The 1153433-nt window shown below is 38.9% G+C and overlaps 24 protein-coding genes, 3 long non-coding RNA genes and 1 other non-coding gene across 45 annotated transcripts in view; 15 read left to right on the top strand and 13 right to left on the bottom strand.

Moving 5' to 3' along the window:
* Positions 1 to 2215, top strand: part of otpb (orthopedia homeobox b) — a 5167-nt gene extending 2952 nt beyond the window's left edge. Inside the window, exon 3 of the mRNA XM_063018106.1 lies at positions 1441 to 2215. Coding sequence (XP_062874176.1) covers positions 1441 to 1947 — 507 coding nt within the window. The 3' untranslated portion in view covers positions 1948 to 2215. The remainder of the gene's footprint in view (positions 1 to 1440) is intronic.
* Positions 2216 to 11459: 9244 nt separating this feature from the next.
* On the bottom strand, positions 11460 to 19402 carry ckmt2b (creatine kinase, mitochondrial 2b (sarcomeric)). Its single transcript, XM_063017451.1, has 10 exons — positions 19311 to 19402; positions 17295 to 17465; positions 16549 to 16747; positions 16316 to 16411; positions 15484 to 15705; positions 13509 to 13594; positions 12829 to 12952; positions 12604 to 12738; positions 12171 to 12296; positions 11460 to 11707 (listed from the first exon to the last, which is right to left on the bottom strand). The coding sequence occupies exons 2-10, from the start codon at positions 17438 to 17440 to the stop codon at positions 11591 to 11593; spliced, it is 1251 nt and encodes a 416-aa protein (XP_062873521.1). The 5' UTR covers positions 17441 to 17465; positions 19311 to 19402; the 3' UTR covers positions 11460 to 11590.
* Positions 19403 to 26966: 7564 nt separating this feature from the next.
* Positions 26967 to 39564, top strand: ubac1 (UBA domain containing 1). The gene is made up of 10 exons (XM_063018008.1): positions 26967 to 27360; positions 29103 to 29223; positions 29310 to 29383; positions 29866 to 29973; positions 30473 to 30575; positions 30966 to 31074; positions 31364 to 31625; positions 32116 to 32202; positions 32365 to 32503; positions 39028 to 39564. The coding sequence occupies exons 1-10, from the start codon at positions 27223 to 27225 to the stop codon at positions 39141 to 39143; spliced, it is 1257 nt and encodes a 418-aa protein (XP_062874078.1). The 5' UTR covers positions 26967 to 27222; the 3' UTR covers positions 39144 to 39564.
* LOC134335470 (uncharacterized) lies at positions 39492 to 44300 on the bottom strand. 3 transcript variants are annotated; one of them, XR_010015603.1, is made up of 4 exons: positions 44147 to 44300; positions 40410 to 40519; positions 40232 to 40332; positions 39492 to 40128 (listed from the first exon to the last, which is right to left on the bottom strand). It is a non-coding gene; the product is annotated as an uncharacterized LOC134335470 (long non-coding RNA). The 3 variants fall into 3 exon arrangements; XR_010015604.1 differs by having other exon boundaries at positions 40232 to 40519; XR_010015605.1 differs by lacking the exon at positions 40410 to 40519 and having other exon boundaries at positions 40232 to 40372.
* A 3677-nt stretch (positions 44301 to 47977) lies between these two features.
* Positions 47978 to 97060, top strand: msh3 (mutS homolog 3 (E. coli)). 2 transcript variants are annotated; one of them, XM_063017646.1, is made up of 24 exons: positions 47978 to 48207; positions 49762 to 49894; positions 49996 to 50195; positions 50282 to 50491; positions 51623 to 51739; positions 51865 to 51982; positions 52615 to 52748; positions 53075 to 53241; positions 61662 to 61783; positions 62666 to 62774; positions 64501 to 64585; positions 66307 to 66416; positions 66639 to 66771; positions 68634 to 68821; positions 69167 to 69335; positions 70859 to 70923; positions 72050 to 72166; positions 72320 to 72427; positions 73503 to 73617; positions 77824 to 77981; positions 87381 to 87567; positions 94706 to 94832; positions 95191 to 95356; positions 96744 to 97060. In XM_063017646.1, exons 1-24 carry the CDS (start codon positions 48046 to 48048, stop codon positions 96823 to 96825), a joined length of 3282 nt encoding a protein of 1093 aa, XP_062873716.1. In that variant the 5' UTR covers positions 47978 to 48045; the 3' UTR covers positions 96826 to 97060. The 2 variants fall into 2 exon arrangements, with proteins under 2 accessions (XP_062873716.1, XP_062873715.1); XM_063017645.1 differs by having other exon boundaries at positions 49993 to 50195.
* A 4598-nt stretch (positions 97061 to 101658) lies between these two features.
* Positions 101659 to 161040, top strand: rasgrf2b (Ras protein-specific guanine nucleotide-releasing factor 2b). Its single transcript, XM_063017686.1, is given in 27 exon segments — positions 101659 to 101934; positions 119627 to 119733; positions 122108 to 122255; positions 126559 to 126648; positions 126895 to 127148; positions 129733 to 129812; positions 131009 to 131202; positions 131409 to 131518; positions 131786 to 131904; positions 133920 to 134080; positions 135433 to 135499; positions 136257 to 136393; positions 136631 to 136713; positions 138236 to 138484; positions 140600 to 141021; positions 143848 to 143988; positions 147319 to 147396; positions 147633 to 147739; positions 153642 to 153754; positions 153832 to 153892; positions 157866 to 157969; positions 158145 to 158229; positions 158318 to 158515; positions 159407 to 159486; positions 159578 to 159695; positions 160327 to 160395; positions 160626 to 161040. Coding segments are annotated over 27 exon segments (3744 nt in total). The 3' UTR covers positions 160719 to 161040.
* Positions 161041 to 165178: 4138 nt separating this feature from the next.
* entr1 (endosome associated trafficking regulator 1) lies at positions 165179 to 170050 on the top strand. The gene is made up of 8 exons (XM_063017926.1): positions 165179 to 165394; positions 166734 to 166831; positions 167410 to 167811; positions 167888 to 167961; positions 168090 to 168201; positions 168288 to 168350; positions 168447 to 168586; positions 169039 to 170050. The coding sequence occupies exons 1-8, from the start codon at positions 165349 to 165351 to the stop codon at positions 169121 to 169123; spliced, it is 1020 nt and encodes a 339-aa protein (XP_062873996.1). The 5' UTR covers positions 165179 to 165348; the 3' UTR covers positions 169124 to 170050.
* Positions 170051 to 170871: 821 nt separating this feature from the next.
* snapc4 (small nuclear RNA activating complex, polypeptide 4) lies at positions 170872 to 182406 on the top strand. Of its 3 annotated transcripts, none has more exons than XM_063017924.1 (25): positions 170872 to 170949; positions 171782 to 171915; positions 172024 to 172064; positions 172151 to 172253; positions 172590 to 172624; positions 172715 to 172849; positions 172920 to 173036; positions 173171 to 173249; positions 173334 to 173415; positions 173493 to 173594; positions 174243 to 174315; positions 174463 to 174627; positions 174996 to 175146; positions 175291 to 175397; positions 175831 to 175925; positions 176030 to 176124; positions 177433 to 177521; positions 177614 to 178042; positions 178270 to 178362; positions 178509 to 178722; positions 178823 to 178893; positions 178983 to 179048; positions 180047 to 180071; positions 180164 to 181941; positions 182035 to 182406. In XM_063017924.1, the coding sequence occupies exons 2-25, from the start codon at positions 171792 to 171794 to the stop codon at positions 182125 to 182127; spliced, it is 4362 nt and encodes a 1453-aa protein (XP_062873994.1). In that variant the 5' UTR covers positions 170872 to 170949; positions 171782 to 171791; the 3' UTR covers positions 182128 to 182406. The 3 variants fall into 3 exon arrangements, with proteins under 3 accessions (XP_062873994.1, XP_062873993.1, XP_062873995.1); XM_063017923.1 differs by having other exon boundaries at positions 170875 to 170949; positions 171769 to 171915; XM_063017925.1 differs by lacking the exon at positions 170872 to 170949 and adding an exon at positions 171137 to 171156.
* Positions 182407 to 184142: 1736 nt separating this feature from the next.
* card9 (caspase recruitment domain family, member 9) lies at positions 184143 to 191895 on the top strand. The gene is made up of 11 exons (XM_063017928.1): positions 184143 to 184344; positions 184435 to 184572; positions 185877 to 186202; positions 187436 to 187615; positions 187692 to 187835; positions 187918 to 188043; positions 188635 to 188826; positions 189578 to 189626; positions 190251 to 190351; positions 190446 to 190519; positions 191641 to 191895. The coding sequence occupies exons 1-11, from the start codon at positions 184143 to 184145 to the stop codon at positions 191738 to 191740; spliced, it is 1632 nt and encodes a 543-aa protein (XP_062873998.1). The 3' UTR covers positions 191741 to 191895.
* Positions 191896 to 196106: 4211 nt separating this feature from the next.
* Positions 196107 to 212764, top strand: ccdc180 (coiled-coil domain containing 180). Of its 3 annotated transcripts, XM_063017921.1 has the most exons (38): positions 196107 to 196166; positions 198354 to 198520; positions 198764 to 198849; positions 199230 to 199339; positions 199436 to 199564; positions 199810 to 199920; positions 200006 to 200101; positions 200216 to 200379; positions 200957 to 201076; positions 201174 to 201253; positions 201344 to 201432; positions 201514 to 201633; positions 201786 to 201959; positions 202487 to 202602; positions 202919 to 203045; positions 203144 to 203186; positions 203266 to 203390; positions 203497 to 203684; positions 203776 to 203951; positions 204340 to 204520; positions 204645 to 204791; positions 206336 to 206480; positions 206608 to 206724; positions 206805 to 206903; positions 207198 to 207284; positions 207384 to 207571; positions 207750 to 207820; positions 208373 to 208487; positions 208581 to 208661; positions 208887 to 208956; positions 209055 to 209199; positions 209280 to 209440; positions 209926 to 210063; positions 210142 to 210253; positions 210335 to 210434; positions 210960 to 211101; positions 211194 to 211333; positions 212489 to 212764. In XM_063017921.1, the coding sequence occupies exons 1-37, from the start codon at positions 196107 to 196109 to the stop codon at positions 211326 to 211328; spliced, it is 4515 nt and encodes a 1504-aa protein (XP_062873991.1). In that variant the 3' UTR covers positions 211329 to 211333; positions 212489 to 212764. The 3 variants fall into 3 exon arrangements, 2 of the variants coding, with proteins under 2 accessions (XP_062873991.1, XP_062873992.1); XR_010015588.1 differs by lacking the exons at positions 211194 to 211333; positions 212489 to 212764 and having other exon boundaries at positions 210142 to 210257; positions 210960 to 211047; XM_063017922.1 differs by lacking the exons at positions 196107 to 196166; positions 198354 to 198520; positions 198764 to 198849; ... (2 more) ...; positions 199810 to 199920; positions 200006 to 200101 and having other exon boundaries at positions 200284 to 200379; positions 200985 to 201076.
* Positions 212492 to 221099, bottom strand: pomt1 (protein-O-mannosyltransferase 1). The gene is made up of 19 exons (XM_063017927.1): positions 220981 to 221099; positions 219963 to 220069; positions 219402 to 219452; positions 219020 to 219166; positions 218433 to 218541; positions 218070 to 218129; positions 217574 to 217667; positions 216980 to 217135; positions 216356 to 216486; positions 216153 to 216248; positions 215910 to 216002; positions 215106 to 215202; positions 214754 to 214846; positions 214248 to 214368; positions 213933 to 214030; positions 213331 to 213444; positions 213100 to 213226; positions 212801 to 212978; positions 212492 to 212666 (listed from the first exon to the last, which is right to left on the bottom strand). The coding sequence occupies exons 1-19, from the start codon at positions 221097 to 221099 to the stop codon at positions 212492 to 212494; spliced, it is 2166 nt and encodes a 721-aa protein (XP_062873997.1).
* Positions 221100 to 243685: 22586 nt separating this feature from the next.
* gcnt4a (glucosaminyl (N-acetyl) transferase 4a) lies at positions 243686 to 245265 on the bottom strand. The gene has a single exon (XM_063018028.1). It carries the CDS (start codon positions 245263 to 245265, stop codon positions 243985 to 243987), a length of 1281 nt encoding a protein of 426 aa, XP_062874098.1. The 3' UTR covers positions 243686 to 243984.
* Positions 245266 to 248581: 3316 nt separating this feature from the next.
* Positions 248582 to 256029, bottom strand: LOC134335366 (ankyrin repeat domain-containing protein 31-like). Its single transcript, XM_063017888.1, has 9 exons — positions 255969 to 256029; positions 254180 to 255707; positions 253119 to 253274; positions 252899 to 253041; positions 252035 to 252233; positions 251392 to 251670; positions 249753 to 249844; positions 249594 to 249660; positions 248582 to 249300 (listed from the first exon to the last, which is right to left on the bottom strand). The coding sequence occupies exons 2-9, from the start codon at positions 255609 to 255611 to the stop codon at positions 249170 to 249172; spliced, it is 2499 nt and encodes an 832-aa protein (XP_062873958.1). The 5' UTR covers positions 255612 to 255707; positions 255969 to 256029; the 3' UTR covers positions 248582 to 249169.
* A 169-nt stretch (positions 256030 to 256198) lies between these two features.
* ankrd31 (ankyrin repeat domain 31) lies at positions 256199 to 262933 on the bottom strand. Of its 3 annotated transcripts, XM_063017948.1 has the most exons (14): positions 262688 to 262933; positions 261767 to 261834; positions 261536 to 261600; positions 261150 to 261181; positions 261004 to 261059; positions 260774 to 260816; positions 260540 to 260686; positions 260159 to 260244; positions 259854 to 260018; positions 259115 to 259257; positions 258896 to 259028; positions 258244 to 258308; positions 257616 to 257703; positions 256199 to 256875 (listed from the first exon to the last, which is right to left on the bottom strand). In XM_063017948.1, exons 1-14 carry the CDS (start codon positions 262774 to 262776, stop codon positions 256643 to 256645), a joined length of 1413 nt encoding a protein of 470 aa, XP_062874018.1. In that variant the 5' UTR covers positions 262777 to 262933; the 3' UTR covers positions 256199 to 256642. The 3 variants fall into 3 exon arrangements, with proteins under 3 accessions (XP_062874018.1, XP_062874017.1, XP_062874019.1); XM_063017947.1 differs by having other exon boundaries at positions 260540 to 260816; XM_063017949.1 differs by lacking the exons at positions 261536 to 261600; positions 261767 to 261834; positions 262688 to 262933 and adding an exon at positions 261313 to 261328 and having other exon boundaries at positions 260540 to 260816.
* Positions 262934 to 266245: 3312 nt separating this feature from the next.
* Positions 266246 to 274817, top strand: hmgcra (3-hydroxy-3-methylglutaryl-CoA reductase a). Its single transcript, XM_063017448.1, has 20 exons — positions 266246 to 266346; positions 267586 to 267774; positions 267862 to 267973; positions 268051 to 268138; positions 268232 to 268316; positions 268427 to 268532; positions 268746 to 268852; positions 268945 to 269064; positions 269170 to 269330; positions 269417 to 269661; positions 269760 to 269929; positions 270371 to 270565; positions 270650 to 270808; positions 271226 to 271383; positions 271516 to 271621; positions 271710 to 271880; positions 271965 to 272105; positions 272242 to 272400; positions 272937 to 273091; positions 273201 to 274817. The coding sequence occupies exons 2-20, from the start codon at positions 267610 to 267612 to the stop codon at positions 273253 to 273255; spliced, it is 2658 nt and encodes an 885-aa protein (XP_062873518.1). The 5' UTR covers positions 266246 to 266346; positions 267586 to 267609; the 3' UTR covers positions 273256 to 274817.
* Positions 274818 to 286941: 12124 nt separating this feature from the next.
* On the bottom strand, positions 286942 to 308083 carry cert1a (ceramide transporter 1a). Of its 5 annotated transcripts, none has more exons than XM_063017983.1 (19): positions 308003 to 308083; positions 307566 to 307793; positions 306490 to 306624; positions 304993 to 305109; positions 300381 to 300488; positions 299580 to 299718; positions 298536 to 298619; positions 297710 to 297867; positions 295297 to 295389; positions 295137 to 295223; positions 293625 to 293702; positions 292694 to 292771; positions 291416 to 291511; positions 290609 to 290741; positions 290450 to 290520; positions 290198 to 290326; positions 289296 to 289425; positions 289071 to 289203; positions 286942 to 288415 (listed from the first exon to the last, which is right to left on the bottom strand). In XM_063017983.1, exons 2-18 carry the CDS (start codon positions 307641 to 307643, stop codon positions 289076 to 289078), a joined length of 1842 nt encoding a protein of 613 aa, XP_062874053.1. In that variant the 5' UTR covers positions 307644 to 307793; positions 308003 to 308083; the 3' UTR covers positions 286942 to 288415; positions 289071 to 289075. The 5 variants fall into 5 exon arrangements, with proteins under 5 accessions (XP_062874053.1, XP_062874055.1, XP_062874054.1 ...); XM_063017985.1 differs by having other exon boundaries at positions 298536 to 298616; XM_063017984.1 differs by having other exon boundaries at positions 308007 to 308061.
* Positions 308084 to 308811: 728 nt separating this feature from the next.
* On the bottom strand, positions 308812 to 314540 carry arsk (arylsulfatase family, member K). The gene is made up of 8 exons (XM_063018307.1): positions 314421 to 314540; positions 314177 to 314306; positions 312790 to 312949; positions 312377 to 312659; positions 310968 to 311139; positions 310645 to 310869; positions 309887 to 310102; positions 308812 to 309713 (listed from the first exon to the last, which is right to left on the bottom strand). Exons 1-8 carry the CDS (start codon positions 314538 to 314540, stop codon positions 309433 to 309435), a joined length of 1587 nt encoding a protein of 528 aa, XP_062874377.1. The 3' UTR covers positions 308812 to 309432.
* Positions 314541 to 315419: 879 nt separating this feature from the next.
* Positions 315420 to 329142, bottom strand: nol6 (nucleolar protein 6 (RNA-associated)). Of its 2 annotated transcripts, XM_063018107.1 has the most exons (26): positions 329025 to 329142; positions 328623 to 328829; positions 327628 to 327744; positions 327356 to 327538; positions 327046 to 327214; positions 326825 to 326953; positions 326575 to 326738; positions 325814 to 325934; positions 325654 to 325712; positions 325466 to 325567; positions 324387 to 324502; positions 324106 to 324283; positions 323682 to 323804; positions 323278 to 323426; positions 323118 to 323193; positions 321774 to 321914; positions 321556 to 321673; positions 320656 to 320810; positions 319862 to 320025; positions 319616 to 319768; positions 318167 to 318264; positions 317412 to 317536; positions 317237 to 317326; positions 316693 to 316893; positions 316459 to 316560; positions 315420 to 316351 (listed from the first exon to the last, which is right to left on the bottom strand). In XM_063018107.1, exons 1-26 carry the CDS (start codon positions 329067 to 329069, stop codon positions 316202 to 316204), a joined length of 3435 nt encoding a protein of 1144 aa, XP_062874177.1. In that variant the 5' UTR covers positions 329070 to 329142; the 3' UTR covers positions 315420 to 316201. The 2 variants fall into 2 exon arrangements, with proteins under 2 accessions (XP_062874177.1, XP_062874179.1); XM_063018109.1 differs by lacking the exons at positions 328623 to 328829; positions 329025 to 329142 and adding an exon at positions 327837 to 327880.
* Positions 329143 to 329976: 834 nt separating this feature from the next.
* skic3 (SKI3 subunit of superkiller complex) lies at positions 329977 to 356902 on the top strand. The gene is made up of 41 exons (XM_063017493.1): positions 329977 to 329997; positions 330450 to 330542; positions 330678 to 330821; positions 331212 to 331303; positions 331404 to 331479; positions 331845 to 331988; positions 332321 to 332419; positions 332532 to 332640; positions 332733 to 332873; positions 333033 to 333134; positions 333376 to 333500; positions 333597 to 333683; positions 333813 to 333916; positions 334007 to 334133; positions 334334 to 334513; positions 334610 to 334734; positions 335315 to 335565; positions 335648 to 335750; positions 335861 to 336043; positions 336750 to 336894; positions 336983 to 337061; positions 337482 to 337543; positions 337623 to 337679; positions 337780 to 337848; positions 337935 to 338009; positions 338105 to 338246; positions 338351 to 338444; positions 340395 to 340472; positions 340554 to 340678; positions 340785 to 340908; positions 341013 to 341237; positions 342370 to 342442; positions 342542 to 342595; positions 342684 to 342795; positions 344378 to 344506; positions 345082 to 345206; positions 345475 to 345639; positions 346261 to 346413; positions 349209 to 349339; positions 355136 to 355265; positions 356119 to 356902. Exons 2-41 carry the CDS (start codon positions 330453 to 330455, stop codon positions 356188 to 356190), a joined length of 4701 nt encoding a protein of 1566 aa, XP_062873563.1. The 5' UTR covers positions 329977 to 329997; positions 330450 to 330452; the 3' UTR covers positions 356191 to 356902.
* Positions 356903 to 358435: 1533 nt separating this feature from the next.
* fam81b (family with sequence similarity 81 member B) lies at positions 358436 to 365691 on the bottom strand. Its single transcript, XM_063018306.1, has 7 exons — positions 365506 to 365691; positions 364992 to 365110; positions 364438 to 364567; positions 362941 to 363047; positions 362529 to 362664; positions 361780 to 361975; positions 358436 to 358569 (listed from the first exon to the last, which is right to left on the bottom strand). Exons 1-7 carry the CDS (start codon positions 365689 to 365691, stop codon positions 358436 to 358438), a joined length of 1008 nt encoding a protein of 335 aa, XP_062874376.1.
* A 4662-nt stretch (positions 365692 to 370353) lies between these two features.
* LOC134335229 (multiple C2 and transmembrane domain-containing protein 1-like) lies at positions 370354 to 534425 on the top strand. The gene is made up of 21 exons (XM_063017727.1): positions 370354 to 371064; positions 424052 to 424172; positions 435511 to 435653; positions 439561 to 439640; positions 439804 to 439915; positions 447935 to 448102; positions 449089 to 449219; positions 449835 to 450021; positions 459574 to 459667; positions 466385 to 466487; positions 468177 to 468279; positions 468654 to 468755; positions 469064 to 469138; positions 471252 to 471371; positions 484024 to 484143; positions 499045 to 499101; positions 510335 to 510427; positions 521945 to 522054; positions 523242 to 523351; positions 523775 to 523872; positions 533554 to 534425. The coding sequence occupies exons 1-21, from the start codon at positions 370558 to 370560 to the stop codon at positions 533623 to 533625; spliced, it is 2706 nt and encodes a 901-aa protein (XP_062873797.1). The 5' UTR covers positions 370354 to 370557; the 3' UTR covers positions 533626 to 534425.
* On the top strand, positions 530420 to 530583 carry LOC134335777 (U1 spliceosomal RNA). Its single transcript, XR_010015645.1, has one exon. It is a non-coding gene; the product is annotated as a U1 spliceosomal RNA (small nuclear RNA).
* Positions 534426 to 539703: 5278 nt separating the features above from the next.
* Positions 539704 to 576903, bottom strand: slf1 (SMC5-SMC6 complex localization factor 1). The gene is made up of 19 exons (XM_063017854.1): positions 576826 to 576903; positions 575328 to 575439; positions 574169 to 574247; positions 572085 to 572260; positions 571937 to 571992; positions 570145 to 570295; positions 569591 to 569776; positions 569377 to 569445; positions 568847 to 568993; positions 568581 to 568747; positions 568350 to 568484; positions 566588 to 566732; positions 566312 to 566459; positions 565492 to 565637; positions 565233 to 565327; positions 561164 to 561240; positions 554097 to 554189; positions 552544 to 552726; positions 539704 to 540901 (listed from the first exon to the last, which is right to left on the bottom strand). Exons 2-19 carry the CDS (start codon positions 575436 to 575438, stop codon positions 540405 to 540407), a joined length of 2661 nt encoding a protein of 886 aa, XP_062873924.1. The 5' UTR covers position 575439; positions 576826 to 576903; the 3' UTR covers positions 539704 to 540404.
* A 1144-nt stretch (positions 576904 to 578047) lies between these two features.
* Positions 578048 to 759038, top strand: kiaa0825 (KIAA0825 ortholog). The gene is made up of 20 exons (XM_063017862.1): positions 578048 to 578119; positions 582676 to 582823; positions 595156 to 595324; positions 596629 to 597265; positions 612042 to 612212; positions 615071 to 615150; positions 616526 to 616750; positions 622742 to 623007; positions 627830 to 627980; positions 635076 to 635266; positions 639278 to 639460; positions 639954 to 640073; positions 642703 to 642842; positions 646843 to 647022; positions 671507 to 671725; positions 672142 to 672550; positions 677496 to 677652; positions 680238 to 680396; positions 683755 to 683849; positions 758089 to 759038. The coding sequence occupies exons 2-20, from the start codon at positions 582684 to 582686 to the stop codon at positions 758192 to 758194; spliced, it is 3798 nt and encodes a 1265-aa protein (XP_062873932.1). The 5' UTR covers positions 578048 to 578119; positions 582676 to 582683; the 3' UTR covers positions 758195 to 759038.
* A 1775-nt stretch (positions 759039 to 760813) lies between these two features.
* Positions 760814 to 981358, top strand: arb2a (ARB2 cotranscriptional regulator A). Of its 4 annotated transcripts, none has more exons than XM_063017893.1 (11): positions 760814 to 760835; positions 763583 to 763724; positions 763955 to 764056; positions 769812 to 769912; positions 786612 to 786677; positions 790261 to 790452; positions 857491 to 857706; positions 873546 to 873665; positions 919174 to 919290; positions 927283 to 927367; positions 979583 to 981358. In XM_063017893.1, the coding sequence occupies exons 2-11, from the start codon at positions 763619 to 763621 to the stop codon at positions 979897 to 979899; spliced, it is 1422 nt and encodes a 473-aa protein (XP_062873963.1). In that variant the 5' UTR covers positions 760814 to 760835; positions 763583 to 763618; the 3' UTR covers positions 979900 to 981358. The 4 variants fall into 4 exon arrangements, with proteins under 4 accessions (XP_062873963.1, XP_062873962.1, XP_062873965.1 ...); XM_063017892.1 differs by lacking the exon at positions 760814 to 760835 and adding an exon at positions 761003 to 761092; XM_063017895.1 differs by lacking the exons at positions 760814 to 760835; positions 979583 to 981358 and adding exons at positions 761003 to 761092; positions 947292 to 947447.
* A 3145-nt stretch (positions 981359 to 984503) lies between these two features.
* On the bottom strand, positions 984504 to 991341 carry LOC134335589 (uncharacterized). The gene is made up of 4 exons (XR_010015617.1): positions 991258 to 991341; positions 987452 to 987529; positions 987261 to 987376; positions 984504 to 985807 (listed from the first exon to the last, which is right to left on the bottom strand). It is a non-coding gene; the product is annotated as an uncharacterized LOC134335589 (long non-coding RNA).
* A 14395-nt stretch (positions 991342 to 1005736) lies between these two features.
* Positions 1005737 to 1012149, bottom strand: nr2f1a (nuclear receptor subfamily 2, group F, member 1a). Its single transcript, XM_063017836.1, has 3 exons — positions 1011204 to 1012149; positions 1009480 to 1010007; positions 1005737 to 1006992 (listed from the first exon to the last, which is right to left on the bottom strand). The coding sequence occupies exons 1-3, from the start codon at positions 1011631 to 1011633 to the stop codon at positions 1006718 to 1006720; spliced, it is 1233 nt and encodes a 410-aa protein (XP_062873906.1). The 5' UTR covers positions 1011634 to 1012149; the 3' UTR covers positions 1005737 to 1006717.
* Positions 1012150 to 1014105: 1956 nt separating this feature from the next.
* On the top strand, positions 1014106 to 1033462 carry LOC134335370 (uncharacterized). The gene is made up of 7 exons (XR_010015581.1): positions 1014106 to 1014266; positions 1018446 to 1018478; positions 1020440 to 1020509; positions 1021718 to 1021989; positions 1024348 to 1024430; positions 1030888 to 1031007; positions 1032607 to 1033462. It is a non-coding gene; the product is annotated as an uncharacterized LOC134335370 (long non-coding RNA).
* The last annotated feature ends 119971 nt before the right edge of the window (positions 1033463 to 1153433 follow it).

Raw genomic sequence — 1153433 nt, 5'->3', positions numbered from 1 at the left:
TAGTTCTGTCTATTCACTGTAATAAAATCACTGAAAACGTAGCTAATAGCTAAGGATGGTTAAGTTTCCTTGGGTTATACCAGAAACGATAATAATCAAAACTCGACCTAATAAATATTGTGACCCATTATTTCTTTCGTACAGGTTTTACCTCATAACACATCGGACTAAAATGTGCACATCTGGATTTACACTTCCAATAATAAGTCGGGCTACAGCTGTTCATTCCAATGCGCGGTTTACATCTGTTTATATATAATAAATAATGGGCTCGATATGGCTCATTATAGCATATCTTCTGGTTTTACCAGATAATATAGTACCAAGTTTGTATAAAAAAAGTACTAGCAAAATCTATATTAATAAAATATATATCTATTTTCTATAAATGGAAATAATCATGGTTTGTTTTCTTTGCATTCAGAGGTAAATAAATATGAGGCAGGGTATATAAATATTGTCACTGGTCGTGTGATGGTTTTAAGTCAGGTTGTCTTATGTATTTGGACTGATCGTGGTTTATTCCTCTAAATGTGTGAGGATTTAACGAAAGCTTTATTAATAAGGTCGGGCTTTATTACGTGAATGGTCAATATTAATTAAAAAACAGATATAATTATAGTCCTTAACTAAGTTCTATAAATATTTGGCTCATCATCGTTCACTCTAATCTGCAGATTTTGCCAAAAAAAAATTATACATCAAGCTGCATTCTATAAATATTGTGACTGATACGTGTTCATAGGTTTTACGGTAAACTATTTTATTAATAATTAATAGAAACTCTGATGCCAGTTAAAGTCAATTCAAGAAACTTTGGAATATATTTTATATGAACAAATACTATAGATTATGTACAAGTTATTAAATATTGTAGTTCATCATTGTGCATTCCTGATTATAAAAATCTAAATCCGCCATCTACGTTGAAGCTTACGATGATTTATTTTTCTTTACATGTCTAATAAAAGCTTTAATAAAAATTAGTCGGTATGTGTATTGTATAAAAAAAATTTTATAGTCTGAAGCTCATAACGATTATTTTTCTGTATTTGTTTAAACTGAAATAACCAATCATATGTCGGTGTAAGAACACTGCAGTATGTTTGTGCTGGATTGTACAGGAACGTAAAATTATAAACTAATCATTTTAAATAATTATTGTATAGTGTATACATAAAAAAATCATTTACCGAAGCTTATGATGGCTATTATACTGTACAGGTTTTAACAGAAGATTTAATAATAATGTAATAAATAAAAAACGTGTTTATATAAATAATAATCTTCTATATTTAACGTTCGTGATGGTTTATTTTTATTTATTTATCTGTAATATATTTCAACACAAGTGTTTAATCATTATTATTTGATGTGTATACTTAATAAAAGAAACCCTTATATAAAACCTATTTTATAATGGTTTGCTTTTCTGTACAGGTGTGGTTCCAGAACCGGCGCGCTAAGTGGAAGAAGCGCAAGAAGACCACAAATGTGTTCCGCGCTCCTGGCACACTGCTGCCCACGCATAGTTTGCCGCAGTTTCCAGGCGCTGCTATGGGTGACGGTTTGTGCTCTTTCCACGCTAACGATAGCCGCTGGGCTGCTGCGGGAATGGCCGGTGTATCTCAGCTGCAGTTGCCGCCGTCGCTGGGTCGCCAGCCGTCCATGGCGCAGTCGCTGTCGCAGTGCAGCCTTGGAGGCGTACCGCCGCACAATTCCATGGGTCTCTCTAACGGCCTATCGTCGAACGGCTCGGGGCTGCAGTCGCATCTGTACCAGCCCGCCTTCCCCGGCATGGTGTCCGCCTCTCTGTCGGGCCCGACCAGCGCCAGCGGTTCTCCACAGCTGTGCAGCTCTCCGGACAGTGACGTGTGGAGAGGCAGCAGCATCGCATCACTGCGCCGCAAAGCGCTCGAGCACACCGTGTCCATGAGCTTCACCTAATCTCCACATGCTCTGAATAATATACAAAACAACACAAGTGTTTTCATGGACAGTCAAGAGCCACTCAGGATCCGAGCTCGTAACTGTGAAATTACAAATTGGCAGCCTTAAAAAACAGAACTGAAAACAACAGGCGGACGGTGTTTGACGCACATGCGCAGTAGAAATAGCGTTCACAATTTTAAACGTGTATCTTTATTCATGCGTTGACTTTTTTTTTGTTTATGCCCTTAATAATTAATATTTTAAAATTGGGCTTTGTATTTAGTTAGGCTTATTTATTTATTATAAGTTATTTATTGATTTATTTATTCATTCATTCATGTATCTATTTATTTATATTATATATATATATCATGGTTCTTTTCTCCTAATGTTGGTTATTTCATTTACAGCTGCAATACGTAACTTTTTCGTTGTTGATTAAATAGCAGCACTACATAGTCATTGTGTTCGAAAATAAACACGGTGTTTAGTCTGTGCTATGTTTTCCAATTCGAAAAACTGTCATTAAAAACTATTATTCAGAAGCAGAGCTGGAAGGTCAGATTTCACTGATTCACAATATTCGGAACTCACTAAACACACACTTTTTTAAGTACACATTAAATGTAATCCACAAAACATGCATAGCACTACCAACATTACATTTTGTACCCAAGCTGCTAGAAAGAACATGTTCCTACTACAGAGATTTTAAAATTATAAAATAAAAATCCCTAAAAGTTACCTACTGCAGCGTTAATGGAGAAGTAATATGTATTAGTGTTAATTTTCTCTATGTTCCAAGCAGCCACGTGTACTGCACGCTAGGATCAGTTTAAAGCATGGGTCACGTGGGGATTTGTTTTCCTAATTTTGTACAGACAACGATTAAGATGTATTATGAACAAATTCTCGAAAAAAATCCAATTCAGCTGCATGTATTGGCAAGAAAGAACAAGGAGAGTTTACATAAAGCAGAATGATCTTGCATAGGATACTTGTCTAGATAAAAAAAAGCATTCTTGTTACCTGCTGGTCTGTTTGTGATATGTTTTGACTTTACTGTATGTGCTTATTACCGAAATGTGTTTTTTCTTAAACGTTAATTCTGACAAATGCAACACACCTGGGCAGGTTTATATTAACTTATTGTAAATGGGTGAATAAAATCATTTTCAGTAACGTCAACCTTGAGAATGGTCCATCTTTTACTAGCAGAACTCAAACAAAAACATTTTTCTTTCTTTATCACTGCAATAAAAAAACTGCAACAGTTTCTCCCAATCCTACACATTTTTAATAAATTTAAAAAATATATTATAAAGAGTACACAAATTAGATTGAATCATTTCACAAAATAAAATAATAAAACAAAATAACATATTTCTTAATGGGCAGGTGTATGTAAATAATTTGTAGATAATACATAACAAATAAAACAAAACTACCCACTAACTTCATTTATAATTTTTAAATAAATTAGAATTTTAATTTTTTAGTCATAGTAATCATTTTTATTTCAATTTAATGACTGACATATATGAGCGTTATAGGGTCTTTAGTGTTATAGGGTTATGGGGTCTCCAATGTTATAGGGTTTTAGGGTCTCCAATGTTATAGGGTTTTAGGGTCTCCAATGTTATAGGGTTATGGGGTCTCCAATGTTATAGGGTTTTAGGGTCTCCAATGTTATAGGGTTATGGGGTCTCCAATGTTATAGGGTTTTAGGGTCTCCAATGTTATAGGGTTATGGGGTCTCCAACGTTATAGGGTTTTAGGGTCTCCAATGTTATAGGGTTATGGGGTCTCCAACGTTATAGGGTTTTAGGGTCTCCAATGTTATAGGGTTATGGGGTCTCCAACGTTATATGGTCATAGGGTCTCCAATGTTATAGGGTTATGGGGTCTCCAACGTTATATGGTTATAGGGTCTCCAATGTTATAGGGTTATAGGGTCTCCAACGTTATATGGTTATAGGGTCTCCAATGTTATAGGGTTTTAGGGTCTCCAACGTTATATGGTTATAGGGTCTCCAATGTTATACGGTTTTAGGGTCTCCAATGTTATATGGTTATAGGGTCTCCAATGTTATAGGGTTTTAGGGTCTCCAATGTTATATGTATAGGGTCTCCAGTGTTATAGGGTTTTAGGGTCTCCAATGTTATAGGGTTATAGGGTCTCCAATGCAGATACTTTTGTCGCTTATTAGTTAAGAGACGCTGTAAACATATAGTAAAGTAAATGTCAATTTAAGTAACATTTTTTTTGTTTAGTTGTCTTTAGTTTGAGTTTGTTTGAGGCAAATAAATGATCTGAGTATAAAGTATTTAAACAGTCTGAATACGGCGGATGCACATTTGTCTTTTAGTTCATTTAGAACAACAACTGCCATGTAATAATCTCTATAGCATAATTTATTCGACATGCATTAATTGCGCCTTTACTCCTGTTTACATCAGGCATCCATGGCCAAGAATTTGTAAATACAGATACAGTGATATAGATGGTTATATCATGAGTGTCTGTCCTCGCTGAACCTGTTGATGTTTCTATTCCTGCCCCATTGTGAGCTCAAGGACGTCATTTCTTTTCATAATTGGTGTCAGTGTGAAGTATTGACATGGTCACAAGCTATTTTGATGCTTACCATGATACTTGCCCACGCCTTACAAGCCTGGGAAATGTGTCAGGAAGCAAATATTACCTACTGCATGAAAGGATTTGTACCTTGAAGCTCACCATGATGTGATAAATAAATAACATTAAAAAAAAACAGGAAATGTTATTTATTTCCATCAATATGGAATTGCATATCAGTTTAACAGATGTATCGCAAATTTTGGAAATAAAGTATAATCTGCGTTATCTGAACAAGCAATTTTGCTTACAGCACTTTGGCTGGTTAGTTAAGGTTTTGCGCATGCGTACTGAACTGTACCTTATGCTACGGGTTTCCCACCCTTGCGTGTATAGGGTAAGTTATCTAAAATTAACTACCTAATTAATTACATTTTTATTATTCTTTGTGGACACATGGATTTTCACAGTGCACCGATTTCTTTACACCTTTCAAAACATACCATTAAGTGGACTTGCTGGCACAATCAAAAAGAAACCCAACAACATTCTAGGCCTGCAGTGTTTATGATACTACTTACAAAGTGGTTCTCTCTTTCTCTCTCTCTCTCTTTCTCTCTCTCTCTCTCTCTCTTGTGCATTTTCTCTCTCACTCTCTCTGTCTATTCCATCTTGCTCATTCACACACAAACACACAGAGCTGTCTCAGAGGGTGACGGTAAATTTGAGAGGCCTGAGATCGAGTGATTGACAACCAGCAGAGATGCCTTTTTGTCCACATGGGATAGAGCAGGATTGGAACCAATTAGCGAGTAATCAAAGACATGTTTTGCTCCTGCACCCTTTGTGTGCTTTGAAGCAGTTGCCATTGGGGAGGCTTTAAAGGCCACAAATATCTGCTTTGTCCAAGTGTTGACAAGATAATGGTCAGTTTGTGTGTAAATGCACTTAAAAAAGAGACAGGCAGTCAGAAAAGGCCTGTCACTCATAGACAAGTCAATGTGTATGTCAGAAGTCAAATATAGTAACAATAGTTTGTGAGCACTTGCGCTCACCAGACACTTTATTAGGTTCACTTATCTTCTACGTACATTCATTAGCCACCTTAGATGATGCACTTTGTGGATATACAGTTACAGACTATAGCCCATCTATTGCTCTATACACTATCACATCAGTGGACAAATTCTGGTCAAGTGCTATTGTAGCGCTATTCTTCTCCCAGCATTTACAGTAAAGCACCTCATAGGACCCATGTTGCTGTAAGGCACCCATTCTGTTAGCTGTCTCACATGTTTGTTGTGTATAAGTGTATAACTAAACATATTACTTTTAGACTAAAATACACTGCATGTGTAAGTTAAATGTGTTTTACGTATTGTGAAGTAACACTAAAGAATTTGTCTTATATTTTCAATCTATAATCTAATAAAATACATAACTTCAAGTGACAATGAATGAATACACACATAAATATTTGTATAAAAATGCATTACGGAAAAACAAAGCAGGCGAAACAGCCAGTGCACAGTCTCTCTTTCTTTTCATATGAAGTTAATTGTCTCGGAGAATTAGTGTACGAGATCTCATTGAAACAACAGAATGGGCAGATCGTGTGAAAAGCTCCCATGGTCCCTGAACAAGCTTCGCTTACACATCCATCATCATCAGCCTCAGCATCTGCTCTGAAAGGCCCAGATTCCCTCAACCTCCTGCGCTCGCCTACTCCCAACAGAGGCACTTTTCTTATTTTCCACAGTGTGCCAAATTTATGGTAAACATCGTATGATAATCAGATGATTGCAAGATGTCAGTTGATAGGGGATATTAAGTGATGCATTGCTTTTGAGGAAAAAAGTGAGATTTGGTTATATAAATCAGGCAGATGGTAATTCTTCCTGACTCTGAGACATGATTCAATGTTTCAGCTAATTACCAGGACCCATATGAGTTGAATCAAGTGTGGTAAAGCAAGAAGTAGTGGGGGGCAGATTTGTCAATAAGTCTGAGATAGATTTCTTGGTAGCTAGAGAGCCAGACTGGTAAGTGTCAACATGTAAGCTTTATGCATTAACATTGCCTTAATAAAATGATGGTTATCTGAGTGTTTTAAACTATGCAAATACATTTTAAAACTGTAAAATGCTTCAAATCGATAATCTGATAGCAAAACACTGTTCAATTTTACCTAGTGATGAAAGGCTGTATCCCACATGTAAAGGTGTCTCATGGCATAGTCTACTATATAGAGAATATAAATGCACTAACACAGCATGTTTTTACCTCTGGGCAGTGTGACCAGTCGTACTTGCACAACGTCTTGTTAAATATATAGTATAGATTTCCAAATATTTCCCTGTTTTATGCACAAATGCTGACTGCCCACATTTATGGTAGGTTGATTGACAGGCTAAATGACTGCATAAAAATAATGATCATGTAGATCATTTTAAAAGTTTAAAGTAACCCCTTTAAATACAAATTAAACTGAATTAAAGGTGTACATAAGCAGTGTTTTGTAATGTTGCATTTAAGGTATATAGTCTAATAGACCTACAGGGTAAGAAGAATTACATGCTGGATGGTACTGAGCCGTGGTACAGAACCCATCACAGCCCTTCACCAGCCCTACAGCATTTCAACTCTCACAAACCCAATGTTTCTTCTCAGACATGTTTTTTTGGCCTTTGCTGTATGCTTCCTGCTTGCTTGCCTATACTTTGCCCTTGAGTTCCTCTGTCAGAGCATGGAAAGCACCCCACAGGCCCTGACAGGAGCGGCAGCTCGGCGGTAAATCAGAAATCAGTGCCGTAGAGAGAAGCAAGCCACCATGAAGGTCACAGCCAGGAGCGTGCCATCTCGTGTCTATCCACACAGTGCACACAGCCGTGACCGGCAGGATGGCCCTGTCTGGGACCTGAGCGGCTTGTCGATCATAATCTGCTAATCCCCTGGTGTTTTTGATACCCAATTATCCTGCACAAATGCATTACGTTTAATAGCACCTGCGCTGAAATAGATATAAAACAACAGAAAAAAAACAGAAACCCATGAATGGAAAACTGTATCTGTTAAGAGATTTATTTGAAGATGGAGCTTTGTGCTGCTTTATGATTTCATCCTGCAATAGTCACAGTGTAAATATCAATAATCAGCATCAAATCCATAAAATAATTTCACCCTGTAGGCCTGTGTATTCTGCACTAAAGAAGACTCAACACTGTTGACAGTGTTTATTCATGGCAAGTATGGAGAGGATCAGTTTTTCTTATGTTTGCCTACTGCCACCTGCTGGTTAAAGCAAGCTTGAAGTAGAGCATATCTAGAAATAACTTATTATAAGGGGGGTCATGATTTCTTCTGTCCAGTTTATTATTTATTACTGATGAAAATAAAATAAAAATGAAATTTTAGATACAGGATGGTCGTTCCAGATGACATTTTCTTAGGGAATGTCAAGTATGAATATACAATTATATATAGATACATATATATCACAACTTTAAAGCCTGTGATGCACATTAAAATAATTTGATCCCTTTGTTAACTACTAAAATTGTTTCTAAGCCTACATATTTTTACCTATACTATATAAAGTAAAGCACACCTACTGGTGACCATTACTAAAACAAGACACTTCAAAATTCCCTCCCCACATTGTTGCCATACTTGCAAGTATGCACGCACCAGTCTACTAAAAATATAGCTGGACTCACTTCAAACCTCCAGCCTACGTGTTCATAGTCACTATGAGTGGCACACTGTGTCAATCATTTATTCATGAGGTCACCATCATGCACTGATATGAAATTAGCTCTGTATTAGAGAGGGACCACTGGTCATGCTTTATTATAAAATGTAATTTCTGCTTCACATTAAACTCCTTTCCCTGCCCCCCATGCCTTAGCCGCCCTATGGGCTCTACACTATGTGGTTGTAATGGTATTATGAAGCACACGTCATTAATCCACTTGCAGAAAAAGGAAATCAGCCCAGTAGAAAGTCTTAGCTTTCTGCTGATTAGACAAGACAGGCTGGGTCATGGTGTGTGGACCAGTATAACTGTTCATTAACACACTGGATTAGATACAGCACGCAGTGTAAATGATAGAAAATAGGTTAATAGAGTGAAGATGAATTAAATGACAAGGCTAGAATATATTGCTCCAGTGTATTCAGTGCATTGCACATTTGATCTTGGACCAAATCTTTTAAGACACCAATAATAATTTAACCACTCATCAATCATTTGACTGTAGCAACCTTTATAAACTGTTTCTAATGAATCAGGTTGGTGTTTTACAGGTTATGTCAAACATACCTGATGGACTTTTCAATGAATAAGATTTTTAATATGTGCAGAAAAAAATGAATTCATAGATGAAATAAAACAATGACATTTAAAATAATTTTCACTGCTATATCTTGGACAGGGTCATGGTGGGTCCAGTTCGCCAGAATCACATTGCAATTCTTTATTTGGGAAGGGGGGTGCTTGTACTGAGGTCATGAAACCCTGGGTTGGGGGTCTTCCTTGTCTACCTGGTGCTGAAAACAGGGTGGCGATGCTATAATATTTATTTTAGAAGAAACTCTATATATCTTCGTCCGGGGTCCATGAGGGCTCCTTCAGATTATTTCCAATTAACCAAATACTGAAGCAGTCCACCAGTCCACCTGTTTGGGTCCAGAAGAGCCTGTACTGCCTAGGCAGGAGCTTCATTGACCAAGAAGGTGAGTGGTAGTGTTGGTTGAGCTTTTGACTTGTCCATTTGATTCTGGGTGGTGGCCAGATTTAAGGCTTATATTTATGCCCAGCCAGCACACTATCCACACTTGGAAGGTAAACTGGGGGAATCCAAAGTAATACTGGAGAAGTTAGAGATACATGGTGAGACCTGAGTTGACTAATCGTACTTGAGTTTATTGGGGCTTTTGGTTGTAGAACAGTTAGCTGATGAGTGACATTGTCAGCATTTGCATGTTTTGAGCATTTTGTTGCTGCAGTGTGATTTGTTGTTGTTGTTGGTTGGTTGGTTAGAATGGTTTCCAGGCTGGTTTGTGTCTTTTGGTGGTGTAACTTCATCACCAGCAGCATTTTTGGGTGCAGCATTCTAGAACAACTGAGATTAAAACTAGTTATCAAACTGGTTATCACAGGGTGATTCATTTACAATGTGTACACAGATTGTACTATATAACATTATATAATTAATAACCACCAATAGACAGAAGTAACACTAAAGGTGAACATAAAACATCAGCAAACCAGAAGTGAGTGTGAATCACTAGCTAACAAAATCGGACTCTTAAGCAAGGATATAAACACCTTTACAAGAACTAGAAAAAATTCTTGAAATACACTTAGAAATAGAGCATAACTTGTGGAAGGAATGACACACAAGCAGCGTAATGCTAATAAACGAGACTGGGAAACAATGGGCTATTAATAGAGCTTGAAATAGTCAGGGAATGAGCCATACATGTTAATATTCAGGTGATGCAGCCTGATGGTACTGTGCAGCCAAGGAGACTGTTATAATAATAATAATAATTTATCTACACTGATAACCAAACATAAGTAACAATTGGGCCTGTCACTGTCATGTGTTGAATGCAGCAAATATGGGCATCATAAGGACTTAAATTTGTTTGATAAAGGCCAAATGATTATGACCAAGCAACTGGACTGAATGACAAATTCTGTTTTCTCAAAGATCAACATGTTACAAAAACAATCAATAATTAATTAATAATTGATCTTTGGTAATCATTTTATACTTGCATGTTTGCAGTAAAGCCCAGAAACTCTGTGCCCACCACATCCAAACTCTGCAATAAAAGTGCTAAAATGTACCTTTTCCACATTGGATATGAGGTGCTGGCATACACTTTTGAGAGCACCATGAACAACAAAGAAGACAAACAAATGGATCCTTAACCAAATCAAACTTAACCTCTCACTTAAAGCCAAATAAACAAACTAAAACTCTTTTATTTTTGGACACATTAGGAGAAGAACCAATTCAATGGAAAAAAGAACTATGCCTGAAAGAGTTGAAGGTAAAAGAGGAAGCGGACTTCTAGCAACAAGATGAGTGCATACAATGAGTAAAAACAATGAAGACCCAAATGAAAGACGTTCCTGAGAAACACCCATGGTTGCCAGGAATCAGAATTCAGAGTACATCCTGGGTAAAGTCATCCTAAATAGAATAAATCAACAACAAACCTCAACTGAATTTAACTAAAACTAATAACACTGGTACACGGTGGGTGGAAGTCAGTGTTATTATGTTTATTATGTTTTTTAATCTGATTTTTAAAATATTTAGTTCTATGTAGTTTGTTGAAGCTTCTATGTATTTTTTTGTTTTTTCATTTTTTTATGATTTACCTTTTTGTTCCTGCTTTGTTCTCAGTGTTTCCTGGTACAAGCTCTAATCCCACAGTGTTATACTTCAAGATGACTTCATACTTTTTTTTATTTTTAACTTGTTTATTTTAGTACAATCTTTTAGTTTACTAAAAAAGCAGTTTGTCTTATTAACCGCTGTGGGATTCTTTAAAAAAAAAAAAGCCTTGTCTAGTAAGATTGTAATAGGCTTACATAAGTGCCAGATTACAGAATTAAATCCTGGCTTTGTGGCATCCAGCAGTGAAAGAATTAGCAGACACGTTCACTGTTATATATAATGAAATAAATGTTTTATAAAATAAAATGAAACAGTTTTGCTCTCATTTCAACAGATTTAAAATGTAATATCCTTTAGTGTAGTTTTAGGGATTGATGTGTGTTCAATTTTTTTGGCATCATGTGCTATCATAACAGAACTGCATCAGCACACAAGAAGCTATTTATAACCTACGAACTAGTCTAAAAACCATTTTCCCCATTGAATTACTGTTAGAAAGCCAAAGAAAAAAATCCACCAAACACACACAGGCGTTTTATTAGAAGGCTTTATTGAGGCTAGATTTCCAGTAAGACCTGCAGTAGTAGTGGAGATTGCAGAGGTCACGGCCTGTGGGTCTCTCATCAGCCTAGCTCTCGGCTGGACGTTCTCTGATGGAAGATGCTCATTTCCTGAACTGGAAAATGGGTGCTGGAACTTTGATGTCCTGCCCTTTCTCCAGTTTCTTCTCACATTCAATCAGAAAGTTGACCCCGTCAATCACACACTGAACTAGCTCAACCTTGAATGAAGGAAAGGTTTAGATGAGTTTTAGATGAGTTCTTCTTGACTGTCTACTTTAAAAATACCTTAGTGGTCATACAGCTGGTTTGCCACATACAGATTAACACTAAACTCTACGAGAAATGCTGTGTGAAACAGCTTAAAAATATTATTGAGGGCTAGCAAATGTGACCAAACGCATTGTGAGAGTTTAGGAATTAATCACTGGTTTATGTTTTTTTTTTTACATGGAGCAGATATTATAATTGCTACTGCTCTAAACTTAAACTACAATGCCTGGACAAGCTTCCATAGTACTGCAGATCTGCCATGTGGTTGTAAAAGAGGTTATAACAGGATTTTCTCTGTCTATAAATACCCCCACACTGCCCAATACAACAACCCCTAGTATAAGGATTTACCATCCCTTTTTGAATCAATCCCATTAAGGTATTAAGACGTATGTCATGGGAGCTATTTACCTCAGACTTGCCCAGTCTGTCGAGGTTAGAGATGTCAAAAGTGTCACCCACGGCAGCAGTGTCCACGCCACCTGTGCCACGCTTCTGTAGCCTTAGATTATCCAGGATCTTAGAAAAGCGTGGGTCCTGAGGTAAAAATACATTGTGTGTGAATTTAAAATGAAAAGATTCAAGTATAATAAATAACAAAAAGCAAAATTGATTGTCAATTCTGTTAACAAGTACCATAAAATATACCAGTTTGTTCCTCACTAACAGTAGCTAAGCTTACACTTGTACTTCTGTAATTCTGTTCTGGTTTCCAAATCATTTTCAAATAATTTGGATGCTGAGTTAAAGGTGGACTTAAGCTATTGAGAGTAGTTTGGTTATTTAGAAACAAATATTCCTTTTTTCATATGATTTATTAAAAATTGAACCTAATTGGCAGCACCTTGCTAAGGAGGGGCAGACGGACATGGACTCCAGCTCTCAGTCCAGTGCCCAGGTTGGAGGGACAGGTCAGGACGTAGCCCAGGTGTTTGTTCCACATAAACTCCCATCCTCTCTCCTGAATCAACTGCTCAACCTATAAATAAGCAATCCAAGCCAAAAACATTGCTATAAACGTCGTTCACAAATCTAATCATATAAAATTGCATTCAATGAAATAAAATACCTCTTTCAGTCCTCTGCAGAATCTCTCAAAGACTCTTTTCATATTGCCACCCTTCTCCATGGAGATAACACGGGTGTGGTCCTCCTCATTGATCCAGATTAAGAATGTTTTTTGGTTGTTGTGCCTGTTAAATGACACCTTAATCAGATTTGGAACATATTCTTAGAGGAATTATGCTCTACATGGCCAAAAGTTTTTAGACACCCAATCCAAACCAGCAACAGACAACTCTTTTCTCCTTTTACAGTCAATACATAAAGTTGCTTTCAGATGCAGTTTGAAATTCAGTTGTATGTGTTGTAATTGAGGACTGAAAATTGTTTATCATATTTGGGCTCCAGTTTTAAGTTTTGTAATCAATTCTACTATGTTTGTCTTAAACGACTGCATGGATTTATGCTTGATTTTATGCCCTTCGCTGTAATCCGTATGGCTGAAATAGCAAAACCTACTAATTAGATGGAGTGTCTACATAGTCATGGCCATGTAATCACAAAACTACAGTAGATCTATTTTTATGTCTAAAAGTCATTGATCTATTTGAAATGCTCAAAAGCTAACTCAGTCATACATATAAAAGGACAAAAACAAATACATATTAATCTCCTTGTTAATTTAATACACTAATAGTCATGCGCTTTGTAAGTGACCACTGGTGGTGCAAGCCTCATGCACCATACCAGATTCCCCTGGCATCGGGCCAGTCACGAGCCATTCCTGCACAAGTCAGCAAGGGAGAGACAGGCTTGTCGAACAGGAAGTGATCCTGTGATGAACAGACCAAGCAGTGAAAAGGTGGGGAAGGGGTTGTGCAAAAAAAAAGAAACAGGGTCAACAAAAATAAACCTGCACTATGTGCTCAGTTGTTTAAGGCTAAAGGTGTCTGCATGTAAATCTTCTGCAGGTTTATGTAAAGATTCTAAAGCCAGTAAAGCTAACTAAAATGGACTAGTTGTGCTATTATCTAAGTGGAACTTTAAGCATCAATGGCTGCAGTGACTAATAAAATACAAGCATCCTTTTTTACTTTTAAACTTGCAGGGGTTTGTATTTGCTGCAGCACAATCCCTGCTTAATGCAGTCATCGTTTTCTAGTCAGACAATTAGAAGAACCAACTGGTGGTTCCTGAAACCACTCAAATCCAGAGCACAATATGGATTAGCATGTGGGATGTGATTGGCTTAATTCTGTGCTATTAATTTGGTGTATGTCTGAGTTTTAAAGATAATTTAAATTCAATCAAATACTTTTACAAATCAATAATTTGTTATGCCCATTTTTCAGTCTGAAGTACATGAACAAGTACAAGGGCATAGCAGACCAAAAGTGGCACTTGGTGGAACTTAAAAATGTGGAAACCTAAAATATCTTTTTCATATTTAAGAATTTCTTATATTATGTTCTTCTATCTATGTTTTTAAATATTGGCCTAAAGAGCTAAACATTTAGGGTTGGTTTCACAGACAGGGATTAAGCCTAGTCCTAGACTACACAGCATTTTAAATGGAGATTCTCCACTTAAAGCAAAATGTAGTCTTGGACTAGCCTTAATCCCTGTCTGGGAAACCAACCCATAGTGTTTCTATTTAGAACCTCTGAAAGGTCTAAAGATGCACTTGATGCATCTGGAATGTGGCCACATGTGGTATAAATAAACAGTGTAGTTGTTGACAACTTATAATATAAACTGGGCTTTGGAGTTGTTGCTTAGTGGTTTTCATTTTGGTCATGTCTAAAGCTGTTGATGCTTAAATTTCCTAAAAATTACATCCTATACCTTACCAAATGCCACGAGCATCAGGCCAGTCTCTGGCCATACCAGATGCAGTGAGGAGAGGAGACACTGGCTTATCAAAGAGGAAGTGCTCCTGAAGTGAGCCAGAAGACAAGAGCAGCAGTGTTTTATTAGATACTATGCTAAGAACGTTGGAAGATGGTAACATTTAACATATGTGGATTTGGATCAGAATAGTTTTACTGTTAATGTAATTAAAAGTGGAAGGAATTCTGTGCTCTAAAGGGTGTGGAAAATTGATTGCTAGTAGGAAAGGACTTGGCATTGATTAAAATTGGCTGTATTTTAATCTGCTACCTACCATATACTAAGTAGTATATTGTATTAGTTTTTTAACTTTGCATTATAAATACAGTACATAGAATGATTTTCTGGCTGTGTCACAAATTGCATTATGTGTTTTGTGAAAGCAATGTGCTAAGTGGTGCACTATTTTCAATGAAAAAGACTGTAAACTGTATACCAGTGCTTTGAAAGTCCTTAGAGAGAACAGAATCCAATAATATGACTATTTTTGGAAACATTGACTTAAACTAAATTTGGTTGTGTTGCAGGTGCTTTGAATTAAACTTAGTTGTTAGTTGTTAGATGTTAGGACATCTAACAAAGGCAGGTTTTAGAAAGTCTGTGACCTAGTGCTTGTTTCAGTGCAAATCTTAGCCAATTTTTCGCAAAGATTTTTCCAAGACCTAATTTTAGGTCTTGGCCCCACAAGACTTATAAATGTATGAAATCCATTAGAGCCAAGATCTTATCTTACTGCTACAGGGTAAAGAAAGCATGTAGCCTGGTTAAATGAAAGTCATTTTAAGATTAAGCTGATTTATATAACTCATGTTAATATTTAACAATAACTTACATCGATTAGTTGCTGTTGATCCCTATCAGACATCTCAGTCAGGCTGTAGTACTTGCCAGTCAGATCTCCCTTCAGGCCAGCCAAAGCCTGGACCACCACTCGCTCAACTTCACGCCTTTCAGAGCGCGAGCAGGCTGGGGGCAGGCTTAGTCCACGGATACTGCGGCCCGTACGCACGCGGGATGACAGCACATATTTCTCATCAAACATCCCAGAGGTGATCTGAACCAGAGAGACAGGACTCATCAAGTTATATTACATATAATTGGAATATAATTTCTCATAATTTTAGTATAGCATCAGTCAGTCCTTAAATTTTACATCCACTTACCTGCTGGTGATATTTGGCAACCTACCTTGGCAGGTAACCTCAAAGTCATTATAAAGTGATCTAAACATCTGTATTATGTCTGCTTGTGATATCAGTTTGTGATGTATTGCTTATGATTAATGCAGATCATTCATTTTTACTTCTCAGCCGTTTAGCTAGTCCAAATGTTGTAATAGGTATGAAGTGAGAGACTATTGAGTCCAGAACAGACAGAATAGACAGTACTAAAAAACCTAAAATAATGCAAATAGGATAATGGAGATGAGATAAGCCAAATATTCTCCACTGATAGAATAAATGCAGGTCAGTAGTGTGATTATGACATATTTAACTATTTAAGCTAATATTCTGTCAAAACTGTAGACATGTAGACACTTAAAGAAACATAAAAATTTATTACAATTAAGGTGAAAATGTTTTATCTACTAGAAGTGCCAACAGACTGGTAAATAAAAAAAATATTCTGTCTTCAAGCCGAGAGAAATGTGACGAATTCTCTACCTTTGAACTGTCCAGATCTGTTGGATGCTTCATGGTTTTTGGGTCATAGCCATTGTGTCTGTCCTTGATGACTGGATCAAAGAGGTCAGCAAACACCTGAGGATTGCATATACTCTTAGTAACACTTCTATTAAAATTCCACACCAAAGATGTATCCCTGGGTAAGAAACCAAGCATGGTTTCTATAGAATAACTATACATTTGCTATGTTTGTAGTAAAATAGCTAATTTACCTCATAGCTCTCCTCATCACCAGCCACCATGCCAACGGTCTTGATAAAGGGATGCCCAGGGTTGTCTACACCGGTCTGAATGCACTGGTCCACAGACCAGTTGTTTGGGGTAAGCTCGTCCCTTAGCCGAGCATAGATGGCAGGGGTCAAAGCAGACGCCATGCAGTTGTTGTGCTTGCGCAGATCAGGGTAATCAGCACTGTTTAAGAAAGTCAAAAAGTAAACTAATAAATGTGAAAACAGGAATCCAAGCAGCTATAGTTTTTTAAATAAGGCTAGAAATATTTTATGACTAAATTAGAGAAATACTAAATATAGTATTTTAGATATGTTCTAGATGGACTAGAAAACCATTACAAAAACAGTTTTTATTGACATTTAAATATGTGAATTGGGTATGTGTGGCTCATACAGAATGCACTTCCAGAAAGATCAGCTTTCCTTCCATGTGAAGTTTGGCAGGAACATTGGAGCAGAATGTGACTTTTGGACACTGGTAGTAATATAAAGCACATGGGGCAGAAGCCAAGTGTGTGACTCTTCAGGGGCATATACTGACCTTTTCACACTGTGATGTTTAGGCACATTTACTGACAGGAAATTATATAACAATTGAATACACTGATTCAATAATGTGTTTGGCCATAGCTCAGAAATGTGTGGAATTAACTCTAGAACCTAAGTGGTTACGCTTTAGATTTATCTATGGGTGTATATCTAATTTAAGAATGTTGTTAATCTCTCACCTGGGTGGATAAAGCTTCTTCTTTTCAGCAGCAGAGATGCCAGAGTCACTCAGCAGGTAGCCAGATGCCAGGGTGCCTGCGCCCAGACTGGCCATGACCACCGCGGTGTTACGGCCTGACAACATTCGAGTGAAGGTGCTGGCCATCGTTGCTGCCCAGGTGTCTTGTCAGCTAAAGTAATACTTGGCATATTAATCTTACTTCTTAAAGACAATGCAAAACATCTTTATTTACAGAGCTGAACAAAAGGAGTTCTGATTTCAATTTTAAATGCAACATGCTTGATTTTGTAATATACTGTACTGAGACACTTACTTGACCCTGGAGGAATCTACAGGTCATTATATGTTCACTGTAAAGTGATACCTTATCTAGATCTGAACTGGATAGACAAATTATTTCTGGACTGGCTGCAGTAACAGGTAGAGTGAAATTTCCAAGGTCTTCCATGTTGCCCCACATTGACTGAAAGATTAATGTCATGTAGTAATGTAATGTGAGTGTAATAGATGCACTATACACATTAAACACACACATTGTTAATATATTACTGATGAAGACACTTTAGAATTGATCTACTAAAAAGTCTAGATGAACAGTCTACAATGGTGTTTAACAAATTAAATTGTGCACAGAAAGTATTGTACAATATTTGGATACATAATATGTATGTATTGGATTTTGGAAGGAAAATAATGCAACTGGACTACAAAATGTCATTGACCCAAAGCAGGTTGAACAGTAAAGAGGGCATTGAAGTTTAATGTAAGCCATCATACGTTTGATAAATTATTGTAAAAGCAAATGACTTAAAGAATATAAATAACAGGACAAAAATAATATATTTACAAATAAAAGAATCTGGCTCCCATTCTGTCTGATGCATATTTAATGCTACACTGTTTCACCTCGATAAGAAAGTGAGTGACCCTGACCAAAGACTAGCACCGTCCCTCAGCAACAGGTGTAGATTAAGCATTACTGCCAAGTCCCTGTTGGCATAAGCTCCACTGCCCACATGATCCACATTGACATTCTAAACCGGTCAGAGGGGCTTTACAGACATGAGAGTGAAAGAGAAGCCCTGCAGTGAGCATGACCTGCACTGTTAAAGCTACTTGATGTATGCCATGGAAAATGAGGTCTGAAATAAAAGACAACTGACAGTGTGCAAGTGGCTGAATTATCTTTCCTATATTAATAAATAAATAATAATATTTGAGGTCTGTATTCGAGAATGTATAAGCTGAATTTGCTAATTATTTGCAGATCAATGATGTATCTTAAAATGTATCTTGTTTCCAGTTCCATTATTTGCCTTTGTACAGCTAAATAAATACATGACATGTTTCATATCATTCAAGATTTTTTTAAGCATTAATTTGACACACTTATCCATGCATGCAAAGAAACTATTGAAATGAGCTGGGAGCTGGGAGATTTTCATAATGTTATGGAAAGGTGTGGAGGTGTTTTAGGAACACAGAGAGTGTATTCCTGCAGTATACCCGAGTAAGTACAGTTCATGGGCTGAATTATCTTCAGTTTATGTAGCCCACCTCATAGACACGCATATATAAGCCAATGACTTAATCACAAATGTCATATGACTTACCATGTTAATAAACTGATTGGCTAATGGTACTCTGTGCCTTAAAAATATAACCTCTTTTGATTCTTAATGTCCCTCTTTAAGTACTGAGATAAAGTACAGTTAAAGTCACACCCTTGAACACCCTTCTATTTTATTCTGTCATGTTAACCTTATTATTAAGCCTTACATGGATGGCATGGATGCCAGCAAAAGAATTAAAAATGAATTATGTAAAATCACAATAATGAAAAGGTAATCAAACGCAATGCTGCACTGTATCATGATCCTAAACACTTTTTTCCTATGCATTAATTTTTTCTGTATAAACATTATGCAGTTCTTACATTTGTGCAGTCATACAAAGTAAAACATTACTCTGTGTACTTACTCATTACAGAACCTGACTGATGTCTTGTACTCACCTTTAGAGAAAAGTGAAAACTCCTAAGTGCACACACAGTCCAGCCGGTAGCTCCAGCAGGCAGCTAGTGAGGTTGCACTGGGCCACTCTGCAAATATGAGCTTATCCCAGTAGCCAATCCTATTTCTACTGTCAGTACTTGAGGGCCTACGCACCTCCCTACTGTCACTTTGTCCTTGAGCTTTTTCCTCATAACTCAGTCAAAACCTCCTGATCTATCCTCATATGCAGGACAAGCATAAACCCACATAAAGAATTTCCCACAAGGTACTTTACAACCTTAAAAAGTTTCCATTCTGTTCTATATACATCATGCTGCCACATTCACTATAGTTAGTCCTGTCAAATGTAGCTTTACAATTGTAGTATCACCTTTATTTAAAATACTTTCTGCAAAACCAACTTGGATTAGAACGTTTCAAACACTATGTGAAACCTTGTATTAATTACTGGTTCATCTAACTAAGTACTAATAATGTTTTTTGGAGGCGGGGGAAGAATCGTTGACTATTCTGGCCTCCTAAAGGCCATGACACAGCATCTCACACATGACTATAGTTTTTAAAACGATTATGATTATAAAGCTGTCTTTTAATTCTGTGTACAAAATAGCCAACTGTATGTATTTGTTTGTACACAGTGGTGTAGTTTAGTGTAATACTGTACCATGAACATGTATTTGGGGGTGAAGGGGGGAAATGATGAGGCACACCTGATCTTGTCTCCTTAACTATAGTTTGTTTTTATGTAAAAACTAAGCATTTACAGCTGAGCAAGAACTCAACACAAAGTTAAACCCTTTAGTTTTTTGTTTTTTTTGTTTGTTCTTCCAAGTGTGGGCATATGCATGAGTACATTACCATCAAAGACTCTCAGCTTTCAGTATTTTCATGAAACACGTTTTCTTGGCGTAAATGATGAAAATGTGTCATGCAGTGCTTAAAATAACTATTCTGAGGAATAACACCTAAGGATCAAATTCATGGTTCCTTTGTGTCTCCAAGTTAGCTAACAGCTTCATTTCTTCTACAATGCAGTAATGCATTTTCCCAAACCAAGCAGCAACAGTAGGTAGGCTACAAAATTGCTGTTAAGGTTGTATTACCTAAACCTAGATAAATAACCAGCTTAATACAACCTCCATGGGGTCCTTGTGTATCTGGAGGGACTTGCTCAGCAGGAACAACCTCAAAGTCATTTTACTCAGGCTCCTAGGCAGACCACAATTTTGTCCTGAACCAATTTAACGTAATTTGCTTTCTGAAAGGCAGTATCGACTGTCCCAGAAACACTAGGAGAGACAAGATTAAAAAGTCCACATGAAGAACTGACATGCATCCAGGAACATATGAATAGTAGCCTACTATACTTCATACAGTTGCTAGGAAGGAGTATTATTTTTATATAGGGTGGAGAGAAACAATTAGTTTTACATGTATCTAAAATAACATCTCTTTTTTTTCTTGATCACAGAGCTGCTTAGGACAGCAGTGAAGGGTAACGAGTGAGTATTAATGGGCATATCACATCTCCATCTACACACAGGGCAAAAAAAATAAATCTGAGACATACCAGTGCTGGTGACAGATCAGAACACACAGTCCTACTAACAGCTGATATTCATAATCTGACCAGCACACTGAGGACATGTTCAGGACAACTACTAAGTATTAGTTCATTTTTCAATTTACAATGCTCACTGTATATATTACATAAATACATGTCTTTAAAGAACATATTTGCTTGTTTGTAGATTTTTTGCATAGTGTGTTGGTGTTTAAGTTTAATTTCTGTGGTTAAAAAAATAAAAGTTGTATAATAGAAGCCAGTGGCACAGTGACATAGCAGGTAATGTGTGTTTGATCTTTGCTTCAGTTCACTGTCATCAAAGTGGTTTTGCATGTTCTCCGTGTGTCCATATAAGTTTAAAATAAATGTACATTTCTGCTGACTCACTAAAACTTTTACTTGTTATCCACACAAAACAGAAGACTGTCACAGTAACCTTTTTTTCAAGTCAGATGTAATTAATACAAAACTCTATGATAAAGGTCAGCTAAATTTAACACAGCAATACGGACTACTCTGACCTGACCTTATATACAGTCATTTGTGTTATGCTTGGTTTGTTATTTTTGCAAATATACATTTATTTTCAGATTTGTCTGAACATAATAGGTTAAATAGAGCATAAAATATTAAACTTTTGCACAGGCCACATTTTACGTTTTATTTTTAATGTTAAGCATTAACATTTATGTTAACAATCTAAAGGATGTAAGTATTAGATTACTGACAGAAATCGCCTCTGATGCTTCCAATAATAATATAAATGCAATGGATTTGTGCCCTGTTCCACAAATAATGCAACAAAACCAGCACAGACACCACAGTGGCATTTGTCATGTTACACTTGCACTAAGTTTCCATTAGAGGGCGTCCTAGTCACACTCACTCATCTCTTAACCAGCAGCTTGATTAAAACAGTATCTTTCAATTTAAATGTGAACAGAAACACAGTTAAAACATTACTGATTCTACATCTGGGCTCAAATGGTCTTTTTTATATTTTCTTTTTTATAATTCAGAACAGTTATTGGGTTAAATTTAAGGTACATTGGGCAAAATAGACACAATATGGTGTGCAAGTATCTTCTGTAAATTATTTTTAATTTACATTAATTGTTAATGTTAATTTTTTAGCTTTTTAATTTAAAAAAATATACAGGTCCTTCTCAAAAAATTAGCATATTGTGATAAAGTTCATTATTTTCCATAATGTAATGATAAAAATTAAACTTTCATATATTTTAGATTCATTGCACACCAACTGAAATATTTCAGGTCTTTTATTGTTTTAATACTGATGATTTTGGCATACAGCTCATGAAAACCCTATGTGAAACCTTGTATTAATTACTGGTTCATCTAACTAAGTACTAATAATGTTTTTTGGAGGCGGGGGAAGAATCGTTGACTATTCTGGCCTCCTAAAGGCCATGACACAGCATCTCACACATGACTATAGTTTTTAAAACGATTATGATTATAAAGCTGTCTTTTAATTCTGTGTACAAAATAGCCAACTGTATGTATTTGTTTGTACACAGTGGTGTAGTTTAGTGTAATACTGTACCATGAACATGTATTTGGGGGTGAAGGGGGGAAATGATGAGGCACACCTGATCTTGTCTCCTTAACTATAGTTTGTTTTTATGTAAAAACTAAGCATTTACAGCTGAGCAAGAACTCAACACAAAGTTAAACCCTTTAGTTTTTTGTTTTTTTTGTTTGTTCTTCCAAGTGTGGGCATATGCATGAGTACATTACCATCAAAGACTCTCAGCTTTCAGTATTTTCATGAAACACGTTTTCTTGGCGTAAATGATGAAAATGTGTCATGCAGTGCTTAAAATAACTATTCTGAGGAATAACACCTAAGGATCAAATTCATGGTTCCTTTGTGTCTCCAAGTTAGCTAACAGCTTCATTTCTTCTACAATGCAGTAATGCATTTTCCCAAACCAAGCAGCAACAGTAGGTAGGCTACAAAATTGCTGTTAAGGTTGTATTACCTAAACCTAGATAAATAACCAGCTTAATACAACCTCCATGGGGTCCTTGTGTATCTGGAGGGACTTGCTCAGCAGGAACAACCTCAAAGTCATTTTACTCAGGCTCCTAGGCAGACCACAATTTTGTCCTGAACCAATTTAACGTAATTTGCTTTCTGAAAGGCAGTATCGACTGTCCCAGAAACACTAGGAGAGACAAGATTAAAAAGTCCACATGAAGAACTGACATGCATCCAGGAACATATGAATAGTAGCCTACTATACTTCATACAGTTGCTAGGAAGGAGTATTATTTTTATATAGGGTGGAGAGAAACAATTAGTTTTACATGTATCTAAAATAACATCTCTTTTTTTTCTTGATCACAGAGCTGCTTAGGACAGCAGTGAAGGGTAACGAGTGAGTATTAATGGGCATATCACATCTCCATCTACACACAGGGCAAAAAAAATAAATCTGAGACATACCAGTGCTGGTGACAGATCAGAACACACAGTCCTACTAACAGCTGATATTCATAATCTGACCAGCACACTGAGGACATGTTCAGGACAACTACTAAGTATTAGTTCATTTTTCAATTTACAATGCTCACTGTATATATTACATAAATACATGTCTTTAAAGAACATATTTGCTTGTTTGTAGATTTTTTGCATAGTGTGTTGGTGTTTAAGTTTAATTTCTGTGGTTAAAAAAATAAAAGTTGTATAATAGAAGCCAGTGGCACAGTGACATAGCAGGTAATGTGTGTTTGATCTTTGCTTCAGTTCACTGTCATCAAAGTGGTTTTGCATGTTCTCCGTGTGTCCATATAAGTTTAAAATAAATGTACATTTCTGCTGACTCACTAAAACTTTTACTTGTTATCCACACAAAACAGAAGACTGTCACAGTAACCTTTTTTTCAAGTCAGATGTAATTAATACAAAACTCTATGATAAAGGTCAGCTAAATTTAACACAGCAATACGGACTACTCTGACCTGACCTTATATACAGTCATTTGTGTTATGCTTGGTTTGTTATTTTTGCAAATATACATTTATTTTCAGATTTGTCTGAACATAATAGGTTAAATAGAGCATAAAATATTAAACTTTTGCACAGGCCACATTTTACGTTTTATTTTTAATGTTAAGCATTAACATTTATGTTAACAATCTAAAGGATGTAAGTATTAGATTACTGACAGAAATCGCCTCTGATGCTTCCAATAATAATATAAATGCAATGGATTTGTGCCCTGTTCCACAAATAATGCAACAAAACCAGCACAGACACCACAGTGGCATTTGTCATGTTACACTTGCACTAAGTTTCCATTAGAGGGCGTCCTAGTCACACTCACTCATCTCTTAACCAGCAGCTTGATTAAAACAGTATCTTTCAATTTAAATGTGAACAGAAACACAGTTAAAACATTACTGATTCTACATCTGGGCTCAAATGGTCTTTTTTATATTTTCTTTTTTATAATTCAGAACAGTTATTGGGTTAAATTTAAGGTACATTGGGCAAAATAGACACAATATGGTGTGCAAGTATCTTCTGTAAATTATTTTTAATTTACATTAATTGTTAATGTTAATTTTTTAGCTTTTTAATTTAAAAAAATATACAGGTCCTTCTCAAAAAATTAGCATATTGTGATAAAGTTCATTATTTTCCATAATGTAATGATAAAAATTAAACTTTCATATATTTTAGATTCATTGCACACCAACTGAAATATTTCAGGTCTTTTATTGTTTTAATACTGATGATTTTGGCATACAGCTCATGAAAACCCAAAATTCCTATCTCAAAAAATTAGCATATCATGAAAAGGTTCTCTAAACGAGCTATTAACCTAATCATCTGAATCAACGAATTAACTCTAAACACCTGCAAAAGATTCCTGAGGCTTTTAAAAACTCCCAGCCTGGTTCATTACTCAAAACTGCAATCATGGGTAAGACTGCCGACCTGACTGCTGTCCAGAAGGCCATCATTGACACCCTCAAGCAAGAGGGTAAGACACAGAAAGAAATTTCTGAACGAATAGGCTGTTCCCAGAGTGCTGTATCAAGGCACCTCAGTGGGAAGTCTGTGGGAAGGAAAAAGTGTGGCAGAAAACGCTGCACAACGAGAAGAGGTGACCGGACCCTGAGGAAGATTGTGGAGAAGGGCCGATTCCAGACCTTGGGGGACCTGTGCAAGCAGTGGACTGAGTCTGGAGTAGAAACATCCAGAGCCACCGTGCACAGGCGTGTGCAGGAAATGGGCTACAGGTGCCGCATTCCCCAGGTCAAGCCACTTTTGAACCAGAAACAGCGGCAGAAGCGCCTGACCTGGGCTACAGAGAAGCAGCACTGGACTGTTGCTCAGTGGTCCAAAGTACTGTTTTCGGAAATCAAGGTGCCAGAGTCTGGAGGAAGACTGGGGAGAAGGAAATGCCAAAATGCCTGAAGTCCAGTGTCAAGTACCCACAGTCAGTGATGGTCTGGGGTGCCATGTCAGCTGCTGGTGTTGGTCCACTGTGTTTTATCAATGCAGCTAGCTATCAGGAGATTTTGGAGCACTTCATGCTTCCATCTGCTGAAAAGCTTTATGGAGATGAAGATTTCATTTTTCAGCACGACCTGGCACCTGCTCACAGTGCCAAAACCACTGGTGAATGGTTTACTGACCATGGTATTACTGTGCTCAATTGGCCTGCCAACTCTCCTGACCTGAACCCCATAGAGAATCTGTGGGATATTGTGAAGAGAAAGTTGAGAGACACAAGACCCAACACTCTGGATGAGCTTAAGGCCGCTATCGAAGCATCCTGGGCCTCCATAACACCTCAGCAGTGCCACAGGCTGATTGCCTCCATGCCACGCCGCATTGAAGCAGTCATTTCTGCAAAAGGATTCCCGACCAAGTATTGAGTGCATAACTGAACATAATTATTTGAAGGTTGACTTTTTTTGTATTAAAAACACTTTTCTTTTATTGGTCGGATGAAATATGCTAATTTTTTGAGATAGGAATTTTGGGTTTTCATGAGCTGTATGCCAAAATCATCAGTATTAAAACAATAAAAGACCTGAAATATTTCAGTTGGTGTGCAATGAATCTAAAATATATGAAAGTTTAATTTTTATCATTACATTATGGAAAATAATGAACTTTATCACAATATGCTAATTTTTTGAGAAGGACCTGTATATATTTTTTATTTAATTGTCTTTCTTGACTCACTGACAGGAGTTTTTGTAGCAAGGGAATTGCTTTCCACTTCTCTCCAAAACATGCAGTGGGTAGACTGGCTGTACATTGCCTCGTAGATGTAAGTAAAAAAGTGTATAAGTATATGGTTTAATAAATATTATTATTATTTACTTATTATTATTGTTATAATAATTATAATAATAACAAGTATTATTTTTTTTTTTTCAAATTAACAATGAACAAAAACATCACCGTAAACAATATTGATCAGTGTACAGTAATAATTGCACAACAAAATACAAAACACCACATACTATTATTAAGCAAAATATGGGGTAGCACACAAAAAAAAAAAAAAAGCCAATCAACCTTCATCACAACCCTTCGTAAAATAACAACCAAATTAATCTATAAATCTAATGCTTTTTTTTATTTTGGATAAGTTTTAAAGATTGCAGAAGATAATTAAATTCCACTAAAAACAAGGGTAATGTTGGTCTGTAGCCTAAAAACTTTATTTTATGAATAAACAATTTGGCATATAGAATAAAAAAATTAACAATATATTCTATTCGTTATTATTATTATTATTATTATTATTATTGTTATAACATCCGGCCTGGCGTCACACAGACATGACTGGCTATGTCTGAAGCAAGGCGCACTGTCAAAAGTATTACTGCCTTGCTCCCAGTTTTTTCTCGAGAAACCACCCGCCGCGACCCTGACCAGGATGAAGCTGTTGAAAATGAAATGAACATATATTTTCGCTTTATGCCGATTTGAAACAGGAAGCCGCCGCGCATGCGCAGTCAAGACTGTCAGTTGTTCCGTGTGGAGTTGCTGGCTGTATCATAGACACACACACACACACACACACACAGGTGGAAGGAGAGCGGGTCAGCGCTCACACTGCGCCCTCCACTCACACACATATTAAATTGCATTGAGGGATTTAATTAAAGGACACGCTGCCTGGAGAGATCCGACTGGCCGCGGGATGATCGAATGATAGCTGCATCGCGGCTGGTGTGGTGGTGGTCGGCTGAAGGAGTGTGTAGCTTAGCTAGCTAACAGCAGTTAGCCGGGTTGCTACTTGATTAACAGCTGGTGTGTAGCGTTACTGTAGCAGGTCGCAGCGATGTTTGTACAGGAGGAGAAGATATTCGCAGGGAAAGTGTTAAAGCTCCACATTTGTACCATGGAGGGAACGGAGTGGCTGGAGGAAGTCACCGAGGACACTACTATAGAGAAGCTGAAGGAAAAATGCCTTAAACACGTATGTATTGCAGTCAAGCTTACTGTGCTGGTTGGTTTCAGTTGTAGCTAATGTCAGTAACTGGTCCCAGCAAGGCCCGTCAGGACTGTCAGTGTCAATGCCAAGTATTTTTAGATCCAAGCAGCCAAATACACACAGTGCTATTTATAATTAAGCAAGCTGTCTTGTCTCCTTACTCAGTCTGGGCTTTTTACTGCTTAGTTACAGCTGTGCTCTTATACCTAGAGTTGTGTATTTATTAGATATACTAGATGGCCAAAGTATGTTGACACTCTTCCCAATTCTCAGTGGTTTCAGTCACACCCATTGCTAACAGGTGTGAGGAAAATCAATTATATAAAATACATTCTGTGCGTCCAACTTTGTGGCAACGGTTTGCCAAGGCATTTTTCAGTACCAGCATGAGTGTGCCTCTTTGTTCAAATTGAGGTCCATAAATGAACTACCAATGGTCTGGACAGTGCCTTGACTTCAACCCAATTGAGCAGCTTTGGGATGAATTGCAAGCCAGGCCTGATATGGTACAGAAAAGTCACCAGCTGTTGTCAATCATAATCACTTCAACAAATTTATGATTTATTTATAGAAAAAAAAACCCCAGAAATCAGTAAATTCTGTCTTGTCAAACATTTCTTTTACAAGTGTGTGCAAACCTATGACCTTTACTGGATTGCAGTTTCTGTTTGGTTCAGGTTTGAAGGTGTGGAATTAATCATTGGTGAGGAATTTGTAAATTCAAAGTGCACATAGTGTAACATTACCTGAGCAGTCAAGACTTGTTTAATGTGCCATTAACGGTTGGTGGAAAAATTAACCTGTTTTTTTTTATTGGCATTTCATCATGTTTTTCATGTTATGCAGAAAGTTCTTATAATAAACAAAAATCAGCTGTGGTATGTGTTTCCACTTTTAAATTACCTGAGTATTTTGTCGTATTTCATTTTGCTTTGTTTTACTTTTTTATGTTTACCACTGTTTCATCCTGGTCTGAGTTGTGGTGGGTCTTGTTTCCCTGGAAATGTTCGGTACAAAGCAAGAAACACCTCGGATATGACTCCATTCCATCAAAGGGCTTCGGTCACCCCGGACATAGCCAATAATGTCTGTGTAGGCACCCGGATGGTGCTAGCAGTGCACTGCTGTGGCACCTGAAAGCCTTAATTTGCTGTGTGCTCCTCTAAACATTTTCTCTTAACCCCTTTATATGCCGGAGCAGCTTGTTTGTTTGTCTTATTAATGTTTGCCTATAAAATAAACGTTTTTGATTGGTCAAGAGACCTCGTTGAAATATTGTTAATGAGCTTAAAGGCGATTCACTTTAGTCATTCAGGTTTTAACAGAAAAAGTTTTATTTCTGTTTAAATTATTTGTGTTTTGACTGTTGATTATTAACAAACAGTATGACTGACTAAGAGTTTTCACTCATTTTGGAGGGCACATCATGTTGTTAGCAGCAATGTTATGCAGTTCTATGTGGGATAGAAATGTTTTGTGACACATTTACATTTTCACCATTTAGCAGACTTACACCAAAGCGACTTACACAATGAGCGGTACACGATGAGCAATTGAGGGTTAAGGGCCTTGCTCAGGGACCCAACAGTGGTAACTTGGTGGTGGCGGGGCTTGAACCGGCAACCTTCTGTTTACTAGTCCAGTACCTTAACCACTGAGCTATCACTGGCCCTACAGTCACGAGAATACACACATTTCTAATTTATTGTCTTTTTTTTTACTGACAGTGTGCCCATGGGAGTTTAGAGGATCCTAAAACCCTGACGAACCACAAACTGATTCATGCAGCTACAGAGAGGATCCTCACAGAAACCAAAACAGTTGCTGATGAAAACATCAAAGATAAAGGTGTTCATTTTGTTTATAACACTACTCCTTATGATACATTAGCAGTTGTTGCGTTCGAGTTTTCAAAAATGTTCATTTTATTTTAGACTGTCTGTTATTAATAAAGAAGAGGCCGCCTCCACCACATTCTAAAATGACTGATGTATCTGCTGAGGAAAAGGTAAGTAACCATGAGCATTGGTTCTAGAATAACTTTAAATTTTATGAAAAGTATACATTTACACAGTTCAGCCAAAACATTGGGACCCCCTTTAATGGCTTCATGGCTATGCCTATTTTGTACTAAACATGTTGCTGCATATAAGATCAGCATAAAGACGTAAATGATTTTATGTGCCAAAACACTGAGTTGAGTTATCTCCAAAACAGCATGGGGTGCCCACAGCCAGGCATGGGGAGTTTAAGAAGAAGACAAGCTGTGGAAGAGATGGCATTAGCATGCACTGTAGGAAGATCCACCTAATAATATACAGAAGCTAAGGCACCTGCTGGTAATTTCCTGGTACCAGACACCTGATATCTTGTGCAATCCATGTTTTAACAGCATATTAGGCAGGTGGTCCTAATGTTTTGGCTCATTGTTATATGTTGCAAACGCTGATTACACAGTGAGTGCATTTACTTTTTTCTCTTTGCCTACAGAAAAAACAGGAGAGTAAAGCCCCTGATAAAGAAGCTATCCTTAAAGCCACAGCAAACCTGTCTACTCGCCACTCTGACCGCACTGTAACACAGCACAACATCAGAGACGTAAGCTATTTATCCAGAGTAATACGTGTTAGATATGGACTATAATTCTGTCATCACATGCTCATAATTTAGGAATCCAACTGCTTAAAAAGAGTAATATGCATATCATCACATTACATAATGATCTGTAGATGCTTTGATCATTTGTGGTGGTGGTTGGTAAAGGTGCTTTGAGTGTAAAATTTACTCTCACAGTTGATTAAACCTTTTACAGTACTTAAATCATTATTGTTTGTTGAAGACTTTGATCCATATAGTATTTGTACATGGACCATGTATCTGGAAAATTAACTGGATATCATTATTTCACTACTGCTTATTTTCAAACTGGGCCTTATAGTCAATTAAAAAGACAGTTGTTATTCCATCCATGTGTTTGTCAGAAAACCATTAACCAAAATGTTATAATCATGGCTGGCCTAGTTAATAGTACATGCAAAAGCTTGGAGAAAATTGTACTTATTCCTGTTTGTATACATGTTTTTTTTTTTTTTTTTAGTTCCAGACAGAACTGAGGAAAATTCTAGTGTCACTTATTGAGGTAGCACAAAAACTCCTCGCTTTAAATCCAGATGCTGTGGACCTGTTCAAAAAAGCCAATGGTAAGTACCAAAATCAACATGCACAAAAACAGCTGGTCTGAGCTCCTGATTGGTGCCAACAGAACTGTTTTGTATTTTGTTTGATTGCAGTTTTGAATGTTGATATCTAGGAGTCCAGGAGAGCATAATTATCCCTAGTCTTTTGGAGAGAGGGCTGACATTATTTTCCCTTAATAAGAGCAATTTTATTTAATCACAGTAAGGCCATTTATATATAAAACATGTTCAGTGGTTCAAACGAACATCATTTAAATCAACGTTGTAGTTTAAGAATGTTATACCATTTTATCATCTGCATTTTAATATCATATGAATAATAAAGACTTTTGTACAGCTTTTGTCATAAAGGTTTTTTTCTATCTGTCTCTCTCTGTTTGTGCATTATTTTAGCCATGCTTGATGAGGACGATGAGGAGCGGGTGGACGAGTCTGCATTACAGCAGTTGACTGAGATGGGTTTCCCAGAGAGCCGTGCAGTCAAAGCTCTACGTTTAAATCAGTAAGTATACTGACCAGCAGATTGCTTATAAACCTGTCCCACAAGCAGTGACCCACATAAATTAAATATATACTGTTATACTCTATCTAATTATCATTATTTTATTTAACATACATATCTTAACACAAGGACAGACTCTGTTGTAACGTTGAACAAGGCACTAAATCAGACTGAATAAAATACTGCAGGGATGGTAAACATTAATTTAGAACAATGCTTCTCTTCAGTGTTAGCAGGATCATAACCATTACTGATTCAAATGCACTAATCAGCATCATTCCCCTCACAGCATGTCTGTGACACAGGCTATGGAATGGCTGATCGAACATGTAGATGACCCGACAGTCGATATGCCCCCGCCAGGTCAGGAAGCTCAGGGAGCAACCAGCTCTGCAATAGCCGCATCCGCACCATCAGTTCCGCCACCCTCTGGCGTAGCCTCTCAGCCGAGCGCCGCCTCTCAGTCCAGCTTGGATGATGCTAAGCAAGATGAGCTGACAGAGATCTTCAAGAGGATTCGTAGGAAACGGGAGTTCAGGCCGGACTCACGGGTTAGTAGCAGGTTTAAATACTGGGTATTTGTTGTCATGGTTACCATGTTTACAGTGTCGTGTACACGGATGTAAAAAAAAAAGCTTATTGACAAGAAAAATGAAATAGTAGCTGTGACAAAAGTTTGGACACCAGTCCAGCTGTAAAGTCTCAGCATTTATGAGGCTGTACTTTACTCATTAGCCATTTACTTTTTAGGCAGGTCATGAATTGTCGGTAGAAATTGTTAGAAGATGTCAGATGTTCTTTAAACTTTGTGCTAACACTTAACAACCATTTGCTCTTCTACACAGCTGATTAAGAATCTAAAAATTAGGCTAATTGATGTCAGACTGTTTTAAATATCATTAGGAAATAGATATTAAGGGAACTGGTAAAGTCATGACCAGTATCTAAAAGAACAAAGTCAACTATTCAAGAGGAGTCTGAAATAATTTGTTGGCTATAAAGGTTTATTACTGAACATGCCAGCTCTGTGTTTCTGTACAGGCAGTGATTGCATTGATGGAGATGGGCTTTGATGAGAAGGAAGTGATCGATGCACTCCGGGTCAATAATAATCAACAGGACGCTGCTGTAAGTCACCCTTCGAATAAAGATGTATAAATATAATGTTTGTGTACAACCTTGTAATAATAAAACTTCTGTTGATACTTACAGAGTAGAATAATACTTGAATACTCATATATACAATCTTCTTAAATCGTGTATCTTTTTGTCTAATCTTTTCACTATTAGTGTGAATGGCTTCTGGGTGACAGAAAACCCTCACCTGAGGATTTGGATAAAGGCATCGATACCAACAGTCCCCTCTTCCAGGCTATACTGGAGAATCCTGTGGTACAGCTAGGCCTCACCAACCCAAAAACACTCCTCGGTAGGTCTTTCTCAATATGTAACAGCTTTTAGAAGTCAAACTTGCAGCAATTAGGCAGTAGTTTTTGTGTGGTGTTTGTTTTTGTTCGTGTACAAGGTGGGGAAGGTTTGGAGGTTCACCCTCTTTAGCATTGGTCTGTGTTGTCATTGTATATATATTAATTATTACGTTAATTATTGCGATTCATTTGGAGTATTTAACGCGTTAAAAAAAATTTAACGCAATTAACGCAGCTGGGTGTTTACTTCGGACCATATAACGATAGATTAAAATTGTGTTTTAGACGGGAAGTTTTACTTTAAAAAGTTGGTACATGAATTATTTTCCCTTCTGCTCTTCCCTCGCTCTTCCGCCCTGTGTGTGTGTGTGTGTGTGTGTGTGTGTGTGTATGTGTGTGTGTGTGTGTGTGTGTGTGTGTGTGTGTGTGTGTGTGTGTGTGTGTGTGTGTGTGTCTGTGTGTGTCTGTGTGTGTGTGTGTGTGTGTGTGTGTGTGTGTGCGCGCCTCTTTGCTCTGCGCGTGTATGAATGCGCACGCTCTCTGTAAATGTAGCGTGCGCGCGCGACCTGTTCTCTCTCTCTCTCTCTCTCTCTCTCTCTGTGTGTGTGTGTGTGTGTGTGTGTTTAATCTTTCTTTACATGTATTTATGTGTGTGTCTGTTCCTGCTATCTGTCTACTTATGGGATTCGAAAGTCTTCCACATTCCCCTGTGTAATCATTTTGCTCACTCATCCCTGGATCATATATGTGTATGCAGGCATTTGTACATACAGACAGGAAAGTAGTGAGTGTCTGTCTCTGTAACAATTTACTAACATGTTTAAAACATCCTGTGCTTTCTATGTCTGCTATTTAGTGGTGTTGCCAGCTTTATGCCACTTGTTTATATGTAGCCCTCAAACGATGATCCAGTCTATTTAGTGATGTTCAAGCCTGTATAACGGCCTTGAAAGAAGAGAAGGTCTGTCTTCTTGCTGGGTTCTTCTGATACAGATACTGATAAAGTGGAAGAGTCTATAGAACAATGTCTGAACCACTATAGAGCAGAGCCCAAAATGGAAATGGAGGGGGGTCCACTACAGTGGTGGTCAACAAGAGAAAAAGCAAAAGCAAGGCTGGCACCCATTGCACACAAATATCTGTCAACCCCTCCGGCTACAGGAGAATATATGTTTAAAATTAAAAAGATACAATTAAACAAAAGTATCTGAATATAGATATTATTCCATTGAGTTTATTTAACAATTACATGTACATTAATAAAAGCTTCAGTATTAAGGAAAAATGCGATTAATCGCGATTAATTACAGCAAATTGTGCGATTAATTAGTTAATTTTTTTTTATCGATCAACAGCCCTAATGTATGTATATATATATACAGTGTATCACAAAAGTGAGTACACCCCTCACATTTCTGCAAATATTTCATTATATCTTTTCATGGGACAACACTATAGACGTGAAACTTGGATATAACTTAGAGTAGTCAGTGTACAGCTTGTATAGCAGTATAGATTTACTGTCTTCTGAAAATAACTCAACACACAGCCATTAATGTCTAAATAGCTGGCAACATAAGTGAGTACACCCCACAGTGAACATGTCCAAATTGTGCCCAAAGTGTCAATATTTTGTGTGACCACCATTATTATCCAGCACTGCCTTAACCCTCCTGGGCATGGAATTCACCAGAGCTGCACAGGTTGCTACTGGAATCCTCTTCCACTCCTCCATGATGACATCACGGAGCTGGTGGATGTTAGACACCTTGAACTCCTCCACCTTCCACTTGAGGATGCGCCACAGGTGCTCAATTGGGTTTAGTCCATCACCTTTACCTTCAGCTTCCTCAGCAAGGCAGTTGTCATCTTGGAGGTTGTGTTTGGGGTCGTTATCCTGTTGGAAAACTGCCATGAGGCCCAGTTTTCGAAGGGAGGGGATCATGCTCTGTTTCAGAATGTCACAGTACATGTTGGAATTCATGTTTCCCTCAGTGAACTGCAGCTCCCCAGTGCCAGCAACACTCATGCAGCCCAAGACCATGATGCTACCACCACCATGCTTGACTGTAGGCAAGATACAGTTGTCTTGGTACTTCTCACCAGGGCTCCGCCACACATGCTGGACACCATCTGAGCCAAACAAGTTTATCTTGGTCTCGTCAGACCACAGGGCATTCCAGTAATCCATGTTCTTGGACTGCTTGTTTTCAGCAAACTGTTTGCTGGCTTTCTTGTGCGTCAGCTTCCTTCTGGGATGACGACCATGCAGACCGAGTTGATGCAGTGTGCAGCGTATGGTCTGAGCACTGACAGGCTGACCTCCCACGTCTTCAACCTCTGCAGCAATGCTGGCAGCACTCATGTGTCTATTTTTTAAAGCCAACCTCTGGATATGACGCCGAACACGTGGACTCAACTTCTTTGGTCGACCCTGGCGAAGCCTGTTCCGAGTGGAACCTGTCCTGGAAAACCGCTGTATGACCTTGGCCACCATGCTGTAGCTCAGTTTCAGGGTGTTAGCAATCTTCTTATAGCCCAGGCCATCTTTGTGGAGAGCAACAATTCTATTTCTCACATCCTCAGAGAGTTCTTTGCCATGAGGTGCCATGTTGAATATCCAGTGGCCAGTATGAGAGAATTGTACCCAAAACACCAAATTTAACAGCCCTGCTCCCCATTTACACCTGGGACCTTGACACATGACACCAGGGAGGGACAACGACACATTTGGGCACAATTTGGACACAATTTGGACATGTTCACTGTGGGGTGTACTCACTTATGTTGCCAGCTATTTAGACATTAATGGCTGTGTGTTGAGTTATTTTCAGAAGACAGTAAATCTACACTGCTGTACAAGCTGTACACTGACTACTCTAAGTTATATCCAAGTTTCATGTCTATAGTGTTGTCCCATGAAAAGATATAATGAAATATTTGCAGAAATGTGAGGGGTGTACTCACTTTTGTGATACACTGTATATATATATATATATATATATATATATATATATATACTGTGGACAATTAAACTGAAACACCTGGTTTTAGACCACAATAATTTATAAGTATGGTGTAGGGCCTCCTTTTGCGGCCAATACAGCGTCAATTCGTCTTGGAAATGACATATACAAGTCCTGCACAGTGGTCAGAGGGATTTTAAGACATTCTTCTTGCAGGATAGTGGCCAGGTCACTACGTGATGCTGGTGGAGGAAAACGTTTCCTGACTCGCTTCTCCAAAACACCCCAAAGTGGCTCAATAATATTTAGATCTGGTGACTGTGCAGGCCATGAGAGATGTTCAACTTCACTTTCATGTTCATCAAACCAATCTTTCACCAGTCTTGCTGTGTGTATTGGTGCATTGTCATCCTGATACACGGCACCGCCTTCAGGATACAATGTTTGAACCATTGGATGCACATGGTCCTCCAGAATGGTTCGGTAGTCCTTGGCAGTGACGCGCCCATCTAGCACAAGTATTGGGCCAAGGGAATGCCATGATATGGCAGCCCAAACCATCACTGATCCACCCCCATGCTTCACTCTGGGCATGCAACAGTCTGGGTGGTACGCTTCTTTGGGGCTTCTCCACACCGTAACTCTCCCGGATGTGGGGAAAACAGTAAAGGTGGACTCATCAGAGAACAATACATGTTTCACATTGTCCACAGCCCAAGATTTGCGCTCCTTGCACCATTGAAACCGACGTTTGGCATTGGCACGAGTGACCAGATGCGCCAGCAAGACGTGCACCAACAATTTGTCCTCTTTTGAACTCTGGTATGTCACCCATAATGTTGTGTGCATTGCAATATTTTAAGCAAAACTGTGCTCTTACCCTGCTAATTGAACCTTCACACTCTGCTCTTACTGGTGCAATGTGCAATTAATGAAGATTGGCCACCAGACTGGTCCAATTTAGCCATGAAACCTCCCACACTAAAATGACAGGTGTTTCAGTTTCATTGTCCAACCCCTGTATATACAGTGCCTTGCAAAAGTATTCGGCCCCCTTGAACTTTTCAACCTTTTGCCACATTTCAGGCTTCAAACATAATGATATGAAATGTAAATTTTTTGTGAAGAATCATCAACAAGTGCGACACAATCGTGAAGTGGAACGAAATTTATTGGATATTTTAAACTTTTTTTAGAAATAAAAAACTGAAAAGTGGGGCGTGCAATATTATTCGGCCCCCTTGCGTTAATACTTTGTAGCGCCACCTTTTGCTGCGATTACAGCTGCAAGTCGCTTGGGGTATGTCTCTATCAGTTTTGCACATCGAGAGACAGAAATTTTTGCCCATTCTTCCTTGCAAAACAGCTCGAGCTCAGTGAGGTTGGATGGAGAGCGTTTGTGAACAGCAGTTTTCAGCTCTTTCCACAGATTCTCGATGGGATTCAGGTCTGGACTTTGACTTGGCCATTCTAACACCTGGATACGTTTATTTGTGAACCATTCCATTGTAGATTTTGCTTTATGTTTTGGTTCATTGTCTTGTTGGAAGATAAATCTCCGTCCCAGTCTCAGGTCTTTTGCAGACTGCAACAGGTTTTCTTCCAGAATGGTCCTGTATTTGGCTCCATCCATCTTCCCATCAATTTTAACCATCTTCCCTGTCCCTGCTGAAGAAAAGCAGGCCCAAACCATGATGCTGCCACCACCATGTTTGACAGTGGGGATGGTGTGTTCAGGGTGATGAGCTGTGTTGCTTTTACGCCAAACATAACGTTTTGCATTGTGGCCAAAAAGTTCGATTTTGGTTTCATCTGACCAGAGCACCTTCTTCCACATGTTTGGTGTGTCTCCCAGGTGACTTTTTATGGATATCTTTGAGAAATGGCTTTCTTCTTGCCACTCTTCCATAAAGGCCAGATTTGTGCAGTGTACGACTGATTGTGTCCTATGGACAGAGTCTCCCACCTCAGCTGTAGATCTCTGCAGTTATTTCAGAGTGATCATGGGCCTCTTGGCTGCATCTCTGATCAGTCTTCTCCTTGTTTGAGCTGAAAGTTTAGAGGGACGGCCGGGTCTTGGTAGATTTGCAGTGGTCTGATACTCCTTCCATTTCAATATGATCGCTTGCACAGTGCTTCTTGAGATGTTTAAAGCTTGGGAAATCTTTTTGTATCCAAATCCGGCTTTAAACTTCTCCACAACAGTATCTCGGACCTGCCTGGTGTGTTCCTTGGTCTTCATGATGCTCTCTGCGCTTTAAACAGAACTCTGAGACTATCACAGAGCAGGTGCATTTATACGGAGACTTGATTACACACAGGTGGATTCTATTTATCACCATCAGTCATTTAGGTCAACATTGGATCATTCAGAGATCCTCACTGAACTTCTGGAGTGAGTTTGCTGCACTGAAAGAGTTCGCCCCACTTTTTAGTTTTTTATTTCTAAAAAAAGTTTAAAATATCCAATAAATTTCGTTCCACTTCACGATTGTGTCCCACTTGTTGTTGATTCTTCACAAAAAATTACAATTTCATATCGTTATGTTTGAAGCCTGAAATGTGGCAAAAGGTTGAAAAGTTCAAGGGGGCCGAATACTTTTGCAAGGCACTGTATATATATATATATTCTATTTATGCATTTCAGTGCAATTTTCTCCCAATGTAGTCATATTCAATTAATTGATTGTATTTCGCCTCTTCGGCTGCAGATGCCCACTTCGACCAAAGAGGGTCATAACTAGCACACAACATAACCCCATTCAACAAGTGCGCAGTAGCCGACTGATTCTTTTCACTTGCACAAGTGGGTTTATACAGGGATCTGTATCATGCATGAGGAGTCACACCCCATCTCTGTGCAGGCCCTATTAATCAGCCAGCAGTTGCATAATTGCAGCAGTTATGAGGAATCCCTTTGGCCCTTTCTCTACTTGAAATGTTCCGAACGCCTGGCCAGTCGGTAGCCGAGCTAAGGTTCAAACTTGCAATTCGAAATGTCAGCACTGGTGGGCTAGTGTGTTTTCATGCTGCGCCACTCGAGCGCCCTTGTTCTTTGTTATCTTGATGTAATCAATGCAGGATGCTTATCGCTGGGATAGATTTCTTTATTTGTAGACAGTAAGCATCCTGGTCTTTGCAGGTTTATGCATCTTTATTGTTACTTTTAAGATCATTTAATCAGTGTTTTTGTGACTGTGACTAACACATTTTTTAAAGGACAAGTACAGTTGTTTAGTATTTATTTTGCCAAAGGGTGTTTGCCTATTTTTTATGAATGTCACATTTTATTGTTGCCCTGTGTCCACACTGTGCCTTTAAACTACTTTGTATTTTTTTGGCTCTGCTTTTTAGTTTAATGCTTTTACACCTGACAGGACCTGCTGATATTTTGCAGTGTCACTATAGTAAAAAGCAGCACTGTCTCAGTGAATTAAAGGCATCCTTTTATCTCACAGATTCCACTTCTTGTAAAAAGTGCCTAACAAGACTTTTACTGACCTGTGGTTGTTTGTGTCTGTGATTTAACACTGGTTTGATTTTGCATCTCTGGCCTGCAGCGTTTGAGGACATGCTCGAGAACCCTCTAAACAGCACGCAGTGGATGAATGACCCCGAGACCGGCCCGGTCATGCTTCAAATCTCCAGAATTTTCCAGACACTCAACCGTACGTAGAACACGCTAGAACTCCAGAGCTACTGGAGGTGCTGCAAACAGGACACACTGGGTCACTAATAAGGGAAGTGTTTATGTGTGCGAAAGTGTGTGTGTGTGTGTAACTGTGTATACAAGCTGTTATGTTACAGGGACGATGAATGTAATTATAATAACAAAATGGGAAATTTCATTTTCTGAATATTATACAGAGAAACATATCTATTTATAAATCACAGAACAATTGTACACATGTAAACAGTAACTTAATGAGAAAATGGATAAATGCTAGATTCCTTGTTTATTTTTTACTTTTTAATATGAGCTGTTTTTAATTAAGTACATATTTTATTTTCTATAGTTTCTCCTTGATGTGAAATAACCTCGGGCATACAGAACAAATGTTTACACCACAAAAACATTTTAAAACTTCACTGTTTAAATAAAGGTCTTCATCATTCATCAAAGTTAATGTTTCCAACAAAAGGACACATTACCTTGCAATTTTGTTTTATTTCTTTCATTTATATAAAGATATTTAATTGTTACCAAACAAGGATTACATGTTACAACTTTGCCAGCTGAAATATCACAATTTTGATGCCCCATATCTCACACAAATTTGGAATCAAATGTAATGTATAAACCAGACTTTAAAGCTTGATTTACTGTTCTGTCATACACCGACACTTGAACCAAATTCAATTTGTCACTTGATGGCTGCTTTGTTGGAAGCTTTCTAATACTACAAAAAAAGTGAGGCAGCTCAGTGGGTAGCACCGTCGCCTCACAGCAAGAAGGTCCTGGGTTCGATCCCCAGGTGGAGTCGTCCTTTCTTTGTGGAGTTTGCATGTTCTCCCCGTGTCTGCATGGCTTTTCTCCGGGAGCTCCGGTTTCCTCCCACAGTCCAAAAACATGCAAGTGAGGTGAATTGGAGATACAAAATTGTCCATGAATGCGCTTGACATTAAACTTGCGAACTGATTAGTTACTCGTTACTCAAGATCTGTCATGAAAAAACATAACGATAAAATCCTAATAAATAAATAAATAAAATGCAAAAAAGTAGAATTAAAAAAGTATCAATGGAAGGAAACATACATACTTACAATTAATTTTTTTGTACTTTTGCCCCTGCCTGCTGCCTTTTTGAAGTTGGACATATTTTCCCCGCATCCTCTTTCTCACCCCTGAGTACTCTGGTTTCTTCCTACGTTCCAAAATGGGTTCATTTATTGCCGCTTCTTGGTCTAAGTAAGATATACAATGTTAAGGATGAAGACCTACCTTTAGAAGAAGCTCATTACCTGATCACAATAGTGCAGTTGAGTTCAGATTTAGAGAACAGTATGTAAAACCAGCATGTCTTCCACTGTAAGAGGAGTGAGCTTAATTTCCTGTAGGTATAAATTGCATCATATTTAAGCTTTAATAATATACTTAAATCCCACTATCTACATGTAATGTATTCTTTAAAATATAAAAGTCTGTTTTCCTGTTATTTATTTTCTGTTTATATTAAACCAACGCTTTTATAAATGCATATCATTTTTTTTTTTTTATAAAGCAATAAAACCTACACAACGACAGCTTTATTTTTACCTTTTTTCTAAACCATTAATTAGGAAAAAAACAGGGAAAACTGAATCAATTATGTGAATGTGTCTGTATCGAATAGAGGAAGAACTTTGTACGCTGTATGTCCTTGGCTGTCTTTTCACTGATAACACGTACACAGTTATGTCATTAATAGGAAAATTATATACAACCAACAATGTAATCGTTTCCCTTTTATGACCACTTTGGGACTTTCTGGGCCTGTTTTGCTTTATTTTAAAAGTCTTTCATCCAATTCAAAAATATATTGGGACTCATTTCTCAGAAATGCTGTTATTTATCATGAAACAAATAAATATTGTTGCAAAAAAATATACGACAGACGTGTTCGGACCAGCTTTTTAATAAAACACTGTAAAGTTGATCAGTCAACAAACAAATCAAAACTGTAACTAGAATCATGAGAACTACTATAAAGGGGTCATGAAAAAATTCAGTATATAATATTTAAGTATAGGAATTGCGATCCTACATAAATGTTAGGGCACAGTAAGAATCTGCTGCATCTTGCAGGCGGTCAGGGTTGCCAGAGTGCAAAGGGTAATCGGATAGGCCTATAGTCAAATGGGGCAACGCAATGCAAAGAAGAAATAAAATATAATTAAAAAAAATTAGACAAGATTAGGCTACATACAGAGATGACTTTGAGAGAGATGTGTCTCAAACGTTTGTCAACATATTATACAGTTGCTTGAATTGCCATTTCACCGATTCATACTGGGTTTGTGCATAATACCCCAAAAGTAACAAACCTTGATCTCCTTAAATCCTTAAATGGAGAACATACAATTCTACCGTTTGACCACAAGATGTCGCCAGATATCAACATTGTACTTGATGGGTCCGGGTAAAAAGATAAGATTCCTTTATTGATCCCCATGGGGAAATTCTAGTACACAGCACGAAGTTCATCACAAATAATCTTTTTATTATAATAGTCTTGTTATGTTAGAACTGTTTTAAGAAACGTATTTTCCCAGTTTAGTAAAACATTTTACTTTTATTCTTAATTGTAGCTTTTGGTAAATTTACTGACCCGTGACTCTTAACCCTTCAAAACAAGTTCAGTCCTTTAACTGCTCCACTAGCCAATATAATATAATCCAAGAATACCAACAACAAATTTGTCATAAAATATGTGAACATATGTGAACATTTAACTTGAACTATAGCTTCACCACTTATAGAGTTTTGATCCACCAGAGCAAATTACGTTTTCATCCTTGTGTACACTTGCTTTGAGTCTCGTGATTCTGGATGTGAGGAGGAATATTTTATTTACACTTGTATTTATTGAAATATGAACAACTTTAATACATTGATTCAAATTGCTTTAAATAACTATAAATTATTTGTACATTTTATTTCTTGGCATGTTTCGCGTCTGTACCACATGTATCTGGTATTACGTTTTGCAGGCAGTTGTGTAAGCATATCACAGTTTTTATACAGTGCCCTGTATATTATTGCAAACACTAAAAATGGTATGAGAAATGCATTCAGTATGTTTTTCAAATTTAATGCATCAGATTTGTCCCAGTATGATATGAATTTAGTTTAATTTTGGTAGCTTTGACCTACCTTTATCAGGACTATAAGATTGAATTTCTTATGCCAAAGTAATCCTGCTTTATGTTTGTTTTTTATTGTTTTTTTTGATTGGTTGAAAATGGTTTTGCTGGTTTGCTCAGGGGGTTTAAATATCTACTGTTAGAATAGTCAGAAATATATTTAATGAGTGAAATGATAAAACTGAAACCTTAATGAGTTAACAGTAGTTTGAATTTTGTAATATCTGGACTTGTTTAAATGTTACATTTATGTCCTATTTTTGATCCTCATGCGCTGTGTTTTCTGCACTGGTTCTCGGTCCTATTAAAACTTCACTCTTTAACAAAGTGTATAAGTAATGAATCATAAACTCTTGTCAAATCATGCATTTTTCCCCAAATCCCAGTATGAATGTCGCTTTCGGCCTATAAATATTCTAAGCAATATGTTTGCATTTCCTTATTCTTAGTTTAAAAAAAAAAAACAAGATTGGTGCTGTTGTACCAAATGTATATGCAATACAGCATTTCTTTTTGGATTTTTTAAATCATTACAATAATATATACTCTCGTTTCTGTTTGTTCAATCCCTGTGTTTAATAAAGCCATGCAAAATATATAGTGTGTAAAACAGTGGTGCCTCACGCTTAATGTTTGTTCTGTTTTATGAAACAGCAGCTGATTAGGAAAATGACTGTAATCATGTCACATATACAGCAATGAAATACAAACAGCTTTCTAATGTTGAAAGAGAGGCTTTTTCCATTAATGTGTTTACTTTTCATCTAAAAGTGTGAATCCTTGTTTTTTGTACTATTACAAATAAAACGGTTTGGAATTTTAACTTCTTGTTTTATCTTGTTTGTATATCAGAGATTAATCACTGAGTGGGTGGTGCAAGGTCACAGCAAATACTGTATTGCAGGTGCCACACAGTTCCAGGCATCTAGGGACCTTGATTTACTGTGAGGAGTTTCACATGATTTTCTTAATGGGTTCCTCCTACCATTTAAAACTATGCCAGTAGGTGGATTATAACTAGGTGTAAGTAACCGAGTAAGTAAATGAGGTCCTGCAAATGACTGGCACAATATCCAGAGTGGTGTTCTTGGATCTAACTAATATTGTTTTCATTCGTTTATTTCTGACAGAAAAGTGTAAATTGCTGAATACTTAAAATAATAGTGTAAATTATACGTATGTAAAGTACAAACGCACTTTGCGCACCTTACGCTAAAAACGTAGGTCAGGTTCGTAAATCGGAGCATGCGCAGTGAAGCTCTAATTCCGTATTTTTGTGTTTTGATGAATAAGTACTCCTTGCTTTTGACTTTGTGCTTATAAGTGTTAACAGAGTAGGATCTAAAAGAACCAGGACAAATATATTCGGTCTTTATTTAAAATGCACATATTTATTCACCCGTGAATTAGCCGCTTGGTGGTGATACGCTGTGACGGTAACGTGAGAAAAGCACCAGAAACAAGAAATCTGACCGCTTTGAACATCTGAATTTATCTACAACTCTACTGAGAGCAACTACTTACAAAAATGTATTAATTACAATAACAATATGAAACAGTTATAAATACAGTTTTACAGAATGTACAGAGTGCTTACAAAAACAGAAGTCACTGCAATTAGCTTAGCAGCTAACACTAGCGACTGAGCTAACAAGTACTGTTGTCCTTGGGTATTAACCCACAGCTGTAATGTCTTTCGTATAGTTTGTGTACAAGGCTTTATCTTTCATAATAATAATAGTTGTGATGTATTAGTTAATTGGGTTTTAGTCAGTATCTCAGCTGTGAACTAGTTGGCTAGGCTAGGTATTGACACATTCACACAGCTATTCTAACCTTATTATCAGAGGTGGGCGGATCGATCCAAATATCGATATATCAGTTTTACTTTTTCTCCGCTACATTCAGTAAATTTCTCTCGTTTTATCTGAATCCATGTTTGTACAGTCTCCTCTCCTCTCACATCTTACATGCTCACATCTCTCCTCCTGCTGTGCTGTGTTTTGTTGTGGAACCGTCACGTGACTAAGGGCACCGAGAGACCGAACACATGTTAGCAGAGAGAGAGAGAGAGAGAGAGAGAGAGAGAGAGAGAGAGAGAGAGAGACTACCTACCTCATTACTGTAAATATTATCATTTTTATTGTTATTTTGCACTGTTTTTATTAATATTTTATTCTATTTTATATTTTTTGCACATGTAACTGTTTTGTATATATTTGTTCTTTCTTATTGTTATTTTTATTATTTCTCTCTAACTTGCTTTGGCAATACGAATATCCTATTTTGTCATGCCAATAAAACTTATTTTGAGTTGAATTGAGAGGAGCTGTGTGGGGATAATTTACGGCAGTAAATGGAAAAAAATTAAATAAAAAGAATTTAAAGTTTAAAACATTTGTTCTCCAGTAATACTTTTGTTTACTTTATTGTTTGTAAGTGCAGTGAAAATTTTATTTTGTTATTATATTATTGTATGTGATTGTATGAACTGAAAATGAATTTAGGTTATTTAATAATTTTGTTTATTTTACAAAAAGCCAGAGAAGTGGAACTTCGGTCGATAATAAATGCACATGTTTATCATCCATGTAGGAGTATTTTAGCACCGCACTCTCAACTGCTTCTATCAAAAGAAGAAAACAGCCATATTGTGTTCAGTGTGTGATTTATATACATCATATTTTAAGTAGTAAAAACACGTTCAGCTCGTATAAAACCTCCCGGTTTCTTGTGTTTCCTTCACTGTTCAGTTTAACAGTAAATCGCTGCTTTTCTCCTCTCGTAAATCACTCGATCTGCCTCAGTGCTCAAAACACAACATGGAAACGTGTTGAATTGTATTTTCTTTAGTGTTTGAGCTCCTGTACAGACGCTGTTGAGGTGCAGCCACATTGTTTCATGTTTATTTACTCTTCTTTATATAGTAAATCTTCCCGAGATAATCCGAGCCAGAAACCGGACAAGTTACCTCAGCAAAGATCCACATGATGGCGCAGAAACACCACAAACATCCTGAAAACGCTTCATTTGGTCAAATTTCCGTTTATTATCAAAACTATCACATATAACGAGTACAAATTATTATTTTCATATATGGAACTGCAATAAATAATTTTATTGAAATGTAAATAAGCAATATTATAATACGCATTAAAATGAAGTGTCGGTTTAGTGATTTAATAGATCATTACTAGATGCTGGCAGGGCTTTGTCAGTCACGTGTTTAGCGAGGTGACGTCACCGACGCGCCACTCTATGTATTGTTTTTGTTGGCGGTTCAGTGAAAGTAGCAGCAAAGACTCTTACATTACTTTTCTATTTTTTTCGAAGCAGTGAAAGCTGGAGAAGCAGACGCGAGATGAGAGGAACCCATACCGAGACAAACTCAGCTAGGATGCCAGAAACCATTGTTTGGATAAATGATCATTTGTTAACAGTATTGATAAGCTAAGTTGGTTGTGAGCGGGTGGAACAGCGACCATGTTGCGTTTGTAGCGGTAAATGTTTGTATTGTTCATGCTGCTTATTTTGCACAAAGAGTGTTAAGTTTTTGTCTGTCTGTTTACAAGTACAAATAAAGTACATATATTTGAAATTTTACATAACTGTACTTGATTACTGTTTTGATTTGCACACACTTAAAAACAATGCTTCTTTAATCGTTCATTTGTATACTTAAAGGCTTGTTTGCGTTATGAAATGTAGGCCTAATTATCATCAGAAAAACAAATAATGCAAACTACATTTAATGTTAATCCACGATTTTGTTTTGTGTCCTTGATGCCACTTAAAGCTAGCAGAAGCATAGATAAATCTCTCTGCTGAAACTTGGATCTAATTAATATTTTTTCGTTCTTCTTTTATTTCTGACAGAACATTGTGATCTTTTTAAATACTTTTCTTTGCACATACAGAAATAGGGGCTATTTTATGGAAATTATAGTGTAAATTATACATAGATAAAGTACAAACGCACCTTACGTACTTTGCGCAACTTTATGCAAATTCACGAAACGACCCTCATACGTAGGTCTGTTTCGTGAATCGGAGCATGCGTAGTGAGGCTCCCGTTCGTCGTTTGTGTTTTGGTGAATAAGTGCTCTTTACTTTTGACTTTGTGCTTATAAACGTTAACAGAATATCATCTATTCTTTATTTTAAATTAACAAGGACACGTATATTCGGTCACTATTAAAAAGTACATATTTATTCACCAGTAAACACAACTACAGTACGAGTTAGCCACTTGGTGGTGATAAATAGTTTATCCCGAGGAAAATTACGCCATAATGGTAACGTTGTGAGAAAGCAAAGCATCCAGAAACAAGAAATCTGACAAAAATGTATATATTACAATATTAATATGATGATGAGTTATAGATACAGAGTGCTTATAGAAACAGAAATCACTGCAATTAGCTTAGCAGCTAACACTAGCAACTAAGCTAACAAGTACCGGTGTAGTAGTAGTTAGTGTACTGCACACAGTGCCCAAGTCTTTATTGTGTATCTTTAATAATGATAGTAATATTTATGATGTATTGAGTTAATTGGGTTTTAGCCAGTTTCTCAGCTGTGAACTAGTTGGCTAGGCTTGGTATTGACACATTCACTCGGCTGTTCTAAACTTATTAGTAGGGGTGGGCAGATCGATCCAAGCATCGATACCAACGTTGGTATTGGAATCGTATCGATACTTCAGTTTTACTTTTCTCCTCCGCTATATTCAGCTCGTTTCTCTGGTTTAATAAGAAAGTAGAGATCATGTGTGTACAGTCAGCAGCAGCTCCTCTCACATCACACATGCTCACCTCGCCCCGCCCCTCCTGCTCTGCTGTGTCGTGGTACCGTCACGTGACTGAGCGGCACTGAGAGACCGAACACATGTAGCAGTGAGTGAGAGGATATTTTACTGCAGTAAATTAAAAAAAAAATGAAATAAAAAATTATTTAAGTTTTAAAACATTTGTTCTCCAGTAATAATTTTGTGTACTTTATTGTTTTTGTAAGTCAGAGAAGTGCACTGAAAGGTGGAAATTAAGTTTTATTATATTATTGTATATGATTGTATGAAAAACCTCTAACTGAAGTTATTTAATAATTTTGTGTATTTTGTTTATTTTACAAAAAGCCAGAAAATTGCAAATGACAGGGATAAATTATGTTTTGTTATCATATAACCTCAGTTCATTATAGTAATAAAAGTACTTTTTACTTGCCTAAAAACGTTGCTGTTCTGGGTTTTAACATGCACATGATTAACTAATTAACAGTAGAAAGTAAAAATTACACAATCATTTAGTGGTTAAAGCATATTGAAAATACAGTACATTTACCTCATAAATAATGGCACACTACTCTCCTCTACAAAGTAAATAAACTGCTTTTATAAGTAAAAAGTATCGGTATTGGTATCAGCGATACTAGCCCTGTATTTACTTGGTATCGGATTGATACCAAATTTTGCAGTATCGCACACTACTAACTAACTAACTAAATTCTGTCCAATAAAGGAAAATTTGCGCAGTTTTTGCGCCGTTTTTGCGCAGTATATGTGTTGCTGAATGGACCCCTTAAGTCACGTGGACAAACGTCATTCACGCGCCAACATGGTTGTAGTTCTTATCAGAAGTGAGTTATTTTGAACAGCCGAGTGCAGGATACCAAAACTAACAGTCGAGCTTTTTAATGCAGCGTGGAAACTTCTAAACATTCAGGTTTCACTAAAAATCATGCATTCTAATCTAAAAAGACTAACCGCAAACAAAGCGTGTGTGAAACCAGCAACACAGACCACTATCAGCAGGTTCTTCATCAGTGCAGGTAATAAAGCAGAGGAGGTGGAAGAAGCAGGGATTAACTGTACTGATCAACCAAAGCTAAACAGAGGAAAGGTGAGGAGATTCATACACACCCACACCTCATACTACATGCAAACACTTGCATGAAAAAGTACGAAAAAGTGTGTTTAATAACTGGTTGATATTTTTATTCCCTTATACCACTCACTCAATTTTTAAACTGCTTATCCAAATCAGGGTCGCGAGCGTGCTGGACCCCATCCCAACTCTCAATGGGAGCAAGCCACACAGAAACACCCTGGACAGGTCGCCAGTCCATCGCAGAGCCGACATACACAACACATTTAACCTAAACATACACATACGCACATCCAATGGCATTTTTTTAGTATCTCCAGTTAACCTGACTGAATTTCTTTGGACTGTGGGAGGAAACCGGAGCATCCGAAAAAAAAACCCGCAAACTTCACACAGAAAGGGCTCAGGACCGTCTTGCAGTGAGGCGACAGTGCTATCCACCGACCCACATTCATTATATTAACAGCTTTCTTCAGGTCATACTGTAGCACAGTAGTTGTGTTAAATTTTGGACTGATGTGTTTTTTGGTCTTTACAAAACACCACCTAGTTGTTGGTCTGCTTGTATGTTTGTGTTACTGTCTTGATACTGATGTCTTTGTTCCCTCGTTCATAGCAAACTCTCAATACACAGGCTGCGAAGCTGCCACCGTACTTTGCAGAAAAAAAGTATTTTCGCTTGTTCTGCTTTTGCTTTTTGCCTTCAAGTACAGTAGTTAGCATTATTTTGCAAAAAAAAAAAATGTTTTATAAATATATTTTTGTCAGGGATTTGTTATTTGAACGTAACAAGTTCTGGAGATTTTTCAGGTCTTTTGCTGTCCCAATTGCTTTTACAGTCTTGCAAACTTACGGACTGAGCACTGCATGTTTAAACTCCTGTAATGTAACTAAAGTGTGCATTTAGAAGGAACACCATATATTTGGCTAGCACCAACTTTCTGTGACATGTGAAGCCACCAGTTGCTTTGTTGTATTTTTGAAAAGCAACAGGGATCTACATAGAGGCCTACACAAAATGAAGAACATGTTGCCTACTGAATTACTTCTCTGTGTAGCATTGACCAGATCCTGGACATAACTGGTACAGTGGCATGGAAGTGACTCCCTATTTAACCATATGGCCAGTGACATTACTAAGACTCAAACCTCTCTGTGGTGGTGTACTAGCGTATTAGACTTATGCCTGCTGTACCACCCAAGCTCCCTGCTTTCTGCTTGTAATTAGTTTAGATTTCATTCACACAAGATTCAAAACTTACATCTACACTTGAAGGTAAAAAGTGCACTAAATCTGACACTGAGCAAATAACACTACTTTTCTACAAGCTATCACTATCACAAGCTATAATGCTGTAATATTAAATCTCTTAAACCACATTAGAGAATTTTGGCTTTATTGCTCATCTCATGATGTTTGCACAAATCTTCTGTAAATAAATTATCCTGCTTGGAAAGCGAGCTAATGATTATTTAATGTGTTTATTTGATAATTTAATGATGTTTTTATCATTAATATGAATAAACCAGGGGCTGATTTTTTTTTTTAACTTGTGCATGTTTATGCAGAAGAGGTCATTGGGGGCATTGCCTGGTAAAAGTGAATCTGTAGAGAAACGGCCCAAAGTCCTTAATGATGGGGAAGAGTTTGAGAAGGAGGAGAAGGCTCAGACGAGCTCAAACTGCTACAACAGCACTAAATGTAAGACTTAAAAATCCTTTTTATTGGAACCACTCTGCAATTCGCTCATTTGTATTATTTGTTTTACTATTTTAGTTCAACTTGTTGCTGTTTTCCAGCAGATGAAAGAGCATCTACCTCTAGAAGTAGTCTTTCCTCCTCTACACTGGAGAAGCTGCAAGGATTCAGCTGCAGTGCAGCCAGTGAGAGCAGAACTCCAGATCAGAAGGTTAAGATGGAGTTAGAACTGGTGAGCACAGTGACAGATGCACAAGTCCAGATTAAGGAGGAGATTGAGGAAGAGTCTGCACGAAACAAACATGTAAGTGATGCACTCTTAATTTTTGATGGCATTTATCAGCTATTGGAAAAGTTATGCCTTGTTTTTGTTTTTATTCTTTTCCTCAGCCGTTTAACTTGAGTCAGTTTGCTAAAGCCAACAGCGCTGTTGGTGTTTCTAAGAAGAGTCCCTCAGAAACTGCAGGTCCTAACAGAAGGACCAAGAGTATCTACACTCCTCTGGAACAGCAGTTCATGGAGATCAAGGAGCAATACAAGGACACAATACTTTGTGTGGAGTGTGGCTACAAGTACAGGTTCTTTGGTGAGGACGCAGAGGTGAGTTATAAACCCCCTCCCTCCAGACAATTGGGCTCTACACTATGTTAATCAGATTACGTTATGCTTAAATAAAATAAGTATCTATTTTGGACGTTTCATTGTTCTGTGAGATTAATGGCCAATTTCTTTTATTTTAAATGTCATGGATTTGGCCGTGAGCTGTGTTGATACTGATGGTCCTTTTGAATCTGGATCTTTTTACAGTTTCTGCCTTATAATATGTTGCCTTATAATATGTTGGGAGAGATTTATGTTACTGTCATTAGGGTGTTTTCAGGACCTGGATTCTGTAAAGTTTCTTAGAGAGTTATCTCTTGTACTAGCTATGTCATTTTTCTTTGGGTATTCTTTGTTCCTCCCATTGCCCAAACAATTACCTCTTGATGGGAATGACTAACTCAGCAATACCCTGCAATGCATTTGCACCATGTCCAAGGTGTGTTTCTCTTGCACCCAGTGTTCTCAGGTAGGCATTAAACCTTTAGGGATCTTTATTATGATAACACAGTTACTGAAGGTGAATAAACAAATGTAAACAGTTCTGATTGTCCTAAGTTTGACTGGGCAGAAATACTTTATATCTTTTCCATGTAAGACAGATTAAGAAGCATGACAGGCAAGAGAGATTTCATTTATAAAGGACATGAAATTAGCAAGGTGGATGTGTAAATTAAAGGTGCATCATCACTTATGTTATTGTGGTTCTGTGACACTTAGCTGAAAAACAACATAAGCAATCAGTTCAGTAAATGTATCCTTCCTAGATTATGTATTGTTCATTTCTTTCTGAGGCCTGGTTGGGTGTAAAGTTGGAGGTATTATAAGAAATGAAATTTTTATTTTAATGCAGTTTGTCCCGTTGCTCAGGGGGAAACAATTTTTGTTCAATTTTAGTTTAATTTATAGAAAGTACATTGATTTCAGTAGGACACTGATTTGCTGATGGTATCAGAAGTCTGTTCCAGGTGTATTTATGTTTAATCTCATGCTTTTTATGATGGTGTTGAAAGCAAACAATATGAGGAATAGGGTATACATAGTAAACACAACACTTAATATTTACACTGCTTACTTTGTGATATGTGTGGTAAGGAAACATGATTGATGAAACAGATTTGATGTCCTCAGATTGCAGCAAAAGAGCTAAACATCTATTGCCATATGGATCATAACTTCATGACGGCCAGCATTCCTACTCACCGCCTGTTTGTGCATGTTCGCCGTCTGGTCTCTCAGGGTTACAAGGTCAGTAGTGTGGCTTTATACCCTTCATTCAACCTAAAGCTGTATGCATGTTGTGTTTTTGCAAGTTATTCCATTTATCTGATCTAGAGAGCAGAAATGATTTTATTTTTGATTTTTCATTGTAGGTAGGAGTGGTGAAGCAGACAGAAACAACAGCAATCAAAGCCTCCAGCGCCAACAAGAGCTCCCTCTTTACACGGCAGCTCAGTGCACTTTATACCAAGTCTACACTGATTGGGGAAGGTGTGCTTACAGATTATTTACTTACAGATTTTTATCGTATTTGAAATGCATATGATATGTAACAAATAATGTGTATAAGTTTTCCTTTGCTGTGTATTTAGGTTAATTCTTAAGAACCCAAATACAATTTTGTATCTAAAGTATTCATCTGAGTCATGAATTGCCATGAAAATAGGATCAGGTGAAGCCCACAGACTTTCTAAAATCCATTCCTGTGTTACCTCTACAGTGGTTTACACTTAAACATAAGCTACACAATGTATCCATGTATGAATTTTTTGTGCATTGACAGCACACCCCTTTGTTTAAATACAAATCCTAGTTTTAGTCTGTTTATAAATGTAGCTGCCAACTGTATTTTATTTTTATTTATTCTGCTTGTAGTTAAAGAGTTATTTCTGTTATTTACTTTTACCATTTTATCAGGTAAAAGTAGAGTTTATGGTGCAGTGTGGATTACAGTTTCTGCTTCAATAATAATAATAATAATAATATGCCCTATTTGGGTCTGGATGCAATTTTGTGTGAGGTTTTGACAGTTAGGTCAAAATGGGTCATGAGTGTAAAGTTGTGAATAGATTCAGGTTAAAATTTTAATGAAGATCTGTAAATGTGACTGTCATGTGTTTTAGATGTGAACCCCTTGTTAAAGCTAGGGGACTTGGAGCAAGCTGAAGATATTGTGCAGGACACACCCAACAGCTACCTGATGTGTGTGAGTGAGACCTGGGAAAAGCAGAGTAAAGATCTGACTGTGGGCTTGGTGGTATGTATGGATATATTTTTTTAAGTTTCAGTTTTAAAGCTTTGAGTATTGTGCGTTCTGTGACCTGTTCTTACAGTCTGCTTGTCAAGTTTTTGTCAGTGAAAGTTAAAAGCATTTTTATTGGACTTTTTTTTAACTATTTTTTTACTCGAGTGGAGCAGTGGTGAATCCTTGGCAATGCTACCAACCTGGCTAGGCGTCCAAAAATCCCTTCTCTTTCCTTCCCTTCATCAAGCATTTCCATTATAACCGCTGGTCTTTAATAAATGGCTTTGCTAGGTACAGGCTGGATGATAGTAATTAAGGTCTTGTGTTTCTGGTTGCAGGTGGTCCAGCCCAGTGTAGGGGATGTGATGGTGGACTGTTTTAAAGATAACATATCTCATTCAGAGCTGGAGGCCAGAGTGCTGAGGATCCAACCTGTGGAAATCCTTGTACCCTTCAACCTGTCTGAGACTACAGAGCGCCTCCTGCACACCATTGCTTTGTCAAGGTTGGTTATCCACACACTTTATTAACATTAAAGATGTTATAGTTTACACTAAATCAGTACATTGGCGTGTTTTAAATTAGTAGCTGGTACCTGTCCCTTTACTTTCCATTACCAGTAATGTTTTGATGAAACATTTTTATAATGTATTGTAAGATTAAATATAAAAAAAAATAATGAGATGACTGAAGTATGTGGAGCTCACATACTGACTAACTTGTTGTACATGAATTCAAACCATAATCGATAAAGTTGCTCCACAAACATGCTTCTATAACAGATTCACACAACTTTGTTGTGTGTTTTGTGATTTTGTTAATCTTCAGTATGTTGAATGAGGTTGACATCAGGGCTGTGTGTGGTCTAGTCAAGTTTAACCAATCACGTCTTTATGGACCATTTTTGTTGTTTAGGGGTTTTGTCATTTTGAAACATGAAAGGAACCTAAAGTTTTGCCACAAAGTTAAAGACACAAATCTGTAGAATGTCTTTCTGTATTATGCATGCTTGGAATTTTCCTTTACTGGAACACCAGCCTAACCCGTGATTTTCCTTTCATCAATTCTATGCCAGTGTTTGTCTACATACATTGCATGTCTGTATGCTAGTTGTATTACATACAACATACATATTAAATACAAAAATTAAAATGGGTGTCCACATACTTTTGACTATGTATGTCAATAATCTGACAAAAGTATATTTAAAAAATTTACTTTACCCGGCTTTGTGTCACTAAGTTCAGATGAAAAAAAACAAGCTAGGCTTAAGGTTAGGTTTGCTAAATGTTGTTGTTACCATCGGTCACCACGAGAGGTCAGTAACTGATTTTAAAAAGACTTACAGCGGTTACAGTTTAAAGCGTCTTATTATTTATGATTTAAATGAAGCATTTTGTTATTGAGTGTTCTGTTTGTTATTGTTGTTTTGATATAATGTGACAAATGTGTGCAGTGAGTGGCAAAATAAGTTTATTAATATATTTAAAGCACATATATTTGTGGTATTCAGACACACTAGCTAACTGAGTGTCCCATATACATTCACAATCGTCCAAAATAATCCGTACCCAGGACTTTGAGAGAAATCTGTGCCCAAGACAGAGCTACATCAATACTCAAATTCCTCATACGTTCTAAATCATAATGTCACATTTTGTCATGTCACAATTATTCCACATCTACATCATTTTGCTAATCTTAAAACCTACTGATGGTCTGCATGACTTAAAGTTATGTTACAACATGATTACTCCTGTAACAATCCTTGATTTGGTTCAGAGGTGATGTTATGTAACCTTTCCCCAAAGAATGTGTTCAAAGTGTGTTTTAACCATGGTGAAAACGGGTATCAAAGGGCACTGGGTATAAAAGACCTAGAGACAACATTAGGAGTATAGTCCAGAAGTCCCACACATATGGCACAACAGCAAACCTAGATGTTACTAGAAAAGACTTAAAGGATGACCTGATGGGACAGATGTGTCAATGGCAACCAAAAGTTCATAGCCCGACACATGCCAGTCTTAACTAAGAAGCACAGATAGGGTTGACTGCAAAACAAACAAATTTGAATATGCCTGCAGTCAGTGATGTGGGGGTGTTTTTTTGCTGCAGGAGATGGCAGTCTTGGCTGTGTGATTGGCATAATAAATCTTTAGAAATACCAGTGTTTTAAGGAGGAATATTATACCTACTTTCCAGTAAGACAGTGATCCAAAGTCAACTTTCAAATCAACCAAAGCCATTTGGTGGCACAAGCCATTTTAAACTGGTTCCATGAACACACTGAGAACAGTTTACTCCTGTACTCTGTAACTCTGACTCCAATAGAGCGCCTTTGGGATGTGGTAGAACAGAAGATTTGCAGAGTAAATGTACAGCTAGCAAATCTACAGCAGGTACATGATGCAATCATGTCAACACGGACCAAATGTATCACCTTGGGGAATCCACGCCACAAGGAATTGTCACTATTCTCAGAATAATGTCTGTGGAGAGGGTTCCTACCCGGTATAAGTATGGTGTTTCTTAGAAAATTGGCACTCATTATAGCTAATATATGGTTCACTTAGTTCATATTAAGCCAAGGGTTTACATGCACTTGGAGGGGACATGTATGTCATGGCATTCTTGGGATTTAAATCATTTCTGCCACTACTTGTTTTCAGTGATTTACAAAAAAATTTGTTTTAATTATTCAGTTTTCTGGAATTCTGGGTTAGAATATGCATTTAAAAACTTAAACAATTAAAAAAAATATTGCAAAGAATAACTTAAATATGCCAACTATGACCTAATTTCATGTTAGTAATGAAGGATAGATTTACTAGTTATTGGAAAAGTGGAACTAAAAAATGGATTGTAGCATAGTATTGAAATGGAACATTACATACATAGACGCTCGAATGGCGCAGTGGTCTGTTGCACTAGCCCACCATCGCCCACTCCGGTTTCAAAACGTCATTGGCTATGCGCCGTGTCCAAGCCAGTTGCACCCAGTATTTCCCGGGGAAACTGGACCTGTTGTGACTGCTGACGTAAATACAGCGGTTGATGAAGAAAAATGAAATAAAACCTTACATATACGATATCCAGCAAAGTTCCAGCATTATCCAACTGTTTCAGCAAAACTTTGCTCCTGTGCTCAAAGCAAGTCTCATAAAACATGGTTTGATGATGGTTTTGGTGTGGTTTGACAGTCTGACCTGACATCAACCCTGTTAAACACCTTTGAATTAAAGCATCAGTTGTGAGCCAGGCTTTCCTATATTACATACGTACCTCACCTGAAATCATCTCACAGACACTTTAAAATCTTCTGGAAATCTCTAGTCATCCCAGAAGAGGCGAGGCTATGATTTTGCTATGTCTAACAAACTGGTCAGATGTCTACATATTTTTGGTCAGATAGTGTATACCACTACTTTGATGTAATTATGTGTATTGTAATGGAGCATCTAGCTTACCAGTAGTTGCAGCCAAGGACAGAATAATTCTAAACCTGTACACACACTTGCTTTAGCACCTGGTTGCCCCATTATATGAGATGGTGTGGCGTAGTAGCTAGGGTATTGTTGCTCTGCTACACTGGCAGTGCATAAATCTTTTGCATTATTTAACATTCACTGAGCTATTCAGTACAATCCATTCTAAAGCTTATGTTTATGTACAGGAATTGCATGGCTGTAAGTTTGATTTGTGCCTTTGTTCCAACTAATCCGAAGGGTGTACTATATAACAAAATAGTGTTTTGGCTATATCATCTACAACTAATAGTCACAATTATCAGTGTGCTGTGTAGCCTTGTGTCTGTGTTTTCTATGAACGTCATCCTCCACAAACAGCCAATTTTTTTGACACAAGTTGTTAAACAATGTCAGAATTACTGATTAAACTGGTGTCTCATAGCTTGTTTGTTCTGTTGTGGGGGCTCATTTGTCTGACATAAGTGGAGAAGAGCAAGGTGTCTGCACCTTTTACTTCAACATCAGTCAAATGGCTGCGTAGGCTACATCCGCATCCACTCTTTAAAGGGCACCACAATTACGCAGGCCAGAACCGAGGCTTGTTGTTGAGTATTAGCTGTCTAGTTGTGGTGCGCAGTTGCTTTGAAATGCGTGTGTGCGCCTGACTGCTGTATTCACCCACTGCTCAATTCATCATTTAGTCCTGATGGAGAGGAATGCTTCCTCTGAAAGAGCTGAAAAAAAAATTGTCAGCAGCTGACGCAACGTCTGCACTGTCCAGCTCATCTCCACTGACGTAATGCAGATATGGTTGTGCTGAACAAGAAGCGGGTTTATAGTAATATTTAAAAGCATTTGCCAAGTCCTTCATATCAGCTAAAATCCTGTCATTTGCAGGTTGTCATTTTTTTGTTTTGTTAGAGTACTTGATTGTCTGCAATTCATTTCTCAATCAAAGTTATTCCTGCATAATCAGCCACAAAAAAGTGTCTACAATATCTTCCCATTTATTATTTATTAGGATTTCTAACTTTCTTTTACACACTTTGGTTACTTTCATGACAGGACAGGTAGTTACACAAGATTCATCAGTTCAAGTTTTTAATATCAAACACATTCATGGAAAATTTTGTATCTCCAGTTCACCTCACTTGCATGTCTTTGGACTGTGCAGAAATTGCAAACTCCACACAGAAAGAACCCTGTGCCACCTGGGAATCGAACCCAGGACCTTCTTGCTGTGAGGCAACATTGCTACCCACTAAGCCGCCCAGTTTGCCATTGATAAATACACTAAATGGCCACAACCATCTCTTTCCAAAACTATGAGCATTAATTTCAAGTTGTCTCTACTCTTTTGGGAAGGCTTTCCACAATATTCTGGGTTCCGTTTGTCAAAATTTCAGTCTATTCAGTCAAAAGAGCAATTTTGAGATTTGGCACTGATGTTGGATGGGAAGGGACTCTCAACCAACACAATCACAAACAAGCAGTTCAAAAATTATGTGCTTAAACCATGTATAAACTGTAAAAAAAAAAAAAAAGCATTTAATTTTTTATTCTAGTCAAATTATGACATGTCCCCAAAAGTCCACCAAGATATTTTCTGCTTGTGAAAAACAGGGTTGGACTCCCTTGCTAAATACAGTATACTGTGGTTGGGGTGTGTAGCAACTCATAATGTAATAACTACATGTAATGTAATAACACAAATGGTAATAAAAGCTCACAATCTATTGCTGTAGTTTACATTGTAACCACTCGTTGCAAAGTTCTGCCTTGTTCTCAATTAACAATAAGAAATCCTGCAAAAATATTCATTATGACAAAAGCAGCATGTTCATTTTTGGTTATACTTCAGTCTGGCTGGTGATTTTATGCCAGAAGCGTTCAGCATGATCTGATTTTGCAGACCAGCTTCTGTATGAGAAAATAAGCTTCTCTAATAAGGTTTCGGTTTGATTCCAGACACCTTCATTCTGATGGGAATTTGTCTGTGCTGGTGAGCGATCACTTCACAGCAGGCGTCTATGCTGGGCACCCATGAGTAGCTGAGGTGGCCACCCAAGCAACAGTTGCTTAGTGGTTGCTGTTGTGGGTGTAATGAGACCCTCAGGGGTATGGCTGCTGTGTCAAAATTGTCATTGCCAAGTATTTACCCCAGTGCAGACTTGTTACTATTTTTTGGATCAACATGCTCCACGGGGCTGGACTGTTCCAAGAATCTTCTGTTCTTTTCTAAATACTTCTACCATTGAGGCTTTTTGAGAAATTTGGTAACCAGCAGTCATTAGGTTTTGAGGTAGCTCAGGTAAATAATAAAGAGGCCAGAAAAAACTCATTTCTTTTTTTCCTAAAATTGTTTGCTTTGCTCATTCTTTGCTAAATGAAATGGCCTTTTATGGCTGGTGCCTTACAAACCACACATCCAGGATTACCATGCACTATGCTAAACATTAACTGGAGTGATAAAGCATCATTGATCAACCTCATTAATGCAGACACATTCCGATGGGCACACCATAACCCTCGTTAAACAGACTTTGGATTAAATCAGATTCTTCACATATCTATTTTGATAAGGCAGTGGTAGCTCTGTGGTTCTGTACTGAACTAGTAGTAGGAAGATGTATTAGGAAGAAGGTTCGAGCACATGCTGCCAGGTTGCCACTGTTGGATCCCTGAGCAAGGTCCTTAATTCTCAATTGCTTGGATTGTATTCAGTCACAATTTAAATAAAAAGCATTTGCGAAATGCACACATGTTAATAATATGTGGCAGTGTGTGACTTAAAGTGCAGCCTGTTATTCAGAACTCCGCACTGATCCTGGAAATGCACATTTGATTCCAACCTGTTCCTAAGTGGGATTATTAAGGTTTTTGCAGTAAAAGTTAAAAGAAAAAAAGAGCAGAAAAAAGTGTTAGAATGTGTGTTAAAAAGACAGGCGTCTGTAAGATGAAGCTTTAGTGTGTCGTTATTAGAATGGTTCTATTGATTTCAGGGATGTTTTATGAGAAAGGTATATAGAGCTTGGCAGTTTTGTTGAGTTGATTTGAGAGTAGAATTACAAACTGCTGTAAAACCTGATCAGAAGGAATAGCTGCAATATCTGCAAACTAGCTTTTTAAATGTCGCTCATAAATAAAGTTTCATTGGTGCCTTAGAGCACAAAGCATCAAAGCTGATGTGCATCAGTACCGAGGATGTAACGAGAAATAACGGCCTGAATTGATTTCTTGCTTGCTGTTTTGAAAGCCTAGTTTTTGTCTCCACTCTGCTACGCTCGGGTCATACAACATGTCATTGAATACTTGTTTTCACCAAATAAAGGACAAGCTTACATAGATTTTTGGAATGTTGTGTTTAGTGGTGCATGTTTTTACTCATTTGTTATGTTGTGACATCCTAGTCACTGGAGAGGAGAAGTGAAGGTACGGAACGGGGAGGTTTTATTGCACATACACAGACCGTGTCGGTGTGTGTGAGTGTGCACGTGTGTGCACTTTGGTTGCCACAGCAACTGCAATGCAATGACAAAGAGTAAAGGCCTTGAAATTGTGACATTGTTAAATGAAGGAAAAGCAGGACTGAAGGCAGCGCTAACATGGTTGTGTGTTGGCACTATCAGGCACTGCATAGGTGCTTTAAAACAGTAATTTAGAGGACTTGGTGTGAGGTTTGCAGATTTAAAAAGATGTCTGCTTATTCGCAGATAGTGGGACCTACAGAAAGAGACTGTGATGACCATTACATTTGTGTTGATTTCGACATGTTTTGGATCATTGTCCTGCTAATACATTGTCATGACCTACTTAAATTGTAACTAAAATTTTTAACAGAGGCAGCCAGATGTTATTTAAATGATTTTACATTTACATTTACATTTTCTGCATTTAGCAGACGCCCTTATCGACTTACAGAAGTGCTTCCATAGTAAACATTTCATTTCTCAAGTTTAAGTAAACAACAGTTGAAGAACACAAATCTGCTGAAACCTGTTAGAACCAAAGTGTTTTTTTTGTTGTTTTTTTTTGTTTTTTTGAAATGGAAAAATAAATCTTAGTAAATAAGTACAGGTCAGCTCAAGTGCTTAGTAAAGAGGTGGGTTTTTAATCGTTTCTTAAAGACAGCGAGGGACTCAGATGTTCGGACAGACAGAGGAAGTTCATTCCACCACTTGGGTGCTAGAACAGAGAAGAGTCTTGATGCTTGTCTTCCTTTAGTCCTGGGTGGAGAATCAAGTCGAGCGAGGCTGGTGGCTCGGAGGTTGCGTGGTACAGAGCAGGGTTTGATTAGACCGCGAAGGTAGCTTGGGGCTGGTCCATTTTTGGTTTTGTAGGCGAGCATCAGTGTTTTAAACTGAATGCGTGCAGCTACAGGAAGCCAGTGAAGAGAACGCAGCAGTGCGGTGATTTTAGTACTTTATAGAATACCTTATGCCACATCTTCATCCAAAATGTCCAAAAAACACTGATTCTTTATCAAACATAAGTTACAATGTCTATCCACATTTTTAAATCAAACACTACATGATTTTTTTGAATTTTATTTTTCCACCTAGGGATAAATTTTATCAGAAAAAAATGCTCTTTTAACTGACAACAGACCATAATTACCCACTGGTTTCTTTTAAAAGGTGCTTATGTTTTTGGTTAAATGAAAGAAAAACTTGTTTCTTTTATTTACATTTACATTTTCAGCATTTAGCAGAGGCTCTTATCCAGAGCGACTTACAGAAGTGCTTCCATAGTAAACATTACCTTACCATTACCTTACTCTAATTTAAGTAAACAACAGTCCAAGAACACAAATCTGCTAAAACCTGTTAGAACCAAAGTGCTTTTTTTTCCTTTTTTTTTTTATCACACCTTATGGGAACTAATTGTAGATTTAAAGGAGACAAGGAGGTTTGGAGACAAATTCTGCAAATTCAAGTCTCTCTAGTCATTATGGCTCTCCTTTAAGCAGCTATGATGAAGCCATGTTGCTCAAGATCCAGGACAGCTTGCAGTCATTTTAGAAAAAACCAAATTCAACATTTTCAGCAAGACAAAACATCAGCAGATTGGTTTAAAAGATGACAAATGTGTTTTGGAACAGCCCGGGATTATCCCAGTGGAGCTGATGTAGCATGACCAGAAGAGTGTAGAAAACAAAAACAAAAGAATGCTCTCAAATGGCTGTGCTCTTTTAAATAGCAGCTACACAAACCATTATTGCTACCTAGAGATTCTAATTTTAATAAAAAGGGTTTGCTAACCTTTTCTGTTATTAAGTACAGTTGTTTTAATAGTTAATTGTTATTTGTTTGTCTATTGTTGTGACTTGGGTGGAGATCGGACCACAGTTCATAAATAATCTATGCAAACCTTTATATATATATATATATTAATAACTGGTTACTGATCTCATGACTTTTGTTTCTTCTTGTTCCTTTATGAACCCGTCGAGCAGTGTCCAGGCAGATGATCGCATCCGTATCGAGAAGCGGGACAGCACCCAGTTTGAATACCCCACCGCTATGATGACTGTCAAAAACTTTTTCACCAACATGACATCAGAAAACAGTAAAAACGGTAATCTAATCAGACTGTCTCTGTTATTTTGTCATTGTGTGGGTGTGTGTGCTGAGTATTTAATACCAGACAGTTTTTCTTCAAGTCATCCTTTGTATCTGGCTGTCTGTTGTTGCGAGTTATCTGCTCAGTCTGACATGAAGGGCTCTGTGTGGACTCTGTCCTGTAATTGAAAAGTCCTTCCCTGTGGGAGAGGCAGCAAGTGGATCAATGGCTGCTGTCTAGGCAGGAGGCATGTAGGATAAGCCTGTGTGTGCCTTGCTGCCAAATTCAGGACTGAAGCATTTTGTGTTGGGCTGTTCTCTAACTCAAGACGTGATTTATTACCTTTTCTTGTCACAAATCTTTAAAAGCTTTAAATAAGGAGTAAATAAAACAACATTGAATAATGTAATTCATGGTAGACTCCTTTAAGAGATTATTTTGTTGTTATTATTTTGAGTTACAAAAAGGAAATTATTTGAACTGCTACAAAAAAGGAAAATATTTTTGAATTATTTTTGAATACTAAATTTTCAGACAGTATGAAGAATATAACTGAAAACAGAAATGTATTTTGATATATAATTCTGATTATAATGTTAACTAAGGATGCACATTTTTATAGCTGTGAAAGTGGTGGTTTTGTATATTTGCTTGAAATAACACTTAATCTGTTCAACATTTAGGTCTTCATTGTCATAAAACTGCACTTCATAATTTGTCAAAACATTTCAATGTGGCTAAAATATTTTAGTGCATTTATTCCATTAATTTTAATCAAGTATAAGTTAATTTTACTCACTCTTCATTACAGTATAATTATTGTTTTAAAATATGCATTTTATAGTTGTTTTTAATGTTGTAATACTTCATAATTGTAGTACTTTATTCTCTACACAGATTCCTGTTCTTTCTTTTTAAACCTGGAAAGCCCGGTTATCTGCAGCCTGGGGCCGGTGATCCAGTATCTGACTGAGTTTAAGCTAGAGAAGGTTCTGCTCAGTTCCAGGTACACTTCCACCACTCACTCTGTGCTACTTAAATGCCACATTTCTGTTTGCTCGTAGATCTTACGTCATTAACTTGAGTAAGACAAAGCATTCGGAATAGCACGTGTTTTGGATAGAAAAGCTTTTTGTCCTTGTTTTGATGAGTTAGATGCGTCATTCAGCTTTTCAAAAGTGGATCCTGTTTATTCACATCATTTCTATTCAAAACCACTTTAGTTTTTTTACGTCTCAGGGCTCAGCGTAGTCTCTTAGGAAGTCATTGTCAGTCTGTACTGTTTATCAGCTCTTTTCTTTAGTCGTATTAAAGCTCTTACGCTTAGATTCATAATGTGACTGATTAGTTCCTACTTATTTGAGAATTTCCTCTCTAATATGGTAGTTAATACTCACACTTGCTTTCAAAAAAACGTAGCTGTCAACATGTGTCACTTTCTTTAAGCACTCATGATCAAAATCTCAGCTATTACATTTCATATTTAACATCAGATGTATCGATTTAAGGGTCCCAAATAACAACAAAAGCTCTCAGGACCTGGGTTTGTTTGTGTCCTCGTTCATTTGCTGTTAGGAGTTTTGTTTGTTTCTTTGTGTCTATGTGGGTTCCATTGCGGTGCTCTGATTTACTGATTGACAGTATGAAAAACATTAATAAAAAGAATATGCATACTATATGCATAGAATCTAACCTTTCCAGTAATGTCAGTAAAGTCTCTAGTCTAGACCAATCAGATGCAAAAATATTCCACATTTAATACGCTGAAGAAATGTAAGGAACTAAGGTAAAGAGAGAGACAGGTGAAAAAAACCCTGCCAACTCCCATGCAAGTTTCCAATGCAAATGCAACAATATTGACATTGCAAAGCTGTTTATTTATATTTAGTGAGGTGATATCATGATTAAATTAGATGATATATATATTATATATAATACTGGGAATTACTTCATTGCGTACTGTCAGTTGTTTCGAGACATTTCTCCTCACTAACTAAATGTGGAGTTACATGTTAATTTAATGTCTCCCTTTCTCTGTACAAGTTATTACGCTATTTTAAATTAATTTAACTGATTTTATATTGGGACTGCACACGGCACAGAGCTGAGCAGTGAAATGGAACCACTTTGCAGACGGAAGTTTAAATAGAACTGAGAATACTTGAAAATTCTATAATTTATCATTTCCGTGTTTCATCCAACAGGCTTCTCAAATATCCACTTGTTTTAATGCATAATAAGGAGTAGCCAATCATAGCCATGTCACAGATTGTTATTTATTCAAATATGGTACAGGATTTTGACAGTTTATTTTTGAAGTTCTACTGTGAACCTACAAAAACACATAATACCCTGGTGCTGGTTTTACCTCATTATTATCCTGATTTACTTGTAAGATGGACAGTCTCCAAATATCTAACAACTTTCCACTCTTCTGAAAAACAACCAGCATTCTAAGCTTTTAAATGTTTTTATAGGCACTTGTGATGAAACATGAACCAAACTGGAGCACAGAATGAAAGAGGCTGATTCACAGATTGTGTGGCATGTCAGGGTGGTAGGAGAACTGCCTTAAGGTGTAATCAAGGATTGGTAAAGGATATTTTAGCAGGAAATAACAGGGCTCTGACCTTTGAAACAGCCTTAAGTAGCATGGATAACAAGCGAAAATTAAAGGTCTTGCTCTCTGTGCTTGCTTACTAAACTGCTGGTTGCAATTTGTTTTATTCTAGTTCATTTAAGAGGCTGACGAGTGACGCGGATCACATGACATTCAGTGCCACCACCATAAAGAACCTGGAGATTTTCTGTAACCAGGTATAGCATTATTGTCTTAAGAGATCAATTATTTTATTATTTTAAAATACCATATTTTTCAGTTCATTAATAATTTAGGCAATTTTATTGCTAAATACGAAATATCAGGTGATGTGATTGTCTGAACCTACACTTTTCATAGAATAGAATAGAATGTCTATTTGTCATATATACATATACACATGTACAGTACAATGAAATTCTTTTTTTTTTTTTTTGCATATCCTAGCTTGTTTGGAAGTTGGGGTCGGAGCAGAGAGGGTTAAGGGCCTTGCTTATGGGCCCAACAGTGGCTAAATGCCAGAGCTGGGATTTGAACTCTCAACCTTTTGGTTGTTTGCCCAGAGCGGTTGCTCTGTATAGTTTGTCACCTCCTTGTACCCCATTTATCGAGCTGGACTTCCGTTCTCATTCGCAGCACTACAATGAAACTAACCTGGTAATGTCATTCTGTTGAAGGACCTGCTTGTAATGGGTGCGGTGTGGATTGGTTAATTGTAATGATTGTTATTTGGGTTGTCCTATAGTGCATCCTGCTGCCATCTCTTTAGCGGGTAAATGGTGCACAGGCCAACCACATGATTTTATATATACGCTGTTCAGGCATAACATTAAAACCACCTCCTTGTTTCTACACTCACTGTCCATTAGCTCCACTTACCATATAATGGTGTGTTAGTGTGTGTTGTGCTGGTATGAGTGGATCAGACAGCAGCGCTGCTGAAGGTTTTAAATTACAGTGTCCACTCACTATTCACCCTATTAGACACTCCTACCTAGTTTGTTCACCTTGTAGATGTAAAGTCAGAGACGATCGCTCATCTATTGCTGCTGTTTGAGTTGGTCATCTTCTAGACCTTCATCAGTGGTCACAGGACGCTGCCCATGGGGCGCTGTTGGCTGGATATTTTTGGTTGGTGGACTATTTCCAGTCCAGCAGGGACAGTGAGGTGTTTAAAAACTCCATCAGCGCTGCTGTGTCTTATCCACTCATACCAGCACAACACACACTAACCCACCACCACCATGTCAGTGTCACTGCAGTGCGGAGAATGATCCACCACCTAAATATCTACTCTGTGGTGGTCCTGGGAGAGTCCTGACCACTAAAGAACAGCATGAAAGGGGGATAAAGAAGCATGCAGAGAAACAAATGGACTACAGTCAGTAAATGTAGAAGTACAAAGTGCTTTTATATGGTAAGTGGAGCTGATAAAATGGACAGTGAGTGTAGAAACAAGGAGGTGTTACATACATACATATAGTGTATAATGTGTGTGTCACTTCACGTATTCTGGATTTTCTCATTTATAACCCAGTTTAAAAATGATTTTTTCCAATTTGAAACAAATGTTATATAATAATATACTACTGTGAATGAAGTGTCTATTATATTATTAACCCAAAGTTTTAATTACTCTTTTAAAGATACACATTCATCTTTAATCCTAACATTTCAACATGTACAGAGCACACATACACTTCTGCAGCCTTTCTCACATGATTGTTTCTAATGGGCTTTTTTTGCCTGGATCTTGTTTATATTCAGTTCCCTGAGCAATGTAATGACCACACTCCTCCAAACATGATACAGTGTGGGGTTTTTTTCACCACATCTCTGTATGACTTAATTGGCACCACCATTTGCTCTCGTAATAAGTGTTTCTGTAATTGCAACCCTAGAGCTGCCAGTTTAATGACCTTCTGCTCTTTTCATTTAGACCACAGGCACAGTGAAGGGCAGCTTGCTCTGGGTTCTGGATCACACCCACACTCCATTTGGAAAGAGGCTGCTAAGGAAATTGCTCAGCCAGCCCCTCAAGTCTGCAGCGTATGTCTTCACAAATGTGGATGTTTAGATTTTTTTTTTATTAAATAGACACTAGTGCAAGTGTGGGTGATACTGATGACTAAATACTCAGACCTGAAGAAGATTAAACCAGAATTAATTGTTCTTTTAGTAATGACATTATTTTGGTCTGTGAAACTGGAAATACATTGTGGACAGGGTGCCAGTCCAGTCCTTGTACTAACATGGATCTGTATTTTTTAGTGAGATCTTGTCTCGTCAGGAAGCAGTGGCAGAGATCCTGTCCTCAGAGTCCACAGCGTTGCCCTCCATTCAAGCCCTTCTTACCCGCCTGCCTGACCTAGAGAGAGGCCTCTGCAGCATCTATCATAAGAAGGTACAGCTGAAGAGTGACTATATAGCACTAGAATTCCAAGCCAGTTCTAAGGACAATCTGAAAAGTCCATCTTAAAATGAAAAAAGCATCAAAATTTCTATTTGTTCTGCTGGTTAGGTTATAGATATTCATTCATTTCAGACTCTGTACTTATTTTTACTTCTCACTAATGAAATTTGTGATAAGAACCATAACATACCACTGATATTATACTATAACGCTATAAACGCAATTTAGCAATCAGAATTCTTAACAAATCAATTTTTGACTTTGGTGTAAGAGGTACCATGCACTTGTAATGTTCAGGAAAATTGCATTTTGGCTGTGCTTAATCTTCTCGTCCTTTTTTAAGGATTCAGAAAAATAATCTTTCTCTTTAGCATCAATCCAGCAGTATTCTGTAAAGATGTGAAAGATTCCTCGCCCAGTGTTTGACCTCATTGTTAGGAATCTGTAATTTCTGCCAGTGTGAATGTCTCCTCTGATGTATTCATTTCCAGAATGTGCTGGGTGAGCTGAGGGGTTCGTGCTAAATGGTGTGTTTGCTTTCAATGGCCCCATTAGCATAGTTACAAGAGGGCGTTCTGGATTTTGTGTGCAGAGACATTGTTTGGAGGAGTGTGAATGCTGGGATGTAGTTCATGAGTTCACCCTCATTAACCTGCCTTCATCTGAATATTTTGGCTGTTTAAAACTGCACAGCCAAGGTTTGTGTCAATGACATTTAAAAAAGTGTTTATAGAGTAAGGCAATAATTACATATTTAAATTTTAGAGACCGTACTTTTCTTACTATTATTTCTTATTAATTCACTTAAAGAGGAACTGTCATGGTCTTCTCTGTGGTTGTTTATGGGTGTAAGAGTTGGACAATAAAAAGGCAGAACAGGAAGAATATCAATGGCAAACACTTTTGAGAGCACCTTGGATAGCAAAGTAAACAAACAAATGGTTATAGATAAACCATTTATATGGCATAATGATGACAAATCTTCATCCAAATCCAACATTTGACTTAAAGCCCAGATAACCAAACTCTGTTATATTTGGCACATTATGAAAATAACCAGTTCAACCAGTTAAAGGTAAATGAGAAATAGGATACAATTAATTACTATGTAGACAGTAAGTCTATGGCTATGATAATGATAATGAGTTTAATGATAATATTTCACACCACTGCAATGGACACTTGAAATTAAACATGATGAACTTACGCTTGTGTATGGAAACCCAATCCATGAGGCTCTCAATGTATAGTTCTGGTGCTGAAATTGCTTTCAGATGAAGGTTGAAACTCAGTAGTACTGAACTGAGGACAAATATTTTTAAGATTATATAAAAATGATCAAAGCAGGACAGAGACATGATAGTTCTGCATTGAAACTTACCTTAAGTACATCCCATGATTGTCTACAGAGATGTCTTGTCATTATGCTTGATTAATTCACCTTCTAGCAATGTCCCAATAAAATGAATACTGACCAAAATGTAATATATTCAAGAAGTCTTGTTTTGTCCAACATGTTTTCCCTCATTCACACTTTCGTATTTTAATAATTGCAGTGTAAGAGTATTTCTCGCTTGTCATTATAAATAAAGTGGATAACGAGTACCGAGTAAAATGCCTTCGGGAAATGGGCTACATGTTTATAAACAGCGGCAAAGTTCATCCTTTAATTGGCTCTTGACAAAGCTGCTGGCAATGAAATGGAAAACAATGGTTTGCATATTAATTGTTAACGGGGTTGTGCTTGATTTATATGCAAATGATTTCTGTAAGAAAGAAAAAAACATGTAAAAATAAGTGTAGCGTGTACTCATCATGCTGTGTTTGTTCATTTTATATTTTGTGTGTATTAGTGTTCCACTCAGGAGTTCTACCTCATCAGCAGCACGCTGTCTCGATTAAGCACTGAGTTACAAGCACTTGTACCTGCTGTCCAGTTACAGCTTAGCTCCGCCCTTTTAAAGAACCTCATCCTGGACACGCCCCAGCTCTTGAGCCCCACCCACAATTTTCTCAAAGTGCTCAATGAGAAAGCTGCCAAGTAAGTATCAAAACTTTTGATGTAATTATTGACTAGGAGATCTGGGTTTGAACCAGTCATTCTTTGGTCAATGTTTATTCATTGACAATTGTTAACTCTCTGTTTTCACTTCCTCCTAAAACGTGTAGATGTGTGGTATGCTGCGTTAAATAGTATCTAGGTGTGAGTGAATGGGCAAATTTTGCTCAGTGTTTCCGAGTGAAGCACTACTTACATAGTTTTGCTGGTTTTATGTAGACTGAAAGACATCTTTCTAACATGTTTGGATCATTAATAATAAAACAGGTTAATTTTAGTAAATTCATTCATTTATTTTTGTTATTCTTTTAATTATTCTTTTTTTAGGACAGGCAATAAAACCGAGCTGTTTGTGGATTTGACGGATTTTCCTGTGATCCAGAAAAGGAAAGATGAGATTCAGAGTGTGATTTCAGAGATTTTGGAGCACCGTAAAGAAATACGTCGCATCCTTCGAAACCCTTCACTGGACTACACCACCGTGTCTGGACAAGAGGTGCAAAAAAGGGCTCATTAGCTACAGTACAGTTTTTAAAACCTTACAGTTTTTTAAACCTTATTCTTCACAGCTTATGTATAAGGTTAAAAACAGTGAAAAACATACAGTTGAAATTACTGGCATAGATTTTAGCATTTTGGTGATCTAAACAAATTATTTTCTCTGATTTTTTAAGTAATATTGGTTGTCTTGATAGGATTTTAGCAGCCCTTGCAATTTTTCAGCTCACTTATTAGACTCTTATTAGACTAAATATGAAACATAAAAAATTTACATTTAAAACCTAAAACAGGGGGATGGCACAACAGGAAAATGCACAACACAAAGGTCCTAGGGCCTTGGTTTAGCCCTCACCCTTGTTCACTGTCTGTGGAAAGTTTTGTCTGTTCTCCATTTATTAGTGTGGGTTTCTTTTAGGATATTTACTTTCCTCTCAGTATCCAAAAATGTAAGTAGGTGGATTGACTTATTTAAGTTGAGTAAGTAAGTGAGAAAATGGGATGTGTTGTAATGCCCCGTGATGAAGGTAGGACATGTGTATGACATGGTCAACCCATGTGTCCAGTGTTTCTGAGTTTTAAACCCCCAGTGATAAGAATTGAGCAGCATTAACATGTGGTGGAAATGCTATAGCATTTTTGAACAAGTTGCTCTGTCTGTCAGCCTGCAGAAGGCAAAAGGACAATCTCTGAAAGGGTAGAGTGTGTGTGCAGTACCAGGCCTGCACTTCCATCTGTTCCCTCCACTTACACTCATGCAGAAGCAATGGGTGTTTCTCGTCCCGCAGCGTGGTCGTTTCTCATCGCTGTCTCTCACCAGTCTGAGTCTCACTAGTTTGCCATGATTGCCCTTTTTGATTTTTACACTTCATTTCTTTGATGGGCACAAGTTTGTGTTAATGCTGTTTTATTAAGCAGCTGCAGTGATTCAGTGACACAATTAACATTATCGTGCAGTAATAAGTAGTCTGAACTAACAGTAAAGCTGTGTTCACATTCGTGTTACTACTGCATGCTGAAACTTATTATTAGATAGATAGATACTTTATTGATCCCGAAGGAAATTAAAGTCTCCATAGCATTACACATCAATGACACACTGTAAAAAGTAGTCTTGGACCTGCCTACATCCCTGCTAATATCTGGTCCTGTTGCACTTGCTAACACTTCAGTTGGACTCTGAGATTCTGCTGTATTTGGAATGAACATGTATCAGCATGTGTTTCATTATCATACTAATCCTCCACCACTGTGCTGACTGTTTACTGCTGTGATTCCAGAGCCACGTGCTTGTTCACTATTACAGCTAAGAGGTGCTAAATTGAGGATTAATGGCTCTCAGCATGCATGTGTGTTCCTTTGTAACACACAGACTACAAGGGCAGGAAATAAAAAAAACGTTAGATGTGTTAGATAACGGTTCCATTTGAATTCAGATTCTTATCAGACTGATACAAGCCTTAATATTAATACTACATATCTGTCAATGTTCTTTTTCTTTTTTCCCTGTTCCCTACCCAGTTTCTCATTGAGGTGAAGAACAGCATGTCGTCTATTGTCCCATTAGACTGGGTTAAAATCAACAGGTGGGTGTTGTCCCATTTTTTGCATTTTTGTGTTTTCCCTCTTTTTTTCTACCAATTTAGTCATATTCAATGACCCAAATCAAATTTCTCACCAGACGTAATTGGCTTATATTTATTCTAGCCACCTTTAAGACAAAATCTGTTATACAATTCTTCAGACTGTATTAACATAGATGTGACTGGCCCCACAAGACTCATCCAAAGAATAATGTTACCTTCACTATGCTTTCAAGTTGGAATGAAGTTTGTCCCAAAGCACTTTGGAGCAGGTGGTCTTCTGTGAATTCATTTTGGAGCTAATTGGTTTTCTGTGGTGTCCCTCCTATGTATTTTTGTTCATTATGGTTTAATGAGGAGAATGTGGAATTTTGGTCTCACCTATTTTATAACCTCATTTTGCATTTATTAATGCAAAATTAATATTGCTCTTTCTGACAGAGGTTGTCTCAGTGAGTAGCACTGTCACCTCACAGCAAGAAGGTCCTGGGTTCAACTACCAGGTTAAGTGGTCCGGGTCCTTTCTGTGTTGAGTTTGCATGTTCTCCCTTTGTCCGCATGAATTTCCTCTGGGAGCTCTGGTTTTCTCCCTTAGTCTAAAGACATGCAGTCAGGTTAACTGGAGATACTAAAGCCCAGCTAGGTATGAGTGTGTGTGTGTGTGTGTGTGTCTATATGTGTTTGCCCAGTGATGGACTGGCGACCTGTCCAGGGTGTTTACTGCCTTTCAGCCAGTGACCTGGACCCACCAAAACCCTGACTAGCATAAAGCGGTGGTAAAACAGACAATGGATAATGAATGAATGAATAATGAATTCATTAATTAATTTCTGACATAAATGCTGTTTTAATAGGGACAATGTGTAGAGCTTTGGGCTATGAAACAGAAGATTTTGGGTTTAAATCCTCGTCTAACCCTTAACCCTGTCTGCTTAAGGGGTACGGTGCATTGACTCACCCTGCGCTCTGACCCCAGCTTGTTAGGAAGCTGGGTTATTTTTGTTGAACTGTACATGTGTATGACAAATAAAGAGATTTTTATTTATTGTAATAGCATAGCTAAGTTGTAGAAAAATGCCCATTTTTTACATAAACCCTTTTCATGAAACCTTTTTCTGTTTCACTTTAGCACTAAGGCAGTGGGTCGCTACCACTCTTCGTTTATCGTGGAACGATACCGGCATCTGCTGCTGCTGCGTGAACAACTGGTGATCGACTGCGGCCGGGAGTGGCTCAACTTCCTCCAGTGTGTAAAGCTTTTTTGTCTCTCTGTACAATTGGCTTATTAAATTAAAGTCGTTGTTGCTCCCCTCTTGTATTAACTCTAAGGTCATTTCTGAGTGAGAGTCTGACCTCTTTTTGACCAGTTCTGCTTCACCTCCTGCTCCTCCTGTTGTAGGCTGTTTGGAGAGCATTACTACATCCTGAAGAAAGCAGTGGGTCACCTAGCAACCATTGACTGCCTCTTCTCATTGGCCCAGGTTGCTAAAGAGAACAATTACTGCCGGTGAGAAATGAATTCAGCACCACACATGCACTGAAAAGTCTCATTTTATTAACATTCAGAAGCAGAGTTTCACACCTATTGAAAAGCCTTTTCAGCATTTCTAATATTTATTCAGTCATCCTCAGTAAGTGATTTGTCCTGGTCAGGGTCACAGTGGGTCCAAAGACAATTCTGAAAACACTTGACACAAAGGAGAACGTCTATATGGCAGAACATCACACACCTATTGAATTGAGCAGTTAAAGTTGACCTAAAGGTCACTGGTTCAAGTTGCCACTGTGGCCCCCAAGCAAGGCCCTTAACCTTTAATTGCTTAATTGTGTTGTAGTTGGTCACAGTTGTGAGATGTAACAAAGCAAAACCAGAAAAGATAGAGAAAGGCTCAGGTGATGAATCACTGCTCTGACATTTCCAGTAAAATGGCAATTGTTATCTTAAATTCTTTCTTTCCTCAGTTGCTATAAGTTGGGGGCTAAGGCAAACTCGGAGGCAAAATGGTCAATTTTTGAGCCCTTTTAATGACTTTGACATAGAACACAGTAGTTTAAAGCCTTAAAAGAAGCAGTAAATAATCTTTAAAAAACATTTAAACTTGCCATTTGCCAAAAAGACATAAGCAAACTTTGCTTGAGGTTCCTATCCAGATAAAAAGCTTCTTCTCACTTTAGATCAGTATGGATCATTGTTTTGTGTTTTAGGAGATGATAGAAGTTCCTTACATAAAGCGTAGCTGGTGGATTGTGAGTGGGGAGACCCCAGAGGGTTCTCTGTGGCCGGCAGCAGGCGTACATAGCTCACTCCCTCTGCCTCTCACAGCCTGTGTGGGGGAGTGGATTTGACTTTGAAGGCTGAGTTTTTACGCCAACTACACCCCCATCTGCGCTCGTTGCTGCCGCCCCCTTCCTCCTGTTTCACACAGTGCAAGAGACTCCACACTAAAAGTGTATATATTTAGCCAGCTCTGCCGTACTGTTTCTGCTTGTTCTCTTTTTTGATTTCCTTTTTTGATGGGGCTTTACAACCATGTAAACACAGTTTTTTTTTTTTTTTTTTTTTTTTTTTTAAATGTGTCCAGGCCAGAGATTGTGGAGCAAGACTGTCACATAGTGATCAGAGAAGGCAGACATCCAGTCATAAGCATGCTGATGGGTGAACAGGATCAGTATGTGCCCAATGACACAGAGCTCCAGGTGAGACCCTGTTCTAACGATCTAATGATTGGCCTGTTGTTCAGATAGGGGTGGGATTTTAAGCCAGATAGGGACTCTCTCATAACTAATGCAATTACGACCTCTGTTGGCTGATTGATGGCGCCTGCACAGAGATGGGAAAAGAGTACTGTCAGGGTGTGTCTCCCCGTACACAGTGCTAATCCGCATCCACACAGTGCTGCCCACGTGTCGGAGGGGGCGTGGGTTAGCTTAGTTCTCCTCAATCAGAGCAGGGATCGGCATTGGTGGAGAGGAAGCATGATGCAATCAGGCAATTGGACGCGCTAAAAAGAAGAAAAAGGGGAGAAAATGCATAAACAAAATATACAAATAAAACACATTTAGAGGCAAGAAGGTTCTGGGTTCGATTCCCAGGTGGAGCGGTCCGGGTCCTTTCTGTGTGGAGTTTGCATGTTCTCTCTGTGTCTGCGTAGGTTTTCCCGGGACCTCTGGTTTCCTCCCACAGTCCAAAGACATGCAAGTGAAGTAAATTGGAGATACAAAATTGTCCATGACTGTGTTTCACATTAAAAACTTGAACTTATGAATCTTAAGTAACCAGTAACTACACGTGCTGTCATGAATGTAAACAAAGTGTGTAAAACATGAGAACTTCCTTAAATGAGCATCAAAAAAACAATATGAGGCTCTTCTCTGTTTATCCAACAAGGTGGTAAGTATTAAACATGCAGCAGTAAGGCGCTTGGATTGCGCGGTCGCCTAATGCTGGATTCTGCCAACACAGACAAAATTGGCTGTGTCTGTTGGGTGATTAAATCCCACACCTTGTTCTACCAATTAACAATTAAATTGTCATTTTTGTCAAGTATTTGGTTATATTACAGTTCTACTATTAAATGTTTTTCAAACAAGAAAGTAATGGTCATTTCTCATAAATAATGAGTGAAAAAACAAAACCTACAGAAAAAGATTGCTTTGACCAGCAGTTTAAACAGTAAACTTTCAGAATGATATCGATTTACTGTTTAAACAACAATTGTGGTAGGCCAATATCTATAAATATCATTATTTATAAGATTAATTGATCTCTTTATTGAACTAATCCCCTTTGAAACACTTCTGACTTAGATAGAGCAAAAACAAAGATGTGGGTGGCAGAGCTGATGTCGGAGGTGGTATGTCTTTTTTACAGCAGGTTAATCTTTTTCAGCACAGAGAGCATGTGCCAGTGTTCCAGTGTGCTTCTCTCACTAGTTCTCTCTCAATCATTTTACTCAAAAGGCCATGATAATGACTAAATGTATCTGTAATCTGAAGTAACCTTGGATTTGCTACTTGGAGCAATAGATTATTATCTAAGTTGAGAAAGCATCATTGTAATCATTTTATAAACTTTTATTATAACCTTATTGTGAATATTCCCAATAACACATATTCCTGGTTTAAAAACAATTTAGGTTTATAACCAGTGTATTTTATTGCATGTCATGTTGTGTTGACACTCGTCCTTTGGACCACAATTTAAATCTAATATTTCAGCATGGTAATTATATTCAGTAATTGTATAGCATGGTTTCTGAGTCATATTAATTACTGCACACAAGTGATGGTTTCCAGTTAAAACCGACTCTGAGTATTTCCAATACCAACAACAAAATAAAGCAATCTGACCTATCTAAAGTAAACTACAGTGGGGGAAATAAGTATTTGATCCCCTGCTGATTTTGTAATTTCACCCCCTTACAAAGACTTGAACAGTCTATAATTTTTATGGAAGGTTTATTTTAACAGAGAGAGACAGAATATCAACAAAAAATCTAGAAAAAAAACATTAAATAAAAGTTATAAATTAATTTGTATTTAATGAAGGGAAATAAGTATTTGATCCCCTACCAACCAGCAAGAATTCTGACCCCCACAGACCGGTTATGTGCTCATGAGGCACACAAATTAGTCCTGTCCCTGTATAAAAGACTCCTGTCACAGAATCAGTTTCTTCCGTTCAAATCTCTCGACCACCATGGGCAAGACCAAAGAGCTATCAAAGGACGTCAGGGACAAGATTGTAGACCTGCACAAGGCTGGAATGGGCTACAAGACCATCAGCAAGACGCTTGGTGAGAAAGAGACCACTGTTGGTGCGATAATTCGAAAATGGAAGAAATACAAGATCACAGTCAATCACCCTCACTCTGGAGCTCCATGCAAGATCTCACCTGGTGGGGTAAGAATGATTCTGAGAAAGGTGAGGTCAGTCCAGAATTACACGGGAGGAGCTTGTCAATGATCTCAAGGGAGCTGGGAGCAGAGAAATGCTGGATATGACCCCAAGAACACCATCCCTACCGGGCATTTCTTTGCCTCCAAACACGGCGAGTGGAGTTGATGCCAAAGAGCTCAATTTTGGTCTCATCTGACCATATCACATTCTCCCAAGCTTTCTCTGAATCATTCAGGGCCTGTACATGAGCCTTCTTGAGCAGAGGAACTTTGCGGGCACTGCAGGATCTCAATCCATTACGGCGAAGTGTGTTACTAATGGTTTTCTTGGTGACTGTGCTCCCAGCTCCCTTGAGATCATTGACAAGCTCCTCCCGTGTAATTCTGGACTGACCTCACCTTTCTCAGAATCATTCTTACCCCACCAGGTGAGATCTTGCATGGAGCTCCAGAGTGAGGGTGATTGACTGTGATCTTGTATTTCTTCCATTTTCGAATTATCGCACCAACAGTGGTCTCTTTCTCACCAAGCTTCTTGCTGATGGTCTTCTTGCCCATTCCAGCCTTGTGCAGGTCTACAATCTTGTCCCTGACGTCCTTTGATAGCTCTTTGGTCTTGCCCATGGTGGTCGAGAGATTTGAACGGAAGAAACTGATTCTGTGACAGGAGTCTTTTATACAGGAACAGGACTAATTTGTGTGCCTCATGGGCACATAACCGGTCTGTGGGGGTCAGAATTCTTGCTGGTTGGTAGGGGATCAAATACTTATTTCCCTTAATAAAATACGAATTAATTTATAACTTTTATTTAATGTTTTTTTTCTGGATTTTTTGTTGATATTCTGTCTCTCTCTGTTAAAATAAACCTTCCATAAAAATTATAGACTGTTCAAGTCTTTGTAAGGGGGTAAACTTACAAAATCAGCAGGGGATCAATTACTTATTTCCCCCACTGTATATACAATATACTAAATTCTTCCAATTTGGTAGCAACAGTTTGAGACAGGCTCTTTTCTGTTCTATTATGATTGGGCCCATGTGCACAGAGCAAAATTCATTAAAACTTATTTGGTGTCAGAGGAACTTAGACCTAAATCTGATATACTGACCTAAATAGAGCAGTCCACTGCCGCTCACAATGTAATTTGACTATACTTGCATCAGGTTTTTCAGGGGTACACAAAAAGTATGCGTGTTTCTTCCCCTGCAACAGATTGACACCCTGTTCAGGTTTGGTTCTTGCTTTACACCCAGTGTTTCCGCAACCATGATCAGTATAAAACAGTTACCGAAAGCAATTAACATTCTGCTATGCTCTGTGATTTTGAAAGATGGTCTATTATTAGGACATGGACGGCAGTAGCTTCAGTCACAATGGCTGCTCAACTAAACAGCCGTTAAAGTGGCATCTGCATGTAGATCTATAGGAAAGACTTCAGTTAACTGGGGTGGAAATTGTGTCTGAAAGCATATTTCATCATTCAGTGAGTTTGGAGTTTGTGAATATTTGCAGTATGTGAGAAAAACAGATGAGCAGCGTATCTTCGCATGAATGAGAATGTACATACAGGACATGATCATTGTTTCAGGAAGAACACTCCATCAACTACATAGAGACAGATATTTTTGTGGAGTTACGCTACATAAAACCCGTCATTACAAAGATGAACGCACATTTAAGAGTTCAGTTGTGCAAAAACAACAGGTCTACAATTATGTGGTGGAAAAGGGTTCAGATTAATTATCCATCATCATATTTTGACAGTGTATAATTGAAAAGTTTAAATATTATGTAAATCAAGTGTAATGGCCTTTGCCGTCACCAGACCTCATCTTAATTAAAATCATGTGGGAGGTTTTGGTCTGATACATTAAAGTAAAAATACATTTTGGGAGAAGATTATTGAACTTGTAGTAGCAGTGTGTGTCAGACATGTTACTCAAACAGTTTATGTTAATTTGTTTTGCATTAGCTTTTATGACTCTCTCTTCTCTATTCTCAGGGTGAGGAAAAGCGAACCATGATCATTACTGGACCCAACATGGGTGGAAAGAGCTCCTACATTCGACAGGTTGCTCTCATTACCATCATGGCTCAACTGGGATCCTTTGTACCAGCCAGGGAGGCATCGATTGGCATTGTGGATGGAATGTTTACCAGGTATATCTTTTTCTTTTCTGATTCATTTCTTATTTTGACACCACACCACAAAAATAGTTTTTATTGCTAAGTTGTTAAACCTTTATTAAATCTTTATCACTGTAAGGCATATAAACACGTTTACCTTTTTCAAATTGTACTAACTTATAAGACTGGTAAGATCTTCCAAAAATGAGGTTAGAGATATGGGTTATTAAAAGGCACACAGTCTGAAAAAAATCTGTAATGGGAGCTACTGATCAAGGTTTATTTTAAAGTATCTTATAAAATAAGAATTGAGGAGCTGCATGAAGCTGGAAAATTTCTGTAGACCTCCTACACCTACCTTTAGTTCAGTTCTTACTGTCCCTGAGAAAGTCCTGCAAAGATAGCTTAAAGAGCACAATATTCAGTGCTAGATGAGGTAAAAGCAAAACAAGGGTAATGACCAAACAAACTGGTGTTAATGGCAGGATACCACAAAAGAAAATTAGTGCACAAAAGAAGATTAAGGTCACCGATATATCCTGTCTGTAGATAGGACAGTAAATGTTTTTTTGGCAGAAAGGCACTGCACACTAATACGAAAACCTCACCTTAGTGGACAGAGCATTATCACTTGGAGGTTGCCCTCCAGCCTCAAGGTAGGGAAGCTTGCAATCATTGAGGAAACAATGACTGAAATTGTTTAGAACATTTAGAAGATGCAACAAAAATACATGACAATATTAACTTCAGAATGGTTTTAAAAAGACAGGCATTGGTATTTTGAACCAGAAGTGTCAAAAGTCAGAATCCAAATCTTATCCTAGTTGAGATGTTGTGGCCTGATTTAAAGAGGAGCTGTTAATGCAGTTAAATGCAGTAAATTCCAGTCTTATTAGCAGCATCAAGAAATATTATACTGCTGTTTGAAACTAACAGACATGCTGTCCACTTTATCTTTAATGATTAGGCTGCACCATGCCCTCATATTGTTTTTGTGGATAATATTGTGTGATTTTTCAAGAGTTTGAATTAGCTCTGAGTAAATGAGAAATACATCTACATTTTTTTCTAGTTTTTACTAAGCGTTACAACACGAAGCTCCAAACTGTGTTACATAACCTTATTTTCTATTAAAAGATTTCCAGATCTCTCATGCGCTCTCATCCCTTCTTCAGTTTTTAGTTCTACACCCCCGTTAAACACCTTCCTATCTTCCTATCTCTATCCCCATCTCTATCAAAGAACATTGATTAGTTTGGCCCACATGCTCTTCTTCAGTACAGAATTTCACTTTACTTCCTAAAGGTACCTGCATTCAAAGGTAAGAGCTCAAACTAAATAATAATGCATTGTTCATGAAGCGCATTGAAACACTTACCCTTCCAGCATGTACTTGACATTGCTGTTGAGCTACTGACATTAAAGGTCCATTGTTTCCTTGTTTTCTTATTTTCTGCTCGTAAACTGGCTGGGATGTGGAGGGACAGCCAACAGTTTGAGCTCCAGTGGCCATGACAACAGTTAAAAGACTGAGCAGACTTCCACTTTCAAATGGAATAGTGCAGAAATATAGGAAAGAAAAACATGGCCACTTGTGCAGGTGCTTACACTGACTGACTATATATAAATAGTGCCACATTTCACGACAGTCATTAAATGGCACTCACAAATTGAAAGATAGAATAAATGGAAGCTACAATACAAAACACAGCCTACCTCAATAGTTGAATATAAACCTAGAACGTCCAGCAACGGTGCGAGGCTTCGTCTCAAATATGAAAATACTCGTCTGTGTTTTGACACCCCCCTCCCCCCATCCTCTGCGTCCACAGAATTAGTTGGGAGTTTTCCAAACTCAGTTACCTGAATTGCGTTTTTAGCTGCTTTAGACTTCAACATCTTGGACATTTTGACTAACCGATTGCTAACTGAATTGCCGTAGGATTGCTAGGACCACCTCATATTGCGAATTAACCAGTAAACGTGAGACACTTGAATGCTACGCGAATAAAAAATGTTAAATTGCTAAACACAAACATTAAAGTTTGAATTTCACAGCCAGTTGCATGTTACACAGAAAAAGGCTCATTCTGCGGTCCGTGGCGTGATTTTTCCGGCCGTGAATTAGGTAGGGCCTTATGTATGAAGCATATAGTGACTATATGTAGTGACTTTATGTAGTGTTATGGCTAAAAAGGTCACTTTTCCTGCCTCCCTAAAACAATTACTAATACAGAAAGTGCTACTGATTTAAAATCCAGTTTTATGGAGGCAGAAATATGTTTGTTTTTTGGCTGCACATGGATTTTACACATTGATTGTTCACTAGGGCTGGCCAGTTTGATGTAACCAGCCAAAGACTGCCTGTGGGATGCATTGTGCTGGCTCAGTCCAAAAGTCATCAAACATTCAGAACAAACTTTTGACAATAGGCAATGATGCCAATAATGATAAAAATTAACTATTTACCATAGTTGTTGAAGGTTTTATGCTCACCATGTTCTTCTGCTGTGTTGTTGGGCTGCAAAAGCAGTATACAAACATTTCTATGACCAGAATTATTTAAAAAAACTGTGTTTGCCAGTATAAGTTAAATTGCAGTATTATATATCTTCAAATGAATGTTTGCCTTGGCATGTTTGATATCCTTACTTTGGCACTAGATGTACAAAAGACTCATTTGAAGGTACAGCCCATTGTTCATTCTTTTAAACTCTCCTGTGAATATATACTGGGAATTTTTTTTATTTCTCACAGGTTCTAGAACTTCTATAGTAAGATGGCACCCACAGGCACCCTTTCGCAGCTTTAACAGCTTTTCTTCCTCAGCAATCTGCCCATAAACTCTGTCTTCTCATAGTTCCTAGATCAATCTTCTTTTATAGAATGCTTGTTCTGGCCATGTGCAGTCTCCTGACAGCTTATAAAACTGTCCTGCTTTGGATAGTAAGCTGCCAAAAAAGATTCTTCCCACAGCTTTCAGAACCAACTTTTTTCATACATTTAGTTGCCCCTCATCCCCACAGACACTCTTCTTACAATTTCTAGAACTTTCATCCCTTATGTTGTATTGGCTCTATATACAGGCATTCACCTTACAGCTTTTTATATTTCATCATTTATATGATCTGCTTGCTGTGTCCATGAGCATAACTTTTGTTTAGCTGGAGACATTCTTCCTACATCTGGATTTTTTATATGTAGTGAGCTGCTCTGCCCATAGATTCTCATTTGACATTATATTCTTTAAAATGCAACACCCTGCACATGCAATTAAAATGCATACCAAAATTTAGGGATGACGATGATTGAAGTACTTTTACAGCTGTTCTATAATGCAGAATCTTCTTCTTCTTCCTTGCCCTTTGTCCCATTCGGTTGCGGGGTCGACTCTCGGCGGATCATGATCCGCATCGATTTGGCACAATTTTTACTTCGGATGCCCTTCCTGACACAACCCTCCCTATTTGATCCGGGCTTGGGACCGGCACTACAATGCACTGGTTTGTGCATTTTATCGGCTAGGTGCATATAGGACAATTCCGTGTCTCCAATTAGCCTAGCTGCATGTTTTTGGACTGTGGGAGGAAACCGGAGTACCCGGAGGAAACCCACACAGACACGGGGAGAACATGCAAACTCCGCACAGAAAGGACCTGGACTGCCCCACCTGGGGATCGAACCCAGGACCTTCTTGCTGTGAGGCGACAGTGCTACCCACTTAGCCACCGTGCTGCCCTCTATAATGCAGAATCATTATTGTAATGATTTTAGACTTACAATTGTACCTAGCTCCTTTATTTAGAACTTTTTTTAAATGTAAACTCGGTGTTGCCACCGGTCGGCTGGGCGACATCTGGCAGGCATAATTGGCAGTGCCTGCAGCAGATACTAATTGGCCACTGTATCTGCAGGGTGGGGGCCGGACTGTTTGTGGGTGGGTGGGTGGGTGGGTCTTCATAGACTGTGTAAGGACCGTGATTGGCAGAAGAGACGCCTGTGCAGAATGCAGTGGCGAGAAGAGGAGGGCTGTACACGTGTCGGAAGAGGCGTGTACAGCGACGTGCTCTCCTTGGATGCAATCTGGTATCTCTCAGCAGTGGAAGACAAAAATTGAGCATTAGAATTAAGCATCTTTTGAGTACCTTGAGCATTTGAGCACTTTATATTGTTGACCTTTATGTCCTTTATCTACATTTTTGTGGATACAAAATATCCAGCACTGGATTAATGTCCCTTCTCTGGATACTGATCTAAACTTCTTATTTTATTCTTATCACTGCTGAATTCTTCTCATATTTACATTAACATTACAATATTTAACAAGACACTTTGTCAAAACTTTGCACTCTTACTCTAAGCTTGTAAATTAAATCAGTCTGTCCTTTTATGTTGTTAGTTGTTAGATAAATTGTTTAAGCTCCCTGACAGAAGATAAAGTGGGAAAACTGTCGAGCTCACCACAGAGCTTTTATTTCCTCCAACCTGCTGCTCAGCAACGTTTTTCTGCTGCTGTTCACAGATGAAGCTAATTGCCTCCCCTCCCTGGAGACACAGCTCTTCTAATTAACAGGTGAAAATTGTGCTCAAATGTCAACAAATTAAGTCTTGAAGGTATCAGTGGCCCATGCTGCTCTCTGGACTCGTCCATGCCGAGGAGCACACGATGCTAATTACAGTTGTTCCTTATAACTATAGGATGCAAATCTATGAATTTAAGGGATTAAAGAATTTCAGTTTGCTAAGGCTGGCTAATTTCCTATTATGACTTACAGTTGCAGTTGGAAATATTCAACACCCCCCAAAGGGAAGAAAAATTTATCTTTATCTTTATTAGTTGAATGATACAGAAAATGAATAATAATGTATTTCAGTAGCAGGATATTTTGTTAATACTGCTATGTCATAGTTATTCAACTTTTACAATAGTTATAATATTGCTGGTCTTAAAACCTACTGCCAGTCTGTGTGACCTAAAGTTAGGTTACAACATGATTAATCCTTTGAGACTTAATAACCGCCCTTAATTAGCTTAATCTGTGATGTGTTATATAAACACCCAGAGATTCAGATGTTTCAGATTGTTTACTAAGGAGCTGTCACAAAAACTGAGAGAGGAGATCAATTTATTGCACCAAAGGATAACAGGTATCAAAGAAGACTGAGAAAGCCAAGTATTTAGTAATATCACTAGATCCTCTCTGGATTTTCTTTGAAATTAGATATGGGTAATTATTGGATTATTAGATTTTGTGGGGTGCATGCAAGCTTAAGTACATGATGTCATTACAGCAGAGTGACATTACCAACATTATTAACATTATACATGTTAACAATAAATTCATGTAAATTTTAGTACATAGGCTTAACTTGGCAGTGTCTGCAGCAGACAAAATTGGCCACCGTGTCTGCTGTGTGGGAAAACACCGGACTAAGTGGGTGGGGTCTTTAAATGCTGTGTAATGACCCAGGTTAGCAGACGGAGGTGCCTGTGCAGAGGGGGATGAGCCTCGTGTGCAAATCCACCAAAGCACGGCCAAAAAAGAAGGGGTTAAGGACTGCACACGCATGGGGGCGTGGAGCCGGCAAATATACCCTCCTCGAACAAAATCAGGGATTCTCAGCAGTGGCTACGCTAAATCGAGGAAAAAGGGAGAAAATGCATAAATAAATAGGAAAAAATTTAGTTTATTATTTATACACTGATCAGCCATAATATTAAAATCACCTCGTTGTTTCTACACTCACTGTCCATTTTATCAGCTCCACTTACCATATAGAAGCACTTTGTAGTTCTACAAATACTGACTGTAGTCCATCTGTTTCTCTGCATGCTTTGTTAGCCCCCTTTTATGCTGTTCTTTAATGGTCAGGACTCTCCCAGGACCACTACAGAGCAGGTATTATTTAGATGGTGGATGATTCTCAGCACTGCAGTGACACTGACATGGTGGCGGTGTGTTAGTGTATGTTGTGCTGGTATGAGTGGATAAGACACAGCAGCGCTGCTGGAGTTTTTAAACACCTCACTGTCACTGCTGGACTGAGAATAGTCCAAAAGTAACCAGCCAACAGTGCCCCGTGGGCAGCGTCTTGTGACCACTGATGAAGGTCTAAAAGATGACCAACTCGAACGGCAGCAATAGATGAGCGATCGTCTCTGACTTTACATCTACAAGGTGGACCAACTAGGTAGGCGCGTCTAATAGAGTGGACAGTGAGTGGACACGGTAATTTAAAAACTCCAGCAGCGCTGCTGTGTCTGATCCACTCATACCAGCACAACACACACTAGCGCACCACCACCATGTCAGTGTCACTGCAGTGCTGAGGATGATCCACCACCCAAATAATGCCTACTCTGTGGTGGTCCTGTGGGGGTCCTGACCATTGAAGAACAGGGTGAAAGCAGGCTAAAAAAGGTATGTAAAGAAACAGATGGACTACAGTCAGTAATTGTAGAACTACTGGTAAGTGGAGCTGATAAATTGGACAGTGAGTGTAGAAACAAGGAGGTGGTTTTAATGTTATGGCTGATCAATGTATAATAATTTACCGAAACCATTGTTCATCAAATCTGGGGAGCAGTAACAAGCCAACCTGGATCTGTATTTTAGGTGCTGATTTTTTTTTTTTTTCAAACTGAATCGTGTTCTTGCTTTTTTTATTACATAAATATACATAAAGAATATTTGTACTTATTTATTATATTAGGAACAATAAACTGTTGATTTGTGCTCATTTTATTGCATATAAAAATATATATTTTTATTAAGTACTTCATGTACATGCTGTAGAACTCTCACAATATGCACTTTTCAACTGATTTGGTAGCTAATTTCGAAAAAACTAAATATTTGTTTTGAAACATAATTGTAATGATGATATACACAAATATTCAACATTCTGACACGTCCCTGGTCTGGAAGTTTTTAAGTGGTCGACGTTCACGGATGCACTTCTATTGAATGAACAGCAAGGTTACCAAACACGTTTGCTCTCAATGCTTTCTGGTTGCTATGGAAACAGGAAGTAAAATGGAATATAAAAAATAAATTTTAAAAGCTTTGAAAGGATGACTCTTTTCAAACAAATAAGCTGTCAGCGCACCTCATTGAAAGCTTCCTGGTTTTGTATTACATCTGTTTCTGGACCAGCTGCATTTCCTGGTAAGCATTAGTTTGAGGATTTTTGGAAGGCCGACTCTTGTTGAGTGGTTTTTAAAGTGGAAAATGATGCACCAATGCTAAAATCAAGCAGACCAGTTTCAATGCTATTCTGAAATGTTCAGCACAAATCGATGGTTGCTAGGTATTTTTGGAAATGAAATGTAATAAGAGCATGAACATGCAACATCATTGGCCGAGTGAATGTGTTTGTCCAGTTTCAGTGCATGTCTGCACATTGAAGATGCTTTCATTGTTGGACTGGAGTTTGCATAGACACTTTGACTGGCCTGTGGCTACATACCTCATCACCAGTATCAATATTATCCGCGATTATCAGCCACAGTAGGGCGGCACTGTGGCTTAGTGGGTAGCACTGTCGCCTCACAGCAAGAAGGTCCTGGGTTCGATCCCCAGGTGGGGCGGTCTGGGTCCTTTCTGTGTGGAGTTTGCATGTTCCCCTCGTGTCTGCGTGGGTTTACTCTGGGTGCTCCGGTTTTCTCCCACAGTCCTAAGACATGCAGTCAGGTAAATTGGAGATACTAAATTGTCCATGATTGTGTTCAATATAACCTTGTGTGAACTGATGAACTTTGTGTAATGAGTAACTACCGTTCCTGTCATGAATGTAACCAAAGTGTAAAACATGACGTTAAAATCCTAATAAACAAACAAACAGCCACAGTAGCCTTTCTGTTGGTCTGTACCAGAAACCGTAGACTTTATGTCCTCTGGCATTTGTGCAGTAACCTGTCTGTGGTTCATGATTTGTCCATTCTTGTACTTACAACATCTGCATGACAACCAAGTCATCTGACCATAATGATCCATCCTTTATCAAAGTCATTTAGGTTTTTGTTCCTGATTCTGTCTGCAGTATTTATGTGTACTTAGAATAACTACCATCACTTATTGACATTGACCATGACATTTATAATTCTTAGGCAGAGTAGTGCACATTTTGGGTATGTGTGTGTTGGGTGGCAGCAGTAAAATGTTTAGTGTTTTATTTTATTTTTTTGCTTTGTTTTTTTATAATCAACTTCAGGTAATAATTTGCCTCATATTTTATTAAATAGGATTGCTCCTCTAATGAGCTGTACAGGCAAAGTGGCCTAAACCATGATGCTCCCTCCACAATACAGATTAGTGTTTTTCTCCCTTGCAAATATAAAATGCATTTTTCTCCAATTCTGGTTTTATCTTTCCACAGAATGTTGTCCCATGTTGTCCCCAATAGTGGACACGAACAGGGACTGTTGCCAGTTCTTTGTTTCAGAGATTGTTCTCATATGTCAGAATATATTATGTATATTATTTTTACACATGAGTAGAAGACTGCATTTCTTTTTTTTTTACCAGTACAAATAAGGTAAAATCTAATTTATTAAAATGATATGATCAGGCTGGCTAATTTATAATTATGTTATGGACACCAACCTTCCACTAAATCCCAACTCTTATTACTATAATTGCATTGCTGTATTTCCTTTCATCCTCACTAATGACAAAATTCTACATCTTGCACCTTTATTTCACTTCCAGTGAACAAGTTTAAATCCTTGTTGCTGATTTACTAGCAGTTGAAACAATGTATCTCCAATAAGTGGAATTAAATTGGCTTATATTACTAAATAATTAAGAAATCAAATACTGTGGTGATCAAATTAAGCAATAGATCATTTATATGATTACATGTGGAATAAATTAGGTAGATCTTGCATGCCTCAGTTATTTAGATAATCGAATCAGATTTTGTTACAGCAGTTTCATTAAGGTGCATTTCCAGGATGATTTTTCCCTTTTGTGCAGAAAACAGAATTCATAAAGACCAGGTTTAATGCGTTTGGTGTGGATAAACAGTTGCCTGCATAAAGCCATGTCCTCAGCCCTTAGGGATGAAATGGAACAAGTCAGGCCTTCTCATCAAATGTTAGTGCCTGACCTCACAAATGCTCTTTTAACTGCATGGGTACAAGTTCCCACAAACACACTTCACAGTCTTATTGAAAGCCTGTAGGCTGCCTGAGCTGCAAATTAGTGCCCAGGTCCATATTTGAGAAAAGGATGTTCACCAAGCTTGCCGTCTGGTGTTCACATACTTTTGGTTATATTGTGTATTTAGAACAAAAAGTTGCATCATATGAATTCACTGTATTTTTGTTGTGTTAGCAGTACAGACGGGCTAGAGCCACTGCAATACAAGTGTGCTTTAATAAACATTTTTACTCTTCTAACTTGTTGCACTTACTTTATATCTCCGTAGGATGGGAGCCTCAGACAATATCTCCAGAGGTAGAAGCACATTCATGGAGGAGCTGATGGAGGCCTCAGAGATCCTGTCCCGTGCTACACCGCGGTCTTTGGTAATCCTAGATGAGCTGGGTCGTGGCACCAGCACACACGATGGCATCGCGATCGCCTACGCCACCCTAGAGTTCTTGATCAGAGACGTAAGTCACTGGAGCTTCCCAGCTAGTGAAATGCTTGTGATTATATTAGTTTTGTTTGTGTGCACTCTTCTGGTCAGGAGTGTCAAAATCAATTTCATTTATGGCCACAATCACATTTTGTGTGTCCTCACAGAGAAAACTGAGTTAACACAGTGCTGTGAGTGTATCTATTTTATAGACAACATGAATCACTTTAATGTTGATGCTCCTACAGAATATTGGATTTTTAGGAAGGGTTAGCAGACTATACGTGTTTATGTTCAGGACCACAACAGAAAAGTAGAGACTACAGATTTGAGCCCACACAATGACATCATCAGTGCTCTTGATAGAAACAGAAGTTTCATTATTATTATTCAGAAAACACACAGTCCATCCAGACCATCTGTAAACTTGTGGACTAAAGATAAAACATGAGCAACAGTTGCAAAGACTTGATGGCTGACTTCATGTTTTATAAAGAAGGCATAGGTAGCCCTCACCATCCCAGGTTGGGACCTGGGACTAACTAGCCCTGCTTACTTGTCTAGCAATAGGAAAAAGGGCTGCTCCAAATTGCATAGTGTGTACTACATAGTGTGCCAAAATACTAACACCACTATTTGTAGTGCACTAATTTAACATACTATTAAGTATAGTAGAAATGATAAAATTATAGATCTTACATTTTGTTATGGAACAATGCCAAATAGTAAAAATATAAATAACATATTTGACAGATAAACTGAAATTTAAAAAGATAAACATTGTAAGATAATGTAATAGAATAGAATATACAGTAGAATAGAATGCGTTTATTTGTCATATATACATTTACAGGTGTATAGTAAAGCAATATATTCTCTCTTTGCATATTCCAGCTTGTTTGGAAGTTGGGGTCAGAGCACAGGGCCAGCCATTGTACAGCGCCCCTGGAGCCAAGAGGGTTAAAGCCCTTGCTTAAGGGCCCAAAAGTGACTGCATGGCAGAGCTGGAATTTGAACTCTTAACCTTTAAACTGATAGCCGAAAGATCTACCCACTAGCTACCACTGCCCGTATTTATTTGTCGTTAGCAGTTAGCTAGCAGACCTGTTATTAGGGGAAGTAGTTATTTTAATAAAAGGTCAAAATATTAAGGTGTACCTATGCCAATTTTAAATCATGTTCTTGCCATTAAAATCATAAAAAAATAAATAGTTTATTTTATTAAGACCTGTTCAGGGCTACTTTTGTGCTGAGTAGCTTGTAAACAAACAGCTCATCGTTTGTAGTTTCTTTGTCTGAGGCTTTGATTTTTCCGTATTTACTTTGTCTTGTAGCTGAGTCTCCTGAGTGTTGGCTCCCACTGAATACAGGAGAGACCTCTCTAACAGTCATGCTGCGAAATACACCTGTAACCAGGATACACTAGCTGATGCACACTGGCTGCTGGCTGTTTGAACACCAATCCAATATCAGTTTGTCAGGAGGCTTTATTTGAGAATGATGATTATTGAACAAAGTCAGATTTGGAGCCTGTTGTGTATTGCAATAGTAAATGGTGGGTAAATTTGCAGCCACACTTTGCATTTTATCATAGTGTTATCTTGTAGGACAAGGTGAAAGTAAAAGCATAAAAACAGGACCTGCTTTCACTGTTGATATGGGGGGGTGCTGTGGGTGGTGGATTGGTGTTAGGATTGTCTCCATTGGGTATTGCACATGACTAGATGTGTTTTGAAAGAACCTCTGCTGTATGCACTTTCTTATTTCACACTCATGCTTTTATCCATTCTCTTTGCTGCTTTGCTCCTCTTGGTTTCCCCTGGCTAGTTCAGGTCTACAGTGCTGAGCAGCAGTGATGATCTAACTGGTGTAGCCAATGGTTGTTTTAACAAGGTTGTAGTGTTGCTACTTTTATGAAGTAGATTGTAGGTAGTTTAAATATTTTATCAATTTAATAATGGAATAATAAATTTTATAGGGTACATTGTTTTGGATTTGTTTAACCTATACACATTCTATATTTTTATTAAAGTCACCATTGCTTGTGGAATGAATTTAGACGAATTGCTTCCCCAGTTCCAGACATTAAGAAAAACTTGAACCTAAAGTTTTTGGGGTTATTTCACATCTTCCCCCAATTTTCCTCACAATCTATGCATATCCAATTACACGTTCTCTTTACTGATGTTGACCTCCACTCTGACTGAAGAGAGCCATGACTAACACACGACCCCTCCGGCACATGTGCAGTAGCCGACTGCATCTTTTTACCTGCACGAGGCGAGTTCATATGTGGATCAGCTTTGTATGGAGAGACACACCCTGATCACATCATCCCCCGTCTCAGAGGTTGGAATTGAATCAGTTATGAGGAATCTCTTTCCGCCATCCTTACTTGGAACAACAAGCCAATCGTTATTCATGTAGGCGCCCAGCCTGTCGGTAGCAGAGTTGAGATTCGAACCGACGAGTAGCATGAAACTTAAAATTTAAAAATAAATTTCTCATAATGAAACTTCATCACACAGAATAAAGACATACTTTATATGTAGATTAGTTTAGTTATGCTGGTAGTATCAGTTAGCAAAGACTATAATAAACACTATTATGCTGGTGAGTGTTCTTGGTATAATGATAAATATTTGTGCATAATTTGTACATAAAGGGTTTCTGAATTCAGGTGCTCAACTAGGAATTGCCACTTCTAACAATGTCATGCATTAAACCCCGTACCTCACCACAGTTTTAAAAGCCCTAATCTTTTAGTTACTTTTATCTGTATGGAGCAGTAATATAAACAGAATATAACCAGCATATACTTAAAAGGGGTTAGGGATGTCAATATTTTGTAATAGTAATTGACATTTTGACATTTACAAACAGTAATAGATACAACTGTATGCAAAAGCTTGAGCACTACTAACCATGTAAAACACACATTTAAGATAAGATAAGATGGCTTTTATTTGTCATATATACATATACACATGTACAGTACAATGAAATTCTTTCTTCGCATATCCAGCTTGTTTGGAAACTGGTTTCAGAGCGCAGGGTCAGCCATTGTAAAGCACCCCTGGAGCAGACAGGGTTAAGGGCCTTGATTGAACCGCCAATCTTCCAGTTGATAGCCCAAAGCTCTACCCACTAGACTACCACTGTCCCATTTAAAATAAAAAGAACAACTTTAAAAAAATTCTTTAACTGCTTTTTGTTTAATTAAATTGAAAAATGGCATGTAACTGTTTGAACACTCTACTATCTCAGTACTTAACTCAGTACTCTTTTTGATAGTACTGAGTACTATCAAAAGGAAGACTAAAGGAAGACTTCTAAAGGAAGACAAGCATCAAGGCTGTTCTCTGTTCTAGCACCGAAGTGGTGGAATGAACTTCCTCTGTCTGTCCGAACATCTGAGTCTCTTGCTGTCTTTAAAAAACGATTAAAAACCTTCATCACCTCTTTACTAAACACTTAGGCTGACTTGTACTTATTTACTAACATTTTGTTCCATTCTTTTCCATTTCAAAAAAAAAAAAAAAAAAAAAGGCACTTTGGTTCTAACAGGTTTTAGCAGATTTGTGTTCTTTGACTGTTGTTTTCCTAAACTTGAGAAATGAAATGTTCACTATAGAAGCACTTCTGTAAGTCGCTCTGGATAAGAGCGTCTGCTAAATGCTGAAAATGTAAATGAAAATGTAAATGTAGTTGCAAATGCTTTTGGAGCCAGCAGACAGTGAAGGGAAGTGGAGTCATTTACACTTAACTGGAAACTGGACCACATTTCCAATAGATTCATTCATTCATTCATTCTACCAAACTTTCCTCAATAAGCTGCTTAACTATGAAACATTAAGCATACACTTTCATAGAACATGATTACTGTAGACGAGGAAGATCCAGATAAAGTAGCATAATTCTGTATTTGTTCCTCTTGTTTGACTTTTTGACTCACATTGCTTGTAAAAAAAACTATTGTGCTACGTGAACCACTTTAGATTCAGCACTGGTCTTAATTCATACCTCCACTCAATGTATGTGAAAAGTTTTGCATACAAAACATGCTGACTTTGGATTGGCTACTCAAAATCACTCCTAGGTTTGATTGAGTTCATGTGTGAGTCACCCGAAATGAATTGGCACCCTGGTCAAGCTGTATTCATGTACTGCATGATGAATGAAGGATTAATATCTTTTTTAAAGAATATTTTGTATTGTGGAAGCATTTTAAAATCTAGACTCAGACTATCTCTCTCTCTCTCTCTGTGTGTGTGTGTGTGTGTGTGTGTGTGTGTGTACTGGTTGGCATGGCAACTGGTTCCGCTCTCGACCATTCACCTGTCACCATATATGAGAAAGTTGTGTAAGACTCTTGATGGTGGTACAGTTGACAGTGCCAGTGCTAGCTGTGCACCGACGTGTGCGCTACCTTCTCTGTGCTCTGTCTATAACAGAAAGGCCAGTTGCCATAGCAAAGCTCCGTGCTTGCACATAGAAAACGGAGCTCGCAGGCTCTCAGCTGGCAAGTGGATCTGAAACGAGCAGAGATATGTGTCTGCAAGTGCAGAGAGTGAGGAGGTGGTTTATTTCATTTGCTTTGTTGGAAAAAAGCCACATTGATTCTGTGCTGAACTGGGTAGGGTGCAATCAGCACTGGCACTTCTAAACAGGAAATTGTTGGGCAGGAACTAGAGCCTGACATTCAGTAAGATTTGTACCGTAACCAATATGTCAGTTGGTTTATCGATGTCATTTTTAAAAGTGTTTTTTTTGGCTGGTATTATTGCAGCTACATTGCTAATGCCAAACTCTGAGCGAGCTCGGCTTCTAATATCTGCGTACTGGCAGCTAATTGGAGCAAATGTAGGGTCATAAATTATTATGGTTTTATTTACAAAAGCCACTTGTCAAGTCGCTTGTCATCTTAAGGCTGAAGTACTGCAGCTCCCTTCTGGCAGGTCTTCCTGTGTCCATCATCAGACCTCTAACTAGATCAAAATGCAGCCTCACGCAGGTTTTCTCTACCCAAGCACTACCACATCACCCCACTGCAGTAGTCAACTGAATACACTAATGATGGCCAACAAAGCTAAACTGAACCAACCCATCCACCGTAAAGCACTTATTTACCCTTTAAACTTTAAATCTGGTCCTGATCCATCTCTCAGGACTGTAAGGAGAGCAAAATTTAAACTTGGGATAAAACAGTATAGTTGTTCCTTCATATTCAAGTGTACTACATTTGCAGATTTGTTTATCTGCAGATTTACCATTGATAATTAAATGGGAATTTTTAGGATATTTGCACCATGTGTTTTTAAAAAAAATGAAAAGTCATAAATCCATTTCTGTATTATTTATCTAATTTGACATTTACTATCTTATGTATATATAGAAATTGATTATAAAACCTAATTTCTGTGTAAATTTCAGTGCACAAGTGAACTATGGGCTACGTACTGGCTTTGGGGACACCACCTATTTGTCTTGCGAGTTTTCCCCCACTTACAGCATTACATAAAACAACCCTACAGCAGTTAGCATTACTAGCAAATAAAATAATATAAATAAATGACGGTTGTAAAAGCTAGAAGAATTGCTGTCATACTAAGAAGTCAGGCAGCTGAATTGTAAACAGTTTTTTTAAGTGTTTTTGCTACTGTGCTTTTTAGAACAGTTGGTGAAAGATGACCCAACTATCGAGAGAGCAACATTGTCAGTGTTAAAGGTCATGGGCTTATTGTTACAGCGAACTGCTTTAAATTCTATAAGCAGGGTTACGAAAATGATAAATTCTTAAACTACCCGACCAGGCGAGCCTATAGTGTATTTGCCACATGGTACATCCTTTAATATGGTTTTGCAGACCTGTATTATAATTCCCCAGAAACATACATGTTGATTCCAAACCTCCAGCACTATCCAAAAATTATAATAATAACAATAATACAGTATAATACTCACAATGTCACAAGGATACACATGCTAATATATCCAGTGGTTTTAGTGGCTGGGATGGTTTTGTATAAACATATTCTTGTACACAGTCTGTGCCTGTTGTCTTAAATATTTTTTATTGTTTTATGTTACAAGCTTTTAACATCAAACAGGCACTATAGCTGATACGATTCAGACTTAATGGACTGAGTGCATGCTTTTGTAGCTTTTTGCACCAACATTATGGTTTTTCAGAGAGTTCAGCTTTATGGCTTGAAATAGACAAGCACATTAGCAATATGAAAACATACACTTCACACATGCTATTTCAGAGTCTGCCAGGAAGCTTATTATGCCCATGAATTTAATACATGAGGGAGAAGTGTCAGATTGTGTTTGTAGAGCTAGTGCAGCTAGTATACAACTGCCTTGTTATTTTTATTTAGTACTAACTCTAAACCATAACTTGTAGATACGTTTGAAGCTGCATTGTGTAACTTATGTTAAATATTTATAATAAAAATACTGAAAAGAGGCAGACTGCATTTATGTGTGTGTGTAAGGCTGTAAGTACACACTGCTGTTACGGTACTGACAGCTCCAGAAAGCCTAAAGCGAAGTGTCAATATTTTATCTGATTATTTATTTAAAGACATCCTGGTACTATTAGTTATACATACATGAACTAAAATGGCATGCGTCAACACGTACAGTTTTTGTTATTATGTGGGCCTCTAAAGTATTCAGTTGGCAAACAGGTATATAAAAGTCCAACAAGCTTATAATCAGGTGTCCACATTGCTTTAGCCATATGATCTTTGTGGTCGTTAATGAGTACAAACAATGGAAATAGGGGGAATCAGGGATCCAACAGTGGCAGCTGTTGTGGTAGCAACAGTGGGGATTAAACCAGCAATTTTCAGCAACCTTCTGATCACAAGGAACTGGGTTCAAACCCTACCTCCTTTGACTTTGGTGACTTTGGCATGTTTTCTCTCTGTCTGCCCCAAGTTATAAGTGTGTGGGTAAATGGGTGAGTATGCGGTGCCCAGACTCACTCCATGTATAAAGTGATCAATGAAGAATGGCATGAAATACTTTCTTAGGGTAGCAATTATAGACAAATATACTAATGTTGCATTCTGAAATAAAAAAAAAAGTCTAATAGTCAAATATTTGTAGCATTATTGAGTTAAAGGAGTAAAAATACATTTTTGTTACTGTCTGCATTGTAGATGAAGTGTTTGACCCTGTTTGTGACCCACTACCCTCCACTCTGTGAGCTTGAGAAGCTCTACCCCCAGCATGTTGGCAACTACCACATGGCTTTCCTCCTCAACGAGCCAGAAGCTACATCTGAAGGTACATTTATCACGAGTACGTGTGAAGAAAAAATAGACATGAGATGATGTTATTTTTAGCTGCATGTGAGTTTACAGTTTAATTTTATACCTTCATTATTGTAAATCCTTCAATATATGTAATAAAAAAGTACAGATCACTTTCTGCTGTAATGCTACTTTTATGCTGTTATAGAAACACTGATAAGTTATTTGTATCCTGACATGCATTACAAAGTCACACAAGTCTATTTGTCAGGTGCCCCATTCAAATAGTAAATATCTGCCTGGTATCAACACCGCTAAGGTTGCCAGGTTTTTCCCGTGTAATACTCTTCTTTAAAATCTTCTTTCTTTTGATCAATATCTTTTTAATGCAGAGGAGGTGCAGCCAGAGTCCATCACTTTTCTCTATCAGCTCACAGAAGGAGCAGCAGCTCGGAGCTACGGGCTAAACGTAGCGCGACTGGCTTGTATACCTGAAAGCATCCTCAAAACCGCTGTGCAGAAGTCCAAAGAGCTGGAGGCCATTATCAACCGCCGCAGGTACAGAATGTGGGCGGTAAAGCCTTATGCAAGCTTCTGTACTGCTGTACCACGACTAAACAAAAAAAAATAATAATAACTTAAAGCAAAGCTACATATAATTTTCTTTACTGAAATAATAGTTATCAAGTTAACTTGGTTGCAAGAGTTTTTAGTAGGTTCCTGGTCATTTTATTTAATTAATTATTTATTTTTGTAATCAGTAGATATTAAAAGGTTGACACACCCCTGTTACAATGCCAGCTTTTTTGGGAGGTAAAAAATGAGACCAAGAGGAATAACCTTTAATGTCACCTATAATCTGTACAATTTAATTGAAAAACAAACTGAAATATTTTATGGGGAGGAATAAAAATAATAAAAAAATGATTCAGACAATAAAAAAAGCTCTTAGCTGTCTATGCTTACAGGAAGTAAAATGTACAACTCACAGAATTTGGTCTAGTAATTGCAGTGCATGGGAGTTTAACAGCCAACAAATATAACTCAGTTTTACAGGACCGGGTGCACCACTGCTCTATCATTCTTGGTGATGTTTGATAATTTAGGATATTAATGCCCTTATGGTTTGGTTAACACTACAATAATATAATGTGCATTTGGCATGGCATGAACTAGTCAAAATCAGGATATGCATTACTATGTGTTCTTTGTTTGCTTTTGTAATAATCTCCCACATTTTTACCATCCTACATTTGTTTTTGTCATAGACTGATTGAATTATCTAAATGCAAATATGATCATTACACTAAAGAGCCAAAACAGAACATCAGAGATGAAATGAGTGTTCCCAATGCTGCAGCTCCCAATGCTTTCCCCAGATCATTATCACCCAGTGTATGTGGAGGTGTTTAATGTGTTACATCCCATACTGTTTATTACTAACAATATCTGCATTATCAAAGTTTTCTGTCCATATTATTTTAACTTTTTTATTTTAATATAGTTTTAATTTGAATGTATTTTTTTTCTGGTTATTTTAGGTCTTGGGATGAACCAAGGCTCTGATTGGCAAAAACATAAACATTACCTAAAGCATATGGTATATGTTATACATGCAGCCATTAAATAAAAAAAAGTGTATATATTTATGTAGGTATGCATACACACACACGTTTGAATTCAAGACAAAAGGGATTTGACAGTCATTGCTGTCTCTTTTCTTTGCATTTTTCTACAGTCTCTGGAACCTTTTGTAAAGGTTAAAAGTTCAGTACTTTTAAAGTACTTTTAACCTTTACTTAATTCAAATGTATTGTTTTGGTTTAGTTTATTAAAATGTATTTTCTAATTGTTCTACTGGTTTGTATTTATAGGTATAGTATTTATAATAACTCTTCTTTCAAAACAATACTGACTCCATAATTTTCTTTCTCTCTTACTCCAGGCAAACGGTGAAGCTGCTTTCTGAAGCTTGGAAAATTACTAACAAGGAATCATTGCTTGAGTGGAAAAAGTTCACACTTTAATTGGGGCTAATCCTAATGCTTTTCACAATTATGTATTTGCTGTGACTAATTTTTACAACTGTTAACTGCAACTACCCCTGTCTGAGCATTCACCATCCAGTGCTCTAGCAGGAAATCGATTGTGCTTAATTAAAGGTTCACTTGTGCATAGAGAGTAAAAAACAATGTATAATAGCTATAGTAGTGGTCTATAGAATTGTTAATTATGAAATTAAACATGCTTGGGTTTTTCTAACTCTGACTGGTATTTCCAATTTCTTTCATTGAGGGTGTTGATAAGCTCAAACATATATACATGTAAAAGTCACTTGCAGACAGGTAACATTAAAGGCGAAAAAGGGTGCAGTGTTTGGCCTTCACATGCTGCCAGAACAACTTGCGTGAGCCTTGACGAAGATTCTACAAGTAACTGAAACTGTACTGGAGGTAAATTTAAGAAAATATTTCTTCAGTTGGTGACACTGAATGCCATTTCATGTGATTTACATAATTTAATAATCATTATTCAGTAGCCCATCATGATTTGTGGATATGGAGATCATAAAAGATCTTTTATCAGTATATGTTCTATCATATTGATAGAACATTGGTGGACAGTTTAAGGAATTAGTGGACAGTTTGTTTGCTTTGCTTCTATAGCTTTTTAATGACGTGTTGTTTATTTATTTCATCCTATTAAGAACAAAGTCACAATACATTTCGTTTAAATCTGAAATGGATAAATGCTTTAAAATTATAATAAATAACTAAAACATGGGTGCTCAGGTGCCGGTATCAGTGTAAAAGCCATCATCTGTCATGGTATGAGGATGCATCAGTGCCCACAAAGAGGGTGACTGAGTTATATTGATTCAGAGGCACATATTGGGATTTTAGAACCATTTGCTGCAAGTTGATATATTTTCTCAGGGAATCTAAGGATAATTCAGCAAGACAACGTCAGGTTTTACTCTGCATGCACGACAGCAACGTGGCTTCGTAGATACAGAGTGTGTGTGCTTGACTGACCTGCCTGCAGTCCAGATCTAAGGTTAATTAATAATAATTATTGCATCTAAAACAATAGTAGTTGGTGATTTTTACCTCATTAAAATAATAATAATAAAATTCTGGACCAACCAGTTATAAATAGTTTATTAAGATAAATGTAACCTTATTTTTTATTGTTGCTTTAGTATAAAACAAGTGTTTATGGCATCCTGTTGTCATTGCACAAGGTGAAAGCTGTGAATTATATTGCTCTACACAATTGTGTGAACAGATGGACAGAATGCATGAAGGACATGCCATCCTTGCTACATTTACAGAGGCTTTCTTCTACTGTATTGAGGATACAGATACAAAAACAAGTTTGGAATTCTTTAGAATTATCTGGAATTTGGCGTCCAAAAAAAAGTCATAATGACATATTCAACCTAAACAATTGTTCCTTTATTATTTACAGGCCAGGATGCAAAAGGTTGCTGTACATCAAATCTTAAAAAAAAAAAATAATAAAAAAAAATGCTTTTGTGATTTGCATATCATTATGAGGGAAAAGAAACACTTTACATCTCCAAAATTGCATCCTAACCATAAAGCATGGAGGAGGGTGCATTGTGGTTTTGGTCTGCCTTGATTAGATAAATTATTATATAAATGTTAATTTTAAATTATACTTTTTTTTTTATTCAGAATAACGTGTACAGGGGAACCACTCGAACAGAAAACTGAAATATTAAACAAACTGAAACCTGTACTTTTGTGTAACTTTCTCAAGTGTGCAGCACCGTGGCACAGCTGGTAAATTGTGTTCACAGAGCAAACATAGATTCTAGGGTCCTTTGATCTTCACTGGGCACTGCCTGTGATAAGGTTGGGTTTCCATGGGTTTACAGCAGGTAATCTGGTTTTCTCAGTTCTCAAAAACACGAGGAAAGAACTGGCTGCTTTAGATTTGACCTAGGTATGAGTAAGTAGTGCATGTGAGTATGCGTTGCCCTGACATGAATGTGTGCTCTACCTTGGGTTTATTCATGCCTTGAACCCATATCAGTGAAACGATTCTCAGATTTGATTCTAATGATTTCAGGTATTGCGAACTGAATCGACTCAAGAGACCTAAATTGATTCAGCTTGTATTCACGCGACATAATTGTTTAATAAACTCCTCTAGTAATATTTTACTTTGGGTAAAGCAAAACATATCGTATTTTGTAAATGTATGTCAAAAGTTCAAAATAGTTAGTGACAGCTTTACTGTTTAAGCTACTCTTTACTACTAAGTTGCCATTTGTTTACTGTGAAAATATAAATAATTTAAAGCAATATAAGTTGTATTAAGTTTGACGTCGACGTTCATGGCTAACATATTTTCCTGTTGTTATAATTTATAAGGTGTGCTCGCGTTTTTAATGCCCACCTGAATAAAACACCAAAACAAGGTAAGGTAACAGTATTGTGCACAGTCTCAGAGTTTAGTATCTTTTTTATATATTTATTTTTTAATTAATAAATGGTGCATTAATTATATACAGGTTAATAAAACGCACAAAGCACCACTGTAAATTGTATTTAGTATTTGTTCCATACCACTAATAAAATAATGCTCGTTGTTGCTTGTTCAATTTGAGTAAATGATTTTATTATTATTATTCATTAGGAATTTGACGTCATGTTTTACACAATGTGTTACATTCATGACAGAAAAGGTAGTTACTCAAGATTCATCGGTTTACAAGTTTAATGTCACACAGTCACAGACAATTTTGTATCTCCAATTAACCTTACTGCATGTCATTGGACTGTGGGAGGAAACCAGAGGTCCCAAAGGAAACCCACACAGACACAGGGAGAACATGCAAACTCCACACAGAAAGGACCCAGATCGCCCCACATGGGGATAGATCCCAGGATCTTCTTGCTGTGAGGCGACTGTGCTATCCAGTGCCACTCAAATAATTAGTCAGCGCTAGTTGTAAAGTACATTACGTGTCCAGAAATTTACTAAATACTTACTAAAAGCTACAAGGTTATATCGACACAGTCATAGACAATTTAGCGTCTCCAATTCGCCTCACTTGCATGTCTTTGGACTGTGGGAGGAAACCGGAGCACCCGCAGGAAAACCACACAGACACGGAGAACAGGCAAACTCCACACAGAAAGGACCCGGACCGCCCCACCTGGGGATCGAACCCAAGACCTTCTTGCTGTGAGGCAACAGTGCTACCCACTTAGCCACCGTGCCGGCTGCTTCAGGGACACACAGATGATTGTATGAATGTGTATGTTGTAGGAATCTGCTGGTGTAGATTAAGGTGATTATAAAAATCTGCCTAGTACATAACCATAGATGCTTGTGTATTACTTGTGCTCAAGACTAGATTTTATTGTACGTTGGTGTGCTTGGACTCAGGAGTGATTTAAAGTGGCACATTTACAGCCTTCCTCCACCCAGCAGAGCTAATGTAACGCTTTTATCTAAATTAATGACCAAATGCATTATGTTCCACATTGTTAATGCCACGGCTGAAGTCATCATCAAATAAACTGTTGCTAAATCTTTTAAATTTACTCTTAGGGGTTGCCACAGAAGATCATGTGTCTCCATCTTGCCCTCCCTCACAGCATCCATAAACCTCCTTGGCCTTCCTTGCCTCCTCCTGCCTGACAGGTCCATCCTCAGTGCAATGCCCTTTTTATCATAGCTGTTTAATTATTCATCCTAATCAGGGTCACAGTGTGTATAGCACAACCTGAAAAACACTCAACACAATTTAAAGCATTTATGTTTATAGCATTTAGCAGAAGCTTTTATCCAAGGTGACTTACAATTGCAGCTTATACAATGTAAGCAATTGAAGGTTAACTGTCTTGCTCAAGGGTCCAGTCGTGGTATCTTGGTAGAGGTAGGGGGACCTTCTGATCACTAGTCCAGTGAGCTATCACTGCTCTGTACCAGCTGTTTCAATGTTTCCATTTGTGGGTAAACTTCACACATGATAACAATAGGTAAGGCAGTTGCTTAGGATTCATGTTGCTCTATGGCATCCACTCTATCAAGTTTGCTACTATGCCACTATGTTTTTTATTGAATTAGTGAATCATGTATTCGCAGTAACCTATTAATTTACTTTTAGCAACTGTTTTATCCTGGTCAGGGTTGTGGTTGGTGATAACCCTGGACAGGATACAAGTCCATGGCATCCATGGCAGGGCATCACACACTCACTTATGCATTGGAGCAGCTGGTTTACGTTCTGTATGTTTTGGGAAACAGAAAGAAATTGGATGGTTCTAATGCAGGTTCTAATGCACTGGAGGAGAGTTTGAACCCAAGTCCTCATGACCCTGACGTAAAATGCACCGACGCCAGTTTAATATCGTACCAACCCCTTTATTAATGCTGCTCTGAAACACTGCGCATCGCAGAAGCTGCAGCAGTGACGTAAAGGTGAGAAACGCCCCGCCCTCCGATCTCTCAGCCAATCAGAGGCTCGCCCGACCGCTCAGCCGAAGAGCGCACTGTGCACAGCTAAACATACACTGTCTCTTTAACAAGCTGTTAAATCCGATTAGAGCCGATGTTGCTCCTCTCTGCTGGTTCATGTGCTGGTGTAGGACTATGTTTACGCTGACACTTTGACATGGATCGGAGGGAAAACTCTTATGGATAAAGTTGGATCGGAGTTAAACGGAGCGGCGCGTCTGAGGTTCTGCAAACTTCTCCAGAGCGCGTTTGTTCATTCCCCCTAAAACACAAATACAAGTACAACTGGAAAGTGCGAACCGTTTTTACGGGCATGGTGCTAAAAAGTAGCTGAGATCGGAACCAAACCGACGCGGAGGAAAATGCAGAAGAGCGTTCGCTATAATGAAGGACACGCTTTGTATCTGTCCATGGTGGCGCGCAAAGAGGGCACCAAGCGCGGCTACCTCAGCAAGAAGACCACGGAAAATAGCAAGTGGCATGAAAAGTTTTTCGCCCTACACCAAAATGTGCTCTTCTATTTTGACTCAGAACAGAGTGCCCGACCCTCTGGTATTTATCTTCTCGAAGGATGCACCTGTGAAAGAGTCCCTGCGCCTAAAGTATCAGCTGGAAGCAAAGAGACGCTCGATAAACAGGTGAGTATAACAATCTAGACCTGGATTTTCTCTGGTGGTTAATGTTTCCAGATGTCGCAGCAGTCAGTAACTTTGGGTTAGTTGCCTCGTCTTTACATAAAGTAGGGGAGCAAGAATTGCTTGTCACACAAGGTAGTTGGCACAGTTTTTTGTTTCAGCTACCTTGAGCAAGTTAAAACAGGAATTTTAACATTTGCATCTGTTAAGGTAGTCATAACTTGTTTTTTAACTGTACGTAAATACATTTTGTACCTTTAAATACGTATTTAAAAAATAATTAAAAAGCATAAATGTACACCAAGTACTGTTGGTCCTGCACAGCTCCAGCAATCAGGGTTTGATTCTCGCCCCCAGTTACTGTGTAAGTAACATGTCTCAGGTCCCAATTGTTTTCATGGTACTTTGATTTTCTTCTTACTCAAAAATGTACCAATAGAATAACTGACTATTCTAATCCCCTGCAGTATACTTGCACACTGTCAGGTGCTCTGTACTTATACTCTGTTCACTGTCAGAATTAAAAGGTTACCAAAGATAAATATGTAAATGATAAAAACTTGTTTTTACTAGATAAAATGAATGTATGTATCTTTATGTGTTTATTATTATTATACCTTTAAGAGTATTTGCATGGAACACTATAATGTAAGTTTCATTGCACACAAGTTTGTTTGCAATTAAATTGGCTCCAAGTAGCCTATAAAGATAATGCAATATCACTCATTTGGCTCCTGATGTATGCCTGTATCATATGTGAGCCCTTCTTGACTTACCAGCTTTCAGTAACATCATAATAATGACCTCAGTATAAACAACAGTTTGTGCAAAACAAAAAAAAACAACGAGATTGCTAGAAATAGATTTGTTCACCTCTTGATATTACCAGGACCTTGCATTAAAACTTATGAACTGACATCTGATTTCAATCCAGATGAACAAGCACATTCTAATAACACAAACACCCTGGACAGAGCACTAGTCCATTGCATTTTTTTGACTAAAGTAAATAATCATTTAAGTTTTGATAAAAGTCCTACTAAGTCTGGGTCTGCTTGTCTTCGGTTTAGTCAAAACAAATTCAGAAGACCTTAGAAGAACTGTAGAGATGCAAGACAATCAGTTAACAATCAGGCCAACTGTCTATAAATAAAAGAAAATTTAGGGTTTTGCCTGGGAATTTGTGTCCTACATATATCACATCATAAACAAACAGTGCATTTCCGAAGCAGAAAATGTAAATGTAAAAAGTCAACGTTAAACTTATTGAAGTTTACATTTGTTTTCCTGCAACTGTATGTACCATTTTTGTATATGTTTTTTTTTCTTTGCTGATAGTGTTACATTTGAATAACTCTCATTTAATATTAACGCTTCTCTTGAAGATTACATCATACATTAATCTGTGGTCAGAGAGGGGCATCAGAGGGTTATTGTGCATAAATAACATCAACCTTTGTTTGCGTTTTTTATTATTTTGGGACTGCTCAGCATTAATGAAATGAAAAGCAGCATAATGTCATAATCGTGATAAGTCTGGAGCTGGAGCAGCTCTAGTTTTAGATAGCTTTTTATGTTATCTATGCAATTATATGTGATGTAGGCATTGGCAAGGAAGCCCAATGAATATTTATAGACATTCCAAACTTTAACAGTCATTAGTCTCAATGTGATATCTTTTCATGTAGCCCAAAATCCCTGACATCCCTGGAAGTAATAAAAGTAGATAATTAAGGGGTTTGGGAGAGGTAACTCCTTTTATCGCATCCCTGTGTTGTAATACATGTAAATTATGCATTAACTTGCACACTGTCAAGTGGTCAGAACACTTAAAACTCCAGGTTATAACAGACCCCCACTTTCCTGGGAAGGCATTTTCACAATTTGCTGTATGCCTGTAGGAATTTGTACTCTCTGTCAAAAGAGCAGTTGTGAGGTCAGACACTGACGTTGGACAAGACGGTCTGGCTTACAATTAATGTTTCAGTTCATCCCCAAATTATTTAGTTAAATTAAGGTCATTGTCTTGTGAGTTTCTCCACATCAAATCTGTCAAACCATGTTTTTTAGTCAACACTTATGCACAGTTACACTGGATCCATTAAAAACATACTACTGTACATCACTTTTATAGCCGAGTCTGACCTCTCTCTTCTGCATGAACACAGCTGCTTGTCGACTAGAAGCTTTCTCTTAATCACACACCCACAGACGCCCACACTGCAGCAGCACACACACCGAAATAAATCTAGACAAACCCACAGAGGATTCGAGCTGTTATTCCAGGGTGCTGCACCTTCTGACTAGATTACACAAGGGGAACAGAGTAAAAAACATCATCACAAATAGTTAGAAATAAACATGCAGCGGAGCATAAATGCTCTCAACAGGTGCTTTATTAGCCAAGACACAACATTACAATCATATTGTTTCTGGTATGGTTTCATTTCAGAGTGCTTTTTATTAGCATGTGATTGATCACATTAATTGGAGCAGTTATGATTGTTTAAGTAAAATAGATTGAACCCAGATTTATTTGGGTTCTTCATTTGAGCATTGCTCATTATTATAAGAGCTTAATGATAGCAAATTAGACTTTTTATGTGAAAATAAAATGTACACTTGGGAAACTGCCGAAGTTTGTACGTGAGAGGCGATTAACATCCCTTATTAGAGAAAATAAGCCTATTTGAGGTTGATATGATTGGTGATTTTAGTGTTGCTTGCCAATTCTGAATGGGTTGAGGAAACAAGTGGGTGGAAATATTACAACATTTAACTATTAGGGTCTAATTTATTGACATTGTTATAAACAAAATCACAAAAAGTAACACAGTGTAAAAAAAGTTTTGTGATTAAATGTTGCATGCATTAATTAAGAGGTTTTAATCAATGGATCAACTACAAAGTGGACCAACTACAAAGGAGCTTGCTACATTTTTGGAATCAAACACACATCAACACGTTATAAAAATGCACAATGAATAATAAAATAAAATAGACAGGCTGCTTTTTACAGATTTTGGGGAAATTGATCCTGTATGATTCTCCCTGTAATTTGGTTTATTCTTACTCTGATCTATCCTGTTAGCATGAACTACTGTAAAATGTTCACATTATTGCACATGACCTTTTCCTGCAAACAATCTAAACAAACTGGTATTCTACAAGTGCACAGACAACTTTTAGTCAGCTATTTGCCAGATATTTCATAACATACCATCATAACAGTGATTTATTTTTATTTACCTTTAATTAAAGATTTTTTTGGTTGTCTGTTTACACAAAAACTGTGCTTATCTGTCCACTTTAGTTGCAGATTCTTGGACGTTAAATATACCGGCATAGTTAAATAAAGAAGTTGGATTAAGGAATCGGTTTAATACATGAGAAAAGTAAGATGGGAATTAAAGGGCTCATAGGGAACTATTAAGAGGCTCGCATAACACATCAGGCCAGTAAGGGAGGTAGTAAGAGGGGGATGGTAAAGTATTAGAGGATGTATAATAGCAGCAAAGCTGATCATCTCAATCTGTCTGTACTGTCAGTCCGTAACTGTGTAGTAGGGCAGTTTATAGTGTTTTATTAGATGTTGTTAATGTTGTGGTGGGAGTAATAATAGTGACACCAAACTAAACAATGTAAAAATCTGTCAAAGCTAAACATCTAGATTTCTGGTACATTCTGGTAAGGGTCACAGTGGATCCGGTTCCACCAGAAAACACTGAGCACTAAGGCAGGGTGCCAGTCCATTGCATGCCTTCCAACCCTCCACTTGCAATAGCCAATTATGTCTGTGAGGATGTCCAGTTAGCTGTTAGCACCACTGAGATTAGTGGTGCTAGCTTAACAGACCACTGGGGCACCCGAGCGCCTAGTTTTTTAATTTATACAGGTTGATTTATATTTTATGCAGATGTACAAACAAACGTCATGTTTAAAAAAGCACCACATCTATATGTGCTTGTTAAACATCTTAATCTGTGTCCATAATGAGGAGCTTATCTACCTTTACTACTGTGATTTGCCTCCACTTAGCCACACAGGCTTTGAAACTGAGCCCTTTATGCCAAAGGTGTTGTATGTGGTTGAGGTCAGGGCTTTGTGCAGGTCACGTTCTTTAACACTGAACACTGCCATGTGGCATTTTCATTCTGAAACAGAAAACAGGATTCAAATTGATGTTTTGTTTTACATTTTATATGCTAACAGGTATTGCAATATTTCAGTTATGTCAAAATAGATAGTTGTTTAAACCAAACATCTCACTTATGACAACTGGACTGACTTAGAAGTGTGAAACATGCTTCTATTAATGTCATACTGGATACTGATGGTGTGAGTTATGTAATGTTTTTGCATTTTGATTGAGCTATCTAGAACAAGTGTGCAGTATCCAAATGTTCTCTTTAGCTTAGCATATTTACATTTTCAATTAATAACAGCGTAGTTGTATAGATGTTTGGTCTTTTCATAGGATTTTAGTAATTTCACAGGTTTTAATCATTAATACAGTGTTTTGGCTAATAAATTTATTTATAAAGATTTGTAGTGAGCCATGTGCACAGCACCCACAACACTGAAATAATCCTGCTGGGAGATTAGAAATCCTAATCATGTAGCATTAGAGAACACAACACAGAGATATTCGGGTTTGATTCTGTGTCACATAGTTTACTTATACACCGATCAGCCATAACATTAAAACCACCTTGTGTCTACACTCACTGTCCATTTTATCAGCTCCACTTACCATATAGAAGCACTTTGTAGTTCTACAATTATTGACTGTAGTCCATCTGCTTCTCTGCATGCTTTGTTAGCCCCCTTTCATGCTGTTCTTTAATGGTCAGGACTCTCCCAGGACCACTACAAAGCAGGTATTATTTGGGTGGTGGATCATTCTCAGCACTGCAGTGACAATGACATGGTGGTGGTGTGTTAGTGTGTGTTGTGCTGGTCTGAGTGGATCAGACACAGCAGTGCTGCTGGAGTTTTTAAATACTGTGTCCACTCACTGTCCACTCTATTGGACACTCCTACCTAGTTGTTTCACCTTGTAGTCAGAGACGATCGCTCATCTATTGCTGTTGTTTGAGTTGGTCATCTTTTAGACCTTCATCAGTGGTCACAGGACGCTGCCCACAGGGCACTGTTGGCTGGATATTTTTGGTTGGTGGACTATTCTCAGTCCAGCAGTGACAGTGAGGTGTTTAAAAACTCCATCAACATTGCTGTGTCTTATCCACTCATACCAGCACAACACACACTAACACACCACCACCATGCCAGTGTCACTGCAGTGCTGAGAATGATCCACCACCCAAATAATACCTGCTCTGTAGTGGTCCTGTGGGGGTCCTAACCATTGAAGAACAGCATGAAAGGGGGTAACAAAGCATGCAGAGAAACAGATGGACTACAGTCAGTAATTGTAGAACTCCAAAGTGCTTCTATATGGTAAGTGGAGCTGATGTTTTAATGTTACGACTGATCAGTGTATCTGATAGTTTGTTGGTTTTATGCACCTTTTGGTGGTGGTTGTGGCTAAAGCAGCTGAGCTTAATTTTAGGTGATGTATACATACTTTTATTTAGGTTATGTAATAGATAACTTTACAAAAAAAAACCTTTGTTACATAGGTCAACCTTAATTAGTACAAATCTGTAATGCTGAAATAACAATAATTATGCTTTTTTAGTACTAAATAAAGTTTAATATGAGGTCTGTTTTTCCAAACTGAAAAATGTAGGTAAGGAAATTCCCTGTAAGACTTGGAATCTTTCTGTTTAATGAATTTATGTTAAAACGTATTACTTGCAACCGGCTGATCTTTTTATCTGCACAGTGTTTCATGCTATGGCACATTTTGCTATGATTTTAATGACCATGTTTTTGGCCAAATAGTGCTTAATAGTTTCTTCAGCATGAGGAGATGTGGTGTGTAAAGAAAAAGTGAGATAACAGGCAGAGACAGTGCAGTAGGTTGATGAAGCTGCAGTGATAGTGTGGGGGACTGTTTTGGACTGCTGATGCTTTTGATCTTGCTGTGGTGCAAAACCGTTCTGTCTTTTTACAATTTTATTTTGTAGTTTATATATTTTATGATAAAGCATTATTATTATTAATATTATTTACATCTTTATATATGTACACTGATTAGCCATAACATTAAAACCACCTCCTTGTTTCTACACTCACTGTCCATTTAATCAGCTCCACTTACCATATAGGAGCACTTTAAAGTTCTACAATTACTGACTGTAAAATGTTTATCTACATCCCAATCTGTTGCTGACTCACAATGACCTCCACGATCCGTACCAGTCTGGCTTCAAGGCAGCGCATTCTATGGAAACAGCACTTGTAGCTGTTACTGAGAAGCTTCATGCAGCCAAAGCAGCCAAACTGTCATCGGTCCTCATTCTTCTTGACCTCTCCGCAGCCTTCGACACAGTGAATCACAGCATTCTCTTGTCCACTCTCTCCAACCTTGGAGTAACAGGTTCAGCATGGCAATGGATGGCCTCCTACCTCGAAGGGCGCTCCTACCAAGTGTCATGGAGGGGATCATATCTCCCCCATGCACTCTCTCAACCGGTGTTCCTCAGGGCTCTGTACTTGGCCCACTTCTTTTCTCTATCTACACTCGCTCTCTGGGTAAGGTCATAGCCTCCCATGGCTTCTCCTACCACTCCTATGCAGATGACACTCAGCTCGTTCTGTCATTTTCTCCTTCAGACACACAAGTCTCAGCTCGCATCTCAGCATGTCTGCGAGATATCTCACAGTGGATGTCAGTTGTATGACATAGGTCATAGGACATCAGTGGTCATAGGACTTCATCAGTGGTCATAGGACAGTTTTTATACCTTCCACCTAATTACTTTTTCAGGTGTACAATTATAAATGCACAAATATAAAAGAAAAGCTTTGCTTCTGACCTGAAGTGCAAAGTGTAGGTGTACCTTAAATCCTCTTACTTCTAAAGCCACAAAAGTGGAAACTACTAAAAGTTCTCTCAATATAATTCAGGTTTCTGTTGTATAATCCAACCTAAATATGCTTTAATACTGATCTGTGGCAGTTCCAGGCCATGACCCTCCTGCACTAATTTATAGGACCAACAGTGAATTGCTGCTGGCCTCTTCATGACCTCTCTGAGTGTGAATTATGTCATTTTATGGCACAGCTGGTGCTCAGACTGCCTGCCATTATATCACTGCAGTAGCTCTGATATAGAATGGTGCTACATCATGCTAATGGTAGATAAGCTTAATAACTGGTGTTTATAGCTTAACAAATTGCTCTGGTTAGTAATTGATGTGCGTCTGGGCATACTGGGCTCTCCATGAATATTTGGACCCCTGGAAAACATGAACAAAATGGGCTGTAAAATGTTCTTTATTGCTTTTCTGTTTGATCTTCCAGTAAAATGTAAATATGTTTCTCAAATCTGTGTGTCACAGTTGGTCACAGTGGTAACCCTTAAATAAATACTTTGTACAGCCTCTTTTTGCTAAGATAAGAGCTCATAATCTCCTGTGATGCTCAATAAGACTAACACATGGCAACAGATTTGAGGCCCTTCCTCTGTACAAAATCTCTTTTGATCCTACAGAATTTCACTCAGAGATTCAATCTTGTGGACTCTTGTCAGCTCATGACACATTTACATTTGTGTCAGGGGAGTGGGATAGCTATGACAAAATCTTGATTCTGTGGTCAGTGAAGCCCAGTTTAAGTCTTTAGACTGAGACAGCCAGACTATGATTCCATATATACTTGCTGAAGTTTTAATATCATGTATCTAAAAGGTTGTCCAAGGACTTTTGAAAGAAGAAAGATACCCATAACATTACAGATTTACAACTATGCTTCACAGTGCTGGTGAAGTACTTTTCTGCATTGTTATCTGTGTCTGTGCCAAACCTTACCCTGGTGTTTGGTGCCAGAAAGCTCTGTTTTGGTCTTATCTGTCCATAGAACATGGTTACACTTAAGGTTCCAGTAACATCAGGCAAACTGGAGTCACTTGTGTTTGTTGGATGGATGGACGGATGGATGGATGGATGGATGGATGGATAGATGGATAGATAGATAGATAGATAGATAGATAGATAGATGGATAGATGGATAGATGGATAGATGGATAGATAGATAGATAGATAGATAGATAGATAGATAGATAGATAGATAGATAGATAGATAGATAGATTTATTTATCCCTAGGAAAATTATTAAAATGATTTTTGGTCTTTGACAGTAGAGGCTTTCTTTGATCAACGATCACAAACAACATATTTAGTCACACATGATTGATGACTGAGTAAGAGACTTAGTTTTGTGTGTCTACATTTATATTCAAGCAAATCAGGAAGTCATGGCTGTCCATTTAAGTGTTCCTATCTGCTCAAGTAAATGGAATATGAATGGAAGAACAGTATAATTCTGTTCTAATTTTACTAGGGGTGCCAACGATTGGAGCAACACAAAAAAAAATCAGAAAACAGATTTTTTTATGGTAACATTTAGTTTTTTCTTTCAGTCGTTGCATATTTAGTAAAGTGATGGTTTTATTTAATAGTTTAAATTAAATAAACAAAAACATTTTTCACAGTTCATTTTGTTCATGTTTACCTGTGGTACTAATATTTGTGGAGAGGAATGTACAACCGATACGTTTAATATTTAAGGGTGAATTAAGGTGAATCAATCATGGGGCCAAAACCGTTTCCATCACTGTACCATTTTTATGTCTCTGCTGAGTCTGCTAAACATCATTGCTCTTATTTATTGATTATATTAGGCTGTTTCCAGAGACTGGAATTCCTTTCCTTGCATAAACTTATAGGACTGCAGTGAGCACAGACAGCCACAACTTTTTATTAAGGATGACTTCATGAAGAGCACAGTTTATCTGGTACACTGTACATTTTTAGGTGAAGTTGGTGTAAAGAATTACTGTGAAAATAAAGATCTCCATCATGGGGCTTTAATTTTTTTCCATGTATCATTTGTCTTTACTGCTGTGTTGGGCAAACACCAGCAGTTCATCAGCAAACAAGTAAAACCTTTTCCCCTTTCCCTGCTAAACTTTGTTTTCATAATCAATGTATTTGATTGCTATTTCTTAGCAGTTCTAATGGTTTGATGAGCCACAGTCCTACTTTAACATTGTTACACCCCTGTTTCCTGTAGGACTCACACACCATTGAGCCACATTTCGTTCACTTTACTATCATTACATGTGGGTGGCAGCTTAACTTAGCTATTGGGGAGGGAGGGGGTTGTCCAAAGCATGGGTTCATGGCCTGCGCTCAGTGATTCCATGGAACCAGAGCCATTGTGATCCTGACAAGAAAAAAGCAGTTGATGAAAATGACAAAAAAAAAAAATGTTTATTGTGCTGTAAGATGTTTCTTTATTGGCTACACCCACTATATACAGGGGTTGGACAAAATAACTGAAACACCTGGTTTTAGACCACAATAATGTATTAGTATGGTGTAGGGCCTCCTTTTGCGGCCAATACAGCGTCAATTCGTCTTGGAAATGACATATACAAGTCCTGCACAGTGGTCAGAGGGATTTTAAGCCATTCTTCTTGCAGGATAGTGGCCAGTTCACTACGTGATGCTGGTGGAGGAAAACGTTTCCTGACTCGCTTCTCCAAAACACCCCAAAGTGGCTCAATAATATTTAGACCTGGTGACTGTGCAGGCCATGGGAGATGTTCAACTTCACTTTCATGTTCATCAAACCAATCTTTCACCAGTCTTGCTGTGTGTATTGGTGCATTGTCATCCTGATACACGGCACCGCCTTCAGGATACAATGTTTGAACCATTGGATGCACATGGTCCTCCAGAATGGTTCGGTAGTCCTTGGCAGTGACGCGCCCATCTAGCACAAGTATTGGGCCAAGGGAATGCCATGATATGGCAGCCCAAACCATCACTGATCCACCCCCATGCTTCACTCTGGGCATGCAACAGTCTGGGTGGTACGCTTCTTTGGGGCTTCTCCACACCGTAACTCTCCCGGATGTGGGGAAAACAGTAAAGGTGGACTCATCAGAGAACAATACATGTTTCACATTGTCCACAGCCCAAGATTTGCGCTCCTTGCACCATTGAAACCGACGTTTGGCATCGGCACGAGTGACCAAAGGTTTGGCTATAGCAGCCCGGCCGTGTATATCGACCCTGTGGAGCTCCCGACGGACAGTTCTGGTGGAAACAGGAGAGTCAAGGTGCACATTTAATTCTGCCGTGATTTGGGCAGCCGTGGTTTTATGTTTTTTGGATACAATCCGGGTTAGCACCCGAACATCCCTTTCGGACAGCTTCCTCTTGCGTCCACAGTTAATCCTGTTGGATGTGGTCTGTCCTTCTTGGTGGTATGCTGACATTACCCTGGATACCGTGTCTCTTGATACATCACAAAGACTTGCTGTCTTGGTCACAGATGCGCCAGCAAGACGTGCACCAACAATTTGTCCTCTTTTGAACTCTGGTATGTCACCCATAATGTTGTGTGCATTGCAATATTTTGAGCAAAACTGTGCTCTTACCCTGCTAATTGAACCTTCACACTCTGCTCTTACTGGTGCAATGTGCAATTAATGAAGATTGGCCACCAGACTGGTCCAATTTAGCCATGAAACCTCCCACACTAACATGACAGGTGTTTCAGTTATTTTGTCCAACCCCTGTAGATGCACTTTGTGGTTATACAATTACTTACTGTACACTTACACTTTGTAATCATCCTGTACCCCATCCATCAATGAAAAGCGACCTTTATAAGACCCCTGATAACTAGGTGTCGTTTGGTTAGTGGACCATTCTAAGCACTGCAATGACACTAACATGGTAATAACATGGTATTATTTCTTGTGCTGATATGAGTGTATCTTGTGCACTGTTGTTTAGATTTTTTAACACCTGAAGGTCAGTGCTAAAGAAGAATAGTCTTATAGCCAAAAATATAAGGCCAACTGCATCCTGTGATCAGAACATAATGCATGAAAAAGTAAATATTAGTAGATGTAAATAGAATTTTAAAAAGTTGCATCTGCTGATGTGCCTGATGTTATATCAGGCCTAATAAAAAGGTTTAGAGTATGGAAGTATGCTCCACAACTCCATGAGTTACAAGTCGCAGGTTAAGAACCCCTGATTTTGTCTAATTAAAAATTCGAAAGATAATAATCTTTGCTCCATAACCAAACCAAGATCAGTTTGAGTTAGTTTTGCCCTGCTGTCCTGCACAGTTGAGAACACAGTTGCGTTCAATTATTACATATCCTTAAGAGCCTGAAATTTAATTGCTATTATTTTTTATTTATACAAATGCCCGTCATCAAAGCAAGGAGGAAAGGATCTTAAACCAGTAATAAGGAGGTGAATAATAGAGCAAAGTAAAAGGGTGTTATTAAACAGTCTGCGCTCTCCAGACAATGTTACCATGGAAATGGGAGCCTGAAAATATGTTTAACATTTGTTAAGAAACGTTATGCAAGAATTGCTACCTCTCTCGCCTCTCTCGGCATTCAATTGGTCTCTTGCTTTCATTTTGTGAATTTGGCAAATGCACCATTCAATTACACTCCCGAATATGTGAATGTGCGAGTTGTAGAGGGAAGAAACCGACAGACAGAGATTGAATGCTTTGGGGTTTGGAATATGTAAGAGAGAGTTCATGAAATGTTGATGCATTAGCTTGGGGTGATTGTCATTTTGGAGTGGTTCAGTGGCCTTATATTTATATTCAGACATTGGAAGAGTATAAACTGACTATGTGTGAATGCAAAAATGTTTTCAGGGACATTTAAACTACGCTGTTAACTATTACAAAGTAGGAAAAAGATGTCAGAAGCTACAAATCTCCACTTACAAGCAGTACAAAGCTAATTCAGCCCTTCAGTGTGCATTAGCAAGTTCTGTTTATAGATGTAGAGAGCGTGCTGCAATTCTAGCACAAACAGAAGAAACGTTTTTTTTTAATGTATTTATATTTTTTTAAATCATTAACAACACGAGTTAGTCCTAAATGGAAGTTGTAATGTAGTCTTAGTGCATAGTAAATTTTATACATGTAGATTTGTGTGTAAAGTTTGTAAAAACAAAAATTATTTTCTGTATCATGCCAGAACTCTGCCTATCATCTCATAATAACTACATACAGTATTTACATGCTTTGTTAGTAATTGTAATACACTATTTACTTTATCACATTTACACTTGCAGCATTTGGCAGACGCTTTCATTCAAAGTGACAATTACAACTGAATAAAATTCAAGCAATTGAGGGTTAAGGGTCTTGCTTAGGAGCCCAACAGTGGCACGTGATTACTAATACAGCACCTTAACCGCTGAGCTACCACTGACTTCAAAAACTCTGGCAATCAACTACTGACTAACTGTGCTGAATATCACCTGTAAAAAGATTAATTCATTCATTCATTTTCAGTAACAGCTTTATCCTGGTCACAACAGTGGCGGGACTGGAGCCCATTTCGTTAACCATTTGTGGAAGCTTGGTCATTAAATCTCTTTGGCACGTAAACTAAATGCTGGTGACAATGCCATACACATATCAATTAGCCAAGAAGCTGTGCTGGGGGGAAATTCAGCACATACATGGGTGTGTTGGACGCTAAATGCAAACATGTTACCTCAAATTAAGTAAAGTTTGAAAATGGCCCATTGACAAATTGATGCCTCATGTCAGTTTGTTAACAAGGATGTTGTGTGTAAGTAATGTGAAGAAAGTGAGGGCAGTGAAAGAGCCATGCTGTATTGTTTCTTTGGGCAGAAAGTAACCTAGTCAAATTTAGTTAAATGTTTGTTTAGCATCTGACTGAAACCAAAAGAAATGCAGTCAAATACTTGCTTAGTATCTAACAATGATCTGGCCTAAATGGCAATCCATTAAGTGTAGTTTGAACTAAAAAATGCTTTAAACATATATGTTTAACATATAGATTTTTATGAAGTACTTTTATGTGCACTTTTATACTGTATCCTTCTGTGTGGCTGATATAATTTCACAATTGTAAGATTTTGAAGGCATTCACTCAGTCCTGTGTAGTAGAGGTGAAGATAGTGCATATACTGCCAGACAACACTACCTCTTGTTTTACTGTCAGTTCACAAGAGAAATGGATCTAATTAAGGAAGGCAAAGTGGCGATAAAAAAGAAAGAAAATATCATCATCATCTTTGTCACGTCTTTATTGAGCATATTAAGTAATCACACATAAAATGGGTTGGAAAAGTCTGGGAACACTTGTTTTAATTAGTAAAACCGTTTTAGCAGTAGTTATGTTTCCTGTAGCTCCTAATCAGACTTGCACACTTCTAAGGTGGAATCGTACACCATTCTGGGATTTCCTGTGTGAACTGTCTTTTTGACAGTCATACTACAACATCTAAATGAAGTTATGGCTTAGAGGGTGATTTGGTCATTTAAAAAGATAGCTTGTAGTTGTACCATGCTAGTACAGAGCTTTGCATAAGTAATTTTCACAATCAATAAAAAAGATTTTGCCAAAAATGAGATTCTCTGAATTATTACATTTGCACGTGGCACATTCATATATTTTTTTTTTGCCATTTTAGGTATTTAACCTTTGGTCCCTTGGTTTCTTAAACTGTTAGGACAAAGTAATCTACAGACACTAATGCTTGCTAGTTCATACATTAGAAGCCAGTTCACCACTCCTTTCATTACCAAAATACATCTTTATCTTACTATCTCTGGCACTGTTACAGTTTTTTTCAACATACGTTTTTTTCTACAACAATACCATCTGTAGACACTAGCAGTTAAGCACAGGAGTTCATTATGTTTATAAGAAGTATTCACTTCACCCCTAGGTGAAGTAAATAGCCATTAATTTAAATGTACAAGGCAGCTATTTTTTTCCCCAGATGTCTGGAGTCTGGTGTCTTTTGGGTAAACCTGCTCAGTTCCATCAGACTAAATTTATAATAATTGTTCATGCTATTGTTTACAGTTTGACCACTGATTTCTCAGCTTTCCACATTACAATTACAATATGTTCACATTTCCAGTTCTGATTCTCTTTCCTTTTGTGTACTCATGATGTATCCCTGATCAGATTATATCCTGTTTTATGCATCAGGAACCTGAAACGTGTTGAAAATGTGAACACATTTGATTGTGTAGACACATGTGGCTGTGAAGAACTCTTTATGCAGCCATCACATCTGCCTCTGGCCTTGAAAGCATCCTGTTGCTAAGCAAACCTACTACAGCAATGAAGGAATTGTGTTGTTATAGGGCTCCACAGATTTGGCTCTAAGCAGACGTAGTGCTGCAGTACACCAGATCCAGATGATTATCTGGCCCTTTGTATGCTGAATCAAATATGTTTGGACTAGAGAATGTTTAAAGCTGTATATGGCATTATATATCCATACTAATGACATAATTAATTGTGTACACAGAAAATAATAATCATTTTTAAAACACCCCAGACAGGTCTCCAGTTCATCATAGGGCAAACACACGCACACACACATGGGATGAAACCGGAGCACCCAGAGGAAACCGGAGCAGACACTCCATACAGAAAAGACCCAGATCACTCTACCTGGAAATCAAACCCAGGACCTTCTTGCTGTGAGCTGACAGTGCTACCTCCTGAGCCCTCGTGCCACCCTGACATAGAAAATTTAAATCATTTTAATTATAAAGCTTATGAATCCTGAGATCTAGCACCTCAGGAAGGCATTTGCAAAAGGGGTTTAGAAAAGTTCAAATTGAAGTGCATTGCAAAGAAAAAAAAGAATAGTAAAGAAAAGAACATAAATTTAAAAACAGCAGTGTTGTGAAGCCCTGTTATCATTCTGCCCTATTGTTTTCAGCAGCTGAAAAGGTTGAGTGTAGCGGAGTCCCCCAGGCCTCCAGCAGTGATCCTAAGTAAATCTACTCACGATTATGTAAGATCCCGTATGTAGGTCTGCAGTGCAGAATACTCGACCACTAATCCCCTGAACCTGATGTACATTTCAGAAACACTCACAACTGTAAATAATACCAGTGAATGCTTACATGCTGTACTTTCCCACCATCTATTTCTGAAGATCTTTACTTGTAGTCATGTTTGCTGGATGTTCTCATAATATTATCTGCGCCCTTCCTGCTCATGCTAGCTACATGACATACGGTAATCTACGATCCAGATTTTGTATGACTATAACTATATCTCTGTATGTTACTAAAGACAATTAGCATGCGCTACACTTAATGTAAATGTTTCGTCCTTCTTTGCACATTGTTGTCTGCACAATTATGCCTAGTAAATCACTGAACATACAACATACAAAACACACACAAGCACACTCACAATCTATTAGACTGGTTAATCAGATTGGTCAAGCAGATAATTTACTTCATACACACGTTGCTACGGTAATTACTTGCGAGTAGCTTTTTATTATTGCCATGTTAAAACCACATTGACTCTTGCATACTGACAGTGATCCGTGAAGAAGTCACAGATATGGCTTCCATGAATTTCTGTGTGTAAAGAAAGGCTTGATGTGAGTGTTGCATCAGGTTCTCACTCTTCTTTTTATATGTATAGTTAGATAACATGAATATGTAATCCCACACAGAGCATGTGTAATCTGGCAGGAGTGCTAGTTCTGACCTATTCACCACACTGCAGTGTGTATTTTAGTTCTGAGAAAAAAGGATTGAAGAACATCCAGTGACTTTCTTTCTGAACCACTGTGTGTGATGTTTTCTTTTTTTTCACATTGCATTGTGATTGTGGACTTACAAAAGTGACCAAAAATTGGCATCCTTGCATTTTTATTAAAGTATGGACACATGTCCTACAAGCAAGAAGCGAAAAGGCCAGATTTATTGGACAAAATACGACAGTCCTTCTGGGAGAATGTACATTGGACCGACAAATCAAAAATGAAGCTGAAATATGCAGTTGCTAGATGGCACCTCTCAAACCTGTGAGAGCTGGAACAAATTGGCTAAGAAGAGAACTCAATCTATCAAGAGGCTCAAACTATCAATTTAGTTAAGGGTATAAATATTTCTGTGCATTCCATTTTAATGTTTTATTATTTTTAAATAATGTTCAGTCGTAGAGGTGTCTGTGCAGAGTGCATAGGTGAAAATATACCGAGGTATACCCACCTCGACTGCAATCAGGGATCCCCCAGCAGCGGAAGACAAATTGACTATGCAAAATTGGGAGAAAATGGGAGATAAATAAAATAGAAAAAAACTAAGACAAAAGTTTCTTTTCTGTTCACTGTAAAATAAAAAATTATGGATATCAATTTTAAAAAAGTTGTGGTAGGTGGTAGGGTACCACAAATGTTTGACTTCTACTCTAGTTTTAGGTCTCATTTAATTTTTTATCAGTCTCATAGTCACCTGCCAGTAGTGAGTTCCCACACAGCCGTATCGTGTACGGAAGCTTCAAAGTCTTGTACTTCAACAGCCAGTAAAACAATCTCATTGTGTTTGTACGTACCTGTGGCTTAAAATGTTGTGAATTATATAAAGACAATAAATTCCCTTTACCTGAGGCTGCCTATATAGTACAAAGGGACTTTGTGAGTTTTAAGTCTACACATAAACTGCTTCTCTTCTCCCTCAGGCCAGAATGATAATGGCAGATTCAACTCTCAATCTCTCTCTCTCTCTCTCTCTCTCTCTCTCTCTCTCTCTCTCTCTCTCTCTCTCTCTCTCTACACACACACACACACACACACACACACACACACACACACACACACACACACACACACACACACACACCTGCTGTTAGGCAGTCTATTTATTTGCCTTGCAGATAGCCCCAAGCTGCACGGTTCATGCACACAGCCCCTGTGCTCATCTCATTTTTTCTCTTTTTAATTCATCTCTGCAGACCATCAGTGGAGTTGATGTGATGAATATTTATATAAAGCACACTCTATAGTTATAATTACTGTATAGCACCTGGGCTGTCTTTGTAAACATCAGTGAGTAAAAACATGCAGACACATTTAGGCTCAGGGGATTGATTGAAGGGACAATCCTCAACCTTGAATCTAGAAGCAGTCATGCATGAACGGTAAAAGAAACACATTAGGGAAATTCCAATCTGACATGTAATTTCAAAAATCATATTGACTTAAAAAATCTCACTTGTCATGTGATGTCTCAGTGAATTTGCAGAGCAAGAAAGAAAAATATTTATGTCCACATAATTAATATACAGTAGATTCAAAAAGTATTCAGACCCATTGACTTTTTGCTTTCTAGAGTCCTGGGGCGTGGATCAATACAAGGCTGACTTTTTGCTCAGTGTCAGTGGAGAGAGCACAGGAGTGGGGCTATTTGGCAGCTCCTGGTTATATTTAATGCAATACAAGCAAGACTGATAGCTGCTAACAAGCTAATGAACTAGTTGTTTATTAATATTGTCTTATACACTATTTAAAATGACAAATATTGAAACTTGAAGATTCAGCAAATAAGTTGCTATAGCCACAAATCTGTATACACTTTATGTCTTAAAACTTTATTACTTTTTTTAATGGAGCACTCACTTTCCCAGAATCACCACAAAACCAACCAACACAAAGACAAACTTGCAACTTGTAGAACCCTCATTTCTGATTATCTGTTGTGTGTCTTTCCACAGCACTATTTCCTTATTGTGTTTGGACACGATGGCCAGAAGCCGCTGGAGCTGCGTGCTGAAGAGGAAACAGACTGTGACGAGTGGGTGGAGACCATTCAACAAGCCAGGTATTCTAGTATGAATGTCTCTGTGTGTGTGTGTGTGTGTGCGCGTGTGTGCGTGTGTGCGCGCGTGTTCCAAGGCGCTTAAATAGTTTTTGCTTGTCATTTATGAACTTATATATAAGGTTTTTTTTCCATGTAATACAAGGCTAAATATTTTTGACACTGTCCATTTGCGATGCAGCTCAAGTCTAAGATTAGCTATATTTTGTTAACCTGGTCAGTGTTGTGGTGGATTCGGTTTCCCCGGAATCATTTGGCACAATGCAGTAACACCCCAAACAGGACACTAATCCATTGTAGGGCCTCAACCATCCCCTTCGTCAGATATAACCAATCATGTCTGTATGTAGACGCCCGACCGACTGATACCACCACTGGGGATTCTAACCCTGGATTCCAGTGATAGTGGGCTACTGTAATTTACAGCTGCACCAGCCGATATTTATATACAGTATATATAAATAACATTGCAGAACACTTGCTGATTTTTAAGCTGGTTAAATAAGACCAGACCTGAAATTTATTTTTAATTAATCAATAGTCATCAATAGTACTATCAGTGTATTGATTAGTAATTTTAGCTTTAAAATGTAGCTGATTTTGTCACACTAAAAACTCAATGCTTAGTGACTAACATCGAAAATTCTAGAAAACACATTTTTTATGGTGGGACACAAGGAAAGTTAAAGTTCCATTCATCTAGATGTTTAACAGCACAAGAAATTTCTGTGGATCAGTAACACAAAATGTTACTTGTTGTGAGAAATACAACCATGTGTTAGAAGTAAAATAAGATTACACAATTAAACTAAAGTTGAGCCTGGGGGGAGCATAAGGAATTGGGGATAAACAAATTGCATGTAGTGGGAAAAAGTCCTATAGACTTCTGCTATTATTGCAACTTGACTGGTTCAGGGAGTGAAGAGACTCAGGACTTAGTAAAACATGTGTATTTACCACTCTCACTCTAAAGCTGATTAGCTTCTGAAAACCACACTGAGTTTGACAGCAGTTGTTTATTACTCTCTCAGACTCTTGAGAAAGCATTACAGCAAAAGCAATTGTCTTAGCAGAAGCCTTGTGTCCCCCTCGGGCTGCTAGCAGGTGTCCCCCTCGGGCTGCTAGTGTTATCGTATGGGGAGATGTGCTTCTGTGTTTTTCAATTCGATCAGTCCCAAAGTGAAAGTAGTTTACAGTAGTAATACAGTGACGATGTCCACAAAACACGAACAGCATCTGGGATCTGAGATCCTCAATGCTTAGCAGCTGGCTCTTAGGCTAACTCTTTAAGTAGAAATGGGACTGTGGCATTCACTGATGAAATCTGCTGGCATGAAACAGATTAATGGGTTACTTGTGAGCAGATGTAGCCTTAAGAAGTAGAACTACCCTGTGTCTTGTCCTGGCACAGTGCTTACAGTGCACAGCTTACTTAAAAACAAGCATTAATCTGCAATCCTGACATGCCATGTAGATGTTTGATTTTGGAATTCCAGTTGTGAATTAAATAGATTATGAAACTGAAACCAATGCATTTTAACCCCGTAATGTGATGCATCAGTGTAAATATCAATAACATAGTTACTAATGAACAGACTTGTTGATGATGGGTTTTTAAGATTTTTTTATGTCTGAGGGGAGGGGGGGTGTTTAAAACCCTGCATAGAATTGATGCCTTTCCAGGGTATTCCTGCCATGTGCCCTGTGTTTCCCGCTAGAACCAGAATGTTAGAACATCAAGAGATCTTAAATAAATCTTGGTGCTCAGATCTTCTACTTCAGTGTCATTTGCCGAGTCTGAGAGAAAAAGCCCTGCAAAGCCTTAGGTGCACACGGGAAGATACATATCTCCCACAGACAGTCAGAACAAGCTTCCGTTTTACTGTAGTAAGAATTGAGATTATACCTGTGTAGCTGATGTGTATGTGAGAATGTGAGCCTATGGTTAAGCTTAGTTGAATTTTAATAGTAGAGCACAAAGAGAATTATTTACGAGCATAGCCAAGAAACAAGTTAATCTTTAGGGGTGTTGGGGTTGTTAACATTCGGAGGGGCAGCAAAACCTGTTGAAACAGGTGCTGTGGTTAGCTATTGCTTAAATAAACTCCTCCGAAAGTTACCAAAAGTTTATGGACACCTTGGTGTTTTACCTAACACAGACCCACCGTGACAAAAAACATTACACAAATGGAACTTAGTAAAGACATTTTGTAAAACGTAATCAAGATACAGGTTTTCAACATGCATATTCAAAAGGTAATGCAAATCTAATGTATGTCCATTTTAATCAATTTTATAGTCACTCTTCCTACTGATAAATAACCAAATGTGGTAAATGTAAGCAGTTGTTTGATTTTGCATTCTTATCTCCCCCTAGTTATTCAGACATCATTATTGAGCGAGAGGTGCTCATGCAGAAATACATCCACCTTGTGCAGATCGTGGAGACGGAGAAAGTGGCAGCAAATCAGCTGCGCACCCAGCTGGAGGATCAGGACACGGAGATTGAGAGACTTAAAGCAGAGGTAGACATCAAAAATTCATTTACTAGTCTAAATGTTACATGTGTACATTAATATGACTGTAAGGCAGGTACTAATGTAATGCACAGTTTGCACCATTGCTTTAGCTACTGTGTAGAAGAATACAAGAAACAAGAGATTGCATAGGCACTTCATCCTGGTCAGGGTCACGGCAGGCCCAGTTCCACTGGAAAACACTGGGATCAAGGCAGGAATACCCTGGTCAGAGTGCCAGTACATCACAGGGCTACTCCCCCAAAAACCAATCATGTCTACACCAATCAAGCACCCAACACGATTTTAAGTGAACATTACCCCAAAAACAATGTTATGCTATTCTGTGTACTAATCTATTCATTGCATGCCTAGTTTATGGTTCTACATAAATGATATGAACAATGCATGATTGTTTTTGTTTTTAATGTGTACACTCATACTAAACCTGATATCAAATCTTTAAGACAATCGCTTATGAATTGATTTATTGTTTACACATTGGGTTAGAAGAAATATGTAATCCTTGTCCAGGGCTTCCTTCCTTGTGCATAGTGTTGGGCCTGCTGTGACCAAACCAGGGTAAAATGAGGCTGCATGATCAGAACTACCTGTTGTATATGAGACTATAAAACAAAGTAAGCTTCTAATATAGTGGAGTAGTAAAAGTCATCAATATGCTTTAGTGCCAGTCTATACACAAGTGGTGCAGTTTTGGTTTGTTGGAGCATTTCTCTCAGAGGAATGCTTTTATAGGATTCAAACTGAAAGTAGAATGTGTTAAATCTAATCTTTTAGCAGTTTTGAGAAGCATTTCTTAAGGGCTGCTGAAGGGCTTAAAGATTATTGACAAAATCTATAAATGTCAGCAGTACATTACAGAAAAAGGCCAACCTGTGGCAGTACATCCTACTATATATGTTTAGCACAAGCTCTTTTTTTTTATTTCATTTTTAATCCAATTTTAATGATTAGCTCTTGTTGTTTGTAGATTCAGTTTATTAAATCTTAATGCTACAGCCTGTAGTGATATTCTGAAGAATTGCGAGCTTAGAAATCTGGTACCAGTTTTATAGACCCTTGCCTTTAAGTTCAAACAGAGATGGCTGACAGATCTGGTTTGAAAGAGAGCAACTGCACTGGGGAGCCTTTTATTTATTTATTTGTTTTTTCTCAACTGCTTTATCCTGGCCAGAGATGCAGCAGGTTCCGTTCCACTGAGAAACACTGACCGCAAGGCAGAAGTACCCTGGACGGGTTGCCAGTCCTTTGCATCTATCACATCTCATTGCATCCTCCCCCTCAGGCATAGCCAATTATGCCTGTGTAGATGCATTGCTGCCACATAGCATAGATGAGATAGAAAACCCAGATATCAGATATTCAGCACTACAAGGAATTTGAATAGGCCTGCAGAGTCACACATTTAAACTGAAACTTTTGGCCATTAAAACTTGGCCATATGAATCAGCAGTTTGTCTGGAGCACAAACAAGTCAACCAAAGCTTGCTCAAGGGATCAGTCCGGGAATATCCTGGAGTGGCCTTCTCAGTCTTTAGATTTAAATCTCGTAGAAAATGTTTGGTGGGATTTAAAAGAAGCAGTTGCAGCACAAAAGCATCGAACCTCAATGAGCTGGAAGCTTTTACATAAGACAAATGGTCAATGATTCCACAGGAGAGGTGTCAGAAGCTTCTTAGCACTTATTGCAATTGCTTAATAGAGGGTATTAAATGCAAAAGGGTGTTCCACCAAGTACTTAAGCTGTGGATTGAATAACAGTGCACATGGACATTTGTCAAAAGTACTAGATGTTTTTTATTTACACCTAAAATAGTGTATCAAATAGGGCTGCCACTAACGACTATTTTGCTATCAATTAATCTATAGATATTTTTTCGTTTAGTCGATTAATCTAACCATTAATTTTCCTTCAAAAAATTAAATTCAGAATCTCATTTACGCTTCTTTTATTTTAACAAACTGTATGGCACAATAATATGGCACAAAACTAAATGTAAACAGGGTTTATGTCCATATTATCAAATTCTCAAGTGCTCCATACCAAACCAAGTGCAACATGTGTATGTACACAAAGCAAAGTGCTTAAACTTACAGCAGAAACAAAATAGAGGTAGGCACGTCTCTTTAAGTCCAACGTACAGTAAAGACAGAATGAGCCCAGATTCTAACCTACACATTCACTAAAAATTTACTTAATTCTAAACTTAATTCTAAGTGATGTAAACAAAGTGGTAAGTGTTAGGGCACAATCATATGAAAAACCTTTTGCGCTTTGGTTGCAAAAATCGCAAGCCCAAAGGAATAGGGTATTCTAGGATCTCCGCAATTAAGAAGTTTAAAGAAACAAGACGTGCAACATCGCGCTAGTGCTCCTGTGGTACCATCAAAGCAGTGTACAAGCAACATTTTTGTTTTGTGCCAGTTTTAATGCCGCCAACCAGTGACTGGACCAAATACGACTTAGGTCATGCACGCAGCAAGTAGTGCTGAGGGAAATCATACGAATGGTTATATGAATGGACACGTTGTAGAATTCAAAAAGGATCATTTATAAGCATAGTTTTAAAAAACAATGCATTGACTTAAAATATGGACCAATCGCGGCAGCCCTAGTATCAAATTTACCACCATAATACATTTGAAGTTGAAGAGGGCGGTGAATATTTCCAACTGCAGCTATATAATTTTATTATGCTGAAGTAATGCTATTTATGTTATTTGTTACCCGAGTCAGTCAGTTTTATTACAATTTGAAATCACTCATGTTTGAGATTAAAATATACATATACACAGGCAAAGCACAGACAAATGTTATTATGTAGTGTATTGAATTATTGAATATCAAATGACTTAGCACCTGTCTGCTGAAAGGCTGTAATTACACTCTACAAAAATAATAATGAATTAGCAATTTGGTGGTGGTAATGTCGGGTAAGGGGGGGGGGGGGGGGGTAATTTAATTTGAATTCTCAAACACAAGTGTACCATATTCATTCAAATGTTTTGATAGCTAGTAATGTCACCTACCGTTTGGTAATACAGCCTCAAGGCATTCAATCTTTAATTTGCTTATAAATATAAAAGGCACAGTGAGTGAGGCATTTGCAGCAGGCTGTTGATTGAAGAGTGGAGATTGTCCATGGAGAGGAAGTGAGATGGTTATCTTTTATAAGAGCACCCACACATCCTCTTTGTAACCCACAGTCCTGACAAACTGAATACTTATCAAGGCATATGTTAGCATTTTGTATTCTATTTTTGCATTCCCCTTTTTTCCTCCCAGTCTAGTCATATTCAGTTCCACAACTGTAACGTAACTATCTGCTGCTGCAGACCCCAGCCCTGACCCAGGAGAGCTGCAGACTAGCACACACCGGCTCAGACACACGCAGTCACTGGCTTCTTCTTTTCATCTGTCAGAGATAGTCTCACAGAGAGAAGTGTCATGTATGGAGAGTCACGCACCACTATGAGATTTGAACTCTAGCGCTCAAGATCTCAGCTTTAATGAGCTAGTGCATTAGACCACTGCACCACCCGAGCATATGTGTTTGAAAGTCATGGTATGTGTATATATATGTGTAAATAAAAAGCTGTTATTTGTCAGTATGTCCATGCAGATTCTCTATTGAGTATTACAGGCATTCATTATGCTTTATTATTACAATAAACTACCTCATAACAAAGTGGGTACTGTGCTTTGGGTTCTTCTTGGGTACATAGTTAGGGGTCTTTATCTCAGTGATTGATCTCAGTGATTGATCTTGGTAATTGGCAAATAAGTGCCAGGGCTAAACAAATAAAGCTTTTCCTTATAGAAAACTGGGTAAATCAACATATTATGAACACATTCAAGATGACTAAATATACTCTAGGCCATCCAAGGAGAATAGGTCACTGTTGAGTCTGGTTCCTGTTAAGGTTTCTTCTTTGTAATGTTCAGTCAGTTTTTTTTCTTGACACTGTTGCTCTCAGCGTGGTCTTAAAATCAGTAAAGCTGCTTGTCCATTGTAAAAAAGACTTATAGAAATAAATTTAGATTTAATTAGTTATATTAATGTACTGTATATATAAATCAAAAAAATAAATCTTAATAGTTTCAAATTGATTTGCTACATAACTGTTAAGGTTGTGATGTGTTACAAGTAACGGTTGGCCTGTATTGTTGTTTTTTATTGTATTGTAATAAATGTAGATTATTAAAGTGTTTGTACTAATGCACTATATAATTTACAGTGCTTGAAATATACAGTTTATATGCCCTTTATGACCTGTTTGTTTTTTACAGATCATAGCTTTGAACAAAACCAAGGAAAGAATGCGACCTTACCAAGTCAACCAAGAGGAAGATGATCCAGATATCAAGAAAATTAAAAAGGTACTAAAATGAATAAATAAACTAATTAATTAATTTAAAACAGTAGGTACAACTAGGTACAAATTGTCTTCTATTCTATTGATGCTATAAACACAAAGTGCACACAGTGACTTCTGACTGACACCCCAGAGCGATTACCCTTCCTGCCCTGGCTTAAGCGATTATCTAAATGTCACAATCATCATAAAGTTTTTTCATTGAGTTTTTAATTACTTTAATTGTATGATCATGTGACCTCTCATGTAGGTTCAGAGTTTCATGCGAGGCTGGCTTTGTAGGAGGAAGTGGAAAATCATCGTTCAGGACTACATCTGCTCGCCTCATGCCGAGAGCATGAGGAAGAGAAACCAGATCGTCTTCAACATGGTGGAGGCTGAGACAGAGTACCTCCACCAGCTCTCCATCTTGGTCAACTGCTTCCTTAGGCCACTGCGCATGGCCGCTAGCTCCAAGAAACCTCCCATTAACCATGATGATGTCAGCAGCATCTTTCTTAATAGGTACGTGTATGTGTGTGTGGTAAAGATAAGGGTAGTTTGGTGAAGTTGATGTTTTTGCAAAACATGCCAGCTAATGACATCACAAGACCATTGACAAAACAACTAATGCTAATAGGACAACGAAATAGGAACATTTGATAAAATTAATTTTATTGTTTATTTGCACAATAAGAACAAAAATAATAGAGTTGTTGAGTGTTATAAAATACTGAAAAGAAAAAGTTAGTGAACCTTTGGGATTAACCTGACTTTCTGTATTGATGGCTTCAAAATTTAATCTGATCTTTTTTTTTTATCCAAGTGATAATTAAACACACTCTGCTCAGCAGGAATAGTTGTATTTATTATATCTTTATTAAACACACTGAAGAATTACTTTCAGTGTAGACACCCTAGGTGTGAAATCACTTCTTTAGGAGTCAGGTGTTTTCATTCTTAAGATGTGCAGGTGTTTTCATTCTTAAGATGTGCTGTCTTTATTTTATTTATTTATTTATTTATTTATTTTTTTAATCCACGTCATTTCAAAAACAATGCTGTTCAGTGCTGTTCAAGGGTGCTTGAGTTTGAGTGTAAGTGATGCCACTGGCCTGTTCTGCTGATCTACAGACACAGTTTGCCATTTGTTGACATAAGGAAATCCAGAGGCCGAATCATTCTTTCATGAGGATTTAGTCTTTACCTTTACCACTCCTATTTAAAAATGCTGCCAGATCATACTATAAATTTGATGTTTTGATGATTACCATTGCAGAAATGCAGGCTCAGAACTGAGAGAAACATCATATGGTTAAATTACTTCAACAATAAAGAATTATATATATATATATATATATATATATATATATATATATATATATATATATATATATATATATACAGTGTATCACAAAAGTGAGTACACCCCTCACATTTCTGCAGATATTTAAGTATATCTTTTCATGGGACAACACTGACAAAATGACACTTTGACACAATGAAAAGTAGTCTGTGTGCAGCTTATATAACAGTGTAAATTTATTCTTCCCTCAAAATAACTCAATATACAGCCATTAATGTCTAAACCACCGGCAACAAAAGTGAGTACACCCCTTAGTGAAAGTTCCTGAAGTGTCAATATTTTGTGTGGCCACCATTATTTCCCAGAACTGCCTTAACTTTGCTGGGCATGGAGTTTACCAGAGCTTCACAGGTTGCCACTGGAATGCTTTTCCACTCCTCCATGACGACATCACGGAGCTGGCGGATATTCGAGACTTTGCGCTCCTCCACCTTCCGCTTAAGGATGCCCCAAAGATGTTCTATTGGGTTTAGGTCTGGAGACATGCTTGGCCAGTCCATCACATTTACCCTCAGCCTCTTCAATAAAGCAGTGGTCGTCTTAGAGGTGTGTTTGGGGTCATTATCATGCTGGAACACTGCCCTGCGACCCAGTTTCCGGAGGGAGGGGATCATGCTCTGCTTCAGTATTTCACAGTACATATTGGAGTTCATGTGTCCCTCAATGAAATGTAACTCCCCAACACCTGCTGCACTCATGCAGCCCCAGACCATGGCATTCCCACCACCATGCTTGACTGTAGGCATGACACACTTATCTTTGTACTCCTCACCTGATTGCCACCACACATGCTTGAGACCATCTGAACCAAAAAAATTAATCTTGGTCTCATCAGACCATAGGACATGGTTCCAGTAATCCATGTCCTTTGTTGACATGTCTTCAGCAAACTGTTTGCGGGCTTTCTTGTGTAGAGACTTCAGAAGAGGCTTCCTTCTGGGGTGACAGCCATGCAGACCAATTTGATGTAGTGTGCGGCGTATGGTCTGAGCACTGACAGGCTGACCCCCCAACTTTTCAATCTCTGCAGCAATGCTGACAGCACTTCTGCGCCTGTCTTTCAAAGACAGCAGTTGGATGTGACGCTGAGCACGTGCACTCAGCTTCTTTGGACGACCAACGCGAGGTCTGTTCTGAGTGGACCCTGCTCTTTTAAAACACTGGATGATCTTGGCCACTGTGCTGCAGCTCAGTTTCAGGATGTTGGCAATCTTCTTGTAGCCTTGGCCATCTTCATGTAGCGCAACAATTCATCTTTTAAGATCCTCAGAGAGTTCTTTGCCATGAGGTGCCATGTTGGAACTTTCAGTGACCAGTATGAGAGAGTGTGAGAGCTGTACTACTAAATTGAACACACCTGCTCCCTATGCACACTTGAGACCTAGTAACACTAACAAATCACATGAAATTTTGGAGGGAAAATGACAAGCAGTGCTCAATTTGGACATTTAGGGGTGTAGTCTCTTAGGGGTGTACTCACTTTTGTTGCCGGTGGTTTAGACATTAATGGCTGTATATTGAGTTATTTTGAGGGAAGAATAAATTTACACTGTTATATAAGCTGCACACAGACTACTTTTCATTGTGTCAAAGTGTCATTTTGTCAGTGTTGTCCCATGAAAAGATATACTTAAATATCTGCAGAAATGTGAGGGGTGTACTCACTTTTGTGATACACTGTATATATATATATATATATATATATATATATGGGTCTGACATTATGGTCTTCTTTCTCTTTAGTGAAACTATCATGTTTTTACATGAGATATTCCATCAAGGCTTGAAAGCTAGGATTGCAAATTGGCCCACTCTCGTTTTAGGTAAGTACCCGCTATTCAGCTTCTCTGTTAACAAGCCTCATTACTGCATGCACAATGCTCTTCAGTGAAAAATTAAACACATAAATAAATGCAACCTGTCAACATAGACAACAAGAACAAGCTGACACAGTTGACATGCAGCATCTTAGTCAAACACAGCAAGTGACGTCTGATTCCTGCTATCTCACCGTCTGCAGACACACTCATGAGCAACAATGAAATCCTGACAAAACATTAGCCTGTCATTTAAGCTCCAATGTTCCAGATACGTATAACCTGACAACAAACTTATCAAACATTTCCAAATATTTTTCAATCAGTATAATTTATGTCTGTTGTTGAAAGATACTGAGTTCCTAGCCTGCTAATGCTATAGACATTTGAAAGTAGACATCTAAGAGCATACTTGTATCTATTCTATGGTTGGTAGTAAGGACTGGAAGAAAAAGGTGATAGCTCACATGTTTAGAAGAATACATTTTATGTTCCAAATTGGTGTTATGTGATATGTGGGACTCAGCTGGTGGGTGGAAATTGGCTGCAGTAATAACTGTCAGTAATAAAATTATGCATCCAGTCAAAACCAAAATATCAAAAGACAGTACAAGACAAAACCATACAGAAAAAGACAGGACAGCCTAAAATAAGAAATATAATTAAGATAATTGGCAGTGCCTGCAGCAGACATGTTTCTGCTAGGGCAGGATGACTGGACTATGTGGGTGGGGTCTTCAAAACGCTGTGTAAGGACCCTGATTAGCAGAATGCATGGGTGAAAAAGGGTTCCGCTAAGGGCTGCACGCGGGTCGGAGGGGGATCCCCCGGCAGCAGAAGACAAACTGACTACGCTAAATTGGGGGAAAATTTATAAATAAAATTTAAAAAAATACAATAAGAAAATGAGACAAAACAAGACTAGAAAAAAATAAGACGAATACAAACAAATAAAAACACATATTAGGACAAGAGTGCACAAGACACAACAGCCAAAACAAGACAAGTCAAAACAAAGGAAGACTAAAAAAAAAACCAGACTAATCAAAACTAAACACAACAAAGCAAAAGAGAAATAAAGATTATTATTAAGAGTAAACAAAACAAAGATAAAATACATTTAAACGACAGAATTCTCAACAGAAGTGAGAATTTTTTGGACACTCTCTTACTGTGCTTGGTGTTGTTTTGTCTCCCTTTAGCCGATCTTTTCGACATCCTGCTGCCCATGCTAAACATCTACCAGGAGTTTGTGAGGAATCATCAATACAGCTTGCAGGTTTTAGCTAACTGTAAGCAAAACAGAGACTTCGACAAGCTGCTTAAACAATACGAGTCAAATGCTGCATGTGAAGGGAGGATGCTAGAAACCTTTCTCACATACCCCATGTTTCAGGTGGGACCACCAAAATATTTTAACCTAGTTTAAAAAAAAGACATTTTTAGTTTAATATGTTTGCGTTTTTAATTTTGTTTTTATATTTCATGTAGATTTTCAGAAAGCGATTGTATTGTGCAGTATCTTTGCCATCTGTTTCTATCACAACACTTAAAAGTTGTTTGCTTATTTTTATTGCATTGTTTTTGTTCTGGTTTTAACAGATTCCACGCTATATTATAACGCTTCATGAACTGTTGGCCCATACGCCTCATGAGCACGTAGAGCGGAAAAGTCTGGAGTTTGCCAAGTCCAAGCTTGAAGAGCTGTCCAGGTAATCCAAAATAATGCTGGTTTCTGCCTGAGGGAATTTAAGAAAGGAAATGTCAGGACTTGTATGTAATGGAAAATCGTTCTTTTCTACAAATATTTTGTTAATAAATTTTATATCTAGATGAAAGGAGGAAAGAAGTAAATTCTTTGTTGTGGCTGAAAGACACGTCTAGGCTGGACAGTTTTACTTTACATTTAGAGTTTGATGTATAATATGTTATATACATGTATAAAATGTATAATAATCCTGTTCTGTGCGTATGTTCAGGGTGATGCATGATGAAGTGAGTGACACAGAGAACATTCGTAAGAATTTGGCCATTGAGCGCATGATTGTTGAGGGCTGTGACATACTTCTCGACACCAGCCAGACATTTGTAAGACAAGGTAAACAAGCCAGCATGATGTATTTTAATGTGTTACAGAGCAGCTCATATGTGCTCAAGGAGAACATTGCTTTGTAGTGTTACAGGTCTGTCTTTAAGACTAGAGAGGCAGAAATAGGTCTGAATGTAATTGCTTAGCATGTACAGTGTATCACAAAAGTGAGTACACCCCTCACATTTTTGCACATTTCTGCAAATATTTTATTATATCTTTTCATGGGACAACACTATAGACATGAAACTTGGATATAACTTAGAGTAGTCAGTGTACAACTTGTATAGCAGTGTAGATTTACTGTCTTCTGAAAATAACTCAACACACAGCCATTAATGTCTAAATGGCTGGCAACATAAGTGAGTACACCCCACAGTGAACATGTCCAAATTGTGCCCAAAGTGTCAATATTTTGTGTGACCACCATTATTATCCAGCACTGCCTTAACCCTCCTGGGCATGGAATTCACCAGAGCTGCACAGGTTGCTACTGGAATCCTCTTCCACTCCTCCATGATGACATCACGGAGCTGGTGGATGTTAGACACCTTGAACTCCTCCACCTTCCACTTGAGGATGTGCCACAGGTGCTCAATTGGGTTTAGTCCATCACCTTTACCTTCAGCTTCCTTAGCAAGGCAGTTGTCATCTTGGAGGTTGTGTTTGGGGTCGTTATCCTGTTGGAAAACTGCCATGAGGCCCAGTTTTCGAAGGGAGGGGATCATGCTCTGTTTCAGAATGTCACAGTACATGTTGGAATTCATGTTTCCCTCAATGAACTGCAGCTCCCCAGTGCCTGCAGCACTCATGCAGCCCAAGACCATGATGCTACCACCACCATGCTTGACTGTAGGCAAGATACAGTTGTCTTGGTACTTCTCACCAGGGCGCCGCCACACATGCTGGACACTATCTGAGCCAAACAAGTTTATCTTGGTCTCGTCAGACCACAGGGCATTCCAGTAATCCATGTTCTTGGACTGCTTGTCTTCAGCAAACTGTTTGCGGGCTTTCTTGTGCGTCAGCTTCCTTCTGGGATGACGACCATGCAGACCGAGTTGATGCAGTGTGCGGCGTATGGTCTGAGCACTGACAGGCTGACCTCCCACGTCTTCAACCTCTGCAGCAATGCTGGCAGCACTCATGTGTCTATTTTTTAAAGCCAACCTCTGGATATGACGCCGAACACGTGGACTCAACTTCTTTGGTCGACCCTGGCGAAGCCTGTTCCGAGTGGAACCTGTCCTGGAAAACCGCTGTATGACCTTGGCCACCATGCTGTAGCTCAGTTTCAGGGTGTTAGCAATCTTCTTATAGCCCAGGCCATCTTTGTGGAGAGCAACAATTCTATTTCTCACATCCTCAGAGAGTTCTTTGCCATGAGGTGCCATGTTGAATATCCAAGATTTAATAAAATATTTGCAGAAATGTGAGGGGTGTACTCACTTTTGTGATACACTGTATGTAAAATCTTGCACATAATGAAATGTGTGAAGTAGGCGCATGCGATATGCTTACAGTAGTGAATGTGTTTACATTCATTAATTCATTCATGTTTATGTTTTACCACTGCTTTTTGGTGTGGGTGCGAATTCCCCTGCAATGCAGTAACACACCCTGGCTAGGACAGGACATCAATCCGGTTCAGGGCTTTAGCCACCCCAGCCTCAGACACAGCCAATCATGTCTGTATGTAGTCCGACCAGCCGATAGCACTGCTGTGGATTCGGGCTAGTGTAATTTACCTTGTGTTACATATAAAACAATGTTAAAATGTTTACATTTAAAAAGAAATTTCATGAACATACAAAATTTACACATACTTCAGGTTATTTGATAAGAGAAAAACTCGAGGTCTACATGAGTAATCACTTTCATCAGCATCTTCAAGTAGCATAGTTACTGCCTTAATTGCATTTTTATCCGTTTAAAAGAATGATTCATTTTTAAATAGGACATCACTATAAAGCTCACAGAGAAACTGATTTAGTTTTCTGACTACGGGTCTCTCTCTTTCTCAGGCTCTTTGATTCAGCTACCCTCTGTAGAGAGAGGAAAGCTCAGTAAGGTGCGACTGGGTTCTCTCTCCCTGAAGAAAGAAGGCGACAGACAGTGCTTTCTGTTTACCAAGCACTTCCTTATCTGCACTCGCAGCTCAGGAGGCAAACTGCACCTGCTTAAAGTAAATCTAATACACATATTTACTCATCTCCTGTTTGTGTACAGGAGCACTAGTCTGATAAACTTGAAATCTGACTTCTTGGATTTGTGAGAATATCCTGTTTGTTCTTTTTAAATGTGTTTTGGATTAATAAAAGATAGCTGAACCCAGACGTTGTCAGTAGCCAACAAGCAGATTATGTGTCTGGCCTGTTAGACTGTTTTGATCTGTACTAGTCTGGCAGACAGATGACATGGATATCACAGGGGTTTTTTTGCACAGAACAATCTCAGAAACTGAGAACATCATTTTGATTCAACATGCTGCACTGCTCCGTAATTAGGAGGAAAAATATAAGAAAGGGCAACTTGGGACAGGACATCACTATAGCTGTTATATAAGGGGAACACGTTTCAGTTTTCTCAGTCAACATTTTCTGTTTAGTTGACACTTGGAGTGTAAATTTACAGTTTGTTGTTTGCTTGTAGAATTAAATCTGTTCAGTATTTAAATTTATGTTCATTTTCATGACTGCTTTATCCTGGCCAGGGTTGCAGCAACACGTCCATCGCAAGGGCCTCGACCAGCCCCTCTCAGACATAGCCAATCATGTCTGTATAAAGATTCGAACCCTGGATCACAGCTGTAGTGGGTTAGTGCAAATTACCACTGAACAACTCGAGCTCCCTTATTTAACATAGTGCTTTTTAAACCTTTTTACTGTATGGCCTCCCAGTGTCTAAGAAAATCCTTGTGTGGGTGGCTCTAGGGTCCTAGGGACCTGGTTCAAACCTCACCTCTAGTTCCTGCCTGTGAGGAGTTTGGCATGTTTGTCTTAACAGGTTAGTGAGACCTGTAATGTTCCTGTCTTTTTGTTGGTAATGTGCCTCCCTGGTTGAGAACTATGGTTTTATCAAATCTGTAAAATGAGCATTACTTGGACAAAAAGTTTATAGGTAAAAATAAAAAAAAATAAAAAAAAAGCATGAAAGTGTTTGTACAGCTGATGCACAAATGATAAGACTAAGTTTAAAATGTGACTATTTTTATAACTGTATTATTGTTAGATGTTTTCCAGTTTTGCATTATGAAAAATAGTTTAGAGATCAGTTATGAGCTTTTTCCTCCTAAATGGGACATTTAAGATCTGGTACAGTATCAGTTATTTGAGTAAACAAAACACATTCAAATCAAATCATGTGACCCCTAAAACACATTGAAAAATACAGTATCAAACTCTGCTCATCAGAATCAAATTAAAATTCTAATCTAATCTCAGACTGACAAAATGTAAATAATTATTTTATGTTCCATGTGAGATTACTGCATGCATGCGTACACATTACTGATGTTCATATCTTTAACCCTTGCAGCAAGGGGGTGTCCTGTCCCTAATTGAGTGTACCCTCATTGAAGAACCTGATGCCAATGATGAAGATGGTAAGTCCTCTTCTTATTTTATTACTAAACTGTCAAAGGATGAACCCAAACAAGCTTTTGTAAATGTCACATGGTTTAGTGCTGTCATCATATGCAGATATTAAATTATAGCAGTGTGGAATGCCGTCTAATAAGCTTGTAAGATTTATTAGATCAATCTGGTTAACAATAACTGAAATATCTTTCTGTAACTATGTAGCTTTCCATAGTTCTCTCTCCAGTATTTTTGGGTTACTTTTTGACTGTCAGATTTCTGACACTGGGCTCAAATTATTTTAAATTCTTTTGCAGTCTTCAAATTGTTTAGCAGTTGGGTCCTTTTGGGTCTCCTACTATAGTGTTCCATTTTATTCAGATGGCAATGGGTAGTGCAACACTTATGTACATTATATCTACAGGTCAGCTTGAATTTGTTTGAAGGTTGATTAGAGGTTACGAATTAAATGAGCATCACATTATTGAAATCTAATTATTCTCTACAATACAATTTGAGAAGGTGCCAATAATTTGTCCAGTCGATTGCTGGAGTCCTGTGTGGAATAATATCAGATTTTGACCTCAACTTTTTTGGGTTGTTTCAATGTAAACAAAAGAAATAAACGTGAATAAAATAAAATAAAAAATTTATTGCAACACTATTCTGGGAGAAGCAAACGGGAGACAACATTTTTAGTCATGAGACCCTGACAATTTAAATTTCTAATAGTAAAGATTGTCCTACAGATATGTAGAAGTGATGCTTTATGTTTAATTTTAGCTAAGACATCAGGGCAGGTGTTTGGCCATCTGGACTTTAAGATAGTGGTGGAACCTACAGACGCTCCTGCCTTCACAGTGGTGCTTCTGGCTCCATCGCGCCAAGAGAAAGCTGCCTGGACCAGCGATATTAGCCAGGTTAAAAAAATGGTTTAACTTGCACTTACACAATTAACCAAGACAAACCTAGCAATTACTAAACACTTATCTGATCTATACAAGTCGTTTCCTCATGATTTACTACATGATTTACGAAACATATATGAAATGTAATTATGTGAATCTAATGTACAGCTAATGTAGCTATAAATGGACTTTTGTGCTGTCTGTTGAACAGAAACTCAATTCATAATGTATTTCTTCTGTGTTGTGCAGTGCATAGATAATATCCGCTGTAATGGCCTGATGACCAGTGTGTTTGAAGAGAACTCCAAAGTAACTGTGCCACACATGATCAAGTAAGTCAGAAAAACTGACATCATGGGCTCTATTTTTGTGCTTTGCTCTCTTTTATGGGCCTTAGCCGGTGCTTACATTGGTGGAATTAATAACTGGTGTGACTTTGTTTTAACTTTTGGTTGAAAATGTCAACATCACTTTCCTTCGAGACCCAGTCCTCTATTGTGGTTCCATGAGCTTTTATACTGAAAGAAATAATTCTTGTTTTTTTTTTCAGTTTTACAAAAAATCTTATTAATTAATTAATTCTTGTTTACTAGCCTGTTGGTTGTTATTAAACACAGACAAAAAAATAACACAGGACAAAAAGACCGGTTATACCATCGAATGTAGAACATTGACTAACTGTGAACCATGTTACCTTTTACAATTTTATTGATTGGATAAGAGAGGGTTAGCAGGTTGCCTGTTTTGGAGTGAATGTGTCAAAGTAATTCTGCCATTTTGGATTAAATGAATTGGTACTGGTGGGCCAGTGTTTACCAGAGTTGAATTTTACTTAAATATGTTTGCATTGCAATAGTATTCAGGCAGGTAAATTAGATTATACTTGTCTGTCAACCAATCCATTACATCTATCCACCCAGTTGTAGCCAATTATGTCTGCATGTGGAAGCCCGACAGCAATGCAGAGGAATTGAACACTGATTTCCAGTGAGAGTGGGCTAGGATATTTTACCACTGTTCCACCTGAACACCAGTTATTTCTACCACTGGACATTAAATCTTTTTAAATCTATTTAAAGAAGTCTTTTAAAGGCAGTGAGAAGAGATTATTTGATTAAATTACACCAACGCACTAACACTGGGATCCAGGGTTTGAATCCTGAGCAGATGCTTATTGGCCAGTCAGGCATCTACAAACAGACATGATTGGCTATGTCTGGTTGGGGTGTGGGGTGGGGGTATATGTAGCTGAGGCCAGGGTGTGTTACTGTATTGCACCCATTGATTCCAGGGAAACCAGACCTACACTGACCCTGACAAGGATAATGTAGATGGAAAGCATAAAAAAATGAACCACAGCAGCACTACTACCTACACTTTATTATAATGCATCTGCTATAACCCAGTCCCTATTCAAAATAACACTGCTTTACACCTATTTACCACCTGTGCTGCGAGCTACACCTACATGTTTTAACACTTGTTCTATATATATATATATGAAAATAGAGCCCATACCTGTTGTGTGTTCACTCTTGTACGCTGTTTGAGTGTGTTTATATGTAATGTCTGCTTATAAGCATACTTCCTGCTTTTGCCTTTCTGCTTTTTTTCATGGCACAGTCTAGTGGTGTTATTACTGCTTCTACTTTGAGTGGATCATGTTCACTAAGTGTACTTTGAACATCAGTTAAACTTGGCAAAATGACACATTTTTCATTTACCCGTGACTGCATCCTCTACATTTTCACTTGCCCATCGTTTCGGTTCATCATTTTCTGCACACTCATCACATTTCTGATTTACACGCTGGCTTCGGCTCCTAAGGCTGCTTTGCTGTATGCTTCTCATCAGATCTGATGCACGTCTCCATAAAGACGATGTTGACATTTGCTTCAGCAAGACGCTCAACTCCTGCAAGGTTCCTCAGATCCGTTACGCCAGCGTGGAGCGGCTGCTGGAGAGGCTAACCGACCTGCGCTTCCTCTCCATCGACTTCCTTAACACCTTCCTTCACACATATCGCATCTTTACTTCAGCTGCCATTGTCATGGACAAGCTGGTGGATATTTACAAGAAGCCCTTCACCTCCATCCCTGTCAGGTAAGTCCAGGTTTGAATTGTGAGAGAAACCTTGTTGAGACAAGCATAGAGCGATCATCTCATTAATTAGATTAACCACTGGAGTAGAGAGGAAAATGTTTAATGATACAGTGTGGCTCAGAAGTATATAGAATTATTAAATTCAAATCATTTGCAGATTAAATTACATGACTAAAGGTAGATCATTATTAAGAGATCTGTAATGAAGTCTTTTTGACTTCTGTCACTGCATGTTTGTCTCACTGAATTATATTAATTTACATTTTTGGCATTTAGCAGACACTTTTATCCAAAGCAACGTACAATGCTGTGACTGTATACTGTCTAAGCAATTGAGGTTTTAGGGCCTTGTACAAGGGCCCAACAATGGCAGCATGGCAGTGGTGGAACTCTGATTACTGGTCCAGTACCTTAATTACTTTTACACCATTGTAGTTTAATTCCACATACCAGACTTTTTACACTGCATGTCCTTCCTGATGTAACCCTCCTATTTCTAATGCCCCTTCCCCTCAGCCACCTGACTAGCTGATAACACCAATAAGATTCACACTCTGGAATCCCAGATATTACCAGTTTTACTACACTACAATAAAAAGGCTAGTCAGGGTATAAAAATTATTTTTGACTATGGCTTGTTGCTATCTAAATTTAGTTATTGGTTAGTGTAAGTGAGTGATGCCTTGCAGTAATCTGGCATCATATCTACTGTGTATTTCTGCCTTGCACTCATTGTGGCCATGAAAAAACTGCTTATATATAAGTAAATTAAGATGAAGAACACAAATCTTTTTTTGCACTTTTGGGAAAACACTGCTGTGTTATGGCTTTAAATAATTTTCCAGGCTGACTTTAAGTATCAATGGTATATGTAAAACTAAAATGTTTTATAGTTTTCTAAATATTCCTGTCTGATGTCATTTATCATTTGTACTGTGTTTTGTATAATCCCTCATCGTCCTTCATGCTCTGCTATCACACAGGGTCCAGTATCCTTCATTTGATCGCTTGTCCATCTCATCCATTTATCCTGAATACAACTACAAGATCAGGAAGCTAACTCTGGAACAACCAAAGTAACATTTCATACACATCACCTCTCTCATTCTCTGTTTGTAATTTGGGTATTTTGTTTAGTCTCATTGCCATAGTTTATAAAATCGAGCACTTAGCCTTGCAGTCTTCAAAACTTTTGTGTGGTACTATAATAGGATTCCACTGTTGCAACAAGTAAGTTTGCAAAATTTCTTCCTTCCTATATATTCCACGATCAACTGTGAGTATTATTATTTAAAAAAATTAAAGCGTTTAGGAACAGCAACATGTAATTTCCAGAGCATTTACCTTAGCATTGCTCTACGTTTGCTATATGGCTTTGTGTGGGAAACCAGCACTGACAGGTGATAAAAAAGTGGCCACAAACTGGACAAGCATCAGAGGGGTCGTGTGGTGATCCGGCTCTCTAATGTTACTTGAGTTACGTTGGTTACGTCCGGGGTCTTCTTTCTTCCTTTCAAAAACGTTCAGAAGGTGGATTGGCTGCTATAAATTGCCCCTCGGTGTGAGTGAGCGAGTGAGTGAGTAGGTAAGTGTGAGATTCTCTGAGATGAATTATAGACCTGTCCAAGCTGTATTCATGGAGTGCTTTTGATGCTTTTGGGTGGTGTTGGACACCAGTTATTAAAGATAAATAAGAGAATGATTGTAATGCTCCAGTGGGTAAAAGTAAAACTGCATAAAACAGCTTTAAAAATCAGTATTCTCGTTTTTTCAACAGTGGTTTAAGTTTAAAACTTACCATGGTCATTGATGTTTATTGAAAGACTTTGATAACTGTTTTGGACCTGAATTATAGATGAGTAAAGTGATTTTCTGTTATTTTTTCTCTATTCTCTGCTCTATATAACTTAGCTTTTCATAGTCCTATTGTTTAGCTCTGCACAGACAAGTCTTTGTGCCTGCACACATTGGTACCTCATCCATTATTGTTCCCTCTGTTCACCAGTCAGAGATGAATAAATGCTTCTCCATTATCTAACGTCTGGCAGGAAGCTTATTTGTTGCACCATTCATGCTTCACTTTGTAACATATGGCTTCTGCTCCACCAAATTCAGGTCCCTGGAACTCTTCTTTGCTACCAACCAGAACAACCGCTCCAGCAGCAGTGGCAGCGAGCACTCCATCGACAAATCACCCCGCCTGTGCCGCAAGTTCTCTTCCCCTCCACCTCTGTCCATTCCATCACACACTTCCTCCCCTGTGCGTACTCGCAAGCTTAGCCTCAACTCTCCACTCAGCTCCAAGGTGGCTGCACTGGACCTGTCCAGCCCGGTGTCCTACTCCGCTGCAAGCAGCCCCACCTCGGCTAACCCGGGCACGTCACCTCCTCCCTTAGCCAACCCCAAGTCTCCACAGGAGCTGAGTCGTAACCAGAGCCCATCTTCACCCGAACAGAGTCCCGGTGCCCATGACGAGAACACTGATGCACCACGCATTGACGGCCTCTCAGGCAAACTGCGTCGCAGCATTAGGAGGGGTGAGGTTACTTACCTATTTCATTAAAGCTTCTTCTAAAGAGTGTGGTTTGGTGGTGCAGTTGGATTTAGAATTAATAATTGTACTGATTTGGGTAAAGTAGCTCAAATCATTATTTAACATTTTCCAGGACTCAGCTTTACTGCAGACACCAGGTAAAATATATAATTAATGACAATTATACAAGCAGTAACAGTTTTGATTTAAACTATTTTTTTAAAAAGCCAATAAGAACATTTAAAACCTGAAATGTCAGCAATCCAAATGTTTTTATTTCTCCTGTTTAGCATTTGGTTACACATCTTTTGGCAGCTATTATAGCCAGTTGTCAGATTAGTTGGGCAGGTGTACAGCGTGGTGTACAATTATTTTTCCACTGATGTTTGTTGGGGTTAAGATCAGGACTAGGGCGGCACAGTGGCTCAGTGGGTAGCACTCTCGCCTCACAGTGAGAAAATCCTGGGTTTGGTTTCCAGGTGGAGTGGTCTGGGTCCTTTCTGTGTGGAGTTTGCATGGTCTCCCCATGTCTGCGTAGGTTTCCTCTGGGTGCTTTAGTTTCCTCCCACAGTCCAAAGACATGCAAGTGAGGTGAACTGGCGATAACTACCTGTCCTCTCATGAATGTAACCATTACACACTCTCATGAGTGTGTAAAACATGCCGTTAAAGTTTCTAATAAAATAAATAAATAAAAGGTCCGGACTGGACTCTTTCTAGTTTCAGCTTTCTGGCAGATGGGAAGCATGAATTCAATTCTGTCTATTGCAGTCTCTATTATTTAAACAATGCTGACAATTTTCTAGAGCTTGCTGCTAAACACATTTCACCACTGGACTTGGCGAGTTGTGGAGTATTTGTTGAGTGCCCAAGGCAGTGGCACCAGTCAGCCCAGGTCTCTGCTGTGGTGGGGTAGCCCATTACACTACTGTACCACCCAAGCACCCCTGAATTCTCTTTTGACCTGAGTCTGATTTGTACTGTGGACAGTTACTATTATAGTAGAGGATCATTTAATAGATATGGGCTTTTGTGTAATAGTGATTTAACTTTAAAATGCTTTAGATTTTATATTATTTTAACATACCTTACTGTATGTGAATGTGCAATCTGAGACAACTGACCCCGTATTATACTTGGAAAAAAAACCACAGTAAATTTATACCATAAAGGATACCAACATTTGCTTATAAAATTTTTATTTTTTTTAAAGCGGCTTCTTATTCCTCAAACCCTACATGTTTATCATCATTTTATTGCCCATATGTTTAGTCAGAGTGAAATCCTAAAAACTATTTTTCTTTCTCCCATTTAATAATAGTTATACACGAACGACTTCTTGTAAACCACAGAAGTGGAAAATGTGCAAATGCTCTCACTTTTAAGTGTTTTCCTAATGTAAAACAGAGTTTCTTTAGCTGTTTGTTTAACAAAGCATTCAACATTAGGTTTATTTGTTGCCTGCTGGCAATAAAACCACAGTATGGTTAATCAGCAACTGAAGCTAAAGCAATTTATATTTTATTCAACAAATGAAGATCTACTTTAGTTCTTTGTCAGTAAATGTATCAGATCTAAAGCCAGATGCTTGGTAATGGTTTTCTGAGATTGTTTTACCTAAATAGATGAGACCATTTTAACTACTGACACGCTCAGTTATCAGCTTCCACACAACTAGCTGGGTTATCTGATTTTATTTCTTTCTTCACTTATTACAATAATGAGCTTGCATTTGTTGTTCCTGTTTCTGCTTGGCTGCAAAAAGACAGGGTGGTGCTATTTCTCACTATTAGCACCAACTGCACTGCTTTTGCACATTATTTGAGAATGCAACACATGCCTCGTTAATCGTTTATTCAACTTCCCAGTTCAAGTATTTCAGTGGCAGTTTCTTCTGTGTCCAAGTTCAGGTTTTTTTGTTCAAGTGTAGCAATGATTGCAAAGAAATACATTTTGCACTGTTCAGTTGGGGGTAGATTAAGCAGAGTTTGCTTTGGAATCATAGGATTCCAATGCAAGAGGATTTTCTAAGGTATGTTCTATTTGCATGTCAGATAGTAATTAATAAATGAACAAGTGAATTCTGGAATGACCCAAATGTGGTCTGCTGTTTATTAAATTGTATTTCTCATGTCTGTTGAACACATAGATTTACAGTCCAGACTGGAAAAGCATATAAACGCTTAACAATTTTTTCTGAGATAAAATAATGGAGATGGTGTGTTGTAGTGGTGCCCAGTACAACAAGGACACACAAAGACTAAATTGATCTTTGTAATAATGATCTTTTTATGTAAACTATGTCCCTAAAAACAAAATTCAGAAGATTTTAGTGAATGAATTGTTGATATACAGTAGTATGTGTAAGCTTGAAAATGTCCAATTGTTCTTGCAATTTGTCCACAAATAATGACAGTAGGTAGTGTAGTTACTAAAGTCTGTAGAAAAAAACACCACAGAGGAATTGCTGTTGCCTGGCAAAAAACATGTGACATGTCTATGTGACCACCTATAGTTTCTGGAACAATAATCTGTGAACATTTAAGACAATAGTTGCAATAACAGAGAAAAGTCAGTTCTAATTGTACTGGAAAATTACAAGAGAATGTCAGGCAAGCAATCTGCCAACCAAAGCAAGCTAATGACCTAAAACACCAATGTACAACAAGAATGCTGTTACAAAACCTGACATACATTCTAAAATTGTCCTAAATTCCTTAAATTCCTTAAAGCAGTGATGGCTGCTGTGTGGAGACTGAGAGAAATGCTATGCTTTTAGGAACAGATCATTAACAGTTTTCTAAGTGATGGTGTTTTCTTCTCCTCTCAGCTGTGCTTGAATCAGCCTCACTGGATAAGTTTATCCCTGAATCTCCTCAAGGCAGTGAAGCTGGAGATCTCTCCCCCTGCAGGTCGCCTTCTACCCCACGGCACATGCGCTACAGAGGGTCTGGAGGTAACACAACTAAGTGTGACACAAAAAAAGTAATGACAAAAGCAAAGGAAAATTTTTCTTCAGTTTGGCTGGGTTTAAAACTTGCCTCTGGTCACTACGGTGAGGGGTTTGGTAGGTTTTTCCTGTGTCAATGTTTCGGCTGTTTTGCTGCATGGTGGGCATCTCTGAACTGCCATCTTCAGGTTCCTCCACAGGTGTTTGTTGAGGTTTAAGTCTGGGCTTTAGCTGGGCCACTTAAGGACATTCAGAGACTTGCCCCAAAGTGTCATTGTCTTTTTAAAAGGTGTCACCTAGGTCGGCGTGTGTGTGCACGCTGGGGGAGGTTTTCTTTAAGGGTAATCCTGGCTTTGACTGCTTTCATTTGTCCCCTTTTTTTGCGGATGGGAAGCACCCCATTGCATGATGCTGCCACCACCAAGGTTTAAGGTTGGGCAAAGCCTTTTCCATTTTAATATTATTCAAGCCACTGTCCTTGGAACACCCGATACTTCATTTTTTATATCCTTGCCCTACTACAGTTTGATCTTGGAGATCCACAGACTTTGTGGTTTTTGACCTGACAATGCAGTTAAAATTGTGGGGCCTTATAAACCAAATTTTGTGCCTTTCCAAACTATAGTCAAAGTCAAATTGCAACCGGTGGTTCTTGTTACATCTCAGGGATAATTAAAGCAAACAGGATGCAGATGACCACAATTTGGAGTGCCACAGCAAAGGGTTTAAATACTGTGAATAGTAAATGTCAGTATTTATGATCCACTGTAGATAGGTGCTAGATAAAATGGCACCAATATTCATTCAGTTTTAAATCCACAACACAACAAAAAATTTAATTTCAAGCACAGTCAGTGGGTGTAAATACTCTCTGAATCTACTGTATAAACAAAAGTATGTCCTTGCTTTTACATCACTCTCTGCCACGTTTTTTCCAAGCAGGTTCCAGACCAGTTGCCAGCCTGATTAGCATAAAGCACTTAGAAAAGATGCTTTAAAAAATTAATACATTTATAAAGAATTAAATTACTTTTTATTATTTTCTTTCTTTTAAGAAAGCAGTAATAAAGAAAAAAAGAACTTTTTGATTCAGCTACATCTCAAACATCAAAAAACACAATATAAACAACAATTTCCATTCAGATTGCAAATGAAGATGCACCCTTAATGTTAATTCAGCTGCATTTGTAATGTGTTCATTACAGTGGTTTGCTTCTTATGATAATGAACGTTTGGTTCCCTTTCTGTTCTGTAACTGGTGAGCCTTTCTGGCACAAGCCTAAATGGGATACAAGAGGTGCAGACCTTCATCTATTTATTGAATAATCAACCTATGTGGTTTATCAGGCTTTATAGTGTCACTTTATATAAAAGCATCACTACTAATAGAGAAGTAATTTTAATAAAATGGTTATTAATCAAGTTCCTGTAGAAAGGTGGTACCACTTTTTTTCAGTTAGCTAACTTAAAAAATATTTGAAGTTATGTGCAGTATATAGATAGTATTTAATCATACCCATTATTTCTTCTCAATTTTCATCTAGTCTACTGATTTCTAAAGTAGTGCTACATAGTGAATAGGGTCAGGCAATCAGGTAATGACACCGTTTGTCAGAGGTTATTGGTTAGTAAGGCAGCATGTGACATAAGAGATCTGATAAAACAGTGTACATGTGCTGTATAACCTAAGTATTAGGTTTAAATCCAGACTTTATTAGATTTACATTTACATGACCATTTGACTAATCAGATAACTAATGCAGCCTATTTTGTATTGATTGTGAAAGTGCATAAACACATTTACTCTTATTTAATAATGGCTTAAATGCAGGCAAACTTGATATACACATGCAAACAATGTTGATTTACTTGCTTTAAAGCACTGCTGAAATTGAAACCCTGGATTTTAACCCATCTGAGCCTAGCGGGGGAAAAACACTGAAGGGATGAAAATAATTTTAGATTTTAAGATGGAAGCCATCACATTTGCCAGTTTTGGTTGCCAAATAGGCTGTGTAATACCTGAGGTTTTAAAATGCAGTATTTTTCTTTAAATTCCAATAACAAAAAGCCAGATCTAATTTAAACAATGATGGCAATGATTGGTTTCTGTATGAAGCAGAGAAATATTCTGACTATAATCCCCAAACTGCCATTTTACTGATGAATCACGCACCTAATGGTTAATACCATTATTGGGAATTGATTTCTCATGCTGTACAGTACACATACTGATGATAGTGGCAGCATTTTTTAAGAAGGGGCTTTTTTTCAACCACCTTTGCATAAGTTGGTATTTAACAATGATTTCTAGGAAAATACACTTAACACACCAACTAACAAGTATAATTATTTTAACAACTTCAAACAACTGGATATTACATCTATTTAATATTATGCATTATATGCAAGATTAATATTTAACCATGGGTATTAGATGTTTAACAAGTTATTTTGTCAAGTTTATCTATCTAAACAAAGTTTAGCTTTGTCAGGAACTATGGCGATGTACCATGCAATTTTTCAGTTTCCTTCAGTGCAGGAGAACAGCTTGACTACATAGCTTTACTGATTCTCTTACAGTAGTTGAGTGGGCTTTGGTTAGTGGAAGCAGTTTTCAGGGATTTGCTACAACTTCAAGGGTAACCGCTATGCAAAAGTCGGCCAGGTCAAACATAACAGGCTAGTCATCGAAGTAGCTAATAAATGGCCCTGTGTTACAGTGTCATTCCACTCAATTTATCTTGGAACTGAATCAGCTACACAATGTTTGAATGACACGGAAAGGACATTTTGTATAGAGCAGTTAGAACAAGGTTCAATAATATTTGTCTTATTTTCACTGACACATGTTCCTCTTTGGCATAAAACAGGATGGATTGGCATGGGGAAATGTTCCAACTGTATTGTTTATTCTGTAGTGCAATTTCAACCCTACCATAGTTCTATGTATTGTTACTCTTGTGCTTTTATGATAATGCCACATATGCTGCATGAATTTAAATTCTGACTTTGCAGTGGCCTTGTGCTGGTCTCTTGTGAAAAATGTGTTCCTCTTGAGAGTAAAATTTCCACTGAAAGCCATTTCCATATGGTAACTCACCCATGGGGAAAACCTGTCACCTTAAGAAGGCAATTCCCCCAATATGCCTTTCATTCTGTAACCATTTATGTGTACAGATGGAAACACTAGCAGTCAGGCTATGCCGGAGTCAAGGAGACCTCATGTTTGTTTATGTATTAGCCTGGCACGCTGACCCTTACCTTAATCACATAGCATGTCTTTCTTGCATCTTTAGTGTGTTTTATTTCAGTACTTTTGGTGTTTTCTCCCAACAGTTCCGGCAACAGAGAACTCGCGTTGTTCAGTGTCTCCGGCCTCAGCATTCGCCATTGCAACTGCAGCAGCTGGCCACAGCAGCCCTCCAGGTATGCACACAACAACAATCAACAGCAAGTTAATGCCTTTTATACATTTAATCACACATGCTGTATTACTGTAGGCCTGAACAAGGCCTGTCAGTTTCTGTTCAGCTTAGTGTTTATGTACAGCAGGTTAACATTTGATTCTTAAGGCTTAAATAAAAAAATCTAGATTTTGTAGATTGTCATGATTTGAAGTCCCAACAGTAATCAGGAACTGTCCACTGTCCTTTTATTTCCAGTCTTTAACAACTCCGAGAGGACGTGTGACAAGGAGTTCATCATTCGAAGGGCAGCCACTAACCGGGTTCTTAATGTCTTGCGCCACTGGGTCTCCAAACACTCTCAGGTTTGGTTCGTTAATTAGTACAGCCCTCACTCACCCCTCACCCAAGAGAAGAGTGATAAAGTGCAAGTGCATTTTATTAGCTGTTTAGGGGTATGTTGCAAGTGAATCTAAAATATGATCAACTGAAGATAATGCAGATGATAACACAAAGAAAGTGCTCAAATGGTGTGAATAAGCAAACATTCTGTATATCCCTGTATTTAAAATGGTTTTGTGTTAGTATTGGATATGAATGAACTGGAACATTGATTGTGAGTCAGGCTGTTTTATCTAACAGTGTTGCCTGACCTCACAAATGCTCTTTTGACTAAATGGATACAAATTCTCAGAGATACAATCTTGCGGAAATCTTTTTTTAGAAGAGTAGAGGCTGTTATTGCCACAGGGGCCTCTTTGCTCTTATTAATGTACACATGCAGTTTGCTCTTTCCAAATAACCTTAAGGCTTTTTAAATAATAGTGACTGTTTACCTTAAAAGGGTAGAATCACGCACTCAGGTTGTGCAGCGGTAAAACACGCCAGCACACCAGAGCTTACATCTTGAACTCGTTGGTTCGAATCTCAGCTCTGCTACCCGGCAGACTGGGCGCCTACACAAACAACGATTGGCTTGTTGTTCAAGAGTGCCAGAGGGGATTCCTCATAACTGATGCAATTACGACCTCTTTTGGCTGATTGATGGTGCCTGCACGGGGACGGGGATAATGAGGATCAGGGTGTGTCTCTCTGTATACAAAGCTGGTCCACATATGAATTCGCCACATACAGGTGAAAAGATGCAGTCGCTACTGCATATGTGTCGGAGGGTCGTGTGTTAGTCTTGGCTCTTCCCAGTCAGAGTGGTGGTCAACATCAGTAGTGAGGAAGCATAATGCAATTGGGTAATTGGATATGACTAGATTGGGAAGGAAATTGGGGGAAATGCAAAAAAAAATCATCCTCAATTATAAATTAATTGAAAAAAATTAAAAGAAAACATTGTTTTGCTTATTGGAAAAATGTTCTCAGTATATAAAGTCTAGTATAAAGTGACTTTTTCCTACTGATAAGTAAGTCTTGAAATAAACCCTGCAGGGACCCCTAGTACAGGGCTAGCAATTTCTCATCAGGTATTTTTGTGACACGATTCACCTTTTGTGCAAGCAGTCATTGATAAGCAGTATGTAGCTGTCAGTTAAAGCCGAAGTTAATAAATATTGTGGTATGAGCACACACAACAGTTTGCACGAACAGTAATTAGCAGTAACTCATGACATTGTGAAAGGAAGCTCACAGAACAGGGCTACAGAGTGCAGAAACACTTAAGAAAAAACGCCAAGTTTCAAACTGTCTCTAGGAGCAACAGATAAAATCAGTTTTTATATGTGAGCAGCCATAAAGCATTTAATCACAATAGAATGAACCAGATGGTGGACAGACCATTTTTTTCATCTGCCTGTCCACAGTCCGGCGCAATGCTTGGACAGACACACATTTGTCCTCCTTTGGAAGATAACTGGATGCTTGTAACGATTATAATTAATTTGCCTGTCAAAAGAAATGACTTGTATTCCAAGTATCACAAGTAGTCTCTAAATGTGGTGAGTACATTCATTAATATGAATCTAATTTTCTAGTTCATTTGTTTGCATCACAATTGTATCAATTAGAGTTTTACTTTTGTATGCTTTAGACATTATCCTGACTACCCACTGTCATGCCCTTTTTTTGGGCTCTGATGTCCATCTTTTTGGGGTTATGAAAGTGGCCATGTTATGTAGTACAGTGGTTCATTTATGAAAGAAGAGGCCACTGCTCCAACAATTGCATCACACTGATCTCCATTTACCATTAAAGTGACAAATAAGTCCACAGCCTCAACATCAGTGTTACCTTATGCCTTGCAAATGTACACAATATTAGTGGTGGATATCAGTAATGCTACCATTGCCTAGTGTAAATGAGTACCCTCAGATTAATTCCCACTGAAAGCCTGCAGCTTAGAATAAAAGTGTAGCCTATAAGAGCTCTATGCCATTTGACCTTTACATTTGCACTTTTTTAAACAAAATTTTTTATTATTTTTCAGCAAAATGTTACACTTCAACCTTTAAGATATGCATATTTCCTCATGTTTCTTTTGTGCTAAGGGAAGGTTGTCTCTGCTTCAGACGACCCTTAAGCGACAAATTAGCAAACTAAAGATTAAAATTGGCAGAACTTTTGGAATTTTTTCTAGGAATAATACACAAAAAGCCACAAAAGCAACAGGTCAATGAGATGTCTGTTGGTGAAAATCGTTTGTGACTATATATACATACACCAACAAGGCATAACATTATGACCACTGACAGGTGAAGTGAATAACACTGATTATCTCTTCATCACGGCACCTGTTAGTGGGTGGGATATATTAGCCAGCAAGTGAACATTTTATCCTCAAAGTTGATGTGTTAGAAGCAGGTAAAATGGGCAAGCGTAAGGATTTGAGCGAGTTTGACAAGGGCCAGACAAGAGCATCTCCAAAACTGCAGCTTTTGTGGTGTGTTCCTGGTCTGCAGTGGTCAGTATCTATCAAAACTGGTCCAAGAAAGAAACACTTGATAAAATTTAACATGCAGTATGGATGCATTAAAAGCTCATTTTGGCTGCTCAAATTTTAAAATGTTGACAGTTTAAACATTTATTTTTGACATCTACATGTTCAATTTGACCAGAAGTAAAAAATTCATCAGTCCAGATAAATTGCTGGTGCTAAATCATGCATTTTTATGCTTTGTGTTACAAACCAACAAGCTTAATGTGTATGAAGCTTGAATTCAACGTCTATTCAACCTGATTGCAAGGATCAACAGAACAAGGCGTTCTAACAGCCCAGGATACCAGTCACAACAAGGCCAATTTTTTTTTTCTTTTTACATCAGCTTACTTTTTTTGCTAATGTGATCAAGATTGCATGTTCTTTACAGAGCAAGCCGACAGTTAATCAGGGTGTAAGTGTAGAATTTTCAGATTAAAATGTGCCAATTGGTATCCAGTGCACTTCAGCACTGATTTTTTAAAAGCAATAAGGCTTGACCTTACATTGACAAAGACCCAAATACTTGGACATTTAAACAGTCTGCTCTTTTCCCCCGAGGAGTAGTGATCATGCTTGTCCTTTACTTCCTTGCGTTTGGATATTATCTCCTTACAAGTGTGCGGTCACCCAGTTTCTGAGTGATTAATTAAAAGTGTCGGTCTGCGGCCTTACCCTGGTATATACTGCATTTTTGCTAACTAGTAATACAACACTGGTTCTAGATTTTGTCATGACATATAGTTGAATTGTTAAATTAGACACAAATTTTTTACAATTTCTTTAAGTGTTTTTAATGGTTCTAGTTTCAAATAGGCTCAGTGGTTAATAGAGTCATTAGCGCATTAGCCCTTGCTGCTGGCATGACTTATTTATTATGTGTATTGTTTGTTTTCTCTTGCTGCGTGTATCTTTGAGGCAGTTGTCATCAACTAATTGACCTGTGAGCTCATAAACTTTGCACATTCCCCTGACGGTATTGCTCTGCTCGCCACTCTGTCTCCATCTGTGAGATATTACACTGCTAATGTTCACAGCTTTACTGAGCCAAACGCCTTATGATCCTCTTTTTTAATTAGTGTCACTAACATTAGCAAAAACATACCCAGAGGTTATGGCTGAGACGTCTTAAATAATGCCACGTTATGACTTTGACGTAAGTGACCATTAGGCTTGTGTCTGTTTGGAGGCCTGCAGGAGGCTAATTTTATTGATCTGTACTCTTTGTCAAATGATTCCAAGGCGGCTGTGGCAAACTCATCTAGAGAGTACTGGTTAAACTGACCTTTCCAGTGAAATGGGTGTAGTTGGGAGTGTGGGAAGGGGGAGGGAAAAAAGCAATAAAGACATTTAAAGTGGGCGGTTTGAAAACAAGAAAAGGCCTGGCACAAGTGTTTTGAAAGGGCTGGTCTAGACGTACAAGGTGTTTGTTTTTTGAACACACATCAACTGATGCATGGAAAAGCAGGAAGAAAATGATCTGTTTCATAAGAAGGCATGTTAAATAGGGTTGAAGCGCTATTTTAGAGATTGGAGTCAATATAAAAAATCTTCCACCTGTTAAGTAATAAATGTTCACAAAAGGCTATACGTCTGATTCAAGAGATCAGTATATAAAAACCAAAATTCCCAAGATACCAGCGACTCCCTGGTCCACGATCAACAAAATCAAGTAGATGCATGTAAATAAAGTAAAGTAAATTTGTAATTTTATGTGAGAAAAGTTGCTGAATGCTGGGATGCTCCCTCGTTATTGTCAGATTATCGCTTTGAAATAAGGCACCTTAGTAGGCAGCATTTTAAGGCATCTAAGAATTTGAACAGCCTTCTTCTTGCAAGCGTGCATAGGATAGCGTAAAATGCGTCTATGTAGAGAGATCACTAGATTTTCAGATAGACCCTATATACCCGTGGTCTGCCACATCTATTCTTTTGATTATAGTACACTAGCCTGTCTTAAATATAGAATTGCAAACCAATAGTGTCTGAATCCTGTTAATAAGCAGTGTTCAAACTCACACTAGTACTGTAATTTTCATTTTTCTTGGTATTGATAGGACCCTTGTGTTCATGGGCGTGCAGTGTGCGAAGTGAATTACAAGATGCCAGAATATCGAAGAAAGAAAATGAATGTAATAAAACAGCTGCAAACGCTGTTGCCTGGTGCTGTTTCAATCCCTGCTCTGCCATGCTATAATGAGAATAATTGTAGGACCTGCTGCGTTGGCTCCCTAAGGACTTCGAGCAGCGTGAGAGGCGTTGAGATGCTGCTGTTACACTATTAATTAGTGCTGGAATCCGATTGTTGCCTTTTGCACCTATCTCTGTGCAGCCATCCATATAGAACTGTCCGAGTGAGAGTAATGAAGTGTCATGTAGGAGCCAGCAGGAACGTCTCAGTCAGGTTATTTTGATGTTGTCCTTTGGGTAATTGAAAATAAAGGTTCTGGATTTAGGGTATTGACACATTTGGGCTGGTAAGCGTATGCAAAACTAATCCCTTAAACATCAGTGTGAAAAATTAATTTATTATTAAGCAGTGTGAATGCATGTGTAGCTGCAATATTCTATTAAATTCTATCAGATGCCAAATTATTGTCTGGAGACAAGTGATAGATTTGGCAAATCAGTATTTAATTAGTGTAACAGATAGTCAATCAATCCTATTAAATATACACTATATGGACAAACCTTTGTACTTTTTGAATTTGTTTTTTAGCCATAGCAACTGCTAACAGGTGTAATAAGGTAATTAATAATAGGGTTATAAAACAAAAAAGGTAATAAATAACAGGTGTTTCTTTCAGTAAGACAGCAACAATTTATGGAAGGCTGTGCGCCTGTGAACAAAGCAAGCTCTATAAACACATAAAGAAAAGCTTGGTTTAAAGAAACTCCAGTGGCCTACACAGAGCCCTGACCTCAGCCCCACTGAACAGCTTTGAACTGGAATGTCAGTTGAGGCTTTCTTGACCAACACCTGTACCCAGCCATACAAATTCTTTTTAAACTGAAAGGGCATACATTCTACAAACATTCAAAGTATTGTGAGTCAAAAGAGCCTTTGTCGAAAGAGTGGCTATTGTTCTCGCTGATGTCACTATTTTAATTTTTTTAAATGAGAGGTCCAGCAAGCTCATGGCCAGGTGTCCAAACACTTTGGACCATATAGTGTATAATTCTTGCATAATAATGTATCAACTATCTGTAGCCACAGCTGAGCTGTTTGCCTCTTTTCTATAGATTACTGAGGAATTGATTTGATAATGTTAGACACCCATTGGTGTTTTTCAGTCCATATTAAAAAAGTAAACATATTAATGGTCATTCTCATGGTTCTGCAGGACTTTGAGATGAATAGAGAGTTGAAGATAGCTGTTATAAGTCTTCTGGAGGAGGTGCTGAGAGATCCTGATCTGCTCCCTCAGGAGAGAAAAGCCACTGCAAACATATTGAAGTAGGTGCCATTCGTATTTGAAATGTTTCTGTGCACTTGGAAAGGAGATCCATCAGTCTTACTGTCATTTTTTACAGTGCTCTGTCTCAGGATGACCTGGAAGATGCTCAGCTGAAGATAGAGGACATTCTGCAGATGGTAGGCTTTTGCTTTAATACATAGTTCATCTCCTATTATATAGTGAGGAGAGTGGCATAAATATACGTTTTAAAAAGTATTGACTTCATAACATATGTTTTCACAAAAAAGTCGTTTTGCTTATGACTTTATTAACGTACCATGCAGTCTGTGAATAGCATATTATTTTGTAAGTAACATGTGGGTGGCACGGTGGCTTGGTGGGTAGCACTGTCGCTTCACAGCAAGAAGGTCCTGGGTTTGATTCCCAGGTGGAGCGGTCTGGGTCCTTTCTGTGTGGAGTTTGCATGTTCTCCTCAAGTCTGGGTGGGTTTCCTCTGGGAGCTCTGGTTTCCTCCCACAGTCCAAAGACATGCAAGTGAGGTGAATTGGACATACAAAAATGTCCATGACTGTGTTTGACATTAAACTTGTGAACTAATGAATCATGTGTAACGAGTAACTACCGTTTCTGTCATGAATGTAACCAAAGTGTGTAAAACATGACATTAAAATCCAAATAAATAAATAAATAGTTACAGATCTACACTTGCAAAGGAACATGTCAGGCTTCCTGTATTCCTCCACCCATATCAGAGTCTTTACCAGACTGTAGTCGTCCAGGCACAGCTAGTGATGTTTGTAGAGCACCCAAGTCTGTGGCACCACCAAGGGTGGGCTAGTGCATTAGACTGCTGCACCACCCATATGTTGATATCCCTAGCACTGTCCTCAGTCCATACATTTTCTAATCTGCCTACCATTCATTAAAGTCTGCATACTGTCTGATAAAATTAAATTTAACAAAAGTATTGCAAGTCAAATTGGCTGTGATGTGTTATTGATTTTTAACAGAAATCTTGACACAGAGGAACATAGAAAGTAACAAAGCCTGAGACAGAGAAGCAGTGTCAGACTAGAGGACCAATTTAGAACTTCAAACAGCATGCTTTACAGGGAAACAGAGCTGTAATTACAACTTAAAGCAGTGAGACAGAGAACCTGTTGCTTTAGCTCTCACATGATCTTTTTCAAATCAAATGTCAGCAGACATTAAGAGAAAGGCTTTTTTAAAAGGAGTGTAATACTTCTCCCCTGCTGCTCTTTTATTCTGAAAGCAGATACATCACTGTGTTCCAGCTAAGCTTACTTCAGTAGCAAGCATTTTATTCACTGTTAATAAAATAAATAGTAATGTATCACAGACATGATATCAGACTACCTATACTTCTGTGAATATACTTCTATTCTTCCACATTTATATTTCTATATTTTGTTTTTGGGATGCTCACTTGGTGCAGCGGTCTATTACGCTAGCCCCAGACCCATGTTTGAATCTCAGCTGTGCTATTGGCCAAATGTCTACACAGACATGGTTGGCTATGTATAAGAAGGGCAGTGGCCGAAGCCCTGGGATAGATTGATGTTCTGTCCAGGGTTGCTACTGCCACAACCCTGACCAGGATAAAGCAGTTGATGGAAATGCAATGAAATGAATTTTTGTTTTAGGTGTAATGATTATACTTTTGTTTATTTCTATGTTTTTAATGCTACACCATGCAGAGACGTATAAATAATCTATGCACCTGCACACAATTGGCCCCAAACAGTGTGTTAGCAAACTGGGTGAGATAATTAAAAACCCAGCATGGATTATCAGTGTGTGTAAAAATATATTTGACACTATAGTGTCTGTCTTCAGTACGCTCATACTTGTATTCTTTCCTACGGTGTTAATTAAAATGTTGCTATGCAGAACAGAGATGACTAACTGGCATAGTTAAATTATTCTACCTTTGTATGGTGGATAGGATTGGCCAAAAGTACAATAATGGAATAATGAATGGATTGTATGTAACACTGTAATTATGGTTCTCTTAATTAACATTATTTATGGCATTAGTTAACATTAGTAAAAAGATAATAACTCATTCATACTCAGGTGGTGAAGTAGTCTATTACATTAGCCCAGGTTTGAGTCTCAGTGTTTGTAGTCTCACAACCGGCAGGGTGTCTACACAGACATGATTGGCTATGTCCAAGGGGAGGGGGGAGGGGGGATGGCCGAAGCCTTGCAATGACGTGGTGCCCTGTCCAGGGTGTTCCTAACTTACACCTAGAGTTTTCCGGTTGAACCAGACCTGCCACAACCCTAACCAGGATAAAAAAAGAAATTACATGCTTTACAAAGTAACACCATCACCTCTATATATATACGTGTGTGTGTGTGTGTATAGATATCTGTATTATTAAAAAAATATATATATACAGTGTATCACAAAAGTGAGTACACCCCTCACATTTCTGCAGATATTTAAGTATATCTTTTCATGGGACAACACTGACAAAATGACACTTTGACACAATGAAAAGTAGTCTGTGTGCAGCTTATATAACAGTGTAAATTTATTCTTCCCTTCAAATAACTCAATATACAGCCATTAATGTCTAAACCACCGGCAACAAAAGTGAGTACACCCCTTAGTGAAAGTTCCTGAAGTGTCAATATTTTGTGTGGCCACCATTATTTCCCAGAACTGCCTTAACTCTCCTGGGCATGGAGTTTACCAGAGCTTCACAGGTTGCCACTGGAATGCTTTTCCACTCCTCCATGACGACATCACGGAGCTGGCGGATTTTCGAGACTTTGCGCTCCTCCACCTTCCGCTTGAGGATGCCCCAGAGATGTTCTATTGGGTTTAGGTCTGGAGACATGCTTGGCCAGTCCATCACTTTTACCCTCAGCCTCTTCAATAAAGCAGTGGTCGTCTTAGAGGTGTGTTTGGGGTCATTATCATGCTGGAACACTGCCCTGCGACCCAGTTTCCGGAGGGAGGGGATCATGCTCTGCTTCAGTATTTCACAGTACATATTGGAGTTCATGTGTCCCTCAATGAAATGTAACTCCCCAACACCTGCTGCACTCATGCAGCCCCAGACCATGGCATTCCCACCACCATGCTTGACTGTAGGCATGACACACTTATCTTTGTACTCCTCACCTGATTGCCGCCACACATGCTCGAGACCATCTGAACCAAACAAATTAATCTTGGTCTCATCAGACCATAGGACATGGTTCCAGTAATCCATGTCCTTTGTTGACATGTCTTCAGCAAACTGTTTGCGGGCTTTCTTGTGTAGAGACTTCAGAAGAGGCTTCCTTCTGGGGTGACAGCCATGCAGACCAATTTGATGTAGTGTGCGGCGTATGGTCTGAGCACTGACAGGCTGACCCCCCACCTTTTCAATCTCTGCAGCAATGCTGACAGCACTCCTGCGCCTATCTTTCAAAGACAGCAGTTGGATGTGACGCTGAGCACGTGCACTCAGCTTCTTTGGACGACCAACGCGAGGTCTGTTCTGAGTGGACCCTGCTCTTTTAAAACGCTGGATGATCTTGGCCACTGTGCTGCAGCTCAGTTTCAGGGTGTTGGCAATCTTCTTGTAGCCTTGGCCATCTTCATGTAGCGCAACAATTCGTCTTCTAAGATCCTCAGAGAGTTCTTTGCCATGAGGTGCCATGTTGGAACTTTCAGTGACCAGTATGAGAGAGTGTGAGAGCTGTACTACTAAATTGAACACACCTGCTCCCTATGCACACCTGAGACCTAGTAACACTAACAAATCACATGACATTTTGGAGGGAAAATGACAAGCAGTGCTCAATTTGGACATTTAGGGGTGTAGTCTCTTAGGGGTGTACTCACTTTTGTTGCCGGTGGTTTAGACATTAATGGCTGTATATTGAGTTATTTTGAGGGAAGAATAAATTTACACTGTTATATAAGCTGCACACAGACTACTTTTCATTGTGTCAAAGTGTCATTTTGTCAGTGTTTTCCCATGAAAAGATATACTTAAATATCTGCAGAAATGTGAGGGGTGTACTCACTTTTGTGATACACTGTATATTGACAGAAGATCACATGATTATTCCAGAGCCATTTTCTTTTTAGGACTTTTCTGAAATGTATTTATTTTTATTTTACAGGCTGAATGCCCGAAGGCAGAGTTCTTTGAATCACTGTCAGCCATGGAGCTAGCTGAACAGATCACACTCCTTGACCACATCATTTTTCGGAGTATTCCTTACGAGTGAGTCTCTAAACCAATGTTCAAACGTTAAGGAACACATTTAAATTTATCACTACCAGTATTACACACACGTCAATTGCTTTTCTAAAAGTTTATAGTTATACTATATAGTTATAAATAACTATTAAAAGTGTAATACTTTTAATAACTTCTTTGTGTTTTGTCTCTTGTTTAGGGAATTTCTGGGCCAGGGTTGGATGAAGATGGACAAGAATGAGAGAACTCCCTACATCATGAAGACCAGCCAACATTTTAACGATGTGCGAGTCGTAAAATGATAGTTTCAGTATTGTGTTGTGATGTGCTGTGTTGTGACACTTATTTTTCTCCATCTCTCTCACCGGTCAGATGAGTAACCTGGTAGCCTCACAGATAATGAGCCACACCGACGTGGGCTCCAGGGCCAACTCAATAGAGAAATGGGTGGCTGTGGCTGACATTTGCCGTTGCCTGAACAACTACAACGGTGTACTGGAGATCACCTCTGCCCTGAACCGCAGTGCCATCTACAGGCTAAAGAAAACCTGGGCTAAAATCAGCAAACAGGTAAGAGTGCCAAATTAGCCCATTAACTGTGCACACAGTGCTGCAAATTTAATATCAAAACAGGAATTAAACGTTTTATTCTTCAACACTTACAAAATGCAGCAGGATCCTGGTAGAACTGTTAATTGTTTAGGAATGAATAGGAGACAGTTACAGTAGACTAATAGTATGTTAATGTAGGCTACTCGTGGTCTGCGATGTACTTACTGGATTTATTTCTAGTTTATTTTTAGCTCCCCCTTTTATTAAATGTCAGTATTATTTAAATTAATGGACGCATTCAGGTGGTGCAGCAGTAAATTATGGTAGTCTACTACAGTGATGCTATCAGCCCATTGGGCATCTACATACAGTCATAATTGACTATATCTGAGAGGTAGCTGAGGCCCCACAATGAATTGGCATCCTGTCCGGAGTGTGTTACTGCATTGTGCCCAGTGATTATGTAGACTCGAATCTACCGCAGCCCTGACAAGGATACAAGTAAAACATAAAAATGAAAGACAAAAAATGAAAGAAAAATTACATTTTAATGACGACCAGTGATGGTTGATTATTTCTTGAGATTCTGATTTCCATTTTTTTATTTAGTTATTATCATTGTTTTTATGTAATAATATTGCCATGGCTTTTATATTATGCTCCCAGACCATGGCCCCCATGAGCGACAAAGCTTTGAGCTGCAGCCCTTGTAGCCTGCCTGCTCAATGCTGAAGTATTTTATTATCATAAACACTAAGTACAAAAATACTATCAATACTCAAACACTACAGGACTCACAGAATGCAGTCTGCATTCAATCACAGAGAACAAGCACTTAATCCCCAGGTCTGAGCCTGGCTGTAACATGTTGGATTTATTTGTAATATTTTTTTTTTTTTCTCTGCACAGACGAAAGCACTCATGGACAAGCTACAGAAAACAGTGTCATCAGAGGGACGATTTAAAAACCTTAGAGAAACCTTGAAAAAGTGGGACACTGAGACCACATACAAATATTTTTAAATGTATTTATATTGGATCACTCACTTTTCTTTTGTTTCTTTTTCTGTTTTTCCACAGTTGTAATCCACCATGCGTTCCTTATCTGGGGATGTACCTGACAGACCTGGCATTTATTGAGGAAGGAACCCCAAACTTTACTGAGGAGGGTTTGGTCAACTTCTCAAAGATGAGAATGGTGAATAACTTACCCACTTGCCAAATTTTACTAAATTTGGAAATGTACCCCTACATGTAACCTTCAGATGCTGCTGAACCAATCTTGTATGGCTGAATACTGAAGTTGTTTCAAATCTTTTTTTTTTTTTGCAAACTCTTTAAAAATACATAAAAAAATGTGTTAGGAATGCAGTGCATATAGTAAAGAACTGTGTAAAACATGCTATTAGAAGTACTAAGTACTTTAAATTCACCTTAGGTGGGAGTCAGTGTGTAGGGTATAAGTTCCAGACCCACCTTCACTCTGATTAGTATAATAAATGAAAAATTAAAAAAATAATAAATTAGTTAATGTTCGAATTGTAAAACACCTGTCAGACTAATCATTGGTATTGTACTAATCACAGTATTTGTAAAAATAAAGAATAGCTATGGGAATGAGTACACAAGTTGACTTATTTATATTAATTCATTACTGATTAAACATGATGTTAAGAATCGGTAAAGGACGGGCGTTTGAAAGGATCATATGATGCTTATTGTACAGTGTCTAAATCCAAAATGTATGGTGAGTTGTTGTGGCATGTGTGTATGCTTTGAATTTTTAGTGATTACTCATTATGGAATTGTTGCCATCTGTCTGCCAACAGATATCTCATATCATTCGAGAGATCAGACAGTTCCAGCAGACTCCTTACAGGATCGAACACCAGCCAAAGGTAAGTACCAATCAAGCCACCACATGCACTTTCACTTATCTAATAACTAGAGCCCTACTAAATTCACAGAAAATCTGTTCAATTTTATGGACCTCGTTTTTTAAAATCACAGATTTAACAGAGAGTAAATTAGGTCATTAAAGTATTCTGCTAATGCTGGCTTTGATGTATCCTTGATTTATTTATTCTTTAGTACTAATTATTGTTTGGTCCAACCATACTATTTTCAGGTCACACAGTACCTGCTGGATAAAGCCGTGATCATGGATGAAGATACGCTGTATGACTTGTCTCTGAAGATTGAGCCTAGACTTCCTGCTTGAAGTGCAGACTTGGCAACATCCAGCCTGGTCCCAGATGTGCTTCTCTTTCAAAGGGTTTACTGACACCAGGATGTTTACATGGGTGAAGAGTTACCAGTGTTGAGAACAAGGAATGGATATGCAGTGGAGATTTTTGATTGCTTGAACCCTGCCAGTATGAATTTGTTTGATTTGATGGAGTAAAAATGAATGAGCGATAAGTAAGGGTCAGTGCCACTGTCTTACAAGTTGAGGACCATGGGAGAACAGGAGAGTCTGCGGTGAAGAATAGAGAAGAAATGTAGCATGTACAGCAGCGAAACTCTATGCCAGGGCTTACAAAGCATGTACCAGTGCGGGGATCAGTGGCTCAAGATCTGTTCTCTCATAGCTCAGCTCGTGCTGGGGACTGTATGCATGGATTAAACATGGACTGTGGGTTCTTTCTGTGTTCTGCCTCATCAGAAACGTCTTTCCGGTTTGTAAATGAGCAACTGCTTGACACTTCCATTTGTTTTCTCATGTGCCGTTTCAGTGTGTTTTGCCACAAAAGAGTTGCAGTGAACCAAAACGTTAGATTGTTATTTTATTGAGTTTGTGTGTGAAAATGTACAGTAATTTTTACAGGTTACAAGTGACAGATATTTTATGCAGTAGGTGCTTCTTAAAATTATTCATGCTTTACTTTGATCCCCCAGAATGATATTATAGTAATAAAGCAGAAGAATGTTAGATTTATGTGTAATAAGTACATTTATATGTTTAATACAAATAGGTTATTATATTTAAATATTATACATTAAATTGTTATTAAATGCTTATAATGTGCCTTCCTGTCACAGTTTCTGCATTGAATAGGATTTATTTTTAGCCACTGTAGCAAAAAGATGTCCAACTTTTCTAGATGAAATTGTGATACTAAATTATGATTTAGATTATCTTGATCATAGGCTTATGGATAAAGCTCAAATAATGTCTCTTACTTCTGGATTTCTTCTTTAATTACTCAGAAAATGTGCTTTGATCTTTACTGTAATAATGTTAATAGACAAATTCAGATTATTCATTTGTGGTCCAGACTGGAAAATGCAAACATTTAAACTGGTAGAGCTTCTTTTATCAGCAATAATATTGTGATCTGACTACTACATGATAAACAGTCATTTTAAATTCATTTAATGTATGAAGCAGCTCAATTGGGTTTAGGTTTGGACTCTGACTTGGCTGTTTTAAAAACACAACTTCACCCCTTATTATTTATTTTGTTGTTAATATGTTTGTGTTTTAAATGTTTTGCTTTGTTCTCCAGGTCAGTTTACCCAAACTTTTCCCCACTTTATTCTGCTCTAATCTTGTTGTGCTCTTCTTACAATTTTTTGCAAGACACCCACTGACAGCGAGAGAAGCAACAGTACAAAAGTCTAATGTATAGATTGTTTGTCTTGTTATGGACTGATATGTACTCACGTCTGTAAAATGCTTTTGTAGCATGTTGCAGATTGACTATGAGCTTGTTCAACATCCCATTCCAAGACAAGGATTCCAAGAATTAATATGGACTTGCTCCCCCTTTTAGAAATAACAGCTTCCAGTCTTCAGTCTTTTACAAGATTTTGTAGTGTTATTTGGCAAACTAAGTTGGTCTGTTCCTATGATTAGTGGTTTAAGACTTTCTATATCCCTGTAGAGTCTGTACAGTGATATTAGAATTCAGAAGTTCAGACATTTTATAAGTAATTAATATAGAAATCCAGGAAATTTCAACATTTGTTTCTTGAAACTGTATGTTTGGAGGCTTTGAATGTTTCATTGATTTAAAGCAAATTACCCAACAATTTATTTAGGATATGGCCAGATTGTAGCATCAGTTTAAGCACAGAAATGAGTTCATATTTTGCACTTTTCGTATAATAAATGCCAATAGCTCAAGAATGGCGGATCCTGTTGTTGAAAATGTTTGTTGTACATGTGGACAATGGACCCTGAATGTAATTGCAAAGCACTGTTTTGGGTGGACCGGTTGACTTCATACAATAAAGTACATTAAATGTAACGGGTTTGCATGCAACTGATAATGTTTGCATGCTTAAAAACTACATGAGAAAAAGTGCATTATTTCACAGCTGCTGTATTGTGTCTCTTCTGAAAAAGAATGATAAATGACTATTCAGTGGACTGCACTTTTTTGCTCTTTATTGTAATGAAAGCTGGACATTTCATATGCATATGTTGGCAGAGAACTGTCAATCTGGCCATAATTATAAATCTACCACTGTGCTATATGAAGACAATATTCTTTTTGTCTGATGTAACTTCATCAAATAGTTTGTCCTCAGAATGTACGGGTGTAAATATTAAAGACGAAGGGTTGTCTGACACAGGTTCAGGTTTGTAGTGTATGGGTTGCACTTTCAGCAATGTAGCGTTGCTTAAATTAGTGTGTTATGGTAATATTTATTTCTAGACTTATTTATTTCATTTTTGTATATAGTATGTTACTTAAATGTTTCTTATGGTGATGATTTAATTTTACAAGCACTTCTGTTGTACTGTTCCACTTTGCAAAACTGGGTTAAAGAAATGTAGCATGTCTGATGGATTTTCTGTCCTGTATCCTTTTTCTTTTCATTATTTTTTTTTATTTGTAAACAGATTCAGTGTTCAGTAATATGCATCACATTGCTGTTGTGCGTTGCATGTTGGTGCATGTCGATTCTGGACTCTTTTTGTGAAATTCTTTTTCTATATTGTCAAACTATTTATGTTCTTACAGAGCTTCAGCACTACAGTTCCAATCTTTCATTTTAAATAAAATTTACAACAGTTACCCATGAGTTTATCTGTACTTCATGATAAACAGCTACTGCCACCTTAGCAGTTTAAACAAGGCTTTACAGGTTCTAAAGTAATCTAATACATTCCTTCATGTATTTACTGATTTTCAGTAACTGCTTTATCCTGATTTATCGAGTCTAAATGGATGCATAGCTTTTTTTAATTTAAAAACACTGAGCACAGGTCAAGAATACACCTCTGACCAAACTTTTACATCACAGAGCATCAAACAATTATTCATTCACATCCACTATGATGCTGTTAGGGCAATTTGGAGAAGGCAGTTCTGCTGTTTTGCAAGGCAGAAGGAAACCAAATTACCCGAGGCAACCCATAAAGAAAGAGATTATAGCAAACAGAAAGTTTAGGTAAGGATTAAACCTAGGTCCCTGGACCTATGCTGCAAAAACTAACATAATAAAGTTCCTCCTTTCCACCATAGTCGGGTGGTAGTAATACCAGAATTATTACAATTCTCAATTCACTTGCCAGAAGGCATAAATACCCTGGACAAATTCACATGCATTTACTAATCTATTTGTTCTAAAGAAGTAGCAGTCCCCCATCATGCATGCTTTTTGGATGTTGGAGAAAACCAGAATACCCTGAGACATGGATTAAACCCAGAACCCTGACATTGTTCAGCTGAAACTAAAATAATATTTGACGTGGTTGCTTAATGTGCATGCATGAAAGAGTGTTTTGTCCAGAAGGGCGATGCAAATAATGGGTAAAGTTTTAGTGCAGTGAAGATATACTTGCAGTGTATTTTATTGTAGCAGCGATCAAGCATGCAGACTTTTGTATACAGCTACATTCAGCACGTTTCTCCCGTTTCATCAGAAAGTAAAGACCATGTCTGTATAGACAGTAGCAGCTCCTCTCACATCTCACATGCTCACTTCACTCCTCCCTTCCTGCTCTGCTGTGTTATGTTGTGGTACCGTCACGTTGTTATAATCCTAACAGACATCAGTACATTGGTAGGCATTGGAAGATTGTAAGTTTTTGAATACTTTGCTTTGCAGAAACAGAAATAGGGGCAATTTTATGGAAATAATAGTGTAAACTATACGTATGTAAAGTACGGACACACCTTACGCACTTTGCGCAAATGAATCGAAGCATGCGTAGTGAGGCTCTTATTCAGAATAGCATCGATTTTTTTTTTAAATAAACAAGGGCACATATATTCAGTCACTATTAAAAATTTACAAAGTTAGCTGCTTGGTGGTGATACGCCATGATGGTAACGTTGTGAGAAAGTAAAGCACCTAGAAACAAGAAAGTGGACCGCTTTAAACAACTGAATTTATTTACAACCCTACTGAGAGCAACTACTTATAAAAATGTATGTATTACAATAATACACATAAAGGTCATGAAAATGTAGCAATTTGATGATGCATTTACCTTAATTATTTAAAAAGTATCGGTATTGGTATCGGTATCGGCGATACTGGCCCTGTATTTACTTGGTATCGGATCGATACCAAATTTTGCAGTATCGCACACCACTAGTATACAGGTTAGCTTTGGAGTTTCCTCTCCTCAACACTAGGTGTCGGTAGGCAACCTCGGTGTTCAATACTATCCGATTTTAAACTGAGAGGAAGACAAGAACTGGAAAGGATGAAGTATATGAAGTGAGCTGAAGTTTTACTGTGATATGTTTACATTGTTATAATTATGGATGCCCTGTAATTAACGGGAGCGCTTTACACTTTAATGTTTATTTCGCTGTGATAAGAGTTTATGTCTACCGCTACGTTATACACTAAATACTTCTCATCCTCTTAAATAACTAAACGCAAACATGTCGAAACACAAAACAACCAAGAAAAAGCTCATTATTGAAGATGGTAAGTACTGTCGCTGTTACTTTAGCTATTACAAAGCTATTAAGATGATTTTGCTCTGTCTGAATATCACAGTTTGTCTCGGTACTTGTTTTACTCAGATAAACATCAATAATAAAACAGTCAGCTTGAGTTTAATATAGTACAACTGGCTCGGTTGGCAAGAAGTTCTTTTTTGTGTCTTTAGGGAGCTATTACAACACTCATCTGCTATGATTTTATAAGACATATGAATGGAGATAACATTGCTTGATGGGTTAAAATAATTCTAACAAGCTGTATTTTGCTATAAGATTTGAAAATCCGAAATAATAGGAGAATTCAGTCTTGATGTGGGTGGGATTTGTTGGCACTTGGCAACCTGTGTGTGGTTTGTTATTCATCTTTGGTGACTTTAATTTAGAAGAAAGAAAATCTAGTCGGATCCTCTGGTATTTGTTTGCTTAGTTTGGTATTTAAATTTTGTATTTGTAATTGCAAAGGTAGGCTGGGCTACAGATCTTTAAAAGTAATACCTGAGTTAAAACTGAAAACTAAACAAGTACTTAATGATTAGGTAACAAGATCCTTCCATCTTACTTTTCACAGAACAAACTGTGATGATACATTTAAAATGATAAATAAGTAACTGAATAACGGAATAAAATGTATTAGATCTCAGAATACAGTCTAGTATTATTTTTAATTTGCTAACACGCAGCTATTTTAACCTATCTACACAGAGGAGTGTTGTTTGCCAAATAATAAAATAGCTTAGTGTTTACTTTACTGTGTAAGGCATTATACACCCACATTTCTACAAAAGTATCACAGTAAAAGTTAAACTTACCTTAAATTTAAAACACTTTTGCCATGTTTTCTTTCTGTTTGTAATGTCTCACTCAGCTCTTTAAGATTGCTCTAAAGTTCCCCCTAGTTGTAAGAGAGTAAATGAGTGAGTGAATGAATTGGTTAGTGTGGTAATAAGTGGTGCCCAGTAATAAAAATAACTCAGGATAAAACAGTCAGGCAGATGGAAGAATTAAAGTTCAAAACAGTTAGTTTAAGTCTATTGTGTTTGTCTATTGTATTGTGGTGATGTTGGTTTGCTGGAGTGGTTTAGTGATTTAATTATTTAATCATGAATCTAAGTATTATTTCTGGCAGTAAACAATAACATTAGCTAAGAGATATATTTTTCATTACTGACTCAGGATTATTTTTACTTTTGGTGTGCTTGTAATACATGACAAAGAGTAAAAACTCTAAAGAATAAAGAAGCTTGCTCTTTCCTACAAAGAATGTGCAGTTCAGTGAAATGCATTTTTATCTTAATGTCTATATTATTATACAACTACTTTAGATGAGCCAGAAGAGGGTGAGGAGGAACTGAACCCCTTCTCTTTTAAAGAATTCATCAGGAACAAAAATCAACCAGTCTACCCCACCGATGGAGTTGAGGTAATCCACTACATGCAGTGTTTAAGCAGTATGCTGCATTTTTATCCCAGTTTATATCTACCATTTATATCTGTCGCATGTAAACAATTACTAGAGACAATTGAGAAAAGAACGAAGACTAATTTTAGCATGTTACTTTGTCTTATAGAATACAGTCTAGTTTTATTTATAATTTGTTTACACAGATTAATTATATTAATTATAGTTTAATAATTTATTATTATTTATCCTGATGTTTAATAAGTCAGTCACAGATCCCCTTTCCAATATGGCATCCCTGTCAACGAGTTTATAGTGTTCCATCAAAATATAAAACACATCTTTTAGCTTTATATGATGCCATACATGATTTATTGATTAACATCTAACATGTCTAACATCACTAATCACATACAGTATAACTCTTCGTCAACATGCATTTTTGGAAAATGGCAGAATTAGCAAAACTAAGGTCAGGCCACAGACTTCATAAAGTATATTTTGTGTATATCTGATGCAAAATGCATATTTTCTATATATTAGCATGAGAAAGCTTATTTGTTTTTTGATGCCAGTAATGCCTTCTGTTATTCCTGTAGAAAATGTCAGGTGCTGCCTGTCAACTGGCAGATGAATATGAGTACTCCAGAGGCTTTGATCACAGCCCAAAAAGTCACTTTTTTACAGATCCCTCTTTGCTTGCTCAGTCTTTTTATGATGAACATGAGGGTGAATGGACTGGAAACTACCAGCACTCAGCTGCTGAACAGCCACATGGACTGTCTGGGAATCTAGATGGCAGTGCTTTTTTGGATCACTCCTTAATGTCTAAAGATGAAACTGTGGACGAGTGGGAAGTGGGAAATGACTTCTTACCTGACACTCGCTTTCACAGAAAAAGCACTGGCAGCTATGAGGGAGATGTGGAGACCTCAGTCATCGACGTGACCTTCCAAGCTAAGAAGAACAGCACCGACAATGTGGTTAGAGACCAGCAAAAGGTGATTAGATCCTGATTTGTTTTAAAACCTGTGTTTTAATTGAATTTACATCACTAATTTAATGTGTACTTTTTAGCTAAGAGAAGAAAACTCTCAGCTTAGAAGGTATATTAGAGAGCTGATCAAAAAGTCTGAAGCTGACTCTGCAAAGTAAGAAATATAAGCTAAGTGATGGTGTTCAGCATCAATCATGCAGCATCTTTAATGATGTATTTAATGAGTATTTTTTTGTATAGATATGCAGATCTAATCAGTAAGCATTTCTGTGCTGTGTGTAGGATCAGTCAGCTCACAGATGAGATGCACAATCGAAAGATGCAAGAAGAAAGAGAAGCTAAAGCCTTAGAGACCATGGTGCAATCTGTGGAACAAAATCTCCAGCTAATGACAGTATGTAACCTTTTTCAAATTGATAATGTATCTTTAATTATGTTTTTTAAATGTATTTGTTAATTAATTAATTTATTTATTTTTAGAAAAGAGCAATTAAAGCTGAAAACAATTTGTTGAGATTAAAACAAGAGGTCCAGCAACTTCAGGTTTGATGTTACTGTTTTTTTATTCGGGCTTGTACTGTTGTGATTCTTATGTCATTAACAGTACTTGTTTTTCCACAACTGATACTTTTTCTGCAGGGCCAGGTAGAGAGCTACAAATGTGAAAATGAGAGACTTCGAGCTGGGGAATCTGCTGCATTACACACAATGAGACAAAATGCACAAGTGGCATCGGAGTACCTTCATAAAGTCACTCAAGATGCAGAAAGTTCCATTAAGTATGTGGAAAATTCTATTTTATTAGTGAGCATTATACAGTTTTAAGATAACAGGACGCAGGGTTGTAAAATCAGTAGACCATAATTATTTTTTCAAAATATGATACTAATTTAAATACATTGATATTGCAAGCTGACATTGTGCTGAAGTTGCAGTTTCATGTAGCTCAAACATTGTATTAATTTATTTTTTGCAAGTCTTGATGAATAGTTGCTGTGCAAAAATAGTTATACTAAGAAACTCGAGGTAAACAGACAGCACCTCTTTGTTGTTTAATTACCAGGATAAAGTGGTTGATGAAAACAATTTACATCAAGAAATTAAGAAAAGCCTGAATTTAGGAGTTAACATAAGATGTAGATGTGTGAAAATGAATATTTTATAAACCTCACTGATTAACCATACAGCATATGATTTAATCTGATGGATGTGTGATTTGTTTCTCTTTTAGGCAGCTGCTAACAGGAAGAGAGACTTTGTGCCTTGTATCTGCTCTCCTCAGTTCAATAGACAAGATCACTGAAGTTCCAAAATAATAGCTCATTTTACTTCAGCCTGCCTTTGTTATTTTTGTTTTGCTTTTAATCTTTTTCAGATGCCTACTTATGATGACTATAACATCGTTGTAATCCGTTATTTTTTTTTACATATATTTTTTGTACATATATTTTTAACAAATATATGTTGTGCTTAGTAAACCCATTTTTTACCGAGGGTAAGTAAAGACCTGATGGTACATTAAAGTAAAGCAAGACATTTCTTACTTACCTTTGAGTTTTATAGTAACTGTTGAATAACTGTGTGACAGTTTGCATAGATAGTTTTGACCTGTTACCACAGTGGTATTGAATCTGTTGGAATGCAGTTAAACTGTTTGGAGTTTGGAGCAAATTATAGATAGTAGAATATGAATTTTGGTTATTGCCATCTGAAAAGGAGTGACACAGCTAATGGAGGCATCGGCATCCTGGAGACCTGGATTTATTATTTTGTCTTTTGCATTTTATCCAAAAATAGTGGTGTATCCTTAATAAGGATAAATTGATGAATAATTCAAAACCAACATGCATCAGGAAGCTACAATATATAAAAGCCTGAATTTTTGCAACATATCCCCAAACTAGCCACCTGTTTCCTTTACCAGTGTGAATGTACCCTAATACTCTTTCTACCAAATAGCAGAGACACACTCGAACATTTGGAAACGGCTAACAATTTATTTTTATTTTTAAATAGGTTATTTTAATTTTGTGTGAATATGTAACTCTTGCACAATATGAAATATTTATGTAATGTGCACCACTAATTTGTTAACAAGAAACACACTGGCTCACGCAGGCCAAATGACCTTAACTTTAGATCTTTAGAACTTTAGAAACTGGAAATACTGTTATTGATGCCAAAAATGTGTACACACATTGCACTTCATTTGACCACAGAGTCAAATAAATCTGCACATAGAATTTGGAGTGTTATTTGTATGCTCAAAAAGACTTATTTTAACAATATGATTTATATTTCATTGTTAGAAATTACTATGACATTATTATAGCTTTACTAATCTGCAAGTATTTGTACAAGATTTTATATTAAATTTAAATACATATGTTCTGCTGTCTTAGAATATGCATTTTATTTAATCATTTTATGTTGTATTTGAATAAAATAAGTAAAAAATGTTGTTTTCAGATTGTTGAAATAAATACTTGATTTCATAAAGTGAAGATTATAAACTACTCTAAATTACCCTAGGTGTAAGTAGATTTTGGCCTGCAATAAACTGTGAATTCTGCTTTGCACATAAATTTACAACATGAGAAGCAAATGACCCAGTGTGACTGACCAGGATCAAGTGCTTACTGATGATGATTAATCTCATTGTGTAATATTATTTGGACTTTAAAACCACTCACACAAATAATGCATTGAAAAAAGTGAAACTGTCTTTATGTGTTACTAACCACATAAGTGGTTAGTGTGATTAATTATTTAGCTTTAGCTTTATTTGTATGTTTTGGTTCACAGTTTATTTTATTGCTTTTGTCTGGTTAGTTTTAGAAGCAGTTCTAGTTTTCACGTAGTGATTTTTTCTTTTGTGTTTTTGTTAGTAATTTTTTTCATTCCTACGTAGCCATATATAAATCCAACCTGTGCTTCATTGTTTAATATTGAAAGGCGACCAAACACCTTTTTCGACTTCCATAATTTCTAGCATTTTCTATCACAAACAGATGACAGTTGATAGAAGCTCTTATTTTGAAACAACAATTGTTTCAGATTGTGATGGCCGCGTGTGGTCAGTGTTGTAGCTCGTGTCTATGCGTCTTGTTTACGTAAAGTTACGGTAAACTTTGTAAATAAGGTTAGTTTTTAGGGTAAGGTTAGTGTTTGACCGTGTTTATTTATATTTTAATAAAGCAGTAAGAGTAAACATGTGTTTTAAGCTACCCAACGGTTTATTTTATGGAGTGTTGGATAGGCGGCGAGGTGCACTGTGGGTAATATGCTAACTAGGTGTAGCAGCACGCAGAGAGAACGAGTGGAGTTTTACCGGTGTTTACATTCACCTGTATGTTTTATGTCTATATTTGAGGACTATATATGTGCTATATATATTTTTTTTTTGCATGTGTAATTATTGAATGCTAATTTGTTCTGTCTTTAGTATTGTCATAGTTCAGAATTTCTCACGTCAGCATTTTAACATTACAAATATATTTTAGATGTCAAAACAATAGTACAGTGCATGCAAAATGTGGGCCAAATTCCATATTTTGTTGGTTTTCGAAAGTAAAAGGAATAAACACATCTGTAGCAAACTAACTAAATAGGCAAGCATTAATTAAATGACTTTTAATTAGCTGCACCTTAAAATAAAAATAAATAAATAGTTGTCTAAATTTGTAATTTATCTTTTTATATGATAAATTATATGTAAATACCTTGAGATCTTCGAACAGGGACACCTGTGATCTAACAGCTTGTAATTCATAATGCTCTATACTTATTTTAGTGATTCTGGTATTACATCTGACCATCGGGTCAGATTCTCTCTTACTATAAGGTGACAGGATGTCCAAGTTTTTATGAACTATATGCGATGGCAACTATGTTGTTTCTGATGTGTTAAATCTGTTTCAATAGCTGAACGTGTTGTATTTAGTGTTATTTATATGTGCAGGTATTATTTTCAGAAAGAAAAAAATGCCATCCCCAAAAGACTTGTTGGCACAGAGGAACAAATTGCAAAATGAAATTCTGGCACTGGAGAGCAGTCTTGGAAATAACAGCAATATTACAGACCTGCTTTCTTCAGACAATGACAGCAGTAAGTGAAACAATATCTACACACTTAGATCAGTGTTAAGACTGTCATAGACTGTTTTCTCTTTTAATCACACTTATATTATATTTTATATTTTGTCATCTCTGACAGCTGACGACTCTGATGACAGTGGACATGCAGGAGAAGAAGCTGTATGTTTACATCTAAAATTGCATGTTTTTGGATGAATCTTGCAACAGTTCTTTATTGTTTATCAGTTTATCATTGGTTTCTGCAGGTACATAGAAACTTGGAGGCAGAGCGACAGCAAATACAGAAGGAGATAAAAGAGCTAGAGGAGACGCTTGGTGCAGACGCAGCACTAGTTGATGTCCTGACAGGTAAACATGCAGGCTTTTCAATAAGTGAATCACTTATTTGTTGTGCTTTATGATAAATGAATATGCCCGTATTTAATTACTGCATCTGTATGATCTCTTAAATCTATTAACAACAGTTTTAACAACACTTCTCTTTGAAAAATGTTGACTAAAGCGGACATTATATGGAAATCTAAAGGCATTTCTTAACTTTAAATAAAATATAAATATTATGTAAAGTGAATTTAAAAGTGCATTTGTCACACTCACCCAATTCAATGCAGCAAACAACACTTTTAGTTATTATTTTTTAACACAATACAATGAGTTCAACATATCATGTTTCTGTATATACAGACAGTGAACATGGCGCTAACAGTCAGACTGATTCTGTAAGTATCTGCAGACAAGTTTTCCCATTATTTATTTTATTTATTCATCCAACCAAAGTTTTTGATCAGCTTCATTTTCTATTTTATTAGAGTGATGAGGACGATGAGCTGGTTCTTCCTCAAAATTTGGAAACTTGTCTGCAAATGAATCTGGTCTATCAGGAGGTGCTGAAAGAAAAACTCAATGAGTTGGAGCGCCTACTTAATGAAAACCACCAACAACAGGTTAGTTACATTTGCCTTTTAGTGCATACTGTTAGAAGAGACATAAACAAAAAAAAACTTTTTTTTACAGAAAGATATTGAAGCGCAGCTCTCTGGTCCTGCATCCAGCTCCCCTGGTTTGCCTCAACTCAGACTCTTTCTTGGCAACTTTATGAAACCGTTTTTCAAAGACAAGCTCACTGGTCTGGTAGGATTATAAAGTTATTACAAATATTTACAGGAGTCTGTAATTTACCATATGGGCATAAGCAAATGGTTTATGTTGTGGTTATGTACACCCAATAATATGCTAAATCTTAAGGTGATTGTTTTTGTTTGTAGGGCCCTCCAGCAAATGAAGAAACCAAAGAAAAGATGATTCATGGGACCAGACTTTGTGATGAAATCAAAATTAAAAGATGTATGGTGCAGGTTTTATGACATCTTCTTTAAACTGTAGTCATATGCTTAATGATACAATTATAATTTAGATTTCCTGTTTCAGGGGAGGCATGGCAGAAAACTTTGCTGGTGAAATCGGTGGTTTCAGACACTATGAAACATATGATGCAACCTAAAATGTCCAAGTGAGTTTTAAAGCAGGAAAAATAACAATGGTTTATATTAATAAAGTGCTTTAATGTTGCTTTCTGTTGGTTTACAGGATGGAATACTTGACTGCAAAGTTGTCTAAAGCTAAAGAAGAGGAAAAAGAAGAACTAAAAAAACGTATTGATGTTTTAGAAAAGGACATTGCACAAATAAGGTGCGTACAGTTTGGAACTACCACATTTTGCTTGAGTGGATTACATATTAATGATAAATGTAAATTTGCTGCTGTTGCTTATTTTCTCTTATCTTTACTATGTACTGTATATATCAGGCCAGCAGGGACATATTTTGCCATTTTACCTTTTTTAAAGCCCAGCTTTGCATCATTCACACTTTCAGCCTTTACACAGTATGTTGCAGACATTAAGTACTAAAAGTCTTGGTTCTCATGATATGACATGTTTTAGATCCCACCTGCATTGAATTAGGTGTCATTTACATGACAGTTGAGTTTAAACTGCATCCCCTTCTTACTTAAGGCACTTTCTTTTAAGTGATTGGCAGGTGACTGGATCTCAAATTATTTTTATTTAGTTTTTGGCATGGGAACAAGTAAAATATAAAGGAAAGGAATTGTACAAGGTCCAAACCTTTACTTGTGGTATAGTGCTCAGGGTTTGTTTTAGATTTGTTCATCTTTAACATACCAGTAAATAAACAGGTAAAGGTAATGTGTGAAGGCATTGTGTGAACATGTGTAAAATGTGCTTTAAGAGATGTGTAATTTCACTGAAATGATTTATAATAATAATAATAAGTTAAATAAAATATGTGTAACTCTTTTGGCTTTTTTGTTTTTCAGCTCAATGAAGGAAGAAGAGCTGTATGGGAATCTACATAATGATCATGACTGGGACAAAATATCAAATATTAATGTATGTACTATATATCTCTTGGATACACTTGTTGATTTCTGTATTGACATATGTTTAAATTGATATTTTAATTGCTATTCCTGTGTCGTAATGGGTATGTAGTCATATTTACGATATTAGCATTAAGGTTATTGTATATAATTACAGTTTAAGGGCTGTCGACAACCTGAGGATTTGAAGAGATTCTGGCAGAATTACCTTCATCCTTCTATTAACAAATCAACATGGAAGGAAGGTGAGATCAAGAAGCTTGCCGAGGTTGCAGCACAGTTCAAAGCCCGCCACTGGGACAAGATTGCGGAGGCACTTGGGGTAAGTGTGACTTTTTTCCTTGTGCTCATAAATGTAAAAAAATGATCTGCAAAATTTCAGTATGATCTGAAGAGGTCAGATGACAATGCCCGTCTACAGGGCCGGAGGAGTCTATAATATAATAATAAGGAGTCTATAATATAAATAGTTTTATCATGAAAATGATGTCAATCTTATGCTTTGGCCTTTGCGATCACCAGATTAATGAAACACCCTATGGAAGATTATGGACCTATATGTTATACAGTTCTCTTTATCACCATACAAAATGCCAAAAGAAGAAATAAGAAGAATGGTGTTTTATTCATCTAGTACATATGTATATTATTTGGTAAAACAAAGCAACAATCTTTCTTTCTATTTTTTAGACCAACAGGACAGCTTTCATGTGCTTCCAGATATACCAACGCTACGTCTCTAAAACCTTCAAGAAGAGAGAGTGGACTAAAGAGGAGGACCAGGTCCTCAAGGAACTTGTGGAAAAGATGCGAATTGGCAATTTCATACCCTACACTCAAAGTACTCTCACTGTGATATTTAAGTACTGCAGAAATATTAGATTTATCTGTTGAGCCTTTTGTTTTTACTGGTCCTTAAGTTTACATCATTGCCCCTCTGTCTTTAATGTTTTGTTTAATTGAGGTGTTTTTTATATCCCAACAGTGGCATACTTTATGGAGGGTCGGGATTATGCCCAGCTTATTTACCGTTGGACAGGTGTTCTGGATCCCTCGTTAAAAAAGGGCCCCTGGACAAAAGAGGAGGATGAGGTTTGTAAAACACTTCAGCTTAAATGAACTGACATATCATTAATAACAGTAGCACTAATTATTATTACTAATTACTATTACTAATTATAATTCATTAGCCAGTTTACCATCATGGAAAAGTTTGAGGTATTAGTCTGTCAAAAACTGCCCACAGACCAACTAAGTGTGTGCTGCTTGGTAGACTTATTACATTAGGTGTCCTATATTTTGTGGATAATTGATGGCTGCATTATTTGTAAAACAGAGGAAAAAATTATCCGTGCATTTGTGTTACACTAGGGATTACTGAGGCACCCTCAACTTCACACTAATGATGTTGAAACAATGAGTTTTAGATCATAAAAATCATTTTATTCAATTTGTGAATTAAAGAATCACTTTGCTACAATTTACATTGCTATAATGTTGTTCATTTCACATGTTCTTATTGCAGTTACTGCGGAATGCTGTGAAAAAGTATGGGTGTAAGGAATGGTGGAAAATTAAAAATGAAGTACCTGGCAGGACAGACGGTGCATGCCGGGACAGGTGTGTAAATTCATCTTTTCAAACAAAATGCAATCCATACTAAATCAAAGTGTATTTAGAATTGAGATTTGTATTGAAAAGTTTTTTCTTAAAATGCATCTTAGATACTTGGATTGTCTCCGGGAGGGTGTGAAGAGAGGTCCATGGAGTGATGAAGAAGTGGAACTGTTGAAAAAACTGGTGGCGAAACACGGTGTTGGTGAGTTATGACCACTAAAAAGTAGGGATGCACCGATCCAACTTTTTCAGTTCCGATACCGATACGATACATATACTTTGCATATCGGTCGATACCCGATACCGATCCGATACCATTGTTGAATTAATAAACCGTATACTTTATTATGTGGGAAAGACTTAAGGCATCAGGATTGACTTAAACATTACTAAGTTTGCAAAACAAAATATAATTAACACAGATATAAATGTACTGAACTGCTATTTATTTGTCAATAAAATAATAAACAATTGTGCAGCATTCAAATTCAAAATAAAAAAGGCAAACTTCTTAAAATATTTTAAAATAAATTAAATGTATCAGCTGAAACTGAAGTAGTTACACAAACAGTAATCAATGTTATTTTTTTAAATATGTAGTGTAAACGCTATATGTATATCTGTAGTTCACAGTTAACTGTTTCATCGTTTTGTCTCCTGCTTCTTTTTGTTTGTTCGACTGTAACGTTAGGAACTCAGCGTGCTCTTTAGCATGGTACTGTTGGAGGTGCTTAATTAAATTTGTTGTATTGTATTTTGCAGCGCTACCACCACCCCTTGCAACATTTGTTCTGCAGATATTGCATGTTGCCATCGAACTTGTTGGCATAGCAAGCGTGAAATACCTCCATGCAGCTGACTCTTTGGCTCGTTTCATGTTGTTGTTCCTGTTTGTGTTCTACGCCATACGTCAGCAGCACGTCCTGTATGGGCTTAGCACGCATCGCAAACGAATTAAAGTGAACGTATCGGCCCCATGGATCGGCCTAATTATCCGATACTCGATCTATCTCATTTTGGTAATATCGGGACCGATATCCGATCTTAATATCGGATCGGCGCATCCCTACTAAAAAGTTTGATCCACTGTAGAACTTACTGTCAGTAGACTGATCCTAAACTTAACAATATGCAGGAGTAGAACTCTGAGATTTACAACTGTTTCCGTGGTTGTAAATCCCCTTCCTACTGACTGCATTTGTGCACACATTAGGGTACAAAGCAGTGGCGTTTACACTTATATAGTGCACTATGTAGCCATTATTTTGTCATTTAGGACTGCCAGATGTTTGAATATTTAGTCATACCAGAAACCCATTTTTGTTAGACTTTAACATACTTTTACAGTTTATTTTCATTACAGTTTCATTACAAATTGAGATGTTGGTACAAATGTGCCCTTTATTTTTCAACCACTGACTGATTACTGGTCAGCTCTGTAATACTGTGAATAAAAATATCTGTGTAACATTTTTGGTACACATTTCATTTAACTATGCCCTCCCATCAGGTAAATGGTCTAAAATTGCTGCTGAAATTCCAAACCGGATTGACTGCCAGTGTTTAAACAAGTGGAAATGGATGACACATCAGGCTGCTGTAAGTTATGTTTAGTATTATGCATGTTCAAAAGTCATTTAATGCCTTAAAGAGCAAGTTTTAAAACATCTTATCATATTTTCCACATTTAGAGAAGAGGTAAGAAGAGAGTACTTAAGACAAATTCAAAACGAAGGCCTCCATCAAAAAGAAGAATCAAAACAGAAGAGGACTATCTCACTGGAAGTGACTCCAGCTCTGAAGAAGAAAATGTGGAGTACATGGACAGCAGTGATGAGAATTCTAAAAAAAGTGTCCCTGAAGTGGAGGACTTGCTTCCTAGACAAGAGTACATCCAGCCAGACATAAAGGAATGGATTCCTGTTGTTAGGAGGGCACAAATGCATTTTGACATACATGTGAGGAGTGTGCTGGTCAGGTCGCCCACAGAGGAGGATAAGCAGGGTTGTGGAGAGGGTGCTGACAACTCTACTAGGCTGTACTGGAATACTGTGCTGAATAGAAGAGGGAACTGTGTTAAAATGTTTATAGGTGCAGATCCTCTAGCTTTGCTTGAAAGGGTAAGTGTGTGTGTGTGTGTTTTTGTGCATCTCTGACATTTAAAACAAAGGATTAAAAAACATATTACAAATACATATTCAAATCCTTATATAATTATGTGATAGTTGTAGGGTTTTCTTTTATGTTTCTCATAAAAGCTTTTTAAAATCATGGCTTTATAAATATCTTCAACTTAGTTTGATTTTATTTATTGTAACATTTTAATTTCTTCGTGTTTTATTTGCAGAATTTGAGGAATGAAAATGTTATGATCAAAGTACCTGCAGACGAGGTTAGGCACTTGTTGAATTGGAAGAGACGATTTGTTAATACTAAAGGGGTAAGGTTCCCTCATACATGTTTTTCAAACTGAAGATACATTAAGTTTCATGTTGTTTATTCTTTAATTCTTAAATAATGAAGTAAAATTGAAGTTAACTGTAGTGTTAGAATGGATCAATAACTATTATCCTTTCTTTCCCTTAGAAAAGAGCCAAAACCAGAATATCTTCAGATGAAGGACAAAGCTTTGGCCAAAATGATGAACTAGAGGAAAGAGGAACAACAAGTGGCAAGAAAATCAAACATTTAAAATCCAAAGCTGCCACCAAAATGAACTATAATCTTATGATAGCTGTTTCTCCATGGGTTGGAAATGTGTTAATCCCTCTGCCTTTAGACGAAAGAGTGTTTTGTGAAGGTAAAATTAGCATTTACTCATGAAATGGCTTTCTTCAATTAAAAAACTTTGGAATTGAAATTCTTTTTTGAGCAATAAAGTTGTCTTTATCTTCATCCAGCTGATGTTGTTCAGACTAGAGCAGCAAATAACCCTCCTGAAAAGATGCCTGTGTTTTCACTTCTTCTACAAGTAAGCTAAAAATTCTTTCTTTCTGTCTTTCTAAACTTCTGAAAGCAAATATTTTTAAATAGATGCATTTTAAGACATGTTGTTTGCAGGCTCTTCACATTGATACTGAAGGTTGCAAGAAAGTGATTGTAAATCGCAAAACTGAGGTGCCCTTGGTAAGGAACACTCATGTACATGTAAAACCTGTGCAGCCTCAGTTTGCTAAGAAAACAGTTCAGGCCTTTTATAAGTCACCCTATATTTATACCCCAGTGAAACAGGAAGTCATGGGTGACCATTTAAGTGTTTTAATTGTTCTGGTGAACATAACATATGAATGACATTATGGTTTGCTTTTTCTTATTAAATTTTAGGGGTGCCAACACTTGGCACATGCTTTTTAATAAGTAGCAGTTTGGCACATGTTTTTTAATAAGTAGCAGCCTCTTAAATTCAGACACTTTTGCAGCTCGCAGAGATTTTATTCACTTTCATGGATTTTTAAGATACATTTTACGAAGAAAGAGGTAGGGATGTGCCTTTAGCAATCAGTGTTTTTAGCAGAGATAAATGTCCATTTCTTAAAAATAATAATACAATAATAAAAATAAAATAAAGTGAGTTTGCTGGTTTATCATATGTAGTGTATTTAATACGGAATGCGGTACAGTGATTCAGTGGGTAGCACTGTCGTGGTCAGGGTCCTTTCTGTGTGGGGTTTGCATGTTCTCCCTGTGTCTGTGTGGGTTTCCTCCGGGAGCTCCGGTTTCCTCCCACAGTCCAAAGACATGCAAGTGAGGTGAAGTGGAGATACAAAATTGTCCATGACTGTGTTTGACATTAAGCTTGTGAACTAATGAATCTTGTGTAATAAGTAAGTACCGTTTCTGTCATGAATGTAAGCTTAGTGTAAAACATGACATTAAAATTCTAATAAATAATAAATAAATATCTATTTCAACACTAATATAAACAAAGCAACTATGATTAGCTCTAGGTCCTACATATAGACTCACAGGAAACAGATAAATCTGAGTTGTATTTACAAAAACATTTTAGAATTCATTTACAAAATGTGTACTACTACTATCCATGGTTTGCTTTTCTAATGTAGCCTAAACTAAAATGCTTGTAGTAGTCTTTCACCATACTGACACTTTTTCCCCCTCATCAGATACCCGACCTGAGATTCCAGAGAGGTAATTGTATTTCTAAAAAATGTCAAGCTTTGTTGTTAAAATAACGAAATGTTTTCAAACTATCCATGTTTTTGTGTTTACTGTTTTTTTAGCAAAGCGTTCTTCTTTTAAGACAGTCGCACAGATGCTTGATGAAAAAAACAAGCAGAATGAACATCGTAAACCCCAAGGCCCTAATAATCTTTTACCATTCCCACAATTAATCAAACTGCTTCCTCAACAACAAAGAAACACCCCACAGAACCTGCACCCCACTGGTCCTACCGTACAACAAACAATTGTTATTGCCCAGAAAAATACACAGCCTGGTGTAGGATGTTTGCCTGCTGTTGTACAGCCAGGTTTGCAGTTGCCAATTAACAAAGGGAAATCTGCACAGTCCGTAACGAGTCCAACAACCTTAACGTCTAGTCTGTCTATTACTGAACCTTCTGCAGAGACTTCCGAAGATACAGGAACTCCAAAACGCAAACGCAAACTAACAATGAAGGCACAAGCCTTATTAGAAAATGTGAAAGCCAAAGCTTCTAAAAAACAGTCTGCTAAAAAACAGCAAGGAAGTGAAGAGACCCCTACAGTTGCTCTGTTACCACAAACTACAGCCTGGCTTATCACCCCTAATGGTTTTGTTCCTGTGGCTGGAATTCAGATTAAAACTCCTGTTGCTGGGCAGAACTCTGTTCCCAGCACTGTCTCAAACAACCACAATGTTTCTTTACCACCTTCTTCTACTACTGATCCTGGTGATGCCTCAACGTCTGGTACAAGTGTACCTCAGATTTCTGTTGCCCCACCTAACACAAATGTTACTGGATCTACCATCCAGGAACCCCCTTCTAATGAAGGCATTGTAAATATTATACCTCAGCTGCCAGTTCAGTCACCTATAATGGTAAACCAAAACGGTTCCCTTGCGTTCCTTTGCAATTTTGTGACACTCACAATTCCTTCAGCAGCACCTGGGGTAAATGAAGCCGGTGCCTCATCCTCGTCTTCTGGGCCCAATTTGAACCCCGTGCTATCTTCCATTCCCATTCCCAATGTCTCTTCAGCTTCTGGTGTTACGAGTACACCTTGCATTCCTTCAGCCAGTATTGGTGCATCTGCTTCTGTAGTGGCAAAACCTTCTCTGCAGTGCAGTCCTCAATTAGAATTAAGCCAACCATTTAGAGTAAACCAGGATGGCTCTTTGGTACTTACAAATGCAGCAGGACCACCCCAACCTGCCCCTAATGCAAATTCCTCTGGAAATTCCTGTCTTCAACCCAGCTTAGCGTCTCCCATTAGTATAAACCTTGAAAAACCTAGGTTTCAGGTTGGGCCTAGTTTTCCAATTGGGCCTTCCATCCCACAAGCCAAAACACAGCAACCTCAGTCCATTCCCAGCCAAACTGCTAATGCCTTAACATTTGATGCTAACCTTATATCCTTCGAGCATCGAGCTAGAACGTTGGAGTGGATGAAGGGCAATGGGGGAATTACACTGCCTGAACAAAACAAGAAAATGCCTTATCTTCCCCCGTTTGTTAGCACCATCAACTCATTGGCGTCTTTGCTAAAGGTGAAGGAGTCTTTGTTGACAAAAGCAGAGCAACTCCTTCCTGAAGAAGACAGAGACAACAATGACGAGGAAGCTAAAGTAGCAGCTGTGCGTAAACTTGTGTCTGACAGGTTCAAAACCAACCCGGCATACTTGCTTTTAAAGGCTCGTTTTTTGTCATGCTTTACATTACCTGCCTTTCTCGCTACAATACAACCAAGCAAGGACTCCATCAGTGATGAAGGTTGCGGTGAGGAAGAAGAAGAGCAGGATAAGGGCAAAGTAATGCCAGAAAAACAAAGTGAAAATAAAGATCAGTCACAGACCGTGGTGAGTTTTGTTATGAACATGTCAAAGAACTTTTATAAAGAATAAACTTTTATCCACTTTGTTTAATTTGTTAACTGGTTTTTACTTTTTCAGGATTCCCTGCTTAGTGCAAATGAAAGTGTCACAGCATCACAGTTTCCTGGAATTCAATCAAGAAAGCCAAGTGACAGTGATATTAGTTCATAATGAACCAGCAGCAGCTCAAAAATGTAACATTAGTAGCTTGTTTCCTACCAGTTAAAACATGTTATTTATATAATGTTATGAATGTATAAAATGTGTTACTTGCATTATGGTTTTGTTCAGCAGTGGAAGCTTAGCGGTTAATGTAATGCACTAATGATCAGAAGGTTGCTGGTTTCAGGCTTTAGACATAAGTATCATGTACAGAAAAATAAATGATATTGTTTATTTGAAGTTTACTTATTTTTCAAAAGTTATTTATAATAAAAACGTTTTTAATTACCTTGTCTTTATATTGTCTTATTTTAATAATTAACCATGCATAATTTATACTGGGTGGCTTGGTGGGTAGCACTGTCGTCTCACAGCAAGAAGGTCCTGGGTTCGATTTCCAGGTGGAGCGGTCTGAGTCTTTTCTGAGTGTGGTTTTTTTGTTCTCCCTGTGTCCGCATGGGTTTCCTCTGGAAGCTTCGGTTTCCTCCCACAGTCCAAAGACATGCAGTCAGGTTAACTGGAGATACAAAAACTGCCCTTATGTGTGTGTGTGTGTGTGTATGTCTGCCCTGCGATGGACTGACTCCCTGTTTAGAGTGTTTATGTGTGCCTTGCACCCTTTGAGAGCTGGGATAGGCCCCAGCCCCCCAGACAACCCTGACTACAATAAGCAGCTTAGACAGTAAGTAAAAGTAATTTATACTCTCTACCATGTAATTGATTAAAATAACACATTGAGCAAGTGTGTGTAAGTGTAAATTTTTTTTATTATTTTTTTTTGAGTGGGGTGAGAGGACATTAGTCAAGTTTGACTAATGTCACACATAGTTGAGTAATACCAGACTTTTTACATCACTGCATTGATTACATCATTGCATCCTCTGGTTTATGAATCTGTATTGCTTTGTTACAGACATGGTTCCGTCTTTGTCTGGCGTTTTTCTCAGAAATGGTTTTAAGAAAGTAATTTTTTTTTTTCCAATGCTTTGGGATTGACCCATATGTTCTGATGTTTAAAAATAGGCAAACGTGTCTCTTGCTCCTTACTAAGAGGGTATGAACCATTTCTGTTTGGCATAATTTTTTAATGACTTACAAAATTAATAGTCAATAATGAGTGGTTGAACATGGAGTGAATTTGGTTTTAAAAGGTATAGCTGGTTAAAAATGTTATTTTTAAATTGTGTGAGTTCATTCATTTAATGCCAACAGCATCCCGTGATTAGAAACTGTTCATTGAAAAAAAGACTAGAGGATCTTTGCTATCTCGAACTGTACACCTTAAATATGTTCTCAATAAAGAGGCCACTAAATATTTACAAAATATAAAAAAATTCCAACAGTGCTGTACCTGATGCACTCAAATACAGCATGCACATTACCATGTTTTTACCATTAGTGTCACTGCAGTGCTGAGAATGGTCCACCAACTGAATATCATCTAATCAGTGGTGGTCCCTTTCAATTAATAAATGGGGTACAGAGGGACAACCGAGTAACAGACCCACTAAGAAGCTTGGTTGCTTGGTAAGTGTATGTCCATATTTACCAAACGTTGGCTTCAAATTTATACTTATAGAAATTAGTATTTTATACTGATATTTAAAATATTTGAAATATATAAGAGTCTAATGAGTTTCCTGTTTTGCTGTTATAAAAAAAATAATAATTTGGATCTGTGAGAATGTTTATTGATTTTAACAATCCGGAAAATTAGATATCAGTTATAATGAAACTAAAAAAAATTTATTCATCTAAAAAACTGTGTGTTTATTTCCTTTTTGTATGCCCTGCATTTACATTTATATTTTTTATTTATGTAATCTCTTTCCCAGGTCACGAGTACAAAAGATTGGCAAATAGACGGAAACTAAAAAGCTGAAATAACTACTAGAAAAGGGAAACTCCAACAGACTTTGAATGACCAGCATTTCCCTTTTGTTTCTGATCTACTCTGCTAAAGCCAGACAGTTACCAGTTTCAGCTGGGAAGTCGTGGTGGTAACATCTACAAAATAGGAGGCAATGGCTGATGCACCAAGTGCTATTGAGATTGAGGAGGATGAAGAGTGTTGGATGCGGCTGGAGGACCACAGGATGATTCTTATCAAGACCATTGATCCTTCACGAATAATTCCGTATTTGAGACAGTGCAAGGTGCTTAACAGCGAGGATGAGGAACAGATTTACAATGACCCCAGTCTAGTCATTAGACGCAGAAAAGTAGGTAAGAAACTTATTTTAACTCCACATACTGGGCTTGTAATTTTTCTTATATTTGTACCTAACTGTAGGGACAAACTCTCATCTTGCCTAGGTGTACTACTGGATATATTACAAAGAACAGGTCTCAAGGGTTATGTAGCATTCCTGGAGAGTTTGGAACTGGATTACCCTCAGCTGTATCAAAGAATCACAGGAAAAGAGCCTTCTCGTGTCTTTTCAATACTTGTGGGTAAGTTTGTATGTTTTTTGTTGCAAATTATTATCTGCCCTTTACCTCATCCACCTTTCATAGTGTGTTGAGCTGGTATTAGTGTATCTAATAATATGTTTTTCCACCAAAAGCATACTTGGTAAAATTTACTATAATCTACTATACAACCAAAGTACAGTGGGGATTAAATTCTAGAACTGCCCTCATTAAAACTTTTATGATGCACCATTCTTATGAAAAGCATAACCTTTACAATTTTATCTATTTAAAAACGCTATCTGCCTCTAAGGTCCTTAAGTAGTGTTACATTTTCTTTTTATAACATTCTACTAAGTCACTATTGCTTTGCAAAAGAAGATATGATATATAGTGATTTAAATAGTTTATTCAAGTAAGGTATTGATAATAATTTATAAGCTGTTTAGAGTCAAATTTTTTTTTAAATGCAATTAAGTTATTCAGCAGTTATTTTTATTTGGTCAAGGTATTAATTTAGTGTGTTATAAAGACAAACGTTGTGCTTTAAATAAAGTATGATAATTTATATACAATTTGTGTTACTCACTGTTTAGACCATCAACAATGTGGTTTGCCCAGGATGTTACTGGCTTGATATTTTTGGTTGCCACACTATTCTTAACCCTTTAGTAATATGGAGGTGTGTATGGTCTAGCTGGCTCATACTGTCTGTGATCAAAATGTCATCCAAAAGCAGTTTACAAACGAATATTTTAAGTTCTCCAGTCTGATAAGTTGCTATCAGCGTGCCTGCTGGTGTTTTAAATGTCTTGATTGGTCTAAAATTGCAGCTTACAACTTTCTTAAAACTCTAATAAATATTCAAATGTGTTTAATACAAAATTTTTATATATTTTACTAGCCTTCATCTGCTTATTAGGCATCAATAACAAGATGCCTAAAATCATGTTTCATGCTTGAAATCAGCTCAAGTTGGGACAGCTTATGTCTTATAAATCACTGCAGCCAACAGGTTCCGGCTGCTCCAGACCTCAAGTGATAATTTCAAAATTCATCATATTCACTTGCACAAAGTTCTTGAAACTTCATCAACAGCAGAAAGAAATAACAAAAAAACAGAGCATTTATATGCACCAACATGCAGTCGATAAGTATAGTGGGTGAAGACAGCTATTCAAACATGGTGCTTTAAAGACAGCCAATATTTAGTAAGTGGTGGTCTTATAATAGCTTATCATTAACAACAAAGGGGCTGATAAGTTGTGTATAGCAAACTAAAGGACTTTAGTAAGTACTTTTATATTTACCTATGCTCATGTTTCTTTGTTTATTGTGCAATTCAGATACCGCAGGTGAGTCAGGGCTAACTCAGTTCCTCATGAGCGAGGTGACTCGACTCCAGAAAGCTCTCCAGGATGAGCACATGGCTAGATTGAAGGTGTCAGCTCGTGCTGCTGAGCAATTAAACAGCATTCGCAAGCTGCAGACCCGCGAATGTGAACTTCGGAAACAACAAGAGCGTGTACAGCGCATGCGTGACGAGAGAGACCAGATGTGGAAACAGGCACGGTGCTTGTGGGATGAGAACTACAAATTAATGGGTGATGTGAATCGACTAAGTGAAGAGAAGAACTGCGCCCTCATGTCTAATAGGGACCAACAACTGGAGGTTAGACTGTAACACTTTGCCTGAACTTTAGACCCTCTGGCTCCTGTGTTATTTTGCATCTTCTGTGTTTTTGGGATTCTTTAATAATGTAAACTGCAGTAACTGCAGAATTAAGCAGCAGTCACTAGAAATCTGCAGGTGCCATCTCCTTGCGAAATAGACCTGAACATGGCAGAAATGGAAGACTAGCTTTGTTGGAATAATTTAGCTTTTAGAAATTAATACAGCGCCTTACATTGACTTCACAATATGAAAGAAACCAAGCAAATATGGCATTTGTGGGGGGCTAGCAAGAAGTAAACCACTGCTAACCAAGGAAAAATGAAAAAAAAAATGTAAATCTATTAAAAAGCACTTACTATTTATTAACTGTGCACGGCCTTAAATACATACCTGATATTTAAATTTTTAAAACTTTTTAAGGAAACCTGTACACAAAGACAGTTATATCTTTCTGTGATTTTCAGGCTCTGATCTATATAATCTACATTACATAAACTACATTATATAAATGACGGGCAGCCTCTAATCACCCCTTGGTGTCAGAAATGTGGGTCTCCTACAAAATATTTAACAAAAACATGTTTAAAAAAAACTAGCTCTGGAATCTTAGTTTTAAGTTATGGAAAAGTACTGGAAACATGATTGAAATGTGTACACCGACCAGGCATAACATTACGACCACTGACAGTTGAAGTGAATAACACTGATTATCTCTTCATCATGGCACCTGGGTGGGATATATTAGCCAGCAAGTGAACATTTTATCCTCAAATTTGATGTGTTAGAAGCAGGAACAATGGGCAAGCGTAAGGATTTGAGTGAGTTTGACAAGGGCCAAATTATGATGGATAGACGACTGGGTCAGAGCATCTCCAAAACTGCAGCTCTTGTGGGGTGTTCTCGGTCTGCAGTGGTCAGTATCTATCAAAAGTGGTCCAAGGAAGGAACAGTGGTAAACCTGTGACAGGGTCATGGGCGGCCAAGGCCCTTTGATGCACGTGGGGAGCGAAGGCTGGCCCGTGTGATCCGAGCCAACAGACGAGCTACTGTAGCTCAAATTGCTGAAGAAGTTAATGCTGATTCTGATAGGAAGGTGTCAGAATACACAGGGGACCAACACAATATTAGGACAGTGGTCATAATGTTATGCCTAATCGGTGTATATAACCTGAGCCAACCTGAAATAAAACGGTTGCCATAGATAATAAGTCCTTCTTTGTTATCTGTCAGATTGAGAGACTGAAGCACAGTTTAATGAACGCAGAGAGCGATTCAAAGATTCAGCATAAACGCACAATGACCCTGAAAAATGCCATGGAACAGAGACCTAGCCAGGAAATGATGTGGCAGCTGCAAAAAGAAAATGATCTCCTCCGAGCTCAAGTGCAAGAACTTCAGAACACGTCTCAGGTAAAACCATTTTGAATGAGAAAAATTGTACCTGTGTTCTGCAAACTAATTAATTGGATTAGTGATTTTTAACCAGGTAAAAAATCCCATTGAAAACAATAAGCTGAACATCCTGTCTTTGGAAAATTTTGAGAAGCAAAGCAAAGAGTATCAAGAGCTGGTCAACAAGCTTTATGAACTACGCACAAAGTTACATGATGCTGAGAAGTCCCGAGATAAGGTTTGTGATACTGTTAAGCTTAGTCACTAGTCAGTAGTAAACAGTCAGCATTCTTCTTATAAATGATGTCTTATGTTTGCAGTATCTGGAAAAGAAGGACGAACTGGAGCTTAAGTGTGAGATGTTAAAGAAAGACTCTAAAATGTACTGTAATCGCATGAAGGACATCTTAAAGCAGCTGGAGGAGGTCATCAAAGAAAGAGACAAGGTGACAAAAAAGGGTTTCTTCCCTGGAAGGTTTCTTCTCGTCTTACTGAAGTAGTAGTTAAATATTCCTAAACACAATTTCCGAGGAAATATGCAATCAGTTGGTTAGTAGAAGCATTTAACATGGCACACTTGAACAGAAGATTAAAAGGATGTTTGTTTTTAGCCAAGAATAAAGAATAAGCTAGCTACAGTTACCTCTATTCTACAGTAAACGATCACATGCTAAAAAGATTTTATGTCGACATTCAGCAGATAGATCCAAAGCTATCCAAAGCAATTGTGACTGAATACAATGCAATCAATTGAAAGTTAAGGCCCTGCTCTTGGGCCTAACCATGGCAACTTGACAGCAGTGGGACTTATTTTATAAATAAAACATAATTCAGCACTTCAGAGAAAGTGCTTTTACTGATGTAGTCTACTAATCTGATGCTTCACACCAATATGAACATTAATATTAGGCTTGTTTGTGCGACCATTAAATCTCAGAGATCTCTTAGATCTCAGGCTCCTAATAAACTGTTCTTTTGGTATCTGCTATGCTGCTATTGTGTAATATCTGCTATGCTGCTCTGTTTTTGTGAAAAAGGCTATTTCTACACGAGAAGAGTACCATCAAGAGAACTGTAAAAATCTCCAAGACAAGGACAAGTACCGACAACAGATTCGTGAGATGGGAGAACATTATGATGAGCTCCAGGTCCAACTCTTCCGAACTCAAGGAGAAGTTCTTGCTCTTCAAACGAAACTTCGCAAGCAAAACCTTCATAATACAACAGTAGTAAGTAGCTTATATATGGATTTTTTTTTTTTTTTTTTTTAATAGATTAAATTTGCTCTCTTTAATATTTAAATCAAGGGTGGCATGATGGTAAAACAGGTAGTGTAAGTGCCGCACCGCACTGTAGGAACCTAGGGATAAAGCTTGCCATGTGTCATTGTCTGTGAGGAGTTTGCCATGGTTTTTTTCCACCTTTTCTTAGTGGGTTTCCTTTGGGTACTCCAGTTTCTTTATGACTGGTGTGGTGCTTAGCTTGCAATCGGCATTCCAATTAACCTCAAATGTATGTTTAGTGGGGTTGATGTCAGAGTATTGTGCCACACATTATGTCTTTATGGACCTCGCTATGTGCACAAGGACACACAGTCATTCTGAAACAAACAAACAATAAAATAATCCAGATGATTGCCTCAAAACTGGAGGCACATCATTTACTTAATGTAATTTTTAATAATAATGATTTAGTACACCTGTAAGTAATAGGTGTGGCTGAGACAGGTAACTCAGTAAGTATGTAATCTAGAGTATAAGTACTTATTTTGAATTTTTAAATACAAAGCATGTCCATATCTGTCTCTTTTTGTGCTTTTTCCAATAGTGGTTGCATAACTGTTGGTCAGCTGCTGAGATCTTGGTTTATAGATCTTGTTTAACCTTATTATTTTCACTTTGAATAAATGTGTCTACAGTTACAGTTCCTTGTTCCCTTTTCCTGCTTCAGAATGAGACTAAATGAGTGTTTCATCTCTAGGTCAAAAGCCAGACAAGTGAAGAGGACACCAAGGAGAAATATGAGAAAGGTGCACTATTTAAACATTTCAATACTATATGATAGTATTACAGTAGGCCTATGTATGCATAGAAAAGACTTTTTTTAATTAACAATAACTTTTGACATGTGAATGTGTATGGTCACATTTGGCCTATAGAATAGATAATATTTCTCAGAACACTTTACTCCAGCCTAATGTTTGTCAAACCACCCTTGAATACTTTTAGCAGTATATATAGTGACAATCACAATAGTGTTTCTTCTATTTTGTCAACTGCTGTACGCAATGTATTGCTTTCTATTTACATTGATTTTTTTTATATGCACTGTACTTTGTGTGGCTGCTACAAAATTACTATTTTCATTACATAGAGGAAATATAAATCTAATCTTATTATAAATTTCATGACTACAGTTGGTGACTTCTGTGTTTTTTTTTTCATTTTCAAGGAACAGTGGTCTGTTTTTCTAGGTCAGCAGAAAAGCCCAAATTGGCACTTAATGATAAAAGGATAATTTGTCCAAAATCTTTAATTTTGTTCTTATTATATTAAACTGTTGTTCAGTAATAACAGATCTTGTCTGACTAAACCTACCACTAAACATAGTTGCTGTTTTTACATGTTTTGTTTGCTTGTTTGGTTGTTTTTAGGTGCAAGTGATGATTCACAACCCCCAACCTCTGGGGAGTACAATTTGTGCCTAAGTATAAATGACTCCTGGCCATCTGAAGTGACAGAGGAAAGTTTAAGGGTAATGCATGACTAAAGTTAATACATAATACTTGTATTACAAATTGAGACAAAAGTGAAAGCTTTATTTTTGCATGATTTCTTTTTTTTCACAGGAGATGATATTGACTGAAGAGGAAGTGACTTCTAGCTCTTTGCCCAGGCCCAGATGCAATTTCTATTACAGGAGGTTAGTGTAAACCTCTAAGTGTTTTTCTATTACTGTTGAATTTAACTTAAGAAATTTAACCAGTAAATCACTGACAGTATAAAAATAGTTATTAATATTTATATAATTATTATATATCATTATTAATTAATTATTAATAATGAACGTCTGTTTAAACTGATCTTTATGATAATAACATTGCATGATATATGATGTGGACAAACCTTTTAAGATAAGTTACAATAATAATTATTTCAAGAAGTTTACAAAAAGAAGGTCCACCTTTTAACCCTGGAACAACTTTAATTATTCCTATTTTAAGTTTGAGCACCCAAACTCCCCATACAGCTTCAAGGATATTTAAATCTGGTGATTTGGGAGGCTGTATAAGGATCTTACCTTTATCATTGTGCTTTTTTGACCTTTAATGAATAATGTTTGTGTATGGTTATGTGTATTAATGTAGTTAGTAGTATTTATGTACGACTCATTCTAGAATATGGGAACATCACCAGAAATTAGGATTTGCATCTTGGGGTGCACCTGCCTCTCTACAATTGTCTCATTATTGTGAGTTTTTTTTTTTCCCCAATTTCTTTTTCAATTTTTTGATAATGCAGAAAAATCATTGGAGCAAACAGCTTTCATTAACAGCTGGTCATATAATAGATTCCCCAATGTATATAAAAGTTGATTTTCTCCAAGCATGAAGCTGTTCAGATATAAAGAAACTAAATAATGTGAAAGTGGTGCAAATGGATCATATTACTTTTTCACTGCTTAGCAATGCAGGTTTTATGCTTCTTCTACAAGGCTCTCTTTGTGCCTTACACTTGTTTTAGAATGTTTTAGAACAGAAATGTTTGAAAACTTCTTTCATACTAAATGAATGACTAAATAATCTTTTCTAACATTTCTGACATTTTTGGACAGAGAAATGCAGAACAGCTGGAACTTAATTCATTTTAAAATATTGTGTTTTTACATACCTACATGTAAGACACGTTGTAGAATAGTTTTAATGTATTAAATAAATTGCAGGGAAAACTGACCTCACTTCAAATTTTGAAAAAAAGTGCTTATCATATGCTTAACCCACAGATTTGATACTAATCTATTTTGATGGTTTGTTTTTGTTATAGGAAACGTGCTTTAAGAACAAAGACAACTGTTAAAGAGTGCACCCAGTGTGTTTTGGACAACACCAGTGGGACTGACAATACAGACACAGATGGAATTTGATGTCAAAAGTCAAATCAGTAGAGGAAACATTACGTTTATATCAACCGAGAGAGGCCAAGTACTGATGACTGGAATATTTATTAGTATTTCTTTTTTTTTAAATCTTTTTTTTGTATTTTATCAGTTTTTTTAACAAAAATGCAATTTTTACTCTTTTTAAGTATTCCTACCGGGTTATTAACTATGAATATTATTAAATTTCACAATTTTTAGTATAGTTCATAAATAGCTCTAAAATACTACTGTAGGTTAATGCTGACAGCATCCAGAATGTTCTCCATAAAAAAGTAAAATTAATGGATACTTTAATCAAACTTGAAATCTAAGCCATTAGAAATTTTACACAGGGCAGTCTAATGGACTAGTCCAGTACTGCTTAAATTCGAGTTCGAATCGTATATTTATATTGATTGTCAAAATTTTTAATTGTCAGGATGATTTGCGTTTAAAAAGCCATCTCAGTTTTTACAAAAAGCCAGTTTCACATATAACCACTTCACTGGATCATAGGTTTTACTGCCAGTCTTTCACATAGTGCAATATGCTTCCTTAAAAGGATGGTTGAGCGAAAAGTCTGTACTGTCGTAATATCGGAAAGTCTGGCCTTAGCAGGTTCCCAGCTGTCCTTCCAGCAGGTCTCGAGTTGTCCTTCAAACATGACAAAAAGATGACCATGACTCAGTATATTGAAACTAAAGGCTACAAAACTTCTCTAAAACGTTATTAATTACAAGTGCATAAGGACACATTAAGCTGTTTGTTGTACAGTGGTAAAAAGCTTAACATTACAGCTGTTTTGACAATAAACAGTAATTATAAATAACAATATGTGGGATGTCAGCGATTGACTATTTGAGTTACATGATATGGACAAAAGTATTCTAATTCATGTGTTTCCGCCACAATAATTGGTAACAAGTGTAATAAATCAATAATATAAAGAAAATAACATGCTTCCAACTTAGTAGCAGTAACAGTCTAGAAAAGGCCCTGCGCTGTTCCAGCATGAAATTCACCCCTGTACACCAAGGAAGGTGTATAAAGCCATGGGGAAAAGCTTGGTTTAAAGAAACGCCAGTGGCCTGCACACAACCCTGACCTCATTGTTTACTGTACACGCACTTTATACATGTCATATTTTATTCAGATTTCATTTCTATTTCATCGGCCACTTTATCCTGGTCATGGTTGCAGTGTGTTCTGTTTCACCAGGAAATACTGGGAGCAAGGCAGCAATACCCTGGACAGGGCACTTGGGGAGGGGGCAAATCTACTGGCGAGGAGGAGATCCTGCCACTGTAAAACATTCAACATGATTTTTTTAAGTATGCAAAACTCGCTTAATTAATCTTCTACAGCCAGATACAGGCGTGGATTGAAACACAGCCCTTCAGATTATCGGCTAAAGTGGTGTCCTCTGCCGCATTTGAAACATGATAAAAAAATTTTTTACACAATATTTATTTATTTATTTATTTGGATTTTAACATCATGTTTCACACTTTTGGTTACATTCATGACAGGAACGGTGGTTACTCATTACACAAGGTTCATCAGTTCACAAGGTTATATCAAACACAGTCGTGGACAATTTAGTGTCTCCAATTCACCTCACTTGCAACCCACGCGGACACAGGGAGAACATGCAAACTCCACACAGAAAGGACCTGGACCACCCCACCTGGGGATCGAACCCAGGACCTTCTTGATGTGAGGCGACAGTGCTAGCCACCGTGCCGCCCTTTTACACAATACGTTTTTAAATACTTTCCTTTGCACATACAAAAATAGGGGCAGTTTTATGGATATAATAGAGTAAACCAGTGAACCTCTTTTGCTCCACAGACCGGTTTCATATGAGATATAATTTTTACAGACCGGCAGGGGGCCAGAGGATTTAAAATAGAATTCTGTCCTACTCACAAATTAGCTTTTTACGCTGCAACGAGACGCTGCTTCCACCTAGGGGTGATTGGAAACAATAACACCAATAAAAAAGTAGTGTTTTCATTGCTGAAGAAGCGATTTTGAATTATTTATTCTTTCTGTGCGGTCCGGTAATAAATGACCCGGTGGTTGGGGACCACTGGTGGAAACTATACGTACGTAAAGTAAGTACGCACCTTACGCAAATGAATCGGAGCATGCGTAGTGAGGTTCTTATTCCCTGTGTTTGTGTTTTAATAAGTAAGAGCTCTTTTCTTTTGAATTTGTGCTTATAAATGTACAAAGAATACCATCTATCGTTTATTTTAAATTAACAAGGACACATATTCGGCCACTGTTAAAAATGTGCAATTTATTCACCCAGCAAACACAACTACGTGGTATGAGTTAGGCGCTTGGTGGTAACCTTGTGAGAAAGTAAAGCATCCAGAAACAAGAAATCTGACCGCTTTTAACAACTGAATCTACAACCCTACTGAGAGCAGCAACTTACAGAAATGTGTGTATTACAATATTAATATGATGTGTTATAAATACAGAGTGCTTATAGAAACAGAAATCACTGCAATTAGCTGAGCAGCTAACACTAGCGACTAAGCTAACAAGTACCGGTGTTGACCTTAACTCACAGCTGTAATGTCATTCGTATAGTTAATGTACTGTACACAGTGCACAGGTCTTTATCTTTCATAATAATAATAATAGTTATGGTGTATGAGTTATTTGGGTTTTAGTATCTCAGCTGTGAACTAGTTGGCTAGGCTAGATATCGACACATTCACACAGCTATTCTAACCTTATTAGCAGGGATGGGCGGATCGATCCAAATATCGACAGTATCAATATTTCAGTTTTACTTTTTCTCCGCTACATTCAGCACGTTTCTCCCGTTTCATAAGAAAGTAGAAACCATGTTTGTACAGATGCTCCTCTCACATTTAACATGCTCACATCACTCATCCTGCTGTGTTTTGTTGTGGTACCGTCACGTGACTGAGCGGCGCTGAGAGAGAGAGAGAGAGAGAGAGAGAGAGAGAATACAGGCTGAGAGAGAGGAGCTGTGTGGGGATAATTTACGGCAGTAATTGTACAACAAAAAATGAAATAAAAAAAGAATTTAAAGTTTAACACATTCGTGCTCCAGTAATACTTTTGTTTACTTTATTGTTTGTAAGCCACAAGAAGTGCAGTGAAAATTTAGTTTTGTTATATTACTGTATATGATTGTATGAAAAACCTTTAACTGAAAATGAATTTAGGTTATTTAATAATTTTGTTTATTTTACAAAAAGCCAGAGAAGTGGAACTTCGGTCGATAATAAATGCACATGTTTATCATCCATGTAGGAGTATTTTAGCACCGCACTCTCAACTGCTTCTATCAAAAGAAGAAAACAGCCATATTGTGTTCAGTGTGTGATTTATATACATCATATTTTAAGTAGTAAAAACACGTTCAGCTCGTATAAAACCTCCCGGTTTCTTGTGTTTCCTTCACTGTTCGGTTTAACAGTAAATCGCTGCTTTTCTCCTCTCGTGAATCACTCGATCTGCCTCAGTGCTCAAAACACAACATGGAAACGTGTTGAATTGTATTTTCTTTAGTATTTGAGCTCCTGTACAGACGCTGTTGAGGTGCAGCCACATTGTTTCATGTTTATTTACTCTTCTTTATATAGTAAATCTTCCCGAGCTAATCCGAGCCAGAAACCGGACAAGTTACCTCAGCAAAGATCCACATGATGGCGCAGAAACACCACAAACATTCAGACAGAAAACGATATATTTGGTCAAATTTCTATCACATATAACGAGTACAAATTACTCGTTATATGTGATAGAATATATCCCGTTTCATAAGAAAGTAGAATCCATGTCTGTACAGTCTCCTCTCCTCTCACATCTTACATGCTCACATCTCTCCTCCTGCTGTGTGGAACCGTCACGTGACTGAGACCGAACACCTGTAGCAGTAGGAGAAAGAGTGGCTGAGAGAAAACCTCAGGCTTAGTTCATTACAGTAATAAATGCCTTACGCATAAATCATGACACACTGCTCTCCCCTACATGACTAAACAAACTGCTTTTATAAGTAAAAAAAGAATATCGCACATCACTATATAGAGGAGGAAAGTTGCGCCACCTGCTGGAGCTCACCGTTACACTTAATGCCTCTTTATTATGTTCTGTTACCAGGGCAACATAAAACACCAGCGCAGCTACTGCACTGTTAAATAACTTCACTTTTATGTTAAAACACAGTGCTTTCTTTCAATTAAATTATTGAAGACACTAAGTTGATGTTTTTGGAGTCTGGCCTCAACTCGAGGAACGTATGTAATGCTGCTTTAAAAAGCTGAAATCGGTTTGTAATTAGATATTTGAGTTAGCATTTGCTACAGTTAGCCTTAGCGCAACGATGGCTGAGACTCGAGTGGTTCCGAGTGGAAAAGTCTACAGACATATGTTTGATGCTCAGGTAAAAACTGTCTTTTAACTTGTTTAATGTTTTTATATGTATGTCAAAACAAGCTTTGGCAAATATGTGTGGATTTTAAGTTAATTTCATATCATTAAATAAAGCAGATAAAAACTTTTAAATATATATTTAAAACAACAAATGCTATATAACACGTCTTCTTTTTTGATAATTAAAGACTTATAATCAAGTATAAGACGTGTTGTGTAGCATTTAGTGTGTTCTCACTAGGTAAAATGTTTAAAAGAGTTCCATACAAACATGTAAATCAATGAAATCTGTATTTTGTAGCTGCTTGACGTTTTCATTGCCTTGAAAGAATATTTATTATTTTATTTTTTTTTATTTTTACGTAAATAAATGCCACAATGTGCCATTTGTTGGCTTAATTTTAAAAAGACACACTTCCTTCTTAGCTGTCTGGTGAATGGAAGTAGGATTTTATACAAGATCTCTTTGTTCTTTTTTTTCATTATTGACTTTGAACAATCCTGCCCAAATCACCAGATAAAAATCAGCTCCATAACAAGCTACTACTACTGTTTTACTGAGGACTTTTTTGAGGCTGCTCCGGTTCTGGACTGCTTTGCTTGGGGGGGCAGTAAAACCTAATGAGGGGGCATGTTGATAGTCATGTTTTTGAAGCCAGAAATATATTCAAGGCTTGATTTGTGCATGAATGATGACAGCCAAGCTATTGATACTGGCTTAAAGTGATGTATGAGGTAAAGAAATAAAAATGCATGTTTTCGAACTTAAACTTAAAACCCAATGATTAAAAAATACATGTTGATTATGTAAATGGATAAAAAAAGATTATCTAATTGTATTTCATTTTAATACGCCCCCTTAATTAAATTGCCATTACTAATAGAACAACTCTATTTCTTGAAAGGCTTTAATACAAATTTAAGTCAAAGCTGACAAATGTACCTACACACAGACTGAGAATATTCAAACGTGGAAATAGGAATGAGTGAGAATATTTATATTATTGGGAAATTAAAATATAAAGAAAACAAAAGAATACTAATTCTGTAAAAAAAAAAGTGTTTACCAGTATACCTGCCTCTCGCTCACACTAACAGAACATATACTGCCGAACTGAACTGTTTGGGGCAGTCTGCCGATTTTTATATGACTCAAAGAGCCAATCAGGAATAAGCAAGGAAATATCTTCACACTGTAAAACAAAATGCATTTTTGTGATTGGTTCAGAGATAATTTTAAAAATAGCCGTTGCTTGCATTGTGCTTGGGGGGGCAAAGACACAATTTGGGGGGGCAAAGACACAATTTGGGGGGGCCATGCCCCCCTCAGCCCCCCCCCTAGCGCCGGCCCTGATTAGGAGTCACCTTGGATCATTCTGGTCAACATACCTGATTTGGCACACACTCCGAATGCCCTTACTGATGCAACTTTGCAATCTGGTCTTGGGACCGGCACTGAGAGCAGACTGACAAGTGCACCTCCCATTGGCTAGGCCTCCCAGGTACAGTGTATTACCTGTCTGAATTAGCTTAGAATTAGCTTAGAACAGTTCCACCTAAATTACAACAGGTTACAAGACTTCCAAATGACATCTTGCATAATTTCCTGAGCAACATTGTACAATTTAGTGCTTTTTTTCTTAACTCGTATAAAGCTATTTTGGTTTTAAACATTGGAAATGGTTGTTTTATTGTGCAACTTAGTGACAGTTGGTGTCACAGTGATCATAATAACAAGGGTCTTGCTAGTTTGTTCATGTAAAGGAGTAGCCTAACTTGGCTGTAGTGGCTGTAGCTTATTTTATCACTATTTTATAATGGACTGACAAAGGTATTTTTAGTTTTAGAGATTTTATATTTGAGAAATAAGCTTTATTATATTTAACATGTGCAACATGTGAATATGTGACTTAATGGTGAATTGGTCAGACATTTAGTCATGTTTTTATAGTATGCTCCCATTACAATTTATGATACAATCTAAAGATTATCTATTAAAGGCCAAACATAAACCACATGCTGCAAAATATATTCAATGAGTAAACTACTCCATTAGCAGCTGATTAAGAAGGCAGTGGTAGTTCAGTGGTTAGGTTGCTAAGCAAGGCCTTCAATTGCTCACACTGTATTTAGATATTGTAAGTCGCTTTGGATGAAAGCGTCTGCTAAATGCTAAATGTTTTTGTTTCTTTTGTAGGTTCATTTGTCACTATCTCTTCATGAAACTCGGAGAAGGCGGGCTGCAAATGCAGGCTGTCTCAGTGGAGATGATCCCCTGAGCAGAGACACAGATACAGGAACACAAGAGCATCCTTTAAGAAATCACACTGGAGCTCAGCAATGCTCAGAAGACATCACCATAAGGTATTGTTACAAAGCTGGAAAGCCCAATTTTAAGCAAACATATTGTAACAACAGGATAAATGTTTAAACTCCCTATTCAGTGCCATGTCAATAACACATTTAATATTTTCATGTTCTATTATTAAATACTGTGGAATAGGTAAAGATGAACTTATGCAAACATTCTTTCACTCAGGTGCATATATGTATCACTTAAATGTCATATGTTTCAGTATTTTAAATGTGCAACATGTGGCTCAACAGGAACCAGTTATTTTCAGGCCTAAGGCCTGTACAGAGTGGAGACCAGGATGATTCGGAAGAAATCCGTGGGTTGCCAGACAAAGTTGGTTGGTAGTGTTTGTATTTAATCTTCAAAGCCCAGATTTCTTTCACATCATTTTTTATAGTTTTAAAAGTTCAGACAGTCCTGGCCAAGTTTTGTTCATATTCAAAGTAAAAAAAATAAGTCCACATAGTCTCTAGAAGCACAAACCTTTGCACATTTAATTGCACACTGATTGTGCATGACTGTTTACCAGTGTGTCATGTGCAAAAGTTACAGTACATGTAATATTGGAAGAATAGAAATTGTTCTAAAATTTGCCATAAAAATGTCATATTTGTTTGTTCCATGTTAAGAATATGTTATTTTCATTTAGAATTAGAATTTAATCTGCAGTGTCTAAAATTTGCATTCAGCTGTATCTCTGTGAACTTTTGCCCACAGTTTCAGCAAAGACCGGTTCAGACATTATTGAGAGACTTATGGAGAAAAAACAAAGGGATCACATGGAAGCTCTTGCTCAGCTCCAGAGGGACCTTTCTGTGCTCAGTATGGTATATGATATTCTATTCTGTAGTGAAGATGGATTTGTGAAAATGCTCATATTGTGACTGGTGTGTGGTCATTGTCTGTTTCCTTATTTTTCTTAGGAGTATGAACAGTTATTTATACAGACTGGAGAGGATTTCATTTTCAAACTGTCAGAATATGATGATAAAGTAGAAAGAATGTTGCAGGAGACTGAAAGCTTTGTTGATTTTGAAGCTTTTAGTTATCAGGTGGGGGGCACCAGTATTTTATTATGTGGCATGTATTATTTTTTGCTGTGTGTACTGATGGTGTGTGTAATGTAAAAATACTAGTCTAGCATATTGATCTAGTTCTGTCCATGTGTAGTGTGTGCAGAATTACTTAATCTTTCCCTGTTCTTAGAGCTTTTGTTTATATTTTAAATGATACTCAAGTACTGTTTACTATTTCTGTTTACAAGCTAGTGAGAGTTGTTATCTTTATTGTCACTCAGGATCTTCATGAGTTTTGGGATGTTGTGAGCCACGAATCTGTTACGAGGAGAAAATGTATACAGGAGTTGGATGAGACACTTCTCAAATATGAGACTGAGCGTGCATCACAGGTAGCATATACAAATGCTGTTCTTATAATCATCACATGTATAATCAGTACGTTTAGGAGTTGTTTATTTCTGTGTTTTATTTCAGATTTCAGCACTCTTACGGAAATACACTCTAAAACTTGAAAAAATCAGTTACGTAATGCCCTGTGATGTTCACCGACTTATTGATAATGAAGCCATGGTATGATTTCTCATTGAGCACCTCTGCCATGAAGGCCTGATTTATGAAGTGTTGCAGAAATGGTTATTGGATATTTTTCATACACTGGGGTGTAAAATTCTTTTTTTTTCATAGATGATAAATCAAGCACTCTTGGCAAATAGACGAGCTGTCACCAAACTGCATTTAAACTTGATGGAAAAGCATCTGCAAAAAGATGTTTCTTACCACCTGAGATGGGAGGCAAAACTTCAGGATTGGAAGAAAATCAAACTGCTTTCTGCAGTCAACCAATTCAAGTAAGTCCACTGTAAGACAGTTTTAAGCCATTATGGCTGTGTAGTAAAGGGCATTCTACACATACTATGGCACTTCCATAAAACGCAATATGTAGTACACTGATGCAGTATTTTTAGTATGCCTAAGATCCTATCTAGCCATGTAGCAATAAGCTACCTCTTAATTTTTTTTTTTAAGTGTATTTAACTTTGTATGCATGTTTATGTTTATTAAAAGTGTTTTTTTCTCATTTGCTTTTAAAAGTTTTTGGTTTTTATGTTTTACAACCATTTCGACTTAAAGTTGAGCAGTTTTTTGTTTTGCCTCCACTCATCATATCACTGCATCATTTCATTTAACCAAGTCACAATAGCTGAAAAAATAAAGACAAACTGTTGCTTTCTCAATTGAAAAAAAATTCTGAACACTACAGTTGGGAATATAACATGATATGCATTATATAATAGGGCAGTATGTATGTATTTTTTTTTAACACAGGCATTTTTTTATAGGAGGAAATATACGTTTTTTTTATTATTCAAAATAGTCACGGTAAGGACAAATTAAATATACTGACTTGTCATCTTTCATCTCCAGAAGTTTTATTGGCAGCCCTGAAATTCAGAACCCCAATACCGTACAAGATACTTTGAATTCAATGCAGACCACCCAGCAAATCTACAGTGAACAGCGTCTCAGAGTCCTTGAGCAAATCAGGTTAGGAATTGAAACTTACTGCAGCATGTTTATAATGGTAAGATAAAGTTGTATTATGTGAAGTATTATAGGTTAAAATTGAATTTTCTGTTTATAGAGCTATGACTCCACCAAAATGCACTAAATCAATAGCTGCTGAATGGTACTTCTCTCTGTGTTCCATTGATGAGCAAATAGGTAAGAATGTGCTTTTGCTATTCTATATGCATTGACATAATTTAACTGTCCGTTGTTGACTGTGTGTGCCTATTTTTTTACCATTTTTAGATTCTTTGCACAGTGGCACCATGACAAAACTGCGTAAATCTTTTGAGGATACCGGGCAAGTCTGTCTGTCTGAAATTGAATGCTTCAGGGTAAACCAAATAAGGAATGTAATGTTTTAGTTATATTTGTTTGAATAAAAAGAGTAAAATGTCCCTCTGTGTTACAAACAGAATAAAGTATCTACCTATGGATTCACCTCAGATGAAATACAAGAGATAGTTAATGCTGAGCTGCTACCTCTTATTGACGAGTTCCAGACCCAAGCAGAGGAACAGTTAGCAGCAATGGATGTAAGTTTATAATGTACTGTGTAAGGATTTCCTGAATAAGTTTAGCACACATTAGTGTAACCATATAATACAGCAACCACCTGGTTAGCATTAGACATGCACTGATCGAGTCTTAGTATCTGCTTTGGATCTGATTTTGACTTATTTTACAGAGAGCTATTGAGGATTCAGCCAAGACTGCTGGCATTATGTGCAAGTCTTTATTCAAGTTCCTGCATGGAGCAGCTGAACTCTGGGAGGAGCACAGTGCAAAGCTGCAGAAGACAGACCAGCATCTGCAGGATCTTCTAGATGAGGTCCGAGACACCTACGAACAACAAAACCAAGTAAGATCAAGTACACTCTACAAGTTGGTCTTGAATTTTTTCATGTCATAATAGTTAATATAGGCAACATAGTTAATATAGGCTGTTTGCTAATCTCATGCTAAATTAGAACAACTTTATTTATTACTTTAGAATGTTCTTAAAGATGAATCATTAAGTGTAACTGTTTTTCCAAAAATGTCATAACCCCAAAGCTGTTTCTATTATAAAAAGCCAGAGAACCCAGGCTAATGACATTATGGAATCTGTTTCACACTTTAGACTCTCTTTGCATGTATGCGCCATGACAAGGTAAACATTAAGACAGGAACCTGGTAAATTCAAGCGAAGACTTGGTCTCAGACTAAAATTCAATCTTGGCTTCTGATTTTGGACTAGACATGGAGTTGATGTGGTCTTGACCACAACTCTAGTTGGTTGTAAATTCTATACTGTTTTTTATAGCATTTCTTGTGGACATATAATACTTATAAATGTGTTCATTGCTTTTGCATGAGCCTAAAGTGGCCTGTGTTCTGTCTCTTCAGAAGAAAGAGGCTCAACTGGATTTGCTGATGGACAAACTTAGGCAGGAAAGCACAGAGGACACCCTTAAAACTGCATTGGAGAAGACACTAACCTTTTTGGAGGAGGTTAAGAATGGGTAATCAAGTAGTAGTTTGTCTGTGTTGTACTGCTACAACTTTATCTTATTTAGAATATAAAAATGCCCAGATTGAGGGCACTGACCACCTTATTTTGCATACATAAGATACATCCCATACAAATGCCCATGTTTGGGAATATTGGTTGTTTTGGTCATCAGAGCAGTGAAATTCCTCTCACCCAAAAAGCAAAGCTTTTGGTATGGCTGGCTCTGGAATCACAGGGTTCACACTTGAAAATTCTTAAAGGATAGGGGAATGCTTCACAGTTGTAGCACTCAATAACCTAAATAGTACTAATTCCATATTGTACAGGTATGTTGCATTATATAAAGCGGAGGTTGAAACCGTGGAGAGTTACCCTGCAATGGTCCTTGAAGAATTACGTACATACAGCTCATCGGTCAGTCGATACTTTTTCGTCAAGGAAGTATATACTCAGGTACAGTTCAGTATGTTAGCTGTATGAAGTTTTCCCTACATACAGTATATACATAATACATTGCAGATTTAACTAATACTTTTTGTTATATATTTCAGAACCATGAAGAGCTGCGGATCCTTTATCCTTCTCTTATGTTTGGTAAATTTAGTATTTCCATTTTTCACTTGTTTTTTTGCCATTTTGTTAAGTATACTTGATGTCTAACTGTTTGTGTCAGATGCTAGACATACATCTAACATGAAGAAAAAGAGACTTTCAGTACATCTGGAGAAAAAACCCTGCTCAAATGTTCAGACGGATCATCCTCAAACACACTCCTCCCTGGATTTTGCCCCCAATGATGTAGATATTATATTAATTCACTCTTTGCTTTACCTTCTAGCCTATTATCACTGTGTTATTTTTGCCTTTCTTTTGTAATTACATGCAATATTGTTTTCTTTCCTAGGAGGAACCTGATTGTTCTCGACAGGAGTCCAGACATTTTCAAGCCAATGAAACTTTCATTACCACAAAGGGAAATGTGTACAACTGTCAGGCTTTTCTAATTCAATCTGATCATGAAGTAACATTAAACAATATGAAACTGGAGCAAGCTTTCTATCCAAAAACTCTCATAATCGAATTACAAAAAGTGTAAGAACAAATTTTCAAAGCTAATAAATTATGGCATTTAACATATATTTATTTTATTTCCTAAAGTAAGCTCTCTGTGCCAATGTTGTAGTGTTATAGAGGAGTTCTTTAATCACCTGGAACAAAGATATCACTGGGTTTTAAATGATACAGTGGCCATCATGGAAGCCAAGAGACAGGAGCTAAAGTCTGAACTGGACCTTCGCCTCCATCTTCACAAGCCAAGAACCAGGAGAATCGAGATGGACATCCACAACGTTCGAGCAAGTATGTCCCCATTGTAAAGTTAAATAACAATATTATTACAAGTCAGCTGAAACGGCTAAAAATGTAAATATATATATATAGTCAATATTAAACAATGTGCACATTTTTATTTGTTCATTATTATTTCCTTATATGGTTAAATCAAGCCCTTTGTTGGAAAGTATCTATACAATAAAGTATAAATAAATTGCTTCTATAGGTATTGCCTATTTTTGTCCATGGAAATTGGCTGTATGTTTTATTTTATGGACCTGATAGCAGTGGATATGGCCTAAAAAGCCAAACACACTCATCAGAATATTGTACAATTACCTTGTTACAGTTTGTAGGTGATGGTATTTTTGATGCTACTTAATACTACTGTTTAATGTCTGTATTATGATTCCAGCTGAACTGATCTTACATCGAGATCGAGTGGATAGACACTGCAAAGGTATTCTACAGGCTTTAACTGATTTTCAAAATGACTTTAAAGATCTTCAGGCTTACCAGCACACATTAAAGAAGGAATTTCATACTAAAATCTCCAAAATGGAGGAGACATTGATCACTGCTACCAAGTCTGATAAGTAAGTACTTCTGTGATCCCCCAATTAAATTAACGTAATTTAAAAATTATTTTACTGTGTGTTATATGCTAGCTTTGGTTTTACAGTGCATGACTGATAATGTACTTGTGATTGTGATTAACAGGCTGGTTAAACTTAGTACTTCACTACAGACCAGCTTGGTTGATCACATGGCTGTTATACAGAAATCACAGAGGCAGTTTAGACAAAATCTGGAGATCAAATTTGAGGGTCTTAGAGAAGCCAATGCACAACTTATGAAATCTTTCAAGTAAGTCATTTTTTCCTCTTAAGTTTTGGTTGTTTCTCCAGAAAGTGGTAAATTAAGTCTCACATATGTTTCAAGAAAAAGTGTAACTCAAATCTGCATGTAATTGGTTATAAACAATGTTTCTAGATTTATTTGGTTTGAGTATATTATCTGTTCATTTTTTTATTTCAGAATTTTCATTGTCTTTACTAAATGTTTTGTAGTTTATTAGTTTATCTGCAACACCTTGCATATATACATATACAGGGGTTGGACAAAATAACTGAAACACCTGTCATTTTAGTGTGGGAGGTTTCATGGCTAAATTGGACCAGTCTGGTGGCCAATCTTCATTAATTGCACATTGCACCAGTAAGAGCAGAGTGTGAAGGTTCAATTAGCAGGGTAAGAGCACAGTTTTGCTCAAAATATTGCAATTCACACAACATTATGGGTGACATACCAGAGTTCAAAAGAGGATAAATTGTTGGTGCACGTCTTGCTGGCGCATCTGTGACCAAGACAGCAAGTCTTTGTGATGTATCAAGAGCCACGGTATCCAGGGTAATGTCAGCATACCACCAAGAAGGACAAACCACATCCAACAGGATTAACTGTGGACGCAAGAGGAAGCTGTCTGAAAGGGATGTTCGGGTGCTAACCCGGATTGTATCCAAAAAACATAAAACCACGGCTGCCCAAATCACGGCAGAATTAAATGTGCACCTCAACTCTCCTGTTTCCACCAGAACTGTCCGTCGGGAGCTCCACAGGGTCAATATACACGGCCGGGCTGCTATAGCCAAACCTTTGGTCACTCGTGCCAATGCCAAACGTCGGTTTCAATGGTGCAAGGAGCGCAAATCTTGGGCTGTGGACAATGTGAAACATGTATTGTTCTCTGATGAGTCCACCTTTACTGTTTTCCCCACATCCGGGAGAGTTACGGTGTGGAGAAGCCCCAAAGAAGCGTACCACCCAGACTGTTGCATGCCCAGAGTGAAGCATGGGGGTGGATTAGTGATGGTTTGTGCTGCCATATCATGGCATTCCCTTGGCCCAATACTTGTGCTAGATGGGCGCATCACTGCCGAGGACTACTGAACCATTCTGGAGGACCATGTGCATCCAATGGCGGTGCCGTGTATCAGGATGACAATGCACCAATACACACAGCAAGACTGGTGAAAGATTGGTTTGATGAACATGAAAGTGAAGTTGAACATCTCTCATGGCCTGCACAGTCACCAGATCTAAATATTATTGAGCCACTTTGGGGTGTTTTGGAGAAGCGAGTCAGGAAACGTTTTCCTCCACCAGCATCACGTAGTGACCTGGCCACTATCCTGCAAGAAGAATGGCTTAAAATCCCTCTAACCACTGTGCAGGACTTGTATATGTCATTTCCAAGACGAATTGACGCTGTATTGGCCGCAAAAGGAGGCCCTACACCATACTAATACATTATTGTGGTCTAAAACCAGGTGTTTCAGTTATTTTGTCCAACCCCTGTAACTGTGAACCAATAACAAATCAGAAAAAGTGGTCACTATACCTTTTTTAAGGCTGTTTTCTGAAGGAGGAAATTTTACACCCAAAGAGATAGAGAATTACCAAAAACGTTTAGAGAAAATGGCTAAGCGCATTGATTTGGCTGACGAGGCATTAATGCAGGACATGGAGGTCACAGAGTCCAAGAGCCTGGAACAGGTAACAACACTATATAATGACATAAATTAAATTTGACAGTACTACTGTTGAGTAGTAAAGCACCAGTGTTGAATGAGTAGCTGAGGCAGAACAATTGAAAACATGATATCCCTGTTTATCTGGTCAGGCAAAAGAAATAATCAGCAAGGCTGAAGAGAAGTGTCAGTGTCTGACAGTAGATCTGATCTTCTTGGAGAAAATTCAAAGAGTACTTACAAATACACAAGTCAAAATTAAAGCAGAGGTATTTTCAACAATTTTATTGGTTGTTAGGATTTTTTTACGAAAACATGTAGATCATTCTAACAATGTCTTCACTCGCAGGTCATGAAGAGCAACATGCACAAAAAAACAATCAACAATAGGATGACTGAACTGGAAGAAATGCTTGATGCTTACAGTCAACCTTGTCCAGACAAAAAGGTAAGTCCTTTTTACAGTCATTTCAATTATGTGTAATGTTAATGATGGACATTTTAACAACACTTGCACAGTGAACCATAAACAATGATCTGCCTTCAGTCATCTCTGTACCTACGCTTCATGCAAATATAGAAAAATAAAAAAAAAATGTTACTTTTTATTCAGTCATTCATGTTTTCTTGACCGTGTTAATGACCTGTTTTATCTTATTCTTTTAAAATTATGTCTGATATATTCTAACTACATATGAAATCTAACTGCTAATTGAAAATCTAAAATGTAAATGTTTTGCAGGCAGTTACATCAGACGATGTCTTTAATTTAACAACATACCTAATAGAAGAATTACGAAAGAGATGTCAGTACCTCAACTGCTATTTGGTATGTTGCTGCACCACTATCAGTCACTGGTCTGTACAGAATTCTATACTAATTACAATCTCCTTTAAAATGAGAAATTTTTTTTGTATTGTACTACAGGACCACCATATGGCTGTTCCAGTGCCTGACACTCCATTGCAGGGGGCATTTGCTGTGGCTGCTCGGCCACGGTCCCGTATGCAGGAGAAGATGAAAAACCCTGATGAGGACTCTCTTCTTCAGCCCAGCCGCATGGGAACTGCCTTCGTGGATGATGCTGCTTTGGGAGTGATCAAAGGGCTGCTCAGGTAAATACCAAAACTACAGAACTCAAGTGAATGAGTAAAACATTTACCAAAAGACTTTTTTTTTTTTTTTTTTTTCATTCAGACACTGCAAGTGCTATTAAAAAATTATAAAGGTAATTGAACACCAATTTAAACTTAGTATATCTGCTCTCTCGTTTACTTTCTCTTCAAATTCTAGAATAAGCAAACCTCAAGCCAACCAAATGGTCAGTGGAGATCTAGGGGAGAAAGGCCAAACAGCAGTAACAGGTGCCTGCAATTTTTTTCATCCTAATGTTTAGTAGTAAATAGTATATAGTAGATTAATAGTATGTAGCATTTCATGCACAAAAAGTCTAATACAACTTTTCCATCACAGGGTGGTAAAGCAAGAAACTTTTACAAATGCATTATCCCACATTTGTTCATTATTTTATTGGCAATTAAGTCATACCTACCGAAATTCCCACCTTCAACTGGTCTGTTCAAAATGTTGAACTAGAAGTTGATTTTGCAGTAAATGTGGTAAGGGAAACAAAACCTCTAAACAAACAAGTATCATTACAGCACTGTGTAAATCTGATTTACACAGTAGTTATTGTTAGCTTGTTTATCTAGTCAAGTTCTTGTGACTTGACATGGATGTTAAACATTTGTTTTTATTTAGTATTGGTTTTTTGCCTCTGGTTTTTGGCTGTGCCCTCACTTGCAGATTTCTAGCTGCTGTATGATTTTTGAGACTTAGCTTGTTGCCAATAATTAAACCATTTAGCTTTATTTTACTAGTTATTTGTAGTTATTTTTTCTTTTCTGGGTCATCAGTTCCTGTTGCACCGAGCTCTCCTGCAGGGTCAGGTCAAAAGTCAGCCAGATGTTGGATCCCATCAGGTGTGGAGACCCTGCACAGGAGATCAGCTGAGTCTGTCAGCTCACTCAGGTTAATAATCACATGGGTTATTTAACACAGTAGACAGCACTTGTGATGCTAATAGGCAAACTGTTTATTGCACTATACTACTGTTATTTTCAGTGTGAAGAGATTGTCCAAACCCACACGCTTCGATAAGAGATTTCAAGTGTTTGGCTCTAAACCTGAAGCCCAACAAAAACTGTAAGTGTTAGCAAAGAATGTGATAATGTGCACTCATATTACAATCACTGTTAGATTTCAGTAGTTATCCAGTTATTCAGGTGCTCATGGGAACAACATTTACAATTTTCTTTTTTCTGCATCTACTGATTCTGTATATATAAACACATTTAGAATTTATGTAAGTACTCTTATGAGCACTGCATGTTTTTTTGTGTTTTTTCTAAGTAATTTGTATTCTTTTAGTGTCACTTTCAAAGTTTTCATCACCAGTATTCTGTGGGAAGCTAATGATGGTCTCCTCAGGATGGCTGAGGTACTTAATTAATTAGAATGTTAATAGCAAACAGTAAACGGTTGCTACAAATCCAAAACTAGTCTTTAAATAATCAGATCTATTTACTCCATCATTAGGACTACTACAAAAAGAAGGAGCGTCGCCCAATAAGCCGACCTCAGTACATACAGGATACATTTGAACAGTGTGCTGAGGAGTTAAACAAGAGACTCCTTGTCTACCAGAGTCAGACTGAAGAGTACCACAGTGGTTGTGTGCAAGGTCAGCATTTAACTCTAGCTATCAGATTAACTAGCAATGAGGTCTCATGTTAAAGCCATTGGTTTCTATTCTCTTTCTAGAGTTCCAGCAGCAGTTGAAGACAATTGAAAAGTTTGTTTCTCAGGTGCCTGAAGCACTACTCACAACACTGAAAGACCAGCATTTGGAGGATCTGAATCAGAGTATGAAGCTCATTCACCAACAGTTTGAAATGTCTCAACAACAAAGTGAGCAAAAGAAGGCAAGTGGTTATTGAAATAATTAAATGAGGCCTAATGTAAAATGTATACAAATGTCCTTTTATCCCAACATTGATTAGCCCATATTCAGGACAATATTTCTGGTCGAGTCTTTTTATCACACAAAAATCTTCCACTATGGCTAGTGAGACTAAAAATTTGATTAGATTGGCAGCACACATTCTGTGAAAGAAAATGGCACCTGTGCACTGTGGATGAGTTTCAAATCAGGGGCCTTAGCTCTAATGTGCATATAGATCCGTACCTTTGCTCTAAGTTCAGTTCAAACCCATTGAAAATAAATTTTAATGACCTTACCAGTCAACACCATTAACTGAACAATGATGTCTTTGTCAGTTATTGTTTAGCAAATTAATTATTGTCTTTCTTAGTGTAGGGTACAGAAAATAGGTACAGACCACAAACTTATTGAACTTTGATATATCCATTAATACTAAACTGCAGTATTAATTGTACTCCACCATAGAAAGAACACAGCAGTCAACTGCGTGTACGTCTAAGCCACCCAGCCTGTGAGGAAGAGCTGAACCGTCTAGTTACAGCTGAAGACAACAGGCATGATGAACAGAAAACAGCTATTCAGTTTAACAGACTGGAACTCCAGGTACAATTTACACCGTTAATCCAACAATTTGAACCATTATTTGTGGATTTCTTTAATTCTTTCTGAATTGTTCCAAAGGCCTTTATTATGAAGAATGCAGACGAGTTTGTGACTGTTCTCGCCACATTGACTGAGAACTTGCTTTTTCAATTGGACAACATCCTGATGCCCAGTGAGGTCCAAGGTGGATGTAGGTAACCTGGGATGGGATTATGCTAATGCATATCAACTGGAATGTTTGTTTTCTAACATGAGAACTTTCTGCTTGCAGTGGTAGTTTCAAAACAGGAAAAAATCACACCCCTTATTCACCATAGACTAGCTGGTACTCTGCTGAAGGACAAAGACTTTTTATTTGAGAGAGGGAGCAGGTACAGACTGATTTTTGTTTTGTTAACACTTTTTACCAAATCAAACACTTCAATTTCGTTATTATTTAAAAATCTAGATTTGAGGTGTTTTAATGAACTCAAAAGTGCATGTAAGGGACTCAGGTGGCACAGCAGGAACAGCTGGTTGACGAACCACCTCATTGCTGCTGCAAAACTGCCAACATGAACCACAGAACCATATAGAGAGAGTAGCATGGTCTTCTGTATGCCACTGGCTGGTGTAAAGATGCAGCACATATGTCGAAGATGAAATAATTATGTTGGAATTCGGACAAACGATAAAAAGTGCATGTAAAGTCATATTATACTAGCAGCAAATACCAGTTATTGTATAAAATAGATGCCAGTTGTGCAATTGGCTTGTAAAATTTACATTTGGTCACGAAGGGATATGAATGAGCTAATACATGTAGCACATTAGTCTTTTTTTTGTGTTTAAGCAAATAGCTTTACTATTTGGCCAACATGATTTAAGTTTATGTTTATGGCAAATATATTTTACAGAACTTGGCCAGGAATTCGTTACTATAAAGCCACCGATGACTCGTCTGAAAACCAACAACAGCGAGAGACAGCCAGCATCACTACAGCTAAAACCACTATGGCACATCTTCAGGCTATAGAGGTTCGAAATGCACTGCATCAGGTAAATGAACACAATCAGTATGGCATCTTTAATCTATTTCTAAACTATTGTAATGTTGGTGTTGCTGACTGCTGGGATCTTTTTGACTGTAGAGCTATGAGCAGAAGATCATGAAGGAACTGGAGAAAGTACAAAAATTCAGCCAAGAGCAGGAAGCTGAGCTGCTGCGTTGGCAGACGCATTGGCGAGACCAGTTAAAGACTCTCTCCTCACTCAACTCAGGATAAAAAAGGTGAATAATAGATTTTCTGTTTCAAACAGATTTCTGATAAACTTTTACCCAAGTAATGAGCTACCTACAGTTATAAATTATGTACAATAAATTTTACACAGAAACCTTTTAATAACAAATTAATCAGATAAAAACTAAGAAACCCAAACCTCAAATCTTTTCAAAGAGACTAACGTTTTTATATTCTGTGAGAACTTGCTGGATGTGCTAAATGTCTAGCTTTCTTTGCTTAGAAAGAAATCCATGTACAATAAATATACAAATGAAAAATATTTTACTTTTATTATAAATTTGTTCAGTTTTGAACAGAATTTTATCATAAATTAAAAACAAACTGAATAGAACATTTTGTAAAATTCAGCAGCTAATGTACAAACATTCTATTCTTAGGCGTTACCCAAACACAGGTAAACAGTACAGACAGACTACAGGTAGTAAACACAGCATGTGGGTAACATTATGCCCATACTAAAAGGACTTGAGTATTTTGCCCCATGTACAGTACTAAGATTAATATTATTGTCAGTTTACTAGCAACCAGGAACTATTACAGTTTAAAACATTTTTGGCAAAAAATCGCCTGTCCTCTCAAACTTAATTTGGACTGTTAATTACATAATTCTACTTTTATTGTATGATTAATGATTTGAAACTTAGTACCCTTACTGCTGCTTAATTTACTTTCTTTAAGTCTTTTAACAATGTGCACATGATGGCAGTTTGAAAGCTCACTTATTTACTTACTTATTATCTACTTAATTTATAAGTTGGCTGTTACAATATAAACTGTTCAATCATGTTTAATTGTCTTGCGGGCAGGCTGCTTGATACATCCAATGCTATTCACAATGTAACAGCTGTACTATAGGAATTTATATCAAAACACCTCCCAGCCTCACAAAGCGCACCACTCCACATTTGACATTTTGATAATAGTCACTTGGAAACCTCTAATTTAATTCTTACTTATTGTGAACGAGTCTCTTCGACATTAGTCTCCAAAACCTTGGACATTCTTCTTGCCTGCTTATAAAATCCTATTGACAAAGGTGGGTCTGCTATTTTTAACCTATGTTAAGATTTTTATAATGAAGTCATTGTTTTCTATTGCTATCAGACTCAAGTCTTTTTCCTTCATCTCTGTTCTATAATCAGGACTCATCGCTTTCGTAGAAGAATATCCCAGCTCTCTCTCCAGCGCAGTGTGCGCAGCTGCTCTGAAGTTAGCTCTGGCTGGCCATATGTGAGGGGGCTGAAGGTATGATAGCAAAGATACACTGAGCACAAAGTTGCCAGGATTACTCCACCAAACGCCTTTTGATGAGTGGGAGATCTGAAGAGACAAAAAAAAACACACACACAGCCATGGAAACCCTTGTAGTACAAAGCCATGTTGAATTAAAGTCTACAGTCTACACAGACAAACCAAAATATTGTGGGGTTTTTTTTGTTGTTGTCTAGTGTTACCTCAGTGTGTAAGTGTACAAGTGTTCCACAACCACAGGTATCTGCAGAATCTGAAATATAAGAGCTGGAAGGTAGTGGTACAGGAACAATGTCTTTTCCATCAGAAAGAAGGGCAAGTAATTAACTGCCCATCCTCCAGAACACACCACACCAGCCAACACCAACTGCTCCCAACAGGCTGTAATAAAAAAAAGGGCAAAAACTGCTGTTTATCTACATTTTTTTTTTTCATGGTTTACCACTACTTTATCATGGTCAGGGTCATGGTAACATGACACCAATGCACTTGTAATTTGTACCTTCAGGAATGTCCTCTATTTTTCTTCTTCGCCTGAGTAAATAGGTTAAAAACAGGGCTGCATACACGACAAGAGCCAGGTTTGCAAAAGTCCAGGTAACTATGTTCCCCAACAAATGGATTTGAGCCTTAAAAAAGAAAAAAGTACATTTTATATTACATCATAATGATACAATTCCCCCCTTATATTAATAAGTACATGTTAAGAGAGAACTTTATGAACTCTTTATACGTTGTTTGATGAATGAAGCCAGTATGCGATGTTTGTGTCCATGGTGATCCATTCCAGAGGTAAGGAGCTGTACTTGTGCTCAGATTCTTCATTTCTCAGAGTCAACATCTTCCACTATTACACACAGAGCAACATGTAAGAGACAGCAATCAGTCCTGTTAAAATAATGGACACCATGACACAAAGCAGCCTCATGTTACCATTTCTATTAGTTCCTCATACCAGGCTAATTCAGTGCTCCTTTAAAAAAGAGCTTAAAATGTTTTGCTTTCTTTTAACTGATAATAAGTAAACAGACTGTATTCAGGTTGCTTTTAATTTCTTATGCTAAAGCCTGATGTGTGATGCACAAATTGTAAATGAGTGCTTGTTTAAAACATAAAAGATAACCACAGAACTTTGTGTCTTGCCCCCAAAATCCTGTTCTTTTAATTATCTGCTGCCTCACAGGCTTTGTGTTTTCTTAATACAACCCATGCTAAACTCCTTTTTTTTATTTTCTTGTAGTGGCTCAAAGGCAGCATGTATATACAGGTCTTGTATGGCTCTGGTATAGTTTTAAAATAATTAAGTCAGATATGTTACTAAAATGATATTTGTACCTGCAGCTCCAAAAACTTGGCCATAAATGTAAGATTTCTTCTGAAGTCAGTGTGTGTGGGAGTGTTAAGCTCTAGTTCTCGTTCTCTCTGCTCCTGACCTGTAGAGGACACAGTGAAATTACTGTACAGACACACAGGAGACCTATTTTTGTGTACAGAAATTTCTTTTTCTATAAATGTGTAAAATAAAAACATCAACAATAAAATCTCTGATGTAACAACACTAATGATAGGATTAAAAATAGGGATAAATCTTGCAATTATTCTGTACTCACTAAGACACGGATATGCTCTTAAAGAAAGAGAATCTCATACTCCTGCCATATCGATGCTCTTCAACGTTCCACATTCCACTCTGCTGGTAGCCTTTAAAGATCTTATCTCCCACCACCTCCAGTTGATGGAAACCCCAGTCTGGAAGAGACACTCCACTCATCTGCATGAGAACAAGCAGAACATTATTAAGCTCAAGCGACATGCAAGTATAATTAACATCTGCAGAAAATTGTTACATTTCAAAAAATAAAACTCCTGGCATGTAGTTTTGTTGTTAATGCCAGAGGATTAATGCCAAATAAGATCTGTGCATGTACATATTCACCGTGGTGCCTGTGGAGCCCAACTCATAAAACTCTGATGCTGTTTGTCAGTTCTATTAAAAGACCAAAATTATTCATCAAACCTTCACCAATATGTTTAACTCATTCATATTAAATGTTTTAGCATGTTTGTGGGGTAACTGGTATAAGATCAAACTACTTATTGTAACTAAATATTGCCTTATTTGTATAAATACAGATGTGTGTACACTAACGACGAACCTTTAGTATAGCAGACGTGTTGACATGGATGAGCCGAACCTCTGACAGAATAGTCTTCCACACGTCTCTGTCTGACTCCCGGTTTGTAATGTCCTAAAGAACAAACAGTAAAACTTTTGAATTTTTAAACTTTAGCTTTACAAACTTATAGCGTGTTTATAAATGGAAATGAAGTTGATTTTACACTACATTATTATTATGATTAAAATATTAGTGATTAACAAAACTATAATAATCAGTGAATATGAATGACATTAGTAACACTTAATTTCCAAATCTAGTAATAGTCATGACTTCACAACACCTGGTTGTTAAATGGCATATGTTAAGTGGTTTATTACATGATACTCACCACCCTCCACAGATTCTGGGCTGGCATGGACACATTAAAATCAATGTAACCAGACACTTCCTGAGAGTGAGGGCTCATGGGAGCTGCAACATCATGCCTAAAATGTACAACACACATTTACTCCATTAGAACAGGGGTTTTAAACCTGAAGCCTGGGGTCATTTGTAGCCTGTAAGAAATGTATATGAAACCCACTCTTGTGAAAAGAGTTTTTGTTTCCTCTGAGACTAGCCTGTAGTGGAGTGGAATTCTGCCATTCTTTCCTGCAGTTATTTCCAAATTCTGCATTTGGAGTCACCATAAAGCTAAAACACTTACTTATTCATTTTTATTAATCACTTTATTATGTTTTGGGTCACAGTGGGGTGGCACCTAGAAACACTGGACAGAGGGCAGGAATACACCCTGGTCAGGGCAACACACACTTACACATTTAGTTTCTTACACCCAAGGGCAATAGAAGTCAAAACAGGTGCTATAGGGAGCACATGCAGGTCTGCAAATCCCCCTGGCCAAAACAGGGTGGTACAAGCAGCCAATGAGTTACAGTGAGGTATTAGAAACAACTAGATTAAGAGAAAAATGCCAAAACACAAGCAGGCATTTAAATGGGCATCTAGTTGTGGATTGTGGAATTGCATAACAAATGGTAACCATATTAATGTTACTTTCACAGCAGACACCTGAATCTATATTATCATAAAGCAATAAAAACTAGCTGCTTTAACGTACATTAATGTAACTTTCCTGAATGTAATATCATCTAGTATTTATGACTGTCAGAGACAGTGAGGATTTACTTACGTGTTGAGAAACCGTGATGTCATGCCGTGCAGCAGCTGTATAATATCACCATGTCGGACCGGTTGAGGGGGACTGTTCACCACAAGGCTCTGCCTATAAAATGAAAATAAATTACTGCATTTTTTCTGTATTGCATTACAGAGGACCTCAGTTCTAGACATACATTTAATTTTGGTTTCGCATACTGATATGATAAAATTACTGGACTGTCGGATGCTATGTTACTGACAGGGTTATTAATACCTGCTTGGATGTTTGATAATCCACCAATTGTTAACATCTTTGAAAGGATAGCATGTCACCTGCTGTTGATGGGAACTGCCACGTCCATTTTCATACCTTCGCACACAGAAAGTGGAACACTGGTGCTCATAATCTGCTATTTCCATCTGTTTACATGTTAACTTAGACACAATAATAACTATAGCAAACTGCAGATGTCTGACCTTATAGGATAGTTGGCTTTGTGGGAGTGAAGCCAGCACGGAACGGGTTTGCTGGACACACTACGCAGAGTCACCTGAGAACCATATGCTACATCCAGAGGCTGGCCCTGAGTGATCCTCGCCAGGCCTCCCTGTAAATTACAAAATCAACTATTCTGAGTAAATGAAAGGTTTGAAAATTGTTGATAGTTCAAAAAAGCCAATGATCAAAGTTGAGATTTTTGCTCATTAAATAATAACTTTTATTGGAAGTGCAGTTTAAATCATTCGGCATTAAGAGTTTTTAATATATGAATTCATGCCTATTTTAATTTTGAGGGCAAATTATTTTTGGAAACTTTTTGTCTAATCATTAGAGATGAAAGATTAATCACTGTAAATTGTGTAATACCACGAGTTTGGTGCCAGTGAGCACTCGCAGGCCGACACAATAAGCTGAGGGACAGCCTGTTGTGTGCAGTGCAAAACCTGATTTTGATTCTAAAATATACATTTCAAAATTAGCATTTTGAATTGTATAAAAACATGAAAAATTTGTATAATTTTTATATTGTATTAATAGTAAGGGTTAGAATTTTAGCCACAAATTTGTAAGCAATTTTATTGACTCTGTGTTAACGTTACCTCTAGACTAGCCTGAAAAGCACTGCTCATCATCTGGTCATGTGGTCCACTACGGTGCAATAGAGTCAGGTGTACATAGAAGAATCCCAAATACAGAATGACTGGGAGCACCACAAGTGCCAGGAAACGGGCCACAACCTGCACTAAAACTTTACCCTGCAAAAGAAAAGAGAAAGTATAAATTTGCTGCAGTTAGAAACCTAAAAGTCAATGTGCACAATATGGCCAAAAGTATTTGGACACCTGACCATGAGCATCCCATTTCAAAAAGAAAAACCGAGTGACCTCTTTGTGATCTTTTTAGCTGTAATAACGGCCACTCTTCTGAGAAGGCTTTGCACAAGGCTGCTCAATAATAGACCTTGCTTTGCTCAAAGGGGCAAAGTCATGCTGGTACAGGAAATGACCTTCCCTAAACTGTTGCTGCAGTTGGAAGTTTATAATTTCTTTTATAAAATTGATTTATTACACCTGTTAGCAATTATTGTGGCTTAAACACGTGAATTCAAAAATTAGAAAGGGTGTCTCAATACTTCTGTCCATGTAGTATACATCTGATATTTTGATGATAATCACTATTCACAAATATCTTACATTGCTTAGTGTTTTATCACCAATGACTTTCCAGGTGTGAACTGCTGCCAGACTGAGGAGCAGCAGGTAGGTGAAGAGACCCATGTACTTCACTCTGAAAAAATAAGACGGATTTGTATTTATTTGAACCGCCTAAGATGCCTTTATAAGTGTAACCAAAGAAGTAGATTAAATGTGGCGTATGTCATTTTAGTGCCCTTTGCTGTGAGGCACTGTAGAGCTTTTACTGTATATTTTCTTTAACTGACTTCACCTCTCTAGTGAAATAAATTATTTCAAGTGAGCTGCCTTTAAGTTCTAATACATTAGAAGTAATGTATGTTTCTGTACCAGAAAGACCAAAGAAGAAGCATAAAATTAAGAATTGTAGAAAACCCACTGCATGGAAATATTACAAATCCTACGATTATATTTGTATAGGCATGTACACAAAATGACATGTACACAGATAAACTGCTTGAAGTATAAAGTCATGATGTCTAATAGCTGTACTTACCCCACTGCAAATGCACAACTAGCTCCACAGAGGATGAGCCACAACCATCTGCTTACAGAACTGGAATAACAAACATTCATATCAACACAAATTCAAATACAACCCCAGATACTGGAAAAAGTAAATAAACACAGACAGCTATGATTTTCAAATCCTTTAACCTATATTCAATGAAAAACACTAGAAAGACAACCGTTTAATGTCACTACTAACATTATAAATTTGTTGGCTGCAACAAATTCCTTTGTGTTTGATAACTTTTCATTTTGCAGATGTTCTGTAATTGTTTGGGAAAAGAGGGCACCACACTGTTGTGAATGTTGAGCTTATAGCTTTAGACCATCTATTGTAGCCAGTATGTACCTGTTTGATGCATTGTGGAAGCGCAGGTAAGACACAACAGCAAGCAGTAGAAAAAAGATCAGCACTGACTCCAGCAGCATGAAACGTGACTGCACAATCAACGAGTTCTCTGTTCAAGAGAAAAAAAGATTTATGATACCGAAGATTTCAGATAATAAACACAAAATAAAAAACAATACAAACAATACAATACAAATATTGTACAAACTCCAGTTATTGCAAAGTAGGGATATTTTGTAAAATGTGTTATTTCTCTTAAGCCTTTATTTAAATGATACAGAAAAATGACTTTTAATGATTTGACTGGCAACTTGTTTGTATTCTTTGTGTTTATGGGAAAAACATTCATTGTAAAATACACATTAACCCACTTTCTGAATTGCTTTCACATTAAGTCCCTATACACTGTTAGATTCTTTACACATTTTGACTGTCTAAAGATAAGACAAATATAAAAAATGGCTCTAAAACATATAACCTAGACTGTAAATTGTTAAATACCTAAATGATGAATAATACACAAAAAGGGAAACGGAAAATAGAGCAAAACTACTGAATTAAAAGCTATAAAACACTGCAGCATTTACCCATGATAAGCAGAATGGCAGCTCCAAGCGCAGCGAGATGAGAATATCCGAGATCCACCAAAAGAAGGTAACCGAGGGGCACACAAAGTGACCCAGCTAAAGCAGGTATTATTCTGAGGGCCAGTACAGGAACATTACTGGTGTATTCTAGGATGAAAAAGAAAAGGATGTTTGAGTTAACATGAGGAAACTACTACTTTTATTATGACTTTTCTTACATAAGCATTAGTAGCTTTTAAACATGTAAAAACATATTTCAGAAAACTGCAGTTGCTCATACAGTATAGTGCTCATGTATAGGAAGAAAAAAAACAAAAAACATCTGAAATATTCCTTTTGTCTGCTATAACAATGTAGCACAAATACATTATTTGTTACCTACCTGCTCCGATTCTGTTCCAGACAAAATTGCCATCAAAGCCTCCCAGGTAGGCTGTAAAGAGTACAAGATTAAAATAAGATGTGGCAAAAGTGAACGGTAACATAACAGATAAACAATCATTATAAATGTCTCTAAACCGTAGGACAACAGACTAAACATTTCCACAAGCACACAGACTAGGCTAGACTAGTTAATCTTTGGACACTGTAGTTCATTCTGATCTAACACACCACTGTCTTCTCCTGTCTTGTTCAAGGCACCAAGAAAAAAAGTAAACAAATACAGAGAAAATAGTGTGCTCCTCTTTTGTTAAATGGTAAAGCTATATTTAAGAATTGGTGATTAGCAGATGTTTCCATGAACTTGGACAGTGGATATGAAAAAGGTGATTAGTGGTGTTTATTTCACAAATATAAGAAACATTTACAGCATGCCACAGTGTGTAAATTACGTAATTCAAACTCTTGTGAGTACTGTTTTATCTAAGAAGGTGCACACTGCCCACTCTGTTGCCAAGATTTGCAAAGATTTAACAATGTATAATTTATTTATAGATTTTACCTCCCAATGCCAGAATCATGTGCCCCAACGGTGGTCCACTCTCATCAATAAAAAACACCCTCTTCATGTACAGAGATACAAACTGACCATAGTAAACTTCATCAAACCTGCAAGTCAAAGATATTTTGCATCATTATGGAGTCTGACTCCATGTTAAACTCACATGCACATGTAAATCCGTGTGTAACAAAAATTCCTGTTGTTGGTACTACCACTGTTAAGAGTCAGAGCCTCACCTTCAGGGAAGCCCTTCAGTTTTTATAGGTACTGTTTTGCAATTGGAAACAGACAAATTAAACCTGTGCTCTAACATTGGCATCAAAAAGTTTGACCAAAGATAGTTTTAATTACATGAACAAAAACCTTATTTAAATTACAAAACATAAAAATACACATTAATCTCAACAACACTGGCAATACCGAGAAGCATGGTGATTAAAGCATCATCTTTAATGATCTGGTCTGGGGTGGTTGGTTTTATTTCCAGTGAAACTGATACATTGCAGTAAGTAGAGGGCATCAGGAATATTGAAATGTTTTCATTTTAGTCAGAATCGACCAAATGACACAAAACATGGCAAAGATTAAGCCGTTTGAAAGGTCTTCCCAAAATCCTAAACTCAAACCTACAAAGAATATTGTTACTGTACTGAAAAATCAAGTTATGTGCTAGAACAACAACAAATAGGAAGTGGTTAAATATTGATAATAACTAATCAAGGTGAAAATAGCTAAGAAACTAAAGAATTTAAATAACTGATGTGCTGTAATTAGTAACAAACTTACAGTAGTAACATTTCTTCTTGTGTTGTAATTGTTCAGTCACAGAAAAATAAATGCTGCAAAACTAAAATTGCATGACATCGTCCCCTACAAGTGTGTGTACATTATAAATTATTAAAAGACAATCTACAAAACCCTTAAAAAAAAACCTTACTAATTTCAACTAGCAATATGAATGAGATAAAAATGCACATTTAATAACATAACACTATATAATTGTATAATAAATACTTACACCACAGCTCTGGGGAACTGTATTCCGTACAATCTGGTCAGAAAACTGAAAACTGTTACTGCAACCAGAAGCACGTTGATTTCTAACTGTACTGTTAGTGGTAGTTTGACACCCAACATGCTTTTAACTAACTTTGTTTAATTAATCGTACAATAACGTTCTATATCTGGGCAAACCAGTTACAGTATTTAGATACAGTTACTGAGTAAATGACTTCAAACAAAAAGCATCTCATTTAAAAACAGCTTCCATTCATTTATTATTTACTACTGTAGAGCAGAACAATTAGTAAATGCTGGGTGTCAACGCGTGTTATTTTCGAAAACACGCTTTGTATTTAAACATTGTCCATTTTATAAAATAAATAAAAGCTTGCTAATAAAACATTGTGCGTTCTTAAGGTACTACAATGTTTAGGAAGAAGCTGCACTATGTCGCTAACATCACAACTGTTGGTAATTTCAAAATAAAAGTCGTCCTGAAAGCTGAGAGCAGCACATTTGCTCGTTAGAGTTTAATTCGTATTTAAGAAATGCAAATAAATGTATTATTATATATGCATAATTTATATATGTATTATTTATTTACACGAATTATTAATGTATATGTCTTAACTTAGAATAGAAAAGAAATAGCTTTTAAATCCCGGCACAAACTTTAAACAGTAAAGTTAGAAAGTTAAAATAAGTGCCAAAAATTAAATCCTTCCCCACAAGTACCTATGAATTATATTTACATTTATTAATTTTGTTGTGACAAACCTAATTATTTAACCTAGTTATGTTGCGACTAACCAAAATGTAACCTTGTTTGGCAATATTGTAAATAAGTGGATGTTATGTGATAATAATGCAAACCTATTCACAACTTAAATATAATAAATGTGTTTGCTGGGTTAAAAAGAAATCTATTGTGACATGCAAATGACAAGGTCAGAATTTAATGTAAAAAGCATAAATCCATGTAAAATGTTTAGACTGGTGATGGTGTGATAGTCTGGGGAATAGTGGTGTGATAGTCCCTTTAAGTCAGCATAGATCAAAATTTTAGCTCAAATATTTACATTGAAAAATGACTTTAATTAGTTTGGAGCTAGAGTTGTTTAACATTGGCTGTGTTGAATATTTGGTGTTAATGTTTTTTTAGTAATGGATATAACAACTAGATTTGAATAAATGCTGGTAAATTTTGTATCATACCATTCATACTAGTAACAAAGTCACAATAATAAATAAAATGAATACAAACTTTTATTAAGGACAATAAAAATAGTAATTGTATAAAGAGAAAAATAAACAGAGAATAAAGTATATAAAATGCTCTTATTGTGAAATTAACAATATGTTAAATGCATATGGGTCATATTTTACCTATAGCATAAAATACAGAACCCAGATAACAGATCTATACTGTATTTCAGACATTAATAAACATACAATTATGTTTTACAGTAGGATAATTGCTATTATTATTTAAATCCTTTCGGGGCAAGTCCCGAAATGTCTTTGAGTGGCCCAGATTTAAACATTATCAAACATCACTGAAATCTTTTCAATACATTTTCAATAAAACTCTATAAACATGTTTTTAGTTTTTTGTAAAATTATGGATGATTTAAGTATAGATTAAAGTGAAAAAATAGTAACTATAGGCATTATTCAAAATCAAATCCACAACACAAAAGTTAAGGGGTCTGTATAATTTCTGAATCCACTGTATATTTCCTTTAGATACCATAACCAATAGTATATCAAGTGCTCTTCAAAGATGGATATTTAAGTACATAATGTATGGCCTACTTAGATCTGCGTTTAGATTTCTTTGGTGTTACATCAACAATGACTTTTTTTTTTTTTTTTTTTCAGGTTTACTTTTCTCCTCTTCTGACGCTGTATTTTCTGCTTCACTCTGACTATCCTGAAGTGATGGATTGTTTTTCTGTGATGATCTTTGTTTAAGCAAGACTTGCTTTGTTTTTACACCAGGTCCTGCTTCATTTCTGATTACTATTTGAGATTCTGTAAATGAAAGTTTGATTTCCTCTTCTTTGGATCTCTGGATCATTACTGTTAATCTGTTCATCCAACCTCAGAAAAAATCATCATCTACAAGATCACCAGATTCAGTCTTTTTATCTGTTCTCATCTCATTATGGGTGCACTCATTCAGCTTAGCCTGGCCACCTACATCTTCTCCTGTGGATTCCACAACCACTTTACAAGAAGTTTCTTCTTGATGTTCTATGCTGTATCGTTTGGATTTCTTTTCAGATGTGACTTGAATAAGTCCGGTTCTTTTTCTTTTTTGGAGTGCCCTTCCTTTATCTGCTTTTGCATCTTCCACTTGCTCAAGAATTTTACTTGTGGTTGGCCCTTCATTATCTTTTTCTTCTGGCTGTGTCTCTTTTACAAATGTTTTCTTTGACAACCTTTTCTCCAGAGAACTATACTGTTTTCCAATTTGGTGATCAAGATTTGCACTTCTTTCTTCTTTTTTGTCAAAAGTATCTGGCTCTTTTTCCTCCAAGATTTTCTCTGATTGATCTACCAGGATTTTCTTGTCTGATTTTCCATGTATTGTTTCTACCCTCGCACCTATTGGCAACATATGTTTTCCTTTTACAATCTCCTCCATCTTTTTTGCTTTATCTTTAGAGATGTTTGTCCTTTGCTGTTTGTCAGAGGTTACTGATTGTTCTCTCTCCACTTCTTGCTCATTCTCATTATCTTTTGAAGATGTCTCATTTCCCTTTATTTTACTCTTCTGTTTGACAGGAGTTCTGGTCTTCTCAGTCTTTCTCCCTGCACCTTTTTCACAAGAGGCTTCACTTATCCGTGCCTGAATCTTCATTACATGAGGTTCCAGTACTTGTGTGCTAGGCCGTTGAGATTTTTTTGGTGATGGAGATGTGGCTGTTACTATTCTTGTTCTAAGATGCTTTGTAATTACAGTTACCTCTGTTTCAGCTGGAATTTCTTCTTCTGGGCTTTCCAAAGCAGAACTGGTCACATTTTTAACTAGTGTCCTTTCATTTACAGTGTTCTTCATTGCTGACACCTCTCCCTTTGGTTGTCTATCGTCATCTTCCACTGAATGCTCTGCAATGCAAGTTGCGATCTGTTCATCCTCCTCTTGGACACTGATGTTCTTAGAAGGTAATGTAATTTCAATACCTGTAGTCTGATTATTTTCTCTATTTTCAACTTCTTTTACATGTTCATTATCTTGAGTCTGCTTCAACTCCTGGTTAATTAGTTTGTCCTGTTGGATGACCATATTCAATGCCACTTCATTTGTGGCCTCCACATTTTTTGTATGCATATCACCTTTGGTAGAATTACTGTGTGTTAAAGCTGTTTTGTTTTCATCAACATTTGCTTCACTGTGTGCATCCAGGTGTTTGGTATCTTTGGAAAGATGTGTTTTTTGTACACATATAGATTTTTTTGGAGTTCTTGGACTCCTGTTCGTGACGTCTGGAGTATCTTCTTCAGTTGTGCTTTTCTGGACAGTGCTTCTCTGGGAAAACGTTGAATGCTTTCTGTCTTTTTTCTGTTTTTTATATGAATCTGACTTGTTAGTCACTGTCATGGCAACAAAATCCTGTTTTGGTTCAGTGTCCATCTGTGTGTTGTTTTCACCCAGTTCCACTGTTTCTTGTGTTGTTGTTTCTGTTATGGGCTCTTGTTCTTTCAGCTCTGAAAATGCAATTTCTTCTGTGGCAGTTTCAGACCTGGTTAGCAATTCCAGTGACTGTGTTATTTTTGAAGTCTCATTTGTATCTTTTTGTTTGGAAAGAATCTTGCTGCAATCAAGAAGAACAACAGCAGCTTTTGGCAGCTTTGCAATGGAGGTGGACTCATTTTCTCTGTTATCATCCAGTGCAGTTTTGGTTAATGCTTCATCCCTCTGCTTGCCATCATGCATTTCAGCTTGTACAACTTTATTATAATCATGAGCAACTTTGGAAGATCTTATCGTCTCATTTAGTGTTTCTTGAACAGTGCTGTTCCCCGAAGCCGATTTGAGAGTAACAAAAAGCTCAGTTGTTTTTTTATTGCTGGAAATATCAGTTGTGTCCATAGCCTCAGTCATTTCTACATTTTTATTTTCCTTTGCGGTTGTAATGCTTAATGACTTGATTTTTTCAAATTCAGACTGAATCGATTGTTGAGATTCTTTTTGGCGACTTGTATCTCTGGTATGTTTATGGTATATGTTTTGTTGCTTTTTAGTTGGAGACATTTGTTTGATGGTGGTTTTAGATGCTTTTGTAGAACTTGTCAAGACTCTTTTTGCCAATTCACCCTCTGGAGGTTGATCATGGACTCTTTTTGAACGTCTTGCAAGGGTTTGGTGAGTTGATCTTTGCCTGCCACTAGACTTCCCTGTTGATTCTTTTACAAGTTCCTTCTCTTGCACACCCTCTGTCTTTTCTTTTTCAGTAAGTGTTGATTCTACATCTCTGTCTCCATCCTCAACTTGCACCATTTTTGTGGCTTGGTCCTCCTCGTACCTTTCACCAGGCTCAGCAGCCGGCTGTTCTGCTGCTTCCATGTTTTCTTCAGATGTAACAATCACTGACTCCATCTCCTCTGCCACTGCATCATCTGCTGATACCATTTCTTCCACTGGTTTATTCTCAGGCTCTTTAACATGCTTTACAGCAGAGTGTTTTGCTATTGTTTCCTCAGTTTCTCCTTCAGTATTTTTAACATCTTTAGTAAGGTTCATTTCTACAGCTGATGTTTTCTCACCATTAGGGGTTGATTTTCTAGCATGGGTTCCAGTGTAGATTTCCAGATCTTCTTTTGCTCTAACATTTACTGACTCTGATTCTATCTCATCTGCCACTGCACCCCCCATCTCTGCTGATATTATTTTTGTTGCTTCTGCAGAATGTTGTGCTACTTTCTGTTTAACTTTCTTTTTAACAGATCTCACATTTTTACCCTCAAGAGCATTCAAAAATTTTGTTTCATCACTTTTATTAGTTGCCTTGTCAACTTTTTCTGGGGTCCTTTTGACTTGCTTTGCATTCTGATTATTTGCATCCCCAGTGTTTTTCTCTTGTAAACAATCTTTCACAGCTTCATTATTTTGCTCACCTTCAGGTTCCACTGTTGTTTGTTTAGTTTCTTTTTGTAGCTTTATACTTCTGAGTACTATTTGTGTAGGCTTACCCTCTGGAGTTTGATCCTGTAGTCTTTTTGAATGCCTTACCGGGGTTAGGTAGTTTGATTTTCTTCTGTTACTACGTCTTCGTGTTGAGTGTAAAATCTCTGCTGTGTCCAAGTCTTCGCTTTCAACCAGTTCACTCACTGCATTTGATTTATCATCTGCTTCATCAAGTTCTTTTTTATCTGGTGCAACATCTTGATCTGTGCTGGTAGTTTCAATCGTGTCTGTTTGGTCTTCATCATTCCGTGACTGTATTATTTCTCCAGTGGTCTTTGTAGCTGACTGTGTGGTAGGTTTTACCACAGAGGTCAATTCTTTTTGTTCTTTAAAATCAAGCTGAGTAATCTCTGAAATGTCATCCAGTATGACATCTGCATCCTAAAAAAGATAAATAGTAATTCATTTACAAAAAATTACTATTTATCACAAAATATGCTCAAAAAAGTTCAGCCATAGGATACCAAAGCACTGTTATATCATGACATAGCTGTAAGTAAATAAGTTTACTTTATAAGTTGAGTGGTGATAAGGAAAATATATTCATGTACGTAAGTTCATACATGCCTCTTGAACTGGTACAATTACTTTGTGGGAATGTTCCTCAAGCTCCTGCATTGGCTCATCTTCTAATGACTGAATGCCTGGTTCACTGTCCTCCACTCTGTATCACACATGTAATGATTTGAGAAATTTTAAAAATGTCATAGGACAATTAATTCCAACCTTTTAATTGTATAAATATAAATACTGAAATATGAAACCTTATTATTTTCTCAGTTGCCTCTTCTATGGTGTCTTTCATTTTTTTGTGTTTCAAATTGCTGCATTTGGCACATAATGTTCCCAGTGTTTCATTCTTCTCTGTAATTAATTTGTTAAAGAGTGTAAGTAAAATGTTACTGCATAAAATTCTAGCATATAAAAACTGTGGCACTTTTGAAATGTTTACTCACCTTTTCTTATCCTTTTCTGGACAACTTCCTCCTGAAAGATAAGAATAAATTAAACATCAAGGCTTTTTTTGGTAAATGAAAATTGCATAAATTAATAACTATAAAGAAAATAACTAATTACATACCACGGTCTCAGTGTACTCAGTTTTATCTTTTACTTGTGCAATTTCTTCTTCCACTGGGACATCAGTATCTTCTGTATTGCTCGTGATTTGCTCGTGGTGATTACCTGTAAAGAAAATGTGATTTTAACAAAATAATTACCAATTTAGTATATATTACCTTATATATATACCTTACGTTATATACCTTAACTCAAGCCCATTCTTACCTGTGAGCTCCATGGTCTGTAGCTTTTTCGCAATTTGAGTTCTCTGGAAAGGGCCTCCTGCACCCTTTACTTCCCACAGCAGATCTGTATCTGCCGGATATGTGCTGAAATACGTTTTACAAACTGAAACATGAAAATTAGAATGTGATCTAAACACATTTTTAGACCGTGTTTATCTATTAAAATATCTCAAATTAAAAGAAAAAATTGTGAATCTTTGAAATGACCTTTATTTAATGTCATTTTGATTATCATCTAAGTCAGAATATTTGTCAAATATATGATGTTTAAACTAATAGCATAAACAATTATACTTTTTAAGTCAATAGAAGACACATTTATTTACAGTCCAGTCTGGAAAAAGTGTGCTAAATCTGGACTATAAGCTCTCTCAGTCTCTTAGACCCGATCAATTACTACTCCTCCCACCGTTTCCAATGAAAATTTAAAAGTGCGTATATAAATTTGATTATACTTGCTAGTAAGTGTGTCTCTAGTTGATCACAAAGTGAATTGCTAAAGAAAATAAAAGCCAAGGAGCAAGCCAAACAAAAGACCTGCAGAAACACACCACAGATTTCGCAAATGACCACCTGAATGTCGCACAACACATCTGGGAAAATGTTCATTGTATAAAACCTTTTTTGCAAACGTTTAACACAATGTTATATTTGAAGAGAAAAGGCACTAAACACCAGCACCACAACCTCATTCTTACTATGAAGTATGACTGAGGGGGCATCATTGTTTAGCATTGCTTTACTACCTCAGGGCTTTAACAGTTTAGCATATAATAATTGAGGGAACAACAAATCTAAAAGTTTATTCAGAAAATTAATTTTTTGTTTTTTATAGTGGTGGTCAGTCAACTAAAGCTAAATAGAAGTTAAATTATGCAATAATGCCCCAGCACACAAGTTACTTAACAACAAAATTTTAGTCTGTTTATTTAAAAAATAATAATTTTGAGTAACAAATGACGTTGTTATGGTTATTTCAAAAGGTTCACAAATGTTTGCTATTTAACTGGTTTATCACAATACCATTATACATTGATGTTGACAGTGGATACTTTAACCCCATGTAATTCTTCCTGAAGCTGTCAGTAAAATCTTTCAACATTTGTAGACCATGTCCTTTGCCACGGTGACTCTTCCTGACGAATATGGTCTCCATGACAGGAAGATGATAACAGTGGTTTAAAAGGTTAATACACGAGCTCCCTATTAAAAATAACCAGGAGAGCATTTACAATAAACACATTTTTAACAAAATGTTGTACTAAAAGTTATTTAAAAAGATTATTAATACCCTCAGTTTTGACTGAGTAAAAGCCAATGGCCTCGCCGTCTTTCCAGAGGATTTTGGCAATTTCATCTTCTCCATGGCAGAGAAAGGGAACGTCATCTTTAGCCATCTCCTTTGTTCTGTAGATAATTCTGTTGAGAACATATAAAACAATTCTCTCCCAGAGGGTTCTGACCTAAGGGTTATAAAACAGAATAATGTTAAACTTTACCTCTCTTTGAATTGTTTTACAGTGTATATAGAATTGAAGATCCAGTAAATAAATGACATGTGCATTTCTTACCTCAACTAAACCAGTGCGTGAAAGATCTTCTGTCCTGAGAATATCCTCGGCTGACCACCACTGACCATTAAGGTAGAGTCCAATAGCTAACAGCAGCAAATGAGTTACAATACATTAGTAATATTGAATTCATTTAAAGAAAGTTATTATGTTATATAAGCATTCATGTTACCTTTGTAAGTATCTTCTGGTGAAAACACTGCAAGCACCTTTTGTTTAATATCAACTCCATAAAGAGGGACAAAGCCCATATTACAAATTCCAAAGTTTATCTATAGGACATAATTGAAAATAGCAAAGTAATTTGTCAGTAAGTGAATAACTCAACCTTACCTTACCAGGGACTGGTGACTAATATAATAACTATATTATATTTCAGTAATATAACATCTATGTTATATTTTAATAACAATATCTATGTTATATTTCTAGTTGAGTTGAACTCTTAAGTCAATTAAAACACAAAAGTTAAAAAAATAAAGAAACTGCAGGCAATTCTTACTGTCTTGGATTCAGGTAAGCTAAGGAACTCATGCTTTTTTGGATTTTTGGAGAGCAGTTCAGACATGTAGTCTCTCGCTGACTGCTCCAGGGATTCTGGATCAGCAGTGGTTAATATGTCCACTGGAAAATTCATCCTGGGGAAGAAATATGGTTATTATTATTATACAGAGGCACTTGAAAACTGATGTCATTATATAAAATTGAGTTCAACCTACACAGCTTAAACTTTCAAAATGAAAATAAACTAATTTTACTCATTTAGTTTTTACTTAATAATTTAAAATACTTTCAAATGAAACAACAAATGCTTTGTCATGAGAAATGAAAGTTAATCTTATTTGCATATAACCTTTGATACAGTAATCCAAATTCGATCTAGCTAACCAGACTGCAAGTTTTAAGTGTGAACAAAAAGATCTGAGAACGCAAGATACACAAAACAATAAAATGTAGGCACGGCCAAAATCAGAACACTAGTTGGAACTAGTTTTCATACATAAGAAAACAAGAAAGCATATGAATAAAGCCTGTAAAAAGCGGCACCATATGATTTTCAGCCTTTAGGGCATTCTACTTGCATAACCACATTTTTAAGCCACACCAGTACTGATGCAAACAGAAACAGGTTTTTCACTCTTTAGAAGACAGTACTGCGTCAATGTACAAAATATATTTCTTACTTGAACTTTACTTACACAGTTTATCAGCACTGGTTACATTTTATAAATCTGTTCAAAAACCAAACAAATGTCCATATTTAGTGATTCACTATTTGGCTATTATTCAGCCTGGGTTATTATGTTTTTAATTTTGTTCTTTTAAGTCTTTGTGTTTTTAGGAGTAACTGGTGGCCTTGTTTATAATAAAAATAATCAATACATATGATCAGAATAACTCTGATCCTGCATTTTTGGCCGGCATCAACACTATACTGATTGTGACTATACGTTATTGTGCACCAGAGGCAGGGGTGTTATTAGACCCAATTTACTGAGGCATGTGCCATAGTAAACGGTTGCTGTGCACCAGTTAAATAACAGAGGGAAAAATTCATTAAGAAAGTCAAAAAGATGTCAGTTTAATCCTGGACTGCCGGACAGAACTACAAGACAAAAAACACAAATTTCTTATAAGCACTACATTTCCTATAATGTCTCAGCATTTTTCCAAAGGTTTCACGGGTACAACACTCAGTCAGAGCCAGGTTCTCTCAGTTTTTGCATGGCATAATAATCATACGTAAATATTTAAAAGGTCAGCCATGCAGAACACAAGTTAATTAGAAAGCTATGTCTTTTAACTAGCCACTTAAATCAACAATTGTCATATAAAATAAAAAAATGGGACAGGTTTAATTAAATGTTCCAAAGAACAAATTCAGCCAAACCATGGTCAGACACATGGTGTAGTGTGTATGTATGTGTATATATATAAACATTCTTATTTGCATTGGTAACGGGTTAATTTACATGTATTCACATAAACAAATAAGACTAGAGGTATTATGGTTGTGCCTCCATTCTTTACCATATCTCCACTGATGTATTTGCATGTTTCAGACTAATTAGTGGTTTATGATGTAACATACTCTTAGAGTAGAGCAGAGTAACAATAGAGGACAACATGACAATATCACCAGTTAAAAACATCTTGAGTGAGCTGTGAAAAAGCTTGCATACTTTTTCTAAACTTGCAAAAGTAATATGCAAGTGCTAAAGCTGGGAGGAAATATTGTATGTTTAGGTTTGTGCTTGAGGTGTTAAACGAGAAAGAGTGAATGCACACAGCAATAATGAGGCAGCAATAATGACTTAAGAGGGTGTGTGTTGTCTTGTGTGCCAATGACATAGGAAATTATGAATAGAACATCATCATAAAACGAGTCTTAAAACAACTACAGCTTGAAGAAACTGAGAAATTTGATATTTAAGAAAAATCAAATGTATGCACAAAGCAAAACGTGGCAAAATTGTTTAGTTTAAATGTCTGTCGAGCTATACATTTTTACTAACTTGACTGATTGTTCTGACTGATCCTGGATGTTTGATTGGAGTCTTTGTCTTTGCATGTGTGGATAAAAATATTAATCCCAGTTTTTACAAGAAAAGTGTGAGTTACAAGTGTGATTAGTATCATGTATCATTTGTTGAGTTACATGTGTGATTAGTATCATGTATCATTTGTTGAGTTACATGTGTGATTAGTGTCATGTATCATTTGTTGAGTTACAAGTGTGATTAGTATCATGTATCATTTGTTGAGTTACATGTGTGATTAGTATCATGTATCATTTGTTGAGTTACATGTGTGATTAGTATCATGTATCATTTGTTGAGTTATATGTTATTAGTATCATGTATCATTTGTTGAGTTATATGTTATTAGTAGCATGTATCATTTGTTGAGTTACAAGTGTGATTAGTATCATGTATCATTTGTTGAGTTACATGTGTGATTAGTATCATGTATCATTTGTTGAGTTACATGTGTGATTAGTATCATGTATCATTTGTTGAGTTATATGTTATTAGTATCATGTATCATTTGTTGAGTTATATGTTATTAGTATCATGTATCATTTGTTGAGTTACATGTGTGATTAGTGTCATGTATCATTTGTTGAGTTACATGTGTGATTAGTATCATGTATCATTTGTTGAGTTACATGTGTGATTAGTGTCATGTATCATTTGTTGAGTTACAAGTGTGATTAGTATCATGTATCATTTGAGTTACATGTGTGATTAGTGTCATGTATCATTTGTTGAGTTACAAGTGTGATTAGTATCATGTATCATTTGTTGAGTTACATGTGTGATTAGTATCATGTATCATTTGTTGAGTTACATGTGTGATTAGTATCATGTATCATTTGTTGAGTTATATGTTATTAGTATCATGTATCATTTGTTGAGTTATATGTTATTAGTATCATGTATCATTTGTTGAGTTACATGTGTGATTAGTGTCATGTATCATTTGTTGAGTTACATGTGTGATTAGTGTCATGTATCATTTGTTGAGTTACATGTGTGATTAGTATCATGTATCATTTGTTGAGTTACATGTGTGATTAGTATCATGTATCATTTGATGAGTTATATGTTATTAGCAGCATGTATCATTTGTTGAGTTACATGTGTGATTAGTGTCATGTATCATTTGTTGAGTTACATGTGTGATTAGTGTCATGTATCATTTGTTGAGTTACATGTGTGATTAGTATCATGTATCATTTGTTGAGTTACATGTGGGATTAGTATCATGTATCATTTGATGAGTTATATGTTATTAGCAGCATGTATCATTTGTTGAGTTACATGTGTGATTAGTATCATGTATCATTTGTTGAGTTACATGTGTGATTAGTATCATGTATCATTTGTTGAGTTATATGTGTGATTAGTATCATGCATCATTTGTTGAGTTATATGTGTGATTAGTATCATGTATCATTTGTTGAGTTACATGTGTTATTAGTATCATGTATCATTTGTTGAGTTACATGTGTGATTAGTATCATGTATCATTTGTTGAGTTACATGTGTGATTAGTATCATGTATCATTTGTTGAGTTATATGTGTGATTAGTATCATGTATCATTTGTTGAGTTATATGTTATTAGTAGCATGTATCATTTGTTGAGTTACATGTGTGATTAGTATCATGTATCATTTGTTGAGTTACATGTGTGATTAGTATCATGTATCATTTGTTGAGTTATATGTTATTAGTATCATGTATCATTTGTTGAGTTACATGTGTGATTAGTATCATGTATCATTTGTTGAGTTATATGTTATTAGTATCATGTATCATTTGTTGAGTTACATGTGTGATTAGTATCATGTATCATTTGTTGAGTTATATGTTATTAGTATCATGTATCATTTGTTGAGTTATATGTTATTAGTAGCATGTATCATTTGTTGAGTTACATGTGTGATTAGTATCATGTATCATTTGTTGAGTTACATGTGTTATTAGTATCATGTATCATTTGTTGAGTTACATGTGTTATTAGTATCATGTATCATTTGTTGAGTTATATGTTATTAGTAGCATGTATCATTTGTTGAGTTACATGTGTGATTAGTATCATGTATCATTTGTTGAGTTACATGTGTTATTAGTATCATGTATCATTTGTTGAGTTACATGTGTGATTAGTATCATGTATCATTTGTTGAGTTATATGTTATTAGTATCATGTATCATTTGTTGAGTTATATGTTATTAGTATCATGTATCATTTGTTGAGTTATATGTTATTAGTAGCATGTATCATTTGTTGAGTTACATGTGTGATTAGTATCATGTATCATTTGTTGAGTTATGTTATTAGTATCATGTATCATTTGTTGAGTTACATGTGTGATTAGTATCATGTATCATTTGTTGAGTTATATGTTATTAGTATCATGTATCATTTGTTGAGTTATATGTTATTAGTAGCATGTATCATTTGTTGAGTTACATGTGTGATTAGTATCATGTATCATTTGTTGAGTTACATGTGTTATTAGTATCATGTATCATTTGTTGAGTTACATGTGTTATTAGTATCATGTATCATTTGTTGAGTTATATGTTATTAGTAGCATGTATCATTTGTTGAGTTACATGTGTGATTAGTATCATGTATCATTTGTTGAGTTACATGTGTTATTAGTATCATGTATCATTTGTTGAGTTACATGTGTGATTAGTATCATGTATCATTTGTTGAGTTATATGTTATTAGTATCATGTATCATTTGTTGAGTTATATGTTATTAGTATCATGTATCATTTGTTGAGTTATATGTTATTAGTAGCATGTATCATTTGTTGAGTTACATGTGTGATTAGTATCATGTATCATTTGTTGAGTTATATGTTATTAGTATCATGTATCATTTGTTGAGTTATATGTTATTAGTAGCATGTATCATTTGTTGAGTTACATGTGTGATTAGTATCATGTATCATTTGTTGAGTTACATGTGTGATTAGTATCATGTATCATTTGTTGAGTTACATGTGTGATTAGTATCATGTATCATTTGTTGAGTTATATGTTATTAGTATCATGTATCATTTGTTGAGTTATATGTTATTAGTAGCATGTATCATTTGTTGAGTTACATGTGTGATTAGTATCATGTATCATTTGTTGAGTTACATGTGTGATTAGTAGCATGTATCATTTGTTGAGTTATATGTTATTAGTATCATGTATCATTTGTTGAGTTATATGTTATTAGTAGCATGTATCATTTGTTGAGTTACATGTGTGATTAGTATCATGTATCATTTGTTGAGTTATATGTTATTAGTAGCATGTATCATTTGTTGAGTTATATGTTATTAGTAGCATGTGTTATTTATGTTTACTCTCACACGCCCATGTGGTGTCTACATAACTAACACCCCAGTTTCGCAGAAGAATCAGTGTATAAACACACCACAAAGCTATAAAGTCTGTTTGCACATACTTATGTAACTCGTTGAAAAAGTGATACAACATTCCATACAAAGCATTACAGTGTATTATAAATTAATGACGTTTAGTTTACCAAACAAAAACTCGACGGTGTACCAGTCATTTTAGGTAAAATTATTACTTAAAATCATTTTGTTTGTTTAAATAGCAAAAAACGACATACTAAAAGCATGAACTAATCAAAGCATTCAGGATAACACGTACCTGTTCGATCTGTTTCGAGTTAAGAAAACAATTCTTGTATTGTTTATTTAAACTTGGCAGCGCTCAGTCGTTGCATTACACGGTGAAATATCGCAGGTAAACTAACGTTGGAAGCGACGTGTTTACACGCCCCCCTAACTAAAGCCAGGCGCGCGCACACACTCACGCGCTAACACAAACACGCGCGCACACAGCTGGAGCCGGGGGCGCGCACACAATCGCCTTACATAATCAACATCCATTTATAGATTTATAACTAATAAATCTAAAAAAAAATGTCACGTGTCCTTTCTAGCGCGACAGATGTGAAGTCACATGATCAGTCATATAAACACTGAGCAGTAAGTAAAGAGCATTTATTATCTTTCAGAATGCTATTAAAACACGAAAGTTTATACAGACTGAAAATTGCTCGCTCTCTCTCTCTCTCTGTTTCTGTGTGTGTGTGTGTGTGTGTGTGTGTGTGTGTGTGTGTGTGTGTGTGTGTGTGTGTGATAGACTGGCGACCTGTCCAGGGTGTTTTCTGCCTGTCTTTCGCGCAATGAATTAGACCCACCTCGACCCTGACCAGGATAAAGCGTTGGTAAAACAATGAATGAATACAAACATTAAACAGCCATAAATGTAGAGATGAACGTGATTTTCTATTGGAACTAAGAAGACACAAAGTTGCAACTTAAATAAAAACATTTAGAATGTAAATAAATAATATATAATATCTACTACTTTGTGTAAAAATAAATAAAAGACATTAACAATTTAAGTTTTATAAAGACATCGAAAATGTTCTTGTTGTCCACACGGTGGAGCTATTGTTGTATCTACACTGCTACATAATTCCACATGTGAGACTGACAGCCATACCTCTAACAATCGATTTGCATTTAAGAAGCACTTATTGGTATTACCTAAATGGCCTAGAGTCGAAAGTCTGATTCATGATCATTAAATATTTAATTACATTTTTTTTCTACAAAGTTATACTGTCTTACATTCAACATACAGTAATTGCTAATTAAACTTTTCAACACACCTATTCATAAATACCAGTTCATTGCAGGGCATTATCATGAAAGTTCCTGCATTTCCAAAACTGCCCCAGGACAGGTCATCTGGAAGGTCACCTGTGTTTTGGGGACTTACCCCCTTTTTAGTTGTCTTTGTTATTGAACATTTGTCACACTGAATGATTTTAAATATTAAAAGAAAACATAAAATTACCTAAAGGGAATTGTAAAATACATTAAATATAAAATTCTGTAAAATAAATGGGATACAGGACAAAGATCTTAAACAGTGAGGGAAGTTTGTTCTTCAGCAACACAAAGACCAAATGTACAATGCCAAAGCACTATTTGCTAAGACTGAAATATAGAAAATGTATGTTTTTAAGTGACAAATCCTGATCAAAACCCCATCACACATCTGTGTCATGGCGTCAAAAGTACTGTAAACTACCACAACTCAAAAACATTAAAAGAAACAAATAAAAGAATCGTAAGAAGAATAATGAGACAAAATTGCTTAATCATGGATGTAATGTCTACAGTTGGTAGCTCAACCAAGTTTTAAACAAAAGGGGTAAATACTTATAAACTGTTAATAGTTCACTTTTAACAAGTACAGTTATACGCTTTTGGTTTTAAATGTGAAAATCTGATATTAAACAATGAAGTCCTCAGTCAAATGTATACAAATTCTAGGCTGTGTCATGTAAAAGAGTCGAGTGGAGTCGAAAACTTTTTAAGGCACTGAATCTGCAGCACCAAATTAAAAACAAGAGGGCTTCTATGTAGCAATATCTTTGCTTAAGCCACCAGTTCTCTGTGGGAGGGCAGTAAGCCACACAATCATGTTTGAGCCAGTTCATCTGTCCATATCACTCTCATCGGTTGACCTGCCGGTTACCGCACAGAGTGAGAATGACAAGAAGACATAGAACAGGACAATGTTTTAAATAATTAATTGAAACCTTGCCCATCTGCATTCTTTTATTAATGAGCCCCTTAAACAATATTCCTTAAACACCCCTCCACTTTGACAATGTAAAGGAAGGCTTAATAAAAAAGGAGAATATGATACATGCCATAAACAATTGCAGCCTTGTGCAGCCTGGACTGATACCCAGTATTGTGTTACGAAAAGTGTGACTATATACCGATAAGCCATAACATTAAAATCACCTGCTCCCTTGTGCTGCCTCTGACCTGTGGTATCTGGCACCAAGACGTTAGCAGCAGATCATTTCAAGTCCTGTAAGTTGCACTATGGGGCCTCCATGGATTGTCCAGCACATCCCACACATGCTTGATTGAATTGAGACATACTTATGTTCCTTAAACCATGTCTGAATGTGGTTAGCATGGACACTTTGACCATTGTGAGACTCAACCAGCTCCAATGTTCTGTGTATTCTGACAGCTTTTTATCATAGCCAGCAGTAGCTTTTACAGCAGTATGTGATTCAGGGGTTTTTCTGTGGGATCAGACCTGATGAGCTAGACTCTTCTCCCCACACGCAGTAATGAGCATTGGGTGTTTATCTACCTCATCCACAAATGATCACAGATCACAGAAAAGGTTATGGGAAAATGGATTTGTGATTATTAAGCTAATTTTCTTACTAAAATAGTAAATAAATCTAACCTTTAAATAAGGTAAACCTATTCTCAAACAGCAAACAAACATCAAACAAAAAAAGAAAATCATTAGCACTTGAAGTCTGTGATGAACAAAAAGTAATCAGTGAATGTTACCATTAATACTAATTAATAAGTGCACTTGAGTGTTTAGAGAACTCCATGAGAGTCACCCATGACCTCATGGTTGATATTTTAAATAGGTTGGGGGGAGTAACCATTAAATCAATAATTTAAGCACTTAGGGTGAGATGCTGCTTAAACCTTTGACTAAAAATGTAGTTTCATGTACATTAATCAAATCAAAAGAAGGATGGTTATACAGTAAACAAAATAAAAGAACAACTGATTCCTGATGTTAAATACGGTAGACAATTGGTGGTGTTTTGAGGCCATTTCTCATCTGAAGAAACACTGGGAACCTTGTTGGGATACAGTTAGGAGGCTTCATTTAGTACCAGAAGATTTTACATGAAATGACAGACTCTAAATGGACGAACAGTGTAAGTAAACACAAGCCTGTATTTTGTGGTATATACAGCCCATAAATATTTAGGATAGGACAGAATTCCAATCCATCCATTTCCCCATCCATTCCCTTCCTTTGACAGAGCCGACCAGCGGATAGTCATGGGCTAGTGTAATTTACCGCTGCACCACCCAAACACCTTATTTTAAATTTAATGGCATTAATCATTTACTTTCAAATGTAGTTTTAGGGACTGCCTTCTCTTGGCCAGAGTTGTGTTGGATTCAGAGACTGTTCTGGAAACACTAATTATAGAAAAGGACTCAAGACTTAATTACACCTAGGAGAAAATCAGGTTAGAATGATGGCTCTAGTGGTCAAAAGGTGCACTACCAGGGACCCATCCTCCTTGGATGGCTTGGAGGATATTTATACAACCCTTAATGCAAACTGACAGAGAAAAAGCACAGATACGCAGAAGTACACACTGAAAAATAGGAAGGAAACATCAACAACCACAAACAGTCAATAATGTAAAGGTGCTTCCTTTGATAAGCTATTTCAGTGCTCAAAATAGAAATGAACTTTTGTTCTTTCTTCTCCCAGCTAGAGAAAAGACAAGAATACAAGGGGGAAAAAAGGCTGAGGCCATTGCTACAACCACTAACAAATAAACCTAAAACTATAAACAAATAGCCTCTTTTTTAAAGAAAGCTGGAAATACTGGGCCATTAATACTAATACAATCTATAGAAATATTATTGCAATAAAAATTCAAGTGCATACAAACATGGCATGGAGGAAATCAGAAGGTAGCACTTAATCCTCAACATGGAATGACCATCCTTAACAATGCTACTGAAGCAAAATGGTAGTGAATATTTCAAAGTGTAGTTAAATCACTTTCTAATACTAATGCCAGCAAAAGTGTAAATAACTGTCCACAAACTTTCTCTCATTTATTGTATTATGATGCCGGTCTTGACTACAGTTTTCTACTTTGGTTGAAAAACATACCTGTTGATTAGAAGATACTTTTGCCCATTTGTGCCTTACATTTGAGTTAATGATGGTGCCTATTTTGAACTCATGAAGCTCATTCGGTCAAAATAGAGCAATCTATAAAATCTATAGCAAAAAAAAAAAAAAAAAAAAAATAGAAAAACAAAAACCAATGAAAAAATACTGGTATCTGTTACATTCTATAATTCCTATGCAGAATCTGAAAAAAAAAAAAAAAAAAGGCACCAAATCTAAAAATTTTACTTGGCTTAACTTTTAGTAACAGCAAACAGTATCTAATTATTCACAGCCCTGTTGGTTTTTGTGTTTATATATTGAAAGCACTTGGCTTGGCTGGCCTCTGACTACTCTTTTTATGCCAGCTGAGTGGAGGGTGAGGGTGCTTCTCTCACTAGGACTGAGTCCTAAGCACTGCAGGAATGGCGATATTATATAAAGACTCTTTGTTTCAGAAAAGCTCGTGTGCTCAGACCCAGTCTGTGAACACTGCTGACTGAAGGTTTGTCTCGCTGTAGCCATGGCGCTTGCTCGACTGTCACAGACCCATAGGCCTCCATCATCAGGCACACAAAGACCATGATTATAACCTGATTACTCCTAGAATGACAGCAGCAGAGACCACAGCGCACACAGACCACGCAGCACTAAGGTCACCTTTCTGATTTTTTCTTAGTTGGTGGCTTGTTTTTTAACAACATGCTAGTTTTGTGAAAAGGATTGCTCTAGTGAAATCTGTTAAAATGTTGGAGTTTGATCAAAGCCTTGTTGTTCAGAGGCTGTTGTGCTGACTGAAAGAGCAAGAAAGTCATTTAGTGTAAATTACATTTCACACCACATTCAGAAAGAGGACACAGCTGCATGCAATTGTGGTAACAGTGCAACATTCTAAAATAGGACATGGAAAAATTACACAGGGGTGACGCCTTAGTTGTAGAAACTGAGCCAAATCTGACGGTACACTACTTAAAAACCAAACTCTACATGCAGCTTTGTGCCTTAATCTGTTTGCTTTTATAATTCAATATGAATTAAAACATCTAGTAATGAATTAAATGTAAAAAGTGCATTAAGGTGCAAAATGCTCTATTGATGCATTTTCTCTTTATCTCCCAATCTAGTCATATCCAATTACCCTTATATGTCACTCCTCACCGCTGCAGACCCCTACCCTGACCGAGGAAGTCCGTACATAACACACGCCCCTCTGACACTTGTAGCAGCCATCTGCTTCTTTTCACCTGCCTAACGCAGGTTCACACAGAGAGCAGTATTGCGTATGGAGAGTCACGCACTGATCTTCATTATTGTCCGACTCTGTGCAAAAACCTTGAACCAGCCCGCACAGGCCATAATTGAAGCAGTATTGAGGAAACCCTAAGACATAGCCAATCATGTCTGTTTAGGCACCCAGCCGACTGATAGTACAGCTGACATTCAAACTCGAGAGCTTGAGATCTCAGTGGTGGTGAGGTAGACCTAGACTGCTGAGCTCACCAATGATCTTGTGCTAAAATGAAAGTGAATCACTGAAGTCATGGTTTAAAATGACGTACACTTTGGCTCCAGTATATGAGCTGTACAGTGAAACAGATTTTCCATGTTTAAACCACTGCTGCTCTCAAGTGTAACAGAACACATTAATCATGCACTGATCTTATGTCTTAAGTATTCTGTTGGAATAAGTCTGTTTGGGTTACTTCAGCACTTCCTGAGCCTACTATTCACCAAAAACAATCCTTAGATAAAAAGATGTCCATTTCCTACCATTACCACTATAATATTACAGTAACACAGCCCATACATTGATACATACATACATACATTTAAAAAACACTTTACTAGGTACTTCAATACATTGACTTTTGTTGACTACTTAAAGTTACACTTACCATAAAGATTAGCTTTTTGGGCAACTGTATCTCTTGCTTTTTGTCAAACCCTGTACACTTTGTACTTTTCACCAATCAAAAGGGAGCACCAATAAATATTTATTATACTGCAGGTTAGCAAATATGATCTATGTTCTGGGTTAATCTTTATATCTGTAAAAGAAGAGTGCATTTTACCTCTGTTTAGATCTTTCAGTTTTGAACATATTTACATGGCATGCTTTAGACTAAAAACATTATGTCAACCATATGTGGTGGCACAGTGGCTAAGTGGATAGCACAAGAAGGTATGTTCTTCCTGTGTCTGCGTGGGTTTCCTCCGGGTGCTTCGGTTTCCTCCCACAGTCCAAAGACATGCAAGTGAGGTGAATTAAAGATACAAAATTGTCCATGACTGTGATCAATATAACCTTGTGAATTGATTAATCTTGTGTATCGAGTAACTACCGTGTGTCCGAGTGTAAAACATGACAAACAAAAAATCAACCATATGTTACGAATAAAACCAAATCATAAGCCATTGTTCTTTCTTGTTTAGCTTTTGAATCCGAAGATCCAGTTACCACCAATAGACCCAGAAAAATTCCAGTTAAATAATTTTGTCAATGTTCACTGTGTGTTTCACACGTTAAATAAAAGCAGACTTGTAGGATTAATCTACTGCTGAGCAACACCCAACTCTAGTCCCAGTTTTTACATTTAAGTTACAATTAACGATAACCAAACTGATCCAGATGAATTAAAGTAATGTGAATTTGATACATGAAAATAGATGACTAAATACATGTCTGATAGATGATTACTGAATTACAGTACAGCACTGTATATCAGAATGTTCTTCAAAATAGTTTATATAAAACAATTACAAATTACCAGCCACATTTATCAGGGCACTAGATAAATCTGTACCTAATGGTACCTGTGGGTTGACAATAAAGCAAAAATGTTACACACTGGCTAAACTGTCCATCTTTATTTGTGTACATCCTGATAGGTAAAGTCTCGTAAAACTGCAGGTGTAAATGCAAACAACATTTAAACAGATTTTGGTAGGTCTAAGACCCAATTTACTCCTGATGCCACATTTGACAATCAAAAACTGTCCAAGTCTTTACAAAAGGTAACATGGCTGCTAGTCCATTTGGTGAAAAAACAGGAACAACACAAGGTTCCGCAGCAGGAATGTTTTCATATCACATGCTGTACAGCAGTTGTTTTTGAGTCTGGCTAAAGTGAAAACAGAATTGTTTAAATGCATATAGTTAAGATGCATTATCTACCATGTAACCAAAACAAATCTCAAGCCTTCAGAATTGGTTTGAGCAATCGGATAATTTACTCTAGTTTTTAGATGGGCAAAAGTGTCAATGCGGTAAAAACATTTGCAGTTCATTTTAATTCACATTGCACCCACTTTTACCGATTCATGTGAACTTTTGTAAAACTTCCTTTGTTTCCTCATAATAACAGTGATCATATTACATGTGACTGATTAAGAAAGCTATTGCTTCATGTATTACAGTTTTAAGCTCTTCATTAGACTGTTCATGAGTCTTTCAGTCATGCAGTCTTTCAGTCTAACAGATCACCAATAAAGTTTATAAACTTGGGAACTCAACAATGCACCGTACATTTTCGTCTCTAATGACCTCCCACAGGACCAGATCGGGTATCAGTAGCAGAGTTCAACTGTCACTTTTAATTTATATCAGTCAACTGGTACATCACTGAAATCAATCCTCTTGCTGCCCATGGGTTGATGCACCATATGGCCTAGTTACAAAATATCTCCTGGGACAGACATCTTCAGGCCTGTATTGTAAATTAAACAAAGTAAATGATGAACATTAAGTTACAGTGTTTACATGTTTTGTTTTGTTTTTTTACTGTGTGAACAGCTTCTTAAACACATTTAAATGCAATTCATAATTAATATTTAATTTGTAAAGACCAATATGTTAGTACAGGGATACTCAATTATTTCAGAACTCTCATGTACACAGTAAAAGAGTTTTTGGCTGAACCGAGTGCCTATTCCAATAATTTAAAAACCTGTATCCATAAATTCTGATGACATACAGCACAATCACCGAAAAAGTTAAAATTCCAATGAAAAGAGTATGTGGGGAACAGCATTCTAAAAAGATCATTGTGTGACCATTGTGTGCATTAAGAAGGTCAGGCGTATTGTTTTTTGTGAGTCATAGGCTGGTTCAGTTTACCATTCAGATAGTATGAATTACACGCTTTTATTACACCGCAGTCGGAACTGGGGCATAATAAGATTAAAAAATAATACTTTATTGATTTTATTTTTCCTGAATGTCCCAACTTTTCCAGAAATGGGGTTTGTAAATTATCTTATTGTCATTGGCCAACAATATTTTAACCAGTTTTTACTAATGACAGGATCACTCCTGTAGAATTTTCAGCCATTATTTTTATTTTGTCATTAACAGTAAATACATGTTTATTAATACTAAAGAAGGCACTTTAATTTCACACTGACGTGCTGCCTCACAGTTATCAGAGAAATCCATCTGAAACCTGTTTTGACTTAACACCAAAACCATTTGCAAAAAAAACAAAACCATTTACATTTTGCCAGGCCAATGACAGGCCAAATGTACAACAGTTTATCTCCTGCTTGAAACAAGCACAGAATAAAATACCTTTTCAGCCAATAATATGAGATCATTTACAATATTTAAGGCTTCCTATTAAGAAACTGTGTTTAACACTTTTTGCATTTTTTCTCCTCAAGTTTCTCTTCGAGACATTTAATAAGAACAGGATCAACTTTGGGATCAAACTTGTTTGCAAACCAGTGGCCATACTGAAGCAGCCACCGAAGTTCTGCAGCACCGTAAATGCAAACACTGCGCATGTGTTTTCCAGTACAAGGGGGGTAAAGAGTCCCTTCTAGATAGTTCCACTTAACAAGCCTAGTTTTACTCTTTAAGTCAGTCACATCTGGATCGGCTCGGGGAATCCCTCCCGGCACACCAGGCACTCGTGCCAACGTGGCCCAGAAGTGCTCATCTGGAGAATATGTGTCAGCGGACCATTCTAGGAAGTCTTTCGCCAGCTGGTTTGTTTGAGCGTACTGAACAAATTCACGTGATAGGACAAAGTAGGCACTTCCAGTAAACATCTCAATACCATGCGGTGGAGGTCTTTTAGCATGTGTAGTTTTAACAGGTAATTTCTTGTACTCGTATGGGACTTCCTTGAGTTCATGCTCAAAGTTAAAGCGCTGTTTCTTTAGTTCACTTGGTCGGCTCGACTCCAGCATGTTGGTGCCATTCAACTTTTTCAATTCCATGACCAGCTCATAGTTGGACTTGAGTGGGAAGTCCTGTCCACAGAGATTGATAGCATACTTCCATTTGACCTCTGACCTTGTAAGATCTGACAGGCAATTAAGATCTGCCCTGAGTCTAGTTATGTGCGCATACTCCACTGATTCCAATTTGGAGACAATAAAAATGTTTGGTAAACACTTGGCCAGGTTTTTCACAGCTTCAATGAAGGGTTTGGGGGACTTTTGATCATAATGAATGCAGTATATGTTTTGTGGTGCATAGATGGCTCTGATAATCCTTTCAACCATGGGCATGTTCTTATGCACCACTAAAGAGTAAGCCAGGGGAAAGTTGCGCTCCTCGTCAGTCACCCAGATGCCATTGTAACCTCTTACACTAATGTATCTTGCACAATCTGCAGTAAAGGATACAACACTCTCATCATTCAAATCCACAATGTCTCTCCGCCTTATCTCCAAAGACTTGCCAATTTCCACTGGATCCAGCTGATAAATAGCTGTGCAGTCAATGGTTTCTTTGTTAGGCTGAGCTTTGGATGAGCTTACTGTAATTCCATAGGGCTCAACGTAGAATCGTTTTTTCTCTAAAACCTTTACGCAGACAAGCTTCAGCGTGCACGCAATAAACAATGACACAAATAACAAGTAGAACTTGTGCCTTAGATTACGTAATGGAGAACATCCTCTCATTCTGTGGGAAAATGAAAGAAAAAAAAAGTCAGAAAATACATTTGACACTTTAAATAATAAAAAAGAAAATCATTTTACACTAATTGAATCAGTCAAAAATCTTTGAACACTTGTCATGTTTCATTCAGAAGACTTAACTAAAGTAATAGCACCTTCATGCTCATTAAGTTAATTACTTAAAACATTCACAAAAGTCACCACATCTTGCACAATAATCAAACAAAGACACTTTACAATATCTAATCTGATGTGAAAATATAATTTAATGTATAAAATGCATTTAATCATTTTTCATTCCAAAGAGCAAAAATATCAGGTGTTTACATTTAAAGCATTTAGCAGATACTTTTATCCAAAGCAACTTATCACAGAATACTTTTTGAGCAGTCAAGAGCTTTTTATAACTAGTCCCACCACCACCCTAAAGATGGGACTTACATTTATGGGATTTGGCATATGCTTATATCACACTGACAAATGCAAGCAATTCAAAACTTGTGGGACTTGTTCCAAGGGTCAAAAGTAGCAACTTGGAGGAATATATATATTTCTATTTTTCTATTGCACAAAACTGCACCTTTTTGAAACCACAATGTAAATTGCACATGCTGATGTTTACAATGTTTTCTATGTTTACAGGTATGAATGTGTGTGTTAAGGAGAGAGTGAGCTGTGTGAATAAGATTGTCTGTATTGTATTTTTCGTGCACTGCAAGCATCTGTGTAACCTTGTATGTGTGAGCATACTTGGCCAATAAAGCCTGATTCTGATACACCCTGTATTGCTCACAGAGCATTATACTCACCAATTCACTCACACACAAAGGTAATTAAAGTGTCATGCTTTTGGAAGGTAGGAGCATACTAAAATAACAGTAGAAAACCCACACATAAATGGGAGAGCACACCAAACCCCACACAGCCAGTACCTGAAGACAAGATTGAATCCAGGTCCCTCAACTGGACAGCACTAACATTTCCAGCTGCATCACGTTGCCACCCAAAGTGTCATAAAAATCACTAAACATATTAATGTGAACACAAAAAGCTACTGTGTACATTTAATAAGACTTTTTAAACTATTTAAACTATTGTGGGTGGTGAAGCTGGTGAAGTGGGTGCCGCACAGTGACATGAATCTTCAAGACCTGGATTTGAGAGATTGAGTTTGAGTCTACATAGGGTTTCTTCTGGCTATTCAGGTTTACTTCCACCTCTCAAAATTATGCAAAAGCTGTACTGGACATTGTAAACTGCCACGTAGTGTGAGTAGGTAAGTGAATAAGTAAGTGTGTTGGATTGGCATTCTGTGATGGAGTATTACCAGGCTCATCACAACCCCGGTCAAAACAGAGTAAAAAAAAAATCTAATCCTTAAACACAAGATCTTGTCTAGAAATAACATAAAGCATTTCTTTATCTATCAAACAACCCACCTTGCACTCTATAGGAGTCACTTGATTTCTGTAGCGCCCCATCAATAACTTCTATTTACCATGTGAGTCCATTAAATAGTCTTGTGTGTGTAAATCTGAAGTTGACCTGCAGGCATAAAGTGTAAATTAGTAAATCTAAATCGCATCACTGTTACTTGCATTAAACTCATGGACGCGTTATAAATGTATATTAAATGGTGATAATGATGGTAAAGCTGGAACAGAGACTCACCTGAATAAAGTGGTAGGTACAGCAGCCCCCGCAAACACAACATTCTTGTATATTTCTTTATACTGACTTAGTAACTGCAGAGTTTGAGTTAATGTACGTGGCTACTGGACATAGTATTTCACTTTGTCAATCCGACAATAAACTTTTTCGTTAAACTCTGAATAAATGCGGCCAGTCTAAATAAGGGCTGCCTTTTAGTCTGAGGCTGGAACTTTAAGGGGTGTGACCAACAGAACATGCAGCCAAGAACCGCCCACCACTAGTAAGTACAACCACGGCCAGTTGGCACGGACTGAGCAGTTTGCGCACGCACACACACACAGAGAGAGAGACACTTAAAGTTTGGTGCTAAACTAGATTTAGCTTTAAATTAAGTCTTTAATACTCAAATTATACAGCAAATGAAGAAACAAAATTAATGATAAAAGCAGGGTATTTTGTTAATTCTGCCATGTCATGAAAAAATACTAAAACTTACTGCTAATTTTTATGACCTAAAGCTTGGTTATGACATGATTAAACCATTAATAACCATTCAGTCCTAGAATATCCTGGAGTGGCTTTCTCAGTCTTTAGGTTTAAATCCCATAGAAAACTTTAGGTGAGATTTAAAGAAAGCAGTTGCAGCATAAACGCCATCAAACCTCAATGAGCTGGAAGCTTTTGCATAAGAAGAATGGGCAAAGATTCCACAACAGAGGTGTCGGAAGCTCTTTCTAAAATCGCTTATTAGAGGTCAACAAGGCAAAAGGATGTTCCACCAAGTACTGAGACTGGGAGCTGAATAATAGTGCACATGGGTGTTAGATGTTTTTCATTTAAACTCAACTTATAATCAAAATTGTTTGTAAATAAATAAATAAATGTTAAAAATATGCTGTTGTTATATTTTCATCCAACAGTGCCACTGTACTGCATCTGAGAGGTCACTGGCCCGCAACTGATGTTCCGATTTCTTTGTAGGGTGTTGAGTAGCATTGTGGTCAGGGCTTTATGCAAGCCACTGACGTTCCTTCACACCAAACGTATTAAAACATGTCTTTATTAACCTCGCCTTGTGCACATGGGCACAGTCACACTGGAGAAAGAAAGGGTTGTCGTCAAACTGTTGCCACAAAGTTAAAAACATAAAATACATTTTCTGTGAATAATTTTCATGAACAGCAAGGAATGTGTCTGAAACTTTTTAATTAGGAGGGGTGTCCACATACTTCTGGACATATAGTGTATCTCCAATACGTATGCAGGCACCTTGTCCAGACAGCATCAGGTGACAGTCACTGTTGCAGCAACAAAAGTGAGAAATCCTATATGACCTTCCCTCATTCATGGCTGGTAGTTGGACTGCTGCACCCCAGGGTGACTTAAGGTAGTTAATCCAGTGTCTGCACATTTTGGGGCAGTAAGAGGAAAGCAAAGTACATGGAGGAAACCCATGCTGTCATAGGAAAACCTGCACTCGAAGGCTTAAACCCATGTCTTCAGGACACATCCAATACAATTTTGTGCCACCTTTCTCCCAATTTAGCTATTTCCAATTCCCATCCACTATCTTAAATTTCCCCTGCCTCTTCCAACCTTTAGTCAAAAATGGTGTCAAATGGTGTTTGAGTTCAAGCTAAGACACTTTAAAGAAAACACTAAAATGTATCATTAGATTGTTTTACTGAATTACAATTATTTACACCAGTTAGTTTAAAGGAGATTCCCAAAATGAATGCAAGGTATCAAACACACACAATCAAGAACATGTACAGCATACATAAACATTTAAGCTCATTTCACAAAGGAGGTATTTACTGTTTTAACTCTTCTCCTGTTGCAACTTTAGAAAGGCTACCCTAATGTACTGAGCATTTAAATATAGGACACCGAAATAAAATGTGGTACATTTTAAAGTAATTACATAACTACTGGAGTAACTTAAAAAAAAACAAATTTTTAATTAAGAAATAAAACAAAATTATTTGTAGTTAAGTTTAATTAACAATCAAACAAAATTCTAAACAGGGGCACTTGCAGATTGTAATAGAGTGCAGAAGATGGCTGGCCCAAAACATAAAAACATCAGCTTGTTACTACAACAAATAAGTAGCTAAGTCACCTACATACTAAAAAGACAAATTTCTGCTCACAGCTTTGGTTCTTGACAAATATACAATACATAAAGTAAAGAAAGAACCTTTATGTGATTCTGATGAGCATCTTCCCGGGCCCCATATAATCTAAAAGAGCTTTAAAATGCCCATTCATCCTTCTGCATGAATAAATTCCAGTATCTGTCCATAATGTAACAAGGCAGGAACTCTTCATCACTAATCAGTCGTATAGATTGGATGCTCATAACAGTTTTATTTCTTAATGACCCTGTTGAGATAGAAATCAGTGTTACGACTAATCATTAAGTAAAGTAATACTTCCGACATGTATTTAGATAATATCTTAGTAAGTTATTTTTGTAAATGAGAACATGTGAACAATGATAAGTTCCCAGAACATTTGGGAAATTACTGTAAAATGCAATAAAACAAGAATTCTTGCATTCTGCAAATTTTTTTTGGAATTTGGTTTGTAGTATTATTTTTAAAGCTTTTAACCATTTATACCTATTGATGTATGCACATGATAGTTTTGTTAGGAAAAAAAAAAAAGACCAGTACCTTCATGTATTCTAAAATCCCAGACCGGCATCTCTGTGTGTTCGTGTGTTTGCGTCGTGTTTTGGCACTGACCAGAATCAAGCAAAACATTACTCATATTAATTAGATCATGTCATAAGCATGTGCATTATTGTAACATATAATAAATATGTTACTTACTAAATTGCAGGGTCTACTGTTGCTAACTGGAAAAGAACCAGCACTGATTTCTGCAGTGTTCCTCTTATCCTCTTCTCTGTACGTGAGATTGCCTAAAAACATACATAAACTAAAATAAATTAACATTAACACTTTTTTCCGTTTTTGAAATGTTTCAGTGTTGCATAAGTAAACAAATGTATGGCTCACATACAAATGAATGTAAAAATGGCTCATATACAAATGAATGTAAAAATGGCTCACATACAAATGAATGTAAAAATGGCTCATATACAAATGAATGTAAAAATGGCTCATATACAAATGTAAACAAATATATGACACACTCGCCTATCTAGCATCTTAAATTTCAAATGTGGCTAAAACTTAGAAGAAATAGTCTCAAAACAATGTAAAACTGGCAAAATGCTCCCAGGCCAAGGTGTGCTAGTGGTGGAATTTAACTGATAAATGAGTGTACTGAATTGTAGTTGGACAATTACAAGTGAACAAGTCACTGTAGTTAATGTTGTTTTAACAAGGACACTGTCAGTAAGAGGCAACTGAACCAAACATGGGCTGACCATGTAAGTGCTTTAGCAATGTCTGATCACTGTCAGAAATTTGGCATGTTCTTTCTGTGTCTATGTGGATTTTCTCTAAGGATTTGATTTCTTTCCACTTCCCAAAACATGTCTGCTATTAGATGCCCTGTGATAGTATGGCATTATGTCTACGTGTGTACTCGCATGTACAGAAGGCACAGGACCCAGCATGACCTTGACCAGGATGAAAAGCTAACTGACAGAAAGAAAAAATAAATGAAGTATACACAATGTATACAAGATTTTCAAAAGAAGTTTGAAACTCACTATAAAGCCAGTGTTGGTCAATTAAGTAGAAAAAATAACTAACTTTTGGACCCAAAAAATTAAACATTTTAAAAAAGTTTGCAGAGAGAAAAATCAGCAAAGCAAAAAGATTTTCTTTATTTTTACTTTCCTCCTGGTGTATCAAGCTGGAGTTTTAATATTAATTGCATTATTAATATTAAAATCAGCATGGAGTTCTAATATTAATTATGTTATGAATTTTAATTATGAATCAATTAGTTTTATGATTATGATTTATGATTTCAATACATTTCTTTATAAAGCTTTTTATTATATTAATCTTTGGTATTGTTGACTGGACTATCCGTTTTTTGATGTTGTATTCTTAAAAAAAAAAAAAGAAAAAAAAAAGAAAAAAGAAAAAATCCCCAAAACTGACATTTCTTTTTCAGTTTCACTAGAGAGCTGTGTGGAAAGGGGAAAGATAATAGCACATATTTCCGTAGATAGCCAAACAAATTGGGGGAAATTTTAAAATATTCCTTTGGTAAAAGTGGAAATAGAATAAGGTCTATGGTATCTTAACAAAGCCCTGACATTAACTAAGTTTTACATATGTGTATTTCACAGTGTATAATAAATGTAGTATCACTTTAGATTAAGTTGGTAAACAGGTGATCTGATATGTAAAAAATCTCAAACACCACACGTTTGTACACTGATAATTGTGTAATGGAATGACTGAGCAATCTGCAGACTCACATAGCTTCACTCTCACTGACCAGCAGCGGCAGCAATGCTTACATAATTTACAGAATGAGACATACCTTCATGTAATGAGATGGTGTTAGGACATGAGGGCACAGGGCTTGTATAGCACTGGGGAACACAGGTACTGGGTGGAGACAGTACCGGGGCACACGAGGATGAGGTGGAGACATGATTTGGGCATGCAGGGAAAGAGTCTTTGAGCAAACAGAGACTGGGTGGGGTTGGTGTTGAACCATGTGGGGATGGTTGGGAATAGGAACAGGTCATATCCCCATGGCATTTCCTCTTGTCCTCACTCCTTAAAGAGGCAGACAGTTCTCCATCAGCTTGACTGCCTAAGAAACACATATAAAACATTACCAAACACAAAATGACAAATTTATGTTTATAAAAAATCCTTATAAACACAAAAAAGTGATAATTGAATATAAATCTCTATCCTCCAAAAACAAAACAAAAATTACACAGAAAATCAAATGCACAGATTATCTGTAAATAATTATCTGAGTTAACAAAAAGCAAAGTCAACTAATCTGTACTTTAGGTTAAGTCTTATAAAAATGGTACTGAATGGACTTTTTGCAAACATATGTGTTCAAGCAAAGCAGTAAAAATGTAGCTTTTACACTTTAAGAACTTGATAAGTGGGAATAAACAAAGATAATAAACAACAGCAAGAACACACCAATCTTTTATTACCTTCCATTATCTGTTGACTGTTAAGCATTTCAGAATTTTGTATAAATGATTCACTTGGCTGGTCAACTACTGTAATAGGTCCTTTAAAAGTCAGGAGCAACTCTTTGATTATTTTGTGTTCTGCAAGGTCCAGTGCACTCTGTCCAAGTGCATTCTTATCACCAGGATCTGAGCCATACTGAAGTAGCAGCATCACAACCTGCATGGACATAGGAACAAGATTTTTACTGCTTGTGATGGCAGTTACATTTAGGGCTGGTCAAAATATGAGACTGAGTTATAATTAGGAAATGTGTCTTGATTGGGGTGCAGTCTAAGTCAAAGACAAGATGAAAACTCCAATTACACCCAGCTTCTGCCTCTTTAAAAGAAGGAAATTCGCCGCTCAGGTGGCGCAGTGGTAAAAAGAAACGCGCTGTAACCAGGGCTGGATTCTGAGAGCGTGGTATCGAATCCAGCCTTGCTTTACCGGTTCGAAGCTGAGTGGCTATATGAGCAACGATTGGCCGGTTGCTCATGTGGGGGGTGGGACAAAGAACCGGATGTGGGTCTCTCTCTGTCAGAATGCGATTGCGTTCTCTGCCGGCTGATTGGAGGCGCTTACACAGAGATGGGAGAGGGTGCCCTTAGGGTGTGTCTCTCCGCATGCAACGCTAGGTGGCGCCAAACTCGTCAATGTGTGGGTGGCAAAGATGCATCTGGCTGCTGCTCGTGTTTCGGAGGGGATACGGGTTAGCTTCAATCACCTCCGTCAGGGCAGGGTTCGGCATAGACAGAGAGGAAGCACGATGCTAATTGAACAATTAGATGCGCTAAAAAAAGGGGAGAAAAAGGGGTAAAAATTAAAACTACACAAAAGTTTACCTCATATTCACCAGCAGAAACGGCATCATGAAGAGGAGTAAGTCCCTCCAGCCCCCTGACATTAACATCTGCACCTGCATGTAACAGCTCTGCCACCACATCTACATAACCGTTAGCACAGGCCTCATGCAGCGCTGTCCATCCTGACCATGTGACATGTTTTATTAGTATGATATGCTAAAAGCCTAACATTGCGTTAAATCAATCAGCTTAAACTAACCTGCATTGTCTGAAATATTTATGTCAATTCCAGCTGTGATAAGCCGTTTGACCTGTGCCAGGTCTCCTTTCTTGCAGGCCTTATGCAGGAGAGTCTCTCCACAAAAATTTCTTTTGTGAAGGCCTTTGTCATTAATCTTTAAAGTTGATCTTAGGGCTGTAAGGAAAAGCAGAAATAGGAAAAGCTGAAATAGATAACATTTTAATTCAGGGTTATATATTTCACCCAGCAGAAATGTCAGGTGGCACAACTACACTTTATAAATAGAATATAAAGATAAAAATATAAAAATAATAATAATACATTTATTCATTCATTGCCTTAATAATTGTTCCATTTTGATAAAGGTGACAGTAGAGCAAATTAGAGTACCCAAAAAACCTCTAAAACACACTAATCTTTGCACTACCTGCATTATTTTTCTACTTTTTTAATAAAAAGAGTATTCCAAAATAAAAAGTCTATGACTGTTGTGCTACATGTTTGATGAAATCAGCATAATACTAACAAAAGTTATTGAAATTCTTTTTGAACTTGAAGTATGCTCTTTAATGCTTACATGATTCGAAATGTTCCCAGCATTAAATCATGTCAAACTATTTTTTTTTTTTTAATATAATTAAACTACTATTTGCAATAGTTGACTAATTAAAATACATGTTCTGACTATTGCACCCATTATTTAAAAAAAATGGCATTAACCTTCATAAGATATAAAATGCAGTTTATCTAATTATTGCCTTATTATTTGTGAAAGAACTACTGATTTTGTTACTGCAACACAAAGGTCATTTGAGTATCTCTGTATAATGCAATGTCCTATTTGCCAAGTTTTTAAATCACCTTGAGATAAAAGTCATTTTTGTCGGTCGTGCCATATAACATTTTTATAACTCAGAATGAGTCTGTGCCTCTGCTTGTTGTCTGTGAGGAGTTTGACATGTCTGATACATACTTTACACAGGCGATTTACTATAATTAATTACATAAAAATTAATTAACATAAATACATAAATGCAATAACATGCAGTATAAAAATAATTGTACGGTTATAAAAGTACCTGCTTTTATACCCTCATATTTGGTTTGTTTGTCGTGGTTCCATTTGGGTAGCTTCTTTTTGTGCAGAATGGATTTACTAATACGTGCCTCCTCTTCATATTCCACAGCTGTCTGAAAGACATCTTGTTTTATACTCTCTGTACACTGACTGTTACTGAAGGCAGAAGTAAAACTAGGCTTCTGTGCCAAGTTTTTTATGATGCTGACAGAGCTCTCTGTGTCCACTGAGTTACTTGAGTTCTCTGGGTTTTGCACCTTAGCGGCCTTATACAAGTCAGGCTGCTTGCTGTGATTTTTTCCATCTTGATTGCTGATTACTGGTGTTGGTTCCAGAATGGTTATGTCCTCTCTAACCATGTTAGTCTGTTCTGACATTTCATGTTCTTCAATAAAGGTGCAGTCTGAATCAAAGGAGCTTTTAGCATCTGAGTCTTCATTATGAGCAGTCACTTCCTTGGCACTTGCTAATGCCGATGAAACCTCAGGAACAGTAGAATCTGTAGTGTTTTTTCTACTGCTATTGATTTTGTTTTTTGGCACTTTCATGCTACTTACTTTCTCTTTGCATACAGTTCTGTCTGGCAGGTCAGCTGGGGCAATCTTAGTTGAACTTGACAGTGATCTGTTATTACTTAGAGTCTCATTGCATACAATGGTGTGAATGCTAAAGCTTTCAGGTGTCTCTTTATTTTCTTGTCTTTGCTGGACTAGTTTAATGGGTCTGTCAGTTACGTTGCTTTGACAATTTGTGTTTGCAAATGACTGTTTAGTAGAAACAATATTTCTTTTAGAAAATGTTTGTATTTCTCTGTTTTTGTGTTTCTTGTTTAGGCCATGATCCAGTGTGACGTCATTGTCAAAGCCAGCTGTGTTTTTTTTGCCTTTACACAGACTGGGCTTGGCTGGGACTAAATGACCTGGCATCTGACTACTTGAATGGGCTAGTTGAGTTTTCCTAGCAGTTGTTTTTAACTGCTTTATGTTTAATTCTTCCTGGAGGTTGGGACTACAGGTGAGTCCTTGATCATTGATTATAAGTAGAGACTGAAATCCATTCGGTTCAAAAGACTCCTCACGAAGTAATGAGTGTCCATCTGTCTGCGAGCCACTGATTGCATTTTGAGAGGATGTATGTACAGAAATACTACATTCGTCATGCAAGTAACTTCCAGTAGTAGCATATGTATGATCATAAAAAATCTCAGTTTGACAGTCAGAGGAACTTGACATGGAAATCTTCTGAACATCTGTGTAAATTGAAGAGGTCAGGTCATTTGATCCTGCAATGGCTATAGTGCCACTTTTAGTGTTTGCCGCAGAGATGCTGCTAAGATCAAAGTTGAGCAAGTAATCTAAAAAGTTATTTTCATTGTTTGATATTGTCATTCTTCTTATCTTTTTCCTTGCAACTCTTGAACTGCTCTCATCCATAACAGCTGTTTCATGATTGGTTTCAGAGACTCTCTTTACTGCTTTATCAGAGTCCTCTTGAGTTGGATTAATTTTATTAGCATCTGAAAGTATGGTCTGAAATGCAATAAACAATAAATTAATCATTAGGAAAACATCATTTAAAACATTTAAATTATCCATCATTACAGACTGTCTGCAGGTATGGCAAAGTTATAGGCACATCATTTTATAACCTTTTAATACTACACAAAATGTAGACCACATTCTACACTAACATGCAATCACAATACAAAAATGTTATAATTATGTCATGAATAAGAAAAATTGTCTGTTAATGTAATAGTTTGTAGGACCTTAAATGAGAGCTTTATTTACCTGATTTACTTGAAGTGTTTCGTCTGCGCTGTTGGCATTTTTCCTCTTTGTTTCACCAACTACCCCTAAAGATTATGAATACACTGAAATCACTGTCAAAGTATCACTGTCAAAACTGAGTGGTTCAAGTCAAGGTGGTAAAATCAAGTAATTGCCTACTTAATTCATTAAAAATTTTATTTAGACCCATTTTAGGTGAACTAACAAAAGTAAAAACAAATACACTTTTCTTTATATTTTCTTTATTTTTATAATATTTCTCTTTCAAATGTGTTTGTCCTACTTCACACCTTCTTACTGATATCATATCCCACATCACATGAATTCTACAAACTTAAGAAGTCAGTCAGCAGTTTATTTCTCAAATTGCAGGTTATGAAACTTCACCCAGCAGCTTAACTACCTCACTGATGGGTGGTTTATTTATGTTCAAGTTATGCCGATGCTGCCTTCATCCCTCCCGACCAATGGCTATAACAGTTAAGCAGACAAACTTAGAGTGATCTCCCAAATTATTCACATCATTTCCCAAATGGCTTTATTTTTACACATAGCATATTTTTAGAAATGGCAATTTAGGTAACTTAAAAGTCAGGCATTACTATAACCATTCAATGAACAATTTCTAATTTCTAAGACACCAGTGAAAGGTCTTCGAATTAGTTAGCACCATACTAATTATGTATGGCTCTAGAGAAATCCTGAGTGGCACTTAAAGCCCAATGTCCAGGTGATGGTGATTGTTCCTCTGTGAAATCCACAGTGACATCACTGTCTGAATCACTGGCTGCACCCAACAAGGTGTCTAATCCTGAAGGTTTTAGCTCTCTGACCAATAAGAATCCATGGCCATCACAGCTCTTGGGTGGCATTTTTGCTTGGGGTGTAGTCTGACCTGAGGGCTTCACTGAGAAATGAAAAGAGATGACAGAAATGACAGAAGTCATTTTTTAGATTCTTTTGACCTAATCATTCTTTTCATTCACTGTCATCATTCACATCCCCTTAATGTAAAAATGTCAATGGTCATTAAAATAAATCAGTCCCAGGTATGGGTAGTGAGGTCCAACATTTGCTATATGATATTTACCCAAACATTTTAAATAGTTTGTGTTACATTTTAGTATTCTATACTTCGGTAAATTTGTAAAATTATTTTAACTTTTGTATTAATCCATGTTCTTCAATCTTCAATTTACATTTTCTTTATTAAATGGCAAAATAAATCAAAATCAGGGCAGTTAATTTTTCACACTACTGTAGTTAAATTTTAAGCACTATTCTGTTATATGCAATCTTAAAAACATACAAACTGGAATGTTTGCATATGCTTGTAAATGTATGTCATGGTAGGCCTTGGATTTGAATTGTTTTTTTAAACATATAGACATACTTATAAAACAGTTCTCTGCTGTCATTTAACTTTGTGACATGGCATTCAAAGTCCACGCTAGTGAATGACTAAGGCTGGTAACTTCTGTGCACATATGAAACACAGTTGACACTGTTCATAATCAATCAAGCTTGACATTAACATGGTCTTAAAGGATGCCATGCAAGAAAGAAGCCTTTTGCTGCTGCTTTTTCTTAGTTTATGTCTTGCTAACACCCTGTAATGTTCCCCTGTTGTATTTTGTATTCATATACCTTTTGGAGAGTTGTGTACATGTGCTGCATCTGCTGAGTCTGGACCAACACAAGCCTCAATTTCAGTGGCAAATAATTGTCTTGTACTCTTGGTGTCATAAAGAAAAAAAAACATAGGATGAAAGCAAGTCTATAGGTAGGTTTAAAAGGAAAATTAACATGTTTCTTTGAAAAATAAGGTGTTTAATTATAACAACAATCATACTAATATGGCATAGTATACAGTATATGCGGCAGCCTAGGTAGCTTTTCATCGCTATAAATTTCTGAACATTACCAATCCTCCTGGTCTAAAAATGTGTTATGTACACTGAAATATCACATCCCTGTAGAGATGTCAAACATTTTATTTAAAAACCAACAGTCTCATGGTTTTGGAAAACTATTATTTTGAGCATTTTATTTTAAAACTGATCAATCAAGCAGCTCACTAACATAGGAAGGAATTCTGTTTTACTTTAATTATTGCAACATAAATGTTAAAAAGAAACTAGCTTTCGTTATCTAACTCAAATTGTTAATAGTGTGTTAAAATGATTTACAAATAAATGGTGCAAACAAAATAAATCTCAAATAAAAACTAAATTACACCAAAAATAGTTGATCATCTGACAAGAAAAATACTTACTGTACAAGCCTCGGTTCCTGGCTTTTCACTTTTTACACATGAAGTGGTGCTGGACACACTTGGAACTACAATATCAGCACAAACAAAAACAAAAATTCAGTAAAACATAAAACGCATATTTAGGAAGGACAAAATAAAGTAAAACTAATAAATTAATAGAGAAACATATTGAGTGCATAAGCAGGATATTTTGTTTCTTTTTTGTATTTTGTTTTCTGGCATGGTTTGGGTCCACTTGTTTCCTCTCAAAGTGGGGTCCTTAATGTCATGTTAGGGGGGGGGTTACATTTTTTTCTGAACTAGAATAAATGTTAAAATAAACCACTACAAACACAACATATGACAGTAAGCAGTACAATTATCACATTTTACTATTTGAGTGTGCAGTCATCCGCTGTTTTAGATCAGGCAAAAATGTGCAACAAAAGACATACTGCTTACTTTCATTAATACACTCATAACATAAAAAAATATCCTACTGTTTTGGTTGTAATATTTTGATTTGACCGAGCACTTTAAGTTAAGATGTGATTTAATGCACATCAAATATTTAAAAGTTAAAAAGTACCCTGCACAAGAAACTGTCAACAAGAATATTTTATGTTTGTTGATTATGAAAGTGATGAAAATTTGGTTCTGTAAGAATGTCTACCTAAGGAACTGCTAGCTGTATATTTTCTTAGCAGTGTCTCAGTTGCCTTGTCTTCACTGATGTCTATAGCACTGTCTCCTATCTCAGTCTTCATCAGTGGATTAGCACCATTTTTCAGAAGCAGACGTACAATCTAGAAAGAGGAAACAGAATGGTAAAAAATGACTGGATTAAAAAAAAGACAGTGGAAGCAGTTAAAGAACTTTAGAAAGCATGTACCTCAATGTTTGAAAGTCCCACTGCATCATGTAAAGGTGTGATTCCCCCATGTCCTACTGAGTTCACTAGTGCTCCAGCCTGAATTAGCGTCTCTGCCATGGTGTAATCATTTTTAAGCACAGCCTCATGAAGAGGAGTCCAACCTGAAAAAAGTACAATTATCACAGCCTTTAATATTATACCTTTAAACACAGATATGCACATTTTGACCGGAAAAAAAGAAAAGTGATTCACTGTTAACTGACAAACATATCGACTTTGTCATTAAATTCTTTCCTCCACTGTATGTTAACCTGCACACTTGTTGAATTTAAAAGATAACAATCTAGCTATTTTGTAATATTGTTCAAATAGTGAACCATTTTTCTTCAAATACAACTTTTTATTTCTGAATTAATTTTCAGAAATTGCTTTATTCTTATCATCCAGCACTCACATCTACTTGCATGTTCAAGGAAGTGGAAGAAAACTGCAGTATGCAGTGTAAACATAATACTTTATTATTAGCATTACAACGTTCTGATCAAACTACCTGGAGCGAATGTGTCAAATTTTTAAGACATATTTGTCAGCTAACAGTTAACACCAGCACGTGAGCATCAGTTAACAGACACACGTTTAAATCATATCTCTTTTCTAGCATTCCTGCTTTAAATGTGGCATAATCTAAACCAAGTTCATCAAAGCTGTAATGCTTCTAGACTGTGTGAGAACACGCCGTCCGCTTTACAAGCTCTACCTGCATTATCCACCACATTTACAGAGACACCGACTTTAACCATATCTCTCACAGACTGAACGTCTCCCTTCATTACGGTACGGTGGAGAAGTGTCTCTCCAAACTGGTTTCGTTTCTGGATGTTGGGTAGACTTAACACTTTCTCTGTCTTTTGGTTTACCACTCCTATACCAAACAAATTAATGAAGAGATAATAACAAATAATGTATCTTTATTCATGACAAGACGCTACATTTCATAGAAGCAAAGACTACATTTTTAATGGTGTTACATTAGTACATGGGCTGTGCTGCTGTACGACCCACCTGCTGCTGGTCTCTGCTGACCTCGTGTGGATGGATGTGATACATCCACGGCTTTAACAGTACCACCTCCTTGAGATGATGAATTCCTGGGTTTCCAATGAGTTAAAGATAATTGAAAATACATTCATACATGTAAGCACTATGGAGGCCAGCAGTAGTGTTAAACATCACCAGTGACATGCAATTTTACTGCCAATATTTGAGTATTTCATAGTAGTATGTATGTTTTTATGCAATGATTAGTGATGGGTGTCACTCCCATAAACCAATTGACACATTTTTACATCATGTTGACCATGTAGTGTTTGAATAATTAATCATCCTATTTTATGTCATTTGTAATTTACTGTAATTTAATACTTATAGTAAACACTGACTTACCTGCTTTTAGAGTTGCCGTCTTTGTCCTTTGGAGGTGGCTGTCCTTGAGGTTTTATTTCACTTATCTGACCATAAGTTTTGCTATTAATTCTAGGTGATCGTCTGAGTCCTCCTGCATACTCTTCAGTGCACATATGATGTGACAGGCTAAACAGGGGCAAAGGTTTGGGAGTCAAGTCTGTTGTTGACACCACTTTTGCTTTGTAAACATTATCAGCCTTCATGTGGATTAACTGGCATTGAGGAGTCTTGCCCTCCTTTGCAGGTCCTACTGTATCTGTACATAACAAATGAAATGCCAAACATATTAATGCAATAATAGAAAACAGACAGTAAGTGCCAGCAATCACATTAATAAACTAAAAATAAATACTCAAGAGAGGTGATCTTTTGATCACTAGTCCAGTACTATAACCACTAGTCTATCACTGCCCATATCATGTTTATTATAAATACTGACCTACCTTGTGATTCCTCTGTGTTCAAATTCTTTTCATTCTTGCTAATGGTATTGTTCTGACTAAAAAAAGAAACAAGTCCTGCACTTATTAACACTTAATGTACTATGTACTAGGCTCTTCGGCAAACAGTTAAAAAGAAAAATACAAACCTTTCAGTGTGAATCATTACGCTGTCGATGATCTGTTAATACAAACATTTCAATTATATGAACAATAATATGTGACATCATTTAAGTGGTAAAAATAACCAGTTGGTTACTGTGGGGTAGATATTTTCATTATGCCAAAAAGACCTAGGCCTTGTTTATTTACAAATAAAATATTGTGGGATGTAGTATGCCATGTAAATGGTTAACTACAGCAGGATTCATCCAGAGTAGTGTTATTTAGGCATCTTTGGTGTCTTAGAAACGTCCATGTTGTATGTTCTGTAAAACACATAATGCTTTTGGACACGATTTATTATGGGTATCATGCAACATGTGCCATTTTGTATTAAGTTAAAGTCTTATCTGATTTTTTTACCATGATTTACCTGACTGTTTTCAACCGGTCTTCTTAAACCTCTCTGTGGTAAACGAGCAATCTGCGGAGAAATTCCTGGCAAGAAAAGATTTATTAAACAGCATGGAAACTTGGGGAACAACAACATTTTCATGCAGATAAAGTACCAGCCAAGACTACAGTACAAGTCTACAACCATAGTGTTTCTCAGAAAATAACAAAGTGCACTATTATTCATGTTAATACGTTTTATTTAGCTTACCATTGTCACATAGTGGGTTATTAAGAAGAGAAGGTGATGAAAATGGTTCTGTAGTACCCAGCATCAACCTGTGTAACATAACCCATACAATAATTTGCAAAATGTACTTATAGTTTTACCTTAAAACATTATAATTCTATTAACAAAGCTCTGAGTAGTTGTTAATCCTCATACTATACTAATGTATGCTTGTAGTAACCAGGCTGTGCTTACAATTTATGAAAACTTCAAAGGCATTATTACAGCATGCTATAATACAGTCTGACTTCCACCTTTATGAAGATGATTCTCGGTGTTGAATATGATGCACAGTTGGCATTATGCAAATAAAAATAAAAATAAAAACAGTGATTTGTCTTTTAATAGTATTCAAATGTTAAAAGAACAAAACAAATTAAGGATATATGTTTTACTTTTTATGCCAATTTAGGTACAGGTACAAATTAAGACCAAAAATGCTGTAATTTGTACAACACGTGATGCTCTCATGATTGACAAAAAGGAGTACAAGGCTCAAAGAGCAAGAATGGCTTAAAGTTTATCAATTTGCAAAACAAACAAACAAACAAACAAACATTTGTAATTGGGGTTGTACATATTTAATCATGTAACTATGGTAACGTAATGGTTAATATTAGATTAAATTCACAATGTTCTGTGCACAGATGAACCAGTTGACTCAAACCTGGGGGAAAAAAACGTCTCAACTCCAAGTAAAAACCCTGAATTATTTTATTTTGACATGTAAAAGCTATTTATAAATGAGATTAAACAACTTTTATTGTATACATGTTTGTCTGACACAATTTTAAAAGGTCCTTTACTACTTGTCAACGTTACAAGGGTAAAAAGCATGTACGGAACACCGTGAACCTTCATTAGCTATTTAGCTACAATTACTGAAGCTAGTTTCTCTCCCACCTGTTTATGTAAAACCTTTCATCAACCTCTTCACTCTCCGGGTCAGTTAAAATCACCTCTTCTGGGTCTGTAGATGTACCCGACTCCATCTTTACTAATATTTATCACTCACTTGAGTATTAACACGACTTTTATTCGGTATTTACGGTAATTTAGTTAGTTTATCTTCTCACACCCTGATTAGCTCCCTCACTAATACCCGCCAAAAGCTGAGGAGCGCGCGCGCAGGTGACGGGATACAGAGCGCGTGCAGCTGTAACTGCGCTGAGTGCGCGTGGTGTACATGTACAGTTTAGTGATGGGAATTTCGGCTCCTTTTAGAGAGCCGGTTCTTTTGGCTCGGCTCACTAAAAAGAGCCGGCTCTTTCGGCTCCCAAGTGGCTCCTTAGATTTTTTTGTTGCTTAAATTAATTTATTACCAAATTACATGTAAAATGAATTACTAATGTAAAATAGCATTGTATCAAATGTTTATTATTTAAATTGCTTTATTTATATACTCAACATGGAACAGAGTGCTCCAACAATAAATTATAAAATACAAAAACAGAGACCCATCTCAATTAGAAAAAGATCTGATTGTGTATATTATTTGTACGTTTGCATCTAAAGTGGGACGGCATGGTGGCTAAGTGGTTGGCACTGTCGTCTCACGGCAAGAAGGTCCTGGGTTCGATCCCCAGGTGAAGAGCCCGGGTCCTTTCTGTGTGGAGTTTGCATGTCTTTCCCGTGTCTGCGTGGGTTTCCTCCAGGTGCTCCGGTTTCCTCCCACAGTCCAGACATGCAAGTGAGGTGAATGTTCCTGTCATGAATGTAACCAAAGTGTAAAACGTGACGTTAAAATCCTAATAAACTAAACAAAATAAACAAGCATCTAGAGTGAAACAACACAACATCAACGAAGCATCACTCACACTCAACAAAATATAAATGAAAATGTGCAAAACAAAAAGAAAATCCAGGTGAAAGCATCTAGGTGACAGTATTTGTAAGTATTTAGTGAAGATTGGCATTCAGAAAAACCAAAGAGCTCATCTTTGATGGCTTGATCCTTTTTCTCTTTTCTGTTATGATCTGCCTTGTTAAAAAAGATTCTCTCTGAGGGGACAGATACACAGTCTATGTGCCATCACATGTATAAGATGTGGGTAGACTGAACACTTGGTCTCCCAGTGAACACTTGGTTCAGTGGATCTGCACTTCTCTGTAAAAGGGGCTTCTCGTGTCCAAACTTTACTATGTCTCCTCTCATTTTCCTCACCTTTCCAGCGTGTAATGTCTGGCTGTGTAAAGCGCTGAGTTCTCTCTCTCTCTCTCTCTCTCTCTCTCTCTCTCTCTCTCTCCCTCCTGTTCGTGTGCACGCTGTCTCTGTGTGTGTGTGTGTGTGTGTGTGTGTGTGTGTGTAACCCCTCCCCTCCTGTTCAGTGTAATTACACAAACGCCACCACGTATCTTGACCAATCACGTGCGGTTTTGTCAGGAGCCGGATCCCGTCGTTCACTTTAAAAAGCCGGCTCTTAGAGCCGGATTGTTCGCGACCGACCCATCACTAGTACAGTTGCAATCGTTATTCACTGACAACAATCTTCACAGTCAGTTGCAACCAGTGTTTAAGAAAGCATGCGTTTTTAAAAAGGCTGCGAAGCCCCTGCTTCATATTCAGCACCATAAAGCTCGACTGAAGTTTGTTGGTGATCACATTGCCAAAGACAATAGCATGGGCTTCTTTCTTGCATAAAGACAGTCTATAAGCAGCGTCCATTGTGGAATTTAGTTTTCTACCTTGCACCACGACCCTGATCAATGGGCATAAGCCAGAAACACACTTTGGGCATGCAGGGTACCAGTCTATTGCAAGGCAACGCACACGTTAACTCACGATGTAGATTTATTTATTTATTAGAATTTTAACGTCACGTTTTACACACTTTGGTTACATTCATGACAGAAACGGTAGTCATCAGTTCACCAGTTTAATGTCAAACACAGTCATGGACAATTTTGTATCTCCAATTCACCTCACTTGCATGTCTTGCTGCTGGGACTGGAGAAAACCGGAGCTCCCAGAGGAAACCCACGGGAAAACATGCAAACTCCACACAGAAAGGACCCGGACCGCCCCACCTGGGGATCGTACCCAGGACCTTTTTGCTGTGAGGTGACAGTGCTACCCACCGAGCCACCGTGCCGCCCCCACACAATGTAGAATAAAGCAGTAAGCCACGAGCCCCGTGCTAAAATCATAGCAGTAACGCACGGTCTCGAGTGGCTTATTGCTTTTATAAAACGGCGGTCAACATAAAATACAATAAATACAACAATGTTTAATTCATAAATGTATTTATTGTGTATAAACTTACAATAAAGCATTCTTCCGCGACCCCAGGTAGTTCATTAACAGTGTTGCTAGGCAACATGAGGGCGAACATAACATTAACTTTTCTATTCAGTGGCGTATTAATATGGAATGATGTGAGGTGGTCATAGGTGTGCGTTTATCGGGGATTTTACAACGGCTTCGAACGCGGCTCAGCCAATCAGATTTTAGGACCGGAACTATCCGTTTTATAACATCTGTTTACTGACAAGGGTTTTCCAAAGTACAGTATTCGTAGGCTAGTGTAGTTATATTTATTACAGAAGCATATATGCAGTTTTTGGAATGTGTTACAGGCAGGCAAGAGCACAAGTGGTTCTCAAACACCTGCTTTTGGTCTCAGATATGATTAGCAACCTTTTTTTTTTCAAATTTTGTATTTTTTTTTTTACAAGTTTATGGAATAAATTTAAGGATAAATGAAATAAAGTGGGGAAAAAGTGTAAAGAGATAGGCTACAGTCAGTATTTGTATACCCACAAGGTTCATCTATACAGTATGTTGTGGATTGCTTACCCCTTTAATGGTCTCACCAAGAAAATTATGTTTAAAAAAATATATATATTTTTTTTTTTCTTAGTTTCTTGAGACTATACCAACATTTTTTAATGATTTTTTTAATGAGCCTCTACCAAACAGTTGAGATGATCAGAAAAATGATGCAACTTTTGGATGATTTTTCATCTGCTAGCTTCAAGTTGACATATAGGTTAGAAAGGCTGTTTTCTTAAAACCATCTACCAATATTTTTGTGTTTAACACATGTCAACCCAGGAGTAGATACAGCCCAAACAAGATTATTTAAATATGGCTTATTTTTACCCAAGTATTTAGACCAAATTGTTGAGCAGTCCATTAAAAGGTTATAAATAATTGAATGTACATACCTAAATATAGGTACCTAAAGTGTATGTTCTTTATGTTTGTATAATTATAGTTATGTTGTTTGTGTTTTTGTGATTATATTTGTATTATTATAATAGATGCCTGTGTCATGCAGGTGATGAGGAGATGACGCGGTCTTTGTGAACACACGCTACCACCAGCCGTGGGCGGGGCTTCATATTTATTCATCATAATCCGCTGATTTGATTGGCTTAGTGCTGGGATGACGCAGAGCCGTACCATGGCTCCACACGCTTGACCGTATGATGGCTGTGTGGGATTGGTTTCAGAGCTGCAGTGCGCACTTAAACAGCCGGGCGTGGATTAAACTCCGCCGCAGTTATTCTGATCTTGTCCAGCAGCGGTTACAGCTTCATCTGATCTGTTTCTGGTAGCGGTAAGTACTCACCTGGATTTCTTTATTACATCATTTAATAAATGATGCTATCTGTATAAACCTACCGTTTAAACTAGACTGTTTTAATAGAACTGATTTACTTTTTAAGTGTTAAATCAAACATTAATAGAATAGATTTATTTTATCATTTTAAGAACCGCATTCAGTATGTAAAACACAATGTAGGTTTGTCTAAATGACTCAGTAATTTAGTTCGTGATAGGGTCTTAATATACACATAAAGACCCTATGTATAGTTATTTATTTTACTTATTATTATTATTATTATTATTATACATACCTAGCTATTCTCCTTTTTATGCTTATTATTATTATTATTATTATTATACATACCTAGCTATTTCCTTTCTTATGCTTATTATTATTATTATTATTATTTTTATTATTGTTATTATTACTACTACTACTGCTTTTCTTGTGTATATATTACCATGTACATAGACCCAATACCATATTTGTTATTGTTGTAGTTATAATTATTATATTAACCATATATATTCAGTTTACTGCTGTTCTTTGTTTGTTTACACAGTGCTACAATTTCCACTTCTGCTATGCAAACTGCATTTTGTTGCTTTGTACCTGTACTGATCAATGGCATTAACATTGAAAAATACAATATGTAGCATTAGTAAGTAATTAGAGGAAAAAACACCCTACAACATGACCCCTGAAAGGCAAAAAAAATATCACATCTGTTATCACATCAAAAATAACACTAGGCACTATATAAAAACTCTTATTTCTCACAACCGTAATATTATGTTCACAGCAAAGCTAAGTTACAAGAACAAAGAACCCAAAGAAAAGCCACACACACAGAACAGGCCTGCCATGACAAATTATCAAATGGAATACGCACAAATTCCCACAAAATCACACACTTCAAAATCTTGTGGAACGCATTTCCAGAAAAGTGGGGGCTGTTATAGACTCAAGACGGGGGGCGGGGTGTGGAATGAAATGCAACACAAGCTCAGGATCACGTGTCCTCATACTTTTTGCATATATGTAGTGTCAATGCTGCTGTTAACGCTACAGATGCATCTAAACAGGTTTTACTATGTTACTAGGTAAAAAGCAACAATCCAATATGTGCTATGAAGCACTAGCTAAGATTATGTGAATTCATTGTGATGTGCTTAGTTGCTGGTGTTATTATAACAAGTTTTTGAAGTTTAAAATTTTGTTTCATGTTATCTCCATTTCACGGTACAGCTGCAATACATCTGACAGACCAGAATGCTGACGAGACTTTTCTGTCTTCACGGCCTGTTTGTGGCCTCCCACCCCTGGGAAGTGATCGTGGCCACTGTGACTCTCACCATCTGCATGATGTCCATGAACATGTTCACTGGCAATAACCAAATTTGTGGTTGGAATTTCGACTGCCCCAAGTTTGACGAGGTGTGCTGCATCATAGTACAAACAAAATTGATCATTTTTTGTTGACTGTAGTGTTGATCTATTTTAATAATTTTTACTTGTACACAGCAAGTCCTCAGTAGTGACATCATCATTTTGACCATCACCAGATGTATCGCAGTGGTTTACATTTACTTCCAATTCCAAAATCTCAGACAGATCGGATCAAAATATATCCTTGGTAAGATAAGTTTTATTTTATGTATTTGCAATAATATGGTAGAAACAGAGTAAATCTGATCTTATCTTGTCTTTCAGGTATTGCTGGCCTTTTCACAATCTTTTCAAGTTTTGTCTTCAGTACTGTTGTGATTCATTTCTTGGATAAGGAGCTGACAGGTCTAAAGTATGTGCACAGCTTTGTTGTTTATAGCATTTTGTTAAATCCATAACCTGGTTTTATGCTATATTAGTAAAATATTTTTTTATTTGCCTTTAGTGAAGCATTGCCATTCTTCCTGCTCCTGATTGACCTCTCTAAAGCCTGTTCTCTGGCCAAGTTTGCACTGAGTTCAAACTCACAGGTATATGACATTATATTTATCAGTCTAGTCTTAATTCATGTAATTAACCTTTTTTTTCAAATGTACTGTACATCTAGACACAATTATTCTAATTTTCTTGTTTACTTTAGGGAGAAGTGAGAGAAAATATTGCCAGAGGGATGGCTGTTTTGGGCCCAGCCTTTACTCTGGATGCCCTGGTGGAGTGCCTAGTAATTGGTGTTGGTACCATGTCAGGTACGCCCAATACTGCAAACATTTACAGTGCTGTAAAAAAAAAATTTATACAACCTTTCTACTAGCCTCAGCTTAGAAGTAGTGCCACAAGTTAGTAGATCTAATTAATTAACCCACTTACCAACGTGAATAGAAGTACCTGCACACTAGATATCTTAACAATATGAACAGACACACAGTAAGAAGTTAATATCTATTTCTGGTGAATTACAGGTGTTCGACAACTTGAAATCATGTGCTGTTTTGGATGCATGTCCATCCTGGCCAACTACTTTGTCTTCATGACTTTCTTCCCAGCTTGTGTTTCATTAGTGCTTGAGGTTAGTAAATTCTGCCCTTAGTTTAAATATATGCTTTTTGTGCACAAGCTAAATGACACGAGAGTCAGAACTATCTGAATTATCTAACACAGATATCCAGAGAGAGCAGAGAGGGGCATCCTATCTGGCAGATAAGCCAATTTGCTAGTGTGTTGGAGGAAGAGGAAGATAATAAACCCAATCCTGTTACCCAGAGAGTCAAGATGATCATGGTAATATTTATATATAGAGAAAAGTGATGTGCTAACATAACAGACTTCTGCACGAGTGCAAGCAGAGCTAGTGATATGTTTTAATTGTTCTTCTTTCATTTGCAGTCTCTTGGCCTGGTGATGGTTCATGCTCACAGCCGATGGATTGCAGATCCCACATCTCTAAACACAACCATGGACGTGCCCCAAGTGGTCATGAGAGTAAATGGCAACACACCCAGGAGGATTGAACCTGATATGCCCCTGTGGCAGTTTTACATGTCCAGGTGAGGATTTCCAAGAGAAAATTCTTCACTAGTAAATTAGATATAAGAAATTATAAATGAATAATAGTTTAACGTTCACTTTATAGAATGATCAGCATGGACATTGAGCAGGTCATCACTCTGGGTCTTGCCCTTTTCCTGGCAGTAAAGTACATCTTCTTCGAGCAGGTGGAAACAGAGTCCACACTATCTCTAAAAGTCTCTAATTCCAGTTCCGTGCCTACACAAAAAGGATCTCCTGACCAGTGCTGCAGGAAGGAAGCACCCATCCTCCCTAGCAAAAATGAGAAGCTTGCCTCTCTTCCTCCAGTAATAACTAAAGAAGAAATAGGTACAGGCACAGCCCTCTTCTTGTTAGCATTATTATCACACCAACACCAATTCTGAATAATAATTGACACCATAACCCTGCCATTCTTTTTCTGGTAGATCTAGTCATTAAGCCCTTGCCTATTGTGAGTGAACCAGTTCCAAAAAGCACATTTGTGGTGGGAGAGGAGGAAAACTTTGACAGTGCTGATGTGGAGGAGTCTCAGCCCAGTGTACCGTTAGAGCCCCGACCAGTGGACGCATGCCTGACCATTCTGAAAAACCCACAGGTAAGGATGATGTTACTGAGACATATCTTACAACTGTTTTATACAGTTACCCAGCAAGACTTAACCAGACAATATTTTTTTTGGTAAATTAAGATATGCAAGACTTGCCCTTACATAAGAATAAAATTGTCAAGACAGAGGTCAAAAATACTTGCTACGGTGGTCGGTCAGGCAGCCATCCTACATTTAAAACATTTTTCTATGTTAAAATGCTATTTTACGTTGAGGAGTGCAGTAAGATAATCTAGTTGCTGCTTGTATCCCTGGTTGTGACCCTGTCAAGCTAATGAGCTTGTCCACTTTCCCTATTCACTGACTCTTAAGCAATTAGTTAATGACGTGAGAATGGATGGATCAGAAACCTCCTCTGACTTTGAGAGTCTGATCTTACTTAAGTGCATTGTGCAAGAGCTGAGTGAGAGTGTTTTTATGATTCCACAGATGGGTGCTCGATACCTGAGTGATGCTGAGGTGATCATGTTAGTGAATGCCAAGCACATTCCTGCTTACAAACTGGAGTCCATGATGGAGAAGCCAGAGAGAGGGGTGATGATCCGCAGAAAAATGCTTTGCCCCAAACTCCCTAAAACATCTGCTCTTACCACTCTTCCATACAAAGATTATGACTACTCTCAGGTAAGACAGAAAAGCCTGCTCAAGCTCCGTGTTTGTCACACGTGTTTGAGTGGCTGGTGTCATTACCTCGGTTAATTTTTCTAGGTGATGGGAACTTGCTGCGAGAACGTGATTGGTTACATGCCTGTACCAGTGGGTGTTGCAGGTCCTCTGCTGTTGGACGGAAAACAACTTCAGGTCCCCCTGGCAACAACCGAGGGCTGTCTTGTGGCCAGTACTAACAGAGGCTGCAGAGCCATTGCTGTAAGTTTCTTCAATAAACCGTTGAGTGAGTAAGTGAGTGAATTTGTGAGTGCAACTGCCGATCTGTCCGGGGTTTTGACTTACACCCGATAAATCAGACCCACCGTAACGCTGACCAGACTGAATGAATTAATAATTAAAGCCAGACATTCTGTGTCTAAATTTTGCAATATTATATAACACTAGCACGTAGGTGCATCTCATACAAATGCTGCTGCTACATGTTAACCAAAGAATTAAATCATGATTGATTGGTGAATTTCTGAGTTTGTCTAAGACACTTTAACCCACAGCTCTGCAAAACTCTGCAAATAGTTGCTAACAAATAATGGTAAAATGTCCCTAAAATAAAAGCGCTCTTTTAAAACTATCAATATTGTACAGTACTGACTTATTTGCTGGCCGTTTTTCTGACAGCTGTCCGGCGAAGCTAACAGCAGGCTTTTGGCTGATGGGATGACTCGTGGTCCAGTGGTTCGCCTGCCTTCTGCCTGCCAAGCTGCAGAGGTCAAGGCCTGGCTGGAGAGTCCTGAGGGCTTCAAGTGCATCAAGGAATCATTTGACCACACAAGCAGGTAGGCAAAATTATCTACGTAGAATATCTGATAATAATACATGTTAATAAACTTTGCTGCCATTCAGTAAAAATTTGTATTTTGGGTAAAAACAATACAAGATTTGTATGCTGTTTTTTGTTTATTTACTAGGTTTGCTCGTTTGGAGAAGCTTCTGATTGGCCTTGCGTCACGCAATCTGTATATACGTTTTCAGTCCAGAACTGGAGATGCTATGGGAATGAACATGATTTCAAAGGTAACACATGTAATATACTGGCATACCAAACATTAATGATCAGCTTCTTTGTTTGTGATACTAAGGTTCCTACCTTTTATATACTTAGGGCACAGAGCAGGCTCTGGCTAGGCTTAAAGAGAAATTCCCAGAATTGCAGGTCCTGGCGGTCAGTGGCAACTACTGCACTGACAAAAAACCTGCTGCTATTAACTGGATTGAGGGCAGGGGCAAATCTGTGGTGTGTGAAGCCACCATACCTGCCAGGGTGGTCAAAGAGGTACAAGTCCTAAGATGTGCTATTACAAGGAACAATGCACTGCAATAGTAGGGCAGATATATTAATCTAAAATGTCTTGTTTAGATTTTGAAGACGACTACAGAAGCTCTGGTGGATGTAAACATCAATAAGAACCTTGTGGGTTCTGCCATGGCAGGAAGTATTGGGGGCTACAATGCTCATGCAGCCAACATAGTTGCTGCTATTTACATCGCCTGTGGGCAGGTAAGTAATGCTGCCAAACATATGATTGAATGTATGGCACTACTACGAAAAGCAAATATAACATTCTAAAACAAATATTGATAAAAAAATAATGTGAATATTGATTGTAATTGTAAATGATTGTTTTGTTTGGCAGGACCCCGCTCAGACTGTGGGAAGCTCAAACTGTATTACTTTGATGGAAGCTGCAGGCCCTACAGGAGAGGATCTCTACATCAGCTGTACCATGCCCTCCATCGAGCTGGGCACTGTGGGAGGGGGTACCAACCTGGCACCCCAGCAAGCATGTCTGCAGGTATTATTTAACTGCTAGGTGTATGTTTTACAAGCTTTAGCTTTCTGTAATCTGACAACCCTGCTCTTAAAGCCAAGCACCAGCAGTAATCTTAAGGACAGGAATGTCCATCAGAACCGATTGAAGAGTGGTTTGGGTAAAAGTTTGCTCCTATATTTATATATAGGTGTAAGCAATCTTTGTTGAAGCATAGTCACATTCCTGTAGTGTCCAAATATCAGAAAATAATGGACTTTATTGTTTACTTTTGTGATTTATGGCTCTGCCTCTTTTGTAATTGTCTGATAACAAGATACATTTTCTCAAACTGGCATCCTTACAGAGAAGGCTCCTTCATTGGCACAGTTTGGTATTAGTTGTCATAGTATTCCAGCAGGAGAACTGATTAAGAATTGTGAATCATTTGTACCAGACTTTAAACTACTTGTTGGAGTAAATGATATTTCTTACGTAACAGGAACAAGAATAATGTCTTAAATATTAAAAATACATATTAGATGATTAAACAATGAGTGTTTACATTTGTTTTATTTTAGATGTTAGGTGTACAAGGTGCCAATGAGGTGTGCCCGGGTGAGAATGCACAACAGCTTGCCAGAGTGGTGTGTGCCACTGTGCTGGCAGGTGAGCTGTCGCTTATGTCTGCCCTCGCAGCAGGACACCTTGTCAAAAGCCACATGACACATAATAGGTAAGAAAACTAAATGATTGCATGGTAACATCGATGTGGAACTTCTGAATTTAAAATGGACCTCATTTGACTATGAACTAAAAGCATGTTGTTCATTTTGTATTTGTAGGTCAAAAGTAAATTTACAGGAAACCCCTGGAACCTGCACAAAACAAGCATCTTAAGACTTGATTGGAACATCAAGGAAGAATTGAGAGGCTACATACTTTTGGCACATTTTAAAACTTTTACTTGTGAGTAAAAGTCAAATAGACTGTAAAACCAAAGAGACTGCAAGTGCAAAGAGACTACAAGTGCAAAAGAGAATTTAATAATTTAAAAAGCCCCTTAGTTATCTTAAAGACTGAATATGATCATACATCATCTTAAGCCCCTTTTACACTAAAAACCTGGGAAATTATCAGGGTACCTTTATGGTATTGTCAAAGTTCTGTATCATTTACACTTGCTGCCTTTATGCAGAAATTTGTAACACACAATGAATTTGGTAGAAATTAAGTTTCACACACTTGCTTTTTCTCTAATAAATGCTTTACTCACTAAGTGAATAATGGGTGACAGTCCTTGCAGAACAGTGGCATTCTCAACAGTGGCATTTAAAGTATACTTATATTGTTGATTCTTCAATCTATCTTACAGAGCTTATCTGAAAGGATATTTTTATTTACAGTTTATTCTTAACTGTTTTTTCCATTTAAGTTCTGAGACATTTCGCATGGTCTTAAAGGAAACAGCTTTGGTGCACGTCTCACTCTAAACTGAGTGCTTATAGACAGTTAACTAATAAAATCTCAGATATCAGAAAGATATAAAACAGATTAAAAACTACTCGACCACCAGAATCCCAAATAGTCCACCGCAAAACCACCCTAAACACTTACAGTTATCATTGCCTCTGATACTGTTTACCTTGAAGTAAGACATTTTCTTGCCCTAAAACTGCTATGTGAAACCTGCCAAGAAAAGTTAGCAAGGAACAATATATTAGCAAAGAATATCAAAGCAAAGTACCCATAATACATGAACTAATGAGTGACCTATTTTGTGAGTTGTATTATGATTCATAAGAATAAAGATCAATAATAATAATTATTCTTTTACATTGTTACACATTGGTATAACATGAAGACTGCTGCCATTTTAGTGTGCTGTGAACAAAGGAATTTATTACAAGGGTACTGTAAAAGCACATGTGTAGTGTACTGCTTTGAAAATTTACGGTACATATGCTGTTTCTCAGGCATGTTTTATATGCTTCATATTATATTTTACAATGTAAAGCCATGTTCTCAATAATCTACAGGGTGGGGCAATAGTAAAGCATCTGCCGTGTTTTAGGAATTTGTGAATTTATCTTACTGATCTCCATAATGCCTCAGCTTGTCTGTGACAGAGCTCTGAATGGGAGAGATGGCAACACCAGCAGAGAATGGAGCACCTACTGCTATCACCCTAGACTAAATATTTGCTCTATAATGCTGCAAACCCACTACCAAGCTGTCAATTGATAAAAGCACTTGCTAGTGGTGGGGGGACTATAGTAGCATATAAAACAACTGTGAGAAATGTCTCAAGAAATGTCCTTTGTTCATGCAGTCTCTTTTTAAATGTTTAATTCATTTTGTATGATAAAATACAATTAACAGTATATTTTTTTATAAAAATGGAAATACAATTTTTACGGTACATTTTGAAAACATTTTTTAAATAAATTGAATACACAATTCACCTTTTAATTTTGTTGTGTTGTTTCCAGTGTTACTATAGTATTGTAATTAGTTTTACATTATTGTTAGTATATTTAAAAACAAAAATACATACAAGGTATGAACTTTCTTTACAAGGTGTAACAGGAGTAGTTTTTTTAATCAGCTGATTCTATCGTTACTAAAACTCCTTGCAGACAGCAACCAATGGCAAGAAATAAACCAAGCATCCTCAGCATTCATGCTAATATTAGGCACCCATATCAGCTGCAAACTTCCTTCTTAAACTTTATGTTTAATAAGCATTTAATAAACTGTAAAGTAACTCAAGATTTAAAAAAAAAACAACAACAACATGACTGAATATCAGGAGAGGCTGCAGCATATAAATAACAAGAACCACTCCTGAAAAACCCAAACCATATAAGAGATGTAGAGATGTAGAAATAATTCTGTACAGCAAACAAACAAATTAAGTAATCAATCAAAGCGTTTAGTTCTTACATATACACTGTAGTGAAAATGTGTAAGACAATCTGGCTGGTATATTGCTCCAACCTTCTTAAGATAGTATTTTATAGTTCTGCAGTGAAATTGGTTGTTTAAATTTAGATATATTAACTGTTAAATCCTCTCACTGAATGAATTAAAATACAATAATTTATTTGTAACTTTGGGGAAAATAAATTTTATTTAAGAAACTGAATGAATGATGCCGTCTAAATGTTAATAATCTAATACTACCTAACAGTAAATCTACTTGTTTGCCTAAGGTGTACAGTTGAATGTTTAGCTTTGAATTTATGCTCTCTTTAATGGAATAAGGGTTTAAAGAGCAGCAGGTAATGAAAGAGTTCATTTGTCTGAGGTTAGTGAGCAGTTTTAAAGTTCCCCTGAAGCTACGTCAGCACCCAATCGCCTCACTAGAGTGCAAACCAACCAATCGGTTCATCCTGCACCACATCTTACCAGGATAGAGACACCAGATTGGTCCAGTCAAAGACAGGCTGTAGACTGACCTGTAAAAGGACATTCAGGGGGTGGAGACGAATGAACACACCCACACATACAAAGAGATGTTATCCGAGGCAGCAGTATTAACTCCTACCTAAAACTAATCCCTTCAGTGATACCATAATTAGTTCAAGGAAAGCTAATGAGCATTGGGTCGGCTGAGTTTAGAACATGGCTATTACAGATCATGAGACTAAAAAATAAAAAGGAAATAAATTTCATTTGTTTTTGAAAATTTAAAAAGATGTAACACACTAATACACGGTTTTACCAGAGTGTCAGATAATATTATTAAAATGTTGACTAAACATTCTTAAGATATTGACTAAAAATTAAGTGTTAAATGTAACACACCACTTTTACTTTAAATAAAATTAACAAGAAAATTTAGTTCACATTTAGTTTTCTTTGGCAAGAGAAATAATCCACCATGGAACTTGAAGCTGCATAAAACAAACTGCACTGACCACAGAAACAACTGAGGAATTAAAACTGCAGAATATTTTATGCCCCCTGTTAATCAGTTTTACGTCACTATTTTTTTCTTTTTCATTTCACCAGTATTTAGCATTCTCCAAATGAATATTTTGTTATCAGGCGGCCTTGTCTCGGCTTCCCCACTTCCTCAGAAGCTGCATCATTATCTTTAACCATTGCTTATTATTCTTTCAAAGGTTTCACAAAAAGGACAATACATTAGATACATGATAAACATTGTTAACTGTAAAAAATCCCACAGCAGTCAGATACAGATGAGTTTTCATGGACGTCACATAAACTTTACTTTACTGTATTTATACATTTAACTCTACACATCATATACAGAAAATAGCTTGACAACTACAAAAACTAAAACTTAATTAATGCTGACAAAAGAAACTCCTTTTAATGTGTTACAATATTGTACAAAACACTGAAAATTGTGTTTTGATGATGGTGGCGGAGAGCGCTAACAAGACACTCCAAAAGCTTTCATAGATGTTAAACTGGGTTGAGATCTTTTGATCGTGAATGCCTTAATTAATATATAATTTACATATTTTTCATACCCATCAAACAGTTTTGTGCTTCCTAGTGCCATGTGCAAAGGTGTCAAACAGGATACACACGTTTCAACATATACATCACTGAAATTAACTATGGGTTTGCAGAGACACTTCTATCTAAGGTTTAAATGGACCTGTGCTGGAGTAAAAAAAAAGTCATATAGAGCTCCTAAGTGGACAGTTTGTAGTTACCATTAGTGGTGTGCGATACTGCAAAATTTGGTATCGATGAGATACCAAGTAAACACAAGTAAATAGGGGCCAATATCGCCGATAACAATAGCGATATTTTTTACTTATAAAACAGTTTATTTACTGTCATGTAGGGGAGAGCAGTGTGTCATGATTTATGAGTATTACATTTATTACTATAATAATGAACTAAGTCTGAGGTTTTTGTTCAGAACAAATTATTAAAAAACAAAACATAATTCATCCCTTTCATTGCAAATTTCTGAAAATATCACCACACCTCTCTCCTCTCTCTCAGCCCCATTCTCTCTCACTCTCACTGTTACATGTGTTCGTCTCTCGGTGCCGCTCAGTCACGTGACGGTACCACAACAAAACTGGAATCGCAGGCGAGCTTCTCTGGTCTCCCTTTTTTTCTTTCTTTTTTTTGTGAGAAGTGACGAGAAGTTTAATGATACCACGTCCCAAAAAATGAACGTCAACAAGTAGCGAGAGATCAAAGTGTTTGTGCGCTGATGTGCAGCGTAATATCAAGGAGGAAAAATAAATGAATCTGAGTGGATTTGGCAACACGAACAGTATATGGCTTGTTCTGTAGTAAGTTTTGCAATGCAGCGTGGGTATTATGTTTTGTAGAGGACGATCAAATCAGAAATACTGTAAAACGTGTGTGTGTCGGTGTATTCTGATATAAACTATATTAATTAAGCCCCTGTAACCTGTCCTCTCCTGCATTTCCCCTCACGCTGTATCCTGTGTTCTCATTGGCTGTTCGACATGTCACTCATTCCCAGTTGCCCGTCTGAGATCAGATATCTGGCGCGCTAGAAAACTCAATCCAGTCGCCGAGCCGGTCGGGTCGAGTTGTTGGATAGTTCACACTTAGCGACTGAGAGCTGAGTTTTGATCGCCGAGCAAACGCCGAGTTGCTCCCGACCCGGAAAATCAATCGCCGAGCGAAAATCAGGGTAAAAATCGTGTAGTGTGAACTAGGCATAACTCACACCACGTAGTTGTGCTTGCCAAGTGAATAAATATGTACATTAGTGACCGAATATATTTGTTCTTGTTCATCCTAATGTATAAATAGATGCTAATCTGTTAACATTTAAAAGCACAAAGTCAAAATAAAAGAGCACTTATTCATCAAAACAAACACAAGGAATGAGAGCCTCACTGCGCATGCTCCGGACCTGACCTACGTTTTTAGCGTAAGGTGCGCAGAGTGCGTAAGATGCGTTTGTACTTTACGTACGTATAATTTACACTATTATTTCCATAAAAAATGCCCCTATTTGTGTATGTGCAAAGCAAAGTATTCAATATATAAATTCAAGTAAAATTTCAATATATGTACTTTATTTGTACAAAAAACTAAACACTATGCAAAATAAGCAGCATAAATAATAAAAACATTTACCGCTACAAGCGCAACATGGTCGCTGTTCCACCCGCTCACAACCAACTTAGCTTATCAATACTGTTAACAGATGATCATTTATCCAAATAACGGTTCTTGGCATCCTTAATGAGTTTGTCTCGGTATGGGTTCCTCTCTTTTCGCGGCTGCTGCTACTTTCACTGAACCGCCAACAAAAACAATACATATAGTGGCGCGTCGGTGACGTCACCTCGCTAAACACGTGACTAACGAAGACCTGCCAGCATCTAGTAATGATCTATTAAATCACTAAACCGACTCAGGATGCACATCATTCAGTTCAATGCTTATTATAATATTGCTTATTTATATTTAAATGAAAAAAATTATTACAGTTCCATATATGTAAATAATAATGTGAACTTATTATTTATTACATTTTTGCTAATAAACGGAAATTTGACCGAATGAAGCGTTTTTAGGATGTTTGTGGTGTTTCTGCGCCATCATGTGGATCTTTGCTGAGGTAACTTGTCCAAAGAAAATACAATTCAACACGTTTCCATGTTGTGTTTTGAGCACTGAGGCAGATCGAGTGATTCACGAGAGGAGAAAAGCAGCGATTTACTGTTAAACTGAACAGTGAAGGAAACACAAGAAACCGGGAGGTTTTATACGAGCTGAACGTGTTTTTACTACTTAAAATATGATGTAAATAAATCACACACTGAACACAATATGGCTGTTTTCTTCTTTTGATAAAAACAGTTGAGAGTGCGGTGCTAAAATACTCCTACATGGATGATAAACATGTGCATTTATTATCTTTCCTGGCTTTTGTAAAATAAACAAAATACACAAATTTAGTAAATAACTTCAATTCATTTTCAGTTAGAGGTTTTTCATACAGTAATATAAAGTACATAACATTATTACTGGATAACAAAATGTTTTAAAACTTAAATTCTTTTTTTATTGAATTTTCATTTACTGCCGTATATTATCCCCCTCACAGCTCCTCTCTCTCAGCCTGTATTCTCTCTCTCTCTCTCTCTCTCTCTCAGCCTGTATTCAAGATTCTCAGCCTGTATTCTCTCTCTCTCTCTCAGTTCAGTTCAGTTCAGTGGTGCTTTATTGGCATGAATGTAATTAGATACACTATTGCCAAAGCGGTAAACAATAAACAGTAAATAGAAATGAGAAAATAAGATACATATATATAAAAACAATAATAATAAAAAAATAACTAATAAAACAGATTAAAAATACAACTCTAGAATTAAAGTTATTTACAGGATTATTAGTGATCAATAAAGAAGGTCAAAGAAAAATTTATAAAATAAATAAAAATAAAAACCATGTAATATCAGTAAAAATCAATAATAATTTGTGCTCGGCCTCACTGGTTGTCCCTCAGATTGTGACACGCTGCTACAAATTGTGCAGCATGTGTGATCAGTCCTCTCTTCTCTCCCAGTATGTAGGGCAGTTTGTGTGTGTTACTGCAGTGTAGGAACTCCGGGGAGATGCTGCTGATCTTCCCATAGTATAAACTCCTGATAGAGCTGTACTTGGGGCACTCTGTTAGGAAGTGCAGCTCTGTCTCCACCACTGCCAGCTCACAGTGAGAGCACAGCCTGGCCTGAGTCTGTACATCGTCAAAACCTTCCTCAGTTTTTTCTCTTTAATTCCTGTCAGGTAAGCCGCCAGAGAGTAATCTCGGTTCAGGGCTGAGTAGCACTGGAGTCTGTGTTGTTGTTGAATTGTCTCAGTCCAGTATTTAATGTAATTTTCCTTTTGTTTGGTTATAATTTGGTTGGGTCTAATGTTTTGGGCGAGTGTGTGGTGAGGCTGATTGGTGTGTGTGATGTTAGTGTGTTTTAGGTCACTGAGACTCAGGACCAGCTGGGTTAGGGAACTCCTTTCCATGTTCAGCTCTTGGCATGTCAGCGCTTTATAATGGAGTGAGTGGGGGTCACTGGATTTGATATGTTTCCAGAAGTTTAGAGCTCTTTTCTGAATGCAGAATATTAGTGGGTATTGTCCCAATTCTGCCCTGCAGGCCGTGTTGGGGGTCTTCCTCTGCACACTGAGGAGATTTCTGCAGAACTCTGTGTGCAGAGTTTCAATTGGGTGCTTGTCCCAGTTAGAAAAATCATTTTGGGTTAGGGGCCCCCACACCTTACTACCATACAGTGCAATGGGTTCGATTACAGATTTAAATATTTTGAGCCAAATTGTAATGGGTATTTCAAACTGAATTGATTTCTTAATGGCAAAAAGAGCTCTCCTTGCTTTTTCTTTAAGTTCCTTCACAGCCAAGCCAAAACTTCCAGTGGAGCTTATTGTTATTCCCAAATAAGTGTATGCTTTTGTATGTTCTATTTGTGTGTTATTAATTGTAAAAATATAATTCCCCTGACTTTTACACCTTTTTTGGAAGACCATAATTTTGGTTTTTTGGTGGTTTATTTTCAAAGCCCATGTCTCACAGAAGTTCTCCAACAGTTCTAGACTTAGTTTTAGTCCCTCTCTTGTAGGTGACAGTAAGACGAGGTCATCTGCATAGAGGGGACATTTAATGCTGGTGTCACCTAAAGTGAGACCAGGTATGTTACTGGATTGATCCAGTTTTTCAGCAAATTCATTAATATATACAGTGCCTTGCAAAAGTATTCAGCCCCCTTGAACTTTTCAACCTTTTGCCACATTTCAGGCTTTAAACATAACGATATGAAATTGTAATTTTTTGTGAAGAATCAACTACAAGTGGGACACAATCGTGAAGTAGAACGAAATTTATTGGATATTTCAAACTTTTTTTAGAAATAAAAAACTAAAAAGTGGGGCGTGCAATATTATTCAGCCCCTTTACTTTCAGTGCAGCAAACTCACTCCAGAAGTTCAGTGAGGATCTCTGAATGTTCCAATGTTGACCTAAATGACTGATGGTGATAAATAGAATCCACCTGTGTGTAATCAAGTCTCCGTATAAATGCACCTGCTCTGTGACAGTCTCAGAGTTCTGTTTAAAGCGCAGAGAGCATCATGAAGACCAAGGAACACACCAGGCAGGTCCGAGATACTGTTGTGGAGAAGTTTAAAGCCGGATTTGGATACAAAAAGATTTCCCAAGCTTTAAACATCTCAAGGAGCACTGTGCAAGCGATCATATTGAAATGGAAGGAGTATCAGACCACTACAAATCTACCAAGACCCGGCCGTCCCTCTAAACTTTCAGCTCAAACAAGGAGAAGACTGATCAGAGATGCAGCCAAGAGGCCCATGATCACTCTGAATGAACTGCAGAGATCTACAGCTGAGGTGGGAGACTCTGTCCATAGGACACAATCAGTCGTACACTGCACAAATCTGGCCTTTATGGAAGAGTGGCAAGAAGAAAGCCATTTCTCAAAGATATCTATAAAAAGTCACCTGGGAGACACACCAAACATGTGGAAGAAGGTGCTCTGGTCAGATGAAACCAAAATCGAACTTTTTGGCCACAATGCAAAACGTTATGCTTGGCGTAAAAGCAACACAGCTCATCACCCTGAACACACCATCCCCACTGTCAAACATGGTGGTGGCAGCATCATGGTTTGGGCCTGCTTTTCTTCAGCAGGGACAGGGAAGATGGTTAAAATTGATGGGAAGATGGATGGAGCCAAATACAGGACCATTCTGGAAGAAAACCTGTTGCAGTCTGCAAAAGACCTGAGACTGGGACGGAGATTTATCTTCCAACAAGACAATGATCCAAAACATAAAGCAAAATCTACAATGGAATGGTTCACAAATAAACGTATCCAGGTGTTAGAATGGCCAAGTCAAAGTCCAGACCTGAATCCCATCGAGAATCTGTGGAAAGAGCTGAAAACTGCTGTTCACAAACGCTCTCCATCCAACCTCACTGAGCTCGAGCTGTTTTGCAAGGAAGAATGGGCAAAAATTTCTGTCTCTCGATGTGCAAAACTGATAGAGACATACCCCAAGCGACTTGCAGCTGTAATCGCAGCAAAAGGTGGCGCTACAAAGTATTAACGCAAGGGGGCTGAATAATATTGCACGCCCCACTTTTCAGTTTTTTATTTCTAGAAAAAGTTTAAAATATCCAATAAATTTCGTTCCACTTCACGATTGTGTCCCACTTGTTGTTGATTCTTCACAAAAAATTACAATTTCATATCGTTATGTTTGAAGCCTGAAATGTGGCAAAAGGTTGAAAAGTTCAAGGGGGCTGAATACTTTTGCAAGGCACTGTAAATTAAACAGAGTGGGGCTCAGGCTACAGCCTTGTCTTACTCCTCGTGACTGGTGAAAGAAATCAGTTCTAAGCATTCCGATTTTTACTGCACATTTGCTCTGTGAATACATTGACTTTATGACGTCATACATTTTACCCCCCACACCATTCTCAATAAGTTTATAAAATAATCCATTATGCCAAATTGAATCAAAAGCTTTATGAAAATCCACAAAGCAGGTAAAGATTTTGCTCTTATTTTGGTTTACATATTTATTAATGAGTGTGTGGAGAGTGAAAATGTGGTCTGATGTTCTGTGATTTTGTAAAAAGCCAATCTGAGTTTTGTTTAGAACATGATGATCTGTTAGAAATTGCGTAACTCTGGTGTTCAGGATGCTGCAGAACACCTTTCCCAGGTTACTGCTCACACAGATTCCTCTGTAATTGTTTGGATCAAATTTGTCGCCAGATTTAAAAATAGGAGTTATGAGTCCTTCATTCCAGACTCTTGGGAAGTGACCAACATTTAAAATAAAATTGAATAGTTTTAGAATAGCCAATTTGAATTTATAGCTTGTGTTTTGTAACATTTCATTTAAAATACCATCTGCGCCACAGGCTTTCCTGGATTGCAGTTTTTTTAGTTTGTCCTCTAAATCTTCTTCTGTAATTGGGAAGTCCAGGGGGTTTTGGTAATTCTTAATTATTGTTTCAAATGTTTGTAGTTTTTCAGATATATTTAATTGTTTCACATTCATTGATGGATTACTGTATAATTTTTCAAAATGGGTTTTCCATGAATCTCCATTAATAATTGTTAAATCGTCCTTCTGTGTTCTTTTTAGTGATTTCCAGTGGTTCCAGAATGAATTGGAGTTAATGGATTTCTCCAAGTCATTTATTTGACTTTGTATATATTTGTATTTTTTAATTTTAAGTATGTGTTTATATTCTTTAAGTGCCTCACAGTATTTTGTGCACAGTTCCTGATTATGTGGTTCCCTGTGTTTCTGATTGGATATATTTCTTAGCTCTTTTCTCTTGTTTTTGCAGTCCTGATCAAACCATTTGTTTTCTTGGGTGGTCTTGGGTTTACTTTTACTAATTGTCAACTTTGATATTTGAGTGGCATGGTCAAAAATACTGTTTAAATTTTCCACAGCCATGTCAACTCCTTCTGTATTTTGGGGATAGGTGTCTGACAGAAAAAAGTCGAGAAGTGTCTGAATTTGCTGGCTACTAATTGCGTGAAGATATTTTTCAGCGCTGTCCTGAGCCCACCTGGGGAGTTGTTTAAATGTGTATAGTTTACTGGGTTTTTGCCAATTAGTATTTACAGTTGGTTTGTTCAGGTATACTGTAATTTGGCTGTGGTCAGAGAGGGGAGTTAGTGGCTTGACTGTGAAGGCTCTCAGGAAGGTCAGGTCCAAGTCTGTTATGATGTAGTCTACTGTACTGTTGCCAAGAGCTGAGCTGCATGTAAACTTACCAAAGGAGTCCCCTCGCGTCCGTCCGTTCACAATGGACAGACCCAGGCTTCGACAGAGCTGCAGTAGATTTCTTCCATGTGCATTTATTGAGTTATCACAGTTTTCCCTGGGGGAGTAAGTGGGAAAATGAACATCATCTCCTGTTATGAAATGATCACCCTGTGTGCTGATGAAGTCTGGTTGGTCTCCTGTTCTAGCGTTTAGGTCCCCGAAGATCATTACATGGCCTTGTGTTTGAAAATGACTAGTTTCTTTTTCTAAATTTGGGAAGGTTTCTTCCTTGAAATAAGGGGATTCTGTTGGGGGAATATATACTGCACAAATAAATAAGTCCTGAGGTGTTGAAATGGTCTGTTTGTTGATTTTTATCCACAAATAGTTTTCTCCTTTTTTTACTACTTCAATAAAATGTGATAGTTCTGATTTAAACCATATGAGGATTCCCCCTGAGTTCCTACCCTGAGTCACTCCTTTTAACTTGGTAGAAGGGACCACCAATTCTCTGTAGTGTGGGGGGCAACCAGTGGGCTCTTCTCCTTTACACCATGTCTCTTGTAATATTAAAATGTCAATATCTCTAATCTGATTAACAAATTCATGGTTTTTGCCTTTTAAACTAAACAGAGAAGAGTTTAAACCTTGAATGTTCCAAAGTGAAATGCGAAATGATGCCATTCTGTTTGAACTAAAATGTACGTCATTTAAATCTGGAAATGAGAGAAATCTTGAAATGATTAATCATTATATATATGTTATATACAATTATTAGTTATGCACTTTTCTTTTTTTTTTTCCCCCCCTTCATCATACTTCATTGGCAAAATGATATCTCTCAGCCTGTATTCTCTCTCTCTCAGCTTGTATTCATTCTCTCTCTCTCTCTCTCTCTCTCAGCTACACGTGTTCGGTCTCTCAGTCACGTGACGGTACCACAACAAAACACAGCAGAACAAGATAGATGGGGATATCATGTAAGATGTGAGAGGAGCGGCGTCTGTACAAACATGATCTCTACTTTCTTATAAAACCAGAGAAACGTGCTGAATGTACCGGAGAAAAAGTAAAACTGAAATATTGATACTATCAAAATTTGGATCGATCCGCCCATCCCTGCTATTAAGGTTAGAACAGCCGTATGAATGTGTCAGTCCCTAGCCTAGCCGACTAGTTCACAGCTGAGATACTGACTAAAACCCAAATAACTCATACACCATTATTACTATTATTATTAAAGATATACAAAAAAAAGATTTGTGCTGTGTGTGCAGTAAACCAACTATACGAATGACATTACAGCTATGGGTTAATACCCAAGATCTACAACACCGGTACTTGTTAGCTTAGTCACTAGTGTTAGCTGCTAAGCTAATTGCAGTGATTTGTTTCTATAAGCACTATGTAATTATAACTCTATTGTATTAATATTGTAATACATAAATTTTTGTAAGCAGTTGCTCTCAGTATGGTTGTAGATAAATTCAGTTGTTTAAAGCGGTCATTTCTTGTTTCTGGTGCTTTACTTTTCTCACAACGTTACCATCTGCTGCTAACTCACACCACGTAGTTGTGGTTTCCGGGTGAATAAATATGTACATTTTTAATAGAGACCGAATATATGTGTCCTTGTTAATTTGAAATAAAAAATAGATACAAATCTGTTAACATTTAAAAGCACAAAGTCAAAAGAAAAGAGCACTTATTCATCAAAACACAAACACGCGAAATGAGAGCACCACTGCGCATGCTCCGATTCACGAACCTGACCTACGTTTACGCAAAGTTCGTGAATTTGCGTAAAGTGCGCAAGGTGAGTTTGTACTTTACGTACATATAATTTACACTATCCTTTCTGTAAAATTGCCCCAATTTCTGTATGTGCAAAGTAAAATATTCAAAAACCTACAATCTTTCGTCAGAAATTATCCGTCATTCTCTTTCACTCACTGCTACATGTGTTCGGTCTCTCAGTGCCGCACAGTCACGTGACGGTACCACGACACAGCAGAGCAGGAGGGGCGGGGCGAGGTGAGCATGTAGGATGTGAGAGGAGCTGCTGCTGACTGTACACACGTGATCTCTACTTTCTTATTAAACCAGAGAAACGAGCTGAATATAGCGGAGGAGAAAAGTAAAACTGAAGTATCGATACGATTCCAATACCAACGTTGGTATCGATTCTATCAGTATTTGATTCGATCCACCTACCCATAGTTACCATAAGAATTTACTTTGGAGTCAGTCATGAAAGAGAAGCAGCATTTCACAATGCTAAATTTTTTTTGTTTAGGCTTTAAAAAACGATGACTTTTTACTATTCAGCCCTTGTTAGACTGTGTTTCTACCTGTGGCACTGGACCCATCTGGACCCTAACTAGAATAAAGTGTTTTACACTGCTTCTATTAATAAAATGTTCATAACATTGAAAATCTGGCTTTGGAATAATTTTGAGAAACCTGTTCTTTACCTGCTGCAGGCACAAGCACATACACAGCACTGTTAGCAAGGACAGAATAGGACCCAAACTATTGCTGTTAAATGCCCCTGGAACTAAACAAATTTACAAATAAAAAACAAAATATTAATATAAATACAAACATGTAAAATGTTCCAAGCAAATTGATTATTTCTAAAAAATAATGTTAATATACTGTAAATAACACAGGCCTTCAGGTGGCCCAGTGATCTATTACGCTTGCCCACCATCTACAAGCATCTACACAGACATAATTGGCTATGGGCGAGAGGGGAGGGTTCATTAAAATGAAATTAAATAGCTGTTGAAAAAGTTTATTTTTAGGGTGATATATACAATAAAGAACAAAAAGTAAAAAATAACTACTGTATTTACAAAACTGCATCTGAAAAGCTTAGGGTTACAAGGTACAGGTATAATTAATATAGTCTTTATTACAGGTAGTCATACACACCACATTTAGGAACAATGTAAACTGATAAAGCAATTCTTATGTACTTAGTGCAATTTTTTAACACACTTCAGTGCAGTTAAACAATATTAAACAATATAGTAAGGTTTAGTGAACACAAACTTCTGATATACCAGTCCAAGTCTTATTTCAGTATCAGTGGTGTGGAGTGGTGGCTGATTCCTGATACTTTACAATATCTGAGACTTTCCACAGGATTCTACTGCCAAATTATTCAAAATATCACAGCCAATATAATTCATTAATTTAATAATATAGTTAATTTAATTTATTTATTAATCTTTTGTAACTTCATTTCGATCAGGGTCACATTTGGCGCAAAGGAGGAAAACATTCCATACTATAGTAATAAGAATCAAGTGTTTTCAACCAGATTCAGCTAAAGACAAAAGTTTCATTCCTCTGTAGTGATTATGGTTAGTGTCTTCTTTCTGCCCACATAAATCGGGCTAGACTGACTGCACATGTTATCTATTTGCCAAGGTTAGAAAACTTTTAGTAGGTCAGATGTAATCTAAAAACAGTCTGCTGTGAATTTCTGAAATATGAGTCACAGTTAAGCATGCCATACATTGCCAAAGGCTCAGTAGGCTAGATACTAGACTGATCAAAAGGTTCGAGTCCCAACACTGCCAAATTGGTGCTGTGCTAAATGTGTACACATGATGTAAAGGTCATTTGACTTGTGTTTAAGCAGCTTCTATCTCATGGCTAACCGGTTTCTTCATTGTTTTCAGATTACATATGATTATTGTTTGGAGGTACCCAATACTTTTGGCAATGTGATTTAAAAGTTAAACCAGATCTATACAATATCACAACACTTCTCTGCAGATTTAAACTATTTACCTTAAAAGGTAAACTCAAGGCCATGTAAAACACCTAAGCTATAACTCAGAAGGCTATTCATTAAATAAATTCAAGTTTATAGTGTTTTTGTTTTCAGACATTAGTTCAATTATGTGCAAATAAAAAGAATAAAGATATTTACAAAACCATTAGTAAACACTTTAACTGTTATAAAATCCAAACCAGAGAGTACATGTCCATCAACATAACATGGACACGGACTGCAGTGACTGTAGCCACAGAGTCATTAAGGCAAGTTTATTTATTACCTGTGCGTTAATCTCTCTGTATGACACTATTTATATAACTAATCAGAACATGGTATTACATCTAAAAACTTCTGGTTAATACCGGTTTCTTGAGCACGTCACCTTACTATAGTAATTTAAGAGCTGTGAGGATGGATAAGGCATCTTCTTCATGAGCTGGTGGAAACCAAGATGAAGACAACCTAAAGAAACAAACAATTTTGTTTTATTACAATAAAAATTACAATAAAATCATTACAATAAAACAGTAAAAAATAAAATTTTCACATTTTTGCCTGTACTGCGTAAATAACAGAACAAACTGATTAGAGAAAGACCAACCATACCCATATATTTACAATGAAAACCTGTACCTACAGGGAAACTACAGTGAGGGCCCATTAACAATCACAGATGTAAGAGGTGACCTATTTTATTACTTTCATAGACACAGTTTAAAATAATCAGTACATATAATCCACATTATGCTAAGTTTAATTGATGTATAGTGTTTAAAAAAATACTGCAACAATACATTTTGTAAGCAAGACATGTCCAATCAAAAGCTGCTGTTTTGTAGAAGCACAATAAAGATTTCCCAAACCATTCTACAGATGTGTTTCATCAAATAAACTATAAATATATATATATACCAAAAGCCTCTGAAATAAGAATTTATAACTGTAACCGTGGTCACATTCACAAAAAACTGTAGAAAACAGACGTGGCAACATCTGCTTTTAGACATGCTTAAAACGTTTTGCTAGTACAGTAAAACATCAGTAACCAGTTATAGCTGGTATGGTGCAATACAATGTCAACAGATAAGATTTTTTACAGAAAGAATATTAATATTACCTTTTTCAAAAAAGAATTTCCTTATCGCTGGTCTTATCTTGAACATACGACGTAAAGCGCTTTAAGAATTTAGGATACTCCCGTTTGGCCACTGCACGCAGGACTGACGCTGGCGCCCATCCGCCTGGATTCACTAAGACATCAGTAAAATGTTTGTGAATACAGCAGTAGTAATTAATGAATGATTGATATTTTCATAAGCTTTATAACGAGCAATATCCTCACCATTAGCTACATAAGTTATTTTACAGATGATATTATCTCTGCTGATCTCTTTGTCTCCCTCTGGTGGACTGACTAGTGTCTGACAGATCATGGCAACGTTAATTTTGGCACGGATACACCTGCTTGAGGGCTGAAAGAAAACGTGACAAGAAAGACATGCATTAAACACTGAGAGGGTTTTAGGAGGGAGTGTGAAGCACCTGTCATTTTTTGGAATGTGTTATGGGCATGAAAGAATTAGGAACTGCACTTTGTTAATAAAAATCAATAAAGCTGATAAGGTAAAACATTAAAAATCTGTTCTTTGTGCTTTATTTTAATAAATGGTTTGTTTTAAGTGTGTGTTTAGGTTGGAAAAAATATGTTTTTACAGACCAGTTTTACACACATTCAGGGACAAAACCAGTTATTTTAATCAGCCTTGATAATAAATTGTCTTATTATTAAAATATTTACTTACTAGGATCTCTTTTTGAATGCATTTGCAATGAGAGCAAAACAATAAGGACTCCCCTTGTTCTTTCATAGACACGTAAAGTTGTCTAGTTAGTGAGGTGCCTTAATCAATTTTTAATACCTAAAGACAGTTGCAACAGCTAAATTATTAGTAGATATTACCAGTGATCAAAATTAATTTTAATGAAATAAATAATATGCTTTTAACTTTTTTTGGGAAGGCCCTTTTCTGTCCCCCTAACATCTTTGGAATGAATTGACACAAATATTGCAAGCCAGGCCTCCTCAACCTCACAAGTGCCTGACCTCACAAATCTCTTTTTGAGGAGACAGTCTATAGACATTTATTACATTCAGTATACAATCAACTTCATATTTATCCAAAATTACATTAACACTCCTTCCAAGCTCTTAACTACAACAACAATTAAAAAACGTTTTCTTACTGGATTTCTGTCATGATCTACAGAGAAGTTGCAAACCAGCCATGTATCAGGCTCATTCTCATTGGTGGAGAGGACTTTGCGGATGGCTGACAGATAAACAATGTCCCGTTGTGAAGCAGGCCACACCCTCTACAATGCAATCAAGTGCAAGACATTTTTACAGAATGCACATTATAACAAACACCCAGGTTAAGACACAATGACACAATGCCTGGTATGTAAGACTGAATTGTGGAATTAACTGTACTGTACCTTGTGAGTCTGATAAATAATCAATGCCGTGTCTGACAGTGTCTCCACCACATTGAAGTTTTCAACAGTTGCTATAAAAGATACAGAAAAGATCATTTTTTTTGGTTTATCATAATAATTTTATAAAACAGCAGTGTGTAGTACTTATGCATTACTCACTCTCCCAGTCATTTCGATAGGCTATGTCCCAAAAGTAATGACAGATCTCGTGACCTGTAACCCCTTTAACAGTATGTGTGGCTTTGAGAGGGTCCAGTACAACACCGTTCTCCTCCACCTCTCTCCTGTACACCTAAATAACATACAATTACAAAACAATTGAATTGTTATTCACCACCGTATGAATAAAGACAAAATACAGTCACAGTTGGAACTATTTAACCCCCCTCAGTTTAAATGGTGATTGCTTGATACAAGCAATTTTGAGAGCATAAATCATCATTATTCTGAGTGCAAATGAAAAAACATATATATTTTTTGGTAAATGTGCATGTACACTATTTTTCAACTGCATTCTTTAAATCTCACCAAAGATTTTCTAACAGATTTAAGTCTGGACACTTGAGAAGAATATTCCAGGACTAATTCCTTAACCAAGTGTTGGCTGACTCGGTGTGTGTGGGATCATTGTCTTGCTACAAAGTCCAATTATTACTAATTATTAAGGTTCAATATCACCACAGAAGGCACAGCATTCAGACAGAAAGTAAACAAACAAGCTTTTTGGAAATGCATCCAATCTGTATTCCAAAAATACTGATAGCACAAAAACTATCAGCTCATACAAGAACACCACATAACAAGCCTACAGCCTACTATTCATCTGTTAAAGTTTTATGTGATGAGCAAGATTTACGTCATGAGTCGTCTCTGTATTTTATCTGCAGTGAAAACAGTATTTAAAATGACCACTGAAGCATCATTTATACCCATAATCCACCCACCTCAGTGCAAACACTGACTCACCTTCAGCTCACCATCCTCAGTGACAAGCTGCCAGTTAGCATCTCCTCCTACATCCTGTAAAGAGTGGGTCATGTGGCTGTTGACCATTTCGTCCACCTACACAAAATCAAACAAGCGCACAAGCCAGGTTCAGATTTAGATAACACCACACCATGCGTTAAGGATAACAAAAAGAAGACTGAAAAGTCCTGTCAAAGCCCAAATGAAGCTATGACAGGAGTAGAAACTGAAGGAATGCAGCATTACAAAACACATACACGTCCACCCTGTGTAATCCAGCAGGGTAGGTGTTATGTGAAAAGCACTAGAGGCAAAATGTCAAGTAAACTGATTGGATAAGACCTAGTACTAATACCAGGTTAATGCTCTGTTGCTTCATGTGGATGCTTTTGTGTATTACATTTGTGATTACCACTAGATACAGATGTAACTTTAAACTGTACTCTTTATGGTTTTTCTCTGTGCCCTTAACAGTAAATTACTATGTCAACATCTACTTTAAAAATGAATGAAGCACACCCCTTGGGACACCACTTCTAATTTTTATTTCATGTGTTTTAACCACAACAACTGCTAAAAGGTATAATGAATCAATTATATTAAGAAAATGATATGCTTCCAACTTTAAAGCCCTTTTCTATTCCAGCATGATTGGGCCCATGTGTGCAAAACAAGGTGTATAAAGAAATGAAGACAGCTTGGTTTAAAAAAAACTCCAGTAATCTGCACAGAGCCCTGATCTCAGTCCCACTGAACAGGTTGGAATGAACTAAAACTTCAATTAAAGGTTTTTTGCCCAACATCAGTGCCCAGCCATATAAATGCTCTTCTGACTGAAAAGTCACAAATTCCCACAGACATACTTCAAAATCTTGTGAGAAGCCTTCTCAGAAGACTAATGTTACAGCTGAAAAATCATATATGTAATGAAGAAATGGAACCTGGAACCCTGTTATGTAAAGAAAAAGCTACACATCAATTCTAAGGAGCAACGCTGCAGAGCTCTCTAGGCTAGACTGGCCTGCCTGCAGTCCTGATGATAAAAAAGGGTAAAACCAGAAAATGTATCTAGCAAATATAAACACTTTTTCATTGCCTGCAACACACTGTGAAATATGGTTTAAAATAAATAAATAAATCACAGATTCCTGTTTTTATTGCACTTCACAAAATGTCCCAGCATTACTGGAAATGAGATTTGTATAAAATAAGTGCTGTGTGCTGGTAGGAGGTAATAAAAAAATCATCCCATGGCAGAATACTTAAAGATCACTATACCTGAGCACTGAGTCTGTGCACATCATCAGAGGCGCTGACCAAGTCGAGAGAGGAAAAGGAAGAAGTATGGCTGTGAGGCTGAACCCAGAAAGATAGAAAAAAGAAAATAGATAGAGTGCAAAAACACATTAGACCCATAGAGAAAAGACAGAGATGCCACCACCACAGATTTAATCAGAAAAAGATAAAAGAAAAGAATGTAAAGACAGTGTCTATATGGATATTGATTGGCTTGTCTGCAGGGTGGGATTGCTGGAGGGAAAACCTCTGCTGGCCAATCTATGGCGCCTGCACAATGAGTCGAGGGATAATGGAGATCAGCGCTTGACTCTCCGTATGCAAAACTGATACCCATATGAACTTGAACTGCACGTGTTGGAGAGGACGTGTGTCAGTCACTGCTCTCCTCTGTCAGGGCTGAATCAGCAGAGGTGAGACACAATTGGGCAATTGGATACGACTCATTTTGGTAGAAAATTGGGGGGAAAATCGAAAGAAAATAGATAAGGCCCTACCTAATTCACGGGCGTGAAAATCGCGTCTCAAACCGTGAAATAAGCCCTTTCCCGTGTAATATGCAATTTGCTGTGAAATTCAAACTTCAAGGTTTGTGTTAAGCAATTTAAAGGTCTTAAGGTGTTAAGGTCTTTAAAAATCCGTGAAATCTGTGATTTTTGAAAAACCAGGTCCAGTGGATTTTGTAGGGGCCTAAAAATAGATCAGACAAAGACATTACAATATCTCTATCAGGATTTTTAATTCCTCAGTCCCAAAGAGAAAACACTACATGCTGAATTTAGGTGTGACAAAAGGCTGAGGTGATATGTGGTTATGTAAGCATGGTTACACAGAAAAGAAAGCTAGTGTGCTTTTGTGATCAAAGAACAGAATAGGTGTGTGTGTGGGTGTGTTTAAGGCTTGAGTTAAGTACCTTGGCAGAGAATCTGTGAGCATTAATAGTAGAGTTGAGCGTGATTAGTCTAGGGCTCCGGCACTTCTCAGACTGAGACTGTGAGAAAAGAAACATTCTTGTAAAAGTCAAGTAGAGCAAAACAAGGTCAAACACCAGCAGAACTGTCAAGGATTGGCCCAATATACTTATAAGCACACCTGATTGACATCCCTCTGTCCTAGACTTTCTAAACCACTTGAATACACACTGCACTACTCTAAGATATCTAATTATAGAATCAATACAGTCTCCTTTTTGCTAATATAAACCTTTCTATTCTTCTGAAAAGCTTAACACTAGATTTTGGAGCATGGATTCTCCTTTTTTAAAATGTACTTATGCATTTTCTCGCTTTTTCTCACGATTAAGTATAGTCAGTTAGTCTTCTGCTGCTGGGAATCCCGACTGCATTCGAGGAGGGTATATTCGCCTGCACCACACCCCTTCCGACGCATGCTTCTCTGCTTTTCGCCCATGCTTCCATGGATTTGCACAAGAGGCTCATCCACTTCTGCACAGGCGCCTCGATCTGCTAACCAGGGTCCTTGTACAGCGTTTGAAGACCCCACCAACTTAGTCCGGCCTTTTCCCACCCAGTAGACTGACAATTGTGCGCGCTAGATGGCGCCCAGCCGAATGGTAGCAGAGCCGAGATTCGAGCTGGGGTGTTCAGAATCTCAGCACTGGTGTGCTAGCAGAATATCCGGCTGCTCCACCTGAGTGCCCGGATTCCCTTTTATTCGTCCAAACTGCTGCTCAAGAGTTCATTAGCAATGTGCTATACACCACAACACCAGGCATTGTGCATTATGGTCATACAGCAAAGCAGCAATAAAAAAAAAAAAGTAAGGACAGGACAGATGGTTTTTGCAACAATTAACTAGCACTGCTAACTTGGTTTGCCATATTTACTACTCTGCTATGTGTAAAATCCATTCAAAACCATTTGCTAGCTAACAGGTAAAACATTGCTGTTCCGCTAAGCACAGGTTAAAATAGACCTACACAATGGACAGCTCTAATGCAAGTAGGCCTACTTAATGCACATTACGCTACTGAGTTTAGGCACACCACTGCCAGAGTAATCAGCACTGAAGCTCTGATCTGGTCCCAACCAGGGATTTAAAGTCATTTTTGTAAATTTTTTTATATATGTTATTAAAATCTTTAAAAAAAAATTATATTAATCTTGTTTCGAGGACTTTCTTTCTGATCTAAATTGTGTTAGTGTAATGAGATAAATGTTATTTTTTTGGAGCAAACTAAATGTGTTAAATGACAAAATAATTCAAGAGCCCAAAAGGATTCACTGACATAAGCTACAGAAGTCACAAGCTAACCTAAACCTCTTGAAAGTGTGCCGATTAATCAGATTAATCATATTCATAACAAAAATGACTTAGGATTATAGGAAAACAAAGACAATAAATCATAGCTCTGAGATACTACCTTTACACAAAGACGCTTTAGTTCTGTGCTAAACTGGCTTACCTGCTCCTCGAGCTTGTCCTGCTTATCAAGAGCTGCCTCCACAGCATCAAAAAATTCCTCCTCATTGATGAGACTGTTCGGTCCCTCCTGAAACATGATGTAAGAATATTACGATATGCACAAACAGTCTCGACTGTATTTCAAAATCAGTCTGACTTACTTCATAGTCTGGTCCTCCATAATGGGACTTCTTCTTTAGCTCCGTTAAGGCCGACTTATACGATTCTTCCACCCTTCTTCTCCTCTCCATTTCCTTTAAATACAAAATAAATGTCTTACTTTTACTTTGTGCAACATGACTTTAGACGTTGAGCATTAATCTCTGGCTGGTACAAACTAATTACTTGATCTCAGCACCTAGACAAGAGTTTTGTTCTACATGTTTTAGGCTTCAGGTAAGACAATAAGCCAGAGTAAATAAAGCAGGTTAATTTCCATTGTTGAAAGTTCTGTTTTTCATCCAGGATTGGGTGGGGCATTGGACCCCTTTATATTAAACCCCTGTTTCACAGAGAAATTCCCAAACATCACATAAAATGAAAATTAAAATTCACTAGCTTTCTCTCTCTTTTATTTTTTAACATATTTCTTAAACAAATGTGTTTTAATTGTATTTTGCACTGATTTTGTAGACTTTGCGGTTTGCATTTAGTTTGTTTGTTGCTTTATCACAGGTTGAAGTAGTTTAGCTGAGAGCCGAGTGTTTTTAAGTCCACAGTTTGACCAGCTGAAGGCAGTTAAGTCTTACATTTATTTGTACTCTGACAAACAAACATGACAAACATGAGCAGCATGTTCAAATGACAACACAGTACTAATGAACAAGCAAGAATCTGTCAAAAGCCAGCTCAGACTCCATAAAATACTTCCAATCCACCCAAAACAGTATGAGAACCCCAAGAAATGACCAAATTTTACAATCCAACAGGTCCCACTTTAGAAGTGGAAGTAAAGGTTTGAATGAGGTAGTGCTCTGCCCTACATAATTCATTTAAATGACAGAGATAAACAAGTGAAAGCAACACCATGTTTCAACATATATACTTTAGATCCAGCCCAAAGTTTAATAACAGGTTACCTACTGAATAAAAGTCACTTCGCGTACTCAGAGGAATCCAGTTCTGTTCAGCCTGCCAGACCAGCCAGGGTTTCAGCGTGGATAAACTGCCTGACATCTTAACTTCACAGACCATAACCTACTGGTTAGAGCTTTTCTTCTGGCTGCACGTTTCTCTTCACACTGAGCCGGTACATGTATGGAAGCCCACGCCCCTTTACCTTTCATAAATGGAACGGAATTCAAGTACTTCCTGCCTAGCAATAACTCCTAGCCAGACAGGCAAGAACTGGTTGGGTGAGTCCAAAAGTTTGCAATTAGACATGAGTGATGTGTAGCAGAGGTCTGTGAAGAGGCATGCATGGATAAATTAGCACCAGTTTCCAAGAATGCAGGAGCACATGGGTACTGTCATGGGATTTACTTTCAGCACAGCTTATCTACACGTAGTTATGAGCAAATTGGTCATAACGGTCAACATTTCTGGGCAACTGTGTTCAGGCACATTAAGTAAATACTTCTGAATTAAGGAGGAATAGTCACACATTAAAATACTTGTGTGATCAGTTATTTACTCACTAAATAAATGTTTAACAAAAAATGATGGTTTGTGGTACAACCACCTCAGTTTTATTACCAGCGCTACGATATATTACTATAACATTTCCCAGACTTCCCTGCACTTCTATGTATCCTTCACAAGATGGCAGAACCTTATCATTTAAGAGATGATGGAGCCAACTCTATAGTTCATAAAGCTTTGTATTTTAATCAATGAGAGCCAGACCACCACGTCCCCCTCTGACACATCTCCAATCCCAACCACTTCTCATCACCTGCCAGTGTTGTTTTACCACACAAAGTGCCACACTATGCTCCATGTGACTTTACTTCTACTTGCACAGGCACCCGGGAGATGGCATATCACAGCAGCATGAGACGAGACCCTGTCTGGCCTAACTGTGTTTGTTCTGCTGAGAGTTAAACTCACAAGTTCGAACACTTAGCATTGGTGTGCTAGCACGTTAGACCCCTTCTGTCAGCCAAGTGCCCCAAATATAATTAATTTATAAAAAATTTAGATTTAAATGGTTTTCTTTAAAAGAGAATGTTGTAAATAATTCTTAATGTTTAGATCATTAAATATATTCTAGGGTTAGAATATGAAAATGATCAATCTTATAAAGTATAATAATAACATATAATTAATTACAATAATTGCTTAGTAAAATTATTGTTAGTTGCAGCTCTATCCACTGTACAGTGATACAGAGTTTTTTCAAGCTGTGTCCTGTGCACTAGGCTTAATTTACTAGAACAAAATTTGAATACAAAGAAATCATAAGTCTGAAGATTTTGCATTTCATGCTAAGGTTAAAAATGATCATGTTTCACCCCTTCACTATCAATTGATATGCATAAATGCAGAAAAACATAACCCAAATTAATTAGTACTCTAACTGCAGTGAAATGTAGAGAGCATGTTAGCACATACAGATAGCTGAATACGACGTACTTTCTCCAGTCGCCTCTGCCAGGTCTCCTCTCGTTTTACCATGATGTCAATGCAGTGGGAAAGTGTGGATAGGATGCCTGCTGTGGTGGCTTTAAATGTGATGGCTTCACCTTTGAAGTCAATTCCAATGGGTCCTGTAGAAGAGTCCATAGAAAATACTGAAAGAGAAATAGAAAAAACACAGTGAATGGTATGACACTTCAAGAAGAGTCTTATAATAAACCTCAATCAAGTTTTAACAATTGTTAGGACTTCACTCCTGCTATAATAAAAATGTTCAAGTTCAATCTAGTTTTTATAGCAGATCTTCCACATTATTTCATAAATTAGCATATAAATATTGGCATGTTGCAGTCAATTAAAACACTTTTGGGGTGTGATTTTATTGAAATTAACCACCTCAGGTAGTTCACGGACCACACCACCCATTATTTCTTATTTCCCATGTTTTGTTTCTTACATGGTAGCAATTATAGATAAAATAGAAGTTACCATGCCAGGCTATGTGAAATTATCAACAATAAATTATTGTAACATCCCAGATTGACCACGGAGTCACTGCTCAGCCCTTAAGCAAGGCCCTTAACTCTCTCAGCTCGAGGGGCAGCATACAGTCCCTGACTCCTGCTTCCAGAAGCTGGGATATGGGGAAAAAATTTAATTGTACTGTACATGTGTATATGTATATATGAAAAATACAGAAATTCAATCTGCCCTAGATTATTATTATTATTAAATTATTGTTATATTTTATGTGGTATGCTATCTAGTCAAATATATACCAATATCAAAAAGTGTAAGGGATACATTATGTAATCATACATACACTTCTCTTTGCTGCTGCTGTTGTTAAGAAGGTAGTCTCCATCCGGTCGAGAAGTGAGGAAATCATCCTCGTCCTCCTCAACTACTGATATAAAAGCACAAAAACTTTGTAGTAATAAATGAAAGCTGTACCAGTAAATGACAACTTCCACCGAAACTAACTAACCTTTACACAGTAAAATGCAATTTAATTTAAATATGTAGGTTTAAGCTGAAGTGTCTGATAACAGTTGCTTCTCAATACAAGAAGTTCCTCCACATTTCCTATAAAACCACAATCATACTAAATGAGGGGTTGTTTATTTATTACTGTGCAGGTGACATTTGTTTGGAATTTGATTAAAGGTCTTTGTGGAAAATTAAAACTAGTTAAACAATTAAAGAATTTATATAAATAATGGATTCTGCCTGCAAGGAGGACCAGTATAGCTAATTTTTACATATCACAGGCATGAACTTTAAAAGGTTTGATTTGTTGATGTAACATTTTTTATTCTATGTATGCATTTTTAATTTATTTTCCTCCCAGTCTAGAAAAAAGCTGAATTTTATATTTTATTAATTAAAAAGCTTTGTCAATAAAAAAATAAATAAAATAGAATTTTAACTTCGATTGCATTTTACTCTAATGGGCATCCCCATATTAAAAAAGTAATGGCCCTTTAACTAAATAACTGGTTGCACCACGTGATTACTACTAAACATTATTATAGTAATCACAAACATGGGTTCGAGTCACAACTTTGACTAGGCTGCTCTAACATTTTAACTGCTACCTGTTAAACCTAATATATTGTGTACTGTTGAGTCATGAACACTGGCATCAACTCTGGCTGTATTTATTTATATAAGAGATAAAGTATTAAGATGTGTTAATTAGTGGAGCAGTATGATTGTCTAATAATCTCTGTTTTTACTCATATATAAACTTTTAACTGTTGTGATTAAAGAAATAAATCATTTTGATCAACAGCAGTAATAAAACAATAATTTATTTGTCATGATTACTGGTTAATCACTAAAATCCATCATTTTAACACCTCACCTTTGTCTCTGTGGAACTCGTCTTTATAATCGCCATTTGCACAGTTGTCAAAATACTTTTGTAGTGTTTCCACTTGTCTGCACAGAATGTCCCTGAACGTCTCCATCTCAGCCAGCTTCTCCCGCAGACTGTGGCCTTTCTGCACATTCATCAATGACGTTAATCTTACACAGATTTAAATTGTAATTTAAATTGTAAACATTTTTTTGCCGGATGATATACTCAGCCAATCCTTACATTTTCTGTCATGTTTTTGACAGTAAACGGTATAAACATAGTATAGATATATCTCGCCTTGATCGCCTTAGTCTCTGTTGCTGCAGCAACAAGGTCCCTCTGCCATATCTCTAAAATGCTATGCCAGACTGGTGGCACTGTTATGAACTGGGTTTGTGTCTCAGTTATGCCACCGATGCTTTAAAGATTTGGGCAAGCATAATCTAAAGCAAAATCCTTTTATTTTAATTGAGTGGCCTTGCTTGTTTTTTTGGGGCTGGCAAATAGACATTGGACCTATTATTTCACTGCATACAGAGGGGGGCAAAGGTCTGAGACCAGTAGTAAAAGTTTTTCTATGTTGATTTTTTAACATTTAAAATAATTTGTATTACATTGTTAGTATTTCATTACAACTTACTTATCACTTATTTTTCTTTTTATTGTTATTTTCCTATTTTCAGATTTGTATAGTAGCAAACAGCAGTATAATACATCCCTTAGTTAGCCACATATTTCAAGAAGTCTAGAAGTCTAGCTAGAAATATGACAGAATACTGCAGATAAAAAGAGAAGTAACTTTACCTTAAAGGAAGATGCGGAGGTGGTCGAGAGGCCGCTGGTTGCAGAAGTAAGAGAAAGCAAAGAGCCATGATGTCTCAGACTGCTCTCTGAACCGTAGCCTGACTCAGCCTGCAAACACACATACACACACTATCAGATGATTTGGGGTGACTTAAATCATAAACAGAAACAGAAACCACAGTGAGTATAAAAATATGATCATCAAACTCAACTTAAATCATAACAAATGATGAAATAAAAAAATGTAAATGTAAAGAATCCAAGGTTGAAACTGCTTCCACTGGCTAGCCAGCTTATCACAAATATAGAGAAGATAAAAAAACTTTCACATTTAAGCAAGTTCCTAACATGCTGATACAAACCATACACCTTTTTTAGGTCATCATCTTATGTAGACAGAAGAAGATGTAGACAGCCAAGAAAAAAGACACCCCAAATTATGGCTAGAATGTTTTAAATTGTGCCTTACTGTGAACAACACACACAACAGCTACAAGACACTAAAATAATATGACTGGCAATGTGGACTAACAAATGAACACGTGTCATGTTTAACCTCAAAATCCTAAATTAAAAGCGCTGACCAATTAAAAGGAATGTTGGTGTTATAATCCACTTCTAAAGGACCCGAACCAAACAGGGTCTTCAAAGGCTTTTCAACCATTTCAGTGTATGAAATATGATGGTTTAAAAGCTCATTTTAACATGGAAATCTCACAAAATGGAAATGCAGTTCCAGCAAATGTGCCTTTGTGGAGTTTTAATATACAAGAAAATACAATCAATCACATAGTTGTCTGGAAAGGTTTGTGCACCCCTGCAACAATTAAAAATAGCATTGCATTTGCAAATGTTAATGCATATGTACTTTGGAATAATATGATATAAAATAATATAATATAAAATGAGTAATATAAAAAAGTTATTACTTTAATAATAACATTTGTTAGTCTTGATGGCTTTTTAGGACTGAATTTTGCACTCCTTAGGCAGGTATAAAAAATTGTCAAGAGCCATTGATTACAATGTTAGCACTTTAATAAATGCAATAAATGCATATTTCTTCAAGAAATACAAGCTTAAGCTTTTAAAATGGTTCTCACCCTGACTTAAAACAGCTTTAAAATTCTGTAGGTAAATGTCAAACCATTCCCTGGGCAGCTCAATAACATTTCATTTTCATAACATTTATTAAGTGTTTTGCAAGAAAAAGTAAGTGAACAATTTCTAAAATAACTAAATACTCATAGCTCTCAACAAAGGTTAAAAGGTGGAATATCTGTTAAACTGTTAAAAATGGCACATATTATTTTTGTAGTCTGACACCCTGTGCAGGATGCATTTCAGCTTTGTGCCTACTGTTTTTAGCCGAAGAAAAAAAAATATTGGTAGTTATATTCTTTTTATCAACAAATATCTTATCTGTTAATATTGTATTTGATTACATTACCTGAACAATTTACAATGTGAAAGACTGAAAATATCATGAAATATTACACTGCTAAAGTGGTTAAATAATTGTAATAATTATGATCTAAATGTCAAGCAAAATAATATTAATAATAATAAATTTAAATTTTGCCAATTTCATGCAACTGTTTAATGCTTTAATTTGAACCGTATACACAACACAAGAAACAGAAACATAACAGACTTTAGACTTCACTGTGATGTGTCACAGTTAAAAATAATAGTGGATTGAAATGTAATGAATGTCATCAGCATACATGCAGAAATATAATCAGCCCACCATTCGTCCATTCCAGCAGCCAAAGCAGAACATGGAGCTGCTACAGTCCTGACTGGTCGATCTGAGCATTGCCTGCCAGTCTGCTACTCCGCCCAAACACTTCCAGTATTCCCTAATACTATGAGAAATCCTCACTGGCACGTGGTTGAGAAAAGCAAAACCGAGGTACGAAATGATGCCCGCGCCCCCTTAACTGTTGTAAAATGTGCAGCAGTAAAGCAATCAGCAAAATAAAAGTGGCTGATCTTCTGTAGAGCGTGGGCTTTATGGGTGGGTCAGTGAAGCATGAAAACAGAGTCGGGGAGGGGTGTGTGTTAAGGATAGAGAGCAAGCGAGAGAGAGAAACACAGCAGGCACAGACCTCTGTCTTCAGTCGCTTAGCACTATCCATCTCTGCAGTAGGCCAGTGCAAAGAGATGTGTGTGAAGAGACAAAGAGAGAGAGAGAGAGAAAGAAGAGGAAATGCTTTTGAGGTTTCTATGGTTTAATTAAACCATCACAACTTTTACATGTATTATTCTTCAAAACATTAAAACAATAAATAGGTTAAATTAATTATTGGCAGGTAAACAAGAAAGAGCAAAAGAATAATAATAAAAAAATCAAGAAGGAAAGAGAGCAAAAGTCTAAGAGCAAAATAAGAGGGAGGTAAGAGGGAAAATAAGTAGGATAAAATGGAATTGAATAAGAGAGTAAGAAAAGGGGAGGGAGGGGAAGTGGAGGAGAGAGAGAGCAAAAGAGCAAGTAAGCTTCAGAAGATGCGAGAGATCCAGTCCATCACATAACCAGTACGTGTCGTTTTTTATAGAGCATGCTGTGATGGTATTTAAGTAATATCAATAGTCATTATACTTAAGTGCAATGAAATTTCATGTGATGATTCTCATAAAGCTTTTAATTACGAGCAGCAGTAATAGCAGTATTAGTAGTAATAGAATGATTTGGCATTACAAGCAAAGTGCGCTGCCTGGAAGTATCTCCCCTCACCACTCACACAGAAACAAGTACAAGAACTATGTCAAAAAAATTCAAACTCATAATGAAACCTAGCTTAGCACAATCAAAACAGTTTCTAACCCACACCTTATTTAACGTCATACTTATATAACGTAAAGAAAAGCATTTAAATTCTAAATGTAGTACTATTTTATGCAAATACCACTAAGTAATCTACTGGAAATGTCATACAGAATGTGACGTGATAACAATAGCATGCACAGTTTCTCAGAAATTGATAGGAATTCTGCAAACCAATTCTGGCCTAGTAACTCATCTAAAAAGTATGTTAAGGAAGAGCATGTAAACTGCATGGTAGTATCACTGAAATACAGCATTAGGAGAAAATTATCTGATACATCCTACTGGAGATTCATCTTGTATTTATGAAAGCTACAATGATATGTTTTCTATAAAGATATTAAAATATAAGTCATGTGAAAGCCTCAGAGATACACAGTTGAAATGTGATGATAAGACAGCATCCAGTCTGTTTGGTTTAAAACAGATGGTATATTTGGTTTAATTGGACAGCTAGGCAGGTAAAAAAAACCCAATCTGATTCAGGTTGATTCTTCATCAGGTTCAGTTCAATTACAGTAAAAAAGTAGTTGATTTATTTATTAGGATTTTAACGCCATGTTTCACACATTTTGCTTGCCATGTTTTACACTGGTTACAAATGATTTTATTTTATTTATTTATTTATTTTTTTACCCCTTTTTCTCCCCTTTTAGCGCATCCAATTGTTCAATTAGCATCGTGCTTCCTCTCTGTCTATGCCGAACCCTGCCCTGACGGAGGTGATTGAAGCTAACCCGTATCCCCTCCGAAACACGAGCAGCAGCCAGATGCATCTTTGCCACCCACACATTGACGAGTTTGGCGCCACCTAGCGTTGCATGCGGAGAGACACACCCTAAGGGCACCCCCTCCCATCTCTGTGTAAGCGCCTCCAATCAGCCGGCAGAGAACGCAATCGCATTCTGACAGAGAGAGACCCACATCCGGTTCTTTGTCCCACCCCCCACATGAGCAACCGGCCAATCGTTGCTCATATAGCCACTCAGCTTCGAACCGGTAAAGCAAGGCTGGATTCGATACGACGCTTCTCAGAATCCAGCCCTGGTTGCAGCGCGTTTCTTTTTACCGCTGCGCCACCTGAGCGGGTTACAAATGATTTTTAACGTCAAACACAGTCATGGACAATTTTGTACCTCCAATTCACCTCACTTAGATGTTTTTGTACTGTGGGAAAAAAAACAGAGCTCCTGGAAAAAAACCCATGCAGACACGGGGAGAACATGCATATCCACACAGAAAGGACCCAGATCACTCCACCTGGGAGTCAAACCCAGGGCCTTCTTGCTGTGAGGCTACAGTGCTACCCTCCGAGCCACCGTGCCACCCAAAAAGTGGTTCAAATAATGATGACTGATTAAGTGCATTATCAAAAATATTGTATTATATTCGAATTGTAATACAGAAGTTTGTTTGCTGAGTTGGTCAGGGGGCACAGCACCACATTAATAATGAATAAAAGACTTACTCATAAAATACATTTCCTCAGGTCTAACATAAACCTTAGCAAATGTTCTAGCCTGCTTAAACTCGCATGATTACAGCCGATTTGGAATCAAAATATTTTGTGGCTAAGAAACAGACTTAAAAAAAGGAAGAACAATTTTTTTATATTGGTAATAAAAATTCTATAGCCTGAAAATGCTTATTTGTCCACAAGTACCCATACAGAATCAGGATCTGCTAGCCTAGAACTAGAATATATTCTATAAAACAGCACAGATCAGAAGCTAAATAAGATGATTTAGAATGTAGTAGCAGTGTGTTTGGTCTTGACATTATTACCCTGTGGAGGTCAATGGTATCAATCCACTTTTGCCGGAGTTCAGAACGTTCAGCCCTCAGGTACCAAATGCTGTCATTAATGCTGATGTCAAAGCGACACTCGTCAAACTCATGTGGCTGTGGGCAATGATAAAGAAAAAGATTAGGCTACATTAGGCTACAATACAAAATAAATTACTATTACTCAAATAAACTAAAAATAAAAAGTTAATCTTCGAAAAATAATGCAATAATAAAATTACAATAAAAAATTTATATTTTTTAATTAATTTATTTATTTAAAAACCTGGTGTAGCACAATAAATGCTCATTTATCATCATGTATAAGCAAGCAGCATTAAATACACATAACCAAACTACTGGTCATCTTTTCACTTCATGTCTATGAGCCGCTAAATCCTCGTCAGGGTTGCGGCAGGTCTAGATCCACAGGTTAAGCACACTGGCTGAGCACACCCAAGTGCAAGGCAAGAATGCCATTGACAGGATACCCCCCACCACCCAAAAAAAAACCCTAGCCAATCAGGTCTGTGTAGATGCCTGTCCGGCCAATAGGTGGTGGGCTAGCGTAATAGGCCACTGCACCACCTGAGCTCCTACCAGTGGTCACTGTGAAGTAAATTAGTACTAGCATATATAAATAAAGAATACAATGATTAAAAAACAAAATTTCAGTCCCTTAGAGAGAAATTATGTGCTTTGCTGAAATCTGCCAAATTCAACCACCTAAGTAGTGTCAAAATCTGCACCACTGCTACCAAATGGATTCTCTGTGGGAGAACGCACTTTGACAGGAAACAGGAAAAGTTTATTTTAATAATGTATTAGATCCTGCATCAGTTATAAAACTTTGACAAAGTGTGTCAGGATTATTAAAGGACTATTTAAAAATACCTAACGTGATGCAATAGTTAACAAAACAAAAAGTGCAACTTCTCTATTGGAAGCTGCACCCAACAGCTTCCACATGTCTGTTCCTCATTCCGCATACTTGAGGCAATACAACAAAAGAGCTGTGTATCTGCTCAACCATTCTGAGGATTTACTGAACAGCAGCAAGCTGTGCTTGTTCAAACAAGACTGCAGAGGACACGTACCTACATCCCTCCTACAAGCCTTCTTTACTCTTCCTGTCTCTGTTTTATAAAATTCAAACAAGTAAACAGAGTGGACACATACGGTGGTCAGTAGCAAACCTCCTTATGTGTTTAAAGGTTTTATTTTTTAACAGTTTAAAAAACATTAAGGTATACTCAAGGTAGACAGGTTATTGACGATAAATCAATTAATAAAAAATTATATATAGGGCACTCGGGTGGTATCCAGAATTAGAATCCCCAGCAGTGCTAGCAGTGGCTGGTCGGACGTCTACCAACAGACATAACCGGCTGAGGGGGCAGGATTTACCCATTGTAACAGGCCTATCCCCAAACTACTGCTGTAGTTTATATGGGATTTTTACCAGTGGAAATCATGACTGCAAGAAGTGAACTTTACCATGATGATAGCTTTGCTGAGACACAGCGATCCTCTGCACCCATACTCGCGTTCATACTCTGACTTATAGTAGCTCAGTGTGTTGTTCTTCAGCACAACCCAGCGGTTCTGCCAACCATGGATATAGTTGGTCCACTGCAAGTAAAAAACACATTATTTGTACCACCATACAGCACCCCACATTTCACAGCATATCCTTACAAATCAGGTCAAAATACACTGACTGGCCTGACTGGCTATGGGTAAATGGGCTTTGTTTATAATTTATAATTATAATAAAGCAGGTTTCATATTTTAATCCAGCTTTATTCAAGATCTAGTAGCGAAAGGCAGGTATTCACCCAGGACAGAATGCCAAGCTATTGCAGGGCATCACACTCTCACACATTTAATTACAAATTCATTAACATATAGGGGCAATTAAAATCAGCCAGTTAATATGTTAATAATATTTTAATAAAGGTGAGAGAGCTTGGGTAGCATTCACTCATGGGGAATAAAAATATCATTCACTCATTCGTTTCACCAATGTTATATCCTGTTTTGGGTCTGATACATTGGGCAAAAGGCAGGTAATACCCCAGACAGGTTGACAGTCCATAACAAGACAGACAAACACACATTCAAACTTAGGGCCATTTTAGTAGCTGCAACTGGCCTGACTGCATGTCTTTGTAATTGTGAGAGGAAACCGGAGTGCCAGAGGAAACCCACACAGACACAGGGAGAACACTAAAGCTCCTCAAGGAAAAAAACCCAAGGAATCGAACCCAGGACCTTCTTGTTGTGATTTAGACTTGAAAAAGAAAACACTGAATAAACTTGTTACATTTACATTTTCAGCATTTAGCAGATAATTATTTAGCTTTACCCAAAGCGACTTACATTACAGTTACAATACACAGTTGGAGCAATTAAGGGTTAAGGGCCTTGCTCAGGGGCCCAACAGCAGCAACCTTCTGATTACCAGTACAGTGTCTTAACCACTTGTCTACGGTTTGCCCATCTTCCTGGTGGCTCTGTCCCTGACTGAGTGTGATACTGTAGTAAAAGAAAGTAGTGTGTGAGAACTTTACCTTGCTGAGGGTTCCAGTGAGCTCCTCTGTTTGATCCGACTCAGGATCCACATCTTCATCTGAGCTTTGGTCGGACATGAGTTTAACTGGGACCAGTTCGACCTGTTTGGAGAGTTGTAGTTTCTCTCGTAGAGAAATGAATTTAGCTTCTGAAGACGTTCCTGAATTACTTAAACGCAGCAGATATAACTTGTGATTTGTTGAGTCAACGTCCTTACATGTTGAAACCTGACAACAATAGCAATTTATTTGGGAGGAATTATCAGTATTTCGTGTTTCTGTGTAAACAACAAGTTAAACAAGCAGAAATACTTCATACAATCCTGTCATACTGCGCACCAGTCCAAAACCGTCACCAAAACACTGCCAGTCAGACTAAACTACATACATGTGCTTTAGAAACGTTTTACATTTATCTTAATGAAATAAAGACTTACTGACAGTAATATGTGATGACAGGTTTAATCTTGTAAACTGGATAATTCCATGTGGCGCTGTGTTTGTGTTTATCCTGCTCTGCTCACGGAAAAAGCCTGGATTTACTTCTTCTCCCCCTGCAGGTCATTTAAGGTACTGCAGCGCAGTGTGGCATCTCAAACTCCAAGGGTCGGACCTTGTCCTTTACTGTTTTATTGCAGGGTATATAAAAATAAAATGTGACTATTACAACGAAAATTATCCCAGGTTCTAAAAGCTTTTTTGTTATACTGTATACTGTACTTTACTTTTTTTAAAATACACAAATGTTTTTTTTTAACAGTGTTTCTTGTATTTTGAATGTGTACAGAAAATGGCATATATTCCCTAACCCTGTTTTTAGCTTTCTTTATAACCTGTAACCACTTCAATAAATTTTCTGCATAAAGATTAAATGTACAAGGCGCTCATGCGATCCATCACACGTGCTTACCTCTGCCAATATCAGGGTTCGAATCTTAACGGCAATATTGGCCGCCCGGGCGTCTACACAGACACAATTGGCTATCAAGAGTATTTCCGAAGCCCTGTGATGGATTGGCGCCCTGTCCAGGGCAGTCCTACTCTGTGCTTTGTGCCCGCCGCAACCCTGACCAGGATGTAGCGGTTTATGAAATAAAAATGTACCGTAAACCACTATAAAGTCAACAATACCTTGATGTCAGATGTCACCGTACCTCTGAATATATAACAGGATATCAGAATGTGTGTCAAGGAAAAAAGGTAATTTGGGGAGTCAGAAGCAAATGAGTTGATTCATCAAAGCTGGTAAAATCAGAACTTGTTTTAATGCTGAACAACATGAATCATGAATCAGTGTAGTGTACTCTCTGACCTGCACTTGACTTTGACCTATAATTAAGGGCCATAATCGTGCAATCAGCAGTGGTGTGAAGTAGTAATTGCCCTTGCTGTATTGACTTTATTATTGCAGAAGATTATTGAAAATGATTAAACAAAACATAATCCCCCAAAACCAGTTTTTTCATCCAGTTTTTCTTTTTTTCCCCCTTTTTGTTAAAAGGCACTTTTTGAACAGCATTATAATTACCAGTCAAATATGGCAGTGGCAATTTAACATTATGGATACTTAGATGCATTAGGATCTAGACAAGTCACTTTTATTATCACTTTTATCAGTCTTTTAAATCCAGTCTATAAAATAATTTAAAAAAACAATAAAATAATGTTTTAAACTTTTAAAAAAAAGTTTTAATAACAGTTCCTTATATGAAATATGCAATAACAGAAACAACTAAATTACTGGAAATGTGTATATTCGGCAAGCTATTTCGATATTTACTCCCAATCCCATCCGTAACAGACAAGAAATTTACAATAACATCAGCTGCATTTGCACTGCAAGTCTTTAGTCTTGAACTTGTGAAGTTCAAGGTCTCTTAAAAACTTTAAGCCAGTCCTCGATAGCTTTCTCATTATACTCTGTGTTCTTCTGCCAGTCGTTGTGCCAGCGCAGGTTGGCAATGACTTGTGTGTAATTGTTACCAAGGTTCTGCCTCCACTGCACAAACTGCTGCTTGTTGTATTGGCGGACGGTTTGGGTGACGCTGGGGTAATCCACCACTGAACGCAACAGTTTGTCCAGCCGCTGTGCCACATCAGGGTAATGGGATGCCACATTCTTTAGCTCAGCTTCATCCTTAGATAGATCTGATTGGCATATAAGAGAACAATGATAAAAACAATACAGTTACAATTACAATTTTTGTCAAATCACTTTAAAATATTAAATATTTAATTATTAACAGAATTAAAATATTAGAATCTTAAATGCATGAAATATAAGTTAAGTCCCTTTAACCACAATACACTCAGCAGCTCACCAAAGAGTTGAGATGGAATACTCAAACCATCTGAATATGCAATGTATTTCCACTGGTCCATTCTCAGCATGTAAGTGGAAGCATTAGCATTGCAGCCATGATATTCACTCAGTATCCAACCAGGATGTGAGTTGGACGAATTATTACTAGTCTGTGAGGCCAGAGGGACCAAAGAGGAACCACTTAATCCTTCTGGTTTTGGAACATCTGCAAAATCTGACACACACAAAATTATTATTATTAATAATTATTTTTTTTATTAAATGTTTAAAACAAGATATGATAATATAAGGCAGTGTAGCACTGTGTGCAGTCAGATAACAAATAGAACAGTTTCAAAGGGCATAATGTTTTCATAATGGGCAGTTGTAGCACAGAGATTAAGGAGCTGGACTAGTGATCAGAAGGTTGCCGGTTCAAGCCCCACCACCGCAAAGTTGCTGCTGTTCAGCCCTCTGAACAAGTCCCCTAACCCTTAATTGTTTGCAGTGTATTCAGCACAGTTGTAAGTACTGTAGCTTTGGATACACGTGTCTGCTAACTGGCGTAAATGTAAGTAATAACAGTGTAAAGCACTGTACAACACATGACTCCAAAATATCTAATGAGTGTTCAGATTTGTGACTGCATTTTATACTCACAAAAAAGAAAAGAAAAATGAGGTTAGCTTGTTCTCTAAATAATCCTACCAATAAAACTACTACAAATCTAATTTGTATAATACTGAATAACTATGACTGTTCTATGAATCTCCTCACCAAGTACTGAAGGATACAAGTCTACAAGCGAGACAGGAGAGCTGATCGTATGTCCTGGTTTAATCCCTGGCCCCACCATGAGCAAAGGAACGTGAGAGCTGCCCTCAAACATGGACATCTTATAAAACTGCCTGTGCTCCATGGCCAGATCTCCATGATCAGAGGTGAAAATCAAAACTGTGTTGTTTAATAAGCCTGTGTCTCTGAGAGCACCAATCACTTCACCTGCAACACAGTGATGTTATCAGATTCCTGTAAAACATATTATAATACACAGACAGATTCAATAAGTGTTAATGTGAAATCCAGTAAGCGCTACTTACCAAGCATGCTGTCTGTTTCAGCACACATGGCAAAATAAGAAGCTCGGATGTCTCTGATTTCCTCCTCGGAGAAATTGCCACTGCAGTTTTTGGTAAAAGTGGAATAATAATCCACTGGGTGCATCTCTGAAAACGGCAACCACTTTGGCAGGGAAACTTGCTCTAAAGAAACCTTCAGCAAGGTATTCACAAACATGAGAACAGTAGTACACAAACTTGTGCTGCCCATAGAATAAAGAGCAAATGTACACAGAACTACATAAATGTGTAAGACACAAGCATCTGTGAGCATTCGTTTACCTTTAAAAGTCACCTGATCAATCCATTTTTGGTGACACTGGGCACAAGGCAGGAATACACACATGACAATGTGCAAATCCATTACAGGGTGACATTCACCTACCCCTCACTCACACCTAGGCAATTTATTTACAACAGCCAGTCCACATTTTGTCATCTTTTTGGAACAGGGGGAACAAGAGTGCCAAAGGATGCAAAAAGATTATATGCCAAACCTCTCATATCAAGTGACAAATTTAATGCATCAAACCCCAGTACCAAGAATTCTGAGGCTATAAGTCCCCCACATTACCTGCTGTGCCACCAAGCTGCCCACTCTTTTAAACATAACATCTGAATTGTTGGAATAGGGCAGCAATACTGGACATTAAGCCCTGGCTTACTGTCAGCACTCCATTCATCAAAAAGTATCAAATAGTGTGACTACACTCAGCAAACCATTTCTTGACAACCCTCACTATGTAAACAGGGGCAATGTCATATTAAAATAGAAATACGTCCTCCCCAAACAGTTTCTAGCTCATAACTCTTAGGCCAATCTATTCAAAAAATCACCAGTACTAAACATTTCAGTTAGCATAATGCATTTTCAGAGGTATAAGACTAGACGAGGTATGCCTGTGGCTGCTGGTTAGCCTCAGAAACCATGTTCTTAAAATTTCTGACAAACAGGTTTGTGCTGACGTTGCTCCCAGATGCATCTACTGAGGAACTATGTTGCAATTGTGTAGCAAATGAGAACTAGGGGTTTTTATGTCGCACGTTTTAGCACTTAGTGGCTCAAATTTGTGAGCTTGTCTAGTTCTATGGTTGAGATAGTGTTACTTATACTGTATATGTTTCTACCTCACAATTACTGCAATAACACATGAAATCAAATATTTGACAATCTATGACAATGCCAGGTTAAAAGTGATTGAGCTTTTAGTGTCAATGTTTGTTTATAGACCTGTTAGCAGTGGGTGTGGCTGTTGTTAGCAGTGGGAGCGGCTAAATGAACTAGTCAAGGTCAAAATATACTGTCATTCTACCTTGCAACTTCATAGTGTGCAATCTGATACACTACCTCACATATCTACTTTAGTTAATACATTGCTTATTTTACCTGCCTTTTTGAGCCAGTAGGGTGAAGTGCGAAAGGTGGAGCCTCCAGCAGTGGAACCCAGACTCTCAGTTCGATATGGATGGGGCAGATTCAGTCCTACATACAAGGCAAATGGCTCTGAGAGAGATGTAGCCTTCTTTCTGATCCACTGCACGGCACTGTCTGTGGTGTTCCAGTCTTTGGACATAACCCTAACAGTGGATGCATCACCTATCAGGTCTGTTACAGGACGTCCCTCCTGTCTCAGTAGAAACGGTACCTCTCTCGTCCATGCCTCCACACGATTACTGGGCAGTGATGGATTTATGAAAAGAAATAAAATAATGAGCTACAAAATAGAAAACTTACAGAATGGGAATTTTAAACAATAATACAGATTTTATATTATTATTATTTATATAATATATTTCTAGTCACCTGACTGAGTGGCCTCCTGATGTGTAATCTAGTTTTCCCCTGCTGTGTGTGTGATACCCGGCTTTCTGCAGATGGTCCATCCATGTAGTGACATTGGGATCAAGACATTTGTAATTGTTCCAGGCTTGAGTTAAATGGACAAAACGCCCACTCCACATAGCTGCCAATGTACACAGATAGAAATCAGGTCAGCATAGAGCTGTTCTGTGATTTTGAAAGGAATCTGTAGGATGTGTACTTTAATGCACGACTTCAGGAAAATAAAACTGATTTTTTAATGTAATGTTTTACCCACTTTTGATTACATTTCCCACAGGACAGGTAATCACTGGTTATTACTGGTTAAGATTCATCAGTTCAAGTGTTTAATGTCAAACACAGTCATTGACAATTTTGATTCTCTAGTTCATCTCACTTGCATATCTTTGGACTCACTCACCTCACTCACTGTCTTAACCGCTTATCCAATTAGGGTTGCGGGGGTGGAGGGGCGGGGTTATGGGGCTGGAGCCTATCCCAGCTTTTCAATGGGCACAAGGCACACAGTAACACCCTGGACGAGGCGCCAGTCCATCGCAGGGCAGACACACACACACACACACACACACCAATTCACCTATAGGGCAATTCAGTGTCTCCAATTACCTTGACTGCATGTTTTTGGACTGTGGGAGGAAATCGGAGCTCCCGGAGGAAACCCACGCAGAAAGGACCCGGACCGCTCCACCTGGGGATCAAACCCAGGACCTTCTTGCTGTGAGGCGACAGTGCTACCCACTGAGCCACCGTGCCGCCCATGTCTTTAGACTGTGGGAGGAAACTGGAGCTCCTGGAGGAGACCCACACAAGGAGAACATGCAAACTCCACACAGATGGGTCCACCTGGGAATCAAATCCAGGACCTTCTTGCTGTGAGGCGACAGTGCTACCCTCCAAGCCAAACAAAAAGCTGTATAGACAGTCGCTTTGGGCCCCTAATAATGACAACCTCATAGTTACCAGACTTAAATGCAAAGCACCATGGACTGGATGGTTGCTTGTATACCTTCAAGATACAGTACCAACTACAGTACCAGGGCCAGTGATAGCTCAGTGGTTAAGGTACTGGACTAGTAAACAGAAGGTTGCCGGTTCAAGCCCCGCCACCACCAAGTTGCCACTGTTGGGTCCCTGAGCAAGGCCCTTAACCCTCAATTGCTCATTGTGTAAGTCGCTTTGGATAAAAAGCGTCTGCTAAATGCTGAAAATGTAAATGTACAGTAGACTGTATTAAAAAATGCCAAACCCAAACCATTGCATATTCCGAATTTTAGGCCAGTACCTGTTTTAAAACCAATACTTAAAAAAACAATAATTAGGCTGATGTAAAAAGTACTATAGTCTATACCTGCCCTTGAAGGACAGCATATAGGAGAGTTGGTGTATGAGTTGAAGAAAACAGCACCCATCTGTGTCATGTACTTAATATAAGGGAGCTGGACAACTTTATTTCCAGGGTGAAATGTTAATCTTCCATCCTGCAGAAAATATCAGACAAAAATATCAGTTTATTTTGCAGTCTGTGTGGTGCAGAACAGCATTCTACTGTTTTAGGGTACTACTAACTTACTTTATTATATAAAAGTACTTACAAAAGCATCTGACATAACCAGTACTATGTTTGGTCTTTGGTTTATTGGTTTGTTTAAATAAAAACATAGCGCTTGTAGTGGAAAACCAAGCAAAAACAAAATACGAAAACTATTCATCATTTTGCTAGCGTTAGCGTCAATGTTAGGGCTCAGTCTTAAACCGCTTACTTCCCTACTACATAGCACGCCTAAAGAATACCTACTGTTTGTGCTCTTGTAGGTAGAATACTATTTAGTACTGTAGTATGCGAATTGAGACGCAGCCTATGCGATGTCGGAAGTGGAAAAAAGGTGGTACACAAAATTCTGTAATCGCCGAAATGTGTGACTCTAAATGTTGCTGTTTCACAAAGGTATTAAACGTTATACTTCTACATAAACGCCAAAAGGAGAATGAAGACATCAGTATATTAGCTTGAGTTTTAATCTTAAAGTTAAGATATTAAGGCAAAAATTTAAAAATAAATAAAAAGTAAAACCAGTAAAGCTAGTAAAATACGAATTCCATAAAGTTGGAACAGTAGGAATAATGTAAATAAATTGTAACGTATTACCAGTTAACTTTTTTATATTCTATAATTTATTAATACATTTTGAACACTAATTATTGTAGTTTTAACATACTAGTTTAACAAAAACCCTTCAGCTCCTCAACAGTCATATACTGAGCTTCATGATGCGGCCCAGGTTTTCAGTGGGATTCCAGACTAGCTCTCACACTCTTAGTTTAAAGCCACACTGTTGCAACATGTACAGGGACATCCATAAAAAAAGGCATTGTCTAGATAGCAGCATAATTTGCTCCAAAATGTGTATGTACCCCTTAGCATATACCTATGAATTATTGCTTTATTGTCACAGGATTCCCCTCCTATGTGGTGCACTAAAGTTAGTACAACTGCATCAAGTTGCAGTTTACACATCAGTGGCTCTGGAAATGATACCCTCCATTTATAAATGAAGACATGGAAAAACACTGTACAAAACATCTGAAACTGCTGACGATATCTGACAGTATGTTTATTTCAAGAAACTAACAAGGATTAGGGGCAGCATTTGCCTCCACAGTTTTAATCCTTTGTGGAATACTGTTTGAGGATGTTGGTGCATTCTTCACAAAGAAAATCTATCAGTTCTTCAAAGGATAAAGAAGGGAGATGTTGACCTCCCCACCCTACAAAAAAGTCATTTTACATGAGAATAAAGAGCAACTGATAGACCCAAAGTTTTAATGTGATAAATGCCTAATTCATTATGGATACATCATAATTAAGAGCAGACTTTTTCCCATATGTTTGTCCAAATCTATGAAATATTATTAAAGTTGTTATTATAACATATATCTTGATGTGTTAGCTATAGTTACAAAATGTTTGTAAAAAAAAAAAATATTTTTGTTCTGACTTAATAAAACTCACAGTACATAGATTGTATCGATACTGGGTCATCACACACTGGAACAATGAGGTAGGTGGTGCCTCTTCAGAAAAAAATGGAGCCACTCTGCTCTTTTATGAGCATAAAACCCCCATTAAAACCCCCATAATGTAGCAGCACACAATCAGTACGGGGTACTGTTTACAACATATAAACTCTGAAAATGAACACATATTTGTCATTTGAAATATTTTTATAATTATAACAATCATCTTGTAATAAAAATGCACACATCATTTCCTTTCTCAAAATTGAAGACATGAATGCAAGAAATGTACATTAAATGTAATGTTACTTGCAAAATGAATTAACAAAATCTATGGCACACGGGTCATTTTCAGTTTTCATACAATCCATTTTTCAGTCCTTAGCTCCACTTTTTGGACCAGGCCATCTCCAATAATACGAAAATCCTGCACAATGGCCTCAACGTTGGGGAGAGTCATTGCCCCATTTTCAGTGACCTCCACTCGCCTGGCATTCATCAGAGAAGTCTTAAAAAAAAGATAGACAGAAGACCAGAATAAGAGGTATAATTCTTACATTGTCTTTGAATTGTACATTTCAGTGCTGCAGCAATTTAGAAAGAAGTGTAGCTAACCTTAAATGGTTGTGGCTGAAAAGCTTGGGGCTTCCACAGCACTGCAACTACAGTTCCTCCGTATGGGTCGTAGAAAAATAGAGCCAAATCCCCAAAGGCATCCTGAGAAAACATTACAAAACAGCAGTCACAAATAGAACAGTTCACTGCAACACCAGCTGCAAACAAATACTAACAATGATGGCCTAGAAAATGAAGAGAAAAAAAAAAAAAAGAAAGAAAAAAAAAACTCACCCTAAGCTCAGAAAGATACAGCTTCACTGGATCAAAATCGACGACGGGGAACGCCCCTCCTGCGTCTGGTACATCTCCATCAGAGATGCCGTAGCAGTTGATGGTAGAAGGAGCATCCACTGCTTTGTTAAACAGCGGGACCTGTTTGGGTCTGAGGTGGATCAGAACATCATAGGCCTCCAGTGGGGGTCGAAACACCACCTAAAACACAAAAAACCCAACACTTAACATAAAGAAGGCCCTACCTAATTCATGGCTGTGAAAATTGCCCCACGGGCCGCAAAATGAGCCTTTTCCTGTGTAGGCTGTGTCTGAGGGAGGTACGGCTGGACAGATATTGACTTTGTGTGTATCGAATTCGAAGGGGGTAGCATGGTTCTCCATACATGCTGAGAGACTGTATAAATCCTGTGTAATGATGTGGCCGGCAGCTTCACACTAGTTAAAGCAGGCTTGCAGGCACCCTCCTAGCATAGGTGCCGTGTGGCAGACAGAGATCACAAAGATAAAAGAGAAAAATAAAAGGTTAGTAGCACTAACTGACCCGGATGTCTTGTTTTTGGCTGGGGTTGAGGAGCTGGGCCTCCAGAACACGCAGACTTTCAGCTGCAACCGTCACAATACGCTGAAGCATCTACAGACAAAACACATCGTAAATCTAAACTGGTCAATATCTTAATTATGAGCTCTATCTGCTAAAGAAATAGACATTCACAAACCTGGACTGAAGGACAATCTTTGGTCCAAATAGAGACCTTCTTATCATTGGGTGTGGCGATAAATATTACAGGAAGAGTGTCCCTTGATTCTAAGAAGTGGTTTCTGATTTCAGTGTTGTCAGCAGCTACAGAGTAGAATAGAATGCCTTTATTTTTCATATATGTATATACAGGTGTACAGTACAACTGAATTCTTTCTTCGCATATCCCAGCTTGTTTGGAAGTTGGGGTCAGAGCACAGGGTCAGCCATTGTACGGTGGCCCTGGAGCAGAGAGGGTTAAGGGCCTTGCTCAAGAGCCCGACAGTGGCAGCATGGCAGAGCCAGGATTCGAACTCTCAATCTTTTTATTGATAGCCCAAAGCTCTACCCACTAGGGTACCACTGTCCCAGCATTATAACAAACTCCATAGTGCTTTTTTCTGTGGTCATGTATCTCCCAATTTGGCCATTTACAATTCCCATTGGGAAATTGGTGCCATTTAAACATCCCTCATCTGAGCAACGAGAGCCAGATCACCACACACGTGTCCAATTTCCAACTGCTTCTTATAATCTGCCAGTGTTGGGTTTCCCAAATAAGCATAAACATTCAGACATTCAGTAGTAGGAAATACTACAGCAATAAAAGTGAACCTATTACAATAATACACTTGTATACTACACACATCTATTGCTTTAAAGCTCATTTTTAAGTAAAGCACTTTTGATACGCTAGACAACAAGGGTATGAAACAACTTTTGAATGGAGCTGACCTGTTAATTTGCTGTTAAGGTTAATTACAAGTGGGTTGTTCTTCCAGTCAAAAGAGAAGAGCAGATGGAGGAAACGAAGGAGACCAACCTGAGGAGAGCTGAGGAAAAACAAAACACCCAAACATTCATGCTTTTACCAATCAAAGATAAGGACACATCTGCAGACAGCTGTCATGGGATTATTTAACAGGACAAAATGGATTACTACAACTAATGTCATTTGCTGATTACCATCATGTATGGATGCAAACTTCACACAGCGTATTTTAGGTGTCATTAAAAAGGTGTCATTAAAATCCTACATAATCAGTATGAATGGACATGATGAAGATTGCAAATGACATTTATAAGAGTCTATTTGAGGCTGTTTAGAAAGAAAAGTACTGTCTGTATTATCCTGCATAAACAATTATCAGAGGCTTAAGGTTGACCTTCAGTTGCATGCATGATAAGTGCATGTGTTATCAAGCCGAACATGGCTGAAAAACATTCCCATCTGAACAAATAATTATGTAATATTTCTAACAGGTTTCAGCAGATTCGTGTTCTTTGACTGTTGTTTACTAAAACTTGAGAAATGAAATGTTTACTATGGAAGCACTTCTGTAAGTCGCTCTGGATAAGAGTGTCTGCTAAATGCAGAAAATGTAAATGAAAATGTAAATGTAAAATTTTCTTCATACTTTCATCACATAACCTGGTTATGGATCTAACATTTACCCAGATACTGTACTAGATATCAACCCAGGTAATTGTTGGGTCTGCTTATCTAGCTAACATACCAAAATCATGCCAGTTCCTCCACTACAACATCAAAATCAGTTTTACCATTTATCGTAATGGAAACTGATCAGATTCTTGTCCAATCGCTTGTCCTCTCGAGGCTGGACTACTGCAGCTCCCTACTGGCAGGTGCTCCTACGTCCACTATTTAACTTTCGCAACTAGTTTTCCACCCTCCCAAACATTGCCACATCACCCCACTGCTGTGTTCACTTACTAGGGTCCAGTTGCTGACTGCATTCAGTTCAAAACAATAATGCTTGCCTACTAAGCCAAAAATTTACCAGCTTCAAACTACCTTAGAGAACTCTGTTCTGTACCATGCAACCGTCAAATCAAGTCTAGCTCGTCTTGATCCACCACTTAGAACCTAAGGATGCTATATGTCCCAGCTATATAGCACCCAGATAGTGGAATAAACTCCCTCTGTCCTCAAACTAACAGGCACTTATTAATATTTTTATAATATTTATAAAAAACCTATACTTTGGGTTTCAGCTGATTCGTGTTCCTAGATTTGTTGTGAATTTGTACTATGGTAAGTGTTTACTGTGCAAGTCGCTATGGATGAGAGCATCTGCAAAGTACCAAAAAATGTAAATGTTTTCTCTGCATTTGCATTTACAAACTAGGTGAATTGTGGATTTGAAAGAGTGAAAGTATTACCTGGGAGGAGTGAAGGGAGCAGGCTGTAAAAAGAGCGAAGCCACCAGCAGATCAGCTGCATCTTCTTTTATCTCTTCACTAAAGAGCTGAGCAGCCAACCAGCGTTTAGCTATACGACATACAGCGCCAAAGCACGGGTGCTGCTGCTGAAGACTGGTACACCAATCAGAAACAATCAGTCAGACAACACAGGTAGCACAACTGCAGCTAAACAAACAGGTGTGTGTATGTGTGCGTGTGTTTTACCCATGCAGGGTGCTGGTAAGAAAGGGTTTGTGCTGAGTTTCCATTTCCAGGGCCTGTGCTTCTGCATTGTCTCTCTGTATCAGCATGCCCTCTGTGGTCAAGCTCTCTCTCAGTACCTGTGGCTCTCTGTGGTACGCTACCTGGATGCGGAACGCTAGACCATCCTGAATAAGGACAACAAAAAGGCAGCATGTTTTGAAGAAGTGTCCATACCAAGAATGGCAAATTTATTTATTTGTCTATTAGGATTTTAACATCATGTTTTACACACTTTGGTTACATTCATGACAAAACAGGTAATTACTGGGTACACAAGTTTCATCAGTGCAAGTTTAACATCACACAGTCATGGACAATTTTGTATCTGCAATTCACCTGACTTGCACGTCTTTGGACTGTGGGAGGAAATCGAAGCTCCCGGAGGAAACCAACGCAGACATAGGGAGAACATGCAAACTCCACACAGAAAGGACCCAGACCGCTCTACCTGGGAATCAGATCCAGGACCTTCTTGCTGTGAGGTGACAGTGCTACCCACCGAGCCACCCCCAAGATTGGCAAAATGGATGTAAACAAGCCTGCTAGGACCTGCGCTTTTTCAGTTGTCTTTTTGGGCACGTTTATTTCCACCTTATTTGTAATAGTAAAAGTATTTATATCTTTATGTATAGAGGTCGGCACACTAATACAGCATTACCATTCTCCAATACAACTTACAATCACAGACAATTCTCACAACAATATATTTTAATAACTGAGAAAGCAAGGACAATGAGATAATTAATGTATATTACCTTCCACATATCCAGGTGTGTAGGAGTGGGCCGGCAGGTGTATCCATGCTGGCTTTTAAGCAACTCTCCGAGTCGGATGTGGAAGGCTGCTTTAATATGACGGATTGCCAAAGCGTCATTAGGCCACTTTCCACTTCCCTCCATGTGACAGATGACTAAAAATTGATGGTAAAACAGACAACAAAAGTAAAAAAAAAAAAAAAAAAACATACAACAGCAACTCTTACTGCCTTTTTCTCACAACACACACTTAAAACAATAACAGTGACCAGTGTGAAGTATTTATGGAGATCATTATAGTTATTTATTTATTAAGATTTTGTCATATTTTACACATTTTGGTTACATTCATGACAGAACAGGTAATTACTGGTTACACAAGATTCATGAATTCAAGTTTTAATGTCATGGACAATTTTGTATTTCCGATTCACCTGACTTTTTGTACTTTTTTCTGTCTTTGGACTGTGGGAGGAAACCGAAGCTCCTGGAGAAAACCCACACAGACATGGTAAGAACATGCAAACTCCACACAGAAAGGACCCGGACCGCTCCACCTAGGAATCGAACCCAGGACCTTCTTGCTGTAAGGCAACAGTGCTACCCACCAAGCCACCGTGGAGATCATTATAGTAATAACACAGTGCCACAGAATGCACCAAAACTCTTCTACTAGTGCAGAAAATCTATCGACTGCTTACTACAACACATATTTTTGTAGCGATTGTTGTCTCTTTTTGCTTTATAACTTTTAACCTGCCTCATTATTTTGTGATTTGGCTGTTTCTTTGACGAAAAAGGTGCATGTGAGAGTTACCTAACAGTAGTTCTTATATACCTATTATCTACCTCTCATGCCAACTCAGCTGAGAAGAAAATTAAATAAAAAAACTATGTTACCTTTGATGGGAGTGATGTAGCAAGGACATGGTTTGTCCGCACGCGGAACCAAGGCACGGCTAGTCTTCTCCCTCTCAAAAAATGAATAGATCAGCTTTACTGGGACGGGAGGGAACACCTATAAAAATAGAACATAAGTTAAAACACAGAAGGGGTAGGGACTGTCGCTGACAATTCAGTGTAAGGTAAAAATAGTGCAAAGTGTAGAAGTTGCTAACCTGGGTGTATCTGAGTGCAGGATGAGCTCCCTGCACTGATGTGATGGACAGAGGCAGACCTTCCAGCTGCCAGAGTTTTCGGCTCAGATCATCGTAACACTGCACCACCTTCAGATTCTCCTCCTCCCCTGTACTGCTTACCTAACAAACAGCAATATTCAGAATTGTAATAATTAACATATAGTGAGCTTGTGTGGTGTAATGGTAAGAGCCACACTACTGGGAAAAAGTAGTGCCTGAGCTATGGGTGTTCAAATCTCAGGCTAGGCTCTCAAATACTGAAGGTGCATATTTATACTGTATATTAATACATATAGCCTTTAGCAGACACTTTTATACAAAGAATGTTACAATTGCAACTGAATACAGAGCAAGCATTTGAGAATTAGGAATTGCACAGGTGCCACTTGGGCATGTTGGGGCTTGAACTAGACATCTGATCAATAGTCCATGTTCTGAACACTCAGCATTACATGAACCTAGTCATTAGGGGGACACAGTGCCCAAGCCCTGGATAAATCGGAGGGTTGTGACTTGTGTCAGAAAAAGCATCCAGCGTAAAAACTGTGTCAAATCAAATATGCAGATGAAGGATCTGCTTTGGTGACGCCTAACAAGAGCAGCCAAAATGAATCATTCATAATAACATTAACATCTACAGTTCTTTGCAATACAGTTATTATTTCAACAAACCATGTAATAGTGTCACAACATTGTTCTCATATTGTCATCCTAGCTCTTCATCGTCATTTTTTATTACTGTACTTCACTACTCTTAAGGTACAAATATTGTTTCTTTTACCCATAATTTTATTTATTTTCTCTTGATTATATTTAAAATATTACACTGTTCTCTCTGGTTGCATAAATTAATCTATTAAACCAACCAATCCAGCCACAAATTAATCATCCTATTCATCAACATTATTATCGTGCACCAAATAATTAATCCATCATCTACTGATCACCCAATTCATTAACCCAACCAGTAACTACCCATCTTTCCAGGTACCAATTAAATACCCATGCAATTAAACTCATCCATTTATCGACCAGCTAATTCAGCCATCTACAAAGAACTAAATTCCAGCCTTCAAACACAAAAGCAATACTTCCATTCATCTATTTAGAAACCAAACAAATGCTCATCTATTTATCTATTTAGCAACCAATGTATGTCAAATATATGGATTTCAACCATCTATCCACCAATCAATCCACATAGTCAATATGAATCTATTAAATCTTCATCATTTAACTAATTTACACCAACTCCTTCATCCTGCCTAACCCTTCCAAACAGTAACCGTTAATAACCGCATATGATTCACAATGAAGACATACTTCTTGATTAACTTTAATGATGTCGTCCACCTGTCCACCCACAAACCTCACACATGACTCTGGGATATCTGCATGACTAAAGAGAAAGAGAAAGAATGATTAGCAGGTAGAATTTGCTTTCAAAATCTTTCCTTTTAACATCATGAAAGTTTGGACGTACAGTTCCAGCAGGTGAGTGATGACCTCCCGTAAGATGTGTCTTCTCTGACATGTGGACTCTCCAGACCACAACACCGCTTCAGTGATCCCTCCATCCTGAAAGCGGCGCAGTTCTGAACGAGAGCCCCACAGTTGGCGAAACTCAGCGGCCTGCACAACAGCATGGTTAAGAGTTAGCTTCCGCCAAGTCTTTATTTAAACTAAAGATGCAAAATTTGCCAATTTTATTTAACTTATAGTCAACAGCAGTTGTTGGGAACAAATTTAAATGACATTTGTACATGACAGCATAAATAAACAACCAACTTATTTGTTAGTTAAGGGTTAACTGGTTAATCACTATCCTAATTTAAAATGCAGTGCAGAGGCAGTTACAAACTATACAAAGATTTAAACAAAAATCACCTGTGGGCTGTCGGCTGGTGGTCCTCTTTCTAGTACAGACAGAGCACGTTCATGGTTCAGTAGCAGGCCGAGGGACACGGGTGGCAGGTCTTTGTGTTTCGGGGGCTCACAATACACCGACCACTACAAAATTCAAAACAGTGCAAGTGCAAAACAGTGATTACTTTGAATGTTATTGAGAGGCACCAGGTAACAGTAAACATTGGATCTTTACGATTTTCCCTTCATCTGTTATCGTCAACCTTAGGCATGTTTTAGGGAGGTGAGAGGGAACCTGATTATCCAGAGGAAACCTGCACAGAATATGCTAAACCTCCCAAACAACAAACCAAAGCAAGATTTTGACCCTTTACTAGTGTGAATGAACCTAGAGTGGATATAGACTCTGAGAAATCGTAGGCATAATCTCCTAATTATCTCTTACCTCAGGGTCTGGTAGAAGTGAGTGAGTGAGAAGTTGGATTCTATCGCCGAGCCCTCGTTCCAGGAGCGACAAGATAAATGGAAGTACGGCAACAACGTAGTTTCCACTGTGGTCCATTAGACTGCTGAGCAGACTCAGCTTTTTACAGGCAGCCTGCATTTTCACCAATTCATTCAATCTAGAAAAGATGGACAGACAACCTTTATAATAAATACAATAACATTTAATGAAGCAGCAGTGTTGCTGTTTTTGTCACTTATAGGGCAATTTAAGTTACTCACTGATAGACATGGTCATATGTCCTGATCATAGGTTTTGGGGTCATAAGAAGAGCCTGGAATCCATCTAGAGTGGGGTCGTCCCAGAACTGGAGAGACAGCGTCGCCTCATGCTGGATCTGTTGACAGGTCACAATGCTTTAAATATTTGTTCTTTAGAACAATAAAAAAATTTCATTAAAATAGGATATACTCATTAAAATGTAAAATATAATGTATACCACAACAAACAATTAGCTCACCCTTCATGGGGTAACTAACTGAACTTCACTCTCACCCAAGTGTCCCTCTAAACGACCTCTAATTAAAATCATTAAACAAAGTGCTGGAATCTTCTACAAAACTGAGATACCAGACAAAATAAATATAGTACCAGGTGGTGCACCACAAAAATCAGAGTAAAAATAGATGATTGTTGATAGTTTTGATTTATGATAGTTCTTCAAAAAGTTTCCGCACTTTTTAAAACTCTATTTATTAAGAATTTTAAAAACAAATTACATCACTTTACTACAGTCACCTTTCAATGCATTTTTCTCAGCGTCGTACCAACTTTTTCTATGGCATCAGCAAAATATGTTTTTGGTTGAGCATGTAGGCACTGATGCACCGATGCTTTTAGATCATCATCACATGAAAATCTTCTTCCCCTTAAAGCTTCTTTGAGCATCCAAAAAGGTGGAAATCAGATGACGCTAAATCTGGACTATAAGCTCTTTCTCAGTCTCTCAGACACGACCAATTACTACTACTCCCGCCCCCACCATTTCCAACCAAAATATAAAAGTGCGGAAACTTTTTGAAGATCCCTTATATTTTGTTAGCTGCAGATTTTTGACATCAACATCTGCCTCATTTTATTAAGTGGTATAAGCATTTGTGCAACTAGAAAACAACATGTTTTTAGATGCGTTGGTAGACATTTAAGCACTGTTCTCAAAGAACCATCAGCTTTTCATGCAGGCACATACGTTGCACGTGTGTTTAATTAACTGTGAGAATTTTAATATTTTGATTCAACATTAAGTGCTGAAAGCTTTAAGAAGACTCCCACCTGTTTGAGAATGTTTAGTAATACTGACCTGTCTGTAGGTGAAAGCAGTCATGTCTGCACAGAGGTTAAGATGCCCAGATGGATCCACAAACACCACCTGGAAAGCGCTGTGGAACTCAGGCAGCGATGGCTGAGAATAAGAAAGACACAAAAACTAAGCACTAAGCTTAAAATATAAACAACAAATAAAAACAGCTAAGAATGTACAGTACTCACCGCCTTTGAATCTGGGTTTCTTGCCAATGTAATACCATTCTTAGTGAAGTCTGTGGATGCTATAAAAGAAGAAGAAAAAAAGGTTTCAAAAGTTGAAGTTGTCACAAAATGTTGTCAGGCTTTGAGTACAAGATGTCATTCAATAAAAAATGGCATTTACCTAGAAAATGCAGAGCATTTCTGAGCAGCTGGTATGCATTCATGGTTTTGCCTGCTTTATGTGTGGATAGAAGATACGCCAGCAGCATGGAGGCCAAGAATCCACCAAAACACCCAGTACCCTGAGAAATCACAAAGTAAGATGTGAATCATAGCCAAGGCCCTACCTAATTCATGGCCGAGAAAATTGCATCACAGACAGTGAAATGAGCCGTTTCCCATGTAATATGCAATTTGCTGCGAAATTCAAAATGTAAGGTTTGTGTTTAGCAATTTAACATTTTTGTAGCGCTCAAGTGCCTCATGTTTACTGGTTAATTTGCACTACGAGGCAGTCCTACCGCAATCGGTTAGTCAGAACAGTCTAAAACAGCTAAAAACATTACTCGAGTACCTGAGTTTGGAAAACTCCCAACCAATTCTGCAAAGGGGAAGGAGGGTGTCAAAACACAGGTGAAAAGCCTTGTACCATCGCTGGATGTTCTAGGTTAACATTCAACTATTAAAGTAGGCTGTGCTGTGTATTGTAGCTGCTGTGAAATGTGGCACTTTTCTTTAAAAAGCTGTGGTTTTTGTAAAACAAGATCCATGAAATTAAGCACAATTTTCCCATGAATTTAGTAAGAACCTGGTCATAACATTTAACAACTGGTCCCAAGTTCTGATAACGTACAAACACTTGAGCACCGTGACTCTTGGTTAACAAAAAGCAAAAGGCTTTTCATGTGAATGCAGCCCAAAACAGCAGCATGTTTTGTTTACCTGATCTAGATCCCTCTGTCTAAGCCACACTTTGAGCAGAGCTACGGCATCTCTAAACGCTGGACACTGACTGCTGTGTGCACTGAGGAACTGCAGGTGGGAACGAGGCAGGTGATCCCCCAGTACTGTATTGTTATAATGAGGTGTGGGAGGCTCACTGATTTCTGGGAAAAAAAACACAACATATAGTTAGTAAAATCAACTTGAAGATCTATAAAGTAACACGGGCAAAACACTCACTCAGAGGTACCTTGTTCAGAGTCATGGCCGGTAAACCAAGCCGTTCGGATGTTGTTCTTCTGAGGATGAAAGCGACTTGGTTTGAGGAAATCTGGAGGTGGGAGAGCGTGGATCCGCAATGTGATGCTGCCTTCCTTTCCTGCAAGAAACGGAATCAGAGTCATATATTTGTGCTGGTACTTTTATATTTTTTTAATAAATTTGCTGGCATCTTAAAGATGGAAAACATACCTGCGGGGAAAACAAGTAGGACTGGGCGCAGACGGTTGCCATGAAGGCAGGAAAAATGCAGTGTGCCCACTGATGGTGAGCTGACAATGTGCTGTGCCAGTCCAGCTAGGTATAAAGCACGCTTTCGAGAGTATCTCTGGTTTATGTCATCCATTGGGTGCAGGATACTCTGGGAGAGAAAAGCAAGGAAACTTCATTGAATGCTTAATAAACATTTTGTGTTTAATTACATTATTTACATTTCTTATAGATACTCAATCCATGGCCAAGGTATGTAGTCTTTTCTTAACTGAAAGGATCTGGAACTTACATGAGGAATGGTAACTGCTAGGTCAACCAAAACTCTGGGTTTGATGCAAGTGCCGAGTGGATAGCTACCAATCAGATCCACAGAGGCAGGGGGCTCCATGTGGAACTTCCCCTTAGTATCCTCAGGAACCATGATGAATGGCACATCAATTCCCGACTCAGATAACCAAGATACATCTGATAGCTGGGAAAGAGACCAACCGCATTTAAATAACAACATCAGGGCTGTCCAGAAGAAGCAACATGCTCTAAATTGGCAGAATAGGTACTAACCTCCACTATAGGAGTTTCAGGCACTGAGGAAAGAAGATCAGTGATTTCCTCCACAAAGGTGTCCACAAACTTCTTCTTGCGCTCACTTAGTGCCACCTCCTTTAACAGCTCCTCCATCTATCGTTCGAACCAAAAGAAACACGTTCATTTAGAATATATACTTATATAGAATAGAATATATACTTATATACAGCAGGTATTTTACTCACACAATTAATAGCCATTTTTGCCATTTATTTGTCCTCTTTTGTCCCAATTTAGTCTTTTCCAATTCCCTATTGCAATTCCTCTGCAATGCTGAAAGCCAGATACTTTGATGGGACGCTATATTCTTTGAAATAATGGTTAACCATGACCTGATTATCAATCTTTTTATTTAAAGAAATTGGCAAAATATGCATACGTAGCTTATATTATAAATATATGTTGGCATTTGTAATAAAGACAATTAATTGCTATGGTAAGAATAGCACACACTAATGAAGAACTGAACTGGACTTAGGTGTGACTTTTGTCATAGTGATATACTGTATAGTGGTAGCTAGCAGATATAGTGATGATGGTGGCCATCCATTGCATAATGTCAAATCCATAAGCTTAAATATAACTGCGTACATGTGGATTTGTGTGTATTAATATTTCTTAACAAAAAATTCCAAGCTCTGATCTTAAGGTAAGATTCTGCTGGCCATGTTATATTAATTAATTCTGGTGGATATGGATAGCATCTCCTATTTGATTAGCCTATTTAGTTTATCCTAAATATAGTTAATACTATTTTGCAATGTTTTGCTAGTTATAGACTTTATTTGCTTAAAAATAAGGAATTAGTAGTAAGAAACGTTGATATATTTAGCTGGATTTGTCATCAAGCAAAGCCCAAGATTCTGTCAACACAATTTAGTAATGTCTTTACTATTCTAGAGGGTCACTATAAGCTTGTCAGTTATAACCAGTTAACAAGTAGCTCTATGATAATAAATTATAGAACTGACCTGCATTTTGAGTAAACTGCAGTGGAACAGATTTTCAGCCTCTTTCAGCTGATTAAGCTCCTCCACTGTAGGAGCTTTATACAGATCTCCTTTGGACATTTTAAGTGGACGATTTCTATTGTCAGTGATTACATTTTTTTGAGATGCTCTAATTTCCTTTTCATTTTCATTCTCTTTTTCAAAATCAGAGGGGTTCCAAGCTTCCACCTATGAAACAAAACACATGATAAAATCATAAGCATCACAAACCATTAAGCACCAGGTATAAGCACAGTACTGTTTCTGACACCGATCAAGTTTATCAAGTTAATCAAAAATGTTATAAGAAAAGATGCTTTTTGACTTGGTTAATTACAGTCGGTACACATGCAAATTTATTATTAACAACTTTTTGTATCAAACCTCATTTTCCAGATCTTCATCTGATGGCGAGTTTTTCCTTTTCATTTTAACTTGAAAATTTTCAACAAACTGCAAAAAAAGAACAATTTATTAATTTACACCTTCAGCCACTGCAACGGATCAACACATGCAAATTCTCACATGGAGAACACGGGGCAAGCAAGCCCTACCGAATGTAGGTTGTAAACTCACTGTGATTGGTGAACCGGAGTTCATTGCCTCTTGCAATTCGTTAAAGATACTTAGTCCCGCCTTCCAGTCAAGTTTCTTTGAGGTTGCCAGAACTACACAAATCTCATTTGGCTCATGAAAGAATCCGAACGGCTCGATTCACAAACTGTTGGAGTCGACTCAGATTCAAGTTGTTTGAAATGTTTAGTGCCGACTCACAGTTGTTTGCAAAAACAAATTAGTTTTCATAATTGTAGAGTGTAGATTATAAAAAGGCAAATCATCTTAACTTTATTAGCAATTTATATAATTTTGTAATTGAAACTGATTCCTAAGCTTTGAATTTGGTAAAGGACAGCATGCTCAAACTGCACGCCTAGAATTAGTCTGTCCATGTAATATTCTTTACAGAATTTAAATTTGTTTATTAAAAAAAACAGGTCGCATGTTTATATTAATCTATGAAAGGAACATTAAATTAAAAATTTCCATGTAAGAAACACCGTTTTCATACTGAAGCACTCAAGGGTTTGAATTTATTTGACTCATGACTCGACTCTTATATCTAAACACAGAATCGATTCATTGGATCGACTCTTAGCCATATTATGTTCAGTTTGTACAAAAGATTAGCACTATAGTCTGTACAGTTCTACATGGTTTTATTTTTAATTGATTTAAAAATGTCAAACTGAAAATAAAATAAAACTAAAATTTAAACAACTTATGTACTTTAAAAATAGTACTGTGGTCTGGCGCATGCGCAGTTTATTGTTTCATCTGGAAGGAGCTTTGCACTGTGGTGAGAAAGAAATGAATATAATTGAATCTGCCTTTACTGTGGAATTAGAAATAAACGTTATTTTTTTAACGCTGTATAAAAAGTAGTGCTTTAAACTTTGTTTCGGTTGCTGTTTGACCAGTTGCAGCTGCTCATGGATAAGAAGTTGCTTAGCCATTTAGCTAGCATTAACACAGCATATTATACATAACAGTACTGCACAGTTTGTCTTATTTCATTATAATCACTGTTTGGCTTATTAAATTAATTAAACAGAATAAACTGAGATATTGAGGTCATAGCTAAGCATAACATTTTAATTTACGATTTTGTGTTTGACTCAAGTAGTGTATGTCAATGTCCATACACTTTAATAATCTGGCATATGTGTGCAGTACAGGAATACAGTTAATGTAGTCTCAGTCTTCTAAAACTCAGTTATAAATACTGATTTTTTTATTATTTAATTTTAGGAGATGACAAGTAAAGAAGTTAAATCTGCTTTAAAAAGTGCCAGAGATGCAATTAAAAACAAGGAGTATAAGGAGGCTCTGAAACACTGCAAGGTAAAAGTTTCTTACATTTTGAATCTAAGAACAGTAATATGTGAGCTGATGTGTTGATGATCTCGTTATTCACTGTGTTACTGTTATGAAAGTGTTTACTCTCTAAAATGAACTACTCCTTTATGTGTTTTAAAGGCTGTTTTAAAGCTTGAGAAGAACAACTATAATGCCTGGGTGTTTATTGGAGTTGCAGCGAGTGAGCTGGAGCAGCCCGAGCAGGCACAGACAGCGTATAAGAAAGCAGCAGAACTGGAACCTGAGCAGCTTCTCGCATGGCAGGTTGGTAGCTCATTACTGCAGAGGCTGCTTACACTTACGAATGAATTAATGATTAAATGATTGATTAATGGATTGATTGATTCTTGTATTTGTGAGCCCAACCCGGGATTTAAACCCCTCAACCCCACAAACTCACAAGCAATATGTAATAATGATATAATATCTTTCTTTTGGTGATAATAATGTGTGTACTGGTAAAGATTTAGTATACCATGTTGAAGCTATGCTGTAAACTCATTTCTTTGAAGAGATGGTATGATAATTTTTTTTCGGGGATTTTATTCACATAGAACTCCAAATAAACACAATTTAAGTTTGTGTTTTTTAAGGTGCTTTTATACCAGTTTTAAGGTGACTTTTGCAATAAATCGTTTATGATTTTTTTTTCAGGGGCTGGCAAATCTGTATGAAAAAAGCGACCAAGCATGCTTTAAAGCTGAGTTGCCCAACATCTATCAAAAACTCATAACATTGTATGAAATGTGAGTATCCCTGGCTATGATGAACAGTTTTTATTGTTTGTAGGTTTCGACCAGTTTGATGCCTTGATGTTTGATGTTTTAACTTTTTTTCTGCCTGCAGTTCAGATAAAGTCAAATGTTTCGAAGTGAGCAAGAAGTTGGTGGACATCTATCAAACAGAAAATAACTATTTACAGGTATGGACTGTTCTCGTGTCAATAGCAGTTCTTTATTTATTGTGCATCTAACTTTGCATAAGCTTTCTTAGAATATTAAGAAATATCCGATAGTATGGCCGATAGTACCGCCAATTTAAACCTGGATCTCAGCTGTGGTGGGCTAGCATAATAGACCGCCTAGCAATTTCATGATATCTAAGGTCAGCCAGAAAAAGTACCCCATGTTTTGTCATTGTTAGTTACTAAACAGTTAAAATATGTAATTTTAGATTTTATTAAATATGTAAAGTAATGAAGCCTAATACTGATATTATGTACAGTATTATGTTTTAATTGTCTGTGTTATTGCAATAAGTCTTTTAAAACCAGCTTTCCATGTGCAGGTGGCGAGGGTATGGTTGCGACTCATTCAGGTACGAGAGGCAGAGGAAGGAATCGAAAACGTTGAGCTGCTTGAACTATGGAGGGAAATGACCCGGCTGCTCCTGGACACTGTGGAACAACAGGACAATGAGACACAGCAACATGTAAGTAAATAGTTTAATGCATGAACAGAAGTCAACATAGCTTAGCATAATGAAATTGGCAGACATGTAGATCTGTAAGATAAAATAAAAAACTTTGAGCAATTACATTACATGGGCTAACTAAACACATTAGTACTTACTTCATGCAGGATTGTGTGTGTTCAGATCGTAGTCAGGCTGGTTATCATAGGGGTAGGCCTGTAAAGCTGTTAAAATACTGTAAAATGTATATTGGGTATTTATTTAACTTGATTGTCGAGCAAAAATCTGACCATTTCTGAATAACTTTATGTGGTAGGTGTTTTTATCAAATATCTCTATTCAATTTTTAGCTCCTGTCTGCTTTTGAAAAGGCACTTCAACTTACAGAAACTGTACCCAGTGAGGACCACAAACAACTCATACAAGATTACATAAAATGCTTGTCAAAAGTAAGTGATCAGCACCTTTTCTGTCTTTCGCAGGGGCATGTTTTACAAATATATGCAAGCACATGGGCTGTGTTCGATTTTGATCTGTTTTTCTTGTCTTTGCATCTGCAAGCTTCCTCATGAAGTGATGAAGATGAAGGAGATGTGTGATGCCATGCTGACCCTCTACCCAAAAGACTCTTATCCGCTTGAAGAATTAGGACGCCAATATTTGCTGTCAGGTAAAAGAAATCAATAGGGAAAACTTCTGAAGTTCGATTTGTGCTGAATTATTTTTTTGTCATTGAAGTTGTGTATTGAATTTGTATGGTAGATGATTGCAGTGAGGAAGCCGTCAGGTGCTACACTCGTCTCTTGGAGATGGACCCAGTCAGTTCACTGGCTCATTTTGGTCTCGGTATAAAGGCTTATCAGGAGAAGAAGTATGAGGATGCTGCTAACAGCTTTGGTCTTGGTAAGATGAAGTTAAACTTACAGTCATGAAACATACAGGGTGGGATTTCATTTTAAAAGGGTTTATGTCCAGTTACTTATAGCTGTGTGACATTTTCAATTGATTTGTATTTAATGGCATTAACTTGATTCGTATCCACCCTGGTGCTTTTGTGTGCAGGGCTGAAACGGATGAGATCCAGCATCATTGGCTGGTACTACCTTGCTCAGGTTGAGCTGAAAATGCACAGATATTCAGACAGTGTAACGTCCTCCAGCCAAGGTAAAACACAGCTCACATTTCTCTCATTTGTATGTGTGTATGTGAGAAGGTGCTACATCCTAATGCATGTAAGTACGTACAAACACATAAGCATGGCAAAGTATTACTGTTTAAAACTGCCATGTCAAATAAAAACATTTGCCCACAAGCATCACAAGCCCGAATGCCCAGAACATTTTTTTATTGAAACTCTTTTTTGGGTTTCCTGAACTACATAATTTGGCACTGGTGTGTGTTTTAGGACTGAAGGTGAGTACTGGCAACGCTGAGGACTGGACCCAGAAGCTGCTGAAAGTAAAACTGGAGGCTCTGGTGAGAGCTGGAACATTGCATAGGTCAGATGAAGCTCTGGAGGTGCTTTCTCAGGTAGACTGAAGAAAAACTAGTGACAGTTTGGACCTTAATGTAATAGAGTTTTCTGTTTTCCAGTGCTTGGATCTGCTTAAAATGTTATGTTTTTAGATGCCAGATGCCAAAAACAATCCTGCACTGTTAGCTCTTAAAGGGAGAGCCTACTTACAAAAGGGGCAGCTCGAAGAAGCCTTGCAGGTGCAACTACTATTTTTTACTTTCATGTTTAATAAATTAAAAAAAAAGTTTTTTAATGTATCATTAGTATTTACTGTAATTATACTTTAAATAACAATGCATTGTTGAACGTATCTTTGTTGTGTAAAGGTGGCCTCTGACCTGCTGAACTCTCACGCTGGTTCTGTGGAGGTTTTAACTTTAAAAGGACTGGTACATGCAGCTAACAATGAGCACCAGCAGGCGGAGCAGAGGTGTGTATTATTCCCAAATGTGCACTCATACTTTGTGCCCCCAATGAAGTTATATGTAAGTGTATTTAATTACATATTTATTGTCTGTAGTTTTACAGAAGCTCTGTCTCAGAAACCGGACAGTGGGGAGTTGTACTTCCTGCTTGGGCAGCTTTATTGGAACATGGGAGAGGATACCCGAAAGGACAGGAGCAAAGCTCACACTCACCTGTTAAAGGTGCTTGAGTTCTTCTAATTTTCCTTGTTCCAGTGGGACATTGGTGGCCTTTTTTCACCAAGGAACTATTGTGATATTTCCACTATTTCTGTAATTGCACTGTCATGTATTGTCAACTTTTAAGTCTGTTCTATTTAGCTGCATGTTTTAGCATTTTTGCATAGACTGACTTGATTTTCTCACCACTATGTTTTTTCCAGGCTGCAAAGCTGGATGCTTATATGGGCTCAGTATTCCGTTACCTGGGGCACTTCTACAGGAAGGTATCGAAAGACCAGGGCCGAGCCAGAGGCTGCTATAAGAGAGCTTTTGAGCTGGATAATACTGATGCTGAGGCTGGAGCTGCCACTGTGGATCTCAGCATGGAGCAAGGAGACTTGGTTAGCACTCGGTGTCCCACATACTGTATTTTAAGGATGAGCGAAATAAGTAATGTATGTTTGATAGCTTAATTTTCTGTTTCATCTATTATTTAGGATACTGCGTTAACAGTTCTGCAGTCAGTGACCGAGAAGGCGACTCCTGGTTCAGCCAAATGGGCCTGGATGAGAAGAGGCCTGTACCATCTTAAAGTGGGCCAGCATCAGGAGGCTGTTGCAGAGTATGAGTTGCTACTATAAACAAGGACTAATTTAGCAAAGCTATTTGTTCTGTTTAGAAAATGTTTTAAAATATTAAAGCCGCTCAGGTGGCGCAGCGGTAAAAAGAAACGCGCTGCAACCAGGGCTGGATTCTGAGAAGCGTCGTATCGAATCCAGCCTTGCTTTACCGGTTCGAAGCTGAGTGGCTATATGAGCAACGATTGGCCGGTTGCTCATGTGGGGGGTGGGACAAAGAACCGGATGTGGGTCTCTCTCTGTCAGAATGCGATTGCGTTCTCTGCCGGCTGATTGGAGGCGCTTACACAGAGATGGGAGGGGGTGCCCTTAGGGTGTGTCTCTCCGCATGCAACGCTAGGTGGCGCCAAACTCGTCGATGTGTGGGTGGCAAAGATGCATCTGGCTGCTGCTCGTGTTTCGGAGGGGATACGGGTTAGCTTCAATCACCTCCGTCAGGGCAGGGTTCGGCATAGACAGAGAGGAAGCACGATGCTAATTGAACAATTGGATGCGCTAAAAAGGGGAGAAAAAGGGGTAAAAATAAAATAAAAAAAATATTAAAGACGGTCTTTGTTTTGATAGTCTGCAGGCAGCATTGAGGGCAGATCCTCAGGACTGGGTGTGTTGGGAGTGTTTAGGTGAGGCTTACTTGAATCGCCACAGCTTTACAGCAGCCCTTAAAGCTTTTGCTAAGGCCCACATGCTGCAGCCCAGCTCCATCTACAGCCTTTACCAAATGGCCTCCATTAAACAGATACTGGGCAGGTTCAAAGAGGCAGCAGGGGAGTATCAGCAGATCATAGCATCTGAAGATTATGTGCCAGCACTGAAAGGTGAGTGTGCTTTTCTCATGGATGTATTGGAAATTGTTATTTTTCATGTCAATGAAGTGTTTATAAGATTGCTTTCGGTTAGGCCTTGGGGAATGTCTTTTGGCCTTGGCAAAAACAGCTATGGAAGACTACCTGGATGGCAAAGCGGTAGACCTGATACAGGAAGCCATTCATTATTTATTCAGGTACTTTATTGCTGGGAATATTTTAGGGTGCATATATTCTAAACATTGAGGTGACATTACATGTTCCTGGATTTTGGTGTGTGTGTGTGTTCATGGGTGTGTGTACACAGGGCAGTGCAGAGACGTGCAGATTTGTCCTGCCTGTGGAAGCTTCTGGGTGATGCCTGCACCCGCTGCAGTACTGTTTCTCCAAACCGAGCTATGGTACTGGTACCTGGGTTGCTGTGTGGAGCTGAGCCTTTGGATAAGAACCACAGACTGAATCAGAAACAGTTACTCAGTCTCGGGGAAAGGTGGGTCAGCACACCAAAATGGAAAAGAATTACAATAGAGGTAGTGGTCTGTTAATAATAAGTTTAAGGGTTCAAGACTCTTTACTAACAAACTGCTGCGGCTGGGTCCTTGAGCAAGGCATTTAATCCCGAGCACCTTGGATTGTAATGTGTCTTCAATTGTAAGTTGCTTGGAAAAAAGCTCCTGCATAATGCTCAATCTACTGTACTAAACGGTCCGCCCACATCACGCCCGTATCAAATACAAAATAATTCTGCTAACTTTTAAAGCCCTTCATGGTCTTGCCCCTTAAAACCTTAGTGGCACAGGCCTTGTAGCGATTTTCCCTTTACTACATATTATTGTCCTATATTTATCTGTTAGTTTTGCTGTGTGGATTTTTAATGCATACTCTTATTTGCTCTTTCCTTTAATATTTCCTTTGTAAAGTGTCCTTGGGTATGTGAAAAGCTCTATATAAATTGAATTTATTATTATTAATATTATTATTAAAATGGAAATAGAGTGAATGCATCCGGCTCTTTATAATCAAACCTATTTTCTACATCAAGCAAAGACAATTGTACATTTCTGAAGTTACACATAACATAGTGGTGTAAATACAGTTTGTAAATGCCTAACTGCTAAACCCATCACTGTAGCTGTGTAATAACATTATTTTTCTCGATTATAAAACACTCCTGACATTAATACCCTCTTCACCAGATGCTATGGACGTGTTCTAAAACTGATGCCCGATGCCCCAAGTCTGTGGTGTGATCTGGGCCTAAACTATCATCACCAGGCAAGGCTGTTAATCTCTCAGCTGGCAGACCAGAATGCCCAACCACTGCTAGAGAAAGCCCTTCAGGTATTCCAACATGCTTTTTTGACATGGAATACATGCAGCATGTGAAACAGATGTAAAACTTGCGTTCTTATTACTTGCTTTTTTATAGTGTGTTAAAAAGGCAGTCATGCTGGATAGTGAGAATCACACATACTGGAATGCACTGGGAGTGGTGTCCATGACTAAAGGTGAATAAAACAAGCTGCAGACCGGTACATACAAGTTGTTTTTCCACACACGCTATCCATCATTATCAGATTTAGCAGATTAATCAAATTTACTTGATTATTAGGAAAATCCAATAAGGATGCTTGTAAGCATTCACACAAACACACTTGAGGAAGGGAAGGTCGGATGGGGTCTCTTCCCACTGCCGCTGTAATATGCCATCTCCGGGACTGGTCCGGGTGCTTGCACTGTTTGGCGGTTCAGATGGAGTGTAGCATGGCTCTTCATGCGAATCGACCGGGGCGTTTGGTGATCTGGGTTATAAAAAAAGAAAATCAGATTTTCAGTCTAGTTTTAAATTAGATTCTTACTATTCTCCTAGTTTGCAGCTATTTATCTGATTTGTTAGACACAACTAAAGACGACTGCTAATTTTTCAGGAATTGAAAACTTTGCCCTCGCACAGCACAGTTTCATCAAATCAATCAACGCAGAGTCAAATGTAAGTGTCAGAACAAACAAAATACTCTTTCAGATCTGTGTTCAGCATTTTCTTTAACATCTTTCTGATGTATTTTTAGAATGTTGTGGCATGGACAAACCTGGGTACTCTGTATTTAAATAACAACAACATTGAGGTACAGCTTAAATAATGAATTCTGCTTTTTATACATGTATTATTGCATTAAGAATGACCAACATTCTTTCTAGCACCTAATTTCTTTTCTTTTTAATTAGCTTGCACACGAGGCCTTCAAGATTGCCCAGTCACTGGAGCCTCTGTATGTAAACTGTTGGATCGGACAGGTACAGCTAGCATTTACAAATTGTCTTCTATTTATAGTATCTGTTAGCATTTACTGAACAGTAGAGCTTACTTTTTTGTTCTATAGTCTCTTATTGCAGAGACAGTAGGAAGCTACGACACCATGGACCTCTTCAGACACACCACAGAGCTGAACACTCATGTAACTCTTACATGCCAAATACACAGATTCTAGTAATGTGTTAGCAGTAATGCATGCTTCCTAAATCTAAACAAAGCATTCTTTGTGATCATTAGACTGAAGGAGTGAAAGGCTATGCCTACTGGGTTTCTTCCACTCTGCTGGACAAGAGTAACCGAGACTCGGAGCTGTACCGTTACAACATAGTTCAGATGAACGCTATCTCTGCTGCTCAGGTGGCCTTAACCAAGTACACAGGTATTAAAACACAACACAAAATATTAACTACAAAGCACTATTGCTTATTCTTTATAAATAAAGGAAACAGATTTAAGCTGCTTGTTTTTTATGTTGAATTGCAGAGAGAATTCAGACAGATGCCGAAGCTTTTGTGATGCTTGGGTTCTTTAATGAACACCTGCAGCTGAAGAAGCAGGCCACTGAAGCCTATAAGAGGTAGGAACGTGGTTGTAATGTATGTAGTGTTAATACCAGGGTTAATCTCTGATAAAATACTCTAATTAGGTTCTAAACCGGAACTACTGTTTTTAAAATGATCAAAACATTGAATTTGATTATAGTTTTTTACTCAGCATTTGTATGACCAGACTTTAGTTCAATGTGGGGGGTTTTTCCAGTAAGAGAGGGAGTGCTAGTGAAATATTTTTTAGAACCAAACAACCCCCAGGATCTGGCAGGATCTTATTAAAGGAGTGCATGAATAACACTTTTTCTTCACATATTCAACTTTTTTAGGTCTTGTTTTTGCCCATTTATAGAATTTTACACAATGTATATGGAGGGTACATAAACAGCCACCCATCATGTTTTTTGTTCTGGGTTAGATCTGGGTTAGAAGCAGTGTTATCAGCCATCTGGGTGTCTATACAGACATGTGGGGTGGGGTGAGGGGTGGTATAGCTGAAGCATTGTGATAGATTGGCGCCCTGTCCAGGGTTTTCTTGCCACTTCACACAGTGGAACTTGACCAGGATAAAGTGGTAGATGACGATGAACAAAAATACTTGAGATTTTTTTTATATATATATCCCAGCAAGAAAAAAAAATGTATTCACTTTTTACTGGGCTTTAGTTGGGTCCACTCATTTACACCAGAGATTCTTACATGGAAACATTCTTGTTCTGCGTACTTGACACCCTCATTGCCCCCCATGAGGAGGGCCTCAGGCCAGCATACCCCCACTCTCTGGATCATGAGCGGCAATTACAAAGACCTAATCATATAACTGACACCCACCGTTGACTGAGTGATGAAATAAAGCCATTAAAACTAGAGATGGGACGATCGATCGGCTACGAATCGGTATCGGCCGATTTTTAATCAAAATATGCTATCGGCGATCGGCCGATATTTCCTAAAAGTAGCCGATCCAATCGTGTGATATATAAAGATCACGTTAAGTTAACAGCTCAGTGGATTGATCCAGACTTTGAGCTACGAAGCGCCAACCATCACATCACCATTCATCAACCATCGTACAGAAACCACAATGAAAGCTCTTCATGACCTAAAATAACATCATTAACGTTGTGCATCATACATACGATGTAATTTTGCTGATTGTAATATTTACTTTAAAAAGATAATTCAACCCGGTCACATCTGAGTCGATTCTATCAGCACGTTATATAAACTCGTGGTTCACTTTGGTAAATCGTAAGCGGTTCTTACTTGTGATGTAGATGAGAACAGAAGACGTTACAGAGCCAATCAGAGGCAAAAGTTTATTCATTAGCAAATTCGTTAGTTCAGGATCATCTACTGAACTTTTAGGATCAGAAAACTTTTAGCTCCTTAGACGGAACGAGTCTGACGGTCGGTTACAGATCTGTGGTAATAGCAGTTTAATTAAGCTTTTTAATTAAGCTTTTTAATGTTAGAGAGTCACACAAAATGTTCTGTAGTAGCTGGTGTTTATTTGAAACCACGACATTTAATTAATAACAGTAAACACGGAGAGATAACTGAGAAGAGAAACTTACGCTTCACATAAAATCAATGAATCACTTATAGCGATACTGTGAACAAAGCGTCTCTTCTAAAGGGACAAACGCACACACACACACACACACGCGCGCTGCTCCGGTTTATCTTCACTGTGAGGCTTTTTTAAAGTTTATTTATTTTATTTACTGCAACCCCCCACCCCCTCCCGATCGGAATCGGCTATCGGCCATCGGCCGATGTCCCTGAAAGATCGGAATCGGTGCTAAAAACCCCGATCGGCCCATCTCTAATTAAAACCTAAGGGAAATCAAACCTGGTTTGAAAATGTTTTTCATTTAAAGGCATCTGAAGTCCATAGACACATGCAGGGTTTGCCAGATAAATTATGTAGCAGTTGTTTGTCGCTGTGTTTTCTTACACTCTGTTTTTCCAATCAGAGCTGTGGAGTTGCTCCTGAACAGCCCACACACTGAGGAACTCAACTTTGCTCTGAGAGGCTATGCACGTGCACTCTGGTAGCTCACTAATACTTGTCTTCTTATTATTAGCCATATTGTTGAACTTAATTTTAATTCAGTGAGCATTTTTTCTTGTAGTGATACAGGGCATTGGGAGGAGGCAGTGCAGCATTATTCCTCCACACCACTAGAGGAGCTACATGATCTTACAGGATTGGCACTAGCCTGCTTTAGAGCAGGACAGCTTCAGGAGAGCGTTAATGGTAATTTGTAGTTACTTTTTAGTTGTGCGACCTAAAGGTGTTATGGTGCATAGCATATAGTTTTCAGATTGTGTGTTGTGTGTGACACAAGTGTTTTGTATCACAGCCTATGAGAACGCTCTTAAGGTGGCGTCCACTGAGAAGCAGAAAGCCTATATACTAACAGCCCTGGCTTTACTGCAGCACAGACTGGGCAACATGGACACTGCCAAAACTCTGCTTTTCAAGTGGTGAGCCTATTAACCTCCAACCATGGTAGAATTGTTGCTTCTAATCTCTTGCTGAATCTTAAACTGACCACCGTTTCTGTTTTGTGTGCAATTTACCAATTCAGCTCTTTGCTAAAGGAGCCGGTTCCGGAGAGCTTGTTATGTCTGTGTGCTCTTGGCTTGGTTCATGGAGATGCCACCCTTGCCAGTGCTGCTCTCTTAGAGCTGTTGAAGCTTGAGGGAGTGCTAGGAGAAGCTGTTGATGAGCGCTGCCTGCTTACCTGCACTCTGCTGGCTCTAGAGGGCAACTACAGCGCCGTGCAAAGAGAGGCATCCAGAGCTGTGTTCAGGTATGTTGGTGCCTTGGTGCCTTGGTGCCTATTTTAAAAATATGTTTCTGATGTCTGAAGTACCCCAGAATGCAAAAATGTGAGACACATTGTTTACCACTGTGGGGTGCTTTGGTTGTGCGGCAGTCTAATGTGGGTGGAGGGCTTCTTAAAGAAGGCATGTGCAGCTTGTGGTCTTCCTTAGCCAGCGTGGGTATTGTGACGAGGTCATAAGAGCAGTGAATTGGAGATGACTAGATTGGGTGGTAAAGCTGGTGTCATGTAAAATAAAACATTGTTACCACTGTGATATTTTTGCATTCCCTTTTTCTTCCAGTTTTGTCATATCCAGTGTATCTACAATGCATCTAGGCTCAGCTATTAGAAACACCTCACTAGCTAAGACCATCTGCTTGCTGCTTATAGCTCTGGGATACTGTAGCATTGACCAGTTTAAAAAAGACAGCTAAACTGAGTATCGGAATCGTAAACATTGTAAACATTCTCCTAATTTTGAATGGCGTTGACTGAGATGGCAGGAGGTAATGGTGCCTTTTCTAATTTAAGTATCATGGATGACCCTAAACTGTAACACATTAGAAATGCACAGGCCAAATGTAACCATTTATTAGGCGTTATAAACATGATATACCATTAATAATTCAACCTGTTTAGAGCTTCATGTCTACAAACTTCTGTCCCAAAAAATTGAAAACTTGTTTATTTATGCAAAGTTTGATCATATGTACATTTGTAACAGTAAATATATTTAAACATGACATGGTAATATATTTCCTCTATATTTCCCCTTTAGTATCACTACATTTCACTTGCAACCTGTGTTTTTCATATGCTGTCAAACCTGCGTAAAAACACACACATACAAAAATTTAATCATTATTTAATCAGTCAGTCATGTGGCTGTCATGCTTGTGCATTTCTGTTGATTTATTTATTTAAGTTTAGTTGGCTTATTAGATCATAAGTTTGTAATGTGAATGAGACATGAATCATTGGTCCATCTGTGGGTTGAATAATGGTAAAAAGGTAAAAAAATAGCATGTTCTTTGTTATGGTGCAGCTCTTTGCGGTTTCTGGAGACCTACGATCATGATCTAACTGCATGTCATTTTTTTATTCATCCTTTTGTCAGGAACCCAGGAAATCCATCTCTTTGGGCTCTCCTCTCCAGACTGGTGCCACAGTACTGTCCCAGAAAAGCTGATGTAAGCACGCTAGAGACAAAATTAATGTCTTTAACCTAAGAACTCAGCTCACTGTAACACATCTTATGTGTTTATACAATCTCTTTATGTAAATCTCAGGGAGGAGCAGTGGCAGGCAGTGTGGCATGTCATGCTAGCATGACTCTAGGAAAGGTAATTTTTCCTTGTTATTTTAAACAAATGTGGAAAACATTATGCGTGTTTGTATCCACTCATTTACACCCTTGTGCTTGGTCTTTAGAGGGCGTTGCTGTACAGTGGAGTGAATCAGCTGGCCTCAGGCAGACACTCGGGAGAAGACCATAAGAGAAATGCGCTAAAGACCATCCAGAGAGCTGTGCTGCTCTGTCCAGGTGGGTTTGCAATTAATGTACGCTTATCCCAAGTCTAGCCAGTTCTGGACGATGATTGGGGAAATTGTTTGCTGTTTGCTAAACGGAATATAAAACACCTCTCAGGATTTCCTGTTATCAAGCCTTTAACACTGCCGGCTTGATTAGTCATTCTGAATGTACAGTGCTGTGAAAAAGTATTTGCCTCCTTCCCAATTACTTCTATTTTAGAAGGTGATGTCTCCTTAGAGACTAAATGTGAGCCCTATGTGAGAAAGTGAATGCCCCTTTTAGAGACTAAATCAATTAGTTAACCAAATTATACTGACAGTTGGGTTCAGTTTCACCAGCCACACCCAGTCATGATCACTGCCAGATCTGGTGAATCTAAACATCACACAAATAGAATGTGGTGCTTGAAATGTGAGGCTTATTACCAGAAGAATACGATTCCCCTGCTAAAACATGGAGGTGGGTCAGTGATAATGTAGGAAAGTGTTTCTACTACAATGGGGTGCCCATACTTTTGTGGCTTAAGATCTACGTACTATTTTCAGTTGACAGGTCATTGCGATCTACTTTTTAAAAAGGTTGGCTTCATCATTTTTCAAAAAAGCTTTGAAGCTTCTTTAATTCATTCATTTAATTCATTCTTTTTTGGTTTCTTTGTGCTTGGTTGCACACTCATCTTCACAAACAGTGTAGGTAACACTGGGAAAAATGCAAAAATGGTGCAAACTGGCTACTGATGAATTAAAACTTTCTAGATTATCGGTGCTTTAGGCAGGCTGAGGCGTAGCTATGGTAACAAACAGCAAATTAAAGAAATGGTGGCCAATCGTTTTCATGTCAATCACAACCTACCAGAGTGCACTGTGCGATCGTGATCGAAGTATTGGGCACCCCTTGTACTACAGGAACTGGCAACATTGATTGTGTGACTGGGACCATGGATTCACAGAAATACTAAAGCATTTTAAGATTTATGCCTATGGTGAAATTGAACCTCAGTGATAAGACCAAACCAAAGCTTTTCTAGGGACTGGAGTGGCCTTCTCAGTCTAAGTTGAAATAAAAGCTGTTGCAGCACAAAAGCCAACAAACGCCAATTAACTGGAAGCTTTTGCACAAGCAAAATGGGTGAAGATTCCACATGAGAGGTGTTAGAAGCTTGTTAGCACTTGAAAATGCTTATTAGAGGTTAATAAGGTGACGGATGTTTCACCCAGTACTGAGACTGGGGGTTGAATAATACATATGTGCACATGGTCAAGAGAACTTGATGTTTTTTATTTCAAAATTGTCAGCTTATATTATCAAATTTGTTTGTATGCATGAATTCATATTCTTTCTCTTTGTATTATTAGAGAGATGTTTTTTCTCTTTACATGATTATTTCTACATTTCATTCAATTCTATACACATCACCATAATACATTTTAAAGGTGGATTGAATTGTGATGTGTGTGATCATGAGCCACAAACATCTAGTTGGTTCATGTGTAATTTGTCTCTAATGGCTGGTTTTTAATGGGGTTACTATTTTGTGCTCTAATTCTGTAGCAGATGACTAACATAACTACTCTCTCTTTTCTTTATTCAGATGATCCAGCTGGGTGGGCAGGGCTTATGGCCGCATGTCACACTGAGAACGTAGCTTGTGCTCTGTCAGGCTCCACCTCTCGAAGGGAGGGTCTAGAGAGGGTACTCCTGACCCTCGTGTCAGAAAAAGGTCAGTGAATTGTGCATTTCTTGTGTCTTTCTACCAATATATGTTCATAAAAGCTTACAGGTTTCATTCTACTGCTAAAGTTTGGACACCGATGGTCAAATTCCATGATTTTATGTCAATTGTATCTATGCCAGTTTTTGAGAATGGAACGATGCTAAACTGCCTAAACTGCATGTGTTCTAATTAGTGCACTTTTTTAACTTACAATGAGGCTAAAAAGCTAAGAGTTATTTATTTACAAGCTTAGTAAGAGTCATTGGCAACATATAGTTGTTGTGTCTGCCCATGTTGTGTGTGCACATGTAGTGTGAAACATGACCCTTTCGAAAAGTCTATTGAAATTAAAATTTTTTCACCCCCTCAGCCAGATATACACTAGATTGAATGTGTGTTCTATATAATAGAAATCATGTTAAACACGAAGACTGAGGTTCCATTAAGTCTTTATAAATTATAATCTGTATGTTGTTTTTAGAAGCAGTTTGACTAATTTAGTAATGATATAATGATACTATATGTGTGCACATATTTGTGTGTGTAGGTGTGCTGACCGTATTTTAAATTATGTGTCATAGTAAAAGGCCTGCAAAGAGAAGATGGGCTGTTGGCCCAGGCTCTGGAAGGCTGGGTGCTGCAGCAGGCTGTGACCGGACTTAAACAGAGTACTCGTTATGATGAAGCTGAAGCCCTCTGCTCACAGGTTCTATTTTTTCCCCCCACTTTTTTTGTCTCAGTGGTCAGTCCATCTGCTGTCACCTCTGTCTGGGCATCAGGTGTGGACAGAGAGAGAATGGCTATTATCATCACACATATGCGACTTTCACAGCAGTGATGGCTAATGGTGATGTGAATCTGTTTCGTCTGTTTCTAACTCTTAGGAACCATCAGTCTCACATCACTTGTTTTTCAATGATCCTTTACCTGTTGTCACCTTGTGCTTAATAAGAATCTGCCTGTGTGTGTTATAGTATCTGAGTGCCTGCCCTGAGCATCCTGCAGTGTTCCTGTTGTTACAGCAGGTTCAGTGTGAGCGCCTCCTTCTGCCTGATACTAAAAACGGCATCCCTCCTGCTGTTTTAGACCAGCTTAGTGCTGCTGTTCTCGCCAACCCCACTTCAGTGTCTGGCTGGCATGTGAGTACTGCCTCATGCGCTTTCACAAAACAGTGCTTCCTTTCAGTCAACATTATTATTTTACAAATCTAAGCAACACCTTGGTGAAAATTTTAATCTTAACGACTTTGGCTGATCTGGAATTTTTGCTCACAACAATCCAAATTTTACAAGAAACCGTGCAAAAAAAATTCCCCAAAACATCCAGTAAGTGGCCAGAACCTTTGAATTAATGGGAACGGCCAAAAAGAATGAAAGAAAAAACTCTGATAATGACTCTTAACAACCTTGGTGATCAGAAAAACAGCTCTGCATGTAGATCAGCCAAGAACAGGAATCTAAAGCTACATTAGGCACATAATCAACAAAAGTGTACATTTAAAGATTAAAAGAAGTTGTCTGGTTTGGTTTCTATTTTTGCTGTGGTATGTATGTTATGATCAAAATTTGCTTAAAGGAGATCCTTGCTAAGCCATTATGTAACAGTAATAATAAATAATAATAATCCATTTTATTTATGGCGCCTTTCAAAACACTCAAGGACACCTTACACCTTACAAAAACAGACATCAATAAACCATATATACAGTGTCACATTTGACATAAAACAACAACCACAGGATAACTTTTTTTGTATGTCAGTGGCTGGCTGAGGTCTACCGCTCCCAGGGTCTGCTGGCACAGGCTTCGGTGGCCCTCAGACAGAGCCTGCAGCTGGCCTCTCAGCTGGGTCACTACAGTGGAAAGATCAGCAGCCTGCTACGACTTGCCCTGCTGTCCCTCACGCCTTGCATGGTGAGTACTTAGGCTTACATAGAGAACAGTTCAAATGCATTTAACAGACATATTTAACACACATCCCCCATCTAATTTCCATGTGTCATTAAGTTAAAGCATTAGCACCCTCCAAGTATGATGCTAAAACTCTGACTTTTCCACATGATCTTGTAGAAAATAGGATTTTTTCTGACCAGTCAGAGGGTCTTTTATTACTTTGACGTCCAGTGCCTGCATGTTCATTGTACAGGCTTTTGATAGTTAGCATGGGCTTTGACTAAACTGCAACTATTGATCAAAAGGTCCCTGTTTTAAGTCCCTCATCTGCCAAGTTATAATGGTTTGACCCCTGAACAAGGCCCTTAACCCTCAGATTCTTTTGCAATTGCTTGCTATAAATGTAAATGATTTCTATTCTTATCAGGTGCTGTAAGCACCCCTTGCTGTATCGGAGAAACTTTACCTCAGTTGACTGGCCATATTGTTTTGGCCCTTAGCAAAGTCACTCAGGTCCTTATGCTGCCCACATCTGCTGCATTTAACACATTTGCTACAAGTAACTACCATCAGTCCAACATTTAATATATCTCTGACCTTCATATGCGCATGAACTGTTAAGTTCAGCATTAATAAAATAAATACCTTATTAAATACATACAGCTTGTAGCCTTGTAAGTTCTAGCTAAACATTTGAATTTTACCAGCAGCTTGCTTAATTATCCATGCACATCATCAGCGGATTTACTTACTGGTTAATGATAGATGATCAAATAACACTTTTCACTGTATTAGACCAGTGTTGTGTTTTTGATGGCCTTTAGGTGCAGGGTTAAGTGTGTGGTGATGATGCTCATTACACACATATTCTGTTTGTTTACTGTTTTTCACGTGTTCTGTTTTCTGTTTGGCCGGTAAAGTCTGAACAGGATTTTTGTTTGTTCTGGTATCAGTTATGTGAGTGGTGTGGATCTGACGCAGGGTTGCTTTGGTGTTGTATTACTGTTGCTTGCGTGTTGCATCCGGGATAAACTCCAGTTCAGGCTGAATTCTTTGTGGCACAGCTATAGAAAAGGTTAAACATGGCAATAACGAGAGATGAACAAACATAGACAGGAGCACAGAGCAAACAGTGTATTGTATCCAGTACTTAGTTGCTGAAGTGAGCTGAGAGAGGGAAGCCCTGTTCATATTGCTGACAAAACTCAGGATCACCAGGATCCTCATCTCACTTTTCACTCTGGTGGTTATGAATGGATAGAGAGACGGATGGCGACTGCTGCAGGGTGCTGTCTGTAGAGGTGTTGAAATAAGCTTTCAGTCACGTCGTAGTGGAAATACCCTGAGGGGAAAAATGCTGTATAAAGTGATGTGCTGTGCTATCCAAGCACCTGGGTTTATAATTAATTTTTATAAAAATAAAATCCAAAATGTTACAAATATACAACAATTCAAGATGTTAAGCTTATTCATTTATGCCATCAGCTTAACACAGGAAAGTACAATTCTCACACATTCACTGCCACAAATATGTGGGTAACTTGGGTATTTATAGGCCACCCATGGGCATGTTTTTGTTTGGTGGAAGGGACTTAGTTTCCCATTAAAACCCACACATGCCACAAATTTAACTGTGGATTTTTAAGAACCCAAAAAAATAGTTTTTATGCATCTTGGGCTTCTGATAATATACGAAGAAGGCATAAAGCATAATTATTAAATGGCGATGGATTTAAGGCACTGTGGTCTACATCTAGGCCAAGAATAGGCCATTTAAGATGTGACATGAACTGCTTGTTACAATTTTCAGACTAACCATATATTAAACGTGAAATAATACAACAAACATATAAGCAGAGTCATGTCCCATGGCAACAAAATTACAGGCATATAAACAGACATGATTGGCTGTGTTTGAGGGGGGGGGATGGCTGAGGGCCTTTTTTTGCCTTGCGTCCAGTGTTTCCTGGTGGAGCCGGACCCACTGCGACCTTGACCAGGATGAGGCGATTGATGAAAATGAAATGAGTGAAAGTTGCATACTGCCGACTTAATGCTCATGAATTGTCTAAGCAATGTTTCTAAGCTTACACAAGTAAAAAATTCATAGCAGATTGTAAATAAATGAGAGTGAAGCAACTCCTAACCTAAAGTCACAAGTGATTCTGTATTTTCCCCAACAGCCTACGTTCTGAAAGCTTAATAATGCAAGCCTGGCTTGTCTTCTGTTCAGCCCGACCCACAAATTAAATTAGATATTGTCAGTAGTCTCTTATTCCATGGCAATCTCTTGATTAAAATGTGAGGTCTGCCACTTGCATATTCCACCTGCAGCTATTGAGGAAGAGAATATTTTAATTCCTTTAGTTCAATTGCTTAGATATATAATGCAGTTGGTGGGCTGTGTTAACAATTAGACATGGTAACTTGTCACTTTATACAGTACACTATCATAAAGTATATAGCAAATTTTCAGTTGTTTGGGGGATAACATAACACGATTGCTTATGCAAGTTACTTTCTGGTGCTTGTCTGGGAACCCAAAATTAGTAATAGTTAAATGATAATCTAACAGTAATTCAAAGTGACAGTTATGGCTTTAGTAAATGGCACTGGAAAACTAATTGGGAGATTATGAGTTCAACTGAGCCCTTGAGCAAGGTTCCTAACTCTTAGCTGCTCAGCACAGTTGTAATTCACTTTGTATCTAAGCAGCTGCAGAACAAAAAATGCAAATGTGCATAACTATAGTAGTCTACTGAGACGACAGGTACAGCCTGAGTGGTTAACCCTTAGTTGTTCTGTTGTAAATCTAGGCTGGAGCTGGAGGAGAAGAATGGAGCAGTCTTGTTCGTGAAGCCTGCACTGAGGTGCTGAAGCTGGGTCCATCTCCTGTGGCATCTGTTTTCCAGGCTCTGCTCCAGTTTTCCATCAAAATGGGGGCCAGGTAAGTCATTGACATGAGAGATGCAGTTGGTGCAAATGTTAATTCTCTTTAGATGATTATAAATTCCACTTCAGAAAGTAATAATCTAAACTTTGCATTTAAGTGCTGAACAGATGTTAGCTGGTGTGGTACGTTCATTTAATCCTTTTGTAAAACTGATGTAAGGCTATGAGCAGCTGTAGATGTCGAAAGCCATAATCAGTGATGGCTATATATGAAGTGTATTTAAAAATAACAGATCAGACAAAACAGTATGCAGACAAAACAGTATGCAGACAAAACAGTATGCAGACAAAACAATATACAGACAAAACAATATGCAGACACAACATTATACATACAAAACAATATGCAGACAAAACAGTATGCAGACACAACAATATACAAACAAAACAATAAGGAGACAAAACAATATACAGTGTATCACAAAAGTGAGTACACCCCTCACATTTCTGCAAATATTTCATTATATCTTTTCATGGGACAACACTATAGACATGAAACTTGGATATAACTTAGAGTAGTCAGTGTACAACTTGTATAGCAGTGTAGATTTACTGTCTTCTGAAAATAACTCAACACACAGCCATTAATGTCTAAATAGCTGGCAACATAAGTGAGTACACCCCACAGTGAACATGTCCAAATTGTGCCCAAATGTGTCGTTGTCCCTCCCTGGTGTCATGTGTCAAGGTCCCAGGTGTAAATGGGGAGCAGGGCTGTTAAATTTGGTGTTTTGGGTACAATTCTCTCATACTGGCCACTGGATATTCAACATGGCACCTCATGGCAAAGAACTCTCTGAGGATGTGAGAAATAGAATTGTTGCTCTCCACAAAGATGGCCTGGGCTATAAGAAGATTGCTAACACCCTGAAACTGAGCTACAGCATGGTGGCCAAGGTCATACAGCGGTTTTCCAGGACAGGTTCCACTCGGAACAGGCTTCGCCAGGGTCGACCAAAGAAGTTGAGTCCACGTGTTCGGCGTCATATCCAGAGGTTGGCTTTAAAAAATAGACACATGAGTGCTGCCAGCATTGCTGCAGAGGTTGAAGACGTGGGAGGTCAGCCTGTCAGTGCTCAGACCATAGCCGCACACTGCATCAACTCGGTCTGCATGGTCGTCATCCCAGAAGGAAGCTGACGCACAAGAAAGCCCGCAAACAGTTTGCTGAAGACAAGCAGTCCAAGAACATGGATTACTGGAATGCCCTGTGGTCTGACGAGACCAAGATAAACTTGTTTGGCTCAGATGGTGTCCATCATGTGTGGCGGCGCCCTGGTGAGAAGTACCAAGACAACTGTATCCTGCCTACAGTCAAGCATGGTGGTGGTAGCATCATGGTCTTGGGCTGCATGAGTGTTGCTGGCACTGGGGAGCTGCAGTTCATTGAGGGAAACATGAATTTCAACATGTACTGTGACATTCTGAAACAGAGCATGATCCCCTCCCTTCGAAAACTGGCAGTTTTCCAACAGGATAACGACCCCAAACACAACCTCCAAGATGACAACTGCCTTGCTGAGGAAGCTGAAGGTAAAGGTGATGGACTAAACCCAATTGAGCACCTGTGGCGCATCCTCAAGTGGAAGGTGGAGGAGTTCAAGGTGTCTAACATCCACCAGCTCCGTGATGTCATCATGGAGGAGTGGAAGAGGATTCCAGTAGCAACCTGTGCAGCTCTGGTGAATTCCATGCCCAGGAGGGTTAAGGCAGTGCTGGATAATAATGGTGGTCACACAAAATATTGACACTTTGGGCACAATTTGGACATGTTCACTGTGGGGTGTACTCACTTATGTTGCCAGCCATTTAGACATTAATGGCTGTGTGTTGAGTTATTTTCAGAAGACAGTAAATCTACACTGCTATACAAGTTGTACACTGACTACTCTAAGTTATATCCAAGTTTCATGTCTATAGTGTTGTCCCATGAAAAGATATAATGAAATATTTACAGAAATGTGAGGGGTGTACTTACTTTTGTGATACACTGTACATACAAAATAATATGCAGACTAAATATGCAGACTAAACAATATGCAGACAAAACAATATGCAGACTAAATATGCAGACTAAACAATATGCAGACAAAATAATATGCAGACTAAATATGCAGACTAAACAATATGCAGGCAAAACAATATGCAGACTAAATATGCAGACTAAACAATATACATACAAAATAAAATGCAGACTAAATATGCAGACTAAACAATATACATACAAAATAATATGCAGACTAAATATGCAGACAAAACAATATGCAGACAAAACAATATGCATACAAAACAATATGCAGACTAAATATGCAGACTGAACAATATACATACAAAATAATATGCAGACTAAATATGCAGACAAAACAATATGCAGACAAAACAATATGCATACAAAACAATATGCAGACTAAACAATATACATACAAAATAATATGCAGACAAACAATATGCAGACAAAACAATATGCAGACAAAACAATATGCATACAAAACAATATGCAGACTAAACAATATGCAGACAAAACAATATACATACAAAATAATATGCAGACAAAACAATATACAGAAAAAACAATATGCAGACAAAATAATATGCAGACTAAATATGCAGACAAAACAATATGCAGACAAAACAATATACATACAAAACAATATGCAGACTAAACAATATGCAGACAAAACAATATACATACAAAATAATATGCAGACAAAACAATATACATACAAAACAATATGCAGACTAAACAATATGCAGACAAAACAATATACATACAAAATAATATGCAGACAAAACAATATACAGAAAAAACAATATGCAGGCAAAACAATATGCAGACTAAATATGCAGACTAAACAATATACATACAAAATAATATGCAGACTAAACAATATGCAGACTAAACAATATGCAGACAAAACAATATACATACAAAATAATATGCAGACAAAACAATATGCAGACTAAATATGCAGACTAAACAATATGCAGACAACAATATGCAGACAAATCAATATGCAGACAAAACAATATGCAGACAAAACAATATACATACAAAACAATATGCAGACAAATCAATATGCAGACAAAACAATATGCAGACAAAACAATATACATACAAAACAATATGCAGACTAAATATGCAGACTAAACAATATACATACAAAATAATATGCAGACAAAACAATATACATACAAAACAATATGCAGACAAAATAATATACAGACAAAACAATATGCAGGGAATGTACAAATTTTAATGCCATAGGCAGTCATGAAGTCATAAGCATAATATAAAAATGAAATTACAGTATAATACAGTATATGTAAATTGTAGTCAATTATAGTTATTAACAAGTTTAATGGCATTTGGGGGAAAAACTACAACATTTTAATAAATTATCCAAACAATCTACACTTTAGTACCAATAATGACAATTATATTCAAAATCAAATCCAAAACTCGATAAAGACCGTAATTATTAATTAATTAAAAAGTCTGAATACTGACTGAATTCACTGCATTTTACAGTCATTAGATTTGACATTAGGAGGCACATAGCAAGAGAGGCTCAATCTGCCACTGCAATCTGTGCTCATATTGCATCTGTAAAATCTAACACAGATGTATTGAAAAGCTACTGTGACATGATGAAAACGATCAAGTAATGCCAGAAAAACTCTCTGAACTTATAGATGAAATGCGGGTAGTAACAAAGAGACATATTTTAAATTATTAATTTGTGTTAGAGATACATTTTAAATTATTCAGTGCGGTTATTCAGTGCAGGGCATTTGAAGTTTTATCTTGATGAAAACATGACTGAATGTGGGGTAAGCTACACTATATGGCTTAAAGTATGTAGGCACATGGCAGCCTCCAGTCTTCTGGAAAGTCTTTTTTAATAGTATTTTAGCATGTCCCCTTTTATTCCCATTAGTCATTTTTATACTTCTATGCTTCACAAAATGCTGTATTACATACAGAGTGACCTTGACCAGCCAGCAGAGATTGCATTTGAAGCAGCAATGAGGAACCCAGTCGATTCTGTTTTCCTCAGGCACAGCTTGCTGTTTTGTGCACTTGTCCACAGTGATGCTGAAACAGGATTGCCTTCATGAAACTGTTGCCACAAAGTTGCAAGGATAGAATATATGGGGCTGATTGTATACACCAGTGTGTATGTGTGTGGCTAAAATACCTAAATTAAAGTTGCTGACCAAATACTGTTGGCCATATAGTGTATTACATTTACAAGCTACATTTATGACATATAGCTTACGTTTTCATCCAAAGCTAGTAAAAGTTCTGACCAGATACAATGCAAGCAATTGAACATTAAGGGCTTGAACCAGCAATTTTCTGATTTCTAGTTCAGAGCTTTATCTGCTGTTCATGCCTGTAAAATCAGGGATGCCAGATATAAAACACTTAAGCTCCTCAAAAGGCAGCCTAAAAGACAAGCAATATTAAAACTTTCTTTTTTTATGGCTACATCCGTTAGGAGTCACCACAGCACATTATTAATCCCCATCTTACCCTTTCTGTCACACCAACAACATACATGTCCCCCTCACTGCATCCATAAACCTCCATCTGCCTTGCAGCTCCATCCTTAGCACCCTTCTCTGATAGAACTCTCATCCCTCGTTTGCACATGCCCAAAACATCTCAATCTCACCTTCACCACTTTGTTTCCAACAGATTCTACCTGCGCTGTCTCTCTAATAAACTGGTTTTTAACCTCGTACCTCCCAGTGAGAATCGCAGCATCTTCAGCTCTGTCTCCTTCAGCTTCCTGTCCTGTCATTTAGTCATAGCCACCGCCTCCAAGCCATATGACATTGCAGGCCTCTTTGCTGCCTTGTAAACTTTCTTTTTCATTCTGGCAGAAACCTTCTATCACAAATCACTCCTGTCACTGTACCCCACCCACTCCACCGTACCCGCACTCTCGCCAGTTTACTGTCACTAAAATATTAATATAGAAATCAACAGTAAAGTTGAAGATGGTATCCAAGAGGAATGTATATGAATATGAGCATGACTACAATATATAATAATAGTTCTTAAATATGTAAGAATTATCACAGGTCTATTTACTAACAGGTTTGCTTGTTTAAGTGGATTTTAACGTCATGTTTTACACTTTGGTTACATTCATGACAGGAACGGTAGTTACTCATTACACAAGGTTCATCAGTTTACAAGGTTATATCAAGCACAGTTATGGACAGTTTAGTGTCTCCGATTCACCTCACTTGCACATCTTTGGACTGTGTGAGGAAACCGGAGCACCCGGAGTAAACCCACGCAGACATGGGGAGAACATGCAAACTCCACACAGAAAGGACCCGGACTGCCCCACCTGGGGATTGAACCCAGGACCTTCCTGCTGTGAGGTGACAGTGCTACCCACTAAACTACCGTCCCGCCCTACTAACAGGTTAAAAAGCTCAGGTATCAAAATAGTTGTTAAAGCTATTACGTGTAATTTTTGACTTTGTGGGACCTTGAAGTGCACATCTTTAGAATGTAGATGATCACATTCATTTCTTTGATGCACAAAACCTGTAACACACACATACACCCACACCCTAAAGACAAATAATAATGAATCTGCTGAAGAAGGAACTCACTTTAGAGTAAGCTCTTGTTACCGTTTTGGCAGGTTCACTAGAACAGCAATTTAGCTGGCCAGGGAACAGTGTCATAAATTTTTAGCTACACAAATTGGCTCCCTCTCGTTTCTGTTTCATTTATCATTGTATGACTATTGATTTCATTTTGCAGGGAAACCCGGCGTCTGTTGGAGAAGATTGTTTATGGCCCAGTCTCACGAGAGGCACATACAGTCGTGTCTGTGGCACGTTGGTATCTTCTACGCCACCTACATGCCAAAGATGACCTGGAGCTAATAGATGTAGGGACACAAACATTTTTATGTCATAAATACAAAAAAAATTTTCTGGGAAAAACTTTGCTAATTTAAGTTCTTTTATAAGCTTGTTGTGAGTTTTCTAAAGTTAAAGCTTCTTGTTGGATCTTTGATTGCTCTGATTGGAAGAACTGCCATTCAAATAAATGTGCAGGTTTTCTGCCGTTGGCTTGAGTTTTTAGGACGGTCTAAATATTTGTGACAATGCTTAAGTCTGGACCTTGGAATGGTAATCTGCCTCCTTTATTCTTTTATCCACTTTCTGCAATATTTAGTTCCATTGACAGCAAAGCAGCTTCAGAGCAAAAGTTTCACCCTTTCTTCTTCAAATATACCTTTGGGCATTGTAGCTTAATAATTTAAACTTTATAAATCCTGCCACAAAACTCTTCTTGTGCTACATTTTTTTTATTACTTTGTCCTTGTCATGAGCTTTAAGATGCTGATTTTTGTATCTGGCGCTTCTTTTGCCTCTAAGTCATTGGCTATTTAAAGCTTGCTCAATTGTGGACAGTGCCACCTGTGTTCCAGCTCCTTCATTTAATGGCATTCTTGTTCTCATTTATGGTTCTGACCATTCAGACAAATTTCCTTCCAACATATGGTAATAGTTTTGTTTTTTGTCCAAAGCAAAGAAATCACTGTTCTATGTAAATTGTTCTGTTTGGCAGAACAATGTGTTTGGCTGAAGAGCTGGACTTAATAATTAAGAAGGATGTCCATATGTTTAGCCATATAGTGCATTAAACAGTAAACCTGAATTATAAACATACTTTGGAAAAGTTTATGTGTAAACCGAATGTTTATTCAATTATCTAAACACTGCTTCTCTTTGTAGACTCTGATGGTGGAGACTGAAGCTGCAGGAGACCTCAGGTTGTTAGAGTTCCATAAACGGCTGTATCCCTAAACCCAGCCTCCTCTTTATCTCATCCACTCAGGACCATCAGCCACCTGCCAACCAAAAACCAGTGTAGCCAGTACATTCTCAGTACTGCCACCTTTTCTTTATGTCTTATCCTATTTACAAACATGCTTTCCTGAATGTAGATATAATACTAGGTAATTACATCATCACTTCATAGTCTTAAGGAAATATGTTGCTTTGTCTGGTTGAGTGCCTTTCATAAATGCTCTCCTGACTTTCACTATAATCCCAGGCAGATCATTTTGCCTGGTTTTAGTCTAAAATTCTAAAATGAACTATAAAATGAGTATAACTGACATCAAGCAGTGATGGATATTGGTCGGTCCTAAAGCACTTGGCACAGCTTAGTAGAAAAGACAAAATGCTGCTTGTGGTATTGCATAAAGTCGGTACACTGAGAGTTTTTGTTTAATTAAAGTAGCTTCTGCCAAACCCTCTTTTTTACACAGCCAATATAGGAAAAGTGCACACTCACCAAAACTATACAAAATATGAGTTCTTTCTTTCTTGCACAGCAACAAAATCGGATTTTGATTTTAATGCCAGCCATATGTCTTTTTTTATTTAAGAAAGACTTGGTATTAAAATATGAGTAAAAAATCAGGCTTTCAAAACAAGAAATGACTTTTATTTGAAGAATGTGTTTACCATTTTCCGTCTCTGCTAGCCTGCTGTTATAAAGGTAAATACAATAAATTCTGTTACTTTTCTAAAGTCTCATAGTCTTTTGTGTATCCAGTCTGAAATTCAGAGTAGATGAAAATTTCTTTAGCTGGACCACTGATCTTACAGCTTTCTTTCTGTAGGATCCAGCAAAGTTTTAAAACAAGACCTTGTCAACACTGTTCAGTTAGTTTGAGTCAGTAGCTTTCTGTTGCACTCATGTAAGTGCACTTGAACTGATAATGGCCAACACAGCGCCATTATACATTAAAAAGATTAAAAAGTCTTTATTTATCTAGTGTTTTTTCTAAAATTCACTATATTGCCCAACATATGTTGACACCACTCCTAATTATTGAGTTTGTGTGTTTCAGACAAACCCATTAAACCCACTGCTAACAGGTGTATAAAATATTATAACCAGCCACACTCCAAATTCCTGTGAAAAGTATTTTTAGAAGAACTTAGGCAGTTACAGCCACAAAAAAGGTGTAACTCCATATTAATGCCCATGTCTCATATTAAAATATGATGGGTTATTTAATAAACCCATGGTCATAGGTCCACATGTTTGACCATATAGTGTCTTAGAAAAATTTAAATAAATAAAACACTTAACAATCATAACTCATAAAAGATGTGTTCAATGAGACACAAGGCTCCAAAACTAAAAAAAAAAAAGAAAAAAAAAGACAGATGTACAGAAGTATTTGGCACCTTATAAAATGAATCCCTTATAGCTCCAGGTGGGTTAGTATGCATGACTCCACAATACAAAAGAGATCAGGCAAAAATAAGGTACATTACAAGGTATCAAGGAGGAAGAAAAGTAAACATCAGTGCTTGAACAAATAAGAATCAAAACTGTTTTTGAAGAATAAGGCTAACTAGCTTTTCATGTCTGAAAATCTTGCAGTGTGTCTGAAAAGAGCAGTTCTGCAAAGGACATTGGGTTTAATTTTCTTCAGTGATTGTAAAAGACTGATATTAAAATAAAGAAATTGCTCAACTGCAGTCATTGCTGCCAAAGGTGCAACCAGTTATTAGAATAAGAGGGGAACTGAAGGAGGGGAACTGTAAGATGTGTGTGTTATGGGTATTAGGACATTAACAGATGTAATTTGAAAAGGGGGCAATGACTTTTACATGAACGTAAATTTGTAATCACATTTATATATAAAGTGAATTTAGGTCAATCCATAATGAAGGTAAATATTTGGTATTTTCTTATTTTGGTGTATGAAGTGGGTTAACTGCTGTGATTCTATAGTGTCAAATTAAAAGCCAACATGCCCCAGAAGCAGTACATCAAAAAAATCAAAATGGGTTTAAAGTAGAGCTTTGTGGGACACCAATTTAAACTGTAATACCAATCTGTAATGTACAGGCTTTGTTTATGATTAAAAAAAATATACATATAATTAAAAAACATTTTTACTGAAACATCAAGGACATTAACCTTGTTATGACCTCTTAGGTAATTAAAAATGTTTGTGTGGGTATCTGCTTAAAAACATAAGTTTCTGATCATGCTGTTCTTAGACAGCTGGTTTAGACATCTGGTTTAGACATCTGGAAGTCCTGTCATCATCTGACGAATCTGCCTCAGGTCTTTCTTTAGTTCTTCTTTATCTATTTTTGCCTTCGTCTCTCCAATATGTCTCAGAGAATCAATAGCATCGTGGACCGACTGGAAACCTGTGTCAGAGTTTAAATACATAAAGTGTTAAGGGCTCCTCTGAAACACTTACAGAAGTGCCTTTGCACTACTGAGTGTTGTGTGTCTAAAATCTCATCTATAATGCATCACCCTATGTTAGCCTGTAGTAGAACAGAGTGAGACTGAGTAAGATCCTATCTGACACTTCAGGCTGTATGAAGATTAGGTAGGCTGTTTGCTGCTGTTTTTATTGATTTATAAAAAGGTAGTTTTTATTTCATGATAAAAGCTTACTGAAAAATCCTAAGGCTGTAATAAACACTGGGCGCAAGGCAGGAATACCCTGGACAGAACCCAAACCCCCAAGCAACCGCTACTAGAGCACCCAAATTTTGAAGTGCATCTTCAAAAAGTTCTCAAAAGAGCATTTGTGAAATCAAACACCAGTGTCGACAACAATGTGTGGCTCATAATCGACATTTTACTTTGTTCCAAAAGGCCACTGGATTCCTTAATACCAAACCCTTCAAACTGTGGCTTTATGGAACTTGCTTTCATGCTGGAACTGAAAATGGTTTCAGAAAAGTGTTGCAGAAAAGTTGGAAGCATATAATTTTTTTCCATAAATAATTTTTACACCTAAATGGGTTTGGCTAAAAACACTGTACCCAATAGTAAGGGATGCTTGGTCACATAGTTTATGTTGAAACCTTTTACCTCAAAGTCCACAGTTTTACTGCTGAACCCAAACACTGTTCTGGCTGACTTTGGTGAGGATTAAGAATTAGTTTTCAGACCTTTGCATATCTGTAGACATGTAGATGTACCTGATGGCCTATGGTACTGTTATAGACTGCTACTGAAAAGCTGGAAAACAAGACCTCCTCATTTGATAATAATAATAAAAAAACTAAATCCTACTTACTTACTTGAAACTCAATAGTTATGGACGTCTAAGGGTAGTTGTTAAATTTCTTCAGTGGGTTTACGTATTAGGAGACCAATGTTGTTAGCTTGTTATGTTAATATTTTCATGGGAAAATATTCTAGAGCAATTCAGAAATTAAAATTTTATATTTTATAAAAAAAAAGTTATATTTTATAGAATTTTATTTTCTGGAATTAACTGCACATTCCTTTCTGCCATAGCCGGCCTGGCCACAACTCTTAAAGAGCTTAAGTGGCAATGCTTTATCAGTGGGAGCGATGACGTATTAAGGAGACACCTGTAGCCATCTCTGGGCTTGTGAATAAAAGGGTTCAGCTACTAATAACATACAGTGTATCACAAAAGTGAGTACACCCCTCACATTTCTGCAAATATTTCATTATATCTTTTCATGGGACAACACTATAGACATGAAACTTGGATATAACTTAGAGTAGTCAGTGTACAGCTTGTATAGCAGTGTAGATTTACTGTCTTCTGAAAATAACTCAACACACAGCCATTAATGTCTAAATAGCTGGCAACATAAGTGAGTACACCCCACAGTGAACATGTCCAAATTGTGCCCAAATGTGTCGTTGTCCCTCCCTGGTGTCATGTGTCAAGGTCCCAGGTGTAAATGGGGAGCAGGGCTGTTAAATTTGGTGTTTTGGGTACAATTCTTTCATACTGGCCACTGGATATTCAACATGGCACCTCATGGCAAAGAACTCTCTGAGGATGTGAGAAATAGAATTGTTGCTCTCCACAAAGATGGCCTGGGCTATAAGAAGATTGCTAACACCCTGAAACTGAGCTACAGCATGGTGGCCAAGGTCATACAGCGGTTTTCCAGGACAGGTTCCACTCGGAACAGGCTTCGCCAGGGTCGACCAAAGAAGTTGAGTCCACGTGTTCGGCGTCATATCCAGAGGTTGGCTTTAAAAAATAGACACATGAGTGCTGCCAGCATTGCTGCAGAGGTTGAAGACGTGGGAGGTCAGCCTGTCAGTGCTCAGACCATAGCCGCACACTGCATCAACTCGGTCTGCATGGTCGTCATCCCAGAAGGAAGCTGACGCACAAGAAAGCCCACAAACAGTTTGCTGAAGACAAGCAGTCCAAGAACATGGATTACTGGAATGCCCTGTGGTCTGATGAGACCAAGAGACTTGTTTGGCTCAGATGGTGTCCAGCATGTGTGGCGGCGCCCTGGTGAGAAGTACCAAGACAACTGTATCTTGCCTACAGTCAAGCATGGTGGTGGTAGCATCATGGTCTTGGGCTGCATGAGTGTTGCTGGCACTGGGGAGCTGCAGTTCATTGAGGGAAACATGAATTCCAACATGTACTGTGACATTCTGAAACAGAGCATGATCCCCTCCCTTCGAAAACACAACCCCAAACACAACCTCCAAGATGACAACTGCCTTGCTGAGGAAGCTGAAGGTAAAGGTGATGGACTAAACCCAATTGAGCACCTGTGGCGCATCCTCAAGTGGAAGGTGGAGGAGTTCAAGGTGTCTAACATCCACCAGCTCCGTGATGTCATCATGGAGGAGTGGAAGAGGATTCCAGTAGCAACCTGTGCAGCTCTGGTGAATTCCATGCCCAGAAGGGTTAAGGCAGTGCTGGATAATAATGGTGGTCACACAAAATATTGACACTTTGGGCACAATTTGGACATGTTCACTGTGGGGTGTACTCACTTATGTTGCCAGCTATTTAGACATTAATGGCTGTGTGTTGAGTTATTTTCAGAAGACAGTAAATCTACACTGCTATACAAGTTGTACACTGACTACTCTAAGTTATATCCAAGTTTTATTTCTATAGTGTTGTCCCATGAAAAGATATAATAAAATATTTGCAGAAATGTGAGGGGTGTACTCACTTTTGTGATACACTGTACATAAGCAGCAGCTCAGGAGTGTACTGGGTTAGACATAGTGGTCAGCATATAATGTAGTAGAGTGCCAAAAAATCTTATGATAAGACAATTTGTAAAGTGACAACTTTACATCTTTTTCCAGTAGACAAAAAGATCCAAAAAACATGTTGAGTTTCTTAGTGCCATAGCCATTTTTAGTGTGGTGCATCACATGACATAACATAGGCCACTGACTCAAAAAAAAATTGAATGTAACCATAAACTTTTGACATTAACACCCAACAATTTGACATTGAGCCGTTTATCCATTCTCTGTCTTGTTGTTGGCTTTTGTCTGATGAACCAGTGAGTAGAATTTGACATTGGATTAGCAGACCTGCTGAAAAATATGTAATGACTGAATGTCATGAACTGTTTGAACTATCTCACCTGACTGATAATTCCTTTTTATCTGATCTACTTCTTCCTGGAAGCTTTTCTCCAGTGCATCAATCCTGGTGTTTAGTTTGTACTCTATGCGATTAGCTCGATCTCCAGAACGCTCTTTTATCAGCTGCTTCTCCAAACGGCCAAGCTGGGTGGAGAGTTGTTCTACTTGTGCATTCAATTTCACCTCCACCTCTACCTGAGTACAAGAGTGAAGTTATGATGTAACTAATATAACAAAATAAATATGTTTATATCTCCAATCTGATGGCACTGTCGCTTCACAGCAAGAAGGTCCTGGGTTTGTTTTTTTCAGGTGGAGTGGTTTGGGTCCTTTCTGTGTGGAATATGCATGTTCTCCTCATCTCTGTGTGGGTTTTCTCCCACAGTTCAAAGACATGCAGTCAGGTTAAATGGAAATACTAATGTCTCTAGGTATGTGTGTGTGTATGTGTGTTTGCACTGTAATGGACTAGTGACCTCTCCGGGGTGTTTCTTGCCTTTCCCCCACCGAATCTGACCCACCGCAAACCTTAATAGGATAAAGCGTTGGTAAAACAGATAATGAATGAATATCTCTGAGGCCTTTTAACTATTCAAGCCCTCCTGGCTACATATTCTGCTAATGTAAGAAAAAACTATTTGTATTTGCTATATTATTCTTTTCATGTGCAATTGGGATCTTTAATATTACAAAAGTCCCCAAGAATGAGTTCTAATTTGTCTTTAGAAGTGACCATAGGCAGTTTTACCACTCGGTCCTGCAGCAGTGTGTGCAGCTGTTGGCTCCTCTGCATCTGGGTTTGCACTGTGGTGTTTAACTGCTGTTCTGTCCATCTTCTTATCCTGGCTGCTTCATCCTCCAGTTCCCTCAGCTCATTGGATATCCTGCACAACCATTAACATATATGTTTGCTCACATCTTTAACATGTTAAGACTGTAGGGGCCACAGGTAAAACAAAACCAAAATAATAATATGGTATTTTAGATTTTTTTAGTGTTTGTCATCAATAATACTGAGGTTACCACAGTAATTCTCATAATTCTCTGTCCACCTTGAAGCAATTACAGCAATCACAACAAATGGTGAGCATGCTTCAAGCTTTGATTCTTAGTAATATGAACACCTAGTAGGTAAAATCAAGCCACAAAATTGTCCTCACTTGATTTCAAGCTCCTTGATGTTTCTCTGTAGATCTCCTGTAGTATTATTATGGGAGGAAATCTGCTTGGACTGAGAAGACTCCAGTCTTTCTAGTGACTCTGAAATCTAACAGAAAATACGAAAGTACATAAACTATACAGCCAAATGCATGTAAAATAATGTGTACCTATTTATCCAGATTATTAAGGAATGGTGTTTCAGTCACACCCATTGGTAAAATAAAGTGAAATACATTAAATTAAAGGTTTCCAAGTCTGTGACTGTTATCGCAGCAAGTGGTGAAGGGGGTGGCAACTTCATAAGTTAATGATGATACTGCACTGAAAACAAATCAGGCTGATTAATTATACAACATTTTGTGCAAATTCACATTAATCTGCCTGCATGTAGCAGAGGTCTTCTCTGGAATCTAACTATCTAATCTATCCAGATAGTTGATTTGTTTGGAACTGAAATGTTCAATAAGTTAAATCTCTGATACTTGCTTCTGAGGTCTTTCCCTGATCTAATTCCCTTTTAATTGTAAATCCCCTTTATGGTTGTTGAACAGAGCTCTCCTCAGACTGAATGTACTTAAATCTAGATGATTTACTGTGTGGTCCTTATTTCTGCAGCCTGAAATAAATGAGAACAATGGCCTTCAGCATCAGAAATGACATATGGCATGTGTTAAAACTGAGGCAGTTTATTAAAAAATTATATTTATGCCTTTATATAAGAGGACTAGTGACTCGTGAATACCCAACACCCAAACATCAAATTCACAAAGGCATTATTATGGAGCTTTCCATCATGTTAGAAAGCTTTCCACTAGATTTTGTAACATGAAAACAAGGCTTTGCTTACATTCAGCTACAAACAAATGACTGAGATCAGGTTAACTTGGGTGATAAGATTATCTTAAATGGTTATCATTCCTTAGTTTCACTGAAACTAATTGAAACTAATTTTTACTAATTACCCCAATGTTCTAAATCTTAATTCCTCTTCCACCGAATTGGTACCTATAGTAATGTGAGCAAATATGTGATTCTTTGTAAATCAGACCACTATAGATGCATTTCCATGGCTCTGGAGTCTAGTATTTGTGTGCTATACACCAGCCTTTCTCAACCGGGGTGCCGCGGCACCGGCTTCGTCAGGGGTGCCGTCAAAAATATTCTTAAATATTAATATTACTGATATTATGAAATAAATTTAAAATACAAAAAAGTCAACTTATCATGAAAATGTAGACCATTAGCTGCCTCAAACATCAAAATTAGTCTCACACGACCCTTTCCCCATGCTACAACGTGAACGTGGGGGTCAGCAGCCCCCCCGAATAGCATCCATATATCAAGTGTGGTATTAAATTCATGCTGTTACATTCAATATTTTATAACACACACTTTAACAGTCAATTAAAATCAATTGTGCTCATTTACAGGTTTTCACAAATTTTAATAACACTTTTGATCCTTATAATTTCTTTATCTACTACCAATGTTTTTACCTTGATTTCCAAGTCTTTGAGTCTGAGTTCAGACTTAGAACGCATCTCACTGACTTCCTGCTGAAGCGTTAGGATTTCCTGTCCTTCAGCTCTGACATCAGCAGAAAGCTTAGCTATAGTGGCATCACACCTAATGACACAACATCAGCCTTTCACTGTTATACTCTTATAGGGCCTAAGCAACTGATATACATAAAGTTAATATTTTTACATCTGCATTGAGTTTGAAAGACGATCCTCTCAAGAGCAATTAACAAACTGGAAACAGCCTAGGGTGTGATCTTGCAATATTAAAGACCCGCCCAGGGAAACAAACTCTCAAAATTTTTTGGATAAGTTTTGGACAAAAACTAAAATCCAATCAATCAACCACAGACGAGAACAGTTGTAACAGGCTTTCTGACACATTTGCACCACATTATGAGGTGGAACTGAGCACTGAGCAAAACTTGACAAACTTGACAGGTAGATAGCAATAAAGAGGCAAATTCATGGGGACTTTGTGAATGTGTGTATTGTACATGATGAATAATGTTTACTTTTGCAAATACTACCTGGCCACTCTGCCCCGGAGATCTCCAACCACAGCCACATTTTTATGATCCAGGCTTTGTACTGCAAAAGTGGTTCCTGTTGCTACACTGTCCCTCTGAACAATCTGGCTCTCCAGCACCTAAAAATAACATTTAAAGACTTTAATAAAGATTGATTATACCAATGGATACACAGTCTGCTGCTGCATAAAGAAATTTACACATAGAGAACCAGCCATCTTCATGGTGTCATCAAACACATCATGCTATCCGGTCATTAATTTTTTGTCTACAGTATAAAAGTGCATTCAGTAAGTATTCTGATCTCTTGACTTCTTTATTCAGATTGCAACAGGTGTACTCCAGCTGAATTGTAGACACATCTTTAGTAAGTAAAGCAAACAGAAAGTATGACCACTATATTTGTTACATGCTGTATTTAATTAAATATTAGATACACAATATGTGGAGTGGCATATATTTACTTTGCAAAAAATGTAAATATTACTTTGACAGAAGTTATTGAGCAGTATACCTGAATGTCCTTGCTGAGCTGTTTAACAATGTGAGTGATGGTCTGTATGTGGTTCTCTAGAAGTTTCCTCGCAGATGCTTCCATCAGAACAGATCCCTGTGTGGACTGCAGACCTTTCACCATGTCCTCCTTGATTCTGAAGGCTTTTTCCATCAATGTGGCCAGTGTTAGCTCTGATCTGCTCATCTCTATATATGCTGGCCTGGAAATTCAAAAATATATCATTGTGCCTTATAATAATGGGTTTATAGTCAGAGTTTGAAGTAGTGTTTATTGGTCTGAATGTACATTTTAAAGAAGGACTCTTCTTGATGCATGTGCAACTTTAATTCTGTATGTTAATGGCACACACTGAGGTTTAAGGACCCAAAAGCTAACAAAAGTTATTTAATTTGTACGTATAATACACTACTTGGCCAAAAGTATGTGAATACCTGACTACCATAAGCTGTTGGACATCCCATTCCAAAACAAGGGTCATTAATGTAGACTTGTCCCCCTATTTGCAACCAAAACAGCCTCTACTCTGGCAAGGCTTACCTCACGATTTTGTGAAGTCTGTCTGTTGGAATCTATGCCCATTTAGACTAAAGTGCATTTGTGAGGTCAAGCACTAATATTGGATGAGAAGGCCTGACTCACAATAATATTTCCTTTTATCCCAAAAGTGTAGTGTTTACTGCCTTTTTGTCAAATAAAGGGAGAGAGAGAGAGCTGAAACTGTTATTGAATAAGAAATGTGACATCACTATTATACAATATTTACAATTATTACACACATTAGAACTGACACTTTTATTGAATAACCTGTTGGGTTAATTGTAGAAGGGATTGATCAAAATTACAGACCCTGGCAATCAGCTGGTCTAAATGTCTAAAGGTCAGGGTTCTACGAGTCTAAGAGTTTCCATTAAATTATATTTAATTTGTAAATCCGTCATTGATTATCTGTCTCTCTGTGTGTCTAGCCAATTGTTTCTTTAAATTAGGTGTTTTAATAATGTTAAGATTGAATATGTGAAAGGTCATGGATTTAACAAAAGTAATGACATCACTGCCTTTTTCAGGTTTCATTAATGCTGCCTTTCACAATGTTGATCTTTTTGTGTCATGATGTCTGGACCACATTGTGCTCCAGACAGATGTTTGAAAACATATTTTGCATTAAAAGCTCTGAGTTAAGTTACTCCTTAAAGTCTGTATGCCTGGCATTGTCTTGTCTTATGGGCAGTGGTAGCTCAGTGGTCATGGTACTGGACTAGTAAACAGAGGGTTGCCAGTTCAAGCCCCATCACTACCAAGTTGCCACTGTTGGGCCACTGAGCAAAGCTCTTAGCTATCAATGGTTCTTAGAACATTTCATAATTTATTTTAAATTCAAAAACTAACTGAACAGTATACTACTTTGCATAAATCCTTTCTAGAGACAAATATTCTATGACAACCTAAAGTGCTAAAAGCAAGTCACTCTGTTATACAAATTAATGACAACTTGTAAGACTTGAGACAAACCATGATTACACAAAAAGCCCAGCACTTGCCTGTAAATTGCTTCCTTCTGTCTGGTCCATGAACCTGTCTATTGTTTATATCAATCTCTTAGCTACTGCCACGGGGGTGTGCCCGTGTTCTTGACAACCATTTGTAGTAATTTATGTTCCGCAGACAGGAATGAGACCTTTTATCTGCATTTAGTGGCTCTTACTGGTTTGAGAAAAGTAACCACTGCTAAAAAGCAATGTTCTTAATGGAGCATATGTAAGAGGTTTGAAGGTTCATTTGACCTTTTACTGAAATCAATTTACCTGCCACTGGATCTGATGAACTTCTTTTTCAGTTTACACAAAGAGCATATAGGAACATGGCAATTAAATGTATTAAACACTTGCATCTTGCATCATTAAGGTATTGACAAATAACCTGCAATGAAAGTCTCGTATATAAAAAATGCAACCACTCTAGGAAGGTAACGTGTAGCCCATGGTGGTTTAAAAAAACGGAAATGTGTTATAATGAGTTCCTGTTAATTCTAATAGGCTTTGCTTATTTCATTGTTTCCCAGGAAGCAGGGTTTTGGGTATTGCCATATTCAGTTTACGGACCTTACTTTTCTAAGCAATATAGTAATAATAACTGTCATCATCATCCTTATCATCATTTAATAATTATAATTGTCATTACCATAATAACATTATTATTGTTATTAATATTATTACTATTATTATTGTTGTAGTTATGTTTTTTAGATTTAAAAATATACATTTATGGGCTACCATACTGGCATAAACAGCATGTTTTTGGAACCTAGTGGAACCTCGTCATGCACTATGTACCAAAAACATAGCATGAAACCACTATGGATGTCCAGTTCTGCCACATGCACTACACCCACACTGACTGAGGAGGGTAAGTAGTTTTATTGACCCACATTATGAGGGGAGGTCATGTCAGTTCTAATTTATGAGGCCACAAGAGAGTCTGAACGTGCAGTTCATTTTACATAAACAGTTAGTTATTGCCACTGAAAAGTACATTTGGACCATAAAATCACCTGCTATGATGCCAGGCATCTCAAGATCCTTGCTATTTTTATATAACCTGTAAAGCAGAGCCATGACTTTTTTAAAGGAAAGTGTTATATGTATGTCTGCAGTGAAGACTTTACATAAAATTGTCTTTAAGCTGGTCTGGTTTGTGGTTGGCAACTACAGAAAAAAAACTGTTCAAAAGGTAGCTAATGTCAGATGGCTTATTTTAACATTTCTGTTATTATTACTATATTTACAACAGCTCGTTTGGTCAAACAAGACCTTAAAAAAATACACTAAATGTTGTCACCTAAACATCACATGTACTGCCTGTTTATAAAAACTTTATTTTTAAAATCATATATTGTTTTTGATACTATAGCCTCTAAAAGTGTTCAGCCTGATTTTAAAACCTTACTAAAGTGGTTTACTATCATTGTTAAGACTGACCACCAGTGATGGGTGATTCCATAGTTTAGGAAGTGAAACAATATAGAGAGGTGACAATGATGTGGCAGTTACTTTAAACACAATGTATAGGATGTTGTGTGGTCTGTGTACAGCCTAATACAGTGAATTTTGAATATTTTAACCAAATATTCATGTTGAGTTATTGTCTGCACTCTGTAGAAGAGTCCTCATTTTTTAAGGAGTTGATTTTGATACATTTTGTTAACTTGCACATTTACAGCCTTGATTATTCACTGTTTTAAACAGTCTATATATTCTGCTCCTTTTTTTAATTTGCATTATTATTTTGCTCTTTATCACTGGCTTTTATTTATTTTTTTTATGCGTTGATTAAATATGCATTAGTAAAGTTCAGTATTTACACAGTAGATTAGCCAATCAAGTACATTTGCCGTTAAAATGCCCAAAAGGTTACCACATTTCTGACTAAATTTGAATTCTGTAGCTTTACATTTTTACTTTCAGCTGGCATGGCTACTTAAGACATATTCTTGCACATTTGAGTGATTATGTCTGGATTGCAGTTGGCATTTCAATTTCAAAAAGGTGGTGAATGGTGTTGGGGGCAAGACTGTTCTGGCCAGCCAAATTCTTTTACACCACACTCAGCACACCATTTCTCTGTGAACCTCATTTTTTGCATGGGGTCATTGTCATGCTGATACGGAAAGGCTCTATCCCAAATGGTTGCCACAAAATTTCCTTTACTACAGCCACCAAAAAAACAACACCTGCCCATTACTCCTCCTACACCAAGACTGACAAGTGGACACTATGCATTCAGTCATGTACTGTTTCTTAGCACTTTGTAGAATGCAAACACTGTTCCAAAGTCTGCTGTGTGGTTTACATTGCAAGGCATACCTTAAGCTAGTGTGCAGCTGCTCAGCCATGAAACCTGTTTTTAAAGCTCCCGAAGACATGTGCAGACATTTTTTTCATTTTTTGACGTTTTCTTTCTCTCTGTAAGCATGTGGGTACTCTCTGGGTACTCGGCAGAAGGTAGAAAATAGATTAAACTAGATTGCTGCTCAGTGTGATTAATCAAATGTGAAGAATTAATACCTTGAACAGGGTGTATTTGTTCTTGCACCCAGTGTTCCATGATGACACAGGACCCAGTGTGAACCTGATCAGGATGACACTGAATAATAATTTGCACAAACACACACTTTAGTAGTTCTAGCTGCTCTGACTGTATTACTTGTAGGAAGAAACCCATGCGGACTCATGGAGAACATACAAACCCATGGGAATAGAACCCAGACCCCTCTTGATGTAAGGCCACAGCACTTCCCACCGTGGTGCCTTCTAATGAGTACTTTCATGTGGATTTCTATATAAAGACTGGTATTTGCTTTTTATTTATTAGGTTATTAGACATTGAAACATACTATCAAAAAAAATATATATACAGTAGTTGCACATTTGATGTGTTCTAGTGCTTTTATATTGACAGATTTTGTCCAGAAGGAGGCGTACTTCTGTCCCGTAACGATCTATAAAGTTAGTGGGTGTATCAATGGACACTATGACTCACTCTACTGATTCGATTCTTTTATTTAGGTGAATCGAACAGTGCACGTTTGAATCACTTTGTATTTGTCAGTCGTGCTTGCAAACAGACTCACTGAGAAGAGTCATTATAAAGTAACCGATTCGTTTTAGAATACGCTGTAGTCATAGGGTAATTATAATCTAGTGTGGCCGGTCAGGGATGGTGATGGAGGGTGATGATGATGAGGGGTGATAATCTTGCAGAAGTCGGTGCTCTCCGTTCCTTTTACAAGTCTGAAACATCCTAAAGTGTGTAGGTGTGTTATTTCCTCAGTGATGCCGGTGTAATACAGTGACGTTCTTCGATCATACACATGGACATATATTTAGCATTTAAAATACTACAGGGAGGAACAATGCGTGCACTATAAATATTTATCGCCGTTAAAACCTGCATCAGTTAGTGCTGAGTACCAGTTCTGGATTGGCGCAATCCATTGGGTGACATTGGCGACGGCGCTTGCGCTACAGACTGGCGGGCTGCTGCTCGGGAACTATGGAGGAGAAAGCCAAAGGTGACAGCGGTAAGGAGCAAGAGGCGACCTCCGCCTCCTCCTCATACCAGCGGAGGATGTGGAAACACTTTCAGGACCGGACCAGACCGTTCCTGAGCCCTAAACTTGGTTCGGAAAGACGCAGCGCGGACGGGAAGAAGGAGAGCGGCTTGTGGATGTTCAAGCGTAAAAAGAAACCGGTTTTGGACCGCATCTTCTCCTCGTCTCAGCCTAACCTAAGCAGCTCCATCACGGCCTCTGTAAAGGTGAAAGCGGAGCCGGGTTCCAGTGAAGGACGGCTAAAGTCACAGCTGGCTGCAGTGGAGGGAGTTCCGGTGTTTAAACCTGAGATATCAGTGTCGGCTCATGGAAGTCCCAGGCTCACGGTGGCTCATCTGAGCGCGTCCCAGCAGAAGAGCTCGTCGCTCGGCTCGGCGTGTTTTGAAACGCTGCTGCTGGATACAGCCGCATCAGATCAGGATGACACGCACACAAAACCCAGCGAATCAGTAAGTAACCATTTGTGCTGTTTTATGAACTATATACTATTCTATAAACACTGTATATAGAACAGCATATAGGGCTGATTAGAATTCAGGTCAAATGTTTACATACACTGTTACACATATGTGGGACATGCACACTGTATGAACAAAAGTATTGGGACACCCCTTCCTAATTCACTTGTTTCAGCCACAAAACGTGCTAATAGGTGTAATAAATCAATTATATAAAGGAAATTATATGCTTTCAACTTTGCAGCAACAGTTTAGGGAAGGCCCTTTCCTGTTCCAGCATTACTGTGCCCAGTGCCAAAGCATGAACCTTGGTTTAAAGAAACTCCAGTGGTCTGCACAGAGCCTTGACCTCAGCCCCACTTGACAGCTACGGAATGAACTGGAACATCAATTGAGACTTTCTTGACCATCATCAGAGCCCAGCCATACAAATTCTCCTTTGACTAAATGGACACAAATTTCCACAGACATATTCCAAAGTCTTGTGAGAAGCCCTCTCAAAAGAGTGGCTGTTCCTCTAGCTGGAAATATCACATACAGGTCAGTTTTTATTTGAATATCATGTGTTTTTAAAATGGAATGTCCAACAAGCTCATGTTCAGTTGTCCAAATACTTTTGGCCTTATAGTGTATGTCATGGCAGTTTTGAATAATACATTTCATATGTTTATTGTGACAAAATCGTCTGTCATATGCATGGTCTTCTAATTTGTGCTTCTGGAGATTTTGTTTGGAGTCTGTTTGGAAGAGTGAAGATGAATTTTCGGGACTGTTTTTGTGGAGGGAATAATAATAAAGAAAGATTACCTCACTCTTCTTTTATCTTAAACCGTCCACCATGACTTGAATCTTGAACACGACTGGGTGTTCCAACAGGACAGTGATCCAAAACACACGTCACATTAGAACGGGGTTTTAAAATGGTGCAATCAGAGTAAAATTCTTAAGGTTCCTAGTAAAATCTTAACAAAAATATAGTGACTGTATTGCAGAGTCAAATCCATGCCAGAAAAATAACAAATTAGGTCAAAAATAATTCAGGTCAGTTCAACTTCTGAGTTGAGCCCAAAGCTGTTAAAGGCTATCAGGAGTGTGAATAAACAGCTAAGGTACACATATTCTAATATTTGCTGTGCTCTAGGTATATTTATAAATAAACATTGCATTACAGTTTGCAGTTGCCAAAAACTAATATCAAATTACAAAAGGCATATGGCTGTAGTCTGTACTGCCAAATGTGGTGTGTCTATGCAGGCACAGTTGGCTGTGCCTTAGGGAGGAAGGTCGACTGGGCTTACGGACATAAGTGTGATGAATGATGCAGTGATGCAAAATAATTTTGCTCCTTTCTAAACTTTGTAGCACTATCACCTAGTTCCTTTTGTGTAATATTATGTTTTGTTTATGATCTGCAATCATTTAGTGAGACATGTAATGGCAGAAGCAATTGTATATAGGGTCAGTTACACAAAACACCACTGCTCTTTAAAAGCTCTGTAGGGTACTCCTTATCAACCTTATTTCATCATGCAATATTAATTGTGGTTAAAGCATTTCACCTCTACTGAAGACTGGAGCAGAGGTGGGTTGCCTTTGGGTGGTGCTGATGTTGCACTCACGTTTATACTGACAGTCCAGACAGTCTTGTGATGAGTTGGTTGCTCAAGCTGGTAGTATAAAAACTGACTCTTGCTTATAGAAATAAAACACTTTATCTACTCTATATTCAGTTCTGTTACATAAGCTAGATGAAACACACAAACCACTGACAATAAATGACAATAAATGATTTAATTAGTTAAAAGACATTTTTTTCTGTTAATGTCACTGAGGCTGAAAGCACAACAGTGTCATTTATTTGAACTTAAAAAAGAAAAAACCTCAAAAAACTAACCTAACACTTGCAGAATTACACAGGAAGGTCTTTCTGCATTTTAGTCTTGCAGTAATAGATCAACTTGCACTCTTTCACACTGCTCACTTTGTGGTTTTCACCTCTGTAGTGTTAAACTTACAAAAGAGTTAAATGACAAAACCCTCTTCCTGTTTGTGACATGCTTGGCTCATGAACTTAGCAGATCAGAGGCCCTTCAATGTCTAGTAATGGACTACAATTCTGGTAATTGTAGTCCATTAAAAAATGGTATTATTTTTGTTTGCCATAAATGGTATAAATACGTATTCTTTGCTTCTAAGGATAAAGATAATCTAGGGCAGATGGAATGCATTTATTGGTCATATATACATACTATTAAATAGCTATAATAACTATAACTATTAAGCATGCCAACAGAGTGGGAAAATAATAGTTCAAGTCTGACTTACTGGCATATACTGTAGATACAGTGAACATCAGTTTGCTTCTAATTAGTTTTGCTTATAATTTTAAAGACGTCATAAAAACAAAGTCAAGCAGCAGACATTGGGGATGACCAATCTACAATCTTCACTGACCAGTATGACTGCCAAATCATTTGAATGTCACTTGCTTCCCTCTGCTCTGACAGTGTTCCCCAAATATGTGGATAGTTTTTCCAGCTGGACAGTGCTCCATTCTAAACAGCCGAGTCATTCAAGTTTAGGATAAAAGACAGCCAGATCAATACCCTGTCAGGGCCAGCTTAATCTCCAGACTTGAACTCCTTTGGCACCTCTGGGATGTGAAATTATGGATGGTAATAATCTTCTCAAACAAAGCTGAGGTGCCTGGCAGAGTCATTTAACAACATACAGGGGTTGGACAAAATAACTGAAACACCTGTCATTTTAGTGTGGTAGGTTTCATGGCTAAATTGGACCAGTCTGGTGGCCAATCTTCATTAATTGCACATTGCACCAGTAAGAGCAGAGTGTGAAGGTTCAATTAGCAGGGTAAGAGCACAGTTTTGCTCAAAATATTGCAATGCACACAACATTATGGGTGACATACCAGAGTTCAAAAGAGGACAAATTGTTGGTGCACGTCTTGCTGGCGCATCTGTGACCAAGACAGCAAGTCTTTGTGATGTATCAAAAGCCACGGTATCCAGGGTAATGTCAGCATACCACCAAGAAGGACAAACCACATCCAACAGGATTAACTGTGGACGCAAGAGGAAGCTGTCTGAAAGGGATGTTCGGGTGCTAACCCGAATTGTATCCAAAAAACATAAAACCACGGCTGCCCAAATCACGGCAGAATTAAATGTGCACCTCAACTCTCCTGTTTCCACCAGAACTGTCCGTCGGGAGCTCCACAGGGTCAATTTACACGGCCGGGCTGCTATAGCCAAACGTTTGGTCACTCGTGCCAATGCCAAACGTCAGTTTCAATGGTGCAAGGAGCGCAAATCTTGGGCTGTGGACAATGTGAAACATGTATTGTTCTCTGATGAGTCCACCTTTACTGTTTTCCCCACATCCGGGAGAGTTACGGTGTGGAGAAGCCCCAAAGAAGCGTACCACCCAGACTGTTGCATGCCCAGAGTGAAGCATGGGGGTGGATCAGTGATGGTTTGGGCTGCCATATCATGGCATTCCCTTGGCCCAATACTTGTGCTAGATGGGCGCGTCACTGCCAAGGACTACCGAACCATTCTGGAGGACCATGTGCATCCAATGGTGGTGCCGTGTATCAGGATGACAATGCACCAATACACACAGCAAGACTGGTGAAAGATTGGTTTGATGAACATGAAAGTGAAGTTGAACATCTCCCATGGCCTGCACAGTCACCAGATCTAAATATTATTGAGCCACTTTGGGGTGTTTTGGAGAAGCGAGTCAGGAAACGTTTTCCTCCACCCGCATCACGTAGTGACCTGGCCACTATCCTGCAAGAAGAATGGCTTAAAATCCCTCTGACCACTGTGCAGGACTTGTATATGTTATTTCCAAGACGAATTGACGCTGTATTGGCCGCAAAAGGAGGCCCTACACCATACTAATAAATTATTGTGGTCTAAAACCAGGTGTTTCAGTTATTTTGTCCAACCCCTGTATATGTATAGGCAACATATATGTCTGTATGCTTCATCTGCATTGACCTGTCTTTAAACTGTACCATTTGAGAGAAGGGTGTGGTTGGCCTCACATGAAGTGTGCGCTCATGTGCACACAGACAAAAACAAGGGCAGATTTGTGACTGATGCGATGCTCTTAAACAATGTTTTTAAATTGGTGTTGACAGCATGTGGTCACGAGTGAACAGTGTGCCACCCCTGAGAACAGCTCTGTGTCATCACATTTTTATTACATCGTATTATGAGAGTGTACATCAGTACATCTGGCCAACTACGTGTCCTTACCGGAATCCTTTTTTGCTGACAGTAATAATATTGCAAGCTGCCATTCACCTTTGACCTTCTTTGTTGTAATGTCCTGTTTTTTTTGTGTTACTGCATCCATATACATAAAAAGTAAATTTTCTTGCATCATAAAATGTACGTTTAGTTAGTCTATAAAAGTTAATCCCTTAGTTGCATCCTTTAATAATAATTTACGGATCAGCATTAGTAAAGCAACCAGCATGAGTCTCAAACAAGTGATTGCTACAAGGCAGGAAAACCTAATTTAATGAAACCTAATTAACTTTATGATAACATTCAGCCATCATCTGGCCTAATTTTGTCCCATTTTCAGAGATCTTCTTTGAAGCTGTTCACTCTCCGGTGTGCTGACACACTTGCGGCTCTAGGGATAAGCACAGTTTACATACTCAAAGCTAGAACAGATCTTCATTCACAATTTATCTGGTTTTTGCATCCTATATTTATATATGCACACCTTATGTAAAGCTTTCTCAAACAAATGGAGGCTGTTATAGCTGCAAATGATGCAAATCCATTTAATTGCCCGTGGTTTTGAATGCAAGAACACTTAAAATGAAGCACAAACAGTGTTGAGATATCAGAGCAGATAGCATTAGCATGATGTTTTAGCCCTCATGCTAATGCTATCCAACTAGCACGGCTTCTTAAATTTGATCTTATCCAAATCACTAGAAGCAGAGCAGTTGACAATCAGGCTGTGAAGGTTCTACCTGCTAGCTTAGACAGAAATCTCTGAAATCCCAGTTTAGACTTTGGCTAATGCATGTTGGCTAGCTTTAGCATACAAGCACGTTTACCAAGCTCTCAGTAACTGTTACTCTCATGTTAAAAGTTGCATGAGGAAGAATTTCTTCCTCATGTGACAGTGAAGAGACTTCCCCTAAATGAATAGGAGCTAATGCTTACCACCTATCCACTCTTAATGTCAATTAATGTCAATGCATATTGTATCTGATGCTAATTTGAATCGTAATTCAGATGTTGCTTGTAGCTGGCTTTGAAACTGTTGCTTGCCTTCTATGTTGATATATATGATAGCCCCCTTTTTGTCACTTTTGTTGACAGCAAACAAAAAGAAGTTAATAAATATGTAAATATGTAAATAATATTGTACACTATGAAACAGAACCCTTTATTGACATATGTTGACATACGTTCTTTGATTTGCATAATCCAACTATCCACGTAAACATTTGTCTAGTGGTTTATACTTCCTTTAGTGTTACAAAAATACATGGTGGTTTGAATCTTTAATAGAACGCACTGCATATTGACAATCGGACCTCTTGATAGACAGGGTGGTACATATGATAAAATAGGTGCCACACAGCAGCATGGGACCTGAAGACCTGGATTTGATCACAGCCCCTGGTCACTGTCTGTTAGATGTTTACATATTCTCCTTGTCTCTATTCTGAATTGTTCCCGTGTGTTAGTGAGTGAGTGAATGTGAAACTCTGAATTACAGCCCTAAAACCAGTGTTTTTGGGTGGCATTGGACTTACTGCAACCCTGACCAGGATCAGGTGAACATGAATAATAAAAAATAATTCCTGTTGTAGGAGGACAAATGTTTTATACACACACACACACATATATACTGTATATATATATATATATATATTGTTTATGCATTTTCTCCCCTTTTCCTCTCGACTTTTAGCACGTCCAATTGCCCGATTGCGTTGTGCTTTTTCTCTACTAATGCCGGCCCCGGCTCTGATTGAGGAGAACGAAGCTAACCCACGCCCCCTCCGACACGTGGGCCGCAGCCGTATGCATTTTGTCACCTAAACTAGACGAGATCAGCTGCGGATCAGCTCTGTGAAACGAGATACACTCCCTAATCAGCACTCTTTCCCCGTCTCTGTGCAGGTGCCACCAATCAGCCAGCAGAGGTTGTAGTTGCATCAGTTTTGAGAGAGTCCTTATCCGGCTTAATACCCCACCCCTATATGATCAACAGGCCAATCGTTGTTCATGTGGTTTCTCAGCCCAGCCGGCAGGCAGAGCTGAGACTCGATACGATGTATTCGAGACCCTAGCTCTGGTGTGCTAGCGTGTGTTTTTACCTTATACTTAAACTGGTGAGCTATGTTATGTGTCTGCATGTAAGAATTATAATATTGATAATGTAAGTAAAACAGACTACAGTATGTGAAGTGTCTTTAGTGGTGAAGTTTATGGGTACTTTGGGGTCTTCAAGAAACATATTAAGAACTAAACTATTGGTTTCCGTCAGGAGTAAACTGTTTATATTTTTTGCAGTTTTTGTCTACATAATTCACTTTTATTTCTAAATTAGGAATGATCAGAATTAAACCATCAGCACCAAATGAACAGCACTGGCTAAAAAAAGTCCTGACAGCAAACCACACTCTGAGTTGTTTTTCTAATATTTTCTTCATATCATTTCCTTTCACAGCATGGTAAACCACAGTGGCTTAGTCACCCACCTTCACTACATTCAGAGTACTTTTGCTTTTCCACCAAGTCAAATCACTATCCTTTTTCCCTGCAACATGCTGTTTGCCTTTAGATAATTTTATGATCATCCCTAGCATCCAGGGGCTTGTAAAAGGTAATAGGAAAACACACATAAAACACACTGTAGCTGAAGGTGTGCAGTTCAGAGGCAGCACAGCTTGGTTCCTCTTCACTGGAGCTAAAATATTCACATTATCCAGAACCAATGGATGGCTTGTCTGGGAAAGAAAGTGTTAGATTCTGAAGAGATCTGCTTCCATTAAGGCACACAAGCCTGTTTGGGTTACAGAGTGAATCGTATTAGGATCATGATGCTCCTTGGCATAAATTCATCAAGTCTCTGGAAGTGTACAGTATTGAACAGCAGTATCCCTGAAGACATTTCCTCAGTTGTGGTGGTCATGATGATAAGCATTGCTCCAAATCTTCCATTGGTGTTTAGTTGGGTTGAGTTCTAGTGAGTAGGATAGAAGTGTTAATCAGTCAGAATCAGGGATAAGCCGGTCTATTCCAGTCCCAGTTTTGGGTTTGATACCAGTCTAAAGTACCTCATTGTCAATCAAATTGTTAATCAAATTATATTTTTCAAATTTTCCTGCTGAATCCAAGTTCCAACCCAATGTTTTTAGGCTGGAAGCTTGTGATTATTAAGGCATTATAAATCATACGAATTGGTTTAACACGCATCATTACAAACACTGGAGAAGTGCATGAGAGATTGAATTAATTCCAATTATATCATGTTTAAAGATGAACTATGAGTAATACAGTACTTACAATAATTCATTCCTCTATGAAGTTTAATAGTCATATTGGTATTCATGTGGGCACAACAGAGTAATAGACCTTTTGTGATGTGATGGTAAGCACCTAATGACAGAGGTGCCAGGTGTTGCCCTGCACCTGCAATACTGATGAATGGTGAACCCAGTTGCATGAGGCATAAACAGGGCAAAAACTACTGTGGCAAAAAAGCCACACAAGCAGAGTGAATGCAAACTTCAGACTACAGACTCCAGAGGAAACAAAAGAGTGCTTGTGTGTAACTCTGCCAGTTAGTACAACCCAAACACTCACCACAAGAACCAGACAAGCGAACTCAGGAAATTGATAGCGGCAAAACAAACAGAAAGTGACATCACACGTGGACAGAACTTGAGACAGCACAAGTACAATACACACTACAGCTACAGAATTAAATTGTCACCACCTTTCACTGGCAGAGTTTTTGGAAATAAAAGCTTAAAACCACTAACAAGTGCGCTAACAAAAAAGCCAGATTGTTTAAATAAATATTAAAACTGTATGGCCAAAGGTATAACAGCCTCCACTTTCCTGGAAGGATGTTCCACAAGATTTTGAAGTGTCTTTGAGAATTTGTGCCCCATCCATCCATCCATCCAACCAACCAACCAACCAACAATTTTTATCTGTCTGTCTGTACATTGATCAATTAATCCAACAATCCAGCCGCAATTAAATATTCTTGACAGAAAAATAATATGCTAACGTGTGTATTTGATTGCGGTGTCAACAGCAAAAGTTTAAAACCACTAACAAGTGTGCTAAAAAAAGCCAGATTGTGCGTCAAGAAGTACACCTCAAAAGCATTTTCTCAAGGTGTAAAAAGTAACAATTGATCAGGTGCAGGGAAGTCATTTAAGTGTAGAACAGATAGAATTTAAGTTTAAGGGCCGCTCAGGTGGTTCAGCGGTAAAAACACACGCTAGCACAACAGAGCTGGGATCTTGAATACATCGTATTGAATATCAGCTCTGCCATCCGGCTGAGCTGAGTGGCCACATGAACAACGATTGGCCTGTTGTTCATATAGGGGTGGGGTATTAAGCCGGATAGGGACTCCTCGCGACTGATGCAATTAAGACCTCTGCTGGCTGATTGATGGCACCTGCACAGAGGCGGTAAAAGAGTGCTGTCAGGGTGTGTCTCTCCGTACACAAGGCTGATTCGCATATATGCACTCAGTGTGGGTGACAAAATGCATACGGCTGCAGAATTTAAGTTTACGTCCCATTGCGCATCCTCTAGTTGTCAGTCCTCTATTTGCTAAACATGGCAAGTGGGGTCATTACAACTCAGCTATTTATTATACTGGGATAAACGACAAATTATTGTGCTCACACTTGATTCAATTTTTAATGGGCTTTTCTATGCCAGATGAGTGGCTTGGACAATCAATATGTATATTAGACCTAATTTATTTGTAGACACTGCCAACAATAGACTATCGTCCACTGTGGTTTCCATCTGTAATTTCAGACACTGCAGTGAAGACAAAAACAAAAACAATAAATTTGCATTAGAAAAGAATTTGTATTATTTTTAAATGTAAATTCATGAAAACTACTTGAAGTTTTTTCATACATATGCAAATTATTCAACAAAACTGAAAATCAAGCCAACATTTTACACCCACATATAAAGGTGCAGTTTGTGTATCTGACACTGCATGTGTATAATGGGTTTCCACACGTGTCTTATCTTGTTGCATCTTGTAACTGGAGGTCTTTCAGTGCATGTGGGAATTTGAGTATACAGTAGCTGTTGTTTTGCAAGATATTTATCGTGACACTGTGCTACCTCCAGCTAGGATGTAATTATCATCGTACTGAGCCTGTGCCTGTTCAGTGTAATTACTTTAAAAGTATCTGCATTGATCTGCGTAGGAATATTCTGGCTGAATGTGCTGGCACGTCTCAGCAGATACAGACTGGCCAGTTCACATTCACACCACAGTTAGATATTCATCCTGATGTGATGTAAAAGAGGACAAATCTAATTTCATTTTTATATCTTTTTTAATTTCACCCATATTTCACACAATCTAATCATTACCAATGCCAATAATGTAATTCTATTGCTGCTTGTACCACCAGAGCTGAGACTAACCTCAAAAAAATGCACAAAATCATTAGTCGAACATTTTCACCAGCCATTGGTGGGGTCTCACAGAGAGCGAATACCCCACCACAGACAAGAGAGGTCACAGTTGCACTTTGTGGCTATAACAGTCTCCAAACTCCTAAAAAGGCTTTCCACAAGATTTTAGAATAGAATTCCTTTATTTGTCATATATACATATTGGGTTCAGAGCGCAGGGTCAGCTATTGTACGGTGCCCCTGGAGCCAAGAGGGTTAAGGACCTTTCTCAAGGGCCCAACGGTGGCTGCATGGCAAAACCTGGATTTAAAATCTCAACCTTTCAATTGATAGCCCAAAGCTCTATCCACTAGGCTACCACTGTCCATTTAGACTGTGCCTCTGTGAATTTTTTCAAAAGTAGCAAGTGATGTTAATGCCTAATTGGTTCAGTGACCCAGGTTTAATTGTTGCTTTTGGTCAAGATTTGTGCCACATGTTCTCTGTAAATTTGTGATTCACCTGGGTATTCCAATTCCTTATTTCTCCAAAAAAAATGCCAGTAGTTTGTTTGTCTGCTTCAGGTGCTTTATGTGGGTAAAAGTAAGTAAATGTGTGATGCTCTGTGATATACTGTCACCCTGACAATAATTAATTATAAAGCTGTTAATGAAGATTAATGATTGAACTTTGTAATTAACTACATATTAATCTAGAAAGAAAAACTTATTTTGGAATAATTTTGAATAACTTAGATCCATCCATCCATCCATCCATTCATCCATCCAACCAACCAACCTTAGATTAACATAAATATTAAAACTGTATGGCCAAAAAGTATAAAAGTCTATACTTTTCTGGAAAGACTTTCCACAAGATTTTGGAGTGTTTCTGGGAATTTGTGCCATTCATTCATCCATCCACCCATCCATCCATCCATCCATCCATCCACCCATCCATCCATCCATCCATCCATCCATCCATCCACCCATCCATCCATCCATCCACCCATCCATCCATCCAACCAACCATTTCATTGCATTAATGTAAATTGTCCTATTTTGGTAAAACATCTTTGAGATACACTCTGTATAGTGTGTGGGCTTGTGTGCACGGGTGGCTACGTGCCAAAGCATCTCGGCTTTGATGTATGTTCAGAAATCTATATACTGATATATCTATATTGTATATCAATATACAAACAGAAGTGCATTTGAATATTCTTGACAGAATAATGATACTGCCTGTGTGTGTATTTAATTGTGGTGCCAACAGCAAATGTAGTGTCATTGTGCTTTGGCAGAAATTTGTCTAAGCTTTGAGCAATATCATCTGTTACATAACAGCTAGCTCTAAGGTTTCAGGTTTGAATATTTGTTCTTTTAGAAATGTGAAGACAGCCACTTGAAAATTCCCACCTTTCCTGTCACAGTGGTCTATTGATTATACTTTCAAACACGATTGCTGTTACCATGATCTGCATTTGAACTCAAGATTTCTTGACATAGGGTAAACACTTGGCCACTGTACAGGTTGGAACTTTAAGCTTCATTTCTTAAGGATTTATCATTTTGTAAAATGATATCATTAAATATTTAATCTAATGCATTTGTCAAAAACAAGTATCAGCTGGTTAAAATGTAGGAGTGTATACAATCAGGGATTTATTGGTCGACTAAAAGCTCAGGTTGTCAACAAAAAATCAATGAATAACCCCCTACTCATTCTAAAAGAAAGGCTAATCAATAATGAGGCATCTGTTAGACTTAGTATTGTCTCTTTCATTTTGCTGTATATGCTATTGATATCTTTAGGACACATCCTACAATAATCATGCGGTGAACTACATATTACCTAGGTATTACCGTCTCTGTGAATATAGGCATCACTTTACTTTCACCATATTTCAAGTTGCACTGTGGTATGTAAATGTATGTGGACAGCTGAACATCTCATCCTTAACCTCATTATTATTTCACTGGTTTCCTTTTGGAGCATCATTCTTAAACAAAAATTTTTTGTACAATAAAACAACATTTCAGGTTCTGTGCATGCTTTCCTAACACCTCAGTGTTTGAGCTAAAGGTCTAGGGTTTACATTTCCCTCATCAGCAGCGTCTGCTCCCCTGTTGCTTTACTACGATAACCAGCAATTAATGCTTCTACAGAGCTGAGAATTTGAGCCAGTGAAGCACCACTTCATTATCTGCTTCACACCACCGCTGTAAGACATGCACTGTGGTGTGACTTATCCAATTAAAGCATATATTTAATCCTTTTATTTTAAATAAAACTACCCACTGCAGGTAGTTCGCTGAGAGATGCTTTGACCCCTGGTAGTAAGTCTTATAGTAGTGCATTTTTAACAATAGAGGTAAACTGTCAAGTCTGGCTATTTTTAGTGCTGTAAATGTATATTGCCACAGATTTTATAAAAAAAACAAAAACACAATCGGTAAAACACTAGATAAAACTTGTAGGTTCGAAACTCAGCTCTGCCATCTGGCAGGCTGGGTGACTACACGAACAACAATTGCCTGTTGTTCAAAGGGAGGTGCCGGACAGGACCTCATCACTGATGTAATTATGACCTCTGCTGATTGATTAATGGCACCTGCACAGTGACGAGAAATAATGCGTTAATCAGGGTGTTGCTCTCAGTACACAAAGCAAATTCACAAATGAACAGCTACTGCACACATGTCGGAGGGGGTGTGTTTCGGTCACAGCTCTCCTCAACCAGGGTGGAGATGAACATTAGTAGAGAGGATGCATAATGCAATAGGGTAATTGGTTACGACTAGATTGGGAGGAAAAAGTAATTTTTTAGCAAAAAAAGAAGAAAATCTAGGAGATGATGTCATGGTGTCTGGTTTATATATACTCCAGTCTCACTTTCCCGAGCATGCCTTGAAGTAGCATAAACAGCCTTCTAGCCCATTTTCAAGCCCACCAGTCATTGTCTCAGTTACATATTGCTAACATGAGCATGCCTACATTACACAGTAACGTTTGTGTGCTTTGTAAAGCATTATGAACTTTATAAGCAGAATAAAATGGAAATAATGCTTGGAAGCATCTCAAGAGTGAAATAATAAACCTGCAAATGCATCTTGATGTATCGTGTGTTTCATAAAGGTTCATGGTATTGATGACAGATAAACCTTATATGTGTGTTTCATAAAGGTTCATGGTATTGATGACAGATACTCTTTTAGTGTTATTTGATTAGCTGATGCACATTGGCATTGCTTTTTTACAGACTTGGACAAAATACGTGTTGATAATCTCACAGAAAACACAATTCCAAACTCACTTCTTACCAAGGCCATCGTCATAATACATACTGGACATGTTGAATATGTAAAAATGATAAACATATTTTTCTCACTTTGCGTAATGTTAGTATCCGTCAGTGTTTCCGTCAGTTGTTGATATGGCAGGAAGAAAACCCCCATCATACCACCCCACCACCCTGGTAGAGTGGGTCCCCCCAATGTTCAATTCATATCTGTGGCCTTGCTTATACTGAACTCACTCCTCACTGAACCCAGAACAAGGATTTTACACAAGATAAATTCACACCATTTTGGTTGAAGAACAACAAATGTAATTTACTGTTATGTATTTGTTACATTATTAAGAGTAACTTAATAACTTAGTAGTCATTGCTCTACCATGTTTTGAAGGCTAACCGAGATTGCTAACAGCTGATTGTAGTCAGTACTTTTTTGTAACACTTGTAATAAAACTTATTTTTAACTAATTATTTCTATTATGAGTTGAATTTACTGATCTACAGTAGGTTTGAGCTCTATATGACTTTGTGTGTGAATGTGGTGCCACCTTGTGGTGCCCATGCTGATCTGCAGCTCACAGTGGATCAGTAGAGATAACAGAAACTAGATGGCTGTCACTGTGGGGAGATTTCTGTGTGAACCCTAATTTATTTTTCTTTCATTTCTTTTTCATTTATGCTTTATCCTGGTTAGTGTTGCGGTAGGTCCAGTTCCACAGGGAAGCACTGAGCGCAAGGCAGGAATACCCTGGGCAGAGTGCCAGGATATCAAATGTGTATGTTGTGTTGTATAGACAGACTAGAATATAGTCTGTAAATTAGATGTACATTGTCTGTATATTGAATACTTACGACACTAACGGCATAAACCAGTTTCCCTGTGTGTATCAACATACTTGGCTAATAAATCTAAATCTGCTCAAGGGTTTCGACCTTATGTGCTCTGCATAAAGTACGTATTAAAGCAGGATATTATTAAAAACATGATATTGTTTAAGAACAAGTTCTTATTTACAGTGACAGCCTTGCAAATGCCTGGGAGAACTTGTGGAAAAAAGAAAACGTGGAAAAGGGGACAGAGGGAAAAGAAAGGACAGAGAAAGGAAACACACATGACATAAAACATAAAGTATTATTAATTAAATTGAATTAAATCCTTAAAAGCAGCAACTAAAATAAATGTATCTAGACATAATTATAATTGTTGAAACAGTGGATCATTGTCATCTCAAATAATCATGATTAAAAAACTTGGATTAGTTGGTTTGGTAATAATTGTACTAGCCCCACCTTAAATGACCCTTAACTATATGTAAGTGAGTCAGTGATACCCTGTGATGACATAAGGTCTGTATAGGGTGTCCTTGCATCCCATTTGACAGGAATACACTCTGTTCCCACTATATTACTTAGTATTATGGCTACTAAAGAGGATTCGAGTGATTTAGTACATGACCGCAGTATTACTAGTGTATGTGTTTACTGGGGTCTCACCAAGGCTTTATGATTAAGATTATTTGCTGTACCACTGATCTTTAAAAATAAATGGAGCGTTTTGTGGTGAGTGAATCCATGTGTAATGGTGTGTGTATGTGTGTGAGTGAGTTAATATTTCGATAAATCATAGAGCTGCTCACTGCTGACTGATTTTTCAATTACTTTTATACATCTGGGAAAACTCCCTATTTCACACACACACACACACACACACACACACACACACACACACACACACACACACACAGATGGTGAGTAATCTGAATTATGACCGCATGGCTCAGATTCAATCACTTAGCAGGCATATGTACAGCATATACTGTATATACAGTTGAGGTCAGAAGTGTACATACACTTGTAATTGACATACTCAGTATATCATATCAGTCTTGGGATTTCTTTATTTTTGCATTGTCCTAAATTTAGATATTTCACTCCTCTTTGCACTGCACACCTCCTTCCACACATAAAGGTGATTTCCTATCCAGCCTTTGCTGCAGTGAATGCACTTTGTGTTTGTGAGAACCCAACCAGGCTGATGTCACCAAGAAGACTTGATCTCATAACTGTCAGGGTTGCCTCAGGGTTCGGGTCCTTTCTGTGTGGAGTTTGCATGTTCTCCCCATGTCTGCGTGGGTTTCCTCCAGGAGCTCCGGTTTCCTCCCACAGTCCAAAGACATGCAAGTGAGGTGAACTGGAGATACAAAATTGCCCATGACTGTGTTCGCCTTGAACTTGTGAACTGACGAACCTGTTCTGTCATGAATGTAACAAAGTGTGTAAACATGACGTTAAAAATCCTAATAAATAAATAAAATAACTCATTGGTGGAGGGCTAGCATATTAGACGCATGTGTCACCTGTATTATTCTGTGACTGAATTATTGGAACACATACCCCTTCTCCAAAGAAACTGACAAAACTACAGCACTGCAATGACCCAAACACCTTTATGTGTTTGTGTTTTGTCCTTTTCAGGTCATCAGTTTGAAACTCAGTTCTGCCATCGATTGCACAAATCGATCGACACAAAGCTGATCCGCATATGAACTCGCCTACTGCAGGTGAAAAGATGCAGTCGGCTACTGCACATGTGTTGGGAAGGGGTGTGTTAGGTTTGTTCTCCTCAATTGGAGCGGGGATCGGCATCAGTTGAGAGGACGGGCTAAAGTCAGGAGAAAAAGGGAGGAAATGCATATATATGCATATATATAAAACCAAGTTTGTAGTGGGCTAATAAAAGTATCTAATTAAAAAATGATAAAATAATGAAAAATAATAAAAAAGTAAGTGAGTGAAATATAACCAAAGATTCTGTGTGCTGCAGTATTTTTGACTCAGCTGATTTGATCATATAAAAAAAAAACCACAATATTTTTTATTTATTTATTTATTTTTAGGAAAGGTTTTGGGCTCATTTAAAAGCTGCTGGAACACTGTATATTATTGTCCACAGTCAAGCAAGCTTCACATTGCTAGGGGCAGAAAAAGCCCCTACTCTTTGTCTGAATTTTGCTTCTAATTGCTTCTGATTGAACACAAACAAACAAAAAAAAAAACAGCAGCTTGTCGACCAAATTTTTTGTGGTTATTGAATTACACCTGACCACCCTGACAATTTTCTTCTCAGCTAAATGCAGCACTTGGGGTTTTCTTCATGATCTTGGCAAGATTACTGTTCTATATACTTTGTAATGGGTGACGTCTAACAAACCCTCTTGGTCACCCTATATGGGCACAGAAAAGTCCCCAGCATCAGTCTATTATAATCAGTAATAAGGAATTACTAGCCCATTTTGCAAAGTTAAATAACTTTTTACACTTTTTTCATTGCCAAATTACTTGCTGTACCGAGCAGATACATCCTCATGGTGTAATTTTAGTGTTTGTAATAAATCAGGAATAGAAACCCACCAGTCCCAGACCACTCATCTATGACGCTATGCTGCCACGCTTTTCAGTGGCTACCTTGAGAAAACCAGGGCTCTGACTCAGCCACTGTAGCCCCTTTTTAGCTTCTGGGGGTGTCACTGATGTAGGTATTTTAAAATAAATGTGAGGGTAGAGATATGGTGCATAGATTCATAATAGCAGAGGGAAGAAAAGAGAAGGGAGATTACAGCCTGATGTGTAGGTGGGATGAATGTGTATAGGAAGAGATGCTGAGATGATGTGTAGAAAAGAAGTGGCAGGCTGGTAAACAAATGCACCTATGAAAGAGGAAAATATTCTCAATAAGTCCAGCACCCACGAAATGTTAGCAGTTAGGCAAACGCTCCGTTAGACTTCCGGAACGTCAAGTGTAGGAACATGTTTTGCCTGCTTTATTTACCTACGTTTAGCCAGTACTTGGTATTGCACATGGTGATCTTAATCTTGTATGATGCTCTTTGACCATCTAAACCCTCTCTATGAAGCTTCTGGAGTTTGGGACCTAGGACATTTTATTACACTCTATACATGTTTCATACAGTCTTGTCCTTTAAGCTTGTGTGGCTTATTGCTTCATAATTGAGCTGTTTTTGCTTTTTTTAATTCCCACATAGCGCCTCAACAAACTGATTTTCTTGGCATCCTGTTTTAGTACCAGACTGTGAGTCTGCCAGTGTTTGTCTGTGCAGATTACATGCCTTGAAACTTACATTTATACACCTGTTAACAATTGTTTTTAATTCATTACTCAAAACTGGCATCCAGATTTGTTCAAGTAGTGCATGTTCTCTTTAAATTCTATTACATGCCTTGAAACTTACATTTATACACCTGTTAATAATTGTTTTTAATTCATTACTCAGAACTGGCATCCAGATTTGTTCAAGTAGTGCATGTTCTCTTTAAATTCTATTGATAGGTAATGAAGTGTCAGTCTTATGTATCATCTACAGTTTAAATCGTCTTTGCAGAGATTGAAATGAATTTTGGTCTCGTCTGGTAATTATAATTTGTTTTAGTTTTTTTCATTTTTTGCCAAATTTTCCTCCCAATCTAGTCGTATCCAATTACCCGATTGCATTCAGCTTCCTCTCTACTGATGCTGACCTCCACTCTGACTGAGGAGAACTGTGACTAACACATGCCCCCTCCGACACATGTGCAGTACCCGAATGCATCTTTTCACCTGCATGAGATGAGTTCATATGCGGATCAGCTTTGTGTCCGGAGAGACACACCCTGATCAATGCATTATTCCAGGCGCCATCAATCAGCCAGCAGAGGTCGTAATTGCATCAGTTTTGAGGAATCCCCTCCAGCACCTACCCTTGAACGACAAGTCAATCGTTGTTCGTCTAGGTGCCCAGGCTGCTGGTAGCAGAGCTGAGATTCGAACAAGCTTGAGATTTCAACTCTGGTATGCTAGCGCGTTTTACCTATGCGCCACCTAAGCGCTGTTAATGTGTAATCACAACAAAAACTCTTGCTACATTATATAACGAAATGTAAGTGGAAAATGACCAAATGGACATTCAATCAAAATCATGAGCATTAATATGGAGTTGGCCCTCCTTTTGCAGTCAATGCAGGGCGCTGAAGTTCCTCCAAATCAAACCCGTCAAACAGTTCATAGTTTTGTGCACGGAACCACAGCCATGCTTGAACAGGAAAGCCTTTTACAATGTGCTGTCACAAAGCTGAAAGCATAAGATTGATTTTCTACACTTAGGTGTGGTTAAAACATTTAATAAATAGCAGGGGTGTCCACATACTTTTCATACATTATATGTTTCCTGTAGTGATTAAAATCAAGTTTAATATGGTCAATAAATAAATACAGTTGTTAATAGTTAAGTTAACACAAGTTTAAGTTAAACAGCAAGAACAGATTGATTATATTAAGTTTATGCACATAAACAACTGTAGACATGGAACACAGCAGGAACTTGGCTATCAACCATTCTGATTTAGTTTGCATATTAAATGCAATGTAGCGATCAGATTTTAATCAGATCTAACCAACCAGAAACACATTTGACTACAAGTGTGAATGTATTTGTATTAATGAATTGTACTAAGGCAGACCTATGAGGAGTAGCTATTTAATAAGGTTTTTGGAAGAAGAAGAAAACCTACACGGACATGACTAAGAAGTGGACAGTTCATTAAAGGAACTGAGCAGGGTAAAAAACATGTGCTGCTTTGTGGCACCCACACTATTTAATATACATTTACTCACTTTACTTATTAAATCATCCTACAATACCCATTTCCACAGTCCACTGACTAAACCATTACTGCTGTTTTAAAGCCCTGCTCTCTATGTAGCCTTAATGATCTCACACTCAATGACAAACGTTAAGCAGTGATGTAAAATAAAACTAAGATCATTAATAAAGGGGTCAAGGTATATCTACAGGCATCCTTAATAGCAGGCTCTATGGCAGGGGTGCCCAAAACATTGGTAGATCGCACCTCATTCAAACAGGTCAACGTGAGGTCAACACAATTAGGTATCCAATTACCCGAATGCATTATGCTTCCTCTCTACTAATGCTGATCTCAGTAGCCGACTGCATCTTTTCACCTGCACGAGGCGAGTTTATATGTGGATCAGCTTTGTGTACGGAGAGAGAACTCATCTCTATGCAGGCGCCATTAATCAGCTCGCAGAGGTCGTAATTGCATCAACTATGAGGTCCCGTCTGGCACCCCCCCTTAAACAACAAGACAGTTGTTGTTCGTGTAGGTGCCCAGCCTGAGCTGAGTTTTGAACCGACAAGTTTAAAATGTTAAGTCTCCTGTGCTAGCGTGTTTTACTGCTGCGCCACCTGAGTGCCCACTCTTTTTGATTTTCAATTAATTAATCCACAATACCAACATTGTGGATGATTGAGTGTTTGACTTATGGGTAAAAGTGGCAATTATATCCATTCAAAATCAAATCCACAACACACCAAAGGGTAAAAAGTCAAGTGGTCTGAATACTTACTGTATTCACCTTATCTATGTGTTAACTTAGTGACTAAATACTTTTCCTTTTTCCTTTAAATCATATGATTGTTAATGCTAACTGTATACTTAACAGAGAATATATATATATTTATATATATACAGTATATATATATATATATATATATATATATATATATATATTTATATATATATGTCAGTGGCGATTTCTCTAAGACTGCAAGGGAAGCTCAGCTTCCCCTAAAATGTCAAAAATTAAATGGTCAAATATGTACAGTTGTGTTAACATTTCATTGACTACAAGTGCTTTAGAACACGTTCATCTCGAAGACGAGTTCGTTCAGAATCAGCTACTTATCACAAATCGACTGACTCGAACTTATCATACGTTCCCGTAGCGTCAATGCATTTGCCCGTAGAAGCTGAGCGTCTATTCACTTCAATGGGACTGCATGGAAGGGTTTTTTTCATTGCTTCGAAACTCGCCGGTCATTGGATAAATACCTTGATTTTGTCCCGCCCCCGGACGCTGAGCGTCTCTGGGGGTGAATGGAGCTGTGGGCGGGTCTGGACGCTGAGCTTCTGCAAGATGATTGGAGGATTAGTCGAAAGGCTGAATCCCGTTTTGATTGACAGCTATTTTGATTTCTACACCATCACTTAATCACTGGGAGCTTCAGTCCCATCGCAGATTTTGTGAGTGAAGTCGAAAGACAAACTGCAACCCATTTCAGGCCATTTTCTTGAAAAGGAACGGAGGGCAGGATTTATGTATAAATAAATTGACAAATTTTATGATGTAAGCCGACAATGAGCTTCCCCTCTTTGAAAGACCAGCAGCCGCCACTGATAAATATATATATATATATATATACAGTATATATATATATATATATATATATATATATATATATATATATATATATATATATATATTGTATATATATAAAGAATTGTTATAACCAGTAAATAAGCACAAATCATTTCCATTTAAAGCAGAAGGTATGAGTAAATCGTCTATCTATACTTCAAATAAAAAAAAGCAGTGGCACTATGTCTGGTCACGTATCCTGACTCAGCATGCATCCTCCATCTGTTCTCCCCTCATTGCCCTCGTTCCCACTGATTTTAGACGTGATGATGCTCACATTAAAGTGTGCTGCTGACTCCCAACCACCAGCTCGTGCTAAAAATGGAGGGAAAAAAATGTCAAAATATTTGATTAACTTGAAAATGACTCAGTGAAAGGAAATGATATGTGTTTGCTGACGAGTGCTTATTAGAAGTCTTCTGCTGATGTCTAAAGAAATGTGAATGACTTATGCCATGCAATATGCCATAATTCAAAGTGTTAAGTTTAACTTATCTGAAAAAAGGGAACTGCTGTTTGTTCAACAAAAGTATATTAATAACAAAATCCAATGTTTCAGTCTCATATTTTAAACGTGACAGCAGCAGTATTGGATTTCTCATAGACTCAAAGTAATTCATTGGTTCCACTTCTGAGTTTGAAATATGGGTTTTACCCTGGCTTTCCCTTTTAGCTTTGGAAGGAGATTTAATGTCATGGAAAAGTATTTGACCTGGCTCAGTAATGAGATATAATGCGAAATTATAAAGACATCACCTTGAAGTACATGTTAAACATCACATTCTGAAAACCATGGGTATGAATATAATCATATATAGTTATATAGTTTTTACTAAAAAAATGCCTCCAATCAGATTTTGAAACATGACTACAAATATTTCATATCAGGCCCTCAGGTGGAGCAGCGGTAAAACACGCTAGCCCGCTAGAGCTGACATCTCAAACTCATTGGTTTGAATCTCAGCTCTGCTACCAGCAGACTGGGTGCCTACATGAACAACGATTGGCTTGTTGTTCAAGAGAGGGTGGCGGAGGGGATTCCTCATAACTGATGCAATTACAACCTCTGCTGGCTGATTGATGGAGCCTGCACAGAGATGAGGGATAATGGGATCAGGGTGTGTCTCTCCATACACAAAACTGATCCACATATGAACTCACCTCATGCAGGTGAAAAGATGCAGTCGGCTACTGCACACGTGTCGGAGTCACGGCTCTCCTCAGTCAGAGTGGAGGTCAACATCAGTAGAGAGGAAGCGTAATGCAGTCGGGTAATTGGAAACGACTAGATTGGGAGGAAAAATGGGGGAGAAATGCAAAAGAAATTCATTATCATTTAGCCACCAGAACATAACTTTTCACAAGAGCTCTGTATAGACTAGTTACTAGTCTAGTTACTCAATATAAGACTTCCATTTCTTTACCACTGTCTTTGTGATCGAGGGACTTATTTTACTTGGATATCAAAAGACCTTTCCTGTTGCCACAAAGATGAAATGTTTAATTTTCTGCCTATTTATGCAACTGTGTGGCTAAAATATCCAAAGCCAGGGGCTGTTCACATACATAGTGTAGTTTCAGATTTACTTACATTAAGCAGTTCCTTAAACAAAAAAGGTGTGTCAAAAATGTTAAATCCTGTCATGGACAAATGTGATGAGATGATAAATAAAAACAAAGATTATAGTTGACTGGATTGGATTGAAGAATTTATGGGCACGATCATGGGTTCCTCCAGCATTCTCTTTGGACAAGAACTCGGAACAGATGCTATGGCTATCACTTTATACTGCTTTGGTCACATGACATTGGGTGTTAGACCCATTGGGTGTTACTCCCTATAGGCTTTACAAACATTTACTGCTTAACGACAGGTATGTATCTTTGTAGCCTAGACTCGCAGACTCCGCTCAAGCACAATACAACTAAGAATTCAAGGCACAAACCAGCATTAAGTAATATAAAGCATAAAATCTATTTTCTTCCATAACAATCCCATTTTAAATTATGACTCAAGTATTGGAGTTTCATTAATCAGATCTTCAGGCTGCGGTGTATGAATGAATGATTTTCTCTCTCAAGGCAACAACAATGATTTTTAGACCAGATTCTGTGTGTTTTATAATGTCCTTCTATAAGGAAAGGGTCTGATATTGTGCTGTGATCTGCTCTAATCTATAAATATCATTATATCATGCAATCGTGACTTGGCATACTGAACTAGGTTATACATTTTTTTCATTTCAGTGCTGGCTAGATCAAGCCAAAATTGCAATGTGCAGGTATAAAAGCAATTTTGATTTAATGTCATCTCCACACTCAACCTAATATTTCTTTATTACATATTTGTGGGGTCTCTAAATTATTGCTAGGATCTTGGATTTGGTTCAGAATGTATTTGCGGATTATATAACAGAAAGGAATATACAAGAGACAGGACATATCCCTAAAGAGTAATTGGTGCTCAAAGGCATCGTTACCACAGACAGGGGTCCAAGATGGGACAAACGACGCACTGCTGACAGGTTGTTGGGTGACTCAATGATTCCAGAGAACATCTTGTGCTATGGAGGCTAGTACAAACAACAGTTAGTTCTTTGGTTTTGCAAGCAAATAGATAATACTTAAGAAAGCTGTTGTCACTTAATAATGTTGTCTACCGCTGTATCAAGAAATTCAGCTCTGTTACACAAAGATAAAGCCATAAATCAATTCTATGCTGAAATGCCATAGAGTTCTGGGTCTTAGCTCATTTCAGAGTGAATGAAAGACAGTCAATACTTGTGCTGTAAGATGTTTTAGCTGGTTTTCTGGAAAAATGAACATTTTATATGCCAATGACAAAAAGACGGAAAAGATTATCCACACTGTTATAGTAACCTAAGTTCCCAAATGATGTAAAGATGATGTAACATCCATCGGCTGAGAGTGTTGCAGGCAAAACACTGAAATTAATTTAATTGTAAAAAAATTTACAAGTCGGGCCCCCAGGCGGCGAACTTTTGAACACCTCGGTTTGAGTCTTGGCTCTGCTACTGGTCGGCTAGGCTCCATTTAGCGGACACAATTGGCAGTGCCTGCAGCAGACACAAATTGGCCACCGTGTCTGCAGGGTTGGGGAAACAACCAGACTATGTGGGTGGGGTCTTTAAACACTGTGCAAGGACCCTGGTTAGCAGATAGAGGCATCTGTGCAGAAGCACGGGCGTAAAGAAAGGGTCTGCTAGGACATGAATAAATAGAAAAAATGAACAAATCTTAGAATCATGTTTTTGGGAATCATCACTTTTTTGGGAAATGGAGTTACTTATTATGTATATAATAAAGACACCAAAAAAAACAATATTTTTGCATTGTAAACTGGTTGTTTAATGCACCACACATCCTTAATTGAAAGTGTATATCTGTATAATTTGTATAAATGTTAATATACTGGGGCATAAATGTCCAGTGTTCTTTCTGAAAGGAATTTGGAATGGTGGGTAATCTTCTGCTCAGTTAAAGTCTGGTGAAACAGATGGAGCCTGCCTTAGTTGTGCTGTATGTTTCTCCTCTTAGTTTGCCAACACTAGTGGGTCATATGGCTTAGCAATCCATTCTGAAATCAGATTTATCTATGACGAATGGGGTTTAAAGTAACGTCTATGTTATTATTCTGGGCTTGTGAAACTGCTTATAGGTGGAGAAGCTGCTCTTATAGAAAGAAGTTTAGTTTCAGCTGAGAGCTTTGAGATGGCTCTATTGAATTTTCCTATGAGTAAAAACTGAGAGAAATCAAGCGGGTAAGCTGTCGTGATGAAGTAGTGGCTTGTCACAGACCAGTGTGCAGTTACAGTTATATAATCCACATCATTCACTGCTGAAGAGAAGCAGATTCAGAGTAAAGCTATATTTTAGTTTGGCATATAATTGGCTCTTCAGGACTTGACTAGAGATGTGTGAAGTGCAAAACTAGAGATCTAATAACTGCTATTATTCAACGTTACACTGTTTTAACACATCAAAATATCAAACGGTGGGTTTATGTTAACAGTGCTTCAGGCTTTATTGAGAAGAAAAACGAAAAAACATAGCCAGTGTGGTGTGTCTGAATTCTATCAAAAATGCATGAAGAAAATGTAAAGTAATAGTAAAAATAGGAAAAGTCTTAGTCAATCAGAAGTATGGTTTGCTAGGAGAAACAGGTCAAAGTGAACCCAAGTGCTGTGAAAAACTAATTATTTATTACCTTAGATGTCTTAATACATACAAACTTAGAAGTTGTAATACTTTTTTAAAATGTATTTATTTCATGTTCATCAACTGCTTTATTACCAGGAAACACTGGGCACAAGTCAGGAATACCCAGGACAGGGTGCCAATCCATTGTAATGCTTCAGCCATCATTTTACCAGATACCAGCCAATCATGACTGTGTAGATGCTCAGATGGCTGATAGCACCATTGAAATTTAGACCTGGATCTCAGTGGTTGGGGGCTTGTGGCACCACCCAATTGACTGTTCTATTAAAACCTCTCATATCAGTGCCTCCTCAGTGCCGGTCCCAAGCATGGATAAATTGAAGGATAGCGTGAGGAGAGGCAAAATCAATTCGGGAGAAGTTATAACAGACACATACACACTTGCGCACTACACTTACTGTGCATATCTAATGCAGCTTCCTCCTGGATCATGTTATGCTAATGACTTCTCTTTCAAGGCCAGCACATGTCCACATCACTCCATCACAGACGCTTCGGTTTAAGAAGTGCATGATTTGTCATATAGCCCAAACGTCACCACTAGTTATTATGATGAGCATTAGCATTATATGGTTTCAGTTTTTAATTTGTGTTATCTCTTTTTAAATGACTTTGAAATGCTAAATTGCCTAATATGTGTGGACACCTGACCATAAGCTTGTTGGATATCCCATTCTAAACCGTGGCCATCATTATGGACTTTTATAACAGCCTCCACTCCTCTGTAAATCAATGCAAATTGGAACAAATGTGGAACAAATTGTAAACACAAATATAAAACCATCACATTAAAAGACTCTTGAGTTAAGTGACTAATTTGCAATTATAAACAAAGTAGCAGAGGCGATATTACCAATTACCAAATACTAAAAAGTCTAAATAGTGGGTGACCAAATTATTGGTCCCAGAAAGATACAGTATAATGTCTTAATGGAGGTAGTACCAACAGTTGAGACATCTGTGTTGCCCTCTAGTAATTTTTTTATTTCTCCAGGTAGACAAAATATCTGCATGCAAGTGTATAGCCAGTGAGATCATGTTTATCCCTGGTCGTTTTGTCACTGTTTCTTTTGTTATTGTCTGTATTTGTAACAGACAATGGCACTGTCATAGCTCTTTATGGCCTTCGTGAAGGGTTTTTTTCACTGGCTCTGTTTGCAGAATGATGAATATGGTCTCTTCTTTGTTTTTCTTTCTGCATACTTTAAGAGTTCCATCCTTTTGGCCTCATTCCCATGTTATTATCTTTCACAGGAGGTGACAGCACTTTCTGTGTCAGAGGACATGGCATAAAGGCTGGCAGAAAGTCAAGCCAGGGTACTTATCTACTCTAATGCCTGGAATATTTTCCATATGTGATTATCTGTCACCAGTAAAAAAGAAGTGAGTGTTTGTTGGGGCTGCTGCTGGTGGTTGGCAGTTGTAAGGGGTTAAAGGGACAAGAATATTGTTCTGCATATTGAGGTTTTAAGATTAACCATGGCCAAGCTGCAAGGGACTAAACCTGGTCTTTTGACCAATAAAAAAGTATTATGGTTAAATGAGTCAGCTATCACCACATTTTCTTTATCTGGATTTCTCTATCAGATTTATTTTTTAAACAGCACCCTTAACTAATACTGTTCTATTATAGCATGATGATGATAATGTACTGAAACATATTGCTTAAATAATATGTTAAGTTTTAAGTTTTTAATAAACAGTCACCAGATACATACTGAGATGTAGATCTTTAAAGATCTACTTTAACATCTTTTAAAGAACTAAAAACTTAACTAAAAGAACTAAAGAGCTAAAAGATTTTCTTGTTGAAAAATGCCCCAACATACTAACTAAATACATTTAGGACAAATATTAAATAAACCCAATGGTTTACAGTGTATAACAAGTTTAATGATTCAGTAAGATTTGACTGTCATCTGCATATTTTGAAAGTCAAATATGTTACAAGAGGTCCTGGTAGTGGTACATAAAGTGAGACAGAAATATTGCTTTTTAGTGTATTCAGCAACATAATGTTCACATAAAAGCTGGACTTTCATGTAATATTAAAAAATAAAAAATAAAACTATAGATTTGCCTTTGATAAAAAGCCTTTCTTTTCTTGAACATTTACAAATACAAAGCTGTGGTTGAGCTTGAACCAGGAAATCAAAGACACTGGAAAATCAAAAAGTTAAAAATATGGGGGTTTTTTTATTTTCAGTTTTTTTTTTGTTTAATTTCCTCCAATTCCCAGTTGTCAGATGTAATCCAAGAACCATTTAAAAAATAGGCACATGTACTATGTACTATAGTGTGCTTCAATTTTCTTACTGTCGGACCCAGTTAAGCCAGTCCAGGCAGTCCCAATACTGTCTGTTATTGGATGGCTCTGGTCAGTTGATGCTTTCATCTTATTCTGAATGAGTTTTCTAAATATAGGGCTTTTAGTGATGCAGATGGAACTGAGGGATCTTTGATCCTGCTGGACCTGGGAAGCTCAGTGTAGCTGATATTCAGCATCCATGTACCAAAAAGAAGGAGCGTTGAGTAAGAGAGTTGAAACAGTGATGAACCTGCTCTTTGTCTACACGGCTCAGAAAAGGAACAAAGGAACATGAGTGAACTGGGCGTAATTTCAATTTGTGTGTCAAATTGTGTCGGCAAGCACAGAGAATACAGAAAGAATGTAAGACAGAGAGAAAGAAAATGAAAAGCTCAGGTATTTTAAACAAGGTGAATAAAATCAATTGACATGCTTTTAACTTTGTGGCTGTAGTTTGGGGAAGATGCTTTCCTGTTTCACCATGACTGTTCCCCTTGTACACAAAGATCTAGGTCCATGACTGTGGTGTTGATGAGTTTGGTGTGGAGGAACTAAAGTGGTCTGCTCAGAGCCTTACCCTAACACAACTGACCGAACTTTGGATGAATTTGAACGTTAATTCGGAGCCAGGCGTTCTTGTTTAACTCACTGCCTAATCTAATGCTAAATGGGCACATATTCTCAGAGACACACCCCAAATACTTCATGATTTTAAAATGGAACAACCTTTTTCCTACTTTTTTAGGTTTTATTTGTTTATTCTCTGGGAGCTTGATCTAACTCACAAAAGTACATAGAAATGACATTTAATGTTTTGGCTAAATTACTTAATTATATTTTGTAAATAAAAAAATTTAATTTGAATCTGCAACATGCTTAAAAAACATTGAGACAAAAAAAACAAACAAACAAGAGTCTACAAATAATGCTGGTGAATTGGTAACAGATGGAGAGCTTATGATTGGGTGTCAAAGAAGGATCCACCAAAGATGTGTCTTGGCTTGTCAATTCATTAATGTCAATTGTCAAAAAAATTCAAATCTTTCTTTATCTACTGTACATAATATTGTGGAAAGATTCAGGAAATCCGGAGAAATCTCAGTCAGAATACAGTTAACTTGCTATAGGAAATTTGAGAGTGAGAGAGAGAAAGAGAAAAAGAGAGAGAGAGAGAGAGAGAGAGGGGCGGGATGCCACTGATACAGGACGGCACACCAGAGGCAGTCGGAGCAGCTACAGCAACAGCATCAGGATCAGTGTGGAAGTGTGTGTGTGAGTTTACATGTGTGTGGAGTTGAACTCTGTGGCTGGATGATTGCACTCCCGCTCAGCACTGTGGGACGAAGTCTGCCTGTATGTATCTTTTACTCATTTTTTTTTCTTCATTTTCCGTGACTGGAATTTTAAAAGATGTGTTTAAACAATCTGTGGCAATGGCTTTTCAGTAACATAATATTCTGTTATATTTAATTATGCTCATTTTTGTGTTTTTGTGCTTTTGTGATCATAAGCAGGTGATAGTAGGTTTTTATTTGAGATGTATGTGATGTTTTGTTACTATTAAACTAATGTTTTATGACTAAAACGTGTTTTGGGAACTTAAGAGGAATGCTGAGCCATGCAGGACTGCCATATGGTGAGAAAGGAGAGCATAATTATTGAGAAAGCCATAAATAATGCTGGCAATTTAGAGAGAATTGGTGTCTTTTGGCTTTGGTGGATATCCAGGGCAGCAGCTGAGTGTTTGTAAGTGTTTGTAATAGACACTCATAGCCCTCAGTGAAGCAGGAATGACTGAGACGTGATCAGAATGAAGGTAAATCTTTTAAATGCTTCACTGCAGGATCACACACAGTACAGGAGCAGGCTTGTGTGGATGTGAAAATGTGACTGTGCCGTGGTGCTCCATACATGACTCAGAGCTGCTGGTGCTTTGTTTTCCAGCCACTATGGTTTTATCGACTGTTTATCATCTTTGGATGCAAATATGTAGTAATGGAAAGGAAATGCAAAATGTATGAAAATGCAACAAAATCTCTCTATGCAGGAATCACTGGTGCATGCACAAATAATACCCCTGACATGAGCTCTGTTTCAGGCAGCGGGGAACATGAGGCATGTGCAACACACTGCTGTATGTACATAAATTATACTTGTACACTTATTTTGTACACGTTATGACAAGAACCAGTTTATTAGAAATGAAGAATTGTGCTTGGAGGAGTTGAATATAAAAGAGGAAGAGGACAGGCAGCAACAAGATTAATGGATACAATTAGAAGAATAATGAATGAGTGTTTAAATAGCCTTAGTTGGAATTGACTTAATGCCACGGCCACACAAATCTAATGGAATTTAGTGGAACTCAGACACAATTAAATAGGGACCTGCATGTTAAAAATACATAATTTTAAGCTATTTACAAAATTAAAACTTGTTTTATTCATTCATTTAATAATTTTTACTTTATACCTTTTAGTCAGAGTCATAAGTCTGTTGACACAACAGTCCACTATGCACAAGGCGGGAGTACACCCTGAAGAGGGCGCCAATGCATCTCGGAGCAACACACACTTACTTGGGACTATTTGGAATGCCCTTACTTGTCATGTATACTATACATATACACGTGTACAGTACATTGAAATTCTTTCTTCACATATCCCAGCTTGTTTTGGAAGCTAGTGTCAGAGCGCAGGGGCAGCCATTGTACAGTGCCCCTGGAGCAGAGAGGGTTAAGGGCCTTGCTTAAGGGCCCAACTTGGGATTTGAACTCCCAACTCTTTAATTGATAACCCAAAGCTCTACCCACTAGGCTACCACTGTCCCTTATTTATAACTGCCACTCTATTTACTGGCATGTTTTTGCATAAATACGATGGGATTACAACTGGAATTTGTTGAGGAAACACATTAAGACACTGAGAAAACATGAAACACGAATGCTTGAACCCAGGTGAATGCTGTGCAGCACCCACTGTATTAGCTGTTTCACTGTATAATTCGGAAATATCTTTATATCAAACTTGATAAGCATGACAGTGGTGTGCTTAATGATTGCTTGTGGAGTGTTTTTACATGGATTGTCTTGTGTTAGTCAAGAATTTACAGAAAAATGCATCCAGTTTCAATCCAGCTCCCCAATGCAGAGATTGGGCAAATATTATTTAATGCCATTTCAAGAAGGTCATATTTTTAAATTAAAGAGCCACCGTCTTACTACTGCTGAATGAAAGGATGTGTAATCCTTTTAAAATCTTTTCTTTAATAAAAATATGTTTCTAAATAGCTGATGGAAGGAAAAAATAATATGATAGAAAAAGAATAGCTAGAATAGATAGAAAGCCATATACAAAAACAAAAACTGCAAGCATACAGTTCTACACTATGCAATTAAAAAGGAATATACTGTAGAACTATATACACAAAGCCAAAGAGTTACCCACAATGTAAATAGTCTGTATAATAAAAAAGTCATTGTAAAAATGTTGGCATGTTTCCCAGTATCCAGTTGTCTTCTCTTTTCCAAAATCATGAAGTTATTGCCTCCTAGTGTGCATTGTCCTGAAGTTGGTGATTGGTGACATGGCAGGGAGTAAGCTCTTCACTGCAATCAGTGCCAGACCTATTAAACTTGGGACCAGGATGAATGTATTTAAATACATAAAGACATAATTTAGTAGGGTATTGCGTGTGTCTTTTAAAATTAGAACATACTAGAAAATATTGTTAAAAATAGTTTAAAATACCCAACCAAGATAGAATTGCCTTTGTTGCAGCCTCTGAACAAATCAACAGAGCAATGTTTCACAAGTAAGTGAGCTTTTAAAGGGAGGCAGGAAACCAAACCTCAAACCATAGTTTGAAATGTCTCTTTGGCTGCCAAAGGCCAGCCACAAAGATCCTTCTTTTATTGAAAATCAATGATCCCTCAGAGTCATTCAATTAAGAAAAATCCTGGATGCTTATGCAAAGGCTTTCATGGATTACTACACTAAATACCCTGAAGAACACCAAATTCAAGTCAAAAACACCCAAATCGTATTCTTCCAACTTTCGAAATAGAGTGGAACCTCAATTTAACGGACTCAAAGGGGGAGCACTGGTCCATAAAATGTGCGAAACAGCGAAAATATATGAAATCACAGCACTAAGGTCCACAAAAGTGCTAAACATGCACATATGATAATCAGTAAAATGAACGATGTAAATATGTAATGTAAAACCTGTAAATAAATATTCAAATTGGTGTACTGTACTACTGGGGAGAAATTTTATTTACCTTGTGTGGTGGTGATGTTTTTTTTGCCGTGATCGTATAGTGGGGACTCTAAGGTATCTATTATTCTGAGTCTGAAGCACTGCTGGTGGCTACTGGAGCAGTGCTTGTGCAGCACTAGAACTTGCAAAAATTAAGCATAAAACACAGAGAAAAAAGGTGAGAACAAAGCGAGCCTCCTGAAAAAAAAAAGCCTCTCACTCATGTAAACAGAGAAATGTGCACCAGCTAGTGGACAGTTACTGAACTACTGGTCATGGTATGGTATCGGACAGGACATTTGGTTTTCCAGATTCCACTGTAATATGCAAAAGATGTTATTTTGAATCGCCTCAGGTATAAGTAAGTGATAAAAAATGTGTCTTTCTCTGTGATAGATTGGCACACTGTCCAGGTTATATTCCTGTTTCATGCCTAATGTTTATGGTTGACTGCATATAACCTTAACTCAGATGAAAAACTTATGAATACGTAAAATGAATACGTTTACCTGCTGTTGTAAATGTTAGATGTAGTCATGCATCTTGTTTTTCAAACAGTCCTGTCAGTCCCTAGGACAAACTGTCAGTGTTTTTTTTCTCACCTTGTTGTACTGTAAGTCACTGCAACCTTCCATCTGTAGTTTATCTTTCCCTAATACTTTGTGCTGTTATTTCACTTATTTTAACAAAGTAAGACATATCATATCCACATAATGATTATGCATATTAAATATTTAATTTTTTCTAACATATGCATAACGTTGCCTGCACTTTCACTGAAATTTGTAAATCTATTATAAAGCCAGCTGGGTTTCTAAACCAGTGCTGAATGAATTGCATCCTGAAATCTGTTTATTTACATTTACATTTTCAGCATTTAGCAGACGCTTTTATCCAAAGCGACTTACAATTATGACTGAACATGATTCTGAGCAATTGAGGGTTAAGGGCCTTGCTCAGGGACCCAACAGTGGCAACTTGGTGGTGGCAGGACTTGAACCGGCAACCTTCTGATTACTAGTCCAGTACCTTAACCACTGAGCTACCACTGCCCGTGGCAAAGATGGCAAAGATGTATGGCACTGCATCTGTCCACCAGCAGCTGTTGGAATTTGGTTGCCAGACTCCCTGCCAGTCTAAACCTGTTCTATTACTGGATTAACAACAAAGGTTAAGCGCATAAGAAAGTGGGTTAGAGGTGTACTCCTGGGTTTCTTGGTTATAATGCTAGAAGAATTAGCAGGGTTAATGAGTCGGGTTGACTGATTAAAGGTGGCCGAACAGAGGTTAATAATAGCCGAAGTTGCCAGGGGCATGAAAATTCATTAAGGTGTCGTCTCTCTTGTGGCAGTAGAGTGGTTTTCCTCATCTGTTCTGATTTGTCCTGCAGGCTGTGATATAAAGACCTGTATGTGTTGAAATTAGACCTTACATGTGTGGTGGTATTGTAGATCTTTCTGAAGTTTTAATAACTGTTGTGCTGTTTGCACCCTAAATGCACACTATTTAAAACAAGATGAACAAAGATTGCAAGGCACAGGTGTGTCTGCTTAATTGGCAACCACTATCTGCAACCTTTAGAAATTTGCTGTTTATACTTAAGTATATTTTTACATTAAAATATGTACATTACTGTTCTGTTAAGATATTTATGGTAATAATATGATTTGCTATAACAATTTTGAGTGAATTCCGATTCAATGGTGGTATGAACTGCACTTTGGAAATCAGCAATTAAGTTGTGTAACTGTTTAATTTAACTCTGCATGAGGGTCAAGCCTTATAAGCATGACATAAAGCCTTGTTTTAAGCAAGGTAGAATAATACTATGGCTAAAAAACACTAAACAAACAGAAACAAAGTAACAAACAAAAGACACAAAAACATCCACAGCCCACAACGGAAAAAGTGTATGTGACAGGGATAGCGCAGAACTTAAAACTGGTTGTCACAGCATGACCGGCTGCACTGGCCATCTGAAACAACTTCTCGGAAATAAAGGAAAGATAGGGAACCCTCAGAACCAGCCAGGACCAGCAATGCATGAGTGGCACCCCAACCACACTGCTTGCCAGCATAAAACCAGACTGAAGCAAGCCTGGTGTCGAGGCTTTATAGAAATAGCAGGTTTGCCAACAGAGGAGCTGGCAAGTCTGACAGTGAGAAACCTGATGTATTAAAGAAAGAAAACTTTAATGCTCACAAAGTGTAAAAATGACATAAATCAGGACAATACATTTATATAGTAAGGAACATTTTGTAGCTGGAAAACATCTGGCTATTCATCATGTAAGCTTAAAGCTCTATGATTACAGTACATATCACTTGAAGTAAGGGCAGTGTTGGACCATGACTGAAGTGCATCATGGTTGTATCTTTATAAAGCTTTAAATGCTTATATATTCCTTTATATAAATCTTTTTTTTTTTAAGCAGCTGAATCTGCTAACTTAAGTAGCGGGCTTTTCTAGTTGTGAAATGGTTTAAGTATGTGGTATTAAGGAAGTAAAGCACTATTTGCAATATTAAGCAGATATTTACATGACTCTGTAGTCATATTTCAATAAGGTTTCAAGACCAGGTTTGGAATGAGGTGCAGCTACAGGCTCCAAACAAAAGCACAGTTCCTCTTGATATGTAAAATAAATGGCAGCTTCCCTTTTCTCTTCACTCCAGTGCCTCGGCTTGATTGTATTGTATTTACATGAAGCTGTAATCCATCTACACTTGGTATGTAATCGGGTCCTGTTGGATGCTTTGCTGATGGAAGTAGGTGAATGTAAGAACAGGAGTACTGCTTGCTATTTGAAGATGTGCTGTTTGTATTCAGTATGCACTATATAGGTTTGATTAACAGCACCACTGTAATGCACAAGTGATGTGTGCTGGGCTGTGATAGACGACTGAACAGATCCCATCTGGATTCATATTACTATATTCTTATTTAGCTACTTTGCACTACTGATTATACCGACTAGGGTGAAATGATTAATGAGAAACTTGCTAGCTTTTAGAACCATATTTAGCTTCCTTTGCTATGCCAGGATGAGAAGATGCCATAAAACTGTGTGTGTTAGAAGAAGGGAGGCTTCCACTTCCTTACCAATTCTGTGTGTGTCTCACCCTCTGCTTCCAGTTTCATGAGCAAACATCGATTCTCCTCCTGGTTTATTGGCTTTCACATTCTCCTCCTCGTTTCTCGTTCCCACTTTGTTTCCGTTGGCTGTGTACTCATTAAAGCTTGTAATGAGACCAAAATCAAACTTGGGATGAGATTTATCACCCTAAGGCACATTTCATTTCCACACTTGATGAATGGCTCGATGTTTTAATAAATGCTTTGTAAAATGCTGAAATGATAATAGTCAAAGTTTGGGTTTATTTTGGGAAGGGCATAGCTAATCACATATAAAGCAGTATTTAAATACTCTGTAACCCAGTTTTTTAGTTGTTTGGGTTGTTTTGTGGAGGCTACAGTCTGGAGTAGATTTAATCATCCAAAGGAACGCCTTTGCTATTGTTTCCTTTTCTCACTATGATACGGCATGGGTTTTGATCCAGTTTTGTTTAAGTACCTTGTTTTTTCCATTATAAAAAAAAAGTACTCTCACATCCAAAGCTCTTCTGAACTTTTTTTTCCCAAATCCGAGTGCCATCTGATTTCCACCTTTTTGGATGGTTTAAAGAAGCTTTAAGGGGAAGAAGATTTTTTTTTTAAATGCATTTTTCCCCTTTTTTCTCCTGATTTTTAGTGCGTCCATTTTTTACCCCATTGCGTTTTTACCCTGGTGCTGACCCCAACCCCTGATTGAGGAGAGCGAACTGACACACGCCCCCTTCGACACGTGTGCAGTAGCCTACTGCACTGTTTCACCTGCACGAGGTGAGTTCACATGCGAATCAGCCCTGTGCATGGAGAGCCACACCCTGACCAGCATTATTCCTCTACTCTGTGCAGACGGCATCAACCAGCCAGCAGAGGTCGTAATTGCTCCAGTTATGAGGTCCCTATCCGGCATTTCCTTCCCTGGATGAACAACAGCCAAACGTTGTTCATATAGCTGCCCAGCCGGATGGCAGAGCTGAGATTTGATACGATGTATTCGAAACTCCAGCTCTGGTGTGCTAGTGTATTTTACCGCTGCGCCACCTGAGTGGCCAAAGGGAAGAAGATTTTCATGTAATGATGATGTAAAAGCAGTGGTGCATCAGTGGCTACACGCTCAACCAAAAACAACAAAAAGTTGGTATGAAGCTGGAAAAATGCATAGGAAGGTGACTTTGTAGTAAAGTGATGTCATTCGTTTTTGAAATTCTTAATAAATAAAGTTGAAGTGCGGAAACTTTTTGAAGAACCCTCGAATATTGGCCTTGATTTCTATACCACATCAAATACAGTGTTCTTAAAACAATGTCCTAAAAGAACAAAAACTTGGGACTGTTCGTACATTAATTAGTTAACACTTTATCCTGATGAGGGTCTTAGTCTGAGAGCTCGGACAAGACGTAGAAACACTAGACAGGGCACCAATTTATCCCAGGGTATCACACGTTCACCCATATACCCACTCAGACCTCTGGGCAATATAGAATAGAATAGAGTGCCTTTATTTGTCATATATACATATACACGTGTACAGTACAATTCTTTCTTCGCATATCCCAGCTTGTTTGGAAGCTGGGGTCAGAGCGCAGGGTCAGCCATCGTATGGCGTCCCTGGAGCAGAGAGGGTTAAGGGCCTTGTTCAAGGGCCCAACAGTGGCTGCATGGCAGAGCTGGGATTTGAACTCTCAACCTTTCAGTTGGTAAGCTATATATAATATAATATAATGTAGAGCAGTCAGTTTACCTTATTTATATTTGAGATTGGATTAAAGTGTCCACAGGGAGACCATGTGGAAACAGGGACATCATTACTGTCTATGTAGTTTAGATTTTAAATGTTTGCATAGGTCAGATACTACATAAAACTAGAAAAATGTTAAGGTTTCTTGGCTTTTTACCCCGAAAATAGTTAATATATATAAAGATAAATTAGATTTGTATGACTTAGTAACATCAGGTAGTGCTGCACAGCCTCATTGACTCTGAAGTAAATGTACTTTTGTTTCCAGCATAACTATGCCAGTAGGTCAGTTTGGTCTGTTAAATAAATACCTAATCAGATCTTTTGACTACTTACTGCTTTGTAAAACATTGATTTCGTTTTGTGGTAAAAAATGCTGACTATTTGTGGACTGTGGTGCAGTAGTGGTTCTTTACAGAGATTTAAAAGGGTTTCTGCTCCACTGTCTTCTCCACTAAGAAGAACTGATAAGCAATCCCTCTTGCTGTCATTAAACCATGTGGAATTCAGTACAATGCTAAAATGGTAATTAATCTTGCTGTAGGTTGCGATAAACCGACGTAGCACCATTAAAAGCTTCCTCCAGCCTGAAACATCAGGTTCATATTCTGGTCAGTGTGTGTTTAATGGACAAGAACAAAAACGACCATCACTTGTATTACCCTTGCAGACAAGGGTTTTGTTTTTTTTATGAAGAAGGCATTCAGAATGAAAGACATCAGAGGATTTTATTCACAGTGCTAATAGATTTTGCTGTGAGTTAGGGTCATATGTTTCACCTGTACTTTTGTCCTACTTGATCAGAAAATCCATTTACAGATACACTGTGTTCCAACAGTAAGCTTTTTTGTTCTCTTCCATTTTTTTACAGTCTAGAAGCATGACTCTACTGTCATGTGTCTACTGTTTTAGCCAATAAAACTGAGCACCAAAAATTTAGACCCAAGATGACTTGTTTACTGTGGTGTATTCGGTCCAGGTACCAGAATTGTAATTAATACATTAGCCTGAAAATAATACTTCACTCTTCAATCAGCCAACTGTCTGATGTATCTGAGGCACATGTGCAATTATAACAGAATTTGTACAATTTTACAATCAAATCTAATAAATCCAGCTTATAATTCATAGTAATAATGGGACCTTTTTTTGCCTCTGATAGCTCTGAATTTGCCAAAATTATTTTGTAAAACACTAACTTCTATAACAGCTATAACAGCCTACACTCTTCTCTGATTTGGAGGCATATTATTTCACACAGACACACACACACACACATTTATATATATATAAATACACCTTCTGCTCACTCTCCATCACTAAACACACACAGCTGATGCACAGTTTATAGTAGTGCTGTTGTATTTCTGTTTGGGGACTAGGCAAATATAATAGGCCATTACAAAAAACACACAAATAAATACTTACATGGGTATTATACCGTAGTATAGTTTAAAATTGATAATATTGGCCGCTCAGGTGGCGCAGCGGTAAAGTACGCTAGCGCACCAGAGTTGGGGTTTCGAATACATCGTATCGAATCTCAGCTTTGCCTTTCTGACTGAGCTGGGCGGCAGCATGAACAACGATTGGCTGTTGTTCAGGGTTAGAGGGTAAGAATGTCGGATCATAGGTCCTCATAACTGGTGCGACTGCGGCCCCTGCTGGCTGACTGAAGGCGCCTGCACAGGGCTGAGGAATAATGCTGATGGGGGTGTGGCCCTCCATACACAGTGCCCGTCAAGTATATGAACTCGACTTGTGCAGGTGAAAAACGCAGTCTGTACTGACTGTACGTGCCGGAGGGGGCGTGTGTCAGTTGAGAGGCGTCCTCAGTCAGCGGTGAAGGGTCGAATCAGTATAGAGGACATAATCAGGGTAAATGGACACGACTAGATTAGGAGGGGGGGGGTTGACGAGTTGATATATACCGATTAGCACTGTGCACGGAGAGCCACACCCTGATCAGCATTATTCCTCATCCCTGTGCAGGCGCCATCAATTAGCCAGTAGGGGTCATAATTGCACCAGTTATGAGGACCCACGATCTGGCTTGACCCTAACCCTACGAACAACAGCCAATCGTTGTTCATGCAGCCTCCCAGCCCAGCCGGTGGGCAGAGCTGAGCTTTGATACGATGTATTCGAAAATTTGTTTCAGAGAAAACTTGGAAAAACTTTATTTGTACTTCTGTCAGTTAACTACATTTTTAAGAGAATAAACAAATAATAGATTTTTATTGCATTCAATACCGTTTCTTTAAATAGGATTTAAGTTATGAGGGCAGTGATGGTTCACTGGTTAAGATCCTGAATTAGTAATCAGAAGGTTGTGGGTTCAAGCCTCGCCACTGTCAAGTTGCCACTGTTGGGTCCCTAAGCAAGGCCCTTAGCCCTCAACTGCTCAGATTGTATTTAGTCATAATTGTAAGTTGTTTTTGGTTAAAATTGTCTGCTAAATGCCACAAATGTAATTTCTTCAATCAATTACACTTTTTGTTCCAGATTTTTGGAAAGTGAGAATTATGAACAATAATAAAACTTATCAGTTACTGTACAACACCAAACCACTGCGCATGAGTGTGTGTGTGTGTGTGTGTTTTGCTAAGTTATGCAAGTGTTAAAACCCAATAAGTTCACCTGTAAATAATTAAATAGCCACTCCTGGTGCTGCTCCTGGTGTCAGGATGCTAAAATAAATTAATTTCTGTGATTATTGTCACACATTTTGCTGTTTTGATTTAGTAATATGTCAATTCATATCACAGACAAAAGACTGTCATCCAGCATCACATTACAAATCACCGCTAGCTTCTCATTAAACGGAAATCATGAATACTCTTATTAACAATATGAGAGGAGCAGCACAGTGGCACAGCTGGTGAAGTGGGTGATGCAACATGCAGATGGAAATCAATTGGCTTTTCTAAGCTGTGCTTTGGTTTGAGTAAGTGAATGATTGACTGGCTGTGTTTCCACAAAAGTTGTGAAGTTATCTCAGATTATTTGGTGATTTTAAGCCACAAAAGTCAGCGTTCATGATTAGGACAGACAGATTTAGCTAACAAGGCATCTCAACCTGCATCTTGTGGGCTGTGTAGTGTGAAACTGAACTGTGCTGTTGTTGCACAATAAATACACATACTCTTCAGTACAGTAGTGTGTGATTTGGGACACGATCTGTTTAACTGTTACTGCGGCCACAGAAGGGAGGGATTGGTGGATAAAATTTACACAGAGTTAGGTACTGTTGAGTGCTTAAAGTAGAATAAAAGTGCCGGTACTCCCCTGATTTACATGATGGTGTGTGTATCAGTCAGTATTAGCAAATCATAAGTATTACATTTTGATTTAAAGCTACTTGTCTGGTACCTGTAATGCCCCCTGGGTAATGCAGTTTATATACGGTATTTAGGTATGTCCAATAAGCCAAAATCCTTTACAAGATTCTTTAGGTATCAAATGTTGTTTGATATCTAAATAGTTACCTAAATATTTTAATGGTTGAAATAATGTAAAGGGGTTTAAAATAATGTTCAGCCTTTATATCAGTGAAAAATGTACTTACTAAAAGCGTGTAATAGTGAGTGAAACATTGAAATTTCTGAACTATATAAGTATTTTGTACAATTTTGTTTGAAGAAAATGTACTTAAAATGTGATGATGTACATCATCTACCTATTTAACATGGAAAAAGATACGTACATATACGTATACGTACGTGTGTGGTTTACAGTTATGGACTGCTGCCCTGTCCAGAGTTTATTTCTCTCCTGCATCCCTGAACATAATAAATTGTTTACTGAAGAGAAATGGATGTCTGAATAGTATAAGGGATATTCCAGGAAAGTATTAGATAACATACCCTGTATTACTTTACCCTAATGCTTTAGCATTATCAATTGAGGTTATTGTTATTTTCAATTATGTTGTTGTATAGCATTATGGATGTTTAAGAGTGAAATAGGATACTATAGATCTGCCCTGACTGCATCACTACACAACCAACCACTTACTATTTAACAAAGCTTTGTTATGCAATTTAAAGTTTCATCATGCTCTGCAAATGAAAGGATGAGCCACGTGTCCCAATATTTTTCTTATTTTTTAGAGTACATCATCAATCTTGTTCTGGCATGAAGTATAACCGATGTTGCCTGAAACCAATTTTAGTATGGTTCTATAATGAAAAAAAATGAAGGTGCTGTCACATACACAGAGTTGGGCGGAGTACTTTAAAAATGATTCATACCTATATACACAATCCTAAATGTATTCAGTAATTTAAACTTTTCCTATCTTATGGCAAGCCTTGCTGACCCAGACTGAAATGTTGTCGCAACCTTTCGGCCCATGAGGGGAACTCCCTACATATGTATCCATAGGCCATTGCTGCTGGGCCATACTGATCAATACTCAGTTCTCCTTCTAGCTATTTATAGACTGTTTTTGAGTAATTTATAATTTATTGGGATTTCTGTGGGTGGGCGTAAAGTTTTTATTGGATGGATAAAGGTTAATATATTGGAGCACATGAAAAGAGGAACATATTCAGAATATAATTATAATACACAAAAATTGTATAGTTACCTAACTTTACAGAAAAACCACGAATCTGTTAGTGTGGAGAAAGAGTGTAAGCTTATATATTTAGAGTAGCTAATCCATGTGTTGGTATGTTATTGGAAGAAAACTAGAGTGCCCAATATCCAGACACTGATACAGTGACTGGAGGTACAGTTTAAACCCAGATTCACAGGACCCTGGAGCTGTGTGACAACCACACTACCTGTTTGCCACCATAAAGTATTCTATTTACTGGTGGTGGGTAAAGGTCTTGTATGACAAGTAAAAAAATAAAGATGCAATGGGAGCAGAGAATAATACATGTAACTACTAAACCTGGACATGAGTGAACAGACAGGAGCAAATGGACAGGAGCGAATGGACAGGAGCAAACAGACAGAAGCTAGTGGGGCAAACAGAGCAAACAGAGGTTCAAAATCCAGTCTCCACTGTAGAATCCACAGCTGCCTTCTTATATTCCTTATGCATTAACACTAAACAAGGTGCAGCTGTGTATAATGGGAAGTGGCGTGGCATGTGCACATGAGGTCTGGCAGAGGCTGGATTTGTGACAGTACATTAGTGGCTCCCAGCATTTAAGAGTAATGGCACCTTTGTAAAGAATCCGATGGTTTACATTCATTTATTTATTAATTTAACTTATTTATCCTGTGGGTCTGGCACCATTCTGAAACATTGGGTGCTAGGCAGGAGGAAAACCAGTCATTTGCAGGGCATCACAAACTCTTGATCTCTTGCTTGTTTTTGGGTGGTGGGGTCTTACAATGAGAGAAATTTAGTAAAAAGCGTTTAAAAAGTATTCTAAAACTACTCTGGTGTGTCATTGCTTCAGAGTTAAATCCTTCCTTTGCTGATTTTTCAACACAAATATGTTTAGCATGCCAGCTAAATGAAAGCAGATGTATTGTGAAGATAATCCTCTCATTGCATTCAATATTGTTTCACAGATTGTTGCTTTGTTTGCTTTGCCTAAAGTGGCAGTAAGGCTCTTCTCCATTTAATTTACTAATGGCTTTGCACTGCTGTAGCTGTACCTTCAATACATATGGTTATAGATTCACCACCATAGCACTTAAGCACACTTTACTGGAACGAATCGCATTTCTAGAGATTGCTGTAGATACATTTGTCTCTTTGCAAATTGATATGAAGTTAGCCCCCACTTATTTGGAAAGGCTTTTCAAAACAGTTCAAAACAATGGAGTGTCTATATGGAGTGTCTGTATGAATTATTTATACTAAAAACATGTCTGACCAATCACTGTTCAGCTGGCTGGCCAGGGTATGCACATTTCTGCAAGAGAGGGGTAGTGAACCTTCCCCTCTCATGAACCCATGGAGACTGGACTTTGCACTGAGGCTGACCACAGAGTACAACTCAATAAAAATGGCATTGGCCACTGTGAGATTGCTTATAAACAAAATTGTATTTTCTTTTTAACCCACAAGCTAGCCTTTCTCCCTTTAACACAGACCTGACTTGGTGTTTGTGAATTTAGTCCCTTTGTGGAACTGTCCCCCCAGGCTGTGGTTTTTAATAGCTGAATTACAAGTGAAGCCCCCCCATTCAAACATTTTACTAGTTTTAAAGTGCAAATGGTGTTTTTTTTATTATACATTTTCTTATATTTGTAGCGTGAATTACACCCGCTACAGATTTTCAATTGTAGGATTTTTTAATTTTTATGACTGTTCGCCTTTAAACTAATGGTCAGTGATTTCTGCTTCTCTTGGACCCCTTTAACTTTGTACAGTCCATCAGTGGTTCCACTCATAATCATGGTCATACTCTTGGCCATCAGCAGCTATCTATCTGGAACATTGTCACTGAGGATGTTGGGTTTTCTGGCCATAAACCAGACATTTTTAATATGTCACTGCCTATGCAAGCTACTGGCACCAGAGCCACAAGCTGTTATTTCCACAAGCCCATTATCTCCCTCACTACCACCTTAAGTTGTGCAGTATACAGTGTCTGCTTCACCTAATTCAAGCTCGGAGGAATACTGCAGAGACTGTGGAACAGCCTACCCCCAGACATTAGGTCTGCACATTCCACTGCTGCTTTTAAATCTAAATTAAAAACCTATTTTACACTAATTAGTCTAATTTGTATAACAGTGGACATTGTTTTAAAGTAACTTTACAGATTCCAGAACCAGAAACCACTGATGAGCAAGTCAACCAAGAGGACAATCTTTCTTACAATTACAATTACAAGAAACCCTAAGAGGTTCCAGACTCAACAGGACCCTCTTGGGTGACCTAGATGATATTTTGATTTGATTAAATTGAGTAGAGTCTATCATCTTTCACCTCAGTCTGTGGTAGAATAAATGATGTTGGTGAGTTTTGGATGAAGGACGATATTGGACAAAACATCAACCTTGCAATCAATACAGTAATCCCTCCTCGATCGTGGGGGTTGCGTTCCAGAACCCCCAGCGAAAGGTGTAAATCCGCGAAGTTAAAGCCATGTGTTTATATGGTTATTTTCATAACCCGATTCCATCGGGTTTAGCATTTAGCATCTTGTCATTAAAACCAATGGATTGAGGTAGCACAGCATGCTAACATGTCAATATAACATCTCCCTTCAGGTACCGATTACGGTTACATTTCCTGACAAGCCCGAACTTGCAAATAAAAACACTCGGTACAAGTTCATACAAGTTAAAAATCAGTAATATTTTATTTACGTTTGAAAAGAACTCCATTCGTTTGTCCGCACCGTCAGCCATGTTTATTCTTCTGTAAGAGAAGAGCGCCCGACCCGCAATGAATTCTGGGATTGCCTTGATCACTAAGCGTCGGATGCTCATTCGTTTTTGAGTGAAAATAACATTGAAATGTTGAAGGATTTGGAACAGCCTCCTTATCGGAAGCGCACAGGATGACGTGAAATGCGTCTATGTAGAGAGCTCCCTAGCTTTTCGAACACACCCCTTGTCTGCAGAAATCCGCGAACCAGCGAAAAATCCGTGATTTATATTTAGACATGCTTGCATATAAAATCCGCGATAGAGTGAAGCCGCAAAAGTCGAGGCACGATATAGCGAGGGATTACTGTATTCCAATTCTTCCCAAAGGTTTTTAATAGGGTCATTTTAATTGAGGTCAGGGCTCTGTGCAGGTCACTGTAGATCCTCCATTTCAAAACGCTTTGTACACTAGGGCACAGTCATTTTGGAACTGGAAAGGTCCTTCCCCAAACTGTTTCCACTCAGCTGAAAGCATATTATATATTTATATAATTGATTCTATACGCGGCACAGTGGCTCGGTGGGTAGCGCTGTCACCTCACACAAGACGGTCCTGGGTTCAATCCCCAGGTGGGGCGGTCCAGGTCCTTTCTGTGTGGAGTTTGCATGTTCTCCCCGTGTCTGCGTGGGTTTCCTTCGGGAGCTCCGGTTTCCTCCCACAGTCCAAAAACATGCATTCAGGTTAATTGGAGACACTGAATTGCCCAACGGGTGTGTGTATTTGTGTGTGTTTGTGTATATATACAGTGTATCACAGAAGTGAGTACACCCCTCACATTTCTGCAGATATTTAAGTATATCTTTTCATGGGACAACACTGACAAAATGACACTTTGACACAATGAAAAGTAGTCTGTGTGCAGCTTATATAACAGTGTAAATTTATTCTTCCCTCAAAATAACTCAATATACAGCCATTAATGTCTAAACCACCGGCAACAAAAGTGAGTACACCCCTAAGAGACTACACCCCTAAATGTCCAAATTGAGCACTGCTTGTCATTTTCCCTCCAAAATGTCATGTGATTTGTTAGTGTTACTAGGTCTCAGGTGTGCATAGGGAGCAGGTGTGTTTAATTTAGTAGTACAGCTCTCACACTCTCTCATACTGGTCACTGAAAGTTCCAACATGGCACCTCATGGCAAAGAACTCTCTGAGGATCTTAAAAGACGAATTGTTGCGCTACATGAAGATGGCCAAGGCTTCAAGAAGATTGCCAACACCCTGAAACTGAGCTGCAGCACAGTGGCCAAGATCATCCAGCGTTTTAAAAGAGCAGGGTCCACTCAGAACAGACCTCGCGTTGGTCGTCCAAAGAAGCTGAGTGCACGTGCTCAGCGTCACATCCAACTGCTGTCTTTGAAAGATAGGCGCAGGAGTGCTGTCAGCATTGCTGCAGAGATTGAAAAGGTGGGGGGTCAGCCTGTCAGTGCTCAGACCATACGCCGCACACTACATCAAATTGGTCTGCATGGCTGTCACCCCAGAAGGAAGCCTCTTCTGAAGTCTCTACACAAGAAAGCCCTCAAACAGTTTGCTGAAGACATGTCAACAAAGGACATGGATTACTGGAACCATGTCCTATGGTCTGATGAGACCAAGATTAATTTGTTTGGTTCAGATGGTCTCAAGCATGTGTGGCGGCAATCAGGTGAGGAGTACAAAGATAAGTGTGTCATGCCTACAGTCAAGCATGGTGGTGGGAATGCCATGGTCTGGGGCTGCATGAGTGCAGCAGGTGTTGGGGAGTTACATTTCATTGAGGGACACATGAACTCCAATATGTACTGTGAAATACTGAAGCAGAGCATGATCCCCTCCCTCCGGAAACTGGGTCGCAGGGCAGTGTTCCAGCATGATAATGACCCCAAACACACCTCTAAGACGACCACTGCTTTATTGAAGAGGCTGAGGGTAAAGGTGATGGACTGGCCAAGCATGTCTCCAGACCTAAACCCAATAGAACATCTTTGGGGCATCCTCAAGCGGAAGGTGGAGGAGCGCAAAGTCTCGAATATCCGCCAGCTCCGTGATGTCATCATGGAGGAGTGGAAAAGCATTCCAGTGGCAACCTGTGAAGCTCTGGTAAACTCCATGCCCAGGAGAGTTAAGGCAGTTCTGGGAAATAATGGTGGCCACACAAAATATTGACACTTCAGGAACTTTCACTAAGGGGTGTACTCACTTTTGTTGCCGGTGGTTTAGACATTAATGGCTGTATATTGAGTTATTTTGAGGGAAGAATAAATTTACACTGTTATATAAGCTGCACACAGACTACTTTTCATTGTGTCAAAGTGTCATTTTGTCAGTGTTGTCCCATGAAAAGATATACTTCAATATCTGCAGAAATGTGAGGGGTGTACTCACTTTTGTGATACACTGTATATATGTGTCTGCCCTGCGATGGACTGGCGCCCCATCCAGGGTGTTACTGTGTGCTTTGCGCCCATTGAAATGCTGGGATAGGCTCCAGCACCCCCCGCGACCCTGATTGGATAAGCGGTTAAGAAAGTGAGTGAGTGAGTGATTCTATACGTGTGGATGTTATTAAACAAATGAGAATTTTAAGTAATAGTTATTTCCTGTAGATGCAGCTATGCAGACGTGATAGACAAACACTCACCTTGTTCACAAAGTGAACATTTCGAGCAGCCAATCCACCTTCTACATGTTTTTGAAAGGTGGAAGAAAACTTGATTACCACTTCTAAAAAAAAGCTGTAAATAAAAAGGATGTTTTTCTTTTAGATGGTTACACACTCTTGGTGACTGCTTTGAATACAAAACCTCATGAATAAGAAACCAGTTGTTTTCTATGTAAATGTAGCCTTGATGCTAAATAAGAAACCTTATGCTCAGGTTGTTTCCTATGTAAATTCAGTACCGATGCTATAGCTGCAAGCAATCACCTATTTAACTCCTAGTGGTCATGTGTGATTACTGTGAAAATGTTTTAGACACTGAGATTTGGCTGAAAGGTGCATTGCTGTGTTTGCGTAGAGCTGGGTAAAGATTTAATAGAATTGCACAATGTTGGCTATTTAGACTACATTTGGGAATCAAATCTCTTGGCCAGATGGCAAACTGTCATTTGAATTTAATTACTGAGTGGACTCTCTTGTAAGTCCTCCAAGGAAATTGCATCATGATATAACAGGGTTTGTTCAACTCATCCTACTGATTGCTGTAGGATTTCTGGGATTTTCTCAGCAAATGTTGAGATTCATTTAATAAACATTCTAAATACTGCTTAGTTTGTTGCAAGCATTAAACAGTGTGTTGAAATGACAGCAGAACTAACAATATGCCTTGTGGGAACACCTTAAAAACATCAACACATTTACAGTGGAAGCAATGCAAATATAACCTTCTACCCACCTGCTATATGTGGAAATACACAAATCCAGCCTGGATATACAAATACAAATTTTAATATCAGTTTATATTGTTCTGGTTATGAAAAGCTTTAGAAATTCTGTTGTGGTATGCAAAACAGTACTGAGCAATAACAAGTGCCAGCGATGTCTGAAAGCTGATCAGTGAGTCTGATTGGAAAATCCCAAAGCAGTCAGAATGAAAGTTTTATAACTGAGAATATTTAAATGTTTTAATATTGATACACAAATTATGTTCTTAAATGTATAAATATATATCATACAGCCATAAAGTCATTATAGACAAACATTAGAAGCAGAATTCATTGTGGAATTTTCATAGAATGACAGCATAACATGTTTTTAAAGGTTGCTGTGACTAAACGAGCTGTTTTGAATAAGTCAAATATTATAAAGCTGCTTTAATAAGCTGGAAGGTTTTATTAATAAAAGACCCAGTTTGAACTTTACCTGGAAACGTCATAGAAAAATTAATGCTTTTACATGAATATTTAATAATTCCACCAGACCAAAAAAGTCTGGTGTTAATTATATTTTGAGCAAGTAGCCTAGTAGGTAGAGCTTTGGGCTATCAACTGGAAGGTTGAGAGTTTGAATCCCAGCTCTGCCTTGCTGCCACTGTTGGGCCCTTGAGCAAGGCCCTTAACCCTGTCTGCTCCAGTGGCGCTGTTCAAGGGCTGACCCTGCGCTCTGTGCTCTGACCCCAGCTTCCAAACAAGCCGGGATATGCGAAGAAAGAATTTTGTTGTACTGTACGCGTGTATATGTGTATTCTGTTCTACTCTGTTCTGTTCTATTCTATTCTACAGTATTCTGTCCAAAAAGTATTTGCCCTTCCCTGCTTTCTTCACCTTTTGCATATTTGTTACACTTAGATGTATCAAATATTTAAAGTATCAATTATAAGACAAAGTCGGCCGCTCAGGTGGTGCAGCGGTAAAAACACACGCTAGCACAACAGAGCTGGGATCTCGAATACATCGTATTGAATATCAGCTCTGCCATCTGGCTGGGCTGAGCGGCCACATGAACAACGATTGACCTGTTGTTCATATAGGGGTGGGGTATTAAGCCGGATAGGGACTCCTCGTAACTGAGGCCACTATGACCTCTGCTGGCTGATTGATGGCGCCTGCACAGAGGCAGGGAAAGAGTGCGTTGATCAGGGTGTGTCTCTCTGTACACAAGGCTGATTCGCATATATGCACTCGCCTAGTGTGAGTGACAAAATGCATATGGCTGCTGCCCACGTGTCGGAGGGGGCGTGGGTTAGCTTCGTTCTCCTCAAATCAGAGTGGGGGTCGGCATTAGTGGAGAGAAATGTGAATATGGTAAAACATCACAAGAAGCAGCACACTCTTCTGTAGTCAAAATAAAAATGTAAAAAATATGAACATATTACAAAGAATGTTTTTGAATTATATCAGTCTGGATGGAAGCAAGCTTGGAAGCAATTGGGTTATGCAGAAAGACAGACAACAATCCAAGACACAAAATCAACTTCTAAATGGCTTGAAATGAACTAAACTAGGGTTTTTGAAAGGAGGAATGCAAAAACCATTTAATATGACTTAAATCAATTCTGCAAAGAGAAGTATGTGAGTAAGTGTAAATATATGAGTGTAGGGTTCCCTGTTATTGATAGGCATGCCATATAAGGTTTATTCCTACCTTGCACTGTGTTTCCAGGGATCTGCTCCAATAAATTAACTTTAAATTCAATGTGACATTTTCATATATGGACTGCAAAAAAAACCTAGTTTATTTAAACACGATGGTTCAGCAGGTAGTTTTGGTTCAGCACTAGTTCATTGACCCAGGGTTAATTCCTGTCAGTTACTGTATGTACAGAGTAGGGTTGTTAATAAATACCTGACAAAGAAGTCATTGTGATTAATGCTCTCGGTTAAGAAGCTGTCATTTTAATTCACTTCAAACTGCTGACGCTTGATTCCAAATGAGAGTGCAGGTGTGGAGAAAGTGTACTTCTGCATTTGCATATGGCAGCTATGTGTACAGCAGCATTTGGACAAACAGGAACTTTTTCTATGCATTTATATTGTTTAAATAATGAATAGAGGAAGTATTACACAATAAAATCACTAATGATGAAGCCAGTTGTCAGTATGGAATATGACTGTGTTCATCTGTGTCCAGTATAAAGGTAGAATTCTGCTTATTATTTTATAACTACATTCATGTTGTTGTAAATGAGTGTATGAGTGTGTGATGGACTTAGATTGCATTTGGGTTGTATTCCTATTTTGTGCTCCAGGATAAGATTCATACTTACTCTGAACAAGATAAAGTGGCTATTAAAGATAAATAAAGTGATAAATGGATGTATAGTCTGTGATGTATTACTAATCTCTCCTTACTGTATATACAGAGTTTTTGTGTTGTGTGGATTTCTTTTGGGTGTTCTGCTTTTCCTGCTTCCAAAAACATGCCAGTAGTTTGACTGTCTACTGTTATTGTTTTTTAGGTGCTGTATAACAGCTTAATTCATTTTCCAGGTCAGGAAAATTTAAAATGCCAGGCATGTTTACCAGGTTGCAAAGTGGCAAAGCTAGTAGTGTTGGTACTGCAGAGCAACATGGGTCCAAGAGACCTGTGTTTGACCCTGATTCTTGTAACTTTTCATCTTCTTGCATCTGAGGAGTATGGATCTTTGGCTTTCTCCCACCTTTATCTGATACCAATACTTCTAAGTATTCATGCTTCTGCCATGTAGTGAAATATCATATTTACTGTTTATCATAATCATGTAATGTGTTAGTCTCCAAGGGTTGAAACTCATTATTTATTCATAAGATATTTTTTCCGCTCTATTAACATTAGTCTGATTATTGTGCAAAGCCTCTTTTGTAACTAATAAACATACGCTGGTGCGTTTCCATAAAATGATGAATTTGAGGAGGAAATCAAGAGGTTAAAGTGTGATGGTTGTGTCAAACTTGACAAATCAGATTTGAATAAACAATATTCACTTGAGGTCAAAAGTTCACATACATTTAGGGTCAGCTTCTTTCTGTGACTCAATTCATATATGTATATACACCGATTAGGCATAACATTATGACCACCTTCCTAATATTGTGTTGGTCCCTCTTTTGCTGCCAAAACAGCCCTGACCCGTTGAGGCATGGCCTCCACTAGACCCCTGAAGGTGTGTTGTGGTACCATGGTATCTGGCACCAAGATGTTAGCAGCAGATCCTTTAACTCCTGTAAGTTGTGAGGTGGGGCCTCCATGGATCGGACTTGTTTGTCCAGCATGTCCCACAGATGCTCAATTGGATTGAGATCTGGGGAATATGAAAGCCAAGTCAACACCTCAAACTTGTTGTGCTCCTCCATCAGGGATGCTCTGATGTCATCTAGCCATCATAATTTGGCCCTTGTCAAACACGCTCAAATCCTTACACTTGCCCATTTTTCTGTTTCTAACATCAACTTTGAGGATAAAATGTTCACTTGCTACCTGATATATCCCACCCACTAACAGGTGCCGTGATGAAGAGATAATCAGTGTTATTCACTTCACCTGTCAGTGGTCATAATATTATACCTAGTCGGTGTATGAATATATTTTACAAGTCTGTTGTGGCTTTTCTGAAGGATGTGCCAACATTTCTTTACATTGGAAAGACATTGGAAGCACTTGGTTGCATTTGTTGATGCTAAAAATGGCAAAAATTTTAAATTGTACATTGTTTATGTGGTCATGGTGGGTTTTGTGAAAACCTGTGGATCATGAAGACTTTCATGTTTTTTACGGACCCCAAGCGCTCGAAATTACTGATAATTTCAGTACTGATAATGAGGTGAATGTGTGACAACATAGTGCATCAAAGCCTTGCGTGTATGGAGTGTCCATGCTTACCATCTGAAAGTAAACTGGACATCAAAACAACGAAGAAAGTCCACTGGTCAGGCGAATCCTGTTTTCTTTCAGGATCCTGTGGATGGCGGGGCATGTGCAGCCTGCATAAATTGAAGGAACTACTGGTGATGTTCTGGCACTGGGTATCACAGTACTTCTGGGTATCACATGTCTCTATTTGTCATGTCAAAGCTGTTCTGACAGCATATTATGCAGATAGATCGAACAATTTGACTTATTGATGTGTTTTGACCCGCCCACCAGCTTCTGATTTATGACTATAATAATTAAGCAGCATATTTTTACAAAACCCACCATACCCTATGAATTATAAATAAAGTGGTCACAGAAGATTAATGAATTAATGAATGAATAAGCACGAATTAATGAATAATCCACTATGTTTAAATTTAGCACATCTGTGTCATGGTGGATATACATTACAGCAAGAAGTTTAACTTTCTACTCTGATTCATAGTCCTGAATAAATAGTACTTTAATAGGCTGATCCCTGTCTGTGTGGGTTTCCTTTGGTTCTCTGGTTTCCTTCCACAATCCCACATAAACACAGGGTTTTCTTATATAAAGGTTTGTGTAAGAAGGCTTGTATGTGGAGGCCAAACTTACAGCTCTGTAGGGGGATTGCAAGGGGGATTTAAACTATAATAAAAATATGCCACTGCTTAATATACAGTATGAAAAATCATAACCCTCGAAGATGCTGTATCAGCTCTTTTCTTCTCAATCTAGATGTCTGATGTCCTTGACATGGGGGACATAATTCTGCAGTGGCTTGGTTCAGTGCTTTTGAAATTTCACTTTTGCTAGTCATCTGTCACTTTAACAGATAGACTACAATAAATGGGGGTTAGCTCTTGCCCGTTTGTAGCTGTCGGTGACTGGGGGTAATCTGGAGATCTTTCTCAGTAGGATGTAGAGAAACACTGCTCATTCAGAGCATGGTCCAGTACATTTGACACTAGGGAAGATGTTTGCAATATTTAGGAGGGTTTATTGTTATTTTAGCTATATTCTATTACAAACCAACGTTCTTCTAGGACTATGGTGCAACACAGACCACAAGTGCAAACAATACAATAAACACAGTGCAGACAAAAACAGTGCCATTTATACAAAGGCTTACAATAAATAAGAGGGACTTTTTGGACACAGTCTGGGACCAAAAAACAAGTGTTGTTTGTTTGTTTGTTTATTAGGATTTTAACGTCATGTTTTACACTTTGGTTACATTCATGACACACAGTAGTTACTCATTACACAAGATTCATCAGTTCACAGGTTATATCGAACACAGTCATGGACAATTTAGTATCTCCAATTCACCTCACTTGCATGTCTTTGGACTGTGGGAGGAAACCGGAGACAAGTGTTGTGTTGGTCAGTATGGACTGAGTATGACGAGTATGAACTATGAACTCTACTGAAATCAGGCACATATACTTGAATGAATTGAATGAATGCCTTTATCTGTCATATATACATATTCAGATGTACAGTACAATGAAATTCTTTTTTCGCATTTCCCAGCTCATTTGAAAGCTGGGGTCAGAACGCAGGGTCAGCCACTGTACGCAGCCCCTGGAGCCAAAAGGGTTAAGGGTCTTGTTCAAGGGCCCAACAGTGGCTGCATGGCAGAGCCGGATTGACAGCCCAAAGCTCTACCCACTAGGCTACCACTGTCCACTGTACTTGGCCTATAGTTTATTAAAACCCAACACTGTTTATTGCAGAAGGAGTTTAATTATTAACACAAGCAAGCCAATGTCTGTAACTTAGCGTAATAAATATATAATGTAATAACGTACTATATTTAATATTTTATTCAGTTCACTGGAGGTGTTTTAATGCACACTTTCTATTTGGCATCCATTTCTAGCTTGACAGCAGCTTGTTCAGCTCAATTACATTGTTATTGACAGTTTAATCCCAAACTTTTTAGCTCTTGTCTACTTTAACAAAGTAAAGTTTTTGTCCTATGAAAGGTAATATGTAATAAAAATGCACAGATTGGCTTATGATTTTTTAATGAAGTCATATGTATAGTTTCAACCATTTTTGCTATTTAAATGTTAGCATTTTTAAATAGACAAAGTGGTAAAATGTGACATATTGGAAGAAAAATGACAACAGTAGTGACATCTTTGGACGTTTAAAGTTACATTATGTAAATTACATTTGAAGCCTCTTGAATATATTTAGTAATATCACCTACATTACCCTACAGTTCATTCACCATGGTTTACTCCTGCTAGAAGCCAGGAATGTAATGTCTGATATAACATAGCATTATTACTGTAATTTCATAGGCGACAGAAGTGTTTAAGGACGCTCTGTAGTAAAATTGGATTTTCTGTGCCTTGAGCTTGCACATTAAGGATATAGGCTTTTAGGTCACTCATGCTATATTTTGTCCTCCACAGGGCATCAACACTGTTGGGGTGAGTAATGTGGATCCTCCACCTGTCATCATATGCCCCGGGATGTACCAGCTGGACATCGTTCTGAAAAAAGGCCATAATCTTGCCATCAGGGACAGAGGAGGTAGGACTTTTCATGGATCTCTGTGCTTTTTAAGAAAGAGTCCTTTATAATTTGGACGCCCTAATCTGGAATATTTATGTTTTATTAATCTGATCTCTGATCAATGCTTTTGTAGAGTATAAGTAGGGCCCTACTAAATTCAAAATGTTTAATTTATGCTTAATTTCACTGACCTCATTGTTCAAAAATCACAGATCTCAAGGATTTTTAGAGAAAAGTGCCAAGTTTCACGACATTTGTTAAACCACACTCAAAAATTAAATGATCAGTGAAAGCTACAATACAAAACATAGCCTACCTTAAGAGCTGAATGGAAACCTAGAACATTCAGCAATGTTGCGAGACTCTGTCTCAAATACAAAAATACTTGTCTGTGTTTCCAAACTCACCCGAGTAGTGTTTTTAGCTGCTTTACACTTCAACATCATGGTCATTTTGACTAACCGATTGCTAACTGAATTGCCGTTGGATTGCTAGGACACAGGAAAAGTCTGATTTTATTCATCTGTAAGCAGTGGGTGTGGCTGGAAGACCTAAACTTAGTAATTAGGTAGGATGTAAGATACTTTTCATGGAATTATGTTACAGATGCACCAACTATAGATCAAATATGTAAAACACTGGACTGTCCATACTGGTTTCAAAGCTGCAGGACTAAACTGTATATTATCGTTACCCTTGCAAAGGATTTTGGAGATGATCCAAAATCATCTGGTATTTTCCAAAATCAATACCACTCAAATTAAATCAAATACCCTCAGGCTCTCAGCAGCATCTCCAGAGTCTACATTGTCCTAATTTGTTTGCATCTTGGTAGACAACAGGCAGGTCTGATGGAGCCCTTTTGCATTTCTGGTCCATTATCTGAAAACTTGGCTGAGTATAGCTAGATAGAAGATGCTCGTGTGAAGGAGTACATTTCAGGAAGCATGTCAGTGCCAGGGGGATAGTTTTGACTGGAGTAGTTATGGCCTCATTTGGGGCTGATGGGATGCCTGGCCAGACAGTCTCTCATCTGGGAAAGGATACACACTCTCACATAATGGGAGGAATAATGAGAAGCTCACCTGTATATGCCAGACACAGGCATACAGGGAAAATTTCAGTTGAAATTTGAGGGATTGTTTATGCTACTGATGATCAGCTGATCAAGGCTTATTTTTGCTCCTGTTACCCAAACTCAGTGAGTCGGTGGGTATTGCAGATATAATTCCAGCTTTTCTATGGCAATAACATAATGATCATCTATGAGCAGCAAGAAAATAATAATAATAAAATAGAAAAGAGCAGAAAATAAAACGGAGGTGTTTTATTAAAGCAATAAGCCACGAGAGACCGTGCGTTACCGCTTCGCGTCGTGCCAAAACAACCTTCCCCGTGATAAAATCATAGCAGTAACGCAGTCTCTCGAGTGGCTTATTGCTTTTATAAAACGGCGGTCAACATAAAATATAATAAAATACAACAATGTTCAATTTATAAATGTTTTTATTTACAAAAACACTTACAAAAAGCATTCTTCCGCGACCCCAGGTAGTTCGTTAACAGTGTTGCTAGGCAACATGAGGGCGAACATAACATTCACTTTTTCTTTTCAGTGGCGTATTAATATGGAATGATGTGAGGTGGTCATAGGTGTGCGTTTATCGGGGATTTTACAACGGCTTCGAACGAGGCTCAGCCAATCAGATTTTAGTACCAGAACTATCCGTTTTATAAAGAATGTTATTCAGACTCCATACTGACACCAAACATTTTCAGTTTGCTATTTTAATGTTTAATAGTTCTGCCCTTTTTTATTTAAATAATATAAATGCATTGCAAAAGTTTTTTTTTTGCTCTGATTAGGTTATTATTTCTAAATAGGTTTGTGCACCTAGGCTGCGTCCCAGTTCAACAGTCTGCTCCTCTCTAAGTTCAAATCAACTCTCAGCCAGAGGAAATGAATTTTTCTGAATTTTCCTTTTAACTGACAGCATTGATTGAACAATTACTTCTGTCAGTTATCGGTTAATCAGCTAATAATTAACATCCCTAATTCAGATATTTACATACTATGCAAAAACAGTGATTTAAACAGAAAAACCCTGATAAAATGCACTTTCGTAAACTTTAGTAAATAAAACCAACGTTGTCCTCGTTTCTACAATATCAGTGCAGTACCACATGGGCATTGGTCAAAACAGAAAACAAGAGATAGGTTTGGCACTTGACAGAAATGTAATAATGGGTACTATCTACTATTCTAACAGGTGAGTGAGTTTAAATGGGTAAGTGTGTGATTATTTTTGATAATCTGAACTCTGTTTATGGTGTGTTTTTACCCTAAATAGAAAAAAAAAGTGGACAAATACATTAAAGACACTTTTAAAAGGGCACACCCACCAAGTATTTAATTTTTCTTAATGTCTGCTCATCTAGTACATACAATAAGTTTATGTAATTGGTCAGTCTTGGTTGGCACTAGTTTATTGGTATATTATGGCCTGTACTCGAACTTCAGAGCTAAGGGCCATCACTGGACCCCGAAAAGGCTGCATAAATGTCTGCTCTTGTGGAGTTCTGTATTGTTCTTATTTTAGTGGAAGTTCCAAACTTTCTTTTATGAGGTTAACATCCTGTACCCTGAGGGAATTAAATGAAAAATGTAGTTTAATTATGACTCAGTATGCATTATTTAATGATCTTTTTTATGACCTGTCACAAGTTTTCGGATGGGATCATTATTAATGTTTAAGGATGTGTAGCTTGCTCTGTAGAATTTGCTGTTAATGGTTTGTTCTTTTTATATATTTGACCTACTATACTATAAAAACACTATTAGAAATAGTAGAGATGTTAATGATTAACCTGTTAACTGATAACTTACATTTAAGTCTTGTTCAGGTAATGCCGTTGGTTATAAAAGGCATTTGCATTTATTACCAACAGCTGTTGCTTGATTTGATTAGAGAGTAAAACCACAGAAGTACTCTTGACAAACATGTGCCTGGTATGTATATAAACTCATTTAAAGGAACAGTGCTACAGAGCATTTTAATACATCGATAGTACTTAAAAAATCGCAAACTTTTAAAAGATTACAAACAGAGAAACTGGTTTGCAACAGTATGGGGTCTGGGCTGCATGATAAACTCTATGAGCGTGGATGACTTTAATTACAAAAATGATGTGGATATTGTGCATCATCAAAGTATAAACATAAAACTATGCATATCACTTTATTACAGCTCATCTATGCCATTATAAGTTATATTATACTGGCTGCTTTGCTATTAATTATTAATAGGATGTTTATTTAACCGTTGTAATAACTGTTCGCTACTGGCTACCGCATTTATAGAATCTATGTTCCAAATGCTGAACTAGTTTTGCTCATATTGTTTATGTTCAATGAACTGTTCCACATTACTGCATTGTTTATTATGTTATGCGGTTCAATGAAAGTAAGCATAAGCTTGTTGATTTGAAGTTTTATGATATGTTTTTATTGTAATAGGATGCAATATGGTTGTTGGTTATTGGCTAAACGTTGACTAATAAATTTCCATTCTTGGTTAAAAGAAACTGCCAAAATGCTTCCTCAGTAAATACTAAATTAGATAGATTACTCAATAGAGTAAATCAGTTTCTTAGGTTATTTAAACAAAAACAGCAGACAATTAAATATTGCAAATTTAAAATAGGACAATACTTAATTGAACATCCTTTGGCAACAAATACTGAGATTTGTCTTTATCAGCTTTGAACATCTGGATTCAGATATTTCTGCCCAGTCTTTTAATTATCTCACAACTCTCACAATTATTAAACAACACTTGAACTGACAATTTAAAGAGCTAATTATTATAATTATATCTAATTATTATACCTCTGAGTTTTGTTTGGAAAAACTCCTTTGTCCTGCACAGAGCTCTGACATGATCCTTACTGAAAACGTTTGTGACTTTTAGTCCAACATCATTACCTGACATCACAAATGCTCTTTGGACTGGATGGTCACACATTTTCAAAGACACATTCCAAGATTTTGTAAAGTGTCTTCCTAGAAGAGAGGAGGCTGTTATAGCTGCAAGCATAAAGGACTCCATATTAAAGCACATGGTTTCAAAATGGAAAAGTCTAACAAGCTGTATACATACTTTTAGCCGTATAATCAGCACAATATTAATCATCCCGTAGATTGTGGCTGCCTGCCATGAGGGGTTGATCATATCTCAGGACTGAGTTTCATTACTGAGGAAATCACTGCAGGAAATTCTATTTCTTTCTCTTAATGTAGCCTGGATTTTTCTGGTTTGTATTGATTCCTCTAAAGCTTCTCGAGCGGAACATTATAAGCCCGAAGAAAGAAAAGTACTTGAAGTTTTATAAAAGACCAATTTATTCTGGAAAATTGCAATTATATCTATTACTAAAGGAATTCTCAGTAATTGGTTATGTTTAATTAAAGATCTGATAAACATGCTAACCCATATGAGCGCTGGAGTTTATTTTAACTTGGCTGGGCGCATCTAAGAGGCAAAATTGACCTTGCCTGAGGGAAGTAGGTCAACAGGATTTGAGTGGTCAGTTTGCTGAGAATTACATGCTCATCCACAACACAATCTGCTTCTTATTTGAACTGAAATGAAATGAATCCAAGTGTAGGTGTAATGTAAATTATGGATGTAGTGAATAATGAAAATAGAATTTATCAACTGGTCAAACACTGGGTGCATGGCAGAAATACCTGGATAGGGTGCCAATCCATCAAAGGGTTTCGGTCATCCATGCCTCAGGCATTTACACAGCCAATCATGTCTGTGTAAATGCCCGACCAGCCTGAGCAGAGGGGGCTCACCATATTACATCACTGGCATTGTAGCAGATTTGAGAAACATCTTAAATACAGACACGAGTGGATTTTGTTTGGTAGCATAACAGCATTTATGAAGATAAGAAAGGTTTTGAGCAGTACATGGTTACATTTTCAATATGTACTGGTATTAGCCAATGCTTGTGTTTATGCCTGATTGTCTGATGTTTAGCTTTTACTCCATCACACACTCAAGCTCTTGCACAGCATGGATCTATAATTTACTGAGTGTGCACTTGGAGGTTAAACTGCTGTGCCCATAAAGCCATCCAAATCATTTTTACAGTGTGAAGCACCAGCACATGTAAGGTCATAAGTTTAGCCACTGGAAAGGAAACTATTTGGCAAAATTCTGTAGTGGGTCATGGGATCATCACCATGAGTGGGTGCTCAGGTGGCGGAGCAGTCTAGTATGCCAGCCCACCACCATAATGAGTTCTAGTTCTCAAGATTCTTGGAATCTTGGAATCTGCTGGCTTGGATGGACGATCAACAGACACTAATGGCCTTGTATGAAGAAGGGAAGGTTGGATGGGTCAGATGGGGTTTATCCTTATAGTTGCTGCAAATGTGACCTCTGCTAGCAGCAAATGAACTGTAATATGGAATTGGAAATGATTTGCTTGTGAAAAACAGTGGGAATGCAAAAAGAAAAAAAACTGTTTCTGGCCGCTCTCTGAAACGTTTCTTTGGAATAAAATTTCTACCATTTTTATGTTACTACAAATGTTGCAACTCTCTTTTTCTTTATGAATTAGTAAAATGCTTTTCTGTAGTCAGACTGCTTTTCTTTAAATTAATTATTCAAGAGCTATTAGCTGGACGTTCTGCCATTAACTGCCCTAGTGTGGCACATAAACTGCTCAGCAATTGAGTGGACTCTGTAAGTGTATGGTGAGATGTGCTGGGGGCAATATGGTAATTACTGCAGGAACTCTTGGACAAGTTTATGCACATAATGTTGTTTTATGTTTGGGTGTGAGTGTACATTTATACATACATTGATGGCCAAAAATATGTGGACACACAATCTTGAGCTTGTTGGGCATCCAATTCCAAAACTATGGACATTATATGGAGTTAACCCCTTTTTTGTACCTATATCAATCTTCACTCATCTGAGAAGGCTTTTCAGAACATTGTAATGTAAGCCTGTGGTAATTTTTGTCTTATTAGTCTGGAGGCATTTGTGAGGTCCGGGAGTGGTATGAGGAGAAGGTCTGACCTGCAACCGGCATTCTAATTTATCCAAAAGATTTTACTTGGGTTGAGGTCAGGGCTCTGTCCAGACCACTGGGGTTTCTTGAAACCAAACCTCTGCAACATGTTTATATGGAGCACAGTCATGCTGAAACTGGAAAGGAACAGAATAATTTATTTTAGGTAATTTAGTTTATATACCTGTTAGCGAAGAGTAGGGCTGAAACACCTAAACTCATCAGCTAGGACAGATGTTCAGATGCCAAACCAATGTGGCAATCAGAACATAATTTCAACATTTTTAATCAGATTGGTAAACATCTGATTAAAAATGTAAAGTTAATTCCACTAACTCCGTGTGTAGCACTGTTGCCCCACAGCAAGAAGGGTCTGGGTTCGATCCCCAGGTGGAGCGCTCTGGGTCCTTTCTGTCTGGGTCCTGTTTGCGTGGGTTTCCTCCGGGAGCTCTGGTTTCCTCCCACAGTCCAAAGACATGCAAGTGAGGTGAATTGGAGATACAAAATTGTCCATGACTGTGTTTGACATTAAAAAAGACTTGAACTGATGAATCTTGTGTAATGAGTAAAACATGACGTTAAAATTCTAATAAAGAAATAAATAAATTCCACTAGATTAGATTTTGGCACATAAATGTAGTGTATTTCCTTTCATTTACACCAAACCGTAACTTTAATTTCATGCTGATCAGCCTGCAGCATTGACTTTGCTTTCTGCTTGGTTTATAGACCTATAAAGAATTAGGTGCCGTGTCCCACCACTGATGTGTCTATCAATTTCAGAGGAAGAGAAGAATATTACTGCTGTGATAAGTATCCCATTTAACTGATGGATCTCATAAACCTTCAATATCTGGTGGATTTGTCTGACAACATTTTAAGATTTCCTGGTGACTAGCAGACCATAGCAGATTCTCACACACATCAGGCTAAAGCTGGTGCATTCCAGTTCACTTTATTTGGACCATATAATTCTGTGCTACTCTCCTACCTCAGGCTTTTCTTGCCTACAGGCTTAAATGGAATTATATTTATGACGACTTTACGATTGTAACTGGATGCCTGTGTGCAGTAATAGCTTTTTTGTTGTTCTGTCTCACTCTGTTCTCCTTTTAACAGAATTTTACAAACCCATAAAGCGTTTTGTATCTTTGTATTTATATAGTGGTTTGCATTTTTGTAGATACTTTAGAAACGAATAGGAGTCGTGATGAGGATCCGTGCCATACTGAGCTGTGCCATGTCATACTGAGGTGAAAAGTGTAATTATAAAGAAATGTTTCCCACATAATCTGTATTTATTATAGTACAGTGGCTCTGATGGAATCCATAAATGCTGAGTAAAGGTGTATGGTTGAAGTGAATTTGAAGTGCTTGTGAAGTGCTGTCAAGTGGCTGAGAGGGTGTGTGAATGGATTATACTGAGCAGCTGATTCTGTGGTTGATATAACCAAAGTATTTTCTACATCACTATATATCAGTATATGTTGCTTCAACCCCAGTTCCACAAAATGTGGAAACAGTGGTAAACATGACCACTTGTCCCATGTCCCAATTTTTAAGTGCATTGTAGGCATCAATTTATATATATATATATATATATATATATATATATATATATATATATATATATATATATATATATATATATATAGATATATATATATATATATCTTACAATAAGGTTGACTAGTAAAAACATTGGAAATCATTTCCTTGTACTTATGTTAATTAAATAAATGTTCAAGAGAATTTACTATTAGTGGCAGTGGTAGCTCAGTGGTTAAGGTACTGGACTAGTAACCAGGAGGTTGCCGGTTCAAGCCCCACCACTGCCAAGTTGCCCCTGTTGGGCCCCTGAGCAAGGCCCTTAACCCTCAATTGCTCAAAATTGTGTTGAGACATAATTGTAAGTAGCTTTGGATAAAAGCGTATGCTTTAAATGTAAATATTATTTTAGAATAAGTCCCAACTTTTCTGCAAATGTGATTTGTAAATAGTTTTAAGTAAATTACTGCAGACATTAAATTATATATATTTAGATGTCTTTTTTGTGGGACATTCTTTGATCTTTTTCTGAGGAATTCAGATGGTTTTGTGGCACCTTTTGGCCATCATGGAGTAACCACCCTGTATGGTCAAGCTGCCTGCAGAGATGGTGTGAACGCACCCTTTTGACCGGAGCCCCACAGTTGAATTCACACTGGACTGGCCTCACAGAGCGTGCAGGAGTCACTGAAGCAAGGACATGAGCCAGCAAGCAAAATCCCGGCATTTAAAAGGATCTCTCAATTGCAGTGCATTACTGCCAAGTCACAGAGACCGAGACCACTACAGACAGTCGTTTGCCTGTGCCCTGTGCCCCCTGTTGGCCATTAGTGGCAGGGCAGATGGACAAAATTCTGCCCATTCCACTGCCGATCTCAGATCTCAGGGGGGTGATGAATTGTGCAGAGCAACAGATGGGCTCAGTAAGTAATTGTGTACACACAAAGTGCATCTATATGTTAGATGTAGCTCATAAAGTAATCTATGAATCTATAATAGAGTGCTTGGTGTTGAAGTGTAATTAATATGTGATATATCGCTTAATTAAATATGAACATTGCCCAGTGCAAGCAGTAGCAAGTGCAAATCTGTGACCTTAACCTCAAGGTGAATATCTTAGAAATTAAATGTTAAACAGTTAAAATAATCACACTTTATTATCTTTAGGGTATTACATCTGCAAATAGGGGGCCAACATAGACAATCTAACATGTAGGCTGTATATTGTAACTAGTTACGAATCAGGAATAAGTCAAGAGGGCATTTTAAGGATAATTGTTTTGGTGATGATGTAAAGTATGCTGACCATATTTTGGTTTTCAAAAAAGAGGACACTTGGCAGGATGGCAGCATGGGCCATGGGGTGTGGATTGGCAAAGTAATTTCATGCAGATGCTTTTATGGTCAGATAATCTTATTACTTAAAAACACATTTACATTTACTGCATTTAGCAGATGCTCTTATCCAGAGCGACTTACAGAAGTGCTTCCATAGAAAACATTTCATTACTTTAGTTTAAGTAGATACCAGTTCAAGAACACAAATATGCTAAAACCCTGTTAGAACCAATGTTATTATTTTTTTTTTTTTAAAGAAATGAATAAGAGTGTTAGTAAGTAAGTACAAGTCAGCTTAAGTGTTTAGTAAAGAGGTGATGAAGGTTTTTAATCGTTTTTTAAAGACAGCAAGAGACTCAGATGTTCGGACAGACAGAGAAAGTTCGTTCCACCACTTGCGTGCCAGTACAGAGAAAAGCCTTGATGCTTGTCTTCCTCTAGTCCTGGGTGGAGGATCAAGTCGAGCGAGACTAGTGGCTCGGAGGTTGCGTGGTACAGAGCGGGGTTTGATTAGACCTTGAAAGTAGCTTGGGGCTGGTCCATTTTTGGCTTTGTAGACGAGCATCAGCGTTTTAAACTGAAAGCGTGCAGCTACAGGAAGCCACACAAAGAATAGTGCACGCAGACTACAAAAGATGAATCCTGGACATTTTTGATGATTTAGAAATCCCTGCCGGACGCATTTTAGGGTACAAAAGAGAGAACATGTCTGGGAGAAAGAGGACGTACGGTCACCCATGTAGGCTGGTGTGATGAATTTCAGTGTATGGCTGAGGAAGATAAAGCTTTAACGAGGTTATGGTGAGAGCTGTAAGAAATCTGTGAGCATGAAGTGGGTTAAATAAGAATTCCTTTAAGATTTAGTGGTTTAATTACAGTGCCCACACTGGTAAATAATTTACAACACACACACAGAAACTGTAGTTAAAATTTCTAGTTTAGGCTGTGGCCTAAAGCGTGACCCAAATCTAGACCAGTAAAGGTTAATTACCCATATAAACAATGCTTTGGCACTACCAAATGTCGATGGCATACAATACATCTAGTAAAAGGCAAATTGCTCCGAATTGCTCATCTGCTATCAGCTAAAATGCTAATAAACCGACCGCAGCACACGACATGTTAGGAAAAAACAATGGGACAGAGTTCCATCTACTGGCGATTCTGAAATATGACTCTGTACATAATAAAAAGAATCTAAAGGGCTTATTTCTACTGTATATCCTGATAGAGTTTTGGTGGGTCTGGAAACTATGACCGTTCCCCACACTATTACATCACAGCTAGAATCAGCCTGAACTGCTAACACAAAACAGATTAGTTTCATTGATTGATGCTGGTTAAGCAGCTTCTGCTCACTGTAGTCTCAGATTCTTGTTCTTGGCTGACAGTAGTGAAACCTGATGTGGTCTTGGGTTGATGTAGCCCATCCGTTGTGTGTTCTAAAATGCTTTCTGCATTCTTCATTCTTAACTTGCCTTTTTAATAAACAGGTCATTTCCATCTAAAAACGTAAAGTTTACTAGATGTTACTATTGTATTCATTTTTATTATTATTTTGTGCATCCCCCGCCTTTTCTCCTAATCTGCTTGTGTCCAAGTCCCTGATAGTAACTTTCTCTACCACTGCACCACCCCTCACCTGACCAAGGAGAACCTCAGCCTCAGATAATGTATAACTGTATAATTTTGATAAACTTTATAAAATGATAACCTTTATATTTTCTTTCATTAATCTGGTAAGAAACAGTGCTGGTTTGGCTATGTAGACTGCTAATGTAATAGCCCTGGAGTAGAGTGTACTTTATTGCCCCCACAGGAGGAATTTGTCTCAGACTTAGCTTGTACATAACTGTAGATACAGAACACACACACACACACACACACACACACACACACACACACACACACTATCATTTTAATATAAGAGGCTATTTTTCTATGATACAATATTGACAGAGGAGAGCTTCGTAAATCCATGCCATTACATTTTCAAACCATGTTCATAACTACCCTAATGTAGCGCAGACTTGTCACGTCAGGTTACATTTATTTGTATAGCACTTTTCACAATGAACATGATCCCAAAGCCTATGGCAACAGCCTCTGAAAAACCTTACTAAATTGTATAAGGATAAGTAGAGGATACCTGTAATTGCTGTGCAGGATTTCACATACTTTACCTTTATGTCATTTTTAAAAATGAACAAAACTGATGTTGTAATGTTATAGTAATCCCATATTGGATGTTATTTGTACATTTGTACAATGTGTACAGAATCATGTTCTGTGTTTGGTAGTTATGGCAAAATGATTTGAACGGATGTAGTCTTGGGCTATTGAGTTTAATTCATATTGTGCTTCTTGTGTCTTTCAGGCACCAGTGACCCCTATGTGAAGTTTAAAATCGCAGGGAAGGAGGTGTTCCGAAGCAAGATCATACATAAGAACCTGAACCCAGTGTGGGAGGAGAAAGTCACTCTGTTGTTGGATAATTTAAAAGAACCACTCTATGTCAAGGTGGGTTATGAGTCACTGTGACATTTTATTAACAGAAATGAAGAACGTGAGTCTTTGATATGATGTGTTGGTGGAATCAGATGATTGAAACCTCTTTTTATAGTGTTTGTATACTATGCTGTATTTCTTTGCCTTGGCGTTTTCAATGTGACTTTTTTTTAGACAGGACCTTTCCTGTGGGTGTTTTGGTGAATCATAGAAGTCACATGACAACATACACAGTCCATTTATGCATTAAAAACAAACTGAGTGACTTTGACAAGACGACTGGGTTGACGTGTCTCTGAATCAGGCAGCTGTGGTGAGACAGGACAAGCCACTAATCACTAACAAGTTGTTGGATGGCCAAGATTCATTGATGCCTATGGTCATGAAGTCTGTGGTGTCTGGTACAGATCAACAGAACTTTACTGTGGCCTAAATTTCAGATCATTAATAGTGGTGATTAGCTGAATGTGTTTTGAACCCCTCTAGGTATGGAGTGGTGTAGTTGCAGGCCAGTCAAAGTGCCCAAGCTAACTCATGTCCACTGTCAAAAGCACCTACTTTGGCATTGCAGGCATTTGAATTGAACATCCGAACAATGGAATGGGCAGGATCATGTGGACAGTTGAGCACATGTGCATTGTTTACCTGTGGAAGGGATGGCACCGGGATGCATTGTGGAATGATGCATTTAGCAGACGCTTTTATCCAAAGCGACTTACAGTTGTGACAGTATACAATCTAAGCGATTAAGGGTCATCCTCAAGAGCCCTGTGATGACGACCCCGATGAAGCCATCATCCCCTTCTCCTCTTAACAGAATGCACACACACACACATGCCACTAAAACAAGAATGACTTTTTCCGACAGATGATGCGCACATCTGAAGGGAGCGCTTTGAGCGGGTGTAAGAGCGTATGTTTGATCGGACTAAAACAAACTGATAAGGAGAAGATAAAATGTACGTACACGTCATCGGTGTCCCGCAAAGGGAATGAGGGGAAACCTGTCCTGTAGTGGTGGGCGGATCGATCCAAATATCGATATTATCGATACCAACGTTGGTATTGGTATCTGATGGATACTAGTGTGATGGGATCGATACTTTAGTTTTACTTTTTCTGCGCTACATTCAGCACGTTTCTCCCGTTTCATGAGAAAGTAAAGACCATGTCTGTACAGACAGTAGCAGCTCCTCTCACATCTCACATGCTCACTTCGCTCCTCCCATTACATTTTACATTTTCGGCATTTAGCAGATGCTTTTATCCACAGCGACTTACAGTCTAAGCAATTGAGGGTTAAGGGCCTTGCTCAAGGGCCCAACAGTGGCAACCCGGCAGTGGTGGGGTTTGAACTAGGAACCTTCTGCTCACTAGTCCAGTACCTTAACCGCTAGGCTACAACTGCCTCCCTGCCTCCCTTCCTCCCTTCCTGCTCTGCTGTGCTATGTTGTTAAAATCCTAACAGACATCAGTACATTGGTAGGCATTGGAAGATTGTAAGTTTTTGAATACTTTGCTTTGCAGATACAGAAATAGGGGCGATTTTATGGAAATAATAGTGTAAACTATACGTACATAAAGTACGGACGCATCTTACGCACATTGCGCACCCTACGCAAATGAATCGGAGCATATAGTGAGGCTCTTATTCCGTGTTTTGGTGAATGAGAGCTCTTTTCTTTAGACTTTGTGCTTATAAATGTAAACAGAATAGCATTGATTTTTTATTTTAAATGAACAAGGACACATGTATTCGGTCACTATTAAAAATCTACAAATTTATTCACCCTGCAAACACAACTACGTGGTATGAGTTAGCCGCTTTGTGGTGATACGCTATGATGGTAACGTTGTGAGAAAGTAAAGCACCAGAAACAAGAAATCTGACCGCTTTAAACAACTGAATTATTTACAACCATACTGAGAGCAGCTACTTACAAAAATGTATGTATTACAATAATACACTTAAAGGTCATGAAAATTCATTCAGATTTAGCAATTTGATGATGCATCTACCTTAATTATTAAAAAGTATCGTATCGGATCGATATTGGCGATACTGGCCCTGTATTTACTTGGTATCGGATCAATACCAAATTTTGCAGTATCGCACACCACTACTGTCCTGGGCACAGGTGAAATCCCATCCTATGAGGGGGCAGACGAGCGCACTCTCTCAGAGAAGGAGGGGGGATTTTACCTGCATTCGTGCTGTGCATCGGCCAACGACACAGAGACTTTTCATCACAGCGATCGGACTGAATATTCATGCCGTGTTACTTATAGTGGTATATCGCGATCGCATGCTGACAGTGTTATATGATGTACACATATGCAATAAGCATTGATGTGAATGTATGTACCCAGTCGGGCGTAATGGAGCATTCCATTCCCGTTTTGCCGCGCTCATGCGCTTTTAAGGTAGCGTGCGGCCGGGCCAACAGTGGGGGTTATACCAAGTTCACACTACATGACTTTCCAAGTCGTCAGGTCGCTGTACAGTTCACATTACACAACTGGATCTCTTGTAATCGGGAGTCTTTCAAGTCGGTGTGGCTTTCACACTACACGACTGATCGGAGATTAGTAGATCACACTACACCATCTATCACCAACTGGAATCTCAGGCTTCCAGCCTTCTCTGGTCTCCCAAACTACGTTTTGTCTCCTTTTGAAGAGGAGTTTAATAATACCATGTCCAAAAATGCACGTCAACAAGTAGCGAGCGAAGTTGTTTGTGCGCTGATGTGCAGCGTAAAAACATGTAGGAAAAATAAATGAATCCGAGTGGATTTGGCAACGCGACCAGCAGGGATTGTTTTGTTCTGTAGCGAGTTGGAGGTTAATAAATTTTTTTTTTTAATGCAGTGTTGGTATTATGGTTTGGCGTGGACGATAAGTTCACAAATATTGTAAAGTATTATGTGTAATTATTGTAAATGTATTCTGATAGAAATTATATTATCCCCCTCACCGCACTCATTGCCAGTCGCAACTGACTGATCCAGATATTCAACATGCTAGATATCTTTCCTCAGTCGCTCAGCGAGCCGCTCGGATCGAGTTGTTGAACAGTTCACACATAGCGATTGAGAGCCGAGTTTAGATCGCCGAGAGAACGCCGAGTTGTTCCCGAGCTGCCACATCTAGCGGCGACCAGTCGGCGAGCGAAAATCAGGGCAAAAATCGTGTAGTGTGAACTGGGCATAATGCAGCAATGGTATTATGGTTTGGCGTGGACGATAAGTTCACAAATATTGTAAAGCTTGTGTGTGTGCCGATGTATTTTGATAGAAACTATATTATCCCCTCACCACACTCATTGCCAGTGGTAACCGACTGATCCAGATATTCAACATGCTAGATATCTCTCCTCAGTCGCCGAGCGCTCGGCAAGTGCTTGGCTAGCCGCTCCGATCGAGTTGTTGAACAGTTCACACACAGCGATAGAGAGCCGAGTTTAGATCGCCGAGCAAACGGCGAGTTGCTCCCGAGCTGCCACATCAGGGCAAAAATCGTGTAGTGTGAACTAGGAATAAGTTGAGTGAAGTTGAGTTGTGCATCAGAATACAATCTAAGCAATTAAGGGTCATCCTCAAGGGCCCAATAGTGCAACCTGGCATTGGTGGGGCTTGAACCAGCAACCTTTTGATTACTAGTCCAGTACCTTAACCACTAAGCTACAACTGTATGATCCACCTTGCAAATTGCAGGGCCTGCTGGTAATGTGCTGATACCAGATACCACAGGTCTCTTTCAGATGTCTTGTGGAGTCACATGTCTCAGTGGGGCTGTGTTGATAGCACATTAGGCAGGTTGTCACAATTTATGTTGCCAAGTGTTTACCCCTAAATCTCCATGTGTCTTCAAGTACTTTAATAATTTTAATAACAATCTCTGTATTTTTCCTTTGTAGGTCTTTGATTACGATTTTGGTCTGCAGGATGACTTCATGGGTTCTGCCTACCTTTATCTGGAGTCCCTGGAACATGAAAGGTCCTTGTTTAAAACGCCTGACACTCTGTATCTAAGACTGACACTGCCATCTAGCGTTTATATATGATATTATTCCTACCACTTCAGTTTAAATCCTGCATCATGCAGTGTCCTGTGTACGCAGTGTTTAGTTTGAATGACTGTGTTCTGTCTGCTTGTTTAGGACCCTGGACGTGACCCTTGACTTAAAGGACCCCCACTACCCTGATAATGACCTGGGCTCTCTGGAACTGGCGGTTACTCTCACTCCTAAAGAAGGGGATTTCAGGGAAGCTGTAAGTGCTCTGCTTTACTTTATCATAAGGCTGTGTTTTTGTAAGAATTTAGTGGATTAGCTTTTTTTTGTCATAGCTATTATTCTGGAAGGGTTGCTGTCTTGTTTTATTCACAAAACTCATAATAAGTTTATGCTAGTTGTGGTTGTAGATGTATGAATAATTAACGTTGTTTATATTGAACTAAATAATTAAATGGTGCTGAATTTTTCCTGTCTCCTGTTCAGTCATTTGTGGATGTATTTTATATTCCGTATATGGTGTACTAGTAAGGTCTATTCATTTCCATTTACACCTGATTGTTTAATGCATCTTGAATTTTACTTGTATTGTGAAATACTTTATGCATTTACTCATTTCAAATTAAACACCAAAGATCCGTCTCCAAGATATTGTCATAAATAAAGAATAGCCATAAGACTAGGTCGCTCAATTTACTGACATACATTTAAATCAAATGGTAAATAAGAGAAAAAGAGGACTGCATACAAGACACCAACTGTGATGCTATGCAAGGGCATATTTAATCACTTATATAACTTTAATCTAATGTATGCAAAACATACAGCCTCTAACTAGTGGGGAAAATCAACAAGTGGCAGCAATTCAAAAATAGCTGTAGGGAAAAGAGCCATTTTGAATGAGAATGTACACAAGTGTATTTAACTATTATTTTAAAAAAAGCTATATCCTGAACTGGGTGCACTTACTTAATGTTATTTTGTGTATACATTATACTGGTTACACAGCAGTGGTCTCAGTGATTAAGGTACACGACTAGTAGTCAGGAGACCTCTGGTTCGAGCCCTGCTGGTTCATTTGCCATGTTGTCACTGCTAAATGTAAAAAATTTAAAAAAATAATTTTTAACCAGTTCATATCCATATCCGATTTCCCAACTGCTGCAGACCTTTGTTTTCAACACATGCGTAATGGCCAATTTCTATCTTGTTCATAATGGTTAAAGTGGTCAAAACCAGCAGAGGCTGCAGTTACAGTAGCAGTGAGGAACCTGTTCGACCATCCCTCCCTGATAACACCGCCACTTGTTTTCATGCTTGGCCGCCCGATTGGTCTATAGCACGGCTGAGATCGCACAGTGTTTGTTGGAGTGATGCAGTGTTTTGGAGAAGTAACTGATAATGCATAGTAAAATCATTAGTCTGGAACGATCACTTTTATTCTTTTTATAAGTCAAGCTGAACAAAACTGGATGCACTGTTTACTTGAAGTGCAGTTTAAAAGATTCAGCTTTTTATTTATTTATTTATTGTTTTTAATGTGAATAAATCCAATTTGCCTGAAATCCTGATGCACAAAATCAAGATGCCCAAAACCACCAGGTGTAAAGTCCTTTAATTGAAGAAAATCTTTTTAATTCTGTTATCGTTTTTCTCTGTGTATAAAACCAAAGCTACACACAGACACAATATTCAATAGTCTGGTGTGGTGTGTAAGCTCTTATAAGTTTAAATGTTGGGATGAGATGAGCTCTTCTTTTTGTGATTCTATTCTATGATTTGTATTATTAGATTCTCTTTACAGTTTTCAGCTCTACTTAGTGTGTGTGTGTGTGTGTGTGTGTTTGTGATTAGTCTTTCCAATCAAAGGACATGACAAATTGGTTTGTTGGGCAAGCTGAAGTAATATGGTACCTGAATATGGGTCATATTTCAAATGTAGCCAAGAACTATATTGCCCAGGGATAAAATGCACTTATAATAAGAGCTGGTGTTTGCTTGGCAATGCATCCTCCCTTGAGAAGTGAGAAATGAGTTCAGCGCTGCATGGTCCATCCTAATTGCATTTCGTCCTGTTTTGTTTTTTACCTGTTTTGACTTACCTGGTTTTTACAGGGATGTAGGAATCAAATTTTCTTTGTCTAATTCTTTACCCAAAGGGTGTAAAGGTAATGTAGCAAGCTCATGAGAAATTCCAGCCACTGCTTGATCTATTTTGTTTTCTATTAAACTTGCAAATGCAGAGCAGTGCTGCTATGACTGATTACAATCTGGGCTTTAGGACTGATTAGAGGTGACGTTTTATGACTTTAGGCTCATATTTTAGGCTCTGAATGTTCAGCCCTTCACTTGATCATCTGACTCGAGTCATTTTTAGTGTGTTTAGTTGCTGCCGTTTCTGGCTTTCCTCAGCTGATCCCTCTTTAGGATGATAAATCACCAGACTGTGATAAATTTTTAGCACTGCCTTTAATTTAGAGCTTTGCTAAAGAGCTTATGGCATCTTAATGACGCTTGTATCAAATATGAATGATAGCTATATGGTAAACACATAAGACGTGTCCAAAACATAGAGCGATTACTGTGCTGGATAAGCTGGATAATTTCTGCATGAGCTCAGGTTCAAGGCAGCACATTGATAGCTGCAAATAGTTGTACACAAACAATTTGTTTTCTATGGATTCTCTGGAATCTCTTCACAATAATATGTACAGTAGATGGTAAAATCATTTGCAATCTTGCGTTGAGAGTTCTTTTTTTAACTGATTGACAATTCTCTTAGTTAATAACACCAAGTGATAAGTCATAACCCATCATTGCTTGCAAAGACTGAGCCTTTGGTGGAACCTCCTGTTATACCCAATCATGCATAAAACTGTCAATGTTTTAAAGATATAAGAAAGCTAACAAAATATTAGGCATTAGCAAATTATTTTGTCAATAAACAAGTACTATTGCCATAGAGCCAGAACCACTGAGCTAAGCTACATATACTCTATACATTATATACATTATATAGAGTACATATACTCTATAGTCTTATGCATCATTTAATAAGCTGAAAAGCTTTTCGATCTATTTGTAATACAAGTACAAATCACAATGTGGAAAATATGTGTACACTGCTTCGAAAAATGGAGATGTGGAAGTAACTTTGCAGGTTACATTATATGTTGGTGTCTCCAATATCTGTGGTTTAGGTGTATCATTTCCGAGCTCAGTTCTTCTAGGAGTGGATAGTTACTTGCTGTTTTGGTGTTAATTATTCAAATTTTATGTCAGAATTTATAGATTAAAGGTACTTCAAGAAAAATCATCTTGTTTTAAAATGTAACATTTTTAACCCAATCTATGTACTGCCTCTGTGGACCAAGTGTTATTATCATGGAAGAAAATATCTGTACTTAAATGCACAGAAACCAGTGCTTTAAATAGAAGTAAATATATCTGTGCAGTGTGTTGTGAAATTATTGTAATTCCACATAATCCATATATTCAGTACATGGAACCCGGGTTAAAAATGCTTTACTGTTCCTTTAGTGCAGGTATTCCTCATCCCAGTCTACTCTCACAAGTCTAAACTAAACTCATTCTAGTAGCTCTAACAAACTCATCCCACTGGGGATGGTGACGGTGGCAATGTAACTGCTTTCTCTCATTTACAGACCATGCTTTTGAGAAGGAGCTGTAAAAGATCCATTAAGGTAATAACAGCATGATATAACTTGTACCAACTGCCTTCCTAACCTCTGCAGTGCTCTGAGCACCAGCGCATCTGTCCTTCATTGTTTAATTTCAGTCATTTTGATTTCCATTGCAGTCTTTATTTTCAGCAGGCTGCAATATGCAGGAGACTTACCAGTGTAAAACAGTGGACAATCTATTAACTTCATGTGTAGTTAGTAGAATATATGTGTCAGATGTCAATCCTGGGACACCACTACACTACACTACACTACAAAGTTCTCATTTATACACTTAATTAACAATCTTGTTGGAGAATCCTGTATTTGAAGAAGGATAACATATATCTAAGTTGTGGCTCACTGTACATGATGCCATATAATACATGAAATATGTAGTATATGGCAATAGTTAGCAAAATGTGCTGTTTTTATAGTTTCCACTGTGTATTGCAGCACCTACGAAAATAAAGTTGATCCTTTTATTTTTTTGCCATTTTTTTTTCATAATGCTTTATTAATGCGAAGCAGTTGCTGAGAAGACCTTGCTCTGCATAAATAGTTCATATGTATGCACTCTCGGTAAAGAGCAATTCTGTGATTAATTAAGTAATAGATATTGTACAAGGACTATTTTGATTTAGACAGCTTGAAACACTGGAAAACTTTCATGTATACTTGTATATATGCATATGTTTTGGTTTAGCTTTTTTTAATATATGTCTATTAAAGCTATATGGTAGACAGCAATAGTAGCTTATAGTAGCTGTGTTCATATTTAGTGTTTACTAATTACAAATAATTACCAAAAAAAAAAGCATTTTTCTGTTTACTTTGTACTTAATTTAATTGTCCCCAATGCCTCACTCTGGGTCACCAGTATGAAGCTGCCTCAGTTATCCTTATGGTAGAAAGTTGCATTACATTGATGCAATTGTGTATACTGCAACAAACACCCCTAACCAATGTTGTTGTAAACTAAATACAATGGACTCCGAAAGTATTTCCACTCTTTGCACACTTTATTGTGTTGTGGACATTTTTACCTATCCGTCTACAATTAATCACACATGGTGCAGCAGTAAATTACGCTAGCCCACTTCCACTGAGATGCGGGGTTCAAAACTCACTGGTGCTATGGACATGTTATGAGTCTACACATATATGACTGGTTATATCTGGGATGGTGGATGGAAGGCATACAGTCTTGGCATTGGGAGGTTGTCAGGCAGGTTGCGTCAGGAAGAATCGGGTATGCAGACCAGAATGATCCACTGTGGTGACCCCTAAAAATACGGGAGCAGCTGAAAGAGAGGTCTTCTTGGATACATCTCTACAAGCTTTGCATACCTGGATTTGGGCAGTTTATCCCATTCTGTATCACAGATCCTTAATGTCCTGAATAGATTGTTAAAATGTTAATGCATTTTTCAATCATTCAGTTTGGGATGATCAGTTAAAAAACTTTGTTCTAGTGTTCAATCAACCACTCTTTATTATCCTGGAATATGGAAACATCAACAGTTTGCCACATTTATTGGCCGTTATGAAAATTTTAAGCAATTATTCAACAAAAAGATTTTCATGAGATTACTCACTATACTGATCCTCTCTTCATTTAGCGATTGGCAGCAACGATTGTGAGTTAAAGGCATTCTTTAGCTTTTTCAAACATAAAACCATTCCAACATGGTGTTGACTGAATAGATCTTATTACTTTTTACCGCTGCTCAGAGATTCAGTTTAGTTCATTATTCATTATTGTTATGCATATTTTTGAGTAACCCTTAATATAAATTGCTTTTTGAATGCCACTGCTGTCCTAAATGTGCACATTTAGGTACAAATTTGAGATGCACATTCAATTAAACAATTAAACAAATATAGTATAAAATGCCTCCTAAACCTATCAGTGAGTGTTAATTGCTAGTGTTTGTCTATGTTTGATATACTTAGCCATGACTTTTGAGACTGATACCATTATTTTGTCCAGCACCTGTAAGTGCTTCATGTTAAATAATAAACGACCACTTTTAACACTATTCCAGAACAGATTAAATAGCTTAACTACTAGCGCACACATGCGATGGCATTTCATCACAGATTTGTTTTAGTGAGCTTTGCATTTATTTTTTGTGTTGTATATGGAAAAGGTGGCATTTTCGTCTGGCGTTCGTATGTGTGCATGTTCTACATTTAACTTCTTTTTAATGTGGAAGGTTGTTTTTCTGTTGTATATTTAGGCATTGGGATGTAGCCTAGATATTACTGTGAATGCTAATTGGTGCTGCGCTAGTTATTTCTTAGGTCACCTACCTCCTGCTAGGGTTGGACTCAGCTCATGTTCCACCCAAATTTTGGAACAACATAAAACCATGTGAGGAAAGAGGAAGACACCCTGCAGAAATGCATAATTTATTTAAGACTTTGAAGCTCCTATGTGGGCCACACTGGTGGATCGTGCTGTTAACTTTTTTCACCCCTCTTTCTTTACTTTTGGGTGCCTGTCTGTTTATACAGCGTATCTCTCTGTTAGAAAGCACAAACTGTGTAAATGGTGTGCTCAGTAGATGCAAACCAAGCAGGATTTGTAATAATGATGTAGCTCCAGGATTAAGACCTCTGCTGGAAGCTCAAAATCAGCGTGAGGAAGAGTTATGAGATTCGCTAATATAGTGTTAATGTTAGCACAGCCAGCTCATTTGCTTGCAATTTGCGTTCATTTTTCAAATTAAAAACTGTCAAACTGTTTGCCTTGCGTTTTAGCCTGTCTGCGTCTGACCCAGTTTGGACCACAATGTTTTTAACACATAATTGCCGTTTTATGTGCAGTTATCACTTCAACTTTATGCCCTTTGTTACGTGGCTTTAGCTGTTATTTTCTGGCTACTGGAGTCAGCATGCTTAGCAACAGCATCTTGTTTTTAGTAATTTTCTCCCAGCATCATAGCTGTTTTTGAATAGAGTTAAATGAAATGAACCTAAAACAAGTATGTGTTATTAAGGCTTCTGTTATTAAGGCTTCTAATCTGAGTTCTTCTGTGCATTATGTATGTTGTTGGTCGAAATGGAAAGACATTTGCGATGCCGATGCACCAGTATCAACATTTTTAAATACATTTTTATACAAAGCTCTGAATACTGACTACAGTACTGATCTGATACAGAAGTCCTCATTTAATGGTCAATTGAAGTATAAAAATTGGATTCATGACTGGCTAAATCTCTGGCTTTTGTCAAGTGATTTTATTTTAAGCTTTTATTTAAATAAAAAGAAATATTCTGATTACTTGAAAAAACCCTTGATAGGACAGTCACATTTCAGCTATATAAGGAACATCCCTTCACGATTTAAAACCAACTACAGACAAATTTTAAGTATCATAGCATGATGAGTTCCTCAGAAACTTGCAAGCTTGTTTATGAGCAGTTAGCTAGCCAGTCTGTTAGCATTGTTTCAGTGTTATTAAAATAAAATGGTATTAGTATATTTTATTAAGTTTAGCAACTTGAGACTACAACCCTCAAATCCCATTTTTATACCGCATACAGACAGTTAGCTATGAGCTTGTTAGCTTTGTGCTAACTTTACCAACAGACCAACAGTTAAGATCAGTGTGTTATATTTTGACTTTTTTGGCTAGTATAAAATAAATCACTGAAAAGAACATACAGCAAAATCAAATGCTGAAATCACACTTCTGTGTACCAGTGGACCTAGCTTGTTAGCAGGTAGCTATCTACCATGTGCTTTGGCATTGATAAACAAAATATTAATCCTACTATTTATTACAGTTGCACTGGATGTGGGCCAGGGCCAAATTAATAAATGCTATAGTTTATTTAGTATATCTGAAAGGCACAAATATACATGTTTATTAGCAGTTACACAACTTGGCATGGAGATGTTTCTAAATTATGTATTTTTAAATATTCATTGACTTTAAAATAAAAGTAAAAATAACTAGTCTATTTTGTTGTATTTTGGGAGTTTTGGGCTTTATTATTTTGTGTCATATCATGTTTACACAGATGTTATTTGATGTGTCAGAACATATACTGTATGGCCAAAACTATGTAGACACCCTTTCTATTTTTTTGGGTTTATTGTTTTAGTAAAAACAATAGGGTTCTAGAATCAGATGTCCAACAAACATATGGACAGGTGTCCTCATACCTTCGAGCATATAGTGTTAAGTGGGACACTTGGCTAGATTGAAAAAAGTGGTCCAGCTTCAAAGGCCAATATTGTGCCTCTTACACTAAGTACTGATTTGGTGCATCACTTGAAGTCATTGTGAGCTTCATTTTCATTATTTCCATGCATTTTAGGAAATGGAAACTGGTTTGATGTGCTGCCCGTTGCTGTGTTGGCTGTTCTGTGCATATGTACAGCTGTGTTGTGTCTGTGTTGCTTGTGTCTCTGTGATAAACAAGCGTTCCATTTCTACATTTGCAAAAAGCAAATTTTGAAAAAATTTTGTTGCATTTTTTTTCCAGACAGTTACTGAATCAAGTCATCTTTCTATGTGTACAGAAATGCCTGTAGGTGTAATACTATGTGTGTGTGCGTGTTTGTATGTGTGTGAAATCAGCAGCATCAGAGTCAGAGGTTATCAGAAGTCCACAGGAAAGCACAGCTGTGGAGAGGCATCGTCAGCATTAGATTGATTGAGGGTCAGAACCTGCAGCCCATGGACGCTAATGGCCTGAGTGACCCCTATGTCAAATTCAGGATGGGTCATCAAAAATACAGAAGCAAGGTATGCTACTGGTTTTGTATTTTTGCCCTTTACAGAACCTGGTGATATTTCTGTTGTTTTTTGGGGGATTATTTTTTAAACATGATATTTTTATTTAACCCTTACCTTAGCAAACACATAATGTAAATAAATGTTGGCTATTAAAAATACAACCTCAGGACCAAAAATATAAATTGGATAAAAGCATCTTCTAGATCTGGGTTTATCATACCCTGGGTCACAACCCTTGGGTCGCAAAGAGAAATAATAATAACTACATTTACAAATTTAACTGGCACAAACATGAAATAAACTTGCACACGAACGCCCCCTTGTGGAAGCTTACATTATGTTACATCTTGTAAACCACAGTTGAACCAGATTGCCACCTTTTTTCTTAATTAAGCAAATTTAGTTTTGTGTTTCATATATATATATATATATATTTATATATATATATATATATATATATATATATATATATATATATATATATATATATATATATATATATATATATTTACACTTAAACATTCAGTTGCTCAGATAAAGCAGCCAATCTACCCACTTTCATTTGGACAAAATATACTAGGCTATACCATGTGCTGTACCATATAGGGTGCTATAGGGTATGTATAACCTATGTGTGGAAAAGTTTGAGTCTCTGTGCTCATAAATACAATGAGAGTTCCAAGTGCACTAACATGCAATTCCACTGCTTTACCGGCATATGGTGCCACACCAATCAAGTGCAGAAGTATATAGGGACATGTGGCAGTCTACAGGAATTCAGGATCAGTTAATTTGTTCACAGTAGATGCAGGATTCTGCACTAAAAACCTGATTTTACAAACAATTACAATAATTGTAGTAGCTGAATTTGTAAAAAAAAAAAAAATCAGTATGGGGATTAGCTAGATTTCAGATCCAACCAAATCAGATCCAAAACAATTTCTAGATAACTATTGAAACTTCTTATCATTAAATATGAACCTTTTTTTCTACAGACAATAAATAAAACGTTGAACCCTCAGTGGAGAGAACAGTTTGACTTTCACATGTATGAAGAGCAGGGCGGCTTTGTGGACATCACATTGTGGGATAAAGACGCTGGCAAAAAGGATGACTTTATGGGCAGGTGGGTGACATACCTTCCCTGCTGGTATTTATTGTGTTTATACTTTTACTATTTTTCATTTACATAGACTTTATGGCCAAAAGTATTTGGACACCTGACCATAAGCTTGTTGGACATTTCATTTTAAAAGCAAATGGTATAAAAATAGTGACAATCGTCTTCTGACAAGGCTTCTCACAAAAATGTGTGCCCATTCAGTCAAAAGAGCACTTATATGGCTGCACCTATGCAGTACTGTTCATAATTCATCACTACATGAAGCTCTCACACACACACACACACACACATCCACACACATTCCAGTCACATTGACATTAAATGTGAAAGACAGAAGGGCTAATGGTTAAGGGAGGTAGTAGATAAGGTAGCAGAATTTGTGAGGAGATTGTCTTTTCCTCACAGCTCACCTCATTCACATTTACACTCATAATTGGTTGCTCCCTGTCCCTTAAATTCTCATTTTACTGAGTCCTCTCTAGGACTACTTTTTACTGATATTTACATTATTATAGGCTAGGCTAGGTTTAATTTACACAGAGTGATCTGGGGAGCTCAGGGACTATGTGAGCTAGGAATTAAAAATTTGTATACATTTTGCATGTCTGTGTGTGGCAGGTGTCAGGTCGACCTGTCGCACCTGTCTAAAGAGTGCACACACCGACTGGACCTGCCACTGGAGGAGGGTGAGGGCACGCTGGTACTGCTGGTCACCCTCACCGCCTCAGCTGCCGTCTCCATCTCGGACCTGTCCGTCAACATGCTCGATGACCCGCACGAGAGGAGAGAGATTATGCATCGATATGTAAGTACATACAACATCTTTTGGAAATGATCATGCCAGAACTGTGGTCAGCATGCTTCCCAGTCATCAGTGATGCCAAAGGTTTTGGATCCAACACAAAGAAAGGTCCATAAACAAAACGACATGGTTTGGTGAATCTGATATAGAGGTGGCCTGCTACAGTCCTAACCACTATTCTATTTAACACCCTTAAGTCTTCTGACATAATGGCCACATTTCCAGAGACACACTCCAGACTTCATGTTGATGCTCATGGTTTTAAAATGGGATGTTCAGCACACTCATGGTCAGTTGTCCACAAACTATACATAGGACGTAGTATATACAATTCATTCCTGCCATAATTTAGTATTTTTGTTTTGGCAGTGGGAAACTACTAAGTCTCTGCTAGGAATATTTGCTATTACTTCTTTATATTACTGTAATTCATTTACTGTATGTTAATTTAAAAGCAAACAGTCTAGAGTACTAACCAGGGTCCAGGTGCTTCCACACCAGGATAGATGCTGCACTGCAATAATGTAGTTTCATTTTTTCCTATTTATATATGCATTTTCTTCCCTTTTCTCCCGATGTACCGTAGCCAATAAGTCTTTTGCTATTGGGGATCCTAATTGCATTTGTGGAGGGAATATTTTGATGCCCCCTCCGATGCATGCTCAGTCCCTCAACCTCTTCTTTTTCACCCTAGACACGGTGGATTTGCACATGGGGCTCATTCACTTCTGCACAGGTGCCTCAGTCTGCTAACTAGGGTCCTTGCACAGCGTTTGAAAACCACGCCCGGGATCTTTTCACACCCAGCAGTCTCGGTGGCCAATTTTGTCTGTGGCACTGGCAATTGTGCCCGCTAGATGGCGCCCAACCGACTTGTAGCAGAATATCCCACTGCACCACCTGGGCGTGTAGTTTCATTTTTGTATTACAACAGTTTAGCTGTGGAGTCTTTGTCTGGTCATAGAGATCCGAAAATCCATAGCGGCTGTAAAATGTGTGTGAATGTGTGTGTGTGTGCATGTGTGTAAGAGAGTGTGTGTAAGAGTGAGAAAGAGAGGTGCTACGTGTAGTGGTTGCCAGTTCAAGCCCCATCACTGCCAGGTTGTCACTGTTGGACCCCTGAGCAAGACCCTTTACCCTTAATTGCTCAAGCTGTAAACAACTGGTTACAATGTCAGTCACTTGGGATAGAATTATGTGCCAACAGTAGCCCTTAAGGGCCCTTGAGCAAGTCCCTTAACCTGTTGTCTTCAGGATCGCTGTATACTGGCTGACCCTGCACTTTAGATCTCAACTTTTAAACAAGCTGGGATATGTGACAAAAAATGACATTGTACTAACACCTGTATATGTATATCTGATAGTAAAGGCACTGGGGTGGCCCAGCTATTGGTCTGTTATGCTAGCCCACAACCACTGAGACCAGGGTTCAAATCTCATTGGTGCTGTTGTTCAGGGTGGCCTTGTCCAGGCTTGCACCCAGTGTTTCTCGGAGAAACTTTACCTGCTTCGTCTCTGACCAGGTTAAAGTGGTTGATGAAAATGAAATAAAATAAACAGTAAAGGAATTTATTGTCTGTTTTACCAGCACTTTATTCTATACAGGGCCGCGGTGGGTCTGATTCACTGGGCGAAAGACAGGAATGATGCCGGACAGGTTGCCAGTCCATCACAGGATAAAGGCTTTCATCTTCATCTTTGTGCCAGTATCACTGGAGCTTATTGTGTATGTAATGTTACCCAATTAAGTAAATAAACTAGCAAGTACCACAGAAAACCAGGTCGTGAATACAAATAAAGGATGATTCTTCGAGCAAAATATGTAAGAACAATCCACAATTAATTTGTTCTTTGTATATATTTAGTAACAGTATATATGGAAAAAAAGAGAAAAATTATATTCAACAGATCTAGAACCAGAATTGAACTTTATTAGAATAACATATAATAACATCCTCCCAGTTTTGAGACATTGTTTCGTATATATATCCACTGCTGGAGGCTTGAACTGTGTCCCTGTTGGCGCTAAGTTCTCAGACCTGGCAGCACCTCAATGATGTGACCTCCTTTTCAAAGGCGCTCAACCTCTGGGGGCCAGAGATTGGTTCAGGCCCGGAGAGCGCTGGGCCTCTTTGCTCTCTGAAGAGAGGGATGAGGAGAGCAGAGGAGCGTGCGAGAGCGAGAAGGAGAGGAGCTGATTGGGGTGGAGAGGGGGAGAAGGGCTGATGTGACAGGCTCTTTTGAGGTTAGGTTCGCCGTTGAAAGGCTGAGACTGAAAGGAGCCCACTGTCCTGTGTAAGGGCCTTTGGCCCTCTCTGGCCCCAGGGCCCTGCGGTTCTCCAGCGTGTATAATACTCACAGCCTGGTGCTTTGTTTTTGGCCTGTTAACCCTTCACTCGCTGCTATTCGTAGGTCTGTGCACCTCTTTACATGCCAATAGCAGGGGACAGGGCTGAAATAAAAAAGGGGCACATCATGCTGCTAACCGCCTCTGATGCATCTGCTCTTGGCTATAATGGCACAAACGAAGCTCTTGAATTTTTGAGAGAGAGCAGCTTTAAGACTAAAGCCTTTTCTTTGTCTTCGGACATATTTTGTTAGCTAGGCGTTCTAGCTTCTCTGGTAAAACGCTCATAAGTATCTGGTTTTCCATATTACTCTAAAACTCAGATCTAAAGTTGTCCAGTCATACATGTTTAATCACAATGGAATTATTTCCCAGGCCAAACGGCAGGTGGCTGACCCACATTAGTGGGCATGATGGTTAGCGGTGGCGCTAAACGCCGCAACAGTGCCATCCCGCATCCACAGGGTGGAGCTCTTAGACCAAAATTGGTGTAATATCCAGTACTCTGGTGGTACCCAGCGAGCAGAAATAACAGAGAGACAGGCCAGGGCTGGGATGCTGGGGAGGGGTAGGTGTGCAAAATGAAAAGAAAAGCTATTTCACCTTTCGTTTTTTTCCCCCACTCCCACCCTGGTAAAGGATCGACGTTCACTCCCTGATTCCCATTCTTGCAGTCCTTTTCTCCCCCTCTGTCCTCCTCCCTTCTTCTTTCTCTGCATCTAGGCATTCATTAGCACCCTAGCCGCCAGTCTGATGGGGACAGATATGCCTGGCTGAGATGGGAGGGAGGATGGGGGGAAGGACAGTGGATTTAAAATAGGGACTTTAATTTGTCCCCAGTATTAACATATTCCCTTGAATCTGCTTGTCACTTTTTTCCGAGTAAGAAATTTAATATAGACGTACCTTATCAAGTCGGGCAGATAACATGAGACGCCGGTGCTAATGCTGCACAATGCTGCTTTAATAGATTTGCTTGATCTAGGTGGAGTCTGTCTGTTGGAAAGGTTTGGTTAGAGTCTCTTGTCATACATTTCCCACCTCTTTATCACCCTAAAATCAGACAGATAAACTTGGGTTTAGGAATTGAGGAACTCAGCTCTAGTAACTGTGCTGTTCAGCACTAGCCCGTTGCTAGTTTATTTTTTATTTTTTTATTTAATATTAATCACAGAGGGGGTTGATCAACGACCAGGTAGATGAAAATGCTTTGAAGTCACAGATGCTCCCATCAGAAACTGTAGCTGTATGCACCGAAGAAGGGGTGGGGGGCATGTAGATGGGGGTGAATGCGCTAGCGAGAAACGCAATTAAATCTCTTAATGCAGCTCAGTCGCGACTTCACGTACATCATTGAAGTGGCAAAAGCATATCAGATGACTTTCAGCTGTTTGCATATGGGATGAGTGGGGCTGGGCGGCTGAGTGCCTCATCACAACGTGTTAATGGCCTAGAAGCAGAAATAAAGACGTCTAGAGCTAAAAGGCTTTCCACCTGTCATCCAGCGGTCACGTCATACCTCAGACGCTTTCATTTACAGCTCTGTGTGGAACATCCATAACGCACCTGAGCATTCAGTGATACTTCCACAGCCTGTTAATTGCAATGACTGTTATTTGTGGGGTGGCTAGATATTTTACTTTGAAAAATGTTTTAAATAAATAAATACATACATTCCAAAGTAAATATAATTTAATATATAAATATATTATTCCTTGGAATACATTAAAATTCAGCAATTGATTAGTTATAAATTGTAGTCTGATCTTTAACATTAATGATAATTGACAAACACATTCTGCATAAACTAATATCACCCAACCAATTATATTCTCTATTTTTGTAACACTGTGTGTTAAAGTGTAACACTTTTGCACTTGCTGTGACGCTCAGTTTGCCGCTGATTATTTTAAAGCACCTCCAATGAGACGAACTGTTATGATACTGATACTGATATGATGTAATAAAAGTGACCCAGGACGTACAAACAACACTTAGCGTGAACAAAACTTAATCTGACTTATTGTACTAAAACATCACTTAATTAGTGAACAGAACTTAGGATCAGTAATAATTAAAAGTAGTTTTTTGTTCCTGTCTTGTTCGTTTTGTACATTAAACCATGTTAAGTTTTTTTTTTTTAAACGATAATTGTTTATAAATGTTTTAGGAAAAGCTGATTCTTACCATTTCTCAGAACCCAAGCTATAACACAAGTTTAAAAGTGAAACAGTGATATATGTTTGTTTATTAGGATTTTAACGTCATGTTTTACACTTTTGGTTACATTCATGAAAGGAACGGTAGCTACTCATTACACAAAGTTATATCGAACACAATCATGGACAATTTAGTGTCTCCAATTCACCTCACTTGCATGTCTTTGGACTGTGGGAGGAAACCGGAGCACCCGGAGGAAACACATGCGGACACGGGGACAACATGCAAACTCCACACAGAAAGGACCCGGACCACCCCACCTGGGGAATGAACCCAGGACCTTCTTGCAGTGCTACCCACTGAGCCACCGTGCCGCCCTATATATAGATAAATTGATAGATTGATAGATTGATAGATAGATAGATAGATAGATAGATAGATAGATAGATAGATAGATAGATAGATAGATAGATAGATAGATAGATAGATAGGCATGATTGGCTGGTGCTCCGCAATAAATTGGCTTACTTGGGTGTGTTGCTACATTGCGCCCATTAATGTCATGTATCGACCAGACCCAGAAAAAGTGGTATAACATGAAAATAAAATACAATGAAAATGATTTTAAAAAAGACCTAAACAACTACAATATGTTCAAAAAACATTAGAATGGATACAATAATTTATAGCTGTAAATTAGCTTGCAGCCAACAATACTTAAAACTACTTAGCCACTACCATTATTAAAAATTCTTTTAAATATAAATATTAATAATTCAAAATGATTACATGTATAGAAATTATTAGATTAAAAAAAAATTTTTTTACTTTGATAAATTCTACAATAGAATGTAACAACATTTAATAACATTAAATATACTGTATATTGTATGTATTTAATCTAAAGACAAACCTTTTAGAATTCTTGATAAATTAAGGAAACAGCCTGGCAGCTGATTCAGATGTCATTTTCAAAATGATTTCTTATGTTGTATTTATTTTGCAGATAGTGGAAGTGTCGCTTTGCTCTGCGGATGTTGTTGTAAGCAGACAGAAATGATGCATTTTAATAAGGAGAAGGCGAGGGAGCGCAGACCTCGTGTTTAATGGACGTTAATGGGCGTCAGGGCCAGGGTGACCTCTGCTCAAGTGGTGGCACCCAATTCCATATTGGTCCTGTCTGTCGCTTTAAAATCAGAGCAGCAAATGCACTAGAGTTTGTGTGAGAGAGAGAAAGAGAGAGAGAGAGGAGAGAAAGAGAGCAAGAGAGGAAGTAGAAGGGAGAAGCAAAGAAGAGAAAGTACGAGCGAGAGCAGGGGAGGGGGGAAAGCTGTTAGCATTCCATTTTTATTATGACATTTCACAGTCATCCGATTTAATGTCCCCTGACCGGATTGTCCGGCAGGAGACGGTAGGCTTGAAATGTTATTTAGAGCATTGATAAAAGGTGAGCGTCTGCGAGATGACAGCAAGTCATAAGGCTTGGCGCGGTGACATTCATTTTCTCCACAACAGAGATGGAATAAGACGTCATAGTGACAAGCTGTCAGTCAAGCCACAGCCCCGCCGCCTTCCCCTCCCCCATTTTTGCTTCCTACTTTCTCATTGTGCGTCTACGTTATTGTGTCCCACCCCCTACCATGTCCAGCTTCGATGCCCGCGACCCCGCCTTGATATGACCAAATCCATATCCTCCTCAGGCAACCGTAAGAGTGCGCCCTGCCCTGATTTATCCTTTTTTTTGCACTGCTGATGGAAGGTTTGATAAAATATATTCTGAATCCTTTCATTAAAACATGAATAAACCACATTTCCAGAGTTTTTTAGGCTCCATCCTGGTCTGTGGATGCATAAAACATGCAGGAAAACATCACGAATAACAAGATATCTAAGCACCAGTTGTGTATTAGAGCAGAATTTTCTCTCTTCTTGCCCTCCTGCCCTTTCATCTGCAGTCAAGGTGTTTTTAACAATAATATCACCCGTAGGCCAACAGCACATGTTTATGAAGATTTAAATCTGTAGCAGAGCTCCAACTCAGGAAAAGTTGAATTACAGTATTAGTACTCATCTGTCTGGCTGTGATGAAGTTTTTGCTAGAAAGGAAAATAAATAAATTCAAGCACCTTTAATTTGCTTTTGAAGCTGAGCCAGATGATATGGATCTATTGGCTGTGCCTAATTTTATGTGGTACCCTGGTAATTACAAGGAATTAATCATTTATTTCTATGTATGTACTGCTTTATTAGTATAGAATGCCTTTATTTGTCATATATATGTATACACGTGTACAGTACAACTAAATTCTTTTTTTACATATCCCAGCTTGTTTGGAAGCTGGGGTCAGAGCGCAGGGTCAGCCATTGTACGGCGCCCCCAGAGCTGAAAGGGTTAAGGGGCTTGCTTAAGGGCACAACAGTGGCTGCATGGCCGAGCTGGGATTCGAACTCTCAATAGCCCAAAGCCCTACCCACTGTGCTACCACTGTCCCATATGCAGATTATTGACCCGCTGTATTTGGACGACACCCTGGACAGTTGGCCACTACATTGCAAGAATACTTATTGCTGTACCACTGTAATACAATTTAAAAAGATATATTATTTATAAAGTGATTGGAAAAATATAATTGCATGGAAAAGTAATTGCAGCTCAATTAATGGTGCTCAGATGGCGCCGCAGTCTATTACACTAGTCCAGCATGGCTGAGATTCTGGTTTGAACCTTGTGGTTCTATCCACTGGCCGGGCGTCTACACGTATGTAGATGTAGTGATCCTAACCAGGATCAAGCAGTTCATGAAAATTAGATTTTTGGGATGTAAGAGTACCAACACTAACCGCTGCACCAGTGTAATACAATTTAAAAAATATATTACTCCTAAAGTCGTTGGAAAAATTTTTATTGCGTAGAAACAGTAATTGCAGCTCAATTGTAATTGCAGCAGTCTATTGGACCGAGATCCATGTTCGAACCTGAGTGGTTCTATCCACCGGCCAGGGGTTTGGCGTTTATACAGACATGTGGTGTCAAGCTGCTGATGAAAAAAAAATGCAACTCAATGAAAAGCATCAGTGTTGCTTATACTACATCCTATAACTTTCATTCATTTTAATTTCATTTATCCTGGTCAAATTGTGGTGGGTCCGGCTTCCCCGGTATCACTTCCCACCCTTGTAGCAATAACAGTCTCTACTTTACTGTGTCTTCACAAGACTTGACAAGACTTGAGAAGTGTGTATGTCGGAAAAGGAGCATTTGTGAGGTCAAGCACTAATAGGATGAGAAGATCTGGCTTGCAATCAATGATCCAGTTCATCCCAGAGTTGTTCAGTGAGCTTGTTGTGGGGGGTCTGTGCAGGCCACTGGAATTCTTTAAGATGTTGGCACAAACATGAAGGCATATAATATAATATAATTTATTTTGTACAACTGTTAGACATGGGTAAGGCAGAAACATTTAAAATCAGTAATGAGAAGGATTGTCCACAATGTTTGGCTATATGATGTAAAATAAATATTGATTATTTCTGAATTTATTTGTAAGTCCATACAGACAAAACACACAGTATTTTTATGTGGAATTTCCAAATACTTAAACACCTGAGAGGATACTAGCAGTAACGTAGCTAGTTCCCGATGCATCGTTCGTACATTGCTACATGACAGCCCTTTTTCTGTTGCGATGGCAGACACACAAAGGAGCAGTTATGGAGCATTATGCTGTCCGAATGAATGGCTTTTATCTGGACCAGTGCTATTAGCTCTCTCGTAAATCATAAGTCTTAAAGAGGCGCTGCTCTGAGCAGTTTAACCCATTGGAAAGCCTGTCATTTAAACTGGTGTCTAATGGAGTAAATTAAAGTAGGACAGAAATGATGAATAGATCATTGCTCATATGTAGGTGGACTGTATGGTATATGAACAGCATGCTCGATGGATGTACTGACATTCTAAACATAAGCATATATGAGTTTTTAAATAATAATACAGATTGGAACCCTCTTTGCTTCTAGCTTTGGATTCCACACTGTTGGAATGAATCCTTAAAGTTTTTGGCCCTTGGTGACATAATTGCATTGTGGTATTGCTGCAGATTTGTCAGCTTCACATTCATGCTGCAAATCTTCTGTTACACCCCAATGGTACATTATTGTATTTAGATTCGGCGACTAGGAAGGTAATTAAAGTACACTGAATTCATTGTCATGTTTATGCAACCAGTTGGAGATGAATTGTGCTTTGTGACATGGTCCAACATCATGCTGTAATTAACCATCATAAGAAAGTAATTTGTGGCCATACAATGATGCACATAGTCAGCAACAGCATTTAGGCTTTTATACTTTTCTGGATTGTTATTAGAACCCCAATCTTTCCACTCCATTACACAACCACCACCAACCTGAACTGTTTACACAGTTATGCTTTTCACACCAATTCTGGCCTGTGAACCTGTGCCCACTGTAGCCTAAGATTCCTGTTTGTTGTCTGACAAAAGTGTAACTCAAGGTGGTCTATTGCTATTGTAACACATCTTGCACATTTTTTTTCATTCTGATGCCTGATGTGAACAGTGAACAAAGAAGGTCTTTAATCGTCTTTTGAAGACCGTGAGAGACTCAGATGTTTGAACAGACAGGGGAATTTCATTCCACCACTTGGGTGCTAGTACACAAAAGAGCCTTGATGCTTTTAACCATGTGACAACAGAAACTGCCTGCATCCCAAAACAATGTTTGCATAAATTAGAAGCTGATGAATGACAAATGAATGACGCTGAAGCTGATGAAACATGAATTACATTGTCCACGGTCACGCCAGCTTTACTAAAGTTTGTTGCTGATCACACAGACAGTGCCGGCCACAGTGCTGTCTTTATGAATCTTTCTTTGTGCACAGAAGCACAATCGATGAATTTAATAATTAAAATGGGTGTCCACAAACCTTTGGCCTTTATGTCCCTTGCAAGTACATATAGACTTGGATTTGTATATATCTGTGCACATTTAAGATCTGACCAAATGAAACATTCTGACCTCTGCAGGGTCTTCTGAGAAGCTTTCACAACATGAAAGACGTTGGTGTGGTGCAGGTGAAAGTCATTCGAGCAGAGGGACTGATGGCTGCTGATGTTACAGGTGAGGATATCCATTAGGGCACACACACACACACACACACACACTCACTTTCTTCTGTAGTTTGTTTTTCTGTAGTCACTGATATATGGATTGGCTGTGGAATAGCAAGGGAATAGCAAGAAGTAAGATTTTAATCCAACATGCTAACATAAGTACACCTGCTGTGCAAAACACATATTTGCCAAGCACTTATTAGGTAGCCAAATCTGCTACATGCAGTCATTGATTAAGTTGTACTTATATTGTATAACATGCAGCAGTGTTGTTGGGATTTAACATCTTAATCTCAATGCTGCGAGGAGAATGGTGCTCCAACCAAAAGTATAAAGCTTCTTTATAAAGAGGCCAGTAAGTTTATACAGTAATTTAAAATCCCAACAACACTGCTGTACCTGATACACTCATACAAGAAAAAACACACAAATTTGTCATTACCATGCTAGTGTTATTGCAGTGCTGAGAATGGCCTACCACACAAACAGTTATAGGGGTCCCTTTTTGATTGATACAACAGATGGACTACAGTCACTAATTGTATACCCATATTTATAATATGTATCTGTATATATGTATAATATGTAGCATATAGGTGTACCCAATAAAATGCTCAGTAAGTATGCTATCCCACATTTCTGTCCGTCCTCCATTTATTCATTCTTTTAATTAAGTCTACCGTGGACAGGCCTAGTTTCTGTCAGTACGTATTCATGAGCTGAAAGGAGACGGCAGACGACCCGGCGCGGTACACTGTTTTTTATTCAGAGCACAACAGTCAGACCCATTAACAAAAATGCTTACCGGAGACCATCTTTTTCCTCCTAATACACCACTAGCACAAACAAAACGAACATCTGAATTACAAAAGAAAAGAAAAAAAACATTAGCAAGTCCCTGAGAAAATACATGACCTCATTGCTGGAGACATTTTTTAGTCTGAACAGGTTATATTCAAATGAGTTTATTTTGGTGAGATGTTTTTGTGCTGGATGTCAGGGAGTTTTCTTAGAAAGGAGCCCGATCCAGCAGATAGTGTACAACTGACACCATAATACATGATGTGTTTTGGATTTGGTAACATGGTTAAAAACGTGTAGTAATATTTAAAATCATGTTTATGCTACAGAGTGTGACAGTATTATTTGCTTAATTTTTGTATTTACATATTATGGGTGTCTTATAAAATTTGGTTTCATTTAACCAAAACCTTATTTAATTTAATTTAACACTTTTTCAGTCATTTATTTATTATTAGGATTTTAACGTCATGTTTTACACACTTTGGTTACATTCATGACAGAACAGGTAGTTACTGGTTACACAAAATTCATCAGTTTAATATCAGACACAGTCTTGGACAATTTTGTATCTCCAGTTCACCTCACCTGCATGTCTTTGGACTGTGGGAGGAAACCAGGGCTCCCATAGGAAACCCACGCAGACATGGGGAGAGCAGAACCTGGACTGCTCCCCCTGGGAATCGAATCTGGGACCTTCTTGCCGTGAGGCGACAGTGCTACAGATTGAGCCACTGCGCCACCCTGTTTCTTTTTCAGTAATGACCAAAAAAATTATTGGCATCTACTGAAACTATATTGGTAACCAAAGGTACTCGGTTGGTATTATAGCTGGTAGTCTTTTTGGATCAGTCTCAATTAATTTAGTAGAACGTGACCACATGTGGCACAGCAAACTTATTATACTAGCCCAACACAGCAGAGTCTTACGGCTCAGGTTCAACTGGGAAAGCTGGATTGGAAATAACTACTTGCTATTGCAACAGCAAATTTTGCTGTCTGGTTGAGGAATCAGGTTCTTACACTCTAAATGCGTCACTCAAGGTCATTTTAACCCTCCAGTGTTGCTTTGCCAGTGTAGTTTGGGTCACTAAAAAGGCAAATTTTTATCCGATTTTAATGGCAGATGCCGGCTTCTGGAGAACAGATTGGAGACACTGGAGTGTCTTTCTGTTCTGTTGAATTATTCCAGACCAAATTACCAGTCTGCTTTTATTTATTTTTATTTTTGGCATTTAGCAGAAGCTTTTTATCCAAAGCGACTTACAGTTGTGACAGTATACAATCTAAGCAACTGAGGGTTAAGGGCCTTGCCTAAGGGCCCAACAGTGGCAACCTGGCAATGGTAGGGCTTGAACCGGCAGCCTTCTGATTACTAGTCCAGTACCTTAACCACTAGGCTACAACTGCACCCACGTCTTCTGAAAAGCGTCCCCATAACATTAGAAAAGAAGAAACTGGTTCTGGGGTGCTGTGTGTGAGCGGTGCTGCATGTTTCCCCATATTCACATGGGTTTCCTCTAACCACCTAAAACATCCCGTAGGTGGATTGGCTGTTCTAACCTTTTGCTAAGTGTGAGTATATGTGTGTGATGGCCTGTGATGGATTGGCACCCTGTCTATAAGATATTCTTGCTTCGAGCCTCAAAAAAACACAACAACTATATGGCTATAAATATGTGGACGTATGACTAAAACATGACAGACATATATAACCTTAAATTCACGTATTAATATGCGCGAATAACAGACTCCACTTTTCTGGACGGATTTACACAAGATATTAAAATGTGCTCATTTGTGAGAACAAGTTTAAGCTTAGTTTTATGTAATTGGTTGTTTTAGTATAACGGTTTTTTTTTTTTTCACATTTTGTAGTCTGTTCCTTTTATTTAATGTCAGTTATTTTATGTCAGTTATTTAATATTTAATGTTTAAATGCTACTTAAACTATTGGATTGGGTCATGACTCTTAGTCAATTTAGAGTCTATAGAAATACTACTTAACCCTTTGACATTTAGGTTAGAAAGGCTGTTTTCTTGGGTTTTCTTGAAACCATCTACCAATATTTTTGTGTTTAACATGTCAACCAAGGAGTGGATGTGGCCAAAACAAGATTATTTAAATACATCTTATTTTTATTTTTGTATTTACACTCTAATAATGGTTGAGCAGACCATTAAAGAGTTAAGAAGCATCACAATAAAGCATTACAGTGAATTTAAGTTAGGAGCAATGTAAAAAGTTTGGGCGAGCGTGGATACGCTTGGAACATTTTATAACCCAGGAGTTTAATAGGTTTCTACTTTTCAAAAAGTCACCGCTGAAACATTTTTTCTCAGAATTCACAGGGTTATGGTGCACCTTAATTAAGATGTGCTAAATAGTAGGAACCCGTCGAGCACGCACAGACACGGTTCTCACTGTGACAGCTCACCAATCCCAAGGTCCGACCCGTTACAACGACCTCCCAGCTCAGTCCGCCGTTCCCAAGGGAACAAGAGCCGCCTCGTGAGCTTTGATTTCACACTCTCTTCTCCCAAACCCCTTAAAGAGGCACAGCTCTCTCTCTCTCTCTGGACCCCGCTGTCTCAATCAGCCGTGGCACAGGGTTACGGGCCACAGAACAGTGTCTTTTTTAATAGAGAGCTCAATACAGGCTGACAAAGAAGAGAGCCAGAGACGAGAGAAAAAGAGAAATCTTACGCTACTCTCATGCTCTGTTTTACCTCACTTGCACTCGAGGAAACAACACTCTCTCCTGCTCTCTCACTCTCTCACTCTCTCTCTCTCTCTCTAATTCTATCTCTAACTTTAACTTTATCTCTAACTTTATCTCTTCCTGCTCCTCTGTGCAATTAACTGAGGCGTTTATCTAGATTGTCTCCACTCCGGACCAGTGGGATGAATGGAGACCACCAACCAAGCTTATATCCTTAAAACACTCTCATAAAAGTTCCCAATTTGTCTTATTATTTATAATAAATACATTTCTGTTTCTGAAATTAAACAATATAATCATGATTGTTTGAGAACAGTATACATTGCAAATGTCAGGTGGTGCAACCACACATTAATAAAATAAAATTTATATAGAATTTTATTCTAATTCTTAAATTGTCTCTATATCAAAACTGTGTAAATATTTTATTTAAAAGTGTTTAATTGTTGTAATGTTCTTGGGTCTTGATATCTGACATGGTAAAGTTAACCAGCTAAAACAGACTTAATAATAACAATGGAAACATTTTCCTTTTATTTGACACTGACTTTAAGATTAGAATCCTCACTGTCTTTTGTTTTTAACTGTACCACGTATGGTAATAATTTATGGGCACATTTTTATTCATTTATTTATTTGATTGTCATATTTAAGCTTGCATTTTTTGCATGTCATGTTTTTATAGGTCTCAGACATACAACCAGGCCAAAATATATTCCATTATTTTGCATTTTTCAGTTGTTGGGAGAGTTGCTCACATGATTTTTTTGTAATTAAAAAAGTCCTAAAATAAATTGTAGTGTGAGCCATTGAAACATTTTAACATACAGTAGGTGTTGTAAAACTATGTGACACTTGTCATACATCACTGACCCCAAAATTCCTCTAGTACATGTAATATTAAACCTGCAGACAGAGAAGTGTAAGTACATGTTTTGAAATACTGCCATTAAATCACAAATATGTATTTAAAACTGGAAATATTCCAGATTATAATAAATCAGTGTTTATATATAAAGCAGTAGTGAATGTAGAGGTGTTAAAATGTTATAACTCTTTATTTTCACATATATAACAATAAATTAACAAGAAAAAGCAGTACAAAAGCAAGGGAAAGGAAAAGGAAATTAAACTATTAATATGTTAAAAAAACGTGTTAAAAAAAATCATTCTATTATGGTAATTAATGATAGTTACAATTCCCTCAGAACAATGTATCAAGATGCTGAAATATCGTACTGTTAATATGAAATCATATTAAGTATAAATATGAATGTGTAATATGATAAATATTTTATGTACACTTCTGTAAATTTCATTAAAGGCGCCTTCCAGGGCTGAAAAATGTAATTACTGCTTCGTCCATTTGCGCTCAGCTTGTCCAATCGGAGCGAGAATGAGATTGAACTCATTTTCAGCAGCTCACACAGTGGCCACACCAGGGGAGTCAAAGTTTCATCCAACGAAAAGCGTGAAATGTGCTCAGACAGCCCCCTCACAAACAAGGTCAGAGTTCGTCTTTGGAGGCCGAGTGTTACTGGCGGGACTGATAGGGATACGCGCAGTTTGTCTCTGCATTTTTTTTTTTGCTCATCAATTTGCATTAATTTAAGCATTAACATAAACCGCTGCGCTGTTCCGTGCAGGCAAATGCTGTAGGACGCTGATATGACAAGACTGTTTACACAGACAGAATAACTGTTTGTGTACAAACAATTAATGTCTGGAAGAGTTTCATTTAGAGATGTCTAATTTATTCAGGTTATTGCTTGTGTACCTTCGTAGAACGCTAAATTCATTGAATTGAGGTCGTTTTTTTATGCATGCACTGCGGGTATTTCAAATGCACAAAAAGCATATTTCAATTTTTATATACAGTAGACTTATGATTTAAATAAATACCTATATAATTACCATTTACATTTAAACAGTATGCAATCAAACCAACTAGGCTAATTATCATCTTTATAATGAATATTTAACCTAAAGCACAGTGTAAAATACATATCAGGCATAAACTACATTATTAACAGATGATCTACATTCCAGCGGTGGATGATTGATGAGTTTCTGAAGCTGATGTGTGACAGGCATTGATTACAGTGAAATTTGCATTTATTCTGCACATCAACATAAATGTCCTGCTCGTCACACCGTATCATTAAGCCGAAAAGATCAATAGTAGTCTTTTATTACTGCTGGAAATGTACGCATATTTCTTTATTTTAATTTCATTTTATGAGCTTTAATATTATAACCTAGTTTATATTATTCTAGTTTTGGAATATTGTTGTGTCATGGCTTCTTTTTTCTGGGCTTTTGCTATTTAAAAAGAACTTGTCGTTTTTTTAATTGCATTGTTTTTAATTTGTTTTAAATTTAAACTTAAAGCTGAATTTAAGATTTTGTGTTTTTTCTATATTTAAAATGCAATCATTTTTAAACAAGAATAATTTTTCCACCCAGAATTGACTTCATAATACACAGTATTTAATAAATGTTTATATCGACACCTGTGTGAACTTTTTTTTTAATGAATAAATGAACATTATGATTATAACAATTCAACATCATGGTCAACAATCACAATGGTTTTTGAAGTTATAACATCTGACATGGTTATTGTAATAATAACAAGATTGTATTACTTTAGCTTTTTTTTTGTACTTTAAAGGAAAAAAAATACCATAAAAGTCTATAAATATTATAAAAAGTCCATAAAAAATATAAGTATACAATTCATACGATAAACCCATGTGTTTGGAATTACTGTAATTATTACAATCTTAAATGAAAGTATGATTTATTATTTTTTCAATTTGTAGATTTTTGTGCAGTTATGTTTTCAATCGAAAATTCTTTATAAATATTTGAAAAGTGCATTAGCTTTATATAGTGTAGGTAAACAAATGCTATATGCTTGTTGTGCACTGTGACCGCCACTGTTTGTAGCTCTTATCTACCTGTGTGTATTTCAGTACAACACTAGGTCTTAACACTACATAAGCTAAATAAATAAATCACATTAATTAATTAAAGTGATGATAATCATGTGCTTTAAGAGAGGGTGCATATAATTTAGCCTTTCTGCCATTCTCTCAGTTAGAGAATGTCTCTGCATTTTGCATCGCACCAGTCATGGGATTTTGTACATAAAGTTAACGTGTGTGTGTGTTTGTGTTTGTGTGTGTTTCTCACAGGCAAGAGTGACCCCTTCTGTGTGGTGGAGCTCAGCAATGACCGTTTACAGACCCACACTGTGTACAAGAACCTCAATCCCGAGTGGAATAAAGTCTTCACATTGTAAGTGGCTGAATGTGCACCCGTATTATTCACATCAGATTTAGTGATTGTGCATTTTGTCAGTACTTTAATTTGTTCTGATATTTCTAATTTCTCTTTATTATTGTTAGTTATTAATATAAAACAGCATAAAATGAAGCTACTTTATGAATTCACTGTAATTACGGTTTTGGTTTTGGTTTAAGTACGATTTTGGTAGAAATGACACTTTGTACTCAAACTTAGATGGAAATATGAAATGTATAAAAAAATAATTTATTAAATTGCATTTAATTAATGTATTTTATTTAATTCACTGTACTTGTTTAATGTAAGATTTAGATCTTTTACCATCTACTGTACAAAATATTGTGAAAATATTGAAAAATCTAAACCAAATCTCAGTCTTTATAACCAAGGAAACTGAGATTAAACTGTTAGATGTCCAGGCTTCGAGCTCTCAGATGGCAAAAGGCAAAATTTGGCATGGGGTGCATTAGAGCAGTCAGCATGGGGGACTTGCATATGTGTAAAAGTACCATTGACAGGTAGCTGCATATTAGGATTTTAGAGAAACATGCTGCCATCAAGATGACGTCTTTTCCCATGGTTGTTTTAGCAAGAAAATGTCAGGTCCCCATTTGAATATCCTACAACAGCATGGCTTTGTAGACACGGTGTCTGTAGTCTGTTTTTGTCTTTTATTGAAATTGGCACATTATGAAGAAGAGGCCACGGACTGTTATCTTTTATCTTGAGTTTTGTCGAGCATTCTCATATCAAGCAAGAAAAGGCAAATATTCCACCTGCAAAACTGCAGCAATTTGTATTCTTGGTTTCCAAACCATTAAACAGTGTAATTTATAGGAACAGGGATGTAACACAGTGGTAAACATGGCTCCGTCCCAATTTTTTTGTCTATAATAAAGTTGGTCAGTTAAAACATTGGAAATCTTTGTACTTTTCTCAGTTAAATAAGATTCCAGAGAATAAACAAAATGTGCCAACTTGTCTGAGAATGGAGTTGTAAATAATGTATACATTTACACGAATAATAAATACACTCAAAAATTTTTATAAATGTTACAGTATGCTGATATCACATTATTCAATCCTCCAGCTACAATATAATGGATGCTTATTCAAAACTTAATTGTTGTGTTCAATAAAATGACAATTAAAACCAGAACATGAATCCTGCAAGATTCACATTAATTTAGTTTTTATACCCAAAGCTCTTTGTAGAGTTGTTACATATAAGTACACTTTCCTCCTCATGGACCAAGATTAACCTAAGGATGAAATTACACTTCCTTTGCAAGTTCAATTACAGTTCCATACACTAACTCGGCATACGTAATATCTCCAATTAGTTTGGAATTTAGAGGTTGTACCGTCAATGTTTTTTTCATCATCGTTCGCTCTGCCCGGCTGAAAATTCATTTGTGAATTCCCACAGAAAGCTTCGGTAATCTAGCCTCTCCTTGGAGTGCCCGTCTGTTTAAGAATAACCTCATTTCTTTCACACTTTAGCCTACTTTTCAGAGATAGCGTTTCACACAGAGGATCGCTGCATCTTTTTTTTTAGACCGCACACAATAGAGGCTTTAAATTTTAAATGCTCCTTATGGAAGCAGCAGTGATTTTAACTTGATTTTTATTTATGTTAAGATTACTCAATGACTTATTTTCTATTTTTTTTGTAATCAGCAATGTGAAAGACATCCACTCAGTACTGGAGGTTACAGTCTACGATGAAGATCGGGACAGAAGCGCCGACTTCTTGGGCAAAGTCGCCATTCCGCTGTTAAGTGTGAGTGTTTCAATGTGCTGTGTAAAAGGATTTAAACCTCCTCCCTCCCAATAAAACAGTAAAACATTATTTAAAAAACTGTGCATAAAAAGATTCTGAGTAACATTTTTATGCTAAAGCAAGAAGATTAGAAAGAAAGAAAAGAAAGAAAAAAGAATAAAGAAAGAAAGTAACGTGTGCTCCTGGGCTGATCCCCCAGGATAGTTAATTTGCGGCTGACAGTGGTCGGGGCGTAATGAACAGGTACTTGTCAAAGCCGCCACAGTTGTTTTGGGCTCCCTGTCAGATGCAGCAGCTGGGGGTCAAAGGTGGCGCGGCAAGTGTATTCAGCTGGGTATTGCCAGACAGACGGCTGTCATGTCCTTCTTCCACAGATCCAAAACGGTGAACGGAAAGCTTACGCCTTGAAAAGCAAGCAGCTGACAGGGCCAACAAAAGGGGTCATCTTTCTCGAAATAGACGTGATTTATAATGCTGTAAGTCCCTCTCTGTTTTTTTCCCCTTTCTCTTACACGTCACCCTCCCGCTATCTGTTTTTCTGTTAGTTTGAACACTGGCTGTCTGATTCGTCCTCCTTTCCTCGTTAATTACGAGCCTCGTCTGCTTAGGCTTTTGTTTGTGGCTGTATGTGTGTGGCACGACGTCTGTACCATGGCCGCCATTTTAGGTAGCCAGTGAGTGACGCGCCTGACTGTGTGTCATAGCGTGAAATGGAGGGAGAGCGGCTGTCACTAAAGCAGTATGACTTTAATCTATGTACTTCTAATTCGATGTTTGTATGCAGGTGAAAGCCGGTCTCAGGACACTGATTCCCACTGAGCAGAAATACATCGAAGAGGAGCCCCGAGTTTCTAAACAGGTACCCGAGACCCCAGTATAAACACTATAAGTTGTGGAGAGTCCCCTGACTCAAAGTATAGACAACTGTGCCCCTCTGTCTTTCTCTTTTTCTCTCTCTGATGTCTCTCTTCTCTCTTCTGAAGTGGCTGAATGGAAATGTCATGCTGTCAGTTGTGCGAGTGCTCGAGCAGACTGGCCGTCCTTTAGTTCGGCCCTTGGTGGCACCGCAGCATTGCACTTCATTGTTGGCCTGCTCAGTGTGTCCCTCTCGGACAAAGGGCTGAATTAGAGGGGCTGGCCTAAATCAGAACTGTCACTGACACACACACACACACACACATTTTACAACATAGTCGAATCAGTCTGACTTGCTTAAAAAAGTGCACACTCACCGAGTAAGAAGAATGAAGTGTTTTCACTAGGGATGTAACGATGCACCATGAGACAGTTAAAAATCGGTGCACATGTGCCACGATTCGAACCGGTTATTCATTTAAGATAAATCCATATTCATTTTAAACAGCAGAGGGCACTGGCGCTATTCACCTCACCTGGTTAACCGCACTTTACAAAGTTGCCAGGTAGGGGGATTTTCCAGCCAAATGTATTTATGTGAGGATACTTTCTTTATTTGTATTATTTATTTATTTACATAATGTTGGATTTATTTTAAAATTTCATTTCAGTTTTTTTTTTACACAATAAGCATTATTTGGCATAGTTTGTATCTACCTCAGAGATAAAAGGACATTCATTATTTAGATAAATAAAAGATAAGCACAAATACGGTATTTAATTTTTTTAAATAATAATAATAATAATAATAATAATAATAATAATTAATAATTATTAATAAAAAATATATAAATAATAATTAATAATAAGAAGAAGAAATAATAAAAGGAATCTTTGTCATAATTTGTTTTCAATTTCATTTTGTTTAAAAAAATCGGGGAAAAAATCATATTGTGAACCCAGTATCGTGAATTGTATCACATCGTGGGTAGAGTGTATCGTTACATCCCTAGTTTTTACCTGTAGATCATTAATAAAACTTTAAACATGTTTATCTATTCCACCAATGTTAACAATGTGCAGTGTATTTTTACTTACTAATTAAAAACCCTACACAAAAATTTTTTTACCAACCTGTCACTTGGTATGGTGATATTTCATAGTAATACCGCACATTTCAAAACAACTATCACACTATTATGTCGTTTTTTTTTGTCATTTTCCCTTTCATTGATGTGTACTTGATTGATCCCAAATAGCCAGTAAAACACCCAGTTAAAAGGTAGGTACCGCATCTCAGAGTCTGGCACAGTAATGCAGATATTAGCCATGATCAAAGCTTCGAAGTCATTTCGAGACTCATCTTGTGTTTCATCTTGGTAGCGACACCAAAAAACAACAAACATCATTTGCACTTCGGACTAATTCTAAATTGTTAAAGAGAACAAACAAGGCCGTGTGTTCTTCTTTCATCTTTCTGAAATACATCAAGAATATTAAAAGCCGTCCCAGTTTTTTTCTTGGCTGTATTTTCCGCATGATTGAAATGCCTTTTAGAGTTGGTGCAGTTTTTTTTGGTTTCATTCCTACGTGACAATACCATGGGACAATAGTGCTTTTTTCAGTCTCTGAAAGTTTGCCAAAATCCGCCTGGGACTTCAGAAGCATGGCTGTACTGTTTTAGTTTATTTACCACGTTCGGCTTGCCAGATGCCCTGACGCATGTGCTGAGTGCCAAAATGCACTTAGTTTGGGCTTTGGAATTTGTTTTGTATCTAGTAATGAGTACATTAACTTGTGTTATAATCATTTGTTATGAGAATTTGTTATACTGAAGGCTGTTCATACCATGTACAGCTGGGTGACAGTTTAAAAAGAAATCTCTCTAATACAGTTCCAGACACTTGTAGGATCTATGCTCTAAAAACTATTCTAATAGCTCAAAGTGGCCCAACACCTCACTAAGACACTATATAGTAGGTTTTTTCCCTTAATTAGTCACACCTATGAACTTTTAGGCTTTTATTGAATATGTTTACTTTGGGAACAGCTATGAACAAACGTGCCCTGCTTCACTAAAGCAGTACTTAAAATGTGTCCCTTGTTTTTTGTTTCAGTTGCTACAGCAAAACTTCAACAGAGTGCGGCGCTGCATCATGTTTCTTATTAACACTGGCTGCTACATTAACAGCTGCTTCGAGTGGGAGTCTCCTCAGAGGAGCATCTGTGCCTTCATTGTAAGCTACACACACATTCTCACACACATTCTTACACACTCTGTTAGGCCTATGATGGAAAGTGAAAGGGTCATATACTGTATATATGACATGGACACAGGGAGAACATGCAAACTCCAAACAGAGTTTGGAGTTCTCCGTGTCCATGTCAGTTTCATTTAGATGCTCGGGTTTCCAAACACATGCAGTCAGGCCAGTTGTGAGTGTGTGTTTGCCCTGTGATGGACTGGTCACTTGTCCGGGATGTGTCCTGCCTCTTGCCCAAGACCCAATTTTTTTATAACTAATTATATGTGTATTATTTATATATGTAATATTAAATAGCTTTTTAAATAATGTTTTCAATTACAATTGCAGAGTACAGCCTAAAAATCAAACTTTGTGATCTAAAAATATGACAATATCAGTATGACATCTCTAAAGGATTCTTTTGTAAAAGAAAATTGTATTGTTGTATTATTTTAATATACATATTAAGGCCTGCATGTCTTACCAGTTAAGGTTCAGATCACTATTTACAATACTCAGTGTTAGTTGAAGAGATTTAAAGCTCACAGTCAATGGACTGTAGAACTTTTGCCAGATGCCCGGAAAACTCTAACAACAAAAATTTGTAGTGCCAACTGTGATGTTGGATGGAGGGTGTAAAATGGTCTGAAACAGTTTATGTGGATTGGATTGTAGACAATATTGTGCTGCCAGATTTGTGGAAACAGTTTGGTAATTTTACAAGCAACACAAGTAAGGGCCTGGCATGGTGGCTCGGTGGGTAGCACTGTTGCTACAGTAAATCCTGATAAATAAATAAATCACAAAGTAAAGTCAGGAAAGAGATGGTTCCACCTTTGGGATGAATTGGAATGCCAAACATAGGCCAGGTCTTATTAGTGTCTAAACTTACTAATCTACATTACACTAGTCTCAGAATGTACTTGTATTTAAATGTCCACGGGCTTTAATGTAAGTGAACAACCGAGTATAAGATAACCTGACAAAACCATGGGAATTAATGTTGAGTTGGTCAGCTATAACAGTCTCCACTTTTCTGGAAATGCTTTCCACAAGAATTTGTGTTTTTTGTACGCAGTTGTAGCCTAGTGGTTAAGGTACTAGACTGGTAATGGAAAGGTCTCTGGTTCAAGCCCTACTACTGCCAGGTTGCCACTGTTGGGCCCTTGAGCAAAGCCCTAAACCCTTAACTGCTTAGACTGTATACTGTCCCAGTACTGTAAGTCGCTTTGGATAAAAATGTCTGCTAAATAATGTAAATGTAAAATGTATGTAGACACTGCCAGGTTGCCATTGTTCCAAAACCATGGGCGGTAATGTTGAGTTGGAGCTATAACCCCTTTGCAGCTATAACAGTCTCCACTTTTCTGAAAATGCTTTCCACAAGAATTTGTGTCTTTTGTAGGCAGTTGTAGCCTAGCAGTTAAGGTTCTGGACTAGTAATCTAAAGGTCACTGGTTCAAGCCCCACCACTGCCAGGTTGCCACTGTTGGGCCCTTAAGCAACCCTCAATTGCTTAGACAATATACTGTCACTGTACCATAAGTCACTTTGGATAAATGCATCTGCTAAATGCCAAAAATGTAAATTTGGAGTCTGGCTTTAAAAAACTGTGATCATTTATTCAAGAGCTTCTGTAAAGTAAGGCACCAGTGTTGGACGAGAAGGCCTGGCTCACATCCGATGTTCCAATTCATCTCATATGTCATAATGTCATTTAAGGAATGTGTTTACAGGTGTACAGCTGACATCACCAGGTGTAGTGCGTCGATCATGGCATGTTAATAATGCATTTATAATGCACTGAAATACAGGAGTCATAGGAAACATTATTCCATCTTTCTTGCTTACTGTGTGTCAGAAAGCAGAACGTATAATTGAACAGCTGAGCTGTCACTTAAAGGACACCCTCTCCTAAGCTCACTGTGTGATTGAATGCTAACAGGACAGTTGTGCTAATCCTGCTCTGTGGCACTGCATAATATGCCACAGGATCTGTCTGTTGCGACGTTAACACATCTTTTAAGCACCGCCGCGTTGACCGTTAACATTTGCTGCTTGACACATTTTAATTTCGCTACAGTTTAAAAAGGGCTGTCTGCATCGATCTGGTAACATTTAGATACAGCGTTTCGTCTGCAATTTTTTAGATGTTGGAAGGAAAAAACATGAATGAAAATGCCAGAGAATAAAATGTCAAAAGTTTGCTAGAAACACAAGGTCACACCCGCATCTTTGGTAATGTTTAGTTGGTATTTAGGAAAAATTATAGTGTAGGACTTGAAGCAGATTATTCACAAATCATGTGGAGCAAAAAGTATGTGGACACCTAAAGATTACATCTGTATTAACATCTCAATGTAAAACCGTGGGAATTAATATGGCAAGAATATAAAAACAAGTCAGTAAGCACCAACACCAAGCTACAATGGTGACCTCCACTTCTTCTTTTTTTAAAAATATTTTCTTTATGCCTTTTCTCCCCTTTCTTCTCCCTTTTAGCGTGTCCAATTGCCCCACTGCATCATGCTTCCTCTACACCAATGCCGATCTCTGCTCTGATTGAAGAGAACGAAGCTAACCCACGCCCCCTCCAACACGTGGGCAGTAGCCGGATGCATCTTATCACCTACACTTTAACGAGTGCAGTGCAGCTTAGCTGCGTGTTCGGAGGGACACACCCTGAGAGCACTCTTTTCTCATCTCTGTGCAGGCGCCATCAATCAGCCAGCAGAGGTCGTAATTGCATTAGTCATGAGAGAGAGACCCTATCCGGCTTAGTCCTGCCCATATGAACAACAGGCCAATCGTTGTTCATGTGGCCGCTCAGCCTCAGCCGGCAAGGCAGAGCTGAGGTTTGATACGATGTTTTTGAGATCCCAGCTCTGGTTCCAGCGTGTGTTTTTACCACTGCGCCACCTGACCAACACACGCCCCCTCCGACACATGAGCAGTAGCTGACTGCATTTTTTCACCTGAACGGCGCATTCAATCAGTCAACAGAGGTCATAATTGCAGCAGTTATGAGGAATCCCCTCTGGCACCCTCCCTACGAACGAGCCAATCATTGTTCTTGTAGGCGCCCAGATTCGAACCGACGAGTTTTCTGGTGTGCTAGCGTGTTTTACCACTGCGCCACCTGAGCGCTCACTAAGCTACGATTAATAAAAACTTTGGTCTGGCCAGTACACTGTGGGAGACAATTGTTAATTTAAACTAGAAGTATTGATACATGATCAGCTGATGCTTGGAACGTGTAGATATGCTTAGGGCATGATTGCTAGTAGTCATATTCCAATGTTCCAAGTATACTGGTACCATGGAATATGGAATGTTACTGGAAAGTGGTTTAGGGGAAAAGAGGTGTATCACTTAAGGTTTGTTGCTATTGTTTTGTGGTTTTGGTATCTGTACATCGTGGAAAGTAAAGAACTTGTGCACATTTGCTACATAAACCCTTGTGCCTATTGTCTGACTTTAAGTACCCTTATGTATGGCTGTATACACACACACACACACACACACACATTCACTCTGATGAAGTGCCAGCCATTCACGACCACACTGCCTACAACTATTACAAAGCTGAAGTTTGTGTGTCCACACACTCTTCCCCTATTCTGAACACCTGTAAGCCGAGCACACCACCACCCCTCTGTGCTCCTGTGAAAGTAGGCCATTGTCAGTAGCAGCGGTGTCAGGTTCAGAGAGGCCGCTTCATGCCAGCTCTACCCGCCCTGAACCTCTGTGTGCTCCCCAGAGTGGCCAAACCTCACCAACTCTTCCTCCAAACAAATTTGCTGTAACTTTAGCTGCAATTTGGTCCTGAATTGGGAGCAAGTAGTGCAGGTATTGTGCAGGGGGAATAAGAGTGCCACTCAAATGTGTGTGTGAGTGTGTGTGTGTGTGTGTTCTGGCTAAAGGGGCTTCATTGGAAGGTGGAGGTAAGAAAATGATACCTGGAGCTTTCATGTGGGGTAAAGTAGGGCTCTTATCAGTGGGAGAGCCCAGACAAGAGAGCTGCTGCCACAGGAAACTGGAGCAGCCTTCACCTGCTTTGCATTTAGATAAAATACACCCATCCTGTCCGAGAGAAAACCAGAGAAAGGGAGTAAAGGAGGAACATATGCTCTAGGGTTTGTTTGTGTGTCTGTGTGTGTTTGTGTGTGTGCGTACACTGATTTCCTCTGTGTCACATCTTTACTTAAGTTGTTGCTTGTGGTACCAGTGGCCTTTAGAACTCACCACAGTTCATTTATTTATTCATTTATTTGTTCTACATTTATATTTACATTTATCCAAAGCGACTTACAATTATCATTGAATAGAATTTGAGCAATTGAGGTTTGAGGACCTTGCTCAGGGGGGCAACAGTGGCAACTTGGTGGGGCTTGATGGTGAGGCTTGAACTGGGAACCTTATGATTACTAGTCCAGTACCCTAACCGCTGAGCTACCAATGTTCATTGTTCTCATAAACTGTTTTAAAGACCAGGTACTGGTGTGGTTTTGGTTGGTGTGGTAAAACTAAACGACCAAGAGAAAACCCACACAGAATAAGCCGAACATGCCAAACTCACATCAGACGGTAACTGGAGGTGAGCTCCAAACCAGGTTCCCAGGATCCTAAAGTGTGTGCCACACACACACTACCTACTGCGTCAGCTTGCTGCCCACCAAAAAGAATAATTATAGTTGAACAAACACATTTATTGCAATAAAAGATCTAAACCTTTAACGAAACTAAAACCAGAAGTAATTTTTTGTTAGGCTTTTTTTTTGAAAACCTGATAATCCATGTAATCCCAGTATAAATTTACCATATACAAAAAAGCATTTTGTGATGTTACTGAATGCTGGACTGTCTTTGTGCCCCTATATATGCTCTATGAAGTTTTGGTCAGGTAATTGTGTTGGAAAGTTGCTGCAAAGCTATGAGGTTTAATATTTGGAATGAATAACACTTTTGAAAATGCAAATTAGAGGCATTTTCTTTAGTGGTCAAAACCCACTGCATGTTTATACAGTGTATTCAAAAATGATTCAAGTTTTTACGCAATTTTTGCTGTGGATTTGATTTTGAATGAATATAATTGCCATTTTAACAATTAATTACTTATAATGCTGAAGTGAAAATGTTTTTAGAGAGAGAGAAAGAAAAGAAAGGAAGAAAGAACAAACAAACAACCAAACGAATGAATCATCCTTGAGATGTGACATCTTACTTTGCAATTGAAAATGATTGTTCATAGTTGAAAGGCACATACCTGGGTCTATAAGGGCCCGCAATTGAGTTGCAGGATGGAAGCCACTGTTGAGTAAAATGTACATGACAGCTTTCTTGGAGTTTGCCAAATTGAAAACTTTCTGAATCAACTGTATATAATTAGTTATTTAAGTTGTGGAGCCTTTATCTGCATTTGATATTTAGAAAGAATTCATAAATACGTACAGTATACTACAAAAATGGTCAAAACGTTATAAATGTGTCAGTAGTGGTCAGTCAGTCAGAGATACAGATCCAAATATGTTACTGCTGTGGTACATACGATGGTGCTTGCATGGACTCACTGTGTATTTTAAGTAGGTTGCATTTAGTTTTTTTTTTTTTTTTAATGAATTTACTTTCTAATTTATCAGCATTGTTTTTTGGCAAAAGGTAATTTTTTGTTATAATTAATCTGTCATTAATATTTTTGTATCCCAGTCTTTTGTACCCCACTTGCTTCTCATCTTTTGTGCGGTTTCAAGGTCTTTAGACGCTAATCAAACCAAATAGCCCTTGTCTGTATCAAACTTGTCCATGTTCTTTTTAGCTGATTGCAGAATCAGCAGTGCATAGGTTTGTCTATATGTTGCATACATTATTATTAATGTATTATTATTATTATTAAAACGTCAAGATCAAAATCAGAATCCATAGAATCCTAACCCTGAGTATCCAATCGTACTGAACTATTAATCATATCGTGTATAACTTACAGTTTAATTATTTACTGAGTGCTGATGTTTGCATTATTAATCCTTACACATTACCTAAACTAAATCGAGCTCTTTTAACCACTTGCAGTGTTACTTTAATAAATCCTCTCAAAAGTTGAGTCCATTCTGACAAATCTCCAGTTTTGTTCAACACCAGGAGGTGGCAGTACAGCATCATTCAACAGGAGCCTGTTTCCCCCAAAATCCCAGCCAGAAACCCAGTGCGAGTTACTGACATCCATAATCAGCCTCTTATTTGGCATTTCTCTCCACTGTTGGCACCATTTAAAATAATCAACACCACTATGATGACTCAGTTCCTGCATTCCAAGTAGAAGAGCTGTTGCGGGGTGTGTTGGTAACACACTTTTAATGTGCTAATTCTCAAAAGCATTCTCCAAAGTGGTTGTACACCACTCAGGAACTGCAAGTGCCAAAGGGATATTAAAATCATTTGCCAAAATATAGTACACTTTTTTTTTCTCCAAAAACATTGAGAAGCTTTTGAAACACTTAGCTATTATATACAGTTCTCGCTAAAATCTAAATAGTTTTAATACTTTATCTTGAGGGTTTTTATGACTGATGCTTAAAATCAAATTGGTATTCTAATCAGACTTTTAGAGCCCTTGATATTGGATGTAACCTAGTTAAAAGTGCTAAAATGAATGAAGTACTGCTGCAGTAATTAAATAGGAAACTGCATTAATAGAAAGCAATGACTTAAAAGTACCAATTACACTTTTAAGGAAGCTGAACGTGTACTTTTTAAATATAATAATGCTATAGTTTGCTAATTTAGGAGGCAATTAAATGAATTTGAGAAATAAAATCACCCTTGTCGGTATATCATCAGTATTTAAAATGCAAGTTGTGCTTTTTTCACTTTGTTGCAGTAATGTTGACTTTTTAATATACAGAAGTGCTTTTGCTAAACTTTAAAAATTCCTTAGAAAAAGTCCTGCTTTTACAACAACTACCTGTGTATAAGCTTTTACACTTTTCTTTTTTAAATACATGTGTAGTTTAATTTTATGTTGCGGTTTTCCTTCTTTTAGAGTTAAGTTTTAATGTTGCTGGGTTTTTTTTAAAGAATGCTCTCGGCCCACAGTTCTCAAAGTGGAATCCTGGGACCCCAAGTGTGCTGAATAGCCACAGGGTGCTTAAGTTTATTATTTATTTTTAATCACATGGCAGAGGTGGAGAGTACTATTATCTATTATTAAGTCTATCTATTATAAATTGTATAGGCTTAAAACAAACAACGGCAGACACATAAATGTGTTTCTTATAGTAGGCTCATTTACTACCCTCTTAGTAACTACTAGTATTAATAAAAAATAAGTATAATTAATGTTAATTCAGTCCTAATGCACTTTTAATAAAATAGGTACACTTGTGCTTTATAGGATTCTGATTTTATGTTTTCCAGTATCATTTTAACACAATAACTGATAGGGTTCTGTAAGTGTGTTTTTTTGGTGATGTGCTTACTTTGATTTACTGTCGGTTGCTTTTTTGTAGGTATATTGCAGATTATTATTTATTAGTTGTTGTAGTTCTAAAATACTTGACGTACTGATCATTTGAATTGGATTGAGTGGGTGTACATTAAATCCAGACCCTCACAGTCATTGATTTATTTTATTCCTAGTCTCTTAATATCATAATCAGAAACTTAAAAACTAAAACTGGTCACTTAAAGTAAGTTAAAATTGATTTAAATTAAATAATACCGGTCAGAGTAGAAAGTGTTTAATTTAATGTCATTTGTATATTCTGAAGACATATAATAACTTCATAAAAACTAAGCTTAACTAATGGCAACTGCCAAAAATGTTAATTTTTGACTAATTTAGAATTAAATGATTTAATAATTATTAAATGAGTTATAATTATTGAATTATTTATTTAATAAATAATTTTATAAAACTAATTGGTCATTTGAAAAGCTTAAGTCATATGTATATATATATATATATATATATATATATATATATATATATATATATATATATATATAATATTAAAACAAATATAAATAATTACATTTAAATCTAATTGCAGATTTATTAAATCTAGTGTTAAATCTAATATCACATTTCACTTGTTAATAAAATGACCACAAAAGAACAATGCACAGCATCACTAAATGGACGTGATCATGATCATTATTTTACAAACGCTTTTTACAGAAGTTACCGAATACAATTGTTTTTTTATGGAACAAATTTGCTTTATACCCACTAAGTGTAAGGGGATAACATTTTTTAACCATGGAAGGGGTGTAAAAGTTGTAAGACCCCCTACCATGTGCACGGAAAAAGCATTTTCAGTGCAGTGCATATTGTATTACTGAGATGACACTGGGTGACTGTGCAGGTGGGACAGTTTCGGCAGCCTGTGCACTGACCAGAACAGTGCAGGTTGGGTCCAGTCCCACACAGGGAGTTGACTGACCGAGTGACTGAACTGTTCATGGCTTTTCTTGGAACTACCTGGATGCACTTTCACAAAGCTGCAGTGCCACGTTCACAGATTCAGTTTCCTTACTCTTTCACTCTGACCTTTCCTTTCCCTCTTCTGGTGGATTTTGGGAGGTTTGTGCTTCTTCCCCCAGTGTGAGGGGTCTGTCGAGGCTAAAACGGGCCCCCGGTGTGGGCATGGGCTGTGAGAAACAGAGAAGGGTCAATCTAAGCGGCCAAGGTGTCAACTAACACTGCCTGTCAATCAAGCACAAATATCCATCTCAAACCCACTAATTCCAGAGGGTGCAACCAGCAACAGGTTAAATAATCCCAAGACATGAGAACTCGATAGGCACTGAGAGGAGTGATTTACATTTGTGTTTTAATATTAGTAGGAGGTTGTTTTAACAAAGAACAAAGAAGGAATTTATCCATCAGTTTTTTTGGTATTTGTTGCAATGACAATGATTCATTTTGTGGTTTTATTTACAGTGTTACAATCACTTATTTTATTATTTACATTAATACATAAAAGAACTGATAAGCTTATTTTTTCTTGAAAGTATGTAGTAAAATATTATATTTAAAAATATTAATATTTTACTAGATACTTTCAGGCTTGTTTGGCTTGTATTTTTTCCTGTCTATATAGGTTTCCTACAGTAACTCTGGTTTCCTTCCATCTCTGACCCCTGTGTGTTAGTAAGAGAATGTGTAAGTCACAAAGATAAATCTGTTAGTAGGTATAAAAAACGAATTAGTTTTGTGTTTTATCAATTATTCAAAGATTAAACTTATAAAGTTGGACAAAAAAACATTTAAAGATTTAAACATTATGTAGCATTTCCAAATCAGAGTGTAGGAAAAAGTATTTCATTTGATAAAATGATAAATAGTAGATACATTTTAAAAGTCTTTAAAAGTCTAGGTTATCAATTTCTTTAGTATTTTAACAATAAAAGAACTACATCAAAAAATCTTAAAATCTTAGAATTACATCAGAATTGAAACCAAATGTAAACAATTATTTAAATTAATTTAATCCATAAAGGGGTTTACATTTCGTCTCATGTCTTTTAAAGCGGCTTCTACCTCAGGCTGTTTTTAAAGTGTTTTGTTTGCAGCTTTGGCAGAACGGTTTTGTTGGAGCGCTGTTCTCCTGAATTGAATATCATAGTGTTTTATTTTGCAGCACACTGCAATTTCAAGCACAAAAAGAAGAAAGATGGTGAACATCTTTCCACAGTTCAGGAGTGGGTGTGCCAGAGAAACCAGAGTGATTTTACAGACTGCATAAGCAGTGCTGAGTTTATTCAAGCCTCCAACAGAGGAACAGAAAGATGTTAAGAAAAAGAAAATGTTTGTGTGTGTGTGTGTGTGTGTGTGTTTGCTTGCCTGTAAACATTGTTGAATTATTAAAATGATTCCTCCTGTTTTGAGCACCTCTTTATTAACAGAAGAAAATAAAAAGGCAGTAAACAGGAATGCTTCTCCTTGTTACGACATGCCGTCCCATTACACTCTCATCATCATACCATTAATATTACCATTTATTTCTCTTCTCTTCTCTTCTACTACACAAAGCTTTTCCTTTTACACAATTTTTACATCAAACCAAGTACAATTTTAAACAAGTAGCCAAATAAAAAAACATTCACATTGCATGAATAAACAAGAAATTGAACTACAACTAAACCTTTGATTCTATACAAACTAAACCTACTGCAACCATTTCTCAAACAAGTCAATTATATTATAATAAACAAAATACATTTTAGACTTAATTTTTTAGTTTATCTAATACTAATAAAACTAAAACTGAAATGTAAATATAAAAACCTAAACACAAAAACTATTAAAAACTAATTAAAGACTAAATCTTGACAAAAAATAGAAAATAATAAAAAATACACATAAAACATTTAAAAGCAGTAACTACTAAACTGAAACAACTAAACATACTAAAACTAAAAATTATAAAAATAAAACATGTTAAAATGTAATTTATAGAAAGAACCAAAACACTTAAAAAAAAAAGTAAAAATAAAAAATAGTTAAATCTAATAAAACAAACTGTAATAGCACTAATAAGAACAAGGTAACAAACTAACCTAGATACATAACCAAGAGCTTTAAACAATCTATATCTAAGTTTTATTTTACATGAAATATTTGAATTACATTAAAATAAAATAAAATTAGATTTTTAAATAATGGTATTTAAACATTTGAACTAGTTGTCATTGTTCATAAAAGTTTATTGTATATCTGCTCTACACATATAAAACACAAATCTATATGTTCGTGTGTGTACTAGTGTTTGTACACTTTTCTGCAGGTGTGTGTGTGTGTTGATAATGGTAGTAGAGCCCTAAATGACCACACTGCTGCCCCATCACTGTAACCCTGAACTCCCACCTTGCTCTCTCTCTATTTGTGTGTGTGTGTGTGTGTGTGTGTGTGTGTGTGTGTGTGTGTTGTTAACAGAGGAAGGTCAGGGTCATCAGTAGGAGACCACTTAGCACTACAGTGTTTTCATGGTTGACTATAAAACCAGATTTAATTTGTCACTTGAAAACTGTCCACAACAATCTATTGTTTTGATTTTGTGAGCAATATTACATTAACACCGTGTTAATATGCACTGTGATACACATCCTAACTCTTTAGCTATCACATCCCGCCACCTTCATTATTATCCGGGGTGTGTGAAATTGTCACACCCTGCTGTGTTTCATATTTACTTGTAAATGTGTTTTACAATATAATCAGTGAGTGAACATTTTAATCTTTTTTTGATGAGTGGTTACATTTCTCTCTGTACATGTGATGTTTGATTAATAGCTAATACAAGGGAGGCGAGATGAAGTACCTAGTTGTGACTTGTGTACTTTTATTGTCTGGTTCTTCTAATTGAAAAGAAGAGCATTCTTTCAGATGTCCTTGATGCCATAGCGGTTCATTAGAATTTTTAAGAAATGATTACAGCAGATTTCACAAAGTTCATCATGATTTACAGTATTTACATTAAACAATAATGACTGCTTTATTTATGGAAATAACATTTAAAGGGCGGTGGGGCAGCATGTATGACTGTTGTACTGCTTCAGCTTCTGATTGTTGGTGAATTAACTGGTGAAAACATTTGGTCATTTAAAGCCGTGAGTGGTAACTGGCACAAGGTTCAGTTCAGCAGTGGTCTGTTCAGGGTTTGAATGTGAACATACATTGTGTATAAGTACTGCTACAAGTTACTCTAAGTTTATTAGAGGGTTGTTTTTTTATTATCTGCATTCTTAAATTAAGAATCTGAGTTAGTTTTTTTACTATTAAATGTGACTTTACATTTAAATATCTAAATAAAATATTAAAAAAATATATCTCATATAGATATCTGGGAATATGGGTCCTGGGGAACTGGGTTAAATTTTCTTTCAGAAACATACAGACTGTGCTTTGGTTGCTCTAAATTGCTTCCAGGTTTTGCGCCCTGTCCACTGTGTATTCATATCTTGTGCCCAATGTTTCCAGCCAGTGGCAAACAAATAAATACAAATAATTTAGTTAATAAATATGGAAGTTCCATATAAACTATTCTTATTATTAGTTTCAGTTTTCAAGTGTAATTTTTGTTATACTTTTGTAATACATAATTTTTTTTAATTGTTTTTAATTTTAGGGACTGATTATAATATAGTTTCATAAATTGTAAAATGTAGTTTTTAGTTTACTGGTGGAATAGCTGAAAGTTTTAGAGCCGTGTCACATTTTAAAGAGGAATAAACAAATGCGTCGTACATTGTGTATTATAACTTTAACTTTCTCTTTGCTACCTGCCATTAATCTGTTTTCTAAATTGGATTTAAATAAATGTTTGATTCATTAATACAATAAATTAACTATTTAAATAACAAATTTTATTTAAATGTATTTTGTTTTTAGAATTTTGTATGTCTATTTAAGTTATTTATTTAAAGTTATAGTTGTACAAACATAAGAGAGTTTATTGTATGTTTTTCTACCTCTTCATACTGGTCACGGTCTGGTTCATTGGGCAGGAGGCAAGAAACATGAGATGAAATGAATTTGTTTAATATAGAAAAAAGGATTATTGAGAAATTCAGGTGATGATCTTTCCTCTGATCTTTTTTGTCTTTCGTTTCTGTTTTTCCGTCTCTATCTGTATATGTGCAGCTCTTCGTATTGGTGGTGTGGAACTTCGAGCTGTACATGATCCCGCTGGCCTTGCTGTTGCTCCTGGCTTGGAACTACGTCCTCATTGTTTCAGGAAAGGACAATCGACAGAGAGATGTGGTAAGTGTCCCCTCACTCCCGATTCATCTGTGCCTCACTTCTTTTTTTAATGCACTCATTCTTGCATTTTCAAATTTAAAAGAATGAGTTTATACATAATAAAGTAAATAGGTTTCAGTACATTATTTTAAATGACACAGGAAGATATACATTTAAAATATTTGTCATAGGATTTATCATGAATCTAGAAGAAAATACCAAAAATATGTTGAACATAATTCATCAATTTAATTTACAGATATTTAGCCCTATGTATAATGTGCCCACACACACACAAAATTAAATACATTTTTTTTGTAATAATTTGCATTTAGAAACGTTCTCTAGTTCTCTTCTTTTATAAGTTGTTCTATCAACATTCCTAAGAAAGCATCTGGAATTCAACTTTAAATGAAACAAGCTTTTGAGCTACATTTTCACAAAATCTACATTTTTGAGAGAGGATTTTTTCTTTTTAATTACAAATACAAATCACAAAAGATAAATTGAAGTTTACATCTAGATTTAATTCCTTTGCCTTTGAACGCTGCAGTTCTCCTGATTGATTCCTATAGATGGCGACATTGCTTGCAAAAATTCAGAACCAGACTCCTACTAAAACTGCAAACTGAAAAGTTGATCCATTTAGTAAAACGCAATAAAAACAAAAAAATCTGTGATTTGTTAATATTCTTAAAATATTCTTGTATTAGTCAATCAGTAAAAAAAGTACAGACTGATCAGCTTGATTGTATTTTTTTTTGAAATATGACACAATAGTTGGAATGGGGCAAAATACAAAATTAAATTAAAGTTGTATTTTTTATTACAAAATAAGCTTTAGTGACAAGATAATTAAGCAAATGCTCAGTCTGGAAAGCAATGATGGATCTTTGATCACCAACCAAACTTTGTGAGAGAGGTGTCTTAAAGCCCTCTAAGTCCAAGTTCATCTCACACGAACTAAAAGACAATGGAAACGTGTTCTGTGGTCAAATGAGTCCATGTTTCACCATGTAATGAGAAAAACGGATGCTGAGTTCTCCTTACCAAAGACCAAAAATAGATGCTGGACTATTATCAGCAAAAGGTGCAAAAGCCAACATCTGTAAAGGTGTGGGGTGCGTATGAGACCTTCATATGTTTAAAGGTACCATTAATGCAGAGGTATATACTGGGATTTCTGAAAGACATATGCTGCCATCAAGGCGACATTTCTTTACATGCGCTCACACACACACATGCATGCATACATACTCTCACTACATACAAACATTATATACATACATACTCTCACTACATACAAACATTATATACATACATACTCTCACTACATACATACATTATTACATACATACTCTCACTACATACATACATTATATACATACATACTCTCACTACATACATACATTATTACATACATACTCTCACTACATACATACATTATTACATACATACTCTCACTACATACAGTGTATCACAAAAGTGAGTACACCCCTCACATTTCTGCAGATATTTAAGTATATCTTTTCATGGGACAACACTGACAAAATGACACTTTGACACAATGAAAAGTAGTCTGTGTGCAGCTTATATAACAGTGTAAATTGATTCTTCTCTCAAAAAAACTCAATATACAGCCATTAATGTCTAAACCACCGGCAACAAAAGTGAGTACACCCCTTAGTGAAAGTTCCTGAAGTGTCAATATTTTGTGTGGCCACCATTATTTTCCAGAACTGCCTTAACTCTCCTGGGAATGGAGTTTACCAGAGCTTCACAGGTTGCCACTGGAATGCTTTTCCACTCCTCCATGACGACATCACGGAGCTGGCGGATATTCGAGACTTTGCGCTCCTCCACCTTCCGCTTGAGGATGCCCCAAAGATGTTCTATTGGGTTTAGGTCTGGAGACATGCTTGGCCAGCCCATCACCTTTACCCTCAGCCTCTTCAATAAAGCAGTGGTCGTCTTAGAGGTGTGTTTGGGGTCATTATCATGCTGGAACACTGCCCTGCGACCCAGTTTCCGGAGGGAAGGGATCATGCTCTGCTTCAGTATTTCACAGTACATATTGGAGTTCATGTGTCCCTCAATGAAATGTAACTCCCCAACACCTGCTGCACTCATGCAGCCCCAGACCATGGCATTCCCACCACCATGCTTGACTGTAGGCATGACACACTTATCTTTGTACTCCTCACCTGATTGCCACCACACATGCTTGAGACAATCTGAACCAAACAAATTAATCTTGGTCTCATCAGACCATAGGACATGGTTCCAGTAATCCATGTCCTTTGTTGACATGTCTTCAGCAAACTGTTTGCGGGCTTTCTTGTGTAGAGACTTCAGAAGAGGCTTCCTTCTGGGGTGACAGCCATGCAGACCAATTTGATGTAGTGTGCGGCGTATGGTCTGAGCACTGATAGGCTGACCCCCCACCTTTTCAATCTCTGCAGCAATGCTGACAGCACTCCTGCGCCTATCTTTCAAAGACAGCAGTTGGATGTGACGCTGAGCACGTGCACTCAGCTTCTTTGGACGACCAACGCGAGGTCTGTTCTGAGTGGACCCTGCTCTTTTAAAACGCTGGACGATCTTGGCCACTGTGCTGCAGCTCAGTTTCAGGGTGTTGGCAATCTTCTTGTGGCTTTGGCCATCTTCATGTAGCGCAACAATTCGTCTTTTAAGATCCTCAGAGAGTTCTTTGCCATGAGGTGCCATGTTGCAACTTTCAGTGTCCAGTATGAGAGAGTGTGAGAGCTGTACTACTAAATTGAACACACCTGCTCCCTATGCACACCTGAGACCTAGTAACACTAACGAGTCACATGACATTTTGGAGGGAAAATGACAAGCAGTGCTCAATTTGGACATTTAGGGGTGTAGTCTCTTAGGGGTGTACTCACTTTTGTTGCCGGTGGTTTAGACATTAATGGCTGTATATTGAGTTATTTTGAGGGAAGAATAAATTTACACTGTTATATAAGCTGCACACAGACTACTTTTCATTGTGTAAAAGTGTCATTTTGTCAGTGTTGTCCCATGAAAAGATATACTTAAATATCTGCAGAAATGTGAGGGGTGTACTCACTTTTGTGATACACTGTACATATATACATAAATACATACATACATACACACAGATACACACTAACACATACGTGCATTGATACATACATACATACATGAACACACATATGTATATGAATAAACTTCTATACATACATATATACGTGCACACACACATATACAAACACACATACTTGTATACAATCATACATACAAACACACAAACATACACACACCTGTCGAAATATCACGGTTTAAAGTACTATATGTAATAAACATTTTATTATCTACTGCACACATTTAGTCAATATGCTATTTTTTATTTTTGTTACTTGCGCAACCCAATCAGGTCAGGTGTCAGGGTTTCAGTACCAGGTATCAGATCAGAAGTTACACTACTTGGATCTGTAGATGGAAACCACATGAACATTTCTGAAAGTTAAGGGTCACGCTCATAAACTTTCAATCCTTTAAACCTCTCTCTGTCGTTCTTACGCTTCATTGTTTTGCATTTTGACGACAGTAACCACAACAGACGATACACTCGTAGAGCTGGCAGGAGTGAGAGAGTTCCGCTTACTTACACAATAAACAAATACACACACACACACACACACACACACACACACACACACTGTACACATGTGGTCTGCTTTTCATTAAACTAAAACCCACTGATGAGCTTGGCTACTTTCTCTTCCAGTTATTTAGAAAGGGAAGTTACTTTATTATGAACTCCATGGGAAGGAATTTGAGCATTTCTTCATTGTACAAGAGGTTTGTATGAGTGTGTTAATGTATGTGTGTGTGTTTTGTGTACAATAAGTAAGAATATAGTACATGCTGTAGTAGATAAATTACGTTTTGTCTATAAAATTAAAATGTAAAATTATAATATACTAAAATTATACCATGTTGGCTTGGTCGTGGTGTATTGCTTGTGGATTGGTGAACTGGCTACTTTAAGTTACTCTTGGTGTAGTTGTAAGATTGAATACAAGAGTGTGTGATGCCCCAGATTAGCTTGTTGTCTGTATTCCCACTTTGCACATAGTGTTACAGGGATGAATAAATCACAAATGTATGTGTACACACTAAGCACCCTGTGTCCTCTCTGATGCTCATGCTGGTACCTCAGTCACACATGAGAAGTCACTGTATCCATCTGCCTTGCTTTTTTCAGACATGCCAAATTGTGTCTGTAGAGGGCTCAGCTAAGCCAGTGGCACCACAGAGGCATGACTTCAGGTCTCCGCTGTGGTGAGCTAGCACATTTGACTGCTTTGCCTCTTGAGCGACTGTGTTTTGTTCTTTTTTAAATTTATTTTCATCCACGGATTATTTTAATCCATGGAGACGCCAGGACAGTAACCTAAGAATTAAACAAGGAACCTTGGAGCTATGAGGTACTAATAAATAAAGAGTGAATCCAAGTTAGGGATGCCAGTTCATCACAGGATATCAAACATTCACTCAGTCTTTTACTCCTATTGGCAAGTCTGTATGCTTTCAGCTTTCTGACAACAGTTTGGGAAAGGCTCTTTGTGTTTCAGCATGACTGTGCCACTGTGGACAAAGCAAGGTTTATAAAGGCATGTCAAGTACGAGATTGGTGTGGTGAAACTCAAGTGGCATGTAAAGATTCCTGACCTCAACCCCACTCAAACCAGACCTTTCTGATCCTTTCTGAACACCTTTGTGTCCAAAATTGGTGCCTGAATTCACAAAATCTCTTTTGACTAAAGGGGCACATATTTAAAGACACAATGAACCAAATACAACATTAATTATGTTACAATGTTTGTGTAAAACAGTTTTAACATTATTTTAAAGCTGTAATTTTCAAGATTAGAACAGGGCTCAAATAAAGGAATCATAAGTAAAAAAATATGCAGTTGCATAATCAGTATATGTTATCATATGATCAAGCAGTACCAGATTTAGAAAGTAACCACTTTCAGTTGTCATTTTCCTGAAGAGGGTTGTTACCTAAATGGTTGACATGTTAGCTCGACTCTTAACCTGTAGTCAGCTGACCTCTGACTCCTGTATTATTTTCTGTGATCTGCATGTCACCCTTCCACCAATTACCTGACCTCTCTGTCAGAGCTTGTTATTGTTTAGGCTTTATTTTACCATCTGGGAAGACAGTGCTCTGAACACTGGAGCATACTCTTAAACTAGGGTTTTCAAATGTGAAATGGTCTGATGATGGCGGGTCTATTTAGTTTCTTTCTTTCACAAGCCGTGGTATATGAATGTTCAATATGGGTTCAGAGGGGATGTGAACCAGCTTTAGAGTTTACTCGAACACATCATGACTTCTGAATCAAGCCAGTCGATGATCAAGAATTGCCTGAAAAAAATACTTGCGCAAGTGTGTCAATCATCAGTAAAAATCTTCACCAAGCCTGTAGATTTTTAAGAATTTATGAGGAGAACAAATACGGTAAAGACCATCACTGTCTACATCAAAACACTGGTACTTTTTCACCAAGCAGTGTGGTACAGAATGATGCAGCTAATAATTCACATTCAAAACTTTCCATCAAAAGTGGAAACAAACAGTTATTTTTTATATGTATTTTTATCTAGACAGTCTATTTTTGCACTATTTTTAGCACTACCCATGTTCCACTTGGTAATCTAGGAAGAAGGATTACCAAGTTCAGCACATGAACTTAAAAGTAAGCTTATTATTAAAGTAAGCTTATTATCAACCTATGTATTCACCTCCAAAAACATGCCAGTGGGTGGATTAGTGGCTCTAAATTTCCATAGGTGTAAAAGAGTGAATGAGTATACTGTGTGATTTATATGGTGGATAGACCCACCATTACTCTGTTAATACACCAGTTATAGTGAAGACTCCTACTGGTGAGTAATGGAAATCCACTCACTTTATATCACCAACTTGGCAACCCATAGGAGGTTGACATTTCCTGTCAGTGGCCAGCTTACCCCCTGCAAAGAGACTGTGATCTGAGTGCCTTCACTGACCACCCCTTCACCCTCAGTCTGCAGTTCCATTTGTTTGGAGACCTGGAAGGATTCGGTAGAGCTTTGTGACATCCACTTGGGCTTAGTCAAGCGTTAGACAGCTCAGCTGGAATGGAGAGGAGCAGGACCCAAGGCTGCCCCCGGAAGACCCTTGCTGCTGAATCCACTGGCCCGGAAAACACTTTACCAGATGTTTTGGAAATGTTAATTATAGCAAATACTGTCAAAGCTGGAGAAACATCCTGACATCTCTTTCACCAGCCAGTATGCAATTAAACATCTTCTTAGTGACCTTGTCAGTGCTTTGTGGGTAGGGGTAATGCAGTTTTAGTGCTTGTGTTTAATTTGATTTTTTCTGGCTCTGTATTATGCAAACTGAAACAAAGCATTGTGCAGAAAATCAGGCTAATAGATAAGAAAACTGAAACAAAAAAAACACAAAAGATTTAATTGCACTCAATTTATTAACACCTGAAATTTCCTTTGTTCCACAACTTGATTGTAAGCCATTAAAATGATGTGTCTGCCATTTCTTAATGAAAAAAGTATTTACCCATGTAAAACACCATTATTATGACTTTTTTACTTACCTTACTTTACCTTAAGTATTTTTGAGTAATTAGTAAACAATGTGTTAATAACGTATTAAAGATTAAAATATCCTTACAAACCAAGTACACTACATATTAACAAAGCCCCAGTTTTAGGGGTGTGGTGTCCTGAGTACTAACCAAGAACTGTACAATAATAATAAGGTCTAGTTTTAAGTAAGCACTATTTCTCATTTGTTTTATTATATGTAAATATTAAAACATTTTATTACAACAAGATAATTGGTGCAATTTCTAATAAAAAGTGACTAAATCTTTATTTATTCATTTTATAGATTTTAAAAAATCCCTTCCTTTAATCATCAATCATTTTAACAAAAATTAAATACAACAGAAATGAACTAAACAACACTAGTCAAGTTACATTTTTGCACATATACCCTGGTAGTGATGTGTCGGGACATACCCTGAACAGGACACCAATCCATCACAGGCACATTTCTTTTTTTTCTTTTTTTTTTGCCAACACTTTATCAATTGGAACCAAAACACAACATGTGAACATATACCCTAGGCAGGGCTCCAATATGTTAAAGGATAGATACATAGATGGATGGATGGAGGTATGGGTAGATAGATAGACAACATATAGATATTGATAACAATAACGAGTAGATTCTTATGAACAGCAACTGTGATGCATTGTGTATTCTGACACCTTTCTATCAGAACCAGCATTAACCTCTTCAGCAATCTGAGCTACAGTAGCTCGTCTGTTAGATCGGACCACACAGGCCAGCCTTCGCTCCCCACGTGCATCAATGAGCCTTGGCCGCCCATGACCCTGTCGCCGGTTCACCACTGTTCCTTCCTTGGACCACTTTTGATAGATAATGACCACTGCAGACCAGGAACACCCCACAAGGCTCCAGTTTTGGAGATGATCTGACCCAGTCGTCTAGCCATCACAATTTGGCCCTTGTCAAACTCTCTCAAATCCTTACGCTTGTTCATTTTTCCTGCTTCTAACACATCAAATTTGAGGATAAAATGTTCACTTGCTGGCTAATATATCCCATCCACTAACAGGTGCCGTGATGAAGAGATAAATAACAATATATAACAATGATATAGGTAATCCTAACCATTGGTATGATGTGGGTATGAATGTATATAATACATATAATAGCAGCAATAGCGTAATTACAGATGATATATACAAAACTATATAAATATAAGTATGTGAATGAAGAATATGAATGGTATGTAAAGAATAATATTGATGTAAATATGTGTTTACATCCGATTCAGTGCCCTGACCGCTGCAATGCAACTAGTTGCAATGCCATTTTTAATGTACTATTTTTTATTGATTTTTTCACTATTTTTCAGAATATAAAACAAAGGTAAAAAAAATAAACTACTAAACTATATCTTCAGTAGTGGGGCAACAAGAAAATGTTTAATCAGGAAATCTGAACAGGACAAGCAATTACTAAACATAAAGTAAGCTTACAGTGTATCACAAAAGTGAGTACACCCCTCACATTTCTGCAAATATTTTATTATATCTTTTCATGGGACAACACTATAGACATGAAACTTGGATATAATTTAGAGTAGTCAGTGTACAACTTGGATAGCAGTGTAGATTTACTGTCTTCTGAAAATAACTCAACACACAGCCATTAATGTCTAAATGGCTGGCAACATAAGTGAGTACACCCCACAGTGAACATGTCCAAATTGTGCCCAAAGTGTCAATATTTTGTGTGACCACCATTATTATCCAGCACTGCCTTAACCCTCCTGGGCATGGAATTCACCAGAGCTGCACAGGTTGCTACTGGAATCCTCTTCCACTCCTCCATGATGACATCACGGAGCTGGTGGATGTTAGACACCTTGTGCTCCTCCACCTTCCACTTGAGGATGCGCCACAGGTGCTCAACTGGGTTTAGTCCATCACCTTTACCTTCAGCTTCCTCAGCAAGGCAGTTGTCATCTTGGAGGTTGTGTTTGGGGTCGTTATCCTGTTGGAAAACTGCCATGAGGCCCAGTTTTCGAAGGGAGGGGATCATGTTCTGTTTCAGAATGTCACAGTACATGTTGGAATTCATGTTTCCCTCAACGAACCGCAGCTCCCCAGTGCCAGCAACACTCATGCAGCCCAAGACCATGATGCTACCACCACCATGCTTGACTGTAGGCAAGATACAGTTGTCTTGGTACTTCTCACCAGGGTGCCGCCACACATGCTGGACACCATCTGAGCCAAACAAGTTTATCTTGGTCTCGTCAGACCACAGGGCATTCCAGTAATCCATGTTCTTGGACTGCTTGTCTTCAGCAAACTGTTAGCGGGCTTTCTTGTGTGTCAGCTTCCTTCTGGGATGACGACCATGCAGACCGAGTTGATGCAGTGTGCGGCGTATGGTCTGAGCACTGACAGGCTGACCTCCCACGTCTTCAACCTCTGCAGCAATGCTGGCAGCACTCATGTGTCTATTTTTTAAAGCCAACCTCTGGATATGACGCCGAACACGTGGACTCAACTTCTTTGGTCGACCCTGGCGAAGCCTGTTCCGAGTGGAACCTGTCCTGGAAAACCGCTGTATGACCTTGGCCACCATGCTGTAGCTCAGTTTCAGGGTGTTAGCAATCTTCTTATAGCCCAGGCCATCTTTGTGGAGAGCAACAATTCTATTTCTCACATCCTCAGAGAGTTCTTTGCCATGAGGTGCCATGTTGAATATCCAGTGGCCAGTATGAGAGAATTGTACCCAAAACACCAAATTTAACAGCCCTGCTCCCCATTTACACCTGGTACCTTGACACATGACACCAGGGAGGGACAACGACACATTTGGGCACAATTTGGACATGTTCACTGTGGGGTGTACTCACTTATGTTGCCAGCTATTTAGACATTAATGGCTGTGTGTTGAGTTATTTTCAGAAGACAGTAAATCTACACTGCTATACAAGCTGTACACTGACTACTCTAAGTTATATCCAAGTTTCATGTCTATAGTGTCGTCCCATGAAAAGATATAATGAAATATTTGCAGAAATGTGAGGGGTGTACTCACTTTTGTGATACACTGTATATGACAACCCTCATCTTCTCTTGACTACATATACTAACAAAACATGGTTTCATCTGTACCAAGTATATTTGTTTTTAGTCCTCATTTTCATGATTTATATTACTCTATACTACAGTACAGTGTTGTATAGTAGGATTTTGTGTAGTAACTGTCCAATAGTGACTGTAGTACATACACTGTATTGTTTAAAACACAGTGATGTAGACAGCCAGCTGAAAGACCTGAAGCCTTTCTATCTCCCATGAGGTTTGTTCTCAGGGAGAAACTCGTCATCTGTCCATCATGCCTTCCAACTTCCAGTCTGGCTTCAATTCGAAATGAGATGCCATCATCTCGTGTGGCCAGAAAAAGAGCCAGTGTCTCCAGATAAAAGACATCGTATATGTTTTACCAGGTCTAAAAATAGCTGTTGTTATTTTAAGTAAGTCTATATTTACTTTATGACTTGTAATGAGCTGTGGTTGTTTTACATGGTGCTTGAGGTAAACAGATACTTAAAGTTTTTTATCTCTCTATCGTTTTGTCTGGTTTGAGCTCTGCTTTGTCTGTTTCTTCCATTGTTTGTGTAATTTCAAAAACAAACCTCTTGGATGGAGCTTCATGAATAAAGGATAGGCTGTGTTTTTCCTTGCCGTTTTCTGGTACAGGTGGGCTGCTCTGGGGAAAACAGAGAGCCTGTCAAGCCCACCTCCAGTGTCAATCACGGCACGCTGAAATATAAAGAGGAACTCGACGAGAGCCTGTCTGGCGCTCGTGATCCTAGAGGTGCTTCATGCTAATGTTGCTCTCAGTCTGGCGCTCTGGCTGTGGGCTGGGCCAATTGGGACGGCGCACAAAAAGGCAGTGTGACGGCAGGACCAAAGATGAGGAAGAGGAAGATGAGGAAGAGGAAGGGAGTGGATTTTTAGGCCTTTAATCCACCTCAGCGCCAGCATCTCTTACAACGCTGTGCTTCCACCAGCATTACATTAAATCTGGTACGTCTGGCAGACATATCTGCACTTCTCTGTGCCAGCCCCTGACAGGTGACAAAATCAAAAGGTCACGTCACTTTGAACTGGCAGCGTTTGTTGCCCCGCTGATTTCCCCCGTGCCACAATGGCTCTGAGTCACTCACAGACGAGGTTTGAAGCAAGGCAAGAAGCAACTTTGGCAGCTTCCTACACTTCATCCCTTGAACTTTTGTACCTGAGCTTTCTCAACAACGAATTTCATCTGGATGTTTTTTGTCATGGCTGCTGCCGTCGCTGTTGATGAGGCCGTTTCTTGCTGCTGGGGATTTGTTTACAGAAACTATGTTTTTAAAAGAATATCCTCTGGGTCTTTACAGCGCGTCAGATTAGAGGCAAATATAAGTCGTAAGATGAATAGCTATGCCAAGGTTTCGACTTCTGGGACCACATGACCATGGCAGATTTCTGAACTGCACCCAGCAGTCTTCTGATAAGTGTGTCTGCTCTGTATAGCTTAGCTTTGAAGAAACGTATTGTCTGCACTGCACAAATCAGCACTGAATCTAAACCTGTATTATTTACCCCTTTAACTATGTTAGCAAGTTTTCAAATTCATGTGAATTGTTTATACAGTATATTACATAATATTATTACACACTAATTGGTTTGAATTGCATACACACAAACTTTGAATATGGTTTTCAAGTGTTCTTATAGGCCAGAAGTTCAAAAGATCATCACTGGTCATGTTTATGTTGCATGGATAGCATTTCTGTCTCCTCTATTGATCGAAATGATGCTAGCCAATCTCAAGCATCTGTAAGTTTGCAGGTATGTGTGTGTATGTGTGAAAGAGAAAAAGAGTAAAAGGTGGATAAAGTGCCCTATTCCAAGTGCGTCGATTTGTCCATTGAGCGACTGGCCATTGTCACTACACTAAATCTCCGAATATGTGTCAAATCTTTGTAGAAGTGTTTTCACTACAAGCCACTTATTTTTGCCACCTCCTTGTTTCTACACACATTGTCCATTTTGACAGCTCCACTTACCATATAGAAGCACTTTGTTCTACAATTACTGACTGTAGTCCATCTATTTCTCTGCATGCTTTGTTTGCCCCCTTTCATGCTGTTCTTTAATGGTCAGGACCACCACAGAGCAGGTGTTATTTAGGTGGTGAATCATTCTCAGCACTGCGGTGACACTGACATGGTGGTGGTGTGTTAGTGTGTGTTGTGCTGGTATGAGTGGATAAGACACAGCAGCGCTGATGGACTGAGAATAGTCCACCAACCAAAAACATCCAGCCAACAGCGCCCCATGGGCAGCGTCCTGTGACCATTGATAAAGGGCTAGAAGATGACCAACTCAAACAGCAGCAATAGATGACCGATCGTCTCTGACTTCACATCTACAAGGTGGACCAACTAGGTAGGAGTGTCTAATAGAGTGGACGGTGAGTGGCCACAGTATTTAAAAACTCCAGCAGCGCTGCTGTGTCTGATCCACTCATACCAGCACAACACACACTAACACACCACCACCATGTCATTGTCACTGCAGTGCTGAGAATGATCCACTACCTAAATAATACCTGCTCTGTGGTGGTCCTGTGGAGGTCCTGACCATTGAAGAACAGGGTCAGACTAAAACAGTATGTAGAGAAACAAATGGACTACAGTCAGTGATTTAGAACTACAAAGTGATTTTATATGGTAAGTGGAGCTGATAAAATGGACAGTGAGTGTAGACACAAAGAGGTGGTTTTAATGTTATGGCTGATCAGTGTATGTAAGCACAAGCATGAGTCCTGAAAAACTGAACTATCAGTTTGCTTGTATAGTTTTTGGGAAATTACAGGGATGGTGCCGGTGGAAACAGACGTCAATACATTACATTACAGCTGATTTTAAAACATTACCGTGTGAAAGGGACAACCAGAAGAGCTTAAAGTTAAAGGACAAGCTGAAAAATTGTTTGGCAATCAAAAATTAGCTGATAGTTGTTTGTGTCGTGGTCAAACCTTTTTACTTAAATAATGTCACAGGCTTTTAAGGCCTTATAAAAAAAATTAGATTCCACCAGAATCCACTGTATGTGAGTTTCATGGCAAGTAGGCTAAAGGTTGCACCCCAGTGTATCTTTGTGTTTAGTTTACGGTTAAGGCCAGTTAGTGATGTCCACATTTTTTGGTGTAATAAAAGCATTGATATTTCAAGTTTTGTATAAATATTTCTAACAGTAATTCTCAAGCTTTACCAATAATCTATACAACCAGCCTAATAACTGTATTAGATAATAAAATCTAATCAGAAACAACAGGATTTACTCTTTCTAATGAGAGCTTTTACTCCTCTCAATCTACCACTGTTTGCCTTCCGTCTCTGTAAGGGTCAGGCCAGAGTCAGCCAATGCTGGCATGAGAACAAGCGCTGGCTTTGACCAGCCGTGTTCTGACAGGCTGTGAAGAGGCTGTTTGGGCTGGAGGTGATCCGGCGAGAGTCCTTATCAGCCTTCCAGGCCTGGGCTCTCCCGGGTCCCCTCATCCACGCACCGCATACAAAACAGGACCGTGCCCCGAGCAGCTGGAGACGCTAGAGATGTCTTCCATTTCAAAGAGGAGCAAGAGGAGGGGATGGGGGTAAAAAAAAAAATGAAAGTCTATATCTTCATGTCGGACGGGTTGTCGGGTTTGGGCATCTATTCCCAGCGCACCTGTCACGCTGAAGGTTAGAATTAAAAGCACAGATAGCACAGTTCTTGCTTTGGTGATAGCAGAGGGGAGAAAAAGTGCATTAACCTGGCAAGATGGATGTCACCGTGTATGGCTAGGACTGCTGCCAATGCAGACTCAAAGACCAGACTGCAAAGCATGACTTCTTGTACTTTTTTCACACAGCTGTACTTTCAGTATTGAAATGCCTTTGTCTTATGTTTTTTGCCTGATTTATTGTTGCCTCTTATCTAATGCCTGAGACTAACCTCCTCTTAGCCCTTTCTATTGAAACCACATACTTCTGTTTGGTACATTTGTTCACCCTTACCACAAAACATCATCAGTTCACTCCCAGCAGTCCCTGCATCTCTCCTGAATCCTGCTTTTGTTTTGCTGCTAGCGGCATTTACATAAGAGGCTTATGGCAGCCATACACTCATTCTTTAACAAAGACAAAGAAACCAAAGCTATTGTTTATTTAGTCATTTCTGGATGTCACAAAAAGTTATTTGTGGGAAATGCAAAGCCAAAGAATGATCAGAAAGAATGTTCCTCTCAATAGCTTTCAGGCATTTTTAGACATTGAAGTTGCCTTATGTAAAAAGCATACACATGACCTTGAAACTTTTGATGTCTGATTGACAAGAGGAGCCACAAGAGGAGAAATAACGATCTATGTGTGTTCCCTCCTCCGGCAATGAAAACAGACATGTGATATAGACTCCTTTCTGGCTCCCAGGGGCCGCACATGCTTGATGGGGTGTTTTCAATTGACCGAAATAAACTCTTTATATTTCTGCCAACACACTGCCTGAATTTCATAGCTGAACCTTAGTATTGGCTTCTTTAGCATGGTAAATTAATGCATCAAAATTAGCAGCACATCCAATGAGTTTGTATTTCTGGGCCAAGAATTCAAAGCAGAATTTTTTATTTATAATAGGAAAAGAAATGTGCTCCAGGTTTGCAATTGTGGGGTGATGTCGAGCACTTGGATCACAAATTACAGGGTTTTTATTTTAAATAAGTGTACAAATGGGTTTAATTTGTTTATCAATTCGGATTCCCTATTGCAATTGCGCTGCTGCTTCTCCTCCACCACGCTGACTGAGTTGAGCTGCACACTAGCACACGCTCTCTCTGACGTGCACTATCTGCCGTCTTCCGTTACAATGTAATAGCTCTTCCCTGCATTTTGGTTACGAAACCGTGCATGCACAAAATATTAATTTTGTCAAATTGACCTAATCTCACATCACAGCTACTATAGAATAAAAATACACTGAACAGAAATAAATTTCAGAACAAAATGCTTTATGATTTTCATTTCACGTTCTGTTTAAGGCTACCTTAAGGAGAATAAAGGTAAATATATAGTAAAGGTTGATGATTTAAATACATAATTCATATCAAAATATGTACAATTATTTATTTACTTTAAATATGTAAATATGTTAATTATATTTACATGAAATTAATTCTATTTTTCTATATTTTTGTATTTTAATGCTCACTAGCAAGCATTAGAGGATCTTCTAGAGGATGAGGATGATGACTTTGACAGAGATGACAAGGTAATTATTATAGATGTTTGTTGTCTGGCACAGATCTGCAGTTAGCTTGCAAAAAGATGTTTGTCTTTTCCTTGTTTAAACAGCTAGTAATGTGATCACTGAAAATATTTTTCTAGGAAGGCTTGACACTAGATTTTGGAACATGACTGTAGGGAATTATTTTTACTCAGCACCAAGTTCAGTATTAAGGTTAAACACCAATGTTAAAGGCTTTGGTCTGCACCTCACTTTAACAAACATTACAAAATGTTCTTCTGCCAGTGGCTTACAAAATTTATACGAGTGTTCTTCAAAAAGTTTTCACATTTTTTTAAAACTCTATTTATTAAGAATTTCAAAAACAAATTACATCACTTTTCTACATAGTCGCCTTCCTTTGTGATGCATTTTTCCCAGCATCGTACCATGTTAATCTCAACAGCAAACAATGTTTTTGGTAGAGCGCATAGTCACTGACGCTCCGCTGTCTTCTTCCCCTTAAAGCTTCTTTGAGCGTCCAAAAAGGTGGATATCAGATGCCGCTAAATCCAGACTATAAGCTCTCTCAAATCTCAAATCTCCCGTCCCCCTACATTTTGTTTGATAGAATGAATCAGTTAATTAGATTTCCACTCATGTTGTCACACACTTGTGAAAAATGTTAAATACTAAGTAAAAAAAAAAGCCCAATTATGCTTAGCTGAGCTGGATACATTGGAACCATGGTAAGTATGTAATATAATAAAGAGTATAAAAAGGTTTTACATTTTGTTCTTCCTTTTTTAAAATGAATTTAGGATCATTTTAAGACACAGGCTGCTGTGTTCAAGCCATGCTTAAGTTTCTCACCGTCAGAGATTCTACTGGGTATACGCTGTGCTATTATGTACCTCAGTTGAAAGCTATTAATACATCATAGCATTTCATTTATATACACAATGATTTTATACTCCATTTACCATTATTACAAAAATATCAGCTTGCACAACACAATGCCAGTCCATTTATGAACAGCTTTACGCTATGGGTATTGTAGTCTTTACCTTTTATAATATTTGATATTGGATGATATTTTGAGGATTTACATGTACTAATAATTAATGAGAAAACAGATTAATTCACATTTTCATTTCAGAATTTTGCTTCAAGCTTCAGGAACATTTAAATTGAAACCAGGGGTGAATTCAGTTTACGTTAGCTCCACAGTCCATGTGTATCATGTAGCTTTTCCTGCAGAATGCAGAACGTTTGGAATCACTGTTTAAGTCAGACAAGCAGATTCATTACTGTTTAAGTTAATGTAATGTAAAAACATTCCAGATTGCTCTGAGACAACAGATAAATACTATAAGTTCAAGGTACTAATTATAAGCTGCTGCTTTTTGAATCATGCCATGTGTGATTGGGTGAACCTGGCTTGAAGTTCAAGAAAATTAGGCTTCAACTTGTATCAGCATGTGGTGATTGTTCCCACATTTTCATTTGTTTTATCTGGATGGTGTATATCAAGTTTGTTTTACAATTACAATTACTCTAATATGGAGGTCTGGTTAGTGTTCATTTGCTTTGCCAGATTCATAAGAAAACAGACATTATTCACAGGGTGTGCGTCACTTGTGAGGTTTTAACTCTAACTAAATGTTTGCAGTTTAGGAAGTCTGATTGGGATCATTAATATGTTAAGTGCTTACCAAAAATCCTGTAGAAAAGAAAAGAAAACCTACAGTAGACGTGCACCCTAACTCTGCACACATTTGGCATATTTCTGCCCTCCTGACCGCTGTGTTTTATTTCAGCTGTCTGGAGAATTGAAAATATATATCTTCTTTATTTTTTCTCTTATTTCTTTTTCCCTTTTCTCTTCACCTGTCTTGCTTACGACTCCTTTGACACCGTCCTTTTCTATGGTTAGGTTCACTGTAAATTTAGGGTGAACAAATCATGTAAGTGGAGTTCCTCATCGTTCATTCTTTCTCTCCCTTAGAGAAAGCGACCCTATGCTCTCATTACTTTTTCTGTTTGCTCAAATAGTAAAATATTAAGGTCAGGTCAGGGGAGGCCCTTTTTTACCGGAGGAAAGTTTCGAAGTAAAAAAAGGATGAATAAATGTGCCAAGGCCTCATTTTAATTGAACCTGAAGCACATGTTGCAAGTATATGCAATACGTCCCAGATGTCTCAGCCTGGCCTCGTGCTCGGCTCTTCCCCACCCTGCACCAGGCAGCTATTAGCTGGATAACCTTTGGCCGTGAGGCTAAATGGGGTATTACGTGGCAAAAAAGTGGTGCACCTGCTTCCCATTGGACGTAGGACCCCTCACAGGGAGGACCTAAGCCTCAGACATGTGTTCTCACTTAGCGGATTGTTGGGCGGTCATGAAAGTTGGCTTTTTTCTGAGTCAGCATAGAAATCAGTTGCGCACTCTCAATTAAATTCTAAATTTTGTGCTAATTGACGAGGACAGCTGAGTGAAGGGATATATTCTGCTTCTGCCAGTATACTGTAGTATGGATCAAGCCTATCCAGTGGCTCATATGGCCTGCATGAAAAATTATATTAATAAGAATAACAATGAAGTGCAGAATATTTACATGTTAACAGTAAGTGTTAATTGTTGGGGAAACAGTGCACAGATAAGCAGATCCATCATTAATAAAAGCTGACTCCATTGACTCTGCATATTCACTGTCGCAGACAACTATAACACAATGATACATCATTCTCTACAGTTCTTTACATTTACATTTTTAGCATTTAGCAGATAACTTTATCCAAAGCGACTTACAGTACTGTGACAGTATACATTCTGAGCAATTGAGGGTTAAGGGCCTTGCTCAAGGGTCCAACAGCAGCAATCTGGCAGTGGTAGGACTAGTGACCCTCTGATTATTAGTCAAGTACCTTAACAGCTAGACTACAACTGCTTCATTTAACAAGGACAGAGAGTAAATATCTGAAATGTAATGCACAGTACCAACAAAATCATCTATGCACTCAGACATAGACCCCAATATCATGAATACAAATACCCTTCTGTTAGCTACATCTGTGCACTACATAGGGTAAACCATTATGGTCTTTACAACTTTCATAGTGCAATATGTAGCCAATCTTAGATTATTTAAAAATGCCAGCAGGATTTTTTAGATGTGGAGCTAACTAGTAACTAGTTTGATGATTCTGGTTTACCTCATATTCTCTCACTGATCACACATACTCTGATCAGAAATTATCTATGTTGAGAGCCTGTATATTATGCCAATATGGCATTTGGGAGCTTGTGTGTTGATTTTCTTGAAAGGCAAATTTACTTATATCCATGCTACAATGGATAAGTAGATCCAAACCCCTAAACCACCCCCCTTCCACAGATACCACAGTACACTAAACCATTTTACTGTGGGGTTCAAATATTAAAGCCTGTACCTTTCTCTTAGTGTTTCATACTTGCTCTCACCTACTGGTTGACAATATGACTTATCTGATCATATTTTTTCTTTACCATTTTCAGCATTTAGCAGTCACAGTTATTCAAAGCGACTTACAGTATACAGTCTAAGCGCTTAAGGGGTTAAGGGCCTTGCTCAAGGGCCCAACAGTGGCAACCTGGAAGTCGTGGGGTTTGAACCAACAATCTTCGGATTCCTTTTACTTTACTTTTTCGGCACTTAGCAGACGCCTTTATTCAAAGCAACTTACAGTACAATTACAGTATACAGTCTGAGCAATTGCAGGTTAAGGGCATTGTTTAAGGGCCTAACAGCAGCAACCTGGCAGTGATGGGGCTTGATCCAGTGACCTTCTGATTACTAGTTCAGTACCTTAACCGCTAGGTTACGGCTTGCCCTAGGTACTAGTTTATGTACAAAGTACTAGGTACAAGGTACTAATCCAGTACTTTAACCGCTAGTCAACAACTGCCCATATAATGTTTTTTGCACATCTGTAAGACCTATGTCTGGTTTTCTCACCACTAAACACAGTTATTTTGTCATTTAGTTTTAAAATGAAGGTAAACTATTTTACATGACACAAAGCATGGTGGGATGTTAACTGCTTAACTTTATTATACACTACACCTGTCAGAAAGCAACTGCACTCATGTTTTTATAGTTATTGTTTAGTTTTTCTTTTAATTTGTCACCTGTCTGCACACACATTGATTTAATCAAAGTCCTTTGCGGGTGAAATGAAGGCTTTATATCAAACCTGCAGATTTAGTTTTAATGGTGGTGCTTGACACTAAAAACTTTTCTTATTCACCAGATGTGATTCTGAAGAATCCAGACTGCTGTTTATGTTGCCCACATAATTTATAGCTTTATGAACCCAATAACTCTTTACGCTGTTGCATCTGCCAACACGCCTGCAGAAGTTTCCCTCTCACCATTCCTACAATAGACGTAAAAGTGAAAATTAAGCCATTTTTTCCTGCCAAATGACTGAGCCATGTGTTTGCTGAATACTCCTCCTCCCCACTGTTTGCCAGGCTTATGCCAATGTTTGTGTGTGCACATACCATGTCTCCAGAGAACTCACTGTCTTCACCAAAGACATCATCAAGCGGCATAATAACAGCCGAAACATCTTTAACACCTGCTCCGCCAAACTAAAGTAAACACACAGACGGAATGGCAGGTAATTACCCAGGTGATAATGAGATTGCAGCGCATGGCGGTATTATTGTTAAATCATGCCAAATACATATGTGTGGATTTAAATAGGAGCAGTGGGGATCGGTACTAGGAGACTAGGACTAATAGTCAATATGTCAGTACAGCTGTCTAACAGTTGTCTGCATCTCCAGTTTTCTCAAGGGTCATTAGATTTTAAATATATTGTGCATCGTATAGTGACAATGCTGATGCTTAACGTGAATAAATATAATCATTAACCATATTTTAGAATGTAGAGTAACAAGAGGCTCCAAATTGATGCAAAACTGTTTGTCTGTTAATTGGAAGATGGAGTGTTGGTTTATTGGCAGCAAGAGTCCAGTAAGGATGTACCAAAATTATAATTATGTTTTAAGTTGTAAATGGTCCAGATTCAGTTAGCAAAATGATATAACGGTACAAAAAACACAGTCCAAATTAAATATCGTCCCAATATTAGCTGAAGTAAAAGGTGTACATACACTTTAACAGGACATACACCAGCCATAACATTAAAACCACCTCCTTGTTTCTGCACTCACTGTCCATTTTATCAGCTCCACTTACCATATAGGAGCACTTTGTAGTTCTACAATTACTAACTGTAGTCCATCTGTTTCTCTGCATACTTTTTTAACCTCCTTTCACTCTGTTCTTTAATGGTCAGGACCCCCACAGGACCACCACAGAGCAGGTATTATTTAGGTGGTGGATCATTCTCAGCACTGCAGTGACACTGACATGGTGGTGGTGTGTTAGTGTGTGTTGTGCTGGTATGAGTAGATCAGACACAGCAGCGCTGCTGGAGTTTTGAAATACTGTGTCCACTCACTGTCCACTCTATAAGACACTCTTACCTAGTTGGTCCACCTTGTAGATCTAAAGTCAGAGACGATCGGTCATCTATTGCTGCTGTTTGAGTTGGTCATCTTCTAGACCTTCATCAGTGGTCACAGGATGCTGCCCACAGGGCGCTGTTGGCTGGATAGATTTTTGGTTGGTGGACTATTCTAAGTCCAGCAGTGACAGTGAGGTGTTTAAAAACTCCATCAGCACTGCTGTGTCTTATCCACTAATACCAGCACAACACACACTAACACACCATCACCATGTCAGTGTCACTGCAGTGCTGAGAATGATCCACCACCCAAATAATACCTGCTCTGTGGGGGTCCTGGGAGAGTCCTGACCATTGAAGGACAGCATGAAGGGAGGGTAACAAAGTATGCAGAGAAACAGATGGACTACAGTCAGTAATTGTAGAACTGCAAAGTTCCTCTATATGATAAGTGGAGCTGATAAAATGGACAGTGTGTGTAGAAACAAGGAGGTGGTTTTAATGTTATGGCTGATTGGTGTATATTCAAATTACCATCATAGGACAATATTACCCCTGCACTTATTTTTAGACAGGTATAACCTCTATTACTAATAACAATACTGTACATTTCATACTGTACTGGCCATTCATTACATTTCCACTCCCCCCTTTAGACCATCTGATTTTAAACTGAGCACTATTTGATGGTACTGAGCTAAGCTGTGAGTTACTGTAAAGGCCCAGTGGTGTGTGGATTCATGTCCAGAGTGTCTATCAGTCTAATCAGCTCCAGGGCTTGTGTGAAAGCCCAAAGCTCGATGATAGGCTCTGTATCCTAGGGGAGAGAGCTGAAAGACATGCGGAGAACCAGTGAGAAAGAGTCGAGATTAAGTCTGCACGCATGGCTGAACACTGGAGCAATTCTCCTTTACAAACAGATTCACAGTCAGTAATACACAGCGTAGACGTTCACACAGCCCTGGGAGGAGTTGTTCTAGATAAGATACACATAGCAATCATGTAGAGCTCACAGGCTTACTAAAACTCTCACACACCTCCTTACATCTCTAAAAGCTGTTTGTAAGTGTGTGTGTGTGTGTGTGTTTTCTTGTTCTGTCTGTTGAATGCAGAGGTGCAACTGCACTACATGGCCTTTTTATAGAATAATTAAACATGACCCAAAGAATCTAGTGACAGAAAATTAAAAGCACTTCTAACAACTTCCTAATATTGTGTTGGTCCACCTTTTGCTGCCAAAACAGCCCTGCAACTGCGATGCACTGTCTTCTGACACCTTTCTATCAGAACCAGCATTTACTTCTTCAGCTATTTAAGCTACAGTAGCTCGTCTGTTGGATCGGATCACACAGGCCAGCCTTTGCTCCCCACTTGCATCAATGAGCCTTGGCCGCCCATGACCCTGTCGCCGGTTCACCACTGTTCCTTCCTTGGACCACTTTTGATAGATACTGACCACTGCAGACCGGGGACACCCCACAAGAGCTGCAGTTTTGGAGATGCTCTGATCCAGTCGTCTAGCCATCACAATTTGGCCCTTGTCAAAGTCACTCAAATCCTTACGCTTGCCCATTTTTCCTGACATTGTTTCAAAGCAACTTTACAGAATCCAGGACCAACAGACAAAAAAACCCCTTTTGAGCAAGCCAAGGGAGACAAGTAATTGACACCTTTCTGGTTTTCATATAGTATTCATTTAACAATCACTAAAATCATTAAACAAACACATTACACAAAGCAAATGTTTTTTTTAAAATTAAAAGTAATGTTTTAAAATTTAAATGCAAAACAAATGTAATTGCTTAACCAATTTTGCTACTGTGATTTTAACCTGTAGAACAGAAATCTCTCTCACCCTGGACCTTAAAGTTATTACAGTCACTTTATGCCACAGGATCATTCTAGAAGGCCTGAGAAAACAAAATGTTATTATGGTTGTCTGGAAAACATTACAAAACCCAGTTAGATTTATACTTTTCAAATAATAAAAAACGTGAAACTGTTGTGAATCTACCCAGTAGTGACTGACCTGTTAAATATTTCCAAAGGCTCAGCGACAATGTTTGGAAAAAACAAGTGTTCGCCTAAGCTGAGGTCAGTGTTCATGGCTTCATGATATGATAGAGACTTGGCAAAAATATGATTCTTGGTATGGTAGCCAACAGGAAATCATTTCTATCCAATAGGAACATTTGCAAAAGCACCTGGATGATTCCCAAACATTTTTGGTTTTATGGACCTATGGAACTTTTTGGACTACGAGGAACCAAATATATAGCATTTATTTTCAAATCGATAGAAAGATTCAACTTTATTGTCATTGCTCAGTGCAGGTACAAGACAGCGAAATGTAGTTAGCATCTACCAGAAGTGCAAATAGTAGCAAAGAGAAATAGTGCAAGTAGAAAACAGAGAATATCAGTAAACTTATATATTTATGATTAATATATACTTATAACTATAGCTATTTACATATGTGGTATTATGGTTATGTATGTAGTACTATATACATAATAGTAATAATAGTAATAATAATAAGCATATGAATAAGAATAGGATTAGCTAAGTATTTATTATAATAATAACAGTAATAATAATAATAATAATAAAGATGTGTAAAGTAAATAACTATACAGCTATATCTATAACTTGCTGCTAAATATGCTGCTAAATAACTATATATACAGGTAAATAATTGTGCAGATATATACAGTATGTATGACAGTTGTGTACAGTGCAGGTGCAAATGATAAATAATAAATAATATGTCCAGTGTGTAGTCCGGGGTGTTAGCAGTGTAGTGTGGTGTTCAGTAAGTGTGGTGCCATGTATTATGGCAAAAGTTAAACATGGTTAGAAAATTTTTAAGGAGAGTGTCATCTGTCCATCAGCAGAAGATGAGGCATGAGTAGGTCATGCAGCATGACAAAGGAGCCTTTACATCCAATAATGCTGCAGCTAGATTTTCTCTTTTGCCCTTGGAAAAATATTTTATACTGGACACATGCAGTTCTGTCCAGTGAGGCCAAATTAATACCAAATGAAGAAACCTCTTGGTCCTTGAGGTGTCACAATACATTCACATAGGTTAAAAAAATATACATTTTTACTTTTCTTTGTCTGTATTCAGAACTTTTTTTTTTTTTACTGTATTCTTGTTTGCATTACAAATGACTCTTTAAGACCTTTTTCAGACTTTTTCAGGATCCTTTTAACTATATGTATAGATATTCAGTTTTTATTGGTAGATGTGAATAATTGAGAGGAAATAACACCTTTAGTTTTTTAATAGCATTGTAAAAACTTCCCAGTTTAACCAAAGTGAGTGGCACAGTATTTACAATTCACTGGTTATTGATTGCTTAATAAATCCTAGTTATTTTATATTTCTGTGTTTTCATATATATACATGTCTTTTTATTGTTGCTTCGATGCCGTGGATGAAGATCAGATACTCTGCTCCAACTTCCATTAGAAATGACAGTCAGTAATCAGAATATCATCTAATGGACTGTTGGGAGCAGCTGGGGCTGCATGATAAATACAGCCCGGTTATCGATGCCCCGGCAGGTGCATCCTGGGTAATAGCTGATGCTGTATCTCTGAGTCTGAGAGCCCTGGGGTGTCGTAACAACACACTCCCATTTTCATGACCCCTGGGCCTGCTGACAAGCCTGACACCTATTTCATAGCCACACCAGATAGCTCCTTTTTTTTTGTGAAAGCCCTTTCCTGTCATGTTTTACTGGTTTCTAAATTTTCTTCATCTAAGCCCTAACAGGGCCACATTAGCAAGGGGGAATAAATACTTACCTCCTAGCACAATGAAATGCTACCAATCTGATTCCAATTTATGCACAATTATGTCAGATGGATAAGCTTATCTTCAGATAGCACACAGGGCGGTATGTAAGCTTGGTGGACCTGAGACACGGGATTGATCTGGACGATAACTGCATGCTTGCATGTAATTGGACTAAAGAGTGCAGTGAGGATTATTTTTAATACTTTGAAAAACTGTGACGGAAAACATGTTTCAGGCTGTTGAGCTTGTGATTTGCTATGTGTTTCTTTGGGTATGTGTTTCTTTGGGTATGTGTTTCTTCGAGATTTTCCCTCCAAGGCTTAAAAAATACATAAAGAGGAACAAGTAAAGTTTGTGCTTTTTGGTTTTTTACCTTTCTTCCTTGTGCCTCTGAAAAATGAAAAGCTTCACACTGTAAAAATGCCTTTTACTGTTTTGACTCCCTCCTTTCCTTCCGTCTCCTTTTAAATTTGGGAGACACTATCAGGAAAAGCATTTCAAACATGGGTAAAAAAGATGGAAACAAAAATAATAAGATACATAGAAGCATTGTGTTACTATACAAAACTCACCGAGTTAAGGTTTTTATTCTATTTTTGTTTACAACCCCAAATCAGAAAAAGTTGGGACAGCATGAAAAATGCAAATAATAAAAAACACAGAGTTTGTTACATTTACTTTGACTTTTATTTGATTGCAGACAGGATGAACCTAAGGATATTTCATGTTTTGTCTGGTCAACTTCATTTCATTTATTAATGAACCTTCATTCCTGCATTTCAGGCCTGCAACACATTCCAAAAAAAGTTGGGACAGTAAAGCATTTACCACTTTGTAATGTTGCCATTCCTTTTCACCACACTTAAAAGATGTTTTGGCACTGAGGAGACCAAGTAATTTAGTGTTTCAGGTTTTATTTTGTCCCATTCTTCCTGCAAACACGTCTTAAGATGTACAACAGTACGGGGTTATTAATGTTGCATTTTCATTTTAACATTCTCCACACATTCTCTATTGGGGACAGGTCAGGACTGCAGGCAGGGCAGGCCAGTACCCGTACCCTCTATTTCTGCAGCCATGCCTTTGTAATGTGTGCAGCATGTGGTTTTGCACTGTCTTGTTGAAAAATGCATGAACATCCCTGGAAAATATGACGTCTTGAAGGCAGCATATGTTGCTCTAAGATCTCAATGTACTTTTCTGTATTAATGCTGCCATCACAGAAGTGTAAATTACCTAAAAGACCTGGAATGCTGATTTATCTGACCACAATACACATTTCCACTGTGTGATGGTCCATCCTAGATGCCTCAGAGCCCAGAAAAGTCGATGCCCTTGGCCTTTATGCGCTGAAATTCCTCCTGATTCCTTGATTGTTTAATTATATTATGGTACTGTAGAGGGAGAAATATGCAAATCCCCTCCAATCTTTCTTAGAGGTACGTTGTTTTTAAACATTTCAATAATTTTCTCACACATTTCTTGACAAACTGGAGATCCTCTGATCATCTTTGCTCATCAAAGACTCTTTTTGGATGCTGCTGTTGTACCAAACCATGATTACAATCACCTGTTGACATCACTTGTTTGGAATCACACCATTATTTAGTTTTTTTACCTCCTTACTAGCCCTAAATTGCCCCCATCCCAACTTTTTTTGGAATGTGTTGCAGGCCTGAAATGTCTGTTGCAGGAATGGAGGTATATTAACAAATGAAATGAAGTTGAGCAGAGAAAACATGAAATATCTCAGGTTCAAACTGTCTGCAATCAAATAAAAGTCAAAGCAAATGTAAGGAACACTGCATTTTTATTTTATTTGCTTTTTCCAGACTGTCCCAACTTTTTCTGATTTGTATTTTCGTCAATATTATCAGTATCATTCAGTACCCTTTAATGTTTGTTATTTTCTGTAACCCAACTTTTAAAAAGATCTCAATTTATTCTGGTCCACAAGCTGCCGGGCTCTCACCATAGCCGTCTGCCGGAAAGCCATATCCTTGAGGATATTTTGGCTTCTTGGCACTTTGAGTGGATTCGCGTGATGGTGGTAAGTGTAGTCCGTTTGTCACGTATATGGTTTCTGTGCTTCATTAAGTGTCGTCATTAAGCAGGGTTATGTGTCGCTTCGTTCCACCGTCGTCCACTCCGTCATCTTCCTGTCCTCAGTCGTCAGTCTAATCCCCTTGTCTTTAGACAGCCTGGTGTGGGAGTGTGGGTGATGTGTATTGCTAACATTAGCATAGGTGCCATGGTAGTTATGTTTTGTCAGACATAGTAGTCACAAGTGCTACAAATAGTTTGGTTAGTGTTAACAGTAGAACTGACCTTTCCTCACTTTACTCTGTGTCTTTTTCTGGTTCTTGCTCATGTCTGAGTCTTTTGGGATTCAGAGCGGGATGGTAGTAGCATGCCTTTCAAATAATGTGTATAAATAATTAATCTCAGAGAATTAATGATGATGTGCTAGTAAATGAAGCAAAACTTTGAACATCTTTCTATGATCGTTCCCAAGTTTTGTTGGGATATTTAAAAGAAAACATTGTTGGCACTATTTGACTGGTATTGCTGTTGCTGGGGTTACTATTTGTGCACATACACTGTCCGTTCTAAGTCTTTAATTGTTCTTTTTTAATAACATGTTATTATTCATAAACTGCTAGGAGATTTTTCACATTACCCAGCCAAAGGTATAGGAGCCCAGTATAAGGGAAAAATTGTACCCTGTACCCTAGTGGTTAAGGTAGTGGTCCAGTAATCAGAAGGTGGCCGGTTCAAGCCTCACCATTGTCAGGTTGCCACTGTTGGGCCCCTGAGCAAGGCCCCTAACCCTCAGTTGCTTAGATTGTATACTGTCACAACTGTAAGTTGCTTTGGATAAAAGCACCTGCTAAATGCTGTAAATGTAAATTGTCCTAAGCTAGTACTTGTGGTAAATTAGCTGAATCTTACACCAATTAACACTTTTAAGTAAATTGATTGATTTATAATTACTTTTAAATCATTTATATAATCTACCGCTGAAAAAAACTGGCACAGATTTCTCTGAAGGATATACACGCATTCATAATGGTGACCCATAGCCACTTAGGCACAAACAGACAATTTTTGTTTGTATTAAAATAAAAGAATAAGGAAACGAATTGTTTACTTACACATTTTAAACTAGTTGTGAAACTAACTAGGAACTATCTTTTTTTTGTCTCACCTTCTGATATGTACATCGATTTTGGTAAAAGAAAAGCAGTCTGCCCTGTAAGGAGCAGGATTGTTGCTTAGCTCACAGCAAAAAGAACAGAATCAATGACAAACAGGCAAGAAAGCCAGTTTTAGAAGCCCTTTAACCAGAGTTATAAATTAAGTAAATAAATTAATAGGACAGTGGTAGCCTACTGGGTAGAGCTTTGGGCTATCAACTGAAAGGTTGTGCCATGTAGCCAATGTTGGGCCCCTGAGCAAGGCCCTTAACCCTCTCTGACCCCAACCCTGTGCTCTGACCCCAACTTCCAAAAACAAGCTGGGATATGCGAAGAAAGAATCTTAGTTGTACTGTACACGTGTATATGTATTTATGACAAATAAAGGTGTTTTATTCTATTCTATAGAAGTATGAGAGGATCACTGATGTTTGGTAAACGTTTGTTAGAAATCTAGAACATACTGTTAATTTATCAGGTAGATCTAGGGAACAGATTGCTGGTACAAATTCTTCCTCTTATTAAAAAAAGCAGAGCATTGTCCCCATTACCGTATTGGTCTTGGTTTAGCCTGTTGGTGGCCAGCAGCATGATGCTCCTATATGACGGCATTGTTTTATTTGGAGATGGAGAGGACAGGAGCGAATCCAGGGCAGCGTCGGATGAAACTAATTGCCCACCATCCATCATTTCCTGACACCCTGAGACCTGGTGAGGTTAGGGCAAGGAGAGGAGGCATAGCTGGGTGAGGAGGGGGGTCGCTGCAGGGGCGAGGGGCATTGCGATGGGTCGTGAGAGGACTGGAGGGGTGGATAAGGTTGGGGAGAGGTGTCAGTGGAGGCGGGGAAACAGGGGCAACGTTCAACCCGACCTTGAGGCTGATGGAGTGGCTTGCCCGCTGGGTGTGGACGCCTGGGGAGTAATGGCGAAGGTGAACCTGGCTCTCCGGCGGCCCCATTAGAGCATAATGATGTTGTTTTAGTGGGGGAGTGGTGGAAAGCAGAGGTCGGACCCAAAATAAACTTTGTTCTCGCTCGTCGTCTCTCTTTTTGACATGTGTATACTGTGGTCTCACAGCGATGGACACAGTGTGGAGGAAATGATGCCATGGAGACAATCCAAACTCACATTCAGCCACTTTTACCTTGGCTTTGGTCTGCAAGCTAAGCACAGGGTTTGGGCTGTGGAGACTAAAGGAGAAACTCAGTTGCTAGATTTTTAAAGTATACTAAAGTATGTGGACACCTCCCAATTAGTTTGAGTATTTCAGCCACACTCATTGACTATTTACATTGACTGTTTCCTCTTCATATGTATCAATGGGCCACTATTATCCATAATAAGAAGTTGGACTCCTCTTGGCACACTGTGTGTGGATTACAGTTTATCATTACAGGGTACTTTATAAAACACATTGTAGACAAACTTTACTTACTATAGCTATTTTTCATGCAGTGGCCTACTTACACTTTTTTGGGGTACGTGATGGCCCAGATCACATCAGAGGTATGTACGGTCTGATCTCATCCTTGGATCAAACTTAATTGAGGATGCTGTTTCATCAAAACCACTTCTTGGGACTACTGGATGTTCTAGGCGACTACACCCACACTGAAAATAATGTTTAGACACTTACCATTACCCTTCATTCCATCACTTCCAACTTTTGTGTTACATATGCTGCACTTTTAACCTCTTGAGACCCTGCGGTCACATATGAGGACAATACATTTTGGCTTTGTTATGCCTTATTCCTTGACCTGCTAAACTTAGACCGATTGTCCCCATTAGTGGATATTTTTGTCTCCAATCCAGTGTCTTCAATTCACCTCACTTGCATGTCTTTGGACTGTGGGAGGAAACCAGAGCACCCGGGGGAAACCCACACGACAACATGCAAACTCCACAGAGAAAGGACCCGGACCGCCCCATCTCGGGATCGAACCCAGGACCTTCTTGCTGTGACAGTGTGCGACAGTGCTACCCACTGAGCCACCGTGCCGCCCAACTAATAAGGTTAAAAACAAAAGGAATAGAAAAAATGCATTGAAAAAATCAAAGCTCGGGTCTCAGGAGGTTAATACACCAGTTAGGCATAACATTATGACCACCTTCCTAATATTGTGTTGGTCCAGCTTTTGCTGCCAAAACAGCCCTGCCTCGCCGAGGCATGGAGTCTGACACCTTTCTATCAGAACCAGCATTAACTTCTTCAGCAATTTGAGCTACAGTAGCTCGTCTGTTGGATTAAACCACATGGGCCAGCCTTCGCTCCCCACGTGCATTAATGAGCCTTGGCCGCCCATGATCCTGTCACCGGTTTACCACTGTTTCTTCCTTGGACCACTTTTGATAGATAATGACCACTGCAGACCGGGAACACCCCACAAGAGCTGCAGTTTTGGAGATGCTCTGACCCAGTCATCTAACCATCACAATTTGGCCCTTGTCAAACTCACTCAAATCCTTACGCTTGCTCATTTTTCCTGCTTCTAACACATCAACTTTAAGGATAAAATGTTCACTTGCTGCCTAATATATCCCACCCACTGGTCAGTGAAGAGGTGAGGTCTGTCTTGAACTAAACCAAGATCACTTTTATATTTAATTTAAAATTTGTTTACTCTCATTTTTAGTATCAGTAGGCCCTTTTAAGTCAGGTACCTTGCAATGTTTCTTTTTTTATATATTTTTGGTGAGTGTTACTGTCACTGTCATCTTAGTTTATTGGGAAGGTTTGCAGCTAGATCTATAAAGATCTACTTTGACTGAAGTTTGTATTGTAAAATAGGCTACAAAGCGCACCTATTAAGTGGGTGTACCTGAAAAATTGCCCACTCAATATATATTCCCCCTCTGTACCCCAATAAATATATAGGCAGTGGTTAGAAATGCCAGCATCAATACAAACATCTGATGTGAACTTGTGCTGGCGAGTTGCCAGGATCACACAGCGAAATCTGTTTTTGGTTGCAGGTGACTGTTGTTGCAGCCTAATAGCACCTGCACTCCAGCTAAGATAAAGACCTTAACATCAGAAAATAACCACTTCATTTAAATCTTTGTTTTCTAATTTGATCTGTCTGCATATGGTTTTTATTTGTTTTGATACAAACTTAACCAAATGCAGAAAGATGCCAACTGTACAACCAAAAGCTAAGTTAGCTGCATAATTGGAATAAGCAGCACACATGTCTTCAGATTTATATAGTTGATATAAGATTACGCCTTGTTATAGTCACTCATCTAAAATATACTACCATTTAGAGATGTCAGAAGATGTATATCAGCCCTCCTATCAGATGTTATTTAAGAATTAAATGAAATATAATAATTAAGTATTTTCTTTTTTAATCACTGGCATTGTGCTGGTGTATGTTTACAATAATGCATTTCGTTTCAAAATTACGTTTAGTTTTAGTCCTTGTATTTGGTAACACTTTTGCTGTTTTTTGCTGGTCCAATTAGTCTTAAAGATTGATTGAAGTGAATTACATTTCATCTGAATAAGTAAAGATAAATAAGCCAATGAGTGCTCAACAGATGTAAGAGCTCATTCAAAAGTGTTTGAAATGCATTGTTTACTGAATTAACAATTAAATTCTTACTATTATTTAATATTATTTAATTTCACCGTCGTGAGCCAATCGGTGTCTGTGGGAGTATTAACACTGCTCTTGGTCCATGATTTGGAGATAGTCCCAACTCACGATATGAATATTAAGTGGTGATGTAGCTCATTCGGTTACATACTGCAGCTTTACTTACTGCTAGTCTTTGAGTTGGGTTACAGAATGATTAAACCATTAGGAACGCAATAATGATCCTTAATTTGCATCAGCTTTGATGTGTTACATAAACACCACCCTAAGAAATCCAGCGTGGTACCGTGATAGGATGCCACCTGTGCAACAATTCCAGTCGTGAAATTTCCTCGCTACTAAAAATTCCACAGTCAACTGTCAGTGGTATTATAACAAAGTGGAAGCGATTGGGAGCTACAGCAACTTAGCCAGTAGTAGTAGGCCACTTAAATGACAGAGCGGGGTCAGCAGATGCTGAGGCGCATAGTGCGCAAAGGTCGCATGCTTTTAATCGCTACAGACCTCCAAACTTCATGTGGCCTTCAGATTAGCTCAAGAACAGTGCATAGAGAGCTTCATGGAATGGGTTTCCATGGCCGAGCAGCTGCACCCAAGCCTTACATCACCAGAGATGCCAGGATCACACAGCGAAATCTGTTGTTATATAAACACCACCCTAAGATTCAAGTGTTGAAGGTGTGTTGTAACCATGGTATGAACTAAGTAAACTAATTTACTAAGATTTCCTTTTGTATATTTCCATTTCCATTTGTATTTTTCAGTTCTCTATACAAAAAATACCTTTTAAGTTGAGGGGGATAGAATATTTCTGATGGTCACTGTACATTCTATAATGAACTCCTTAATGTAAATAATTTTGACACAGTATGTAGCCGTTATTGGGATCAAACAAGCAGTCGAGGGAGTTCTCAGTTAGTACAAGTCTGACACACACACATCATATCTAATTATACTGCAATTTTAATTAACCTCCCAAAGTGGTTCTACACAAAGATTTCATTGACAGGCATTCCCCTGTACACCTCTTCCCACTTTACCATTCATAATGAATCACTGAACTACTTTTGGAAAGTTAATACTCTCACCCTATTTAAAAGAAGTTGTTTTTTCTTTTTATGGTTTCCTGATGAGAAGTGGGGCTGTGCCATGCTGTTGGATCTCGTTTTGGCTTTATTTGCCATAGAAGGTGTGGAGTTCCACTCCTGGGTCTCCTCTGAGACAGAACTCTCTGCTTTCAAGCGTCTGGGTCAACGTGCCTTTGGCTTGAAATGAGAGGAGACTTTGGAGAGGCACAAATAACACCTGCATCTGGGGAGCAGCTCAACCCGGGTGAAATGATTCCATTAAAATCTTGATCTCTTATCAGCTTTTTTTGTTTCCCTCACCTTCAATGCTGGGCAGATCAAAGAACCAGGTTTTCTTTTCCTTTGAACAAGCAGTGCACTGCTAGTGGGTGTGGATGAGATCCAGTTGGGGGTCTGTACTTTTACATTGCGGCTTGGGCTGTGGTGTAAATGAAGTTTGGCACCCCTGGGATACCATACACTGTGCGCCTCCATTGCTAACAAACACTCCAAAGTGCCCACCTTAGGCTGTGCCAGTTTCATCAAGACCACCTACCCTCCATGCTGGGATCCTATTGTGAGAAATCTGGGGGCCTCTGTAGCCATGGTGAGGTGTGAATAGCATAATCCTGGACTCTGGCTAAGATGGATGTGCCTATGCTTGTCATTATATGTTGGTAGTGCTGCTAGCCTTAAGGTGATTGATAACAGGTAGTTCTGAATTGATGTGTTTGTCTTTCACACCACTTAATTACAGTGTCATTGTTCCACGTTGTACCTGACAAAGTATTAACAAAGAAGTCATTGGTGAAGAATGATTTAAATTTTTCCTTTAGAGGAAAAATGTGACTACAAAGAAAATGGATTGCCATGATAAACTAAACCTCTTTCACACTTAAATCCTTAGATTTTGACAGGTTACAGTACTTTTACTATTAATGTTATGGATTGTTTTATCAGCTGCTCCTTTCTCCATCTATCAGCACTTTCTTGCAAGTGATTGGCTCATAAAATTTCCCAATTACTTTACATTTATTTTATAACTTTTTTTCCAATTTATATGCTATGTATTAAATGGCCGGCCACAGTACTGAGTTGGCTTTGAGTAGAACTTACCACAACATAAATTTTACCACATATTACTGTACTGAAAAAAAATTAAAAAAACATATTAACTTAAAATCCACTAATAATGCAGGACTAGGGCAGTTATTTGGGCAGTCATCAAGCAAATCATTGGGAAGACCCCATCTGTACTAGCTTAGACACTGATCAGCCATAACATTAAAACCACCTCCTTGTTTCTACACTCACTGTCCATTTTATCAGCTCCACTTACCATATAGAAGCACTTTGAGGTTTTACAATTACTGACTGTAGTCCATCTGTTTCTCTACATACTCTTTAAGCCTGCTTTCACCCTGTTCTTCAATGGTCAGGACCCCCACAGGACCACCACAGAGCAGGTATTATTAGGTGGTGGATCATTCTCAGCACTGCAGTGACAATGACATGGTGGTGGTGTGTTAGTGTGTGTTGTGCTGGTATGAGTGGTATGAGTACCATGTCCACTCACCCTCCACTCTGTTAGACACTCCTACCTAGTTGGTTCACCTTGTAGATGTAAAGTCAGAGACGATCGCTCATCTATTGCTGCTGTTTGAGTTGGTCATCTTCTAGACCTTCAGTTGTCATAGAGCGCTGCCTACGGGGCGCTGTTTGCTGGATGTTTTTGGTTGGTGGACTATTCTCAGTCCAGCAGTGACAGTGAGGTGTTTAAAAACTCCATCGTCATTAATGTGTTTGATCCACTCATACCAGCACAACACACACTAACACACCACCACCATGTCAGTGTCACTGCAGCATGAAAGGGGGCTAACAAAGCATGCAGAGAAATAGATGGACTTCAGTCAGTAATTGTAGAACTACAAAGTGGAGCTGATAAAATGGACAGTGAGTGAAGAAACAAGGAGGTGGTTTTAATGTTATGGCTGATCGTGTATACACATAATAAAATGTTTGGTTTTACAATGCTAGGTAAATACAAACTGTCTGGTCAGAAATAGCTATATGGGTTTGAATAAGCAAAAACCTTTGATTTGATAACTACTTCAGTGAGTAATATTTCTCACCTTGCAACAATTCTTTTAACCTTAAGTGAACAGTGAGTACCTTCCTGTTTGTATTCATTTTATTTCTAAGTCACAAGTAATCTCTACTAAGTAGACAAGCCATCTGTCGAATATATCATTAACAATGTCTTTTTAAACATGTGATTCCAGCAGCAGCTGTATGTAACTGTTCTTCCCAGCATCTCTGTATGTATTTAAATGGTAAGGTAAGGTGGAGGAATAGCTGTGTGCAGTAGTTTCCCACAGTGCAGCTCCATCAAAGGACCTAAGGACCAGCTGGTAGGCACTCTGCAGCAGGTTGCTCATGCAAACACATGTGTGTGAGTTTGTAAGAGAGATCTATGTGAAGAAGCAGTGAAAACAAGCCTCTCTACAGGCTAGTGTTATTACAACCTCCTGCCTCCTTCAGTCCACGTTTGAAGGCAGGAAATCAGAGTGAGCTCACAGTTCAGAGGCCATGTGGCAATGGTTAGGGCTGATGGACCCATGACCTGCACCTCTACACACACTCGCACACACATCCGTCTCTAAAACTCGTCTTGAACGCTGATTCCAATACAATGGTGCATGTGGGCTGCTTTTGTTTCAATTGATAACACAATCCAGATGGCTAAGAAGAAAAGAAAGAAATACTGTATTATTTGCAAAGAAAAATAACCCTGGGACAGTGTCTAGTTATATCTATTTTTCTTGTGCTGGCTTTCTGGGAGGCAGTGTGGCTTTCTAGGCCATATTTGAGGTCATTTTTCAAATGTGGGATCATAAAGGATGAAAGAGAAAGGGCCCAGGATGAGAGATTGTTTGAGTATGTGCATAGCAAAAACATGGATTTGATTCTGTAAAACCCAATCTTAACTTAATAAGGTGATGCACACTATCTGTATCAGGGCCAATACTGGCTTAAAAACATTGTTTTGTATTGGATCAGATTTGTGAATGTTTTAAATCAGATTTTTAAACATATTTTAATATATGCCTGTAAGGATTTTAACTTTAATCAGAATTTAATGCAAATGAGCTACGGAGTTGTAAATACTTAGATAATTCTGAAAGGCCCATTTTAATGATGGAAATTATCTGTGCGCATGCTCTCAAGTTGTAGCACTTTTTGGGCTTGACATTTTTAGTGGGGCCTTTGCTAACAGGACAAGATATATAAATTATTATATAGAAACTGGTCAGGCAGATTTCCTTTCATGGTATTGACAGCATCATAAAGTTTTACTTAAATATGTGGATAATTTATACAGTTGGGTTGTGCAGTGGTAAATAACGCTAGCCCACTACCACTGGGATCCAGTGTTCGAATTCCCAGCAGTGCTATCAGTCGGACGAACATCTGCATTCAAACACGATTGTCTTTGATTGTCTTGGGTATTACTGCATTGCACCCAGTGATTCCTGGAAAACTGAACCCATCATAACCGTGACCAGAAGAAAGCAGTGCTGTATGTATGTTGGGTTTTTATGAGTTACTTACAGAGATACACCTGTGTTTTGGGAAAGTGCCTCATCCTTACTGTATCTTTATTGTATGTTACTTCACTTTGAAGGGCGGCACGGTGGCTTAGTGGGTAGCACTGTCACCTCACAGCAAGAACGTCCTGGGTTCGATCCCCAGGTGGGGCGGTCCGGGTCTTTTCTGTGTGGAGTTTGCATGTTTTCCCTGTGTTCGCGTGGGTTTACTCCAGGAGCTCCGGTTTCCTCCCACAGTCCAAAGACATGCAAGTGAGGTGAATTGGAGATACTAAATTGTCCATGACTGTGTTTGATATAACCATGTGTACTGATGAATCTTGTGTAATGAGTAAACACTGTTCCTGTCATGAATGTAACCAAAGTGTAAAACATGATGTTAAAATCCTAATAAACAAGCAAACTTCACTCTGAAAACTAAATACTAGAAATCAATATCAGGTATTTTGAATATTAATTTTGGATTAAAAGAAAATATATAAATGTACACAGATAATTAGCATAAAATATATGCAAGGTCAGTATGATTGTATTTATTTTCTTTGTATGTAGCCTGAATATATGCTTTTTAGAACTAAAATAAAAATCTTCAGTATAGAAATATTACCCACTTTTGTCTCTGGCCTGGTTTGCACAGCAGTATTTGATCTCGAGGCTTAGGGCCAGCTCTAAGATGGCATTATTTAGTATGACAGTGACATGTCAATTGATCTTCATGAGGAGTATGGCCTCTGTAGTGGTGCCAGGCTAATGCTGGGCAGGACTGCTGAGTGCCTGTCTGCTTGCATGGCACGCACCTGCTTCCTGGCTCAGGAAACACCTCAACAGTCCAAATATTGGTGGGATTTTTGTGTTTTTTGTGTATTTTATTTGAGGGACAAAATTAGACTAAACTGAAGTATAGGGCAAATATGGTTTGATTTTTATGCCAAAGGACCAGGCTGTCTATCGTTGGTAAAATATACTAAACCTTTGTTCTCAATCACTGTTAAAGAAGAACTTAACTATGATGTTTATAACAATAACAAAGCCACAGAAAGTTAGTTATAGCCTGTTTACAGATTAGATTGCAGAAATTATTCGGGCATTTGGTGGCACAGCAATAAAATATAATAGCCAACTACTGCTGAGATCTGGGGATGCAGGGTTCCAATCTCAGCAATGATCTGCATGATCAGGTGTCTGCATGGACATGATTGGCTAATGTCTGGATGGGTGGGGGTAGTGGTGGTGGCTGAAACAGCCTAGCCATTGAGAGGCACACTTGTCAGTGTGCTCTTACTGTCAGTCCCAAGCACGGATAGAAATAGGAGAGTTGTGTCAGGAAGGGCATCCGGTGTAAAAACTGTACCAAGTCTGGACCAGATTTGCTGTGACGACCCATAAATATATATACAGATTCAGATTGGTGGCCCAACAACTCACAGAGACTTTTCCTTTAATTTGTCAGCAGTCTGTAAGTTTAGGAAACCTGAATATGTGAAAGTTGCATTTCATGGACAGTGTAGAACATGTAGCAGTGTAAACAGTCACACTGTAATTCAGACCAATCCACCCCATTAAGAAAAATAATGTGTTACTTTATGAAGATTAGACTTGTATTGCTTGTAATATAAAGTATCCAAGCATGTGTCTCACACACTGGAACAGCGTTTTTTGTGTTTGTCTTCTTGATCACTGCATTCTGTTTTACCTCCTCCTGTCAGCCCAAGTGTTGCATGATCATCCTTCCTTTTTACTAAAAAATGAGATTTTTGTGCCAGCAATAAACTGGGGTGCCAGTGAACAGTTTTTAAAATTCTCCTCAACCATCAAATCCTAAAACGGTTCCACTTTTTATCCTTGAGGTAATTGTGCTGATGAGGAAGATGATGACTGGAGTGATGTCATCATATTTCATTTCTAGCGTAGATTGCCTAAACAAAAGATTAGGGGTGAGCAAGTTTAATACATTCATTCAGTGAAATGTCAGCTGGAGAACTGGAAGTAGGTGGAGAAACAGAAAGAGAGCTCTCCTGGCCTTTAAAGGTTTCTGTACTGTTTTAGTTAAATGCATCTGCTCATCCTCCATTTCTCTCTGTCTTTGGCAGGACTCGGAAAGAAAAGGCTTCATGAACAAGCTGTATGCCATTCAGGACGTCTGCATCAGTGTGCAAAGTGCACTGGATGAAGTAGCTTCCTACGGTGAAAGAATAAAAAAGTGAGGCACTAAAATCTTTTCCTGATGCCGGCAATTTTCATAATTACAAACATCCTTTCCAGTTTGTGAAGGTTACATAATATGCACATGTGATTTAGTCATTGCCTGTTCTTATTTTTAACTCAATAACTCAAGGCAATACGCTTTGTGCTGAAGTTTAATCCGTTTGTTGGTATCAGTAATTAATCCTGTACTTGGTTGTGAATTTTATAACGTACCTCAACATGGTCACACTTATCTATTACTTGAGACTTTAGATTAAGATTAAGATTTTACTTTGACTTTGCTAATGAGACGTGGACTTTGACCTATAGTTGTTTAAAAATCTCCTTGCATTTGAGGATTTGAGGGTACGAGACTTTTTCTGGAGGAAAATGAAAAGACTTAACTAGTACTTCAATTTATGGTAAGGTGGTAAGGTGACTGACTTTTAAGTACAAGTGACTTAAGGCTTGTCTAGAACTTAAGGGAAGTGACTTCCGAATAATTTTCTTTTTAATTTGACAGCAAGTGGCTTAAGATGTCACTTTTTTCTATTTATTTATGCATTTTCTCCCATTTTCTTCCAATTTAGTGTAGTCAATTTGTCTTCCGCTGCTGGGGGATCCCTGAATGCAGTCGAGGTGGGCATATTGCCGCCCATGCCTTCCCCGACCCGCACACAGCCCCCAGCTGAACCCTTTTTCACCCATGCATTCTGCACAGACACCTCTCTGTCTGCTAATCAGGGTCCTTACACAGCGTTTGAAGACTCCACCCACATAGTCCGGTCATCCCACCCTAGCAGAAACGTGCTGCTCGGCACTGCCAATTATGCCCGCTAGATGGCGCCCAGCCGACCGGTGGCAATGCCGAGTTTCAAACCGAGGAGTTCAGAATCTCTGCGCTGGTGTGCTAGCGGAATATCCCGCTGCGCCACCTGGGTGGTAAGAAGTCACTTTAACATAAAAGTAAGATAACATTGACCAATTACAGAGATTAAGAAGAACTTGGTTTTTTTTAGGTGAAACAGGATGGGTGTGTCCAAGTCCAAACTACAGATAGGACTTGGACTTTTGAGTTAGTGACTTAGGATTTGGTTTTGACTTGAAATTAAGTGGCTTGATAACAACCCTGGTATTTTTCACACACTGCAGATATCACAGTGTGGTAACAAAACTGATTTAGTGCTCATGTTTGTTTTTCAGTACCTTCAACTGGACTGTGCCTTTTCTCAGCTGGCTTGCCATAGTGGCACTATGTGTGGCCACACTTATAGTTTACTTCATTCCTCTCAGATACATCATTCTGGCCTGGGGTAAGTAAAGACTTAATCCATATACACTGTGCTATAAATTGCCTTAACTATAAAAATACAGTGAATCGTGTTATGTAAAATAAAAGTATTTCAATACAGTTGCAATAGGGATATGTCAGTCGGCTGCCACCAAAGCAGCGGGGGTGCCACTGAAGTGCCAGACTTGAACCATCAGCCTCATAGCTAATGGTCTCTGTGCTCCTTTGTTCGATGTTTTAAACTTGAGCAGCAGCTCTCGAAGGCCAGAGAGCAGTGCACTCGTGGGCCTAATGGCAGCCGATCTTTACTTAGAAAATGGGATTTCAGAGAGCCTTTTGATCCTGTGTAGCAAGAGCAGCATGGATCCTCTTTGCTCACACTGCTAGAGTGCACTTGTCCCTTCTCGATGAGGTGTAATGTTGCTGTGTCGTGCCAACTTTTCAGGGGTAAATAAATTCACCAAGAAGCTGAGAGACCCGTACACCATCGACAACAACGAGCTACTGGACTTCCTCTCCCGAGTGCCCTCTGATGTGCAAGTGGTAGGTGGACCTCCTATTTTCTCATCCACCACTTTATCAGTACATGTGTCTGTACGTTGATCCATCAGTCTTACACTAGGCTTGAGTGGGATTACACGGTACAGATTTATAAGTGGAACGGAGTGGCCAGTCACTTTTCCCACCACATCTTTTCCACCCATCCCTGCTTTTATCTTGGTCAACTATCAAAATGCAATTTTCTTTCTGAGGTCAGCTTTAAAGCATGTTATTTGACCAGTACTCCCCAAGAACAGTGCTCTTCCCGAGTTTTGGGGAGTTTCAGGAAGCTGCACTGTTTCTCTGATGTTATTATTTACACCAATCAGCCATAACATTAAAACCACCTCCTTGTTTCTGCTCTCACTGTCCATTTGATCAGCTCCACTTACCATATAGAAGCACTTTGTAGTTCTACAATTACTGACTGTAGTCCTCTGTTTCTCTGCATACTTTGTTTGCCCCCTTTCATGCTGTTCTTCAATGGTCAGGACTTTTCCAGGACCACTACGGAGCAGGCATTATTTAGGTGGTGGATCATTCTCAGAACTGCAGTGACACTGACATGGTGGTGGTGTGTTAGTGTGCTGGTATGAGTGGATAAGACACAGCAGCGCTGATGGAGTTTTTAAACACCTCACTGTCACTGCTGGACTGAGAATAGTCCACCAACCAAAAATATCCAGCCAACAGCGCCCTGTGGGCAGCATCCTGTGACCACTAATGAAGGTCTAGAAGATGACCAACTCAAACAGCAGCAATAGATGAGCGATCGTCTCTGACTTTACATCTACAAGGTGGAACAACTAGGTAGGAGTGATCAGTGAGTGGACATAGTATTTAGGAACTCCATCAGCATTGCTGTGTCTTATTCACTCATACCAGCACAACACACACTAACACATCACCACCATGTCAGTGTCACTGCAGTGCTGAGAATGATCCACCACCTAAATAATTCCTGCTCCTGGGAGGTGGTCCTGGGAGACTCCTGACCATTAAAGAACAGGGTGAAAGCAGGTTAAAAAAGTATGCAGAAAAACAGTTGGACTACAGTCAGTAATTGTAGAACTACAAAGTGATTCTATATGGTAAGTGGAGCTGATAAAATGGACAGTGAGTGTAGAAACAAGGAGGTGGTTTTAATGTTATGGCTGATCAGTGTATATGATATACCATTAAGTGACATTTCCCGAATCATTGAATTAATGTATTACCATTGTTTTGCACAATGTGCATCTTATTACCTCAGAACACTCCAACATCTAGGGGTTAAGTGCCAGTTAAACTTAATACTGTACGTGCCATGTTTTTCCAGTTAAACTTTATGCTAATTGATTAAATGTATTTATATAGTGCACTGCGGATTAGGCTTAATGGGCTATGTAATCTGGATGTCTGGTGCATGCAGATCTAATATAAATCAGCGAAATCTGCAACAGACATTATACACAGATTTACTGACTTGTTGCTATGTATTAACTCGCCATGCTTTGTTATTCTAAGCCATTAAAGCAGTAATGCTGTCCCACTCTGCCCCTATATTAACTGTGTGATCTGCGTCACGATGGCTGCTTCACTGTACCTTCTATAAACACCAGTGCCGTGTTAAGAAAGGTGCCAGTGTTTAACTTCAATTAAGGCTTGTGCTAATAAAAGGTTCTGCTTGTTATCCGGTTTCCTCTGTGTTAGCTAAGCCCCATGTTGCTTACTATCGGGGCAAAGTGGGGCTCTGATCCAGGACCAAGCATTTGCCTTTGATGGACCCTGGGTGGCAGGTTGTCTTTGATCTTTATGGGGTCATAATCTCTAGCCTATGCCTGGTTTTTTCTTGGCCTGGCCCAAACTGAGCTTGGTGATCCCATAGGTTCATGCGATCTGAACACCTGCAGCCCAGAAGGTTCCGGCAGGTAGGAAAGCTCTAAGGAGGTGCTGGCTAATGAGGCAGGGTTGGAGCGTACCTCAGAGGACTGAACCTCATGGGTAATCTGTGCAAGGCTGTTGCACCTTGACTTCAGGCTAGTGCATAAAAAACTGTGTTGCACTGTTCCACTCAGGAATGTTCCGCTCTGCATCCATCTTCACCTCACCTCTGTTTTCTGGGTCACCAGTGCCCAAGGGGGACACCACTCTGTGCTGCTATGGGATATCAATGACTTAAATTAAGCGCTCCAGAATCAGGGTGTGTCCTGCGGGCACCCACATGCTCAAATGTTTCACAGGGATGACAAATGAAGCACCATTTTTAAGGTCTCAGCGTGACCCGAACCTTGCTTACTGTCCCATAATGGCAGCCCTAGAGCTAACACATCTTTACAGATCATTTAAACCTGCCTCCAAACAATATTACAATGTTAGAAAGGGCATCATCAGGCAGTCCTTCAGTACCTGGTGTGTTTGTGGGATTTGAAATTACCTCAGCTTTCGTTTATGGGTATTTCACCCCCTGATGACAAAAGCTTAGCTTAAACTGTATAGCTGTTGCCACCCTGGGAAGAAAACACGTTTGAAATGTACAGTTCCCGAAGCTCCAGGGATAGAAATATATTCAGTCATAACGTACACTTGTTCTGTTGCACCGCTGGAGTCCTATACTTGTGCCTGCAGTGCATCTCTACCTACTTAAATATACATTCTAATTTTATGCATTTTCTTTTGATTCAGTACACCTAGAGAGCAGCATTACCTCATACATATACTCCCTCGGTGTATGGTTTTGATTTTACGCCTGAGTAAGCTAGCTCTCTGATCCAAGGGAATCTTTTATGTTCCTTAAATGAGGCCAGATCTCATTGTCGACTTAAGTATGCTCAACCTGGTATTAGAGACATGCCCTATCACAAGAATGTTTTATGATACCATTAGTCAGTGAAAGCAGGGAATGTGAAGCGGGATGCTAACAATTAGCACACAGAGGGTGCCGTTACAGCCGGCGCAAACGGAGAGATTTAAATGTAGCTACACGACCATACATGGCAATTCAACACCAAGTGGATTCATAATCAAGGAGCTACAAAAAGATTATTTAACTTCATGTGTTCATAAGAATCATGTGGTCATAAGATAATATAATCAAAGATGAGTGAACTTTACATGTACATTTATATATTTATTAGGATTTTAACGTCATGTTTTACACACTTTGGTTACATTCATGAAAGGACAGATTTTAATGTTGAACACAGTCATGGACAATTTTGTATCTCCAATTCACCTCACTTGCACGTCTTTGGACTGTGGGATGAAACCAGAGCTCCTGGAAGAAACCCACACAGACACGGGGAGAACATGAAACCTCCACACAGAAAAGACCCGTACCTCTCCGCCTGGGGATCAAATTCAGGACCTTCTTGCTGTGAGGCGACAGTGCTACAAATCGAGCCTCCAACATTACATATACGAGAGTTCCACACTTTTTTAACTCTTCTTATTAAGAATTTCATAAACAAATGACATCACTTTTCCCAGCACCATACCAACTTTTTAATGCCATCAGCAAAAAATGTTATTGGTTGAGCATGTAGCCACTGATGCACCGCTGTTTTAACATCATCTTCTTCAATAAATCTTCTTCCCCTTAAAGCTTCTTTGAGCATCCAAAAATGTGGAAATCAGATGCCACTAAATCCGGACCATAAGCTCTCTCTCAGTCTCTCAGACACGATCGATTACTACTCCTCCCACCCTCACCGTTTCCAACCAAAATATAAAAGTGTGGAAGCTTTTTAAAAACCCTTGTACAAACCAGAAAAGTTGGGACATTTTGTAAAATAAATATAAAGAAGAATCTGTGATTTGTTAATTCTTTTAGAGATGACTTTTAATTTTTGGACTGATCAGTTGATTATATTTTGTAAATGTTAACAAATTTAGAATTTGATGCTCAAAAAAGTTGGGACAGGGCAAAATGAGAGGAAAGTTTATAGAATTTGATAGAAAGTTAAGCAGTTATAAAACATTCCACAATAAGCAGGTGCATTGGTAACAAATTGGGGTATCTTTGCCAGCAAAGCTGAGTAGTGGCTCATCATTTCAGATCAAACTTTGTGAGAGAATTGATAAAAAACCTCTCTCAGTGCAAGTTTGTTATGAGTTATTGATATGTTTAGTCTGCTCCTTCATTTGTTTAGTCTGCTTCATTATTTGTTTGGCAAGTCAAGTCCGTAGACAAAGTAACAAAGTAAAGCCCGCTCTTTTTATTATGAAGTGTGCTAAAACTGCCACTATGTACTAAATATCCTCTAGGACAGGGGTGGGCAATTAAATTTTGCAAGGGGCCACGTGAACTGGAACTGGGACTGTTGTGGCAGGCCAGACCAATAGGCTGAACTTAATTCCACTCAACTTATTTTAACTCACGATGCACTTTCACCACAGCAGCACGCGAACAGTTCACAAACTGCGTAGTTTCAAAAACACTGCCACTCTTGGCCCGAAAGCCAATAATCGTCCCTAGTTTGCAACTCCGACAAATCGCCCCTTTTACCCATGTAAGCTATGAGGAATATATGCGCAGACAGCCTATCTCACACCTTATATACCCACCAAACCAGCTCACGAAATGTGACTTCCTTCATTTTCTCCCTTTTTTTTACCGATTTGGCATAGCCGCTGCTGGGGATCTCGATTGCATTCGAGGAGGGTATAATTGCCTGCTCCACACCTCTTTCGACCCATGCGCAGTCCCTCAATCCCTTTTTATTCTCCCGTGCCTTGGTGGATTCTCACATTAGGTTTATCCACTTCTGCACAGGTGCCTAGGTCTGCTAACCAGGGTCCTTGCACACCGTTTGAAGACGCCACCCACTTTAGTCCGGTCTTTTTCCCACACAGCAGACTCGGTGGTCAATTTTGTCTGCTGCAGGCACTGCCAATTGTGCCCACTAGATGCCACCCAGTCGACCGGTAACGGAGTTATTTCTAATTAACACTGACCTCATGTGGGCATTAAGGTCATTGATTTTATCTTATCGTACTTCATAGCAACACTACTCTCAATACTTTTAAACTAAGCCTGCTTGTTTAGACACACGACTACATATTGTGGACATTTGTGCATTTCTGATTCTGCAGGGTAGAAAACATTGTAGCACTGTGTTAAAGTTCTTTTGAAAAAGTATGTTTAGGGTCTTTTGTTAGCTGTGAAAATCAGAGGTAAAACTCTGAGGCACCGGGGATGTACCTTTAAAGTTTAAACAAGCAATTACCTAAAATACATCTTATCACTACAGAAACTTATTGGAAAAGTTTTCTCTTTGCCTTTTTCCCCGCGCGCGCCTGCTTTTACCTTGACATGCTTTTTTTTCTCTCGGTACACATGTAGGCAGTACTCTGTCATCTGTAATGTCTGCAATTTTTTGGAGAGTGTTTAATAGCCCTAATGCTAGGTTAGGTGTCACAGGAGATGAAGCAAAAAAGTTTCTGTCTGTCTTTTTCTGTATAAACGGCATAGCATAGTATCATTAAAATGTTCCACTTTCATTTACTTATTCATATTCGCCTGCCGCCTGTGCAGCTTTAAATCCCGATCCTTGCTTAGCGGCAGGATGGCGGTGCGCGCTCCGCATCGGAGGGTCTCGTGACGGCAGCTGAGATGGCACTGAACGAAGCGCTCACGTACACCGCGCCCCCTCTGTACTCTCACACTTCAAAGTCTGTATTTGTAGTCATGCTGTCAGCATGGGGGAGCGGAGCAGCTTTAGAGCAGCTCCAGGTCTTTACCCACCCTCTCCCATGGATGTTTGCTTTGTGCCAGCCACTTTCTCCAAATTGCTGTCTTACCACAGTCATTTACCCCTTTCCTTGCTAAAATGTATTTTCTTTATAGCCTGTTCTTGTCCTTTATTTTAATGTTTGCCGGTTGCTTTAGCGAGCAGGTTATATCTGGCGGGACAGCAATCCATCATAAAAACGGTGAATGCATGTTTCTCCAATTAAGATGGCAGAACTGTCACCCGTTAACCGTAATGGAACTTGCAACATGCGAAGCATCTCTGTGACATTCACCCTCTAAATGACTTTTTTTGATGGAATTTTATTGTTGTTTTCTCACCCACCCTCTTCTTTTCTTTTATCAGGTTCACAAACTTTGATCTGTATCTCATCACCTTGACATGCAAAACTTTTTAGCACAGTTCAGAAAGGTTTCCAAAGTCAGCTCTAGCTATGTGAGATTTAGATCCAAAATAACAACCCGATAAGGCTTCTCTGCAGGGAGCTGCTCTTTGAAAAGGACGCATATAGTTATCTTAAACCCTGCCCTATTCCAGTCACCGTCTTGATCCCAAATTTGTTCTAGTTCAAAACTGGGTCAGATGTTTTTGCCCGTTCTGTATCTACCATCTAGTATGTTTGTTCAAATAAATCATTGTAGTTTTTAGCCATATTTTCTTAAACATCTATTAAACATTTTTAATAATTGCAGAAATGAATGATTAATTATTAATAAATTAATTAATTCACTGAAATTATTTTCATATGGCCACATAGGTTTTTCTGGGTACTATATATGTACACACACACAGTATACATACAATTACTTACCAAAAACATACTTATCTGGCAGGGGCGAGACCATAATCAAGAAGGTGGTTAACCCGGGGCGAGACTCAGCCATTGCACTCCGGTTGTGCTGACCACTGCGAATTCCCCAAATGTGGGAATCTCGACTGCATAATTTCTGATAGTGGGGGACTGCGTTTATGCTCTCCTCTGATTTTTTTTTTTTTTACAGGGACAGTGGTAGCCTAGTGGGTAGAGCTTTGGGCTATCAACTGAAATGTTGAGAGTTTGAATCCCAGCTTTGTCATGCACGTATATATGTATATATGACAAATAAAGGCATTCTTTACTATTCTATTTATATTCAAATCTATGTGGAAAGATTTCTATAAAACTATGAGGATTTTTACAGGGATTTTTCTTCCCTGTAATATGAAACTGTAACAGGGCATTAAAATGTAAAGAAATTTCTTTCTTGAACAGAATGTCAGATTATTTTCACCAAACAAAATCAAATCAGCGAAACATTTGATCAGAGCTGTCCAAACCTTTGAGGCCCATGAGGGTCACTGTTGAATTCAGCGGTGGTATAGAGGTAGAGGTACTTTGAGAAAGGCACTCTTTGTTTTAAGTTTGATGGTCTTTAGACTTGCCCATAGTTTATGCAAGTGGCTCCTAACATTAGATCCTACACAACAATTATCATCTTTAAATGATTTTTATGTACATTGTTTTCATTGTATTCTGTTCTTTCTCGTTCAATTTCTTTACTATTTTTAGTGGGTTTAAGTGTTGCTGGGTAATCTTGCCAAAGCAAGGCTGATGGGTGAGGTCCAGCCAGTCCTTAGCCTCCCGCCATATCCAGGTTAAGTAAAATGTTTTGTAGTACCCGGAGCAATCGGGTTCTTTATATCAAGTGACAAATTTTCCATTTTCCTCATCTGTTAGCAGAGCCCCCGTGCCTTATGAAGTAAACTATCGTTCCGGTGTTCGTTGATTAAAGAGGATTTGAGTGGGAAAGGTTACACAACATGTGGATTAAGGCGGCTTCACTGCTGAAACGCTGTTGGCTAAAAGAGCTGATTGAAATGAAATCTCCATTATGGTGAACGTAAGCTGGTGAGGAAATACCAAACATGCCCACTCATCGACCTCTCTGATTCAGGCGCTGTATAGGAAACTCTGTGTGGTTTGTTCCAAATGTGAGGATTTAATGGCCAAGAAATATAGGCAGTGAATGGCATAACTGATTATGGCCTGTACTGCCTATAAATTTGTAATGCCATGCTATAGTCGGAGCATAATGAGTGTCCAATTGAGTTTGTCGGACTGCCTTTTACGTATTTTAGTGGATTGCTCTACAGGATCCGCACTCCAATTTATATGGACCTAAAAACATCATTACCTTGTGGATGATGTTCTGCTAATTTTTGCAACAGCACGGCACACACTGGCCAACTAAATATTCTACTCTAGATAGCACAACAAAAGCAAGTTACTTGACTAAATAATAAGGGAACTGCATATTGTGACAAAATCAACGATGGGTTAATTGATAACAGCATGAATTAGAAAAGAAACCATTGATAGAAGAACTTGGAACTTGAAGGATTTCAAGATTGTAAAGCAACACAGGGCAACTAATAGTTCTAAAGAGTCCAAGTAGGTGGTTGATGCGGCTACATTCCAAAATCCTGGCCATTATTATATAGTTGCCCCCTCTTGCGGCAATACCAGCCCCCACTCTTCTGGTAGGGTTTTTTTTTTACTAGGTTTAATCTCTGGGAATTTGTACCCATTTGTTCCTCTTGTATGGTTAGTATCTAGGGTACACAAGGGGGTAACACTGGATGTGTAGTGCTCAATGGAAATGAACTAAGCAGACAACGCATACCTTTTTCAACTAGTTTAATAAACAAGAGCAAACAGGGGGACTATAGACAGTGCCAAATTAAATAAATACATTTATTTATTAGGATTTTTAACGTCATTTTTTACACACTTTAGGTTAAATTTAATTACCTGTTCATGACAAAAATTGTAGTTACTGGTTACATAAGTTTCATCAGTTCAGGTCTTTAATGTCAAACATAGTCACGGACAATTTAGTGTCTCCAATTCACCTCACTTGCACATCTTTGGACTGTGGGAGGAAACTGGAGCACCCGGAGGAAACCCACACAGACTCGGGGAGAACATGCAAACTCAACACAGAAAGGACCCAGAACACTCCACCTGGGAATCGAACCCAGGACCTTCTTGCTGTGAGGCGACAGTGCTACCCACCGAGCCACCCTGCCACCCCGCCACCCCGCCACCCCAAGAAATATATAAAATCACTTTCCTAACTAGACACACAACTTACCTAACACAAACCCCAAAAATACAGTGGGTGGCACCTGACATTGACCTATTGTGTCTAGACAAAGGTGTACTCCTACAGTGTTATGTATATGCACCCGTGCTTACCTGTCCACACCGTTTTACAAGGTGATTAAGAGAAAGAGGGGAGTGTACAGAGACATCAAAAGTGAAGCAAAAACAGCTTCTATTGCAAATACTAGTTGTCACAAACATTACAGATTGTCACAAACATTAGCAGCAAGCAGATAGACTTAAGCTAGCAGCTCTACAGAAAGAGCAGATATGATTGGTGGAACAGGACAGCAGGCCTCAGAAGCTATTGGTGGTCAGGTTCACAGGTTACAAGCTAATTACATAGAAAGAAAAAGAAAGAAAAAAACCATGCATGCCTCTCTGGCACGTAACACCATTTTAGTATAAAAACAGCTGGTTTTATTCCAAAGATGAACATTAGGATTGAGGTCAAGGATCTACGCAGGCCACTGGAATTTCTTAATGTACCTCGCTTTGTACACATGGCCATAGTAATACTGAAACAGTGAAGAGCCTTTCCCCAAATTATCGCCACAAAATAACAAAGCAATGGGTGTGACTCAATATTTTAAAGTACTTTCCACAAACTTAAAGCCAAAGTGTATGACTGACTTCAAAGACCGCTCCATGAAAGGAACTCCTGCTGTCCACCCAGGTGCTCTCCTATCACCCTGACCTCTTTCTTTGTTTTTTTGAGTCCTTCCTATGATTTTTTTAAGCCTTATTTAATTTCCAGGCATTTTTAATACTGCCCATCTGACTGTGTATGTCTGTGTGTTTTAACAGATGCAGTACAGCGAGCTGAAAGTGGATCCCTGTCACAGCCCAACCAAAAGGAAAAAAAATAACCCGGGGTAGATGCTTCCACCAACGACTCTCATGTGTACTTGCATGCCACAGACCAGCACTGATGTACACTGGCTAGGTGTTCTGTCCATTTTTGATTCATCCTCAGTTTCTCTATCTTTAACCCTCTGTTTTTTTTAACAGAAGGGTTTGTGTAAAAAAAAAAAAAAAAAAAAAAGGAGAGGCGCACTCTTAATTATCACCATGAGGGTCGTACCTGTATACTTTTAATGCAGAGGAGAGTGTGAAAAACTCTTGACCCCTTTTAGAGGCGTACAGCTGGAGCTATTTGTCACAGGATGGCATTAAGCAGATGGCTCTAAAAGCCAAGGTGTCCTTCCAGTGCAGCTACAAAGACAGGCAATGGCTCAGCCGAAAACGCTCAGCCGATAACACAGGACTGGAGAAGCTAATCATACGTCTTGTGATGGAATCTGATGGTTAGGTAGTGAGTTACACTATGTAATTTCTTCAGATTGTGCTGTTGTACCCGTTGCCCTCTACAGCAGCTACTGAAGTTGTTTGGAGTAACTGTTAGTTACTGTTACAAGTCTCAAGTGCTTAAAAGAGTGTAGAGCCTGTGTTATTGTATTTTTTTCTTTTACAATTTAATGGTATGAATGTTGCATGCTTGGCTGATTTTATTATTAAAGAAAAAAAGATTGGCATGTTGACCATACCATACCAGACCATATTTAATTAAACTCTGCTTTGTGCCCCTCCTTGACTTGAGATGCTATCCTGCCAGTAAGGGTACTGGTGTTGGTGACATATGGGACAGTGATTGTCTAATGGGTAGAGCTTTGGGCCATGCAGCCACTGTTGGGCCCTTGAGCACGGCCCTTAACCCTCTTGGCTCCAAGGGCACCGTACATTGACTGACCCTGTGTTCTGGCCCCAGCTTTGTTAAATTGTAAACCTGTATACACTGATCAGCCATAACATTAAAACCACCTCCTGGCTTCTACACTCACTGTCCATTTTATTGGCTTCACTTACCATATAGAAGCACTTTGTAGTTCTACAATTACTGACTGTAGTCCATCTGTTTCTCTAGATACTTTTTTAGCCCCCTTTCACCCTGTTCTTCAATGGTCAGGCCTCTCCCAGGGTGGTGGATGATTCTCAGCACTGCAGTGACACTGACATTGTGGTGGTGTGTTAGTGTGTGTTGTGCTGGTATGAGTGGATAAGACACAGCAATGCTGATGGAGTTTTTAAACACCTCACTGTCACTGCTGGACTGAGAATAGTCCACCCACCAAAAATATATCCAGCCAACAGCGCCCTGTGGGCAGCATCCTGTGACCACTGATGAAGGTCTAGAAGATGACCAACTCAAACAGCAGCAATAGATGAGCGATCGTCTCTGACTTTACATCTGTAAAATAGAGTGTCTAATAGAGTGGACAGTGAGTGGACACGATATTTAAAAACTGATCCATACCAGCACAACACACACCAACACACCACCACCATGTCAGTGTCACTGCAGTGCTGAAAATGATCCACCACCTAAATAATACCTGCTCTGTAGTGGTCCTGTTGAGGTCCTGATCATCGAAGAACAGGGTGAAAGCAGGTTAAAAAAGTATGCAGAGAAACAGATGGATTACAGTCAGTAGCTGTAGAACTACAAAGTGCTTCTATATGGTAAGTGGAGCAAATAAAATGGACAGTGATTGTAGAAACAAGGAGGTGGTTTTAATGTTATGACTGATCAGTGTATGAATAAAGGACAAATAAAGGTGGTGTTTTCTATATTGTAGCTAGGAAGCGTGCTAATCGTGTCAGGAAGCCATCTTTTTGGACTCTGTTTACGGTTTATTAGAGCTACTCCTTTAAAAATGATGACACACGGACAAACTTTGGTGCAAACCACTTTGTGAGAACTTTTCTTGATCGTGTCAATAGTGTGTGACAAGCTGCTTGAGGGACTTGGCAGGGGCGAACAGGGCTTGGATGGCGTGACGTGCCCTTTTTTCTAAACCTCTTCCTGTCATCTCCGAATCTGGCTCGGTCAGGCCAGCTTTTCCTCGCCTTCATCCATCCGTCTGAGACCGGGGTCACGGCTCGGCCTGCAGGGAGCCGCCTGAGCGAGCAAGTGTTGAAAGATCACAGCAAAAGCTACAGAGTCCCCGTTCTGTTCCCTCCACGACGAGAGACAAAAAAAATCTTCCTCGTGGCATTTTTATACGAGCACATCTGTCAAATGGAAAACACATTGATTTGTTTGAGAGCATTTCCTTACAAAGACAACATGCTCCCCGTTGACCGCGATGCTCCTGGTACCGATGTGATCTTCATTTAAAGCAGAACTGCTCGTACAGACACGTTTTTTAAGCCTGAATGTGAGCGTTCTGTTTCTTTCTTTCATTCAGTGGATAAATCGTGTGTGGCTTCTGAATCTCCCGTGCTTTAATCTTTTCAGATATGCCATGTTTGCAAGCAAACCAAAGCGGACTTTGAAAAAAAGAAGTAAAAGATACAGTTTTAATTGAAAAGACACTTTTGTTGACTTTGCACTGATTTGTCTTTGTTATATTTTAGTTTCATTTTAAAGTGTAAATATTTTTGTACATATACATCTATATATATATATAAAATGCTCGTCAATGTTTATGTGAAGATATTTGAGCCTGTTTCATCATCATTATGCTGATGTTGCTTGTTCCATCATCATCATCAAGCTTACGGTGGGTGGATGGAGATAAGAATTAATGCAGGTACACAGAAAGCCAGAACAGTGCTGAAGTACGTCTACTAAATGCAACAGATTAATGACTTTTGGAAAGAAAAAATATTAAATATTTTTATCAGCGCTCGCTTTTGTAGTAGTCATCATTTTTAAAGAAGAAACAATCCTTTTAAATAATAAACGGTGCACTGATTTGTAAAAATAAATGTCTTTTTAATGTAAAGTCAGCAATTTCTACAGATTTTAGCTACTTTAGAACTCAGTCCAAATAAATACAACTTTTAAGTCTTTAAGTTTTCAGAACTAAACAACATGATTAACAGACAGACTGAGTTGTGACAGACTGCAATGTTACTAACCCACAGCTTTATGGTCCTGGGTTGATCCTCACTTGGTTAGTTGGTGGTCCAGGTTTGCTTTTGTCATTTTAGAAGTCTGAAGCAGCCACAGAGACTTGAGGGAAATTATTACATATAAATTATTATAATGTTATAAGCCTTTACATTACATTTTAAAAATGTTAACTTATCCTAAACGGATGATTATAGTTATAGTTAGTGGTATTTGGGTTACTTTAGTAGAAAAGGACTTTTTTATTTTATTTTATTTTAAGTCCTACTAAAAAGTATTGGGAGCATGACGTTTCATTTCAGCTAGTGATGTTGATTTATAAACTCCACAGGGTTTTACAGGCTGTTAAACCTGTCCCTGCAGAACCAGTATGGTAAGCTAGTAGTTAAGCATTTATTTATTTTATTTTATTAGAATTTTAATGACATGTTTTTAGTTCAAGTCTTTAATGTCAAACACATTTATGGACACTTTTGTATTTCCAGTTCACCTGGAGTCACAAAATACGAGTCCGAGTCAAGTCACAAGTCTTTAGGCTAGAGTCCGAGTCACGAGTCAATATGATATACACAAAACATATTGGAAATGTAGCGTAGAAATAAACAAATAATATGTACGTTCAGATAAGAAACAACAACAGATTAGCAACTGTATTTTGCCATTTTACTTAGTGCCTTTACTTTCCTAGTCATTGTGCAAATGAATGTAATTTCCATAACAAGAAGGTAGCAGTTAAAAGCTTAAACTCATACGTTTTGTTTTCATTGCAAAACAAAAGCGCTCGATAAATCACGACACAGCGGCCAAAATCCAAAACACAGCAAAATAAATCTTAACCACTGCTTACCTTAGCTTATGTTCTTTCAGATGCTATTAAATTTATAACCGTGTGTCCCATTAGGAATATAATCCGTTATTTTGTTAATGTGCTTATAATTAAAAACCTCCAAACTTTTCCGTTGTGAAGTAAAACACTAACTCGTTAGAAAGCCGATCAAGCGTTTCATGCAACTGAATAAATGCAAATAACAGCATTTCTTACTAAAAATTTAAATCAGAAGGTCTGATTGGTTCAGAAAGCGGTTCTTTCATCCATTAGCGCCAATTCTGTAGGAGTGTTCCATTCACCCCAGTTCTTCCTGTGAAGTGCACTACGTACTACTACTACTACTACTACTAAATAAATCATTCAGAATTTTGATGGCTAAAATCATAACTTTCATTCTGAAATTCTACTCGTATCAACCTGTGACCAATGCAGGCTAGTTTATTATCAATTAAATAGCCTGCCAGCTAAATATGTTACTGTAAACATAGACTGCATTGTCAATTGCATATTCCACCCTATAGGGTGTGTTATAATTACCACACCGTTGCTATATGGTTTGGCCAAAATTGTAAATAGTTTTTGTTTTATTTGGCAAATATATGTAAATGTAGTTTTACATGACTGGATGTATTTGAAGGAATTGAATGACAGTCTGATGGCACAAATTTGAACATGCTAAAATCCCCCTCACACGTACTTGTGATGATCACCGACGTACATAGTTTATTAGCAGATAGAGAACCTGCTTTTAGGGATGGCAGAATGATTCAAGACATAATGGGGTATTTATGATTTTAGTATGATTTTTGCATATGACGTAATATGTTACGAATCGTTTTCCATTGTCCAGAAAGTCTCTGACCTTACTTCTCAGGTAAGAACTGAGGTCATTTTAATTATTTATTTGAGCACCTTAATGATTATTATGTATTTTTTATTTCTTTTAAATAAAGGTAAGTTACTTTCCCACATTCTTGGTGTTAAGTCTGCCAGAGACACACATAGGTGTGTACACAAGCCCATGCCTAATCGGTCATTCCCGACTCCTTCAGCCATTATTAATCCTCATGTGGCACTGTCGGAGTTGCGGCGTACGTGCGCCTCTCTCCAGATGGGCCTCTGGTTTTCACCAAAGAAACCAGGCTTTGATGCAAACATGTACACATCACCCACTCACCGAGTGATCGAGAGGCTCCTCGTTTCATGTGAAGGGGCCGAAGGGGGCTCTTCTGCACTTGGAGCCACCACGTTCCTCTACCCAAATCATTTATTAGTCTGGCCTTCCTCGCGCTGTCTGATCCCTGCTGTTATTCAATATGACCGCGGAGCATCGCACACAGCGCCTCACTACAAATAACAGCACAGCCAGACGCTAATAATTACCACTACAAGAGTAAAAAGGGCAAGAACACACAGTTCGTTATTAATGAGACCCTCCATCCTCGCTTGGCTGTCTATGCCGTCCATCTATGTGGTTCTCAGGTTTAACTCTAATCCACCCATGAACTGCCCTGCCACACCAATCCTTCGTCACCTCTTAAGCCAGCATGGAGTTGAAAAAGCTGCCAAAAGGAAACAGGGTTTATATGGTTTTGACCCAAAGGGCTGTGAGGGGATGAAGAGAGTAAAAAGGTCTGAACCTTGAGCTTCACCTGGCACACAGATGAGCTTGCTCCATCACTGTATGTGGGTAAGAATTGCTCATGGGGGGTTGGGTCCATACAGTACAAAACAGCATGAAGTTGAAACGCTTTTATCCAAAGCGACTTATACGATGAGCAATTGAGGGTTAAGGGCCTTGCTCAGGGACCCAACAGGCGCAACTTGGTGGTGGCGGGGCTTGAACCGGCAACCTTCTGTTTACTAGTCCAGTACCTTAACCACTGAGCTATCACTGGCCCTATCAAAACAGGGATGAGAATTTTTGTATTTGAGACCATTGCTGGATGTTTTAGGTTTACATTTAACCATTAAGGTGGGCTGTGCTGTGTATTGTAGCTTCCATTTATTGTCATTTTTATGAGTGTAATTTAATGACTGTCGTGAAATGTGGCAGTGTGATTTTTGAAAAACGAGGTCCATGAAATTAAGCACATTTTCCTGTGAAATTAGGATAGCCTTACCTATAATATAAAGAATAAGCAGTGCTTTAACTGATTGGATTTATTATTTTTATATAATGACAGAACAAGGCCACAGAACAAGGCTCTTAACTTATTATATTATAACCATAAGTAACACAATTCTGTCATTCAAAAATAATTTTAAAGGCTAATATTTAAGAAAACATTCAACAGAAAACATTCAATAGAAAAGGAAGCTCAGGACGTAGTGTTAGTCCTCAATAAAAAAAACTGTAACATATTCAATTCTTCATTTTTCATAATGTATGTATAATACAGAACTGTGCAATGTAAGAAATTACCGCTAGGCACCCAGGTGGTGCAGCGGAATGCTACCCTGGTACAAAGGTGCCGACCTTTTGGCAGTGCCTGTAGCAGTCAAAAAATTGTCCATCAGTCAGCTGAGTGGGAAAGACTGGACTAATAAGTGTGTGGAGTCTTCAAACGCTGAAGTATGGGCGAATAAGAAGGGGTCGAGGGACTGTGCACGCATCAGAGGGGGTGTGGGCTGGGTATATACCCTCCTCAGGTGCAATTGGGATCCGCAGCAGCGGACTAATTGGCTACGCTAAACTGGGAGAAAATACATAAATGAAAATGGAAAAAAAGAAATTCCTGCTGATATCTGTTTGGCAAGAACGAACTACATGATGGTTCTATTAGATTTGATAAATAACAGTAAGTAATGATGTGTCGGAAATCACCAACTGCAATAAGCAAGGGTTTCTGTAACCGGTCCAATTAATATTGTCGCTCCCAAGCAAAACTGAATAAGTTGTATACACAATGGTTAGCACCAAGGTTCTCCAGTGAGCAGTGCTGCCCCCTCGGCCTGCAGGTCATTCAGCAGCTGGATGAGTAGACTGGTATGAGTCCCACTGCACCGTGTAAGTGCAGGACTCAGCTGCTCCACGTACTGCTTCATGCTCATCAGAGTCACCAGATCCTGAGCCAGCACCACAGCTCCAGTGTCTGTCCACTGTGAGGTCAGGGTCTCTGGGTTTAACCTGAGTAGTGCTTGTGCTCGATCAGGACTGAGCTCCAGCACTGGATCTGCGCTCTCATACGATGGAATGTGTTGCTCCAGCAGGTAGGTGAGGAGGAGGCAGCTCAGCAGGCATGAGCAGGACTCTATGAAGGGCAGGTCTCTTACCTCAGAGACCTGACCCGCCGCCATGGCCAAGTCACCTTCTTCTGCACAGCGTCTTAGCTCCTCACGCAGCTCCTCACTGACCAGGTCCAGAGGAGTGTGACCTAAACGGTCACGCAAGTGCAACAATGCAGAACCTGCAGAACGAAAAGAACAGTCACTAATAGCATTGACATCCTTGCTGCATCTGTACTGCATCTGTTATTTGATTCGCATATTTATTTAATTGATAACTATCTTTGAATATTTTATATCTACAGTATATTAAGACATTTTGTATGGACACAAAGTTTGGTTCTACACTTTGTGGATTTGTGTACCTGGATTATAGAGCATGCATCAAGAGATGCTGGTATACGTTTCTTCAAGTGTGTCTGCCAGCTCAGAGCTTTTATTGTTTATCAGAGTATTAGGCGGCTTCTAGCTGTCCATCATTTAAGAAAATAGGATTTAAACCTGCAGCAGTGAAGGCACACCTGTTTTGAGACCTAATGCTAAACACTTAATGCTAATATAAAAATACTGTGGCTTAATGTAAAAACACAAGCTATGAATAGCCTACAGAATTCCTCTCATAATTTACTAATCACTTTATTATAACTGATCCAAAAAGCAGAATTAATCTTATTTTAAAAGCACAGGCTTTACATGAAACTATGCAAATTACATTTAGGTAATGTTCACATTTTAAAGGCAAAGTACAGACAGCAAAAAAACACAGCAGAAAACCCTCCACTGCTGACTGAGGAGCTTTGCAACTGTCACACTCCCCCTCTGACACGTGTGCAGTAGCCGACTGCATCTTTTCACCTGCATGAGGCAAGTTCATATGCGGATCGGCCTTGTGCACGGAGAGCGACACCCTGATCAGCATTATTCCTCAACTCTGCGCAGACGCCATCAATCAGCCAGCAGAGGTCGTAATTGCACCAGTTATTAGGAACCCTGGTTCAGTTTGTCCCACCCTGTGAACAGCCAATCGATGTTCATGTAGCCGCCCAGCCCAGCCGGATGGCAGAGCTGAGATTCGATACAATGTATTCGAAATCCCAGCTCTGGTGTGCTAGCGTATTTACCGCTGTGACACCTGAGTGGCTACATATGCGATCTTTTTAAACTACAGACTCAGTTACAAACAGCATACCACTGTACTGTATCTAATATTATGTATCTATTCCTGGAACTCTTCATGTAAAACATACAGATAGAATTTATCTTGAATAAAGAGCACATTATTAAAATAGTTTGGTATTTAAAATGAATGGTACAGGATTATCTGAAAATACAGAAGGTAAAGCAAAGTCTTTATAACTTACAAATTAAAATATATAAGGATAAGGCTATGGGGAAAATCATAAGCATGGGGAGTTAAATATTTATTGATTTAATCTTGTGTGCTGTCGTTCTAGTTTTAAATCATTTGCTGAATTATTTAGCTTACTTGTTCAAGAACATAAATGTATTTCACATTAATGATTTGAAAAGGTTTCTTGTTATATAAGAAGTACAGTAAAACATTTAGAATGAATACTAGTAGTAAGACAGTAAAATGCTGTTTACAATAACCAAAGCCTTGCTATAATGGACAGCGTTCAGTGTGACCTCTCTGCTTTCAGGCAGCATATTTTCTACAGTAAACTGCACTTGATGGCACTTGACTCTTAAACCTCTTTGTGAGCACAGCAGAAGCACTTCAGAAATCCTGCCCACTTTAACACGAAGGCTCGAGAGAACTCCCGCTGTCAAAAGCCAATCTGATTGTTTTGTGCATGCGAGCAAAAGAGCAGGTTTTCACTCACAAATGACTACGCCAGGAGAAAATAGTGACCTGGTAAACACACAGTTCTGCTCCAGTCTGTTCTTTCTACACCTGTCTCTCTCTCCATTGATTTTTCCTGAGCCAGAGATCAACACGCTTTCTGCTGTACAGATGTAGACGATTGTAGGCCAGAAGCAATTTCTACACACTGTCAAAAAATGTCTTCATAAACAATCACGTTCAAAGTGAAATGATAGTGAAAGAGTATCAGCAGTTCAAATTGTGATCAATGTTATTAAAGGAGAAGAGGATAAAAAGTTAAAAAGGGGGGGGGGGGGGGGGGGGGGGGTGCCATGATTCGAATCTGTAATCGGTAACTCGCCTGGTTGACATCACTACACAGAGTTGTAAGGGATTTATTTAATCACTACACAGAGTTATACGGGATTTAATTTATTTATGTGAGGATACTTTCTTCATTTGTATTATTCATTTATTTATATAATGTTGAATTTGTTTTAAAATTTCATTTCAGTTTTTTTTATACAAAAAGGGAAATGTGCAGCATTGTTTTGCATAGTTTGTACCTACCTAAGAAATAAAAGGGCATTCATTATTTAGATAAATAAAAGATCTTTTTTTAATAATAAATAATAATTATTATTATTAATAATAATAATCTTTTTTAAGAAAAGACATTTTGTCATAATTTGTCTTAAATTTCATTGAGTTATTTTCATTTATCTGTTGCTCTTCTCCTAACACTAAGTATGTCCTGGTACCAGTGTGCAGAACTGAACTTTTATTTTTTATAGCCTGTGAGGCGTGCACAGTGGTAATGGTGGTGTCAAATATAACAAACCACAAATATACACAATACTAAATATGTAAGATGTTATCTATTTCTCCTTGTATAAGCACTGCACTGAGTCACTAGTGAAGAGATCTACATCATTATAGATAATTATATATAATTCATGTTTAAAGGTTGGATGGAAGATTTTAAGTTACATCTCTGGTAGAAACTGCTGACAGAAAATGTATTAATGCAGGTACAGTTTTTATTTGTAGTTACCTGGTAGCAGTTTTTTTATTATAATATTTTATCTTTTTAAGTGAAAAAGACTATATAAAAGGACTACTATTAAAGTCATAAGATAATGGGAGGAAATCTTATGACATTACGGTAAATATTACAGCTTATGTATATTACAGTTCTGTCCATCCATCCATTCATCCATCCATTCATCTATCTATCAGGGACATTGTCGCTGGTTCAAAACCCCACCACTGCCAGGTTGCTGCTGTTGGGCCCTTGAACAAGGCCCTTAACCCTCAATTGCTTAGACTGTATACTGTCACAGTACGGTAAGTTGCTTTGAATAAAAGCATCTGCTAAATACCGAAAATGTAAATGTATAATGTGTATGTAAATCTATCTGACTGAGAACGTTTTAAGAATTTGCTGGTTCTGTCTGTCTCTACTTGGCAGATTATGCATTAAAACATCAAAATTATTATCTGATATAGGTGTCCTATTGTTGTTAATTAAGATTAGGCAATATAAAAGCTAACCACTCAGTCAAGGCCCAGATAACCAAACTAAAGCTCTCTTACTTTGGGCACAGAAAGAGAAGAAACAAGACAATTATGCTTGAAAGAGTTGAAGGTAAAAGAAGAAGAGGACAGCCAACAACCAGACAGAAAACTGGATGTTCTGGAGAAACACTATCCATACGGTTGCCGGGAATTGGAATAGATTTGATGGCACATATAATAATAATAATAATAATATTAATAATAATGATTATAGTAATTTATTGAAAATGTTTATACAGCACTGCATGTATAAATATGACTTGCTACAAAACATTGATGGTTAAGGAAGCTTATATCACAGACCAACAAAAAAAAAATCTACAGCTTCATTTTAAATGTCAACCTTGCAGTGTCTTTCTGGTTTCTAAGGCTTAAAAAATGATTTTTATTTTATTTTAAAATGCCATTTCAACAAGCCTAATTTAGTATCAAAATTATCTAGCAAATTTCAGGTTATATTGTAGTAATCATAACACATTTACCCAAAGTGTATTTGATTTGAGAATTATTTGACATGTATTCATTTATGTGACACAGGTACTCAAACATCATACAGTTAGTTCTGGATTATTGTCTGCACTGCACTGTCTGGTGGAAAATCAGCAGTACAGAGCTCATGATCATTTAATCCACGTTACTGCTTTTGCTGCAGAGTTACTAAGAACCTTGCATGCAAATAGACACACAATGCCAGTAAGCAGCCCTTTGGCCTTTAGAGGGCAGGCAAAGACTAGAAATAGAGAACAATCAGCAGGAGGAGGGAAGAAAAATGGAACAAGAACGAGTGTGTGCACTGACTGTACATGACAGAATGAATGAGACAGTCCGACGTCATCTCTCCTCTCCATATCTGGATGGACCTTGCAGATTGTAACAAGCTAAAATGAAGCCTTACTCAGCCTCGAAAAGAAGCTCATGCCAAGAAATCAGACACAGAACGCAAACTAATCTCATCATCAGTGTATGGTATTGTGAACATGATGTTCCAGTGGAAAGAGCTCCGTGGACGAGTGAGCGTAATCATGTTTCACCCAGATTGACCGTGACAAGAGTCCAGACACACACAGATTAACAATGATTACAGTCCATCAGCAGCATTACAAGACAATCAGAGCTTTGTGTAATTTCTTGGCACCTGCCACACACGCATCCAGTGACACACATGGCACAAACCCACCTGTCTGTGTGTGAGTCACATAAACTGGGCTGATAAAGAATGGTGCCACTATAGTGCAGATTAGATACATTCCAACAGTTTATTTAGACCTATATGAGATGATATGAGTGTTAACTTGTTAGGTATGGCCTACAATAAAAGCAACCATGACTGAAAGCTACACAGAAACTGGTGTGAAACATGGTTAAATAAATTAAATATTTAAATAGATTTTCCTTTACTAAGCACAACACTTGTGATGCCACCAAACTGACTCACTCACCAGACTCCTATATATTTCTAGGGATAATCCAGTGTAAAAAAGTTATAGTGACATTTTCCTAATCTCAAAGAAAGCATTTATGTTACATCTACAAGCATTTATGTTACATAAGCAGATGCTTTTATCCAAAGTGACCTACAACTGTGACCGAATACAATGCAAGTAATCGAGAGATAAGGCCTCGCTCAGGAGAGCAACAGAGGCAACTTACATACACATCAGGCAACCTTCTGATCACTTTAAGCTTTTAGCCTAGCAGTTAAGGTACTGGACTACTAGGCAGAAGGTTGCTGGTTCAAACCCCACCTCTGCCAGGTTGCCATTGTTGGGTGCTTAAGCAAGGCCCTTAAACCTCATTTGCTTGGACTGTATACTGTAAGTCGCTTTGGATAAAAGTGTCTGCTAAATGCTAAAATACAAAAAGTACCACTGCCATAGCTGCCACCGCTATTTACTAAGCATATTAATTATTAAGACTTTTCAATTCTTGATTTTACATCAAAATTGCATAACTCTTAAAAGTTGTGACTATTATTATTTCCAGATCTGCTATAGTGACCCCTAAAATATACAGAAGTAGCAAAAAGAGGAGAAAAATAATAATAAAAGCACCCCTGACTGTGTAATTTTAAACAACAACGAATAAAATATATACAATAGTAAATGAAAATGGTTTAATGACCAAGAAACTACAAAAAAACGCAAAAGAATGCATATAAATATCCCTACATCTTTAGACTTTTAATACGTGACTTCATAAATTCTTATATTAGGGCAGTTGCAGCCTAGTGGTTATTTATTTATTTATTAGGATTTTAACATCATGTTTTACACTTTGGTTACATTCATGACAGAAACGGTTACACGAGATTCATTAGTTCACAGTCATGGACAATTTTGTATCTCCAATTAACCTCACTTGCATGTCTTTGGATTGTGGGAGGAAACCGAAGCTCCCGGAGGAAACCCACACAGACACGGGGAGAACATGCAAACTCCACACAGAAAGGAGATCGAACCCAGGACCTTCTTGCTGTGAGGCGACAGTGCTACCCACTGAGCCAACCTAGCCTAGTGGTCAAGGTAATGGACTAGTAGTCGAAAGGTCGCTGGTCCAAGCCCCACCACTGCCAGGTTGTCAATGTTGGGCCCTTGAGCAAGGCCCTTAACCCTAGATTGCTTAGACAATATACTGTCACAAAAAAAAGTTGCTTTGGATAAAAGCATTTGCTAAATGATCTATCTAACTATCTGTCTGTCTGTCTGTCTGTCTATAAATGTGTATTTGCAACTTTATCACCTTTATGTCCTCCTGCCATTCCAGTTAAACACTCACCTGTCTTAGTTTTGTTGTGTACACACGGCAGTCTACATTTATACAATAAGACAAGACACGGCCATATTGGGAAACATGTACACATAGTCCAGTCTAAAACAACTGTCTATCAGTGGTTATCATCACTATATCTTATGAAGCTTAATTAATAAAAGTAATCTGAACAGTGATTTATTCATTTTTGGTAATGCTACTGTCCACTGTATTTTCTGTATAGCAACAGCAGGCACTCTTGGGGTTTCGTTAAAATAGATGCTTCAAGCTTTTAGCTAACAATGTCTTAATGTTTAATCAGACATAGTACTACGCAACAGTCAGCCTGACTTTGAATTTCTCAGAGTACAAGTGCTTTCAAAATAAAAAAAAATAAAAATAAAGCCTGTTACTTTTTATCCTTCACCAAACAAAGGACATACCATGGTAATAATTTACAACAGCTCCAGTGAGAACACTTGTAACGCTCCCTGTAATATATTTTTAAATAAAAGCACTAAGAAAGCATCAAGGAACTCAGCATGGCTGCCTGTAAGTACACTTTGCTTATTTGGACATATTTCGATCCAGTTATCTGGAACCTATTTGGTCCTGCATTCAATATGTGTACTTAAGTAACTACCATCCCAAAATTGAACAGACCCCTAGTGTTGCATGTGTGACTGTTATCTTTGGGGCGTGGTTATGTTTTGGCTTATCAGTGCAAGTCAGTCATTACAGATTTAATTAACTGATTCAATTCAGGGATTTTTTAATCTACATAAAAAAAAGAGAAAAATACATCCTAATTAAAAGTATATGGTACATTTAGTAAAAGAAATAGCTTTGCTTTAAGCAAACATCTTCTGCTACACTGCTTTCCAGAGCCCCCCTACAGTCCTGTAAAAAGCTGGCTCTGAAATGAACTTGTGCCATGCCAGCCTTCGCCTTATTCAAACCCTGCGTTCACAGCCAGTGCATCTCAATTAAGATGCAACGTCCATGACAGCCACAAGAAGCCTCTTTCACTGGCCTCTCCTCCTTCTGGCTAACTTCAGCACCTCAGCAGCTTGGATTCAAACGGGCGATTCAGGAATGTGTACAAAATTGAAACCCAGCCATCGTGAAAACAGGCAGCAGTGCAGTTGTGTTGGACAAATGAGGGTACAGACCCCCTCAGCCAGGGCATGTTTAGTGTGCGGGGGCTGTGGGTTTGAAGGGGAGGCAGGCTGAACGTGTAGTTTTGCCATATCCTCCAGCAGGAATGATTATTTTATGGGCAGGATGCTGCGATTGAGAGGCCAGTGTTTGGGGCGCTGTAACAGTTGACCCAGTTGGCCTAGATGAAGGAAATCGGATAAAGCAAGGTGAAAGCATGCTGCCTGTGTGCATAGCAAAGTAGGACTGAGGGAAAAAACACAGCATGGGGCATTTGATCAAACCCACATGTAGGCTGACAGTACATTCAGGGAGAAAGAGGGCATAAAAATAAGGCCAGTTGTTAGAAAAACAAACGGAGCTATTTTTTATTGGTCTAAAATACACACAAACTGGGTATACACAGGGCAAACACTGGGAGACACCTCATTTTTTTATTCTTATTTAAAGGCTTATACAAATTTAATAAAAACGCCCATAAAAGTCTACTGTTATATTGTATAATACCATCAAAATGTATATAAAAGATCGCGAAAAAAAACTAGACAGTGAAAACGTATGCTGTGGGCAGATCAGTCTACGTTCTAGCTTAGTTTTATTGAGAATGGGGGTGGACATTGGGTGTGTTCAAAAACCTAGTACGCTCTCCACATAGACAACATTTTACGTCATCCTACGCGTGCTCCCGAGAAGGAGGCTGTTCGAAATCCTAGATGCCTTAATATGCTCACTAGTAAGGTATCTTAAAATTTCAATTGTATTTTGACACAAGAACAAGTGAGCATCCGATGCTGCCTTAGCGGTGAAGGCAATCCCAGCATTCAGTGCGGCACAACTTTTCTCACAGAAAAAAAAAATTATGGCGAACGGTGCAGAGAAACAAACAGTTATTTTCAAACGTAAATAAATTACTATTGATTTTTAATTTGTATAAACGTGTACAAGTGTCATTTATTTGTAAATTTGGGCTTATCAGCGAATTTAACCATTTTCGGTATACGGAAGGAGATGTTAGTTGTGCCACCCCATCCCATTGGTTTAAATGGCATGAGGCTAACTATGATAGCTTAGTAAGCGAAAACTGATGGAATCGCTGTCTAAGTAGCATGTTCGAATAACCTCCCTTATAAATTGATGACTTATTAGAATCCTCTCTACTCAGGCAGCTGCCTATGTAGGCAGTAAGACAGCAAGGCAGCTCACTAGGTTTTCGAACACACCTCTGAGTGTTCTCTGTGGTATCACTGACTCACAGGGGTATACTGAAATATTAGAGAGGTATATACTGCCATCAAGGCAACTTCTTTTCCAGTCTATATTTTCTATATAGGTTTTTTTTAGCAAGGCAATGTCAATGTGGCTTCGTAGACAAAGAGTGCACGTGCTTGACTGGCCTGCCTGCAGTCCAGTAATTAAATTGTGTCGTGTATACATAAGAGCAAGTTTATACACAGTGTGTAAGTAAGCCAACAGAGCAAAAGTAAGATCCAATCTCATACTTGGCACTTTTTTTACGAGTAATCTGCCTCAAGTTGTTCGAAAAAATTACATTTAGCATTTAGTGGACGCTTTTATCCAAGGTGACCGACAGTACTATGACAGTATATTGTCTAAGCAGTTGAGGGTTAAGGGCCTTGCTCAAGGGCCCAACAGTGGCAACCTGCAGTGGTGAGGCTTGAACTAGCGACCTTTGGATTACTAGTCCTGTACCTTAACCATTAGGCTACAACTGCCCTCAAAAATCACACAGGTTATTTTTAATCATGACGTAGTACTGCATCAGTTACTATGTTTTTTAAACACAGACCAATCTGCAACATAAAAATACAGTGCACTTTTAAAACAGAACTATCAGAACTCTAAAATACCTCCCTGATACTTTTACCTCTGGGGGAACTAAAGCGTCTGCTTTCCAGACACATCACACATCTAATTTCTCCAAACATCCTCCACTGACCTCTTTTCACTCACTTCTTTCCAGCCAATCTCTGTCGCCTTAGAAAAAAAAACATGTTCTCACCGGGACCAAACAATCCCAGTCTAATTTACTTTTTCAGGCCAGAATATGTACAAGTGTTAATGGGAGAGCGGAATCAAATTAACTATAATTAGTCAAAGCTGAGGAGAGCAGTGAGCAGTGCTGGGGCGCATGGGGAAGCCATCGCTCATTTTATCATTCTCCCCTCGCATTCCATTAGCATCATGTAGCCATTAACTAAAATATACAGGCTTATGCAAAAGTTTGGTTATTGTTTTTTTTAAATAAAATATGTATTAATGCACAATGTGTTTAATTAAACTGTCGTGTGCATTTTATATACTGTTTGTTTTGTTTTCTTTCGGCTGCTACTAGTCTATATACCTGATCTGGCACAGTTTTTACACCGGATGCCCTTCATGATGCAACCCTCCTCATTTTATCCGAGCTTGTGACTGGCACTGAAAGCGCACTGACAAGAGCATCTATCAATCGCTAGACTGTTCAACCACATAATGTCTGTGTAGATGCCCGACCGACCAACAGGACCACTGGTTGCCTTAATGATGGTTATCATTAAACACCATATCTAAAGCTCACCTGCTGTGCTATAATTGGATATAATGTTTAAAAAATATGCTTATTAATCAAGTTATTAGAAATACCTGTACACCCGGCTACTCATGGCAGACTTTATTTTTAACCAGTCATTTTCTAAGGAGTACAATGCATAACACCATACAGACATTCAGTTCAAACATCAGTATGGAAAAACATGATCTGAGTACCTTTTGTCTGTGGCATGTTTGTGATGCCAGACAAACTGGTCTGAGGGTTTCAGAAACACTATTTTAAAATTTTTAATACACAACAGTCTCTAAGAGTTAACACAAAATTATATTTAAAAAAAACAACTAAAAATCATCCAGTGAGTGGCAGTTCTGGGTGAAAAAGTTCAGTTTATAAGAGAGATCAGAATCAATCCTGGGCTACAAGCATAAAATTAGATTTCACATCAGAATTAGGACTGGTCTACCCAATATAATTACACTGTTTAAAATAAAATGGCAAGTGAGTAGTTTGGCCACTCAATGCCCTTTTAATTTTGTAACAATGTGTGTGAGGAAGCTGGGTTAATAAGGGGCAGCAACACCTGAAATATTGCCATTCTGAAATAACAGATCACAATGGTTCTTTATTGTGGCACAAATTGGGGTATGGCTACATCTAAACAGGCTTTTTAACCTGTAGAAACAGCCCTTAGAGGGATGCCTCGGCTTAGTCTTGTTACCCAATGAACCATAATAATATAATGGGTCAATAATATTCACTAGCAGCCATTACTGAAGCATAGCCTATTCACTTCTTACACATTTTGTCTCTTTGAACTCTTCCATCTTCTATATTTCAATAAGCAGTGACACATTTCTCACAGAAAATAGTGCAAATGCACTCACTGAAATACTGTGTCACCAATATCAAATACTATTTTAATATGCCCATGTTTAGGGAATACCTTAAGTATTCAGCTGTATGTAACACCACAGAAAAGGCATGAAAGGTCTTCACTAGGGAATATGTTCAGGTACTTCAGGGTGCTGAAATTCAACAGTGTAGAGGTGTTGGAATTTAAAAGGGTTTCTTGTGTGTGAAAATCTGTGTGTGCATGAACGTGTTTTTACTCTGTCTCAAAACAAGTGCCAAAGGTTTTATGATTTACTCTGCCAAAGTTATGCTAACAGGGTAGTTGAGCAATTCAAATAACAACCACGTTTCCAGTGGAGTTGGCACAATACTACGATTTGGTGGTCAATATAAACCCCAGTATATTTGGACAGTTGTCACATTTAAGAAATTTCAATGAACTTTGCTTTAAGTTGTGAACAAGTGTTTTAAGTATCAAAGTATTTTCAAACAGCTTGTAATTATTGTCTATGACCACAGTCATGACTACTTATCTTGTTGAATGCATCTTGAACTTGCACATAGTTTTTTTCTCTTTAAATCTCAAAATTAAGCAATAAAACCTTAAGGCTCACCCAAAAATGGAATTTAAGAATGATAGTTTTAGAGTTGCATTGGCTTACATCTTAAATACTAAAGGACTGCTGGACATTCCCAAGTCTCAAGACCTTGTCAAGACAGACTTGTGGTGCCAATCCAACTGAGGTTAACAAAGGTCATTTTTGTATATCAACTAGCTATTAACTAGGGCTTCCTAGGTCAGAGTTTTTTTTTTTTACCAACACCACCTACAAAGAGTGAAAGTTAAATAAATAGATTTTGATATCTGATTAGTAAAAACACTAATGATACATTAAAACTTCTTAATTAAAACATTGTTTCACGTTGCCTGCTAGTTGTTCTGCTGCCTAATATGCTTTAGCTACTAATGTTGCAGGTTCTTGCCAGGACAAAAAATGTCAGACATGACACCCCCTACTCAAGTATTTCAATCTGCAAAATTCTTTATTGTACAAGTGTCCTTAAATATCATGACATATGATGACAGTTTCTACTGTAGTGTGTGTACTAACCTGCATGGCGCAGCAGCATCTTAGAAATGGTTGTGTGCTGGTTGAGGAGTGCATCATGCAGTGGGCTCACTCCCTCCACCTGACTGTCCAGCTGCAGGCTGGGGCAGTGCTGCAGCAGCGCCCTCACACACTCAGTGCTGCCATGGTTACATGCCTCATGTAGGGGTGTCCAGCCAACATGGTCTACACACACACACACACACACACACACACACACACACACACACACACACACACACACACACACAGGGGGAAAACATTACTGCTAATCAGAAGAAACATGAGAATACTGACTTTTGCACAAAAAAGTCACCTGGATGATCCTAATGGGAAAATATCTTCTAGAAAGACAAGTCAAATTTAAATTTAAACTAAAACCAAAATTTAAAATTAAGAACATTAAGAACCAACAGGCAAACATGGCAGTGCTAGTGTGGAAGAACTTTGCTGCCTCAAGACCTGGATGACTTGCTATTAGAGATTAGTTTGACCATCAGGAAATGCTTTAGAAGAAGGTACAGTCTGAACAATCCAAAATATAACAGCAAGTTCACATTTAAATGGCTAAAAAATAAACAAAGGTTTTAGAGTGGACTGTTTAAAGTCTTTACTTAAACATTATAGCCATGATGTGACAGGACTTTAAACAGTTTAGTCCAAAAGAAAACTAGCAATGTGTTAAAAACCCTAAAATCCTTATCACAAAAACATTAAAGTATGTATTACTAATATTAAAAAAAAGTCATCAACACTTTTTAAAGGAAACCAACACTGATGGACTTCGCTGATTAAATAAAGTCAAGAATTTTGACACAATTGTGTCAGGACTACAAACATACAGATCTAACACTGTCCTTACAGTCACTGCAATCTTGTGTCACCCAATATGAAATATCACATATTACAGAAAGGAAAGTGACAACCTTTAATATCATTGTGTTAATGCTTTAAAAGAATGTGTTGTTTTAGCTAACATTACATTCACGGCATGAAAAGCAGCAGTGGACTGAATTAAAAGAATAAAAATCAGGTGCAGAAGTAGCAAGGTGAAGCATTCTAAGCCATAGGTCTGGATGCATAGCAATTTTCCTGGGTAGCTTGGTTAGCTACTAATAAAAACTTAGCTGTAGTGGCACAATCATAAAACTTGCAAAATGCTAATATTTAATGGTAGCAAAAAATGTATCATACAAATTATATTTTATTATAATATTGTCCCTTTTTTTTTAATTTTTTTTATTCTCCTTGCAAACATAAGATTTTTCACATTTTCCAATATTTTTTTGTAGCAGATTTACTTTGTATTATACATAAAAACATTGCAAAATCAGTTCAGCTAAAATGTAAAAAATAACCACATTGAGTTCATCAGATTTGGAGTAGAAGACAAGATTCAGGTTCAGTAATCTTGCTAGCACAGGGGTGAGCACTTGACTGGGCTGTGGCCAAAACACCCCTGCGAGCACTTTTATTAAAGTAAGTAGTGTGACGTACAACCCCCCCACCCCACGCACAATGGGAAGGGTCTACAGAGGAAAGACATCCGAACCTACCTTTAGCGTTAGCATCCACACCAGGCAGGCTGAGGATCTGGAGCACAATCACAAACTGGTTCCTCTTGCAGGCTCGATGGAGGAGTGTCTCCCCTACACGCAGAAAAGATGGCAGATGAGAATGGAGAACGACTGTTCTGATTCTATATTAGGGGTGTGTCCTGTCATTTTTCCACAAGACACCCCCAAATGCCAAGATCACAACATGAAAGAGAGAATTTCTAAATGTGGGGGAAAAAAACTTAAGAAGGATCATTTAGATTAAAAGTAGAGCTGATTAAAAAATTTGGACCTTTTAAAATAGTTTTTTAAATGATAAATCTGCTTAGGTGACCTTTAAGGTGCTTTTTTCTTTTAGCATCTCCTTACTTACATAACCACGTCAACTGCACTAAAATGAGTGAGGGGGAAAATAAAAATCGGATTCCATCCTATTCAATATTATTCATCTGTCACAGACGATTATGGTAGACAGATCATCTCAAAGTCTCAAACAGGATTTTTTTAACATGCAGGGTTTAGAAGCACCAGCGAGCATCCGGAAAAGTACAACAACCCGACCACAAAAGCCTCCTGAGGCTTTTTATTTACATTTTCTTTCTGGCTCCCTCTATTGCTTCTTTTTTCTGCTACAATATGAATGAAGAATATATTAGAGGCTTTGCTGCTCCCCTTTTTCATGTATGGCTGAACTTTACAAGGAAGTTAAAGGCCAAGCATGAGTGCCTCTGTGGCTGCCAGCATAATATGCCAGTGCAAAGCTGCTAATAAATGCTTTACTAGCTCTCACCAGGGCGCCCGGCTCTCTGCAGCCTCTGCCAATTCGATAAAACCAGCAAAGGGGAATGGAAGAAAAAAGACGCTACCCTCTTTCTAAGAGATGTGGGGAAAAAGAAAAGAAGATGCCGCAATCCCCGCAGCATTAAGACGCCTTTATGTTTTAAGAAGCGTCTTTTAAGCTGGATCAAACACACAGAATGAGCTTTTAAGGGAAAACGTCAAGATAATGAAAAATGGCTGAATGTGTCTATGGTTAGGGGGTTATCTACGATCTGTTAGGAGCAGAATGAAAAGTGTTAATGTAGGAACAAAGTCAGAAACATGCAGTTGTTCTTTGGCATAAGTAGTTTGTAACAAGAACGGTTGCACCCACTTGACTTTCATAAAAAAATAAAATAAAAAAAAAGTTTATTTATGCATTTTCTCCCATTTTCCTCCCCAATTTAGCATAGTCAATTTGTCTTCTACTGCTGGGGGATCCCTAATTACAGTCAAGGTGAGTATATTGCTGCTCACACCTCCTCTGACCTGCATGCAGCCCTTAGCAGAACCCTTTTTCACCTATGCACTCTGCACAGACGCCTTTCTATCTGGCAATCAGGGTCCTTACACAGCGTTTGAAGACCCCACCCACATAGTCCGGTCAAACTGCCCTAGCATAGTGTCTGCTGCAAGCAGTGCCGATTATGCCCGCTAGATGCCGCCCAGCCGACTGATGGCAACGCGGAGTTTCGAACCGAGGAGTTCAGAATCTCGGTGCTGGTGTGCTAGCGGAATACCACCTGGGTGCCTAACTCACATATAATTCGAAACCTAGCAGGTGTTAAGTGTAAAATGTAATGTTAAATGTAAATGTTAAATGTAAAGTTCAAACATTTACCCACTTAAATACCATTTATACCTCAAAACAGCAATGATCTATTTTTTAGGTGCTAGTTGCGCTACCGGATTTCAGCTACAATGTATTTGGCATCAAGAAGCTACTTTACGTCTGGTTTATTAGCTGGCCATTAACTGATTTTTTACTAATCCCAGCTGGACAATCTATCCCTGCAACCAGCATGAAGTTCCCTACTGTCTAATTACCCCACGGTCACAGGTTTGTGAACACTTGACCCTGAGGTTGTTCATCCCTTTTTAAAAAGTTTTTTGCATGCATTACTAGAGACTCCTGACCAATCTTAACACATGCACTGCCCTGCCAACCCACCTTATGCATTACATACATGCTGGAGAATCACATACTAAAACAAACCCCTTCCAGCATGTGTGAAGTCATTGGGTTATTCCTATAGAAACATGCTATACCTCAAGAATTTATCAATCATTCTACTTTTACCTGTGCCCTACCCAGATAATAGGTGGTAGTGGTAGTACCACATGATGCTGTGGTGGAATATAAAATGATGCACCTTTCAGCCTTTCCTCTTTTAGACATGACCAATGGTGTCTGTAGACCTGACCAAGCTAGCTGGATAGCATGATGCACTGCTAGACTACCCAGGCGACAAGTCTGCTTAGATTAAATATGACATCCCAGACACACACTCCAATGAAACAGCTAATGTTTAAAATGGTTACCAAAGTTTATATCTAGTCTTTGTGAAGTCTTAAGTTTAGTAGGAGAAACAGTCCTAAATATACACTCATACAATTATAACAGACTTTACAGACAGGCATTAGCCCTGTTGGTGTAATCAGCTCCAGCAGTTTTGTCTATATAGAAGTAGCTGAGGTAGGCTATACTTAAACCTTAAATCATGTTCTTAGTGGGACCATGGGAAACCAAAGTCAGGAACTGTAGATATTAGTACCGCAGCCAAGGTTGGCACATAATAGCAACATAGAAGATCCAACAGAACATTACTTTGAGTCTGGATTGTTTGGTTTAACACATTTGGGAAAAAAAAGAAAGAAACAAGACAAATGATCTTTTCATACATCTGACTTTTTAAATCAGTGGTCTCAGTACAAAAGTGCAGCCAAAAGGCAACAAGCTAAAAGTGTGAAAATAATTTCTCAAAAGGCTAGGTAAAAAAAACAACCTAATTAGCAGTCGATTCTAAAGAAATGAAACAAACAGAAGGCAATAAAACTATGACTTAATGAGAAGCTTGGCATCTCGGCTGGTCTCGGCTTGCAACGTTCCTTTTTCTGCTCCTAATAGGCTCTAAAACCCAGTGATTAAACGTTCCTTAACTCCCAGTGTGTACACATCCTCACAAATGCCAGGCCCAATCTTCGGCCAGTTAAATCATTTTAATAGCGCCAATTTGGACACAACGTCTCCATTATAAGGATAATTGCATACTCAGCATTTACAAGCATGGAAGAGATAAATCTGTCCCAGTCTTTTCTATAAATTCACCAACTGGTTGACATTTTACTCTTAAGATGTCAAATAGTGAATGAGGCTGTTTTTCTCTCCCTGGAGGACTGTTTGGTCGCAAAAGGTGTGACGCTGGGCATAATGGCTCAGCTGGAGGTTAGCTAATGCTTTAAAGGAGGCTACGTGTCAGTATTGGACAATTAGTGTGTTCTTACCTTACATAGTCATAGGGAAACAGGCAATACGAAATTCATATAGATATCACAACGTATTAACATTATAACATTTTCCAAAGTATTTTATCATTGCCTTCATAATACAACTGACAAATAATAAATCTACAATAAATCTAAACTACTGTTTCAACAATTCTTCAACAATTCTCTCTTATTTTTTCATTTAACTTGTTGACCTGAAGGTTTTTTTCACAAGGTTCCACTGATTTGTATAAATAGGCATCACAGTGGTGTAGCTGGTAGTGTTGGTGCTGCACAGCAGCAGATTTCAGATTTCCATGGTCTTGGGTTCAATCTTAGTTTCCGGTCAGTGTGAGGATTTTCGTATCTTCTACCTGTTTCTACATGGGTTTCCAGTGGGTACTCAGCCAGTGATAGACTGGCACCATGCTCAAAGTATGTTCCTGCCTTGCATCAATGTTTTTATAGGTAGTGTCAGTGTCATATTTTAATCTTAAGTTCAAAAGCTTATTCTGAAAATTCACCATCCAAAGAGATTGGCATGTTCTCCCTACATCCAAGTGAGTAAGTTTCCTCTCACCTTTCCAGAGGAAACACATGCTGGAGTTGTAATAACTACTTAAAAATGCACTGTTGGGTATGTCACGAATTGCTATTGCTATATACATTTTCCAATATTTCCCACTGAAAGTTACCCTGGACAGAGCACCAATCCATCCTAAATGTATTTACTTTTTTTTTTTTAGGGAATGGGTGATGTTGACAAAAAAGCCTAGCCATTGGGAGGCACACTTGCCAGTGCACTCTCAATGCTGTTCCCAAGCCTATGATAGAAATAGAAGGGTTGTGTCAAAGAAAGAATCACATATGATGGGACAATACAAAGCAACAGGATATTGTCATTTGGGAGATTTCTTGTGATGTCATATCGATCTACTGTATATTAAACTGCCTATAGCCTATATTGGGTCTACGAAAGATTCCGATTCAGTTGTTGATGCATAACCCGCTGAAGCAGACCCAGGTGAGGAAGCTTCCACCAGTAGTTCACCAGAAATAAACCCAATACATCAACCAAAATAAGAAAATCCTAGAATAATAAACCCTCATCATTTTCCAGCTTTGCCATTCATGCTGAAAATGTAAGGATAATATCATAACCCTTGTCGAGGGGGGGTCCCAGAAATTTTTTTGAACATGGGAGCATCTAATAAAAAATGGTTGAGAGCTGCTGATGTAAACAGTGAAATGGCACATGCACACTAAGGGCTGGTGAGGGAAAGTTACAAATCAGCACTCTGAAGCTCTACAGCTCTGTGTGTCTGAAATCTGTAGCTTCACTCTCAGATTAACTGTGACCTGTTAAATTCATTTATATGACCTTTTAACTGACAGCATTGATCAAACAATGGATTTTTGTCAGTTATTGACTAACTGATTAATTATTAGCATTCATAACCAGTGCATGGCCTCAGAAATAATAAACTGACTATATTGGCACAAATCCAGGCTGCTATAATAGCAAAAGCAGGTACATGGTTTTGAAATAAGGAGACCAACAAGCATAATTTTACTCCAGTATTTATCTTAAAATACTGTCAATAATAAAATAGCTATATTATTAAAGCATGTGGTCACTAAAGGAATTAAAAGCAAATACAAGTCAGACATTTAATAGTTACATAAAAATGAATAAACATGTTTTATTTGTGACGACTCTATCCACTTCCCAACAAAATACTCCGAACTTCAGCCAAATACACAACAAAATGACATTAAAAAAAGTAAAATTGACAAGTTTACTGCCATTCTGCCTAGTCTACCCACACACTCTGCGCTTAAGCCAAGGAAATCCGAGTGCATTCAGTGGGCAGACAGCTCGGGATGAAGTTAACAAGGCACCATGGACCTGTACACTGCCAGAATGGCTGCACTGTCAGAAATACAGCACATGGCTCCGAGCCTGCGGATGCATCATCAAAAATTGATGTCCTGCACATCAGTATAGAGAACACGTAGTGCAAAAACAGCACGAGGCAATGAGTAGCAGCACAGAGTCTGCGGGCCTGCCTCTCACTCGTTCTTGCTCTCTCTCTCCATGCCCTCTCCTTGCTCTCTGCTCTGGCACGGGGCTATTTCTGATCAGGTAGAGGAAAGATGAGCGCTGACACCTCAGCAGGTTCACTCAGAGTGCAAACCTCATAATTAACCAAACTTTTAGCCACTCACTTTTACCCTCTGTATACCCCCACTCACCCTGCTCGCAGTGGAATCCTAATTGTAGTGTTTAATATTCCTAAACTGCAGATCTGACAAGTGTTGTGTTTGTGGCTTTGTACTTTTCGCTATTTCTCTACCAAAACACTGCAGGCATGTTGTGCTGAATGTAAATGCCAGTGCCTCCAGTTACAGCGCTAGGCATCATAGGGAGCTTTCGACTCTGCCGGTGTAAGTTGGGATTCTGATACCAATTGTTTCCCCCCTAGAATAAAACTCCTATCAGTAGGAGTATCTATACCATATGTGTCGACAATTTTCTGTATTGCCTTATCTTACTTCATTTTTCCAAAAGTTGCATGAATTCCTAACACAGTTTTTTGTCTGTGTTTTATAGACACTGCTCATAATTACATTACACATACTGCATGCAAATGGCATCCAACAATCCATTAGTCATAACTCCTATACATAAGCGTTTTTTCTTTGCAAATGTTTTGCAGTAATGAGTAGCACAAAGTCCAGTGCTACTGCCAAACAAGAACCAGAGACGAGTGTTTTATATATTTTCTATAGTCATTATCTACAAACTCAAGCCCCGAGAGCTCCACACATCAAAAACCTGGCCACCTCCTATGGGTGAACTGTAGAGAGCAGGTAAAAAATAAAATAAAATACACTTCCTGCACATCCACTGATGGATGATTTAAACTTTACGATGGATGATTTAAACTTTATTTACAATTTTCTATTATTGGTACAGGGAGAAGCATCCTTCTGGCTCCCAGTGCATTGCAGAATCAAATATAAAATGGCATTGATTGTTTTTAAAGTCTGGACTGGACACCCCCCTGTATATGTTTGGATATGCTTTGTATGTATGTGCCCTCAGTCACTTTTGACTGTTCCATCTCTCCGTGTACCAAAAATGGTTAAATTGTCCCTGAAAAGCCCAAATTTGCAAATAAATGACACCTTTACACATTGTACACCTTTATACAAATTAAAAATCAATAAAAATTATTTACATGTGAAACTTATTCCGTCTGTTGCTCTCCATTCATCCAACATATTTGTCATTTTTTGTGAGAAAAGTAGTGCCGCACTGAATGTTGGGATTGTCTTTACTGCTAAGGAAGCATCAGATGCTCCCTCTTTATCTAGCTCTAAAATAAGGCACCTTAGTAGGCAGCATTTTAGGGTATCCAAGAATTCGAACAGCCTCTTATCTGGAGAGAGTGTAGGATGACATAAAATGCATCTATGTAGAAAGATCATTAGGTTTTTGGACTCATGGTCTAAAAAAGGGGGGGGGGGGGGGGGGGGGGGGGTTGGTTTTGCTGTTGCCGCACCAAAACTTGGTGGTCTCCCAATAGTCATTAGGCCCCAAAGGTCTCCCAAGTGATATTAGACATGCCCCCATCTTCAACTGTTTTTAAAACTAAAAACACATTGGTTTTAAATGTGCTACTACTCACTAGGTAGATTTTTAAAGAAAACAGCCACTGATAGGGTTGAAGATCATGAGTAATGTAGTTTCTTACCTGCAGGATTCACTTTGTGAAAACCTTTCGGCAAGTTGTCCTTCATCAAGCCCGAGCCCCCCATGCACATGTTTTGTCTGAACATACAACACACAGACCAAACACTCAATAATTTCTTGAATAATTCATTTCAAGAACATCCTACAAATAAAAAACAATAGGCATGTTGTCCTTATTACATCATCAACAGATGCAATCATTCACTAAGTCTAACATGCTTCACAATGGGGTCTTCTCCTAGTATTAAGTGTTGATATAGAATAGACTATTCCAGACTGACGCACCTAGTGTTGATAACTTGGTCTGTACGTTTTCCATAACGTATTTTTGGTTCATTCCTAACATTGGAGTGAATCTCATGATGTTTATTGTTTGTTTGTGTTCTATTCAAGTTGCCATTTATTTTTAATGTAGTCATTTATAAGGGGTTTGATGTCCGGAATCATTTAATTAAGATCGAATCTTGGCCAATTAACACCCTGTCATCACTGCCACAGAATCTTCTAGAACACAGTATATCTAACTTGATAAAAAAAAAAAACATCCTAAAAATACCCTGTTCAAAAAACCCTCATCAGTCCAAATAGGCCCTGAGGTATCATTAGATCAGCAGCACAGCCAGACAGAAGCATCTTGTCAGGCCAAAGTGGAGCCACAGGCATCAAAGTGTGTTATCCTTTTAGAGGCCCATAAGTACAGTCAACACCAGGACTTTCTGACTGCTCTTATCCAAAAGGACAGGCATCCTGAGGACCCACTCACACTCAGAGCAGGAGTCCTGACCAGTCTATCAGAGAGCTGGATAAATGCGACTCTGAGTGCTCCTTCACGGCAGGCTGGATTGCAGCAGATGGGTACGGAGAGCAGCGGTGTGTTCCTGTCTGAATCACCGCTGAGAAACATGGTGATGGGAGAAACCCTCACACGGAGGAACAGGAGGAAATGAGATTTTTGAGTGGAACAAGGGTGCATACCCAGTGTGCTGTGAAAAAGCACTTCGGCTTTAGAGATACAGGGTGATGTATCTTTCCTGTTTCAACAGCAAAACAAATAGTTTCACTGTCAAAGCTCTGCGTTTGAAAATAATTACTTTTGTCGTGGAAGTTTAAGTAATAAGACTGAAATACGATTTGTCATGTTTACACACGCTACAGTAAATCTGTACTGACCAAAATAAAGCTAGTGCTAATAAGACAGGCAGACATTCAAGTCAAGAGTTTTGATACACTTGGGGATGCTTGGGTAGTGCAGTGATCTAACACATTAGCCAACCATTGTGGAGGGCACAAGCTCTTGAGTTTGAATCTCAGAATAACCTCAACCTGGTCGAGCATCCAACAAACACAGTTATCTCCTCATTGCTGCTGGTTGAAGCACCTGTATGCTGTATGAGTGGTGGATGATTCACAGAGGGCACAGTGTGACTTTCATGTGTAAAACATGACAGTAAAATCTGTAAAAATAAAATAAATAAATAAATAAATAAATAACCAAGTGCCGGATTTCACAGTGGCACAAGACACACACCTCTAGGGTCTGACAAAAAGAACAAGCAGCTCTTGTGAAGTGATACAGCTCTCTGTCAGAATTCATCGCTTGCAGACCAAAAGAAGTGATGAAAAACGTAAATACATCAACTAATTAGATTTGTTTGTGGTGTGAAGAATCACACACGTTCAGGCAGCTTCTGAGGTGTTAGGTGGTATGTGGGTCACATCCAACCATTCTAAATTTAAAAGTACACACTTAGAAATATCAGGACACAGTTAATCCATTTCAATAAATGTTTCAATTGCTTTTTTAGCATAATGGGTGGGTTTTCTTCAAACTGTATGACCATTTCAGTCTCCTGCAGTATGAATGGCTAAAAGTTTGTAATTTGCATTTATTTTGACATTTTCCCTTTTTCCCCCAAATCTAGTCATTTCCAATGCCCCAATTCAAACTTGCCCCACCCCCAAACTGACCGAGGACAGCAACAAACCATCTCATTCCCCTTCCAACACACGGGCCACTTACAGAGAGCTGTATAGTGTATAGAGACAGGCTGTGCTCTGTGCTCAACCCTTGTGCAAGTGCTTGACCAGCTAGCTGAGGTCACATTTACAGCAGAATTGAGAAATCAAGCTGACCTGCCTCCTTCAGGCACTGGTCGATAGCACAGCTGAGTTTTGAACTTGAGAGCACCAGTGGGTGTTCATAAAGTCTTTAATCTAACCTTTTCAATAATAGCAGACCATTAAACAGCCTGTCTTCAGCTGCGAACAGTAAATAAGAGCAACAATCTGCCTTTGTCTTTCAAAATTAGAACAAAAGAGTTGAATTAAATGTGATAAAGGACCTTGCAGTTATTGATGCTTGTAAAAAAGATGCTAGGAATTTGCTTTGGGGTCAGGTGGTGTGCTTTTCCCTTATGAGACAAGCTCGACAACACCTCCAACTGAACGAAAATAAGTGGTAGGACTTTTTAGTCCATTCATTTTAAAGACGCAGTTTGTTTCGTTTATATTTTCTAAGGACAAGCTCACAGTTTGCTCTACTAAGCAATGTCTTATAAACTGTAAATATGAGATTTTGCTTAAACACGAATGTTCAAATATTTAAAAAACACAGCTTTTACAGTGTATAAAAATAGAGAGAGAAAAAAAAACAATTACTGTGAGCAAAGCCACATGAAACCCCCAAAACAATCAATTCATATTTGAATTCACAGTAGCACAAATACAGTTCTTTAATTGGCCATTTGCTGCCATGTGGAATGAATTCGTCTCCAAAGCTCAAGCGTGCGAGACACAGAGAGCGATAACACTGACTGATTAAAGCAAGAGTGGGAGAAACAGGCTCAATTAGAGCACATTTTGCCATCCTCACCTGGAGCTAGACGAAGAGCCGAGCCCCGAGCGAAGGCCTGGACAACACGACAGGAGCCCATCACTTTCCATTAGCTATCTTAACCCTGACTAATACCCCATGATGAGGGACAATGGCTCCATTACTGCCACCTCATACAGTCCACTCTTAGCCTCAGCCTTCACTGAACCTGAGATCTATGTGGGCAGTTCTAATAGGTTTTATCAGTGGTATTATACCATAATAATGGTTCGGAGAGACTGAAAAGGACGGAGGAACAATGAGCTGGGTGTCTTATCCATGAACATAATTAAGGGCGAGATTATTTGAAGAGAGACAGAGAGAGTAGCACACTGCCATTTTAAGGACAGAATCTTGCTTCTGAACATTGTATTTCATTACCAGAGTCAAATGGTACAAGTATAAGTGCTGCTTGTTCTTTTTGTCAGACACTAGCGGTGTGTGTCTTGTGCCACTGTGAAATCCGGGATGTGGCAAGTAAGTTAGTTTCGGGTAGTATACCGGTACAAATAAAACAGCACTTGGTCTTCTTCTATAACATCTCTTAAGAATGGAAAATGCACAGCAGGGTATTTAAAGCATCTTTTTTTACACAATTACTCCAGATTGTCCGGGGTCCTAGATCCTCTCTCCACTTTAAACCCCACAGAAAATCTGGGCCCTCATAAGGCTGTCACAGTTCCACTTGATTAAAAGTTTTTACTTATTGCTCTTACCGTAAATATGGGCATTTTCAGGCGATTAGACATTTTTTATAGCCATTCTCCTTAATCTTAATGTTGTGTTCTTTAGTCTTTGCAATGTTAAAGGACCAATGCTGGAATTCACCTCGTATATATGTATATATATGTATATATATGTGTATATATATATATATACACACACACACACACACACACCAGATAAATCATTCTGTTGATCACCTTAAGAAAGCTACATATAAATTGGAAAAATACCTCACTTTTTTCCCCGGTTCAAATAATTATGGTGCATGTGGTTTTAATAAAACTTTTTTAAAAGAGAGCTTTCTTGGCAAATACTGCACTTAATAGTTTAAGCTTTTTTTTTTTTTTACTTATTTTTACCAGGGGTGCCAATAATTGTAGAGGAGACTGTACACGTCTCTTATTGACGAGGTGTTCTGTTATTGGAAAGTTTTCGAATAAGGTGATCAAGTGTGTACGTGTTTGTTACTTACTCTGCAGCTGACACCTGACTGTCTGCCCTCTGTGAGGCTGCACTCACAGGCTTGCACCCACACAACTGCCCCAGGGCTTTCAGGTAGGAAAAGACCTGCATACATACACACATCATATGTACTATAAATGATCAGTACTTCTTTCTCAGTAATTGTGTAGAAAAAGACAGTACAGAATAATGATTGACTTGTTTAATTCATTGACACCGTCACTGATCATATTTCTCGTGCTAGATAGAAAACTCTAAGGTGTACGCACTATCTTGTGGAGGGAGAGAGGCTCAGAGATGATTATCAGGCCTTTCCTGGAGCAAAAATTTCTGTAGATTGCATCAGCGGTACGCATCCTGAGCCGATGGGATTGCAGGGCAGGAACCAGCTCCCTTACAAGGTCTGGATGGACATCTGTGAGATTAAAAAAAAGCTGCATTTTCATACAATAATACTGAATATTTCATTAGCCTGACACTGTTGTATATAGCAGGTCAACACAATGTGTATAAGTATTTTTAATGGGTCAAAGTTACTTGTTACACAAGATTCATCAGTTTATAAGTCATGGACAATTTCGTATCTCCAATTTACCTCACTTGCACGTCCTTGGACTGTGGGAGGAAACCGGAGTTCCCGGAAAAAACCCACACAAACATGGGAGACCAGGCAAACTCCACACAGAAAGGACCCAGATGCCCCACCTGGGGATCGAACTCAGAACCTTCTTGTAAGGCGACAGTGCTACCCCACTGAGCCACCATGCCGTCTGTGTACATGCCCGGCAGGCCGATAGCACAACTGGCCACTTTTTCCCCTCAGTTCAATTACTCCCTGCGTTCTCTTATCCGATTCTGTACATTAAACTGTTCATGCAAAAAATGCAATCTTTATATAACTTTCCAAATGTTCCATTTAATTTAATTAACCATAGCAGTTGGTTTACACTTATTATTCATTTTCTAAGCTATTGTAATAACTGGCTGTAGACTGGCATTTTAAAAATAACCTGTTAAACAGACCTGTACAGTTAAAAACCACGATAGCACCTTAACTATAATGGAAACAGAAAGTGTAATGTGCGTTACCCTGGCACTGGATGGCAATATACTCCGCCAGGTCCTGAAAACCTTTTTCCACTTGACGGCTGTTGAGCTGAGCATGCTCCTGAGCCCAGAACTCCACCACCACAGCCAGGATCTCCTGCAGCGTGGCCAGTACCTGCAGCCTCCAATTCTAAAAAAAAATACAGGTCACAGATCTACTCACCCAGCTGTTAGAAACCTAACACCAAGCTACAGGATTTTTAAACCATTACCAGTAGCAGGAGTAATGCCAGTGTAGATGTAAAAATGATTTTAAACCTGAGAGGAATGGAGAGCCCAGAGTGTGGTTTGCACTAGAAGTTCAGCCAGCTGCTGCAGGGCTCTGGAGGTGAGCGTTGTCTTTTCCCACATGTTCCAGAACATAGTGTAGATCAGGGACTTCCATGAGCCTCCCGTCCTTCTACTGCACACGGCACAACAACAAGCTTAAATCTTGATAAATCCTTTCGCCTGCCTCAGCAACAGAACTGACACTGGAGTTACTTATTTAAGGTACTAGTGAGCCTTTTTCTCCACAAGGTGTCCATAAACTTTTGGTACTTTGTCTTCTCTTCTGACCTCTGTATTAATTTTAAAGGTTCAGAGGTGCTCATTTTAGCAATAGCTAACCAACACTTGGTTATGAAGCACATACAGGGGTTGGACAAAATAACTGAAACACCTGTCATTTTAGTGTGGGAGGTTTCATGGCTAAATTGGACCAGTCTGGTGGCCAATCTTCATTAATTGCACATTGCACCAGTAAGAGCAGAGTGTGAAGGTTCAATTAGCAGGGTAAGAGCACAGTTTTGCTCAAAATATTGCAATGCACACAACATTATGGGTGACATACCAGAGTTCAAAAGAGGACAAATTGTTGGTGCACGTCTTGCTGGCGCATCTGTGACCAAGACAGCAAGTCTTTGTGATGTATCAAGAGCCACGGTATCCAGGGTAATGTCAGCATACCACCAAGAAGGACAAACCACATCCAACAGGATTAACTGTGGACGCAAGAGGAAGCTGTCTGAAAGGGATGTTCGGGTGCTAACCCGGATTGTATCCAAAAAACGTAAAACCACGGCTGCCCAAATCACGGCAGAATTAAATGTGCACCTCAACTCTCCTGTTTCCACCAGAACTGTCCGTCGGGAGCTCCACAGGGTCAATATACACGGCCGGGCTGCTATAGCCAAACCTTTGGTCACTCGTGCCAATGCCAAACGTCGGTTTCAATGGTGCAAGGACCGCAAATCTTGGGCTGTGGACAATGTGAATCATGTATTGTTCTCTGATGAGTCCACCTTTACTGTTTTCCCCACATCCGGGAGAGTTACGGTGTGGAGAAGCCCCAAAGAAGCGTACCACCCAGACTGTTGCATGCCCAGAGTGAAGCATGGGGGTGGATCAGTGATGGTTTGGGCTGCCATATCATGGCCTTCCCTTGGCCCAATACTTGTGCTAGATGGGCGCGTCACTGCCAAGGACTACCGAACCATTCTGGAGGACCATGTGCATCCAATGGCGGTGCCGTGTATCAGGATGACAATGCACCAATACACACAGCAAGACTGGTGAAAGATTGGTTTGATGAACATGAAAGTGAAGTTGAACATCTCCCATGGCCTGCACAGTCACCAGATCTAAATATTATTGAGCCACTTTGGGGTGTTTTGGAGAAGCGAGTCAGGAAACGTTTTCCTCCACCAGCATCACGTAGTGACCTGGCCACTATCCTGCAGGAAGAATGGCTTAAAATCCCTCTGACCACTGTGCAGGACTTGTATATGTCATTTCCAAGACGAATTGACGCTGTATTGGCCGCAAAAGGAGGCCCTACACCATGCTAATAAATTATTGTGGTCTAAAACCAGGTGTTTCAGTTATTTTGTCCAACCCCTGTAGCTACATGAAGAACTCAGCTAGGGTGCAAGAGCAGTCTAGCTTAGTTTGGTTCTCAAATTAATTTGTTCCATATCATTATTCTAGAAATGTATCCTCACCCAGCAAACTTCAGGAACTTTTTACTCTTGTTTCTTACCTCAAACCAGCAGCGTGCAGCTCCAGCTGAAAGAGCCTTAGCATAAACGCCTGTAGGTTGCCAAGGAAACGGAGCAGTTCTGGAGGGGCAGGGCTAGGCAGTGAGTGACAGGTATCTTTGCTTTCCAAGCAGTACCTGGTAAAAGAGTCCGAAAGAACCATAGAAGTACCTATAAGTTACATTGTACCTAATGCGCTGGTCACAATCATGTGATTTAATGTGATTCTGTACCTTACTGATGTCTGGAAGAATGGCAAGGCTCCAGCTTTACACTGTGGACACTGCAGGATCTGCAGGAAGTACTTGATGCTTGTAGGAGAGCTCCATGTAGGGTTATTGCACAGTATGTTGTTTAGAACGGTGCTGAACATGCTGAAAAAGTACGGCTCAGCTTCACCCTGCAGGAATGTATAGGCAGGTGGGTACTACATGTATGTATGTATGCTGTAATAAATGTACTTTTAAATATTTTGTAGGTGTGGAGTGTTTATACGTACATGAAGGGCATGCTGCATGCAGGCGTTAAGCAGAGGATGTGGAGGAAGCACTCCAGGTTTCAGACAGACCTGAATCTCCTCCAGAGCCTGAGGGAACAGCCCACACTCCACCAAGCTTTGAACGTTAGTGAAATCCACTGCGGTTACCTACAGAAGAAGAAGCAAAGCACTGAAAAGAGGTGGAGAACAGCGATGTGTGCCAGGGTCAACATGGCACCGTCAGTCACACTTTGTTTGACGTCCGGCTCCAAAACTGTGACCTCTCACGAATCCGCAGGGTAAAAGAGCTGAAGGACACCAGTGCTTCTTTAATAGACATGCCAATCACAATGCCACCAATCAAACCCCCTTTGTTTAAATCAGGTGACCTGGATATAATGTATCCTTCACAAAAAGGAAGTCACTAATAATGCTAGCAGTGACACAAAGGAAATTAAATGACCCAAGCTACTTGATGAGCCAAATGTTCATTTTGCCTTGCGGTGAAACCTGCATATGGTGAACATAACGATTTTAGCAGATTTATTCACCTGAACTGGAAAGACGGGTGTATAGTAGCTGAAAATCTCTGGAGCTTTTATTTGATGTTTCTTCCGTAGCTACAACGAGAGGTCATCGTTAGGTCATGTACTAATGGCAGTCACAATGACAATTCCTATTCAAGTTTACCTTTATAAAGTAATTAGATGTAATTATTACTAAATTGCTCAAAAGAACACAAAAGGTCACAAAACTCAACTTCACCTCGTTTTTTTTTATGTAGTCTTGTAGTTTTTCCTCTAGCTCAGAGAGAAGCGAGTTATCAGTCACATCCATGGGTTCATCCTCTATACTAATGATACTGGACTCCAGAGCCTCCAGCTGCATCAAACGTGCTTCTTGTATGGGTTTTTCCCATCTAACAGATGAGTTTAAAGCTGAGAATGCCAGCTATAAGAAAGCAAGGACAAGTTACAGAGATATATACTGTTGTACATGGGTCATTCAATTAGTATTAAATATACAGTGCCTTGTAAAAACCACAAGCTATGTTTTTCATTTAATTCTATCGTCTCTGACTAAAACATAGTAATAACCATACAAATAATGTGCATTGTTTATCACAATAGAATGATGGTTTCTTATGCATTTTTGAGTCCTATGAATCTTTTTACAATATTATGTACGGTAAATGGTAAAAAAAAAACATGCAAACTCCACACAAAAGGACCTGGAACGTTCCACCTGGGAATCAAACCCAGGACCTTCTTGCTGTGAGGAGATATGGAAGTATATATATATGGAGGTATAACATTTACCCCAAAAAGATGTTCAGCGATGTAGCTGATGTTGTAGGAAGGACTGCTGAGATTCTGACCCATCCTGAATTTATCTTTGGTTAACACGTGTGTAACTGCTTGTGTGGCGGACTTGTCAGTGTAGACCACAGCACTCCCTGCGTTCAGTATTCTATAGAAACATTTACAGCAGCGTGTTAACAAACAGCGAAAAACAGTTTTATTGAGTAAACAAATGTCCAGTAGGTACTGTCTGCCTGTTACTGATCGTTAAACAAAACATTATATGAAGGGAACTTAAATCATCAGCCATAACATTAAACCACCTTGTTTCTACACTCACTGTCCATTTTATCAGCTTTACTTACCATACAGAAGCCATTTGTAGTTCTACAATTACTGACTGTAGTGCATCTGTTTCTCTGCATACTTTTTTAGCATCCTTTCACTCTGTTCTTCAATGGTCAGGACTCTCCCAGGACCACCACAGAGCAGGTATTATTTGGGTGGTGGATGATCTCAGCACTGCAGTGACACTGACATGGTGGTAGTGTGTTAGTGTGTGTTGTGCTGGTATAAGCGGATCAGACACAGCAGTGCTGCTGGAGTTTTTAAATACCGTGTCCACTCACTGTCCACTCTATTAGACACTCCTACCTAGTTGGTCCACCTTGTAGGTGTAAAGTCAGAGACGATCGCTCATCTATTGCTGCTGTTTGAGTTGGTCATCTTCATCAGTGGTCACAGGACGCAAAAATATATATTTTTGGTTGGTGGACTATTCTCAGTCCAGCAGTGACAGTGAGGTGTTTAAAAACTCCTGCAGCACTGATGTGTCTTATCTACTCATACCAGCACAACACACACTAACACACCACCACCATGTCAGTGTCACTGCAGTGCTGAGAATGACCCACCACCCAAATAATACCTACTCTGTGGTGGTCCTGACCATTGAAGAACAGCATGAAGGGGGGCTAACAAAGCATGCAGAGAAACAGATGGACTACAGTCAGTAATTGTGGAAGTACAAAGTGCTTCTATATGGTAAGTGGAGCTGATAAAATGGACAGTGAGTGTAGAAACAAGGAGGTGGTTTTAATGTTATGGCTGATCGGTGTACACTCAGAACTCGCTTGTGTTTTGAATCAGTGTCCCAATGCATAACCCAATTCAGCCCTAGCTTCACCTGAAGAACATGTTCTTAAGATTTTTCTCTCAGAGAGTGGAATTGGTATTTCATATTATCAATAACAGCATTGTGCTGAGATCTGAAGCTTGTGAGTCAATAATGGAGAGCAGTGCATGACTCTCCATTCACCATACTGTTCCTTGAATGAAAAAAAGCAGTTGGTTGTACATGCGTCGGGGGGTGGGGGTGTTAGATACAGGTCTATCTCGTCAGGGCAGAAGTATAAAGCAGTGGAGGAGAAATACATTCATTTATTTATTAGGGTTTTAACATCATGTTTTTAACACATTGGTTGCATGGACTGTGGGAGGAAACCAGAGCTCCCAGAGAAAACCCGCACAGACACAGGGAGAACATGCAAACTACACACAGAAAGGACCCAGACATTTTGCTTTATCTGTTTCCAAAACATTTTTGTATTGTTTTTCTTAACTTAATGAATAATTTGTTGCTAAAGCATTCAATACATTTTAGCTTACTGCCCACTCCTGCTTCTGATTAATACTTTACAAAATGTCTTTTGTTTGACTCAAAGTCCTTCTGTGTAAAGTCTTCCATTGCAACCTTACAGTCTGAAAAACCTGTAACAGGGAGCACTGTATGAACTTTCAGTTTCATTACCTTTTAAACATGTCTCTCCTAACGGGATCGTCAGTCTGAAGATACACAACCCAGCCCTATTTAAATAAGAAAGACGTCACATTCAAAACACCTTGTAATAATCGTCAACCTTTGTTCTTGTTTAATTATGCAACACTCCAGTGCTAACCTGAAAAGCTCCAGATGTAATGCCCTGAGCAACCTTTTCTCTCCAATCCCTAAGAGGGTTCATAATCACAGAAGTGTGGAGATTAGCAGTGAGGTTCAACTCGTATGATGCTTCAGGTAGCCATGTGTTCTGTTTTGCACTATCCAGCACATATTGTGGAGACACGATCCACTTCCCTGTAAGAAGTAGTACATGACAGTACATACAGTAAAAAAAACATGTGTAAACACAGCTTAATAATAGAGCTATAGACACCAGATCCTGTTTTTTGCCTCCAAATGGATACTTTGATATTTAGTATTCACCAATTCACAGCTGCACACCTGAATTGCTCTGCTTTAAAAATGTTTAGTGTGTTTTAAATTATATTAATTAAATGTTATATTTTTATATAAAGCTATTAAAATGTATATATATATATATATATATATATATATATATATATATAATGTATTTGGACACTTGACCATAAGCTTGATAGACATCCCATTTCAAAACCAACTAGTATTAAAACAGACCTCTATGTGATCTTTTAAGCTATAACAGCAGCCACTCTTCTGAGAAGGCTTCACACAAGCATGTCTGTGGGAATTTGTACCAATTCAGTAAAAATAGCATTTGTATGGCTGGGCACTGACGTTGGTCGAGAAAGCCTCAATTAATGTTCCAGTTCATTTCAAAGCGGCCAATGCTCTGTGCAAGCCACTGGAGTTTCTTTATGTCTCTATAGACCTTGTTTTGTTTATAGGTGCATAGACAGTCTGAAACAGGGAAGGGCCCTATCCAAACTGTTGCGAAGCATATATTTTCCTTTATATAATTAATTTTTACTTTATCTGTTAGCAATTGTTGTGGCTGAAACACATGAATTCAATCATTCAAAAGGGTGTCCGAACACTTTCATCCATATAGTGTAGATTAGGATTATTATAGCCAGTACTGCTCCATTACATTGGCCAAAATAAAATCAGCCTTAAATTGTTAGGGACATCCCTACATTAAAACCTGGCTTAAAACCATAGTTTAGACCATAAAGCACATTTATAGTTCCCCCTCCATGCCAAAACTGTACCAACATCAACATCAAATATGACACCTTAGCACCCAAATATACACAGTCGAGTCACATTATTATGACCACCAACTAATATCCAGCTCAGTAAGATCCTGGTATGTCTTCTCAGGCATCTGGAGCCATGCTGACTGAAGTGCATCCCACAGCTGCTGGAGGGTGCATGGGGGAGGATCCATAGAGCAAACACGACAACGAAGGTGGTACCACAGATGCTCAACTGAGTTCAAGTCTGTGAAATTATGGGGTCCAGGTAGTACTTGGAAGTCTTGGTCATGCTCTTCCAACCAATGTCGGACATTTTTAGCCATGTGACATGTCACATTGTCTTGCTGGAAGATCCCACCCATGGGGTATGCAAGACAACCAGCATGTATGGGTGTACGTGATCCGCAAGGATGGATTCATACCCAAATCATTGTGAGTGCCTTCCACATGGATGCATGGGCCCAGAGAATGCCACGAAAACATTCCCCCAGACGATTACGCTGCCACAGCCATCAAAAGTAGGAAGTAGACAAAACAATGTGACTGAACTGTGTATTTTCAATCTGTAGAAAATACTTCACCAACCTGACACACAAGTCCCCTTAAAATAGAATACGTTTCTGCATTATTTTATTTAACTTTTCAGGTTTTTACTACTTAGTATGCAGATTTTATAACCTTGATATGGCAGCAAATTTCAAGCTAGACCAAATCCTCAATAGATTCCATCTCTCTAGATCGTTCTTTAAGCAGGATAAAACCTAACGGCTTCTACACTCGGCGTAGCTCACTTATGTAGGCAATAGGAGCTATTCAGGATTTTTTAATCCAGTGGTGTAGATTCAGCAATGAATAGTTTTAAAGCATTAAGGCTTTGGGATTTCATGTTTTATTTCAATCATTTTTATAAATATTCTTCGATTTAAATGCGATGAGGCAGACAGTAAACATGCCTATACTGAGATGTGGAAAACAATGTGATGTTCTTTGTTTGGTCAGACTATGACTTCTATTCATCACTCACCTGCAGCACATGCTGAGAGGAACTTCTCGCTCGGTAGAGGCTTCGCAACAATAAGGTGAGTCATTTTCTCTTTGTATACCTGCAACACAACACTATTTATTGTTATTATCAAAACTCAAAAAACAAGCCCTTTCTATTACATGATGTACAACCCCAAATTAGAAAAAGTTGGGACGGTATGGAAAATGCAAATAAAATAAAAATGCAGTGTTCCTTACATTTACTTTGACTTGTATTTGATTGCAGACAGTTTGAACCCAAGATATTTCATGTTTTTTCTGCTTGACTTAATTTCATTTGTTAATAAATGTCCGTTCATGCATTTCAGGCCTGAAAAAATGGATGCTATGTGCTCCGGACCAAAGATGAAAAAAAACATCCAGACTATTATCAGCAACAAGTCCAAAAGCCAGGGTCTGTCATGGTATGGGGCAGTGTTATCGCGCTTGGCAAAGGTCATTTACATTGAGATCTTGGAGCAACATATGCTGCCTTCAAGACGTCATCTTTTCCGGGGACGTCCATGCATTTTTCAACAAGACAATGCAAAACCACATGCTGCACACATTACAAAGCCATGGCTGCAGAAATAGAGGGTACGGGTACTGGACTGGCCTGCCTGCAGTCCTGACCTGTCCCCAATAGAGAATGTGTGGAGAATTTTGAAAAGAAAAATGCGACAACGATGACCCCGTACTGTTGCACATCTTAAGACGTGTTTGCAGGAAGAATAGGACAAAATAAAGCCTGAAACACTAAATCGCTTGGTCTCCTCGGTGCCAAAACATCTTTTAAGTGTGGTGAAAAGGAATGGCAACATTACAAAGTGGTAAATGCAGGACTGAAATGCAGGAATGAAGGTTCATTAATAAATGAAATGAAGTTGACCAGACAAAACATCAAATATGTCAGGTTAATACTGTCTGCAATTAAGTCAAAGTAAATGTAAGAAACGCTGTGTTTTTTTATTATTATTTGCATTTTTCATACTGTCCCAACTTTTTCTGATTTTAGGTTGTATATATAAAGTAGATTTTAAGCCTTAAATAGTAATTTTTTCTTTTTGTTTTTTTTCTGAAGAAAACTAATCTGTTAATCCCAGGTTGAGAATGAGTAAATCAGATATATGTGCATGTGAGCTAAACATATTTTTACTCACAGATCCTCCTATATACAGGCCCTGAAGCTGCCTAATGGCCCGAAGCAGTTCTCCTTTCTGCTGCTGATCCTTTATTCCAGACATCTGAAACACGTGCTTATTTCCAGCCATTCTGGTATAAAAAAGAAAGGAAGCATAGACTAAGTTCACACTGTTTAAATGTAATGTTTTGGTTGGCTTGTTCACATAATGTATATCAAATATACATACATACATTTATAAACATTTCACTAAATGATGCATGTCCCTTTATGTAATAAAGGCAATAAAAGCATTTTAATTTGTAACATGTAAAAAGACTGTGGTGGATCAGCAGAAATGGGAAATGGGGTATTTAGCAGAAGGGTAAAGGTTCAGGTCCCAGCACTACCAAGATCCCCCACAGTCTCTTGTGTTTTTAGAAAGAGAAATGCTGAATTTTATAATAACAATTTTGATCAGCTGTATAATCACAGTTATAACTAAAGTTAAATTTAAAGTACGAATTAAAACAACTACAAGCTAAATTCTGGAGTATGATTAGATTTCAGCAATTTGCCTCATATAAAGGGCCAGCAGTGGCTCTGGCATTAAGATACCAGGTTTATGAGAAGGTTGATGGATGAAGATGAGGTGACCTTACTAAATGTGATGTACAGAAACTACGTGACCTTACTAGGTGTGATTTAAGGAACCAGTGTGACCCTCGTTGGGGGGTACAAAACACTGTCAATATATTTTCTGATGTGGAGAATACTGTGACCTTACACACTTTTTTGTTCACCTTATTCATTCATTCCTTGTCAGTTTTACCACCACTTTATCCAGGGCATGGTCGCAGTGGGTTTGTTTGTTTGTTTATTAGAATTTTAACGTCATGTTTTACACTTTGGTTACATTCATGACAGGAACTCATTACACAAGATTCATCAGTTCACAAGGTCATATCAAACACAGTCATGGACAATTTAGTATTTCCAATTTACCTCACTTGCATGTCTTTGGACTGTGGGAGGAAACCGGAGCACCCGGAGGAAACCCACGCAGACACAGGGAGAACATGCAAACTCCACACAGAAAGGACCCGGACCGCCCCACCTGGGGATCGAACCCAGGACCTTCTTGCTGTGAGGCGACAGTGCGCAGTGGGTGCAATTCACTTGGTGAAAGGTGGGGAAACACCCTGGACAGGTCACAACTCAATCAGAAGGCAAACACACACACTTACAGATAGGGCAATTTTGCATTTCCAATTCATCTGACTGCATGTCTTTGGACTGTGGGAAGAAAACCTACGCGAACTCCACACAGAAAGGACCCAGATCACTTCACCTGGGAATCGAACCCAGGACCTTCTGGCTGTAAGGCAACAGTGCTACCCTTGTGATGTACGGAACACTGTTACCCTGTAGGGTGGTAAACAAAGTGTGAAAGTGAAACTAGCTTGGTGTCTCAGCAGGTGTTGGGGGTTTTTTTAAGAAATTAAAATGGTGTGTGTGTGTACTATTGTTGTCCTTACCTGATTTACACTGAAATAAAGTAAAATTTAATTTAAAATAAAAAATAAATAAAAAGTGACAATGCACGTGATGTATTGTAATGTAGCTAAATGTAGCTAAAAATCAGTCTTTCGTATCCGCGCCAAAATCATGTCATGTCCAAAAACAATATCACTTTAAGAAGAAAGACCATAAACACATGAGCATAAACATTCTTAAAAACAATCTACTTTTTAAAATATGTTTAAATTAAGAAAATACGCTGAATGTATAGAAACGTCTGAATCGCGCATTTGCGGGATGCTATGTGAATTGTGAAAACACTCGCGGTGCAGACTGTCTTATCTGATGCGAGGTTGGAACTAGTTTTTAATAAATACAAAATAAACATAATATTTACTATAAAACAATTTTTATAACTTCAATTCGATTTTAAAAACGTGTTCAATCACATAAACCTTTTATAAGGGGAGTAAAATCTCCCCAAAGAACAGAAAAATAAGCCAATGAATACAACCCCCCCCCATGTAGTCTGTGTAATGGATCATTCCACGAGGATGACGTTTACAATGGGCTAATGTCAAATTACTTTATCTTTCCTATACAAGTACACTACAAAGGGCATACAATAACAATCGCACAAATCTAGGTTACTAAATATATTCAGAGTTAGTTTTTGAATCGCGGCTATAGTCATGGTTACTGTAGGTTGTTAGAGACGCTTCCAGGCTGGAAAAACGTGACGCGTGTTTGTATTGTTTGTAAATTAAAGCCGCCACACAGGGTGATTTGTTGCGTGCTGCTTCTTTTGCTATTAAATATCATAATATCTTAGATATGTGTGCAAACTGAAGTAGATTCGAGCGTTTGGCTTGCGGTAATGCTAACCTAGCCAAGGAGGCTATTTAATGTTTATTAAAGCCACGATGCTAATTCAGTGTCTTCCACCAGTTTGTCACATGCTGGCTAGCATACCATGAATTAACCAATAATGTAGAGTTACAGGGACGTGCTAGTATTTTCACAATATGATCTAGGTGCCTATTTAAATACAATTTTAGCATTGGTAGTTTCCATTATCTGCAAGGTTTTGATGTTTAAATATAAATAAAGCAGTATAGCATATGGCAATTGTAACCTAAATCAGCATATCATGATGCTGCATAAACATGATGCACTATTTTACTTTTTTATATAATATTTTGTTCAATTTGAATATGAAATAGGATATAAAGCAATACAACAAGGATTATAATCCTCCTGGATTGAATATATTGGATTGAATATAAATTGGAGTACCTCACAACTTATAAGGTAGGCCTGCACCATGCAATACAACTAATCAGTTTTTGAGTTTACAAGTCATTTATTTAAACATTTTGCAAATCAGACAAAGAGGAAAATATTGTGACAGGAAAATTAATATTAATACATAATTAATTGCTGCTTAGATCATTTTTGCCAGTAGTCATATTCCAACAATACTGCTACAATAGAATGTTGCTGGATGTGTACATGGTGTAAGTGATAAGAAGTGCATCAATTGCATTGTATGATGTGCAAAACCCAGTTCTAGCTGATTCAGACCAGTTCCTATGTGTGTGTTAGAAGAAAGAGTGAGTTGTGTGTGATAAGAATGCCTTTATTGTATTTTTCGTTCACTACATCTGTGTAACCAAAAACAAATTCCTTGTTTGTGTGAGCATACTTGGCCAATAAAACCTGATTCTGATACCGATGTTAACTGTGGAATCTTCCACTGTCCTACAAGGTCACAACAACAGTATAAAAAGATCTTTAGTTTATCATTTCTTATAGCATCCACAGAGCTTCTGTGTGAGACTCTGTCTGTGTGATCCTTCTCTGCAGACAAGATTAAAACTTTTCTACTCACAATTCAGAGGTATTTTATTAAGGTTTTTCCACCACATTATACACAGCATAGTGTTAATTGTTTTATGGCAAACATTTTGGCTATTAAAAATACATCAATGTTCAAAATACAAAAAGCAATTGGAACATTTTACAAAATGCAGTTAATCGAGAATCTGTGATTTGTTAATACTCTTGAACTACCTTTATTTAACTTACAAACATACAAATAAATTAGTTTTGTTTTGACCGACCAACTTGCATGCAACATGCTTCTAAAAGAAGGGACAGGGGCAAAATAAGAATGAAAAACGTACATAAGTTACACCATTTCAAAACGTTCCACAATAAGCAGGTGAACTGGTAACAGGTGATTGGGAATAAATGGAGGATCAGTCTTCGAGGCTCAGTCTTCGAAAGGAATCATTCCTTTTTGGCATTTGTAGCCTAGCGGTTAAGGAACTGGACTAGTTATTGAAAGGTTGCTTGTTCAAGACCCACCACTGCCAGGTTGCCACTGTTGGGCCCTTAAGCAAGACCCTTAACCCTCAATTGCTTAGACAATATACTGTCACAGTACTGTAGATACTGTCTGCTAAATACTGAAAATGTTAATCTTTCGCCTTTTTGTGTCAAGAGAGAATGGTCAGTCCAATCCCTCAGATGCATTGCATGAGAAACCAACATGCTACAGTGATAAAAATAGCCACATGGGCTTGTGAGTACTTCGGATAACTGTACTTAACACAGTCCGCCGCTGTATCAAGAAAACAACCTGAAACTCTTACACAGAGACAAAGCCATACATTAGTTCTGTGCTTTTAGGAGAAACGGACATAATGAGGGTGCTTTAATGCCCACATTATATGACTTGCTTATGTGTGAAGGCACCGTTAATGCAGAGATGTAGAGGTGTATATTTGAGATCAGATTTTAGAGAGAGCTGCCATCAAGGTAACTTCTTTTTGTAGGAAGTCCATCATTATTTGAGCTATTGGGAAGACCCCCCCCCCCCAGACATAGCCAAATATGTCTGTTTAGATGCCTGACCTGCTGATAGCACCATAGTGTTCTAAATACTAACTACTGCCTTTAAAAATGTACAAACAACAAATTTTATAATGTTATTTACCTTTGTTATGATGTGACTGACTACAGGTGGTGACTTTTCTGTGACCATATAAATAGGGCTAGCATGGCTAGACTTCTAAGACTGATCCCCAAGCATTATAGCTTGAAAGCTTGACCTGCTCTGTACAGATTTTACAATGTGAATCATAGATCTTCCAAATCAAATATATCTGCAATGTCAGTTGTAGCCATTTCTAAGCAACGTCCGGTCCCAAGATCATCTGTACAAACAATGGTACCAAGTTACCAAGTATATGGAACAGTGGTTTCTTTTTCAAGATTGGAAAACAAACCTGGATGTGATGTTTTTTGGATTGTGTGTGATGCCCAGAGATGTATATGTATATCTAACTCTTAGTGACCCTGTCTAGGATAAAGCAGTTACTACAAAAATTATGCTGGTGGAAATTAAGCACATATTAAAAATATAATTCAGATAACTGACCATTGTGCTGCAAATTTAGATCATTTTCTGTTGTGATCTTAAGGTGAACTGATGTTTTTGTATAATTTATTGTATTTCCCTAAAAACCTCATGACCTTCTTTTTTGTGTGTTCAGGTTTAACCGAACATGTCATTCGGGCTTTTAAAATGCCAGCAGAGTCATTTAGCTGCTTAATATTTCACACCTTCTCCCGGCTAACTGGGGTACAGTATTTGAGGTTGGATATAGTGTTTTTAGTTTCATATTAAGAACTGCGAGAATACATCTGCCCCAAGTCGCTCACATATCCTCACACCGAGCTCCAGCTCAGCGTCTCAGTCTCCTGTGGCGGCTCTCGGAGCGACTCCACACTGTCTGAGCTGGAAATCGCTAACAAGACGGAGGGAGCATCTGCCTAATTAGGCCCTGTGTGGTGACAGGTTGAACTTGACACTTTTCCCACCGCTCTCGTGTGGATCACACACCGGCGATGATGCACAACTCTTCGTAACACACATAAACACACAGTACGTCCCAAAGCAGTCCCTTTTCCCCGCAGACTCATAAGTTTGAGGTTCGACTGAAGTTCGGAATAAAGCTCAGGCTTAAATGCCGAATCTGCCAAGCGAGGGAAATAATATTTGTCCAGCCGGACAGCCTCTCCTTTTGTGTGGGCTAAATTAATGTTGAGATTTCTGTCTGTGTGCTGAGAAAAGAGCGTCGATCCAGAGTTTGACAGGGATTATTAAAATCAGCGCAGATGAAACGGGAAGCAGTGGCAGCAAAGCTAAATTGACACTGACACTCTCCATTATCCTCTGTGATGATGCCCTCGACACTGCCTCTCTCGTGCTCCCTCTCAGCGAACGCCGGGCGTACTCGCGCTCCGCACGAGTGTCGAACACTGAGCGGCGTATAGTGATAGATTGTTTATTTAATGTAAGCTCCGGCAGCATGCTGTCAGTCCGTTCTGCTCTCTTATATATGCATTTATTACTGGGGAGCCCAGCTGGAAATTGAACAGCACTCATTCCAGGCTGAGAGATTGAGGACTGGAACTCCAAGCATCTTTTATCGTAGATGATAACCAGCAACACTCGGACCAGGTGGAGCTGATTTACGCCTCGTGATAAGGATCTTGGCGGAGAGGAAACCAAATCATCATATCTTGCGAGAGACTGTGGACGTTATTCATCACTGGCAAGAATTTCCTTGCAGGGAGCAATAAGTGTGTAGGTGCTGCACAGCATCAGGTTTCTAAGGACATAGGTTCAAACCTGGTCTTTGTTAACTGTTTGTGTTTGTGCACTTAGAAGAAGAAGAATGGCTTTATTTGTCATATATACATATACACGTCTGCAGTGCAATGGAATTTGTTTTCCCTGTATCCCAGCTTGTTTGGTAGCTGGGGTCAGAGCGCAGGGTCAGCCATTGTACGCTGCCCCAGAGCAGACAGGGTTACGGGCCTTACTCAAGGACCCAACAGTGGCTGCATAGCATAGCCTGGATTTGAACCGACAATTTTACGACTGATAGCCCAAGGCTCTACCCACTAAACTACCACATTCCCCAGTTCTTTCTATGTTCGTAAAGAACAAGCCAGTGAATAAATTTGCTCCTCTAAATTGCCGCTTGGTGTGGGGCCTTCACATTTGTGTTTTTAAGTAGGCTTTGGACTCACCGAAACTAGATAGAATGAATATTGATTAATTTCTTCTACGCTTACATGTGGGTTGCATTTACACATTTACATTTTTGGCATTTAGCAGATGCTTTTATCCAAAATGACATATCCAAGTCCAAACAACTGAGAGTTATATGCCTTGCTCAAGGGCCCAACAGTGGCAACCTGGCAGTTGTGGGGTTTGAACCAGCAACCTTGTGCTTTCTAGTCCACTAACTTAACCGCTAGGCTACAACTGCTCGTTTACACAACATGGGTGTCTCCATTAATTGCAATTTACAGTGAACGTCCAATTTTAGATTGACTCCTCAATTTAATAAACATGACTGTAATAGATAAATATTACTGTCTGAAATAGTTTAACCATTTCTGTGTTTACACAAACACAATTGGCAAGTTTAGGCCGGACAGGGTCTCTTCCTGCTGCCGCTGTGATATGTGACAGCATCATTAGGGGTAAATGTGTATTTAGATGCAATGTATGGTTGCATCTAGACGTTGTGTATTTCAGGAACATTGATGATGCCAAGCCATATCCTGCACATGCCCTTCCTAACTTTTGTGAATGTGTTGCATCCATGACATTTTGAATAATTAAGCAAAAAAAACCTCAATGTTGATTAGTTACTGTAGATTTATAAAGATGTTATCTTTATATTACGTTTAATTGAATTATGGTAAAAAAATAATTGGTTTAAAATCTTGCTTTAAAAAGAATGCATGTGTTTAGAATTGAATATTCGTATTCTCTCACCCAGGTTGCAAGATGGAATGGCAGGGTGACTTTTTACATGACCATACCTTTGTGGAGCTTCCAGTACAGGACATGCTTGGTGGACTGGGTGAGGCAGACCTCCAGCTCCTTATCCGGGAAACCGAAGAGAAGCTGCAGCTGAACGCATGCAGGTCAGTTCGTTCATATGACGTTTGGTGTGTTTTTTAGGTTTGATTAAAACGGATCCTAGAATGGGGCCGAGGGGGGGTTTTGGCGGTTGGCAGTCCCGGTCCGTTTCTAGATGAATTCTGGTGCAGTTCTTTTCAGATCTGAACACTGTGTCACAATGTGTTAAAATGCGACACTAAACATGCTGCAAGAGAACAAAGCGCATTGAAAACATTTATTATAATAAAGCTACATGTGACTCCTTTATTCATTTGACCAACTCTTTATGTGTTCCCAGCTGGTAAAAATTCGCAGGTATACAAAACCCAGATAAGTGCATAGAGCCCAGTGTTGTGCATTGTTCAGACTGTAAGCAAAAGCATTGAGGGTTCACTGAACTTAATAAGGAAATAAAGTGTACTGAGACAGATTTAAGGGGAACAAAGTTGGACTAACTATTTTGAGGTGCAACACAGAATCCAAACAGAGGTAATTGGGCGCCGCAGAACACACTTGTCCATCGATTGAGAAAGCCCAAAGCGACAAAATGCATTTAATATACCTTTTTAAAATCTGTGCAATACCTGTTGTACTTTGTGCAGTATGTACATGTGTAATACTGGTTGTACTTTGTGCAATACATTTTATAAAACAGTGCAATATTTGTTTAACTTTTTTAAAGACTATTTCTATTTTTTTAATATATGTGTGAACACTTTTATATCTTTATATTCTTTATGTATATATATATATATATACAGTATATATATATATATATATATATATATATATGTAAATGTATTTATTTATTTATTTATTTATTTTCCCCCTATTTTTGCCCCCCAGTCTAGTCGTGTCCAATTACCCTGAATGCGTCCTCTATACTGATTCGACCCTTCACCGCTGACTGAAGACGCCTCTCAACTGACATACGCCCCTGACGCCCCTGACATAGGCACTGTGCACGGAGGGCCACACCCACATCAGCATTATTCCTCAGCCCTGTGCAGGCACCATCAGTCAGCCAGCAGGGGCCGCAGTTATGAGGACCTATGATCCGTCTTTCTTACCCCTAACCCTGAACAACAGCCAATCGTTGTTCATACTGCTGCCCAGCCTAGTCGGAAAGACAGAGCTGAGGTTTGATACGATGTATTCAAAACCCCAACTCTGGTGAGCTAGTGTACTTTACCGCTGTGCCACCTGAGCGGCATATCTTTATATTCTTAAAAGCTGCTGTAACATTGGAAATTTACCTCTGTGGGATGATAAAAGGTTATCTTATCTTATTTTATAATATCTTATCTTATACAGGCATACAGTACAGTGAACATACAGTGTACTGCATTATAGAAAAGAAAGTCGTACGTTACATGAAGACTGGCTCATGCATGGGCGGCACAGTGGCTTGGTGGGTTGCACTGTGGCCTCACAGCAAGAAGGTCCTGGGTTTGATCCCCAGGTGGGGCGGTCCGGGTCCTTTCTGTGTGGAGTTTACATGTTCTCCCTGTGTCCGTGTGGGTTTCCTCATTGGAGATACTAAATTGTCCAAGACTGTGTTCTATATGACCTTGTGAACTGATGAACCTTGTGTAATGAGTAACTACCGTTCCTGTCATGAATGTAACCAAAGTGTAAAACATGATGCTAAAAATCCTAATAAACAAACAAATGGACTCATGCATCATACATCACTTTTTTGACTTTGGTTTAATTGTAAATTTGTGAGTTTAAACGCTAAGCAAACCAGGACTGAATTGTAACAGTGTATCATTTTCTTAGTTGGACCAAGGGAAGCGAACTGCAAATATAAGCACAGCATTGAAAATGAGAGGCCTGTAGAATTCTGGGACACAGTTTTATGGAGTGACAAATCGAAATTGGAACCGTTTGCCCATGTGGATCAGTGGATTGTCTTGCGCAGGAAGGATCTGGGTTTTTGACTTGCATACACAAGCACACCAAAGCTGACATCTTAAACTTGTGAGTTCGAATCTCAGCTCTGCTACCAGCAGGCCGGGTGCTTACACAAACAACGATTGGCTTGTTCGTAGGGAGGGTGCTGGAGAGATTCCTCAAAACTGATGCAGTTAGGACCTCTGCTGGCTGATTGATGGCGCCTGCACAGAGACGGAAAATTATGGGGATCAGTGCGTGACTCTCCATGCATGAATCTGATCCACATATTAACTCACCTTGTGCCGGTGAAAAGATGCAGTCGGGTACTGCACACGCGTTGGAGGGGGCTTGTGTTAGTCACGGCTCTTCTCAATCAGAGTGGAGGTCAACATCAGTAGAGAGGAAACTAGATTGAGAGGACAATTAGGGAAAATACAGTTTTTTGGCTGCATCTTCAGGTCCTTGCTTGGCATGGCACACTAGTTCACGGTCGATTCGTACCTTTATCCAGAGACATACAAAGTTCCTATCCTTGAGCGAATCTTTTCACACTGAACCTTTCTGTACAGATTTCTTAAACCCAGTATTGATTTGAACCGCAGCATCATTGAGCTCCAGTCTCACCAAATCCTCGCTTTATTTCCGCTTGTCTTTGACTGTTTTACATCTGTTTGCTCAATGTAGAGCCCAAGGGCTAACGCTGAGCGCCACAAATCTAGGACGTGTATCCTCAATGGGCTGTTTGAAAGGACCTCATCTCGCTTTAGACTCCCATCCACGTCTGACGCTAACCTGTTGCGTCTACGTCTGCTCTCATCCGAGAATACTATCAGCTTTGAGACTAAATGATTAATTGAGGCTGAATAAAAAGCATGGCACTTCATCTGAAATCAATAAACTCAAACACATGCTCTGAATGTAGGCCCAGATCTCGGCCTCTCTCTCTTTTTTTAAAGAGCTCTCTTTATTAGACCTAAAATGTGTTTTGAGTGAAGGACATATTGAAGTGAGATCCCAAAATAAAGAGTGTTTTTATTCTGTAGCTTTTCACGTAGTACTGATGATGAATCTCATCTGCAGGGATAACTTTTGGAGGACGCAGCTCTTGTGACAATTTCATTCAGCCTCCACTATCGCCCCTCCTGTCCTTACAATCCAGAAAAGCTATACAATCTATCAGCTCCTTTCTTGATCTTTATGTTGGTTGTAAAACACATCCAGTGACATATCAAAACAAAGCCTGCTCCTCACGAATCATCCCAGTATATCCTTCCTGTTTTTCCAGTCTGCTTTAAATGGCAGAAAAAAATAGAAATTTCAAGAAAAACATTATTGGTGGTCGGTCAGCCTTGGCTTCATCTGAGCCAGTGTGAGCAGAAGTGGTCCATGATCTTCACCATAGTGGACCAAAGCCTTGCACTAACCTTCTATGTAATCCACCAACCCCTGGAAAGGAAGAGGATAAGAGAAAAAGAATTAAAAAAATTAAAGAGCTGAGCCACATAGCAAATTTCTTATATTGCAGAAGATCTAGTTATTTTAATGATACACAGTGTATCACAATATTTAGTGTTGCTAAGGTTGCTGAGATTTGTAAATGCTGCATTACAGTAAATGAAATTACTTCACAATCAGTCAACACTGCTGCACCTGATACATTCATATCAGACCATGTTACCATGTTAGTTTCAGGGCAATGCTATGGGTGGAGAATGGCTCACCACCCAAATGTCATCTGGTCATCATCATCCCCCCCAAAGAAAGTAAGGAGTCTCCAAACTCTTAACTTTTCTGCTGAGCTAAATGTTTGGATTTTGGGTCAGTCAAATGATGCAGCAAATGAAACAAAATGAATATTGTAGTATTTTGAAGTAACAATATTTTGTTAATGCTGCATATTGTAATTATTCAACCCCTACGTAATACTGCTGATCTCAAAACCTACTGCTAGTCTGTACAATTTAAAGTTAGGTTACAACATGATTAAACCATTGGAAACTCAATAACTACCCTTCATTTTCTTCAGCTGTGTTGTGTTATATAAACACCACCCAAAGATTCTAGTGTTCAAGGTATGTTGCAACAAAACTAAGGAGCTGTCACAGAAGCTGAGAGAGGAGATCATTTCATTGCACCAAAAGTACTGGGAGTACCGTACAGATGTTCCAACAGTAAACCTGCCTGGCTGTAGGAGAAAGCCCAAAATTTCATCGATCAGCACTCTTACAGCTAGGATGACCTCATGAAGGCTGGAACAAATGTCAGTGACAACAAATAAAAAAATCACTTGCCAACTAAGAACTTCATGACTGGACTCCACAACCCGTGGCACTCTTGACCAAGAAGCACAGGAAGGGTTAATTGTAATACACCAGTATTCATTTGGGTAGGCCTGTAAATTTCTATGCAGTGACAATTCGAATCTGTTCGCCCATATGGATCAGCGTTTTTTTCTGGCACAAGAAAGGTGATAATCTGGGTTTTTTTCCCCTGCTGCAAGAATTGACAAACTTGACTATGTGACTGGCATCAGAAACTCACAGAAATACCAAGGCATATTAGGAGGAGTCAGTCCTGGAACATCCTGGAGGGGCTTTCTTAGTCGCCTGATTTAAATCCCATAGAAAATCTTTGGTGTAATATAAAGAAAACAGTTGCAACACTAAAGCTACCAAACAAAACGATGTTTTAGCAAGAACTGAGGCCAGGGGTTGAATGATAGAGCATATGGACATTTGTCAGGAGAACTAGCTGCTTTTCAGTTAAACATAAATTAAAATGACGTCAAGTCTGTGACTGTGGGTTGTTACTGTTGGACAGCATATTAAGGGGAATGTTCTTAATATTTTGGCTCATCGGTGTACTGTATTTAGTTTAAACTGGTTATATTTGTGTGTTTTTTATAATTTTGTTCATTTATTAAGATGATTAATTATTAGAGATTATTTAATACAGCGATCCCCAACCTTTTTTGCAGCACGGACCGGTTTCATATAAGATATAATTTCACGGACCGGCAGGGGCAGGAGGATTTAAAATAGAATAACTATAGAATTAGTGTTAATCCGAAGCTTTTTTCAAAGCAACAAGACGCTGCTCCCACCTACCACCTGGTGATTGGAGACAATAACACCTGCTCTTGATCTCTAATTATTTATTATTTCTGTGCGGCCCGGTAATAAATGACCCACGGACCGGTACTGGTCCACGGCCCGGTGGTTGGGTGTGATGATGATGTGAAAGTATTGTGCATCAGTGGCTACACGCTCGACGCTGGGAAAAATGCATCAGAAGGTGACTATGTAGAACAGTGATGTAATTTCTTTAAAATTCTTAATAAATAGAGTTAAAGTGTGGAAACATTTTAAAGAACCCTCATAGTACCATGGAAATACAGATGTTTACAATATGGCCTGGCTTTTAAGCCTACATGAACCTCACTTCCAGGCTGAACCTCCAGCCTATTTATAGGTCACCGTGGCTAGTTTGCTCTCAGCTCCAGGATGTCCGAGATTTGTGGCATAATTGAAAAAAGATTAAGATAGGCCGAAGAACGGCGCTTGCTCACCCAAATTGAAATGCTGTTATCCATTAGGCTTCATCAACTCGGACGCTTAGCGAGGCCACCAGCAGCGAGAGAGGCCATAATGAAGTGTCAGCCAAGCAGGCCGGGTGCCATGTTACAGCCACATGGGAAACCAGTTCCAATAGATCGTATATGTGTGTGTATATATGTGTGTGTATGTGTGTGTGTGTCCATGGACAAATAAGCCATGGGACTTTGGCGCTGTAGGATACAAACTATGCCAGATTTGGTGTCGATGGGATCGGCTTTCAGGCTTCTGCGCAGAAAGAAAGTCTCTTTGATAGCGCTCAGATAGGCTATTTGTTTCCTGACCACATGGCTAGGTGCTCACTGAAGCTGGAGCTTATTTGAAAAGGATCTTTTCTTTCCCCTCATTGCTTCCTGCTCCCCCCGCATCCCTCCCTCCCTCGTTCTGCCTCCTAGAGCGCGACAGGCCCGCGGCCCACCCACACTAAATTAATTTTGACAAGGAACTTAAGATAATGTCAAAGCGCTGAGTAATCAGTGGATTGGGTTTCTGTAAGGCAGGGAGCTGTGAAACATGCCATCATCCCTAATAAAAGACTCCTATTGCTTTCCTCTCTCTCTCAGGGAAGTCATGCTTGCTTTACTTCTGCGCTGAAAAACCATTACAGTTTCGGGCAGCATGATTGACGCGTGGACAGAGGCTTAAGAGAACTTTTCCCTCTCTCATCTCTTTTCCTTTAGATCCGGAATTTCTTTCTGCTCCCTTGTCTTTTGTTGGCGTTCTGTTTCCAGCCCGGCTCCATCAACTATTTTTAATGTGCGTTTGTAAGGGTATTGTCTGGCTTTCTTGTTTCCCTGTTTTCTCAGCCCCTCTACTTGCCGCTTGTCATCTAAAAAGTGCCGGTGTTAATCCTGTAGGCTTGATTGATCTGCAGGTTGTTAGCTTTCCTCTGTAAAAGAGGTCACACAAGGGGGCAAAATGGAATGGCTGGTTGTGGCAATCTCGGCTGATTCAGTCACACAAACCTTTAATCAAACTGGAAATCCAGCTATAGTGCCGGTTGAATAAGACCAAAGAGCAAAAGGGACAGTGAATATAGCAACTGTAAGAATGCTAACGTATTTTAAAAATACACACGGTCTTACGTGCTTCAATCAGACTTTATTTAAAGGCCAACTCTAGCACTACAGTTCTGATTAAGGGTGTCCTGATTTATTTGTTCTCATTTAAGAATGCTCGATCTTTGACTGTTAGCTGATAGTAGATGCCACTAACCAAACAGACTTTCTGCAAGCCAGTTAATCCAAATAAGAAAGGTGTCATTGTCATGCCTTAAGATCATTTTTAACCTCAATATACAAATGATTAAAATAATTTAAAATAATTTAATTTAAAATAAAATGATTAAAATAATTCAAAATAATTCAATTTAAAATAAAATGATTAAAATAATTAAAAATAATTTGTGTATAAATATTTTATTTTAAAATAAAATCATTAAAATAATTTAAAATAATTGTGTATAAATGATTTAATTTAAAGTAAAATTATTAAAATAATGTAAAATAATTTGTGTATAAATGATTTAATTTAAAATAAAATCATTAAAATAATTTAAAATGTGTGTATAAATGATTTAATTTAAAATATAATGATTAATATAATTTAAAATAATTTGTGTATAAATAATTTAATTTAAAATAAAATTATTAAAATAATTTAAAATTGTGTGTACGTAATTTAATTTAAAATAGAATTATTAAAATAATTGTAAGTAATTTGTGTATGAATTATTTAATTTAAAATAAAATGATTAAAATAATTTACAATTATTTGTGTATAAATTATTTATTGAAAATAAAATTATTAAAATTATTTTAAATCATTTTTTTTTTTTTTTTTACAATTAAAATCATGTCTAACAATTTTGAGGCCAGTGTTTGAAACTCAGTTACCCAAGTTGTGTTTATAGCTGCTTTAGACTTCGACATCTTGGACATTTTAACTAACCAGTTGCTAACTGAATTGCCGTAGGATTGCTAGGACGCCTCATAGTGCAAATTAACCAGTAAACATGAGGCACTTGAATTCTGCATGAATGAAAAACGTTAAATTGCTTAACACAAACCTTAAAGTTTAAATTTGACAGCAAATTGCATATTATACTGGAAAAGGCTCATTTTACGGTCCGTGACATGATTTTCACGGCCGTAAATTAGGTAGGGCCTTACTTAGATTGCATGGGCTGCACGGTGGCTAAGTGGGTAGCACTGTCGCCTCACAGCAAGAAGGTCCTGGGTTCGATCCCAGGTGGGGCGGTCCGGGTCCTTTCTGTGTGGAGTTTGCATCTTCTCCCCGTGTCTGCGTGGGTTTACTCCGGGTGCTCCGGTTTCCTCCCACAGTCCAAAAACATGCAAATGAGGTAAACTGGAGATACTAAATTGTCCATGACTGTGTTTGATATGACCTTGTGAACTGATGAAACTTGTGTGAAGATAAACTACCGTTTCCTGTCTTGAATGTAACCAAAAGTGTAAAACATGACGTTAAAATCCTAATAAACAAACAAACTTAGATTGCATGACAGCTTTGAATTTTTAAGGTTAAACACTACAGATTGCTTGTTCTGAGACATGTGAAGTCAGGCAAGATTTAAAAACCATGTTCATGTACAGGACCCTGGTGCTGTGTAGTAATGCATACTGTCTGCTGTAACACTGTGCGGCCCAAGTTCCATCTCTTCATTCTGAAATTGTCCTACCCAAGCAAAAACCTTTTCTAACAGCATTTTTTAAACTCATCTGTATTCATTCATGCTCTCCTCACTTACGACCTCTCCCAAACCCCATCAACCACTCCTAATTGACTGCTCCAGGTACTACTGTAGTGATACCTTGGTGAAGCGTCACCCTCTGAGTGATGTCGGCCCCCTGGGTGCCCGGAACAAAACTGTCTCTGATGGGCCATTGAGTGTCTCCTGGCCCCTTGCCACCTCCGACCGAAAGGGAAAGTTGATTATATTGGCATGTGTGACTCAGACAGACAGCAGTGACAGGTAGTGTGAGTGAGTGAGTGAGTGAGTGAGTGAGTGAGCGAGTGTGTGTGTGTGTGTGTGTGTGTGTGTGTGTGTTTGTGTGTGTGTGTGTGTGTGTGTGTGTGTGTGAGCTGGGAAGCTGGGATAGTTTTATGAAGCTGGATGGTAGCACAGATGGATGCCTATTTCTACCCGGCTGTTAGCGTAAAGTCCTGCGGTACCGATCACAAATCGTGCTTTATGAGAAACAGTAAAGTGACTCTGTGTGTCTGGCTTTATGTTTTGGATAGATGACTCCAATTAAGTGATTAAGTCTACTAGAGTTTAAATAAGACTGCTGTTATATAGTCAACATTTACCTTCACAAGATAATATGAGGTAAATGCAGTTATAAAACTTTAAACTGTATATATTCGAGCTTTCTTTATGTTTATGTATTACATCACATTACATAAAATATGGAGATTAATACGGGCTTTATAGGGAAGGCTTGCACTGTGGCCTCACAGTAAGAAGGTGCTAGGTTCGATTCCCAGGCGGAGTGGTCTGTGTCCTTTCTGTGTGGAGTCTGCATGTTCTCCCCATGTCTGCATTGGTTTTCTCCAAGAGCTCCGGTTTCCTCCCACAGTCCAAAGACATAAAAATGAGGTGAATTGGAACTGATGAATCTTGTGTAATGAGTAACTACTTATCCTGTCATGAATGTAACCAAAGTGTTAAAATAAATAAATAACTAAAGAAGGCTTTTTGGAATAGTCTGAAATAGTCTAGAGTTTGGAACAATGACTAGTGGATAGTTTGCAAAGACTTTTAGAGACAGTGGTGGCCTGATAGATAGAGCTGTGGGTTACCAACTAGAAGGTTGTGGGTCCAAATCCCTTCTCTTCCATGCAGCCAATGGTGGGCCCTTGTGCAAAGCCTTTACCCTTTCGGCTCCAGGGTCGTCGTACAATGGCTGACCCTGCGCTCTGACCCCAGATTCCAAAGAAGCTGGGATGTGTAAATAGAGCATTTAATAGTACTGTACTGTACATCTGTGTATATATATACAACAAATAGGCATCACATCATACAACATATAGTATATGACAAATAAAGGCATCCCATATACATACGACAGATAAACTAGAACAGAATGCCTTTATTTATCATATATACATATACAGTACAAATAAATTCTTTCTTTGCATATCCCAGCTTGTTTGGAAGCTGGGGACAGATCGCAGGGTCAGCCATTGCAGGGCCCTGCTCAAGGACTGGGATTTGAACTGTCAGCCTTTCAATTGATAGCCCACTGCTCTACCCACTAGGCTGTCATAAATAAATAACGGCATCCCATTATTATCACTTTTGTGCACAGCAGCATTGTCTTGCCACAAAACTAGAAGACTATACTTTTTTAAATCTATTTGTATTTATGTCTATTATTTCTTTACAGTAATGCATGTGTATCTTGTAAGACTGGAACTTGACCAGTGTTACAGCTCATTAGTCCAACTGATCTAAAGGTTAAGGAGTAGTAACCTCCATATAGAACAGATGTTCTCAAGCGGCCACCTTTGTACCATTACCTGGCTGTAGTACCTGTACGTGCCTGCTGCCTAATTGACTTGTTGCTTTGTCATTATGGAGGATTAAGTATGTAGGGCATTTGTAGCCTAGTGATTAAGGTACTGGACTAGTAATCAAAAGGTTGCTAGTTCAAGCCCCACCACTGCCAGGTTGTCACTGTTGGGCCCTTGAGTAAGGCCCTTAACCCTCAATTGCTTAGACAGTATACTGTCACTGTACTGTAAGTCGCTTGGGATAAAAGCAGATTTTTGGGACGCTTTCATTTCCAATTTAATTTACATTCATTGTTTTCAGAAAACACTGGTCAGATGGCAGGAATACCCTAAACAGGATGGCAATTTATCGCAGGGCTTCGGCCATCTCCCCTCAGACATTGGCAGCCATGTCTGTGTAGACATTCAGCCAGCCAATAGCCAATAACTTAGCTGAGATTTGAACCCAGAAAACTGCCCTACTTAGGTGCTCAAATGGCAGGTCTGTCCATTCAAAATCTGCAGCAGAAATAAAGTGTGCAAAATGTACTGTATGTGCTACCTGCTAGAGATTAAATCATGCTAATAAATTAGGCTGACAAGAGGATTATAAATGAGGCCCTGTTCATTAAAAACAACATCTGACCCTCATGTAGGTCACAGTCAAGAAAACACAATGAAATAAAGAGCTGTTTGGTTGTGTGTGCATTTTTAGCACAATCTTCAGCCGGTAAAACAGGCGGTTTATGTTAGCTGTTAGCTAGAGTGATTTTACACTGAGCCTCAGGCCAGTCATTAAGGGCCAGAACACTGCTCCAGCACAGTCTGTCCCCACCGTCATATCCCTCCGCCATACATATTTCCTATTTACAGCAAAATGAGCTCCGTTTTCTGGGTTCCTGTTGGCACTTCTGCCTGGGAGAAGAATTAAAGCAGGGAAGAAGCTCAGCGTCGCAACACATGCCTGTCGTTTCGGAGAGTTTACTGTGCCTGTACACCGTTAAAATTAACAACACTTTATGTTTGCTGTGTTTTCTTTTGAAATAAAAATGTGCCACTTTGAAATGGTATTTAATGTCTTGCCATTGTGAGGCATCTGGCCTTGTGTGTGGTTTAGTGTTTACAGCTGAGTGTTTATAGGCCTGGAATCTGGCGCTGCCGGAGGTATTCCTCTCCCACCGACGGGTGATGCATCGTAATTGAGTGCGTGTACACGTCTGTGTGTGTGTTGCGGAGATGAGGAGGAAATGTCATGTCTGATTTATCATGTACAGACGAGACAGCGGTGCTAATGCCTGGTTATGCTGAAGTTCTGCATGTGCTAGGCCAGTGAAAGAGATGTGCCATTTTTATTGCTGGCAAACATTCAAACGTAACGCGTACAGACACGCACAGAGCAGGCTGACTGCAAATATATCAATGTCCATGTTTATTAGGGATGATTTGATTTGGTTTGGCGCTACAGTGCTCTAGTCTGAAGCGCTAGGGGTGGGTCAGATACAATATTCGTCTAGAAAATCGTATGTAGGGCTTAATCAGGGACTAACCAGATTCTGGGTGGCATGGTGGCTCAGTGGTTAGCACTGTCGCCTCACAGCAAGAAGGTCCTGGGTTCGATCCCCAGGTGGGGCGGTCCGAGTCCTTTCTGTGTGGAGTTTGAATGTTCTCCCTGTGTCTGCGTGGGTTTCCACCGGGAGCTCCGGTTTTCTCCCACAGTCCCAAGACATGCAAGTGAGGTGAACTGGAGATATGAAACTGTCCATGACTTTGTTTGACATTAAAACTTAAACTGATGAATCTTTTGTGACCAGTAATTACCATTTCTGTCATGAATGTGACAAAAGTGTGTAAAAAATGACATTCCATCCATGAGCTCAGGATTATACTTGGCTGGTATCAACAGTCCTTCCCAGTGCATGTGAACATACTATCACTTAGGGCATATTCACAGGAGAAGTGTTTGCGCTTCACTCACCACAAGCCTTGGCACAAACTGCTGCCCTGCTCAGCGCTTGGTTTGAACGCTGCAGTAAAACCTCATCAAAGTGCGAATATAAGACAAATCTGCATTTGTGTGGAATAACCATCAAATTTACTCTAAAAGCTCCACATGTATCTGTGTTTAGCTGTATTTTCCTCACTGTTTCACTTTTAAACTTGTGTTATAGCTCGGGATGCTGAGAAGTTATAAAAATCATTTTTTCCAAGAGAGTCTGAAACTCGTGAATCCGATGTTAGTCTTTTTCATTTGTTACCGGCTTATTCAGCACATCGTCTTCCTCAAGCCTGAGCTTTATATTTGTGTTTTGTATGTTTGTATGTAGTATCGAACAGAACTTGCGGGAGCTGCAGGCTAAGATTGGAGAGGCCTGGACTGGTGAGAAGGTGCCCAGTGCCACAGAATGTCTACAGAGATTCAGTCAGCGTAATCTGGCTGTACTGAAACCTGTCTCCACTGGCCATCAGGAACTACTGGACTTCCTCAAATCACTGGTAATGTACAGTTGTACTTCATTTCATTAGTCATTTAATCAGGTACACCTGTTATATACATTCATCAGCCATTTAATTAGGAACACCTGTATATCTTTTCAATCATGTAATGATACAATCAGCCAGTCAGTCTGGCAATCGCTCAATTAAAAAAAATTCTAACACACAAGAGCATTAGGAACGTGGATCAGTAACTTGGATCAAATTAGTTTCTAGTGACTGACCATGTTGGTATAAGTATTGAGTATGCTCAAATCTGCTGATCTCCTGGGGTTTTTATGTAAAGCAGTTTAAAGTGTACATAGATTGGTGTGAAAAACAGAGCATTTATTGAGCGTCAGTTTTTGGTTAAAAGAGAATAGGCGTAAGATTGTGACAGTTGTAGCCTAGCAGTTAAGGTACTGGACTAGTAATCAAAAGGTCACTGGTTGAAGCCCCACTACTGTCAGATTGTCACTGTTGGACCCTTGAGCAAGGCCCTTAACCTTCAATTGCTTAGACTGTATACTGTCACAGTACTGTAGTGTCTGCCAAATGCCGAAAATGTAAATATAATGCAATGTATTAAGCCACATGAGGTTTAATGATGTTGGCCAGCAAGGCATGTCACAGTTTGGACTTTAATTGACCATAAACAGCTCAAGCAGGGTCAATGTGCTCTTTTGTAAGGCTACTACATTGTATGGTTGTATTTTGGCTGGAGTTTGGCTGGAATAGACAAATGCACTAGTTAGAATGTATGTTTGTTGGCACAGCTTGTCACTGAAAGGTTAAGAATAGCCTCTCAAGCAAGCATCATCTTTTGATTGAAAGCTATGGACTGCCAAGATCCCAAGAGTAAAGAATTCATACCAACACTACCTAACCAAAAGAAGGTAACCTATAACTAAATGCCTGTAACTAAATGTATTGGAGCAAAGGGTTAAACAACTCCATATTAATGGCTGTGGCTCTGGATATGAGTTTTAGGTCTTAATTGTTCTCAAACGTTTAGCCATATGTTGTAAGTGTGTCCAGAAAGTCTAGACAATGAACAGCAACACGTTTGTGATTAATGCGTTCTCAAACCAGCACAAAAGATTGCTGGGCTGAGAACCACCACACATAAAGTTCCTGATTAGTGGTGGTAATATGATGAACACTTTTTATTCATGGACAGGTAAAGAGTGGCTGATAAATTAGTCATGGGGCACCCATCTTGCATTTTAAAAACTGGCCAGTGAGTGTAGGTACAAGATGATTATTACTAATAAACAAACTGTTCTTGTGGATTATTAATAAGATTCATGTTGGGTTTATAACAGCAACATCTGCTAAAGACAAAGGAGGCTCATGAAGAGGCAGTTCTTCAGTTACTCTTGAACATCTCCTCTCGGTCTGGTGTTGCCTTTCCCTCCTCCGGCTCTTTAACTGAGCAGAACCAGACCTCCATCACTCCATTCTGCTCTGTACATGACAACCTCGCTCTGGAGGTCCAAGAAGCCTGGGATGATGTCCGGCTCCATCTGAGGCGTCATCTGTTGGGCAAGTTGTCCACAGAGGCTTCTAAAGCCCCCCAAAAGATCCTCATTTTGCAGCAGCTCTGCTTCTTGTATCCTGAATCAGACGTTGTGGAAAAGTACAGAGTTCTACGAAAAAAGGCAGTACTGGAACTGCTGGAGAGAACCCGGTCTTGTACGAATGGAGAGACAGGATTTGAAAGGCTGGCTCTGGTCTTCCAAGCTGCCAGCACTGATGTTTGTGGAATGCTTACTGAGGACGTTCAGGTTTTGAATGGAATAGCAAAGCAGCTATGCATCCTGGACTATTTGAACCAGACGTACCTGAGCACAATGGCACAGGAGCTGGGACTGCTTATGGAGGAGGTGGAGGCGACTCTAAGGGACAGAACCATGCACGGCGGGAGGAGTGGGAGGAGCTCAAGCAAGAAGACAACAGTAGGTGAGTGTCTTTACATCCAAAGCGACTTACAATTATGATGAATTACAGGTTATTGAGGGTCAAGGGCCTTACTCAGGGGCCCAGCAGCGGCAAATTGGCAGTGGTGGGGATGGAACCAGGAAGTTAATTTGTTCATTTATTCGTTAATTGTTTGTTTTACCACTGTATTTTACTGGTCATTGTCGCAGTGGGTCTGATTTATTGAGCAAAGGGCAGGAAACACCTCAGACAGGTTGCCAGTTCATCACAGAGTAGACACCCAATGTCTATATATCTGTCTGTCTGTCTGTTTATCTATCTATCTACTGATCAGCCATAACATTAAAACCACCTCCTTGTTTCTACACTTATGTCCATTTTATCAGCTCCACTTACCATATAGAAGCACTTTGTAGTTCTACAATTACTGACTGTAGTCCATCTGTTTCTCTGCATGCTTTGTTAGCCCCCTTTCATGCTGTTCTTTAATGGTCAGGACCCCCACAGGACTACCACAGAGCAGGTATTATTTAGGTGCTGGATCATTCTCACCACTGCAGTGGATCAGACACAGCAGCGCTGCTGGAGTTTTCCACTCACTGTCCACTCTATTAGACACTCCTACGTAGTTGGTCCACCTCGTAGATGTAAAGTCAGAGACGATCGCTCATCTGTTGCTGCTGTTTGAGTCGGTCATCTTCTAGACCTTCATCAGTGGACACAGGACGCTTCCCACGGGTGGCACAGTTGGCTGGATGTTTTTGGTTGGTGGACTATTCTCAGTCCAGCAGTGACAGTGAGATGTTTAAAAACTCCATCAGCGCTGCTGTGTCTGATCCACTCATGGCTAGCTGGCTAAAGTAAATGTTGCACATTGTGTACACCACCACCATGTCAGTGTCACTGCAGTGCTGAGAATGATCCACCACCCAAATAATACCTACTCTGTGGTGGTCCTGTGGGGTTCCTGACCATCGAAGAACAGCATGAAAGGGGGCTAACAAAGCCTGCAGACTGACAGATGGACTACAGTCAGTAATTGTAGAACTACAAAGTGCTCCTATATGGTAAGTGGAGCTGACATACTTAAATATATCAAATATATATTTTAATATACACAAGTTCATCTACACATCTACTCATTCCATCACTTTTGTGTGTAGTTTAGGTGAAGACGTGTTAAACTGAATAATTGGTCCTCACATTGCTAGAAGCTCATAAGCATCTGATTCACCAGGTCGACCCAACAATCCCTAAATTGAATGACCGCAGGCAGAGCAGGTACTAATGTGGACGCATCGAGCATGTAATACATGCACCGGCTCTGCCTTTATTACTGACTCCAGCCATTCATGACTGTACGCTCAATATATAAACGCTAAATCATGACATGACCCCTTAGGCAATGTTTAATGACTGAACGTGTTAGCGTACTATTAGAGAATCTTAATGAGTGTTGTCGCTGTTCAGTCATTTACACACATGATGACTGGTGATGACATTTTTTTTCCACTAATAGGTAATTTGTTGTACTTTTCTGGATTTTCCACCTTTATCTTGCAATCTAGTCATTTCCAGTTCCCGACTGTGAATCTGCTGCTGCTTGCACAACCCCTGATCGAGGAGAGCCAGATCACCACACGCACCCTCACCTAATCTTCTTATCATCTGTCAATGTTGGGTTCTCACACAGAGCCATATTGTGTATGGAGATCTATGCTAAGCTCCATGTTACCCACTCCGACCTTCCCTCTCTCAAACACAGCTCATTGTGTTTGTTTGGACGCTTGACCAGGTCCAAATTAAAAACACTCTATTACGGTGTGCTATCATGTTAGACTGCTGTGCCACCCAAAACCCTTGTATCTTAGAGAGTTAACCAGAGTGGAATAGCTGGTAAGTAGTAAATAGTAAATGTCCCATGGGAACATTGGTCAGGAGAAGTCGGGTATGTTCTCCCTGTGTCTGCATGGGTTGCCTGTTTATAACATTTAAAAACGTGCAAAACTAGCATGGATTAGTGTATTAGATTGTCTCAGGAGCAAGGGATTCGCACCCCTTCAGGACGTCTGTAGTCGGGTGACCATACATCCTCCTTTTCTTGGACATGTCCTCTTTTTTGGACCTAAAAAATGCATCCGGCTGGGATTTCTGAATCACCGAAAATGTCCGGGATTCAGATGAGTTGCTAGTTCAGCAAAACACAAAACTACAGCCAAAGGAAAGAGTTTGTCAGGTAAAGACCAGGTAACACAGAAGATGTTGTTACTGCTGCAGAGGGAGTTTTTGCATTTGTTGTTATTAATGTTTAGGGCTAAATGCTGATGCTAATGCATTTCTTATCTGTCTTGTTACACCCTAGTCTGTATCATTCAGTGTACCTAGTACAAGGTGCACTGCACCACTGTTCCTGCATCATTTGTGAAGTGGAATAATCTATAAGCATGTCCAACTATCCTTTAATCAACTATTACTAGTTCCTCTAGAGAGCTCTCGAATTCGTCTTATCTTTTTCTCCTTTTGTTATCACTTAGTCTGCTTTTATTCATTTCCACATCTCGCAGGCAGAAGCATAGCAGCGAATGAGGCAGCGGCTCGGCACGGGTCCCGGGAGAGCTCAGCACTTCCTGGCATGCCATGCTGTCAAAGCGCTGAAGCATTTAACAGCTTTGTATGCACTGAGACGGCAGCTTCTTTAAACCCTGGCGTCTGAAGAGGGGAGACGGATGTTGTTCCTTTTCTCTCTCATCAGATGTGGGAGGCAGGGGCTTTTGTACTTATGCCTTGCTGTCCGTCCCTCTCTCTTTATGTCCTCTCGTTCCTACCCTCCTGTCCGCTCCTTCCTGGAGGTAATGGGGTGAGGACCAGTCTGCAGTCAGATGCATAGGTTGACTGAGCTGGAACTATGAGGCAGTTTAAACCCCAGAGCTCTACACCTCGGTGCATCTGCAGGAGATGTGCATGGTGAGCTGCAGGGGCTGAATGTGTGCTGATAAGTAAGTGATCATGCACATGTATACATTCCCCTACAGATAAAATTATAATAATTATTATTATTCATTTTATTAACCACTTAATTCTAGTCTGGATTGCAATGGGTTCAGATGCTATTGGGAGAAACTGAGCGGAGGGCAGGAATCTTCAGTGGCAGCTGTAGCCTAGCAGTTAAGGTGCTGTACTAGTAAACAGAAGGTTACTGCTACTATTGGGCCCCTACTATTGAGCAAGGCCCCTAACCTTGAATTGCTTAGACTGTATACAGTATATCGCTTTGCATAAAAGCATCTGCTAAATGCCTAAAATGTAAATATAAATGAATCCACTGCAACACACACTTACACATTCACTCTCTCATTTACATCTAGGGCCAATGTAACCCTCCAACTGTTCCAACCTCGTGGGAACAGTTTGGGGAAGGCCCTTTTCTTTTCCAGCATGACTGCTACAGTACACAAAACAAAAGGTCTGTATGAAAACCTAGTGAGCTGCCCACTGCCTACCTAGGCAGCTGCCTTAGTCGAGAGGATTCTAATAAGACATCAAACTTATAAGGCAGATTATTTAGACGCACTACTTAGACAGCGATTTGTTTTAGCTTACTAAGCTAACACAGTTGTCCTCAGGCCATTCAAACCAATGGTATGAGGTGGCACAACCCACTAGCATGCCAGCCAATATCTCCTTCTGTGCATCAAAAACGGTTAAATTGTCACTAACAAGCCCAAATTAGCAAATAAATGACACTTGTGCACCTTTATACAAATTAAAAATTAAGAGAACTCAATTGCCTTCATCACTAAGGAAGCATTATATGCTTCTATATGCTTACAGTCACCTCAATAGGCAGCATTTTAAGATATGTAAGAATTTAGACATGCCTTCTTCTCGGGAGCATGAGTAGGATGATGTAAAATGCGTCCATGTAGAGAGATCATTAGGTTCACTAGGACAGGTCCTGGTCCACACAGAGACCTACTTCCAACCCCATCAAACAATTTTGGGATGAACTAGAATAGAGATTGTGAGCCAGATCAGTGTCTGACCTCACGAAAGCACTTCTGGATAAATTGTAGAAAGCCTTCCTGGAAGAGTGGTAGCTGTTATTGCTTAAGGTGGGAACTCCATATTAATGCATATTAGGAATGTAATGTCATGGATAATCCACTAGTACATCAGCGCCGACATTCCGAGCTATTGGGTTAGAATGCCGTTTAGCAGACAAAATTGGCCTCCAATCTGCTGGGTGGGAAAGACCGGACTAAGGGGTGCGGTTTTCATAGACCTTGGTTGGCCAGGGCGCCTTTACAGAAAGTGAAGGAGGGCAGAGATCAGGGCGTGTCTCTGGTGGATTTGCGCATGAGGTCAGCTTCGCGTATGAAGTATGGGTGAATAAGAAGGGATTGGTGGACTGCACACACATTTTAGGGAGTATAGGTCAGGTAAATATACACCCTCCTTGGATGCCAGCAGCGGATTGGCTACACTTAATTGGCAGAAAATGGGGGAATGGGATGTCATAAAAGCTCCTGTTAGTGTAATGTGTAAGTGTCCGAACATATTTGTCCTTATAGTGCATGTAATGACGTACAACTGATTGGCAACCTTTCAGATGATGCGCCTGCTATGTGCTAGGTGGCACTGAAACCACAGTGTCACAAAACAGGATAAAGTGGAAAAAAATGGGCGAATTAGGTGCAGGATGTATTAAAAGGGGCGCTTACAGAGCCACCTGACCTGACATTGCTCATCCATACAGAATAACAGCTAATCTGAGCCACTAGGGATCCTGTTAAAGATATTTTCGCGTCCCGAGCCACCGCTGATAGCGCTTGACTCAACAGCAGCAACAACAGCTTTCAAACACTGCACTCAGACACGGTTGTGTGTACTTCTGTCCTGCCACCCTCCTAAAGGGACGCGATCGGATGAGGTCGAGCCAGCTTTGATATGGAAGCTGCCAGATTTCCCTGCTGCTGCTGTTAACATCTGCGTCCGTATGGATTTGTGCTTTTGACATGCTGAGTGGGCTTTGTTGTCCTGTCACTCAGAGTCAGCAGAGAATACTGCTGCTGATCCGAGTGGATGATAAACTCATCAGTGGGGCTTTTTTTTTCTCCACTCTTATGAGGTGTTGGCTTGAATGTAAACAGAAACAGTCATGAGTATGTATTCGTGTTCACCTGCTTTAATCAGGAATCCTCAGTGGGTTGCACTGTAGCACAGTAAGAAGGTCATGGGTTCATTTCCGGGGTTGAACGGTCCCGGTCCTTTCTGTGTGGAGTTTGCATGTTCTCCCTGTGTCTGCTTGGGTTTCCTCCGGGAACTCCGGTTTCCTCCCATAGTACGCAACAAACTGTGATACACTGTGTATTTTGACACCTTTCTATAAGAACCAGCATTAACTTCTTTTGCAATTTGAGCTACATCTGTTGGATCGGACCACACGGGCCAGCCTTCACTCCCCACATGCATCAATGAGCCTTGGCCGCCCATTACCCTGTCGCCGGTTTACCACTGTTCCTTCGTTGGACGACCACCTCCTTGTTTCTACACTCACTGTCCATTTTATCAGCTCCACTTACCATATAGAAGCACTTTGTAGTTCTACAATTACTGACTGTGCTCAATCAGTTTCTCTGCATGCTTTGTTAGCCCCCTTTCATGCTGTTCTTCAATGGTCAGGACCACTACAGAGCAGGTATTATTTCAGGTGGTGGATCATTCTCAGCACTGCAGTGACACTGACATGTTGGTGGTGTGTTAGTGTGTGTTGTGCTTAGATGAGTGGATCAGACACAGCAGCGCTGCTGGAGTTTTTATATACCGTGTTCACTCACTGTCCACTCAAGTCAGAGACGATCGCTCATCTATTGCTGCTGTTTTAGTCGGTCATCTTCTAGACCTTCATCAGTGGTCACAGGACGCTGCCCATGGGGAGCTGTTGGCTGGATATATTTTTGGTTGGTGGACTATTCTCAGTCCAGAAGTGACAGTGAGGTGTTTAAAAACTCCATCAGTGCTGCTGTGTCTGATCCACTCATACCAGCACAACACACACTAACACACTAACACACCACCATCATGTCAGTGTCACTGCAGTGCTGAGAATGATTCACCACCCAAATAATACCTGCCTTGTGGTGGTCCTGTGGGGGTCCAGACCATTGAAGAACAGCATGAAAGGGGGCTAACAAACATGTGTATATATACATATATTTATTTATTAATATAATACATAGTGTGCTACCCACAATAATAAAATATATAATTTATTTAACGTATCACAATACCACAATCATATTATTGTGTCAAGTAGCTGTGGTGAGATGCTGTGTGTATGTATGACACTGTGTAAATAGATGTGTTTGTGTGTTTGTGTTTGTGTGTGTGTGTGTGTGTGTGGGGGGGGGGGTGTTTTCTGTGTGTGCACACGCTGCTTGTGCGTGTGTACAGGTGTTTCTGTTAAAAGTGAATGAAAGAAGAGAAAGGCGGAGTGCGAGTGCAGGAGATGAAGTGGCAGTAAGTGCAACCCAAAGGGGAAAAGCACTTGAGAGTCAGTTTAATTCAGCAGGCCGGGGATTTGGCAGCCAGCCACACAGCAATTGTTTACCTTTTTGTTCACTGGCTGCATCTGTTCTGTTTTGTAAACGGCACTAAACTATCCAGCCGTAAACACTGGAATCAATAACAACTGTTTGGGGATTTCCCTGCCTCCCCACGATGCTTTCTTTTTTCTATTACACATTCTACTGTTGTGCTGTTTTTTACTGCCTCTCTCTCTCTCTCTCTCTCTCTCTCTCTCTCACTCTCACTCTCTCTCTCTCTTGCTCTCTCTGAGTCTACATGTCAAAACATGTTGCAGATTCTGTTTTGGGTAAAAGCAAACCCTAATTCGAAAAGTACCTTTGAGGGAAGGGACGTGTATTTACAGTTAAAGCAGAATGGAATTATTTATTGAGTCGTATCCTCTGGGGTGGCACAGCATCACTAATAATACAATTTAAATCTATTTAAGTGCTGTTTAAAAAATGTAAAACATCTATTAGCAAAGATTGGCATATAAAAAATACAGTTGTTAAATTTTCATCACTTCTGCAACTGTTCTTTTTCTCTGACAATGATTGAGACATGTTTCTCTTTGTCCTCACTTACCACATAGAAGCACTTTGTAGTTCTACAATTACTGACTGTAGTCCATCTGTTTCTCTACATACTTTTTTTAGCCTGCTTTCAAACTGTTCTTCAATGGTCTGGACCCCCACAGGACCACGACAGAGTAGGTATTATTTGGGTGGTGGATCATTCTTAGCACTGCAGTGACACTGACATGGCTTGAGTTTTTAAATACTGTGTCCACTCACTGTCCACTCTATTAGACACTCCTACCTAGTTAGTCCACCTTGTAGATGTAAAGTCAGAGACGATCGCACATCTATTGCTGCTGTTTGAGTTGGTCATCTTTTAGACCTTCATTAGTGGACACAGGACGCCGCCCACGGGGCACAGTTGGCTGGATGTTTTTGGTTGGTGGACTATTTTCAGTCCAGCAGGGACAGTGAGATGTTTAAAAACTCCATCAGCGCTGCTGTGTCTGATCCACTCATGGCTAGCTGGCTAAAGTAAATGTTGCACAGTTTAGCCACTAACGTTGGATTCATATTTAAAAACGTACATTGTGTACTAATCCATGTATCCAGTGTGATATGATCACTAGAATGCAACAATAATTAGATTTAAATTGTGGGTTGCACAGGTCACATCAGATTTACATTTTTGGCATTTAGCAGACGCTTTTATCCAATGCGACTTACAGTATACAGTCCAAGCAATTGAAGGTTAAGGGCCTTGCTCAAAGGCCCAACAATGGTAACCTGGCAGTGGTGGAGTTTGAACCAACAATCTTCTGCTTACTAGTACAGCACCTTAACCGATAGGCTACAACTGCCTGCACAGCACCAGGGTTCTCGGAACCTGGGTTCAAACCTCGCTTCTGGTCACTATGTGTGAGGGGTTTGATGTGTTATTTTGTCAATGTGGGTTTAATCCACCTTTTCTAAGCTCTAAATGTATTTACAGTCCTGCTAACTACTGTTAGACAGTCAAGTTAACCCACAGACTGAGCAAACAGAATCCCCGTGTGTGTGTGTACTTGACAAGGACAAAGTAGCACCATGGTCAGCAACCTACCTCATCTTTGCATTTGGGCTTTTCTATGGACAAGTATTAGGACACCACTTTAAAATACTGAATTAATGTGTTGTAGCCATAACAACTAAGAACAGGTGTAATAAATCAATTAAAGAAAAGAAATTGGATGTCCCAACTTTGCGGCAACAGTTTTTGGAAGGCTCTGTCCTGTTTTGCATGTCCGTGCCCCTGTGCACAAAGCAAGATCTATAAAGACATGCAGAAATACTTGGTTAAAAGAAACTCCAGTGGCCTGCACAGAGCTCTGACCTTAACTCCACTGAACAGCTTTGGAATGAAATAGAGCATCAATTGACCAACATCAGTGCTATTACTGACTGGGCACAAATTCCCACAGACACACTTCAAGGTCTCGTGAGAAGCCTTCTCAGAAAAATTGCTCTTGTTATAGCCGAAAAGATCACATAGAGGTCACTCTATTTTAATATAATTTATTTTTGAAACAGGATGTCCAACAAGCTCATGGTCAGGTGTCCAAATACTTGTGTCCATATTAGTGCACCCCTTATTGTTACTTATATCTTCTCATACTTGATTTAAAAGTCACACCCTTTGACTGACCTCCAGCACGGTCACGGCATCTCCATCCTTTCCTAAATGTAAATGACACGGCTGGCTGGTTTCAGCACAGTTGGCACCTCCTCTCCATCACTGTGTTGTAATAACCCCCATTACACCTCTACTGCCAGGCCCATTCCTCCTTACACAGGCTAATAGTTAGCTATGAGAGCGCTAGTTTAATAAGCCATTAATGGATGGGCAATAAATAGCCGGGTTATGGTTGTATGGGAACAAGACAGGGCAGCATGACAGAAGGCTATTAAACGTGAAGGTGAGATGCCAGGCCTAAGTGTGAGTTAATGTCGCTGAGGAGGGTGACCGAGGTTCAAGGGTAGAGCTGGTGGAGTTTCAGCCACACATAAGAAAGAATACAGACGGCCAGACACAAGGTTTTAAATTTTAATTTTATGACCATGTGTGTGGCAATGTTCCATATTACTTGTCACGTTAATATTTAAATCATTTTAAAGCCTTTTTTTTTAAGCGTAATGTGTAGGTACAGTTTTAGCATTATGCATTTAGCTAGTTTCTGACTGCCAGTAAATGACACCATCATTTTTCTCCCGACCTTTAGCATATCCAATTACCTAACTGCATTATGCTCCCTCTTTACTGATGTTGACCTCCACCCTGGTTGAAGAGAGCCATGACTAACACACGCCCCCTCCGACACGTGTGCAGTAGCCGATTGCATCTTTTCACCTGCATGAGGCGAGTTCATATGCGGGTCAGCCTTGTGCACGGAGAGCCACACCCTGTCTCTGTGCAGTGCCATCAATCAGCCAGCAGAGGTAGTAATTGCATTAATTATGAGGAATCCTCATCCGGCCCACACTGTATGAACAACAGCCAATCATTGTTTATGTAGGCGTGCGTCCTGCCTGATGGCAGAGCTAAGATTCGAAACGACAATCTGAAATGTCAGATCTGGTGTGCTAGCATGTTTTACACTGGTACATACAGTGGAATCAGAAAGTATTCAGACCCCTAGACCTTTTGCTTACTTTATTGTGTTTTGGATTTCATTCCAAGTGTATATAATTCTTATTTCTTCCCGTAAACCTACACTTAATCACCCATAGTGCTGAAATCAAAATAATTTGTTATATTTCTTCACAAAAGTTTTCAGACCTTCATTCAAAACACTTTCACTGCAAGTACAGCTACAGTTTTTCTTAAATACGTCTCTGCAAGCTCTGACCAGCTGGATTTAGGCAGTTTATCCCTTTCCTAACGGCAAATCCTCTCAACACTATAAGATTAGACGGTGAGCATCTGTAAATTGGCATCTTCAGTTCTCTCCACAAATGTTCAATGGATTTATGTTGGGCTTTAATTGGACCTTTAGGTGAGATTGACAGATTTGTCATGAAGCCACTTCAGTGTTGTTTTGCCTGTATGCTTTAGGTTATTGTCATGTTAAACTGTAAGTCCAGTCTAAGTTTGTGTGAGAACATTTTTTTAAGGATGTTTCAGTGAAGAAAACCACCTCAACATGATGCTGCCACCATCATGTTTCACCATGACTGGTATTATCCAGGTCAGGTGCAGTGCCTGTTTGCCAAACATAGCGCTTGCTGTTCTTTGACCAGATAATACTTTTCCTCATGTTGTCAGTGTCTTTTTCATGCATTTAGAAACCTTTTACTCAACAGTATCTTCCATCTTGTCATTCATTAGCAAGATTAGAGATTAGAGTTGTTTTATTGAGAGTGACTGTTGGGTTCATGGCCCTTCTTGGCAGTATCAATTTGGCCAGACAGCCAAGTCTAGGAAGGTTCAAGTTGTGCTAATGATCTTCTACTTTAAAATTACTGAGGCCATTCGAATACCTGATATAGTGTTTTTTATATTTGTCCTGATCTATGCCATGCAACGATTTGATTGCATTGAGTTTCACAGACAATTTGTTGGATTTCATGGCCGCTTTTTTCCTTTTTTTATGGGTCCCTTTAGACCCTGGTGTGTCCCTATCCAATATTAAAGCAAGAAGCCACGAGAGGCCGTGCATTACTGTGATTTAGCGGAGTGCCTAAAACTTCTTTCCCCGTGCTAAAATCATAGCAGTAACGCACGGTCTCGAGTGGCTTATTGCTTTTATAAAACGGCGGTCAACCTAAAATATAATAAATACAACAATGTTTAATTCATAAATGTATTTATTGTGTATAAACTTACAATAAAGCATTCTTCCGCGACGCAAAATAGTTCGATTAACAGTGTTGCTAGGCAACATGAGGGCGAAAATAACATTAACTTTTTATTTTCAGTGGCGTATTAATATGGAATGATGTGAGGTGGTCCTAGGTGTGCGTTTATCGGGGATTTTACAACGGCTTCGAACGCGGCTCAGCCAATCAGATTTTAGGACCGGAACTATCCGTTTTATAAATTTTGATTTCAACAGGTTCTTATGGATAATTAAAGCAAACAGGATGCACCTGATTTCACTTTGAAGGCCAAGGCCAAGGGTCTAAATACTTTTGTGAATAAGAGATTGGCATCACGGTGGCTCAGTGGGTGGCTCAAGGTCCTGGGTTTGATTCCCATGTGGAGCGGTCAGGGTCGTTTCTGTGTGGAGTTTGCATGTTCTCCCCTTGGCTGTTGGAGATACAAAATTGTCCATGACTGTTTTAAACATTAAAACCTTGAACTGATGAATCTTGTGTAACCAGTGATTACCTGTTCTGTCATGAATATAACCAAAGTGTGTAGTGCCTAGTGGTTAAGGTACTTGACCAGTGATCAGAGGGTTGCTGGTTCAAGCCCCACCAGACCAGGTTGCTGCTGTTGGGCCCTTGAGCAAGGCCCTTAACCCTCAATTGCTAAGACTGTAACTGTAATGTAAGTCGCTTTGGATAAAGGCGTCTGCTAAATGCCAAAAATTTAAATGTAAATGTTAAAATCCTAATAAATAAAATAAATGAGAGATTTCAGCATTCAGTTAGCTAAACAATAAGCAAAAAAGTAATATTATTAAAGGTATGATATACATTTAAATTAAATTATGTTTTATTGGTTTTACTTTTATTTAACAAGGTGTAAACCCAACAAGCTAGAAGTATAAACACACTTGAGTACAAGCACTGCAACAGCTGTATACGCTCTTGTATGTGTAGTGTGTAATGCAATATGTATGTGCTTGTGCATTATAATATGAAATAAGAATCTGCTGTTGTTGTGGAGATTCATTCTGGAGCTCATAATGCTGCTGAATCTCTGAAGCTCCTCCATGCATTCATGCAGCTTTTTTTCTATGCGCTGCTCCATGCGCCTGCTGGTCCCTTTGGAACCCATTAATAAATCACTGGAGACCTGACGAGTCCACGTATGCATACATCCACCAAAAAAAATCCACTTTTTATTCTGTGTTGCAAACTAGACGTGTCTTGGTGTCAACTGTTGCTCCATCAACCCAGGCCAGACAGGCATAGACAGTTTGTTATTTAGAGCCAGAGATGGTTTTCGAGCTAGTTTACCTGATTGAATGGAAGGGAATGAAGAATCAAAAATGCTGTTATATTTTTAGACTTGTTTTAACCGTGGGACCAAATTACACAATATCCAAAAGCAATAATGTCAAAATGATCATTTCTGCTTTCTTTTCTACCCATTTTTTCCATCCCAGCCACTCTGTCATCCTCAAGCTTTTCACAAGTTGTGTTAATTCGTCCTTATCCACTTCAGCTTCTGTTAATGCCTTCCTAATCCGCAACGCTTTTTCTGTTAGAAGAGCTCATTAAACAGCACATAGCAAAACAGAAAAAACAAAGTATGTGTTGGGGGTTTTTTGAATACAGGCCAGCTTTTGTTTGTGGCTCTTTCTTCTGGCATAATGTGGAACATGCTGACTCGCAGAGCAGCAATATTTGACACTGGTGGGGTCATGGGCGGGTGAGCTGAGGAACGTTTGGGTGTTTGTCCCACTCAAGGAATTTTTAAGTGTGAAGGGTTACAGGGATTTGATATAGTTGATTTTATGCTTAAGAAGGTCCTGGGTTCGATCCCCGTGTGGGGCGGTCCGGGTCCTTTCTGTGTGGAGTTTGCATGTTCTCCCCGTGTCTGTGTGGGTTTTCTTCCAGGAGCTCCGGTTTCCTTCCACAGTCCAAAGACATGCAAGTGAGGTGAATTGGAGATACAAAATTGTCCATGACTGTGTTTGATATTAACCTTGTGAACTGATGAATCTTGTGTAATAAGTAACTACCGTTTCTGTAATGAATGTAACCAAAGTGTGTAAAACATGACATTAAAATTCTAATAAATAATAAATAAATAAGATTTTATGCTTTGGGTGTTTACATGTTTACATGTGTAGTTATGTAGCCCTGCAATGAATTGCCGCTCAATCCAGGGTATTTCTGGCGTATATCTTCTACCAAGATAACAAGGTTGATGAAAATAAAATGGAAAATAAGGATTAATTTTCAGTTTAAAAAGAGACTCTGCCGCTCAGGTGGCGCAGCGGTAATAACATGCGCTGCAACCGGAGCTGGATCTCGAGTATGTCGTTTCGAATCCAGCTCTGCCTTACCGGCCGAGGCTGGGCGGCTATGTGAACAACGATTGGCCTGTTGTTCAGATGGGCGGGACTAAGGTCGGAAGTGGGTCTCACTCTGTCAGAATGGTGCAGTTACGACCTCTGCTGGCTGATCAGAGGCGCCTAAACGGAGATGAGGAAGGAGTGCTCTTAGGGTGTGTCTCTCCGCACGCAACGCTAGGTGGCGCAACACTCGTCAATGTGTGGGTGGCAAGATGTATACGGCTTGCTGCTCACGTGTCGGAGGGGATGTGGGTTAGCTTCGATCTCCTCGGTCAGGGCAGGATCGGCAGAGGCAGAGAGGAGGCGTGATGCAAATTGGGCAATTGGATGCGCTAAAGGGGGAGAAAAAGGGGAGAAAATGCATCACTCTGGAATTGAAACTCGGCTCTCGATCGCTATGTGTGAACTGTTCAACAACTCAATCCGAGCGGCTCAAGAAAACAATCTAGCATGTTAAGTATCTGGACCTGTCGTCAAAATCGTGTAGCATGAAAGGCGTTGCGAGTGGCAGCGAGTGCTATGTCGAACTACAGACAATGAGAACGCATGATACAGGGTGAGGGGAAAGCCGGGGAAGGAGTGTAAAAACGTGGGACAGGGGCATAATATAGTTTCTATCAGAATACATCAGCACACACACAAGCTTTACAATATTTGTGATCTTATCGTCCACGCCAAACCATAATACCAAAACTGCATTGCAAAAATATTTATTAACCTCCAACTCACTACAGAACAAAACAATCCCTGCTGGTCGTGTAGCCAAATCCACTCAGATTAATTTATTTTTCCTACTTGCTTTTACGCTGCGCACAAACAACTTTGATCGCTCGCTTCTTGTTGACGTGCATTTTTGGACGTGGTATCATTAAACCCCTCGTCACTTCTCGCGTGTGTGTTTTCGTGACAAAACGTAGTTTGGGAGACCAGACTGACTCGTCTGAGATTCCTCCCAGGTATAGATTGTGTAGTGTGTAATCTCCTATCGCCGATCAGTCATGTAGTGTGAAATTGATTAACCAAGACATATTGAGTGTAAACTGTGTGCTGGATTTATCACAAACTTGGCTGGAACCAGTTACTGGTTTCTGACACTGTGCCAGTTTTATCTGGAAAAAATGAAACAAGAGTGTATTTTCTATATCATTCACCCTAAAGTTGCACTTACTATTTTGCTCAAAGAATAGTTTGGGATTATTAAAGTCTATTTTTTAATTAAAAGTAATTCTAAGCAGCAGTTAGAAGCAGTGGTATGCTAGAGTGTTATTTAGGGCTGTGGTTTCTATGGCTTTTTATTCCCAAAGATTATTTATTTATTAAACAAACTATCACAGTACACTGGATGGTGGAATAACCTTAAATGTTTTTCAGATTCTTCTAAAATATTTTCCGTCATTAAATCCATGTGTTTTGTGTAAGTGTGATGTGAAGATGTTTTCCCACACTGTTGAAGTGCTCACACCACAACCTTGTGTCCACCTGCAGCCCCTCAAGACCTTCCAGAGGGAGTCAGAAACTTCAACTTGACCTTTCACCAGCTGAGATGCCTGACCCAGCTAGCTTCTACGTTGCTGGAGCTGGAGCGACGCGTGGAGCATCTGGCAACCGAACTCGGCCATTTTAACCATCCAGGAGATTTTGCATGTGGTCTCAGAGGTACGGATTTATGGCTCATGTCTTGAAATAGATCATCAGTGTTGTGTAGCATGAGGAACGCCCAGTGTCATGTAAGCTTTAATAGGAGAATCTAGTTCAAATTACAAAGATGCTAAACCTTTTAGTGACCACTAGTCTGGCCACTTCACTGTGGGTCAGTGTTTTCCCTCAAGGGTAAGAGTGGCTTTGAACCGGCTGGCCCGGACGTCTGTGCAAACATGATTGTCTGTGTCTGAGAAAGAAAGTTGGGGTGGGGTTGCAAAGCCCTGTGATAAATTGGTCTCCCATGCATCCTGCATTTTCTGGTTGAACCCCACCAAACTAAAATGGCAAAAAGAAATCATTATATCGTTTATAAAGAGACAGCAGATGTTCTTCACCTGTCTTGGAGAAAACCTGTACCCTCAAGCTTTTAGGGCTAGCTTTTGGATCATAGGAGAGCTAGCAAATGCCAATTGTCTTGGACCAAATTGGGTGCAATAAAAAGTTTCAGGACATAAAAACACAAGATACGGGTGTATTATAAGGACTATTATCAGCCAATCAGAAATGCCTATAAGCAGCTGTTTTAGTCCCACTCCACTGAAGAAAATAATGAGGCAAAAATCCAATGTGACTGGTATTTAAACTGGATATTTTAGGTAAGCCTATAAGAACGGCACTTATACAGGTTTCTGGTTTAATGGGGGCTCATTTAATAGTGGCTGCCAGCTTATGAGGCTGGTGATGCCAATGTGGCAATATTTTATCCATGTCTTTCTCTACTCTCTCTCTCCATCTCTCCATCCCACACCACTTCACTTTGCTATGAAAATTAAGAGCTGATTTTTTTTGTAACTGCAATGAAAGTGACTGGTGCGTGTAGTAATTTCTATAAAGGTTACATTAAAAAACAAGACATGCAGAAAAGACCTCAATTTACAGAGAAGTAAACAGCCTTTAAAGGGCAGTTATCCAAATCATTAATTCGGGCAATCAAATGACTTAATTACCAGAAATTCATCAGATGAGCTTAAAGGTCAAAAAGTGACACCCCGGCTGTTTCCTTTCCCTCCTCGGCCCAGCGAGCCTCTCGTACTCGTTAAGCTAAATTGCTTCGCCCGGGGTCTCACGTTCAAAAGCATCTGATTAGAAAAATGTTCTCTTGATGCATGGACTTTTAATTTGCTGCCTACACATACAGCTTATCCCTCGCTTCACATAGTCATGGATTACCCTTTATCTGGGGGTCACATAAACTCCACCGATTTCTAATTTTAACTTAACACAAATCTTAGGCTTTGTTAATAGTTGTAGATCCTCTCACGAAGCTGTCGTGTGAGGGTTTGCATTCCATTTTTAGTTCAGCAAAGCTGAACAGATCATTTTGGAGTACTTCTCTTCATTTGCTTCTTGCATGCTTGTACAACCTGGATAAAAGTATTTGGACACCTGACCAGAAGCTTGTTGATCTTGTTGTGACAAAATCTTATTTAGAAACCATGGGCATGAATATTTACATTTGCGGTGTTAAGCAGACGCTTTTATCCAAAGCGACTTACACTTATCACTGAATACAATACAAGTAATTGAGGGTTAAGGGCCTTGCTCTGGGGCTCAACAGTGGCAACCTGGTAATGGTGGGGCTTGAACCGGCAACCTCATGATTACTAGTCCCAGTACCTTAACCGCTGAGCTACCACTGCCCAATATTTAAGTTGCCCAAAAAAATATATCAGCCACCACACTTGGATGTTTTTCAATTTCATTGTGTAACTGTGGGAATTTGTGACCATTCATTTAGGAAAGCCAGTCAATCATAATTAGTTGGGGTCACACCTCTGTACAGGTCATTGGTGTTTCTCCATACCAAAATCATCAAACCATGTCAAAATGGACCTGTTTTTAAGAGCATGATGGAACTTATTTAAACAGTTTAGTCTAATAAATGAAAACTAATAAGGTTTTTTATGATTTTTTTTATTTCATAGTAGGTCAAAATGCAGTAATACAAACCCTGTTTCTGGGGTTTGGGACATTTTGTGAAATGCAATGAAAACAAGAATCTGTGATTCGTTAAGTCTTAATTATTTTCAACCTTTATTTAACTGACAAAAGTTTGAAGAATAATGTCTAAAATCTGAGCTGAAAATGCTTACAGGGGATCATTGGATAGAGTTAAAATTACAGGTTGCTTTGAGAATCCCTACCCACCACCATATCCATCATATGTGTGATTTGTTGAACATCTCATTATGTGTAACAGAACTTCTTAGCAGTAATGGGAGGAAATACAGTACTAGTAATTACCTGGGTTATGACTCGTTTCCAAAGGCATAATTGGTGGCCATGATTGAGTTGGGGTTGTCATGGAAAAATGTGCTGAGAATGCAAAATAAGTCAAACAGTACCAACAGACTGGATTGAAGAAGATTTATTAAAACACAGTTGTGGGTTTTTACAGCAGTATATTAGCCGAAGAACAAAGAACAGAACTGTGGGCCTCCCTTTATACGGGCCTAGTCACGTTACAGTTTCAGCACTTCCTATAAAGCTTGGGTCTAAGCCTTGGGAACCAACCATTCTGTGATAACTGTTGTTCCTTATCTTGTTTACAACATCTTGCTTACATTGACCTAAGACAGACATGTTGCTCATCTCTGTACTTTCCACTCCAGCCTCGTCTGTGAGGATTGCACAAGCAGCATTATACTAATATTCAGATTATACTCAGCATAAAATCTAACCTTTCCACTACAGAGTCATGGCTTTTTTTTTAACACTATAGAAAGGTCAACACCTTCCTGCGTGTACTATATTTAACTGTACTGGATAGGTGATTCTAGTTACAATTCCTGTACCTGTGTTTGTGTGTGTAGGGTTGGCTAAGAAGGATGATTCAGAGATGCCCACAGTGAATGGTAGGACCTCTCCAGACCTGCTGCTGCAGAGCACAAAGGTAAACCAATAAATACTGCCCGCTCTATTTTACCTTTTATTAAAATCTAGATCATTGATGTAATTTATGTCACACTAAATGTTCATACACTGTTTAACCCTGATGTTACTCACATTTACTAGTTATTGCATTTCTTTTGGACAAATGTAATTTGAAATTACAGTGGTACCTTGTAGCTCAACATCCCCTAAACTCAAAAAATGTATTTATTTAATTTCAAATAAACGATGAACAGTTGTTCAAACTTGGTTTGAGCGGTGCAGTAATGCGTCATCAAAGTGTGAATATGAGACGAAACTGCATTTGTGTGGAATAACCATCAGATTTACTCTGAAAGCTCCACATGTATCTGTGTTTAGCTGGATTTCCCTCACTGGTTCACTTTTAAACTTGTGTTATAGCTCGAGATTCTGAAAAATTTTAAGAATCAGCTTTTTATTTCAGTGTTTTTATATTATGTGTTATTTTCAGTGTATAAGTGTCAAAAACAACCCCATTATTTTACATAAGCCCAAAATATATGCAGTTCCACAGGACCATGGAATGCATTACCAGGTTTCCCATACATCCTTATGGAAAAAAAATACCTAAAAACTCAACGCTATTCCCAGTATCAACTGATGTTGAGTTTCAAGGTACCACTGTAGTAAAATGTAGTTTTACATGTGTATTACAAGTAACTACAATCAGTCCAACATTTAATATATCCCTGACCTTCACATGATTGTATGTTTGTATGTTTTTACTTTATTTATGTCTATAATGTCTATAATAACCAATTGAAATTTTAATATAGTAATAATAAATAATAATAATAATAATAATAATAATAATAATAAATTAGACGTATTTTGCACTTTTCAAGAACCCAAAAATATACAATACAAGACTCAACAGAACACACAATAAACACAGTAAACACAATAAACCAGGATTTTCTGATTCCATATACACATCTTTGACCAATGGGTCCATTATATACATTTAAAAAAAGTTTGTGAACCCCTTGGAATTATCTAGATTTTACTCATTAAAATGTGGTTTAATCTTCATCCAAGTCATAATAATTTACACACATGGCATAAAATAATAACACAAATTATTATACTTTAGTATTTTAATATATTATATTATTATATATTATGGTATTATAATTATAAATTAGTATATTATTATACTTTTTATGTGCTCATTATTTATTCATAGTACAAGTTGAAATAGAAAAAAACTTGGAAAGAAAATAGACAAACTAGCTAACTAGCAAACCGTTCTAATCTTTTGATGATGGGATTTTTATTATGACATCAAAAGTATAAATTAAGAACATGTGATTTTTTCTGTATTGCTGACATGATGATTCTTTTGGCTGGTGTAGGTGGTGTGTCTGGAGTTTGAATGGAGGGCTGCATTCCGGGCGCTGGTTCCTCAGATGGTTCACTGTGTAAAGGTGGTTTTAGAAGAAGTGTGTAGAAAAAGTCTACAGCAGGAGAAGTGCACACACACATCTGGCTCCACCATCATCCCACTGGTCCAGGCTCCCTTCAGTCCGGGAACTGATGTCACGTGTTCAGAGAGAGACCTGCCCAGGAGGATATCAAAGGCAAGTTTACTCATCTGTCTGCCATGGATGTTATAATGGTCTAAAAGTAGTGAATTAGATCTCTGTATGGAAGATGAATGTAGAAATCAAATCTTCTCTATTAACTATTTTGAATGTTAAAACTCATCCTGAGCTCACACTCTGCCCTCAGATGTAAATTTGTCTAATCTGCATTTGGTTAGACCTGTATTATTATTGTTGATAGGCTGTTTTTTAGGACTCCTCTGCAATACTGCAATTGCGCTGCAGGTTGTGGCCTTGGGGATTCAAGTCTAAGTTCCTTACTTGAGAATGTGAAACAGCCAAAAGTAGCTGATTTAAGAACTTTGAAGATCTATAGTCATGGGTAATAAGTAAACCTCCATTTATAGCTAAATCTATGCAGGCTGTTTCAAATATTTCTGACCAGAGTTTGATTATACATAGTTTGAGGTCTTTCATTGTTCTTCTTTGTTTTGTTTTTTCTTTAAAAATCTTTTTTTTAATAATATGAATGAAACAGTTGACTATACCAACAGCTTTTTACAGAATCAGGCCAGATCAAGTTAAAAAACTGATCTAGCTTATTATAAAATGTAAAAATAAACTGGGTTTTCCATTACGACCATTATATCTACAGTGATACTGTAGGGAATCTTTTAACACTAGGCTCCACAGCTTCATCCATATCCACCTGTTTCCTGTGTTGGCCTGGTAAGTTTCGTCTCATTTTTTTTTCATACGTTCTCCGGTCAGAAAACGGCCCCACTTGCGCTGGTGTGTAGAGATTGATGATTTGTTTCAACCCCAGCTGAGGCCTCTGAACCAGACAGAGTGCAGGTCATTTGGGTCTGGCCTTGTCTGCTGAGAACACATGGGTGTGTTTAAAGCCATAAAAGAAACACATGGGTGTAAATGAACATGTGTGTGTGTGGTTGTAATTTTGTGAGCTGATAAATATTAAAGCGGTGATGATGAAACTAGGTTTTACTTAAATGCTGCTTCATGATGACTTTGATTAAGCAGTCTGTGCTGGTGGAGCCATATCACAAGTGTCCTGTACAACACCCTCCATTTAGATTAGTGCTTTGAAACGAGCCACACTCAATTTAAAGGTTACCATGTGCATATATTTGCAATAACTGTTGTCTGAAGAGAACCCCTTACCCCACCCCATTTCATACTCCACATTTATGACAGTGTTCAGTAAGCAGGTGGTGGCATACTATCATAGGACTGGCTTTATAGAATTGCTAGTATAAATGCATTAATGGAGTATTTTATGCATTCATATATATATATATATATATATATATATATATATATATATATATATATATATATATATATATTGTCTTGATCCACCACCCAGAACTCAAGGAAGACATGCATCAAGGCTCTTTCTGTACTAGCACCCAAGTGGTGGAACAAACTTTCCCTGTCTGTTTTATCATCTTTACTAAGCACTTTGTCTGAGCAATAACATGCACTTACTAGGGCTGGGCGATTTTCACGATTAATTCGGTTAATTCGAGTGACCGTTTTCACCCGATGTTAGAAATGTGACAATCGCGATTGTTTACATACTTTATATTTTAATTAAAATACTAACATGTCACGAGGCAGAAACTGACCAGACGCTCGCGGAATACAAATCAAATAAAGTTTAATATCAAAAAGGCAAAAACAGTGTACAAAATCAGTCCAAAACCAGAGGATAAACTAAAACAGTAAACGGAAGACAACAAGTGTCATACACGGTAACGGTCAAATTCAGTAATAAGAACCGCAAACACGATCGGCAAAACAAGACACAAACAAAAGAGTTTAATTAAGATTCACTGAATCGAACACGGCTGAAATGAATCAAAACTCCGGAGCCGATGAGCGCGATCAGGATTGGCTGACCGGGGACATGTGATAGTCACGTGACAGTCCGTGGGGGCATGGGAATTGTAGTCCATATTGTTAGAAGCAGATCTTAAGACCTCCATCCACCCCCCAGTCACAAGAGGACAAAATTAAAGCTGAGCTGACTGCTTACTTGATGTCCCCCTCCAGTGTAGATACTGATACAGACTCACTTATATGGTGGAAACAGTAAACAGACTCGTGTTCCCTTTAAGAAACCTGTAAAGAACTTATGTGGTTTTGCACTTTTCTTAATGTAAGGAGGTTCTGCTGCACATTATTTAAAGTGAGTTGTTTGTGAGTTATAGGATATAGCTAATTAGGATTTCTATTTTGTTTTAATTATTGTTAATTATTGTTATATTGTTATTGTTATAAAGTTTGAGTTCCTTTAAAGGATAATTATAGGTGGTGCTGTTACTATTTTTGCACTTCTGCAGTCTTTTAAATTAAGTCTGTTTTTCAATTGCATTATACAAAAACAAAAAAAATCGTAATCGTAATCGAGAATCGGTAATAATTTTAAAATAATCAAAATATTCCAAAATAATCCAAAAATCGCCCAGCCCTAGCACTTACTAACCTTATGTAACATCTTATTTAAAAAAAAAATAGAGTAGGGAAATGTTTACTGTGGAAATTACTGGGTAAGAGCGTCTGCTAAATGCCAAAAATGTAAATGTAAAATTGTGACCAAATTATTGACCCTTTTGTGTTGACACCAGCTGTATGCCAGACTTTACCCTCTACATCATGGTAAAAAACACAAATTAGTAAATGTATGTACTGAAGTAAAGCTTTTAAATGTGTTACAGGCTTATACATAAACAATCATGCAGTGGTGGTCCATCTGGGATCCATATATCAAATCTGAATTCGTTAAAGGTTCTCAGAGATAGCAGTAGACTTGAGAAAGCTATAAACTACCTTATTAGTCTTTATCACCTTTATTTTAAGAGCATCAAGCATGTGAATGTGCTTTCACCTATCTTTCCCCTTCTCCTTGGGGTGCCTGTTGATCTGGCTTGTTGTTTTGAGACCTATCTTATCCATTGGGTGTCGGACTTGGCTTGTCCGGCTGCATCTGTCTTTTTTTAAAGAGGCTTTATCAGGTCAGTTGTGATGTTTAGTACAGAATCATGAGGTTGCCTCGTGCTTGCTGATCTGATTGATGGGATTGGAACGTTTCCATGTAAAAATGCTCTGTAATTGCCTGTGTTCAGCAAGTCCTGAGACTCCCAATGGAAAGCAAATGCTGGGGGCTTTATACGGTACACATGCGTGTTTTACTGCTCTTAACCATCTTGGTGCTATAACTCATTTCTATAGGTGTATAAATTCGACGGAGAACTCACTGGCGTGTTGTGATTCAGTGTCATTCATGCTCATGTGCTACTCATTCGAAACACAAGTGTGAATCGAGTGAGTTAGAACCGAGGGTGCTCATGGTGCTTGGGAAGGGTGATGTCTTGATTTTAGAGGCTGCTCTACAACTGGGCTGTTTCAGGTCAGGCTGATTTTTTTGGTTGATAACCCTTAGGGGACTTCATCAAGTAAGACATTTTTGGTGGAAACTGCACATGTTTAAAATCAAAATCACTCAAAACGAATCCTTTCTTCAGGACAAATATGGAATCATGAGATAAATTATTGTTTTCCTTTTGTAAGTGCCAAAGATGGCAAGACCTGGTTCTTTTATTAAACATATCCTCAAGGCTGATGCAGTTACTTTAACCGAGTGTACCTAGGAATCTTGTCCTAAAATATGACTTTAATTTAAGGTGGACACTACAAATGTATTACAAATCATTTACGTCTCACAATCAAGCTGGACTTTATTTACTTTTTAAGACTTGTATCTTTTAGTGTGAATAAGCCAAATGTCTAGTGGTCATTTAATTTTAATTAATGTGTATTTCATTACATGTGTATTTCATTATATATAAAAGGTGAAAAAACATCCAGTGAGCAACAGTTCAACAGCTGTAAAGCCCTTGTTGATGAGGTTAGACATCAGGGGAAATGGCCAGACATCTCAGAATGCACATTACATTGAACCTTACAACAGACTCCAACTTCTGAAGACCAGACTGAGTTCCTGTTTAGTAAGCCGTGACCAGAAATCTGTAGCTACAGTGGGCAGAGGGTCACTCAAACTACACAACAAGGATGACAGACTGTTCAAAATGGTTGCAGATCCAATTTTTTGCTGCAACATTCATTTGTTAATTTATTTGTTAATTTGGGCAGCACAGTGCCGCAGTGGGTAGCACTATTGTCTCACAGCAAGAAGGGACTGGGTTTGATTCCCTTATTCCCTCAGTTTGTATGTTCCCTCATATTCCTCACAAGTGCCCATGTGGGTTTCCTGGGTGCTGACCTTAATGGCATGGCAGATAGGCACGGTTCTGTAAATTGCACTCCCCTGCTGATCTTTATGGCAGGTGGACCTGTTACACAAGGCCTTTCTGTCTAATGTCTATTCCTGACACACACAGAGAATGTCCAAAAATCATGTGGAAACCTTTCTAGAAGAATGGAGTCTAGTGGAGTCCAGCTCCATATTAATGCCCACAATGTTGGAATGAGATGTCCAGCAAGCTCATGGTAGGGTTGGGCGATATTGCCGATTTTCATACCGTCATACCGTCTTCAGGAAATACCGCGGTATACGGTATGGGGGGGGGGGGGGGGGGGGGGGGGGTGTCGCGGATAAACTTTACAGTGTACACACTTGAGTGTAATTACAATATTTCAATGATTTATTATAAAAAGATTTAACAATGTGAACGTCAAACATTGCTTATCTTGTCTGATCTATAATAAATACGCATAAGTATAAATGCATGTGTATCAATTACACTTTAACACAAACATTAACACATAACATTTTGGCATTGTAATCTCTCTCTGCCCACACAAAACAGAATAATAGCCGGCTACACACTTCAGTATATTTAAAAAGTTAACTGCTTAGTTTATAGTTACAGATATTTCTTAAAAGTGTATGAACGTGTACGATTAGTTATGCCTGTAATCCAGAATTAAGTTCTATACCGTAACAAAAAATATGAATGTAAATGTTCATGTTGCGATGACGGTGATGTAAAATAATGTTAAAATAATTCAAAGTCCAAACATTTGAGTGGTTAACGAGAACGCTACTTTACATGTCACACAAGCTCAGTGCAAAACACGAACACGGAAACGGTACAAATCCAATCTCTTCCCTACACACTCGCTCCCTACGCCCTATAGTGCACTTAACATTCTTAAAGGGCCAGAAAATATATTTTATAATTCACATTACCCGACAGGTGAGACATTCTTTTTTCTTAATATAGCGCTTTTATTTAGGAAAAAATAATTCTTACATAGGCAGGAAAATCTATGGCAGACAAGAGTCAGAACAGCGGATTGGGCGTAACGTTATTATTACTGTTTGCTCCTTTTTCTCAACACTTGTGCTCGATTTACACTGAAGATATATTTAGTAAATAAGTACATGTCCGCGCATGCACGCGCTTGTGTTCATTTCCGGTTGAACTGATAAAAAATGTTGATTTTGAAAAATTAAAAGACGAGCTGTTTTACAGTTTCTGCTTGTTAGCTCACAGCTAACGCTAGCCAGTGTGGCTCTTCACTTGTCTCTCTGTGTTATCACCCCACAGCCAATCAGTGAGCTCCAACCGCCTACCCCTCCCACCCCTCCCTCACTGTGGATGCGCGCATGTCCTAAAGTCTCCGTTTTCAAGGTAAACAAACCTGAAGCAGAAATTTGGCGCTTCACATTTAAAAAATACCGTCACCATTTTTGAATATCGTCACCATTTTTGAATACCGCGGTATACGGTAATATCGTCATACCGCCCAACCCTAGCTCATGGCCAAGTGTCTACATACTTATGTTAGTGAAAATGTAGGAGTCCTGTTCCTGTGGTGATCTTTTACTGTTGATAGATGTGGCACTACAAAATGCACTAATATGTTGGATGTAATTTAAAAATTGTAATCTGACAAAGGTATAGTGCACGGTGTACCTAATAAACTGGCAATCTTCTGTGCATTTTAGATGTTTTTAAAAATGGCTTTCCCCCTCAGTTCTGTGCAGATATAATGGAGGAGATGGACGCACTGCTCCCACTGGCTGTAGCATGTAAGGATGAAGCTCTGCGTCCTGTTCGCTTCTGCTTTGTAGAAGTGTGTGGACAGGTCAGCTTAAACCTCTTAACCAGGCTGGAAGAGAGAGCCAGTGAGGTTCCTCATGCTTCACCTCTCAAGAACCTGCCCACTTTACTGGCTTCCAGCTCTTATATCAACCACAGACTGGTTTACTACCAAAGCCAGCTTGGGGACACCGGCCGCACGTAAGTATGCAGGTACAGCTACAGTATATGGCCAAAAGTATGTGGACACCCCTGATAATTATTGACTTCATGTGTTTCAGCTGTACACACTGCTAACAAATATTTTAAAAAAGTTTTATAAAATAAATGACATGCTTTCAACTTTGTAGCAACAGTTTAGGGAAGGGTACCTTCATTCCTTCATGGAGTCCTGACCCCAACCCAATTAACTGCTTTGGGGTGAATTGGAATGTTGATTGCAAGCCAGGTCTTCCCTTCCAACATTTGTACATAACTCCCAAATTCTGTTTGGACTGAATGTGCATGGATTCCCTCAGACACAGTCCAAAAACCTGTGGAAATTCTTTTCAGAAGATGAAAGGCATTTATAGCAATATGTGTAGGGGACTCCATATTAATGGTGTTAGACTTGAAATGAGATATCTAGCAAGCCTATGGTCTGATGTCCACATACTTTTGGGTATCTTGTGTATCTTTTGCTTGCTCTCATTGGTAGATTTTTTTCAGGTACATCTTCTTTAAGTCTAAGTAAACTGTTAGTGATAGTTATTAACTCGAGTTGCTACTTTTAGAACCATAAATTATTATTATTATATGATCAAACATTTATAACCATGTTATTAATCACTGTTATTACTCAGTTATTATTGTTTATTTCAACTTTATAACTTTATACAGTTAGAAATGTCTGTAAGCTTGTTTTTCCAAGTCTAAAATGATCTCATACTTTACAAAACTTAAGTCCTGACTGTTTTCTTTAAGGCTGTGTGTTGCAACCCTGACCTTAATACAAATGCTGTTTTTAAAACTTATAGAATCGTCCATGTTTTTAAACTCCTGACTCAATGTTGACCCTAGAAAGAGTTTAATCGAAGTTCCCAAGTCTTCAGTTGATTTCCCCATAAAATTTTAATATATTAAGTGTCAAAAGTGCAAGGGAAGTTTTCTGTTTACGTTGCTTCCAGGCAAGTCAAGGTAAGTATTGAATTAGTTTTCTGTACAAAACGCCACAAACTCTACAACCTACTAGTTTCTACATTTCTCATTAACAAGCACAATTGTTTTTTTAGCAAGTGCTGTATCTATGAATTGGGAACTGCTGGCATCACATACTGATCGTAATGATATAAATATATAAAAGGTATATTGACTGTCTAATTTGTCTAGCATTACAGAATAGTTGTTGCCTGGTTAAGAATTATACCCTGTTATTAATTAAACATCTTAGTTCTGGGTTTTTAAATTAATTAATTGTAATTGGGGCGGCACGGTGGCTCAGTGGGTAGCACTGTTGCTTCACAGCAGAAAGGTCCTGGGTTCCTGGGGGGCGGTCCGGGTCCTTTCTGTGTAGAGTTTGCATGTTCTCCCCGTGTCTGTGTGGGTTTCTTCCAGGAGCTCCGGTCTCCTCCCAAAGTGCAAAGATATGCAAGTGAGGTGAACTGGAGATACAAAATTGTCCATGACTGTGTTTGACATTAAAGACTTGAACTGATGAATCTTGTGTAATGAGTAACTACCTGTCCTGTCATGAATGTAACCAAAGTTTGTAAAACATGACGTTAAAATGATGTGGTATTCTTCTTCTTCTTCTTCTTCTTATTATTATTATTATTATTATTATAATTGATAGTAGTAGTGGTAGCAATGGAAAACAGAAGTAGGGGACAGTAGTATTATCTTTCAAAATAACTTTTAGATATCAATGTTTTATTATAAGTAAAAGACGTAGTATAATTACTGCTACTACTAATAATAAAAGTAGTCATTATAATAGTGTTAGTAGTCTAAATAATAATAATAATAATTTATTAGTACACTGTAAGCCCGGATAAGTTCAATCTACTTAAAAAATTTCAGGAAACCGGTTGCCCTAAAAAAGTTAAGTAATGTATAATGAAAACTTGAGTTAGCATAACTTAAAACATTAAGTTATTACACCTGAAAGGCAAGTTGATTAAACTTTCTTTTTTTTGTTATACCAACTGCTTTTCCCAATAATTCTACTTATTATCTTGAGCTCAATGGAAAAAACTATTGATTTCTTCTTAGTTTTCATGTTAATTACATTTTAAATATGAATTACAAATGTTTATAGAGAAACAGACACAATTATACAATTATTTTTCTTTATTTCACTTCAGAAGTATTTACTTAAAATACAACATGTCAAGAAAACATCTTAACAACTGTACAAACTGTATATAAAGTTCTGATGAAACACAAACAGCTCTTTACAGTAACCATGAACCTGTAAAACAACACAAAGAAACAAGAAACAGAAGTATTAAAATCAACATTAATAGCATTAATTTAAGGATTAAAATAAAGCAAGCCAGCAAACTCTTTGCTTCGTATGAAGGCTAGCATGCTAACATGCTAGCATGTAGCCTAAATACGGCAAATAAAGCAGCGCTGTTTGATTATTTATTTAGTGTCAACATTAAGATCATTTATTTTAAACAAAATTGTTAAGTAAAGTACAACACTTACCAAAATTAGACGGAAGATGAAAAAGCCCCATCAGACTGGTGTACATGCTACTCAAAAATAGCATAATGAGGAAGAAAATGTTTGTCCATTTAGTTTAACAAAGGTTCCACTTCACAAAAGACATTTCAGGAAGTCAAGTTTACTTGTGCAAAAAGCCTTAAATGAAAAGTAAAAAGTAATTTGCAACAACAGGTTACAAAAGTTAAAACAAATGGCTGCCTGATTCACCAACAGCAAGCTGAAAAAAGGCGGACTTACACGTAAATGGTTTTTCTGTTTTATTACCTTAACTTAACTTTTTAAAGTTAATCTGATAGAAAAGTATTTTTTTTTGTTTAGTAAACTTAAATCTTTTAGCACATTTAAATGTGTACTCAAATTAGTACAATGTACTCTGCATTTTAGAGTAGAGCAAAAAAACTTAAATAATTTATGTATGTTGTACTAAAAATGTTTGATTAAATATAAATTCCGGGCTAACAGTGTAGTAGTATTAGGGATAGTAGTATTATTAAAAGTGTTGGTCATTTTGGACACTTAATTTAAACACTTAAGAGACAGTAAATGCTCTTATTACACTATTGTTATTAGTAGTAGTATTAGACTTAATAGTAGTGTCTTATTTTTATGAATAATTTTTGTAATAAGTATTATTCCAGACAGTTGATGCTCAAGTTATTATTATTAGTAGTAGAAAGTTACACAAATTTACAGAGCTCACTGTTAAGTTCTTTTCTAAGTTGTAACACTCTCGACTACGTTCCAAACTGCCCCTTGAAGGAGTGACTGCAGCTGAACTTTTTGTCCTGTGCTGCATGAATTGGGTTTTTAATTGAGCTTTAACTGATGCTAAGAAAGCACACCTCTGTTGGATTACATAGCAGTGGAAACGTGTTTTTGTCAGTGATCACCTTTTAACATCTTCGACAGTCTTGACAGGATTAGATGGTTAAATGAAGTTATAGAAAACGTTCGCACTGGTAGGAGAATTAATAGCCCTGGGCTGTTTTTGTTCTTTGGACCTCTTGGTCGTAGTGAAGGGAAATATTAATATTACATCATGCAGAATTAAAAAAGGGTTTCTTAACTTTGGGGTAGCAGTTAGGGAAGACTTTTCTGGCTTTGGCTCTGATGAACTGAAACAGCCGAACTGTGAGCCAGTTGTGTTTGGTTTCTCTCATCATGTTGTGGCTAAATAGAAGTGACTCCTGCACCTCATGTAAAGCCTTGGAAGAAAAGTGGAAGCTATTTCAGTAAAAGTGGGACCAATTTAATAATATTGCTATGTTGTTTTATACATGATGATTGGGTATCCTTTTAGTTTTGGTCATTTAATTTATTTCCACAAATAAATCATTGTTTTATAGATTATAATGTTTTTAAAGAATCTGTATTTAACATGGACTGATGATTTTATAGTGAATAAAAACATGTTATTGATTTACTGGATGCTAGAATTTAACCTCTCTGCTCTTATCTGCTGATTATCTCAAAACCAGGGACAGTGTAGCCTAGTGGGTAAAATACTGGACTAGTAATCAGAATGTCAGTGGTTCAAGTCCCACCACTACCAGGTTGCTGCTGTTGGGCCCTTGAGCAAGGCCCTTAACCCTCAATTGCTTAGACTGTATACTGTCACAGTCGCTTTGGATAAAAAGCATCTGCTAAATGCTAAAAATGTAAATGTAAAACCTCACGTCTAAAATGTTTAATTCCTGTTCATCACTCAGTTCTCTTCAATTCTGCATTTCATAAATAAATATCTCTCAGTGAACCATAAAAAATGGAAAATAAAACAGCACATTAAAGAATAAAAAAAAATCAGCTCTGCCTGGAAAAGTCTGACTCGTGCATTTGTACATAAAACATGGGGCATTTGTAAAAGGGAGCTTCTCAATTTATACTTCATATGTTTTTTCCCCAGTCAAAGAGATTGTTAGCCTTATGCCAGAAATACTAAAATGCCGTAATTGGATTGTAAAGAATCGGAACGGGACGTGCGTGCGTTCCTGACAGACCTATTTATCTACAGAGGAAGTGTGTTTGTTGAAAAACAGATGTTAGCTCACACAGAGCCAAAAGGCAGAGAAACAGAAAGAGAGAAATGAAATCCAGAGACAGAATTTGTGAGAGTGATTGTTTCAGACAGCACGTGTGGCCTGAGTTTTGAGAGGGGGGAAAGAAAAGAGGAAAGGAAGTTGAGAGGTGGCAAATGATTGGCAGGTAATAATCGGGGCCATTTGCTGATATTAATCATTTAATGCCTCTTTGACCTGTAAAAGACATGCCTCCTTAAATCTGGCCCATATGGCTTTGATCTGCCCAACTGCAGGCCTCTGACTCTGCTGCCTATCCCGAGGAGTCGAGAAGTGACGGAGGCCATTCGTGAGCACCTGACCGACTACTGCGTTAATGTGTGTGCCACCAGTATACTGCAGGATGCAGAGAGCCACTACTGGGCGGACGACAAGCCGTTTTACGAGGTACAGGTGGCATGCGCATTTCTAAGTCTACACATGCTAGAGTTTATTAGTTCTAATAATGTGGATAAGTTAAATGTATGAAAAACCATCAAAATCAGTGTTGAGACACCACAAGCCAGCGTTAATGAGCCTTACCAGAGACCCCACAAGTCTGTACTCTCTAGTCTATCAAATGTTTGGGTGTGTTTTTGATAATGATAATGATGGTGAAAAGCATGTAAGTCCTAAATGTTCTATAGGTTGGGCCGTAACCACTCCTATAAGATTAGAACAGCTCTATGATCTCGATCAGGTGATCAGTCATACAGTTAAAACTTTGTTGTATTGATTAATCTAAGCTGACAAAGAGTGCTCAGGTGGTGCAACCACGACCAGCAGTACTTTTGACCAGCTGGGCGTCTACCCAGACATGATTGGTTATGTCACGGAGGCACATACACACAACCACAGTTCATTCAGTCACTGAATTCATTTCATTTTTCAGTGTGAAAGATGTAAGCAGTGGTGTATAAAGTACCGGAAGGCCGTACTTGAGTAAAAGTACAAGTATCTTACCAGAAATTTACTTTGATAGAAGTATAAGTCACCTTTTAGAATATTACTTGAGTAAAAGTATCTGATGTTTAATGTACTTAAGTATCAAAAGTAATTTGATATTAAATGTACTTAAGTATAAAAAGTAGAAGTAAAAGTAAATGCTGTTAGTATAAATGGAAGCGCTCATTTGAAATATAAAGATTGTTCTTTTAAGCCTGTAAACCACCTTAACAATTAACCTGTTTTCTTCCTTTCATCTGAACATGATTTGTGCCAATTCATGATCATAATCAACTGTTGACATCACCTGTTTGAAATCATGACATTATTTAGTTGTTTTTTAACTTATTACTAGCCCTAAATGTTCCTGTTCCAACGTTTTTAGAATGTGAGTCGATGTAAATGTAAGAAACACTGCATCTATTTTATTTGCATTTTCTATACTGTCCCATTTTTTTATTTGGGTAGTATATTTCAATAACAAAAAAATAATTTTGGCATAATTAATTTAAAGCAAAACTCAGGAGAGTTTAACAAAACGTGTGGCACTTTTATCCCTTTAATGATCTGTTCAACCATTATTTTAAATAAAAATATTTGAGTAAAATAAGCTGTATTTAAATAATATTTTTTGGGCTGTATCTACTCACTGAATGGCATGTGTTAAACTAAAAAAATATTGGTATTCTTACTTTAAGAAAACACCATTTCTAACTTGAAGCCAACAGCTGAAAAATTAATAATAAGTTGGATAAGTTGAGTTCTTGTTGAGATGATTAAAGGGTTGAAGACGTGCTGCATGTTCCTCAGCACCATGAATCTCTCCTCTGCCGGTCTAATACAGAAGTTATCTGAGGAAATATTTGTCCGTAGGTGAGTTTTTAAAAATAATGGACGTGTCTTCATGAGTTTTGCAGTCAATGAATCCCAAACAAATTTAGTGAAACGTTTTATTTGTGGTTCGAATGTAATCGGTAAAAATGGGAGGTATATATCTGAACAATGTTAATGCTAATAATATTTAAAAAATAATATAAAAAAAATAAAAAAAAGATGCTGCAGCTTTACTTTGTTAATCATTGTTAACTTACATCAGTGTGTTGGACGGGGAGCTTCTGAAATGTCCATATTTGCGTGTCTTTGGGTGAACGACGCACTTTTAGAACACTCAGCTAGCGTTTAGAGAACGTTTGCACATGCGCATTAATGTGTTTAACCACGTCTAACTCACAAGCGCAGATTCACCAAACCAGCGTGCAGTCCATCACACATCTCACATCATTTAACTTTCATTTTGTTGTAACGAGTAACGAATTTACATACAGCGAATGTAACGGAGTAAAAGTACACAATTTCTTTAGAAAATGTAGTGGAGTAAAAGTGAAAGTTGCCGAAATTTTTTATACTCCAGTAAAGTACAAGGACTTCAAAAAACTATTTAAGTACTGTAACGAAGTATTATTACTTCGTTACTATACACCACTGGATGTAAGATGAAGAAAGTATTAGTGACTGAAGCTCCTGCCATTTGTGCCATAAACCCTATTTCAAAATTCACTCAGATCTTATTTACTTAATTGCCAGGCAGTTGTTGCCTAGTGGTTAAAGTACTGTAATCGTAATCAAAAGGTCGCTAGTTTAAGCCCCACCACTGCTAGGTTGCCACTGTTGAACCCTTAAGCAGGGCAGCCCTTGGCCTCAATTGCTTAGACAATGTACTGCTGATAGCATAGCTGAAATTCGTAGTCGTGTGTTAGCATGTATTTTACCACTGCGCCACCTTTTGTTGTCACCAGTTCCTTATTGCTAACTCTGTTATCCTGGACAGAGTTGTGGAGGACCCGGTGGCACAATGAAGATATATACCCTGGATTGGGTTCAGTGATTCACAATGTTTAGACAAAGGCAGACCACAAAACACAACTGCTTTATTTAATCTGTCTGTCTGTCTGTCTGTCTGTCTGTCTGTCAGTCTGTCTGTCCATCTATCTGTCTGTTTGTCTGTCTATCTATCTGTCTCTATCTATCTGTCTGTCTGTCAGCCTGTCAGTCTGTCTGTCCATCTATCTGTCTGTTTGTCTGTCTATCTATCTGTCTCTATCTATCTATCTATCTATCTATCTATCTATCTATCTATCTATCTATCTACCTACCTACCTACCTACCTACCTACCTACCTACCTATCTATCAAGCTATCAAGCCTAAGCTTTATAAGAGCAGATGTTTTAATGACTGTGTCTTTTAGAATTATCTGTTGTTTATAGTGACCATCTACTGTTTCTCCTAAAAGGAAATTAAGACTAAACCATTCAAACAGGACCACTCGATCTCGGTGATCCGAACTTCTGCTTCATTAGGGTGAACAGTGGACAGATTTAACTTTGGCAGGCTGCAGTCCAGACATGCCTGCTGTGTGCAGGTGTGAGACCGACCACCCGTGACCGGGCCTCTGTTGACTTGAAGTCCATTTTTTCTGCTCCCACCAACTCTTTTTCCTTCTGTCCCACCACGTCTCCACTTCCTTCCATAGCAGGGGGTCTGAGTTCCCTGAGAGGGCTTATCCGGCTCTCTCAGGCCCTTATTTTCTAAGATCTCAAATATAGAGTACTAATTTGTTTGTGTGACTGACTAGTGGGGAACATATTGATGATTAGAATTGACATTGTGCAAAAGAGGTGGACAGCTCTAATAAAATAGGATTCCTTTGTGCTATTTGTTTTTTGCTTTTGATGGTCAGTTAGGATGGTAAAAATGGTATAAAAATAGTGTTGAAAGACACTAGACAAAGAAGAAATTGGAAAATTAAATAATTATACATTCTATGGACAAAAGTATTAAGACACTCTTTGTAATTATTGAATTCATGTGTTTCAGCCACAACGATTGCTAACAGGTGTAATAAATTAATTACATAACAGAAATTATACGCTTCTAACAGTTTAGGAAAGGCCCTTTGCTGTTCCATAGTGACCCTGTACACAAAACAAGATCTATAAAGTCTGAACAGAGCCCTGACCTCAACCCTACTGAACAGCTTTGAAATGAACTTTGCTTTTACTTAATGGGCACAAATTCCCACAGACATACTTAAGTCTTATGAGAAGACTTTGCAAAAGAGTGGCTGAAAAGATTTTTTTAAATACTTTTATAAAGATGTCCAACAAGCTCATGGTCAGGTGTATGAATACTTTTGACCAAGTAGTGTAACATTGGTGGATCATTCTCAGCACTTCAGTGACACTGACATGGTGGTGGTGTGTAAGTGTGTGTGGTGCTGGTATGGGTGGCAGACAGAGCAGCACTGCTGGAGTTTTTAAATACCGTGTCCACTCACTGTCCACTCTATTAGACACTCCTACCTAGTTGGTTCACCTTGTAGATGTAAAGTCAGAGACGATTATTCATCTATTGCTAAAGATCTTTGAGATCTTTATCAGTGGTCACAGGATGCTGCCCACAGGGTGCTTTTGGCTGGATATTTTTGGTTGGTGGACTATTTTCAGTCCATTAGTGACAGTGAGGTGTTTAAAAACTCCATCAGCGCTGCTGTGTCTTATCCACTCATACCAGCACAACACACACTAACACACCACCACCATGTCAGTGCTGAGAATGACCCACCACCCAAATAATTCCTCCTCTGTAGTGGTTAAATAACAGCATGAAAGGGGGCTAACAAAGTATGCAGAGAAACAGATGGACTAATTGTAGTAATTGTTGTAATTGTAGAACTACAAAGTGCTATTATATGGTAAGTGGAGCTGATAAAATGGACAGTTAGTGTAGAATCAAGGAGGTGGTTATGGCTGATTGGCTTGGTGCTTGGCTGTGCTTTGGTGGAGTTTGTTACGCTCCTCATTATAAGATGTTGAACATGGCTGTTACTAATCTCTGTTTGGTCACACTCTGAACCGGGAGAGCTGCTTCCTCCCTGTCTGAAAGTAATTACACCTGGAAACAAGATTTTACCCTTACCCTCATGACTCTTCCCATCTTTTTCTGCAGCTTTGCTCTAACCCTTCACACGAGTGGCCTGTGTTTCTGTCATTTCAGCTCTGTGTGTGTGTGTGTGTGTGTGTGTGTGTGTGTGTGTGTGTGTGTGTGTGTGTGTGTGTGTGTGTGTGTGTGTGTGTGTGTGTGTGATGTTCTGAGGATTTCTAAACGTTTTTCCAGATCAGACCATTGAAGTACCCTTGTTCTTATCTGGTCTCTGTGGGAATGAGTGGACCAGGTGGGGTGTGCAGGTGGTCCGACAGCAGGGATCTGAGGGACAGACTTCTGTTCTTTTTTTTTTTTTTTTTTTTTTTTTTTTTTTTTTTTTTTTTTTACCCCTTTTTCTCCCCTTTTAGCGCATCCAATTGTTCAATTAGCATCGTGCTTCCTCTCTGTCTATGCCGAACCCTGCCCTGACGGAGGTGATTGAAGCTAACCCGTATCCCCTCCGAAACACGAGCAGCAGCCAGATGCATCTTTGCCACCCACACATTGACGAGTTTGGCGCCACCTAGCGTTGCATGCGGAGAGACACACCCTAAGGGCACCCCCTCCCATCTCTGTGCAAGCGCCTCCAATCAGCCGGCAGAGAACTCAATCGCATTCTGACAGAGAGAGACCCACATCCGGTTCTTTGTCCCACCCCCCACATGAGCAACCGGCCAATCGTTGCTCATATAGCCACTCAGCTTCGAACCGGTAAAGCAAGGCTGGATTCGATACGACGCTTCTCAGAATCCAGCCCTGGTTGCAGCGCGTTTCTTTTTACCGCTGCGCCACCTGAGCGGCTGACTTCTGTTCTTTTTATATAGTTTTGCATTCTTTCTGTTGAGGATTAATATTAATATTTTAAATGAATCCACTAGTATTTTTCACCTATTTTCACATATTTCTCATTGATAAAATCTGTAGCTGATGTACATTTACTGTGGACAACATTTTAACATTGGCTGTACTGAAAAAGAATAAAAAATTAAAAAAATTTTAAGCTCACTTAGATTGGAAGTCTTCAATTAAAAAAAAATAGGCAAAGTTGCTGTTTAAATAACTTGGCACTGTACAGCTTTACATAAAGAGCTTTTTGTAGGTGACTCTCTCTTTAAAGTTCTTGTTGATGCACTGGAATTTTACAACCCAACTCGACACACGACTTTGATTAGCCCTTCTTCTTCATGTTTGTGTTAGAAAGACAATTAAACTTCATGAGAAATTACGAGCACCGCTTGTGCTGGTCAGAACCAGTTAGGAGGTGGTGCCATGCCTTGCATACACAGGTATTCCAGTTGCCAAAAATTGCTTGCTTTGTTGCAGTGACATTTTGCATGTCTTTGATATGGATATATTCTAACTAGGGATGTAACGATACACTCTACCCACGATGCGATGCGATTCACAATACTGGGTTCACAATATGATTTTTTGAAATTGAAGACAAATTATGACAAAGTTTCCTTTTATTATTTCTCTTTAAAAAAAATAAAATAAAATACTGTATTTGTTCTTATCTTTTTTTTATCTAAATAATGAATGTCTTTTTATTTCTGAGGTAGGTACAAACTATGCAAAACAATGCTGCACATTTCCCTGAAACTGAAATGAAATAAATCCCACATTTAAATAAATAAATGAATAATACAAATAAAAAAGTATCCTCACATAAATATATTTGGCTTGAAAATTCCGAACCTGGCAACCCTGTAGTAACGTCAACCAGGCGAGGTGAATAGCACCAACTCCCTCTGCTGTTTAAAGTGAATATCGATTCATTATACATGTAATGTATGTGCATGAGGCAGAGGTCGACAAAGCAATGAGAGAGAAAGAGGACATACCAGTTTTAACTATTTAAATAATGCATTTATTTTTAAACTGATAGAATTGGCCGCTCAGGTGGCGCAGCGGTAAAAAAACTCATCGGTTCGAAACTCAGCTCTGCCATCCGGCTGGGCTGGGCAGCTACATGTTCATACAGGTTGGGAAAACCCAGATAGGGACCTCATAACTGGTGCAATTACGACCTCTGTTGGCTGATTGATGGTGTCTGCACAGAGTTGCGGGATAATGCGATCAGGGTGTGGCTCTCCGTACACAAAGCTGATCCGCATGTGAACTCGCCTCGTGCAGGTGAAAAGATGCAGTTGGCTACTGCACACGTGTCGGAGGGGGCGTGTAACAGTCTCGCTCTTCTCAATCAGGGCGGGGGTCAGCACCAGTGGAGAGGAAGCATAACGCAATTGGGTAAAAATTAGACACGCTAAAAATAAAAATAGGATTAAAAAAAAAGAATTCTTAATTAACAAATATCTGGCAACCTTTTTTGCAGTGTTTTTCCCCCAACAGCTGCACTTAGACTTGCTTTACACTTGCGGTGAGTAAATAGATTTTCCGCTGTTTTCTTACTATGGTAAAAATGATTTATTTGAGGTAATTCCACGCTACAAATGCTGCAGCCTGATATCAGGTTTAAATGTTTCACTGTTTCTTTAATCTCCTCCAGCTCAGCTTTGATTTTTACGAGTTCTTTATTTTCATCTTGCGTTTTCATCTCTTTTACCTCTGCGCAGGGTGAAAGGTGCTCCTTCTCTATCCAGATGTGGCATTATTTCCTCTCTGGTTTGCGCAGTGACCTGTGGTGCACAGTTTCTCCGCTAATGGCGCAACAGATTCTGGCACAGGTGTTGGCACGGACCCTGGAGCTTCTGCTTCAACGATACTCCAGAGCCCAGCCCTCCTTCAGAAGACTCGCTCAGATCAGGTACCAGACACAAAGACGTTCTTCACCGTCCTGATCTTCAGCTGGCAAATGCATTACGAGATCTTTTGATCATGCTTTACTTTCTGGTTTATTTCTGGAGGCATGTCATGGATTGTGAATAGAGCGTGTATAACAAATGATTTCTACTGTTATATTACAAAAACAGTTTTTCAAAGAACTTAACATCTGTCTGTTTGTTCTGTCTGAGTTATTACCACAGGCATGATTATTTTGTCTGGCTCAGTACTAAAAGAAAAACAAAACAGTTGGGTAACATCTGTCCAGATGGTCAGATGCAATCCAGACATTGAAGAAAACAGATCTGTCATTAACTGGAGGCTTCTGGAACAAGAGAGACACTGTCCACTGTCAAGCAAGCTTTATGTTGCCATGGGCTTAGAGGCTGTCATAATGGTGTCACTGTGATCACCAACAAACTTCAGTCTGGCTTTAGGGAGCCACATTTATAGCAGGACGACACCTGACCAACAGGACACATTTTCTTTGAGGATTTATAAGGATTTATTTGCCGCCTTGAATTGACACCTTATTTATAAATTATCTATAACTATCTATAATTATAAAAGATTTAATATGACCTAGGCTGTATCACTGCACAAATGCTCTTTTGACTGAAAAGGCACAAATTCCTAAAGACACTCCAAAATTGAAAGCATTCGTAGGACACATCCACATGAGAAGCAGCAAAACCGCTTTTGCACTGACTGTGCTGTTGTTTCCTATGGAGTGTGGTGGGGCTCATAGTTCACCTGATTGAACTTTGACCCAGTTTGCTGTTGACCTTCTCAAAGTGCCTCCAATAAGGCAAACTGTTTGCTGACATGGTAAAAGCAACTCAGGCAGTACGAACAACTTAACAGCTTAACGTGATCAAAACTTAACGTGACTTACAGTATTAAAACAACAACAGAGGAATTTAATTAGTGGACAGAACTTATGAGCAGGAATAACTTAGAGAAGTTTAGTGTGCTTTTTTTTACAATAAGCATTTTAGACTCTCAGAAAAGCTGAGAGAATTTCTCAGCACTTTGAGCTGTAACACAAGTTTAAAAGTGAAACAGTGAAGAAAATCCAGCTAAACACAGATACATGTGCAGCTTTTAGAGTGAATTTTTATGGTTATTCCACACAAATGCGGATTCGTCTCATATTCGCACTTTGATGACGTTTTATTGCACTGCTCAAGCCAAGCGCTGAGCAAAGCAGCAGTTTCCGTCGAAACTCGTGTTGAGCATGCGCCCTTGGAAAAGGCTGTCTATAGTATTGCCCATAAATTTAGAATGGGCAGTCCAGCCAGCTCATGGTAAGATGTCCACATATTTTTGCCTATTCAGTGTAACTAAGCTTGAGCAAATCCAGTGTGTAGACTATCACAAAAAAAACACACTTAGCCACATTCTAACTGCGTGCATTCACCCGCACCACTTCGTCTATCTCACCATATCTGCAGTGTCTCACAGAACGCTAAGCTGGACTTCAGGCTTAGCACACCCTCTCGAATGTTTTAGCGATTGCGTGGGGCTCCGCATCGATCGAACAGGCCCTCTTTGTTAGCACGCTAACCCCAACACCTGGCTCCGGGCCCTGTTCGGTCATGCTCCACAGGCCTAGGCCTTACTGAGGAGGCCTCGTCTGCTGTATTAGCACATACTTAACCTGGTAAAAGACGTCGCTTCCATGCTTTCAACCGGCGAGCGATGAGAAAGTGCAGATCGCCTGCAGACCGTCGGGGAGGACCGAGGGGAAGAAAAGATGCGAGGAGAGCGAGGTGAGGACGGATGGAAAGATTGGTTCACGTTTCCCCCGATGCGCTTTGTTACAAGGACATGCGGTTAGAAGCTGCTGAGTGCAGGCTCAGCTCGGAGTCTGACGTGCAGATGGTTCTCGCTCACTATCCTGCTCTCACCATCTGGACGAAGCAGGATGATGATTGGGTGCATTGTAAAGTAGGAATCGTTTGATGGGGTGATGAAATGGAAGGGTTGACAGAGGGAAGAGAGGTGACTGGTCCATTTTAATTTCAGGGTTGACCTAACAGAAGAAACAGATAGAACAGTTAACTATTAACAGTTATTATGCAAATTAAAATTAAATCAGAGATTTTAAAGCTACACAAGCAACCTACATATTTGATGTATACACTGATCAGCCATAACAATAAAAACACCTCCTTGTTTCTACACTCACTGTCCATTTTATCAGCTCCACTTACCATATAGAAGCACTTTGTAGTTCTACAATTACTGACTGTAGTCCATCTGTTTCTCTGCAAGCTTTGTTAGCCTCCTTTCATGCTGTTCTTAAATGGTCAGGACTCTCCCAGGACCACCACAGAGCAGGTATTATTTAGGTGGTGGGTCATTCTCAGCACTGCAGTGACACTCACATGGTGGTGGTGTGTTAGTGTGTGTTGTGCTGGTATGAGTGGATCAGACGCAGCAGCGCTGCAGGAGTTTTTAAACACCTCACTGTCACTGCTGGACTGAGAATAGTCCACCAACCAAAAACATTCAGCCAACAGCACCCCATGGGCGGCGTCCTATGACCACTGATGAAGGTCTCGAAGATGACCAACTCAAACGGCAGCAATAGATGAGCGATCGTCTATGACGTTACATCTACAAGGTGAACCAACTAGGTAGGAGTGTCTTATAGAGTGGACAGTGAGTGGACATGGTATTTAAAAACTCCAGTAACGCTGCTGTGTCTTATCCATTCATACCAGCACAACACACACTAACACACCACCTCCATGTCAGTGTCACTGCAGCGCTGAGAAGGATCCACCACCTAAATAATACCTGCTCTGTGCTGGTCCTGTGGGGGTCCTGACCATTAAAGAACAGAGTGAAAGGAGGTTAAAAAAGTATGCAGAGAAACAGATGGACTACAGACAGTAATTGTAGAACTACAAAGTGCTTCTATATGGTAAGTGGAGCTGATAAAATGGGACAGTAAGTGTAGAAACAAGGAGGTGGTTTTAATGTTAAGGCTGATCAGTGTATATTGATGTATATATATTTGACAAACATCAAATGGAAACACGTTCTGCACATACAAAGCTAACTTTAAGACCAATAAGACAGTAGTGATAAGTGTTATAGGTTTGCAATCATCTGAAAGGAAACAATTATTGCATAATATGTATAAACTATGCAGTCAGTAATTTGTCACTATGCTGTTTTAATTAAATGTGATGTAACATTTTGCTGACAGGCTGTCTGTAATTGTTTTATAATGAATACACAGTTAGTGTTTCTAGAGGAACCAATGACAACGGCAATAATGAAAGAACAAGCATATTGCGACAATAATTTATCACAATAACGTTTTAACACAGTAGGTAGTGTGGGTGCTACACAGCAGCGGGTTACTTAAGACCCACGGGTTCTAACCTCATCTAAGATCACTTTCTGTACGGAGTCTTGGTTTGTTTTGGTTGCTCTTTGTTTGCGTGGATTTACTTTGGGTGCCTCCAGTTCCATTAAAAAAAAAATGCCTCCAGTTGTGAGTGATGTACTGTATATTGGTGATATGTCCTACCCATCATGCCTTTAATTAGAACTAAATGAAGTATTGGGACACCTGACCATGAGCTTGTTGGACATCCCATTTCAAAAACAAACTGAATCACAATAGAGCGACGTCTGTGTGATCTTTTCGGCTATGACAACAAGCATTTTCCTGAAAAGGCTTCTCAGAAGACTTTGAAGTATATATATGGGAATTTGTGTCCATGATGTTGGTCAAGAAAGCCTCAAGTGATGTTCCAGTTCATTCCACAGCTGTTCAGTGGGGTGGAGGTCAGGGCTCTGTGTAGACCACTGGAGTTTCTTTAAACCAAGCTTTCCTTATTGTCTTTATAGATATTGCTTTGTGTACATGCTGGAACAAGAAAGGGCCTTCCCTAAACTGTTGATTTGTCCATATTGTCCATCCATTTGACCAAGTGTGTTATGGAACTTTAACATGGTGTTTGTTCTGAATTAGGTTGGACATCACGGCTATCCTGCAGTGTGTGGAGCAGCTGATGTGGAGTGTGTGTGGCAGTGTGGAGGAACTCATCAGACCGAACCTGACCTCAGGAACCTGGGTATCCATCATCCATAGCCTGTGTAATCAGCTCCTGAATGTCCTGGTCATTCTCACTGCTCCTCTACCAGAGGTCTACAGGTGACAGAGACACACTCCTATATTCAATCATTATATTATTACCAGTGTTTATGGGAATCATGTTGTCTTGCTGGTTGACAGCATAGGTCTGTAAAATCCAAATATACACCTCAGTGGTACATTTACACATATGCAAGTAACCTATGCTGTGGGCACTGATGCACCCACATACCAATGAGTGAAGATTAGATGCTCTGTCCAGAGATCTTTTAATCTCCTTGTGTTTAGTGTTTATCGGTAGCAACATCTTAAATAAAGTAGTTAGTAAAATGAATTAATGAATTAATAAATGATAGATGTTGTATATTGTAACAATTGTGTGTTGTCTGAGTTACTTCAATGCTGAATTACATTTTCAAAACCACTTATCACACTTAGCTAGTTAGAATACAAAGTGCTTTTTAATCAGTGGTTATGATAATATGCATTTACTATCATTTTAAACATTTTTAGATGCAAAGTTCTGATTTGTTATTTTTGCTTTGTTATCTAGAACGTTTCAAAGCAAGTGTGTTGATGAATCTTTGAAGACCCTCACAGAGGCCGGCAATGACCACCCAACCTTCTGGTTAAACATCATCAACCCAACACTCTTTCCACAGGATTTGCTAAGGTACTTCATATCTGAATTTTTAAATTTACATAAAAAAAAAAATCTAAATATAAAGAGAAGAGACTATAAATACTATAAAGACAGAACCATAATGCCTAGCATGGCACAAAGTTGTACTGAACATGGTGTTAAATCGAAATAAAATAAAATACATTTTATATAATATAAATATGTACACTTGTGACCAGTGTTTTTAGTAAAATTTGACCCGCTGTGACCCTGACCAGGATAAAGCTGTTGATGAAAATGAAATGTATCACAATATTTGTTGAATTTGTTTTGTGTTTAGCAAAACCACATTTTTTTTTTAAATTATTTTTGTTGTGTAATTTTAGCACAAAGTAATTATTATTTTTTTATTATAATGCAGCTTTACTTGAATTCTGCTTGTGAAAGCTGTCAGTGCCCTCTTACATAAACAGAAGTGAAAGGTGATCTTTTCACACTGTTTGATGCACACAAGCACAAACACACCCCCCAGCTAATTCAGACCAGATGCCGATGCCACCGTTAGTCATGCTTCTCAAGCTCTTCCAGCTGATCTGCGCTGAGATTTTTACCGCAAGGTGTGAAAAGCTGAACCTGAGCCGCAGGAGCCTGAGAAACCGGGGCGAATGTCAGGTCTGTCTGACATCACCCTCCTCGAACCCTTTCGCCCCTGAACCCATATGATATCGCTCAGCACGGTGATCGCATGAATCACCCGGCAGCTTTGCTTCCACCGGCCTGAAGGGCTGAAATGAGATTATTTTTATTACCTTGTCGAGTTTTGGTGTGCCGCTCCGTGAGTGGAGGCCTTGGTGAAGCTGACGGGGCATGCACCCAAACCTTCCCCTCGATGAACGGCCTGTTTTGATTATATAATAACAGAATAATAAAAGATAGAGAAAGTGCAGATAAATCAAAGCAGAGTGTAATGTGTAAAATAAACTTAAAATGTGTGTGTGAGCCAAAACTAAGAGAAACCTGACCTGGTAGTGTAGCGCTCAGATTTATTAGGACTGTTCCGCTAGATCTGCTGGATTTGCAGCCGTCTTGACGTTGTAAATTACTTCTGCTGGAGTGAAGTGCAATTTTCTTCTCTAGAGCAGCAGGGTGCACCGTACTCATCATGTTTATGTTTCAGTAGCTTATTCTGCTCAGTTTTAGCCCGTTACATGGAGTGATTTAAGATGCTGCTTACATAATTGCCTCGCTAAAAGCGAACACCCATATCGGTACATGAGGCGACAGAAAATACATGGATGTCAGCCGACCGGTTATTTCTACGTTCGATACAGTGGGTGGAGAAAATAATAGAAAGTTACTACAAACACAGTTGCAAATGTGAGTTATGTAAGCTTGGTTGCCTGTAAGGACCCTACTAAATTCACAGGAAAATGTGCTTTAATTATTCAAAAATCACAGATTTCACGGATTCTTAAAGAAAAGTGCCACAATTCACAACAGTCATTAAATTACACTCATACATTCAATGATAGAATAAATAAAAGCTACAATACACAACATAGCCTACCTTAATAGTTGTAATGTAATGTCAACCTAGAACATTCAGCAACGATGTGAGGCTCTGTCTCAAATATGAAAATACTTGTCCGTGTTTTGAAACCCCCCCCCCCCCCCCCTCTGCGTCCACAGAACTGGTTTAGCGTTTTCCAAACTCACCTAGAGTAGAATAGAATAGAACACCTTTATTAGTCATATATATACACATACACATGTACAGTACAATGAAATTCTCTCTTCACATATCCCAGCTTGTTTGGAAGCTGGGGTCAGAGTGCAGGGTCAGCCATTGTACGGCGCCCCTGGAGCAGACAGGATTGAGGGCCTTGCTCAAGGACCCAACCGTGGCTGCATGGCATGGCAGAGCTGGGATTTGAACTGTCAACCTTTCAGCTGATATCCCAAAGCCTTACCCACTAGGCTACCACTGTCCCATCTACCCTAGTAGCTGCTGTGACTTCGACATCTTCGACATTTTAACTAACCGATTGCTAACTGAATTGCCGTAGGATTGCTAGGACCGCCTCATAGTGCGAATTAACCAGTAAACGTGAAGCACTTGAACGTTACACAAATGAAAAATGTTAAACCACTAAACACAGCAAATTGCATATTACATAGGAAAAGACTCATTTCACGGCCCGTGATGCGATTTTCAGTATGCTGTACAGACTGCAAGTCTGGAAGTAAATTAATTTAAATGTCCGATCCCTAATGCTTGAATATACTAGCTCTTGAGTTTTTAAAATCCACTGTCAACTTGTCAATGGATATGGGTTTATTTTTAAATTTTTCCTTTTTTTCTAGTGCACACTGTTGGTATTCTCATCTCGCTGAGTTTCGGATTATATGAAGACTCGCAGTAGCCCGTGGCTTATTTCTTTTTTCATTTTGCATGCAAATGTTGTCATTCTTGCATCTACATTTCCAGCTTTAACGAGCAAACATATTAGATCTGATCAGCAGAATCACAGAGGAACTCACATTTAAAGAGGAGCCCGAGGCAGCCACGGGACGTCTCGCGTTGAGAGGAACTAGATGAAAGAGCTGGTGTGTGTGTGAGCAGGATTTTTCTGTTGTCTGATTACTAAACAGTCTGGTTTCTGCTTCTGTGTTGTTACAGGGACGGGGTGGAGAGTGAGTGCTCGGCGGTGTGGATGCTAAATCTGCTTAGCTCGGGGCCCGGCTGCGGTCCATCTCAGATCCTGGAGGCGGTGCTGCACCGTGACTGCTTACTGCTGCGGACGCTGATCTCTCACTCCTGTAAGGGTTTTTTATTCACCATTGTAAACAAACATACATCATGTATCTGTGTATAAAAGTGCTTTAGATTAACCATCAGTTTTGGCTTTCTTGCACATTTGTGTTCGACTGATTTTACATTTACATTTAGCAGACACCTTAATAAAAAAATTAAAAAATGTATAACTGTGATGAATACAATATAAGCAATTAAGGGGTTAACAGCCTTGGGTAAGGGCAAGTTTGCAGTTCCAGGGCTTAAACCTGTGACCTTTTAATTAGCTGTCCTAAACTACCACTTCCCAGTAAATACTAGTCACACTGACTCACTGTTTTGCTCAGGCAAGACATAAATCTGGCAAATGTGGTCAGTCCCAATGTAGGTTTTTTTTTTTTTTTTTTTACCCCTTTTTCTCCCCTTTTTAGCACATCCAATTGTTCAATTAGCATCGTGCTTCCTCTCTGTCTATGCCGAACCCTGCCCTGACGGAGGTGATTGAAGCTAACCCGTATCCCCTCCGAAACACGAGCAGCAGCCAGATGCATCTTTGCCACCCACACATTGACGAGTTTGGCGCCACCTAGCGTTGCATGCGGAGAGACACACCCTAAGGGCACCCCCTCCCATCTCTGTGTAAGCGCCTCCAATCAGCCGGCAGAGAACGCAATCGCATTCTGACAGAGAGAGACCCACATCCGGTTCTTTGTCCCACCCCCCACATGAGCAACCGGCCAATCGTTGCTCATATAGCCACTCAGCTTCGAACCGGTAAAGCAAGGCTGGATTCGATACGACGCTTCTCAGAATCCAGCCCTGGTTGCAGCGCGTTTCTTTTTACCGCTGCGCCACCTGAGCGGCAGTCCCAATGTAGTTTGATTGTCATTTCATATTTACATTTTCGGCATTTAGCAGACGCTTTTACCCAAAGCGACTTACAGTATACGGTCTGAGCAACTGAGGGTTGCTCAAGGGCCCAACAGTGGTAACCGGGCAGTGGTGGGGTTTAAACCAGCAACCTTCTGCCTACTAGTCCAGTACCTTAACCGCTAGGCTACAACTGTCCTGTCATCAACCTCAAATTTGAATGCCTGTCTTCAATAGCCTCAAAGCATGGCACTAACACTGGAATATCATTATATCTAATGTTGATAATAATAAGTGAACCTAATCATTACAAATACTAAACACTAGACTCCAGTACTACCAACTGGAAGACAGACCTATCATCACCATATTAACACATTGCATGGTGTTTGTTTCTACTGACAAGTGACCCATACTGTACTTAAGTGCCCAGGCTAAATTTGGTTACCCTTCCAGACCAGGGACCAAGCATTCGGTTGCAGGCTGTATGCATGGAGCATGAAACAGACTGTTTATGGGTCAAACAGAATCACCACTGGATTCACAGATGGCATATTTAAAACCCAGCTTTAATACATGTTATTAAAGAAATGCCATGACAAACATAACAGACAGAAAATTAAACCATAACAATTTACAGTTATTGTGGTATATTTGCTCTCAGCGTCTGGTGGAGAATGCAGACATAGTCTTACCTTTAGCAAACTCTGTGCAATTTAGAAATAGACTATATCACATTAGGTGTACGTAGATAGATTTGGCCTATTGTAATAACAAAAACATCTTTAAGAAACTATTATGCTACTCACAAGCTCTCAGCCATTCATAGTGTAGTTATAGTGTGATGAGTGAACAACGTGGATTGAAGATTTCATTCTTTTTAAACGTGCAAACTTATAGAACAGCTATGTATACTGCTATGCAGCTTTTTGTATACATAAGCTAGCAGATGACTGTGATACAGTAGCATTGTTCTAATTACAAGAAAAGACTTGAATGTTGTTTTTCTTTTACCTAAAGAAAGCAGAACCAATTATGCTTTCTCAGACTTCCAGCTATAAATGGCCACAGCAATAAAGATCCCTGTTGTCCTCTTCTATATTATTCTTGACTAAATAAAATATTTTGTTCTGGTGCCTCTATTAAAAGTTTCTGTCGTACATGTGGTGTCCAAAAAGTTCATAGACAGGTGTCTACATACTTTTGGCTATAAAATGTTACTGCTTTACATGCATGCCAGTTTTAATGAAAGTAAGCCTCATGAACTGATCTGACCAGCAACCCAACCATCACTCACATTGTAATTGTTTTGACTAAATGGCCTCTTGGATCAGTGAAAGCCCTAAGTGCTCGATTTGTGAGCACACAGCTTTAACACCCATCATCATCACCCTTATCACCCTCCTCATCATCATTGAATCAATAGCACTCTGTAATAAACACTCGTTTTGGCATGGAAGAGCAAAGTGAATGACCTTTAAAGATTTGCCTCCCCTTTTTTCCTCCACTTGGAAAAGTGTAACCTTTAAAGACTGTTTTGTGCTTGCACATTAATTCACATTATGGAGAGCTCATTAATAACCAGGCTCGGGTGCGAGGCCGCCCGCTTTACTGCTGTGGCACAAGAATCACAGAGCTGTAAATCAACACGCTACAGCTGCATCCAGCTAATTAAGAAGAAACACACCGACTGGTCGTCCACTATGTACGGTTCTGTTTCAGTCTTATTCATCATCATTCATGATTTTAAGGTAGTTGGTGCCGATGAAGACCACCCACGCTGTAGATTTCAATGTTTTTACTAGTTTGCACCAATTAAAGCTCTGAAGAATCTCCTAGGCTTTTGTATTTGGTAGTAAATCACTGTGGGAGCCTTTTTGGAAGATCTACAGCCCACAAGGCTTGTGTTAATGGAATATTTTTAGCAACTAGAAAATGGCAGCAGTGGGTATAAAGCAGTATTAATAAGGTCAGTGTAGTTCAAAAGTGTTCTGTTTACAGCTTTATTGTATTGTTTTACTGAGCCAGCCTGCCAGTCTGGAGGAACAGTTTTGCTGACAGAGTGCCAGACTGTCTGACCAATTAGCAGTGACGGGAGTCCAACTGGCTTTTACCCTAAAACACAGCTGATTGTTTGTGTAGACTGCTGAACCTGCTGTATGGGCAGAGGTGGCTTAGAGACTAAGGGACTGGACTTTGTATTAGAAGGCTAAGAGTTGTATTAGAAGGCATCCAGAGATATGGGAGTCAACACCAATGGTCGCACCATCAACTTTGCTTGTTAGTTTAAAATGGAATTGGGGTGTTGTGGTGCAATGTGGAACCATGATTTAATATATTTGTGTGTGTTGTTTTGCTTTAAGGTAATGCATATGATTAACCTTAAGAAATTAATAATAATCAAATGTTCAAAAGAGATTTGTTCATTGGTATCTGTTGGCAACCTACCTGTTCTGCTGAAAAATAAAAAAAGAGGATTATTGATTGTCCTCATTCCTATTAAGCTGAGCAATATTAGCAAGCTAAATCCTTTAATGTGGCAGGTAATTTAGGTGTGTCGTTTTAAAACAGCTTAACATTAGTCAGTGTGCAAACACTCTCTCGCTTTTCATCAGAGGAGCTCAGTGAACGCTGCATTTCATTTACTTACCTATTCAAATGCCTGTCATCTCCTACAAGAGAGACTGACAGTGGCTGAAGCCCGGCGTACGGTGCCATCTCACCGCTGTCTTCAGCTCTAATGGACTGACAGGATTTGTACAAGGGCATTCTGTCAAATCGCACATCTCTTGTCCACTGTCCTTGCACGTTGGATGTTTATCTATAAAAATCAGATGGCTGCCCTTTTGTTATCTGTGTGCAAATGTTTCTGGTTAAGATGGCCTTCAGAATGTCGTCTAAGAGTTACAGTTTATATAAGATTTTACATTATTAACTTCATGTTGTAGAAATTTGTAGAAAGTTATATAAGGCTGTTTTAACTTAAGACTTTTGATGTGAAGCCTGGACACTAAAGAAAGAAGAAGAAAGACAAATTGGGCAGGTATTACTGCTAGCAGGTATTTGTGGTAATCACCCATACTGCATATACTGTAGACAGAGAGCTTTAAAATGCTGAGTCTCCTTTAATCAGATATTTCTGTTGTGTATTCTCAGATCTGTGTGTGGACAGTGGGGTGGAGGTGTCTCCTGAGGATCAGAACGCTGGTGCTGAGTTTGTAGAAGCTATATTCACTGTCCTATCCTCTCTAAACAACTTCCCCAGGGCTTTAACACTGGTGCTTGAGGACTACCTGGACAAAAAACACCTCTGGGACCACTTTTACAGTTTAGCAGGTAAAATCAAGGCATCAGCTTCTTTTTCTGCCTAGTCATGTAACGTTTAAATGAATTTTTACATTGAATTTTTACATTAGTGGAGCAAATTGTGTTAATTAAAGTCAAGATTTCCTTTTTGTAAGAGTGATTGTATCTGAGGGGTAGATTTCAGTCTTGATAGAGAACTAGTAGAAACAAAGTCATACACACACACAACTAGGACAATTTTGTATCTTCATTTAACCTGACTGCATGCCTTTGGACTGTGGGAGGAACCCCACATAAACACGGAGAGAACATGGAAACTTTGCTTGCAAAATATCACAAATAATAGAATAGAATAGAATCGAATGCCTTTATTTGTCATTTATACATATACAGATGTACAGTACAACAAAATTCTTTTTCCGCATATCCCAGCTTGTTTGGAAGCTGGGGTCTGAGCGCAGGGTCAGCTACTGTAGGGCGCCCCTGGAGCAGAGAGGGTTAAGGGCCTTGCTAAAAAGGCCCAACAGTGGCTGCATGGCAGAGCTGGGATTCGAACTCTCAACCCTTCAGTTGATAGCCCAAAGCTCTACCCATTAGGCTACCACTGTCCCTAATAGTCCTATGTTTCATGTATACTGCAATTCATACATTAACACAAACAAATAAACTAAGTTTTATTTAAGGAATACAAGTGCAGATGTGTATTTAACCACACTCTAGTTTAGGGTTCATGCTCTCATCTGGTTAAACACAGAATTACTGTAGCTTGCCCTTCCTGTCGTGTCCCCTAATTGCCGGTGTATTAAATCTGACCAGCAGGATATTTGGTAACACACTTGGACAGAAGCAGCTTATCATAAATCAAAGTCATAATTAAACCTTCAAATCTGCCCTTGATTGCTTATTTACTGTCATTTTCATTTAAACCCTGCCCCTTTGTCCCCGTTTCTACAAAAGCCGCTACACGTATATTCCCTGTTGTGCTAATGGTTAGCTCCTTGATTTAGCGTACTGACATAGAGACTGCAATTACGGCCTGACACTTTTCTTTCGGAGCTGCCTTTGATTTGGGGATTTAATCCGAACTCCTGCCGAGCCAGAGCACTCGTTTTTTTGTGTTTTTATTACGTTTGAGGGGTAATTATTGTTGCATAAATTAGACAAATGAGATGGGGGTATATGGACAGAGGAGGAGGGAGGGGGTGTTGTGAGTGCACCCTGCCTCTCTGCTCTAACTGAATGTTCCTGCAGGCGTAATTGGCTTAATTGCTGATCGGACCCACTTCAGCAGGACCAATGAAATTCAGCGCTAGAACAAAGCATCTCTGATGAGCTTTGTTTAGGGCTGGGATTCGTCTGTGTGCCATTTAGTAAGTGAAATAATTGGACTTGTCAGAAATGCCAGTGTGGTTATTGCCTCAGAACGTGTTTTTTGGTTAATTTAGCTTGACGTCTCGGTGTATTTTGATATTTCTGTCGGATCAGAATATAACAGCTGAACAGAACTGATGTGCAGGTTTGGAATTAATATTTCACACGTGTTACCAGATAATCCTGCTCAATATAATCATTACTTACTCATTAACATTATAAAAGTAAGTTTAATCAGTTTAGAGAATTATTAAAAAAGCTTTATATGATACACTATATAGCCAAAAGTATGTGGACACCTGACTATGAGCTTGTTGATCTTAATATGAAGTTGTAGGTTTGGCTTTATTGATCTTCCAGTTAATCCAAAATGTGTTTAGTTGGGGTTGAAGTCAAGTTGAGGTCAAGTCTCTTGTCACTGGAGTTGCTCCACACCAAATTTGTCAATAGAACTCACTTTGTTCCCAGGGGTACAGTCAAGCTAAAATGAAAAGGACATTTGCCACAGTGTTGGATGCATGAAATTTCTTTCTTTTCTTCCACCCAAACACTGAACGTTCGTGGGGGAACGTTGGAGGAACGTTCGGGGGGGAACATTGGGGGAACGTTCGGGGGGAACATTGGGGGAACATTCGTGGGGGAACATTGGAGGAACATTCGTGGGGAAACGTTAGGGGAACGTTCGGGGGGAACATTGGGGGAACGTTCGTGGGGGAATGTTGGGGGAACGTTCGTGAAGCAACGTTGAGGGAACGTTCGTCGGGAAACAATGAGGGAACGTTTGTGAACGTTTCCCTCAACAATTCACCCAACCATGCCCAACAATCTACCCAAACGTTCCCTCAACAATTCACCCAAACGTTTTCTCAATAATCCACCCAAACGTTTTCTCAACAATTCACCCAAACGTTTTCTCAACAATTCACCCAAACGTTTTCTCAACAATTCACCCAAACGTTTTCTCAATAATCCACCCAAGCGTTTTCTCAATAATCCACCCAAAGGTTTTCTCAACAATTCACCCAAACGTTCTCTCAACTATTCACCCAAACGTTTTCTCAATAATCCACCCAAACGTTTTCTCAACAGTCCACCCAAACGTTTTCTCAAAAATCCACCCAAACGTTTTCTCAACAATCCACCCAAATGTTTTCTCAACAATCTACCCAAACGTTTTCTCAATAATCCACCCAAACGTTTTCTCAATAATCCACCCAAACGTTTTCTCAACAATTCACCCAAACGTTTTCTCAATAATCCACCCAAACGTTTTCTCAACAGTCCACCCAAACGTTTTCTCAACATCCCACCCAAACAATTTCTCAATAATCCACCCAAACGTTTTCTCAACAATCCACCCAAACGTTTTATAAACAATCCACCCAAACGTTTTCTCAACGATCCACCCAAACATTCTCTCAACTATTCACCCAAACGTTTTCTCAACAATCCACCCAAACGTTTTCTCAACATCCCACCCAAACAATTTCTCAATAATCCACCCAAACGTTTTCTCAACAATCCATTTAAACGTTTTCTCCACAATCCACCCAAACGTTTTTTTCAACAATCCACCCAAACGTTTTCTCAACAATCCACCCAAACGTTTTCTCAACATCCCACCCAAACGTTTTTTCAATAATCCACCCAAACGTTTTCTCAAAAATCCATTCAAACTTTTTCTCAACAATCCACCCAAACGTTTTCTCAACAATCCACCCAAACGTTTTCTCAACAATCCACCCAAACGTTTTCTCAACAGTCTACCCAAACGTTTTCTCAACAATCCACCCGAACGTTTTCTGAACAATCAACCCAAACGTTGTCTCAACAATCCACCCAAACGTTTTCTTAACATTCCACCCAAACGTTTTCTCAATAATCCACCCAAACGTTTTCTTAACATTCCACCCAAACGTTTTCTCAACAAACCACCCAAACGTTTTCTTTACAATCCACCCAATCGTTTTCTAAACAATCCACCCAAACGTTTTCTTAACATTCCACCCAAACGTTGTCTCAACAAACCACCCAAACGTTTTCTTAACATTCCACCCAAACGTTTTCTCAAAAATCCATTCAAACGTTTTCTCAACAATCCACCTAAATGTTTCCTCAACACTTCACCCAACCATGCCCAACAATCTAGCCAAAAATTCCAACAATCCACCCAAACGTTTTCTCAACAGTCCACACAAACGTTTTCTCAATAATCCACCCAAACGTTTTCTCAACAGTCCACACAAACGTTGTCTCAACAATCCACCCAAACGTTTTCTTAACATTCCACCCAAACGTTTTCTCAATAATCCACCCAAACGTTTTCTTAACATTCCACCCAAACGTTTTCTCAACAAACCACCCAAACGTTTTCTTTACAATCCACCCAATCGTTTTCTAAACAATCCACCCAAACGTTTTCTTAACATTCCACCCAAACGTTGTCTCAACAAACCACCCAAACGTTTTCTTAACATTCCACCCAAACGTTTTCTCAAAAATCCATTCAAACGTTTTCTCAACAATCCACCTAAATGTTTCCTCAACACTTCACCCAACCATGCCCAACAATCTAGCCAAAAATTCCAACAATCCACCCAAACGTTTTCTCAACAGTCCACACAAACGTTTTCTCAATAATCCACCCAAACGTTTTCTCAACAGTCCACACAAACGTTTTCTCAACAGTCCACACAAACGTTTTCTCAACAGTCCACACCAACGTTTTTTCAACAATCCACCCAAACGTTTTCTCAACAATGCACTCAAACGTTTTCTCAACAATTCACCCAAATGTTTTCTCAACCATCCACCAAACGTTTTCTTAACAATCCACCCAAACGTTTTCTCAAAAATCCATTCAAACGTTTTCTCAATAATCCACCCAAACGTTTTCTCAATAATCCACCCAAACGTTTTCTTAACATTCCACCCAAACGTTTTCTCAACGATCCACCCAAACGTTCTCTCAACTATTCACCCAAACGTTTTCTCAACAATTCACCCAAACGTTCTCTCAACAATTCACCCAAACGTTTTCTCAATAATCCACCCAAGCGTTTTCTCAATAATCCACCCAAACGTTTTCTCAACAATTCACCCAAACGTTCTCTCAACTATTCACCCAAACGTTTTCTCAACAGTCTACCCAAACGTTTTCTCAACAATTCACCCAAACGTTTTCTCAATAATCCACCCAAACGTTTTCTCAACAGTCCACCCAAACGTTTTCTCAACATCCCACCCAAACGTTTTCTCAATAATCCACCCAAACGTTTTCTCAATAATCCACCCAAACGTTTTCTCAACATTCCACCCAAACGTTTTCTCAAAAATCCACCCAACCATTCCCTCAACATTTTACCCAAACATTCCCTCAACTATTCACCCAAACAATCTCAACAATTCACCCAAACGTTTTCTAAACAATCCACCCAAACGTTTTCTCAACGATCCACCCAAACGTTCTCTCAACTATTCACCCAAACGTTTTCTCAACAATCCACCCAAACGTTTTCTCAACATCCCACCCAAACAATTTCTCAATAATCCACCCAAACGTTTTCTCAACAATCCATTTAAACGTTTTCTCCACAATCCACCCAAACGTTTTCTCAACAATCCACCCAAACGTTCTCTCAACTATTCACCCAAACGTTTTCTCAACAATCCACCCAAACGTTTTCTCAACATCCCACCCAAACGTTTTTTCAATAATCCACCCAAACGTTTTCTCAAAAATTCACCCAAACGTTTTCTCAACAATCCACCCAAACGTTTTCTCAACAGTCTACCCAAACGTTTTCTCAACAATCCACCCGAACGTTTTCTGAACAATCAACCCAAATTTTTTCTCAACAATCCACTCAAATGTTTTCTCAACAGTCCACCCAAACGTTTTCTCAACAGTCCACCCAAACGTTTTCTCAACAATCCACCCAATCGTTTTCTCAACAGTCCAATCAAATGTTTTCTCAACAATCCACCCAATCGTTTTCTCAACAGTCCAACCAAACGTTTTCTCAACAGTCCACCCAAACGTTGAGTGAACGTTTGTGAAGGTACGTTGAGGAAACGTTTGTGGGGGAACGTTGAAGGAATGTTTATGAAGGAACGTTGAGGGAACGTTTGTGGGGGAACGTTGGGGAAACGTTTGTGGGGGAACGTTGAGGGAATGTTTATGAAGGAACGTTGAGGGAACGTTTGTGGGCAAACGTTGAGGGAACGTTTGTGGGCAAACGTTGAGGGAACGTTTGTGGGCAAACGTTGAGGGAACGTTTGTGAAGGAATGTTGGAGGGACGTTCATGGGCAAACGTTCAGAAAACGTTTGTGGGGGAATATTTGGGGAACGTTCGTGGGGAATTGTTGAGGGAACCTTTGTGGGCAAACGTTGAGAAAACGTTCGTGAGGGAACGTTGAGGAAATGTTTGTGGGGGAACGTTGGGGGAACGTTCGTGGGGAAACGTTGAGGGAACCTTTGTGGGCAAACGTTGAGGGAGTGTTTGTGAAAGAATGTTGAGGGAGCGTTCATGTGGGAACGTTTGGGGAACATTGGGGGTGAACGTTAAGGGAACGTGAGGGGGGAACGTTGAGGAAACGTTTGGGTAGATTGTTGGGAATGGTTGGGTGAATTGTTGTGGTAATGGTTGGGTGGATCGTTGAGAAAACGTTTGGGTTTTCAACAATTCACCCAACCATTCCCTTAACAATCCACCCAACCATTCCCTCAACAATTCACCCAAACGTTTTCTAAATAATCCACCCAAACGTTTTCTCAATAATCCACCCAAACGTTTTCGCAACAATTCACCCAAACGTTTTCTCAATAATCCACCCAAACGTTTTCTCAACAGTCCACCCAAACGTTTTCTCAACATCCCACCCAAACAATTTCTCAATAATCCACCCAAACGTTTTCTCAACAGTCCACCCAAACGTTTTCTCAACATCCCACCCAAACAATTTCTCAATAATCCACCCAAACGTTTTCTCAACAATCCACCCAAACAATTTCTCAATAATCCACCCAAACGTTTTCTCAACAATCCACCCAAACGTTTTCTAAACAATCCACCCAAACGTTTTCTCAACGATCCACCCAAACATTCTCTCAACTATTCACCCAAACGTTTTCTCAACAATCCACCCAAACGTTTTCTCAACATCCCACCCAAACCATTTCTCAATAATCCACCCAAACGTTTTCTTAACAATCCATTTAAACGTTTTCTCCACAATCCACCCAAACGTTTTTTCAACAATCCACCCAAACGTTCTCTCAACTATTCACCCAAACGTTTTCTCAACAATCCACCCAAACGTTTTCTCAACATCCCACCCAAACGTTTTTTCAATAATCCACCCAAACGTTTTCTCAAAAATCCATTCAAACTTTTTCTCAACAATCCACCCAAACGTTTTCTCAACAATCCACCCAAACGTTTTCTCAACAATCCACCCAAACGTTTTCTCAACAGTCTACCCAAACGTTTTCTCAACAATCCACCCGAACGTTTTCTGAACAATCAACCCAAACGTTGTCTCAACAATCCACCCAAACGTTTTCTTAACATTCCACCCAAACGTTTTCTCAATAATCCACCCAAACGTTTTCTTAACATTCCACCCAAACGTTTTCTCAACAAACCACCCAAACGTTTTCTTTACAATCCACCCAATCGTTTTCTAAACAATCCACCCAAACGTTTTCTTAACATTCCACCCAAACGTTGTCTCAACAAACCACCCAAACGTTTTCTTAACATTCCACCCAAACGTTTTCTCAACAATCCACCCAAATGTTTCCTCAACACTTTACCCAACCATGCCCAACAATCTAGCCAAAAATTCCAACAATCCACCCAAACGTTTTCTCAACAGTCCACACAAACGTTTTCTCAACAATGCACTCAAACGTTTTCTCAACAATTCACCCAAACGTTTTCTCAACAATGCACTCAAACGTTTTCTCAACAATTTACCCAAATGTTTTCTCAACCATCCACCAAACGTTTTCTCAATAATCCACCCAAACGTTTTCTCAACAATCCACCCAAACGTTTTCTCAACATCCCACCCAAACGTTTTTTCAATAATCCACCCAAACGTTTTCTCAAAAATCCATTCAAACTTTTTCTCAACAATCCACCCAAACGTTTTCTCAACAATCCACCCAAACGTTCCCTCAACAATTCACCCAAACGTTTTCTCAACAATCCACCCAAACGTTTTCTCAATAATCCACCCAAACGTTTTCTCAAAAATCCACCCAAACGTTTTCTCAACAATTCACCCAAACGTTTTCTCAATAATCCACCCAAACGTTTTCTCAACATTCCACCCAAACGTTTTCTCAAAATTCCACCCAACCATTCCCTCAACATTTTACCCAAACATTCCCTCAACTATTCACCCAAACAATCTCAACAATTCACCCAAACGTTTTCTAAACAATCCACCCAAACGTTTTCTCAACGATCCACCCAAACGTTCTCTCAACTATTCACCCAAACGTTTTCTCAACAATCCACCCAAACGTTTTCTCAACATCCCACCCAAACAATTTCTCAATAATCCACCCAAACGTTTTCTCAACAATCCATTTAAACGTTTTCTCCACAATCCACCCAAACGTTTTCTCAACAATCCACCCAAACGTTCTCTCAACTATTCACCCAAACGTTTTCTCAACAATCCACCCAAACGTTTTCTCAACATCCCACCCAAACGTTTTTTCAATAATCCACCCAAACGTTTTCTCAAAAATCCACCCAAACGTTTTCTCAACAATCCACTCAAATGTTTTCTCAACAGTCCACCCAAACGTTTTCTCAACAGTCCACCCAAACGTTTTCTCAACAATCCAATCAAATGTTTTCTCAACAATCCACCCAATCGTTTTCTCAACAGTCCAACCAAACGTTTTCTCAACAGTCCACCCAAACGTTGAGTGAACGTTTGTGAAGGTACGTTGAGGAAACGTTTGTGGGGGAACGTTGAAGGAATGTTTATGAAGGAACGTTGAGGGAACGTTTGTGGGGGAACGTTGGGGAAACGTTTGTGGGGGAACGTTGAGGGAATGTTTATGAAGGAACGTTGAGGGAACGTTTGTGGGCAAACGTTGAGGGAACGTTTGTGGGCGAACGTTGAGGGAACGTTCATGGGCAAACGTTCAGAAAACGTTTGTGGGGGAATATTTGGGGAACGTTCGTGGGGAATTGTTGAGGGAACGTTTGTGGGCAAACGTTGAGAAAACGTTCGTGAGGGAACGTTGAGGAAATGTTTGTGGGGGAACGTTGGGGGAACGTTCGTGGGGAAACGTTGAGGGAACCTTTGTGGGCAAACGTTGAGGGAGTGTTTGTGAAAGAATGTTGAGGGAGCGTTCATGTGGGAACGTTTGGGGAACATTGGGGGTGAACGTTAAGGGAACGTGAGGGGGGAACGTTGAGGAAACGTTTGGGTAGATTGTTGGGAATGGTTGGGTGAATTGTTGTGGTAATGGTTGGGTGGATCGTTGAGAAAACGTTTGGGTTTTCAACAATTCACCCAACCATTCCCTTAACAATCCACCCAACCATTCCCTCAACAATTCACCCAAACGTTTTCGCAACAATCTACCCAAACGTTTTCTAAATAATCCACCCAAACGTTTTCTCAACAATCCACCCAAACGTTTTCTCAACAATCCACCCAAACGTTTTCTCAACAAACCACCCAAACGTTTTCTTAACATTCCACCTAAACGTTTTCTCAACAATCCACCCAAATGTTCCCTCAACAATCCACCCAAACGTTTTCTAAACAATCCACCCAAACGTTTTCTTAACATTCCACCCAAACGTTGTCTCAACAATCCACCCAAACGTTTTCTCAACAAACCACCCAAACGTTTTCTTAACATTCCACCCAAACGTTGTCTCAACAATCCACCCAAACGTTTTCTTAACATTCCACCCAAACGTTTTCTCAATAATCCACACAAACGTTTTCTCAACAAACCACCCAAACGTTTTCTTTACAATCCACCCAATCGTTTTCTAAACAAACCACCCAAACGTTTTCTTTACAATCCACCCAATCGTTTTCTAAACATTCCACCCAAACGTTGTCTCAACAAACCACCCAAACGTTTTCTTAACATTCCACCCAAACGTTTTCTCAAAAATCCATTCAAACGTTTTCTCAACAATCCACCCAAATGTTCCCTCAACAATTCACCCAAACGTTTTCTAAACAATCAACCCAAACGTTTTCTCAACGATCCACCCAAACGTTTTCTAAACATTCCACCCAAACGTTGTCTCAACAAACCACCCAAATGTTTTCTTAACATTCCACCCAAACGTTTTCTCAAAAATCCATTCAAACGTTTTCTCAACAATCCACCCAAATGTTTCCTCAACACTTCACCCAACCATGCCCAACAATCTAGCCAAAAATTCCAACAATCCACCCAAACGTTTTCTCAACAGTCCACACAAACGTTTTCTCAACAGTCCACACAAACGTTTTCTCAATAATCCACCCAACCATTCCCTCAACTATTCACCCAAACAATCTCAACAATTCACCCAAACGTTTTCTCAACGATCCACCCAAACGTTCTCTCAACTATTCACCCAAACGTTTTCTCAATAATCCACCCAAACGTTTTCTCAACAATCCATTTAAACGTTTTCTCCACAATCCACCCAAACGTTTTCTCAACAATCCACCCAAACGTTCTCTCAACTATTCACCCAAACGTTTTCTCAACATCCCACCCAAACGTTTTTTCAATAATCCACCCAAACGTTTTCTCAAAAATCCATTCAAACGTTTTCTCAACAATCCACCCAAACGTTTTCTCAACAATCCACCCAAACGTTTTCTCAACAATCCACCCAAACGTTTTCTCAACAGTCTACCCAAACGTTTTCTCAACAATCCACCCGAACGTTTTCTGAACAATCAACCCAAACGTTTTCTCAACAATCCACCCAAACGTTTTCTCAACAATCCACCCAAATTTTTTCTCAACAATCCACTCAAAGGTTTTCTCAACAGTCCACCCAAACGTTTTCTCAACAGTCCACCCAAACGTTTTCTCAACAATCCAATCAAATGTTTTCTCAACAATCCACCCAATCGTTTTCTCAACAGTCCAACCAAACGTTTTCTCAACAGTCCACCCAAACGTTGAGTGAACGTTTGTGAAGGTACGTTGAGGAAACGTTTGTGGGGGAACGTTGAGGGAATGTTTATGAAGGAACGTTGAGGGAACGTTTGTGGGGGAACGTTGGGGAAACGTTTGTGGGGGAACGTTGAGGGAATGTTTATGAAGGAACGTTGAGGGAACGTTTGTGGACAAACGTTGAGGGAACGTTTGTGGGCAAACGTTGAGGGAATGTTTGTGAAGGAATGTTGGAGGAACGTTCATGGGCAAACGTTCAGAAAACGTTTGTGGGGGAATATTTGGGAAACGTTCGTGGGGAATTGTTGAGGGAACGTTTGTGGGCAAACGTTGAGAAAACGTTCGTGAGGGAACGTTGAGGAAATGTTTGTGGGGGAACGTTGGGGGAACGTTCATGGGCAAACGTTCATGGGCAAACGTTCAGAAAACGTTTGTGGGGGAATATTTGGGGAACGTTCGTGGGGAATTGTTGAGGGAACGTTTGTGGGCAAACGTTGAGAAAACGTTCGTGAGGGAACGTTGAGGAAATGTTTGTGGGGGAACGTTGGGGGAACGTTCGTGGGGAAACGTTGAGGGAACCTTTGTGGGCAAACGTTGAGGGAGTGTTTGTGAAAGAATGTTGAGGGAGCGTTCATGTGGGAACGTTTGGGGAACATTGGGGGTGAACGTTAAGGAAACGTGAAGGGGGAACGTTGAGGGAACGTTTGGGTAGATTGTTGGGAATGGTTGGGTGAATTGTTGTGGTAATGGTTGGGTGGATCGTTGAGAAAACGTTTGGGTTTTCAACAATTCACCCAACCATTCCCTTAACAATCCACCCAACCATTCCCTCAACAATTCACCCAAACGTTTTCTTAACATTCCACCCAAACGTTTTCTAAATAATCCACCCAAACGTTTTCTCAACAATCCACCCAAACGTTTTCTCAACAAACCACCCAAACATTTTCTTAACATTCCACCCAAACGTTTTCTCAACAATCCATCCAAATGTTCCCTCAACATTTCACCCAAACGTTTTCTCAACAATCTACCCAAACGTTTTCTCAACATTCCACCCAAACGTTGTCTCAACATCCCACCCAAACGTTTTTTCAATAATCCACCCAAACGTTTTCTCAAAAATCCATTCAAACGTTTTCTCAACAATCCACCCAAACGTTTTCTCAACAATCCACCCAAACGTTTTCTCAACAATCCACCCAAACGTTTTCTCAACAGTCTACCCAAACGTTTTCTCAACAATCCACCCAAACGTTTTCTCAACAATCCACCCAAACGTTTTCTCAACAGTCTACCCAAACGTTTTCTCAACAATCCACCCGAACGTTTTCTGAACAATCAACCCAAACGTTTTCTCAACAATCCACCCAAACGTTTTCTCAACAATCCACCCAAACGTTTTCTCAACAATCCACCCAAACGTTTTCTCAACAGTCTACCCAAACGTTTTCTCAACAATCCACCCAAACGTTTTCTCAACAATCCACCCAAACGTTTTCTCAACAGTCTACCCAAACGTTTTCTCAACAATCCACCCGAACGTTTTCTGAACAATCCACCCAAACGTTTTCTCAACAATCCACTCAAAGGTTTTCTCAACAGTCCACCCAAACGTTTTCTCAACAGTCCACCCAAACGTTTTCTCAACAATCCAATCAAATGTTTTCTCAACAATCCACCCAATCGTTTTCTCAACAGTCCAACCAAACGTTTTCTCAACAGTCCACCCAAACGTTGAGTGAACGTTTGTGAAGGTACGTTGAGGAAACGTTTGTGGGGGAACGTTGAGGGAATGTTTATGAAGGAACGTTGAGGGAACGTTTGTGGGGGAACGTTGGGGAAACGTTTGTGGGGGAACGTTGAGGGAATGTTTATGAAGGAATGTTGAGGGAACGTTTGTGGACAAACGTTGAGGGAACGTTTGTGGGGGAATATTTGGGAAACGTTCGTGGGGAATTGTTGAGGGAACGTTTGTGGGCAAACGTTGAGAAAACGTTCGTGAGGGAACGTTGAGGAAATGTTTATGGGGGAACGTTGGGGGAACGTTCATGGGCAAACGTTCAGAAAACGTTTGTGGGGGAATATTTGGGGAACGTTCGTGGGGAATTGTTGAGGGAACGTTTGTGGGCAAACGTTGAGAAAACGTTCGTGAGGGAACGTTGAGGAAATGTTTGTGGGGGAACGTTGGGGGAACGTTCGTGGGGAAACGTTGAGGGAACCTTTGTGGGCAAACGTTGAGGGAGTGTTTGTGAAAGAATGTTGAGGGAGCGTTCATGTGGGAACGTTTGGGGAACATTGGGGGTGAACGTTAAGGAAACGTGAAGGGGGAACGTTAAGGGGACGTTTGGGTAGATTGTTGGGAATGGTTGGGTGAATTGTTGTGGTAATGGTTGGGTGGATCGTTGAGAAAACGTTTGGGTTTTCAACAATTCACCCAACCATTCCCTTAACAATCCACCCAACCATTCCCTCAACAATTCACCCAAACGTTTTCTTAACATTCCACCCAAACGTTTTCTAAATAATCCACCCAAACGTTTTCTCAACAATCCACCCAAACGTTTTCTCAACAAACCACCCAAACATTTTCTTAACATTCCACCCAAACGTTTTCTCAACAATCCATCCAAATGTTCCCTCAACAATTCACCCAAACGTTTTCTCAACAATCTACCCAAACGTTTTCTAAACAATCAACCCAAACGTTTTCTCAACGATCCACCCAAACGTTTTCTAAACAATCAACCCAAACGTTTTCTCAACATTCCACCCAAACGTTGTCTCAACAATCCACCCAAACGTTTTCTCAACAAACCACCCAAACGTTTTCTTAACATTCCACCCAAACGTTTTCTCAAAAATCCATTCAAACGTTTTCTCAACAATCCACCCAAATGTTTCCTCAACACTTCACCCAACCATGCCCAACAATCTAGCCAAAAATTCCAACAATCCACCCAAACGTTTTCTCAACAGTCCACACAAACGTTTTCTCAACAGTCCACACCAACGTTTTCTCAACAATCCACCCAAACGTTTTCTCAACAATGCACTCAAACATTTTCTCAACAATTCACCCAAATGTTTTCTCAACCATCCACCAAACGTTTTCTCAATAATCCACCCAAACGTTTTCTTAACATTCCACCCAAACGTTTTCTCAAAAATCCACCCAAACGTTTTCTCAACAATCCACCCAAACGTTTTCTCAATAATCCACCCAAACGTTTTCTCAACAATTCACCCAAACGTTTTCTCAACAATCCACCCAAACGTTTTCTCAACAATCCACCCAAACGTTTTCTCAACAATCCACCCAAACGTTTTCTCAATAATCCACCCAAACGTTTTCTTAACATTCCACCCAAACGTTTTCTCAAAAATCCACCCAACCATTCCCTCAACATTTTACCCAAACATTCCCTCAACTATTCACCCAAACAATCTCAACAATTCACCCAAACGTTTTCTAAACAATCCACCCAAACGTTTTCTCAACGATCCACCCAAACGTTCTCTCAACTATTCACCCAAACGTTTTCTCAACAATCCACCCAAACGTTTTCTTAACAATCCACCCAAACGTTTTCTCAACATCCCACCCAAACAATTTCTCAATAATCCACCCAAACGTTTTCTCAACAATCCATTTAAACGTTTTCTCCACAATCCACCCAAACGTTCTCTCAACTATTCACCCAAACGTTTTCTCAACAATCCACCCAAACGTTTTCTCAACATCCCACCCAAACTTTTTTCAATAATCCACCCAAATGTTTTCTCAAAAATCCATTCAAACGTTTTCTCAACAATCCACCCAAACGTTTTCTCAACAATCCACCCAAACGTTTTCTCAACAATCCACCCAAACGTTTTCTCAACAGTCTACCCAAACGTTTTCTCAACAATCCACCCGAACGTTTTCTGAACAATCAACCCAAACGTTTTCTCAACAATCCAATCAAATGTTTTCTCAACAATCCACCCAAAAGTTTTCTCAACAATCCACCCAAACGTTGAGTGAACGTTTGTGAAGGTACGTTGAGGAAATGTTTATGAAGGAACGTTGAGGGAACGTTTGTGGGGGAACGTTGGGGAAACGTTTGTGGGGGAACGTTGGGGAAACGTTTGTGGGGGAACGTTGAGGGAACGTTTATGAAGGAACGTTGAGGGAACGTTTGTGGGGGAACGTTGAGGGAATGTTTATGAAGGAACGTTGAGGGAACGTTTGTGGGGGAACGTTGGGGAAACGTTTGTGGGGGAACGTTGGGGAAACGTTTGTGGGGGAACGTTGAGGGAACGTTTATGAAGGAACGTTGAGGGAACGTTTGTTGGCAAACGTTGAGGGAACGTTTGTGAAGGATTGTTGGAGGAACGTTCATGGGCAAACGTTGAGAAAACGTTCGGGAGGAAACGTTGAGAAAACGTTCGTGAGGGAACGTTGAGGAAACGTTTGTGGGCAAACGTTGAGAAAACGTTCGGGAGGAAACGTTGAGAAAACGTTCGTGAGGGAACGTTGAGGAAATGTTTGTGGGGGAACGTTGGGGGAACGTTCGTGGGCAAACGTTGAGGGAGTGTTTGTGAAAGAATGTTGAGGGAGCGTTCGTGTGGGAACGTTTGGGGAACATTGGGGGTGAACGTTAAGGGAACGTGAGGGGGGAACGTTGAGGGAACGTTTGGGTAGATTGTTGGGAATGGTTGGGTGAATTGTTGTGGTAATGGTTGGGTGGATCGTTTTCTAAACAATCAACCCAAACGTTTTCTCAACGGTCCACCCAAACGTTTTCTAAACAATCAACCCAAACGTTTTCTCAACGATCCACCCAAACGTTTTCTAAACAATCAACCCAAACGTTTTCTCAACATTCCACCCAAACGTTGTCTCAACAATCCACCCAAACGTTTTCTCAACAAACCACCCAAACGTTTTCTTAACATTCCACCCAAACGTTGTCTCAACAATCCACCCAAATGTTTTCTCAACAATTCACCCAAGTGTTTTCTCAATAATCCACCCAAACGTTTTCTTAACATTCCACCCAAACGTTGTCTCAACAATCCACCCAAACGTTTTCTCAACAATCCACCCAAACGTTTTCTCAATAATCCACCCAAACGTTTTCTCAACAATCCACCCAAACGTTTTCTCAACAATCCACCCAAACGTTTTCTCAACAATCCACCCAAACATTCCCTCAACTATTCACCCAAACAATCTCAACAATTCACCCAAACGTTTTCTAAACAATCCACCCAAACGTTTTCTCAACGATCCACCCAAACGTTCTTTCAACTATTCACCCAAACGTTTTCTCAACAATCCACCCAAACGTTTTCTCAACATCCCACACAAACAATTTCTCAATAATCAACCCAAACGTTTTCTCAACAATCCATTTAAACGTTTTCTCCACAATCCTCCCAAACGTTCTCTCAACTATTCACCCAAACGTTTTCTCAACAATCCACCCAAACGTTTTTTCAACATCCCACCCAAACTTTTTTTCAATAATCCACCCAAATGTTTTCTCAAAAATCCATTCAAACGTTTTCTCAACAATCCACCCAAACGTTTTCTCAACAATCCACCCAAACGTTTTCTCAACAATCCACCCAAACGTTTTCTCAACAATCCACCCAAACGTTTTCTCAACAGTCTACCCAAACGTTTTCTCAACAATCCACCCGAACGTTTTCTGAACAATCAACCCAAACGTTTTCTCAACAATCCAATCAAATGTTTTCTCAACAATCCACCCAAAAGTTTTCTCAACAATCCAATCAAATGTTTTCTCAACAATCCACCCAAAAGTTTTCTCAACAGTCCAACCAAACGTTTTCTCAACAGTCCACCCAAACGTTGAGTGAACGTTTGTGAAGGTACGTTGAGGAAACGTTTGTGGGGGAACGTTGAGGGAATGTTTATGAAGGAACGTTGAGGGAACGTTTGTGGGGGAACGTTGGGGAAACGTTTGTGGGGGAACGTTGAGGGAACGTTTGTTGGCAAACGTTGAGGGAACGTTTGTGAAGGATTGTTGGAGGAACGTTCATGGGCAAACGTTCAGAAAACGTTTGTGGGGGAATATTTGGGGAACGTTCGTGGGGAATTGTTGAGGGAACGTTTGTGGGCAAACGTTGAGAAAACGTTCGTGAGGGAACGTTGAGGAAATGTTTGTGGGGGAACGTTGGGGGAACGTTCGTGGGGAAACGTTGAGGGAACCTTTGTGGGCAAACGTTGAGGGAGTGTTTGTGAAAGAATGTTGAGGGAGCGTTCGTGTGGGAACGTTTGGGGAACATTGGGGGTGAACGTTAAGGGAACGTGAGGGGGGAACGTTGAGGGAACGTTTGGGTAGATTGTTGGGAATGGTTGGGTGAATTGTTGTGGTAATGGTTGGGTGGATCGTTTTCTAAACAATCAACCCAAACGTTTTCTCAACGGTCCACCCAAACGTTTTCTAAACAATCAACCCAAACGTTTTCTCAACGATCCACCCAAACGTTTTCTAAACAATCAACCCAAACGTTTTCTCAACATTCCACCCAAACATTGTCTCAACAATCCACCCAAACGTTTTCTCAACAAACCACCCAAACGTTTTCTTAACATTCCACCCAAACGTTGTCTCAACAATCCACCCAAACGTTTTCTCAACAATCCACCCAAACGTTTTCTCAATAATCCACCCAAACGTTTTCTCAACAATCCACCCAAACGTTTTCTCAACAATCCACCCAAACGTTTTCTCAAAAATCCACCCAACCATTCCCTCAACATTTTACCCAAACATTCCCTCAACTATTCACCCAAACAATCTCAACAATTCACCCAAACGTTTTCTAAACAATCCACCCAAACGTTTTCTCAACGATCCACCCAAACGTTCTCTCAACTATTCACCCAAACGTTTTCTCAACAATCCACCCAAACGTTTTCTCAACATCCCACACAAACAATTTCTCAATAATCAACCCAAACGTTTTCTCAACAATCCATTTAAATGTTTTCTCCACAATCCTCCCAAACGTTCTCTCAACAATCCATTTAAACGTTTTCTCAACAATCCACCCAAACGTTTTTTCAACATCCCACCCAAACTTTTTTTCAATAATCCACCCAAATGTTTTCTCAAAAATCCATTCAAACGTTTTCTCAACAATCCACCCAAACGTTTTCTCAACAATCCACCCAAACGTTTTCTCAACAATCCACCCAAACGTTTTCTCAACAGTCTACCCAAACGTTTTCTCAACAATCCACCCGAACGTTTTCTGAACAATCAACCCAAACGTTTTCTCAACAATCCAATCAAATGTTTTCTCAACAATCCACCCAAAAGTTTTCTCAACAGTCCAATCAAATGTTTTCTCAACAATCCACCCAAAAGTTTTCTCAACAATCCAATCAAATGTTTTCTCAACAATCCACCCAAAAGTTTTCTCAACAGTCCAACCAAACGTTTTCTCAACAGTCCACCCAAACGTTGAGTGAACGTTTGTGAAGGTACGTTGGGGAAACGTTTGTGGGGGAACGTTGAGGGAATGTTTATGAAGGAACGTTGAGGGAACGTTTGTTGGCAAACGTTGAGGGAACGTTTGTGAAGGATTGTTGGAGGAACGTTCATGGGCAAACGTTCAGAAAACGTTTGTGGGGGAATATTTGGGGAACGTTCGTGGGGAATTGTTGAGGGAACGTTTGTGGGCAAACGTTGAGAAAACGTTCGTGAGGGAACGTTGAGGAAATGTTTGTGGGGGAACGTTGGGGGAACGTTCGTGGGGAAACGTTGGGGGAACGTTCGTGGGGAAACGTTGAGGGAACCTTTGTGGGCAAACGTTGAGGGAGTGTTTGTGAAAGAATGTTGAGGGAGCGTTCGTGTGGGAACGTTTGGGGAACATTGGGGGTGAACGTTAAGGGAACGTGAGGGGGGAACGTTGAGGGAACGTTTGGGTAGATTGTTGGGAATGGTTGGGTGAATTGTTGTGGTAATGGTTGGGTGGATCGTTTTCTAAACAATCAACCCAAACGTTTTCTCAACGGTCCACCCAAACGTTTTCTAAACAATCAACCCAAACGTTTTCTCAACGATCCACCCAAACGTTTTCTAAACAATCAACCCAAACGTTTTCTCAACATTCCACCCAAACATTGTCTCAACAATCCACCCAAACGTTTTCTCAACAAACCACCCAAACGTTTTCTTAACATTCCACCCAAACGTTGTCTCAACAATCCACCCAAACGTTTTCTAAACAATTCACCCAAACGTTTTCTCAAAAATCCACCCAAACGTTTTCTCAAAAATTCACCCAAACGTTTCTCAATAATCCACCCAAACGTTTTCTCAAAAATCCACCCAAACGTTTTCTCAACAATCCACCCAAACGTTTTCTCAACAATCTACCCAAACGTTTTCTCAACAATCCACCCAAACGTTTTCTTAACATTCCACCCAAACGTTTTCTCAAAAATCCACCCAAACGTTTTCTCAACGATCCACCCAAACGTTTTCTCAACAATCCACCCAAACGTTTTCTCAACATTCCACCCAAACGTTTTCTCAATAATCCACCCAAAGGTTTTCTTAACATTCCACCCAAACGTTTTCTCAAAAATCCACCCAAACATTCCCTCAACTATTCACCCAAACAATCTCAACAATCCACCCAAACGTTTTCTCAACGATCCACCCAAACGTTCTCTCAACTATTCACCCAAACGTTTTCTCAACAATCCACCCAAACGTTTTCTCAACAATCCACCCAAACGTTTTCTCAATAATCCACCCAAACGTTTTCTCAATAATCCACCCAAACGTTTTCTCAACAATCCACCCAAACATTTTCTTAACATTCCACCCAAACGTTTTCTCAAAAATCCACCCAACCATTCCCTCAACATTTTACCCAAACATTCCCTCAACTATTCACCCAAACAATCTCAACAATTCACCCAAACGTTTTCTCAACATCCCACCCAAACGTTTTCTCAACATCCCACCCAAACAATTTCTCAACAATCTACCCAAACGTTTTCTCAACAATCCACCCAAACGTTTTTTTAACATTCCACCCAAACGTTTTCTCAAAAATCCACCCAACCATTCCCTCAACATTTTACCCAAACATTCCCTCAACTATTCACCCAAACAATCTCAACAATTCACCCAAACGTTTTCTCAACAATCCATTTAAACGTTTTCTCCACAATCCACCCAAACGTTTTCTCAACAATCCACCCAAACGTTTTCTCAACAATCCACCCAAACGTTTTCTCAACATCCCACCCAAACGTTTTTTCAATAATCCACCCAAACGTTTTCTCAACAATCCACCCAAACGTTTTCTCAACATCCCACCCAAACGTTTTTTCAATAATCCACCCAAACGTTTTCTCAAAAATCCATTCAAACGTTTTCTCAACAATCTACCCAAACGTTTTCTAAATAATCCACCCAAACGTTTTCTCAACAATCCACCCAAACGTTTTCTCAACAAACCACCCAAACGTTTTCTTAACATTCCACCCAAACGTTTTCTCAAGAATCCACCCAAATGTTCCCTCAACAATCCACCCAAACGTTTTCTCAACAATCCACCCAAACGTTTTCTCAACAATCCACCCAAACGTTTTCTCAACATCCCACCCAAACGTTTTTTCAATAATCCACCCAAACGTTTTCTCAACATTCCACCCAAACGTTTTCTCAACATCCCACCCAAACGTTTTTTCAATAATCCACCCAAACGTTTTCTCAAAAATCCATTCAAACGTTTTCTCAACAATCTACCCAAACGTTTTCTAAATAATCCACCCAAAGGTTTTCTCAACAATCCACCCAAACGTTTTCTCAACAAACCACCCAAACGTTTTCTAAACAATCAACCCAAACGTTTTCTCAACGATCCACCCAAACGTTTTCTAAACAATCCACCCAAACGTTTTCTAAACAATCCACCCAAACGTTTTCTTAACATTCCACCCAAACGTTGTCTCAACAATCCACCCAAACGTTTTCTCAATAATCCACCCAAATGTTTTCTCAATAATCCACCCAAACGTTTTCTCAATAATCCACCCAAACGTTTTCTCAACAATCCACCCAAACGTTTTCTTAACATTCCACCCAAACGTTGTCTCAACAATCCACCCAAACGTTTTCTCAACAATCCACCCAAACGTTTTCTCAATAATCCACCCAAACGTTTTCTCAACAATCCACCCAAACGTTTTCTCAACAATCCACCCAAACGTTTTCTCAAAAATCCACCCAACCATTCCCTCAACTATTCACCCAAACAATCTCAACAATCCACCCAAACGTTTTCTAAACAATCCACCGAAACGTTTTCTCAACGATCCACCCAAACGTTCTCTCAACTATTCACCCAAACGTTTTCTCCACAATCCACCCAAACGTTTTCTCAACAATCCACCCAAACGTTTTCTCAACAATCCACCCAAACGTTTTCTCAACAGTCTACCCAAACGTTTTCTAAATAATCCACCCAAACGTTTTCTCAACAATCCACCCAAACGTTTTCTCAACAAACCACCCAAACGTTTTCTTAACATTCCACCCAAACGTTTTCTCAACAATCCACCCAAATGTTCCCTCAACAATTCACCCAAACGTTTTCTCAACAATCTACCCAAACGTTTTCTCAACGATCCACCCAAACGTTTTCTAAACAATCAACCCAAACGTTTTCTCAACATTCCACCTAAACGTTGTCTCAACAATCCACCCAAACGTTTTCTCAACAAACCACCCAAACATTTTCTTAACATTCCACCTAAACGTTGTCTCAACAATCCACCAAAACGTTTTCTCAACAAACCACCCAAACGTTTTCTTAACATTCCACCCAAACGTTGTCTCAACAATCCACCCAAACGTTTTCTAAACAATCCACCCAAACGTTTTCTCAACAAACCACCCAAACGTTTTCTTAACATTCCACCCAAACGTTGTCTCAACAATCCACCCAAACGTTTTCTAAACAATCCACCAAAACGTTTTCTCAACAAACCACCCAAACGTTTTCTTAACATTCCACCCAAACGTTGTCTCAACAATCCACCCAAACCTTTTCTTAACATTCCACCCAAACGTTGTCTCAACAATCCACCCAAACGTTTTCTCAACAAACCACCCAAACGTTTTCTTAACATTCCACCCAAACGTTTTATCAATAATCCACACAAACGTTTTCTCAACAAACAACCCAAACGTTTTCTTTACAATCCACCCAATCGTTTTCTTAACATTCCACCCAAACGTTGTCTCAACAAACCACCCAAACGTTTTCTTAACATTCCATTCAAACGTTTTCTTAACAATCCACCCAAACGTTTTCTAAACAATCCACCCAAACATTTTCTTAACATTCCACCCAAATGTTTTCTCAACAATCCACCCAAACGTTTTCTTAACATTCCACCCAAATGTTTTCTCAACAATCCACCCAAACATTTTCTTAACATTCCACCCAAATGTTTTCTCAACAATCCACTTAAACGTTCTCTCAACAATCCACCCAAACGTTTTCTCAACAATCCACCCAAACGTTTCCTCAACACTTCACCCAACCATGCCCAACAATCTAGCCAAAAATTCCAACAAACCACCCAAACGTTTTCTCAACAGTCCACACAAACGTTTTCTCAACAGTCCACCCAAACGTTTTCTCAACAATCCACCCAAACGTTTCCTCAGCACTTCACCCAAACGTTTTCTTAACAATCCACCCAAACGTTTTCTCAACAATCCACCCAAACGTTTTCTCAACAACCCACCCAACCATTCCCCCAACAATCCACCCAACCATTCCCCCAACAACCCACCCAACCATTCCCCCAACAATCCACCCAACCATTCCCCCAACAATCCACCCAACCATTCCCCCAACAACCCACCCAACCATTCCCCCAACAATCCACCCAACCATTCCCCCAACAATCCACCTATCCTTTCCCCCAATTATTCACCCAATTATTCCCTTAACAATTCACCCAAACATTCCCTCAACGATTTATCTAACCAATGACCTAATTAACAATAACCAACCCAGCAATCACATCAATGCTGATCAACCAATAACACTGCTAAAAATAGACAACCAACCAGTCGTCACTCAAAGCCTTTTAAAATAATTACAGCATTATTGCATCACAACCAACCAATCACATCACTTAACAACACCTATTCAACTAATCAGATCAATCTGATTTCACTCAACAATAATCCACTATCACATCCCTAAAAATGTTAAACTAATCACTGTACCCAGCAATATCTCATTTCCAGTAACACTAAATCACCTTACACATCCTATCACATCACATTAACAGCTATTACAAATATAAACAATTTGTTCTTACATCAGGATCGAGTTCTTCAAGCTTATCCTCTAATCTCCTTAGTTCTTCCTCACTGAGTTTCTGCAGAAGCTCATCCTCATCCACGTCCCGATACTTTTCCATCTCCTTACGGAAAGACATGATGAACAAGAGGTGGTGGAGGCAGGAACAGAAAAAAACAAGAGAGAAAGAAAAGAATTCTCCCCCAAAACCCTCAACACCTGGAGAAAAAGAAAAACATGATGTTATTAATATAAAAAAGATCTTACAAAAAGCCTTAGTACACACATAGGAACATGATATTTTCTCCATATTCCTCACTGTTGCAGCAGTAAAGAGGTGAATTCCAATCCAGCACGTTAGACCCAAGCACCTGAACATTATGCTTTTAAGGCTTTTATAAATCATATTTACATTTACATTTTCAGCATTTAGCAGACGCTTTTATCCAAAGCGACTTACACAATGATCTGAACACATCATAAATCATATGATGTGCCATTACAAACCAAGTGAGCTGCACTGGTTTATTCTGAGTGTAGGTGTACAATCCACTAGATGGACCACAGTTGCTTACATCCACCCGCCCAGTGATTGAGAACCCCTGCAGTACTGGACTGATAATGAAAGATTCATTGTTTTAAAAATATTAATATTAAAAATATTAATGTAAATGTTGTGGCGACGGTGATGTAAAATAATTCAAAGTCCAAACATATGAGGGGGGTTTAACGAGAACGCTACTTTTAATACCACACAAGCTCAGTGCAAAACAACAGAAGAACATGAGCACAGCCGGAAACGATAAATTCTGATACCTTCCCTACACACTCGCTCCCGACAATATATTTGTAATTCACATTACACGACAGGAGATACCTTAGAAACAACTTTCTTTTTCTTAGAATAGCTCTTTCTTTTTTTTAAAGTAAAAATAGTTCTTGTGTGAAGCTTCCCCAGCATGAATTTTAATAAAAGTGCCTGTAAAAAATTTGGAACATGTAGCTTTGTCTCAGAAGTGTCTTTTTGTTATTGCCTTATGGTATAAAAAAATATCGAGATATACTGTATATCGTATATCGCCGTTCAGCGAAAAAATATCGAGATATTATTTGTTATCCATATCACCCAGCCCTAATCCAGACCAACAACCTGGTGGCAGTTCATCATGGCTTGTCCCTCCTCAGACCACTGTTGATGGGTGCTGTTTTAGAGATACTTAAATTAAGAAATTGGTTGATATGGGGTCTGTCTAAAAACCCAGTGAGCTCTATTGCTGCCTACTGCCTTCCTAGGCAGCTCCCTAAATAGAGTGGATTCTAATAAGACATTGAACTTATAAAACAGATTATTTAGACCCACTTCTTAGACAGTGATTATGGCGATTAAGTCACCACAGTTGTTTAAGCTTACTCTGACTGAGGAGAGCCGTGACTAATACACACCCCCTTTGACACATGTACAGTAGCCGACTGCATCTATTTTTATTGAGCTATATTATTTTAAAAGTGTGTGGGGTGTGCTACTAAATAAGCTAGAAAATAAAGTAAGCAGCTATGCTTCCCAAATGATCATGGTCATGCACTAACCCGCACTTGTATTTTGACAGACGTGACTGAAGAAGAACCAGCTCTGTTTAAAAGAGTCAGATGCGTTTTGTACAAACCCATCAACAGTCTGATAAGACACTTAGTAAACATGATGCAGGCATGTGAGGATCTTCCCATCCCTCTTCTGAGACTACAGATTCCTGAAAGTGTACAAGCCAAAATCCCTAAAGAGTGGAAGTACACACCTCAGGAAAACAGGACCAGAGACTCGAGCAAAAGTAAGTAGAGTCATTATGGTGTCCACATACTTTTGGTCATATGATGTATAATGTATTACGTTATTAAAATGTCACGAGGAATTGTCATTCATGAGAAATGATCATGATATATTTTCTCTGTTAAATAGTAATAAATATAAGGATGTAACTTAAACTCAGTCAACCCATTACCAATGCTACATTGTTAGCAGTGAGCTAACCTGTTTGCTAACTTGATTCTTTCACATGTGTATGCTAAATGCTGTGACAGCATACCTACAGCAACATTATAAATATATCATAATTATAAATGTATTTGGCAGGTTATTAAATAAATCACTAAAAATATTACACCGATGCTTGTTTTTACCTGTGGCAAATGTGATTTTCTCTACCTGTGTGGTAAAACAAGGCTGATTTTTACCTCTTCCTCACAGACACCATTAGTCTGATCATTCAAGCTCTGTCCTTCATCTTCACCCACCTCCCGTCCTGCGTGCCCTCTGTCCCTCTGCCTGTTCGATTCCTTTTCCACATGGCTGAGAAGCACCTAAGTCAGCACACCAGGCAGCTAAAACCCACCGGTCTGCTTATCTGGACACTGCTGAGCTGCCTGTGCCGTGGCCTGGAAGACGGTGAGAATCTTGAGCTTGTATCAGCACAATCGTTGGAGCGAGGGGTCAAAGAGCGCTTGGAACTGCTGTCTGAGTGCCTGCGGGGGAGTCTGGGCACGGAGAAGGGCATTCTCAAACCCAGTGTAAAGAAGATTTTGCAGGGGCTGGAGGAAAGGGGGCCCAAGTGGAGCTCAACACAGCTGCAGAAAGCTCGTAAACTATGTGCTGAGAGGTGAGCTAACGTTGCTTACTGTTATTTCTATATAGTTTAAAATGTACAGTATATATCCTGTATGGCTTCTACAGGAATGTACATGATATGTATATATCCTATATACAGATAGATATGTATGTGTGTATCTGTATGGTGATAGATAGATAGATAGATAGATAGATAGATAGATAGATAGATAGATAGACAGACAGACAGACAGACAGACAGATTGTCTGTCTGTCTGTCTGTCTGTCTTTCCATCTATCTATCTGTCTGTCTGCTTGTCTGTCTGTCTTTCTATTTGTCTATTTATCAGTCTTTCTGTCTATTTTATGTCTATATGTCTGTCTATCTATCTATCTGTCTATATATCTGTTTGTCTATCTATATGTCTATCTATTTGTCTGTCAGTCTGTCTATATGTCTGTCAGTCTGCCTGCCTGTCAATCTATTTATGTATTGGTCTTTCTATCTATCTGTCTGACTATCTGTCTGTCTTTCTGTCTGTCTGTCTGTCTATCTATTTGTCTTTCTGTCTGTAGATCTGACTGTCTGTATGTCTGAATATCTGTCTGTCTGTCTGACTGTATGTCAGGGTTTAAATGGAGCATCATACCTAACAGAGCAGACGGAAACGTTGTTGCCCCCCATTTGGAGAGCAACGAGCATGGCCAGTTAGTTTCTAGGACTTTAACCAAACACCCCTGGACTAGTCAGAGATGGTCTTACACCCATGTTTCAGTAACCGAGGAATTCCTTGCAATTTTATGTGGTTAGCTGTGGTTCAGTGCGGGTTTAAATGATTTGACTAATTTTAAGATCTCACTGTGGTAGCTTTTAATGTTTGGTTTGGTTTGGTTTGGTAAAGGACCTGCTCTTGCCTTGTGAAGAATGGTCTGATAGACTGCAAGGTCAATGTGTATGCAATATTAAATAAAAAATGCAGTCTTTTTAATTCATATAAATACAATACGTTATTGTACTATGACTTATGAACTTATGAACACACAAATGAAGAGTCATGCTTCCATTACATGTCATATTGTAGTTATTTCCTGGTAATAGACTATTATGCGTGCCCACATATTTATTATCTAATATTAGACTTTAGTTATTATTAAAATATTTAAATAAATCACTTTAACACCCCACAGAAATATCAACCAAGCTGACGTGGATCTCGACTCCACATTCAAAGTTCATCTATTCAATCAATAAGCAGTTTAGGAAAGTTGCATTTTGTCCGATTTGATTTTACGGCTTATTTAAATTTCATAGCGCGTTTATCGTCATTGCTGACTGCGTTCCATCATCATTTCAGAGAACAGACAAGCTTGATCTTTTTTCGAGAAGCGACACGACCGCTCATTCTTCATCCTGTTCCGAATAACCCGCAAGTTTAACCGCGAACAAGCGATGCCAGGCAATTCCTTCTTAATTACCCTTATTCAAAATGATTTAATGTCATGGAAAAAAAGAAGCCTAAAAAACAGGGTAAATAATTACTGTGTTCCAGGAACTGTTTTTTAATAAATGACACGGAAGACAGCAGAAAAAGAGAAAGGGCAAATGGGGGAATGATGGGAAAAATGAAAAGAGTGATTATTTATTACCTGTCTGAGACAGTTACGAGATCCATTACTATTCATTAAAATAACCTTCACTTTCCAGCACTGTTTGTGTTGTAAGCAATCAGCGTACAGTGCAGCGGTGGAGCGCCGGTCGCTAAAAAAATCCCCCCCCCTTTGCCTGTCAACACACACTGACATGCACACACACGGATACACATACCCCGTTGAAGTCTCTTGTCTTTGCAAAGTAATTTGTAGAGGAGAAGATGATTGCTCTCCATCATGGTGACCCTGGCAGGGCTTGACGGTATGCATACATAGATGAAGATGAATGCAGTGGGTCCGGGTGGCGGCGGGGGTGTCCTGCCTCTTTCAGGGCACATTGGCTCTAATGATGTGATTGATAGCTTGTCCCGGATCTGCCGAGCCTCTCATTAATCAAGCAGCTGACTGGATCCAATCATTTGCTTCACCTGCACAATGATGGACAGGGAAGGATGCAGGGACCAGGTGCTGACACAGGGCCTGCTCGGGGCCTTGCAGCTTCTTCTCAATGTCAGCGCGGATACCTGCCGCCTGACAACTGGTACTCACCGTGTCACTGCCGGATCGTGAAAAAGGAAGCAAAAGAGAGAAAAAAACTGTGACAGCAGGTCTGCATGGAGAAAGGTGTCCATTTTTTACTTGATTTGAAGCAAAAGTAGTCATGTGGAGGCTGGAAGGGGGCAAAATGGCAAAAATATGGCCCACTACTCATACTTAAGAGCACTACACTGCATAATGTAGTGTATTATTATGTATATATGTCTATCTCTACCTGTCTGTCTGTCTGTCTGTCTGACTATTTGTCTATCTATCTGTCTGGCTATCTATATTTATCTGTCTGTCCGAATATCTGTCTGTCTGTCTGTCTGTCTGTCTGTCTGACTGACTATCTACAGTATCTATCCGTCTGTCTGTCTATTTTTCTGTCTGTCTATATATATGTTTATTTGTCTGTCTGTCTATCTATATGTCTATCTGTCTATTTATCTGTCAGTCTTTCTATGTCTGTCTTCCTGTCAATCTATTTATGTATCAGTCTATATATCTGTCTGTCTTTTTATCTAGGAAGGATAGAAAGTCTGTCTGTCTATCCATTTATTTATCCGTCCATCTGTCTGTCCATCTGTCTGTCCATCTGTCTGTCTGTCTTTCTGTTACACAATAGCCAGCAATCCAAGTGCATAAGGGCTAGCATATGCTTCCTCTGACACATGTGCACACACATTATGAAGTGTATTATTATGTACAGGGGTTGGACAAAATAACTGAAACACCTGGTTTTAGACCACAATAATTTATTAGTATGGTGTAGGGCCTCCTTTTGCGGCCAATACAGCGTCAATTCGTCTTGGAAATGACATATACAAGTCCTGCACAGTGGTCAGAGGGATTTTAAGCCATTCTCCTTGCAGGATAGTGGCCAGGTCACTACGTGATGCTGGTGGAGGAAAACGTTTCCTGACTCGCTTCTCCAAAACACCCCAAAGTGGCTCAATAATATTTAGATCTGGTGACTGTGCAGGCCATGGGAGATGTTCAACTTCACTTTCATGTTCATCAAACCAATCTTTCACCAGTCTTGCTGTGTGTATTGGTGCATTGTCATCCTGATACACGGCACCGCCATTGGATGCACATGGTCCTCCAGAATGGTTCGGTAGTCCTTGGCAGTGACGCACCCATCTAGCACAAGTATTGGGCCAAGGGAATGCCATGATATGGCAGCCCAAACCATCACTGATCCACCCCCATGCTTCACTCTGGGCATGCAACAGTCTGGGTGGTACGCTTCTTTGGGGCTTCTCCACACCGTAACTCTCCCGGATGTGGGGAAAACAGTAACGGTGGACTCATCAGAGAACCATACATGTTTCACATTGTCCACAGCCCAAGATTTGCGCTCCTTGCACCATTGAAACCGACGTTTGGCATTGGCACGAGTGACCAAAGGTTTGGCTATAGCAGCCCGGCCGTGTATATTGACCCTGTGGAGCTCCCGACGGACAGTTCTGGTGGAAACAGGAGAGTTGAGGTGCACATTAATTCTGCCTTGATTTGGGCAGCCGTGGTTTTATGTTTTTTGGATACAATCCGGGTTAGCACCCGAACATCCCTTTCAGACAGCTTCCTCTTGCGTCCACAGTTAATCCTGTTGGATGTGGTTTGTCCTTCTTGGTGGTATGCTGACATTACCCTGGATACCGTGGCTCTTGATACATCACAAAGACTTGCTGTCTTGGTCACAGATGCGCCAGCAAGACGTGCACCAACAATTTGTCCTCTTTTGAACTCTGGTATGTCACCCATAATGTTGTGTGCATTGCAATATTTTGAGCAAAACTGTGCTCTTACCCTGCTAATTGAACCTTCACACTCTGCTCTTACTGGTGCAATGTGCAATTAATGAAGATTGGCCACCAGACTGGTCCAATTTAGCCATGAAACCTCCCACACTAAAATGACAGGTGTTTCAGTTATTTTGTCCAACCCCTGTATATATAACCCTTAACCCTAACCCTGCAATATACCCTAACCCTATATGCAATAGTCTTATGCTGGTTCTAGATTTGTTGTTTCAGGAATGGTAGGACAGTCTTCCCAAAATAGTTCAAGATTTCCTGGGTTCAATTCCCAGGTGGCGTGGTCCGGGTCCTTTCTGTATGGAGTTTGCATGTTCATCAATGAGCCTTGGCCACCCATGACCCTGTCGGCGGTTTACCACTGTTCCTTCCTTGGACCACTTTTGATACCTTGGACCCACAAGAGCTGCAGTTTTGGAGATGCTCTGACCCAGTTGCCTAGCCATCACAATTTGGCCCTTGTCAAACTCACTAAAATCCTTACACTTGCCCATTTTTCCTGCTTCTAACACACCAACTTTGAGGATAAAATGTTCACTTGCTGCCTGATATATCCCACCCAATAACAGGTGCCGTGATGAAGAGAGAATCAGTGTTATTCACTTCACCTGTCAGTGCTGATAATGTTATGCCTGGTCGGTGTATGATGTGTATAAGAACACACATATGAAGTGTAAACCTGCCCCGCCCTGATCAAAATGAACTACATAATATCACAGTGTTGGTTTTATCTTGGTGCTGTACTTGGTGCTATAATTTTATCTCTTTTGGGCTTGTTTTTAGATAGGACATGATAAAAGATGTGAAAAGTGTTGTGTCTGTTGCAGGAAACATGCCAGCATTTCAGCGTTGGTTACACTGCTAAATTGTCCTCGCAATACCCATCTGATAGCTATTTGTCAGGGCATGTTCCTCATGCTATATAAGCAAAGACTGTTTACATTCTCTCTCTCTCTCTCTCTCTCTCTCTCTCTCTCTCTGCGTCAGTGTGTTCAGACGGATGGAGAAGAACCCGCTGCAGGATGGAGGTGTACCCAGCGAACCGCCCGAGCAGAAAATCATGTCTGCACTGCTGGCGCTGTGCCAGTTAGCAGGTGGCATTCAAAACCTGCAGCAGATCCATCACACCATCCAGCTCAATGAGGTGGGCATGCTCCGTTTTTCACCAAGCAATTAAGCAGCGCTGCGGCCGCGGGCAAAACGAGTTTACTGCGCGCTCACACGGCGTCTGCGGGAAAATATCTAAAGGGATACGCTTGACCTACGACACCGTGGCTTACACACAGAGAATAGAGAGATAAAACTGTAAAAAACTGCTCTGCTCCAAGTATTATTTTAAATAAAAGCAATTTTCAGGAGCCTTAATTACTCCAGCTGAAACATAAAAAAATAATAGGATTTCATTAAAACAAAACAGTAGTGTAAATGACTGTGAGACGTCTTAGATAACTAAAAAATGCCTCGTTAATGAACAGTCCTGTGTGGTTTGCTTGTTTCACTGCAATTTCAGACAAAAATAGAAGGTCTGTTTAATGAAAGCAGGTTTAACATGGACAGTCCCATGCAAAATAATGCAGGTGTGCTGGTCAATCCCTGCTGTTAAAAAAGGCCAGTATATTTGCATAAAGACATGATTTTTATTGCTTCCTAGTGACAAATGTGTGTGTGTCGGGGGGTTGGGCATCAACAGACGATACGTATTTTGAATATGTATTCAAAATACAATACAAGAGTAAAGTACTAGTGTTTAGTCCTGTTCCAGTAAGAAAACGCTATATTCAGAAAAATATTTTTTTCAATGGTTTCAAAATACATTATGTGGACACATGTATGTGGACAGCTCTCCAAGATATTAAGTTGAGGTGTTTCAGCCACACTAGTTGCTAACAAGTTTAAACAATCTTCTTTTATATAAAATAAATAATATTCTTCTTACTTGAGAAAAGTTCTTCATTGTTGAGGTACAACTGTGCCCCCTGTGTACACAGCTTGGTTGAAGGACCTGGATAAACTGGAATGTTATTTGCCAGATAGTCTTTCTCATCCAACGTCATTGCCTGACTTTACAAGTGCTCTTTTGAATGAATGGGCACAGATTCCCACAGACAAACTTACAAAAGTTGGAACTAGTTAAATAATTCCACAAATTTGATTTGGGTATTAATGTCCAATGTCTTTTAGTTGAGCTCTGAGGGCAGGATGTGGCACAGATAATGCAGTCACATGCAAAGATTTTGGCATCATACTAGATACGTGCCCTTTTAGCAAAACTTTTTTTTTTCATCAAATTTTATCCTTTATTTAACATATTTAATGTTTTTATATTTTACATTTACATTTCTTGAGTAATAACCATTTGAGTTTTTAAAAATTAAGTATTAAACATCTACATGTATTTTGTATGTGTATGGTTTTCTTTCTGTAAAACACACCAACACAACAGAGCTGACATCTCGAACTAACAAGTTTGAATCTCAGCTCTGATACCGGCAGGCTGGTCACCTTTTACGGACAATGAACACTGTGCGCAAGGCAGAAGTACCCTGGACAGGACACCAATCCATCACAGGACCTCAACCTACCCCCAGACATAGCCAGTCGTGTCTGTGTAGATGCATGCACCGCTAATATCTGAACCCGAATCTCAGTGGTGGTGGGCTGGCGTAATTTACCACTGCGCCATCTGAGCGCCCGTACTGTATGTATGTTTTATAAATAATTGATCAGTCTGTTGGCGCAGCAGTAAAACACGCTAGGACAACTAACATCTCAGACTCACAAGTTTGAATTGGGGGATAATGGAGATTACTGCTGACTCTCCGTGCATGAGACCGAGCCAGATGTGAGCCCACCCTGTGCAGGTGAAAAGATGCGGTCAGCTACTGCACGAATGTAAAAAGGAGGCGAAATGCAATCAGGTGATTGGATGTGACTGGACTGGGAAGAAAATTGAGGGGAAATGCAGAATAAACAATAATAATAATAATTATGTGAGGGGTGTTCTTTTTGTCGTTTGAGCACCTGTCCTCCAAAATGACCTCTACTTTGACCTCATTGTTACATATGCCACATATCAACAGTGCAAAACTAAAGAAATACATGTCAGAAAATAAACCAGCCCAGGCTTATATACTGGGGGATGAGTGAAAAAAATATTTTTGATTATTTTTATTAATAAACCAGCAAGACAAATGTAATTATGTTCATCAGTGTCTGAGCAGCCAGTAATCTGTGTGACTGGAGCACTAAAAGTAAAATTAAAGTTTAATTTTAAGCTCTTCTTAAGTGGCAGGCTTTGTCGTGTCACATCTATACATATCTCTGTCCTCAAATCCTATTCTGGATAGACTGATTAATTTTTACCATTGTCAGGCCGATCACTTTGGGAATAGAAAGAAAAGAAATGTCCATTACTGCCTAAATTGGATATGTAATAATTGTAGAGACATACTCATTTGTCCATTGGCGTGTTCATTAGGCCTGTAGAGAATCCTGCTTAATTTTACCAGTTTAATGGGCGCTCGTGCAACGTGGTCTAATAATAATAATGAACGTCTAGACTTAAACAGGCTTCCCTGAACGTTGCTATCTTGGTCTTTTCAATCTGCCAGACTCTCAATCTGGCTTTTTTGGGAACTTGAAACATCATTCACTTTCACACACTTCTCTTTTTTCCTCTCTCAGTCTCTGACTCTCCTCTCTGTACCTCTGTTCTTTTGATTTTTGCAGGACTTGCTGAGGTCCAGGCTAACCTCTGCCGTAGACAGGGAGTCCATTCCTGAGGAACAGTCGGCTGCTCTGTTTTCAGCAGCGAGTGCTCAAAGCGGCCCACCCGTCTTCAAACCTCTGTTTTACTTCAATCACATTGGCCAGGCTAAGTTTGATCAGGTCGGTGTTCACTCACAGTGACTTTCTTTGCAATAGATTCATGACAGAATTAAAGCTTACTTTACTTTTACCTTTGTTAAAAATTTCACTATATAAATAACATAAATATGTGATTTAAATGGGATTCTTAAATTCCTCATGCCATAACAGTGAGCTAACTTGTGAGTGGACCCCTGTCCACCACCGAATGCACCAACAATGGGCACGTGAGCATCAGAACTGGACCACGGTGCAATGGAAGAAGGTGGCCTGGTCTGATGAATCACGTTGTCTTTTACGTCACGTGGATGGCCGGGTGCGTGTGTGTCGCTTACCTGGGGAACACATGACACCAGGATGCACTTTGGGAAGAAGGCAAGCCGGTGGAGGCAGTGTAATGCTTTGGCCAATGTTCTACTGGATAACCTTGGGTTATGCCATCCATGTAGATGTTACTTTGACACGTACCACCTACCTAAGCATTGTTGAAGACAGAATTGACAAGACAATTATCCTTTTAGCAGGATAATGCGCCCTGCCACCTCACAACTTACAGGAGGTAAAGGATCTGCTGCTAAGATCTTCGTGGCAGATACCACAGCACACCTTCTGGGGTCTAGTGGAGTCCATGCCTCGACGGGTCAGGGCTGTTTTGGCAGCAAAAAGGGGACCAACACAATATTAGGAAGGTGGTCATAATGTTATGCCTAATCTGTGTATACTAAAGGGTAAAATTACATGATGTCAGTTTAGTTTGGTGTTTTAGACTCATTACTAAGGGCTTTTCTGTAACGAAAATAATATGAAACGTAAGAGTATGGTCTGTACTTATGGCCTATACATTTACTTTCTCAGCGTTTATCACAGGGGCGTAACTACGGGGGGTGCATTGGGGCCCATGGAGGGTGGGGGCCCTCCACGCACTGCCCCCCCCTTCCTTATTGGCTGCACTCACCAGGTCGTTATTATTATATTAGAATATTTTTAAGTAAAATATTTAAAGTGAGTACCTTTAATTCATTCTGATATAGCATTTATATATACAGATACACCATGGATATACAACTGCATATAAATATACGTACAGTAGATCATATATCAATTTGTTGAGGGGGCCCAAAACATTTTTTTACACTTGGGCCCATGAGCTCCTAGTTACGCCACTGGTTAATCAGATGCTCTTATTCAGAGCATCACCTCTTATACAGCTTCCTTCAGTAAACATTTCTGTACTATAGTACAAATAAATGACAGTCAAAGAACATGAATCTTCTGAAAGCTTGTTAGAAGGTTTTTTATAATGATACATCAGTAAGTTAGATGAAGAGTTTAGTTTCTATTTAAATACTTAGTGCAGATGCATGTCTTTTTTACCACATTACTCCTTATGACATTTATTAAAAGCAGTTCATTTATACAGTGAAGTATTTTTGGCTTTGTGGGTTTTTTTCCTTTGTTCGAGTAAGCAACACTTCTCCTTAAGGACTTCAGTGGAGCTGGCAAGGTGAACACCAGAGAGGCTTTAAAGAGCTTTTCTGGGATGAACTCTGACAATTCTCTGTAGGTCACCCAGTACTGCAATTTTTTTTACCATGAAGCAAAGACAAAAATAAAAGTTTATTCATCTAAAAGAAAAAAGTCTGAAAGCACACAAGAGCTGAACTGAGATCTAAGGTTGCTGCCTATTAAAAATAGATAGACAAATAAATAGATAAATAAAGAAATAAAGAGTCATGACTGGAAATATATTTATGAGACATCTGGGTTAGGGTCGCCAACTTTCAGAACTGGAAATAAGGAACACCCTGGGCTGGTGGGTTGGCGGAAGGCATAGGGTGGGGGGTGGTTTGGCGGGTGTTTACCTGAGCGGGGAAGGGGGGGGGGTAAGGGGTTAGGGTTGCACCTATAAAAAATATAACATGTCTTACACCATCCTAGGAACATTATCAAAATGCTTTGTTTAGGCTGTTTAACATTTATTATTTTCATTCTTTATAATAATAAATCAGAACCATATTTCGGGCAAAACAACATAAAGAACATCATGTAACATTTTTTCTCAATAGTGCAAACAACATTTTTACATAATCCATCTTCACACTGACATGCAGCCCCGGTTCTAGACTGTGTTGCTTAGGGGGGCAGTGCCCCAGCGCCCCCATAGCTCTGGCCCTGCTTGTGATAGTTTAGTTTCGCCCTAAGCTGGATTTGAATCTAGGGCGGAAAAATATGCGCGATGCTCTCTGCCCACTGCGCTACTCAAACAGTAGAGTAATAAACAGGATGTTATGCTGATATAACCTGCGCGCACACAGCGTTACTAGGACTAAAAATGAATACTACTTAAAATAATAACCAAACACTTTCTAATTCCCACAGTAACAGCAGTTTCCTTCTGTTTCATACATATCGCCCTGTCTCAGTCTAATCTGCAGCATTTCTCTCCCATTGATAAAAATACGGAAAGCGCGTCCCGTATCAGTGCAATATGGAACACGTCGTTTAGTTTCCAAATAAGGAACGATTCCGTATTTTACGGGATGGTTGGCAACCTCTGGGTGCCACTGAACTTTGGGTTGAAGATGGCAGATTTCTGTACTTTCTTTACTTTCCACATGTTGAGATTTGAAGGTCAGTGAGTGAAAGACGTTTTTTTCTATAAACATGGTGCTTTTGCTTTCTTTTCTTCCCCGTAGAATTTTCCAAGCTCAAAAGCTAATACCGCTAATACTAAACTATTGTTGTTCAGGAGCTGAAGCACTCGTAATCCTTTTCTGCTTATCAGAAGTGCCTGCATTGCTTTGCATAAAGCACCCTATTAAGAGGATGATTAAAAAGCTTTCCCGGCTTCAGGTGGCTTTGCTGTTTATCAAATAAAATAGAGGCGAGAAAAAGAAAACCACCATCCAGTGAGGATCCATCAATCAGCTGGCTGCGGAGGAGGAGGGACCAGCGCATTCCTCTTCCTCCGTCAATAAAAACTCTGCCCGAAGTTAAGAGTGACATTTAGGCAATCAAAGCAATCGGATTTTTATTTGCCAGGCTAACAAAGGGGCCTGCTCACTTCCCAAAAAAAAAAAAAGAAAAGAAAAAAGCCCTGCCGTGAAGAACAGCTTGAAGAATAACGACTCCTCTACCAAAATTGATTTATCTTTCTATAAATGATGGCGACATCCTTCACTGAATGGATTTATAAATTAATTGCTGTCGTATTGGAATAAAAACCTTCTTGTGCAGACATGATAGATAGGTTCTATGGCAGAGGCCTCGCCCAACTCTCCCTCCTTCTTCGTTAGTCCAGCCCAGCTGGAGCAGTCATTTTCTGATGCTATTAACGCTGATTAATAACTAACAATGCGCACTGCTCATTCGTCAACAGGCATCTATGAGTGAAAGGGAGTGGGACTGGGCTCGACTGCTGCCGGCCTATCAGAGACTGAGCCAGGTGACCTTCACAGATCTGCTGGCTAACAGGTAATGTTGCTTGATATCGTCTGTAGAGGGTTGCTGAGTCCAACTTTGTTTCCTGTGTGAATCTTTTTCCCGTTTGTCCATCACAATGTGGAGGAAACATGGACCTCACATGTTCCTTGGCCTGACATATCAGACCCTTTTTTGTTGTTTGTGGTGATAAAGTTTAACTTGTGGCGACGATGGGTGGAGCACCTGTTCAGATGATTTAAAAATGCTGTTTTATTTGCTACAAAGCACACGTATAGCTGCACTAGATGGCCAAAGCATGTGGACACCCCTCCTGATTACTGAGCTCTGATGTTTCTTTGGTGATTTCAGCCACACCAATTGTTTATTGGATGTTTTATTTTTAGTGTATTAAATAAAATATGTAAAAGAGTTTAGCATGACTGTTCAATGTGCACAAAATTAGATTAATAAAGACGTAGATGGTTCGGGTCTGGTGTGGAGAATTTTCAGTGGTCTGCACAAGACCTTGATGTTCAACACTTTTGGGCTGAATTGGAATGTCGATTGTGAGTCAGGCCTTCTCATCCATCAGTAGTACCTAACCCCACAAATGCTCCTTTAACTAAATGTCCAAAAATGGTCACAGACGCCAAATAATAATAATAAAAATAATAACATGAATAAATACAGTATATACACTGATCAACCATAACATTAAAACCACCTCCTTGTTTCTACACTCACTGTCAATACTATCAGCTTCACTTACCATATAGCAGCACTTTGTAGTTCTACAATTACTGACTGTAGTCCATCTGTTTCTCTACATACTTTTTAGCCCCCTTTCATGCTGTTCTTCAATGGTCAGGACCCCCACAGGACCACCAGAGTAGATATTATTTGGATGGTGGATGATTCTCAGCACTGCAGTGACACTGACATGGTGGTGGTGTGTTAGTGTGTGTTGTGCTGGTATGAGACACAGCAGCACTGCTGGAGTTTTTAAATACTGTGTCCACTCACTGTCCACTCTTAGACACTCCTACCTAGTTGTACCTAGTAGATGTAAAGTCAGAGACAATCGCTCATCTATTGCTGCTGTTTGAGTTGGTCATCTTCTAGACCTTCATCAGTGGTCACAGGACGCCGCCCATGGTGCGCTGTTGGCTGGATATTTTTTAGGTTGGTGTACTATTCTCAGTCCAGCAGTGACAGTAAGGTGTTTAAAAACTCAAGCAGTGCTGCTGTGTCTGATCCACTCATACCAGCACAACACACACTAACACACCACCACCATGTCAGTGTCACTGCAGTGCTGAGAATCATCCACCATCCAAATAATATCTACTCTGGTGGTCCTGTGGGGGCCCTGACCATTGAAGAACAGCATGAACGGGGGCTAACAAAGCATGCAGAGAAACAGATGGACTACAGTCACTAATTGTAGCACTACAAAGTCCTTCTATATGGTAAGTGGAGCTGATAAAATGGACAGCGAGTGTAGAAACAAGGAGGTGGTTTTAATGTTATGGCTGATCGGTGTAATATAAAATCGCTTTTGTATGTGACCTGAATTGTATGGGCTCTCTCTGTAACACATAAGTGTGTTTCACAAGTAGCCAACATTAGTGAAGAAGCAATGGTCAACCTTTTCTTGGCTACGTCTAATAAAACCCTAGTTTGAATAACCTTTGCGTAACCCCTTTGCTCCATGTGATCAATGATTGATAGTCAAATTATATAGTGGATCAGATGCCAAGTAAAAAAGCTCAATAAAGCATCCAGCTTACCTTGTACATCTTACAACAGCCTGGAACGACTCCAGTTATTCATGTATCTCCTACAGGGTGTTCATCACTCTCTAGATACATTCTCTCAGTGATGGAGTGTCTCTTCTTATGAATGGCCTTTGAGGTTGCAAGAGATCAAATAAAGGTGAATACGACAAGGTTGAAGCATCATTGCTGGCTTGTAAAATAGCGTGGGCGTTACCAAGGATCAGATCTCATAGAATCCTTTGGGTTTTAATAGCCATTTAGTCCATGTTCAGGTGGCCTGACTCACCTGATTGAGGTTGCTTTTTTTTCTTTTCATACTTGGCTTGTTCTGGTATAAATATTTATGAGAGAGGGTGGCACTCATGGCTCGTCTGTCTCTCAGACACCTACGCTGAGCTGTCAGGGTAAAGCCTATTAGACTGACTATCATAAAGGGCTCCTCGCTCCTAGTCTCACAGCTATTTCAAACCACCCTTGTTTGTACATGTGCCCGAACACTTGAACAATGGCTAAGTGCGTGCGCCCCAAGGACGAGTGTAGTATTCCTAATAAGAAAGTTGTATGCACGCGTTCTCCACCCTGCTCGCCCTTGTGCCGCTTTGTTGCACGTGTTTAGAACAGATACTGTCACTTGGATCTGTCTCGCAGGCATTACCGCAGGATTATTCATGAATGGTCCTGAATAGGTAATACTGAGCTTCAAATGCAGGCTGCCACAGCCCTGTAAGAGACAGAGAGAGAGCGAGGTGCAGCAGGTAAAGGAAATGTACAAGGGAGGAGAAAATAAATGAGAGATAATATTATATAATACAACATATTCTCCTGAAGAAACGTGTCCGAAGCTTTGTAGGATCGTTATATGTTGCTGTATTTACATTTCAGCCCCGTCATGGACCGAATTAGTGAGAGACAAAACGAAACAAATTTTCCATCTGAGAAGTATTTTCTTCTTTCTGTCTCTTAAGGGACGTTCTGAAGGACGTTAAAAGTCTGCTGGCAGGGAAGCAGGACTCTGTGAAGTCCTCTCGTGGGATTGTGGATGTATTACTTGAGTGATGAAAACTGGATGACTGGAGTGAGTGATAACGGGGACAGGTCTGCAGACGGACTGTCACTTTCATTCAGGTCTCTGGTGTAATAGGCCAAGTTTATGAAACATTGCTCCCACATAACAGCTCTGCCTCCGGGGACCTCGGCTATTAATGTTAGCTTTATGCTTGCGTTTTCAATTATGTTTTTTTTTGGTTATTAAATATAATTAATAAATTTGATTATTCCAGTCCAGACTTTACATTCAACCATTTAACTAAACTGTAGATCCTGGAGACGTAGTGGATTTATTTTATTTATTTATTAAGATTTTATCGTCATGTTTTACACACTTTGGTTACATTCATGACAGAACAGGTAGTTACTGGACTGGTTACACAAGATTCATTAGTTCAAATTCACCTCAGTTGCACGTCTTTGGACTGTGGGAGGAACTCAGAGAACCTGGAAAACATGCAAACTCCACACAGAAAGCATCCGGACCGCTCTACATGGGAATCGAACCCAGGACCTTCTTGCTGTGAGGCGATAGTGCTACCCACCAAGCCACCGTGTCGCCCATACAGTCACATACATGGCATGATATTGTTCCTGATACAAGTTTCCCAATGTACAAATTGATTGATGTGTGTCATTTTTCATACTAGTCATAATAAAATCATTTTATAGCACCATTTCATTTGCACCATGAAGCAGAACCACCTCAAATTGATTGTTTTTTTTCTGGAATCTGGCATACAGCTGTATGTAAATCCACCTGTATATTTTTACCTAAATCAGGCCCAAGTTTATAAGCCCTTGATAAGATGGGTTCATTAATTGTGAAACTTTCACTTCAACCCGACCGCGACACAGAACCAGATGGGAGACCGAGAGAGCGCGAGCGAAAGCGAGAGAGCAGATTTACACAGGTGTGGGTGTCCTTCTTTGTCACCTGTCATTTGGCCGTCTCAGCCGGCGGTGTCATAAATCATTCTCAAATGGAACTTTTCAGCAGAGTCGGCCTGATTAATGGAGTCTCCGGCTCCCCAGACTCGCGACTGACACTGAGAAAGAGAGAGAACTGGAGAAAGAGCACATTCTTCCACTCCGACGTGACCCAATCACACTTTAGCTGGAGCTGAGCGGATCAGCTGTAAAATAAGTTTAAAACTGATAGACAGACCACGGCTGCTTTCAATAGTCTGCCGAAGTGTGGAGCTTTCAGTTTAGGGAATGATTTATGTATGGGAATGCTCTAGTCTCTGGAGGGTAGGATGCCAAAACTTTTCCAGGTCAGTTGAGTAGTTGAGGTCATTACCAAGTTGTTACAATAGATATATTCGACTTTGTTTTATTGGACTGTATAAGGTGCAGAAGGTAGCGTGAGTCCAGGTAGTTTGACCTGTTTATTCCTTGTTAGCTTGAGTTTCCTTTGTGTACTCTGGTGAACTGGCTGTTTGAGGGTCTGACCATAGATGTTAGTGGACCCTGTACTGGTTGTTGTTTATGCCCTTGGTGTTTTCAGACAGAGTAAATGGCTCCAGAGTGGTTTTTTGAGTACACCAGTTTACACTTTAAACATAGACAGAAACAATCGTTAATACAATCCTAATTTACATTTTTAGCATTTAGCTGACGCTTTTTATCCAAAGCGACTTAGTTTTGTGTCAGTATATAATCTAAGCAATTATGGGTTGAAAGCCTTGCTCAAGGACCCAACAGTGACAACCTAGCATTGGTGGGGCTTGAACCAGCGACCTTTTAATTACTAGTCCAGTACCTTAACCACTAGGTTACCACCTCCCTAATTATGTGCTTATCAAAGCATTTTAGATCATTGTGCTGTAAGAACGTTCAACCATGACTTGTTAGCAGTAGCAGCCAGATGGATCATTTAAAATCTCCTGATACTTCATGGACTCCATGGCGCCATGTAAGTCTCCAAAGCTCTAAAACAGCCCCAAAACATCACAAATACTTTGTAATAGTGGTAATTTACATTATAAGACTTTATAAACTTGGGTCCTAGACCTGGTTCCCGTCTAGTGAACTGGTGGTGCTTATGTGTGTTGGTGCTCAGAAACTTTTCTTGAAGAATCTTCTAAACGGTGTTGTTTTAAAATTGGCACATGTATCTGTAGACTTGTCATTCCAAAATGCTTCAGTTCATGTTTACAAGAAAAAAAAGTTAAAATGCTTCAAATACACAGATATCCTCTAACAGGCTGATACAATGTATTCGAGATCCCAGCTCTGGTGTTCTAGCATGTGTTTTATCGCTGCTGCACCTGAGCGGCCTTTATACCCCTAGTTAAACAAAAAAATATAAACAATTGCTTAAAAGTTTCCAAAATGCCTAGATGAACTTTAATTACTGTACAATAAAGTTAGAGTTGTTAAATAGAGTTGTTAAAACTTGGATTTTTGATTTAGGTAAGATTTCTGTCATTTACAGTGTGAGATAGGCTGATTGTCCTCAAATAAAGGTTTTTATGATTTTTTTTAAACCTGTTTGTGGTCTGAATTATGGCAGAAATTCTGGAACTGACTGGATGTGGCATGTGAGAGGATTTTATTTATTTCACAATTTTGGTTTCTTCTGAATTGGATCTCAACATGTTTGTCCATTACATCCTAAAACAAGCATGATTTTGTTAGTGCTGTGTGTGTTTGCATATGTGTGTGTTTAGGTATGTGTTTGCATGTGTGTGTGTGTGTGTGTGTGTGCGCACGTGTGTGTGTGTGTGTGAGGGTGGTGAATCAGTTAAGCCTGGGAGAAGGCCGCGGCCCCACCTCACACAGCAGAGGCAGGCTGAAAGGCTCATTAATCAAACTGGGAGTCGCAGATGTGATGGCTTCCACACAAACTGCCAGCAGACTGTGAAAGTCATATCGAAAAGAGTCAACTGTCAAGCAGCACGGCCGCCATCTTCCCTCACACACTTAGCAAAGTCGGGTTTTATACCTTTCTCTATGAATAAACTATCAACTAAAGACGTCCTGCTTTGGTTTATAAAAGACGTTTGGTATTTGAACGGAAAAATGAGGCAACGCTTGATTAATGGGGCGGGTCGATAATTTGTACTCAATAATTTGAATGCAGTTCTGTAATGACTCAGAAGTAGTGAGGGTTTTTAACTTTAGATGGTAAAGCACACACTCTGGAGCAGTAAAATGTTCTATTTGGAGGGATGAAACATCACTATCCGACTGGTAGTTGGACACATTTTGGTTTGGCCAAAATGTATCTTGTCTTTGGCAATTGAAAAACCAGAACATGTAGAATTTTAACTGCAGCGTAAATCACTAAATTATTAACTTTACCACAGTGGACATGTGGTGTACCTGGTTGCTGCACAGTGAATCAACTAAACTGCAAAAGTAGCCACAAAAATAATTAAGTCTCTCCCAGAAGTCCCTGCTAAACATTGCTACCTCTAAATCCAGATCACTCTCACTTTCAATCCTAGCTGTCTGATTTAATAATGCACCATTATCCACCATAATCTACCATCCTAATTTACAGCTGTCTGAATGAACCTGTTCAGCTCTGTGGCAGAGGCGCTAATCTGCCTGGCCAGTGATTGACGAAGCCACCCAGGTTCCCAAGACACGGAGAGGCCACTGACAGGCCACGGGTCCTCCGGTGTGTCACCATAGCGCCAGTCACGAGGCAGTACCATCAGCACCTAGCCATTTGCATCCGGGGCCAGGAGCAGATAATTAGAAGGATTCCTGCCTGTCAGTGTTCATCTGGGTTACAGAGAACATGCTCTGACAGGACCAGGAAGATCCACAGTGGAGCACTGGCTTGTGGGATAAATTGTATGACTGTAGCTGTGGAAGTTGTTGGAGCTTTTAGAGAAGTTTGGATTGTGCTGTGTGGTTATAATTATAATTATAATTAAATTAAGTTTTTCTATTCTATTTTCTTTACTGCTTAGCCCATGTGCAGTGTATTTGGAAGTAAATAGTCTATCTCTCTAAAAATAAAAACGTTTATTCTCTCAGACATGTATAACAAAAACCCCAAAACTATTTTAATTAGACAGGTAGAAGTTGTGTCAGGGTCGTGTCAGTATTTCTGAGCTTCTTATCAAAACGCCTTTCTGGACTGGAAATTTCTTCCCCCCAAGTCACATATGATTCTTTTTTTTTCTTTCTTTCTTTCAAGTGAGCGAATCAGCCAATCGGCTTTGCAGAAAAGTATTAGATTCATTATGGGTCATTATGTAGTTGTAGCTAGGCAGAATTGGTGTCTTGTTTTTAGGTTCACTAGTGTAAATCATGGCAAATACAGATTTCTAACAGATTTCTAACCACCTCCTGGTTTCTACACTCACTGTCATTTTATCAGCTCCACTTACCATATAGGAGCACTTTGTAGTTCTACAATTACGTAAGGAGGTGGTTTTAATTTTATGGTTAATCAGTGTATTTTCGCCATATGGTGTATATGGTTGTGCTCAGCAAAATGATTTTTTTCTACTTTTCCTGCCTTCTTCAGGTGTTGGTATGTTTTTGCACATATGAGTGCTTTTTTATTGGACTAGATGTCTTATTTCGTAGATATACATACATTTTTAATAACATTCTTACTACAACAATTCAAACCATTTAAAACATCTAAATTGTTCATTATCTTTATTGGAATTAAATGAAATAAATAAGTAATATTAATGTATTAGCTAACATTAATATGCTTTTTCAGTCCCAAGGGCTAAGCATTGTTCTAAAATCTAAATCTGATAACAGGATCCACAACTGACTTTCTGTGATGTGACGTCATCTGTCCATCAGTGTTCAGACTCCTTCATTAGAATATGAAACTAGAAAAATGAGTCTAAAATACCTCCCCTGCTTTCTGACCCTCATCATCCACCCAACAGCATGAAATCTCAGTGAGCGTGTGTCACGTCTTTGTAAGGAAACCGAGCAGATTCTCCTGCGACTTTCAGGGTCTGGGTGGCACTGTAGCACTCTGTCCCCTGGGCAGCTGGTCATCTAGCCTCTTGAAACCTGGGCCACCTAGGTCTTAATTGGCATGCGGGTGCTGTGAGGAGATCAGGGCTGGTTTGGAAGGACAGGGGAGGAAGATGAAGGTTGCTCAGTTATGACCGATTAGGGGAAAGTCTGCCGTCACATCTGTTCCTTACTGGTGTTGGTTTAAGTTGTGTGTAGGGCATTAAAACAGATTTAAGTGAACATGCTTGCATTTAGCACCTCAGACCTGATAAAATAGCTTTAGAGCAGTGGTCCCCAACCACCGGGCCACGGTACCGTTTCGGACATTTATTACCGGGCCGCACAGAAAGAATAAATAATTATATATTTTTTGTTTTATTGACAATCACACTCAATGAAAGATGTTTTATTTTGAAAAACCCGAATTCTCTTTTAATGACATCTGTTCCTCTTGACACGATTGTCACGTGATACAAAAAAATTAAGCCCACAAGCTAGCTGCAATGAGCAAAAAACTAATGTCTCAGGGTTTCCACTGATTTTCCACAACTGGTGAGTAGTATTGTTATGCACGTTGTGTTTTTTATTATGCATGTTGTATAATTTTATTTTAAATCCTCCCGCCCCTGCCGGTCCGTAAAATTAGTCAGTCGAGGTTATTATCTTGCTGCTCACGCCTCCTTCGACTCTTAACGGAACCCTTTTCCAGTCATGCACTCTGCACAGGCGCCTCTATCCTCCAATCAGGATCCTTACACTGCGTTTGAAGACCTCGCTCACATATTCTCGTCATCCCTTCCTGCAGGCACTGCCAATTATGCCCGCTAGATGGCACCCAGCCGACCGGTGGCAACGCCGAGTTTCAAACCGAGGAGTTTAGAATCTCGGCGCTGGTGTACTAGCGGAATATCTCACTGTGCCACCTGGGCGGCTGTAATTATATTTTATATGAAACCTGGCCATGGTGCAAAAAAGGTTGGGGACCGCTGATGTAGAGGTTACTTTAGTACACGTATTTTGTCTTTTTTTTTTTTATAGGCTAATGATTCTTCAGTGACAACAGACCTGACCATTGTGTCCTAAATTATTTTCCAGTATGAATTACATGGCTATGGTAAAAAAAAAAATCACAGTTCACACAGGATTCCCTTTGCCCCGTAAAGACACTCAGTGATCCTGATCACGCCTTTAAATCCATGGCCAGCTCATCTTAGAACAAGGATCTCGAATTTATTATAATAATAATAATAACATTTTATTTGAAAAGGGTCATTCATGACACCCAAAGACACTGTGTACGTGGCACAGTTCTGGGTCACATGTTATTGCATTGGTTTAAGTTGTGTGTATGGCAATAAAATTTAGATTAGAATCTTAAAATAAGATTTAAGTGAACATGCTTGCACTTACTATCTCAGCACTGATATAATAGCTTTATAGGGTACTTTAATACACAAATATTGTAATTTTTTGATAGACTAATGATTCTTTAATGAGAGCAGACCTGATTGTTTGTCCTAAATGATTTGTCAGTATGAATTACATGGCTAAGGTGAAAACAATATCACATTGCAACCAGTTCTCTGTCTTCCTGTGGATTCCCTTGACGTTACAGGTTGCATGTTCGCCCAAGTTGGTTTTGACAGAACACAAAGAAAAGGCGAAATTAAAGCAACCCAACCAAAGCTCAGATCTGAATTGAAGTCTCTGGAATTGATTCTTTCTCTTTATTTTCTCTATCGTTACTTTGTCATGACTGTTAAGCGCAGGCTGCTGGATTACATTTGCCCGGTGAAGACACTGAGTGATCCTGATCACGCCTTTAAATCCATGACCAGCTTAGCTCAGAGCACGGATCTCAGATTTACTTATTCTATTACGAGAAGCCCTGCTGAGGACAGTGTGCAGCATCCAGCATTGTGTCTGTCTGACTACACAATTTGTGCAACACACTGTGGCAGCGTTATAAAATGCCGTTCGGGATGAAAGATGTTTCTTGTCAAGCACTTAGTCTTGCCTTTTCATATCTCTCTCAGATCAGCCCATCCATCTCTTACCCCTCTTGAACTTGGGCGCTCTTGCCAGAGCGAGCAGATCTAATCAGATAGGGGCAGAGGAGTGCTGGGCCAGAGGGCACCGCTGCCTCTCCACCGCAGGCACTACACCAAACCCGCACCATATCAGGCGATCACTTACTCATCCGTATCTGTCTCTTTCACTCCTGGCTAGCTTAGAACTTCCCGTCTTCTCCAGAAAAGCTGTAAATCTCACACACTTTTGCTTGATGGTTGCCTGGATGGCCTGGTTTTCTTCTTCCTTTTTTTTCTTGAAAGACCTACCACCTGCTGGCATTGTGCCATCCTTATACCCCCTCCTAGTTTGAGAGAGGTCAGAATGCCTGCTGTTTCTTTTCCTGCTCTGCCAGCAAGTCCGAGACTCTTCAGATAACCAGGCTCAGCAGCAGGCGTCAACCTCTACACCACGCGCTGTGGGAGGTAGGACAGGACAGGGCACGGCCAAAGGCTTTACCTACAGCTTATGTCTCCTTCTGTACGTTATGTGCAGCAAAGCACAGCTTTAATAGTCTTGTGTGCTTCTTCTGGTACAATACCATGTCTATTTTTCTTTGTGGGGTTAAATAAGGAGAGTAAGGGGTTCAAAACAAGAGGACCTTTCCAAGATTTCAGGGTGCAAAAACATAGTGGTCTTGATGTAAATCTGTTGATTTTGTACCAAGCCAATTTGACCATTTTGAGTAGTGGGTAAAGTAATACAAACGAAGGCCAGATACTTACTGGCTGCTTAAGCACCATAATATGTACTAAATAGTACGTCAATATTGTAATGTAAGCTACCAATCTGAGACACGAGGTCAACCACAGCTAATCTCATGCACCTGTATGCAGTACAATGTTTATTAGCATCACCAATATCCCAGCCCCAACTTAGCTTTAAGATGTCAATATTTTATAATAATTAATGCACATGCACATACAGTGTATCACAAAAGTGAGTACACCACTCACATTTCTGCAGATATCTAAGTATATCTTTTCATGGGACAACACTGACAAAATGACACTCTGACACAATGAAAAGTAGTCTGTGTGCAGCTTATATAACAGTGTAAATTTATTCTTCCCTCAAAATAACTCAATATACAGCCATTAATGTCTAAACCACCGGCAACAAAAGTGAGTACACCCCTAAGAGACTACACCCCTAAATGTCCAAATTGAGCACTGCTTGTCATTTTCCCTCCAAAATGTCATGTGACTCGTTAGTGTTACTAGGTCTCAGGTGTGCATAGGGAGCAGGTGTGTTCAATTTAGTAGTACAGCTCTCACACTCTCTCATACTGGTCACTGAAAGTTCCAACATGGCACCTCATGGCAAAGAACTCTCTGAAGATCTTAAAAGACGAATTGTTGCGCTACATGAAGATGGCCAAGGCTACAAGAAGATTGCCAACACCCTGAAACTGAGCTGCAGCACAGTGGCCAAGATCATCCAGCGTTTTAAAAGAGCAGGGTCCACTCAGAACAGACCTCGCGTTGGTCGTCCAAAGAAGCTGAGTGCACGTGCTCAGCGTCACATCCAACTGCTGTCTTTGAAAGATAGGCGCAGGAGTGCTGTCAGCATTGCTGCAGAGATTGAAAAGGTGGGGGGTCAGCCTGTCAGTGCTCAGACCATACGCCGCACACTACATCAAATTGGTCTGCATGGCTGTCACCCCAGAAGGAAGCCTCTTCTGAAGTCTCTACACAAGAAAGCCCGCAAACAGTTTGCTGAAGACATGTCAACAAAGGACATGGATTACTGGAACCATGTCCTATGGTCTGATGAGACCAAGATTAATTTGTTTGGTTCAGATGGTCTCAAGCATGTGTGGCGGCAATCAGGTGAGGAGTACAAAGATAAGTGTGTCATGCCTACAGTCAAGCATGGTGGTGGGAATGCCATGTTCTGGGGCTGCATGAGTGCAGCAGGTGTTGGGGAGTTACATTTCATTGAGGGACACATGAACTCCAATATGTACTGTGAAATACTGAAGCAGAGCATGATCCCCTCCCTCCGGAAACTGGGTCGCAGGGCAGTGTTCCAGCATGATAATGACCCCAAACACACCTCTAAGACGACCACTGCTTTATTGAAGAGGCTGAGGGTAAAGGTGATGGACTGGCCAAGCATGTCTCCAGACCTAAACCCAATAGAACATCTTTGGGGCATCCTCAAGCGGAAGGTGGAGGAGCGCAAAGTCTCGAATATCCGCCAGCTCCGTGATGTCGTCATGGAGGAGTGGAAAAGCATTCCAGTGGCAACCTGTGAAGCTCTGGTAAACTCCATGCCCAGGAGAGTTAAGGCAGTTCTGGGAAATAATGGTGGCCACACAAAATATTGACACTTCAGGAACTTTCACTAAGGGGTGTACTCACTTTTGTTGCCGGTGGTTTAGACATTAATGGCTGTATATTGAGTTATTTTGAGGGAAGAATAAATGTACACTGTTATATAAGCTGCACACAGACTACTTTTCATTGTGTCAAAGTGTCATTTTGTCAGTGTTGTCACATGAAAAGATATACTTAAATATCTGCAGAAATGTGAGTGGTGTACTCACTTTTGTGATACACTGTACACTGATCAGCCATAACATTAAAACCACCTCCTTGTTTCTACACTCACTGTCCATTTTATCAGCTCCACTTGCTCCACTTACCATATAGAAGCACTTTGTAGTTCTACAATTACTGTCTGTAGTCCATCTGTTTCTGTGCATGCTTTTTTAGCCCCCTTTCATGCTGTTCTTCAATGGTCAGGACCCTCCACAGGACCACCACAGAGCAGGTATTATTTAGGTGGTGGATCATTCTCAGCACTGCAGTGACACTGACATGGTGGTGGTGTGTTAGTGTGTGTTGTGCTGGTATGAGTGGATCAGACACAGCAGCCTGCTGGAAGCATGGTTTTGGACATTTGTCATTTAAACAAAGCTTCAAGAGAAATAGGAAACTTTCTCGAAGTCATAATAAAGTAATTTAGCTTGTTGTTATAACTATACTTGGGCGACTAAAGTCATTGTCTTGTTCTGTGGTGACATTCGTGTTTGTTGAGTCAGCATACCAGTCGGCTGTTCCACATCATAATGAAATGTACCAGGGAATTTTGCCATCTGTGGTCCTGTCTGTAAACACAATATACTGTAATTCTCTCTTTCATACACACACCCCACCAGGTTTCAGAAAAGCCTCGGGGGACATCCGCGTCACCACAGAAGAAGAAAGCGACGTGCTTGTTTAAAGCAGACACCCAATAAAACATCCCAGTTTAGTTTCCAGGCGGTGTCAGTTATTTCCCTTAGCTTTTAAATTCTAACCATCAGTGGCATCGGATATCAGTGACAGGAGCGATCAAAGACCACCGTCATGATGAAGCTGTAAAAATGGCTGGCAGCCAAATCGTAGCGCCAAAGGTGACGGAGACTAGATTTATCATGACTGTGATGGAACCTCTTTAGAAAAAGATGGTGGAAGAAGTTTAACGCTGATGTGATAAATCATGAACATGAAGACAGTGTGAGAAAAACTAGAATGAAAACTGTAGGAATGATAGAAATCCTTCAGCAGACTAGTTAGCATTTTCATTAGACTTTATTATTATAGCTAGTAGCTGTAATGCAGCAGCTTATTGCGCAAACATTGCATTCACAAACAAAGACTACAGTTGTTTTTAGCTCAGTAAAATGCTATGGATGCATTTAAATACACAAAGTTAGTGTTTTAATGTATTGTTGTTGCTAATTGTCTTGTAATTGGCAGGTGTCTGCACATATTTATTTACTGGCTTGTACAATTAATGTAAACACAAATTAACACAAATTGCATTTAACAGTCTCTAAGGAGTTGATGCAGGTTATGGATTCAGAAAAAGCCTACTTTTATAGTGTTTTGACTTATTGTGCTGGAAATTGGATGGATGTTAGGCTACAAACTAAAACTAACAAACACAGACTGCAAACAAACCGTAAACATGAATGCCATGAGTCAAGATGGATGGATGGAGGGATAGATGGATGGAGGGATAGATGGATGGATGGAGATAGATGGATGGATAGAGATGGATGGATGGATGGATGGATGGATAGAGATAGATGGATGGATGGATAGAGATAGATTGTTGAATGGATGGATGGATGGATAGATGGATGGATAGAGATAGATGGATGGATAGAGATAGATGGATGGATAGAGATGGATAGATAGATGGATGGAGATAGATGGATGGATGGAGATAGATGGATGGATAGAGATAGATAGATGGATGGATGGAGATAAATGGATGGATGGATGGAGATAAATGGATGGATGGAGATAGATGGATAGATAGATGGATGGATGGAGATAGATGGATGGATGGATGGATGGATAGAGATAGATTGTTGAATGGATGGATGGATGGATGGATGGATATATGGATTGATGGAGATGGATGGATATATGGATTGATGGCGATAGATGGATATATGGATTGATGGCGATAGATGGATGGATGGATGGATGGATAGAGATAGATGGATGGACACAGAAAGCATAGATAAATGGATGGATATATAAATGAATATATAGTCCTCATTTTTAAGGACTGCTAAATTCAGGTGCTAAATACAGAACTTCAACACAAACACAAGTAGCTATTACTATTACTACCGGAGGCACAGAATCCAACATCTTCATTACAGACAGTAACAGTAAACCAACCTTAAACAGATTATATAATAAATATAAAAACACAATTTCAAGCCAGTATACATCTGAGTTTTTACCTTGAAATGTCTCATTTAGCCCACCTGGCTGTCAAGTCAGGTCAAATTTATTTGTATAGCGCTTTTTACAATGGACGTAGTCTCAAAGCAACTGTACAGCGTCCAGGACCAACAAACCAAAAAAACCATGTTGAGCAAACCAAGGGTGACGGTGGCAAGGAAAAACTCCCTTAAAATAACAGGAACAAATCTTGAGAGGAACCAGACTTAGCAGAGACCTCCATCCTCCTTGGATGGCCTGGGAATAACTTGAATAAATTGGATTTACACAAACCATCCATAAACAAAATGAATTAAAACTAAAAGTCATAACTAGTGAAAAAAATTAAATAATAATAAGCAGTTGTGGATCTCTTTCTTTCTTTATTTGCATATCTGTGAAACACAGAGGAGGAAAAAATGACTGTGTCCCAAACCAAATCCTAGATGATGGTATAGGGTGGAACAGCTATAACGAAACAATCCTATGCTTTCTGTGTTTCTGATTTTAAAAAATGTGGAACATCAGAAAAAGAAAAAAAAAACAGGAGTGTGTTCACCATGGTTTTACATTATCTTTTCTTTTTTTTAATGTCCTGTACATTTTTGGAAACTAATGACACTTGTTGTAGTAAAAGTGGACACCTGTTTTAAACAGGAGACAGATCAGGACTACAGGCAGACAAGTCTAGCACCTGCAGTTACTTACAGTGAAGCTTTGCTATTAAAGCACATGCAGAATGTGGTGTGGCATTGTTTTGCTTATCCTAACCCTTGCAAAAAAAAAGTCAGCCGATGTGTATGATATATGCAGCTCACTCTCAACCAAATATTGTTTGTGAGGTGTTAGAATTTAAATTATATCGTCTTTTTGCGGGCGGCACAGTGGCTAGGTGGGTAGCACGGTGGCTCACAGCTAGAAGGTCCTGGGTTCGATCCCCAGGCTGGGCGGTCTGGGTTTTTTCTGTGTGGAGTTTGCATGTTCTCCCCGTGTCTGCTTGCGTTTCCTCCGACAGTCCAAAAACATCAGGCTAATTGGAGACACCGAATTGCCCTATAGGTAAATGGGTGTGTGTATGTGTGTGTATGTGTGTCTATGTGTGTCTGCCCTGCGATGGACTGGTGCCCTGTCCAGGGTGTTACTGTGTGCCTTGCGCCCATTGAAAAGCTGGGATAGGCTCCAGCACCCCCCTGCGACCCTAATTGGCTAAGCGGTTAAAAAAGTGAGTGAGTGATCTTTTGTTCATCTGCATTAATAATTAATAACAATGACTTATTAGTAAATCATTAACTTTTCTTGTATATATTGTTGGGTGTGTGCATTTAAACATTCAATGTAAATGTGTTAATCAGTTGTTTGTACATGTATATCCATCCATGTACACTTAAAATTCAGTTCAGAATTACAGAACATGCCCAGTTGAAGGCAGCATATGCCACCATTCATTGTACCTTGTTGTAAAGCAGAATAAACACATCTTTTGGTCATGATGTGCAGCAAAAGAACGAGGGTGAGTAGCTCTCAGGCTTGATAATGAGGGATAATTAAGCCATCTTCTTTTGTAGATACTTTGGAAAAAAAAAAAAAAAAAAAAAAGGTTTGAGCGAGGCCACTACATTTACTTGCTTCTCTCTTCCCATCGCCGTCCACCCTCCCTTCTGATTTCATAGCTCCGTCTCTCCCTGTCTCTCGCTGAATGTGTGGGAACTGGAAGGCATGCTCCATTTTACCCCCCTCGCAGAAAGAATTGCCTTGCATTTCTAAGGCTGTCGAAGTGTCCCATTGTTATGATGTCACCACCATCTCAAGAAGGATGACCTCTAGACCCCGTGGCTGTTTTGTTCACCCCCCTTTTCACATATTGGACAAGTACGATTACCTTTGTCTACCCACTAGGGGGTATGCAAGCCTTTTGAGAAAGGATTCACCGCACTTGCTGCTTAAGACACAACTTTGTTAGCTGATGTCTGACGCTTTCGTTCTTTCGCTCGCTGTTCTATAGCTAACAATATAGCGAGCGCCGCCAGATGTCGCAAATACATCACTGTATGCTGAGAGCCTGGCTGAAATAAATCAAAGCACGTATGCGGTGGGGGATGTGAACTGACGCTCGGGCTTTCTGATGAGTGTGAATGTGTGTGTGTTTGCATTCGTGTGTGTGAGGCATAAAGGGCGGCAGAGGTCGTCGGATTGTCCCTCAGTTGTTTTATATGGTACGTATAGGATGACGATATGACATGTGAAGGTCGCCCACATGATCCATTCTTAGCACATGAAAAACAAAGCAAGGGATCCACACAACAGAACAAGGCCCCAAAAGGACTGACATGGCAACCCTTGGACTCGCCTGACTAAAAACATAGAGGCTTAAAAATAAGGCACTGTTGTGCACCCTGCACCGCTGCAAATATGACTAAACTGAACCGGCCGCTTTGTTAAGCAGCGCAAGCCAAGCGAGGCGGACGCATCCTCATATCTTTGCCAAGTCTGGGATTCCCCAGAGCAGTGCTATCCCAAAATGCTTGCTCCAGCGGGTGGAAAGTTTACAGCCGTCCCTGCATTTGTAGTCTCACCACACAAAGAAATCCCAGATCTGAGCGAGCACGTTAAAACCAGCGACATAAAAAAGCTGCACCTACAGAAGCCGGCTTCAAAGCACCACATCAAAGACCCTGAATACCTTAATGTGTGTAGCAATGACAACAATAAATGAACCATTACAACATCAGCATAATATAATGTCTCTTATCAGGCTGCTTCTTCATAAGACCCCCCGCTCCTTCCCTAAACCCCCAGGCTTTTATTTTGTTTTGTTTTTGGACAAGTGTGCATTATCAGAATAGAAAGCAGTTGCAGTGTGTAGGAAGACTGCGGTCATGCTTTGATATCCAGATTTGACGTTGTTTTTTCTCTTTTTCTCTCCACATATCTTTTGGATTTAATCAAATAGCAGAGTGTTTGGTCTATGACTATATCTTAGAATGGTTGCCATGTCATGCGATTTCTCAACTCAAGCTCAAGGTCATGAAAACATGGATAGGGAAGCCAAAACCTGTACCTGAGTCAAAATACGAGGGATCTTCAAAAAGCTTCAACACTTTTATATTTTGGTTGTAAACGGTGAGGGCGGGAGGAGTAGTAATTGGTCGTGTCTGAGAGACTGATTGCGCTTTTTCACCAATAGAACCCTAGTTCTTGAACCGGTTCTGTTCAGGTTTCTTCGGACCTTGGTGTTTTGTAGCGAACCAACCCGCGTTTCCACCAGTTTTTGGGAACCAAGCCATCAAGCCACATGCGTATGTACCTGCGAGCATTTGTGCTGTTGTTACAGATGTTTGTTTTTATGCAAAAAGCATCGCTCAACTATTGGTGATAAGAAGACGTAGGCGTGTTTTTGCGCTTCGCTCTCACCGCGACCCTCGGCGCAAATAGCCGATTTGCTCAGCGCTCGGCCTGAGCAATAAAACATCAATAAAGTTCCACGACACGAACATCCATTTGTGTGAAATAACCATCAAATCCACTCTAAAAGCTCCACATGTATCTGTGTTTAGCCGTATTAACTTCACGTATGGTGTCTATGCACCGGGTTATGCATGCAATTAAAATTCTTAATAAATAGAGTTAAAAAAGGGAAGAACCCTAGGCCGCTCAGGTGGCACAGCGGAAAAAACACATGCTGGAACCAGAGCTGGGATCTCGAATACATCGTATTGAATCTCAGCTCTGCCTGCCGGCTAAGGCTGAGCAGCCACATGAACGACGATTGGCCTGTTGTTCAGATGGGCGGGACTAAGCCGGAAGGGGTCTCTCTCTCATGACTGGTGCAACTACGAGCTCTGCTGGCTGATTGATGGCACCTGCACAGAGATGAGAAAAGAGTGCTCTCAGGGTGTGTCTCTCCGTACACAACGCTGAGCTGCACTCGTCAAAGTATAGGTGATAAGATGCATACGGCATGCCGCCCATGTGTTGGAGGGGGCGTGGGTTAGCTTCATTCTCCTCAATCAGAGCAGGGATCAGCATCGGTGGAGAGGAAGCATGACGCAATCGGGAAACTGAAAAAAAGGGAGAGAAAAAACGGAGAAAAAGTGGGGAAAAATGCATAAAGAAAATATAATTTAAAAAAAAAGTGAAGAACCCTCGTATTTACCTTATTTATGCCAAGTTCACACTACACGACTGGATCTCTTGTAATCGCGAGTCTTTCAAGTCGGTGTGGCTTTCACACTACTTGACTGATCGGAGATAGGGGGTTTCACACTACAACATCTATCACCAACTGGAATCACAGGCGAGCTTCTCTGGTCTCCCAAACTACGTTTTGTCACGAAAACACACGGGAGAGGTGACGAGATGTTGGATTATTGGATTACTTTCTGTTTAATAAACATTTAAATGATATTCATCCCTCCACTATTCATTTGTAGTACAGTATTACCCCTCAGATATGCAATTCCATTGGTAATGTAGTGCAATCTATTTGTGCTTAATCATGCTTTTTTATTTTCCGTGTGGATTTTTTTATGCTGCTTTAAGGAAGAAAACACCTTTACAAAGGTTTCTTGGCAGGTCAAGGTAATTAAGTGTTGAATTAACCTTTTGCTTTTGCCTTTGTACATTTAAACTTTGCAAAAGGTTATTCTTCCACGTGCTTCTTAATAGGACCTTGCGGAGTACTCTACTACACCGGTGTAAATAATTTTCCATTGCATTATCAACTGTGTATGTTATTTTTGTATTTGGAAAAAAAAAAATCCCATTAGAGATGTAACCATATTAAGTCCTGTGGGAATATGTGACATTTGATTTGATTGAAATTATGAAATCTATATTATGTACTTCTCCTCTGTGGTCCTTACAATGTTCGGTGCAGTGTACAGGTTTTGCCAGGTTATTATTTTATAATAATGCACTTGCATTATTGAGTGTGCATTATTGATTCGAAAAATAAACCTTTTATACCAGAGGTAGATGTTATTATTTTAATATCGAGGCTCTGCTAATTTGATTTAGTTTATGTGTTTCATTTTTCATGCTCAAAGGTTTTCTTTTTTCAGTGTGTCATGAGCTTTACTTCAGCACGACTAGACATGACTCCAGTTAAAGATAAAGCTTTCCACCCTTATTTATTTATTTATTAGGATTTTAATGTCATGTTTTACACACTTTTGTTAAGTTAATGACAGGAGAGGTAGTTACTGGTTAAGACACAGCAGCACTGATGGAGTTTTTAAACACCTCACTGTCACTGTTGGACTGAGAATAGTCCACCCACCAAAAATATATCCAGCCAACAGCGCCCCGTGGGCAGCGTCCTGTGACCACTGATAAAGGTCTAGAAGATGACCAACTCAAACAGCAGCAATAGATGAGTGATCGTCTCTGACTTTACATCTACAAGGTGGACCACTAGGTAGGAGTGTCTAATAGAGGACAGTGAGTGGACATATTTAAAAACTGATCCACTCATACCAGCACAACACACACTAACACACCACCACCATGTCAGTGTTACTGCAGTGCTGAGAATGATCCACCACCTAAATAATACCTGCTCTGTGGGGGTCCTGACCATTGAAGAACAGGGTGAAAGCAGGTTAAAAAAGTATGTAGAGAAACAGTTGGATTACAGTCAGTAATTGTAGAACTACAAAGTGTTTCTATATGGTGGAGCTGATAAAATGGACAGTGAGTGTAGAAACCATGAGGTGGTTTTAATGTTATGGCTGATCGGTGTAGGTTATTTTATATAATTAAGTTAATTAACCTGAACTTAATAGAGTTGTTAGGGACAGAGCATCCACATACTTTTGTCCATATAGTTTATATATCTACCTACTGTCTTTGTCTGTGTGTGTGTGTGTGTGTGTGTGTTTGTGCGTGTTTACATGGGTGCATGTGTACCCCTCTCCCCGTCCCACCATCACGCCTGGCCTCTACATCCCCCCGCTCTCTGGCAGACACAGCCTCGCCCAGGTGCTGCCAATGAAACTTTAATATGTGATTTAAATATGGAGGAAATTAGGCTTTGAGATGCATGAAGTTGGGCAGCTGTGGAGGGATGCAGTGGTCAGGCCGGCGCTCTGGGAGGCCAGGGGTTGGGCTCAGCTACCCACACTGTGAAGGGAATATGGTAATCCATGGGTGGAAATAATGTGAAGCAATCCTACAGCTAACATTGCACACCTAATAAGATATATAGCATCGAGGAGCTGAGATCTCATGGACATGCTTGGACGCCGGTTCATGATTATTGATGGAGTCTAAATTATTAATCTGTCCGAAGAATCAGCCGCATTGTAATTATTTGTGGTTGTTTGTTTGCGGAATTTAAATCAGTTTACAGTAGGTCAGACACTTCATTATAAAGTTAAAGAAATTGGATTAGACAAGCAGCATGAAGAAGGTGAAACAAATTCCCACACCCTTTTGTTTAAACCTAAAAGTGTTAAAAGACCCTGCAAGGGACGTGAAAGATTTTTCTGCTGATTAAATATCAGGCTATGTGGTACCAGAATAAAGAGCTCATCTCCTCCACATAATAAAATCAATTATCAAGAACATGTAAACCTTCATAAAGTCATTATATGATGCAACAATTAACCCCTTAAATACTCTGCTTATTATTTATTAATTTTTTTATGTATTATTTTATTTATGCCAATTAATTTAGCATAGCCAATTAATCTTCCGTTGCTGGGGACCCCGATCACTCCCTTTGACACGTGTGCAGTCCATCGACCCCTTCTTATTCGCCCATACTTGGGTGGATCCACACATGAGGCCAGTCTCAAGGATGTAGAGTCACACACTGATCTCCGTGTTCCTCCACTTCTGTGCAGGCGCCTTGGGCTACTAACCAGGGTCCTTACACTGCGTTGAAGACCCCATTCTTTTTTAGTTCTATCACGAATGCCAATCGAGCTGCACATTTCTGGGCTGTGAGCACACTTCCCATTAGAGCACATAGAGTCCTCATGCCACCATCATGGAATCTATTTCTGACTGGGGCAGCATGGTGGCTCACAGCAAAAAGGTCCTGGGTTTGATTCCCAGGTGGAGCGGTCCGGGTCCTGTGTTAGACATTAAACTCGAACTGATGAATCTTGTGTAACCTGTTCTGTCATGAATGTAACCAAAGTGTGTAAAGCATGATGTTAAAATCTTAATAAATAAATAAAATAAATACATTTATGACAGTTTGGTCAGAAACATGCCCTCGGTCTGCCTACCACAACCTAAATTCTGGGTTTGAATCTCAGTGGGGATACTAGCTAGCTGGGCTGTCTGAGGGGGGATTTGGGCAAAGTCTTGCAATGGATTAGTGCCCTGTCCAGGATATTCCTCCCTCATGTGTTATTTTTCATGATGGAATTGGACCGCCACAACTTAAACCATTATAAACTAGTTAATGAAAATTAACAATTTTTTATTTGTCTATTTATAGGGCAGTCGTAGCCTAGCGGTGCTGGTTCAAGCCCCACCACTACCAGGTTGCCACTGTTGGACCCTTGAGCAAGGCCCTTAATCCTCAGTTGCTTAGACTGTATACTGTCACAGTACTGTAAGTCGCTTTGGATAAAAGTGTCTGATAAATGCTGTAAATGTGAATGATGTCTAAGGCACAAAATTGTGTCTCAAACTACATAGTGCACTAAATGCCCAACAGAGCAACATTTATAATTCAGTCTAATGAAAGAATCTGGAAGAACATGGACAGATGTAAGGAAATTCTAGCAAGGTTCTAGCAACGTTACCTACCGTTATGCTACCCAAGCTCATTGACTAAACATCCTTTGACACGTCTGAAATATGAAAATCTGATTTATAAAGGTGACGTAATAACACACTTCTGCTGTTAACCCTGCTCTGTCTTATAAAAATATTAGCGAAATTAGCATCCGTTTTCTGCTCTGGCTAATTTCAAATACTTCAAATTCTGAACTACTCAGTGACCAAAATTGCTATGTTTGTCTATTCTAATAAAGACAGCGCTAAAAGAACTAGCTTCCAGATTAGCCAGGTTTAGCCGCGCCTCACTCTCTCACACTTCTACCCTCCTTTATAATCAGCGAACTGATAGCGAGCCTCCTCAGAGAGGGGAATCTCCCTTTCACAACACAAATATGTTTCGAGAGCATCTTTGGTCTGTCTGGTTTGTTTCCATGGCAACTGCCCTATTTGTCTGTGTGATTGGTGGTCGTGCAGCGGACATCAAAGAGCCGCCTGATAAGCTCAATTAATGAAGCGGCGTGCAGCAACGCTGACGGAGCAGGTTAAAGAGGGCAGTTATTCACCAAGGATTCACCCACAAAGCACAGAGCTCCTGCCAAAAAAATAAACAAAACAAAAAAACCCTCCAAACAATCAGAGGAAAGAGTTCATCATTTCAGCTCTGTGGTAATAAGGATGAGTGGATGCGAGTGTGGTTTTGAAGAAGAAGGCTTGAGTGAAAGGCGGAGGCTGGAGTTTAACACACTGTCAGAGATGTTTGCCGGAGTGGCGTAGGCTATTGGGGCCCTCCGTCACCTGATAGATATGAAGCTGTCAGCAGAAGAATAGCGCCATTCACCGAATGCCACTTATTTTCTGCAGCTTTACAAGAGCGCGAGTGAACAAAACAAGTGGTGGCGGCGGCAGCTGAGGGAGACACTTTTTCACACTACACTGTCTTTGACAGACATGCAGCAATTACATTGATGAGCTAAAGCAGACACAAAGCAAAACCAATTCATTGGTTATCCTCACTCATGCTGGTGTGTGTGTGTTATGTTTGCTTGCTTAATACTTGTGTGAGGGATTTCTGCTTTAAGATGATGGATAATATTATTCATTTTCATCCTGGTCAGGGTTGCGGTGAGTCCGGCTTCCCAGGAATCATCTGGTGCAATGCTGTAACACACACTGGACAAGACGCCAATTCATCACAGGGCCTCAGCCAAACCCTCAGATATAGAAATAGATGGCTGATCCGCTGATGGAATCAATGGGGATTTAAACCCTGCATCCCAGTGGTAGTGTAATAAAAATAATAATAATTTCATTAACAATTTAAAATTATTATTGTTATTATTATTAATTATAATAAAATGCTTATTGATAATAATAATAATAATAATAATAATAATAATACAAATTATTATTATTATTATTAATTATAATAAAATACTTAATAATAATAATACTTAAAATTATTGTTATTATTATTATTATTAATTATAATAAAATACTTAATGATATAATAATAATATTTAAATTTATTATTATTAATTATAATAATCTACTTAATGATAATATTCAAAATATTATATTTTTTTATTATTATTATTAATTATAATAATTAATTGTATAATAATAATAATAATAATAGTAATAATAGACATTTATTTATAATATTTAATAAAAAAATTATGTGTAATCTCTATCTGTTTTTAATGAAGACATTTTCCCCTCTCTGACCATCCTCCTCACTGGAAGCTAAATACACTTGCTATAATTCATTTAAACATCTTTTATTATTGTCCTAACATTAAAGAGTTCCAAAGTAATCAGGTAAAAAATTAAATATAAATTAGAACATGCTTCAGTTCTTTACAGAAGTTTTTTACTGTGGGAAAACTGTAATATTGGGAATTAAACACTAACATTCTTAACATTTAAAAACAAAATCAATCTGTCCTGAGAGTGCTAATAGTTCTAAAGCTAGCTGTGTATCTGTTGTGTTTATTAAGATAATAGAGCCTCTGACCTGATGTTGAATCTTTATTAGCATTATTGCTGGAGCTCAGTACATGTACATTGTGCCAGAGAGTTTGCAGGTGAACCAGGTTGGGTATGAGTGCTCAGACAGGTTGGTGTGTAGAGTGCTGGCAGCGCTGACTCTGGCCCGTGCTGGGTGTACGTGGTGTGAGGTAGCAGCAGCTAAATTAAAAGCCTGCTTGTTCAGGAAAGAAGAGCAGCAGGCCTCAAGCTTAGCTTCAGACTGTGCACAGGTGTCTTCTTTTGTATGGAGATTTTTGTGTGTGTGTGTACACTTTAATATGAGTGGTACTTTAAAGTAAGTGTGTGTGGGTCAAACTGTTTAGCCAAAAATAGACTTGCATTTGTAAGTAGGTGACATATTTATACTCTATTGACAAAAACACAGCTTAAAATTGGTCCGTTAGGCTATTTTAGCCCCTCCCATAAAATAGGTACAAAAATATAGCATACAGTGTTATAGTGTCACGTGTTGTCAACTTTCCCTGCTAGAGCAAAACCATCAACTATTTTTACTGCTCTTATAAAGAGGAAACATTTATTTATTTATTTTATTGTTCTATTTATACAATTTCTCCTTTTTGGGGACCATGATCACATCCGAGGAGGGTATTTTTGCATGACATATGCTCTGACGTGTGCGCAATCCAACGACCCATTTTTATTCACCCATACTTTGCTGGATTTACGGTGGATGAGGCCAGTCTCACGCGTGGAGAGTCACGTTCTGATCTCTATGTTCCTCCACTTTTGTACAGGCACCTCAGGCTACTAACCAGGGTCCTTACACAGCATCCAAAACCCCACTCTCTTTTTAATTTGGTCTTTTTCCTACCAGCAGATTAGTGGTCAATTTTGTCTACTGCAGGCGCTGTCAATTGTGCCTGTTTGGGGTGCCCAGTCGACCGGTAGCAGAACTGAGATTCGGTGTGGTGAACTGGTGTGCTAGCGAAATATCCCGCTCCCTAAGTGGATTGCTAGGCCACACAAACTTACACTGTATGCCTGCTGGGCACTAAAGTGTGTGAAATTTTGTCCAATGGCTGCACAGTAATTGTTCACCAGGAGCTTCATAGATGGAGTTTCCATTGCTGGGCATCTCCCAACAAGCCTAAGATCAGCATGCACAAAGACAACCATAAGCACCATTTGAGGTAAAGTAGAAAGCAAACTTTCGGCAAGACTATAAGGTTCCTGTGGCTGAACTGAAGTAAAATCCTGCTTGAATTTGGTGAAAAATGGGCTTTTAAGTGGCAACCAACTCTTTGGTATTAGACGTTCCACATGTGCATATACCTGTAGATACGTTGTTCAGGTGTTCATATACTTTTTGCCCTGTAGTGTAGTTTACCTTGAATCTCTTGAATTCCTTTATGTAGTCTTAAAAGTGGTCATTAGCGCTTTGTAACCTAAGCCCTCTCTCCCACTGATTTTTTTTTTTTTTTAATTCAGCTATCAAAGCAACTGGCTACACCTTGCTGTCCAGCTCATACACACCTCATTGTGAGAGCTTCTCATGCTCTTCTGTACACAGCTGGAATTAGATTAAGCCGTTTATGAATGACGTAGTAAAAGAAAGAGAAAAATGAAAGGTGTGAGAGGGATCTGCTGGGCTTTTTTGTTCCTCGTCTCCTGTTTCAGGCTTTGAGGAATACGTAAACTTTCGTAGCCTTTTAATCCCATGGTGAACTCGCAGTCACCTCCTTAGTCCTCCTTTAAAATTCAACAATTTATGCCGTGCAGACAGAAAGCGTGGGCTTTATTTGAAAGCCGTAACTCAGGTTTGGATGTTCAGGCCCTCATCGTTGTGCTGAGCCGTCTGTTAACTCAGACAGATAGAAATATTGATACTTTTGTGTTGTATGATATAGTTACAGGATTTACTTTATTGATTGGTGTTTAAAGGTTGGATCAGTGATTTTAAACTTAAAGTCTGAACACTTGTTAGTCTTTATATTTAAATATATATCAACAAAATATCTACATGACTCCAGTTTTCGTGGTGCTCAAAAATAATATGTATTTGGATACTAATGCATTTATTTGGATTATTTATTTATTTTAAATCACTGAGCATACATTTAATTTCTGACTATAACATTCTTACATAAAGCCTTGGGCGGCACGTTGGCTAAGTGGGTAGCACTGTCGCCTCACAGCAAGAAGGTCCTGGGTTCGATCCCCAGGTGGGGCGGTCCGAGTCCTTTCTGTGTGGAGTTTGCACGTTCTCCCCGTGTCTGCGTGGGTTTACTTCGGGTGCTCCGGTTTCCTCCCACAGTCCAAAGACATGCAAGTGAGGTGAATTGGAGACACTAAATTGTCCATGACTGTGTTTGACATAACCTTGTGAACTGATGAGTCTTGTGTAATGCACAATGTATACACAATGTTTACATTTACAAACCCAATTCTAAAATAGATAGGACAGTAGACAAAATGCAATCAGACTAATTGAGAGAGCATAAAACTACCACCATATGTAACAGTAGGTGCAGTGTTGTTGGCTTTAAATGCCTCATGTTTTTTTTTCCAAGCATATTTATTTACATTTAAAAATGAAATTCGTCCATCATATTAGTAATTTTGGTGAGAAAAGTAGTGCTGCACTGAATCCTGGGATTTCCTTTGCCAATTAGGAAGCATTGGATGCTCCGTTGCTATTCAGTCAGAATATCACTCAGAAATAAGGCACTTCCATAGGCAGCATTTTAATGTATCTAAGAATTTAAACAGCCTTCTTCTCGGGAGCATGAGTAGGATGACGTAAAATACCGTGTATGTAGAGAGCTCCCTAGGTTATTTTATTGTACTGTACATGTGTATATGTATAGGTGACAAATAAAGACATTCCATCAGCTTTAGATTGTCCTCATCCTTATCTGACCATTTGAATAATAATGTCCCTCTTACATATTGACCTTGGCAAAAAGACCACAGATCACATTGGGACCTGAAATTACATGTACGTAGCTACATGCATGTTTACTGCAGTCTGAATATAAATACTCCCCACTGAACATACGTCAGACATAAAAATGGCCGTATGTTTAAATTTAGCTGTATGCAGTAGCTGGTTATGTTAAACACTTCCCCCATTATCGTTCTGATTTGTTAAAACGCTGTTCATGTATCATGTGCTCATTGTAACGTGTAACGGCATGTCTGCTCCTCCTTAGTGAAAATAGATAATTAATATAGTTTTAATGTATCCGAGTGTCTGTCTGACAGTGGCTGCCGTCTTCACTCGCTCTTCTCTCAGCCACGACGAGAAGTTTAACACCCTGGAACAGGTCCTCGTACCGCTCACAGTCTCCACAGACGCAGCAGAGAGAGATAAAGCAGGGAGCGGGAAGAAAGATAATTACAAATGTAGAGTGACGCAGCGTCGAACGGAACATGTACCGAGCCGCTAGCATTAACAGCAGTGATAGAGATTAGCTTTAGAGCTGGGCTGGGCTGGGCTGGGCTGAAAGGGGAGCTTACTAGACGCCAGTGGACCTGAGCAACTGTATACACGTATGTGTATACACGACCAGGCATAACATTATGACCACTGACAGGGGAAGTGAATAACACTGAATATCTCTTTATCATGGCACCTGTTAGTGGGTGGGATATATTAGGCAGCAAGTGAACATTTTATCCTCAAAGTTGATGTGTTAGAAACAGGAAAAATGAGGATTTAAGTGAGTTTGACAAGGGCCAAAGTGTGATGGCTAGACGACTGGGTCAGAACATCTCCAAAACTGCAGCTTTTGTGGGGTGTTCCCGGTCTGCAGTGGTCAGTATCTATTAAAAGTGGTCCAAGGAGGACACAGTGGTAAACCAACAACAGGGTCATTGGCGGCCAAGGCTCACTGATGCAGGTGGGGAGTAAAGGCTGGCCCGTGTGGTCCGATCCAACAGACGAGCTCCTGTAGCTTAAATTACTAAAGGTGGCAAAAGAAGGCTGCACAGTGGGAAGTGCTGTCGCCTCACAGCAAGAAGGGCCTGGGTTCGATTCCTCGACTGGACGGCCAGGGTCCTTTCTGTGTGGAGTTTGCATGTGCTCCCTGTGTCTGCTTGGGTTTCCTCTGGGTGCTCCGCTTTTCACCCAAAGACATGCAGTCAGGCTAGTTGGAGTGCGTGTGTGTGTGCGTGCGTGCGTGCGTGCCTGCCCTGTGACTGTTGGATAATTCGCTATCACACCAGCACAGAGATTCTGAGCTCCCCGGTTTAAATCTCAGCTCTGCTACCGGTCGGCTGGGCACCCTCTAGCAGGAACAATTGGATAATGCCTGCAGCAGACAAAATTGTCCTTCAGTCTGCTGGGTGGGAAAGACCGGACTAAGGGGTGGGGTTATTAACGCTGTGTATGGACCTTGGTACAGAAAGAGGAGGAGCGCAGAGATCAGGGTGTATCTCCGTACTCGAAGCATGAGAGAACAAGGGATTGGTGGACTGCGCACACATTGGTGGGAATGTAAGTCAGGTGAATATATACATTCTCCTTGGACGCAATCGGGGTCCCCAGCAGCGGATTGGCTACACTAAATTGGGAGAAAAAAAAGGGCAAATGCATTAAAAACATTTCCACAAATAAGTTATATGCGTTTACCTTGCATCAGTTTGAGGAAGGACCCTACGTGTTACAGCATGACTCTGCTGCTGCTGCACAGAGCAAGTGCCCATTAAGGTGGTTATTTCTGATAAATTCACCAGTGTGGTGGAGTTTAATCTGTAGTAGTAGTTTCATTAATGATACCAAATTGTCAAAGTGAGTGAATGTTGGTGTGGTACCCATGTACACTCTAACGGTGTTGCAGATGGGCTCCAGTCCCATCGTGACCCTGATCAAAATGAAACATTTACTGAAGATGGAGAAATTATAGCATTTTTATTATTATTATGCCTTTATGTATGGTTAATGCACTAAACTTAAAGTGCATTTAAAGTGTACTAAACATGTAGCATCCTTGATAGAATGAAGCCACTCCAAATGTTGCTGTTCTTTTAAACAGGAGTTCAGACTGTTTAGTTTTACATGGTTTAAATAGCAATAGGTGTGTGTGTGTGTGTGTGTGTGTGTGTGTGTGTGTGTGTGTGTGTGTGTGTGTGTGTGTGTGTGTGTGTACTCACTCTCCTCAGCCATGCCCTTAGCACTGTGTGGCCTTGTGAATGCTTCAAAGCTTCAAAAGAGACATCACTGTTGCATTCGCTTCTCCCTCTCTCCCTCCCTTCACCCATCCTCTATATCTCTCCCCTCTGCTGTGAACCCATTTGACTCCTCTGCTCTCTCTCTCTCTCTCTCTCTCTCTCTCTCTCTCTCTCTCTCTCTCTCTCTCTCGGGCATGCTGTGATTCATTGGGGAAGCCATGCTTTTAATCAGCCCATTAAAAATGGATGGCAAGCAGAGGGCTGGTGTAAGAGATCTCATTTGGACCTGTGTGTGTCTGTGTGTGTCTGTGTGTGTGTGTGTATTTGTAGGTTGATGCTAATCTACTCTGGCTGCTGGAGGGTCTGTGTTGGGTCACATAGCACTCTCATACTACACAAGTTTCATCCTTCTTCATCTAATACAGAGTTTTCTAACACAACCTGTTAGTGTAGTTTTGTTCTGCACCTCATTTCCATTTCTGATTGAGGGTGCATTGGTACGTCTGTGCTGCTGCGTCTCATCAACCTCACTTTTTTCTCTTTGTGTGCGTTAGCATTTTCTTTTGTATTTGTTAAGTAAACATATAGTTCTTATTAAGCTTTTTTGGTATAATTACAGTCACGACAGCCATAAAAGCATCAACAGTGGAACAACAAAAACAATAAAGCATCATAAATGCAGTTAAAAGCAAAAGCCTGAGTGTACATGGCTGTGCTATTGTTTCCTTCTGAATGAGACACTGCTTACCTTGTTTGTGCTTTACCTTGAGAGTTGTGCACTGTGCAGATTTGCCGCTTTGCTGCTTGGCTTCTACAGCTTGCCGCTGCACCCATAGAATAGAACAGAATGCCTTTATTTGTCATATATACATATACATGTACAGTACAACAAAATTCTTTCTCTGCATATCCCAGCTTATTTGGAAGCTGGGGTCAGAGCGCAGGGTCAGCTATTATACTGTAGCAGACAGGGTTAAGGGCCTTGCTCAAGGGCCCAACAGTGTCAGCATGGCAGAGCTGGGATTGAATTTTTACCCAGTTTGCTGACAATGAGACAGATAGTTTATATGGCACAGACCTGTAAACAGAAACTGATTATTACTGTTTCACAAAGCCCCGAACTGGTTCCATTCCATTTAAATTAGAACCAGGGCACTGTGGAAAATATGGTATAGTGGCTAGTATGCTGTAAACTGGGGAAGTGGGCTTTGCATTTTAGATAACAATCCCACATTTACTAATTCTGAAACTTGTTATTGACATACTTTTGTTACTTATACCTTAAAAGTCAACAAAACTTGGAATTTGTCCAGAAGAATTTGTCCCAATGTTTTTTACTGATCACCTTCATTGTATCTTGTAAGCATAAACAAATGTAGAATTTAATGCAACACTCAAACAATTTGTGACAGAGGCATGTTTACCACTGTTATTTTGGAACTAAGGATACTGATTGTTGCAGTTTTGAGAGTGCCCATTCTATGCTTAGTCTTTGGTTACCATTGTCTGATTTCCCCTTTTTCATGATGAGCCATACATTTTCAATAGCACAAAGTTTTAGAGTTTGAGATAGAGTTTCTCCAGGTGCTCCAGTTTCCTCCCACAGTCCAAAGACATGCAAAGAGGTGAATTGGAGACACTAAATTGTCCATGATTATGTTCGGTATAACCTTGTGAACTGATGAACCTTGTGTAATGAGTAACTACCGTTCCTGTCATGAAAGTAACCAAAGTGTAAAACATGACGTAAAAGCAAGACCCTTAACCCTGTCTGATTCAGGGGCGCCATACAGTGGCTGACCCTGCGTTCTGGCCCCAGCTTCCAAACAAGCTGGGATATGAAAAAAAACAAATCACAGATGAGATTTTTTATTACATTTTACAAAATGTCCCAGCATTTCTGATAATGGGGTTTATAATAATTATTATTATTATTAATAATAATATTTGACTGATATTCACACATCTGATATTTGATTTCATGCTTTAGTGGCATTCAAACACTATGGAGGTGTGATATGCTCGAGTATGCTCGAGTATGGCACTGGTGCTGGCACCAGATTCTTGTGGACTGAACTCTGGCTGGTATGGCATCTGGCCCCTGAGATCTCCCAGTAGCCTGGCACACATGCCACATTGGCAGATGCCATTCCATGTGCATCCTGCTGGCATTTAGAGATCTGTTGCTGGGGTGGGGGGATGAGATCATCGAGAGTGGCCAGATATTTATGTATATATGAGATGTACCAAATCATAAATGTATTTGATCAGTCATGTTATGTTTGTCCTGAATGTGTTTTGACCTTAATAGGTTTGATGTTGGCACCCTTTCTAATGAAGACCAGCCAATTCTGTCAGATAGTAAGGCATACTTTATTACCGTAGAGTAAATCAAGATGTGTTTTACACCCCTTTAGGTAACGCATGGTGATTGTAGACTGGGCTACGTCTGCTTAGCCATGAAAACACAATCCACTTCTAGTGACATTGCTCCCAGCAGCAGTTTGGTACATGGTGGTGAGTTTCCATGCTAAGCTGAGCTGAGGACCAAATATACAAATCCATTTTACTCTTATTGTTTTTGTATGAAGATAACATGGCTGCATGTTGTATAAATGAATGAATCTGTTAGAAATGGTCAAATCAATGGCGTTCTATGTTTAGCATCATTAAACGCTGATATAATTTTTATTCCTGAGTCCGTTCCTGCTGAATCTGAGTGCGGTGTACACGCAGTAAGTAGATGCTGATTTTCTGACTGAGGAGTCGAGATGTGCAGGTGAGGCTGAGGTTAAATTGTCAGGTCTAAAAAAGATGGTATAAAATTGGCAGAGTCCTGCAGGGACGTATCAGTGTGTTTCTAATGAGATGCCACTCATACATTCTATAAGGGATAATAAAGGCTGCTATATATACTGCAAGGTCATGATATATGGACCTGGACTGAAATTCAATTGGTTAAGAACTATATCACTTACTGTTTAGCTGCCTGTGTATGTTTTTGCCTCGAGCTGCCCCTGAGGCAACCCACACACACACATACAGACACACACACACACCGTGAGATGACGGGCTGAGTTTTTTTCAGAGGGGGTGTAGAGTTTATGGAGTACTAGGCTATCACTTAACCTTGGTCAGTTGAGTGATATAGTGAATTGTTGGAATGAGACTAGATAGTAGAAGTGTTTCATTTTAATGCTCATCAATGTTGCACTTTTATTATGTATATTCTTACATGGTGAAGTAAATATAGAGTATTATACAGTAATTTAGGGTACAGTGGATTCAGAAAGTATTCAGACCTTTTGCTGACCCCTTTTTGCACACTATATAACACTATATAACTATATAACACGCTATATAACGGGCATTTTTATTTATCAAGCCTCATTTAATTATTTGTAATGATGAAGTGAAAATTAGTGCCAAGATTCTGAACTCCTCAGTTCGAAACTAGGCGTTGCCACCAGTCAGCTGGGCGCCATGTAGCGGGCATAATTGGCAATGCCTGCAGCAGACACTGATTGGCTACCTTGTCTGCTAGGGTGGGATGACCGGACTATGTGGGTGGGGTCTTCAAACGCTGTGCAAGGTCCCTAATTAGCAGAAAGAGGCACCTGTGCAGAGTGCATGGGTGAAAAATGCACTCCTCAAATGCAATTGCGGAGGACAAATTGACTAAGCTTAAATCAGGAGAAAAATGGGAGAAAATGCATAAATAAATAGAATATTTATATATATACATATGAAAAACTGAAGTTTGCTTTTATTTAATACCTTGTAGAAGCCACTTTGGCTGTTACACCTTTGGCAATTACAGCTCTAGCCTAGCTCAGGGGTTTTTAAACTTTTTGTCAAGCAACCCACATTTTGTCCATGATTTTTACCACGACCCAGGCAACACAAACAATGCATCAAAACAAAACACAAAACTAAATATGCTTAATTAATAAACATGTTGGCAATCTGGTCCCACTGTGGTTTACAAGATGTAATGTAAGGCCTCCACAAGGTAGATTTGGGCAGTTTATCCTATTCATGACAGATCCTCTTATTTATCCAGGCTTAGGATCGGCACTAAGGGTGCACTAATGTGTGCCCTCCCCCCTCCCAACAGCTAGCAACATTTAACGGCCCAGAACTCTTTAACATTCGGGCACAGGAAAAAAATAAAAATAAATAAATAAATACAAATAATATATGATAATAATGTAGTTATTATAATAAAACAATCCAGTGAATAATACATCAATCTGTTTATAGATAATGCAGCATATTTTTTTTTCTATATTCCACCTGGATCTGGAGTCTGACTGTCTGTCACAGATGGGTGAGAAAGAAATATATACAGTAAATAGATAAATAAATAAAAAGGACAAAGTTGCACCTGGAGTGCAGAATTCACCTCCCAGGTAATCCTATAAACTGCCAAGGTGAGAGGAACCACATCTTTTCCCCTCATTATGATCTTTACACCGCTTTAGAGCTCCCGGTGTTTGGTATTATGAGGGAGATAGATTTAGAAAGAAAGAAATAAGGAGAGAGGGATGGAGAGAAAGGCAGAAGTATGTAGTATATACAGCACAACCTAAAGACCTTCTCTGCATAACAAGAATCTCTCTCGCTCTTGCCCTCTCTCTCTCCTTCCCGCCCCTCTCGCTTTTTTTTTATCTTTTATTCATGGCCTAGCAGGTGATGAAAAATGTATGCCCTGAATCTGGCATTGAAATAAATGCAAAATGAAAACAGAGGCAGTTTATACTGACAGTCTGAATATCTCTATCTAGAACAAGGTTGCAGCACCCAAATCAAGAGGGGAAAGTGGAAGAGTGAGAGAGAGAGAGGAAAAAAGAGGAAGATCGAATGATATTCATGGTTTAAATTACACTGCACGACTTCTTCTGTTGCTTTGAGATTGGTGTGTGTTTTCTTGTTATGGTTTATTGTTCATATCCTCGAGACACACACACACACACACTATCCTGTCCTGTTACTTTTGGAGGTGCTTAAAAGGTCATATTTGGAGCTTGTTCTCTTATGGTTCTGATAAGTTATGACTTAAGTGTGTGTGTGGCATGATGGGATGTATTCAGTGGGTGCTTACTCAGCGATTACTCTCTTTAACATTATCAACCGAGGCTTGCTTCTGCTGCCAGTACAATAAAAAAGTTGACACATTTACATTTGTGGCATTTACAATTATGACTGAATATAGTTTGAGCAATTCAGAGTTAAGGGCCCTGCTCAGAGGCCCAAAAGTGGCGACTTGGTGGTGGTGAGGCTTGAACCTGCAGGGAAGGAAGGGAAGGAAGGAAGGTAGGAAGGAAGGAAAAAATGGAAGGGAAGGGGGTAAGGGGAAGGGAAGAAGTGAAGGGAAAGAAGGAAAATGAAGGAAGAGAGGAAGGGAAGAAGGGAAGGGAAAGAAGGAAGGAAAGAAGGGAAGGGAAGAAGGAGGGAAAGAAGGGAAGGGAAGGAAGGAAAGAAGGTGAAGGAAGAAAGGAAGGGAAGAAGGGAAGGGAAAGAAGGGAAATAAAGGAAAAAAGGAAGAAATTCAATCAGAGGATTGTAATCATTATTTACAAAAGCAGTATCCACAAAGGGCTGAATCTTTAAGGACCAAAGATGGGCAAAAATGTAAACTTTCCTTATAGAGAAATTAGAAGGAATTTGCATATTTCTCCTTCTACAGTGCATAATATCATTAAACGATTTAAAGAATCTGAAGGAATTTTAGTGCGTAAAGGGCAAAGGCAGAAGCCTAAGCTGTAGCTAGAAGCGCTGGGTATGTTGTCAAACAATATCAGCAAAACATTAGCTTTCCACATATAACATACTTTAGCTAGTTTGCATTAGCTTTAGCATTAGCATTTGGGTTATCTTGCCTAATATTGTGCTAATTTGTTTAATGCATATTCTGAATATTGGACTTTTCTTTAGTAAACATTGTTAACAGCTGGCTAACATACTAAGAGTAAGTAGGTTAGTGACTGCTAAAGTCCAAAAGCTGTAAACTGTAACTGCAGTAGGTTAGTTTTGTAATTTACAGAGTACAGAATGACTTCTGACAATATCCAAACACAATTATGGCTGTAAAATACACTAGCTTGAGGATGAGTCTTGTGGTACCACCAGCCTGGCTAGGCACTTAACAGACAGAATTGTGCCTCAGGAAAAGGATTTACCTTTAAGGTGCTGCAACAGTACAACCTACATGCTGGTCGAGATGCTGGCACGGGTGGTGAAGGACTTCTGAGTGAATACAGAGGTCCTTCATATACAGTGTATCACAAAAGTGAGTACACCCCTCACATTTCTGCAGATATTTAAGTATATCTTTTCATGGGACAACACTGACAAAATGACACTTTGACACAATGAAAAGTAGTCTGTGTGCAGCTTATATAACAGTGTAAATTTATTCTTCCCTCAAAATAACTCAATATACAGCCATTAATGTCTAAACCACCGGCAACAAAAGTGAGTACACCCCTTAGTGAAAGTTCCTGAAGTGTCCATATTTTGTGTGGCCACCATTATTTCCCAAAACTGCCTTAACTCTCCTGGGCATGGAGTTTACCAGAGCTTCACAGGTTGCCACTGGAATGCTTTTCCACTCCTCCATGACGACATCACTGAGCTGGCAGATATTCGAGACTTTGCGCTCCTCCACCTTCCGCTTGAGGATGCCCCAAAGATGTTCTATTGGGTTTAGGTCTGGAGACATGCTTGGCCAGTCCATCACCTTTACCCTCAGCCTCTTCAATAAAGCAGTGGTCGTCTTAGAGGTGTGTTTGGGGTCATTATCATGCTGGAACACTGCCCTGCGACCCAGTTTCCGGAGGGAGGGGATCATGCTCTGCTTCAGTATTTCACAGTACATATTGGAGTTCATGTGTCCCTCAATGAAATGTAACTCCCCAACACCTGCTGCACCCATGCAGCCCCAGACCATGGCATTCCCACCACCATGCTTGACTGTAGGCATGACACACTTATCTTTGTACTCCTCACCTGATTGCCGCCACACATGCTTGAGACCATCTGAACCAAACAAATTAATCTTGGTCTCATCAGACCATAGGACATGGTTCCAGTAATCCATGTCCTTTGTTGACATGTCTTCAGCAAACTGTTTGCGGGCTTTCTTGTGTAGAGACTTCAGAAGAGGCTTCCTTCTGGGGTGACAGCCATGCAGACCAATTTGATGTAGTGTGCGGCGTATGGTCCGAGCACTGACAGGCTGACCCCCCACCTTTTCAATCTCTGCAGCAATGCTGACAGCACTCCTGCACCTATCTTTCAAAGACAGCAGTTGGATGTGACGCTGAGCACGTGCACTCAGCTTCTTTGGACGACCAACGCGAGGTCTGTTCTGAGTGGACCCTGCTCTTTTAAAACGCTGGATGATCTTGGCCACTGTGCTGCAGCTCAGTTTCAGGGTGTTGGCAATCTTCTTGTAGCCTTGGCCATCTTCATGTAGCGCAACAATTCGTCTTTTAAGATCTTCAGAGAGTTCTTTGCCATGAGGTGCCATGTTGGAACTTTCAGTGACCAGTATGAGAGAGTGTGAGAGCTGTACTACTAAATTGAACACACCTGCTCCCTATGCACACCTGAGACCTAGTAACACTAACAAATCACATGACATTTTGGAGGGAAAATGACAAGCAGTGCTCAATTTGGACATTTAGGGGTGTAGTCTCTTAGGGGTGTACTCACTTTTGTTGCCGGTGGTTTAGACATTAATGGCTGTATATTGAGTTATTTTGAGGGAAGAATAAATTTACACTGTTATATAAGCTGCACACAGACTACTTTTCATTGTGTCAAAGTGTCATTTTGTCAGTGTTGTCCCATGAAAAGATATACTTAAATATCTGCAGAAATGTGAGGGGTGTACTTACTTTTGTGATACACTGTATGTTTAAACTTTCTGTAAGAATTCTCTGAGAAGGATGTGTGATGCTGCCCTTATTGTTGGGCAAATTTGGTAACACAGAGTGTATGTTGTGTGTATGTTTATTTCATGCTTGCTAGCACTGATTTAGCCTGTGCTACTTAGCTGTGCAGATGTGTGCTAGAGATTCCTAAAGATTAGGAAGGTGAGAGGGATGGGAACGATGAGAGAAGTTTGTTCATGACTCAAGGAGAATGGTGTAGTGTGTCACGCCTTGTCATACTGATTGGAGTGGTTAGGAATTTTATGCGTTGACCTTTCAATCGCTACACTGAGGGCGATGTTGTACTTGTTATATACTCGACGTACAGAAGATGAATGTTTTAAAGCTAAGTTAACCTTCAGCTGACAGATGAGTGCAGCATATGTTAAGGTCTAAAACTACTGTTTCACGCTCCGACTACAGACTGTGCTCAGATCTGCCACTTTACCCCCAACACATATACAAAAACTGAATTAAAAAGATATCATGTTTACAGTAGAATCATGGGCTGACATGAACTAAAGATCTTGTCCTAAACTCTATAATTAGGTTTTTTTTTTTTTTTTTTTTTTTTTTAACATCTGCTCACAATATTTCACTTAAATTTGTACTGGACCTGTGACAAAATGTCATGCAGTTTACCAGAATAGAACACTTGGCTAATGTGCATGTTTTACAGAAAAAATAAAACCATTTTTGATGCTTTGCATGCTCACCTATTTTAATATTGTAACCGAAAAGATCGGCATGCCTGTCAGAGGGGGCTACTAGTCTGCGGCTGTCCTTGGTCAGGGCAGGGGTGGTGCAGTAGCAATAACAAATAATTTATTTTAGTGTATTTGGTACACATGTTTTTTTTTTTATTAAGCCAGTATAATTAATTTTTTTAAATTTTTATTTAATTTTACATGTTAGTTTGATGGACAGGATAGTTTTTTTTATTAGTATTTTTTATTTATTGCTAGCACTAATTTTAATTTAAAATTAGTTTTTTGATTAGTATTTTTTTTAATCGCTAGCACTTATTTTACTTGTTAGTTTAATGGACAAATTAGTTTTTTATTATTATTTTTTTAAATCACTAATTTTAATTTAAACAGCACTAGTTTTAGTGTAAAAATAAATTTTTTTTTTTTTTTTTTATTACTCGCCAGCTGTCATTTAATTTTTTTTTTATTTTACAAGTTAGTTTGATGGACAAATTAGTTTTTTTTTTTTTTTTTTTTTAAATAATCTCTAGCACTAATTAAATTTTTTAGTTTAGACAAATTAGTTTTTTATTATTTTTTATTAATTGCTAGCACTAATTTTTTTTTTTTTTTTATTGTTTTACCTGTTAGTTTGATGGACAAATTAGTTTTTTTAATGTTTTTTTTTATTAATTGCTAGCACTGATTTATTTATTTATTTTTATTAATTGCTAGCACTGATTTTTAAATTTTTTTATTTTACCTGTTAGTTTGATGGACAAATTAGTTTTTTATTAGTATTTTTTATTAATCGCTAGCACTAATTTATTTATTTTTTTATTTTACCTGTTAGTCTGATGGACAGATTAGTTTTTATATTAGTATTTTTTTATTAATCATGTCTAATTATGTCAAAACTGTAGCGAAAATTCAACTTTAACTTTAACCATGTATGTTGTGGTTGGAAGGGTGGGGTGTGGGCATCTACATGCATACCAGCTGTGTGTGTGTGTGTGTGCGCGCACGTGTGTGTTACTGGCTTGCTCATGCACAGTTCATTATATCACTGCGGCTCTGCCCGCAGGCGGCCTTTGAATGATGCAGCTGTTTTTTTTTTGGAGGGGCCAGGTCTCTAAGGGCAGAGTAAAAAAGCCTCATCTTCCCTCACTCTCTTCCTCTTTCGTTTCTCCCCTCCCTGTTTGGGGATCTGCCATACCCCGTTACAGCGGTCAAAGCCTCGCACCTTGCCCAAACCCGTGTCACCGAATGAAGATGTCTAATTGGCTGCTGTGTGAGAGGGGTGGAGGGGTGTGTGAGGGGTTCAGTGCATGCATGCACACTCGCCCCCTCGCGCTTCCTCCACAAAATTCAATTATTAATGGACTGATTGCTTGAGTGCAGCATCTCTGGGATTCTGAATCTGCCACACTGAATAAAATAAAACCACTGCTTTACATTTTCATTATGCCCGAGCTTCTGTTTTAAATTGCAAATGCCTCACTGGGACCGTGCCTCGACTGCGCCCGCCCTGTCTTCATTTTTACCCTGCCTTTGGCCCCTAACATGCATGCATACTGGCACACACGCTAACAGGGAGATACACTTAGTCATTTTTATTAGCAGCATCTTTTTTCGATACAACATGCACATCCACACATTTACTCACTGCTTTCTGTGTGGGTCGTAAATATATTTCCATGCCGTGAAATATTTTGAAACACGTGCACAATAGAGAGAGCAATAGAGAAAGATACTTCTGGGCTGCAGAGATTTCAGGGCTGATTTGCAATCAGGTCAGATGCACAGAGGCACACATGTGCCACCATGCCGCTCTCCCTGTCCCTATGTCTCTATATAGCTCTTTCATTATATTCCCGACACCAGCTGTTGAATATGTTTTCTGGCTCCAAATTAACATGATCTACCACCTATTTACATCCACAGAATTGATAGTCTTGATAGATTGAAGTGTACGTTAATTCGGGGTGATACTCTGGGCTGGATTGTGTGTGTTGTGTACAAAAAATTGTCCCTGTATGGCATGGTTATGGCAACACAAACTGCACTTCTCTACCTAAGACATTCTTATATTCTTACATTCTTTCAGGTCTTGCTGGGAGTAGTTGCCAGTTACATATTTATTCCATGGATTTGGGTAATTTGTTCAACTTTAAACTGGCAGCCCATTAAGCTGTGGTGTAACTGATGACTGTGCATCAATGTGCGTATTATGATAGGGGTAGTAATGTATTTATTGGACCCTTTAAATACAATAGAATGTCTTAACAGTGGCTGAAAGGCTGAACTGGGATTTGAACTCTCAACCTTTCGGTTGATAGCCCAAAGCTCTACCCACTAGGCTACCACTGTCCCAAATCATTACTCTGTTGAGCACTGTATTAGGTACATCTATCTGCAAGCTATGTTCATTGACTATTTGATAAGCTACACCTACCATACAGTTAGATTTTCTGGTTATTCAATGACTGAATGTACCCCATCTGTTTTCCTGTACCCCATTCATCAGTTAAAATTAGCCCCCATAAGACTTCCAGTGACCAAATGGTATTTGGGTGGTGGACCATTCTCAGCACTCCAATAACACTAACATGATAATGACATGGTCATCAGTGATGCATCTAAGTCTTTAGGTTTAAATAGTATTTAAAATTATTCTAAAATCCCAACAACACTGTTACACCTGATATTTGTATATAAAACCAGTCAGGGTTACACTGCCAGGGATTTCTTGTAATAAATTCTTATATCAGCTCTCATCAGGGAGGCAACAGAATATTAGTCATGCCATTTTACTTATTATTAGGGGTACAGGGTGAGCATGTACAGCCAGCCACACCAGAACGAGGCACATGGGAGTGCAGATGTTTAAATAGTATATACAATTATTTCCCCAAAACAATCCCAACAACACTGATACACCTGATACACTCATACAACTATGACATGTTATTACTATGCTATTGCCATTGCTGTGCTGAGAATGGTCCATCATCCAAACGTCATCTGGTCAGTGGGGGTCCTATGAGTTCCCCTTTTGATTAATAAACAGGAACGGGTTGAGAAAGTGTACAGTGCAACAGATGGGCTACAGTCAGTAATGTATACCCACAAGATTCATCCATGCAGGAGGAGTAACTTATCAATGATTTATCAGTAATTGTATGTATCAGGTAGGTTTACACAATAAAGGGTATGGGGAGTGAACTTCAATGATTAATAACACACACTTTAAAACATATTAAAGCACTAGGGCCAATTAAATCAAGACACAAAGATTAAAACATATTGTGAATAAAACGTCAAGCGTTCTAGTTTCTAACTGTACGTCTCTAACTCTTTAGGTTTAAATAGTATTTAAAATAATTTTTAAATCCCAACAACACTGCTACACCTAATATTTGGATACAAAAGTAGTCAGGGTTACACTGCCAGAGATTTCCTGTAATAAATCCTTATATCAGCTCTCATTGGGGAGGCAGGAGAATATTAACATGAACAGAACATGTAGGCATGTTTAAATAGTATTTCAAATTATTTCCCCAAAAAAATTCCCAACAACACTGCTACACCTGATGCACTCATACAACTATGACATGTTATTACTATGTTATTGTCATTGCTGTGCTGAGAATGATCCTTCGTCTAAACGTCATCTGGTCAGTGGGGGTCCTATGAGTTTCCCTTTTGATTGATAAACTGGATCAGGGTGAGAAAGTGTACAGTGCAACAGATGGGCTACAGTCCGTAATGTATACCCACAAGATTCATCCATGTAGGAGTAACTTTATGATTTATCAATAATTGTATGTCTCAGGTAGGTTTACAGAATAAAGGGTATAGGGAATGGAGTTCAATCGTTAATAACACACACACTTTAAACATATTAATGCACTAGGGCCAATTAAAGTTATTACACTGCCATCTTTGCACCCAGTGTTTTAGGGTTGTACCTGACCTAACAAGACATTTTAGGATGAAACAGTTACTGAAAGTTAATAGATGAGTGAAAGAAGATAAACACCACGCTTCACAAGCAAACAAGGTGACACAGTAATGTGACAGTATATTGTCTAAGCAATTGAAGGTTTAGGGCCTTGCTCAAGGGTCCAACAGTGACAACCTGGCTAGAACCAGTGACCTTTTCATTACTAGTCTAGTAGCTTAACTGCTAGGCTACAACTGCCCTATGGAAATGGAAATACTAACAACATTAAAAAAAAATAAAGAAAAGAAAATCATAAATACAACATGAAAATTAATAGTCGTGTCCTGCTGAGTGGATCCTGTTCGAACATGATTTATACAACCATACAAATATCTGTACTTCTGTGATGGTGATTGTAATTGTTGGGAGGGGCCAGTGTACATCAGTTTCTCTGGATGCCACACAGCCAGATGTTCCCACACACACACACATCCAGTCCTCACCCCAACTCTATCCCATGTTGCCCTTGGTTTACGCTGCTCATTCAGGCTGCCTCTCCACATGGCGCTCTGAGCCCCTTGCTAATCACCACAGCTAATAGCATCATGCAGCTGCAGCTGCTCCTCCCCGAGCCTGCTCCGTGTTTGGATATAAAAGTAGTCAGGGTTACACTGCCGGGGATTTCCTGTAATAAATCCATACATTAGCTCTCATCAGGGAGGCAACAGAATATTAGTCATGCCATTTTACTTATCATTGGGGGGACAGGGTGAGCATGTAGAGCCAGCCACACCAGACTGAGGGGTCTGCACATGGGAGTGCAGATGTGGATCGGTGATGCTCTAGAAATGGATGATTTGCTCTCCAAGGCCCGTGTGCATTACATGCTTCAGAATGGAGCAGCTCATCTAAGATTGGCTCCCTGTTATCCATGGAGGGCCGGGACTAATCTTAGATCAACATTCATCCCTGTTAAAATGTAGTTGGAATAAAAAGCAAGACTTGCCCAGCCTTCACACTGGCGGTGGTATAAAGCACACCTCTGTTGGACTGCTACCTTCCTGGTGTGATGGATCATGGTATAACACCTCAGTTTAATGTGGAAATCTGGGTTTGGCAGATACCAGGGGAACTTCTAAACTATGCATACATGCCCGAATATGTAGTCTCAAGGTTCTTCATTTCTAGTTGCCAATAAGAGCACCTACAGTTGCCTGGAGCAGCTTTGGCATGATAGAAACTGGACAGTAGGAACCATGCAAAAATTTGACACTCCACCTAAAATATTCAATTGACAGTGTGGCAGCAACATCTAATGGTAAACATTGCCATCACTCAGCCCTGACCTGAACCCTGTTGTATTTGTGATCATATGTTGATTGTGAGCGAAATTTTCTTTCTTGTCTTTTGTCTGTATTGGCACAAATTCTCACAGACACACTTAAAAACTTGTGGAAAAACCTGTGAGCTTGGAGGGCAATGGGACCCGGGACAGACAAAATCAAATATATATATATGACCAGTTAGTCCAAGAGGTGTCAGAAACTACAAAACAGATTTGTAATCAGATTTGTCTGAAGTAGTCCACATATTTTTGTGTACCTGTAAATCAGGGTTTTTAAATTACTGTTTGAGTACATGTAAAATGTAAAAATGAGTGCAAGACAAGCTACATGGCATTGTTAACAAATAGTGCTTGAGAATAACACTGATCCTAGAACAGATTTTACTGTTCATTCCTAAACTCATTCATGCACAGCAGATTGTGATGGTTGATTTCAGACCAGCTGAAATCATTATTAGAAAATTGGTGGCTATTAAAGTAGTTCATCTGCGACCACACTATAAAGTGCGTGAGTGAGGAAGGTCGAGCCCTGGCCATGGCCTGGAGCACTGGCTTTCACCAGATGTTACTTTAATGAGCCTTTACTAACCACGCAGAAGGGCGACATCATCAGTTTAGGCATTTTTTTTTCTCATTTAATTACTTGCCATGTCTAGTAAAGGTTTTAAAAAGGGAACCTGGTGCTGCATGGTGATTATACTAATGGTAAGGAACACACTGCAGTCACACTAGACATTTCCTTCCATTTTATAGGGCATAGTTTAATTCAAGAAGTGTTTTATGGACAGCTCATACATTTATGTTGATGAGCATGTTTTGGAAGTAAGTTATTAACAATATTTTTAAAAAGTCTGAATGAATACATGTTATCACTATTAAGTAAATGTGAGTTCATATAACTTAATATTAATGAATTTTCTCTTGATGTAGCATAGCAGTCTAAAATATGCAATATACAGTAGTTTTATACTGCACTGCCTATCTAGAGTAAGTCTGTTTTTAACTAGTTTTATCACAAATGTTTAAAAAGGACAATGTGGTTTTTCCCTGCAAATAATTTGGTATCCCCCAGTGTATTTCCAGTGCCAGTTATTTTTTTCAATCCACATTGACACAATTCAGAATACACTGGAAAGCTAAGAAGGAAGAGGTAAACACCCAAATCAGTTGAATGTTCACGGCTAACTGTGTTGTTTTTATGTTAAGTGACATTTAATCTAGCTCAGTTACCACTGCTGTCAACACATTGAGTTGGTTAGCCTCAACATGCAATAGTAGTGGCAAGTTTTTGTTACAAGATTTACATTATTTGTTCTGTTAAAAATCTAAAAATTAGGCAGAATCAGCTTAGGCAGAATCGATTTTGAATGTATGCACACCAAAAACACCAAAGTTTTGAGGTCTTCATCCAGTACAATCTTTGAAATGAGCCCCAAACAATCCTTTTTGGTTTCAGCAAAATGTGTTAGAATTAATAACTAAACGCCTTCTTGTTTGCAAATCAAAAGTGTATTTTTAAATCGTTGTTAAATTTGAGTTTATACATTTCTTTTAAACCTATTTAACTAAAGCTGCGTCCGAAATTGCATACTTCCATACTGAACAGTACGCAAATGCAGTATGCGACGAGCAGTTAGTGTGTCCAAAAACGTAGTATACATTAAAAAGTATGCAAAAAGTACCCAGATGACCTACTGCCTGGGCAGCCATTTTTAAATATGCAATGATGCACACTTGAGCTGCAAAGGCGTTTGTAGCAAAGAAGAAAGATGGTGGAAAGTGGAGTAAACATGTTATGATTTAGTACAACCCTGAATAACGTTATAAGAAGCTTTGTGGAAAACGACAAAACTAATTTTGTCCGATTTTAAAATTGTTATAACTGTGGCGATGAGAAGTCATGTATCACGTGATGTTGGTAAGATGGCGGACGTAGTATGTACGTGGTTGCGTGCATACTGCACACTTGTGTACTAGAAGCAGTGTATACTTCCTCGAATCTAGTACGTACTAGACAGCTGTTATTAGCTAGCTTTTGTGTTAGCCACCATATGCATAATGTTTGTTAGCTTAGTTGGTACCTAGGCAGCTAGTAAGTCCTAATAATGTAGTCCAGCAAAAATCAGCATAAAGCACAGAAAAAAACTATTTTTCTCTGACAGACTTGTCATATCATGAAAAGATTCAGTGCCATTTAAATGTTGTCCTCTTTGTATTATCAAACAAAAACATTCAGAAACCTTTTAAGCTATGCACACGTACGGTGGCTCAGTGGGTCGCACCGTCACCTCACAGCAAGAAGGTCCTGAGTTCGATCCCCAGGTGAGGCGGTCCGGGTCCTTTCTGTGTGGAGCTCGCATGTTCTCTCCGTGTCTGTGTGGATTTCCTCTGGGAGCTCCGGTTTCCTCCCACAGCCCAAAGACATGCAAGTGAGGTGAATTGGAGATACTAAATTGTCCATGACTGTGTTTGGTATTGAACTTGTAAACTGATGAATCTTGTGTTAAGAGTAACTACCGTTCCTGTCATGAATGTAACCAAAGTGTGTAAAACATGACGTTAAAATCCTAATAAATAATAATAATACGTTATGCACACAAAATACATCAAAAGTTTTAGAACCTGGCACCTTTCTTATTGAATGCCACATCGAAAACAATAAACCTGAAAGAATGAACTGAACAACTTAATTTATGAATTGAAACTTGAACCTGTCCTGTTCCAATTAATTACTGTCGAAAACAGCGAACAAGCTAACAGCGCATGTGCACTACATAAAATGAGTATTTTATAAAGTATAGGTTTACTTATTAGAATTATTACTTTACAATTATTCTTTACTAGTTTCATGGAAATGCTACCTATAAAGAAGTGTGAAATAATCAGTAAAAGAAAAGTTAAGTTGACTTTAGGTTTGGGAGTTATATTTTCATTCACAGAGCGACAGAGCAGGGATCGACTCACGGGAGCTGATTTCATGTGTATCATGCTACCTCAGTAATACTCCTGAGACATCACATTCAGTGCTCGTTTCTGCAATCATAAGCACACATTTATACATTTATACATATTCTTAAATCCAAATTTCCCTTCTGAACTTTCCTCCACCTCAAAAAGTAGCTTCTAGCTCTGTGCCGCTGGGAGGGTGAACCGTGTCATTGCGGTACTGACAACAAGATGGCGGTGTACACCAAGTCAAACTCCCCCGAGGATTCAGTGATGGAGGAAAACACACAGTCCTCAGAAACTGAGAGGAATGGAGAGGAGTAACAGTGTGAACGGGGTTTTACTGCTGTATAGTGATGTGAACACACATCTGCATGTGGATAAAGGGAACTGTTCGTGTGTGTGTGTGTGTGTGTGTGTGTGTGTGTGTGTGTGTGTGTGTGTGTGTGTGTGTGTGTGTGTGTTGATTGGTCTTTAGGACTCTTTAGCATACTTGCTAATTTAGACATGCTGATACTTTCTCTGTTCCCAAAAAGTACTTTTTACTCTATTTATTTATTTATGTTTTTATTTTAACAATGCTGGGGTCATCGTAACTATGATATAAATACACCACACTTGTTTTAATTATTTAATATACTTCTAATGCACGTGTCTATCAAAAATAGAAGATTTGTAGTTCTGTGAACTTGTAAATTGCAAATTATTTAACTAACTCTATTGACATGGGTGTTTAAATGGTGTTTTCCATTTAACTAGTTTAATACATTTTCAAACAATCTTCTTCTTTATCTTTAAGGAGAAATAAAACCAGGTGAAATTTGCATATAGCTTTTTATTATAGCTTTACATATTTACATTTTAGTGCAGTGACTTAGTAATTAGTTTTTAAGCTTATAAAGAAGTTATCTTTAAATAAGTGATTACAAAGTACAAAATTTAAAAGCTTTATGTTTAATCGGAAGTGTAAATGTGCAGTTAAATATATTACATAGAAAAAAACAAGTTTCCCCTGTTATTTTTCTCTAAGCTAGATTTATTGCAATTATGTTAGCCAGAATGCTAAGTGAATAATTAGAGAGTATAAATATTATAAAAAGTAATTATACTTTAGTATACAAAAGTATGTCTTATTTATTTACAGTATAAATGTTTGTGCTCCTTAGTATAAAAATAATCAAATTAAATAATTAAAAAAATATTTTAATATTTTTTATTTTATTTTAGGGAGCAGTGGCACAGTATTGTTTTAAGGCTGTTCATTTACATAATACTAAATAATTTTGAATGAATCTTAATTAAAAAAAATCTTTATTATAGATCTTTAAATCTTTATTAAAAAATATATTAGAGTTTTATATTTTACAGGTTCATTAACAAGTTACAAGTTGATAAATACAAGTATAATTTTATTTATTTATTTATTTTATTTAAGTATACTTCTATTTATTTAAAGTAAAAGAGTGCACATATTTCTTTAAAAATAGAATCTGCTTTAGTTTTGTTGACTAGTAGGTGTATTTATTTATTTATTTTTTCGTTTTTTCAGGTTTAATTTTTAAGTTTTTACAAAGGTTTTTAATCATTTCATTGTTTTATCTAAAACAAAAAAAAGAAAACTATCAAATTGATTGGCTTGTGACTTTATTTTTGCTTATGTTTACCAAAAAAATGTGAATTTCCAAAAAGTATTTTTAATATACTCTGGTACTCTGGGTTAAATCATTAAAGCAGTAAATGCTGAGTGTGACTGCATGTGCAGGGTTGTGTGTGTGTGTTAATACAAGTCAGGCAGGGCTATTAAAACCCAAATGAGTAGAGGAAGAACAAATCACCTCTTCTAAATAAGAAATTACAACTGCAGCTAGTGATTATTATTCTTCGACTGCTGTTCCTCTATTATTACAGAACTGCAGCATTTAGTCCAGATTATTACAGTTTGCTTTTTATGCTTTTTATGAATGAAGGAACACAGTGTATATGTGCTGTTAGCCTTTGTTTGGTGTGATTTAAAGGTTTTTTACTAGGGTGGGATAGTGATATGGCTGATAGAGTAGGTGCTGCACAACAACACGTGTTCTGGAGATCTGGTCACTGTTTATGGGGAGTTTGGTGTGTTCCTATTATGCCCTCCTGGGTTTCCTGAATGTACTCCAGTTTTTCTCAACTCCCAAAGACATGCAGGATTTGAACTGAGGGGTGTATGTGTATGTGCTCAGTGGAATTAGGTTGTACCACAATAAGCAGCAATCCTAATTCTTTATTAGTTTTGTATTATTTTTTAGATAACTTTTAGGAATTTTAGCCACTTTTTGGGGTATAAACTGCTTATCATTCCATATCATTTTTGTTAGATTGGAGACACTTGACTGATTTTAATTCAGCCACTTGCTTCCGTTTTATGTATCTGAAGATTTCATTGTTGTCCGGTTGGGGTCATAAAGCCTTGAAAAAAAATCTGGTCTAATTTTATTAAACAACTTTTCTTTTAGCTCTTTTGTTTTAGATTTTGGCATGTCTGTGTTTCAGTAGCTGGGCAGATTTGTTGATTAAACGGCTCTTTAACAAGGGTGGTGTGGGTGCTGGATAACTTTATTTTATAAATACATTTAAATAGTTATATACTTTTAAAACATGTGTTTTACCTCATGTTTTGATTAATGATCCTAAAACATTTAAATGTGATTAATATTCAATACGAAACAGGCAGTAACTTTTTACAGCACAGTGCGATATAGTTGTTGCTTAGCTAAAAATGCTAATTAAGTTAGCTAAATAACCGCTGTGTATCAGTTGTAGCTAAGACTACATAGAGACTTTGTTTCTAAAAGCATCTTCTGGACATAGCAAATGACCACAAGCTTTATATTCAGCAGTCTCAGCCTCCCCTGATCACTTTAAATAAATGGTTCAGCTTGTGTGAACTCATGAGAAAAGGCCATAAATGGGGATCAGCGTTAAGTGGTACTGTCATGACTTCACCTCATTCCCTCTCTCCTCCACCTCTCTCCATCCTACAGACCCTTATCAGCTATTAAACGCTATTGCTTTCTCTCTCTTTCTGTCTTTCTTTCTCTGTATTATTTATTAATTGAGTTGATGTTTTTATCCCCGGTCCTCCCCTCCCCTGCTGGTTTGTGTATGTCAAAGAGCCACAAATTAGCCCAATGTACTGCTTAGAGAGCCCTAGCTAATGAGGGGCTGTCAGCGAGGTGAATGCACAAGAATTAGCATGGCGGCTGGTTTGAGTAGTGAGAAGTGCAGGGGGAGGGTATATTTCTCTTTATCTCAGAGACTTCATCACTGTGGTATAGAAAACAGCACAGAGAAATAAATCCTGCTGCATTCGGTACTTGGTGCAGTGATTGATTAAGTGAAAAGATTTGAATAAATATCAGGTGTCGTTGTTGTGTGGTGGGTAGTTTGAAGTGTTTAATATTCTGATAAATAATAACCTGAGAACAAGATCATCCACAAATAATAGAAGTACCATGCAAGAGACACTTATCTTTCTCTAACTGTGCATAATATATTTATATATTTATATCTATATTTATATAACATAGTATATATATATATATATATATACTCACCAATCAGCCATAACATTTACAACCACCTCGTTGTTTCTACACTAACTGTCCATTTTATCAGCTCCACTTACCCTATAGAAGCACTTTGAAGTTTTACAGTACAATTACTGACTGTAGTCTATCTATTGCTCTACATACCTTTTTAGCCTGCTTTCACCCTGTTCTTCAATTGTCAGGACCCCCACAGGACCACTACAGAGTAGGTATTATTTGGGTGGTGGGTCATTCTCAGCACTGACAGTGACAATGACATGATGGTGGTGTGTTTGTGTGTGTTGTGCTGGTATGAAAGTGCTTCTATATGGTAAGTGAAGCAGATAAAATGGACAGTGAGTGTAGAAACAAGGAGGACTAAAATATTGGGACACCTACAGGAGTTTTAATGACACCCCATTCCAAATCTATAGGCAATAATTAAACGCTTCTTAAAATATTTTGGAGTTTGTCTGTAGGAATTTTTGCCCATTCATCCAGAAGAGCATCTGTGAGGTCAGACGCTGGTGTTGGATGAGAGGGCCTGTCTCCATTGTAGTTTATTTGAAAAGTACACAATGTGGTTGAGATCAGGGCTCTGTGTGGGCCAGTCAAATTCTTCCACACTTAATTTTTCTTAATGGAAAAAAGTTACAAACTGGCTTGTTACAATGGTGGCATTCTATTACAGTAACACGCTTAAATTCAGTGAGCTTTTAGGAACAACACATTCTTTTACTAATGTTTGTAAAAGCAGACTGAATGGCGAGGTGCTTGATTTTATACACCTGTGGCAATGGGACAACAACTAAATTCAATGATTAATTGGTGTGTCCCAATATTTCTGTCCATATAGTGTATTGTACTTTGTGATTTTATTCATCTAGACAGAGATGTCTCTTGCTACAGACAGTTTACGAGTTCGATGTTTATTAGCTGCATTATTACCAACATGAGGCTAATGGATGGATTTGAATGCTTACTGCACTCTGTCTCCCTTGATTCATGTCGGTAAACACCGTCTCTAAAATGGCAGGCCACTTTAAGTCACCGGGAGTGTTCAGGGCATTTGTGAAGCTCGGTCCACCTAATTAATCAAGCGGTGGCCAAAATGAGATTATGTGTAACGGGAGACGGTGAGCTGCAGGCCGGGCTAAAGCACGGCGGCCATGTGTGACACGCTGAATACAAGGTTTTAGCCATTGCTCTATCAGTCTGTGCATGAGTGCTCCTCTTTATTATCTTTTCTCATCAGTAAACTCTCATTAATACATGTCTGCGGATGTTTCAGCATGCCAGAACGCATGTGTTTCCACAAAGGGCCCACTCTGCCTTAGCTGCCCACTATCACTGCGCATTGTAATGCTAGAAGTCAAAATAAGGCCGATTCATTCGCCTGTGTGGAGCTAAGTGCATTCTTGGCTCAGCCAGCGCCGGGGTTGTGTACGCCTGCCGTAAGCCAGGGAAGCCATTTGTGACAGGCCACCGTTACCACCCCTGTGTCCTAGTGTGAGGATCTGGCAACCCTACACCTTCATCACTTAGTGCTTTTATTTACAGCTCTCTCTGTCTTTCTCTTTCTCAATAAATTAATTTCATGCGGGATAAATAATTGATCAGTCTGATTAGTTGCCAATGGAAGGATGTGCATGAGAAAAGGTTAAAGAAATACTTTAGGGGGTTCAGCCAAATTTCCATCTACCATGTCTGTACCCTATGAGAAATTACCACTGACAGTGGAAAACTTATAATGGATCAGCAGGCGATCAATAGACCGTGCATTACAAAGATAGTTTATTTGTTGTTTAAGGCCTCTATGAATTCTTTAGTCAAATGTTGTTTGTAAATGAATCATTATATTAACCATACAAAATGGAACTCTTTTTAATTTATTCATCGATTCATCTTTATGAATTTCTGCTGGTCAGAGTTGCAGTGGATACTGTTCTGGGAACAGATCTTATTATAACTTATTCTTAACCACTTGCATCTAGGGGCAATCTAAAGTAGGAGTAGTACTGGGACACCCCTTGTTATTTTTGAATTCATGGGTTTTAGCCACAACAATTGCTAACAGGTTTAAAAAATCAATAATACAAAAGAAATTATATGCTTCCAACTATGCAGCAACAGTTTAGGGAAGGTAATTTCCTGTTCCTTCATGACTGTGCACCTTTGCACAAAGCAAGATCTACAGCAAGACATGAAGAAAATCTCGGTTTAAAGAAACTTCAGTGGCCGTCACAGAGCTCCTGTTTAAAACATGCAAAACATCTCGATAAGCCAGAGACATTTTTAAACACTTCATGGTGACTATTAAAGGAAAAATCACAATCATCAATCACATTAAAAGCCACAATCATCAATCGTTATGTTAAGTTTGTGTAAAAAAAAGAAGCAGACTATAGTTTTAAAAAACACTTCACTAACTTCCAATAATAACTTCACTAATGTCCAATTACCCTGATTGTGTCCTCTATACTGATTCGACCCTTTGCCGCTGACTGAGGACGCCACTCAACTGACTTGCACCCCCTCCGGCACGCAATCAGTACAGCCTTGCATTTTTCACCTGCAGGAGCCAAGTTCATACACCGAGAGACACTGCGCACGGAGGGTCACACTCCCTCAATGTTATTCCTCAGCCCTGTGCAGGCGCCGTCAGTCAACCAGAAGGGGCTGCAGTTGTACCAGTTATGAGGACCTATGCTCCGACTCTACCCTTAAGCCTGTGAACAACAGCCAAACGTTGTTCATACTGCCGCCCAACCCAGTCGGAAAGGTAGAGCTGAGTTTCGATACGATGTATCTAGAAACCCAACTCTGGTGCGCTAGCGTACTTTACCGCTGCGCCACCTGAGCGGCTGTATGATAAGCATTTTAGACTTTCTGAAAAGCTGATTCTCACAATTTCTCAGCACCCTGAGCTGTAACACAAGTTTAAAAGTGAAACAGTGAGGAAAATCCAGCTAAACACAGATACATGTGGAGCTTTCAGAGTGGATTTGACAGTTATTTCACACAAATGCAGATTCGTCTCATATTCACACTTTGATGATGTTTTACCGCACCAAAAGCGCTGAACAAAGCAGCAGTCGCACACACGTCAAGTTTAAGGGAACAAATATCTCTATGAAGGGCATCAAGTTTCAAAGATTTTAAGTTTAGGGGACGTTGAGTTACAAGGCACCACTGTATAGAAAGACTTTTTTTGCAGGCTGTGATATTTTCCAAGGAAGGTGTTACAAAGTACTGACTTAGTAGGGTGTCCAAACTTTTGCACATGCATCAAGTAAAATAAATTGGCTGTATATCACCATTTGTAGTGAAATATTGGTCTGTGTGTGTGTGTGTGTGTGTGTGTGTGTGTGTGTGTGTGTGTGTGTGTGTGGATCTCATTTGACCAGAGGTTCCCAAACTTTTGCATACAGCTGCATGCACGTACCCAGCCACACACACGCACACCCACACACTCCCAAACTCATGAGAATGTGTGTTGTGCTGCCAGAATAACAAATAGACCCAGCAGTTCATGCATGCTAATGTTATGTTGTAAGCAGTTTCCTTGACAAGCGCTAATACTTCTTTCATACTATCATCAAACGCAGCTAATACAGCCACCATTACTCGCTCGTTCATTCCAGCAGACATGATGGATGGTGACCTTAATGCGGGTTAGCCAAGTTTTTCAGAGTTAAACCACCTGTCATAAATCATCGAATTATAACATGCTACCTTAATTGGTTAAGGACTGTTTATTTCCCAAAGAGCCTGAAAAAACGGTTTTGGGCACGTTCTAATTTGCAGAGTGCATTTCCATTACCTACGCCACTTTAATATTGCCCTCCTTTGTCATGCAAAATATGCAACACGCTGGCAATTTATTAATTGGATGAAAAAATGCAAGGCAGGCGCAAATTCGTGTGTTGTGGTGGTGGGTGCTTGTGTGATTCATGAGTGTGTGGATACGCAACATTTTGAGATTGGATTTGAAGTGGAAAGGGGAAGTTGTTGCAGGCTACAGTCATGTAAACACTGGGTAATGCTAGGGCTACGTTTGGTAGCTGGTACGCTGGCTGCGTTTATTTTTTACTGCCTTGCAGTAAAGAAGCTCTGTTATAATTGTATATGGTACAATCACAACTGCTGTATATTTAGAAATATATATTTTATAATATTTAAATGTATTTGTTTGTCATAATGACCACCTTGTGGTAGGTACAAATCTAATCCCATTAACACTCTGGCGTGTTGTCTGGCCAGACAGTATGGACTGGATGGCAGGACATTCTTACTTACTCACTCACACACCATTTAAGAAAATTGTTAAAGAAATAAGAAGCGCTTGGGTGGCGCAGCGATAAAGTACACTAGTCCGTTACTGCTAAGATCTTGAAATCCAGGGTTCAAATCTCAGCTGTGTTCAGCCAGTCAGGCGTCTGCACGGGCAGGATTTGCCAAAAAAAAAACCTAGCCATTGGGGGGTATACACTTGTCAGTGCTTTTAGCACCAATCCCAAGCTAGGCTAGAAATAGAAGGGCTGTGTCAGGAAAGGCATCCGGCATAAAATTGTGCCACTCTGCAACACTCTAGCCAAGGTGTGTCTGGCAAGACAGTATGAACTGGATGGCAGGACATTCTTACTCACTCACCCACCATTTAAGAAAATTGTTAAAGAAATAAGGGGTGCTTGGGTGGCGCAGCTTTAAAGTACACAAGCCCATTATTCAAATAATAATAATAAATAAATAATAACAAATCTCAGCAGTGCTGTCTGCCAATCTGGCGTCTGCACAAACAGGATTGACCAAAACAGCCTAGCCATTGGGATATACACTTGTCAGTGCTTTTAGTGCCAGTCCCAAGTAGCTAAAAATAGGAGGGTTGTGTCAGAAACGGCATCCGGCGTAAAACTGTGCTGTCTATTCCCTAAATATGGGAAAAATAATAGACATGAAATACATCATGTGTAGATGTATGCACATGTATTTTAATTCTTGTTTAAAATTCTACCCCCTTCCAACCTCCACCCTGCTTCAATTTTAAAATATGACGGGCCTAAGACACACCCTCTGATGACAATCATCCTCCTCCTGTCCCTTATTTCCCGGCCTGTCACTCAGCCGTCGGCCTTGACACCCTGGCAGACCAATCAGGAATCATCTCACGGGACGTTTTGTCACGCCTTTAAGCATGCATGACGAAGTGCTGCTTGATTTCCCAGTGGCCAACCAGTGTAGCACTACATTCATGTATGTACACACACACACACACACACACACACACACATCCTCATCAGATCGTCATGCAAACCCTTGGTACATCTACAGACTGACAGCTGCATCCCTCACAAACACTTCTGTCAGATATGCAGCTAGAACACTGTGCCCGTTGTAACAGTACAGCACTACTGGCACTGACATTTAGAATTATACAACAGTTAGTTCCGACCTTACAATCTGATAGGTGGAGAATCGTTCTTACCGTGCTGATATTCGTGATAACAGCACGGCCTTTTGACACCACAACTGTATAACTCCACTGACGCGTTGCCAGTAACAAGCTTCATGCACACAAACGCGCACGCAGGCGACACACACTTTTTTCCCGATCGCATTTTAAATGATCTGATATACGTTATCTGATATACAATCTAGCGCACTGTGTAGGGAACATAAATCAATTGTCTAATATATTGTCGTGCACCATGTAGTGAACATGAATGCGTTATCTGATATACAATCTAGTGCACTGTGTAGGAAACATAACCAATTGTCTAATTCACTATCTAGTGCACTACATAGGGAACATAAATCCGTGATCTGATACACAATCTAGTGCACTATGTAGGGAACATTAATGTGTTTGTAACGCGAACAGTTAGCTTAATAGCCCAGTTAACAGCTCCTAAAAGTTCTGTTATCACCCGTATCCTTTGGTGTGTGCGAGAGTTTTTTTTTATTTCTTTTTTTTCCCTTCGGAGGTTCTTGCCTTCTTCTTCTTGTTCTTCTTACCTCCCTGAAATGAGTTTTTGAAACTTGGGATGTCTGCTTTGTAGTGTTAAACTTTATATTCGGTGTGGAACTACTTTTTGGCGGAAGGTATTGTCAATATTAAAGCATATTTATTATGAAATCCAGGGCTTCTTTGATTTATTTTCTTTCTTTATTTTGTAAAAACTGTTGTATAAAAGCAATAGAACACTTGAGGTCGTGTGTTATCACGAATAACATCACAGCTGTGATGATCTACAGCACTCACCTTTGGCTCGTGCCTGCGACCGAATCACAGCCGTGATGTTATTCGCGATAACACACTCCCTCTCGTGTACTATTGCTTGAATAAACACATTGGAAATTTCATTTCCTTTGTTCTGAATTATTGAATTTTGGATTTGAGGACGTCTACTACTTACTTAGGTCAACTAAACACTTTCCTCTTTACCATTTTATTATAATTCCTCTTTCTCTATGTGTTAGTTTTGCTGTGTTCTTTTATGATGTTATATGTTTTTTTCTCTAATATTTACTTTGTAAACATAGAATAGAATGCCTTTATTGTCATTGCACAGTGTACGACAACAGCTCAATCTCCTTGAGCGTACGTGTATATACAGACAGATATACATACACCAACTAGGCATAACATTATGACCACTGACAGGTACACAGTCCAAAAACATGCAGTCAGGTTAATTGGAGACACTGAATTGCCCTGTAGGTAATTCAGTGACCCTAACTGGATAAGCTGAATAGGGACAGTGGTAGCTCAGTGGTTAAGGTACTGGACTAGTAATCTGAAGGTTGCCGGTTCGAGCCCCACCACTACCAGGTGGCCACTGTTGGGCCCTTGAGCAAGGCCCTTAACCCTCAATTGCTCAAAATAAATTGTGTACAGTCATAATTGTAAGTCGCTTTGGATAAAAGCGTCTGCTAAATGCTGAAAATGTAAATGTAAATGTAAGCGGTGAAGAAAGTGAGTGAGTGAGTTGTATCCAATTACCCAATTGTAATTCGCCTCTACTGATGCAGACCTCCACTCCTGACCAAGGAACGTTGCAACTGTTAGACGCCTCCTCCGGGATGTGTGCAGTACCGGCCCCGTCTTTTCACCTGAACAACGGGGGTTTATATGGTGATCTGTTTTGAGTCACAAACCGATCCCTATTGTCCCCTATTATAATAATACAAGCTACAATTTACAGGGACACACATATTCTATGCAAAAAGTGGTCACTATCTCAATCTTATTCTGTTTGGGACTTGGTCTTGACATAGACTGGACACCATGTCCAGTCTTGATAAAGGTTATCTTGATAAGAGCAAGATATTAAAAACACAAGGAATGTCCATGCTGTCAATCACTGTGTACCCCACCTCTCAACATGTGCACCAGCCCAGCAGAACACGTGAACTTTTCCCAGTTCCACCACATTGCCAGCTAATGGTGTCATTCTTATGTCTGTACTCTCACTCTCATCCTTTCTTTGAGCGATACGGCTGAGTTAGAGCCAGCTTGAAACTCTCAACACATGGGATAGTCTGAAAGTAAGGTATAGAGTAAAAAAGGGAAAGTTGAGGTGATTAATGTGAATGCCCAAATTCTTAACACCCTCATTCCTGTCAAAATCCCCATGCTGGTAAAACATAAACTCAACATGCTTTCCAAAGAGCAGAATAATACATTGTTCGGGGCATGATAACACACCTGCTGGACCCTTTCTACTGAGAATCCAGGCATGGATCTTCAATGCATCAAAAGTGTAGAGCTCAGTTACTATCACAAGCCTAAAATAATCAAGTCTGTTGGATTTTATCTGAATTGCTTATTTGCCATGTTTTATTTACCTACTGGAGCTTAATGATCGTTATATATAAATGGTAAAATATGGCATTAATAAAGGATTAACAATAATTACATGTTAACAATACCATATTACATATGATGAGATGGTTCATAAGATGGTTCGTGGAACCAGTTTAGGAGACTTTTGCTACCTTATTACACCAGAATTAGCCCAATATACAAGGGATAAATTGTGGTCATAAATTATGCAGATGGTCAATAACAGTATTAGACAGGCTATGTCATTCAAACAGTGCTTGATTGCTAGTAAATGTAGCTTATTTGCCTGTTGTGTTTCCTTAGATGTTTTTTGAGAAGCTCACCATTGTTATGAAGAGTAACCATTACCATTCTGTCAGCTTGAACCACCTTGGTCAATCTTCTCTGACCTCACAAAGCACAGAATTTCTGATTGCAACGTTAAAAGCAAAGCCATTAAGAACAACACCTAAAACTGTGCATGGCATTGTCTATTTCATAACAGTTTATTGTGCATTGAAAGGTCAGGGATATAATAAATGCTGGGCTGCTGGTGGTTATTCGAAGTATGCATGTTGCAGCAGATATGGGCAGCATAAAGACCTGAAGTGCTCACAGATATCCATGTACCTACTGACAGTGGTCTGAGGAGGGACAAGCAATAAACCGCCAAGGTCAGCCAAGACTTATTGCTGCCAGAAGATGTATCATTGGTTTGTATCAACAGAAGGGCAAGTGTGTTCAGATACTTTTAATATTGCAGTTGTAGGGGCAGTTGTAGCCTAATGGTTAAGGTACTGAATTAGTAACTGAAAGGTTGCTGGTTCAAGCCAAATCATTGCCAGGTTGCCACTGTCCTTAAGCAAGTTGCTTTGGATAAAAACATAGGCTAAATTTGGTCTTTTGTGCATGGAGCTGTATAGTCTAAGGCAAGTCAAATTGCTCATCTAAGATCAATTAAGTATTTAAGTAACTCATACATTATTAGCAACTTTATTTCATTTATTTACAAACTGTTTCATTTAGTATTAAATTCCTTGCATCACAAGAAGCACAGCTATTAAAACAGCTATTGAGATGAAGACTATGTAAAACTTACATAACGCACCTTCAACCACTATAAACAATACACACCATCTAAAGCACTGATGAGTCCTTGACTGGTTTATGTGAAAGCAAACCTGCCACAACACAAGGGCTGCTTAGAATAAAAAAAATGCACGCAGCCATTTAATCTGGCACTTCAACCAGAGAATGAAAACAGATCTTCATCCAGAATAGCTGACAAAACAGGCATCGGAATATATGCAAGAAAAACGGTGCTTTGTTTTACTTCATAAAGTTACACCGCTAATGTCAGAAACCGCTGAGTTGCAAAAAGATATCAAATTTAAATAAATATTCAAATGCTGAATTTTCAATTTAAGGGATTATTTTGCTTTATGTGAATTATTTGTCCAAAGTGACTTACAATTATGACCAAATACATTTTGAGCAATTGAGGGTTAAGGCCATTGCTCAGGGGCCTAAAAGTGGCAACTTGTACCAGTGACGTTCCAATTACTAATTTAGTACCTTAACCACTGAGCTACCACTGCCCTATACACCGATCAGCCATAACATTAAAACCACCTCCTTGTTTCTACACTCACTGTCCATGTTATCAGCTCCACTTACCATATAGAAGCACTCTAGTCCATCTGTTTCTCTACATGCTTTGTTAGCCCCCTTTCATGCTGTTCTTCAATGGTTAGGACTGTCCAAGGACCTCTACAGAGCAGGTATTATTTGGGTGGTGGATCATTCTCAGCACTGCAGTGACACTGACATGGTGGTGGTGTGTTAGTGTGTGTTGTGCTGGTATGAGTGGATCAGACACAGCAATGCTGATGGAGTTTTTAAACACCTCACTGTCACTGCTGGACTGAAGAATAGTCCACCAACCAAAAATATATCGAGCCAACAGCGCCCCATGGGCAGCATCCTGTAACCATGGATGAAGGTCTAGAAGATGACCAACTCAAACAGCAGCAATAGATGAGCGATCGTCTCTGACTTTACATCTACAGGGTGAACCAACAAGGTAGGAGTGTCTAATAGAGTGGACAGTGAGTGGACACAGTATTTAAAAACTCCAGCAGCGCTGCTGTGTCTGATACCAGCACAACACACACTAACACACCACCACCATGTCAGTGTCACTGCAGTGCTGAGAATGATCCACCACCCAAATAATACCTGCTCTGTGGTGGGTCCTGTGGGGGTCCTGAAAATTGAAGAACAGGGTAAAAGCAGGTTAAAAAAGTATGTAAAGAAACAGATGGACTACAGTCGGTAATTGTAGAAATACAAAGTGCTTCTATATGGTAAGTGGAGCTGATAAAATGGGCAGTGAGTGTAGAAACAAGGAGGTGGTTTTAATGTTATGGCTGATCAGTGTATATCTGGCAAATTAAACTACTCTCTCATAGATACACTGCTTTAAGGCAACAGTACATAAATGTTATTTTAATATTGAATTATTTACATGAATTACATAATAAATTATTTTAACATTCGTGCTTTATCTTCTGTAAGAATATCCGACATGGCATTGCTAATGGATTGAAATGACGTATAAGGGTGCTCAGCAGTTGAAATACATTACAGAAGTCTATCATCAGATACTGCGACAGAAACAATTTATTTTATCATATTTTGCAGTTACACAGTGATGTAGTATTTTGTGATTGTTAGTGTACTTGACTTGTAAGCACCTCTTTCCATTAACTGTTACACATCCAGCGACAATAAAAAGGAAATGTATTTAATCTAATACATGCACAGACTTTGTGTTGGGATTGAAGCCGGTCATGTATCCATCAAAACTAACAAAAAAAAAAAGCCACATAATGATCAAGCTGCAGCCTAAACGATTAGCATTTTCTCATGCCATGAAATTGCTCCTCTACATTCAATAAGCAGGTCTTATTTGCATAAGATGGATGAGTGTTTGACAGAAGAAACCAGACATCATGCAGGTTTTGTTGTCCCAAAAAATCCGGCTAACTAATACGTCAGTGATTAATGAGTCAGTGCAGAATTACATTATTACGGAGTCAGATTACGATCAGATTTCCTGATGCCAAGCAGTTCAATTATGCTATTTACAAGAATAAGAGTGAATATATTGTCTTTGTTTTTGCAGAGATGAACAAGTATATTTGATTAATTTGACAGATGCAGTAACACAAAGCAACTTTCAACTAAACTGAGCGGTTACAAGTTCAGGACCTTTGCTCGAGGGTCAGACCTTGAACATTGCAGTCCAGAGCCTTACAGTGAAGCAGTCATGATTGGCTATATTACAATGTTAAATAAGGATCTTCCACCTGGCAGACGTTAGCCCATCATGTCTGCAGCTGAAGTTTGTCATGTCTGTGGTAGGCCCCTGGCAGGCTGATAGCAAGGCTGAGATTTAAACTCACTTACTCACTCACTCACTTTCTTAACCGCTTATCCAATTAGGGTCGCGGGGGGTGCTGGAGCCTATCCCAGCTTTTCAATGGGCGCAAGGCACACAGTAACACCCTGCACAGGTGCCAGTCCATTGCAGGGCACACACACACACACACATTCACCAATAGGGCAATCCAGTGTCTCCAATTAACCTGACTGCATGTTTTTGGACTGTGGGAGGAAACCAGAGCTCCTGGAGGAAACCCACGCAGACACGGGGAGAACATGCAAACTCCGCACAGAAAGGACCCGGACCGCCCCACCTGGGGATAAAACCCAGGAGCTTCTTGCTGTGAGGTGACAGTGCTACACACAGGGCCACAATGCCACCCGAGATTCAAACTTACAGTTACATTTTCAGCATTTAGCCGACGCTCTTATCCAGAGCCACTTACAGAAGTGCTTCCACAGTAGCCATTCCATACTTTAGTTTAAGTAAACAACAGTCCAATTATACAGATCTGCTATAGAAGGTTAGTAAGTGCATGTTATTGCTTGTACTAAGTGCTAATTAGAGGGGTGGGTCTTTAAACGTCTTTTGAATACAGTGAGAGACTCAGATGTTTAACTTGTGAGCTCAAAATCTTAGCATGGATGGGCTAGTGTGTTTTACTGCTGTGCCACCTGAGCCCCCACCCCAACAAACCTTTAACTTTAAATTTCGATAACATTTATCATACAACTGTTATGAAACAAAGTGTATTCACTACAGTGTATTCTCTACACTGTCGCCTCACAGCAAGACAGTGGAGCGGTCTGATCCTTTCTGTGTGGAGTTTGTATGTTCTCCTCATGTCTGTGTGGGTTTCCTTCGGGAGCTCCGGTTTCCTCCCACAGTCCAAAGATGTGCAAGTGAGGTGAACTGGAGAGACAAAATTGTCCATGACTGACTGTGTTTGACATTATAAACTTGAACTGATGAAGCTTGTGTAACGAGTGACCACGTGTCCTGTTAAGAGTGTGACCAAGGTGTGTGGAACATGACATTAAAATCCTAATAAATAAAGACATGTTGTGTTATCAGATTCCAGAATGTGAAAACACTGGCACACTTAAAATTCATGTAATTCTGTGGATAAGTTTATAGCCAAAATCATTTTTATAGTCTGATTATTTATTATACAGGCTAAAACACTACCTGATTAATAAGGGATAAGAGTGGCATGATGTCACCTCCTGTCTTAAAGAGAAGTGTTAAATGGCACTGTTAATGTAACGTCATTCAAACACCTGCATGAATACTTATCTGTACTGCGGACACACGTATTAACACTTACATGTATGATCGCTTACACCTCTATCGTCCTGTAGCCAAATTTATGATCCTAATAGGCATCTCTAAAGTATCCAGCGACGAGGTGTGAGGATTAACAACCTGGCAGACTTTTATTACCTGTGTGGTGCTGGTAATTAGATAAAACAGATTAGATGGGTGCAGGCTAAGTAAATATAACCATCCAGAGCCGCTAGATTTATAGCACTGGTAAACCCTTTGGGGCTTCTCTTAATGCTCTTATTTGATGGTGATGCATATGCTTAACATGTTTGTTACAGACGCACCAGCGCTTTCATACAGCAATTGGTGTTAGATAGCTGGAACTGGCACATGCTGGATTCTGGAAGCAAGGATTGATTTATTAGCTCCCAGTAGACTTAGTGGTAATGCGTATGGTATGGTTGTGTGGTGATTTTCTTGACTCTTGGCATCTTCAAAAGTCTTTTCAAGCCAGCTGTTGACTTCACCACCCTGTGCTAATTTAACTGATCACAAATGACAGCAATGGTAATTGAACAAACCGTGTTAATTGTACTTCTGTACGTGTATCAGGTGGGCGCTTGGCATTGCCTATGCATTCGGCAATTACACAGGAGCTATAAGGCTAATGTAGCTATCAAGAAATGGAAGTCTGTGTCAGCGAAACTTAATGTGTGAATACATAATATAAAGAGACACCCTTTCTACTTCTAATTACCCATTTTGGCTGCTTCAGCCAATGTTAATAGGTGCGTAATATCGAGCAAACAGTCAAGTCAGGTCAAATTTATTTGTATAGCGCTTCTTACAATAGCAACTAGAATCCAGGACCGACAGACCAAAAACCCCTGTTGAGCAAGCCAAGGGCGACAGTGGCAACAGTAAACCAGCCATGTGGTTTCTACAGACAGACTTTAGTAGTTACCTCAGTACCTCAGTGACTTTTAGCATGGCAGTGTGGCCAGGGTGCCACCTTAACGGGTCAGCAGTAAGTCCTTTCACTGAAAATATCTGTCAAAATATCTCAGCTCAACTATAAGACACCATCACACAAGCTCACAGATGTAAGTCAAGCTCATAAAATTGTCTTTCCTAGGTTACTTTACTTACTACTGAGTTCCAAACAGCCCAACAACCTTTTCCTTATGATATTTATGAATCACCCACACGGAAATATATATGACATACTGTATGTCCCTATATCAATAATGGGTTTTCCACATACGTTAACTGTAAGGTGATATATTATTCTAACATACATGTATCCTCTGCATATATGTAGATATAGGTTTATAACATATATAAAATACCCATAATAAAATGTGTGTATGTGCATATATTAAATATATAGCTAGAGTTTATTCACCAGGTGCACATTAGCCTTAAAAATATGATAATTCATGGCTTTATTGCTAACTGTTCTTAACTGCTACAATGATGGACCATTTTTGCTAAAACCATCCAGTTTTGTCTGACCACACCCATTCGCTTACTGATATGAACATTGTAGCCAATCCAAGCTTTTGTTTCTCCAATTAATCTGACTGCATGTCTTTGGACTGTGGAAGAAAACCCACTGAGACACGGAGAGAACATGCAAACTCCACACAGAAAGGACCTGGACCACTCTACCTGGGAATCGAACCCAGGACCTTCTTGCTGTGAGGTGACAGTTCTACCCACCGAGCCAAAGTGCCTCCCAGCACCTATAGAGCCATCTTTTTTCCACTAGATATGTCATAATTTCATGCCACAGTGAACTGTACTGGTGTGGGTGCACCCCACAGGTTGAAATCCCTTGTTTTTCCACCCTCATCATTTAGGGGATGTTCTGAACACCCTAGGACAGTCCAACCGACAGGACAGAGCGGCTATAACTTATTATGTGTTGATAGCCGGCAACAAATCATGCGAGACCGTGTGAGTGTGTGTGTATGTGTGTGTCTGTGTGTGTAAAACCCTTCACACCTCATTTAGCCCCAATGTAGCCACCTGGGTGGCGGCCCCTCAGCCCGGGCAGCCGCGGCACTTCCCTGGCCTGCTGACAGCACCGAGCTCCAGTATACGGGCTCCGGCAACAGATTAATCAACACGGCCCGCCTGACAAATCGCCCTGCTACCAGCATTGATCAGGCACAGAGCGAAAAAGAGAGAGACTGTGTATGTGTGGAAAAGCCAGAGAGGAAGTGTCTGACAAACATTTCCTTTCCTCTTCCAGGTTCTAGCACTGAATCATACCTTCCCGTCACACATGCCCTGTTACCGAGATATGACAGACTTATTGCGTATCTGTACACATAACCTCACGCTTCATAACGTTCAGTATTAGTGCTGAATAGGTGCAGATGAAAGAAAACAATAGTGTTGTGTCTGGCTAATCCTATGCCTCAGGTGGCGTCCCCGTCTCTCCCATTCAGATTGGAGCAAATTAGATTAGAGCTGAAAGTGGGTGAAATCAAACGCCGTAATACAAAAACACAGGGCCGCGTTTTAAATCGGACCCCACGGCCATTCCTCTGCCTTTTTATTATCAGCCACGATGCAGCAAGTTTGTGGTGTGCATTCGCACGGCGGATCCAGATTAGTATTGCGGTGACATTTCGCGGGGCGCGGTAGTGCCACTGTAATGCTTTCCTTAGGGGGAACAGTAGGCATACGAGAGGCACATGTTAATACTGAGTAGGCTTGATATGATTGCTCAAAATGCAGACTGTACCCATGCATTTTTATTTCTGTACACTTCTGTAGCTTTCACTTCTGTTACCACGTGTTGGGTTTAAATCTATCCTTGTTACTGAGGCTTTTGGCTAAGCTGTACACCAAATTACCAGGTTATCAGGTAGACCTTTGTATAAAAGTTCAAGTTGTAGGTAAAATTGATACAAAATTAAACCATTGGTCTTCAAAATCAGCAGGTACGGTTAAAGACACATGCGCCTTTCAATTGATTCAGTTTATAAGTGATGGCTTTTAAAGCATTACAGGTGAAGACTCAGATAGGTTACACTGCCAAAGAGAAGTCACACAAAGTATTAAAAGCAGGTATGGGTAACTCTTAAAGCAGTGAAATTAACACATCCACTTAAACTGATCTGGAGTTAACAAGACTTAAAGCATTGCTGACCTCTGCCATTGAGCTCATGTGTGAAAGCCCTGGGGTAAAGGCTAGTAATGAGTGAATATATGACCACGGTTTAATATCATTCCTGAGGGGGTCAGAATCCCAGCACTGTAGCTTTATAATTACTAAAACCTCACAGAGGAGGCACAGCTTAAATCAGTCTAATTGGACCAGTAAGAAAATGAGGACACCACTTAGTTGTACTCCACCATTCATTCTTCTTTCTTTATTTCTCTATTTAGCTACGGGTTTCTCTGGACTTCAGGAAATCACAGGTGATTTAAGCTTATTGCATTTAGTACATAACAACAGCCAACTGGGTGTTAATTAGGCTTTATTAAGCTATTTCTTGTTTATACCTGAGGGGTACGTGTGCTTCTGCTAGGAAACATTTTATCCAACACTGGCTATTTAATATCAAGGCAGTTTGCCTCTAAAGTTTGCCATATTTTTTGCCTCAAATACTACTGCTTACCTTCACTTGTCTTGCTTTTTTTAGCTGCTCCTGTTAGTCCTCTCCATCTTATCCTGTCCTGAACATCCTCTTCTGTCACACCAGTTACCTGCATACCTGCCTGGCAGCTCCATCCTCATCACCCTTCCCCTGATAGAACTCTCATCCCTCTTCTGCACATGCCCAAAACATCTCAATCTCACTTTCCCAACTTTGTCTCCAACAGCTCCTACCTGTGCTGACCCTCTAATAAACTGGTTCCCAATCTTGTCCATCCTCATCACTTCTAACGAGAATCACAGCATCTTCATTTCTGTCTCCTCTAGCTCCCTCTCCTGTCATTTAGTCATAGCCACCACCCCAAGTCATATAACACAGCAGGCCTACTGTCTTGTAAACTTTACCTTTTACTCTGGTAGAAATGCTTCCATTACAAATCACTCCTGCCACTCTGTGCCACCCACTTCACCCTACCTGCACTCTATTAGGGCACATTTACATGAGATGTGGCAAAACCACTTTTGCACTTTGTCTGTCACTGTATGTGTTATTTCCTATAAAGTGTGACGCGCCCAGCACACTTTTGCCACGTTGGGCTAGCGATTTTTGTACTTTGAACTTTTACCCAGTTTGCCGACCTTTTTAAAGCGGCTTTAATAAGACGAACTGTTTGATATGACATAGTAAAAGCGACTCCCTATAAACAACGCTTAACGTGAACAATGCTTAATGTGTACTGTACACATATACATATACTTTTAATTGTACTGTACACATGTATATGTAAATATGACAAATAAAGGCATTCTTCATTATTATTAGATATTGTTAATTAGATGTTATTGACCAGTCTAGCACCTATACTCTCACTGTTGAACAGTGTAAAACATGCAGAATCTGGCTTGGCATTGTGTTGCTAAAAAAACAAGATGTGCAAATGTTGCTGCAACAGATTTGCAAGTTGATAACAACAAAGGTGGTCATTCTTCTCTTCTCTGGCCCAGAGAACGCAACATCTATTATTTAAAACAATTGAAAAGTGGACACATCTGACCACATATTCATCCATCCATCCATCCATCCAGATAAGCTAAAATTCTTGTTGAGTTTTGACCTAAACCCCATCATGGGGAACATTAAATGTGAGTGACCAGACTGTAGAGTGGAGGTTTTGTAAATACAGGAGGATGGACTTTATATTACTGTTTATGGTTTTGAAGTGCGTTGTCCCAGTCAGGTGTCCACATACCATACTTTTTGGCCAGTTAGTGTTAGATTACAGCTTGTTATCTAACTTTACAGACACCGTCTGTCTAAGCTTTCAAGGGGAAGAAATCACAGGGTGTTACTGTTGGTTTTTTTTGCAGGTTTGTGATCTATTGTTGTTTCTTGGCTGATTATAATATTGACAACACCTACCACATTGTGTGTGGATATACAGTATGTATTACTTACAAAGTAAGGAAACTGAAACTATTATTTAGGAACATTTTGGTAAAATGGGAATAAATCTTTGTCTCTTTACCTGCCATGTTGTGTTGGTATGGGTTTGTGAACGTGCATGTGTGTGTGTGTGCGTTAGACACAAAGCTTTGTTCGTTCGTTCATAAGGCCGCGGCTCGTGGAGACTGCATGCTGTACGGGCTGTTGTATGCCATTCCATGGGCGCATTGTGCAGAGGCGGTGTGTGTCTGCACGGCATCTTTGTGGTAAAATAAGAGCTGTCATAGTGTTCTCGGGGTGCAGCCGAGCCCTGTCAGAGAAGACGGATTGCCTCTGCGGAGCTGCTTGATCCCTGAGACCTGGAGCTCACTGGAGCCATCAGCAGGTGTCTGCCACTGCTGCTTGTTATGGTGCGTACATATACGAGTGGGAGTAGGAGTAAGAGGAAGGAAAGACGGGCACCCGGGTCCTAGTTCGAATTCCATTATTATTTCATTAATGCTTTCTTAACAAAGCTTTTTTTTTATTGCATTAGCTTCCATGATTGCATAGTGCTATGCCAAGTTTTAGTCACAGTTGTTAGGTTAAGGCCTCATAACTTTGTTAAAGTGCTAGGGTACTGGAGTTTTGATTTCTGGGAATGGTGTCATCTAGGTCAGTGGTTCTGAACCAGGGGGTTGAGGGTCCTGTTGCATTTAATTCAAAGTAAAAAAAGAGTTAAAAGAATCATGCGTGATGGGAAAGGAAAATCAATATGCTATTGGTATTCGGGAGATTTCTAGATCTATTTCAAACTGCCTATAGCCCATGTTAGAACATCAAGAGATCTTAAAGACAGCTTGGTGCTCAGATCTTCTACTCCAGTGTCATTTGCTAAATCTGTGCAAAGAAGCCCTGCAAAACCTTGAGTGCACATGGGAACTCAAGAATTAAGCTTATATAGCTGATGTGTATGTGAGAATGTAAGCCTGTGTCTAAGTTTAGTGGGATTTTAATGGTAGAGCACGAAGAAAATTATTCACAAGCACAGCCCAGAACCAAGTTAATGGTTAGGGGTGTTGGGGTTGTTAACATTCGGTGGTGAAACAGGTGCTGTGATTAGCTATTGATGAAATGAGCACCTCTGTTGCAACACAGAGACCAGAGGAGAGGGACCAAAAGCTTATGGACACCTTAATATTTTACCTAACAGCCCACCACAAAAGTGCAAAGCTCAACAGACGATGACTATGAACGTTTCTGATTTACTTCTAGAGGTAGACCAAGGTGAGGAAGCTCGCACCACCAGTTCACCAGAAATAAACCCACTACATCAACCCAAATCAGAATTCTAGCATAACCCATGTCAAGGGGGTCCCAGAAAGTTTGAGAACCGTTGAAAAAAGCCACAGGTCTGCTTTCACGTGCCCTTTTTTGTGTTCTGTCCATATATTTCAATATACTGTATAGATAGAACACAAAAAATGGCACGTGGTGGCAGACCTTTGGCTGTTTTTGAGCATGAAATGAACCAGCATCCCCTCAGAGCGCCAGCCTGATCCGTCTCTGCCTCTACAAATCTCTGCCCGTGGCACGCATGGAAAGCCTTGACCTTTCCACAAAGTTTCACACTTTAAATATTTAGCTTTGCATTATGATGGATCCTTGCAGCGCTAAGCATGTGCGAATTGTCTGATTAGCGCGACTTGTCAGCCTCCCTTTTTTGTGGCCCGGCACCAAGCGCAGCATTGCTTTTTGTTTGACAGACGCGACTTTAAACAAACACGGGTACCTGACAGGGACTGGGGACTGGCACCGGCTCGCGGGGGGACACGAACCAGAGAGGAAAACAGTTCATTCAGGCTGATAGTTACAGTAATGATCTCAATGGTTAGCCTATCAGCTTTATTGGGGGCTTGATGTGGTCTTAGATGTGATCCCTGGTACACCGGAGCATGGTTTCATTCATGGGAACTGTGTGTCCTGTAAATGCTGCCAACTGGTAGCTCAGATCTGACCATGAAGACAGATGAGCTTTGAGCTTAAAGGGTTTTGAGGAGCACCACCTGGGTGTGAAACCCAACCTTTTATTGTAGAATGCAGTAGCACCTCTGTGTTTATAATACACGTGTTGATATTACATGTAGCCTTCGCTGTGGCTGTTTGACTGTTCTGCTACGCGCTGTATACATTTTGCCATCCACGAGAGCTCATGAGCACGTGCAAACATAGCCACGTTTGCGCGTGAACGCATCTGGATGGTGTCATGTGTGCATATTTTTGGCAGATGGCATAAATTTTGTAAATATATGAGTCCTAATGCATGTCGCCCGCTCTGTATTCGGAGAAAGAGCAGAGTCAGCGGGAATTGTATAAATGCATGAAAAATGAGCGTGGCGATAAGAATAAAAGGGCATGGCGGAGCAGCTTTATTTAGATGGAGAAGCCGGTGAAACGGCTCAGCTGACGCTGTCTGTCAGTTCATTGATAGTCAACACTTTTTTTTCTTTTTGAAGATCAGCTTTTTTATAGTTACTTTACAAAGATGTAGTTCATCTCTTTGTAAGGTCTATCAGTATAGTTAAGACTTTCCACAGGACAGATCGAACCTAAGAGCGTTCAAAACAAGCCAAGGATTAACTCAAAGGATACAAGTCTATCTCAAAGGCACTGAACATACCTCAGAGTTTGGAACATACTGTACCAATGTGGAGGTCCAGCCACTTATCTGAACTAAGTGAATAAACTAACAAGAACGCTTGTTAAAACAGCTATTGGACAGTGGTAGCTCAGCGGTTAAGATACTAGTAAGGTGGCCGGTTCAAGCCCCATTGCCTCCAAGTTTTCATTGTTGGGCCCCTAAACAAGGCTCACTCACTCACTCACTTTCTTAACCTGTTATCCAATTAGTGCTGGAGGGGTGGTGCTGGGGGGGGGGGGGGGGGGGGGGGGGGGGGGTGCTGGCGTCTATCCCAGCTTTTCAATGGGCGCAAGGCACACAGTAACACCCTGGACAAGGTGCCAGTCCATCGCAGGGCAGACACACATACACACACACACGCTCACCTATAGGGCGATTCGATGTCTGGCGATTCAAATAACTGCATGTTTTTGGACTGTGGGAGGAAACCGGAGCTCCCGGAGGAAACCCACACAGACACAGGGAGAACATGCAAACTCCGCACAGAAAGGACCTGGACCACCCCACTTGGGGATCGAACCCAAGACCTTCTTGCTGTGAGACAGTGCGACAGTGCTACCCACTGAGCCACCATGCCGCCCCTGATCAACGCTTTCAATTGCTCACATTGCATTCAATGTTAATTGTAAGTTGCTTCGGATAAAAGCGTCTACTAAATGCTGAAAATGTAAATGTATTGTGACACTAACTGGCACTTAATTGAGTTGCACAAGTGATTGAAAGTGACATACATGGATTGATCATATCTAAGGTGTTACCTCAAAAGGACTTTTATGACAACCAGAAAAGTCTTGTGGTCTAATAAGACTGAGGTAAAACTTTTTGTGTTACATAATATCTAAGCAGTTTGCTTGGTGTAAATCTAACAGGGTACAACACCTAAATAACTCCATCATTACTGTAAAATACAGTGGTGGTAGCATCATGTTATAGTAATGTTTTTAGCAGCAGGTGAAAGAAATCTGGACAAGGTTTGTTAAAAAATTGGGAATGCACAGTACAGAAACAGCTAGTCTGTTCCTCTCTTCTAAAAAAATGAAACTGGGAAGGAGGTTTAGGAATCTTAAACCAGAGCACATTGCCTCAACACTGGAGCAATTTAAAATAAAGGAACTTAGTCATTAAGGGCCCATTCGGAGATTGTATGTTAACCCTTTAACCCCATTGAATGTCTTTGGCAGGATTGCAAAATTGCTGTATAATATTGCATTAAAACTAACTGGTTGCTCAAAATTCGTTGTGATGTATCAAAAAAACTGCCACTGCCTGTAATAGTTGCCAAAAATTTCTCAAACAGGTACTACAGAAAGATAATCTTTAACCATTCGTTTTGCAATTCTAGTTTGAGTTTTTTAATGTACATTTTTTAAAAACAAATACAGTTTACTTTGTATTTCTGTCAAAAAAAATAATAATGATGTAAAAATGAGTCATTCCTACACGAACCCCAGGTAGCATCATCTCACTCTAGAAAATTTGCCATTCATTAGACGCTGGTACAACCTGAGCAGACACAGATAAAATTAATGAGCCATTTAAAAGTGTACCCACATCATATTAAAGCGAAAGTTCTTAACAAAGTGTTTACCATCGTGCCTTCGCCTCCCCCATTTCAAATTTGCACTTAACACCGTCCTGTTGCTGGCCTTCTCATTTATCAAACACGTTTGTGTCTCTGACAAGCTTCACACTGTCGCCTGAATATCAATACCAGGGCGACGGCAGTGGCGGGTAACCTTCAGCTAAATGTCATTCTGCTTAATCCTATTTGAAAATTAAACATTAAAAAAGTGTTAACGGCTCCTCTTCCGCATTCGCACCACCTCCGTGCAGGATTTGGCACGCCGCTGACATTTGTAAATATTGTGTTTTGCTCATGTTCTTCATTATTTGTTATTTGTTTGTTGCTCAGAAGTAATGACTGACTGGAAATAAGTGACTGGCTTTTTTACCCTGTTTTTGAGGTTTGAGCGGGAGTCTGGATGGCCACTGATGCAGCACTCGGATGTCTTGCTATAGGCAAATGTGCACGGAAGAAAGACACAGACACAGAAAGTGAGGATGGCTGTAGCTGTCAGGTTCAGGCCCAGTGGCTTTGCTAAGGGGCCTATGACAGGGAGAAAGAGACACAGCTTCCAAAGCAGACAGGCAGGAGAGGCCCCCATGCATCAAAAACACATATTTACATAAACAAATCCTCCCCATATAGCCTGTAATTACTGGCCTGACAGGACCGACCATGCAAGAAAAAAGAGCTCATCTCAAACAGACAGATACACAATGACCGAGCCAGAGGCTCCATCAAAGTGCATCTACTCTGGCGGCTTCTTTGTATGCATGAACTGCTCCAGATGCCTTCTTCTTAAATCTGTGAAGTCCATACATCCTTCCTACAGCACAGAAACACATAAAGCAACACCAAATCGAATTATACTTCTATGAAATTGAATTGTTTGGTAGATAATAATGATAACAATAATAATAAAAGGTAAACACCTCTCTGGATTAAGAGTCTAAAGCATAGAGTGTTGCATTATAACATGAATCAGTGAAAAACTAAATGTAACTGTGGATGTATTTAATGTAATCTATGGCTGGAATTATATTGAAGAATAGGGGCGTCTACTTTACACAGTATTAATCATACAGTGAGTACTGCCTTCCAGATGTCTCCCAGTCGTTTTGCTGGTACTACTACTTGGGTACATGGATCAGACTGGCTTATGGTGCTTAACATTTAAGCCATTGGTAGGTTAAGGTCCTGGACTAGTAATCTGAAGGTTGCTGGCTCAAGCCCCACCACCACTAAAACCACTTTGGATCACATTAGCTTAGCATTAGAGCCAGAGCTACATTAACGCTTAATGAAGAACATAATGTTTGATCAGCAGGCATAATGTCACCAGTATGGTTAATCTGTCAATCTCTCATGTCTTAATATCTAAGTAGTGAATCAATGTGAGGTGTAAATCTGACAAGGTACATCAATCAAGTAACTCCATCATTACTGTAAAATATGGTGGTGGCAGCATCATGTTGTGGAAATGTTTTTTTTTAGCAGGAGGTGAATGAAATCTGGACAATAGCGCCAAAGCTACATGAACGCATGATGGAGTACAAAATGTTTGATCAGTAGGCATTATGTCACTAGTATTGTTAATCTGTCAGTCTCTCATGGCTCAAACTCTTTTTTAACATAGCACTGTAATGGGAAGCCACCTTTCCGGGTAACTAGTGCGTTAAATGTGTCAGCTTCCTGCTGAATATGAGCCAATCAACTGAAAGTGCTGTATGGTAAAGTGAAAATATTAAAGACAACAGTAAATGCTGATCTGTTAAACAGCGGATTACACAGACTTACAAAACACATGCTAAAACACTGTCTGTTAGTTTCTGTTGTTCACAGAACTAACTGTTGAGTTTTAACCTGTCTGTATTAAGGCTGTTTATTAATAGCTTTATTCGTTGGGTTTAACTCAACATGCAGAACACCAAACGCTGTCTAAAGTGGTCTAAAGCACATAGCATTTGGGACTCTGGAGCAGTAAAAATGCATTTACTTTACCACCTGGCTATGACAGATGAATTAGGTTTAGCAGATGCCAAGAAAAGTATAACTGCCCAAATGCTTATTGTACTTTCAACTGTAGAGCATAATAGAGGAATAATGCTTTAATGTTGGGTTTAATAGCTTAATTGAAAGGCAGATTGGAAAATAGCACAAAATACAACCACATTCTAGCAATCTAAAAGCTTTGTCATTTGAGCAACAGTTTAAGGAAGGTACTTTTTCTGTTTCAGTATTATAATGACATGGCAGATTTTCTCTGAGTCTGTGGTAATTTGAAGCCCTGGCTTTCTGACAGAATACAGCATTCAGCTGTGCTTACATAGAACACAGGTTTAATACAGGTTTCACACCACACAATGATATTATGAATGCTCAGGTGTGCAGCGATCATAAAATGATTATGAGAAAAGATATTGTGCAGAGATATTTAAAGCTGGAATTACCTTCAGTATAGACGGGGAGGGAGATTACAGCTTGCCAGACTAATGCAAACTTACACATGCTTCTGTTTCTCCTCTGTGTTTATGCATTATAGGTGGGAGATGCAGGACAATTCACCACTCGAAGATGAAGAAAAGATTTTTGTGGATCATCTAAAGAAAACATATTTAAGTCAAGCTCCTGAATCTTCCTCAGAATGACCTGAATTTACTACATTGTTTCTTTTGTATCACCTATAGATGTTGTTTCACATAATAGAATTATTATGTAAAATTGATGTCACCCAAAGCATTTTGATATATGATGGGACTGTGTTATATATGTGATATAACTATGTGCTATAATTCTATTTTTTTAAAGAGGCAGAATGACACGAGGCTTGATAAATCTGTTTGATTTTAAATGACAAGATCAGTTAGTGTGACCTTTATGGGAAAAAAGCAGATATATTTAAAAGCCCAAACCTAATGTCTATATTACAGAAATAAATAGTTTAGGTGATTTTAGGTAAGTGCATTTCTAGGGAATTTTACAAACAATTCATTTAATCCAATCCATTTAGTCATTGGTTGGGTTACTGTCGATAAACAATGTGTACAAGGTGTGAATACACACACAGCCAGTCCATTACAAGGCATCCCACACTTACTTATTACCTTACTTACTTAATTACTTGCCAAGGGGCAGGAACTCATTTTACCTGTCAGTGTTTTGTAGTGGTGAGAAAACCAGAGTACCCAAAGGAAATCCACAAAGACATGGGGAGAGCATGGCAAACAGTTTTGGATTGTATTGTCAAAATGTGTTTAGATTTTTTAAAAGCATTTTGACCATGTAATATATTTCTATAGCTTACATTGTTTTTACTATGATTTTTCAGAAATGTAAAATTATTTAATCATGATTAAACTTTTTTGATAGGACAGAATGGAAGCAAATAAAGTGTGCTGGTTTTACTGACAGGCTACAAATCACAAACTTGTGTATTTTTCTCTTTAGAAATGTTTGTACTCAATATATTTTCAATAAAAATCCTTAATCTGGTCTGCAAACCGAGTTATGAAATGCTGTGTATTTTTTATTTTTGTGTATTCATTCTTAGATGGCATCATGTCATTTAGTTTAATGCAGATATTGTTTACATATTATGACTATCTGTCTATCTCTCTGTCTATAGATCATCTATATGTCTATATGTCTGTCTATCTATCTATCTGTCTGTATGTCTGTCTGTCTACACACACATATACATTTATGTTTATTAAAAACACAGTCTAAAGGGTCTAGTAAAATGACTCTATCTTGAAATTAATAGTAATTTTCATTCTAAATCATGAAGATTTGCATAAACTACATGAAGACTGTCATGGACTTTCCTTCACAGTCACCTGACCTAAAACCCACCAAGCATTCACGGGGGAACTATAAGGAGTATATTTATTTATTTATTAGGATTTTAATGTCATGTTTTACACACTGGTTACGTTCATGACATAAAGTAGTTACTCCTTACCAGACATCCCAAGTTGCAAAAACTCATTTCTGGGAGGTACCCTCGGACCACGCCCACCCCCGGACCACACCAAAGAAAAAAAAGCTAAAAAACCTCTCGCACACACCAAAGGATATGGGTGATAACAGAACTTTTAGAAGCTGCTAACTGAGCTACTTAGCTAACTGTTCGCGTCACAAACACATTAATGTGTACTACATAGTGAACTAGATAGTGTGAAAGATAATAGATTTATGTTCCCTACATAGTGCACTAAGTTGTATATCAGATAACGGATTTATGTTCCCTACATAGTGCACTAGATAGTATTTTAGATATGATTTTATGTTCCCTACGTAGTGCACTAGACAGTACATTAAACAATTGATTTATGTTCCCTACACAGTGCGCTAGATTGTATATCAGATACCGGATTTTATACGCGATCGGGAATAAAGTCTGTGTCGCCTGCGTGCACGTTTGTGTGTCGCTCTTGGCCGCTCGTTCTAGATTCCGGGAGATTTTATCTGACTTGCGGGCATCAGGGAGCCGCTATGTATATGCGGGAGACTCCTGGAACTTCCGGGAGACTTGGGATGTCTGCCTTACACAAGATTCATTAGTTCACAAGTTTAATGTTAAACACAGTCATGGACAATTTTGTATCTCCAAATCACCTCACTTGCTCATCTTTGGACTGTGGGAGGAAACCAGAACTCCCAAAGGAAACCCACGCAGACACGGGGAGAACATGCTAACTCCACACAGAGAGGACCCCGACCGTCACACCTGGGGATCAAACCCAGGACCTTATTGCTGTGAGGCGACAGTGCTACCCGTTCAAGCCACGCCACTAGAAGGAATTTTAAAGGATAAAGTCGAGCATTCAGTAACAACAGAAGATGTTCTTTGGAATATTGTAAGCTGGGATAACCTGTATTATTAAATCTTACACTGATTTTGTTATGCTAGTTTGATTGGTTTAAAAAGAGCAAAATGGTGGAGTGTGGGAGCTAACCAACTATTAACATGATCTGAAATTCAGGTAAATTCTTAAACATTTCACTCACTGTTATACTAATAATATGATTTGTAATGAAAACGTTGTATTTAATATGGAATAATGTAAAATAGAGGGGTGTTTGTGCACTAAACTACACTAAACAGCAGAACCTGAAGAGACTCAGTAACCTGCTGGTTTTCCCGCCACTGTAAAAGCGCACGTGACTCAAAAATACCCGGACTGTAGTTTTAAATCTAGTCCTTGGACTGTGAGGTGGTTTCCGCTGTGTGTGTCGTTACTTCCTGTGTGGGATGAGTAGGAGGAGAAGGAGGAGAAGGAGGAAGCAGTGTGAGTGTAGTTTGTTATGGTGGTTATGGTTGTTTGTTATGGTTGTTATGGTTGTTATGGTTGTTATGGTGGGTGAGTGTGTTCGTTGATAAACGGCGTGTTTGTTTGTAAACTCCGCGGTGTTTCTGTATCGCTGTAGCGGCTCTGCTGAGCTCATGTGTGAGGTGTTTTGTGTTTAGCAGGATGTTGTAACAGCACTGAGGGGAATTGGCGCTATAACTGCACTCTGCACTGCAGTGCACTGTACAGTGGGAGGTGATTACAGCTGCTTGCTGTGTTAGAAAGTCTTGTGGGAAAAGTAAACACGGTTTAAATTACAGCACACAAGCTAAAACTCAACCCATGTTCTGTTAGCTTTGTTTTGCTAACGAGCTAACAGACAGTGCAGCTGGAAATATGTTTAATACAGTTCAGTGTTTCTAATATCACCGTAAATAAACAAGTGTGAACTAAAATCATATTTTATTTTTTTAATTTAAGTGTGATGCCTATAAATGCACGGCAGGTGCAGGCGGTTTCTGCAACTGTTTTGTTTACTTTTGTCCAAAAAAACTTACAGGTTTCTTTTTTATCTTCGAGTTTATTATGTTTTTCTCTAACATCATGCTAAGTCAGTGATATAAACACAACCACTGAGTACTAATTTAGTATAGTGGAGTATTATATTATTTAATAGTAAAGTGTGGATGAGTATTCATTTAGTATATAGTAAAGTGCAGTGAAATTACTTTAGTATATAGTAAAGCATAATGGAGTATTAATTTAGTATATGGTAAATTGTTTAGTGGAGTATTAATTTAGTATATAGTAAAGTGTTTAATGGATTATTACTTTAGTATATAGTGAAGTGTTTAATGGATTATTACTTTAGTATATAGTGAAGTGTTTAATGGATTATTACTTTAGTATATAGTGAAGTGTTTAGGCGGCACGGTGGCTTAGTGGGTAGCACTGTCGCCTCACAACAAGAAGGTCCTGGGTTCAATCCCCAGGTGGGGCGGTCCGGGTCCTTTCTGTGCGGAGTTTGCATGTTCTCCCTGTGTCTGCATGGGTTTCCTCCGGGTACTCCGGTTTCCTCCGGGTACTCCGGTTTCCTCCCACAGTCCAAAAACATGCCACCAGGTTAATTGGAAACACTGAATTGTCCTATAGATACCTAGCCGCTAGATGCACTAGTGCATTGTAGTGCCGGTCCCAAGCCCGGATAAATTAGGGAGGGTTGTGTCAGGAAGGGCATCCGGCGTAAACATTGTGCCAAATCAATGAGCGATCATGAGGATGACTCGCTGTGGCGACCCCTGAAAAAAGGGAAAAAGCCGAAAGAAGAAGATATAGTGAAGTGTTTAGTGGAGTATTAATGTAGTATATAGTGAAGTGTTTAGTGGAGTATTAATGTAGTATATAGTGAAGTGTTTAGTGGAGTATTAATGTAGTATATAGTGAAGTGTTTAGTGGAGTATTAATGTAGTATATAGTGAAGTGTTCAGTGGAGTATTAATGTAGTATATAGTGAAGTGTTTAGTGGAGTATTAATGTAGTATATAGTGAAGTGTTTAGTGGAGTATTAATGTAGTATATAGTGAAGTGTTTAGTGGAGTATTAATGTAGTATATAGTGAAGTGTTTAGTGGAGTATTAATGTAGTATATAGTGAAGTGTTTAGTGGAGTATTAATGTAGTATATAGTGAAGTGTTTAGTGGAGTATTAATGTAGTATATAGTGAAGTGTTTAGTGGAGTATTAATGTAGTATATAGTGAAGTGTTTAGTGGAGTATTAATGTAGTATATAGTGAAGTGTTTAGTGGAGTATTAATGTAGTATATAGTGAAGTGTTCAGTGGAGTATTAATGTAGTATATAGTGAAGTGTTCAGTGGAGTATTAATGTAGTATATAGTGAAGTGTTCAGTGGAGTATTAATGTAGTATATAGTGAAGTGTTTAGTGGAGTATTAATGTAGTATATAGTGAAGTGTTTAGTGGAGTATTAATGTAGTATATAGTGAAGTGTTTAGTGGAGTATTAATGTAGTATATAGTGAAGTGTTCAGTGGAGTATTAATGTAGTATATAGTGAAGTGTTCAGTGGAGTATTAATGTAGTATATAGTGAAGTGTTTAGTGGAGTATTAATGTAGTATATAGTGAAGTGTTTAGTGGAGTATTAATTTAGTGTAGTGTGGTATTAATTTAGTGAAAAGTTATTTATTGGTGCCATGACCCTGTAATTACTCTAACTGAATGTGCTGGACTGTAGCTGGTGCCTATATAAATAGGACTAGTCTGCATCCAGAATAAATGCATCCATAATATATTTTTAAATAAAAGATCTATTAAAACATAAGTCAATTATTTACATTATGTACATATTAAATAAAGCCAAAAGAGTCAATAAATTACTAGATTGTGGCCAAAGTGAAAAGATTATGTGCTTCTGCAGCTGTGTTTCGAACATAATCTTAAAAAAAAAAGTATTTTATTTTATACATCTGTTAACAATGAGGCTAAAAAGTTCAATAATTAAAAGAGTTGTCCACACAATTTTGCCCATAATGTGTTCCATTCAGTTATAAAAAAAGGAGTAAAACTTTGTTTAAACTTTTGATCTGAACTGTATAAAGTTTCTTTTCTCATGTATTATTTATACTTCTTGTGTGCCCTGGTAACATCACACTGATTTCCAGGAATGTTCTAGTTTGAGTTGAGAAAATTCACCTTTTTATTTATTTTTTGTCCATGTTTGTTGGCAGACGGCCTCACAGTAAGCTCTTAAACGTGGAGGGTCCATGCTCATCAGATCTGACTTGTTTTTATTTTATTTGGCGTGGATAACGATGGCCCAGGTCCTGGCACATGAGGAAAAGGAAAAGGAGAAGACTGCTGCACTAAAAGGTGAACGCACTAGATGAAGACACACATGCTTCAAAATATAAAGATCTTACATATGAAATATTTTCCAAGGTAGTTACATTTTTAAAAAGTTTCTACAATATGGGTCAGTAGGTCTAGATTTGAGTCATCAATCAGAAGGTCATGGGTTTGAATCCTGACTCTCCATGCAGCCACTGTTGTATATAATGCACACTATGTACAAAACTCATTTTTGATTTTTTTCTGCTCAGATATGTTATCCAAGATAGACCTAGATGAGCTGATGAAGAAAGAGGAACCACCACTCATATTCCCCAAAACACTGGAGGATTTTGGATATGCTTTTAATGAAAGTAAGATACATTTCTTTTGCATACTTGTACTTTGCTAGCATGTTGTTGTGGCTCGGTGGGTAGCACTGTCTGTGACTGTGTTTAACATTAAAACCTTAAACTAGTGAGTCTTATGTAACCAGTGATTACTTTCCTGTCATGAAAGTAACCAGTGTGTGAAACATGAGGTTAAAATCCTAATAAATAATAATATTACCAGCTAAAACCTATGTTGAAACTGACCTGCTGAAAGAAAGTGCATTGTCATATTAATTACATCCCGAAATTACCCTGAATTCAGGGTAAGCTTGTCCACATACTCATGCCTAGGGACAATTTGAATTACCCAAACCACCTTCTGCATGTTTTAGGATGAAACCAAAGTGGGTTCATAGCTGTGCAGCACCAATTCTACCAGCTGTGTATGTTACATTTAACCAGATACAATTATTTCTACAGGGAGGGAATTATGGACACAGTGACATATATTAATACATAATAATGGGTTTTTAAAATAAACACACATTTACAGAACTTGGGGATGTGGTTGAGACTGTAAGTTTTTGGGGAGGTACACTGTCTCTAAGGCTGCATCTGCATTAAGTTACCAAAGTGTGCTTTTTCAGGCCATAAAACACTTTATAAAGGTCCAGTGTATGGACATGTTGAATGCATCACAAAGTTTTTGTATAGCTGGATTTGTTTCCCTGAATGGAGAAATAAAGGTTCAAGTCAAATTTATTTATATAGCGCTTTTTACAATAGACATTGTCCCCAAGCAACTTTACAGAATCCAGGACCAACAGACCAAAAACCCCTATTAAGCAAGCCGAGGGCAACAGTGGCAAGGAAAAACTCCCTTAAAATTACAGGAAGAAACTTTGAGAGGAACCAGACTCAGCAGGGACCTGTCCTCTTTGGGTGGCCTGGAGGATACTTTAAATAAATAGGATTTACACAAATCATACAAACACAGAATTAAATTCAACTGAAAGTTATGACTAGCGAAAAAATTAATTGGAGTTCTTCATTGTTCAGTCTAGTCTGTGATAAAGTTCATTGTAAGTTCTGGACATTTGGACGAGTAAGATTTAATATTCATAAGGTCCTGCAATATAAAAATATGCAACATTTGCCCAATATTTGTAGTAGTAGAAGGAGCCAAAGTGTGTAGATCACTGAATACCTTTCAACCGGTCATAAATACTGCATATCACTTTTATTGATGGATATTTTGGCTTCTTTCAACCGCTTACTGTTGTATTCATGGCACGTTGGGCTGAATCGAACAGTCTGGGAAAGTGCTCTCTTAAAACAGAGTCAAAAGTAAAACTTTCCAGTTGTCTCTGCCCCGCGCATTGAGAGAGAGGGAAAGTCCTCATTGGCCATTGACGGCTGCGTTTTGGCTCTGATCACGCTGTCTGTTTGAGAGTCTCCTGAGTCACTGGCAGCTGAATGGACAAGTTGTGCATGCCATGGGCTGTCGGTGGCTTACTCAGCCTTGCACTCAACTTGACGGCCACATTTGCATAACCTTGCTGCTCTCTCTAAAAAGCCTCCTGTCGCTGCCTTGAATACTTCATTTCACTTGCTGAAAATACACCACTACTTTCCGTTTATTTATTTATTTACACATACATTTTTTTTATATATTTAGCCACTTCCCTCTTCAAATGAAGGCACTGTCCATAGCCAGCAGCCTCGTTAGCCCACAGCGCTAATTTAAGATGTTTTTTTTCTTGTTTTTGTGATTTAATACAACAAAGTAAAAAATATATATACATATCTTAAGTTTTTTGGACTCCGGGTGCATGATGGCTTCATCAGTTAGCCTTCAGCAGGTTCATTACTGAGAATCCAAGGTTATGTACACCTAATTAGGCTAAAAAATGGTGAACAGCATGCTAATTACGCAAGCATAGAAAAAAGGAAGAAAGCATGGAGAAAAAGTTGAGGAGGCATATTCCTCAGAGAGTCCCCTGTGATGTGAGGGCGATGGAGCTGAACCTGCACCGCACACTGGGTTTCATTACAACCCTTTCTTTTTTGAGGCGCTAGTCTTTTCAGCATTGTGCTCTGTACTTATTTTCTCTTGTTTCCGTCCCTCAACAAAAAAAACTAAACAAAACAAACCCAAAAACAGTGAAAGGAGTGAATGCAGTTTTACTGCGCAGTGCTGATGAATGGCCTTTTAGTGCGACACGATGTTAAACAGCTAACAGCAGCGGCAAATACGGTAATACTCATCGAGTTAGCCGTGTTGGATTTATCGCCTGCTAAGTATGCAAAACTAGCCGGCTTTGAAAAAGAGCAGAATAAAAATGCTTATGCAGACGCTTCTCTTTAAAGATGTATTTCTTTTTGTTGCGCTGGGCTAATTGAGAAAGTATGAGGCCCCTGGGCTGTTTGGGTTAAGTGTTTAGGCTTCGAGTCTTTTAGCTTTGTGCATTCGCAATCAGAGAGGTCACTATTAGATTTAACACAGTAGCGTCGTCATCATCAGGATAGATGGGTCTATCTCTCAAGTAAACGCTTTTCAGATTACATGGCACTTACTTTGCTCCGGAGTCGCTCGAGTTTTCAAAAAACTTCCTTGTTTTATTCGCTATTTTTCTTTTTTAATGGTTTTTATATAGAAACGCTTTGTAACTGTGTTCTCTATGAAGCCATCCATTTTTGGAACCGTGACTCTTTGAGCTTGTTAATATTCACAGTTTCTAAAAATAGCTTTGTTTCTTACCAAGTTATATGAATGATTCTTTCTCGCAAGGCAGCCTCTAAGCACATGGTGATTTAAAGCTCACTTGGCTGTGGACGGTAAAGTCGCAGTCACATGAGCGTTCTTGCACTTTGTTGCTTTACTCAACGCTTTGGGGGTGGCATGGTGGCTCAGTGGGTAGCACTGTCGCCTCACAGCAAGATGGTTCTAGGTTCCATTCCCTGGGTCCTTTCTGTGTGGAGTTTGCATGTTCTCCCTGTGTCTGCATGGGTGTCCTCCGGGAGCTCCGGTTTTCTCCCACAGTCCAAAAACATGCAAGTGAGGTGAATTGGAGAAACAAAGTTGTCCATGACTGTGTCTGACATTGAACTTTTACTGATGAGTCTTGTGTACCGAGTATCTATTTGTTCTGTCATGAATGTAACCAAAGACGTGTGTAAAATATGACATTAAAATCCTATTAAATAAACAAATAAATACTCAGCGATTGACTTGTGCGGTGCGCTGAAACATCGTCAGAGCTCGGATATGAGACGAATCTGCATTTGTGTGGAATAACCATCAAATCCACTCAGAAAGCGTCAACATGCATCTATGTTTAGTTGTATTTTCACCTGATTAAACTTAGACCCAGTTTGCAGCTGACCTATTCAAAGCACATCCAATGAGACAAACTGTTTGTGGTCATAATGCATAAAATTACTGGTGGGTCTGAGTGGAGAGTTTGGACCCTGGGGGAGGGGAGGGTTGGAGGTAATCATGCTTTAATAAAATTAAGCATGTCAAATGTCATTGCTTATTGTTCATAGCTGTTGAGCTTGTGTAGTGACATCATCCTGAGTAAAAATGTCACCCCATTTTTTTTTTCTAACCTCTGATTACTTTTATTGCCGAAAGTAGGTGGTAAGTGGTTGTGGCATTGGGAGGGGATACTTTGCGGTGAATTTTAGGAAACCCTTGGATGTGTGTATTTCAGCCATTTAAGGGTTTCTTAAAATGATTTCTCCAAAATCAGATACACTTTAAGAACTGTGATCAGCACTTACAAAGCACTCTTTCTGAACCCCTCCTTCCAGCTGCCATACCTTTGCTCCTTAGCATAGTTGAAGGTCAGTGCAAAACCATTTTTATGGTCTTGGCCTTCTCAAGGCCATGTGTGGTCAGGAGCAGTTGTGGTCTCTACACATAGACAAAGCTCTCAGGTAGGAGGGGGACAGCGGCAGAAAGAGAGTACAAGTGAGAGAGATAGACAGAGGACCGAGAACCGCCCTGTCACACCAGATGTCTAAGGCATAAGTGCCAGACATCCCAGAAGCCAGTGCAAACGGGAACCAGAGGAGCGCTAGTCGTCCTCCAGCCTTGTACCTGCCAAATGGGGGATGCCAGCCAAACACATTTAATTGCATGAAGGCGTGAGCGATGCACATTAAGACGGCCTGAACAGAAGCTTACACCCCAGTTGCTGGTTTTGAGTGGCACGTACACTATCATTTTGTCCTGGTACACCACCAACTAATCCACGTCTTTGCTGCTGGATACTGAAAGTAATTTTTATATCTACTAGAAGTGATTACATATAGAATAGAATGCCTTTATTTGTCACATATACAGGTGTACAGTACAAGAAAATTCTTCGCATATCCCAGCTTGTTTGAAAGCTGGGGTAAGAGCACAGGGTCAGTCATTGCACAGTGCCCCTGGACCAGAAAGGGTTAAGGGCCTTGCTCAAGGGCCCAACAGTGGCTGCATGGCAGAGACTTTCAGTTTCAGTTGATAGCTCAAAACCCTTCCCATCAGGCTACCACTGCCCCTATACTATACCTATAATATGTCCCTATAATGTACCTATATTAGAGCACATTGCTGGTGAATTCTTCATTCTGATTGGTCAGAGAGGGTTATGTCATTTTTTTAATCAATGGAACTAGAGGCACTTAAGACAGCATGGTGTTTCTCTGGTGGCACAGCTGTCTAGCCCATCACTACTAAGATCCAGGTTCGAATCCCAGAAGGTGCTGCCTGGGAGGTGGGGGTGGGAAGGCTGCCAAAGGTCTTTGACGAATTGCTGCCCTGTCCTGGGTGTTTTCCTGCTTTGCACCCAGTGTTTTCAGGGAAACTGGTCCCACTACAACCCTGACCAGGATTGCAATGCACTCTGGTGTGATATTATTTAACATTTTGCAATTCTAGTATTTCATTTCCCTTACCATTTGTAGCTTTATCTGCCAGTCGCGGGGTCTTTCAGATTATGCAGAGGCACACTATGAGCTCCTCAAATATGCTGCCAAGGTACCTAGACCAGACAGCAGTGTTTGCTGATGTACAGTGGCAATAAAGATTAGTCAACCCTCCTTCCTCAGGCACAGCCAACTGTGCCTGCTTGGATGCCTGGCCAGACTGGAGATCTTGAGATCCTCAGAATCCTCAAAAGTAGGTTTGTTCCAACTATTTTCACAATCACAGGATTTTTTGGGGTTTGCCCTACAGTAAGTATGCCACATTATTTTTTTTGGAACATGGTTGACTGTGCCTGCTTGGATGCCTGGCCAGACTGGAGATCTTGAGATATCTTTTACATTCTTCTCGATGTCCCTTTAGGTTTTCTGGTTTGCTCACAACTCCAGAAAACCATGGGGTTGTAAATCACACACCTGATGACTGAAGGCCAGGATTAACTCTAGGCCTTCAGGGCCCAAGTTAATGTGTGCCACCCATGTTTACAGCTGTGCCACAGTGCTGCCACTTTCCTAAGAGTTCCTAAATGGACAGTAAATGCAAAGTTTGGAAAGACCATCCCTAAATCTTAGCAGAACTAAATCATGCAGTACTTTTTGTTCCGTCTAGCGTGCCTCACTGCTGTTCTCAGAAAAAAGCTGCTATATAATTTGATTATGTATGTGCTCTATTTCTTATGAGAATGAGATTTTTGGTACATAGGTTTAAAACAAAAGTCTACAAGGCATCATGTTGCTAAATATTCATCTATCAGGACTTTCAACATGGATGGGGATAAAAAAAATCAATTAGCAGCTTAAACTTGTGCCCTTTCTTTTACAGATGGTCAGCTTCGACACATGGAAACTGGAGAGCTGTTTGTCTTCAATTATAAGCAGGATATGCACAGGTGGAACCAAAAAAGATACGAAGCACTGGGAGAGGTAAGTTTGTGACTTTTTATCTTTTTATTTTTATTTCTTTAATAACTTGTATTTATTTATTTTATTCTTGTGTTGTTCACACAAGAACAGTCTTAACCTACCTTGCAGCCATAAAAATAAAAATGAAAATATAAAATAGCCCAAATTATAAAGACAAGATAATATAAGACAAAAACATAATACCTGTCTCGCCATAAATGACACATGTTAAACATGACATTAAGATCCAAATAAATAAATAAATAAAAACATGTTTCTCAGTTTATGCATGTAACATCCTCATATGTGATGCATCTTCCAATAGTGGAATACAGGAGGAAAAATGCTAGTGTTGTAGTATTATTAGGTAAAGCGGGGAACTTTGCTGACGGTTTTGATGCATCTGTGTTTCCCAGGTTTAATAACTTTGTAATTGGATTCCCTGCAGTAATTGGAATCACTTTCTGGAACAGTGCAGATCTGTACACACACGCTCGTACACAACGGGCCGATTGTAATAAACTCGCGCTCATTTACACTTCTCTACATCTATTTTCTCCGTTTCTATATTTTTTCCTCACTTTCATTCTCTGTTACCTCAATTGCTTGTTTAGTTGCTAACTCATCGACTTGCAGTAGCTTTTACTAAAATAAAAAAAGCTCTACCCGGGTTCAGGGTTCTGCTTTAGCCCAGTATGAAGTGTATGCAGTTGTCCTTTTACCCCTAAGGTAGATCAGTCAGGACATGTCAAGTGTTTCTGGTTTGCTTGTTTAGTTTTGCACTGAAGCACCAAGATTGTCGAGTAGGGAAGCTCATATGTTTGTGTTTAGCATTGTTCAAACCACATTCATCACCTCAGAAGTAGGTTTGTTACAACTATTTTCACAATCACAGGATTTTTTGGGGTTTGCCCTACAGTAAGTATGCCACATTATATTTTTTGGAACATGGTTGACATGAACAGTATCACGGAGACATAAAAATCATTACAGATATAAATCCAGACAATGTGTTGCCTGACGTTTAGCTTGTTTATACATTATATTTCAAAAGCAAATTGTATTTAAATGTAGCTGAAAAGATCACGTAGAGGTCACTTTAAGGATGCATTCACACGAGAAGCGGCAAAACTGCTTTTGCATTGCCACGTTGGGCTCGCGTGTTCTGACCTTTTCAAAGCGCCTTCAATGAGACGAACTGTTTGATATGATGCGTTAAAAGGCGCTGTGAACAACGCTTAATGTGACTTATTGTACAAAAACAACGATGAAGGATTTTCATTAGTGGGGAGAACTTATGAGCAGTAATAATTAAGAGAAGTTGAGTGTTCCTGTGTTCTTTTAGTACTTGAAACTACTAGAAGCTTTTTTAACAATAAGCGTTTCAGACTCTCTCGGAAAAGCAGATTCTCACAATTTCTCAGCACCTTGAGCTATAACACAAGTTTAAAAGTGAAACATGATTGGCCGACATGTCTGACACACTAAGCTCTCTCAGTCATCAGTTGCTAGTGCAGTCACTTTTTTCAGACAGCAAACACCACATTTGTACTGCAACCATTAATATTCAAACATGCCAGTATGGTTGCCCGGCCGGTTGATAGCACAGCTAAGCTGAAACTCTGATCTCAGTGGTGATAGGCTTTCACATTACACCGCTGCGCCAGGAGTGTCCGCTTTATCATTTTAACCTGGAGGTGAAATCCAGATTCTTTTAATTGATCAGCAAATTCATACATTTGATATTAATTGTAATAACGATAGTCCCAATGAATGCAGTGGACACTTTCATTATTTACATTTACATTTTGCATTTAGCAGATGCTTTTATCCAAAGTGACTTACAGTATAGTGCCAGTATACAGTCTGAGCAATTGAGAGTTAAGGGTCTCGCTCAAGGGCCCAACAGCTGCAACCTGGCAGTGGTGGTGATTTTCTGATTACTGATTCAGTACCTTAATCACTAGGCTACAATCTTTCTTCACTTTTGGAACTGGACAGTTCACCTCATGCGCTCGTTTTCAGCATCATGTACAAGTTCAAAAGCCGATCGTTCCCTCCCAGCGCATGCAATATTCATGAGCTAATCAGAAGTGCGTGTTGGCTTAATTAGCTTTGTTCATTTTGCTTTCGTGTTATTTGGCTTTAATTGTTCTGCTTATTCTTTTGAAGTTAAAAGAAGAGAGAATGACTTGTTTAGGATTACCTGTGTGCTTTATTTAAAATCCATGTACTCTGATTAGAGAAACAGTCCTTTTTAAAGTCTGCCTTTCATACACGCATATCTGTGAGCTTCAGAAATAAAATAATATTTTTATAGTTTATATATGAACTTGTGAGCTTTGTGAATGTTATTTTTTTTAAATAACATAGACACCTTTTTTTTTTTTAGTATGTAAAGCTAAATTTGTGTTTTGCGGTTATGAACCTGCTACTCGGGGTGAAACCAGAGGTCGTCTTCATCATACAGAGGCTGCATTAATGTAGTCCAGCTCCAGGAGTCTAACAAATACAGTCATTCATGTATTCATCAAACACGGAGCGCCGCAGCACTTAGGGGTCACTTAGACGTGCACATTCATCGGGTTTTCACACACAAACTGTCGGTCAGGTTCTTACATGACCCATATGGTCACGGAGGAGCGTAGCGAGGCAATCGGCTGGATTGGGAGCGTGTGAATGGTGATGTGAGTGCAGCTCTGCACTCTCTTGCCCTCATCTGTAGGAACAACAGTGCGCCGGGCTCCGAGCTCGACGGCGTGCAGGAGTGGGCGAGGGCTTTTGTAAGGATGCACACAGCAGCAGATGTCCAATTTGCACTTCAGCACCGTCTGAATGAAGAGCCGAGCAGCAAGTTCTCACACACACACACACACACACACACACACAGGCAATGAGACTGAGAAACATGAACTCACACACACACACACACACACCGACAGACAGACACACACACACACACCGACAGACAGACAGACACACACACACCGACAGGCATTGAGACAAACAAACAAACACACATACACACACAGACTGACAGGTATTGAGACAGACATATACACACACACACACACATAAACCAACAGGCATTGAGGCAAACACACACACACACACACACACACACAGTCAGACAGATACGCACAGACACATGTACCCCCACACACAAACACACACCAACAGGCATTGAGACAGAAACACACATACACACATACACCAACAGACAGACAGACACACACACACACACACACACACACACACACACACACACACACACACACACACACACACTATTATTCTGGTTTTATGAGATTTATAGTCCAGAGCACCTTTGATAAGGACTTAAGAGCACTTTTCTTGTATCAGTTACCATCCTCTGTGTGTGTGTGTGTGTGTGTGTAGGGTATAGGATTCAATGAAGCCGGTGTTGAATGCATGGCTGGCTGTGTGCAGTGACAACAGGAATCTTTAATGTAATCTTCACGGCCACCCAGAGGCTCCTCAGCATAAAGCAGGGAAACAAAGTGCCCATGTTGAGCTTACTCATTCAAATCTGTTCCTCTGTTACTTTAAATCAGCACCATCATTAGGGGGCACAAACAGATAGTCCGGCACAAACGTTCTCACATGTACACACACACATACGAGTGAGGCACCATGTGTATCATACAAACTACAAAATACTTTCAGACAAACGCAGGCTTTTACAGCTGCAAAATAGAATTTGATTCCTAATAACAAGTGGACGAGTGTTCACGAATAGTGTATCTTTAAAAATTTTCAGGTTAAACTGATTATTTTATTTTTAAAAAGTATTGATACCACATTAAAATATATGAAACAATTTGATTATTACATATTCATGTATTTTTATGTAAAAAATCACTTATTTATCTTATTTTTTTTGGAAACCTTATTTGGCAGTGTGTGCCTGTGTTGACGTTGCTTGTGTCAAAAGGTCTGACCACACACACACACACACACACGTACACGTATAAACAGAACTGTAACACTGACTGTATTTCAGAGCAGGCGGGAGAGTGTGTGACGGGCGCTGTAGAGGCCTGTTCTCTGTGATAGGTGACACAGTGTGGGCTCGGCTCCAGATGGGAGAGTATTAAGCTGTTAATAAATGGGGATTTTTCACTCCTCTATCTGCATCTGTGCCATGACAGACACACACGCAGTATTCTAATGAAGCCGGCCGCTCCAGATGGCTGCCTTAACGTGGTCCGCTTTCCTCTTTCCCCTCACGCCTTAATGTGTCTTTACACTGCTGAATTACTGTAAAGTACATTTACACAGCGAACGAGAGCTACTGTACATTAATGCAGTATACAGTGTATCACAAAAGTGAGTACACCCCTCACATTTCTGCAGATATTTAAGTATATCTTTTCATGGGACAACACTGACAAAATGACACTTTGACACAATGAAAAGTAGTCTGTGTGCAGCTTATATAACAGTGTAAATTTATTCTTCCCTCAAAATAACTCAATATACAGCCATTAATGTCTAAACCACTGGCAACAAAAGTGAGTACACCCCTTAGTGAAAGTTCCTGAAGTGTCAATATTTTGTGTGGCCACCATTATTTCCCAGAACTGCCTTAACTCTCCTGGGCATGGAGTTTACCAGAGCTTCACAGGTTGCCACTGGAATGCTTTTCCACTCCTCCATGACGACATCACGGAGCTGGCGGATATTCGAGACTCCACCTTCCGCTTGAGGATGCCCCAAAGATGTTCTATTGGGTTTAGGTCTGGAGACATGCTTGGCCAGTCCATCACCTTTACCCTCAGCCTCTTCAATAAAGCAGTGGTCGTCTCAGAGGTGTGTTTGGGGTCATTATCATGCTGGAACACTGCCCTGCGACCCAGTTTCCGGAGGGAGGGGATCATGCTCTGCTTCAGAATTTCACAGTACATATTGGAGTTCATGTGTCCCTTAATGAAATGTAACTCCTCAACACCTGCTGCACTCATGCAACCCCAGACCATGGCATTCCCACCACCATGCTTGACTGTAGGCATGACACACTTATCTTTGTACTCCTCACCTGATTGCCGCCACACATGCTTGAGACCATCTGAACCAAACAAATTAATCTTGGTCTCATCAGACCATAGGACATGGTTCCAGTAATCCATGTCCTTTGTTGACATGTCTTCAGCAAACTGTTTGCGGGCTTTCTTGTGTAGAGACTTCAGAAGAGGCTTCCTTCTGGGGTGACAGCCATGCAGACCAATTTGATGTAGTGTGCGGCGTATGGTCTGAGCACTGACAGGCTGACCCCCCACCTTTTCAATCTGCAGCAATGCTGACAGCACTCCTGCGCCTATCTTTCAAAGACAGCAGTTGGATGTGACGCTGAGCACGTGCACTCAGCTTCTTTGGACGACCAACGCGAGGTCTGTTCTGAGTGGACCCTGCTCTTTTAAAACGCTGGATGATCTTGGCCACTGTGCTGCAGCTCAGTTTCAGGGTGTTGGCAATCTTCTTGTAGCCTTGGCCATCTTCATGTAGCGCAACAATTCATCTTTTAAGATCCTCAGAGAGTTCTTTGCCATGAGGTGCCATGTTGGAACTTTCAGTGACCAGTATGAGAGAGTGTGAGAGCTGTACTACTAAATTGAACACACCTGCTCCCTATGCACACCTGAGACCTAGTAACACTAACGAGTCACATGACATTTTGGAGGGAAAATGACAAGCAGTGCTCAATTTGGACATTTAGGGGTGTAGTCTCTTAGGGGTGTACTCGCTTTTGTTGCCGGTGGTTTAGACATTAATGGCTGTATATTGAGTTATTTTGAGGGAAGAATACATTTACACTGTTATATAAGCTGCACACAGACTACTTTTCATTGTGTCAAAGTGTCATTTTGTCAGTGTTGTCCCATGAAAAGATATACTTAAATATCTGCAGAAATGTGAGGGGTGTACTCACTTTTGTGATACACTGTATCTTAGCAGCTGAACCTGATATTGTTCAGTTTTTATTTGAAATGAATGTGTGCTGTCCTCCCCCCTTTAGGTGCTCTGATATTTATATGCAGCCCATTGATATGTGTTGTGTGCAAATCTGGGGTTTCTATTTCCTGTTCCATGCACGGTGCGTTTAGTGTAATCCAGTAATCGGACAAAACCAGACTTTAGGAACACTTACATTCACCTTTCTGCTCGTCTTTAGCATTAGTTGTCCAATTTTCATTAACGGATAAGTGTTTTGATGGACATAAGTCCTAATGTCTCATCAGAGTTCTGAACTGGTTTTAATTATAGAAATCAAATTTGAACCGAGTCCTGAAGTCACGACCCAACATAATAGTTATTAGCATTAGTTCTAAACATCAGCATTAACCTTGACTTTTACTGGAAACATTTTACAGCCAGGTGGAACAGCAGCTGGTACAGTGGGTGCCACAGTGCTATGCATTCTTATGACCTGGTTTCAGTTCTCCCCTCAAGCTACTAGAGGAAGTTTTTTCATTGTCTGTCTGGAGTCTCTGCAGTTGTTTCAGTTTATCTGCATGGATAGATAGATGGATAGATGGATGGATGGATAGATGGATATATAGATTGATTGATGGATAGATAGATGGATAGATAGATGGATAGATAGATGGATATATAGATAGATGGATGGATAGATAGATGGATATATAGATAGATGGATGGATAGATAGATGGATGGATGGATGGATGGATGGATGGATAGATGGATATATAGATTGATTGATGGATAGATAGATGGATATATAGATGGATGGATGGATGGATGGATGGATGGATAGATGGATGGATGGATGGATAGATGGATGTATGGATAGATGGATGGATAGATGGATATATAGATTGATTGATGGATAGATAGATGGATAGATAGATGGATATATAGATTGATGGATGGATAGATAGATGGATGGATGGATAGATGGATGGATGGATGGATGGATAGATGGATGTATGGATAGATGGATGGATAGATGGATATATAGATTGATTGATGGATAGATAGATGGATAGATAGATGGATAGATAGATGGATAGATAGATGGATATATAGATTGATGGATGGATAGATAGATGGATGGATGGATGGATGGATAGATGGATGGATGGATAGATGGATATATAGATTGATGGATAGATTGATGGATGGATAGATAGATGGATAGATGGATATATAGATTGATTGATGGATTGATTGATACTGCTCAGTGTCTTTCTTATTAAGGAATGGACCTTATTGACCTCAACTGAGGCCTGTAGTTCTGTACAGCTTCGTCTGGGTTTTGTAACCTGCTTAAGGTGGAACAGGCATCTCTTGGATGAGTCATCAATGCGTTTCTACTGAAATTTTGGAAGATCGGCCACTCCTCAAGGTTCACCTCTGTTCCATGTTTTCTTAATTTGTAGGTAATTGCTCTGACTGTTGTTTGCTGTAGTCCCAGAGCCTTAGTTATAACATTGTTTTGCATATGTATTTTAATTTGATTAAATTGTAGCATTATTGATTACTTAACAGAAATACATAGTCTGTAGAAAAACAAATGTTTTTGGCCAGCAGCATCAAACAAAATTTTATCCATCTCCTTCAGAATTTCCTTTAAGGGCTTGATGAAGGGAACACAGTATTACTTGAAATGTTGTTGTATATTCAACTTGAAGTGCTGACAGGACCAATGCTACTCTTAGTGTCCAAAAGAAGTATCTTAATTTATTAATAAAAGCATCATTCAGTACACCCACCTGTCTGCCCCAGCACATTTGCATTAAAACCAATTTTCTGTGGAAGGGCAACTCAAAATTTTGCTTCAAGAACTCTTCCATGCCTGTTTACACTGTTAACAAACACTGATAGCTCTTTTAGTATTAGACAAATAATTATGATTTTGTTAAGCTTTTTATGGCACACTGGATATGCTATCACCACGTCACTTTAAAATCTCAGTGATCTTATGACCAAGCTGTGCATCCAGTCGGTTTCTAGCAGTGAAGCACCAGGCGCATCCAGCAGCGCTGCTCATGCTAGTTTTCTTTTTCATGTTAACAGGAACTTTACTTCGGAAGAAAATGACATTTCCCTTTTTGATTTATTGCGGTGCATCAGCTGTCCGTACCCCACCGAGCAAAGTAGAGGGGGGCAGAGGAGAAAACTATGTGCTTAAAAGCATATTATGACTCTCATACCTTTAGCAGTTACACCTGAGGTGGCCATTAGGCTCCCATTATATTACATTATATTATGACTGTGCACTGCAGTTGTCCTCTTGAGAAGCTTTTGGTTTGGGAACAAACTTCCTGTTGATACTGGCTCGGTCAGAGGTCTGGTGGGATTTTTGCTGAAGGGGATTAGTTTTATCCCACTAGCAAACTTAAAGCAACAATAAAAGAATAACAGATTAGTGAAAATAAGAACCAACCAAACAACATTTATTTAGGCCTCAAATAATTGCTTTTAAATGTTCTAATGCTGGTTTTTTTTAAAACTTTTTTTCCAAGTGACCCATGTTTTGTCCATGATTTTTACAGTGCATCAAAACAAAACACAAAAAGAAATATACTTAATTGATCAAATTTGAGGCAATCTGGTCCCACTGTGGTTTCCAGTATGTAATGTAAAGCCTCCACAAGGGGGCGTTCTTGTACAAGTTCATTTCATGCTTATGTGCCTGTTAAAATTTGTTTATTTAATTATTATTAGTTTTTCTGCGACCCATTTTTTTTGACTTGTTCTCTACCCAAGGGTTGCGCCCAGGTCTAATGTATCTCACATGCACTGGGCAGAATTTCAACCAGGGTTCTGCACAGCCCAGGCAAGTTCTTTCTAAAACAAACCTAACAGTTAGCACTAGACATTTGTTCAGGTGGCCTTTTTTGCATCTGCCAAACTTATCAGTCACACTTCCAGATGTTGATTGGATTAATCTCTCGGTGAACATTTCTGCACTTCTCGAGTCTAACTGTGGTGTGATTTACACCACTCCAGATTTTAGCCATGGGAACCCAATCTAAGAAGCTCATGTGCTGCTCTTGTTTCTGCATTAGTAGTTTGGAACCCCTAGAAGTTTGCCCCCCTAAAGACACATGACTTTCAGGTATTACTCACTACAGCACTCAAAGCTGAGCTTGTTTGGCACACTATCCTGAATTGCTGGAAAGGTGGGATGATTTGTTTCCAAGGTCTTAAGTACAACCTATTCCACTGCCAATTCTTATTTCAGAGTTTTCACCACTGTGCGCTAGATTTTATGCACCGGTTGGCTGCAGTACTGCTAGCCTGAGGCTTTCCTCACCCAAAATGGGTGTTTTGCAACACGGGTGTTGTGCCAAAATTAAGATGAATAAAACATACTTTTATGCTCTATACATGTTATGTAGACTATACATTTAGAATATTTGGAAAGCTGACTGTGAGCTTGTTGGACTTCCCATTCCTCTTTATTGGCACTCTTTTTGCATCCATAACAGCCTTCATGTTTTTGGAAAGTGTGAGAATTTCTGTCCATTCAGTCAAAAGAGCATTTGTAAGGTTAGTCACTGAAGTTGGACAAGCCCGGTTTACAATTGATGTTCCAGTTCATCCCAAATGTGTTCAGCAGTGGTTTAGGTCAGATGCCTTGTACAGTCTCTTAATACTTAATTCATCTATTTCTATTCTATTTCTTTATAGAATTCCTTTATTTGTCAGATATACATATACATATCCTAGCTTGTATGAAAGCTGGGGTCAGAGCGCAGGATCAGTCATTGCACGGCGCCCCTGGAGCCGAGAGGGTTAACGGGCCTCACTCAAGAGCCCAACAGTGGCTGCATGGAAGAGCTGGGATTCGAACTCTCAACCTCTTAGTTAATAGGCCAAAGCTCTACCCACTAGGCACAGTCATGCTGGAACAGGAAAGTTTGAAGCTTGTAAACTGTTTGAAATATTTGATTTTATACACCTAGGTGTCCACATACTTTTGACCATGTGGTGAATCTTAATTGTGTGCTGGGCAGTTCTTTAGCCGCCCATTCTGTTACATTATTGGCCAGTTGTTTTTTCTAATCTTGCTGTAATTTTTTTGTTTTGTTTCTTGGTGTCAGGTTTATTCCCTCTGTCAGGGTCGAACTTCACTCATTACTGATGATCTCTCTCTGACGAGAGTTTGGCGTTATCATTAGTCAGGTTTAATGCGCCACTGCCTGATAAGCACCTGTCATCATTTTTTTTAGCCCCTTAGGAACTCTGTCTCGCTGCGGGTCAAGAGTATCACACTGACACCCGCCTCTTCCATCCGGAGCGCGAACATCTTATCACTAGAGGCCCACAGTCGGCTGAACCGGGGGGCTGGAGAGCAGATGTTGTGGGAGGTCTTGGACCTTTGCTTTTTTTATCCTTTTGCTTGTATGAAAGATCCCATGATGCCTGCTTAGTGGAGATGGAATTTCCTGCGTTTGAGTTTACAAACGGATCATCTTACAGAAATGTCAGATGTGTGTGTTATCACTTTTCCCGGCTGGCGAGAGATGCTCCGGTCAAGGCCTCTGTGGCGTCTCCTGTCTCTCCACGTCTTAGCCACGGTGTAGTGCGTGATTTGGCAGTGGACAGTATGTGTCGGGGATTAGCGCTGACCCCAGCCCTTTAGACGCTCTGTCTCTGTCTCGCTGTCCAGCAGATCCCCGTACTAAGACTCTTCCTTCCTCCCTGTTCCTCCAAAACACAGCCTCACAGGAGCAGTAGATCTTCGCTTTGTGTGTTCCTCATGCAGGATGTGCGAAATAGATCTGCTTTTCTTAGTTTCTTTGTGTGGAAGAGCAGTGGCCTTTAACCTTAACTTTGTTTTTAACTTCAAGACCATATAGTCACACAGCTATGCATACCTTCTGTGCATCTGCCCAAGAGCCGACATTTAAACCTCCAGGCAGAAACTAAAGGCAGATTAAACATTAGACACATCTTGGTATATCAGCTTCACTTTGGATGCTCTCATGGTAGAACACAGTCTTGTTTTTTTGCAGCTGTCCTTCTAAACCATCCATACATACACACTAAGACTGTGATCACCATCCACGTCACGTAACGAAAGAGCATTGAGAAGCACTTAGCATTTTTACCTGCAGGGCTTTCATTATCCAACTAATAAGACAATATTAATTACGCCACTCTGCAGCGCTCTAATTACGCTGACAGACGTGATTTTGTCAAATTCTCTGGAATGTGCTGCACTGCATTTCTAGAAGGCGGTCAGTTCCCGTCGTATCGTTATATGGAAATATAACAACGGGAAATCATCTGTCACTCAGCTCGTGCACCTGTGGGATTCCCTCTTCAAGTACGGACTTTCGTGGACTATTTTCGGCTGATTTTACTGAATTGTAGAGTAAATACTGTCATCGACATCGTCGTGCATTTTCCAAAACGGCTTTATTTACTGGAGTTTGAACAAATTCAGTCTGACGTGCTGGTCAGTATTTTGTAGGTTCTAATTCTGGTATGTCAGTACAGTAATATTACCATTTACAGTATTGAGCAGAAGCTTTTATGCTACATGACTTACAGTTGTGACAGAATTAAGGCCTTGCTAAAGAGCCCAACTGTGGTGACATGAACTAGAGACTTTCCACTTACTGGACCAGCACCTTAATCACTGAGCTATCACTGCATAGTAATTGGCTATTGTAAGAGGGTAGTTGTAGCTCAGTGGTTAAGGTACTGGACTAGTAATCTGAGAGTTGCCGGTTTAAGCCCTACCACCACCAAGTTGCCACTGACCAATGCCTCGAATTTTATTCAGTAATTGTTACATGTTGCTATACTGGTGTCACTTTTTACACATATCGTGTACAACACACAATCATTATGTTCATATCTGAGCACAGACCCCTCTGGTGTACATGGTAGAAGAATGCTGGAAATCTGGACCTGAGTAGGAAACCCAGGAGTTCTGGCATTAAATTACTATTATTATTATTATTATTATTATTATTATTATTATTATCATTAGGATTAGGATTTTAATGTCATGTTTTACACACTTTGGTTTCATTCATAAGACATTCATCAGTTCAAGTCTTTAATGTCAAACAGTCATGGATAATTTTGTATCTCCAATTCACCTGCCTGCATGTCTTTGGACTGTGGGAGGAAACCGGAGCTCCCGCAGGAAACCCACACAAACTGCACACAGAAAGGGCCTGGACCACTCCACCTGGGAATCGAACCCAGAACCTTCTTGCTGTGAGGCGACAGTGCTACCCACCGAGCCACTGTGCCGCCCTGGCATTAAATCAAGTAATAGCTTAGCTTAACGTTAACACACATGGAGCACACACATCATTGTAGAAAAGTTTCTGACCCAGTCCCGAGCAGAACGGTCCCTGTCTGTCCACGGTCCTCCCCGTCATAATCACACAGAGCCACCTGAGACACTGAAGCAATAACTGAGCACAAATGAAATTTCCTGCAAGGCTTATTGATATCGTTAAACACGAGCATATTGCACTTCAGTCATTTCAGTCTTTATCAGAGCGCTTGACATTTAGTGAATTAGGTGCTGTTGAGCAGCCCTTATCTTTACACCGCTTTAGCCGCAGCCGCCGTCGGTGGAACCGGCCGATAGATCTGTCGACTCATTTAAGCCGGCTGACCGCTGATGGCTGCTAATATCTCATTGCATTAGCTCGTTTGGCCCCTTAATGTGCTTTCGGTGTTTGTAATCAAATAAGCAATGGCTTATGTCCTACGGCTTTCGACGGGTCCGTTACAACCAGTGGATTATATATATATATTTTTTTTTTCATAACTGGCTCTTTTTCATCCACCTTGCTGATCCAAGATCATTTTAACTGAAATCTGTCAATGCAAACCTAATTTAGCTCAATTTGTATTGCGCTTTTTACATTGGAAAATCGACACAGAGCATCTTTACAGATTCAGACCTCAAACCTGTAATGAGCAAGCTTCCAGGCAACCGTGGTGGGAAAAACTTTCTAAATATTATTCTTATAAATATCATATAAAGAGATCTTAAGAGAAAAAATTATTAAATACAGAGACCCATGGGCCGGCACGGTGGCTCTGTGGGTAGCACTGTCGTCTCGCAGCAAGAAGGTCCTGGCAATGGACACTAAGGGTGTTACTGTCTGCCTTGCGCCCATTGAATAGCTGGGATAGGCTCCAGCACATGCGACCCTGACTGGATAAGCAATTAAGAAAGTGAGTGAGTGAGTAAAGAGACCCATGCTCTTAGAATTACTCTGTTAGAAAGTCTCCAACTCATTGCTGCTACAAAGTAAGAACCATCTGGTTTTATAATAAATATATTTATTATATTATTTATTTAGGCAATCTAGTTATTTCCAATGTCATGTTCCATACTGGCTGAGGAAAGCCAGAAACTATTTCCCTTTAACATGTGACTAGACTAGAAGTAATTCCCTCCAACATGTGCTGTCACCTGTTACTTCTTTACATCAGCCAGCGATGGATTCTCACAGAGAGCCGAACCACATACGGTGAATCCTGTTGTTCCTTGTGCAGTTGTGCAACTTTTCTTCATTTAATTATAAAATATATAACACAATAAGTCGGAGCTCAGGTGGCACGGTGGTCTAGTATGGTAGCCCAAGGTAGGGGTGGCAGTAGCCCTGGGATGTATTGGCACATTGTCCAGGGTATTCCTGCCTTGTGCCTACTTTGTGTTTACTGGTGGGACAATGGTAACCTAGTGGGTAGGGCTTTGGGCAATCAATCGAAAGGTTGAGAGTTTGAATCCCAGCTCTACCCTTTCTGTCGGGCCCTTGAGCCGATGCTGCGATGAAAAATAAGAAGAAACGATATTTTGAATAGAAATTAAAGGTGTTTAAAGGTGGTTTCTTGTAGTATAATTTAATAGTTTTTTATTTGTTTGCCGTTTGGATGTTAAATGTTTAGCTTTTGATTCAAGACACATTTAATATTTCAGTGTACTATCACTGCTGTTGCTGTCACATTATTCTGAAGATCATTTGTGCATGATTACATTTGAGTAACTCAGCTTACGACACAAGCTTCAAACTTCCAGAAATTTATTTAATTATCTTCTGGTCATAAACATAATCCAAAGACCTCACACAAACAACACATAGTCACGACTCCTAACAGCTGACCATCAAACAGTATTCCAGATCCTCCTGATCCCCCATGGCTCGGGTGGGCCGCAAAGATCTCCAAACATTATTGAATGTACTTGGCAGGATGATAAGTCCCCTCCTCATTCCTTTTCGCCCTAGAAGTCATCCCATCCCATCCTACTGATCTCTTTGCCATTTACAAGCGGCTCCTTCTGCACCTCTTTACAGACCCGTCTCCTAAACTCTTGTTTTTCCAGCTGCTGCAGATTGAGTTTGGGCGAGCAACAAGAAAGACGCCGCCAAAAGTCGTTGATGCTGTTGAAGCATGAAACTTTGGGCTCCAAGTTAAATTTACACCACATACGAAATCCGTACTCGTGTAGCTGCAGGGATAAACATACCTTACATTAACTCGTCGCTTGTAGTCGAGACGTTTCTCGCTTTGGGCTGACAGACCACATGCTCTATTCTCTGCTCCGAACAAGAGCAATCCAGACAGTCCCAATTATCTGCCTCGCTTGGCGGTCTCAAGGCCACATGTAGGCCTGAGTGCTGTTTACATATGCAAAAAATCATGTGCTTTCTTAGATTCAAATTCAATATTGTAGCAGCTATGTGGAATGAAAGCATTGTACAGCTAAACGTGTCAATACACCCTACCAGTACATCTGAAAATATAGGAATAAATATGGACGGTCTAGTATGCTAGCCCACCATTGCTGAGATCCGGGGTTCGAATCTTGGCGGTGCTATCGGCTTGCCAGAATCCACACAGATAATGTATGATTGGCTAAGTCCAAGGTAGGAATGGCAGTTGCCCTGGGATGTATTGGCACCCCGTTCAGGGTATTCCTGCCTTCTGCCTGCCTTGTCATTCCTGGTGGAATCAAATACAAACAGTTGGGACAGTGGTAGCCTAGTGGGTAGAGCTATGGGGCTCTGCTATTCAGCCACTGTTGGGTCTTTGAGCAAGGCCCTTAAACCTGTTTGCTCCAGGGGTGCCGTACAATGACCCCAGCTTCCAAACGAGCTGGAATATGCGAAAAAAAAATTGTTGTACTGTACTGTACTGTACTGTACTGTACTGTACATCTGCATATAAAGTGGTTAATTGAAATAGAATGAATTGAAAAGCGGTTAATTGAAATAGGGTGTCTCAAGGCCAGATGTAAGCATGAGTGCTGTATACACATGCGAAAAATTATAAGCTTTCTTAGATTTAAATTCAATATTATAGCAGTTATATAAAATGAAAGCATTGTACAGCCAAACGTAGTATCACACCCTGAAAATATAGGAATAAATTAGGACTTGATTTTTTTATTAGATTTTTTGCTCTCTTTCAGGCATCAGAGCATTAGTGACATTCTGCACTGATGATTGGGTGAAAATGCCTGCTCACAGGCATTTCAAATGACCTGCCTGGTAATTCTTCCCCACCAAACCATGTTTATGGACCCACCTGTGTACAGAAATATTGACCAAAGATAAAGCATAGAATTCTATTACATTTTATTGTATTTGGTAGCATTTAAAGTTCCCTAGTTTAATCCATCGTCTAACAGTTTTTATTGTGTACCCTGTCAGACTCTGGAAACCCAATCCATGAAGTGTAGACAGTGGAACATAATAACACTAAAATACTTTGTTGACTGCTTTAATTAGTGTTTACTTGACTGATAAATACGTAAAGGCTACATCCCAATAAAATGGCAGTGCAATCCAATCTAGTAAAATGTTTATTAGTATTGCTTACCAGTTGTTTACCACATTCAGGCAACAGCTGTTGGACACCTCCAACACGTGGTACGTGAGCTGCTTCATATATGTAGGACGACTTTCCCTAGTCCAACCCCCCCTTCTAATAAAATATATAACATTATACTGTGTGTGTGTATACAGTATATATATGGAGACAGGATGGAAAATGCAAATAATAAAAAAAACAGAGTTTCTTACATTTACTTTACTTACATAGACTTTTATTTCATTGTGGTTATATCAGCTATTGTTGAGTGGCGGTTCTTGATGCAGTGCCGTCTGAGGGATCGAAGATCATGGGCGTTCAGCCTTAGCTTCCGTCCTTGGCCTTTACACTGAAATTCCTCCCGATTCCTTGAATCATTTAATAATATTATGCACTGTAGGGGGAGAAATATGCACATCCCTTCTGATCTTTCTTTGAGGTACAACATAGTAAACAAGGATTTAACATTCTGCATCATGCTTTACACCACTTACTTATGTTAATTTGACGTTTATCCATGAAAATCTAACCCATGAAGTTTGCTGACCTTGCTTTCATCTGCAGTTTGGAACTTGGCGTTAGTTGTTGCAGAGGGGTTTTAATCACTCTTGCTTTAGCATAGCATTTGTCTGTCCCTTTGAAAGCTGGTTGGGGCAGCTTTAGCAGATATTTGTTTAAGAAAAGAAAACATAGTTTCTCTTAAGAAAATAGAAAATTAATATATATGTGTAAAGTGTATATGTATACGCACAGTAGATAATATATGTGTATAGTGTTCATGTGACTTGAGTGTTATTTCTTATTATTTTAGAGCCATTTTTTAAATTATGCCTGGAATACAAATGAAAATGTATTTATTTATTTATTTTTCAGATCATCACGCAGTATGTTTATGAGCTCCTGGAGAAAGACTGCAAGCTAAAGAAAGTGATTCTCCCGGTAAGTGCTGCTAAAAAAACAGAAGCTGTGTTACTTTTGAATAAAAAACAAAACAAAAAAAAAACCTTGGATGTAAAAGCGCTAGCTAGGTTTTCAGGAAGCAAGATGCTGAATAGGCTTCCATATCTCCTGCTTCCTGTTCTACACTGAGTAATCTTGACTTCAGGCTTGCTTTTTATGTGTGGAACAACCACTTCTTAATCTTTTTGTGTTTAAATATGATTAAGGAGACTTTATTTAGCAGGCTGCGTTAGTCACGGCCTGATGTGTGTGCAAACACAAGAAGGTTACGATTCACAGCTTTATCATTTTATTTTATAAGTAAAGCTCTGTTTTGCACTGCAGAATTCTGTGGATCATTTATATAAAGTAGCGCGTTCATTCATTTCATTTTTATGTATTCGTCACCACTGCTTCTGCTTTACTTGTCGAGAATCACATGGTGCAATGCATTAACACTGCTCCGGACAGGACATCAATCCATCGCGAGTCCCTGGCCTGCCATGATATTCGTTTACGAACCACTGACCACAGGTTGTGGGACAAAACCAGGCCAGAAAACCTGCTTGCGTAAAATCTATGCTGGCTAAGACATCTACATTTTCAGGATTTATCCAAAGTGACTTACAGTACTGAGACAGTATACAGTCGAAGCAATTGAAAGTTAAGGGCCTTGCTCAAGGGCCCAACAGTGGCAACCTGGCAGTGGTGGGGCTTGAACCAGCAACCTTTCGATTACTAGTCCAGTACCTTAACCACTAAGCTATAATTGCTTTGAGATTGGCTGATGGAGGGGTGTTGATGGTGTGCGACCCTCTTCAACACGTGTCCAGACACCAGCGGCTTCTTTTTACTGGCCAGTGGTAAATTCCAAACTGTATTCCACTGCTGGCTGCATTGGCACATTTCACACTAAATTTCTATTGCAAATCCTGTCAGGCTTTGGAAACCCAATCCATGAAGCACCAGATAAACAGTTCTTTTTATTCCTGTAAAGGCAGTTTGACAGTCAAAGTGAGTGTTGCAATCAAAAGCTGATCATTTTCTGTGTTAGGCATTTCTAAATGTCTGCTCTACTGGTTTGTGGCCCAGCTGTTCCTTTCCACATCCAAGATACATTAATAGTTCAATAGGGCAGCTTTAGAAGAACAGGCGTTGCACAGAACAGGCCATGTTAAAGGTCACCCAGCTGTTCAGTACAGCATTTTTGTTGACCGTATTTGTCTGAGTGCCATTTGTGTATAGTAACAGGACTGAGTTTTTAACATAGAATTAATAAATAAATAATATATAGCAGCATGGAGTTTATCTTAAAAACATGAGAACACTGGGCCCAATCTAGTGATTATTAAAAAATATATTTTTAAAATGAACAAACTACAACTAAGACAAAATGTAGGTAACAGCAATATACGTTGAGATTGATCTTCTCCGTCAGAGTAATAATATTATTAAACATACAGGGTAACAAGGTAAAACTTACATTTGGTTTTCCTGTAGCCTTCAGTAGATACAGATCATGTACAGTTCTGTCATCAGAAGAATGAATATGTAAGGGTAACAGGACTGAGTGAAAACCTGGGGACATGACTAAAACATGGATTTTAACCCCATTATTATACATTTTTTATGGACAATAAATATTAAAAACATAGATGGAATGTGGAGTCACCAAACAATCCAAGGAAAGTGTCGTGTTAGAGAGTGGTGACATGAAAAAATACTATTGTTTCAGTGTTATAGGGGATTTTATTAACATTTTAAATTATATATCCTAGATTTGCAATCAGATTGATGTGCATTTTGCTCAATTAAAAAAGGCATTTTAAAGTTGATTTTCATATACATTTATACACATAATGTCCTAGGGACAGAAGTGGCACTGATTCAGCTGAATGGCGCCTATAAATGTATATGTGTGTTTCCATACAAGTTAAAAACTGGCCAAATCCCCCTTTTAAAAGCTGTACTAAAAATTATGTTAGAAAAAATAGAAACAAAATAAGAGTCTACAGGAACCCTAAAAATGGTTTGTACAGATCCACAATCATAAAATATGCAATATAAAATTCAGGAGGATCTATGACAGTGTAATAAAGTCGTCAAGGCCAGACAGCTGCTGTCTGTCTTCAGTAACGTCTGTCTCTATGCAGATCACCATTCATTATGAATGATTGCTGGCTGTGACTCATTCTACTGTTTGTGTATTTGCTGCCCTGCTCCGATCTAATGGAATGAGAATAAATATAGTTGTTGACACACATCAAGAGATTGAAGAGTCTCAGTAACATACAGTTAATAATGGTGGGGGGTTTGCTTAAACCTACAGCATTAAATAATGATTGGGAATGGAAATATGGGGGGAAACAAGGTCTCTGTGCAAATCAAAATATGGTTTTGTCTGACAGTGTGTTGGACTGATTCGGCGGAAGATTAAATTCCACTTTTGTTTTTGCTCAAAATGAAGTCGATCAGCCAGGACATGTTTTCTTGTTCGGTTTGCACTGGAGCGACAAAGCCGATGTATCCGACATGTAATGAAAATCCAAATCAAGCCCCAAATCTCTTCCATAAATAATTGTACAAATGTTTGTTCTTGCTTCAACTGCCATTTTTAATTTAATCACAGTAAAACACTTACTTTAAGGACATGAAAAAGAGTATGGTAATCTTTAGACTGGGTATTTAAAATAAGATTGATTATGCAGTTTTTTTTCTTTTGCATCATTCCAGTTTGAATATACGTACTTCATTTCTTACTAAGATGTTTCTGAGCATAAACTACTTTTTATGTTCTTGCCAATGTTGTGAACTCTGTAGCGCTTTTTCCTTTATTCTATTCAGTAGCCCATATTCCCAATAGTCTCCTAGTGACAAGATTATCCTGTATTACCAATTTAGATTAAATGACGACAGACTGTGGATTCAAGCCAAATACTTTAGTTGACTACTTTAATTAGTGTTTACTTGACTGATAAATACGTACAGGCTACATCCCAATAAAATTTCAATGCAATCCAGTTCAATATTTATTAGAATTGCCTACTTTTTTTTTTTTTTATCACACTCAGACAACGGCTGCAAGACAGCCTTGTTGGCCAAGGATGGGCCACAGGCCAGCAGACACCTCAAACTTGTGCTGCGTGAGCTGCTGCATATACGGAGGATCACACTTTACTCTCAGTACTCTTCCGCTGCTCATACTCGTGCCCTGATTTGACACTCGGAGTTGTCGTTGCAGCAGCATGCAGACTATACCCCATTTGTTTGTTTTTTTCCTTTCTCAGATCAATTGCTCTGTATTGGTAGGCTAACAGTGGATTCCTCATAACTGATGCAAAACCAACCTCTGCTGACTGATTGATGGTGCTGCACAGAGACAGAGGATAGTGGGATTAGGGTGTGACTCTCAGTACACAAAGCTGATTTGCATATCTGAGTTAGTCAACATCAACATGAGGAAGTGTAATGCAAAAAATGCAACAAAAAAAAAACCTTGGTTATGTTAACAAGATGATTATTTGCTGATGAGTTTTTGTATGTGCTGCATCTTTACCCTGCACTAACTGTTTTAACATCTCAGGTGGATGCGACGGATGACGAACCAACAAGCCTTATCTACATGAGCGAGGATGCACTGACGAACACAGACAAGCTGCTGGTGCTGATCCAGGGCAGCGGTGTAGTACGAGCAGGCCAGTGGGCCCGACGTCTCATCATCAATGAGGATTTAAACAGCGGCACACAGATCCCTTTCATCACCAAAGCTATGAAGGTAAAGCTCAGTCAGCTCTATGGCTTAATGTCTGCATTACGCTACATTGATTTACGGGTCAGTTTGGATTTATGGTTTTATCATGAATTGTTTCTGGTTTTGGGGTGTCATCGAGGTTGCTGGCTGGGGTCAGTGTTATGAAAGTCTATGATAATGCAGTCTATGGTTTTTCTTTGATGATTTTAGTTAATTTATATTGTCAGTTTAATTTGGCCAGTCTCATATTGGCACTATTTACCTTGTGAGGTCAGCGATTTTAGGACTGAACACTTATTGGTTCATTTTTGTGAATTATGGCAACCGGTCAGTGCTAATATGCTCAGAGACAAACTCTGGTATCTGAAACACCATGATGTAGTTTTATTTTTTATTCAGCTTGTCAGCATAGGTGTCACTTTGATGCAATTACACTGCCCGTCAATTCACAAATTTGATTAAATGCTAATAATTGTGGATCTAATACTGGGTGCCCAACAAGTATTGGTTTTGGTTTTTGCCAGTGTTGTGCCATCTGTTGGCAGTGTGTTATATCTGACAAAATTGTTTCTAAATAGTTTTAAACCTTGGTCATGTTAACAAGATTTGCTTACTACTGCTGATGAGTTTTTCTGAGTTGTTCAGGTCTGTTTGAATTGAGAAGTGATTGATGGGCACTGTATACAGTGTATCACAAAAGTGAGTACACCCCTCACATTTCTGCAGATATTTCATTATATCTTTTCATGGGACAACACTATAGACATGACACTTGGATATAACTTAGAGTAGTCAGTGTACAACTTGTATAGCAGTGTAGATTTACTGTCTTCTGAAAATAACTCAACACACAGCCATTAATGTCTAAATAGCTGGCAACATAAGTGAGTACACCCCACAGTGAACATGTCCAAATTGTGCCCAAATGTGTCGTTGTCCCTCCCTGGTGTCATGTGTCAAGGTCCCAGGTGTAAATGGGGAGCAGGGCTGTTAAATTTGGTGTTTTGGGTACAATTCTCTCATACTGGCCACTGGATATTCAACATGGCACCTCATGGCAAAGAACTCTCTGAGGATGTGAGAAATAGAATTGTTGCTCTCCACAAAGATGGCCTGGGCTATAAGAAGATTGCTAACACCCTGAAACTGAGCTACAGCATGGTGGCCAAGGTCATACAGCGGTTTTCCAGGACAGGTTCCACTCGGAACAGGCTTCGCCAGGGTGGACCAAAGAAGTTGAGTCCACGTGTTCGGCGTCATATCCAGAGGTTGGCTTTAAAAAATAGACACATGAGTGCTGCCAGCATTGCTGCAGAGGTTGAAGACGTGGGAGGTCAGCCTGTCAGTGCTCAGACCATACGCCGCACACTGCATCAACTCGGTCTGCATGGTCGTCATCCCAGAAGGAAGCTGACGCACAAGAAAGCCCGCAAACAGTTTGCTGAAGACAAGCAGTCCAAGAACATGGATTACTGGAATGCCCTGTGGTCTGACGAGACCAAGATAAACTTGTTTGGCTCAGATGGTGTCCAGCATGTGTGGCGGCGCCCTGGTGAGAAGTACCAAGACAACTGTATCTTGCCTACAGTCAAGCATGGTGGTGGTAGCATCATGGTCTTGGGCTACATGAGTGTTGCTGGCACTGGGGAGCTGCAGTTCATTGAGGGAAACATGAATTCCAACATGTACTGTGACATTCTGAAACAGAGCATGATCCCCTCCCTTCGAAAACTGGGCCTCATGGCAGTTTTCCAACAGGATAACGACCCCAAACACAACCTCCAAGATGACAACTGCCTTGCTGAGGAAGCTGAAGGTAAAGGTGATGGACTAAACCCAATTGAGCACCTGTGGCGCATCCTCAAGTGGAAGGTGGAGGAGTTCAAGGTGTCTAACATCCACCAGCTCCGTGATGTCATGGAGGAGTGGAAGAGGATTCCAGTAGCAACCTGTGCAGCTCTGGTGAATTCCATGCCCAGGAGGGTTAAGGCAGTGCTGGATAATAATGGTGGTCACACAAAATATTGACACTTTGGGCACAATTTGGACATGTTCACTGTGGGGTGTACTCACTTATGTTGCCAGCTATTTAGACATTAATGGCTGTGTGTTGAGTTATTTTCAGAAGACAGTAAATCTACACTGCTATACAAGCTGTACACTGACTACTCTAAGTTATATCCAAGTTTTAGTTCTATAGTGTTGTCCCATGAAAAGATATAATAAAATATTTGCAGAAATGTGAGGGGTGTACTCACTTTTGTGATACACTGTACATAGGTCGTCCATTCAAGTGGTTCTACTGGACCAATCAATTATTTTGTGATCTTCAAACATCATTTAATCAAAGATTTTAGTTCATTTATATTGTCAGTTAAATTTGGCCAGTCTTATATTGGCACACTTCATCTTGTGAAGTCAGCGATTTTAGGACTGAACACTTGTTGGTTAATTTTTGTGCATTATGGCATTCGGTCAGTGCTGATATGTTTTGGTATCTGAAACACCATGACATAGTTTCATTTTTTTATTCAGCTTGTCAGCATGGGTGTCACTTTGATACAATTACGCTGCCCATCAATTGAATAATGGATGCCCAACAAGTATTGGTTTTGGTTTTTGCCAGTGTTATGCCATCTGTTGGTAGTGTTTAATGCCCTCTGACAAAACTGTTTCAAATAGTTTTAAACCTTGGTCATGTACTTAGATTTGCTAAGTACAGTGGTACCTTGAGACTCGATGTCAATTGGTTCTGGGACTGGCGTCGAGTTTAAACGACATCGAGTTTCAAAATATTTTTTCCCATAAGGATATATGGGAAACCTGTTAATGTGTTTCATGGTCCAGTGGAACTGCATAAATTGTAGGCTAATGTATGTAAAATGTAATGTAAAATAATAGGGTTTTTTTTGACACTTGAATTTCATACACTTAAAATAACTCCTCATTCGTCCCATGTTCTCACTTTGATGACGTTTTACTCCACCGCTCAAGCCAAGCGCTGAACAAAGCAGCAGTCGCGCACACGTCAGGTTTAAGTGAAGAAATTTCTCGACGAAGGGTGTTGTTTCAAAGATTTTGGATTTAGCAGACATCGACTTACAAGGTACCACTGTATTTGCTAACGAGGGTTGTGCAGGTCTGTTAGAATTGACAAAGTGATGGATGAACATTGTACACATAGATCATACATTCATATGGTTCTACTGGATCAATCAGTTATTTTGTGATCTTCAGCCATCACGTCCTGTATAAATGTTGCATCAGTAATCTTGTTCTTAACCATCAGTGCTGCCCCAGTGTTTGTTAACCTGCTGTTACAGCTAGTTTGTGATATAGTAAAGCAATAGGATCTGGCAGACTCTCTCTCTTTCTTTCCCCCCTTCCATACAGTGGAGAATTATTTACCCAGCAGAAACAGGCCGGTTGTAGTTATGTGTGTACTGTAAACTGTAATTTAGATTCTCATTTCTTTTCTCTGTCGGAAAGCGTCTCCCCCAGCTGTACGCCAGGCTAGTCGTTTGTCACATCGCCCACTGCTACCTGTATAATTTCATCGGCCCGTGCGTTCAAATTGACTTAGGGGAGATCTCCTTCTCTCTTCCATCTAAAAGTCATAAAGCACACACTCTCACACACATACACACACTCTCACACACATACACACACACACACACATCAGTGTCTGCCGGCACAGTCACTCCACGTAAGTCGAGCACTGCAGGATAAAGATGATGAGCGTGTGTTCGCCGTGCTGTGTGTGTCTGAGAGCGTTCCAGGATTTGTGTGTGTTACCTTAAAGTGGCTTATTGCGTTTGCCATGGAACCGTATTTTTAGGGATGTACAGTGACAGCTGGTTGCCGCTGACCATTCATCACACTAAATAAGCGCCGTGGCTTCTGGGCTCTGACATCATCATAATAGCATTTACAGGAAGAGAGAGTCCACAGGCCAGACAGCAGCATCCACCCTGCAGAGCATCTGTATGTCACCTTCTGCTCTTATGATCTCCAGGGTGCACGTTAGCCCAGATGTTGTCACGCTGTTTTTTTCTCATAGTACACAAATCGCTATTAGCTGCTCGATTGTTTTCTTGGTTTTATTGTTGTTTATTGTATTTGATTCTCTGAGTGTCAAAGAGGGTATATTGCTGATTACGCCTCCTCCGACCCACGTGCAGCCCTTTCGTGGAAACCTTTTTCACCCATGCATTCTGCACAGAGGCCTCTCTATCTGCCAATCAGGGTCCATACACAGTGTTTGAAGACCCCACCCGCATAGTCCGGTCATCCCGCCCTAGCAGAACCGTAGTTCAGAATCTCGGCGCTGGTGTGCTAGCGGAAAATCCTGCCGCGCCACCTGGGTAGCTCTTTTCTATATATCCTGTAAATGAATTCACATGAATTAAAAAAATTAGGAGGGGTGTCCCAACACTTTTGTCCATATAGTGTACTATTTTAAAGCAAATCAAAACTCTCACAAAAAATAAGAGACTCAATTAACAAATATAGAATTATAGCCATGGAAAAGAACCAAAGAAGAACCTGGAAGAGAAGTTAGAAAGTTTTAAGACACAGCGGCGACGCTGACTGGCTTTAATGTCTCTCCAGTCTCAGGTAGACTTTACTCTGCTGGCCCAAAGATCAAGTGGAACCGGTTTAGACCATCTCTGTTTCATCATCTCCTCTTTTCCTCGCTTTTTCTCCCTTGACTTTTTTTTTTCTTTTAAATGCTTCATCGTTTTGCTCATTAGCTCAAACCAAGCAGATCTGTTCTGTTCCTGTGTGTGTGGAGCAGTTTGTGTGTGTGTGGACGGAAGCTCAGACATCGTCAGTGTTGTTAATGAAGATGCGATCACTTCTAAAGGTGACAGAATAAGTTTGTCCTCAGAGTAGAAGTAAAGTAGAACTTGGCAGATATGGAACTGATTTACTACAATAATACAAATAAAATGTCTTAGGAGGTAACTGTCTGTGTTGCAAGTGAGACAGTTACATCGTCTCTGGAAAATTTGCTTAACCTCACGGACCTTGTTTTTAAAAAATCACAGATATCAGGGCGGTCATTAAGTTAAACTTATAAATTAAATAACAGAATAAATGGAAGCTACAATACACAGCATAGCCTACCATAATTGTTGAGTGTAAACCTAGAACATTCAGCGGTGGTGCGAGGCTTTGTCTCAAATATGAAAATAATCTGTGTTTTGACACCCCCATCCTGTGTCCACAGAATAGGTTGGGAGTTTTCCAAACTTGTTTACCCGAGTCGTGTTTTTAGCTGCTTTAGACTTCGACATCTTGGACATTTTGATTAAGTGATTGCTAACTGAATTGCTGTAGGATTGCTAGGATGCCTTATAGTTCAAATTAACCAGTAAATGTGAGGCACCTGAGTGTGACGTGAATGAAAAATGTTAAACTGGTGTTGCCACTGGTCGGCTGGGTGCCATCTGGCGGGCATAATTGGCAGTGCCTGCAGCACTAATTAGCCACTGTATCTGCAGGGTGGGGGCCAGACTATATGTGGGTGGGTGGGTCTTCATATGCTGTAAGGACCCTAACTGGCGGAAGAGACGCCTGTGCAGAAATCATGGGTGAGAAGAGGAGGGCTGTACACGTGTAGGAAGAGGCGTGTACAGTGATGTGCTCTCCTCGGATGCAATCTGGTATCTCTCAGCAGCAGAAGACTATAATTTTTCTAATGCTTTTTTTACCTATTTTCCTCCCAATTTAGCACACTCAAATTTTTAAGTGCTTACATTTACATTACATTTACATTTACATTTTCTGCATTTAGCAGACGCTCTTATCCAGAGCGACTTACAGAAGTGCTTTTATAGTAAACATGTCATTTCTCAAGTATTAGTAAACAACAGTCAAAGAACACAAATGTGCTGAAACCTGTTAGAACCAAAGTTATTTTTTATTTATTTATTTATTTTATTTTTTTGGAAATGGAAGAAAAGTGTTAGTAAAATAAGTATAAGTCAGCTGAAGTGCTTAGTTTACAGACAATAGCTACACTCTCTACACACAGAGTGGTTATTATGGAGTTTTGTGTATATGGGGTCTAATTTCTCCCCAACAAGGCCTCTCCTCCAGTTGTTGATGTCATTTCAGATTGTCATGGAAAAATAATGTGAGATGATAAATGAAAATGAAGATTACAGTTCACTGGATTGGAAGAATCTATTGGCACGATTGTGGGTTCTTAGAACAGTGAAATAGCTGAAGAACAAGGAACAGAGCTGTGGCCCTCCCTTTATACTGCTCTAGTCAGATCACTTTGGGTGTTGGACTTTGGAACCTCCATTCTGTGCTAACTGTTGTTTCTTATCTGCTTACAACAGCTTAATGAAAGAAATGTTGCTTCTTCCTGTACTTTAGACTCTCAGCCACATCTCAAGCACAACATAACTGAGGATTTAATGCACAAGCAGCATAAAACTAAAATTCAGGTGAGATTAGTGAGCATAAAATCTAAATTTTCCATAACAAGATTTTGAAACCATTTTTTTCCTGTTGTGCTTGTTTGATTATGAACACACACTACTGCCACCCTCTGGTTCGGAGTTTTTCCCTATTTTCACTGAAGGAAGACGGTCATCTAAATCTTTAGTGTTTGTACAGCTAAGGCTTTCATTTGTGTGGCCTCTGCAGACAAAACTCTACATTCCACCTTGAACTCATGAATCCGTTTGTTCGCACTGATGTTTTTAGAGTCTACCTACCTGTCGGCTGATCGCTTGTGTGTGAGTGGGTGGGTGGTGCGAGTCCCACCGAGTGAAAGGTAAGTGACAGGTGTGAGTTTATTGTAACACAAGGACACCTGGGCCTCTCACACTGTGAATGTGTGAAAGGTAAGGAGACGAAGCCTACAGTTCAATAACAACTCGTCTCTACTGGATTTGAACTTATGCCACCTGGATTGTTACCTTCAGATAAGCTACATTAATAATCACAACTAAGAGCTTTATTTTCCATAGTCTGTATCGATTTAAGTGAACTTATTCTTGCCACATAGTGCCCCCCTTCACATCGTCACAGAGCAGAATACACCGATCAGCCATAACATTAAAACCACCTCCTTGTTTCTACACTCACTGTCCATTTTATCAGCTCCACTTACCATCTAGAAGCACTTTGTAGTTCTACAATTACTGACTGTAGTCCATCTGTTTCTCTACATACTTTTTAGCCCCCTTTCATGCTGTTCTTCAATGGTCAGGCCCCCCCAGGACCACTACAGAGCAGGTATTATTTGGGTGGTGGATCATTCTCAGCACTGCAGTGACACTGACATGGTGGTGGTGTGTTAGTGTGTGTTGTGCTGGTATGAGTGGATAAGACACAGCAGCGCTGCTGTAGTTTTAAACACCTTACTGTCACTGCTGGACTGAGAATAGTCCACCAACCAAAAATATCTAGCCAACAGCACTCCATAGGCAGCGTCTTGTGACCACTGATGAAGGTCTAGAAGATGACCAACTCAAACAGCAGCAATAGATGAGCGATCGTGTCTGACTTTACATCTATAAGGTGGACCAACCAGGTGGGAGGGTCTAATAGAGTGGACAGTGAGTGGACACGGTATTTAAAAACTCCAGCAGCGCTGCTGTGTCTGATCTACTCATACCAGCACAACACACACTAACACACCACCACCGTGTCAGTGTCACTGCAGTGCTGAGAATGATCCACCACCTAAATAATACCTGCTCTGTAGTGGTCCTGTGAGAGTCCTGACCATTGAGGAACAGGGTGAAAGGGGGCTAACAAAGCATGCAGAGAAACAGAAGGACTACAGTCAGTAATTGTAGAACTATAAAGTGCTTCTATATGGTAAGTGGAGCTGATAACATGGACAGTGAGTGTAGAAACAAGGAGGTGGTTTTAATGTTATGGCTGATCGGTGTATATCCTAACTTTGAGCATCTTGTTTAAGGAAGTTTCATGCTCTGACACACAGCCAGCTAAATTGTAGCTAAGGCTAATGCAGGAAATCGATTGGAATGGATGATGCGTTTCCTCTCTGGATCTTTTTCAGTCTTTTTCTCACTCCTTTTCACTTTGGGATTTCTGTCTCCAAGTGTCTCTAAGGAGTGAAAACGAGCTCCTGACAGCAGCGATAAATTCACCCGACTTTAAAACTGCCTTATCCAACAATCATCTCACTCCCTGCTCTCTATTAGTTACTTTTTATTGGTTACTTTTTCTCTTTTTCACTCTAGCTGGAATTATCCATTTCTTCACTGCCTGGGTGGTCAATATATTGCAGTATTGCTATCATATCATAGTAGTCCTGGATAACCAACTATCATTCCTGGCTCATGTTTCTAACCTGACCTGATTATATATCATCTCAGACTGGACTATTGCAACTCCAGAGACCTACGTTTGATTTTAAACACAGCTGCACACAAAAAGGGTTTCTACCCAACCTAAGGGTTTCTACCACTTTATCCCACTGCTCTGGGTCCCTGACTGGTGTTTTTTAGCTCCCCACTTGCAAGAAATGGTCCTACTGCCACATACCTGAAAGGACTTGTTAATCCCCAATCTGCAACTCTTATAATTTAACACCAAAGCAGGTTCTTCTCTGTATAAGCGCTCAGGGTCGTCTCGTGTCATCCTATATGTTGACTAAAGACTGAACTTTTAAGTATTTAAACAAAAACTAAACTAGCAGCCTTGCACACACAAAAAACTAATTTTCTTTCACTGTATTTTATTTAAATCTGACTTTCCTTTTACAGAGTTTTAGTCAAATAGTGTCCTTAGACTGATGTCTTTTTGTACTAAAGTGAAAAGATATCCGTTAGTCAATACAAAGCACTTAAGTCAATCTGGATAAGAGCATCTGCTTAAAGACACAAAATCTGTTGTGTAGCATGAATAGCTGTACAAGCCAAGGTTGTGGGCCACATTTCCATTCCTTACAGGCTACAGGTGGCATCCATGCATCCATCTATCCACCGATTCATTCGTCCATCCGTCCATCTGTCCATCAGTCCATCTATCCATCCATCCATCCACCCATCTATCCATCCATCCATCAGTCCATTCATCCATCCGTCCATCCGTCCATCCATCTATCCATCAGTCCATCTATCCATCAGTCCATCTATCCATCAGTCCATCTATCCATCCATCAATCCATCCATCAGTCCATCTATCCATCAGTCCATTCATCCATCAGTCCATTCATCCATCCATCAATCCATCCATCAGTCCATCTATCCATCAGTCCATTCATCCATCCATCAGTCCATCTATCCATCAGTCCATCTATCCATCGGTCCATCAGTCCGTCTGTCCGTCCATCCATCCATCCATCCATCCGGTGCATATTACCAAGTTTTAGAACTCTTGTGATACACTGTAAGAAGTAACTCTGATGTGCTCTGATAGGCAGTGGTAGCTCAGTGGTACTGGACTAGTGATCAGTAGGTCACTTGGTCAACCCCACCACCACCAAGTCACCACGATTAGGCCCATGAGCAAATGTCATTAACCCTCAATTACTCACATTAGATAAGAAGTGGCTGCTAAATGCCGAAAATGGAAAGTAACTAAGAGCTGAGTTGTCCTCCTTGTTGCTATAGGGCAAAAATGTTTGCCCTGTCACCAGAAATGGAGTACTTGAGCCTTGATGGTACCATTTTTGTGGCCAGTTGTCTGTAACAGAATGATTGATGTTGGTGTCTGGATGGGAAGTGTGCATTCCTATGTCAGGTATCTGAGAGCTAGTGTTTATAAAAGAAGCCTGTCAATGACATCTTGGTTTACACTATGGCTTTGCATGAGCTGCAGTTTGAGATAAGATGTAGATCATGTCTTGTAGGAAGCACATGCTAGCCTCTGCCCTGATATGATAGCCTCTGTCTCTCCGATTGTTATGGGTCAGTAATGGGAGCCTCAATTTTTTTTGGCTTTGGTGTCACAAGGTTGAGCTCTGCTTACTATCTAGGATCTTCTGTCCCTTTTGGCTGGATTTTATTTCAGTATTATAGAAACGAATCGAAAATGAATGGTTTAAATTTCTTATCCACTAGATTCCCATCCATGGTTTGTTACTGTCTTTTGGAAGTTGTTCTAAAGGTAGTTCTTTATCCAAAGTTCGACCATAATTAAACAGTTTATAAAGATGAAAGGAAAACAAAGTAACATTAACTTTCAGTTTTACGGCACTGACATGGTGGTGGTGTGCTAGTGTGTGTTGTGCTGGTATGAGTGGATAAGACACAGCAATGCAGATGGAGTTTTTAAACACCTCACTGTCACTGCTGGACTGAAAATAGTCCACCAACCAAAAATATATCCAGCCAACAGTGCCCCGTGGGCAGCGTCCTGTGACCACTGATGAAGGTCTAGAAGATGACCGACTCAAACAGCAGCAATAGATGAGTGATCGTCTCTGACTTTACATCTACAAGGTGGACCAACTAGGTATGAGTGTGTAATATAGTGGACAGTGAGTAGACACGGTATTTAAAAACTCCAGCAGCACTGCTGTGCCTGATCCACTCATACCAGCACAACACACACTAACACACCACCACCATGTCGTTGTCACTGCAGTGCTGAGAATGACCCACCACCCAAATAATACCTGCTCTGTGGTGGTCCAGTGGGGGTCCTGACCATTGAAGAACAGGGTGAAAGCAGGCTAAAAAATATGTAGAGAAATAGACGGACTTACAGTCAGTAATTGTATATACTGTATGTATATAATATATATTTCTTTAACCATTCTATAAGTGAACTAAACCTCCACGCCCTGAATCAACCCCTCTCAACACAAACTTATTTCAGACTCCTCACACTTTCTTTTATAGTAATCCAGCCGTCCTGACTGAAAAAAAACATGAAATAATTCTAAACAAATGCATTTCATTACCAATGAATGAAGACGCTTTAGTGAAAAAACAAAAAAAAAAACACGATTTATATCCACATCTCTTCATTTCTGTTCTTGTTCATCAGTTAGCAGACTTGCTGGAAAGGACGAGGGGGTGTGGTGCTTTTTAAAGTGTGTCAAAAGCCTAGGGGTTTGTGTCTGCCCAGAATTTCAATGGAGGGCTGAAAGGGGGCCGGGAAGCGACTGAACTCAAACACTGGAATCTTGTTTAATTTCTGTCATGTTGCTCTTTTTTTCTACCAGATTGATGTCTTTTTCTAAATCGGCTTGTGCTTCTGTTTCTCTCTCTCTCTCTCTCTTTCTCACATGTTCATACTCTCTCAACCTTCTCTGGCTCTGTTTTTTTTCTTCTCCACCACCTCCTCGCTGTTCCTCTAGGGACTTCGGTGGATTTCTCATCCCTATTTATGATGGGTGCTGGTATAGTAGGATCACACACTCTCCAGGCTGGCCTGTAACCCTGCAGATCAAACCGTGCTTCTGTAGGAGTGGTGTAGGACTGGAGAAGAATGATGCTGCACTCGTGTGGGTTTGCTAGAGCTCTTCTTAAGCATCTCCGTGTAGGTTGGCACTGTGGATGGTATAGTAATATTAATAGGGCAGTTGTAGCCTAGCGGTTAAGGTACTGGACTAGTACTCAGAAGGTCGCTGGTTCGAGCCTCACTACTGCCAGGTTACTGCTGTTGGACCCTTGAGCAAGGCCCTTAACCCTCTCAGACTGCTCAGACTGTATAATGTCACAGTACTGTAAGTCGCTTTGTATAAAAGCGTCTGCTAAAAATGTAAATGTAATATTATGCAAAAACTAACAAACCATAGTGTTCCATACCTTCAAGCTTTTTGGCAGCCAAGAAGAAACTTGTTTAATCATTAAATGACTGACTAATTGACTGGCTTAATGATTCCCGTTTCATAAATGTCCATGTGTGGGATCTGCTTTAGACAGCTATACACTAGGGGTCTGTCTGAAAACCTAGTGATCTCTACATAGGCGCATTTCACATCATCCTACTCTAGCTCCCGAGAAGAAGGCTGTTTAAATCCTTAGATACCTTAAAAAGCTCCCTACTAAGGTGCTTTATTTTGAAGCGATATTCTGACTGAATAACGAGGGAGCATTTGATGCTTCCTTATGCCTAGTTCACACTACACGATTTTTGCCCTGATTTTCGCTCGCCGACTGGTCGGCGCTAGATTTGCCGGCTCGAAAATTGGCTCTCGATCGCTGAGTGTGAACTACTCATTAACTCGATCCGAGCGGCTTGCTGAGCGCTTGGCGACTGAAGAAATATCTAGCTTGTCAAATATCTGGATCTGAGTTGCCCGACTGGCAATGTCGAACAGCCATGAGAATACAAGATACGGTGTGAGGGGAAACGCAGGGGCATAATATACAGTAGTTTATATCAGAATACATCAGCACACACACACACACACACAAGTTTAATACAGTATTTCTGACCTTATCGTTCTGTACAAAACATACATTGCAAAAATATTTATTAACCTTCAACTCACTATAGAACAATCCATGCTGTTTCTGAGATTCTTTTTTTCTTCCTTTTTTCCTTTTTCCTAGGGCAGTTGTAGCCTAGTGGTTAAGGTACTGGACTAGTAAGCAGAAGGTTGTCGGTTCAAACCCCACCACTACCAGGTTGCCACTGTTGGGCCCTTGAGCAAGGCCCTTAACCCTCAATTGCTTAAAAACTGTATACTGTAAGTCGCTTTGGATAAAAGCGTCTGCTAAATGCCGAAAATGTAAATGTAAATTTTACGCGCACAAACTTTGATTTTTGGACGTGGTATCATTAAACCCCTCGTCAGTTCTTGCGTTTGTTTTCGTGACAAAACAGAGTTTGGGAGACTAGACAAGACTCGTCTGCGATTCCAGTTGGTGATAGATGGTGTAGTGTGAAACCCCCTATCGCCAATCAGTCGTGTAGTGTAAAATACACACCGACTTGAAAGACTCCCGATTACAAGAGATCCAGTCGTGTAGTGTGAACTTTGCATTAGCGGTGAAGGCAATCCTAGCATTCAGTGTGGCACAACTTTACTCATACAAAAATACAAATATAACGCACCAATATTCCATTTGTCTAACGTTAACCAATCATTTACATTTAATAACTTTAGTATTGTCGTTGTTGTTTGGGGTGGCACAGTGGTTTGGTGGATGGTGGTGTGTATCGTTGGAGCAGTCTGGGTCCCTTTTGTTTGGAGGTTTTATGTTTTCCGTGTCTGTGTGGGTTTCCTCCCACAGTCCAGAGACATTGTAAAGTAAACTGCAGTTACAAAATTGCCCATGACCATGTTTGACATTAAACTTAAACATGAATGTTATTTATTTACTAATTTATTAGGATTTTACCGTCATGTTTACTCTTTGGTTTCATTCATTACAGGACAGGCAGTTACTGGTTACACACGATTTATCAGTTTAAGTAACAGAGTTAAAATATCAGGTTCACTCAGGATTTATAGTGTTGCACTGATAGTTGATGTGATTTGTTTGTCTGTTAGAGGCTTTCTTGGGGCTGAAAAAAGTTACCATACAAACACAGTTACGCCTCAAAGCAGTTTATTGATTTCAGCCTAATTTTGCCCGAGTCTTATCCACAGCTTTGTCAGAGTGGGCGTGAGATAAAATAAAAGCTCACCTAGAGGCTCTTTTTACTTTTCTGTACATACAAATTGTTTCTGCATCCACAAACTGGTAGGTGTAGACTGTCGTATACTGTCTTATATATACACATACTGTTTATATATACATATACAACTTATCTGTACACACATATGATGCTTTCTGGTCCATCAGACTTAACACGTGTGTACGTGTGTGTATGTGTGTGTGATGTGAGTTGATGGGCAGAAATAAAGGATGTTTGTGTTGTGTTTACATGATCTTTATTAATGATTTACAGTGTTGATAATGCTGTAAACCAGAAGTATTAAACAGGCATCCAGCTCTGTGTGCACGCTTGTGTTTAGGAGGTTATTGTGGATGTGATTGTGCATATTATTGTGGATGTGTCTTTCTTAACAAGATGAACTTGTTTAGATTCCTATACCCAGTGCATGTGTATATAAGCATGCCCTCCCTGAGATCTTGCTCTGAGCCTTAACCCATAATTATTATTATTATAATTAAGTTTTTTTAGACCACTCATCCACTCCAGTTGTGCCTCAAAGTTAAGTTTCAGAAGTAACATACTTGTACTGTATGATCAAAAAAAGCTTCAGCAAAACAGAAAAAAATAGAAAAGTGTGCAAGCTACAACTTTGTGCAAGCCCCCCCTTCCCCCGGCTTGTTCTGAGGGCTCCCTATCTTTCCTCTTTTTTTAAAGACAGCAGGAGTAGCCTTTCAGTGTGACAATTAGTATTCACTTCTGCTCTATACCTTTTCTGTCCACTTTCTCATTTACTGGCTGTCTTCAGTTGTTTCTTTGTTTTTGATATTTTGCCCATTTCATTGATTTGCATTTGTTCTTTTGATTGTTATTTTTTGTTAGTAGCCCTTCTGTTACAGAAATGGATAAAGTAAAGACCACAAAACCTCAGCAATTAAACTAGGCATGAAAAACTGTTAAAACGTCGTGTGTTTACTCAATGTGAATAGAGGTTTTTGTTGATTTATTTTTTTTATTTATTTTTTTTTTTTATATTGATACTCTCTCTTGCTTGCACTGGATCATTCTGATTATATGTTGCCGAATTTTACTCATTTCACCCACCAATAAACTCTCTCTAAGAGTGCTCTTTATTGATCAGCAGTATTGATCAGATCTTGCTTATTTCTCAAAAATGTTAAATGCATGCACATCTTTGAGCCTCACACCATAAATTTTACATGAGGTCAGGGTTCACCTGGCTGCTTTCCCACCCACACGCAGCTCAACCCATTTTGCGAGGGCTTGATGGAAAAGAAGAGCCTCACGGTGCTAATGGGGGTTAACTGGATCTCGGCAATAGTACCGTGAGATCCAATTAAAATAAATTAATTAATTAATGAATCAAACCCAGGAAAATACTGCCGTATAGGAAGTACTTTTGCTTTGGAAAATGAAAATTAATGCAATGGAGAAAAGCCCGGTCTTAAGGACTTCTGGCTCAATTTCAGCTGGCCAGAGACCTGCACATACATGAGGCTAGCTGGCGATAATGCAGATGGACTACATGGCTGAGTTTCAAGGGGTTTTGAATGGCCTCTCCATCTCTGTCTCTTTATGAACGTTGGTCCTCTGAGGACAGGCCGAGGCAAAACATGATAGCAGTCGTTCCAACGTTATTAAAGAAGCCCTAGGAGCCAAAGGACCTGTCTGTACACATTCAGACGGGATCAGGTCTTGGTATTTTGAGTTAACAGCGAAGTAGCATGCGAAGTGAACAGGTAGCTATTAATAGGGTGGAAATAGGTGAGAATGTTGTCCTTGGAAAGGTTAAACGGGGTGGTGCTGGCGACCCACTTTCAGGCTGACATGCACTCATCAGAAGCAGCAGCAGCCACGTGAGCAGAGGAGCTTTTGTCAGGAAATTTTCAGACCTATTCCTGCCACCTGTGAATGAGCTTTAGAGACCTAAGTCCCAACAGCTCTTAATGTGTGTGTGTGCGCGCATGTGTGTGCGTGTGTGTACGCACACAGATCTGTCACTTCCTTTCTTGGCTCGGACATGGAGAGGGAGTCTTGGCGTCGCTGGGTGAAGGCGCATGGGAGAAATCAGCATTCGGGCGATGTCACCGAGCCCCGGTGCGCTGGGACAAGCCAGACGCTCCGACAGGCGTACGTGCTTTCCCCTCGGAGCCACACACACACAGACACACACACACATTTGCGCATTGAATGTCCTTGAGGTACACTGACAACCTCACCATAAGCATAAAGAAGCCAAACTCTGTCATTGCCAAGATCAAGTCCCCTTAGTGAAGAAACGGGAGTGCACACCGCCTCTGCAGGGTCTGTGTGTCTATGTGTGGACTTCTAAGCTCAGAGAAATGGCCAAGAGAAGCCCTGGCACTGGCCAACATCTCTAATTGACTCCTGGAACTTGCACTGTGTCGAGTGATGGGGCGCGTTACTGTCAAACAGCAGGGCATAATACTTGGCCCTATTTAAGGCTGTATACTAAGACCAAGGAGTTGCCCAGGTGTGCTGTCTGTTTAACAGCTAACATCAGTTTCACCAGGCATCCATGCCAGTCTTCACTGCTACCAAGATGCTTAAAGAACACTAAGAGATAAAGATGCACTCGCCCCTTACCCTGGACGAAAGTATTGGGACACCTCATTCTAAATTTAGAATGTATGTTTGTCAGGCACAACACTTCCTAACAGGTGTATTACATCAATATAAAGGTAGTTCTTTGTCTCCAACAGTTTAGGGAAGGCCCTTGTTCCAGGACTCCGGTGGCCTGCACAGAGCCCTGAGCTCAGCCACAATGAACAGCTTTGATGAACCGGAACATCAATTGAGACTTTCTTGACCAACATCAGTGCCCAGCCATACTATTGCTCTTTTGACTAAATGGACACAAATTCCATCAGACACCTTTCAAAGTCTTGTGAGACCTAGGAGTTGCCCAGGTGTGCTGTCTGCTTAGCAGTTAACACAGGCCTCGCCAGTCATCCATGCCACTTCCTAACAGGTGGATTACATCAATTATATAAAGGAAATTCTTCGTCCCCAACAGTTTAGGGAAGGCCCTTGTTTCAAGATGACTGTGCCCCTTTTAAAGAGACTCCAGTGGTCTGCACAGAGCCTGACTTCAACCCCACTCAAAAGCTTTGGAATGAACCGGAACATCAATTGAGACTTTCTTGACCAACATCAGTGCCCAGCCATACCACTGCTGTTTTGACTGAATAGACACAAATTCCATCAGACACCTTTCAAAGTCTTGTGAGACCTAGGAGTTTCCCAGGTGTGCTGTCTGCTTAGCAGTTAACACAGGCCTAGCCAGTCATCCATGCCACTTCCTAACAGGTGTATTACATCAATTATATAAAGGAAATCTTTTGTCTCCAAATTTGCAGCAACAGTTTAGGGAAGGCTCTTGTTCCAGGGTGACCGTGCAGGCCACTGGAGTTTCTTTAAAAATGGCACAGAGTCCTAACCTCAGCCCCACTGAACAGCTTTGGAATGAACTGGAACATGAATTAAGACTTTCTTGACCAACATCAGTGCCCAGCCATACTACTGCTCTTTTGACTGAATGGACACAAATTCCATCAGACATACTTCAAAGTCTTGTGAGACCTAGGAGTTGCCCAGGTGTGCTGTCTGCTTAGCAGTTAACACAGGCCTAGCCAGTCATATATGTCACTTCCTAACAGGTGTATTACATCAATATAAAGGTAATTCTTTGTCTCCAACGGTTTAGGGAAGGCCCTTGTTTCAGGGGGACTGTGCCCTTTTTAAAGAAACTCCAGTGGCCTGCACAGAGCCTGACTTCAGCCCCAATGAACAGCTTTGGAAAAACCCAGAACATCAATTGAGACTTTCTTGACCAACATCAGTGCCCAGCCATACTACTGCTGTTTTGACTGAATGGACACAAATTCCATCAGACATACTTCAAAGTCTCGTGAGACAATTCAGGCAATTAGGTGTTAAGGGCCTTGCTCAGGGGCCCAACAGTGGCAACTTGGCAGTGGTGGGGAAGAACCTTCTGAGTTCTAGTCCAGTATCTTAACCACTGAGCTACCACTATGTATCCTAAGCTGCATAGATCTCATTTAGGACAGTCCCAGAACCTTGTGTTCTATATATTTTAGGATTTTAGAACATCTGCACCTTGTCTTGTTGATCTCAGAGCCAACAGTGTTTTTTTTCCTCTTTCTTCCCCTCCATGTAAATTATCTGTACTTTCCTGCTGTATCAGTACTGATGTGGGAACACTCCCGCTCTCAGCAGACTGCTTTAATGTCAGCCCGAATGTCTGCCCGAATGTCAGCACCGGTACTTTCAGAACCTCTGGAGTTGATAAGGCGACCTCTCCGGGAATCCTAGTGCAGTCGTTCAACTTTAAATGCGGGCACATCTATGACAGTGTGTCCCATTGCCACCTCACTTCTCGTGCAGGCACGCACACACACTTATTCACACTCCACCCAGGGAGTGATGTGTGTGTCAGCGACGGCACCCTTGGCTCTCTGGGTTTGCTTTTCCGCAGGATCAACAGGGCTAATTATAGTGATGCACTGACACCTCTTCTCTCCGGCTGTGTTCTAGTGCCATTTCAATCACCTCCCACCACCAGGTGCTTCGCTGCCGCTCCCCCCATAGCTGGTACAGTATGTTGGAAATATGTGGAAGTTTGGGCTCCCATGTAGGCTTATGTGTTGGCACAGGAGGTAGCACTGGGGGAACCGGTGATGAATGTGTCTTTGTGTCTGTGGAACTAAGTTGGTTAAAAGTTAAGTATTGTGGGCATACAGTAGTGTGGGCATCCTAGAACTTAGGAACTGTATATGTGGAATGTTGTGGGTTTGAGTTTTGTGGTTATTTAGCTCAGGTTGTTTTAAATGTTGTGGCAGTAGGAGTTGCAGCACTTAGCAGACGCTTTTACCCAAACCGACTTACAGAAGTGGGACAGTATACAGTCTAAGCAATTCAGGGTTAAGGGCCTTGCTCAAGGGGCCCAACAGTATACAGTCTAAGCAGTTGAGGGTTAGAAGTCTTGCTCAAGGGCCCAACAGTATACAGTCTAAGCAATTGAGGGTTAGAAGTCTTGCTCAAGGGCCCAACAGTATACAGTCTAAGCAATTGAGGGTTAGAAGTCTTGCTCAAGGGCCCAACAGTATACAGTCTAAGCAATTGAGGGTTAGAAGTCTTGCTCAAGGGCCCAACAGTATACAGTCTAAGCAATTGAGGGTTAGAAGTCTTGCTCAAGGGCCCAACAGTATACAGTCTAAGCAATTCAGGGTTAAGGGCCTTGCTCAAGGGGCCCAACAGTATACAGTCTAAGCAGTTGAGGGTTAGAAGTCTTGCTCAAGGGCCCAACAGTATACAGTCTAAGCAATTGAGGGTTAGAAGTCTTGCTCAAGGGCCCAACAGTATACAGTCTAAGCAATTGAGGGTTAGAAGTCTTGCTCAAGGGCCCAACAGTATACAGTCTAAGCGATTGAGGGTTAGAAGTCTTGCTCAAGGGCCCAACAGTATACAGTCTAAGCAATTGAGGGTTAAGGGCCTTGCTCAAAGGCCCAACAGTATACAGTCTAAGCAATTGAGGGTTAGAAGTCTTGCTCAAGGGCCCAACAGTATACAGTCTAAGCAATTGAGGGTTAGAAGTCTTGCTCAAGGGCCCAACAGTATACAGTCTAAGCGATTGAGGGTTAGAAGTCTTGCTCAAGGGCCCAACAGTATACAGTCTAAGCAATTGAGGGTTAAGGGCCTTGCTCAAAGGCCCAACAGTATACAGTCTAAGCAATTGAGGGTAAGAAGTCTTGCTCAAGGGCCCAACAGTATACAGTCTAAACAATTGAGGGTAAGAAGTCTTGCTCAAGGGCCCAACAGTATATAGTCTAAGCAATTGAGGGTTAGAAGTCTTGCTCAAGGGCCCAACAGTATACAGTCTAAGCAATTGAGGGTAAGAAGTCTTGCTCAAGGGCCCAACAGTATACAGTCTAAGCAATTGAGGGTAAGAAGTCTTGCTCAAGGGCCCAACAGTATACAGTCTAAGCAATTGAGGGTAAGAAGTCTTGCTCAAGGGCCCAACAGTATACAGTCTAAGCAATTGAGGGTAAGAAGTCTTGCTCAAGGGCCCAACAGTATACAGTCTAAGCAATTGAGGGTTAAGGGCCTTGCTCAAGGGCCCAACAGTATACAGTCTAAGCAATTGAGGGTTAGAAGTCTTGCTCAAGGGCCCAACAGTATACAGTCTAAGCAATTGAGGGTTAGAAGCCTTGCTCAAGGGCCCAACAGTATACAGTCTAAGCAATTGAGGGTTAGAAGTCTTGCTCAAGGGCCCAACAGTATATAGTCTTAGGGGCCTTTCTCAAGGCAACCTGGTAGTAGTGGGGCTTGAACCGGCAACCTTCAGTTCTAAACAGGCTTCTAATAGTGGGGCTGAAGACATAAATCCCTTCACCAGTCAGATGCAAGGAAGATCCAGACTAAGATTTGCAAAAGACAATAAGGATTGGACTGTAGATGATTGGATAAATAATATAGCCATCTACATACAAAAAAAAAATCTCTCTAGAGGCAAACAAGGTGGTCCATGACTGACTTGTGATGAAAAGAAGAAGGAAAAAAGAACTCATCTGATTTTCTCCTCTACCTGTTTGTTTCACCACAGTGGAGCGTTTCACAGATTCATGTTCTACACGCTGTACAGTCGAATTATCCCTGCAGTGTTGTTACTTGCTGACCTTGCCCTCCATCTGTACCACTGGATCCTATTTTTTTCTTCCTCTAAAAAAAAAAAAAAGTCCTTTGTGCTTGTTTTTCACTTTGATCACAGTGATGATGGTTTTCAGTGCCCCAGTACTCTTTTTGCCTGAATGCCGAAATTTGCATCACCCTTTTAAGTTCTCTTGTTTACAGCTGCCTAGAGAGTGTGACCTTGCAAAGCTTTTATGAGAATGTTGTAGCATCACACTGCACAGCAAACAAAAAGCATTTACTTCATTTTATACTCAGTATTACACTGTTTCAGCTATTCATGTGTTTTACTAGTCACTGTTTATAAAGCGTTTTATTTCATTTGCATTTATTATTTTCTCTTTTGCACCCTGAACCTTCCTATCAATAGTTCAGTATTAAACTACAGTAGGGCTGGGCAGTATGACCAAAAAATTGTATCAGTGTATTTTTTAAGATTCTGACGGTTTCATGGTATATCACGGTATGTCTTATATTTTTGTATGACTGGGATGTTTTATATGTCTGTGGCTGATTTTACTGTAATAAGTACATACAATATAAAACAATTTTTATTTAATCATGTATATAGTGAAGGTTTTGAGTACTATAAGCTTTGCTTGGCCCCACAAAATGACACAATATATGGTGGAATATATTAATAATATACTAGGGCTGTCGAAGTTAACGCGATAATAATGCATTAACGCGATCTCAATTTAACGCGATTAAAAAAAATAGTGCCGTTAACGCAAATTCTATTTGGCTCTGCGAGTCATCCGTAGTTCATGTTGAGACTTGACCGTGCACGGCATCTCTCAAATGTAACCGAGCGGCGTAGTGATGCACTTGCATGCTATTCCATGAACTATGGAAGCCCCAAAGGGTCAAAACACACTCACTTCGTGTAGAAACGTCCATCAAACCATTGTCACGATACAAGCACAGAAAAGTCTGTTACAATAACTACGCCTTATCCCACCTAAAGCACCGCTGATCTACAATGTTTGCTGATGGAGAAATTTTAACCTACAATCTGACATATATACGAAGTCAAGGGTCTCTGCTGGATAGTATTACTGCCTAGTATGTGAGTGAATAAAACTCCCTTACAGTTTTCTCTTGTCCCAGCAGTTTTTAACATCAGTACATTTAGCATAAAATGTGTTCACCATTTTAATTGTAACATTTCACTTAAAAATCCTTGTTTTCTATAACATTTACACAGATTTCTTTTAATGCGATTAACATTTTTAATCGTTTGACAGCCCTAATATATACACATGAAACAGGTGCAATATATACAATGTTTATTATTAATATAATATTTAAGAATTGTACAATTACTTTTAGCTCTCCCTTTAACAAGTAAAACGATGTTTGCAGTCTCCCCGTCACCACTGATGAAGTGCACAGTTATACCGTTATGCTGAGGTATGACTTCACTGATTGTGCAACTTGATCACAGGTCTGTTGTAGAAAAGTGGACGACTTTACATATTTACACTTCCAGCTTGCTTCGGTGTTGTTGGTATAACGTCACTATAGTAATTAAACTGAAGTGTTTTTGCCCCGGTAGGATTGTCGCTTAACCGTTTCCTTTTTTGCAACAACCGTACCCCGACAAACCGTACAGTATATAGTTTTTAATCTGTGTCAGAACCAAAAGAAAAACTTCTGAACTGCCCAAATTTCTTTACTGTTTAAACACTGTGTTAACACTGTTATGCTAACGGTACCTGGTTAGCACTGTCGCCTCACAGCAAGAAGGTCCTGGGTTCGATCCCCAGGTGGGGGGTTCCGGGTCCTTTCTATGTGAGTTTGCATGTTCTCCCCATGTCCGCGTGGGTTTCCTCCAGGTGCTCCGGTTTTCTTCCACAGTCCAAACACATGCAAGTGAGGTGAATTGGAGATGCTAAATTGTCCATGACTGTGTTCGATATAACCTTGTGAACTGATGAATCTTGTGTAATGAGTAACTACCGTTCCTGTCATGGATGTGACCAAAGTGTAAAACATGACATTAAAATCCTAATAAATAAATAAATAAACAGTACCTGGTTTACTAGTGAGCTGTATCTGATCTGCACAGCGCTTTATAGCGCTTTTAGTGGCGAACAGTATTATTTGATCTGCTACTGAAGCCTACAGCTGTGCTACGGTATGGCGGTATTTGAAAAATCCATACAGTATAAGGAATCAAAACTGGTATTTCGAATGTACAGTCATACCACCCAGCTCTACACTACAGTCACATTTTATTTCATTATCATGTTTTACCAGAGCTTTATCAGGTGCCTGGTGGGTTCAGCTTTTACGAAATCACTGGGTGCAATGCAGTAAGGAAGCCAATCATGGACAACTGGCACACTGTAACTTTAAACAATGACTAAGTATTCCGTGTTGAAATATAACTTATTAGCAGCTATTGATTATATTATAAGGGCTGCTTTTCTCTCACAAGAGCAAATTTGCTCAGTGTCAGGTTTTGGCAGCCAACCTAAATTTACTGACAACTAGAGTTGTTCATGCCAGCAGTCTTTTCATCCTAAGACACAAAGTAAGAGACAGTTTTAGAGAGAGATGTCTTTCTCCCTGACCAGAATGAATCAACTGCAGTATCGGTGACCCACTTCCAACCTCTCTTGCTCTTTCCCACCTCCCTTTTCTCCTTCCCTCCCTCCATCCTGCTGCTCCCTGCCGTCTTTGAAGTCCACAGGCTGATCTCTCTCTATAGGAGCAGAGTGTATAGGAACTGGGGAAAAACAGAATGACAGAAAATATCACAGTATAACAGTAATTGCGAATGCAGCACTACCTTACCCATGGTGTGACAAGCACACGGCGTGTAGCAGGTAACTCTCGTCCCCCCAGTGCCACTGGTTTATTTATCGTCTTTTCTATTTGTTACCAACCGAGCAGTGTCACGGGACCTGACCTAGAAAGGTCCAATCGCTCTTAGTCGAGCCCTCGACCTCCTCCTGTGAGCCAAGGGGTGCCAGAGACTCGAGTCGTTTTTACTAGAAAAGGGAGCAGAACTCGGTCGCACAGCCGAGGGGCGACCCACTTCTGGGACGTGGACTGCCAGTCTGGCTCGAGTGATGCCCTGGTGAGGGCAGAAAAGATGGCGCATAGTCCCCATCGAGAATTGACCCTGAGGTGTAAGGCCTGCCACCATGGTTACATTTTGCTATGCCCCGTGGCTTGCCAGGTGTTTTTGAGGAGGGCCAAATCCCTGAAGTTATCCATGGACTTCAGGCTGATTTATACTTTAAAAGGGATTTTTGTTCAGCATATTGATGATCTAATTGACACTTCAGAGCAGTTGGAAACGAAGTCTTTGAAAATGCTAGGTTTTTGGGTCAGATTAATGTTGGAAAGCTTGAAAATGACCTTGATGAACTGTGAAAGTGATATAAAAGTGACACTGATGACAAAATAAATCATAATGGTGAACATTACATATATAGTCACTTCTATTATTGTTGGATTATCAAATCAAAACCATGCACATCAAGGCTGTTGCACCCTTTAGTCTTAAACTAATGTCAAGTTCAGTTGGAGTCCTGTATAAATAAAATCTCAGTCCATAGGGCGACCAGGTGGCGCAGCCGGATATTCCGCTAGCACACCAGAGCTATGATTCGAAACACCCCAGTTCGAATCTCGGCTCTGCTACTGGTTGACTGAGTGGCATCTAGTGTGCCTGCAGCAAACAAAATTGGCCACTGAGTCTTCCGGGTGGGAAAAGGCCTGACTAAGGTGGTGGGGTGTTCAAAAGCTGTGCAAGCACCCTGGTTAGCAGACCAAGGTGGTGTTGAGGGCTGTGCATGCGTTGGAAGGGGCAAGGAGCAGGCAAATATACCCTCCTTGAACACATTTGGGATCCCTGGAAGACTAATTAGCTACGGTAAATTGAAAGAAACAGGGAGAAAATGCGTAAATAAATTTAAAAAAAATGATGGTATTATGACATTCATGACAGGAACGGTAGTTACTCATTACACAAGATTCATCAGTTCACAAGGTTATATCAAACACAGTCATGGACAATTTAGTATCTCCAATTCACCTCACTTGCGCGTCTTTGGACTGTGGGAGGAAACCGGAGCACCAGGAGGAAACCCACACAGACACAGAGAGAACATGCAAACTCCACACAGAAAGGACCTAGACCGCCCCACCTGGGGATCGAACCCAGGACCTTCTTGCTGTGAGGCGACAGTGCTACCCACTTAGCCATCGTGCCGCCCCGCTGTCCATGTAAAACGTCTTTCATGCAGAAATGATATAAAGCATTTCTGCTCGGTTCACTTCAGTGTGTTACGTTTACATTTGTGGCATTTTGTAGATTCTTTCATCCAAAGCTACTTACAATTATAACTAAACACGATTTGAGCAATTGATGCTTAAGGGTCTAGTTTAAGGGCCCAACACTGGCAACTTGGCGGTGGAGGGATTTAAACAGGCAATCTTTTGATTACTGATCCAGTACCTTTCCAGTACCTTTACCATTGAGTACCATTGATGCAAAATTTCTAATACTGGATACTTTTCTATTATCAGTCGCTCTATCTCTTTCATCTTTGTTTTCCATCCATGTCTTCCTCTCCCGCAGATGACTGGTTAAATAGCTCTGAATCATTTTACACTCGCTTTTGCAACAACTCTGTGTTGGCAAAGCATCAGCCTTACAGAGCTGAAACTAAGCTGGAGGCTATCGTGGGAACAATCATGTGCAAAAACAAAAACAACGGGCAGACGAGCCTATAGCTGCGGACCCCACAAGGCCAGTGAGAGATGAGTCCCTAGGCTTTTGCGCTGGGTTGTAAATAGCCTCATTCCGCTGCCCCGGGAGGCGCCGGGCTGACAGAAGCTCCTGCAGCGCTACACCGCATCGCTGTGTGGTTATGAGAGATGGATAAATAAGCACCGAGCCTGGGTCAGCGAGACATGCATTCATCTCCCGTATGATCATCAGCCATGCTCGGAGCTGTGTGGGTATCGTTTCAAATCGGACTCTTTTTTTTGTTTTCTGCTTTACATGCAGAGCTGCGTGGTAGGTGTTGATCTTACAAGTGATACATCTGGATATATCTGGGTTAGATGAAATGCTACGGTGGCTGTAAGCATGCTATTTAAATGGCAGCTTTCAAACTTTTGTAATAGAATAAAATGGCCTTTTGGTCCTGCTTTAGAGCCGGAGATGAACAAGAGAAGCCTGTGTTTCGGGGGCATGCTTAACCTTTTGATGTTGTCGGCCGAAGGGTACTAGTCGTCTCTTCCACCACCCGGGTGCCCAATTTGCCTCATATTTTCAAGTGCTGTATGACTTTGCAAAGCACTTTTTATAAGATATTTTCATGTAACTAAAAGTTGGCAGCAGACATTAGGTGTGTTCGAAAACCTTGTACGCTGCCTTGCTGTCTTACTGTCTACATAGAGAGGATTCTAATAAGTCATCGAGTCATAAGGCAGGTTATTCAAACACAATACTTAGACAGCGATAACATCGGGTTTCGCTTACTAAGCTAACACAGTTAGCATCATGCAATTCAAACCAATGGGATGAGGTGGCACAATGCGCTAGCATGTCAAACAGCATCTCCCTCCGTGTACCAAAAATGGTTAAACTGTCCCTGATGAGCCTGAACTTGCAAATAAAGACGCTTGTACACGTTTATACAAATTAAAGATCAATAATAACTTATTTACATTTGATAATAACTTTTGAATGCTGGGATTGCCTTCACCGCTAAAGCAGCATCGGTTGCTCACTCGTTCTTGAGCCAAAATAACATTGAAATTTTAAGATACCTTAGTAGGCAGCATATTAAGGCATCTAGGATTTCGAACAGCCTCCTTTTCTGGAGCGCGCACAGGATGACGTAAAATGCTGTATATGTAGAGAGCTCACTAGGTTTTCGAACACACCCATAGTTTGACACACTTTGGTTACATTCATGACAGGACAGGTAGTTTCTGGTTACACAAGACTCATCAGTTCAAGTCTTTCATATCACACACACAGTCATGGACATCTCCAGTTCACCTCACTTGCATGTATTTGGACTGTGGGAGGGAACCGGAGCACCCGGAGGAAACCCACGCAGACACAGGGAGAACATGCAAACTCCACACAGAAAGGACCCCTCACAAGTGATACATCTGGATATATCTGGGTTAGATGAAATGCTACGGTGGCTGTAGCATGCCATTTAAATTGCAGCTTTTAAACATTTGTAATAGAATGAAATGGCTCCTTTTGGTCCTGCTTTTGAGCTGGAGATGAACAAGAGAAGCCTGTGTTTCGGGGGCATGCTTAACCTTTGGATGTTGTCGGATGAAGGGTACTAGTCGTCTCTTCAGGTTTTCACGTTCAATTAAAATGCTGCAGTTTTTTTAGCGAGTTTTTTGAAGTTGGCCTCGGGCCTTGAAAGACTCATCAACGGCAGCGGGCTAAATTGCATACAGGTACCTGCAATGTTATTTCAAATGGCTTAATTAGTTTCCGTCTGCCAAGTAGAAAAAGGATTTACACACCGCAGCACTTTATTCACTCGGGAAAAATGATTGAAACCATGTGACACGGACACTCTTTGCCCCTGGTTTTGCTTTCTGGGTCATGCTCCTGAGCTGCTTATTACATTTTAGAATAGATTTCTTCTTTATCACTACATAATATATATAACCTGTTGGTCACATGGTACACATTGGATTAATCATACATTTGTAAAAATAAATAAATAACAATATTTCGCACTATTGACACCTATGAATCAGGTTTTAATGAATGCTGTCATTTTTTAATGGAACCCGGGTTAAATGAATTCCTTGGATAATGAATTCCATTCCGAAAAGCTGTGAATCGCTTCTTTTCTGCTGTAGGAATCTTACATACAATACGATCAAGGTTACCAACGTGATTTTCTGTAGATGCTTACATCAAGGGAGCCGTCAAACCCCATACAACATCACGACCTCAACAAACCTTCCCTGACACTTAATATGAGCTCCATTCATGTTCGTCATTTCAAGGAACCAGCGTAGAAGGAAATGTTGAAGGATGTTGGTGCAGAACCCTTCTGTTGTTCATCTCAGCTAACAAGCCAAACCAAAGTCTTGGAATGTTGTTTTACAAGTCTTGAGTGATTTGTTGTCGGATATTCAAAGTCCTTCAGTTTAAGGAATAAAAATCTTTATAAATTTTTATTAATGTTGAGATCTGCTTTCTTCTAAGGCCACAGATTCAAAATCCTTCAGTTTAAGGAATAAAAATCTTTATAAATTTTTATTAATGTTGAGATCTGCTTTCTTCTAAGGCCACAGATTCAAAATCCTTCAGTTTAAGTAATAAAAATCTTTATAAATTTGTATTAATGTTGATCTGCTTGGATCTACAACTTCATCCTGTTGTTTAACTACTCTCCAATATTTCTAGCAGGACATATGGGGGCATTACCATCCCGGAATACAGAAACATCACAAAAAATAGTGTTTGTGCCACAGGTTGCACTTGAATCTGTACATTTGCCTCCCTCTGATGCATGCGCAGTCCACAACACCTTCTTATTTGCCCATACCTTTGGTGATTTTGCCCGGAGAGCCACGCCCTGATCTCCCGGAGAGCCACGCCCTGTTCTTAAAAATATCTTTATTATTGTTGAGATCTGCTTGGATCTAAGGCCATGGATGGCGTTGAACTTCATCCTGGTGTTTATTTACAACTACCGAATGTCTCTAGCAGGACATATGGGGGGGGGGCATTACTATCCCGGAATATAAGTAGTGTTTGCACCACAGGTTGCACTTGAATCTGTAAATTTGCCTCCCTCTGATGCATGCGCAGTCCACAACACCTTCTTAGCCCATACCTTCGGTGATTTTGCCCGGAGAGCCACGCCCTGTTTAAGTAATAAAAATCTTTAAAATGTTTTTATTGTTGAGATCTGCTTGGATCTAAGGCCATAGATGGATTTAACTTCATCCCGGTGTTTATTAACTACTCTCGAATATCTCTAGCAGTACATATGGGAGCATCACCATCCCAGAATACAGAAACTTTACAAAAAGTAGTGTTTGCGCCACAGGTTGCACTTGAATCTGTACATTTTTCGCTGTTCTATTCATGCATTCTCTCCCAATTTCACTGCTGGAGACTCTGGTCCTGTCCAAGGGGGTTAATTTTGCCTGCCTCATGCTCCCTCCAGTTCATGCGCAGTCCACAAGCCCTTCTTATTCGCCCATATCTTTGGTGAATTTGCATGCAGAGAGCCACACCCTTATCTCCGGGCTCCTTAACTACCTGTACAGGTGTCTTGGGCTACTAAAAAGGGTCTTTGGACAGCACTGAAGACCCCACCCACTTTTCAGTCTGGTCTTTTCCCACCTGGCAGACTTAATAGCCAATTTCCAGTTCACCTCACTTGCACAGGACATTGGGAGGAAACTGGAGCTCCCGGAGGAAACCAACCCAGACACTAAGAACATGCAAACTCCACACAGAAAGGACCCGGACCGCTCCATCTGGGAATCAAACCCAGGACCTTCTTGCTGTGAGGTGACGGTGCTACCCACCTAGCCACAATGCCGCCCCAAGAGAAGTCCATATGGCATGTGACATACTCCAAGATCAAGTGAAAAATTCAGACGTTCTATAAATGAAGCTTTGGCACGGCTGCCCCTGTGGAATGTCAGGGACTTACATTATCCAGGTTTAATTGGTAGATTCTTTGCTTATAGGCATATCACTACTGAACCTCTTTCTTGGCACTGAAGAGGAAATTAGAGGTCGTTTGGAAGGGCAGCTCAGATGTAGCATGTAACGTGTGTATGTGTTTGTATGTATGTATCACACACTCGGCACAGCTGGAGGTAGACTTGAAGCAGACTCTGGAATGATCTGACATGAAATCACAGATTGTCCTTGGGAGATTATTAACTTTAGCCCTTTTTAAGTCCCTCGGGTTAGCACAGCAGGATTTAGCGATGTTCCTGCCTGTGACCTACCTACATCCAGACTTTTTTCTTTTGCTGTCTTTAGAAGCTTTGCACACTTACTGTGTTGTATGTACTCAGAATTTTTAAATATTGTTATAAAATGAATTAATCTTAAGACTTTTTCATTACGGCATTGTAACAATGTAAACATTTGACATTGGGTTAAGTGATTCTCTAAGATCAACACAGTGCCCTTGTATTAAAGGATTTTATTCAAAGTCCAGCCAAGACCCTGTAATGATCTGACACTAACAAGCACTCTGCCAAATGCTACTGCTGAAATTTTGGGTTCAAATCCCCGGCGGTTCTATTAGCCAGTTGGGTGTTTAAATACACACATGATTGGCTATGTCTTTGGGATGGGAGGGAGAAGGGAACGCAAATACAGTGGTGGTAAAACACAGACTAAAGTTAAATAAACATGTGAAGTGGGAGACACAGTGGCACATGTTCAGGCTTGTCAGTGACAGTTTAATCATTTTCGGTAAACGGATGGAGATGTTAGCTGGCATGCTAGCGGGTTGTGCCCCCTCGGAGGCTAACTGTGTTAGCTTAGTAAGCAAAAAACAGTGGTGAGGTAGTCGCGGTAATCTCTGACTAAGTAGTGTGTGAATAATCTGCCTTATAAGTAGATGACTTATTAGAATCCTCACTACTTAGACAGGGGCGGCATGGTGGCTAAGTGGGTAGCACTGTCACCTCACAGCAAGAAGGGTCTGGGTTAGATCCCCAGGTGGGGCGGTCCGGGTCCTTACTGTGTGGAGTTTGCATGTTCTCCGCATGTCTGCGTGAGTTTCCTCCCACAGTCCAAAGACATGCAAGTGAGGTGAATTGGAGATACTAAATTGTCCATGACTGTTTGTGTTCGGTATAACATTGTGACCTGATGAATCTTGTGTAATGAGTAGCTACCGTTCCTGTCATGAATGTAACCAAAGAGTGTAAAACATGACATTAAAATCTAATAAAAAAAACAAACAAACTCTACTTAGACAGCTGCCTAGGTAGGCAGTAGGCAGCAAGGCAGCTCACTAGGTTTTCAAAAACACACAGTATGTAGAGTAGCAAATCCAGCTTCTGTTACCAGAAGGTTGGAGGAAACCGGAATCCCTGGAGAAAACCCACATTGAACCAAAAAGCACATGCCAAACTCTTAATAGTCAGAATATTGTAGCAGGAATCAAACCCAGGTCCTCAGAACCCATATTTTGTGTGGCACCCAATTTAACAGCTGCACCACCCAAGCAGTAAATCCAGTCAGAAATCCTATTATCTATTAATAATGAACTGCTAGAGAATGCTGATTCTCACATTCTCAATCCCAGCATACAAATTCTCACGTTGTCAGCGTCTGAGTAAACACGCTTTTAACAGCTGTATTTTCATGAGGTTAATCTATAAGCAGACAGTTTTGGGTAATGCTAATGTCAACTTCTAAATTTCTTCTCAAACGTGCTTTTAATTTGTAGCTTTTCATTGTATCTCCAACAGAGGAATTAGTGTCAAGCGAATTCTAATTATTAGATTAGAAAACGGAGAATATTTACGTTCGCTCGCTGTCTGACGAGAACAGAACGCGAGTAAAACACGAGCCTGCTAAAGCGAGTCGTGTCAAAACAGAGCTTAACCACCTGCAAACAAACACAGAAATACATTTGTTAGTTCCTTGGAGAAATATACTTGCCAGCTTCTGTTTGGTGGAGGCTGCACAAACAGCTGTGGTCTTCTTACTGGGAAACAAACAGCTCTCCGAAGAGCACGAAGCCAAAAAAAAAAATACATGTACTTGCGCATTGAATTTAGACGACTTCTGTCAGGTGGGTTTAAATCGAACTACAATAACATAACTCAAGAAACGGATGGGGGGGGGGGGGGGGGGGGGGGGGGGGGGGGGTCACATTCATGCTGGGTAAGATTTTACACTTGACTGTGAGGCCAGTTGAATTTTGAGAATGCACTTATTTGACAAGACTGACAAACAGGTAAAGAGATAAGAGAAAAGTGTCATAGATTTCAGAGTGCTGCTGTAAATAAAATAATTTAAAGAATACGAGCTTTTTTTTTTAGCTCGGTAGCTAAAACAAACAGCGTGACTGTGGAAGAAGCCTGAGGACTTATGAGACTGTCAGCTACACACCAGTAAATCACCAAAACACACTACAGGCAGAGGAAAGCATTGGAGAGCAAGAGCCACATCTGGCTATGGCAGGTTATGGGGCAAAAAAATATCACACAGTGGGTCTGTCAAACCTAGTGAGCTGCCTTGCTGCCTACTGTCTACCTGGGCAGCTGCCTAAGCAGAGAGGATTCTAATAAGTCATCTACCTGTAAGGCAGGTTATTCGAACGAGCTACTTAGACAGCGATTCCATCAGTTTTTGCTAACTAAGCTAACACAGTTAGCCTCATGCCATTTAAACCAATGGGATGGGCTGGCACAACGCACTAGCATGTCAACTAACATCTCCCTCCGTGTACCGAAAATGATTAAATTCGCTGACGAGCCCGAACTTGCAAATAAATACACTTGTGCACGTTTATACAAATTAAAGATCAATAATAACTTATTTATGTTTGAAAATAACTCTGTTCATTGCTCTGCATCTCCAAAACTGCAGCTCTTGTGGGGTTCCCCAGCTGCAGTGGTCAGTATCTATCAAAAGTGGTCCAAGGAAGGAACAGTGGTAAACCGGCAACAGGGTCCTGGGCGGCCAAGGCTCATTGATGCACGTGGGGAGCGAAGGCTGGCTTGTGTGGTCCGATCCAACAGACGAGATACTGTAACTCAAATTGCTGAAGAAGTTAATGCTGGTTCTGATAGAAAGGTGTCAGTTTTGGCAGCAAAAGGAGGCCAACACAATATTAGGTGGTCATAATGTTATGCCTCATCAGTGTATTTCATAGCTGGATTCATTTTAGATGCGCTCTTGGTAGAACATCGGTATGTTGGCATATATTATATATCAAGAAGATTTTATTCTACTGAGGTTTTTCTTCAATTCAAGATCATGGCTGTTTATTTCCATACATTTCTGTTTCATCTTTTCCAACCTTTTTACAGTATAGTCTGCTGCATCTTGGGATTTTTTTAGTCTATTTTACGCTGCTGGAAATGTTTAATTGAAGTGATGTCCAGCAGAATTAAATCTAAAAATTCATTGAATTTGGTGGATTGGTTGATTAAATTTGGTGCTGGATATTTTTCCCCCATCAATTTATGGTGGAGCGTATCCCAGCTTTTCAATGGGCGCAAGGCACGCAGTAACACCCTGGACGGGACGCCAGTCCATCTCAGGGCAGACGCACACACACACACACACACACACACACACACACACACACACGCACGCGCACACACACACACACACCCATTCGACTTATAGGGCAATTCAGTGTCTCCAATTAACCTGACTTCATGTTTTTGGACTGTGGAAGGAAACCGGAGGAGAACATGCAAACGGGGAGAACATGCAAACTCCACACAGAAAGGACCTGGACCGCCTCGCCTGGGGATCGAACCCAGGACCTTCTTGCTGTGAGGCGACAGTGCTACCCACTAAGCCACCGTGCCACCCAGTATAATTATCATTATAAATTAAATAATCATTTAATAAAACTGCATTTCGTGTTCAGATTTCAGTCTAGTTTAAAGATCGGACACAATCATGTGATACAAAGATGCAAAACTATAAGAAGTCACAAGGTGGCAGATTTTTAATGGGATGAGAGAAATAAACAAACCATTAAAACCAAATTCTACCCAGTGGGGCTTTAAATGTGATCATAATAACATTTCCTACATTTTGCTCTTCCTTCTGAGCCAATATGATAGTTATTCTGAAATGCTGAAATATGTTTAATATAATACAAGCACACCGATCCGCACTGCCCATTTTGCCACATCTGATGTCCTGACTAAGTTTCAGTAAGTCAGTGAGTTTCTTCTCACGTGTGCTCGCGGCCTCGTCTGCGTGTGCTCCGGTGCCGGCTGTTATTTGTGCACGGTGCTGCGAATGCTGAGAAACGGCTACTGAGCGAGCCTAATGAAGTTGTCAGCTCACAGTAAGCACACAGCTGATGCAGGTTCCTGGAAGTCGACCAATCTGAAGAGGCCAGGCTGGGATGATATGGGGGGACCACCCCTAAACCCACACACAGCACCTGCTTTAGCTCCACGGCTGAAGATCAAAGCAGTGCTCCAGTGAAGCTATTGCAGAGATAGGAGATAATGAATGTGAGGGGGAGAACAGACTATACATGTGTGTGTGTGTGTGTGTGTGTGTTTGTTCTGAATTTATTTCTTATGTTTTTTTTTCTCATTGACATTGTCTTCAGCTGCATCCTCTTTACACCAGCTTGTGGGGGGCCGGCACAGTGGCTTGGTGGGTAACACTGTTGTCTTACAGCAAGAAGGTCCAGGGTTCGATCCCCAGATGGAGCGGTCCAGGTCCTTTCTGCGTGGAGTTTGCATGTTCTCCTTGTGTCGGTGTGGGTTTCCTCTGGGAGCTCCGGTTTCCTCCCACAGTCCAGAGACATGCAAGTGAGGTGAATTGGAGATACAAAATTGTCCATGACTGTGTTTGACATTAAACACTTGAACTGATGAATCTTATGTAACCAGTAATTACCTGTTCTGTCATGAATGTAACCAAAGTGTGTAAAACATGACGTTAAAATCATAATAAATAAAGACATGTACTTTTCCTGATTATAAATCCGCTGTCGCTTGCACAACCCTCGATCTGATCAAGATCATCAGATCACCTCTGACACGTCTCGTCTGTAGCCACTTCTTATCACATGCCAATGTTAGGTTACCACAGCCTTATTGCATATGGAGAGCCACGCTAAGCTCCACTCTTGCAGGTATCCAGTGGCAGCTGGAAAAAAAAAACCCTGACTAGTGGTCGGTGGCTCTGCTAAGATTTGAACAATCATATATATATATTTTTTTTTTTTAATGCATTTTCTCCCCATTTTCCTCTCGATTTAGCACCCTCAATTTTGTCTCCCGCTGCTGAGAGATACCAGATTGCATCCAAGGAGAGCACGTCGCTGTACACGCCTCTTCCGACACGTGTACAGCCGTCCTCTTCTCGCCCCTGCATTCTGCACAGGCGTCTCTTCCACCAATCAGGGTCCTTACACAGCGTATGAAGACCCACCCACCCACACATATTCCGGTCCCCACCCTGCAGATATGGTGGCCAATTAGTATCTGCTGCAGGCACTGCCAATTATGCCGGCCAGATGGCGCCCAGCCGACCGGTGGCAACACCAAGTTTCGAAACTGGTGCTGGTGTGCAAGCGGAATATCCCGCTGCGCCACCTGGGCGCCCGAGCACCTATTTCAATGAGTTCGAATGAATTTAGATTTTAGCTGCATTTTTATGTGTGCTTTACTGCCTAATGTGCAAAATATTATATCCTATTATTTGTTGATTAACGTTTATGCCATTAAACACTGTGTTTTGCACCATTTTGGCACCTCTATCTCTGCCTTACCTTGCTCTCCTGCATAAGCTAACACCTAAGTGTCCCACTGACTCCTCGTTGTACTCAGCTGCTAATAAAAGCCTGGTAAAGAAGAACAAAAAGAAAGCTTCTTTTTTCCATCTTGCCTGGAGGTGTTCTAAAAACACCTACAGCAAGGAAGTGCACCTACAAAGCTTCAAGGTCACATCAGCTGTTCATAAAAGGCATTCATAAGTTAAATATTGCAAACAGAATCGATTAAAACGCCAAACCCATATTTTTGCTAGAATATTTCTGCACAAGTTATTCAAAGAAACTACTTAACATGCTTAGCATTGGTGAGATTGTTTGTTTTCAGACACTGGCTTCATCTGCAGTCTGTCCTAGTTTCCTGAGTTGAAGCATTGTGGTCAGTTCACGATATTAAATGACTATATTTAAGGCCTTACCTAATTCACGGCTGTGAAATCGCATTTTCCTGTGTAATATGCAATTTGCTGTGAAATTGAAACTTAAAGGTTTGTGTTTAACGATTTAACATTTTTCATTCATGTAGCATTCAAGTGCCTCACGTTTACTGGTTCATTTGCGCTAGTTGGCAATTGGTTAGTCAAAATGTCCAAGAAGTCTAAAGCAGCTAAACACACGCCTCAGGTAACTGAGTTTGTTATTCTGTGACCCCAGAGAGGAGTGTGTCATAAATGGATGAGTATTTTCGTATTTGAGACAGAGCCTCGCACTGTTGCTGGATGTTCTAGGTTTTTATTCAATTATTAAAGTAGACTGTGTTGTGTATCGTAGCTTCCATTTATTCTATCAGTCAATTCATGAGTGTAATTTAATGACTGCCGTGAAATGTGATTTTTGAAAAACGAGGTTCGACAATTTAGTAGGGCCCTAACTATAATATTGGAATTGAAATCTACTCAGGCCAACTATTGGGTACATGTAAACTAGACTACAGGTGATTTTTTTTGTATGGATGGTGGACGGGCAGCACGGTGGCTCAGTGGGTAGCACTGTCGCCTTACAGCAAAAAGCTCCTGGGTTTGATTCCCAGGTAAAGTGGTCTGGGTCCTTTTCGAATGGAGTTTGCATGTTCTCCCCGTGTCTGTGTGGGTTTCATCCAGGAGCTCCGGTTTCCTCCCACAGTACAAGAGAGGTGAATTAGAGGTGCAAAATTGTCCATGACTGTGTTTAATATAAAAAATAAAAAAAAACCTAAACTGATGAATCTTGTGTAACCAGTAAATTACCTGTCGTGTCATGAATGTGTAAAACATGACATTAAAATCCTGATAAATAAAGTTATTACATTCACTAATTATTTTGTACATGAAAATACACTCACTGTGTAAGCTTGCTGTATTATCTCTGTATTATTGTATTTAGTGGAGTCAGTGAAACAGGGTCGTGCTCTCGCAGACTCACATATTCAGATTGTAATACTCGGGAGGAGAGGCGAGAGCCGCATCTGTTAATGCCGTGTTTGACAAAGGGCTTGCGGCTGATTAGAACATGTTTGCTCTGGTATCTCTGTACGAACGGCGGCTGAAAGAGCGGCTGCTCAGTACGCCGTCTTCCAGCTTACAACCGACACATCAAAAATCCCCTGCTGTCCTGTTTACCCTGCAATGGCTAAGCATCCAGCTAAAGTTTTACATTCTAGCTTAGTGCTGGTTACTGTTCATGCATGGAAGTTGCAGAGAAAAGAAGTGTTTTCAAGGCCTGAGGCCCTTTCATAGATGAGCCAACTTATGATTGCTGCAGTTTCTTGGCTTTTAATGGGAGCTTTGAGAGGATATGTTTTAATCCCTCAATATAAAGGCATATGTCTCTTAGCTTCTTTATTATAATCTACTCTGTAAGTGCTGTCGATTGATGGCTTAATACCAGTGACAACACTCTAAATACAATTAACAAAGGCAAATTGAAATAATCATCAATGTTAAGCACTGGCTGTTATTGCCAAAGCTAAAACCTTTCATTGCTTTATTCCCCAGCCAGGGAAAGGTACTTCGGCTGATAGAGTTTAGAAGTGAATGTATAAAACATCAGGAAATTTTGATTTCTCTTATATTCTGACGGCAAAATTCATTTGATCAGACATGTGAGGTAGTGGTAGTGTAAGGTAGTAGCACAGCAGTAAAATACTCTAACCCACTACCACTGGATTCCAGGGTTCGAATCCTCAGCAGTGCTGTCGCCCAGTTAAGACATAATTGGGCATTAATGGATAACAGTTTTGTTGTTTTATTTCATTTTTATTAACCATTTTACTTTGGTCCTTGTCACCACAGGTCTGGTTTCACCAGGACACACTGACCACAAGGCAGAAATACCATCAGCAAAAATGTTCTTGGTTGAGCGCATAGCCACTGATGCTTTGCTGCCTTCAAATCTTCTTCCCTTTAAAGCTTCTTTGAGTGTCCAAAAAGGTAAAAATAAGATGGCGCTAAATCCGGACTAAAAGCTCTCTCAGTCTCTCAGACACGACCAATCACTACTCCTCCCGCCCTCATCGTTTCTAACCAAAATATAACAGTGCCGATATATACTGTATATTCGGCTTGCATACAGCATAACAAAAAGAAAGCAAGAATAGTCACCACTGCATTTGCTTAATAATTTTTATACCTTTTAGTGCTATTTATATGATATTTGGAACACAGCTGTCGGAAATGAATTTAAATCCCATTTATAAACTACAGCATCAATTAGACATTGACTACTAAGTTGATTGGTGATTCTATGATACTCTGACTGTGGCTCCAAAACCTCATGCTTTTCAGATTTATATAATCAGGTTATGCTGATAGTCTCCAAAAAGCAAATACCAAAATGAGGTATTCACACAAAGGCCAATAAAATATTATATAAAGATGATAGTAAATGCATAGTTGAGTTATCTAGATTTCTGAGTTATCACACCATCAGTCCTGCTTACTGAGCTTTTCCTTTTGGTGAACTCAGTAACTGACCTACAAACAGAAGCTCTAAAACATGTCAAGACTGTAAAATTGATTAATATCAGATTACATGTTGTAATTGTGAGGCAGTCAGTGTCAGATGTCATGTATTATGCATGTTTAAAACGTAGTCAGTGTGTGTGTGGAGCACGTGTGTTTGTAACAGTTGGCGAGCGTAATGATCACACAAGTATTATTACTTACACACAGATGAGACAAAGGAAGATAAATAGCCGCCATCGGCCTGCGCGGTGATCAAAGGTGCAGCAGTGCTTGCCCTGAAGGTGCGCTCTGCTATCGAAGTCTAGATCTTAATGTCAGGCCTGTTTATGTGAACATGTACGGTGATGAAGATCTGGCAGAGGAGCAAACACCAGCTCCAGGCAATGCACATACGTTTTATAGTTCTTTCTTTTTATATGTGTATCCGTGCTTTATTTTAATTTATTCTTTTTTTTATTATTCTAAGGTCAAATCTAATAAATCAACATCTTTTCATCTTGTGGCTGTATTATAATTCAGGGTGGCACGGTGGCTAAGTGGGTAGCACTGTCGCCTCACAGCAAGAAGGTCCTGGGTTCAATCCCCAGGTGGGGCGGTCCGGGTCCTTTCTGTGTGGAGTTTGCATGTTCTCCCGTGTCCGCGTGGGTTGCATACAGCATAACAAATTGTGCTCCGGTTTCCTCCCACAATCCAAAGACATGCAAGTGAGGTGAATCGGAGACACTAAATTGTCCAAGACTGTGTTCAATATAACGTTGTGTGAACTGATGAATCTTGTGTAATGAGTAACTACCGTTCCTGTCATAAATGTAACCAAAGTGTGTAAAACATGACGTTAAAATCCTAATAAACAAATAAACAAACATATTATAATTCATAATTATTATTTTATTAGCCGCAAACTTAAACAGAGCTGTTATTGGAAAAAATGTCTTGTCCTTAAAACACCGGGAAAAAAATACACTTTCAGTTTCATGTTGTTAAAACAAGCTTAATTTTTATTTTAATTAATTAATTAATTTATTTATTTTTATTTTTAAGGTCAAATCAAAATCCCCACCTTTTTTCTGGCTGTGTTACAATTCAAAATGATTTTTACTTTTTTAGAAGGTGTTTCTTTAAAAATTAAATGAATGCTGTTCTGACATTTGAATCTGTCATCATTTTGCATTTAAGATTGTTGTGGTTGTGTTTGATCTAGCAGATAGGTGGCAGCCTTCTCTTGTAAAGCACAAACTGTCTACCCCCTCCCTCACCCGTCTGCTCTCTCTTTTTTTCCCTTTTCTGCCACTCTCACACTTGCTCACTTCCTTTGCTTGTTCACAGAGAATCGCAGCGCTACAAATTAACCTGTCACTTCATCATTTGACGAGATCTTCATTTTTATTCATTAGGACGCAGGCCCGGCCATGTCGGTGGTCATTTGCCTCCGCACTCACTCTTTCTGCTTTGGCTTTCTTCTCGATCCCCTCCCATTCTCCATCTTTCTCCTCGCTGTGTTTTTTTTTTTTTTTATATCTTCTCTCCACCCTTTTCTCTGGATGGGGTGGTAAAATATGATACCATTAGCCTTTGTTAGGCGTGCTCCCTATGTAGATGCCCCTTGAAGGGCACAGGAAAGGAATAGTCAGAGTAAAAGCGGTAAAGAGCCGCTAAGCTGTTGGAGATGAAAAGATAAATGAATGCATGAGTGAAAGATGGGCTCGTGTGTGTTTGCCCAGATCAAGAGATCTAGGAGAACCAGAAGCTTTTTGGAACATTCACATAGTTCTCTCTGAAAATAAACTAAAATAGGTCTTTTGAATCTTTTGTATTGCTGGGATGTTTCTTTACTCTTTATCTCTTTCTTGCTGCATCACTGCTTTAACCACACAGGTTACACTTGTTCAGAGGAGTAAACCTGAAACATTTCAAACATTTTAAATCCGCTCTACGTGCTTTGATAGGCCCGTGCTTGATCCTTTAATGGTCTCACCAAGAAAATAATGTTGACAAAATGATTTCTTTGCATTCCTTAGTTTCTTGGGACTTTACCAACAACAAACAATTAATATATTTTTTTTCCCATTTTCTCCTAATTCAGCCTAGTCAATTTGTCTTCCGCTGCTGGGGGACCCCCGATGTTTTGCAGTTGAGGAGGGTATATTGCTGCTCACGCCTCCTCCGACCCGCACGCAGCCCTTAATGGAACCCTTTTCCACCTTTGCACTCTGCACAGGCGCCTCTATCCGCCAATCAGGGTCCTTACACAGCGTTTGAAGACCCCAGCCATCCCTCCCTGCGGGCACTGCCTATTATACCCGCTAGATGGTGCCCAGCCAACCGGTGGCAACGCCAGGTTTTGAACCGAGGAGTAATTTTTTTAATGATCCTCTACCAAACAGTTGAGGTGATCACAAAAATGATGCAACTTTAATGGATGATTTTTCAGCTGCTAGCTTCAGGTTGATATGTAAGTTAGAAAGGCTGTTTTCTTAAAACCACAGTGTCATCTACCAATATTTTAGACTTTAACACATGTCAACCAAGAAGTACATACAACCCAAGATACAACAAGATTTTTTAAATACAGTTTATTTTTACCCAAGAATTTAGACTTGGTTGAGCAGACCATTAAAGGGTTAAGGTGTCGTTTTATCAGGCCCTGGTCGGCCACAGACTTAGACTGAGCTGTTATTGGAAAGATGATTTGTTCTTAAAACACCAGAAAGAAAATAAATTTTATTTGATCGGCCCCTTATTGCATCTGGTATGTTTCATGTTGTAAAAACAAGCTTAGTCTTGGTTTACAGTAGCTAAGACTTTTTACTGCTTGAGTAAACTGTACTGCCTGTGGTGTGAAATATCCAGCCCACTGACATTTTTTGGGCTGCTACTGTATTTTTACGAAACACCACAGCCGATTATTCTGGTCCAGAATCCTCCTTATTTTAGCTGCGCATGGGACCGGCACTGAGAGCTCACAGACAAGTGAACCTCCCAGTAACGCCCGTGTAGATGCCTGATTGACCGAAAGCATTACTAAGATTCGAACCCCAGATCTCAGTGGTAGTGGGCTAAGCATGTTTCACCTCTACGCCATCCAAGCGTCCCTACCAGCCCACTGAAAGTATCAGCCTATAAAACACCAACACAATTTAGCCATGAATAAAAACCCCACAGAACTCCTAGTGCTTTCTCAGGGGAAAAAAATAGCTAAATGTTTATATAAAGAATTGAGCCAGTAATAAAGATGCTTTACGTCCAGGTAGAGAGATGAAAAGTGAAATGAGCTTTAAGAAAAAGAAAAATGACTTTTCATTTCTCTTTTCTCCTTCACATCAGTCCAGTCTTTGATGAGCCCGAAGCCAATGATAGTTTCTTTTTTCTTCTCATACCCCCCCTCCCCAAATCCCCACTATTTCTTTTGCTCTCTCAATACTGGCCAAAAATAGTGTGTGAAATATTTAAGTCTCAGTGTGTGGCACAGGCGAATAATAACCAATTCTGCGCACTATTACCAGACACCTGGAGACCACTGGCCTTCCTTTCTCCCCTCTTGTCCTCTGTCAAAAAGGGCTACTCACCGCTAATGTCAGCAAACCCACTGCGGTCTACCCACGTAAGCAGATTATGAGTAATTGTGTGTGTGTGTGTGCGCAGGGGCTGGAGGAAAGGCGAGAGGCGGGAGGGCCCGATGGTTAAAGCTCTGAATGAAATTTAGATCCCCGCTGGCTGTTTTGAGGTGGCCCAGAAAGCTGTGCTGAGAGGTCGGGTCCACCAGAGGGGCCCCCGGCCCACGGAGGAGCATGCATGCTGGGAAAGGTTTTGATCAGAGCTGCGGCAGCTCTGTTCATGATCAGAAATGTAAACGCTCACACGCAGCTGCAAAAGCACAAGAGGATCTGGTTTATATCGGGCTTTGTCTTGGTTTTGTGTTTTTAAGATTTAGTCCGAATGATGGAAAATCCATCACGGAGCATTTAGTTGGTAGTTTAGTTTAGTCCCTGCATTGATATTGGCTTATCTCTTCACTGCTGGGTGTCATGATGATTTTGTACTATTATTATATATTTTTACTTAGGGATTAAATTAATCACATTGGTAATGTGGCATCAGGAATATGTATCATCATATTATAAGCCATTATATGCCACAATATTTAAATCAACTATTTTATCTTGGTCAGGTTTGCAATGGCCTGGGAAGCACTGGGCGGCTGGCAGGAATACTTTAGACAGGGTGCCAATCCATTGCAGGGCTTCGGCCAATCTTGTCTGTGCAGAAACTGGATTGATAGCACCACTGAGATTCAAACCCAGACCCTAGCATAATAGATGTGCCGATATATGTTATAGATTGCAGTTCTGTATTTTATACCCTGTGTAGAATTTACATTTACACCAATCAGGCATAACATTATGACCACCTTCCTAATATTGTGTTGGTCCCCCTTTTGCTGCCCATACACAACAAACTGCAATGCACTGTGTATTCTGACACCTTTCTATCAGAACCAGCATTAACTTCTTTAGCAATTTGAGCTACAGTAGCTCGTCTGTTGGATCGGATCACACGGGCCAGCCTTCATTCCCCACAAGCATCAATGAGCATTGGCCGTCCATGACCCTGTCGCCAGTTTACCACGGTTCCTTCCTTGGACCACTTTTGATAGATACGGACCAATGCAGACTGGGAACACCCCACAAGAGCTGCAGTTTTGGAGATGCTCTGACCCTAGCTATCACAACTTTGAGGATTAAATGTTCTTTTGCTCCCTGATATATCTCATCGACTAACAGGTGCTGTGATGAAGAGATTATCAGTGTTATTCACTTCACCTGTCAGTGGTCATAATGTTATGTCTCGTCAGTGTATATTGTTATATCACTACTATACATTTGCTCTTAATAAATGGCTTTAAATTATTAAATGATTATTATATAAAATTATATATTTTTCTTTTCTGTTTAATTTATGGAAATTCACTAAATCTTACAGTTCCAGAACAAAACATCATTACAAATACATCAAAGACTTTATACTGGAACACAGACTACACATGTTGATGTAAAAACATGGGCGTGTGGATCACAATCATGATCATCTCGATTCATAACAGGCACAATCTTAAATATTTGACTGAACTACATGTGTCTTGGAATATGATCTTGTACTGACTTTACAGGAATGCAGTGTAGGTGTTCAAAAGGTCTTTAAAAGATTCTCATGTGTAGTTAAGTTGAACATGGTGGATTAGTATAGATAAATAAATAAAAATATACTCTTAGCATGAGTCACTTGGCAGGAATATGTATGCTAGTAAGTGCTAGTCCATTTCATCTCTGTTTACGTACATTGAATGGTTTTAATCTCAGCAGTAAAAGCAGCGCCACTGCTTCTTTTGAAATGTAAATCCGATCCTGTGGAACAACTACAGTTGAGCGCAAACATTTGCATCCCGCATGGGTTTTGACTGAAACAAGAAACATTTACATTTATTTTACAGTTCTAGTTTGCAATTTCCTGGCCTTTTAAGTTTTGTTGCAGGGGTTTTCAAACTGAAATGTTTTACTTATTTCCACACTTATAATCTTTTGGAGCTTGTTGTATGTTATGAGGTATGTTTGCATGTAACGCTTTTTTTAAACCTAGTTGTTATCCAGTGTAAGAGTCTCTGGTATGCCAAAAACAGGGGTTTGTGGGGTTTTGTTTAATAATATCTTGGGTGTGGCAACATCATACGCCAATGAGATTCTCTCTTAAAAATGAGCTTTAAATAACGGCGTGTCAGGCAGGTAACACAGAATCGGGTAAATTGTTTTTGCTTACACATGTACAGCTTAAGTAAGGCTTCTGGCAAGCAAAAGTTATATAAACATTCAGTATATAAACCATTATAAGAAAATAATTATTTAATTGATATTAATACTAATAATTAAAAGGTATGCATAATATCAGCAGTGTTTAGGCAATACTGAGATTGCATACGGACTTAAATATTCAGATCAAGTGTCAAAAAGTACATGAACACGCCCAACCTTCCAGGAAAAATACTGCCATCACAGTACAGCTTTTCTTGCTACTCCATCCACCTTAATGGACTGCATTGCCTTTTTTTAAAGACAGGTTAAGTCATTGAATACTGAGATTTGTATGAACAGTCAGTGGTAGGCTAATTGGTAGAGCTTTGGGTCTTTAATCAGATGACTGTGGGTTAAACCTCAGCTCTGATATGCAGCCACTGTTGGGCCCTTGAGCAATACTTTTAATCCGCTCGGTTCCGGGGCATCATACAGTTTCTGGCCCCAGCATTTAAACAAGCTGCAATATGTGGAAAAGCGTGTTTTGTACTTTACGTGTGTATATTTATATATTGCAAATAAAGGCATTTCATCTGCTCTGGATTCTTTTATTATTATTTATTAAAAAAATAATTGTACCCTTCCCTGTGATCTATTACTGTATGATGTTCATCAATCTCACCAATAGATCTAAAAGCATTTAGAAAAAATGACCACAATTTTTTTTAAAGCTTGCCACTAGTCAGGTTTGTGTATACTGCATCTTTCAGCACTGAGTGCACATGATTACACTAAGCCTCCATCTCTTTATATTCTTCACAAAAACCTTCTGGCTGATTGGCTAGACAAGCTGTGTCAGTATCACCCTGCGAACAGGGGAATCACCTTTAAAAAATTACAATTACTCCAGACATGTCACAAATCAAACACCTCAAGTGCATCTGATAGAAGAATGCAAACGTTTATTTATGTGTTTTTGTCCTGGCCTTTTTCAGACTTATGTAATTTGTATATGATAAGTATTTAGTTTGACCAAATTGTGTGTCATGAGATTCTTTGGCAAGTTCCAAGTGAGACTAATTTTCATGTATTTTTTCTATACGTCTGAATTATGTCTCGAGGCCATGTATAGATCTGTGTTTTCAGCACCGTAGTGTGAGATAGTGTACTTGTGTCTGTGTGTGTCTGTGTGTGTGTGTGTGTGTGTGTGTCCACACTTCTTAATAGACGTGGCGAGTTGAATGCAGCCTTACATCTCAGTGTCTCATAATGGCTAGTGTGGAGTCTTTAGCCTGGCTGAATCTCAAGCCTTTGCTTATGGATAATTGCACTCCCAGCCCCTTTTGCCTCCCCTTTTTCGCGGCTGAAAACCAAGCTCATTGCAGCCCATAAAGAAATTCCCCCTCGCTGAAGAAGAGCCAGGGCGAGTGAGTGAGAGCCGGTGGGGGTGAAGAGAAAGAGAGAGATAGATCCCAAGTTGTCCTTGTGCATAAAAGTAGATTCGCACTTCAACACCTTTTCAAATTAATATTTGTGATGGGTCTATTCTGTGGCCGAGGTTTCTGTTCTGTGCCCTTTGTTCCTGCGTTTGATGTAATGGAGGAGAGCACAAAAGGAGAGTGAGGAGAGTGAGGGAAAATGGTAGTTAAGTGGGCTTAAGGGGTGTTTCAGGCTCAGCTGAAAGACGGCCAGCATGAATAGGAGGCGCGAGTGCTTGGGCCCCGGGCCCCGGCTGTAAACACACAGGTCTGGGACAAAGGTGCGCCTCAAATGAGCACTGAAGGGAACCCAGGAGCAGGTCTTTTGTGTTTCCTACTTCTTAAAGACAGCTGACCAATCCAGACTCTCCTGTTTGATGTCGCTTAAATTTTACTTAAAAAATTAGTAAGATTTTTTTTTTTTTTTTTTTTTTTTTTTCAGTTTTGCTTTCTCTACGTTTGATTGGTTTCTGGATTTAACTATTAAACCACCTATTTTACCCCCACCTCTTTTTCTCCAGGCTTAGCCTCATCCCCAGTGCTTGGGCGGTTAAACTCTTTTGTTTGGTTAATTGCGATGAGTATAATATACTAGTCTCTCAGAGGCTGCGAGACAATTAGACAGTTGCCCGTTTTTAATGAGACAGCGCCCAGTCACACACTAGCCCCCTCATTCAGCGCCAGCCACCATGGGCCTTTCTGTCTTTTACTGTTCTTAAGGGAAGGGGTGGTAATGGGAGATCGCCCGCAAGCCGAGCTGGGGTTCCCTCCGAGTAATAGGGGTGCTGAGGAAAAAAGAACCAGGGAGAAAAATGCAGAATAAAAGAGGGGTATTTTGTCCTCAATCAAACTCTCATGGGTGACTTTGGTGTTTGCGAGAGGCGTTGTGAGTCTGGCCGCCGTGGCAGGCTTTAGTGGGCTCTGGGAATGGCCAGGTAATGGGCAACTATTTTCTCTGGCTCAGGGAATGAGATGGACATTTTCCCATTGTCACTTCAGTAAGCAAGAGAGATGACTGATCACACCAAGAGTCTAGCCAAGTCTTGCTCACTTGCTTTCCCGAAAGATGGCAATTTACATAAACAAAATGCATTACATCACAACTTTGTCATTTAATTTATTTGCACAGTTAAGGCATTCCTTTTTAACCATCCTTTCTCTTTCTTCCAGCACTAATCACGCTGTTACAATGAAGACGAGCTCCATTATTGCGTCTGTGGTAGAGAAAAAGGAAATGAGACGGGGACAGGGGTTGGTAGCCGCCTGACACAGGACAATTAATCTTCCCATAAAGCCTTGTCAGCTAGCTAAGACAGACACAAATGGATGGCCGGCATTAACCACTGAGTGTAGGTAGGGATTTTAACAAGCATTTATGAGAGTCCATTTTCCCACTAATGAAGAAGAGAATAAGTGACCCACCAGGATGGGAACGTACACTTAAGGCTCTGTCCTCCTTCATCGACTGTAGACAGGCAGAGTGAGTCAGCGAGGTAAAAGAAGGCATCTCGTTTGCTTGCTAATCTCTTTGTCAGGGAAGAGATCTGAAGCCATCGTAGAGGCTTGGCCGGGCAGGGATGGCAGACTTTGCTCCAAGTTGGTGACCCCTGCCTGGCCTTCCAGTCTACCACTTCTTAGCTTTACAAATTAATTAAAGTGAATCTGAGCACAGGCCAAACGCTTCAGCTTGAGATGTTACCCTGCCCTTCGACGAGCTTGTTTATGTAGAGATGATGAATACATCAGCGACCGAGCCTCTGTGAACTTTTAACGAGCCTTTCCAGACCCGAGAGCGGGAGACAAGAACAGTGTTTGGTCAGAAGCACAGTGGAGAGCTGACCTAAAGTGGCATTGATTATTAGCCCTACAGAGAGAGCGAGGCGGCAAATCTGGCATAAGACGAGCAAAGCGTTGAGGATGAAAGGCCGTCGCTAGTGTAGCCTGCTAATGCAGCACAGCTCTGTGCTGCTGCGTCCATAATGGTTGTTTGACAGGAGTGCTCAGGCCAGGTTGTAATAACAGAGCTGTTACTGAAGACTGATAGATGATAGAGTGCCTCATACATCAAACACACTATAAGCTCTCGTATTTCTTTTCCATAAGGACATCTTGAGCGCACAAACTCACACCATACCAGGGATTAGGGATAGAACCTTATGAAAGCTTCTTGACACTATATCAACCAAAATTGTCATGGTTTCAATAATATTGCAACATTATTGGAATACACTGAGAATATCTAAAAAGCAGTAATCACAGTAAATTTTTCTACACCTGATATAAGTACATAAATATTAAGTATCTGTTGAAACTATTTAATATTTAGAGTATACATATTTTGTACATTATATATATCAGGGCTTATCTATACATGCCCTTGGGTGGTCCGTGAGCCAAGAAGAATGGGTTGCAGAGAAAAGTAATAAGAATAAAAAACTTATTTTGAGATGCACATAGACACAAAATTAACTTGTACATGAACGTCCCGTGTGGAGACTTTGTTACATTTTGTAAACCACAGTGGGACCAGACTGTCACTATTGTTAATTGAGTGTATTTCGTTTTGATGCATTGTTTGTGTTGCCTGGGTTGTGGTAAAAATCATGGACAAAAGGTGGATCGCTTTGGGGAATAAAAAAATATATTTTGTGCACAATACTGTACAGAGTTGTATGTCTAATTTCCTGACCCACTCGTGATGTTTTATTTTTACACACTAATAACTATAAAATATGTGGTTTAGGATACAGCCTTTAACAGTAAGCATTTCTGTAATAATTAAACATTTCTGTTATTGCTGGTTATAATACCATGGTATTTTTTTTTTTATCTGCACTAGATGTGGTATGTTAACCATTTTTATATGAATATCTGTATTTAATAACAAATATGGTATGATTACATAACAATGATGGCAGATTTGTATAATTATGCTGCAAGTTTTTAAATACAGTTTATTTGTAAGGCTTTATTCAAATAGTTTGCATTTATCAAAACCGCAATTCATTGCTTTGTTATGTGTTGGGTTGGACTTGAACTTTTGATGGTGTGTAGAGGAATGTTAGTATGTCAGCCAGTAAAACCATTGCTTTGCATTTATGTTGATTAAGCTGTACAAGAATCAGATCTATTCTGTGTTGGCAAACAATCATTTCTGTCTACATGTATAGCTAATGTATACACTATTATTGTCATTGAGACTTAAGAACATGGTAGGTAACACTCCACACTGTCATTTCTTTAGTTAAATTTAGATGGTATTTGGGTATGCAGTTCACTATAGTGGTTCTAAAACACCATTATAGGTAGTGAAGAGGTTACAAAGGCATTTGGGTTCCAAATTACAGTTTAAAAATCTTTCTTTACATAGAATATTATAATATGTAGATTTTTAATTGAAATTTCTTAAGGGGGGCATATTTTGGGAGTTATTTTTGTCAAACATTGTTTAAAAAAAACACTAGTGGAGCGCTATTGCTGTTGTTCACTTTCTCTGTTGCAGTCTAAAATGAATTAAAAATGTATGTAAAGGGGATTTGGGTACTAAAGCTTTTAAGTTTATATACAGTAGTTATTAACATGAAATGCGTTTTTAAAAATGTGGCGGGTTTGATTTCAAATACCGTATTAAGTAAAATTGAGGTAAATAAATACATTTAAGTGGATATTTACATGGTTTTCTCATCTTCACATATCAGACCTGTTTTACATATGATGACGGTTCTTCTGTATCACATTCTCATGAATATGAGAGCTGCTGTGCAGGGTGTCCTCTCAGTTGAGACTCCTCTGGACATTTTAGCTTGTTCCCAAAAGTAGTAGCAGGTGAGACCAGCTTTTAAATACTTAATGTGTGCATCTCTTTAACAGGTGGTTAAAAAGAGAGATATGTGTGAACACAGGAGACTAAACAAATACTGTTTACTTACTTAATAAAGCACCTCGGCAACACTGATCAAACTAATGAAATATTTGTTTATAAAAAGGTTTAAAACACTTCAAAAGCTTTGTGATGTTTTTCTAGTTTCGTTATGGCTCGTGATGGTGTGTTATGACTGGAACTCACACTTATGCTTTCAGAATATATAAACGTTTGTATTTGAATTACATGATTTCACTGTTCGGATGTTGTTTACATGCTCTGACTACTGACTGGTGTTAAAAATAGAAAAGTTCCTAAAGCTGTTGTTGGAGGTGAGAGATGATCAGCCATTAAATACGTCAAGTCTGCCAATACCAGGCTGCTGTAGACAGTATGTCGGAGTACGACATTCATCATTACCGCTTCGGCCTTCTTGACCCTCGTGTCACGGCATGCTATACCAGCCATTTTTTATTTCTCGTTACACTTAAGGTCCGTCTGACTCTCGCGAGTTGAGACGAAGATGAGGTTGAACAACAAGACGATGTCGCATCCCAGTCCTCCCCCAACTCAAACCCCCCATCCAAACCCTTCCCACCCCACCTTGTATTCCCTTTCTCGGCGGCCAAACATTTTTAATTATATCTTCTCTGAAGTAGTGCGCCTCAGTAACCAAGGAGCTGACATTGATGCATGTGCTGATAAATCCGCAAACACTGGAAACGAGATTAACAAAGATTTTGAGAAAAGGGTGACAGCTAATTTTGCACAGTGGTCCGCGCCTCGTTCAGGAGTGATGTTTTGATAGAGAACCGCCTGAGAATTCACATTTCACGCCGCGCACAGGGATATTAAGGAGTTGCGCCGCATATGCACTTTTTAAAATTGTTTTGCTGTTTCCTCACATTCTTGAATTTGGTTTGCTCGCTTAGTGCAGGGCTCTTATTGGAGCTTCAGATGCTCGAGTAATTTATGCACCGTGCTTGTGTGGGTCTTGTGTTTTTGACAGGCAAACACTTAAAGTTGCTTGTCAACTGGTGTTAAGTATGGTGCAGGTAATTCCACACTCCAGTAAAGTCGTGTGTGTGTGTATGTACAGTGTATCACAAAAGTGAGTACACCCCTCACATTTCTGCAGATATTTAAGTATATCTTTTCATGGGACAACACTGACAAAATGACACTTTGACACAATGAAAAGTAGTCTGTGTGCAGCTTATATAACAGTGTAAATTTATTCTTCCCTCAAAATAACTCAATATACAGCCATTAATGTCTAAACCACCGGCAACAAAAGTGAGTACACCCCTAAGAGACTACACCCCTAAATGTCCAAATTGAGCACTGCTTGTCATTTTCCCTCCAAAATGTCATGTGATTTCTTAGTGTTACTAGGTCTCAGGTGTGCATAGGGAGCAGGTGTGTTCAATTTAGTAGTACAGCTCTCACACTCTCTCATACTGGTCACTAAAAGTTCCAACATGGCACCTCATGGCAAATAACTCTCTGAGGATCTTAAAAGACGAATTGTTGCGCTACATGAAGATGGCCAAGGCTACAAGAAGATTGCCAACACCCTGAAACTGAGCTGCAGCACAGTGGCCAAGATCATCCACCGTTTTAAAAGAGCAGGATCCACTCAGAACAGACCTCGCGTTGGTTGTCCAAAGAAGCTGAGTGCACATGCTCAGCGTCACATCCAACTGCTGTCTTTGAAAGATAGGCGCAGGAGTGCTGTCAGCATTGCTGCAGAGATTGAAAAGGTGGGGGGTCAGCCTGTCAGTGCTCAGACCATACGCCGCACACTACATCAAATTGGTCTGCATGGCTGTCACCCCAGAAGGAAGCCTCTTCTGAAGTCTCTACACAAGAAAGCCCGCAAACAGTTTGCTGAAGACATGTCAACAAAGGACATGGATTACTGGAACCATGTCCTATGGTCTGATGAGACCAAGATTAATTTGTTTGGTTCAGATGGTCTCAAGCATGTGTGGCGGCAATCAGGTGAGGAGTACAAAGATAAGTGTGTCATGCCTACAGTCAAGCATGGTGGTGGGAATGCCATGGTCTGGGGCTGCATGAGTGCAGCAGGTGTTGGGGAGTTACATTTCATTGAGGGACACATGAACTCCAATATGTACTGTGAAATACTGAAGCAGAGCATGATCCCCTCCCTCCGGAAACTGGGTCGCAGGGCAGTGTTCCAGCATGATAATGACCCCAAACACACCTCTAAGACGACCACTGCTTTATTGAAGAGGCTGAGGGTAAAGGTGATGGACTGGCCAAGCATGTCTCCAGACCTAAACCCAATAGAACATCTTTGGGGCATCCTCAAGCGGAAGGTGGAGGAGCGCAAAGTCTCGAATATCCGCCAGCTCCGTGATGTCGTCATGGAGGAGTGGAAAAGCATTCCAGTGGCAACCTGTGAAGCTCTGGTAAACTCCATGCCCAGGAGAGTTAAGGCAGTTCTGGGAAATAATGGTGGCCACACAAAATATTGACACTTCAGGAACTTTCACTAAGGGGTGTACTCACTTTTGTTGCCGGTGGTTTAGACATTAATGGCTGTATATTGACTTATTTTGAGGGAAGAATAAATTTACACTGTTATATAAGCTGCACACAGACTACTTTTCATTGTGTCAAAGTGTCATTTTGTCAGTGTTGTCCCATGAAAAGATATACTTAAATATCTGCAGAAATGTGAGGGGTGTACTCACTTTTGTGATACACTGTATGTGTCTGTATGTGTGTGTATATATAATGTGTGTGTATATATAATGTGTGTGTGTATATATATACACACACACACACGCATACTAAATTGACGAAAATTGAAGCTACAATACACAGCCTACCTTAGTTATGTAAACAAAGAACATCCAACGACGGTGCGAGGCTCCGTCTCAAATACGAAAGTTATCGTCCATGTTTTGACATCACTAACCCCCCAACCCCCCTCCCCCCCTGCATCCACAGAACTGGTTGGGAGTTTTACCTGAGTCATGTTTTTTTTAAGCTGCTTTAAACTTCGACATCTTAGACATTTTGACTAACCGATTGCTGACTGAATTGCCGTAGGATTACTAGGACTGCCTCATAGTCCAAATTAAAAAATGTTTTTACATTGTTACAAGTAATATAATATATATAAGTAATATAACTACTTTCCTGACAGTTTTGGTTGATGTTACTGCTTTATCTGCAGTTTGCTTTGATCACCAGCACTTTTGTAGTTTCAGAATAAATATATTGCCTAATTGCCAAGTGCAGCACAAGCATACACATTAAAAAAAAGTCAGACCTTACTTTACATTAAATACCAAGTTAAAGTAGTAGTATGCCAAACACATACATTTAGTTAGTTTACATGCATTTATCATTACTAATTTATTTTTGTTCTTCTTTAAAGTGTATTGGAGTTTTTTTTTATCATTGTGGCTCTTTTGTCAGTGTTACATTTTGCAATTTTTGGCTTGTTTTAGTCTTGTTGCTTTGTCATAAAATCTGAACCTGATATTAGTATGTAAAAAAGAAATTGTTACAGGACCGTCTTATCGGCTTTATGTTTTTAAACCAGCGTTGCTTTTTATCAGGCAGCAGTGATCTGATGCACGCTGATAGAGTTTGTGTATTGAACGTGACCGACCTCTGCGCTTCTGAGCACGTCGGCCATGTTTAAAGCGCGATATGCAGCCCGGAGTAAAAGGTATCTCTCGGCTTTATCATTTCTCTTAAGAAGGGACAAGACAAGCAGATAACAATCATATCTGCCACCGCTGTTTCCTCACATCTCTGACGAGTGTGTGTGTGTGTGTGTGTGTGTGTGTGTGTGTGTGTGTGTGTGTGTGTGTGTGTATAGGTAGAGGAATGGGAGGGGGCACATTTCAGAGACCACTGCCAGGCCTTCTCTCTCCGAGCAATTTCATGTCTATATGGCAGAAACATCTTGTAGTTCTCTTTTTTTCTCCCTTGTTCTTTTTCATGCCTGCTCTCCTTTTGTCTCTATCTTTTTTTCTTCTTCTTCTCCTCCTCTCTGCTTCCTCCCCTCTATGAATCAGCTCCCCATCTTCATTTGCAGGCAGCTGACAGCTTTTTTCACTTTTCTTTGTCATATTTTCTCTCTCCTCTTTGTCTCTTTTCTCCTCTTCTTGCCCTCCATCCTTCTCCATCTGCTTTCGCTTTTGTTTGGCCAGGCCCTCTCTCATCCCAACTTGATAATGAGGAATGCGGTGTGACCCTGACCTCCATTGGCACACTGACACCTTTTGACCCCAGCATGTGACCTTCAGTCTCTGTTTTGACAGCTTGATTAATTACCCAGTGTTATGATTTATGAGTAAGCAGTATGTAAAAATAATAGACAACAGGTGGTCTTCTGAAAAAAGTTTGAAGGAAAGTCTGAGATTTCTTACTTTTTCTTTCTTTCTTGTCTGTGTAAGTTTTTATGTTTCTGGCTTCCATTCTCCGACATTCCTGAGGGGGAAATATAAAAGGTTACTGATCCAAACTTCATTGATTGAAACCAGCATCATCTGAAGTTTTAAATCCCTAATAGTGATCTTATGTTGTGTCATAAAGAATTGGATTGAAAAGTGGAAAAGTTGGAACAAATATATGGAAAATAATATTGTTTTTAATGGAGTTCTGTGTTCAATTAGAATTCCGTTAGAAGTCAATGCCACAAGTTTTTACACATCTAAGTAATATGACGACTTTCCTGACAGTTTGTCTTGTTCTTAATGTTACTGCTTTATCTGCAGTTTGCTTTATTCACCAGCAGATTTTTGTAGCTACATGTCTAATTGCCAAGTACAAAACAAGCATAATATACTGACCTTACATTCCATTAAATACCAAGTTCTCATAAAATACATTGTTAATTACATTTAGTAGCATACGTACAGTTAAGAGCTCTAAATAAGCTAGATCAAATACCAAACATAATTTTTTTAATTTTAAATGCATTCTTCATTATTTTGTTAGTTTTTGTTCTTCTCAAGAGTGTATTGTTTTTATCATTATGGCTCCAATCCTTTGTTAGTGTTAATTTTTGCAAATTTTGGCTTTGTTTTAGTCCGTTGTAAATATGTAAGTTACTGTCAAATTTATTAATTTGGTTACTATTAGTGTTGCTACAGTTTTTGAGGATAAAAAACAAAGGTAGTTTTAGTTAAATATAATAATAGTTTTAATTACAACTAGTTTCTAGTTAAAAACATTGCAGATCCTCCACATCAAGGATTTACCAATAAATAATAATTTTAACAAATAATTTTACTCCTATAAGCATGTGGTACACTTCATAAACCTAATATCTACACTTACTAGAATAAACTACTTTATATACATTGTGGACAGGCGGCACGGTGGCTAAGTGGGTAGCACTGTCGCCTCACAGCAAGGGTCCTGGGTTCAATCCCCAGGTAGGGCAGTCCGGGTCCTTTCTGTTTGGAGTTTGCATGTTCTCCTGTGTCCGCGTGGGTTTTCTCCGGGTGCTCCGGTTTCCTCCCACAGTCCAAAGACATGCAAGTGAGGTGAATTGGAGATACTAAATTGTCCAGGACTGTGTTTGATATAACCTTGTGAACTGATGAATCTTGTGTAATGAGTAACTACCGTTCCTGTCATGAATGTAACCAAAGTGTAAAACATGACATTAAAATACTAATAAACAAACAAACAAACAATGTACACTGTGGACACCCAACTAGGACCATTCTGCAGTTTTTTTTTTATTTCTTCAGGTGCTTTTCCCAATTTGCTAGGCTGTTACAGTCATTCCTCTTTTAGACATTTGCCAGTTTGTGCGGACGCTGGAATTTTAGCAGTAGTGGGCAAGCATATTTGTACTGCTGTGCCATCTGATCACCCAGCCATACAAAATACAAAAAGGAAAAATAAATAAATACAACATTTCTAGTGATATTTTTTGTAGTATTTTGGTCCTTTCTGCAGTGTGGACTGTATTGTAACTGTACCAGAGGTTAAATTAAATAGAATTTACAAATAACTTCTTACAGTTACTGTTTGTTTGTTTATTAGTATTTTAATGTCATGTTTTACACTTTGGTTACATTCATGACAGGAACGGTAGTTACTCATTACACAAGATTCATCAGTTCACAAGGTTATATTGAACCACAGTCATGGACAATTTAGTGTCTTCAATTCACCTCACTTGCATGGCTTTGGACTGTGGGAAACTGGCGCACCCGGAGGAAACACACGCAGACATGGGGAGAACATGCAAACTCCACACAGAAAGGACCCGGACTGCCCCACCTGGGGATCAAACCCAGGACCTTCTTACAGTCACTGTAAAGTAAAAAGGGTTGAATTGCATGTTTAATAATTAACTTTTTTTTTTTTTTTAGTTTTGTCCTCATGGCCTGTACAGTGTATAAAAGGAAACTCAGAATAAACTTTGGTCTTCCTGCCACAGAACACAAAACACAAAGTAATTTTGGCAATTATTTAAATTTTAATTACAATGATAAAACTGCTAGAGTAGAAAAAAGATCATTAAGCTGTTTGTTTCTGTCACCATGAAGGTGTAACAATTAATAATTGCTTTCTGTAATTATCTTCTAAATTTAAATTTACAAAGTACACGAGCACAGGGCAAAATGAGACATCGTCCAACTGACAGTTTTTTTTAACTTTTTTGTATTTTGTATTTCATATCACAGACTGATTTACGGTCATCACAAAACAATTTTCTCTATTATGAACTCATTGTATTGAAACACGATGATAAAGTAACACCTCGGAGACCACCAGCTCGTCTTTTAGCGCCGCTGCTCTTGGACTGCAATAACAGAGCAGAGGTCAAGGGATTCCACTTTAACCTTTGACTTCAGGGGGTGGCCACAGTGAGTGGTGGTCAGTAAGATTAATATCAAATAGGGCAGTCATTATTCTTATTTAGCCTGCGGTGGATTACAAGAGAATATGAATTTTAGAACCACAAGTTCTTCTTAGATATCTGACCTTTCTAATCAGTGACTAAACGCCCAGGTCAGTCCTAAATCACTTTATATATCCAAGTACTGACCTGTCGATATGACCTTGTCCTTTACATCGTTTCACCTATGGTATGGTAGCCAAAAGTCAAGCTTTGACAGTTGTATTGGAATTGGACTAATATTTTTGGGTTGACACTAACTGAGGAAGCTGTTTCTTGTTTAGTTTAGGTATGATACGATTCTGTCCTGGACTCCTGCATGATCAAGTGTAATTCATTGCTAAAACAATTTGACAATTTGTGATTTATGTCCAGTCATTAATCATTTGCGATGTATGAAGTAAGTAAACAGAGAATCCTTTATAATAAAAATATTATAATAACCAATAAAGGGGGAAATTTGTTATAAACCTTAAAACGTAGAATTATTTTAAATGATTACATTTTTACATTTACATTTTCAACATTTAGCAGACGCTTTTTATCCAAAGCGACTTACAGTTCTGTGATAGTATACTGTCTGAGCAATTGAGGTTTAAGGGCCTTGCTCAAGAGCCCAGCAGTGGCAACTTGGCAAGACTTTCTGATTACTAGTCCAGTACCTTAACCGCTAGGCTATGACTTGCCCTATTACAAGAGATTGCCATGCACCTCTTGTGCTGTGACATACTGCTCAGAATAAATATAGATTTTTTTGGCTATCTGGATATATATATATATATATATATATATATATATATATATATACAGTGTATATATATATATATATATATATATTAGGGCTGTCGAAGTTAACGCGATAATAACGCATTAACGTGACCTCAATTTAACGCGATTAAAAAAATTAGTGCCATTAACGCAAATTCTAGTTCATGTTGACACTTGACTGGTAGAACAAACGTTTTAATGTCGGACTTGCCACCGTTTTTCATTTGCGGTTTGTTAACATAATGTAACCGATCGTGGTAGTGATGCACTTGCATAATAAAGAAATAAATACACGCTATATTCACAAGTTGTCGGGAGCAGAACACTTTATTACACTTAATTAACTTCTTCTTCTGTACCGAATACCGGAAAGCTGAGTCGAGCACGTTAGTTCATGAACTATGGAAGCCCCAAAGGGTCAAAACACACTCACTTCGTGTAGAAACGTCCATCAAACCATCGTCACGATACAACCACAGACAAGTCTGATACAATAACTACGCCTTATCCCACCTAAAGCACCGCTGATCTACAATGTTTGCTGATGGAGAAATTCTAACCTACAATCTGACATTTACTGCCTAGTATGTGAGTGAATAAAACTCCCTTACAGTTTTCTCTTGTCCCAGCAGTTTTTAACATAAGTACATTTAGCATAAAATGTGTTCACCATTTTAATTGTAACATTTCACTTAAAAATCCTTGTTTTCTATAACATTTACACAGATTTTTTTTTATGCGATTAATCGCGATTAACTATATGAAATTCTGAGATTAATCGCGATTAAAAATTGTAATCGTTTGACAGCCCTAATATATATATATACATATATATATATACATATATATACATATACATATATATATATATATATATATATATATATACTATTAAGGTCAGTAAGTACTACTAATAATAATATTTTTAACTATTTGGTAGGGATGTAACGATGCACCACAACACAGTTAAAAACCGATTAAAAAATTCCACGATATTCACTTTAAAAGCAGAGGGCACTGTCGCTATACACCTCGCCTGGTTTACATCACTGGCGCTATACGCCTAGTTGCCAGATTCTGGGTTTTTCAGCCAAATTGGGCTTAATTCAAAATTGTTTTGCATAGTTTGTACCTACCTCAGAAATAAAAGTGCATTCATTATTTAGATAAATAAAAGATAAGCACAAATACAGTTTTTTTTTGTTTGTTTTTTTAAGAGAAATAATAAAAGGAATTTTCAATTTTTCAATTTCAGTTTAAAAAAATCAGGAAAAAAAATCGTATCGTGAACCCAGTATCGTGAATTGCATTGCATCGTGGATAGAGTGTATCAAAACATCTCTAGTATTTGGTTGAAATGCACTAAAAAACATTTATAACATTTAGTATACTCTTTTAACATCTCTTACCCCGTTCTCCTTTTCTGGTACCCTATGGGTCCTTTATTACACCTTTCCTATTTTTATCATACAGTGATTCCTATATAAAACAGGCAAGAATATCAGGGGACAGCTATCATTCTGTGATCCATTTCCTCCATTCCCCTCATTAAAAATGTATGTTCATGCTGAAGGAAAACAGTATAGAAATATAAATCATACCGCTGAAGGCATATGAGCAGGCCCTCCAAATTATTTATTTTGGCTTTTTCCTCCACGTGTTTTCTTTTGCTCTATTGTTTCTATTGTATTACCTGAGCTGGCCGGAGGGATGCTAAAGGTAAATCTGGGGCTAACCTGGGGCTAACAGGCGTAGTAACTGCTTTGTAGTCTTATACCTTAGAACTAAAGGATAAATCACTATTATTAAGAGTAAATCAGCAGGCGTTTAGTGAGAGATTTTCTTTGAGTAAGATTAACTGATATTAACAACAGCGAGATACAGAAAGTTGTGCTGGAGACCTGGATTTGAACCATGTTTAGCCTCTAGGTACTGGAGTAGTTACCGTGTAGACACTTGGCTGGCTGGTCGAAACCATTGCTGAGATTGGAACCCAGATCTCACTGGTGGTGTCTAGCATAATGGACCACAGCCACCTGAGTGCTATGTATATGAGAATAAAGCAATCAAATAACAAAAACTATATATTGTGTGTGTGTGTGTGTGTGTGTGTGTGTGTGTATATATATATTGTTTCTAAACTCTATCAGCTCCACTTACCATATAGAAGCACTTTGTAGTTCTACAATTCTCTGCATATATTTTTTAACCTGCTTATACCCTGTTCTTCTATGGTCAGGACCACCACAGGATCACCACAGAGCAGGTATTATTGGGTGGATCATTCTCAGCACTGCAGTGACACTGACATGGTGGTGGTGTGTTAGTATGTGTTGTGCTGGTATGAGTGAATGCCGTATTTAAATACCGTGTCCACTCACTGTCCACCCTATTAGACACTCCTACCTGTTCCACCTTGTAGCTGTAAAGTCAGAGACGATCGCTCATCTATTGCTGCTGTTTGAGTTGGTCATCTTCTAGACCTTCATCAGTGGTCACAGGACGCTGCCCACGGGGTGCTGTTGGCTGGATATATTTTTGGTTGGTGGACTATTCTCAGTGACAGTGAGGTGTTTAAAAAACTCCAGCAGCACTGCTGTGTCTGATCCACGCATACCAGCACAACACACACTAACACACCACCACCATGTCAGTGTCACTGCAGTGCTGAGTGATCCACCACCTACATAATACCTGCTCTGTGGTGGTCCTGGGAGAGTCCTGACCATTGTAGAACAGCATGAAAGGGGGCTAACAAAGCATGCAGAGAAACAGATGGACTACAGTCAGTAACTGTAGAACTGCAAAGTGCTTCTAGATGGTAAGTGAAGCCGATAAAATGGACAGTGAGTGTAGAAACAAGGAGGTGGTTTTAATGTTATGGCTGATCGGTGTATATAGTGTAGTTTGTGTGGATGATCGATCAGTAGTACTAGTGTTGAATGGTCAGTTGTTGTACACGTGTGTACGGAGTGAGTTTTTGTTTGGGTGTCAGTATTAGTAGTGTAGTGGTAAATGGCATTTCCCATGTGCTCACAGTCACTTCCTCCTGAACGATTGACATGTTGCCCTCCTGTAAAAAGTTGACAAATGATTTCTGTAACATTTACTTACACAATCGATAGCTCTGACAAATTCCACCTGCGCCGTGATTAATGCTACACCAGCCTCTCTCCCCATCCTTCTCCCTCTCGCTGCTCACCCTCCAGGGGCTGCCCGGCACTGTGTGTGTGTGTAGCCTCATGGATGTTTGTGCATTGTGTGTGGCTTTTCAACACTTTTATTAAGCAGTGACGGCACTCTTGTAGTAAATAGTAGAATTTAGTTAAACTGAAGGGTGAAAGCTTTTTGGGGAAACATGTTTGAAAATGTTGTTTAGCTCCTCTGCTTAACCTTAACACACATACATTAGAGCCGATCTGTCACTGTCAGGGAGCAGGAGGTTCCACAGGGTCTCTTACGGTAAGAAATAAACAACGCTAGTCGGTTTCCATAAAAGCAAACATACGTCTGTGTTCTTTATGTCAGACGTTTAAGAAAGAGCAGGAGGGAAGTAAATTCCCAGACTTTGTGTGTTATTTGTATAGAGGGAACGTTTTAGGGTGGAGGGTAAGAGGGGGCGTGAAATCTTAATGTGGCAAAGTAAGGTAAAGTTGTGTGTGGTATCTGTGGAAAGGAAATAATGGTCGCTTACCTACTCCGAGTCTCTGTAGTGCTGCTGACTGACAAGATCAAGTAACACATATAAATGAACATACATAGACAACAGACATAACTTCCCTAAGTCAAACGGAATAAGTAAATAATAGACAGATCACAACCTTTCCTGCCATGAACATGGCCCAACGGGCAGACATGGCGTTTAAAACTAAACACTAAACTAAACAAGATCAAGTAAATTCTTTGACTTTGTATGTTGTTTGTATAGAGGGAACGTTTTAGGGTGGAGGGTAAGAGGGGGCATGAAATCCTAATGTGGCAAAGTAAGGTCAAGTTGTGTGTGGTATCTGTAGAAAGGAAATAATGGTCGCTTACCTACTCCGAGTCTCTGTAGTGCTGCTGATTGACAAGATCACCCGGATCTATAGTGTAACAAGACAGCAGGAGGCTTCAGAACATGACCGACACCAAAATCTACTGGCGTACTTTTTGGTCCATTCTGCCGAATCAGTGCCGTGTCCGTCCCCAGGACATTGTATGTATGAATGTATATGAAAACTTACTTTAAAATGCATTTTTTGTATTTAGCAAAGTGTCCTGTACATTGATCTAATTGCAAATTTAAAATATATAATTTAATACGTTAATAAAAAACTCCCTAAAACACTGAAAAAATAGTATTTTTTATGTCCACACTTTCTAACATGACACTTACAATAAAAACTCATTCCTGAGGTGCCCAGGCGGATATTCACAGCTGGATATTCCGCTAGCACACCAGCACCGAGATTCTGAACTCCTCGGTTTGAAACTCGGCGTTTATTCTATTCACTGTTAACATCATGTATTATATTCCTTCTGCAAATTCCTTTGTGACCCAAGAGCTATACTGCTGTAATGTTAAGATTGAACATCTTTTTATCTTCATCAGCTGCCGGTCAGGGTTTATCCCGGTCAGGGTTGCTGTCGATCCGGTTTCATAGGATAACACAAGGCAGGAATACCCTGGACAGGGTGCCAATCCGTCTTAGGTTCATTTGGTTCAATCTTAAAATTAATAGGTGTGAAAAACATGTAATAAAAAAGACAAAAAGGGGGCAATTGCTTTTTCCCAGCGCTGTATATCATACCACCCAGCATGGATATGCAGGAGCAGCTTTTTATTATCTCTGCATTTGTATTACTGATGGTTATTGTCTCTTACTGTGAAGAGGTTCAGACATTTGCCTAATTTTTGGGTACACAGTGTAAGGAATTAGCAAGTAGCAGAACACAGTCTGTATAAAACCCTTAGCAGATCTTCTATCCACACCTTATCCTCCAATTGAATCACTCTGTTCTCGCTGCCTCCCGTTCCCTGATTGGCTGGTCCTTCCTGCTCTTGGCTTACAATAGGCGGACAGGCAGCGCTAGAGGCGAACGCGCAGACGCAGGAGGCCAGGCTAAGGCTTTGTGCTAATGGAGGGTCAGCGCGTTGTTTGAGACCGCTAGTGATCTACCTTGGCTTTGAACAGCGTGTGAACACACTTTCTACCTCACATGAAGAATGTCAAAACGCACAAATGCATACCAATGTGTGCTACCAGTCCAAGAATGACAATCATACACGCTCATGCACAATTTCACACCGACGTGCATTCCTGACCGCCGTTGAGTACGCTTTGTACCCTGACGAGTGCCGTCCTCTGTGTCTGACCCAAAGCAATACAGGGCTTTCTCTCATCACAGAACCAGAGAGCTATAGAGGAAGGGTCGAAAAAAAAGAGAGACTCCGTCCCTCTCTGTCTCACTTCAAAGCTAAACAAAGAGCCGCAAATAGCTAAACCACTAGGTTGTCTGTCAGTGTGCTGCTGAAGACCCAACATTATTGTACAAACGTCTTCTTTTAGTGGAACTGACTGAAAAATCAGACAGCTCTACTCCGCTACAAGCTAAATTTATTAGTGCTGCCGGGGATTGGGTTGATTTAGAGGACAGATTGTTATTATTTCATGTACACATACAGCACAATGCTGAGGAATTCTACATGCCTGGGTCTGTACTGAATATATATTTTTAATAATAATTAATACATTGGTTGCATCAGTAGTTTTGCCTTTGTTTACACATTAAGATTTTTCAGCACTCAGCACACCGTCAGCATTCTCACATCTTTGCTTTAAATACGACTGATTCACGGTCAGATCTCTTTGTCGTGTTTCTTGCAAATGCTGGGTGGATATTTGTTTGAACATCATGCCGCTGTCAGTCATGAAGGTTTAGTAAAATGAAGGAGCACGGCGGCGGCCATTGTAGCTCTGTGTGAAGGGAATCGGCTGGTTCGAGACAGGCAGACAAAAGAACACTTATGAGGGCATCCAGTGGTGGGTTACCGAGGTCTAAGCCCCACTGTGGGGCCACAGTGACCCAGACTGACCGCTGGCCCAAGGGCCAGGCTCTGCTAACTCTGCCTCACGAGGAGGTGCCACCCAGGGCACGGGGGCATGGGAAGAGCCAGACATACTATACAGCTACTCGTACTGAGCGACGGCGTAAGATTTCGCTGATAGGAGTTTCAAATGTTACGCAGTCGCTTTTATTCACCATCTGAAACGATCACAAGGGAGCTCACTGTTAGCATACAGCTCAACATTCGATATGTCATTTTTAGTATTCATTTACCAAAGTGCTTTATTTATATATTTTTATTAACACAGTTATTTTTATTAGATTATAAAGTTCCAAATTGCAAAACCAACAGTTCAAAATACAATAAACACAATACAATGTTAACATCTTATCTAAATTAATTATATGTTTTTATGTATGAGTATTATTGTATATATAGTATACTTTAAATGCTTATTTAATTGACGTAAGTATCCAACATTATTTATAAATTGAAACACTATTTAAACTGCAGTGTTGTTACATTTAATTTACAAGTTTAAAATATATTCACATTTTTTTAAATGTATAAATATGTAAATAATATACTATTATAAATATGAATATGCTTTATAAATCAAATACATATCTGCTATTTATTTATTTTTTATAATTTTTAAGTTGTTTTTAAAAGAAATGTCCTTATTTTGTGCTGAACTTTCATCAAAATTAAGATATATGAATTTAATAACATATAAAGATATAATAAAGAGAAATTGTCTAATAAATATGTTATATATATTTTATAATATTATTTATAAAATATATAATATTGTGTGTGTGTATATATATATATATATATATATATATATATATATATATACTGTATATATAAATTATATATTATATATATATTATAATAAATAGGGAGATTTTTTTAAATTAAAAAGATACATTTATGTATTTTTAATGCATTAATATTTATTAATACATTTATGTTAATATATATTTACAAATAAATATCGTAAAGTTTCTTATTACAGTTACTTAATAGTAATAGTAATATATTAAAATATTAAAATTAGACACATCTAATCAAACACATCTTTTGTAACAAAGGCTCCAGTGAAAAGAAGTAAAATTAAATAATTGAAACAATAATAGTTCTTAATGTCCAACCAGCAATATGTAATATTATAGAAGTACGAATGATTCCTGATATATCAGTAAAAAGCACATTGTGATCTCAGTATTACTGTCATATTGTATCTTATTGCTCAGTTCTTGCCTCTCTGAGCTCCATGACTGTAATGTGTATTTAAAAAAGCAGCTCATGATCAAGCAGAGATGGTTTTGCCATACCATGAACTATGTGACACCTTTAAACTCCAGTGTACCATTGCATTCATACTCGGGTTAATAAGGCCCGATGTTCTCCGAGTCTCAGTTCAACCATTACAGAGACTTCCAGTGAGGAAGAGAGAGAAGAGAAGCCAGGCTGGTTTGGTACAGACTGTCTGTCTTTCCCAGTCATTTAGCTGGGCTGCCACCAGTGGGCAGTGGCACTAAACACCACTTAGCTGCCTCACCACTGTGTGCAACCACAAACCCATCTCAGCCAAGCCAACACCACTCTTCCTAACCAGAAAGTTGTAAGAGAAAGAAAAACTCTCCACGTCCTCATGTCTGGCCTTGTTGTGATGGGCAATTTAAATATGAGGAACAGGATTTGATTGTGAAAGGGAATTAATGTTGTTACCAAATTAATTTGGCTCTATACGCACTTTTTTTAATGAATCATTTTACAGCATATTTAATTAGCACTCTGCCTTTTATCACTTTGAAATTTGATTGCTTGGTTTGTAATATTTTATTAGTATTTTTGCTTTTTATTAGCTTTATTAGCTGTAATTACTTCTGTTTTATTAGTTGCAGTTGCCGAGCAGACAAAGCAGAAGGGCAGTCGCAGTTGATTTGTATTGATTAGAACATGAAAGTGCTTTGTCTGCACTTCATCATGCGATCTAATTATGATTGTAAGATATCGACAGATGCTTAATTTTTAATTAGCCCCTTGAAAATGACACTTGCTATATTGCTGTCTGCGTCACTGTAGGATTAATTTAAATTTTAAATTGTCCGCTTAACCCTTAGTGTAAGTGAAATATATTTATTTACAGTCATATTCACTCTGGTAATCAGCTGGTTGTATTTTGTTTATTTAGTTGTAATGTTGAGTTACGTCTCTGCATTAAATACCTCATTTTATTTTTTGTGGAATATATTAGTTGTCTTTTTACCATTCTTTAAGCTGTTTTGTCTGGTAGTGCGTGAAAAATGCTTTTAAAAAGAGACTGTTAAGGTTTGTTTTGCTTTAGTGTGTTTATGCTCTTTGTTGAACATTAGGAATAAAATCTCTCACTAATTTAGAGTAAAGTTTTCTAAAAGTGTGCACGGGTTGTAGCAGCTCTTTGTTATAGACTGAATGGTTCTGATTTCTTTATGTAAATATATAAAAATGTAAAATCAGTAAAATTTAAAGTCCATTTTTATTGCTGTAGTGGTTTGTTTTTTGTTTGTATTTTAATTAGTTTTTCATTTAATGTATTTTTATTGTAATTAGTATTTTTGTGACAGTATGTAAAATATGTAAAGGGATGATTAATGGTCTACGAGTAAACAGTATGAATAGATGAATGCAAGAAAAGATTTATGGTGTATTTAAGCGGGCTACGCTTCATTTTTTCAGGAAAGAAAAAACCTATGAAACATTCATATTTATATTTCAGTGGTTCTAGTTGTTCATTTGTTCTCTATTAATATAAGTGTAATTAAATAAAAAAGTTCCCAAAATACATTTATCAATTTTTAAATATGATCTTATAGTTTACTTTTAATTATATATAATAACCATGTTACAAAATTCCCAGTATATCAGTAGGACCATATTGAATATTGAAATGCATGCTGTACAAAGTATTAAGTAGAAAAGAGACGGAAAGTTTTTTTAAATCTAAAAACCAGAGCTCATCAGCAATAAAACAGTGTTTTATAATCTAATTTATCCTGAAATTAGGGTCACATTGTAAAGACCTGGTTTAACTTATTTAAGAAGTTTGATTTTAAAGTTACACTTTTACATGTTTGGCTTTTTTCCTCAACACCAATCTTCTGAAAGTCAAACCTAAATTTTGCTCAGTTTTCCAGACCAAATCAAGCACTTTTATTTAAGAGTTTTAACTAATATGCTCTTAGCATAATGCAAAATTTAATAGTTGTCATAAAATCATTTGTATTAGTAAAACAAAAACTAAACGTTTGTTTGTTTTTGGGGCTTTTTAGTTCATGTTCAGAAAAAGAAAGAGATTAATGCAGTTAAAGCCTCATATCATCCAGTAATATTTGGCATTATTATGATAAAGGATTATATTTAGTTTTCAACCAAGTCTCTGCACAACAGTGGTACCACATTCTAAAATATAACAATTATACTGTGAAATATTGTAAAATTACCTGACATTTTAATAATTTGATATATTCCAATTTTTAGTTGAGTTTTTGCTGAGGTTTGCTAAAAGTAACAGCAATGTTAAAGCACAAAATTACATAAAGCACTGATATAACAAAATTTAACAAAGAACGATAAAAAAGAAATCAAAATACTGACAAAAAAAATAGGATTTTAAAATTCAGTAATAATAACAAAAATTATGGAAATGGTTAGTGTTATAGAAGTGCTCACAACAGAGTTTGTATTTATTTATTTATTTATTAATGTTATTTAGTTTTTAGAAAGGTCTTTCATGTTTCCTATTTACTTGCATGTCACAGTATTCATTTTAGAGTTTTTATCATTATTTATTTATTTTAGATTTTTACACGGTTTGTTAATTTTAATCAATACACTAGCTCTTTTCTTTTCTGTTTTCTACACTTTCAGCTTTGCAGTATGTATTAATATGCACAAACTTAATGTTGTAATGAAAGAATCAGAAAGCAATTTAACTAAAGTAAAAGCATTCTAAGAAACTTAATGTATACTTTTGGGCATATCAGGACTTATACAACGCTATATATAAAGAATCCAAGAGCTCACTGTAAAATATAATGTCGTTCTTGATTATTTTGTACTATTTTCTACAACCACATGCTACTAATGTTCGAGCATTTATAGCTGCAAGTAAAATGTGTTCTTCCTGCCCTCTATCCTCTCTGTTTAATACTTTTTCTCTTTGTTTTGATCCATCTTGCAGTGAACTCCTCTGCCACATGACCCTAAATCTGACCCTGTCTGTTTCTTCTTTCTCCCTCAGATCTGAGACTTGTCTCTATGTCCCCCTGTCTGTCTATCTGGCTTCAGCGCTGGCACGCATCTCGCTCCCCAGACACCTCGCTTTATTTTGCCATAGCACAAACACTCACATGCACAATCGGATACGGCTCAGAAGCATTGTTCCTGCTTGCCCATTAATTTTTCTTTGTTTGTGTGTGTTGTATCTCAGGAGGGCTTTGGCGTGATCGTACTGAACCCCAACGAGAACACGCTGGAGATTGAGGTGGAGAAGGCGGAGGAGGTTCAGGAACCGATTCCAAACTCCTCCGACGAGCCGGCGGAGAAGCGGGAGCGGAAGGAGGAGCGGGTTGAGAAGAAAAAGAAGGACTATGAGAAGTATCGTAACGTGCAGAAGGAAAGAAAGACGGAGCGCGTCCTGATCCGGGTGAGTGAGGAAAGGTACTGAGGCGGGGAGGTCGGGAGTGAGAGAGAGGGGTAAAACGGAGGGTAAGAAAGGCTTTAGTACAGTTGAGTGAGAGGGCCACACTGGTGTGTGTGGTTGGCAGTGGTCCAGGTTGAGAGGCTGTGTGTGTGCTGAAAACCCATCTCTCCACTCTCACGTTTATTCACAACCCCTCCTTCACTCAGTCACACACTCACACTCACTCTCTCTGATGTAGTGCTCCACAACAGTGGCTTCAATCATCATCACAATTGTTTCCCTAAATGTTGTTTAAAACTGGCTAAATAATTGTCATTTATGGGTTTTAAGTCGTTTCAGAGTAATTTAATGTTTTAAATAATATAAAACAATTGTTACTTGCAAATTGTGGACAGTAATCCTTCATTAGATAAACCTTTCAATTAGAGGTTGTGCTGTTATTAATTAATGGTTCTATTATATAATAGTGGAAAACCCAATGTGTTTTTTCCATTACCCCTATATACACCGATCAGCCATAACATTAAAACCACCTCCTTGTTTCTACACTCACTGTCCATTTTATCAGCTCCACTTACCATATAGAAGCACTTTATAGTTCTACAATTACTGACTGTAGTCCATCTGTTTCTCTGCATGCTTTGTTAGCCCCCTTTCACCCTGTTTTTCAATGGTCAGGACCCCCACAGAGCAGGTATTATTTAGGTGGTGGGTCATTCTCAGCACTGCAGTGACACTGACATGGTGGTGGTGTGTTAGTGTGTGTTGTGCTGGTATGAGTGGATCAGACACAGCAACGCTGCTGGAGTTTTTAAATACCGTGTCCACTCACTGTCCACTCTATTAGACACTCCTACCTAATTGGTCCACCTTGTAGATGTAAAGTCAGAGACGATCGCTCATCTATTGCTGCTGTTTAAGTCGGTCATCTTCTAGACCTTCATCAGTGGTCATAGGACGCTGCCCACGGGGCGCTGTTGGCTGGATATTTTTGGTTGGTGGACTGTTCTCAGTCCAGCAGTGACAGTGAGGTGCTTAAAAACTCCAGCAGCGCTGCTGTGTCTGATCCACTCATACCAGCACAACACACAAACACACCACCACAATGTCAGTGTCACTGCAGTGCTGAGAATGATTCACCACCCAAATAATACCTGCTCTGTAGTGGTCCTGGGAAAGTCCTGACCATTGAAGAACAGCATGAAAAGTATGCAGAGAAACAGATGGACTACAGTCAGTAATTGTAGAACTACAAAGTGCTTATATATGGTAAGTGGAGCTGATAAAATGGACAGTGTAAAGAGTTTTAGATTCATAAGACTTTCTCCTTTCTAACTTACACAACTGTAGTGCTGTATGGCTACAAATAGCTGTGGATGCTGCACAGATGGTCCTGAGTGAACAGACTTGTAGTGGAGCTCAGAATTACCTCACACTGTTGTTTTTGTGGAATGTATTTATATAGCTTTGACCTTATTAAGAACATAAACTGTTTAGGAAATTGTGTTAGTAAATGTATTCACTGGGAAATGAAGACACTGCTAATGAATATGAACAAGCTATTTATTCATTGCGTATAGCTGTTGTGTAGCATTAGTAGTAGTTAGTACTGGCAGTACCAGCAAGCTGCTTTATTTATTTATGTACTTATTGCTGTTAGTTCTTGACTACTGCTAGCTTGTTTTTATAATTAATTTTATAATTAATAAACTGCTGATTAGTGCTTTCAGCATTAGCTTGTTTTAAATGCAGAATTATCAAGCTGTTTATCCATTTCTGATAGCTGTTGTTTAGCATTAGCTAGTGACTAAAACAAAACCAATCAGCTTTTCATTATTCTTGGTTGTTGTTGTTGTTGTTAGCATTAGCTAGTGACTAAAACAGGGTGGCTCGGTGTCACGGTGGGTTTAATCCCCAGGCGAGGCGTTCCGGGTCCTTTCTGTGTGGATTTGCATGTTCTCCCCATGTCTGTGTGGGTTTCCTCCATGAGCTCAGTCCAAAAACATGCAGTCAGGTTAATTGGAAACACTGAATTGCCCTATAGGTGTGTGTGTGTGTGTGTGTGTGTGTGTGTGTGTGTGTGTGTGTGTGTGTGTGTGTGTGTGTGTCTGCCCTGCAATGGACTGGCGCCCAGTCCAGGGTGTTACTGTGTGCCCCCCCCCCCCCCCCGCGACCCTAACTGGATAAGCGGTTAAGAAAGTAAGTGAGTGACTAAAAGAATATCAGTCAGCTGTTCATTATTTCTGATAGCTGTTGTTTAGCATTAGCTAGTGACTAAAACAAAACATATCAGCTGTTCCTTATTCTTGGTAGTTGCTTTTTAGCATTAGCTTGTATCACAGGCTGTATAAACAACCTATTTATTTGTTGCTAATAGTTGATGTTTAGCATTAGCTTGTTACTATAATCAGCACCCACAAGATAAGCATTTATTGCTTAAAGTTGTTGTTTAACATTTTCTTTTATTTTCTTTTTTTTTCTTTTTTTGTTGTAGGTGAACAAGCCATTTATTCACTATTAACATTTGTTGTTTAGCATTAGCCAGTTGCTGTGAACAATACCAACTTGATGTTTATTCATTGCTGAAATATCAATTATTGTTTTATTTTATTTATTGTGAATATCAAGCTGTTTATACTTAGTGCTGCAGCGTTAAATTGCTTTATAACTGTTCCTGACTGCAGTTTTGAAGGAATTGTGTTGTATTAAAGGTGTAGTTTGTAATTTTACCTGATTATTCATCCTGTCATCTTAAGTATATCAGAAATATTAAATGTTGTTTTTAAATTCCAGTCGTTGCTGAAGTCACAGCAGATTCCAGCATTTTAAAGGGGATTAACTAACTACCTAACTGACTAACTTTGCTTAAACCTGCCAATATTTTGTATATATTTGATAAAAAAAATTAAATATGTTAACAAAGGTGGGTCAGAGCAGTGTCCCCCTTATCCACTGGCCCTGAGATTCACTGTGATTAAAATCCATTTTTTCCCAGCAGCACCTATCACATCCTTATCTCTTTCTGGGCTACAACTTAATCCTGCACACACACACGTTCAATACACACTTCTCACAAACATACACACACCTCAGGCACTTACCTCAGTACACGGATAAACACTAAAATAATAAACCAGCTCTGAAGTGAATCTCCACAGTGGTCAGACAAAAAGAAAAAAAGAAACTGTTGGCAGACAGCTAACGCTTTGTTTTACTGATGCTTGTGCTACTCTTCTGCATGTGTATATGAGACACATCACACAATACGATACTTTCAACGGCGTGTGAGCTGTCAACACACTTCCAGTAGTACCTTCTCACACACACATACACACACCGTACTGGAAAGTATAATTATCTGCATTATTAACATCATGTCGGCGTAAAGAGCTCTGCAGCGCTGTTTTTCAGGCCCCATAAACAAGCCCGCTTTAATGACGGCCTTCCCGTCGCGCCAACGGAAGTCTGACACCCTTCACTTATTTTAATGAATTCACTATACAACAGGACAGGAGTTTTTTCACTTACACACACGTTAGACAAGGAATTCTGCAAAGTAGCCATCAGCGAGTGCAAATCCTCACACTTCAGCCATTCTCACTTTTTTTATCCATTTAATCACTGCACATCGAGAGTAAGTTCTGCAAGATGAGGGAAAACACACTGTCAATACCATGAAGCTCATGAAGCTCCTGTCTCAGTCCTGCTGATGTCTTTATGTGTGAGGAAGAGAGAGAAGGACGAGAGAAGTTTTGTTCCTAGACGTGAAGGGGAAAACCCATAATAATGTCTTAATAAATATTTCAGCTAGAATAGTTGAAGATTCACATAATGAGCTCTCTCTCTGTCTCTCTCTCTCTGTGTCTCTCTTTTTCTCTGCACCTCGCTTCACCGTGTCCCCGGAACCTTTTGCACTTTGTAATGCTAGCAGGGTGAGATCGTTAGAGCAGCACTACCCAAGGTTTTCCCAATTCTGCTAGGTGGGTATTGGGGGGGGGGTACCTGAGGTACCTGTACAAGGACAGTGACTGTGCTATATACATATGTATATGAGAGCAGAGTGGCATAGATATAATCTTAATAATAGACAGATTTCTAATAGTAAAGCTTGAAATTAAATAAAGTTAAAAGTTTACATTTCGTTTTAAAGGGATACTTTTGAGAATAAGTACTTTTGGGAATACTTTTTTGTAGGAACGTTTTTAAGAACGAGTATAACCGCTTTACCACCATTTCCTGTTAAACATATATTTGTTAATTACATCAAATAATAATGAGATCAAGAAGATAAAGAGTAAAAGGGAAAGTTTACTAGGCAGCAGTAAGGCTTCTATGTTGTCTGGCTTGAAGACGGTGGTACTGACAAGACAGGAGAGAGAGAGCTGGAGGTGGCAGAGATGAAGATGTTTTGGTTTTTGTTGGGCGTGATGAGGATGGACAAGATTAGGAACCAGTGTATTAGAGGGACAGCGCAGGTAGGATGTTTTGGAGACACAGTTAGGAAAGCAAGAGAGATTGTTTGAGCATGTGCAGAGGAGGGATGAGAACTGTAGGTGGCTGATGTGACAGAGGAGGATGTTCAGGACGGGGCAAGATGGAGACAAATGATCCAATGTGACGATTCCTAATGGGAGCAGTCGCAAGAAGAAGAAAAATAATTTAGTTACCTCCCCCCAGATGATCCTGTATTGTGTCATTACCATAAATATATATTCCAAGCCTACATATTTATATCAGCTCCACTTACCATATAGAAGCACTTTGTAGTTCTACAATTACTGACTGTAGTCCATCTGTTTCTCTGCATGCTTTGTTAGCCCCCTTTCATGCTGTTCTTCAATGGTCAGGACTCTCCCAGGACCACCACAGAGCAGGTATTATTTAGGTGGTGGGTCATTCTCAACACTGCAGTGACACTGACATGGTGGTGGTGTGTTAGTGTGTGTTGTGCTGGTATGAGTGGATCAGACACAGCAGCGCTGCTGGAGTTTTTAAATACCGTGTCCACTCACTGTCCACTCTATTAGACACTCCTACCTAGTTGTTCCACCTTGTAGATGTAAAGTCAGAGATGATCGCTCATCTATTGCTGCTGTTTGAGTTGGTCATTTTCTAGACCTTTATCAACTGGATATATTTTTGGTTGGTGGACTATTCTCAGTCCAGCAGTGACAGTGAGGTGCTTAAAAACTCCAGCAGCGCTGCTGTGTCTGATCCACTCATACCAGCACAACACACACTTAACACACCACCACCATGTCAGTGTCACTGCAGTGCTGAGAATGATCCACCATCTCTAAATACTTATTTCACAATCTGAGTGATGCTTTTAAGTCAGTATTTGTTTCTTACTTTTTTGGCAAATTGCCTTTGACACAGGTGGGATGTTACCAAGATTTCTGTGGGATTCTTCAGGTGTTTATGGGGCACCTGCTGATTGGGCTCATACCTCCATGACTTTACAAAAAGGCATGTGTTTGTATTTGCACGTCCGCATGTGTGTTTTTCCCTCTTCTCCACCCATCCTCTCAGCTCCTAGAGTAGTGGGCGGATCTGGCCCACTCTCATTCTTTGGAACTTTTTAATCTTTTCTGCCGGTATTGTACCAAGCTCAGGCTTCTCTCCTCCCCTCCTTGACTTCCTGCTGAGCCGCAGACCACCTGCACGTCAGTCCTGCGAGCACGGGGAGCCTGTTCCTGCCCACAGTTGAGTTGATTAATACGCTTCCTTACCCTCGTTAAGGAGCCCTTAACTGCCTTTAGCACTCTTACTTTTTTGCACCCCCCGGGGTTCATAGTGTCAAAGTCCCCAAGCCTGCATAATCTTCTAGCGCTCTTAAAAGATCACAGCCCAAACGGCCCACGTCTAGTGCTTCTGGAGAGGCCGAGAGGACGAGCGAGACAGCCAGAGCAAGAGGAGGGGACACTTTCTTTTTTTTTTTTTTTTTTTTTTTGGAAGTTCACTTTACTCTGAATTTGAGGCCTAATCCAGTTACCTATTTTCTGTCAGCCAAGCGGAGGAATAGCATGAACAAAACCCACATTCAGGGCTTAAGAAGCTTCCAAAGATTTCATTCAGGCCTAACCGGGACAGGCTTAAGGCCTGAGCCCCTGAGGGAAAAGAGCTGTTTTTCTAAATGTCCAGAATATTTTTTTCCCTTACTTTTTTCTTATTGTTGCTTTTTTGTTCTGTAAGTGAGTGAGACAGCAAGGGGCATTGATCGTCAGCAGCTTGCGTTAAGCTTTTCTCTCTCTCTCTCTTTTTTCCCTTCTGTGAGCTCTCACTCTCGCTCTTCGTGGTTTCGTTTATTCATTTCTTAAGTGCCTGCAGAACTTTAAGTGTCAGGTCCTTGCAGCGATGGCATGAGTTTATTGAATGCTTTGAGTACATGGTTTCGCTCTGTTCCTCTTTTTGTACATCATCTAGACAATGTTTTATTCCTCTTGTATAAGGTCAACAATCTGTATTAGACCACTTATTTGCTTCGTCTTACAGCTCCCTGTCCTGCTCTGTGTCAAGGCCCAAGCTTTTGGAAGGTGAATGGAACAGTTGAAAAAGTGTCAAGGCTGTCGAAGATTTTGTTTAACAATGTCCTGCGACTGTAAACACGTAGCACATCTGTACACCTCATCTAATGCCTAGTTCACACTACACGATTTTTGCCCTGATTTTCGCTCGCCGACTGGTCACCGCTGGATTTGCCGGCTCGGGAGCAACTCGGCGTTCGCCCGGCGATCCATACTCGGCTCTCAATCACTATGTGTGAACTACTCAACAACTTGATGTTGGAGTTTTTAAACACCGTGTCCATTCACTGTCCATTCTATTAGACACTCCTACCTGGTTGGTCCACCTTGTAGATGTAAAGTCAGAGACGATCGCTCATCTATTGCTGCTGTTTGAGTTGGTCATCTTCTAGACCTTCATCAGTGGTCACAGGACGCTGCCCATGGGTCGCTGTTGACTGGGTATATTTTTGGTTGGTGGACTATTCTCAGTCCAGCAGGGACAGTGAGGTTTTTGAAACTCCATCAGCGCTGCTGTGTCTGATCCACTCATACCAGCACAACACACACTAACACACCACCACCATGTCAGTGTCACTGCAGTGCTGAGAATGATCCACCACCCAAATAATACCTACTCTGTAGTGGTCCTGTGGGGGTTCTGACCATTGAAGAACAGCATGAAAGGGGGCTAACAGAGTATGCAGAGCAACAGATGGACTACAGTCAGTAATTGTAGAACTATAAAGTGCTTCTATATGGTAAATGGAGCTGATGAAATGGACAGTGTGTGTAGAAATATGGAGGTGGTTTTAATGTTATGGCTGATCGGTGTATATATTCAGACTCACTGTTGCTTCACATTGATGCCGTCTCTGTTCATATGTCTTAAGGACATTTCTAGAAGCGCAGAGCGTGAGTGAACTTTGGCCTTCAAGACCTTGTTTGTGACCCTCGTTGCAAGGACATGGGTGCTGACTGGATTTGGCTTAATTACACCTATGAACTTTTGACACAGCCAAAGCAGGGGTCAATAGCTGAAGTCCAGGGGCGCTCACCTGTTTATATGCGTGTAGATGTATCATCCTAGGGCTTGTGTGCATGTGTATGTGTAGAAATATTGATCTTGGTTTCTCTGCGCCAGTAAATACCTACAGCTCCCACACCTACTGTGTGGGAGCTTATGTTAGAGAAGCTCGTACGTTCACGCAACTCTGTAGTGTTATTTTTTGCATGTGAACGGCTTGTCGACCGAGCGCTCGTCTTTCAGAAGCTGTGCATTACACCCGCTCAGATGTCTGCTCCCAATCTTCCTGTCAGGTCAACCTTAAACACATCCAATCTGCTGTGTCGACCCAAAGCCGGGCCCTTCACAGCGGGCCTCTTCTCCGAACCTTCACCTCATCTGCGTCAATTAAACCCAAGCTGTAATTTAATCTGACAATCACAGGCTTGGCGCAAGGCAGGCTGAGATTTGACGAAGATGACCTTTCTGGCCGTACGTACCCGGGAGCTGTCTCTTAACGGGGAACCCCTGCGAGTCAGGCACTAGTCCTTTTGTACTTTGTTAATGAGATATTGATTTGAAACAATGCACCAGCAAATTTTTTTTAAGATTAGCTCTGTGGCAGCAAGGTCACGCCTCTGTACAGTGACGGCTTGACTTTTTATGCGCCGAGTGTCTGTCGGGAAGGTTCCAAAGTTTTGCATTGATTAAATATTCCCACTTTTGGTTTTTCACTTTCCTTTCTTTTGCCAGGCACAAACCATTACCAGTGTGCCCTCATCCTGTCATCTCACTGGCTTCCAGTAGTCTCGCTCGTATTTAAAACCCAATGGTTTTCAGGTTGTTTTTAATGTCCTTTTTCTCCCTCCTTTGCCTGAGATACGAGAGTTCTTTCATTGCTTGCTCTCGTCTCTGAACGAGCACCTTGTTTGTGACTGGCCAGCTGTGAAGAACAAATCTACAGGAAGCAAGTGCCAGTAGCTGTTTAGCCAGCCTGAGGCGGCTAGTCTTTCCGCACTATCAGGAAGTCCACGCGCCACCACAAAACTTGGCTCCAGTTTTATCACGCACTACAGAGTAAAGCAGTCTTCCATACAGTTGACTGGTAATATTGAATTTCCCATGAATGTGCGCTGGTAGGCAAGGTGTGGGTAAAGAAAATGGGTGGCCAAATGCTAATATGAAGAGTATAAACTGATAATCTGCATAATAATAGAGCTGCTGATGGACACATTTCTGATAATGACCAGCTTGTTTAATCATTTACCGAAAGCCTCCCTGTTGAGAGTTTGCTCTTCAGAACACTTACTGGGCTCAGACTGGGTGTATTTTATGGACTTTTATTTTAGGGGCCTCTGCGAACACCACTGTGAAGTGTTCAAACTCAAATCTCAGCAGAGCCACTGACCATGTCAGCGTCCACACAAACGCGGTTGGTCGTGTTTGAGGGAGGGAAGTCGAACAGAGTCTCTTCCCGCTGCAATATACAATCTCCGGGACTGGTCCAGGCGCCTGCACGAGTGGGGGAAGTCACAAGGAGCCTAGCATGGCTCTCTGTATGCAGTACAGATCTGTGAGGAAACCCAACACTAGCAGGTGATAAGAAGCGGACGCAGATTGGACGCGTGTTGAAGGGGCCGTGTGGTGATCCGACTCTGCTTGATCAGATCGGGGTCGCGGCAAAGGATTTACAATCAAGTATTGGAAATGACTAGATTGAGGGATAAAAGGGGGAAATCCGGGGGGGACTAAATCCCAGTTTTAAACATTGCTCAAAAAGTGAATTTCAGACGTACAAACTGATATATGTATAGTCTGTATATGGATACATATTAGGATAAACTTGGATAAAAGAACACTAAGAGCTATATATTTTTTTACTTCTTTAACACTTCAACACTAGTTATTTTACTATAAACAGTGTTACTTACATTTTCTGTGTTATTATAAGTAAGCAAAGAATTTTTACACTCTCTTATGGTTGCTCCTGTATTTAGGGTTTGATACAGCAGATTGTTCTGGTCCGTATATCTGATTTGGAACAGTTTTTATTCCGACTGCTCTTACTGAAACAACCAACCATATGTGTGTATATACACCGATCAGCCATAACATTAAAACCACTTCCTTGTTTCTACACTCACTGTCCATTTTATCAGCTCCACTTACCATATAGAAGCACTTTGTAGTTCTACAATTACTGACTGTAGTCTGTCTGTTTCTCTGCATGCTTTGTTAGCCTCCTTTCACCCTGTTCTTCACAAAGCAGGTATTATTTAGGTGGTGGATCTTTCTCAGCACTGCAGTGACACAGACAATGGTGGTGGTGTGTTAGTGTGTGTTGTGCTGGTATGAGTGGATCAGACACAGCAGTGTTGCTGGAGTTTTTAAATACCGTGTCCACTCACTGTCCACTCTATTAGACACTCCTACCTAGTTGTTCCACGTTGTAGATGTAAAGTCAGAGACGATCGCTCATCTATTGCTGCTGTTTGAGTTGGTCATTTTCTAGACCTTCATCAGTGGTCACAGGACGCTGCCCACGGGGCGCTGTTGGCTGGATGTTTTTGGTTGGTGGACATTGCTGTGTCTTATCCACTCATACCAGCACAACACACACTGACCATTGACAAACAGGGTGAAAGCAGGCTAAAAAAGGTATGTAGAGTAACAGATGGACTACAGTCTTCTATATGGTAAGTGGAGCTGATAAAATGGACAGTGAGTGTAGAAACAAGGAGGTGGTTTTAATGTTATGGCTGATCAGTGTTACTGTTGAATGCTGATGACAGAACATTTTAGGGATTATTGCACCTGTTCTACTGTGAAAAATACTCACCCATTACACCGTGGCTTATGTGTAGTCTAGTCTAGTCTAGCATAGGGGTTTTCCTGGCCAGCGTAATACATAAGTAAAAGTAGCTTGTTGAAACTGTTTACTTTACGGTGGCTGCGTGTTTTACTTTGTCGGTAGATAATAAGCACAGACCGGGCATCTTACATTCCTTTTCATGCCCATGGAAAATCTGAACAGACGCCCACATGAATCCCAGTCATCCGTAGACATGATGGTATTTTTTCTACTGTATTCATTCTCACATCAGGGAGCTTTACATATCGTGTTCAAAAAAAGTTTGTGTGTTTGAGGGGTTATTTCTTCATAATAAATACTGGTAAAGTTAGAATTTCGTGTTCTTAGAGTATTTAGATCATAATAATTTTCTGACCAACCTGATGAACTCATTCTGCATACAGGTCAGTGTGTACGCAAGCTAAAAGAACACAGGAGGAAAAAGCCCTAGTTATTAGGCTCTGTGCATTGAAAGTGATGAACGCAGGAGGGTCGGAAGCTCCGCGGATGTGCTATAATGGGCCAACACCTCCATTAAGAGCTCAGCTGAAGCTTAGCTCAAGAGCCGCCGAAGCTTAGCTCAAGAGCCGCTTCAAAGCCGCACGCTTTTTTGTTGTGACGCTTTATTTGGGCGTTTGTACGCCGTGAATGTATTCCACTCACGTGTGGACGCACACCTTCCAACTTCAGATGTTGGTCTGTAGAAAACGCAGCAGGTTAGGGAACAGCGGGGAGTCTGTCAGACTGGCACATGGCTGTGGTAGGAGAGACAGACAGAGCGAGAGCGAGAGAGGAATGGGTGAATCTGTCACCGGGAGGTGGTCTCTAAGGGCGGCCTGTTTTGCCGAGCTAATTAACCCCAGGAAATAATTACACAAAATGCAAATTCGGGAGCGATAAGTGTGGGTCCTATCAGAGCAGGTAGTCAATCATGTGGCAGATAATGTGTGTGTGCGCTTGTGTGCATTTTTGTTTGTGTGTGTGTTCAGATGCAGCCAGGTGTAGGACTGTGAGTGCTTGATAAGGTAGGGGGACGTTACCTGGTCCTGCCAGTGAGTCGCAGAGAAGCCGAGGTCTTATTCATTCATTTATACACACTTGTGCTCATGGAGTAGCACAATGATCGGTCCATTTATAGCAAAGGATCTTCTCTGGAGGACGGACACTGCCGCTGTTGGCTGAATGTGTTTATTGTGGTGAAATTAGCCCTGTTTAGTGGCCATAATAAATAATGGACATGCTTGTACCAGGGGATTTTCTATTAAACCACCTCAATTTAAGCATTTTTTGTTCAATTTCACATTTGCACTGTTAGTTACCTTAAAGGAATCACTTTCTCATTTCAGCCTATTGAACAGTTTATTGCATGAAAACATGACGAGGTATAAAAGGATAAAAAATGGGAGGTACAATTTTTGTAAGCAAAGGAAATCATGCCAAGGCGGTTACTTTATGTCCACTCTGATTTTTTTTTTTTTTTTTTCCCCGTTCTGTTATGATTTCTCAAACCTGGGGTCATTCATTCATTCTAGAGTGTTTTACCACCACTGTATGCAGCTCAGGGTCCGAGTGGCTGGCTTTATCCACAGCTTGGTGTGGAGGAGCTTGTCGACTGCAGTGTGTATGCACTAATGTAATTCACTATACTTCTGTAAAGTTATGAGTTAAGATTATTGTTCATATCAAGCCAAATCTACCACTACCTGCTTATTTGTAAAGTTTATTTTAAAAGCCTAAGTTTACATTAAGGTTGAGGTGTTATCCAATTTGTCCACCATGGACGAATAGATTCCTGCCACAAGCTCTAACCTTCTAAGACCCAAGCTGTTATTCTTATGCATTTTTCATTCTGTTTTTGCCTTATTTTTTGTCTAGTACTTTTGCTACCTTTAGATGGCAAACAAAAGTGTCTACGGATGGGGACATCGGGTCTAAGTTAAGCTGAACAAGGTATGTCCTCATATGTGACCGCAGGGTCTCAGGAGGCTAAACCTGGGTTCATTCCATATCCCAACTGATAGTCAATGCTTGTTGAATCTTGGTTAGCATGTTAGGGTTTGGTGAATCTACTCCTATGGAGAAAGTTCTTTCCTTACTTCTTAAATGCATTAATGATAAAATACTTGATTATAAAAGCCAAAGAGACGAGACCTCACCTTAAGGCTTCATATAGCGTTATGGTTTATGGTGTCTCATTGTGATCATCAGCACTTGATAAGATTTTCTGATTAAGAAAATAAATACTAAGTTAAACACTGGGTTAGAATTGAAACAGGTGTAACTGGATTGGTGGATTGTCTGTCCAGACCTTCAGTTTAATGCGACATTATTTGCAGTGATGCCTCAGTTAGTTTCACTGGACATTTTTCTATGGTTTTATTTCTGGTGACTCTAATAACCAGTCTGTGTTTTTATGTTTCTTTTGAGAGTGTAAAGTGACCTAAAGTGTAAGAAAAGCACTTATCACATAAACGTCTTTGAAGGCCACCAGTGGTGCATATGACAGACCTACTGTCTGTCTGCTTCAAACATCCCAAGTTATAAACCATCCGTGATGGAATCTTCTGTCCCTGGGTTGCATCATTTCACCACCCCTTTCATATTTATTTACTTTCATAAGCAAGCTGTTTGTCAGGAAATAATTTAGCCCTTGTCAACTGCTTCGATTATCATTTGGTTATTAAGCGGTTTTCAGGAATCTAATCTGTAATTAAATGCTGATGCAAGAAGAACCAAATAATGAGCAAAGTGTGAGCTGTGAAGGGGAAAAGTCAAGGAGGCTGCAGGGCCAGCTGTGATTATTAGAGAAGCCTCTGCTAAAGTTGGATACAAACAGCTCTCAAATTAAGTGTGGCTATGCCTAAAGTCAAGTCAAGTTTATTTGTATAGCGCTTTTTACAATAAACATTGTCTCAAAGCAACTTTACAGAATCAAGAACCAACAGACCAAAAACTCTGTTAAGCAAGCCAAGCCAAAACTCTCTTAAAATTACAGGAAGAAACCTTGAGAGGAACCAGAATCAGCAGGGACCTGTCCTGAAGTTTGCCAAGACTTGTCGCTGCTTAACATTGAGGAACAATGTCTCAAACTACATTACAAATGTGTAGTCTTGAAAAGACCTTTTGTAAGCTTGAAAAGAAAATTTTTGAACATTTTTTAATCAAACTGCGTCATGTTAGTTGGGAACAGCAGACACACACCGCAACCTTATTTACTTTATCTATTTTTTACTTTTTCTATTACATTTACATTTTTGGCACTCAGCAGACGCTTTTATCCAGAACGACTTACAGAAGTGCTTCCACAGTAACAATTCCCTCTCTTGTTTAAGTAGACAACAGTCCAGTGATACTGCTGATAATCTGCTAAAACCCTGTTAGAACAATGTTTTTTCTTTTAATACGATGCTATATAAGGTGAGCAATACTCAGACAAAGTGCTTAGTAAAGACTTGAGTCTTTAATAGTTTTTTTAAAACAGCGAGAGACTCAGATGTTTAAACAGACAGAGGAAGTTCGTTCCACCACTTGGGTGCCAGTACAGAAAAGATTCTTGATGATCGTCTTCCTTGAGTTCTGGGTGGAAAAGCAAGACAAGCGAGATTAGAGGCTCGGAGGTTGTGTAGTACAGAGCTCTCTAGGTAGTTGGAGCTGGTCCATTTTTGGCTTTGTAGTCGAGCATCATTGTTTTATACTGAATGTGGGCAGCTACAGGAAGCCAGTGAAGAAAACACAGCAGTGGGGTGAATGTGGCAGTGTTTGGCTTGGTTGAAAACCAGGCGGGCAGCTGCTTTTTTAAATTTTAATAGAGGACATGGAAGCAATAATGCTTTAGCAACTAAACTAATTATGCCCTGCAAAAGATCTTATTCATTCTTCTGTATGAAATGCTCTCAGTACTTGCTAGACATGTGAGACATAATGAGGGGTAGATATTGGGTGTGTTCAAAAACCTAGTGAGCTGCCTTGCTGTCTTACTGCCTACATAGAGAAGATTCTAATAAGTCATTGACTTATAAGGCAGGTTATTTGAACGCGCTACTTAGACAGCGATCCCATCAGTTTTCGCGTACTAAGCTAACACACTCGGCCTCATGCCATTCAAACCAATGGGATGAGGTGGTACAATGCCCTAGCATGTCAACTAACATCTCTCTCCGACAAGCCTGAATTTGCAAATGACACTTGTACACATTTATACAAATTAAAAATCAATAATAATTTAATTACATTTGAAAAAAACCTCCTAATTTCTAAGCACCGTCCGCCATATTTTTTATTGTTCTGTGAGAGTTGTGCCGCACTGAATGCTGGGATTGCCTTCACCGCTAAGGCAGCATTGCATGCTCCCTTGTTATTCTGTCAAAATACCATTCAGATTTAAGGTGCCTTACTAGGCAGCATTTTAAGGCATCTAAGAATTCGAACAGCCTCCTTCTCGGGAGCGCGCATAGGATGACATAAAATGCTGTCTATGTAAAGAGCTCACTAGGTTTTTGAACACGCCCTTCTGGCTATGTCTATGTGTGCTACATACTGTGTAACTGTACTGTTGATGGTGCACAAATAAAATGACTTATTTGTTTGAAGTAACTTCTAATATAATGTTTTATGTGGTTAGCTTACTTTATATTGTGATCAATTAAAGTGAATAGTTCTGTCTCTGAAAGGAGAGATTATAAAGTTGAGATTTATTTACATTTACCTGATGAATTCATAAAGGTTAAAATTTTGGAGTATTGTTTTAAGGATGCTTAATCATAAAGGCAAGATGCTGTAGTATTTTTTATCAATTTATTGCAATTACAAGTAAGAATATCTAAAGAATACAATCAAACCAAACTGTTAATAAACGAAGTTACACAGTTGACAATTAGGGACCTTGCTTGATAGCCCAGCAGTGCCAGACCTTGGGTCTAAACCCACAACCTTCCTGTGGAAAGTCCAAAGTCTTAACCACTGAGCCGTCCCCTCCCCTTAGAATTAAACGTATAACTAATCGAAAGCCTCTCCAAACACGAGAGGTCGATACAAGCGTTGCAACTGCACTAATGTTCCTTCTCTCTTTTTGCACCCATCTGTTTCTTCCTCTCTCACTTTTTCATTTGGGTGCCACATCACCTTAGGCCCATGTTAATTACGAGTGTTCGGTCCGCTCCAGTGTTGTGACCTTCCCCCAGCATTGGCCGTTTATGTGCTCGCTGCTTGTACCGAGGCCACATTGATCGCTTAGCCAGGTACAAATTAAGATTTAAACCTGCCGTCACATGAGCTATCGGTTTTTACATTTGGGGCATTTGCAATATGCAAGGCTCATTGAACCTGTGAGGTAGTGTGTGTGTGTGTGTGTGTGTGTGTGTGTGTGTGTGTGTGTGTGTGTGTGTGTGTGTACACACTCTCCTCTGTGTGGTTATTTGTTAAGCTGTTTGCTCTGATCTCTTACAGCTCTGTGTTTATGTGTCTTTTTTTTTCTTTTCAGGAGAACGGCTCACATGAGGATCACACGCTGTATGTGTGGGACCACTTCATTTCCAGATCACTCGCCGAACACATTTTTGTTGTTGCTCACAGCTATGGAGGGCTCTCTTTCGTCGAGCTGGTGAGTGTTTGTGCTGCTTTTTCATAAAAGACTAAAGAACTTCCACACATGCTCACCATCGGGAGAGTCGGGATTGTGCGAGCGGAGTTATTAAAAATAAATAACGTTTTGTTTTGTTAAGAAAGTAGCTATTCTGTAACCATAAGCAATCCAGAGCATCCTGTTCCTTGGGCGATATGTAAACCAGAAACGGGGGGAGGGCTGAAATACAGAGAAATTACACTACACTGGAGAAATCCAGAACTGTGGGAGGTAAAGTTGAGAGAGACAGAAATGGACAGTTGTAGCTCATTTGAGGTACAGCTCTAGTCATCTGAAGGCCAGGCTGTTGGGCCCTTGAGCAAGTCTCTTAACCCTCAATAGCTTGAATTGTAAGTTGCTTTGCGTGAAATGTCTGCTAAATGCTGAGAATGTAAAATATAAATGTAGGATATGACATGTTGGACCACAAGACACACAAAAGTAAAGGAAGTCCTCTTACATTAAAAATCAATATGGGGCGCTAAGGTTTAAATCTAGGCTCTGCTACCGGTCGGCCTCTAGCAGGCACAATTGGCTAATGGCTGCAGTGGACAAAATTGACCTTCAGTCTGCTGGGTGGGAAGGACCAGACTTAAGGGGTGGGGTTTTTAACGCTGTGTAAGGACCTTGGTTGCCCAGGGCACCTGTACAGAAAGTGGAGAAGCGCAGAGATTGGGGCGTGGCTCTCCGTACATGAAGCCAACCTCACAAGCAAATCCAGCGAAGTATGGGTGAATAATTGGTAGGACTGCGCACAGGTAGAAGGGAGTGTGTGTCAGGTGAATATACACCCTTTCTGGGCACCGTCAGGGTCCCCAGCAGCGGATTGGCTGCGCTAAATTAGGAGAAAAAGCTGAAGTTTTCCTTTACATGAGATTTAGATTTTTTATATAACAGTCTTATAACTTTTGTAACTGCCATTAGATTAATGACATTATGACCACCTCCTTGTTTCTACACTCACTGTCCATTTTATCAGCTCCACTTACCATATAGGAGCACTTTGTAGTTCTACAATTACTGACTGTAGTCCATCTGTTTCTCTACATGCTTTTTTAGCCTGCAGTGACACAGACATGGTGGTGGTGTGTTAGTGTGTGTTGTGCTGGTATGAGTGGATCAGACACAGCAGTGCTGCTGGAGTTTTTAAATACCGTGTCCACTCACTGTCCACTCTATTAGACACTCCTACCTAGTTGGTCCACCTTGTAGATGTAAAGTCAGAGACGATTGCTCATCTATTGCTGCTGTTTGAGTTGGTCATCTTTTAGACCTTCATCAGTTGTCACAGGACGCTGCCCACAGGGCGCTGTTGGCGAAATATTTTTGGTTGGTGGACTATTCTCAGTCCAGCAGTGACAGTGAGGTGTTTAAAAAAAACTCCATCAGCACTGCTGTGTCTTATCCACTCATACCAGCACAACACACACTAACACACCACCACCATGTCAGTGTCACTGCAGTGCTGAGAATGATCCACCACCCAAATAATACCTGCTCTGTGGTGGTCCTAAGAGAGTCCTGACCATTGAAGAACAGGGTGAAAGGGGGCTAACAAAGCATGCAGATAAACAGACGGACTACAGTCAGTAATTGTAGAACTACAAAGTGCTTCTATATGGTAAGTGGAGCTGATAAAATGGACAGTGAGTGTAGAAACAAGGAGGTGGTTTTAATGTTATGGCTGATCAGTGTACGTGTAAATTTACTAGGTTATGCGAAGCACATGACGTATCGTTTGCTAACATGTCTGATATTTAATTTAGCTCGTTTGACTGACTTTGGAAAAACCCTGGCAATTCTACTGTACAAAATGCTGTAAAGGATCATTTATTTTCACTCCAGTCTTTGTAACTAAATCTAACACAAACTCTTTGCTTACCAGAGATGCTTGGTACTCTGCAGCAGTGCGAGTGTATCCGTGACGTATCTGATGTGTCTGTAATGAAGACGTACAGTCTATGATGTGCTGTGAAAAAGTAAAATCTGTGGTAAACAGCACTGCACAGCAGAAAGAGTGAGCGAGGGAAGCGGCGAGGGAGAGGGATTAATCGTTCAGCGTTTGATGTGCTTGATCAGAAACATGTTTATTAACTGCAAAAGGCGAGCAGTAATTAACCCGCAGACAGCTAGCTTTCTGGGGCGCCATTCATGTGTCAAACGGTCCGGTCCGGCTTTCGTTTTCCTCCCCCTCACTGCTCTCTTGCCTTTATACCCTCAGCGCTCCCCTCGGACCACTTTCCCGATCAATTAGCCGCTGAGCTAGTTTTTCCCCCTTGTTTTTAGCGTGTATTGTAGAGAGTACAGTGCTTGAAGAATCTTTCATGCTGGATGTTGTGTCTGTGGAGCAGCAGTTAATAAATGTAAACATTGTTTAAGTGGGGTAGGAATTCTGTCAGGCCTGTCGTAGTTGCAGCATTAAAGGGGGCGTGAGACTCAAGTAACCTCACTCTTCTTTAGGGGTCAAAGGTCTTTAGTGTTGTCCTGAGAGGTTAAGCTTTTCAGATAGAGAGATAGAACTATAGGGTCACACACACACACACACACACACACACACACACACACACAAAACTACACACAGTGTCTTTAGACTAGTACATTATTTTTGGGCAGTACAGCAGTACTTAAGTTTTAAGGTATTTTTTCCCATAAGGATGTATGGGAAACCTGTTAATGAGTTCCATTGTCCTGTGGAACTGCATATATTTTGGGCTTATATAAAATAATGGGGTTGTTTTTGACACTTATACACTGAAAATAACACAAATATAATAAAACTCTGAAATACAATTGAAAAATGTTATTTAAAAAAAATTAAACCTGCACTTTTACTTCTTTATTGTTTCCTTATGCTTCTTAATCTTGGATCTTGGCTTGATCTTTCTAAAAAGGCTGAACACGTAGAATTTAAGGGTACAAATGTCTCTACGAAGTGTGTCAAGTTTAAAAGATTTCGAGTTAAGGGGACTTCGAGTTACAAGGTACCACTGTATTAACTAGTTTAGGTTAAGCAGTACAAAAGCTGGACCCCTGAGCTGTGAATAAATTCTAAACTGACAAGTGTTCGTTAATGTATGGATGGTAAAGTCATCCAACAGTCCACAAATACAATGCAATGTTACAGGACCAAGAGCACCTTATGGTGCGGACACTCATTTCTGACCCTGTTCTAATATTTCAGGATGATAATGGCACCATACGTTTTGTGATACAATAAATCGAAAGGTCTGGTAAACACCAGGATGAAGTGTTTCAGTCTCCATAACTGCAAAGTGGAATATTTGATGATGACCTGTTTTAAAATACCTGTATTCATGTGAACGATTTCTTCTGTCAGAGAGGTCGTTTTGTCATGCAACAAAATAACATATGAACTCATTTAGTCATGGATTGGTGTGGAACAAAGCTGGCAGGAATGCTGGTCATGGTTTATCTTCCATTTTTGAAATGTGTTTTTGCTATTATTATTAACATTATTGAAAAACACTTCGTCTGAAGTGTTTAAAGTACACACCGGAAAGCTGCAGATAAAGTGCTGTTGTTAAAGAAAAAGTCAGTCAAGTACACTATGAGGTATTATTGATTCTGTAATTTGGTCTGTATTTTTATCTCTTCATGAATAAAGGCTGTAGGTGCAGTAGGATGAGCGTTGTATCAAACAGCTCTCGCTTCATTGGCTGCGTATCTATTAGCGCGTTGTCCGCTTTATACATGAAGGATGTGTCAGATTTTAATGAACATAAGCCAGCAAGGAGACTTTAAATTAGCCAGCCAGCTTTCGAGACAGTGCTCATTTTAAAACCACACACACACGCTGACGTGCAGGAATAGCTGTGGAGAAAATCCGAACCCAAACTGTGTGGATCTGTGTGTTACAAAGCATTAAGAGCATGCTGGAGGATCTAACCGTATCACAACCACCCGGCGGCATGAATATTACACGACTAAACAAGTGTATGTATAATGCTCAGAATAACACACTTGTGATCTGAGGGACACGAACCCATGACCAGCCGTTCACTAGCGTACATCAAAAGGAGAAAGGAAGGGAGAGTTTACAACATTTGGGTTCATGGACAGTGCAAGCATGTGGGTTTGGGACAGGGGAGGAAAAGGGGAACCGAGTAATGAGATCAAAAGCAAGTCAGCTGAGCCAGCTGTCATAGCGGTTAGTGCACCTTGCCTCATTGCCCCTGCTAACTTGAAGTTAATGTGAAGTTGGAACTCTTGATACAGTAACATATGATCCACCACGATCAAATAATCAAATTCATTAACGTTGGAACAAATCCCAATTAATGTTGGTTTTGATGTTCGATCTTCACTTTTGCTCAGTACCTGAGGAGAGTTGCATGTTTCCCCAGTGTCTGTGTGGATTTTCTCAGGGTGCTTTGATTTGATCCCTGGGTATATTTATTTAACCTTGGGTTTAACTGACTGACTAAGTAAGCAACAATGTGCCCAGTGTTTCCAGTTGGCACTGGACCCATCAACATTGGTCAAGATGACACAGTTAGTGAAAATTAATGGAAGAAATGGATCATTCTGCTTGTTTAAACCAAAATCATGCTATTATATTTTATGAAATAAAGTATATTATATGCTACATGTCCATATATAAAAGTAAGGAGTGATTGGTGGCTTTCTGGCAAAAAAAAAAAAAAAATACTACTCATTACTTACTTTACTTAATTACCTAATTATTACACTCATTACTACCTCAGCAGCTAATGTAAATGTTTAATGAACCATTCTTGTTTTAATGTTAGTACCCCAGCTGTTTGACCCATCCTCCAAGGTACCACATCTGCATGTACAGCTGCATGCAAAAGTTTGAACACCCTTCCATCAAAAAGACTCTTTAATAAAAGTTTGTAAGCTTGTACTAATACTGAACAACAATGTTTTTCCAAGCAGCTATTCAAGGATCTGATCATGCTAACTGCTACTTACAAAAGAGTGGAAAGCTATTCGAAATTATGAATACACCTTGAGCTCATAGTTTTACTGTCTAAATGTCATTTAGAATTTTAAGTACGGGAAAACTTTGAAAGTCAGGGCATGATATTTACTTTTACATTTTCAGGATTTAGTACTGTGACAGTATATTTTCTAAGCAATTGAGTGTTAAGTGGTGGCAACCTGGCAGTGTTGGGGCTTTAACCAGCAACCGTTCCATTACAAGTCTAGTTCCTTAACCACTAGGCTACAACTGCCCTATATTAAAGGCAAAGCAAAACACCCATGTAATCTCAAAGGACCTGTGGACTGGTTCAACAATGCTGGTGCAACATTCTACTGTGTGGTGTTTGCACAAACTAGATCATTTTGGAAAATGCAGTGGAATAATGAATAACAGTTCTAGTCTTTAGCAAATGTCAAAAAAACTGAAAACAATTTTAATTCCTTTAATTTTGTTCTAAAAAATAACATTTACCAAAAATACCAGACATATACTTTAATAAAATTGCCAGAAGTGCCCATCATTGAAGTACTCCAGATGATTTAATACAAATTTAAAGATGTGTTTCACTGACAGTTTAAAAGCTAAATTAGATGGATTTGAGTGTAATGTGGAAGTTCACATTCGAAACTCGGGCTGGGCTCACAAATACAGAAGGTGCATGGCATTACGTGAACCCAGTCATTAAGAGGGACGCATATCGGTGCACCCTTAGTGTTGGTCGCCAGCCCGGTCGCCAGAATAGGAAGGTTGCATCAGGAAGGGTCTCCAGTGTAAAAACTGTGCCAAATTAAATATACAGATGAATAATCTGCTGAAAGGAATCATTTAGAATGTGCAGTGGATTGCAAACAAAATTCTAATGTGTAAACCTTAGTGTACATGTAGGACCTGATTTGGTCCCCCATTTAGGTGGGGGGTGTTAAATTGCATTTTTGAGGTTTGCTAATCCACAATACATTCCCAAATACCAAGTTAACTATTGCTTGAATGCTGAATCCTCTCAAAATGCTGGTTTCAAGCATGACCAGGCTTCAACACTGGTAGTCATACATTGAATATTTAAATATTTACTGAGAAAATCTGTACGGATTCTAGCATTTGCATCGTAATTGACTTGCAGTATGAACAAACAGGCTGGTAGTTTTGTTCTCAGTGCAGGAAAACATCGGAAATTTGTTTATAGTTTGCAAACATGCAATTAGGTCATCAGAACTAATAATGCAGTAAAACTGAACTCTGTAACCCCTGCCTTTACCCCCCTTCCATCTTCAGCTACATTTCTCTCTCGTTCCTCCTTTCATCTCCCTTTGTACCCATGGGTGACGGGAGCATTAAGGTGGAGAAGAGAGGAGAGCAGGGTGCTTTATATAACATTTTATATAAGCATACATCTGCATCTCGGTGCAGAAGTGTGTGGGTGCCAACAACCCTGTGTGTTCTGTACATTCTCATTTCATGCCCAGGCTATGTATGTATACAGAGGCACTGGTGTGTTTTTATCAGAAACATACCCTCATTGAGCACTTTGTTAGGTACACCTACCTACATTATGTGGACAAAAGTATTGGGACACCCCTTCCAGTTATTAAATACATGTGTTCTATCCACAACAAATGTTAACGTGTAGTAAATTAATTATATAAAGAAAATTGTGTGTTGATCCACATGTGAACTCGTCTCATGCAGGTGAAAAGATGCAGTCGGCTACTGCACAGGTGTAGGAGGGGGCGTGTGTTAGTCACGGCTCTCCTCAACCAAAGTGGAAATTAACATCAGTAGAGAGGAAGCGTAATGCAATTGGGTAATTGGATACCTGATGAGGGGATAAGGGGAGAAAATGCATAAACAAAATGATAAAAAAAATATATATTAAGGGAATGCCTTAACAGCCAAGGTCTGTAAAGACACAAAGAAAAGCTTGATTTAAGAAACTCCAGTGCCCTGCACAGAGTGACTTTGTCACTTTCCTGGACCCTGTTTATGAATAAAAAGGGACACTTATAGGCCCCCCTTTGATTTTGGTTGGTGGAACATTAACACAGAACATGTTTGTTCTAGTATGGGTGTATCAGGTGCAGCAGTGTTGTTGGGATTTGTAAATACATCAGTTTGAATGTGGGAAGTGAATAGTGCTCCAATCAAAAATATAAAGCATACAGCATCCTGTGATCAGAAAGTGTCCACTAAAACTGTGCACCTACATCATTATTAATAAAGAAACCAGTCATTTTAACAGCATTTAAAACTCCCAACAACACTGCTGCACCTGATACACTCGATACCCCAGAACAACATGCAGTACCATGTTGTTACCATGTAAGAGTCATTGCACTGCTCAGAATGGGTCAGCACTCGAACATCCACCGGTCAATGCAGGTTCTATGGGGGTTCCTTTTGATTAATGAATGGTGTACAGAGGTGTAACAGAGTGAACACTGCAACACGTAGGGTACAGTTAGTAATTGTATACCCACATAGGTTATTTGTATACTAGGTGTAGCTAATTAATGAAAGCACAAATGATTAGACCCATGTGGCTGTGCAGAAATCATTTACAATCTGACACTTGCAGCTGATTGTTTATAGACTGTTAGGTCTCTGCTGTGAATATAATAAATAATAAAGTGTTTACCATAATCAGTAATACATTACCACCAGAAGTGCATATTAGAAGACAAGATTTGGCATGTAAACCATCAGAAATGTGGATTTTTTTTTTTTGGAAACTAGTGTTTGGCTCAGTGTTTGTAGAAGAGGTGATGGTGCTGGATAACCATAAATCTGATGTGTTTTGTCTCTCACTTGTTTTATCTTATAAAAACAGGATGTGTCTCAACAGGAGATAAATATGTACACGGTTCTGTTTTCATCACAGACCAAGAAACTCTTTCTTTCTTTATAAGCAGAAATCTACTTGTCTCATTCTTTGTCCTTGTATGAGTGCATGTAGCTCCAACCCAAGTGCGGGTTTTCTCCATACAAGGGTATCCAGTCTGCTACTGAACTTGAGCCTCACAATCTGATTAGATTTAAATTGATCTGCTTGTTTGAGATCCGGCACTGCATTTACTACATTCCTTTAACACACAGCCTTTTCTTATGACTTCCACAGTCACTTATCGCCTTCCTCTGTTTTACTCATTGATTGTGTATAAATGAGCTTTTTTACTTTTGTTTGTAAGCTTGCTGACGTGAACGAGAAATACACGTCTGATTTTTTTCATTTTTGTGGCCTGAAATGGGTATCTGACATCTGCCTATTGTAAAAGATTCCTCCATGTCATAGGTTATTGTTTTCTTTATTTCCATACCATTTATTTATTGTTTATTTATTCAATAATTTTATTGATTTAAGAAGGAGGTTTTTAACCCATTTTAGCCCTTCTGGTCCTCTGCGGGAAAATGATCCACCTGAGAGAGCTTTGAGCTTCTCAGTGGTGGCAGTACTTATTTATGTATTTCTGGCCATCATTTTTGTTAATTTTAGGAGGTGACTAGCTATCAAGAACAGGCAGCGTCTTTACAAAATCTGTTTAATTGACCTTAATTTTCTATCAAGGTGCATCATGCCACAAGTAGTTAGAAATATAGTGATCAACTTTCAACTTTCTGTTATTTTATATATTTATATAGATACACAGGGACGGCACGGTGGCTCAGTGTGTAGCACTGTCGCCTCACAGCAAGAAGGTCCTGTGTTTGATTCCCAGGTGGAGCGCTCCAGGTCCTTTCTTTGTGCAGATTGCATGTTCTCCCCGTGTCTGTGTGGGTTTTCTCCAGGGGCTCCGTTTTCCTCCCATAGTCCAAAGACGTGCAAGTGAGGTGAACTGAAGATACTAAATTGTCCTTGAACTGAAAGAACTGATGAATCTTGTGTAACCAGTAATGACCTGTCCTGACATGAATGTAACCAAAGTGTGTAAAACATGACGTTAAAATCCTTACAAATAAATCAATTGACTTTCATTTTCCACCAGGGTGCATCATGACAGAAATAGTTATAAACATAGCAATCAACCTTCTGTTATTTTGTGTAGTCATATAGATGCACAGATCTACTGTCCTTTAAGGGCTGTACAATAATGTCTAAAATGATAACATTAATTATTTTAAACATATCATTAATTTTTATGTTTAGCTATTGTTTTGCCCTATTTTCCTCTCAGACAAAGCTGTTAAACTTTACACCAAGTAACTATGTCTTTCCCATCATCAAGTGATCACCAAGCCTAGGAGGCAGGGGTTATACATGGCAAGTGTGTGAAATCATGTTAGGTTTACACATGGAATTTGAGTCTTGCCCCATATTAGTAATGTATCTCAATATTTGTGTTTTAAAATGCTAAGAAATGTGGTTGAATTGATTTTATTGTCATAACTATGAAACGAAATATGTGTAGTGCATCCCGAGTCCAAGTGTCATCACTCTCCACAGGTCTACAGGTTTGCCTTGCATCTCTGGACACTTACAGTAGATCTCTAATCCAGTGCAGGTCAACTTGCTTTCTTGTAGGAATGTTCTATGTACATCTTTATACCAGCGATCTATTGAGTAGGTGCGCCAGGGCAGCAACAAAAAATCTTTCATCCTACCACATAATTTTGACTTAATAATTTGGGGTTTGCTGAATGAATTACAAAATATATTTGTATGAAACAAATATGTTAAACATTACATTGATATATTTTCTCAGTGAGCACTTGAACTGTACCAATTAGTTTATTTTCTTTATAGCCATCATTATAGCCCTCGTTTCAGGCCAAACCCACATTAAGTGTAAGAGACGATGGGATATTTTTTGGCTATTGTTCCTCCAAAACCTCAGCAATCCTATTAGGACACATGACATAATGAACTGTTAAGTCCCAAGAGATTTTAAATCATATTTCTGCCTTTGCCAAAAAAACTAAAACTGTATTATGGTTGGGTCTTCCAGCAGGACAATGATTTAAAACATTTGTCCAAATCAAAAGGTTTTGAGCACCACAGATTTAAGCTTTCGTCAGGGCCAGTGTCCCGGTGTCCTGACCTTAGCCTCATTAAAAAGCTGGGAGGTCAGCTAAAGAGGAGAATCTAAAAGGAAGGACCTGGGAGTCTGAGAGATGCTGTATTGAAGAGCATTTTCTTGCAAGTGTAAGAATAATAAAAAAGTAAAGATATTTGATACATGTGTGTGTGTGTGTGTGTGTGTGTGTGTGTGTGTGTGTGTGTGTGTGTGTGTGTGTGTAGGCATGTGTGTCATTTACTGGATGTATTGCCTGATATTTTTTCATTTAGTGCTTTATAACCACACAGTGTGGTGCTGCTGGTGGTCATGGCAATACAAAATAACTGGCCAGTTTAACAGTGTTAAATACACACATATATATATATATATATACGTGTGTGTGTGTATGTATATATATATATATACAGTGTATCACAGAAGTGAGTACACCCCTCACATTTCTGCAGATATTTAAGTATATCTTTTCATGGGACAACACTGACAAAATGACACTTTGACACAATGAAAAGTAGTCTGTGTGCAGCTTATATAACAGTGTAAATGTATTCTTCCCTCAAAATAACTCAATATACAGCCATTAATGTCTAAACCACCGGCAACAAAAGTGAGTACACCCCTAAGAGACTACACCCCTAAATGTCCAAATTGAGCACTGCTTGTCATTTTCCCTCCAAAATGTCATGTGATTTGTTAGTGTTACTAGGTCTCAGGTGTGCATAGGGGGCAGGTGTGTTCAATTTAGTAGTACAGCTCTCACACTCTCTCATACTGGTCACTGAAAGTTCCAACATGGCACCTCATGGCAAAGAACTCTCTAAGCATCTTAAAAGACGAATTGTTGCGCTACATGAAGATGGCCAAGGCTACAAGAAGATTGCCAACACCCTGAAACTGAGCTGCAGCACAGTGGCCAAAATCATCCAGCGTTTTAAAAGAGCAGGGTCCACTCAGAACAGACCTCGCGTTGGTCGTCCAAAGAAGCTGAGTGCACATGCTCAGCGTCACGTCCAACTGCTGTCTTTGAAAGATAGGCGCAGGAGTGCTGTCAGCATTGCTGCAGAGATTGAAAAGGTGCGGGGTCAGCCTGTCAGTGCTCAGACCATACGCCGCACACTACATCAAATTGGTCTGCATGGCTGTCACCCCAGAAGGAAGCCTCTTCTGAAGTCTCTACACAAGAAAGCCCGCAAACAGTTTGCTGAAGACATGTCAACAAAGTACATGGATTACTGGAACCATGTCCTATGGTCTGATGAGACCAAGATTAATTTGTTTGGTTCAGATGGTCTCAAGCATGTGTGGCGGCAATCAGGTGAGGAGTACAAAGATAAGTGTGTCATGCCTACAGTCAAGCATGGTGGTGGGAATGCCATGGTCTGGGGCTGCATGAGTGCAGCAGGTGTTGGGGAGTTACATTTCATTGAGGGACACATGAACTCCAATATGTACTGTGAAATACTGAAGCAGAGCATGATCCCCTCCCTCCGGAAACTGGGTCGCAGGGCAGTGTTCCAGCATGATAATGACCCCAAACACACCTCTAAGACGACCACGGCTTTATTGAAGAGGCTGAGGGTAAAGGTGATGGACTGGCCAAGCATGTCTCCAGACCTAAACCCAATAGAACATCTTTGGGGCATCCTCAAGCGGAAGGTGGAGGAGCGCAAAGTCTCAAATATCCGCCAGCTCCGTGATGTCGTCATGGAGGAGTGGAAAAGCATTCCAGTGGCAACCTGTGAAGCTCTGGTAAACTCCATGCCCAGGAGAGTTAAGGCAGTTCTGGCAAATAATGGTGGCCACCCAAAATATTGACACTTCACAAACTTTCACTAAGGGATGTACTCACTTTTGTTGCCGGTGGTTTAGACATTAATGGCTGTATATGGAGTTATTTTGAGGGAAGAATACATTTACACTGTTATATAAGCTGCACACAGACTACTTTTCATTGTGTCAAAGTGTCATTTTGTCAGTGTTGTCCCATGAAAAGATATACTTAAATATCTGCAGAAATGTGAGGGGTGTACTCACTTTTGTGATACACTGTATATGTATATACAGGGGTTGGACAAAATAACTGAAACACCTGGTTTTAGACCACAATAATTTATTAGTATGGTGTAGGGCCTCCTTTTGCGGCCAATACAGCGTCAATTCGTCTTGGAAATGACATATACAAGTCCTGCACAGTGGTCAGAGGGATTTTAAGCCATTCTTCTTGCAGGATAGTGGCCAGGTCACTACGTGATGCTGGTGGAGGAAAACGTTTCCTGACTCGCTTCTCCAAAACACCCCAAAGTGGCTCAATAATATTTAGATCTGGTGACTGTGCAGGCCATGGGAGATGTTCAACTTCACTTTCATGTTCATCAAACCAATCTTTCACCAGTCTTGCTGTGTGTATTGGTGCATTGTCATCCTGATACACGGCACCGCCATTGGATGCACATGGTCCTCCATAATGGTTCAATAGTCCTTGGCAGTGACGCGCCCATCTAGCACAAGTATTGGGCCAAGGGAATGCCATGATATGGCAGCCCAAACCATCACTGATCCACCCCCATGCTTCACTCTGGGCATGCAACAGTCTGGGTGGTACGCTTCTTTGGGGCTTCTCCACACCGTAACTCTCCCGGATGTGGGGAAAACAGTAAAGGTGGACTCATCAGAGAACAATACATGTTTCACATTGTCCACAGCCCAAGATTTGCGCTCCTTGCACAATTGAAACCGACGTTTGGCATTGGCACGAGTGACCAAAGGTTTGGCTATAGCAGCCCGGCCGTGTATATTGACCCTGTGGAGCTCCCGATGGACAGTTCTGGTGGAAACAGGAGAGTTGAGGTGCACATTTAATTCTGCCGTGATTTGGGCAGCCGTGGTTTTATGTTTTTTGGATACAATCCGGGTTAGCACCCGAACATCCCTTTCAGACAGCTTCCTCTTGCGTCCACAGTTAATCCTGTTGGATGTGGTTTGTCCTTCTTGGTGATATGCTGACATTACCCTGGATACCGTGGCTCTTGATACATCACAAAGACTTGCTGTCTTGGTCACAGATGCGCCAGCAAGACGTGCACCAACAATTTGTCCTCTTTTGAACTCTGGTATGTCACCCATAATGTTGTGTGCATTGCAATATTTTGAGCAAAACTGTGCTCTTACCCTGCTAATTGAACCTTCACACTCTGCTCTTACTGGTGCAATGTGCAATTAATGAAGATTGGCCACCAGACTGGTCCAATTTAGCCATGAAACCTCCCACACTAAAATGACAGGTGTTTCAGTTATTTTGTCCAACCCCTGTATATATAATACAGTTTTTACAGTCTGTAATCTATTTTGTTACAGTTTGGTCACAGTAATAAGAAAAATCATAATTTCATGTAAAAATCACTTGAATTCCATTTGAGTTCCTCAGACAGAAGTTGCATTGCAGCAGATGTGATCTCAGTTCAAAACTCACCGTTGCCATTTTTCGGCTGGGCGCCATCTAGCGGGCATAATTGGCAGTGCCTGCAGGGAGGGATGACCGGAATATGTGGGCAAGGTCTTCAAGTGCTGTGTAAGGATCCTGATTGGCGGATAGAGGCACCTGTGCAGAGTGCGTAGGTATATACAGTATATATATATAGCGCTGCTGTGTCTTATCCACTCATACCAGCACAACACACCACCACCATGTCAGTGTCACTGCAGTGCTGAGAATGATCTACCAACCAAATAATACCTACCTGGTCTTGGGAGAGTCCTGACCATTGAAGAACAGCATGAAAGGCGGCTAACAAAGCATGCAGAGAAACAGATGGACTACAGTCAGTAATTGTAGAACTACAAAGTGCTTTTATATGATAAGTGGAGCTGATAAAATGGACAGTGGGTGTAGAAACAAGGATGTGGTTTTAATGTTATGGCTGATAAGTGTATGTATATAGTGGCAACCTGGTATGAGTGAGGCTTGAACCAGCTTCTTATTACCAGTCCAGAACCTTAACCACTAAGCTTCCACTGCCCTCACCAGTGCTAGGACATAAGAAAGAACAAGCTGTGTTGTTTATTAAGAAAAAGCTCCAATTTAGGACGTTTTACCTGCTGTATGAACGTAGCCTTGCTTTTGCCCTTTCTCTCTCTGTCTCTCTCTCTCTTTCTGATTCAGGTTCGGTGTGTAATTAGCTGTTGCTTGTTAACAGGCTGAGAGAGTTTAGTTCATGAACAGGGCTGAGAGGATGAATGCACCCGGAGACGAGGGTGCAGATAAGAGAAATCTCACCACTCCTCTCTATAAATAAACTATCGGCGAACGGCCGCTCGGAGTGGCCTATCTCCTCGCGGGCGATAAGGCGTGCTCCGAGAAGGTGTGTGTGTGTACGTGCTCGTGTTTGGAGTACACATTAAGTGAGAGGGGATTTTTATTTGACGTGTCGGAGGGTTGTGTGCACGGGCGCTTGTGTGTGACACAGAAGTTTGTTAGGCTGGCTGATTGTCTGTCATGTCCCTGTGCACTTCATATGGCTGCACATCATTTGCATGTGAATGTGTACCAGTATACATCTGCTTTATAAAATATGCATCAGGCCTCTATTGAACACTGACACAGGCTGACATTTCTCAAAAAAAAAATTTAAACATTTCTGTTAAGCGCGTTTGCTTAATCTGCTCGGGAATGATTTGGATTATTTGACTGGCTTTGATTTTATTTTTGATGGTGATATTTACATCACAGCTCAGAAATTTCTGATGGTTTGAATCATCGCATCTGTTTTTAATGTCATTCGAACAGAACGTCATAAGTGCACCAGTAAGGTTAAAGTGTCCAGTTTCAGTCTGTTTTGGGGTAAAATTAATCATCACAGATTCAGCATCATATATTTCTATTTGATTGAGTGATCAATGACTGTCTTACATTTAAGCAGCTGAAAATAATTACCATGTTCAGTATTTTGAATTAAATATTAAATTAATAAGTTTAATTGAGTAAAAAGAACCATCCTAAAAAGTATAAAGAATACACACAGAGATCTGCTCATGCAAAAAAATTATTCAATTTTTCTGTTTCTTGTACTTTTCAGTACAGTGGTACCTTGGTTTTCAGAGTGGTGTTAAGTTTTAAAAGGCATCGAGTTTCAGGTTATTTTTTCCCATTAGGATGTATGGGAAACCTGTTAATGCGTTCCATGTTCTTGTGGAACTGCATAGATTTTAGGGTAATTTAAAATAATATTTACATTTACATTTTCAGCATTTAGCAGACGCTTTTATCCAAAGCGACTTACACAGTGAGCGGAACACAATGAGCAATTGAGGGTTAAGGGCCTTGCTCAGGGACCCAACAGTGGCAACTTGGTGGTGGCGGGGCTTGAACCGGCAACCTTCTGTTTACTAGTCCAGTACCCTAACCACTGAGCTATCACAGGCACCAGAGTTGAGATTCTGAACTCCTTGGTTGAAACTCTGTTGCCACCGGTCGGCTGGGCGGCATCTGGCGGGCATAATTGGCAGTGCCTGCAGCAGATACTAATTGGCCACCGTATCTGCAGGGTGGGGACCGGACTAAGTGTGGGTGGGAGCCTCATACGCTGTGTAAGGACCCTGATTGGCAAGAGGAGGGATGTACACGTGTTGCAAGAGGCGTGTATAATGACGTGCTCTCCTCGGATGCAATTGGTATCCCTCAGCAGCGGAAGACAAATTGAGTGCACTACATCAGGAGGAAAATGGGGAGAAAATGCATTAAAAATAATAATAATAGGGTTGTTTTTTACACTTAACAAGTACAAAATATAATACAAATATAATATAAAAACACTAAAGTACAATTGAAAACAGTAAAAAAAAAAAAAAAAAAAAAATACAATAAAACCTGCTTGATTCAGTTGAGTTCAGTAAGGGCACATTCACATGAGAAGTGGCAAAACCACTTTTGCACCGGCTGTGCCGTTATTTCCTATGGACTGCGGCGGTGCACAAAGCTTCAGTGTTACTTGTCCTTTTTTTAATATATTGTCAAATTAATCTTACAATTTCTCAGCACCCCGAGCTATAACACAAGTTTAAAAGTGAAACAGTGAGGAAAATTATGCTTAACACAGAAACATGTGGAGCTTTCAGAGTGAATTTGACGGTTTTTCCACACTAATCCAGATTTGTCTCATATTCGCACTTTGATGACTTTTCACCTCACCGCTCAAGCCGAGCGCTGAACAAAGCAATGCACACACGTCAAGTTTAAGGGAAACAGCAAGTTTAAGGGTACACATTTCTTGACGAAGTGTTTCGAGTGGGTGGCTCGGTGGGTAGCACTGTAGCACAGCAGGAAGGTCCTGGGTTCAATCCCCAGGTGGGGCGGTCCGGGTCCTTTCTGTGTGGAGTTTGCATTTTCTTCCCGTGTCTATGTGGGTTTCCTCTGGGAGCTCCGGTTTCCTCCCACAGTCCAAACACATGCAAGTGAGGTAAATTGGAGATACAAAATTGTCCAGGACTGTGTTTGATATAACCTTGTCAAACTGATAAATCTTGTGTGTAATGTGTGTAATGAAACTACCGTTTCTGTCATTAATGTAACCAAAGTGTAAAACATGACATTAAAATCCTAATAAACAAACAAAAGATTTTGAGTTTAGGAGACGTTGAGTTACAAGGTACCACTGTATTTTACAAAAACCTCCAATATTATGTATGTTTTATTATTAACATCCCATTAGTAAACTCCATTGCTTACTCTTTGAGTATTGTCTGATTAGTTAGTACTAAGATTTGTTGGGTTTCGTGTGTTAAAAGAAGACGAGAATGCTAACTCAAAATCAGATACTAGAATTCCTTACCTGCAACAAATGTGTACGAACTTACTACACTGGGCAGAGCTAGCCCGTCTGCTGGCTGGAGGAAATGAGAGGCTTTTAAAATTGCATATTTTATCCGTATTCCAGATCCTGGTACTTTTAATGAGGGTAAAGGTGTTCGGATGATTCCGAGCTATGTTTGTTATTTTCTTTGGTATTAAAAAAGGAATAAATAAAAAGAAACCCACTACAAAAGTGTATTACTCTACAAGGGTACTTAAAGCATGTTTATAGTAGTTACATCATCTTTTTCCTCACTGCCTTCAGTCTCTGCTGCGCATAGATTGTTTTTAATTGTTTAAAATGACCTGTTTAAGGGCAGAACTAATAAGCCGCATCAGCAGATACGTGCTTTAGTAGTACTCTGAGAACCGTATGTGTCTGTTACCGCACCAACACAAACTCTATAGCTTATTTTCTGTGTTGTGTAAAACACATTCTCACTTCATTTTTTACAAGAAACCAAAATGTTATGTCTTAATTAAATAAAGAGTAAATAACTGGAAAGCAACCCAACTAACTCACTGAGGTAACTGTTTTGCTTACTCTTCTAAATTTTGCATCATTTATTTCCTCTTGGACGATGTTTTATTTAAGCTGCTGGTGATTTCTTTTTTTGTTTGTTTGTTTGTAAGATTTATTATTCATTCGTTTAAATGTACGGGGAAGAGAAGAACAAAAACAATACAGAAAAAGGAAATCTAACTTACAACAATGACAATTCCAAATACAACTGCTTGGGAAAGTTCTGTTAGGTTGAGGTCCAATTAACAGCGAGTATCAGCTAGAAAATATCTCAGACCTTTGATATCTGAAATTTCAAAGTAACAACTGAGCAGGCAAAGTTTTAAGGTGGTAAATAGTTAGTGCCCTAAATTATTGTTTCAAAAGTGGTTTAAAATAAATAGAAGCTTCTGCCAAACATGGGCAAACTGCTGCAGCTGTAACGACACATTACAGGGTGTAAAAATTTATAAAATCTTTATAGTATGGACAGCTATCACATATGGTATCATGTCCAGTGATTGTTTTGCCTTGTTGTATAACAACTGACAAATATTGCACCTGATGGTGCAAACACTTTTGGCAATCTTTCCATATTATGGACGGATGATGCTCCCCTATATAATGCTAGAGTTTTTTGAAAAAGTTGGGATGAACACTAGGATGCCTTATACACCTTTCAGCCATAACATTAAAACCACCTCGTTTCTACACATTGTCCATTTTATTGGTTTCACTTACCATATAGAAGCACTTTGTAGTTCTACAATTACTGACTGTAGTCCATCTGTTTCTCTGCGTGCTTTCATGCTGTTCTTCAATGGTCAGGACTTTCCCAGGACCACTACAGAGCAGGTATTATTTAGCACTGCAGTGACACTGACATGGTGGTGGTGTGTTAGTGTGTGTTGTGCTGGTATGAGTGGATCAGACACAGCAATGCTGATGGAGTAACACCTCACTGTGACTGCTGGACTGAGAATAGTCCACCAACCGAAAAATATCCAGCCAACAGCGCCCCGTGGGCGGTCTCTGACTTTACATCTACAAGATGGACCAACTAGGTAGGAGTGTCTAATAGAGTGGACAGTGAGTGGACACAACACACACTAACACACCACCACCATGTCAGTGTCACTGCAGTGCTGAGAATGAGCCACCACCCAAATAATACCTGCTCTGTGGTGGTCATGTGGGGGTCCTGACCATTGAAGAACAGGGTGAAAGCAGGCTAAAAAGGTATGTAGAGAAACAGATGGACTACAGTCAGTAATTGTAGAACTACAAACTGCTTCTATATGGTAAGTGGAGCTGATAAAATGGACTGAGTGTAGAAACAAGGTGGTTTTAATGTTATGACTGATTAGTGTATGTTCTTCTCAACTCATTTACCTATCGAATCTATCATACAGTAGGTCTCTACCTTCTCATTCATTAAAAGATACAATCTCCCATCACAAACCATTAATTAGACAGACCTGATGACCCCATGTCAGATGTAATCTATATTAATGAGCAGCAGATACCTATGAATAACTTGTGTGTGCAGCAACTGTGTAGCATGTTCACACAAAGAAATCCAAACAAATGTGTTAAAATAACAAAACCCGGGTCATGAATTTGCCAAACAAATGAAGTCTGGAGCAATGAATGCTTTTTGCACTAACGTGTCCCATCATGCACCACAAAAAAGAACAGGAAGGCTCATAGAAGGTAGGAATTAAGACCTGCGCATGTCGTAATACTTTTGCATCTAAAACTAATTGTTAATCAGGCATACTTGGGAAAATAGAGATGTTAATTTAGCTGGGTTAAAACAAACCAGAATCTTTTGGTCTTATGTATCACTGTCCATGTTATCAGCTCCACTTACCATATAGAAGCACTTTGAGGTTCTACAATTACTGACTGTAGTCCATCTGTTTCTCTACATACCTTTTTAGCCTGCTTTCATGCTATTCTTCACTGGTCAGGACCCCCACAGGATCACCACAGAGCAGGTATTATTTGGGTGGTGGATCATTCTCAGCACTGCAGTGACACTGACATGGTGGTGGTGTGTTAGTGTGTGTTGTGCTGGTATGAGTGGATCAGACAGCAGCGCTGCTGGAGTTTTTAAATACCGTGTCCACTCACTGTCCACTCTATTAGACACTCCTTCTAAACCTTCATCAGTGGTCATAGGACGCTGCCTACGGGGCACTGTTGGCTGGACATTTTTGGGTGGTGGACTATTCTCAGTCCAGCAGTCACAGTGAGGTGTTTAAAAGCTCCATCAGCGCTGCTGTGTCTTATCCACTCATACCAGCACAACACACACTAACACACCACCACCATGTCAGTGTCACTGCAGTGCTGAGAGTGATCCACCACCTACATAATACCTGCTCTGTAGTGGTCCTGTGAGAGTCCTGACCATTGAAGAACAGCATGAAAGGGGGCTAATAAAGCATGTAGAGAAACAGTTGGACAACAGTCAGTAATTGTAGAACTACAAAGTGCTCCTATATGGTAAGTGGAGCTGATAAAATGGACAGTGAGTGTAGAAACAAGGAGGTGGTTTTAATGTTATGGCTGATCGGTGTATATAGTAAACAGGAGGTTGGGGGGCTGAATAAATCCAGTTTTGTAACTATGCAGCATTTATAGAAAGTTCAATTACTTACAAGATACTTGACTAGTGACGCTACTCGCTTATTTGTAAATGTATTTAAATTGTATGTAAGTACATGAAAGAGCTGGAATATTTTTAGCATCAACTAACATTCGCACATTTTGTCAGGACGCCCCCCCATTCCCAATGATGCGTTTTTATGGTAGCATAATTAAACATTATAGCATCTTAATCAACTCCCGATTCCCATGTTTTCCACCACTCTGTTCTTATTCTCCGCTTTATTTTCTTCCCTCACGTTACTTACCTGCACATCCCTCCTCCACTCCTCTCCTCTGCTCGCTCTCTACAGTTTAAGAGTTCACGCCGAGCCTGATGGGATTCATCATTGCATATTTACTGTGCTGCGGTGTGATATAGCTGTGAGCTCTTTCTGTCGGAGCGCCATTGATCTAGCATGCATGTTAGCTCCCGAGGTTACCGGACGCGCTCCCATTTCCATAAGGGCCCCTGGCAAGGTTTCTCTCCAGCATTGATTGGCCCTGTCCTAGGGAGCCTCGCCTCGTCTACCCTCATTGATCACTTTGTTTTTCCCCAAGACAGTGTTACGCCAAGTTCATATCAAACACCACACACACACCCCGCTCAAACCTGAGCACATAAAGGTGGAGAGGGGTGAGGATTAAGGCTGAGGGTAAAAACTTGTATCTTAATAGTGGTTTTTGTACTAATGCATGTCTGCAGATTTACTGCTGTTTGTAAATTATAGGGCTGGTTAGTTTTAAATTATTGATATAGAGATGTAGGAGCAGCATGGAGGTGCAGCAGGTTGTAAAAGTGCCACACAGCTCTAGGATCATGGGAACCTGGGTTTGCTTTTTCCCTGCAAGTCTTTGTAGGTTTCCTCTGGATACTCCAGTTTTTTCACCCAATTAACATCCAAGTGATTTAGCTACTCTGAAAGGCCTTTGGCTGTAAATGGCTTAATGTGATGCTCCACAGGGATTCGTCTACGGCCCCTCTCAAGTAAATGTAGTCCAGTGTTCCAGACTTAGTGAGACATTAAAACCACCTCCTTGTTTCTACACTCACTGTCCATTTCATCAGCTCCATCTATCATATTGGAGCACTTTGTAGTTCTACAATTACTGACTGTAGTAATTGTTTCTCTACATACCTTTTCAGCCTGCTTTCACCCTGTTCTTCAATGGTCAGGACCACCACAGCGCAGGTATTATTTAGGTGGTGGATCATTCTCAGCACTGCAGTAACACTGACATGGTGGTGGTGTGTTAGTGTGTGTTGTGCTGGTATGAGTGGATCAGACACAGCAGCGCTGCTGGAGTGTTAAATTTCGTGTCCACTCACTGTCCACTCTATTAGACACGCCTACCTAGTTGGTCCACCTTGTAGATGTAACGTCAGAGACGATCGCTCATCTATTGCTGCTGTTTGAGTTGGTCATCTTCTAGACCTTCATCAGTGGTCACAGGATGCTGCCCACTGGGCGCTGTTGGCTGGATGTTTTTGGTTGGTGGACTATTCTCAGTCCAGCAGGGACAGTGAGGTGTTTAAAAATTCCAGCAGCATTGCTGTGTCTGATCCACTCATACCAGCACAACACACACTAACACACCACCACCATGTCAGTTTCACTGCAGTGCTGAGAATGATCCACCACCTAAATAATACCTGCTCTGTAGTGGTCCTGTGGGGAACCTGACCATTGAAGAACAGCATGAAAGGGGGCTAACAAAGCATGCAGAGAAACAGATGGACTACAGTCGGTAATTGTAGAACTTAAAAGTGCTTCTATATGGTGAGTGGAGAAACAAGGATGTGGTTTTAATGTTATGGCTGATCGGTGTATGTTTAATTAAAATGTGAAAGTTTATAGGTTTAATCATGTGATGTTGCATCAGTCACATTATTTACAGGCTAATTGTCTAAAATAGTTTAAATATGTTATGTTGTGTTAAAACACTAGACTCCCAGATTGCTTTTAATTGCAATATCAAGATACACTGTTTGAATGAATGAAGTTTTTACATTTTTTTTAACCTCATCACATTTAGTAAGTAAGTAAATTTTATTTATTAGACACTCTTAAAACAACTTACGTTGACCAAAGTGCTGTACATTGAATAAGCATACATAACACAACACTATGTTAAAAAAGTAAGAACCAAATAAAAATACAGAGTAAGAGACAAAATAAAACAGATACAAATAGACTAAACAATTAAAATTAATTTAGTAGTGTACTAAGGTTATTTTTTTGATGCATTTAAAGCTTTTTTAAGAACTGTAGCTTCTACAATGTGATCGGGCTGCTTTCGCCCATTTACATAAATTTACAGCTTTTCCAAATCGGCTACTATTGCTATCACAGCCCTAGTTAAAGAGAAGACGAAAATGCTATCCCCTCCACCCAGAGTGAAGAGAAAACCTGCTTATTTTTTTAAAGCCCTAGGGCAGTCATGGAACCGAACCTAAAAATGGTCGTCTGGTATTAGCTTCAGTCATGCTACATTTAAAAGTAAGCTCTTCCAGGAGTAATTTATTATATAACATAGCTGAGTGAACATGACACATTACTTTCTGTTTTTATTTTCACAGAACCAGTGTTGGATACAGACTCAAGTAACCTTAAATAGCACACTGCATATTGTGTAGCATGAAAACTTTAGTCTACCAGATGTCTTCCATTCAGCCAAACCTCTGTGTGTGTGTGTGTGTGTGTGTGTGTGTGTGTGTGTGTGTGTGTGTGTGTGTGTGTGTGTGTGTGTGTGTGTGTGTGTGTGTGTGTGTGTGTCTGTCTGTCACACAGTTTCATCTACTTTACACATGCATATTGGTACAGTCGTTAAGCACTATAAGTAAAAATAGCCAACCCCCCATCATTCACTGCTGCTCTATTCTGGTCATTATTTACCATACTTATACATTAATATATAAGGCATAACATTATGACCACTGACAGGTGAAGTAAATAACACTGATCATCTCTTCATCACTGCACCTGTTAGTGGGTGGGATATATTAGACAGCAAGTGAACATTTTATCCTCAAATTTGATGTGTTAGAAGCAGGAAAAATGAACAAGCGTAAGGATTTGAGCGAGTTTAACGAGGGCCAAATTGTGATGGCTAGACGACTGGGTTAGAGCATCTCCAAAACTGCAGCTCTTGTGGGGTGTTCCAGGTCTGCAGTGGTCAGTATCTATCAAAAGTGGTCCAAGGAAGGAACAGTGGTAACCTGGTGACAGGGTCATGAGCGGGCAAGGTTCATTAATGCAAGTGGGGAGGGAAGGCTGGCTTGTGTGGTCCGATCCAACAGACGAGCTACTGTAGCTCAAATTGCTGAAGAAGTTAATGCTGGTTCTGATAGAAAGGTGTCAGAATACACAGTGCATCACAGTTGCAGGGCTGTTTTGGCAGCAAAAGGGGGACCAACCAAGTATTATGAAGGTCATAATGTTATGCCTCATCTGTGTATATTTCTAAGTCCAAATTTTGGGATTTTAATGCTTTCTTCAACTGTTCTTTTCTCTGTATTTAACAAATTAAACACACACACCCCAAAAATATATTTTTTAATAAATCACAGTTCTTTTGTAAGTTTATAGTTTTATTTTTATAACAGCCTTCTAATTTCTTATTAGTAATTATAATAAGTTATGATTGGAGACATTTTCGCCCATATATGTAGGCTAGTTTGACTGAGTCTATTAAGACTGAGCCACAAGCATTACAACTCATCTGTCTGAAGGGCTTTCCTGAAGTGGAGTCATTGATTTTCACAAGGCAGGAATATCACTTGAAGCCATTTTTAGCAATTTTAGGTCCCTAAATTATCTGTACAAATAATAGTCTATTGAAACAGTGGTTTATTTGCCAAGGTTGAAGAGAAAACTCAAGCTGTGACCTGAGTTTAAATAAAAATAATTAAAAAAAACAAGTATAAATAGTCTGACAATCTAAGATCTCAGGAATACATTGATTGCTCTTGATTCAGCATGGTTTAAAATCTAACCAGACACTTGTGCAAGACTATTTAAAGCTTTTAATCAAGGTTAAATGGTACATATAGCCCACACCCAGTATGTAAATTATTAGAAAAACCACAATAAATCTATACTATTTTTGTCAAAGAATTACTTTCCAATGAAGTAAAATCTCCACCATTGCAGTAATCTCTTACACACACAAACACACTCATCCTTCTCTCCTGATATCAATGATGTGCTTCAGGAATTCTCAGATCTGGCTGCACTCACAGATTGAGCAGAAATCCAGTGTTTTTGTCTTTGGCTTTGCGAGTTTGTTAGTTCTTTTGTTCTGCTAAATTTGGAGGGTATTAAGCAGTGGAGAGCCGCCCCTGCCCTCCAGCACAAAAGAACCCACAACTGCTAAGTCTTTTCTGGCTCTCTTGCATGGTCTTTCTCTCTTTTTCTGGCTCCTTCACTCTCACTGAGCCTAGGGCATGAGGTCTGCTGCTTCAGTCTGCTACACGAGTAGAGCCTCCATCTTCTTCTGTGTTCATCACTGTCTGCTTTGTTCGCTTCTTTTAGTCTGTGCATTGTTTCCACATCTATCCATTTAATTGTTCCTCTGTCTGTCTGTTCATTCGTCCATCTATTTATTCATTCATTCATCTGTCCATTGGTCCGTCTATCAATTTCTTCATCTATTCATCCATCTATTTATCCAGCCATTGAGCCATCTATCTGTCCATTCATTCACCCATTTATCCAACAATCCATCAATTCATTTATCTGTTTATTTGTTTGTTTATTTGTTCATTTATTCATTTATCCATCTATTGAGCCATCTATCTGTTCATTCATTTATCAGTTTATCCAACAATCCATCAATTCATTGATCTATTTATTCATTTGTTAATTTACTTGTTCTTTTATTCATTTATCTAGCCACAACAGTGATAAAGAATAGCCAATCCACTTACAGGCATGTGTTGAGGTTAAGAAAATAAAGCCAGTCCCGATACCAGATCTGACCTAAATGAAAGTGTTCCAAGTGTTGGGAGGAAACGCTGAGCTTTATGAGTACAAACTGAAGCAGAGTGTATAGTGTGTAATTATGGTTGTAACCGAGGTTTTGTGGTATCCGGGCACAGTTGGCTTGAATCTGACTCATGATCATTTTAGTCTTTTTTTTACTATGTTAAATGATTACATTAACATTATAATAATGTCTAATGACTTTTAAAATGTTTAAAAAATATATATATATTTTAAAAGTAGCTGACTAAAGAGGTTCTGTAGGTGCTGTCAGCTAGATGAAGTTATTACTGTTTACCTTCAGACTAGACAATAAGCACATGTATTTAGTTACAATTATTAATTATTACAATTATTTCAGCAGCTGTTGTTTTTTTGTAAGTGAATTACGAACACATACTGCTTAGTACTGAAAAGCAATGAATGCCATCATACACTGATCAGCCATAACATTAAAACCACCTCCTTGTTTCTACACTCACTGTCCATTTTATCAGCTCCATCTATCATATTGGAGCACTTTGTAGTTCTACAATTACTGACTGTAGTCTATCTGTTTCTCTACATACCTTTTCAGCCTGCTTTCACCCTGTTCTTCAATGGTCAGGACCCCCACAGAGCATGTATTATTTAGGTGGTGGATCAGCACTGCAGTGACACTGACACGGTGGTGGTGTGTTAGTGTGTGTTGTGCTGGTATGAGTGGATAAGGCACAGCAGCGCTGCTGGAGTGTTAAATACCGTGTCCACTCACTGTCCACTTTATTAGACACTCCTAGCTAGTTGGTCCACCTTGTAGATGTAAAATCAGAGACGATCGCTCATCTATTGCTGCTGTTCAGTGGTCACAGGGTGCTGTTGGCTGGATATTTTTGTTTGGTGGACTATTCTCAGTCCAGCAGTGACAGTGAGGTGTTTAAAAACTCCATCAGCACTGCTGTGTCTTATCCACTCATACCAGCACAACACACACTAACACACCACCACCATGTCAGTGTCACTGTAGTGCTGAGAATGATCCACCACCCAAATGATACCTGCTCTGTGGTGGTCCTGGGAGAGTCCTGACCATTGAAGAACAGCATGAAAGGGGGCTAACAAAGCATGCAGAGAAACAGATGGACTACAGTCAGTAATTGTAGAACTACAAAGTGCTTCTATATGGTAAGTGGAGCTGATAAAATAGACAGTGGGTGTAGAAACAAGGAGGTGGTTTTAATGTTATGGCTGATTGGTGTACCATGTGTATGTACTTTCGACTTTGTGCACATTAAAGAGACTGAGCAGAAAAATTCTTACTAGTCCTTTAAGACGTCTTCATGGAAAATATTTTTCTAAAATAATAAGTGAAATCTAGACAATATGTTTTTGCCGTATCATTAAAAATGTATCCTAAAGAAGCGTTTGGAGCCCCAGCAAAGAGGCAAACAATCCACACAATGGATAACAGATATAAAGTTTTACTGCATCATTGAGAGCTGATGGTTCCTGCAGAACCTCACAGCGTGGTGACGTTAGCATTCAAACACAACTTGAAAGTGGATCGGAAACAACATGCTGTATTTCAGAGCAGAAAGACGTATGGAGCTAAAATAAAGAGAGAAGCAGCTGGAAGGAGCTTCTGATGAAAGATGGACGAATCACTCTCATATTTTACAAATGTCACTGAACTCTGCAACCTTGTTGGACATCAGATACCGCCGACTTGCTTTCTCATCTTCACTCGCGTTCAGATGTTTCTTCTTTTCACTTGGCTTTCTTGCTTGTTCTGTTCTCTTCGTTCTCTTGTCTATTTGCCACCCTTCTTTTTTCAGCCACATTTTCCTTTACTGTTTAAGCTTTTAAGAAACTGAAGTCAAGATTCTGTCTCTTTCTGGAATTAGAGGGTCAGTGTTGTGTATTATATCAGTGTTAAGTATTATGTCATCGTATTTTAGAATATATTTTTCCTCAGGCATGGCTCACAATGTAGTGTTTAATTTGATATTGAAATGCCAGCAAAACAGCTGAAACTATAAAAGCTAGCGTTTAAAAAAAATTGGAATGATAACATTTTATTAGATAGTAGATTAGTCTTAGATTGTCATTACTGAAATTATATATTAAACTTTTTTTTTTTTTTTTTCTTTCATGCTTCTACCACTGCTTTATCTTGGTCAGAATCACTTATGGTCAAATTCACCTGGCACATTGAACCCCCGTACAGGACGTCAATCCACCTCATGGCTCAGCCAGACATAGCCAATCATGTCTGTATGCCAGCACCGCTGGGGATTTGATCCTTGGATCCCAACGGTAGTGGGCTAGTGCAGTTTACCTCTGCACCACTCGAGCATCTTTATACTACTTATCACCACCTAACAATTTTTTTCTCTATTTAAAACAGCACACTTGAATATATAGGAGACACAAAATTATCTGGACACATGCTGTTTTAACTTTGTGGCTGGTTGTCTTCTGTTAAAGCTCTACAACATTAAGCTAATTACATTGAATATTTACTTTATTAGGTGATAAGATCAGAGCACTCGAAGCAAAATCATTAGCAGTTAACTTACTTGCTTGCCAGCTGCTGGACTGTTTTCGTTATGCTAATTTTACACACATATAAATAGATAGATTGTGTTTTGTTGTATTCATATATTTTGACATATCTGGTTCCTAATGGTGGGTTTTTTGACAATAATGATGTATAATAAATTAGCCATTTGCTAAATGGCTTGTGTACCATGTGACCATGGCAATTTAAAGTATCTGTACATATTAGCTGGCCTGATATTAGGAGTGTCAGGGGTGTGGGAGAGTTTCCAGTTTTTTGGTTAATGCATTTTTCTAGATCCTAGATTTCCAAAGTGAGTAAAGGTGAATAGGTGCACATTGACAATTTCTGGGGTTTTTTATTATAAAAAAAAACAACAAACACTAATTATTTTATATTTAATGTCATTTTTATCTTCATCAACCGAATGATCCTGGTCAGGGTCAGGTCAGGTGCAGTTCCCTTGAGAAGCACCGGGCACAAGGTAGGAATACCCTGAACAGGGCACTGATTTATTGCAGGTCTTTGGTCATCAACATCTCACAGACATAGCCAATCATGTCTGTGTAGATGTCCATCCGGCCAGTCCAGGTCAAATCTTAGTGGCGGTGGGCTAGCGAAATAGACCGTTGTGCTAGAGATTTTTCTACTCAGTTACTGTTACTAACATAAAGCCAGTGTTATTTAGGTACTTATAAAAATACTGATAATATATTGTCATATTGCCCAGTGCTTCAGACATGGTTAGTTTTTCTGCTAATATATCAGTGATTTATCATATAACACCACACACACTGTCCCCACGCTGCATGTAACACTGGTGTGAACGCATCACGTTAGAACCAAGGGGCCACCTAATACTTCTTAGCTGTATTTTATCACCACTTTCCTCCACGTGAGTCAGCAAGCTTCACTAAGTCATCACATAGTCGACTCCCCTGTCCGCCGTCTTTTTACGAGGCCATTTTTTAAAACTCTTGTGTTTTAGTTATGTACCTGCAGTAAAACATATTTAATTTTTAAACCCAGGAATCCGACACTGAAAAGAGATGAACTGTTTTATGTGCCATTTTAAGGTTTTATGTGCTGTGAATTATGGCACGCCCGGTGAAATCAGTTAGGGGAGAGAGCGGTTTAAAAAAAAAAAAAAAGAGGAGATTCTGGGTGACTGTCTGGTAGCATTGAGTGACTTCAATGTCACGGTGGAGACGGATGTAAGAGCTGTGAGGTGCAGCAAATGCTCACTATGAAAACGTCTACACACCTGTACACCTGCCTCCTGATTCCTTTCCTGGGAGTCTGTATTAATATACAAGGTATGGCCTAAAGTATCTGGACACCTGACCATAAGCTTGTTGGACGTCTTATTGCAAAGTCACATTTGTTTGTATGGGTTTTTTTATAATGAACATTTTCCTAGAGGTCCAGGCTTAAAAACCTTTAATGAAACTGGGAGATTCCAGTTTCTAATTTTGGGGTATTGTCTGAGATGGCTCTTCCCTCTGCTGCGAATGTAATTCTAGAAACTAAAAGAGACTCTGGACCTTTTGAATAAAGGGAAGCTTTGGGTTGCCAGACCATGCAGCATTTTTTACTGACACACAGACAGCCATGGGCGTTAATATGAATTAATGGTTTAATATTTTTCTTGGTAACTATAAAATTGTAGCGCATCCTTCTCTGTCAAATTTTTTTTTATTATTTCATACAATTTCTGTCAGTTTTCTAAAAATAAACAGCATCTTGGATTACAAATTTTGGGCTGTATAGTTCTTTAATAATGCCATTTAGGTTAAGTCATGAGGCATGGCTATTCTAATCAACATAAATTGATTGTTGGCAATTTCATTAAAAAACAATTGTTGTAGGATCGTTAGTTGCTGAGTCTTTAATGTTTTGTCCTTCAAGGCCAGTTCTTGTCAGTGTGTTCTCCTTACTCCTAATATCGGCCTCCGTAGCGTTTGATTCCTCTGGACTGCTTGACATCCACTTTCATGCATGGCCTGTTATTCATCTATCTCTCTTACTCTCTCTCTCACTGCTCTCCATGGAACATTAAAAACATCTTGGTGATGTCAGAATTTGTCTAATACCCCCCCAGCACCCCACGCCGAACCACACAGACTCCCATCCCCCTCCTCGCAACCTCTTACCCTAGTCTCCTCTTCTCCCTCCTCCCTCTCTCGCACCAGCCCGGCTTCTTCAGGCTGTTCATATGTGATGCCACCTCCCCAGTGACTCGACTCTCTCTAACTGTCTTTTTTCCTCTCTGGTACTGTCTGCTGTTAAAGATGGATTCTTGATTTGGACTTATTTCTCATTGATGAAAACACTAGGGGGCACTGCCTATCCTTTGTTCTGCTTATTGCATAGTAGAACTGTGGCTGTGTGTGGACAGAGCCGGATTACTGCTGTTATTTGGCTTATAGGTCTAATTTATGTTCATGATAGTGCTGGATGGTTCATCGTTTTGTTTCCCATATATTTTCTGCCTTATATGACTCATTTAACCTCATTCTGCCCTTATTAAAAGTGCTGTCTGCTCTGTCCTGGTGGATCTTACAAATGCTGATCCGATACTCACCTTTAGAGTTTAACTACACCACTTTATTTCTCTCTCAAGTCAAAGAACAGACTCCTAACTGGACACATTTAAACACCTTTATCTGTGTCTTTAAATCACATGATTGCTGCTTTTTGGAGAGTTGCTCAGTTTAACTTTTGAAGTTACTGAACTTTTTCTGATAGACAACACACTACAGTCCCATTATTGTCCTTTTCTTTTGCAAAAATGTGCAGATTTTTGGATGTGACAGTTCTAAACTATTGTTCAAAAGAATACTTCATGATTTCTGTTCCACATCTTGATGGAGCTCTCAAACCAGAACATCAACCGGCGCTTTGTCTGAAGGTGTCAAACATGCCAAAGAACAAAGAAGATGGCGAAAATCGACACCGCTCTGAAACTCCTCTCTCACCATTATAATAAAAAAAGAAAAATGTATAAAAGAAAAAAAAAACTTCATCAAATGACAAGATAATCACTGCATTTAAACTTACCTTCATTACCCAGAAATCTTTTACACTTTTAAAGAAAATAAATAAAATGTTTTCCTTTCAGACATCTTCAGCTGAAGCGTGTAATGATTATTCTCTGACAAATCGTTGACAGCAATTTAATAGTTAAAAAGATAATTCCACTTTAGGGGCTTTTTGGGAAGGAAGGTCACCGCGGCTGTATTTAGTGGGCCGACTCCTTTTTGGGGAAAATTCCAGTCGTTGTCCCTTTGTGTTTGAGTGACATGAGCATTCTCTGTAATAATATCCTCAGTAATGAAGGATAATAATGGACATTGTGCTAATCAGAAAGTAAAAGATACTAATACACATCATCCTGACAACCATCAATAAACCCATTGCACCACTGCACTACTGTTTTATTTCAGCTCTGCTATTACACTTCCTTTCTTGTCCAGCTGCTTGTATGTTTTTGTGAATAACATTAATTAAGCATTCTGTGGTGAAATGATTGTAGTTTTTAATGTTTTCTTCTCTCATGTCATAATTTATATTCCAGGAAAACAGCTGTTGAACTTGTGTGAGTTTGGAGTGTTCTTTATTTCTTATTGTTTTATTATTTACACATTTCAGTTCTTACTATTTTATTATTATTAAATTTTTTACTACATTAGTAGCAGTAAGAGCAACACGGGCGTTGGTATGTTGTAAACTCACATATTTATATGTAAATAATATGTAACACCTATATCGAAACTCAAAGTATTTGCTGATTACCCGCTTCAACTTTTGGCAGCCAAGTCATGCAAATAGTCAGAGGCACGATGGGTGGCATTAAATACCTCGCTGGAGTTTTCTTCTACTCTTTTTTTGTTGCTCTTTTCTACTCTACGTCTTTAGTTCTTTTTATATGATTGCTGGTTTATTATATTATTTATTAATGTATAATTAGTAATAATGAATGGAAAAGTATGAAATAGAATAACTCTATGTCCATATATTAGGGGTACTTATTTGTTTTTATTGTTTTCTTCTCTTTTGGAAAAAAAACATGCCAATATTAGCCTCCAAATATAAGCTGCTACACAAGTAGACTTTCGGGCAACAAAGTAATGCAAAATATCACAGGCATGTAATATTAATTTATAACAATGTTAACTAACTTAAACACTACAGTGTTGATATTCATTATCAGTATGGATCTTTTTCCTCAACATTTTTCTTTGTAATTTTAAATAAAATACCAATTGAATTAATTTAGATTTTTGCAAGCACTAATATATATATTTATAACATTTATAACGAAAATGTTTACACACTTCAACAAAAGAAAAACCTGTAAAAAAAAAAGTTAGTTGTAATACTAAATTTATTCAGGTATCAAAGGATGAATAGAAGTATAGAAATAACCTTTGAACATCATACTACACATTGCTATAAATAATTAAATTTAACTACGAAAAAGTCCACAGATAACATCTATTAGTCTTTATAGGTTTTTGTTTCCCTCCCCCTTGTATAATGTATATTAAAATTTATTTAAGTGTTTTGACTAGTAAAAATATGTATTACTATTAGTTCTACTACTACTCTTATTATTATTATTATTATTATTATTAATTATTAGTCTTAAAATAACTGTAAAGTAATTGTACTATATATATATATATATATATATATATATATGTGTGTGTGTGTGTGTGTGTGTGTGTGTTTATATGTATTTACAGACATACATACACACAGACATAAAGAGCTAAAATAATATACTTATGATACTTATATTTAACCTATGTCTGATTTTGTTATAATTCTCTTTCTTTTTGTGGGGTACTAAAATTTATTTAAACACTGAAGTTTTGTAAGTTGTGGGGGGCTGGAGGTTGTTGGGGGTTGATTTTATACCTTCACTAAATTTTCTGTTAGTAATTTATTCTGTACAGACTATTATTATATTTGCTGTATTTTTATTTATACAATTATAATATAGAGTGGGAAGATTATATGCTGAATAAGATTTAAATTTGATATATAATGGTGTTTTACTTAGTAACTAAATAGTTTATTTAAAAGTTTGGTTCTCTTAAGACAGTTTTGCAGCACTTCACTGAGGTGAAAAGTGTGTGTGTGTGTGTGTGTGTGTGTGTGTGTGTGTGTGTGTGTGTGTGTGTGTGTGTGTGTGTGTGTGTGCTCGCAGTTCTAATGGGTTTTCCTTTGCTCCTCTCACACTCTCCCCCTCTCCTCTGCGACTCCTGGTTAAAACGTTGCTGGTGGCTATGGGAAGTTAATTTCAGATTGTTATATATTTCCATTAATTTCGGCGGCCCGGTGCCCGGCTGCCTTTGAGAGCAGGGCTATCAGAGGCTCATTTTTGGAGGGCTCAGGAGTTCTTTTCCCCTCGGCTGCAGAGACGGAGCATTAGAGACAGATAGCTGATAGGCGAGAGAGGATTGGTCACGTTCATTAGCTATTGGTTCCGTTTCTTTTTTTCCTTTTTTCTTTTTTATTTTTGACTTGATGTCTTTCTTCATATAAATTTAACTCAAAATTGGAGCAGAGTGTGTCAGAAAGTTTACACCCTGCACCCACAGCCAGTCCAGTCGAGCTCCCGGCCTGACTGACCTACTCATGATGTCTAAAGGAAAACACACGGTCGACTGCGCACACACACTAACACAAACATTCTATCAAAAGCACCTCACACACCCTCACACAGTCAGATCACTGACAGATAATACAGTGTCACACTCGGCCACCCTCCCTACACTCCCAAAATCAAACACAGACACACACCTGACCTGTCTGTGCACTTCAGGCCAAGCAGAACGAGTCACAACATTGTTTAGCTGCAGATTCCACCTCTCCACATTTAAATTTTGGGTTTAATTACCTGATTATCAGTAAAGTCAGCTGTTGTTGTGTGTTGGAATTAATGGTGAGCTTACAAAAGTGTTTATATTGTTATTTAATTCAAAGCTGATTATAATTTTTTTCATTTGCCCATCCACACACTCACACAAAGATCACACATGGCATGAAAAAATGAATGATTATTAAAAAAAAAGAAAATTAAATTTGTTGAATTAGTTGTGTTTAGTAAAAACGCTGAATTAAAAAAAATCACAGTACATTTGATTACAAGACTAAATTTAATTATGTGCTCCTCTCATGAATACTTAGTTGCTCTATTTGTTTGCATTTATTAGCTACCTGTCATTAGTATTTTTTTTTTTTTTTTTTTTTTTTTTTTTTTTTTTTTTTTTTTTTTTTTACAAAACCCCAAAATTTGTTAAATCAGTCGAACTTTTATTAAACTGATAAAAATACAAAGAAACATTTTGATATAGAAAACAATATAATGTGACGCTTGCAACACAATTGAAAAAGTCTTATATATTATTTATATTTTTGGAACTCAATATTTAAGGATTCTTAACAATCCATCTTTAATAGGAACGTACTATAAGTGTTTTTTAGGTATTTTTGCATTCAAAAGTCCAAAAATGTATCTGTACGTCCATCTGACTGTCTCTGCAAATAAAGTAAATCATTCAAAAGGGGAAATTTAGTCAAATAAGGTTCTAAATTATGTTATTTAGCATAATTTTATATTTCTAACTTTTGTATTTTATTGGTAATCTGGTGTAGCTTACTATAGGTGGCTGAACAATGTGTATAAATATAAAATCATTTTTTTTAACTAAGTCTGTTTTAACAAACACTACTACGGTCAGTTTATACATGTAGAAATTGTACAGAATGTAATTATTGAAATTAATTATATATTTGTTTAAATTAGGTATTACAATTTATTTAAAAACAACACTGCAGATAGTATTAATTTATAATGGTTTTTACTACCACTTTACAAAGTTGATTTGTGTGTTACAAAAGTAAATAACAAACCCTCTTTGTTTTTTTTTTTTCTCTTTCTTTTTAAAATTGCTAGCGTCCACAGATTTTACTTAAAAGACTTTGATTTACTATTAAAAAGAAACACTGTAAGGAGATTTTGTTGGCGTCTGCTCATTTTGTCCACCAAAGAGCTCGTACCATTAGTGTTTACAGAGCACAAACCCATCGCTCGTCCCGAATATCCTGCTCTAATAACAGTGTGTACTTAGCAAGGTTATATTTCTGTCAGACGCCCACTCTGCTCGGCTAGTTCGTCTCAATGCTGGGACCTTGCTGTAAACACCTTAGGCGGCCTGACCCCGGCCTGTGGATGTGTGTCAGCCGGCGTATGAGTTACGACAGTCCTGTGTCGCTTTTTATCTGCCTTTTTCTCTCCCCAGTGTCTCCCTGAACTGCGTGAGTCAATGATCCAAAACTGTGTTAAAACAGGGTCAGCCCCACGTGTGCACTTAAAGGGTGTCAGTTTAACCTGCTCTGAAATACTCCCGACTATTATTATAGCTTATAAATCATTAGGAAAGTTTAATTATATGAGAGTTTCATGGAGAAAATGTGCAGGATGACACCTGGGAAGGGAAGTTTAATGGGCCGGCAAGTCCCAGTGCGGACAGGGGAAAATATTGAGGTTAGCTTTCTACTGACTCAGAGTCGGGAGCTCGGATGAAGCAGGGTCTGTTTGTTTGGACACTTATACCAAAGCAGCCTTGGTATGCTAGAACTCAACACTTAAATAATGCAGTAGATTAACACCACCAACTTGTTAGCTTTGGAAGGTGACGAAGATGTGTAGCATTTTTCTTTAGAGAAATCTTTCCTAATTAATGCAGGACTTTAATTAGCAACCAGAATGGAATTGTGCTTCATGAGAGACGAATGCAGTCCTAATTGCAAATTAGCGTTAGGTGTCATTCTTTAATTGCCGAGCACCCTTCATAAACACGGAGCTGTGTTTAGAGATTACTTCTTAGTTTTAAAACATTTTCTTACACCATGTGTGGATGATAATTAATTCTAAGAGTGGAATAGTTTTTAAAATCTGACGTAATGTATTTTTTCCTTACAAGGCTTTGATTAATCACTGTGCTGATTTAGAACCATGATCTTAAACATCCATTAACCTGCTTATTGCCAACTAACTTTCATTTTTGTTTGTTTATTTACCCACTGCTCAATTGGACAAGCATTTTCTTGTCCATAAGAAATCTGTTTAACATTTTAATTTGTCTTCACTTGTCTCTAATTTACATAATTATTTTAGCTTTATATTTTACTTCTAATTAGTTTACATGTGATTGCTTAATAGATTTATGACCTACATTCTGATTAAGTATAGTAATAATGTCTTATTATAAAGCATTTAGACTTGGCCTAGTGGGTGAAGCTGTGGGTCACCAACTAAAATGTTGTGATTTTGAATCCTGTCTCTGCCTTGCAGTCACTGTTGGTTCCTTCAGCAAAGTTTTTAACCCACTCGGCTCCAGGGGTGCAGAACAACGTCTGGCTTATACTATCCATGTATAGTTATATATGACAAACAAAGGCATTCAATCTGCCCTAAATTATCATTATTATTTTCATCGTTATTATTAGTTTTACACAATGAATACCCGCCCCCAGCCCCAGTAATACAACATGAGTTTTTTTTCTAAGCCTCCATTGACAAAAACGACAAATGTACATCCATATTCTAACTAAGCATCATATTTCCTCATCTTGGTTGTTCATTACCTTTTTGTTTTTGTTGTTGTTGGAGCTAATTTTTGCTATAAATGTACATACAATTTTGTTTACAGACACCAACTAAATACAAACTGTTCACATAACATTTAAGCCTGAATCTAAATGTACAAAATGACCTGTTTTACATCTTTAAACGCATCTCTGGGTGCTTCAAATGATTTATACATTGTTTATATATATTTTAAAAGGTTGAATGATGTATCAGAAAACCCCAACAATATTTTCTGCTAATTACTATAGCAGTTCTTTGTACCACCCAGGGTTGACCTGCCTATCTGTATATCTGCAAATGTGGGAAAACCTTAACAGAACCAAAAAACTCTAACCCTAGGCTGCTATCCAGCAAATAGTACGTCAAATTATTACATCACCGATAGTGACTTTACTTTGTTGAAATGTTGTTTAGTAAATGCTGTGTGATTTGGGCCACAACCGAAGTTGTTGAATCAACGTAGAAACAGCTTTGATAAGAAAAGCATTGTGTTATGAACTCCCAATATGGCTAAAAAGCAATAACAGTAAAGTGACCAGAGAACTGACTTATTAGAAGCTAATGTGCTTCCAACTCATTGACAGGAAATACATAACAAAAAAGATGTTTACTTACTGTATAACCTAGTACACTTTAAAAGGTAGTGATGCTACATCCTTAGTTAAAATAACACCCCTAAGCGATTCGTTTCTGAAGGAAATCAAATTACTGATGGAATTTTGTAGGCTTTAAGTTTTCCCATAATTCCCATGACTACAGTGCATGTAAACTTTTTTGCACTTATTTGGTTATTTTGTGTGTGTGAATGCAGTTTATATAAGTAACTGAATAAATAAGAATGCAGTTACACTAACATTACAATTTGGCGTATTTAACTCAATCATATTCATTGCTTGATGAACAGATGATTGAACACAGACTGACGGACCACACACGGTTTGAAGTGTACCCCCTTTTTCCCCCATGGGTGGAGACATTGCAAAAGATGAAGGGTCCAAAGTGACAGGTCCCAGCAGCAGGTCTTTATGCTTTAAAGCAGGGCCTCCTCAGCCATGCGTTCAGGCCAGCTGCCTTTCTGAAACACACACTTACAGTCAAAGAGCTGGCACTTACTGTCCCTTATTCTTTTATAGGCGTGTTGCACATCACACTGTATTCAGGGATTGATGAAGGATTTATTTAAACGTGTATTTGACAAAGGGATTCATAAGCTAGGAAACAACTTGAGTTGGTAGACCTGTGAGTGATTATGAGTGAGCACATAAAAACAGGGCTGCACAGAAACGTTCTCAGAAGTAGGATTGGTGATAGGAAAGTTGCAGGTGTGATAGCGCAAGTTGAAATATTGTGGCAATGAGATGAAATGTCTATATAAATAGTTTTTAAAAGTGTTAATCCCGATAAGTGCTACACTTTTTCATTTAACGACTGTGGAAAATAAAGTCAGTGTGATGCGTCGTCCTGTGGTGCCTTTTTTTTTAAACGCCCCTCACGATTCACATGCGGCTGTGTATTTGCCAACTATCGCAACTACACTTACATACCACTGACCTGGTCGGGTGTCCGTACAAACACAGCTGGCTGTGTTTGAGGGAGGGAAGGTCAGACGGATACGGCATCTCCGGGACCGGTCCGGGCACCTGCGCGAGTGGGGGGAGACACATGGTGCATAGCGTTGCTCTCCGTTTTAATGGCGGGTGATAAAGCGGCTGCAGATTGGACACGTGTCTGAGGTGGCGTGTAAAGATCCGGCTGTTCTTGATCAATCGGGGGTTTTTCAAGTGGCAGCGAGAATTGGAAGTGACTAGATTGGAAGATAAAGGGGATACATTTCAGGAAAAAAACTACAATTTAACTTTACATCAAGTACTGTCAGTAATAAGATAATAAAATATTATTAGTTGGCGGCAGTCTGGTGGAATGTGAAAAATATTAGAAAATTAAGAAAATGAAATAGGCGCCCAGGCGGCACAGCGGGATATTCCTCTAGCACACCAGTGCTGAGATTCTGAACTCCTCGGTTCGAGGCTCGGCGTAGCTGCCAGTCGGCTGGGCACCATCTAGTGGGTATAATAGGCAGTGCCTGCAGGGAGGGATGACCGGAATATGTGGGTGGGGTCTTCGAGCGCTGTGTGGGGACCCTGGTTGGCGGATAGAGGCGCCTGTGCAGAGTGCATGGGTGGAAAAGGGTTCCGTTAAGGGCTGCGTGCGGGTTGGAGGAGGCGTGAGCAGCAATATACCCTCCTCAACTGCAAAAAATCGGGGATCCCCAGCAGCAGAAGACAAATTTACTATGCTAAATTAGGAGAAAATTGGAGAAAAATAAATAAATAAAATAAATAATAAAATAATCGTTCTGCTTAACGTGTAAGTCAGAGCCCACATGATCATATGTGTGTATGTGGGGGGTGTTTGTGTGTGTAAATCCAGTACCTCATGCACCTGATGTCCACCATCCCCCCTGTATAGTCGTCCTCTGCATGCTTCCCTCTTTCCTCCTGTTTTGGTGGGAGGTGGATTGGAGCTTGGCGGACTCTTTCCTGGCACACGGTTCTTTCTCCTCCTGCTTTTGTTTCCAGTAGGTGTTGAACACTTGCCGCTTGTGCTGTGTCAGTAAATATTTACCCGACTTCCCTTTCCTCGCCCACCTTTTCTGACTTTTTTTTTTCATATTGATGCACACGTGGGTGGGGTGGGGGTGTCGTCCTCATGCCTTAGCCCCGGTCCTGCCACTCACAGTGCCTCACCGATACCCTTGTTATGTCCATCCACCCACAAGCGGGCTGATTGTGTGTTGTGCGCACGTGCCGCCCCGCTGAGGTGACAGGAAATAGAGGAGGAAGTTATCACCTCTCTTTCTTGATGTTCATTAATCAGGACCCGGCGGCCGCCGCAGTGCTTCCAAATGCATGTGACCTTAGCCACACAATTACATTATATAAACTCCCGTACACTCCAGCTCCCCGAGGCCTCGTAGCATCCTGCTGCTTAGTGCTTTCCTTCCTGTCCACAAGACAAAGAATGGCCGGGCATCGAGTTGAGGCTTCAAAGCAGGGAAAAGTGCGAGTGTTGTCTCTTCCTGTGGAGGGTGTCTCGTCCCTCAGGGCGGCTGCAGCTGTTTTTTCAGCCCAAACCGAGGGCCAAAGGGCAAATCTGAGGACTGCCTTGTGCCCTCCTGAGCAAGTGAAATGCTACAACACTCAGCTTTTCTCCAGCAAAACCCCGGTTGAGTCCAAACATCAGCTAAGCTTCGAGGGGTCACCATAAGGTTCAGTGAGGCGTGAGTAAAAATGAACCTGTAGCTTTGTTGTATCCAGTTTTTCTTTTGTATGTTAACGTTGTTTGTAAGGATGTTAAATGATAAAAAAAGTCATGAACAATTTGTTAATTTGAACTTAGAGAGGAGTTCAGGCTGCTGATCTGAGACCCACCCACTCTTAGTGTGCATGCGTCAGCTAGGTGTTCAAAAACACTTACAGAAAGTGTGCTGCCCTTCTCGGAGACATTTAAAGCATTTATATTACCTAAGCCTGTCCTGTAATGGACTGGCGACCTACAGGGGTGTTTCCTGCCTGTCGCTCATTAAATCTTCAATGACAACTTCTCTTGCGCCTCCTAGACTCGAGACAAAAAAAACTACAAACTCGAAATTTGTACAAACTACAAGTTTGTTTCTTTGATGTCAGTTAAACAGACATCACTTGGACATTGGTAGCCTAGTGGGTGGAGCTGTGAGTTATACAAACTGTGGGAGCTTGTTTATTATTTTAATTTTAGTTTAAATTATTTTTGTGTATGTATGATTTGTGTAAGTCTAATTCATTTAAATGATCCTTTAGGACAGGTCCCTGCTGTGTCTGGTTCCTCTCAAGGTTTCTTCCTGTAATTTTAAGACAGTTTTTCCTTCGCACTGTCACCCTCGGCTTTCTCAGCAGGGTTTTTTGGTCCGTCTGTCCTGGATTCTGTAAAGTTGCTTTAATACAGTTTGCTATACAATTAAATTTGACTTGCCTTGACCAACTAAAATGCTGTTTGTTCAGATCCCGGTTCTGCCATGCAGACACTTTTGGGCCCTTGAGCAAGGCCCTAAACCCTCTGAACTCCACGGGTGTTATACAATGGCTGCCTCTGTGCTCTGACCCCAGCTTCCAAACAAGCTGGGAAATATGAATCAAGAATTTATATATGACAAGAAAGGCATTTCATTTGCTCTAGATTATCCTCATACTATTTTATTTATGGTATATTTTCAGCTTGGTACTACTGATACTTTAGAAAAACAACTTTTCAGGATTTATATTCACGCTCTGGGCTGGCATGGTGGCTCGGTGAGTAGCACTGTCGCCTCATAGCAAGAAGGTCCCGGGTTCTGTTCCCAGGTGGAGTGTAGGTTTTCTCTGGAAGCTCTGGTTTCCTCCCACAGTCCAAAGACGTGCAAGTGAGGTGAACTGGAGATACAAAATTGTCCATGACTGTGTTTGACATTAAATGCTTGAACTGACTAATCTTGTGTAACCAGGAACAACCTGTCCAGTCATGAGTGTAAAGTGTGTGAAACATGATGTTAAAATCCTAATAAAATAAAAACAATACAATATTCTTCTTTGTACCATGTCAATACTTTTGACATTTCTACCTGGGACAGTAGCTTAAAGTGGGTGGCCTGTCTTAAATTCTATTTCATTGTCCATTACCCTTTTTGCAGTAATAGCATGAGGTAGAATGTGATTTGGTAAAGAAGTGGCACAAGCTTTAAAAGCAGTCACGCCATTCTTACACATTTGCGGGAGAGTATGTGGCAGTTGGTGCTTTCGCTAGCTGTAATTGGACAGTTAATCAATCAAATATTTAGGCTTCATTTTACCACGCGGTGGGACGCCCAAATTATGGCAGCAGTTTGGGTGCATTAGGCTGCACTCGACAGCCATGCGAACAGCGTGGCTTTCTGACTCAGTCAGCATCTGGATTCACATGTGCGCCCGCACCCTGCGTCTCTGCGTTGGGTTTTGTTCTTGATGCTTTTCAGTGGGTTGTGAGATCACGCTAAAAGCTCACGTTATTTATTTATATTCTACTTTATTCTGTCTGTGTCCATTCGAAGATGTCTAGCTTTTTTTTTCTTTCTTTTCCTCCTGCTCCCCAGGGACACTATTGTGGATTCAGTTCTCACCTAATTATCTGGTGACTTGTCCTGCCTTTGACACATAATTATCAAAGCCCTAAATAATTGTCTTATAGCCGTATGTTTAGAAGGAAGTCTTGGGGAGAGCCTTCGCCTTTGTTCTGGCCGAAGCTGAAACGGCTGAAATGGAGTAGTTATCTCTGCACAGGAGAGACGTCTTCATACTTCTTTCCTCTTATTGTTGGACGTTCATTTCTGGCTGTATGCTCGCGTGTTACACGTTGCATGCTGTCCAAAAAGATTTGATAAAGCATTTTTATCAAAGGAAATTATTTCTAAATGGTAAAAGTCAGGCAATTAGCTTTCTACATAATGTGAGGGGGCTTAAAGTGCTAAATGCAGTATTTTACGGTGGAGGTTATGAAGGAGGTCAAGCAGCGAGGGAGAGAGGAGGGATGATGGGTGGAGGGATTGGTGAAGCATGCACACCGACAGGTTTTGTCCTCTCGGCTAGAAGATTGAGCTCATATCAGAAAAGCTTTTGACACTTTCAGAGACATTTCACTTAAAATGGCTTTTCCACTGATGGTTAAAGACTCGGGTATATCCTCTAAAAATTTCTTTTGAGTCGTTGCCTATTTCAATCACACTACAGCTCAGTTATGCATAGAGGGTTAAAATCAGTAAAAATGATATTAGTATGATTATATATTATATGTAATTACGTTAATTTCAGTGTCATTTATCACAGTTAATAATTTTGTGATGTGAACCTTCCATGTTAGTAAATTTGGCCAGAAAGGCTGTGTTACATTTCATTTTAACTTAAAAAACTTAAAAAGCACTGACGTCTGAAGGCGTGGCATTTTACACACAGTTCATCATTAAATACAGAGTACCAACTGTGTGCAGGCATTAGATTTTAAATAATACCATATTTGACTATTAATTATTTCACTAAAACAGTCTTCACAGTCAGAAAAAGTCTGGACTGGACTTGTTTCTTTCTATTGGTCTATGGTCGCCATGTTCTGATGTTAGCTGTCTAGCAAATAACTTTGGCAGGTAGGTAATCAAGGCACACTGCCAACAAACTACCAATGTAAATGTCGATACTTCTAAATTCTTCTAAATACTTCTTAAATATAAATTGCACTTTAGAAGCTTTTTAATGTATTATTGAATCCATATCTAAAAAGTCATGACTAGAACAAAACAGCTAAAAAAAAATTTTATTTTATACCACTGTTTCAGGTTTGGGGTTTACCTGAATGATACTTGTGTAAACTGAAATTTACCACTAGTAAAAGCAAATGATGTTCTTGTTCGCCAGGTCCTCTTCCATTTAGGTTAATCATTTAATTAGCTTTTATTTGTGTTTTATGTAACTGTTGATTAAATTCCATCTTCTGGGGCACTCTGGTGGCGCAAGGTACTAATACACAAGTCCACCACTACAGCTGGGCTGTCGAGTTTAAATCTCAGGCATGATTGGCATGATTGGCTTTTTCTGAGGGGAGTAATAGGTTAAATTCATTGGCGCTGTACATTCACACCTAGCAATGATTGATCTGAGGTGCTTAGCATGTCTCTCCGGATTTAATTTACCTCTCTGTGAGATTACACCGTGGGCAGGTAAGAGATGCAGATGCGGCAAGCACACCTGTCTAAGGGGCAGTGGTATTGGTGGTGTCTCTTACCCTTTCAGGTGGCACGATTCCAATGGAGGAATTGAAGATTGGGTGAGCAAATAGATGGGCAGTGGATGTGCCTACATTCTAGGACAATGCTAACTGCTAACAGAGGTAGACTAGTGGGTAGAGCTTTGAGCTATCAATCGAAAGGTTGAGAGTTGAATCCCAGCTCTGCCATGCTGTCACTGTTGGGCCCTTGAGCAGGGCCCTTAACCCTCTCTAATAAACTAGAATACTACTAGAATAAACTCTCTTGGACCACCAGCCACAGTTATGATTCAAACTTGTCTCCTGATGAAACACAACCTTAGACATTCGTTCTTCTTAATTGTGCCACATTAATCTGATTATATGTCTGATAAATTTCAATACACCCACCACCACCCCAACAATGTTCTTTTGAAGGCTTATGGGAGCAAATTAGGATCCTTGTCCATGTTATTTAAGCTACTTAGCCTTAATTAGTCCATTTCCTCCAGTTTTCACTTCTGTCTTTTCCCCCTCTTTACACACATTCATCTCTACTCCCTGTATTCCTTGGGCCAGATGCTCATGTAGAAGGGCAGGAGCAAGAAAGCAAGTGTTTCAACATCTGTCTCTGTTGGTTTTTCCATGCAACAAGTCCATGCAAATTAGCAATTCTGTACTTTTTTCTGGACCGAAGATGGATGAGCAGCAGCTGCCCAGTCCTTCTCTTCAGTTCCTGAGTACTGCGCACGGCTAACCACTAACACTGACAGCCTGGGAGAGACTGGCATGTTGGAATGGGAATCATAGGCTTCATTCATCTAGCCAGTCTAAGTCATATTATTCATTCTAACGTATTTCTTTTTTTATTTGCTCGTTCTTTGTCATTTTATCCATTCATATGTTTGCTCTTTACCTCCATTCATTTATTTCAGTAGTAGCTTGTTGTTCATTCTTCACGCTTTGACTTCACTCACGATCCTCATCGTGTCACATTGTGTGTGTTTTTGTGTACTTCTGCGGTTACTGAAGGGCATCAATCAAAGGCAGATGATGCCGTATATGCGATACACATGTGCCTGCGTTCCCAATGGAAAACAGATTTTCTCTCTGGTTTCTCCTCCCTTAACTAACATCTGAGGTTTTGTTTACAACACTTCAGGCTGTTTGTCATGACACAAGTACAGTGATGATATAACGTTCCATTTCTGTTCAGATACGTCAGAACGTATATGCCCTCAAGACTCTACTCATGTTGCGCGTGAGGTTTTCAGCACTGCTTAAGATTTCATTTTTTATGGCTCTTGCAGACTGTGCCTACAACTTGGATGTCTAGACCATTTAAAGACTTGGATGCATTAAGGCAGCATTAAATCCCGTCTTCGCCAACACTCGAAGAGTTTTAAAGGGTTGATTTTTGTTGTTCCCTGGGGTGATATTGAGATCGAAGAAGGTATTTGAGCCACGCATAGGTCTGCGAGTGTGTGTTTATGTATGCAAGTGTTACCTGCTTCCTCTACGTTTCTTTAAGAGGATGCTCTTGAGAGTAGCTTATCAGCAGTGTGATATATTAGTTCTTAGTGCCTTAATAGATTCCATTTATCTCTATACAGCCCCTTTAATTTAACTGCGCTCAGGGAACGCACTGTATTCCAATGGCTGCGGACACTTTGATGTAGCACCCAAGCCGACTGCAGTTCCTATAAAATGTATCAAGTGAAGTGATTGTTAGCCTATTGTTGTCAGACCTGTCTTCCTCCATGGCTCTTTTATCTTATGGGCAGTGGTTAACATTTCACACTGACTGTGCTGTGTGCTGGGTTGATACCAATAAAAAGCGCCTTTATTACAGTGATTTAGAAAGTAAATGCCCCCTTTCTGACTGCGCTTTTTTATACCATATTGGACACAATAAAGGATTTCAGATCATTAATCTTAATACGGCATCCAATGATGTGTAGAGAAATTTAAATAAAACAGAAAACATTACTTAAAACATTGTTTTATTTATTTATTTATTAAGATTAGACCCTGGATGTTTCCCTTAAATACCGACAAGCTACATCCAGATGCAGCTGATCACCATCTTACTTACACCAACACACTACCACCATAGTGTTGGTATTGTGAGTCTTGGTGTTGTGTTCTTAGTAAGAACTGCTGTTTTTGTATTTAGATACTAGCTGCCCCAAAAGTTCAATTTTTTTAACATTGTCTAAAGAACATAATGCCAAAAGGTTCATATTTTGGAAAAGCAGTGGTTTCCTCCTTGCCCTCTTCCATAATCCAATTTTTGTGTGGTGTCTTTTTTTATTGTGGAGTTATAGACACTGACCTCATCTAAGTGGAAACTGTAACTCCTAAGCCAATGGAACCAATTTATAATGATTGTTTTATTTTTAACAGCAGGGAAACCTAACAGTTTTTAACAACGTGTTGTACTGACGCTTTAGATTTATTTTAGATTGAAATATATTATTTCTTTAATAAACTTCAGTGACTACAGTAGCATTAACTCTTTGATCTGTCCTTCTGTGTCTCATAGATGATTGCCAGGAAAGACGAAGTGATGCCACGTGTCCGTGCCGTGGCCATGACGGATTCAATTCACAACGTGTGGCACCAATTTGCCAGCAGGTCCATCCGGGAGTGGCTCAAAGAGGTAAAAAAAAAAAAAAAAAACACACCAGTCTTGCTCAATCTCCATTAAAATTTCCACGGTAGCTGTAGAGCATTCCAACGACCCTGTGATAAACAATCATCCAGACTGGTATTGACTGCATACATCAACTCAAACAATGTGGCATTTCATTCAGTGGGGAGATGCACTTCTGGAGCGGTCACAAGAAGCCAATAGTTTGTGTTTCACGCCACGCTCTTGTTTGCCCGTTTGGTCAAATGTCAATAAGAAATCAAAGTCAAAGGCCAGAATATGTGCAGTTAGGGCAGTAGCTTTATTTGGTTGTTGCCCTTTCAATGCTAACCCAAAGTGCAGAGCGAACACCTGGGAACTTTTTATGCACATAAATTGGAGATAGAAAATTATATGTCGAAACACATTCACATTTATACATACTTGTTTTTGCTAGTGATATTTTAGTTTTTTTATTGTTTTTTTTTTTTTTACAAATCCCATTTTCAGAAAAATTAGGGCTTTTGCAAAATGCTGTAAAAACAAGGATCTGTGATTTGTTAATTATCTTGATCATGAACATGAATTTAAATTAAAATGAATAAACAAATCACAGATTCCTGTTGTTATAGCATTTTACACAACAGCCTAGATTTTTGGAGATGGGGTTTGAAGTAATTTTCTTTAAGGAGGAATTAATAAATGCAAACAGTTCAAGTAAAAACAGTCAGTTCTTTATAATAGTCTGTTTTAATGAACGATTATTCAGTCAGACCAGTAAAGAACTAAAATGTTTTGTATTTATTTTTGTTCTTTTATTTCTTATTTCTTTTCATTCAGTTGTTCGGCTCGTTGACTGTTCTTCCTCTAACCATTTCTGGTTTATTCAAGAAATGAATCAAAAACAGTCAGAGATACAGTTTACACAAAATAATACAGCTGTATTGTTAGGTGATATGTATTTGTGATTATCATCCTAAACAACAATTCTTGTGATAATGATCTTCCCATTTCCTTTTTTCTTCCATCATTAACCCTTTAATTAACCCACATTTTGTATTCAGCTAAGCTATGTGGCTCATTAAAAATGAATACATGATTCCAGTATGTGTGCCAATGGTCACCAAAGCCAAGGACTACTGAGATATTTCCTTATTGTAAAAATATTAGGGACCAATAAATGAAAATCACAGGCATGTGTTGATTAAACAGGTTTTTATGTACTGTTATATACACTGTAATATTGTAGTGTATGAATTTGGGGAAGTTATTGGTTATTAAGTTATTTTCAAAATAGACCTGGTTAATGTTTTAATCATAACTTCAAATCATTGCTAATGACAGATTTTCCTAAATAAATGCTTCATGCTTTCTAAAGCACTTCTGTCAAAACATTAACCAAGTATTAGCACTAGAACTGTGCCAGACTATAGCATTCCTCATTAATATGAGAGCTGGGAAACAGAAATATATGTATTAAATCATCTTAAATGTAGATACTGTATTGTATAAGCTAGACACAGTCAGCAAACATGCCCCAAAATTTGCAAATAACAGCCTTCACACAGTGGTTTCCCCCTCTTTATTTGCCGTTATTGTGACACTTTGTGAAGCATTATGTCTTCATACCACTTTACGAGCAAGATATAAGTTTTTACTGGATAATGTTTGGTGAATTTGGTAGGCTTGTTTCTTTCATACTACATCAGAAAAGCTTCACCCTGTCAGTACAGGACTTTTGAGGTTAGCCTGCACCCCTGGCAGGGCGCTGTGTCTGCCTTTGCTGCCCTTATCCTCCTTACTAACCTGCCCAGAGGCTTCCCTTTCTTGTAGGAAGGCAGTAATTCCCTCTCTCTTCATGAGGGATGAAGGGATGAGAGGAAAAAGGTAGGGGATTTTTCAGATCATTGCTCAGCAGCGGGTAGGGTGATTCGGAGACAGTGGGTCAGACAGAGAGCCATGTGACGTCATTCTTCACAAAAAAAAAGAAAACCACACACACGACAGCAAGAGATAAAATCAAACTGATGGAGATGTGCGAGGAGTAAAGAGTCGGACTTGAGTTGAGCTGCTTGTAGAATTGGAATTCCCAGTGTACTAGAGACGTACAGTGAAGATAAATATACAGTAGGAATGTCTCTGTGGATTCACCAGGATAGATATGAACAGGCAGAAGAATAACACGTAATGCATATGAATAAGATTAACACTGTGTTGTGTATTCTGTGTGAACAGTAAATATGTGGATTCTTGCTAGTGATTTAGTACTCAAGTTCTGGGCTTTGTTCCTAAATCTAATCCTGTAAACAACTGTAAGTATTAGAACTATGTTTGGTTTGTGGTTATCCATCTTTAGTTTCTATCTTTGAGTAGTTTAGCATTTTCTCTTCACATCCATATGGGTTTATTTTCACATCCCGAAGGTGTATCAGTTGTTTTGAATTTCCATTGGACGTATGAGTGGCCTTTAGTGGATTGGCCGACTTTTTATGATGTATTTCAGCCCACCACCCATTGTTTCAGAGTGCTACCTCCAAAATACATGAAAAAAATCTATTAATCAGCTTTCAATCTGGCAAACCAGAAATACATCTGATCAAGACGTGATTATATAGTTATACATTAATTACTTAAGTATATTTTCCGAACAAATGCAAGCTTGGTGTTCATAGTGACTTTTTTATGCTTTTTAAACTCACCTAACCACCTATTGTGATTTTATTGTTTGGGAGGTTGAAAGAGGTTCCTGGATGAAGTCCAGATAAATCCTGCCAGAACATGTCAAGCAGACAATAACTAATAGCAAGGATCATTTTCTTTAGTTTTGCACTAACGATGAAAGGAAATACCAAACACACTGTATGACCTAATGTACAGTGTATCACAAAAGTGAGTACACCCCTCACATTTCTGCAGATATTTAAGTATATCTTTTCATGGGACAACACTGACAAAATGACACTTTGACACAATGAAAAGTAGTCTGTGTGCAGCTTATATAACAGTGTAAATTTATTCTTCCCTCAAAATAACTCAATATACAGCCATTAATGTCTAAACCACCGGCAACAAAAGTGAGTACACCCCTTAGTGAAAGTTCCTGAAGTGTCAATATTTTGTGTGGCCACCATTATTTCCCAGAACTGCCTTAACTCTCCTGGGCATGGAGTTTACCAGAGCTTCACAGGTTGCCACTGGAATGCTTTTCCACTCCTCCATGACGACATCTCGGAGCTGGCGGATATTCGAGACTTTGCGCTCCTCCACCTTCCGCTTGAGGATGCCCCAAAGATGTTCTATTGGGTTTAGGTCTGGAGACATGCTTGGCCAGTCCATCACCTTTACCCTCAGCCTCTTCAATAAAGCAGTGGTCGTCTTAGAGGTGTGTTTGGGGTCATTATCATGCTGGAACACTGCCCTGCGACCCAGTTTCCGGAGGGAGGGGATCATGCTCTGCTTCAGTATTTCACAGTACATATTGGAGTTCATGTGTCCCTCAATGAAATGTAACTCCCCAACACCTGCTGCACTCATGCAGCCCCAGACCATGGCATTCCCACCACCATGCTTGACTGTAGGCATGACACACTTATCTTTGTACTCCTCACCTGATTGCCGCCAAACATGCTTGAGACCATCTGAACCAAACAAATTAATCTTGGTCTCATCAGACCATAGGACATGGTTCCAGTAATCCATGTCCTTTGTTGACATGTCTTCAGCAAACTGTTTGCGGGCTTTCTTGTGTAGAGACTTCAGAAGAGGCTTCCTTCTGGGGTGACAGCCATGCAGACCAATTTGATGTAGTGTGCGGCGTATGGTCTGAGCACTGACAGGCTGACCCCCCACCTTTTCAATCTCTGCAGCAATGCTGACAGCACTCCTGCGCCTATCTTTCAAAGACAGCAGTTGGATGTGACGCTGAGCACGTGCACTCAGCTTCTTTGGACGACGAACGCGTCGTCTGTTCTGAGTGGACCCTGCTCTTTTAAAATGCTGGATGATCTTGGCCACTGTGCTGCAGCTCAGTTTCAGGGTGTTGGCAATCTTCTTGTAGCCTTGGCCATCTTCATGTAGCACAACAATTCGTCTTTTAAGATCCTCAGAGAGTTCTTTGCCATGAGGTGCCATGTTGGAACTTTCAGTGACCAGTATGAGAGAGTGTGAGAGCTGTACTACTAAATTGAACACACCTGCTCCCTATGCACACCTGAGATCTAGTAACACTAACAAATCACATGACATTTTGGAGGGAAAATGACAAGCAGTGCTCAATTTGGACATTTAGGGGTGTAGTCTCTTAGGGGTGTACTCACTTTTGTTGCCGGTGGTTTAGACATTAATGGCTGTATATTGAGTTATTTTGAGGGAAGAATAAATGTACACTGTTATATAAGCTGCACACAGACTACTTTTCATTGTGTGAAAGTGTCATTTTGTCAGTGTTGTCCAATGAAAAGATATACTTAAATATCTGCAGAAATGTGAGGGGTGTACTCACTTTTGTGATACACTGTATATGTACAACTTGCTATTAGCTTGTTGGAAATCCACTCTAAGACATGAGAATTAATATGGCCCCTGTTTGTGGTTTTAAGAGCCTCTTATCTTTTGTAAAGGCTTCTCACCAGGATTTTGTGTGTACAGTGTGTCTGTGGACATTTGTGTCCAATTCTTGATGGATTTGACTTCGTACACAGTGCCACAGTCATGCTGGAACAGAAAAAGACCTTTTGCCACAACTTTGCAATTGATTTTATACAGATTGATTTTATATCTTAGCAGTGCATATGTTTAGAACATATGGACTTCGAATTAGGTGTGTCCACAAACTTTTGTCCATATAGTATACTGTATAATGAAATACAATGTAATATAATATAATATAATAATATAATAACATATAATATAACAGTATAATGAATACCTAATCTTAATCTTAAGTTTAAACTAGACTTGTATGTGAAGGCCAGATAATTTAGAATTGAGTACAACACTGCCGGTCAGTCTAACTTAACAAAAACTATAATAATGGTGCCACGAGAATAGAAAAAACAGTAAAATAATAGCTGTAGACCGAAGATCTATTACCATGTGCACAAATAAACCTATGCTGTACCTTTACACCATACCTAAACCCATTAGTTCTGGCTAATTACATCTGTAGTGCATTTGATTAGCAAGGGTAAATTGACCACAGGGCTGTCAGTAGCTCTGGCACCTGGGGGTCTTTATCATAATTACTAATGTTGAATGAACTCTGGTTGGCCATAAAGATAAGTACTGATGGGGTCATGCAAGCCAGGCTAGGCGGTAAGGTGAAGAGGTCAGAAAGAGAAGAAGATCAGCTTTTCTTGGACGTAGTTTTAAGACCAGTAAGCATTGCGACTACTCATTTAACAGAGTAGTTACGTATATAACCCTGTAAGATATTTCTTTTATATAGAAATGAAAATTATCTATTAATATAAGCATGCTTTGCATACTGTATGTAAAGGCATAAGCCATACTGTTGGTCGCATTAGGTTTATATGTCTATATAAATTATATTTATATATGTCTCTTCTCTACCTGACCATTTGTTATTACCCAATTCTACTTGCTCTGGATCTACTGTTGATGATAAGGGAGGCACAGGGAGTATAATAGTGGCTCATATGGTGCACAAAGTTACAATTTCTTAGCAGTCCATTAGAATAGTCTACAGCACCCTGCCTTGTGAGTCATGGCCCACAGGAACCACAAACATCCACTTCTATTTAGCTTTGAATAATGCCGATGGACCGAGCTGAAGACTGCTTATCGCTCTGCTAATTGCTCATTTGGTGCTATTCATTCTTTTTATCTTGGCTCAGTTCAGCAGGAGATGAGATTCTGATGTGATGGAACTTGTGATATATGAGTGTCTGACTGAGTGGTGACTGGGAAACTGGAGACGGGAACAAGTTCTCCACTTTGGTGCTTTTATTAATTTAGTTACATTTTAGCTTTGGGTATCTTTGAGTTAGAGTGTTAGTCTGGTTTAGGTTTAGTCTTAGCTGAACACTTAGCTGAGATTTGTTTTTGGTAGCTTGTTGGTGATGTACTTTGCCAACCTGTCCAATCTGTGGGTCCTACTGATTGTTGACCCAGGGCAGTTCAACTGTGCAGACGTTATACCACATTTTTCAGACGTTTTACTGCATTTGAAAATGCTTATATATTTTCATTTTAATAATTACATATTGTTAAATGACATAGTTGTAAGATCTTAAACGACCCCCTGTGAACCACTGTCATCTTTTCAGGATCTCCCATCTGCAGTTTTACCCGGCGGCCTCAGCCCCCTCTCCTGTCCCGAATCTGGTCCCAGTCTGCTTGACAAATCTATTGAAGGTTCTTTTTTAACTTTGCCACCCTCCCTCTGCCGCTCTCGCTGACTGTGACCCAAGGCTTTGAAATTCTTGCTCTCGCTTTCAACCCAGCTGACATCTTTCTCCAGACGGCATGAACTGAGGATACACAATGAGACACTTCATGTAGCAGTCAAGGAGCTTTGGGCTCCATGTTGCACAACAAGGATGGTGGGAATTCTAAAATTACACAGGAGCATGCTGGTTTCTTTCAGTGGAATATGACTTTTCCCCCCATCGTGTTCGACATGGAGATGATTGACAGGACTAGAGAGGAATAATAAGGAGTTAAACTGGATTGAGAAGGTCACGAAGGGCTTTCTTACTCTGCTCACAACCTTATTTGTGAAGTGTAAATCCTTGCTGTAGTAAAAACATCCTAGAGAAGTTGGAAAGCAGTGTATTCTGGCATTTAATTTGGTTTTGTTTGTCCTTTGTTAGAAAGTTGAAAGGTAACATTTTAACCTGTGTCATGCACCAGTGCATCTCAGGTTAATATTGCACAGGATCGCACTGACCATTTCCTTGTTAATTTATACAACATACTATATTTATTTCAATTATGTTTTAATATTAAATTTATTTTGATCCATACTGGTGTTTTATGCCATCACAATGAGGAGAAACCCCTGGATAAAGACCAAATTGGCCAGTGGTTGCATCATGGACACCAGGAACGATAAGAAACAAAGGATTCCTGGCAGTGGCTCCACTCTGGCCATCCTGCATGGATATGCACACACTATCTCTGATACAGGCTACAATATTGTCCCAGGTGGGTGGGGTAACAATAACCTCTGGGTTGGCAAAGGGTCCCAGGGGTGAATAAGGTGACAGGCTGAGGTGTGATGTGACCTGAGGTTCTGTCATGTGTCTGGAGAGTGAGAGAGGATTGTGTAGTGGGGCGTCCTGGGTGATGGGACTGGTCTTCTGTCATGGGAGGCTAGTTTTGGGAGTAAGGGCTGGAGGGGGGGGTCATTAGATAGTGGTTATGTGTGTGAATCAGAGCCAGGCTGAGGCAGGGTCACAGCACTGTCAGAGAGGAGGGAGACGTAATGGCTCACAGAGCAGTGTCTGCAAAAGTAAACATGCCCAGATAACAGCTCTTCACAAGGCCGCCAGCTGCAACATGCTAATCTCGTTTACATTTCTCTCTTCAATTGAACTGTCTATCTTATCTCCCGAACCTTCTTTTCCATGCATTCCTTAGGAGCGTCTCTTTCTTCAACGCCACGACCCACCTAAACTAACAGGCTTTGCTCATACTGTCCGCAACACCCACATCAAGTAAAAAGAATCATAACTAGATCTGGAACGTGTGCTAATTCCCTCAGTCGCCATCCAAGATGTGAATTTCTGAGCAGCCTATCTAATTAAGCTTGCTGGTACTGCGGACAAGAGGCCCTTAATGAAGAGAGAGAAACAAGCAATGAGAGCGACTCTGTCTAGGTAACGGGGCTGATAACGGTGAGGGTCGTCGAGGTCACTGATGTGATCAGTCACCCCTAGATCAGCAGCAGAGGCGCGTCCGCTTCCAAGCAACAAACACTCTTAACTGTCGCTGAGCCATGTCGCCATGCCTCCTAATTGCTTGTTTCTGTCTCTGTCCCTCTCTCTCTCTCACACACAGCACTGTCGCAACTGGGTGTCAAGCCCTGAGCCCCTGGACACACCGGTGAGCACAGTGCTTCCTGACTGCCTTCGTGTTTCAGCAGGTATGAATTTTTACTTCTCCATCACTTTCCATATGGCTGCCATGACCAAAACAGTTCATCGGCATGAGAGCCAGCATTATTAAATTTCTGTTTGTGTGTAACACTGCATCCATGAAGAAGTGATCAGATAAACTCATATATAAGAAAAGTCATCTAAGGTGGAATAGAGTTTGCTGAAAGGAAGCTGAAGATAGGTCCTGGAAGCTTAAAGTCCAAAAAATAGTTGTAGCATCTCCTCCAAAGCTACACTCATAAAACACCTCCAACGCTACACCCATAAAACTTTCAAGTTGGAAATCCTTAAGGTGCAAGATAGAAAAGGCAGCCACGTTACTTACAGGCCAATAGACTATCCTCCATGCTGTGATTGGTTAAATGTATAATGATTCATATTCAATGGCATGTTATTGCGGACGTACATCAGTTGATCTCAACCAGCCATGTTTCCTCTGAGTACTTGTCTCTAAATGAAGTAAGTGACCCATGAGGCCTACGGTTATATTTTAAAGGTTATGATTTGCCAATTTTTTACTATTGAAGTGGTCAGCAAATTTGAATAGAAAGTCTATGCAACAGTCTTATAGGATTTTGGGAACATTAATTGGAACACATTTTATATATATATATATATAAATCAAATCAATATTTGGTGTGACCACCCTTTGCCCTCAAAACAGCATCAATCTTTCTAGGTACATTTGCATACTGGTTTTGAAGGAACTCAGCAGGAAGGTGGTAGAATTGAAGCCACTAATACAAAGCAGAGATGTAAATAAATGACACTTGACAGCAGCGGCCCTTATCTGTTTTGTTTATCTTCATGCTTTCTGCATGGTCTGTCCTAGAAGTTAAACACAGTTTCACATTTAACTTGTGTTTGGTGCTGATATTATCATGGTGTAATGAGGACTATGAGCTCTCAAAATAAGGGTGGGTTGGGTATAATCTGCCTATGTCATCACTAAAGTATGTTCATTCTTTCTCGTCATTTATGACCATCAATAACGTTGGGAATAATGTGACTCTGTGTTAATATAGTTGATGTTTGCCACTTGCTCTTACCAGCTCAAAAAACTGTCCTTTGACCAAAGTTAAGTTTATTGACCCAAATATTTTAATTCACTCCTGCTCTTACTATGTCTTTAGTCCTTTTAACAATACCCCACAATCTTCTAGACTCACATCAAAATGTAAAATACATCACAGTTTAACAAGAATAACAGTGACATAGAGAACATGCCAGTAGTGTAGAAAGGTAAGGTAAGCATAAACACAGTGAGCAGAACCAGTTCAACACTCAGAATGTAGATTTTAAACACTAGCTTGTAGCAAATTGTTTATTACAAGCACTTACTAAATGTGCTAATTATAATGAATAAAAATGCACTTGATATATCAAAGCAATAGTTAATAAATGTAGTTATTAAATGTCTAGCTTTATACAGGAACAGGATTCAAAACATCCACATCATTTCTAGAAAACAATCAAATTAAATAAGAGGTTGCACACAGATCCACATGTGCAGGGTTTCACATGCATTCAGACTTGATACTGATACCATATTTTAAATGCTGTTTTAATGTTTAATAGTTTGGTTATTTATAATTGAAAAATATAAATGCATTAAAAGCTTTCAATGAGTTTATGCGTCTAGCTGGCACATGAGTACTGAGGGTGAGGGTGTCAGGGTGTGTCTCAAATCAACAGTCTGAGCTCCTCTTTCAGTTCAAATCAACCCTCGGTTATAGAAAATGAATTAAAATGATCTTTTTAATCGTCAGTATTATTTGAATAATGACTTCTATATCGGTTAATCATTAACATCCCTTGCAGGAACCTTGATCAACAGCATATTAAAGATACAATTCATATTTCTGACTTGCTGTAAGTGTAAAACAAAAAAAACCTAATAATTACTTAATAAATTCTGATAAAAACATGTCTGTGAATAGTTTAGCTTAGCATAGCATTAGATCAGCAACATTTTTAACTGCTAGCTCTACCTGAGTAGTCTCTAGTATGTAAAAATACTTTTATTTATATTTTTATAGCACAGGAACTAAAATTGCTCCTGGTTACAGCAGTGGGGATTTGACTTAAGTTCTAAAATTTCTAGAAATGTTCCTGTAGAGCACTCATGCCCATGGGAGTTTTTTTTTTACTGTAATAACACAAGTGATAACTTAGGAAATAAAGTTAAAAAGAAAATATTTTCTGTAAGTCACTGTTATGTGCAGACAAATTTGACATCCCACAGATTCCCTTTTCCTTTAGTTATATTTATGGCATTTAGCGACTTAAAATGTGACTGAATACAGTGCAAGCATTCAGTGGTCAAGAGCCTTACTCAGGGGCAGTGGTGGGGCTTGAATCAGCAAGCTACTGATCACTAGTCCAGTACCTTAACCACTAAGCCATTCTCTCTTAGTTCTGGGTACGTTGTGACCTTAACAGACGCCACGTCCTGTGCTGGTACTTTGAGTTGCCAAAAATATTCAGAATCTGAAGCTTTACAAAACACTGGATTTGTTTCGACAGTTTGGACAGACTGTAGACAGGCAGAATCGCAGTATATGTGGGTAGTGTTGTAGTGGTTCACACCCACTCAGACACATACATATTACTTTGTGGGTGGCGCTGTGTGATGGTGGTGTTTTATATGCCGGTCAGACTTGGATTGATGGGATACAGCAAGGTGGAGACAAGCCTGTCTATTGCACTTAATCATCTGTGAAGCCAGTACCATCATATCATGTGGGTATGCTGTGTGTGTGTGTGTGTGTGTGTGTGTGTTTGTATGCACCCATCTGTGTGCGTCACACTCTTGACATCTCTGTTTCCAACATGATAAAACTTGGACCGTTTCCTCAGCCGCCCGTGTTCCTCTTTTTCTGTCTGTTTTTTTGTCTGTTTCCTCTTCCAACTGCTCGTTTATTCAGAAGAATTCTTTACAAAAAGGTCACTGTGCCTCAGCTCTGGAGATTCTGTGAAAGCCTGGCAGAATTTTATCAGTTTGAAGCACACTGAAGCCAGGCGAAATATGCAGATAAACCAGAGCGAGTGTGCTGAAAAGTGCCACAGCCTGGCAGCAACAGAGGGGCTGAGATTCCTGCCCAGACTGACCCATAGTCGAGCGGAGACAGACGTAGCCTGCACTAACCAGCACGAGACGGCTAAAACGATGCCAGTTTAGGACTGTGTGTCTGGTAACTAGTACATTTCTTTTAAAAAACAGTGGATAGTGAGGGTTCCGCACAGCACCTTGGTTCAGACTTCAGCCTAGTCAGTCTATGTAAGGAGTTCCGTGTTTTCATGCTGCTTTCTTCAGGTATTTCCCATCCCCCAATTTAGTCCTTTGTGTAAGTAAGTTTAAGTTCAAAGTATTTTTCACACAGGTCATACATGGCACAACTAGCAGTGGCATGCTTTTTACAACTGCCTGGTGACATTAGTACCAAATAACGAAGAGGAAAGGAAAACGTAATGTACAAAAAGAAAAGGTGGCTATGTGAGTAGCACTGTCGCCTCGCAGCAAGAAGGTCCTGGGTTCGATTCTCACGTGGGGCGGTCCGGGTCCTTTCTGTTTGGAGTTTGCATGTTCTCCCCGTGTCTGCGTGGGTTTCCTCCAGGTGCTCCGATTTCCTCCCACAGTCCAAACACATGCAAGTGAGGTGAATTGGAGATACTAAATTATCTAAGACTGTGTTGATATAACCTTGTGAACTGATGAATCTTGTGTAATGAGTAACTACCGTTCCTGTCATGAATGTAACCAAAGTGTAAAACATGACGTTAAAATCCTAATAAACAAACAAATCATATCCTCAAGTATGTCCTCAGGGTAAAATTTAATTGATTTTAATGTCATCTAATTGATGCTAAAAATGTAAAAAAATAAGAACACAATATTCTAGATCATCGATTCATATAAAGCCCTGTGTTGGGCCCTTGAGCAAGGCCCTTAACCCTGGTTAGATTGTATAGTGTCACAACTGTAAGTCGCTTTGGATAAAAGCGTCTGCTAAATGCTGAAAATGTAAATGTCAAGAAATAAAACAACCCAGACTTTTCTTTCTAACGGTTTCGGTGTGATCTGGACATGTAGGTTTGCTTTGTGACATCACAAGTCTTTGTAAAGTTAAAGTTCTATTTATTGATTTATTTGGATTTTAACGTCATGTTTTACACATTTTGGTTACATTCATGACAGGAACGGTAGTTACTCATTACACAAAGTTCATCAGTTCACAAGGTTATATCAAACACAGTCATGGACAATTTAGTCACCTCACTTGCACGTCTTTGGACTGTGGGAGGAAACCAGAGCTCCTGGAGGAAACCCACGCAGACATGGGGAGAACATACAAACTCCACACAGAAAGGACCGTGACCACCCCACCTGGGGATCGAACCTAGGACCTTCTTGCTGTGAGGCGACAGTGCTACCCACTTAGCCATCGTGCCACCCAAAGTTAAAGTGCTCAAAATTGGTCAAATCCAAAGTAACAAATGGCTAAAAACCATGATTGTTTTCATATTCTACTCTTATTAGGGGCAAATTTCATGGTGGTCACGTTGCAAGTGTTCTTTAGTTAAATGTGTGTATAAAGGCCAAACACAGCTCTGTTGTCTCAATGTCGTGTTTGAAATGTTTATTTACAGCATTTCAATAAACTTGCTTATTTCTTAGGACTAAAATATATCTTTTACTTACTTTATATATAGAATTACATGGAGTAAAAAATTAATATGATTTGCTGAAACATTTTGGCATAATAAGAAATGGAGAATTTTACAGCTAGTACCTGTTATAAGAAAAAGATTTACTTTATACCTTTCTTTACAGACGTTTAAACTCACTTCTGTTGTCACACATCACACGCACTCCTTGCACATCTACCTCCACTTTCTGCTTATTACTCATTGCTGGACCTGATTATTAATTACAAAAGGAAGAGCGCTTTGAACGTAAACAGTGATTAATTGTTAACTGAAAGTACGTTAATGTTTACCTCAACTGTAATTATCTGTCCTGCACACTACAAGGTTCTGAACACAAGTAATTAACCCTAATTGTATTTACAATAAGTAGAACAAAGAAAAATGGAGAACTTAAACAAGAGCCTTCTTTCATCTAGATTTTTTTTTTGTCAGCAAATTTATTCGGACTTTGTGTTTTTTTATGTTTTTCTCATCTACGCTTTTCATTGTAAAAGTGCAGTTCTTTTTAAATTGACATGTTTCCGACTCTTGAAACAATGTCATTACAATGTAATTTGGTCCCTAAAGTGAAACTAAGTATTATTTAGTTATTTTAGCTTCTTCTTGTATTTTTGAGCTTGACTTGCCATGAATGCCCTAATAAAGACATGTTTGATAAAAACAGCAGCATACAATGGCTCAGGGAGCGCTTGTGTAATCTCACTGGTCCATGTCAGTGACTGCATAGATCTGCATTGGGCCATGTTTTTTTGTACAATAGAAAGTCATTGGTCCATGCAGTGCTGTCTGAATAGAGTTCATTTACCATGTATTTTCCACTTAGTTTATTCACATGCTATTGTCTGCCCGGCTGTAGTGACTCTATTAAAGTCTACTGAGTGACTGGCTGACATACCTTCACTCATTCATCCACACCCAGTGTTTGGGTGCACCTGGAGCACGTTGCCACCCTCTGTCATATTTCCCGAGGAAGTGCAAACTTTATGACCTCATTTATTTTTTCAGGCAGTGGTCACCTCAGACAATCATGAGCGTATCCTTTAGATCAGAGGAAATATCACTCAGTTCCAACTGGATGTGCCACCCGTGTTACTGAGGGAAAGTTCAGCAGGACGCTTTGGGAAGTTTATCTCCATTCAGTTCCATGGTGAGCTTGTAAAGGTGTGACTTGTGACTGGAATTATCCTGGAATAATGGGTTTGGTGTTGACCATGATCAAACACGAGGTCAGGATATCAAAACGCTAATAAATCACACAGGTGTCTTAACATTTTTTACATTAGTAAAATAGCATAGTACAAATAACTTCTGGAAAAAAATAAATTTACATCTTTTTGGGAGGTCATTTCAATGCATTACATTTTGTAAGATGGGTAAAACATTATATTTATTATAAAACACAATGCACCTATTGTAATTTAAGCTAGGACTTTGTTAATGGCTAGTAATTGCATTTAGGCATTAAAACATACTATATATACTATATATATATATAGTATATATACAGTATGTAAATATGTATATATATATATATATATATATATATATATATATATGTATGTATGTATGTATGTATGTACAGTGTATCACAAAAGTGAGTACACCCCTCACATTTCTGCAAATATTTGATTATATCTTTTCATGGGACAACACTATAGACATGAAACTTGGATATAACTTAGAGTAGTCAGTGTACAGCTTGTATAGCAGTGTAGATTTACTGTCTTCTGAAAATAACTCAACACACAGCCATTAATGTCTAAATAGCTGGCAACATAAGTGAGTACACCCCACAGTGAACATGTCCAAATTGTGCCCAAATGTGTCGTTGTCCCTCCCTGGTGTCATGTGTCAAGGTCCCAGGTGTAAATGGGGAGCAGGGCTGTTAAATTTGGTGTTTTGGGTACAATTCTCTCATACTGGCCACTGGATATTCAACATGGCACCTCATGGCAAAGAACTCTCTGAGGATGTGAGAAATAGAATTGTTGCTCTCCACAAAGATGGCCTGGGCTATAAGAAGATTGCTAACACCCTGAAACTGAGCTACAGCATGGTGGCCAAGGTCATACAGCGGTTTTCCAGGACAGGTTCCACTCGGAACAGGCTTCGCCAGGGTCGACCAAAGAAGTTGAGTCCACGTGTTCGGCGTCATATCCAGAGGTTGGCTTTAAAAAATAGACACATGAGTGCTGCCAGCATTGCTGCAGAGGTTGAAGACGTGGGAGGTCAGCCTGTCAGTGCTCAGACCATACGCCGCACACTGCATCAACTCGGTCTGCATGGTCATCATCCCAGAAGGAAGCTGACGCACAAGAAAGCCCGCAAACAGTTTGCTGAAGACAAGCAGTCCAAGAACATGGATTACTGGAATGCCCTGTGGTCTGACGAGACCAAGATAAACTTGTTTGGCTCAGATGGTGTCCAGCATGTGTGGCGGCGCCCTGGTGAGAAGTACCAAGACAACTGTATCTTGCCTACAGTCAAGCATGGTGGTGGTAGCATCATGGTCTTGGGCTGCATGAGTGTTACTGGCACTGGGGAGCTGCAGTTCATTGAGGGAAACATGAATTCCAACATGTACTGTGACATTCTGAAACAGAGCATGATCCCCTCCCTTTGAAAACTGGGCCTCATGGCAGTTTTCCAACAGGATAACGACCCCAAACACAACCTCCAAGATGACAACTGCCTTGCTGAGGAAGCTGAAGGTAAAGGTGATGGACTAAACCCACTTGAGCACCTGTGGCGCATCCTCAAGTGGAAGGTGGAGGAGTTCAAGGTGTCTAACATCCACCAGCTCCGTGATGTCATCATGGAGGAGTGGAAGAGGATTCCAGTAGCAACCTGTGCAGCTCTGGTGAATTCCATGCCCAGGAGGGTTAAGGCAGTGCTGGATAATAATGGTGGTCACACAAAATATTGACACTTTGGGCACAATTTGGACATGTTCACTGTGGGGTGTACTCACTTATGTTGCCAGCCATTTAGACATTAATGGCTGTGTGTTGAGTTATTTTCAGAAGACAGTAAATCTACACTGCTATACAAGTTGTACACTGACTACTCTAACTTATATCCAAGTTTTATTTCTATAGTGTTGTCCCATGAAAAGATATAATAAAATATTTGCAGAAATGTGAGGGGTGTACTCACTTTTGTGATACACTGTATATATATATATACAGTATACAGTGTATCACAGAAGTGAGTACACCCCTCACATTTCTGCAGATATTTAAGTATATCTTTTCATGGGACAACACTGACAAAATGACACTTTGACACAATGAAAAGTAGTCTGTGTGCAGCTTATATAACAGTGTAAATTTTTTCTTCCCTCAAAATAACTCAATATACAGCCATTAATGTCTAAACCACCGGCAACAAAAGTGAGTACACCCCTAAGAGACTACTCCCCTAAATGTCCAAATTGAGCACTGCTTGTCATTTTCCCTCCAAAATGTCATGTGATTTGTTAGTGTTACTAGGTCTCAGGTGTGCATAGGGAGCAGGTGTGTTCAATTTAGTAGTACAGCTCTCACACTCTCTCATACTGGTCACTGAAAGTTCCAACATGGCACCTCATGGCAAAGAACTCTCTGAGGATCTTAAAAGACGAATTGTTGCGCTACATGAAGATGGCCAAGGCTTCAAGAACATTGCCAACACCCTGAAACTGAGCTGCAGCACAGTGGCCAAGATCATCCAGCGTTTTAAAAAAACAGGGTCCACTCAGAACAGACCTCGCGTTGGTCGTCCAAAGAAGCTGAGTGCACGTGCTCAGTGTCACATCCAACTGCTGTCTTTGAAAGATAGGCGCAGGAGTGCTGTCAGCATTGCTGCAGAGATTGAAAAGGTGGGGGGTCAGCCTGTCAGTGCTCAGACCATACGCCGCACACTACATCAAATTGGTCTGCATGGCTGTCACCCCAGAAGGAAGCCTCTTCTGAAGTCTCTACACAAGAAATCCCTCAAACAGTTTGCTGAAGACATGTCAACAAAGGACATGGATTACTGGAACCATGTCCTATGGTCTGATGAGACCAAGATTAATTTGTTTGGTTCAGATGGTCTCAAGCATGTGTGGCGGCAATCAGGTGAGGAGTACAAAGATAAGTGTGTCATGCCTACAGTCAAGCATGGTGGTGGGAATGCCATGGTCTGGGGCTGCATGAGTGCAGCAGGTGTTGGGGAGTTACATTTCATTGAGGGACACATGAACTCCAATATGTACTGTGAAATACTGAAGCAGAGCATGATCCCCTCCCTCCGGAAACTGGGTCGCAGGGCAGTGTTCCAGCATGATAATGACCCCAAACACACCTCTAAGACGACCACTGCTTTATTGAAGAGGCTGAGGGTAAAGGTGATGGACTGGCCAAGCATGTCTCCAGACCTAAACCCAATAGAACATCTTTGGGGCATCCTCAAGCGGAAGGTGGAGGAGCGCAAAGTCTCGAATATCCGCCAGCTCCGTGATGTCATCATGGAGGAGTGGAAAAGCATTCCAGTGGCAACCTGTGAAGCTCTGGTAAACTCCATGCCCAGGAGAGTTAAGGCAGTTCTGGGAAATAATGGTGGCCACACAAAATATTGACACTTCAGGAACTTTCACTAAGGGGTGTACTCACTTTTGTTGCCGGTGGTTTAGACATTAATGGCTGTATATTGAGTTATTTTGAGGGAAGAAAAAATTTACACTGTTATATAAGCTGCACACAGACTACTTTTCATTGTGTCAAAGTGTCATTTTGTCAGTGTTGTCCCATGAAAAGATATACTTAAATATCTGCAGAAATGTGAGGGGTGTACTCACTTTTGTGATACACTGTATATATACTGTGTATATATATATATATACATATATATAGTATGTTTTAATGCCTAAATGCAATTACTAGCCATTAATATATATATATATATATATACTTTATACATATTATACACTTTATTAATCAGATAATTTCTGCAATTTAATAATGAATAATAAAGTACAATAAAAATTGATAAAACTGAAATATAAAGTTTCATGGCTAAGCATTACAGGGCTAAGAAAACAAAATAGAAATTGAAAATAATATGAAAAAGAAATAAAAACTTAATACTAAAGGCATGTTGGCATGGCGATAAAGTGGGTGGCACACAGCACCAGCTTTTGGGACCTACAGTAGGTTTTAACCCTCACCTCCAGCCACCGTCTTGATAAGTTTCCTCTAGATACTCTGGTTTCCACCCGACTCCTAGAAACATGCAGCAGGTTGACTGGTTGCTCTAAAGTACCATTTACTGTCAGGGGAGTTGTAGCTTAGTGGTTAAGGTACTGGACTAGTAATCAAAAGGTTGCCGGTTAAAGCCCCACCACTGCCAGGTTGCCACTGTTGGGCCCTTGAGCAAGGTTCTTAACCCTCAGTTGCTTAGATTGTATACTGTCACAGCACTGCAAGTCGCTTTGGATAAAAGAATCTGCTAAATGCCATAAATGTAAATGGTGTTTCAGTGCTGCTCAGTACCCACCACAACGCTGATCAGGTGAGCGGTTATTAAAGATAAATAATACTGGTCTGGAATAAAGTTCTGCTGTTACATTAGTAGTCAGCTTGGCGTGCCTTGTATACTGAGTATAGTATATACTTATATACTAACTTATTAGCTCAGAGCCAAAGTTCTTCACCTGTGTTGGTGGAGGCTGGAGTAGAAGCTGGAGTTCCTCTACTCGACTCCCCGCTGTGCCGTTACCTTTCTTATTTGCCTGTTTTACTAGCGGGTCCACAAGGGAAGCCCTAGATGTCATAAATATACATATTGACATTGTATCACAGCGCTGCTTTCTTGTGTTATTTTTATTCCCCAATTTCACGGCCTTTTATGCGAATCCCACACGAAGCCCACGAATTTTCGTGCCGCCTGTAATCTTGTTCTGCCTCTTTCTCTGCCATCCTGAGGATCAGAAGGCACGGCCTTCATTTTCTATTCCACTTACAAGCAAAAGGAAACTGACATGGGGCCTAAACATATTTGATCCAGCTGTTGCTCGGGATGAGTGGCAGCCCCTGACCCACTTGGCACTCGGTTTTATGTAACAGAGCCTTCAGTTTTAAAATACTGTGCCGCATAAGGAGTTGTGTGTCATTTTCTTTACATCTTCTACTTGTTCTGCTTTGTTCTTACTTTCTCTCTTGATCTTTTGTGCTCTTTTGCTCTCATTTCTCCCCCAACCCTTCTGACTTTTCACAGACTTCTTTTGGGGTCGAACTCAAGGCGTGGAGATAACACGTCTGTGAGTGCTGAAGCGGCACTGATGTTTGGGTTACATGGGAGTTTCTGTTTTGTATTTGTGTTTTTCTTCTTAGCTTTTTATTTTATTTGTATTTTGGGGGGGCAGACGCTGCCCGCTTTTGAAGTGTTCTGGGTTTTGTTTTCCACACAGCAGGAGAGGAAACAATCTTTTCTGCTATTTGCGGTGTCACAGTCACTGAAGGGTATGACCTCTGTGGCATTTCATTGAAAAAAACACACCGCAACATTCATTGCTACATGTTGTTAATCCAGGTCAGGATGTATTTTTTTCTGCTGGTTTGTTCTCTGAAGAATATTTCTAGAGATGTGTTCTTGAAAAGGGTTGACATAAACCTTCCAGCCTTGTAGTTGGTTATAATTCTCACAGTTGAGCTTCTGGTTCATCCCAAAGCTCTTCAGTGCAGTGAGTTCAGTGCTATATGCAGGCCATTAAAGTTCTTCCACACCAAACCCATCATGTCTTTCGGACCTACACTGATCAGCCATAACATTAAAACCACATCCTTGTTTCTACACTCACTGTCCATTTTATCAGCTCCACTTACCATATAGAAGCACTTAGAAGTTCTACAATGTGGTCCAATGTACATCCCCCCCCCCCCCCCTCCCCCCCATGTGGTTTATTTCCTTTTTTTGTTTTGTGACCTTGGTCAAGACTAGATCACAGACCCCTTGCATTGACAAACACCTCCTTCACCCTTTGTACATCCGTCTCTGTGATCCACTTCAGCTCTCTGCATTGTTTCGTTAGTGCCGGGCATTAATGTATAGTTCAGTTCTTTCTGTTCATAATATACAGAAAGTAAAACGTATAAACTGATCCATAAATGGTGCCTTTATGGCGAGAAATCAATATTCTAGGTTTAGGGCAGTATGTGTCCATTTTATATTACTCTGTGTAGTTATAATGAGTCTGTAGGCCCAGCTCATTTCACCTAATGTTGCAGTAGCCTCAGCTGTGCCATTTGGTTGTATTTTCTTTTTCTTTTTTCGTGCATGTGATCTTATCTTATCGTTCATCCAATTTCCTCGTCTCCATTCATACCAGATTTTTTTTTCACATTGTATTACAATTTTCTAATGGAAACTAGTTGCCAAGCAACATAAAAGGTATAAAAGGTCAGGTGAGTCTTGCATATTTTTGTCCAGATCTCACCTGCTCTGGTTGTGCCTGTGTGCATCATTCAGCAGCAATGGCAAGTTAGTCATTCTTCAAGAGACATTTCTTGCTGACTGATTGATGGATGGACAGACGGATGGACAGGCTGTGACTGAATGACAACCATACACTACTGTGAAATTGTGTTTCATATGCTTCAGTTGTTCCCACATGCTGTGCTAGGATTGGCTTGTAGTTCTTACTCACAGACAGATTTTGTCGAATTCTTTTAACTCACCGTTAATTAATTCAGGGTTGCTGTGCAGACAAGCCCAAAGCACATCAAAATGTATAAAGAAATGTGTTTTATTGAACAAAGTTAGGGTATAATGTTGAACAGTTATATGAACATAAGTACCATCAAGATTTAGGCCATTTTGCAGGTGTCTTTAACGAAAGTATTTCGTTATTACTATTACTGTACCTTATTACACTGGAAGCAATTTTGGATTAAGTGCTTGGTAGTGGTGGGGCTAGAACCAGTGATTTTCTGTGTGTGAGGCTTGTTGAATTTCTTAATTTGGTCTGATCTTTTTCTTACAAACTTACAAAATTCCAAGTGGTGCCCTCCTCTTCACCCTACTAGCTCGAGATGCCCCCACACTTAGCTTTAATACTGTGTAAACCATTTAACCATCTTTGGAACACTTAGTACAGTTCATATGATGGTCAGTGAGTAGTGATCAGGTATTAGTCTCCCATGCTTAGCAAACCCACAGCATGTTAGGAACCTGAATATTTTCCAGACCTATGTCAATGCAGTCAATCCTTTTAGGACAAATGACATGGACCTCTTCGGGCCATATGACACATCCTTTAGCTTGTATGGAACAGTATTATTACTGCAGGGTTTTAATCTTACATATAAATAGTCTGCATTTTGTAAATTATGTAAGATTTCCTAGGATTTTGTCTGATCTCCTTGCCAGAACTTAGTGTAGCTTAAGAAGCTTTTTGTGTAATGCATTCTGGCATTGACATAAAATAAATGGCTCATTGTGCTTCGTCTGAACTTGTAATCAGAATTTGTACCATTTTTTTCATGAGCCATGAAAGAAAGTAGCAACAGCTTAAAACAGTGAGGATTATGGCCCAAGTTTTTCCAAGAGCCATAAACAGACTTGTTACACAAACATTCTGACACAAAAACTGCATAAAATGGGTTTCAAACAATGGCTTTAAAAATAGTTTTTATTCATCAAAATCATTTCTGGTCATTAAATATTTCACTGTCTACAAGAGGAATTAAAAAAGTTCCTTGAACTGCAGCCAAGTAGCTAATCAATTCTGATCTTTCTAGTTGAAAGTCACCTGAAGTTTTGAGTTCCCTAAAAGGCTTTTTTGATAAGATTTTTACCATGGACACATCAGCATAATGCATGTTTTAATAAGGTGGGAGGAAACACAAGTACCTAGAAGATGCACAAATATCAGGAAAACATGATAAAGGTCTAATATGCTAGCTCACGTCTGCTGAGACCTCAAGCTGTAGAATCTTAACAGTGCTACCAACCTCGCTGTGTGTCCAGCAAATGCAATTTGGTCATGTCTAAAGAAGGGAAGGGCGTATGGGATTTATCCTAATGGTCGAGGCACTGGGGCATTGAAGCAGTGGGGTATTCACAGTGTGACAGCGTTTGACCAGTAAAATCTTGGCTTCATACCCTTTAGTCTTGGTTATGTCTTGCTCTTGACCAGGAAAATTCTTGATCTTGTCTTGGCCTTAATTTTTTTGCTCTTGATCATTAAAAGTTCTGACCATGTCTTGGACTTATACACTTTAGTCTTGTTTGTGTCTTGCTCTTGACCAGTGAAAGTGCAGACCTTATACTCATTAGTCTTGGTTGTGTCTTGTTTTTTACCAAGAAAAGTCTTGACCTTGTGTTGGCCTTATACCCCTTGGTCTTGGTCATTTTTTGCTCTTGACCGTTGAAAGTCCTGGCCTTTAGTCTTGGTTGTCCTTCTCTTGATCAGTGAAAGTGCTGACCTTGTCTTTGCCTTATGTCCTTTGGTCTTAGTCATATCTTGTTTTTGACCAATAAAAGTCTTGGTCTTGTCTTGTTCTTATACGCTTTATCTTGGTCTCAGTGGAATAGGATAAAACAGAGCAGCACACTTCGCACAATCTTTAGCGCATCCTCATGCTTTGTTTGAATATGTCGGCCTAACAGCAGCCATCTCTTTATCGAGTCATCCTTCATTGAGTCAGCTGTCTGTTAGCTGCTGTTTATTCAGAAGCTGCCAGCACATCATCTCATGTCCACCTCCCACCTCTCCACACACAGCTTTGAACCTTCACAGTCAGGTGCTGTTAGCATTAGCAAGTCTCCTGCTTTGCAGCTGCTCTGTTAGCACTCTCAGTTTTGCAGGCCGTGGTGTGGGAGGAGGCTAGAATTAGCGTCCCTCTGTCCCTGACTGCCCATCAGCACCAATAAATGGCTCACTTAGAAATGCAACACGGCCGTCATATACACTCCGGCAGGGCCTCGTCTGAGGACAAGGACGCTCGCTGTTATTAGAATTCTCTGTTTTCTCTTTTAGCCCTGCAAGACCTCTTTCTCTATCCGACACAAAACACACAGACACAAAAGAAAAGACCTATGAGCGTTTCATGCAACCAATTTATTACACTAGCGGACTAATGGGGCGCTTTTCTTTGACAGCTCTTGATAAGGGAAGGCGAGAAGTTGCCTTGTCTGCTGCAGGTTGGGAGAACTGTAGGAGTCACGATAATTACTATTAAAGTAGTCGTAATACACATAATAGAAAAATCTGTTCAAGAACACAAATCAATTAATTAGGGCCTGATGTGTCATTCTGTGTGTGATTTGTGATTTTTTTTCTTTTCTGTTCTTTTCACTGATAGAGTTTAGTCATTAAATATAAAAATCTGTTGTGTGTGCAGTTGTAGCAGCCCACCCCCCTTGTTTTTTTTTTCACAATTATGATTTAATGAAATGCACATTTAAAATGATTGTTGGAGAAAACAGAGGAAGGCAGAAAAAAATAAACAAGAATGCTCGGAGAATATATTAGGCAATGTACATAATTGCGAAAGATGATTAGAACGCAAACATCCTTGAAGGTCCTTGACTTTATAATCAGCCTCGAAATTAAAATATTTATTTGTTTTCCTTTTTGCCTGAAAAACTGAATATTATTTATATAATTATGTAAACAAAGTTGAAGGAATGCATTTTTTTCCCGGCATGCTGGAGAGCACGCTTCTGACCTTGGCTCATTTCCCGCACTCTGGGCTGACAGATAAAAACTTTATTGCAAGTCAACGGGACGAGGAGCAAACAGCTTGTGACAATCTGCGTGCTCTGCGTATTAGGAAAATATCGCAATTAGTGGCTGATTTCCTAGAGCTCAAATGCCAGGGAGAAGGGTAATAAGTGAGGTTTGTTTGTGGCCTGGAAAGCCGTAATTATAAACTGCTTTGAGAGCGCCGGATCCGACGTGCCTTACTATAATAAGATAGGCTGCACTGATCCACGATGCTATTACTCCTAATGCTGGAACCTCTCCATTCTCTCACAGCCCGGGTGCCACGATGAGCATGCTGCCGTGCCAGGTGCCTCATCTCCACCATTACCCTTTGGTTTATGTTGATTGTGAAGAGGCTTGATCCTCCACATGTGCATTGCTAATTGCTCTCTGCCTTGTGTGTGTGTGTCGACTGTGCATAGAGATGGGCACTAATTCAGGCTTTGAGAGAAGTTATAAATACATGCACTGCCACTTTCATTTGGCAGGTATGTTTTTCTGTACTTCTTCACTGCGTATCTTAGGTCAGGTGGAGGTCTAGTGTGGTTTGGTCTACATTAACTCAATTACATTTCAAAACATCCAGAGATCTATTAGGCTAGATTTGAACCCAGATCTGAGCTGTGCTACCAGCCGGCCAGGCACCAGGAAAGACTTTATTGGCTAGGTTGGGGGGGGGGGGGGGGGCAAAGTCTTTCAAAGTCAGGGTATGCCTGCCTTGCCTTCAGTGTTTTTTGGTGGAATTAGAAAATCTGAGCCTCCAGTCTTTTGGAAAGTATGTGGGGATTTGTGGCCATTCAGTCACAGTTAAGATTCCAGTTCATCCCAAAGGTGTTTAGTGGGACTGAGATCAGGGCTCCATTTGTAATCCTAAAGTTCCTCCACACCAAACTTCTTAACCCACATCTTTATGAACTTGCTTTGTACATGGGGGAAAGGAAAGGGCCTTTCAGCATTATTAAAAGTGTAATATTTATTTTACATAATTGATTTTATACACCTGCTTGCAATGAGTGTTTCAAAAACACCTAATCACAGCGATTAGAAGCGTGCAGGGTAAGCCATTGTACGGCTCCCCTGGAACAGGGAGGATTAAGGGGTTTGCTCAAGGGCCCAACAGTGGCTGCATGGCAGAGCTGAGATTCAAACTCTCAACCTTTTAGTTGATAGCCCAAAGCCCTACCCACTAGGCTACCACTGTCCCACTGTGTATCTCTGTTAAGCAAAAGAAGACAAACTACTTAAACTGTTATTGAAACAGTGGTTGGATGATTAGTTATTTTACATTTTTAGAAATCTATCCATTTATATAGGACACTGTTTTTTGTACAGCTGGAAATAACTTCCTAGAGATACTGCAGATGCCAGAAAGACATCCCAGTGCCATGTCTCTTTGTAGATCAGGTCTGTTTATGCCCATCATGCTGTTCTATTGTTTTATAGTGAATGGAACATATACAGACTGAATAAATAATGTTTATTTGTGCTGATGTGGACTAGGTCTTAGCCACACCTGATGCATGAGACAGGTCTTGAGAAGGCAGGAATGCACCGCATGTAGTCTCCTAATCACCGTAACCCCATAGCAGTCCACCTTATCACCTCTCCCTCGGAGTGGCACATGGGGAGCGAGTGGAAAACACCGCCTGCCCTGCATGTTGCAGAGAGCATTTAGGAATTTATCTAATCAGCGGGCAGTTGCTGGCTGTCCTCACACACACACACTTGACCTCCCACTTTGCCTAGTTGGATTAGCCACACGACTTGTGTAGTTTAGTGTTATTTCTTATAAATATCAGGTTTGCTTAGGTAACAAGTGCACATTTCTGGAATTCATGACAGCCTTATTTGTTTGACTTTGCTCTAAATAATTTGTATTTCAGACTTCCTTCAGAACCCCTCTACCAGCCCACCAAAAAAGATCAAACGAGTCAATGAAATTTTAAATCCCCAGCTCTTTTTTAATTCTACTTTATTTGGCTTTTTGGTGCTTTGAACATGAAGACCCAATTGATGATGACATGGCTCCCTTATCAGCTCGACCACCCGCTGCCAGTATAAAACAAAGATATGAAGACTTCTTCACTTAAGTCTCCATCAGATCCTTTACCCCTCTGCTGGTGTAGGTGAACCTGGCGCCAGCTGCCATTCCGGCAGTCGCCAGAGCATCAGAGTGAATTGTACCAGACAGCTACCAGCCATTAATTATTGTAGCTAATACTGCTGATGAAAGAGTCAAGTCTAGGTCAGAGCAGAAGATTTCAAGGGACTTATCGGGTTGAGGTTGAAGGGCAAGCGCTCCCCCCTAACGTTAATCTGATGCCATGCCTTGGGAGATTTGTAGAGATCTGCACTGACCTTTTGGCTCGGAGGTGTCGCTGCTGGTCACATGTCAGGCAGGCCTCCTACTGTCCGGATTGTGGCCGATTGGGATTGGCAGTTGTATTAGGTCAAGTTTGTCTCTCTGCTGTAAGCACTGAGGGTTGAGATGGAGTGTTGGAGCTCCGCCTCATCGCTCACTCACCTTCTCTTTATCTGCTGAGGGCTCCCACATTGTGGACATAGATGGAACGGAGCTCAGCTGGGCTTGCCTGTTCCCAAAACAGCTGTATGTGAATTCAGATTGCACCACTGTGCTATTTTTGTCTCACTCTTGCACATGTGGTTGTAGCAGCATGTTGTCCAGTTGTAGTAAGGGGACTTAAAAGAGTAGCACACTTTAATATAAAATCCTCATTGTTATGCATGACCCATGCTGTACCTGAGCTTTTTTTAGCCGAATTGTAATGCCTAATCAATTTATCTATATCAATCTATCTATCGATTATACAGAGGAGACCAAACAAATGTATACACACTTTAATAGATGATCACAACACGTTCTTTTGATTTAACACCCCTGGACCTCTCTACCTCTGGGGGTACCCAAAAGGATGTGGTGTATGGCAGTGCTTTGAGAATTAATTGACTTTTATACAGGTTTTTTTTAAGTGCACTTTGCTATTATAATTGCTGTTATATAACTAACTTCTTAAAGTTAAAGTATATTTCACCTTTTTTGGAGAGTTCGAAACAGGCACAATTAGTGGTAGCAGTGTTAATGCGAGAAAAAACATGGTGGTCCTGGTGGTCTAGTATGATCTGTTATTAAGATATGTTATGGTATGAATTATTATTGGTTTATATTCATTAGAATTTGGATTATTTTATTAAGCAATGACTCAAATCATTCAGAACATCTTACCAAAACTTTGGAAAGTGATCATCAAAGTTAACAGCACTTTACATGGCATCTTGTACTTCACCTGCCCATAATTCATTATTTTCTTACATTGGCTACTTTGTTAGAGGTAATGTAGTAGATAATATCCAACACATAATCCTGATATAAGAGAAAATTGAAAACGCATAGATCAAAACATGACATGATGTTGATGTTGAGTGGTTTTTTCTCTGCTAATATAAGATTATTAATACCAAGGCCTTTTGGAAGTTAGAAAGCAGATTGGTATTGAGTTAATGTGTGACATTTGGGGATGTAGCAGATATAAAGTCCCAGGTTTGTTTTACTTTCTTGCTCTATTCCTATTGATCGTTGATCTGTTCAATCTATACGGCTTTTCCTTTGGTTTTCTGGTGAAACTCTTAAAGGGGTTTTGCTCACTGATGAAAACTTAAGCAAAAGCATAGGGTATAATGTGTATAATAACGTATATAACGTATATAATGTTTTTTTTTTTAATAGTTACATTTACGGTTGCCAGGTTGTGAAATTATCAATTTAGGCTGTACTAGCAAGACACACCATGCTATGTTTTTTTTAGTCCTGGTTAAAATTGGACAACCTTCAATCAGATGCATTTATTTTGAACTGTGATCAGACCTTTAATGCTGAGAAAGTGGCACATCTGGTGGGGTCGATGCTGCACAGATCCTGGGGACCTGGGTTTGATCCTGACTTTTAGTCACTGTCTGTGTGCAGCATTGCATGCTCCTCCTGTGCCCAGGTGAGCTTTTCTACTACGTACTCCATTTACCTTACACTTGCCAGAAACGTGCAAATGGGGCAGTGGCTGCTTCTAATTGCCCTTGGCTGAGAGTGGGCAAGTAAATGTGCGAGTGTGTGTTGCTCTGCAATGGATTTGTGACCTGTCCAGGGTTTTTTCATACCATGCATGCGCCCACCGCCTGGTGAAACATAACGAAGGAGTAATTAATTTTAACGAGCAAGTTTTTAAGCCATCTATTAGATCTCTAGTTTCCTTTCCCAAAGTAAATGATTTGTGTCGTATATGAAAGTGCAGCATCATGAGGGTTTTTTAACCTCTCTGATTTTTATCCTGACTTTTTTTTTTTTTTTTTTTTTTTTTTTTTTTTTTTTTTTTTTTTTACACAAAATGCTGTTACAGTGTTTAGGTCATCAGCTTCTCCTCTGCTGTTACTGTAATCCTATTTTCTGTGTCATCTGGCAGTGTCAGCAGATGGTGGCCCGAGGAGGCAGTTTGACATCCAGCTCACAGCTGTCTGGCCCGTCTGACAGGCCTCTTTTGTTTCTCAGTCATCGCCCCAAAGTAGCGGTTCTCGGGCCCATTGTGTCTCTATTTAACCCCCCTCTCTTCAGATGTGGTTCGGCTAAAATGTGTGTAATGTATGCAGTAACATAACTGCCAAAGTTGTCCAATTGCAAAAAGGCATTTCTGTTTCTCTCGCTTGTGGTCTGTGGGTGGGTGGGTTGGTGGGTGAGGGTGTAAGTGTGGGTGGGGGTGTTTCAGGGTATCTTTCTCTGTCTATTTTGGTGTTGATGAAAACATTAGTGTGAAAGCAGGAGAAAGTTGAAGGGGCTCTATGCAGCCCCCTAAGGAACGCCCGCCTCTGGCTGGCATCCAGGCCCACGGTTGCTTGGCCTCACTTAGTTCCAGCTCAGTGCCTGTGGCAGTCTGAAAAGCCTTAGCTTTATACTGACCCCACGGCCCAGGGCCACTCCTACCTAATTCCCATGATTTTCTTTGATATTCTCTTTTTTCATCGCTCTTCTTTCTTTGGTCATTTTCCCTCCCACCGCCTCATAATATCTTTATAAGGCTTCATTTTGTAGTTGGGGGACAGAAAAGACTGAATGATACAGTACAGGATCTAAGAAATAAAACATTGCCTGTGTGAAGAAAAAGTTGTACTTTTATATTTTCCCACCAAACATTTTATTTATTCTTTTCATACAAAAATGAAATTAAGAGACATTTATAGACATTTATTAAGGTGTCCAGTCATGATAAACACATAATACACTTGATAAAAGAGGTCCTCATAATGATGTGGTGCATGCTTTGTAGTATTGGGTAGATGACTTATACATGGGGGGCAGGCCCTTTGTCTTGGTGTGCTTTAATTAGACAAATAAGGCTTAACACAAAATCCATTTTACATAACTAAACAGTCAAGCAAAGTTAAAGAACTTCATGTTTTATGAGATTCAGACATACACTGATCAGCCATAACATTAAAACCACCTCCTTGTTTCTACACTCACTGTCCATTTTATCAGCTCCACTTACCATATAGAAGCACTTTGTAGTTCTACAATTACTGACTGTAGTCCATCTGTTTCTCTGCATGCTTTGTTAGCCCTCTTTCATGCTGTTCTTCACTGGTCAGGACTCTCCCAGGACCACCACAGAGTAGGTATTATTTGGGTGGTGGATCATTCTCAGCACTGCAGTGACACTGACATGGTGGTGGTGTGTTAGTGTGTGTTGTGCTGGTATGAGTGGATAAAACACAGCAGTGCTGATGGAGTTTTTAAACACCTCACTGTCACTGCTGGACTGAGAATAGTTCACCAACCAAAATATCCAGCCAACAGCGCCCTATGGGCAGCGTCCTGTGACCACTGATGAAGGTCTAGAAGATGACCGACTCAAACAGCAGCAATAGATGAGCAATCGTCTCTGACTTTACATCTACAAAGTGGACCAACTAGGTAGGAGTGTCTAATAGAGTGGACAGTGAGTGGAAACGGTATTTAAAAACTCCAGCAGCGCTGCTGTGTCTGATCCACTCATACCAGCACAATACACACTAACACACCACCACCATGTCAGTGTCACTGCAGTGCTGAGAATGATCCACCACCCAAATAATACCTGCGCTGTGGGGGTCCTGACCATTGAAGTACAGCATGAAAGGGGGCTAACAAAGCATGCGGAGAAAGAGATGGACTACAGTCAGTAATTGTAGATATATAGATATAGATATAGATATAATTGATATAGATATAATTGTTGCCTAGAAAATACACCCAGTAATGGTTTTACCTGATGCTGTACTGTTGCGAGCAAAAAAATTTTTTTAGTGTTGGACTCAGTGAACTTCTCTGTGTGTGTGTGTGTGTGTGTGTGTGTGTGTGTGTGTGTGTGTGTGTGTGTGTGTGTGTGTGTGTGTTTGTGTGTGTGTGTTTAATTGCCGCGGCTCCAGCTCTTGGTCAGCTTGTCTCTCATCTCTATGTGCTGTCCCAGACATGGTATGTGAGGTGTTTGTCTGCACTGCACAGACAATCAATACTCTCCCATTTAAGGAAGTCTAAGGTCAGGTCCCTGCGCTGATAATGTGGATTTTGTTAGATAGTCAAAGGTCAGATAATAATTATGTTTTTAACCACTTCGTGTGCGAAATTGATCAGCTTCCTGTCAGAGACGACCACCACTTATCTGAACCTGCTTCATACTGTACTCTAGCAGCAGAAACCAATTTACTGAGGGTTTTATGGAGGAGCAAAACATGTTTCTGTCTGGGTCCTTTGTGTTTGTTGGGTATTGTGTATGTGATACTAGAACTAGGCACTATTTTTACCAGGGTAATGAGGTAGATCATTTACTCTGGCTTTAAAAAGAAAAGAAAAGAAAAGAAAAACTGGCCACAGTCAGGGCCGTGTATATTATATAGGAAGCATGGTGCAGGTGAGCAAGATTTAAACCTCCATTAAACTGATCACAAGGAGTTTACGTGAGTTCTTTCATGTAAATATGATCTAGCTGTAGAATATCTAACACAGAGCTGAAAAATGTAGCTCATGCAACTATCTTTTACCATAGCCAATCATGTTGTATGTAGACCCCCGACCCGCCAATAACCCTGCTGTGGAATTGAACCCGGAATCCCAGTGGTACACTTGGTCTCCAAATTCCACAGATCTAAATCTGATTGAGCATCTGTGTCATATACTGGTCAAACAAATCCAGTCCATGGAGGCCCCACCTTGCAGTTTACAGGATTGCTGCTAACATGGTGGTGGTAGATATTACAGGACACCTTCAGAGCTGCTTTGGTGGCACAAGGGGGTCCTACAAAATATTAGGATGTGTTTACTAGTCAAGATTTCAGTCTACATTGTTTACAATTCTTATATCAAAATCACATTTACTGTTAATGAATATTTTTGACTATATACCTCACCCCTAAAAACACGATTTATTGATCCACCTGCTACAAATTTTTTATTTACTTTAATTTAATTACATTTACAAGGACAAAATTGGGCTACGAAAAAATACAGTTGGATATTTTGTTTCTTAGATATCAATATATTGAAATTGTGATTTCCAGTACGGTAGGTTGTCTTCTTGAATATGTATTCTTGAATGTCCTGAAATTAAAATGAATTTTAGATTGTAAGAAATGTTTATTCTATTTGTGTTTTAATAGGATAAAGTGCTAATTCACCAGCAAATTCAGATATGTAATTTCATTCTGAATGGTCCAGGTATTTTAGATTCGTTCAAATATCATGATCAATAAACCTAGTCTATGGATTTGACTTTTCTCAGTTTTAAGGTTAATTTTTGACACCTCTATTGATCTGTTTGGGAAATATATGTGTGATACATGAATCATTTAGTAGGAGGGGGGGATAGAATTATAGTGGTCATAGGTTTTCAAAGGGAGATGGAGCTATCAAAATTGCATATTGACGAACGGGCTCGGGTGAGCGAGCCCCAGCAGCTTGAAATAAACTCGCAGTGTGCAGTCATTACGGCCGGCTGCCGTGGCCTCCCTTAACCTTGAGCCAGTCGATAAGCTATTATAACCATGCAAATTGTGGCCAAATCAGAGATCTGACATATCGGAATTATATTCTCCCACAGCCTCCAGCTTATACATCATTACAGAACTGCTGGCAACGATATGCAATATGCTTACTGTTGTTTTTGCCCTGTACCTTCTTACTGAGGTTACAGGAAGGGGGAGAAAAATAAAAATGAATGTCTTGTAGGCAGCCCGGGAACCTTTTTACCCTCTGGGTCAACCTGGGTGCCAAGCTGTTTTGGTGAATGTGGAAAGCTTAGTGGCTGAGATGATGTAATGTGGTGTAAAGGCTATGTAAACACCCCAGTGTCCTTGTCCTTGAGAATATCAGTAGGTATGTGTTAGTGGGTAGAAAGGCTACAGGGTCAGGTTGGGCACAGTGTTACAGCTTTGACAATGAAGCCCTGCTGTGTTTGTGGGTTTTTCCATTTTGACTTTATGTACGTCAGCTGACCTGGTGTCCCTTGAAAAAGCTTATAAGATGCTAAAAAAATCTTCAATGTTGTGTATTGTTATCTTCGATACACTTTTCTAAGTGTTGTTGGTATAGTCGGGTGTTTGGCAAGTTACTTTAACAAGGCATATAGTGTCACTGAAGCTAAGCAGCAGTGTGATAACTCATTTTAAAGATGAGTGAGGAAGGTACAAGCAAACTACCAAAACTACCTTTTAACAAATAAAACTCACTACATAACAACCCCAGATACACAGAATACATCAAATTATTCATGTTCCTTCTGAAGTGCACTACATATTCAGCTATATAAGCAAAGATAGATAAATGGCAATCATTCAAGCAAAGTAATGATGCTACAGAACGCATCATGTGTTTGATATTCTTCCAAAGCAACTTACAGTACTGTGACAGTATACTGTCTAAGCAATTGAGGGTTAAGGGCCTTGCTTAAGGGCCCAACATGGACAACCTGGCAGTGGTGGGCGTTGAACCAGCAACCCTATAATTACTAGCCCAGTACCTTAACCACTAGGCTACAACTGCCTTTACTTAACTGACAAAAGAACAAAAAGAAATTTGCAACGCTTTTACTGACCAATTTGGTAGTATTTTGTTAATAAAAATAAATGCTGAATTTGATGCCTGCAACACACACCCAAAAAGTTGGGATAGAGCCAAATAAGAAGAGAAACATTTATAGAATATTTAAGTTACAAAATTGTGAAACAGTTCATAACAAGCAGTCAGACCTGATTACAGGTGAGGGGATCATGAATGGGTGTAAATGGAGGAACCACCAAAGTCTGGGTCATGGTGTTTTATATACACCTGGTGACACACTTTGTTAGAAAATTATCAATCAGTTTAAGGTTAAAAAAAAAACACACTTAAGTTGGTCAAATAAATATTGGAAATGACTGATTTTTATTTTTACTACATTTTGCAAAATGTCCCAACAGCACTTTAACCACTTGCATGTCACTTAAATCTAAAATCTGATAGCGCTGGTAGCAGTGCTCCTTCCCAACACTGTCAGCTACTGATTAGAAGTCATGATCTATTTTCATACCAGTAGTTCCATTGCTGCCCTCGTTTATTTGATTAAAAACTTGTGTGTATATACATGTTAAAATATCTCTGAACTTGGTTTTTCATAATATGTCTCCACAATTGTGTGGGCAGGTATTTTGTTAATCTTTTGAAAAAGTGTCCATCATGTGACTACAAGTATTGTAATTGGATATTTTTGCATTATTGCACACTCATACCAGGCTCTATAAATAACAGAGACATATTAATGTGGAGGATTTAGTTAAAGGTTATCAAATTAAGTTATTAATTTCCAGACATAGTGAAATACACATGGACGTTTTTAATGCTTGGTCTATTTTTTTCTTTTAGTGATTGAATCATTAAGCTACATTAGAACATGACTGTGAACTGTGAATGCATTTCATTCTGCAGGCTGTCGTGCCTTAGTAAATAATTTGACTGATTGTCCAATCAGCGCCCCTGTTTTGCGTTGACTCAGGGTGCCAGAGGAGCAAGGTTCAGGCAGCCTAGCAGGCTCCGATTCGCCAGCCTCTTGGCATTCTAAAATACACAAATTTGTTCCACCAAGTTCTGGGATGGCTCGCAGATGGGCAGCGATTAATCAGAGAGGTAACTGTGAAGTAGTTTGCAATTAGACGGCAAAGCTCTGAAGCATCCTAATTGAATCAGAAAATTAGAGCGACTGTGTGGTAATTGGCCAGTTCCTATGCAGCAGGTGCCAGCCCACTCGACTGTGGAACAAGGTATTTAAGTCACATTAGCCAGAGTAAAAATATTCCCTGATATGGAACACTTAGATTTTCTGCTCGTTTTCACCAGCGATGTCAGTGGTGGCAGACCCAGCCGCCTCGCGGTGCAATTACGACAAGCACCGCCGCGCAGAAAATCGACTTTCCACAATCCACCTCCTCTTTTGGAAAAAAAACGAGAGCGAGACAAACAGGCCGATGGGAAGTCGCAACTCATTAATGATGGCTATACCAGCATGGTATAGATGCTTTGATTTTTTTGTGCTTACTTCTGTTACACCTGATCTATTTGGATGAAATTTTTAACCATTTATTTTATTGTTTATACTTAATATTATATTTAACTTTTGTATTTTGGTAAAACCGCTTTAATGGGTAGGTGTGCACTGGCTGAGGCCCTTCATTATTTCTGTCTCTAGAAAAATTCCTACTACGTGTACCTGACCACAACATATTTTTTAAAGCTTTTTCCTGCACCTGCCCAGTCTAGATAATGCACATTTATTTGTTTTACGGACAAAAGTATTGAGACACCTCTTTTAATTTTTTAATTTATTTGAATTCCATTTCAACCACAACATTTGCTAACAGGTGTATTAAATTAATCATATCAAGGAAATTATATGCTACCAACATTGCAGCAATAGTTTAGGGAAGACCTTTTCCTGTCCCAGCATTACTGTGCCCCTGTGCACAAAGAAAGGTCTATAAAGACATGAATAAAAGCTTTATTTAAAGAAACTCCAGTGGCCTGCACAGAGTCCTGACCTCAGCCCCATGAATAGCCTTGGAATGAACCGGAACTTCAGTTGAAGTTTTCTTGACCAACATCAGTGCCCAGCCATACAAATTAAATCTAAGTAAATTATTTTTAGTACGAGGGATCTTCTTGGTCATGTCTGAGAGACTGAAAGAGAGCTCATAGTCCACCTAATATCCACCTTTTTGGGCCCTCAAAGAAGCTTTAAGGGGAAGAAGGGTTTCATGTGATGTTGATGTGAAAGCAGCGGAGCATCAGTGGCTCAACCAAAAACATTTTTTGCTGATGGCATTAAAATGGTTCAACGCTGGAAAAATGCATCACAAAGGAAGGTGGCTATGTAGAAAAGTGATGTCATTTGTTTTTGAAATTCTTAATAAATAGAGTTTAAAAAAAGTGCAGGAACTTTTTGAAGAACCCTCGTATTTTGGCAGTTTTAGTTTCTGATTCCCATTGGTTTGTTATGTGTTTCAATGTATGTTTCTGAATAGCTACATTAGTACTGTTTAACTACGTAGATGTCTCTGTGATATCGGGGTGTAAAGTGCATTTTCATGTGAACATAATTCATGTTTTTGCGCATGAGAGTTTATTATAAAAGAGCAAAACAAAGCTTCAGACTCTCACACCTGGTTTTCCCCTGCCAGGCTCGGTTCCTGACAGCGCCAACAGGCATAAAGTGAGAAAAATTAAAAATTGATCACATTGTGATGGGATTTGCACGTACCTTGGACCGGTATGCTATCAGCGGGTCCCCTTTGCGTGCTCCGTGCAAAAGAGCTCTTTTAGGCCTTGGAATTACAGAAATGGCAAGAGATGGAGACAGAGAGGAATACATCTCCGGGTACAGCATGTGGAGCTTTAAACCATGCCCTGTTTGCACAGTAAGCTGCTCTGGGTGCACCCAGTGTCTTTCTCTCTCTCTCTCGTTCACTCTTATCTCTCTCACTTTCTCTATTACATACTCGTTCAATCTCTCTCTCTTTTTCCCCTTGCTCTCTCTGTTCCTCTCTGTTCCTCCCATGCCTCCTCAGTATGCACAGTCTGCTCCATCTCCCCCACTTTGATATCTTCATCTGCCCTGCCAAAGCACCAGGCTCTCTGGCATGTGTACACTCTCCTGAAAGTGGATTACACTCTGCCAGGTTTTTGTACCTCACCTCTTCATATTACTTATTTAACATCAAATTTCTGCAGGTCAGGACCCAGACTTGTTAGGATTGTAAAGCTCTTGTTGCATATTAGGAAAAAATTGAAAAATACAGCAGAATTATTTGCATTTGTCAATTTTCTGTGTTATGGGGAAGAGCATTTGATTATGCATGTCTCGTTGTTGTTTTATGCGTGATTAAATTCAGCAGTTGCTCAGTCGTCATCATCATTGTAAGCTCACATATCCAGCAGAGGAGGAATGTGTTCAGAGTGTAAACAGGTTCATGTAAATGAATGCTGTGTATTGATTTTTCTGGTAATGAGTTCCTGGAGACATGATGAGAATCTGATTCACTGAATAGTTTTATGGTTCAGATTTTCTGGTTTACCTTTGTCTTGTAATGCATATCTTCATTACTGTCGTTTTATGTAATTACAGCATTTCAGTTACAAGAGTTAAGCAGTTTTGCAGGTCATTCCTGTATCTTGTGTCACAAGGCTAGGCAGTGTGATTTAACGTATTGGATAATACTGTTATACATTTTTTTGGTAGTTTTGAAGACTTACTAGGAGACTTTTATAAATTCACTGCCACTTTTTTTATTTTATTATTATTATTCTCTTTGGCTGATTCTGTACTTAGGGGTTGCCCCAGCAGATCTGGTCTGCGTACCAGATTTGGCACAGTTTTTACATAGAATGTCCTTCCTGATGCAACCCTCTCATTTTGATCCGGGCTTGAGACCAGCACTAAGAGCACACTGACAAGTGCACCTCCCAATGGCTATGCTGCAATTTAGCTCAAAGTCATGTCAGCTGGTACATTTGTATGTGTACAGAGAACCACGAAGTGTAGGGGGTCTCATTAGGTCCAGACCAGGCTTTCTTCCTTACTTGAATACAGTGTTTTATTAATTTAGCATTTATAATACATCATCTATCAATGTGATTATAATAAGTTTGTTATATAAGTTTGTCCAAAATCATTCATTCTATAACATTATCAGCTTATTTGTCAAATCAAACTTAATGTAGATGCTGCACTGAATTGTCATTACTCATATAATTTATAATGCAATTTTTGTAATAGAATTGACACATCTCTGTTTGGATTTTGGTGCACCATTTGATGAATGGAATCAACAAAATAGACATCCCTTGGCTGGAACAGTGGTTGTAGTATTGATCCCCCTTGTATGTGGTATTAAAACCTATATTACTGCTGCAGTGTGTCAGTAATTATATCAACAATAAGCAGTAACTGCAGCTTATTCTGAAAAGGGGGTACCATTAGCTGGAATTGCACTTATCCAGTGTAATTAAGGAAGGATACCGGCCAAAATGTCTTGATTGCAATGGCCTAGGTTTGACATTTTTAATTGTTTAAAAAATAAAATAAAAATAGATCTTGTAGCACCAATTAATTGGAATTTGCATTAGAGACAAAGTCATACGAGACAAATATTCTTCATTGTGCACTAATTATCTTTCTTCGCTGTTAGAAAGAGCTGGGTGGTCATGTTGGACACATATTTTAGTACTTCCATCTCTAATTAGGAGGCCCATTAGATGCAAAGCTTGGCTATTTTCTGATATTGTAGCTTTGTTTGTGGCCTAGTCATTATACTATCCTAAAGTTGTGCCTGTGAGATATGTGTCTGGATCGAGTCAGGTTAACAGGAAATATATGGGACGCTTCACTGATGGCTGGTAACGTGCTAGGCATTGCATTGTCTTAACATAGGGAGGTACTTACCACTGGGGTCAAGTACAAGCTTAATTACCACAGTCACTGTGTGGTCAGTTTGGTGTCCGTTGGATGTCATTCATGGCTGTAAGGAAAAGACTTAGGGGTGTGTTTATAACCTGTACTTAGTATTTGCTTGTGTGAGATTGTGTATCTCTCACTGCGCCTGACTGACTGACATTCTGCCACTTCTGGTGCCCCTTCACACTTTGGCTGACCCTGCTAGGGATGGATGTGGCTTTTGGCCACCAGCATGCTAATGCAATCCTCCGTAAACACATTCAGCCAATCCACTTTATGCAGCAAGCGCTAGTAGCATCGCCACATTGCATTCCAGATATTGCAGTCCCCTACCTACTCCATCTACTACCAGCCCATGGGATCTACCACTGAGCTAGTGGACCACATTCCCAGCCCCTCCAACTTGGACTTAGGTCCTGTTGACCTTTCCCCTCATCCACAGGTCCTGGCCAGTGCCAAAGGTGTGTGAGTGACGTGGCACTCTGGCTGACCCTGGCTCTTGGCACAGCCGTTGATTTAATGGGATTAGCTGGGTACTGCAGACTGTTCCTCTCACTGGGACCTTTATTTAGCCCCAACCAACTGGGTTCTGCCAGCGTTTATGAGGTCTCTTGAGCAGACCAGGATGGGCTGTATTTATGACTTGGGGTACAACAGAGGCACTGCTTGGCAGTAGGTGCTCAGGCATAAGCAGGATAACTCACAGCATTTCACAGGTATTTATATTAAGACACTTTACATTGAACTGAAAAGCTCAAACATCAAAAATCATGCAAGTCAGTCCTGGAGTCTAATATAGACATATCAGATGTGTATTAGTTCATATCTGGTCCTCTCCATGTGTCTTGCACTGTGCTTAGGAAAGATTCCAGGTTCCCATGTGTGGCCATGATTGGCTTTGATAATTGCTCAAGCTAGCATGGGGAGAAAATCTGTTATCTGTGCAGCCCAGTGCAAAGCCACCCGAGACTTGGCCTTTCTCAACCTTCCTTCTCCAATTTCCTCAGACACAGTTGTGACCTTTTGTTGTGAGTTCAGCTTAATATTATGTGTGATTGTGTAGAAATTCTACTGAGAATTGTTTTAAAAACAAACATAAGTTGGCTTGGGGATTTTAATAAGGTTTTATTAAGGGAATGGGTTATTTTGAGTCTTACTGTGTATTATGGATTGGTCACACTTGATTTATACTTAATTATAATCTTTGCTGTGATTGAGTCAGTTGAAAATTGGGGATTCTGGTATAGTGAGATTTTGAATGTAAAGTATATAGCAGTGTATATACAGTATATCAATTATCATGATCAGAGTTGCAGGCGTAGGGAAATACAACCTCAGTAAAGCTTCTGTCTGTCATAGGGCATCACACACTCACTCACTTACTACTTCACACTTATACTTAAGGGCAATTTAACTGTTTGGATTTCAGAGGATGTCCCACATACCACACACATGAAATATATACTGAACGTCACACAGAGAGAAACTGAAGGTTGTTGGATCTGTGCAGCACCAATCCTGCCCGCTGTGCCATCATGTTGCCCTACATTTTTCTTTACATATTGCCTGACCGCTGCTGTAGAGCAATCCTCACCCTGTACGTCTGCACATCAACTGTCCAGCTTGAATGGCACAGGTGTGCTTAGGCCAATCTCAGGTCAGCTTTGGCTGGGTTACATCTGACAGCTCGTCTGTGTGTATTTATACACAGGTGCATGTGTTGAACACCTGTGTGCCCATGAACCCGGGAACACACCGGCTCTAGAGTTCCAGTATCAATTCTGAAACCTCTGTGGTGGCAGATTTGTGGGTGTAAGAACATGAAAAAGAGGTGTAGAGAAAACTGTATTTATACATTTATAAATGACAAAGTTCATCATAAGACTGCTCATTTCTACTAAACTATAGCAAAATACAATCAGGCACAGAGAAGAATAAGTGTATTTTGATTCTTTTGCTTGATCCACCCACTCAGTTCTTGCTCCTTTTCCCCCCACTTCTCTCACTTTTACAAACACCATCATTTATAGCCAAGAAGATGTAATTAGCCAGGTCACTAAACCCTGGAAGAAGGTCATGAACATTCGTTCTGAGAAGGCGGTTGGGTCTCACTCTGTGTCTCTCATCAACTCCTACAGTTGACGTTTTTATCAGCCTTCCTGCAGAAGAATTTTGATTCATTATGGAAGCTTTTCAATTGATCTTTTGTCTTTTATTACAGAAATGGTTTTATTTAGTTTACAATACTAGTAAATTTTACATTTTAAAATATATTAATTGGTTCATTATTCATGCACAGCCAGAAAGGTTGTGAGTAATCTTACCTTTTACTGTTTGGTAAATGCATTAGGCACTGGTTTCGGGATTCCAAGGCTAAATACCTTTATAGTATTTGTATATTCTATATAATAATAATATATTATAGATTAAACATCTTTCTCAGTAATTTGTGCTTGTTAGTTTTTTATTTATTTGGTTATATTTCGCTTTTATTTAAGTAAATGCTAAAACAGGGCAGCACAGTGGCTTGGTGGGTAGCACTGTCGCCTCACAGCAAGAAGGTCCAGGTCCTTTCTGTGCGGAGTTTGCATATTACGTGTGGGTTTCCTCCGGGAGCTCCGGTTTCCTCCCACAGTCCAAAAACATGCAGTCAGGTTAAATAGTGACATTGAATTGCCCTATAGGTAAATGGGTGTGTGTATGTGTGTCTGCCCTGCGATGGACTGGCACCCCGTCCAAGGTGTTACTGTGTGCCTTGCGCCCATTGAAAAGCTGGGATAGCACCTCACCCCACCCCCCACCCCCGACCCTAATTGGATAAGTGGTAAGGAAAGTGTGTGAGTACGTAAATGCTAAAACGCTCATTTGCTTTCACATTCAGCTATATTCGCCTCTCTCTTGCTCCTAAAGTAAGTGTAAGTGTAATAATATAATAAGAGTAATGAAAATAAATAATAATAAAAACGTGTTACTAAATAACTAAATAAATACTATAAAATAACATTTAAAAAACTAGCTGTGTTTGCTAAGTGACATGGCAGAATGTTAATGCTTTAATATTTTTGGCACAATGTTGCTTTCCTTTATAGTGAAAATTTGAAACATAAATGGCATAAAATGTAAAAGAAAAAAATAATTGAGAATCTTGGGTGTTATTTGGGTGTTTGTGACCCTTGCAAATATTGGTAATTATAGAACATAATTAATGTAGATTAATGCAACAGTTGCTTGCTGACAGTTTTTCTTGATGAGTGTTTTCCAGTTGTACAGTGATTTTAGTTTCTATTTTAATGACCTTTGCATAAACAAGTTAATTTTTTATATCATTTGTCACCAAGTCAGGAAAAGTACAGGCATGTTTGACAGATCCTTATTGCAATCTAATATAAAGTGATTGTAACTGGAATAATTTTTGATTAATATAACAGTTTAAGCACAATGTTTCATAAACTAGTGTCAACTAGTAATTGAATGGTTTGGGTAATTTACCCTATACAGTGCATAATACTGTAAAACAATTCAGTGTAGTAATACAAAATACTTCATACATTCATTCATAGATTAATAATACGTTTATGATACAGCTGCATTGCCTCTCTTCTCTTGAATGAAATTGTCGTGCTTACTGACTTTCCTAATCTTACTTTAGTAGTAATTTCTGTATGTTCTGTATCTTTTGTTTGTAAGTCACTGTATGTCTTGTTCTAATCATGACTTCACTGTACATTAGTTTGATAAAACAAAGAAGTAGAACCGCTCAACACTTACACCTGTGCTCACACGCTGAGTATAGTGATGCACTTTCCTATAAAAGCCTGATCCTTCCATTATAGCTAAAATGTACCCTCGCCTTTCTCCCACCATAAAGCTCAATCCCGAGCTCCATAAAGAAGACAGAAAAAATCAATACTTACTATTACGTGCTAACATTTATAAATTTTTATTTAGCTTTTACTCTTCACCTACCTGCTATTAGACGACTCCAGCTTTCTCTCACTTATGATAGTTGGGTAAATGTGCTCTCTCTAACTCAAAAAGAAAAGTACAAAAGATCATCTCAAGCTCACCTGTTTTAGTGTTGCACTAAGTACAGCCATAGACACCACCGCATTGCCATTAAATTGTAGCAATAATGGAATGGGACAATAAGTAAAACTACTCAATGCTATTAACTTAAGCACTTTGTGATCCACTTTATTATAATAGGTGTTTGAAATGACTACCACTAATTGTGTCCTGATGTAATTGAGAGCTTATAGAAGGGAACAAAAATGATCAACTACTTTCAAGAGTGAATTCTATAGTGAAACCTATAGTGGTGGCGGGAGCATTTTTACTTGTAACTTTACACTCTGGTTATTAATGGGAGTTTAGAAATAAGGTTATTCTTAATGACTGAAGTCCGTTATAATATATTGCTGTGCTTTGGTAGGACCAAAAACAGATTTTTGCCCAGTTACAGATGTAAATCTTGCCTTGCTTTTTGCATCTTTGGCACAAAAATGCAGTTTTAATGCTAGAGTGGAAATGGGAGCCAAAGCAAGGGATTATGAGAGGTGAGCGAGACCTCCTGTAACCCTCTTTCAGTCATCTGGCTACACTTGTTTCTGCTCAGGGGGGAATGGAAAGCATTCACATCAGATAAAAAATACACAAGACATGGCTGATAGAAGTTAGAGCAAGATCACATATTCCCTCTGAGAGTGGAGAAATATGTACATGCTGAAACAGTTTGTGGAGACTGGAGATTTGGTAAAGACTTCATACTCTTGCTCCTGCAAGAAAGGTCCTGGGTTTAATTCCCAGGTGGAGTGGTCTAGGTCCTTTCTGTGTGGATTTGCATGTTCTCCCCGTGTCTGTGTGGGATTTCTCCAGGAACTCTGGTTTCCTCTCACGTGGAATTGGTGATGGTCTCTCGGTGAATTGGAGATGCAGCATTTCCTCTAATGATGTTTGACCTTGACTTTGAACTGATAAAGCATGTGTGACCTGGCCTACCTGTCCTGTTATGAATGGAACCAAAGTGTAAAACATAAGCATGTTAAAATACTAATAAACAAACATCTGTTAAATATTTAAAAAATATACAAATGAAAAGCAAGGACTAGTCAAATTGCATATTTTCTAACAAGTAAAACTAAGTTAACCCATTCTCTAAACAAAACATTTCATTAGCTCAGTTTATTTGTAGAGGAGGTGTTAGATATACTATAGATATATAATGGCAACTTGCAATTTCACCTGCTGTTTCCAAATGTAAGGCTGCACATCATGGTCTGCTTGTTGTCCAGCACCAGAACAACTGTGGTTTAGCTAGTTGCTAGAAACTAACAGGAATAATGTATAGGGCTTTATTGGAAGAAATTAAAATGAATAAATATGCAAATGTTATGTAATGCATTGTTTTATTTATGTTTATAAAAAATAATGTGTCCAATTATCTAAATATTTTATGCTACACCATGTAGAAACAAATCCAAACCTAGTAATAGGTAAAAACTGAATTTGGGAATTATATTAAGTTACACGAGACCCTAAATCTAGAGGATTTACATGGTTGGAAAGTTACTTAAATCTTTTGGAAATAAAGTTTAAAATACCTTAGCTTGTAAAAACACTTGATCAAATTTATCATCCATAAACCAGTCCAGACTCACAGTACCATTATACCATTTCAGAACATCAAACAGCCCAATTTAGAGTTCTTGAGACTCTCGGGGTCAGGGTCGTAAAAACGTGGAATGAAACAAGGATTCAAACTGCGGCAGCAACCCAATAACCTAAAGCGGATGGCAATAAAACTCAATCCGATTGGCCGTTTTGGGCAAGGATTGATGGCTGTGAGTGCTGTTGGGGAGAGGGAGGGATTAACGAGGCATTTAAGCCTTGAGTAGAGGCTTGGGGGGAGTGTTACTTTGGAAAGTGTGAGAGTTTTGAAGGAAGCCATTTACTGAATTGCCGTGGTTTATGCCACCAATACTACATAAAATTATCCTTCTTAGCAGCCGAGCACAGATACAACAGATCGAACTTGCAGACATAAATTATTAATAGTAAACAGAACAATGTTTATGTTAAAACTAATGAATTATGAACTGATTTTTCCCTCCCACACTGCTATCTCTCTCTTGGTTATTATACTTGGTTACTGTATAACTGTATATTTTTCTTTGGTTGTATGTAACTTGACATTTTTGCTAATGGGTAATGTTGAATTATTGTTTGCTCTGCTAAATGTAAAGATGATCACACTTTTATTAACTCCAGTATAAAAAGCATTTAAAACACTTTTTTGTGCATGTTAAACCATTCAAATCTACATCGTTGTTACAAGTTTACTACAGAATTGAGCCAGCAACCTGACAATATTTTAGTTTATTTTAAAACCTTTTTCTTAAGAATATCACAATTTTTTATTCCTAACAAGATAAGATGTACATATATAATATATTGTTTAGAAAAGGGTAGATTGGTACAGTAACTAGTGGCTGACAATACTCAATCTGTCAAATTCTGTATTTAAGTATTTGGAAACCCCTGTTTACTTATAACAACATTTTGTCCTGGTAAAGCTGCCCCAGACATGTAAAAGTGCTCTTGTTGTGATGTAGAAATGTAGAAAAAACAAGTGTTCAGCTATAAATCAGCACACACAGGCTTGAAGAACAGGAACACTGATTGCAAATGTGGTCACAGTGTAAAAATCAGTTGTTTTTAGTCACAACACTTACTATGGGATTTCAAACTCCCTTTTGTAGCAATGTGAACTGCTCACTGCCTAACATCACCTGTAATGTAAAGCTGTGATGTAAAGCACAACACTATAAAACCTTTGAGCAGTTTAAACAAATCTGATAATCTGACAGGCTGATACAGTCTGGGTTTGACAGATGCTAGGCCATGTAATTACTGTAATATGTGAATTGTGGTAAAAGAGGAATAAGGGTCTGGGCTACAGTCTACCATGACACTAAAAATACTCTTTTTCCAACTTGGTGTCAGTGTTGTAGATGCCTTTCCTCACTTAAATCAATTTCCTGTATCAATTTTTATTTATTTTATTTCCTTAGTGCAGAAACTTTCCTTTACTTATTACCAGAAAAACGTTTACACCCGTTCTGAATGTCTTCACACAATGTTATCTATGACTGATTTCATGGGGTTCAGTAACTATGCCGTCTTTGGCTTGCTGATACATCCCTTGATCAATATGATATGCTGTGAGGTGAAAGTTTGCTTCTCTTTAAGCGCTCCCTCCCTCCTGACAGGTGAAAACATATTGACTATTTATTCTATTTGCTGCACCCTTCACTGACTTCTGCCTCTTCAGTCGATAGAGCAGGATTGAGAGAGTTTTCTGACCCTCACCTCTAACACACACACTATTCTAATAATGTTGTCCTGGGTTTGCTCTGGATTGCTGATATAATTTTGATTAATTGTATCTGGCCACAGGTCATGGTGAGTATATGTGTCCTACGTGGGTGTGAGTATGTGTTTAGGCAGGCACATGTGTCAGATGGCAGCCGACATCGTCAGTAAAAGGTCTGCACAATCACGTCAAGGTGGACTGTGTGTGTGTTCTGTGTTTTGCCTCCATGCCAAGGACAGATTGTGTCTCTTAAGGTCAGTGGGACTTGCTGTGAAGGCCAGAGTACTAAAGTTTACTTTTTACATACATCTCAGTTCATCTTCAGTGATTGAAGAGAGCAGAGAGCTCTGCAGCTGCAACTTTTTTACTCGTATGTGGAGGGATGATGATTATTCTTTCTGTGACTCTCCTGGCATAAAAATGCAAAACACTGGGGGTTGGAGGCAGACTATCAGGTGGTTAACTCTTCCTACGCTTTGTTTATAATTCACATTGAGACTTTTAAATGCCAGGGTTTGTTTTGTTTGCTGTTGGCACTGAACTTGCTCAGCCCATGCTTATTATGTTTAACCAAGGTTCTGTCACTGAACTGACCACCTGTTTAGATAACGTCTAATTAATATAATGAATCATTCACTTTGTATTTTAGTTGATTACATTTGTGTTTTTGTGGCACACATCAGAGTTATTATAGTTAAATAAAGCTTAAACTATTCAAAATTATAATAAAAAGAACAAGCTAGATGTCTTCTCTCAGAAGCTATCTAAAACTAAACAAAAAATCATAACTTTGATTAATTTATTCATTATTTCTTTCATTTATTTAATATATAATAGCACTGACGTATCTCTACAACAAACTTGTGTCCAGATGAACTGATTCAACTTTGTGGATTTGTGTACCTGGATTATTGAGCATGCATCAACAAACACTGACGTAACTTATGTTCTAATTAAGTTTGGAAAATAGTGCCTTTAGGATAAAAGTAAAAGCTAATTCCAAGGATTTTACACAATATAAGTGTACAATATATCAGCCATAACATTAAAACCACCTCCTTGTTTCTACACTCACTGTCCATTTTTTCAGCTCCACTTACCATATAGAAGCACTTTGTAGTTCTACAATTACTGTCTGTAGTCAATCTGTTTCTCTACATATCTTTTTAACCTGCTTTCACCCTGTTCTTCAATGGTCGGGACCCCCACAGGAGTATGAGTATGAGTGGATCAGACACAGCAGTGTTGCTGGAGTTTTTAAATACCGTGTCCACTCACTGTCCACTCTATTAGACACTTCCTACCTAGTTGGTCCACCTTGTAAATGTAAAGTCAGAGACGATCGCTCATCTATTGCTGCTGTTTGAGTTGGTCATCTTCTAGACCTTCATCAGTGGTCACAGGACGCTGCCCACGGGGCGCTGTTGGCTGGATATATATTTTGGTTGGTGAACAATTCTCAGTCCGGCAGAGACAGTGAGGTGTTTAAAAACTCCACTCATACCAGCACAACACACACTAACACACCACCACCATGTTAGTGTCACTGCAGTGCTGAGAATGATCCACCACCCAAATAATACCTGCTCTGTAGTGATCCTGGGGAAGTCCTGACCATTGAAGAACAGTATTTTCTACATTACATTTACATTTTCAGCATTTAGCAGACGCTTTTATCCAAAGCGACTTACACAATGAGCTGAACACAATGAGCAATTGAGGGTTAAGGGCCTTGCTCAGGGACCCAACAGTGGCAACTTGGTGGTGGCGGGGCTTGAACCGGCAACCTTCTGTTTACTAGTCCAGTACCTTAACCACTGAGCAATCACTGCCCTGTGATAGCTCTGTGATGCCCTGTAACAGCATGAAAGGGGGCTAACAACAGATGGACTACAGTCAGTAATTGTATAATTACAAAGTGCTTCTATATGGTAACTGGAGCTGATCAAATGGACAGTGAGTGTAGAAACAAGGAGGTGGTTTTAATGTTATAGCTGATCGGTGTATATTTCTCTTTATTTTCATTAACTGCTTTATCCTGGTCAGAGTTATGGTTGTAAACACTGGATGCAAAGCAGAAATACTCTAGAAAGGACACCCATCCATTCTAGAGTTTTGGCCAGTGTCATCTCATCTCTAAATACTGACATCTACATATTGCCTAATATGTAAAGTAAGTGTTATAAAAGGTCTCCTAATTAGATAATTAATGACGTGGTGCTATTACACCTCTACTACTTGTCGCTGGTGTTTAACTATTTAAGTTTGCTCTGTATGTTGAGCCATAACAAAGGACTTCCTATTTCCTGTTTATTATATATTTGAACTGCATCAGGTGTAGAGTCTAGTACACATCATTCATATTTTACCACACTCACTTTGCTCCCTTTCCTTTCTTTTTTTGTAAAAACAAAGGATTTAATTCCTGTCTTTGCCTGATTATGTATTATGCTCACTAGAGGTTGTATGAGCTAGACGAGCCCTGAGCCAAAGCTAAAACTATGTAAACTACATGGATGCTGAATAATAAATAGTCAATAATAAATATTTATCCCATCACTAGTTTCCATTTATACTTGCTCAGGGTGGTCTTTGCATTTTGTGGAAAGTTTTTGCAGAGTCTTTTTTCATATCTTACTTCTATTGCATTTAGCAGAGACTTTTACTCAAAGCCACTTATAACTGTGACTGAACACAGTTTAAGCAAAGCATTAAGGGCCATACTCAGGGGCCCAAAAGTGGCGGTTTGGCAGTAGGGGAGCTTGAACCAGCAATCTTTTGGTTACTAGTCAAATTATTGCTGAGTTACCACTATAGACAGACCAAGTCATTCAGACAGCTGGGTTTAAAGGTTATTGTAAGTTAATGCAGTATTTCACATCCATAGTGCTGGGCATTAACCAACTGTATTAAACAAGCAAATATCATTTGCCCCAATTCATTGAAATAATCTCTTTTTTATGTTCATGCCTGACTTACCCAGCTCTTTCCTATACTTTGTTAGCTAGGGGAATCCCACACTTTTGTCCCGTGTCCTCCTTTCACTCTCTGTCCTGAAACAAACAGGGGAAATCCAACTTAAACAACCTCCAAAAGCTTGTGGAGACCTCGTGGCTGGCTCCTGGCCAAGCCCTAAACTATGCAAAAAGACTTTTTTCAGAAGTTCCTGTCAGTTAGCATCTTCTTTGTCATTGCTGCCTGACCTTGAGCTGACTGCAGCACTTCCTGTGGCCCTGTAAATGAGTAAACATTGATGGCATATTTGAAGTTCAGCCACTCAGGCAAAAGTAACATCACTCATAGTTTGATGTAGTGTGTGCAGTGCTGTAATAAATACCCAACACTCATATGAAAATAATAATACCTTTTTGTAAAGGACAAGTGTAAAAGTAATCTATAAGGGAGTTACATTAAGTAGACTTTATATACTTGATTATTTTAGGGTCGCGCAAACTGTTGAGTGGGTGCTGCACAGCAGAAAGGGGCTTGGGGACTTGAGTTTAATGCTGGTCCTGGTGTTACATGTCATTTTTTTTTTCCATAGGGTTTTTTCCACAGGGTTTTTTCCACATCCTCACATCATGAAGAAGGGTTTTTTTTTTTTTTTTTCAAATTGCACTAAAAATTCAGTGGTTGGTGACAATAAATAGAAGGTATCTTGAAATCATACATGAAATTTATGGAAGCAGAAGGATTATTATAAACCGATACACCAAAACATTATGACCAAAAATGTAAATGGCATTACCTATTTTCTAACAATCATGTATGCCACGTCCAGGAATATAAACTAAATGTTTGGCTTGAGGTACTTACCAGTAAGTAAACATGTGGTGAGTGCAGTGGATGTGGGCAGCCTTAAATGCCTCCATTTCTTTTAGCCAAGTTGTTATGACCAACAAGTATTAACAAGTGGAGTTGATGTGAAAACTGTCTTGGCTTCTGAGATTGTCATGATCATAACAAAGTCAACGTTAATGTTATCACTGTGCCTATTCCAGTTGTTATTGATGTAATTGGAAAATGCACTGAAACTAGAACCCATGGTTCTGTTTTTTTTGGGCCAGTTTCTGTTGCTAAAGGTGCAGTGGAAATGTACCCAAATAAAAACATATGGTTTGATTAGGCAATATAACTTATATTGGCAAGATTATTGGATGCTTTACGGGGAACTTAATTTGACCTAAATTAAAGGGCTTGTAATACAGGCCCTGTACCCAGACACAAACCATACACACATGCAAAACAAGGCCAAGTTTAAGAAAAAATAGCATGATCAGAATGTTTCTAATACAAGCAGTCCATCTTACGTGTTATATTAACACACCTACAGTACACCTCGTCTTTCCCTCCAAGCACGCACATTTGCACACACTCAGTAAGGGGTTGTCTCCTGCTCGTGTTCAGTGTATGTAAACCCCATTAGCACATTCCCAGATAGCAGCCAAGGCCCTCTTATCTTCACCAACCCATTAATTACACTTTGTTCTTCTAAGTGATCTATTTATGCTCCGCCCTGCCCCTGCTGCCCACTCCACACCTATCTCTCCAACTCCCCCTCAAGATAACAGTGCTAATGTCAGGCAAGCAAGGTCAGACTGGCCCATGTAAAGTGTGGTCCCATCTATTAGAAGCTACCGCCAACGCCAACCTGTCTGCCACCACCATACTTAAAGCCCCTCTGAAGATGACCCCTAAATGGAGATGGCAGCACAGCTAGATGACCTTCCCTCTTTTTGAGACACTTTAAGTGCAGAGTGAACAATACATTCACTACCCGATAACAGTAAAGGTCATTTTCCTGCTGAAGTTGTGAACAGGTTTATTCTTTAAAATATGTACACGTTCTGCACTGGTAAATACATTTGTATGATTCAATACATTTTTATTTACTCTGTCAGATAGTGCAGTGCTTTCAGTGGCAAATGCACTTAATATCCAAATGGCAATTATTGATCATACTTTAGTAATAATTACAATATTCTCTTTCTTAGTTAAAAAGGTTTTTAAAAGGTGGTCTATTTAATTTGTGGGATCACTGGGAGATTTTGAGGTTGGCTACTTTGTTAGTGGCATGTTGGGGTTGTTGGAGGGATGTTTGCTTGATTGGTTGGTTGTATTGCTGATGGCTCAGGTGGTGGCTGGATGGTTGATTTGGATAGTTGGTGAATTGTTTGGTTGGTGGGTTGGTCTGGCTGGTGGACTTAAATAATTGGTTGTTTGGTTAATTGGTTGTTGTAGTTGGTTGTCTGATTGATAGATCATTAATAGACTGTGTGGGTGGTTTGTTAGTGTGTTGTTTGGAATTGATTATTGGGTTGTTTAATAGGCTTTTGATTTAGTTTGTGGGTGTGTTGGTGGGTCGTTCAGGCTCAGTGGTTAAGGTACTGGGTGGTTCAGGGGTTTCGCTCTCAGCTTAGTTTTGTGTTTCTGTTAGACTTGTGCACACATGTCAGCTAAGTCGAGGGCTGATCCCTTTCGCGCCAGTTTACACACTGTCAATATGGATGACACATGTGCCACAACTCAAAGGCTGGAGAGCTTGCTCCTGTTCTTGACTCCTGCTGCACCCAGTGTAAACACGCTCAGCACTGTGCCCTTATTTAAGTATTGACTAACTATTGATTTGTCTTTTGGCTCGCTTAGATTCCTGCCTCCATTCTCTACAAGTTCTCTGGTTTTATAGGGTTTGCAACGGCACAAGGACTTTCAGAGTAGCCAAGCTGTAAAGGAGTCATAGAAAATAGCTTGTGGATTCGGGGCACTTCTTTTGAAGTGCCATGTGTTTCTTCGCTTGTTACATCTCACCTGTCGAGGAGGTCTTAAACAGAAGTGTTTGGTTGTAATTAAGTGCTATAGTTTAGGATTTCGCTCCCAGTGGACGTTATTAAAAGTGTTTCTGAATTAGCCTGCTTGGATTTGGACACTAACCTTATCTGACACACGTTTAAATTTAACTGTGCATTAGAGGTCAGTGAAACTGAATACACATTGTAAAGACTGAGAGCCAGATAGCAAAGAAGGAAGTTGATGAAGATGATGAATGGTCCATGGAGGTTTGCTCTGGTACATCTGATACAGATCTATAGGCTTATCCGAAGAAGCCAGGCAATGTATTACCCTATGCCTACTGAATTGTTTGCCATGATCATCAAATAAATGCTTTATAGCTGTATAAACATAATACATGATAAATGCAATCTGAACAAACTCCAAATAGGACTGATTGGTAACTAAACTCAACATTTAAACTACAAGTGTAGCTAGTAACATGCTACATTTGATTAGTTGCTTTTTTAAGCAACTTTCTAAATACACTGGACTTGTAACAGTAGTTTTTATTTGTGTCTATGTAGTTTTTGTAGTGTTTATTACATTCAGATATTTTTGAGTCGTTGACTAATTCTGATCTGAGTTTCCTTAAATGTGCATGAATGACCAAAATACCATTGTAACACACCCTGTGCAGAGACAAGAAAGTCATATGGTATTCCATGTCTGTTGAAACTTCCTATTTCTCACCTTAATTTACTCTTTCTAACGCTAGTCAAGGAGGCAACAGATTTCACCTTCTGTGTCTTAGGTAATGAACTTATGTAATATCTTCTGCACCACTCTGCTGCCTAAATGAATAAATATTAAAATGCATTACATACCAATCCTTGCAGTTAGCCGAAAATTAGATCTGTGCTAAGGCTAACCATTTACATTATGTATACACCTTTTAAATGATTAATTCCAGGGATTTTGTTAACATTTATTGCTAACTAGTGTATTAAAGATATGTTTTTAAATTGTGCCAACAGTTTGGGTAAGGTCTGGGTTCTTGCCTTTAAAGCAAAACCTATAAAGACAAGGTTGGACAAGTTTGGTGTAAAGGAACTCTACATTACGTTCAATGTTTTTAACTGAATGTCCAATAAGTTTAAAGTAAAGTATATAGTGTATATTAGGAATATCACCTGCTTCCACAACTCATAGTTCTTTCTGCATGATGTAGACATACTTGAGTGTATGTTATATATTACTTTGCCCTTATTCATTTAGACTGAATGTTTTATTTAATTAAATGTTACATTTTACTCATGGATTTGTTTGGATGATTTTGTTTTACTTGAGTATTTATTACATTTTCAAGTAACTGTACTTGACTTAACATTTTTGCTTCAGTACCTACTTCTGAAAGTACCAGCAAAATGGCTTCATAACAATTGCATTTGTCTTGTATATCTTGAATGCTTTTTAACTTAAACAAATCCTGACATTTTGTATGAGTTCAGTTTGTTTTTCGGTTGATCCTCAACATGTTATTTCATGTTCTTGACACGTCCCATTATGCAGGGCTTCCACATTCATACATTCATTCATTTCAGTTAACCTGAATGCTTTAGGTAGCAGTCATTCTATCATTAAGAACTGAAAGTGCCAGACAAATGGCTGGACTTTTAATTGTTGCCAGTTTGCTCCCAGTGGATAGGAAGAGTGTGCATGCATGCATATTTGTTTTGTGTGTTGTTTATGGCCATGTGACAAGCTATGTGTTTTACCTTTACTTACCAAACCAGTCCCTGTGCCTTTTGCATCAACACCAGCATTAATAGAGCTTTTAGAAAGCTAGTTCTAGCTTTAGTCTGCCTCATCTATTTCATAAATATTTTAGCTCGATGATGATTAGCCACGGGAGCTTAGGAGCTGTTTGCTCTCCGGGCCTCCCCGTCACTCTCGTTTGCTTTTCCACTCACTTCTCCCAGAGTTATCTATGAAATATGCAGTCATTCAAACAAGGCTAACTTAATCATTCGAACGTAGGTTTAGGCTGTTTAACTTGCCAACAAATTAGAGCGCAAATTAGCCTTGAAATGTTCTGTAATTTGGCAGCGTTGTCAGCGATGCAGTTTTTTCTCTGCATTTTTATGTGGCTGTGTGGACGAGGGTACTAAAAAAATACTAAATTAACATAAAAATGTACAGTAACAATAATACATAACTATGAATTAGATTGTACTTTTAAAGTCATTTCAGAGCCCAGAAAACTGTGAGACAGCAGAGTTGCAAGTTTATTCTAGAAATGTGTGAAAACACATTTTGCCCAAGATGCAATTGAAAAACCAAAACAGTAAAAGCCCCCTTTTCTAAAAATCTGCAACCTACAGCTCAGCTCAAGTCTTCCTGTGGAGCTGTTTCTAAGGATGTTAAACTCGCTTGCTGGTGGGCAGTGTTGTGCATGTTCTACAGTAGGTTTATTTTAAAATATGTTGTGAAAAAAATATAAATGCAGCAACTTATTAATATGAAATGTATAAAATATAATATGTATAATATGTAATCTTACCAGTAGATATGATTGACTACAGCTGGTAACTTCTCAGTGCTCATATAAGACTGCAGTCCTGGCACAAACTAATGTTCTCTGTTTGTGTGCTGATATTTAAACTGTTGTAAGTTTGCCCAAGTAAAAGTTTAGAACTGGCAGAATAGCTCTTGACTGAAAGCATCATTTGAAGAATCCTAAACTGGCTTTTAATTATTAGTACTTTTTTATGTTTAACTCTTGGAAGGCTTAAAAGCTTTAAGCTATTTGTTTTTGTTCTGACAGCTTTACATATCTTAGGAAGGGACATGCATAATAGTTTTGTAATTGTTTGAAATCGTTGAAATGGTCAGTAAGGTAGATTTGGTAAAGTCTAGGTACTTTTTAGCACCAAAAAAAAATACAGTTGGGCTTGAGGGACAGCTGAAGGACCCTGCCAGATCTTCAGGGACAGACTGCTGGAATATACTCAATCCCTCTTCTGTTTAAAGCTGCACTGACTGTAAGAACTGAATCTGAATGTTTGAAACTCATTCATCTTTTTCATTTATGGTTGGGTAATGAGTTCTGCCTCTCTTAGCTCCAACAATAATAAAAGTAGAGTAATTAAAACAGGCAGAGACGGGAGAATCATCACCATACACGCTTCCTATATAACATGAGCAAGTGCTTTCAGCCAATTGCATTAGAGCAGCGAGACTTTTTAATGAAATTATAGGTGCAAGTGTTTATGGATTTTCCCCTCATTAAATCTGCAAACAAGTGTATATTTTTATACAGTAATTTAATTTTGTTGAATACAAACCAGTAGTAATTAAACAGTAATACTTGTGTGAACGGCTTTTGGCATTGGCCACAAAATGAAAAGCAGCTTATTTCTCGGGGGAGAGGGACTTATGTGGAAGGGGTATATATACAGTTGTGATCAGAAATATTTAACACTTCTCACATTAAAGGTAATGTGTATAGAATTCAATTAAAATAGACAACAAGTCTGAGTAACCAAAGAATATTTATTGATACAATCAAGCAGTTTTGAGAACAATTGACAATTTTTTAAAATATTACATCATAAAGTCAACATTAAACCCAAATTCCTTACATTGTAGTCATGCCCGACTCCCTCCTGCTGGTAAAACATTTTTGTCATGCACTAAAATAAATTGTTAAGCAAGACCTAATAAAATGTCTAGTAAATAGCACAATCTAATTGTCTTATTGTCGTATTGTTCATTATTAGTTGCTTACATAAATACATGGATACAAGATACCATAATTTGCAACAACAGAGTATTTACAGCATACTAACGTTCTTCCTAATGAGAGCAAATACTTTTGAGGATCAAATGAAATGTGCCAGTCATAAATTCATTTCGGGACATGTCTGAATATCATGCAGTCTACAGTCAACTACAGTCAACATTTTTAACGTCTGGTTTGGAATGGTACTTGTTATTATTGTTATTAAATTCAGATTACACTTCATTACAATGCATAATTTTCACCTGATAGTTTTAAATAATACCAGTATTCCACACAGATCCACCTTTTAAGAAGGAATAGGTTGTGAAGTTAGGCATTTGGTGCTTTCATTTAAAGCTTTCAATGACCTTATATTTCTTAATATTATATTCTGAAGACTTCATTCTTCATCTTTATTACAGCAAGTCAAGGTACTTTTAACAAAACTGAAAACTTTATGGTTTGTCCTTGAGGGACAGCCCTGGAACACTGCTGGCCTGTCAGGGACAGACTGCTGGAACAGACTCAGTCCTTGGTTTGTTTGAAACCACTGAATACAAGAACTGGACTATTTTAAATTTGTTTAGAACTTATTCATATTTCTCATTTCTGGCTGTATAATGAGTTTTGTCTGTGTTTTCTCTGATAATAATACAAAATGTAATTACAAGAGACAGAGACCAGGGAATATCATCACATGAACAACTGTCTGCCAGTTTCATTACAGCAGTATGACTTTTTTGTGAGTGTATATACAGTATATACAGTATATATATATATATATATATATATATATATACAGTGTATCACAAAAGTGAGTACACCCCTCACATTTCTGCAGATATTTAAGTATATCTATTCATGGGACAACACTGACAAAACGACACTTTGACACAATGAAAAGTAGTCTGTGTGCAGCTTATATAACAGTGTAAATTTATTCTTCCCTCAAAATAACTCAATATACAGCCATTAATGTCTAAACCACCAGCAACAAAAGTGAGTACACCCCTAAGAGACTACACCCCTAAATGTCCAAATTGAGCACTGCTTGTCATTTTCCCTCCAAAATGTCATGTGATTTGTTAGTGTTACTAGGTCTCAGGTGTGCATAGGGAGCAGGTGTGTTCAGTTTAGTAGTACAGCTCTCACACTCTCTCATACTGGTCACTGAAAGTTCCAACATGGCACCTCATGGCAAAGAACTCTCTGAGGATCTTAAAAGACGAATTGTTGCGCTACATGAAGATGGCCAAGGCTACAAGAAGATTGCCAACACCCTGAAACTGAGCTGCAGCACAGTGGCCAAGATCATCCAGCGTTTTAAAAGAGCAGGGTCCACTCAGAACAGACCTCGCGTTGGTCGTCCAAAGAAGCTGAGTGCACGTGCTCAGCGTCACATCCAACTGCTGTCTTTGAAAGATAGGCGCAGGAGTGCTGTCAGCATTGCTGCAGAGATTGAAAAGGTGGGGGGTCAGCCTGTCAGTGCTCAGACCATACGCCGCACACTACATCAAATTGGTCTGCATGGCTGTCACCCCAGAAGGAAGCCTCTTCTGAAGTCTCTACACAAGAAAGCCCGCAAACAGTTTGCTGAAGACATGTCAACAAAGGACATGGATTACTGGAACCATGTCCTATGGTCTGATGAGACCAAGATTAATTTGTTTGGTTCAGATGGTCTCAAGCATGTGTGGCGGCAATCAGGTGAGGAGTACAAAGATAAGTGTGTCATGCCTACAGTCAAGCATGGTGGTGGGAATGCCATGGTCTGGGGCTGCATGGGTGCAGCAGGTGTTGGGGAGTTACATTTCATTGAGGGACACATGAACTCCAATATGTACTGTGAAATACTGAAGCAGAGCATGATCCCCTCCCTCCGGAAACTGGGTCACAGGGCAGTGTTCCAGCATGATAATGACCCCAAACACACCTCTAAGACGACCACTGCTTTATTGAAGAGGCTGAGGGTAAAGGTGATTGACTGGCCAAGCATGTCTCCAGACCTAAACCCAATAGAACATCTTTGGGGCATCCTCAAGCGGAAGGTGGAGGAGCGCAAAGTCTTGAATATCCGCCAGCTCCGAGATGTCGTCATGGAGGAGTGGAAAAGCATTCCAGTGGCAACCTGTGAAGCTCTGGTAAACTCCATGCCCAGGAGAGTTAAGGCAGTTCTGGGAAATAATGGTGGCCACACAAAATATTGACACTTCAGGAACTTTCACTAAGGGGTGTACTCACTTTTGTTGCCGGTGGTTTAGACATTAATGGCTGTATATTGAGTTATTTTGAGGGAAGAATAAATTTACACTGTTATATAAGCTGCACACAGACTACTTTTCATTGTGTCAAAGTGTCATTTTGTCAGTGTTGTCCCATGAAAAGATATACTTAAATATCTGCAGAAATGTGAGGGGTGTACTCACTTTTGTGATACACTGTATATATATATATATATATATATATATATATATATTAAGTTCTATGCTTTCGTCACATCCATTTTGATTATGAAAAATGTCTCTGCCGTTGGTCATGAGGAGAAAAGCAACTTATCGTTCTTTTCAGGGGTACTAGTTAGGTAGGATGAATATATATTTAATTCGTTGTCTTTTCATTCAGAGCTTTATGTTTGTTATTGCAAGACTTGTGATGTTGGGATCTGTCCAAACTTCAGTCTTCAGGCAGAATGCACTTAGGGCACAATACAGACCTTGCTATGAAACTTGCAGACCAACACAAAACAACAGCAACCAGATTTTTAAAAAGGCTGTTGCATTATTTATTTGTATTTTAAATGTCAGATGTGTGTTTAACCCAAATTATACCTCATAATACAAACACACTGAAAGAGTAATTTATAATTGTAAACATCAGTAATAAAGCATTAAGGACATAATACAATTCCTTTTATCATCATTTTTGTATTATTATTTATTAATATACCATCATTTGTGACAGCAGAGTAATAGTGGTATTGCCCCCTAAAAAGACTTATCAATTAAATAAGGAATAGCATATGACTTACATCATTTCTATCCCCTTCTGACCTGTATGTGTGTGTTTTTACCTCAGTTACACTTGCTAGTTTCTCTAGAGAAGCAGTCGCACCTCAACTGCTTTATTGCTGTGGGGGGTCAGACAACACCTTAAAACACTGGGCACAAAGCAAGAATATGTTCTGGACAGGGTTCAGTCCATTGCAGGCAACACACACTGGCACATTGTGATGCCATGTCTACGACATGTGCCACTCCAAAACATTTAATTGGGGTCTGATGTCATTTTTATCTTGTTTACTCATAATTTACTCATAATTTACTTGTTTACATAATTTCAGTTCCCAGCTGTAAACAAGTGGGAGTTTAAACTGATTATTCCTATTACACAGTTACACAGTCTGTGTGGATAAGGGCTAACAACATGTCAGAAACTGCTCTATTGTAAATGCTATCTATTGTCAACTGCTTTATTGTAGATACTTATTAAGTATGAAACGTGATGATGTGAAGTGTACATTATGTACCATATTTTATGTTTATTATATAGACAGGTTTAGTAAAGAGGTATTTAGTATAAAATATTAGTTTAGTTTTAAAAGAATTTAACATGCAAGTAATGAATTGTAAAAACTGTCAGCATAAAGCATACTTTGCAGCATACTTTATTAAATAAACAGAGCATAACCGTACTGAAATATAAATGGTTTATTTGACATTCTAATTTGTCTGTATTACTAATATTGTGGATAAGCATTATTGATAGTTTTATAATCCTTTCCCTCCAGTAACTTCACAATGATTTTTAATTTGACATTTATACTTATGAGCTTAAAATCTATTATTTATATCCTTCGACTGCCAACAGCTTAAAGAAATCCCCCCTGAAAATAGAAATGCTGGAAAATTACAAAGTGGCTGGCATCTCTTCATGATACAGACACCAGTCTTTCCACAGAAACCTGTTATCCGCGTTCACATCCTGTAAGAGCATTCATTTGGACAGGTTTTTTTAGGGTTTTAGTGCCTGTGTGAGTAAGAGAACCTGCATATACACTATTCATTGCATTTGATACGGCTTGGCAATTCTCAGATGGTGCTGTAATGTAATGAAAGCCTATTACTAAGGTTTGCTCTCAATCCAGCGTCAGATGTGGTGTCAGCAAAAAAGGCGGCTCACCCCAGGGGTCGCCGCAGGTACCCGAATTATTTGCATATCTTCTTGGAGACACACTGGTGCTGACCTCATTGGCAGGATCAGAGTGAGAGTCTTTTACCGCTCATGAGTTCACTACTGGTTCATGGAAAGAAGAAGTAAGTCCTTGTCACTGATAAAGGACAGACAGGGTGAGAGAAAGAGAAGCAAGGGCTGGTAAGAGGGAACAGGAGAACAATTGGAGGTGTTGTGCTTTAAATTGGGTATAAATTATTAATAAGAGCAGAGGAGGTGATGTCTCCTTCTCCAGTGGTGTGTTGTGCCAGGACCTACACAGGTAAAGAGATTGTTTGGGCAGTTATTGACTCACTGATTGCCAGCTTGGTAAACTTGACCTCAGGCACCAATCACTCGCCAAGCTAGAAAAACCGATACACACAATCATGCGCACAAGTCTTACTGCCTATATCTTCATCAATATTGGCCAGACAAAGGTCAGTCTAATAAACATGGAGGTCAGTATTGTGGCCATTTGAGAACTCCTTTGGCACAAGCCTTAGAGCTGTTTTTAATTGCATCCCTGCAGGCAGCTAATGCAGAGAAAAACAATAGCATCTAGACAGAAAAGACACATTAAACCTGTTCTTTCACATAACTCTTGCTGTAAAAACCTCCACTGCAGTATAAGAAATCAGTACCAATGTAGGTATATGGTCAACTAGTCATGTTTACAAAACTGATTATGTATACACTAAGATTACAAACTTAAGACCAATTACAGCACTTCAGGTGCTTGGATGCTGATGTTCTCACAGTGGTGAGGTGCCCTAAGGACATTGAAAGGTAGAATAGAGGCTTGAGGTATACATGACACTCCTCTAGAGCCCAGTGACCTAGACATGGGAATTCTTTAACCTGCCGAGAGAGGCAGAAACTGAGCCTTTTTGTGCATGAACTGATAGCTAGGGCTTAGTCACTGGAGAAAATACTCAATCCTACTTCACTGGTGGTCACTACTTCCATTGTTCATCACTCTGAATACATCTTAAGACATAAAAAACTCAATAAGGGAACATATAGAATATGAACATATAGAATGCTACAGCCTGATCTTGTACACAGTACAATAACTGATAAAACTCCTGAGTCACATGACTCGGTACTATTTCAGATGGTTGTATGCTTTTTTGTCTCTAATCACTAAATCAGCTGTTTTACAACTAAATTAAACTGTAAAAATGGTTAAAAATGGTTTTGCTTTATATCTGTAGGATGGAGTATGATTTAATATATTAAGCAGTTAGCACAATGGAATAATAATAGTAACAAAATCATTATGATAATACTTCCATCAGCTGAGATGCAAGTGATACTATAGATAAACAGTGATTGTGCTAGGCCATTCTACTCCAGTGCATCAGTGATATATAGTGGTGCTAAATAGTTTAGGGATTTAAGCATTTTAACAGGAAGGCAGTGACAATGACCCAGTTCATATCTTCACATCAACATATTATAGGTCAGATTAAGGATGGACACAGTTCTGAAATTATTCGTCTTGGTCATCTTTTGTGGACTCCTTTGTTTGTCACAGCTATATTACAATTGGCAAACATGACATTGGTTACATGACCTTTGCTTATCTTTATTGTATTTTGTTAACAGGCACTGAGAAGCATGAGTTAACTTCATGGAACAGCTTCAACTCTATCTTCAGGTTCCTCACAGAAAGTCTTCAACAGAATATGGAGGTGGATGAAGGCATTGACAAGGACCAGTCCAAAATGGAGAAGCATGAGGAGAAGCATGAGGAGAAGCATGAGGAAAAGCACAAGGAAAAGGATGAGGAAAAGCTTGAGGAGATGCATAAAGAGAAGCATGAGGAAACATATCAGGATAACCATGAGGAGAAGCATGAGGAGAAGCATGAAGAGGTGGTGGCCAAACATCGCCCAAGCTTTTCTGAGCGTGAGGAATTATAGAACATCTGGAAACACTGCACTTCCGATTTCTTTCTTGCTTTTTAAATTTTAAACAGGTCGTTCTTATTGAGGGGGTTTTATCTGATTGCTTGGAGTGCAGAGTCTGTATGTATAGATCAGAATAGCAGTTTGCATTACTTTCAGATAAATGCAACTGTCAAAGCAATATTGCTGTACTTACCCAGCTTTTCCCTGGGTGGTTGTGTAAATTTGAGGGCCAGATTAAGGCTGACAGAAGAGTCTTCACACCACCTCAACATGCTCCTTTAACTGTTTTGACATTGCTCCAAACTGAGCAAATACACATGTTAACCACAAGCGCTTATAGCTCACTTTTAGCCCTAAACACCTCTGCCAACATTATCTTTTTTTATTCAGTTTTACCCACTTTTACCCTAACCTGGGTCAGATATGTATTTGAAGTGCTTGATTACTTTTTATACTTCTGAACAATCTAGCTTTAATTTAGCAGCTGAGAACTGAAGGATTTTGCGAAAATTGGCGATTCCATTTGTGAAAGCATGAGTTCAATTTTGTTCAAGTGACTGTGGGAGTTTGATGCTGTTGATTAGGTTAGTCATACTAGTACCCTATAGATATGAGAACTTTTACATAATTTTAAACTGTCACATTTACATTTTAATAAAGCTTACTTTTAACGGAAACGAGTAGTTTCAAGTTAACAGAATCCTTCAGTGTTTTAGAAATGGGTGTTTTAGTAGTATCTAAAGAATAAAAGGGGTTGCTTTAGATGTTTGCACAATGTGACCTGCCTGGTCAGAGCCTCTGCCTGTTAAGTCTCACATTTTTGCACATCACACTATGTCCTCTGCTCTCAAGAAAACATGTTATGTCACTTTCTTAGTGTAAACAAAAGACATTGTCAACAGGACAATGTGGTATTAGTCAAGACTTAAAGCTGCGTCGCTCAAACACATCAACCTTTCAGCCTGCATTAATTTTTAAGAAATTTCTCTAATCTGGCAAGTCATTAAAAAGTAGCATCTGTGAGTAAAAAAATATTTGAATAATTTACCTATTACTTTAATATGTTTTTGATGTACTAAATATATACAATTAAAAACTTTTTGTGATTGCTTTTACTGAGGATTTCAAATGTACATTTTACTGCAGATTTAAAGATTCTAGGCACTTAAAGATATTACTTGTTGATAGTGAGAGCTTGAAAATTTACTGTTGGCTTAGAGCCAAACAGGAAACAATACTCTTATCTTCCTCTGTTTTAATCATATAACAAAGCCATATGTAAATTGATCAGTGTTTAGAAGTGCAGCCTTTTACCAAAATTTGATATGTAAATATAAATCTATTTTTAAACAATTTCTACAATTTCTACGTTTATATTGTGAAAACTGTTTAATTTGAATGCCTTTTGTTTATCTGTTTATTTTCTGGCTACTTTTACTCATTTAAATAAAAATTATGTTCCCTGGTTTAATGATTGTCATTTTCATTTCCTGAAAGATGGTCACCAAAGAGAATGGATCTTAATTGTCATATTGCTTGTTCTTTGCTGGGATTATTTGCTAATTGTTTTTGCTAAATAAAAAAAACTTTTTAAGGTTACAATGTAATAGTGTTGCTGCTGTCTGTAGAGTTGTTTGTTTGTTTGTTTTCCCAGTTTATCTTAGTTTAAAACTGTAAAAGCACCAAGAGATGATTTTGTCCACCTCTGTTGTTACTGATACCTGCTGTATGAATAACATGAACAACTGAATGAATATTTTTAAGGAAATGTTCACCTCAAGTTTTTTTTAAGATGAAGATTATAAGGTAAGTTTATTTAACGTTACTGATTACAAAAATGTGTTTCTGTAATAGCAATTTAGTAATAAGTTTATTTTTATGTCTGATTTATTTTTAAAAAAATTTCTAAAGAAAGAAATTCATATTAACAAGTCATTACTATTTTAGGACTTTTTTTCTTGTTCTAGCCAAACTTGTAAATGCTGGTAGGTGTTAAACATTCCAACCTAAACTTTTACTGTTTTACTTTCTCTCTCTCTCTCTCTCTCTCTCTCTCTCTCTCTGTGTGTGTGTGTGCGCGTGCGCATGAGGGGGTCTTTATTTTTACGTTACGGACAAATTTTTTTATCCAGAGTGACTTTAAAATGATTCAAACAGCTGAATGATTCAAAATACACTAAAAACACATCTGTAAAAGTATTTATTACCTGGTAGACTAGAGACCAATTTTGGTCATGAACCTAAAAATTTTAAACTATGGATTTAAAAGTGCATAAAAAATAAACGCAGAACTTTAAAATATAAAAGATAACTATCGTTTATTGATTTAAAATAAATTATATTTATATAAGTAATACAAACAGAAGTACAAAGAAGAAAAATCAAAGAGAATGAAAATTACATTATCTTAGATATTTTATATTACAGCATAAATAAATTATTTCACAGTATCTTCTTTATGTTTATATATTTTTACAGATCAAAATAAATGTTTTTACATTAATATGTAAATCATGTAAAAATCATGATATTGCAAAATAAAACAGCATTAAAAGTTTTTTAATCATTAACAAAACGTCCATATATGTGATGACATGTCATGTATTGTTATTGTTGTATACTTTAAGAAATTAGTGGACAATAAAAAGACCACAAATAGCATTTGTGTTATAGTAACAAGTTCAGAAACTCTGCTGTAAATAATGAAAAAATAGTAAAATCCATGTCGTTATTAGAACAGTTTAGTTTGATACGTGAAATAGTACTCGGTGGTGACATTTTGGATCCTAATTATCTGATTAAAATCATTAGGTTTAAAATACATTTTATGTCCCGTTTATAATATTTTTAAACAGTTATGAAAACAGTGTTTATACTTTTTTGCTAAATGCTGAATTTGTTATACAGTGTATCACAAAAGTGAGTACACCCCTCACATTTCTGCAGATATTTAAGTATATCTTTTCATGGGACAACACTGACAAAATGACACTTTGACACAATGAAAAGTAGTCTGTGTGCAGCTTATATAACAGTGTAAATTTATTCTTAGCTCAAAATAACTCAATATACAGCCATTAATGTCTAAACCACCGGCAACAAAAGTGAGTACACCCCTTAGTGAAAGTTCCTGAAGTGTCAATATTTTATGTGGCCACCATTATTTCCCAGAACTGCCTTAACTCTCCTGGGCATGGAGTTTACCAGAGCTTCACAGGTTGCCACTGGAATGCTTTTCCACTCCTCCATGACGACATCACGGAGCTGGCGGATATTCGAGACTTTGCACTCCTCCACCTTCCGCTTGAGGATGCCCCAAAGATGTTCGATTGGGTTTAGGTCTGGAGACATGCTTGGCCAGTCCATCACCTTTACCATCAGCCTCTTCAATAAAGCAGTGGTCGTCTTAGAGGTGTGTTTGGGGTCATTATCATGCTGGAACACTGCCCTGCGACCCAGTTTCCGGAGGGAGGGGATCATGCTCTGCTCAGTATTTCACAGTACATATTGGAGTTCATGTGTCCCTCAATGAAATGTAACTCCCCAACACCTGCTGCACTCATGCAGCCCCAGACCATGGCATTCCCACCACCATGCTTGACTGTAGGCATGACACACTTATCTTTGTACTCCTCACCTGATTGCCGCCACACATGCTTGAGACCATCTGAACCAAACAAATTAATCTTGGTCTCATCAGACCATAGGACATGGTTCCAGTAATCCATGTCCTTTGTTGACATGTCTTCAGAAAACTGTTTGCGGGCTTTCTTGTGTAGAGACTTCAGAAGAGGCTTCCTTCTGGGGTGACAGCCATGCAGACCAATTTGATGTAGTGTGCGGCGTATGGTCTGAGCACTGACAGGCTGACCCCCCACCTTTTCAATCTCTGCAGCAATGCTGACAGCACTCCTGCGCCTATCTTTCAAAGACAGCAGTTGGATGTGACGCTGAGCACGTGCACTCAGCTTCTTTGGACGACCAACGCGAGGTCTGTTCTGAGTGGACCCTGCTCTTTTAAAACGCTGGATGATCTTGGCCACTGTGCTGCAGCTCAGTTTCAGGGTGTTGGCAATCTTCTTGTAGCCTTGGCCATCTTCATGTAGCGCAACAATTCGTCTTTTAAGATCCTCAGAGAGTTCTTTGCCATGAGGTGCCATGTTGGAACTTTCAGTGACCAGTATGAGAGAGTGTGAGAGCTGTACTACTAAATTGAACACACCTGCTCCCTATGCACACCTGAGACCTAGTAACACTAACAAATCACATGACATTTTGGAGGGAAAATGACAAGCAGTGCTCAATTTGGACATTTAGGGGTGTAGTCTCTTAGGGGTGTACTCACTTTTGTTGCCGGTGGTTTAGACATTAATGGCTGTATATTGAGTTATTTTGAGGGAAGAATAAATTTACACTGTTATATAAGCTGCACACAGACTACTTTTCATTGTGTCAAAGTGTCATTTTGTCAGTGTTGTCCCATGAAAAGATATACTTAAATATCTGCAGAAATGTGAGGGGTGTACTCACTTTTGTGATACACTGTATATTTACTTTTGTTATAATAATACGCATTTTAATGTTACCATTAACATTAACCACTTTCTTTAGCATTGCAGTGTGGTTGTGGAACATGTAATTGATTTTCATTTAAATCTCTTATATGAAATGCTTTTTACTTATATTTAAGTGAATATAAATATTGTTTATGGTGTTATCTTAGTGTGAAGAGCATATCAGACTATGTAGAGAACTTGTGTAACGAATTATGAGTTTAAAAGAAAAATCGTGCACACAGACAGGTGGTAAACATGGTATTTTCTCCGTAAAATTTGATTTCAAACAGGTGACTGCTGCAGTTCATATTTTCCTGAACAGTTCCACGTTTAATAGGCTCATTGCTATTGAATAATAAAACGTTTAAATAAATTACATTTACATGTTTGCTTTCTGATAAAAACTGGTAAAACGGTCATCTGAAAACGTGTTGCTTGAAGTGTTTTATTTTAAACTTCTATAAACATTTACACAACTTTGCAAATAACGAAAGTTGCTGTAACAAAGTTGTAACCACTGTTGTGTTTGCTGGAAATGTGGATGAGTGCTGTTAAATTAATAGTTGTTTTTAAGGAGTGGTAGTTTTTAGCTCCTCTACCCTGTTCGGGTGATTTGGGACGCAGCTATATCCCAACCTTATAGACTCAAAACTTAAAAGACTGGAGTGCGCAGCTCTTCTACTTATCGTTAAGGTTTCTCTTTCAGGCGCAGTAGTGGTCGGGTTAAAGTTCAGCTCTACGGGGGAAGAGGGATAAAGATCTGCATAGGTTGAAAAAAGCACGAAGCTCCTCCGGTGGCTCTCTGAGCTCCCAAAAAGCCGCGTCTGACCGGCTAACCGAGCTGCTCATCTCGCCTTTACCGCAACTGCGCAACTCGATCCCGAAAGAAGAGCCGCGGCCCCACAATGAGGCCAATGTTAAGCAAAACAAGTGTCAGTCAAAAGCATTGCGCCTATCAGATCAAACCTGAAATCAGCGAATTTCCTCTGAGCCCATACAGACTGCTTTTTGCTTTTTGCACCTAAATACACACCAAGTTCAGGCTTTAAGTTATTCAAATTATCCAGCGCGAAATAAAGAGCCTCTGTTTAGTTTTATATAGCACCTGCATATGTTAAACGTTTAGTTACAATATATTTATAATAAAGCAGTTCTAACAGTCTCTCCAGCTACCGGCCTTAAAGTGATGATAAACTTTTCTTCTGTCATTAACAATAATCCACCAGTTTAAGCGTTTAAAAAAGTGTTTATAATAATCATCAGTAAGAACATTTTCTCATTTCACTGCTGGTTAAAATTTCTTGTGCTTGTTGTTCCATGTTCGTGTTGATCCAAAGTGGAAATCCTGGGTCTTCAGATTTGTGCTAAAGTTTAAAACAACAAAATAGCCTTGTTTGTTTGTTTTATTGATAGGGATATAAAGTCCAGCTTAAACATACTGCTTCTAACTGATTGTATTTGCCTAAAATAATGTTTAGAACTTTTCTTAAACGTCAAATTAAAAAGGAAGTCTTCGTCAGTTTTGGAATGTAAAATCGATATTTCACCCCCTGCATTCAAAAGAAACTTATTGTTAACACTGGGGTACCTACATTGAGCTAATAATCATTATATAAATCTTTTATAGCAATTATAGAGCATGAAGACGTTTTGTCAAAAGAAGGAGTTTTGTAAAGGAGGAGGTGTTTTTGCTGCATGTTAATTCATTATCTTTTAACATTTATAATTTATTTACTATCAATTTATTCCAATGATGAGTAGATAGAAGCACAAAGTAATTAAACAACATTAACCTAGTTTGAAAAATAGTCTAATAGGTGAATTATTGTTAACACCTTTAAGCTAACGTTAAAATTTCTGGAAATGTGTTTATTATTTCTAACTTATTTAACACTATATCCCGGCTACAGGTTGGATGTTATAAGTTACAAAGAACACCACGTTTAAAATAATAAATAAGATGTAAACTGCTTACTGTAAAAAACGTACAAAACGTTGCTTTATTCTGACGTGCAGAAAGAATTTGGACTGTCACTCCTCGGCTCTGTGTTCTCCTGAGCACTTCAGCAAAACTCTCAGATCTATATTTGCATAATTATATGCTGGCTTCTGAAGGGACTCTAACCCTTACATTTCACGGGTCAACTAACTGCAACAATCAATGTTTTATTGTGTCTGAAATAAAAGAAAATCTAAAACTCACTCTCTCCGGACTTCTCCTTTACTCACTTTTATTCTCTGTATGTGAAGTACTGCGCTAATACAGTTTGTAAGAGATTTCTGAAAAGCTCTGCTTCTCGGGAAACGTAAATCTGTGAAACGTGAATTTATCTCCCATTCGCCCATTGTTCTAAATAGTTTGTTCTACACTTATAAGATAAGCTTTTTGTTTTAACTTCCCCTTTTGCACAAATATAAGCTCTCGTTTAATGAGGAATAACTTTGCAAACTCTGTCCGTGAACTGTTCTGTATTTAATACTCTGTCAGTTTCCCCCCTTATGAACTGATACTACATTTATTAATGATAGATTAGTGTTTAACTGCATCTTACAAAATGTCCCAACTTGTCTGGTAATAGGGTTTGTATCAAACTTCAACTTCTGTTCAACATAATGATCTTGGAGAGGGACTTAATGCACTGTGTGTTGTGACACATTAACCTCATCACCAGCATTAATATATCTGCAAATTAGGCCCCAGTAGCACTTTGGTAAGTACCAGTGACCATAGCGATCATGTCTTTTGGCATCAATAAGAACCTTTCTGTAGTTTATGGCTTGTCCCTCATCTGGACAAGATTGTGACCTCATACTCACCACTTCTTCCTGTGTGCATCCCTTACTCCTTTAGACACTTGCCATGACAGGGTCTTGATCTGATGGTTCTGTATCCAGACATTCATTGACCTGTCTGTGTGACGTGGAGCATTGTCCTGATGGGAAAACCAATATTTAGAGTTGGGAAATATTGGCAGAGAAGAAGGAATCAAGTATTCTTTTAGGATTACCTTGATTCTTGCATCCTTCACAAAGATAAATCTGACTGATTCCAGCCTTGCTAAACCATTCCCAGATGATCACCAACCCTGCACCAAATATTAGACATCCATTTATTGGGTCAAGCTGAAAATTTGACTCATCAGAGAATATAACCCAAGTCCCCTATATGGTACAGTGCTTATTATCATCTGCTGAACTTCTTCTTGCTTCACAATGATTAGGGACTTCACAATGATTGTTTGGATATATGGATCAGTGGTTTGTCTGGTGTAAGAAAGGCGAGGCAAACAGATTTTCCACCAAATACTGAGGCTGGTGGTTGGAAAATAGTGAACATCTGTACACATGTATAAACATGTATAAATGCATATATATATATATATATATAAAGGGAAATACATTTGTTAGGGTGTGTACTGTAAAAACAAGTAAACACAACCTATGCAGCAAACTATCAAAAAGCCATAATTGTACAGATGTTAATGCACATTTAATTCATATTTAATAAACTTAAAATAGAAATTGTGGTTGGTGCATAAGTTTAGACACCCCTCCAATTGTAAAGTATTAGAATTTTATTTACTCTTCCAGCGTCAATTGACTATGTTGTGCAAACATTTAACTTTTCTTTTCTAAGCAGTTAAGAACCTGAATTTAAAGCACATAAAGCAGAGAATTACTATAAAATTACTTTAACGTGCTAGCATCTTACAGTTTCCAATCTCAAAAATTCATTTCTTAATTTTAATTAAGAAATTGAATCATGATGAACATTGAAAGTCAAGGCTAGATCTGAAAAAAAAAAAAAAAAGGAAAAAAAACAGTTGAGACAAAGAGCTGCACTATTGTGGACAAAATGCATCACAGTAAAGGATCTGCCGAAAGGTTTAACTGACATCGAGGTAGTGGTGCACTGGTTTACTATGCAATATCTATAGTATACAAAACAACATAAGCCAAAGGTATTTTGGAAATAAGTGGACAAATAAAGAAAAACAAGCACCAAAGCTGTGGTTGGAGAAAAAATAAGCAGTATTTGAAAATAATAACTGCAGTCATATACCTACAAATAAATTGCAGTTATATTAAATGGATTCCACTAAATTTTATATAATTTTGGACGCAAATATGACACAGTCAAGAAATGAAATCTACAATAGGACAAGAATAGAACAAGCGTCCAAAACATACATCAAAATACAACCCGCCATAAACTTATTAAAGAAATACTTAAAAAGAATTGTGCCTTTACACATGCATAATAATGTCATTTTAATAGTTTTCTGCAGAGGTTGTGGTTACTTCTATTTACTTTGAAAATACACAAAATATGCTAAAACTGTCATTTCTCTGTCATTTAGTTAAAACTGCAGAATCACAACCATGTACAGTATATCTATACACGTGTGAGAGACAGACAGGAGGAAAGTAACTGCAGTGCAGTAAGACGGAGAGATTATGGGCTGTGTATCAGCATCTTCTGATATACAAACTCGTTTTCTGTCGCTTTAAGCTTTTAGACTGCTTTACTCTATCTAGACCAAGCCGCCCTTTCAATTACCTCCTGCCTGGGAGTGCAGCTCGTAAAGAACCCGTAGTTAAAGCCTGGCACTGAATTCAAATACATTTGGGGAGAATTCTGGGCGGGGGGAACGAAAATGAAACTTCTTTCCCGTCTAGGTAATGTGAAGATATGATAGAATATTACAAAGGGAAAAGTGCAGAAGATGGGTAGAAATTGTTGTGTGAGCCCGTTATTAACATTATAGCCTTCGAGGTGTTCTCAGATTAAATATAGACCAGAATAGGACGCAATAGCCTTTAGCATCTATCTCTCTCTCTCTCTCTCTCTCTCTCTCTCTCTCTCTCACACTCTCTCTCTCTCTTTCTGTTTTTTTCATTACCTGCTCGACGAATCTTTCACGAATAAATAAATACCTGTGAGGATGCATCGCACAAACAAACCAGTTTACCAGTTTAGTTTGACGTTGATAAACGGACTCAGATATTCAACGATATGAGTGCTCATAATACAGAAAATTATAGTGTGGGTCAGCGATTAATGTCAGAAATTGGGTTTGTGGCATGAATCGCAGATAGGTGAGGCACACAGATAAAACCACATTGAAAGCAGATAGGGCAAAGCAGTGGATGTGTAATAAATGAAGAGTAAAAAGAGAAACAAAAATAAATAAATAAAAAGTCCAACTCCATTTTTGTCCTACAGTCGAAAATATTTCTGTAATATTTTAAGGTTTATTTTTATATGTAGCAACAAAGCTACCGGTGTAGAAAAAGGTTCAGGAGTTTGGCAAGTTTGAACCCAGGATTTTACACTGTTAAACACTGTTGACGATTACTGTTGTAAATTATTGTGATTATTATTGTTTGGATAAATATTGAGATAATATTATCAAAGTGTGTAAGTGTTATTATGGTAAAGATGCAGCAATATTTAGAAATAAATTGTATATTATTTATAATCCTCCATTATATTACTGGTAAAGTGGGACAGCAGCAAGCTTTTACTTAAGATAATTTCTTTATTTGTTTTAAATTTACATGTCAACTGTAATGTCAATAATTAGTAAGGCTTTTGTAATTTTATTAATTTTTATAGTATACATTTTAACTATTTCAAAAGTAAATATTTTTAATGCAGTCAGAGAACAACAGTGATTCGATTATTCGATTAAACTTAATTTATTGGGGGTGGCATCAAGGCAAAAGGACCTTTTATTAAAGAAAAGAGGTTATATTGCAGAAACTGTTTAGGTAACAATTGTTCAAAAAGACTTTTTATATATATATTCTTTTATATATATATATATATATATAAAAGAAAATTATTTATGACATTTTTATGCCATTTTAACATTAATTGCTGTATATAGGGCACTTTTGTAGACTTTTGTACTGCGTGGTCCATACAGTTGGTACTTTGAAATCTCATCAGGGCCAGCTGGAATTTTCCTGCACAGGTTTTAGATAGACCAAAGGAAAACGGTTTTCCCCACATACTTTCTCTTGGCCTGCTGTAAAAATCTTTTGTGCTTTTGTTTACCATATATACCTTTAAGGTCGCAGACAAGCCGTCGAAGCCCTAAAGGATTCGACGTCGGAGTGTAACCGGAGCATTACAAGCTGTCATTTTACTGTGAGGATGGAATTGCCACACAGGGCGCCAAGCGGGCGACCCGGGCTGAGGACACGATAAAAACCTGATCCTTTCCAAACAACAAGAGGCCCTTTCAAATGAAACCAGATTAGGGCGCTCTAAAACCCTATGCGGACCCTACTTTCTCTATCCATCCATGTGATGCTGCGCTAGAATAACAGATGATTTGATACGCAAAGTCTTGGTGGGTCACTGGAGGCCGACTGTATAACCTACGTGTGTGTTTTTTTGTAGGGGTTTATTGAGGGTGAGGAAGGGAATCAACCTGCTCCTCACTTACACATTATAGATGAGTCTCATCAAGCCTAACTGGCTTCTCTGAGCCTAACCACATTGATGCAACTCCCACCAGAGCAGCAGATGCGTTATTGTCTCACCCTCGCATCCTCATTAAAAAACGGCCCCCCAAAAAGGAGGCTCTAAATTAAGTTGGTGCCATCCAGTGGACCCAAATTAAAGAGGCAGCCAAGGTGCATGTCTGTCGGACTGGCTTTTTTAAAAAGGGTGAAGAGACAGCCCTAAAAATTCGGGATGATGTTTAACATTTATCATTGTTAGAAGCATTTATTTTTTAGACCTCTTTCATGCACTTTGTTGTAATAAGGCACATCTTGTTTAATAGCTGCTTTTTCTTACCAGTCATATCGTTGCCACTGTTGACAGCTCCCATCCTCCATCTCTCCCATCTGAATCAGCAGCAAGATGGACTGACTGACTCCTGGCAAACGTCTTCTTCACACCTGCATGAAGGCGGTGCGACAAATCAGTGATTTTACTAAAGAATCCTGTTTATCATTGCAGAAAGTAGCAGTGTTTTTATTGTGTATAACCAAGTTGAAATAGTATTGATTACTTTCTTTAAGTAAGTCATTTACAACTAGACACATTATTAAGTAGACACATCTACAAATCTTATACTTTTGCATTATTATACAGTCCTAAAATAAAAGGTTCAATGTAAAAACAAACGTTTTTAGAAAAAAACTTTTGGGCAAAAATGAATTATCTTATTTTTTCTCAGGTTGGTGGCACACTGAAGTAACTGCCCAGTTTTTTTTTACTTTTATGTAATGCTGATATATGAATACATTTATTTTATTTGTAAGAATCTAAAGTTTTAAAGAAGTATTAAAAATGAGTGTTTTTGTTACAGTAATTCTAAAAAGTAAAACTACATAATTTGTGATTTTTAAATTCTTTTCTTTTTTTCATTTTTTATTCAAAAAATATTTAGCAATGGATGAATTACATGTATTTTAACTTAAAGGTTTATTTTTATGTTGTTTTTAAAACATTTTTTATCATTATTACTGTTTTATAATTTCTTCCTGTCTGCAGGAACCCTGACAACTTTTAATTTACTTACTATTTATAAGCTTAAAGTAAGACAAAGTAGTTCTGTCTTCCTTGATAACAGCACAAATAAAAATATAATGGGTAAATGTTAGTGTAAGCGGCCTGACTATCTATCTATCTATCTATCTATCTATCTATCTATCTATCTATCTATCTATCTATCTATCTATCTATCTATCTATCTATCTATCTATCTATCTATCTATCTATCATAAATATATAATGTTATATAATGTTATGGCATGTTTACCTGTAATTATATTATTACAATCTACAGTAGAAATGTGACCAGTTTTGTTTAATGTTAATTTGTGTATTGATTGTTTTATCGAAATTTTAATAAAAGAGATATGGATGAATATAGATATTATGTGGTATTGTAGTGCTAAATTTCTTACATTACCTTTTAAAAATGTTGACTTAAGGTAGGGTACTCAGGCGTGTCATTGCACAGCACTATCATCTGCGATCACATCTTACACTCTCTGTTCCGTCTGCGCTCACCGTGACAGGTGTGTGTGTGAGAGAGAGAGAGAGAGAGAGAGAGAGAGAGAGAGAGAGAGAGAGAGAGAGAGAGAGAGAGAGAGAGAGAGAACACCTTGTTAAAGGTTGTAAACTGTTGCCATTTTTCAGATCGTGGCGATGAAACGTGTCCTGTCTCATTTGATAAGAGTATCCGGGCACCTGAGCGCAGGACCATGGACAGCGATGCGCATGACCCTGAACTCTCCCCCGTCTCAATATCACATTACATCCTACTGAGACCCACCAGAGTACCAGCTCATAAAGGCGCAGGGGAGAACAAGGGGGTGAACGATGAGTAAAATGAGTAAACCCAATTATTATATTGCCGTTTGTCTTTCATTGTCTTTTATTATTGTCTTGTTTGGCTATTTAGTTGAGCTTTGCATCACTGCTGTACCCAGCGTTGTTTTGTTTGTTTGTTTGCTTGTTTGTTTTAAGACTGTCAGAAAGGTATAGCTACAGGTGCATTTTGTTACCCAACATACTAAAGTGTTTTAGGTTTAATTATATACTTTAATTAAGGTGGATTTACTTGTGTGAAGCAAAACTTAGCTATGTATCGCATTACTTGTCCACAATAATTCATTTAATCTTGCAAATATCTTTACTCAACAGGTATTCAGCGTCGATCTGCGTTGCAAAAACACCATATTTTTTTCCACATCACTTAAAGAGTCTGCTAATTCTATCCCTAATAAATAAGTAATAAAGTTGCTTTGTGATTTCTGTCAAGCCTAAAAATACTGAAGTTTCTGGACAAAATATTTTATAGATTGTTAGTTTTACATTAAAAGGCAAATATTGATGCCACATTCAAGTCACTACTTGAGTATAACATGAATTCTTGCAACTATATTAATGTTCATTTTCGACTGATTTTACGGTGAGTATCATGAAAGAACATATTTGTCAGTAACAAACTAACAACTTTAACGTTTATTGCAATCATGGGTCTGCAGTTGAGGGTTTCATAAGGCCCAAGGTAACTTATTATTAACTATTTTAGGTTTTTTTTAAACCCAAGTTTTGGACTTAAACAGATATTGTAGAGGAATATGGCTGTATGTACACAATAACATTCAATGTAACATTCAATGCTATATATTTAGGCAACATTTTTTCTATGAGTTTATGCCTACACCTAACTCAATAATTCATAATAATAAATATAATAAGCTGCCTATATAGGCTTTTTGTAACCAGTGGTATCCTTGGGCATTTTTGTATTATTAGCCAAAATCGGTATTAAAAATGAAGAGGTCATTTGGTCCCCACAGAGAGCTAAATACACAAGCAGAGAGAGAAACATGATTTCCGTTTACATTTAATTTGTTATAAGCATGTGCACATAAACAAAGTTGCCTTGGGAGTCATAATAACGCTTGTAATGCTACAGGGCTGCGAAGGAGAAAAGGAGGATTTGATGGTAAGGGGAAACTGTTTGATGGCTTTCTACAGCTCCGAGACAGCTTGTTAATTAAAACCCCAAGAGATGAGTTTGTGTAGCCAGCGTCCATATAAGAACATAGCTAACTAACCTGACAGCAAACAGCTTCACAGGCCTATGTAAAACCCTGTGATTCTTCTTTCAGTCCCAGATATCAATTCATTTTAATTCAAAGGAAGCTTTATTGGCATGATAAATATAGACATTCGTATTGCCAAAGCTTAGTCTCTCTCTCTCTCTCTCTCTCTCTCTCTCTCTCTCTCTCTCTCTTTTCTCTCTCTCTCTCTCTCTCTCTCTCTCTCTCTCTCTCTCTCTCTCTCTCTCTCTCTCTCCTCTCTCTCTCTCTCTCTCTCTCTCTCTCTCTCTCTCTCACACACACACACACACACACACACACACTTCTTCTCTCTAACGCTATTGGACATGTCTTAAGCCCTTGAGTCCTAAATGTCCGGTTCGTACTTCACAAAACCGAAAGTTAAATGAAATCAATTAAATCGAAGGACCCAGTTCAATGAGTCGATATATAATATACAAATTCATCAATATGGGGATCATTAATACCGTAATTTCTATTAACACTTGTGATTAAATAAATAAATAATGTTGTAATAAAGACTAAGCTATGATTGGTCCACTGGGATGTCTGCACATTTATTTTCATTGTATTATTTCATTGTATTTCACATGTATTGCTACTTTTAATGTATTCTATGTTTTGAAAGATGTGAAAAAAGAAAATATTTGTTAATTAGTAATAAAAAAGTATTTAATAATAGTATATTTCAAGAATATGCTAGTGTCATAAAAGTTTTCCTAAATAGAATCTACAATAATGCAAAACATTACGCGTAAATTATAGTAATTTATTATGTATTGTTTAAAGTTTTTACTTATTTCGTTCAATGTATTTATTAATAACGATTATTTTATTTTTCAGTTTTGAAGATAGACAATAGAGAAATTTGATACTGGATTACTTGAATATATTTCACTCAGTTTTTTTAATAACTAATCTATAACAGTATGCATTAGTGCACCTACAGCGATACAATAGTTTGAATATATTTTAAGGTAGCTGTGTTTTAACTAAACCCAAAATGTTTTATTCCAAACATAATTGTAAGTGTGTATTATAATCGAATAAAATTAATAACAATAAAATATCATTAGTGACATTAATTTCAATTGTTATATGCTATAATTTTAACCACGCCATGATTATAGATATGTTGGCCTACATTATAGATTTCCGATATGCTACACCTGGCTTTTCTATTTTTTTATATACTCTTGTTTAAAAAATGGTGAAATGTGATTGGAGTGAAGCTGATGGTTCGCTTTGCTGTCTGCTCTAACATTTAAAAGACATCTTTAAATGTTCTTCACGTCTTAGCACATTCATCAACGTCAAAATGTGGCCGAGCCCCTATTTAGAGAGAGTGTAAGAGCAGCAATATATCTTCACCGTGCTGAAAGCACACAATGCGTTTTTACAACGTGTGAATGTGCATGCTTATTTCCGCATTGCCTTATATATAATGTAATCATATGTGTACTATCAAACAAACAAAGCAGACACTATTGCATTTTGCAGAATGCACTTTAGCACTGGGCCTTAAGATCCAATTCGATTCCTGCAAAAAAAAAAAAGGTGCTGACTATTTGGTATAGCAGCATTTCTTTTGTGATGGCCTGCGTGCATTAACATTAAAAGAAAAAAAAACATTTTATTGTAATTTAATATTTTTTCATAATCTTAATTCCAAAAAAAGATAAGTAAAGATTTGTTTAAAAACAGTTAAAACATGTAAACGCTTGAAAAAACATTACAGGTAAACTATTAAAGTATTAAATATTTAAAATATTATCACTAATTATACTGAATATTAATTTAATGTTAGTTTATAATTATACAAAAAAGTATGTTTCTTATTACAGTGCATTATTTCAATAAACATTTTAATAGAATTCATTAGAACAATTTAAAGAAAATAAACAAAAGGGTTATTGTAATAACATTAAAATCACTACATATTTTTCAGAATATTACTACATGAATATAAATCGCTTTTTGTTAAATCACTATAACAACAAACAGGATTATCACAGTTTCTATGGACATTAAGTATTACTTGAAAGAATAATTGTAAGAGATGGTGCACAAAGGTACGGACTAAATCAGGAGTCTGTGCCTCTGTGAAAGGGTCCCAGTACACACAGAGCGCCATCTAGCAAACACAGTCAGAAACAAACAACCCGAGCAACCACTCCACAAAACCGCATACACACATCCCACACTTTCCCATACAGTACAAACCTAGACCTACTGACTACATATCTACTGATTACTGATAATATTACACTATCGGCATGATGTCTTTTATACTGGTACTGCCTAAAATAATTAATACAACTAAAATAAACGGGAACCGTATCAACTCCGAGTTCACAAATAAGTTACACTTTTCGAAACATAATAAAACAAACAACAAATATAACCATTATAATGACAAAGCAAGAACTGGAATTTCTTTGTCATTTAATTTCAGACTGTACAGCGTCGTAGTTGTGTTATTAATATCATCATCGTTACTAACACTACTATTACTACTACTAACACTTCTTATTAGTAGCAGTAGTGGTGGTGGTGGTGGTGGTGGTGGTGGTAATCGTAGGAGTAGAAGGATGTAGAGTATTGGTATTACTAATATACAGTAGATACTTATTATGGCAAAAATATGCAAAGGATGTATAAAGTCAGACTTCTTATTTCAGCTTAGTCATGAAAAGAATAATCTGCGTACTCTGTTAAAACTTTTAAAGAGTACATTTTAAATTAGTCCATGATTTTTTGTGAAATTATTTACAGTGATTTAATGACATTAAAATGACTTCTTATATTAAATAACAAGTGTTCCCACAATTTGGATGATGCAAAGTAAGCTAAATCTAAGCGTGATACTCGGTCTATAGAAAATTTTTCCGAGTTAGAAGAAACTAAAGTTATAATTGTTTACACTGATCACAGCATGCATATGTGTCAATAACACTTATCAAATTCAATGTATCAAATATTTTCGCCAGTGTGTTGAACACTCAAATACTTCCTATCCGTGCGAGTGGTGTCAAGGTATAATCTACATAGTAATGCTGGTTCATAATTATATAATGAATTGTGCTAAATATATAATGCAAATGTCGTCTATGGAAATTTGTAACTTTTTATTTTTAGGCTTAAATAAATGTAGCATCAATGTTAGTGTTTGGCAATTAAAGCAAAATAGCCCTGTGTGGCTTTTAGTGCTCATGTCCTACACGATTTACACCGAGTGAAAGCTCAACATGCAGATTGGTCACAGCCATTCAACGAACCGTGTGACAGGCCGCATGAAACATTTCCACATTCTCCACGAATCTAGTTTGCCATTTACTTTTTATTGGCTAGACAGGGTGTTTCAGGAATGTTGAAAACTACAATTCTTTTGACTAATTATTTAAAATGTGAAAAAGGAAGAAATTGAGTTGCGCGGTATCCATTCATTTGTTAACTCTTGTAGATTACTATAATTTTGTAAGAACACGCGTGCATTATCATGAGATCTGATTGTACCTGTAAGCCTGTGTGTTTTGGGTTTTATAAACCAAAGTTTAAAGAGTGACATGATTGATCCTGCGATGAGACAGCTGCCTCATTTCACAGCTGTGCTGAGATTATGAGGGTTGATGCCAAACTGAAATGTGTTTTAAGCACTTCTATTTAACACAAGTGATCAATCCACACTGGTCTGAGTAACCAAATTTTGCTATATATATATATATATATATATATATATATATATATAGCAACATTTGGTATATATATATATATATATATATATATATATATATATATATATATATATATATATATATATATATATATATAGATAGATAGATAGATAGATATAGATATAGATATATATATAGATATATATATACATCTATAGATATATATAGATATAGATATATATATAGATATATATATACATCTATAGATATATATAGATATATAGATATATATATATATGCTACACCAAGGGATGTAATCACCCTTCGACTGCTATAGATTAATATTGGTTAGGTCAGGTGACGATTTAGTACTCAAATTAGAGAAAAATAAAAGCAGGAGAAAAAACACGTGTGCTTGTTTCTATTATGGAGAGAACTATTTTGTCGTTCAGATTAAGACTTGTCTTTGAAGAGAGGGGCCAGGTCATTCTGAAAGAAAGACCATTCCCTTAACCCCCTCCCTCAAAGCCAGCCTTCATTCTGTCTTTCTTCCTCTCTTTTCCTCTTTCTCTCTTTCCCTCGCTCTCTTTATGTATCCTCATCTTCTACCGACCCCCATGGTTCGGAGAACACACACATGCATATCCTTCAGAAAGCGGCCTGGTTTTAACGGTTACACACATGGTAGATTTGGGATTCTCTATAAGAGAGAGAGAGAGAGGTTTGGGTTGTATCAGTGGAAAGGCCTTAAAACCATAATCTTATTTAAGAGACGCAATTTTAACTGATGAAACGGCACTAATGCACCGCTCAGGGTAGAATAATGAGATAAAAGTATAAAAAAATAACAATATAAATAATAGTTAATCCAACTCTATTCACTTTTAAAAACAAATGTGCCAGAAAGGACTAATATACCAATTCTTTAGACTAATGCTATAGAACCATCGATGATTTCTTTTTGTGTTTTAACCATGTATTGTTTAAGCTAAATGAACTCTTTTTTCCCCCACAATGGACGTTTAACATTATGTAAACGTCTGTGAAGTAAAAAATTCAAAACTTCTTTGTGGCACAAAAAATACGGTTTAAGTTTTAGGCGCAGAGAAGCACTATAGTTCTTTTATGGCATAGATTTCATTGTTGATTTAGAATATTTATTTTATTTTATTTATATTTATTTTAAGACTGTACTGTGAAAACCACTACATTTTGTTAAAGCTGTTAAGTGTAATCTTTAATAGAATAAAATGTGGTACAGTACTTTTGTTTATTAAGTTGTAGGGGTGTAACTAAAATACAGAGTAAAATATTTCAAATATGTTTTTTGTCTTCTATTAATATGAATATATTATCTCAGACTCTAAGCTGTCTGATTGGATTTGTTATGTTTTTTTTAATCGCAACAGAACTAGCTAGCTCTTAAAACAAAAGTATAATAATTTGCCACTAACAACATTTAAATAAGGCTTTACGATGCGATTTGTGACTGTCCTAATCTCCAAAATCCCAAATGTTACTCACTAAAGCTTTAAGACGCACGTAGATTAATATTTAATAAGATTTATTTAACGTGTAACTTTTGTAAAACATTACTAAATTATGTTTACCAAAGCCCTACATGTAAACATATTATATGAAGTGTAATATAGTATAATGCGTACGATTTTGCCAAACGTGCCCTAGGTAATAAATAATGTTATCCTTAATACTGGATCTTTGTTCAGGAACAGCCTTGTTCATATGTGGCTTCCTCTGTCTGTCGGGTCTGATCTTCTCTTGAGAGTGTTCAGTAAGGGAACGTGTGAGTGTGTATTTATCAAACGCACAAATTGCGACGACTATAGGCAAGACAGGCAGGATAAAGGGTCGAAAGGCGAGGGATCAGAGACCAGCACCAGAGCAAGACACATAATACCTCTGTCAAGAGCTGTTCAATATGGCGGGGATGAAAAATCTCCCTTAACAAAACGCTTAGGTCATTTATTATCAAAGAAAATAGAAGCCGTGCTGAGAAATTAGTCAAATAAAAACGAAATTAGGGCGATATTAACAACAACATAATTCACCAAGCCTGTCAGACAAGCGGTCACATCCCTGCTTATAAATGCTTGATTTGCAGGTGGAACTGCTTAAAACAATCGTACCAAAATGTTATTAAGATCGATGCTACGGAGAACCATTTTTGCTTCCTCAAAAAATTTCTTGGGTGCCATAAACTAAATATTGATTTCCCACCACAAATAATGTAAAAAAAAAAAAAATAATAATAATAATGATAATGTAAATTCCAGATACAGTAATGTAAAACATGTGGATAAGTTATTACTTATTATGTGTTAAATTATTACTTACCATTAAAAAATGTTTAACGTTTGGGGAACCAAAATAGTTCAATTAAAGAATTGGTCTACAACATTTTTCAGGACAAAAATACAATACTTTTTAAAAGCCTATTTTAACAAGTAGACGATAGATAGACGTGGATCATGTTTGTTTAATTGTTTACATATAAAATGTTTAAATAGTTATTAAAATATCAACAATATGCTACACATACAGGCCTATAATGTATAAAGTAAATTGTTCTTAAATCGGGTTATGCTATGATAAGTGTAACACATATATATTTCGCTCGCTACCAGTATATAACCTAAAACATTCGCAAAGTCTATACAGTCCACAGTCTTTCCTTAACCTACTTATAGTTAGCACAGCATGTTCATGTTAACATTTTGGCTCTGGACAGTCTTTAAGATGGCCAAGGAAAACGTTTTGCCTTGCAATTCTGTTAAGTATAGAAAAACGGGTCACTGTTACATTTGTTCGCAGCATGAATTGTAATTGCAAAAAAAGTACTGCTGAGCAAATTGAGAAAGTTGCTGGCTGAGACTGCACAGGCAAAAAAAAAACATCTGGTGTGTATTATAAAAATAGCCAGTAAATATAGCTGAAAATCCGAGGAGTTAGCAGGTTTGTAAAAGCAGGATAAGGTTCTGTCCTTGTATGATAGGTGGATCAGAAAATGTGCTTGTAATGGCATATATTTGGCTGAGAGAATTAGCACAGTAATTACATGAGCTTTGCTTTGCAGGTCTCACGATAATCTGACGTCACCGTGATTGAGGGGAGTTCGCAGTAATAACAGAAAGGAGTTTAGAACAGTAGGTTATTGTTTGTGTGCAACAGGTATGTAGTCATGGCTTACATGCCTTACGATATGACATGTACAATAATTTGAAGGAAGCTGTCCTCACTCTGTTCTCAGTACAAACTGACACAGAACACAAGCACAGTGGAATTACAAGAAGACCAGGTATTTTGCCAGGTAGATGGTACTTCAACTGAGCTGTGCAATTGCTGCAGACGCACATTTACCTGTTCTATAGCTAGAAAAATGTCGTCTTGGATCAGTCACATCACACTGTACAAATTAAAAAGCCATAGTTTAAAATCGAAAAAAATTTGTCGGTTCTGTTTTATTTCGATTGGTGAGAGAAAATTGTCTCTCTTCAACTAAATGCTACGTGTTGATTAATTTGTCGTTAATGACAGCGTAGTCGTATACACACGAACCTCCTCTGTTCTCACAGCACAGACCCCCGCCCTTTTCCCCTCTCTCTTTTTTTCACTCTCTCTCTCTCTCTCTCTGTCTCACACACACACACACACACACACACACACACACACACACACACACACTCTTTTCTGCTTAACACGAGAGCGCGCACACCTACAGGCGTGCACACGATAAAGCCTCCTCTCTCGCTCGCTCCCTCTTTCTTTCAAACACACACACACACACACACACACACACACACACACACACACACGGCGCGCGCTCTCGTTTAAGGGGAACAAATGAAAACAAATTTCTTACTTTTTCTACTAGAGCTCCGCTTCAAGATCCCCGTGTCCTCCCTGTTGAGTGTTTGGTCTTCCTCGTCGGCCACGCTAGTGAGTCAGCGTACGAGGCGTCCTTCTCTAATTAATGTCTTTCTGGAGCCTGTCCTTATATACCCAAATGGTTTGAGTGAAGTGAAGTGCAGATTGAGACATATTGAGCCCCCTTTAAGGGGGGATCATTTCATGTGGGAGGTTGGACGCAAAGTTTGGACTCGTGACTGGCATTCCGGAGAGACGTGCATAATTTAAACTAACAAAGCAAGACAGAGACGGGTCCGAGCTGTGGGAGGAGAACAAACTTGGAAAGAACTCACTTAGTGATAAACAGCTGTCACTGTTGGAAACGATTTTAACTTGTGTATTCCCGAAGAGCTGTTTCTCATATAAACTAAAATATACTTTCCAGTCCAACCACCTTATATTTGTGTGTTATCTATCTATCTATCTATCTATCTATCTATCTATCTATCTATCTATCTATCTATCTATCTATCTATCTATCTATCTATCTATCTATCTGTCTGTCTGTCTATCTGTCTGTCTATCTGTCTGTCTGTCTGTCTGTCTGTCTGTCTGTCTGTCTGTCTAAGAGCACGGTTATTAATGCACGTAACACAACCTATTTACTTTAATTTTGATTAAAATATATTAATATGACTACTGGAGTATTATTTTATGAAAAGTTTTGCTGGCTCGTGTAACTTTCTGTTTTATAGTTTATGTGCCAGTGATAGCTCAGTGGTTAAGGTACTGGACTAGTAAACAGAAGGTTGCCGGTTCAAGCCCCGCCGCCACCAAGTTGCCACTGTTGGGTCCCTGAGCAAGGCCCTTAACCCTCAATTGCTCATTGTGTTCAGCTCACTGTGTAAGTCGCTTTGGATAAAAGCGTCTGCTAAATGCTGAAAATGTAAATGTAAATGTGCGCACTAAAAGTTTAACCTTCAGTGCACCTGATTGTCTCCACAATTTCCACATAAAATATATGGCACAAAATTGCTGCCAAAAAATCAAGCAAACGTTAAGTAACAAATATCTCGATACATTTATTGTGGAATTAATTTATGAATAATTTATAATCTATTATTAAAACACTCATAGAACACTCAAAAGCATTCATAGATGTCCTCGAATAGTCAAACATCTAAGAGTTTCATAACCCAGTTTTGGCGTAATTAAAAGAAAGAACGCCCTGCCTGTGTATCTGCCTATTTAGCTGCCTGTAAGAAAAACAAATAACCATTAAAAATACCAATAATTCCCAGCTATATAAAATTATTAATTAGTTTATTTAAGTTTTGGTGATTAGGGTACCGTGTCAGTATGATAAATAGTCGTTAATATAGGAAAAGCATCCTGATACGTTAAAACATAATCTTGTAAATAAAAATACAGTGGAACTCTGTAAACGCTAAAATAATAACTGATAAGGTAACTTAAACTAGAAAACGCACTGTGTTAAGTTAGATTTCTTTTTTCACTTGTCAGTGTTGGTCCAAGGGTATGAAATGCTAATAAGAGAATCCCCTCACCTCCTCCTCCACCACCACTACCACTACCACCACCTCCTCCTCCTCCTCCTCCTCCTCAGTGTCGTCTCATTCCCTTTCTCTCAGCTGGCAGAAGGAATCGATAGCTGACCCGATGCTTTGGCCACTGCTTTATTTATCTGGCCGGCAATGATATTATCAGCCTTGAACGTTATATACAGCAAACGTCTTCCTAAATCAACACAAAGGGATCGCTTACACAGCGATCTGTGCTTTCTTGTCTGTCTCTCACACCATGCAGACCCGACCACACACACAACACACACGCGCGCGCGCACACACACACACACACACACACACACACACACACACACACACAGGCATTTGAGGCATCGCCTTGTGTTTACAAATGGGAAAATGTTATATCCTGTTGTGTTAGATGTGATCCATCCTTTAAACTGTAGCGTACTACACAGACATGCATCTTTTGGAGCGTAGTGCACATTTTAGACAAACAGACCGATAATGTCGCATATAATTTTCTAAATGCGAGCTGCAAGTATTAAAAGGCAGGTTGAATAGAATAGCTTTTTTGTGAAACATGCAAAGGTTTCACGCTTCACCTTTTAAGATCCTTTGCATAAGTTATCCACCCCTCAGCTAAGGGCAGAAAAAAAACTTATTAAATTATTAACAAACAATAACCAAAAAGAAGACAAACGTTTGCCTCTCAGCCAAACTTAACTAATTTAATGACATTTGTTTATTGTAGTTAGAGTTAGGGTACAATGTTTCTTTAGAGGCAACTTTATTAGAGTAAAAGCGATTATATGAGTGATAAAACTAAAATACAATCATAAAGATATCGCTGCAAATCTAACGAACCTTATCTTTTTTTAATAAGTCAGCTGATGTCCAGTGAGATGTACACATAAAACCATGTCTATCAAATAAAATCCACTCACTAGCAGCTAATAATTTTAGTCCAATAAATCTTAAGACCCTACGATGCGTTTGATATCATGAATGATATCAAAAATAACACATTTAGGGATTTTTTTTTAATCTCATTTAAAACTAAACGTGCTTAATTCCTTTGCTGAATGTAACGGTCATGACTGGAAGAGAGAAATCATGAAAAGCCTATGACAACATAAACTTGGATTTATAAACAGGCCTCTAGTCACATCAGACAACGTGTGGAGACGTATTTCTAAACATTGACTATTTACATGCTTTTTGTTTCCGCACAAAAGCTCAGTGGAATCCCCCTGTGTTTCGAATCTCGTTTTTGATTGCGACTGGCCGAATATTTTCAATTCCAAATCCCTCAACTTGAGAAACATTAAAGACCAAGAGCAGTCAAAGAGCCATTGTCTTTGGTCCTTTGGGGTAATCAATCACGAAATCGTCTGGGCTCTACGTGGTCTATGCACGGTTTTACTTTGCAAAGGTTGTTCACATGGGGCTAAAATACCCCACGTTATCAAGGCTTCGTTTAATAAAATTCTATTTGTCTAATTAGGCTACGACAAGTACAGCCACCATTCAGAGTCGTATCCCCTGTGAGGCAAAGTTATCAATCTCTTATAAATGTAACTGTGTTGGAAAATCAATCAGAGCTACAAGGGTCCAGGGCTTTTTGCAAAACATAAAATGCCATACTTCATGTGCCATATTTTGCTCTTTAATCTTAAACCATCTTGCCAACCAAACCCCAAATAGCTCGGACTAAGTAAGTTTTAAGCCATCGCGGAGAGACATGCATTAAAAACTGGCAACGTCAGCGTTTGCACAGGAAAGTCTGTATTTACAATTAGGGCATCGAAAGGAACACATACAGTATTGATAATTTTGCTTTACTAATTTTAAGAAAGGATGGAACCCAACAAGAGACCAGACTGCTTTTGAAAGTTTTCTAAACCACACTGGGCCTGCAGGGGAAAGCCACGCATTGTTAAAGACCAAAACATAAAAACTAGAGTGCAGATGTGCAGAACCGTATAAAAAAGAGCATAGTGCAAAACAAGTCGGGTTCTTTCCCATAGTCATGCTCAGTGATTTGAGTCTGAACACAAATTTCTCGGTGTCTTTGTACAATACATCACATTTAGTGTTTCTATCGACCGGTTTACATGCGACAGTGTACATTTCCCAGATTGATCACGCATAACTGAAACATTCATAGCCCCGCAGCAAAATACCACTAGTATGTGCTTTAAGTGACTTTATTCATCTTCCATAGCAGAGAGGTATCGTATTTGTATTTATATCAAATTCCTTCCCCGATTTAAGCAACTCTTTCAAATGCAGTCTAAAGCAGACAGATGGAACCAGACTGCAGCGATGTCACAAAAGTTATATTCTGAAAGCTCACCCCTGATGTCTCTAGCTAATACAGAACTAAGAAACCAAGCTGGGTTTTTTTTTTAATCCGAGTGCCAGCATTTGTAAAATTCAAATTATAAAATGGACAAAAGCTTGCTGCTGCAGTTACTCTGGAAAAAGCTTTGCAATAGTACTTTGTGTAATTACGCACACGTGTGTGTTGTATTATGTAAACCTGATATTTAATAATAATAATAACAATAAAAAATAATAATAATGATAATAATATCCAGGATCAGTGCAACACCTAGTTAACGTAAACCACATAAAATTTGCTTAGATCGAGACATGGTTGCCTATTTATTTTTTAATAGTATATTTACCATCACACAATTTCATCAAGCAACCCTTCTGCACAAACATATTGTGGATTGAGCAAAATGGAAGCAACAACCAATAAAAAGAAACAATAGAAATAACAAGACAAAACGAACAAAACGTTTTTTAAATGATATATTAAAAGTGCTTTTGATTTTTCATGTCTTTCCTTTTTGACTGATGATTGACTCAACACACGCACTCACACACACACGAACAAGGCGTCCTCTCCAACTGTCCATGAGGTCAGGTTTGCCGCGGTTGTATGTCCATAGAGCATCAATTGGGGGAAAGTTCAACCATCAGTAATATTGTCATTGCGATTAGACTGTTTCTTATTTGTCTAAAACTTTTTATTTTTAGGTTTTAAATTCTCACTTCAATTTTAATTCTTGGAGAACATAACTTTAAGAACATATATCGCACTCATTATAAGAAGCAAAAATGTTATATCAAAATCATTAGTAGAGAATCACAGAAAAAATACTTGGTTTAGAACCAGAAAAAATACAAAACAGATACACAGACACAGAACATTTCTTATAATTGTCTGGGAACGTTATTTTCCCGCTAAGTCTTAATTCATGTTTACTGCGCATATGATGTTCTTCAGATTAGCTGTATGTATTTGTTTTTGATTTTTTTCTTTTTTACAAAAAAGCAAAATAAAGACTAGTATTTTACAAAATGAAGAGTGTTCTTGGGGGTGGATTTTCATGGGGTTATGTCCAGGTCTTTAACCTTTGTATATTATTCCATCTCGGTCCAACAAAACGAAAGTCTTCCAATGTGATAACAAAGGAGGTCCTGTATTTTATATATATATAGTCTTCTTGAAAGTAGGGTTGTAGAGTCTTGGTCCTTTAGTCTCTCTTTTTGTTTCATTCACTTGCTGGGATCATTGAATGGACATGTAGGGCCAGTTGAAGCTGCTCCCTGATAGCAACATATCCCTGATGAGGGTTTCAATTGGAGTTTTACCTACCAAGCGAACGAAGAACAGCTGCTCAATGACGGATGAGGAGACGGTACGCAGTGATGGAAGTCGCAGCAGCAGTTTACCGAAGCGGCTTGGTTGGTTCGGGTACTGGCTCCTCACATACTCCTCCAAAGCGCACTGAGACTTCTCCTGCAGACTCTCAATGTGGGCCGCATCCGACAGGCCACAAGCGTCTGAGCAAACAGAAACAAAATCACAAAAGACCCGCGTTATCATTTAGCATCGGCACAACGTGTTATTGACAAAGGAAACCCCAACCAAACCCCATGCATCATGAGCGTATCTGTAATATAAATAAACAACACCACTGCGCAAGCCCTCTAGAGAAGCATCGCATTCGTATTATGGACGATACCACACTGCATGATCGTAAATCAGACCAAACAAAGACTGTAAGCCTATCTTTATCGATGCGTCTGCGTTAAATCTTTCTTACAGTTTATTAGTTATCATAGAGGAAGGCAGAAGTGTTTTGTAAAAAAAAAAAGAAAAAAAAAAAGCATAGACTACACTGGCTATGGTAATGACTGAAATTGTGATATAAATACTTTCCAGATCTTATATAATAATTTCACTGCTTCTGTGCTCAGATGTGACTGGGAGAACAGGCAGAGGCAAGGCCACTGGTAGCAAATTTAGCAATTTCACCCACATTTAGAAAGAAGTGACTAAGGTATAAAACAAAAACACACGTCTTTAAGTACTATTAAACAAAATATGTGCCTTACACGATTATGCATTTTAATGATTAAAAAGTAGTAGCTCAGCAGTTAAGGTCCTGGACTAGCAATCGAAGGATTTCCGGTTCAAGCCGCACCACCACCAAGTTGCCACCGTTGGGCTCTTAAACAAGGCCCTTAACCCTAAATTGCTTGTAATGTATTTGGTCACATTTGTAAGTCACGTTGGATAAAAGCGTCTGCTAAATGATGTAAATAAAATGTACATAGTGTGACAAGCTCTATTATGAAACAGAGATTTAAAATGTATTTAATTTTTAGTATAGTATTGTTAAGGCGTTATGTGTTACGTACAATACTTGATCCTAACTACAAGAAAATGAAACGCTTCGATTCCATATTGTGACCTTTTACACCTCTAAACTGGAAAGTTCAAGCCAAAATCTTAGAGTAATAAAATCTTGTGTGCAGTGCCTTAGCCAGACTGTCCAAAAAACTTCTTCAGTGTAGAAATTAACAGCCAAAAGTGTACAAGTGTGTATTTGCTAAGATTTACCTATGGTTCGAAGTTAATAAAGAACAAAAAAGAACTTAAGTGTAGAACAAACTCATGTGTCAGTGCCTTACTTTTTAATGGACCACAAATTACTTAAAATAATAATGCAAAAATGCAAAACAGTATTAAAGCAATACATATTCGTTGAAAATCTTACACCAGTCTCACTACTAAAATCTCAGCAAACTGCGCTACAACCACACAATCCAATTGATCGTATTTATATTCTGCTGGTGTGAATTAACTTCACAATCAGCGGCCAAAATCTAAGACCCCATAAAGAGTAATACACAAAACGGTAACTAATGGCTACTGAGTCCCTGGCTGACGTAATGGGTATAAAACTAGGATGGTTTTCTAAATGTGATGGTATTCTGTATGTGAGATTCACTTGATTGAACAAGCAAAGTAAACAAAAATGAAATAAACATATACTTTCACTGTAAAACTAAATGCGATTGAAAGTTTGTCAGGCTTCATAATACTTATTAAACTGTTAAACATATAGCGAATTAAATAACAAATTTATAAATAAAACAGTGTCTCGGTAAATAACGTAGTATGTTAGCAGCCCAGTATAAAAACAGATAACGTCTTTTTTTTTTACATCATTTACTGTCACTAAAAGATTAAATATTTAATTTTTTGTGCCCACTTTGGATGGTCATAAATACATATTTTAGTATTGCTTCGCTACTTAATTATATCACTGTTTGATTTCTGCATGTAATGCAACAAAAATGACTGCTTCGTTAAAGGCTTTTTTTAAACAAGATAAAATACTACAAATATTAATCACGCGCATAATAAATGCAAGCCAAGACACCACCTTTTAACTGAATAATACAGTTTATTGTCAGTATTTAAGTATAAACTGGAGACGGTGGTTTCTTATATATATATATATATATATATATATATATATATATATATATATATATATATATATATATATATATATAATCGCAGTTTAGAAATAGGGTAAACATTTCGCGAAATACTCACAGTTCAAGCACTCAAGTGTTTATTCGCGTACAATTCTTTAGTTTTCAAATACAAACTAATTTGTGGTGTATTTTCTAAACTGTTAAGTTAAATATTTACAAGTAAAATATTTTACATATTTTAAATAAATGACAAAAATTATGTTTTTGTTTTTAAAATAGTGGTATAGCCTCAATTAACTTTTGAATATTTACATTTTATTAAAAAATACCGCAACATTTTGCAAAATCACCCTTCCATATATTAAAAAACAATGTTTTGCACGACGTTCAGTAATTGTTCTTGCAATGTCAGTGCAATGCACATTCTCTGCACATACAACGCCCAAACGTCTCCAGTCAGCCATTGCCTCAGCGGCCTTGTTTTGTCCTGCACTAATCCTCTCTATATCCTTCAAGTGTGTAGGCTTTATCACTTACCTGACGTGAAGAGCACGATGGCTTTGATGCAGCTGTACTCAGCTGAGTCGACGTGCAGTGCCTTCAGCTTCTCGACCTGCTCCTGGAAGATGCGAATGTGATCCATGAAGGCCACGACGCGGTCGGCGGACATGGGCGACGCGTGCAGGCCGGCGGCGGCAAGCAGTGGCGCCACGTGCAGCGGCATGGAGCACTGCGCCGCATTCAGCACGAACAACTCGCTCCATGTGAGTCTGAGAAGCGACACTTGGTCGGTGATTTGCAGGTCGGGAAAGAAAGGGATGTTCCGCGCCCATTCCACGGCACTGAAGAGCAGGCGAGCCGCCAGCTCGCAGATGTTCTCAATACCCATGATATTATTGGGCTGCATGCACTGACTGCCGTACCGGGACGTGGGGTATGGCTCGGCGCGCAGTAGTAGCGAGATGTATCCGGAGAGGTAACAGTGGCCGTTCAGAGGGTCTCCATTGGTAAGTGCGTACTGGCCCGGGTTCGGCTGTGTTGGAGGCATTCGTCCTCGCTGAACCGCTGACAAAAAGAGAGAGAAAGAGAGGAAATGTGCATCCAGGACTGAGAAACATCATTATCGTGGAAGCTTAGAGGCAGTGGTTTGCCTTATCTGTCTGTACAGATTGACCAATCTTAAATGTTCTTCACTACCAACACACACTCCCGATATGTGTGTAAAATCTACGTAGCATCCTAGCATAAGCTAAAATTATATATAAATGCCTCTGCATTTATCGCGCTAAACAATACTAAAAACAAACAAAAACACCAAACACCTGAACCTTTATTATATTTTAGTATGACTGCTTTAGCTATATCGATGTAAACACTGTAAAAACGTTCATATCCCCATGCTGCACACATAGCCTATGTTTTAACACATTATAGTCTCGAAATATTCAGGCTCATCTAAAATAAATTACAAAAATAAGCAAAATTAATTTTTAGAATGACCATGATGTATGTGATTGTTTAATGACCTTGGTGACTAAAGTTTAGCTATAGATCGAGAACAGAAGCTAAAATGTTTTTAAAAAGAATATGGGGTTATTATGTATATATTTTAAAATTCAACTATAGCCAAATAAAGTAATTCTGACAAAATACATTTGGCTTGTGGGCCACAATAGTGTTAAATTCACTACCATTTGGTAAAACTATTGTTTGGATTTTAGACTAAGACAGGCCTCTACACACACACACACACACACAAACACACACACACAGGGCTACACACACACACACACACACACACACACACACACACACAGAGGGCTACACACACCACAACTTTCCTGTAGAAACATACTGCCCTCTCTATCCACTTAAGTTTATTTTGGTCTATACAAAACATGATTTTGTGGACATACAATGACTGCACTGAGATTATTTTACAATAGTGTAAAATTTTAAGCATTACAGTATTAAAGGGTGGCTTTTTCATCTCATGTAATTGACTGGCTGGCGATAAAAGTGTCTAGCCTATAGGCTTACCTACAAAATAATAAATCAAGTAAACAAAATGTTATTAGTGTGTCTTTCTATCTGTATGTACGGATGTGTAGTTTGACACTCTCTAAAAGCAATCGGATAACAAAAAATAGAACATTTTGCTCTATGGTGTGCAGCATGGGTTTACATCGTAGCTTGGCAGGACTGTGTTAAAGATCTAGGAATTTAGCAGTGGTGTGCTGAATGAAGAATATTATATTCACCTTCCCGCCGCATGCCCACTTTTAAGCACTTCTTAAGCCGGCAGTATTGGCACTGATTGCGATGGTGCTGGTCAATAGGACAGTTCCTGTTGGCACGACACGTATACGTTAAGTTCCTTCGGACACTCCGCTTGAAGAAACTTTTGCATCCCTCGCAGGTGAACTGGCCATAGTGTTTGCCGCTGGATTTATCGCCGCACACCACGCACTCGATGTGCTGCTGGCTCTGGCCTGAATTCTGACTGCTCTTGTCTCCAGCCGTGCCTGGGGTAGACGGCGCTCCCGGCTGACTGGGTGTTTGCGGGGTGTGCGGTGCCGCCGACGACTGCTGCTGCTCCCTCGCCGGCTGTGCTGCGGGGTTCGGGCCGCTCGTCGGTCCTCCGGCCACATCGTCCTGCGGATCGCGCCAGACGCTAACTACCATTGCCATATCTCGGCCCGAAAAGTGCTTTCAAGCGAACCGGTCGCTCGGACGTCGGAGCTTGTAAAAGGAAAGAATCGTGGAGGAAAAACGGCAGCGCGGAAGTCAAGCCGTAGGGAAACTGGAACGAAAACTGGAATAAAACAACAGGAATCTAAAACGAAGGATGCATTCAAAAAAGCCTTGGGAACAGTCGCTGGAAAAAAAGGCACCCGATCAGGATATGCAGTTATCGGGAGGCCAGTTCCAAGGTAGCTCGCAGTCAGCCATTCGGGAGCTCCGTCGCGTAGAGAAAACGAAGCCAGTCGCTGTGGCTCAAAATGTCTCAGTTAAAAAGATGTAAAATCTCGCTAGTGATTCCGAGATCCAAAGTGCAGTGCGAAATAAATTCCAGTCTTTTTTTCCCTTCCCCGCTCCTTTCTCCTTCTTCGCGCTCGGAGAGAAGGAAACACCGAAGAGCGCAATTCTCTATCTATGTTCATGAATAAAGCTCATCTGGTCCAGCAGAAAAACAACGTCGCCCGAGAAGAGCCTTTTGCAGTTTCACCTCTCCAGTCGGAACCGAGCGAGGATAAAGAGAAAGAGAGAGAGAGAGAGAGAGAGCGCGCAGAAAAAACAACTAATAGAATATGCAAGAAGAAGGAGACCCCGCAAAATGAATGCGTTTTAACAGGAGGACCAGCGGAGCGGCGTTTCCGAAACGGAGATCTGCGCGAATGTCTGTATATAGTGAACTTTGACACTACTATTGAAACTGACACGTTTCTATGGAGATCGCTGCGCCTTATATGGTGCTCGTGTCAAGGAGCCAAGAGAGGGGCTGCTGGCAACTGATAATCAAAGGCGACTGACTGGTCAGAACCCTGCATGGAGGGGGGAGAGAGAAAATGGGAGGCTAAGGTTAGCCAAGCCTCTTTCACTCCATTGGTTAGAGTCCTCGCTCCTTGCTACCTACGATACGACTGAGGGGGAAGGAGGGGAGGGGGGGGTGTCTGACAAGCGCGATTTCCATTGCGCTCGCCCCTGCGCCGCTATTTACTTTGAAACCCGATTAGAATGGACCGTCTATTGTCAGTAAAGAGGAAGAAGCCCCAGTTAGAATGGGTAAAAAAGCGAAGAGCGAGCGCAACACAAGTGAAATAGCTAAATAGTCGCACCGGGTTAAAAGGGGGTCGGCCCGAGCCCTTTAAAGTTTGGGACGCTTTGTTCAAAGATGTAGTCTTAATTACGAATATAGCTTATCCTCTTAGAACCCCAGATATTTATTTAATAATATATTTTCAATCATTTGCAGTAACAAAATGACTTGTCACATAATCATACGAACATACAATTTATACAAAAGTACAATAAGTGATAGGATGCTCCAAAGCTGCCTGCAGTCTGGACACTGAAGCAGCAGATGCAGTTCATAACGGGATGCGAAATCATGACTCTGAGTGTGTGCATGTGTAAAACTGGTCGGATCAAGTGCTTTAAAAACCCAACATTCGGACACTAACAATATGAGTCTGTTGTTGTATTATTAGTGGTTCATATTATTGATAAAATAAAAACATGCGTTTCTGCTGTAATAGCCAGCATAAGAGACTTCTCGTGCATGGATACTGGAGTTTGCGCTTTACTGGCTTATAATGTCTGGATCCTGGATCGGGCTGCCATCTAGCGTACAGTAGCTAGACAATTACATGGAAGGGAAAGTGAATAATTTATTGCCAGTGTGGTTTTTCCACTCTAAAACGTTGCCTATCGTATCGTATCAATATTTTTTTGCATCTGGGTTTTAGTATTTTTGAAAATTTAGAGATTTGAAGAAATATGTTCATGCAAGCAACTCACATAAAACTATTTATAATATCAGCTGTCTTGAGCCGATGATTTATTTTTCATTTGCAAGGTGCAACACACATTAATTAAATAGTAAATAGTGGAGAACGTGGAGACTTTCAGCTTTAATGTACAATGTTTAAACAACTATACTGTCTAAGTTTAACATTGACCGGACAGCTTTTTATAAATTACACTAGGGTTTCACAAAACAACACCCATCACCCTTGTTTTTTAAATACAACTTTACTTACTACCAGATTATTAAAACTACTGGTGTATTTGTATCTAGTACGTTTCTGGAATGACAAACGTCAAAATATATTTATATATATTTATAATAATAAATTATTGTTTTTAACAGATTTTAAATAAATTTGCGCATGTGGAGCAGATATTTAGATACATTCTGCTGCACGAAACACTATTTCGGAAATCAGAAATTCACGTTAGAGATTTAGATGAGTTAAACTATCGTAGTAAAAGTGCGTTTCAAGTGTTTTGTTCTTTTCTATATCCTCGTCTCTTCTTTAAACGATGCGCAAACGCACCACGCTGCCCTCTGAAAAAAGGTGAAACGAACGGGATTAAAGCAGACAAAGGGCAAACTTCTGTAAGTGTATCATCAAGATTTTCCTCTACAGACTGGGGAGAGAGCGAGGGAGAGGAGAGAGTGAGAGGGGCAGCGAATGAGAGCGCAAGGCAAAGGCAGGGAAACAGCGCCAGAGGAGACGAGGGAGAAGTGGACAGTTCTGTACAGGGACGCGGTTAAAGATCAAAACACTGGCACCTATGATCTGGTTTCTAATGGAAAGGTAAGTAAAACATTCTGATTATACACGGCATCCTCGTGTTTACGCGCATGGCTTTCAAAATGGTCTATGTTGCCGTTTTGCTTTATGTACAGACAGGCAAGTCGAGCCTCAATTGTGGCTGAAGCTGCGATGTGGTGGTAACAACGTGCGGATCCACTGATCTGTTATGACGTGTTTATTTTACTTGCACTTAATATTCTTGTGTTAGTGAGTTTAATTAAGCATTTGATGAAACTACATTGCGCTTTTGATCTTACAACGAGCAAATCGATAGCGATTAAAGCATAATTACTTTTACAGTAATTACAGACAAAAAACTTGATGCACTGTGCTATTATTATGTAGTTTATCAACATATGTATACTTCAAACTTTATTTTGTACTTGTACTAGTCCATCATCTGATTAATCAGACTATGCAAACTATACGTGAACCGTGTGTCTTACTATGTGTAGGTATGTTTGTTTTTTTAAAATACCAAAGAAAAATGTTATTTGCTTTTTAAATACCTGCGTTAAACCAGATTCGATGACTTATAGACTTAACAATACAAAAATAGTGTCATTAAAATTATGTTTAATAGATACCTAATTACTAGCCAATTGTATTAGTGTCAGTGTAAGTTAGTTTAAATAAAACAAAAAATACACTTTTTAAAAGCAGTTTGTGAAGCAATTAGAGATGTCAGTAAGTCTGTTAAAAAAAGAGAGCTACATGTTGGCCTGTGCTTTCCATCATGTTGGTACCTTTATTGAATCCATTAGGTTAATGAAAATGATGAATTATTAGCCTAATTAAGTCTAATTAATTTGAGGAAAAATCACATCAAACTTCCTTAAGTTTGTAGAGTAACAAAATACCACATTTTATTGTGATCACGATCAACTGAGCACGAAAGTAATTGTGTTTGGCTTAGTACGATAAATCAACTTTAAACAGCAAGAGGTATTAATTAGTACACTTTTTAATACACATTTTGTTTCTTTAAACCATAAGGAAAATAAATACAACCAGCTATAACTTGTATTCTAGTAACTATGTATTTAGCTAAAGTTTTTTTGTACCACAGCTCCAGCAAGTAGAAGATATGAGCATGGCAACTTATTAATAAGTATCTGCTTAAACACTGTATCACATCACTGCCTTCCTACCTCATCATTGCAAATGACAAATATTTAGCCTAGTTGTACTATATGGCACATATTGACTGCATCTATTATAAATTCCATTCCATAAATTCCACGGCCAATAAAATAGTCACACCATTTAGATAATGAATTATAATACATTGCAACTGACTGTATATATTTTTTCTCATAAATATAGTATATAACACTGCAATTGGTTTCAAATATCTAACCTAAATTTCGAATAATTTAGACATTGTGCTGTAAGTAAATGTAGTATTCTACAATTATTTGTCTCTCTGTGCGCTGCTTTTCCCCTTGAACAGCCGTTGGAGGGGTTTTATCGCCTTGAGTAGTTTGGAGCTGAAAGGGAAGAGGAGGGGGCTTTTGTCCGATTTGATCCCCTAACTATTTGAGGGGCTCAGATTGGTGTGAAAGGGACGAGAAGGTCACTCTAAATCGCCTTTTATCCGCTGCCGCTTTCTCTATGGATCAGCAACTTTCAATGGACATCATCTAATCGCTCTTAATGGAAAAGCATACCGAGAGATTGGCAAAATATCTTCAACTACACTTAATACTGCAGTTAACACACTTGTGGTACATTTATTATTCAACATAATGATCTAATTTTGAGTAAAATTTTAGAATTAATATTGTAATATTGTACAATTATTTATTGACTAAATCAGAGGATGTTAAAAGGATTTCTAAAACTAGAAAAAACTTTACTAATTATTATACTTTTGTTTATAATATAAATATTTTACATAAAGCTCAATTAAATATATATTTAATTTAGTTTTCTTTTGTTTGCATCAACAGTTCAAACTCGGGGTTATCTCATACTGTAACTAGGAACGTTTAGAATGTTTATATCTGTATATGTATTTTATACACTACAGGAGTTAAAATAACTTTCACTGGTTATTTGCGTAAATCAAGCGCTGGGTCCAATATGAGTTTTAGTATGGGTTGTACACTGATAGGTGTTGACCTAGCAGTGATTTATTATTTATTGGTAATTTATCTATTTATTATTATTGTTTGTTTTTTATTAGAAATATCCATTTTGGATACTGTCGACCTAACCACATCATTCAACAGCCAAAATCAGCAAATGGGCTGTAAATAAAACCAATTTATTTTTTGTTGTATTTAAAACCAAAACTCGTGTTATAAAGTCTACATAATCAAATATAATTCTCATGCTATTGTGACACTGCTTAATTCCCATACTACAGGGTTTTGGGCGTTCAAATAGGAGGCGTAATGTTTTGTTTTTTTCTTTCCCCCCTTTTTTAATTAACTTGTGGCAGGAGCGTCTAGCGAGAGGGCCTGTCAGTTTTGTGCTGGAGGTAATGGCTTTATTGTGCACAAACCATCATCTATTTAGAGCACATGTGCTAATTGCGTTGGACACTTGAAGACCGAGATCATAAATTCGCTCGGAGTTAAAACAAGCCTGGACCCACAGCAAATTAGGCTATCTTACACCTCTGAGGTTCATTGAAAAAGGAAACAAACCAAGGACACGTGTGTACCAGGGTGTGCTTACAAATATTACTGACAATGTAAAGCTGCAGATAAAACCTATGATACAGGACTGGACACCAAATGTCCGCCAAGGATGATGGAGGCCATTGCGTGAATGCTATTAGAGAGACTTCATAATTAAGAATTCTCATAATAAGTTTTACTTCTTTTTTGTTTATTTGACTTTTTATGGATAATTATGTAAGTATATCATATCGACAAGCAAAAGCAACGTTTTGCTCAGCTTGTACTTAAATATAATGTAATATGGATAAATAAAACCTTTCTAACATTTACAAGAAAATCAAATTTAAAAATTAATAAACAGAGATGACTATAACTTAAAAAAAATCATACTGGGAAAACTCTTGTAAACGTGTCAAGACCAAAACTGTTGGTCAGCAATGTAGTTTTTAGGATTCAGTGCTATCAGTTTAAAAAAGTACAGGGCAAATGCTAATGTTTGCTTTTGACTATTATTATCATCATTATTATTAATATTATTTTTGCCGTGGTTTTTAAAATCCAAGCAGCATCACACCCTACTGGAAAGCTAAAACGGGTGGAAAAAGCAGTTGCGTTTTAAGGGAATTTAGCGGCAGAACAGCGCTTTTAATGGTATGCGTGCACATTTCCATAATGGTGCATGGACTTAAACTAACACTCAGCAGGAGCCTAATTGGAACTTGGTGAGCCTGAGCCATCCCTTATTTTTGAAAGAAAGCGAAGATGAGCAGTTAAAGAAGTAAAGGCAAAGTAGAGAGGAGAGACGGGTTTTATTCTAAACTGCCTAAATCGGAGAAACAGATGTATATTTCAAAGCACAATATTTAATCGTATTTAACTTGTACACACAACAACAACAACAAGGCACATCTATAAATACTTTTAGTAAAGGGCTGAAAGTGAGTCAAGATGCCCGACCGGCCAGATATCAGTGGTAGTGGGCTAGTAATGTCAGGTAATATATCACCTGTATGGATATAATAGGCATGTATACTGCTTGATAATACATGTCTTACAGAAAATTGATATTTGTAACCTAAAGGTTTGGAATCTGCAGTTTACATAATGATGTATTAATTCATTCCAGGCTATTGTACAGGGATGCATGAAAACCTACACTGAAACACATTAACATACACTGTGGGGTTGCACTGTCACACAACAGATTTGCCAGATTCACCACATAACAGAGGCAACTTTACGGATTTAACTGACTGAAAGACACAAATCCCCTGACATTCACTTTCAAAAGGAAACATGAGTAATATGTCAAACACTCTCTAATTCTCACATCAACCACTCATCCCTTCTTTCATTCATTTGCCATTATTTGACATTTGAACTTTTGAAAGATTCTGTAAATTGCTATCTGGATTCATAAGTTGCTTAGGTTCATGCTTAAACTAAAGTTCATGCTTAAATTAAATATAATTTACATATGCACCTGTGTGTTTTGTGAATAGCGGCTGTGACCATTTTGTCCTAATAAGTTGTTCTGGTTTCCTGACAGGCTTGGCTAACAGCGAAACTTGAGCAGCTGCAGGTTTGTCTATTCACACATGCCCACATAATATCATAATAATAGTAGCAATAAAATACTGGTGTTTCAAAATCAACTTTTAAACTTGTTGAAGATATTCCTTCTTCGTATATCCAAGACCATAAACTTAAAAATAAAGTGATATCTTATGTTTGAATACTCTTCAGTTTGCTTTAGTGTAATTTTTTGATAAAGGAGGTGACTGGCTGCTGGAGACCCTTTGTCATTATCTGCATCTTTCAAGCAGATGAGAAATGTGATCATGAAAACCAATGCATTTTTTTGGTCTTACCTTTCATTTTTAGCCTGTTATTTTGTAGTCAGATTTAATAATAACTTTATTAGCTGTAGAATAAAATGCAGATTGTGTTAAACAAGAACTGACCTGCACTAAATTGGATAAGTCCCCCTTTCTTAAATATTTTGGGTGGTTTAAAACAATTCAGCAACTTTTTAGGAACTTCAAATGGCTAGCTAACTTACTTTATATATGCTTGTAACTGACATGATTTGTATGTTTTTAATTTAAGTTTGTGCTTTTTGGATTTTTATAAAACAAATGTTGCTGCATTAGAAATACTGTTATAGATTAACACCAGGTACTTTCTGTAAAGTAGTTTGCCCAGATAATAGCATTGCTGCATGTGCAAAGATGTTAGAAAGACTTAGTTAAAAACCACCTTTCTTGGTTAATCACACAGTTCTGTTAATGCGTTTAACCAGCTCGTAATTTGGTAAATAAGTGTTAAGCAGGTACAAGTCTCTTTAAGAGGAGGATGAAAAACATTCCTTCAAAAGACAAATCATTTAATTTGTGTTTAAACAAATGAACAGTGATAGTAATGGATCAGGCCCTCTCAACTTCTGCTCAGTGTATTCAGTTAAGATACGTCTAAACGTTTAGTCATATTGATCAGTAATAACAGTCGTTGTGTAGACCCCAGTTCTATTATCTATTTGATAAATTTATTCAGAATGAGATGACTTTGCTAATAAGCCTAATTAATTATATTTAATTATTATATTATACAATTCCAAATTTTTTCAGAATGCATAAAAAGCTCTTACATGTATAAGCTCATGCAGACAAAAACAAACACAGGAAGCAGTATGCTTACATGTGTATTTATACTATGTCCTCTCTCATTGTACACCGAGTGTCCTCCTTGCCCTCTCTCTATCAACTCTATCAGTCTGGGAGGGGAAAAGAATGCAGCCATCATTCCTAAACACACACATTCCTCCAGGCTAGATTCACCATATTCCCATCCAAAACATGTTTATAACCACATTAAAACTTCAGTGGTCAGTTCTAATTTTCAAATTGTAAGAAGGCTGAATATTTACTGCTGCGGCACTCCAAAGCTAGCATTTAGTAAGCATAAGGCTTCATGCATGTGAGCTGAATTGTTTATTTAGTTTTACTAAATTAAACAGCCTGAAAATATAACACTCTATTCCACAATAAATCAGAAGTTATCTTCCTAACTTACGAAAACAAATAAAATAAATTAAAACCTACAACTCATTAAATAATATTGAAACATTTTGAGATATACTTTGATAAACTAATTTTAATTTGTTGTCCAATGCTGTGTTTTAAATAATCCAGTAATCCAGCACTGCGAGCACACTGATAGATGCACCTACCAATAGCTAGGCTATAGTATATTAAATATCAGAATATTTTTTGATGTGCAAGTCATTTAGTGTGGACTTTTTTGTATTAGCATCTAATTTTAGCTGTATATTAAATAAAATACATTCATTAATTTAAATAAATGATTAAGCTTTATCAGGGTTATGGACATTCAAAAAAAAACCCCAGTGTGCTGTAAATATTTTATTGTATCACCACCAGACAAAATGATAATTGACTTACTGAGTTCTTATTGTTCTGAATTGATGCTTTTGCCATGTCTGAGTACATTTCAACACTTTGTGTCCTGTTGTTTTTCTTTTAGCAATCTTCAACTCTCCAAGGCCAGCATTAACAAAAGCTATAGTTCTTCATCTATCACAGCCTGGTTTAAGGTAAGTGGCCCCCACTATTAGGATGACAAGGAAAGTAATGATACAGTCTGTCCCACTTTTGCCTTACTTATTAATAGCCTAGACACTTCCCAGATTTGGTGATTTTTATGAGAACACATGCTTGCCACAGGTAAACACCAGTAGATGCATAATGACTGAAGCAGATATATGGGGTTTAATTGTTAAATGTTAATTAATGCTGCAAAACTGTTGCTTGCTGTATTTGACAAAATTCACTAAATAAAATGACCACATGTATCATTGTCTTGTTGCATATTTTTCCAATTTCTGCAGCTTTTCTTTGTCTGTGATTACACGGTTTATTGAGGACATTATTGTGTACAGCTCTCAAAGGACCAAGATGCTACCCACGTGATCTGATCATGTGTGTAGTTATGAATTTCTTATTGGCTGGCAACAATGTGCCTTGTATTTCTGGATATTTTTTCGGAGGGGGGGTGAATATGGGCATAACCTTTTTATGTGAGCTGAGCTTTTAACTATCCCTGGTGATGAGGGGACCTCAGCCTTAATTTTGTGCCTGATGACACCTGCCCTTTTCAGCAGGCTGCAGGAGAAGCCATGGGAATGCCTGCATGCAACAGAGGGTCTGAATATTGGAACAATGTGCGTGAATGTGCTGCCACATGAACAATGCAACACCACATGGTGAGGTGATGGTGGGTGGAAAAGAGATCCCTGTTTTCAATGCCCACCCCCACTGTGATTTCCCTCGCTCTTTCTCTGTCTCCTCTTGAATTTCTCCTCTCCGTAATGTACCTTCCCATTAATCTTGTTGGTGCATGCCATACCTGTTTTTGATACATAGTGGATAAGTAAACTTCCCTGTCCTGTATGCATTAGGGTGAGCCTCAGTAAGACAGAAAACTTTCTAGAGGATTATTTAATCATGATCATGAAGTAGCTGTATAGTTGTTTTCCATCGTTCTGTGTTCAGACACTGGGCTATGTTGTAGCTGTGTGGCAGCTGCCCTTAGTGTGTCTGGCCCTGTGTAGATCTTGCCTTCTGAGTGTGTGTGTGTGTGTATGTTTGTAAGAGAAAGTGAGTTGTGTGGAGCCCTGTCCCTCGGGGCTTTCTCCCTGAGCCTAGACTCTCTGATTCGGTGTGTAAAAGCGCCTCTGAATGATGGATTACAGTGTCACCGCAGCCTGCGAAGGATTAATTTGTTTCATTGATTTCTCTTTAGGCAGAAAGCCAGCATTTGCCGCTTCCCACCTCTTTCCTGGAGACTCCTGGTTGTAATAGACGGTAATGGCCTAAGACAAATCAACCCGTTCCTTGTAAAAATAGCAGCAAATAACCCCTGACTTTACGTCATGAGTGCAACTGAAGAGATTCTCGATTCCGAAGGCCTCTTTCACAGTGGGCATTAACCCTGGATGGAGGCTCGGGCTGTGCCTAAATAAAGCCACGAGTCTGGAATACTTACAGCTTCATCTCATGACTCAGGATGGATTGGTAATGATTGTCTGTCTTGCTTTTCAGGTTAAGCACTGTTTCCCATTGCTGATAGCATGGACAAGGTGTGACTAGCTTTTGTATAGTTTATACTAGTAGAATTCTTTATCATCTAATACCCTACATTTTAGGTTAAATTTTGCATCCCTTCCCAACAAATACCACCTCCAGATAACAAAACAAATAATATTTGGCCAGAAGTTTGTGGACACTTGACCATAAGCTTGTGAAACATCACAAAACTATTACAATTAATATGAAGTTGAACCCCCCATGTAGTTATAACAGCCCCAATGCTGTTTAGTAGGTTTAAGATCAGGGCTTTTTGCAGGCACTGGATTTCCTTCACACCAAATAACTTTATGGACCTTGCTTTGTGCACAGAAGCAAAGTCCTGCTAGATCAGTGAAGGGCCTTTCCAGACCTACTGCCCAAATGTAATTTATTTAATATAATATTTTATACACCTGTTAGCAATGTGTGGATAAAACATTTGAACTTAGTGATTATAAGGCGTGTCCACACACTTACAGATTGTGCATAGTGTTTGAATAAAATCTAATGCTTCTGTTATTGTGAATTTGTTAGATTGTTCAGATAATTAAACAAAACATATTACACAAAAGGAACTTGAATGAAACACATTTTGTAAAACATAATTTACATTTTATTTAGTAAGTCAAGATTAATAGCCCACCACCTCTGAGATCTTGGTTTGAATATCAGGGTTGGTAAGCCCTGCCATTAATTGGTGCCCTGTTTAGGGTATTCCTGCCTTGCGCCCTGCATTTCCTGATAAAACCAGACACGCCATGACCCTAACCAGGATAAGGTGAATGAGAAAAATGAAATTAAATGAAAAAAATAAATGAAAAATGCTTTATCAAGTTTGAAGGAGAACAAAAATTAAGAGGTAAGGTGGGTTCATCAGTAACAATGAGATTAAAGCTGCTGTATGTAATGTTTAAGCATTTTAATACCTGTTCTGTTTAAATTTTATTGCATTAGTGAATGTACCAGCACATCATGTTTTTTTAATTGAACAAATAATTCTTTAGCACCATTTTTTACAAACGTATTGCATACTGCAGCTTTAAGTTAACAACAATAAAGTTTTTGTTTAATTTAAAGTCTCCATGTTTTTTGTGACTATCTTTATATAAATGTAAAAATCATGTATTCTTGCATGGCCTTCTGGTGGTTTGGGGGTTTTAAAAATCTTTAAAAAAAAAATAGCAAAAAAGTTGTCTTAAATTGCAAATGCACCAGCTATTTACATTTATTACCAAGAAAACAAAGTAAAAATCCATCATGCATATTTCCTTCAGGTGTATTACAAGGGTGCTCACTCTGCAATTCGAAGATCAATTATTTAATACCCTACTAAAATGCAAGTTTAATGTTAAACTATAAGCTAAGTGAAGTTACTAAACATGTCATATGGCGTGTAAGACTTGTGACTGGTGGTCTAAGTATAAGTGGGCTGTCAGGAAGGATGTGGTTGCAGTGTGGTAGACCTGGGCAGAGGATCAGAGAGTTTGTCCTGGCCAGGGCTTTCCATGTGCTGCCTCAGGGTCCTGGAACACACACAGACATACACAGACCTGACAGTTGATGCCAAGCACCATTTAAGGACTTCCATTTTTTAGCTAAACAAAAGCATGAATGATTTTAATATTTTTTACTGTTCTTTTCTGACCGAATAAACATGGGAATACTTCCTTGGCAAAATATTAATTTCACAAATTAGTTAATTGAGGGTTTTCTGAAAATAGCAAAACGTCATTTAAGTTAAAATATATATTCAAAATTATGGAATACTTTTTTTTTTTTTTTTTTACAGATTTTTACTTTGTAGTACGGCCTCATCGCTCCTTGTTAAAGAGAATTTAGGAGCAGCACCTTAAAACTTGACAGAAGTTTATTGTGTCAAAAACGTACGTGTTTGTTGGTTCCTGAATTACATATGACAATCCAAACAAATATGCTTGCAAGGTGACAGTTTGAGGTTTTTTTCCATCCTTGGTATAGAGACCAGAGATGTTCAAAAATATCAAAAGTCAAAAATACAAGTCCAGATCACGTCATGAGTCTTTGGAATAAAATCGAAGTCAAGGTCTATAAAGACAAGCAAAGCTTGGTTTAAAGAAACTCCAGTTGCCTGCACAGAGCCCTGTCCAAACATACCACACTGGCATCGAGAACAAATACCAAACCAAAGTTTAATTTGCTACCCATCTACAGGAGGCACTGTGGGCTGATGACTCACTATCCTGCAATCTCTCACTGATATGATTCTGTGTGAGGTTTAAGTAATCTTAAATGTGATACTACTAGCTCCAGCTTCTCTCTCTTCAGGCTCCTGCTGTCAAGTCATGTGTTCCCTCTGGACGAAACAATGGTTTTCAGTGGTTCTTACATCCTTAAGTGGCTTCAAAAAGGTTAGTCATCAGGTAGTTGTCCAGCTCTGGTTGGGCTTATCTTAATCATGGTGCTTGAACTTAAGCCAATTCTCCTACATGAAGAAGTCAGTATTGCTAAGGAAAGGGGCAGGTACATTTTCTTCCTCTTCAGACTGACTGCAATTACATGAGAAAAAAAAATATGGCCATTGGTTACAGGTCTAGAACTCCTGTTCAAAACTGGTTAAGCAATACTGGAAGCAAAAGACAAATGAAAGGAAATAGGAACTGCAATGGGGTCCTGAAGAAACAAGCATGGTGAGACAAAATCATTTCGTCATGGCTTGTTATGTACTATATTGGCACTGTGTAAAGAACAGTTTCTTGGGAGCAGCTAAAGGTTTTGTTGGGTCTGCTGCTGCATCACTGCTGAAGATCTTTGCACAGAGATAAAATACATATTGATTAGAATTGTTATCCAAATGATAAACGAGTAAGTATTGTTTTAAAAAAAATCTCAAGTAGCATGTTGTTTATTATACAGGACTGTTTATTAAAAGCAGTTTAATCAGATGCTGTGAGAATATTATTGCTTTCTAGGCAACTTAGCATTGCGTTTCAGACAAGTGCTAACAAAATTAAATTTGAGTATGTTCAAATGTGCAGTATGTTCAGTATGTGCATGAGCCTGTAGTCTTAAATAAAGATGGACAAAATGAAAAGTAGTACTACAACATTGTCACTACACATCACAAGCACAAAAGTTGCTTAATTAAAAATTAAATCAATATAATGACAAAAATACTGTTTTTCCCCCCAATATTAAAGTTATGAGAAAAAAAACAATAATAAAAAAAGAATAGCAGGGTTGGAAAAGTGATCAGCACCCTGATTTAGTACTTTGTAGAGCCACCATTTGCTTTAATTACAGTCATTAGTCTGTTTGGATATATTCCTAACAGCTTTGTACAACTAGATAGGAAAATATTTTGTTGGGACCGCCAATACAGTGCTTTAAGTCTATCCAGTTTTCTATCAAAATGAGATCATGGCTCTGCCTTCAGTCAGATCACCGACCAGATTCACTTTCCTATCCATAGGAAAAACACCCAGAGCTTATCCACACATTAACAACAAAAAAACTGTTCATTTGAAAGCATCCCTAGGTATGTTTTGAAGATACGATTTAAGCAGTAGTAAGTTTAGCAGTAGTGTACGCTTATGTCGGTCTGGCCATGTCAAAGATCGAGAAGGAGCTATAAAATTATTTCAAGGTCTATCAATAACCCTGACATGCAGACCTGTACTGTATGGAGTTGCAGGTCAACTAGATTGTCTAGACTAATGGGTCTGCTGTGTGGTCTGACCTAGGGGCCAAAAGGTTATTGGACACGCTCATCTCCCATCCAAGCCATCCCCTCATATGTACATTTAATGCCAGCCATGGCAATTATTAAAGTATATGTTAGCCAGGTCTAATAGACTTGGGGCAAAGAGCAAAGTCTTTAAAATATGGGCCAAAGGTTAGCATGGATATAATACTGGCTAAAAAATAAAATAAAATATAAAAAAAGCTTACCACTATAACAATCAGCCAATCAATCATACTAACTTATAACTCTTATTTGCATCAGTCTTATAGGTTAATAATATAATATGCATTCATGCACAATACAGTATCTTTGCTAAATGTTGTCCAGATTGCAGCAGAATTTTAATAGGTATTTAATATAAATGGTCAAGGTCAGGAGAGTCTACATTTAGTGTGGGTGACCACTACCACATGTGAAGGTTAAAATGGAAGTACACAGTGCCAGAGAGTGGATTACAAGATGAGCCCCATTTATGCAGCCTAGCAGTAGTGATTTATGAGGGAAGATAAAAGGAGTGATAGGTGGAAAATGCTGTCTTTTAAAAATAATGCCATCAGCTTCTGTAAATTCACTGCTTACATACTCTATATTAATCACTGTATGTTTTTGTATCATATGTGTGTACACCCCTGTGAGTACACCCCTCACATTTCTGCAAATATTTTATTATATCTTTTCATGGGACAACACTATAGAAATAAAACTTGGATATAACTTAGAGTAGTCAGTGTACAGCTTGTATAGCAGTGTAGATTTACTGTCTTCTGAAAATAACTCAACACACAGCCATTAATGTCTAAATAGCTGGCAACATAAGTGAGTACACCCCACAGTGAACATGTCCAAATTGTGCCCAAAGTGTCAATATTTTGTGTGACCACCATTATTATCCAGCACTGCCTTAACCCTCCTGGGCATGGAATTCACCAGAGCTGCACAGGTTGCTACTGGAATCCTCTTCCACTCCTCCATGATGACATCACAGAGCTGGTGGATGTTAGACACCTTGAACTCCTCCACCATCCACTTGAGGATGCGCCACAGGTGCTCAATTGGGTTTAGTCCATCACCTTTACCTTCAGCTTCCTCAGCAAGGCAGTTGTCATCTTGGAGGTTGTGTTTGGGGTCGTTATCCAGTTTTCGAAGGGAGGGGATCATGCTCTGTTTCAGAATGTCACAGTACATGTTGGAATTCATGTTTCCCTCAATGAACTGCAGCTCCCCAGTGCCAGCAACACTCATGCAGCCCAAGACCATGATGCTACCACCACCATGCTTGACTGTAGGCAAGATACAGTTGTTTTGGTACTTCTCACCAGGGCGCCGCCACACATGCTGGACACCATCTGAGCCAAACAAGTTTATCTTGGTCTCGTCAGACCACAGGGCATTCCAGTAATCCATGTTCTTGGACTGCTTGTCTTCAGCAAACTGTTTGCGGGCTTTCTTGTGCGTCAGCTTCCTTCTGGGATGACGACCATGCAGACCGAGTTGATGCAGTGTGCGGCGTATGGTCTGAGCACTGACAGGCTGACCTCCCACGTCTTCAACCTCTGCAGCAATGCTGGCAGCACTCGTGTCTATTTTTTAAAGCCAACCTCTGGATATGACGCCGAACACGTGGACTCAACTTCTTTGGTCGACCCTGGCAAAGCCTGTTCCGAGTGGAACCTGTCCTGGAAAACCGCTGTATGACCTTGGCCACCATGCTGTAGCTCAGTTTCAGGGTGTTAGCAATCTTCTTATAGCCTAGGCCATCTTTGTGGAGAGCAACAATTCTATTTCTCACATCCTCAGAGAGTTCTTTGCCATGAGGTGCCATGTTGAATATCCAGTGGCCAGTATGAGAGAATTGTACCCAAAACACCAAATTTAAAAGCCCTGCTCTCCATTTACACCTGGGACCTTGACACATGACACCAGGGAGGGACAACGACACATTTGGGCACAATTTGGACATGTTCACTGTGGGGTGTACTCACTTATGTTGCCAGCTATTTAGACATTAATGGCTGTGTGTTGAGTTATTTTCAGAAGACAGTAAATCTACACTGCTATACAAGCTGTACACTGACTACTCTAAGTTATATCCAAGTTTCATGTCTATAGTGTTGTCCAATGAAAAGATATAATGAAATATTTGCAGAAATGTGAGGGGTGTACTCACTTTTGTGATACACTGTATATGTGTGTGTGTGTGTAGACATTCAAATGTTCTGACTTTGAAATAGCAAAGACTGATTCCGTTCTTAGTTTTGTTTTAAAGCATGACCTTATTTTAGGGTCTAATGCAGACACTAATGTTGTTATGACACAAAAATGCTGACTGAGGTTTCCAAAGGTAAGCTAGAGAAGCTTTATTGGTATGTTTGTTTGGGTAAAACATTTAGATAGTGTTAGATGTTTAGATGTGTTTTTAGGTTCTAATTCCTCTTTACTTAATAACATGAACCGTTTTGCAGATCTAGATGATGATGATTTTGGGGGAAATATAGTCACTATGGAAATGTACAGAATTAACATAAGGTCTGTCATGTAGAATATAGTGGCACTGAATGGGCGCAAATTCCCGTATTTTTTGAAAAGCCATAGCAGAAGAGTGGGAGCAACTCTGTATCATATTTACTTCAACTTTCATCACAAATAGAAAGAGGTTAAATTATTGCATCTTTTGTAGCCATAAAACCATCCACTTATTTTTCCCAATAAAGCACAAGTGCTTCGTGATTTTACATTACAATCTGAAGCGATTTTTACTATTATGCCAAATATGACCTTGAAGTTTTAAACCAGGATGCTTTTTCACTAAACAGCAAGGCCAAGAACAATTTGTCAGCTTTTGGACCTTAAATCTAAAAACCATTCTGCAGCAGAATCATTCTGTAATGGTACCCTGGTGGCTTAGACCTTGGCTAAGAAAAAAAGAATGAGAAAACTTGTTTGAACTTTTGGCCAAGAAGGAAACATGGTCTAGTGCAGTACATTTTAACCCAAATCATAAGAGCTATTTTTCTTTCTCATAATAGTACTAGCCCAAATTAAAGTTGGGACAGTATGAAAAATGCTCCAGTTTGCTTCAAACTCGATCTCCAGTTTGTCAACAAATGTATGAAAAAAAATACTCAAATGTTTAAAAACAATGTTCCATAAAGAAAGATTGGAAGAGATTTGCACATGTCTTCCTCCACAGTGCATAATTGAAACAATTCAAGGAATGTGTAAGAATTTTAGTGTGTAAAGGGCCTGTCTGCAGTCTTGACCTGTCCCCAATACAGAATGTGTGGAGAATTTTGGAATAAAAAATGCAACCACAACAACAACGTCCTGTACTGTTGCAACCATTAGGCTGTGTTTGCAGGAAGTATTGGGAGAATTGGTATTGATGGTGCCAAAACGTCTTTGAGAAAACTGGCAACATTACAAAGTGGTGAATGCTTTTCCGTCCCAACTTTTTTAGAATGTGTTAAAGGACTAAAATGCAGGAATGTATGTATATTAACAAATTAAATAAAGTTAACCAGACAAAACATGAATGATCTTGGGTTCATACTGTCTGCAATGAAATAATAGTAAGTGTAAAAATTACTGCATTTCTTTGTTGTATTTTGCTGTTGTTTTGTCTGGGCAAAGAAAAGGTGGGGATAGTAATACACATAAGCTCATATAAACTAGCCTTGTAACAGTCATTTGTTGACAAAAAGCAGTCAACAAATTTACCTTTAATATGGCCACACAGGCTTTTTCTTACTTACTATCTATTCATGGTGGCGTGCTCCCGTCTTATTAATCTCTATTCATACATAACAGGGACATTTGAACCACATCATCCTTCGTGGGGAGAATGTGTATTCAGCCAGCACCAACACCACAAATCATCATCAAGCACGACAGAAACAGCATCAGCACGGTCTTTTATCATATGAAATAGTCAAGAGGGAACCACCTAACATGCCCCCAATACATGTCCTATCAATATTTCTATTTTGTTTGTCTTCAAAATCATATATCAGTGCATCCTCTGTTTTGTCTAGTAAAGATAAATGAATTTTGTCTGTGGCTATGTGATGGAAGGAGATTTTATCTGTAGTTCGGATACATCCTTTTGTATCCAGACACTCACTCACAGCTGGCTAGAGACCGAGATTTACACCGGCTTTATGTTTGCAACAGATCTCTACAGTAAAATATGATTTCATCAATAGGTGTGTAATCGATAGTGCAAGTCATAATTATTATGGCCTCTTGTATCAATAAAGCTGTCATGCTTGGTGCTTTAGCCAGGAGCAAGGTGAAAACAATGCTGAAACATATGAAATAACAGCACAAATAAACAACAATGCATACAAAATCAATATGTTTGCAGTGTTTCTGTCAAGTATTTAAACTGATATACAACAAAAAATAAAAACATGTCTAAAACAGTACAGCATGGTTTTGATAGAACTACAGGCACAGTGTTATAATGCAATCATTTAATGAAGAAATTATCTAAATTATAAAATGACAAAAGAGCAAATGTGTGTGTATGTATGTATGTGTATACAAACACACACAGACACACACATTCATACAATTCACACAGTACACTAGTACAGACAAAGACTCCATGTATATCAATGCTCAGGGCCTGTGTTTTATAGCCCAGACTCCCTTGGGACAAGGTGGTCCCTGCCAATAACACTTAAGATCTGAGCACAGGCAAAGTAAGAGCTTTTATTACCACTCATCATTCATGTAATATCTGGCAGCATTTGTGATTACAGATAGTGATTGACTAACTAAACCCTCGCTGACTGAATTATGACCAGGCTCTATCGTCTACCCGGCCAGAGAACATCAACACTGTAACAATAACTCTTTTCTTCTGTGACACTAAATCACAAAGGCCACCACTGTGATAAAAGTTAAAAAATAAACCCCAGCTCATGTACACCTGTTATAAATTAAATCTACAGCACCACCATGTCAAGAGAGGAACAAAGCAGGAATGGGGTCAACTAAGATTACTAATACACATCATCCACCAGTGTTACATAAGTGACAAAGATCAAAAAGAATACATAATGGATAACTGAAGCTAATGCAGATAAAGGCTAATGCAAACGTACTTTGCTTTACCTTAGCACCTAAAATCAATGACGAGGAAGCAGAGAGAGAGAGAGAGAGAGAGAGAGAGAGAGAGAGAGAGAGAGAGAGAGAGCTTTGAGTCTACAGTTTGTGAAGAGGCTAACAGTGGCAGTAAGGTAAGCAGAAAAAATCAATTATTAATATGGTTAAACAGAAGCTGTCAATGTACACAGTCAAGAAAGCTTTTCATTACAATGGACTAGACATGAAAGACGCATGTGCTTTAACATCGTCACCCTAAAAGAGCTTCCTACTTGTATGGGAACAGTAATATCCAAGTTCCTGTATCATTATGTTTTAATATATACTATTATAAATAAGTTTCTTTTTTTGGTTCTATTTTATAAGTACTGTACAGTTAATAGACATTATGTTGATAGTTTAAAGTGTATTTAAGAACTGAAAGTACATTTAATTTAAAAAAGAAAACTAAAGTGGTTAATATGGTTTACCTTACTGCGTAAATGTTAGAAAAAACTTTACTTTTACAAAGTAACATGTAGCAGTGTTATCTACAATTTAAAGATGTTTGCCCACTGCTGAGACTATACAAAAACCTGACGAAAACTAGATAAAATTTGTACATAAATACAGTTCGACATTATTGGAAAATGCCTAACGGCTTTCTGTCGTACCCTACAAAGGAGCCAGTTAAAAACAACTTTTTAAGGCGCCCAGGTGGTGCAGCGGAATATTTCACTAGCACACCAGCGCCGTGATTCTGAACTCCTCAGTTCAAAACTTGCCGTTGCCACCGGCAGGCTGGGCACCATATAGCGGGCATAATTGGCAGTGCAGGATGACCAGACTATGTGGGTGGGGTCTTCAAACGCTGTGTAAGGTCCCTGATTGGCAGATAGAGAGGCGCCTGTGCAGAGTGCATAGGTGAAATAGGGTTCCACTAAGGGTTGTGCACGGGTTGGAGGAGGCGTGAGCAGCAATATACCCACCTTCGACTGCAGTCAGGGATCCCCCAGCAGCAGAAGACAAATTGACTATGCTAAATTGGGAGAAAATGCATAATAATAATAAAAAAAACTTTTTGAAAACTTATTTAAATGGTAAAAGATAATGTGGAAGTGGTAAGAAGAAGAGAAAATGTCTGTAGTCAAGAACCATTAACCAAGATAAGTACACTTCTCTGCAGAATAATGGATTTGTGTATTTGAGTTAAATTAATTTTTGAGGTGGCTTAGACAGTGCAAATATATACTACAGTTTTGAACTTATCATGCTACATCCTTCTGTCTGTAACACATGCCTCCATTTCTAATAATTAGCCAAACCTAAATAAAAAATGTTATGACATCCAGCCAGCAAATAACTAAATGCTCATACTGATTTTTTGAGAAAAAGAAACGTTTGAAAGGTTCATTTCACTTCATATAATACCCAGGATAGTGGAATACTGAAATGCAAGATATGCATAGAATGCAGGTGTCTCTGGCTGACAGAAATAGTTCTTTAATAGGTAAGTCTTCAAACAGACCACCCCAAACTCGCCCACCCACCCACATACCCACAAAACCACACACACAGAAAATCTCTGCAGGTGTTAGCTGCCTTCACCTCCTTACCTGTCCATTCTCTCCCCAATTCTTTCCAACTGGATAGTGTTTGCATACAGGAAGCGAGACGTTAGTGTTTAGATCTCTAGGCTACAGCCCACGCAGACAGCTGAAGGCCTACTTGGTTCTTTCTCTTTTTCCCCCCAGAGACTTCCTGTAGCGTGATTGATGAGAAGCCATTTCCGTGCTTCTCCTTTGCAGACAGCGCCCAGCTCGCCTCTGCTGCCGCAGCATCTAAAGGGCTCTCTCCGAGGAGAAGGCTTTTCTTCAAGCCATCAAATGGAGCGTCCCAGCCCGGAACAAAGCCAGTCGCTGGTGTGGGTGAGTGGAGAGAGAGGACTTGCCCACCTGTGTGAGACTAAGGCCTGAAGAAAGAACAAGAAGTGCATGTTACATGCATTAGGCATTCTTGCATCCTCAGTAAGGCTTTTTTTAATGTATGAATGCCTGAAAAAATTACCATTCAAAACAAGTTTTTGAGATGCATTGCAAAAAGATGCAATTAAACACACAACCACAACCCACATCCAAATTAAGGACATCTACAAGGCAAAAAACCCAGGCATTTATCCAGCATACTACCAGCATCTACTTCCAATTTTAATCTAAACTCCACCCATGTGGCCCAGTGGGTGTTACAACCTCTATTACAATACATTTCAACACATTTCACAATACTTTAAAACAAAATTAGTAAACAAAAGACTGAGTCATTGTGTCATTATCCAAAGAAACTTGTAGTAAATGTGCTATAAATAAAATTTTACTAAACACTGCCTATGACACTTATAGACATTATTACATCTGAGTTTTAAGGCTTTCCGATCCTAAAATATCTATTCACAATAATTGTGGTAAAATAATTATTTAATAAGCTGTATTAAAGAAGCACAATGCTGATTGGTCGTCAGTTGCTGAGAGTCCTAGAAAAAGCACAGTTGCCACTAATTGTTCAGCGTTGGCATTCCTGTCTCCCCAACTGAATAAAGTAACACTAAACATTGTTGCCCTCCTCTAAACGCATTGATCTGTTCCAAGACAGTACATGAAATAGGGCTGTGCAGTATTGATGTCTCAGAAAAAGCATGTGCTAAGCTTCACTGTTTAATGTTTGTGGCTATCAAACTGCTATACAATAATAGAGAAAGTGAGTAGGTGGCAAATGTAGCGTAGACCAACATTGATAGAAAAACCCGGAGAGCAGGCTAAACATTTAGCATTTAACTACTTATCGATTTAATAAACAAACAAACTAAAGAACAGATTATTTTTGTTCACAAACCCTTTAGTTACTCATCAATAGCGTTTATGGTAACCGGTGGAATGCTGGTGTACACTGCATCAGCTAAGATTCCTCCAAGTAGGGGGAGAAAAAGCCTGTGTGATATTGTACCACAATATTTGACCCCATTTAAAAACTTGATACCAATTAAGTAGGATTTTGTAAATAATTTAACAAGCCCTCTTTGCTCCATACTTGCTTGCACTCTGACTGGAAAGAGACTGACTAATGAGTGCTCTCTCCAGGGAAGCAGCAGCAGATCCACCAACTACGGCCCATTTTATTTCAAATCTGTGGGCTTCTGTTTGCGGGTGACTGTTTTGAGTAAATGGATTTGTGTGACTGGATTATTGGAACTAAGTTGGGTCATGTCAAAATCTTCCGTCTTCTCACCTCGGACAGACAAACACAAACACCACAGAGAGAGAGAAAGAGACAGAGAGAGATAGAGAGAAGGCTGCAAGGATGGAGTGATAAATTGATGTGTGTATGAAGGGAGAAATGGAGGGGATCATTAAACAAAGGAATGCAATTTATTTTCTGAGAGTTTCAAATGTAGAGGTTGAAGTATTTGAACACAGTGTGTGTGTCTTACTCGTTTGCTGTTTTCTCTTAGCCTGAGCTCTATCAGTGGGGGATAGCAGCTGTCTTCTTTGATGCAAGTTCAAGTTTCCGTAAAGCAAGATTTTATATTTCCAGTGCTTCTCTCTCCAATACCAGTAAAATTGTCAGAAATCAATAAGGTCCTACTTCTACAACTGTTGTCTGTTATGTTAGTAAGTAAACAAATAGAGTGTAAGTGACGGATTAACTCTTCGTTCAGAGGGTATTTCCGCCTTGCACCCCTCGTTGCTGGTATAGGCTCTAGACTGCAACCCAGATCTGGATAAAGTAGTAGCATACATAAATTAACATAATAATAATAATAATAATACATTTTATTTATATAGCGCTTTTCAAGATACTCAAAGACGCTTTACATAAGACAAATAATCAAAACAAATACGTACATACACCATACAAATCATAGTACAAAATCAAAATAGTACATCAACATCAAGAATAATTAAGATAAAAACAAAGAGAGCAGCATAAGACAGTTCATTAAAAATTAGCTAAATTATGAGAGAGAACAACAAATATAGAACAATTTCTTAAAATTAGACAGAAACAGGACAGATTTACATGCAATCAGGAAACTGAAAACTTTACAAGTTTTAGGATCTAGGACTTCACATTTCTGTCGTGATCTAAGTATAAAAACTATTAAAAAGAATAGCAAAAATAAAAGCATTTATTTTGTGTTGTTACAAGTTAAATGCCACTCTGAATAGATGAGTTTTGAGAAGTGACTTGAATTTGGACAGGTCAGGACAATCTCGTAGGTGTTTGGGGAGAGCATTCCATAAAGATGGAGCAGCTATGGAAAAGGCCCTGTCACCCCAGGTCCGGTGCTTGGTCCTAGAGGGTATGGACAGTAGGTTAGCCTCAGAAGAGCGAAGGCTACGGGAGGGAATGTGCTGATGGAGCAGGTCGGTGAGGTAGGATGGGGCCTGATTATGGAGAGCTTTGTGAGTGAATAGAAGAATTTTGAATTGAATGCGTTGAGCAACGGGAAGCCAATGAAGTTTTTGTAGAACAGGTGTAATATGATCACGGGAGCGAGTATGAGTAAGGAGGCGAGCAGCTGAATTCTGGATATACTGAAGTTTTTTTAGGATTTTGTTAGATGTACCATAAAGGATGCTATTGCAATAATCAATTCTGGATGTAATAACATAATTAACAAGCCAACCATTTACCAACAACAAAATCATTTGTAGTTATCAACCCCTCTATCATTGTTAAATTGTTGTGGAACCTTCAGGTGATCTTATGTAAATATATGACACACTACATGCTTTTTGGTAAATGGTGATGTTAGAAATTCGGCATATAGGAGTCAGGAGACTGAATCTTCAGCGGTGGAGTTTTATTAACACTTACAGAAGTATGGGCACAGCTTGGTTGATCAACAAATCTGAATAGGCATATTTTTGGGAATGATTAAGGGGATTCCTTGGGAATTTATTAAGATCTAATGAATTATCAGCAAAAGTAGTAGATTTATAACTCTGTGTGCATTAACCACAACCTGATGCCACGCTTCCGCTTTATCTTTCACCAGTATTGTGCCTACTGTATTACTCTCCACAAAGTAACCCAGCAGTCTCAAGATCAATGCCCTAGTAAATGGCATCACTGCACAGTAAGACAAAATGAACACAGGTTAAACTTTCTGTTGTTTAAAAATAACACAACACATAATTTAAATGAATTCATAGAAAAATCAAACCTTTATTTTACCTTAAGTTCTTTTTTGTGAATAAAAGTTAATTTTTTTGTTTTAGTAGTCACTGCACCTAATTTAAACTGGTTCAGTTTGCTGACAAAATTGTATACTAATGATTTCAATTTATTAAAAACATAAACTTGTACACAGAAAATGTTTCCTGTGTTTACTGGCATCCATACCTTTCTGAAGTATTCTTGAGCCCAAGTGGTTATATCATTACAGAAACATCTCTTTTTTAATGCGGTCAGTTGGGTCAATGGTCACAGACAATAAGTTTTGGTTTTAGTCCTTACTTTTTATGCACAGACATACACCAATTAGGCATAATATGATGACCACCTTACTAATATCTTTTGCTGCCAAAACAGCCCTGACCCGTTGAGGCATGGAGTCTGACACCTTTCTATCAGAACCAGCATTAACTTCTTCAGCAATTTGAGCTACAGTAGCTCATCTGTTGGATTGAACCACACAAGCCAGCCTTCGCTCCCCACGTGCATTAATGAGCCTTGGCTGCCCATGACTCTGTTGCCGGTTTACCACTGTTCCTTCTGTGGACCACTTTTGATAGATACAGACCACAGCAGACCGGAAACACCCCACAAGAGCTGCAGTTTTGTAGATGCTCTGACCCCGTCGTCTTGCCATCACAATTTGGCCCTTGTCAAACTCACTCAAATCCTTACGCTTGTTCATTTTTCCTGCTTCTAACATCAACTTTGAGGATAAAATGTTCACTTGCTGTCTAATATATCTCACCCACTTACAGGTGCCGTGATGAAGAGATAATCAGTGTTATTTACTCCACCTGTCAGTGGTCATAATGTTATGCCTAGTCAGTGTATAACATTTTAAAAATCACTGCCTTTTATTTTTATTTGCATTTTACTTATTTATACTGTAATTAACATTTGAAGTAGAAACATAATAATGGTAATTAGGTGTACTACGTGTGGCAATAATCACTATAGTAGTTACTATTCCAAAGTTTCAAAGTACTCATTCTTCTTTTATACATTTCTCTATGCAATGCAATGGCAAACACACAGATAATTGCCCAGGATATTAAGATAATACCATGCCGTACTAATGTCATCACAATCAATGTATCAATTACTTGAACTTCTTTATCTTTATTAAACTTGCGGTGGGACTGGATCATTCTGAAAACACTGAGTGTGTTTACATGCACACTAATAATCTCATTAAAGTCAGGTTCTGGCAGTAAACTGATTATTCAGATTGTCATGTGGACAGCATACTTTGATTTAATCTTAGTTTGATTAAGGCCTTATTCGGATAATGAGTTATCTAATTAAACGACCTGGATTTTCGCCCAGTAATCAATTTATTTAAGACATACATACAGATAATCAACTTTCTGCATTTGCATATGTGCAGCTGAAGAGATGTAAACATTATACAAGGCAAAGAAGTTAACACAGACAGAGAGAGGGTTGAAAGGGGCATGGTAAACATAGTTATTTTAAAAAAGGAAAATGATTTTAAAGCTCTTTTTGTATGAATGCTTAAACTGATTTTTTTTTTTGCATGAGGACTTACTTCAGTTTCTAGATACCATCACCACACATACACTGTCTGCCTAATGGGCCAGCATCTGCATAAAACAGTCTGTCTGTATGACTGTTACTGATGGACTGATGTTTTGTGTTTACCTGTAAAGAGAACAATACTGCAGTTTAAATTTAACAAGCATGATTTGCTTGTTAGTTACTGTTTGGGGTTCAACTTTTTCTGGCAGGAGTGTTTTTTGTTGTTGTTGTTGCTGCTGAAAGTGTAGGAGAAAGAATGCCAGGTCCAAGAATGACAGTTTGCTCTATTAAAGCTCATCTTTGTTTTTGAGTTAAAACATAAACCAATCCAGGAAGAACAATTTGCACAATTGCGCAATTTTTGCAGTAATCCTACAATGGTGTGCAAAAAAACCTACTCACTAAGTGCAGAACAAGACACCACCAAGACAGGGCACCAGGCAATGCTATAATGCTATAAATACTTACTAACATATCCACACTCACCCACACAAAAACAATTTGGAGTAGTAGAGTAGAGTTTTGGGGAAACGGGTAACCAGAGTGTATGAAACACTGAGACACCAATTACCTGATAGCACAGAACAATACATAGAATTAAATACTGCATTTTCATGTGTTAAAAATATGTGTATTGAGAAAACTTACTCTGATACTAGGTTACCATTGTGGCAGTGTTTCTCCTTTTCTTTATTTATAAATACAGTGGGGAATCATTGCTGTGCTAGTTGTGACAGTCTCAATTTGTACTTAGCTAATAAGTGTGTGGTTACAGCAAGCAGAAAATCCCCATAACACAGCTTTCTTTTCTCTCCCCCTTAGAAGACAAGTAGGTTAACTAACCACAGTGTGTGTGTGTGTGTGTGTGTGTGTGTGTGTGTGTGTGTGTATTAAACACCTTTCACACTTCTGCTTTCTCCTGACACAGGTAATAAAAATGAACAGCCCAAGCTGCTCCTAGTCTACTTTGCAGTGAAGTGTGTATGTGTGTGCGTGTTGGGGCGCCGTCACCAATTTGTGTTGTGTTTTGGCCGGCTGGGTGACAGAACGGCTGCTTGATAAACACAGAAGCCGGGCTTCGATTTTCTATCCAGAAGCATTTGAAAACACATGGGTCTTTTAGCAAGAGACCAGTCAACGAGGGAGCAGCTCTCACTGCAGGATTGATGGAGAACTGCCAGAGAGAGAGAGAGAGAGAGAAAGAGAGAGAGAGAGAGAGAGAGAGAGAGGAGGTAAAAGAAACATCAGTAAGTACAAAGAGAGGAAAAAGGTTCAAGACACCACATGTTTTTGTAGAAAATTATTGAGGATGTTTAGATGCACACTATTTATCCAGTCAGATGATCAGATTCAAGCAGTTAACTAGTTACTTAAAGTGCTCTTGTAAATAACTATCTAAAAAGACATGTGGATTTCAGCCCAAAAATGGTTTATTTAGTGCATACATACCTATAATAAAGCTGTATTTCATATGTGTGGTAAATAATGACAGTGTAGGTATTAGTATATTGTGCGTAGTGTGGTAGTGTACTGCAGCTCTTGGGTTAGGGTTAAAGAATAATGATAAAAAATTATTATAAGTTATATTTTAAATTATTTATAAATAAGTAGCTAGTTTTAAGGCAACAGTTTTATTATTTCCAGTCAGTAAGCAAAAATATGCTTAAATAAACCTTATCATTAAATACATGTAAACTTTTTACTACTGCTTAATCCTGGTTGAGGTGGGTCTGATTCATTGATTTAAAGGCAGGAGACACACCAGACAGGTCACCAGTTCATCACAGGGCAGACACATACACACGCACAAACACACAAGGGCAGTTTTTAGTAGTTGACCTGACTGCATGTCTTTGAACTCGTGTGAGGAAACCAAAGCAGCCAGGGGAGACCCATGCAGACACATGGAGAACATGCAAACTTCACACAGAAAAGACTCTGTAAACTTCTACATCAAATTATTGTACATTTTGTATTTAGCATGTTTAAACACACTCAGTTACACAACTGCTGTGCTGGAGTTGGATATTTATATTTATTTATTAGGATTTTAACATCATGTTTAACACACTTTGGTTACTTTTATGACAGAAACGGTAGTTACTCGTTACACAAGATTCATCAGTTCAAGTCTTTAATGTCAAACACAGTCATGGACAATTTTATATCTCCAATTAACCTGACTGCATGTCTTTGGACTGTGGGAGGAAACCGGAGCTCCCGGAGTAAACCCACACAGACACGGGGAGAACATGCAAACTCCACAAAGAAAGGACCCAAACCGCCCCACCTGGGGATCAAACCCAGGACCTTCTTGCTGTGAAGCGACAGTGCGGAAAGTTGAATATCCTACTAAAAAAAAATCTTTTTAAAAACTGAAAAAACTGAAAATCTTACTAAAACTGAAAAGATTCACATTTGAGTTCGTGTAAGACTTCACAGGAGCCACTGGCAGGTCCAGACTTACATTCCTCACAATATAATTTCCTACTTCTGTCACTATGCTCACAAAAATTCTTTATAGTTAGTAAATACAATAACAGAATAATAAGCTGCTTTAATGAATCAAGTGTCTAAAAATATTTTTTTTCTTTTACCCTCTGGCATTTCTTTAATAACATAAGCGAGACTCCTAGTGGATGGGGAAAAAGACAATCTTGTATTGTTAAGCACAAATCAACTAAATTACATTACAAATGGAAACTAGACTATTTTACAGTGCATTTCCATAAACAAACAAATCCTTGTAAAGGTAAACTCATGCAAATTAAATAATGCAAAGTGTTCAGCATGTGCACTGGCGTTTTGACTGTGACTCCCGGTGTTTTCATTTTGGCAAACTTGGGCAAATTGGATCATGTTTAGTTACCAACTAGGAAGTAGTGTAAGGAGCAGCAAGTAGTGTAATTAAGTAAAAAAGGAGGAATCAGATCAAAATAAAGAAAGTAATAAAGAAAGTTCTTATTTTAAACATATATTAATTACATCCAAGCTAGCTTATGTATTTACTATTTAAGAGAGAGTATAATGTACTAATAGTAGTTTACTTGGCCAAAGTAATGTAGACATCCTTTCTTACCAGTGAATTTGGTAAGAAGTTAAAATCATTAAGTGTGCATTAGGCACAAAAAGTAATGGGTGTCATGCCTGCAGGCATAGTGCTGTGTCAAAATAAGTGCAGGGGTGCTGAACTGTCCCTCTTTTTTTAGAGTTAAGGGGATCATGTTGCCAATTGTGCTTTCAAAGCACTCCCTTCCTTCACTGGAAAAAGGACGAGTCTCTACGCTAAGAAGCAGTGATCAAACAGCACTGACTTTGCTACGTATGCTACAGTCAGGACACTTAGGCTAATAGGATTGGGAGCCCCAGGTGAGAAAAGGACTCAGTGTTAGCGATTAGCGCACAGGTAACTGAGTTATGACAGAGAGGCAAGAGAGGGAGGTTAGACTACATGTTAGACTACATGTTTAGTTCAGTATTAACACCATGTCATAGAGGCAAGATGTTATATGAAAGTTATATGAAAAAGTAAGCTTATATGTACTGACAGATAGATATAGATATCTTCACATCCTGGCACCTCTAACTGCTCTATGACGGCAGTAGCCTACGCATGAGCACTTGGCAAACTGTTTTATATCATGGCAGCTTTTTTTCCCGAGGTCAAATCCAGAAAAGGCATAATGAGCTTACCCTGCTGGGTATGTAAGCTGCTCTTTCTCGTCCTTGCTTGCCTCAAAAAGAGAAAATTAGAAATATAGCTCCTATTAAATTTGTTGCACCAGAACCTTGGTGTAAAAGCTCTGCCACAAGGTGAAAGGGAAATAAGGTGAAAAATTACTTCAAAGCACTTGTCAGTACTAAAACAGGCTTTACAATCAGTCTGGATAAAATAAAAACAACCTTCTACATAAGCAATTATACAAAGTTAGCCACACACACACACACACTGAAAGCTGGTGGTGGCATATTTAATGCATGGTAAGGCTCAGCAGCTAGATACACAGTAATTACACTGTGTGCTCTGCACACTGAATGAGTTTCACTTAGTCACCGACAGCCGGCCTCGCGTTAATTGTTTTTAAATTGTTTTGGCGAGTGATGTATAAATAATAGCTTTTGTATGACTCAATGAACAGTGTGTGGGAATTTGCGTTTTTATCGCACCTATGCTCTCTGAGGGTCAGAGCATGCCAGGTCCCACAGGTAACAGCACACACTCTCCTGTCCACCCCCTACCATCACAACACATTCTAACACACAGGAGTCTGGCAAACTTCCATAAGACATGTTGTAGTCTCTAGCTCATAGCTTACTCCACCTGCTGAACACACACACACATTTTCTCAGAGGCTTAGAGTAGGTGACATTAACCTTCCTCTGAATAAAGATCACTTCTTTCAGTGGAGGGGATTTGAAATATTTTTCTCTCTTTGAAAAACACACACACACACACACACACAAACATAAGCCATTGGTAAGTAAATGGATGAACAGAATAAGCTTAGGAATGTCACCACATATAAACACATATCTTTCACAGAGTGTAAAATGTACTTTAGTGTTTTGCTGATTTAACTGCAATTTTAAAAAATGATACAGTCACGATTAGACAATAAAGTATTAATGAAAAGCTCAGTTTACAAGCAAGAATGGGGTTTTACTGGTTATAGTACATAAAGTTACACATTCTGCATGTGATGCACACAAACTGGCTTTGCAGTAAGAGAATGCAGGTGCTAGACTAGCCTGACTGCAGTGAAGGTGTGGCACATTTTTAAAATCACAATATAAGACATTCACAACCCATTTATTTCAGGTGACAAGTAAATAAAATAATAATACAGTATAACAAATTGTTACTCCAACAACTATGAAAACAGTAGTGAAAAGCACTAAACTTTCTAAAAGCACTAAAAGATTAAAGCCTAGCCTTTCTTATATTCATAGCAGAGTATCTGAATTTATTTATCACTGAACTTATCTACTACCACGCACTCACTCAGTGACCCTAATGTTTACAGTCCAGAATTGTAGAGCCAAAAAACCCTAGTCCTCAGGTTTCTATTTGCACTTCCCTGTTTCCTAACACTTAATGCACTAACTCACTTAAGTGGAAGGGGGCTGCAACTGTTTGATGCCACTACACTAGAACAAGAGGGTCACTTCCTTTTCTCTGGTATGTAATTCACACCGGCTCACACACTCACTCAATATCCCCAACAGTGTTGACTTCCTCTGGAATCAGCCGGAGACACACTGAACCTGATTAAATCCATTTACCCGGAACCAATGATTATGGCGTTAAAGTAGCTTTAATTCAGAACAGACATTCTGCAAAATGAACAATAGTACTCTGAAACTACATTCTTTAACCCTTTGATGCACAACCTGGGTCAAAAGTGACCCAACTGAGTTTTTATTTTCTATATCTTTGCAATAAATTAATTTCGTCATTCAAGCTTCCATGAATTTTTCAATTAACTTGTTTTTGATCATCACAAATCCTTATTTCAGTTTTATATTTTTTGCTTTTTTAATAAAAATAATTTTTGTATCACTACCCTTCTAATGCACAACATGGGCCAAAAATGACCCTTATGTATTTACTATGGAATTTGACAGAAACTACTGACATTTGTAAGTGTTTGTAGTCAAAAACATATTTACTGATCTTTTGAAAGACAACCAAAGATTAGGCTCTTGAATCTTGAATATGTCCAATACTATTTGCTTGCTAGCTGTTTACATATTCTAGTATAGATAGCTTTTATTAGCTAAGACAGCAATACATGAATAACTGACAAATGTGCATATGAAAATATTCTTGAATAGATGAATATGGGTCATTTTTGACCCATGTTGTGCATTAGAAGGGGTTTGCTTAGCTTGTGCATCAAAGGGTTAACATGGGATCAGGAAAATTGCTATTTGGGTTCATGGCATTTTTGTCCTGAAAACAATATTTTATAGCACATGGCACATTTTAGTACAATACCATTTCTTGTATAGAATGATATAAATTCTTTTCATTTAATGCATTAAAATAATGTTTGGTATTTTGCATCCCAAAGTCCAAAAATGTCATGTGTATTACCTGAAATCTTTGGACTTTGGGATGCAAAATACCAGCCATATATCCAGATAAAGTTATCTAATATAAAAGAGTAATTTATTTATGTAAAATATAAAATAAAATACACTGGCACTGCTGCATATCAAACCCTTAACCCTGATTGCATAACAATCTTGAAAGGTATTCCAGATACTACAATTTAGAGTTTGTAATTTCAGATTTGTTCATTTTTTTCATGCAGCTCAGTATGTTTAATAAAAAAGTAATTAGTCAACTACTGGGATATTTAACTGCAAAAATGACACAACAATCTCTAATTTTGAGACTTAGTGCAATATGTATGTATGTTAATAAAAGCCAATAGATTACTGGGTAGACATTTACTAATGCAATAGAAGTAAAACATCAACACACAAATACTCGAGTTCACTGTTCAGATGGGGAGCTTGCTTTGTATTTATTCAATTATTTTACTGAAAAACAAAGGTCTGCACCCATCTTGGCTTAGTAATAAATAATGTAACATGAATGTAGTCTTGTCTAGTCAGTATACTCATCTAACTGTTATTTTAAAGCAGATCTGCAGAGACATGTGGAACAATTTAAAGTAATTTTTATAAAAAAGAGTTGGAATGTCACATGTTCTTTTGCTTGCATTTTTAAAAAGTCGAATTTCTTTTGGGAACTTGTTTTCTACCTTCCAAAACTATGGGGAGAAAAACTGGTCGAATTTCTACTTCAGACTACCCTTACATGTGACTTGTGAGTTTCTTACCTTTACGGGTGTGTTCCTGTCCTGCGCCTTTTGATTTGGGGTGCGTTGGTCCCACCTCAACCTTAATCAGGATAAATGACTGAGAATAAATAAATTAAAGCATTTGTGTGTTTCTTCCACCTGACATATATTACATTGTATAAATTATTGCAGCTACAAATAATGTATCATATATTTTAACTGAATTTCTTTTAGATATTATTTGTCATTGTGCATTTTATTATTAGCTTTTAGACATAAAAGGAAACATGAAAAGGAAATTTGCTCTGTTGAATATACGCTAATATATGTCTTAAATAAAGGGCTTTTACAAAGTGCGAGCAGGGCATAGATGAGTCAGTAATCTTCATGTGGTTGATTTTAATTATCTGAAAATAATGGAGTGGCTGTGTGAGTTTATATCGTCCATGTGCATGCGCACACATAAACCTGTGACTGTCTGATCAAATTGAACATTTTTAACGTTTTATAAACACACTCATGGGCCTAGGTGGGTCATTTTCATGTTTTAATAATATGCTACATGAATGAAAACAAGCTGTTTAAAGATCTGTTACATTTTTGTCAAAATAAGACCTTAAGTGATATTATTTTACAGAGAGTACATTGTTTGGTTATCAATATTAAAAATGAAAAGGGCTGCCAATTAAAAAGCCATATATTATCAACTTTCTCTTGTTGCTATAGGACTATGCATTAAAACTAGCAATCAAACATAACCAAGCACATCTGGAGAGCACAAAAAATGAAATGAAATGGGATTTCAGTGCATACAGTGTTAACATACAACCAGGCTTCTATGCCTCAGTGCTTTATTTAACAACAACAAAAAATAAAAAATAAAAAGGCCACGCATTGTGTTTTTCCTGAGGTACAGACATGCTGGAAAAGGTCAAATCAATCTGGTGCTAAGCATGCCACATAAGCAATTTCTAAAAAGGCTTGTTTTAAATAATAACATTTTATAGATCACCTGAAGACATAACTGCAATAAAGTGAAAAGATTTGATGCTGTGCAATGTGGAATGAGTAAATCATGATGTTGATCGAGCTGAGCTGATAAACTGATGGCGTTTTATACAGAACACACAGGATGTTAATATGCACCACACAACACTGTTATATTGGTTTCTATTTCAACCTTAAACACAATGTTGCTTATCCAGACGAAGACTAATGTACATACATAAAATTATATTAGTGTGTTGGAGGTAATATACAAAACAATCCCAATATAAGCAGATGGGTAAATTTATTATTATATGTCATACATATTCAGACACAGTATATTAAATAAAATAACTGGAATGGGGTGTAATTTGCACAACTTTCAATGTAATTTTTAATACGTTTAAGTATTTAGTAGATCTAATAATACCAGTATCAAAGTATGGCGCCCAATTCAGCAGAAAAGACCAAAAAAGGTCTATGTGTCAGATATTTTAAACACTTGTTTGGTGGAATTTATTACCAGCTAATACACTTGCAGTAATGTGTTATAAATACACAGGTTATCTGTTCTTTAGTCTATACAGAAAAATATGAATTCATGTGTTTGGTAATCACACACAGTGATATAAATGTGATATAACTGTGCACAGCTGTAGCCTAGTGGTTAAGGTACTGGACTAGTAATAAGAAGGTCACTGGTTCAAGCCCCACAACTGCCAGGGTGCCACTGTTGGGCCCCTGAGCAAGGCCCTTAACCCTAAGTTGCTTAGACTGTTTGCTGTCACAGAAATGTAAGTCACTTTGGATAAAAGCGTCTGCTAAATGTCGAAAATGTAAATCACACATAAGCTACAGATGTGGTAGGAAAAGCTAAAGTACTTTCCTTTTACATTGTGTAAGGTAATTATGTTCTTCAGTAACTATCTAAAACAGTCTAAAACAAACACTGAAAAAAAATCCAAAAATAATTGTGACTACTCAAAGTGAGTGAGAAAGTGAAAGCGCTAGAGAGAAACGTGGAAACAGAGGGAAGAAATGAAAAGCACCACAATGCACAACTGCCTACGATGCTTCTTGTGTGGCTAACACATGCATGACTGCTGCTGTGATGCGAAGCAATAATTCTCCCTCATCTTCCAATTGATTTCCACACAACACTTCAGCACAGGCTCATATTTTAGCTCGGCTCCAAACTCTACACTGTTTATTGTTGGTATAACATCCTCACGCCGTCTCCTCTCATCACAAAACCCAATGTATTTCTATTGATTGAAATGGCTGTCCAAACGGCTGCCTTGTACAGGTTTGACACTGATTGCACAAGCTTTATCTAACATTTTTTCTCTCTCAGTCTCAATAGGAAATGCCAAACCTGAATTAGTTTAGACAGGTCTGTTCATTACCAAAGTCTCGTGGTGGGAAGATCTATGGGTGAGCACATGTTGAAACATTTTGAACGTGGGCTATATTCTCAAACAACAATGTATGACAAAACATTCTGGCTGGCTGCCTGACTCCTACTTAAAGGATTGTCATTTGAAGGAAATACATTTTGTTAACAATACAAAAGTCAATGTTTCCCCCTTTTCTCTGCAATCAACATGGCATGGCTGACAGCAGCATGCTTGTTCAGGCGACTACCTGCAGAGACGTAGTGAATATGTAGATGATAATTGTGACGCTTTGAAAAATCAATGTGTCACAAGTTGTATGTACGGTGCTTTAAAACGTGTCCTTAAACTTTTGTTATATATAAATAACACAACCTGCTATTCATATACATTAATACTCACTTATTATATTTCATCATTTTTGTTAACAAGACAATTATTTTTAAACCAAAAACAAATCGAAAGAAGACATTTATACAATTTGTACTCCTTAATGGAGAGGTTTTGGTCTGTTGGTCCTGGTTTCTGTAAAGCTGCTTTGAAAAAGCACTATACAAATAAATTTGACTTGACTTGACTGGCTTTACCTAATTCAGGGTCACAGTGGGTACAATTTACCGGGCAAAAGGTAGGAAACACCTTGGACAGGTCACCAGTCCATCACAGGGCAAAGACTCACACACACACATCTAGGGCAATTTCAGCAGTTCTGCATGTGTCTGGACTGTTGGAGGAATCCAGAGCTCCCGGAGAAAACCCACACAGAGGGAGAACATGCAAACTCCCAGGACCGCTCCTCTTTACAAAATTTCTCAAGGTCTGCCAGTGGGACAAATAAATGTTTGGCACTTCAGAAGTATTACCTGTGAATTAAATACATTTTGTTTTTCGTCGCTTCACAGCAAAAAAGGTCCTGGGTTCGATTCCCAGGTGGAGCGGTCCGGGGAGTTTGCATGTTCTCCCTGTATCTGTGTGGGTTTCTTTTGGGAGCTCCGGTTACCTCCCACAGTCCAGAGACATGCAGCAGTACTAAAACTGCCCTAGATGTGTGTGTGAGTCTTTGCCATGTGATGGACGGGCAACCTGTCCAGGGTGTTTCCTACCTTTTGCTTGGTGAATTGTACCCACTATGACCCTGATTAGGATAAAGCAGTGGTGAAACAGACAGTATATGATGCTTGAGTGTTGCTATGACTAGTTTAAGCTTTGTGGTAGAAGGAAGCAACTTCACCCAACATCTCTGGGTACTGTGCACAATTATTTATTCCATCAATTCTGACTAAGTTGTCTGTCACTGCTGCTAATTTTCTTCAGGCCTTTTAGCAAATTATGTGTATCAGGTAGAATGTGAGGGAAAATGCTCAATGGAGAAATAATAATAATCTAATAAAAGTGTTTTTTTATAAAACAAACTATAAGAAAATGCAATTTATGTCACATATTTATACATTATAATGCCTAAAAATAGTTTTCTGTTTATGGTTTGCCTGTTGGCACAGTCACACTTTCTGTATGTCTGTTTCCAACAGCTGTGAGTCAGTGTACGCGCCCTGTCAAAGGTGTTTTACCACACTGTGCCACCTGTACCAGGAATAATCTCTGGTGGGATTCTGGAGATACTTGAGTGTGGTACTTCTAAGCAGCACTTGAATTTCTGACACTGTTGCGGGACCTGATCAACCTGAACCACATCACCAGACCACAGCCAGAGGGTGTTTCATTTATTAACAAACTCTCAAACACTGGTAAAGTTTAGCACTTACGCAAATGCTGATTTCCCTTCAACAATATGATTAGCAAAGCAAAAAAGTAATTAAGGTTAGCTAAACCAATGCAAAACTGACCAGAATATATTGAGTTAGCATATAGAGCAGCACAGTTTGTTCTTTCAAGTATTACACCACCATAAGAAGTTTAAAATCACTTAAAATCAGCTTTTTTTTTTAATCTATGGACCTTTAGCTGCATCTGAAGTATACCTACATTGCTTCATTCCTTTGTTTTGACTTTGTCGCTGGTAAGGAACATGTGGAATTTATTGCTTTAAATCCTATGCCCTTCATTGCTTTTGAATTGCAACTGATATAAACAGCTTCTTAACACCAACAAGAACACAATCACTCTTGAGAAAACTTTCCAGGCTATGTTGCCTGTGATTGTGGTGTTATCTTGAAGGAATGAGGTAGACTCTTTCTTCTGTTGTTTTTTTTTGCACTGTTGACGTTGTTGTGCAGTGCTGCTGACGTGGTGCGAATGATTACTGCAAAGGTCTTAATCAGAAGGTAGTGCTGTCTCAGACCCCGGGGGCCCCACACTACTACATATCCTGTCAGGACACACTGAGAAACAATCAATCATTTCAGGGGCCTGTGACAAGTGGAGGAGGGACTGCTGCTCTGCTTTGGTGAGTAGGGGATGATAAAGAAAAAAAAGAGGAATAGAGAAAGGAGAAGAGAGAGAAAGATTGAGAAAATGGGTGAGAGTCTTTGTACCTAATACAACAGACTGAATGATTAAAATTTAGAGACATTTAGTGCTTCGAATATGGAAGAACTTGTTAAAGTAGCCAAGCTTAATAGATAATGCACTCAAGCAGTGCTACATCATCCCATACTCCAGTACCCTCACCTGCTCTCTTTTTACTGTCTGTTCTTTAATCCTACATCCTAATATCATCTCAAATCTATACTGTGATGCCAATTATACCTAAGTGATCACTGAATTATCTGCTCAAAGAGGCTATTGCCAATAGGGAACACTGTTGCCATAAAGGGGAGTACAGCACTGTAAAATGTTTAGGTAGGTGGTGCGTGTCAAAATAACCACATGAATAGTGTATCCGTGTGCCATTTCCTCCCCAGATAAACTATACACACACATACACACCCATATGGCTATTTGATATAAAAGTAAGTAGGATTAATCAGACCAAGCCACCTTCTTCCATAACTTTATGGTCCTGTTGTGATCATCATGAATGTTGTTGTTAATGCTGACTGGGACCCAGATTTCATTTAATTCCTGTATATGCACTTCAGTAATCTGATAGTTTACTCATCATATGTTTGAGATGCTCTCACCTCACTAGTAAACAGTAAACAGCTTTTATACCCCTGTGGTCAGGTATGATTATTCTTGAAGTTATCAAATTATTCTGGGCAGCTGTATGTGAATGGAACCTTATCAAGTTTTAGCAAGAATAATCTCGTAATTATAGATGTTTCACATGTTTTGATGCCTCGTTAAACACAATATGTTACATTATTTATTACTGTTATATATCAAGACTAACAATGTAGTGCAATCCAACACGTCATTGTGAAATATTTGATCAGATCAGAATACATTTGCTGTTATAAGGAATGATTAGCCTAAATATGTACAGAATATATTACATAGAAAGAAATTCTCTTCTAGTATACATTTTTGATTGCATAATAATTCATATTAAATGCTTATTTTTCATAGCAACATCACCAAGAATTAAACTGCAAATAAATCTATTTGACATAATTATGGGATACAAAAAAAATAATTTTTTAAATGAAAGCTCTTGTAAAAGCTCTGACCATTTTAAGGACAAACCTTTCCTACTCCCTAAAAATATCCTAAAAAATGCAATATAAAAGGCCAAAATGTTGCCATGTTCAAGATTCTTTATCTAAAAAGCCAGCAACCAGAGAAAACATCGACCGCCCTTGGCCCAGGAGTGGCCTTAACCTGCTGAAACCAGTGGGAAAAAATCCAAGTGACCATGGGATGTTTTTTTCTACAGCTGGCAAGCAGAAGAGAAGTTAAAACAGACATACAGAATCTTCTATAAACCTGATTGACGTTATTTAAAAAGATGGTGTTCTTGGCACACTATGAAGGATATTAAGTCCTCAAAGGGAGGTGAGGGCCGAAGAGCCCTTTAATCTTTTATAGTAGGATGAGAAAAAGGCTGTGTGTGTATGAGAGATGCTCTGTGTGTTGTGGAGGGAGTGTTTCTGTGGTGTTCTGTTGTTTTTTTCTGTCTTTCTTGGCAAAATTCAAAGGGGAAAAATGTTTGGTTGACCCCATGGCCCAAACCCCGAGAGCAGAAATTCCCACCATCTCAGGAAAAAAAAGAAAAAGAGGGAGGGAGAATGAAAAAATAAACAGAGTGTACACAGCATCCACATCGGTGGCTTCAGACGCGGAAAAGCAATGCTAGCCAAGAGCAAAGAAACAAAGAAATGCATCTCTGACAAAAGTGGCTTAAGAATCATACATCAAACACTTGTTACCCCTTCTGGATCCTCTGATTGCACATGACTGCAAACAAGTCAGTGATAAAAATCTGAAGAAAGATGAGAGTGATCCTGCTCACTTTGGAGATCATCAATCATCGCCACTAAGGCCTGATATTATTAGTTCAACTTAAGCTGCACTCTTCCATTTTATGGACATCATAAAAAGCCAAAGGGAGCATGCTGTGGGGAAAGGCTCCTCGGGTTTTTCACAGTGTATTTTAACTACAGAGACAGGGGGAGCTCACTGTGACTGGGATACTTACACCACGCCATTAACTAAATTTAAACATTAATATTTCACTTTTATGAACACGCTCTAATCAGCAAAACTGCATATCTTTATTTTCCTTTATGGCATTCTATTCTGTTTAAATCCATTTTATAAAATACATAAAATAAAGGTTTGCATAAATAATGAAAAAGTTTTAATCTTAAAAATGATAATAAAGAACAGCACATAGCGAAAAAATAGAAGTGTAACCTATCGTTGTCTCGAAAATTGCATCAGTTATATTATGTATAATGTAGTGCACTGTAGGTAAATAAGCATCTTCCTAATGCTTGAACAGTGAAAAACATGTTTATTACTTGAAATAAACAAATAAGAGGTTAATAATGTTGTAGAAAGTATGTAGAATAATGTGCAGAGGGCTAATCACAACCTTAAATTAGAGTACGTTCCAAGCATTCCCAGAGCGCTTTCATCACTGCAAATTTCCATATATACAAATATATACAGTACATACATACACTGATCAGCCATAACATTAAAACCACCTCCTTGTTTCTACACTTTCTGTCTATGTTATCAGCTCCACTTACCATATAGAAGCACTTTGTAGTTCTACAATTACTGACTGTAGTCCATTTGTTTCTCTGTATGCTTTAATAGTCAGGACCACTACAGTGTAGGTATTATTTGGATAGTGACACTGACATGGTGGTGGTGTGTTAGTGTGTGTTGTGCTGGTATGAGTGGATAAGACACAGCAATGCTGATGGAGTTTTTAAACACCTCACGGTCACTGCTGGACTGAGAATAGTCCACCAACCAAAAACATCCAGCCAACAGCGCCCCGTGGGCAGCGTCCTGTGACCACTGATGAAGGTCTAGAGGATGACCAAATCAAACAGCAGCAAAAGATGAGTGATTGTCTCTGACTTTAAATCTACAAGGTGGACCAACTAGGTAGGAGTGTTTAATAGAGTGGACAGTGAGTGGACACGTTATTTAAAAACTCCAGCAGCGCTGCTGTGTCTGATCCACTCATACCAGCACAACACACACTAACCCACCACCATTATGTCAGTGTCACTTCAGTGCTGAAAATTATCCACCACCTAAATAATACCTGCTCTGTGGTGGTCCTGTGGGGGTCCTGACAATTGAAGAACAGCATGAAAGGGGGTTAATAAAGCATGCAGAGAAACAGATGGATTACAGTCAGTAATTGTAGAACTACAAGTGCTTCTATATAGTAAGTGGAGCTGATAAAATGGACAGTGAGTGTAGAAACAAGGAGGTGGTTTTAATGTTATGGCTGATTGGTGTATATATATATATATATATATATATATACAGTGTATCACAAAAGTGAGTACACCCTTCACATTTCTGCAGATATTTAAGTATATCTTTTCATGGGACAACACTGACAAAATGACACTTTGACACAATGAAAAGTAGTCTGTGTGCAGCTTATATAACAGTGTAAATTTATTCTTCCCTCAAAATAACTCAATATACAGCCATTAATGTCTAAACCACCGGCAACAAAAGTGAGTACACCCCTAAGAGACTACACCCCTAAATGTCCAAATTGAGCACTGCTTGTCATTTTCCCTCCAAAATGTCATGTGATTTGTTAGTGTTACTAGGTCTCAGGTGTGCATAGGGAGCAGGTGTGTTCAATTTAGTAGTACAGCTCTCACACTCTCTCATACTGGTCACTGAAAGTTCCAACATGGCACCTCATGGCAAAGAACTCTCTGAGGATCTTAAAAGACGAATTGTTGCACTACATGAAGATGGCCAAGGCTACAAGAAGATTGCCAACACCCTGAAACTGAGCTGCAGCACAGTGGCCAAGATCATCCAGCGTTTTAAAAGAGCAGGGTCCACTCAGAACAGACCTCGCGTTGGTCGTCCAAAGAAGCTGAGTGCACGTGCTCAGCGTCACATCCAACTGCTGTCTTTGAAAGATAGGCGCAGGAGTGCTGTCAGCGTTGCTGCAGAGATTGAAAAGGTGGGGGGTCAGCCTGTCAGTGCTCAGACCATACGCCGCACACTACATCAAATTGGTCTGCATGGCTGTCACCCCAGAAGGAAGCCTCTTCTGAAGTCTCTACACAAAAAAGCCCGCAAACAGTTTGCTGAAGACATGTCAACAAAGGACATGGATTACTGGAACCATGTCCTATGGTCTGATGAGACCAAGATTAATTTATTTGGTTCAGATGGTCTCAAGCATGTGTGGCGGCAATCAGGTGAGGAGTACAAAGATAAGTGTGTCATGCCTACAGTCAAGCATGGTGGTGGGAATGCCATGGTCTGGGGCTGCATGAGTGCAGCAGGTGTTGGGGAGTTACATTTCATTGAGGGACACATGAACTCCAATATGTACTGTGAAATACTGAAGCAGAGCATGATCCCCTCCCTCCGGAAACTGGGTCGCAGGGCAGTGTTCCAGCATGATAATGACCCCAAACACACCTCTAAGACGACCACTGCTTTATTGAAGAGGCTGAGGGTAAAGGTGATGGACTGGCCAAGCATGTCTCCAGACCTAAACCCAATAGAACATCTTTGGGGCATCCTCAAGCGGAAGGTGGAGGAGCGCAAAGTCTCGAATATCCGCCAGCTCCGTGATGTCGTCATGGAGGAGTGGAAAAGCATTCCAGTGGCAACCTGTGAAGCTCTGGTAAACTCCATGCCCAGGAGAGTTAAGGCAGTTCTGGGAAATAATGGTGGCCACACAAAATATTGACACTTCAGGAACTTTCACTAAGGGGTGTACTCACTTTTGTTGCCAGTGGTTTAGACATTAATGGCTGTATATTGAGTTATTTTGAGGCAAGAATAAATTTACACTGTTATATAAGCTGCACACAGACTACTTTTCATTGTGTCAAAGTGTCATTTTGTCAGTGTTGTCCCATGAAAAGATATACTTAAATATCTGCAGAAATGTGAGGGGTGTACTCACTTTTGTGATACACTGTATATATATATATATAATGGACATGCACACATAGATGTCTGTACATATCAATTTAAATACATATTTATTCTGTACAAATCAAATAAACAAATCACTAAACAATTTGTTCTATTTTATTTAAATGGAATGAAAATTCCATCAATATATTCCATTCATATATGGTTTTATATATATAAAACTGAGCTGAAAAGTCCCAATACACTTCTACGAACAATTCCACCCAGACCCTGCAGGTCTCTGACCTTTCATTTCATACCAGTGCACGCTTTTGATATCCTATCCCGACTCATGTACACTTAAGCATTACCAAAACATTAATCACCAGCATTTTCTGTTTATTAGTTGGCCGCTGGAGACGGCTAACGTTACCACGCTTCGTTCTGCGGGGAGCTTGTTAAGCCAAACTCCTGCGTCTGAGCTAACAAAAGGGCTCGGCGGGGCTCTGGACAGCCCTGGAATGTCAAAGGGTTCACATTTCACATGCAGATGTGTGACCCTGTTGACCTTTAGCGAGAAGGTGTGCTTTAACAGCAAAAGAGAAGAGGCCTGAGAGGGGGTAAGGAACACAATCAGGGGGCACAAACAGCTCCCACATCAGTAAAGGAGAATCCTGGGAGTTATTAATAATATCATAAACCACAAAGTTATTAATTTGGTCATGAATTAACGTAATAAAGCAGTAGCAATTTGGTTTGTTTACAACAAAAACATTTCTACGTGTTTAACAATAATGCTTAACTTGACAATGAGCATAGATCATGTCCTATAAAACAATGCTTGCTATTTGTGCTGAGTTAGCATGCCCTGCAGTACAAGCGGCAGTTCGTACTGCCTGGCCTGTAATTGATGTGTCTAAGTAATTTGTCAGTCATTCATGGCTCGAATTAATATACAAAGAGAAGCCTCATTCAAAATCACTCGGCGTACTCACCCATCCCAGCAAAACCTCCAATCAGCTGGAATGGGCTGGAGAGCCAGTGCTAGACTGCTGGTTAAATCCCAGTTTATTATACACACTTCATTGCTTCTATCATTTACTGATATTTGTATGGATTTTGTATGGCTAGATTTATATGTTGGATAGCTTGATATTGATAAAATGACTAAAAGGTTTTGTACTACTGACACAATATGTTTTAATAAAACCTTGCTAACTGAATGCTTTCTAAGAAATTTGGGTTCAAATCAGTGGATGAGCTCCACAGAAGAGGCTATTTTAGCTACAACCATTGTTATCAGGTACAGAACAATCAAACCTTCATAGCCAAACATCAGCAGTAAAATTGTCATACTAGTTATTTTTACTTTGTCATAAAATGCCAGCAATATATTTTGTTAAATTACTGCCCTGTCATTGATGTTATTATTTTAAAGTGGAATGTCCAGGAGCTCACCTGCAAAATGCTGGACCAGATAGTCTCACAGAATGGGGGGGATTCGGACACAGTCTCAATGTTTAAGTCTAGACTGAAAACATATTTATTTTCTTAGGCTTTTGATTAGTATAGACAAAGGAGCAGAGCTTGGGGGTTCTTGGTCATAGAAACTTGTGGTGATCAGGGATGTTGGGTTGCTGTCGTTCTGCCTCTCTTGTCCGATCACTCAGGTTTGATGATGGTGGGGAGATGAGCGCTGATGTCCTATGAAAGCCTTCTTGACCTTGTTACCTGCTCGCTCTCCCTTTTAGTTATGCTGTAATAATTAGGGCTGCCGGAGTCTAAAACTCTCTGTAAAACTGTTTTACTCAACTAGCATTGTACATTATTTAACTACATTCTCTGTTGTTTTACCCCGAGGGCATTCTGATGAAAACCTGTTTACCCACCAAGGTTAAGGATTGAAGTCGAGACTGCCGTGACAACGACGCTGCTCCTGCTGGGTGTGACGGGTCCGGCGTAATTGCACCAAGAATGACAAGAACTCACTACAGACTTTATTAGACTAGACCGAATAATAACTCTATTATTATTATTATTATTTATTTATTTATTTATTGCCAGTTATAACTTTTAGTTCATTTAATTCTGTGTTTGTATGATTTGTGTAAATTCTACTTATTTAAAGTATCCTCCAGGCCACCCAAGAAGGATGGGCCCTGCTGAGTCTGGTTCCTCTCAAGGTTTCTTCCTGTAATTTTCAGGGAGTTTTTCCTTGCCACTGTCGCCCTCGGCTTGCTCAACAGGGGTTTTTGTATCCGTTGGTCCTGGATTTTGTAAAGTTGCTTTGAGACAATGTCTATTGTAAAAAGCACTATATAAATAAAGTTGACTTGACTTGACTTAATATAATGTGCAATACTAAGCATTTATTAATGTGACACCAACTCTGGACAGTGTTGCAATGAAAATGCATATTCTAAAGTGACATTCCACAAAGGTGTGTGCTTCCAAACTACACGTTCCTGTTTCAGCATGACAACACTCAAATGCACTCGGTAAGAACTTGACTTGCACAGAGCCCATCCAATCCTTTTGGGACAAGCTGGCACACAGACTACAAGTCGCGCCTTGTAGATTGCTTAACATCAGTGACCAATCTCACCAATGGTCCAGTAGCTGAAAAAAGTGCTGAATGAAGCCTTATCAGATGAGTAGAGAAGGTTACAGGATGGCTGTGTATGTGTGCATGTGTGTATCCATGGAGAAAATGGCACCAGGACGCACTGTAGGACGATTCACCTTTCAATGTACAGAAGTTGAAAGACCTACTGGTGATGTCCTGGTTGCAGATACCATGGGACTCTTTTAGATGTTTTGCTGTTTTGATACCATATCCTATGTGGGTGGTTCTAATGTTGTGGCTCATCAATATATGTGCCATATATACACTGATCAGCCATAACATTAAAACCACCTCCTTGCTTTTACACTTACTGTTCATTTTATCAGCTCCACTTACCATATAGGAGCACTTTGTAGTTCTACAATTACTGACTGTATTCCATCTGTTCCTCTGCATGCTTTGTTAGCCCCCTTTCATGCTGTTTCTCAATGGTCAGGATCCCCACAGGACCACCACAGAGCATGTATTATTTAGGTGGTGGATCAGCACTGCAGTGACACTGACATGGTGGTGGTGTGTCTGTGTGTGTTGTGCTGGTATGAGTGGATCAGACACAGCAGCACTGCTGGAGTTTTTAAATACCGTGTCCACTCACTGTCCACTCTATTAGACACTCCTACCTAGATGGTCCACCTTGTAGATGTAAAGTCAGAGATGATCGCTCATCTATTGCTGCTGTTTGAGTTGGTCATCTTCTAGACCTTCATCAGTGGTCACAGGACGCTGCCCACAGGGCGCTGTTGGCTGGATATTTTTGGTTGGTGGACTATTCTCAGTCCAGCAGTGACAGTGAGGTGTTTAAAAACTCCATCAGCATTGCTGTGTCTGATCCACTCATACCAGCACAACACACACTAACACACCATGTCAGTGTCACTGCAGTGCTGAGAATGATCCCCCACCTAAATAATACCTGCTCTGTAGTGGTCCTGTGGGGGTCCTAACCATTGAAGAACAGCATGAAAGGGGGCTAACAAAGCATGCAGAGGAACAGATGGATTACAGTCAGTAATTGTAGAACTACAAAGTGCTTCTATATGGTAAGTGGAGCTGATAAAATGGACGGTGAGTGTAGAAACAAGGAGGTGGTTTTAATGTTATGGTTGATCAGTGTATATATATCTGTCATAAACTCTCACTTGTCACATTACGACTTCCTTCAGTAGCAGGAACACATTTAAATTGAGTCCTATAGAAACACCCATCCTGGCTGACTTGGTATGGTGCTCCACAGAGGAGCTGGAGATATGATTTCTTTTTTAAGAAATACAAATCTGGTCATTTATCAATGCCCCAGTTCTGCTTAGGGCCTCAGCTCCGTCATAAAACCCAGACGAAGGCCAAAAAGCCAGATGAAAAATACAACAGCCAGTACCACACCAGAGCGAGTTATTATTCCACCATCCTTGGACAGTAAAAAAAAATCAAAAGAGACAGAAACAGCCTACCAGTTGATTTTATACTGACTGCTACAAAAATCAGCGGGAGCACACACTGTTGGCCTTGGCATGGGGCTGTGAGTGAGACAGAGGTACTAACCAAATGTACTGCTATTACAGGGGGACGAATTATTTCTTTAATTATGTATTTTGTTATAATGATTATAGAGGCATGACCAATTCAGTATAGTCACAGTATTAGCAACATACATACAGTGCATGCAATACTTTACTTTCATTCATTTTCAGTAACTGATGTATACATCTGTATAGGGTTTTTTAAGTTTGAGCACAGAAAAGTTTGGGCAAAGACCATCACAAGGCATTACATACTTATTCACACACTCAGAGGCAATACAGCGTTTATAACAGCAATTGTTACAAACATGGTGGGCAAAATCATATCAGAATGCACAGCATGTAACACCTTGAGGGGGTAATAAATGAAGTCTAGTCTACACTAGCATGGATAAATCTGATAAACCATTTTAGTGTTTTTGCCATCTTAGCGGTTTAATTTTCCAGAAGTTTCTCATCCACACTTAAATGTGAAAATAATAGAAGTTATGATGCACCGTTATGTAATTTCAGTGCTGCAGTCCGATGTAGTGGACCTTATGCCAAATAGTAATTCATCCTCTACCTCTGCAGAACTACATTCTGGCTTCTACACACTATAAAGTGCACCATGTAGATTAAAAGTGATTAATTAGGATTTGCCCTGGTCACCCTCATCATCCACGAAGGTTTCTCTATTATCAAAGCACAATTCACACCACAAATTGCAAGTGTTTAAATTGGCGAGGACCAATGTTCACAGTAAAATGTAAAAATAATGTTTTCATATATTTTATACAGTATATCTGTCTAGAGTGGATTTGGATGGATGTGTGAATGGATGGGCAAAATGAACGACAGAAAATATGTGGACCAGGGCTGAATAAATGGTGCAGTAAGGACGTTTTAACAGCTTCAACATAATCAAAGAGGCCAATTTTAACTGGCCAATATTAATGTAGCATTTTTAAACAATAATATTGTAAACTGCATACTATCCTTATTTCAACATAACACCTCACACCCTCACCCCCACTAATCATCACTAATTTTTAGTTTTTAGTTTTTTTTAAAGAAGAAGCATGCAATGGTTCTAGATACGGGACCAACTATGGAATCAGCACTATCACTTTATTAAGGGTAGTGTGGTGGTAAAGACAAACAGAGGTCAGATTCAGTGTGCTCTATCACACGGGTGCAATAAAGAGGGCACTTCCAGTGCAGAGCAGTGAAATTGTTGTGCTTAAGATGTTGTGAGAGAGAAATTTACTGGTGTGTGCCAGTGGCCCTGGTCTCACGAGGGCATCTAGTGTGTATTTAGTGACCTGATATCCCACAAGAGAAGAAGGGAGGGAGGAAAAGAAAGAGAAAGTAAGAGAGATGGAGCCATCTACGTGGTCCTGTAACCATGGCAACAAACAACGAGTATATGTCAAGCCTGCATCACTAAATTACCCATTAAAGCAGACAGAAGAGGGAAGAAAGGACTGGTCAGGCCACCAAAGGCTAATGGAGAGATATGACCACACACACACACACACCAGACACATCAGCTTTAATAATGGTGCAATTTTGTATTATATTGCCATGAATGCTATAGAAATGTATTTATAGAAGTTCTTTTATAAATTATAGAAGAAGAAAAAGAAAAAACTTTATTTGTCATATGGTCATATATTTCATATAGTCATATATTTGTCATACAGTCATAAATTAGCTGCTTATACAGGACAGTGGTAGAGAAATCAACCATCAATCAAAAGGGTTGAGGGTTCAAATACCGGCTCTGCCACACAGCCACTGTTGGGCTCCTAAGCAAAGCCTTCAACCCTTTTGGCTCCGAAGTGCAGTACAATGGCTAGCCCTGCACCCTTACTCTCTTACTCTAGCTTCCAAACAAGGTGGTATATGCAGAAAAAGCATTTTATTGTACTGTACATGTGTATATGTATACATGACAAATGTTAATGTATTTATTTATTAGGATTTTAACGTTATGTTTTACACTCTTTGGTTACATTCATGACAGGACAGGTAGTTACTCGTTACACTAGATTCATCAGTTCACAAGTTTAATGTCAAACACAGTCATGGACAATTTTGTATCTCCAATTCACCTCACCTGCATGTCTTTGGACTGTGGGAGGAAACCAGAGCTCCCGGAGAAAACCCACGCAGACATGGGGAGAACATGCAAACTCCACAAAGAAAGGACCCGGACCGCCCTACCTGGGGATCAAACCCAGGACCTTCTTGCTGTGAGGCGACAGTGCTACCCACCAAGCCACCGTGCCGCCCTTACATGACAAATAAAGGTGTTCTGTTCTACACTGTAAGTTAATAAATGGAACTCTGTACCCTGGCCCATTACTTTGGCAAATGCTGATCCATTTTCAAAACTCTTTAATGAATTAATGCTGTGGCCTTGGTGGGCAACTTTATGCCTGCATAAGGGGAATTTTAAACATTGTTTGTAACTTGCAACTGCAGAAACAGATAATTGATATTGAATTTGGTCATAATTCGACATTTTTTTAGTTCACAGTTAAAGTCGTCACGTCATAAATAATAATTTTACAAAGTATTGTAGCTACATGTTTAAGTTGTGACAATATAATAACCAATTTGTTGCCTATTTAATTCTATAAATATATGAATATGTGGGGCATGCAGGCGAGAGTACACCACACTGGCTGTAATTAGAAGACTGCAGAGCGAGGACCATCCTGTGGGAGGCTCCATGATAGCTGCTGCCACCTCCTCTTTCATTCAGAAGTGTCAGAGCGAGCTGATACATCTTTATTTTAGGCCACGGCCGAGCTCAATTCAGTCTGCCCCAGTGCTACTGCTACAGTCTGTAAACCTTTCCCAGTTCTGACACACAGAGAAGCAGGAGAGATAGCAAATGTCTCCGGACAGCGGCCTGTAATGAATGCAGTTATTAAATTGTTTTAGCTGCAAATAAGGCGGCAATTCTTATGCCATTATAAGGAGATCCATTTATCCCCACTGATCGGCCACGTCTCCTTTCTCCCCCTCTCACTTTGATCTCCCAGCATATTGCCGTTATGTGTCCCATTCAATAGCGAATCTGGGGCAATTTTAATGCTTTTGTACCTCGCCACTGCTCCATTTCTTTTCCTTTCTCTCTCTTTCTCTCTCTCTTCTCTTTGTCTCACTCTCTCTTCATCTGTTTAAAAATAGCTGTTAATTATAAGTGCAGTTTAAATGTCTCTTGTGACCCAGAAAGACAGGTTGAAGCCAGAGAACTTGAGAGAGAGAGATAGAGTGAGAGAGATAGTAAAAGAGTGTACAACAGACATATTGTAAACTACTGTAGTTTTTATAAACATCAGTTTTTCTCTCTTTTTTCTTATTTCAATCCTAATTAATATATTTGGTCCCTTTTGGCTCAGAAATGTAAGGTACCAAAACTCAATCCCGTGTTCTGCGCTCAGAAAAACTGATTCTGGCACTCTTGCAGTGTTTTAGTGGAATTTAAACTGGGAGAGGCAGGAGCAGAATGAGAGAGCTCATTTCCAGTGGGATAACCCCGGTGGTATGAACCTTAAGTGAGTGACTTCTCTGAGTGGCTGCTTAAATAAGAACCAAGCTATGGAAAGAGAACAGAGATGCCAAATGACATGCAGTCCCAAATTTCCTCCTGCATATTATGTTCCTCTGCATACCTCCTCACCTGAGGGCTTAGACTCTCTATTTAACATACACTGTTCCAGCCTCATCTCACCCCCTTCATATAACCTAGTTGGATTGTGGCACTCTTTTATTGCAAATTCTCAGAATTTTTACTTGTTAGTCCTTATTACAACTAATTAAGCAGATCAAGAATTGTCAGTGGGGAATGTCAGCTAATGACAAGGTATTAAATTCTCTCCTAAAATCTTGTGCCAGTTAAATAATAGAACACAAATATAAAAAACAAGGCTAGTTAATGCCTAAAAAGTATCAAAGCAGATTATTTGTTGTATGTGTTATGTAATTGTAAAATCATTTTAATGGGAAGCTGTCGTTTTATTCTTGTTTCTGTGCATATGACTGCACTGCTTTTTCTGTACAAGTAAACAGGTTGTCAGGAAAGTGTTGATAGACCTGATTTCAGCTCAGTTAGGCTGGGCTGAGGCTAATAAATAAGAAGGTGCATCACTTTGCTTTGGTTGCATTGACAGAGCTCGTAAAACAATGTGGAAGTGGCGGCGTGACCTTACTAACGCAGTCCTGACAGTAAATAAAAGGCTCTTCTAAAGTGCTTTTAGAGTTGCATGTACACAACAGTGTTGTAGGAAAAACAGACAAAAAGGACAACCAGTAATTACCTGTACAGTAGCCTGCCAATTTATTAAATACACTTAGTAGCATTTTAATCCTTTATTTGTCTATGTGAACAAGATGAATTACTTAATCACGGACATTTAGTAAAGTTGTATATTGATCATTTGCTGCAAAGTGGACTGTTCTGCTTTTCTGTAAACAGTCCATCCCTGTCATCACATTTTGTACATGCAAGCTACTACTGAAGCCCAACAGAGTCTCTGGCTATGTAGCATGTGCTAGAAAAAGTCAGATATGTGGTGCATTTTAAGATTTTCTTCTATGCATCATGTTCTTTTGTACACATGTTCCATTCTCATTTGCCCCCAGTACTTTTGCCAATTTAAAAACTCAATCAAACAGTATCTGATGCTAGATCTGCCATTATTAACACTACACACCATAGACACAACATCTGATGTATGACTTGTTGAATAATTTGAAAAAGAAACCTATATTATTTTTTAAACTAATGGTCATGTGAGAGATATTTATATAGAAGATAATTATAAAACGTAACCAGACATTCAAGTAACTGTTAGAATATTTGGTTACAAGGAGGAGAGATAAAAATATGCAGATACAGAAATCACTGCAGTCTGCACCATCATAAAGGGGTTTCAGTCCAGGCAGTGTAAATGCTTGTGTTTTGGGTGCATGGCTGTAGATAAGACTGGATTTGTTTGGATTTTTTAAGTTTCAAACCAGCTAACCTTTATCAGAATCCAAACAGCATTTCTAACTAACTGCATTTTAGCTCCAAGTACAAGTAATAAGTAAGCTAATCACCTAAAACACCCAAAAACATTAATTAGCAGTGCAAGGTATTAAAAGAATTTGGGTAATTTTTAGAAACACTGTTTGGTGTGTAAAACTGCAGTATGAGAAGAGTCTGAGGGCACGATGGTCAAGCCCTTTCCTCCCAGATATCAATCTAATTAGATAACGAAGACATGCAAATGAGCTCGTGCATGCAAATAAGCTCACTAATCTTCTTAATGAGTGATGATAGTCATCAACTATCTGAGACAAACATCAAACATGCATATGCACACATGAACACACAGACTCAGAGTACAAGATCAATGGAAACAGGGCACATAAATGCACACACACACACCTACACACCTTTAAAATAATTAAACAAGGTTGTTGGCTATTTTATGCACTACCACTAAATATAATATGTGGATTTGGGCAAGCCTGGGTTTAATTCTTGAATCTGGACTTATCTATGAGTTTCAAATGTTCTTTTTGTGTTGCACTGGACCCCCAGCAACCCTAAACAGTATGAAAAATCAATGATATTCCTAGCTGATTCATTTACTAATCTGCATTTAATAACATTCTTTGTTCTGAGTGCCTAACTGTGACTGGTAACATCTGGTTCTGAATTAAGCAAAAATAAACACATTTATTATTTTTATAGATTTAAAAGAATTCTGAATTATAAACTGCAAACCCATTCAATCTTCACAAAACCATTATTAATTACACTGTGGACAGAGTGAGGATTCGTCCTGCACAAGCCTTGTCCTATGTCAAGGTGTCTGTCCTCTCTTGAACCTAATGCACTTTTACTAACCCCAAAAATTTTATTATTCCAAACAGATTAAGAGCTGGCTATAAAACAGCGGTCCTGAAATAACACAGCTGCCTCTGCACCATCTACCAAATGCCTTGTCTTCTCTTAGAATAACAAACAACTACCGTAGTACTGCTGAAAACTGGACCACCATCATGCCCCCCACCCCCAATTATTCTGTACCTGTATCCACTTGTTAGCAATACCTTGCTCTACTATGTGGTCAAAATGTTTTGTATTAAACAGATCTCATTAAAATTAATAGGTACGTATTAAAACAAGCAAAATAGCAAGATATTAAGACTTTGTGCCAATTAACTTGTAACAAAAGGGAATTTTACTTTCTAACTAATTTGGCCTTATCCTGGTCAGGGTTACAATGGGTCTGGAGCCTATACCCGCAATGAGTTAAACCAGTCCATGAGAGGTCACCACACATAACCACGCTTACTCATTCAAGCTCACTTATACCTAGAAACAAATAAGAGTAGCTAATGCAACAACTAGCACAGACGGTGGAGGTAAATTGGAGTATCCAGAATAAACCCCCAAAATCCTGAGATTCCTTGTTCATTTTATATCTGTATCAACCTGTTACCACCCCTTGCTGTGCTGTACAGGTAAAATGTTCTATAGTAATAGAAATGTGTCCACTTTGGCCTTTAAACTGTGTGAATGCACTTTTAAATTAAAGAATATATTTAGGCTAGATTTAGCTGTTAAGGCCTACATATAGCACATAATTTCCCTTTCTTTTCATTTAGTGGAACAGGACGCTCAGTGCTAAATCATATGCCATTTGGAGCCTGAAGCATTTGAAGCTGACATGCATTACCCAATGTAGTATCCTAAACAAGGACTATTGATGTTAGAGCTTGTCTGACCTTTCCAGGCCACCCCTCCTCTGCAGCACTTGAGACCCCCATATGACATTTAACGCTAAGCTACCTATTACAGCCAACACTTCTCAACACCAGGGGGTCAAGCACCACACAACACTCCCAGCATCCAATATCTACTCATCTTTAAAGAGCATGCTCGCTGATGGCATTTACTATAGGACTATATCTCAGAGCCTTAGGGGGGACCAGACTGCCCTTTCATAGTACAGAATTGGACTGCACTTATCTCTTTGTTTGAATGTATTAAGGGTTATAATGACATCTCATAACACTTGTTTTGTATTTATTACTTATTTAAAGACCTACTCACACCAAACATGATGACCATCAAACTCTGAAACAGGCAAGTTATCTAGCTCTGGCAGCAAACTTGTTTTGAAATGACATTCTTTGTAAAGGCACCATGTTACCGTGTCACTCGTGTTTAATTTGTGTGTGCTTTTTTGTGTGGACTATGCCTTTTTGACATGAACAGGCTTTACTTTAAGTTTTTAGATGTAAAACCCCTATAAATGATCAAAAGAAGTATGTAAAACTCTATGTAGCTTCACCTTCTCAGTAGCCCATATGCTCCTCATTAAACCCTAAGCAGTGTTCCACATATCACCCATCTTGGACACCACTTGTGCATTCACAATAAAGAACAAATTTAATGACAACTTTGTTAAAGAACAACAGTTGTCAACATATTTCCTGGAATGATTTTGTAATGTGTATAAAAACTAAAGACATATACAAAAAAAAAAAAACATGAGCTAAGGATTGAACCTAAGACCCTGGAGCTGTAGGGCACCAACACTACCCACTCCACTACAGTGCTGACTAGAACAGCATGAAGTCAAGTATGAACCAAGTGTTTATACACCATTTTCTAATATGGCTAACCTCAGTTCCACACTCAGCTCCTGCACTGCAGAGCCGGCGGGAGGCTGATGACGTCGCGCCCTTTACAGCCTCTCAAGTGACTATTACGCATGTTTGCCAACAGCATCCGTGGTTGTGCCTCTTTCTAAAAGCTACCCCCTTCTGGGCTGAGGAGAGTGCTTGAATCAGCTGGGCATGTAGGTGCTCTCGCTTGCCCCGAGTGCTTTCTTTATGAACTTAAACCAGTCTTGCCCTCCTCTCTCTGTTTGCCTTGTCTCTTAGAATATAATAGAATGCCTTTATTTGTCATATACAGGTGTACAGTACAACAAAAAAATCAAGGGCCCAACAGTGGCTGAATGGCAGAGCTAAGATTTGAAACCTCTCCGTTTGGCAGCTAAAGCCCTATTCTATTAAAACTATAAGATATTATATGCCTTTCATAATGTAGATTATGGCTTGACTGGTTAATGCACTATTTCTGATTTCTATTATTTCTGGCAACACTGTAATGACATACAGTAAAAAGTGGCAGTGCTAGCTTAGCGGATTAGTAATCAAAAGTTTGTTGGTTTAAGCCTTACTATTGCCAGTTTGCCGAGGTTGAACCCATGAGCAAGGCCTTTACCCTTCATTAGCTTTGTTCAGTCACAACTGTACACTGTTTTAAATTAAAGCAGCACAAAAATGGCTATAAATCTAATTCAACCTCAGTTTATAAATCAAACTAAATCGATGTTGAATCAAATCAGATCCCGTGAACATCACCCTGGTTTTATGGAATTAATATTATCTGAACTGGTTTAAGTACAATTTAACAAGTTCATTTGAAAACCTCTTAACTCTTGGATACGTCCAATCAAACTGACCTAAAAGGAGCTCTACAGACTTGACCATTTGACCATCAGACTGGTGTGGTGGGCAATAAGTAAAGAGCTTTACTGGGACAAAGCCTCAATCCAGGAAATAAAGGAGGAAAAGGCACAAAGCCCTAGTTATTAGATGCCCATGGAGGTGGGTTTAGGCTGGCAGGCACTTGTAGGGCAGGCCTAATAGGCTACCTAAGCTTACTGCTTCCTGTCTTGCCAAAGGCTTAATTAAGATGCTATTTGGTGGCACTAGCACTGAGAGATTTGGGAGAATTGAAGAAGGGATTTTGAGATATACAGTGGCATGGAAGGACTGAAAGGGGGATAAAAGCTGACACGACTGGGACGCTCACACTCAGTCACACAACACCATATCTTATCCCACAATGCTAGAATGTCACAGGCAGCTGTGTTGTGAAGCTCATGAAAATGCCCAGTTGTCACTAGGGGGTGATTTATACAAGAGAGATGTCAGAAGTTTATAGACAGTGTGTGTGACCTCAGATGTATGTGTCCCTCTGTGTGTGTGTAGTGTCCGTATGCAGGTTGTGAACAGGCTAATCCCAGAGGTCCTGGTCCTGGTTTATGTAGTTATCTGGCTTCCAATAGCAAATCCTTCTTTACACAGCACACTTTGTACATTCTTCTCATATGATACCATGTGTCCAGCAGGATAGCACTTTCACTGTCCCTCGTAGAGGTCAGTACACACATCAGGGAGTACAAAAAGGTCAATAAAAACATTCACAAATATTTTTGATCCCTCTGTCTCTTGCTGTACTTTACTGGAATACATAATCTGTATCTACTGTAACTGTGAAGCATAAGTAAACATAACAGAAAGGTATTTTTATGGTATCAAAAACATGCTAAAAACTTTTACCTTAACACCTGATTGTGACTGTTTAACTACAATATTTATAATGCTAAGATGTAAAATTGCCTTTTTTTTATTCATCCTGAACATGTTTACTGATACGTCTGTTTGTTTATTTGGATTTTAATGCCATGTTTACACCCTTCGTTACATCCACGATAGAAAAGGAAGTTACTCATTACACAAGATTCATCAGTTTAAACAATCATGGACAATTTTGTATCTCCAGTTCATCTCACTTGCATGTCTTTGGACTGTGGGAGGAAACCAGAGCACCTGGAGTAAACCCATGCAGACACTGGGAGAACATGCAAACTCTAACCCAGGACCTTTTTGCTGTGAGGCGACAGTGCTACCCACTTAGCCACCGTGCCGCCCTACTGATACGTCAGAATGAGACGATTTACACCAGTTATGCTTAAGTACTGTTTTTAATGTTATTTAAAACTGTAAGAAATGTAAGGTTTTATATTTTCTGCATGGATACATGAGAGAAGCTCAGGGCCAATATTTGGTTAAATGTCTTGTATACAGAACACACAGTTAACATGGTAATGTGTTTGTTCCAGCCAGTTTAAATATTTCTTAATACATCTTATTCTTAGCTTCTTGTGTGTGTGTGTTTGTGTAACAGCTTTTTTTGGTCATGAGCTCCTAATTCCACTACAAACATGTGAAATAGCAGTGGCGCTCTAAAGTGTCTGACGTTGTGCTAGGGCATGTCTCTGGTCTCACAGAACACTTGGGTGTCTCATCTTTTAACACACACATATACACACACACAAAAACGCACACACACTACAGACTACTGGGTTAAAGTATCTCCAAAACAGCAATGGGTAACCGTCAGTAGTGGTGAGTACCCACCAATGGTGGTCCCGGAAAAAACAATAAGCAAACCACTGACAGGTTTTTGTATTTCTTGTTTATAATTATCAAATCTTTCTGATGTTATTCAAATGAGTTTAAGTTTTGTTTCTATGTACAGCACTTTGAGCTAAAATCCTGCATGAAAGATGCTTTAAAAATTACTGTCATAATTATTCCCTTATAAACTTACATAATTGAAAATACAGATGCAAATAAAAAGGTATATATGACAGTATTTTCTTTTCAGCACTGTCAGTGGTACAAATGCTACATCATCATAGCAGCTTAATTGAAAATCAGCTTAATCAGGACCAAATTTTACAACTTAGTCCACCTAGTGATCCCCCAAGGATAATAGCCAATGGCACTGGGCCCAGGTGATGCCAGCCTCCCCATACTGCAGCTGGGAATTTTGCCTACCTGTTGCATTGACCTAAAGCCCCTCACCCCGGTCTGTCTCTAATGAGGGGCTGAGGGTGCAGTGTGTATGCAGACCTCACAGTGGGACTCTGCTTTTTGCTATGGTCCATTTAGAGCCCTGTTCCCTTCATTTAGCTTCCTCTTCATTTATCACCCTGTACCTGACAAACACCAGCTTTTAGCTTCCTGCTACAATGTAAAGAAAAAACACTTGTCTGCATTTGCTGTTTGGCTGGGATTTCTTGCTCTTTTTACTAGCTGCTCTTTTGTGTTGTCATTTCTGTTTCAGCTCTTCTGTCTTTTCTTATCTGTTTGCAATGACAAACACTTCACAAAAATAAATGGCCAGAAAGCGTTGGAAATTTACTAACTTACCTATTATTATGATTAGAACATTTATTAGAGAAAATGTTTTGAGAATCTTATAAATCATTAATAAAGTTACCAGAACTTTATTAGATACATACTATGTATCTTAAGAACTCTACATTTAATGCATCCACACAAAATCATACAAAAAATGTCTAGGAGGTGTCAGCACCAAAACAGATCATAAGAAGCTTCACTGATGGACATTTATTGGCAGAACAGCAGTTTCAAAGTATATCACCATATAATGCCAATTGTTGGTTGGTTGGTTGTAGAGGTAAAACACAACGTCATTTGAATCCTGAGCAGTGAAAAGGCATTCTATAAAGAGATGAATCAGACTTTACCACCTGGCAGACTGGTGGAAAAATCTGGATTTGTTGGACGTCAGGAAACACTTTAGCGGAATACCACAGTGCCAGACGTACAGATTGGTAGGGAGGGGGAAATAATGGTCTAGGGTTATTTTTTACGGTTTGGGACCCATAATTTAAGTGAGTCCCCACAACATGAAATTGCATCCAGTAGTACTTTATGATACTTTCAGCTTTTGCGGAAGAAGTTTGAGGGAAACTTTTGGTGTGAAAGTATTTGGCTGGCCTGTACAGAGCCCTAACCTTAACCTCATTTATCACTGTTAAAGCCATACTCTACTGTCTAGTTGGCAAATGCTATTAATGCTATTCTCACAGTCATGTTCCAGAACCTAGTGGAACATCTTCAGCAATAGGGAATCTGACTCCATATCATTTGCGCAAGGTTTTGGATGTGGTGTTCAAGTGTTCATTAAGTGTACTAAAACATTTGGCCATGTAGTGTATATATAAAAATAAAAATTCTAAAGTTTATTTATTTATTTATTAGGATTTTAATGTCATGTTTTTACACTTTGGTTACATTCATCACAGGAACGGTAGTCACTCATTACACAAGATTCATCAGTTCACAAGTTTAATGTCAAACACAGTCATGGACAATTTTGTATCTTCAATTCACCTCACTTGCACGTCTTTGGACTGTGGGAGGAAACCGGAGCTCCCGGAGGAAACCCACACAGACTCAGGGAGAACATGCAAACTCCACACAGAAAGGAACCGGACCTTTCCACCTGGGAATCGAACAACCCAGGACCTTCTTGATGTGAGGTGACAGTGCTACCCACTGAGCCGCCCAAAATTCTAAAGTAAAGATTCCTGAAAAAAATCCTGAGAATAACGTTTCTACAATTTAATATGGACATTGAAAACACTCAAATTGAGAATTTAGTCCCTTACTGCAGAATAACAGTTGTAATTTCCAAATGGGATGGGAATAAATAATTAATGGATTTTTAATAAAGTTTTTAAATTCTTAGACTAAATTCTCTTGAAGATTACTTTTTTTACACAACCATGTTTTACAGAGTTGATGATCAGGTTGAAGCTCTAAATAAGTTTCAATCAACTTTATTCTGGTAAAAATTCTTATAAAGTTCTCTAAATCTTCCTACAAAAAGGAGAGAATGTGAGTAAAAGGAAAAATGGGAGGAGAAGGAATACTTAATAAAAATGCTGACGCCCCTCCCCGTTTCTCAAAGTGTGAATAAGTTAGCAGCATGGTAAGATGGGAACCAGAGAAGAGGGGGAGGTGACAAGGAGAGGACAGGGGCCATGCAACCCACAACACATTCACTTTCAAATAAACCTGCATGCTCTCTTCTCCTGCGCTGCTATAATGATCAGACTGTGTTTTTCCATTAGTGCTAGACCCAGCACTTAAAAATGCCCTCCAAGCTTGGGTAAAGATTTCCGTGAAGCAAACTAGATACACTCATTCAAACAACTCCAGTGAACTCTTACCTCCTCACTTTGCTCGTCTCTTCCTGTCTCACACAAACACATATATCTACTTACAAAAAATGTTTTAACCTGTCAACTGTGTGCATACAGCTTACAATTGTGGGAATTCTGAGTTATTTAGAGCTGAGGGGTTTAACTGCGGTGCACACAGACATATCCACAATAGCATAGTCTCTGGACTTCTCAGAGAGAAAGTGAATCCATTCTCTCTCTAAACAGCTAAGATGATTATTGGAGGCATGGACACTTTAAAGGACAATCACACAAACATTTACACATTAATACAGATGAGGAATTTAGCATACATATATTCTTAAAAGCCATTAATGGTATCAAATCATACCTTACCATAATGACAACAATCATACAATCATACAACAATCTTCATATCTATTTCCATATTAGTTTAAATTGGCAACTGGACACCACAGCACTGGCATCACTGTTTGGTCCTGATTGGTTACGCTTTACATGCCACACAACCATTGAGAGCACACACACAAAAAATGTTGATGTTATTTATGTAGTCAAATTCAATAGTATAATATTCCTTGATCTACACATTTCAGTCCATAACAAGCTGTACTGTTCAGTGAAATTGCTATCCCTTTCCATAGCACACTAAGTTCTAAATACAAATATAGGTTAAAAATGTGAGAAAACAAAGTTAACAAACAACTGTGTGTACTATGAAGGCACCCCGTGGTCAAAAATGTTCTGTTTAAACCTACACATCCTCTACAGAGAACTGCACATTTCCTACTTTATCTCCAAGTCATTTTCAATTTCCTCTTACAATTCGTCAGCATGTGAACCAGCCACACACTGGCTAAAGAGACCCACAGACCAGCTGCCCCCTCTGACACGTGTGCAGTACCTGCTGTTTTACACAAGCCAGCAGAACAGAGATATGATAGAGAACGGTACTGCATACAGAGTGTCATGCTATGCCCTATATTTCACGGCCTTGCCCAGACACGACCAGACACAGGGGGTCGCATTTTGCAGGGGCACTCGGGTGGTGCAGGGTAAAGTACACAAGCTCACTACTAGACAGAATTACTAAAACAGCCTAAGCACTGGGAAGGTCCAAGTGTGGTATGCGGCCCAGATCCACTAGGGCAACTCCTAATATATATTCAGGTAGCACCAATAAGATTTGAACTTGAGAACTTGAACTATTTTCTAACTGGGTCTTCAAACATCAGATTTGACACATACTACTCAACTCATAGACCAGCTATGTGGGAACACCCAAACTATTTAAGAGTCTTTACTGTATAAATTGTTTGCAGAGAGTCCTCTCCATTACTGTGATAGTGTAAGTATCACCTCAGTACAGAGAGTCTGCCAACACTCATCAACCACTTATTTCACCAAAAGCAGCACTTTGGAAGTTCTTGGAAAGTGTTTTGTTGTTTTTTTCTTTTACCATTTCCCCATTTTTTTATATATATATTTTTTATTTTGGTGAAAAATGACTAGACCACCTGTATGGGTCCTCTTTCTGACAGAGGGCTGCATTGATTTGCATTTATTCAGAGTCAAGAATTAACCAGACTAATCAGTGGAGCTGTTAAAACCCTTAAAAGTGGTCCTGTGTGAAGAAAATAAAGTGGCACCCAGTGGTGGGAGGTGAAGAAAACGAGGCCCCCTGAGGGAAAAGCATTTGGAAAGCAGCTCTCCATTAACTTTCAACACCCTGTCTGATACCCACATTTAAGGTGTACCCTCTCTCTCCTGCACACACATTTTCTCTATTTCTATCCTTCTCTATCACTCTCTGTTCTCACCTGTCTCTTTCCTAGGCTTACTGACCTGAACAGAGTGAAACAGTAAGAAAGGTGATAAACAAACACATAGGCTATAACCCTCTTGTACACAGTGGTGGGTGATTGTGTAAAAGTGAGTAAAACACTGCTTGTACTCCAATCACAGGGATTTTTTTCACATGAAACAGTCAGCGCCCCCAAGAGACTGGGTCAGAGCAGTGACCATAACAGATCTACAGGTTAGTTTCCTCATAATAAACAGATTTACTGCTAACAGAGGGTCGATGGAGAGGGCATTTAGCAACATCATAGTACACCAACATGTTTAAAACGACACAGTGGTGTCATTAAAGCACAACCAGGGTTCTATTATAGCTTGCACTGGTGGATTTATATCAAAGTAATGCATTCAGTCTAACAATATAATCTGGGCTCTTATATACAGTAATACAGTCCTATTACACAGAGAAGGTCACTATAACATGCTTACCAGAAATTACATAGGAAGAAATATGTAAATTGGTGGATTTAATGCATAAAACAGAAACTATATAAAAGAAATCTTGTCAGATTGTAGCCAGCAGCTTAAGATTTAGCCACTGCACGGGCTGATGGGTCAAACAATTGTAACCGTTTCCATAAATCACTTTCAGACATCTGCAGTCCTCACAAGCTTTTCTGAATATACATTACATATATACCTCACAGATTACATTTACCCTCGTCTCAGCTTTCAGCACAATATGTAATCACATATGTATTTCACATATCCATAAGATTCATGCCTCCAGGGTGTGGGGCTCATTTATTCATTCATTTAAACTGTGTGTGGGTGTGGAAAGACGGGACTGACACTGGAATCTAGATGACTTCATTTAGGATGAATACCAAATGTCAGCATTCTGCCGGACTTGCTGTAAATATATCTACTGTTCGGATTATATAAAATGATATGAGCTTCACGTAAAGCTACTGACTCATCATTAAAATTTTAACCCCCTACGCTCCTCACATGATTGTTTTTTTTTTGACTGAAAATACAGGAAAATAATAATAATGATAAAATAATAATAAAAGTAATTCTGTAATAGAAGGTTACAGAAACACCTCTTTTCTATTAAAAGGAAAAAAATATTGTGAAATGTTTAAAAATAATTTTACACTTATAATTCTAAACATTTAATTGTATTTGACAAGCTTTCAGATGTGCATTAATGGTTTTGAAGATAACTGATTAAAACTGAAAAATTTATGAGACAACTACAGTCTGTGGAATCACAGTTGATCCGAGATTCTGGATTAGTAGAATTTAAATATCTAGTATTTAAAATGTTTTATTAAATTCTATTTGTTTTACATGGATGTTACAGTGTAATCCTGAAATTTAGTTTGTGAGATTGGCTACATGATAACACTGACCAAAATTTATAGTAACTTACACACAATTTTATTAAAATAGTTATAAATAAAATAATTTTAAAGCGCAGATATCTGCTGTTATGGTAGAAATTCTAAGCTTAATAACCTTTATATTGACCAATTTCTTATATCTATGATATTGTGTAATGGCTAGCCTGCTAATATCGCTTTGATTTGTGTCCCAAATCACATAGTATATTGCAGCCAAAATGGCTACATTTTTCTTTTCAAATAAAAAAAGTCTGTCCTTAATACTGTAAATGTACTTTGACCAGTTTGTGTGTAAATAAACTCAAACTCAAGCTAACATAGCTATTAGCAGCCAGCTATCTTGCCTGTAATTAATTATGTGATGTTAGGTGGACATGGGTTGCTTCCCAGCTGTATATTTCTAAAGATCTTGAAATAGAGGTGTGTATATATATGTTCTTAAGTAATTTGAGGTACTTTTTAAACATTGTAAAAATATTAAAGTATGCTCTATTAAATGTTCTACATATATTACTTAAAAAGGAGGAACTTGAAATGAATTACGAGTAAGCTGTTCACTTTGCTCCTTCCGTTTTTTGGTTAAAAGGTGGTATAAATGTTCCTGTAAGAAGACAAAGCCCAGCATCAGACCCAAAAGGCACCTGAATTATCCATTATTCCACTAGCAGCATTCACAATCACTTCTTCTGACACCACAGGGAATTTCCAGACTGATGTTTAAACTGATTGGCTACTTTGGGTCTTGGACAGCGCACCTGCCTTGCTAGGGGTTTGTAAATAAGCTTCCTTCCATCTCCTGCCGGATCAGGCTTATTTCAGCTTCCTATCATCACACCAGAAAAGACGAGGAGAAAAAAGCTAGAGGACTCATATCATGGTCGGGCCAAAGGTGACGCGCCCAGAGAGAGCGTGGGGAATGAAATTCTCCCAGCCCCATTTTAGCAGCCATTCAAAGCACATTACTCTTAGAGAAAGGAGACTTATAAAGGATCCTGGCGGCTGAACACATTTCGGTGTGTTTATGGGCAAGAGAGGGGAGAGACGTGCAGGGATCCATAATAGATTCCCAATTTAAGAGCTCTGCCTTTCCTGCTACTTCTCGTTTTGTCTTTCGCTTTTCACTGCCGCTTTACCAGCATCGAATCCCAGGCAGCATTGGGAAGAACCAATTTCCACTTCTATCAGCTCTGGGAATGCAAATGAATGTGCAAAAAGCATTTAGGCAATTGACATTGACCTTCGTCTAATAAGCATTTTGCTCATTCAATATAGTGCGCAGTAGCCTACAGACATACAGTGTAGACCACATGGTTCCCTTTTGTTCTAAAGTAAAACATGAAAAGACAAATTATATAAACTTTGTGTTTTAACACCTAAGTGGGGCATCACATGCCAGTCATCACCTTGAAAAAATGCTGGATATCAAGGTTAAATATGAGTTAATTGTAAATGTGTCACATCTTTGTCATTAGTGCCAGCTTATGTGTAGCCAACATTTTATTGACACAGATATCTTTGAGTACAACTGAGCTAATTAAAGATTTGTACCTATAATTTTACAAGACTCAAGAGATTCAACAAGGCTATGATTAACCTATGCACCTCTCTTATTTTTACATCCAGGCGGTCATAAGACATCAAATATAAGCATTTTTAATTAGGTTACCATTGTTTTTACTTTTACATAAATTCCTGTACAACTTGGTCAATTTACTGTCCTCTGATGATAGGAAATATCTCCTTAGGTAATAATTTGCCTTTTTGAAACACAGACAATTGTGCATAGAACTACAAACTGATGCCAAGACACTGAATCCCCAACAATCTCTAGAATACCATCTTAAACCATCATACATGCCAAATAGATGGATCTATTGCTTTTGATATAAAAGCTAACACATAATTATAATCCATTAAATCCCTCAAATCTACCTTTATCCTTTGGCATCAACTTAATCCCCCAAGGTGTACTCAAACCTGAGTGAATGAATTCTAAACAGACAAAACCATGTCAGATGCTGGATCAGGAGCGACGGTGAGTGATGGTTATGGGTGGTATGGTGCTGATGCCAGACCTGCCACGCTCCAGGGCTCACACATAGGCTCAGCTGAAGCTCAAGCCTGGCAGGTGGGCCTTGGCCTGAGGTTAGGACTAGAATCACAGCTGGGTCCTACCTAAAGCCCCCTCTGGTGTCATGACATGAGAGTAAGAGCGATCGTTCAGTCATGCAGCTCACTGTCAGCATAATGAAGCCAGAAACTGAAGTTCACTGACGTTTCAGGAGCACAGGTGACATTAAGACTAACATACAAGTTCAGGTGAAGTTAATGCACTATTTTATTTCTACCAGATACACAAATAGTAACTCCTAAAATAAACACTGCTACACTTACTCAATTTACTCAAAATGCTAGAAGTCAATTTAAATCAAGGTTTAAATTAATAAAATCGATTACTGAAATTACATCTGTAAAATTTTTAAACTCCACATTCTTACCTCCAAAAAAACTGTAAATAAAGAAATCTGCTAAGTTTACATTTTGTAGTTTTATATTAGAATTAAATTACAGTAAAGTGTATTTTATAAAATTATGCATTTACTGTATTGGGTTACAATAAAAAAGTTGGTTTAAAACTGAAATGGCAAAATCTGACACCTCAGTGCGGGTACATAGACTTCTGGCAAAGAAAAACAAATAAATAAACACTTTAGAATATGGTTGCAACTGCAATTTCAGTTTTTTTCATGTCAGTGGGGGGGGGGGGGGGGGGGCGCTTCTGGTGAAATTACAGATTACACGAAATATCTACTGCAGTTTAATATGTAAAAATGATTATGTAATTAACATAATTAGTGTTTAACAATTACAGTGGTACCTTGAAACTCAACGTCAAGTGGTTCTGGGAGTGGCGTTGAGTTTAAAAGACGTTGAGTTTTAAGGTAGTTTTACGGTTCCCATAAGGATGTATGGGAAACCTGTTAATGCGTTCCATGGTCCCTTGGAACTGCGTATATTTAAGGCTAATGTAAATAATGGGGTTGTTTTTGACACTTATACACTGAAAATAACACAAATATAATATAAAAAACACTGAAATCCAATTTAAAAACAGTTAAAAATCAATCAAAAATACAATAAAACCTGATCCTCAACTTTACTTACTTATTGTTTTCTTTTGCTTAATTAGTGAAGAGAACAAATAAGCAGTAATAATTAAGAGAGGTTTAGTGTTTCTATGTCGTTCTTTTAATACATTATTTTTATTTATGATAAGCATTTTAGACTCTCTCTGAAAAGCTGATTCTTACAATTTCTCAGCACCCCGAGCTATAACACAAGTTTAAAAGTGAAACAGTGAGGAAAATCCAGCTAAACACAGATAAATGTGGAGCTTTCAGAGTAAATTTGACAGTTATTCCACACAAATGCAGATTCGTCTCACGTTCGCATGACGTTTTACCGCACCGCTCAAGCCGAGCGCTGAACAAAGCAGCAGTCACACAAACGTTGAGTTTAAGGGTACAAATTTCTCGACAAAGGACGTTGAGTTTCAAAGATTTTGAGTTTAGGGGACGTTGAGTTACAAGGTACCATTGTATTTTATTGTTCATTAATTAGCAGAAACTTTATTCAATGCAGTTTGTATTAATGCAAAAAAGCATTTATTATGTACGATTTAGTGAATTAAAAACACTAATAAAATGCTAGGATTACTAATAAATGCTGTATTTACAACTCAACAAATAATGAATGAATGTTATGTACAGCCAAATTAGCAAAAAGCTGCCTGTATATTACTAAGCTACACCTGTACATGCAGGAAATCACATCCTTTCTCACAGCTTTTTAAAATTCCTATTGATGGAACCAACATTTTTGCTGATGCTATATAAATCCCAATCTATTTTTTTATTGTACAAGTGACCACATTTGACCAGTTTGGGCCAGAGATGCGTCAGTAATGGTGTCCTTTTTTGGGGCATACCGTCCTGCTTTAATCAGCATCATGTGAAAATGAAATGAAATGTCCTGGCCTTTAATTCAGGAGCACTGAGGGAAATGTCGATTAAAATGTCAAGTGATTGTGGGTAATATGGGACTGCTAATGTCATCTGTACACTAATGCACAAAGCCAGTGGGCATCCCCAACCTTACAGGGCAGGGGAGAAGAGAGATAAGCAGCCCTGCAGATGTGTATACTCATATAAACCCAGACACACCCTTAAATCTAGTTACCATGCACTGTTCAACAAACTTAAACTGACTTTTGTCGTTTATCCAGGGCAGTGAATAGATAATCATATTGTTTTCAGATTATTTTGCTGGCTTTGGAGTAAAAATTGTGGGTTTCAAATTATAGGCTGTCTGTGAAATCAGGTTTCCATTTTCTAATATAAAATCATGACATCATATTTAGTGGCACAGAGAAAGAATGGATGCTACATGCTGCAGTGCTCACACTGTATACTAAGCTAAGCTACAAATTAAATGTGTGGCAGACTGGACTGTCATCTGCAATTATCTGCTCACCATTCCCCAGCCTGGCCTTTCTCTCTCTCTCTCACACACACACACCGAATATCTCCAACAAGTAGACTTCCATGAGCACTGACATCCTAATAATCACACCCTTACCTGGTCCATTTACACTCTCACACAGCCAGGCTATTTACAGAACTACGGCTCCAATTTTTCAGACCGTATCCTGGCACAATTATTTCCTCACAAAATGTATTCAGGTGTGCTGTGTGTGTCAGGTGTCACAAAATGTAATAGCCATAGACTGCCATTGATTGCCTTTCCACTTTTATTAGCTGACTAATTAGCTTTGAAAACTGTGAATCTGGTTGGTAGTGACCACTGAGTTCAAAGGAGTATATTATGGCCGAGCTCCTACAACATTTGATGGTTGACTTTAAAATGAATATACAAGGCCTGACACAGTGGGCAGGTAACACACGACACATACACAATACATACACAACACATACTGTACACGCACCAAGCACTTTAGCACTTACCTATATGGTAAGTACATTCTTTGGTTTATTTATACGCTACACTTACAATACAGATAAACATTGTGGGTATACAGTTACTGACTGTTACCCATCTGTTGCTCTGTACACTGTCAAACTCCTGTACCTGAATTATCAGTCCTGTAGCACCACTACTGAACAGATGTTATTTGGATGGTGGACCATTCTCAGCACTGCAATAACACTAACATGTTAAAGACATGGTACAGACATGGTCATGTGTATTATACTGGAATGTGTGTATCAGGTGCAGAAGTGTTGTTGGGATTTTTAAATACCTTCATGTCAAACATCAGAATGTGTCCACTGATAAAAAAACTAGAGGAAGATTAACACACACGTGTGGAAAAAATAGCTTTCTAACTATACACATAGAACATGTTCTAATTTATCTGTTCCTAATAAAGAGGTCAGTAGTATTTAAAAATCCCAACAACACTGCTGCACACGATGCACCCATACTAGAACAGCATGCAGCTATTACTTACTCAACATTACTATGTTAGTCATTCCAGTGCTGAGAAATGTTAATGGGCAAAAACAGTTCAGCTATAGTTCACACAAATAAGTTCTATTGCTTTTTCTATGGTCTATCTGCACACCAAGTAGAAAAGAATACAAAGTTATGCCACATTAAGTGAAAAGGGGGTATGATGGTATGAGTGGTGGGCCGAGATGACAAACTTGATCTAATCCTGTTTACTATGTCCGTAAATTCAAACGGTCTTGCATGGTGCTTTTAATGTAAATAATACAAACACTTACAAATGTTATAAAATGACTTCACTGAATAGACAGATCTGTGTCTGTGAGTAAATATGTAAATCCTAGAATTCTTTAAATACAGGAAAGACATGAAATCAATATTGCCGGTTTTAGTCTAGTTTCATCCCTACTTTCAAACTGAATTTTCCATTGTAATGCAGGGAAAGTGCAAACATCCTGAAATAACAAAAATAGCCCAGTAAAATAAAGAAGCAATGAGAACTCAATTAGTAGCCTAAAATTGACAACATCAGCATTAGCCCACAGGTAAAGAGAGAGAAAACACGAAAGAAAGAAAGAGAGATGTGCTTGCTCTAATTATTACACCCTCAGGGCTTGAATAAGGCTGTGCCTGTATCACTGGAACACTACACCCCCCCCCCCCCCCCCCACCGCCAAGGTACATCGTACGTACTAAAAACTACAAATACTATAAATCCATACCATCAGTACAGCTTTACAAATCACTGTACATAAAATACCACACAATATATAAGCTCTGCCCTCCTACAGTGTCCTCTACCATACCAAATCCTACACACCTGTTTCAGAGTCGTCCAGAGAATTTGATTAGCTGGATTAGTCACGGCTTTTGTTGAAACATGGACGCAGAAACATGGATCTCAAGGAGAAAGCTAAGTGCTCTATATGATTAGCTTTTTCTTTTTTTCTTTGGACTATTGTGACATTAATGGGTTAATGTTATAACAACGATACATGTCCACAAAGAATCTTTTCAAAAGTTGGTAATGTATTACATTGAATGAGAAAGTAAGGTTGTTTTATTTTGAAGATAAAATAATCTATTTCACAATCTATTTGTAGGTACCCGATTGGTCCAGCAGTCCACTGCAGAGTGTTTGAGCCCCCGAGTTTAAGTCTCAATGCTACCAGCCGGGCCAGGTGGTCAAAAAACACGATTGGCCATGTCTAAGACAAGGGAGGTCCAAAATGCATACTTTTTTTATTGCAGCCACAGCAGCGACTACTGGTCAAGATGCCAGTACGATAGATGAGAGGTGGAGGACCACACAAGGCAAAGCATGACTGTGTATGTGATACGGCTGCTAGTCTGGCCAGCATGAAGGTGTGCAAGTGGCAGAGGAATATTGAAATATGAAATATTAAAACATGCAAAACCGATCATACCAAATGTCATATGCTGTCATGGACACACTTGTTGTTAAGGATTATAAGGTTATATAAGGTTATATTACAAGTATCAGACAATGACAGATTATGACAGCCTCACATGTGACATGCTAATAAGCTGTAATGACTGACATTACATATAAAAGCTATCATAAAAATTACTGATACTGGTACTGATTACTGTGTGACATCTGGTATGACAGCTTTATGTTATGCTTATATCAGTTTTATGAAAGAGGGCTTATGTAAACTTTGTCAACATGCTTTTTTAAATAGATGTTTTAGAAAAAGGTCTGACTGATTCAAATGTCTTAAAGGTGTGTTCACACTGCCTGTTGTTCACTGTTACTAGCAGTCAGAGATTTCTCAAAGAGTGTAGTCTGGCATTCATATACATGCTTAAATGGCATATTATCTGGTGACATTTTAGCCTTGCTAACATACAACCAAAAGTTTCACATTAACAGTTTATCATACTATCCTGAACTGCATTTAACATTGTACATCCATAAAAATACCAGTGGTGGTGTGGTAGTTTGACATGGTATTTATATAACAGCAGGCTATTTGAGATGCAACCCACTTTCCTTAGATGATGATTTGGCTTATAAATGATGCAATTTATAATATAACATTAATAACAAGACTGCTTTAAAGAATGTTTCAGATGTTCAGGTATTAAAGAATAAGGACAGTCAGGGAGGTCTTTAAAGATACATGAAGCCAGATATCTTTTTAAACTGCTGCTGATGCAGCTTGGAGGAGACTATTACTATTCCATTCTGTATAAATGAGCTAACAGATGCTCACAAATGGCTATTGTCACTCTAAGCTACGGGGTAGACCGAAAAAAGCCATCCTTCTCACCCAGGGCAAGTAATGCTTTGTTGGATTCTTAGCCATAGCAGGGAAATGCTTTATGTTGCACCACAATAAAGTTCTCCTGTTAAGGATGTATTGAGCACTTTTTTGGCCATCATTGTTTTTACATTAATATTATTTATTCTGTACTTTAGTAACTTTAACTATGGGTCACCTTTGTAATCTGTACAAACATTCCTTTTCACATTTCTCTTGTGAGTGCTTACTTTCTAACATTTTGCACATATTCACCGCAAGGCTGGGCGCATGTTGACGCTTATCACGCCACAAAACCACTTTCTGTTGACTGAAAACAGTATTGGCAATGTTGACGTTAGTTTCAGTGGTGTATTTACATGCAAGTATTTTAGTTTAAAACAAGAAAGCTGTGGCTGTACCTTAGTTGTTATTTGGAGATGTAAAAAGATAAAAAGGACATGCGGGTTAAAAAACTACTTACTACTTCAATCAAACAGCGCATTAATCTTATTGAGGAGTTATGAAGCCACAAACAAATGATTACAGAATTAGTAAACGTGGGATTACTCCCTGTTTCACAGCATACTAGTCACCATGCCACATTTTCCACAATGCCGTGGTTCTTAATTAAAGTAAAATACAACAGTTCAGAGTTTGGTTAACAGTTTGTGAAACTCTCGGCCATGTCTGTGCTTTGCTTGCGACTACATCATATAAACAATTTGTCTAATTTGTGGTGCTTTGAAAAGGTCAGCAGCAAACTAGGTCAAAGTTCAATCAGATTCAACTGTAAGTGCTGAGACAAGACGTAAAAACCGAGCATCAAATCGGTAAATCTGTGTGGTGCACGACGCCAGTAACACAACGACAAAGTAAGCGGCACAATTTTCATTAAGTGAATGCAGCCTTAGGCCTCAGTAAGAGTTAAAGTCTGCAGCACAAAGTTTTGTTGATTTTAGTAGTGCACCCTTCTGGACTAAGATTGATGTTGTTATTCCTGAGTTGTGCTGAAGCTAGATTAGAGCTAATAATTAGAACTAGCATCTGTCTATAGATATGCCTGCCTTGTCTGCAAAGTGCTGTCTAAACTTTTGACAAACTTTGGCAGCCACATGCAGATTCTCTTGAACTAAGCCCCATGGGAAAGTGAGACATTTGTTTGGAATAACGGCAGTTACAAAGCAGATAAGAAACTTTGGTTGAAGAAAAAGCCTGAAGGTAGATTTCTCCTCCCGCAGCTAAAGCACCTGCTACCGCTCAACACTGACTCATCACTGACTGCTAGTGAGAACACCAAGGGCTTCTGGGATCCCAGTGATCAGATCAAGATAGTAGTGCTGGTACGTCATTGCTTCAAGAATCAAAGCCCTCTTTGGGATGAGCAGGTAATTTTTAACCACTTTAAATAATCAACGTATAGTTTCAAAATGTTTGGTCACAAATACATAATACTAAAATAACACTCAAAAACTTTAGTTATACCAAAACCTAGAAACTAAGTTTCAAAAAAGTTTCAACAGTAGGAAAACTGTAAATACAAACAGCAAGTGTGCAAGTGGACTGTTACCCATTTTTCCAGCCCAACAGTGCAGAGTCTCTATTTTCATAAACCGTAATTCAGTTTAAGCCACACATTTTCAGTGGGAGACAAGTCTAGGCTGCAGGCTTGCCAGTTTAGCACCTGCACTCGTATTACAAAGCTACACTGTAAAAACAAGTGCAGAATGGGGCTCGGCATTCCCTTGTTCATAGAAAAAGTTCCAAAATGTGTATGAACCCCTCAGCAATATTGCTGCACCTTTACAGGTGTGCAAGTTACACATGCTATTGACATCAACACAACACCTCACCACACCATGACAGATGCTTGGTCACTTATCCTCCATGGCCTGGATGGCCAATATAAAAACTCACTCACTTTCTTAACCGCTTATCCAATTAGGGTCCCTTTGGGGTGGTGTTGCTGGAGCCTATCCCAGCTCTTCAATGGGCACAAGGCACACAGTAAAACCCTGGACCTTCTTGCTGTGAGGCGACAGTGCTACCCGCCGAGCCACTGTGCCGCCCCAATATAAAAACTGTATATAAAAATTGTTAAGTTAATAAAATCAAACATAAAATATCATCACAGTAAAACTAACAAATAGCGCTTATTTGTTCTGTTTTAATTAAAGGCCTGTAAAAGGCACAGAGTAAGCACAGAGTATGTAGTTTGAAACACAGCCTTTTGTTTATCACATTCAAAGTTAGCAAGTCATCTATTTAGTGCTGTGTGACTATCAGTGAGAAGTTTAATCTTAAGTTGTTTTTAATTGTGGCACCAGTCTTTGGGGATCAATGATGTATGAGTACAGAAAACTACCAACTGACTTGTAAGAGTGTAACATCGTGTGTTACATTATTTCTTGTTTACTGACTCTATAATAATACTTTAATTTCTAACAAAAACTTCCTTAAGTAGTTTGAACCACCCAAAAAACACTTACATAGAATTATTACCGCCAGAGAAATAACAATTCTAGAGATATACTGTACATAAAGAGGGTACAAAAGAAAATACAAGGAGGGGGTTTAAATACATTTGTAGATAAAAGTACATAAGTAAAATGTATTTTAGCTTTTTTATTTTATAAAAATAAATAAAGTGTCTTCAGTGAGTAAAGAGATAAACCCCATATCCAGCACATGATGAGAAAACAGAAAGTCTGAATTCAGTTCATGTACATATAATAAGTCAGCAAACTTTCTCTAATATATGCAAGTTCACAAAGCACAAAGATCTGATGATTTATGAGATTTCTGTTTGGCAATGTTACACTAAAGCACATCAAACGGGCCATAAATCATAAATGTAGTCATTCGTCAAGTGTTACAGACCCCCGTGGCTTCTCCCTAGGCTTAAACATCAACAGAAGAGCAAGGGGAAGAGAAGCCATCTTCAGACAACCTCCTAGTGGGTTCTGTCATACGCACCTCATGGTTCACCGCTTCCAAGGCAGGATAAAAGCAATTAATAAGTAAACAAAGCACTCTGAACTTCCAAACATCTCACAGAAAAAGAATGATGCCAAAATGGATGGTAAAAATGTCTCTAAAATCTCTTTGCAATTTAAAAGTGTCTCATGTCATTGAGTCTTAAGGAGGAAATTAGCAAGTGGAGGAACACAAAGGGAATGTGTGTGTTTGATATTAGTGTTATTTGTATTAGTGCTGTATAATTAAACATTAATATTAATGTGATGTTTTTGTGGTTTATAAAATGTTTTAGTATGACATAAAACAAAAATACAATTGTGGGGATTTTACTTTCCAGATTGGATGACTAAACATTAAAAATTGCACATATTTTACTGGAATGTCAGTCAAAGAAAAATAAGCATATGAGAGTCTCCCAAAAGCCAAATGTAAAAAAAACAAAACTCTATAGACTAAAAACAATGAGGGTTTTTTTTAATATTAGAATTTACATAATTTATAACTGGGGCAACAGACAGCACAGTGGATAGTGCTGTTGCCTCAGAGCAGGAAGGGCCTGGATTTGATTCCCTGGCCAGGCGGCTAGCATCCTTTCTGTGTGGAGTTTGCATGTTCTCCCAGTGTCCATGTTTGTTTCCTTGAGGCGCTCCGGGTTCCTCCCACAAGTCATGACATGCAGTCAGGTCAGTTGGAGATATGAAAAAATGACCCTAAACGTGAGTGTGTGTGTGTCTGCGCTGTGGTGGACTGGAGGCCTGTCCGGTGTTGTAAAAAGTAAAAGCAGGTAATCCGATGACTTGTCACTTAGAAATCTATTCAGGTAACAGCTTCACTACTGTTCAGGGCACCAGGGAAGGGGAAGCAAAGTACCTGAAGAAAACAGACAGAGAATGTGCCAAACTCAATAATAAACAATAATTAAAGCTGAGAATTAAACCAAGCTCTCTGAGACTCACTGGATCCAATAATATGCAACTTAAAAATTCCAAATGCACATAAACTTTAGCTGCTCCTGATATAATCATACAGCCATACACTGTCCTATCTTATTATTGCTCAATATTCCAACCTTATGCCTCATACCAGGAAGCAAAAGTGTTCATTTAAATTGACAAGCAGATTTCCCTTAAATACAGCGAATAAATTCTTGCGCCTCAGTCCTGATGTATGTTAACTCCAACCGTAGCTGCTAAATTTAATCCTTCAATTACCTAAAGGAGCTGTTGCAAATTTTCCCTGTTGCTTGCAAATTGCCACTCCACACATCATCTCGTTGCAGATTTGCTGCTCACTACGTTTATCTCGTCCCAGAGCATATTTATTTTTAATTCTTATATGGCCGTTTGCGCCGTGGTGATTCGCCATCTCGCACAAGCATTAGCCACTTAATAACAGAACTCAGTCAGAGTCTCATGGTGAGATTTAACATGATGAAAATTATTCACAGCTAAATGTCTGCAGAAGCCTGAATTTGGGCAGTAAGGAATAAGAAGTCATAAAAGGTATAAAATTGATGTACAAAATTATTCCTAAAACTGTTGAAGCTTGTAAAAGGCTTAACTGAGGCCATTTAAACAATTCTTCAAAGAGAAACGTTGGTGCTGTGGCTAAAGTTCTGATGATCATGGTAAGGATACCTGATTAAAGTAAACAGATGATTAGAAAGGTCATGTACTGTATGTTAGCAAGTACGTGATTAGATTATGATTACAATCATTTCCGGCAGTAAACCCAAATAAAGTGACACTTGTAATAAAGTCGTGGGGTCACTGACACAGTCAGAATTGCTTTTTCTGACAGACGGCTTTCTAAAGTGTGTCCACTGGTGACCAATCTTCCACATCAGAATTTTTAAAGGAACATTAATGCACACAAAGCCAGGTCTGTTTAATTTATATTTGACAAGGTCAGTAATGCTTTGAAGACTTTACTCATTGCCATTCTATGTGAGTAGAAACAAATAGCTTGCTTTCTTAGCTTGTTTTGGTTGCTCTAGCAATTACAAAGGAATCTTTCTCTGTTGTTCTTCGACCTTTGCCCTCACAAAGTAAGAAAGACAGCTGCAGTAAACCTGATCTTATTTTCAGCCACTGGGCATGTCTTTTTTTTGCTTTTCATTATCAAGCACGAGACTTCAGACCAACTTCACAGCAGTGCAGGTCTCCTTTACCTTCCAAAACATGATGAAAAATGAAAAGTCATGAAAACTGGCCCAAAGGCAAGAGTCTGTCCATCCATCTCACAGATACATGTCAGTCTGAGAATTCTTCAATCACCTGCCAGAATCCAGAACAGAGGAGCAGATCAAGCTCAAACACTTGTGTCCACACACACTAATCAAAATGTGAAGGAAGAAAGCCAAAGCACAAAACCTAAAGCCTGGACCTCCTATAAGGGATGTTTTGACTTCAAGGCATTACTTTCAGGTGAAAAAATGCACCATAGGGGAACAAAAACATCTCAGTATTGGTAAGGTCTGAACTTATGCATACTTTACGGTTTGGTTCATCCTGGAGAAACTGTGGTTAAACAAAAAGAAGAAGGATTGACCCCTAGCTACCTCTGGCTGCAAACCTATCACTAGTAACCATATTCATACACGGATACCAAGAGCAAAACAAACTCCAGACATGAGAGTAAGTATACTAGTGCTAGAATAGAGGGACCGGCAAACGTTTTAATTAACGTTAAACTATGCCAAACATTTTTTGATTGCTCTACTTCAAGAATTTCAGCAATAGTTTTAATCTAAAAGTGACCGTAGACAGCACTTTGAATTTTGATCAGTACCAAAGTCAGACAAGAGCGCACTTTAAAGAACACTTTAAAAAGCAATCATGGCAAAATACTAAATCCTCCTGGTAAAGAATACCTTTTAAAAAAAGTAGACCAGCAACAGCAGTTTGGAACTAGACCAGTCCTGAATGCTATATTGAAACAAGCCATTCCAACCATTCACACACTTTGGTAACTGAAGAAACATTTTATTAAAAAAGCCCATCAATCAGTCATTAGCTAAATATTTAGATTAATGGTAAGGGGAACAAGCTCCAACCTAAATCTAAAAGAGGAAAAAATCATGTTAAAAGTATACTTTTGCCATTTGGTTTAACTGTGTATCCTGATCATGTTTGTCCCCTTCAGATGTCAACACAGTTAATCCCCAACAATAATTTGTGGGTCATATACTAACAATATTGCCTATCGTCAGGAATCTTGCTGTAATAAATGGAATTTTGTGTGCAGAATTTTACATCCATAAACATGGTACGATCACACCCTAAAACTTATTATTGATTATGCAAAGTACACTAAATAGCCAAAAAATGATTAACACCTGAACATTACATCAATAATCATAGATGCTAAGTGGGGTAAGCAGTGGTGCTCAGGTGGAAACTACTCTCTTCCTCCACAGCTGCCATGCTCTTACCTGCAAACAAAATGTCCTGACCTGGAAACACAGGACCACTAACATAAGGTGACCCATAAAAACGCTGGGATGGGCCTAATTAACTGGACATTTTTACTCAGGTTCTGTTTCCACTCATTTTAAAATTCCAGTGTACAAATGATTAATGTGTACAACGTGATGAGAAAATATTTTAAACCCCATTAAAGTCGGCCAAGGGTAAAGGAGTATGCTTATGCTGGCGTGGGCTCAAATTTACCCTATTAACCATGATGGGCTTATTATGTAGCAGAGTGTATGTGTAGTATGAGGGAGCATTGGTGTGGGGTATCTTACATAAACAGTCTGCGTAAAGAAATTATGTTTTCAAATCCTGCTTACTGGGGGCTTAAATGTAACACTGAATTGCATTAAGGTTCAAAAGTTCACTTGTGTAGGTCTCACCCAGTGGACCCTGGCAGCTAGTGATAATAGCACAGTGTGGACTAATCCACTAACCTTTTTTGCCAGCTTTTTTTAAAGCAGGGCTATAAATGTGCTCAGAGTTTAGGATTAGCTAAAAGGAATGTACTCACCAGGAGTGCAATCTAACTGTTAACACTGGTTGACCGGGCTTCTGAGGTTATAAAGAATATTGAGTGGTCATAGGCATTTACAATCACATTTAAACTCACAAAAGATATACAAAATTACGAGACGCATCCTACTGTCAAGTTTACTGTCTTACTGGCAATGCACTTCCTAATAAAAAGTCATTTCAATTTTGAATTAAGTGCTAAATAGCAGTGTTAGCTAAATAGCAGGATTAGCTAAAAGGAATGTACTCACCAGGAGTGCAATCTAACTGTTAACACTGGTTGACCGGGGCTTCTGAGGTTATAAAGAATATTGAATGGTCATAGGCATTTACAATCACATTTAAACTCACAAAAGATATACAAAATTACGAGACGCATCCTACTGTCAAGTTTACTGTCTTACTGGCAATGCACTTCCTAATAAAAAGTCATTTCAATTTTGAATTAAGTGCTAAATAGCAGTGTAGCAACTTAAAAACAGTTTATTGATTCAATGTGTGCTTTTAAAAAACCTCTACCAGACCATGAGGATATATTTAAAACACATTTGGGTCAAGAGCTCAATTCATCAGGGAGATGTTCAGTGTTTACCCAATACAGCACACAAAACAGATGCTGGATCAAAGTTACATGGGGAGCCTGGTAGGTTTTGTGTTAGGGTTAGAACTTGGTTTAACAGAGCCTTCAATAATTACACACATACACATTCCCTATTAGTTACACAGTTTTCAACAGTTTAACACCAAATGTGAATGCAGCGTGAATCCATATTATAAAGTTTAACCAATCCTAGAATGTGTCTGTAATCAGTAATATTGTACCACAGCACATCAGCAGCTTGTAATAAAAAAAAGAAAATAAGAGATACGTTTCCACTAAGGTTTTGGAGTACTATAGGGAACACTCCTTAATACATTATGTGGTCAAAAGTATGTAAAGCACCTTCTAATGATCAAGTTCACGTCTTTCAGCCACACAAGTTGCTAACAGGTGTATAAAATCAGTTAGATTTGGGATCAGTTTGAGAAAGGTTGTTCCAGCATGATTGTAATCTCAATGTCAGTGGAACCATAGTTCAGTGAGTTTGATGTGGAGAAAATTTGTGGTTTGTCCGGAGCCATGACCTCGACCCCACAGGCTTCTCATCCACCATGAAAATATGACCTCATTTTTTTTTATTAAATAGGCACAAATTGCTACAGTCACACTTTAAAATCTCAACGAAAAAGTTTCGATGAATAGTGGAGCCATAATGGCAGCAAATTGGACCTGTTTATTGGTTATAAGAGAAATTAGTTTTTTTTAAACACTGGGACCTCTAGTAATGCAAGTGGCACATGTACCTGTTATACTTGACACCTTTTATAATTCGACAAATCTCAACTCTAGTTAGACTCTCCACTACTGCTCAGGAATCAAACTTGATCATGGTTTCCCAAATGAAAACAGAGGCGGAAGACAAGATACTGTTTAGCCAAAGGCCCCCTTTTGCTCAAACTTGAAGACTACATTGGACAGACGTGCTTGGGCTAAAGACTGAATGCATCAGCAAAACTGTTTCATTTTTAATCATTCTACATTTTAAAGAAATCCCTTTATGTGGAGAATACTGTGGACTGTTCCATGCCTGAAGTTCCATTAATTGTTTGTTTGAGAAGAGGCATTAGCATGGGCTTTTTACATGCCATATTACTACACTGCTTGGATGACGCTTTTAATTGGGGATGGTGTTGCTTGTTTGCTGCGACAGTCTTGCAAATGCTGCATACAGTTGATTCAAAGCACTCATTTGCACTGTTTTACAACTATGAGCAAAGACAAGACAGAGCGAGAGAGAGAGAGAGAGAGAGCGAGACAGCCAGTGAGAGAAACTGAAGTCTCTAAAGAGCTATCTAATTGTTAACATAATGTGTTTGGTAATTTGCTTGGTTTCCTTTGCTTAGACTCCCTCACAGCTGCCTGTAGTGAACTGAACGAGGGGGGTAGACGAGTGTGTGAATGAATCGTTTTGTAACTCTGCTCATATGAGCTCCACTAATGGCTTTCCAAAGAAAGGCGAGAAAACAGCTAAATAAGAATAGGTGCCATGTTACATTCCCTATTTAGAAAGGGATAGCAAAAGAGAAAAGGGCACTAAATAACACAGCTACATGATATGTACTGGTGTAAATCTGGTTTTATACATTTGTATATAATTTTATACATAAATTATATATAAAACCCACTCTTGTGCACTTGATAATGCCTAGTGGGCAGAGTTTTGGGCTGTTAATTGGAACATCCAATGTTGGTTCAAATCCAGGCTCCACTATGCAGCCACTGTTGGGCCCCTGAGCAAGGCCCTTAACCCTGTCTGCTGCAGGGGTGCCGCACATTGGCTGACCTGAGCTCTGACCCCAGCTTCCAAACAAGCTGGGATACGTGGAAAACAAATTTCATTGTACTGTACACACGTATGTATATATGAAAAATAAAGGCATTCATTCATTTATTCATGCGGCACCTTGAGTTTCTTTAAGCTGTTTTTTATGTGTTCAAATCATGATGTGCAAGTCAGGGTGTGTATCTGTTTATCTTCAAATAGTGTGTTGGTTTTCTAGATGCATAAATCTTCTCGAAATAAACTGACAACAATTAACAATGGTTATTTTTATTACTTTTGTTTGATTGTATATTTGCTACTCTTACTATTATTATCTGTGCACAATGCTAATCATACAGTGCCACCACTTCCGTCAACCAGTTTGACAGACTATACTGATTGGTTTGGATAATACAATATTTGATAAAGATCAAATCATATACAACTAGCACCCCTAATGATAATAGCAGAAATCTTCATTTCTCAGGAGTGGGATAATAGAAAATATTAGCGTTTTACTTTCAGTCAAACAAGCAAGAATAGACCACCATCGAACTTACATTCCCCTAAAATGGGACATAGAGTCAGAATTCACTCTACAGCCAATATAAAGGGCTTCTGTTAAAGACTGGCTATTCAGTGTGTGTTCAGTCTCATCATGTAATTAAATCTGAAATTTATGAAACACAGATTAGCTGATGCAGGGTCATGTGGGTCAGAAAGTCAGATTTATACAGACAGGTCACTGTACTATCTAAGAACATTATGAGAATATGTTTGTACAATATGTGCTTTGCAGCTACTTCTTCCTTAAAATATCAAAGAAAATAAGAAAGAGAATAAGAAAGACAAAGAAAGAGCAGGTTGTCTAGACTCCCCCCAGCTGCCTCACAGCACTGGCACGACAGAGAAGTCAGTCAGCCGGCACCGGCCGACCCTTGGGTACAGATGAGATGTGTCCATCAAAAAGCCCTTTTCTCACCCCTGATGCACCTGGAGAATCCAGCTCCTGCTGCCCTCATCCACCCCCCTCAGAGCACCAGAGCTAACCCAGATGTGAGCCTCCCGGGGTGGATCAGGGCCCAGGAACGTGCGCACTCTGTTGTGACTAGTACCAGATGTGCTCCATTGACCCAAATCACCCAGTCAGTAGACATGCCACATAGGCATCACACAGACCCACCGCATAATCAACGACACACCTGTTTCTATTCACTCTGTAGCCTGGGAGCCTGAACGGTGGCGAGCACCATCAGCTCTCGCCACATGTCTGCCTTCACTTTTCTCTCACCCCTCCACCTTTCTCTCACTTTATTTTTTGAATCTTCTGTCAAATTCATCTCTGAAATGTTTACTCTAGGGGCTAATCAGCAACTAGAACAGATTTATTCATTAAAAGACAAAAATCTAATGACATGGTCAGGCTAATAAGTAAATTTTTCATCCACACACTGCAAGACATTTTAGGAGGATGAAATGAGATATGAGACGACGAGACGCTTGTTTGATTTGAGGAGCTTGTTCTACATTACTGATTCTGATTTAGCTTAAGTAAATACACCTGTGTGACCTCGGAGCACAAAATAGGTCAAAGCCATTCAAACGTTTAAAGAATGGTAATTAAATTACCCTTGGTGCTGAATGACTTTAATCTGGTACCTTCACAAATTGCTTTCAGCTTTTTTCTATCTCTTCACAAAGTGGTCTGTTCAGACTCGCTGGAAACCTGTAGCTAGAAAAAATGGGAATCTAATCATAATCAAAGCTAATTTGCTTCAGGAAAAGTCACAACTGTGGTTTACATGGTAAAAGAAAGGTGTTAAGGTGAGAGTACACCTTACATAATCTATAGAGGCAGCAGCATTGCATTGATACTGCACAGAGCGGTTTCACTTAAATAGAAACAAACTGCTTAAATAACACTTATAATTTACAGGCTGAAATAAAGTTGCCCCAGAGAGGTATTAAAATGGGCTTTTTGAAAGAGGACCTAGGGGTCTTATTTCAGTGGCTTGCGGTCAACCAAGTACCCAGGTGGACCTACTTACGAGTCATCTATCAAGGTACTCCTAAAGTGCACCAATTCAGACACAATAACTCTTCATTTAGAGGCTTGGACCTGATCCAGATCTTACTACCAGAGTCTGTTTGAAGAGCAATACACTGGACCAACGTATTTAGCCATGCTGTTTGAGCCCTTTTACCATGAACATAAAACTTGGCTGAATGGCAAAGCAAGTCAGTCCCACTGGGTAATGAATTCATTCACTTTAGGAGAGTTCACAACTGGAAATTACATCCACACCTAACCTTCACAATGGATAGATTTCTCTGCCCAGCTCTCCCTAAAATAGGTCAAGCTAATTATGGATCATCTATTGTGTATCCTATGATTAGCTAACATGTTCGCCTTAAAATAATGTTTATAGTCAGTATAAAAGTATGACCTACCACAACTTAGAATGCAGATGTCAGCACACAGAAAGCAAAAATTGTTACATCAAGAGTAAAATAAATGACTTCTTTACCTATTGTAAGAAAGATTTCCCATTAAAGAAGCCCACCCCAAAACTTTAAAACAATCTTTCAGACATTAAAAACACAGTAGGAGTAAGTTAAATTGCATAAATCTGCTATATAGGTGGAACCTTAAACATCATACAACCATACTAAACAATGTGTCAAATCAGTGAAGTAACAATTGTATTTCTTATTATTTTTACATATTATTTAATACAATGTTTTCAAGTTTAAGATGCAGTCATGGCACATGACATGTAATTAGCATATACACCGATCAGCCATAACATTAAAACCACCTCCTTGTTTCTACACTCACTGTCCATTTTATCAGCTCCACTTACCATATAGAAGCACTTTGTAGTTCTACAATTACTGACTGTAGTCCATCTGTTTCTCTACATGCTTTATTAGCCCCCTTTCACCCTGTTCTTTAATGGTCAGGACTCTCCCAGGACCACTACAAAGCAGGTATTATTTAGGTGGTGGATCATTCTCAGCACTGCAGTGACACTGACACGGTGGTGGTGTGTTAGTGTGTGTTGTGCTGGTATGAGTGGATAAGACACAGCAGCGATGATGGAGTTTTTAAATACCTCACTGTCACTGCTGGACTGAGAATAGCCCACCAACCAAAAATGTCCAGCCAACAGCGCTTTGTGGGCAGTGTCCTTTGACCACTGATGAAGGTCTAAAAGATGACCAACTCAAACAGCAGAAATAGATGAGCGATCGTCTCTGACTTTACATCTACAAAGTGGACCAACTAGGTAGGAGTGTCTAATAAAGTGGACAGTGAGTGGACACAACATTTAAAAACATACCAGCACAACACACACTAACACACCACCACCATGTCAGTGTCATTGCAGGGCTGAGAATGATATAACACCCAAATAATACCTGCTCTGTGGTGGTACTGTGGGGGTCGTTACCATTGAAGAACAGGGTGAAAGCAGGTTAAAAAAGTATGTAGAGAAACAGATGGACTACAGTCAGTAATTGTAGAACTACAAAGTGCTTCTATATGGTAAGTGGAGCTAATAAATGGACAGCAAGTGTAGAAACAATAACTGGAGATACAGTTTAAAACCCAGGTCCCCAGGACCCATGTTGCTTTATAGCACCCACTCTACCAGCTGTACCACCCCGTACACCATTAAATAAGTAACATTACATTTTTAGAGATGTGCCACAAATCCTATTCCAAAACCATGTCCATTAATAAGACGTTGCCCCTTTACCCCATGTCTGTAACACCCTCCACTCTTCTGTCAAAACTTTCTGAAGTTTCACACCAGACTCATCAAAACATGCATTTAAAAACATTGCTTCAAGCTCAGGTAAGCTGGAATAGGAAAGGGCCTTCCTCAAAATCCCACAAAGAAGCATATGATTGATTTGATCTAATTGATTGTACAGTATATACCAGTTAGCAAGGTGTTACAATAATTAAAGGGAGGTGTACATATTTTTTGCCATATAGTATTCATTGTTTACCAACAATTTAAACTTTTCAAGAAGTGACATACCAGTACGTTTGTTCAAAAGAGTTTACTATTTATATTTATTTATCTTCATACAATTTAAATGACACTGCACTGTATTTCTCGCATGAAATGATCAGGCTGGTAATTCAAAATGCCTCAAAGCAAACAGCTCCATATTTGCTGTCAGATAGAGACAAAACTACCAGGCTGATAATTGCAGCAATCATTTCTTCATTAAAAACAAAATTAAAATGCACAGTGTTCTTATAACGTAATTAATATTTTCTTTGTTCTTATTTCAGAGGGCAAGTGGGCTGAGGGATGCCTGCTCGGGCTTTGATTTAGTTCACTGCCTAAACTTTTTTTCTTGTGGTGTTAAATATTAATAGCAATTAACCCAGTTCAGGCTGTACGGCGGAGCGAGCAGGCTGAGTTCAAAGAGCTTGAAGCCAAGAGCAAGCATCAGACTGAGGTTACTGCACTGCAGCGCCGCATACAAACACACACAGCCAATCCACATCCTGCTCAAACACCGAAACTCAGCAATCCTTAAGGGCAATTAATTTGATGTCTTATTCCCATCTGGATCAATGCATTGCTTCTTGTTGTTCTACTGTTTTATTCTTGATTCCTTCTTTCTTTAGTGTTTGTTTTTTTTCCCTCCTGCAACCATCATCTTCTGGTGACCTCTTGATCAACTTTAGCATTCCTCCATGGAACTTGCTCACCCATCACAAGAGCTCTCATCTCAGAGATCAAAAGCAAAAGCAAATGATCTGCAATTACCCAGACGCCCAGTTCATCCCAGTCCCCCACCACTCATGCCCCTTGAAACGGGTGGCTTTGACACATTGGCCCTCGACAAAAGCAGGCTTTGTTTACATGGCACGGCCTCGGAGAGGCTGAGAGCGGCCAAGTTCTGTCAGAGGCCAAGTTTCCTAGATGCTTTGCAGGGCTTTGAGAACTTGCATCTGTGGGTTTTTTTTAAGCATCATATGCTCCCCTGACCTGCTTTTGCTACGGCACTACATCAGACATGTTGCCTCTTTTGTAAAACATACCAAGAGTAAAAGTGTTAGATAGACAGAACAAACAGAGGGCACGGAAAACACAAGAGTTCTAGTTTCACCGGAGATATGACAGGGCACGATGAAGGCCAAAGATTTTTAAGTTTAGAAAGATCTGCGAAGAACAAAGACGACGGAGCTTAGTGGATGACACGTCTGCTACTTGGAATGGAAAGGCAGCTCTTGTTTTCTTGACCTAGCGTGACCTCAGATCATGTGTGTACTATGTCGACTGGATCTTTGTGATGCATTGCGGTTTGACACACCCTTTCATGGTTACATGTTGTTTGTAGTTTGGGAATCAAGCAAAACAAAAACACATGCAGAGAGAGAGAGCTTTTTTCATACTAGCTTCATCCGCAACATCTGACAATGGCAGTAATTTCAGCCAGACCATTCCGCAACGCTCCTAATGTATAACAAGGCATTACCTCTTTCATATGCAAGGCATGACCCTGAGCTTGGCGGCTGACTTTATAAAACTCTCTTTGTCTTTGACCAAAAAGCACCATCAAACCCTCAGTCTAACCCTTCATAGTCCAAAAGCAGAAAACCATGAGGCTTGGGGAGAATGCAGAATCGGAATAGGACCCAGGCGTGAGAGAAAAGTGGGAAGTTATTGTGCATGTATTCGGTTTGGTTGGGATGACAAAGGCTGATGTGACCGCAGTGTGGTGGGAAAGGGAGTTCACACTGTCTGCGCTTTGTCTACGAGATACATCAAGGCAAACAACAGGCCCACTGTTAACCATTATGTACCTATTAGTGCTGATTATCTCCTGATAGCCAGTTGCTTTCTCTCAGCCGGACGCTGGACAGAAAGACTGCGGTTAAGCATCATGGAACAAGAAGAACTTCACAACATGTCAGTCACAATAAGCTACCAGCTACCAGAAAAGCTTCTATACAACACAAGTCTTCCAAAAGACTGAAGATTCCTGATTTGGTGTTTTGATAATAACACGTCAGTCACTGTGTTCGGTTGAGATCTGGTTGCTGTGAAGCATTTTACGTACATCATTATCTTACCAATGGAACCATTTGGTGTCCTCTTTTGTCTCTTATACCCTTCCTTTTAGTAGCTAGTCCACCTTCTGCAGGATGAGACAGTAATGTTTTTAAAAAAAAGGAAATGCTCACATTTTTAAGAAACTAGGAGCAAAAAGAAGTTTAAACACATTCAAAATGCAGAAAAACTGTTAAACCTTTGTCTCCTTTCTGTTTGTTAATGACCAGGTCAAAAGTTTTACCACAGAAAAGTAAAACAGTGAGGGCCTGTAGTGCATTTGCACCATGTGCTGTTTGCATGTAATATTAATATAGAAGTTTGTTTGTTTATTAGGATTTTAACGTCATGTTTTACACTTTGGTTACATTCATAACAGGAACGGTAGTTACTCATTACACAAGGTTATATCAAACAGTCATGGACAATTTAGTGTCTCCAATTCACCTCACTTGCATGAAACCGGAGCACCCAGAGTAAACCCACACAGACACAGGGAGAACATGCAAACTCCCGGACCGAACTCAGGACCTTCTTGCTGTGAGGCGACAGTGCTACTCACTTAGCCACCATGCCGCCCTATAATATTAAGATAGATAGATTGATAGACAGATCATTCATACAGAAATCTAAAGAATATCAAACTTGACTGGCGACCCAAGTTCACAAGACCTCGCTTCTGTCTGTGCACCACCCACACCACCTTCTGCGCTACAGTGTTGCTTCTTTCTGATTTAACATTGGTTATTAAATTGCTCAATCATTGCTTGAGCTTATTATCATTAACCCTCACACTAGCAAAATAAAGCAAGGAAAAGCAAAAGAAACCATGCCATCAACCATGCAATGCTGGAACATTAAATGACTCTGTTGGTGCTCAGATTTGTGCTTTAGCTTGTTGCACTACTTGGAAGTTCCACTCTATTTTTTCCAGTCAATAAAGTACTCATCTGTAGCCAAAAGTATAAGTGGTGAATTAGCATTCCTGCCTTTTGATCAGAGATTGATTAGAGAAACAGTAGCCAACCTGAGGGAGCTCATGTGTAATGCTAATATGGTCTATGATGTTGCACTAGGTCGTAAGCTCTTGTGAGAAAAATGTGATTTAATCCTCACTCACCCAGACTGGTAGCTGTTGTGCGATGAAGAGGCACCTCACCAAAAGAGTCTCTGCAGACTTTTGCAGGACCTGTGATGTCAGACCTTACACATATAATTGGATCACATTTGAATCCCTAATTGGAACATGTGAGGCACTTGGAAGATAAAGGTATGTATGGTGACTACAAATCTTATGAAAATTCGTTTTTGAAAAATACACACTTGCTTCAAATTTTCAGGAGAACTGATGAGAATTGAATGCACATTGCATTTGAAATTTCACTTCAGACTCTTTCCTTAAAAAGTTACCTTTACAGAGAACCAGGGTACACATCCCTTCTATCTGTACATTCTTCTCCATTTTGCATTAGGGGGTAAGATAAAACTTTCCTCGCCTAACATCTCCCCAGAGTCCCTCCATCCCTCGCTGGAATGACATATTCAATTTGCACTTATCACACTCCACACTTCCAGATTCTTATATTGTTTTCCAGAGTCATTCAAAACACAGACCACAGCTTCTCACCTGGGTTTCAGACCTGTAGTTTTGCTAGTTTGCCTTGCAGCAAGGCAGAGGGCATGTGTGCTGGGTCAGAGCTAAAACACAGACCTGACATGGGCCTCTGGGACTGGACAGGTGACCTTAGCCAGGCCTGCCAGATGAGAACGGAGTTAGTAAAACGGATGCAATCTGGTGGACATCCCGTGGATAGGGCTGTGTTGATGTGAGGCGCTGTTATGTTAAAAAAGAGTCCTGCGGCTGCCCTTGCAGCTTGCCCGGAGCTGATAAAAGCAGCAGAAGGTGCTTGCTGGGGCTGTGGGTGACACTGAGCACCTCATGCAGGCTTTTTAGGGTAAAACTATTGTTGGGTTTGTGCAGGGAAGAAATAGTCAGCAGGAGGATATCAGTACAAGTGAGAAGAATTCGTAGTCAGGAGTCATGCCTAAAACTTGTGGGAGGTGCCCAAGCTTTCCCTTGATTGGCCAGTTAAGTTCAGCCACCGCTCTGTCTTTGAGCCTTTGATTTTTTTTTTTCTTGCATGTTTGAAATTTTTGGCACAGTCATGTAAAGGGAACAGGCCAATGGCTAGCTGCATAAGAAATGAGCATGACCTGGGAATAAAAACATGACAAAGAAATAAATGCATGAGCAGTTCATTGTAAGTTCATGTAATTTCTGAAACCTTCATGTACCAGATTGCACATGGAGTACAAAAGAGCTGCTGTGTCCTAAATACCATGTTGTGTTCTTAATAGTTCTTCACCAGTTTTGAGCTGACTTTTTTATTTAAGCATGCATGTATAGTAAATAGTGAGCAGATTGACACACAGCCTTCCAGCTTTCTGGCTGAAGCATCAGCTCTACTCTGTGTGCAGTCAGATGCAGAAACTTCTGGATATTAGATCAAAACTTCATACTGATTTACAGCACGTACCCTGTATACTTTAGGGTCTTGGTTTTAAGACTCACACCTTCACAGCTCAGCTCTGGTCATGCGCTGCATTAAACACCTGCTCCTTTTTGCTCTTTGCATCTTCCAAGCACTTTTTATAATTAATTCCTTATATTTTTTATATCATTATAAGTTTTTTAACACTTACACTTCACTTCGCAGAAAATCAGAAAGACCTGAAGGCCCTTAAAAAGAAAGTTAAAGAACAGATAAAAATATAAAAGTGGTGGACAGCTTTTCCCCACATGGATCAATTATTAACAGCAAAGAATCCAGCAGTCAGGAAATATGACACAGACTGGCACTATAAAGATCTTAACTATCACAACTATTTGTTTCTTTAAACAATGATCAGAACTGCCCAGACTGTGGTCTTCTCTGTTGTTCTTTATAGATGTAAAAAGGTGGACAGTAGAGTGAGAGTAGCTAGGATGACAAATAAGACAAAAATGAATCTTTTACCAAATCAAACCTAACCTGTTTCTCGAAGCCCATATAACCAAACTGAAACTCTCTTATTTTGGATATATTATGAAAAGAACCGATTTACTGAAACCCAGCTGTGCCAGCTGACAATATTTTTACATTAATAAATACAATTACATACTACTTAGTAAATAATAAATAACAGCAAACATCAAATTAAGTTCACAATATCAGCATGTATTGTAGAGAGTAAAAAGTAATTTGCCTATATTTGACAAATTATATGATTCATTACACTGATTGAATTACACTAATTACCCAGTCTGGTAATTAATTTTTGCAAATTAGGCAAATGTACCTGTTGAACATTCAAGAAGCAATTAGAATTACTCAGAGGAACTGTGGAGCAGAAAGGTGTAGCGTAGATCGACGGTGCTGAAAGAGAAGTAGACAGGAATTCTGAAGCATTTCATTGTTTATTTTAATAAGACGCATTAAATCTTGCTACCACTCCAACCCTGTTGTCTTCTGTACGCTTTTTTGAATTGTAATGGGTGCCTGCCTTCCGTTAAGCGTTTGTGGTTGATCAGCGCAGCGGGAGAACGATAAGCAGATTAAGCCTGATTAAACTCCTATCAGTGAAACTGGAGCCCGAGTCCTGCCAGGACAGAAGCAATGTGTCACTGTACATCTCCACTGCCCTATATTTCTCTCTGTTTTCTTCTGCTCCGCTCCATCAGGCATCTTCGACTGATCTGTTGCCCTGGCACCCATCCAGATGCCATCAGCGACAAGCAAGATTCATCAGATACTTAAGAGACAGATTTGCTCACTCCTCCACGTTAACGAGCCAACACGCACATACACACACGGTTTGGTTGTGACCTTAGGGGTGCTGCTGGTTTTCTGGGTCGATAATAAGAAAAAGAGAGGAAGCGAAATCAGAAGGGAGCGGGGGTTTAATGCTGGTCAGATTTGGGTTATCTGCTGGCAAGAAGGTGTTGGATTTGGGTTATCTGTTTAGGAAGAGGTGGTGCCCTCAGGTCAATAAGGGTTTACTTCAAATAGACTTAAGCCCTGTGTTCAGTGTTGATTGGTTAACAGCCGAGATTCTCACAGAGGCAGAAAAAAAAAACCTGTGTATATACAGTGTATCACAAAAGTGAGTACACCCCTCACATTTCTGCAGATATTTAAGTATATCTTTTCATGGGACAACACTGACAAAATGACACTTTGACACAATGAAAAGTAGTCTGTGTGCAGCTTATATAACAGTGTAAATTTATTCTTCCCTCAAAATAACTCAATATACAGCCATTAATGTCTAAACCACCGGCAACAAAAGTGAGTACACCCCTAAGAGACTACACCCCTAAATGTCCAAATTGAGCACTGCTTGTCATTTTCCCTCCAAAATGTCATGTGACTCGTTAGTGTTACTAGGTCTCAGGTGTGCATAGGGAGCAGGTGTGTTCAATTTAGTAGTACAGCTCTCACACTCTCTCATACTGGTCACTGAAAGTTCCAACATGGCACCTCATGGCAAAGAACTCTCTGAGGATCTTAAAAGACGAATTGTTGCGCTACATGAAGATGGCCAAGGCTACAAGAAGATTGCCAACACCCTGAAACTGAGCTGCAGCACAGTGGCCAAGATCATCCAGCGTTTTAAAAGAGCAGGGTCCACTCAGAACAGACCTCGCGTTGGTCGTCCAAAGAAGCTGAGTGCACGTGCTCAGCGTCACATCCAACTGCTGTCTTTGAAAGATAGGCGCAGGAGTGCTGTCAGCATTGCTGCAGAGATTGAAAAGGTGGGGGGTCAGCCTGTCAGTGCTCAGACCATACGCCGCACACTACATCAAATTGGTCTGCATGGCTGTCACCCCAGAAGGAAGCCTTTTCTGAAGTCACTACACAAGAAAGCCCGCAAACAGTTTGCTGAAGACATGTCAACAAAGGACATGGATTACTGGAACCATGTCCTATGGTCTGATGAGACCAAGATTAATTTGTTTGGTTCAGATGGTCTCGAGCATGTGTGGCGGCAATCAGGTGAGGAGTACAAAGTTAAGTGTGTCATGCCTACAGTCAAGCATGGTGGTGGGAATGCCATGGTCTGGGGCTGCATGAGTGCAGCAGGTGTTGGGGAGTTACATTTCATTGAGGGACACATGAACTCCAATATGTACTGTGAAATACTGAAGCAGAGCATGATCCCCTCCCTCCGGAAACTGGGTCGCAGGGCAGTGTTCCAGCATAATAATGACCACAAACACACCTCTAAGATGACCACTGCTTTATTGAAGAGGCTGAGGGTAAAGGTGATGGACTGGCCAAGCATGTCTTCAGACCTAAACCCAATAGAACATCTTTGGGGCATCCTCAAGCGGAAGGTGGAGGAGCGCAAAGTCTCGAATATCCGCCAGCTCCGTGATGTCGTCATGGAGGAGTGGAAAAGCATTCCAGTGGCAACCTGTGAAGCTCTGGTAAACTCCATGCCCAGGAGAGTTAAGGCAGTTCTGGAAAATAATGGTGGCCACACAAAATATTGACACTTCAGGAACTTTCACTAAGGGGTGTACTCACTTTTGTTGCCGGTGGTTTAGACATTAATGGCTGTATATTGAGTTATCTTGAGGGAAGAATAAATTTACACTGTTATATAAGCTGCACACAGACTACTTTTCATTGTGTCAAAGTGTCATTTTGTCAGTGTTGTCCCATGAAAAGATATACTTAAATATCTGCAGAAATGTGAGGGGTGTACTCACTTTTGTGATACACTGTATGTATGTATACACCCATTAGCCATAACATTAAAACCATCTCCTTGTTTCTACACTCACTGTCCATTTTATCAGCTCCACTTACCATATAGAAGCACTTTGTAGTTCTACAATTACTGACTGTAGTCCATCTGTTTCTCTGCATGCTTTGTTAGCCCCCATTCATACTGTTCTTCAATGGTCAGGACTCTCCCAAGACCACTAAAGAGAATTTATTATTTAGGTGGTGGATCATTCTCAGCACTGCAGTGACACTGACATGGTGGTGGTGTGTTAGTGTGTGTTGTGCTGGTATGAGTGGATCAGACACAGCAGCGCTGCTGGAGTTTTTAAATACTGTGTCCACTCACTGTCCACTCTATTAGACACCCCTACCTAGATGGTCCAACTTGTAGATCAGAGTCAGAGACGATCACCAACTGCTGTTTAAGTTGGTCATCTTCTAGACCTTCATCAGTGGACGCCGCCCACAGGGTGCTGTTGGCTGGATATTTTTGTCTGTAGTAGTGTTTCAAAGCATTTAAAAAATACATGTGTATTGTTTTCCTTCCCCTGATTGCAGTTGAAATGTCAGCGTGCTAAACTGCAGGCTTTTTTGCTTTTTCTTGAGGCCCACAGCCTCATAAATATCACTGCCTGCTTTAAAACACTCCCTAAACTGGCAGGCATGACTGGCACTCACACAGTCAGACAAAAACTCATTACAATGTTCCTGCAACATTTCAGCGACATTCTAACACCTACCGTCACAGCCAGACTAACCTGAACAACACTGCCTGTCTGGGCTTTAAAAGTCTAACACCTCATGGTAAATACCTAGTATGATGTAAAAAGTGCAATTTATAATAAAGTGATTCAACATATACATATGAAATCATTTATAACCTAAAGGGAAGTTTGTTATCCTAGATTGATGGAAAATTCCAGTGTTCAGTAGTAAAATATGAGAAACAACACAACTGGGCAATTATAAAGAAAAACCTCTTATACAGAACAAACATCAGTAGGATATTTAATTTATGTAGGACTTTGTACAGAAGTATATTTGTAATACATCCAAAAAATTACTGATATTCATGACTAGCTTGTTGTTGATGTGTTTAAGATTCTCAAAAAAAAATTACATCACTGTTTTATACCACATGCTACGTCACGTCACTACGCCATTATCACTTTGTGATGGTTGGCTGCACAGATTAGTCATCTTTTACAATACCCTCTGTCTCATGTCACTTGTAGCAGACTAGCAGGTAATAATGCAATCCACATCATGATGTCATCAACTTCCTCATCTTCTGGACCCCTCTACAAGTCCTGGCATAACACTGCCTTCAGTGTCATATAGGTACATACCATGTAATCAATTATTTTTAAAATAGTACAGTCACTATTTGTAACATGCTGAATATTTAACTACACTATGTGGCCAAAAATATGTGGACGCCTCGTTACAAGCTAAATGAACATCCCATTGAAAAACTTCAGACAATAATATATAATGTTGGCACATCCTTTGGCATAAGAGATTTTGGATTGACGTGTTAGATAGAGTTCCTTGCATGTACATTAAAACTAATTAAAAGGAGCTTAAAGATTTAAATGAGCTCAAAATGTGCAGCAGTTTAATATGATAGGCCACCACAGAGTTTGAGTCCAGTCTATCTACCAGTCTGAGTGTTCCACTGACACAACTGGCACAGAGTGGAGGAACACATAGAGCGTAGCGTGACAGTACGGTACTCTGAGAGAATCCACTGCTGGCTGGTGTTAATAAGAATTCGGCAACTTATGCGTCAGAAAAGGCTAGTTCTGGTCTGCAGCCCTCCTTGGCCAGTGAGTAAGTGGTGCAAACAGCAGAGACTTGTAATAGAAAATTGGAAATGAGTAATTGGGAGAGAAATGTAAAAAAACTTAGCATTCCATTCTACCAGTACATTTCCAGAGACACTTGTTGGTGATTTACCATGTCTGTACATGTTACAATTAGAATGAAATAATAAAACCAATAAGCCTCAAATAATTTAATCATTTAAATGATCCACTAGCAAACATTTAAGTTGAAATAAAGTTTTTGTGTCCCTCTGATATTAGCAGTTACTGGTACTTGTTGGCTTTTTGCAGTTCAAGATTGGCAGTTATCTAAGGCTTGACTCTTATCAGTGAGAAAGCGTGGGGTCACTGAGAGTGACACCGTGGGATGAGGCACTTCGTTGAACATGGCTCCCATATCAGAGACACATGCCCTCTGGGGCTCGACATCTTGCTAAACAAACGAACTCTAAAAGGCTACAGAGAGGGAGAGAAAAACAGTGCGAGAAGTGCAGAGAGGGGGTTAGGGATTCCTCAACAAGGGGCCATCTGTGGAGGTGGGCCAGGATGGGAAAGTGCAGACAGTCTTGTGACAAATCTGCTGCACTTTCAGTGAGGGTAAATAAAGCCTGCACTGTTGCTCTAACCCCCACCAGAGCTCAGACTACCGCAGCTTTAGCCTTGTGACCCAGTACCTGCTCTGGATCATAAGGAGAAAGACAGATAGTGAGAGAGAGAGAGGTGGGGAATAAAGAATGAGAGACCAGGACTTGTCCTTAATGAAATACCATCAGTCAAACTTCATAATCACCAACTTAGACTCTTAGCTTTTCTTCCTGCTCGCTCACATACAGATACAGACCCACTCTGTCGTCTGCTAGCAGATTCACCATTTATCTGTCTAATAGCTTTTATAGACAGCTTAAAACTGTTGTCAAACATTCCTCCCTCAGTCATCACTTTTATTCTCCGTCTGCCGTGTGGGGCACACCAGCCCTGCTGAGTGTTTACAGAACGGGAGAGAGTGAAAGAGAAGGAGGATAATAGATAGAGGCAGGATAAGACATTAAACGTCCACTCATTTCCCAGCACACACAACTAACCACAGCAGGAAACAGAACCAATGTGAAGTGTGAATAAATATGGGTGGTAAACCAGGCGGCAAGAATTAGCATAGTCTATAGTATTTACAGTGTCTTGAAACTTTTTAGCACCCTAAAGTAGTTACATCATTGATTGCCTCATTTTGCATATTAAAAACTATAGTTAATATATAAAATTGAACGCAAAATGTAAATGTAAATGCATTAGGTCAACCCAACAGCATAAAGCCATTTAACACCAAACAGTTAAAGACATTTAACAATTTATAAAAAAAACAAAATATATTCACAGCTTTTGTAATTTACTATTGAGTACTAAACAAACTCATGCAACACATTACCATGACATTATAATTAATGTGTTCATAGTCAATACCTGTGTTAGAAATTCGTGGATCAAAAAAAATTTGTGACCTTTTTAAGAGCACTAAACAAACCTCAGCCTAGCCTAAACTTAGTTTACTTTAATGTTGAGGAATTATAAAACTACAACCACACTGCCTAGGTCAGGTCACCTCCCAAAGCAGACTTATTATACACCAACTTATCCTCTGACTAAGCTGCATAACTCAGTGGTTGGGACTGAAGGTGATACTCATGGATCAACCATACGCAAAGTGTAACCCCAAAAAGCCTCATATAGAAGAGTTGCAAAGAAAAACAGTTTATAAAACCTCACTGTGCTAGTTTTTTAAGGTGTATGTGTGGCATAACCCTAACCAGGCACAAAAACCACATCAGAACATCACAACTGTAAAATATGGTGATGGCAGCATCATGTTAAGATGACGTTTTTTAGCAGGACTAAAGGAAAATGGTGCAGTGATATCCTTTATTTGTCATATAGTATACATATACAGATGTACAGTATAATATAATTCTTTCTTCGCATATCATTGTTTAGAAGCTGGGGTCAGAGCGCAGGGTCAGGCATCGTACAGCGCCCCTGGAGCAGACAGGGCCTTGCTCAAGCACCCAACAGTGGCTGCATAGCAGAGCCTGGAATTGAACTGCCAATCTTTTGGTTGATAGCCCAAAGCTCTACCCACTAGGCTACAACTGTACTAGTGTGTATTTTGTCATACACTTTTTAAACTAGAAAAAAAAAAACATGTAATCAGACCCAAAGCATACTACTAAAGCAACAACAAACTGAATAAAAACAAAATATGTCCTTGAGTGGCCCAGCCATAGACCTGATCTTTATCTTTTAAATGAGACCTCAAAAGTGGCATTCATCCTAACTAAAACAAAAGGCACATAAACATTTTGTAAAGAGGAATCAGCCATTCCTGCTGCATCACATTGTGCAAAATTAAGACTTATCCAAAAAGACTACTGGCTGTAATAGTGGCCAGATATGACTAGACCAGGCACTAAAAACATGGAATGAAAACTTAATAGAAAATCTTTTTGATCTTCAGAAAATGTGTAATCTGATTAAAAATGCATATTCCCAATCAAACCGATACAAATCCCAGACTGCACCTCTGACTCATATGACACAAGGTTGAGGCCCAAAAAGCACGTTTGTGTGGCAATAAGCCTCTTAGTGTAAATCCACCCCTCAAACACAGACAGTTCATATTATGAAGTACACACACAAACCTATGACCTGCAGTTGACTGTTTGAACCCAGGAGCGAGGGTCACAGGGGGTCCTAAACAGAAAGGTCACACTGTGGTCATGTTGTACTGGCTGAATGCTAAGGCTAGTTTATGGCCGTGATTTATGCGATTAACAGAGACAGTTGGTAAGAAACGAGCAAGGGAAGAAAAAAAAAAAGAGAAAAACCAAGCAATGGCAGGCAGCCTCTTGTTCTCCATTCCCCCTCAACTCCAGCCGCTTTTGGATATAAATTTTGGACGTCCAGTTGCCCCCCCAGCTCTCATGACTACAGCTTGGAAATCATATATTGGGGAAAAAGAGAGAGAGAGAGCAGAAGAAAGGAAAGAAAAAAAAGACGAAACGATTTATTTCCCACACTCGACCCCTAGCCGGGCCAAGGTTAAGCCTCCTCCTTTTCCCTGGTTTATTCAAACAATGCTGTCAGGCCAAATGGCCCTCTATTTCAAAATTAAAAAGAAAAGCCCAGCTGATGAATTGTCAAAGAAAAATACTTTCATGAGTTGTGAATTACTGTATATTAATGATCGGCTCATGATTCCAAAAACAAAGCTCTTAAAGCACACTGTGACTCAGGTCTTTTATGGGGGGGCTATTTCCTTGCCCATTCCCATTTGGACCCCATGAACCATCTTGACAGGGTAAATTAAGAGAAGTAGTGCAGTATTAATTATTAATATTCCTCTCTGTTCATGTCATATTATCAGTTAAATACCATTTACATAATTCACATGTAATTATATTCAAACTGTTTGAGTTTGTACTTAAAAGCAGCCTCGCTGGCTCTTTGTTGTATTTTTCATTAAAATGTATTGATGATTCATTAAAAAATTGACAAAAAAAGACACAAAAGACCACAGTGATGGACAAACTACATCTCGACTAGTCTGAGCGCACTTGAATCAGCTTCAGCTGCCCGTGGCACACACTTTAATTAAATAATTCAGAATTGGAATGCTTAAATTACTGTTTTATTAATAACCCCAGTTTCAGCTCATGGAAGGTTGATCTTACATTCTAATCAAGCTTATTTTGATAAAGACTGGACGTTATTCACCTGTACCCGTACAAATACACCACACCCCAGTCTCCACTCTTTTATTGCTGGTCTACTCTTCTTAATATGAAATGCTGTTATTTGATTTTGCCAGACATAACGAGACCCCTGTTTCTTTCCTCAAAGAACACCATCCCAAAAGGTTTGGGGATCATCCAGATGCATTATTTCTGCAAATATCAGATGATTTTTGGGTTAGCAGCGGTCTCCTCTTTGCTTCCTTCCCATAAATGTATTTTTGCCACGTCTGGTCTGTTTAATATTGTACGTTATATTTAGCCACAGCTAGAACATTCTGTAGTTTGTAGATATATTTTGGGACCTTAAGTGATTTTATAAATGACTTTTGACAGAGTGCTGAGCAATTTGAGAACTTTTAGTGGGTTGGACATTTATGAGTGTACACCGCTGTTCCAAATTTTCCTTCATTTAAAGATATTGGCTTTTATTGTGGTTCAGTAGAGTCTTAGAGCCTAAGAAATACCTTTGCAACCCTTGAAATGTCTTTGGATTGTGACATGGTGCTTTAATAGACATTTTAAGAATAACTTTAATGATTAAATAAATGACAACAGTGCTGTAAAAATACTTACCACTTCTCACTTTAATCCTTATTTTTATAATAAAACCATATGAAATTAATAAATTAATAATAAATTAATTAATAAATTAATTGTTCCAGACTTGAAACAGTTTGAACTGTAACCTTGTCCATCTTCAACCAGTTATTTAAATCAGGGTGTAGTTTTGACCGGGGTAACTTTATATGAGCTTAGGTAGGAAATATGCTGCTTGTGTGATTTGCTTCCTAGTCTGGGATTGGTGTAACATGATTGGTTGAACATGTTAGGCTACTTTTTATATTAATTTTTACATTGTTAAAGGAAGTAGACAGTGAGATCAGCAGATAAATCACCTTTTAAGATAAAACACAATTTCTTAGGTTGTGTCACTCTGTCAGTCTCAGTCTGAACCCTAGAGGTGACCCTAAAACCTCAACCTATTAAACCTTGCTAGTCCTTATAGTTTCTTGGGGCCTGCTGTGTGAGCTTCATCTTATTACCTGTAAAATAATCCAATGAAAATTCTTCTAGGCTTCCTCGCAACAAACAGCAGCAGCTGTCAATCACCTCCACACTAATGCAAAACATGTGTGGGCTGCTGAAGAAAAACTGAGCAATCCAAATTCTCAGACTGATATATTTTTGTTTTCAGAACTAGCGCAGACGTAAATGTTGAAACGCCTGCGATAAGGATCATCATGTTGAGCTCAGATGAAAGCTTCAGCAACGATAAAGAAATGAAAACAAATTGGAGGTAATGTGTCCTTGCTTTGAAGTTATTAAAGGGCTGTCCTCTGGCCCTGATCCGACCGTGGGGGAGGCAAACCCCCACCAGCACGGTGAAATGGAGCACATAATTGAAAAATCTCATGTGCAATCCAAAACTAAGCGGGCCTCCCGAAACAATATCTGCACACAACAAATTTAATAAATGACTTCTGGGAGGGCCGTCAAAGAAGCCCAATGTTTCCAGGGGCCGAGGCTTGCTCCGTGTGTGTTCTGGTGTGTAAGAGCGAGTGTGTGTCGGGCGGAGGTGACACTGACTGTGTTGTCAAGCGTAAATCCCGATGCTGTGGGGCTGGTGAAATGGGTGTCCATATATCAAAGGACGCAGCAAAGTGGGCTGCCATTTGATCTGGCTGCAGGAAATTTAGGATTCCAGGCAGATGAGGGTGTGTAACTGAGAGGGATGCAAAGCCCCAAGCCCTGCAGCTCCGGAGAGAGGTGCACCAGCTGTTTCCACTCACTCGGATGGACTTGAACTCCCCAACCTGCGGCATTCTTCAGGGTGCAAGGCTGATGGATGAAGCCTCTGCTCTGAAGGGCAGAAGCCTTGTGGCACACACGTGTGTCTGGGTGAGTGTGTTTTGAGAAAAAGAATTAGGACAGAGATCAAATAAAGAGACACACTGTTTGTTCATTCTGTGTGTACGCTTCCTGATGCATCTGTATCTGAACACAACGCAGGAAAAGAAATTGGGATAAAAAAAAGATGGTAGGAGATGGGGATGGAGAAAAAGGTGCACGACAGACGTGCGGAGAATGAAGTGAGAGAGATGGAGAAGGAGGTGAATGAGACCCTGTAAACGATTACTCCCAAACGTGAGCTGACAGCTGGATCCACGACCTTGGTGCTGTCGGAGCCAGCTTAATTTACATTACTGCCATGCCAAGTCATTTAGACACCATTCCTATTCAGGCTTGCACTGAGCTCCCCCCCTCCAAGGCTTAGCAGGCCAAGTTTAAAGTAATTGCCTACAATGAGGTGCTATCTGCAGTACAGGCGAATGCTCCAACGATCTGTCCTTCTAGCCGGCCAGAAGAATCAGCTTAAGAATCGTAAATATGATTTACTTAGTAATATTACAAAGTGTCAAGGATGGAATGTTTGTATGAGCTAACTGGACATCAGGATATCTGGCTCTGTGTATGTGTGTATGAGTGGAAGAATATATTTTTGTCCTCCCTCATGAACAATGATCCCAGTTCATTAAAATCAAGGCTGAGCTAGTGGTCAAGGATGCTTGCAGTTCTATCTAACACTATCCAAAATACACAAACACAAGTTCTCTAATGACTGATTGGAAACATAATATGTTTACCAAATTTCTTAAACTGCATTTAAAATGTAAATATTTCAAAGATTGAAGACTAAAATACCTAAAAATATTTGTAATTGTATAACTGTGGACTGCCACAGACAAAACAAATAAGCAGTATTGTATTATATGAGTCTGAACAGGTAGTTACTGGTTACACAAGATTCAAGTTCAAGTGTTTAATGTCAAACACAGTCATGGACAATTTTGTATCTCTGGTTCACCTAACTTGCATGTTTTTGGACTGTGGAAGGAAACCAGAGCTCCCGGAGGAAACCCACGCAGACATGGGGAGAATATGCAAACTCCACACAGAAAAGACCTGGTCCGCTCCACCTGGGAATCAAACCCAGGATCTTCTTGCTGTGAGGCGACAATGCTACATACTGAGTCACCGTGCTCTTATAATGGGGTAATATAAAGTATATAAAAGACTTATCAATGACTAATTAACATTGTGACTAGGTTTAAATCTAACACACAATGATTATGTTTAAGATTAATGATATCTGTGTTTTCTTTAATGTAGCACCTTACATGCCAATCCAAGACCAATGTAAATTTTTCCCCTGAATTTTTTAAGTCTAGCACTGATATGGAAGAGTCAGTTTGCAGATCAGTACATGTGCTGAAAGAATCATTGCTAGGGTAGTCAGTCACTCCTCAGTGCTGTCTCCACATCTAACTGTGAGAGGGATTTATGGCACATTTTACACCTTGGTGCCACTCTAAATGCACTGGCTTTACTGAGGACACCAATGTGTTAATTAGGCAGGTCAGTACTACAGAGCAAGAAGCAGGTTACAGAAAGATAATCTGTGTTTCCACTGTTGAGACCCATCAAGCATGGTGTATATATGGTGTATGTGAGTGTAAATGTGTAAACAGAATCCTTTAAATACAATATGTGGAGAGTACTGGACAAAATACTGATCATTCAAGTATATCCCTTATAGGCGAGCATTTCTGAAACATATTTAAATTACAAAATACGTATAGCCAAAAGTATGTGGATAAAATGCATTATGCAAAATAAATGATTTCCTGTTTGTGGAAGCCTCCTGTTCTTGTGCACAAAGCAAGATCCATAAAACATGGTTATACACCGATTAGGCATAACATTATGACCTTCCTAATACTTGGTTGGTCCCCCTTTTGCTGCCAAAACAGCCCTGCAACTGCGATGCACTGTGTATTCTGACACCTTCCTATCAGAACCAGCATTAACTTCTTCAGCAATTTGAGCTACAGTAGCTCGTCTGTTGGATCGGACCACACAGGCCAGCCTTCCCTCCTCATGTGCATCAATGAACCTTGGCTGCCCATGAGCCTGTCACCGGTTTACCACTGTTCCTTCCTTGGACCACTTTTGATAGATACTGACCACTGCAGACCGGGGACACCCCACAAGAGCTGCAGTTTTGGAGATGCTCTGACCCAGTCGTCTAGCCATCACAATTTGGTCCTGGTCAAACTCACTCAAATCCTTACACGTGTTCATTTTTCCTGCTTCTAACATTAACATTGAGGATAAAATGTTCACTTGCTGCCTAATATATCCCACCCACTAACAGGTGCCGTGATGAAGAAATAATCAGTGTTATTTATTTCACCTGTCAGTGGTCATATTGTTATGCCTATTCTGTGTATGAGTTAAGTTCAGTAGATCTTCAGTAGTCTGCACATGGCCCTAAACTTAACCCTGTTAAACACCTTCTGAATGAATTGGAAATTTGATTGTGAGTCAGGTCTCCTTGTCTAACATCAGTCTTACCCCACAAATGCTTTTGTTATATTCTAACATTGAATACAGGTCATGTAGAATTTGCTTATGATTGATGTTAATTTGGATTTTCCCTACTGTCCCAACAGGTTTGTATAATAAGTTAATATTTAAGGTAATATTTAATAGCATGTTAACAAGTTAGCCCAGAGTGGTTTATAAATCAACTAGAACACCATCATTTATTAGGTGAAATTAGCTGACACTGTTGAGCAAGTTCTATACTGTTTCTGTTTTATACAGAGCAATCATTAGTAGAGTGTTGGGATATTTTCTGTTATTTTCTTTGGCTGTGATATTAAACTTGCACATGAATTCCACGAGGCTATCAGCCTTCTATTAAAAATGATTTATTTATATTGATTTGGACTATTGTAAAAAACAAAACCCTGCCAAAGTAATTTAACTCCCAATCAATTCAAAGATATATTTTCTATGTATCTGAAATATAATTTTATGTTTACATGGTTCATGATATACCGCAATCGTTTCGATTGGTACATAAAAAAAATATCCCTAAAGTGTATGCCTGTGGTAATAGCTCTTTGCTAATGCCTTACTATATATCACTGCGAGTATGGATCGGAGTCCATTTCCAATCATCGGACATGTAAATGTCTATCATTTCACATTCATGTTTAATCATGCCCCATGGCCTTTATGTTGACCATAGCCCAAGTCCACATCTGGTCTAAGGTCAATCTTTAAATGCCTTTTCATCGATCGGTATAATACCAATACTATTGACTGGCTGCCTTTGTAGCGGCTACAGCCACCTCTTGACCTATTGCTGCATGATTACTATTACACTGCCAACACCACATAATAGCTTGACATACAGCTTGAAGCAGACAGTAGGAAAATTAGCAATGATATGGAACGATGTGAGCAGTGCGGTTGGCTTTGCATCTCATTTCCTTCTCTTGTTTACATGAGTCTGGATTTAATTATATAAGACAAACAAAAAGGTCTTGAATGAATGCTTTTACATGTGCATTCACAGTATCAACACAGAAATCACACAGAACTGTTTTAATGTAAGACAGGTTCATCCAGTGTAAATTACACTGATATCTACACAACATATAAGTTATTTTACTAGTAAAACTTTAATGCACTGCCTGCAATACAATTGTAAGAGCATAATTCCTAATTGCGCTATACTACGCAGTATTAATAATGTAGTATCTGTGTCACTTTGAAATCTGTTTATTATCTTATATAACCTATATTTTAATATTTTCTACACTTCAAAATGACATTCAAGCATGTGAAAAAATGTACAATTACTGAATCAGTAAAGAACAAATACACTAAAACAGTTGGTCACTAGACAGCGTCTAAAGACTACCACTGTGACCTATAGTCAGATTTGGTGCTAATTTTTTACACCAATTATAAATGGGACAACAGATTAAAAAAAACTTTTACTGAACTTTAAACACACAATAATTAAATGAATACTACACTGATCATTATTTATTTTTAGACTATGAAGATTAATTTTTAGTAATGGCTTTATCCTGGTCAGGGTCGTGGTGATCCAAGCACTGAGAGCACCCCCCCCCCCCCCCCCCCCTCCCCTTTCCAAGTTTATTACAGAGCACCACACATACACACTGTCATTCATATAGAAGCAATATCATAAAGTACCCACTGGCATTTTCCAATAATCTGATTAGCTGGGAACCAGATCTGATTCTGGTAGCTATCTGATTATCTTCTATATGTGAACACATCCAGTGTTATCTAAAACAACTCATTTTAAACCTCTATATCTGTAACTGACAGAGCTGTAGCCAGGACTCAGTGGGAAAGTCTTTTATGTCTGACAGCAGGGGCGTCTGTCTTCATTACTTACTGGGTCAGGCTCAATGATTCTCAATGTGCCTTGCAGTAAACGATTATTTTAAGAAAAACCCTGGTACTAATCACAGCCTGTGCTGTTTGTATAAACTGCTAAATTGGTTAATGCCACAGCGGCCTAAGCGTCTCCTTCATGTGGGGTGTCATGCTGAGGGAGTGTGTTCATACTGGGCTGTACAGTGTTGAAGATGCTAAAACAGTGCAGCAGAGCCAAGAATAGCTATTTCGTTTTGTTTTCCACTGTAACCACTGCTAACCTTTGATGGTGAAACAATTACAGTGGATTTACTGGAACAGAACCAGTTCTTTCTTGTGCTTGTTTGTCACTATATAAATAATTGTACTGCGTTGGTAAACAGCAGTAGGATTTTTACATCAACATTATGCTGCCATATGCCCTTTTTCAGTGTACTGTACCATATGCTGTAGAAAATCTGTGAATCCACAATTATTGGTTGTCAAGTGATCAAGCGACCCACACTGTACCTAAGTTCTCAATTTGGTTACCTGTCATAACCAACTGAACACTGTACCAACTAAACTTGGTTACCTGTCATAACCAGGGACCAAGCGTACCAAAGTGAGTGGAGCAAGAAACAGATGCAGATCATTGATCGGTCAAATTATTATTAAAGAGTAGAACAATGCCATAATTAATACCACACATCACCAAAGCAGGTAGTGTGGGTGCCAGACAGCACCTGTATTCTGTGAACCTTGGCTTGAACCTTGCCTACAATTACCATCTGTAAAATGTCACTGGATGCCATACCCTCATCCATAAAGGTTTTTTCCTGACTGAATCTAAACAGTGAATCTCATGTTACATAAATTATCATGTGCTAATACCATAAACCCAGCATTAGCAGATGCATCATCACACTTAATTTGCTGAACTTGAACTTGCTTGTGGTTTTAAATGGCGATGAATATTTGGATGAGAATCTTAATATAAGACAATGTCAGGGACCGTACCAGCTTAAATTTGATAGTCAAATTATAAACTGAGTTAAAGGTCTAGAAGACACCCTATGACTGGATTGCGGTAACACCCTGACAGAACACCAATGTTAATGGGAATGTGGTGATATTTGGTTTGAATTTGATCTGGCATTATTTGCAGTGTATGTTCTATCTATTTGCTGTTACTATTTACTGTCTGTAAGGTCAACATGTTGGTTTTGTAACTCCTGTACAGACATGCTGATTCCTACAAGACCCTTTCAATGCCACTTCCCGATCAACAACAAGCATCACTGTCTCTTTTCTACCATTGGCAGTGGAGTGGAGAAGGACACAATTGTTCTCATCATGGCCACCAAAGATTCAGCTAGGCTTCACAGTTTGCCCTCTCAAAAAGCATTACAGTCTAGTTCTGCCCACCCATGAAGTGGGCACCAAAGCCCATGCCATTTTAGATTCTCCCAGTGGACTAGCAAAAAGAGGGTTCAAATGTGAAGCACCCCAACCGCCCGCCCGACCCTACCCTCCCTCTCCAGTCTGTAATCTGAGATTAAAGTTCTGATCAAGGCTGGATTAAATGTGGGCCAGTGGGTATAGATGGAGATTATGGCACAGTGGCACGTTCAATTATTGTGAAAGCTTAGTATAGATGCAGTAAAGATGGGTACTGTGTATATGTAATGTGAGAGGGAGAGACTAACATAGAGAACTTTTAGTGCCCTATTTTACACCCCCGTGCCCCCAGAAAATGATACGCTATATATATATATATATAATATAATAATACAAACACACCATGTCAGTTAGAAAGCTAGCAAGCAGTCTCATAAAAAAACGGCATGTTTTCTTCATGCTCAGAGCAGAGGCTGCTTCCTCGAGCCTGCAGGCTGAGATTAGAGAGAAAAATCTGGCAAAAAGGAGCATAACCTTCACTTTCTTCCCCCATGCTTTTTAACACAATACAACACAAGCATGACTTCAGAGCTAAGGGTAGGAGGGGAGATGCTCTAAATAGTAAGAGCCAACCAATTTTCTCCTCTTCTACTGCACAGCGCTGGCTTAAAGTAGCATGTAATCCTAGCCTCCCGTCCCCGTCTGCTTCCACTGCGGGCTCATCACAAACAATTAACCTCACTATACACTTAATAGCATTCGCTAACGTCTTTCTTCCTCTGCAGGGTTTCATCCTATTTTTTACTAAAAAGTTGTTGGGCTATTTTAGCCTTTTGTTTTTTGTTTTTCTTTGTATAGATTTATTATTACTCATGCTGTTAAATAAGCTTCTCAAAGCCAATTAGTTTGATTGTAACGCTCTCAACTGGATAATTTGCTTCTGTAGGGTGCTGGGCAATCTTGCGCATGTTCTGTATAGACGTTGTTTTGTATTTGCAATTATTGATGTATTGCTATTTCTTTCATAGCTTTTAATATGAATAATTATAATGTTAATACATTTTTGTATTTACAGGTGGCACAACAACACAATAACGTACGCAGATATTTGCAAATGCTAAAACATGGTTCAAAATAAGCTGTTTATACAAATAAACCAGTTTAAAACTTTCATTTCTGGTCAGGGTTGCAGTGAGTTACTTACCCACAGAAGCCTAGGTGCAACCAAGAGCAGCCAAACTGACAAGAGAACAAACAAACAAGAAAAAACTGGAGCCACCCAGGTGCCCCACCCATAACATTTACAATCAATGATCTGAATGTAATACAATCATTTTTTAAAAGCTCCTCCTTTTTCTGATCAAGTGTAAAATGTCAGTAATACACCATTAAAACATGGCATGCATATACAATCATTTGTATGACTGTACACAAAGCAAGGTCCATAAAAAGAAGGGTTGATCAGTTTGGTGTAGAGGAACTGAAGTGGCCTGCACAGAGCCCTGACCTCAACTTTACTGAACACCTTTGGAAAGAATAGAATCCAACATCAGTGTCTGATCTAACAAACGATATATTAAATAAATGAGCATAGATTCCAACAGCACACTCCAAAATCTTGTATAAGCCATTCAAGAGTGGAAACTTTTAAGAAATTGGTCAGGTGTCCACACACATTTTGGTCCTATACTGTATATCTTATTATATAGTACAGTATAAAATGGTATTATTAATGGACTGACTTTTAAATGCATACAAATCAGGTCGAATCGACTTGACTTTTTCAGCATAAATATCTATAAAGCAAAAAAAATGAGAGAATATAGATCCAAACAAACATTCCATCTACTGTATCCAGTGTTGTGGATATATTACAGCGTAAACACACACATAAACAGGAAGTTTAGTGCCAAGGTGGGAAAACACACATCACCAGTAAATCTGCCCCACAGCTACAATGTTCTTGAAAAGCTGCTAGGAAAAGTTATAGAGCATGGCATTGGCATCCTCAGTGCCTCTAACGCCTCTCAGGCTTTGTTGCAGAAACACCCAAACACCCAAACACCCAAACACCCAAACACACACACACACACACACACACCCAAACACACACACACACACACACACACACACACACACACACACACACACACACACACACACACACACACACACACACACACACACGGTTTTAACTGCTTTCTCTTATTTAATGCAGGAAAAGGCCTTAAGACCAGGCCAAACCCAGACAAAGAGCAGTGTCGGTGGGGTCTGCTCTCTTCCCTCTCTCTCTCCTTGTTGTCATCCAGCACTCATAGCAAATGGTGGGAGCACACAGCCAAGCAAAAGGGCAACCATTTATCACAGTCTCGCTGAAATGAAAGGACCCAAACATCTCTTTCCTTTTTCTGCCCCCTTCATGCAGTCTCCTGCCCTCCTTTTCGCTTTTTTGGTCCTCCCTCAGCATTCAGTATCCCTTCTTTCTCTATTCGCCCAACAGTTGCCAACTAGTTGCATGAGAGTGAAAAAAAAAACCAGAAGTGTTAGTGGACTCGGTTTCGGCGGTGTACGGCCAGCTCTCTCACGCTGTGGCTCAAGCGGCCCTTTGTGTGCGCATGTATGTATGTGTGTCGGGGGTGATTTGTCAGGCAACGGTGGCAGAAGTCAAGCCCCAGAAGGTGAAAGGCTATGACCCTAGCAGAGCCAGGGCCCGAGGCCTCTGTCAGAATGGTGAAGGACCAAAAGAAAGAGCGCCTGTCCAGGGTTCGAACACCACAATGGGGCCCATCTGCATACTTCAGGTAGGGCTCTGTTATTGGAGTTGACAGGGGTGTGACAGGCTGAATGGTGAAGGGAGAGTGTGGCTCCCTCCGTGACTGCAGAGGGGGAGTTCCATTTTGACTGGCAGCTCCTTTTCTCCTTCAGGCTGAGAGGAAACCAATAACAACTAATCTCTTCTCGCCTTAATAAACAAAACAGTAAACAATGGTATTGTTTACACGTCCAGCGGGCAGAGCGCTGCCTGGCCTTTTGTAAGAGCTGGACGTCAAAAAGTAGACACAGTAAGGGGCAGAGGCCATCCGAAAGTAAGTGTAAGAGTGGTGAGAGAGCAAACTGTGACGGCTGACATACTAGCCTTCCTGTTAGCTCGTTATATCCCCTTCTTCTTCATTCCCACAGAGAAACAGTGATCTCTAGTGAATTGTTTGTTTGCATGTTCCCACCTCTTTGGGGAAAAGGAGACACTAATACAACTCGTTCTCACATAGCCAGGAGCCTGATTGCCAAAAAAATACACCACTGCTTCCCATTTTCTCATCTGACATGATAAACACTACTGCTTTATGTGAATGAGGCATTTCCCGTTGGACTGAAGCTTTATTAAAAGTTGCGTTTCAATGTTCTTTGGGGAGACTGGAAATAATTTCTTTTTTTCCTGTCAGACAGGAGGTCAAGCTGCTTATGCGGTCAAAACGATCTTTTGTTGGTTAAAAACTAGAGGAATCATTGTTTACTATGAAGCAGAGCTTTACACACTTACACTAAAGAGGGATTTTAAAAAGCCACCTTCCACAGAAACCTGAAACACAAACTTGAAGTTAAAAAGAACAACTTTATGAAGCCGTGATGCTAGTGAGTGTAAGAAGCTGAAGATGGAAACAACGTTGCTGTCGTTGGAAGCAGTTGTGTCGTTATGAAGAGACAGAGGAGAGACGTCTCGGGTGAAGCCTTTTTGCAGACTGTCCTTGTGCACTGTCTTGAAGCATTTAGGATCCACCAAAGCTTCATCATAGGAAAAAGACGAAGGGAAGAGGGAAGAAAAGAGAGTATCAATTAAGAAAATGGAGAATCAGCTCCAGGCAGACAGAGGTGGTTATGCATACAAACTGATCTCACACACACACACACACACACAGTGTCCGAGCCGCCAAATGCCAGAGGTTCCGCAACTTTGATTATGGAAGTGAATATGACGACGGTTTACATTCTTGACTATAGAAAGAAACAGATTTACAATTCCAGAAATGATCAGAAATAAGAAGTAAAAGGAGTTTAAGAAACATTGAGACTGTGTGTGAAAGAGAGATATCAATGGAAGGGCCTGGGTGGCCTAGAAGCCTGAATTTCTAACTAATGAGATTTCAGATAAGTTGATATTTTTCCACGTCTCCTCATATAGAATAAAAATTCAATAAAATGTAAGGTCGTCTGAGTAATCTTACTGGTAAAATGTATGTTGCGCTCCCAATTAAAGTAGTTACTCCAGTTTCTGACAATTAACTGTGGTAACTTTGCCCAGCATTAAACTCCAAGCTTGGCTGCTTGCACTAAACGCCCACAGCTGCATTATTGACATGCTTGTCTGTATTATTTTCTGCATTTAGAGATGCACTGGAAATCTGAAAAGCTACCTCAAAAAGAGGGCTAAGGCAAAGCGCAGATATTTTTAAATTGCACTAAAATTTGCAGTTTTAAACTTTTTATTATTTTGTATTTTTTTTAGGATTTTAACGTCATGTTTTACACTTTGGTTACATTCATGACAGGAAACGGTAGTTACTCATTACACAAGATTCATCAGTTCACAAGGTTATATTGAACACAGTCATGGACAATTTTAGTGTCTCCAATTCACCTCACCTTTATGTCTTTGGATTGTAGGAGGAAATCATACGGTATGTGGACACCCCTTTTAATTATAATCTTATAACCCCTTTTAATTTTATATTAATTATAAAAGTCTTCACAGAAGAGTGGACCCTGTCCAGAATACAGGTGCTCATAATAGAATGGCTGTACATATATGAAAGAGAAAAGAACAGAGATTTTTCTTTTGGTTCTAGTACTGAGGGTAATTGTCACCCACACAATGCTTTGTAGCTGGGCCCTGACTTATAACCCAAGCTAAAATTCTTGTTCTGTCGCCGTTTGAAGCACTGAGTTTCAGAGCTTAACCAACTTAACTCAGAAGACCTTGACCATGCCCTGAGCTCCCACAATAGCCTACTAGCTGAGCAGCCAGAGGAAGTGGCAGGTCATGGCGGCTCTTTCATCTGGCGTGTTGGTGGCGACAGTGATGTGTGAGTGTGTGTTGGTGTGCAGAGATAAATGGGTTCTAAGATAAATGCACTCGGGACAGTGTGCCACAGCCCCCCCGCCCGATGGACCCCAGTACCATGACATCAGAACAGAAGGAGCAAGCATCTTGGCTTTGTAGAGGGGCTAATTTAATTTGTACCTTCCAACAAGGGGTAAATATGTTTGAACTGGCTGTCTGTGTGCTTCGGACCCACCACTCATTCTCACGGGAAACCGACACGCCGCAGAATACCGCACACTGCAACGTCTCCAGTTCTCCGGAAAACTAATTTGATTATTTCCTTTTTGTTTTTTCTCCTCTGGTCTTTTTCTCTATCTCTCTCAGATTCCCACTCTCACAAGCTCCATCTGTTCCTCTCTTTGGGGAAACGCTGTCCCTCATGGTCACACACATATTTTGACATACCCTGGAGAGGGCCCTGGTGACCTTCCTCATGTCTGTTTGGTGTCTTATTTAAAAAGGTCTTGTTGCTAGGAACAGGAGCGTGTTTAGTAACAAATATCTCTCGCCCTCTCCTGTCGCTCTGCTTATCTGGATTATTTCTGGTCTGTTATAGGCTAAGCCCATGAACTAACCCTTATGAGCATCTGCATCAACAGTGACCAGTTTTGAAATGGAGTTCGATATGACCATCTATAAATCTACAAGCTATGAAAGGAGCTCTTGCACTCAGCACACTAAGGTGTCAGGAAGATACCTAACCTTTCACACCGCAGAGGCTCCCAAGGTCGACCCTCTGACCTCTGCCGGGCTCCAGCGTTGGGGTTTGACCCGTGGGTTAGCCGTGGCCTGCTTGAAGCAGCTGTGACTGATCGTTCCTTTGGGGCTATGGACTAGCATCACCAGGGCTTCAAGTATAACAGACGGACCTTGCTTTATGCACAGACGCAAATACAAACACACCGTCATATTTATTCATTTATTTATATAGAGAAAATTACCCTGAAAATGAGCTTCACTGGAGAGCCCAATAAAAACATCATCCAGCTACATGTAATGCATGTCAGATCTAGGATATAAACTTTAAATAAGACATTACCAATAAAAAACAAGTATAATGAATATACACTGATCAGCCATAACAATAAAACCACCTCCTTGTTTCTACACTCACTGTCCATTTTATCAGCTCCACTTACCATATAGAAGCACATTGTAGTTCTACAATTACTAACTGTAGTCCATCTGTCTCTCTGCATACTTTGTTAGCCCCCTTTCATGCTGTTCTTCAATGGTCAGCACTCTCACAGGACCACTACAGAGTAGGTGGTGGATCATTTTCAGCACTGCAGTGACACTGACATGGTGGTGGTGTGTTAGTGTGTGTTGTGCTGGTATGAGTGGATAAGACACAGCAATGCTGATGGAGTCTGTAAACACCTCACTGTCACTGCTGGAATGAGAATAGTCCACCAACCAAAAATATCCAGCCAACAGCGCTTTGTGGGCAGCGTCCTGTGACCACTGATGAAGGTCTAGAAGATGACCAACTCAAACAGCAGCAATAGATGAGCAATCGTCTCTGACTTTACATCTACAACACACACTAACACACCACCACCATGTCATTGTCACTGCAGTGCTGAGAATGATCCACCACCTAAATAATACCTGCTCTGTGGGGGTCCTGACCATTGAAAAACATGGTGAAAGGAAGCTAAAACAGCATGCAAAGAAACAGATGGACTACAGTCAGAAATTGTAGAACTACAAAGTGCTTCTATATGGTAAGTGGAGCTGATAAAATGGACAGTTAGTGTTGAAACTAGGAGGTGGTTTTAATGTTATGGCTGATCGGTTTATTTGTCATAAGGATAAGAAGAAGATATACTTTATTTGTCCAATATACATATACAGGAGTACAGTACAATGAAATTCTTTCTTCGCATATTCCAGCTTGTTTGGAAGCTGGGGTCAGAGCGCAGGGTCAGCCATCGCACGGCGCCCCTGGAGCAGACAGGGTTAAGGGCCTTGCTCAAGGACCCAACAGTGGCTGCTTAGCAGAGCCTGGATTTGAACCGCCAATCTTCCGGTTGATAGCCTAAAGCTCTACCCACTAGGCTACCACTGTCCCTATAAGGTGATTAGAATGATCAAGCTCATTGTAAATCATCTGTCTATACTTCCTGTGAGCAAGGATGATTTTTCTTCTTGAAATCTACGCTACAACCACATTTTAACTTAGGGACAGTAATTTTTAATATCAGTAATACAAAAGTAGAAGTCTTTAAGAAGCCAAGTCTCTCATTCTGATGCCATCATAAAACAATGACAATTCCTCACTGGTTTATTTGTTATATTTAAATGTGATCTAACTTTTAAATTATATAACTATTACACTATTGTTTTACACATAACTATTAAATGTCAGCTAAAATGATCTATCCCTACTGTAACAGCTTTAAAAATGTATAATTCATGCATAATTGAAAAAAAAGAAGTAATATTTCATTATCTATATGTTGAATTTAATTTGCGTGACACTTGACATGGTTAAAAACGTATGTCCTGCTGTCTTAAAAACAGCTCTTCCTCTCCCTCCATATCTTCCCATCGCACTCTCTGACTCTCATTTTGACCAGCACGGGCCTCTGACCTGCAGCTGTGTTTACAGTCAACACTGCACCATGTTAGGACAGCTGGGGCAAGAAGAAAGGCAGTTTTGCCCACTACATATGCAATGCCCACACACACTACATACGCCATCCAGTTTTAAAACAGTTCTCACAATACAGACAAAAGTATATGGACACCCCTTCTAATAACTGAGTTTGGGTGTTGTAGCCACACTCCTTGCAAACTCCTTGTTTTTTAAAATCAATTATATCAAATATATAATCCGTAACATTCAGAAAGTAGTTTAAGGAAGCATCTTTTCTGTTCGGCATGACAGTGCCCATATGAAAGAAGTGAGGTCCATAAAGACAATGTTTGGCATGGAGTCAAGACCTCAACCTGGTACTGAACACTGTTGAAGTGAACTGGAACGTTGGTTGCAAGCCAAGCCTGGATTCACAAATGCAGTTTAGACTAAACAGACACAAATTTTAAGGTCAGACACATGCTTAAGGTCATGGTCAATTATCCATATGCTATTGGTCATATACGTTGAATTGCTTATTGTACTATAGATAACAAGCAAGGAACTGAATAGCTATATTTCTTATTACAAAGTTAAGCTTTAAAGTTGTTCCCAAGATTTTATACAGTAATACTCTCCACTATAAATGATTCCATAAAAATGCAATGTCTTTCTTTACAGTTGGACGCCATGGTGGTGCAGCTGGTAGAGCCTGAATACTTGGTTGTGTTTCTATATTGGGTTTATTTCTATACTGTGAACCCAGCACAACATAAGCTTAAGGGCTGTCCTGATCTATAGCTTCAAAAGTCACACAAGTAAACAGGTTTGATGGATGCTGATGACAAAGTGGTCCCATCACGGACCTCTGAAAGTGCGGAATGAACACAAGGTCGAACTAACATCCGTCTGTTGTCTGTGCCATTGTTAACACCACTAAAGGAATAGATGGGTCAAAGGACCCCTTTTCCTCTCAGCGCATCAAGTTTCTCACTCTCACACACATATACACATTTAAACACATACAAACATCATGGGACCAACGTCATGGGAGCGTGCAAACCCCCGCATATTTGTGGTGAGACTCCCGGTGTGAAGTCTTTTCTTTAGAGCATGGAAACTTGTGTGTCTTGAGAGACACATTCCTAACATTTAGCCTGTGAAACTGAATAAATCAACATGTTGAGCGATGAGGAAATGTTCTGTTTCTAATGGTCAAACTCCCAAAACCCAAATGTCTTTAAAGTAAATAGGCTAGTTCATATATTTGATTACATTTTTAAACCACCTCTGAAAGAATAACAGTTAAAAGTGAGTGCATGTGGTTACCTTAGTACTGTTCCACCAACCAAAAAATTCACTTATAAACAAAGAGCACACTAAAGTATTATTTTAAGCACAATAATTACATGAAAAAGAGAAAGTAGCTGAACTTAACCACAACTAAACTCATGTTACCTCAGACCATGGTTCAGTCTTGAACATGTTTAAACGTATTGACACCTACTTATTGATACAGAGTCTCTTGGCTTGCATCAAGGCCATCGTCCTTAGCAAATATTGACATCCCACTTGGACCATTGACCTCCCTGTCTTATTTACCCAACAGTTTTTGTCATTAATGATCTCACATAGATCTGAATTTTCTTTAAATTCCTTGGAAATAACTTCTGCTCATACTTCAGGTAGACATGATAGTAAATATATTTTACTTTAAATTCTTTGGCATCTAGCAGATGCTTTTGTCTAAAGCAATTTACATTTGTGACCAATACAATCCAAGTAATTGGAGATTGAGGGCAGAACAGTGGCAACCTGGCAGTGGTATGACTTGAACCAGCGACCTACCAGTTACTAGTCCTAACCTAACCACTGAGCTGAACAGAAGGGCAGGACGACAGCAAACTGAACCCAACATTACTGTAAACAACCTGAGTGAACTTCAGATAGAAAGTTCTGGAAAAATGCATTAAAATCCCAAGACTTAGAAAGGGAAAGAAAAACAAGCCTTAAACCGCTCCTCACAGGTACTGGCAATTTGCCTGAGCTTATAACAAACTTCACCTTCTTTTCTCCTCCAAATCGACATTTTTATGGGTTCCTAGGTTGTTCTTTGGAACTTGCTTTGGCTGAACCAGTCAAATCATGCATTTCACTTAATCAGTGTCATCACGTTGAGTCCTCTAGCCAATGGAAATCACACTGCAGTGTTTTGTCATACTTAAAATAATAACACTGTGGAATTTTCAATGCAAAACAGCAACGTTAGGATAGCAAACAGTGATGGAGCTACAGCACATCTGAAAACAGTCATAAACGTTCCAAATGCTTTACAAAACAAAACCAGAAATGACGATGTTTCAAGGGTAACAGCACAAGCTCTGGAGTCCCTTTCATTCCTGCTTTAAGACATCATGCTGTCAAACACTGGCAAGTTCTTAGCAAAATAGTTATACAGTCTGTGAGCATTTACAGTCATCCAGATCCTTCTAAATAATGCAGAGTGGTAGGTCAAGGACAGTGTAAGTACATCACAGTATTAAAAAGGGTTCAGTACTTTTCTGAGATGCATGAGCAGTTTTATTAGGAAAGAAACACATATTCAGCCACCTTGACCTACACTATATGGTCAGAAGTATGTAGACAACACATGACCACGAGCTTGTAAGACCTGCATTTTTTTTTGTCTGCACCCACCCCATCCATACCAGCATTTTAATGCAGTAAGGGTCTTCTGGTGGTACCGTTAAATTAATAAACACAGTAATGAAAGTTACAAAGAATACAGAGAAACAGATCATTGTATAAACACAAAGTTCAAAGAGGTGTAGCTTATAAAATACTTTCTGAATTCATTTACCAGATGTGTTATTAATGAAGTGTATAGAAGGTAAAGCTGGATGGATGGATGGGTTTGTATTTAGTATTTAGTTTAGCTAGTGTTGAGCCCACAATTTGTCTGAAGCAATTCAAAAATCCATCCAATGTAAATTTGCTGCAGATGGTTACAAGTAAGTGTCCTAGTACTACATAGAATCCTTCAAATCAATACACAAAGAAGAATCAAAGCCTGCACAGTATGGTCCTGCATTGTTAAATAATACAATAAATACATAAACATCCACAAGCAAAAGTACTACAACTGCGGTAAAATAAGAGATGATAAATGACAATGATGTCGCATTGTGTCATCTGAAAGTTTGGTCAACACACTGACAATGCCACAACAGAGGTCTCCTCTGCCAGACATTCCACGGCTAGTACCCAAAGAGCACCATGAATGGAGGCCTTCATAAAAGGAATCAGCAGGCGAGTTCATGGGAATTAAATATTCAGCCGTGCCAATGATTAATAATCCAGTCATCTGGAAACATGAAATCTGTATTAAAGCTCAGAGATGGAGCCTGTTGTGTTTCAGGCAGATCGGCTTGTCGCTGAAAACGACAAACAGAATGTGTTGCAGATGCGCCAGAACTCAAAATGGGTAGAACATGACATCACTTCCTGAAAGCTTAGTGATGAGCCATGTTCATAACATTACACAATCTGTTTAGAATAGCATAGCAGGGTTTGGCTGGTTGGTTGGTACTCAGCCAACTGTAACAGCCGTGCATTTAAATAGCAGCATCCCTGACATTCCAGGAGACTGTGAGGTTGAAACACCTTGCTACTCCAGGAAGCTGGGTTTAATCCTGAGCTTTGATTACTTATGTACTTAAGTTTGTGTCCGTGTGCCTTTCCTTCTTCGACACATCCCATAAAGATGTCACTAGCAGGACTGGAATAAGTGGATTGGTATAAGTAGGAATGAGTAAGTGTGTGACACCTTTCCAGTGACTGGTGCATTTTCCATGGTGTGTTTGGCTAATGGCCAGAGTTCTTGGGACTGGCTCTTGATTCACTGCAACCCCTCTTCAGGATAAAGTGGCTGATGAATGATGAATAAATAAACAGCATTCAAAAACCTTAATGTCAATAATCATATATCACGCTGAATCACTTGGCATTTCTGTGTTGAGCCACTAACTTGCATGTTTCCAAAAGTAAGCTGCCATAAACTGGTGCCAACACCCAGGACCTGTGGTTCTGGTGAAAAGTAAGATTTCAGAAAAAAATAAGGTGAATTTTTCTCTGTCCAGTTTCTGTATCAGTTCCACAGGGCAATTTCGTTCCACCACTGGTATGCAAGCAGGTGAAGCTTTGTGGGTGACAGGTCAGTAAAGTGGTCAAAATCTGGGAACGGCAATTTCTCTGCTTCTACATGCCAATATACAGTCAGAACAGAGGGCAAATGTAGACTAGCAAGGGGGGGATAGTTGATTTACCCACTCCCCCATAACATGGTTCATACATGCAACCTCTCTTGGCGGGAGCTTTAAGTCCTCCTTCCTCTTACAGTCAGAAGGAATAGAAGGAAGAAAAGCCCCCCTTCCAATTTTACTCAGGAGATCCACACATCTAACATGATCCATTCCGGTGAGAAACGATGAGCTGACAACGAGTTCGCACCACCTGCTCCCGACCTTTACCGAGAGAGACAGGCCCCGGGCCTATTTTTAAAGAGACAAAGCTTGCCCTGGGTGACAGCTCCAGCCCAGACGTGCCGTTCCCCATGCGGGAGATCCATAATCATCACCGAGAACAAGCACAAGGGCGAAAAGGAGACAGAGAGAAAGCGAGAAAGAGTTCTGAGTGTTCCGAGGCCGAGCCTGGGATTGTGCTTTGGGAAATGATGGACTATCAGTATGGCAGAATCAGACTTCCACATACTAGTATGAATACGAGGCTTCTTCCCCTTACTCACTCTAATGGACTTCTCCCTCTCAATACTCCATCTTCCACAGGAGCGCCTGCTCGCCTCACACCTGGAGCACATGAAGACGGCTCCAGAATTGGAAAAGATTAAATGTGTATGTTTAGTTCTTTCACTGTTGTGTCAGTGCCTATAACAACTGGAATGATTTCTGGGTGAAATAAATAATAGGACAGTCATAGAACAGTTCTAACTCCATATTTATTTTTAATAACTAGGCGAGTGTTACAGTGCATTAGCATTAATTTGTAGCACCCACAATTATAATGCATTGTTCCTAAAGTTTGGGAGAAAGAACTGCAGAAATGTCATGCTGAACCGTGAATACCAGGTAAACACACAGTCTGCGCCGTCCAACCGTCATTCATATTAATTATTCGTTATTCTGACATCTCGCCCGTTCCTGCCGGTCCTACCCCTCTCTTACCCGTGTTAACTCCGTCGCTTCTCCCACCGAACTCAGGCAATGTAAATAAAGCTGACAGGTGACTCCTGTTAGAGGGGCTTGCATGTGTTTGTGTGTGTGCATGTTGCATGTGCTCATATGTGACACAGAGAAGGCAGGGTGCGTCACAGAGTGGGTGGCTGAGCTTTACACGGATGCCATGCACTTGGCAGCATCGGGTTGCTTGTTTTTGCTCTTCCAAACTGACATCGGTCCTAAATGTTGATAGACATCTGGCACAACACTGAGGTGACACGTTATCTGGAAATGTGCAAATGGCACTTTTTCTCCTTCTTATGTGAACATAATGCCAGCTGAGTGATGACAAGTTCATGGTAGAAATAGTCCTGTACATGTCATGTAGAAATCAAATGTCATAATAAAGAACACTAGGACTGAACTGTGTTTAAAAAAAGAAAAAAAAAACATGCCAATGCCAATATATTAATATTAAAGAAATTATAAAGACTTGGGTCACACGGTACTTCTTGAGATTTTTAGATACTTGTCTTTTGTGGTTTGTAGTAAGAAAAGAAAAAGTTTGGTTTTATATAAATAAAAAGATGCAATAATCCTCCATATAAACACACACCTATACTATTATTATTATTATTCAGGGGTTCATGTTTTGTGTTTCCTAAATTCAGTTTTGCATTAATAAATTCTTGGGGTATGTATTTTGGGGGGTACTATTGTCCATCTAAGTGTCCATCTATCACTGTCAGTAAGCTTCGCCTTTCAACTACTGTTTCTTTTGCTGACTTTTAATTGTTATTTATTTATTTTTCATGTTTTATCACCGGTTAATCTAGATCAGGGACTCAGAAGTCACCAAAATCACTATGCACCCATGACAGGACACCAAACCATCTTAGAGTCTCATCCATCCCTCCCTCTTGGACATAGCCAGTAATGAAATCTGTATTAATAGAGCGCTGTGTGACCCAAATGCCGAGACAAAATAAGTTTGTGATGTATGCAACCGCTGTTTGAACGCTTTCATCTGTTGGTTTCTATAAATACAAAAAACACTTTTGTTAAACTGTTTGTAATTGTCATTTAAAGTCCTTTTTATAGGGTGTTTCTGTTATTCTGTCTACTGTCTTTCAGTATGTAATACTCCCAAAAAAACAAACAACCAAAAAACACCCCAAAAACATAAAACACTATAAATTGTGTTTACTTAACTTCTTTTAAACTCAGTTAAAATCTTGTAAAAAAAGTCAGCAGTGATGTAGAGTCACTGTAATGAAAAGAAAATACACAACCACCCACTTAGATCAACCACTGAGGTTGTAACTGAACACATCCACCCCTCGTTATAACTCATACGCTTATATGTTTGCTTCCTTACTACTGTGCTTCATGTCAGTATTAATATTCAACTGTTCCTCCCTTCTCTGTAGGAGCCTGAGAAGAGAGAAGCCCCCCTGGCAGGCAGATTATTTAAAGACTGATTGAGATGCCAACATCAGCTGGATTGCCATTACAGAGGCAGAAGGCATAAAGATAAGAAATACGGACGAGTTACCTGTAGTGAAGTCTGAACACATTTTCAGGCTCGGTTACTGCTTTTTTTCTGGTTATGTAATTAGTTAACTGTTATGAACACTATTTCGTCATGTACTGTAATCACACATTCATTTATTTATTTAATTAACGTGATTAGTCTCATATTAGTCTCATATTCATTCAGAAATGCATGGGTCAAAACCTGGATATACAATTAATAGTTGTATCTACAATTTATTAATAAAAAATAAATGTATATCCTAAATACAATCATATACAGGCAAATTGCTTTTCATGGTATGTATAACTTAAATAATTCACAACATACTGTGGTGCCATTTGTAAAAACATGGAACACTAGGCAAGTAAACATCTAGGGACACTAGGCAAGTAAACATCTAGGGACACTAGGCAAGTAAACATCTACCTTTTTGCATGTTTTTGGGAGTTTTCATCAACCTGACAACCAATTGATTTGTTTACGAAATGGCAACTCATCTTTAGTCTTGAGTTTTTTGTGGTTAAACATTTTCACAGCAGCGTTTTACACTGATCCGTCATAACATTGTGACCACCTGCCTAATACTGTGTTGGTCCCCCTTTTGCTGCCCCATACGCAACAAAGTGTGATGCACTGTGTATTCTGACACCTTTCTATCAGAACCAGCATGAACTTCTTCAGCAATTTGAGCTACAGTAGCTCGTCTGTTGGATCGGACCACACGGACCAGCCTTCACTCCCCACTCCAATGAGCCTTGGCCACCCATGACCCTGTCGCCGGTTTACCACTGTTCCTTCCTTGGACTACTTTTGATAGATACTGACCACTGCAGACCGGAAACACCCCACAAGAGCTGCAGTTTTGGAGATGCTCTGAACCAGTTGTCTAGCCATCACAATTTGGCCCTTGTCAAACTCGCTCAAATCCTTACGCTCGCCCATTTTTCCTGCTTCTAACATCAACTTTGAGGATAAAATGTTCACTTGCCACCTAATATATCCCACCCACTAACTAATCAGTGTTATTCACTTCACCTGTTAGTGGTCATAATGTTATGCTTAGTAGGTGTAAGTCTGCCTTTCAAGCAGTGTGCCATCAATAGGTACAGACACACTTTTTTGCAATAAGATAAAGCTTTGATAAACAGGCAGCGGTATGTAATTTCGGAGATGTGTCTTGGCTGAGCTCTCTGTCAGACAAGTGGCACAGCTCTCTTCTCAGGTAAACAGTTTGCCCCTCAGCATCTGATCTGTAGACAACCGATGTACAAACATATGTAGATGTACAAGAATAGCTGCCTACATTTTAGGTCAAGTGGAGTAACCGCACAGACCAGGGAAGGCCTGGATATTAGTTGCTGAAGGGAAGTTATTCTTTATACAGACGGGCCAGATCCTCATTCAAACCATAATGCTTTGGGGGGAAAAACTCCTTCCCCATTTTCCATCACCATACAGTAGCTCTTCTTACTACATAGTGTAGGTAGGCTCTTTACACGTCAGCTCCTCCTCTCCTGGCACATTACAGTTAGCCCCGGATTCTGCTTTAGGGCAGAAATGTGTTGCTGTCAGATATGTGGGCTCCATTTTACTCTAATGTCATTATTGCAGAGGGGGAAAGAGCTCTCAGTGGCCTCGTCTGGAACAGATTAAGGGCGCTCTCTCGCCCACAAGACGTCTCTCACCTTTGGCACCTTCTTCTAGAACCCGCCTAAGCTCCCCTCTGCCAGCAATAACGTGCCCTATTTGTTTGTTTTCTCTCCCTCCATCTCGGTCTCATTCCCCTTCCCTCCATGCAGCCAATCAGTTGGCTGCGAGGGGGTCAGCTGTGTTTGAGTGATTGTTCTAATGTTCGGGGCCAGCAACTCCATCAAAGGGGGCCAATAAAGCGAAGCCCGCGTTGACCCCCAGTCCGCGGTAGCCACGGCGACATGCTTGTGCAAACACGGCCAACCGTTCGCCTCCTCACATGTCCTGCCAACGGGGGGAAGCAAAGAGAGAGAGAGGGCGCTGGCTTGCATGCCAGATTATACATCTGGCCTCCGCTTGCCAAAAGGGAATCCGTCACATTTCTGCCACCTCTTCTATCCCCTCCTATATCCCGCTTTTCACCCGTTCCTTTTCATTCCCTACTGTCTTTCTATAAGCCCACACAACCCCATCCAGTATTTTTGCAATACATGGTGCTGACATCAAAGTGGCAGAGAATATTAATTTGGGGCTAAACTATCCGCTCAGAGCGCAGGGATCAAGCCAGGGCTAAGATCATGCTTTGTTCCCCTCAGGAGGAGATGGAGGAATGAGCAAGGAAGATAAGCAGCATGACTGAAGAAGACAACTCACCCATAACAAAAGCAATTTATGGCCAAAAGTATGTGGACACCTGACCATATGCTTGTTGGACCAATGTGTCATAGGAGTTTATGTCCATTTGGTCAAAGTCAGAAATGTTGGATGAAAAAGATTGGCTCACAGTTGTCATTCCAATTCATCCCTTAAGTGTTTGAAAGGGTTGAGCTCAGGCTTCATCAAGTTCCTCATTAAATCACATCTTTATGGATCTCAATTTGTGCGCTGGGGAAAGTCATGTGGGGTAAAAGACCTTTTCCAAACTGATGCCAAATTTTAGTTTATATGTCTATTAGCAATGTGTGTGGCTAAAACATCTGAACCCAATAATTTAAAAAGGGTAGCCACAATGATTTGGCCAAATAGATCTACAGATGAGATACATTAAAGCTTTAAATTAAGATTTTACTAAATTTGAACAGAAAAGGTCACACATTTAAAAAGTCTTGAATTAATTGACATTCTGAGGTACTTTTAGAGACACGAGACTTTGTCAGTATATACACTGATCAGCCATAACATTAAAACCACCTCCTTCTTTCTACACTCACTGTCCATTTTATCAGCTCCACTTACCACATAAAAGCACTACAGTTCTACAATTACTGTAGAGTTCGTCTGTTTCTCTACATACTTTATTAACCTGCTTTCACCCTATTCTTCAATAGTCAGGACTCCCCCAGGACCCCCACAGAGCAGGTATTATTTGGGTGGTGGATGATTCTCAGCACTGCAGTGACAATGACATGGTGGTGGTGTTAGTGTGTGTTGTGCTGGTATGAGTAGATCAGACACAGCAGCGCTGCTGGAGTTTTTAAATATCATGTCCTACTCACTGTCCACTCTATTAGACACTCCTACCTAGTTGGTCCACCTTGTAAAGTCAGAGACGATCGCTCATCTATTGCTGCTGTTTGAGTTGGTCATCTTCTAGACCTTCATCAGTGGTCACAGGACGCTGCCCACAGGGTGCTGTTGGCTGAGTATTTTTGGTTGGTGGACTATTCTCTGTCCAGCAGTGACAGTGAGGTGTTTAAAAACTCCAGCAGCATTGCTGTGTCTTATCCACTCATACCAGCACAACACACACTAACACACCACCACCATGTCATTGTCACTGCAGTGCTGAAAATTATCCACCACCTAAATAATACCTGCTCTGTGGTGGTCCTGGGACAGTCCTGACCATTGAAGAACAGCATGAAAGGGGGCTAACAAAGCATGCAGAGAAAGATGGACTACAGTCAATAATTGTAGAACTACACAGTGCTCCTATATGGTAAGTGGAGCTGATAAAATGGACAGTGAGTGTAGAAATAATGAGGTGGTTTTACTGTTATGCCTGTTTAATTTACACATTATGGAAACACTTGCTGATCTTCCTCCTGAATTGTTTTGAGGGTAAAAATGTTTTATATTGTCATGTTAAAAACAGTACTACCCAGGCATAAGTATTAGAAGGATCATACAATACAGACTTTACTTTATCAGCTGAATAGACTCAGACAATTAAACTATTACACTATTCCAGCAATCATGGAGATTCAGTGAAACCTACATAAAGTGGAATTGTTTTTATTCATCAGTTCCAGTAGGCATGGTTCTAATTTACTTCTCATATAATATAAATCAGATGCAGAACCCCTTTACTAAAGCCTAATGCTAAAATGTTCAAGTATGCAAACAGGATGTAAAACAATATAAAACCAAGTGAAACCCTGACAACGTTCTCACAGAGGTTTGGGAATGGTCTACAGTGACCCTGAGGCTAGATTGTCTAAGTGCTCATTTCCCCCCAAAAACATTGTGTTAACCCACTGGCTAAACATGAACTGCTGCTGTAATTATACAAATAAATAAAGCCAAATGACTCTGTGTGAAGCGAAACACAAATTTGTCATCTACTTAACAAGTCAAACGTGAAACCAGACCCATGTTTTCATGTTGCGGTGACAGCCAATCGAAACAGAATGATTTCCAGTTTGTATTTGTTGGCTTGTCAGATGTAAAATTGAGATACATTTTATCATCATCTGTTCGCACCCCTCACATCCCTTTCTCCATGATGTCAGTGAGCTAAATGCTTTCACCACCCACACATGCAGATACCCACAAGTCCACAAGTTCAGCCCCACAGATCCACGCACGCACAGACGTTCAGCAGAGATCCTAGAGGTGAGGAGGTCCATCTGCTGAATGTTTAACAGCGTTCTGCTCACTGAAACTGTCCAGATTCCTAGTGATCTCAGCCCAATAAAAGCAGAGGTGGCCAAAATGAGGTAAATCACAGCAGCGCAAGGCATGCGATGACAAAGTAAGACCCCCACCATGTGGACAGCCACACCACCACATGCTGCCACCAGTGTGTGCGCCTGTGTACACATAAACTTCATGGGTGCTTACAAAGGATGAGCATGGAAAAAGGTATACATGAAATGTATCAGCATATAGCGACTTCACCTATACCATCAATATTTATTTTTAATGGGTATGGATGGAGGCACTAATTATTATTACAAATAAAAAACACAGTCTAAATCAATTTTGCAGTCAGTGGACAGAACAGCAAACTTCTCATGTGCAGGTTAGTAGTAGTGGGTGGCACAGTAGTCTAATACACTTGCACTCGTGAGTTTAAATTTCAGCAGAGCCTAAACCTCACCAGGCATCCACACAAACACAGTTGGCTGTGCCTGAGGGAGCTGAAGGGCTCTGTGCATGCCACTGAACCTCCTCAACACCAAACTCATTAAAGCATGTCTTCATGGGCCACATTTTGTACACAGGGTCTGTTCGAAAACCTAGTGAGCTGCCTTGTTTCCTACTGCCTACCTTACCTAAGACAGCGATTATGCAAATTACACCACCACAGTTTTTGCTTAATAAGATAACACAGTTAGCCTCAAGCCGTTCAAACCAATGGGCTGAGGTGGCACAACCCGCTAGCATGCCAGCTGACATCTCCTTCCATGGACCAAAAACAAATTTAAATGGTCACTGACAAGCCTGAATTTGCAAATAAATTTCACTAAATAAATGGCACCGGGACAGTGGTAGCCTAATGGGTAGGGCATTGGGCTATAAACTGAAAGGTTGAGAGTTTGAATCCCAGCTCTGCCAAGCAGCCACTGTTGGGCCCATGAGCAAGGCCCTTAACCCTCTCTGCTCCAGGGGCGCCGTACAATGGCTAACCCTGTGCTCTGATTTTTTGGGACAGTGATGGCCTAGTGGGTAGAGCTTTGGAATATCAATCGAAAGTTTGAGGGTTTGAATCTTAGCTCTGCCACGCAGCCACTGTTGGGCCCTTAACCCTTTCACTTAACCCGGGCGCCGAACAATGGCTGACCCTGCACTCTGGGGAGCCATTCTCGGGAGCATGTATAGTGACGTAAAATGCGTCTATGTGGAGAGATAACTAGGTTCTCCAACAGACCCACAGTCTTGCTAGTAGAGCTGCCATATAATGTATATTTAAAGTAATCTATTTTGACCCAACTTTGCTCTTTATCTGTTACTTACCTAAAAGGTCTGTTTCTAGTCGTTACTTAAAAGAATTGTGCAACATTAAGAGATTAATAGTTTGTTTTCATGCTCTCAAATCTACACACCAATTAACATTAATAAATAAAGTTCTTAAAATGCACTGAAAATTCAGATCCAGATGCTTCATACAGAATTTTTTACAGTGTGTTAGGTGAAGCTCACACTGTCAGCCGCCCTGAGTAATGACTGCAGGGTTGGGAGAGATGCCTTCACTTCCTCTCAAACATGCTGAGAATTACCAGACATCAGAATCAGCATTTTTGAACTGAATTCACACTGGACTTTCCCTCACTCCCGGAGCGATGATGGCTAATTAATTTCAGCTGATGGCCAGTAGACAGAAAAAAGAGGTTAGATTGATGAATAACAGGAATTAGCAAAAACAGTGGAACTGGGTGTTCAGACTTGGACGTCTCATGCCAGCATTAATTCTAACAGTGGGAGATATACCATATCTGCCAATTAAAGCATTACATAATTAAACCTACTACCCTGACCTCGTTTTGTCCCCCAAATAAAAAAAAAAAATACTAGCTCATGTAGGAATACAGTTTATTCACAGATTTATGTGTCGGCATAAGAAAGCTGTTCAAGTTCATGTAACCTGTAGCATCAGGGGGGTGAATGAGAAGCCCAGTACCACATGCATGTTCAAACAGAGCAGGGTTTTCTCATTCAGCGCTGATGGCTATTCCAGCAGCATCTGGGAGACCTGACTGTGCATGGCTTATGTACGGTCAGTCCAATCATGAAGTCACAGTCCAGTGCACCCAGTGTGAGTGTATGTGACTCAGGGAGGGTGGGACAGCTTAAGCTACAATGATCAAAATGAGCCGGATCTTACTCAGATGCACGCATGTGCTAGCAAACACACATAGGACCACGTGAACACATGGTCTACAAAGTCAGAGGTCAACTTACATTTTTATCCAGAGTTAGAAAACAGTGTGACAGCTTTTGTTGGCTACTGCTGTGTTCAAGTGCTCGATTTGCTCATAAAAATTTGCCCAAAATATAGAAAGTCTGCAAGAAATTCTGGGGTTCATGTCGCTATATTAAAAAGTAACAAATAAGAGATTTTTTGGCCATTATTTTATATGGAGATTCATGGACGACATTTGGTGTTACATTTAAATTCCTATTAATGATGCACATTAATAGGCTAAACTCGCCCAAATACTAAAAAATGCTGAATTGAATTCAGATAAATGTTCTAACTATATTTGACTTATGGGAGCTCAATTTAAAGTGGTGAAGTGGTGCTGCAATGCTAAAGTGCCATTTTAAAAGTAGCGAACATATACAAACAATGTTCAAAAAGTTTCTGCACTTTTATATTTTGGATTGAAATGGTAAGGGTGGGAGGTGCAGTAATTGGTCGTGTCTGAGAGACTGGGAGAGAGCTTATAGTCCTGATTTAGAGCCATCTGATTTTCACCTTTTTGGACACTCAAAGAAGCTTTAAGGGGAAGAAGATTTTCATGTGATGATGATGTGAAAGCAGTGGTGCATCAGTGGCTACACGCTCAACCAAAAGCATTTTTTGCTGATGCCATTAAAATGGTATGACGCTGAGAAAAATACATCACAAAGAAGGTGACTATGTAGAAAAGAGGAGCAATTTAAAAAAAAAATCTTAATAAATAGAGTTTTTAAAGAACCTAATACATTAAAGCAACCCTATTAGTTCTGGCCAAACTGTGATTGATTAAAAGATACTTTCACATGACGATGTGCTGAAGATACATTACTGAAGGTGTATACATGTTAATATAATAATCTCAAAGGCTAAAGTTTCAGATTCTATGCTTTGTGTGATTTGATGGGTTGTGATTGGTCTGTCTGGGGAAGTATAAGTTTATAGGCTAATTAGGATTTATCTTTACTGGAATGCTAAACAATTTAACAGATTTTTATTTTAAATGACAGCTTTACTCCTCAATAAAACTTTTAACATCAGGAATGTTATCCAGTAAGCAGTAAATGCCATGTCTAATGTTCTTTAACAGACGTTGCCTTCTGTCTAATGTACCGAATGTGTTGATACATCCTCTATACTTCAGCATTTCTTATAATCAGTGCTCTATTTCTCTCTCTAGTTCTCAGCGATACATACATACATGATTATTATACTTTACTTACTTACTAAGACTTTTTTGTTTAAGACAAAGGTCTGTAGAGTTCCCCCCCAAAAAATGTATGTAAATGAAAATAGTATGACTCAAAAAGAAACAGTCATTAACACATCATTAAAGTCAGCTTTACATCGCTTTTGGTGTGAACCGCCTACACCAAAGCAAACACAGTAAAGCGAGACCACATATGGCAGGGCTTTTAAACTCCTCCACCATCATTGTTATGGAAAGGCCCATTTCAGCTGAAACGCTTGACAGACATAAGCAAACATAAAGCAGACATGTGGAGCGCTTTATGAAGAACAGCATCATGGGAGTTACGGAGGAGGTATTAAATGGTGTGCACATATAGAGCATCTTATAATGTAGTGGAGAGCTGTAAATTTCAGCCTCAGGATGAATTATGGACTAAGCGCAAGAGTGCACGGTTAATATGGCCATATCAAATGCATGGGAATACACTCCTACTGTGAAACAGGACACAACAGGAAATAGCTCTGTGTTTTTTCCTGGGCGAGAGGGGCCAATAACTGTCACTTCAGTTTAGAAAGCCCAAACTTATAAGTCCAGCGTCTGCTCAACAGTTTGGGATGAAGCGCCACAATGAAATTCAAATAGCAGTGAGTGCAGAAGAGAGTCCTGTCTAGTTTTGGGGTAAGACATAGGAACACCTGTTTGCATACTTATGTATATGTGGGAGGTTTGGGACAATTCTTTTTTAAATAAAATATAAAATTGGATGGATTGAATGGATTAGACTCCTCTGATGCATCTTAATCTGCAAACAGCATTAATATACTCAATAACAAGACACAAAGCTTTATAGAAAATAAAAGCAAGAGTCCTTTCTAACAGTATTCAATTCCCAGTATGTGTCATACTGCACCCCTATAAAAAAAAATCTAACATTATTGTGCATTTTGTTGCTTGTGATTGGAGCCACTAAGCAAAGAGTGAAATACATCATACTGGACTCGCAACAAACATCTATTTTTTTTACTTTTCCCCACCTTTAGGGCCAATTTAATCAATCCACCCACCGGCAACATGCCTTGCAATGCCATTGCAAAATCTACTAAGTTATGAATTAGCTTTGAATTCATAGCTACGACTGATGACTACTAAATGTATCATGAACTTATTTTATGCTTGGTTGGTAAATTTCTTTAACAATGCCCTTTGAAGTCATTCTTTTCCAAGACTTTGTTTCAAATGGCCTTAGAAATGTCTGCAGTGAGCATCTTTCAAAGTGCCCTGAATAGATTTCATCACTTCAGAATGAACCGCACCAACCTTCCCTATTGTCCTTTACTGTTATCCTCTCCTTTACCTCATCTCCCCTCCTATAAAACTCCTCCTCGGTCCTCTTAAATGTGGTTAAAGGAGATCAGGAGAGAAAGGGCAAAGGAAGCGAGGCTCAAGAGTCCACAGGAAGCTCATAAACCTGCGGCACTGGGGTCAGCGCTCTGCCTGCCACAGCACTAAGACAAACCATAAAAACGTTCAAGAGAAGGCGTCCCTCGTTAGTCCAGCCCTATAAACCTCAGTGCAAAGTTACAAAAAGTTCTGGATGCTAAGTGTGTCAGAGGTAAATCAGCTAGACGATATGTTATATGGACATATACAAGTACTCAGACACCACTTCTAATTTCTAAATTAATGTGTTTCAGCCATGGCAACTGCTAACGGGCATAATAATTAATTATATAAAGGAATTTATGTACCTCAAACTTTGCAGTAACAGTTTAGATCTGTGTACCTAATAAAGAGCTTGGTGAGTGTATTTGTTTTTAAAGCTGCAATCTAAGAAAAAATATAATGAGAGCAGGCTCACTGTCCTCAGCAGAAGAATAAAGAATTTACAGTACATGTGGGGGAGTGTGTAGTAGTGCTATGTAGGATGGGTCAAGCGACCAGAGGCCTCTTTCCCCAGCTGCCCTGGAGCTTAAAGATCTGTGTAAGAGGTTAACCAGAACCTCCTGACCAGGGGAGGATGAGAGCAATCATATCTGAGGAAAAAAGACCACCTACTGGCTTTTCAGAACAATTATAGAAAGCACCACCCGATGCCTGGGCCCACACAGGCATCGGGTGCATAAATAACCTGGACTGAGGCCGTTCATCATCACTTATTGGTGTATGTACATGCTGTGGGTTTGTGGAAACATGATTGGTCGGTGCATTCATCAATCTGATAGAAATCAGTCCCATATAAGGCTGTATAAATCATTAGTCTGGTGAGGGCAGAAGCGTCCCGGCACAGATAGTGATTATTGATGGTTTAATCAAACTCGTTTACGCTTGCATTCAGGAAAAGTATTTCAAACGCTCTTTATTATTGTCTTCTATCTATCTTATCACTATTACACCCATTTTCAAAAAGGCCTTTATAATATTTGCTCTGTAATACAATTCTGGTGAAGCTTTAGATCTGAGCTGTGACTTATTGTCGGGTGTTATTCACTTCATGACACAAATTTAACCCAAATATTAAAAATTCAACAGAAGCACTGAGAAGAAAACCACGAGAAGTCAAGCATCCAAAGGAATCTGGGAAAAAAATTATGCTTTTTCATAAGACTTAGAAAAAGAAACACTAGAATTCCAACCAGTCTTTTAGAGAGCATGAAACCATCATAGTGAGTTCAGGCTGCTGAGTGTGAGCACACCTGAGTTTGTGTTTTCTTTCTCGCTGCTTTTCTCGAATGAATTTCAGCAAGATGCCTCAGAAATGCCCTGCGGGTAAATCATCTTTTTAAAAGTAAACAGAGTAACACTGACCTTGCCGGGAGAACACTACTGCTGACAAGCCACGCTGTTCTAAGCCCCTAACCAGCAAAGGTCAAGCTTAGGACCAAGCTATTCCCTAAAAACTGCAACTTCAGAATCACGACTGGAGCAACACCCCCCCCCCCCCCCCCCCCCCCCCTTTTACAAAAAAAATTACACTCAGGCAAAGCTTAGAACTTGATGGAAATGGCAGAGGAGAGTAAAGGGGTGAAAAATTCCTCAGTGGTTTATTTAAGGGCCGGATATGAGTCAGTTTAATGGCATCTGTTTTTGGTTTAACACGGGTTAAAGGTTAGCAGTCCTTGGATTGGAGTGAGGTTGGTCAGTTCTTCAGACATACAATGTGATAAGCCCCCAAATAGCACAGAGTGACTCCCTCATGGGTTCAACACATACACCAAAGGAGATGTAACCCTGTGGGAATGATGACCAGCCAGTCCAGAGACCTATAACTTTTCTTCTGACCTGGCCTGATATTGGATCCAAAGGTTAAGGCCATACGAGGCACATTCTGACCTGAAAAATGATACCCGTGGCCATTAAATGCTTTTGGGTTACCCTCATAATGACACATACACTATATGGCCACTATGAAGGCCCGTTCTGTTCCAACATGAAAGTGCCCATATGCACAAAGTGAAGACTATAAAGATGTTTTGACAGCTCTGCTTTGGAGAAACCTAACTGACCCTAACCCCACTTAACACCTTTAGGATGAATTCAAACAACTATTTACTTTGATTGCATTTAATACCCCCCCTTTTCTTTCCACATTAGGGCATGACCTCACTAGTGCTATTTCACATAAATGGCCACAAATTTCCACAGACACACTTCAAAATCTTCCCAGACAATTGAAAACCATGATTCGAATGAGTAGGCACATCCATATAAATGTATGTGGTTTTGAAATGGGATAACCAACAAGATGGTCAGATGTTCACATACTTTTGGTTAGTTGTGTATAAGCCAGGTTAGCATCTGTCACCATATAAAATGTAACCATATAAACTGTAAATTAAGATCAAATAGAAAAAACTATACAATACATATAAATATAAAAATATATGGGACAGTGGTAGCCTAGCTGAGGGTTACCAACTTAAATATCGGGGGTTTGAATCCCAGCTCTGCCATATAGTCACTGTTGGGTCCTTGAACAAGACCATTAACCCTCTTGGCTCCAAGGGTACTATACAATCATACAATGGCTGCCCCTGAGCTCTGATACTGGCTACCAAACAGGCTGGGATATGCAAAAAAAAAAAAAAAAAAAAAAGCATTCTATGTACTGTACACGTGTAAATGTATATATGACAAATAAAGGCATTCAATCAGCCCTAAATTATCATTAAAATCTGGATTGTGGTCAGCAAAATAATCTACTATTTACATCTTACAGTCACTCTGTAGTTTTAATATTCCAAAAAAGAAGAAAAAGCAGTAATAAACACATTTAGACACATTTTCCACAAACACAACTTCAGATAGTAACAGACAGAGGTGTCTCATACTGTATCCCAAATCCATAAGATGTACTCATTTCATTACATTTTTAACAACTGATTTATTATGGTCAAGATCATAGAAGATCAGGTTCTGGAAAACACTGGGCACAAGACAGGAAAACCCTAAACAGGGCGCCAATCCATCGCAGGTCTTCAGCCACTTCACCCTCAGCCAGGCAAAAGCACAGCTGAGATTCAAACCTGGATCTCAGCAGTGGTGGACTAGCATGATAGACTGCTGCACCACCCCAGCGCTAAGATGTTCTCTCATAAGCAAATAAGTGTTGTGCAATGAAATGAAAGAAGTGTATTAATTTTCCAATGCCTACTGTTTTTTATTGAGTTATGAATGAACGTGCATTTGTGAGTTTGCTGGGTTGGGTGCCGTAGCACATTTAATGCCAAACAGAATTCTGTTGTACTCTTGCAAGCACATGGCATGTCATTTAAGACACACATCACACACGTACAGCATAAAATCTGTTAAATAAATAAATAAAATTAAAATAAATCCTAATCCAGCGTGTATCTTATATCCAAGAAATAAGCCCAGGTGATATTAATCCATGCAGCTCTGTGTGAGTGTGTGTGTGTGTGAAGGGCACCGGAGCACATTTGTTGCCCCTGCAGTGAAAGGTCGGAGAGTGTGAGTCCTGCGGGTGATGTTTGTCACGTCGGGGTATCTTGTTATATACTCTCTGCTACTCACTACTGCGATAAGTCATTGTTATGGCGCCTCAACCTGGCAACCCAGTGATAAGGGAGCCATGTTCAATCACAGCAGCAGCTAATATTTCAAATTCTATATTGTTCGCCCCCAGCCGGGCGTACCCCTTCATCCTCTCACTCTTTTCCACACACAGAATGGATTTAGACTCAGAGTCAGATGTCTCTGTTTCTGATGAAGCTCTCGAGGGGCAAAGTCACCATTAACTACCCGTCAGTGTCACTGTCACAGCCGGAGACGGATGCTTACATTCGATGCAGACCAGCGGACGCAGTGGGAAACAGAGCCGGAGTGTGTCGAGGCATGGCAAAGCAAGGTCTCAATTACGATATGCTTAGAATATACATTAAAACTCTCGATTCACCATGAGTACAAGTTTTGCTTTAAAGTTTCAGGATCCCTGATCAGGAACTTTAAATCAGCATGGGACCAATCCAATGGCCTGCTGATCTAGGTCTAATGAGTGCAAGTAATATAAATACTACTACATTGCTGAGCGTGTGGATTTGTACTGCAATGTTGAAAGAGTCACAGAACAAGCAATCTGGCAACATCTGTAATTTCTAAGTAAGCTTCAAAAGTCAGACACAGTTCTACAGTCAGCACACGGTTATTACTTCATACATCAATCCTGCTGGACTTGCTCTGAACCTAAAGATAAACAAGCAAGAACAAGGTCAGAGTCCGGACCCTCAGAAGAAGCAGAACTTGTCCATGCTCTCAGTGGTTTATTCATCATTGCTATATGTGTATACTCCACACAGAAGGGACCGAGGCCGCTCCACCTGGGAATCAAACCCTGGACCTTCTTTCTGTGAGGTGACAGTGCTACCCTGGCTCTACTTAAAACCATATACACTGATCAGCCATAACATTAAAACTACCTCCTTGTTTCTACACTAACTGTCCATTTTATTAGCTCCACTTACCATATAGAAACACTTTGTAGTTCTACAATTACTGACTGTAGTCCATCTGTTTCTCTGCATACTTTTTATAGCCTGATTTCATGCTGCACTTTAATGGTCAGGACCACCACAGGACCCCCACAGAGCAGGTATTATTTGTGTGGTGGATCATTCTCAGCACTGCAGTGACAATGACATGGTGGTGGTGTGTTAGTGTGTGTTGTGCTGGTATGAGTGGATCAGACACAGCATTGCTGCTGGAGTTTTAAAATATCGTGTCCACTCACTGTCCACTCTATTAGACACTCCTACCTGGTTGGACCACCTTGTATATGTAAAGTCAGAGACGATCGCTCATCTATTGCTGCTGTTTGAGTTGGTCATCTTCTAGATCTTCATTAGCGGTCACAGGACGCTGCCCACGGGGCGCTGTTGGCTGGATGTTTTTGGTTGGTGGACTATTCTCAGTCCAGCAGTGACAGTGAGGTGTTTAAAAACTCCAGCAGCATTGCTGTGTCTGATCCACTCATACCAGCACAACACACACTAACACACCACCACCATGTCAGTGTCACTGCAGTGCTGAGAATGATCCACCACCCAAAATATACCTGCTCTGTAGTGGTCCTGTGGGGGTCCTGACCATTGAAGAACAGCATGAAATGGGGCTACAAAAGCATGCAGAGAAATAGATGGACTACAGTCAGTAATTGTAGAACTACAAAGTGCTTCTAAATGGTAAGTGGAGCTGATAAAATGGACAGTGAGTGTAAAACAAGGAGGTGGTTTTAATGTTATGGTTGATTTGTGTAAAGTTCACTGTCAATTCCTTTGTACAAAAGGTCAGGTTTTCTTTAGCAAGCTTAGAGCTGGTGGATTTAATCTACCCATCAGTAGCTTGTTTAAGTTAATACATTAGCAGCCATTGTTTTTCCTCTCTTAGAAATATAATCACGTAAAATAATAACAATCTAAAATTCATGTAGACTTCTCAAAAATTCTTCTTTTCACTCAAATCGTTAAACTAATTTTATAATGTCATGAAAAATGTTGTTTTAAGTAAAAAATAAAATACAAAGTAGAAGCATTTTTACTAGATACCTCAAGCATCGTCACTCAATACCTCAGATAAAGATGGCTGTCTGTGTTCAAAAATCAATGTTCCAGAAACAAGCATCTCAACCAAGTTTCTCATGTTCTGCTTCTCTATACAGAGTTACTCCGAGCTGAAGTGATGCTGCAGTTTGTTCTGTGTTTATTCAGCTTTAGGAGGAGGCAGTTTAGCAGGTGCACGATGCTTTAAGTACACCCGAAATCCAACACTAAGAGGATTAAAGTAAGAATATCTTCCTAGTAAATAACACATCATGAGATGAGAGAGACGCTAAATAAAGAGCTTTCATTCAGAATATATCACAGAAATACAACACAGGTGCTAAAGCTTCTGTCATGTTTAACTGGGATCATTTGGAAAGCATTCTGGAGAAGATCACACGTTTTAAATATTTACATTTATGGCATTTAGCAGATGCTTTTATCCAAGGTGACTTACAGTACTGTGACACTATATTGTCTAAGCAATTGAGGGTTAAGGGCCTTGCTCAAGGGCCCAACAGTGGCAAACTGGCAGTGTGAAGCTTGAACCCGGTGATCTTTCGATTACTAGTCCAGTTCCTTAACCACTAGGCTACAACTGACTATATGCTTGCAATTTACATTTTCAGCATTAAGCAGATGCTTTTATCCAGAGTGACTTATAGCATACAGTCTAAGCTATTGAGGGTTAAGGGCCTTGTTCAAGAGCCCAGCAGTGGCAACCTGGCAGTGGTGAGTTTTGAACCTCTGCCTACAAGTCCAGTGCCCTAACCACTAGGCTACAACTGCCCTATTTACACACCACTGTTCCATGTTATTTTGCAATAAAAAAGCCAATGCAGCCAATTCCTTCATGCTCAAGTCTTCTTTGTTGAAATGCAGCTACATGGAGACCAACACCTGGTTTAATGATGTAAATCCAGCCATCACCATCTTCTCAAACACCTGCTTATACACCACCATAAATAAGCTGAGCACTTTCGGGTAAGGCCTTTAATTAGCCAGATGTGGCTGCGTGAGATCATAATAAACTGGCTAGAGTTGCTCTGATCAACAGGGAAATAGAAATGCCAACATGCCCGCCCAGACAATAAGGCCAGACAGTGTTTTTCTAGAATACAAGGTCATGTTTCAAGAGCCCGATCATTTTTTAAATGCTAGAATAAAACATGTCATGTCTACCTGGTGGGCACAAAAGCCCCATTTTAACTGGGGGTCTATGGATATGTATTGTCACAACACTGGACTCTGAAAACCAAGCTGCTTCCTTTCATTATGCTGACTCCTGGAGCATGAAAAAGCTCTCACTGGCTTTACTCTGGTCTGCCAAGTGCCAAAGGTTATCGTGCTCACTTCACAAACACCTGGGCCCTGCTCTCGATAACCTGGTTTCCTCTTCCTTCCTGACTAAATCAAGTCCCGGCACCCACTTTTCAATTTCTTAATCCACAGAGGAGTCCTTCATGACTACCTGTGGTCCTTTGCTGCCCATTCATGGGGAGCGAAGTGCTGGATGTTTACACCTGCTAGGCTCGGCTCAATGTCTGGGGGCGGGTTTAGGGCGGCACATCTAGCTTCGCCTCTCCTCCCATCTCCCAAAGGAAACAATCGGCCTGTAGCGGGCCATCAATAGGCCTCCCAGCTGGGTGCCGGGCTTATTAGGTGTAGAGGTGCTTGAGAAAAGTGGAGGGGATGGAGAGTGGGGCTACTCCAGCCGCTGGAGAGGGGCTGAGTTGGGCGTTTTGGATGATTTCAGCCAACAACCAGGGTCATTCCAGAACTGTTGAAAAGAAGAAAGGAGGGAGCGAGGACGGGGTTGATAGAAAAGCTCCTGCTGTGAGGGTGTATGAGGAAGCCAAGAGCTACAAATAAATGTGAAGAAAATTTAATGTACAGTGGTGTGAAAAAGTAATTGCCCCTTTCAGATTACCCCTGTTAAGAACACGTCATGCCCTGTATCATCTCTCTCAACAATGCAAAGCAACAATGACCTAAACTTTTCTGTAATTTAATATTAGTCCTCTACAGTGTTGTGAAGAAAAATTTAGACCACTTATATTTGCAGAACAGCATTAAATTGGACACTATTAGTTTTTTAGGCATGAACTGCTTTTTCCAAGCCACAGCATATCTACTGACCTTGACTAGTTCACTCTACAACTTGAATTCTGTTTATAACCATTTGAGCCTTTTCGAAAATAAAGAAAGGTGGTGTGGACATCGTTCCAAAACCCCTAGTCAGCTGGGATGTGTCTTTCGACTGGATGGGTTAATGTAGAATTACTGTAAAATGCAGACACCCTCGCCCAAAGCCACTGCAACAGGACAAGGTGTCTTTAGCAGAACAGTGACAGATTCATAACTCCTAGTTATGTCCCAGTACTGACACCTTCATCATAACTTTCTTACCCTGGTGCGCACACACACAATCTTTGTGAACTATAAGCCGTTCTCTCTCCTCCGCTTTAAAACGGACTGACAGTGCTCTTTAATCCGGAGGCTTTCAAAGGTTCTCCCCTCCATGAATACAAAACACACAGGTTTCTGAACTTTTGATCATGTCAAAGGAGGAGAGCAAAAAAAAAAAAAAAAAATCGAAGTGCCTCTTGATGAAGTCTTCACATGATGGGTTCAGCTATAGTTCATGCCAGGCCTTTGTGCTCTCGTTCAGCCACAAGTGTGATTCAAAGCTTATTTAAAAGAAAGCAAAGTATCCACAATGTGTCATTCTAAAACCCTTCTGTATGGCTTTAACACAGGGGTGGATGATTCATTAGCACAGGCACCCAGGAATAGCAGATTTTTTGTGTTATAAGGGTTTTTTTCAGTTAGTTGGTCTGTGAATTTTATACATACCATGTTTTCATGGACATCATGTTATGCAGTGGTAAAGTCATCCTTAAAAGAAATACATTTATTAAAAACTGTGAAATCCAGATTTGAAATAAAAACTACAATGTTTATTAATTACCTACTTTTAGGTTAAGTTTATAGTTGTCAGCTTTGGTTCGATTTGGTTCTGGGGGCGGCATGGTGGCTCAGCGGGTAGTACTGTTGCCTCACAGCAAGAGGGTCCAGGGTTCAGGTCCTTTCTGTGTGGAGTTTGCATGTTCTCCCCATGTCTGTGTGGGATTCCACCGGGAGCTCTGGTTTCCTCCCACAGTCCAAAGACATGCCAATGAGGTGAATGGAGATACAAAATTGTCCATGACTATGTTTAACATTAAACTACCTGCCCTGCCATTCCTAAATGAATTCTGGTGCGATTCGTTTCAGGTATGAACTCAATATGAATCAAAGTCATCTCAATAAACCAAACATATGACATGATGGCACAAGATGAGCCACTAAATGTGTAGAGAGAGCACAGTACCTTCTTTGGTACGTGATGCAGAAACATTTCTGGTGCTGTTTTGACTCCTTTAGCCATTTTGCCACATGTGTTTCAGTTGGTAAAAATACCAGTAGATATATACAACTCCGAAAGTGCAATAAGCCCAGCGTGGTTCATTATTCTGACGACTGGCTCGCATAATAAAAAAATACATAACGTACGTAAGTCATACATCACTTTTTTTATTTTTGTGAGTGTGAACGTGAAGCAAACCAGGACTAAAATGTAACAATGTTTCATTTTCTTGTTTAATTTGGACCAAGGAAACCAAACTTAAATAGCTAAGCATGAATCAGTTTAAAATCATATATTATATTGCATGATAAAGATTGACAAACTAAAATGCTTTACTACTACAGTAAAGCTCTACTACTTTACTGAAGGGCAGTGGTAGCTCAGCGGTTTATGTTCTTGAATAGTAATCAGAAGGTTGCGGGTTCAAGCCCCACCATGCCAAGTTACCACTGTTAAGCCCCTGCTCAAAAATTGCTCAAACTGTATTTAATAATAATTGTAAGTCGCTTTGGATAGAAGCGTCTGCTAAATGCCGAAAATGTAAATGTACTTTAAACAGAAACTAGACTCAGATCCTCCTGTGAAATGTATCTAAGAAATAAAAAACTAAAATGTGTATCCTTATATTTTCAGGATTAACCAACAGGTCTCTGTATACTAATCTTATTACTGACTGGGTGGCTGGCATACTAAGATGCATTAATATGACATATGCAGACAGTGGATTTGTCCATTAGCAGGAGGCTGCACTCACTGTAAATGTCTGTCAAACATATTAAATCCACCCATCCATGGGAAAACAGCTGGGGTAAGAATGGAAACACTTATCTTTTTTTAATTCTCCTCCTCCTCCCCCTTTAGTACTTGTTTATTTTTCCTCTCTCTTGACCGGTCAAGAACATCTCTTAGTTGGACACTCTTGCAGTATTTTTTTTTAACAATCTCTCGCATTCTCATATCTGGTTCCGTGAGAATTTTCAGGCAATGACAAGCAGTGAGCGGTAGAAGGAATGTGGGATGCTTAAAAAAGCGAGACACACTGGATTTTGCCGGGAGCTTGAGTTGGCTGAGCCTTGTGGATGTTGCCACAGTAGAGCAATCTGAACACTAATGATGCATGCTGGTTCCTTGCTGTTTCCCCAAAAGTCTATTTTCACTCCTTTTTTTACACATTCATGTAACAGTGTGTTAATGAACGAAGGCTTGACATGCACCTGCTGTGAAATGAGAAGAAGGTTCATTAGCAAATGACAAATAGACATGAATAAGATCTCGTTTTGTTTTCTCTTGCTTGTAAGTTGCAGTTAGACAGCAGTTCTCTGCAGTCATATCAGCCTCATGGTACCACCCAGTTTAGTGCTAAACATCCACCACGGTGCAAATCTTTATCCCTCCTAAACTACTTAATGTTCAGGAATTAATAAGAAAAACTTATCAAATCTTTTTTGAGAATTTAAGAATTCCTGTAGCACAAAAGTAAAAAAGTTTTTATTTAATTAGAAATAATCTGGATGGGGCTGTTTAAAATGCTAGCCCATCATTGCTGAGGCTTGACTTTTGACTTCTTGCCCCTGCAGTGCCACTTCCTTGATCAGTTTGTTTGTATGTTTATTAGGATTTTAACGTCATGTTTTACACTTTTGGCTACTCTCATGACAGGAAACGGTAGTTACTCATTACACAAGATTCATCAGTTCACAAGGTTATATCAAACACAGTCATGGACAATTTAGTGTCTCCACCCGGGGAGCACCCGGAGGAAACCCATGCAGGCACGGGGAGAACATGCAAACTCCACACAGAAAGGGCCCGGACCACCCCACCTGGGTATTGAACCCAGGACCTTCTTGCTGTGTGCCGCCCCTTCCTTGATCAGAGGCTCAATAGTTACAATTGGCCTTGTCTAGGAAAGGAATAGTTGGATGGGAATTCACCGCCATACCTCCTTAAACATACATAACACACTTATCCACTTGCTTAGTGTAGGGGCAATTTAAACACTTGAATCTTATACTTGGAAGGAGTAAACCAAAGTACCTGGAGAACACCCACACAAAGTCCGCACATTAAGCACAGGTTAGGATAAGAATGTCAGTAGTCAGATGTGTTGGTTTTTTTGTTAGCTATGGAACCATTAATTACCATGCACAGTGGACTCCGGATCAGTAAAAAAAAAAATGCCTGGCATGCTTAATCATGCGTCACAATCTGGCAGTCTGACAAACAAATCTGCATGGTAGATTGCTACATTTAGCTATCAAACTATCAGCAATTAAGTTTAGAGGAAATGACTGATGATCTGGGGCTGTTTATCATGGTTTGGGCTGAGCTCCTCAGTCATAGTGAGCAAAATCTTAATGTTACAGCCTTTAATAAAATTCTAGAGAACTGTGTGCTTAGGAACATTGTCATGTTAAAACAGGAAAGGCAAAAGGCAAAGAGAAAAAGTTTGGTGCAAGAAAAACTGAACTGGTTTGCACAGAGCCCTGACCTCTAGCTGACCCAATAAATTTGGGATGTATTGGAATGCTCACTGTAAGTCAGGACATATTACTCATTATCAGTGCCTGACTTAACTAAAGCTCTATGGGAAGCACGGTGGCTAAGTGAGTAGCACTGTTGCCTCACAGCAAGGTCCCGGGTTCAATCCCCAGGTGGGGCGGTCCGGTGCATGTTCTCCCCGTGTCTGTGTGGGTTTCCTCCAGGAGCCCCGGTTTCCTCCCACAGTCCAAAGACATGCAAGTGAGGTGTACTGGAGATACAAAATTGTCCATGACTGTGTCTGACACTATACTTGTGAACTGATGAATCTTGTGTAATGAGTAACTACAGATTCTGTCATGAATGTAACCAAAGTGTAAAACATGATGTTAAAATCCTAATAAACAAACAAACTAAAGCTCTAGTGGCTGCCTTCCCAAAAAAATAGAGGCTGTTAAAGCAGCAAAGATGGACCAACTACATATTAAATGAATTGTTTAATTGAATTGTTTTGGAAAACAACAAGTGTCCACATATATTAGTCTTGTGTTGTAAAACTAAGCTATCATGTACATTATCTCTGACATGAGGAAGACGGAACCCAGCTGCCATTTTCCCGTGACGTTGGGATTTTTAATAGATTCAGTTCTTTATTTTAAAGAGCACATAAGTACCTGACAACTAAATACTAATACACTTTCTCATCACTGGCATCCTTGAGAGCGCCGTCTTCCCTCGTCCACTTTTTCTCACACCACTTAAAGATGATTTCTCAAACTAAGACTTACTTAGCTAAACATTTACTCTAAAGACCACAGAATGATGACAAGTCCTAAAAGTACACAGAAGTGACTTCTGGCAGAGGGAAATTATGTTATGTTGAGATTGTCTGCAGCCACTGTCAACAAATCTGTTAGATTGCATTTACATGGATGCTAGAGTTGGCATTTTTACTGTCTACTTTATGTATGATTCAATAGACTGTGGAAGTTCAATAAATGACCAGCATTATTTAAAACATGGGAGTAAGAAGACTGGAATGAGTAGACATCTAACATTTAACAAGCAAAGAAAACCAGTGGCTGATTCTTTCAAGCCTTATTAGAATATAAGATATACATGGGGAATTTTTATCCTTAACAGAATTTGTTTTATTACCTCTACAGCATATGGGTAATTATCATACACAAAAAATAAGATGTGTCTTGTTGAACTGCTGTCAATACATTTTAATAATACAACCATATACATCTGGTTCAAAACCTTATCTTTTCAACCAACAACAAAAATAGACTATTAAATATGCACATCAC

The sequence above is a fragment of the Trichomycterus rosablanca genome, chromosome 21 (genome assembly GCF_030014385.1).
Source record: "Trichomycterus rosablanca isolate fTriRos1 chromosome 21, fTriRos1.hap1, whole genome shotgun sequence".
NCBI lineage: Eukaryota > Metazoa > Chordata > Actinopteri > Siluriformes > Trichomycteridae > Trichomycterus > Trichomycterus rosablanca.
Note: the sequence above shows the minus strand (reverse complement) of the source record. Positions and strands in the feature narration are given on the sequence as shown.

Excerpts from the sequence above, each read along its gene's own strand:
- gcnt4a (XM_063018028.1), bottom strand. The coding sequence starts at position 245,265 with ATGAGAGGATGTTCTCCATTACGTAATCTAAGGCACAAGTTCTACTTG.
- slf1 (XM_063017854.1), bottom strand. The coding sequence starts at position 575,438 with ATGGCTGGAAATAAGCACGTGTTTCAGATGTCTGGAATAAAGGATCAG. Across the intron at positions 570,296-571,936 it reads AGGAGAGACATGTTTAAAAG|AATACTGAACGCAGGGAGTG; the intron begins GTAATGAAACTG and ends ATGTTTCTATAG. Across the intron at positions 566,460-566,587 it reads GGGCTCTCCATTCCTCTCAG|AATTGGAGGCTGCAGGTACT; the intron begins GTTTAAAATCAT and ends ATTTTTTTTTAG.
- msh3 (XM_063017645.1), top strand. The coding sequence starts at position 48,046 with ATGCATTCTAATCTAAAAAGACTAACCGCAAACAAAGCGTGTGTGAAA. Across the intron at positions 51,740-51,864 it reads TGGTCTCTCAGGGTTACAAG|GTAGGAGTGGTGAAGCAGAC; the intron begins GTCAGTAGTGTG and ends TTTTCATTGTAG. Across the intron at positions 73,618-77,823 it reads CCAATGACACAGAGCTCCAG|GGTGAGGAAAAGCGAACCAT; the intron begins GTGAGACCCTGT and ends CTCTATTCTCAG.
- fam81b (XM_063018306.1), bottom strand. The coding sequence starts at position 365,691 with ATGAGCAGATCAGAGCTAACACTGGCCACATTGATGGAAAAAGCCTTC. Across the intron at positions 365,111-365,505 it reads AGCTCAGCAAGGACATTCAG|GTGCTGGAGAGCCAGATTGT; the intron begins GTATACTGCTCA and ends TGTTATTTTTAG. Across the intron at positions 362,665-362,940 it reads ATCAAGGAGCTTGAAATCAA|GATATCCAATGAGCTGAGGG; the intron begins GTGAGGACAATT and ends ATGGTTGTGCAG.
- ubac1 (XM_063018008.1), top strand. The coding sequence starts at position 27,223 with ATGTTTGTACAGGAGGAGAAGATATTCGCAGGGAAAGTGTTAAAGCTC. Across the intron at positions 29,384-29,865 it reads ATGTATCTGCTGAGGAAAAG|AAAAAACAGGAGAGTAAAGC; the intron begins GTAAGTAACCAT and ends CTTTGCCTACAG. Across the intron at positions 30,576-30,965 it reads CCTGTTCAAAAAAGCCAATG|CCATGCTTGATGAGGACGAT; the intron begins GTAAGTACCAAA and ends GCATTATTTTAG.
- snapc4 (XM_063017924.1), top strand. The coding sequence starts at position 171,792 with ATGCCATCCCCAAAAGACTTGTTGGCACAGAGGAACAAATTGCAAAAT. Across the intron at positions 173,595-174,242 it reads AAGGACATTGCACAAATAAG|CTCAATGAAGGAAGAAGAGC; the intron begins GTGCGTACAGTT and ends TTTGTTTTTCAG. Across the intron at positions 180,072-180,163 it reads CGACCTGAGATTCCAGAGAG|CAAAGCGTTCTTCTTTTAAG; the intron begins GTAATTGTATTT and ends CTGTTTTTTTAG.
- hmgcra (XM_063017448.1), top strand. The coding sequence starts at position 267,610 with ATGCTGACGAGACTTTTCTGTCTTCACGGCCTGTTTGTGGCCTCCCAC. Across the intron at positions 269,331-269,416 it reads TGGCAGTTTTACATGTCCAG|AATGATCAGCATGGACATTG; the intron begins GTGAGGATTTCC and ends TTCACTTTATAG. Across the intron at positions 271,881-271,964 it reads CTGCCAGGGTGGTCAAAGAG|ATTTTGAAGACGACTACAGA; the intron begins GTACAAGTCCTA and ends TGTCTTGTTTAG.
- LOC134335366 (XM_063017888.1), bottom strand. The coding sequence starts at position 255,611 with ATGGATGAGAGCAGTTCAAGAGTTGCAAGGAAAAAGATAAGAAGAATG. Across the intron at positions 253,275-254,179 it reads ATATGAGGGTATAAAAGCAG|CCCTAAGATCAACTTTAAAG; the intron begins GTACTTTTATAA and ends TTTTCCTTACAG. Across the intron at positions 252,234-252,898 it reads TTTCTGCTGGTGAATATGAG|GTTGTGATGCTGCTACTTCA; the intron begins GTAAACTTTTGT and ends ATGTCCATGCAG.
- entr1 (XM_063017926.1), top strand. The coding sequence starts at position 165,349 with ATGTCGAAACACAAAACAACCAAGAAAAAGCTCATTATTGAAGATG. Across the intron at positions 167,962-168,089 it reads TCTGAAGCTGACTCTGCAAA|GATCAGTCAGCTCACAGATG; the intron begins GTAAGAAATATA and ends TGCTGTGTGTAG. Across the intron at positions 168,587-169,038 it reads GATGCAGAAAGTTCCATTAA|GCAGCTGCTAACAGGAAGAG; the intron begins GTATGTGGAAAA and ends TTTCTCTTTTAG.
- cert1a (XM_063017983.1), bottom strand. The coding sequence starts at position 307,643 with ATGTCCGACCAAAGCTCAGATGAAGATGTGGATCCTGAGTCGGATCAA. Across the intron at positions 293,703-295,136 it reads AGGACAAGCTCGAGGAGCAG|TCTCAGTCTGAGAAGTGCCG; the intron begins GTAAGCCAGTTT and ends CTTTTCTCACAG. Across the intron at positions 292,772-293,624 it reads CTCACAGATTCTCTGCCAAG|CCTCACAGCCATACTTCTTC; the intron begins GTACTTAACTCA and ends TTCTGGGTTCAG.
- arb2a (XM_063017893.1), top strand. The coding sequence starts at position 763,619 with ATGCTCATCAGATCTGACTTGTTTTTATTTTATTTGGCGTGGATAACG. Across the intron at positions 764,057-769,811 it reads TGGATATGCTTTTAATGAAA|ATGGTCAGCTTCGACACATG; the intron begins GTAAGATACATT and ends TTTCTTTTACAG. Across the intron at positions 927,368-979,582 it reads CTGCCTTCGTGTTTCAGCAG|GCACTGAGAAGCATGAGTTA; the intron begins GTATGAATTTTT and ends TTTTGTTAACAG.
- ccdc180 (XM_063017921.1), top strand. The coding sequence starts at position 196,107 with ATGGCTGAGACTCGAGTGGTTCCGAGTGGAAAAGTCTACAGACATATG. Across the intron at positions 201,433-201,513 it reads CTGAAATTGAATGCTTCAGG|AATAAAGTATCTACCTATGG; the intron begins GTAAACCAAATA and ends TGTTACAAACAG. Across the intron at positions 202,603-202,918 it reads TTGGAGGAGGTTAAGAATGG|GTATGTTGCATTATATAAAG; the intron begins GTAATCAAGTAG and ends CATATTGTACAG.
- ankrd31 (XM_063017947.1), bottom strand. The coding sequence starts at position 262,776 with ATGGAGTCGGGTACATCTACAGACCCAGAAGAGGTGATTTTAACTGAC. Across the intron at positions 261,601-261,766 it reads TAACCCACTATGTGACAATG|GAATTTCTCCGCAGATTGCT; the intron begins GTAAGCTAAATA and ends TTTTCTTGCCAG. Across the intron at positions 259,258-259,853 it reads AAATGTGGTGGATAATGCAG|GTTGGACTCCTCTTCATGAG; the intron begins GTAGAGCTTGTA and ends TACTTTTTTCAG.
- arsk (XM_063018307.1), bottom strand. The coding sequence starts at position 314,540 with ATGATGAATAGTTTTCGTATTTTGTTTTTGCTTGGTTTTCCACTACAA. Across the intron at positions 312,660-312,789 it reads TCAGGAGGCCACTCAGTCAG|TAATCGTGTGGAGGCATGGA; the intron begins GTGACTAGAAAT and ends ATCACTGCCCAG. Across the intron at positions 311,140-312,376 it reads CACCCTACTGGCTCAAAAAG|GTTTCTTTAGAGCAAGTTTC; the intron begins GCAGGTAAAATA and ends ACCTTGCTGAAG.
- pomt1 (XM_063017927.1), bottom strand. The coding sequence starts at position 221,099 with ATGTTGGGTGTCAAACTACCACTAACAGTACAGTTAGAAATCAACGTG. Across the intron at positions 216,249-216,355 it reads AAAGCCAACTATCCTATAAG|GTATGAAAATGGACGTGGCA; the intron begins GTCAGACATCTG and ends CTGTGTGCGAAG. Across the intron at positions 214,031-214,247 it reads AGAGCATCGATATGGCAGGA|GTCAGGAGCAGAGAGAACGA; the intron begins GTATGAGATTCT and ends TGTCCTCTACAG.
- kiaa0825 (XM_063017862.1), top strand. The coding sequence starts at position 582,684 with ATGGAATGGCAGGGTGACTTTTTACATGACCATACCTTTGTGGAGCTT. Across the intron at positions 623,008-627,829 it reads CTTGGGGACACCGGCCGCAC|GCCTCTGACTCTGCTGCCTA; the intron begins GTAAGTATGCAG and ends GCCCAACTGCAG. Across the intron at positions 677,653-680,237 it reads ACACCATCCAGCTCAATGAG|GACTTGCTGAGGTCCAGGCT; the intron begins GTGGGCATGCTC and ends TGATTTTTGCAG.
- ckmt2b (XM_063017451.1), bottom strand. The coding sequence starts at position 17,440 with ATGGCCAGCACCTTCACTCGAATGTTGTCAGGCCGTAACACCGCGGTG. Across the intron at positions 16,412-16,548 it reads GTGATGAGGAGAGCTATGAG|GTGTTTGCTGACCTCTTTGA; the intron begins GTAAATTAGCTA and ends TGCAATCCTCAG. Across the intron at positions 12,953-13,508 it reads CCCGATGCCAGGGGAATCTG|GCACAACAACCAAAAAACAT; the intron begins GTATGGTGCATG and ends GTCATTTAACAG.
- nol6 (XM_063018107.1), bottom strand. The coding sequence starts at position 329,069 with ATGAAAAGGAAAAACTCGCCATCAGATGAAGATCTGGAAAATGAG. Across the intron at positions 324,284-324,386 it reads ACATATGACCATGTCTATCA|ATTGAATGAATTGGTGAAAA; the intron begins GTGAGTAACTTA and ends CATCTTTTCTAG. Across the intron at positions 316,894-317,236 it reads GCCAAAAACAAGACATCCGG|GTGGTGTTTCGACCCCCACT; the intron begins GTCAGTTAGTGC and ends TTTGTGTTTTAG.
- LOC134335229 (XM_063017727.1), top strand. The coding sequence starts at position 370,558 with ATGGAGGAGAAAGCCAAAGGTGACAGCGGTAAGGAGCAAGAGGCGACC. Across the intron at positions 371,065-424,051 it reads ACACAAAACCCAGCGAATCA|GGCATCAACACTGTTGGGGT; the intron begins GTAAGTAACCAT and ends TGTCCTCCACAG. Across the intron at positions 435,654-439,560 it reads AAGAACCACTCTATGTCAAG|GTCTTTGATTACGATTTTGG; the intron begins GTGGGTTATGAG and ends TTTCCTTTGTAG.
- card9 (XM_063017928.1), top strand. The coding sequence starts at position 184,143 with ATGGCTGATGCACCAAGTGCTATTGAGATTGAGGAGGATGAAGAGTGT. Across the intron at positions 188,044-188,634 it reads TCATCAAAGAAAGAGACAAG|GCTATTTCTACACGAGAAGA; the intron begins GTGACAAAAAAG and ends TTTGTGAAAAAG. Across the intron at positions 188,827-189,577 it reads ACCTTCATAATACAACAGTA|GTCAAAAGCCAGACAAGTGA; the intron begins GTAAGTAGCTTA and ends TTTCATCTCTAG.
- skic3 (XM_063017493.1), top strand. The coding sequence starts at position 330,453 with ATGACAAGTAAAGAAGTTAAATCTGCTTTAAAAAGTGCCAGAGATGCA. Across the intron at positions 334,514-334,609 it reads GCATGGAGCAAGGAGACTTG|GATACTGCGTTAACAGTTCT; the intron begins GTTAGCACTCGG and ends TCTATTATTTAG. Across the intron at positions 338,010-338,104 it reads CCACAGAGCTGAACACTCAT|ACTGAAGGAGTGAAAGGCTA; the intron begins GTAACTCTTACA and ends TGTGATCATTAG.
- nr2f1a (XM_063017836.1), bottom strand. The coding sequence starts at position 1,011,633 with ATGGCAATGGTAGTTAGCGTCTGGCGCGATCCGCAGGACGATGTGGCC. Across the intron at positions 1,010,008-1,011,203 it reads AGTGGGCATGCGGCGGGAAG|CGGTTCAGCGAGGACGAATG; the intron begins GTGAATATAATA and ends TCTTTTTGTCAG. Across the intron at positions 1,006,993-1,009,479 it reads CATCGTGCTCTTCACGTCAG|ACGCTTGTGGCCTGTCGGAT; the intron begins GTAAGTGATAAA and ends CTGTTTGCTCAG.